Below are 1,106,103 nucleotides of genomic sequence, written 5' to 3'. Positions count from 1 at the left end.
CAGCCTGGTACCCTGCCTTGACTGCCACATTTTGCTCAGTTACCTCTGTCTGAAAGGCAAAGATTTTTGCTAGCCTGGAGATGGATTTCAGCTCTTGGATTAACCGGGGGGCCCAAGGAAAAGAACAGCTACAGCCTAGTTGCTGAAGGCCCTGCAACAGCTGGGAGTTGATTATCTCAGAAGTGAGCCTTGCCCTTTGCTACGGGGGAAGGGGAAAAGGGTCCTGACCTGGGAGAAAACACTTCCCCAGCGTAACAACCAGTGAGCAGCATGGCCACAGACACCTGGGCCTGGTCCACCTCAGCCATCCCCAAACCCAGATGCCTTGAGGGAGACGATCGAGAGCTTCCCCAAAGCGGGCCGGGTATGAGCGCTGGCCAGGCCGCAGTTTGCATACCTCGGGTCCATGTGAAGCACAGCGTCGTGCAGAACCTGGACTTCGCTGTTCCAGGAGTAAGAGGTTCAAGGTCTTGCCATACTGCTTCTCTGAGCAGCGCCGCAGGCTGGTCGAGGCCCGTATTACTGACAAACAGCTCAAGTCACCAGGGTCACTGTTTTATTAGTGTTTGAGGCCTCTGTTGACCTCATGCCTCCTCCTGCCTGGAAGAAGAAACTAATCCTGGTTGTATTTCTAGTTACCATTTGCATCTCTACAGATTGTTCTGCAAACTCTGCTGCAAAACAAGCTCATTAGACTCTAGCACTTGACCTTGCTCTCACAAGCTCATCCAGCCTTCACGCGTCATTTATGGCCAGATAGGACAGCACCCCATGGGGCCGCTGTCCCACCACATTTCGGAAATGTTTCCTACATCAAGGATTTTCGTAGGCAATACTGGACCAGCTGCATGGTGGGGGTGAAGTCAGTCAAGTGTTTGAATGCAAGGCGTCCTTCATTCTCCGTTAGACTGAATGTCATGCGTTTGAAAGCTTGGCGAACTTCATCCCAAACATCACCCACAAAAATCCTGGTGCCTCACATGGTTCCCGAACCATCACAGCTACAACATCACTCCAATATCATATCTCCTACACCAAGGTGCTTCTTCATTCCTGGGTACCACGTGTCTTGGAGATTTTCCACCAGGTCTCGGACACCTGCTCTGGACCGCCCTGTAATGCTCAGTGGCAGCTCCAGCACAGACAGAAAAGACAAAAGTCACCAGGGATTTCCTGACTCTCAAGCAGGAGCTACGCTGTGTGACCTGGGTGCTCCCCAGCCCTTGTTTCCCTACCCCTCCAGCAACGTGCTCATGGTGCCGCTTTAAAGTAAGCCATTAGCTTTCCCTACCATGCTGCAAAGCCCACTAAATTGAACTACCTGTTTTAATGCCATTTAACCCAGTGAAGAGCGAGATTTGCAAGGTGAGGCAACTGCTTTTATTAGACCGACTTGCGCAGGCAGGTGCTGAGGCACCAGGTTCCCAACCATCAGCCACCCTTCCCCAGGGCTGGGAAAGCAGCAGGCTGAGCCCAAGCCAGGCCCTGGTTAAAAATCATCCCTTGAGCTTAACCGAGTTTATGTTACCGAATTCCCCACACAGCTGAGAGGTGGTTTTCACTTGTGGAGCAGAGCGAGCGTTTCCTGCCTGGTACTCTGAAGTGCCCCCCTAGCCAGCCTGACTCTGAACATGCCACCAACAGCAGAGGAAGCTGTGGATGGTGGCCTGTTTTCAGTTTCCAAGACCCGATTCACAGCTACTGCCACGGGCGTCACCCTGGACAGCTGTCGTGGTCCGCAGAGATCTGCTATCCCCGCACATGGCAGCAACCCGCTGTAGTTTGCCGTTCCTCGCTCAGCCCTGCCAGCCCATCTCCGACCCGCACGTTGTGCAATCCATCCCCCGCCACCGCCGTTCAGCCACGTCGCAGCTGGGACTTTGCAAACCTCCGCAACGGGAGTAAGAATCAAAGCGAGGCTTCCCCCGTCTCGCCGAAAGTGCTGCCCCAGGGCAAGGCTGCAAGGGCCAACTCGGGCCTGGGCTGTATTCCTAGCTGTGCCCCCTGCCTGCTGCATGATCTGTGGCTAGTTGCTTCACTGCCCCATGCCTCAGTTTCCCCGTCGCAAAATGGTGATAATACTGGGGAAGTTCCTGCAGATCTAATGACAGGCGCAAGGTAAGAGCTGCGGAGCATTATCCCAGGCTCCACCACTAGGTGATGCCCTCAAGTCAAACAAAGGCTCGGAGAGGAACTACCAGCAAAAGCGATTACCCTTTCCTAGAATGCAAACGATTAGGATTGATTTTTCATCTTTCGGCCAAATAATAATTCTGCCGTTCCTCCTGTCTCTGTCTTTACCATAATGCAGCCCTAGGTATCAAAGCCTTTCAGCCCCAGGTATCAAAGCGCTTAGGCTGGGGCACTTATTTTTAAGTGAGATCTACCCAACCAATTGCACAAAACCAAGAACTTTAGATATAAAACCTGGCACATAACAGGCCTCAAGTCACACGTAAGAGCCTTCAAAAGCTTCTCTTTTTCCCATTTCTTGTTCAGATAAGCTGAAAGGCTGCAGGCAGTGTTAGACTAGATGTGCATTGTGCATCTAGAAACAACCACAGTTTTGTATGGGACAGTATCTTTAGGGAAAAAAAAAAAAAAAATCAACAGGAAGGCATCTGTGGCCTAAGAGGTAAAAAGACGGCAGTAGTAATATCGACACATGTTATTTCTAAAGCATTTATGCCTTAGCAATCCTGCTTCCACCACCAGGGAGAGTGGCAGAAATCAGTTCTCCTAGGCAGGCCTAGAAACAAGACTCTTCATCACTCGCTCAGGCTTTTAGCCAAACCCCAGCCACCCAAGAATACAACATTAGGCTTTAGTCTTCCCATACGAGACAATAATCTCACTTAACAAGCCCATGCCTTTCTGCAGCACCGTCATCAGGGTGGCACAAGACTTGCTCCAAACTGCATTTCCCCTAAAGCCCATCCTACAGGACAGTCCCTGCCTGCCACCGTGGCCTCTCGTACACTGCCCACTGCCAGTGTCTACTGTGACGCGAAGCAGCACTTAGAGGTGGGTAAAAGCAAAGGTGTTTTCTAAAAGAAGCTCTCCCAGTGCTCTGCGGTCACCTGTCATGGCATCGAGATTCCTGCGTGATCTTAACGCAATAAGAAAACCAGTGATCGCCAGCTCAGCACCCGCACAAGCCACGTGGCTCCTGGCATCCAACACTGTTCAGCTGGCTACATTAGAAGAGGGGCAGCATTTGGTCTGCTTGCTTTCCCTTCTACGCATACCACAGAAAGGTCATCTGCACTCACGAAGCTTGTGCCCTCATAGTGCAGTCTGGGGAGGGAAGGCAGCAGTTTGGAGAAGAGAGCAATTAGGCTGCAGTTTATTTGATGAGCAACATCATTGGTGTCGAGAGCACTGGGCATAGCTACAGGTGGGAGCATATTGGCCTACCTTGCTTATCGAACAGCATTGCATTAACTAAATCCAGTCCCAGCAACATCCTGGGCTAACAAGGGGCGGAAAACAGTAAGTATTATCACCATTATCTCCTACCTTGGGGGTCTTCAAGGAGGAGACTGGATAGATATTTGGCTAGGGTGTTATGACCCCAGCACTCGTTCCTGCCCAGGGCAGGGGGTCGGACCTGATAATCTGTTTAGGTCCCTTCCGACCCTAAGCACTGGGATACTATAACCAGGGCTCAGCAAACGGCCTTTGGTTGAGATGGGAAAACAAGCTGGGTAGAGGGAACTGCTGCAGCAGCTCAAGTGTCGGGTGCGACGGCAGGGCCGGAAGGGGCGTCCGGGGACGGCTGATGCTGCGGGATCACGGTAAACGCAAAGCTGAGCCGTCTCCCCCTGCCGAGTGAATAACTTGGTGCGCTGGCAGAAACGTAACACCCAGCCAACCACTCACATGACCCTTCCCCTCCTCCCACGAGAGGGATCTGGGGCCTCCGATTCCCACAGACTTGAACAAAATCCAGATGGAAATTGGAGCTGGACGCCTCCCTCTCGAGTCCATCCAGAGAAGACAAAGCAGGCCTCCTCAGGGGGAAGCTCAAATGTGGATCCGGATGCTACTGCTCCAGCCTCGCCCCCACCTGCTCCTGGAGGCGAAGCCACAAGCTTCGTTGTACTGCAGAAGCAAGTCTCGAGCACTGGGGCTTCACGAGGGCGATACAGAAAAAACACCCAGGGCTGGAAGGCACATCAAGCGCTGTCGAAGCCACCTCCCTCCCTCGGCCCCCAGCTGGCAGCCTCGGGGATGCAGCAGCCGAGCGGCTTCTCCACGGTCACCAGCGGGCGCGAAGCAGCACTGGGAAAAGAGCCCAGGCCCCAGGCCAGTGCTCCAGCCGTAAGCCCAGCCTGCTCCTGCACCCCATGGGAAGGAGAATGGCCAGGATCCAGCCTAGTCCTGCTACCGCTCCGTGCAGAGATGTATGCGAGCCAGTCCGTTCGCACTTGGCCTTTGCCCACCCCAGTGTTCAGACATGCTTGGTGTGGCCTCAAGCGTGAGCAGCGCCAGGCTGGCTAGGAGCCCGGGCTCGGATACCCCCGGGCTGCTGGCGCTCGAGGGACACAGATACCCTCTGGAACCAGTTAAAATTCCAGGCTGCTTTTTACAGCGGGATGACGGCGAGGCGACAGCAAACAAATCCTGCCCCGTTCTTAGCAGAACCCCAGTCAGTCGCATGGCGACGTGTTTCTAGCCCAGATGCTGCCTGCGATCGGCCGACCCTCGTTACGTGACCCGAAATCTCTACGGTTTATGGTCGAGAGGCGCCAAAGAGGATCAGCGAGACGTTTGGAAGGAGAGGACCCAAAACGGAGCACGAGAGCAGCCCTATTGTGGGATAACCGAGGGCAGGCCCAGCCTCCCACCCCGGGGGAAGGAAGAAGACTGGAGGCACGCGCTAGGGTGGCAGCCTGGGAGGAAGGTGGCTGGGAAAGCAGACATGTGCTACTTAGCCTGAATGGCAGCCATGTCACTTCTTGCCTCCTCAAGCCAATCCTCGTTCGCGTCCATCTCCGGGTGCTGCCATGTGGGCTCCTTTGCGTGCTGTCTGCGTCCAGCTTTGTGGAGCAAGGAAAGAATGGGAACCTGACCAAGGAGCTGCACAATCCTCTTCCTTTAAATATTCAGAGCTCGCAAACAGCTGAACACAAGCCACCCCAAGGTCCCGTCTCTGGGCGTTGATCCCCACTGTGCCTGTAGCTCATCAGTGCAGACCCCGTGCTGCACTACACTTGGGCAGAGAGACCCGGCCAGAGGCAGGCTCTCTCTCTTAGGCTATGAACAGACTTTTGCATTTCTCTCTGGACAAGCTGTGCCCGTGCTTGTCCTGGCACTGGTGTGCCCACACAGTGCCCTGCTAATCAGGGCTTAATGAGTGGCTGAATGCATTGCTGCTTTTTCGCCCAGGAAAACTGATCAGGCACATGTCTCAGTGTCCTGGGATGAGCTGTTAGTACTTCTTATCCTCAGAACCTTTTTGTGATTTATCCCAGGACAAAGGACATGGGTGCCTGAACAATCGCACTTTGTCCCAGAATAAACTGGCGTACCCGAGGACAAATGCAACGTCTGTCTGTAGCCTTAGTAGAGAGATTCAGAATAAAAGCAGGCCTCCTGCTCACCTTTCTGCTGTGCTCTCTCCCGAGGGAACCAGGCCTTCCTTTAGAAAGCAAAACGTTGACCTCGGCTGCTTCCAAAGGAAAACTCGAGGGCGTGGATTGCCCAAAGAGCCCAAGGAATTGATTCAGCGGGATTTGTGTGCTTAAATCCCAGCCTCGTGGGAACATAACACCCCCGCCCCCCCAGCTCCACTTCAAGCATGCACAGATCCAACTCGGAGGCAGCAAACAGCTTGTCACTGCCCTGGCCCAAGAGTTTCCTGGTTTTACTCTCATGTGAAACAGGAACTGGTCTGGAGGGGAAGTCGGTGCCTCTGCTCTTCCCAGCACAAGTGATTTTCAGCCCAGGTGGTGTGCGCAGGCAGGCGCCTGGAACAGGGGCAACGGGATTGTTTTACAGCTGCAGCCAGTCGCACGCATGACTCTGCACTTTCGATTTGTCTCTGCTCGCTTGACCTCAACCAGGCAGGAAGCTGAGGGCACAGGACAACTGCACCTGCCCAGAGACTCGCCCCCGGCTGAAAGCCAGGCAGCATCTGAAAAGCACGTGTGCCAGACAGATGTTGTGGAGCCAGAGCTCCTTCTGGCAAAGCCCACGTGGTCAGCGTGTCTTCTGCTCCCGCACAGACCTTCCCTACGAGTGTCTGAGTCGAGGACACATGGGTCACATGAAGTGTCACGAGGCTGCTGACTGGCTTTGGGGCTTGGTGTACGGCCAGCTCCTCCCCCTGTATCACAAGCCTCTCATGCACGCGTTTCCTTCAAGCTCTGGCTCCAGGAGTCACGTGGCCGAGCCAAGCCTCTCGGCCTTTCACTTCCAAGTTTTGAGCTTTGTGATCGTGGTGAAATGATTTGAAAGGGAGCAACTCCAGGCACCTCCAGCCCTCAGGCGCAGGAAGCTCTGGTTTGCACCGACTCTGCTCCCCAGTGATCACATAAGGCACACACTCAAATGGACAGAAATGCATCACATGAACCAGCAGGAGGAGAAAAGATCCACCTTGCAATTGCAACTCAAAGTCTCTGCCCTGTTGCATGAATTCCCATAGAGAGACAGTCCCTGGAGCCTGCAATCAGCATGTGCAGCTATTACCCCCGTTTTGCAGAAAGGGAACTGAATGATGCAGGCCATTGTCCGAATTCACAGGGATGCCACAGACTAGGAGTCCCTCGTCAACCCTGCAAAGGGGCTATCCCTCCCCCCCAGATCTCCACGCCTGCGGGAGAGCAGCAGTGAGGTGCACACACCTGCTCCGCACCTGGCCCCCAAACACGCATGCAGTCCAGTGCTCAGCATGTGTTGGCAGGGGCTCAGCATGTGTTGGCTGCTCGGGCCCCATCTGGGGATGTGATAGCAGGCCGTGCTCCTCCAAGTGATCCCAGCCCGGGCTGGCAGTGCTGCAATGGGCCGGCGGAGGTAAAGGCCCACACAGGCATGTCGCTCTGCAGGCCAGTAGCCCTCAGTGCACTGCTCGAATGAAGACTCACCGGGTCCAGACCATTCCTGGGTTAAAAAGGCGGCTGTAGCCAGGCAGCTCCCCTCCAACACCTGCTGCCACAGAAGAGCAAGCACGTGCATATTGGGCGCGACACCCTGTGAACATCTAAGGAGCGGGCAACAGATCTGCTCAATAATGCCTCCCGTGATCCAGAGACGCACGAGGGCAGGAGTTCGCTGCCAGTGCCAAAACAGAGAGGCGTAAGGGAGGCGAGCAAATGCCACAGATGTGCAGTGAGAAGTCACAGCCTTAGCTCTGCAGGGTGCCGGCTTAATAAGAAACTATTTTGGCTAACGCAGTCTGTCTTGGAGAGTTCACAGCTGGATACATGAATTTGTGCCTAGTTAACTTGGAAGTGGGGGGGGAGGAAAAATATCCCTCCTAAATCTGCTACTTCCTATTAAGAGAGCCAGGAGAAGGCTAATTACAAGGTTGTATTCCCTAGGTGCAAGTCAGGCAAATGGGATGTGCCCTGGCGGTGAATTTCCTTAGCACATATGCACCCAGGTACTATCACAGTCCCACGGCAAGGGACTGGAGGGGCGGACCGGTGAGGGGCCTTGCTCACAGTCCCACAGCAGGTGAGCGACAGTCGGGATCACAGTTCCAGTCCCAGTTCCCAACACTACATGAAGCCCAGCTAACTCTGGCTCATTACTTGTCACCACTGAGCTTGCGGAGGACTTCCAGGAGGTCCAAAGCCTCTGCAGCTGGAGGGCCAAGGGAGGAATGGGCAGGAGATGCTACTGACAGCATGGACACCTCCAGGAACCCAACTGAGACCCACCCATCTCCTACAGGTCAAACCCGAGTCCTGGCCTGGCACCAAAAGCTGTAGAAGGGAGGGCTGTTAGACTTTATCGCTGTCCACAACCCTTTGAGAGCAGATTTGCCTCCAAATCTAAAGGATACAGCTGTAAAGACACCAATATCAGTCCTAAGACTGAAGCTGCTAACTGGGGTGACAGAAAGCACTGATGTGGCAAGGAAAGAGCCAGAAACTCAGCTAGGCAGTTTGGTTATACTTACCGAGGGGGTTAAGACTTTTACTGTGAAACTCTGCATGCTGATATTGGGTCCCCAGCAGCAGAAGCCTTGCTCCTCTGGGTGCTGGGCTCTGCCCACACCCTGACCCTCAGTAGCTAAGCTGTAATTAACAGCGGGCTGCCACGTTCATCGTCTGCATATCTGTTCATCATACGGTACTTACAGACTATGCATCTGCCTTCCTGCAAGGTGGGCAAGTGTTATGTCACCCATGGGTAACAGACAGGGATCCCCAGGCCCCAGTCACAGCTCATGCCCCAAGACAGACAGGAGTCAGCAGAAGAGCAAGTAACGGAGCCCATGCCTCACAGTGCCCAAATCTGTCCCCGAAACATGGCAATACCCACCCTGGCAGGACCACGTACCTGCAGCATGAAGCTGCTTGGGATGAGACACAGAAAAGACAGACAAATGCCAGAGAGTTTTCAAGACTATAGCACATCCCATAAAAAGCCAAAGCATGAGTCACTGCTGCAGGGTGACAGAGGAGGGCTCCTGTGCCAGACCCAGCAGCAATTCATTACAACTGCTCCTCAAGTGATTTCCCCTCTGTTTTCACGCTACAAAAAGCCCTCTGCAGCATCACGCAGGAGGAGAGCCGCGTACCTCCTGCGGCGTAACACAGGCTCTGGCCCCGCTATGGAGAGCGTCACGCACCTCTCCTGTGCAGGAGGCTGTATTTCAGCTCCACAGATGTGCATATCCACAGGCCACCTACATAGTTTCACTTTGGATTAAGGCTCTCTTCTTCTGAAACAAGACAGCCCACCCAGGGAGGTCGGCAGAGCCCTCCTCTGTTTGACATACAGGCCTCAGGTCCTTTTGAGTACCAGTCACCTGCATGAGGAAGTCCAAACAATCACCACCATGCTCTAAATGGGTCGCTGCTTCTTATTTCTGGGCAACACGCCCGAGTCAGGAGGTGGTCGCTGTCTGGGTCTGCACAGTTTATGGCACACCACGTTATGCCTCCTGACACTCGGTTCTGCCAGCCCAGCAGCTCAGGTTGTGACCTTTATGCAAGCAAACAAACCTTCATCAACATCAGCAATCCTGCCAGGGATCACCTGGTCTTGCACAGCCACCATCAGCCTACAGCCCATTCAGGTCTACCAGAGCCACACTTCATTAGCGACGCACTGCCCAGGCACATCAAGTTCTGTGCTGTCGCGGCTACACTTGTTTTAAACTGGCTAAGATACATCTGCACAAAACTGGAGTCATAGCAGCATCTGTAGTGTAAATACATCCCCAGTGTCACCATTCAAACACACACCACCTCCCGCCCTAGACACACAGCAACAAGGGTTGTGGAGAATATATAAGCCCCAGACCCATTCCCCCCTCCATGTTCCACAATTTTCACTTTTGTGACAATAAATAAATGCTACATTCATTTCAGGCTTTCAACTCAACACCCCCCGCTGGGGAGACCCATGCACAGACACCCACAACTTCACCCACTCCAATGCAACTGGGACCCATCGAGTCTACACACCTGCGAAGCAAGGCCTCCGACTACACGTGTTAAAGTAGGAGTGCGTGGCACCTCTAAAGAGCGCCAGCCCGGGCCATGTCCTCTGCCTGCCATGGGGTATGCAGTTGTAAAGGCAGAGTTTTACACAGCTGACAACCACTGAATGGCTGATAGGCTTGCAGCATTAAACCCCTGATGGTACAATAGTTCCTTAGAGCAGTATTTAAGATGGGACAAAGGACTGTGACCCAGCTACCCATTGTGGGATACAGATAGCGAAACACTGGAACCAGGCAGATGCACGCATATTTAAGAACTGAGCATGCATTGAACCAAGAGGCTAGCAGCCTCACACCACAGCACATGGCTAGGGCCTAGCACTCATAAAAATAAGCCACCACTGAAGTGTGGGACTTACCAGCAGCCTCTTCACCATCTCCGTTGTCCTGCCGTGATCCCCGGGGAGCCTTTGCAGAGTGGAGCGGAGCAGAATTACCCAAAATAATCCTTGGAGAACAGATCAATCCACACGATGCAGGAAGGGAAGGTGAGAGCTGGGAAGTAATTTCATTCCTTAATCCACTGAAAGAAAGCCCAGACAGGAGCTTACAACACAGCTTCCCCCTCCTCTCACCCCACTCAGACTCCTTTCTTCCCACCAGGCTGCTCCGCGGCAGTTGACGCAGGTGCTGCTCGTTGCTCCTTGAGGAGCTCGCAGCCTGCCCCAGCCAACTGGCCTCCAGCTGCCAGGCTGCCTCTGCTGCTGACAGCCCCTGGTGCTCAGCACCTTGGTGCAGAGGGAAGGGTCACAGCGAGGGAAAGCCCTCAGCAGTAAGTTAGTCTTACTAAGGAGCCCCCATAGGGAGGATACAACCTGTACAATACTCACAAAGCACTGATCATCACTGTCGATGCTGGATCTCGCAACAGCTCTTGAAGGCACAGCTTGGCACGTGTCCCTTCTGCCACTACCAGATCTCCCTGGGGAATGCCACTCCTTGCAGACATCCATCCTACCCCACGTGTGCTGACCCCTGCCCGTGCTGACACGCAGCAACGGCCGGCGTCCAGCTCTGGCTTGCTCCTGCAGACAAAAACAAACCCTTCCCCTTTCAGTTATGGCTATTTCCCTACCTACGGGCACCGGCCGCAACTGTTTTGCAGAACCTCGGCCCTTGCAATACCTCATCCGAATCCAGCTCAGCCCAGCAAGGAGCTCAGCTGAGGCTGGTTCCAGTTGAATGAAACGGGTGAGATGAATTTAGTGGCCTTAAATTATTTCTTGCTGGTCCCTTCCAGTTCACGAAGGTGACCAGCACAAGTGGCCCTGATGAGCAGCTTTCCCAGCAGAGGCGCCAAGACTTGCAAAGGCTGAAGCTCCTCTTCCCTCACTGCAGAAGGGGCTGGAAGATTAAACACAGACCTGCATTCTGCTCATCCAGCAGTGTCCACAGCGGGGACCCAGGAGACGATGCCCCCAGCATTTCCTGGAGCGGTCCACCCTTTCAAACGCACAGGAGTGTGGAGCTGAGATACCGCAGAACGAGCAAACGTGCGTGGGTGTCTCCAGCCATCCACATGCTCAGACATGTCAACAAAGCACTGTCAGGAAAGCCGAGCGTCTGCAAGAGAGAAAGCTGAAATCTTAGGCCATCTGAATGCACACTCTTATCCTCTCTGCATCTAGCAAAGGAGCGCTTTGCCAGCTCACATTTCCATTCCCCTACCTTTTTATGACCTCAATCCTGCTAACTTTTCTGCCAGAAGCCATAGACTGCTGCTGACTCTGCGCGGTCAGCCATACACGCAAACATTTCAGGGGGTTTTGCCACTCTGATGCCACAGCTGCCCAGCAGAGGGCATCAAGATTCCTCTTAGGTGAATATTCGTTCTTTTCGGTAACCGTACTGAGCCCCAAGTCCCAGGCAGGCTGACGTGACATCTATGGGACAACAGATCCTCGGTGGATGTAAATTATTCATTGCTAGGGCCATTACAGTCAGTGGCCCTAGCACCAGTTTCTGGATGATGAAGCTGTGATCCCACAGGATCATGAAAAGACTGCCCAGGACCTCGCTGGATGTCTCACAGCATCAGGGCTTGGATGCTCCAGTAAAACCCTATTGGCATCAATTCCATTTTGCTAGCAGAGTTTCTCCAGCTGAGGTGGAGAGATTTTTGTCTGCGATAACCCCCAGTTCTATACTGAACGAGGGATGCAGTTTAGTAACACACCTGTAAGGCAAAAAAATCTGCTTCCATCAGTCAGAAAAGCTGCCCAGCTGCCCAACAGGAACAACTGGCCCCAGTTATGGCAATAATTAGTTTCAATAGGATATGCCTTACGGACCAAGGATCGCATCCCTCACCCACTGACGTCAATGACAAAGCTCTTGTGGTCTTTGGCCTGAAAGAAATCAAAATCCACTACAAATTAAGCAAGCTGCATTCAGCTAGAAGGTGCATTAGCTCTACTTACGGCAACGTCACTCTTATTAAGAAGCAGGTTGCGGGTGACTGCGTTTGAATGAAGACGGGTGATCTGGTGACGTGAACTGTTGATTGAGGATCCTAGACTCCTCCCATTGTGTTTTATGCTGATACTTGAATAATGCTTCGATGCAAATACCGAATTCTGGAGATCAGTGAGGCTGACCAATATTTAAGGATATTTAACAAAACAGATACTTAAGGACCTGACTTATACTAGTGGCAATTGTGCTTGCTTACGTGAACGGCCGCCCGCCCAATAGCACCTATTTGTTCTGGTCAGGAGAGGGATGCAGCATTGGCCTTATTTTTGGAAAACGATAACTACACTGAAATACCCATATGGAAAGCAAGAGGAGGAAGATGCAAACTTCTGTTTCAGGTTTCAGTGCATGTTTATTTCCGTTTTATATTTTATTTCAGGCAAGTGCTTATTACATGGATATTATTCATGTTTGATACCTAAATTCTGGAGCATGAAGAGCCAATATAATACAGCTGAATAGTAAAAATACAATATGTACAAAATTAGTTTTTTTTTTCACATAGCAGATGTATCCAAACACATAAAAATCTTTACAGTCTAGGTTTTTCAATATTTAATATTTCAATAAATTGATAACACAGTGACAAGTCCTCACTGTAAACAAAGACAGCATTTGCCCAGTGTGATTGGTTTCAGGTTGTTTGGCTTTCCTGTGATGCTCAGTAGGAGGAAATAGGGTTGCCTGGTACCGAATCGCCGGCAAGCAGCAGAAGTAACTTTGCATTCAGAATCAATGCCTTTCATAGAAGGATTCCTAATGAAAAGATCTCAGAGCAGATAAAGGTAAATACTTTTAGCCACAAAGGTGCTTAAATGATGAAAGGCAGGTGGGAGGGTTCCTTCACAAGACTTAAGGATGGGATCATTTTGATTTTCCATTCCCACCATAGACCCTGATCCAACAAAACTCTCAAACACATGCTTAACTTTAAGCAGAGGGTCAGTTCCACTGAAGTCAATGGAGTACGGACAGACTTAACATTTAAGCCCAAGCTTAGTGTCCTGGTGGGTTAGGTTCTTAAGGCATGTCTGTAAGGCATCCATATCAGTTCTTCTGAGACTTTTTTGGCCCAATTCCCAAAACCTTATTCAGATGATTTGTTTCATCAACAAATGCACTCATCACCTTGCTGGATTGAGCCCATCAGGAGGAATGACCATGGTTTTTTTTGGTTTGAACAGTCTTGCGTGACGCAACCTGGCAGACAGAATTGATAGTGGACAGCCCTTCAGAACAAGAGACGCATGGGACGCGGAGGAAAGCATCTCAGTATTCAGGGAGAGGACAAAACGTGGTATGGACATGGGCATGCTGTGGGCTAAAAAGTCATCATGCTTCTTTGGAAGAGGATGCCCAGTTAGGTTAATTGCAACTTTGTAGCCCATGGCAAGAGGTCAAATTAATTTACAATAAAACTCTTTAACACCACTCTGGCAGTGTAATGGCATCTTAAAGTAGGCATGAATATAACTCATAATTACTTTAAGGCCCCTTTATACTGCATCAGCAGTGTAAACAGCCCTACAGGTAAATGAGAATTTGGCTTCTGAAAATGTTTGCAAACTGGTGAAGAAATCCTAATCCTGGGTCAACGTGTTTATAGCACACTAAAGGCAAACTGCAAATGAAATGCTGCTCGCTATGACACTCCTCTGACCGTGGCAAATGATGCTGTGTTTTTGCTGGTATCTTGTTGGCTATTCAAGTTTTTAGATTTTTTTAAAATTACTATAAAATAGGAGGGGAAAAAAGCCACGAGTAAAAATAACTCCCTGGTAAAAGATGACCGTTTCCGTAACTTCAAATGCCTGCTCCTAACCGCTGATATTTTGACTAAAGATGGCAAAATCTAAAAGTAAATATTTAGCTTTGGAACCAATTTTAATCTTTTCAAAATGATAATGAGGGAGGTCAAGCATGTTGGGTTCTTTCCTTTGCTTTATATTTTCACTGTCCTTCTAGAAAAAAAGAAGCTGAAATGGACAACTGGTTCTTCACGCAGAAGGGGAGTCAAAGGCTTGGGGGCCTCATCCTGAAAGGTGTTAAGCAGCTTCAAAAGGTGCAAAGCACCTGGACTCAACTTTAAAGAAAATTAAGGCATCCAGGTCCCAGTTCAGCAAAGCATTTATACACGTGATTAACTCCATGTCTATTCAGCATCCCATTATGGTCAATGGGACCTAAGCACCTGCTTACGTGCTCTGCCGAACAGAAAAGGATTGCAAAATCCGGACCCTTTAGGTCTGATCCAAACCCAATGGAAAGACTCTCCTTGGCTTTATTGGACTTTGGATAAAACCTTCGAGCACCTCCTGGGATCAGGCCCTTTCACAACCCAGCTAAGAAATGTTTACCTTTATGCAATACGCTTTTCAATGCACATCACAGAAAGCAGGAAGGGGAGAATACAAAACAAACGCCAAATACATCTTTTTCACACCAGGCAAATCAGTCTTCTCTCCCCAGGCCTCCCCACCCGCCCAGCCCCACCCCGAACGCACAAGGTGATGTCTTCAAATTCCCCCTTTTTCCCACCCTCCCCACCCAAAACAATTTTCACACATTTTTTTTTAAATGCAAAAAATTCACTCAGGATGCAAATCAGTCCAAAAGAGACACAGGCTACATACAAAAATTGGAGACACAATAAAATCTTTGCTTGAACTTCTATACGTTTATAAACAGGCGTGCATACAGACAATCACACCAATATTGACAAAAGCAGCAAGAGAGTCTCACCTCCATCTAACCCACTCAAAAGGCATTTTGTTTTTTTTTTTTTGTTTTTTTTTATTTTTGTTACAGAAGGCCACTTTTAATTAAAAAAAAAAAAAAAAGGAGAGACAAATAGTCCAGCACTAGAATCCAACAGCCTGCCTAATCTTTGGACCTACTATATTTCTGGCACGACAATAAACTAAATAATAATTGGTTGTTGGTAAGTTTAACTACCAATCCTACCTGGATAAATTGTACACAAGTTAAAAAAAAAGAGCAGAAGCAGCTGTAGATGGAGCATCACGTCTATGGGCTCTGTAGCAGGTAAAAAACTAACCTCTTTTTCTCCCTGTGCTATGAAGATGTGATCCTGCGTTCACTGTTACAACAGCAAAAACCCCATTGATTGGATGGTGCAGGACTGACCCCTGAACGAAGCGATTTATTTGCTACTGGTTTCTCCCTGCCCTCCCCAACAGGACAGCTGTAAAGCAAAACAACCACCTAAATAACCCAGGTTTGCCCAAGAAGAGCACGGTTTCCTTCCTAATTTGTATTTCCCTTCCAGGAAGATTTAAGGCTCTTCGATGTTTGGATTTCAACAATGGACTAGCAACATGGAGGCCTTCAGCCGCTAACAGCTGCATGTGGTTCTATTTAGCATTTTCCATTATCATTACCAAGGTCTTACCACAGAGAATATAATACCTGAACCGTACTTTTCATCGTGGACATTCAGCATTTAACTTGAACACGCAAGTGTACACACACATACACACACACACACACACACTGCAAGGATGCACAATGATGCCTAGTGACAAAATCGTGGGCCAAGATCTGATTTTGCCAAAAGTCTGAAGGCATTTATTTATAGCTGAGATTTTGGTTTAGTCCTACCATGCGCTGTTCCACAGACACACGCATGCACTGTATGGGCACACACAATCACCCCCGGCACCGCTGCTTAGGTATAGTGACACACACATACACATAGAGTATGCAGATATATAGCCAGTCTTTTCCCCCTCTACACTGTAATCCCAAATCAAACGATTGCCCTAATTGTAACAAGTCTGGAGGCATCCCTTACAATTTTTAATGTACCCAGTACCCTTCATGCTCCATGCTCCCCAATGCTACCATTAGGCATTTTGGATGCTCTTAGGGTGGAGGACAGGGTCCACAATAGAAAATGCACACATTTCTGCATCCGACAGTAATGTTTTGTATGCACACAGAGGGAGGGATTTAAGAGAACAGGACAGCTGGGAACCTGCATGGGAATCTGACCTCAATAACGCCCCTCCCAGCTGCACATGCACTGACCCCTGCTCAGGGTTATTGCCTCGGATGTGCACTCCATCTTTTACAGAGAAATGAAATGGCCAGCGGCTGAGCAAAGAGAGGATTTTCTCACATACTCTGCCAGACAGAAAAGTGAAGGACTATTCCAATTCAGCAAGTAATTTCCTAGCCCAGAAACAAAGCTTCATCTTAACCACTTTGGGGGCATTTTCCTTGATTGGGAAGCTCAAATGCTGTATGCGAGTCCTTTGTTATGGGCGGTCTTCATAAAAACGTTAGTAATGATTAGCTTTGTTTTTTATTATAACAAAATGTACAGGAAACTTTTTTGGTCAAAACTAGCTTTCAAAGCTACCTAATCTGTTCAACATCAACCAGTCCCCTGCTTTGCCAAATGTTAATAATTAAGATTCCTTCACTTGCTCTACTTGCAGATGAAACACAAGTGGAAAGAACAACTTATTAAAAATAAAAGGTAAAGCACGTGGCCTGTTTTAGCCTTGTATAAAATAAGTTCTCTTAATTTTTGGCAGTGGTGAAGGTTGCAAAAGATTTTCAACTTTGGAAACTTTGATGCATGTAAAAGTTGCACTCATCAGACATACTCCAATCCGAATTGTACAGAGGACTGAAGCCCTGCCTGTGCAAAAGACAATGCACAGGTAGACAGCTGCACTCAAGCAGAGCCCAACTCCACCTGGATGCAGCATGCTGTCTGTCCCCCATCACTTGCAGGATTAGAGCCTAAATGTTGAAGTCTTTCCTCAGTCTTTAGGGAGATCAATACAAGTTTAGCCTGAGAAAAGTATGAGTCAAGACTTCAGGACCTGGCCCTCAACAGCCAAGAGCTATCTGAATGCATTAGCTCAGATCATGAACTCTGCATTTATAAACTGATGAGGAAAGCTTTTCTGTCCAGGGCCTAATTCCCCCAATAGTAATTCCCCATTCCCAGTAGACTGACTCAATGCCATTGATTTTCATATGGAAGATACTTTGCAGTCAACACAGTTCCCCAGCACGTACCACAATATTTGTGTATCCTGGGCAGGATTTTCAAAAACACCCAAGAGATTTAGGATTTTTTAAGAATCCCACCAACTACCCTCTTTTTTGTTTGACATCAGTTAAAAGAAGTTCATTATTATTACTTATTAATATATGTGATTGGTCTGCATTTCTTTAAAAATGAGAAACTCTGCTTTGACCGGATTTAAAGATCCTCAGCAGTCTGTGGGGTATGAAAAGCAGAAAGTAGCTACAATCACAGTGATTTCTTTGGCCACAGGATACTGTGTATTTAACCAGTTTTGAATCATGATGTAAAACATTAGTTAATTCACGCACATGGATAGAAAGCTCAGAGATGACAGGCTTGATCCTCCAAAATGTTGCACTTTGGGTCACCATTCAGACCCATGCAATGTGTGCGAAGTGGATGTAAAATGCTTTCAAAGCACATATACGCATACACAAGGAAATTTGGGAATAACAGCCTGATCTCCTTTAAACATGAGACACTATATTGGGTGACAGAAATTTTGGCTTCTTCAACAAGAGGCTAATCTCATGTTGATGTAACTCCATTGACATCTAGGAAATTACTCTCCATTTACATCTAGGGGAAGTCAGGACCATGCCTCATATTTAAAGGGTCACCTAAAAGAGCTTCCTGTTTAATAAGTATGCTTTTTAAAGACCTAGTTTGATTTTATTCCTTATTGTTTATAATTAGATGCAGTTTATCCAGCAGGTTAATTTTAGAAATTAGCTTGAAGTAAGGGACTGGAAATGACTGACATTCAGACTGTTGGTAGCTTACCTAGGGGGGTACCTGCACTTACACAGGAACTGTGAGCACAGCTAATCCAGCAAAGCTATGTCAGCACACCTGCCCAGTGGAGATGTACCTTCTACCGGCAAGAATTCTTTTCCCAGTATAGTTTAAACCAGGTCACCAAACAGAAATACACCATGGATCAAAAATGACTTTTTGCTGGTATAACTGCAGCCACACTACAGTTCCTGTGGGCAGAGCCACAACAGTTGTGGTGTGTTTTTTCCCACATTTCTAACCAATGCAGCTATGCTGAGAAAACGTTCAAGTGTAGACCAAGCCTCGGAGAATATCCTACACTGCAGATAGTGGTAGACATGTACCAAGGCTAACATACACCCTGCAAAGTCCAGAAACACAGCAATTTAAATGCCCAATCCAAAGCTCACGGAAATCAATTAAAGTGTTTTTACCAGCTTACATGAGCTTTGAAGCAGGCCCTAAATGACAGCGACAGTCTGCTCGAAAGTACTACCCAGGAAACCCATTTTGGCTATTTTCTCTGTGGTAGGATTACCAGTAACTAATATTATTCAACAACAGAAGAGGTTTCTTGTAAACTTCATATTTATTGATTTTTTTTTTTTTGGGACAACTTGATCTTCTGTATCCCAAAGTGTACAGATATATATATATATTTATATATATATTTATATATATAGCTTTCTCCATAGGGAAAACACACATATCAAAGGAGGAGAGACATTTCTAAAGTGCCCCTTGTTATACAGTACTGAACATGATTTCTAAGAAGTATTAGAATAAATCTGAAGTTTCTGAATAGGAATGACAGAGGTGAGGAGAGAAGACTTGTGGTCTGTTTTTTTTTCCCCCCAAAGAACAGAAGGAAGTTTGATGATTCAAAAAAAAAAAAAGTATCTTTGATCGCTTTGGAGAACATCAGTTAGAAGAGGGATGGTCCAAGATTTCTGGCTAACAGACTGGCTGAAGCCTGGCTAAGTGGAAGGAGCCTTTCTTGTGCTGGAGCTTATTAACATCAGTGAAAGAGGTTTCACACAGGAGATCCATCCTGTTACCATCCTCAATGGCACCATTTATACTTTAATTTGGACACAGGAGGAGAAGAAGATTCTGCGGTCAGCAAGAAGATGTGTCTGTTCAATAAAGGACTGAAGAACTCACAAGGACGTTCCCTCCCCAGCGTCAAATGAACCAGGGAGTTCTGCACCATCTACACTTTTCTTCTAGAAAATATTGTAGAAAAGTTGCCGATGTTTTTAGGAGTACCTGTTTCTACTTCAGTCTTAGTCATCCAGGGCCTCTGAGAAGAAAGACTCTCGGGACACCATCTGGGGTCAAATTTCTCAGCAAAGGAGGAGTAGGTCCACAAGCGAAAAAGCATGTGAAAGAGCAGTAAAGTTTGCATGTGCAATTACTGCCATTTTCTGCAAACATGCGTAACTATGAGTCTACCCCAGTTGGGTGCTGGTGCCTTCAAATCCCATTGCCTTCAGCTACCGCTGATGGCATGCGGTACCCTCCACAGGTCCCTAGCCAGTCATTTGTATATGCCATCATCATAACTAGAGACAAATGAGTTTGGGGGCCCAGATCTGAGTTTTCTGTCTTTTGAAAAGGGAAACACTTTTTCAGATGGGGCTCTCCAGTTTGCCTTTGTTATCCTATGGGGATGCATGAGATGAAAACAGTGAAAGCTCTTTTCTATGTTCCCCCCATATACAGGACATGAAGTTAGGCAGTTACTCCTAAAAAGGCAGACAACTCTGCCACAATGATCCAGTGCTTTCAAGCATCTCTGATGAACAGCAGCTCTCCTGCCATGTAGCTCTGATCTCCACTGAGGTCAATCAAGGCTCCAGCTCACATAAAAAAAATACAACCTTATTGAGAAAACCCCCGGATTTGTAAAAGAGAAAATAAACCTGTAGCAAATCTGTTTTCCCTACAATGCTTACAGTGCATTAGAAGTGAAAGGGAATAAATTTGTTTAAAGGTGCTTTGGGGATAGGGAATAATTCACTTTAAGATCTGTCCACTATGCTATGGAAACTGTGCTAGCAACACAGGCTGGAGTGAACACCATTTCCCATGCAAGTGCAAACAGATTTTTGTTCCCTACTGATTGTGCTCTAGACAGCCCCTCACTTCAGGCTTAGTTTTATAAACATGGGTCTCACACAATTCTTAGGAGAAATACTCTTGTCTACACTGGCAAGGGAAACTGTTCTGGACCCTACTGTCAGCAACTCCTGCCTCTTAAGTATCAAGGATAAAAGTGGACAAGAACAAAAATTGGCTAGATTTTTCAATCAAACCTATCCAACTGTACCGTTGAGAATATTATGCTGCCAGAAAGTCAATTCTAGCCGTCCTCATTCAGGGAGAAGTCCCACTGAAGTCAGTGGGAGTTCTGAGCAAGTATGGACAAAAGGATGTCTCCTACAGAAAATCTCTACTCAGAAACAGATTCAACCCATACAGTGGTCAGGAGGCTGAAGGTTGTCCTGTAACTCTGCAGAAACCGCAACCGGTCGACAAGCTCCTCACAGTCTAATCTGGGTTGGAGTCGTTTCTAGAGGAACTTGGCCTTACTGCACTTTTACTGCCCACTATGAACTGCTTCGAGCCAGTAACATGTATGGAGTGGCATATGCTAGCATATGGACCATCCTCTTGTCCTGACCCAAGCAAAATTTCCATTGGCTGCAGTGGGAGTTTTGCCTGTGTTAGGATTACAGGATCAAAGAGTGGAAAAAGGAGAACGTTAGTTGTAATACAACATGGAGAAATGGGACAAGGAACAGAAGATTCAAACAATAAACAATGAAACGTGTCTTAAACAACCTCCCAAGAGTCTGGCGAGAACCAGCCAAAAATCCTTGCATCACCAAAGGGAATGAGAACGTGGTAGGATCAGACACAGCCATCAAAAAAGATGGAACAGAAGATGGTGACTTAAGATAAGAGAGGGTTGCTCTTTAGTGCAGGTTTCACTGTATTGTGTAAAGACACACTGTGAGGTTATACATACTGATTTAATGGAATATACTGTTATCCTATACAAAACTAAATTTCATTTCTTTTTTTTTTTTTAAAGAAAAAGCTCTCAAAAGCACTCGAGCTTCGGAGCACTCCACATGCGCATTTATCCCTTTTCTAATCCGTTCGCTATCCTGCACTAAAATGTGGTCAGTTCAAGAAGGAAAAAAAAAAAATCAACTTATTTTCCATCAGCTTCCTTGTCCCAGGTTCCATTCCACCAGACCAGTGAACTATATTGCAAAGCTGCGAGCTTGAAATCACTGCCTCAGTCAAAATGCTTTTAGGAAATGGAACTGGTGTGAGGAATCCTGAAATAGAGCCGTGCAGAGAGAGTTCTGCAAAATCAATTATTGCGTTAGCAAAACAAAAATTGAAACAATACATATTTTAAACTGTTGAAATAAAAAAAAATAAGTATTATTTCAACGTAACTAAAAGCGAGTCATTTATGAAATTCCAACAAATGAAGTCCAGTTGTGTATTCTTTTTCCTTTTATTAGACAGGACAGAGAATTTCCTTAAAATGCCATAACAAGTCACAGTGATCTTAGATGGTTTTTTGAAATGTAATATGCTGAAGGGAAATACCTTTAACATTGTTTACTATAGTTGTTAGTATCATTTATTTGTACCCTGGTCCACCAAACCATCTGTCTTTAAAGTTCCTTGTTTAAAGAGTACACTCTGCCTTCTTCCTCCAAAAATGAATTTGAAGTTGTCTAATAATCCAGCAAATAATCATCCTTACCAGAAGCCTTCTTCAATGTTATATTTTTTCATGTATATATATATATATGTATATATACATATATGTAGCTATGAGCAGGTACATATATATACACACATATATATAAATATAGACTTCTATTACTTTTTTATCATTCTACGCAGTGTCTTAGTAATGAGATCAGCATTTTTTTTTATTCTACAAAGAAGCAACACATGTAAGGGGAAAATTAAAGTCTTAAGAACATCATATTCATATTTCACTGATTACACATAAAAGGAAAAAAAAATCACCATGAACAACTGTCATTAAAGTTTTCTCTGATTAGCAAAATTCAAGTGCAGAGAAGCCCTGTTTTTCATTACCACTGCCAGGTTGGATACTGAAGGGTTAAAGATGGACGTGACACTCCCAACCTCATGTGTGTTTCTCTTCCTGTTTTCACAGAGTTTCTGCACTTCTCTTCCTTGGAATCAGACGTGGTTGGAATGTATGGAGTTTCGGGACAGGCTGCCCGCCAAAGACTTTTACCAAAGGGCTTCCTGCTCTAGGCCAGCTTCAGTGTGCTCACTGGGAATGACGGCATGGTGACCATAGTTACCGGGTTTAGGACTGTTTGCCCAACTAACTGTTGATGGTGGACAACTTGGGTTCCTACAGCAGGCTTGGTCATCACCGCTGGCTGGCCTAGGTTTGTGGTTCCATTTACTTGCTGGTGAGAAATAGTGTGAGCGATATGACTCACAACCGGTTGGCTGACAGCCACGGGTTGAGGATATATGGGTAACTGCTGGCCAAGGTGGGTCATGTGATTTATGGTAGCCGGGTGCACAGTGATGTGGCCAATAGGCTGAGCAGCAGTGGTAAGTTGTACAGGGCTGGACGTGGAAGGTGCAATGTGAGCAATGTGCTTGGTCTGTGGACCCTGAATCACATGGTTGACAGTCTGTATGACTGAAGCATGGGTGGTGGCCGTGTGGGCGATAACAGTCGATTGCACTGTTGAGGCCGCCACGATGTGAGTCTGTGCAGGGACAATCGCCTGCGGCTGGACCAGTGCCTGGGTCTGGATGGGAGGTTGCGCATGGGGTGGGGTTTGTTTTTGCTGTATAGACAGGTGCTGAGGCAAAACCGCTGGGTGATGTGAAGCAGCATTTGAAGGGACGGCTTTCAGGAGCTCGGGGTGCTGGCGCTGGGTTAGTTTTGGTAATGAGTTCACTGGCCTGTCATCTTCCATGTCTTCATCAATGTTGTCTTCACCTTCTGGAAAAAACGAAAGGAAGAAGCTCCGGTAAAGAGAATGCAGAGGCTGAATCTGATCAACCAGGTTCGCACAAAAGGGAGGAATGGATTATATCAGCAAGGCAGTCACCGATTTAAAGCGTGAAGGTGCTGCACAGCCAAATTCAATGCCTCCCTTTTCTAATAGAGGCCTCACCAGCTTGTAACAGGTTGGTCTGCTTCCTGAAAAGGTGTGGGGTCAGCCAGTCCTATCTGATTAGCAGACCCAGCAGGAAAGGAGTCAAGCAGTGCCTACCAAGAACCAAGAGAGCTCAACTGGGGAAGGGAAGGGCAGTGATCCTGGAGCAGTGACAAAGGCATCTGGTCCTCAGAAGCCTTGCACTGGTGAAGGGAGTCGCTTTTGTGCTGTGTTACCTCATGAGTCTTCAACTGAATTAAACAGACTGTGCTCTGAGGGATGGATCCAAAAGAGGGTCTGGAGAGGTGTCGGTCCTTCCTGACTGAGGGTGGGGAAACAAGCCAGCAGCCTACACAATGCTGGCAATCACTGGCTCCCCCAACCCACTCAGAGCCCAGTTCCCAAAGGAGGGGTTGTACAGCAGTGCAAAACCTGCCTTTGAGAAGCGCCAAGTAAGAGTGATGCCATAAAGATGTCAAGTGAGTGAAGGAATCTGTTGACGGGGGACAAGGACAGTACTTGGTTCTCAGTTTGCAAAGGATGAACATTTCAACTTCACAGAAACCCAGGGAAAGGATGGTTGGGAAAGAAAAGGAAGTCAGGGCTACACACCCCAGATTACAGAACGGGGGCAAACCCTACATTGACAAACTTTTTTTGGTATAAACAGACCTTACTAACTGGAACTAGTGACTTCCCTGCCAAGTCATTCTGTGGGTGGCACCTCCCCTTCCACTCAGATTAGGAAGCAAACAGTGGTGGGGAAATAAGGCAATGAGATTGCCTCACCCCAGTCTGGCTTTGGAATAAGGGAAACTGCTCTAGTCACCAAATTGCTCAGTCAGTGCAGAAAAGTGGTTACCCTCTGAAACCAGGACCTTGACTTGCCTTGCTTGCTCTAAAAACAGCCATGCCACAGTGCTGGAATATCTTAGAAGATGCAGAAGCTTGAGGAAACCAGGGAAGAGCTTTCCCTTTCCTACACCCTGCTTTTACTCTTATGCTGGGTTGCTTTAAGAGATCCTTCCCTGCAGATTTTAGTGGAAGAGATGTAGGGTGACACTTCCTTTCATTGCGTTTCACTCCTAACTTCCATCAGTCTCACTTCTAAGTCTGTTGATGCTTAGATATTATGGTGATAATACAAGAACCAAAACAAAATTGGCAAACTCAGGTTTTCCCCTTCTGGCTGCTGCTGTATCACCCGCATGCAGTGTCTTGAGTGGATTGCTCAGCTCTTTGAAGGAACTGTTACATATTATTACAGGCTGTTTATCCCCACGGATCTCTGCAAAAGCATGTCACATCCATGAATTGTCTACTCTTCATACAGCAGATTGGAAGTAAGGCAAAAAGAGGGCCCCTCTTACTGATACATTTGTCGAAGGGAATGGTGTGTGTGAAAAGGCTTTGCTTCCAAAGGAATCATTTAATCTTCACTACAGGTCCTTCTCAGCCCATGTTAAAGTTCACTGAACTGTTCCAGTGCTCCGGTGACTTCTTCCTCTATCCTGCTCTCTTCTAAAGACTTTTTCCTACATAGCGGGACCTTTCCCTTACATCTGCTTCCCAGAGCCAGTCAGTTCTAACAAGCAGGGATGTGTGTCGTAAGAACTGAGGTTGGAAGGCAGGGAGCTGAATTGTTCTAAGTCTCAGGAGGATGCCTAAATTGCAGGCCTAATGTACAAACCAGCACATATAAACAGCAGTATTGTGTACTTACCTAGCACTTTTCAGGCAAAATTATTGCTGCCCCTTCTAAAGCTGGACAAGAATTACTATTGCAAAGCAACGAGCTAAGGAAAATCATTTTCAAATGAGTCCTCTGACTTTGGATACTCAAACCACATGCCTTTTGCTTGGTTTACAGAAGTGCTGTTCACAGTTCCACCCAAGTCAACAGGAGCTCCCAGGTGCAAGGAGGTTAAATTGGGCACCCAAAATCAGAGGATGGTTTTAGAATTTGGGCCTAAGTAGCTTGTCCAATGGACCAGAACTCAGGTCATCTGGCTCTTATCGCCAGGCCAGTTTGCTTCAAACCCAAGTGCTGAGTCCAACTTCCGAACACAGGACTTGGATGTACCATGCTAGCCTAGCTTTGTAAAGATTACCTACCTGTTAATATGCGTGAAAAAGTCCTATTTATTTCAATTTCCAGGTTCCTCCTGGAGAGGCCTGCAATACCTAATGCACTTTAACACAATTACAAACCAGATGGCAGGCTTGCATGCATGATACAACCCTTCAACCCTACAATGGGGAAGCTTGTCCCAGAACCACATCTGAATCCTCCAGCATCATTTACAAAACACAGCTGCTCTTGCTTTGGAAACCCCCCGTAAATGCAACAGAGGTTTTAAGCAAAGTAATGTGGATGTACCCACTTGGCAGTGAAAGTAATTTTGCTGATAGCGTTGAACTGTGCTGGGAAGAATTTAATTTAAAAAGTGCAGACCAAGCTAACATGCTGCAACTTGTTAGGTCCTGTTACAAAGCCCAAATGGGGGATGGCTTGAAAAACTTTTGTGGTGCCAAATGGAGGTTTCATCACCTCGCACCAGGTTCAGGGATCTGAGACAAAAAGTGGGGGAAAATGGTTGTTCCATATGGTTTTACTCTCAAATGTGTATGTATCTGGCAGTGGCCACGGAGGAGGTAACGGTACCTGATGCAGTCGAGGTAGATGCCTGGTCATCCTCTGGCTGAACTGTTTGCCGAATAATTCTATCGATTTCCAAGATGTCCATCCATTGGCTCAACTCGTTCTTCAGTTCTGCCAGTCGCTGCTGGGTAGCAATCTTTTCTCTTGCCAGCCGCTCCATCTCATGTTCATATTCCTTCTCCTTTCTCTTTAAAGTCTGAGGATAGGATAAAGAAAGTAACGTAAGGAGAACAAATCAAACCATGATCCAGTGTAAGCAGGACGCTCCCTTTTCCCTCTGATGGTTTTCTTTATCATTCTTTGTATGCCTTTGAAACCATACAGAAAAGGAGAGGGATTGAAGTGACTAAGAAAAGTAGAAGGTTTGCCTAGTCAATCCTATGGAAACTCTCCTGTAGTAAGAACAATGCTAATCCTCGCATATGAGTGCAGCTCCACACACGAAGTGCTTAATGGGGCACAAGTAGACCAGATGCAGGGAGGTGCAACTGCATGGATATCACTAGAATTGTACCTGCTTTTGTTACATCCAAATGGGACCCAATATATCCACAGGCCTGAGTAATAAAGCTTGAGTGCGTTTTTGTTCCTAAACCAAGGTTTAATGGGTTTTTTTCATTTTGAAATTCTTAATAGTCTTATGTCAGAATAAACAATGGTGCCTGTGCCAACATCTCTGAGCTACAGACTATCCAGTCTGGAACAAGCTCTGGCCACATTAAAGACTGCATTTCTATCTGTGAGCTGTCGAAACAGCTGCGCTCTGCTGGGACAACGGGAACCACAAAAACTTTTGAGGAAAGAGCTGAGAAGGAGATCCAGACATGGAATAATTTTCCTAAGTAGACTGAGTGAATCCAAAGTCTGGTCCTTTTTTGGAAATACTGTGAGGTGCTGCTTTGAAAAAACCATAATGAGAATAAGAACTAAAGAAAATATGCAACAACTTAGAACAAATCAAACAAATTAATTAACCAGCAGAAAACTCCAGGAGAGAAGAAGAAGAGAGAGGAGGTAGGTTCTATCTCAGAAAGGGAGGAAAATCAGAGACTATGGAAGATGTGCGACAGGAATTAGTGCAAAGTCCTCAGATTGACAGACACACCCTTATACTGAATATATCCTTATACAGGATAAATTACCATCACTAAAACATTTTGCATCTAATATCAGGACTATGGCCAAGAATTTGACGACTAGTGATTTCACATGCTTCCATGTTTCAACGTCCAACCTGTGATGCCTTAAATGGCTCTGAAGTTCAGGAAGCATTGAGCGTCCATCCTTTGAAAACCTGATCCCTTTCAAGTGTCTAATACTGGGTGCAAAACACCCCTGCCTCCAAATACCTAGTCATTTCTAAAAATCGAACCCCAAAGCCTACATAGGGCTAGAATTTCCTTGACCTCTGCTCATTCAGCAAGGGCCTGTTCAATTTCCACAGTAAAAGGAAACCTCTGTGAAAGTCAGGGTCACCTGCTGTCCCAGTGAAAATATAGGTCCAACTCCTGAAAAGAACCAGCTACTTGTGATTCTGCTAGATAAGGCGCTTACTCGTGGCGCACATCACCAGTTAACAGATTGCCACACTATTTCCTAGGAGGTGAGACAAAACATGGCCTGCAAAACTCACCTACTGATCCTTTGCTGACGCTTCCATTTCTGTATTCCTTTTGAACTGACCCAATGCCATTGAATGTACAACCCAAACTGGGGAGAATCATGCTCAAATGCAACGTAGCACAGGTGGCACTGAACCATCGAGTGTAATATGGAGAAGCAATAAAATGGGACTTATTGTGCAAGACATTTCTTCCAAATGCCCACGCCACAGCGCACAGTGCCCACAGCTGCCAGCTGGATGTAAAGCTTTCTAAAAGCACGGCTTTGAGTGTAAAGATCTGCCCTGACAGAGGAAACATCCAAACCGGCAAGTCAGCTCCATGGGTCTGGCAACTTCTCCCGCTGGATGCTCCGGAGCAACACGAAAGCATCCCAAGACACACCTGGGCAACTGTGCAGGGCTGCATGTGGGAGATGGAGAAATTCCTTACTGGCTGATGCTCATAGTATATGATCCAAAGCAACTATGAAACAAGCTAGACTGCCTCTGACTGGTGCCAAGTTAGGGTAGGAAGACAGGCTCTCTAGTGTCCAAATCCAGACAAGTACCCACCACTTCCTTTAACTCCAGAATTCAGAATCTGTCAAAATCAGGTCTTAAAGAGTCCTACAGTGAAATGACTAATGGCCAATGCACAGAAATCTCAAATAGATTCATAGATTGTTGGGGGCTGGAAGGGACCTTGCAGATCATTGGGTCCAGCCCCCGCCCCCTTCCAGGCAGTAATTTGTATCTGCTGTGTTACTGGGATCTGGGACTATCTTGCTCTGGTCTATATTCTGCTTTTGATGGGTCCACTGGAGGAACGACAGCCGCAAGGTCAGACAAGCGACACTGTAATATACAGGTCAGTGACATACTGACCAAGAGGTTATCTCACAGCAGAGATCTTTGCTTCAAAGGGACAGTGGCACACTTAAAACTCCCCCATACTATAAGATTTACATTTCAGCAGACCTTGCGAGGCAGACAGATCATATTCCACGTGGTTTACTGTACATGAGAGGAGACCGTAACAATCCAAGTTCACATCTGCTCTCAATGAACCCTGACGCTTCCTCTGCATTTCTCATAAGAGAGGTGTTTGTCCCAGAGTCCAAGTTTTCCCTTCCCTAAAGTGCTGGTGGGATTTTTGAACCAGGTGGTTGATGCTCCTTTCTTGTAAGTTAGCTGTGTATTAGGAGATGCTGTTTGCATATAGTTTGGGGCCTTCAGGATACAGAGCATGATTGCTACTAAAAACTGCTTTTTTACTATCCAAACGTTTACTTTATCTGGGAAAATCCTGGCCTATGATAGGGAAGGGTAAAAGAGTGACTGTAAATGAGAAAAAGAACAAAAAAGAATTGTGTCCAGGCTCTCTGACATAAACGCATTCAGATATGGCCAATTTAACCCAAACCCTTGAACCCGAATGTGATTAAGTTTACAGTGCTAATGAAGCATATTCCTTTCGAACAAACTAAACCCGGCTGCTGCCTTCTCTCTTTCCTCCTCTCCCTCACCCGCAGCTCTGACAACACACAGAAATTAAGAACCAAGAAGCACTGAATTTTAAATCTGATTCCTGTGGAATGTGAAAGTCAGACCCTTCCCAGCACAGCGCTTCCACCCCGCTGATTTCCTAAGTGAAATGCCAGAACACTGACTGTACGTGCGTGGCAAATGCTGACATGAAAGAGCCTCCCATAAGGACATCAGCAAATGAATCACGGAGGCAGAGCACACACAAAATACATAGAACTTAAGCTGATGAAACAGCAAAGGAGCCAGTGCAGGACCTTCACAGCGTAATTATAATGTCTAACCAACAGCATGAACCTGGATAGTCCTTTTTACTTCCCTCCCCCCATCCCAGTCTGAAGGAACTCCTTGTTCTGCTGCAAAATTGCTTTAGACCAATAGTGCTCAATCCTTTGGCCCCACGAGTGGATCTGCTGGCCGGATCAGGCCCTGCATGCCCAGTCTGTGCCCCATGCTGTCTCTGACTGGCCCGGCACGCCTGGATCTGGCCCCGTGCAGCTTTGGCTGGCCCCCGTACACCAGGATTGCACCCTGGAGCCCACACCACTCCCGTGTGGCCCTGTACACTTGCTGCCCAATTTTCAGACTCGTGGGGAGCCTTGTGGGTCAAATGACATAACGGTGGGGGCCGGACATTTCCTGTCAGCCAGGGATTGAGCACCTGCACTTTAAATCAATAGGTGTCCCTAAGCAGCTCCAAACATCAGCCTCATCTCACCTCTCCAATTAGTGTTTGAAGAGGGATCAAGGCCAAGGGCAGATGCCCAAGAGGCACCATAACAAGAAATATTTCAGGTGTGTCACTTGTGGGGTCCAGCTGATGGAGTTATGACCAGAAAAATCTGCTGCCCGAAGCCTCAATGGGAGGGGAACACGCACAGGCGGTGGGCACAGCTGCCATACCAATCCAGTGCCCAGGGAAAACCCGACTATGAACGTATGAAATTATCACCAGGTAGGCGATCAGCTTGCTGCTCCCAATGTAGCAGGGATAGGGTCATAGAGAAGAGAAACCAGTATGGAAGGAACCTTTTTACATGGTAAAAAGAAATAAGCACAGTTACAAGTATTAACTAGTTGCCCAGCTTCACCCCACTACAAAGCACTCCTAAAGTAGAAGGGATAGATCACACCGGGCATTGCAGGAGAAATACTGAAACCAAATTGGAAAAAAAAAACCCACATGCACCAGAGCACACTCACCCCAGCACAGGAAGCAAGCTCCACTCTGTCTAGGTTGTAGTAGACCCCGGTGGGGCTTAGGCAAGAGCCAGGTGCCTGGCTGATCAGACTGGAAGGGTTGTGGGAACGTACACAACGCAGAACCCCAGGCACCCCCGGCGCGTTCAGGTTAAAAGGAGAGGGGTCTCATGCCACCTCCAAGGCGAGGCAGCCATGGGATGGGGGGTACTGGATCACAGCTTTGGACATAAGCACCAAAGCCCTTGTTTGAATCTGGTTGCGAGCAACTGCATCAACCTGATTTGTACTGCCAGGACAAATTCAGCATGGGTGTAAGTGGGGGCCAGCGACTGCAATGGGGGTTGCATTTGCTTTGTGCTACAGCTGGATTTAGTCCAGTGTAAACACTCTGCAGAAAATTAACCATTTCACTCCAAAGGGAAAATTCTTTTACCCTATTTTTATTTTATTTAAACCCAGAAAATAAAAGAATCCTCTAATGCCAGAGGTTTATAATGAAACTTGCCGACAGACCTTTTGACAAGGGTAGCAAAAGAACGGGCCAAAATAATAATGTGTAGGCAGGTTGCAAGTTCTTTGAATACTATAGATTCAGATAAAAGAGGCCAGTGCTCCTGACCGTAGTTCGGCTCTGATCTCTATCTTTGGAGACCTCATTTAAATCCAGACAAGGCAACAGGAGTTTAAAATTCATGCGTTGATCCTGAAGCCCATTCTTCTGAAGCTTGTGGGTGGGTTGTTGTGGGAGCACTACAAAACTGTGCAGCACTTTATACAAATGTAGCTGTGCTCTGACTTCTATGCAGTGGAGAAGACTGGTGGGGAAGGGCAAGCTATTCTCAGATGTACAAGAGTACCTCTGCTGGAATCGTACCCCAAGCAAGGGGCAGCATCTGTGATCTCGGTAAATGGAGGAAAGGCTGGCGCTAAAATTACTCATAAACCTACAAGACCTGCCCTTCCCTATGCATAATCACTCTCCGAAGATATGTCCATGTGATTAGCTGCATGGCGGGAGGAGCGAAAGGAGAGAGCAGAGCTGATTAGCTTTCAAAAAATCGTTCCACGCAGTCTCAGGGCCCTTCCTGTGCACGTCACCAGAATCCGGGCTTGGACTGGATTTCCTTGCCTTCTGCGAGCGCAAAAATCGAGCCATAGGGGGAGCATGACACCGGGTGAGACAGGGTGGCAGCTTGGGCTTTAATTAGTTACAAACATTAATTACCAGAAGGAAAGCAACCCCCTAGCAACAGTCACCAGACACTCTCTTGGTTGCTGGCTCAGAGATCTGCTCTGATGCGGGCTGAGTAATCCCCTCCCTTGTAGCTCACATGGCTCTGGGACTGCCTCCTGCATGACGGTACTCCAGTGCCAGCCCTTCCTCCCCCTGTCCCCCGCCTTCCTCTGCTTCTTAGCTGAGCTACACGTGTCAACAGCCTGCATCCCTCCCTCTGCTGGGAAATGACTTGACTGGGTGCCAGCTCTCAACAGCTACTCACTGTAGCTACACATTCCTTTTAGGGCTTGCGCAAACCGCCCTCCCAACACGGGTGTGCCTGCGTGCACTGGGTGCTCGTGGCGGGGAAGCGTTCCCAGAGGGCACTGGCACAAGGAGCCACAGCACGGCATTTCCTGAGACGCAGGGGCCGCCTCTGAAGCCGAAAGCCCTGCGTTACGTAGGCCAGGCATCTCCCTCCGTGCGCAAGCAGGCATGTTCTCGTTGCAGCACCGCTTGCTTTTATTAGCAATTATCGGGATGCTTCCCCACCTTCATAGTGCTTCCCATCTGAGGGTCCTGCTGTTCTTACAAACACGAACGCACCTGCCTGTGCTCATCTGGAGCATCGGTGCAGCTAAAATAATATCGGAGCCTGTGCTGCGCTGCACTGCTGGCCTGCATGCATCAGAAGGCTTTCACTTCCAGCCGGACGTGGTGTCACTCCTTCCACCACTCCCTGTCTCAAGAGGCTTTGTTGAAGGAATGAACGAGCCCATGCCAGTTTGCAGCAAGGACTCCCCAGGTGTTGGGGCTGAATGCGGACATCCCCTGCCTGTTTCAGATGCTGGGCCTTGGCAGGAAGTAAGGGTGCGAGGTTCTGCTTCTCTATTAGGCAGACCCATACTACTCGGGGGCTCCGTTCTCTTCATTCCCTTCCTTGACCAGCATTGCCTCTTGATCCTTTCAGATGCAGTTGCTATGCTATGCTGTGCTGACCCCTCCATAAGTGCCTATTTTCACTCTCCCACGGTGTTGGACACTAGGCTGCCGGGTTATTCACTTGGAAAGTCACAATGGCAACCAACCCTCTCGAGCTTTGCTTGCCCATAATCCTCGACAATGCAGGGCATCTTTAGAGGCTCCTTCCAGTCCCTTAAACCACCTTTGCTAAACCAGGAACTTATTGCAGTGCACAGATCACCAAGCAGCCTGGCCAGGAGCCACTGCTGCACCACAAGTGAACAATTATAACCTACAGCAATTCCCTTTGTTTATAAATAGGATACAATATGCATGCTCTCATCTCACCTGTCTCTTAGTTCTGCGGCTGAGTCAGCAAACCAGACTAGAACTGAGAGAATAAGAAAACTATACCGCCATCAAACTGCTGAAAACGAACATGAAATGATGACTGCAAGACAAATGATTAAGCTGCAAGACAAAAAGGGAATTCATACAAATATCTTTGGAGGTCTCATGTTTCATTAAATCAGCCACGTGCTGACCTGGGACAGTCGTAGGTTTTTAACAACTGTCTGACCCATTTTCCCAACTAGGAATGGTTAGGAAAGACAAAAAGGTTAAGACTCTGATAAGTTTTCAAGCACTGGTAACTGGGATAAAGATTATGCTGTCTGCCAAGGTCTGGAGAGATGCACATTCTCCAAGTCTGACCCAAGCCTGATAGCCTGAACAGTTAAACCTTTGCCTCTAGCAACTCCCCCTTCAAAGGGTCATTTCCTCCCTTCATACTATCCTGCTGCTTTGTTAGGATATGGTCACAGATGGAGCTTCCTGTCCTGAAGCAGAGACGTGCTGTATGTGCAGAACTTTCCTTGCAAGTTTAAGCTGATCCCCCCCCGGCCTGGGTTCAGATAAAAAGCCTACTCTGATGGCATCCACTGCATTGCTGCCTAAGAGCCATTCTTTTCCCTCAGCAAACATATGCAAGGTGGCAGACTGAGTATGGAGTGGGACAGGCAAACAAAAAAAAACCCCATGAACCACCACACTGGTTAGCTCACAGATGTCCCTTGCAGTGTCTGTTGAACCCTCCCAGCTGTATTATTTTCCCTTTATGACTAGGGAAACTATGGTGGAGAGGCTAAGTGCCAATGCCAGAGCAGGGCTTGAAATTCAGGAGTCCTGTCTCCCAGTCTAGTGCTCAGATCATTAAGTTGTCTCTTCCCTCTTCCCCCTTCCACCTGACTTCTGATTTTCTGACAGAAGTTTATGCATGCGTGCCTCTGACACCTGGTTTACCATAGCATGAGGATCTGGCCCAAGCTACAGACTTGTTATTTCCTCCTAGGAATTATCTCTTTATTGTTCTGCATCATCTGTCTACCTGAGGACCAGACAGGAGTCCACTGGACTCAGCAAAACGGAGGCAGTTACTTCTCCGTTAGGAAGGAGTGAGAAATAATGACTAGACATTATAACCACGTAGCTCCCATGGCAGTGAGAGAAGCCAAAAAATAGGCCACGGGGTTCATTGTTGCTTTGGGTGTTTTAAACACCAGTGCACAGGACGGTACCGTGCGCAGCTGAAGTCCCTCACAGGCGGGTGATATCTGAAACACACAAAGGCCCCAAATCCACAGTGACACAAAATTAGCCAAAAATTCCTTCCACCTATCAAGCAGCCAAAAAGAGCCCGGCGGCACTAGATCATCAGTGGATTCATTTTTCATCTGTAGAGCTCCCTTCCCCCAGAGTGACAGAACAAGCACTTGCAGAGAGATAATGCATGCTCAAGGACAGTCGTGGCTGTGCTGAAGGAATCCAAGGTTAGTGATCTACGGCTTGTATTTACTACTAGAGCACTGACACTACAGTTATGCATTGTTACTACAATGCCTTAGTTTTTCTAGTTTATCATTTTTCACCCTAAAAAAAAAATAAAGACCTTTGGTTGGGATTTTATACAAACCTTTGGCCTAGTAACTATTGGGGAAGAGGTGATGGAGATTTTCATCTCATTCCTCCGGGTTTTTTGTTGTCTAAGAACAACAAAAAGTATAACACAGGGGTTTTCTCACAGGCTGCATCCAGATGAGCGCAGACCAGCAACTGTGCTGGCCCCAGCAGCCTTACCCGAGGTCCTGGGGGCCTCCCGAGGCTACAGCTGCGGTAGGAAGCTTGGCCAGCAGCCGGAGCACAGCTCCAGCCAGCCAGGCTCCCGTTTTGGGCAGCACGTTGCCACCACATGTGCCACTCTGCTTTTGGTTTTTTTTGGCATCTTTTTTTTTTGACCCCTCAAGGCAGCAATGTGGAAACGCCTGCATTCGTGGTGCGTAGCGCCATAGTCCTACACTGCATGTCCAAGCTCATCTGGACACGGCCTCACTGTTCAAGTACACGAGTGTGGGTTTTTTGGGCTCAGACTGACTTTCTCCACAACATGCTAAGTAGGCAGTGAGGAAGCAAGCCATGTGCATGTCCAGGAAGAGTGTTAAAAATTGCACTGCTGAACACATGCAGCATCCATGACCTCATGTAACAGTATGCCTAATGAAATACTTCAGGTAGGTACTCAGAGATCTTTATATCCAATTAATGCAACTCATTCTCCGGGGACCATCTGTGCTTCATAGTGACTGTCCCAAGTGCTTTCCGTACCTGGTCTGCAACCCTACCACAGTTATGTTTAGGAGAGGACACAGTAGTGAAGTAGGTTTGCAATTTACAGCCAAAAAAATCTAGAGTTTGATCCTGATTCAGGCACTATTCCTTGGCCTTGGGTAAGTCATTTAAATGATGTGTGCCCCCGTTTCTCCATCTGTAAAACAGCAAATCCTTTCCTACCTCAGACTGTTGTAAGGATCACTTGGTTTTTGGATCTTGTAAACGACTATAAAAATATCATGTGTTACTATCATATCACAGTATTTGCTGGTAACAGCACAAGGGGCTTGTGTTATTTTGGTCATTCCCGGAGACAGCCGTGGGATTGTGCTGAGCTGACAGGGAGGAAGCAGAGTGAGGTTTTACTGGCCTCTGGAATAGGCAACTCTAGAAACAAGGTAGTCATTTGGTAGCAAGCACCACTGTAATTAACTCATCACAGCTCATGTTCAGTTCAAAAAACTTGTGGTTCTGATGTTCTGAAACCAAAAGAAGATTTGAGACTAAATCCAGATGCTTACATGGAAGCATCTAATGGGCCCAGCTCCATCAGCGCACAGCACCTGCTTTACATTTTGCACAATCCACAGGACACCAAAGGTCCAGAGATACCGTACAAGGCTCTATCTAACTACTGTGCCGTGATACCCGAGATGACTCTAAACAAACTAGTTTGGGCACTGAAATATTAGCTACATCAGCCTGGCAGACTGTCTGGGCTAATATAGTACATCTCTCGGTAGGGCTAATTAGCCTAGGTAAAGCACCATGCTAACGTGGCTCTATTGCTTCTGATAATCAAGCTAGCCTGGGTTTCTTTGAGCACCACTTCACGGTGCCATGTGGACCTGTTCCCCAAACCCAGCTGAGTGTGACTTGATCTCAGATGCAGCCTGTCATTGGCAGAGGCTGCAAGCTGATTTTCGCCAGCCCAGCAAACCCACCATCTCCCACGGCTGTTGTTTTCTAAGAGGAGGATTCCAGTGAAAACCCCTGTCCTTACGTCTGTTCAAATTTATGATCACAATTCTTTTTTTAAAATGTCAAGAATTTCAAAGTATCGGTTGCCAAGGCAACTGTTACTCCACAGTGCAAGGGGGCTGCCGTGACAGCCACAACTTGGAATTTCTAGATTTTTCTGCATGGAAAAATCTCAAACAAAGCCTCCCCGCGTGGGAGTTCACACACACCAGCCCTGACACTGCAGCTACAGGAGGCATGGATCCTACTTCGTGATTTTCACTTTCAAGCACCTGTGCCTTTAGTCCTTTGGAGATTTTTGCACATGGGCTGCTGGCTCTGATGAGAAACAGGTGAGCATGCCTCCGAAAACCTCTTTGCTTTCTAAGTTAAATGCTAAGCTGCATAAGAGGCTAAGTAGCAGGAGCTGAGCAACACCAGTGAGTCAGGAATGGGGCTGGAAGAGCCTGAACTCCTCTGAGATCAGGAGGTTTTTCCATCTCCCAAATGGAAGAAAATAAGAAAGATGAACATAATGTGGGGAGGGCGAGGCTGTAGTTAGAAAGCACATGACCCCATCCAGCCCTCAACCGTGCTATGTGCACACAATCAGTTACCAAAAGGTAAGTGATGAAAGTAGGTAAGTTGCCTCATTTACTGTGGGGTAAAAATGAGCACACTGGGAGTTACTGTGGAGTAGCCAATGTGCTGTTCACACTGCAGCTTACCTCACGGTAGCTTGTTCATGTACCCATCCCCTTAAGCAATTGCCTAACTTTGAATACATAATGCATAGTCCCACTAGGAATACATGTGTGTGCTGAAAATAAAGTACATGCTTTAATGCTTTCCTGAAGGCCTCAAAGGAGTGGAAAGACTGGATCCTAACTCTCTGGAGCCAATTGCCAAATTCCTTGTGCTGTCATTTACATTACAGGTGCATTTACAAAGCACGTAACAAAAATACTACCAATCGCCGTGTCCAGGCAAGCCAGGGGTATATGGTTTGTGGCACTATAAACTGCATACGGAGAATGTTAAAACAAGCCCCATGCTGCAAATTTGCACCATGGGGGCAAAATTTGCTACCCGTAAATCCTGGTAGCAAAACAAACAAACAAAAAATGCTGGGAAAATGTGGCACAGCGCACGTGACAGGAGTGTGCGCCCAAAGACATGGAGTCCTCCAGGGAGATGCTCTCGCTGTCAGCCAGAGCATCTAACCTCCTTCAGTTGTGCCCCAGCTCCTCCAGCACAGCATGAGCCAGGAGGAGCTGGGCACAGGCAATCTGCCCAAAGTAGAACAATCTGTCCCTCCACAAAGTGAACGTGCAGGGGCATGTGCTGTAGCAAAAAGTAGCAGCACAAATTTGTGCCTCTACTATTTTTGCTGCTACAAGCGCACATCTGGACACAGCCTATGGGGTTAGGGCAGACTCCTGATGGGGTCAAATGCTATAGGTGGAAGGGACAACAAAAGGTACCAGGGCAGTGGTGAGTGGGCTCTGTACATGCTGGATTTCAATGGGCATCAACAAATCAAAACCCAAACGACAGTTTCTCTTTCCTGCTTCCCACGAGAACCTGCTTCTCCTCCTTGGCATGCAGCAGGCAGTTTCAGAGCCACCTTCGCTCACATGGATTATTAAGCAAAAACAGCACAGCGTTAATGGCAGCAAATACAAAACGCAATGCAAGTCGTAACATTTTGCCCCTTTGTGTTCGCTCTTCCTATTGTTTCGAAGCCGCTAATATGGCCCTTAGTGCATCCTGCCTGCCACTATTTGGTAAACAAACTAGAAACAAACTGCTGCTGTCTTTCCACAGCAACAGCCATTTGTCACTGTACAAATATTTCCATTTTATAGCCGGCTGTAATTAAATTGCTTATTCTCACGTCTGGTGGAAAATAATGCCCCAACACTTCCTCCCTCCTTTGCCTCCAAAATACTCCTAGCCATGCACTTGGCATCTGAGAGGTTTAAAAGGTCTTATTAAAAAGCTCCGCTTATAAACATCATATTAGCAATCTAAAACACACTTTCAATTACGAGCTTTTCCAAGAACACATTTCAGCTGCCGGGCTACATATATTACTAGGCATCCACCCATTAAGAATCCCGCCATCAGAAAAATGATCCTGAAAGTGATTTATGGATTTTCAGCCTGGTCTTGCAGCTCTTTACTACCAGCCGCACCACTGCACCAAATCTGGAGTTCCTCGGTCAGCTTTTACTCTCCCGTGGAATCAGATGGAGAGGGAAAATCCCTGTAGCTTTTTCTATAGGGGATTTCTGAAGGGCTCTTTTGAACTGTGCTGCAGGACTTCATATAGACTTCTATCCTTGCTGGAGAAGACTGTGAGACTAAAAACACCCAGAGTGCCATGGAAAAGAAACACTTCGTCAGAGCTGCCATAGCACATCAGGCCTATGCTTCAGCTGGTCTAATATTTTGCCTCCAACATGGATCATAACAAGACACTTCAGAAGCAAATGCAAAAAACGACTCTGTAGACAGATGTTGGATAATCTGTTCCCCATGAACCTAGTCAGAGACTTGTTTAATCTCTGAAGCATGAGGTTATATATTTTGAAATACTGAGCATTAACTATAACAGCTCTTGATAGTCTTGTTAGCCATGTAAATGTCTAATCCCTCTTTGAATCTTGCTCAGTAATGAAGTACTACGGATTTTAGAGGAATTTCTACAGAACGGCCCTGCATTTCCATAGAAATCACCTCTATTAAATTCTATAGGAGTTTTTCCACATGGATGAAAGACTGCCCAACTAAGCTGAGACTGGCATAAAGGGTTTGTTCTCTAAGTCTTTGGTCATTCAAGTAACCTTCATCAGATCATTATGGACTACTTACATGAGCAAGGGTTATAGCATCAAGCCCCTGGTCCTTACACAAGGCATCTACTGTTAGCACTTAGGTCAGTAGCTTCGTTTAGATCCCATGGACACCAAAAGGAGCAGAATCAGGCCCCTTAGTCTATGAATACCAAAGACTGAAGTAAAGAGTTCAGCGCCTGGCAGGAATGGACCCAGCAGCAGAGGTAAGAGTTGTATTTCATATTCTGTGTGTGTGAAACCTCCAGCTGGTTTCCAAGGGAACAAAAACTCGGGTTTCTATGGCAACTGCTTCATTCGGCTGGCTTTTACAGATGAAATCTCCCAGCGGTGGCAGCATAGGTTCCTGCTTTCTTTAGCCTCCTGCCATAGATTGGAAAATACAGGTCTCTGCACAACTATGTCATCATCATGCAAAGAAAAAAAAAACCTTTCAAAGTAACCTCTTTGCTGATGCAGATTTCAGTGTGTAGGGAAAGAAACACACACACGCGCACACATACACACACTATTGCAGGTGCACACTATTAAATTCACCCACACAGAGCTACACCCAACAAGTCAGATGACAGCATATTTTACACAGGTGTCTCTGGGAGTTTTGACAAAACAAAAACTGGAAGCCGTGTTCTCCCTAGGGATACTAAGAAATGATTAAGGGCTGATCCAAAGTCTAAAGTAGTTAATGTAAAGACTCACAGTAGCTGCAACCTGCTTTGGTGGCTTGTGTTAAATGACTTTTGGGTCCTACATGGTTCTATGAAACTGCTACCACCAGCACTAAGGGTCCCAGTTTTAACAGAGATGTCAGACTGACTGAGACCCAGAGACCGAATGCCTTGCTCATGCTGCCCAAGTGTGAACATCGCCACAAACAGCCTTCCCTGCACTAATGAACCTCGCTCTTTTTCCAAATGGCTGTGTCTGGAGGTATGCTCCATGGTTCCTCAGCCTGAGATGCTCTAGGCTTCTTTCCCAGCCACCTATGTCAATTGTGAGAGGCTTTTTCTGTTCCCTTGGGCAAACCACAACCAGGGAAAGGAGGACCGTAAGTGACCTAACTGACCTTGCCTGTATCCTCACTGCAAAGTAGGCGGGTTCTAACCTCAGCAAAAGCACAGCTGGGTTTTAACTCATCCCCCTGCTATGCAAGCAAGGTACAAATGAATATGTGCTTGAGGGTCTGTATACAGGAGCATAAGCTAAGACTGCAGGGAAGTCATATGCATGATGGGTCACTATGTGGGAAGTCTGTGCTACTAGTCTTCAGGTGGGGACTTCAGCCTCCCTGGCTGTCAAGCAGCATTTTAACACTAAAATACACATATAACGTATATGAAAAATAGGAGGGGCTAAAGAGCCCTGCTGCCTGTCCATCTCTCACCTATTCTATCAGTACTCCTTTGCAGCAAAATCATTTTATTTTACATCAATAGCCATTCTTCCAGCTACCTATCAGATCCTTTACAGAAGAATAAACAACCTGTTATGGGACTATGGACAAAAGGGGTGTGGGTCTATCTACAAATCATAAAAATCTAACTTGCCATGTGTTAAGTGACTTTATGACATAGTTTTTCCACTTGCTTAACACTGGACACGGAAGGCAGCCAAAGAGGTTGGTTATATTCTAGGAGGTGACTTCACCCTCACACAGATGCAGCAAGCATGGTGTTTTCAGAAAAGGACCTGCCCTGTCTACGACTGGCTAAAGAACAAGCTCTGGCAAGGAGACTCCAGCTTGTGATTTCAGTACATTTCTGGCACATCTGCTCCTGTTTTACAGAAATTCCACACTGCAGAAATGCAAGCTGACAGGCTCTTGGGAACTAGAGTGGGAGAAAAGAGAATGGGGAACATTTTCAAAATGGGGTGAAATAACCTGGGAGCCTAAGTCCTGTTGTCAAAAGTAACTGAGACACGTAGTAATCTGAGGCAGCTACTAAACTCTAAAGAATGTAGGCTCCTAAGTCACACAAGTGTTTTTAAAAAGCTTACCCCAAATCAAAAATACAGATCAGCTGAGAAAGATAACGATGCACCCAGATCCCAGGATCATTTCCGTGCCCTCGCTGCAACAGAGTAAAACTCAAGCAGAGTCCTCTCTCTCCCACTGTGGTGACTTAGTGCTGCAGTGATCAATTCCAGAGCATCCTAGAGACTAATCTCTTAACAGCAGTTGACAGCCAGACTTTCTGATGGTGCTGGGGCACCTAATTAAGGACAATGCCCATAGATTAACAAAAATATGTCAGTTACCAAGAAACACAACGTGAGTTAGAGACAAACAGATGAGGTATCTTTCCCAGTTAAGAGCTTGAATGGAAAATTTAATTATGCTTTTTTTAAAAGCATTTTCCACTCAAATATAAGTGGCTTGGACTTTCGGGAAGATATACACAGTAAATGTTGGTCTTCCTAATGCCATGGAAGAATGTGGGAGATAATGGTGCTCATATGTTAAGAATTGGGTCCCCAAAATGGAAATGTATGAAGAGAACCAAACCTCTGCCCAATAGTTAGCACCCAACTATAATTTAGTTTATACAATGTGGTAGGTCAAACAGCATCTAGAGATGAGGAGCCCCAGCATGGTCTCTACCTGATACCCTTACTATTAGCATCCACCGGCTAGACGTAAAACACCATAGGCCATGTTTTCATCAACAAGCTGTATACTGGATGTGCCTGCATTATTTGTCAGGGTCATATTGTTGGTAGTCAAAAATGCAGTACAAAGGCTAATATTTATGGATGTGCTCAATTTAAATTTTGGTCCAGTTTCTTTTACAATGCAATTGATACTTCAGATAACAGTAGATGAAAGAGCTTAGAGGGGGAAAAAAAACCCTTATTTTTCCAGTCTGCTTGCACAGTGCATCTAACAACACATAGTGTATAAGCACTTTCACTGTTTCTCAAAGGTCATCCAATTTCCCCCAGTGCTTGTGTAGGTCCTTCTCTCAGCAAGAGCAGCAAAAATATAAAATACTGTTATAATAGAAAAATGTGAAGGTAAAACCACAAACAGCGGCAGGGAGAGCCAGGGGCAGGCACAAAACCAGGAACAACACTGGACCATCTATAAAATGGTTCAAGTTGATGGAGTCTCTGTAACCCATACCTGCACATCCATTTCCTCTAAATATATCAGTGTTACTAGTCTGTCACATTGATGTTACTATGATTTCAGTGGAGCTTGCTGCTGAGGCTCTACAGAAGGTTTCAGGTCCTTCTTAGTTTTTGTTTTGTAATTGACTCATCATGTCTAACTAAAATTGTAATTGAGACCTGTGACTATGTCCCATTGTGTAACACAGATTGAACTCTGCATCATGGCCAATAACTGTTGTTTTCCGGCAACCATCTGTTAGTAACTGAATGGCCTAATAACTAGCTAATTACAATTTACAAGTGCACAGTGAATTTCTGGTGACACAGGTTAGGAAGTGTACCTTACATATATCTAAATCAGAAGTACATCTCCTAATTTGCGTGAGAAGAAAGTCTCATTGCACCCTAACTACTCCTGAACACTGTGCCTTGGGGCCCTGGGTCCGGGCTGCAAACATTCACATGTCTAGCGCGTCTCAAAAGACCCCCTTCATGGCATCTTATCACAGCATATTCCTTATGGCCGTTCTGGCTGTGAATGGCAGAAATGCACTTCAAGAAGCCGATGGTGGCTTGTTCAACTCTACCACTGTGAAATCTGCGATTTCATGCTATGTGTTCTTTCAGTGCAGGCAAGGCCATATTATAAATTCTAGATGCTGCAACTTGTTTGATCTCCCACAGCACTTGGAATCAGTGACACAGCCTACTTCTTTCTCTGACCATTAGCCCCTGCAGTCCCCAGGGATAAAAATTACAGTAAGAAAGAACCATACTATCTCCAGCTTTCTATAATGTCCCAATGTACTAGCAGGGCAAGCTTTCCCCATAATCCTCTGTCCTGTCTCAGTCCTGTCCTTTGAGGCAAGAATGGTTAGCCCAGTCTCCATGGTCCAGTCAATCTCTGTTCTTTCAGCTGAAAGTGCCAGCAATGGGTGCCATTTAGATTTAAACATGGTAGTGTGTCTTTTGGGGTTCTAGTCCATTAGGTGCCAGCCTGATACCACCAATCTTGTTTCCCCAGGCCATCAGAACAGGCATCAGATGGTCACTATGGAACTGAGCTGGATTCAAAATGGTTGGCTCAGGAAGGAAAGGCTCTGTATCCCGTTACCTAGCCCCTTACACAACCAGCCTTCCTGGAAAAAAAAAGAACAAAAAGAAAATGGTTACTTTGCTGGATTTCTTAGGAGTGTGCAAGGCTGTTGCTCCTTTCTCCATTCAGATCCCTCCTGAAGACCCATGTCTACTGGTGTGCTTGCAAGAAACTGTATTTCCTCCAGAAAAACTAAGGCAGGGATGGTATCTTTCTCAATGCTTGTACAGCACCAACTGCAATGTAATCACTACATAAATGAACTAAATAAACACCAATAATGAAAGTTTACATTATGGGACAATATAGGTCCAGCTTTAGACTTCGCTTTGTTTCCTTAAATTGTTTCGTATGCGGACATAGACTCAATGGACATGGACTTCTGTATATGAGGGGACAAATACTTAAAAAATTTCCATTTTGTAAACTGCGTTGGGTGCGGAGTGCTGTACAGAACCCCGCTGCCTGCTCATGGCAAAGAGGATATACAAATGTGTCATTTACCAAATCGAGCAAAACACTGAATTGTTGTTTTTGGAAAAGCAGGACATCTCTCTGACCTACAGCCCCCCGCATCATCTGGAACCACACATGCTAATATTTAGTCCACTGACTGTTGCAAGTGTGAAAAGGAAACCTTCTTCATGCAGAGTTTCACAACTGGGGAACACAGGTCCGTGTGGTTTTTTCCACAGCTGCTTTCAGACATAATCAGGTATGGGTCACTGCTTTATCTATGCTTCTGCACCAAGAGAGCCAACTGTCTGATTCAGGGTAGAAATCCAGTATTTTTTGTAATAATTGTATGTGCAATTTTTCCCAAAGGAAAAGCAATTACTGTCAAATGCAACTACATTTTAAATATAATTGCATCCCACAAACATACATGTCAGAAGCAGAATAAGAGAAGGTTAAACAGTGACTTGCTAACACGGGGCTCTTTAACCTAGGAAACGCTTAAGATCCAATAGCTGGAAGTTCATATTAGACTAATTCAGACCAGAAATAAAGTGCAAATTATTATCAGTAAGAGTAAGTAATCACTGGAACAAGTTTCTATTGGGGTGGATGCTATATCACTGGGAATGTTTAACTCAAGACTGGAGGTTATCCTACAAGTTACACTCTCAGTCAAACAGGAACCAATTCAGGAAAGCGTTCAGGGCCTGTGGTATGCAGGAGATCAGATGCTGAATGACCCTTCTGGCCCTGAAATCTAGGACCACATTGCCTAAACCTCTTAATAAACGTGACTCAATGTTGCATGTCCTGAAGTTGTAACATAACCCTATTGCAGAGAGACTTCAGTAGGAGCAAACTTAAGCCCCCTGAAAAGTCAATGGCAAAAGTAACAAATTGGAGCGGGGCAGCACCCCGCAGACACAATCTTAGGACTTAGCCATGAAAGATACCATCTGTATCACACTTTCAAAGCAGCATTACAAATTGCTTGTTCCTTGTTATATTAAAAAAAAGAAAAGAAAATATATCTGTCCTCTTTCTGAAGCCTGGAGATTATCTGACACCGAGTGTCTGACCACAGCCTATTGCTGCGGGAAGCCTCTATTCCGTGCACTGAAATCCAGGCTAATTAGACAAGATGGAATCAATGGATCAGGTCAGGTAAACAACGTGAAGTGGCACCGCTCAGCATGTGAGTGCTGTACACATGACGGAGGAACTGTGCAATGGATCCAGGCTCCTGTGGGGTAAGTTTTCCTGGAGGTAATTGCTCTACCTACCAGACTGCAAAATCGTGAGTGGTAGCAGGGCCATAGCTGTGCTTTCCAAAGGCAAGGCAATGGTAATGGTCACTGCCTTCCTTCAGACAGAAGAGGCACAATGTAGGCAGCTGCCTGCAAACTCCTCCCCAGGATGCTCTGCCAGTGTCTCTCAGTATTTGGAGGGACTAATGCTAGGAGCAAAAGGGGATCTCAGGCTCTACATCCATTTATTGCTCGACTTCTCTGAGCTGGTTATTCCCAGCCAAAGGTGCGCGGCTCTTGTGATGCGGCCCCTTGCTGTGGGCAACTGGATTGAGAAAAGGTTTCCATTTTGTAAGGAGGATTATTTTAGTGTCATTTTGAAACAGGAACTAAAAAAAAAAAAAACAACTATACTGCTCCCAGAACCCAAGTGGCACAGAGGTTCACAGAGGCTTAGCTGCTTCCGCCGGCTGAATCATAACCTTATCTGCAGGGTGCTTTGTCAGTCACTCATTTATAAAAAAGTGCCAAACATCCAAGGCTAAAACCAAAACTGACAATGAAATGCAACACATGCTGGCAATAATGAGGAAGCTAACCTGCACAGGGTAAGAAGCAACTCTGTGCCAGGTTATACCCCACAGGAGACCACTGGTTTCAGTGCAGGGAACACAAAGGCAGGATTTAACTCCTGAATTTCCAAAGCAAAAAACAAAACTTCATCACTGCGCTGCTGCTCCTGGCTGAGACCGAATATGGCAGGTGGATCACATTTTAGCCTTGCCAGTGGATTTCGTGACAATTTTCCATCTGTTTCATGTGTACAGCTAGGAGCAGCAGGCAGGCCTGGCAGTTTTCTTTTGTGAATTAGCAAACCAAGCCAGCTCCTAATGGGAAACGTTCCTGGGGTCTGTCTGGGCCCAGCAGCGGTCTCCCTTCCCTTAGAGTAAGTAGCACTGCTTGCAGCTTGGCGCTGGACGCCTCAACGCGGAGCAGCTCGGGCACTCTGCGTTTCCTTTCTGGCTTTGTCATCTTTTCCGTTCACGATTCTTAATATCTTTATTAAAGACGAGGCCTGGTCAAAGAAGACGACCGGACGCCCATTAACGCAGGGCACCGCGGAAGGAAAAGAGAGGGGGGGAAAAAAGGTGGGGGGCAGACGCGAGGAGAGCCGGGGAACGAGTAAGAAGGCCGGGACGGGACGGGACGGGGCTCCGTGAAAGCACCAAGAGTCCAAGACGAGGAACGGGAGGTCGCCGCAAACGGGCTCCGTGACCCCAGAGCGGCAGCGCGCGGCAGGCAGAAGTCCTCCCGGCGGCAGGAGGCTGGCGGCGGCCCCGCCCGCAGGCCGGGCCGCAGCGCGCCGGGCACTCCAGCCTGGAGCCGCCTGGGCTGCCCCGGCAGGCGCTGACGTCACGCGCAGTGACACAAGCGGCGCCTCCCCGCCCCTCTCGCCCGCGTGGCCGCCGGGGCGGGGCCATGACGTAACTGGGGCGGCCATGTGCTCGCTGCCCACGTGGCCGCTGGCGCGAGCGCCCGGGGGGGGCGGGGCGCCGTGACCTTACAGCCTAGCGCCTGCGCCTGCGCCCGGCCCCGCGGGGGGGGGGGGGCCAGCAGGAGCCGCAGACCTGCGACGCGACTGGCAGGGCGGCGCCGCTGCCTGTGCTGGAAGGGACCGGCCCTGCAGTCTGGAGCGATCCCCCGCTTACTCCTGAACAGATGCAGCCGCCATTAATAAGAGAATGTACCCCCCCCCCAGTTATGTCCACCCGCCTTAGCACGCGCACTTCGCCCTCCTCCGACACAGACTTGCAACCCTTGTCCTGCTTCCAGTGACTTGCATTATTCCCCGGGCCAGCCGTTTCAGTCGCGCCCATGGAGTCGGGCAGACTCAAACCCCAAGTACAGATACTCCGCTGGGAGCAATTCTCTTCCCGTAAACCCACGGCAACATCTCTGGTCACCGGGTGCTTCTTGCCATCTTCTGCAGCTGCGTGTGCCCTCGGCCTTCTCCGATGACCTGTGCTCCCACTGGCCTCCCACGGGCTGCTTAGCTGCAGGGGGAGCAGAGGGACAGACGCCCATGTGCTGTGTGCACATTACCTGGCAGCCTCCCCATCGCTGCAAGCCATCCTGCTACCTGAACGGCCGGGGTTCAGGCAGGATGGGGTCTGGACACCGGAGCTGCTCGGCCATGGGAGAAGCACAGGGTTGTCGTGCTCTGCACTAGTCAAATCCTGCTGCAGGCTCTGCAACTGCTATCTCCAAAACCACCCTGATGAGGAAGTCACCTCAGCTGCCCTCTTTCTTGCTGCACGCCGTGGGATCTACGTGCGGGGAGCTAGCTGCCGTTTACTGTCGCGCTCAGATTTCCATAGATGGCAATCCAGGTTAGCTGTGAACAGAGCACACTTAAAACCATCTCTCCTACAGCAGAGTTCATTTCGAGCACTGCAAAGTGCTGTTGTGACACTGTCACAGGTCTCCTGGGTTTGTTGAAACCCTGGCTATTTTCACAGTTGAGAGAAGCTGAAGAGGTTTAAATTAGCACTCGCAACCTATTTAATACTAGCCCATCTGCATACCTGGCTTGGTCACCTTCCACAGTCGCTTCTTTGCACCCTACTCTTAGTCAGTCTACATCTAACGCAAGTGAAAGGTCACTCTTGGGGGAAAGCAGCTGCTTCCTTCTTTTCTAAACGCTTCATTCTCTCTCTCTTCCTCCCCTTGCATCATGCAATTCCCCAGACCAAAATGTAGTTTTCACAATAGGAAGAAATTAACAGCAGGTGCCCGCAGTGCTCTGACACCATGATGGAGACATTGTAAACTTAATGGAAGGATGAATGGGGATAATTACACATCGAGGATTTATTTTGGTTTGAAGCCATTTCTGTAATAGTGTGGCATCAAAACAACAACATGGAAACCGTCTGCACTTCTGCATTTTTCACTTGACAGAACAGCTAAATATGCCCCAGTTATACTCCCTTGACATGCCTTTTAATTTCAGGCAGGGGGAGTACAGAAAAGCATAGACGTCTTTTCCCCACACATCCCCCCAGCCAGTACACAGTTCTCAAGGCATCCATCCCCTGACAGGAGTTAGACAGATGTAAACCCGGTACGAGGCTGGTTTTGACTGCTACTCCAGCATGCGGAAATGACAACAGCTCTGCGAAGTAGAGTGGGTGACCAAAGAAAAAGGCAATTCAAAGGTAGAACTGAACTGAAGCCCTTGCAAGAGGATGGAAATTAAGGGAGACACAATGTTCTTCTGAGTCAACAGTTACATTTCAGACTCATGAATGCAGATTATGCTTCCCAGGCATTTAAGGACATGACCGTGCATTTCATTAACAGCCTGGGAATATTTATTCTCCTCTTACAACCAGCTCCATCATCAGGAAAGTGCTCCCTGTAACTAGTGCAAGAGCTTAATTTCCAGCAATTAAGAGCCGATAGTATGGATGCATGGAGCAGCACAGAACTACACCATTCCTCAGCCTCAGCGTACTTCACAATGGATCCAAGGTACAGAGAGTGCACCAGTCATCCCCACTGACACCCTCAAAGAGACTTTCAAGCCGCCTTCCAGAAGCACCAAATAAAAATTCTGCTTGAGCGCAGAGTCTACACAGAGCGAGATCTGCACTTGTATCAATATTCATAGAGTGTCAGCTAACAACGCCGGAGACGTCTCTGTTCGTGACATCGTGACTCTGGACTCAACTCCCGAATGCAAGAGTAGGCGATCACATAGCTCTGTCTCTGTTAGTGCTAATGGAAGCTCAGCTCCTAACTGACAGCAACCTGCTTTGGAAATCAAGTGAAAGGCTCCCGACTTTTCCGATGCCCATTAGCTGCAAAACGATTGCATCTCCAGAGATGACCTTTCTAAGGAACACTGCTTTGCGTCTTTTGTTTGCCGAGTACCATTAACATGTGTCTAGCTTCCATGCCCCGCGCCTCCCCTATTGAAGGCATTCCTCTTGGCAAAGACAGGGAGTGATTTAGGCTAATAAAAGCCCAGGGCTAAGTTATGGTCTGAGCCTAAAGAGGTGCTCAAATGATTCAACCATGATTTTTCTTGTTTCTTTTACCTTCATACAGAGCAAAAGACTTAAACCAAAGAAACCAAGCAACTTAAATGAAAAAGACACAAACACTGCATTTTAAGCTCCAATGAATAAAGCTGCTGGACACTGGGTCTCCAAAGGAAATCATCCAGAGGTACAGGTGTTCAGTACCTGCACAAATAGGATGTGAGAGCCCTTAAGTGAGTACATCCCTGTTTTATAGATTAAATGTGGTTTGAACTGGATTTAGCACAGCAACTTCCCAACCACAGGGCACAGCAGTGGGAGTTTCTTGTTAATTTACCACTCCTGCAAATATTAAATAAGGAAAAGGTGCTCAGTGAGTGAATACAGAGCCATGCAGATAAACAATGGCTTTTGGCCTTCACTGCTGACAGTGTCGCACACAAAACAGAACTGTAGACACGAACACCCGTACACCCGTGGCATCAACAGTCAGGCCTGCTTACAGCAGGACTGACCTTTATTTTTAGTTTCTCTCTACTCCCTCTCATCTCAAAGCCACTCAGAGCTTCCAGATCTGTAACTGGAAGCTTTCTGTCAACTTCTGCCCATGAGTATGTCATATAGGTAATCAAGCCTTATTTTCACATTCAAATCTTTCACAAGAAATACAAGTGCTTCAGGGCAGCAGGGAAACAAATGCTCAAAAGTAAAATTTACCCTCATCTAAGGAAACAGCACAGAGGTTACGCCAGATTTCTGCCAATTTTAACCCCCACTTCATCTGCCCCACTGCACCTGGGTGGATTTTTTACCCATACTGCACTGCTGTCAGGGCAAATGACTTGTGCTTAATAAGGAATTTCTGAGACCAGGATAAACAGGGGAGAAGATGCAAGAGATTCAGAGACTGCAGAGCTCTGGTGTGGACAAAGGATTCAACCCTGATTTTTCTTGTTCCTTTTACCTTCATGCGTACTCAGAGCAAAAGAGTTAAACCAAAGAAACCAAGCAACTTAAATGAAAAAGACGCAAAACACTGCATTTTAAGCTCCAATGAATAAAGCGTTTTTAACTGGGTGGCCTGCAGTAACAACCAGTCGCTGCAGGCTGCACGTACCTGGATGTATCGCAAGGCACTCCTTAGAACGCTGAGGTTTGAGGTCTTCTTGTCGTCTACGTTGGGGATGTTGCGTTTTAATGTCTCAAAGCATTCTTTCAAATGTGCACGTCTAAAGAAACAACACAGGTTGACTGTTATTCTAAGGGAACCGAAGGCAGATGACAATCTGGCTGAGGACTGCAGCTTCATTTGGGCCCCAATCAGGCACACTGTGTGACTTTTAGTCACCAGGACTCTCTGCAGGCTTAAAATAGAGTCAGCAGATCCAGTGGCAGGAGTAAGAGTCAAGTGCAAGAGACTGAGAATCCACTCCCTGATTTTCCAAATGCTGCATGATCTTAGGTAAAATATTCCATCTCCATACCTCTGCTTATCCTCCCACCCCTTCCCCGCTTGATCCATTTAGATTGTAAGATCTTTGGGGCAGAGACCATTTTCTGTTATATGTTTGCACAGCACAATGGGGCTCTGACCTCCATTGGTTGGGACCTCCTGGTGCTACTTGAATTCAAGTGATAAATAATAATACTATGCATGTAAGGATGGTGTTTGCACAGGAGCATAGCTTTGCAGTATTATTGTAATCCAATTATGTAGCTCAGTAAAACACAGTGGGAAGCAAAAGAGACAAAAATCAGCTAAAAGGAAGCATGGTAGTATTGTAAGATTCATTCAGGTCACTATGAATTTTGTTGAAAAAGACATTTATCTATAGGCTACGAGCAAAAGAGAGGGAGTTGCAATATAAAATGTGGCTTTCTACCCACCTGTTCTTCTCCAATTTATTATGCACTTCCCTGGTCCCAACCCTGTAACCCAAACAGAACAAAGATAAACTCAGTGTCAAGTTTAGAACTCTTGCCATTCAACTTGAGGTTTCAGCAGTGTGTGTGTATTTAGATGGAGGGGGAGATTTTAAAGACTATCAAAAGAATTTAGAAATTACCAGTTTCTATGTTATTTTTATATACACTATAGATCTAAATACACTGTACATATGATCTATTTTATATATATAAATAATATATAAATTAAACCGTATCTCACAGACATACACAGAATATTATGTATCTTCTGGACACTGGGTATACATAGGTTAATATATTAAGTGTATATATCAGCAGAGAGGGGCAAGATGCGCAGCTTGGTAGTATCTACGTTAACATGCATTTTAGGTATTTATGTAGCGCTAATCACTGTAGTATGCAGGCCTAGAGCCTGCAGCCAGGATTCTGACCCGTTTCTAATCTATATCCACCCACCAGTGGGGGTAGGATTTGTGCAGTCATAAATTAAAACATATGGCACTTGGTAGACATACTTTACATCTCTTTAGTTTTCCACTGTAACTGAAATAACATGGCCAAATTTAAATGTGAAATAACGAAATCAAGGAATTCTCCAGTCACCACCTGAGAAAAAGGATAAAGGGCTAGCTAGCTCCAGATTTTTGAAAGAGAGGGGGAAAAAAACAAAACAAAAAAACTTTGGGAAAAGCCAAATGGATTCATAAACACCATCTCACCTTCACAAAAAACGTATTATAGACTGTGGTTCTCAACCTTTTTTAGCTTTGAGGCACTCCTTGATAGACTTGAGGCACCCATCAGAAAATGCCAGTTCTCAGTTTTCACTCATTTTTTGACTACAGAAAAATAACAGAGCAACTCTTTCTGTCGCAAAGAACTCAGAAAGACCACAACATGTCAGAATACTCTTAAACACTATGGATTCCTCTTTAAAATCCCTGGATTTATCTTGTGAATCGTGTTTTCACACCTAACGGTGCTAACATCGTGTAGCACCCCCCCCCCCCCCCCCGGCACTCCTGAAAGGATCTCAAGGCACCCCAGAGTACTGTGGCACCCTGATTAAGAATCGCTGTCTTAGTTGATCAGGCACAACGACAATGGGCCATATTAGTAACAGGTAGAGATGTCATGTATCTTCCATATAGTCTATACAAAGGGATTATTTACTTCTGATTAAAAATAGACTGGAAGTAAAGTAGTGGGTTGGAATTTTTTTTTTTTTTAAATAAGGGCCAGAATTATTCAATCAATTAAAAATAAATAGCCAAGGGCCTTTTCCGTTGAAACATTTATGAAGTGAATAAACAATTTCTCCATATGCATGTGGCTGGAAGACAAGGGGAGACAACAAGCATGCACCTGGAGGTGTCTGACCTAAATGCATTCACCAGGGCAGCATTTACAAGCCAGCTTGCTCAGCATATGGGCATGTGCTCTTAGGCTATATCTAGCTTGGAGCTCTTTATCACTACAGAAATACTGGTACACGACACCAACTACTGCAAAGCACTTCTAGTGTGGGTGCAAAGTTGCACTGTATATTAGTATCGAGTACCAGGATAGGAAAACCACCCCCAGGAGGGAAACAAGCTGTATTGGGAAAAGTAATAATTCTGCCAGTATAACTGCACCTACGCTGGGGTCTTCTGCCAGCACAGTTATATTGGGCATGAAACGCACCTCTTTATACCCCCTGACTGAGATAGTTCAGCCAGCAAAAAGCTATAGGGCAGACATGGCCTTAGATCCAGACAAGCCTTTATGTAGTACAGAACTTAATAGCTTTGTTGTTCTGGAAACAAGCACATCAGTTTGAGGCCAAATGGGTAAGTGTCGTGCACACTGTAAGAAATCTCTAGGAACAACAGGCATAGTCTGGAGATTGTTTGCCCTTCATTGGGATGTCCTACAAACTGACCCAAGGCCCACAGCTTCAGTGACCAATTTTGAAGCCGTACTTTTCCAGCTCTTATAAAAATGAAGTTAGCTTTACAAAATGAGAACACAGACTTGATTCTCCAAAGGCAGACACTCAAAGATCACCTATATCAGAGGAGAAATCACTAGCACTGCTATCATCAGGGGTCAGCATATGCCCAGGTGGCTAGTTATACAGCTTGCTGGCCACTAGCACAACCCTTCCTAACAAGCAATCCTGACAGTGGGATGGACACAAGCTATATGTGCATGATACTTGAGATCACTACTCGTTTGTTTAGTAGGCTCATCAGGCATTTTTGCACTTGGCTTCTGATAATAAGACCCTAAATACCATAAGCTTTCTATCTGGAATTTTAATAATAGTTTGGGGGAGAAAGAGCTTGCTTTTTTCCTTTCTTTTCCCCAGAGAAACAGGCGGGGGACAGAAACATCTACATGGATACATCGACATCTATGGATCCTATCATTTCCTTTATGCCTCAGGAGCAGGGGAGGTATATATTTCAGCCATTATCCTTTTAGTCGATAAAAACCAGGTCAATATTACTCCTTAGTCATCCTGCTCAGCAACACCAGGGATTCTCTTGCCATAACCAGGCAGAATTCACAGCCCTCCATTCCTCCTCTTTTATCAGTCACATTATAGCAAGGCCAAGAACTGATGCAGAAGGGACCAGAGAGCACAGGATATAAATAAGGGACTGCAGAATTTGGAAACTCTTGATTATCAGTTCAAACCCAGCCAGCTTGGTAATGAGCTAAGGGACAAGGCCAGCTCTTGGCTTGGACAGAAGGTTTTTGTTTAGCCGCAGTCCAGGCTATGTGGAACCACATCACTTCTGACACCTTTGCAGGCAGTACAGCAGAGGCATTGATGACTGAGTGGACCATAGAGACCTACCCCTAAAAACAGAGACATATTGGCAGGTCAGCATCAGAGAAGCTTGCAGAGACACTACCTCTGCTGTGCCTCTTAGAGAGCAGACTTCACTTATCACTTTTAGATAATGTTGTTTGACAGCCTCTCCTTTTAATTCTTGAACCGAGACACTGACCTCAGAGAACTTATCCACCAGGGAAATCAATGTGCCTGTTTGCTCTGCTCCTTTCCGCACATCCACCCAGAATGTTCATTTTCTAAGCAGGATGCCCATGTGCTCACCTCTTACTTAACTAAAGTTTATCATCCACATTACGTGAAGAAATAACCAAAATGTTGCCTGCACTAGGATACTAAACTAACTGCAACCAAATCTAAATGTGGCTGCTGCACTCAGGATCCTGGCACAGTTTCCCCGATATGGCTTTGGGGCTGCAGATATGGCTTTGGTGCTGAACAGTGTCAGAGACCTCTTGGATTCAGTAGGGTAGTCTAGGGAAATTGGTTTAGAATACAGCGCTGGGCCAGATGAAAATCCCTGTGTACTCTGATCAGGGCAAACCAGACTAAAGCCTTACTACCAACAGATCTATTCAAATACCCATTAAGCCTGCATGGCACTAATCTGAGATCCCTCCTCAAAGCAACCATATCTTAGGGCTAATACAGCATTCACAGGTCACCTTTCCCCTCACCTTCAGGACACTCCATGGACCCTATGTCACTAAAACACGCCCCCGTTTTTAAGATGTTTCCTGAAGTTTCCGTGCACTCACCCTCCAGGTCGCTTCTTCTGCTCATTTGGTTTGGCCTCTTCTGCTGGAGCCAGCTTAAGAGTGTTGAGCTGTGAGGTTGGTGCCTGATGCTGCTGCAGAGGTTGATGCGGCTGAGTCTGGGGCTGGATGGGCTGCTGCACCATGTGGTGTTGAGAGATGGCCAGTACTGGCGTTGCATACTGCGGTAACTGCTTGGGGCTCCCGGAAGAGGGTGTAGCAGCTTTGACGTCAGGAAGCAACGGGCCAGACGGTCTCTGTATAACAGGTGCAACTGAAGACGCTTCCTTGCTGACACTGGGAGTGCTTACAAGGGGTTGGTGGCGTATGAGCGGAGGGGACAGGGCGGTCTGGGCTGCTTGCTGTGGGGGGCTTGTGACGACAGGGATGGGAATGACGGATATGGGAGCAGCTAGCGGCGGAGGTGGGGGAGGAGGTGGCGCTGGTGCAGGGGGAGAAATGGGCACTGCCGGGATTTCGTTGCGCAGCTCCTCGGCGTGAATGGCATGGTTAACCCTTGGGATGCTGGCCTTCTGCTCCTCCTCTCTTTCTAGACGGAGCTTTTCATGCTTTTCGTTTTCTTCTGTAAAAGAAAGAAACAGTATCAGCAGGGACTGATATCATTTACACAGCATTTTCTAGCCAGGAGCCTCTTCTCAGAGCTGCTAAGTACCATCATCCTCATTTTGCTGATGAGGCTCTGAGATTGGAAGAGATTTGCCATGGCCAAGAAATCAGTCGGTGGCAGAGCCAGGAATGGAGGCTCTCTCGTGACTCCTCATCCTGTACTCTGGCCACTGGACCATGGCCTCCCCTCCAAACATTTTTGCTCTGTTCAGGCACAGATTATTAATCTATAACCTGGGCTACCTTCAGAATCAGGTCTTGAGCACAAATGGCTGATTGACAGCTGAGATTTTAGAGTCTGGCACAGATTCAACAACAAACCAACCAGACAGTCAGGTGGGAGAGCAAAGGGTTTTGTCCTAGACCAGCCCATTACCCTAATGCCTCAAGCAATGGGACCACAGATAGAAGGCTGTCCGGGCCCAATGCTCCTTCTGGTCTGGCCAGACCCGGATTACCTATATTGCTATGCTGTAATTGCAATATTGCAGGATTGACAAAACGAATGGACCTTCAAGATCTCTATCATGACCCAGATCATTGTCTGTGTCTGACTCAGAGGATGGCAAAAGTTCTTCCACAGCAGGCCTGGCCAAGTGTGCCACTGGAAACATAATGCTGTGTTATAATGCTAACATAAAATTGCTTTTATAGACCTTCTAACTATGATCTTACTGTCCGAGCCAGAAGGGCCCAAAGCAAAACTGCAGCTCCAACCCCCTCTTGAATTCTGGAGTCTAGATAGAAATGTGGAGCTCTGGCACCAGTACAAATGATGCAAACCTATTTCACTCCCTCACCATCCCCCCAGCCCCTGCCAAGAATTTGTTCACAATTAAGAGAAAAACAAGAAAAGGAAACTAAAGACAAAGCAAGCTCCGGCCCCAGCCCCCATTCCCTCTAGGCAAATTTTGAGCAGGCTCTTGATAGTCAACCTTCAGTCACCTGAATGATGCTGTATGTTTCTAGAGGATCCTTCCCCACACATATTTGCCCTCAAACTGCTGAAGGGCTATGCCCTTCAAAAAAGAAACTGCCACCCACTACATAATAAAAGAAATCAGTCCACTGCAAACCATTCCCATTCTTCCTTTTCATGCTACTGAATGCCTTAAAAAGGGCTCAAAGCCATAAAGGCAAAACTGCCATCCCCTTCAAGGGGTACAACAACAAACCCAAAGAGAAGCAGAGAAATGACGGCATCCTGGCCCACTCCTTTCCCTGGGCAACCCCTGCGTGCACAAGTCAGGCAAACCCTGCAATACCCTTCAGACTCTGAGCACACAGGCCTAGGGTTAAAACTGATCTCACTGGGGTGAGTTCAGGGCAGGACAGATTTCTTGGGCTTGGGAGCCCTCCAGTTTACATGCAAGAGGACCTGATCCAACAACATATATGTATATATGTATGTGTGTGTGTGTGTATATATATGTATATGTATATGTATGTATGTATCAGTGGGAGCTAGCTGTCACGGACTTCCTTGGCAGCTGCTTTTGTTCCTCCATGAGACATAATTTAACTGAACCCAAAAGACTTACTGCGACATGAAGCTGTGAAGAGTGGGGGAATCAAGCCCATACACGACATTTTGTTGCCGCTGGGGATTTCATTCAGGCCCCTTCACTTTACTTCGACAGGCATGTGAGCCCGTGTATGTTTTTACAACGCCAGACAAAGTAAATGGAATCTGTGTGTCCTGACTAGCAAAATAAACCTCATTAAATATGTTCCAGGTCTCTGGCTTTAATTGTGTGAATGTGGCACAAATGAAATTTATTTATACAAGTGGTATGGCGCCAACGGCCTGGGCGCCTAGACATCTCATAGCCTTAGCTCAGACACCTACCAAGAAAGCTCGCTTCCTTAGATGGGCAGAAAACTGGCTGCCCACAAAGTGCGAGAGGTGCAAACCATAATGGAAGTAAAAGAGTTCCATCGAGATCTGGCCCCTTGGCTCCATCCACGTAGCAACGATTCTTCCCCAGTCACCTCCAAATGGTTAGGAGAACAAGAACCGCCATGCTGAGCTAGACGGGTGGGCCTCGACACTGGCATCCTGTGTCTGATCGTGGCCAAATTGGGTATGCCAAAAACAGGTGCAACAACATCCCTAACTGTGAAACACGCCTATTCTGGAAGGAGGTGGTGGTTGGCTCATACATGGAAGCAGAAGGATTTCCGTGTATGGAAGAGAGGTCTGACTCAACAACGTTCACAATGCATCCTGCCATCACATTTCTTTTTTATACACCCTTCCCTTAAAACAGCAAAGCCAGGACAAAACAGAATTCAACGAGGTTCTCCAACAGAGGAAATCCAGGGCCAGGCTTCTGTACAAACTGCATCGCTAGCTTTATCCAAATGCAAGACAACTCTATCATCCATCCAGAGCTTTGGAGATCCTTCTTCCCATACCACACTGGTCAGCATCAAACACGGGAAAAACAGTCCAATTAAACAAACAGCCAAGAGCCACATCAACTTACACTTAATCAGGGCTTTCCTGTCTTTGAGAGAGAGACAAGCTCAGCTCCACTGATATATTATTCCCTTAAGGCAAGTAAACACGTTAAATAAAACAGTACAAAAACAGACATAAAACCCCAAACCAAACAATCTTATAGCTCGCATAGCTTTGCGTCTGTGTGCGGGTTTGGTTAGTTAAGTTCTTCACATCAGATCACTAAAGCACAAAGCTTTGGCTGAAGATGATTAGTGGGGCAGCTGAAGACAGCAGTGGGGAGATTCTGCAGGATTCCTTTTAAATTCCAACACTTGCACTCTGTTACACACATGCACAATTAGATGATCTCTTGAGGTTTCTTCTAGCCCTAAATTTCTACACATCAGTGTCACAGGTCCTGGTTGGGAACTTTTTTTGCTCGTCAGTGCAGCTGAGATTTATGACATGGGATATTTCCTCCCAGAAAAAAAAAATACAGAACCATTTCTAGTTTCAGTTACACTGGCACAGGTCTGATTGCAATCAACCAGGTTTGCACGAGAGGAACGGAGAGCAGACTTTGGCCCCACGTGCATGGCAGGCTGGACACATGACTCAGAATGGAAAGTAAAGGCAGCAGGCGCTGTAAGATATGCACAGAGCGAATTCCAACAGAGAGCAGTTCTGCACAGAGCCTACTGGCTGGCGGGGAGGAGGGAGAGGAGGGAAAACTTCTTTGTACGCCTCTTTTACAGTGACTTCCCATAAACCTTGAGAACCCTAGTTCAAATCTCAGCTGTATTAACAAAAAATGTTCCCAACCAGGACAGAGGCTGGGTCAGGGATGCAGATCACTACAGTCCAACATCTACAAATAACATTTGGTTCACTTCCTCAAAACCCAAACTTTTCAACGTGCATTCAGCACTTGGATGGAAAGCATGTGAAAGTCAGTGTTTTGAAAGGAGACTCGCATGCAATCTGGACTTCCCCCAAGATTTTGGGACATTCATGGTCAGAGCTTTGATTCAGCTTGTTAGAGATAAAAGACTAGGCTGAAGTTTAAATCTAGATATCCTCAAAGAACCAGGGGATTTGTCTTGGTGCACAGGGTTTGTTTTGGGCTCTCTCTAATCCAACCTATCTTGCAGAAATGGCATTATCTATATTAACATAAAAAATAAGGAAGGAATAATGGGGAAAGACCCATCAGCAGGAATCCCCTGCTGTAAACAATGGACACCAGAGCTACTGATGATTTCAGCCTGATCCTATTAAACTGAACAACATTAATAACTAATAAATAAAAGCCCTTTGTCTGCAATTCTTTTGCTCTAGTTCGCTGCCTGGTTTGCAGCCAGAACCAACAGGATGGCCTTGGCAAAGGATGCATGAGGAAATTCAATCTCAGTGACCTGATGACAAATTGTGCTTTCTATCTGCAGGTTTAATCAGGCACTCCAGCACCAGAGCTGCTCAGGCAGCCTGGCTCAAAGAGGCCAAGGGTGTGCCCACAATGGCACCCAGGTTCCTGTTTGCATTGCCCGAGTTGGGTGAAGAATGGGTGAAGGACTTCCAACCATCTGTAAAAAGGTAAAACATTTGTGAGGGGGTTTGATAAGAGGAATTCCTGGTGCCACTGCCAGTCAGCTTAGGACTGAAAAACCCCGAAGCCAAATTCATCCTGGAATAACTCAACGATGAATGAACTCTTGTCCCATTTCCTGGTATTCAAGTCAGGATAATCACAGTGTAGAACCCAAAAATATGGCCTGCACCTGGCCTTCCCTTTGTAACTCCAAGGTGCCAACGCTGCTTACTGATGTACAGATTAGTAGAGTCAATTGAAATTCACACAACAGACAATTTTCATTCATCAAGGAAGATAAGAGCACAGGAAAGTAAGGTTACAGGCACACATTACAGATCAGAAATATTTATGTAAATACCTCTGCAAAGCAGGTGCAGCCCTCAGGCTCCTGACAAGCTGCCAACAAGGCCTTTAGTGTCACAAATCTTGCAGTCTCTTGAGTTAAAGGCTTCGTTTCAAGGGTGTTTTAGCCCACGTCTGACACCAGCGGGGCACTGACCTCTGAGTCCAACTTACTTATGGCCAAAAAAGAAACCAAACTGGCAGCTGTCACCGAAACTGCAAAGAGGAAAAATGCCTCTAAGCCATCTCCCTTAATGACACAAGATATACCTCTGAGATGGAAACACTGCTTGTGGTTCCATCAGGACATGAGGATCTGCTCAGACCGTCCAGTGTTATACTTGTGCCTTACAAACAACTGAAGGCACTTGCATTTTGAGAAGTCCACCTGACACCTTGCTAGTTGCCTATGTGAAACAAGTGAGGTGGTCTCTAGCAAGTTTTCCCCTCCATATTTCATATACATGGATATAGAAATAAGGGCACACTATCCCCCAGGCTGCCATCCACATGCATACTTTCATTGTGGTTTTCGTACAAGCCAACATATGACCTCCTATAGGTATGTGTGAGACGTGCAATGTCTAGGGCAGGCATATTTCACATGTATTTTTAACCCACACATTGCTAAATAGATCTTTACACTTGCCACCCCTTTTTGACATTCTCAGCAGAAAGGACAAGGACTGCATGATCACAAAGGCTAAATTCCCTTATCCCTAAGGTAGTCTCTTTAGCCCACAGCTGATAGGTGCTGGGATAAAGAGTCCTGCTTTGCCTCTGCTCATTCTGTATATATATGTTCTGTGAGTACAAGATTTCAGTCCCAAGGGCTGAGGAGTTTAACTAAGTTGACAACCAAAGTACAGCGGTCGCACATAATAAAGGGGGATGACAATAATACCAGCAGCAAGAGGAACAGGAGAGAGAGCAAATTATGTCACAAGAGGATACAGGAAGCAGGGTTAACATTCCCCGACAAATGGATTGGTGCTATTTTAGGGCCTAAATGTTTCACGAGCACATAGTGCCAGGGACACTCAGTTTATCTAATAAGCCGCTGGGTTTAAGTCTAACTCCTCTCTTTCAAATGCCCTGGCAACTCCATCAAACTGTAATTACAAGCATTGCTGCTGTGTGGACAGAGGGTCCTGGGGCTGAAGCACCAGTTGTCAGACCGCAGAAGGAAGTTCAGTGAGCAAGAGAACAATACAGACAAACCTCTGTTATTAATGTTGCTACTGGAGAGACTGTCAACAGCCATAATTCGCATGCAAACAGCATCTGCCTTTGCAAAAGTCAGGCACCTTATCTCAACGTATGCTTTATACTTCTGATGGAAAGAAAAAGAGAGTCAATTAACTCTATGCGAGAGGCAAGGATTTTTGTGGGCGATATCTTTTATTGGACCAAGTGCCTGAGTGGAATAAAGCTAGACAAGCTTCTGAATGCAAGGCGTTCTTCATCAAGGCTGGGTCAGTGCCTTTGAAAATCTCCCGTTTTATAGTTAAGGGGGAGACTTTCTGTACTGTTATTTACATGTAAACCCACCTCTATCAAAGCTCCCTAAAAAGATTAACAGTGTATGTTGAATCACGAGCAAAATCAGTGTTTAGCAGGCACAAGATTCCTTTCCACATAGCTTAGTTGCTTCACAGGGGCAGGATTGGGGGCCTGAAACAGATAAATCTTGTTGAGCCATGTTAGGAATGGGTCTTAGCTCAGCTTTTACACAGCAGCTGCACTGGTGTGTTTTGGCCATTTCATGTTTTAGCTCTGTGCTCACATAAGCCTCTTACTTTACAACAAACATCACCTATCCACGTATTCCACATGGAAGAACCGAACTCTTGAGTATAGCCGTGAAACCACAATTGAATCTTGTAACACATGCTTAGGTTTCATCTTTCTGGTGGGAGTCTCCCTGTTGGCAGTGGGAAGGAGGAGAGGCTATGATAAAGAGGTGGGGGCAAGGGAACTGCTCTGTTTTTCTTCTCCTGGGTATTAGACTTCAAGAGCAGCACAGGACCTTTTAATTATTACTGTACAAAAAGCACTGTACCTCCCCCCTCAAATTGCCAACTCTGCAGCCAATCCAAGTGTTGTTTGGGAAATGGAAGGAAAAGGCCACTAAACATTAAAATACCTTTCAAAGTGTGAATATTATTTTCTGGCATTGTGGACTGCAAGTTCTGGATGAGGGAATGGAGAGGGAGGTAGAAAAGATAAAGGATGCGCGCAGTCAGCAATGCTGGAAGTCAACTGCTCCCTGAATCAATGGCTCATGCTGAGAAACAAAGACATACTGCTAAAACAGAGGCAGATGATACACTATGGAGCAGCCTAGCATGTGTTCATGCCTGGAACAAGGTCTAAATACCGAAGACAGGGCAAAACTGGAACCCCTTTAGCTGAACCTTCCTGAATCTGGATACTCCAGATAAAAGTAACAAAACCCAAAAGCAAACCCCAAACCCTCTTACTTCTACTGTGATGCAGTTCTTTCCCCTACCCTTTTCCTGAGTTCATAGTTCAACATCTGTCTCCCAAAGGCATCATGACCATAGTAAAGCAAGTCTATTAAAAAAGAGATTTATTACAGTGAATAGGGCACTGGAGTGGGATTCAAGAGACCTGACTCTCCCTCTGACCTTCTGTGTGGCCATCAGCGAAGTCACACCACTTCTCTATGTCTCAGTTTCCCCATCAATACCATGAGACTAATGGTATTTAACTTCCCCTGTAAATCACCTGTAAGACTGATGGATTAATGGGCAAAATATGAGCTTCATCTACCCTTAAAGGTAAGTATACAGATTTTATGGCACAAAGAACCAACATTAAGGATCCCAAATCCTGTACGCTGGCCAATGAGAGGAGCATAAATTCACATAGGAATCAGAGCTCCTCAAACTAGGAACAGTACCAAATTCTCCCGAAACCAACACTGACCAAGAGGATTAATGGAGCAATTTGGGGGTTTTCTTTTTTATGGTTTTTCTTTGTGGGGTGGAGGAGGAAAGTAGGGGGGAGGAATGATGAAAGACTGAAAGGAAGATTCCCCCTCCTGAAACAGAAAACACTGTTTGCGTGACAGCAAAATCCTCAATCTGGTTCTGGCTACAAACACTGATTCCACTGGAAAGAATCTAAATGGCAAGGGGCAAGAGTATGACATACGAGGGTAAAATTACATACATCCTGGTTAGATCTGCCTGTATAAGGTTCCTCCAGGCAGTTTGCCCTGCAATTACCATTTTTATGTAGAATTCTGACAGACAGACATAATCCTCATAAAGTTTAGTTGTCCATGTGTAACGTATCAGCACTCACCACTAACTCATCTGCAACACCCACAACACAAGGGTAAAAGCCAAGTCTGCCTTGCTTTTGATACAGCTTGAATACTAGGTTTTATGCTTCAGTTGCTAGTACTCTCCCATCAGCGGAGTTTGGACTTTTCATTCCTTCCTCCACATGAGATTGCAAACACCTCCCTTGTCTGACTTCTTTCCCCACCCTCCGCCTCTGTACCGATGACACAGTTTGCCAGGTATCTCCAGGACTGGGCTGAGCCAGGCCTCCACTGACATGTCAAACATATATGCCCATAGGAAAAGGCAAACTGGTTGCTTTCCAGCGGCATCCCCCCACAACCCTTCCCCCTCCCACTGCCAATTCAGGGTTTTCATTCAGATTCAGGTCTGCAATTAAGACACACCATTCCCCCTTTTTACAATTATAGATGAGACCAAACAGACCGCATGACTTAAGGGAGAATAAACCACATGATCAATATTTCACTAATTCTATGCTTCTTCATTACGCAGGGCACGTCTACACGTTCATTAATGCACCATAGTTACCGCGCATTAAGTTTAATACTTGGCTAACCAAGTACTAAATCAATGAGCAGTAACTCACACTACTGTGTAGCAGTGCCAGCACACAGGTTTTTAGTGATGCTTACTACACAGTAACCTAATACAACTGCACAGTAGCATATCAGCAGAGTTTTTGCCCAGCACGGTACTGCACAGTCAATGTCTCATGCAGACACACCCACAGACTAGTAAAATGCTTCTCCAGCTCTTTGTGCATACAGTGCCCGCAAAATGCAGCCACCCATGGAGCAGAGGGCAGTAGCCAGTGGGCACCAATGTGGTGGAAAGTGGTATTATAGAAAAACGACAAGGCAAACAGTTCTCTTACGAAAGTGCCCTGTAATCTTTTAATGTCAATGCTGAGAAGACGGGGCCTCAGGTTCACAGCCAAACCACATTATCTGCATAAAAATGCCTCTCTTGTGTATATCTGAAGAAGTTTTATGATGGCAGAGCCAGGGAGTAGCCCTTCTCCATCACTGCAGCTGAATCCCTGGAGATTTTCCAAGTGGAAGCCAGTGCTGCTTCAGTTGTGGAAAGACTGCTCCAAAGCACAGGAAGGCTTAGAGCTCAGGAGATCCTGACTCCAAGTCCCGCACTCAGATCCCACTCCTCTCAGGGATAAACAGCAGAGTCAACCCTGTTGAGATATGAAACTATGTCTCTTGAAACTCTACACAGGCCTAACTAATACTCACCCCACTAAGCCATCCTTTCCAAAGTAGGAAAGGGGAGCTGCTAGGCACGTACAGCTATCACTGATCAAAAACCTGAGTTCCTGTTTTCCTTGTCAGAAGAAATACGAGCATGCCCATGTGAGTAAATCAAAGCCCACTTTACAAAGGAAGAACTTGGTGTACATTGACCAATACAGATGATTAGAGGCTCTAGTACAACACGCTTATTCAAAACTCCCAGAAAACTTAAGCAACGCTATATCCCAACCTGAACTGAACAGGAAAATAAATGGCACCAGAATCCTCCGAGCTGGTAAGTGAGACCAGGGGACACACACATGCTTTACTTCATGCAGACGGATGGCTTACTGGGAAGTCGGGATTCCCCCCAAAATCTCAGCTCTGAACAGAAAGAGTAACAGAAGGCTTCAAAAGGACTGAGGATAGCATCACAGACAGGGCTGTCTCAAGAGAAACTGGGTAGTGGTACAAAAAACAGCACAGGGAACAGTTCTAGATTGGCTGAGGTCTTGTCTTTTTAAGGTGCGCACATTAGCTAACATGGAACCTCCTTCCTGGCTGGTTCTCAGAGGCAAGGCTACAACACCCCTGTTTGGGTCCCAGGCTCTGCCTGATGTTATAGGGCACGTGCAGTCTGAAGGCGCTCAGGTTAGAGCATCATATCTGGCTTCTGTGTGAACAGAGAGAAAACACTTCTAACTGCACTTGTGGGACACTGTCAGTGGAACCAGCTGCTCCTGATGGTCTGCAGCAGGCCTTCAACAGCCTCAGGGCACAGTGTACAACTCACATATTTAGGCAAGTCTCAAATGATGGCAACTTCACATGGGAGCAGAGACCTACACACTATGCTCTCAGGTTGAGAGGGGGAGGAAGTCCTTTTTAATCTTATTTACATATTTGTTTGTTTTTAAATAGACCATAATTGCCCAGAGGAAACACACTCAAAAGGAAAGCAAAAAAATCAGATGACAGAACTGGGCTTATGGCTTATTTTTTTCTCTGTTAATCAGCATAAGACAGTTCAGACAAAGAGTAGCAACCTTGCCTTCCAAGGGGTAAGGAGGTACAACAGGCCAGCCCCCCTTTCTGCTCCGCACTAAGGATCTGACAGTCTGAAATCAGCAGAAAGGTACAACCAGAGCACTACACAGAGTCCAGACACTGCAATGCTGAAGAGGTATGGCTCTGACATGCAGAACAACCACAAAAGGCACATGATTTACTACTGATTCCACTACATCATACGATGGGCCTGAGCTAGCAAGCTAATCACCAGAGTCCTCTGTCAGTGAGATGTGTATTTTTAAGTTTTTTCCACTGGGCATCAGCACTTTTTTCACAGAATACCCAGAAAACTAGTTTATTCTGATAAGCAACTGTATGCAAGCTGGAAGGCTTCTATACCACACTCCACAGCAAAAACAGGGACTTTGTAAAATAACGGGGAATCCAATCCCGGGTAAAAGCACATTCATTAGAATGCTACTTTCCTTTTTCAGCCACAAAACTGTGATGGCTTGGGATACCAACAGGAAGCCTGGAGAAATCTACTGGAACTCTGAACTACTTTAAATATAAAAGTCAAAATGAATGGTTAACCTGTACCTACTTTCGTAAAACCTTTTGAAAGAGACAGGCTGTCTATTGTAACTAACATGTTCTGCATGTCTTTAGCAACTTGCAGCTAGGAATCTCAAATGCTCTTCAAATGAATTAAGTTTCCCAATGCTTCTGAAGGGTGGTCACATTATCACGGTTTTACAGGTGATGGAAACTGAGGCATAGAAAGATAAAGCGATGTATTTAGAGTCACCCAGCAAATCGTGGCAGGAAGGGATCTGTGTGTGAACAATCATTTTGTCTTTTTAACAATGCTTACAGATTCTTACTGGATTCCTACAACCAAAAGTACAGTGCACTACAGCTTACTGGTCCAAAAGCTGAAAGGGTGATGCTTTCAAAAGCATGTGGCACCAACCTAACTTTGCTCCCACTGAAGTCACTGAGTGCATGCACAAAGTACTTCTGAAAATGGGAAATGGGTAGGAATGAAGTGACATCTGCTTATCAAAGGACAGCATGTGAGTCACTTGAGTCCTAAGCTGTCATGGCTATCTTGATAATCAATGGCTCCCCACAGGGCAACAAGCACACAGGTTGTCTTCAAGTTCACAACATCAATGTTCATCTTTATGCAAGGCTCCTTCCATCATATGCAAAGCTGTTCTAATGAACAAACTCACAGGAGGTGGAGGTGTCACAAACGGAGGTATCCAGTAATCAAACCAGGCCAAGTCCTCTCCTGGCACAAGCAACAGCGTTACCGCAATTCTCTTCACATTGCTTCCATCAGTAACCAGGCAAGCCCTACCCACAACAGTCCTCACCAAATTTTGGTATGATCTTTGCCAGCTCGGATTACTGAAAGGCAGACAAGAGCTTTCTCTAGCTACACTGAAACTGAAACTTTGCCACATTGTTCTCTTAGCTAATGCGTGGCAGTGTTTTTTATTAAAGAAACGAGAACAGACCTGCTTGAATGCTTCGAACTGTGTACTTGGTAGGAGGATGTTTTCAGCAGAAGATCCTTGTGCCTGGAATCCCCCATCTTTCCTGGAGACAATCTAGATAGTGGCTACAGGGCACAATGAGCAAGTCCCCATGTGCAGGGGCATCCCATATGTGGTGCCACAAACCACAAGTTGGAAACATAAAAACATGCACTTGCTGCGAATTTGCAGGGCAGGGGCAAAATTTGCTACTGGGAAATCCTCATAGCAAAAAAACCCCAAAACAACTCCCCCGCAACAACTCCAGGGAAAAAAGCAGCGCAGAGCACACATCAGTAGGATGCACCAAAACAAACAGAGGGCTGGCTGTCTGGAGTGACACTGGCTGCCAGCCCAGCTCCATGGTGCCAGATCTGTGCCTCTGCTATGTGAGGACACCAAGGAATACCTCTGGGGCCAGGGCCAGCACAGGTGCTGGCCCCAGCCTCCCCTACCCCTTCCTGGGACAATTTGCTGCACACCAAAACACACATGCACGGGTATGCAATGGGGCACAAAGCACAAGTGCACACCTCTGCATGTGGGGACCTGCCCAATGTGTCCAGGCTTTCTCTAAAGCAGTGGTTTTCAACCTTTTTTGGACTTGAGGCACCCTCCGTAATTTCTGTGAATTGTGTCACCCAATTTTGAAAGTAATTTAATTACTACAGTGCTTACTTCCTTGCAGGGGTGTAGGTTGTAGCCGTGTTGGTCTAAGGACATAGGCAGGCAAGGTTCTTTGGATAAATCCAGTATCTTTTATTAGACAAACTTAAATAGTTGGAACAAATCTTCTTAGCAAGCTTTCGGGCACAAACACCCTTAGTCAGGCTGAGGAAGCCTCTGCAGATAGTCTGTGCTCTTCTTGGATGGAAGCCTTCCTTGCATTCAGGAAGGAAACCTTCCTTGCAGGGAAGGCTTCCTTGGAGGAAGGCTAGGCAGTTACCAGTAAGGCATGATGCAAGCAAAGACAAGCCCAGCCCTGCACTTATCTGCTTAGTTTATCAGCTTATCTCCTCGTACCTTATCTGCTCACACCTCGAGGCACCCTTCAAAGGAGATGGCAACACCCTGGTTAAGAATTACTGCTCTAAAGGATGGTTTGACTGTAGGCAAAGTGAGTTGACATCGAATTGGTTTATGCTGCAATGTGCAAAATCTCTCAGTTTTGAGCCATATGAATATTCAGGTATGGAAAAACTTTTTGAACCACCTCCCTGGAGTTCTAAGAAATGAGACATATCTAAAAATGAAAGAATAAGCCAAAAGGTAACCACCATTCTTTACAATGGATGATGAACTTGTCCGACCTCATCAATACATGCAGGGAAAATACTTGTAACTCTATCTGAAAGGGTTGTGGGGAGAAGTAGAGGGAATTTGAGTCTGACATCCACTATTCTATGTAGGTTAGTCTCCTAATATACACACACAACCAAACAGATTGCCTCCACCAGTTCATAACTGGATTCTAGATGTGCTCAGTTCATAACTGGATTCAAGATGTGCTCTTAGATACACAAAGAACCTCTTTCCTACACTGCCCAAAGAAGCCAGCCATCCTATTTGCATCAAGAGTGCTTAACTACAGGTGCTTTTGACATCATCTGTGCTATATCCAGGTCCTTACAAACGTACTAACACATGGCACATCCATCACCTTCCAAAAGGTTATATCACCACCTTGTAGGTTTCACGAGGTGCCATCAAATATACGCTCTCCTTTTACGTGAAACTCTAAATATCATAACAGAGAGGAAATAAGTTTCTTTATCAGATCCGGCTCGACTTATGAAAAAGATTCCACAACAGGGGAATTAACACAAGATTCAAGGGTTCTGGCTGGATAAATGCAAATCCTGATATGGAACGATCAACATCCTCCCTGGCATGTTAGGAAACTTAATTATATGTTATAAAGTGCTCCAAGATCCTTGGGCAATGCATTTGTCTATTCATTTATTTTCCAAGAAGCATCCCTGGAGCCCTCTGCCACAATTGCTTTATTTTCCATGCAGACAGAGGGAGTAACTGCACAGGGAGATGGTATCATCACCCACCTTCTACATGTGAGAGAGTGCATGTGTTGGCGGGTAAAAAGCAAGCAGAAGGAAGGTTCAACAGATGTGAAAAATTGCCTTTTTCAGGTCCCAGCTGCACATCTGCCTCTGCACAGAAACTGAACAGCCCAAATCAGTGCACCGGGAGTTTGTCAGCCGTGCAGTTCCAAATAAAAATCAGTCAGACTTAAGAAGTCCAGAACTGATTATCTCCACCAGGACTGAAGATCAATTACCCAGGAGAGGCTAGACTTGATCAAAGTTGCTGGGGGGGTGGGGGGCAGAGAAAGGGGAAAAGGAGGAGAAACAACTCCTAACATTTTGCCAGAAGCCACATTTTTAATTAAGATACTTGAGGGATCATACTGACTTGTTTCTCTGCAGATGCTCCCCCATCCTCTACAGCAGTGGTTCTCAACTGTTCTTGGACTCAGGGCACTCCTCAGGACTCGAGGCACCTCTCTATAACACTGTGAATTGAGCAGCACCTCATTTCAAAAGCTAATCTATTCATTCCAGTGCTTACCTATTTGCAGAAGGTCTAGGCAGCGAGTGGAGGAGCGACCAGACAGGGAGTATCTATTCACACCTTGCTCATCTCCTCACACTTCCTGTAGCACCCTTCAAAGCATCTCCCAGCACCCTAGCTGAGAATCACGGCTCAACATGTGTGTAGTGGGGCTCTTCCTGCTTCCTTTTGACTCTTTCCTAGCAGCCCAGCAAATGCATCCATCAAGAATTCAGACCCAGAGTACTAAGGATCTTTGACAGAGTTATAGCAACGATACCACTTGGAAGTCTGGCCCTACGTATATAACTGTGCATAGACTTTAAGTGCTCCTGCAAAGGTATTTTGGGTAAATCTGATATCTTTTATTAGACCAACTCAATTCCAACTATTTGACTTGGTCTAATAAAAGATACCGGATTTACCCAAAGAACCTTGTCTGCCTATGTCCTTAGACCAGCATGGCTACAACCTGCACCACTGCAAAGGTACATAATTTATCAGCAGTCCCTCCACAAGACACATAAATATCTTTATCCTCATTTTGCAGGTAAAGACACAAATGTAAAGAGTGAAAAAAAACAGGCCTCAGTGAACTTAAATGACAGTTCTGCCACTGTTTTCGATAGGCCAAGATTTCATCCTCAGAATGAAAGTGGCTCTCCCAAGGCCAAAAAAAGGAAGGAAGGAAGGGCTAATTAGGAGAAGCCGGAGTGCCTCACTTTCAGTCCCATATTTAGCCCAGGAGGCAGTGCTGACTCCTAACCCAATAATATAGCCTTTGGTTTGTAGTGGGTCAAATCAAAATGAACTGTGAAGACAGCACCAGATTCAGAGAGAGACCTCAATTCCAGCCACTCCGTGATACCCTTGCTCTCATCCTGTCACCTGGCCTACTGATCGCTGTGCCTGTTCACACGCTGGACTGGGTATTCATCAGAAGGCAAAACAAAGAAAAGGTGAACAAAACAGCTACTTAATCTAGCAGCAGGTAATACGATAGGGCAGGGACATGGGAAGCAATTATTTGCCTGAAACCAACCTGCTGTCAGTTTAGTCTGCGGCTTTGGCAGGCCCATGTAGACTCATAAAAGTCAACTTAGTGTTTACACCTCAGAGCTTTTTCCAAGTGCCATGGATCTGTTGCAGCCCCTGCCTCCTCTGTGGTTCCAATTCAACTGAAATGGAAGCTTTTTGTAACTACGTAAATACTGCTGGATTTCCTGGACAGACCTTGACTTATCCTGGAAAGAATCAAGGTAACCCAGCTGCGTGCAGTGAGCCTATGGTGACAAAAATGGTGGCTGGGGGAGTGGTGAGAGTAGAGAAGTGCCTAGAGGAGGGACAGGTTCTTAGTTCTGCCACTGGCTTGCTGTGTGGCCTTGGGAGTGTCCCTTACAGGCTACAGAGGGAATGGGGACGCTTGACACTTCAAGATTAAACTACTTGTGCTTCCACTTCCCCATCAACAAACAAGGAATGACACAAGTGCCCATCTCAGCAACGTAGTGTGCAAATCTCAGCTGAACAGCAAGTGTATGAGAGTGTTTAGACAGCAATGGGTTATAACGCTCAATATTAACTTGTTACAAACATAAGAGCAGAGAACGGGCAGGGGATGGGAAGCTGGGAGTCCCATAGTTATTTTCTGGCACTGTTACATGATTCCATAAAACAATGATTTTTAAACCTGGCCAGGGGCTCTTTGTGTTCACCACATCTAAGCTCATCAACCCCAGGTAATTAAGATACATGTCAAAATGAAAGCCAGACAAGTGCAGGAAAGACCAAAAGAAATGCACATGCTCACAAGTCACTGCTTGCCAACTGTATTCAATGTAAAGCCTTAACAATACAATTAAGCAGTGTGAGGGACAGCAGAAGGCACGGAGTTGATCTGGTTTCAGACAAGTATCCACGGAAAGCAGATCCTAAGACAGCAAGTCATAGTTAGTCCCAACCATGAATAATTTGGCATCTTGGACAACAAAAGGTTCTCAGACTAAGACAGGTTTAAAAAATTGGCCACTTTCCAACTCTTTTACAAAATCCACTGCAAAATCTCTTTTTTTTTAAATAAATGTTACTTGTAGTTCAGCCTGTGTGCGTCTGCGGAGTTTAAGGAAACAACAGAGTATGGCATTACAAAAGAAAATGTTAGGCCTGAAATCATTATGAAAAAGTGAAAAACAGGCAACACAGTGCTTCAGAATGGAGCTACCCAAAATGTACAGTCAGGCCTTGGAGTATATGACTAACACAGTACATTTCCAGTGCATCTCTTATTATTATTTGTGTTCTGGTTGCATTCACAACAATGACGAGTCCTTCTTTTCTGACACCATTTTCCAGCTGTAGATCCCAAAGCATTTTATCCGAGAAATATAAGGCACGAATTTCAGTTTTATAGATGGGGCAACTGAGGCATAAGAAGGTGAAGTGACATGTCCAAGGTCGCCCAGGGGGTCAATGGCACAGATGAGGATAGAATCCACGTATCCTATTCCAGTGCTAGCATTTAGAAAACCCAGAGGGTCCTGGTTAGAGAGTCTTGCTCTTCTGCTCAGTCATACCAATTACCAGATCTGGACTCAGGAAAAAATTTCTCTCCCAGGTCGGATGAGCATAGACAGTGGGGAGGGACTTCCCTTCCTCTATAGCAGAGACTATGGTCTTTTTTGTAGGAACTTCTGAGCATGCATTAACCAACTAATTTTGTCACCGGCAGGGCCCTTGTCACCCCTGCTTTTACCCACAGTGTGTAATTGGGTGATCTTGGTGTTCAGGGATAGTGCCTTGCAGCTAAAAGGGCACAAAGTGGAGATCTGGAGGATTCCATGGGTAAATTCAACAGATTGGACTTGATGGCCCAGGAAACCCTTTCCAGTTGTCTGTTGTGACGGGGGGGTGGGAGGCAGGGAGAGGGACAAGACGCAAGCCAGTCAAGAGACAAAGAACCCCAGGGGACAGAAACTGTAGCATAAATCAGGCAGGAAGACAGCGCTGCTGGTCCAGCAGAGAGACCTGCACCTGTGGACAACACAACAAGTTCTCAGCACATCTTTCTGACCTTTGCAATTAATACAGCCGGACATGGAAGATGCACCAGAGGGTTTTTCCCCTCTCTGTTCAATCAGAGATGTGGAACTGTGTTAAGGAGACCCAAGACTTGTTCAACCCAGCCCACTTCTGCTAAGGTAGCTCTTAACTAAGAAACTGAAAAAAAGCTGCGTGAACAAGACAGCAAAAGAGAGGCTGGAGCAAGCCAAGCCAAATAAACACCTTCACTTTAGGAGAGCAGAGAAAGGAAAGTACAAAGGGGGATCATCCAGAGCCCTGGAAAGACAGAGAGAGACAAGTCTATAAAACAGGGCATGGGCATACTCATTAGGACACAATGGCAAGCATCAAATGGCCACTCTCTTGTACTCACTCTATCTACATAAGTGTGTCCACCACTCCACTACTGCTATAAGCACTGATGTTGGGCAAGCATCACTGTATCACGAGTGTAAACTCTTCTACGGCCAAGAAATCAGGGGGGTTGATTTTGTGCATCTGCTCTGGAGGAAAACTTCAGTACTTTGGCTCTGACAGAAGTATTGAGGGCCAGGGCACATCATGGGAAAGTTTCCATGCATCTGGTTGCAAAGTTTCCACATGTCCTCTGTATGCATTTGCTCTAAGCCAGGTCTGTGTTGTGGAAATTTCAAAATAATCCCAATCCTGAGGAACCCTGACATACAAACCAGCAGGTGCAACTGCTGCTGGGAAGTAACAAAAACATAAGAAAGATCAAGAAGAAATAAATGTTAGTAACAAAGCAGGTATGTTTATATTGCAAATGTGTGTGTAAATAAGGAGATAGTCCTGGACAGTTTGTTTTGGGAAACGATCACCACCCTCTCATTAATTCCTTATGCAATCTAAAGTTGAAGGTGGTTGGCAATGTCTTACTCGCACCACATCTGGTAGGCCCTGGTGTCTCTTCTGGAAAAACCTGAAAAACTCAATACTCACAGAATTGGCCTGCACGGGAGTTCACTCCAGGCATCCTTTCCTACTATGACTGGCTGTTATATACCATCCAACAACACATTCAGCTTTATCTACGCTGCAATTCAAAACTGTGTTAGCACAGATCTTAGCATATTAAAATATTTATCATAATATCCAAGCACTTTTCTAACAAGAACCATTTTTTAAAACCAGTTTGAACTCTAGTGTAGACAAGGCCTTACAGCCCATGCATACAGAAAGATTTACCACATAGAGTAGTAACACGTGGTTTCAATAAGGACGATCCCCAACTGAGTGAGAAACTCCTTGGGTTTTGCTGAAGGATGTTAACATGGCTAAAAGCATGATTTCATCCCATCCACACAGGCAAGACCATTATAAACACAATTCCCCAGTACAGTAAATTTTCTAGTTTACAATGGGTCCTTAGAGAACCAAAGGAGAAATATAAAGCTATTCGGGTTATAAATTAAGGCAAGCAATGCCTACGTGGTTTAGATTTCTACACATCAAAAAGGCTGGAAGAGCAGCAAAAGCCACATGTGTGCCTGACGGGAAACAGAACAGACAAGAGCAAAGGCATTAGAGTAACTGCTGGGGAAATGAGGCATTTTGAGATACTTGTGTCAGCTTTGGAAACATTTGGAAGCCACATGTGTGATCACTGAAATCAGGCAGATACTCAGTGAAAACAGCAAGGAAAGATTCTAAGACAAGTGTTGCTGAAACTGGTGAAACATTTTAGGCACCATATTCAATACTGACATGACTGCCTAGGAACAAAGTATTGTTCCTACACCAGCTCAGACCATATAGATCCATCACACTTGCTCTCCTACTGGCATCTTTATACTTCACAGAGATCTCCAGGGTGACTGGCAGGGCTGAGTTAAGAATGTGATTTAATCACTCTACTGTAAAATGAAGACCTGCCCATATTTTCTTCCCTGCCTTGCTCCCCCAGGTTTAAGAACATTCAAGTTGCAACCCAGTAACAAGGTCAACCTGAAAAAAATACAAAACAGATGATGACGGAAGCAGCTAGCCTAATCTCTTGGCAAGTCCAACAAGGAAGAGCAAAAGAAGTAACCGCTGCTCCCTTCAGGGGATCTTACTGTTTTCTCTGCTGTCAAGGAGCAATTCTCTTGATTGTGAGTCATGGCCAAGAACAGTCCTCCATCACGCCTGCCCAGAAGGGTGAAGGCCACTGAGCCTTTGCAGATGGGTGGACTGACCTAGATGGATCTCAGACCAGTCACCTGCCTTCTTGCAATGTTCTTCTACTTCCTGTGACATAGAACTTGAGGCTGTTCAGCCAACATGGACTTCCTGAGCAGCTGAACACAGAGGTCATGGCTCCTTGGCCATGAACCAAAGGCCTCGCCCAACAGGAGTGACAGCGGCTTGTTCCTTTTACTCCTGGGGCTCAAGAGTGATGGGTGTCAGAAAGAGAGTGACATGCTTCCCATTATGTTAGCGTGTCATCCCGACATCTCTAGTCATGTTTGGTTTTTTTGTTATCTGTGTCACAGAAGGGCCAACTGTCTTTAGCACAACTTCGAAGCTCTTTTTTCTATCACCTTCCCCATGGAGACCTTGAAGCACCTGCGAGATATTAGTGAATTAAGGCTTACAACACCGCTAGGTAGCCTTAACGGAGCAACGCCTCTATTTTATGAATCACAGGGGGGCAAAGTCATTTGGCCAAGTGCACGCAGTTCTGGTGACCAAGCTAAGGACAGAACCGCCCAGTTCTCTTGGGGCCCTATGCTGTGCTTTAATCAGCACATTTCCTAAGACAGCAGGTAGTGTATCCAGAGCCATTCCCTCCTCACCAGCTAAGCCATATTTAGAAGCACCCTTGTGTTTCTCTGCACGGTTTAATACAAGATCTGCGCGCACCCCTACATCAACAAATGCACTTCACACAGGGTGTGCCTGTGTCCGGTAGGGAACTCTGGGTAATAAATACAGAGCTGAAAAGCAATATTGCTATACTTAACACTTACAGGAGACTCCAAAAACAGGAGCCATACTTTCATCTCCCTTCCCCCCCCCCAAATAATTCCTTCCTCCTTTACCCCTCCCCACCCCTCAAATCATAGGACTGAGACATCCTCAGTAGCATTATGATTAAATTCCCACTTGGTGGTCGGATGTGGAGACCTCCACTGTGCTATGTACTACACAAATAACAAGAAAATAAGAACCTTTATCACAGAGGCAGCTTGAGCATTTATTAATGTCTGGGTCTCTCTCTCAGAGCAGCAAAGCATACGCTCTTTACTCTGCTAGCTCCGTCAGGAGAACAGTTCCACCTTACAGCTGTGATAGGCTGGCAAAAAAACATGGATCTGGCAAAAGGGATGCAGGAAGAAGGGTTTCTCTCCATGCGGTGCCTAGGTGGATGCATAAGAAGTCAGGGAAGAAAAGGTTCTCCTTCTCTAGCTCTGCGATAGAAAGGGAAAATTGGCATGGCCTGGGTTGAGAGCCTGCATGCACAGCAGGGCCTCCCAAGCAGATTCATACTGTACTATCCCTCCACCCCTCAGCTGTACAATCTATGGCATCTCTACTAGAGCAATCTCAGAACCCAAGCTGCTTTGGAAAACACTCTTCACAGTCCCACAGATTTCATTCACAGGGTGTAAGATGGGGGTGCACCACTGCAATCATTTAGTTCAGTGATAGGAAGCTGTGGCATGCAAACTTGCCATGAAATTCTTTGAAGGGTGCTGTGGGATGACACACAAAGTTAGCACTGTCAAGTGTGCAGACATGATTCATGAGATAAACCCAAGAATTTCAAATAGGAATCCAAAGTGTTGAAAACATTCTGGCCTGCTGTGGGCTTCCTGAATTCTCTGCAGCAGAAGAATTGGTCTACTATTTTTTCTGTAGTCAACAAAAATAGTGAAAAGTAAGAACTGGTATTTTCTAAGGCAGTGGTTTTCAACCTGTGGTCCATGGACTTCTGGGGGTCTGCAGAATATGTCTAAGAGGGGTCCGCAAAAGATGACTATGATCAATTAAAATTACGTGAATACCCACACTTACAATCCACAGGGGTCTGCACTTCCATTCACATTTTTTAGGGGTCCACAAATGTAAAAGGTGGAAAGCCACTATTCTAAGGGGCTCCTTTAATCTAATGAGATGGAGAACCCCTGATCTAGCCTGGCCCCCTGCATAACAGAGGCCACCGGATGTCCCTGAATTAATTTGTTTGATCCATAGCATCTCTTTTAGAGAAACACCCAAATCTTGTGTATTTTGCTGTTCTTACCTATTCCTTTAACCAGGTCACTCCCTCGCCCTTGTTCTGCTGGTTCCCCTTTGCCCCACATATCCAGTTTGAATGACTGGTTCTTCTCTTTCAGGTCTAATGCCAGACTAGTTACTACATATTTCTCTGACCCAGTTTCCTTTATCACTGATGCTCCCCAACCCTCTCCACATGGCCTGTTATGCCAGCCTTGCTACCTCCTCTTACAGCAGCTCTAGCAGTAAAGAATTGCAGGATGGTAACACCCAACAAGGCCTGGAGGCTCAGTGCACTGGCTGCTGTACAAATATGGCAGAGACAGCTCCTGCCTAGAAGAGTTTAGCGTGGGAAAGTAGCACCATTAGGCTTCTTTCCTGGTGCTCCTGTTTGGGAAGTCCTCCCGGAACCTACTGTCATACCACCCTGTGCAAGCCTCTCCCTTGAAATCATTTCTGCCACAAAGTCTCTAAAAAAAGCCTGGCAGCCAAGATGACTCAAAGCCTCACTGACCTCCATCACTCTTGTCCCCTTCTCAAACTTACTACCATTGCCCTGCCCTGTGCACATGACCTTTGCTTGTTGTGGCACGCTGAACAGAGCTTGCAGGCTGTGGCAAGAGCTGTATCTTTGTTCTGAAGAAGTGGCTAGCTCATTTCTGGGGGCCTGAAAAAAAAATACCCCACTCCCCATCCCAAGAGGATGATCGCATGATGAGCTGCACAGCCTCACACCCCACCTCATGAATCCAGTTTGTTCCACTGGCACATGGTGATCAGAGTGTGTTCGTGAGGCACCACAATATTCACGCCTACCAGGGTGTAAGTCTGAACACGGAGACTGTGAAGCAGACACATGAAACAAACCCCTTTTTTTATTTTTTAAAGCTGTGCTGCTCCCGGGTGTAGGCATGACGCTTGGCCTCAGCAATGTTAGCCCCAGTGTAAGAGGGGGTGTTGTGATAGTCTGCAGGCTTACACTGGATATTTTCCTTCCTTAGTTATCCCGGAAGCTTTTCCACCCATTCCCTCCAAGCTGCCCTTCTTCATAACATCCACTATCTCCTGCATGACTCATCAGTGAAACAATAGATTTTCAGCTACATCCCACAGCAATGACACACAAAGGGAACCGATCCTTGCTTTTGCAGCAGGTATACTACCAGTGCCATAGAGCTAATGCTGCATTACAGCTCCATCACCCTTTACAACATACAGACAGAAAAACACACATAAATGGGAGAAACGAGACTGCATAGCATAATTTTCAAGAACCTGGTTTTAAAATTCAGTGAAATTCACTGTATTAATGCTCCCCCCCCACACACACACACACACACGCGCGCGCGCGCTGCCTTTTTCCTCCGGAAAAGGTCAACCTTGTTCTTATAGGAGTGAACTGCATTTGGATTAGGGTCAACAAAGAATATAGAGAAGGCACACAGGAAAAGGGTGGCATCCCTGCCAAGTAGTATTTGCTTGCTAGCTATCTGCAATTATGATGATTCGACCACGCTGCTGAAAAGATGATGCATTGGAAGCAGGGTTTCCCTACGCTATTACTTAACCCAGCAAGTCTAAGCCTCCACAGGCCTGCCCCGCTCTCACAATGGTCGGAAAGGCCCTGCGAGTTGTTTTTTTATTCTGAACTAGATTCACGGTGGAAGCTGTTTGCATGAGATTTCCCCAGCCAAAAACAGCCACAGGAAGTATGCTGAAGTGAAATACCCCCCACGCTGCATCAATTCTTTATCGGTCCCAGGAAGATGATTTGAAAGCTGCCCTTAAAACCGATCCAAACACAAAGGGAACCTCCCTAGGAGCAAGCGGGAATCCCTGGATCAGCCCGAAAGAGCCATGGCGCGGAGTATAATGGAGGTTAACACAGTATCGATTTCACCACAACTGTGTGCATGTGCGAGAGCAAGGAACAGGATGTTTGTTAACTGCAGGCAAGAATGAAACAGTCATGGGGAGTGCAGACGGGGGGAGGGCGGGGGGAGAATATTCAAATATTCGTGGATGACCTATTTTTTATTCGATTTTCAGGCTGTCGGCCCGGAACAGCTCCCTCCTCCCAGCCCCTGCAGGACCGGGTAGCTGCCATAGGCAGGCCGAGAGCGGAAACCTCCGCCGGGAGCCCCCCTGCCTCCTCCCCCGCCCGCGACCAGAACGAAAGTGCAGCGGCTGAGCAGCCCCGCAGCGCCCCGGAGGGCGGGGCCCGGCGCACGTGGGAGGGGGCGGGGCCTACACGTCATCCGCCCCCGGTTGGAACGAAGGCTCTTGGAACGCGGCGACACGCAACATTCCAAGGGGGAGGGGCGGCCCGCGGGCCGGGCCCGGCTGCCCACGAGGGATCCCGGGGACACGGGCGCCCCGGCCCTGCACGTTTCCAGGAAGGGAGGGGACACACACACACGCACGCACGCACGCGGGAAGGAGGGAGGGAGGGAGGAGGCCGTGTGCAATGTATCACACGCGAGGGAGGGAGGGAGGAGGAACTGCCGCGTATCATCTGACACTCCGTGTCATTGCATTATGCAAAGGCAGCCTCAGCCCGCTCCGCTGGAGCCCTGCCACCGCCCTAAGCCCACGACCGCGGAGGCAGATCCGCCCCACCAGGAAATGCGAGCCCAGGCATGAGCCTGCTGGCCAGGAGAACAGCTTGGGGGGGGGTGCGTTTTTGACGCATTGAAGCCCCGTGTCTCCCAACCCATTCATGATAACCCGTTTGCAAGAAAGAAAGAAAAATAACCCCATGCTTCCATGGCTACTTACTTTCCCATGCGACTGTTTGCATCGTTTAAGCAAAGAGGAAGACCTAATCAAGAGTCTGTCTGCAGCCTGCGAGCCAGACAGGCTCCGGGATCAGAGGCCGCCTACAAGTCGAGCCGAGCCGGGCTAGCCCCGGCGGGAGGGGAGCGGGTCTCCGGGAAACCCAGGCTCCCCCGAGCCCTTGCAAGGATGTGTCAGCACCTCCCTCCTCCGGGCTCCGCTCCCACCCCGCAGAACAGCCCGAGCCCCTGCCTGCCACCCTGCTTTTATTCAAGGGGGGAAGCATGGTTTCACCCCCGCCCTTGCAAAATCAGCTCGGAAAGCAAGAGGCGCCCTGCACGCCCCGGCCCCGCAGCCGGGTTTCGGGCCCCGAGAAAGGCGCTGCCGCTTCCCCGCCGGCGGGAAATGGTGTCCTGTGTCTTTAAAGAGCTCGGATCCCGGTTTTCCGCGCTGTCCCCCCTTACCACGTGTCTTCTGTTGTTGCTGGGCTTGCCATTCCAGAAACCTGGCTGCTTCCAACAGCGTCTCAATGCTCATCTCTCGGGCTGCCTTGCGGTGGAGGGGCCACAATCCCGGAGGCTCGGATAGAGGGGGTTCCTTCGCCTGGTCTGTCCCCCCGTGCAAAAATGCCCCTGCAAAGCACCCCCCCAGCCCGATCCCCGGCGAGTCTTGCAGACAAGAAAAGGGTTTGCAACAAGATGGCGATGAGTAACAGAAACACAACAAGGAAAAAGGACTGACACTGCCCTGGGCTACTACAGGCGGGCGGCGGGGGAAACCCGGCCTGGATCCCCGCCGCTCGCCGGACTGGGGCTGTGCGCGCCGGGTGCAGGGGTGGAGTTAACCCCGGGGCGAGGAGTCTGCTGGGGGCAGGTTGACTCCTTCTTAAATCTCTCTCCTGTATGGATTTCGTTTTGCCAGTGGGTGCTCCAGGGAGAGCCTACGCATCTCACCTGCTCAGGCCGCATGATTTCGAACTGATTTGACCTGGAACATGAAATAGAGTCATAGTAATACATACACAAAATCTCACCCCTCTTGCAAACCGTCCTGTCTAGGGCTACACCCCTGTGTCTTTACCAAGGTATATTGCAACCGGGAAGCAAATCTCACCTCTCCTTTAAACTGTCCTGGCTAGGCCTAGCCCGGGGGTAGGCAACCCCCAGCACAGGAGTCAGAGTGTGGCACAGTCACAAAGGCATTTTGCTTGGCACGAGCCCCTTCACTGCCACTATAAGGATCAGGCCCCTTGTGGCTCCCCCACCATCGGTTCCTGGCACACCAATATCTTGCAAGCTGAGTTTGCAGGTGTTCTTGGCACTCTGTCCAAAAACATTGCCATCCCCTGGCCTAGACCCTATGTCTTTACCAAGATGTATTGCAACCAGGAAAAAAATCTCACCCCTCCTGCAGCCCATCATGGCTAGGCCTAGACTCTGTGTCTTTAGGAAGTTTTATTGCAACCTGGATTTGCTGTTGTTAGTGATGGTGGGGGAGGGACCTCAGGAGGTCACATCTAGTCCAATCCCCTGCTCAAAGCAGGACCAGCCCCAACCAGATCATCCCAGCCAAGGCTTTGTCTAGCCAGGTCTTAAAAACCTCCAAGGATGAAGAGCCCACCACCTCTCTTCCAGTGCTTCACCACCCCGCTAGTAAGAAAGGTTTTCCTAATATACAGCCTCAACTGCCCTTGCTGCAACTTGAGCCCCAGGCTCCTTGCTCTGTCATCTTCCCCAACTGAGAAGAGTCGCGCTCCATCCTCTTTGGATCCCCGCTGCAGGGAGTTGAAAGCTGCTACCAAATCCCCCCTCCGTCTCCTCTTCTGTAGACTACATAAGCGCAGATCCCACAGCCTCTCCTCAGAAGTCATGTGCCCCAGTCTCTGAACCATTTTCGTTGCCCTCCACTGGACTGCCTCCAATTTGCCCACATCCTTTCCGTAAAGCAGGGGTGCAGCTGGATCCTCCCACTGGAAGCTGGCCACTGGGAAGCTAATTACAAGACTTGCAGGGTGTCTTGTCTGAACGGCGTTGGACAGGGTTGCACCCCCTGCTACACAGGCCCCAGGCCTCGGGGACAGGCCAATAGCAGCCTTAGGGGAGGGCAAACCAGGTGACCGCCAGAGGCCCCACACTTGATAACAATAAATTACACTGAATATGTGTTTGATCACTATTGTATTAAGATACTTTCATTGCTATTTCATGGCTAGGGTGAAGCTGAAAGTGAAAATGTCCGAGTTGCTTTCAGGCCATCAATATTAAGGGGCCTCAAATGACTCTCTTGCCCAGGGCCCCAACAAGCCCCCGGGCAGGGCTGCAGGAGGGAGGGGGCGCCACGAAGGCCAAGGCCCGGCAGGCGCGTTTGGGAGCTGGCAGCGCTGGGCTGCCCCGAGCAGCGGCGGGGTAGAGACGGGCGCCCAGCCGCCGGGCCGGGCCGGGCCGGGCGGCGGGGACTCCGGCGCCGGGTTTTGCAGCGGATCCTCCCCCCGCACTGCGTTTGCATCCTATTAAAATATGTCACCCGGCTGCGGGCCAATGGGCTGGGAGAACAACACGGCATGGAGCAGCTCCACATGGGCGCCCTGCTCCGTGCGCCACCCGCGGCGCCCCCTTTAAAGGGCCCGGCGCCCGGCGCTCCCTGCTCGCCGCCGGCGGCTCCCGCAGCGGGCACGTGGGCCGGGGAGAGCGGGGCCAGGTCTGCAGGGACCCACGTGGGTGCTGCCCCGAGGGAGGCGGCGCCGGGGTCGGCCTGGGTCCAGCATCGCCACGTTTCCCGCCCCCGCCCGGGCAGCGGGACCGGCGCGATCTGCAGAGACTGCGCTGCCCCGGTCCGAGAAAGTGGGGCAGGGAGGGACGGAGGCGGGCTCATCCCTCTCCAGCCCCTCCCGGCGTCGTGCATCAGCGGAGACAGCCGCCAGCCCTGGCACGACGCAGCCCCAGCCTCCCCAGCGGCCCCGGGTAAAGCGGGGGAAACCTGCCTCCCTGCAATGCCGTCATGCGTGCTCCAGAGATCCCGGGGAAACCCGTCGCCCTTCCTGGAGCAGTCCTTCTCTACAAATACAGTTTGGTTTGAACAGTCAGCTTCTCGGCAGTAAATAACTTGGAGCTCGTTTACCACGGTGCCCACAGATCCATTCCCAGGCTCAGAGGCTGCAATGGCAAAATCGGTCTTTTGAGAACCAAAAAACCCCCCCTCTAGTTATACCAGGAGCCAACAGAATGATCCCTAGGGCATCGTGGACATCTCCTTTCTCTTGTGTGGAAAGCCTCTGGGCTGATCCCCGTGAGGTTACTGTCTGTGCATTGAAACCAGAATCAAACAATACTTGTTATTTCTGTTGTACCTTCTGTCTGGAGGACAGAAGGCGTTTGACTGACTACCATTAATGTAACAAGCCTCACAACACCCCCAAGTGGTAGGTAAGAGAAATACTACCCTCATTTTGCAGACAGAACCTACAGATAAGAGATTAAATTGTTCAGACCAGGTTGTAAAATGACCCTGTACAGCTAAGGACAGAACCTGGGACGCCTGACTCCCGGTTCTACAACACCGCAAAACCACCCTCTTCCTATTGTATTATTTACGGAAGACATGTAGGACACAGCTGTTTAAGACTAAGGATCAGATCCAAATCCCTGTGAAGACAGTCAAAAGACTCCCTTTGACTTTGGCAGGTTTCAGATTAAGCCTGAAAAGACCAAGCAGGAGAAAAGGGAGCAAGTGCAACCCAGTACAAAATCACAATTTGATGAGCAAAGCAAAAAGCAACATTTGATGAGAAAGTCAGTGACTGGGAGGTAACATTTTTGCAGCTCCTTTGTGGCTTCAAGCATAACTGATGAGACACTTAGGAAAGTTATGCTGAGAAGAAACAGAAGAGGTAAAAATGATCCCTACAGTGATGATGAAGCAATTAGAGAAATCTTGGGCTGTTATCAGCACTCTAGTTCTGCTGACCTTCATGGAGCAATGCTGACCTGACACATCTCCACAGAAAGCACATGAAACATTTGGAGACAATTAGGAGTTCCTCCAATCTATGTACTCTTCTTTTGTCCCAGTCCTTTCCCCAGCTGCTGCTCCCACCCTCATCCAGCATTTGGGATAAAATGTGTACCAAAAGGACGTAACCACCCTGATTGTATGACTAACACCAGCTATGCACTGAAGCTTCAGGTTTTTTTATGGCAGAACTGCTGTTGGTCCCTAGAGTTCATCATGAGCCATGGCTATATGCCCAGACCAACACCATGGCCATTAGTAAAGGCTGCACCTGGGATCCACAGCACCACCAGCCTCTACCAGGAGACAGTTGAATCAATGGATACTGATCTCCAACCTGTGATGCAACATAACCCATTGTAATCCTGCCCCACTTCCCCTGAATGAAGCCAGAAAATACCATTCAGTCTCTTGCTGGCATACCTCAGTGCATCTACCATTTGAGCTAAGAATGTGAGGTCCTTTAGTTGTGAGATAACAACTGGCTGTGTGGAGACTGAGATGTACTAGTGTCAAAGCTAGCGTATTAGAAATTCTGTCTAGGGTTAGCCTTATCCCACCAGCATGATTTTAAACGTGCTTGTCCTTGCCCATCACAAGGGAACATCTGGGTTTGACATCACAGTGTACTTCCTAACATAATCCCTTCCGCCAGCACAGACAGTGGATACAAGTCTAAATGCTCTAGACCAGGAGTGGCCAGCCAGGGGTGGCACATGGCAGACTGGAGAGGGGAAAGGCAGTGGCAGATATGGCAGGGAGCAGAAAGCAGAGCAGCAAACCAGACATGAAGCACAAGGCAGACAGCAGAAGGCAGCGCAACCAACTGAGTAAGGGAATGGCATGGAAAATGCACTTAGGGCTAATTTGTGGCATGTCTGCCAAAAAGGCTGGACCCCACAGCTTTAGACTTTGCCTTAAAATAAGGTAACTGAAATCACCCACCAAAACATATCTTTTCTTGCCAGAGGACCAGGGAAAAAGTTGCTCTACCTTGCTAATAGCAGCTAAGTCCTAGAAAACTCAAGAACTGGAGGAAGGGATCTTCTGGCATAGCCCTGTGGCAGGAATCCTCTCTTCTTCCTCAGCATGCTGCCTTACTCTGGCATCAAGACTACTCTGCCTTCTCAAGCCACTTGAAATCTTGAACGTTTAGAGCAAATCGGTTATAGCAGCCACGCTCACCACTTTTCATTTATAACGTAACGTGAAATACAAATCAATTAGTCTTCACCACTTCTGGAGTAACTGTAATTATTTCTGTTTTACTGACAAGGAGACTGAGGGACAGACAAGTACACTGCCCCAAGAGAGAATCATCGTCAAAGCTGGGACAGCTGATGTAGCTTCTAGTGCTGAGGTGTTGTGCCTTCCCTTCAGTGCCCATTATGTTTCTTCGGTGAATCTTGTTTTAAGTTCCATTCTAAAATTTTCCTCCATCTACAGTTACACAACTAAGGATTTCTAGTGGCCATGTTCCAAGTTGGTCATGGAATTTATTTTGCTCTATTCCCCCCGTTCCCCTGAAAAAAGGGAGAATAGAGGTGTAATAATATAACCCTTTGTCTCAGTTCCTCTTTGTGGGTATAGGTATATGTATCACATAATACAACACTATATACAGTACAGTAGCCCTTTTGTCTGATACTGCAAACCAGTATTACAGCCAGAATTTCAGATGACAGCATAAAGGTGGTGATTATCAAGTAGAGTTTTCTACTTTGCATGGCTTTCAGAGAAGGAAGAAAATGAGATTGCTCAGTTCCAAGTGATAATATAAAGACATTTTTAAATATGCTTTCTGAGAAAGACCAGAATAACAGCCATGTCCTTCTATGCTCTTTTCCTCAGAATGGGCCAGATGCTATGCTGGGGTAGATCAGCATAGCTCCACGTTGATGGAGTTATGCTGATTTAAATGCACCAGCTGATGGTCTGTCCAAAGCACTTCATAAAATATAGCTTTTGTATAAACAAGTCTAGCACTATTAGAAAAAAATCTATTAAACCTAAGTAGGATTTTATTTCATTAAACAACATACATGCCTCTGCAGAGCTTGCAACTCTAGTACTGCAGTATCTGCTAGTGCCTTAGGCTTAGAGGTAGAAACTGAACTGACCACTAGGAACTAATTAGAAACAAAAGTGAAGTTGATCAGAGTAGCCCCATTATTATCGACCCCGTGTTTCTTTCATGGGTTTACAGCACAAAAGCGTAAATTTAATTAGATCTTTACAATTCTTTCTTTAAATGATTTTGCTCTGCTTGAGTCCGGTGCACATGTGGATTGGACCTGCCCCCATGCACAGCATGGGGCATAATATATATGCATTCCCTAGCTGTAATGGATGAATCTGTCCTCGAATATTTGATGTCCAGAAAATACACCTTTAAAAACAGATTCCCTATGAATTTGGGGCAGCAAGTCTGCAATCCTCATTTTATATTAAATGTTGTATTTGCCACAAACAAGTATTTTGGATCATAAACAGGTCAGGATCTCAGGAGACTTTGTCTTATTGGGGATTCTTGCTCTGTGTCCTGTCCTCTGTCTGGGTAGACTTTAAAGGGCTGTATGTGAGAGACAGCCTTTTCCTGAACTATTCTTAGCCACAGACTTAAGAAGCTCTTTTCTTTTTTGAATTTTTTAAGATTACTTAGTGCTTTGATGCATGTGTCTAGCTGTGTCAGTATGTGGTTGCTGATGGGGCCACATGGAGTGCAAAACAAGTCCAAGAAACAAAAGCCAAGATCTTTCTGCTGAGGAGAGGCAAAGACCAGCGACTGCTCTAAAAAAAGTGTGTATTGGAGCTTGTCCTGCATTGCTCCTGCTCTCTTTATTTGTTACAGGTGGAGCTGATACCTCTGCCTATTGTTAAGGTTGCTTTAACCCTTCAGACTGAAATTTTCCATGCCAATTGCATGTCTCAGACCAGTTTTCTGATATTGCTTTTGTTGGGGATTTTTTGGTGTGGGGTTTTGAAAGTTTCAACTAAACCCATCTGGCTGTTTCAGAAGATAAGATTGGGGGAAATATGCTTAATTTCCCATGATGACATTTTATTTGTTTTTGTTTTTTAATGTAGTAAATTACAGACCAAAAACTACATACAGACAATGTTAAGTTTGCAAATACACAAAATTAAGAAATGCTAGAATTAAAATGTTAACTGGGAGATCCTAGGTATATGCATTATATTCATGCATTATATATATGTATGTACATTATACACAGGGCTCATTACAAAGTGTGGGCCCATGCCTATCTTATTGCACGTGATTAAGACCTAGCTGTAAAGACAGTCATTACAGAGGATCTCCTGGGGAAAGGCACAGAGAGAATCTAGGTCTTCAGGGCAGTATTCAACTGCCTTCATCATGAGATGAACCTTTCTCTTTCTTCTCCTAACTCACCATACATTTTCTAACCTTTGCAACCCAAGACGGAATCCATCAGCCAAAAACCTACTCTACTACCCAACCCTGACTCTTCCCAAAGTGGATCCATCTAAAATCCTGAAATAGGGGTCCCATGCAAAAACTATTATAATCATGTGCACCAAATAATTGTGCATGCACATCAAGGAGCCAAGTTAAAGCTATACAAACGACCTTCACTCTGATATTTCTTCATTTCTGCGTGACTGACTTTGCAATCTTAACATTCTTTCTGTGTGTAACATATATATGTCACATCCAAAAAACCTCTTATTTGGCAAGTCACAGCAAAGACGCCAAGAAGCAAATGGTCCCAGCAGCCAAAGTTCAAGCACGAAAGCAAGTCATTATAAGGGAAAGTTTTGCAACTCCTGCAGCCTGTGCTGTACATGTTCGGGGGAACTTTCCTAAGCATTATAATATTCAGGTAAAAATAAAAGTGGGAAGAAAATTTTTACTGATATTGAGGCTGACTTGTTGCAAGAAGGAAGAAACAGAATTCTGCAGTCTGGGACAGCTGCATTTATTGCACTCCAGGTTATTGAAACTGGCTGCATCCTAGAGGTGATACATGTATTTATAGATCAGTGGAAACCTATACATTGCTCCTCCAACTAGCTCTCTTTTCTTTTTTTCCAGTGTTATTTACAACCCAATATAATGTGTACTGAAATGAGACAATATCTCCTCTTTTTCAGAGGTTCAGCAAATGTTCCAGTATAGAAATATCTGGCTACATAATGGAGCAGGGTATGGTGGGAGAGCAATTAAATGCATCACTATGTCCCAGACAGGTGAGTATGACTGCTGCTCGGCACTCATGCCAAATATTACCCCCACTTAGTAACTGATCATTCAGGCTGAGGCACCAATGGTGCTTGAATTAACTCCATTGTGTGCCTTTAACCACAGAAAGTGGCCTGCCTTAACCATGGGTGGACCTTTGATACTCTGAAAGGCCTAATCTAACTTCTTAATAACCAGACGAGTTGTGGTTTTGCAGTGTTGTGGTTCACTCTCACAGCTTTACAGTCAGTTGTGAAAACAGCCAGTTACTGACAGTATTGTTTTCCATAAATGAAAATGTTTTAAACATACTTAGAAAGGATAAAAAAAAGCAGCTTTCCAAGACAGTACAAAGAAACCAGGGATGATGTCCATTAAATATACCATACTGGGGACTGCTAAAACATGGCTTAGAAGAAAAGTGATTTCTGATTCACTGGAATAGTTGAGGCATGTGCTGGGTTAACTGCTAAATAAAAAGCAAAATTCTTCCTGTCATTATCTAGTAACTTCTTTTGCAACATAAATCTCCAGGGAGGTTTGTTTCTTCTAAAACCTTTAGTCCGCTCTTGCCTACAGAGCCAGCTCCTGCCTTTGGCAGCCAAATGTACAAGTTCACTACCACTACCCATTCGTGTCAGAGGGAGTGATGTTCCTTGCACAGTATGTGATTAAGTTCATTTATTGAGAGCTTTTGGACCAAACTAAAGCAGCATTTTGGGAATGTATCCAAAATCTATTACTCATGTATTTATCTTTCTCACTGGAGGATTATCCTCAGAAAGTTTTTTTGCTGAATCATTTGATGTTGTTACCAGGTCCAGCAATAAAACAGAGCAGTTCATTTATTAGGATTGACTTCTTGAACACTCCTTGAGAGCCTTTAAAACGCTGCAGATGTCCTACAAGTACAAAGAGGTCCCAGATCTGCTCCTGCTATATACCTCGTAGTTTATACAGAACAGACCTTGGTCTGTGGTGTGTGACAGAAATTCAGTATTTGATGGTGCCAAAACATTTATTGAAAGTCTCAGCCTTTTTCTTAGAAAGGGCTTTCCACCAGAGCAATCCACGGCTTAGTGGGATTTCTTCTTTAAGGTTCTTCACCTGCGCTTCTCTTGAAAACAGCTAGCAGGTTACAAATAATTGCAGGATGGGTGGTTGCAAAAGGACTTTCTTCCATTCAGAGTCTCTGAGGATTGAGTTGTGACTTGCAATCACTGTACATTCTTAGCAACTATGCTTGAAGTTTTGACTTGTAGTATGAAAAGCCTTCAATATAATTGTTTTGTTTTAATAGGATCACCTATTTCCTTATTTTCCAATCACAGCATCGGAAGCTGGTAGAAATTAAATGGTCAACTTTTCCAAGGTTGAGATGCAGGGCTTGTAACAGGAATGCTCTTCTCTTTCATCTCTACTTCAAAAACCATCTGTGGCGGCCAACAGGCAGATTCTCTAGCCACTGTTTCCTTTTCAAGGTTTAGTAGGTCTGTATTTATTGTATGTCCTTGGGCGGATGCTGAAGGGGTTATTCTTTTTTTCCTCTTATTTGTTCTACTTTGGTTTATTTAGTATGTGTTGTCTTTTTGTAAATGGGTCAAATTCATCCCTTCCATAACCCCATTGAATTACCTTTGAAATCAATGAAAGCAAAGAAAACTGGCTTCATTTCTTGCATGCAATGAATAATGATCTTACATCCCACATTATGCATGAAGGATGGTTGCCAGAACATAATTGAAGTAATTCAAACAGGTTCAATGTAAAGCAAAACAAATTCAAAGGCCTAAATATGCTGTCCTTTCCTTCATTTTTTTGGAAGGGCATTGTACTTACAGTAAATTTAGAGTTAATTAGATACAATTATGATTAGGCTAGTTATATATAGATAGAGCTTGCAAGAGAGCAATGGTTATAGGCCTCATTATCTTCCTTCATCCTTCCAACAAAGGAGGAAAATAAGTCCCACTGAAAATGAGAAATTGGCACTGTAGGCAAGTTCTTATTTTTACAATGTCATCTGTTCCTGTAATGGGTTACGCATTGCACAATACTCAAAACCTCTAAGCATCTTACTAGAGATCCAAAACAACTTGGGCATTTTAGAGCTTGACTGTCCAGACCTGGGAGAACAGTTCTAATTATGCTGAGGACTTGACAGCTCTACTTCTCCCCTAATATTCCTTTTATTTTCTTTCTGCTGTTACACAAAACTTTTTGCCACACATGTGCTTTAATAAGATTAGTATCTGTGAAATATTTCAAACTGAGCTGATGATTTTTGTTTAATGTGTGTGTTTTTTTCATTTGTTGAACCAGCCTAAGGAAATTACTTGCATTTGTTTTTCTTGCACAAGAGGTCTGGAGCTGGGATGTAATGTTAAGTTTACAAGGAACAGCTGTTGGGGGGTCTACAGTCCTGCCATGAAGCACATGCCTTAAACTCTAAGGGAACAGTGTTGGAGGAGGCATGAAGGCTGCACATGATCATTAAAGGCAGTTAGATCATTACACGTTTCCTCACACAGTTATATTATTCCTGAGTCCAAGTACAAATGCCTGCAGATACTTTTAGTGTTCATTCTGTCACCTGGAATGCTGGAGTCCAGTATCATGGTATCACAGCTCTCTGATTGCACATCTTTCTCATCTGGAAAGCGGCATTTATGGAAGCATTCCTCTCCAATTGTCCTAGTGTGAAGATAATGTTGGCATGAAACTCTCAAAAAGTGGGGGCTTGGATTATTCTGAATAGCTCTCTATAACTTCTGTGGCCCCTGTGAGGAGAGCTGACCCACAGTTGTAAGGTCAACTGTTGACAGCCAAGATTTAAAATCAGTTACAAAATACAGTTCTTCTTACCTAGATTATCAAATAAATGACCTTCCATGTGAATGGAATACCAAAAGCCCGCAGGCCCTTCTGAGAATCTCATCTGGAGATGGAAATCAAACCATAATTGTTCATTGTTATCTATGGTACTCATAAGACCCCTTGTCTCTATTACACCTGTTCATAAGCCCCCTTGTCTGTATTACAACAGTATTCAAGCACCCACAGATTGTTCTAAGGCAGCACTAATGTCCTTTAAAGATGGTGAACAGAGGGAGAATAATCTTGCCACAGGTCAAGCAGAAAGCCCATGGCAGAGAGGGAACAGAATCTGGGTTTATCAATTGATATTTCTAAGGCCCAATCACTGGTTGATACTGCATCACTAAAACAACATCCTGGGATTTCTGACTCCCAGTGTAATGTTCTAACTATGTACATTAGCACTGTTCACCTTTGCCTTTTGAACTTCCTCTGCCCCCTTGGGCCCTTGTTCAGCAAAATACATGCACAGCTTTAGACAGGTGAGCACTCCTGTTGAAGTTAATGGGCATACTCAACTACTTCGAATTAAACATGTGCTTAAACACTTTGCTGGAAGGCCCTAAAAAGCTAAGCTGAAAAGGTTAAACATTTGTGGGGGGGTTCGTCCTCTTCCAGACAGCCATCTTTCACACCAGACAGGATGCTTAGGACTCAGAAGCTATTTAGGTTCTTTCTGAAGTTTAAAAAATAGATTAGACCAGTGGTTGGCAAACTTTTTTTGCCACAACTTGCCACTGGCAGGGGATGGGGGCAGGGAAGCTCCTGGCGTGTGGTGCAGCTCGTCTTGTGTGTGCAGCACTAGCGGCATTGCCCCCGCGACCCTCAATTGGTTTGTGACCCGAGGTTGGGAACCACTGGATTAGACCCAGACTTGCCTAGGATGGTTCAGACAGGGAAGACCCTGCCTTGAGCGGGGAGTTTGACTAGATGACATCCTGAGGCTCCTTTCAATAGAATCCTTTTCTATGAGTCTCCTCGATACCTGCAGTACATCTTAATATTTTGCCCTTTGAATGCAGGTGCTGAATACAAACAGTGCAAGGCTGAAAAAAATTAGTACTTTCACCTCGGGTTTTAGTGGGGCTTTAGTGATGTACAGGCCTTGGTCTCAGCCGTCTACACACTGGTGAGATTCACTCTACAAGCATACAAGCTTCTCTATGCCTCCCCAAAACAAAAGTACAGCATAGGATTATTAATGCCCAATATGCCACCTTCTGGTCACAGAAGGAAGTGCTAAGATTTGTTTTGCAATGCCCAAATTTCCCTTGCTGTGTGTATTTCCTGAGAGTACACAGGGAATTGTGTGTGTGTGTGTGTGGGGGGGGGGTGTTCCCCGTATTGTGACTCTCTATTCCCCTGTTTATACACCCAAGGATTGCATTACCCTTTATGCCACAGCATCAAACTGTGCATGACATTGTGTATTTGTTTCTGTCTAGATGCCCCTTGCATCATTCATAATACATCTACAAAACTGCTATACAGAGACAAGAGATATTGGTTTTGCAAAACTGAACTCCACTTTTATTTTCAGAAATACTTATTTTCTGCTCAGTTCTTGGATGTGGACACTCTCTAGGGATACATGGCTTGATCTGCAATGCCTACTCATGCAACCTACATTCTTGAAGTCTGAACTCAAACTCTACTTAGACCTCAGCCAAAGCTGACTGAAGTCAATAGAAGCCCTGTATAGTTGTAGATGAGCAGAAACTGCCTCTCATTTGTTGAGCAAGAAACAACAAGATACTGATTAATCAAAACTAGCTAGAAGCAGGGATTCTGGAGCCATTTCTACATGAGACCAACATCGAAGCTTGTTAACACTTGGGAAAGCTCAGAGGATCATTAGTAGTCTCCACATCCTGCTTTAAGAACCATTGAGCTTACAGATAAATACCCACCCAATAAATCCAAACAAGAACAAATCACTGGGTGCATTTACATGTGCAGTTAGTGCAGCTCAATAAACTTCAGCACAGTTCATGCTGGAGTCAGCTGCTCCTGGGAACAGTGTATACATGTGCACCCAGGACCACAGCTGTTTGAGCCAGGGTGGAGCAGATCCAGGCTAGTAGGTAGCTGGGAGGATCAGCCCTGGGTTCTGGGTTGTGGCATCAGGTGACGGAAGGGATGGCTGGGGTACACAGGTACTCCAGTGTGGAGCTAGATGGCAGGCAGCCCCTGCACTATAGCACAATCATGCCCCAGCCAGCCATGATCATCGCCTACATGTGCATTTTGGTGCACTAAATGCCTCTGCCATAGGATAATAATTGTTCTGGACAGTACTATCCTCTGGTGGAGTTAATTAATTTACTGCGCCCTAATACGGGTGCATGTGTAGACAGTGACACTTTACTGTGGAGCTAATTAGTCAGACATGTAGATGCACCCACTATCTGTTACCTGTAATAAAACACTTAACTGGCATGATATAACTGTATCTTTGAACTATGAAAAGAAATCTAACTATTCCCCAAATAAAAGTATCTCATGCCTTCACTCTTCCACAGGAAAACCACATTGATTTTTCAGAAGCAGACTTTTCCAGCCAGTAGAAGGAGCCATTGCTATATGGGCTCTTCCATACATTTTCTTAATTTTCACTTTTTTATTACAGGCTAAATTACTGTGTTAGCTTTACTTTCCCTTTCTAATGACTCCATTTTTTAAATTATCAAGCAATTTGCCGAAAATGAGAAAGAATGGGGATGACTTGCCTCTGCTTTTCTTTGAGTAACCTCATAACTGCATTAAAACTGTGCTGAACCCCCCCCCCCGAAGTACAATAATTTGATAAAACAAAGTAGCCAAACAATTTTGACATGCCAGACCAAATACTGTGCTCCGCTTAGCTAAAGCCCAGAGACTGAAGAATAAATTTAATAAATAATGCCTCTGGTTTCTCTGATCCAAAAGGTGCGTGTCAGTATTGCCCGAGTTTGTGGAATACTTTATGAATACAGTGAGAGCATATCTGAAGTTGTCTCATAAACTGGCCTGGCATTCACTGCAACACACTATTAATAATACTTCTTGATTTTTGCGACGGTAGATCCCTATTTAGCTGATCTGAACTGAATGTTAATTTTTTTTTTAGGCAAGAGAATGATTTTTTGTTTTCCATTTCCTGGTAACACTAGAATGCCAGTCTGGGTTCAAAATCAAGCCACTCTGTGGGGTGCTCAAGCCTTGATATAAGTAACATCTCTTCCCTAGATCCCAGATCTGCTCCCTAGATTCAGCATGACTAGAATCACATCCCTTTTCATCTGACTGCCCAGCCAAATGACCGTTACCTCTTGGTCAACCTGTGGCAGCCTTTGGCACAAGTCCAAAACACTGAAGGGATGCAGAAGCAGAGCAGTTAAGGCATCTTGTGCAGCTCCAGAGGTATACATCTGAGCCTTGCTCCAACTATGGGCACTATGGTAATGGGGCTATATAAGATAGATATGCACATAAAGACAGATTTCCAGAGGTGTGGGCTTCCCAAAATACAAAGCCAGGGACATCCATTCCCTTTCGCTTAGTCAGATTTTCTAAGAGATTCTTGTCCTTCTTCAGGAATTTCTATTTTCAGCATTAAGAAAGTCACATGCTTGCCACATCTCAGCACTTTAAAAACTCAGGGTGGGAGAAAAATAAACATTAGAGTATCTCAACTTTGTTGATTCAATGGGGGTTTTCCTTCTATTCCAGCCAGTTCAGTTGTATCCATTACTGAGACATGCAAGGTGAGGGTCATCACGGGAAAATTTCACTGCTATTAAAAATGTACGTCTGAAAGCTAATTACAGATTTGCCATCCCCCTTACTAGTTTGAATTCCTTACCAAGCAAGACAACTAAGGAAAGTTTTTACTGCAACCACTAGATGGACCCAGACTCTACTGCAACCTGATGACTTTGACACCTGCCTTTTCACCTTAAAAATGTGAAGCTCTCCCCTTTAGGATAATTTTAGTAAAGAATTAGAACTCTAGATATTTTCTATGGAGCAGTTTTGTGCTCTAATAGAAACTTCCTATTTAGACTTCTATCCAGTCTCTCACTACAGCAACTACAAGTGATTTAGGCCAAGGTAAGCTATAGTAATAGCACAGGCTGTCAGGGGAGATCAAATGTTTATCTCCAACACAGCTGGGAAAACATCATAAATTGATTTTAAAAGGAGTCTTTCCAAAGCCTCAAATATTATAAATATAGATCGTTATAAAAATACTGTATAATATTTACCAGGCAATAATTAGTTTTAGAAGTAAAGATAACAGAAACAGCAGTGGCAAGATAATGGTTTAGAAGCAAAGCTTTTATAGTATCAGCACTCCTGTACAGTTATGTTAATTCAATTCTGCAAACTGCATTTCTAGAATGACCAGCTAATCGGAAATCATTTATTATCGTGAGGTGGAGTAATAGTTCCTATCTGTGGCCGATGAATCTGTATTTCAGTCTTTGAATGGAACATTGACATAATATTAGTCCTTGAGTTTAATGAATAAATACTGAAAATTCCTCAACTAATCAGAACAAAAAAATCCCCTTAATAATAGCAGCTAATTAAAAAGCAAAAGGCATATGAAAAACTGAGGTGCTGCTGGGTGCATCAAGTGGAAAACTCCATTTGGTGCTGCTCCAAGGTGCCTGCTCTTTAAGGGCAGAAACTACCTAGGGAGAGGGCCCTAGCAGTCAGGCAGGAACCCCACAGGTGCAGGTTACTGTGGCAGCAGGCTAATGAGGGAATTAGCCTGCACCTGCATCTGGTCAGCTGACCAGAAGAGGCAGGGCCCTGTGCACATATAAACCCCCGGGGCTGGGACTAGAGAGTTAGTTCTCTGTCAGTAGCCAAAGGGAAAGGAGTGTTCACAGACAGCGCTAATTGGAGGTGCTTGACTGCTTGTCTTGCTTCTGGTAGGATTAAGGGGCTCTAGGAGCTTACCAGGGACCCCGGCCTGCAAGGCACTTAGTGCTGGGGGGGGAGGGGGAGTTTGACTCTTTTAGGAGTTAGAGCACACCTTGAACTGTTTGTATTATGTTATAGCCCAGGGGCTCATACGTTGGTTGCTGTTTATAACCTGGTGGACTGGGCTGAGGCAATTGGGGGTGAAGGAGGCTTCATTGGTGGCCCACCACAGTGTGGGGACCCCAATACCAGAGTGGTGCAATGATAGGGGCTACAGAGATCCCACTGCTAGAAGGGGTGCAGTAATGGGCTGGGCTAATCTGAGGCCTCAACACCAGAAGTCAATGTCTAGATAACATTTGTGGGGCTTGGGGTGTAGTAAAAGGGTGGTTTTGGAGTCTTGCATCTAACCCATACGGCTGAGGGTGTCCTATGAGGCATCCACTTTGAGCAGGACCCAAAAAAGGGCTCAAGAATCGACAGGGATCAGTAAGGTCCATCATGACTGGTTTCCAAACTCAAGGGCAGCCTCCCTATATTACCAGCAAGATGGGCCAGGTGAGGAAAAGGGTGCCTATTGGGCAAGACTGGCATCCCTATGGAGCCTGAGGGGTGTTTATGGCCATCCCTGGGGACCCTGTCTCATGATGGATGCCATCTCTATTACACAGGCTAAGATGGAGCATCACGTCTATGCATGGAAAGCTATAAGTGGTTTTCCAAGCAAGCTGGTAATAGTCAAGAGCAAGTGCTATTTGTTTGGAGCGGATGGTCTGTATTTTTCATATGTAACAAAGAGGCTGAATAATATCTCTCTAAATCCTTAACTATGGTGCTGTGACTGCTGCCTGCATAATGCATTCCTTGAACTGGAGACAGCATAAGTGAACCTTAAGCCTGTGTATAAAGCTAATGATAAACAGGTATGATACAGATGAAAAGCCATAAGCAGGCAATCTATTTACAACATGGAACAATCACTGTCAATAATGCTGCTATAAATGTCAACATCTGACATTGTGTCAATAGCCTATTGTGTAAGGATAATAGTGTCTTAGGTAAAGGGCAGTGTGAAGAACAGTGCACTATCTGGCATTGTGTTACTACAATTACAGAATTTTTCTCCAATCCTATCACTTATGGGGTCAATTGTTTGATGGATGGAAGTTGGTGTACTTGAGTGAGATTATTGTCCTGTCGCTGAATAGCTGCATTTGGACTTGTTCAGACCAGTGTTTCTCAGACATTAGACTGGCCTCTCTGGGGAAACTATGACCTCTAAGGGAAGCAAAAGCTAGTGCAGGGAAAAATGGGTGGAAAAAATATTTGCTGTTTCTTGCAAGTTCATTTAAATTGAAGACTCAGCAAAAAACATTTAATAGATGTCTTTTTGCTTTTGAGTCTTAAGCAAAGCTGACCTAGCATGAGAGCATAATCAACACACTCTGGCCATGTTTCTAGTGGTCTGAAAAGGGATTTATATATATATATATATATATATATATATATATATATATATATATATAAAAAAAAGTCTTAAAGCTACATTTCCCCAGCCTCAAAGCACCAACTTTGTGCTTCAGCATCGGAGATTAATTACATTCTTAAGTGAGAACCTCTGATTTAGACAATACAAGTATTAATCTAAAATGCTGTTTGTTTTTTCAGAAGTGGTATAGGGTTGTGGTACCTGTGTTGATCCAGGTAATATGTGAGAAGCAAGGTTTATTGGTAATGTCTTGTATTGAACCAACTTAGATGAAACACCTCTTGCTTCTCATCTTATTTTTCAACAGTATTGATTCATAAACAGGAATTTCTGAATGTCTCAGACGAGTTTCATTTGACAGACACTCTGGGGGTGGGAAACTGGATTTATCACTTAATTCCAACATGCATAATAAAAAATATAATTCCTTCCCCCACCTAGATGAGCATTCCACAGTTGCTATGTGTCCATTACAAGCATATGCGCTGATATTAAAATGGAATGACTACAAGACAGGGGTTTAAATACTGCCAGCTTTAAAAATCATGCACAAATCACCCAGCAGGACTGTGTGATTGGTAGGTTTAGGCTGTCCCATTTTATTGAGTTTATCTTAAGAAGAGATGTGTTCGCTCTCCTTAATCAAGTTGCTAACAAAACAGGTGAATTAAAACTTTGCCAGTATCTAAAACCAGTCGTTTTCTGGATGTGTTTCGAAAAGAAACACTGGAATCAAACTGCCACAATCTAGTAGAGCAGGCACCATGCACATAAATTATTCAACATTTTTAAATCTAAAAATCAATGCTTTGTGCTGGGTAATCCAGCTTAATGCAACAACCAGAAGACCAATTTATGAGTGATTTCAGATTAAGTTTCCCTACAAAACCGCATAACTGAAAACTATAACATGAGGCAAGAATAGTAAGCCTTTGCCTGTTTTTTAGGTTATGCACATTTTTATAACTTTCTAGAATGCATGCTTGGTTGACAACATGTATGTCAGCTTTGAGTGCTGGCTACCTCCTTACCCTTCCCCACCCCCTCACAGTATAATTAATGAGGATCTCTATGTAAAATGCTGACATAAGTCCTTTAAAATATTCTTACTTCCTAGAGTACCAATATTGCTTGAATTGCCACCATATCTGGCCATCACTTCTTAGTCTTTGTGCCACGAACAGCAAAAGTACAACAGCTGAAGTGCACTATCTGCTAACACCAGCCGTCACACTTTACTGAGGGCTGCATCACTGTGCCTCTAAATACTAGCTAATACATAAATAAACAGGCAATAATAGATCTTAAATTCATCTGCATTTCCCTACAACTCTACTGGCCTTAAATAATTAATCCTTTGTGCTTCTGAAGCACTCTTATTCAAGGATCTCAAAGCATTGTATAGAACATGAGAATTATTCCTGTTTTATAAATGAAGAAACTAGGGTTTATAAGGGTAAACTGGTTGTCCAAGATCACATGGTGAATTACAGGCAAAATCTAGGTCTGGATTTCATTCCTCTAGCTTCTACTGGATGTCTGCTGTGACCTTGGGAAGCTAGTAAGAAGGTTGTATTTTCAATATTAAATAATATAAAGGTAATCTCTGTTAATGTATGCCAGGGTTGGCAACATTTTTGGGCAGAGTGCCCAAAAATACCAGCAACCTCAATTTTTTTTATTTTTTTTTTTTAAAGATGTTGGTGTGCTAGGAGTGGATGGTGGCAGAGCTGTGAGGGGCCTGATCCTTGTTGTGGCAGTGCAGCTGTGGCCCCCTCCCTGCTGTCTGTGCAGAGGTGCAAGAGTACCCACTGCCTGGTTCATTGCTGGCTGGGGCTCTGCGAACCCCAGTGCAGGCCCAGGCTCTGGGCAAACATCTGCTGCTCACCATGGAGCTTGGGCTGCTTGTAGCAGGTGGCAAGGAGGCTGTAAGGAGTTGCACCAGGGTCTGCAGAGCACTGCCCCAGCTCACTGCTGGTGGTGGGTGCATGCACACCTCAAGGCAGAGGGCAGAGAGGGGCTGGGGTTGCCCAATGCCCAGCCACGACAAAGAACAGGCCCCCTGCAGCTCTCCTGCCATCTGCCCCAAGGTGCACATGCCTTTGCATGCCAGGAGTTGCCTACCCCTGAAGTGTACCATGGGTTTGTGACTAGGGAGGGGGAGAATCCTTCAATGGAATCAATGGTAGGACACGATCCCTGTGCCCTCTGATAAATTAAGGCTGAGACTTTCAATGCAATTTAAGTCAGACACCCTGTTCCCATGGGATTTAAATTTCTGGGCGCCAATTTCCCTTTGGCTTCTTTGAAAATCCAAGCCTAAGTGCCTACACCAGTTTCCTAATGAGTCATGAGACCAGATTTGGGCAACTAGGCTAATTTCTCACCAGCTGACAATATGTACAGAAAGCTTATGGTTTTGACTGGTCCCACACAAAAAAAAAAGCACTCATTAAATACAACACTCTAGAATACTACAAAATGCTATGCTCTGGAAAATGAGTCTGGGATACACCCATTCATCAAAATCAATGCTAACGCATTTGTAACACAGTTACAAATCTAGGTAATGTGTGTAGATTTTTCAAACGGCATACATCTATAGATAACGGTAGATGTAGAGGTGTGTGTGTGTATATAGCACTGTCCTGCCTTGGACCCTGTACGTGCACCCTTCCTGCTATCTGCAGAGCATACTATAAAAGGGGCCTCCATTCTTCCAGACAGACCTATGTAGGCAGCAGGCCACTTGGGTCCTGGCTTTTCTTGACTCCTTTTTGCTAAACTTACCACTATGTACAATATAATGCCAAAATGTCACCTCATCATTTTAAAAAGTTTCTGCTATTCCTCCCTGGATATAGGAGCTGTTCTGAAAGAATCATCACATGGTCATCTTTCTTACCCAAGGTAGTCATCTTTGCAAAGCCCCCACAGGCCTAAAGCAAGACTCAACTGGCTTCTATATTAGACAGAGCCATGTACTAAGCACTAAGCCATCCCTTCTGGGGGTTACATTTTCAAGGCATAATGGAGAGCTGCATGTGCACAAATCCCAGCAGGCAACAGTGATGTCTGCGTGCAGTGTTCCAGTTAACATTATCAAATGTATTCTCTGCATATTTTGATTTCTCTCTTTGTTAGAGACACTGCAGCTTGTACAACACACACGATGGGCAAGTCGCACGGGTCCAATAGCTGCTGCTGCTTTTGCAGCTGTCTTCCTCAAGGGGAAAAGCAACCTTCCTGGGATAATATTGCTTTATCTTGAACCATTTGCCTAACGCATCCCAATGCTATTTTAAGCTAGGGCAAATTAAAGCCTCTTGATTGCAATTCAAGAAGATGAGGGTATTTTTACATGTAGCTGTCTCTTGTTGTTAAACTAAACTGATTTCTGAAAAAAAAGGCCAGCATCAAATAACAATTGTTTTGTTGCTCAGACAAACTCAGGAGCAATGGGATACAGAAAAGGAGGCACTTGACTTGGCAGGAAAAGAAAACAAAATTTTTTTTTCCAGCGTGCAGCTCCTACAGAAATGAGTCAGTAGGCCTTACAGCACAGAAAACAGAAGTTGCCATAGAAACTAGCATGCCTTACACTAAAGAGGAAGAAAAAAATGTAGGCCAATATTTCTGCTTAGCTGGCTCCCATTCTTGGCTTACTCTTCAGCCTGCCTGGATTCTTGAGCTACATGAGGTGCGTCTATATTTTTTTTTTTTTTTTTTTCCCCAACAGAGAAACACGCCCTTGCTCCCACCTCCCCTGGAAAGCTGCTGCTCTGCACTCGCATCAGCTGAGCCAGTGCTAAGAAACTGTTGCTGGGTTACTACGAATCAGAAATCACTGCTTTTTCCTGCACCAGGTTAAGTGCATCTAATGGAACGCTTGGGAATGTATTATTAACAGTAGGCTGATGAGTACTTCAGTACATGAACAGTTTTAAGCCTTCAGCAAGCAGCGTTCTTTCATACTGTTCACAATAAACAGGGCAAAAAGGATGGAAAGAAATCAGCAAGAGTTGTAGATTTCAAATGTAATATTTGCACAGTATTGTACCATGCAGCTTCTTATTAAAAAGGAACTTTTTTTTCCTTTCTCCCTCAGTTTTCTCATCTGTGAAAGAGGACAATTCCTCAGTGAGATGGCACAAAATGCAATTCATTAATGTATGTAAAGCCCTCTGAGATGCTTTGATGGAAGGAGCTATACAACGTATATGAATACAAACGTGCAGCCTGATCCTTTACTCCTTGCTGATCTGCACATTTTATTTCCAAGAAGCTGCAGCAGGTAATGCTAGAACTAATAATTATAAGCCCTGCTATGAACACTGCAGCTAGGACCTGATCTGATTCCCATTAACTTTGCTGGGTTTTGGAGTAGGTCTGAAATCTGAAAGGCAGTGCATTGATAAGTGGCTAAAAACGGCCACACACATCCATCCCTTTACACCTGCTGATGAATTCCTGGCAGGAACCCCCCTTAAAAAAAAAAACCCAACAAAAAAACCCCACAACACTTGTGCCAATGCTTTTAACAGTTTAAATTAAATTATAATTGCTCAACTATTATTTGGTTTGTTTTTGCACCTATGGAGCATGTTATTGCATTTTTACTCTAATCGCATGCACAGGGCAACCTTTTACATTTCTTTCTTACTGCTTCCCTTTACAGACTCTGCAAAAGCAGAAGAAACCCTACTAAATATTCACTAGGCTGTTCTGCTTATGTCAAGCCTTAAATTAAAACAATCCAGCAAGAGAAGAAAACTGATTTTTTTTTTTTTTTTTTTTTTTTTTTTCCTGGACTGGTTTGTAGCTTCCTGTCTTGCAAGGAACTCTGTCATAAATATTTGAAATGACATATCTCACCCTTTTAGCTGGCCAATACTCTTTCCAAAATAACCATTAAATGTGCAGAAATCACTATTTTAACTTTTGAATATGGATCACTTTAAACCATCAGCAGGTTTTACCCATCTAATGGGATACATAATAATTAATTGAAAAAATAAGGGCAAGATTTACAAATTTGGGTCCAGATACCTGAGGGCAACAGAGGCCAACATGTTCAAGATCTTGTTTTAGAAAAGCTGACCCCCTAAAATGTATTATTAACCATTTAACTTTTAAAAGCTGTGCTAAATAAGAATATACTTTTTATCTCAGATAAACAAGGAAATTACGGTTGATAAAACACCATGGCTGTGTATAGTTGGTACTAGTGACAAAGTGAGCTTGTTCAAGTCTCATACATGATGCATCACTGCATATGTTGCATTTGCCCAATTTTTTTTTTATGGTATATGCCTCTAAAAAATAGGAGTGGATCCTGTCAGTTAATGCAAACTAAATGAAGGAGTAAAGAGCCCGTACAAGCCAAAGGTCCTGTTCTTCCCTATCAGTGCAAGGGGCTCACAGCACAATCATGGTGGAAAGAATGATGGACATTCAGTTATTGTTCTCATCTCCATGTAAAGGCACAATATTGGAGAAGCCCCATATAGGTAGGGGGCTACCTCCCTCATAGGGGGACATACAAATTCTTGTGGGTTGAAGCTTTAGGCCGCGATCAATTCCTTGGTCATATCACTGTGGCCCTGTCACTTGGTGCCGATTTGGCGAAGCGGGACAAGGGGGCAGCCGTCATCTTGTCTGCTGCCCTTCATGCTTCTCTGCCAGCTGGCACCTTCCCTTCCTGGCAGTGAGGACTGCTGGGGAGACGGCACTTTTATTTTTTATTAAGGTTTTATTTATTTATTGATGTATTTATTTATTTTATTATTTGGCAGATTTTTGAAGACCATCCTGGATTTTGTGGCCTCCACAATCAGCAAAACTGTGAAAGAAGTAGGTCCCTACATATATGGTCATGGGGGAGTTCCTCATAACTCCCCTGCATTGGATCATGACATGTCCTAATAGATACCAAATGATCACTTCCCCTGAATGCTCCTTGCACTTTATGCTGTAAATATATGCTCTCCTTGGATAAACACCTTGCCCTGGAACAATACGTACAAGAAAGTGGCCAAAACAATTAAGAAGATACTAATCAAGGGAAAACATTTCTTCTTTCATAACGGGTCATGTTGTCTAGCCTGGCTTGGTTTACAAAAGGCTTAGCAGGCAAGCACATCATAAGGATATTTGCTTAATTGAATTCAGTTGAGTCTTCAAAATGCATGATCATGTGCATAATTTAGAAACCTGTACATCTTTAATCACCTAAGTCAAGATCTTGACAGCTGGAGAGACAGGTGGCTAACGTTAACACCTTCTCTTTACAAAGGTTTTGCAGGGGAAGAGTGCACCTCACTCTGTAAGTGATCTATGTCACTTGAGCTACACTATGACTGCTAACACTTAGTATGATTTTCAAATCCCATTAGGTTAAGGTAGCTTAATGCAATTAATGATAGATTCTGAACCAAGACATAGCCCTAGAAGCCAGTTTCTGGCCAGCTGCTTACGTTAAGACATTCCTAATTTTAAGTTCTCTTCTTGCTGGTAAATGACAAGAAACAAAAAAGAATAAAAACCATTCGGAACTAGTTTCTTAAAATGCTGTCAGTCTATCATGGTGCCAAGTCCTAATGTGCCTGTGGGGATCTGATTACATGATAAGGGCCCAAGCCAGATACAACACAACATTGGGATGCTGATCCCAAAGTTACTGCCTCTCCCCAAATGCTGAACTGCTTCCTTGCAGATTGCCCCATTTGAGCACTCATGCCTGCTACAAATTAAAATAAGTGGAAAACATTGCAGATTAAAGTCTATGCGTGTTTACCTTGGATTAAAGTCCAAGCTTAAAATGCTTGCCAGGATAGTTATGCTGGTGAAAAACATCCTAGCATAAGTACAGTTTATACCTGCAAAAAAGCACTCTGAATGGTATATTTTATACTAGCTCTGCATGTGAAATGTGGGCCCATCCACACTGTAAAGACGTTGCCACTGTAGTTCTGCCAGAACAGCCAACCTGGCCAAGCCCCTCTGTGAGGATGTGACGTAAATCAGCAAAAAGAGTCCCATGCCAGTATTGTTAATAAACACTGCCTGAAACAGCATAAGCTGTACTAGCAAAAAGATTCTTTGGTTGGTATAATGTGCACCTACAGAGGCTTTTGCTGGGTTACCTACACTCTTCTGGGTCTCCTACCCAATGAAGCTATGTTGGTGAAACTGGTCTATCCTATCGAGTTAAGATATATTGTCACAGACACTTCTATGCTGATATACTGGATTTACTCTAAGGCTTTTTGTTGTTAAAAATACTGGAAGAAAGTCAAAGCCCTAAACAATAATGCACCTTAAGCCAAGGCTTGGAGTGTAGCCTGCAGCTAACACAAAGGGCAAACAAGGTGGTCGCTGTTATTACTACAAATTTTGAGTTCAAAATAGTGTGGTCTACAGAATAAAGCACTGCAGTAGGACTGAGCTCTTGCCAGTACAGTTAGATTACGTGGTTTTTACATTATTTTTATACTGGCAGCAGCCCTAGTAGAGATGTAGTTACACAGCAAAAGAGTGCTTCTTTGCAATGGCTTCTTTTGTTTGAGGACCTGGTATAAAGTACTAGCAAAAGGCACTGTTTTTGTACGACCTGCACTGACCGTAAGAGCTTTTACCATTACATAATGACAAACCCTTCCAAATGCAGACAAAGGAGATTGTCTGTACTCCATGATTCAGTACCATGCAGAAGTAACAGAGCTAGCTTGGGTATCGGAAGCAACACGGCATTGTTAGTGAGGTCCTCTGCCTGGGCTAATTTAACCTGCTTCAACAGGTACTTGGGTATCTCTAATCTACAAAGCACCGCATTGGAAAGTGTAGGCATACCAAGCTTCAGACCTTTGTTTGATTCCTGCATCTGCAGTGTGACCTAGAAAAATCACTTCTCACTTTTTTTATCTTATGCCTTTTGCTTCTCTTTTCTGCTTAAATTGGTAGCTCTCCAAAGCGGGGATTGTCTCTTGCTTTGAGTTTGGACAGAGCCTAGGACGCTGGGGCCATACTTGCTGTCACTGCCCTTAAGTGATGCTGGAATACAATTCAGTTAATAATTATATTGGAAGCCCTTGGTTTGTGACAGGAGAGCATAAAACCAATTGTGATTAGTAGCCTTACAGAGATAAAAAGAGCTTCTTCTGACCCTCCATTTGACAGGATTTATCAAAAGGAAAACAAAACTTTGCAATGCATTCTTGAGAAGCACAAGCGTCTTCTACTCTACTTCTGTGTCGTCTTCTCTTCTTAATTAACTATATGGGACGCTTCCCTTTTGGAGGGAAAAGGTAAGATGCTGGAAAAAAATTAAACCATTTCGAGCACATCTACACATGTGCCCGACTGTGCAGTTGTTACTGCCCAGTCATTTAGTACCTGCCAACACTAAATGATGGGCAGTTACATGCCTGCACTGTGCAGTCCTGATGCCACATGGGTTTTTTTCTGACCCTACTAGGCACTAGCAATGAGTTACTGCGCAGCAACTCGTTGCTACTGTGCAGTAGCAATGGTGTCACAGTTCATGCCCGCTGACGCTACGTCACCATAGCTCGTTACTACAGCAATGTAGCATCTTGTGTAGATACCCCCATCTATGACATAGTAAAAGAGATGGGATCTTGGGAACACATTAGAATCCAACTGTTGTTCCTTAAGGCTGGCTGTTTTTGTTTTTTAACTAAAATGAAAAGACTGAAGAATACCTTTCTCCCTGTCTGTGTATGTAGGAGTATTGAGTTAATTTTTCATGGCAAAACTTTTATTAATTAAGTGTAGATGGAGAATAAAGTCAAACATGGTGTAACACGGGTAGCTACAATGCAGTCTTCTTCACAAGCTTTAGCTTTGCCAAGCTCCTTCCCTCTTGTTCTGTGTAATACAGAAGCTGTTTTAGTGCCTGATCTCTCTGAACAGGAGGAATATGTCACTTGTGTCAAAGTGAGACCAATTAAATCATGTTTTTCTACTGGTTGTGATGACTTTCAGATGGACAAATGCCTACAATTCTTCAGAGACCTCTAGCGATACTCCAGTTTGGCTTTAAACCTCTGCTCCTGTCTACCTGGATGACAGCGACCACTGAACAGCAAGTATGAATTAGCTACACACTTTTGACCTAAAAATGTCAAAATTATGCAAATGTAAGACCTGATCCTACATACACTTAAGCATATGCATTTATTGGCCCTATTAATTTAAATGAGGCAACTCAAGTCAGTAAAGCTATTCATTTAAGATGATGTAGGATTTAGTTTGTGCTGTGGAAAAAAATTATAATTAAAAACAGTGATATTCTGCAGTCTATAAAATAGTATTTCAGCTTTAAAACTACTGAAATACTACAAAACTGCATGGCAAGAAATCATTCAATCAAGAGAAAAGCAAATAATTCTGTACGATCTTTAATCAACCACAAGATAATCTTTTATGACAATGAGCCCCAATTCATACCCTAGTTTAATTATGAGAGCATTCTAGTGGAAGTTAATAGGACTACTTGTGTACCAGCAGTTAAGTAATACTGGCAGGCTTTATACCTTTTCACTATTTTCTCAGAAAGAAATAGAAAATTATTCATACTTTCATAGGGCTTCATGACATTTAAGGCCAGAAAATGCTACCAGATCACCTTTTCTGATGGTTTGCATATTTCAGGGTATTACATTTCACTGAAATACCCCATTCTAATCCCCAAGATTTTTGTTAAACTAAAGCAATTCAGTACCTAGGAGCCTAAACTATGGGAAGTAACTCGCTTGATTCCAGCAAATATAGTAGATGTATATTTAACAAAGAACAAGACAAACGAAGTACGGCAGAGGAGATTTTCTGGGGTGAAAGAAACAACAGCTATCCATCCTTCTAATATGCAGACTTCAAATATTATTTTTGTGCTAGAGCTATAGAGAGTTAGCTCTCAATGTAGATTTTTACATACTTATGAGAAAAGGGATAATTGGCAAGGATTCAAAGATTTATCTCTGGGAAGTTAGGAATAATTCCTAGGAGGAAAATAAAATAGATGCCAGTAGGATGACAAATACAAGAAAACACCTACGGAGGCAGTTTACACATTTATCCCAATCTTTTGGAAAAATGCATCAGCCTTCTAAGACTTGTAAACTTGCTTTTCAGTAAAGGAACCCTAGCAGCAGAAATGCACATCCTTTGTGTTAGACAGGGGGGATTGTACAGAATGCTTTTTTTTCTGTTTATAAATCAGTTGGCAACTAAAAAAATCTATTTTAAAAGTCTTTGCACTTAGCATCAGTTCTATGTTTTTTTGAGACAGGGCTCTATATTTCATTAGTACTAGTCATATAAAATGACTCTCAGTCCAATATCTCAGTCCAGTAGGTAATGCTAGAACTAATAATTATAAGCCCTGCTATGAACACTGCACCTAGGACCTGATCTGATTCCCAAGTACTATATTTACATTATATGAAAAGTGCCCAGAAAAAAAAATTCAACATGTACGGAATAAAAGTTTCAAAATCAATGTAAATCACTACAGCGTTAAGAGCTCCAGAGCTGTCCCATCTCGTGTAGTTTGCACGCGTATATGTGCACACGCACACACACACGCGCGCGCGCTCTATTTTTTCTTAATCTCTAGAAAATGTTAATAAGTAGCCAGACTTGTGAATACACTCCAAGTCCCTATGCTGACCCTCGATCTTTTACATATTGGCCCTACCTGCCTCCTATAGAAGCACTGCACTAGAATAATGAATCTTCTGACCAGTTGGGAGATGCTGAGTGAAAGGAAAGAAACATTCACAAGAGCTGGGCTCCCACTGTGGAACTCAGTCTTGCAAGAAAACAGAATGACCAGTGAACAAAAGCACTTTCACGATGTAGGCCATGCTCCTGTGAAAACTAGCACATAGAAAAGCATGCTGAACTTGGTGGGAAGGCTTGAGTAACGTTATGCCTGTGCTTTTGTAAGTTTGAGGCATTAATGCAAAACTTATTTCTTCAATATAACTTTTGCACTGCAAAACCCCAATATAGCAGGTAATTTAAACACAGGAATAGTCCCATAACTTTGATAGAGCTATTTACATACTTAAAATGGGCATGCACTTTAATTTTTGATGCATGACACCATTCCCCATACACAACTAATTAATCACTCCCTGGAAACTAATTACACTGCCTTGATAGGCTTGGAAGGAAGAGAGTGAGGGGTAATTCTCAAAAGCGATCAAAAAGGGGCAAACTAAGAACTCAGTTGGAGACGGAGGGTACATGCAGATGGGCATGGACATGTGGTATGCGATACTGCAGATGCATCTGTGGTGCTACACATGCCACATATGCAGGAATTCCCTGCACTGCTAATTTGCAGCCTGTTTTTTGGGGGGTTTTTTGGGGTTTTTTTGTTTTTTTGTTTTGTTTTGTTGTTGTTTTTTTTTGGGGGGGGGGGGGTTGACCCTGAGAAATCCCAAATAGGCCTATGTGCTGCTGCAGTTTGCCCCAGGGAAACGCATGTTCCTGCTTGTGGGGATGTGTCCAGAGAGAGAGAAATGGGATGGTTTCACCACTGACATCCTTCAGATTCTATTATGTACAGCATATAAATATTGATCCCCGGAAAAGTCAGGGAAGAAAAAAAATCTGCCATGAAAGGGAACATTCAAAGTAAATTTATGCTTGGCACCAATGCCAGTGATATTATCCCCTGCTAATACTACAGAAACTTGAAGGAAACAAATCCACCACAAATTAGGGAACCATTTTTACAGATTTAAGTGATATTTACCATTTGCAGAATTTTGATATTTAAAAACAAATATAGTTTCACATTCACATTTATGATATGCACCCTTCCAGATGGCTTCAAGCTTGAGAAACAAAAAAACAAATCAAGATCATATTTCTTATGCACAATCATGGAAAACACCTCTCATTGGAAAGAACTACAGTACAGTATTCACAACTGCCAATTTTAATCTACCACTTACTGGTTTCCCACAATGGCTATTTTACAACAACAATAAGGCTAATAAAGATGGTGTGATTAACCTAAGATGATCAGACTGGAAAGATAAAATAAATACTTAACCTGAAGCCATCATTTTGCAAAGAAGTGCTTCCCACCCCCCACCAAATTGACTAAGGCTGTCTAATGCATCATGTGAAGTGAAACTAAATTTGCAGTGACCAGTTGGTGCTTTGTGTTGTAGAGAGCTGGTTCTTGGAAAAGGCACAAAAGAAAAGGCTATATGGATGCAGTGTGATGAGCATCAGCTGGAAAGATGCAGGAACCACCACTGAACAATGGGTGAGTGTGGAATTCAGGCACTAGAAAAAGAAATACCTTGGGCTGTGGATGTGTGTAACACGACTGCAGATTGATCCACTGGAAGGTGATGAATACAACAGCTACTAAAAGGTCACATGCATTGCTCAAGCTACAAAGGTCAGATTGTATATAAAAGACTAAGTGGCAATGGGAAGTGGATAATAATCTGAGCATTGTAAGAAATGGCAAAGATGCTCAAAGGCAACATCTGAGCTTATCTACCCAGTCTCTTTATAGTTTAGAGCCTGATTATGAATATAAGGAGAAGAACTAGGTTTCTTTGTAGTCCTTATTTGGTAAATTCATATTTTTTTTATTTGTGACAGAAAACAAAAAACAGAAACTGCAGGGAATTTAGCTACAGAATTAGTCAGTTCAGCACACAGTAACACACCCAACAATTGCATATGAAATTATCTACAGTTTCTGATGCATCGTTACATCACCTACAGAAGACGCCACCCCTTTGAGATCAAAAGCCTATTGGGTTGGGCATTTCCAAACAGGTATTAAGCAACGCTTTGCCAAGGGTTTACAACCTAAATATACAAGACAACAAAGGAACTGTTATTATTCTGATATTACAGTTAAAAAAAAGGGAGACAGATGAGACATGCAGAGTTTAAATAACTTGGTCAAGATTAGACATTAACTAAGCTGGCAGGAATTTAACCCAGATCTGACTCCCAGTCCAATGTCTTCACTGCAAGATCATGTTTTTTCCAGGATAAACCCATAATTTGGTAATAATATCTGCATCTACTATGTTGAGTTTAACTATCAGTGTTCCAGCTTATGAAGAGATCCTTACCATATTAAGCATTAATAGAAAATGTTTCTTAATTAGAAGACATTGGCCATGGTGAAGTTTTTAACTGATTTTAATAACCTTAACTCAGAAATGTCCTCACAGTTAAATTCTAGGGTTGAAAGCTCAATTAATTTTGAACTACAACTCTGTCTATCATTTCAACAACATGTGGCAGAGTGAGAATTCATGCGAGACAAATGGTTAATTTTTGGTATCTGCTGCAACCTCATGACAGGTGTGCTGTCCTAAATAATTAGCTTTCAAAAAGGGATCCCCTTAACCCTTCTCTAAAACTGGTTAGTGATCTCAGTTTTACTTCATTAAACTCTTGACAGCTCAATGTACTCACATCTGTTATTGTTTGGTAGTTTGATTCCAAGAACACAAATCGCTTCAAGAATTGGCAACAAATTTATTCAGGCTCGTGATGCAGATCAAAACCCATCTGTTTACTAATCAAAAGCCATATTTTAATCACAGTACAATACTGGTGTCAGCAATATCATCACACAGACTTTCTCTTGCTGCCCTATACATGATAGGTTGTTCTCTTCATTTAAGCTGCATAAATCAAAATCTTACATTTTAATGGAACAAACACTGTGATACCCAACATGAGGATGTAACTGTTACTTTGCTTGGTTTGGCTGGGGTATGCCATCTGATGCTCTCACCTATAACTTGTAATATGATAATGAACTTTGTTATGCATATTTTTTTAATTCTAGCTCAGTCACTCTGGACTGATAAGTTATTTCATTTTGTCAGCAATTTAACAGTAGCACCTAGAATGAGCTAAACCTTAGATATCTTTAGAATCATGGCTATTCCTTTTGAAATTCTAAAAAAACCTTTTAGAGTAAGACAAACTATATCTGTGTGTCTACAGGTATGTGCCTGCCTGGTCTCGAGGATAAGCTCACATGCTGCCTTGGCTGCATGCACCTGGTGTTGGCCGCTGGATGAGTTCCCGAAGTCTCTGAAGGGGTCCGCGGGGAAACCCAGAGACTTTCCTGTCACAACTTTGATAGTACCTTCAGTGTTGATCTCCCTTCCTGTGGACTCCCTCAGATTGGCTGCACCTCTAGGTGGGTATCCAAGCGGCTCTGCCTCCCCTACCCCATCCATGTACCAGCCTCCAGGATGGCCACTTGGTGTCAGTGTGGCTTGCCCTCCAGTGTCATCACTCACCGCTTCTCTTGTTGACTGGGCTACAGTTTGTTCTTCCCAATTTCTGTGTCCTCGGGGCATTTTGAGCTGCCCCTGATCTCCTGCCATGTCTTAATTATGCCCAGCTGCTTGCATAGGGTTGTGACCCACCCCCACTCACAGACACGATGCCAGTGGCCCCAGCAGTCCTCCGGTGTTGTCCCAGATCCTCTCTCCTGCTGAGGACCTCTCCTGTGGGTCTGGCTCCCCATCCCATGTTGCATGCTGGCGCCATTTTGTGCCTGGTGTGGGAAGCATCTTTGCCCTCCTCTCCCCATAGCGCCTCTCTGGCGTTCCTCCCAGTTCCAGCTTTTATTTCAGCTGGGCAGTGTCCTGGGATGACATCACCTGCCTGTGCCGACTCCAGCCAGAAATAAGTGCAGCTTATTTCACGCTGGCGCAACTTGTCTGCCTCTTCCTGACCTGCAACTGGTAAGTTTGCCCTCGTTTCAGGCCTTTTCTTGTAGGGACAGGCTGTCCCTGTCCTGAGTCCTGCTGTGGGAAGGGTCTCCTGGCCCCTGGTGACTGTCCCCCTGGGACAAGGTGTATATGAGAGTTAAGGTTGGTAGCACCACCTCTTCTTAAGGTTGCCCAGTGCTTCCCATTGGAAGACCACGTTTTCAGTGGTTTGTAACTTTGTCAAAACTTAACCAATCAGGCTGAAATTCCCTGTGCCAGATGTCAGCCTCAGAGCAGTTGTTTATGCACCTTACTTGCCCCTTTGTGCATATACATTAAGATACAGTCTTTAACTACACAATCACATACTTTTTTCCCCTCATTCAGTGCATGGGATGGAACTGATTTGGGGATGAATCAAACTTGTGTAGCAAGTGAAGAAAATGAGATTCTCATCTACAGGACATCTGCTTCATCTGTTGCAAAAGCTGGAGTTATGAAGTGAAGGAGGTGAGGGGCTTCAGGAACAGAAAGAATAATCCTGTGATGAAAGAAGTTAACAGATATCCTTAAAAACTTTGTTCTATCCTTGTCTCTGCAACCGAGTTCCTATATAATTTCAGTCAAGATGCTTACACCAAATTTTGTGTGTTCTTCATTTTCCAGTGCTTGGCTGATGACCCTGAGATCTGATAAAGTACTTGCACTGAAACGGGGTTCGGAGGGAGTGGTGTTATGAATACTGAATGTGCCACACGATAATAAAGATTATGAAAAATTCGATTCTGTGGCCTCGTCTACATGAGATGCTAACTGCGCAGTAGCCTAATGACACTGCTCAGTAGCATGCTGGGCAAAAACAATGCTAATATGTTACTACGCAGTAGTATTAGGCCACTGTGCAGTAAGCATCACTAAATAGTCATGCACTGGCGCTACTGTGCAGTACAGCAAGTTACTACGCATTGATTTAGTACTTGGTTAATTAAGTACTAAGCTTAATGCCCCATAACTATGGCACATGAATGAATGTGTAGATACACTCTGTGTGTCTCAAATAAGCACCCAAAATTGGTCTCTACGTTAATCCTTCCACTTAAATAAACATTATCTCTATGTTATTACAGAATTAAAACATTCAATAAAATAAAATGCTAATGTAAGACTTTCTGCTCCAAAAATAAGTTCTAGTTTCTGTACCTTGATATAGGTAATCACATTTATTTTCAACAAATTAAAATGTAACAGTAATTGAAAAATTTGAAACCCTCAGAGGATTATAAAAGATTGAATATTTATATGGAAAGTAAGGGTATTAGAAACTTAGCTAGTAAGAATTTTAAAAACAATTTGGAAGGGATACAACTCGAGTATCAGGCCTTTCTTTAGTCAACTGCTACCAAATGGACATTATGAAGAATCTTTCCCAATGGGCAGTTTATTTATAAGCACATTCTTCACCATTTCCTAAACCTTCCCCATAAGCATCTTAAAGTTGGAATACTGGGGTAGATGAACTACTGGTCTGATCTAACCTGGGTTCCTGGGTTCTCAACCATGATAAAATGTCCCCAACAGATGAATACAGTCTGACGGAGCAAACAAATAGCTGAAGTTTCCATATGGTTTTTCTGTTTTTCTCCCATGAACCAAAACATTTTGCCTGATAAGATGGTAAAATTGATTGATTTCTAAGAAAGAATGAGAGCATTCTTCAGTTTTACTTTTGGTCTGATGAACAATAAACATTTAATGGAAGAATAACAGCTCAGTAGGAGCTTGGAGCCAGCCCAAATATCCAATGATACTATTGTTTCTCAATTGTCTCAGGAATTTCACTGGTTTGGAGAATTTCTTCTATGCAGCAGTTAAGTTAAAAGGGAAGAATGAAGATAAAGCAATTTTTTCTACCATGTGGCTGTTGGCATATGAATGTATCTTAAGTGACTTTGAAGGTGATTGCTGGAAATAGATCCTTCTCAACTTTCTCCCAAACAACTTTTTACACAAAAGGCTTGGCCAGCCCATGTCGAGGGCAAGACTCCCCTAACGAAACTGTGAGGAACTATAAACCAGAGAACAAATACTTAGAGACTTCTCTTTATGAGGAAGGAAGTCAATGGAAGAGAAAATGAAGAACTCACAACAGAATTATAAGGCAAATTTGCAAATTATCCTCTATGGCTTCTTTCTAAAACTCAAGGCACTGTGCAGCCTGTGATAAGTCTGGACAAATAACTACTACTATCACCACAGGAATCCAGTCCAGAGAAGAGGAGATTATCACATGTTTCAAGATTCATGGCTGAGCCTAGAAGGGATTAAGAGAGAATTTGTCACTTTTCAATGGGGGGAAGTCTGCAGAGATGTTTGAATTAAATTTGAATCGGGGAGAATATTTTAATGCACAGGCATCCATAATAAATAATCTTGATGGAATTCTAGCCTGTGTTTATTGTGGTCACAGTAAGAGGTAACAGTTGGAGGCAGCCAAAATGTTGAGTAGCAGTTTGAACTGCAAGACTGCTACCATTGCTGATAGTCAGGTGAGGAAATCACTAATCGTATGGTACTGCCACATCAAACCGTGAAACCGGCTGTTGCTTAGTTGTGGCAGGGAGCAGCTGTACTGGATCTAGGTCAGACTTGGAAATGGTATCTGAAGAAGCCCTGCTGAGATGGACTGCTGCATCCAAGTGGACCAGACAGATGACAGCTTGTGGGAGGGAAATGGGCCTACAGAACATTCTTGGGGTCAGAGTTTCCGGGGTGTGAGGGCTGCTAGCTGTGGCGTCTTTTCAAAGCTACTGGAGTAGAAAGTTCAGAGGAACTGCAGAATATTTGAGCTCTTCTAGTATAGGGCAAGGGTGTAATTCAACTATAGCAAAGTCTTTTCGGTCCTCCACTTTCCAAGTCAAAGAAGAGTAGCAAAGCTGCAGACAATACAGTACAACCAAACAAACTGGGAATGCAATGGAAAGAATAGCAACTGAGGCTAGGGACAGTAGTTACACACAAACTGGATTAAGTGATCAGAAACTGGTTTAAACCTGTAACAGAACAGAGGTTCAGTGCACATAAGCCAGTTTCAAAATGTCTGAAACTGGTTTAAGATAAACCGGGTTGAATGTAGTATCAGACTTAACTGATTGAGGTCAAACCAGTTTATGGAACTTCTGTCACAGACCCTTCCCTGGTTTAAGTTAAATCAGAGTCCCCCAGCATCCCAGCATGCTTTGCAGCCCAGGCTGTGCTGTGCTGTCTGTTCCAGAGAGCAGGGCTGGCTCTGTCCTTCTGCTCTATCTAGCCAGAGCAGGGATGGGAGTGGGGACAGAGGGGAATAAACCCCCTTGCTTTCCCCTTTGCCTGAGAGGGCCATGCCAGGCTAGTGTCTGGCCATGCCCCAGATGGCAGTGGGGAAGCTGTAGGTGCAGCATGGCCCTATGTACCCAGTGCCAGGCACTACCCATATGGCTTCCCTGCTAACACTGTCTGCCTGCCTGGCAGCTAACCGTAGTTTGGCAGTGCAGGCAGCGCCTGCCAGTACAGTCAGAGTGGGTCCCCCTGACAGCGGTGGTGGCAGGGAAGCCATAGGGCTAGTGCCCACACCTGGCACATGTTACACAGGGCTGTGCTGTACCACTGCCACCATGTAGAAGAAGAGTGAGCAGGAAATGCCCAGCTCAGTGCTCAGTGGCCCAGGAGAAACAGGTAATAGCACTTGGGGCTGAGAGGGTGAGTCTGGGCCATGAGCGCTGTTGCAGGGGGCCAGGGCTAGAGCCAGGGCTGGCTTGGGTGCCACTCTCCAGCAGGTAGAAGGGGCTGCTGGGCAGGAGCTGCTTCCCCAACTGCATGCTCAGCACAGCTCAGCTGTGACCTGGGTTACCGCTGACACACTGGAGGCCCTTCCCCAGTCCCCAGCCTGGCTCCCTCTGCTTGGTGGGGCTCACATCCAGGATGGAGCCACTGCTATCATGATCCCCCTGTATGTGTCCCCACCTGGGCTTGGGGCTGTTCTGCTCCTCTCCTTCCCCCTTAATCTGAATGTTGTTCCTGGGCTACCCCAAGCAAAACCCTGGCTGTGGCATCTTGAAGGCTCAGCAGAATCACCCCCTTGCTGGGAGTGGGGACCTGAGGGTCCCAGGCTATGCTGAGCCACAAGCAGTGGGGGAAAAGGTGGTTAGACCTTGGCTGGGGTCCCTGCACACCAAGGTGGGGATTTAAACCTCTCCCCAGTCATTTTCAGTCTGCTGGGGCCTGGCCATGCCCCCTCTCAGCTCAGCTTTCCTCTAATCTGAAGGGAAGGGAGGGCTTACTGTAGTGCCCCCCCAGCTCCTAGCCTGAGCCACTGCAAGCATGGGGTTGCATTTCCAGAATCAAAAGTGAATGTCTGCTCACTTCCAGAATCAGAAGTGAAAGTCTATTCGCTTGCCAGTTCAGTCTACGCAGGTTAGACTAACCTGCAAAGACTGAATCAATTAACCCAACCCATTTGATTAGAAAACAAAATATTTGCATGAATTTTGTGTTTACAAGAAAGCTTTAGAAGAGGCAGCAGTCCAGAAAATTGTGGGAAGAAGGTTTGAAAAAGACAGATGGACAGTGAATTTGCTTCAGCAAAATATATTGGCTTATGTGATTTTTATTCCTCAAATGGCGCAGCCTAAGCATATGAAGTCATGTGCAATTGCATAGTAAAAGCTATCTTTCCTCAGACCTGGTTCTCCTCATGCTTTCCTTCACTTCTACTTTAACTCCCCTTGGTAGTTTATCACACAAGAGAGTAAAAAATAATTTAACACTCAAGGAATCAGTCAGCTCCAGTCAATTTGATTAAATGCATATTAAACTGAGAAGGTGGCTTAACTGGAGAGTAAGCCAATCAAAAAAAACAGATCTGCAAGTTCTTGTCATTGTATGCATATGTAAGGATTATATAGGATTGATCCTATATCAGAAGCACACCAGGCAGAAGCTGATCCTATATCAGAATCCCTTTCAAATTGGGCAGCAGCACCAGGACAGCTGCATGACAGTGCCATGTGTTTACTTTTCTGGTATTTACAATGTGCTATGCAGATAGAATACAGAAAAAAGATATAAAATTATCATTTACAGAGTCAAGTCCTTCTAAACCATTGCAAGCATAGATAAGGATGAGACCACTGTTTGAAAGTATTTTTTGCCATCTGAGGTCTAGTTCGGTAAATGATGCATGTCATTTCAGGCCATGGTTCCACAGTTTGTTGCTGTGTCTGCATGTGTCCCACTGAAATCAGCACGGCTCTGCATAAAAGCAGTAAACTGCAAGAGTGGGAGCAGGCATCAGGGAAATTCTTGGCCCTATGAAATTTGATAGGATCAGGATTTCACCACATTTTTCCTTGATATCAGAATCCACTAAGGATCTAGTTTATATTATTTACACCTGCACAGAAATGCCTAAGGGATTTAAAAAAATGGTTAACCTATGATCACTATATCAGGGCTTCAAAATAAATGTAACTCATTTGTTCAGTGATGACAGACTAATAAATTGTTCCACCTCATTATCCTCATAATAACTGAGGGGCATTGCTTAAAGGGACACTGTCAGACAGATATAGGTGAAAATTGAGTGCTTCAGAATGGAAAATTACAAAACCTAATACAAATTGGAATGATTCGGGGGGGGGGGGGTTAAAGATAATGAAATCAGTGTGAATTTCAACAGTCCCCAGAAAAGTAGAAATTGGCAAATCAAATCTTACAGCTTTGTGTTACTGCATAAGAATCAGCAACTGAACCAACTAGAAACAAATATGAAAGGACTTTTCAGAATTTCATCATCCAAGACAAAGCACAAATCTAACGCATATAGGATTACATATAAATCAGATTCAGTGTTATTGACTCCATCCATTCAGAAATTATGAATCAGGATGCAAAATACCAGGTTATAGATTTTAAAAGAGCATGTTTATTAAAAAATAATAAATGTGGGGCTCTTAGTTGCCTTCTTGCCTTTGAGCCTGTAAGATTCACTTGGGTCATCTTTTCAAGCTTTCATATGCAACCATGAGGGTTAGAAATTTACATTAAAACCAACAAAATAAATAAAAAGGGAGATTGTTGACTAATCACATGCCTCCGGGAGCTAAAAGAAAGGCCAAATACCATGGGACTGTGACAAAATTGTCAGAGTTGGCAACAGTGAATTATGTGTTTTAATATAAAAAGATGATAGGAGACACAAACCTGCAAAATATGAAATAATGGTCAGTCTGGGCACAGAAGCTCATAAAAGTAGACTACAACATGGAAAAAAGTTTGTTGTTTGAAAAGATCGGTTTTATGGTGACAGTCACACATTTTCTACCCACATATAAATCTGCTGTAATCTATAATGTTTAGAATACAGAAGGATAAAGAATACTCTGCAGTCAAGCAAAGATACTCTTCCCTTTTTGAATGTCTCCTGTATCTATGGAAATAGGTTACAGTTTCCTAAAGTACAGAGTGGCTGATTTTAAAATGATTGTAAAGGCAGCTGACTAAAACAATTTGACTAGAAGCACTGCAGCCAACCCAGAGGCAGAGCACACATTCTCATGCCAATGCTATGGATGGTAACATAAGGGCTTTTTGTTTTTAGTTTCATAACAAAAGCATGCAGACTATTGGGTCAAGATTCTCCAGTCTGTTAAGCCCATAAGGAAGCATAAAATGTATTTAAAAACATCCAGAAATAGCCAGTGGAGAATTCCTCTGGTGCAATAGAACTGCGCTGGTGCAAAACTGGCAGAGGTGCCATTCTTACCACTGGATGGTGTGTTTGGGGGGAAGGTGTGCTGGAGTGGATGGATGTAGGGCAGGAAGGGAGCATGGAAGAGCAGAGCTCAGCTTCACCCAAGACTGGTGTGAGATCACTGGCAGGGTGTAAGTCTGAGCGGTTCCCCTGTAGCTCTAACTTGTGCTGAGGATGGGGGTTCACAGCTTAAGTGCTGCGATTTGTTCCCCACCAGCCTTTGTCTGTCTCAGGGTTCAAATGAAGAACCAGATGCAGCTGAGAAGCTGCCCCTTAGTTTTCAGGCATCTTAGCTTCTTTATTAATACCCACTCAAGCTGTATTATCATTTTTTTTGCTAGTGAATGAATAATATGGAGTTTAGAATATGTTTGGTTTCAAACTAGAAATGTCATGAAGAAGTAAAAATGAATGCTGTGGTCAATGAGACTGTTTCCCTACCAACGCATCCAGTAATCCTTTGATTTAAAAAAAATAAAGTTACTGAATATTTTCAGAAAATACAGATGCTTTTGAAAAAGAATTCTAATAGGTAAATAGCATAGTGGAAATCATCCTCAGTCCTGCTAGAGATTAATTCATAATGTCACCTACCCTGAAAAATTACTCATATTTCACCTCTCGTTTCCCTAAGGTTTTTAGTTCTTCTCTCCATAAAGGAATGTTATCTTTGCTGTTCAATTACATTTTAACCATTCAATCAGATCTAGCTATATATAAATGTATGGACTCTTGTCTTAAGACTCCCTTACTCAGCTTTTGCTTTATGAACAGAAGAGTTGCGTTCCAAGGTCACAAATGATTAATCTTGACCCGTGAACCTTGACAGTGTAAAGTCTTAATATAAATGTATTACTGTACACAGTAAAGCGAAACATACTGGGTACTCAGGAGAAATAATAAACTGAGTTTTTCTGACTTTACTGGCTGCTAATTAGGCACTGTTAACCCATTCAGAGATCTGTGAATATTTTATGTGAACGCAAACACAGCGGCATCATTTTGCTCTTCAAGGATATATGTGGCATGTATGCATGCTAAGCTTTGTACAATAGACTGGCTGTGTGCTAAATCTGGAGGTCCCTCAGTGCTTATAACACGTGGTGCTCAATTTGCTAAAAGAATATTCTGGCTTTTTAAATGGAGCACTATTTGCAAATGCACATATTTAAAAAATCCAATACTTTTCTGGTGAGATTTGCTTAGAAATTACATAACAGAATGGAGGTGGGGGGGCAAGGTAGAGGGAAATGGTTTGGGGAGAAAAAAGTGCACTAAGTGGAGGCTAACAAAGAAAGATAAGTGAGATGGCAAATAACAAGCTAAAGTAAAGAAATGCACTAAGGTGAAAATCTGGCCTGTTGGGAATTGTTTTGTGTTTGGACTCAAGGGGTGCCACAGGCAAGCTAAGGAACTTCCCAGTAGTTAGTACGCCACATTTCTTTACTGTAGACAAAGCCACAGTTACACTCATTTCAGTCATTTCACTGACTCCAACAGAAATACCAGGTTGTTTGTGAGAGGAGAATTGGGCCCACTCTCTGACAAAGACATTTGCAAAAAGTGTAATTGCAATGTAATTGCAACTTATTGATATACATTACAAACCCAAAGCAGGCAGTATGTATGTAGACATTATTTTTATTGTAAAACAAAATTCTCAGCTAGCATACAATTTATATGTAGGATCTTTGCTTAGCAGCAAGGAAATTACACTACAAAATGGTATTTTATTTGCTTGACTAGGCATTAGAATAATTCTGATTTTTTTTATATGTTAAGTTACCCAAACAAAAGAAGACAATCAAGTCAAAATAAATTTACAAGGTGCTTATTGGAATTGTAACTAAGGTTGGAAACATTTATACTTGTGACAATGCAATTAGTTATGCTTAACAGACATTATGAAACCATTTTCAACATATATTGAAATCACCTTACGAAGAGTATTTGCTGGAATCTGACTTCATCTCTCTTGCAGATGGAAGACCCAACAGAAGTGAAAAGATAATAAATCTATTTTCAACTGTAGTCATTCATTCTGAAGTGCTGACAGATACATTAGGTACTCCTGTCTAAAATTAGTTCTGTTCACGTGGGAAGCAACCATTTATTTTATCAGGCTATTTGTGCATTTAGTATCAGAAGACTTCTTATGGAAGACAGTATAGTTTTTGTGTCAGATTTCTATGAAATAGCTTGTTTAGTAGCTGGAATACAATATTACTATTATGTGTACATCTATGGCAAAATATGCTTCTGTAATTATGAGTAGGCCTAACAACAGTTTAATATGACCCCATCTATGAATGATGCACCATTAAGATTCTCTCAAACTTGCATTGGATTTTGAGTTAAAAATCTATAATGAAGGTCATAATAAGGTGGCAGGACAGCTGTCCCGATAGATGCCTAACTCTGGCCCTGCATCTGCATCTGAATTTCAAACTCAGAATGAGATCACATACAGATGGCAACAGATTGTCCACTTGCAATGCAGCTATCACTGTGGTAGTCACCCATCGCAATAATTGTTTAAATTTCAGTCTTATTGCCTGGGCTAACCAGTAAGCACATAGTCTTATCAAGAGTATATCCAAGGGGAGGGAGGTGACCAGTCTGCAGTGTTTGTGGGAGGTGCAGAAACAGAAGTGATGGTAGAAGCAGCTGATTGTGTTGCTGAGATTGGCACCACAGGCACCAGTGTCTCACAGCTGCCCAGGCACAGAGCTTCCCAGCTATGCCTCTGTCAAATGCTATTTGTATATCACTGTGAAATTCTTAGCAGCTTTATTTTTTATTTCTAATTGTGATTATGACACTTTATTTTGGTGTAATTTCCCCTCTAACATCTTGGGGGATTGTTGAAAAAATATGAAACAACATTTTACATCTTAACCAACTCAATTTTATGATGCCCATAATTTTCAGAGTAGTTGCTGTTATAGTACCTCAATAGGTCTCAGAATGTAGCAGGGTTTCTGGTGATATTCTGCATACTAAAGTTGGGCTTATAACTGGTGTCTAGCACCATGTTATCTGGCTTGAATATTTCTCCCACCATTTCTAGGATTTCACACTCTTTGAACCATAAGAGAAATATTTCCACAGTGGTTTATGGGTGTTTTGCCACACCATTCCAATTATTAAATGACATTAATTAGCTTTAACTTAACCTGTCCTCCAAAAGCTAATTAGAAAATGTAACTCAGTCTTAATTGATGCTTCATAAATAACTATCCTGAAAAGAAACAGGAGTCCAAGATATATGGGCTCTGGTCTAATGCTGCAGTATAGCACCATTGACTTCACTGAAGCTAAGCTAAACCACTAACTCAAATATATCTATCTCATTCCCATTCTGATAAATTCTTATGAATGACACTATCGTCTTTGCTTAATTAGGATATGGAGATATGTAATATCCCTCACTTTTAAAATGTATACATATGTTAAAATGTATGTTCATTGTGTCCTAAAAATAATATTCATTAGTACCTGTTAGTACAGGCAGAACCAACTAATTGTAGGTTCAATGGCTACAATACTCAATTCAAAAGTTACACAGTTGCCAACTGCATGAGCATTTAAACCAAAGTGAAATTTGTTGACATACAAGTGAATCAAATTTGCTGCTAAAGAAATCTGAAAGGAAGCAACCATACATTGAACAAAGCATTGTCTCTTTCAGATATGGCGGGAACAGGTTATGAATTTCACCACCATATTTCTAAAGGAAGAAAGTGCAAAGGTGACATTGCAAAAATCTTGCAAGGGCATATTACCACGAAGTACATCTTCTCTAACTTGTAAATAGGTGTACCCTCTTTGGATGCTCTAAGACTTAACTATTGTCATGACTAGGCTGATCAGCCACTAGGTGTCACTGTTAGTCTGCTCACACAAAAACCAAATTACATTTGTTTGGCATTAGAAAATATTTAAAGATGACTGGATGCACTGATGAATAAAACCATTTTCTAACATGCAATGGCGGTACATTACTCACTTGAACATCACATTTCCATTTCAATACCTTCCTGAGTTTACATTCCTTCTTTTTAAAGTCTTATTATTGCTGAATTTGGTAGCAGTTTGGGTGCCAGCAATTTCACCGTTTTGCTGATAGTTTTATTTCTTGTATTATAAGCTGTTCTGGGAGGAGCTCACATGTGTACTCTTTCTCAGATCCTGAAAAGTGTTTTCTAGTAACACAGCAATCACCATGGTGCTGTTTCTGAAATAGGGACCGAGAATGTTATCTTCCCCTTACTCATTATTACTCATTGTCCCCCTCCAGTGGCTGGACTACTTAAAAAGGTTTATTTGTTGGTTACAGTTTTGATCGTGGTCCTTTAGCTTGGCCAATGCAGGGTTATGCTTTAAATCTAGGTGTATTCTCACTGCCGACGACCTATAACTTTAGCCATACGCATAGTCAGAGACATCACAATGCATCAGAAGTAGCCAGTGCTAGAGAGAGACACAATATTGCAAACTGGGATCTGCAAAGAAACACTGGTGGTTTAGGACAGTGGTCTCCAAAGTGGGGTGCGTAAGATGATCCATTGGGGTGCAGGAAGAAAATATTAGAACTTCTATTTCTAGATCTATTTATATAAATATACATATATTGTGGGTGTGTCCTCAAAAATTTTTTACTGATAGGGGTGTGCAATCAAAAAAGTTTGGAGACCACTGGGTGAGGAAATGGAGTGGCAAAAAAGTTTAAGTAGACTTTAGAGTTTACTGCCTGAGATGTCAACGTGCCCAAAATATCAAAGCAAAGAATGAAAAAATAAATAAATAAAGCAGCATCTTTGCAGGTAGAATGAATAGGCATTAGACTGGGGTCTCTAAAAGTTGCTACACCCTGCATTTATTCACTGCTGCACACAGTGGTTGCAGAATGTTACCACATTTGACTGGTAAGATTTTACACCCACCCAGTACAAAGGCGAAGGACAAAACAAGGTAAAAGTCAGTGAAGAACTTGGTCCAATGAAAACATCCGTTTCACCAACCCATCTAGGTTACAAGAGATAGGGAAAGCACAAGTAGACTGTACAAAACTGGAAGTCTGCCAGGCAGGTCACAGTTCTACTCCAGGTAATGATGGAGCACTACTTAATTTGCAACAGTGGAGAAATAACTGGCTGTTAGCCAAGCTGCCTAGAGCAGGGATTCTTCTTCCTTGGAGAAGATACTAAATTGTCAACACAGATCCAGAATCTATTCAGTATTGAACAAACTGAATGCCCCACTGAGGCAAGAGAGCTAGCTGATGATAAACCTCTATCTGAAGGTCTGTTGATTTGCACAAAATAAAGCCAGTATGTGTCATGGGAAGAAGACAAAGCAACACTCCGTGAAATTAGAAAAGACAAATCGGCTCCTAGAAGTTAAAGATATGATAAATCCTAAGTCATTATATAAACAAAGGGCTAGGCTGTGCGGTCTTGAGATATAGTGGGAAGCCAGTGCCATTGTTTCCAATAACATTAGTCACAAACATGCGTAAGCAGGGTCGCTAGAATCTGGCCCAAAAGCATTAATAGAAAAGAGGTGTATCTAAACAGCTACAAAAGAGTTGCTAAGAACTAGTCAAAAACTTGGCACTTCTTTCTTAAACAAAATCACAGTAAATTTACAAGTTGGTTGCTTGTTTTTAAAACAATTGCTTCCCCAGGTACACAAAGGCTGTGGATTTCACTGACATATCTACTTGAGATACCTATATTTTTTTCACTTTAAATTTGTGTTACTTCCTTAGCAAAAAGAGAAACAAGGATTTAGTTATACAACCCTATGATTGGAAAGTACCTCAAGGGCCAGCTAGTCTCACCCCCTGCTCAGATACAAGATTCACTATTCCAAAACCATCTAAGGCAGATGCCTATCCAGCCTCTTCTTGAAGGCCTCTTCTTAAAGGGTATTCCAGACCTTCTTAAGGCAGTTTGTACCACTGTCTTACTGCTCATACAGTTAGGCTGGTTAATTATTCTCATTTTATACCTAAAATGACTCAGCTAACCGATCAAAGCATGCCCTTGTATCTATGTTAACATGGATGAAGTCAATGGAACTCTATAGGGGTAAGCGAGGAGAATCAGGCCTATTTTCCTGGTGATATGAAGCCCTATGTGGTATTTAAATTATCCAAGTAACAGTACAACAGAAGCCTGATTATTCAACATGCTGCTCAAATTTCAAACACTGAAACACCTGGTTGTCCAATTAGCATTATACCAAACCTATCCATTTGAAGTTTCTTACATCAAAGACAAATGCCTTCAAAAATAAAGCTTCTAAAATGGACTCTCAGGGTGGGGAAAAAAAAAAACCCAACACTGCAAGGTCACCTTTCAGACTTCAATTTGGTGATATATTCTGTCTGTGAATTGCCACTATGACAACCAGCTTATCGTCTGCTTCAATTTGCTCCATGGTGGCTGGCCACCAATTGCAGTTCAGTGCCCCTCCCTCATGCTCCAGGAGAGAATGCGTATCAAACAGATCTTCTGCAGCAGCTGAGCATGGATCGATTACCTCCATGCCTAGGTGCAAAAAGTTCTTGATAAAGGTTCAGTATTGAAGTACAAAGGAGTTCAACTGCAGTTGGAAGTCAGATAGGATGCAGTAGCAGGGAGTCACTGTGGTATCAGTTCATGAAGGAGGAGAAGGAAAGTGAAGATGCCTCAGAAATTAATGCCTTCCCTACCAGTATGTTTCATCTGCAACAGGGGGAATAAAAATCAATAAGACAGAAGGATTATCAAAGGAAATTCTTTTCTTAGAAAATCCGGGGAAATTTTTCTCAAAAAGTGAGGGAGTTTCTCTTTAACTGCATTATATTGTAAAGACAGTTAGTATTGGGGCTGAATAAATTAAGTCTTCAAGTTCACTTTGATACCTGAAATTGTTTTAATGAACAGAGGATACCCAATTTACTTTACAATGATTTGTAAGATAACTCAACAAGAATGGACCCAGTTCTGTAATCCTTACTTAGACACAAGCAATACCAGGCTTATTTGCATGCAAGTTATATTATTTTAATGACACCAGAATTATTAAACAATCACAATCTCATACGTGCAAATACAGTCTTGTTGATATAGGCAGGGACAGGCAATTATTTTGGGTGGAGGGTCGCTTACTAAGTTTTGGCAAGCCATCCAGGCCTATATGATAGGGAGCCAGGGGCAGATAAATATTAATTTTCTAAATTTTTTAGGGGCCCCATAGGGTGGATAGAATGGCCTGGTGGGCCGCATCTGGCCCGCGGGCCGCATTTTGCCCATGCCTGGCATAGGGAGTGAACATGACAAGGCGTAACTTACTCTGGTATAGTTGCATGAACATTAGGGGTTGTACTGGTATAATTTTTCTGTAAAACAAACTCAACTCTAACCAAAATAGTTAAATCTGTACAAAAACTGTGTATAGGTCAGGTCTAAATACAAGCACAAAATGATAGCAGTGCTGAAATTTTGCTCCATTTAAACCTGAAAGCAAATATGTTCAAGTTCCACTGAAGTCAGCATACAACAATGTCCTTTGCCAGGTTGCATGGCAACTCAGGAGCAGGATATGTAAACACACACAAGTTCAAGTGGATGGTTCTGCGGTGCTAAGACTGCCGACCTCCAGTTACAGCTCTGCAACTCTGAAGTGCTTCAAACAACAACTTTTCAGTGCTAAGCAAAATGGCAGATAGCTCGCAGTGATTCTTTTGATATGTCAGGGGCTCTTATCAAATATAGAGAGAGATTTCTTCTACCCTTAAAAGGACAGTGAATTTACAGTAGCATCCTGATTTGACAATCCAGTGTCTACAACTTTTTCCTGCTTCATTTTCCAAAAAATGCCAAAAGAAGACAGAGAAGAAAAGGTGTTGGAATTCTCATGGTGGGAACAGTGATATTATTCAGCCATAAACTGAGCATTCTGCTTTTTTTAACTAGACAGATGAATCCTAAATTAATCTACATGCACACTAACACAATTTCAGTGAGACTAAAGATGTGGTTTTAGAGAAAAGATGAGCAGGAGTTTTCAATTTTTTCCAGATATATGTGGTTTCCTGATGGCTGGCACTGGATACAGAATTATATCAATGGACATAGAATAAGGATTATGTCACTGAAGTCAATGAGGCTATGACAATTTATATCAGCAGAGGATCTTCTACTTTAAGTCTCAACTCAAAATGGTGAAGAGCCCAGAAGTTCTAATCCCAACTCTGTTGATATTATTGCGTGGCTCAGGGCAAGTCACCTACACCAAACTTTTCTACTTAATTTAGATGTTTCAGTTTTCAAGGGCCCAATTTTAGATATCTGAGGTCAGATAACAAATGTAGTGGGAACTTGCAACTCCAGGTGAAGCCAACAGGAACCAAAAGTGGTCAGCAGCTCTCCATATCTTTCCAGCAATTCCCCTGCTCTAGATGCCTAAAACGGAGTACCCAAAAATATAGGTACCCAAACTAAGAGGCATTCTTCAAAATGCTGGTCTTGCTATTTGGTTAATTTTTCTAATCTGTAAAATGGGAGTAATGCTTACTACCCTCACAGAGGGAAAGTAATTAGTAGTGAGGCTTAATTAATGTTTGTACAGTACTTTGAAGAGATTCAAGAGCTACATATTATGATTAAATGCTAAAACTTCTGGAGCAAAAGGTATATACAAACAATCCAAGGAGAAAGAAATCACAACTCTTGAACACTTCTTAAGATCCTAAATTAAGTCCTTTAATTAACAACCTATTTATCTCATTGTAGGATTTCCTGGCAAGTGCCACTCAGATCCTCCTCTCTAACCCTCATGCCATGGAGAATATTCCTAGGCATGCCTGAAAATGTGGCTAGCCTGGATGTCAACAAAAATCTCAGCAAGGCAGTAGGTAAGATGTACAATCTTCTTGTTTATTCTGCAATATAAACATTTCTCCCCCAGTCACAGAATGTGGGCTCTTTTTTTGAAAGATCATAATGAAAATCTGACAGCATTATTATGACAAAAATCCCTTCCTGAAATCCTGGTTTCACTGAGGTTAATGGCAAAACTCCCATTGACTTTAATAGGGATGGAATTTCACCCCTAGCATTCAAACAAAGCCACCAGAATGGGCTGTTGGCAAAATGAGGAATAAAACATGTCAGATGTAGTAACAGCTTGATTTGGAGGGTTTTCTTCAGATTTAGCTTCAGAAATAATTTCTTTGGGCTTTTCCCCTTTCTCACTGCTGATTACAGCAGCTTTTACACATTTCAAATCTCTCCAGAATTAGATACATTATCCATATTGGGATGCTGGTTTCTGATTTACACTATTTATTTTCTTTCAAATAAAAATATTTGCGACATTTGTCATACATAGCAATCGATATGCAAAGCATACATGCCTAGTACACACTACTAAATTTAAGGCCCCCACTCTGTTAGCATTTATGCTTACTCCATTCTGGTTTAAATGACTGTACAGTGTACAAGACAATAAAGAATCTGGCCTTTGGCATCATTTAAATGAAGCCTTACTCCTGAGGCTGACCTACCTTGCTCTTCCAGACAAATGTATCTGTATCTGCTGCTTAAAATCTGGATATTTAGATGCCAGATGAGCAAACTCAGTTCTCTTGTCCTTGTACCTGTTTGTTGGATTATTGATTTATAAAGGTCAGTCTTAAATTGGGACAGTTTGCAAAGAACATGGGGGATGATACACTGATGAGCAACATATATTAATCAGTGGCTAAGTACAGTAAGGTAAATCAGGTGACAAGAATCAGGGATTTGGAGACAGCTTAGATAAAATGGCATAACTCCACTGACTCCAATGTTCCTCGACTAATTTATATCAGTTCTGGATGTGGCCCTTGATTTAGATATATTATTGCACATAATGTAAATAATAATAATAACAACATTATTATTATTATTATTATTATTATTATTTAGACTATAGGCCCTAAAGGCCCTTGGCAAATGATAATACTGCATTTTACATCTAAAAAAGTAATAGTTACCTATACATAAACAGGTAGTCAGGGTCAAATCTGTCTCTGTTCAATGCTAATGGGATGAAAGATTGATAGCACTATCCATAGCCGGGAAAAGTAAGGTCAGATGATGTGCAAACTTCCTCACTTGCATCTCAAACCATAATACCATTTTGTTATTCTCTGGCTACAGCTTTCCTGAGTAGAGATGGTAATTTTTGGCAAATTACGTGGTGGTTTTATATGGTGTTCACTAAAGGACAAAAGTGAAAACACTACCCACATTTCACTGGGCATGTCTACATCAGTGTTCACCAACCAGTGGATCTTGAGCTATAGGTAGATCTCGGAGCCTCTTGCAGTAGATCTCGGAGCCTCTTGGAGTCGATCCATGGCTGGGGTGGGGGGCTGAGTGCCCATGTGCGCACATGCCCCAACTCAGCAGGTCAGTCTGTGGGAGAGGGAAGGGGTGGGGACTAGATTGAGGCCCCTGCGGTGAGGGACAGTGCAACAGAGGCAGGAGCAGGAGTAAGTTGAGTTGGGGTCCTGGGCAAGTGGGACTTACCTGCTAGGGAGTTGTGCCCTCAAATAATTTTTTCTGCCTCAATCTGCCCCCCCTTCCCTCTTCCCTTCCGACATGGACTGACCTGCTGGGCTGGGGGTTGTGGTGGTGGTGGCGCATGGTAGATCTTGGGTTGCTTTTAAATGCCAAAGGTGATCTCCTACTTAAAAACGTTGGAGACCACTGGTCTACATGATCATTAATGTGCAGTAGTTACTGCACATTTTGTTTAGTACTTGCTTAAGGGAGTACTAACTAAATGTGTAGTAACTACAGTTACTGCACAGCAGTGCCAGTGTACATTTTTTGTGATGGCTTTCTGTGCAGTAGCCTAATAACACTGCACAGTAGTGTATTAGCATGGGTTTTGACCAGCATGCTACTGCACAGTGTTATTAGGCTACTGCGCAGTAAATGTCTTGTGTAGATGTGCCCACTGTGCACTAAGTCCCTATTCTCAACAGGTGAAAAAGCAAACACATTAATCAATGGGATCAACTAGTAACTCAAGAAAATTTCAGCATTTCCTAGTATATTAGGCAGAGAAAAAGGTTGTAAAGATGATGGTTTTATGCAATCTCACTGTAAACAAACATGTTTAGAAATTACTTTTTTCTGGAATTCCTAGCATGCCTTACAAATTGAGATGGAAATAAAAGGGTAAGTATAAAATAAAGACTTGAAGTTTCCAAATTGATTAGAAGTCTTTCCAGCATATATTCACCTAATTTCAGATTTTAGATTTCATGGGCTAGAGGCACACTTACAGTAAGTGAGCAGTCACCGGAACAATGCTTATTTGCACTAGCTGAGAGTCTGGCTCTGTTTACTATAAATACAGGTTATGGCATCAAACTACACAATAATGATCCTGTTAAGCTTCTGTTTTCAAATGCTTTTCAGCAGTAATGCCTAAAGGTGGTATGTTCACAAAACAATCCTGCTGGAAAGAATACAGAACAAAAAGGCTTATTAGATCATCCAGACCATGTCCCAAAATGTAGCAGAAATAAATGCAAAATGCTTTGGGGTTTGTCATTTGCACATAGAACAGCTTTTCCATTACGCACTGCCTGATCCTCTGCCAGATTCTTTCAGAAAGGCTGCACACTAGTAAGGTAGGAGCCAGGAGGTTAGAACAGGGGAATCGATAGCAAGAGGCAGATATTTTGAGTCACCTTTGGGCCTCGTCTTACCAACTGTATAAAAGGACGTTTTTACTCATTAAGCCCGTACATTGCCAGGAGTATATCTAGCAATTTTAAATTTCTTCACACACCAGCCCATCCATTGCCCCCCTGACAGCTCCATATTTACTGTCCCCCATGCTGCCCAATTTAGGACTGCCCTTTATAAATCAATGTATGTGACAGACATAATTACACTTGCCCTTCTCATATAGAGCTTAAGAGAATTGATCAATTCTATTAGAATTATTGTTATAGCTATTATTTAAATGTTAATGTGGCAATTGAGCCCAGGGCCCCACCCTGGACTGGGGCCCTGCAGCTTTAGGTGCTATATCAGAAGATACAGTTCTTGCCCTAAATAGTTTGACAGGCTAAGCAAACTATTGTACTATTTGTATTGCTACAAATACAAATTAGGAGACCCAAAGTCAGTTACAATGATACTGTCAATCCTCATGGACTTTTTAACTAATTACTGTTTTTACCTACATTCCCTTTCCCCTACCTCATCCCAGGAGGGGAAAATCCTTCTCCAATCTAGTCCCTACCCATGCTAGATCACCATATTCTGACCAGTGGTGCAATTCACACTTGAAGCCCTTCATAAATATCCCAACTATAAGCATTTTCTTTTCTATTTGTCATCACTAATGAGAAGTCCAGTCTGCTCCTGGACATGTAAGATCACAGTGTTGGGGGTTTTTTCCACCTCCTCCCTGTCCTTGTTTCTATTCAGTCTTTATAATGGGAGACTCTACACAGGCAACTAAATCAGTGAGGTCAATGGAGATCCATGAGGACACAGGAGCCCTCCTAAACGGAAGTGACTACAAGATCAGTGCCTACTGGAAACTCCTCACAGCAATGTATTATCCTATCATGATGTGTTACGTACACATATTTATTACTTACTTATATGAAGGAAAGTTGCCTGCATCACAGCTGTGTTATAAGGATTCATTAATAAATATTTATACAGATTGAAAAATTTTAATTTGGTAATGTTGCAAACTCCTGAGACTTCTCCGACGTAACGTGAGAGTTATTTATTTAATGCTAACAAAGAACTCAGAAGATGAAAAATGCTACATAGTGACAGTATTACTACTAATAATTTCCTCACCCGTCTTAGTAGTAACACAATAAAGTACATCAAAAGGACTTTGGCACATGAAAACAGCCAGGTCAGCTCCATATTCTGAATTACCTTAATACATGCCATTGCCTTTTCCAGCTCTACAGAACAACGTATAAACTAAGGTCATCATGATTTTTATCATAAATCTATTTATATTCATTTCAGGCTTTTTTGTAATCTCCACCTCTCCCTCCTCCCTTTTAAAAAACAAAGCTAAATGTTGGATCTAAAACTCCTTGCCAGCTCCCTATTTAATCAGCCTTTTGGCATATTGGAAAGCAGATCATTTGGTTCCACTTCATTATCATGGGGGAAAATAATCATAAAGGCAAGCTTCAAGCAGCAAAATACCTAAAGCCACATTCTAATCTGTAATGCACATGGGTGTAGGCAGGCGAGCAATTTTTCATTTCCTTGGGGCAACATTGCTGATGGTGACTGGCTGGGGCTTTCTGTATTTCATCAGGCTTTTTATTAACACACTGCCAGAGATCTATAACTGCGCCCGCTGTGTTAGTGATCATATTGTGTGCAATGGCATGTCTATCATGGGAGATAATGGATATGCTGCTGTCAGGGGGGCAATGGATGGGCTGGTGTGTGAAGAAATTTCAAATTGCTGGATACACCCCTAGTAATGCATGGGCTTAACGTGGTGGGCTTAATACTTTGAGATTAACAAGAACACTGAACATTGGTAGAAGCCTCCCACCACACAAGGGAACAGCTGCTTTTTGCCCCTGACAAGTCTTGCACACTTTATTCTGAAGAGATGCTAACCACCATGAACTCCCATTGTCTATGCAGGATGCTCTCAGCACCTTGCAAGATCAGCTCCCCAAACAAAAAGCAGGTTTCTAAACATCAGAGGATTGAGGTTCACAAATGGCCTTCAATGAGGAGTAAGAAGTAGCAAAAAGCCCTATTTTGTTTAAACCTGGAGATGGATAATTTTATTAAGGGGATTCTATGATTTTGTTACCTGCAATAGTAAGGGACTAGACTCGATGACCAATAGGCTCCTTCCAGCACTTTGTCCCATGTGCCTCTAATTGCTTTCCATTTGGTATTCATTTCTGCCAGACATATTACTAGAAAAATAGCCCCCTAATGACTTAAATGCTTCTACACTAGACACCTGATGAAGTGAACTTGGGTTCACAAAAGATTGCACTCTCTATATATCTCATTTAGTTAGTCTATAAAAGTACAACTCTACCCTGCCTTTGAACAGACTTCACACTAACTACCTCTCTCTGTTCTAGACATTGGGCACATCTACATGTTCAGTAATGAGCATTAGATACTGCGCAATTAGTTTAGTACTTCATTTATAAAGTACTAACTAAATGCGCAGTACCTACATTTACTGCACAGTAGTGCTGGCACACAGTTATTTAGTGACACTTAATGGTGCGTTAGCCTAATAACACTGTGTAGTAGGCTATTAGCACAGGTTTTGCCATGACATCCTACTGTGCAGTGTTATTAAGCTAATGTGCAGTAAGTGTCTCATGTAGATGCTCCCACTGTCAACTAATTTTAATCCCATTCCTGTTTTGTATATTGTTTGTCAGATGAAGGGCTTGGGCAGATCTCTCAAAATCCAGATGAACAAAACAAAACTCTCCATTTGCAGATCCATTTGCTCATCACAGTGATGAGCCTGGCCTAAATGATAGCTATAGACATTGATTTACCAGAGGCATCTCCAATTAAATTATTTAAGCAGCAAAACTTAATCCAGCACTTTATTCTGAAGAGATGCTAACCACTAGACTTTCCTTAACTATGCACTGATCTGATCAATAGATATTACTAATATTATCTTCAGAAACTCATAATAGTAAAATGACAGAAGCCACTTTCCCCAACCCCCAAAATGGGGGAGAGTTTAAAAATAGCCATAATAAAACAAAAGGAAAATAAAAGCCCTTAAAAATATTTTTCCCTTAAAAAATGGACAAAAGGGAGAAATATCTTTGGCTAAACGGGTGCCCTATCTGGAGCAGAAAAAAGCTGCATTTGAATAGTGTATTAAAATGTGTGTGCTAGCAAGGGTGTGTTAAACCTATTTCAGGAAACAGTTTCCATGAGGACTCAATCCTGTGTAATGTGCTGGGCACCCTCAGCTTTGCAGGATCAAGTTTAGATGGATGCCTGTATGATACAGGGTCATTTTAATATCATTCTATTTTAGTGAACATATAGTGCTTGATTTTAATACAGTTATCAGTTTAACACCTGATAAGTCCTCTATAAATTGTATAGGATTGTAGGAGGAAAATTATAGGAGGAAAAAGTTCAATGATCTCATAGATCTTTTTTGTGTAATATAAGTTGGATACAGAAAAGAATGCCTCCCTTCCTCATCCCAAGCCCAAGAAAGAGCCAATCAGAGATAGGGAGGAGGGAGAGTTGAAGCATGGGCACTTGGGAGTAGAACAGGGCACGGTGTGTCTGGTGATATATCTGATCTCTTCTAGGCCCTGCCCTCAAGCTGTTCATGTGTCTTTAAAAAGCTGCATAATGTTTGCAAACCACAAGTTGTCAGCCTGTGATGCAGGCGCTGCTATACATAGTGCAGCACGGAGTCATTCGGGGGCGCACAGACTGCAGAGAAGAGACACAACTAAAGGATTTTTAAAAACACAGACACGTAAGCAAGGCAGAAACCACACCTTCATGTGATTGCTTGAAAGGGATCAAATGGGTAGCGGTACCACAGACAGATACACTCCTCCTGGCATAATTGTTACTATCACAGCTGTGCTGGGGACAGAGACGAGGGAGGAGAGTGGATGATGCAAGGGGCTGGGTATCGTGCTCAGCAATCTGTAGACTGCGGCCTTTCGTAAGAAGCCAATGAAGCATGCGTATCCACGAGAGACGGCACGGCTGTACAAATGCAGCCACTGAATATGGAGAGAATACAGACTGCAGAGCCAAGAGTGACCTAGTGTGTTGCTCTTGCATCTGCTTGTTAACTCTCTCTAGACAAGATACAGGCTTTGCATTTCATTCAGAAACTATAGGACACCCTTCAATGATACTGATACTTAGTCATTTCTTCAGAGCTCTTCACAAACAGTAATTAAGTGTCACAACACTCTCTCAAACAGATAATTAAATGTCCTTAGCTCCATTTTGCATATAGAAAAACTGAGGTAGGAAAACTTTTCCAAAGTCACACAGGACATCAAAACTGGACCCACGATTGTAATTCAGGAGTTAGTGACCTTTCCATGCAAAGGTCTCAGGATGTTTTATAATCAATAATGAATTAAGTCACAAAATATACCTGTGAGATTCACAAGTACGGTTATTCCTGTTTACAGTGGAGGATACCAAGGCACAGAGCTGTTGAGGAGTGACTTGACCTAAACATAAATAATTTTTGTCTCAGTGATCAGACCAGTTCATCAACCTCTCTCTCATTAGACCAGTGGTTCCCAACCTTTTTTGACTAAAGGTACCCCTTGGAGGACTCAAGGCAGGCCTCACAAAGTGCCAGCTCTTGATTTTTGCTCGTTTTTTAACTACAAATAATAGAGCAATTCTTTTCTTGCCAAGAACTCCAGAAAGCCCACAACAAGTCAGAATGTTTGTGATACTATGGATTCCTATATGAAATCTCTGGGTTCATCTTGTAACTCAAGTGTAGGGGTTTGTCATGGCATCCTGGTTGAGAATCACTACACCAGACCATTTGTCCATAGTATTTAGCTAATCGCCTTTTGTAATGAACCAACAACTATTTCCTAGAACAGAGTTTTAAACTTTCATAACTTTTTGTCTGCATATCCTGGCTATCTAGAGACCACCACAGAGTCCTGGGGTCTTGCATGGTGAACAATGGCCGCAGCTGTTCTTTGCAAGGATTTTAGACAATCTAATAGATTTCTGGACCTCTTGCTTGATAATTCCTGAGTTGCTCATGAGTCACTGGGTACTGCAGTTCAGCTACTGTTACGTCTTTCAGGCTATATATAGATGGATCCTTATAAACCATTGTCTTACTCTTGGCCAGTCAGATTTCTTCATTCATGAGTGTTTATCTTGCTATAACTGTCAGCCTTGCGCTGTGAAGATAGAACATACTGTTTTCAGATGCTAAAAGCACTCTGAAGAATGCTGGGTTTCTACATCCTTTTTTCATCTATTTTTTTCCATCAGGGGAATGCTAGTGCTTACATAAGTTACTGAACTGATGGTCCTGAAGACCAAAGCCCTTTGTTTATTAACAGAGCACAGACAGCAGCTTCCCTTACCAATTTGCCCTTAACCTGATGGGACCACCACAGCTGGAGAGAAACAAGTTTAACTCCAACCACATTCAATTTCCAGCTCCTGTCCTGAGGATACCAAAATGAGGGTCAGGAGTGTTGGTGGATGTTTACTGTTTTCAGGTTTTTTTAATGTGAATACTTGGACTGAGGCTACCCCATTCATTCAAAGGGGCTACAGGACCATCACCAGCTGAGAAGAACTTGTCACTACAAATCTGGGATGCAACTGAACTGCCAACCTAGAGTTGAAAGGTATCCTATTCCCTAAATTCTTTTTTCCTCCTAAAGTAATTCAGCATATTGTAAAATTTGGTTATAAACTATATCTGTCCCCCATTTCAGCCAATGGGGGAGTTATCAACAGATTTCAATGGGAAAAGAATCAGATTCTTCAGTGACCCTTATGTAAATTAGGTAAGTCGGGTAGCTTCTGTCTGGGCTAGATATTGCCACCATACACTGGCATACATATGACAATTTGTTGTTTAAAAAGAAAGGGTCTCAAGAAGAGGAAGGGGAAGAACACAAAGGCAGGAGAGACTGAGATAAGGGATGGAAATTGAAGGAACTCAAAGGACAGTCAGAAATGGGCCCTTTAGAGGAAAATTAAAGGCAAGTGCACAAACACGGCATGACACAGGGAGTGGACTGGGTATTTGGAGATGGTACTTCTCCCTGTTTTGTAGCTCATTTTCAAGTTGGCTTTAAACCACTGTCATTGTTAATTGGATACTAAGTGATGGATCTGGCCACCTGGCACTCTGTCTGGCTTCTAGCTGATGATCAACTCACTTGGCTGGCTAAGCAGGGAACTGACCACCTGGCTAAGGAAAAGACTATGGAATATTTGACTAGATGACTGTCAACCTGATAATAAGACACTACTTTATTGTTAATACTGACAGCAGACTTTCTCTTTAGCTCTCACTCAGCTATCTCGTCCTAGCCTGTACCTTCCCAAGAAAACATCCCACCTTAGCTTCCTCCCCCTCCTTACTTTCCTCTGCCTGCCAGCCACCAAGGATAAGGCAGACTGTTTCCTTAATTACTAAATGAGACTGAAATCAGCTCCTCTTCCTCTAATTTCTTTAGCTTCTTTCAGCTCCCTTCCCCCATTCCTCCCTGTTCTTCCTCTAGCCTGCAGTGCTCACCACTGTAGTAACTAAAACTATTTGTATCACTTGCAGTGCCTGCTAGCAGTTTGTAAATGATGATATTCATATGATGTACATTCCTTTCAAACACAAAATGCCTACGTAAATCTGGAGCAACTCCATCAAAGCTAATGGAGTAAACTGATGTAAAGAGTGCCCAGAACTGGGCTCAGAGGGCAGGACGCTGCTGTGCCTTCCCACTTAGCTTTGCAGATACATTTGTGGAATGTAAGTGCCAAAGGCCAAGATTCTGATTTAGCAGATTTTTACACTCATTTTACACAGATATACATAACTGCAAAGTGCAATGCAGTGGAAAATCAGATTCCAAGCATGAAAGCCTTGGATAGTAAGACTTCTCCAGTATTGCCAATGCAAGACAATTAAAATGATATGTCAGGCTACCAAATGTAATGATTGGCTCAAAAACCATGAATTAGTATATATATTTTAAGCACTAAACATTAGGTTCTTTTTACTGCCTTCTTGCTTTTGTGTTTTTAGGTCTGCTTAAATTATGTTTTCAGGTTCCTTCTGTACTCATAAGGAATAGAAACTTACTTTTCAAATGAAACACACCAAATATTGCAGGGGGGTGACTAGCTGTGTTAGTCTGAGTCAGGGGAGGGTTAGTGTGGACTCAGAGCCATACACTATAATTTCCTCTGGAGAAAAATCTAAGGGATGTCAATAACAGCAACACCTTCCATTGTTCAGAAGTAGGTGGCAAGGAGAGGCATACCATATTTAGCAGTTCCCTAGTGAACAGTGGGCTGGGGAGCTCACCTTTGCCTCCCCTGAACAGCTGCCTGCCAGGTTGGAAATGTTTTATTGGCTTCCTGCAACTGGTACAAAGCTCACTGAAGTTAATAGTAGTTTCCAGATCAAGCTTTCCATGCATACGTTAGGACCCACCAGGATTAATTAACAACTTACATAAGAACTATACAAATACCCCAACCCATGCTCTATCATGGTACAAAGAGAGCCTCACAGAGCTCATTTTTATTTGAGGTGCCTAATTCAATATTATAACATCTGCTATCATGAAGCACACTGAACATCTTAAATAATGAATGACTGACAGCACCATATCTACTGACCCTGAGTTTTAAAAACAGATCTAATATCTGTACCTTTAGTTGATCAACAGTAACCATTATTTTTCCCAAATAATTCAACACAGACTGAATACATTCTGGTCACAATGCCCCGTGTCATACATTTAGTAAAAAATCCAATAACGTAATACTGGTGTTAGTAATACCATAAATGTGAATGTAAATATAACAGCTAATGGATCATTTATCAGCATTCATTAATTAATACCATTTATCAAGTTATCTGTAACTGAGGGTCTGTATATGTAAATTATTATACCGGAACAAAGGACATTTTCTTAATTTGGTTAATTGATCCAAATGATACTAACATCTTACAAACATCACCAAAGGCTAGAACTCTATAATTACTTCTTACAACAATTACATCATATATTCACTATAGAGTGCAACAAGTGAAAAAGAGGGAGGACTGTTTAGTAATTGTCACAAAACATATGAATCTGAATTCTCAGTGATCCCAAGTCCCTTTACATCACTATAAATGACCATTTAAGTGACTGGATAGAAAAGTTCCATTCTTTTGACAGCTCCACACTAGATCACAACAGATTTATTTTCATAAAACCTAGCTGTGATTCTGGCATATATATTTGTATGAAGCAGCAGCAACTTGTTCAGGGATATTTAACATCTTTTATAACCTTCTCACCAGATGTTTCAGTTCAATAATTTTTTTAACCTTTAAATTATTTTTTTTCCAGTTACAAGAATGTTATGAAGTCCTGTGATTTTTTTTAAAACTTTGTCTCATAATATAATTAATAGCTCATGTCAAGCTTGTATGTTCATTAACTTAGGTATGAAAATAATGTACTCCATTAATTGCAATCTTTATACAAAAGTTAAATCACTGATTGAAATGTATAAGGTCATATTCATTCCTGGTGTAATTGCATTAATATTAGCCAGAGATTAATTTTTCCTTCACAGGGTATGCTTCAACTTCCATTGAAGTCAACGAGAGACTTCCCCTTGTTTAGTGCAAGCTGTATCCTGCCCAAATATAGACATTTTGTGTTTCATAGTGTTCTAGGGGTTTAGATCTTTACCTAGTGTAAACTGGTGCAGGTCAATGCATGTGCGGGGGTATGACCTTTGCCTTTTGATACTACAAAAGTTTAAACTGCTGGCAAGGGGTACACTGCAGATCGAAGTAATTCAACTTAAATAATTCTAGCATCGGGAAATTTTCAGTGGGGCTTAGCTTAACAGCTAAAAGATATTAGTAGCTAAAAATGTGTATTAAAAATAGCACAGTAGTATCATCTTGAACTAACAGAGGTGGTTAATCCTGAGAAGGTCTTTTTATATAAGAAATTAATTTAGTTCAATTTCCTGGGTATTTATTACTTATTCAGTTCATATTCTGACTGATAATATATTTGTGTGGATAGAAAAACAATTTATTGTTACTTATGTTTTACATACATTTTGTATTGATGTATATTATTAGAAGCATACACTACATTGTATGCATTACATAGAAAGGAAAATTGAATTCCTTCACTGATCTGCCATTTTAAGTCTCCTTTTTATTTTTGCCTATGCTTATTTCATAGATATAGGCTCAACTTCATGGATAGCACAGTAGTAGTCAAGTGGCCTGAACCTCAGTTAGCTCAAGGGCTATAGGAGTGTAAAGCCTCCTTCCCTGATCTTGTATTTAGCAGTTTTTTGGACCGGAGAATTTGGGCCTATTAAATGAGTGTGCAAAATGAATACAACATACAAGCTTAGAACAGAATTTGCTTTGTGAAATTCACAAAAGATTTTCACTTCATTGGAGGATCTGAAAGGGAGTTAAGAAATTTTTATTCTAAAATACAAACTTCAAAAGGATTTGCTAGAAAGAGAGGTCTAGATGCACGGAGCAGCTACTCTTCTTTCTGGCAACAAGACTCCCTTGAGCAAGCATACTACTGGCTTCTCCAGCCAATTTGTGTTGTATGCCTTTACCACAAGAGGGAGACAGTGGAATACTGCTGCTAATTTTTTTTCCTATTACCATTTCTTCCTGCTGTTTTTTTCTGATGGTATTTCCTTTCACCAGTTTCAGAAAGGACCATTCAACATCATGTGGCTGCTGGCAGTACTAATTTCCCTGCCCCAGGTTTGTGGAGCCCTGATTGATCAGCTTTTACTCTAGAGGCTTCTGGGGTATAGGAAGCAGGCTTATTTGGCTCCACTTCTCCATTTTGGCTTTATGGTCTTTTTGGACTTAAATTTTCTTCCTTTTATGCCTCCCAGTTGATGGCAGGGCAGGAATCATGTTTTGTTTTTCTTTTGAAAAAACAGTGATTTTATTTAAGTCTCTCTTTCCGATGTCAGAATGCCAAGCTGAAAGCTATCCATTGCTCTTGTGTGCTCTGTGACTCTATATCTCCCTGAGATTGAACTGCCAAGTTATTAGGTAACAGCTTATTGGCACAGAGATCCTTCCAATGCATTCAGCTGGCTCAGCTCTTTTTTGCTAGGAGAGCTCTTCCTATTTTTCTGACTGACGATGCATCCCCTCGGCAAGGACCCACATTATTTTTTAATCTTCAGCTGGTAAAGGGCTGCTGAACAAGTGTGATTGTCATTTCCAAGCATGACATTTAGCACTATTGGTGTTTTATTTCCTCCAGCTTACTCATCAGTGGGATTCTTGTTGCTTTTATTAACAGGCTGCTGTGGACAATGATGGCAGCAACTATAGGGCAGGGAGGGATTAAAAATCTTAGTATTTAACACAATTACAGTAATGTTACAGAGTGGTAGCTGCTGTTCTGCTAATAACACTGACCGTGAAAGGTGCTGAGCATCTCTACAGTGCTTGCTACTCACTGGGCGTGTCTACATGTGCTATTAAAACTCTGTAAGCTTTCCCCCAGGAGAAAGCTTGTGCTTGTACACGTGTGCTTGTTGGGAGCAAATCTGCTCTTGACAGGACTAATTCAGCACAAAGCTACTCCTGCCTTGCTCTGACCCCCTACAGCAGCCAAGGAGAGGTCCAGGCTTCCCCTGGGTGCCAGCCCCTGGCTGGCAGTGGACACCGGGGTCAAGTCTGGGCCCTGGGAGGCAGGAGGAGCTGTCCTGCCTCCAGGGCAGCTGCCTCCCAGCCCCATGCCCCAATCAGTGGATCAAGGCACAGGGCTGGGAAACTGTCCCCTCCCCTGAGCAGCTGTTTCCCAGCTGTCAATCAGGGTGCAGGGCTGGGAAACAGCTGCTAGGGGAGTGGACAGTTTCCCAGCCCTGTGTCCTGATCTGCTGATTGGGGTACAGGGCTCAGAGGCAGCTGCTCAGGGAAGGGATGGTTCCCCTGCCTCCTGCTGTCTGGGCTGACTGGGAACAATAATTTGCTGCCAGCAGCCGCTACATGTACGCTACTGTGCAGTAGCTAATGCACAGTTAATCTACTACCTGTGTTTACAGGTAGTAGAAAATCACATATTAGCCTAATTTACTGCACAGTAGCTGTTCGCAAAGTTACATGGTGATGCCTTATTGCGCAGTAGATTAGTCTACTGCATAGTGAAGCATCTCATGTAGACACGCTTATTGAAGCCAGTAGAAGAGTTGTTGGTGTTCAGCCCCTAACAGGGTCAGACCCAGTACCCTCCCCCTCTGTGTTTCGTTTTTGTGTTTGCCCAGACCCCCCCATTAGTATTGGTTTCTTGCCTTTGATATTCCCTGGCAGTTACTGCATTAGTACTAAGCACACACTGAACTTGAAATCACTTTAATAGTTTGCTTAATTTAACAGGTCTACTAGTCGAAGAATACAGGTGTATGACATAACAGATACAGTATTATAAGTATTGTCAGATAATGCTATCAAGGCTTTTTTGTGGAATATAAGGATTAAAGCAACTCATTAAAATGTGCAGTGCTACTTCAGGATAACTATTTAAATCAGCCAGGAAATATTAAGGCATATGAGAACTAACATGATCCCTGGAAATCCTCTTTCTTCACATTTTTGTTACTCCTTTAAATTAGCACTTAGTTGTTACAGAAATGAGTATGCTACAGAGAAACCTGAAATAGCTTAGATTTCTAGCTCCCTAAGAATCTACAGAGGATAGACACATAACTAATTTGGGGCATGGAAGACTATCTTATAGGAAAAGGTTTCATGAGCTCCACATGTTCAGTCTTGAAAACCTGTGGGGTTGTAAAGGCACATGTGAAGATTTAGTGGGTGACATGCTGTAAGGAACAGATGGCAGGTCCTGAAGCCAGAAATATCTGAATATCAGGGGGCAAATGTTTTTATTTTTGTTCGCCCCCCATCTGCAGGCAACCAAGACTTCATTTCTAGTTGTCTAACAAGAAAACATGGTCATTGCAGGTTATGGGGCCTAGTCTTATCCTCTCAAAGGAATTAAAATTGAATCTTTGCTGGGATTGCCTAAAGGCATTTTTCTGCATTCAGCTTTGGACACTTAAGAGAGAATTTCTCATGGAGGGCCCAATCCTACTCATGTTACAGTAAGTGGCAAAACTGCTACTGATTTTCATGGTGCAGGATCAGCCCTTCAACATTTAAATTACTTTTCACCAGGGATCCTGGTTTTCTCTGATTAAAAAAAAAAATCCCCAATTTTCAGTTTTAAAAAAGTAACACAAAGTCCAGATTTTTTCATGATTAAAAAGAAACACCTCTAAATAATATATATGTATATATGTATGTATGAATGAATGAATGAATGTGTAGACAGATAGATCGATAGATAGATAGATAGATAGATATAGTGGTGTCTCATTTTAATCATGGAAAATGTGGATTTTGGGTTACTTTTTTAAAACCAGAAATTTGGAATATTTTTTATCAGAGAAAACCAGGCTTCTCACCAATGTCAAAGCCAGGGAGGGCATAGTAGGGGGAAAAAAAGATTTGCTTTTACTGTTTTTTGTTTCGTCTTCAGGCTTCTTCTTAGTGTGCTTTTGTGAATCACTCTGGGATGAATGGTCAATGGCGATTATGAACATTTTGCTTTAGAATCAAAGTCTCAAGATGGAACTGTAGAGATTGTACAGGGCTTGTGCTTGTGCCTTCTGCACAGAGGACAGCTCCACCCTCACACAACTGATTGTGAATCTGTTGTCACTGTAAGCAGGTATGTGCCCAGATTCCTGCACAACAAACTGCTCCCCTGCACATTCTGACCAAAATTACATTTCTTCCTAGGTGATGTTTTGATGTTAGACTAGGTGATTTTTGCACATCATGTCAGTCAGTTGCCTCTATGTTCATGTCTTTATTAAAGTAGTGTTTCCAACTCTATACAAAGCAAAAGGCATTTCTTTTGGTTTTGTTCCACATCATCTCTTTGATGAATTCTCCACATTCTCCTGCTCAATATCAGAAATCTTTAAAATAATCCAACCATATCTCGAGAATCCTAAATAATATCTATATTGGGAGAAATGACTTTGCAACCAGAAGAGATGATACATGCTCTTCTTATTTGCATAATTCTCTTTCTCTTTTGACATGTCAGGCTCTATCTATTTTCTGAACAACTCCTTAAACGGACAGATTGTTTCTTTAAAAAATAAAGACAAGAGCAGCTCAATAAATACAACATTTTAGGAACATAGATTGGATACCCTTGATCAATACATTTTACATCAATAAATCTTATACTTTGTAACACACCAGAAAGCTTCAGAAAAATTTTGTATTGTCTTGTGCTTTAAATGACAAAAATGTTGTAATCTGATCTATCTTTCATAAAGTCTCCTTAATAATGAAAAAGCTGCCATACAAGATATAGAAGTGACTACAGATAACATGATGAAGCCTGAAAATGGGGACAGAAAAAATTCTCCAGGCCAAATGGAATTCTACTGGGATTCTGTAAATGAACCCAAGAGGAGCTAATTCTCATTTTTAAGAATCATTAAACCTGCCTTTCAATTATAATTTCTTCTCATTTCTAAGTTGAACTCTCATTACTTTTAGGACAACTTCCAACTATGGGCTTTTGTATGTTTTACAGATAGTAATAAAGGAAGCTATACAGAACCCCTGTGATGCTTAGAAGTTTACTGTCTAATGTTTCCAGTTAGAGCTGTGCATCATACTGGTTAAATTACAGGAAGTACTGATGCAATGTGGGGTTAGAATTCTAGGGATCAGACTGCTTGGTTCTCAGTTGTGACCATGAAACTCTGTCTAATTGTTTCTTGAATATTTGTAAATTGAAACTATGCAATATAAAGCATCTTTGTTATTGCCTGCCACTAATCCTAACTGCATCAGTACAATTTCTACTTAATGGGAACTTTGCATTCATGTCCGAGAGCAATATTGGATATTACATAAACCCAGACAATTTATGGTCAAATTCTGCTCTCTGGTCTGCATGCTAGATCTCCTCAGTCTATGGTGGTTCAATCTCTGTTTAAACTTTCCACACAACCAATATACAGAAATGTCATGTACTTTACCTAGAGGTCACCGTGCAGCATGCGAGCAGAAGAGATGGAAGGAGAATTTCATCTTGAGCCCCACTCAAAAAGGTTTTGATTAAAAGGTTCTTCTATCATGGCCAAAATGTTGAATATTTCAGAGAATCTCTTTGTAATAACATATACTGAAATAAGGTTATTGATTGTGGGAAACTCTACTAAGGACATACAATGGCACTGGATGATTCAATGGTGAGGAAGCATTTGAGTCAGTAGAGTGTGAATGCATTGTGAGGTCCTACTATAAAATAACTGAATTAGAGACCAATTAATGCTTTCCACCTTTCATAGTTGAATTCAATGCCAGTTTTGTCAGATTTCTAAATTGAGGTATTTTTTTCCAACACTTGGCTAATACACCTTTATCTATGAACCCTTTTACCAACACATAAAAAGAAGCACGTTTATCAAAGGAAATGAATAATATAAGCCTTTTTATGGGTGGGAAAAATGAGGTACCAAGGAACATAATGAGCTGTTGGCTGATCAAGGCATAGAATCTGGGTTTACATTTATCCTATTATTTCACATTTTCAACATTAAACTATACACCCACCCTTAAAGATATGAAATGACACTCATTTCACGCCCCCTCTGGAGATATTCAATAAGGTTGCTTCTTCTTCCTGTGGTTATTTAGTCTGGTAGCAAAGGAGTTTGTTTTAACTAGAAGGGATTGATTATACCTTTGCACTAAGAAGCAACATGGTTATTGGTATACTATAAATTAGAATGGGGTCATTTTATTGCCATGGTCATCTCTAGCATCTGCCCTGGAATTACTGAATCCATAAGGTACAGTGGGTTTTATCACCTCAATAGATATAAAAGTAGATCTAGAAAGTTTAGTAAATACTGTCACTTCCTGAGAAAGTCTAAATGCTTTTTTCTATCCATTTAAAGTGCTAGACCATAAAGTGACATACCAGGGGAGTAAAATACTATCTGTTCTTACAATGCCACTCAAGTTATGAGCCCATTTTCAATAAAGTCTCAGATGATTTATGAACCTAGGAAAATACCACCACTGTGTCTGGATTTTCAGAGGAATTCAACTGAGATCCTTGTTTTTTCCCCAATTTACTCTCCTATAAGACGTTTTCTTATACATTAAATCTAATGCTGGGAAACTGTACCTGGCAGATGAGAGAATTACAATAAACATAAGCCAATAATTCCCCCTGTTGCCTTAGGAGAAACATTTCTCTAATAGACTTTATCATTTTTATCTGTATCATAGTCTCTCCCAGGCAGCCAAATCAGTTGCCTCCGTATCCTTCTTTTATTTGTAATAAGCCCCCATATTCCCATTGCTGTTATCGTTCTGATGGTAAATTACTGAGATGAGCAATCTCCCTTCCCTACTGACTTTTTACTCTGTAGATTTTCTGCAGCAGCAAATGTTTAAAGCACTCAGAATTTTTTCTCCATTTGCAACCTTCAGTTAATTTGATGAAAAGCACCTACAATGATGCTTGGTGTCTCTGAGAGTCCCTCCCTTAGCACATATTTGGGCAATATTATAATAATTAGTGCTGTTCTTCAGAGATTCAAATGTTTGTATAAAAGGCTATTGAAGCTTACTCCTATTTGTCTACTGGATAGACTACGAAGAAGAACCAAAAATTTACTGAAGCGTGTAATTTGTAGGTAGCATGATATTCAAATAGCAGCATAGCTAATGAACATATTAATATTCAGGAAGACTCAGTTTCAAGAACTGCCAAATACATCATTTCATTAAGGTGTATGGGTATTTGTGCATGGGTTATGTATAGTATATTTCTGTGCGTAGGAATCAGAACATATTGTGAATCACTTAGCTCTTGGCAGACAGCAACCTTCAGTATTTCCCCACATGCTACATCTTGATTGGAAGAAAGAAAAAAATGATCTAAAACATATTAAAAAAGGAGACAATGACCAATGTCTCCCATATATTTTAAACAGCTGTCACAGCTGCTGATTAGTCCAACACTCTCACATGGGAGGCAGAAAAGAACTATGTAAACTTTGATGGGATCAGTATTTATGAGGGTTCCAGTCTGTAAGTTTAGTTCAGGTCCATTTCTTCTGGAGTATATTCTAAAACCTTCTTAAAGAGATAAGCCAACATGATATGTACCACACTGTTTCCCCAAGACAGAGATTCCTAAAATACTAACTATGATTATTCTATATGATTCTGCACATTTTATTACATAACTAAAATTATCCATATGTTAAAGGGAAGAGTGTGTGTTTGTGAAAGATCTGTATATTGCATAAAAGGGGTCTACAAGAAGGCCTTTTGGTTATTGTCTATTCTTAAACAACAAATATTCTGGTTTAGGAAAACTGGGACATCAGAAAGGTTAGAACTTGCCCCTTGGTGAGCTACTGATCAAGATTCATAAAGGTCTTGGTACTTGCAATATATATTTTCTGTTACCTTATTAATGACTTCAGCTGCAAAAAGCACTGTTCTCTCAGGAAAAGGTAAGGAGCAATTCAGTCTTTATTCCAGGTCAGTGCTGCACTCCTTCTGCACCCCTTCTGAGTAAAGAAAGCAGTGTTAAGAATTTGGAAATTGGATTATTGTCTGCTATCCTGCAACTATCAGCTATAGTTTTCCTTTGGGCAGTATTGTCCCAAAATATAAATTATTTCTATATAAACAAGGAATCTTCACCTTAGAATACAGAATTCTTGTAATGTTTCCAGTTCAGTCAGGTATAACAATGGAAACTAAATTAATTAGTTTCATTTCTAGTCAATTTCATTTTCTGGTTCTCCTGCACTAATTAAAACAATGTTATTCTACCTGGGTTCAAGGCACTACAGGGAATGTTTGGACGACTATAATCTTTGTGTTTGTACAGTGTCTGGCACAATAGGGCCTGCTTTCGAATGTGAAGGCTAATAGCAAGATTCTTGCAATCCTGGAATAACCAACAACTACATAAGCCTGAAAGTGACTGAGAGGAAAGAAAATGTTAGTTTAAAAGCCCAGATTCTTCTAGGTTATATGTAAACAATAGAAGTAATAAATATTGAAAATATTATGAACAATAATATGACACATCTTTTCTTATTAGGCTGAGTGTAATGAGAAACTTGCCCTTTCTGGCTAATAGGTACATAAAACTGAGGCGTTTTAAATTAATTTTGCCTGCATTGTTTTATTGTTTCATGAGAAAAAGAACCCATTGAAATTAATTTATAAGGGGCTCTGGATGGCAGCTGCAGCAATACACACACAATTACAATTAGCAATGTGAATTAAAAAACAACAAACATGCAACACATCTGCGTTGTTTTTAATTATGCCTTAGACTCAGCAGCACATGCCCATTGATACACTCAGCATAAAAGTATATCTAAGCCCTCTTTTAAAATCTGGAATCATTAAATATAGAACTACTGTGACCACTTCAATCAATATGAAAAAGGTCTAAAAAATAGCCCCCAGAAGACACTTCAACCCAAATCTGGGAAAATAAAACACTGGTTTAAGACTGCTCTGATGGTATTCTGTGCTTTCTTTATTCTACTACCTCCAACTAATAAGCTTTGGACCTTTTTCCTACAAAAATATTACTCCTGAAACTGCAATTATTACAGTAGCATTTTTGTTATAACAAATAATTCATGATGCATCCTTTCATCTTTGTTTTTAACAATCTAGCCAAGCTGTTTTGTTTCATCTCACTCTAACAAGTCCTGTTATTCATGTGTTTGTTAAACATGGGTATGACTGAAAAAGTGACACTGAAGCATAAGGAAAACCTATACTTCAGCATCTGGGTGGCTTTCTAACTATTATTTGAAAAGCCAAGGCTATTGTCATATGTTGTGGGATATAATCCTAGGATTGACAAACTACTAAGCATTATATGTTCAATTTTAAATATATTAGCTGGACAACAGAGTCTGCATTTCAGTGATATTTTATGCAAATCAGATACCTGAGCACACACATGACCCTAATCAGCTGTGTGAAACTACAGTTAACTAATTTGCATCTGGAACTACAGTATTTGCATCCTTAAATTATTAGCATAATTGCATGTAAATTTTACATACACAACTGTATGCTTAACTACTTAAAAAAATCAGGTCTAGGCTCTATCTAACTTAATTTTAATGTTCTTCGAAAGTATTAACATGAATTCCTAAAAGCAAGAAGTATAAGGACAGCAGGAACAATTTTGGGAATAGCCAGTGGAATATTTTTTATTTATTTAGGTACCAGAATCAGAGATATATGACATCAGCCAACAATGCAGACTACCCTCAAAAGCATGAGATTATCTCCCCACATCATGGCTTAAAATGGGAAGATAAATGCTTCTATCTGACTGTGTCTAAATTTATAGGAATAAGTGAAAATGGAAGTTTAAATTACACTTTTCTGTTGGAGGATGTTTACAAGCAGTGCACTTCAAGGAAAGAATATGTAAAAAAACATGCTGTTTCTTGTCCTTATGATAAAAGTTTTATTTGTCTGGTAAGCATTTTATTTACTAACCTAATATAGCTGATCCATGTGCCAGCTAAAAGTTCATTATCTATACATGTCAAAAGTGACTTTAATTTTTCAAATCAATTGAATGTTGATCAACACGTAGAACCAGCTCTGACTGATAAAAACAAGGAGAGTTAATTATTGCAACTATCCTGACTACTGTGTTAATAAACAATACAAACAGTAGCAGCAAAAGGAGTTTGTTTTCAATTTCCTCAAATCAGTTCCTTCTTTTAAGTAAAATAAATTGACTTTGATTTTGAGGGACTATTTCTTGGAGATAAGTATATGAACTCTTAAATTTGGAAGCAGAAAGTTCAAATAAAACTCATGCAAACATTATGTAAATCTGGATACTGAAAAGTACTATGCTGTAATGAGCCTGATTATACCCCACCACTGGACGGACATGCTTACAACTGGGAGAAATATTAAGTGAAAACTTTCCTATTAGATCTCCCCCCACCCAATCTTTGCAATATTTTTCTCCCAAAAATCTAAATATTGGCTTAAAATTGTTGCAACTCTTGAAACATGATGCAAAAAGAACTTCAAATAGTTCACATCATGCCATACCGGCATTTTACCTCTATAAAAGCTGTTTATGGAGAGCACTAAGTTTACTTAAGATATAATGAATGCTTCAATATATGGCAATGAACATCTACAGTTTATATTATAACAATAAAAGCTTTATCAAGGACATTCTATTTCATTCTAGGTCTCACAGAGTCACCAGAAAGATGCTTCCAACAATTTTAAGGGTGACATGCCACACTATTAGTGCCATAGGAGGTTGAATGCTGCAATGTAGCAGAAAAAAGACTGTAACATCACTGAAGTATAAAGGAGCCAGCAAATGAATGGTGACTCACCAAGTGAACCAGATTTATGGACACCTGATAAACATGTTCTTCAAAGGTGACTAGCAAGGTTCATATGAAATCCTTTGCCAGTGCAGGACCAATGAAACAGAACTGATAAGCTGATAAAATGCTATTTGTTTCTGAACCTTCATCCTTTGGCCCTAGGAAATTTTGCAGGTTCTGAATTACCACATGATTTAAAAAAAAATCACAAGAAAATCATGCCTACAAGATGCTTAGACCAGTGAATCAAGGGGAGGGGGGAGAAGAAAGAACAATTTTTTTTTTGCTAATATGAACCTTTTATAGTATATCTGGGGCTCACTAATTTTGGTTCTAATGGAATGGAATAAATGGAACTGGTTCCTATCAAATAAATACAACAATGTGAAGTATTGGTACTAAATGCATGCCTATTTGAACACACTGTCATTTCACATCTGTCAAGTACTTGGAAATGGACTAATTTTATTAAAAAAGAAATCCACTGGGCTGTGTAACCACTTTGTACAAGAATAGGTCCGTTTGCCAAGTCTTCAGTTTCAGAACTTGCTCCTCTACCTGGTCCACCAGAAACAGATTTGCCAATCTGTCAGAACACTACAAAGCCCACTGTCTGTCCTCCACTGTTAATGCTGTGAGGAGTCTTGTAAATTTGTGGCTTGTCTTTTTGCTTATGCTGTGATTTCCAGTGTCTGGAAATTGGTGCCCATAGCTGCATTTTTTAATTCTGAAGATACATGTAACTATAAAAACATTAGTGCTTTTGAACTAGATAGTTTTTGCATTGGGCACAAGTACATATATATTTTCCCTCTGTTTTGGTTGTAAAACTAGTTATTTCCTCAACATTTTTTAGCAATATGAATTTCCATAAAATATGCATGAAAACTTTTATATGTCTTTTCATATAGAGAGCAAAGAAGAAAATTAGAAACTTTGCATAGACTCAGGAGAAAGGCCTGCTTTATATTACAAGAGACCCCATTATTTACTGGTAAGTGAAGAGATGAGGAAATTCTCACTTTGTGTGATATATGTTGGTGACAGAGGTAATGACACAGGTAGACATGCTCATTGACTCATTAAATTGAATGGTAAGACATTGGTAGAAGTTAATTTTCCCTGTGTATGTACACGGACAGCTAGTTATGACAATATTTGTGTCACCAGAATTTATTCACAACCTAGAGCAAGGCACCTGTTAAGCTCTCGGGTCAGGCATCTTTGTACAGACTCTTAACTTGCCTGTTATCTCACCAAGACAAGAGGAATATAAATGGGCAACACGTCTGACTCATCACAAGGCCCTTTTTTTGCTGTTCAGCAGTAAGAGGAAGTATAATCACTCAGAATTCAATAGAGAATCGATGAAAATATCAGTCCCCCCCCGCCCAAAAAACCAAAACAGGAGTCCTGTGATTCAATCCCCTTTTTGAACCATACCATCTTTGTCCAAATCTAAACAATATTTCTGACAAAAATAATCCTAGACTTTTCTATGGACTGCTATGAGTAGTTGAGGAAGTGTCAAGTGATGTGGAATTGATTTTTCTAGTGAAAATAGTATTTTCCCAAATATCTATCTAATAATTTGTTTTTTCCAATGTAAATAATTTTCAAAACTAATAGTAGGAGGACATAAAATTATTCTGAGATGACTGTCAGTCAAGGCATAACATGGGTAACCCTGATAGGCACCGTGAATGATGTAGCCATCCTGTTGTATAGTCACAGATATTTTAACCACTGTGTTCTGCTTGTGATGATTGCCTTTTGGCAACTGAATTAAGTATCTCCAATGCTAAAAGTGTAAGCTACTATAACTTGAGATAGTGACAGTGCTCTCTAGCTGGGGGCTATAACAACTTATGGTCTCTGTAAATTGAGTAACAGAGAGACTTGTAACACATACTCACTAATGGGTTATATACCTCTCTCTGCTTAAAAAAAGCTTGGATCTGAGGCGCACTATGCCTTGAATCATGGATGTCATTCACTTGTGCAATTAGTGACTCTCATCTGACACCCGGATATTGAACCAGGAACCTGCAGATGCTATATCTTAAACTAAACAGCCAAGGCTCTGTAGCTAGGTTCTGTAATGGCTCATATCCTCTGCAGAGTGGGCACAGAGGGTGACTTGTTACACTCACTAATAGGTTACAGTTGCACACCCCAATACACATCTGGGGTATAGCTCATACATAAACTGTTATAACAATAAATATAACTTTTGTTGATCCATAATATTTTAAAATAATCACTATATGGAGTACCACTGAAAGACATTTAATGTTACTTGTTATTTAGGCAGAAGGTGGAGCAAGGGGGCACCTTAGACACAAACTAGTTCAGAGAGATGTGAGCTTTTGGAGGCGACAACCTACTTTTTGTTTAGCAGAATGAATGCCTTCAAAAACAATCCCAAGGGCCTTATTCTAATTTAGAACTAGATCTTCAGATTAATTAATTGATGCAGTCATTTAAAACCATATAAAACTAAACTGCTGGTATGATAGATATGGCTGTGTAAGCCTTGAATGATATAAAGTAAAATGAAGGAGATCAGTCTAAAGTATAGCTGTGCTATAGTGATCACTGACTACAGGCACAGCAGGAAAAGAAACTACAAGCTAGAGAGAGGCATAGCCCCAAATTGCGATTTTGACTCTAACTCACATTGGGGTGCCAAACTCACCTTGGGCCCTGGGTCAGATCTGGACTGTGGGGCTCCTCGTGGGTTGGATCCAGCTTGGGGAACAGGGCTGGCTGCTGTGGCCACTAAAGCAGCAGCAGGTATACCAGTGGTGGTGGTGAGGGATTTAAGTCCACAGTGATGGGTTGGGAGTGGTGGCAGCATGCCAAGCTGCTGGCAGCCATGGCCAGTGGGGCCAAAAGAGCCCAAATTCTACAGCAGGCCATGCTCCCCAACCTCTGGTCGCCTGCCAGGACAGATACAGAGGCTCCATGGACTAGATCAAGTCCATGAGCTGTACATTTGATGCCCCTGATTTAGATGATATTGAGATTCATGGTAGCAACCAAGCAAAACATTTGCATCCAGTTCCAAAGTTTTCCAAAGTTCAGCTGTATTTGGATTTGGGAGTTCTAACTCATCCAAGGTCAGATAATGTTAATTACAAGAAAGAGTAAGCCTGAGTTAGGAGCTGATAACACATGATTTAATAAAAGTGTGATCTATGTTTAGAACACATCAGTAGGAGCAAGGAGTTCTGGATAAAAGTTGCTAAATTATTACTGGAAGTGTACATCAAACAATACTTGATATATACTTACGCCTTTCAAAAAATCCTAACCAGGTTTACCATTTTAGCTCCAATGTTCTTTGCAAATTACATAATTAGAGACATGTGAACAAAATGATTTTGGCATACTATGTTAGCTCTGATCCTAAATTTCAATCAGTCTTTTTTCAAAGTACCTGTTCATGGGTTGCAATTAATGTAATAGGCAGATCTGTTTTAACAATGGGATCAAGAAACATTTGTGGCAAACAAGGTGCTGTTACTGACGAAAACTCCATTTTGTTGGTGACCCTCCAAGGTTCAGCCCATTAAAATGCTGTTGCAAAAAGTCTTTCTGGTTTGGACAAATAAACTAACCCTGTACAGTACAGACACCTGTGCCTAATGGCAGTTTTAAAACTTATATTGTAATGAATCAATAAAGTATAGTTGTATTTTAAATAATCAAAAAAGGTTATTAATGTCTCCCTGCAATACTTTATTTTCTTTGGAAAATCTCATTTGAGGATCCTAAAGTAGGTTTTCTCATGCCAAACATATAAATCCTATATATATAGAAATATATAGGATTTTTCTATCTACGTGCACCATCTCTGGAGAATCTCTTTGGTTACAGATTTGTGGTTTAAATTCTGTTTAGTGTCTTACTCTGTACTTCAGAAATACTTTTTTTAGTATGCCAGGTTAGCCTTAAAATACAGAACCGATTCTTCACTCCTGGCATGTTTCTGTTACTAGTCTTTCTTAATGAATATGCTCACTAGGACAACCTGTTCTTTCAGAGATGCCTTTGTATATCAGTTCTTTCGTATTATTGACATGATTATATCACTGGACAGCAGGAAGACCTGGCTTGTTACTGAAAAGCCCTTAGTGGATTATCATATAATGGAGTATGATCAACTCATCAAGCAAGGCAGGTGCTAACCTAATTGTGATCAAGCCCACTTGTGCTTCTAGGTTAGTTAATTATGATATGGTTGTGCTTCTTGTTTAATAATGGCGTGGAATCTAGGCATTCAGGGTTTCCATAAGAATACATGAAGATGTTGCTTTAAAGAAAACTTACTCCAGTTTCTTCACCTGACCATTCTACAAATACACACAGGGTGAAAAAACTGGTTCCTTGTCTCTAATGGCATTTTGCATGTGAACACCCATGTCATGTGGTATAAAGACAGGGTTAGGAGACCAGAATGCCTAGACTTCCTGGATTCCTTTTCTCAGTTTTGGCATTGACTCTCTCTATGGCTGTAGACAAGCTAATAACTTCTCTACCTCAGTTTCTCCAGGTACAGTACTACTCAACTCACAGGGAGGTTGTGAGGGATAAGTTGCTGTTTGGAAAGTCTTTTGATATGCTCAGACCACAGGTACTATCAAGAGTACATAGTAGCATAGGGACTATTTTATTTAGGCTTCATTTTGTTTAATTTTGATTGGATTTCTCTTCAGTTGCTATAACTGAACGAAATGATAATAAATAAATAGAAATAAATGGTGATTTTTCTTAAAATTGTTTATTTTTAGGTTGGCTTAGTATTAGCTTGGGAGACCTGAGCTCTAGTTTGACCCTCTATATTGGTCAGCCAGGATTGGCTAGATGAGGACAGGAGTGGCTTGTGCTGCTAAATAAGTTGTGTTCCTGAATTCTTTGTGAACATTCTTGGCTGGAAAGATCATGCATATAAAATGAGGGAATGGAAGACTTAGAAATCAAGGAAGTCCTTTAGAGTGTGGCAAAGATGCAAAGAATCACTCATGCACCAAGAGATTTTCTGTGGGAGCAATGAACAGGCCCTGAGTAACAACTTCAGGATGTGACCCAGGAGCACAATAATCGAACAATGGGCATTTATATGGATAGTAAGTCTGATTCTGCAAAGTGCTGAATGCCCTTCTTTTTACAACGGGAGTTGAAGGCACTAAGCAAATTCCAGATCTGTCCTTATGCTGTAAGCACACTGCACTAACTAACCCAATGACTCTGGGACTCTTCCCAGATATGAAGATTCACTAGTACTTAGCATGTATAAATATTAAAACCACAAAATTACACAGTTATCAGCAATTTAAGAAGTTAATATGAAGCAACACGCAATGTTTATTATGATTCAAAATTTACAGCAAGACCGATTCAGTTGCACACACACATTTTTCTGTGCATGTCTGAACAACATTAAACATTGGGGACATTTTCAATCTTATCCCATTACAAGCTTTATCCTTGTTGGCTAGTCCCTAGAGTATCTCAGTGGGCAGAGGAACGTATACTTTTAATGGCAAATATTGCATTCAGTGCTTCAGTAGCTATTTTTTTTCTTCGCAAGATACTCAGATACTTTGATCACAAGAAGTGTAAAAATGCAGAAAGAGAGCGAGCAGAAAGAATGGAATTATAGATATAGGCCAATTTTTGTCAGAAGTAAGCAGGTGAAACTCTCAGCAGCAAAGCTGCACCATTTATATCCAATCTGAAATTGGCTCTTGAAGTCTAGGCTGCTTGGACAAATACTTCCCCTAAAATATAGGATGCCTGAAGTATTTAATGTACAGTACTTTACAGATGCTGCTATAATTTGTCTGTTACCATGGAAATCCTAGTTTATAAAGAGATGATCTAATGTATTTTAGGCACAAATATTATGTTCAAGTAAAAGTTTTACAAAAACATATATTCAATATTTTCCTAAATTAACAATAACATTAAGAACAATTGCAGGTGGTTTACTTGTGGCTAGCAACAACCCTTTTTATGTTTCAGATCTAAGCTTTGCAGCATCTTGGAAATACATGAGGACAAAAAAGTGAAGCAGTTAGAAATAAAAGAGCTCCTTCACGCTGTGGCCCATTTACAATAATTTGGCAGCATAAAGATGTAGGAGTAAATTTTATTGGTATTGCTTCAAAGCACCTTTGCTGTAAGAGAGCTGTGTACAAGATTCTTAGTATAAACAAGAATCAAGTCCAAAAAGACTGGTCCATTTTCATTGCCCAAGCAGAAAATGCAAAAACAAACACTATAGTCAGTGAAAAGTAAATTGCACTTAAAATTCTTTCATATGAAAAATACCAGGTATTGCAACTAACAAAAACACGGACATTTGTTTTTAATAGCTTTTCTAACTGCCCCTTTTATATTGAAAACAATACATTTTAACCAAAATCCCACTCCTGTAATATGGTCAATAGGCTTCACATACGTGTTAAGGTATGTCTGTGTACAGCTTGTCTGGCCTCAAGCATAATGTTTTAAATACTGCTTTATTCAGTGAGTACATTTGATATTTGAGTGAGTGAGGGACTTGGAGAAGGGACTTTAAGCAGCACAACAAAGGCAATCACTTGTTAAATTTTCCTTATGCATCTAAAATCCAACCTGAAATTCTCCTACTACTACAATCCTGCATCTCTTAAACAGAAGGATTGACAGTTATGTACAACTGTTTAATACTAATTAATACTATTTGAGATTTGTGATGAACAAAAAGGGCAAATATGGTAGTACTGAGCCAATAGCTATACTTTCCCTGTTGCTCTAAATCAGAATTTGTACTCTTGCCTCCTCCCTCAAAGGCTGGTTTAATTAATTCATCCACCCAGCTCATTGTTAATCAAGGCTTTTAAGTTGAATGACTTTATGTTTTTGGTATATTTTGAATCCTTACAGGTGCTTTTGGAAACAGTTATCTTACCAGTTGCTCTGGGTGTAAAGAATAGGGGCTTATAAGGTTTAAAGGATGCCTCATGTAATGATTTTTTAAAAATAATTTAAAAGCACTTTCATATTCTATATTTCACCAGTGTTCCTGATACTTCTACAGTTTTCCAGTCACATTTCCTTATTTGTTTAAATAATGTTCTTTTCCCTATTTGTTACATGAAAGATCAACATAAGTAAAAGGGGAAATGATAGGATAAGCAAAACTGACTAGCACAGGGTGTGTCTACATGTGCATTTATGACAGTTTAAATTTACTGTGCAGTAAATTACTGTGCAGTAAGTGGGAATAGGTTGGCGTCTACACGTACAGGCATTAAAGTGCATTAATGCTGTGTATGGACTGATTGGGACTAAAGTTAGTTCCAAGTCAGTCCACACACACAGTGTTACTGTGTAGTAAGGTGTCTATACATGTGTTACTGCACAGTAAATAACTGGGTGTAAATCTGATACTTGCATGATGCAGGTATCAAATTTACACTCAAGTCAGCATAAGTCACTATATTTACTGTACAGTACAGGCATGCATGTGTACGTGCATGCCCAAACTGTGCAGTAATTTTGGTTACTGTGCAGTAAATGTACATGTGTAGACATGCCTACAGAGACCTATTAAGTGTGCATAGTAAACAAAATGATGTCTTAAAGTAATTTCAGTTACTAGCAATCTCACACATTACTTCTAATAATAGCAGTGGGTCAAAATATTTAGAGGTCAACATGATTATGAAAATGTCTGCATCCCCCTTAAGCCTCTCAAAGTTTATCATCAATATTGCATGCAATCATAATGATTTATTTCTTCTGCACCAATATTTTAGAAATCTCTCTTGATCAAGTTCAGCCTTACTTTAGATGGATATAATTATGGAGTTCTGCCTGTCAACAGTAGGGGTGACACTGGTCACATATCTAAACCAATAGTGACATAGTCAAACATTTCCTGTAACAGCAGGGCTCTTCCTACTTTTCAGCCTGATATGGCATAAGCAAGTGGCTCTGCTGGTCCCACCTATTACTGCTCATCTGTCATTTACTCCATTCAGGATAGGTTGTTAAGCACCTGGGTGAGAATCTGCTGTCTTTGATGTCCAGGCAAGCCAATGGAGTCAAAGGGGACTGTGCAGAAGTAGATAAGTACAGAACTTAGCTCCTGGGGTATAAATTCTGGGAAAAGTGTGTTGTAAGTAGCAGAGCAGGGAACACTTAGTTTTCATAGGGTCTAAGGCCACTACTGCTATTTATTTGCTGTAGATTAGTGTCCAAAACACTGGATATTTATGTCTTGTTTTCCCATGTAAAACCTAAGTATCCTAAAACTTACTTCACATGGGTGTTGTGAGACATAGCTAACTAGGATTTCTAAAGGCCTTTGAGATTCTTGGATGAAAGACCTATTTAAATGCAAAGTATTACAGTATTACTGGTCTATACTACTCTAGGGTGTTATGAGTGTGGATCAACAGGATGTACTGAGACTTGCCACGCCCCTAGATCTCAGATCACAATGAAGTAAGGGTCATGGATGATGTACATGCTTCTATGGGATCTACTGACTTAGCAAAACAATAACATGATAATATATAATACAATATTATATCATCATCATGATAATATGATTTAGCAGACATAAGCCAGAATTAGACACACCATGCAAATCTGCCTCTTTGTGGTAAGATCAAATTCAATACCCAACAGAAAAGAACAGTGATGGCTTAGGTCTAGTATTTATTTCTTGGCAGTCAGTCATACCAGTATGGTTAAGCAAGCAGCAGCAGCAGCAGCTACCTCCAGTTTTTTCTATTTGTGAGGCTGCTACTACACTGAATTGCAGTGCACAGGTAATCCAGGAAGTACTGTGCACAGGCAATCCAGGAAGTTTTTGGAGAGTGTTGGGGATAACTTCCTGGTGCAAGTGCTGGAGAGGCCAACTGGGGGCTATGCTCTTCCTGACCTGCTGCTCACAAACAGGGAAGAATTGGTGGGGAGTGTAGTCGTGGATGGCAATTTGGGCAGCCATGACTACGAGATGACTGAGTTCGTGATTCGGAGGAAAGGAAGGAAGTAGACCAGCAGAGTATGGACCCTGGACTTCAGAAAAGCAGACTTCAGCTCACTCAGGGAACTCACGGGCAGCATCTCCTGTGAAGCCAGTCTGAAGGGGAGAGGAGTCCAGGAGACCTGCCTGTACTTTAAGGAAATCTTACTGAGGGCACAGAAACAAACCATGCTGATGTGCAGGAAGACTAGCAAGTATGGCAGAAGACCATATTGACTTAGCAGGGAACTCTTCAGTGAGCTAAAACACAAAAAAGAAGCTTATAAGAAGCAGAAACTTGGACAAACAACTAGGGAGGAGTATATGGAGGGCATGCAGGGGTGAAATCAGGAAGGCCAAAGTACAACTGGAATTGTAGCCAGCAAGGAACATAAAGGGTAACCAGAAGGGTTTTTACAAGCATGTCAGCAACAAGAAGAGAATCAGGGAAAGTGTGAGTCCTTGGCTAAATTGGGGAGGCAAGCTAGTGACAGAAGATGCATAAGAGGCTGAAGTACTCAGTGCCATTTTCACTTCAGCCTTCACTTCAGTTCCCAGACTACTGCACTGGGCAGCACAGTTTGTGGAGAAGGTGAGCAGGCTACATGGGCAAAAGAACAAGTTAGGGACTATTTAGAAAAGCTGGAAGTGTACAAGTACAGGGGGCTAGACAGGACCCAAAGGTGCTGAGGATGTTGGCTGATGTGACTGCAGAGCCGCTGGCCACCATCTTTGAAAACTGATGATGATCGTGAGAGGTCCTGGACAACTGGAAAAGGGCAAATACAGTATCCATCCTTAAGAAAGGGAAGAAGAAAGATTCAGGGAACTACAGACCAGTCAGTCTCATGCCAGTTCCTGGAAAATCATGAAGCAGGTCCTCAAGGAATCCATTTCTAAGCACTTGGGGCTCCTACAGATGTGCAGCAAGGCTGCTCCAATGTGCACAGAAATTAATACGCTCCAGCGGCCTCCGGGATCACGTGTTTTGAACTAAAGCTGGTTTGATGAACTTTAGTTCAAAACTCCCTGCCACCATTTTTCAGCATGGGGTCACTGATACATGTGATGCTCAGGTGCTTTTTATTAGTCTGGTTTGATAATTAAAGAGCTACCCCCCACCCTGCCTCCCAGAGCACCCTTGGAGGAGAAGGTGATTAGGAACAGTCGGCATGGATTCACCAAGACCAACCTGACTGCCTGCTATCATGGGATGTGGATGGGGGGGATGTGTCATACCTTGACTTTAGCAAGGCTTTTGATACAGTCTCCCATGACATTCTTGCAAGCAAGATAAGGAAGTATGGGTTGGATGAATAGGTAAAGTGGATAGAAAACTGGCTGGATCATGCAGCTCAGAGGGTAGTAGTTAATGGCTCGATGTCTAGTTGGCAGCCAGTATCAAGTTGAGTGCCCCAGGGGTCAGTCCTGGGCTCAGTTTTGTTCAATATTTCAATCAATGACCTGGAAGATGGCAGAGTGCACCCTCAGCAAGTTTGCAGATGACAGCAAGCTGGGGGGAGTAGTAGATATGTTGGAGGGCAGCGCTAGGATTGAGAGAGACCTAGACAAATTGGAAGATTAGACCAAAAGAAATCTCAAGAGGTTCAATAAGGACAAGTGCAATGTCCTGTACTTACGATGGAACAATCCCATGCACCGGTACAGGGTGGGGACTGACTGGCTAAGCAGTAGCTCTGCAGAAAAGGACTTGGAGGTTACAGTAGATAGTAAGCTGAATATGAGCCAACATTGTGCCCTTGTTGCAGCCTATATAGCACTGGTGGGGCTACATGTGGAGTGCTGTGTTAAGTTTTAGTCCCCCCCCCACTAGAGAAAGGTTGTGGACAAATAAGAGAGTCCAGCAGAGGGCAATGAAAATGGTTCATGGACTGGGGCACATGACTTATGAGGAGAGACTGAGGGAACTGGGCTCATGAAGAAGGGAAGACTGAAGGGGGATTCAATGATAGCCTTCAGCTACCTGAAGGGCAGTTCCAAAGAGGATGGAGCTGGACTGGTCTCAGTGGTGGCAGATGACAGAACAAGCAGCAATGGTCTCAAGTTGCAGCAAGGGAAGTTTAGGTTACATGTTATCCAGAGAGCTTGTGGAGTCTCCATCCTTGGAGGTTTTAAGAGCCAGATAGACAAAGCCCTGGCTGGAATGATCTAGCTGGGGACGGTACTGTGTTGAGCAGGGGGGTGGCCTATGACTAGATGACCTCCTGAGGTCCCTGCCAACCCTAATTTTCTATGATTCTATGACCTGCCAACTTGCATGTAATTTACTGTTCACTATTACTCCTTGGTTCCCTTCAGCATTTCTGCTTCCTAGGTTTCTCTCACCCATGCAGAGCGTGTTTCATATTATGCACACATTAGATATTTGTGTAACCTGAGACATAATTTCCATGCTGGACCTCATTTTTTTCACTTTCTTGCAGTATTCCTACCCTTTCTAAATCCCTCTGTAATGCTCCTCTCTCTCCATTAGTATTTACAACGCTAATCACTTCCGTATCATTTGCAAAAATGTCGTTAATACAGCCCTAACATTAATTAAAATGGTGTTAAAAATAAAAAAAATGATCTCAGCATTACTCCACTGGAGCCTTTATCCACCTTAATACATTGCTTTTCATCATCACCTTGTGTTTATTGTCCTTGAACCAGTATTCAACGTGCAGAGTTCAGATTAAATCCAATTTGAATACATTTATTAAACAAGATTTTGAGAGATATTTTGCATGATTTTCTGCCCCAAGGAATGCATGTTTGTGAGCAGAAGTGTGCGTCTTCCTGCACACATTACTAAATACACACGCACGTAAATCTCCATGGCACCACTGCTTTGGGATTTGTTCTAGCTGCTCATCGGCTTTTAAGTGACATATAAGGTATTGCTTTCAACCTATAAAGTCTTTAATGGTCCAGGACCTTCCTACCTGTGATATTGCTTCACTTTATACGCCATAGTGCTTCAGGCAGTAGAAGCATCCGAGGTGGTTTCCCCACAGTATAAAAAAAGAGATATTGGCTGGTTGGGTATACTCCCAATATTGGGACCCTTTTGGTCCATAAAGCCCAATTCTGTTGTCCTTCTAGGTATGCCAAGAAGCCATTAAAGGAAAGCTGACACTGACCAACTGATAACAGCGAGGGGTTGACAGTCCTGATCTGGTATATTTGCATGCTGCCAATAGCTTTGTATCGTTGCAGACTTCTGTTTGGCCTCTCTCATTAGTTTTGCCTCGAATTACTAATTAACGTCAACCGTGTCCGGCATTTCAAGCAGGCACTTTTGTAGATTGAATTGAAATAATAGTGTTAATGTCAATACATAGACTGGCCACAACTTGGGAGTGCTGGGAGATGCATCTTTCTCCTCGCCTGCTTGAACGCATCCACTGACTAGGGACTGAGGAGCAGGGTCCTCTCCAGGACGTAGCAGGGAAAGACTGGCCGGCAGGGTACAAAATGGGGTTCCGCACATGGGACGTGCCATGCGAGGGACACGGGCCTCGTGGCTGGCGAGAAACAGAGGTGCCAGCCAGGAGGCTTTTTGGCATCTGGGACCGGGAAAAGTTGGGAGAGGCTGTGAGGGGCTGTGGGTGTATGAGGCCAGGGGAGTGAGAAGCGGGATGTAGGGCTGGGGGCTGAGAAGGGGTGTATGGGGCTGAGGGTTGTGAGAAGGGGGCCGAGGGGATTTGGGCCTGGGGGGTGAGAAAGGGTTGGGGGTGAGGAGGGCTGAGGGGTGCGTGGGGCTAGGGGGTGAGGAAGGATTGGGGGTGAGAGAAGGGGGCTGAGGGGTGTGTGACTGAGGGGCTATGAGGGGTATGTGGGGTTTGGGGCCGCAGACCCCTGAAGGACGGGGTGGGGGTGCGGCAAGGAGGCGGCGGCTGGTGCCCGGTACGAACGGGCTGACGGGCGGGCGCGCGGGGCATGCCGGGAGCCAAGGCGAGGCGCGATGCACGCCGGGACGCGGGCCCGAGCTTTAGCCTCCCAAGATGGTGCCGGGCCGGCTGTCCCCTCCCTCCGCCCCGCACATGCGCAGTGCGCGCGGCGGGCCGAGCTGCTCCCTCCCTCCCCGCCGGCGGCCGGGGCGCCACTGACAGACCGCGGAGCCGACGACAGCGGGTCCGAGCTGCCGAGCGGCCCCGCCCTCCTCCTCCTCCTTCTCCCCCCCGCGCCCCTTCTCTGCCCCGCGCCAGTGGATGGGATTGGGAGCGCCTAGCCCCGGCCCCTCGGAGCGCGGCCAAGCGGCGGCGGCTGCGGCTCGGGTAAGGCCTCACTCTCCATAGCGGCTCCCTTCCCCCCCACCCCCGTCCATCCCCCCCCCTCCCCACGGCGCCCGCCCTCCCTCCCTCCTTCTCTCCGGCTCGCTCGCAAAATGGCCGCCGCGCCCGTTGGCGGTGAGGAGGGAAGGAGGGAGGGAGGCAGCCGGGCGGGCCCGAGCAGCCCGCGGCCTGCGCCCAACCGGGCCTGGCCACCCCGCGGGACGGCGAGGGAGCGGGGGGGGGCTGCGCGGCCCTGCCCTGCCCTGCCCTACCCTAGGCCTCCCCTCCACCTCATGACTTGGCAGGACCCGGGCCCGGCTCTGTAGCCCCATCCCGCTCCGGGGAGACGTCCCCGCCAGCCCTTCAGGAGCCGCCAGCAGAAGGGCGAGGTCTCCCCTTGGCTCCCAGCACTGGCCGGGGGTGACCCCTAGCCTGCGGAGGGACCCTGCAGTTGGGGGTGGGGGGTGGGGTGGTGGTGGTGGTGGTGGGGTTGTTTTAGGATGGAGGTCACATTGTCGGGTGGTGAGAGCCCTGCCTTCCTCCCCCAGACCACCCCAAACTTTGCATGGTGCTCGCGGGCGCGGTGGGCTTTGTACCCCGGGGGTGGACGGCCTTGGATACCTTCCCCCCCACCCCACCCCACCCCACCTCCTTTTGCCACAGTAGCATGGGTGAAAATTTCTCCGCAGCAGGGGCTTGGTCGGTCCATTCATCACGAATTACCGAATGGGGGGGAGGGGGGGATCGGTATTCAGAGCCGCACGGAAAGCTTTCGTTCAATGCTGGTTTCCTGCAAAAAAACAAACAAACAAACAAAAAACACTGAAAAAGTGATAATGTTTTAGGTGGATTAACTGGATTTTGTCATCTCTTGCATGTGTGTGGGATTTTTTTGTTTGGGGGGGGTGCTTTTTAGGTTTCATAACCCAACGGCAAAATGATATTTGTAAAGGTTATTCTTCGTGAGGTGGTGGTGGTGGGGGGGGCAAATGCTGTGAGTGGTGATTTATCATTTTGGACGCAGATGATTGTGCAGTATTAAGCAGGCTTTTGTAGAGGGAGGGTCTCCTGCCAAAATCTCCTTCGCCTTTTCAGTGGGGAAAATAGGGACACTTATGTGGAGGGGATAAACAAAGAAAATACCTTTTTTTTTCCCTGACAAAAGGCCATGTTGCAAATCCGTAGTTTTTAGGGCTTTTGTTTCTGTGTGCGTGTGTATGTGTGAGTGTGGTTTTTTTTTTTTTTTGGTTTTTTTTTTCCTTCTGATTTGGCCATGTTTATGGATGCTGTGTGCAGCCATTGAGCAAAGAAGAGACTGGGTGGAGTAAGGAGGCAGAAGCTGCGAAATGGCTAGATTACCCTTTCATAGCATTTTTTTTTCTTTGCTTGCATTTTGCTGGGGTGGGGGAATACTAATTGCTGTAACAATGAAGTCTCTTCTTTAGGGAAGAGTCTAGTGGTGCAGGAGCCTTCTGAAATGAAACAGATCTAGTATTCTGTTTTCTGGCTTTTTTTTTTTTTTATCCTGCAGGGTGGATCTTGGTTTGTCTGGCAGTAAAAAAAAAAAAAGTGACCAGTCACTGTTGTAAAGCAAGGATTTTTGTCTAATTCTCCTTTTCACGTATTGACTTGGATTTTTCACTTGTTGATGTTATTTTATTGAAATAAGTATAAATTAAGGATTATGACCATGTGTAAGGGAGGCTATTTACATAGGTGAACCGAAATAACGCCTGGTGAATCCATGGATTGGAGCTTGGTGCTCTATTTGTTCCTTCACATAACTTGGAGGTGAGGCTGGTTTCTAGCAGCACACCAAATAAAAGGACACATCCCTGCACTCGCTAGTGCCCCCAGCAGGGTAACTTTATAAGGTGTACAGACTTGAAGGTGGGTTGTGCAGTTGTATAGTGGCATGTTGGGATTTTTATGGTACAGCCTTATCAAATCACAGTAACCAAGCAAGTCATCTGTGGTAATACTGGTGGGGTGGTAATACTGGTCCTCAGATTTAAAAGATGTGTAGAAAAAGGCATTGGAACAAAGGGCTAGGGGAATACAATAGGATCATTAAACATAGGAAGGTCATCTTATCATCATCATCATCATCATCAGGAATGACTTCTTTTTCCTAATGTGGTGAGCGCTGTTCCCACCTGACTCGAGTCCTGGAGAAAACACCACATTGTTCTGATGAGCTGTCTGAACCATTTTTGTTTTGTGCTTTTCTTGGTTCTCTTTCAGTGTTTTGTGTTTAGTCTGTGGTATCAGGTAAACTAGACTTACTTGCTTCCATTTTACTGCAACTAACTGGAAAATGTCAATTTTATTTAAAGGTCAAGTTGGTCTACTAGGGAAGTAGGATCAGGAAGGGTTTGTGTTCATTAAAGATGTCTCTTCTCTAAGATGTCTCCAAGATAAGTATTTTATTGGGTGACTACTACTTATTTCCTTGTAATTTTGGTTGATTTGTTGTCCTTGGAAATATGGAAGATTCATCTCTGTCTTTTTGTGTAATGCCTTTTGTACAGGAGTAACCCGTTAATTTTCCATGCTATGAAGAAAATAGGAGATATCACTTACCTTTTATAAGCTTCATGCAAGGTCTCTCCTGCCAGTGTATTTAGCATTTCTTCCTACACTGCTTCCTGTGCTCCACCCAGCCTTGAATGTTCAGTTTGTCTCCTTTGTCTGCTCTCAACTTAGTCTTCTTACATGGCACCCGTTACATGTGGAATGGGCAGTAAGTCAGCATTTATGACCATCTTCCTCTTTCAAATGTACTCACTTCTTAAGGCCTATATATGAAACTTGTATCTCAGCTGGTACTGATTCTACCTTTTTTGGGGTCTATACCCATTCTTCAGTAGGTATTCTTACTATTGAAAAATGCCATGTATCTGGTTCTAAAATGCATTGTGTATGTGAATGGCAAAGAAAATCCGTTAGGTTGAAGCGCTCTGAATTTCCAAATTATGGACAAAGCTGGTGTTTTCTGAACAGTTATGGTTGCAATGCTGCCACTTAATTTAGCTTTCTTATAATTTTAGCTTGGAAAGCTGGTTAGACCTGAATGCAGAAGAGGGCATTTCTTTGAAAGCAGATGAATCTTCTGTGGTGTTTTCATCAGGAAACACGAACCTATCCTTACCTGAAAGTTTAACTTCTGTACTTTAACAGCTCTGTATTGTCCTTGCATAGTTTTGCTCCCATTCCTCAAAATAGATGCCTTTTCTTGGGTTGAAGATCAGAACATACATATGTTTTTGCAGGTGACAAGAGATCTCTTTCAAGGCCTGTTTGTTGGAACTCTGTTCTCAGGTTCTGATGGAAAAAGTAGGATGACAAACAAAGTACTGCTATTAAGCTAACTTTGATATGTCAGCTGGTTCCCCCAAAATGTCTTTCTCATTAAGCATTACTGATGATAGCAGGGCTTTTGAAAATTATTCAGCTGAGCAAGTCTTCTTGAGACACAGAATTTCTTATTTTATTTTTTTAATAGTAAAGGCCACTGTCTCCAGTGGGGGTGTGGTTTGCAGCTGAATTCTTTGGGTATTATGATGATGGTATTTACTAATGTTGCCTTGTGTCCTTTGGTCTGCCCAACAGTCATGCAGATGTTCACATCATGAATAATATTCTTACTTGAAGAATCATGGCAGTGAAACTGAAAGAACCAAAAAACCCACAGTATTGGAACACTTAATTCTGGACTGAGCAGGGATAGTTTTAAAGGCAAAAGTACTTGAACCAGCAAAACTTCCTATAGAACCCTACATGAAAAGTATTCCCATAACCAGAGGGAGGGTGCATATGATCATCTTCTAGCTTGAAGCTTGTGGCATAATTGGGGGTAACATCCTCACCTGTGGTGGTTGATCTGTGTTATCCACTAAACCACAGTGTCTCAGATGAGATTAGAACAGAGATTGGGTTCAAAGTCCGCTGTACAGCGTTTTAAAGGTTTTCTCACTGATAAAGTGCCCCAAGGCCTAGTAATGAGCAGTGTACAGTGCCAAGAGTTTTTGGAAACCATGCTTTTCAGGTGGGTTCAGTAAGCACAAATGCCTCCTAGACTAATCATTTTGTTTGGGCAAGTTCTATATATTGGGTGTGGAAAGCAAAGCTGGATTTTCTAGGTTTTTAATCTGGCACTTTATTTTCTGTAGTCTGGACAGCAGTGTACCTCCTTGTATTAAGGGCTTAACAGCAGATGGATGTTGAGGTGAGGTTCTGCAGGAGTAATAACTGACTATTGTTGCTTCTGACTTAAACTGGTGAACTGTCATCCTCGGTATTTTTTTTAACATATTTAATGAGATTTGGAAGGTATTGGAGGTAAAAGCTTTGTTTTTAAACAGCTTTTAGCTAACTGTTGTGGCACTGTCCCACTGCTTATAAATCCAAAGTGCTCAAAGGCAAAGAAATTAATATTAAAGATATAATAAATCTTACAGTGGTAGTGATATGCTTTCTTCAGATTAAATATGCTCACTATACTCTGAAGTAACCTTAGCTCTGACCTAAGTGAAAATGCCGTTTCATCAGTATTCTCAAGGATAAGCATACAATTTTTTTGAAAGCTGATGGCATATGCTCACATTAATGTCACCTTAAGCTGTATCAAATACAGTGCTACTAGTCATGTTATCCTTTCAGTTGAACAACCCTTAAATGCATGTCAGCTGACCAAATCAGTAGTTGTTTTGACCAATTTCTGTTGTGAAATATATTTTCTAGATACTTTAATCTTGGCCTATAAATAATCAAAGACATCCATAAATATCCCCAACAATTTATGGTTTGGTTAAGAGTAACTACTGCAATATGTGTGTTGTGTTGTAAAACTGTTACGGGAAAGATTCCTTTATTGCTTCTTTGCATTTATATCCTTGGAGTTTCTGTCTGTTTGTCTAGCTCATATTGCTAATGAGTTACCACCACAATTTTTTTTCTTGGTTGGTGGAATTAAGTTGTGAGCTAATGCTAACCAGTAGCTAACTGACATAGAGATCTGGAGTGAATATACCCAATTATTCGTCTTCGAGTCTGAGGCTTCCAGTTGATGTTTGCAAACAGCAGTGTCAATACTTAGAAGTGATTTTCCTCCTCTCCTGTGATTTACTGGTTTGTGCCTGATTAGATTTGGGACACCCTTTCAAGAAAAAAGTGTTGTAGGAAGGAGTGTTGGGGACTCGGTTGAACATTTTCTTTGGAGTTGTGTGCTGTCTGTGATGTAAATCAAAGGGCTTTGTGACTTTTTTTGAGACTTTTTCATGCTGCAGATATTTGTGAGAGAGAAGAGATTAATTCCTAGGGTGCTGGCCAAACCTGAATTAACTCGGTTTAACTAGTAAGTTATTCTCGACTCTCCTAATGTTCATGTTGCCTTAGAATAGCTGTTTTTCTGCTCAGTAGGTGGTTTAATTTTAGGTATTAAATGAAACTTTCTAGTAGTGTAGTCTATTTGCTAGGAACTGGAACCGGTTTAAATTTTTATATCTCTTTATCCACTGGTATACAACTTTGCTTGTTATAGAAACAGAGTGGTGTCTGAATGTTGGTTGGTTGCCGTATTTGTTGCAGTCCTTGGTCTTCATATCCTTTAGATGGAAGAAGGATCCCTAGAGTATTATAGTGATGGCTAACACTATTCCCTACAAAATTTGTACTCTTCTCTCTGATGACTAACATTTCTCTAATTAGTAAAAGGTGGATGTAGGCACCTTGCCCCTATGAGGAAGATGTGTGTCTGATTGTAGCCCTTATGTCAGCTTCTTTTGTTACCCTTGCCTTTAGTAATGCTAAAATTGACGGCTGTGTTGGAAGCTTTTGGAGGGGTAAGAAGCAGTATCATCTAATTGTAGCTGTGGGGGTTGGGAACAGGAAATGTTTTTCCCCTTCTCTAGGGAAAAATACAGCCCTGTGAAGTATCATTTAGGTTCTTTTGTTTTGATTTGTTTTTTTCCCTGTGTCTTCTAAAGCATTATCATAGACACCCAAATTGACACTTGGCTGTGCTAGACATACTGCGAGTCTCAATGGCAAGGATTATTTGGTATTTAAGTGATTTTAAAAACAACTCAAGAAAAACATTGAACTTTAGTGTACAAGGTTGTAACTTGATAATCTTGGTTTTGTAACCGAGCAGGCAGTTTAAAGACCCAGATGCAATATTTCACTCTGGGTATGCTCCTGAAAACTGACTTAACGTTTCAGGTTTACAACTCTTAATTGCTTCAGATAGCCTCAGAGAGAAATGTTCCTTGGTATTCTCAACTTTGTAAAGAAAATTAGTATGTTGAAGACAAATGTCAAAACAGAGATTTATTATTTGGAAGTCTTTTCACTGTTTTTGTTGTTTGATCAATTAGAAGAGACTTCTTGCATAAAATCATTCCAACTCTATAAAATATGGCTGTTCAGGACACTACTTAAATCTTGAGAGAAGTAACCTCACTGAAGGAGATGGGGCCCCTTCCATTTGATCAGAGAAGGATCACCTATTCTGGAAGAACTTGACTGAAAGAATGTAGTCATGAAGCACCACAAGAGAGGTTTTTTGTTTTTTTTTTTTTAATATTAAAATGGCTTTTATTGACTTTTGTATTTAAAAATGTATATTTTATTTTCATGTTTTAAAAGTGCTCTTTAGTTTGGAGAGTAATGCTTGAGGATGAATAGGGCTGGTGAACTAACTTCAGCCAGTTTGTTGGACTTTTTAGGGCCAGTAAAGAGGCACAAGCCCAGAGTTAAATAATTCAGTTTTTTAAAAAAAATGGCTTAAACTGCTTAAATGTTCTGATAAATTTTATATTTGCCAGGTTTTTTTCCCCTCCTTTTTTCAGAAAATTGAAAAGGCTCTATTTTAATCTGAATTTATAAGGGAAAGTATCTTGTTTACCAGTTCAGGTTAGCTGGAATAGGGTAAAATGGGATTAAGTTTTCAGGTTTTTAGTCTTTAAAATACGTGTAGCTCTAAAAACATTTTCTGGAAATTGGAATGCATAATAGAACGTGTTTAGAAGAAAATTACACCATTTAAATTAGTCTAGTTTCAGTGGGGTGACCTTTTTTTCTTGCATGTACTTCAGAAATTGTGGGGAAGTATCTGACTGTCTGAAGTGACCACTTTCTTTAACATGGTATGGAATAAAATAAGGATCTGTAATATACCAGCAATGCAGCTCCATACAACAAGAGTCTAGTCATTATAGTGGATGCTATCAATTCATGGGCATCTACTCATACAATCCTTCTTCCAGATCTTGTTGTTTAACTTCAGTTCTTAAAAAGTGACTTGCATTCCTTACTGAATTGGAAAAGCTGCACAAAGGGAAGAAACTAACTAGACAAATGGAGCTATCAAATGTATTGAGTAAACCAATAGGAAAAAAATTGGAGAATTCTTCCAGTTAAAAGCAACCTTTGTACATTAACAATGGAAGGTAAGCTTGCAGAAAAGTGACTGTCAAGTTGTGTCCTATAAATATTTACCTCTGTCTTGTTCTTAAAAAACCTATACAGTTCAGATTTAAGCTTAAAACCCAAGCTTAAGTAACTTCAATTGATGTAACTTTGATTCTGCAGTGTACAGCTATTATCCATATTATGCTCAGTGTTACACAGATGCAAAACTAGACCTATTTTCTGAAAAGTCCTTGATAGGATGGGTGTAAAGACATTTCCATCTGTTACTAGTTGCTAAGAATTGCTCAGTTTACAGGACAAATGCAGAGTGTTTTTTCTTATTATTAGTTACCTCATTTGGCACCGTTTGCAATAATTATTCCACACTTCACCTCTTTTGAATTATTTTATGGGTTGTCAGCTACTTAAACATTAAAACCCCTCTCATTCTGCTCCTCTAATGTTTGATAAAATGTGGGAAAATTGTGGCATGTCTGGTAACCAGTTGATTCCTTTGCGTTTGTGGTCTTCAGAAGTTAAAATAGGAATTGCTTCTTCAGTTTGTATTTGGAACAAGTTATACTTTTTCAAATGTTTTAATTCTTGTTTGTGGGGTTCTTGCATTTCACTGTTACTGTTTTATGAAAAACAGCAGGGAAATTTGTTGGTTTTATTGATGGGGAAACTTAGGGTAGAGAGAATTTATGAGCACCCAAAGAAAGGATATCTGAGAGTGTTGCATTATACAGAGTTAAGTGACAGAGGGCGGCTTACCCTTCTTTGCAACCAGTAAGCTTCCCTTTCCACACATTGGTCATTTCATATTAAAGCCTGATAAAGATACTGATCCTTTACTGGAATTTTGTTCAAATCCGATGAATGGGTTGCTTTCCCCTGTGGTGCTTCCTTGGCACCTGCTTGATGATGATTGGGACTCGTGCATTTCAAAATCTGAGCCCCTGAGTTGGTGCCTGCCAATAATGGGAAAAGCCATTAAGATTTGTTTTTTGGCTTATAAAAGACTTTTAATGCATTAAGGCCAAATCTGAGTCATTTGCAGTGGGATACTTTCCCCCAGGATGGTCTAAAAATGTACTTAAGTGCACTTTGGCCGTGTGTTAAGAGCTGTACAGTACGTTTCCTATTTATTATTATTATTATTATTATTATTATTTCATATATAAAATAAAAATGCATATAGTTAAAATCACCTTAGCTGAACTAACACAGGTTCACTTTATGCCCATACAGCACCTTTTCTGTTCTAACAAGTGTGCGTGTGTCAGCACTTACTGTTTGTAGATGTGTATTTTTGGGAAAATCTAGGCAGTCCATGCAAGAGAAGGCTACCCAGGAGGATGCTCACTCAACTGCATCACCAATATGCAGGGACATCCCTACATAAAGGGGAAAGAGGTAGCAGAACAGTCAGCCAGATTAAATGTGGATGCTCATAAAGTCTTGTTCATCTTGTAGAACAGTACACTGAACTGGCTGTAGGAAGGTAGTTGCATAATGTAAATGAAATACTTAACTGATGTAGACAGTAACAGCTTCTATCCATCCATTGTATAGACAGATGTGAACCAAAAATAAAATAAGCTGCTAATAGTTTGTTTGGTCATTCTTCTTCGATCTCTGTGCACATCTTGCTTGTGTTTCCCTTTTCTCCCTGCCAAACTCTGTTTTGTATTTCATTTCCCCTTCATTGGAGTTCCTGGGCTGCTTCCTTTTGGAGGGGGCAGAAGCGATATGTATAGCTTCAACAGTAATGAATTAACACTTGGTACAGGGGTACTGAAAATGTGATCATTCAGTAGTGTAAGATGAGGGATAAATAAGGGATGGTTTTCTGTATAGTTTCTCATCTGGCATGGCAAGCACTAGAAAAATTCAGTAGGCAGCCTGTGTGTAACATATTATGGGGTCAAATCCTATAGGTCTTACTTGGGGGTCCCTTTGAAATTAATGCGTATTTTGAACAAGGTATGCTATGATTGTTGTGAATTTATCCTACATGGGTAGAAACTAGTAAGAGTGATACTATGGCATTGGATTAAGATTTGATACTTCAGAGATTGCTGGAGAAGATTAACGCAGTGGTGGAACATGTTTGGATATTGAAGGGGCCAGAATTATCTGTGGTACCAATGCAGTAACTATTAGCAGTGTGAAGTGAGCTAAGGATTAAGTTAATACACTGTAGAAACAAGTCTGAGGGCATTTGGATTGAAAGCACCTGTTTTCAGCTGCTCCACCGTAAATAGGGGGTGTTGTTTTTTGGGAATTTCTCACTTCCTTAGAAACTATACTTTTTGGCTTTCTTTTCATAGTCTTAATATACTCACTCAGTGTAATGCAAGAGATGGCTGACTTCAACCAGCTTTCAGTAAACAATAAACCTGTAGTGGAAACTTGGTTTTAACTTGAAAAGCAGTGGAGTAAAAGTTCAGTTTTGGCATCTCAAATGTGCTGGATACTTTGAAGGATAACGTGTAGTGGCTCCGGCTTCAGACAGTTTGGAGACAAAATGTAAAGCATGAGTGGATAACTTTATGAATAGGAAATGAGCTGGTGTCATAGGAACGCCTAATTCTGAGCAGCTTATTTGCTTTGATATGTCATTACTTCAAGTAGGTGAATAGGTGTATCCTCTCACCTGACTTCCTGCAGAAACAGGACAGACTCATTTGGGTCCTTAACAACACTTAGACTGCTGTACCTTTGTGCAGGCATGTATGGAAATCAGTAGTCTAGCAGTCTTTGAATGATGTATGAAATCCCTCATGAATGTAAGGGGTGAGGCATTCTCGTTTGCTGTGTGAAGTCTGTATCTCCAGGTTGGTAGAAATATGTGAATTAATGTATTTCAGTATTGGATAGGGAAAGAGAAATCCATTCCGTCATTGAACTTGTAGGAGTGAAAATGAAATTGTTTGGCTACCGTACCCTGGTATAGAACTTGCTGGATTCTTTCTTGGTTAATTTTCAGAAGCTGGTCTTCCTAGAGGCCGGTTATCCTCTTGGGTTTTGCAGGTGTTTCTGATTGGCCAACAGAAATGTTCAGTTTCAAACATGCATGCCCTATTCAATTCTCTACAAAGGTGCAGATACTTTACCAATTTCACCTAATGCTCTTGATCATGAGAAAGATGGGAGACGGCCCTTAAATTCAGGGGTGATTCAGATACCAAGCAAATTTGGGAGTATGGTCCTGGGCAGCACTTGAGAGAGAACTTCCTCAGTCCCACATTAGTCCCATCACAATAAAATGTATGCCTGATTGAAGAGAATCTGCAGGATTGCTTAAAGTGGTCTCATCCAGAATCAAAAATTCTACCTGTTTTAACTTTGCTACATGTCCATGGCCCGTCAACAAATAAATAGTACCTCAAACATGTAACAGCCAAAACCCATGTAAAAAGGCATCTGTATGCTAATGGGTGCTTAACTAAATTTGGACTCCATCTTCATTAACTTTTGGGTTGCTTCCTTCCCTCAAGTACATGAGTTTTGGGCTGTCAAGCTGATCCCTTTTTAGTGAGTCTTCCACTGTCCCCTCCCCTTAGTAAATGCGTGCTGACTCTTGTATTTTCCTGTTCCACTACTTTTTGCAAGGCTCCAGGAAACATGAAAATCCTTTTTCCTCCCATCTCCTAGGAAAAGAGCAAGAGGTGCATTTGCTGTTTTGCTTTCTTTTTCTCCCCTGCAGGGACAGATCCATCTGTGTTCCAGCCAGCATTGGCCCAATTGCCTCTTCTCTGAGCTTGTATAGGGGAAAATATCTCTTGTCCCTTGACTGTGTCGTTGCTTTATATTGTACTTTATTGTGCTTGCTGCTCAAGCCTCACAAGTGAAACTGGATTATCTTGTTGATCTTCTGGAAGAAATATCTAGATGCAGACTATTTAAAATCTAAAATGTGAAGTCTGGTAACATGAAGAGTAGATGGGTGAGATGAGATGGCATCTCATTTTGAGGAGATCATGCTTTTCAGGGCAGTAAGCAAGATGATTCCTAAAGTAGGGGCTGCCTGCTTATCTGCACTCAAGTTTCAACACTATCCTGGGAAGTCTTTCAGTTAAGCTGCTGTAGGAGGGTTTATAAAAGCTATTTTTGAACATGTTCCTGTGGGAGATCTTACTCCAGAGGAGTGAGTGTTATTCAGATTCAAGGCCAGGCTTCATAGGGAGGTAGGGAATTGAAAGCAGGTCTGTCTGTCTATTTTGTTTTCCACTCCTGTCTTTTTTTTCAGAAATGGATGAAGGCTCTTTACCTTCGTCTTGCATCTGTTCTTTTGTTGGTATGATGTGTTAATCAATGGGAGTTGATTCAATTTGATATCTGGAAGTGCAAATCTGTTCTTAAAGAAGTTTGTCTGTTTACTTCTTCAAAGATTTATCATGTTAAATTGGCTGCATGGTGTTGTGAGTAAGGACAGTAGGAGAAGTCTCTTCTTGATTTAGCCTAGGAGAAAGGAGATAACTGAATTTTCTATATTATTTCTTTTTGTTCTTAAATAAGAGACCTGTTTGATCCATTACATTGTTTAGCATGTCCTGCGTTTGAGAGTTAACATTTCCTAGGGAAACTTGTTTTTAAGGTTTTCCAGGTAACGTCAAAACCAGAAAACAAGGAAAACCCATCTTGATATTAACTCCTTGACTTCAAAACGTGAAGCAAAAGCTATTCAGACACTTCAAAAAACAAGGATTGGTTTAATCTCAAAATAGATGGGACATTATTTGGCCAAAGAACATAAATTCTTGTTCTTAAGGTACTGTCCATTAAAGTAGTTGCCTCTAAATTTATGCGTAATGACCAGGTAGACCTGAAGATATACAGCTTATGCAGTATATAGAGAAGTGGCAATGTTCCCTGCTTTTCATTGATGTGGATTATTTTTTAATGGACCAAAATTGCTTTTCCTCTTCTATAAACTGGATTCAAACAGTTACATTGATACAAGTGATTTCATTAAAAAAAACACACAACCCCCCCAAAACAAACAAACAAACAAAAAACAACCCAACCCAACCCAACCAAACAACAAAAAACTGACTCTAGGTTTGGTGCTCACAACACTTGAGTCCAAACTTAAGAAATCTATGGTCTTACGAAGAGCTTAATGTATAGCTCGACATGGTGTGCCAGTATTTCATATGGTACATTAACACTTCATATGTACATTTCCAAACTTAATTTTTGGGGTGTTTGTATCTGTCTTCTAAGATGTCAAGTTTAAAGGGGCCTCAGACTGTGGGATTTTTGCCCATTTGTGTTCACTAATACTGCCAGATGGCTGCTAGGCTTATGTTATGACTCTTGAATTAATTTTGGTTTAAACAAATGACACCTTTTGTTTAGTCTTTATGGCAGTAAAAATTATTTTTCTCTTGATTCAAAATTCCACACCTAATTTAACAGGGTTTAATACTGCTACGTTATAAACCGTCTGTAATTTTTCCATTTGAACAAAAGCAAGAAAAAAAGCTTTTGAATTAGCAACTTCTTCCCTGGAAGATGCAATGGGAAAAGATAAATTTTGGGTAGCCCGTGAATTAGAAATTCTGGGTTTTATTCCTGGTATTGCCACTGACTTGCTGGCGTATTCTGTCTCGGTTGAGCCAATTAGTAATGGGAGATAGATATAGATAATTTCAACAACAACATAAAGAGAAATATGTATCTATATATATATTTCTCTTTATGTTGTTGTTGAGAGAGATTCTCTTTGTTGTTGTTGAGAGCTCACTTTCTGACAAACTGGGCTGAAGATATTGTGCAAAGCCAACCTTAGTCATCTCTAAGAAAATGCCAAACTCGTTTGTGAAATGCCAAAGGAAACCTCACTTGCTGGACCAGTTTTAGTGCTTGGGAGTGCTGATGAAGGTTGAGCATCTCAGCCACACACTTGTCCTCTTGATTTATTTGTTTAAATACTATATCATTTGTAGTCTTGGTTAGCTTGTGTGCAGCTCTGATGACAATTCAGACAGCGGTGGTGTGCCAATGCACAGATATCTATATAGTTTAGAAAATTCTGAGCAGCTTTTTTGATCCTGCTTGCATTAGTGGTAAGGAAAGAACTGTGGATGTTTTAACATCTTTGGGGTACAGGCAGTTCTTGGACTTCCGACACACTTGGTTCCTGAAAACTGCGTCTTAAGTTGAAACGTTGCAACTCGGAACCAATTTTCTCATGAGAGAAAATGTTATAAATGGGGGATTTGTTCCTGACCCAAGGCCTGATACCCAATTTTCACCAAAACCCCCCCAGAATTTTGTACTGAGTCAATTTTAGATGACTAATATAGCTACATTAATGTATTTATATTGTAAATAGCAATCGTATTGATTTGGAAGGACTTCTTTGAGGTGACTGCTGGACTTCTTGAAGGGTTCTTGGCTGGAGTCTTTTCAGGAGTCTTGACTGCAGGTTTTTCTGGAGTCTTGTCTGCTTTCTTAAAGTGTCCAAGAAAGTTTGGACAGGTGTTCTCCAGGGAGATGTGACGCCATCCCAGCAGACAAGTTCACTGTGTCACACATCAGATCAAGTGTTGTAAAGTCAAAACTGACATCAAAGTTGAAACGCTGTCAATTTATAAACTTTGTAAGTGTGAAATGTTGTAACTCTAAACGTTTTAAGTTGAGGACTGCCTGTATTCTCATGTATTGAGCCCTGAGATGTAGGGAAGTGAGGACTTGGCAAAAATAGATGTGAAGACAAATGATCTTGCTGGGGACATGTTGCCTACCTTATTTGTGTTTGTGTGTTGGGTTGGGAGATGGACATCCAAGGCAGATGGGAGGAGTTCATTGTCTTGTATGTGAATGGTACTGATCTGGAGCCAGCCATATTCCAGTCTGGATAAAAATGAAAAGTTTTTGTGGAATAAATAGAAACTGTGGCACAAGCAGAACCATTAGTGGCTGGTACTCTGTATTAGCATGTAAATAGCAGCTAATACTCCATGGAGAACTTTATACGTAATTCTGCTTACATATTGTGTGTGTGTATGAATATAACACAGATATATTCTTTCTTTGTAATGCAGAGCAGTAAATATTTTCATGAGGAGGGATTTTTTTTTTCTTTCAGAAAAGATCTGGTTGGTCTCTTGCAGTCTAATCCTCTGTTTTCCGCCATTTGATTCACAGTGGAGTCGATATCTAAGCAAGATCGATTTCAGGTAACCAACTATAAAAAGTACTCTGAACTGACCAGAGTTTGATCAATGCTCAGTGAATTTTTATGAATCCTGTTCATGATCTTGGTAAAGAGAATAGAAATATGCTTTTTGGTTCACAGAAGGTGCTGGCAGCCAGCCCTTCTTAGCAAACTTGAAAAAAATATGGGAGCTGTGTTGGGATTTCCTCCAGTTTAGTGTCAAATTTGATAGAGCTGTCACTTGGGAGAAATGGTATCATGTTTTGGGTCTGAGCCCTTATGGGTATCAATACTTTCTTAAATCTCTAAAGCATAAATAGGAGGAAATAAATAACTGCCCTTCTAATGAGGAACATAACTTGTTACTGCTAAGTAAATCAAGCATTACTTTTTTTATTTTTTGCATGTGGTACATCTGCCGATGTGTAAATCAGCATTTGCTCTTTTTTCTTAGACAAACCTCAAAATCCAGCAACTAAGGTTACAGGTGTGAGGGGGTGGGTCTTCCAGGTGGTGGTGGGCCAGAAAACCCACCAGCTGCTTTTCAGTATGATTGAACATTGATCAAACTCTAGTCAGTTCAGAGTATTAGGGGTTTTTGGTGCCTTAATTGAAAAATAAGGATTGCTGGAACTTTTGGGAAAAGGCATTGGCAATGTAGTGCTATTTGGCAAAGATAAACCAAATAGAGACCCCAGTATCTTTTAAAATGTTCTTCATGTTTGCCAGTGATTGTTCTAAACTCAAGTGTTTTGTGGCCACTTTCCAGTATATTGGTAACTCCATTAAAATGAATGAAATTGTATATAGTACCAAGTAATAGGTGTAAATTCTGCAAGGTCAGCAGACTAAATACACGGCGCGGGGGGGCAACCTTTTTGGCAGGCATGCCACAGATTAGCCCTGCACTCTCCCCAAGTGCCACTCTGATCCCCTTCCTCTGCCTGATCTCCTGCTCTCCTTTTCTGTTCCCCCCGCCCCTGAACTGCCGCTCTGCCTCCTGCCTCATCTGCTGCTGTGCTGCCCTTCTCTTTCTCTTCCCTATCTGTTGCATGCCACATACAGAGGCTGCCAATGCCACTTGTGGCACTCGTGCTGCGGGTCTGCTACTCCTACAATATTAAGACAAAAGTACCTAAGCTCTTGGCTGGATTAAGTGGTGTGTGGTTTTTTTTTTGTTTTTTTCAAACTTGCTCTCACCCTGGACCAGTAATGAAACTCTTTCATGCAAGCAACCTATAACTTTACCCTAGACTTGCATCATGTCAGTACCGTCTCACTGCTAAACAGTGTAGGGCTAAGTCTCTCCATTGTGACTCCTTTTACTGACATCATTGACTAACTTGTGCCTGGGATGTTACTATATTTCTTGTGTAGCGTAATGTGTTGGGAATTCAGTTTCACAATTCAGACAGGTTTTGGCACATCTTACTTGGTATAACTTCAGTGCAGTAAAGGCCTTTAACTGCAGTATTAAGCCTCCTTACTCATTCAGATGAGTCAGATTAAGACTTCATCTATGATAGAAAGTAGCATATCTGTACAGCTATTGGCAGTAAGAATTCAGAGAGTCTGAATTGAAAAGCAGAAGAAGGAGAGCTAATGCCTGGTAGCATTATGAGCCTTTGTTACAAGCTTATTGTGAGCACACTGGGATTTTTTTTTTTTTTTAATTCGGGCATAAAGGTAGTTCCAGTTCTCCCTCTACTCATCTCCTGTGGGCTGATCCCCTGCCTACCCTACCCTCCGCCCCACACACAAGTGCTGATCACCTGTAGCTCACATAGTTTGGGGTAGGTGATCTGAAAATGAAGCCTTTGATTTTTATTATAGCTAACCTAGAAACTTCCACTTTTTCTGAGAGAAAATTAAAAACAGAAAAAGTGGGAACTTGGCCTGTTCTCTGCTGACCACACGAAATCAAGTCATGAAAGTTCAAAGTCTGTGTTAACTGCCATGTCATTAAAGCTAGTGGAAGGCTTCAAAAACCTGATTGAAGGGTTAGGGTTCTTAATTATGCCAGCATGGAGTAAAACTGTGCTGAAAAATCAGCATATACCTTTTTGGGGGAGGATATTTGCCACTTTAGCCAGAGGGCCTAGTTTTTAAGACCGTGTCTGTACTGTCTTAGTTCTGTAGCATTTTAATCCTGTTACATACAATCTGTTTGAAATGACTTGAATTTTTGTAGCTAGACTTAAATTAGTGCCCTTGTGCAGGTAAGACTAGATTGCTGTTTCTGTATACAGAGTTTAAGTTGTAGTTGTCTAGTTTAATGTAGTTTTTGGATACTCATGTGACAGTTATTGTGGCGGCATGGTGTGCTAAGGGAATGGGCTAAAGCTTTCAATAATTCTCCATGGCTGTGTGGTAGGAGGTAAAGCAGTATTGTCAGTGCCTCCAGAAATAGATTTTTGCATCATGTCTTTTATAGCATAAGTTGCAGCATTACACTGAAATATGCTCAATTAAAACAGGTAACTTCTCTCATAGCCATCAGTTTTCTTTTTGGGTTTTTATTAAAAGGCACTTTTTACTAGATTAGAAATAAATTGCTGTTTAAAACAGTGTATTTATTTGAGGATAGGTTCATTTTGTTTTCCATGTACATTTATTGGATAATATTGTCAAATTATTACTACAGAAAATAATGTGACAGTCTTCCTCTCCCTCCTATTAAGTTTTCTTTGGTAGCATTCGGAGACTAATGGCCTGTTAGGAACTTTGTCCTGAAACAGTGAATCAGCTTAGTGTGAACAGTATGACAGGAAAATGTACTTGTAGTTCTAGCTGTAGTATAAGTTCACCAAAATATTGGAGCATGACTTTTCAAAGAGTTGTTATTGCACAGCTATTAGCAAGACACCTGATGCAACTGGTTGGGACAGGGAGTGGCTTTTTACTGTCTGCTTAATATTAATTTGGAAGACCATTTGGCACATAGAATAAATAATTGGTATACTCAATTTTAAATGGGTTTACATCCTGTGATCTACATATAGGTTTTACTAGATGTAGTAAATATTGAACATTGTGTTCCTTCTCCATGTATGATTTAATATTATAGTAAGCAGTGTTAATATTTAACTGATAGCTGGCTGTGAGAATTGCAAGTGGAACAGGATATTTCTTGAGGTAATTTTGTGGGTATCTGTTAGTGACAAGTATTGCTGCTTTTAGTACAGGTATTGGGATTCCCCTCCTGAATTAGTAGGGTCTTGTTGTTTTATATTGTATTTAGAAAGACATTTGTAGTTTGTTTTTCAACTTGAATGGTATATTGGATAACTGAACACTTGTGTTCAAACCACAAGCAACAGAGAATAGTTTAGCTGTTTCACACCACCATTTGACTAGCAGTGCTGAAACCCGTGACAGCATTGCCCTCTACAGGGCACTTTTTTAGTGATTTGAGGGGATATTGGCATTTTTACTAACCAGATTCACCTCTAATTTCTATTGTGTACCCCATCTTCACTGTAGTACAAAACAACATCTTTTAGGAGCTGCATTGTCTCCCCAGGTAAGGCACCAGCACAAGATAGTGAAGGGACAAGTTAGAGCTGTCTCTTGCTTGAAGCATAAGAACATAACTGGCATTTTATTGGATCCACATCATAGATCCATCTTGCCCGGTATCCCTTGTCACCAAAGAGGAAGAGAGTGGATGCCGAAAAGGAAGAATGAACAGGTTATGACCAAGACATTTCCTTCACTCTTCTTGCACTTGCATTTTCCAGCATTTAAGGTCAGGAAGTTTTGATTCTTTAATTCCCATGGTCAATAGCTACTGATGCGCATCTCCTCCAAGAGTCTGGCCAATCTGTTTCTGAATCTGGCTGAATCTGTCAGCTTCCACTTCTTGTGGCACCGAATTCTGCACTTCAGTTGCATGCTGTGCGAAAAAGAACTGTCTCTTGTTTTAAGCTTAATATATCTTCATTTAATTCTTATGATCCTTAGTTCTGTATTATAAGTCACAGTAAATAACAGATCCCTGTTTGCTTTCTCTTCACTGTTCAGTATTTTGTAGCCCTTATCTTGTCCCCCCATAAGCGGCTTTTCTAAACTGAATTGTCCTAGCCTCTTTAGTTGCTCGTTGCCTGGAAAACCCTCTGTGCTATCAGTTCTTATGCCAAGGTTTTACTTGACTCATTTGCAGGGGAAAAATGGCTATTACAGTATTTAATTTAATTGGCAGTTTTTGTGTTGGATTTTTAAGCTGTTTGGGGTAGGGACAGCATGCATTGCTTGCCTCTAACAATCATGGTAGAAGCACTTTAGTTTTTCTTTTGCATTAGAATGTGTTCACAACAGTTAATCTGGTGTTGTATGTTGTGGTTTGTTGGTTAATCTTGCCTACTCATGTAGCGCCTAATGAGTAACACTGGTCTAAATGTATTACTGAGCACAGTTTAGCTTTGTCTATGGTGTCTAGTCAAATGGTGTCAATTGTTAGAACAGTGGAACTTTTTAAGCATTATTCCTAAACCTAGATCCTGATCTCCTAAAGACTGAAATGTATAGGAAAGCTTTCCTGACTATACAAAACAACACTTCCAGTGTAAAATAGTCTGCTTAATAAAAAGTTGAGTAATTCAGGCGTTTAATGAATGCATATATGCACAAAAAGTACTGTAGCATCTTGTATAATGAATGAGAAGTGGATGGGGGGACATTAGGTAATTTTAATTTCTGGAATATCTGATGGAAGGTAATAAAGTCAACTAAAATCTCTAATGAGAGAGTCTGAATAGATAATTTGGATTTTTTCCTTTTTCACATCATTCTTAAAAGGCACTTTTTCCTGATTGGTCAGACATACTTGCTCTTTAAGGGTTTGAGCAAATAGTATGGTTCAGATTCTTGCCAAGTGTGCACAGAAAATCAGCAGTGATGCAGTGTGTACTGGCTTTGGCACTTGCTTATAATGACGACATTGTTAGTTACACAACAGCATCTGCAGCGTGGAAGCCATTGGCACTGCAGCGGCAGCTGCTAAAGTGATTTGAGGGATGATTCTGGACAGTTCAGAGCAGAAGTCACTAGCCTATTGAGAATTAAAGTTCCTAGTGCTGTGTAGGAAGAAGTTTAAATGGTGTAAATCAAACGCATGAAAAGCAAGCTTTCTGGCCTGGGTGCTCCTCTCACTTAAATTTCTTAAATTTTGGGAACAGTAGTCAGAATATAATTGAAAAATACTATTCTGTTGGATTATTTACTGCCCACAACACCCACTTCAATACTGTTGGTGCAACAGTCTTGGGCCAACCCCAAGCACCAAGAGAACCATGCTGCCCAGAGTTTTTAAAATTTGTTGTATTAACAACATGGAATTGGTGTGAAGACTTGGCATTAGATGAATTCTTAGTAAAACATTTGTTTTCCCTTTAGATGTATTTAGCTCATGTTAGAGTGCATAGTCTTCCTGTGAGCTTTTCTCAGATGGTGGTAGGAAGAGGAATTGTCTTCTGTGCCATGTAAATGCTTATTGGTGTATCTGCTTAGTGCCATACACACTTCAAATGTGCATAATGTCATAAATCCTTAGCTAAGAGAACCACCTAATTTAAGCTCAGAATTGAGCCTAACATATCTTTAGTGTTGCTTTATGTTGTAAATTTGATGCAATATGCCATGTTACAGTGCAAAGTCCCAGGAAGCTTCTAGTTTGCAGTCAGAAGCACTTTTGCATTGCTTTAAACTCCACCCTTGAATTTCAGCCAGTGTCAGAGTGCCCTATAGGACGTTGCTTGTTTGTGCCATATATTGCAAACTGAAACAGAATAAAATCATTAGCAACCTTTACTTTACCGTATTGTGTGGAGATGGTGCTTGTATATGTTGCATGTGTAATGGCTGTGCTGATGGTGGCGTGGTGTTCTTCCCCCACCGCTTTCCATTAAGAAGGTGCTCCAGAAACTTCTTGTCCATGTCCCAGGTACTAGTAGAGCCCCTGAGACTGACTAATTTTGAGATGGAATGTGATTAGTTTGTGAAAGGGATTATGATATGGTTGTGTGCAGTAGTTTACTGGGCTTTCTGATCCAGAAGGGGCCTTTCAATCCTGTGTTCCTGAAAGCAAAAGGCGGACAGAGATTGTGCTGCCCCAGAGATGGAGAAATGCTGACAGGGTGTAAATTGGAATATGTTATGTGGAAAATGCATTAGTTTGGGCATGAGTTGCCCATCTATTTTTAAGATACTATTTGAAGCTGGGTACCTAATTCTTCACAAGAGCCCAAAGTGGTTCTGAAAAATTTCTCAATGAAAATAATAATGTCTTGTTTTCTCTTCCAGATGGAATGAACACTCCTTGTTGAATGCCTCCAGATTTCCTGTGGGATTTTGCACGTGGAGGATTTTTTCCTTTTGGTTGAAGCTATTTTGTGGCAGATTAAATTGTGGATTCAGGGTTTCCCAAGGTTTTTCGATCTTGAGGACGTAACAACAGCTGAATCACGTTAACCTGACATCAGAGCCACGATGGTGCTGTCACAAAGGCAACGAGATGAACTGTAAGTGTTTTCATAGAGTGAAACACAGGCTGTTTTACACTCTTTCTGTTTCCACAGAAAAGTAGATATTTCATTCCCACCTACATTCCTTGAAAAGGTGATGTTCACATTTTGCTTTGAGTTTTTTGTGGATTATCTTTTTTTCATCTGCTTGTATATTTATACAATGCCTGTAGTGGCAAAAGGAATAGCTAAGTTTTATAAAAGCAAGCTAAAGTATGACGTGGTCAGTGGTGAGTCAAAGTACAGATAGAGGAGAATTAATATCAAATTATTCTTTATAGTGCTTAAAGAGAATTGGGTTCAAAAGCAATATTAGCATCAGCTGAAATGGGTAATTGGTTTTGGCCTTTGAATAAAGAGAATTCTGCTGTGGAAGTTTGTCTTAATTTATTTAATGGGCATAGACTAGAACAAATTGAAGTTAGGAACTTTAAAAATATATTTTTTCTATATTATCTTCAATCCTAAGTGCATGTAGGTCTTCAGATTGAAAGAAATGGATTAAAAACAATGGATAGGGGAAGGGAATACAAGCACAAGCAAAATGAGACGGGTAGTGTAACTAACAAGGCTTTTTACTTTCAGTCTGTTTTTGTTCTCTGATTTAGTTTTTTGACCTCCTGTCCTTGACCAGCCTTCTTCACCCTTCTAGTGTTTTAATGATAACCTCCTTTCCCCCGTCTCAATTTCCATTGTCCTTGTCCTCTGCTTCCATCAGGGTTTGGTGAAAGGAGTTTAGTCATGAAGGGACTAAAGCCAAGTGGTCTTTTGGAATACTTGCTCCTACGTATTCGAAGGGGGTGGAATAAAAAGGAAGAAGACATGTCTTGAACAAATCCTGGTGCACTCTTTGCTGCTATATCGTTGCCTCATGGGTATCCAGTCAACAGTATGCCTCTTGGGGTACAGGTGCTTGCCCCAGGAGTCTTGGAGGAGTCTGGCTCTCTTTACCATTTTGTCTTAAGCTGTATTTAGAAAGACATGGAGATTGAATAGTTCAGACTTAGAACAACAGAGCACATGGTCTTCTGTGCTTCTGCTTCCTTCTTCCTAGTTGGACAACTGCCAAAATGGCCCATGAATGCATGGCCTGACCTGTTCCTTTTAGTTATGTTATAACAATGTGAAAGCAGTGGTTGGATACCTTTTTTCTTTTGGAGAACATTGCTTGTCATTGTAGAGGTATGAAAACAACAGCAAAAGTTAGAACTTAGTCTTATTAACTGATCTTGGACATGGTGTTTTTCCCCTTTGTATATTTGTGGATTTGGGAGTAGACAGCTATCTCCTTGGTGTCAGAACAGTCCTCTTAATATAAAAATATGTATTATTTGCATGTCATTTCAACCTGTTATTTTACTAATTAAGTATTTTTAAATGAAGCTCTGAGGTAAAATCTTGATGGATTGAGACAGCGCATCAACTTTTTTTTAATTCAGCTTTTTGCAAACGGTGTATTGACAAGTCCTTAAAGAAGCCACTCAGGAGAGGCTTCTTGAACACATCCAGAATTAAATTTATTTTCTTATTTACTTCTTGAAGTTTTGGCATCTGGAAGAGATGTGAATAGGGAGTAAAAATAATGAGCTGTATTAAGTGGATAATTAGTAACTGACGAGGCATTTGGGGGTTAATTTTTTTTTTTTAGAGAAGTCATTCTCAACCAGGATTCTAGAGGTATCCCGGTGTGCTGTCAGGTCCTTTTGAAGGTTGCCACGAGGTGCGAGGAGGTACGTGAGATATAAGGAGATAAGTGGTAGATAAACATGGGCTCAGGCTGGGCCCTGTCTGAAGAATTCCCCCATCCCCACTGCCTAGCCCCTCTACAAGGGGGTAAGCTCTGTAATATAAATTAGTTTTTGAAACTGGGTGCCACTCAATTCATAGACAATAGGGTGGGGTGGCTCAAGTCCAGTGAGGTGTGCTGCAAGCCCAGTAAAGGTGCCTCGAGTCCAAAAAAGTTCAGAACCACTTCCAAGGCTTGAGAACGTGAGAGGGAGGCCAGAGGAAGTTCTGTGCTCTTAATATGAGAACAAAGAATAAATATTGGAGTGAGATTTACAATTCCCCTCTGAACTTGAAGTGATGGTTAGAATGAATGCTTGAGGGGAGACTGGGATGGCAAATTTAGGAAGTATGGGGGAGCACAATGGTTAATAAAGAAAGGCAACTAAAGGGAATTTGGCTTTGTGACTCAGTGCAATGATACTTATCCCTTTCTGTGGGGTAGAGATGTACCGCTATCCAGGGTGTCCACAGGAGGTAGACAGTGGAATGACCTTCAGGGAAAGTTAGCTGTGAAATACGCAGAGGAAACTGACAAATAAGCAGTTGCAAACCAAGCAGTGGCAGCACCACTAGGATGTGGTGAGGACAGTAGATGGCAGTGCTTTCCCTCCTGAAAAACCACATGTATCTTTGGTGCTGTGACATGGCAAGTACAGTTCACTACCAATATAAGCCTGACCAGCCCTCAGCTGTGGCTCTACAAGTCCTCAAAAGCGGAGCAGATGGAAGAAAATGTTAGAATCTCAGTGGCTGCGAATGCAGATGAAGGCTGCGGTGGTACAAGGTGCCTGGTTGTCTTGGTCTCCTTGCCGTTGGATCAGGGTTTTGTTCTGTCAGGAGCTTGCGTGGAAGTTGATGTGCAGATGCCCATGTGCAAATATTACACATGGGCATCTTCCATGAAAGCAGCTTTTCCAGCACATTTCTTCAAGCCCTTCGGTAGCCAGTTGATCGTGACAGGAGTAGGATTGTGAGGTCTGGAAGCACTTAGTCATGAACTAGCATAAAGGTTACAAGAAGGTTATCTAGCACTCGGATGAGACAAGAATGCAATTTGGTAGCTTTCACTGCGACTGGGCAGCCCACTTCAGGATGTGCTCTGTTTACCCCATATGCGGAGGGGGCTAGAAAAGATGCCCTAAACATAGCCTGTCTAATACGGTATTCTGTATGTCTTCCTGACTTGATAACCACATCCATGGGATCACATTTACTGTGGTTGAAAATACCGTGAAGATGCACCATCATTTTTGGGACCTGGAACATCAGGACCTTTATGAGCAACCATAATAGTTGAACACCCAGAGCTCCGCACTGCAGTCGTGGCCTGAGAACTCGGGCAATGCAACGTTGATGTAGCTGCACTGAGTGAGGTTCGACAAGCAGGAGATAAGTAGCTCAAAGAACATGGAGGCAGTTATATCTTCTGGAAGGGTAAACGGGAAGGAGAATACCAACTTCATGGAGTTGGTTTTGCCTTTAAGAATGAACTCAGACCAATTTAGTGAATTCTCTGTGAATTAATAAATGCCTCATGACTGTGTCTTAAACTGGTGTGGAGCCAGTATGCCCTAACTCTTGATGCTGCTAATGAAAACAAGGAGGGCTTCTGCACCAACATTGACCAAGTCCTTTCAGATGTTCTGGAAGGGGAGAGACTTATTTTTCTTGGCGAGTTCAATGCCAGAGTCGGGAGGGACTGTAACCTCTGGAATGGAAGGAGTAGGAAAGGTCAGCTCCAGTGGCACTCTCCTCTTGACCGAATGTGCAGAACATGGACTTGCCATCACCAACACCCTGTTCTGCCAGAAAAACAGGGACGAGACATGGCAACACCCATGATCTAAGCATTGGTACCGGATTGACTGTCGTCATCCTTGCGTGGGGTCACAAAGATGTCCACATCACGTGAGCTATGCTAGGAGCTGACGATTGCTGGACTGATCACAGACTCGCTTGGCTATGTCACTCAAACTGGCTCCCAATCTGGCTGCAGCAGAAGCAATGCTGATGGAAGATCAGTGTTAGACTCAAGAACCCAAACAAGCGAGACTTCTTCCACCAGTGTCTCAACGAAAAACTGGTATATTCCAATCAACAGCAAGGGGAGAATGTCAGCAGCATGTGGGATGCCCTCAAGGCCACCGTCATCAGCGCCTGTGAAGAGATGCTTGGATTCTTCACCAGGAACCATCAAGACTGGTTTGATGAGAGTGCGATCAAACGGGAGATCCAAGAGTTTAATCAAACACAAGGCCTTTTTTACTTAGCAAAGCAATGTCAACTCTAAGCAAAAGAAACTGAATCTTCAAGCCAAGGCAGAGGTCCAAGGGGAGGGCCTGCAATATGAAGAACAAATGGTGGGAAAACAAGGCTAAAGAGATTCAACGTCTGGCTACAATCCACAATATGCATTGTTTCTTCAGTGCAGTCCAAAGTCATCTGTAGTCTGAGCACTCGGGGACCCAACCCCCTTGAGACCTAAGGATGGGGGAGACCTGATTGAGGAAGCCATCTGTGCCTGTTGGAAGGAGCATTTTGAAGACCTTCTCAATCAAGACTGTTGTTGATCAGAGTGTTCTCAGTCAAAGATGCTTTCGGAATCCCTCCAGCCCTTGATAAAGTGAGGAAGGCCATCAACACCCTCCCCCCGCACCCCTCAGGGAGGTGGGGTGGAGGAGGGGGTGGCACTGCCCTCCTTACCCCAGGATTGGATCCTGTGGGCTTGATGCTTCCCCCCACCAGTGTTGGGCCCTGGGGCTGGCCCCGCCTGCTGGGATCAGGTACTAGATCCAGAACACGGGGCTTGGGGTTCCTCATGGATCTGTAGAGTTGGCAGCAACGGAGTGAGTGGTGGCACTGCTCCACTGCTGCCAAATTTTTGGACCCATAGGGAGCCCCCCAAGCCAGATGACATGGCACTGCAGGCAGGATCTGGCCTGCACGATGGAAGTTGAGCACCCCTGATTTAGAGTATTGGGGCAAATGGCAAAAAAAATCACAAGCCCAAAGGTAGGGCAGGAAGAAAGGATCATATAGTGACATCTTTTAAAAAAAAATGTTTTGCCTTTTCTTATGGGTTAATTTAAATTTAATTGAAAGTATGATGAGAGCAGGAATATTTTGATTGACTTGTAATTTTAAAAAAAATTATCCAGGACAGTTACAGGTAACAGGTGTGCAACGCTGACTAAAATATCAATGGAAAGTTTATTTGGCGTTTTTCAGTAGCACTTTAAAATGATCAAGTGCTATGCATATATGTTATACCACAAAGAGTCTTTGTCTGCCACGATCAGTTTAGTCAGGTGAATTCAGAGATTTGTTTGGCAAGGGTAATCTTCAAGCATAATTATCCAGTTTTATCGCAAATATCCAGGGTAGTTTAAGTGGTGAAATTTTTAGTTACAATTTCTACTTTTGTGTACAATAAACTATTTATGTTGCAGGGCATGATATGCCTTGTTCATAGCAATCTGGCAGTCTACTACCATATCCTGCTCTGGTAGCATATCCCAGTAAGTGCTTTTTTAGTAACTTACCTTAAAGCCAAAGTGTGAAATGCTGGCTGAAGGGGATCTCAGTCTCCTTGCAAGACTGACGATACCGAACGTAAGCCAAGTGGGCTTGTAATTTTTAAAAATCTTTTAAAAGAAGTGGCACTTTATTGGATACATTTGCTCAGTTTTCCTTTTTAGAAGTTTAGAATAAAGTTTTCTTATCTTAATGTACACTACTTTCCTCTAATGGATATTGAATATAGTATAGTTCAGGAGGGAAAATTTGTATTCTTTTAAGCAAATTACCACCTATGGTTCCTTCTCGAACTTTGTGATGGACATCTTTTAAAAAAAACAAACCCCTGGGTCTGCTTTCCCCCTCCCTCCCCCCCGCCCGATTCTTTGTCAATGATCATGAAGTTTATAATTCTAGGAGTGCTCAGATTTTTGCATCTAAACTGCACAGATATTGATGGAAGTCAAATCAAAATGTAGCGTTTTTAATGATGCTTTTAGTCAAATGTAACCAATTGTGGACTGATAGAAAGGAGTAATGTTTCCACTGTATTGTCCCATGTACACAAATGTAATTTGTTCCTGGTGTCATAAACTACAAAAGCTAGTTGCATGCCCTTTAGCCAGGCTGTCCTCAGACTAGGATCCTCTGACTGACCCTTCAGTTTTGATTCATTCAGTTGAATTGTTGCTGTGTGAGAGAAATTTAGCAAAGGGTTAGAATCTATGGATTAAAATAGGAACAGGCTATTATGCTTCAGTGGAGAAACTTGCTCAGCTATTTTACCTTCTGTAAGAGGTGCTAAGATGGAGACCATAGCAGAAAGGCTGGGATTTAGGTAGATATCACTTGCAAATAGGAAACAAGACTTTGTAGTCTGAAAATGTTAACTTTCAAAAGGGGAAAAAAAGCCTAAATGTGAAATGTTAAGGAAGTTTAATTGCTTTTAATTCCTTAAGCTGTCTATCCTGGCAATTATGAGCAGCCTTACAATATTGAATTGCCATATGAGCAAGAAACAATTTTTTTTCTCCCATGGGGAATATACCAGTGGTTTAAAGTTTAATTTAGGATTTAAACTTATGAGTATTGGAATGTATAGGAGACAAGGATTTCTGTTGGCTGTGTTTTAGAAGTGTGCATGAACATGGAACTGCTATAGCTATACACAGGAATGAGATCTGTAGATTAAAGTCTTTTGGCTAAAAAGCTATGCGAGCTCCTTTACACTGCTTATTCCTGTTACAGCTGCAGATTAGAGAGAGCTCAAGGAGCAGAGCTCAGACATTTTCACTGGAATGATGGCCGCAATTCCAGTTGTAGCATGAGAATCCAGTTTGACTTGGATCCCCAGGGCAGTGTTTAAAAGATGACTTGAATTTAAGAAACGAGTTTCAGAAACAAATTGGGTATGCTGAATTTGAAGTTGTGGGTAAATATGAACTCTCGTTGTCATGTGGAATTATAGTTGATATACTGTTTTTGATGGTATTTAACTTTGTACTGGAATAAATGATCTTATGTATTAAAAAGAAAAAAACCTGCAAACTTGTCAACATTGATTCATGTTTCTGCAGCTGAGTGAATGTAGCAAACAGCTGAAGTGGCTAGGCATTTGTGTTGTAAACAGGGTTCATAAACTTGTATACCTAGACCACATCTACATGAGCATAAACTTTGTTTCCTGGGGGACTAGTAGTTAGTAGCACTGCCACTACTTGTCCCCAGGGAAAGACCGTGCCATGTGCACTTCGGTGCATGGCAAGTTACACTGGGTGGGGTAGGGGAGGCTGGGGCCAGCACAGTGCCTTACTTGGGGCTATGGAGGCCTCCCGGAGCTGCAGTAGCGGCAATCCTGCTCCGCAGAGCCTGACCGGCAGCTGCAGCATGGCTCCAGGTGGCCCGGCTCCATGTTTGAGTGATGCATGCTGCCCATGTGTGCGCTGGACTGCTTTTTTTTTTTTTTTCTCTGCAGGCTTTTTTGACTCCTGGATATCCAGGGGTCAAAAAAAATCAATGGAGAGGAAAAAAAAAAAAAAAGCAGTGCCTTGCAGTGCAGAGAACATTTGAATACGTGGCACTGCAGACGTGTTTGCGGCACCACATACTGTATGGCCACGCTCGTCTGGACGCAGCCCTAGTGACCCACAGAGTCTTAAGTGTACATGCTCTTGATTTCCTTGAAAAGCTATAGTTAAGAAAGCAGAAAGATGTCTGGAGCAGTTCCTTCTACAGATGGAAACATTCCTAATGTGTGTGAATAAGTAATGTTCTATTTTACATGCTAAAAATGACCTAATCAAGTCTTAGCACTCCTTAGCAAATCCCTCTTTAGAAGGAACCACATCTGTTGCAGCATAGTCTGAAATTTTAAGTCATAAATAAAGCTTAATTAAGATGAAACAGCTGCCATTCTGAAGGTAATCTTGTGGTTGTTGCTAGTTGCTGAAAATTTTTTTCCAGACATTTCGGTGAAATCTCAATCAGTTTTGAGCCTCGAGTTTATTTTCAAGAAACTGCATTCTTGTTTAGATGCTGTTTGTTTGAGCTGCACATCCCTGTATGTATACTGAACGGTTTGTAATGTAATAAGGAAAAGCTGATCCTCTTTATGATGCCAGTGTTTTTTTCTGGTGGTCTCCTCCTGTGCCTGGCTACAGTGCAATTCAAGTCACCATGGCAAATTGTTAAATCATGGCCAAGTCAGTAACAGTGTTTCTTAACTTAATTTTCCAGACAGAAGGTATTACTGATACATAAAGACTAAAATGTTGCAGAAGCTGCTGACTGGGGCTGATACTTGCCAGGGAAAGCTTTTCATTCACTTCTAGCCAGTGGATATTTCAGATTTGGCTCCCTTCCTTCAACTTGAGACTTGTGAATATTGAAAATTAATGGCATTAATAGTAGCTTTAAAATGCAGCACAATGAAGTGAAACTTAATTTAAAAATTCCATTTTGTCCTTTTGTTTAGTTATTTCACTAGATAAAATGCATTATTATTTGAGACTTATTTGAAGGTAAAGTAAACAATCTGAAACACCTTTTAGCCTTGGTGGCAATTTTAACGGGTTTAGTTTAGACTAGAATGAGCCTCTAATGAATGCAGGATGCTTTCTTTGTAATCCTCTTACAAGGTTAGCTCTTGTTGGCCAAATAAGACAAATATAGACAAACCTTGATATCTGGGAAATAATAAGTGTTGTAAGTGTAAGCAGATCTGCACACACACTTACATGTCTTATTCTTGCATTACCTACATTTAAAATTTACTTCCAGTCTGTACTGAATGGGCAGGAATTATACACGCTGTGAGGGAAGGAGGAGGAGGGATACGAGCGAATCTTTTAATATGTAAACACATTTGGTGATTATCTTGTACATAATAGGTGACCTTCTTGTTTTTGATTACTCAAGTCATTTGTAATCTTTCAGAGAAGTAAAAAATGAGTATTTGCTTACTGAACTACGTTGGCTTACCTATAGTTGATAATATTGCCCACTCTCTTGGTGGTAGAAAAGGGTAATGTAGGGATGTTTTGTAATTAAGTGTCCATTCTGCAAAACAAATTTGAAGCTTGTTTACATGAGAATTGCACTGGTTTAATCTCTGGTGAGAAATTCATACTACAAGCAGTCCTCGATTTACAACGTTTTGAGTTGCAGCGTTTCGCAATTACAACGTTTATAAATTGACACCCTGTTTCAACTTTATGACGTCAGTTTCAATTTACAACTCTTGTTCGCTGGCGTGACCATTGGATCAAGTTTGCCACACTGCTCATCTCCTGGGAGAACATCTGTCCAAACTTCCTTGGACGCTTTTTCTTTAAGAAAGCAGACCAGACTCCAGAAAAACGTGTAGCCAAGACTTCTGAGAGAACTCCAGCCAAGCACCCTTCAAAAAGTCCAACTGAGAGCCTTTCAAAAAGTCCGGCATAGTCACTTCAAAGAAGTCCTTCCAAATCAATATGATTGCTATTTACAATAAAATACATTAATGCAGCTATAGTAGTCATCTAAAATTGACTGAGTACAAAATTCTGGGGTATTTTTGGTGAAAATAAGGTATTGGGGCTTGGTGCGGGAACCAATCCCCCATTTTATAACACTTTCTTATGAGAAAATCAGTTCCGAGTTGCAACGTTTTGACTTAAGATGCGGTTTTCAGGGACCAATTATGTCGTAAGTCCGAGGACTGCCTGTACTGCAGAAATGCTTCCTTACTTAGGTTTATCTTAAATTTGTTCTCAGAATTCTTATTTACCCAACCCAGAATACCTCTATTAAATCACTACTCCAATATGACCTTAGCTTTGATTTCCACCCCCACCACTCCCCTATTTAATAAAGCTGCTGTATATATACTGAGTGTGACCTTTTTTTCATAATTTGCCTGTTTTAATATGGGCTTCTTAACTGCAGCCTTCTTGCTAGAATTCAAGACCATATTCAAAGTATATTTGTTTTACTGTTCATACTTTGACCCAAGAGCTTTGCATGCCAAATTAGTACCCAGAATGTGCTTTGAAGAACGTTAGAGTTACTTCACTAATACTCCCTTACTAGTTAGTTACACTTTGAACACATCTACATGCATTCTTTCTTGGTTTTTCATTACTGTTTAGAATTGTGGCTAGGAATGTTTTACGACTGAATTTCTTCTTCTTTGTTTAGAAATCGAGCAATAGCAGATTATCTTCGTTCTAATGGCTATGAAGAAGCATATTCAGTTTTTAAAAAGGAAGCCGAATTAGATGTGGTAAGTTTACAGCAAATGATTCTCTGTCTTTATAGAATGTTCTTCTTAAAAAACCGGCAAAAATACCAAGCTTAGTTTGCATTATTTTCTGAGCTTTCTATTAAAACTGTACCTAATGAGCTTTTGTATTGTGGAAATATGAAATCATCAATTTATGCATAAACTTGATATGACCTGTATATATATGAAGCAGCAAATATTCTGTCCGGTTTTGATGGTCTTGACTCAATTTGAAAACTTCTTTAAACTTACCTTTCCTTTACCTTTTGCCACCTAACGTGGCTATACTGTTAATCAGTCTACTTCAGAATGACAATTGTGTATATTTTTCCTGTTTTGATATAAGGCTCCAGTTCCTAGAGGGCTCTGGGTTCCTTCTAATGTAAGGAAGGGCACTGTAGAGATAAAAACATGGCATTTTTCTTTACTATCAAGAGAATACTTTTTTTTGTTTTGTTTTGTTTTGAATCATAGAATATCCTAAAATATTCCTTCTGTATTCCAGTTTTGTTTAATCATGAGAAGCATGTTATATTAGTCTAGCTACTTTCTTGGAAAATGAATGTTTCCTTGGTAATGCGATTCTTATCTCACTCTACTTGCTCTTCAGATGAATGAGAATTTTAGTCCTAAAAATCCAGTTGAAGTAAGTAGAAGTCAAACAAACTCCATCTTTAGCCTTCTGTTTTTAATATTCTAGAGGTAGACTGTTAAAACTGTGGGGGACTTAAGATTGTGTTTCACCCAGGCTAGGGTGGTTAAAAGTTTCTTGCCCATGCCAAATTTCATATGGAGATATAAGCCAGAGGAGAAATCTTTTGGAATGTCGGAGATGAATGGATCACGTTGTTTGTCCTTTCATAAGGGGGGAAAAAAAAAAGAGTTTTTAACACTTCCAGTGAAGTTGTTTGCTTCACTTTAAAACTGAAAATGCTCAGTTGTATTTTAATGCGTTTAGTTATACTATTCTTATTGGCTTGCTTGGTTTTTTAATGCAACTCCTTTTTAATAGGGTTCTTTCCCTTTCTACTAAAGGTTCATGACTTCTTTAAGTGGGAATTTGTATTAAACTAGTATTGGAGGAAGCTTATGTAGTTCAGAGCATTTATCTAACCAACGGATATTCTGCAGATTTTGCTTTTGAAGTCCTAGGGTTTTTATACACATGCTCGGAGGAGGAGGGGGCACTTTAATTAGAGCTGCTCTGAGAGCTTTAGTTGAAGTGCTTTAGTTAAAGGCCCCTGCTGCCATTTTTCAACTCAGGGATGATGATATGCAAGATGCTGGAGTCTGCTGGAGTGCGGTAATTACTAATTGAGTCTGCTCTGATGTGCTGCAATCATAGAATGTCAGAACAGCCTCACTACATGTGTATAGGCACCCTTAGTTGTCACCTTTTCAAGGGTAATGTGCCCACGCTTTTCCAAAGCTCCACTTGTGCTTTAGACATGCTTTCAGTTGAGTTCTGACACATGCATACAAATCGTAATCCATTTTCTATTTAAAAGCTGCCACTCTATTTTGTTGTGCTATTGGAATATTTTGTAAATTTAATATTGACATTTATTTTAAACAGATCAAATTCACTGGTCTTTCCCTTTTTTCAGTTCATTTTTACTGAAAATGTACATTTCTATTGTCAGATTACAGCAATGTTTGACCTGCTGTGCTCTCGTATTACTGCAGATAGTACTGCTTTTAATGCAGAATCTAACCTATTGTTATAAGAACAAGGAACTATCCCCTTTGGCTTCAGATGGCCTCAACACGAATTCCACTGTATATATCTGCAGAGCCTGATAAAATTGTGCCGGGGGAGGCTCTGCCTTTTTGTGTTTATGTTCACAGAACATGGAAGCCTAATTGTGTGTCAACATGTTTTCTGTTCGTCATGCTGATGCACTGGGAAATGTACATAGTATGATTGGAATTGGATCAATATAGCTACTTTAGGACCTGAAGCTGCTAGAGCTCAGTTGGTAACAGCCTGAAGAAAGGCCAGGTTAAACAGTAGCTCATATACATTCCTCAGACACTTCTGTTAAACACTTTACATTTTTGACAAGGTAGCCAGTTTACTGCTTCTGAGGAATAATGGGTTGAACTTGTTGCCTGGTAGGGCTGTGCAAAGCTTCGGTCCCCGATTCGATTTGGTGGAGATTCGGCCCGATTTTGGTGGCCGAATCTCTGAATCAGAGGACCCTTTAATCTCTAAATCGAATCGGAACCCTCCAGATAGATTCAGAAATATTTGGCGATTTGGACATTCACACATCTTTAAATGTTTTTTCTGCATACCTCTAGGTAGCAGGTGGCTTGTGAATGCTGGGGTGCATGGAGTGTCCCACAGAAGTGCGGCTCCCCAGCATGCTCGGCAGCAGACCTGGAAGCGGACCAGAAGCACTTCCGGTCCACTTCTGCGTCCACCGGGGAGTGGGCTGGCTGGCGCCCCCCCCTCCCCCCCCACGGCGCTGTGCTTCCCCAGCTCAGTGACTGGTGTCTTCTGGGTCAGAGTGGGGGAGCACTTGGAGTCCCTCTGCAGCTAATCGCTGAGCTGGGGGGTACAGGGGGTCCCCCCAGCATACTCCCCAGCAGACCCAGAAGTGGACCGGAAATGCTGCCAAGAGCACATGGGGGGGGGGGGGGGGGCATGTTCCTTTGGGACGCTGCATCCACCCCGGCATTACAGCATTCATGAACTGTGCCTGGTACCTTGAGGTAAGTAGAAAAAACATTTAAAGCTGTGTCTATGGCTGAATTGCTGATTCGAAGAATCGGCATCAAATCGAATCGGGGACAGTGATCTGAATCAACTAATTGAATCACTGTCCCTGATTCAGGCCAAATCTGAATCGAATAGGGCCTGTTTTGCATACCCTTAAGTGCCTGTGTACTTGCCCATTGATTTGGGTTTGCAACAGAGATGAACTTGCTATGGTGTATTTTGTTTTGTTTTTGCTTATTGGCACTTAATGGCAATTGCTGCCTTAAATTTACAAGTTTTACTGATCAGGTGCTACAGACACAGATTTTTTTTTCTTTAATTTTTTTTCCGTATTTTAGTTTTTGTATGATTACTTGACCAAACCTTTGAATTGTATACATGTCATTTTGAAGTTGTAGAAATCCCTACTCTTTCGCATTTCCTAGGCATCTCTTGTGGGTAGGGAATCTGTATTGAAATCAATGCTGTGTTTATATTCATAAGACTAGTTAGAAGATAATTGGAGTCAACAGTGGGCAGGTGATACCTTTTTGTTTATGAGCTTTCTGCATATTGATGTCCATGCTTAGTGACTCTGAAAATTATTCTTCAAGGTGACCAGACAATGTAAACTAGTATATTCTTATTCATTAATTTCTTCTATTTTCCAAAATACTTAAGTTGAGGGTATCAAATTTCATTCCCTAAATTGCACTTGGTATCTAATAAATCGCTACAAATAACTAGCTGGAATTCCATACTTTATTATAATTAAGAACGATAATAACATTCCGTTATCAAACTTATCCATCAACCTAATTAAGTCTTTTTCTTCCCGAAGGTTAGAAACGAAACCTAAATATGGTAGGCAATCTGGTTACTAGTCTTAAGGGAGAGAGAAGAAAATCAAATTTGTGTTAATTTTATATGGCTTTTTGCAAGTTGCAGGATTGCCTTGGCTTCAGGCACAGAGAGATCTTGATTTCTAGATCAAAAAGCATCTTATTACAACTCCCTCCTAATAAAAAATATTATCTGTGAGGAAGATGGATCACTCTCAGCAGGATCACTGCCTCACCAGTGCTGTGTAAACTCTTTACTCCTTCCCCAGTATATAGGCCAGCAAGTACAGTGTGGCTGTTACAGATATCAGTCCAGATATCCTACAGCAGGGAACCAATTCCAAACCTGAGGCAAACTCTGGACAGAAGAGATTTTGACATTTAGTAGTTGATCTCAAAATGCAAGGCTTTTGAAGAGTTGTTGATGAAAGGTCTCACTGAAGAAATAGAGAACTCAATCTTTGCTGGTTACTGAATAATTCAAATGTCCACATCCAACCATCTTGAATATTTTGTGCCTTTTAGAAAGAGGCTATGCGCATAGCAACTTTACTTCAGTATTGGGGGAATCTACATAACCCCCCTGCTAAATGCTGTAATTGTATTACTGCTCCATACTTCCAGTAAATTGGAATGGGGGGTGCCTACATGGTTTTCTAGAATTTAATTATACCCGCTAAAAACTACAACATGGAAAATATTCACTCTAAAGCCAGTAAAGTTTCTGGGTTGTACTACTCCAGTGTCTGTACAGTTTAAGGATAGATGTCACCCCACTTCCTTTGTCCTGTTCAGAATTTTTCCCCAATTTACTTCTGACTGCACTTAATGTGTCCTCCTGCTTAAAGTTGTTTCGTTATTACGTCGCTGATTTATAGAGAACATACTTGTTTAAAGTCACACAGTGTTGGGTTATAACGTCGTTTGGCCGCTGCCTGCTAGTAGGTAACTACCGAGACGTAAGTGGATTCGCTTAGTCACATTTTCCATTAAGCGAGGAGTAGCTGTATTGCTGTTGCCTGTCTTTCCTCCTTCAGGTTGACATTCACTCTTGTTGTGTTGGCAGTCAGTAGTTGTCTTAAGTACTCTGCCTGCCTTGTTTAAACTGGCTTGCTTAGGCCACCTCTCTTTGTAGCCACAACAAAAATATGAGATGTGGTAATTGGTTAAAGCAAGAAAGCTAATCCCGACTCAGTGACAGGTTCATGTCCTAGCTGTTCGACATTATTCTGTTTCTGTGATTCAAATCTGTTTCTGGTCTGTCTGTTCAGTCTTGGGATACTTCAGTTGTTGACAGTATGTTAGGATTATAACTAATGTAACGGGTGAGAGCACACGCCGGTCCTGATGCAGATTATGAAACTGTAAAGTGACCCGTGGAGTTCTAAGGGTCTGAGTGTCACCCTGTACTTTGTAGCATTGTCAATAAGATGGGAGTCTCCGGTAACCCTGCAGCCACCCTCAAAGTGAGTCAAATCCCTCGCTACAGCTGGCAGGTGGTAGAGTTGGGATTTGTTGTTTTTCTTGTTTTTCATCCTAGCTATTGCTAAAGAAAGATTCACAACAACTAGTTGAAATATAGCTCCGTAAGACCATTTTTCCTATTATCCTGCAACTGCCAGATGAGAAATGAATACTGAAGCACTTCTTATCTTGTGTGCCCAAAAGGAGGAGACAAGGAATATTTGTTGTGCCAAAGGAGCTAGATTTTTCAGTGGTCATTGCTATTGAGGATCAACGTTCCTTTTTGCATTTGGAGGCATGATTTGAGATGGGGAAACTTGCTTCTAAGATTTCTTCTGTAAAGATCTAAAATTGTCTGTCAAAAACTACAATACTAAAGAAGTGCATCTCCCTATGCTCTCTCCATGTGCATGGAAAATGTGGAGAAGGGTTACTCAGTGAATTCTCACCAAGGAACAGCCTGGGATGGGGACAACACATGGGAGGAAAAGGCTAAAATGCTGTTTGAGCAGGGTTCCCAACATCTGTTAGGAGCACAGCTACTCCTTGAGTTGTCTTCTGGAAACCTCGGCTAAGATGGGGAGGAGGCTTGGTGGGAAGGAGAAAAATAGCAAGGTATACTTTTAAATATACTTTTAAACTGTTCACAGTAGACTCCGGGAAGAGGCTTTTATAAGGCATTAAGAGGCATTTTAGAGAGACCAGGAAACAATGCGAGTAACTTGTCAATTTGCTTGTGTAGATCTTGGTGATTCATGTATTGCCACATTGCATCCAGTGCAGGCCTCTATAGTATTTCTAGTACTTAAAATCATATGTTCACTTCTAATTTTTTGGATGGTAGGTCATGGAATCTTTCTTACAGTTGGTTTTGACTAGCAGGTGACTTTTAAATGTGTATTGGGGGCTTCATAAAGCACGGAGGGTGGCTTGGCATTGAGTTGCTTCTTGTTGCTAATTTACATAAATAGTTTACTTTGATAGATTAATTCATCTTCTTGTCACTTTATGTGAAGAGCTGTACTTTAAACATTTTAGACTTCTGAGGACTGCAGTATAACTATTTCTTGAATTCATTTTCAGAATGAAGAGCTAGATAAGAAGTATGCTGGACTTCTGGAGAAAAAATGGACATCAGTTATAAGATTACAAAAGAAGGTAAGTGGACACTTGGTATTTATTATGTATTCAGTTGCAGTGCTATGTTGCAGTGTTCAGTGGACTAAAATATTGGATAAGTGGTAGTGTCTCATCAAAGGTATAATTAGGCTTATTTAAATGCCCTCCCAGAGTTACTTTTGGAGGACAAAGCAGCAAAATTAGCAGTGTTTTACATGCAGAATAGTTAGCCTTTGAAGGATACACTAACTATCTACTTCATCTCCTTTAACCCCCTGCCAAAAAAACCAAACCAAAACAACCCCCCCTCCCCACCCAACAACAACAAAGCCAAACTCATGTGGCTGATATTGAGGTCTGTCTCATCTTCTAGATAGCTAAGATGATTTGTAGAGTTGCTGGGAAGGAAAGTGTACTCAAAAGTGTTTTGCAAATGCAAAATCTGAATAGATTTTTTAACGAGATGTGGGGAGAAGGCAGGAGCTATCCTGCTAGTTGCCTTTAACTGTTTGCTTGCAAATAAAAGGGCAAGTCTTGATGCATTAAAGCAAGTGGTTCTAATGCAGACATGGTAGAACACTGTGTAACAAGGCATCTGCAAGCTTAAAGTGTGTTACTAGCTCAAAGTTATGAAGTGTTAACAGCAAAGCATACCTGTTTTTACTAGTAAAATATTCTAGGGTTGTGTGCCGACTCAGTGATAGGTAAAGCTTGGGTTGTTATGGTCAGTAGCTCTTGGGCTATGAGAATATTTGTCTAGTAGTACCATTACCTCTGTCAGTAGTTTGTCAAACCTCACAGTTGGCAGCTTGCAGAGTTACTTCCTGTCAGTTTTGAATTAATGAATCTCTGAATGGTGTAGGTAAATAAATGGCTTCGGTTGGCAGTTCCCTTCTCACCGTTACACTTCTAGGGAAGAAAATTTTGTTGCAGCTGAACAAAATTCATTTTATAACTGGATCGGGAATGATCAGCGCTATTGGAAATCAATCATTTTGTTCTCAAATTTTCAGCAAGGAAAAACTTTTTATATCAATTCCAAAACCATTCAGTATTAGGTTTGCCTGTGAACAGTGCAAATGACTTGCAGCTTGATGTAAAAGTTTGCAGAAACAAGTGGTCTTTTTAAACCCCATAAATGTCAGGTTATGGAATTGGAATCCAAACTAAATGAAGCAAAGGAAGAATTCACATCAGGTGGACCTCTTGGTCAGAAACGAGACCCTAAAGAATGGATCCCTCGTCCTCCAGAGAAGTATGCATTGAGTGGACATAGGAGTCCTGTCACTCGAGTAATTTTCCATCCAGTTTTCAGTGTTATGGTCTCTGCTTCAGAGGATGCCACAATAAAGGTAAGTGCTCTCTCTAGAAAGTTATATTCAAATAGATCTGAGGTGAGGATGTGTGCCTCTGTTCTGGTGGATGAAAACTAATGAAAGATTTTTAAGTAGTGTGGTGTGGGATAGAGAGGTACATGGTTGAATTACTGGTAATAACAATAGGGTACTGGATGAGACTTTTTTTCATATCTTTCCTAAGAGGGGTTACTTTGAAGACTGAGGTTAAATAAACCACACTCTTTAAGGATAATTCCTTCTTTCAAAGACTGATATATGAAATAAATATAATAATACAAGGTGATCTTTTAGCCATGTTTTCAACTAAGGTTGTTCTTGCAGTGTTTGTGGGGAAATGGACCATTGTATATGGAAACATACTGTACCTTCAAATCTTGACTATACAACTGAGAACTTGATAGAGCTTATTGCAGATGTTCACACCACTATACAGCATTGCTGTGGTAGACAAGCATTTAGTCCATTTGTTTGCATCCTAATAATAAATCTTTAAGGTGGCTTGTTCATAGAATGAGTAGGAACATACACTTCCACTTGGCTGTTTTTTGTGAGGGCCTTTTTCTTGAATTTTTATTCCCTAATTATGCCTGCAACTTGCTCATGAATGAATGAGGGCTATCCTGGCATTTGCACTGCTGTGGATTGGAAAGACTCCTACTGCCCTAAGTAGTTTGGATAACAAGTATTAATGGAAGAACTAAAAACTTAAGTGATTCAGATGTTGGGCAATATATTGTAGGTAAAACAACAGACAGCAGTGTGAGGCCGGTCTACAACAAGCTTTTAATTTGTTAAAGTTCACTTCCATAATAAATCAATTCACAGAAACGATGACTAGACATTCTTTTTCTTCAAACAGATAAAATTGTGTAATGGCATTCTTGGATGCATTTGTTAATGCTGTTAATGGAAAGTGTAATTAGCTTTGTGTATGAAAACTTGCTTTTCTGTCAGAAAAAATTTCCTCATGGAGCTGTTCTGGAATTGAAGTTTATGTAGCACTTCCTGATTTCCTCCCCCCTCACCAAACAACATTACAAGTAGTGCAGCAGATTACTGTTAATGGAAAAATACATTTGGACATTTCAGTATTATAAAGCAAAATCCAGATTTGATCTTAATTTCTGAATTGTGATGAGGCCTGTAGCATTAAGGAAATTAACATCTGTATCAGCATTTCTTTCTTTTTTTTCTTTTTAATTTCAAAGTGAGCCGGGCTTTTGTTCATGGTTAGATGCTGGTAGAATGCTGATCTAATTAAGAGGTGAAAATTTAGTATTCACACTTTCTCCTCAAGGTTATTTAAGCACAAATGGATATTTAATACTTTTATTGCCTCTGGCTAACAATAAATACTGTTTATTGAGATTTTAATTTTTAGAAAGTGACCACAGGTTATTTTTGTCCCTAACTTTACACATCTTGCATATTATAGAAATCAGTACTTCTTTGGTAGGTAGAAAACTGACCAGGTGGCTCATAAGCAGCAATAGGTAACTGAAAGCACAACTGTGTTTGGGAAAGAGGAAGTTGTAAGGGAAGAATGTCATTTATTACTACAGGCTGGAGGCCAAGTCTTAAAATGGCCATTGGCAAGGATCTAAGGAAGTGGGTAGAAAAGCAGATTCTTGAAAAGGAACCTGCATGCTGTCCTGAACTGCTATCCAATGTTACATTTAAAAGGAAAAAAAAAACTACTCGGAGACTGTTCAGGATAACACAGAACTTTTTTCCTATTCCTATATCTCATGTTGGTTGTTAATTTTATTTTAAAACTTGGGTAAATAGAATTGATTTTTAAAAATAACTAAATGATATGAAACATGCCACTCCTTTTTTTTTTTTTTTTTTTTTTTTCCCCCTAACTGAGAGGCTTTACTATGATGGTTTCTTTGTCTCTTGCTCCATTAATTATTGAATAAGGTGCCAGACTGGCCTGCAGAGTGCAAATGTAAGGCTGGGGAATGTGAAGAGTAATAAGCTGATGCTAACAGATTTTCTGTTCACTTGTTAGGTGTGGGATTACGAGACGGGCGATTTTGAACGAACCCTTAAGGGACACACAGACTCTGTGCAGGATATTTCCTTTGACCACAGTGGCAAACTATTGGCCTCTTGTTCTGCTGATATGACCATTAAGCTATGGGATTTCCAGGGCTTTGAGTGCATCAGAACCATGCATGGTAAGGTATATAAAGGAGACTGATTTAGTGATTTATAAGATGAAGATAGATCAATTAATTTTTTTGGTCTAGAAAACTGCTGATTATGAAAAGAGATGCAAAACGGAAACATTGTCTTAAAGGTACAGAAGTGATATCTTAATATTTTGGGTGCCTTATATAGATGTGTATGGTGGATTTTTCCCCCCCCATTACTAACTGTAATAGCATCTCTGATCTGAAATGTATGATGGTACTGGAAACCGTTTATTCCATATGCGTGGTTAGATGAAATGGCAGATGGATAGCTTTAGTACTGGCTGTTTCCAGGGCTCAGTAGGAATTAGGGTCATACCCTAAAACAGTATGGTACAAAAACACTTGAAGCTGGTACTTCTTGGAAGAACAAGGAAGGAGTTGGCTTCTTTGCTTGATGTGCTGAAACTACCTTGTTCAGGAGTTTTTCCTCAATATTCTGTGTTGAATAAACTTATTTCCTGCTTTAGACGTATAAGTTGTGTATGTAAAATGTTCACTTGTACAGTGGTGGATGAGCAGTCTCCCAGTCAGGATTCCAGACATTCCATGGCATAATTTTTAAGTTTGAGATTAAAAGGCCACGTAGTGCTGATGGCAGTTGGAAAGGCCACCTTTTACATTAGCAAGCTAAGAACAAATCTTTTTGGCTTACAGCATTTTTAATCGTCTCTTACAGTGATTAAAAAAAAATATGAATGCTGCTGTTTCATCTCTGCTTTGGCTTTTTTGATATCATTCATTGTCTTAATGAGGAGTAGGGAATTAATTGTCGTCCTTTAAATTTGGGGGAGACCTAAAGAATGGGGAAGGAGGAAACGGTTGCTAGCTGTCCAGAATTTGAAGGGGAGTATCTACAGTTCTATAAAAGCCAACTGAGCACTGCAACAGAGAAGAGAGATTGTGTCTACCTACAGTAGGTCAGGGAGAGGACTTGTTTTTTGGGCATTGCCTCTCTTCTTTCCTTGCTGTATGTCACTGACTTCTGTGGCTGCAGTATTTCAGTACCTCTCTATGGAACAGCCTCAACGTGGAATGTGTTTGTAAATGGTAGAGAGTTATAACATGACAATAGATTAATGACTTTGCAGTTACATTTTGTTGAGCAGCCACTTTAATGATGAAATATGGAAAATTTGAGAAATTAAGTGCCTGTCAAAAACCTCAGAATACTAATGAGCACCAGCATGGTTGAATTTTAGTGGGAGTTCGAGTTTTGCAAAATTTACGTTTGTTTTTAAATCTTGTATTAGTGAGTGGGCAGAACTTGAATCTGTTTTTTGTGAGGACACCTTTCATTCATAAAGAGCTGATACGCCATACTCGTGTCAGTACAAAGCGGCTGAAATTAATGCATTTAAAAAAAAAAAAAAAAAAAAGCCCTTTAGCTGGAGTGATATACAAATAACAAATGATTGGTCCTAAGCTTAGAAATACTGTTTTCTTGCCCCTGCCTTTTAACTCAAAATCAGTGCTGCCTTTATAGACCTGGGTGCAAAAGTACCTCTGTATAAATGATTATGTAATATGGTTAAAGACTTTTCTTGGTAACTATATTGCTGGAAATTCTAGTGTTTTCATTTGTTAGAGCTTTTTCTGTGCAAGTCTTTGAAACACTAGCTTCCTGGAAAAGGAATTGTTTTCCCAAAATGTTCACTTGTCACCAGCATCCTTGTGATGGATTGTGGTGACCCATTTTGCAGATGGGATAAATGCAGTTTGATTTCTCAGTTTTATGTATCAAGTTAGACAGCCTGTGTGTGGGCAGGGTTGGAGCTGTGTTTTTCTGACTCAACCTTGTTTGTCTGTCTTTAGCCTGCTAGTCGATAGGGGGTAGACCTCCTTTGATTTCCCTGCTGTTAGTTATGCGCTCTCAGTTGCATTATACTGTTCAAATTCTGCAGCAGCCTTGCTGGTGGAAGAAGTGTCTAATCATTTAATATTCATTCACAAACGTCATGTTGTCATATTGGCTGCAGGCTTGCCCAGTTGATGAAGGTTGCTTTCTTTCTAAATTCTCACCAATGTGGTATTGGCATCTATGGCATATTAGATTTCATTTGTAAATAGTGTACCTAAGATGGTTTTAAACAAAGCCATTAAACTATATTCCTGTAAAACTGTTAATTACTAAGTGGAACGAGCTGAATATTTAATATTTTAGTACTCTAGCACTAATGTGGATACACATACAAGCAAAATGCTTTATAGCTGTATAATATAGCTACTACAAGTAAAATCCTGTATGCTTGTGCATTAAGATTTTTCCCATAAGATCTTTGGTTGGACTGATGATAAATGTGCTTCCCTGAGAGAACTGAGTGTTGGGTTCTTTCTGCCTTTTGACAATAATGGGTGAAGGCACCACTTTAATAAAAGTTTAATTTGTTTTTAGGTCATGATCATAATGTTTCTTCAGTAGCCATCATGCCCAATGGAGATCATATAGTCTCTGCCTCGAGGGATAAAACTATCAAAATGTGGGAGGTTCAAACAGGGTAAGTGTAGTTCTGTTTAAACCTCCACACCAAAAGGACATGAACCATAACTCTTATGTTGTAAAAAACGTATTGTATACAGGTTGAATGCCATCTGAACTTTATCTTGCATGCCTTCCAACTATCTGCTAAATCACATTGTCTTATGCGATTGGGCCCTGATGTTCCTGTAGTCACCTGTGATTTTTCTCCCCCGCTCCTTGCGAGTTTCTGGTCTACCATGGCTCTGAATCAGTTGGACTGGGTTGTTGTAGATTTTGGAAGGGTGTAACTGGTTACAGCCAACTTCACCTTTCTTGATGTGAATAAAGGCCTTTCTCCATAACTCTACACTCTCAGTTTTCAGTCTTTCAATATGTAGTCCCCTCCCACTAAACTTGCTTTCCCCCCTATGCTTTGAACCACAGATCAAATATTGTTGTATTCTGTAGGTTTCTACATATCTGATTAGAAGCAAGCATTTTAAAGACTCCTAACTTTCTCAATATATAAGCCTTCCCTTAGGCTCCCTCCACTTCATTGCTTCTCTTCCTCCCTATCTCTGCTTATTTTAGGTGCCTTGTCTTTCTTATTTGATGTCTGTCTTTTCCATGAGTTGCATCTCCCTTCTCTAGCCTTTTCAGTCATGTTTAATGGGTACTTTAATGCCTGTTGTTCTTAAATCACTCACCTTAGTTATAATGTTTGTAAACTATAAATACTGGTGTACACTAGTTTATATAGTCATGTGTTCAGTTGTCACAGCCTGCATTTCTTCTTTTACAGTTATTGTGTGAAGACTTTTACGGGACACAGAGAATGGGTGCGCATGGTGCGGCCTAACCAAGATGGCACCCTGATTGCCAGTTGTTCTAATGACCAGACTGTGCGTGTTTGGGTAGTAGCAACAAAGGAGTGCAAAGCTGAGCTCCGAGAACATGAGCATGTGGTAGAATGCATTTCTTGGGCTCCCGAGAGCTCATACTCCACCATATCGGAAGCCACAGGATCAGAGGTAGCGTATTAATGCTTGTGGTGATTGTATTGCATACACTACAAATGCAACAGACGATTTAGAATATTCTTTTACACGCTGATGGCTAGATAACGTATCAAATGTAACGTATTACACTTCTTGTAAGATTTGGATGTAGCAGAGGTATGAAAATGTGTATATAGTATAATCTGGGTTAATGTGGAAAATGTGTATATAGTATGGTTAATGCCACTTCTTGACATTCGTAGTGGAAATGCTCTTACTTTAGTGTAAACTGGGTGCTAATTCTAACCTCATTATTGGGAGGGATGGTGTACAGCTATTTCTACTTCTGGGGAGAAGGGTGAGAACTGCTAGGGTTTCAGGCAGCCCCAGCGATCATCCTGCAGTGCGTTAATGGAACATGGAAGGGAGCTCATGAGTGTTCATCATTTGAAAGATGTTCAGATATGAGGGGGTATTCGTGGAATTCAGAAGCAGGCAGCCAGGCATGGTTATCAAAGGCCTGTTGGGACTTCCCTTGAGCTGAGCTTTGGCCAAAAGCTCTAGTACAGAAAGGATTGATATGAGAATTCCTTCTTTCGGTTCTCCCATATTCAACTATATACCTCAAATCTTTTGTTTTTAGAGGCAAATCATCAAGGCAGGCTTGCTCTGGTTTGCAAAAACAAACCCCCCACCCCTAACCAAAACCACCTTTAGTGAAAATAATAGCATAGCAATTCAGCTACGCTGTAGAGAGCAGTTGTTTCTGCTAGAGGAAGTTCTTTGTTTAGCTGAACTACAGGGAAGAAGTAGATAAAAGTAAGCTATAAGGAACTTGTAAAATTGACAAGTTTGGACAAACAATGTCCGTCAAAAGGATCTTATTCACTTCCTAAGAATACTTAAAGTAATTAAAGTTTTTTTTGTTTTTTTTTTTAATACATCCCAAATGCTAGCAGATTTCCTTTTGCCCTGGTAATTATCAAAAGAAGTGCTCTCTTGCCCTCTTCTGGACTGATCACCTAAAAACATAAATCAAATAAATAATACTGAATTATATTATCTACCTTTTGAAAAGAAATGAGTGAATCTATTAACTGTAAAGTTGAGACACTTTTTGGTCCTGAGGACCAAATCTTGCTTTCATATTTCGCCCAGATTTTAGTAAGTTGAGAATGTATTTTTGGATAGTCTGGGCGGGGAGAGGAAAAAATTGGGATCATGGAAGGAATTGTGTTGATGGTTCAGTGTTCATGATGGGGCACTCAAAACAGTGGCTTATTTGGATTTGTTATGAAGAAGTATTTGTCATTATTCACCTTCCTTTAAAAGAGACGGTCTGATTTTGCAAAACTGAAGTAGATCTCGACTCCTAAATGGAAACTTGGTTTGGGACTGTAGGAGAGAAACTGTTATTTTCCTGTGTAAGCTTTGCAGTGATTTAGTGTTTGTGCTTTTCCCTGTTAGTGTTTATAATAATGAAATTCTGACAAACCTTTATTTTAATTAGGCAGTGGTGTTTTAATTAACAGTCTTACTGTGTTAACCTTGTCATTTAACAGTCTGCTTTCCACTTAATTTGAAAAAAATAATTCAAATCGCACCGTCTTTAAGGTCTCTACATGTTTTCTTTTGTATGGAAAATATACATTTTAAAAAATTAATTGTTATTGTAGACTAAGAAAAGCGGTAAGCCTGGGCCTTTTCTGCTGTCTGGATCCAGAGACAAAACCATTAAGATGTGGGACATTAGCACTGGCATGTGCCTTATGACACTTGTAAGTTTTTTGTGTTTTTAATATTTGCAGACATAGTGATAATTTTAGTGATTCAACACAAAATGATCTTAAGTGTTTATTTTGAAATGCACTAATCAAACTCCCCTTTTGAAAGCAAATCAAATGGATTCTAAATAATTTAACATGTGCGCTGTAGTAGCCTCATATTTCTCTTTTTGCTATTGTTAAGGAATAATATTCTTAAGACAAATTTTGTGTTAAGAATTGCTTTCCATAGAATTGGAGTACTGTGGTATGGTTATGTGGCAATTTTGGTTCACCTCTTGGAACTTAAGTGCCTAAAGACTTATCCTTGTCTTGAGACTCAAGCACCATTCAAAAGGTTGTAAGGGGCTGGCCTAATGTTGCAGGGCATTAATATTACCAGTTGTCATTCCACCCTTGGTAAAATCCCCAGTACAGGACACTTAAGGGCAAAACAGGAATTCTCATTGTCAGTGGCATTGGTGTTATTCTAATAACCATTTTTAAATAAATATTAAGGTTTAGTAGTTTTGATAGAACTAGAGAACAGTTTTTGTGCCTATGTGACCAATTTAATACATTTTTCCCTTAGATCGTCTCACTTTTTTTCTATTTCTGCTTCTTCATTAAGGTGGGCCATGATAACTGGGTACGTGGAGTTCTGTTCCATTCTGGGGGGAAATTTATTTTGAGCTGTGCTGATGACAAGACCTTACGTGTTTGGGACTACAAGAACAAACGATGCATGAAAAGCCTCAATGCGCACGAACACTTTGTTACCTCTTTGGGTATGTATTTGCTGCAGAGCATGCAATCAGAATTACAACCTTTCCACACTATTTCATGAATGTGTTTGAGGCACAGAAGTACCCTTCTGAAGATTTAAATGTGGGACCTCTTTGTACTTGAGTTGCTTTTTGTAAGTGCAGTTTATATCTTGTCCCTAAGCTGTGCTGCCACTGGTGATGCAGGTGCTCAGAATTATCCCAAACGTTTATTTAAAATTAAGATGCATCAGCAATGTGGGAAATGTTGCAGGGGAAGGAGGTAAAAACTTAGTAAAAAAGACTTCTACTTTGTAGGAATTTTGTAAGTTTTTAGTCACTTGTTTTAAACATTCAGATATGTTTTATCTCCCTCATTCAAATTCGTCTCAGGTTGGTGGCTGATTTGAAAATCACCATCTGACAGTCATTTGCTATCTTAGGTGAATCACACCAAGGTGGATTTGATTTAAACCATATCTATTTAAATCACTAGTCAGGAAGCCTTGATTTAGTCATTGTTTTCTACAAAAAGTGCATTCTTGTTTCATGTGCCTTTAATGGATATTATTTACAACTTATGGACAGGTGTAGGTTTCGTTTTTAGAAAGTACACACTATACATTTTAAAGCAGTCATTGATTTTTGATATTTTTTTCAGATTCATTTTGTGGCTACATCAGAAAACTTAAGTTATGATTTGGTTATTTTATTTACCAAAGTTATTTGAAGCTGATACTTGTGAAGTCATTTGGAGGTGAACTATCTTGAATTCACTAGATTAATCGTGGATATTTGGGCGGTATTTTGCCATGCTGTATTAGGAGGACAACAATAGTGACTGTCACCAAAAACAGACATTTAAATTTGTTTTATTTAACTAAAACAGCAAGCTCTGATGTATTTTGGATATTTTTCTTGAACAACAAGCGTGTATAATTATTTTAACAAAACAAGCATATGTATTTTTGAATTTTTAACTATCTTAGTTATAAATGTGAAATGTATTTTATAACAAAAATTAAATAGATTATTTCATCCAGGTCAACATGAGACGCTTAAAATACTGGGTGATGTAGCAAACTCAGTCTTCACTTTCCTCTTCCTGTTTATTCAGAGACTAGAAAAGACAAGGTTTCCTGCTTTTTCAGTTTCCAAGCAATTTCTCAGTTTAGAATAAGTTGGTCCAAAGGAAGAAACTATTCTTTTTATGCCTGCAGAGGAAGCTACTGCTGTTAAGCTGGATTATCACTTCAATAGTCTCTGATGGATCCAGGTGCTTGATTGACTTCCACCAGTTCACTGGTGTGACTTCCTTTAAAACCTCATCAGCAAACATATATTTCTTGAATGGTTCGCCTTAGCTCTGAAATTTATTATAGTTAGTATTCTGGAGGGATGATCTTCAAAGCAGCTTCCTCCTGAGAAGGAGCATTTCTCATGTTGAAGTTTCATTTGGGCAACCAGGCCTTGCATATCTTTGTTGCACTGTTTGCATTCTGCACGCGTGCCTGTCTTATCCATGGGTAGAGGAACTTCATTAAAATATTCCCAAACAGGTTCTTTTTTGTGGTCTGGCACAAGCCTGCTGCCATTATAGGTTTTGCCTTCTACCATACCATTCCCTCACTAGATCACAAGTCAGTGGAGAGGCTATACCCAAACTTCTCCCTCAAGACTTCTGGAATGTTCTGCTCAAAATGTTGTTCTTTTGTTTCTACTGCCCCTCTCTGCTTGCATTATCTCCAGACTCCTCCCCCTTGCCCAGATCTACTCCACCCCCAACAATCCTCTGTTCATTTAACTTCTTGAAACTTTGCACTTTTAGAGAGAGGTAAGGGCTTGACTTTGTGTATAGGTAACTTGCAGAGAGACAATAGGGCTGATGCGTAGGTAATCAGGTCTGTTCTCTCATCTTCATATACTGCTGCTAATAAGGATGTTACCTCTGGGGACAGAAATCCACAGTTTGAGAATTGAAACTAAGCATCACAGATGCTTCATGGGATCTTCTAGGCTGAGTACTGAATCCCATTGGGCAGAATGGTTGTCTCTAACTTTACTAATGTATAGAGGAGCCTCTGGGGACCCCATAAGATTGGGTCCCAAATATAATTCATAGACATTACATAGACATCAGCGCTGGAAGGGACCTCGGAAGATCGAGTCCAGCCCCCTGCCCAAAGGGCAGGCAGTCAGCTGGGGTCATAGGATCCCAGCAAGATAAGCATCCAATTTACTCTTGAAGGTGTTCAATGTAGGTGCTTGAACCACCTCCGCTGGCAGACTGTTCCAGACCTTGGGGGCTCGGACAGTAAAGAAATTCTTCCTTATGTCCAGTCTGAAGCGGTCTTGCAGGAGTTTGTGACCGTTCGACCTCGTCATCCCTTGGGGTGCTCTGGTGATCAGACGTTCCCCCCAGATCCTGGTGGTCACCCTTGATAAATTTATAGGTGGCTATCAGATCACCCCTGAGCCTACGCTTTTCCAGGCTAAAGAGTCCCATGGCTCTCAGCCTGTCATCGTAAGATCTGTTTTCCTGACCTCTGATCATGTGCGTGGCTCTCCTCTGGACTCTCATGGCCTGTTGTGACCTATTTTTATATATTTTTTCCTAAGAAAAGTTACATGAATATATTGTCTGAAATAGTATATAATTAGAAGTTATCATCCCTATTCCATAATGATATTTTTGAGCTTGAACATCTCTTGAATTAAACCTATTTTTATATAGGTTATTTTTAAAGTATCTTTAAAAAAATAAAAACCCGATTTAAATAAAATCCAATTTTCAAATCCAGTAATTGATTTTTACCCACCCTGAATCATACTAGTTGTTGATGCACAAGGAGTCGATTAAAAACGAACTTCACTGATTCCAAGTTGAAGCGTGCAGACCAGATATTTAGTGTGAGAAGTGTGAGTTTGTACTATATTCCTTTTAAACTGAGGTTGGACTGCTATGGAGAGCTCCTGTTTTTGTCACTTGTCACACTTGTGTTCAAGATGAAGAATTTAGGAGTAAAGTCAAAAGGGAGGTAACAAAGTCAAGGGTTATCTAACCCTCAAGACTGTTAGAAATTGGATAGCTCTGGAATACTTAAGGCTAAGCCGTACAGCTTGCCCTGTGAGCTGTACCAACACAAGCCATGGGCCCCCTAGCTTGTGTGCTATGTGGGCTTGCTAGCCTCACCTTTGGCTTCCCAGCCATACTACACCACACTGCTTTCCCTGCGCCCCCCAATAGTGTGGGAACATGAAGTGGAAGGCAGAGAAGGGAGAGTGAACCTGCAGACCCCAGCTGTAGTAGCAGTAGAGGTAGCAGTGGCCAGGTAAGTGTCTTTTGCCTCTTGGGCTGCATTCAGCCCAGGGCTGCCAATTTGACAGACCCCAAATATTCAATATTTAGCTTTTGCTAAAAGACTTCTGGAGCGTGCCAGAAAGTTTCAGTGAAGTCCTCTTATCCCTCTCGGCTAAATCTCCCAATATTGGTTGTCCCCTGGTTGATGTGATTCAAAATCGATTAGTGTTTAGTGCTTTTAGGTCTCCTGAAAAGCAGTCTTGCTTTTATGCTTGTGAAAGATCTATTCATGCCTGGCTCATAAATTACCTACACCAGCAATACAAGAGTGGGTGCATCTATACATGCAATTAATGTGAAGTAATAAACTCCAGAGCAGTTTGAGCCAGAGTGAATTACCAGGTGCACACAGTGTCTACATGTGCTTCTAGGACAGCAGGAATTTGAGCCCAGGCAGAGCAGGCCTTGGCTGGCAGGGGGCATGGGCGGTCAGCCCCAGGCTCTGGGTGCAGTGTCAGGTGGTGCAAGAGCTGGCTGGGGCATGAGGTTGGTGAAAGTGCAGAACTGTGTGGCTAGGCAGCAGGCAGGAGTCCAGCTGACTGAGTACAATTTATGCCTGCAGTCAATGTCTGCATGTTTTAATTGCAGTAAATTACCCCAGCATAAGATAGTACTGTCCCTGACAAGCATAAATTAATTTACTGCGGCTTAATACTGTTACATGGTGACACTTTACTCCACAGCTAATTAGCCTGCTCTGCAGTAAAGCACACATGTAGATGTGGCCATTATAGGCTTGTTTCAGAGTTCTTGAACATCTTAATTGCTAATATACGAGATGTAAGTGTTTTGGTTTGTTTCCAAAGGAAAAACAAGCAAAGGATATAGGAGCAGAGCTTATATCCATTGATAGTAATACTTGTCTTGTATAACTGTATATATGATTGTACTTGCCATTTAAAAAACCCAAAATGGGAAAATGCTGCCTTGCTCAACAAGTGTGATTGGATCCAAACACTTCCTTTTTATAAAAAAAGGGGAGAGTTTTTCCTTGAAGGAAATAGAACAGTGGTATCTCTTTATCTGAACAAATGTTTTCCAAGTTGCTGTTCATCTCAGCTGAGGTCCTTTGTGGCTGAAAAGACTCTGAACGCAGGTCTCCATAGTCTTGAGTCCCAGAAGAAAGCTGAGAGAGATGTGCACCTCTTTTAGTTTTTGATTTTCTTTTTGTAAAGTTCTCTTGCAAGAACTGATAACGCTGCCTTCGACCACATCCCCGGGCTTGGTAGTTTTCAGATGAACTTGTTCATTACTAATTTTATCATTCCTCTAGGTATATGCACTTTGGGCTCTTATTTTTCATGTTGTGACAAAATGAGATTCAATCAAGGAGTTGAAGGCAAAACCAAGATGGCACCTGCCACAGGGACCTTAAAGACTTAGTCTCGTCTTGATTTTTCTTTTTTAAATAGTGCATTGTCCCTTTTTGGGGGATGGGTCTCTTGGGAAGGGTGGTACTGTGAATTGCTGCATTCACTTTTTTTCTTTTAACATATGCTTTTCTTTCTCACAGATTTCCACAAGACGGCACCATATGTGGTTACTGGAAGTGTAGATCAAACAGTAAAAGTGTGGGAGTGCCGTTGATTTGAATTCACATTTGACCCCCTTTTCCTCTGGATGCACTCAGATACCATGGTTACCCATTGAGCTCTGTTTAAATAAATATTGTCCTTTCATGTAAATTATTCTGGATGTAGATTGAGCTTATTAAATGTTACACACAAAGTATTCATGCATGGTGAATCCAAATTGTATACTGTAAATTTACATACGTTGTCTAGAAGTACCATAGGTTTAAGAACATGGGCTGGCATTGGTCACATCAGACCTAAGAAGGCAGAAGTTGGATAATTGGAATAGGGCACTTAACTGAATAGTTGACAGTGTCGTTCTATGTCGGATAATTATACCTGTTTTTCTTTCTGCTGTCTGTTGGTGCCTGAATTGGTGACCTCATTTGGGAAAAGTTTTGTAGGGCTCTTTCAGAAATGTGTATCTATGTAACATCACTTAAGTGTGCTTAATAAATCTTCTCTAAGGATACTAGATAATAAGGCTGCAATTCAGAATCTTCTGAACCTTATATGTAATTAATGGGAATTAATTAAACTTTGGAATTTTTGTCATGACACAGTTGCCAAATCAATAGAACGCATCATTTGTTTTGGCCTCCTATCACACAAAGGTTGGTATATTTATAGAACTAACTTGTAAACCTGAAATGAGACAACAGAGCTCGGTAGCAGCTGATGTGATAAATATATTTATTTTTATTTGGTCATTCAGTAGTTAAGCTGTACTGTAAAACTAAGCTTAAAGTACTTTCCTCGCTAGACACACTTCCAGGAGGAGCTGTCCGTACTACTAGAATTTAGTGATCTAATTTCCAAGTAGAGCTTAATCTCCCCGTTGACTATACTGTGGTACAACTTTACTGTTTGTTTTTCATGTGTGGGGTTTGTTTTTTTTTTTAGGGATGTGCAATGCCCATTATACAATGATATCAAAGTTTCCTTTGTATTATTGTTCCTGTCCGGGAGGTTGGGGAATACAGGGGTTCCTCAGTGCTCAAGAAACCCTTCTGTAGCATGACAAAGTTCAACATGGCTTGCATCAAAATTTATGGTGGAATGTATATTGAGAGAGCTAGGGGTACAGTATTCCAATTCTTTAAAGAAAGCACTAAAAATACTTTAGAAAATGGATCAGATGATAAAATGGTAGACTCCATTACAGATTTTGATACAAGCTTCCTAAAACTTTTAGCCTTAAAATAAATTGCCCAAGTGTGGGAATGATACTAGTAAGTAAATATTAAAACAAACCAACAGAAATGGTCTGATTTGGTAAATTAGTGTATTCATTTGGTGTAGAAGAATTTTTAACTTGCATATCCCTAATGTTACATATTTTGATCTGATGTGAATGAAAAATATTACGTGAATATTTTAATCAGCTTTTTGTGAGAAATTCCATTGTAGATGATTAAGAATTCCATTACTTATCTAACTAACCAGGTCTTTTAAAAATCCCCTTTAAAATTTACAGTGTAATGAAGTACCAGTCTGACATTTTAACAGGTGAATTGATTCTGTGCTTTGTTTTATTCATTTTGTTTAATCCATGGCTTTTAAAACTGTCCCTTTTTAAAGATGTAATAAATTGGCAAGCATTGGGTTGGAGGATGTACACACTAAGAAAACCGAGGGTTAAGAGTTGTTGATTTCCTACAGTCACGCAGAAGGGTCGGTGCCTCCACCAGAAGGAGTTGGATTCCTGTACCTGGTTCCTTGCATTGACATGCCTCTGGAGGAGGGGGAGGAAACTGAGTGCTAATGTATTTTGGGAGCCAGGTTAAGATCCAGGCTAATTCCTTAAATCCAGTGGTGTATATTATTTTGAATAATACTTCCACAGTTGAACATGCACAAATTTGAAGTCTTTTTTTTTTTTTTTTTTTTGCATTAGCTGTTTTTGACTGGAATGGTTTGCTGCTATTTGTCCTATTTTGAGAATTCCAAATACACAGAAGTGGTGCATTTTAAAATTCCTGTATACATCTGCAAGTGTATAGTAGTACAGCATTTTAATTCCTGATTAGGATGTAGCAACTTTATTTAATGGTGAAGTAAACCACAATTGTGTACATAATTCATAAACATGAATGAGAAATTAAAGGTACCTGTTATGTGGAAACTTGTCCACGGCATTTCTTTCCCTGTCGCATGTAACAGCTTACAAGGACAAAGACTTAACTAAAATCTTGTGAGCAGCATTTTGTTTTTTGAGAGGTGAAACATCTTGCTGAATATTTAGACTTTTAAACAGCTTGATTTGCAAACTTCTCCTTTTAATAAGCAGTGAATAATCTCAGGGATGGTCCTAAAATGGATCAAAAATTAAAGCCCTGTTTAGACAAAGAAGAAAAAGTCAAAAGAAACAACACAGAAGTTGGATTTACGAGGGTTTTTTGCTTTGTTGCCTCTTGATATTACACTGTGTTGATCTTTTTTTCACTGTCTGCAATGTTTCTGTCAGCTGTCTAATCCTGTGCCTTTCCTGTGATAAGTACAATAATGAGGTTACTGGTTTGGATTGTGAAAGGAATTTATTGGAGGATTTTAGAGGTTCACTGCTGCTTTGTCACTTTTCCTTACTAAAATTGGCATCGCTGAAAATAATACATATATAGAACTGCATTACCAAATAGACAACAGCAAAAAAGATTTTTTTTTGTTTGTTTTAAAATGAGGACAGACAGACATTCCAGTGCCACACTAATTTAACGTGCCCAGGAAGTCCTAGATGCATTCTTGAAAGTGCAGAATTTATTGTGGTTTAGACATGATCTGAAAGCCGATGGTTTTTATAGCATCTTGCACTTTAGAAGAGTAAAAAGCCGTCCTGCTTTTGTGTGTGGTGTGACCAATGATGTGCCCGGGGCACTAACTAAAAAGAAAAAAAAAAACACAAAAAAACAAAAACTAGTTGCTAGCAAGTTGTCCAAGGGCTGTGGAGCACTGTAGTATTTTGAAAGCTTTGGCTATAGATTCACCAAGCCCAGTCTACTTATACTGTCAGTACCCTGCTTCTCCTGTTTGCCTCCTTCTGTTTTTATGTGAACTGCCTGGTAATATCACTCTTAAGTAGCTTTTGTCTCCCATGAAAGCTATTTAAATGAAAAAAATATACCTTCTTTTTGTTGACAGTGGTGGCTTGATAATCCTTTTAACAATTTGAGTATAAAAGTTGCTGAATAGAATGAAGGAAAAACACACTTAGAATGACTCTTCTCTGTCCAGCTGTACATAAAGTTCAGGGTATCTTAAAATAAGTTAATACCAAGAAACTCTATTAGTAAAGAAATTATACATGTATAAAAAGGAAGGGGGGAAAAACACTCTGGGGGTGGGGAAGGGTGAGCTGGATTTACAAGTCACGACTGGATTTAACTGGCCTTTTTTATCTTTCCACTGTGTCATGTAAGTAGCTGCTTTCTTGTCCTACCTATTCTTCAGGCTTCCCTGAGTTCATTCTGAAGATATGTGAGTGAAATCTTCAAGTTTAGAAGTTGATCCTGACATTGACATGAAGGCAAACGTCGATATTTTTTCTTTTTTCATAAGAACGATGTAGAGGTTGCAATTGGAGAAAACAGTTCCCAGACTGTAGGAGTTAACTGAAGATATTGACACACATAAAATAAAATAAAAAAAAAAAAATCAGTAAAGGAATGTATATAATACTGCTCTGTGTTTTACAGTAAGATTTGTTGCTCTCAGACTGTGTAAAACAAAATTTATTCATGTTTTCTGCATATTAAAAAAATCTTATTGTACCAATTGGTAAACTATTAAATGCATATAAAACTAGACGTGGGGCTTTTTTGTTTTTTGGTTTCCTTGGATGCAAGAATTAAAACTATTTTGGAAAAAAAACACCCTTCAGCTTTTACTGCACACTTCATTTGCTTTTTATAAAATTAACTTTGTGAAACATGTTCTTAACAGGGAGGCATTCCTGAGGCTGTAGAATAGTCCAAGGTTTTATTGACTAAATGTTACATAACTGAGGCTTATTTTTTAAGTTACATGATTAGAAAGTTAAGCACTCATGCTATACAGAATGCTGTTTAATGCACATTTCAGTAGTTTCTTGAAGGCAGCCATGTTTGTACACTAACAATCTCTTCCTATTAAATAAGCATCACTCCATATGGAGGGTGTTCAGTTTTATTTTTTTAATACAGCACTCATTTGATCTTGTGCCTTGCGGATTTAGCTACAGGAGAATCTAGATTTCAGGAATAACAAACTTTGAGCTCAAGCTTTTTTAAAGCTTAGTATTTGGAGATGTTTCATTATGGAGTTGCCGATATGGACTCGATCTCAAATCTAGAAGCGGTTAGAACAAACAGGATCCCGCACGAAAGCTAAGGTGGGGGTGTTTGCTGTACAAGGAATGAAAGGTGGAATAAACCTGCAGAACTTCACTCATTTTCCATCTTACATGAAGAGAAGAAATGGGAACCCTTCATGCTGTCTGGCCAAAAGCGGAGGTTATAACCTGTGATTGCTACCTTTTTTATTGCTTGGATACATTGTGCAGTTTGTTTTCAGCAGTGTTGAGGTTTGAGGGTCAATTTTCTAGACTTTTTCTTCATGTGGGAAACGAGGATGTTGAGGCTTTCTGCTGCTGCTTATTTTGATGGTACTGCCCTTGTTTAAAAGCTTGGTTGTATTTATTTGGTTGTAATTCCTTGCTGGACAAAGAGTAAATAGTAACTTCCAGTTGCACATTGGGAAGTGAGGTCTAACTGCTGAGTTGAGTAGTCTGAACAATATACGTTACCCGCCTAGGGTAGTGGGTTCCCGGCCTTGGTGTCAAGGCACCTCAGAAAATGCCAGCTCTTAGTTTTCACTAGTTCTTTAAGTACAGAAAAGAATAATGCAATTCTTTTATTATGAAGAACTCGTAGATCACAACAGGTCAACATGCTTTAAATACGATGGATTCCTATCTGAAATCTTGGTTTATCTTGTGAATCATCTTTGTGCACCTAACCGCGCTAACGGTGCATAGCGCACGGCAGCACCCTTGAAAGGATCTGAAGGTATCCGAGTGCTGCGGCATAGACGCAGGTGTCTGCAAGCTTTTTAGATGGTGTTAAGTGCAAATCCAACCCTACTTGGAAGTAACTTTTAGTGAAAAATGAGGGTTTTTTGGGGGGTTGTTTTTTTTTTGGTGTGTTAAATGTCAGTAAGACGGTCCATTTTAAAACTAACTTTCAAGGCTAGTAACTTAGCGGACAGAACCCTCTCAAAATTTTGGATGAAGTAAACCGATGTTTAGACGGGAAGTAAAGCTTTTGTCAGACATCTCAGCTAGCTCTGTGGTCTTGCCTCTTTGCCCCTCCAGAGGACAGTAACTTAGTCTATAACTGGATTGCCTCATTCATGTAAATGTCTGATCTATTTCCAAGCTTAAGCTGCTTCTAGCTTCCCCTAAATATGAAGAAATAAACCATTCTCAGCTCTGTTTCTGAATGGCACTGAATTTGGGTTTAATTGAGCCTTCTCTTATGAATGTGAGGGTATCATCTTGTCTACACTATATATTATTTTGTCCTTTTTTTATTTCCCTCAGAAGAGATGGATTGCTTCGGGAGAACTGAGGCATCTCTCCGTTCCTTTCTGTGTAATGTCACAGTGGTAGGCAGTGAGCTTGATGCTTGAAAAGGGGTTTCTGGTTCTCTGGACAGTGAAAGCATGGACAGTGTTGAAATAAGATTACCTGCTTTGAAAGGGCTTGTTTGGTGTTCAGCATGTTATAACCTAAGGATCTTTCTCCTATCTTAATTAAAAGTTAAGCAAAGCAGCTTAGATCTGTCCATGTTTTAAATCTGTCTGTATTAGCTGTGCTCTAGTGGTCGTTTAATTACAGCATTTACTAAAACGGTGCAATATAATAGCAGCATAAACTTAGCCTTGCATAGAAGAGTTTTTCCTGAGACAGGTAGAGGACTTTCAGATATTTGTTCCTTGAATAGCCTGTTTATAATGGTTTATGAGACCAGGAATGTTAAAAGATGTCCAAACACACACCCTGGCTGAAATTATTGACATGTAGGAGACAAGTACAGAATGGTGCTGAACTCTAGTTGCCATCCCCACCCTATTGGGGGGAAAAAAAATGCATATACTTCTTGATGTCTTTAATGTGTGGTTTTACTACTGAGTGCTTGTTAAGAGGGAGCATGACAGATGCAAGTAAAACCCATGACACTCCTAACAAAAGTTGAGGTATAAAGCTATTAGCATGTCTAGATTTTTCAGCAGATGAGGGATTTATACTCTAAAGCATAAAAACCACTTACTATATTGTGGGATTGAAGTGTTGAAATAGGGTTGAATAGAAGGTGGCTAAATTCCTTTTTACATTCTGTAGGTGGTAAAATGCAGTAATGGTACACAACCGATGGCACTTCTGTTCTACTAAAAGATTACAGAGTTGCTGTTCACTGTATTCTTAAGCTGTTTCTGGTATGACAACTCCTGGAAATTCCTTCATGAGGAAAGGAAGGGAAGGATGATAAAAATAGGCATTTCTTATTGTCAAGAAGAGCCAATCCTTGCCCTAGGACTGCTGTTGCTTTTGTAGCTTTCACTGATTTAACTTTCCCAGAATGCACTGTTTGTCTGCAAAGTGGTTTAATGAGGTTAATATTTTATGGTCCTGCTAATAAGAAGTTTCTCTTCTGGGATGTGAACTTGACTAGACTAAGACAGGATTTGGGTTGGCAGGGTTTCATGGAATGACACTAAGTTTCCCATAGTAGTAGTTCTTGGGGGTTTTTTTGATTCTTTAAATTACTAGTACAGGCAAAAATAGTTGGCTCAATGGAGAGAAGGGATGTTTCATGCTATGGCACTAGCCCAGGACTGGAGAGATCTGGATTCAATTCCCTGATCTGCCATGGGCCTCCTGCATGACCCTGGCGGCCACTTCAATCCACATCCAAACCTCTAGGTCGAGTTGAAGTCAAGGTAGGGACTGTGCTCCAGTTATAATGCAGGCCAGCGTTTTGGGGAAGACGCACCCCTTCCATTCCCCAACTGCAAAACAGAAGTGGTAATTCTGTAAGTCACATGTGTTTGTGCGAATAAATGTGATTAAGTTAGTGATGAGAGCCAGGTATGGTAGGTATTTACCTACCAAAAAAGTAGCTGCTTGTTGGATAAAGGGTTCTTCTTTGGTTAAATGCGTGGGGAAAGTAAGTTGCTCAGCAAAAGAATACTTGCTTATATGATGATCTCGTGGTGTTTTTGTGTGGAGCCCTAAAACAGCGGCAGGCTTCTTGAGAAGATGGTTGAATGGGAGTTAGGGGTGGGGAAATGAAGAGCAACAGCTCCTCAAATCCTTTTGGTGTTTTACTTAACAGCAAATTCAGCTGTTGATTTTAAATAGCTGTATTGCTTGGTGAGGGTATGCTCAGGTCTCACTTCAGTTCCTAGCAGAAGCTGTTCATGCTGGGCTAGTCCTTTCACTTCTGATCAGTTGGTTTCATGCAAGACCAGGATACAAAGATGATTCCTGTTGCATGCCCCATTTTCTTCAACTTGCAGAGATTACAGCCTGCGGGGCTTAGCCCACAAGTGGAATTTGGAGTTGGTGAACATTTCACTGTAGGGAGGGGGAACAACTTGGCTCAGTTCTTGCAGTTAGACTAGCTCTATTTTTAACTTGTTCAGTACAATCTATGGAGATTTGGTGTCCAAAAGTAATCACTTGCCCAGCCTCACTGTTTACACTATCTGCATCTCTATCCCTTTCCCTTCGAGTACCCGTATAAACCACAAGCAGGCTATTTATATGCTTGACTGTTTCTTGAAGTCAGGCTGGGGTAAGATGATGCAATAAAAAGAAACTTTGACCTTGCCTTTTCCTGCCTCTCTTCTTATTCCAAGTAGGCTCTGGAAAAGGTTTTATTGTCCTGTGTCAAATGGCTGAAAGAGGCACTGTTATTTTCAAGTGCATACTAAAGAACTGCTACTGCTGTGAGCTGTCTTCTGGCTTGGACTGATGAAATGTTACTTAAGTGCTACTTTGTCCTTAAATCACAACTGTGGTGAAATGCATAGCCAGCAAGCGATGCAATGCTTTCTTTTGAAGCTCTTTAAGTTAAGCTTCTGACTCCTGCTTTCTGTGGGGTAAGCTTCTAAACATAACTAGTAGCAGGGCACTGCTCCTGTCCCTCTACTTCTGTGTGCCTGACAGCAGGGAAGTTAGCTTTAAGACCAGCCTGCTGGACTCAAAACAGTACTAACACTTGTTCTTAAATCCTCTCCAGCAATTTTCCTGTAAAGTGCCTGGAACCAAACAGCTGGTGAAACTAGGTTTGAAGTTGACAAAACATTTAAATAACATGCACTGCGCTCCCTTTTGAAAAAGTCGAGAGGACTGGCAGCTGGATTGAACATAATTAACCCAGGCAGGGGCATGTGCTCCCACTGAGAACCAGGGTTTGAGCCTTTAAGAATGAAACTGTGTTGGAAGCAGCTGTATTTCTCATTCGTTGTTTTTAAGACTACCTTCCTTCTGTATCATCTGAGGACTTAATTGTAACTTAAAAAGAGGAAAACTTGAGCCATGTTCATCTTTGCAAAGTCTTACCAATCACAGTAGTTACTACCTTTGGCTCATCTGCTAGAAGTGGTCCATCTCACTTTGCTGCTGAAGTTAACTCTGAGAAGCAGTTTCCTGTATTTAGTCTGAAGGCAGGGTAAAGTTACACCACTGACGAGTTAAATCAGGTGTACTTAAGCACAGTACCATACTTCATCAGATGTTAACATATTCTCAAGTGAGCTACTGCTTACAAAAGTTTTATGCATGTAGTCTATAAGGAGTTAATTCAGCCCTTGATACTCAACTCCATCTCTCCCTGGAAGCTGTGTGTACATGAGCCACTTCTGTACTGAAGTCTGACTTTAATACTTACCCCTGTAGCAAGACTCCATGAGGTTAAGTGGGCAGACCTTGCTGCTGTGAAGCCAGGCTTCAGGGTCAGATACAAACCCCATACTGCAATTCCCAGGGGAAATGTGGCTGTGTTGACCTGTTTGTGAGAACTACAGACAACTTGTTCCTCTCAACTATAATGCATGAAGCTATTTTTGCCTCGGGGCTGGAAGCAATCCTCAAAACCCCTTGCTCAACTGCCTGAAAGCTGAGTAAGTATCCAGGGTGAAGGAAAGCTCTATTAACATGTGGGCCATTTACAACTCGTGCTCTATGAGTGTACTCCACCTGCTGGCTTTGAAACAGGTTGAAGTTTAACAATTGCTCTGAAGCTAGGAAAGGGAGCTGGTTCAGAATCACCGGAGCAAGTGCTGAAGTTTATTAAAGCATTTAAGGGGATATTAAACCCACTGGAAAGAAAGACCTACCCAAAGAGCCCACCCTAAAGGAAAGGCCTAAGTCCCACTAATGGTAGGTGTGTGTAACTATCTTATGCTAAATCCATACCAGTTCTCAGGAGAGCCTCCTGACGCCTCTGCAACTGTGTCCATCTCCTACCTGACTACCAAGTGAAAAGAAAGAAGCCAATCAGGCTGTTAGTGGCATAAGCCGATAGACAAGACCCTAAACATCTATTTAGAGTCAACCTGGCTGAAGAAATAGGAGCTCTTCAAACTACGCTGCATCTGCTTTTATTTAAGAGGTGCTTAATGGACTAGAACTGGAAGACATTATCAAAAAAACCCTTGGGTGAAAGATGCACTATAGTCATTTATTGAATGCTTTCCAGGAAGTCCAAATAGGCTTGTGGTGGGAGCAAGTTCTTTTACTAAGAACACTTCCTGCTTTTGTACCTTCTACAACAAGGTAGACAGAGGCAGCTCTCCACCCTCTCCCAAAAGTTACAAAGACCTGGTAATGCAGTACAGAAACCAAACAGGTACAGAGCACAGTGACAGCACTTTCTTTTCCAGAAGGTCAACAAAAGCAATTAAAATTAGCAAAGTACTACTGGTGACAGACAAAGAGACGAGAGATTGGACTCCTGTGTCAGCATGATATGGTTTTGGACTAGCAATCCTAATCTCGCTGTATGTCTTCACCTGCTTGGATAAAGGACATTCAACTCTGTCGGCATGGTCTGCAGTGACTACAACCTATTTGTGTTGCGGCTGTGCCAGCAGGGAGCACACTACTTAAAGTGAGGGGAGATGGGGAGGAACCCCCCCCCCCCAACAAAAAAAACAACATTCAGCAGCATCTGCTGATTTTTATAACATCCATTGCCAGCAATGGAAGCTCCTCTAGGAACAAGTCTCAAACCCGGTGTGCAAGACCCAAAGAGAATTAAACAAGATTTATTAGCCATAGCTCTGAGTGCTATGGGAATTTTAATATTTCCCCACAAAGAAAAATGCTTAGTAACTTTAGGTTGTGTGAAGATTCATGATTCAAACCTGTTTAGCTTGAAGTTTGCAGATCACCTTAAAATTAAAGCCGATTAGCTTGAGACACCATTGCTCATTCTAGTCTTTTTAATAAAGTCAACATCTAAAGTGAGAGCAAATCCCCATTCCTGCCCTCCCAAAAAGAGAGAGACTCCAGCAGGGTGAAAGTTCTCCCATGATGTGAACCTCTTCTATACAGTTCACTCAAGTGCCAAGACTGATCAACTGTAGGCACTGGGGTTTGCCATCGCAACTGAATTCTAGGTGTGCTTTTTGTTCTAAACCCTTGCTCTTTGGATGGGATTTCATGTGGCACTCAGGCTCAAGCAGAGTGCATAGGTGGATCTTTGAGGATCCATGCAACATGAAATCAGAAGGTGAATGGATACAAAAACCCACTAAATTGCCAAAGAAAAAGTTAAAAAGGAACCCCCATGGCTATATCCTAAATGTAGAAAAAAGCTGTACATTCCCACTTTACAGGTTTAAATCATCTCAATAGATACAAATATGGCTGCTTATTGTTCCATAGTGTGGCTTATGGTAGTGACTGAACCTCCCCCCCCCCCCCCCCCCCCCAAGAAAAACAAACCCAAAGAAGGAGAATCAGTTTTTGGCTTGGAATCCAGGTTTGAGAGAGAACTGAGTACTGGGATGATGGTGGAGACTTCCTTTTCTCTTTTTTTTTTTTTTTCTTTTTCCTTTTTCTTTTTTGCAAAGCAGTATCCTTAGTCAACATAAAAATGACCTGAGAAATGTTCTACCTCCAGACAGTTCATTTGGAATTTGTATGTACAAGTAGAAATGACCGATGATACACACGCACATACACACACACGCGCACACAGACAGGACAGCCTCTGGCTGTGCTCACCTAGGGATGTTCTCAGATGCTGCTGCTGCATCCTGGCCACCTTCCCCCCTGCGGTGGCAGATACAAGCTCAGTCAGACAGATTACATTTCTCAACTTAGTTCTTTGCATTGTGTATTAGTTGTACCAGTGCAATAACATTGTCAAAAAAAAAAAAGAGAGGGAGAAGCTGCCTCAGGGGAGTCCAAGACCCTGGGTCAGATTCAGAAAAGGATGGTTTAAACCTTATTTTTTTCTTTTAAAAGCGAGGTACACTTTTTAAGCGGAGTCCTGTGCTGGGGGGACCTCGGCAGAAGGTGTGCTGGTCTCAGTCCGTCTCTCTTCAGAGATGCTGTCCTCTGGCTCCAGCTGTTCACTGCTCCTGATGGCCTCCTGGAGCTGCTGGCGCCGCTGCACCTCGGCTTTCAGGTTCTCCAAGTCTTTTTGGCTGGTGAGGGGGAAGGGAAGGAGAAGCCAAAGACTGTCAGGTATCTGACAAACACCTTGCTTTTGCCTAGTTTTACAATGTTTCCACCCATATTTAGTCCTTGAATCCCAGTCTCCTCTCCAGCTAAGCAGGGTTGTACATGCAGGTACACCTTGTACTACCGCATGAGGGTGGTAAGAGAGCTCAGCGTGTTATTTTGGCCACAGAGAGATTCAGGTTGGTCCACTCTGTACTTGGGCAGCATCCTGCCACCTCAAAGTTTCACCTTCATGGGCAGCACATGCCTGTTCTGTCCAATCTAAGCCATTCATATGAGCAGCCTTCTGCTCTACTGTGAAGCAAAGCTCCCCACTAACAAGCCAGAGGACACCAGGTGATGGACTGAAAAAACTAAGTGCATTATACAGCTTCCCACCCCAGTAGGGAGTACATCTCAGCCCAGCTGCTGCAGCCAAGGGCATCGGTGTATCCAGCTGGAAGCAGGAGGCAGGCAAGGAACTTACACTGTTTGTGATTTACCAGCAGTCCTTTCTGTCCTGGTGCTTGGACTGAGGTCTCTCTGAAGCAAGCACTGCCTGCCCAAGAGAATTTGTAAAGGCTGACCTGGGGTAGCTTTACCACATGCCTTTTTTGGGCATGGCTCCATCATTTCAGTTTGTGCTCACCCCCTGCCTAGCCATAAAGGCAGCAGCTGAAGCCTGTAATGGCTAGCTAGTAAGTTCCTGTGACCTTTCACGTGGATTTTTACAGAAAGCCACTGCCCAATCTCTTCCTTGCATGTATCCAAGCTACTAATTAAGACAGGATGGGACTCTCATTTAGTCTGTCCATAAATACAATCGTGAGACAGGAGAGAAGGACAGACCTTGCTTCAAAACTGCCACTGCGGTTCTAGCCTTACATAAAAGGTGCATGGCAGGAATTGTGGTGCTGCCTTACAAACAACCAGTTTACACAAGGAAGCAGCAGGTACCAGAGCCTTGTTTGCTTGCAGAGCTATAAAGTCAGCCATAACAAATAGTATTGATGGGATTATTATACAAAACGGTTTCCTATCCCAGGTGAATACCACCGCTTCTGCAGCCATGCCGATTATCCTAGCAGTCTCACAACATCAAGTGCATCCCAAAAAGAGCTATGGAGCTGAAGGAACCTGATGCCACTGCAACCTGCCTCCAGCCAAGAGCTTAGGCTCAGGAGCAGTCATGAGCTACCTCCCATCCCTATCACAGCTGGCAGGCAGGGGTTTTGAAGCTGCAGCATCTGTTTGTGAGGGTTCAACAAGACCAAGGCCACGGCACCAATCTGGGCAGCGATTCTTTCCAAAACGAGGAATGCTTAGTGTCGATTTGGTGCTGATCGCCCCCAAAGCCACTTGAGATCATGAGCCAGGCCACCATTCCCCGCGATTTGTCTAGGTCTGCTAAGAGAGGCCAACACATGCAGTCCGACAGACCAAGCTCAATACAAATGGACCCATCAGATCAATAATCCACTGGGAACTGGGACTTGCAGAGGCAGCTGTACTTTATCTGAATAGCCAGCCATGCAGCAAGGGTCTGGCTATTGCAATGAGACCAGATAACAAGTGCGTCATATGCATGCGTCACACTACCTTAGTGGAATGAAGAGAATCCCGTTGATAATGTTGAGCTGCTCCAGAACACTGGCCATACTAGGAGCTGTGAACTAGGGGTAGAGAGGGAGAAGGGGGGGGTGGGAAGCCAAAAAAAAAAAAAAAGAGAGAGTGTTAGCCAGTTTTAACCAGCCCTGGAGAGTTGCAGCATTTACTTACACTTCAGGTATGCCTGGAGCCTGAGAGATGTGCAATATGCTACTTTCTAACTTCTTGAGAGATGAAATCTCACTAGGCACCCACAATCGGAGACCTACATCTGCGTTGACCAGCCTCTGTACTGAAGCCAACAGGATTCAGTCCAGCCCCCCCACCCCGTTTTATCCAGGTGGTTCAGCTGATGCACTGGGGCAGGCACTCAAGTACAGTTCCTGATTTGGACCCACATCTCGTGCATCAGTAGGGACAAACCTCCTCTCTTATGCTCTGGTTCATTTGTAACACAGAGATGATGCTCTCCCCTACCCCACTGTGGGGTTACAAAGATATTCAACACTTGCACATACATTTGGGGGCTTATCTAGGCTTCACGAAGAAGAGGGCACGGAAGAATGACTTGTAGGGCAGTGCCGGAGGCTGATGGAATGAATAGTTGGCTCAGTCTCAAAAACTGACTAGGTAAAGAGACCAAGTGTGAGTACATCAGGTTTCTGACCTCTGCTCAGTCACTGAAGTAGCAGTCATGGCCTTGTGGACTCTCCCACAAGCTTAAGAGGGAAGGTATAAAGAAAGATTAGCCTTGGTCCATCTAAGGATCTGTCTTATTCTTTGAACTAAGCACCATTTAACCTCAAGTGGCTTACATGCTCTTGTTCAGGCTATTTAACCGTAACAGTTCTGGATTTGACCCTTTGGGAAAAGAGGGGGCAAAAGCCACCACCACGCTGGAAGATGCAGAGCCAGGACTCACTGTTAAGACCCTGAGTGATCTGGTGCCCCTGGCAGTGGGAGGCAGCTGGCAACCAACCAGCCCAGAAGCTATGGCACAGCTACTGCCACATGTTTGTGCTTTTCCCCCAGATGCAGAAGTGCAGCCCCCTTTCTGTGTAAGGTGCACGTGCAGGTGCAGGTAAGAGCAGCTGGTTTGGGAAACAGGCTCTACAAATTAAACTAGGCTCATTGGGGGAAGGGGAAGATGAGGGCGGAGGAAACATCAGACTGCCAGACCAAACAGCACCCACAACTACAGCCCAGCTCAGCCCAACGAGTGAAGCGAATAAACAGGTAAGAGAGAGGGGCCAGGGTAACGCTGGGACTAGGGGGTCAATACACACACCCACAGGAGGCCTCAAGTGCCTCTACACAAACGCTCGTAGTATGGGCAACAAGCAGGAGGAACTCACCCTCCTGCTGGCTGACACCAGCCCGGACATAGTGGGGATTACGGAAACGTGGTGGGATGCAACGCATGATTGGGCGGTGACTGTCAAGGGCTATAGGCTGTCCAGGAGGGACAGGATAGGAAGGAGAGGTGGGGGCGTGGCTCTCTATATTAAGGAGGAATCCACGTCCTCGTCAATTAGCAAGGAGTCAGGGGAGGGGCACTCTGAAGTGCTTTGGGTTAGAGTACAAGGCAGTCAAGGGGAAAGGGACCTAACGGTGGGAGTCTACTACAGACCTCCCAACCAGGGAGAGGAGCTTGACCAGGATTTCTTGGGTCAGCTCACAGAGGTAGTGAAGGCTAAGGATGTGGTACTCATGAGGGACCTGAACTACCCAGACATCTGGGAAGAGCAGTCAGCCAGGTCTGACCGCTCACGTAAGTTCTTGGCCAGAGTGCAGGACCTCCATCTAACCCGGGGGGGGCACAGCCCCACCAGGGAGATGCCTTGTTGGACCTAGTGCTGGCCATGGGTGATGACCTGGTGCGGGGGCTGCGGGTGCTCGACCACCTGGGCGACAGCGATCATCGCCTGCTGGAATTCACCATCCAACGCAAGGTGGCAAAGGCATGCAGTAAGGCAGCGGCCCTGGATTTTAGGAGGGCAGACTTCAATGAGCTAAGGAGGATAGTTGGAGAAGCGCTGAGGTCCTGGGGGGGAGGGGAGCCAGGTGTCCAAGGAGAGTGGTTGCTTCTTAAGGAGACGATCCTCCAAGCCCAAAGGAAGGTAATCCCAACGAGGATCAAAGGGAGCAGGAGAGCACACAAGCCTCCGTGGCTCGCCAAAAGCATCCGGGAATGTTGTCTTGCTAAAAAGGAGGCTTACACCCAATGGAAAGAAGGGGTGATCTCCAGGGAGGACTATTCTGGAGTTGCTCGGTGATGTAGGGGGGTAGTTAGGAAGGCCAAGGCAGAGATGGAACTGGGACTAGCTTCCCAGATTAAGGACAATAAGAAGTCCTTTTTTAAATACGTAGGGGGTAAAAAGAAGGTCCCGGGTAATGTGGGGCCCTTGCAGGACACGATGGGAAACTTGGTCATCACACCAGATGACAAAGCTAACATGTTTAACGATTTCTTTGCCTCTGTCTTCCTAAGTAGGGACCAGAACAGCCACCTCCCTGCTGGGCCCCCCTCGGGCCCAGGGGAGGCACACCTAGGCCAAGGATTAGCAAGGATTTAGTTAGGGAGCTTCTGGAGGGGTTGGACGTTTTCAAGTCAGCCGGCCCGGATGATCTGCACCCTAGAGTTCTAAAGGAACTGGCCGAGGTCATTGCCAGTCCCCTGGCACGGCTTTACGAGCACTCGTGGTGCTCTGGTGAGGTACTGGAGGACTGGAAGAGGGCCAACGTGGTCCCCATCTTCAAAAAAGGCAGGAAGGAGGACCCAGGAAACTATAGGCCAGTTAGTCTTACCTCGATCCTAGGCAAGCTGTTCGAGAAAATTATGCTGGCACACATCCAGGAGGGGCCAGCAGGGGACTGCATGCTTAGGGGCAACCAACACGGGTTCATCAGTGGCAGGTCCTGTCAGACCAACCCGGTGGCCTTTTACGATGAGATCACCAGATCATTAGATGCAGGGGTAGCAGTGGACATCGTCTTCCTGGACTTCCGGAAGGCCTTCGACACTGTCTCTCACCCTGTTCTCATTAAGAAACTGGGGGGCTGTGGCATAGACACCTACACAGTCAGATGTGTCGCCAACTGGCTGGAGGGCCGCACCCAGAGGGTGGTAGTGGATGGGTCCTTCTCAACCTGGAGGGATGTGGGCAGTGGGGTCCCCCAGGGCTCTGTCCTTGGGCCCGCACTGTTCAACATCTTCATCAGTGATTTGGACGAGGGGGTAAAAAGCACCTGTTCAAATTTGCTGATGACAGTAAGATGTGGGGGGACGTGGGCACACTGGAAGGATGCAACAGGCTACAATCAGACCTAGACAGGTTACAGGGGTGGGCGGATAAGAACAGGATGGGTTTCAACACAGACAAGCGCAAGGTGATGCACCTCGGGAGGAACAACCGGCACCACACCTACAGGCTGGGGAACTCCCCTCTTGTCAGCACGGAGGTGGAAAGGGATCTGGGGGTCATCATTGACTCCAAGATGAACATGGGCCGGCAGTGTGGGGAGGCAGTTAGGAAGGCCAACCGCACCTTGTCATGCATCCACAGATGCATCTCGAGCAGGTCCAGGGAGGTGATCCTCCCCCTCTATGCGGCACCGGTCAGGCCGCAGCTGGAGTACTGCGTCCAGTTCTGGGCGCCGCACTTCAGGAGGGACGTGGACAGCATGGAGAGGGTCCAGAGGAGGCCACTCACATGATCAGGAGGCAGCAGGGCAGGCCCTATGAGGAGAGGCTGCGGGACCTGAACCTGTTCAGCCTCCAAAAGAGAAGGCTGAGGGGGGATCTTGTGGCCTGTTATAAACTAGTCAGGGGGGACCAGCAGGCATTGGGGGAGTCCCTGTTCCCCCGAGCACCGCCTGGAGTGACCAGGAATAACGGTCACAAGCTGGCAGAGGGTAGGTTTAGGTTAGATATCAGAAGGCGCTACTTCACAGTCAGGGTGGCTAGGGCCTGGAACCAACTTCCAAGAGAAGTGGTGCAGGCTCCTAGCCTGGGGGTGTTTAAGACGAGGACAGATGAACACCTTGCTGGGGTCGTTTGACCCCAGTACTCTTTCCTGCCATGGCAGGGGGTCGGACTAGATGATCTGCTCAGGTCCCTTCCGACCCTAGAAACTATGAAACTATGAAATTAAGTCCTGCAGCACACTCAGGAGGGGAAGCTCCTCCTTGGATCCGATATGCTCCAGTCACCCTAGCTCTGCTGACAGAGCACGTGACGAGATCCACAGAAGAAAACCAAAGAGCTTCACAGTGTGTGAAGACATTTCAAAGATGAGGCAATGGAGGTATGGGGAGGTTCAGCAACTTGCCTAAGGCTAGAACAAGTCTGAGGAAGAGCCACACTTACAGTCAGGGATGTTCCAGGCTCCCAACCTCCTATTCAATGTGAACTGTACTACTTCTTACAACTGCTCTGCAACCAGGTTGGTCCCAGCTGTATGGCCTCCTCCACTTAATTATGGTTAGGACCCAGCATGATCTTACTTCTGGTGTTTTTCCTCCAACCTCCAAGCTAGGGAGCTTCTTCAAAAACTAAATCAAGGCCCAGAGCAGCTGCTCATGTTACGGTTTTACACAAACAAGGCCTTCAAGTGCCAATATGAACAAAGCATTTATGTTTCAGCCTGTGCCAAGCACCCCTATTTCTAGAGTCCCTCTGGAGTTAAGACTGAAAACAAGGAAGTGCCTACATGCATGCAGCCACTCTCTTGCGAGCAAACTGCCCCTCAACCCCTGTGCTAACAGGCGAGGGGTGCAGTGCTCTAGCAGGAAAAATAACTACCAAAGGTCGGGAGGCTGCCCAGGCCATTCCTTCCAGCGGGAGGTCACCCACACAACCACAGAAGGTTGTTCAAAAATCCCACCTGCCCAGCAGACATATAGCTGCACTTAGGATCTTCCAATGTAGAAATAACTACCTGCCAAAGAGATGTTCTTTATGTGATCTGGGGAGTGCTGCTAAAGCCGGTACTATTTCCCACGCAATGAGAAACCAAGCACAGCCATCATGGCAAACTCTTTGCTGCTGTTCATGCAACCCTAATGCAAGATGCCCTGACTACTCCAATGCATGTCAAGTTACCTTAAGTGGCATAATGTTAGCGTTGGATCCATTCTTGTAGATCTCGTTCATTGTGCGTTGAAGAGCCACGGCTTGCTGCGTCAGGTATTTCAAGTACTCGGAGCTTTCTTTGGTCTTTTCGTGATGTTCTCCAAGCTAAGTCAGAAACGACGATATGTTGCATCACAGAGGCAGAGCAAAAACGTACTCAAACTCAGCTTGAATCCTAGCACCAAAATGGTTGCTGGAGGTTGCATGAGACTGCCTGCTGAAACCCACTAAAGCTGGGCTTCATTTCATGGCAGCGCTCATGGATGACCTGGCGTCGCATGTGACATTGCCTGTGGGCAGCTTCTTACCATGACTGTGCTGGCACCAAGGTGACATCTGGAGGGGGAGGTGACTGACCTCTCCCTCAAACAGGCCATGCTTTTTGTCAGTGAGAAGGAATTAAATCAAATGGGTTTCTTCACCTTGCAGGGTTCTGCCCAGACATGTCAGGTTTGCTGTGCACCAGCGAGGACTGCGCGCAGGAGAGGCAGCTCTCTCAGGCTCTGTCTGGTTTATGCCCAGTTCGGGCCTCCAGTGTCAAAAGGGCAAAAAAGGGCAGAAATGTGCTCCAAAGCCCACCACTGCCATCCCATTCTGCCACATGGACAGAACTGCTGTAACTAAAGCTCATTTCCCCCGGGCCACCGGGCAGGACCTTCACGTCCTCCAAGTTTAGGAAGAGCTCCCCCCCCAGCTGTTCAGGAAAGCAGCCCGCTTGGGTTACAAGACATCACACAGTACAAGTGAAGCAACTTATATGCCCGACCTGGTTTTTGTAGATCGTGTAGCCTTCTTTTTCGTGCTGGAGAGCCGACCGGAATTCTGCCTTGCTCTCGTACACTCGGGCTACCAAGTGATGGCTGCAAGGGAAAGACAGGAGGCCCAAGTGGCTTTGTCACCTCATGGTCAAAGGAGGAAGAAAATCCACTTCTCGCGTGCTGCGAGGTGGTAACTCGGTGCAGTGCCAGGACACTGCTGTCACAAAAGCAACACCCCCTTGCCACCTGCAGTCAACTAATTGTTGGGGGTCGAAGGAGGGCAGATACTCCATGCGCTGGGCAGCACAGTAGTAATGCTCTTCTAGCTTGGGTTAGCTTTGCAGGTTTTTTTGCACCCTGGGAGTAAGGGCATTAAAACTCTTGACATCTTGACCAAAGTACCACCTCAGGTCAAATGTGAGAGTTTTGGGCCACCTCCTGCTGGGTCTAGGGAAGTGCTCAAATGCCAGCTGTTTGTTTTACATGTACACTACAGCACATCCACACGGTGCTGAAAGCCAGGAGGTTGCCCAGCTGGCCGAGATCCCCTCCCTACAAGGTGACTGGACCAAGAGAAAGGAGCCCGTTTTCAAAGCACTTTTTGTTTCTTAGTGAAATGGGAGAATCTTAAATTAGGCCAGCTCGGAGTTGGAGCTCCGAGTCTGACTCCAATGCAGCGACAGCTGGCAAGAGGCAGTGGCAGCGACAGTGAGCCGCTGCCCCCAGTCACCCAGTCTTTCCCATGAAGAGAGAGTCAACTTCGCCTCAATTCAGCAGCTGCGATGGTTTCGGAACGGTATGTGTTACGAGGGGAGGAGGGCCTTTCTATTTGCCTCATCTCCTCGTCTATTCCAGGAGCTGGATCTCTCCCCGCATCTCAATGCCAGGGTGGAGGGGGTGGAAAGAAGCTCTCTGCAGAACTTGCGTCCATCGACTGTTGGAAAACAACGGCAGACTCTGGGGTACGAGCTAATGAGATTTCTTGCTGCCCTGAAGTAGAGCCGATGGGTTGCAATGTGGCGGCAGCAGTAATTCCAAGCAGGGCCTCCCACATCCATTTGCCAAGGGCCCCAACAAGTAGATTTTTTACAGTCCACAGTTCCCATTGTATTAATCCCTTTCTTCCCCTCCTAGACAAAGGCACTCCGAACTCTGCCTCACCTCAGTGCAACCTTCAGAGACTTGGAGCCGTGATACTTGGAGTTGATTGCCAGAGCGTTCTCCAGGAATCGGAGGGACAGGTCATACTCCATAACTCCATGGAGCACCAAGCCTATGTTGTTCTGAGGAGAAACACCAGTCAGATGTTAGAAGACAGCCGGAGGCACCTCAGGAAAAAAGTGAGTCCTGAGCAAACCCTAAGGCTCAAGTAAGAGATCAACTTGTGAACCTGCATTTCTTGTAGCTATTTATGTTGGCAGGAGCACCAAGAAGTCCCCAAAAGACATCAGGACCCCATTGTGCTAGAGACTGCACGTGCCAAAGCCCCTACATCCTTGCCATTATGAGTTCAGTCTAACGAAGGCAAACAAGATGGGGGGGGGGGGCTGGAAATCTCCATTTTAGCTATGGAATGGGTAGTTGAGGAGTGGGCCAGTTAAATGCTTTCCCAAGGTCCACAGCTGGGATGAACCAGATCCCCCAAGCCTCCCCCCCGGTGAGCGTATTAACCAGAGGCCAACCTCCCCTCCACTTCCCCCAGAGAACCACTTCCTATGCAAGCCTCCTTCTCCTCACCTAAGAGGAAAAAGGGTGTGCAAAAAGCACAGCGGAAGGGAGGCAATGACTGTTCATAGGGAGTTAAAAAGGTGAAGAAGCTTCAGAGCCAACCACAAGGGTTGAAAGGGTTTATTCCGAAGGATTACTTACGTCCAAGAGTGCCATTTCTGGGTGATCCTCCCCAAATACCAACAGCATGAGGTAGCGTGCACGGTACAGTAAATTTAATGCTGTTGAGAGCTGGCTGTTTGCAAAGCAATACAAAGCAAGGTGCATCTACAAAGGTAAGAAACATTTGAGTGCCAGGTGTCGAACCCCATTGTGAAGCAGACAAAAGCTCACATCTCCTTTCCTATTGAGGGAAATATGTAGGAACATGACAGACTTCAACTGCTACAAAAAAACTAGACTGACTTATTACTGCAGAAGCGCACTGATGCATCCACACAACATACACCATTAAGAGCGAGTTGCATTAATAGTCTCCTAGTAATTTCAAGGAAGATTTCAAAACTGACCAGCATGTGCAGTACCCAGCTATTACATGAAATCTTGCAAAAAAAAAAAAAAAAAAAAAATCAGGAGGGGGTGGAGAATAAGCAGGATGAATGTGTGATGTATAAAGGCATTGGGCAACTGAGCAAAAAACTGCACCCAACAAGAATCCAGATTGGAAAAGATAGGCTAGGATGTTTGTGTCAATCCTCAGTTAAACTATTAGCTTACAAAATCATAAGGCTGAGACCCTTCAAATGACAGCAACTGCCAGAACAGATTCTTATTGTAAGGACTGCATGCTTTGCATATGCACATCCAGAAAGGACTCAGTAGTGTTGGCAGCTGGGGCTAACAGAGGAGGACATTATTACAATCCCCCTCTCTCGTTGCTGTCACTAAGCATTCATCGTCTTGCCTGCCCTTCAGAACTTCATCAGTAACTCCTAAGGTAAGGGGTGCCTGTTCCACACATCTCATTTCTAAGCATCATGAAACCTAGAGAGACAAGAGAGCTTCCAAGACAAGTGTGCTACGTGGGAAGAAGGGGATTCTGGGGAGAGTTCTGCAGGGCTAAGGAGAACAGCAGCTACTTCAAGGATGCAGGCATGAATAGGTCATGCCACCTTTAAATCCTCATACTTACATATTCTTGGATTGTGTTGGGATGCTCAATGCCCAGGACCCTCTCGCTCATCAGTACCGCTTTCTGTTGATTACTTAAGGCCTAGAAAAGAACCATCAAGACAGTGATGCAAATGTTGAGCTATAAGCTTGCAAGAGATGCCTTGCGTATACTAGGAGGCTTGATGACAACCGTCTCAGGACCCAGATTTCAAAACTTCTGTTAGGAGGCAAAGGAGGTGGGATTCTGTTCCAGCTGCAGAGGAGGAAAGCCCTGGGCTAACTGAGGTGGCACCAGTGGGAAACACTGAAACAAAGGAGCAATTTGTCTTCTTCGGAAGATTAGTGTTCAGCTACTTCTTTTCCCAGTTCAAGCTAATTTGCACTATTTTGCAGCCTGGAAGCAGAATTTATACCCCCCACCCAGAGCAGGGAAACAGAAAGGGGAAATGGCCAGAGAGGATCATGTTCACCATTTCACGCACTGCCTGGAAAGCTCCAGCAAGGATTGCATACCTCTGAATAGTCTCCCATGATATAGTTGAGGCGTGCTAACAGCCTGAGGCAGGCACAGATTTCTACATGCATAGCACCATACACATTGTTAAACAAGTTTAAGGCTTCATTGATGAGCTCACAGCCCTCCTTCAAGAAACCTGGAACACAAAATAGGAAGCATGTTGAGTAAGTGTTTACCTGCCACCTCCCTTTCCTTCATGTCTAGCTGCATGCCTAGACAGAAGGCTAAAAATTAAACAAGGTTGAATTTTTCTGCCAAATTCTTGGGCTACCAATCTCAAGCAGTGCAAAAGCTCTACTTTTATTGTCAGAGTCGGAATCAGCACTATCCATACGGAAGTATATAGGAAGAACACAGAGAAGTCTCTGCAATTCAGGGAAAAAGTAGTGGGACAAATAGCTATTCAATGACAGGTCGCCAACTTGTTAGGACAGCCCAATTCTGCCTTTTCCTTAGTCTTGTGATAAAAATTTAAGAACTTCCTTGATCTCAGTTCTCAGACCCACACCAAGCCCCTCAGTGGCGAGGCTGTATTTTCCATGGACTTGGAAACTGCTCTTCTCCAGAATGGGATTAAGGGGCAGCTTGCCATGCTGCACGGTGCTTGGTACACGGTTAAGTACGGTCAGTGGCACCAAACACTAGCCTGAAGAAAAGAGGTGTGGTAGCATATATTGTTCGTACCTTGCTGTACTTTTGCTTGTCCACTCTGGAAGAAGTGGAAAGCGTCAGAGGCTTTGGGGTTTACGTGCTTCACTACAGGGAAGATGTTGAGAATATCCTCCTCCGTGAAGGTGGGTTTGTGCCGGTTGTCAAAGTTGTATTCTTTCAGCAGGATCTGAGAGAAGCAAAAAGTAACAACTCTGACATAACCAATGCCAAACAGTGACTTTGCTTTGTATTGCGAGCAGTGGCACACTTTGGTCAGTCAAAGGGAGAGCGTTCGAGGAGACCAATTTCCCTGAACGACATGGGGCACATTTATCCTGCAATGGAACCAATTAGAATCCCTTTGTTGCCATAAATCCCTCGAAGGCACGCACAGTAGGGAATTAATCTGCAAAAGACCTTGTAGTATGAATCCACACATGCCTCAACCTAGGACATCTCCCATGGGAAGAAGCAACAAGGGAAAGAGGGAGGACTTGGATCTCACCTGGATTCCAGTTTTGAGGGAAATCTCTCGGAGAAGGGTGATTTTCTGTAGGTTATACACTTCTGCAGCTTGATCAATGCTTTCGCTGCAAAAGGACACAAAAAACCACATATTCAGGGTAAGTCTGCTTTCAAGAGTAGCCACCTAAGATGCATCTGAAGCCCTGAAAAAAAATCAGCAGCTGCAATACACCGTGCACCACTGCATTTTAAACACAACAAGGTCAGCAAAGCACAAGGATTACTTACTGGAACCTCACAGTGCGGTGTCTATTCTAGTTCTCATGGGTCACACGTGCCTCTCTGCCTTTCCTCTGTGTTAAGTGTCTGCACTGGGAAAAGGCAGAATTGGGGTGTGTCTGTTTTTGGTAAAAAAAAAAAACCTGAAGTGTCTCTACTTTCAGCTGATCTAGGTCTGACAGTGGTCTTAAAACACATTTTATTCTTTGCTATGGATGTTTTAGCTAAATGCTCTATTCTTCCCATCCAACCTTCATCGTCCCACTGCCCTACTGCCTGCACTGTCTGGCCCAGCACATAGCTGAGAGTTAAACTGGAGTGAGTTCCAGTTTAACACCTGATCCTGGTGTCTAGGACAGCACCCTCCCCCCCTACTTGCTTAGATGGTGGTGGTTTCTTGTCCCTCCTGCTACGGGAGCTCTCTCCTCAGGAGCAGTCTTAGCCTTTTTGGCTATCTTTGCATCGTGGAGTCCATTTGGTTTCCAATGCCACCTGAAATCCTCCCATCCTTGCCCCAGCCTCTATCTCTTGGCCTTTTCTCATATGTAATTTAAGCCTTTAAAAAAAAAAAAATCTCTTACAAAATTGGAATCAAATATTCAAAATGAAGCTGCCAACATTTGGGGAGAAATCAGGCAGAAGGTGAGGGAACTGTGGGTAAATCTGTGCTTACCATTTGAGGTTAAAATCAAAGTAGCTTTTTGCCTCGGAACAAATATTCTTCCAAAGCTCCTGAGGGGTCATGCTAGCCCATGCAGTGTTATCAGCATTTCCAAGGTTCCTGTTTTTCCTTTTCTTGTTCTTCTTCTTGGAGACTAGCTCATCAGCTGGAAGATGGGCAATTGGATTTGGGAAGGAGCTTAGGAAGCAATTGAGGAAGTGGCTGATGGCTGCCGATAAGCCCGACAGCTCTACACCCTGCAGCAAGACACCGAAGTTAGTCGAGGGGGAATGTTTCTATGTTACAAATCCGTTGATCCAACCTTGATGCTACTAGAAATCCAGACCAATCTGTCCTGTGAATACCATCACGGTGCCTGACTGAGGCAGAGGGAAGTTTGTAGGAGGGCATTTCTCAGAACAAAATCAGAGCTGAAGTTCTGAATGTAAAAATCATTTAGGATTTCTCTCATACTCGCTCACCTCCTGCCCACATTCTGTACAGTTACTTGGGATACACTGTCATACTGAACCCTCACAAAATGGGTTTTTTCGTTTCTGGAAAAAAGCCAAATGCATTGCTACATGTCCTTGAGTTCATAGAGTAAACAAGCTTTGTGGGGGGGGCAAATGCACCAATGTTTGCTTAAAAGGACTAAGTGTTTTACAAGGAAGGCGAACTGAGTTTGCTCTTAAAAGCCTTTAACGTAACAAGTGAAATACTGGGGAAGAAAAGCATGAATGATTATCCTCTGGGGGAGTTGCCTTCAAGTGGGAACTTGTTTTCCCTCATATGTGGGTCTGCACCTATTTTAGTCCTAATGAGACTGTACTTCCAGTTGCTAGGCAACATCCATGATCTATCTAATGAGGAAACAGCTTTGAACAGCTACCCACTTCTGAAAAATCATTAGAGAACATGCAAGGCAAGAGGTTAGACTGCCACTCACTCATACCTGAAGGTACGTCTTGAAGATGTGTTTGGCTGATCGAGTGATCAATTCGCTGAGTCCAATTTTCTATCCAAAGAGCAGAAAGTCAGTCAATGGAGACAAAGAAACAAACCTTTTCCTTTTAGATGTGCTGCTATCGATGCACCTATGCAGAGGAAATATGGTTCTGCAAGCCCCTCTTCACACAGTAAGCCTTACTCTAACAAGGTATTTGGACTGCAAGGGTGGGAAGATGCGTGTGGAGGTGTTGCTTTATCCGATGGGATTTTGCTTGGTGCCTGGTGCCTCTTGGGACTACAGTAAAATACCAGACACCCCCAACCAACAGGACCGACATTCAGAATGGACCGGGCGGTGGAACAGGACCCCAGCTCAAACACCACAGCCCACTGTAACAGGCGGTCCATTTGGACTTTGCAAGCACTGTGTGGCCTGCAACGTGCAGTCTCTGGCCCAGCAGGCAGTGGCTCTCACCCCCTTAGACTCCCAGAGCCCTTCACAGATTCATCCTCCCTGCTCACATGTCTAAGCATGCAGAGCAAACCAGCTCCCCTGCTAAGCACGGGTTGCTGTCTGAAGCCTCGCTGTTTATTATTATTATTTTTAAAGTGCAGAATGCAATTAGCCAAGTTGGATTTTGGCCAGGACAAATTATCCCAGCGGGAGTGGAAGTGACAGCCTGAAACAAAGGCCGGCGCTTACAAAGACGTGATCCAGCTGTGCATGGGCAGGGGTGTTGGTGATGAAGTCGACTACTTTGCCTAGGTAGCGCATGTTGATGCCCCTCTGGTGCATCGCTTCCGCTAACGTGGCGCCGTCCATCGGGAGCACAGTGTGGTCAAGACAGTCTTTGACCTGCAGAGCACAGCCTGGCTTAGTTCTATGTGGTTTGTTGTACACAGAAGAAAAACACTTGTTGAAAGCATCTTTTTCAGGTTAAGGACAGGGGGGGGTGGGGAAAAGAGTCAGTAGTCATGAGAGGTTATTCAGAGTTGAGAGGATCTCTTTGGATGTCTGGCCCCATCACCTCAGGGGGTTACTTCATGAGGTAGTGGGTCACACTTCAGGTAAAGCAATGGTCCTCAGCCCCAGACAAGATCCTCAGTGGCTCCACCCATGAGACTAATGCCTCCACTTAAAACACTCTTGCCAAAAATACAATTACCACAATCCATTCCCTTAACACGAGCCTAGAGACAATTAATCCAGCTTTCCTACTATGCAGGAGCTAATCATTCCTCCTTTCTTGGACTCTGAATTAGCAGTCGGAGAGCAAGTGGGATCTTTGAGCAATGACAAGACTACATGAGAATGCATAGTGCCTGTTGAAAAGGCCACGCTACCTGGAGCGGGACTTGCCAGTTCCAGTATAAAACTGCAATGCTCTATGGCACAGGTTGTCAACTGGGGGCACATGTACCCCTGGGATACTGGGAAAGGGGCTAGGGGGTATGCATGGGTGGTGGGGACGGAGCACTGCCACCTACCACCCCACGCCACTGGCTCCCAGGAGCAGCGTCGGGGGTGGGGAGGGTGGTAGTGAAGGCAGCAGCTCTCCTGTGGGCCGCACAGGTGGCGGGGGGGGAAGAGCTTGCATGCAGCTGCTATGTGCAAGGCGATTTCTGTTACTGTGGGCTCTGAGGAAATCTGCTCATTAGCAGATTCAGAGCTAGAATAGGTAACAGCAAGATGTGCAGGGGTCAGACAGGGTGATTTGCGTGGCTCCTGGCCCTATAGCTTTGACAGACTCCAACTCTTGGCGGCATTTCTGAAATTACTAGTGGTAAAATGCATTGTTCTGAGGGGGGTGGGAAATATGCCTTTGAACCAAAGGATGTGAAAGAAAACCCCAAACACTCTTGCACCAATGCCTGCATTGTTCATTGTACTTCATGGCCATCCGGAGAACTTCCCACTGGCCAGCACGGGAATCCAGCTGTTGTCTGAGATAAGAAATTACTGCATAGCTGTGTTGACAACTGCTTTTCAATAAAGATCAGATGTGAAGCCTGCCTTTCTTGGAGGGTGGTATTAGTTCTCCCCACCCCTGCTCCTTACCAAGCCTGGAATTTGGCATGAGAGTACGAGAGCAGCAGCATCCTTTAATAACTGTTTCTGATCCTGCACTTCCTCTTTGCTGGATTCAGGGAAATGAACTCCTAGAAAGGAAATTGAAGATCTGAATAAGAGATGGACCTGGCACAGGGGTGCAATTAGTTCAGAGAACATATGCAATATGAGCAAGCAGAAAGAAACCCAAGCAACTGTGCCCTTTCCCACTTTGAGGATGCCCCTTCAGATCTACTTCTCTTGCAGAGTGCTCGGCAGCCTGCCTTTGCTACAAGCTGTGCTGTTCTGTCCTGTACCCACTCTTCTGCATTGCAAACCTTGAAGGCTGGGCCCTATTCTTTCCCTGCATAACAGGCGAGATTTGCAAGTGCTGTGCATCCTCAGAGCAGTAGAATACCTAGTCAGCAAGCCAGGGTATTTGTCAGATGGACTGACTGCTCTGCAGGCCCTGACAGCTCTCAAAACCCTTTCTGCCAACAGATCCAGGTTAAAATAAGCTGCCTTCAAAGGTGCCATATCAGCAAAGTCAAAGTGCTGTCTCCCCCAGAGCTTTCAGCAGGTACCTGCATATCACAACTGAGGACTGTTCATGTATCAACTGACAAGGTTGAATAGAGGTCCTCCGAGTCAGTGGGAACAGCACGCTTGCTCCCCTGTGAAGGCATTTCCAGGGTTGTGCAACACATGCAGCATCAAGGCTCTCATTTGCAAAAGGAACAGACGGGCTCCAAGCAGATCACGGCCAGCTTTCACTCCTTGTACACCAGGTCTAACCCCACCCCCAGCTACGCGTCAGCCCCGGGAACTGTTTACACAGAAAACATGAAGGTATGGCTCCATGCGGTTTTTCCACTTCTTTTCATGTGGTCTAGCAGCTGCAGCGCTGGAGCACCAGGATCAAGTGCCCTGCCAGCACTCTGCAGACTACTAGCAAGTGTTTTGTGAACAACTGGTGGGAGACTCCTTGCCGCCTGTCCTCAGTGGTTCAGGCACTACAATCGATTACATCTTTCGGAGCAGCTTGGAGAATCATGCATCACGCCCACCCAGCCAGATGGCAGCAGGACTATTTGCTAGCAGACTAATGAATTCCTGAAAACACCTGGCTGCTGGTGGCTTGGCACAGCCATGCTCTACAGCAGCATCCAACCGGTCACCCTGAGCTCATACCTGGCGAGAAGATATCCGGGTTAAATCGAATGTCAAATGACGTGTCGCTAATGGAGCCAACAGCCTTGCACGCATTCCGAATCATCTCTCGGCTTTTGGGATCCACTGGGTAAGGAAGGAGACAGAGATTTTGTCAAGGTGGCAAGAACAGCGCATGGCTGTAGAGGAAGCCAAAGCTGGATGTGGAGGCAAGTTTTCCAGCTGATGACTGAAGTTGCTGCGTCATCTTCAAGAGCCAAACTAGAGAAGCACCTGGTAGCATGACATTTTCTGGGAGCATGGAGAGAGACTGCTGAATTCAATGTTAGAGCATACAGTGCAGAATAAGAGAGGCACTGCAAAAAAAAAAAAAAAAAATCCCAGGGACTTTCAAGGAATTTTTAAAGGGGCTGCACGGCTTCTATTGACTTTAGGTGGGGCCCGACTGCCTCACCCCCAAGCTCTTCTGAGAATCGCAGGCTAACCACACAGTAGCCACGGACAGGACAGTGCAGCTTTAATCGCTTTTTCTATGCGGAGAACCAGAGCAGCTGGCAGACTGCATGGGGCCATAGGTCAGCGCCTCCTACACTGACAGCTTTGCTCCATGTTAGTGTTCAAGGTGCTCATCTACTCCTGTCCCTGGAGAGCTGCGATGGTTAATTTATTAGCGTGCGAACACTACCACATACATGTCAACATGCGATGGAGACAGGCACGGCATTTTAGTGTGACCGAGGGCATGGAGATTTGTGCCAACCCCTCCCCTTGGATTAGTAGCAGCTATGAAGGAAAACCTGCCAATCCTGGTGCAGAGCAGCAAGTACCTGTTCCATCGTCAGAGGCAATAGTCTCCGCCAACTCTTTAACCCTATCTAATCCAGTCACGCTCTCCTCTATTTTACTGTCCTCCGGTTCAGCTTTCTGGCTCTCCTCGGTGCCATTCTCTGGGGAAGCCCCGTTTTCCAGCACACCGGAGCTCTCGGGTTTGTTTGCCTTCTGCTGCATCAGCTGCAGTGCAGCTAGTTTCATGAATAAGAGATACCTACAGTGAAGGAAAGGAGAGATTGTGCTGAATCAACAGCTCAGGTCTCAGAACAGCCAGACTCCTAGACTACACGACCATCCCAAAACCTGGCCCTTTGCTTCAGAAGTCAGGATCACAGTGGTTAGAGATGGAGGAGTACAGGCAAACCCCTCTAAAAGACAGCACGGAGTCTGTGGGTAGGTGATATCTCAAAATATTGGAGCAATACTATGCCTGACCTGGGATGCAGGCTGTGCAATCTGATGTGCCAGCCCCAACATCAAGAGATGACACAGTTCTCATTAGGCATCATGTTGGGAAGTGAGCTCTGCTGTGGCCACAGGGCTCTCCAGCATCAGCAGCAGGATGCAGCTTTGGCAGCTTCCTTTATCCCTGATTCCACATATCAACCATCGCAGGACAAGGAGAAGCCCAGCAGCAGCATTTGCGCAAGACCCTAGTTAGAGACTGGGCTCTGGGTTGCTTTCCCCAGGACAGTGAGCAGAAGTGCCTGCAGCCAAGAGACAGGTTAATCCAGGGAAGCCAGCACCGAGGGGAACCCCTTGATGTCACTGCCAGTTCAGTAGCTGGGACTTCCCCAACCCCCCTCACCACCCCAAGTCAGCCCTGAGGCAATCAATCAGCATTGCCACCAGGTGACGGCAGGAATACCACAGATCCCGTCTCTCAGACGAACGAGATCTAGATTCTGACCATACATGCATGATAACTGAATACCCTACAGCCTTGTGCATGGCACTTGGAGCATTAACCACTCAGTGGCTCACAGTCACATTGCAGTGCAGCCAATTACAGCATTCCTGCACTTTTTAACAAGATCCGGTACCATCATTAACAATGCAGCCGCCACGTTCCACCCTAGAGGTGGTCGCAACGATCTCTGAAGGCACGTGCCTCCCAAACAGTACTTCATATTTAAAGCACCGGGAGATCCTTTGAATGGAAACATCATCCTCAGTATGGAGCACGCAGGACATCTTTTAGAAGATCCTCTTTCTCCAATCTTCTAATAAAGAACTGGAGATTATAAGCAGAACATCTTTCCCCAGTTCCCTATACCCCTGCCAGGCTCCCTACTGTTTTAATCTCTCACTAATTAAGCTTTTATAATTGCATCTGCAGGGCCAGGAGGTGGGAGAGGGGAGGGGGGCGTAGATTTGTGGCACGGTAACGTACACTCTGCTGCGAGGTGGCGGCCTGCAGGTGTCTGGAACAATACTGTGTGCGCTCCGGCCCATGGAAATGCCACCAGGCTGCAGCGGGGGGAAGAATCCATTTAGCTCACCTGTGTTCGACAAAGGCATCCACAAGCTCTTGTCTGAGACAGCAAAGCTTGTGTCTGTGCTGCTTGGGAAATCCCATTTTTTTACATTCTTCTGGCATTTCCTCCCCGTCTATGGGAAGAAAGTTCAGGTCAGGGGGGAAGGTACGGAGCAGGTCAAGGATGTAGTGGCGCCCGTCGTTGCCGATGATGCCCTTGCATTCCACCGATGAGCACAGCTCCACCTCCTCGTTCTTGTCGTTCAGGACCTTGTGCTTCTGGATCTTAAGGGGCCTGCTGGTCTTCTCAAGCAGCTCCAGGTACTTGGGGTGTGAAACCACAGTCTTGCCAAAGTCTATTGACCCATATATGACGCTCTGCTCCTGCTCCCGTTCCAAGATCCCTGGAATAATGGACTGTGCCGTTACCCGGTAACCTCGATAATCCACCACCACAGTCCCCAATGTGTAGAGCCCCTCCACATCCACTGCACTGTAGGTCCGCACCCCATTGAGGTCATTGGTGGGAGCCACATAGGCAGCAATGTCTCCTCCAAAGTCCTTGTAATGGTCACGGACGTCAAAGCCCAGGCTGAAGAAAATATTGTTCCAAATGAACATCTGCATCTTGGTCTCCTCGCTGGGGTTGATGGCCATGACGTTGCCATCAATGACAGCCATGGCTCCCCTCGTAGCTGCTGCGGTGAAGTCGCTATGGACCTGCGTGCAAGGGGTGGACCATGAAGGCAAGACAGAGACCTAAGCAAAGAGTGCAGGCTCCCTATTCCCCACATCCCCCCCAGCGCCTAGCCCTTGCCCTGCCGAAAGTCTCCTCATCAATTATCACCCACAGCAGATGATCAAGGCCAACTCGTTTGCCTCAAGAGCTTGGCTAGTATTTTGATACCTTAAGGATCAGCCCCAGTTCCATAGCTGGGCCACTTTGGGATGCTACAGCAGAAAGCAGTCTGAAGTCCTGATCAGGAGCTAATTCCCTTCCTAACCTCTGCGCCTGGCTTGCTATACATCACCCTAACCCTCTTGAAGCAGTGTCATGCGACCTGCAGCAACACAAGGCTACGAGAAGCCTGCCTCACTGCTGGCCACAGGAGCCAAGCAGGGAGCCAAGGACAAGGAGCACATCTCTCTGCAATCAGCACAGGATGGGAGAGGGGTATGAATACAGATTCCAGCCCTCAGTTTAAAACCTAAAGGAAAGCATCTGTGTTTATGAGGAGTAACCAGGAAGCCTAAGTGAGGAGCTTAGTGCATTGTGCTGGGCTGGTAGAAGAGTGAAGTAGGGCAGTAGGGTAGGACCTTGGGAGTGCTTTCCAAATCCCTCAGTCCCAGGATTACCTTGAAGATGGCTCGTTCCCTCAGCAGCCTCTCTGGCAGGTTTTTGCGGGGCAGCTCTCGTGTGGTCTGCAGTTCCTCGTTCCAGTCTCTGGTCTGAAAGAGGGAAATCCTTAGATGAAATCCTGCTTCGGAGAAGGGAAGGGAGTCCACATTTACAGCTCCCAAGCTGGTTCACGGGGGTATTTGCTACTACAGGTTAAACAGTGAAGTCAGACTTGCACGGCAATCAGTCACTTCAGGCATGAATGATGTTGCTTATTTAAAAACAGCAAGGTATGACAGGTCTTGCACTGACTCACACAGTTCAAGTCTTGCAGGAACACTGCAAGCTACTCAGCTGGCCTAGGAGATTGGATTACGTTTACACATCGGTAGATGACCCCTTGCAGCATTCCTGGACCAAGGAACTGTTCACCTTGAGGCTTTTAGAAGGGTGTTTAGATCTATTTTCCCCATAAAGCTGGCTCATCCTGTAAGGAATTCTGTGCCTACAACACTGACACTGGTTTAACATTCTGCACAATGAGTTCAATGGAGCTAGTCAGGGTATAAGGTTTCGCAGGACTGAGTCCTCCAGAAGAGAGCCCTGCTTCAAGACCTTTACACACATGGGAAAGTTATGTGAGCAGCAAGACAGTTCTACCAGCTGGAGAAGACATCTGGATGTCACAGCTCCTAGAATCTTTTCCAGGTTCAATTGAAACACATTGCTTGAGGGACCTCCCAGCTGCATGGCCACATTCATCCTGGACTTGGCATGGATACTGGGGAGGCTGTTATTCACTGGGATAAGATTAAAAACAGCTGTACAAATGGAAAAAAAAACAGTAAAGATACCATTGCTGGCACCACTCCCAAAGTGTAGCTACATACCTGTCCAGGTATGTGCTCTTCATAGCCCAGCCTTGAAGTATAAGCATCTTCTGCCCTCACACAGTCCATAGCATGTTCTGCCTGTGGTGCTGTCCAGCTGTACACCTGGAAGGGGGTAGCTATCCTTTCAAAGGGATGTCTCTGGACCCTAGTTTGGAGTGAAGGACTATTACAATTCTTTGCAATGAAGGATGTCTTGTATTTAGACAACTTTGCCTGTTCATCCACAACAAAGCTTGCTTTGATTAAGAATTACATCTCAGCTAGTTCTACCCAAGAAAGAGACACAGCCAGATCCATTGGGAGACAAGCATCTCCCGAGCTATATCTGCATTCACCTGCTCACAGCAGCAGAAGCCTGGAGAAAAATCAGCTGGGTTTTGGAGGCATAACATTTTGCCCGAAGAAAGCACTCTAGAGCAGCATTTCTCAACCTATGGGTTGTGACCCAGAAGTGGGTTGCAAGAATATATGAAACGGTCACAAACAAAAAAACTTTAAAAATGGATTCTCCTTTAAAAGGACAAAAAATGTGCAAGGGTTTTTCCCTTGCAGGCTGGCAGAGTGCCCTCATGCCCCCCCCCCCACACACACACTGGGGGGCTGGGAGCAGCAAGTCAAGAGTGAAGGGCACAGGCAGGGCCAGGGGGATGTTTTCTACTTAAACTATTTACTGGGTCAGGACTGGCGATCAATGTTTACAAATGGTACCAAAAAGGTTGAGCACTGCTGCTCTAGAGCTCCCCATGTCATGCCAATACCAGCTCCCAGCCACACACAGCCCATGTCAGTTCTGCATGTGCGAGGTGGGATTGTGCCTGGGTCCTGGGGTTGCGTATAGCCATATGGGTTTGGAACCCATATGGTTGCATTATAAGCTACTGGTCTTGTTGCACATCCAGCAATGAAGCAAAAGCCAAGCTTAACTTAACAGCCTTCTATACAGCTTCACTCCTCTCAGCAGGTGACAAAAATCCCATCTGCACGCATTTCTGGCCCAACAAGCAACAGGATAATCATTTTTTAAATGGCCAGATAGTCACAGTGGTGCATTTCAGGCCACCCCAATTTCTAGCTTTTATATAATGTCATTTTTGTCCACTTAATGAGACCAGAAGCAGGACTCTTGAAAGCCATACAATACGCCCGTTAATTTATACCCTGCCGAGCTGGCCAGTTTAAGCAGACGCTCCCAAGAATGACAGATTTCGTACAGGACCCGCCATTCTGGAGCAGGACGAGTGGTTCCATTCAGAAAGGGCAGGGGAATAAAACTGTCCATGAATGCAATAACAAGAGTTAGAAACAGTCTGGGGAAATTTACATGCGTGAAGATTTAAATTGGAAAGGGAATAATTATTTTAAGCAAAGCCACATTACTCTTCTTGATATTGGGCTGTTCAGTTTATTTTTTTTTTTGCTTCCATGCAAGAACACCTGCTGGCAGGATCATCCACTCATTCACTGTTCCCGAGCTCAGCTAGCTTTTCTCCCCCTGCCCCACATTCTCTCTTTGGAGGCACCAATAGTAAAAACCTGGTTCAGGTAACAATCAGCTACAGACCCTCCTGGATAAGTGTCCCATCCTGAGGGCCACTGTACACCGAATCATGCTTCAGCTTCTTTCACAAGCTTCCTTGCAAAGGCAAGCCCTTTTTGGAGTTTGCATCCCACACAGAATGTAACACTTCTCTCTCCTCCCCATCTTCATACATAACCGCAGATAGATTACTCCTCAGTGCAGGGATCAATGGAGCTATACACTGCAACTAACATAGTCTCATAAAGAAAAGTTGTTCCTGTTCTGCCTCCAGCAGCACTTGTTAGTGCTAATTTACATGCTTGAAGCAAGCCTAGTCCAGTTGTCACTGCCAGGAAAACTAAATAAGGAGATTTACCATCAGGATCCCTGGGTTCCCCGAACAGCGACCAACCTTATGCATATGTAAGATTTAACTGCTTGTAAGCCTTTGCTACACAAGGGCCAAGGGTTGCATTAACCTCCACCAAGCATCACCCTGCCATACTAGTTTTGTGAAGTGGAGTGTGTTACGATAAACACCTGGCTTCAAGACAGACAGCAGCATCCAAACCCCAGAGCGCAAGCCAAATATCTAACCCATCACATCACTCAAGGCAAGCAGTGAGGGAAAAACACTACTGCTACCGTTTCTTCTGCAGAGTTGAAAAGTTTTTTTTGAAGGTCGGGCTGATCTGGTTAAGCAGCTCTACCAGGGAATGGCTGAGGAAGCTGGGGTTGGCAGGCTTGGGATTGAAATTGTACGCTGTTGACCTGCAAAGGAATAAAAAAGAGTCTCAATCTTGATGCTATATGTGAAACAGCTGCAGAAAGTCATGAGCTGTGCAAGAATGGAGACCCCATCTTCTCTGTGCGGTCAGATAGGCTGCAAGGGTCCCCTGGAAAGGCACAGATAGTCTCTCCACTCAAGTCACTGTCAACCTCCGTGAACCTGTGCCCCGAGAGAGGGCAGCAAATCCAATCCAGAAGCAGTTGAACCACCATTGGGTTCTGTGGGCCTGTGGTTTGCCTTCAAACTGGGAAGGCAAAGCAAGGGTCCCCAGATGTCCAAATGTGTACCAGACCCTAACAGACCTTGCTCCTGCCAGTAATCACAAGGGCTTCACCCTCCCCCATTCAGCACCCAGCAGCTCCTGCTTTCGTTTTCCAAGAAGCTTTCTAAAAAGCCTTACAAAGTCTTCTCATGCGCCATCAAGGAATGCTAAAGGAAGAGTTGCCAGGACCAGGCAAATGAGATCTCTCTCCATGGAGATCTATTAAGGCAGCTCTTCTGATCTGCTGGCAGTGTCGCCTGAACGTTGAGAGTTAAATTTACAGCGGACTTTAGTCACCAGAGTTAAGCTATGCACGTGCTTCAGTCTTTACTTTGAGCCCCACTGCTGCAGACTGAGGACGGTCTCTTTCAAGTTATTTCTTCCCTAACTTGGGTTAGGTTGGGTTTCAATAACAACTCACTCGTCGAAAGGAGGCCCAGATGTATAGTGCTCAACCAATATAACAGAAGTGCTCAACTAGAGAGGTCTCCCGTTTTACCGGTGTGACAGTTCCCATCCCCCGGGAAATAAAATCACCTTGATTTGGATTTTCTTAGTCAGCGACAGCCTCGCACTCTTCAGCCCACACATTTATGTTGGCCTAGGATATTATCTACCATGGTAAAGGATGAATAAGCAGAGCCTGTACTTGATTCAGTATAATGACAGATTTTACATGGCTGGTCATGTTGTGCTTTACAGCACAGTTGGCCATGAGATCAGGCAGGAATTTCTTCCAACTTTCATCACCCCTGCACAACAAGCTGAATATTTGGGGAAGGTGTTTATTCCCAAAGCATCAGGCACTTTAGAAAGACACTAGATGTGGCTGCTCCAGCATAGCAGCTGCTAAGACTTTATATAAACAGGCTCCCGATTACAAAGGATGAAGAGGGAGGGGGCTCTTGTTCTAGCACGCTTCCTTTTCAATCAGTTAATGCAAACTCACTGTCTTGGTTAAAGGGAAACTCTCAATTACTCACTGATTCAAGTAAAAGCCTCTGGTGGATGCTGTGATGCTAACGTGTCGATCCTCCACAGTGATGACGTACAGGTACATGAGGTCTCCGTGCATTTTTCGGTTGCCAGGTGGGGGGTTCCACCCACTCATGGTCAATACTTTTAGGCACTGCAAAGGCTGGAAAAAGCACACCACACGAGAGCTTCCACCTGCTGGCTTCTGTTCTGGAAAGCCACCCACATTTCATACTTTCCATGTGCAAGTTCTGTTTGCTCCCCAGCCCATAGCCCGGAGGACCAGGGTTTACAAACTTCCAAGCTCTCAAAGCACTGCACGCTGTGATGGTTTTTGTCATGCAATGTTCTACAACCTGTCTTTATACTCAATTTGTCTTTAGACCACATGTATTTCTTGCAGCAGCAAGCTTAAGGGAAGCCCAAGGATAAATAGAAGGGATCTGAAGCTCCTCTGAGAAACTTTGCAAGAAGTAGAAACCAGAAGTTCTCCCTTCTCTCTTGCAGAGTGGGATTGCTACTGCACAGTGCTGACATCCAGCCTTTACAGTTTGCATGCAAAATGCTGGACCTTAAGCTTCCTTCCCTTGGCCCAGCCGTGCTATTCAGGCATTTGTCCAGGACTCAGTGGAGCAAATCTCCTAGTAAGCTCACTGAAGTGTAACTTGCAATCGTAGAAGACTGCTGCCCTGCAAGAAGTGTCCTGGCTACCATCTTAAAAAAAGACACAAGAGAACTCTACCTTCCAGTCTCTGTTCTGGGGCTGGAGGGCACACAGGGGCCTCTCTTTGCTACCTGGCAGGATATGTTCAGGAGGGGTGCAGTCAATTTGTTCCATTTCGGTACCTTTCTTCTTCCGTTTTCCACTGTCTGAAACAGAGACAGACAGGAGATGAGTGCTGGAGGAAGACCACCTTGGCAATATTCAGTACAAAATCCTCTTGATGGAATACTGTTTCCTTGTAGCACCCTCCCTCCCACCACCAAAACCAAAACTCAGGTTCTGACTGCTTCTTCAAGCTATAATTTAAACAGCTCCAACCATGCAACATGCACCTGAACGCTGCACTCTGCCCCCAGCATTACATACATTAACCACTGGGCTGTGGCTTTCAAAGAGATGTTAAGTGTCTAAACTCCTGCTGAAAGTCACCTATAGAATTTGGCCCCTGAACCCATGAACACCTGAGCTCAGGTGTTCTCTGCTCAAGAAAGTAACCTTTCTGCCCTGTAGGCAAGAAATAATACCTGCCTCACCAATGCACTTCAAGAGCAAGAATACTTTGCACAAATTGGGCCAGCTTTACACCCTGGGGCATCAGCAGCAAAACACTTTAAGTCAATAGGAGTACCTGGAGTCACCCGAGATTCGGGTGATATATGCATGTTCCCAGATACACTGGTGCACCTAATGCTAGGACCTTGTTTGTGATAATCTGCAACACATTTCCCAAAATAAAAAAAGTGAGCAACTAGGCCCCTTTCTGCCACACCTTCACGCGACAGCCTGGCAGAAGCAGTTTTGAACCATGCCCCGAGGAGGTGAAGGGACCTTAGTCTGTAAAGCTTATGTCACAAACAGATCCACAGGGATTAAATGAAAGGCACCAAGCAACAATGAATAGAGCCCAGGGCCTCCCCCCTCCTCCACCCTACCACTGAATATTCATTAGGAAACTATGTGGGGAAATATTCACAGCTCTTCCCCAACCATCCCCTCCTCCCCCACTCCAATAATTAGAACAAGCACTTAAGCAAATTATATAGTGGTAGAACAGCTGCATTTCTCTACCACAGGGAAGGTTTGTTGCTTCCAGGAAGCTTTTCTTATCCTGTACCTCCAAGGTCTCCTTCTGTGAAGACGCTCAGGAATGACAGGGAATTGCAGTCCACACCATTAAATGCATCTGATGGGTCAAGGCTCTTCAGAAGGTCCCGAATATGACGCACATGTATCCTGGCTTCCCGTACTGTGTAGGGCTCTGACCATCAGGAGGGACAGAGAGACCACATCAGTGCCACAGTAATTCTCTCTCAACACAACACACAAGAAATTAACCACACACACAGATACAACTTCAGTGGGAATGAGCTAGGAATGTGTTTGACCCACTTTGTTTTATATCCATTACTGTCCCAAATCCGTGCTTCTCTTTATTAGGGATTCATTACAAGCCGTGACAGCAGCTGGCAGTTTTACATTACTCATCTTGGCTAATGCTGCAACAAACAGGATTTCTATCTGCGTAAAAGATGACAAGTATCTTGCACGCTACTGGACATAACCTGCATGCGTCTGTGCTGAGACAAGGATTTGGGAATCTTCCAGGTAAGCAAATCTTCCAGGCAGCACATGAGGCTACCAACAGCGGTGTCCCTTACCAGTGTCTCTATAAAGTATTAAGTCTGTGTCTGCCCTCCTGGCATGTGAGGCTGTAGCAGCAGGGAGCTCAGCCACAAAGTGGCATTTTACTATGAATTCTTGGTACAAGTGCCAGGGGTAAGACAGGTCACTGGACACAGAACGTACTCCTACTGTGCACTACCTGCCCTGTGTCCCTTTGCTTTTTTAATCAGGGTCTGGTTTCTTGGGTGCCACCTGCCATTTGGCGCTTTAAAGGTGACCTAGCTTTCCACACCTACTCCTATAATAGGAATTTAACCACATGCGAATGGCTGCTTAGGAGCCTGCTCAAACTGAGCAGGGTCCTCTTAATCCAGGACCCATCCATGGACAAACATCACTTCGAGAAACCACTTCCACCCTCACGGCCTGTCTCGGGAGAAGACTGAAGGGCAGGACAGGCCATAAAAGACTCACTCAACTGTGTTTTAAGCTCCAGGCAGGGTCGTTACAGCTTGGGGTTACGGATAGAAAGTGGAGTAGCAGGGGGAGAGGACCTTTGTCCAGTGGGGCCTATCCAGCAGCTCACCCTCGTAGGCACCTGGTCTACGAGAACCCAATGCAGACAGGTCCTCCTGTCAGGGTCGCCCCAATCTCTAAAACTTGCCTTCAACCACTTTCAGCACCGACCCCTCCTGCAGCCCTTCAATGGTTTTCAGCTCAGCGAAGTTATCCAGAACGTTGCCATCCAGCTGCAGAGAGAAGCAGGTTCGGTGGCAGGTGTCCTCTCTGTCCATCAGCACTTGGTGGATCTCCTGCACCATCTCTTGTGGAGAAACCTTAAGGACAAAAAGCCCTGTTACCCCCCAGCTCTGCCACCTTCCTGACCAAGCAGAGGCGTGGGGTGTCACTTCTGTCCTCCCCAGTCACCATAGCACTATGCCACCAAGTTACCAGATTCTTAGATCAAGGGAAGTCCTTGTGTGCCAGCTGCAGAGAGCCCAGCTCTGTAGACTGGATGAGGCCCCCAATTCCACACATGGGATCCTCCAGGCCTGTCCTTTTGATGCAGAATCAGATCCCCCATAGGCCACCTGTAGCCTCCTACATCCTTAGGCATTTATGAAGAAGGGTTTAGCTCATCTACTCATCTGCTGGAGGACAACAGCACTAAGGCATTTGTGCACCCATGCAGTTCCCACTTCTCAGCCCTTAGAGTATCAGCTAAAGTGGCCCCATCTGATTCCCTTCTGCATGAGCCCGGGTGAGAGGGCATTGCACAGGGACACTGATGGACCAGAAGGTAGATGAGGGATAGGAAGGGTATAGACAAGGGAAGAGTCCATCAATAGGCAGCACCTGGGGCTACAGAGCCTGTTGTTCTCTTCCAGTGTGCTTTGGTGCATGCAGTGGGGTGGTATGCTGTGTATCGCCACACCATTACTTGAAGGGGAGGACCCAGCCTCCGATCACATCACTTCAACCACTAAAGAAAGTGCAAAGGCTTGCACACAGAGGCTTCTTTTACTTCTCTGCTGTGTTTCCAACACCATTTTATACCATGCTCAAGCTATGCAAACTCTGGATGGTTTACATAAGCAGCTGTGAACAAGGCCTGCTATTATTAGCTTATTAAAACTAACAACCAAAAGGGGTTTTAAAGGAAAAAGCTGCCCCGATCAGAACTGTCTGGCTCCTCCAGGGATATTATTCTCCGCCCCGCCCCCCCCTCCTTTCTGCTGATCATGGGCATTTAACAGGTTCCCATTTCATTTAGACTCAGCCACTACCAAAGAAAGCTTTCTCTCATCCATTTCCAGTGAAGCATCGTGCCAAAATGGAACATCAGCCAAGCATGTCAAAGCCCATCCTGACATGCTGGTATAAGTGCTTGTCTGCTACTGCAGTCCTCAGGGCCCTCCTTGCTCCTCCAAACCAGGTGTAGGAACTCCCTTTCGTGTCTGCCAGAGCATGTCTTACCATACAGCCTCGCATCCTCCCAAAAACCACTGGGGCTTTGCTCAGGGGTTAGCAGAGGGGCAGATCATTACCTCTAAACAGTTACTTCCATGTCTCACTAACGCTTAGACGGAGCAAATCTGAGAACCTCCACCCCCCAGCCAAGCTAATCAGCCCCATTCCTGTCTGTGGAGAGGGAGGCTGGTGAGCTGCAGCGTAAGACAAACCTTCTTCCCATTGTGCCAGCTACCGGCCGTTCCAAAGTTCAGATGCTCAGTGTGACCCACCCTGCCTCTCATGATCTTGCTTAGACTCTGCCAGCTTGGGATCATTGGATCCCAAATACTCTTTTAGTCCTTGGATCATGTTGTACGGTCAGCTAGGGAGGAGAAAAAAAGAGCCAGCAGGGCAGCACATGAAGAGGCAGAGTAGAAGCCAACAGAGAAGCTTGTGCCTTGTGGAGCTGCCCCACCAGGAGGGATGCTGCCGCCCACAGCACCCTGTGCCAGCCAGAAGCGTGGAAGTTAGGCAGCTGACAAATGACACCCTCGTGTTGGAGGGAAAGACAGAGAGGCATGAAGCCACCTCTCTCCTGCTCCACTTAATTTCAGGAGCATGCATTCACATTGGTCTCCAGAAGCCCCCCCAGCTGGCCCTGATCAATCCCCAGCAGCCTCCACCTCCAAGGCCTCTTCTTTCTCTTGACAGCATGCTGGTGGCTGCAGGACTGCCACTGCTCTCTACTTTGCTCCCCTTTTCTTCCCCCTGGCTCTCCCTGGCTCTGTCTGAAGGGAAAGGGTTTGGGCATCCATGCACTCTCTCCTCAGAGCTGAGGGGGAAGGGGCAGGAGGCAGGGGGATGCACATCTAGCTCCCTCAGAAATTAACTCTTGCTCTGCAGCACATGTCGCCTCCACACAGCTTCTCTCCACCTGCCTCCGGCAGATGACTTGATACCTGCCTCCCCACTCACATGGAAACACAGAGGAGATAAGTCAGGCAATGCATATAACAGCGCTTGGCAAATGTTGTTGTATAAATTAATTCATATGCAACCTAGCCAGTCAGTGCCCAGGCACCTTTTCAAGCCTTTGCTGCTCTCCTGAACACCTCATTTCCCCTCCTCTTCAGCTGGCTCTCAGCTGAGCAGCTGCCATTGCTGCCTCCCTTGGAGGGACCCACCTGCAGGGAGAAGGGCTCTATTCCCGGAGCACAGATCTTGACAGTGAAGCCGGTGTCCTGGATGACGATGACCTCCTGGTCGTTTCCATCATCCCCTGGATCAGCTTCCTCATGGCCATTCTGCTTGACCTCCTTGTCTTCCTTGAGGCTCTCATGCAAGCCATCCCCATTCATTAACGTCATGCCACTCGGGTGCTCTGGTCACAAAGGAGAGGGAGAGAGAGAGAGAGAGAGAGAGAGAGAGAGAGAGAGAGATTTAGCAAGGGGCTGAATTAACAGCACTCACTGAACAAGCAAGTGAAGGTAACCAGCTCTAACATCACCTGGGGGCCTCTGATACAGACACAAACACACACAGTTAAAAAAAAAGCTAGAACCACTTGATTCTTATCCATGTGCTCAGTCCCTACATGATAAATGTAGGTGTGCCACTTCTTATCTCCTCCCCGCCCCCAGAGTAACATCCTTTCACTTGCCCTGAGGCATATGCATGTCTTTCAATGCCAGTGAGGAAGATGAGTGGCTTAATGCAGAACAGGATCTGGGTCAAATTTCAAGGCCCTCTTAATTAATAGAGAAGGGTGTGTGGTACTTTGCAGCCCAAAGGCAGTTGTGCCAACAAATTACATGGGATCTTGCAGAGCTCCCCTTGCTCTATTGTTCAGCTAGGGAGGTGCACGTCACATGAGATCCAAGCTTCTTCATAGAAACAAACACCACCCACACCCCAGTGTGTGTCATACATTTGAAAAATACTTTGCAGAGCTCTTGCTGTGCAAGGAGGGAGGCTTAGCCTGTGATTTGAGATGCTTTCAGGTGCCATGTTAAAAATGTAAATTGCTTACTGTAGATCTGGCTTCTCCAGGACTGCCAGTCAATGGCTTTGCATTCCTATTCACTGGGAGCAAATTGGCACTGGCTGTCTGGAGAGGTGTAAAGCTGTGAAAGTCCCTTAGAGGGACATGGTTGTTCATACAGGGACTGGACCAGATACTGGGGAAGGCGCTGGAGGGAGGATGTCGCTGTACTGGCCAAGAAGGGAGGTGGCAGTCTGGGCATCCTGACCAGCAATGCCATCAGAACACTTGAGACCAAATAAAATGGGTTGTTCCAAAGCTGAACCTTTCCACAGAGACATTTTGGTGTCCATTAAGTTTTCAGCCAGACGGTTAGAGACTCACACCTGAGCGCTCAAGTTAGAACAGCCCCCCTGCCCCGCTTCACGAGACCAGAGGACTTGGTTCACATGCCAATTCAGAGCAAGCGCAGACCAAAAGCCGCACCGGGCCGTGCGCAGACACACCTCTCTCGGGACAAAAGGCTCCGTTTTCACAAACAGATGTGCGTTTTGTTCCAAGGCAGACAAACACCACTTCCTACAGAGCTGTGCAGTTGCTGCAAGCACTGAATTCTGGCCTGCCTGTTGGCCAGCAGGTCTTGTTCCTCACCTCTCGGAGGCTGCTGGGGAGCCTTCCCCTCCCAGCTCAGCCGCAGCATGTCCAGAAGTGCAGCCTGCGTCTGAACGCCTCGAACACGCCGTTCGTGATGACTCATGCAGAGACTCGCATCGTGACTCAGATGCAGTGGTGAGAGTCAGACAGGCTAGCTCCCTCCACCCCCATTCCTTCATAGCCCTGGCAAAGTCATGCAACCCTCCTGCATTTTGCTTCTGCAGTCAGTAAAATTGGGACAAAACCCAAAAAGCAGCCAAATCCCCCCCCCCAAAAAAAAAAAACCTTCCTTGCCTGCCTCAAGGGTGCTGGGAGGGTTATGCACCTCACCCTGGTGAAGCACCCACGGAAGACAGCTATTCTGGTCCTTGATTAAGATCAAAGCAAGGTACCCGTCAAGCAGGGTAAGAGATGACACAGCAAATGTCTCCTTCTCCAAGGGGGAGGGGTGACACCACAGCTGCCTTAATGGCCTCCGGGGCCATCGGCAGTGGCTGCAGGGATGCTAGTGCTCAGTGTCTATCCGCATATGTCTGTAGCGCACGCTGTCACGTTCTCTGACAGGCAAACATAGGAGCGGAGTAGATTAGAGGCTCTGGTACTCCAAAATCCACACCAGGAAGGAGGAACAAATGCACTGTCCAAGCAGCAGTGCCTTGAGAGAATGCGTTTTTGGAAGGCACGATATCCCCAGAGGCCTGGGGACAGGTGCCTCTGGTTATACTTGTATGCCAGGTGTAGCCAGAGCTTTCTTCAGATGCCCTGGCACGTGGGGTAGGGAACAGCTGGCTGCAGCGTCACTCAAATGTTAGGCCTAGAGCTACCGCCAACACTGCCGACAGCAACGGCCTCCCCTTTCCACATGCCCCAGGATCTGGGAGCCAGGTAAGGCCCAGTCCCTGGGTGGGCAATATAGGCTGGGATAGGCTCCCTGTACCTTGCAAAACTGAAAGGGGGAAGGTAGAGTTTAGCTTGAAAGAAGCTGCACATGCACCAGACTATTACAGATGTAGACAAACTTTCACCGGTGACAGATTAAGACTAGAAGCATCAGCCCACTCGCCTCTTACCCAGAAGCCACCCCCCAGGTCTTGGCCCCATAAAGCCTACTCTAACCAAAGCCAACACTCAACTCACCCATACGTGCCTAAATCCCATTAGGCCCTTTGAAGGAGCTGCTTACAGGGAGGTTTTCCATCCAGACAGACCCATAAAGCAAAAACCCACTCAGGCCACCCATTTGCTCAGAAATTCCCAACTCTTTTGTAGCTCGGCGTGACTCGCTTCCTGTTTTTACACTTCCAGCAGTCCAGCCAACAAGTATGGGTTCCCCAAGGAAGAGAGCTGGACTGTTTTAGGGGCAGGCATGCTAGGCACTTCCCTACCATACCCCCTGTTCTTCTGGGAGAGGCAGTAGAGACTAGTTTTTGCTACAACCCAGAATAATCCCGGTATAAACTGAGACATGCACACATTGGCATCAAGCGAGGACTAGGATCTTCTGCCCTAGGCTCACTCAACTGCAAAGCAGGATAAAAAAAGATGCTGCATATAAAGCCATTTACCTCTGAAAGTTTAAAATCAGGCCTGTGCTGTTGCTTATTATTTCTCCAGGCTGCACAATGATAAACTTCTGCAGTGCAGCACAATGTTGCCTTCCTCTCCTCCAGAAAGGCTATGACTGTTAAAAGCTGCCAGGCTGGTGGAGAAGGAGGGATGCAAAGAGGTAACAAGCTTAATGCCTACCTGCATTAGTTAATCCTGCGCTTTTGTTTAAGAACGAGCAGCTAATCCTGAAATCAACAGAGCAAGAGGGTCAAGCCAATCAGCCAATGGTTCAAGCCACGTTTGGAAAGGGAAGAGGATTATACAAAAAAAGTGGAAGTTTCTCCGGACATGGTTGTTTCAAAGAAAGCAGTTTGTTTTGTGGCAACCCCAACATGACGACTCCCGCAAAGGAGTCTTGTGAGGGCAAGTGCTGCCTACTTGGCGGTGACCCAGTGTACTGTCTTTGCCCTGCCAAGAGGAGGTCTGCACGGACAGTTTTTGCCTACCCAGTCTTGAGATGCCCGATCTTCACTACAGCCTTGTCAAACCAGGAAGAGAACGAAGCTGCAAAACTAGCTGTGCTATCAGCACTTCCCAGGAAGAAATGCCGACTGAAGAAAGAAATTTAGACTCAGTAAAAGCTAGGAAGTTAAAAGCATCAAGGGAGTTCTGAATGTGTCCTCTCTCACGAAGCATGCTCAGTTCCTCGGCGATAACTCAGCCTAAACCTAGCAGCAATGAGGAGGCCCGATCACCCGGAAGAATGACATGAGAATTAAGTTACTCGTTTCTTCAAGTTACAAAGCGTCTCTGACCCCCCCATCCTTTGCCTCTTGCATTTGGTTTGCAAGAGAGCATGTACATGTTGCTATAAGCATGCCCGTTGGTGGTACAATACATTTTTAAGACCGTTTAGTGGTATTTTACTGAATCGCACCCAAGACATTAGTACTGCATTCCTCCCTGCTCACTGACCCTGATGGACACTCATTCTGCTCCTACCTTTAACCTTTAAACACTGCCTTGTGGTCACAATGGTTAGAAGAGCTGAAAGTTGAGACTACAGAAATGCCACATGCTTTCAGAAGGAAGATTCTTTCTTTTAGTCCCTGGTTTGAGCTCTCCCCTCACAAGCTGCCCTAACGTTACATTTTGTGCATGCAGACACTTCAATCTGCCTGGGACACAGTCCCTCCTCCACTTCCAGGTTTTGCTGAGAAAGCAAGAAAACCAACATAACTGTGGTGAAAACTAACTCTCTAGTGGGAGCAGAGTATTAGTTCTTGATTGAATTACAAATCACACCTGGTAAGAGAGTTAAGTAGAAGGATTAGCTTTTATCTTCTCACCTCAATTAAAAAAAAATAAATGCATGGAGGCATTAGATGCTGTATTGTGATCATTCGGTCTGTTTATGAACGAATGCACAGGTGTGCCAGGCACCTCACACCACTTGGATCCAGGTTCCTGCCAGACTGCAAGAGCCCCGTGAGAAAAAAGGGTTGCTAACTTTATGCAAGAGCATTAGCGGGACATCACGTTTAGATCCTTGTTCATACAAATCAGGAAGTGTGTCAAACTGCCGAAATCAAGGAGACTAAATGGATGCTTTTAATACAAGAACCCTGTACCATAGATTATCAGGAGGCCTAATGTATGGCAGCATTTATGTTGTCACAAGATAATGGGACAAGGAACCCTGTCAAAATAAGGCAATTTACTTTTTTTCTTCTTTAAAAAAAAAAAAAACAAAAACAAAAAACCTACCCAAAACTCCTTATCTGCACTGAGCATTGCCAGCATCAGATTATTAGGAGTTGAAGAAATTAAAAGCACAGTTTACAATTTCACTTCATTTCAGCACAAACCTGTCACTACTGTGACTTCAGTTCTCTCTGGCAAGGGAACAATCTTGTCTTCCCATTCTACAAAGAGACTCTTGTGCCTTGTTTCTAGGCATACCTGCAAGCCAAAAAATGCGTATTCTGTACCAAGAGGGAAACGATCCCAATTCCACACCATACTAAAAGCATTCCTCCTCATCTCCCTGCAGGAGCTGACTAACTTTGGGGCTCCAAATTCAAAGGTGTTGCACTGCCACAAATAAAAGCTGCTAGTAACACTGCAGAAGTTTGTGCAGCAAAGAGGGCCTGGAAAAAAAAGGCAGAATTTTATGTTTTACATCTCAGGACTTGAGCAAAAACCCCCCAGGAATCTCCAATTGGATTAGCACCTTGATCTCAAGCCAAAGACTCATTTAGAGTTTTAACCACATTTCTGATGGTTTTGGGAAAGAAACAAGGAGGAGGAATCCAACCAACCTGTTCTCTGAAACATTTCCAAAGCCAGATTGTCACCAAAAAGGTGCTCAGGGCAACAATTTGCACCAAGCTGCTCATACGTGGCCCAACTGTTTCTGTAATATACATTTTGTATAGCTTGCCATTATAACAGCACACAAGAGTGCTACTGCAGCATCTCGCTGTTTTATTGGTGTGGACAATCACCTCCTGGGGCGAGTACTGGCTTGGTGGGGCGGGGAGGAAAGAAAAAGCAAGCAGGATTCAATAGGGTGTTCCAGCGCAGGGTCACACTCATTTGGCTCCATTTATTTATGACACCGCAGCAGAACCCTGCGCTGCACAGCGTCCGCAGGCCTCGCTTTCTTTATGTACAAGAGAGATCTGAGCGGTGCAACTATGTGGTATAACACCAGCATTGTTGCCCTCACCTAGAGGATGATTTGCCCAGCTTCTACTTTAAAACACCAAAAAGATGCGCGGGGAAGAGGTGCACAGGTGCGTCAGCCTCCGACTAGCTCTGCAGACTGCTTCATGCCCCCAGCTCGGAAAGCCCTAACTGGGCTCCATGGTATCCATCTGTTGGGGATGGATTTGCTCTCTGCATGAACAGCAACAGATTCAAGACTCTAATTCTTGGCTTAGTGGGCATCTGCCCACACTTTTGCACAACCACCTTTCTTGGCTCATCCACACACATGGGTTACAACTGGGGTTGCTAATCAGTGGTGCGGCGCATGGTAGGTGGGGGCGGGAGACAGGCAGCAGAGCAAGACAGGACAGGAAGCAGAAAGCAAGGCAGCAAATTGTGGGGAAGATCACAGGGAAGGAGGCAGAAAGCAGAGCAGCAGATTGGGCAGGGAAAGGCGGGGGGGTGGGGGGGGAACGGAACAAAAAAACCCCGCAGTAGCACTTGGAAGGCAGGGGTACAGAGATAATGTGGCATGCCTGCCAAAAAGGTTGGCCCCCACTGGGTTGTAACCACACGGGAGTTTGTAGAACTACACAAAAAAGTTGCATTTAATCATGCACTTCTGACAGCCTCAGCTGCACTCCGCTCTCTTTTTATCCCCATCCTCAGCCCACCTGAGCATTCAAACCCATGATGGTAAAATATAGAAAAGGCCTGTTGTGGGAGCATTCGTTCTCTTCTCCTTGAAGGTGGCATTTTCAGGGTGAAATTCCACAGGCTCAACCTTAGGGCTCTGCCCCAGCACCATACGTTAGCCATGCGAGTCATTCGCAGAAGCCGAAAAGTTAATATCAACTTGTAACCTTTGTACTCTGTGACCATAATTCATTACGTTACCCTTGTGTCCAGGCTTTTTAGCCTTATTCATTCACTCACCCGTACTTCACAGAAGCATTTATTCAGCTTCAATATGTAATATGTACTTTTAACCAGCTCTCTAGGTACAAGCTTGTGTTACTTATGCCCTTCCCAGTTTGGTTTTAAATGATTAACCCTAGTGTTGCATTAAGCTTACTTTTCTAGAAAGAATTTTTTTTAATTAAATAAGAGGGAAAAAAGCCCCTAGTTGTTACTTAAGGATTTTAAACTCTGGTATCTTCTCAAATCTCTTATACTTTACTATAGCTTTGCAAATTTTTGTGCATTTCTGTTCTGATGTGCTGAGGAAAAAACAACAACAACGAAAAAAACCTCACTGTGCTTAAATAAAGCCTCCTTTAAAAAAAGAAAAAGAAATTAAGAAAGTCATTACTCCTCACTAGGCTCTAGTCACTTCTGATGTTTTACATTTCATGAACTGAGCTCTGTATAAAAAAAAGTTTGTTTGTTTTTTGTTTTTTTGTTGTTGTTGTTTTTTTTAAATAGACAAGAAAACCTGTTGGACAAACTTTCAAAAGTCACATACTGGTGTACGGTAAACACAGGGTAATTTCAGCCCAAAAGGGAAAGTTTTGAAGCCAGCCAAGTGCACAGAAACACCGCGTTAGGAAAACCTGGTTCTTTCCAGCATGCACACATCATCCTCTCCCTCATCAAGGACACAAGATACGTAAGCTGTACTTGGTGGAATAAACCATCGCCCCACGAGCACCTAAGAAAGGCAACTTCTTTTTCCTCTTCCGCTTCTTCTGCTTCGATAGCAGTATACTCCCTTCACTGTATAGGCTGCAGCTTAACCCGCCAGCTGGGCACACTGCCGGGTCAGTTGATAAGTAACAAGTGCTGGTGACTTGGGTCAGATGTGCACTCTCATCCTGAAGGAGAGGTGACAAGACTGCTTGTTGGGCCTTCTGGACTTCCTCCATCTTTCCCGACGCATTACATTCAGAGGATCCACTTGTATCACCGCTTCCCAAGTAAGGGCTGGCAGCTCTGCAGTCCAATGGGACACCTGACTTGTCTAAGGGTTTGAAATTCAAGGCTTCTTCCCTCTTAAAGAAGTCTTGGTTTTGCTGCCAAACCACCGGCATTCCAGGGCTTGCATCTGTTTTGTCAGCTGGTACCACATGCTCTTCCTGGTTGCGGGTTTTACAGTCCAGGCCAACGTCCTCAAGTTTCACACAACCCTGGCAGGCCTCAAGCAGCCGAGCATGGTTTAACAGCGTCTCTGACTCTCTCTCAAGGTCAACAGGAAGGACGGCCAGAGCACAAGATGCCTGTGCCTGCTGCAGGAGGCCTGCAGTAGCAGCCCTGAACTCCAAGCAGCTGTTGACACAGGCCCTTGCCACTTCTTCCCTGCCCTCCTTGGGCGAGTTGCGGCCGTATTCTGCCCGTTTCTGCAGCTGTTCATTTGATGCGTTGCTGAGAATAACGTCCGGGTACAGCTTGGCATACTCGTACGGTTTTGAGACATCCGGGGGAGCAGTGCAACCAGCAGAAGATTTTGCTAGGAGGGGTGATCTCTCATCGGTCAAACGAAAGCTGCATGTCTGGAAGATTAAATCAGTGACATGCCGACAGCAATTGGCAAAAATGCCATTTCCCATGACTGCAGCTTACACAGCTAAACAGAGGACTAGCTTAGAGAAGTTACTTTCGTTTGCAACCCCTTACAAGTATATTAAGTACAGTAAGCTACCTCACTGTCTGGCATTTGGATCGGTTAGTGCTTGCACGCGGATGCTGCAAGAAAATTTTTACTTGACCCCAAGGTGACAAGCAGCACAAGACCAGTAATTTAGACTGTCAGCATGCAGAAATAAAATGGGGGAGCAAAGAAACTAGTCTAACACATCCTTTTCTCCCCTTGTCATAGCTTAGGCAGAATTAGACCTTGGATTCACAGCAGTGGGCGTTCTCCTGAAGTTCCTTCCAGTGACCTTCATCTTCCAGACAGATTCGCCTTCATGTTCCAAATGCCAAGTTACAGGACACCAACCAAGACAGCCACAAAGTACCAAAGAAACTCCCCGAAGCTGAAGATTTCCTCCTCTCCCCTCTGTGCCAGAGAAACCAAAAGAACCCACCAAAAGTTCTTGAAAGTCCCTGTAAGACAGGAGATACTAGTCCGATTGTTTCCGCCCAGAAGTTAGTTATAAATAGAGAGCCGATAGCAAGCTCTGTACCAATGCAGTATGGGACAACGATACAGTCTGCCAAGCTTATAAACAAATGGGATGCATTGAATTACAAAACAAGGCTAGTTACTATGGCATGCCTAGGCCTATGCACAGCTATCCATACTAAACAGACTGACATAAAAGGGATTATGGAGAGCAAACAAAATAGGCAGACTCTGCTTCCAAATTTTCTGCCACTCTCTAAAAATGGCCTGTATATCAAGTGAAGTTAAGGTACTCCCAGCAGCTTCCATGCTTGGATCTGGTACAGGCTCCTACTGGGAACAAGAGCACCTGAAAACCCACAGTCTAAGCAGGCAACAGTACAAATCCAAGCTGCCAATCAAGAGCACTGAAAGAACAGAAGTAGGCTACATACCCCACCCTTTAGACAAAATTATATCCCCTACTAGTTTGTATTGTTCTTTTTCCCTCCCCTAAGAAGAACAAAACAACGCTCTCCTCCCTCCTGTTCCCCCCAGCTCATTTTTAACCCCAGATCCAGTTGCAGCAACTATGACTTCCTTGTTCAAGACTTCTCTCTCATTTGAGCTGCACGGTAAATCTGCATGGGCAAAGCACAGAAAGAACCACTTATAGCAAACCTTAAGTCACAAGAAGCCTGCTCATCCTCCTCAAGACCTCGTGTCAAGTATGAAATTAAGTCTTTCAGATGGAGCAGAAAACAGGGTACAATATCTGGATTCTCCTTGCTTATGCAACAGAAGCACAGGGCTTTTATGCTTAGGATTTCACCTTAAAAGACTCAGACTATTGTCAGATTTCTAAGCAGCACGAATATAATTTAAGGGAAATAGAGAGCCAGATACAGGCATTGCATAAAAATAGGTTCAAATATCACCTTCATCGACAAAAATCTCTTTCCTTTGAGAGATAATTTAGGCCAAACAGCTCAAATTGAGCAAATTACACTTCAAACTACAGCACTGCAATCAAAGACAACAGAGGATTAAGAAACAACTATAAAAAACCTTGCCATATAAAACGTTCTTGAGTGAACACGTTACTTGATGCAGTAAGATCAGTAAAGTTCTCACAAGCGTTGTTGGAGGCACACAATGGCAAGATTACTGCCTGGCTGAACTGGAACTGAACTACAGAGAATAAAATGTTATAGCCTATGCTCTATGTATGCTAGGATTTGCTGGAAGAAACTTAGCCATATACAACGCACTGGGAAAAGTTTTCACTCATAGCCCCTGCGAGCTATTATGATCAGTTAGTGCAAAACACAGCCTATCAGTACCCTACTTTGATTAGGGATTTAAGTTTGGAATCCGACCAGTTATCTTCCTTTCACCCCTACTGGGATTTCTTGAATTGCCAAAAGTGAATAAATAAGGCCTAACATTGCCAAAAGAAAAGAAAAAAGGCCCTGTAAATTGGCATTGAGAAGGGGGGCAGAGAAAAAACAAAAACAAAAAAGTAAGATGGAACAAAACCACTATTCAGCCAGTAAAGAAAAGCATCTTTAAGGATATTGGCTTCTTCCTACAGTTCTGCATTGGTCAAGCAACACACAGGTAGGTACATAGTTTCTTCCAGAGATGAGAGCTCTCTGGAACGTTTCAGAAAGTCACTTCTCATTGTCTGAACTCAAATCGGTGGTAAGTGCAACTCAGAGTGGAACACAAAGCTTGGTTTTACAGAGTGGGAAGGCTGGTCTTCGCATAGGAGGAAAGAAATTTGGCAAGGGACCTGAACACTTGCCATCTTCACAGGTAGATCAAACGTTTTCTCAAGACTCTAATCAAGAGACAGGAGGTTATATGGGGACATGTTATTATGTGCCATCCTCCTTGGGGAAAGCCATTGTCTCTTCGCATGCAAACAGCACATTTTCCTAAAAAACAGAAAGGTGTTTATACACATGCTCCAGACAGAAACGAAGGGGGGCTTTAATTAGAGCGGTTCTCAGACCCACTGTAATTAAAGCACCTGGAGCATCAGTGTCCCTGTGCTGAAAAGTGGCAGTGGGGGTGCTTTAACTAAAAGCTCAAATGAGCCACCATTTTTCAGCACAGGGATGCTGATACACATGATGCTGAAGTTCGGCAATTACCATGCTCCAGCGCACTCGATTAATTGAGTCTGCTCTAAAATACCGTAATTACAGTGTCGGAGCAGCCTCGCTGCATCTGTCTGCATAGGCACCGGAAGAGCCCCAATTAAAGAGGGACACCCTTGTGACTGGCTAATTTATGTTGGCTTTCAAGCATTTGTAGGCATTACTGAAGGCTACAAGTACTGTATTTAGTCTCCAGAAACGTTAGGACTCAAGGCTGAGTGGAATTCCTCCACTCCCTAGCATTTGGGGTTGACCAGGAGAGATTCGAGCACCACGGACAGTTATGTCCATTCCAACCAAAACAGGAGGTCAACCCAAGACAAACAGGGCTGTGTTGGAAGCCTCTGTGCAACTACCTACCAGAAGCATGCTTAAAAATGGAGAAACACTTCACTCTTCAGGGAAACGGAGCCACACGATGGTGTGTTCTAACGCCGCTAGAGCCACGTGCTAGCCAAGATTGAAGTGTGTGGCTCTTATGCCCTTTCAGGAATATTGGACTATTATTTTTTTGCTGTGCCAACTCTCAGACCCTTTCCTGTAATATATGAAATGCCTTCTAACCTCCACACCTGGCACCTTGGGGGACCTGCTGATACTGGGCAAGAGTAGGAACCACATTTAAACCCATTTTCAACATGGCTTAGCCAGCCAAAACTATGAACTCTGCTCCGATGCTGGCTGGCAAAATGGTTCAGCTAAACAGTAAACAGCTCAAATGCTGCTCCCAGGCTCAGGATAAAGGCCAGACCTGTGGCAAAGTGCAAAGACCACACAGATAGGCACACCGGCAGCTTCTGGAAGAGGCTGCTTCTCAGTTTTCCAAAGGAAAGGGACTAAGATGGGACAGAATATACAGTGCCCTGGGCACACACAACCATTGAATCAGATCATGAATACTGGTGCTTGTGAGTGAATTCACTAGTCTCCTGTGCAGCCTACTACACCTCAGGGTGAGTGACAGACTGAAGTACCTACCCCAAAAGGTGAGTGCCACAGCCCCATATCACAGTCCTATATCATAGGCTCAGGATCTGCTTTGGTACTTCCATACCAGCCGTAAAAGGGTCTAATCTTGCTATAAAGAACTTTACAAGACCATAAACTAGAAGTTACAGCTTCTAGTTTATGGGACTCAACTATACAAGCAAGAACTTCCCTGTATAAGACCTGGGTGAAAATTAATCCATATAAAGCAAGACCTGACCAACCAGGGTTATAACCACAAGGTTGATCAAAGCAAGCCACAGCCCTCATGTTTAGGTCCAGTCCATGTGGGCAAGACCAAACAGCAGCTCAATAACACCTCTGACACCGTGCCTTACACAGCTTGTCTAGCAACTGGTTTAGCTCAAATAAGAGGCTGATACAAAGAGCCTGTGCCAGTCTGTGAGGGTATGTCTGCACGCTGGGGCTAGATAAATGAAGGTGTCCCTGGGTCACATGTGGGTGTGTGATAGCACTACAGTATTGTGTTAAAACAGGGGAGCTTGAAAGCGACAAAACCAGAAGGAAACAAAACACACCAGCCTGCTTTCATCTTTCCAGTTGAAGCAGGTTTACCTCCCTACCCTTTGTGACAAAAGACAGATTATCCTGACATTACTGGGGGGGGGTGTGGAGTTAAAAGAGTACACATATTTTTGTAATATTGTATATATCTATCTATATATTTTTAAATATATATTAATAATGCTTCTGGAATACAGACAAGGGATTTAGTTTTAAACAGACCACTCCTTTACTTTCTTTTAGGGAAATGGGGTGGGGTAGAAACAGTAGTTCAGATGTCAGTTTCCCTGAAATTCAACATTTTACTTCTATGAATGTAGCTCTCTCCCTGCATAAAAGGGTAAAGAGTTTCTGGCAGGGCTGAAGATCTGGATGCTATTTAGCAGATGTTAGAGGTGACTCCAGTACAATCAGTAAAGAGGTAACACTAGAGAAAGCTCAGCTGTCTGCTACAGATGAACTTAAAATATCACTGTATTAAGTGGTCACTGGAGAGCACAGTAAGTGCTTCCTAACTTTTAGGCAGCGCATATATACAGCTGCTGGAGGGAGCACACCGCAGCACAAACAAGATACTGTACCCTGCCCCAATTACTCTATACTCCAATTTTAGGCCTGACATTACTAGTGAGAGGGGGACGTCATCTCTAATGCAACTCTCACCCTTCTCATATACACATCGTGATTATTCTAGTTCACTACAAAAAAGCCTCTTTCCCCCAAACTCTCTTTTTGAGGCCTATTGATAAGGAAAGAAAAACAACCAGTTCGTCTTAAAGGGCCTGGTTTATGATTTTAGCAAACAATTCCACACAAGTGCCCCTGGGTCCAGCTGTCCTGATCATGATTATTTAACAAAATTCCCCAGTGTTGACACAACCTTAGTGTCTCTACAGGAAAACATTTCAACTCCAAAGTTGGAAAACAGGCCTGAAGAGGCAGGGGCATTGCACAGCTGATGAGCTTCCAAAACTTCAGCCAGTCACAGATTTCCATGTTGGGGGAGTGGTTTGGCTTCCAACCTGACCGTGCTACTCATCCAGTCTCCTTTTCAAGTGTCAAAAGCCCCCTCCAGAAACACCACGCCCATAAGTCTTGAAAGACAATGTGCACTTTTTAAAACTGACCAAGGAAGCACGTTATAAAGAAGTGAAAGTTGCTTCCAAACTTGCCACCGGAATCCCTTCTCAACTGCAATTTAAAGACCAATGGAGACAAGGAACAACTCAAAACTGCTTTATTGTGCAAAAGACTGTGGGTCTGTTAGTTAAGATACCCATGACTCACTTCTTAAGGAGGCTCCAGAAAGGCAACGGGTAGCAGGGGCTTGTGACGGAAGCTCCATTAAGATTTTTCTGCGACTGTCCAAACACAATGGTTCTTACCCTTACTTTATAACTTCTTCCATCTTGTTACACAAAAGCAGTGTCTGTCACATTTTCCTTTCTGACCTTGTAGCATGCAACTGGATTTCACTTAAACAATGCCCCCTACGTTCATCCCTGCAGCAGTTTTAGGTATGTTTAAAATAAGCAAATCAGTCCCTTTTAAAGCACTCCAAGGTCAAGTGACAGACAGTGATAGCAGATCCCCAGATTAAGCAGTCTCTTGACCTTGTTACCAGTGTAAGACTGCACTCGTCTCAACAGCAGTTCTCCTTGAGCACCTGTTCAAATCCACTGGTGCATAAAAGGCATAGCTGGCACGTACTGATGTAGTAAAGAGTCCCATCTAGTAAAGCCGAGTCTTCAGCCAGCCAGAGGAAGTGAGATAAAGAGCATTCTGTTGCACTGACTTGATGTACTGTGAACTGGTTTATAGCAGTGTTATAACAGTACTGGAAACAGGAAATATATAATCATGTGTGTTAAATAAGTGATCTAGACAACAGTGAATTAATCCCGTAATTGTCTTTGCTGAGGAACACTAAATAAACAAATAGTGCAAGGGTTTTTAAACTGCTTATATCGTTTGCATGCGGTATGTGCATGCATGTGCAAGGGTTTAATCTGAAGTCAGGAAAAAGGTAGGATAGGGTTGCACCTTTTAAAAAAAAAAGCTGGCTCATAGAGGCATGAGCTTTTGTGGGGTACAACCAACTCCCTCGGATGCCAGTGCAGATCTTAGCAAACGTCTCTCTCAAAAAAAAGCAGCGAGAGAGAGAATATAACCACGGACAATATCTTGACAAACAGCAAGTAATAAAAGATGGCATTTTTCAGCTAGCAAAATTCAGTATTCAGATACTACAAAGTTACAATCACCTTCTACTTAAAACAAAGTAGCACTGCAATTACTAATGCAACTGTACTCAGGAATACGTACAAATTGCCACACTGGAACAAAGTGATGATAAATCTAGTACAAGCTCAGGCCTGGGAACTCTGAAATTTCACTTATAGCCCATCTGTGCATTAGCAATTTAACCCCTAATTTTCCTTCATGGCAATAACCTCACAGGGATATCAGGAGGGATTCACTAGGCAGCATAAGAAAAACTCCTGTAAACTGGAAATCTGGGATCTTCCTTAAACTTCTTGCACTGGCCTGTACCCAATGCATTTGGGAAGGTGAAAGTCTCCCGTGATGCACCTGGCTAGTTGTGCAATGCTAAAACATGAAGAACAATATTTCCCCCGCCCACCCCAGTTAGCAATCGCCTGATGCCCTGAAGCATAAGGACTGCACGCTGTAACTTTTTAACCTAGTTAGTAAAACTGCAAATGTGCTGTCCATTTGGGAAGAAAAATAATATATAGGAAACAGTACTCAACACGGCATTCCTGCACACTTGAAAACCTTCCAGCTTGCTCAGTCACCTGAAACAGATGAACTTTGGCTTAAGTAGCAACTTCATAAATTCAGCTTGCCACCACCCAAAAGCAACAGGTCAGATGAGACAGAAGGGTACATTTCACTATCACTCCATGCCAGTCCTGCACAAAGTGGATTACAAAACGTAATGAATACTCTCACCTCACCTATATAGATCCATCTCTCTCTCTATATAGATATCTATCTATATAGGAGGTGAGGTGAGAGTATTTATTACAGTTTACAATCCACTTTGTGGAGGGCTGGCATGGGAGTGACAGTGAACACACATATACATATACACACACTCTTAAGGACCAGTACCTTGGAAAGGTTGACCTGGAGGTCCACATGCTTCTCTAGTCATATTTAAATGAATAGAAACACAAGCTTCTTGCAAATTAATATTAAGACTTTAAATATGCGCCTGTAGTTTTATAATTATATCTTCCAGGCTTAGAAAAGATTGTACACTGGCCACCTTAGGAAGCTGAACTATTGAATAGGGACGACAGGACTGAAGACCAAAGGCTCCATGCTCCTTCGGCCAGTCCCCAGTTCATAGATTTCATAGACATCAGGGCTGGAAGGGACCTCATAAGATTATCGGGTCCAGCCCCCTGCCCAAGGGGCAGGAAATTCAAATGTTACAGGATGGCCAGACCATGAGCAAACAGACAAACCAAACAGTTTCCAGTGAACGCGTCTAATAAGCAACCCCCTTGATTCCCCCCCACCCAAAAGCTCTAGGTTCATCCAGAAGCACCAGTTTGCTGGAATACAATTTGCAGGCATTCAAGACGTGCAACACATTAAAAGTCAAGCTGGCGGCTGCGGGACAAAAAGCCACCGTCCCCATTACAATTAGCACGGAACGGCCTTTTTGATTAGCGGACCCAGGTATTAGTCAATGCCTGACCTACTTTCACCCTGAGGGTGGTTCCCTCGAGGTCATGAGGCAGCATCTTGGGGCAGCCATGCAGGCCGTACCTACTTGTGGCCACGGGACCCCCCCCAGCACCCGTGTCAGGTACTTTTCCCAAGCTCAAAATGGCCAGGGCCGCAGGACAGGGGCCGACATCCAGGAGAACTAGGAAGCAAACCACTGTATAAACCGGGGTCGGGGGGCAGGGAAAAGGAAGGACTTGAAAATAAAAAACAAACAAAAAAAAGCTTTAGCTCATGCCCGAGGCTCTGAAGTTTGGGCAGACCGGGGCGACAGGCGCAGTCCTACACGGGGACACATTACAGGCACCTACAACAATTCCCCTGGGGCTCCAGCCCTCGGGTAGGGGAAAGGGGGAAAAAATAGTCGCAGGACTTGGGTTCCTCCGTGCAGGATCGGAGAATAAACGACTCCCCTGCAAGGGGGGCACGAAGGAAGGGCCCGTGGCTGCCCCCAAACCCGCCTCCAGGCCCGGAGCGAGCGGGGCACAGGGCCTCTCCCCCGCGCCGCGCGGCTTCGCTGAAGGTGACCTTCACCGCGGCCCCCGCCCCCGGGGACGGCGCCGCTAGGCCCGGCCGAGGCGCCGCAGCACCCGGCCCCGGGGCTTTCCGCGGGGGTCCCCGCTGCCCCCTCTCCTCCCCGCGCCGCGTCGTGCCGCGCTCACCCCGCTCCGGCTGCTTCTTGGCGCCGCGCGGTGCCGGCTCCTCCTGCTGCTCCTGGGGCTGCCCCTGCCCTTGCCCCTGTCCCTGCTCCTGCTCCCCGCCCTGCGCAGCGGCTGCCACCATCTCGTCCGCTTTGATGACCATGGCCGGCCCCGCGCCCGCCGCCGCCGCTGGAAGGACAGAGCCCGTCACGGCCCCACGTGGTGCGCGCGCCCCGACCCCTGACCCCGCCGGCTACGGCTGCGGCTACGGCACGCCGCTCGGAACACGCTTCCGTCGCCGGCCGCAACGCCTTAAAGGGGCAGGCCCGCGCCTGCGTGAGGGTGGGGGAATGCGTTCATGGGGGAAGGGGTTATGGAGGGGAAGTGTGTGGGGTGCATGGCTGCGTGTGCGTGTGGGAAGGGGGATGTATGGGGGAGGTGATGCTGGTTCCCAGAGCCGATGCTCGGCTGCACATGAGGGCTGCTATGGGCTCCCCGGTCGTTGCCGGGCAACCCAGAGCAGTGGCCTGACCCCCTGTGGCACTGGGCCCAAGGCCTTCCCCAGAGCGAGGGGCTCATGTTGGTGGGCAGGTGGGCAGGGGAAGCAGCGTGACCACGTAGGCGAGCTCCCCAGGGTAATTGTCTCTGGTATGTCCTCCGTAGGAGGTCTATATTGAGCAGATTCTTTTTGGTATTGGGTGGTGGAACCGGAGCGTGCTCCATCCGCTCCATGCATTGACCTGGTATTGCAGTGCTTCCAGGACCGGTGCAAAAAACTGGCCCCCAGCACATCCAGACGTAGGACCCGGCCAGCTGCAAGGCACCGGGGCTGTGTGACCCAGTGTGTCACCAGGGCTCGTGACTGGCTGTGCGTGTGCCCGTGGGTAGCAGCAGGGGCTCAGCATGAGCAACGCGTCATGCTCTGCCAAGGCTGGTTGACTCTGGAAGCACCAGCGTTCACCCACCTTGGCACCCGCCGCAAGGTCATCGGCCCCCTCTGGCCTTTGGAGAGGAGGTAGGGCAAGTGGCCAGGGGTTGTTTCAGCGACACTTCTAGCCGTTCCCACGGCATGTTGGCTAGCTGCTTTTTTCCTGCTCTAAGTAGTCTAGGATAAGGGCAGCTTTCTGCCCCTTTGACTCCGCTTTAGTGGCATTTGTCCCTCAGGGTTTGCTTTGGGAAGGAAGGCACTCTCCTCTGCGAGGCAGGGCCAGACTGGTCCCTAAAGTAACCATCGCCAGGCCCCGTGTCTCCCGCTGACTCCTTCTCACAAAAGGTTTTACCTGTTTTGGGCTTCTTCAGACATCAGAGCGGTTTTGGTTTCAGGACTGCCTTGAGTGTTTGGCTTGAGAAGAAGGTGTAAGCGAAACCAAGTTCAAACCAGCACACAGTGTCCACATGCTGACTTGCTCTGGGCAACATCGCTCCCTTAGTTAAGCTGGTGCAATTTTGTGCATGGCCCTTTATGACCTTTGTGTCTGGACCTTCAATGCTGGAGGCTGCACATGGCAGAGGAGCAGGGGAAAAACCCTGGCCATACCCTGTTCACTCTCCCCTTCAGCATTTGCTCTCTGCCACTGTGTGACCTGGGATACTGGGCAAGATGGATCTATGATCTGAGCCAGTAAATGGCAGTTCTTATGAAGGGACCACTATGAGTGACCCGAAGTGAGGTGGGAAGTAGAAAAGAGAGAGGTTTTCTGGTGGATTCTTTATTAGCCCTAGTAGGTTAGGCAAAAACTGCTTGAGAGCTGTGCACGGACAGAATGCTTCCGCAATGTGTCCAAGTCCTCTGACACCACTAAACAGGCAGTGTGTGGGCTCCAAAGCTTTTTGTAGAAACAGGTGATGTCCTACTGCAGAAACACCTTCATCCCAGGCCTGCACTTCTCACATTAGACAGCAGAGTTTGATTTGGCTGCCTTGGCTTCCTGGTGAAACCATGGTGGTCTCCTTATGAGACCTCGGTGTCAGCCTGGAAAAGTCTAAGTGGAATTCATTGCTGTTTTGCAGCTCCTGTAATTAGGATGATAGAGGTAATGAGTGGGTTCTGTGGCATTGTTTTAGTGTGTTGTCTTGGACAGATCCCTCAGATCCATGACTTTGCTTTCATTACGTAAAGATGATGGGGAAAGAAAGCAAATTGTTGAGCGCTCTGTGGGAAAGTCAGAAGCAGAAGTAGCTGGGGCAACAAATGGGGGTATGTTTTGAAAGGTCTAATATTACTAATTGACTTGAAAAACCAGGCAGAAGGCACTGTTAGCCAAGCACCAAGGCTTACCTTCTCACACCTGATCCTTTCAGTTCCTCTGTGATGAGGGCAGCCCTACATCCATGTCTGTGCTATTGATGTGTCCCTGTTTAGTGAAGACAGGCTTGGACATGCACACCTGACACTGCTCCAGCTAATGCTGCTATGTCCATGTACATGGCAGAGGTCAGGGAGGTTGGAGGACTAGCTAGTGCAGTAAGTTTGGTGGTCCTGTCTGTTGGAGAGAAAAGCCATTTTAAACCTGATGACCAGAAGCATGGGGCATGGTTGGTGGAAGGTTGTGTGACTCTGGGTGGGTGAATGTACCACAAGCTGGAATAGCAGAGGAGTTGGCTGCACATTGGCAGTTAATAGCTGATGTAGACTCAGCAGTAGCGGGCATGCAGGTAAACAGACCAGCTGGGCCAGGCATGGGATAGTAGTGGGAGGACTGACGGGAGAGGAATTGTTAACATGGAATGGGGATGTATCCACGTGAATCTTATGTCTTGTTGCAAACGAGAGTTAATCTGCTTCCAAAGTGGATTCATTAATGTAGAAGGAGATGCCAGATAACAGGCCCAAGGTAGATTATCTTCAAAAAAGACAAAGGTAACTGGAAAACTTTCCTACAAGATGTGAGAACAGCCCTGTTTGTGACTGGATTGAGATATGATATAGCCACACAAGTAGAATTCGGAGATTAGCAGGTTGTGCATGCATGTAAAACGTGTGTGAACACAAACCATACTTTGAGCTGGCTGAAAAATCAGTAAAATATAGCCTGGCCTGGACCAGAGTGCCCATCACCAGGACAGAACTGGCTGGGGTATTATGATTCCAGCACTCATTCCTGCCCAGGGCAGGGGGTCAGACTTGATGATCTGTTCAGGTCCTTTCCGACCCTAGAAACTATGAAACTAAGATTCAGTAGCGTAAAGGGCCTGGTTCCAATACAGGAGTCCTCCCATTCAGTTCAACATGCATCTGTCTCCGAAGGCATTGGGCCTCGTTCTCGGCTGTGCCAAGCCTCGGCTGCAGAAGCTAAGGGTGAGCTGCAACGCAGTCTGCCTTGTTCTGTGCCACAGATGTTCTTAATGGGATTAGTCCTTCTGTCCAAGCTGTGGAAGCGTGTGATTTATCACCGGAGGCCACAGGCTCAATCTCTGCTAATGACCAAGGTGATAGGTGATGGGTGCTGAGCAGGATAAGTCCCTGGATAACTAGCTGATGCTGACACATCCTGCTGTCATTTAAAGTGCCTGACACAACCAGATTCCCTAGCGTTGTCTCTAATGATATTGCTGTCTCATTTAGTCATATGCCACTATTCCATCTCAGTGCAGATGCTCCTGAGGTCTTTTGCCAGGTTGGGGTTGGAAGAAGAAGGGGCAAATCCATACCAATTTGAGTCTTTTATTTAAAAAAAGGCATATTACAATGACATCTAAAGTACAGGTTCATGTCGTCTCTGGGTATTAAGGAAATATATCTTGAAGAGCACTGGGTTAAAAAGCACAATTAATAACAATGTCATCATGGCCCCAATTTTCTCTGTAAATAAGAATGTCACATAGTATCACATTCAAATACACCGGGACAGTATCAAACCTTTGGCATCTGTCTTGTTTTACTGGTTTCCCATAGCAAGACCCACAGGCAGCTCAAACAACAACTTTTATTGTTCTCTGCTTAACTGTGCAAATTTGACCAAGGATGATTTTTTTTTTTTACTCATATGAAGCCCAGGATATGTCCTGATCCAGTGGAACTATGCCTAAATAGCATCTGACTGCTGCTTTGTTACCTCTAATGGTCCATTCATTCTTTAGGTGGAAGACCAGGAGCTAGGACCCTCACAGGAGTGAATTCAGCACAGCTCTCCCAGCTCAGGAACTAACTCCATTCATCTTTCCCATTCCCTTCAGTGTGGACTTCAATGGGAGTACTCTGGTGGACAAGGATGCCTCAGGTAAGTGTTGCATGATTCATCTCAGAGGCTTGTAGCCACCAGTCTTTACTGCCTTGAAGTGTGAAAGTAGGTTCTCTCTACCTCCTGGAAGGGGCTGGGCACCGCTAGCTGGGAGCTGAGGCTGAGCAGTTCATCACCACCCAGTAGAGAGCTCCACTAGTAGAGAGGGATTCTGTTTTGAAGCGCGTGCGATTTCTGGGATTTTTGTGTCCTGGTGCTGTTTTGGTTTCATTCTCTTGGCAATTGCAGCAGAGGGAAAGTGCATTGTTTTTTGAAACATGACATCAGTAGCAGTTAAAGAAAAATAAAAGGAAGAGGAAGAACCTTCACCTGCACTTTATAGTGTTGGGAATGTTCCACAGGCCTCTTCCATATTGATTGTTCTGAACTTGTACATGCCATTTTAGTGTCCCACTCTTCACTAAGGGGTTATTAAAGTGTGTGTGTGTGTGTGTCTGTGTGTGTGTGTGTGGGGAGGGGTGTTGGGCTACATATTCTGCAATCTCTTTAAACCCTATGATTCAGTGGACTTGATCAAGTCATCTGGGTTGCCAGAGCTCCAGATAAAACTTCATAGAGTTCCCTAACCACTTCTCCTTCATTCAGAATGCAGTTTCAGGATTCTGAATTTTGGATCAGTGAGAGGTACCCATTTCTACTCTGGATAAAATGCCAGCTGCAGGCAGGAGAGCAGTGTTTCTGAGCCCTGGAACCCAAAGAGGCAGTGAGGGCCATTGCACTGTCAGCCTTGAGGGCAGTACATGCAGCAAGGGAACAAAAGAACAGACTTGGCACTTGGGAGCAAAGGTTGAAAAGGGCCGGTTCTAACTCATGTGGAGTAGCAGCACTTTTACTTTCATGCTTTGAGGCATTCCCTTAGCTGACCAGACATTCACGGACCTTTTATAAACATGACAACTTTTGAGGCAAGTGAACTGCAAAAAGCATGTCTGGAGCTCCTCTCAGTTACCCAGGGGGAATTACAGCACCTTGCTGTTATCCAGCTGGGATGAAATAACCTAGGAATGTAAGGAAGTCTGCCCTTGCCCCACCCTGTGAGACTTGGCAGGCAGGCAGGCCTCATGGAGCGCTGGCAGAGCCGGTGACAAGAACAGACGTGTCCTGAAGAAGCTGCACCACGATGTCTGTTTGAGCAGCCTGCACTGGGTGAAGCAAGACATGTCATCTGGAGATTTCGGCAGCATGAAGAGCTCTAATTGGATTCAATTTCTGATCTACTTTAGGCAGAGTGCTCTGTCACCCTATACTTTTCCTCTGTCCAGCAGGGTGGACTAAAAAAGAGCTGTTGCAGCGTTCTGGGTAATTAAGAACAATTCCCCTCTTCCCAGGACCCCTCCCTGTGAATACCTGCACGCCAGGCACTTGTGCTGCATCATCTGTTAGTTGTGTTTATGCCATCCCAGTTTATTTAAGTTGAGGGCCTGGCCTGGGGTAAAACTCTTAGAGTCTGAGCATTTTGAGACTGCAGGAAGAGGCCTTGTTACTTACTCATGGGTACTCTGTGTTAGTGGGGTGTAAAAAAGGAAGATCCTCACACACAGTGATTATCTACCTCATCAGGAAAGCTGGTTTGGAGAGGGCTATGTTTGACCTCTCCCATGCCAGCCAAGCCACCTATCATAAGGAGCTGACTCTAGAGGAAAGCATCGAAAGAGGCAGTGTCTGTTTTCATCCTCCCCCTGGGTTCTAAGGCATTGGGCAGGTTCAGCATCCTGCTGAGTGGTGCTGGGGGGGGGGACAGTGCTCTATCAGATCTGACCCCAGCCACGCACCCTTCCTAAACAGCATTGTCCGTATGCTTTCTTGGCTGGGCTTGCCTCCCTGACAGAAAGGAGGTTGCAGATGGCAATAAGGCTTTCAGCCAAGGTCCCCTGTGTAGATCCTGCAAGGAATTTGGCCCATTCCCAGAAAAAACAAATAGGGGAAAGGGCATCTTCTCAGCCAGTCCTTGTGTGTCTTGGAGCCACATCTGATTACTTTCCACAAGTTCAAGTTCTTGTTGGCCCTGCAGGGCAGCACAGCTAAGGGGTTGTGTTCTGTGCGTCATCATCCCAGTTGTTGCCTAGGTTAAAAGCATTGCTGCAAGCTGTTGTGGGAGGCAGGAAGGCCCCAGCTGTTTTCTCAGGTCCAAAGCTATGTTTGTGATGCTGGCAAGTTACTCACAAATTGTAAAGGGAGCAGATTTGGGGTGAAATCCTAACTTCACTGAAGTCAATACCAAAGCTCCCACTGATTTCAACATGGCCATGAGTCCGTCCCAGCCCCTCTGTATTTCTAGTCACTGAGAAAATACGCAATCTCGTATGGTCATTTAAAAAAGTCTGTTCTGAACAGCATGTACGTGCTCTTACTAACTTGAATGGGAGAATGGAATGTTATAGAGCCATGGTGTCTAAATTAGGCCTTGCAAATGCATTGGGTTTATTCAGACTTTAGCAGCAACACTTGGCCAATGGAGTGAATATGGCTTTTTAATTGTTGTAATGGGGAATATTTCCCTACTGGTTTGCTTAGGGAAAAATAAAAAGAGCAAAGTTTGCAGTGAATCAGTGTGACTGCATCTGCCTTTAGGTTCAGTTGGCATTGCCTTGTTCCAAATATGTTATGAGACATAGGAACACACAAACCAAAAGCATAGTGACACTCTCTTCCTTCCCCACCCAACCACTCATTTACTGTTCGCCCCATATGATCCCAGAGCTTTAAAATGTCTCATTTTCAGGAAGCATTGCAAATAAAAAAACTGCAGACCAAAAGCAAGCCCCCCAAGCCCATAGACCACTGAACAATTCCAGAATAAAATGGCAGTTAAAGAAAGGAAAGTCAAGCCACACAAGTATTAGCCTGTAGATGGAAAGTTCTCAGCAAAGGTATATATAAGACATCATTTAACAACTGTGTTATTGCTATGCATCCATTTCCAATCTAGTTGTGAAGCTTTACAAGTTAGCATTAAATGGTTGTATACAAAGCATGTAGATTTAATTTGTTACACTCCCTGATATATATGTGTGTGTGTGTGTGTGTGTGTATGTACATATATATATAGATATACATTATAGATAGAAATTATGTTTACCCTTTCTGACTTGCAGGGAGTCTGTGACAGCGCTGAATAAACATACTCTACAAATCTCTTATATAATTACATTCTCATAGCTAGTTTACACACAGACACAGGAGAGAGTCTGTAAACACGCTCACCCATCAACAGTAGCAAAAGAACTTATATTTCATTAGGTGCGTGTCATTTCATTGGCCTCTGTGTCTAACATTTGATTAAAAAGTAGGAACACTGACTCTTTCACCCCCTTTTTTGATCATTTTATATAAATACAAAGATTAAAAAAACAGATATTTTTAGTTTCAGCATCATCCCTGTTTCAGTCATACAGTGCTTTCTCTTTAAAACAAGTAAATATACATTTGTAAGAGCCTTCCTCAGCCACAAAAACACAGCAAAGAATAAAAAGGCCCATAACAAAGTTTCAGGGCAGATCCTGCAAACTCTTGGGTAAGAATTCTTACCTAAGGGTCTGGCCCTAGCAATGAACTTCAAAATACAGTATTAACTATACAGGGCAAGATCCTGCTGCCCTTACTCCAGGGCCAGATTGTGGCAACTTTGATTATGGTGAATGGTATCTTACACAGGGAGTCCAGCCACCACAATCTAGTTCTCAGTTTTTCACTTGGATGAAACCCTCTGTTAAGCCAGTGAGAGGTTTGCTAGAGGGAGGCTAAATAGAAGGCTTTGCTAGAGGAACAAGTGAATAAAAACCAAGGAAGGGCTTCAGGATTTGGCTCATAGGAATAGAAAGTGCTCCATTTAGCGCCTCTGTCTCTTTTTATGGCTCATCAACAATACTGGCCCTGTTCCTCCTCTCTCGGACTAGTGTAAATCAAAAGGAACACCATTGACATCAGTAGAACTTGACTTGGAGTAAGACAGACCAGGATCAGACCCAGGACTGCGTGCCTTGTTTTGTGCGTGTTGAAATATATAGCTTCCCCTCCTGCTTCTTCCCTGTAACTATGATTTGCAAGATTCCAGTGGTACCTACTAGACAGGGACATGGTCACTTGGCTTCAGTGCATCAGTAGCCTGTGTGAAAGGATAAGAAAAGACGGGGAGAGTAAGTGGGGTACAGGGGAGAGTAGGTGTGGCTCAACAGAGCTGGAAATTAAATAAATCCCTTGAATGAGCCTTGGTAAAGTGGAAAAGATTCTACAGCTCCAATGAAGTTGCTTCACTTGCATATCAGGCACTAAGAAATAGGTGATTGCTAGGAAATCATTTACAAAGAAGTGCTATAATACTAATTCTATTTTTAATATTAAACTCTGCTGTGATCTCTGTATCTTAATAAAATGTCAGGGTTGTGCAGGAATGGGGGGAAAAAAAGCTGTGTAGGCCATAACTATCATAAAACCCACCTAAGAAGTGCACAGTGACTTTATTAGCATCTGTCATATTAAAATTAATAAAAAGGAGAGAAATGTTCTTAGCAGAACCTCTGCGAACCTGAGAGACATTACCATTTACAAAGGCGAGGTTCCTTACCTGCATGTTATAAATCTTAATCAAGTTGAAGGGATACTGCATTTCCACAGGTATGACATACACAATGCAATGCAAATTGCTTATTGCTTTTACTGTTTGACTTAATCAAATTGTGTCCATCCAAGCAGGGTAGCAAACAATCTGTGCTCATGGGAGGGGAGGAATCATGTTACATGACTTTGCCACCAGAGGGCCCTTTCTTTTTAATCATTCTGCAGTAGGAGACAGCATCTCCTAGCTTTATTGCAAAACTGGACCCATCACATGAGACTCTGACATTTTTCTGTTGTTAGTACTGTGGATTTGTAGTAGTGATGTGCCTGACTTCCACAGACCTTGCTGCCTGGGCATCTGGGGCAGTGTTAGCCACTCAGAGATAAGAAGCTTTACAGAGAAGAGATCCAGTAATTATTAGGGAAGCTTGTCCAGCCCAGTGAACATTTTTGTAGCCACAGTCACACCAACAAGCACTGATGGAACATAATTGCTAAGGGTGGTTCTTTAAATGATGTACAGTAGTGTAGCTCCCTGCTGGACTTCAGTGAGCCTGTGTCAGTTTAATACCAGTTGGGGACGTGACTCTGAATGTCTAACTGGAATTGCTCATGGGAATATCACTTTCTGTAAATCTCAATGAATTCAGTGCTGGTTATGGAATAATCAATCTGGAGAGGGCCTCTGAATAATGCAAGGATTGCTTGCCTCCTACACAAGAGTGTGAGCGTTGACACAAACAGTAAAACATGTAGCTATGGATCTTATTTCACTCACTGCTCGGCTGCTGAAATATATTGGCTGAGATAATAGTCCCGGATTAGCTCTTCCTTTTCTCACATCCCAAGTTAAGACTCAGTTCATCCCTTTGCCAAGCATCAGCTCACGGTGCAGGTTGTCACTAATGCAAGAGGGCACTGACGGCTCTGGATACTGAAGTGCAGTAGAGTAGTAGTGAGAAAATATGGGGGAAGAAGACCTTGAGGAGGAGGCAAGACTCAGGGAAGCCTGTTCACTCCAGAAACTTCAGCTTTTGAGAGAAAGACAAGGCTCTGTTAGCTGTGCTGGCAGAAAAAACTGCTCTGCCCCCCTGGTGCTGATTTCAGTTAGCTGTTGCAGCACAAAGACAGCTTTTGAATAGCAACAGAGCAGAACCGAAAAGGGTCGTCTACTGCTTCAGCATAAGACGTCAATAAAGAGGAGTATAATGAGCTCTATCCCCAAAATAGAAGGCAGCTAGCAATCCAGTAAATGGCCCTGAAAACATCTTGATATCCATATCACTCATGCCCTTCAGCAGCTAATGGAAGAGCACTCAGAAGCACAGCTCTGAATCTATTCCTACATCCTTCTGTTTTTTGCTTTGGAAATGATCAGGCAATCACAGCCAGGTTTTTAAAGATATTCAGTGCCTAAAAATGAAGCTAGACATCAATGGGCTACTCCAAAGCACCTGTGGAGGTTATGTGCCCAATGATATCGCTGGGAGTTAGGTGCTTCATCTGCCTCAGTGCTTTTAAAAATAACTTGTTTGGTTTTCAGCTTCATCCTTAGGTGCTAAATACCTTTAAAAACCTGACCCTTTGGGCTTAAATTAGAAACAAAGTCTTGTGCTAAACAGAAGTCTACACAGCTCATACTGTGGGGTTGCACTTCAAATTCGAGACTGTGTTTAAAGAACTCAGGTCAGTCCTGCCTTGGGTATAGGTTCCTCATGCTCTTAAATGGCCTCCCAAGGTGGGTCAAAAGAAGAAGGATAGTAAGATCCTCACACATAGCTTGAAAAGAACAGATTCACTTCTCAATCAAAAAAAATATAGCTCAACTATAGATCATATATATACTCTGAGTTTTATTTTTATCATTCCAAAAGCTGGGCTAGTAATTGCTACTGGAATCTCAGAAAATTATTTTAATATGGCATATAAGTACAGAACTACAAAAAGAGGTGCATATCATATGTGAGTGCTGCATTAATGATCTCAGGTTAGTGGTAAATACCTGGGTGTCTTAGAAAGCAACTGTAATTTCCAAATAAAACCATTTTGTGTGTAATGAGTGGGAAATTACACAGCAGCTGGGAACATCGATGGTGGTTGAACTCATCCACCATTTATGACTGTGTAGAGAAGTGATGTGGTCCGGTAAACAACCATTGCACACATACATTTTATTCTGAAATTGCTGTTCCTTTCTGAAACACCCTTGTATGACTGGTGTCCCCAAATACCCAAACAGCAAATGTTTGGCTTGTTAAGTGTGATATCATTCTTGGCTTTTGATTATCAGTGCACGGCGGGGGGGACACCACAAGATTCATCTATCTGCTGCATTTTCTGTAGCCATTATGGAAAGGGGTATAAGGAAAAGGCCAGGTGGATAGAACGGGTAGTTAAAACTATGCGGGTCAGCATTTTGCTTGCAGAGTAGCCGAGGGTCTCATCCTGCATGAAATAAAGTAGCTTCTGCCTCAGCTCCCATGGACGTCATACAATAAGAACTTAACCTTCTGTCTGCCTTTGATAGCACTTCCCTCCCTGACTGCAGTGCTATACTGAACTGGAGTGAGTTGGGGGCCATACGAATACCTGGTTCCAGAGATGAGACCAAGCCCCAAAGGAGACAGATTTTTGTTTTGCTTAGAACCTCCTATCGATTTCAAAGCAGAAATGAGCAGCTGACTTTGCCACAAGAATGTTTTTCTATTTATTTGCAATGCATGAGATCTCCTCTTTGGGCATCTCATTACTAATTTAGTTACTTAGTCTTCTGAATAAGGCTCCAATGGGAAAGTAACACATGATTGGTAACTTAATTTAAAAACAAGAGGTTTGTGTCTAAGCAGCAGTTGTAATAGACAGTTGTGGGAAAAAATGAGTCAGGGATGTGGAGTGGCAAGGACACATCCAGACAACTTGCTGTAACAACAGGCAAAACAGTGTCCAGGCTAGCACACATGATTAGTGATTTTGGATGTCTGAAAATCAGCTCCTGAAAATCAGGCCCTTTTCTGATAGTGCAGACTGGATACCCCAAAAAGGGAAGCACCCCAAATCAGAGGCTACTTCTGAAAATCTTGTCCAACAGGTTTCTCCTGAGAGAGGAATTTGGGTGAAAAATATAAAGCAAAACATTGTTGTGTGACCATGTCAGACATGATTGGCAAGGCCTGAAGACGGGGTAGAAATCCCTCTTAGACCAGCTTGACCGATTGTCTTTCAACTCCCTAAATTCCTCCAGAACCTGGAGGACATTAGACATTCTGGCTCAGGTCCATCCTTGTCCAAACTTCACCGCATCATGAAGTCAAGACTAGGGGTGACTCTGGCTCATCCTGCCCATTGCTGTGTTCACCATCAGTGAACTCATATATGTGCAATTCTGCCATTCCCCGCTTCCCCCCACCCCCCTCTACCTAGTGCCAGTGAAAATAAAAACTATCTCTTCTAAAGGGAACAATGATGACAATAACAGAAAGAGGTTTTAGTCTCAGACATGTTCATTTTTAAGAAAGGGAAGCTCTGGACAGCTCTTGACCACCATTCCTTCCCCTATTCCCATGCCCAAAAACTCTCTCCACATTCCACATCTGGATTCATTTTCTCTTGGAGTTGACTCCATACCAACATTCAAAACATGCTCAGCGTTGCTGGCTGCTGCACTCCCATGCCCCACCATCCCTCTGAGAAGAAATCTCCGTTTTAGACAAGTGAGATCATTTCTTTCTCCCTTAGCAGAAGGAAAGGGAGCTGTGGTTAGGGGAGCCAGAATGAGCAATTCCCCCAGCCCAGTATTGTACTCCGTGAAGACAAGGGGGCAGGAAATCTGCGTAGGCCCCCCCCTCTTTTTTTGGTATAGCCAGACTCCGATGCTGCATGGGATGGTTGCATTGTTCCTTTTCCTTTGTTTTTATTCCGAGTCTTTGGGATTCCTGGGGCTGGATCCATGACATCTGCCTTGCTTGCCCCTAGAGGGCTTGGTCTTAGCTGAAGACCTGGGGCTTGTGGCTTCCACCTGCTCCTGGGAAAGCTGCCGAAATGGCCTCTGCAGGCCACTGCTTGTAGCAGCACTGTCATTTGGATCAGCCCCTGCTTTTTTAAGGCCCTCAGTTTTGGGCTCAGATTTCTGACGGTGGGGTGCGTGGTGCCTCCTGGTGTATAAAAAAAGTGCTGGGTCAGGCATGGGATCTGTGTCTTCGAAGCTGCTCATCCTCTCCTTCTGGAAAGAGTCCTTCATAACCCCTTTGCTAAAGGAGCAGTCAGTCACCAGCCTCCGAACGTGAGCCTTGTGACTGCGCTTTTTAGGTTTCACCTCACCGGAAGGTTGCGTAGGCAAGGGTTTGTCTGGTGGCCTGTCGGAGGGGGGCTTCCCGCCCTGCCGGGAGCTGTGCAGCGTCTGCTTGGTGGAATGGAGCTGGAAGGAGAGGTAAGCAGCAGCCTCTGTCTGCTTCTGCAGCTCTGTGTTTAGTATGGTCACCCGATGGCTCCTCCTCTTCAGCTCCTCGAGGAATTTCCTCTCCTTGTTCCTGAGGTTGGATCTCAGCGCAGCCACCAAAGTCTCCTTGTGTCGGAGCTCCTTCCTCAGGTCCAGATTGTCCTTCTCCTTCTCATGCAGCTGAGCCTCCATGATCTTGCACTTGTCCTCCAGCTCCCGATCGATGACTTCTGAGGAGGACATGACAAAAAGCAGTGTTAAAAATGCCATTTGGCAGCAGTGAAATACATGAGAAGGAGGGACTAGGGGCAGTAGCTAGATGGCTCAGGAGACTGGTCAAGGAATGTTTGGAAACTTTCCACTCTAGGTGAATGGTCTGAAGGTATCCTGGGTTAATACTGAGCATTGTTACCACAGGATAGCCAGTGAGGGACCTAAGTGATATATAAGGGGTGGTCCACTTCCTAGTGGGCAAAAGCGAGCCCCACCACAGGGTTGGCAGCCTCAGTGAAGAGGCAGTGATTGAATGGGTTTAGACTATCAACTAGCAGTGCTTCCTCCGGTTCAGGGATGAAGGACATTAGTAACTTTAGCATTATAGTGCAGGGAAGTATACAGTGACTGCTGTAGAGGTATCAGCCTGGGAATAAATACAAGATCTCAGTCAGTCACTCCTGTGAGATTTCAGCTAATGGTGGTGACAGTCATGCCAAGACAACCAGTTAAATGAGAGCTCACTGCTTTCTGAGACAGAGAAAATCTTGTGAAAGGATGGATGTCATTTTGGGCTGAGCTCCCAAGAGTTGTAAAATCTTGGTGCTATCAAAGCCAAGCTCTAATCTCTATTGATTTATGGTATTTACACATCACCTGCTACTGTAGTGTCTGAGCACCTTGCCATCATTCATATTAGGTTCCCATCACTCAGGATGCTCTGTTCTCTTTATTCTTCAAATGGGGGAATTGAGGCCTAGAGGCATTAAGAGAGCTGCTCATAGTTGCACTGGATCTCTGAAGCAAAGCTAGGATTTGAACTGAGCTCTTCTGGCTCTTAGATAAATGCCTTAAACCCTGGACCAGTCTTTACCCTGTTTACCCACCTGCCAATCACTGAAATGCACTATATGATTAATACTCAGAAGGAGGGACAAGACAAAACGATTCATACAGAAAACAGGAAATTGTGAGATCCATTCCACATCTGTAAATGACTCCTGCTGTAATTACCGTTCCATGACTCTTAATTTCATAGGTAAATCATTTTTCCAACTTAAAAATGATCAGATTCCAACTTTCTGTGGAGTATAATGAGCACTCGGAGCCAAAGTGATAACGAATTCCACGATCCCTAACTTAAGTGTAGCTGTGACCCCAACTCAGCATACTTTCTCTAGTCTATTGTTCTCATGTAAATTTAAAATAAACACAGATCAGCCAGAGTCCTCAGTTTGTGACTGACTCTTTTTAGGTGAGTCTGTTTGATGTGCTGAATCACAAGATACTGTGTGAGCAGGAGATGCTGTGCCTTTGGCTTTAGAAGTTAATCCTCCTCCCTTAAATTCCCTGTCTTGTCCTTGGACCTGAGCTCCATCATGAAGATTTCTGGGAGAAAAAGAGAAAACTAATCATGTGAAACAATTTGCCAAATTTAGTAGAAGGTGTCATTGACCTCTTTCCAGGATACTACACAACCTGATTAGACAGAATAGAGTATGTTAATCCAGGATTAACCAGGGGTTAGAACTGTGGTTGACTGAGAATCTAAGGAGGAAAGGAAATATAAAAGGAGCCAGACTCTGCAGAAATGATATGGAGATTTTGCTTTGCTGCTGTGACAGCTGTCAGGGCATGCAGCCATTAGCCACAGTCAGAAAAACACTTCCCAATGGAAGTTATTCCCAGGTTATTCTGTAGTTGTCCACTGCAGGGATTCTTGTCCCCTGCCTTTATAGTAACTCACACTGCGCAATGTCAGAGATGGGCTCTCGACCTGGGCAATTCCTGTTGTTCCTCCTGAGGAGGACATGACAAAAAGCAGTGTTAAAAATGCCATTTGGCAGCAGTGAAATACATGAGAAGGAGGGACTAGGGGCAGTAGCTAGTTTGAGGATTACCTGTTTTTAATTACCTGCTATTACCTGTTTGAGGATGCAGGCTCTTCCTTCTGTACACTCATACCTATATTCATGACTACCCAGTATCTTCCTATTTCTGGGGTGAGATTTTCAAAAACAGCTTAAGTGAATTAGATGCCTAATTCCAAACAGGAGTTGGCTGCCTAACTGCATTAGTTACTTTTGGAAATCCCAGCCTTGGTGAATGCAGTTGCTTTTCATCTTTCCACGGACCTTGGCAGAACAATATTTTTAACATCTCCCTTGCAGTGTATTAGGCTGATTTTCCAGTCTGTGATACCAGCCTTATACCAGGGATTCCACTGAAGCCAGCGGAGTTACGTGGCTGCAAATGGAGCTGCCAACCGAGTTACGTGCGATGCAGTGAAGAATTAGACCTGACTCCTCTCTGCCATTCTGCCTTAGACTCCAGAGAAGGCAGTCAGTCTGTTGTTGATAAAGATTCATAAAAAGGACAGGATATTAAAGAAGAGAGTTGGTGGGGGTAGAGGGCGAAGAGAGCTTTGTTATAAGACCCTAACAACCAACACGCAGCAGTTGTTAATAAAAAATATTAATGGTGTCTGCCAGTTGTCAGGCCAGAGACATGTTTACAATCTCTACCAGAGGTAACGACATAACGTTCCTTTGTCTCAGCTTGCCCTCTGTTGCAGTAATGACGGAGGGGAAGAAAAAGTTCACAGGCAAAGGGAAGCAATAGAGCATAACGTCAGATTGGGAGCCAATTTCCGATCATGTAGTTGCGTGGGGACAACGGAAGGCAGAAATTAACCCATCCTTTGTGCTCTCAGAATCCATTCTCTGATATTTTAAGCTTACCTTGCTACCCTCTTCTCCCCCCCCACTCCTCCCACACTTCTGAGCCATGAACCCGCGCGTGTGGTGGGTGAATGAGAAATGGCGATGATGGGCGATGTCACTGGTAATGTGGCAGCATCCCTAAGACTCTCTTGTGTTGCCAGGTCTACTGATGCCATCAGGGCCCCTGTATCCTTTTTCAACAAATAAATAAGATAGGTGACAATATCTTCTGGGCCTGATCCATGTGATGATCAGTGATGGGAGAAGGAAGTTGCATCTGCATGGCTGGCGCTAATTCTTTTTCAGTGGCTCTTTCCACTGTAACAAGACTCAGGGAGAAGCTGTGTAGAATTTGGGTCTCTCCTTTCTCACGTCTACCCCATCCTGCAATGCCTCCAGTTACTGTAGAGTGCAGAGGCCTCAGGGCAGATGTCCTTTGAGGTTCACACCCAAAATTTGATTCCTAAACTCCTTTTGCTTCCACCACAATTGGCTGGAGTCCAGTGACTTTGCCACACTTAAATCACTTCCTTTATTGAGTCAAACCAAAGGGATTTACCAGTAGGGTGTGGCTCATTCTCTAGAGTATTCAAAGGGGGGAGAAAAAAAGCAGGCTCACCCTTCTGATCCTCCCATCTGTGGAGGCAGTAACCATCAAAAAACAAAGCAGCAGGGGGAGGGAAGAAGAGAGAAACCCCTGCATAAACCCCTTTGTGGCTTATATGAGACTACAACAGGAGGCAATTCCTACCCAGGGCCTACCTTGGTTGAAAAAGAGCAAGGATGAAGGTCTGCAAAGGGCTTGCACCTTTCCCCTGGGCTGTGTCCTCCAGTGGGTAAAACACTTGGCTAGGTGTTTGGAGACTCGGGTTGTATACCTGGCCGTTCTGCTGACCTGTTGTATGACCCTAGCAGCCTAACCCCAAGGCACCTTATGCTTCTGTTTCCTTCTGTGCCCTTTATCTGAATTGTCTCTTCAGGTTGTAACAGTTCTAGGGTAGGGGCTTCCTCTCCAACTAGGGGTTGCTCAACCCCTAGTACATCCCCTAGCCATCCACTATGTGCTACCATGATGCAAATAATACTCAAGGTCCAGGCCCTGTGGGAAGATATTATCTAGCTGTCCGGCATCATGGGGATGCAGCCATCCTGATCCCAGCATAGGAGGCAGCCTGCCCAAAGCAGTGTGGCCTGTTTGAGGACGCTGCTGTGCAGCGTGGTATCTTCACTGCATGGATGTGTCCTAATTGAGGAATATGGGAATGGAGGCAAATAAAGAGGAAGGAAGTGGAAGGGGTGAGAGGGACTGTAGAAGGAGCAAGAATGGCAAGAGGTGACTAAGAAATGGAGACCCCGTTCATGTCCCTTTCTTGCTTCCTCCAAAATTATACAATAGAAAAGGCAGAAAGAGGACAACTAAGGGGAGGGGGAGATGGAAGGAGTTCCAGCATGCAAAGGGGGTGCTGGGCTGGGGTGGAAGGGGACGAGGAAAACGGGACAAGGTTTTGGTGGCTCTGGACCCAGTTGAGTAGTGACATTAAAAGCCAGGCTTCTTCAAGCATTGTGGACATTCTAGTACTCAAATCCTGGGCCTGTTGCTGGCCAGATGATGAGCAAGTCACTTTACCTGGCCTTGTCACAGCTCTTCCATTCCTAAAGTGGTGATAGTACTCACGTGCCTCTAATCCAGCTCTGGGTCCCTTTGACCCTTGGCTCACCTTGTCTTGCCCGTCCGCTATTCATTTTGTTGGCTTTACTCAGTTAAATCGCTTTTGCTGCCACATGCCTTTCTCCCTCCCCCCTGTCTGCTCCTGTGCTATAATCCAGGCTGGGATCTCCTAGGGAGGGAAGCAGACTCAGTCCTGCTGCCTGCTCTGCCCAGCCCCCTCACTGCAGGTTGTCTTTAAAGATGAGGAGGAAAAACCTGTCCTGTGGAGCTCTAGGACTCCATGCTTACCACAAAGCTTTATGTTCAGATTTATTCCTATAGAGCAGAGATGTCCTACCTCTGGACAGTGGGGGCCATGTGATGCATGGGCTGCAGACCCTAGGATTTCTCCCACCATGTAAGCAGCCTGGCTCTTCTCCCCACTGCTTCCTTCCTGCTCGCTACCTGCTCAGTTTAAGCTGCCCAGGTCCCCCAGCCACTTGCACAGCCTGGGTCTTTTAGTTCCATGTGCAGGGCAGACAATATAACCTTTCTGTTAGCCACACATGCAGCGTGAGCAACCTGGCCCCGCTCCTGCTATGCATGCAGTGACCTGGCCCCAAGGAATGGAGGCAGGGACCAGAAGCCAGAGGAGGGAGGCAGGAGCCTGGAGACCCCAGCCACTTCAGCACCAGGGCAGGAGCTTGGGGGTTTTGTGTAAACATCTTGCAGTCTGCAGTTGATCCATGGTGGGCTGCCAGGTGGACAGCCCTCATTTGTCCACTCCACGCCAGCAGGTTTCATTAGCTGATGTCTGTAAAGCAACTTGAATAGTAATACTTTATGTTTCCATAATCCCATAAAGGATGCATGTAAATAGGGACTCCACAGAGGCTGGAAAGCTACTTGACTGGAACAGCTTTGGATTCCCTTCCCGAGTAACTCCCTCCAGCTGCAGTGCCAAGGGAGTCCTACTGAAGGGCCAAGGCCAGATCCTTCGGTTACACAAGCATCTGTTGGGTGCTGTGGCGTGCCGTAGGCTGGAGCAGAGTCAGCATTTCTCTCTGTAGCTGTTTAATCACCACCCAGTCGCCTCTGCTTACTAAGGCTTGGCCTGTTTGCTTTCTTTTTGTTCCTGTCATAGACTTACTGCCAGAGTCAGAACTGCTGACCGGACTTGTTAAAACAGAGGCACTCTCCCTAGCTCCCCAGCCAGCTTCTCAGCAGCTCCTCTGGATGACTGAGGCTTTCACTACCTTTTTGCATCTGAGTCATGTCAGAACAGCTTGAAAACCAGGGTGTGACTCAAAAAACTTAAGAGTCTGTCAAGGGTCTAATATAGCCAGTGCTTCTCCATTCAAACCCAAAAGATAAGTGCCCTACCCCTTTTGTGCCTCTGGCTAAGTCACTTGTCTCCTCTGCACCTCAGTTTCCCACCCTGCTGGTAAGTGGGGATAATGATACTCACTCATCCACCCCACAGGAGCAGTGTGACCAGGCTTCATTAGTTAACGCCTGTAAAGTAATTTGGATAATAATACTTCACCGTTTCATAATCCCTTCTGCCTAATGATCTTGAAGGGCTTTCAGAAGTTAATGGATTATGCCTCATAGCACTCCAGTGAGGAAGGGAAATTATCCCCATTTTACAGATGAGAAAGCTGAAGGGCAAAGAGATTAACTCATGGCCAAGTGGAATCTCCACAGGAACCACAGAGCTGTCTTTCCTTTGCAGCAGTACAAGGCTGCAGGAGAGCTAATTGTGGCTGCTGTTAATGCTTGGGCATAAATCTGTTTTTTTTAGGAAAAGATCTAGCAGCACCCTAGGCACAAGTGGAACAGGAGTTGTCCAAAGGCATAATTGCTTTTATGCAGGGGATTAGCTGTGGCCAGATCCCAGAAGGATCAGAGTCTTAGTCTGGCTTATGCCAATATTGAAACGTTCAGATGCTCACCTCAACACTTCAGTCTACAAAACTGCACAGGACAATTCCTAAAAATGAGAAACAGCCGGTCAGCATTTCTTCTACTGGTGAGAACCTGCTGCAGGTGGCAAAAATGATCTTGCAGTGATTAAGGGAGTGTTCCTGGGTCAGCCCTGGATGACAATCTGACTGCCTCATTAAGACGTCTACAAATGGTGCTGACATCCACTTTAGAAAATCCAGTTTTCAATGGGCACCCTGAGCTTTTTGGAAAAAGCTGCCCTTAAATGAACTTTTTCAAATCCCAGAAGCCTTTGTTGTTGTTTATGTAGTGTACTTTGACTGTCAGATGATGCTTCTGTAGATCTCTCTTCCATTGGAAGTAGCTGGGCAAGGTCGTAGTTACAATGGCAAATAAGTTTTAAAAAGGGTATGGTGTGATAAAGCATGAAAAAATCACTCCAAGCTTTACCACTTGGATCCACACGTTCAGGTTTGGATCCTCTCAGATGCTAGTCATCACTCAGCCAGGTTTTAAGTGCTAAGGAATTCCCACAATTCCAAGTATCAATCAACTGTTGTTCCTCTAGCTTTGTGGCTTAAAATAACCCTTTCTTTCTTGAGCTTAATTTGTTGCGTATGATACTAAGAATTTGTGAAACCAATTAAACCCAGGCATAAAGATAAGCATTGGCTGGAAAAAACTCCTTGTCTTCTGTTCTACCAGCTTGATCCTGACTTGAAAATCCCTGCTGCTCCTATCTCAGGTGTCTCCTGAGCAAGCATTGTTGATTATGTGATGGTTTTCAACACCCAACTTATTTTCATTTGCAACTGAGCCAGGATTTGAATCTAAGGTTCCCAGAGGGGAAATATGAATGTATTAGCCTCACTGCACCAGGCCACGCTGGACAGAATTAATAAGGTGACTGTTTTCTTCGGAGCACTGAAGGGTGTTTTTTTCCATAGCTCCCTGCTTGTCAGAGAGAGCATGATGGAAGACTTGATAATTAGCAATTGCTCACATTGACATGTACTCATTGTGTGAGCCATGAACCAAGCACGATTTGAGCTACCACTAATAATAGCAACAATTGTTATCTTGAGCTCTGTTCCTTTGACACCTTTCATACCGATGGATTCCAGAGCCAACTACAGACTGAAGGCTCGAGTCACTGTTGGGAGTGCTGGGGGTGCTCCTTTCCCATTAGGGACAGTCGTGCTGGGGGACAGGAAAGTTGGTGAGAAATCTGGGCCAAGCTCTATTAGTTCCTCTGCCATCTGCAGTATCAGTACCGCTCCTCTCTGCTCAGGCCCTGCCCGCTCCCCAACCACCTGCCCGTACTCGGGCTGCCTCCAGACTGCAGCCAGCACTTTTGTGCCCCTGTCCTTCTCCAGGTAGACTGTTTTGCCAGTCGGGAGATCCACGGGTGAGGATCTGCTGTAAGAAGAGAGGGCAGTCAAGGGCATACACATAGCCCAGGCTGTATAAAGATGTAACCATTTGCCCCTTACAGTTTCATAGTTGTCTGGGGTCAGAAGGGACCTGAACAAATCATCTAGTCTGACCCCCTGCCACTGGTAGGAGCACATGCAGGGATCAAACAACCCCAGACAGGTGTTCGTCCAAACTCTTTTTGAATTTACCCGAGGTAGGAGCGAGGATCATCTCCCTAGGAAGTTGGCTCCAGATCCTAGCCACCCTAACAGTGAAATAGTGCCTCCAGTCTCTAATCTGAACCTATTCTCCAGCAGCTTCTGGCCATTTTTCCTTGTCACCCCAGGTGCTGCTGGGGGGGAATAGGGCCCTTCCTATTTGCTGCTGATCTCCCCTAATGAGTTTGTAGGCAGCCACCAAATCCCCCCTCAGCCTCCGCTTGCTGAGGAAGAACAGGTTCGGGTCCCTCAGCCCCTCCTCATAGGGCCTGCCCTGTTGCCCTCCAACCAAGCGGGTGGCCCTCCTCTGAACCCTCTCAAGGCAGGCCACATCCTTCTTAAAGTGCGGTGCCCTGAACTGGATGCAGTACTCCAATTGTGGCCTGACCAATGTCGCATAGAGGGGGAGTATCACCTCTCTGGACTGGCTTGAGATGCATCTTCGGATGCATCCTTAATGCAGTTCATGCACACATATGCTGCTGCCATGCTGCAGCCAGGAGCCTCTCTATGATGCACACCCCACCCAGTTGCTCCTTCCAAGGAGGTAATGCGCTACCTTGGAGCTCTGTGTCCTGGACTTGTTTATTGGTGCGTGTGGTCAGCATTGTTGTAAAGCACCCACATGGTCCAGTCTCTGGGATTTGGCACAGGATGGAGAGGGTGAGAAATGCCCACTTCTGGGCATACTCTTGAGCACAGGGGCAGTGGAGATATGGCCTTTAAAACCATTGTGCACTGGCTGCACTACAAACACTGCACTGCAGTAAAAATCCCCAGCCTACGTGGGGGGGTTCTGTGCTCCCAGGCATCTCGCCATTCTGTGCCTCCTCTGCTGCGAAGGACAGACCCAAGCTACAGCCCTGCAGACATGACGTCACAGTTCAGGAATTGCAAATGAAAAGCAAAAGATAATGAACAGCAGCTCTTGTGACCTTCATTCCCTGTTCTTCACTGCCAACACTGTGTACACCCAGTACAGGATGCAGCCCAGGAGATGGAGTAGTTCTGTGTGATGCAGGTGGGAACACACAGTCACCCCATTTCCGATGCAGGAAAGAGCCAGCATGACTTTTTTTCTAGGAACGGTAATGACTTATCAGAGAGCATGGGGACTTTTTCCCCCTTTCTCAGTGCTGCAGCTGGCAATTGCAAAGCTGCGATGGTCAGACACTGTAGGGCTTAGTCAAAGGAATGTCATTGTTTTTTCTATCATGGCTTCTGTGAAAAGGGACCTTGATAATCTATACACGAGGTGAAGGGCTACCAAATGTTTGAGAAGAGATGCATTGCTGATGCAGGAATCACTCCATCCTTATGCAGACAAACTCCTAGGGTTTGAAGCAAATGTATAGGGCAGATTTTCCCAGTGAGGGTATTACATAATTGGGCTCCTTAATACAAGCTGCTTGTGAAAGGTGCTGAGACCCTGCAGTTCTCTCTATTGCAGTAGCATCCTTACCTCAGAGGATCGGGCCATTTATATTCAGATGTTTAAGGAAGGATTTAGGAACCTAATTTTTAGATCCTGTGTTTGGAACAGCTGGTCTTAAAAGGCAGTGGAAGTTTTGCCCAAGCAAAGACAGAAAGTCAGGCCCTCAGAGTTGCCCCTGTATTTTGTTTGCATGATTTATTTATATCTTCCTTGACTGTGATGAGCTTTGGTGAGCAGCTTTGAAGGAGAGAGTGAGTGTGTGTATGTGTGTGTGTGTGCACACATTTGTAACTGCATTCACTTATAAACATTAGCTGCCCCTGCCTGAGCTCTGAGGCTGCTGCACAGCTACCCTCTGGGCCAGATCTTATTCCACCCATTAGACACTAAGTACATTTATGTGTTTCCCGTTATGCAGGGGTGAAATTCATTCTCATTTCAGTAAGGTGCTTTGAATGGTGAGATACATTAAAGCAGAGCTTGGCTTGAAGGACTGCCCCGATCCAGACAGGCGGAAACACCGGGGAGGTTTGAGCTCGGTGGTGTGGCTCCTCTGCATGCTCTCATTCCTGGTGCAGGGAACACACTCCCTGGCTGCCCCCAGGCAGGAGGCTGACATCACTGTAGACTGAGGCTTTCCTCCTCCTGTTCTGTTGGTGCAATGCAGGTGTCTGCTCTGCATCTCTATCACTGCATCCTTGGACTTCTCCCCAAACAGCTGCACACACTTCTCTTGTCCCTTCCTCCTTCCTGCTGTGTGAAACAGCATCTGTAGATTGCTTTATTCAGTCTCTGTCCCCATCCCCCTTGTACGACACAAGATGCGACTGCAGAAAGGCCTTTAGCATGACATCACTCCCGCTGCCTTTGCTGCCTGTACCCCACTTTTTTTTTTTTAAGGCTGGACCAGCAGGATTGGGACTGACAATTCTCCATCTTCCTGAGACAGCACTGGCATCATCTTGCCCTACTAAGAGGCCGCTGCTGTTCCCAGGAGGCGGGGAGAACTGCCATTGTATGCAGAGCCTGCTTCTCCTTGCATTATCTGTCACAGCTGCTGCTGGGGCCAGTTTTGGCAAAGCTTATCTGTTCTGTTCTGGCTCTCGTGCTGCCCTCCTTGCCCTGCTGTCAGCGTCATTCTGTCACGAGTCTTGCAACATGAGGCTCTTTCTTTCCCCTGCACCCTCCTTATGGTCATGCTGGTGTCCTGGAGAGGCTGGAGGAAGGAGAGAGTTGTGATCTTGACACCAGCCTGCTCTCTGGATGGTGGATCAGCACTGCCCAGAATCAGGAATGGGGAGATAGCAAGGCTGAGCTGACTGGAAGTGGTGCCCTAGCACAGAAAGGCTTTAAAGCCTCATCAGCCAGTGCTGGAGTTACCTGGTGCCCTTATCTAAAGTCTACCTGGTGCTTTGCTCAAAGCCTATTTTGAGACCCCAGTCAGGCCCCTCCTGGTATGGCATGGTGCCGTGATTCCATTTACAGATAACCCCTTCAGTCCTAGAAGAGATAAGGGGGTGATTTCCCCCTGCAAGATTTTAAAAACACTCAAATGAACTAGTAAACTAGTGCTCAGCTGGTGCCTGGGATTAAGAGGCTGTCATCATCACTGAGTTCCAAGATGGGAGGCTGAGTGCGAAGAAGCGGGAAACACTGACCCACTGCAAAGGCGCAGGCATCTTTCCCAGGAATGTGATTTATTATCTAAGCCATAAAGAGCACTGCTCAAAGTCAGTGCCGGCTGCCAGCAGCTGCACCAAGTCCATGAAAACTCCACAGGAAAGAAAAAGAGGATTGTGCAGCATCAGCAGGGGTTTTGCATGTTGCTGGGTTTGTGCTGGAATCCCTGTAACAAGCACTAGCCAAGGTCCCTGCAGACATTATCAGCAACTGCTGAGTCCCGGTGAATCCTGGATGGTGCCTCGGAGTCCCGCAGCCCTCAGATACAGATCCCAGCTCCCCTCAAAAAAAAAGCCCAATTTGGTTGAAGTTGTATGCCAGCACGCAGGAAGAAGGTCCATTGGGAGAAGTGCCGGGTCCCTTTAGTCTCTCCAGGACACGACATGTATGGTCCAGAAGATAGAGTGGCCAGGGCAGCTGTGAGTGCACACACTGAACTCCTCCTGTGATCTCCGGGGGTGGGTGTAGGTAGCGCAGGTGGCTCATCTCTCTCCATCCATACAGGCAGGAAGTCAGGCAGAAAGATGGCCTCTCTCTCTGTGTTAGTAGAAGTGTAGAGCAGTGGTAAGAGCAAGGCACAGGAGAGGCAATCTGGCTGTGATAATTTATTATATGCATGGTAGTACCTGCAGGCCTCAGGGTCCCTTGATGTCTACACAGGCAAGATGGACCAAGGCTGAGAGAAAGGAAAGACTGGTGTTTAATGGCACAGGGCCCATGGTGGTCCTGCTCTGTGAGTGGGGCTCCTTGGTACCGAGGATGCGGATGATAATAATAAAGATGGTCTCCATCTTACAGGCAGGGAACTGAGGTAAAAGGGAGCCGCAGTCTAGTTTCTGGGATGTACCTTGGGGGCTTGAAGGCTCCCAAGGAACAGTCCTGGCAAAGGCCCTCTGACAGCCTAGAACAGCTGTAATGTAAAACACTCCAGCCAGGTGGGGACAGTGATGATGCCCAAACATTTAAATTCCACTAGTGCAACATCTGTGCATGGAGAAGGCCAAGGGTCCATCTGCCTTACATTGTTCTAACTGAAAGTCCCTGAAAGCAACCATTTTGGGGACAGGACATAAAACAAGCTGATTGTCAAGGGGCTACATCACAGTGTATGCTTCAGACGTTCCCAGGCTTGCTTTACTTGTCTTTAATCAATACCTTGTCTTTTCCAAGATGCTTGTAACCACTTTATATCGTCCCTTAATGACCTTTATAATGAGGTATTAAGGGAGGCAGTTGCATCAAGTGATTATTGCATGAATGGCACTTGAAGAGCAGTTGTTTGATGACACCTTAATTTAAATTGTTGGCCCATAAATGTGGTGAACGTGATACTGCCGTTCATAAGCTGTTGCAGCGCCAAACGCTGAGGAGAGCCGTGTGGGTGGTGCTCACTGGAAATTATGGTCTCCTGTACAGAATACTGCTGGTGAGTCAGCTGCCTCACTACACCTCAAAGACAGCAAAACATAGCTGACAACAGTCACTTGGATTCAAGAACCCTGTGTCAGCAACAGCCCCATTTGCTCAATGATGGGTGTTTGAACATGGAAGAGTCATTCAGGTGTGAGGCTGGATCTCCTTCACTGCTCCCTTGGGAGGAAAACGTGTGTCATCTGCTTGGCTCGGGACTGGGCTGGCTCTGGGAATCAAGTGCCAGCTATGGATGGGAGTGGCCGGCTCAGTTTCGGGGCTTTGTTCCTCCCACCAGGAAACCGAAACTTGGGAAGAAGGGATCTGGAGTATGTGAACAGGCTGGATTTATAATGCAAGAAGCCACCATTTTGCTTTGGCAGAGAGAAAAGACCTTTATGGTCTGGTGCTGGCGCTCAAGGACACCGGGACAGGCAGCCTCGTTGGTTGTTCAGATCAGCTTTCAGTCTTCCATTGATCCTCTTCTAGTCCATGCCCCAAACGCTGCTCTGCCCTGGTACTTCACCAGCGTCTGGGAGGCAGGGTGAGGTGCTCCGTGTAAGGTCAAAGGCAGTGCCACTTTCTCTCATCATGGCTGATTTGCTGAAAGTGGTCAAGATCGGAGTATTGGAGTTCCCACCCCTACACCACTCATCTCCTTTCCATCTCACCCTCTGCCCTGATTTGCTCCCAGGAAGGATTTAGGCCACTCTGCTTCCTCCCAGATGTTTCAGCTCGCAGATGTTGACACCCTAACGCAGCCAACAGCAGGCTGCATGCCTGCCTGGGTTGGTGAACAGAGGCTGTCAAGCAGGCAGGCTTTGCTTTGCTGCTTGGCCTGGCACAATATCCTGTGATCAGCCGGACAACGTGAGGCTCTAAAAATAGCCCCATGGGCTCAGAGCATTGCATTTCTCTGGCACGCATCCATGTCTCCTATTGATTAGGCTTTAAAGAGCGAGCAGCTCTGATGGGGAAGGTCTGGGCGCTGCTGTGCTGCAGGGCTGGTGAGAGGTGGGAGTGGTGAGCAGTTGGGAGTGGATCCAGAGCCCTGGGGAGGCACCTCTACTCCACTCCACCCTGCGGGGAGCAAGAACTGCTGTTCTCCCAGTGCCCCCTGCTGGCCACCAGTGCCACACACCTCTCCTGGAGCAGAGCTTGTAAGAGACGCCGTCCCACCCATGAGTTAAAGGTCAAGAAAGAGGAAAGGGAGGCAAACAGACCTGGAGGAAGGGTTTCCTCACACTGGAGTTCAAGGGTCTGAAATCAGTGCCAATCTTTCTACCACAGCATATCCACAGGACCTTTCTTTTGAGCTGCTTTGGCTTCTTTTTTCCTTATCAGTCTGTCTATCATTCTGCCCTGCCTGCCTGCTTACATATTGTGTGTCATTCAGGCTGGCTAGCTACCTACCTATCATATTTAATCTTGGCACCTCCTATCGTGCTGCCCAGTGCGTTATGCGGCAGCCACTTTCTGCTGCAAGTGCCCAAGAGACAGGCTGGCATTACTCAGAGCTTCAAGATGAAAATGAGAAACGTATGGGGTGCACCAAGGTGGCGCAGTGCTACCAGGTTTGCATTGGCAGGGGTAGTTCCTGTGTCTGCAACTCCTCCTTACCCTCTCTGAAGAGGCACCCAGCTGTTTCCTCTGCATTTAATGGCCCTGGAGATATAGTGCAGCTGCTGCAAGAAGAGGTAGTAGAGCAAACTACTCACTGTGTGGTCTCACTCTTGATCTAAAAGGACCACTACTAGGTCTGAGAACAGTGTTCAGTCTTTCTGACCCATTCTGTCCTTGCCGTCTCCACTGGGCCTGCCAGCAAGGGAACCTGACAGTGGTATTTGCAGTGAATTGAACTAAAACCTCATTGTGGCTCTAAATCAGCTACCTGCCTTTAGTCAGGGAGGGGTTGGTGTGTGTGAAGCAGGAGGGGCCTGCTTCTTGGCAGTGATCCTAGACTTGACTCAGTATAGAAGTACCTGAGTATACTTGACTTTCATCCATTTCTTCTGACTGGAACAATCTTACAGATCTTGAGTTCTTGGTTCACCACCTGGATTAACAGCACTTAGATGACTTCACCATTTATTGCCACATCTTTGATGCCTTTATCCTCACAACACCCTTGCAAGGTAGGATATTGCTGTGATCCCATTTTAGCAAAGGGGAACTGAGGCAGAGAGAGGCTAACTGAGCTGTCTCAGGTCACCGAGGCAGTCTGTAGCAAAGCTGGGAGAGGAACTGCCATCCACCAAAGGTCTTAACCACTGGACCATCCTTCCTCAGAAGAGCTGGAGCTCAGCGCCTCTTGGCTTTTGTCTCTGACCCTCACTTTCTTCCCTTCCCCAAGGCTGTGCTGCATCCAACAGAACTGATTCAATGCAAAGTCTTGGCCCTCTGGGGCTGTGGAGAATTACGGCCCGCTAATCTTTTAGGTCACATCAAGAGAAGGGCAATTCCTACCTGATGTGTGGGCTGGGGAGGTTTGCTGACACATGGTAACAGCCCTAAAATGCAAGACCATCCACTTGGGAATGAAGAGGGGCCCAAAAAAATAGCAGGATTCACATCTCGTGCTGAAATAAGTTAATGAGGATGACCCCGGAAATATGACACTGAAGGAAAGGAGGCAAGGTGCCTGCTTGACCACCCACCTATTCTTCAGTTCCTCACTGTATACCGTTGCACCAGCCTGTTAGGCAGTCTGCTGTATAATCCCAGCGATGATGGGAGGGGTGATAAGGGGGTGGAGGGATTGGTGTGTGTGTGTGCGTGCATGTGCATGCACATGTGCATGAATAGCTGTATTTATTCCATCTGCACCAAGATAAAAAGGCTCTAACAAAAGAACAATGTCAAAAGGAGGAGAGGAATGAAGAGCTACTTGCTGATAATAAGAAATCAGATGAAATCAGAGGCCAGGACCTGCCTGTGGAGGGTCTGCTCCTTCATGCAACACACGTGCCTGGATTTTAATGACTCCTTTGACTGGCAAACGTCTCCCCTCCACCCTTCCCCAAAAGTAAATTTCTTGAGTAGGTGAGCCAATTCTAAATGAGTTATTTATTCCCTTGGAAGTCAGACAGATCTCAAGTCCGATTCCCTCCTGTTCTGCATTTCTGCAGAGGCTTTTATCACAGCTTTGTGAATATCGATAGAAAGGGGCAAATAGCATTATATTATTACATTACATTATGACATTTTACTCGAGGGTAAATGGTGAGATTAAAGGACCAGTCCTGAAACATGGATGTCACTGGGAGCTGGATCAGGCTTTAAGGCCAGGGTTTTCCACAGAGCTCAGCCCACTGGGAACACAATATGAGCAGTGGTCTTTTGAACATCTGGGCATACGTGGCGGGGTGAGAGCACTTTTAAACATCTGGCTCTGTTTAGGTGCCTACATGGCAGCTGGGCATCCACTTCTGGGTGCTGAGTACTTGAAGATCTGGATGTGAGTGTTTTTGAAAATCTGCCCCACCTCACTTACCCCAGGGAGCCTCGTAAATCAGCAGAATACCTCACATTGAAAACAGAACCGGGAAACCTAATGCCTAGCTCCCTGTTCTCACCAATGGATGACGCTTCCTATTTTCAGAGGGTTTATTAGGACTGATGTGGGCTTGTCTAGTAAAAATGTAATGTAATTATTTCCTGTGTATAAACCCCACTAAGAACCACAGACGCTGGTGCTCGCAGAAGCCTTGTTAATTCTCTTCAGTCAGAGAGGTAAATTATTTCTACCCTCTCCCCTGGTTTTTTTTAAAGCTGCTTCTCTGTCTTTGCAAGTCCTCATGACAAAGCCCATGGGAGCCTCCTCTTTGGCACACAGATCTGTGAGGCTTCCTGTCAGAGCCCATAGGCAAAAGGGCCAAGGCCATTTCGAGTGCCGCCTGCACAGAGGATTCAGCTCAGCCCTCTAGATTTGTTGCATGTGCTGCAGTTTTGAAGAGTAATTGCGTGAACATCAAACCCATGGAAGTGCTGCCCTCTGGGGAACTAACTGGCTCAAGGGGAATAGTACTAGGTTGCAAAGCCTTTCATGCAAAGCTCTGCATTTCAGCTCCAGCTCAGGCTGACAGTGACTCAAACACGCAAAGAAGTGCCTATCTTATTGAAAAATGGCTAGTTTTGAAAACTGAAAGGTTGTGTGAGCAACTTTTGATGATTTCCAGGTGTTTTTTACTGAGAAATTCTCTGATTTTTATTAACATTTGACTGAAATCAGTTACAGTATAGGTGGTTTTCTGCAACCAGAGCTTTTTGATAATGGGGCAAAGTAATGGTTGCATGAAATTAACCATGAAAAACATCACTAAAAGGGTTGCAAAAAACTGGAAATGGGTCTGTTGTGGGGGCGGGGAAGTAAAATGACATTCTAAAATGTTTAGTGAAATTGTTGTCTTGTTTTTTGATCAGATCTCCTCATGTGTGAAAATTAATGCCATCTGAACATAGGTGGCCAGCACAGACATAATAATAATAATCTTAGGCCGCTTCCATATAGTCAAGTGACTCTGTCACAGAAGCACTGTTCTCTAGAGCAAAATGAGTCATCTCAGAGATGGAGCCAGATCAGCCTAAATACTAGATAAATCTCATGCACAATTCATGGGATACAAGTCTAGAATTGTGGTTCTGTAATGCAAAGGTACAACTTCACTGAGTTAAATGACGGTACCCTTAGCTGGTAGCACTAACAACTTCCTTATTTGCTCTGTAGAATTTAGAGGGGAACACTTAATATTTTTTGCAGATCTGGCACACTGTACTCCAGTCCCCTACAGCTGGTCCTTGCAGGTTAGGGTTAAGTCAAAGCTACAGGTGGATTCAGACTAGTGAGGCAATGTAAGGATATTTGTAATGCTTTTGCCTAAGTATTTCCATAGATGATCAGATATGCTGAGTTTGCCTAATGAGGACACCAGGGAAAATGAAGGTAAATCAACAAAAGATATGAAGGCAACGTGCATAAGTAAAAGCACAGCCAGCCATTTAAACCATGTAAAATACCCAGAAGGACACACTCATTCAGGTATAGCACACTTTGAAATGGGTGTACAAGGATTTAAGGCCACTTTACACCCCCTAGAAAGTACTCGGACAGTCATTTCATGTGCTTTGTGTTATGCATGTTGTCTTCACAACGCTAGTTGGGTCACCTTAAATTTCTTGGATACATACATGTAGGCCAGCTCCCTCAGTCCCCTCTCCAAGATGGCTATGCGTTTCCAGGTGCACTGTGTCTCAGTGGCCAAGCGCAGCTGGGAAGCAGTAGCCAGCTTTGTCATTCTTGGCTGAGCTGTCAAATCCCAAATCTCAATGGTTATCTCATGCAAAAGCTTTGGATCTTACCTTGTTGACGGGCTTCAAGCTCCTTCATTTCAAGATCACGGGTCAGCTCTAGAAGAGAAACCAAAGGGCCATTTAAACAAAAATATCATTTTTGCAACCTCGGCTCTCTGCATCGACTCATTGTCACATTTACACCTTAAAAAGCTTGTTGATTGATGGTTTGTAATTTATAGTGGCTCTCACAGATGTCTCACAAACTGAGCCCAGCCCTGAATGGTAAGTGCTTCTGTCTCAGAGAATTCAGTGAGCCATGGTTGTGAAAACAGATATTGCTTGTTAGATGGAAAGTATTAATATGTTATTAAGTAGCCATGGAGATTGTACATTCTGAATGACAACTACCCGCTCAGTGTAACCAACATCCTAATTACAGGTACTGCCCCATCAGCTGTAGCAAGGGAGTGGTCTGTTTTTGCTTCATGTAGCGACTTGGCTATATAAACGCAGAGTTGTTTGCGTGGTCATTTGGACCATTTTTAGGTGCTTAAAACCAGGACAAAGAGCAGAGCAATGAACTGAAAATAGACCTGAATGTAAACTGCCTTCTGAAATATTTAATGATTTACTTTCCCTGCGCCCATCTCTTTTTCTCAGCTCATTCTGCTTCCCTGTGGAACATCTGGTCTCCGGCGCTAGGTGATCTAAGGCGCTCTCCTGGCACTGCCTAGCTTTTAAAATTGTCTTTAAACCTGTTACCTAATGTAGCATGTGTGATACCTATTAAACAGTACAGCACCAGTATCCTTAGGATGTTATCAGCCAATGACCTTTTGTTTTGGACGATGCTTGCAAATGAATATCTAGGTAAGTTTTGGGCAGTCTTGGGAGTGAACCTGGAACTTCTGACACCAACAATACATTTTCTACCACTTGATCTTGGGGCAGGGGTCAGCTGTGTTTTTGGGCAGGGTGCCAAAACCACCTGCAACTTTGACTTGTCAGATGTTGGTGTGCCAGGGTTGGACAGCAGGGGTAACTGCAAGGGGCCTGATTCTTGTTGTGGCAGTGCAGCTCTGGCCCTTCCCCAATGTCACCCTGAGGTGCATGCGCTTTTGCATGCCGTGCTCTGGCACCCATGCCAGGGGTTGCCAATCCCTGTCTTAAGGTGTAGTTCCTCTAACATGGAGCTGAGTTAGAGTCATACCCTCGGGGCACCTGCCATGAGAAGGAGATGTGTAATGTATGATAAGCAGCATGTTGCACATGCCCGGGCTTTGCTGGTAGAGTTCTCAACTGGTCTCTGGAACGCAGAGTTCTTTCCTGATCACGTAGATTAATTCTCTTCCCAAAGTAGCTGTTAGCCAAATTCCCTCTGAACTCCTAATCTTTGCCCTAAACAGAAGATAGATGTATGCAGCCTGTGTTCTTGTCTTATCTGCCATAGCATAAAGCAGTACAAATCTAACGAACATGTGTGTATGTTAGGGAAATCCCTTGATTGATTATAGGGAAGATATTTTGCAATCACAAAAGGCTGCAGGCTGTGTACTCGTGTACCAAGCTGAGTTATGCCACCCAGGACTGCGTGCAGCAGACGTGACGATAATGATCTTACAGCTTTCTATAGAACCGAGGCTTGATCTGATTGTGCTGAACTCACTGGGAGCAGGATCAGGCCCTTTACATCAGGATAATGGAGAGCAGTAAACTCAGGAGGTGAATAAAAGCCTCTGAGGGTTTGTTTCCTTGCATCTGTCAAATGACTTGGCACACAGAGGCTAGGCCCAATCCATTCCCTTCTGCTAATGAATCATGTGCTGGTCCCAGCCAAATTACCAATCTAAGCAGGATGGTGCGTGTGTTCCAGGGAAAGGGGGGGGGAGGCAGTTCAGTGCGGGAGGGCCGTTCTGTCAGCTGAGCCAACACCAGGGTCCAAAGCCTTTGGCTTTACACCAGGGGAAAGTGGAGGCAGAACTCAATACAAAGGAAGGTAGTTAGGGATCAGGGCCCAAGGCCAGGCTTCTGCTCCCCAGTAGGTTTTCTATACCTCATGTGTAATATTCATTAGATAAACAGCATAGGGACAAAGGGCCAGGACCAGAAGCCAGGGCCCCATCCCTTCCAGGCAGCATCCATGCTGAGTGAGCACCCATCTCCCTGAGTGAGCCAGCTTCAGGAGGAGGGCTGGAGAGTGCTCTAAGTAGTGTCTGGTCTGCAGTAGGGGGCTTATAGCACTTTTCTGGCATAGGCTTGGCTTTCCTGCAACTAAAGGTTCAGGACATACTTGGTGTTATGTGGAATCAAAACTGGCTGAGCTCCCAAAATTGCAGGTATGTGGCTAGGTAGGGGCCACCTAGACACATAAAGGTGAAATAGGATTTGGCTGCATGTATCGTGGGATTGTCCTCTTTACTCTTGATGGAGAGGAGAAACAGCCAGCAGCTGTGTTGTGGGGAAGGCCAGCTGGCTGGTGAGAGGGATCTGCTGACTAGGACACAGGAATAATAGCTTCAGGCAACTTTCTAATGTGGAATTGGCAGAAGCACAACGATCATCATAAAAAGCCTGCACCCTTAACTGACATGGCTGTGCCCATAACCTTTCTACCACACACTGTAGTCCGTTCTGCCTACTTAGATTGCAAACTTCTGAGGCAGGGGCTGCATAACTGTGTGCATGTCCGATGTCTAGCCCAACGTAGCTATAAATTTGGTTGGAGCTGCTCCTGCATTATACATCATCATTAATATTCATACCTGGATCAATTTTCAAATTGCACGTAAATATTAATGACTCAAATTTTCATGCAGCCAACCATCAACATTTGAACAGGGAACTGTTCAAGATAATATCAGGGCTTTGTTTTTAATTATCATGTAAGCACAATAGTTTGTCATTGAAGGGAGATGCATGTGCAGATTAGAAAGCATGAGGGAAAAACAAACCCAAACAATTTGGCTTGGAGATTTTTTGAGCCTGCCAAATAGTTAAATATCTGTAACCACGAGAGAATGTGTATCCTGACTCCCTCAGAGGCCAAGGGACTGGGTGAACATTGCTTATTTTAATAGGAAAAAAAATAACTATACTTGTTCCTTTAACAATAACTGCCAAGAAGGCATTGCAGACTGGCTGCCTTTGTATTATTTTATGCAGAGCTGCTGTGATCATGTCAGTCAGTCCTAGAAATAGGTTTCATTGCTCTTCCATGAAAAGAGTTTGCTTTACTGGGCTGTTCCTCATTCCCACGCACAGAGACACAGATACATCACCAGTCAGATGAACAGTTTGTTAATATTTCATAGACTTGTAGGAGACACAAAGAGATGAAAAAGACACCCAGGATTCTGGTCTCAGTTTCACCAATACAAACCCAGAGAGACTCCGCTCAAATCAATAGTGCTAAGGTAGGGTACGCAGGAGCAGAGTCTGGCCCGTTGTCTCTGGCTGAGTGTCAGCATTTCTGAAGCGCTCACTGGTGCAGTAGGGTATCTAAGTGTTCGTATGTGTTTAAGCACCATGTTGAGTTCTTTCTATAGCATCCATTGTTCTTCCCCTGTTCTAGCCAGTGGATCCATTGTCCTCCAGAAGGGTGCCGCTGCTTTACAAAAAAAGAGTGCTGCAGCATTCCTCCCACATACCAGGTTGGATGGGAAGCTGTTCAGGGCAGGAGCTCTTTTAATATATGCCTGTACAGGGCTGGCACTACAGGCCCCTGATTGCAGCTGGTGCCTCGAGGTGTTGCTAGAATACAACAGTACATAATGAGAGCAGACGAGAGATTCTTGTCCACAACTCAGCCCCCCCATGGTTCAGCTGTAAAGATGCTGCAAGCAGCCAGGGAGAAATCTTCCTGGGCAGGCACCATACGGAGCTGCAACCACCTTATGCTGCCTACCCCAGAAACCTCTGTACAGTGCTGCGGAGGTGGTGGGCAGAAAGGCATGTCTGCAGTGCTTGGTCCTGTGGAGGATCTGGGCTATGACACAGCCTGTAGGTACCATTTTGGAAGTGGCTGTGTGTTAGAAGAGTCAATAGATGCCCTAATTTATGCAAAGAGATGTACCTGCCCCAGCAGTGACCCAGAACGCAGGCCGTGCAAGGGTGGCTTAAAGCCTCATTTGCCTCTGCCATAGATTTTGCTTTTAGTGCTGCATCTCCTGAATGTACAAACAGAGTCAGCGCCCAGTCCTCATCTGCACCTCTGCAGGGAGGGACTTCTCATTGTAGGTCACGCCCTGGCTCCCAGTAGTCTGACTCTGGTAATGCACTGGTTCACTGCACTGTATTCAGATACTTTCCAAATCAAATGCCGTCTTGGCTGTCATATCATAAACCCTGACTGACGCATTAAAAATAAACCTGGGATGTCTGTGTAATCTCTGCTATTTCTTTCTGGTCTTGAAAGAGGTTTTTATTTTAAGAGAAGTGCCTTTTGGGTAATGAATTCTCTTTCTATCCAGGGTTTCATACTTTTCAACAGCACCGCATGGTGTTTTTTACCTGCCAGTAATTCAAAGAAGCCCTTGCAGCTCTCAGTCACGTAGGTGCTAGTCAATATGACTTACACTTCACTATCTTTTCTGCCTTTTACTTCGGAGATCTCAGTTGTCCATGTGCCATTCAGCAAGGAGGGATCTTATCCATATAGTTTCATCATCAGCTGCAACACATGCCCAATAGGACACCTATTAGTCTTTGCTGAGGGTGTTACTTTTTCACTTAGCCAATATTATAGAAATACCAATGGATAACACTAGTTACTTGCTAGCCAGAATATAAAAAATGGGTACAAATTTTGGATGTTCAAAACAAGACACCATGTAGAAAGCATTAGAAGGCTCTCTAGAAATCTCTTGCAGTCTACCCATCAGGGTTTATTGCAGAGACTTCCCCCAAGCACATCACCTGTGTCCAATGCCTCTAAAGCTTGAGGACTTGAAATAAGACCTTGGCTTTGACATGGAGTTTGCAGCTGTCTGAGATGCCTGTGTAGCATCTGTGTAGATGCCTGTGCTTCACAGGCCCTACTGCATTTCATCTTCCAACATGCCTGTGAGGAAGGGAGGGGTTATAATCCCTAATTTTAGTGATGAGGAATGGAGACACACAAGGACCTCAGGAAGTTTGTGGTGGAGCAAAGAGCTGTCACGACCCCCAGGCTCGATCCTTATCCAACCATCTCCTTCGCTAGTTCATTTTTATTTCAGTGATAGATCTACATGATTCCAGAGGCTGAGACTAAGGGGATGTGTTGGCATTGCAATGTGAAGTTGCAAACCAAGCCCGCATTTGATGCTCATGTCCATTTGCTGCACCAAGTTTCATAGTTTCATAGTTTGTAGGGTCGGAAGGGACCTGAGCAGATCATCTAGTCCGACCCCCTGCCATGGCAGGAAAGAGTACTGGGGTCAAATGACCCCAGCAAGATGTTCATCTAACCTCCTCTTAAACACCCCCAGGGTAGGAGCCAGCACCACTTCTCTTGGAAGCTGGTTCCAGACCCTAGCTGCCCTGACCGTGAAGTAGCGCCTCCCGATATCTAACCTAAACCTACCCTCTGCCAGCTTGTGACCGTTATTCCTGGTCACTCCTGGCGGTGCTCGGGGGAACAGGGACTCCCCCAGTGCCTGCTGATCCCCCCGACTAGTTTATAACAGGCCACAAGATCCCCCCTCAGCCTTCTCTTGTGGTGGCTGAACAGGTTGTGTTCCCGCAGCCTCTCCTCATAGGGCCTGCCCTGTTGTCCCCTGATCATGCGAGTGGCCTCCTCTGGACCCTCTCCATGCTGTCGACATCCCTCTTGAAGTGCGGTGCCCAGAATTAGACGCAATACTCCAGCTGCGGCCTGACCAGTTGTTTAAGCGTCTGGAATAAGGGGCAGAGGGAGGAGGGAAATTTCTCGCGGGAAGTTGCGTGGAAGACTGGAAAGCTTTGCAGAATCACTGTGCTAAAGGAGGTGCTGCTATCTTGTGATGCCTACTCCTCAGAAGAAGCATCTATTAGTTGTTTATAGCTAAATGAGCCTCTCCAAGTCCCAAATCCCAGGGATCCTGTCTTCATCTTCCCTTACTGCTGCTCCACACTCCATCTAGCTTCTTTAAGCTGTGACAGCAACACAGCAAAGCTGAGCGCATTTCCAATTGCAGCTTCCAGACAATGCCCAAGGACCCATATACTTGCTTGCCTGGCAGCCTGTCAGCTTGCTGCACGCATGCTGAACCCCGAAAGTGTCACAGAAATGAGATTCAGGCACTGCACAACGCTGGCATCATTGAGAGGTGGCAGGACATGGCCGGCACACCAAACATCCAGAACTCCTGTAGGCCGTATCTTCTAACAAAGAGTTGGTCCACCTGACAGAGCGGGGTCTGGGGCTGTGGGCACAGGAGACGAGGCCAGAAACTAAGACGATCCTGATTGTGATGCTCCTTATCTATATAGTTTCTGAACAGCCTTAGTTCCTCTTGTCTGTAAAATGGGGGAAGACACTTTTATGTTTGCCAAGTGAACATCTGCAGAGTGTGTTGAGGCATGAAAAGAGTGGGATCTAGGAGCTCGGCGTTCTCGGGGCCCGCAGGAGCTCACTGTGACTCTCCCAGTCACATTGTTTGCAGCAAGCAGCAGTGTGCCGGGCATGTGTCTCATGCACTTACACCATCTCTCTGTGTTTTTAAGTCTCATGTAATTAGCACAGGCCCAGGGGTGGTTACATGGGGAGGCCATGCTGGTAGGTTTAGAGCAGGCAAGGTGTACAGCAAAAAAACACCCCTGGGTGCTGGCTGCCGGCAACAAACCAAACAGATCTTCCAGGAAAACATGGGGGTTCGGACATGTTTATGCTTGCTTGTGTGCGTGGGTCTATCCACAGGTTTATGTCAGCACATGCCTGTGTGTGCATGTGGGTACGCATGCAGGTTTGTTTGAGCATACCCCTACTTTACAGATACAAATACCTTGAGTGGTAAACTCACGTGCTTGGGCATGAGAGCCAGTTGCTCAGCCAGGGCTCCCATGGAAGCCGAACTCTGCTGGCATGCATGTGCATGGAAGTGTTTCTCCATGCAGCCGTCTGTGTCTCTGCATGTGTGTGTTTAGCCCATGAAGGGACAGCTCTCTATTTGCAGTTAGAGTGATAACAGACAAGGTATCAGCAGATGGCGCTCCGGAACGCATGGCCTCATTCCCCGTTTTTAGGACCGCTCCAAAAGTTATTGCTGTCGCGCCGCACAAATGGCTTCCTCTATGCATCCACTCTTAACCCAGCCTCACAACTGCAAATCCCAGCGTTCAAGCCATGAGATTCAGGCTTAAAAATCATGAGGTTTCACAAATGACACTTGCTGCTAAGTGTCAAATTTTTCCCTACATCCACAAGGCCTTATCAGCTGGTCTGGCTAGTGTTATAGCAGAGCTATGCCAGCAAACCCCTTAGGGGAGATGCATCTTTAATCAATCAGAGGTCTTTTGCCAGAAGATTTTAAACCAGTCCCTCAACCGGGCCAGCAAAAAGATTTCTTTTGCCACCATCAGTGTGCCTATAAATCGTTTTTTGCAGGCATCGCTATATTGGTAAGGGTGTTATTTATCCATCCGCCTAACTGACACAGCTGCACTGGCAACATTGTTTGCACAGACTGCACCTTAAAAGTTCATTATTTAACAATACAGAAAGAGGGTTGAGGTTATTGGGTAACTTCCCGGCTACTTCCCTGGGAACCAATTACTATGAGATTTGCGATGACATCATGAGTTGGTACGAAAGTCTGTGTGTGCCTGTATGTGCTTGTTTACCGCTGCACTGCATGTCCGTGGTTTGCCCATGGTTTCTCACTCCATTTTCCTCACAACACCCCCAAAGGCACTGTACCGCATTGCCTGCCCAGGAAGGTATGTGAAGTGTGTGAGTATTGCCCTGACCCGTGGGCAGGTGAGCCATGCTTTGGAAGATAAAGGGTACAGACTTTAAACACTCAGGGAAAGAAGGGTACATGTTTTAGTCCTGTCCTAACTGCTACCATTTCTTTTTCCTAGACCGACTGCCAGGAAAGCATCCTCTCACTACTCTGGTTGTGGAGGGAGTGAATAATAAAGCAGAGCAGTCACCAGCTCCTGCATTTATTGTGCCTTCTATGAATAGAAGATGAAAAAACCACCTTGTAGGGTGCTCGGCCACAGTCCCTTCCACGATGAACGTGAAGGTCATTCAAAGGTAAGACGCCATGTCACAACTGATCCTCACACGAAAATAGCAAATGGTTGGAGTGTGGGATGCACAAAACTTTTATGAAGCTTCTGGCAGATGGGAAATGGGCCCAGAATGGAAAACACAGATAGCTAGATCTTCTTTGATTTTAATAGGACTATGCTGATTTACACTGGCTGAGGACATGGCTCAGAATCATGTTTCATAATAAGTCATGTCACATGCTGCTGCTATCGGACATTTAGGGATGTTACTCCGCTGTCAATCCAGAGTAAATTCAGTGAAGTTGAGCTGGACTTCCTGGTGCAACTGAGGGTCAGCTTTGCCTCTTTGGCTTTGTCCCAGTGAGATTTCATGAGATGTGCAAGGACAGGGCCTATTTTATATTGTGGCCCTATTTGAACTGGGAATGGCTGAGAATGGTAAGATGGGCCAAGCCTGTACCTAAACTCCTCCTTTGTGGAAGATCTGTAATGGTCAGATAACTATTTGCCCTTTTCACATCCCTTTACTGGGACAGGAACTCCAAAGTGCTTTTCTAAGCAGCAGCTCTGTACATACCACTCTTATCTAGAACCAGAAGCCCAGCAAAATCTTGAGACAACCTCTCCATCGCTACCCTAGTTTTGCAGACCTCAGAAGAGTTTAGATAAGCTTCAAATAAGCTTCCAATATTTGGATTGCTTATCTAAATGGAATGGAAACTCCAGCCCTAAGGCCTCATCTTGCAAAACACTGAGCATCTTCAAAAGATTCCAGTTACTTTCCTAGATTTCAGTGGGCCTTTTGGGTGCAGAAGAATGCAGGGTGGAGTTAGTGATGCTTGTAACTTGAGCAATTTGAGATGCTCAGAAAGGAAGTGCTATCTAAGTCTGTGAGTAATAATGTGAATCAGAAGCCAATTGCCTGACAACTCTTAATTATAAAAATTGACCCTCAACTCCTGATATCACTTACAAACATGCTTAAATTGCATGTATTTGCACATATGGATAGGCAGAACTGAGTGAAAATTTTCCAAAGGGATGTTTTTCTTTTGAATCTGCTGATTCAACGATATCAACACTGTTGCGGAAACGTATCATTTATGCTGAAATCTGCGATGAAAAATCATTGAAGCATTTTGCTTCGCAAAGTTGACTGACTTATTTTTGATTTCCCCATCTAGGAAATATCCTGTTATACTGCACTTATTGTAACATGTGCAAAATGATAAAGTCAAGAAAATTGCTTTGCTCTACCCAGAACAAACAAAGCTGCTCTGATATTTCCAAAGGGAATATTTTCAGAAGTTTTAGTTCATGGGGAATTTGGAATTTTCATTCAGATTTACAAACTTTTAAACTGCCTGAACTCCCTTGGTAATTGGCCTTAGTTTTGACCAATTCCAATGAGCACTTCCTATGGACTTCCACTGGATGACTAGGGCATAAAAATATTGATGTGCGTTTGCAGAATCAGGACCTAAGTGCTGTGATTTATTTATTACACACATTCATATTCTCACATCAGCTAGGAGTCCTAGTCATAAACCAGGACACTATACCAGCACCAGATCATTATGCCATAATCAATGTGAGCAGGATGAGAGAGATCATTAGTCATGTTAGTTTGATGTCAGGTAGAAGGATTTGGCAACCTATGGCCCACAGGCTGGATCTGGCCTCTGGAGCCATTGGAGCTGGCCCATGGATGTGGGGCTTTGGTATGATTCGGTGGCTCTCCCCCTGCCACCGTGGAGACAAGCAGTGGCGGCAGCTGGGTCCTTGCACCTGCCCACCTCTGACAAAGCATGGGTCATTCCAGTCTGCAGCCAGAAAAAGTTGCCTACCCCTGCCTTAGAGACTAACTGGGTCAGCAAGGAATGAGGGTCTAGGTTATTGCCCACAAAAACTTACACCTTTGAACCAGTTACAGCAGCATGCATTTTATATAGCCATACAGCCAGTGAGTGACAGATATTTACTTGGTGAGTGAGGCTGGGAAAATCCAACCTACTACAGTTAAAGTTACTCCAGACCCAATGTGCAGCTTCCCACTTCAGTGAATCGTAGCTAAGAACAACGTGGCTATTCATTTTGACACAAAGGGCCTTCAGGGATAATCATAGACGCTGTGCTACAAAAATGACTGCTCAGCCCAAGAAGTCCATTTCTTTTCCTCTAACTAGCCTTGGGCTACAAAAACTATTTTATGCAGTTTGCCGATGGGCAGAGTTTTTTATAGTTTCCTTTTAACCCAGAAACCTTTACAAATTGTGTCTTTCAAGTTAATTATCACAAACCTCCCAAATATCAAGTAGCTGGGGAGATAAAGTGGGGAGAGGGAAAGGAAAAAAAATCGCAATTCCTTTGTTTCATTTTGTCTAAAAATGGGCTGAAATGGTTAATCGTTGTCCTAGATTTTTCTTTTAATCTTCCTTCAAGTTGACTCTAATCCTTCCCACTTGCACACCAAACGAGACTCTGCTACATTTCTAAATCCAAGCACTTGCCATGATTTTGAGGTCTCTGCACGTTTGTGTCTCTGTATAAATAATGGAGAACAAACTGTCATTTCTGGAAGGCATGCACTACTCTCAGCTTTCCCACTGGAAATGGGTATGGACCATGTTATTTTTCTGAAGCTAAAATGAAAGGGCTGGAGTCTCAGGGATATTTCAAATCTAATACTGCAGCAAAGTACCCTGCTTTGGGATGAGACACTGGTCCCCCTGACCTTGAGTGCATCTGATCCTGAGGGTTATAGTACCTTCAGAGAAGATGTACCGTAGATACAGTAGAAGCTTTGGTCGCATCCAGACAAGTGCAGACATTTGATTTCCCAGGGACAAGAAGCAGCGGGACACTTTGTGCGGCTGCTTGTCCCGCGGGAACACCCGTGCCACGTGCCCTCTGGTGTGTGGTAGGTTACCCCGGGTACAGAAGGGGAGGCTGGGGCCAGCAACTGTGCTGGCCCCAGAAGCCTTACTTGGGGTCCTGTGGACAGGGGATGCTGTAGCTGAGGTGCTCCTGGAGCTGGAAGCCTGGCAGGCAGCTGGAGCATGGCTCTGGCAGGCCAGGCTCTAGTTTTGGGTGGTGTGCACTGCAGCTATGTGTGCTGTCCTCCTTTTTTTCTGCGTAGGTTTTTTTGACCCTGCACTGCAGGAAACACCTGAATGTGCTGTGCATGGCATTGCAGATGGGTCTGCAGCACCACATACTGTATGGCTGCAGTTGTCTGGATGTGGCCTTTGAGTGCTAGATTCAGGAGGAATACTGTTTTCTAAAAGACTGCTGGCCTCTATAAAGGCTGAAGGTTCAGGCCCTGTCTTTGTTAGTGGATCTTCTAAATTAGTCCCTTTGGGTCTGCATCAGTTTGTAAATCAGACTTCCCATCAGGGGAAAACGATTGATAGCCTGGCATGGGGGTGGGAGAGCACTGTGCTTTGCAGGGGGTACATACTGAGTTGAGCAGGGGTGAACTCAGGTCTTTTCATTTGCAAGGCACTGGGGGAGAAGGCAAATGCATGACAGAAACAATGCACTTGGTACAGAACCCATGGGAAGGAGAATTAGCAGCTCTGCTCAGACTTTCAGGACTCGGCTCCTCCTCAGTTCCTTTTGTGCAACAGAATGAGAGCATCTGACAGGGCAGGTGCAGCTGCAGAGCGCTCTGGCAAGCACCCACATTTTATTTACATGCATGATTTGAGTTTGTTAAGCAGCATTTTCTTTAAACCCAACTCGCAGTCCCTCTCCCTCTAGTACTAACCTTCCCTGTGCACTCATGGATTGGTAAGATAATCCATGAGACAGAGAGAGGGCAAGGCAAAGAAAGCAAGTCTCCCTGCCTCTTACTGTACCAGACTGTGGCAGCTTTCCTCAGCCTTCACTCCTGCAAAATCTCCCAGTGTAGCTTAAGGAGGCTTTGACCAATGAAGGGCCCATGACTGTGCCTCCCTGATTCACTGCCCACAATACAGAGAATTCAAGTTCAAATGCATCAGTACCATTTAAGGGCCTCATGTGTTTCAAAGCCTTGAAGTCCTTCCTTGCAAGTTCCTCTCCTTTTATTTGGCATCTCTTATTTAATTGTAAAGCAGTATAAACAATAACCCATCAGGTCTCTGGGTTTGGCAGTAACTTAATAGCAGGGTTAAACAGGGGAACAGTTCTCTGGTAGGGGGAAGGACTAGATGGCCTAACAATATAAACTCCACTTTAGCTCGTGACCTTCTACTTTGTGAATTTATGCTTTTTGCTGCCTTCAGAGTAACCTGCATTGACTAAGCTGCCTATAAATTACAGTGCAAAATTACCTGCTTGCTAAATTCAACCATATCTTCTGGCTAATTTGGGAAGCTCGGACTAGTTCCTTCTCTTGGCTATGTCAAAGAGAAATGAACACCCTTTCGCTTGTTAGTGCTGATCTTTACCAGTGGCACTGAATTTCAAAGGGAAAGACCTTAGAGCTACTAAATGATTAATTGCAACTTGCCTGCTATAAGCAGCTACTGATGAGACAGCTTATTGCATGCTGCTGTTTTTTGAGACAGCCTAGCTTGTAAATCGGGGATCTGTTCAAACCCAGAATTTAACCTCCAACTTGTCAGCGCTATGCTTTATTCCTAGGGAGGCGAATGGCTGCTTCACTTGGCTATGTGTGTGAAGAGGGTAGAGTGAGTCCAGGTGGTAGAGAGACTGTGCTAAACTGATAGCTTTGTTAAAGTGACAGTGAAAGTATAGTTCCAGGTTAGAGACTGACTTAAGACACTGGGCCTGACAGGGAGAGAAAAAAACCCTATGTAAAGCAAATGAATTGAAGACAGAGGGTGGGATTTGTCAAGGAGTTGGAAGGCCCCTTTGAAAACCCAAGCTAGACAGCAGCAAAAAGCCAAGCTTGAGTAAGAACTTTGGTTAACTGGGCTCTCCAGAAATGCACAATAAAAAGAGGTGGAGAAAAGGTCTGCAAAATTACAGAAAACAAGGCTTTCATTTATTGTCATACCAGGAAGAACTTAAATAACAGACAGTCCAGATTTTAGTTTTGATCGCAGTACTGCATGCGGATACCAGTTAACTATTTTTATATATGTGGTCTTCATCATTCATCTTGGCTGATGGCTTAGGGCTTGCTTTTTTTACAGCCATCTAATCAGCTGACTTCCCATTCACCCAAAGCCCTACCCACCCCAAGATTTTGAATCTATAGGAACATTTCAGATGACTGGGTCTGTCTCATGTTTAAAAAGAACTGAGGCAGATTTGGACTGATTGAATCCTAACTTCACTATGGGAGTTGTGGTGACCTGAGCTTCACTTCTGTGGTTTACACAATGATAACTAATGAGAACTACTTGCACTTTTTAGCATCTTTTTTCTGAGCGTCTCAAAACATTTGCTAAAAGTGGTTCACAGGTGAGGAAACTGAGGCACAGTAAAATGAGGTGGCTTGTCCAATATTACATGGTGTGTGCATTTCAGAACTGAGAATTAAGTTTTATCTTGCTGGGATCCTATGATCCCTGCTGACTTCCTGCCCCTGGGACAGGGGGCTGGACTCAGTGATCCTCCGGGGTCCCTTCCAGCCCAAGTGTCTTTGAAATCTATGAAAGTTCAGGGTTGATGTTTCCCAAAGTGGTTAGTGATTTTTAGACCTCAATCCAAAACACCTGAGTAGTAGGCAGGCTGATTTTCAGATGGTGCTGAGTACCTGCCCTCTGGAAAGCAGGTCCCTTTAACATGGTTGTAACTGGGACCCAAACTGGACCCAAATGGTCCATAAGCTAATGCCTCAGGCTGGCACCTTTTGCTGTAATTCTTGGCCCATCCCTCCTGCGCCAGCATCACCAGCACCGCCCCTCCTTCTTTTGTTCAGTAGCGTTAGCAGAGCGTGCTGATTACTGCCATAAGATTTGAGCTCATCTTCCAGGAACAGGAGCGAGATTGGGAGAAAAATAAAAGAGTCAGAATGATCCCATTTCTATTCCTGCTGCATTTATGCACACAAATGAAAATGGGAGTGGGAGAGAAGCCAATTTTTCTCTATAAGAAGCAAGATTTGTTCCAATACATGATTCACGCTATAGGGTTGCTAACATCATTTATCTCCCTGGTACTGTAAATATTGGATTGAGGGTTTTTCGGGCCAGCTTTTGAACTGACCCAGGGAATGTGGTTTGTCTAATATAGCTTATTGGTTGTATTTTATATTTAGGAAAGTTGCACCTTTTTTATCCCATTGACAGTATCTGAAACAGAATTTTGGAATTCTTCCATTCCTCTTTCTTCCCAATGGCAAGCTAACTCTGTTTGGTAAAGCACTTCCCATGAATTTCCCTGTGACCACTGTGGAGGCTGTTAACCGGTTATAATTTATGACTTGCTGCCAAATATTCATTAGGCTTTCTTTAACTGACTGTTTAACTTTGTTTCCAGGCCAGAAATTGTGGACTTAGCCATGAACTTAACTTCCTTTCCAAATTTTTAACCGTCAAAGCAGAGTGAAGGTGACACTGGCAAGATTAAGGGTCCAAAATGGATCATGCCTTGGTGTACCTGAAATTTGTCATTGGCTAATAGTTGTTATCATTATCTAGGACAAGTCACAGACTGAGGTTTCCTGCGGAAGGCTCTCCATAGATTTATGGGTGCCAGGGAAGGCTTCTGGGGAGAGAAGCTGTTCTTTAAGCTGCAGTGTATTTGACAGATTGTACAGTACCTCACAGGAGGTATTTTTCCTTGATGTGTCATCATTGGTAACTCTGGTGCAACATTTCATCAATAGCAGAATGAAAAGCTCTTTTGGGTGAAAGTGCTGCTGAGACAATGATTTCTTTCTAAGAGGGAGAAAGGCGCATTATCAGAAACGACAAGCCAATAGCGTAATTGATTGCGAGGGAGGAATCCATACCATACCTTACACTTGGGAGCTATTTAGCAATTGCCACCCACGTCATAGAGTCTGCTGGAATCTGGAACATAGTAAGTTAAGACTAAGGCTGGTCTCAGTGGGGTTTCTGGGTAGTGGGATACCAAAATGTGGTTGGTTCTAGGACAGACAGGAGGTTATATGATTCTCTACTGAAGGGTAAAGGCGTCATTCAGGTATTGTGTCCAGTTCAGCCTAGGATAGTCATGACCAAAAGCTGTCCCCCTCATATGTCATATCAATGGTCTGTGCAACATAAGACACTTATGTTTCAGACTGGTTCTTCATCACTCAAACCACTACAACAAATGGTTCCCCTTCTTGGAATTTCATCTGGAGTTAAACAGACCCTGGGCTCATTCAGGACAAAGCTGAAGTCCTGGTGAAGCATGTAGAAGCTGACAATGCTGCCATCTCTGCTGTATGTGATTTACAGATGAAGTGAGCTTCATGCTGGGTTGGCATGTAGGCAAGGGAGAAACACAGATCTTCATGGGGCGCATCTACATGAGACACTTTACTTGAGATTAGAACAAATTACTGCGCAGTAAGCATCACTGTCTACACGTGCAGATGCTTACTGTGCAGTAATCTGCTCTAATCACAAGTAAATTTGCTACCTGTAAATACAAGTAGCAAATTTACTTGGGAGTAATTACTGCACAGTATGGCACATGTAGTCGGCTGACTGGGAGTAAATGTGCTCCTGGTCAGCTGAGCAGCAGGAGGTGGGAGATTGCTCCCTGCCCCTGGGAGCTGTCTGCTGCAGGGGCGGGTTTTGCCACTGGACCCTGGACAGGGACAACATTCCTATGCCCCAGCAGCAGGGAGATCCTAGCTCCGGCTCTACATTTGCAGAGTGGGAGCTTGGAGATGATTGTTCCTAGCCCCAGCTCCACGATCTGGAGTGGGGGCTGGGAGATTCTTATCTGGAAGAGGAATGGGGCAGGGGCTGGGAGCTCGCTGCTGCTAGGGCAGCAGGCTCTGGTGGTGATGCCTACCTTGGCAGCAGGCAACTCCCAGGGGCAGGGAGCAATGGCCTAGCCCCTGCCAGGAGACAGCTGTTTCCTGGCCCCCTGCTCCCTGCCAGTGCCTGGGCTACCATCCAGGGGGAGTCTAGAGCTCCCCCTGGCTGCTGAAGGCAGCTGGTGCAGGGGCAGTGGGTGTGGAAGCGGGAGCAGATTTGCTGCTCATGGCACTTCCCCACCCATGCAATGCCTGCCTGGGGTGGGTTTACTGTAGAGTAAATTACGCAGTAAACCCACCACGGAGCATTTGCACATGTAGTCATGCCCATAGATACATTTATATAGACGAGTAGGGCACTCAGACAGTAAGGAGATGGATACAATGCAGAAACCTGGACAAACAGATACCAGTGGTATAACAGTCTTTGGAATAGGTCTTTGTCTGCCAGAGATCAGCATAGCTGTACTGAATCCAGTGGAACTGTCCTGATTTACATGGGACTGGGTCTAGATGGGATCTCTGGGTCACTGAAGTCACCCTTCTTGGGCAGGTCACCACTTCATAGTTACGTTCATATCCTTATCAGATTCCATCTTAAAACTAATTAGGTTATGCTAGCCCAAAATGAGGCTCTATCAGGGAATCTGATAGTAGAAATGGTTGGAAGGAAATGATCCTTACATCCAAATATGGGATTGTTTAAGCCAAAGGGTGTTTCCAAATATCCCAGCCTGATATTTTCATGTGTGCTCTATTTCCTCTCTAGAAGTGCCATTTTTAGTTCTATTAAAAACCAGAACAGCAAAAGTATGATTATGGGCATGTCTTTGTTTCCTGGAATCCACTTACAGAGGAGGTGGAAGAAAATAAGTAATTAGTCATTTGTGAATTACTGAAGCAGGATACTGTAGAATTAGAATGAATTTTGGCAGTGGGAAGGAGGCAAGTGAATCATTCATTCGAAGCTAAAAAGCATATCTTGCAGATGATATGAGAATTTAAAACCAGTTCTTTCATCTTCCAGTCTCTCAAAAACTCCAGGTTCGCCTGAGGTTGTCAATGGGTCCCAAACTTGCCCATGCTAAAAATGAAGTCCCACCATTCCTAGCTTGTCCCCAGCTCTGAAAAGGGTGTGCAGTTTTTCTGGCTCTGGATTGAACCCTGAGGTATACTTGCTAAATATTATGATTTGAGAGCCTAGACATTTTTTATTTTCTCTTCATTGCTCAAAGAGAAGTTGTGGGCAGGAGCAGTAATTGCTGGCTGATATGCTTTGGCCTGTTTTATGCAGCAGGTCATATGTAGATGAGCACAGTGGCTCCTGAAAAGGTATGAATCTCTAATATTCTTAGAAAAATAGGTTTTTTTCCCTTTTCAAAAAAGCTGTTGTGAGGAAATGGGTGTATTGGGAAGGGGTTGGGGATGCTAGTTGCGAGATTTCTTATTTGAAGGGAGGCAATGTGGACTGGTGGCTAGTGTGGTAAACTGGCACTAGGGCAGCTTGGGTCCAATTCCTGACTCTATCACTTGCCTGCTGCATAGCCTTGGGCATGGCACTGCATTACTCTGTGCCTCAGTTTCCCCACCTATAAAAAGAGAATATCCTGTCATCTCTTAGGTAAAATGTTGTGCAGTCTCCTGCTGAAGAGTGCTGTATAAGAGCAAGACAGTTGTTTTTAAGATGAATCGTTAATTATAGTTTACATCTTTGCCTGCTATTTAAAATCTAGCCCTCGCTTTGCACCATTTGCACAACTGAATGCTTAAATCCTAGGTAACAGAGACTCTGAATCTTGTGGAAAGGGTGGGAGGCTGCTTTGCAGCAGGCAGCAAGAACTGCAGCTTGTACTGCGATGTCGTGTTAAAAATTTATGCCAAGAAAAGATAATCAGAGAGGCGAGGTGGGGTGGGGAGAACTCTTGTATTTATGTGGCTGTCTTCAGAACCCATCCAGCAAGATGGGCAGAAAGCGACCCAAGCAGGCTGCCAATGGTGTGTGTTAACCACCTGCTTCAGAGACTGGTATGGGGGTTGGGGAATTGATTGTACATTGCCTCATTGCAAAAAATAAAACACGACGACATTTCTTGCAGTTCTGAAGTAGACTTTGGTATGATCTCACCCCTGTTGTTATCAATGGAGCTCAGCTGGTTCCCTGTCCTTAGGCTACTGGCGCACTGGAGAAACGATGAACTATTTTTATATCTTAATCAATAATCGAGAGACAAGATACCTTTGAAGGCACAGATCACTGCAGGAAGTGGCAGTATCATCTCTCTAGTTAATGCTTTTTCAGAGACCAGTGAATTACTACTCAGTGCGCAACTAATGCAGTAAAGCTAATGCAAGATATAACGATAATGATGAACATGGGGTGGCAACTGAACACTGGGAAAGCTAATCCTCTTTCAAGAAGTGCCTTGTAATCTAGTGCAGAATTAAAACACAAAGATGGGTTTTTAATGATGGATTATAAGCACAAGCCCCTGTTTTATTTTGGATGCCGTCAGTAGACTGCCAGAATAAAAATTGGCCAGGCTTTCTACCATGTGTCACAGCTAAAATAGCATTTGATCTTCCATCTTGAGATAAATGGTTCCTACTGGATATTATTCAGCTGGATTCAGTCAGTTCACGGCACACCCTGGTTAGGATTTGATGAGCCTCTTTGTAAAAGGGAAACTGAGCCAACAGTGCAAGTGTTCGGGATTCAGGGTGTGCAGCACCTAGCTAAATCTGTGTGTGTATGGAAAAAGTTGTTCACCCAGGAGATCTAAGAGTTTATGCAGCACAGTTGCTCTGACTTTCTAGACTCACAAAATAACACAGACAGGTAGGCCCCAGTTACAGAGATCTAGCCTCCTCTTTTGGGGTCTAAAACATATAGTGAGAGCCACTGGAAGGCTTACATGATATAAAGGAATACAGTCTAATTCCTACAGACTATAATGTGTGTCATATGTCAGAGTGTGCAGTGCTTTGATGTCCATGTTATCTGTTTGACGGGAAAGTGCAGGGAGGTGTCCCTACGCAAGGGTAGCCATGACCTTAAGAGCTCACCTGAGCAATGCTTCTGCAGTCGAAGGATCTCCAGGTGCAGGTCATGCAGCAGCTCCATCTGTTCCTTCTTCAGGAAGGCGATGTGTCGCTGCACGCTCTGGATCTGATGCTCCAGGGACACAGTCTCCATTGCAACAAAATTAACAGTCCAAGCCTGGAGGGAGAAGATGGTTCATGATCAGACATTCAGCCATGTGCTGTACTTGTGAGTCAACAGCTGAAGTGAGGATTATCCCTGCAGCCTTTGCAGGAGACAGTTATGAAGGGAGTCTAATGATGCTTGAGAAAGACTGAGTTTCAGGTGCTCTTAATTTCTCTTTCCCACTCCATCAGTTGAATATACTTTAAATCCCTTTATCTTGATAGACCCCCCCGCAAGGCTCTATACTTGCAAGTAACGTGGAGAAGACATAAATGTAGAATCAGAAAGTAAGAAAGTAAGTTCTATATGTTTCAGCCTGATCTAGATGGGAAGGGCACAGACAAGACACCTGAGGGGAGAGTGGATTGAGACAAAGGGCATGTCTACATGTGCATTAACACATTTTAGTTTACACGCATTAAATCTAGTACCTCCATTGTGAGGTACTAGGAAAATGCGCTTTAGCCTGTCGTAATGTGTACTAACTAGACAGCATGGTTTTTAAGTGATGCTGGATGCGCATTAGCTTATTTTAATGCATATGAACTAAATAGCACTGTTTTTTCAGTAACGCTTTAATACTCATTAAAATAGGATAATGCACATTAAAGAGCATGTGTAGACATGTCCAGTCTGGAGGAAGGCTGACATTGGAGGCTGGCAAAGGATTTGGGGATAGTGGAAAGGAGCTTGGAAGTTGGGAGGAAGGCTGGGACTAAGGGATTGAAAGGTTGGAACTCGCTGGGGAGGGAAACCAGGAGTCAGGGAGGGAAGGGAGTAGAAGCTAATTGATGTAAGGAGATGAGGAATGGATGAGGAGCCAGAGTGAGCAGATTGGGACTGGTTGAGCTGCGGGGCTGAGGGGGATGGGAGGGAAATGAATGCGACAAAAAGCCAGGGAACAGGGGAGACTGGAACTAGCATGGAAAAGAGAGGTTGAGACAGAGCAAGGAGGGAACACAGAGACTGGCTGAAGAGCCTGGGAAGGGAGACTGGGACTGGAGCCAGTGCATCTGGGGAACTGTGTCTGAAGGGTGTGGGGAGAACCAGTTCAGAAGAGAAGCAGGATGAACTTCATGGGCAAAGATGCTGGGACATAAGAAGCTGGAACATATATATTAGCGGCAGAGACAGGTAATGGCTGCCCAAGGAGAGAGAGCACAGAAAAGGTTGAGGGACTGGCTCCAGTTGAAAGGGAGACTGGGACTGGAACTGGACATCAGAAAGGGGAGACATGCTGGGCAAAAAGACTGGAGGAGGATGAGAAGCTTGGGGAGTGGAGATTGGGAATGGGACAAAGAGACATTGATAGTGAAGAGATAGGAGCGAAGTAGGAACTGGCTGGAGGAGAGGGGCAGAGAGGTCTGTAATGGGGTCATCTGGACTTTTAAGGGTCTCTAGTTGCTTAACAGAAAGCACCTAGGCTGGAGTTGAGAGGAGTGGGTGGTCCACAGGGTGCTCTCTTAAGAGAAGGGGAAGCAATTAAGCACTTTCCTGGGGTGGGAGCAAGGGTGAGAGCATTGGTGGCGAGGAACATGAGATCAGCAGATGGGGAGCAGCAGTGACAGCAGGCTGAGACAGAGATTACAGCGGTGTTTCACGTGACCAAGGGGGGAGCAAAGACAGGTGTTGTCATTCGATGCCAGAGATGGAATCTGACCCTTCCCCTGTCGAGGAGCAATGCAAACCCAGGGAAACTTGGGGGGTTTGGCGTGTTTTTTTGGATGTGGCTTCAGTGATTCTTCCCCTGAAGGCAGGGAGGTCGGTATGTGATCTGGCTGCATGACCAAGTCTAGACCGTCGGAGCTCCATGGAAGAGACTAAAGTGGGGAGAGTGCAATGTAAGGGTGCTCGGGAGGAGATGCTCCAGGTTGCCGAGTCAACTACAAAGCCAAGCTTATGGGTGTTTTTGGTTTGTTTTTTTTGGGGGGGGGAGGGAAGAGTCCATGCCAATTTGACCATAATACCCATCAGAGCTTGGCATGCAATCCAGGGTTTTCCTAAGGCTGGGGCCTAAGGGGAGGCAGCATTTATCAAGGTACAGCAGTGGCAAGAGCTAAGATTGGGAAACAATCACCTGATAGAGGCCAAGGTAACACCAAGGCTAGGGACATTTAAAACTAGACTGGGCAGAGCACTTGAATCAGGACCTGACACATGGGCAGACTAAAACCTTGGCAGAACGCATGGGCAGTGCCCCTGCTTTTTCAGAAGCGGCTGTGAGTTCTCTAATGACCCTGGATAGTTAGGCCATTGCTTTTACTTGAAGAAAGACTTATCTGGAAGTCCAGTGGTGCCTCATACCACAACAGGACATTGTTTCAGGCCCGACTGACTCTGAGGTCAAGTATCTCCTGAATATCCCTCATCATTTCATGCATTTCCCTTGGAGATATCCTGTTAGTCTGCTGCTTTACCCTTGGTTCGCTTTCTCAGCAAAAAATGCTGTCTTCCTCATACATCTTTCAGCCGTGCTTGAAAGCAGACAGACATTCTGGGGCCACGTTCATTACTGAGTGGAATTACTTCTGGGAGAGATTAACTCCGGAGCGGACTTAAACCAGAGATGAATATGGCTGTTGTTCAGAAAGCTGCATAGTCTGAATCAGTAGCTGCAGCAAAAGATCTAATGCATGAAAAATACAATATGCTGAGTCTAACCCAGCCAGTGTTATGTGGCAAGGAGATTCGTGTTGTCTTATAGAGGAAGAAACATCTTCGCTGGTAATTCACACAACAGACAAGTGGTGATGTCAGTCCTGCTTCATGGAGGCTGAGTCCCTTGAGGTTATGGAGTTCATCACTACATGTTAATTGGTTCTGTAATGCAGCTGCATTAGCTCGCCTACCTGTGCTACTGCACAGCGGAGATAAAAATAAACCTTCGAAAGAATCCTTAATCCTGGGAAATACCATTTCTGACGGATGTGGCAACCATTATTATTCTATGCATAGAACCCAGAGGGTGGGAGAAACAATATATTTTATCTGTGGCAAACCACTGGGATGGTTTGGAAGATTTTTGCTGGCGAGGATACGAAGGCTGTTGCTGCATCTTTCTGTCACTGAGAAGTTATTTCCATTTCCTTATTCATCTACATCTGCCTTTTTTTTTTTTTTTTGCCATAATGATTTAAAAGCGAAACAAATGCCTGGGATCATTTACAGAATGAGAATGTCTTATTGTGTACATTTTAATCCAATTCCCCCTTCCTAAATCAAATACAAATGCATTTAAACTTGATTCCAAAGATTACCAATAGCATCAGAAACCTTGACAATCCCTCCCCCGCCCCAGGCCTCCCATCAGTTTAATGCTTTCTTGCTGCTAATAAACGAACCACCTGTGAAAGTCCTAAAAACAGGTCTTCCATGCTGTTAATATTTTACAGAAGAAAATCAGGCTCCAAAGCTAAATTAATGTACTCACCTGTAGAACTGTTATTGTGATCATCAGCACAGGCACTGATGACTAGGTAGGCACTGGAGTGGACTTGTCTAGAACTAACAGTTTGCTGCTGCACAGCGCTTTCCCCCCAAGGATCTCATTGCACTTTACGCACTTCATTAATGCAGCTATGCAATACCCCATGAGATCGGCAAGTAATTTTATCTCCAGTTTACAGGAAACTCAGCCACAGGGAGCTAAAGTGCATCTAAGCTCATAGAGCTGGGAAGAGAACCCAGGAGTCCTGAGAACCAGACCACTGCTCTAGCCATTAGACCGTCTCAACCTAAGTGCAGGACAGTTTGCTTTATTAAGGTTTCCTTTCTGAGGGGGGATGGCTGGGGCCTTATCAACCCTTGGTAAGCCTATCCAGGCATTTGGATAGCATGATATATATTTGCAGATAGCCAAACAGACAGTGGGGAAGGTTGGTTGATCCTGGGAGAGGGTAATGGACACAGCTTCCTTGCATCCCCAAACTGTCTGGAGCTGAAGGATCCACAGAGGAAGGACTCTCTCCATCCATCTGGGCTCCAGGGTACCCTTTGGCTTCCTTAAGGGGATGCCCCAGCAGCAAGGATCCTTCTGCTCTTTATTTGCTTGTCCTTTTCAGGGGTGCAGCATTCACAGTGCAAACATCAATGGTCCTCTTTTGGAGAGTGGGCTGAGCTTTAGCTGTGATGACTGTCATCTTGGTTAATGCATTAGGGGTTAAACTAGGGAACTGCAGAAATAAGAGCATAAGCTGCTACAATTTGAACTAAATAGTCATGGCTCAGTGTCTGGGAGCTGGACTAGGCTCATATTCTCTAAGGAGCTCTGATGTACACACCCATGTTTGAGTTACCTGTGCTGCACAGAGAGGCTGGTTCCCTTCCTTTGAGATCCGTCCCTTAGAACGGAGCAGCCCCAGGCGCTGTGTTAATTTTGAGGGCCAGCTGGGTTTTTTTGGAAAGAGAAGGCCTCCTCTTTAGCACCAGTTCCATTGTTTGTGGATCCCAGAGCAGTTCTACTCCTTTTAACAATGTTTTCCCTCCAGGAGTGTCCCTGTAGTAACTGTTTGGCTGGTTTACACCAGCTGGAATCTGCGTTGCCAGTAGGTTTATTAAAGACACTACCAAAATGCAGGCCATCTTCATGAACAAAACTGCCAAGAAGCCTTCCAAGCAGTGAGGATTTCAGTCTGAGATTGTCCAAATTACTTAGTATTGCTTAAGCCCGCTCACTGAAAAATTTCCCCTTGACTCCAGCAGGAACAGACTTAGATACTAGTGCTGAGTGCTATTGAAAGTCAGCGCTTTTATCCATTGTTATTTTGACGACTGATGGAAGCTTGCATTGGTTTAGGAAGGACTGAAACAAGTGAGAGGGACTGAAATGAGTAGACCTAATCGGTGACACTGCAAATGTGTTGGCAAGTTGCTTAATGCCAGGAGCAGCAATTAGCCATCATGTAAATAAATAAGTGCATAAAGACAATGTTCCCTCCGACTTCTGTCCTGCTTGCGGGATCAGACAGGAATTACTCACTGTTCTGGTTCAATAATAGGAAAACTAGGCTTTCAGTTCTGATCACATTCATTCTATTTAAATACATAGGGTTATTCTAGATATAACTCCAGGTTGCTAAGATTAGAATCTAGCTTTGGGGCTGTGCAGGAATCTGGGTAAAGCCAAAAATAATGGGATGTGGATATCTCTGAATACAGATGACTATCTTGGCATTTGTGGTTGCTTTTCATTAGCTCCTGACATGCCCCTGGGAATCATTTATGGAAGCAAAATAAGAATTTAAGCTGTTTCTTCCATCTAAGACATGAACTACTGTGAGCAGACCAGATTGTGCACCCTGTAAACAGCTCAGAACTGCACTCAAACCCTGTGAGATGTGTAACCATAAACAACCATATTCTTTTCAATATAAGCCATACTTCTAAAAACCTATTCATTAAAACATTTTTAGACATTTTGTCTAAGAATGGCCTATGTCTGGAATTGCAAGTAAAGGAAAAAAAGGTAACAAAAGATCTGTGTACCACAGAAGCTGTATCTTTGTAAGCAGGTCTTTATCAAATCCTTTGTTTTTTTCTGAAACTGAGTGTTGGGAAATTTGAGTGCATCTTAAATTCCAGGACATCTTATATTGGAAGGAATATGGTATGCAAAAGGCTTGACTGTCATTAAAGTTCGCTTTAAACTGTTCTGAGACGTATAGTTTACCCTCACATCTGGTCTAGGCTAGTATAAAGTGATTTTAGTGTAAATGAGATGCAGGCCTGAATAGTGCTTTGCCTATTTATCCGTGCACATCTAGACCAAAGGTCCAGATGCTCCATGTAGAGGGGTCATGCCCTGGTGGTTATACAGTCCTTTACATTCTGACAAATTTTAAAGCTATAAGAAAAAAAATCCAGCTCTGTATTCAGTTTCTCAGTCATTTCTATTTTAGTTCTCCTTATTCTGTCTACTTAAGTACCTCCCTTTTAGCATACTTAGTCTAAAAAAAAAAAGAGCAGGTGTATTTTTGCCCCATTCAGCATTCGCACAGAGACTAACAAATAACCAAGCTCTGACTTGTCTAATAATTTACTACTGACACATTAACGAAAATAGTGAGCAAAGCTCAAAGCCCTATACAGTAATGACATGCAACAATTTCAGCTGAGCTGGCATTTCTCCTTTGTTTGCAACCTCAAAGATAGCATTCAGTAAGATTTTGTTAAAGAGGTGGGTATTTATGTGCAGTAGCTAAGAAAGCCATTTTTTTAGTGGTTTCTGTGATATAAAATTGGCTTGCCCATAAATTCCCAGAACTTTCTTATTGTCCAAGCAGGATGAGACACTGCAAAAACAAATCATGTTGCAACAAAGAGCCAAAGTCTCTTCTCTATTTTGATATAAATTCAGACTAATTCCACTGCCTCTGGATTTATAGCAGTGCAACAAGAAGACATATATTAAGCTTTGCAACCCTTTTTCAAGCAAATTTGTGGGAACAGTATCTCTGGACTCGTAAAAAACTAGGTGGGACAAAGCACTTCTACTCAAGTGTTTCATAGTTTCATAGTAGTTAGGGGTCAAAAGGGACCTAAATTGATCTTCAAGTCTGACCCCCCTGCCACTGGCTGGAGCACACACTGGGATCACAAGACCCCAGACAGACGTTCATCCAACCTCTTTTTGAATTTACCCAAGATAGGAGCAAGGACCACCTCCCTAGGAAGTTGTTTCCAGATCCTAGCCACCCTAACAGTGAAATAGTGCCTCCAATCTCGAACCTGAACCTATTCTCCAGCAGCTTCTGGCCACTGTTCGTTGTCACCCCAGGTGCTGCTGGGGGGGAATAGGGCCCTTCCTATTTGCTGCTGATCTCCCCTAATGAGTTTGTAGGCAGCCACCAAATCCCCCCTCAGCCTCCGCTTGCTGAGGAAGAACAGGTTCGGGTCCCTCAGCCCCTCCTCATAGGGCCTGCCCTGTTGCCCTTCAACCAAGCAGGTGGCCCTCCTCTGAACCCTCTCAAGGCAGGCCACAAACTTCTTAAAGTGCGGTGCCCAGAACTGGACTCAGTACCCCAATTGTGGCCTGACCGATGTCGTGTAGAGGGGGAGTATCACCTCTCTGGACCAGCTTGCAATGCATCTTTGGATGCACGACAAGGTGCTGTTGGCTTTGCTGGCTGTGGTCTGGCATTGGCGGCTCATGTTCATCTTGGAGTCGATAATGACTCCAAGATCCCTTTCCATCTCTGTGCTGTCAAGCGGGGAGCTCCCCAGCTTGTATGTATGCTATGGATTCCTTCTCCCCAGGTGCAGCACCCTGCATTTATCTACATTGAACCCCATCCTGTTACCATCTGCCCACTTCTGTAGTCTCTCTAAATCTAATTGCAGCCTCTCTCTCCCTTCAAGCGTGCTTACCTCTCTCCACATCTTGGTGTCATCGGCAGACTTGGACAATGTGTTTTCCACCCCCTCGTCCAAGTCGCTGATGAAGATGTTGAACAGTGTAGGCCCCAGGACCGAGCCCTGGGGGACCCCACTATTTACATCCTGCCAGGTCGAGTACGACCCATCCCCCACCACTCTTGTTTTCAACAACCACTGTTGTTTTCAATCATATTGTTTTGTCCAGCTGAAATATCTCTAGAGTCTATCAGAATTGCTTGAAAACTTTCCATTGAGCCATGCATGTGTATGTACACAGACACACACAGACACATATATACATATATACACACACACACAAACACACACACATACACACTGCTGAAAATGAACCTTTTATTAAAAGAAAACTGTCATTCTGCTTAATTTTTTTCTGAATATAATTTTTTTCCTTGATCAAAAGAGCTGAGAAAGCACAGTGTCTGGTAGTTCAAACACTGATTTTTCTTTTCCAGTAAAAAAAATGCATCTAATGTTTCTCAGCAAAAATTAGGAGTGGGAGAAGGGAGAGGTGGGGGGCGGCATGAAACGTAAGTGTTATGGTTTCTTTCAAAATGTTTCATGGGACATACTGGTAGTCACCATTTTCTGGCCAGCTTTAGCTTCTTGAGCTTTAGACTCCTACCATGTCCATTGAGCAAGGGTTCCCTGGCTGTACTGTGAGTGACTGGTTAGTGTGAGGCAGAGGTTTTGCTTTTATTTCTGGATATGAGTGACCGTTCTCGGCCTGGAAACTCCGTTAAAATGGGGAAGCAGCTTGGCCAAGTGGCTACAGCACTGGGCTGGTACACAGACATGGGTTCTGTTTTTGGCTTTGTTGCTGCCCTGCAAGGTGATGTTGGGCAAGTCATTTCCCCTCCCAGTACCTCAGTTTCCTGCTCTGTAAATGGGCATAATATGCTTTGAGATCTGAAGCCAAGGGGTCCAAAGCCATAGAAACATTTTAAAAGATGCCTTGTGTTCCTTTGACCAGTACAAGGGCTGACATAGTTCATACCCTGAGTTGGCAAGGCATTCTTCCAGCACAAATGAGATGCAAATGTCCAGCTCCTATCTGAGCATTTGAAAATCTTTTTCCTAAGTAAGTTGTTGACTTCGCTGGGACTCACTTGCTTAAAGAGCTTTTCAGAACCCAGGCCCTAGATCTGGATGTTTTCCTTCACACCTTTGTTCTAGAAGATTTAGGTAGCTGCCATGTCACCAAGGGACTTGAGAGTGATTTTTCCCATACACGTTAATGAGAATGAGAGCAGCGTGTCAGTGTAACAGGAGCTGAGCTCTGTTCGCAGGGACACCACGGCACAGTCGCGCTGCTGTCTCAGAGCAGACGGAACAGAAACCGGAGCTGGGAATGTTCTCTCGAGTCATCCTCCATGCTGGCTGGTAGGCAATGGCTCCTTCAGACTGCATGGAGACACAGTGACTAGGGATAGGGGATACCAGCATTGTCACCGTCAAGCTATCTGAGGGCTGCCAGTACACCACTTTGACAAGCCCTAAATCCACTCTTACATTTTTTTCCAATAGGTTCCATTTTTAAGAACTAAATCTGTATTCTCTGTATTTATTAAGCGTCTATATATTATGGGTAACAATGGCTAATAACATTTACCAAGATTGGAATCGAGTTTTGGCTTTCCAATAACATTCATAACCTAGTCAAGTGTTTATTGTATTATCAGAACCCTGGGACTGAATTACTGTCCATTCATTAACCTGCAGGGATTGCTGAAGAATTTATAAATCCTATTCTCAGTGATTGATAATTGGTTGATTTCTTTTCTCTTTTCCTTTGATGTGAAGTAGCAATTGCAATAATTCTTTGAGCGCTGGAGCAAAATGAACGCAGGTAAATGGTTGATTCACATGTTGTTTAACTGCTGTGCCATGTTTGTGAGATGACTTGTGAAACACTGGGAGCTTTCTATAGGTTATCTTGAAATATTCTTGTTGCAAAAACACTTTTTGTCAGTGCCTGACTAATGCTTATTGCTGTTGGTTGATTGATAATGCTTTACAGTTCAAGCCAATGATCTCAACGGTCCTTCTCTTGGGGGGTCTCAAAGTTCCTGTTTTATAGATAGAAAAGCTGAGTCACAGAGGTCCAATATTCTGAGATGCTGAGCACAAGCACCGACTACAGCTGAAGCGGTGAATACTTAGCAGCCATTGGTAATGAAAAACCATTGCAGTGCCCAGAAAGTAGGCAGGTAGAGAGGAAGGTCTCCTGCTTTACATACAGGATCCTTTTTCACAACCTCATTCTTAGTTTAAAGCAGTGGGGGCCAGTCTTTCTGGCAGACGTGCTACAAGGCAAGCCCCATGCCCTCCTGAGTGCCACTATGATCCCCTTCCTGTTGGTCTGCTTTCTGCTCCCTGCTCTCTGTTGCTGTGTTCCCTGTTTTCTTATGCAGTCTGCCATGTGCCACACAGAGGCTGTCAGTGCCACTTGTGGTGCATGTATGGTGGGTTGGTCAACCCTGGTTTAAAGCATCTCCATCACTTAAGTCTATAAACTGAGGCTGGCTGGCTGTTTGAATGCTCTCACTATTGTACTCAAATCATTCATTCTTCCTGAGATCATTAGATTCTTCTTGAAATCACACCTGGAAACACAACACATTTATGTTTTCCCTGTGTAAGTTATACTGGGATCCAGGGCAGACAGGCCTGCTTGCAGCTGGCATTACAAGAATAGTTCACAGATAAGTGAAGAAGGACCAGATAATAGCTTGTTTGCCTATAGCAAACTGCTACCCTGCAACACAATGGGCTTAGGACCCTAACACCAGCACAGCTTTACTGCCAGATTTTCCTGGGGTAATTCTACACTGGATTCAAGGTAACTGCACCTGAACAGTGGTTTACATTGTCTGTCTGCTCCTTGTTTCCACTGATGACACTATCCAAGCCCATTACTATCAAAGCTACTTTCAATAAAGCAAGAAAAGAAGGACTCTGAGGGAGCTACCTTTTGGCCATTTTCTTAGGTGCAGCTTCAAATGGATTCATATTCTTATTTAGTTTCCACTGACAAGTCTTTGACTCATTCAAGGCAAGAACCATCACAGTAGTGCATCAGCTGTTGCTCAGGGCAATAAAGTCCAAATGGAAATAAACAGAAACCTCAGGGAACTTTTACCTTTACAGACTGCTAGTCACAATGTATGGGATGTTACACCAGAATAAATACATTCACTTCTATGGAGATAAACGGCACTTTCTGTACAGTGGTATCCGTCCATCCCAGGTATTTGGTAGACATTACCATAGTATCTGGGCATCTTGCCATCTTTGATGCAAGGTATTTATCCTCAAACACCTTGGTGAGGTAAGGATGCGCTATTGGCTTCATTGGATAGAAGAGGAACTGAGGCACAGAGAGGTTAAATGACCTGCCTAAGGACACAGAGCAAGTCTGCGGCTGAATGGAGAAAGGAATGCAACTTCTATGCCAGTGTCTTGATCACTGAAGACATCTTCGCTGTGTCCTCTGCAAGCATATGGTTTGCTGGCTCCAGCTCGTGTGACAATTAAGTCAATCTCCCTACCTTCTGTGCCCTCTGCCTCATAACCACAGTTCTTTCCCCCTCTGCTCACACTTCAGGGATAATGTGCATATTCTACTGGTCACATGGTTATCAAGCTATCTGCTTAATGAGAACCCATTTGTTTTCTGGGCTGTTTCTAACCGTGATTGACAGGATAGTTAAATCTGGGAAGTGAAAAGGACTGTCATGCTTTTCAGTTCTATGGGGCCTATTGGGACTGCTAGTGTTTGTCCAGATGCAGGATAAATTAATCAAAATCTAGTTCAAGCTAAAGAAACCTGGTTAGATCATTATCGCAGCTGCAAATTCAACACCTCACTTGAGGCCTAAATCCCTCCTGCTAAGTAAGACCTTTCTGTCCAAGTTCAGGGAGGTGCTGTTTAATATACCAAGAGTGGTAGACATGGAGTATGTCTACACAATGAAATGAAGGTGTGACTGCAGCCCATGCTAACCCACCCCTGCTTGCTTAATCTTGCTAGCACAAAATAGCAGCACTGAAGGGGCCTTTAGAAATTGTTAGTGGCCAGAGCACATACCTTAAGGTCTCTGGAGGCCTGTACTCTGGTTGCTGGTTTGTACTAAAGCTGATGCCACCATGTTTTTACCAACAATGTACTGCTGGCACATGCTAAAATCATACTCTGATTGACATATTTCCTTTCACTCTGTTAGACATGTTGTTGGATCTTTGATGATTGGAAAAATGGTACTTTTAGCATCTTTCTTTTGTGCCTACAACTCTTTCCTTTTATTCCATGTTGCTCACTTTTAGGAGATGGGTATCCGGAACCCACGTCCTAAAATATTTTAGTAGTATAAGAGTGATGTTGCATCTGTGATGGTCCAGAAGTTATATGAAAGCAAGGATTTCTTAGGGTGATAGATTTTATTGGACCAGCTCTGTAGTTAAGATAGAGTTAGACAAGCTTTCAAATGTGAGGCTGATGAAGAATGCCTTGCATTTGAAAGCTTGTATAACTTTATCTCAAACCATACTTGGTCCAATAGAAGATATCACCTTAAGCAGTCCTAAAGTATTTCAGGATCTCAAGATTCATATAGATTCATAGCGAGAGTTTCAGATATGCCTAAACAGATTAACTGTCCAGTTCCTTTAGAAACCAGTGGGAGCTGCCTAGGCACTTCAAGGGGTTTTACAGAGCACTGACCTGCATTGTTAAATATGAATGCCCTGCTGAAAATCTGGTCCTCAAATCCCATAGAAAGTGAAGAGAAGTTGGGTGCCTCACCCCTTCAGACTCCTATGAAATTCTCCATCTTGCTATCTGAGTAGAAGCCAAGGTCATATGATAGATTTTTCAAGTAATATATTACCCTGAAATGTCTGCACTCTCAGATAGGGAATGTGGAAATGGGTTTCTGGAAACATATTGTACTGTGTTGGGTTTTTTTTAGGAGAAAGTGAATTTCCATCCCTCTGTTGTCAGCTAAACAGTTCCTCATTCGTGAAATTCACCCCCAATTTGAAAGCTTAAATGATGCCTGTGGTCAATGCTGGCTATTTCTTCTTAAGGAGCTTGAAGAGTCTCTGTCTCTTCATTCTGTATTGATAAAGTCCAAGGTGTCCATTCTACCTGGTACCTGAACCCATACAACTGAACTCAGTGGGAATTTTGCATAGACTTCAGTAGTCTCAAGATAAGGTCCTTACAACAGAGGTTTTACTCATCAACACATTAAAAAATGGCCCCTTGCATACATGGACTCATGTGCCCTTTCCTTTTTGTAACACTTTACAGTCCTTCTTGTCTCAGGATGGTGGTTCAAACTTTCAGAAGACATTTAAACACTGAGGGAAAACCCTTCTGCTATCATGGATTCTGGGTTGCTGGTCTCAGGTATCATTTCAAAATACATCTAACTGAGACGCCCACGTCCCATTTCTACAAATGACTCAGGCATCTGGGTTCCTAAGTCTCACTGACTTTCAGTTAAACTTGAACTCCTAAGTTACTGAGACACTGTTGAAAGCAGTCTTCCTAGAGGGTCCATGTAGGGTGTGAGACCTGTGATTCATTCCCTAGTATCTCCCCTGGTTGACTTTGGGCAAGGCACTTAGGGCTAGTCTTTAAAGGTATTTGGGTGCCTAAATATCTTTAAAAAATATTTTGAAGCCTTCTTCTATAAAATGGAGGTAGGCTTAACTGATAAAGTACAAAATATATGCTGTAGTTTTGGGGGTGCTGAGCTCAAGTAGTTCATACTAGAATGTGCATATGTGTATGCATGTATGTGCACATGCATGCGTGTGTGTGTGTGTGCATGCACAACCCTCCTGACAATAAAACTGTGCACTTAGGTGCAAGAACACCAACCTCAGGCCCCTTGGCTTAAACATTTTGGTCCAAAGATTTCCGTACTTTAATTGATCATTAGAGGGGGCTGCACTTTTTTTATCTTTGAGAACAGGTTCTGTTGTAAAGTCAGCTTCTTTGAAATGCCAGCTTCTTACCAGGTAAATAATAGATGAAGTGAAAGGTCACTGTCGTGTCTTCTGTATACACAGAAAGAGGAATGTGGGTCTCAGCGTATATTGATTGTACTGTAAGGGAAGAACAGAAATCTGGAACCACTGGGTGAACCTGCTCTGAGGAGTGGAGGGGCGTGGTAGCAAGAGGTGGAACCTCCCACTTCAAATTGGATTGTGATCCATACTTAGCTCATCCGGGCAACAGTTAAATCCATTTGCTATAGCATGGCCTAAGCAAAATGACTTTGATCTCCTTCCAGGTTCCACTGGACAAGTAAAGCCACTTTGTCATTAATCTAAGGCCCTTTGTTGCAATCTGGCAGCTTCAAAGGGGTTCTGAATGAATGTAATTCACTCCCAATCTAGAGCCCCGCTGTGCTTCCAGGGTAGGTACAAAGGAACAGCGTCAGTGTGACTGTGGCGTGTAGTATCCGCATTACCAGTAATTAATACAGATATTAATAGGAAGCACTTTGCCACTTTCAAAGCTCTGGGCAGAAAGGTGTCTCGGCTGGCACTAATGACTGTTCCTGTTGGCAGGCTCAGCAGAGGGATTTTCTGGGCATGCAGGATGAGCACTGATCTTGGCTTGGAGCGGATCCTTCCTCGACAGCGCTGAGGGCCATTCTGAGAGGCCAAGAGGTACGTGGAGGAAGTGTGCTACTCGCCTCCCTGACCTGGTTGCCTGCCCAGGGAGCTCCTCCTGGGCATGTTCCTTTGATAAGTAAAGGACTTCAGTCTGGCAGGTTCTACCTGCACTAAGAATCAAACCATTGTAATAGAAGCAAGGGGTGTCTTGGCCTTGTGTTACAGCCCTCTACAGAGATGTTGGAGATCTGTAAACCCTGCCCTACCATACATTAACAACTGGTGCCTCTCAATACTGGGGGAGGGCACCATAGCGGTGAACGGGGACCGCCCATAGCCACCGGCGTTGGTGTTGATGAGTGGGGAATGCCCACATCTGCCAACATCGGTGTTGTCGTTGGTGAACAGGGACCACCCGCAGCCACCGATGGTGGCGGTGGGGAGGGTGGTGGGTGGCGGGCAGTGACCATCCACAGAAGCTGGTGGCAGCTTCAGCAGCGACCAATCTCAAGGGGGGCATGTGCCCCCATGTGCTTCCCCTACACATTGTCTATGCTACGACAGACTCCTTGTGTGCCCCTGGGCCATCATTTAATCTCTCTGTGCCTCGCTCCCCCCGTCTGTAAAATGGAGGTAACCATAACTCCTGTCTCTCTTCCTTTCTCTCTCTCAGGGTTGGGACTGTCTTACTATATTAACGTGGAGCAACAAGCACAATAGGGGCCTAGTCTCACTTATAACTAAATACAGCAGCACCTGAAAGACCTAAATCACCCCATTTAGTTTCACTTATTTTGATAAGTAACGTAATTTAACCAGTGTTTCAGAAGCAGATGAAACAATCAAGTCAGATTTTAATTAACAGGTGAATGCTTTTCATTGCACAATCAGCTTGTCGAAGAATTTACTTCCAGGGTAGCATTGCCCTGAGAAGTGTGTGTGTATGTGAGTATGTACACGCACGCGCACACACATACACACACACGTATAGCATGCTAATGTGAAAACCATGCACACACACACACACATATATACATAGATATGTATAACGTGCTAATATGAAAACCAGAATCTTGGCCTAAAAAAAGGGAACGCTCCAGTGTCTGATTACACATTTCAAAATCACATGTATGATACATGCCTTGGCACTTGTCTGTGCATCCATGGGAAGAAGAACATAAAACTCAATCCATCACTATTCATATATAAAGTTTTCTTATAAAAGCCAGGCTTACAAGCTAGTAGCCCGGGGAACTACTCCAGTAATTAGGTTTGCAATACCAGGTCACTGATTTCTCCCACTGCAGTTCCCTAGCATGATACAGAAAGAACTGCTGGCATAAACACACATACACCAAGGAATATTTTCCACTTGTAGATTTCCAAGCATAAATTAAACTGATGAAGCCTCACAACACTGATGTGATGCATTCTGTCTGTTTTACATACTGGGGGGAAACTAAGGCACAAAGAGATTAAGGAACTTGCCCAAGGTCACAGAAACAGTGGCAAAGACAGGAACAGAAAGCAGAGATGAAACCTTGGCCCTGGTAAAGTCAACAGCAAAATCTTCATCGATTCCAAAGGGACCAGGAGTTCACTCAAATCTGTGCTGGCTGGTCTCATCATCTACTGAGATCAGTGCAAACAAATTTATAACCATGTTTCCTATACATTTTTTAAACATGCCCAGTTGAGTGACAGCCAAATGCTAATGCTTTTGCTTTTAATCCATTAGGTTGAATGTGAGGCCCAAATTGCTGTTGCTGGCCTCAGTGGAGTTACTCTGGTATCACTGTTGCTGGGAGCAGAATTTGGCCCACAGTCAACTGTGCACAAATCATAATGATATGTGTAGGATCCTTATGGCTTGGTCCTGCATCCTGTTCAATTTATGCTGCTAGCTTTTGGGGGCTTTCCATGGCAAAACTCTCACTGACTCCAGCAGCCCCCCTTGTAACACACTTAACTCTGTAATTACCGGTGGAAATAGGGAGTGGGCTTCATTGCAATTTTGACTCGATTTACATCTGCATCAGTAGCTCCAGGGAGGAAGAACAGGTGCCAGCCTCTTTGCCTGGGGTGAGGGAACCTCTAGAACAGCAAGGAGGGCTTCCAGCACAGGAAAAGTTCCCCCTGTGTATAGGAGAAACCCCTTCCCCAGCACATAGGACAGAAATCTTACTGCAGCATATGCATCTCTGGATGGGTCCGGCTCTAAGGTGCAACTCTGCCCTGCCTTCTGCATATCCCCTTAGGGAGGAGGCTACGACAGCTGCTGACCCTGGATGCAAGCAGCTGCTCTGTGCCAGCTCTTGTCATTCTTCCAATACAGAATTACAGCTTGTAACTACTTTAAACCAATCTATTCAATGGACAGACAGGAACAATGGACTACTCGAATTCGGGGTGGGAGGAAGCCCTTAGTACGGGTAGTTTTCAGAGGCTTTGATTTAGTTTATAGCCTTTAATAACCTCAGGTCAGCTGGGCACAACATCCCAGGCCCATGGGATAGACCCCTCTTCCCCCTCCCCCATTCTTCCTTCCAGTCTCAGTGAAACATGGGTGCAGGGATTATTATTGTTGTTATGATCCTCAAGGAAGTTGTTGCCAGTGGCACTGGCCAGGATATGAACCAACAGGATTTTAGTTGGGAATCCTTCTCCCCCAACCTAGATTGAAGCCACCGACCTCTGCGGACCCCTGGCAGGACACACACACACACGCACGGTCTCTTTCACCAGGGTGGGGGAGGCCCACAGCAGGCAAAGTCACCCCGTCCTGTGTCCTGACCATCCCCGTCCTGCAGCTGTCCCCAGCCCTCTGTCCCACTCAGGCCCCAGGAGTTTGCAGGCTGCTGGTGCCCCCAGGGCAAAGCTTCCTTCCCAGAATCCCCCCTTCCCCGCATACAACAGGCCAGGTTTCTCTTACCTGGGGGAAAAGAGGAGGAACTTGCCGGCCGCTGCTGGGTGTCATCAACGGAGGTGTTGCATTGGCACAGGACAAGGGCAAAGCCGGTGCGCGGGGGGCTCAGCACAGCCAGGGCCCCGCTCCCCCCAGACACGGATCCGGATTGGGGTGGGGGGCAGAGGACCCCCCCACAGCCTCCTCTCCTGCCTCTCGCCTAGATCCGGCTCCCCGCCTGGCGTGCGGGGCTAGAGGGCACCTTCCCCCGCCGCCTCCAAACTTGCAGCCTCCATGGCAGCGCCGGCGGGGGCAGGGAGCGCCGAGGCGCAGGCCTCCGGCTGCAGGGCCCCGGCCCCGGCTCCGGCTCCGGCTCCGGCCCACCCCGGCGCTACGGCGTAAACACACGGCAACGTGACCGGAACTGGGGAGCTCGGGCTGGGGCTCGCTACCCGGGCGGCGGCCGCAGGGAGGCGGGGGGCGGCTCTCCTCGCAGCATCACGGGGATGAAATCATCCCCGGTGCCTCCCAGCCCGCGGGGGCTGCTGATCCGGCGCCGCCGCCGCCGCCGCCGCCGCCGCCCGGGGCCGGCTCTGTGCCCCGGGCGGCGGCCGCTGTCCGCGGTGCTGAGCGCGCCCGCGTGCGTCCCCCCCGCCACGACCCCGTCCTCGCCCTCCTGCTGCTGCGGCAGTCCCCGCGCCTTCTCCCTTTCCCCCTTCTTCGTCTTTCTTCCTTTTCCTCCTCTTCTTCCTTCTCCTCTTCCCCCCCTCTTTTTTCTTCCTCTTCTTTTTCTTCTTTTCTTCCTTGTCGTCTTCTTTTTCTTCCTTTTCCTCTTCTTCCTCTTTTCTCCCTTTTCTTCCTTTTTTCTTCTTCTTCCTCTATTCCTTTTTCTTCCTTTTTCTCTTCTTATGCTTCCTCTCTTTCTTCTTCCTCATCTTTTTCATCCTCTTTTTCCTCTTTTTCATCTTCTTCATCTTCTTCTTCTTCCTCATCTTCTTTTTCTTCTGCTTCCTTGTCTTTTTCTTCTTCAAAGCTGCTCAGGACAAATCTTGCTTTAATACTAGCTCCCAGTCCAGGGGACGTACTGACAGTGCATTGGTGACTCCAGCTGCTGAGCCACTGGAAGGTTTGAGTACCCATATTTATGGCAGGAAGTCATCTGGGATCAAGTGATCCCAGCAAGAAAAAGATCTGGACATTTTTTGGAAGAGTCCAGAGTAGGTGCTTGCACCACCTCTGGGGGGAGTCTGTTTCAGATCTTAGACACATGCACCAGAAAGAGTTTTTTCCTTATGTCTAGTCTAAATAGGCCTTCCTGGAGTTTGTGGCCATTAGACCTATTTATCCCTTGGGCAGCTCTGGTGAACAGCTGTACTCCCAGGTCCTGATGTACCCCTCTTATATAATTGTTGGCTGCTACCAAGTCACCCCTGAACCTTCTCTTTTCCAGACTGAAGAGGCCCAAATCCCTGTCCTCCAGGCATTGGATCATATAAGTGGCTCTCCTCTGGACTCTCTCAAGCTTTTCCACATCCCTCCTGAAGTGGGGGGGCCCAAAACTGGACGCAGTACTCCAGCTGCGGCCTCACCAAAGCCGAATAAAGTGGGAGGATGACATCCCTGGTTTTGCTTGAGATACATTGGTAGATGCACGCCAGAGTTTGGTTTGCTTTGCCAGCCACAGCATCACATTGGTGACTCATATTCATCTTGTGGCCAATCAGGACCCCCAAGTCTCTTTTGGTCTTGGTGCTAGCACGCGTAGCACTGCCAAGCTTGTAAGTGTGTTGAGGGTTCTTCCTGCTGAGGTGGAGCACCTTACACTTCTCAGCATTGAAGGCCATCCGGTTTTGGTCAGCCCACCTTGAGAGCATGTCCAGGTTGATCTGTATTCCCAGCCTGTTCTGCACTGTGACCACCCTCCCCCATAATTTGGTGCCATCTGTGAAAGTTTTTGGTTCAACCTTAAGTACCACTAGCAAATTTTTGTCATATAAAGTAATTATAATAAATCTGTTAATGCGTACCACTGACAGGTTATCTGCGTGCCACTAGTGGTAGCCATGCAACAGATTGGGAACCGCTGAGCTAGAGAAATCAGAGAAGAAAGTAGCGGGGAAACTGCTGGGTAGGCCCATGGTAGTTACTCTCCCTCCCCACTCCATTTTGGGGTGGCCACTGAGCTTGGGGGGGAAAAAAAAAGAAGAGAAACCCAAATATTCTGTGCAAGCTGAGAGGAAATTCCTGATATTTCAGGGGGGAAACCATCCACGCCCCATTGTTCTCTTTTTGTGCGCCCATCTCTTTGTACATTGACAATGTTGAATAGTCTTGGAACCACTCTGATTTGCTGGCTTTCTGGCTTAGCAGGCACTGTTACTGGTATTCATGTGCACGTGATTTATAAAGTCAGGAAAAAGGTGGCAGTTGACATCCGATGAAGTTCAGGCATCCTGAGAATATATCTCTAGGAAAAAAATGTTCTGCAATACCACAAGAAGAAATGCAGAACTCTAGAAGTCTTGGTTCAGATATGATACCTCTTATTAGACCAACTAAGAAATTGCAAAAAAAAAAAAAAATCATTGCAATTTCTTAATTGGTCTAATAAAAGGTATCATCTCTGAGATAAGAGTTCTTGAGTTTTGCATTTCTTTTTGTCTCAGACCAACACGGCTACCAAATACATCCCTGAAACACAGTACCACAGAAACTCAACCTCTGCCCATTACTTTCTTGAGGCAAAGGCCAGACCTTGCAGCGGGCTCCACAGCCAGTCCCTTCAAGATCTATTGGAGAACTAGCTGCCTCAGGTTTTAACGTGGACAGTGAAGTGTTCTTGCCATTGCAGGTGGGATTGCAAGATAAATATATGACACTAAAAGTCGTCATTGAATAATCACAGGATGGAAAGTGTCAGTGATGATGAGTTTCTTTGGAGGTAGAATCAGAAAGGCAACCACCATCTGGTTGTCTATGCTAGACATTTTTAATGCAACAACTATGAATACTTCCCATTTTCTAGCATTTCACTCTTAGATCTCAAAGGCATTCTAGAGATACTCAACTGGATCAAAGTGTCACCTTCATGTTTGATTGAATCACTGCTTCCCTGTGTATGGCCATCAAAAATGTCTTTCTTATCCTGAAATACCTAAGTTGCATGAATAACACTAATGCAGGGTTCTAATGTAAACTGGACAGTTCAACATAGCCTAGTTTATCCAGTCTCCCAACGGGGTTTGTGGAAACATCATTATAAGGAACTGTTACATCTAGACTGAACAAAGCACTCCAAAATGTGTCACATAGGAAACAATCCTAGCTTGTCTCTAAGGGGATGAAGTGGGTGCAATTTAGTAGGTTGGTTCCAATTTTATGAGTCTGTGATTTAGTGATGAGAGGGCCAGACTCCCCACTGATGCAAATCAGCAGGGTGCTATTTGGTGGGGCTATGCTAATTGACACCTGCTGAGGATGTGGCCCAGTGTCTGCTGTCAAAATTTCCTTCATGGAGCCAGTGTAATTTACACTAAACCAGAGACAGTCAAATAATGGAAAAGATGATTGGCGAATAATTACTGCATGCAAAAAAAAATGAAGCCTATTATTTGCAATGAATTATTCAAGCAGCCCTGTTTAAGGCTCAGTCTCCGACAAATGTAATGGGGCGCTCCATCTCTTTCTTTCATACACATCCATTCACGCCTACTCCTGCTGGCTTCTCTCCAGCCAAGGTGCTCATAAAAAATGAGTTCCTTTTGGAATGCCAAATTGTTAGCAGGTGATGGATTTTGTAGATTAAAATGAGCACAATGAAGGTGATTGAGTTCAGAGAAATGTTGCCTCATTATTACCGTGACCCGATTTGTAATAATCAAATCGACACTCACTAGAGCTTAATTTGTCTGTTGCTTTTCCAAATTTGCAGTGTATGAGCATTTATTTTTAATGTCTCATTTTCTTTTCCCTTAACCCTTTTATTGTAACTTGGAAAACAAGTGAGTTATTTGAGTGGGGTATGAGGGGGAATGTAAAGGGTGATTTCTGAACGCATCATGTTTCACAGGATTTGTACAATCTTCATTGATTTTTGACTGTATAAAAGGCAGGCCTGCAAAAGATCAAGGTCAGACATTCAGGGACAGACAGCTGCCTCTAAATGAGGTCATTGCTCCAGGATAAAATCAGACTGAAGAGAGAGGTGGTAGTGGAATATAATACATCCTCTGTGCCCAGAATGAAGTGTGGATGAAGCATATTGCCTCTACAGTGATTACATAGAGGCTTGGATTCAGCCACAATGCACACATGCTATTAACACATTGTCTCATTGTCCATCTCTAGCAGTAGATGGCAGGGAAAGTGGATTAACAGGCTGTTCTTAGTTCTCAGACAGCCAAGTCTCCAACACCTTTGGTGATCAGTGCTTGCTGCATGATATATCACAACCAAACAATGACTATAGTGACCCTTATTATTCCTTATCATTGTGTTAATCAAAATTCCCTTGACTAATAGGTAAATGATTTGTAGTCACGGCTACTGGCACAAAGCATGCACACCATTTAAGTCCAACTTACGCCTTTGCAATAGGGGAATAGGGTGAATTTCAATTGATATTGCCATATGTAAATAAATATAAAAAATTCTTACAGTGAAATATGTTGCAGTGAATATTCAGAAAACACTTCACTACTTGATACTTTTTCTCAACTTGAAAAGATGAGAAAAAGGTTCCTGGTGGTAGCTGAAGATGTCATTTCAATGCCAAAAATGAGTTACGTTTTCACCCCAAACAACTGTTGGATAATGTGCAGCTCCCAGTGCTTTGTATTTAAAGCTTTTGGCAGCTTATTGGAGGGTCATCATTGCTATACAGACCTGGAGTGGAGCTCTCTTATAAGCAACTTATTGTGCATATCAAGAGATGTTTGGTCACTGATGTCACTGGGATCTGGTTAAGGTCTATACAGAGGGGTATCTATACTCTGCCAGTATAAAGGTGGGAAAAATATGTGATGTACCCACTGGTACAAGTCACTCTATCCTGGGGTAATGTGAACCATCAGAGAGTCAGGTGTAATTTTTGTCAGTGTATATATTGTGTGCTTGCTCCCCAGTCAATTTTTTTGAAGCAGCCTTTTGCCCAATGCACACAGACTATTACTGGCTTCCTGTCACCACGTGGAGAGGCACTGAAAGACTACCTGTTGGGTACTCAGCACACCACTGTGGCTTACATCAGTGTAAAAACTGATATGAATGACATGGGTATTAATGTACTCACTAGCACTAGAGTTGCCATCCACCCTCCAGGAGGCTCTGCAGAAACTGAGCAGAAAAGGCCCATTTCTGGGATCACTTGCTAGACAGCACTTGCAGGACTCTGTAGGTAGAGCCATGACCTTTGAATCGAACTGGAATTGCTTTATGCCTGAGCTAAATGCTGCTGATTTTGCAACCCATAGCCATCTTGTTTTTAATTTTAGAAGCAGTCTTATGAAACTGCCATAGATCTTTAAGAACTAAATAATTTAGAGAACATTACACATACAGAAAATGCATCCACATTTCACTTGCTCTAGCACGTTAGAAAGTTCCTTACCTGACACTGACCTCTTGTGGCATTAAAATAAAATGCAGTCACTACCCGCTCATTCAAAGCTCATAAGAATTAAGCTCTGCAGTGTTACCTTTTCAGCCAGAATCCCCAGTCCTGACCAAGCTCCTGTGCTCATGTGGAGTCTCAGTGAAGCCAATGGGCTGTGTGGGTGCAGGGATCTCTCTATGGACTTCATTCCAGGCCCAGGTCATAAAAAAATTAATAACAACATGGGAATGCACTTTTCATGAGCCATCAGCAGAAATAAGGTGCCTGGATATGATATTCTGCTTTGATCATGACTAATGTATTATGGAGACAATTTTCAAAAAATCTTTAAGGAGATTTAGGAGCCCAAATCTCATTTCCAAAGTGATTTGGATATCTAATTCCTGCTGGCTTTTGATATGGGTACTTTGGCTCTTTGAATTGAGTTTGACTGTTATTTGGTCCAAACTGATGCGTATGCTTAAAAGAGAGCTTTTCCAAGGACACCTAACCCTATTGGGAGACAGTGGGTCCCTAACTGCTATGTGTGCCTTTGAAAATCTCCCCCTTACATTTTTGCACATTCAGGGTCATATTTGCAAAGCTGCCATATGTCTTGAATATAGATTTTCTTTATTAAGAGAAAAAATGACACCGATTTCCAGTGGGGCTGAGCATACGCAACCCTTGATACCACTACAGTTACGAGTACTTAGATTCTCTGGAGACGTAGGCCTCTCACTTTTTTCAAACTTGAGAGCATCAGAACTATTTCCATAACTTACAAAAGAAGCAATATGAGGTTGTTATTTGACCAATAAACATCCTTCTGCAGTGTTCGTGAGCCAAACATAGCTGCAGAGTAAAACTACCTCATTGATTTCAGGCCCCCAAGTGACTATAAAGTGAAACTGAGTTCATTGATTTTCTTTACCCAACTGGGAGAAATGGGTACAGTAATCAACAGGGATCCTGGTTTTCTCTGATTAAAAAAAAATCCCCAATTTTTGGTTTAAAAAAAGTAACCCCAAATCGACATTTTTCTGTGATTTAAATGAAACACCATATATATAGATATATCTATATATTCATTTAAATCACAGAAAAATGTCAATTTGGGGTTACATCATATATGTGGTATTTCATTTAAATCACAGAAAAATGGCGATTTGGGGTTACTTTTTTAATATATATACCATATATATATATATGTATATATATATGGTGTTTCAGTTAAATCACAGAAAAATGTGGATTAGGGGTTACTTTTTTTAACTGAAAATTGGGGATTTTTTTAAATCAGAGAAAACCAGGATCCCTGGTATTCAAACATAAAAAAATCCACTGTTTTAACATGATTCTCAGGTGCTACCAACATCACAGATGAGGACGTATATACTGACAATATAGGGGTATGCAGCAATGCCTGTACCAACTCCCAGTGAAGTGAATGGAAGTCAATGGGGTTATCTTGCATACCTGTTTTCAGGGTAAGACCTGGAAAAAAATATGATGAAAATAGCATTTTGTTTGCTTGGCAATTTCATTCTTACTCTCTTCCGTAATAATGTTGAGGGTTTTATCTTCAGGAGTCTTTCAGACTTTCCTTATTCCTTTTGTTCTTCTTGCCCTGCTTGGTATTATTGTCCCTCCAATGCTCCAGTGGAGATCATTACTTCAGTTGTAAGCTCTTTGGAGAGGGGTGTGCGGTGCCTGCTCCTAGAGAAGGACAGGTGTTGGTTGCTGGGGCAACCACAAGGGTCAGCTGACCAGGAGGGGGCAGGGCCTGGCCTATATAAACAGCCCAGGCTGAGGCCCTAGGCAGTTCTCCTTTGGCTGCTGATGGAGTAGGAGCCTGGTTGAAGCATTGTAGCCTATTGAAGCTGAGGGCCTGAATCAGCTCCTGTGTGAGGATACAGGTTGGAGGAAACCCTGGCAGGGATTTGAGACGATAAGCTACCGGATGGTTTAGGGTCACCTTTCAGCCAGGAGGCTTTGTTTGAGTTATAGCTGGTGGGCTTGTGTTATTCTGTTTGTTTGCTTGTTTGCTGTTGCACCGGAGGATGAGGTGAGGCTGTGGGGTGGAGGAGGCCTCATGGGAGCTCCCCAGTACTGTGTGTGTGCATCCTGGTGCCAGAGAGAGCACAACAATTTGGATTAAGGGCCAGGTAAGGCTGAGGCTGCCTGAGCTGGAAAGGGAATATAGACCCAAGGAGAGGGTCTGGGGGTCAGGCATGGCTAAGGCCACCTGAGCCCCAGTTGTGAGGAGCACCAGTATAGGCACCAGCAATAAGCCCAGAGGGTGCTTGCATTGAGCCCCAGTGGGGGCATACAGGAATAAGAGCCCCAGTGAGGGCATGGGCAATAGTAATTTGACTCAACAATGTCCAGTACATCTGAGAGGTTTGGGGTGTGATATATGGGGTGGTAGGAGCCACACACAGCCCATAAGGCTGGGGGGCACCAAATCAATCCACACAGAATGGGGGCCAGGATAAATAAGAGCACCATGTCCAAGGCACAAAAGGCAGCCTCCCTTATAATACTTTTGTCATCAGAGACATGGTGGGTGAGAACGAGGGTGCTTGATAGACAACTTGGCATGGTAGGGGGAGCCAGGAGAGATCATGGCTGCTCCTGGGTCCCTGCCCTGTGACAAGGGGGATCTTTTTGTTCAAGTCCAAGTATGATCCATGAGTCATCCTGGTTCATGACTGAGACTTCTAGATGCTACCCCCTCACCCACAGCCCATCCAGTTTTCCTCCTGCCCACTGAGGCTCCAGCCTCTCCTCTGTGTGAACCTTAGATCTAAATCAACCCTCCTGAGAGGGAGCTTAAGTGGTAGGAGGTGGGGTTGTAAGAGTATTTAGAAGTTTGTTGACTTGTGGGTGAATGGGAAGGAAAGTGTGCCTGATGCATGCATGTACACACGGGCACTTGGGTAACAGCATTTATAACATGTATGTGCACAAGGTGATGTAATTAGAGCTGTGTAAATAATTCCAATTAAATATTTTAATCCATGAATCTAGCCTCATCTTCTGCTTGTGAAATATCTTTGAGCAGGTCACTATTTCCTCACACTTATTCATCCTTTCCTATTTGTTCAGGGCTTTGCTATGGAAATATTTAAGTCACAGGCCTTGTCTGGCAACATTTCTATGCTTTAAAAGCAAATCTGGCCCAGAAGTCTGGCCATGCAGATGCTCAAGTCACCCAGTAAATTGAAGGTATTCTCTCCTCATGGTGAAACTGAAGCTGGAGGAAGCACATTCCTTCCTGCAGCTACAGTGGGCAGTCTGGTCATATACCTAACTTAGAAAAAAGTCCAAGGCCAGATTCTGCTGTCTCTAATTAGGTTGAGCAGCAGCTATCTCCCAGAGTGGTTCCACTGAAACCAAATAGGTCACTGAGTGTATAAGTAAAGGCATTATAATCTGGCCCTCAGTTCTGTCCTGAAAGAAGCAGACCTTGTGAAGTGAACCAGCAAGGACTGTTGTGCATTCCAGGGCACTGCAACCCATAAACACTACCTCTCACAGTAGCAGCAAGCAGTTGAAGAATTGGGCTCTTGGGGCCCCAATTCAGCAGAGCTCTTTAGAAGGTGCTGAATTTAAAGCACCAGAGAGTAGTCCTGTGGATAGAGCTGGACCAGCTTATGTGCTTGGAGTTAAGCATATGCTTTAAAATCCCAGTTCATCCAAGTTTTTAAAACCTGTGCTTCACTTTAAGTTACTTTCTGATGGGTTACTTTTCAATTACATTTAGGCCTGGCCTATACTGGATGCAGCTATACCTTCATTAATGTGCTGAAGTTACTGCACATTAAGTTTAGTACTTAGCTAACCAAGTACTTAATGTGCAGTAACTGGCACTACTGCACAATAATGCTGGTGCATGGGTTTTTACAGACACTAACTGTGCAGTAGTGTATTAGCACAGGTTTTGCCTAGCATGCTACTGCACAGTGTTATTAGGTTACTGTGCAGTTAGCATCTCATGTAGATGCACCTACTGAAAAGTATTAGCTATATCATTTCAGGTAAGGGTGTAATTTTTTTTTTTTTTTAATTAAACCAGTATGCCAGCCAAAGTCCTAGCATCGATACTGTTCTGATGATAGAAAGGTGACTTACCCTGAAAGAGGGTAAGAAAGAAATAGCCATATTGCTATAAAGCAGTTCCATACTGATAGAGCTTCATTCATCTTGGGGGGTTTATATCACTTTGACTATATTGACCTAGTATAGACAAAACCCTGAGCAAAAAGGAGCCTTAAAATAGGAGTGAGTTGCATTTAATCTAAGAAACTCTTTGCAGTGATGTAACAGGGCCTTAGTATAACAGAATTAGGTGGCTAGAGTGCATAGTTGTTTAGTCATGTAAAAATGCTGATGAGTGCAGACTGGGATTTTCAGAAGCATGCAGGCACCTAGTTGCCACTGAAGTTGATGGGAATTAGGCACTTAAGCATTTCTGACATGCCTGCTAGGTGCCTATATGCATTCTGCATCTTTAAAAACCTGGCTCCAAGACTGCAAATGCTCTGCTCAGTACAGGTGGACTTAACTGTGGGCTTAAATTACGTGTGTGCTTGGAGCTTTGCTAGCTCATGCCTTAGCAAGTATTTAGGTCTCTGCATTCCCCCAGGCTTCAGTCCTCAGGGAAATTTCTGCTTCAGTTAATCTAAAATTAAACTTGATGTTAACTTTGCATTAGATGTAGTATTATTTATCAGCCCAGTTGAGATGTACTGTGTGTATCTTCTGATTTGCTTTTGAAGAACTTAATAAAACACTCCTTACAGTGATGCAGGACTAGAAGCTAGAGGGCTTTGATAAATTTAACATTAGCTTAATATTTCCATGGGGATTTAAAAATATCAGAGACTTTCAGGAATATTTGCTTGAGTTAAGTCATGCAATTTGTCATCCTTCAAAGAGATGCTTCTGCTCACACTCGCAGAAGGACAGAAATGTTTAGCCTAAGCTGTGCTCGTTAGTGGGCTAGTGATTGTATCCTGAAATGCACCCAGCTCTGGAAAATAATAGGGCCAGATCCTGAAGTCTTTGTGAAAGTCCTGGTCCTGCAAGGAGAGCTAGATGAGCAAATCCTAGCAGTCTCACTGAAATCAGCAGGGCTCTTTGCTGGTGCCAAGTCCCACCTGGTCACCTCCAGCTACATTGCTCTGGGAGAACACAGGTGCCCTGTGTTCAAATGTAATTCATGGCCACTTTGCTGTGCCTTGACCCTGCCAGGGCTGGTGTAAAGGGGCATTGGTGTCTGTGAGAATCAGACCCTTTGCTTTCACTCCTGCCATGTTGAAGTAAAACACTTTCTTATTGTGTCTATCTCAGATGCTTATAGGGCTCCTGTCCACTGCAGCATCTAAGCTCCTCGCAACCTATTAAGGAATTATCTTCACGGCTAACCCCACTGTGATGCAGGGAAGTGCTGTGTTTCCAGACAAATGCTTGAGGGACAGGGAGACTAATTGACTTGTACAAAGTCACCTGGCAGGTCTGCAGTATAATGAGGAATGGGTCTCTGAACAGCTAGACAGAACTGCTGGCCCATTCTTTGTATTCCAGTTATTCATAAAAGGCCTAGGCAAGATCACATCTCTAGCGTGCAGGGTGCTGTACATCTGAGAGCCTGCAAGAGCTGGCACTCATCACAGGAAGCTTAATAGTTTCCAGCTTCTGGAGATTTGTCACTGATTTGGTGATAAAAGCACTTCTATGTTTTGTATTGCTTTTTTTTTTTTTCCAAGAGAATCTGGTGCAGAAAGCATCATCTTTCCACTTGGCAGTAGAGTCCTTGTTGGTGTTGGTTTGCAAATTCATAAGCCAATCACTCCTTTGGGATGGATAACTAGTGCAATGGGATCCTGACCTTGGGCAATAATCTGTGTGGCTAAAATAATTATTTTTATAGACATTGAGCAGCCAGAAAAAAATCTGACAAGTAGGCTAATCATTTCTAATGCTCAGATATAAACAGAGGACAGTGTCCAGGCCTTGGAAAAGCTAAATAAATACCCATATAGAAAACAGGAATATGCACATTGAAACCCAATGTTAGAGGACCCATATCTCTAGGGGTCTCTATATTCTTCCACAGAATTTGCCATTGGACCAGCCTTTGTTTCCAATTCCTGGTAGTTTTTAGTGGGGTTTTTTTTTCTAATTAAGCTGTTTCATTTATTTATTTATTTTTATAGGAACATGCCAAGCCTCCACAGCCATACCACCTGCTAGATTTGATCCAGGTGAACTGTTGCATTGACTTTATTGACTAAGCATGTGCATGATTGGAAGGCTATGTGAATCCAAAGTGATGTTGTCGTCTTGAGTCTACAAACAACCGGCAGCAATGGCTTTCTGAGGTGAGAACTCATTTGCTCCAGGAGCTGTGAATTCTGAAGCCTAATTAATGGTTATTTCAATGTCAGCAACTTCTTGCTCACGTTTCATCCAACATATCCAGCTGATGTGCTTAGCACCAATTATGTGTAGGGACAAGGTGAAATAACATTGAAATGAATGTCAAATGACAACCATTGCTGCATGACTGTGGAATTTATTTTCAAATTTACTTCATTCAGAGAGAAGGAGGATGGTTCAGAAATGAAGGAGCTAATGCAGGACTTGCGAGACATGTGATCAGTTGTCTGTTCTGCCACAGATTTCCTCTTGTGTGACCTCAGGAATATTCCTTAGCCTTTGCCCCATTTTTCCACTTCCTGTCACTGCTGTGTTGGTTTGGTAACTTTTTTTTTTCCATGTACAACATGAAGAATAAGAGCATGTGCTGTGGGTGCAGGTATGGTGGAATATGTCCTAGCAGGGGAATGCACTTTGAATTAAAAGACAGGTGCCTTTTCACAATATTGTCTATACTGAGGGTGTATTTTAAAATGCCCATTTTGTATTGAGAGGCACAAGCTGTCTTGTTCTTGTTTCTGTTCCAGTATAGTTGTTCTAAGCCAAACCCAGGTACTTTTGGGTAGTTATTCTTGAGGATATGTCTGACTATACAGTATTCACTTTGTTTCCTAGGGTGCTCCAGAAGAAAAAAAAAATGTCTGGAATACATCCGGTGAGCCAAATACCCATGCACCTCTCCTGGATTTTGATATGAACCTTAGGAATGAAGAAGTAGGTTTCAGTCTTGAATTGTTAATAATAATCTGTATAAGATTAATTTTGACCTTGGCACTCAGAGCCCCAGCAAATGGATAATGATTTGTTGCTTCTGAGACTGATGTAAATCAAGAACATTCAGCTTAGTCAGTGTTACAGTGTAAACTTTTTCCTTGCACGTAAAAAATTCAGTTCACACTGTGTGAGATTCAGCATCCATTGTTTGAAGAGCCCTGTAGTAACAGAGGCAGAGAGAGAGCAAGGTTGATTACAGACCCATTTCAAACAACTGCAGACTCTGCCCCATTGTTGAAATTTGGCATCCAGGTCAGCCTATCATTGTTCCCAATGATACTTTACGTTTTCTAGTGTTTTTGTTCAGACTTGTTTAAAATCGGTGAATGCTTACATAGACTGTGCCCTGATCTAACAGCTCACCAGAGCTCTAACAGAAACTTTTCCTTATGTTTAGCATGCACATGTGTACATACACCTCATGTGCACAGAGCTCTGAAAATGTGGTTCTGAATCTCACATCAGGATGTGAATTATTTGCCCATCATCAGCTGCAGGAAATCAGCACCTACAAAAGTTAAAAAGCATCCTGCCTGCTCAAAGAAACCTGTTCCCAGTTGTATCCCTCAGGAACAATGAAGGTTGAGTAATATTGTGCACAGAGATTCTGAAAGTGTCAGTAAAATGCCTCACCACAGAAGCATCAGTATTGACTTGCCTCTAATTTATTTTTGCAGCATGTAGAGGCATAAATCATTATGCCAAAGATTATTTTGATGTGGGCTTTGTGGTTAGTGTTTGCAAGTCCCTAAGTAACAAATCATTCTAATTAGGTGTATGTAAATAGATGATTTAAAATGCATTAAGTTGCACCAAATGAGGGGATGGTATTATGTCTTTCCCAAAGTACTGCCATAAATGACATCAGTCAGTTCCAGCCATCCTACCTGAAGTTTTATAGCCTTGATTTGGGTCCCAGTGGGCAGTATTCCTTGCCACCACAAGTTTCACCATCTGTGGCAGCAGCTGGCATCCTTTAGGGCAGCTTAGCAGAGAAGCCAAGGAGGAAGCGGGCTCTGGAGGCAAACCTATGTACCTACTTCTAGAGGCAGTCCTTTGAGGTGGGGCTGCGGTGGCACTGGAGGTCCACTGTGCCCTTGCCTGGTGGGTAGATCACATCCCCTGCACTGTTTCCTCTCCCTTTTTTTTTTTTTTTTTTTTTTTTTTCTTCTTTCCCATACACGTGTCCGGTGAGTGTGGTGCCCTTGCTCTGCCTGTCTCTAGCACCTTTCTCCTGCCCCCATACTCACTTGGCTTGCAAGCTCTTCCGAGCAGGGACCCTGCTGCCCTGCATGGGAGCCGGGGAGGGGGCAAGGCCCCTTCCTGGTGGCTGGGGACCCTGTAACAACTGTTCAGCCCGCTCCCAGGGCAAGGGAGCCCCACACCTGCCCCTCCCTCCAGCTCCCGGTGGAGCTGCTGGCCCTGGAGAGGTGCCTGGGCGGCCGGGCAGCGGCGCCGGCGGAAGGAGAGCGGCTCCCCCGGCCTCGAGCTGCTGCAGCTGCGGCTGCCGCGTCGTCCCGGCCGGGCAGGGCCAGGGGCGGCCGCGGAGGCGCATGGCAGCGCGGGGGGAGCGGCGCTGGGAGCTGGTGCGATGGTGAGTACGGCCGGGGTCTCCCAACTTCCCCCCTGGGGGGGAGGGGAGGGGCTTCAGGACTGGGCTGAGGTCCCAGCTGCTGCCCGGGGGGGTTCCAGATGTTGCCCCGGGCGGAGGTTCCAGCTGCTGGCGGGGAGCTCCAGATGTTGCACTAGGTGGAGGTTCCGGCTGCTGCCCGAAGTGGGGAGACTTCAGATGTTGCATGGGGGGGGGAAGTCCCAGCTGCTGCCCTTGGGGGGGGGGGGGGAGTTCCAGATGTTGCCCTAGGAGGAAGCCCCAGCTGCTGCCCTTGGGGGGGGGGGGGGTTCCAGATGATGCCCTAGGAGGAAGCCCCAGCTGCTGCCCTTAGGGGGATTCTAGATGTCCTGTTGGGCAGAGGTTCCAGCTGCTGCCGGAGGCTGGGGGTGGGGATCCCCAGCAGGTGCCCTGGTTACAGGGGAAGGGGAAGTGCCTCAGCCTCCTGGCTGCTCAGTGGCACTTTTTGGGGGAGGTGTGGGGATGTGTGTTTGGGGGGGGCTCCCAGCTGCTGTGGTGTGAAAGGGGCTGCATTTGGGGGAGACATGCTTCAGGGAGGTCCTGTGGTGATGCTGTCTGGGGCAGAGAGGCCTCCCCAAGGCTGCTGGGCTTGGAGGGGGGTGGTTCCAGGACTCTCATCTGCTTCCTCAGGCTGCTCCATGTGTCACAGGAGTGTCTCTGCAGAGGGTGTCCCCTCAGCTGCTGCAGCGGGGAGGTGGGTGCAGAGCGGCCTGTCAGCTGCAGAGGGAGCTTGGTGCAACTGCTGCATTAAGGACTCGGGGACATGCTCGCCTGGCAGGGATAGAGGGCTGCAAGTATCTGGCTGGGATATCCTGGTTGCTTCTTAAGGGGGTCTTGGGATGGGGCTGTTCTGGCAGTAGCCCCCACAGTGGGGTCTGGTTGCCTTCATCACCTTTGTACTGCTGCACATGGGGCAAGCTGAGGGCAGCCTCTTTTGCTGTGGATTCCAGCCTGGGAGCAGGCGCTTTTCCTCTTGCTGGCTTCTTTCCATTATTTAATATTTATGGCCCCAAAGCTTCCCCCCTGCCCCCATCCTGAGTGGGATGCTGAACAGCCCTGGAAAGCTTATGTAATGGCTTGAAGCAGGCCCAGGCAGTGGAGGTGAGGAGCCAGGTCACAGCACTGGGGGTGGGAGCCTGCAGTGGGCAGCACCTGAGCTCTGCACCCAAGTGCTGGGGGATGAGCTGTGTAGGGAGCCTCTAGCTGGGCAGTCCTGGCCCACTGGGGGAAACCTTCTTCGGAAGGTTGTTTTGGGAGCAGAGCTTAAAGCTGGCAAAACGTTCTCCCTACAGCTCATGCTCTGTATCCTTAAATCTTGTGTGTTTAGGCAGTACCCCGCTGCCCTGCAGCCTGCTCACCACTCTTCACGATGCCTGGGCAGCACAGGATCTGTAGAACATGGATCATTAATCAGACTTGCTTCTCAGGATGGCATCGTATTCACCAGTGTGTAAGCTCCCATATGCCCACTACAGAAGGAAAACCAATGACTCATTAGTTTTGATAGTGCCTGGACCCATCGTGCATTGCACAAAGAACTTGCGGGCTTGATTGTTATTACGTTGGTAGTGTTACGGTAGTGCCTGGGGGCTGGCCAGGGGCCAAGACTCTACTGAGCTTGCCTGCATGTAGGTACCTAATGCTCTATCAGGTCCCAGCCCCAAGGACTCATGACCTATATATTTATCTCTCATTTACCTGGCTAGCAAAAAAGTAATTTCAAGAGCTGCCTGTTCTATTTTTGCCAATGCACTGTGAAAAGCAGAGGTCATGATTTCCCCATGACTATGTAACTCAAACTCTAAAGTCCTTCAAGGATATGCTGACAGTTCAGCAAGGTGTGCCACAGCCAGGCATGCTGCGATGCTCCGCAGAGCAGCCTGGAAGCAGACGCCTTCAGCAGTGTCACAAACGCAGCCAAGCTGTGACCAGTCAAACTCGGTGAACTGCCTGATGTAGCCAGCCAGCATCACAGTGACACTCCTGCCTGCATTTGGTTGGACTGCAGCTGGAAGCCTGCGCTGCCAGGGTTGAGTGTGCTGACTAGCCAGAGGGGCGGACGTGCTGCCCTTGATTACTGGCTGTTGCTGCGCCTGTAAATGGATTTTGGCCTCATACCCAGCATAATGCAAGCACAAGAGCTCACTCCATTAAACTAAAAAGGGGAGCATTCATATGTGACAAAAAGAAATGGACATTTCCATAATGTGCAGTTCAAATGTGGGACTCATTGTCACAGGGAGGGCTGGCTTGCAGGGAGAATCCCTACGTGGGAAGCGAGGGGTGAGTTTACAGTGTACTAGCTCCGGGCATGGCATCTGGTAAGGCATGGATGTGTGACATGCCTTTGCCCCTATGCACACGTTGAACAGGTGCAGCTCATACAGTGGTGTAAGTCATCCCTGCTCTGGGGGAAGCCTGAAGCTTTTCCAGTTCATTCAGGGATAATGGTTTGCCCAAGGCAGTCTGTTACGAGCTCTCCCCACCACCCATTGGCCATGTGCTGTAATAGTGCCTACAGGTACCTTAGAGAGTTGGTTGTCTGTCCCTTCTGGATAACTTTGTAACTAGTAGTACTAGTGTAAATGCTTGCTGGGTCTGCTCTCGTAGTTGGCACTGGATGTCTATGGGGGGAACTAGTATGAAGTAACTAGGTGCACTGTAAATTGATCACCTATCTTACTGCACACTCAATTCCTTGTGTAGACAAGGAAAGAATTCAACAAGATTCAATAAAGGACCTTTCTCATGGATAATGAGGATATCCAGGATTTATCAGAACTAGTGATAACAACCAGTTCAGAAGGGATGTTCAGCTTCATGCACCAGGTCATAGATCAAGATGAGAACTATTGTTGAGGGCAGACTATCCCTCCTCTGCCTACTGATGGGTTCTTGTACCTCCCTCTGAAGCATCTGATTCCAGCCCCTGTCAGAGAGAGGCACTGCAGTAGACTGGCTTTGGGTCTGACTCTCTCAGGCAGCAGTTATATTCCTGATTCTACAGGTGCTTGTGTGTGTGTTTCTTTTTGGGGGAGGATGGAGGCCAAGGCACAATCCTAGGAAACTTGATGGGAGTCTGATCGCAAACAGTGGTATCTCTAGTGTGGCTGGGTATGCTGTGGGACAGAGCAATCCAGAGCGGAGAGGTTCCAGGGGACTTCTCATGCTTCCCATAATGGAAACCTAGGAATGGTGGGTGGAAATCAATTCCACTTGCAAGAAATTAACACCTGAGGTTGTAAATTTTGCTGTGAAGGCAATGCAATACATGAAGGGAACTAGGGTTATTTCCTCACAATTTGCTCTGTCATTCGGTTTCCTTTGGCTCCTCCCTGAAATCACAGGGGGATCGCATGCAAATGCAAACACAGGACAGTTATTGCAGGGCCTGGCACAGCGGCTAATCATAGCCTGAACACCTCGCCCAAAAGTTCTTGCATCATCTGCTGTAATACCTGGCACCATTCATAGCCCTGGATAGTAGGGCTCAGAAAGAGCTATCAGGGCTTCAGGGAATCTCTCCTCTGGGAGAGGAGCCCTGAGCAGGGTCCATCAAACCCTTATTTGACTGAGGACTCCTCAAGAACAAAACCAGTGACTTGAATTTCTCCTCCTTGGCTCTGACTGTTGCACAGGCCCTGGCCACAAAGCATGCACTCCCAGAAGCATGAGCACGGCATGATGGTGGGGTGGATGGTGACCTTGTTGCCCTGTTCCTTCCGTTTCTGCATCAGTCAGCAGAGCTGGCCAGCCCCAGAAATGATGCAGCTTTTGTTTCCTAGAACTGTATGGGAGAAAAAGTGGCCTGGTGGTTAGTCCAGGACCTGGGCTTAAATTCCTGCTCCACCACAGACTTTGTGACCTTGGGTGAGTCTCTTAACTTGGTTCTCTGGAGCTAAAATGTGGTTCTTCCTTTCTTTGGAAGGGCGTTGTAAGGAGCTACGGTAGCGGCAGAGATAGTCCGCACATCATGCAGCAGAGGTCTTGAGGGGGAGTTTCTCTCCTCCCATCACAAGCACGTGCCTGCATTATGCAAGCTGGCTCCAAGTCAGCACTTTCTTTTATTTCCCCAGAGCTCTGGCTAATGATTAAGTTGTTATCAGCTTCAGGCCTCCCATCCCACAGCTGCTGTATTCACAGGCCGAGTGTTCCTCACATGCACAAATGGTTTTTTTTTTTTTTTTTTTTTTTTTTTCCGGGGGGGAGGTGCTCTTTTGTCCCCAAAGAGGGAGCTTTGGCCTGTGTCACTCATGGCAGCCTCCAGCTGAGCTTTGACTCCCCATTTGCAGTGACGCACATGTCATTTCTCTGGTTGCCTTTCCTTCTGATTTCCAAACGAATTAAAAAAAAAAAAAGTGGATGCTTTTAATAATTAATGACTTGCCAGGGAAATTTTCTTATTCAAACAAGGGTGCATTCAGTGCAGCTGATTATCTGGATCCTGTTAGTGGACTACTGTTGAAAAAGTGGGAACAATTGTAATTACAGATATTTTGCTTATGCGTTAAAGAACATGCACATCTTTAATTGGAAGAATAACCCTTGATCCATCACTTGAACATGATTAAATAAGCTTCAACATCTGACACAATGTCCTAATAATGTTATGGTGATGTTAGCCTGGCCTTCAGGATAATAATAAAATTGAGAGCGGGGTTGATGTATGGCCCTGTCAGGGCAAAAATTAAGAGAAATGGAAACTCTATTATAAATAAACGATCATTTGTTACACTCAGCTCTTTGATCAATTCCTCTGCCTGGGAAGGAGACTGCAAACGTGGTGCCACAAAGGCAATTACCTGTTATAAGGTAGCACAGTGGGGACTCTGATAATTGACTTTGCAAAGAAAAGATTGGTTTCTTGCGTCTGTTCTACTGAGATGGTGTGAAGAGAGCGCCCGTGTGGTGGAGGGCAGGGGAACAAAGTTGGTAGGTCACTACTAGTTGAGATTTCAGGTTCCCTTCACAGCTTCCCACTGCCTTACTGTGATTACTGGCCTCATGGTTTTTTTAAAAGCAGTCGGTGGTATTTAGACATCTATTTTGACCCATTAACTTGAATGGAAGCTGCATGTCTGGATCCCTTAGACTGCTTGAAATATCTCTCCACTTCTCAGTGCCTTGGCTTACTAATGTATCAAGCTGGTTTAAAAGAATTAACTAGAAGGGCTTTTAAAGCCTTAAAGGCTGTGAAGAGGTTTTGAATGAAAGGGACTAGATTTGCAAAGTTTGTTTTAACTGGAAAGAGAACAGTTCATTATTGTTCCATATTTGAGGCAGGAAAAGTAAACTCACATTATGAATCCTATGCCTTTGGGCTTAGAATTGACTTTAGGTTTCCATTAGTGAACCAAATAGTCTTATTTTCTTGATCTGTTTCTGCATTTCCCATGTGTAAACTTTTCTCATTTAAAAAGCCAGATTCTATGCTGTTATGTGGGGGTAAATATGGAAGAAATTGGCCTAGGTGACCATGGGATCATAGAAAGGCAGAACTGAAAGGGACCTTCAAAGGTCATCTAGTCCAACCCGCATCTGGAGCATTATGGAGTACTTGGAGCTCTGCTGCTTTACGCCAGGGAACATTTTGGCACATGGGGATGGATAATTCGGGGTCTTCCAGGTCACACCCAGGTAACAAGAGGGCAGAATCTGGCCCTTCAGTGGAAGATTCCACTGTGCAAAGAACGTGCTCTCAGTCCCTTATCTGCATCTTTGCGGCAGTCGATCGGAAGGTGAGAACACTTTGTTCAGTGCATATATGCTACATGTAGTTAAATTTAGATCATCATCTGTTGGAAAATTGGTGGCAAATTCCCTTGCATTGATCAGCTGCAAGTCTAGCCAGGCATAGAGTTTCCACAGAGATTTTAAAACATGTTTGGATTATAATGCAAAAAAACCCAATCTTGGATGAAGTTTTCTCAAATATATTTGGGCTCAGCGACTACACCTGATTTTTTTTGTTTTTGTTTTTGTTCTTTCCAAGATGGACTTGGGTGGAACCAAAGGAGCTTGACTCTGCTCCTACGCAGTAGTTTTATGACTCCTAATTTTCACTGGTGTCAGTGAGATTTAGAAGCAAGCGCCAATTATTTGATGGCTACTAATTGATACTTTCCCCTATGCAAATGAGTTAATGGCTCATCATGGTCTGATACTTCAGAGAGGAGGTTGAACCTCTCATTTTCACTGGTGACAGATGACAAAACAAAGGAGCAATGGTTTAAAGTTGCAGTAAAGAAAGTTTAGGTTAGATATTAGGAACAACTTTATCACAAGGAAGGTAGTAAAGCACTGGAACAGGTTAACTGGAGAGGTTGTGGATTCTCCATCCTTAGAGGTTTTTAAGACCTGGGTAGAGAAAGCCTTGGCTGGGCTGATGTAGTTGGGGCTGGTCCTGCTTTGAACAGGGAGTTGGACTACATGACCTCCTGAGGTCCCTCCAGCCCTATTTCTCTATGATTCTGGTCTTGCTTACATGGACATAAGTCATGATTAACTCCTTTGAAATCAGTAGAGGTACATTACTATACAATCCCTGTGATTGAGAACTGGCTTGGGTACCTCTGTATGGCATGGCACTGCTGTGTGCTCCATAGACTTTCCCTGAATGACTTTGGACAGCTCTTTTTGCTGCAGAGGATGAATCTGGCCTGGTAAACATTGCCTGCTGGAAAAGCACACTCGATGGCTTAATTAACATTTGTAAAATGCTTTGAGATCTGTGGATGAAAGTTCACTGTTTGCTGTGTCCTAGCACAGAATCTGTGTGCGCTTCAGATACGTGTATATTTTAGATGCTTTAAGTATGCGTCAGTTCTAGGACACGGATATCTGGGTGTGGGTAAGAAGGGAAGCTAATGGAAAGAATAGCATCCTACGAATGTATAGTACATGTATTTAAACATCTGGGAACACTTCTTTTGAAAGCTCAGCTTGTCCAGGGTATGGATGCAAAAAAATGAACTGAAGCCTGTTTAAAACCATAAGACTGGATTTGCAGCTGATATCTGTGCTGTTTTACATCACCTGAAGGGCTGGTTCGTAGCTCTGCTACTTTTAGCCAGAACGTGTATAGGCAGTCTGGACAGCAAAGAAATGAACCAGCAAGAATGCCAGGAAATTATTTTAATGGGGTACGAGGTGTCTTGTTATGAAATGTGGCTCTCCAAAACTACACTGTTTATGGCAGTGAGGCTTTAAAGGAATGCCTCAGTGGTACTCAGAGCCTGACAGAGCTTGGTGTGATAATGAATTTTGGAGTCTGACCCAGTGAGCACTGGGCCTGCTCCTGCTTTCATTTATAACGGTGAAGATCAAGAGCAGCTCTATTGAAATCAAGGGAATGGGGTCCTTCATATTCAACATCAAAAACCAGAGCATTTGGGAGGTGGAGGGCAAAATGTAAGGACTAGACAATCCATTTGTAATGACGCTCTCTCCAACCCTGCCCATGAAGAACTGAGTAGGTGACTCGGGGTTTTAATCCTGCATCCTCTCAAGTTGTGCCTCCTTCCCCTGCCTTTCTACTTGGATTGTAATTAGTAAGCTCTTTGGGTCAGGAATTCTCAATTACTCCCTGTATGTACAGATTAGGAGCTTCTAAGTGCTTTTGTAATTCAGCTAATAAATTAGTACACCAGTAAATTAACGTACTGTCGGCTGCATCCCAGATGAAGTCAATAGAAAGTGTTGGTACCAAGCTCCTCTGAAAAATCGGGCCTGTGGTGTTTAACCTACAATCAATGAATGCCTTCAAACATGTCTTAGGAGGGATAGTAGGACTGGAGTGTTGTTTTAGCTGCGATGGTCCAGGAAATGTATGAGAGGCAAGGTGATAAACGTGGTATCTCGTATTGGACCAACAGTATAAGTCATGCACTTTATTGTGTCCGTGGAGCATGGTGTGCCACCAGAGGGCGCTGGTAGATCTCCACCATCAGACAAATCAGAGTTAATTGAACACTTCCTAGTTTAAGGTGAATGCCCAATGCTATGAAAACAACCCCTCCCCCCAACTTGAACTGTTATACTTGAAATATTCCACGTGGTTTACTGCACTTAGATAGAAATAGCTTAATTTATAAAGACACTTCTCACTTCTATAGTTTTGTCCTGAAGCACTTTACAGATCTTCTGCATTTGTGCCATCTTGACTGATGGAGAATTATGAATGCACAGAGCTTCTCAGGGTCTCTGAGTAAGGTAGTCACAGGAAACCTGATTCTTATTTACACTAATGCCTCCTTACAGTTGCAGACTTACAGCTGTAGTGGGTGTTAAGGGCCCTCACAATAACTTGGGATCAGGCTTGGAGTCATGAGCATGACCCAGAAGTCTCAAATGTAGGGGAAAGATCCTGGCTCTGCTGAAGTCCCATGGCAAAACTCTTACTAATTTCAGTGGGATTAGGCTCTCAGACCACTTCTGCCCTGACCCTCGTCTTAGAAAGGGTTTTACTCTCATGCTTGGTTTCATGTGACCTGCGTCTTAGCAGTTGACATCTTTAGTCAGGACTTCGGGATTTTATCTGCCAGTAAAGCCTCCAAACATCCCTTAATTCCCTCATGCCTCGTTCCCCTCTTCCTCCCTATGTAAAAGAGAGGGAGAAATGCCTACCTATCTCACAGGGGGCCATAAGGCTTAATTCTGTTGGTTAATCCTAACAGTGCCCTGAGACTGAGGGCACTGTGGAAATGCAGAACATCCTGCTTGTTTCCATCCTGGCTGAACCAGGGGCATGTTTTTCTGGCAGCTTGAAGAAGCTTACTGTTCTCCTGATGGTGTGGCGTTTGGCTGGATTGCACACGCAGCAATGCGAACACGGCCGGATGCCCTTGCAAATCTCTGTTAATCAAGAGGAAAAAGGCAATGGTGGTAGGGGGGCTGGCTGGACTAATTCACGCAGCTATATTTGGATTTGGCCTTGCCAGTTTTAAGCTGCTTTCCTGAGCTGCTCATTCTTTCAGTCTCGTATCTACTTCTCTTTTTGCTCCCAACAGCTCTGCTGTCATAGATAATTCTCCTTGTTGTTTCTAGGTATGTGAGAGAAGGCCGCTTTCGGATCGAGGAGAGAACGCTGACTGCTTTCCACTGGTTGTACTCCCCCCACCAGCATCGCATAGTCAGCCGAGCGGATCTGGAAACCCCAAGCAGGTAAAGCAATGGGCCCAGAAAAAGAGAAGCAATTGCACAAGGCACCATGGATGAACTGGCTTTCTGTGGAGAGAGCTGTCCAGCGCTGCCCCCTCTGCAAGGTCCTATGAGCTGGTGTTTTGGGTCGGAAGTGACCTCGCCAGATCACTGAGTCCGACCCCCTGCCCTGGGCAGGAGACAGCGCGGGGGTTAGATGACCCCAGCCAGGTGCACATCTAGCCTCCTCTTAAAGACCTCTCACTTGTATTAGAGCAGGGGTGGTCAAAATACAGCCTCCAGGCTGGATCCAGCCCGCCAGACAACTTCATCCAGCCTGTGGAAGCCCACCAACTAACTGTACCTTGCCCAGCCCACACACCTTGCTCCCACCCTCCTGGGTGTAAGGGCCTGGGCCAGCCAGCATGCAGCTTCAGGGCAGAACTGCCGCTGCCACTGCTGCAGCGGCTGGGGGACCTTCCCAGTTTTCCCGGTGTCCTGCTTGCTCCAGGTACCAGGTAGGGAAGTGGCAGAAGTGGGGGCAGCAGTGAGGGAGGGGAAACTAGCTGGGTGGAGGCATAGAGCATAGGGCTGGGGCTGGTGGCAGGAGTGGGGAGCTCAGGTGGGTAGGGTGTGGGTGTGAGAGAGGGTTGTGCACAGAAGGGAGGGTGGTGCACAGCCCCTGCCTGACGAGGCAGCAACAAGTGGCGGGTAATCAGGGTGCTCATGACCTGGGCAGGCACTGCTGCTACCTGGCAGCATACGGCTCTAGCCAGCGCTGTGTGAAGTAACAAGGAGCATAGCCTGGCTGACCCACCTCTGTCACATGGGGCTCTGAGTGGCACACGTGCAGCTCTGTCCCACTGACTGGGGGAAGCCCAGCGCAAAGGAGCCGGCTGCTTTCCCTGATCCCTGCTATGCAGGTCCCGGGACTCCGCTGGAAGTGGAGGGAAGGAGTCTGCGGGGCACCTGCCAAGCAATGGGGCTACCCTTGCAGCCCTCAAAAGCTTACCAAAACTCGTTAAGCAGCCCTCCAGCCAAATACTTGCCCACCCCTGTATTAGAGGCTCCACTGCTGCTGAAGGCTAATTGTATCCAGGGAGCTCCACATTTAATGCATCAGCAGCTGCTGCTTGCCACTCGGTGGATACCCCAAAACTTAGCTGGTTAATGGATGTGAAGAGCTGCAGCCTACCTTGTCAGGCCCACCAGCAAGCATGACCACATTGGCCCAGTCTATAACACATTGTGTTAGGGGTTTTGGTGGTTTTCAGTGCGAAAATCAAAACTTTCCGTGTCACGCCAAGATTTGTTCTGCATGTAAGTTTTGTCAATTACTCTTCCATGACCTCCCCCATTTTCATTAGTAGTTTTGAGCTAGTCCAGTTCCTCTTTCACTTAAGGAACTGAATTCATTATTCAAAATTATCCATAGATCTGATAAATTGACTCGCTGACCATGTTTCTGTCTTCCCCTTCCTTGCATTAGCTTTGCAATGGCCCTTTCTCTATCCTTCCATACAGCCTGGTGGCTGTGAGTGAGAACCATCTCCTCTGTGGCTCAAGCAATATGGCCCAGGCTTCATGCACTTCTTCAACTCAGTTCCCTATAAACGTTCACCTCTCTGAAACCAGCTGCCTGTTATACAGCCCAGTTCCTCACTCATCTGCTATTATTTTTCATTTATCTCTAGTTCTGTAATTGAACTGTCAGAGACAAAATCCTGCCTGATGGTGGAGAAAAATGGGGAACATTTTTTCCTGATGTCAGGCCAGTGAGAGAAAGCTAGGAACACCGGCTTATTCAATATAGCCTTAATGAGGTATGGTTATAGGTAATTGGATGGAGATACAGCCCCTGAAATGGTTGGTACTCTGAATTAGCCAGGAAGCAGTTACTCGGAGATAAAAGGGTATGTCTACATGGGTATTGAGGGTTGATATAGGGGGTGGCCATCATCTACCCCAAGCCATGTGAGCCACATCTCTGTATCTTGAGGGTTCATTGTGGCTAACATCACACCTGTCCACCTTGCCCTTCCTGTTTCTTGAGTGGAGCCCTTCTAGGAAGGAGTCTGCAAACAGCTTGGTTTTCTTTGCATGCTTGGTCCTAATTATTGGCAGTAGGGGTAGGAAGTTTGGTGCAGAAAGGTGTGAAGTGATGAACAGATTGGGCTTGCTCTACCCAATTGCTTTTACTCTAGGTTTGGTACACTTGGGTGCATTTGAAACATGCTCCAGAGAGAGGAAGGAAAGGCGTGGGGAGAGCAAAGCTGTGGGGGATTGACATCAAACCTAGAAATTCAGCTGTCTCTGAACTGGTGTCTGCTGGAGAGGGTTGGTGGGTGCTGAGCTGACTGCAGCTTTTAAAGATGCCATAGCCACAAGAGCAGACATAGCCAGAAATGACCTTTAGGCTGCCCCTCCTCGCCTCTCATGGGGAACTTGGCCTAGACTGCCAAGAATCCTTTTGAGGAGGAGGCAGGGGCTCCAGGCCAGCAGGAGTTGTCAGACAGCAGGGCTCCTGCTCTTGTTCATTGCAACGCCCAGGGCAGAAGTGAGCTCAAAGCTTTTCAGTTTATCAGATAAAAGCCGCGCAGTTTCAGGCAATACCATTTTATTTTGCATCGGTGGCTTCTGCCTAAGGGGCACAGTTACAGACCGCCCCCCCCCCCCCCTTATAATCCCAATTCTCAGTTATGCTGAGGGTACTTGCAACCCTCTGACCATTTGCACTCACTTTCAGACCCCTTTAAATGTGATTTTTACATCCCCACTACAGCACCACCAGAATAAGGTAAATGAGTGCTAGTGTAATGAGGATCAAGGCTTTTGTTGTACATCAGGACATGCTATTAAAAAAGCTAGAGCAGAAGGAACAGCAAAAGGTGCAGCCCTAGGAAACCCCCCAGCCCTCCCAGATGGCTGTTGTAATATCCCTGCCCAGCAGTCTCACACTCAGTAAATATGGTTGACACTCGCACCTTGTCTTTGCAGCTGATTTCTGTCGGAGCCCATCTGTTGGCGTGACCGGTTTTCTTTTTTTTTTCTGTGCTTGGGGAGGTCGGGTTCCAGTTGCAGGGTCGTATGCCGGTGCCAGGATGTGTTGCCTTGAGATTGGCAGCCTGCATGACTCAAAGAAAGCTTTGCAGCAGGAAGTCAAATCCTCTGTGGCAGCCAGGACATGCTGCTTTTCATAATTGCTTTCAGGAGGGCAGATGGGCATGTTGCAAGCTGTGGTTGTGCACAGTGAAGGAAAGGAAGACACAGCAGGCCTGGCGTCCTTGTCACTCGCACTTGCATAAATCAGGAGGGATTGCCTTGAACATCAAGATGTTATAGTACTGAGGCAGGTCCTCCTTCCCCAGTGTGCAGGGGTGGAAATCTTGGAGGAAATTTGTTCTTTCAGTTAGAGCCCAGGAATCGCTCCATTTCTGTCTGCCACAGATTTTCTGTATAGCCACTGGCAATACATGTGGGCCAAGCTGTTTGAAAATGGCGTCTGAATTTGAGTATCTGAACTCATGAGCATCCAACTTGAGATGCTTACAGTTTGACTTTGAGGTGTTTAACCCCTCCAGAAACCAGGACTTGGGCTCCTCAAAACTGAAGCTCCCCAAATCGGAGCCCCATAAACGCATTGCCTTTAGTGTCTGATCATTGTCTGTCTTGCACTTTGTGCCTTCAAGTATGCCTGGCAAAGTGGGTATACAATACATCTGTGGTTAATAATGCTGTCTTATCTGGCAGAAGAGGGTATATATTATTGTTTGTAAACCACTCTGTTCTGGCACCATCCCTCTAAGAGTCCTGTTATATCATGACTTTGGGAATTAAGATATGACTGGGCCCTGACTCCAACTTACCCCAGATTCTGGCTTCAAAAGCAGAGCCAGATGCTAAGATTTCAATGACTAAACTTTGAGGGATGGATTCTTAACTGGAGCAAATTGGTACGGCCATATGGACCCAGGCTAGAATTTTCAGAGGAGCCTAAAAGACTTAGGGACCCCATAGGCTTCTTTAAAAATCCATATTTAAATTCTCAGTGTGTCACAACAAAAGAGGACAAAATGACAGCCTGCTCTAATGGAGTCTGTTGGTGTTGAAGTCGATGCACATATACTAACATACTGCTATTCATTATGAATGGGATTTTTTGAAAGCATCTAAGTTCATGCTCTACTGAAAGGAGATTTAGGCTCCTCTGCCACTTAAGCCTTTTTCTGTATGCAGCAGGTGCATCTACCTGTGCACTTTGCATAGACTGATTAGCTCCCCAGTAAAGCATCACTGTCTACACGTGCTCTGATATTAGGGCACAGTAAATTAACTGCACTGTAAGATAGCACTTTTGGGGACAGTACTATCTTATGGCAGAGTAATTAAATACAATGAAATGCATGTGTGCATGGTGATGGGTTGGCTGAGGCACAAGGGTGCTAAAGTGTGGGAACTGCCTGCCACATGGCTCCACGCTTTAGCACTCTTGTGCCCCAGCCAGCCCCTCTGCTGCCCAGCATCGCCGCCCAGGGCTGAGCGTGCTGCCAGCCCAGGGCTGCTCTGCCCTGGCTCAAACTGCTGTTATCCCAGGTGTGTGTGTGTGTGTGGATGCTGCACCCAGGAGCAGCTGACTTTGGCTCAAACTGCTCCAGAGTTTGTCGCAGTAATTTCACATGTGGATGCACCCAGTGAGTATCTCAACTAGTCCTACTGCATACACACAAGTAGAGTGTTGGCACCTGTCATGATCTTGCTGTCAGACTCATGATATTTGATTTGTTTCATAAAGTCCCAGCTCCTGGAGTCATGTGAATTATGTGAAGATCTCTACTTTCATTTTTTGCCAAAGGTAAGCTTCTAGCCCTAATGTTTGCTGAGAGGGCCCTAAAATTTCAAAAGCCAGAACCTGGATATAAAGAACAGTGAAATGTATTATTTCTTAAGACTTTTTCATGAGCTCAAGAACCATCTGACCTGGTTCTTAATGTTCATATATTTGGAGCATATATTAAAAGCTGAAATGGATGTAGCAAGCTGCACGGCTCACCTACTGAGCTGGTGAGCATAAATGAAATATTGGGAGAATATTTATTTCAATACTGAGATTTCAGTTGGCGCTTAAATTCTTTCCTTCAAAGCTCACTGTAAACATACCATCAAGCCACTCCTCTGATGGGTGCTGTGGCTCTCTTTCCTGATGCAGATTTATTGCTGTCATTTCAAATTGAGTGTTTTGTGATAAAATGTCAATTAACATAAAAGCCCCTCTGGGCCTCAAGTAACACATCGCTCAGGAATTATTTTCTTGCCTTGCATAAACATCTCTGGATAGAGGCATGGCTAAAAGCTTTTCCTTCTTTATTTCAGAAGCAGTTTTTCCAGAAGTGCCCTTGAGTTCTGAAGCGCTTGCTGACTTGCAGTCCCATGTACAGAAATAGTGAAGGCAGGGAAAGAGAGCGAGGAAGAGGGCACATACCCCAGCTGGAGGGACAAACAGAGAAACACTTTTGTACTGGGAGAGGAGAGAACTTCTGCTACAGGTATAATGGTTTTAATAAGTACCAGGGGCTCTAGGTTTCTCCTTGGATTTAAAGAAGCCCAGGGTTTTGGATCCCATGGAGATGGGGTACCTAGCTCCCAATATCCAAATACTTGGGCCTTATCTAGGTAGAGGGAGCAAAGGCCAGTGCCAAATAGCAGGAAACACGGTGCCATAGGATGGCTTCACTCTTTAGTGCAGTCCCAACTATTCTGCAGGGCTCTGCAGTGTTAGGAAAAGGCTTGTTGGGATCAAGGATTGAGGAACAACCCTGGTCCTCAGTAATTTCTCCCTGTGTCCCAGTGGAACATCATGATGGCATTCCTCCCCTTCATAGCTCCCTCTGACTCTAACACGATGCGGGGATAAATGGACTGTGTTGTGTCTTAAGAGAGATGGGTAGATTCTCTCCCTAGGTACTCGTGTACCGTATCATCAGCGTGGCATCCAAGCACATGACAGTCTTTAATGTATTTATGCTCACAACCCTGTGAGGTAGCAAAATGTGTGTATTCCCATTTTAGGGAGGGGGCACTGAGCATAGAGAGGTTAAATGACTCGCACTTTTATCTTGGTGTAGCATAACCCCAAAGTCAACGTCCTGGGTGTCTAGTGCCCCAAATTCCACTGACTTTGGGGCCTAACCACCCTTTGCTGGTGAACATCTCCCCTACAAAATGCCCGATGCCCATGATTTTCCAAGGAGCTCGGCTCCCATTCATACAGTTAAATAAAGGGCAGATTTTCAAATCAATACCCATCACCCTGGGCACTCTCAGAAAATTCTGTCCTTAGTTCTAGCCACAAGGAGGCTGCTGTAGCATATCTGGTTTTCTGTATGCTATAAATCTTGTTTCCCTTGTTGTTTTTTATGATCAGACATGAATTGAAATACATGTCATGTGGCTGACAACTGTTTTCTTCAGATGGTGATTTCTCAGCAAGGCACCATTCAAAAGGGCCTTGTAATTGCCCCCATATGATCTTGCAATTGGCAAAGAGGGTCTTTTTTTTTTAAATTTAAATTACTGAGTTGTTTGTTAATTTTTGCAAACCATGGCCCTGGCTTGGATTATCCTCCATATGATCCTGCAGTTGTTGAATTGTGTCTTTTTTGGTATTTAAATTATGGAGCTGTTTGTTAATTTTAACTAATCTTTGCAAATTGCTACCCCCGCTTGCATTAATTTTGCTATTGATGCATTGTTACCGTGCCCAATGCAGAATTTAAGTACAAGAAGCATAATCCATAATTAATGTTAAGTACTGTTAGACTTAATTCCGCTGAGTTGATTTGATTTCCTGGTGGGTTGGGAAGTTATCTGGAAAATATAATAAAATATGTAGAATTTCAGTGACCAAATGGAGTGGCTGCATGCATCACAGGACAAACCATTTTTGAAAGTGAATTGAGTCATCCTGTAAGATGTGGGGCGTTACATACAGGAAGCACTTAATGAGAGACAGTAGAGAGTGCAAAAGTTGATGCCTTCAAAGCCAAGGTCAAATCCAAATAAAAATCAGTAGTCTTCTTCCAGGCTTCATCCCCAAAATAAGCTCCTCTCTCTCAAGAAGCCAGCATGAAATGCTGCCCTTGGGATTGTTCAGATGTTCTGTCTGACTGGACACTCTGGATTCTGTGTTTTCTGGGGTGGGATCCAAACCCCGTGTAGGCTTTTTCTGCTCGACAACTTTTTCACAGGGAAAAATATAAGCATGGGTTTCATCCAGGTCTCCCTATAGTAAAAAGCCATCATTTGGATTACATTGGGCACATCTACAGCAGACACCGACTGCAGAGTTGCCTAATTATCTCTGCAGTAATGTCACCAGTATACACATGCAGCGCTATTCAGCTGAGGTAAACTAATTAACTCTGCTGTAGGTTAGTACTGCCAGATACAAGTACTATCAGACAGTGGAGTTACTTACTCTACTGCAACACAAGTATAGACACGGATGGGGCTGGCTGGGGCATGAGCATGCTTCAGTGCAGGGCTGCCTGCTGTCTAGCTCCACACTGGAGCACCCTTGTACCCCAGACAGCCCCTCCGCAGCACATTAGCAGGGTCAGAGCAGCCCCAAGCTGGGAGGTTGCCCCGGATCAACATGCTGCAGTTCCAGGTGCATGTGTAAACACTGTGCCTGGGAGCAATAAACAATTGGCATGAACTGTGCCACAGTTTGTGTTGCATTAATATTCATGTGTAGACGCACCCATTGTATAGCTCTTTATAATACCATATTTTCTCTTCTTTCTTACCTGTCTCATTAAGCAATGCAATAATGAACGTTGTTCTTTCCAATGTTATTGGCATCTGACATAGCACCCTGCGACATTAATGGGGTACTCTTTCCCCTCAGCGCTATTGTATCAGGCTGTGAGCATACTCGGGCATTTGTTGTTGCATCAGATTTTCACAGTTTTCCTTGTAGTGGTGGAAGCTAGAGATTTACTTTTATTAGCTGAAAGCTGACGCTCTGGAGTATAGGAAGGTAGGTTGCGAGCAACTGTTGGTATATTGTAGCCAAACTTTTCTACCCCAGTTCAAGCCTTACTGCAAAGTAGCACATTATATCATGCATGCAGTGATGCTGGTCTTTTAATTTTCTGCCTGTAGTATTTCTTACAAGGAACTGACTCACTGTTTATTTTTGCTCCTTGGCGGTCTGTTTGTTAATGCACTGCTACGTGTCTGTGTCTAATTGCACCCACGGTGACAGAGAGCATATTTTGTCTTCATGTCTGCCTTGGGAGATGATTGACTCTTCTGGGGTAGTGTGCTAGGCATTAGGGCACAGGGTGAGGTGTCTGGGAAGCCCGGCTGTCATCCTGCTGGTGCCGCACTTACCTTCTATGAACTGGTATAGGTCCAATCCTCTGCAGGCCTCAGCACTACAAAAGCCTCGTATACACATATATTGTATGTTGTTTAAATACAGTGAGGATTGTCTAAAAGACTGACTCATTCACATACAAACTTCACCTTGTTTGGTGTATTCCTCCCTTTGGGATGTGACTGAGGAGTCAGCTGTATAAAGGATGCAGTTCTCAGCCTATGGGTTGTGTCTCCAAAAGTTTTGATGGGATCATGTTTTGGAGCAGACTGAGAATTGCTGACAGAAGGGGCTGTATATGTAGATGCATAAGTAGGATAGTCATTTGGATTTGTATAGTGGAAAAGAAGTCGCGTCATGCTGTTTATAACGAGTTTAGTCATCAACCTGATTCGCAGGGTTTTGTATGTGTTCTCCTCCTCCATGGTGGACAACCACAATGAGGGATGCATTCACTTTCCAAATCAGGATTCTGTCTGATTGATTAAACCCCCAAGAGATTCACTTGTGACCCCATTCATTTAGAATAGCTTTGAAGCTGGCTGATGGGTGAGACAAGGTACAAGAAAAATGAGTTGCTTTTTGCAGAAACTCCTCATTCATTATTGAACTGAGACCTTTTGTGTGTAATGTAATGCAGGAATTCTGTCCGAGTTTGTGCAAAGGGTGATGCTACGTAAAATGCCTTGGAAGCCAACGATAACAAATCCTGCTTTGGAAGGCTAAAATTCAGAAATGAAAGACCCAATAAGTCCCTATCTCAGACACTTGTGTAGCTTTGTTAAGGATAGGTTTATTTTCTGGTGCATTGTCCAGTTGGTTTCTTTTGGCCGCCCTCTTCTCCTCCTAGAAGTACAGCATCATAGGGAAAACAAGTGAATAGGTATAAGGCACAATAGTGGCACAAAGCGGGAAATAATGTGGTCTGTTTGTTAGAGTAAGAGTTAGTCATTGGTGACAAATGAAACAGCAGTGGAACTGAGCCAAAAGCTGACATCAGACCACTCTGAGTTATGGGGATGTTGTGAGCTGGATTGCAAATCTGTGGCTCGGGCCAAGGCAAGTTACTTACTGGGGAAACTTCACCCTAAATGACTCTTCTTCTTGTGACATTACCTCATTACAGTTGATACACGGGGTCAAAGTATTTTTGTGGGTGGTGATCACTGCTATAGGTACACTGAGATTGTTTTACCTCTGCTCCTAGCCACAGGGGAAGTGAACAGAGAAGGCTGTAGCCCCCATCCCAGAGAATCTCTCTTTCAATTTTGCTGATTTTTATTTCAGTGATTCCTGTCAATCTCCCTTTTTGTGGAGCGCACAATGTTTTCTGATAAGGGTGCAGATTGATCTAAGTGATGGGATAGGTTTGCTGTGACAAGGTAATGGCCAGTTCCTAGTTTCACTTGGGAGTTTTTTAATCTCCCTTCACAGCAAGTCCCTGCAATTTCTAGACACCATAGAGTCCTGTCAGGACTTGACTTTTTCTGTGATTGGAAAAAGCCATCACAAAGAGCATATAGACCAACCCACCTCTGCACAATGGCACTTCTGCATAATGGCATTGTTGGTCACAGTGTGATGTTCACTGGGCCTCAATTAAAAAATACTTTAGTGCCTCACGTGACTCCATAATCCCAAAATGTTACAAGGAGCTTCAGGCTGCCACACTGCTCGTCTATCACATTAATAGAACCAGGACCTGTCTTTTTACCATTACTTTCTCTGCATCGTGATAGCTGACACAGAGTATGAAACACAAGAGTGTGCAGTTTGGTGGAAGGATTAATAGCAGTTATATTGTGCATGTCCATCTATATTTCCATAAGGGGTATTCAGGGAAAAAGAAGCTGGGCTGTATTGTAACAAGAACATAGATATTCTTGCACATGGATTGCACACAATCAGGTATAAAAATGTCAAATTCTCCTGTTTCCACAAATATAGTGTTCTTTTTGGAAATAACAGGTTACATCCATAGCAGGTGTAAATGGGTACCATTGATTGTGGTAGATCTACATGCGTTTATATTGCCTGAGGATCTGGCCCATTGAATCTAGATGCAGTTCTCCTAGGAATTGCATCATGCTTGACTCATTCAGTGTAATGCACTGCGTCTCTGTGTGTGGCGTTGGTAGAACAATGCAGTCTCCAGAGTTAAGATGGTGCCCATGGTATCTGAAAATAAGCTAATGGAAATGAAATCAATATATCGCATCTCATTTTGCTTATGTAAAACTTCTATGAACCCAGGAGGCTTTCAAAAGCAATTAGAGCTGGCAAACTCCCCATGTTTGCATTTCATGCACAGTGTGTATTTGAGTTGTTTTGTTTGGACAGACTGGCCTTCAGAATAATCTCACTCCATATTTTGCAGCTAAGGTTGGACTGACAAGGGGAATAAATAGGGGGAAAAATGCATTGCATTCATACATCATAGCCTATGATGCATGAAAGCAAAATTCAGGTAATCCCAATTTAAGTGGCCACTCAAAGATCAGCAAACATTAGTGCTTATTGGAATATCATGTAGTTTGAACAGGATTATAGTAAAGGAATTGGGGATATTAGTGAGCTCTTAAAACAGACCATTGCCCAACAAAATTGGTTTCTTGTGCAAGTTTTATTGTAATCAGATTGGACATTAATTTTACTCTCAGAGGAATGTGAATTAGGAGTGTCTCTGCTTAAGACACTGGAGCTTCCCTAAGTGAAGCTGGCTCAGGACCAGAATCAGGCCTACTGGGTGCATCACACAAGATGCTTTACTGCGTAGTTGACTGACTGAACGGTGAAGTGTCACTGTCTACACATGCATATACTTACTGCACAGCACATTAGTCTGCTTTAAGTAGGTCATTAGGTACATTAGTCTGCTATGCCATAGTAACTAGCGCACATGTAGGTATCAATCGGGAGCAAATTTGCTTCGAGTCAGCTCTACCACCAGGGGGCCATCCTCGGCCTAGCTCCAGGGCCACAGGGCTTAGAGCTTCTCCAGCCCCAGGGCTGAGGTGGCTCTTTGCATACTCAAGCTTACCCTTTTAAAATTCTGCAATGACCCTGGGGGCCTGTGCCACCTGCTGCCTGCCTGTGGCTGCCAGCTGCAGCTGCCTGCCTGTGGCTGCCAGCTGCAGCACCCTGCCTGGACCCCAGCACTGGACCCTGCCCAGCCCCACTGCCTGCCTGCTTATCCCAGGCTATGCCCCTGAGCTGTGTGTGTGCTGCAAGCACCTGCCCAGGCTTGGACTTGCTTGTAGCCCCTGAGCGCTGGCACCATCCCTGATACCATGCACCATCTTCTGGGGATATAACTGGTCCTGCAGTGGGATTAGCACCATGCATGAGTCCTGCTGGCCCTGGGTGCTTGCTGCAGGAAAGGAAGCCAACCATGCTGGCAGAGCAGGGGCCAACCTCACCCCCACGTGAGCCCGCTGGCCATGCTGCAGCATGTGTACCTACGATGGTGCAGCCAGAGTCCAGGGTGCTGGGCACCTGTCCCTGGGCTCCACCATAGGTGCTCCCACCCCACTGTCCCCCTCCCTGGGAGGGTACACAGAGCACTGTACATGGTCTGCATGGAGAAGAGGGTGCTTTATTGGTGGTAGGTGGGATGGTTGGTGGTGGGGCTCTGTGGGTTGGGGGCTAGTGGGGAGGGGCTGCATGGGGGGGGAAAGGGATCTGTGTTTGTGGAGGGGAATAAAGTGCTTTACAGAACACTCTCCACAATGAGCATGATGCTGTGGGTGTGCAGTGGGGCTGGGGTCTGTAGGCCACTTGGATGGCTGGCCACAGTGGGTAGTGCAGGAGCAGGTGGTCCACCAGCATTTCTTGCACTCATTGACCTGGCCCTCACTGCTGGATATGTAGCTCGCCTGGGGCCTCGGTTGGAGAGGGCCTATTGCTGTCACTGCCATCACAGCTGGTGCTCCAAGTGCCAGGCATCCTCCTCTTGCTGTGCCTTCTCCACCCGTGCCTTGCAGATGTTATGCAGCACACAGGCTGTGACAATGACTTTGGGGGATGCTGGCCTTCACAACCTTGAGGCGGAGGGTGAGGGTGCACCAACATCCCTTCAGACACCCAAAAGTGCACTCTACCTGCACGCAGATCTGGCCTACACACTGGTCGAAATGTGCTTGGTGGGAGTTCAGCTGGTCGGTGCAGGGCCGCATGAGCTGGGGGAGGAGTGGGTAGGTGGGGTCCCCATTGAGGAGATGCGAGACTGGAGACCTCCCAGCTGGAGGTCCAGCACTTCTGGCATGAAGTGCCTTCTTTCCACAAGGGCTGGCAGAGCAAAGTTTCAGAACGTGTGGGCATTGTGGGTACTGCCAGCCCAGCTGGTGCTCATATTGTTGAATGTGCTGCAGTGGTTGACAAGGGCCTACAGCACAATGGAGTGAAAGCCCTGCTGGCTATAGTAGGGATGATTGCTGTGGGATGGGCAGGTGATGGGGATGTGGGTCCTGTCCAGGGACCTGATGCCCAGGGGGAAGCCCGAGGCATGCAACCCTACTACCACCTCCAGGGGGTCATGGACAGAGTTGCAGGCACGCTGCTCCAGGCCAGAAACATAGGTGACCAGGGAGCGTGGTGTAGGGCTTGCTTTTAAAAAGGGCCTCTGGCAGTGGTGTTTGGAGCCTCCAGCCAGTAGCTGGGTGCTGTAGCACAGGGCCAGAGTAGGCCAGGAACAGGCTGCTGCCATGAGGTGCAAATCTGCTCCCAAATGGCCACATGTGTAGATGCCTGGCCATGGTGGATTTATTACACGGTAAATTACAGTGCAGTAAACCCATATAGCACTAATTGCATGTGTAGATGTTCCCACTGTCTTTCTTTGCTGGTATCGGTTGTATGTATAGTGTTCACTTGTGATATGTTCATAAGCCATATTTGCTGTTTTTGCTAAAGTCCAAGCCGGTGGCATCAAGTGATTGCATGAGCATCACAAGAGTAGCGCTGGGGCTATTAAATTCTTGTATCTCTTTAGGCCTGTTTTTACAAGCATATATATCTCAGGGTGCATGGCAGTGGAGAATCAGACTCTCACGTAGGGAAGAAATATATATGAAGATTTAGAAGCAATTCTCCTTACCTTTCCAGCCAAGCTAAGATTAAGCTTGGCTTTCCAGACCTTTCATTTTCAGATACACACTCAGAGTTTCCATTTGCTGCTTGTTTGAAGGGCCTCTCCAGGTGTACTTCAATCCAGCGCTGCATAAACTCAGGTTGGTATTTTTTTTGAAAACATTGTCAAATCATTACTTTCCTTCCCTAGCTAATCTTTGTTTCTGCAACTTCTGCTGACTCTCTAGCTTTGCATGCAATAATCTCCAGCCATGCTGTGCCTTTGTGTGGAGATGGATAATGAATAGGAAGGCAATAAAAATAAAACTGCAGACACAGTTGATGATATTGTGGTAGTTGCCATGTGATAATATAGTCCTGAAGTGTTTTATGTTCATATGCAAATCTATTCTATGGCTGTAAAGTGTTGAGGCTATTTAATTCAATCCACCATTTCATTTATATAGGTTTGGCAATATATTACATGCACAAGAGAAGGGTCAAATTCACCTCTGCTGTGTACCCAGGAACTGGAAGCGAGGTGTGAAGGCTTCTGTCTAGTGAGCACAGATTTATATTTGTGCTGTGCTGGCAGCATGTTGGGTCACGCTTCTGCTGTTCATACATGAAATCCAGAAATGCAGTGGAGTGGATATACCCACGTCATGGCTATTAAGCCTGCCAGAACTCCAGGCCTCAAGCATGGCTCTGGGTTTGCCAGTCAGGATGTCCCTCCCATTTCTTTTCCAGGTTGATGTGCACTTATGGTAACAGTTTTAGAAGCCCCTCAATGGGTTAGTAGCCAAAGTCCCAGTGTCTTCCAGAACTGGGACTTTAATAATGTAACCAACTTTCAGGGAGCAGAATCTGGGACTCTGCTTTCCAGAGGCCTGTGGAACGGAGTAGTTTATACCATGTCTGCCTCCAGGTATTGTGGCAGCCATAATGTTGTGCTGTGGTCTGTGTGCTTCCTGATTAGGTGGTAGGTCACACCTCACTCATAACCTAAAAGCATTACAGCCACATTTCTATGGCACCAGGCAGCATTGTGTTGTGTCCTTGCAGCAAATCCACCAGGACCAGGGCTGGGTTTACTTCTTTGGGGCCCTGTGCAAAAGTTCAGAATTGGCTCCCAGTCCTTTTTATTAGGCCACAATACTAATAGTAACAGTTAGTTTCAGCATTGCCAGTGCAATGGGCTCCTGGTCAGCTTGGCGTCTCATGCATTTAGAGAGTTTGCACTGCCCTGATGCTGTACAGCCCTTCTCTGGGACTAGGTTTTCAAGGCTGAGGACAAAAATCCCATTCCAGAGATTCCTTGGGGCACTAGGACGCAGCCCTGAATTTCACAACAGTCCTGGAAAATCCCAAATGGTTGGTTGCTTTGGACATTTGCTGCTTAATCACTTAGGCCTTCTGAAATCTTACCCATTGACCTCAGTTGTAGAATTCAGGTCCTTTCCTCTGGGATCTGCTGATTTTATATCTTATTAAATTGTGGCTGGAAATGGGGCTAAAACCTGGAAGTGATGTCACATACCATCTTTTTGGGTATGTGACACCACTTCCAAGTTTTGGCCCCATTTCGAGTCAGCTTCCAGCCCCCCTGCCCGTGCAAGCCTGACTCTTCAAGAGAAATGGTTCATGGGCTCAAAGCGTACTTCTAAGTGCCCTGATCCTGGAGTACTGGGCGCAATTCTGGGCTCCACATTTTAACAAGGATGTGGAGAAGGAAGGGTTGAGGGTTGGGCACCAAAGATGATCAAGGACTTGGCAAGTCCTGCGAGGAGGAGCTGAAGGAGCTTGATTTATGTTCAGCATGTGGAAAAGTTGCTTAGGAGGGGATCTGATAGCAGTCTTCAAATACTTGGAGCAAGAGCAAAAAGGTGCTTGAAGGGCTGCTGTAAAGAAGAGGGAAAGCACTTTTTTTCTCTTGCTGCAGAGAGAAGGATGCAGACCATTGGCTTGAAGTAGTGGCAAAGTAAGTTTAGACTGGATATTTGGAAAAAATGTCTTCGCTGTTAGAACAGGGAGGCAGTGCAATAAACTGCCTCGGGATGCTGTGGACTTTCCATCACTGGAGGTGTTCAAGAAGAGGTTGGACAGCCTTTGATAAGAGATGATCTAGGTAAGGGATATAGCTTTGCCTGTGTTCTGCTGTGGGTATTTCCCTTGCATCTGGGGTTTGCTGCTTGCCCCCACCCTCCCCTCCCATTTTCTGCTGCATGTCACTGTGTTTTGAAGCATTCCTCTGAGGGTTTTGGTTACGGCCAAGGCTGGGGATGGTGAATGGGATGTGCCAATGCTTTTGCTGGGACTTGAAGCTGGAGGTTCCTTGCTAGAAGGTCGTGCCCCTCCACTCAGGGTCAGTTTGGCCATATTTGGGGTCAGGAAGGAATTTTACCCCATGGTCAGATTGGTATGGACTATGGGTTTTTTTTTTCCTTTCCTCTGTAGCAGAGGGCAAGGTCCTCTAACTGGGATCTTGAGTATATATTGGCAACAGTTCATAGAAGCAGGATGTTGGCTGCTGTGGTTTCTCTGCTTCCCTTGTGGCAGAGTAGGGTGTTAGGTCTGTGTTGTGCCAGGGTTGCTGGTAGTCTTATGTAAAGTCTAGATTATGGATTGTATATGACAGTTTGGACAGGGATGATCATATCTCAGGCTAGATGACCTCTGGAGGTCCCTTCCAGCCCTACTCCTCTGTGCTGCAATGACCCTATCTGAGGTCACAACGCCCTGTTTGGAAACCACTGTCTTACAAGACATGCTTTCTAGGGTAATTTGTGATTGAACGTAAGCTCAGTGACTTAGGCTTTCAGACTCTGGCCAGGAAGAATGCTGCACAATTCATGGCATGCATTTCCATGTTGGCATTTTATTTTGTTCGCACAAGTTTTGCACTGGGGCAAGTCAAGGAACTGCACTCAACAGCCTGGTACTAGTGTGGAAACACTGTAATGTGCACAGAGCTTAAGAGAAAATTAAGGTATTAGGCACTTAACATTTAAGAAACAACTTGCAAGATGCTCTTTAACTGTGGTGATAAATGGAGTATAAACAAACAGATAGCTCCAAGCCAAATACGCACTGCTCATACACTCCAAAAAGTACCAGAAGGTTTTCTAGCTAAACATCCATCTGCTAGAGGGTAGGGCTTAATAATGCCCAAGAGGCCAGATTCTCAGCAGATGTAAATTAGTGTAGCTCTGGTAACTGAATTGAGCTACTTTGGTATTTGCTGCTCCTATTGCTGGTTTGAGAGCAGCCACGCAAAGGACTTGCGCTAATTCAACCCAATCCTTTTAGAAGCCAGTTTTAATGACATTAGTGCAATTTGTGAATGCACCAGGCTTAACACTGGGTTGGTGTGAAAAATTATTAGCCCAGCTTTTCCAGCTTGATTCTGCCAGCTAAGGCAGGGGATACTGCTATGTTAAAAATACTTTGATCAGGAAGCATAGGCCAAGTCTGGTCCCTCTTGATGTCGTTTGCCTGCGATTCCAGTGGGACCAGACCTTGGTCCAAAAAGCTCTTATTTGGAATCTGGTCACGATCTGTTTCTCTCTTAATTGCAATCATAAAGCCATATCCACTAAAGGGCATATGTGTGAGATGCGAGTCTGGTTTCAGAATTTAATCAGATTTCAAACAAAATGCTGGATCCTTTATTGGAGAACAGAAAGAGTCAGCGAGCTGGAACCTTAGGTCTTGTCAACTCGCATCGCCCCATTACTGTCACTGGAGTTGCACCAAATAGCACCAACCAGCCCAATAACTCGATGCTTAGTGGTTTCCCTGTTTCTCCCCTCATCACCTCTAGTAGCAGTCCCAGATTTCCAGCAAGCTGCCCTATTTAAAAATGCCCTGTTCCTAATTTTAGCATTGCATATTGTGAGCTCACATGGACGCGCAGGGGAGTGATGCACAGATAGATGTATTTTCTACATCCAGCAACTGTGGCTGTGATGCAGTCAAAACACTTAAAAACAATTCTTTGTTTCTTTTAAGGAACACAGAAGGATTGCTGTGTGATACAGTATATGAGAGCTGTTAAAGCCCTCTTGTGGTCATGAATATCATTGGTATCTTGCCAAAAGCCCGTGGAGCATTAAAACAGCAGGTTAGCAAAGCCAGACACATAATCTACTAAAATCAACAATGCAATAGCTGCAGCTCCACTTCAGGGGAACTGTGTGGCTGAAGAAATTCCATTTCTCTGCATTTTCCTCGCATTGATGTTTACAGTAAGTGTGTATTTTGCATAGAGAAAGCAGCAAGGATATCAAGGTAAGATACCATTTGAGTCTTGCTAAATCTGAACCGTGGTTGCGATATATAGCAGGATTTGAAGAGCATGTGGGGATCCCTATGTGAAATAGAAAATGTACACACAGCAGCTCTTGAATAGAAAATGTGTATGCATGCTGCAGAAAGTACCTAATTCTCTTGGTTTCTGTACTGTGTATTTGCATGAATGTAAATGAAGGCATGTCTGGGAAGAGCCATTGTTTCCACACTTTACAAAAATCCATTTGCGTGGCCGTGTTAAATATGTAATGACTACTTTGAGCAGTCAGGTTTTTCTATGCTGGATGGATGTGGACAGCAAGAGCAATCCCCTTGTGGATATAAATGTGTGATCTCTCTATCTGCTGCAGTCGTGTGAGAATTCCTTGGAAAGGTGATTTGATTCCAAGGCATATGTTGAATTTTTGAGAATTCAAAGGAGGCAACTTCGTAAGGTCCCTTCAGCGCTTGGCTGAGATTTGTCACTGGGGAATTCTCGGTTGTTGGGGCTCGCTTTTATGGCTTGATGTTAGAATTGTGGAAGGGGTCTGTTCTGCCTCCCAGAAAGGCACCTCAGCTGGTGACCTGCATCTCAAAGTGCTTTATGTTTGCACAGATTCAGTGTTGGAAAAGATCTTTTTCAACGAGTGCTTTTATTACCCTGGCACATTGGTTTCAGGCGACTCCCCCTCCACCCCCCCCCCCACCTTTGTGCTTGGCTTATCCCTGACTGGGAAGACAGCATAATGTCTCCTTCTAAGGCATATACACTGCACAGTATTTCTTGTTGTTATTCTCATCTTTGTGAGCTCAGTACAAGTGATAAACCTAGTTTGTGAGCTAGACCACAGCACTGATAAGGGATGGGAGAGCGTGTTGTTGGAGTCCTGTGTGTGATGGGGAGATGAGATGAATCCTGCTAGGTTCTGTCTCGTAGTCTCATTTTTGTGCATTCCAGGTACTGCCTGTTTTATTTAAGACCCTTGCTATAGTATCGCAAGGGACATCGTATCTGTCCACATGGCACAATCTATTCAGGAGTGGAAACCAGCCAGTGAATCTAAATTCAGACTCAACAAGAAGTGGGATTCAGACAGCATAACTCAGGCTTTGCATGTAGCAGATTTAACAAATATTTCTTTCTTTCCTTTCCAGTCGACTCCTCTAAAAGGGTAGCTTATGGTAACCATATGAATAAAGATGCTCTGCTTCTACCTGGGATATTTGCTTCATCTCTCTTTGCTTGTTTTTTATTGCTAAATCTATTTGCATGTAAATGGGAAGCTGTATTTTGTTTTGTTTTTTAAGAGGGTCCATCTGCTGCCGTTGCCTATTCCGCACCTCAAGTCAGCATGTTTATTACTACTGGCTGTGGTGGAAAGAGGAATGCGACTCCAAGAGCAAGATGGGGAGGAGACACGTTGTCTAAAAGCTAGAGATGGGCCAAAAGCAGGACCACAAGTCCTGACTTCTTCCAGTTTCGTGAAGGTGAATGGATCCAAGCTTGTGCCCTATAACTGGATCCAAGCTGGATCCTTATCCAGAGAGGGCTAAGCTCTGATGCTGGGTTCTGAGTAGTCTTGTAAAAAAAATGGTGGAAAGCTATTGAGAAGAGCTGATCTCATAACATTTTTGACACCATCATTTGAAATTTTGCGAGCACTGCTTATGAGATCTAGGTGTAACCCCATACAGGCTCAAACAGCAACTCTGATTTGGCCTTAAACTGGAACCCTGCATGCTACCTATGTCTAATCCTGATCCTGAACAGGACTTCTCTGGGCTGCTTGCTCCAGTGGTTACAACATACAGAGTGAGGCTAGATCTAGTAGATTACAATGGACTAAGAAGAGGGACTATACATGCACCAGCATGGGTTAAAAAGGCCAATTTTGGCCTTCACGCCACAGAAGACATGCTTAAAGGCAACAGTGCAGAAGACCACTTCCGTGGCTTAATCGAAGCGTGGGCAGATAGCAAATGGGAGGAGTCAGGATTAGCTCTTGTTGTGCCTGCGGTTACCTTCACCCTCGCTATTTTGTATTCATGCATCACGAGTTAATGCTCCTCCCCAGGAAAGGATGGAATAGCACTGCTGTGTAGGTAGCCATGGTGATAGTATCGGGAAGAGTCGTGGAGTCATGCTATGAATGGTCATGCAGGGACACCAGCCTGGCTGCCTGCACAGGAGTGGTGGTGTCGCACACTCGACCCTCAGAGAATGCACTGGGTATGTGTTGGGCAAAAACTGCACTCCAGTCTTCTCTATGCCCATGTTGTACACTGCTCAGCTTGGGGGTATACTGTGTGTGTGATATAAGGGGCTTTCTTGTAATGTATTCAGGGTATGCGTATACGTGTACTGCTCAGTAGGCCTTCTGGGGACAAGTCCTGCATGAGCTCCATTCTGTGGGTTCACTATTTGTGAGTCCATGCTGGACCAATTGGGGAAGCTGTCTGAGTTGCACGCTAGACCTCCTGTGGATGAGTCGGAGGGTCTATGCAATTTCATTTCTATCACTTCTTAAAATATTAGGTAAGACTCTTGCTTCTAAAGGGAGCTGAGCCATTGAATTACCAACATTTAAAACTATAATCATGTGATTTTGTTCTGTATAAGGGATCTAGGGCAGCCAGCCATTTCTAACCCTCTGCCCTTTAAAGAGCAGGCATGCTGGGAGATGTAGTTCTTTGAAGAATTTGGGGACCTGCAGTCTCCTGAGGAGGGGGAATATCAGATTGTAGTCATTTGACCAGTCAGAGTAGATAAAAGAAGGTTTTTGGTGGCTTGTTGGCAGGGGAGAGGAGGTGTTTGCTGTTGTTGGTGAAGATTTTAAATTATAAGCAGTGCAGGGGGCAAGTATAATTTGGGGGGTAAGCCTGAGCTGGGAAGAGCTATAAGGAGCTCTAGTGAAGATCTGAAAGGACTGGTGAGTCTTGAGAAGGGGTGGAAAGAGCATATGAGCTCAAGGCATGTTTGTAATGGTTGGATAGATAGCATGTTGCGATCTCTGCCGCTTCAGGTACATCAGTGCTCTGGGTGAACCTACCATTACTACATAGGTCTCTGATAGACTCCTAGGCACTGCTGAAGCCTTGGATTTGATGTTGCAGGTTTGGTTCAGCCAGGGCAGAGAGCTCTTACACTCTGCTGCTCCAGGTACTCTTGATGAGGTTTTCTGGAGAAAATGTTGTGATCTGTAATGGAGGTGAGGTTGACCCTGCTGGTACTCTCAAACCTGAGCATTGACATAAATTGCCTGCCTTTCAAAGCACTTAACATCTGGAATGCTCCTTGGTTTGGGCAAGTGCTGGTTGTGGCTAAGTACCTATGCTTGAAATGTTGTTTAAAGGTCTCTTTGGGTTGTAGTGAATGAGAACAGTGTTAGCCCTGGGTACCAGACTTGCAGGGTGACTTGGCTCCCTTGTGTAAGTTAGCTGGGTTCAGTATGTGGGAGTATGTGCTACCCACCCTGAGTGATGCATCGAATCTCCGTATCTGAAGTGTGGGAGAAGCTGCCTCTGCACTGAATCTCCTGGAGATTTCTGAGGGCCAAGTTCTTCTGCAGAGGATGTCAATGCAACTGGTACTGAAACTGGTGGGAGTTGCACTTACTGCATGGTGGGAGAGAAGAGCGTTAGGATTTGCCCCTACAACTGCAAAACCTATTCAGTCCTTCCTTCACTCCTAAAACTCCTAGGTAACACTATGACTGATATTGTATCGATATTGTTAAATATACTGATCTCTACTCCAATCATTGCCCCTACCAAATGCAGGCTTTAAGCTGTTTTGTCTTGTTTTTCTATAACAATGAAACCATGTGTGTTGTTTCTGCTGTTCTGTAGAAGTTGCCTAGTTTCTTAATTTGCTCTTTTCCCCCTCCCCATCCTCTTGCTCTCTGCTCAACAAAATCTTCCACCGTTATTGCATCACCATCCATGTATGTCAACACTTGATAGTCAGTAATCATGCTGCCAGATCCTCAGCTTTGAAAATGTTCATTGTTCCTATACTTGCAAACATAGTCAGCCATGCTGTGGTGAATCAGACTAGGGAACAATCAGATCTCTTTATTTGGTGGCTATTTAATTCAAAAGGGGGCTCAGCCTTATTTATAATGCAGGCAGCATTAACATTATAAGGATGAAACTTTTCCGGATGATACCTCAATTGAGTTTGTTTTACAAATAAAATGCCCCTGGTGTCCTAGTTGCAGCTACTCTTATTTACAGATCAATATATTTTGTTTATGTACATCAAAAGCCTGCTGTGCCTATATCATAGCACCCAAGTCCCAATCTACATAAAGATCATCGATGAATCCAGATCCGTTAACGGGACGGTTTCCAGAAATGTATTGGAGGGAGAGATTCACAAGCTCAAATCAAAACAGATGTTCGATCTGTTCTGACTGGGGTTTGTCTCTATTTATTTTATTTATTATTTATTCAAATAATAATGTAACAGTAGATGCTTCAGGACAAATCCATTTCTGTAATAAGCAAACAGCATTCATCTAGCTACTGTTAATAATTCTCGACTAAATTCAGTGTAACCTTGGGTTTTGTTCTTCCCTGTGTTGTTCAAATGGATCTTGCTGAGTGACCTCAGTAAAAGGAAACATTTTGGTTTCCAACTCAACTTGGCTCTTTGAACAACCTCCCTGTCAGTTCCTTCAGCTCACGTTAACTCTTCCCTTTGAAATTTTATAAAGACCTGGATTAGCGAGGCTGAGAAGAGGCCACTTGGGTGGGTGGTCAGGGCAGAAGATTAGGAACTTGGATGATAAAGTACGTTGTGGGCTGTGTTCTTGACTTCACGGTGTGACTAGGCCACTTGATGTCTCCGTCTCTGACAGCCCAGCTGGGATACTGGACAACAGGGAAAGACAAGGTTGTCATTAAATACTTAATGCTGCAGCTGAGCTACAAGTTTTTCTTTTGAGCCAATACGCTCCAAAATGTGCAAGCGGAGAATCTTATAGGAGTGGGAAGAAAGAACGTTCAGACCTTTGCAACCAGCATTATGGCAATGGATTGCCTTTTGTTTTAAATAGCAGTGGATGGACAATACATACCCCTGAATCACTGTAACTTCCCCCAGTCCAGAGGCAAATTACCATCAGGCTCTTCCCTCTGATTCATAAGAGTGTATGTTACACTGGTTTAAGTTTCCTCTGTGTACTGCCAACTTGGGGTAGACCTTTGCTGAATGCAAACCAGTATTTTCTGCTTCCCCTGTCACCTAGCCATGAGGTGGTGTTATAGCAGCTGGTACCCCAGGACAGCTTCAGAGCTGTCTCTTGTTGTGCCTGCATTGAACACAACACTTCGTGTTGAACTATAGCTTGTTTGACCACTGTGTTTCCATAGCACAAAACATTGTTAAAGAGAACTTTTTCTTCCATCTGACTTTCATTATTCCATTATCATTCCTTTTCTGTATCTGTATCTCCCCTGTAAGTGGGACACGAACCCATTTATCAGTAGGGGAATGCAAAGTGATTGTGGCTTTCTGACATCTGTTGGGTTATGATCCTGGTGTTGAATTCCCTTTCTTTGACGTTCTTTATCACGAAGATAATGGTCCCTTCTCTTGGCTTTTCTCAGGGTTGACTACTCTGACATCCATTAAGAATAAATCCCCCCTTATTCAGAGAGGAACCTCTGGCACATATCTATTGCAAACCCTCAAAAGCAAACCAGAGGGAATTTGGGATAGGGAACAGTGTGTAACCTAGAGCATTGTGTTGCCCTTGGGCCATAGGAAAGTGAAGCTTCTTGGCTCTTTTGTGCACTTTGTCTTCCCTTGACAAGTAAACTTCCCTGACCTTCAGCATGGCAGCGTACTTCCAGTGTATTAGGGAGCTGCTTTCACATTTATCATCTCCTCATGCCTGTTCTGAAACAAATTAGATCTATCCAGCAGGTCATCTGTCTTCAGTTGTTTTGACTAAGTTATACTCTATTTTTCCTCCTAGCCTTACTGCTTTGTTATGGCCATTGGGTTTACTCTGTTGCACTGAGGTGGGAGTGCTGTGCATTTGACTGCTGACAGGTGGGTTCTTCATTACTCCCATGGAACGTAGACAAGAGGGATCTTGGTTTTGTCTTCTACCTGAAGGATGGAGACACAACTTTAATTTTTTTGTGTTATCCTCCATACTTCGTGGTCATCTTCCAATGGTCTAGAAGACTGCAGTGGAGGATGGGTTTGCAGATCTAAGGGCGTGTCTACACGTGCATTTAGATGCGTCTAAATTTAATGCACATTAGCTTAATGTACATTAAGGCGATTTAGGCTCACATCTACACATGCGCATGTTTAAAGCACAGTAACACCATGTGCACAGACTGACATGGGAATAAAGTTAGTCCCATGTCAGTCCATACACAGCATTAATGCACCTTAACACATTCATATGTGTGTTTGTGTTTTAGCTATTCACACTTAAATATATGACACCTGCTTTTGCAGGTGTCAAATTTAGGCATGAATAGCCTAAAATCACCATTTTAAAGGTGTATTAAGGGTGCACATGCAGTGTGTCTAAATGGGGCTAAAGTGCCTTAAATCAGTATGTGTAGATGTGCCCTTAGTGTCCTATCCTTCATTCCATGCTAGGAGCTCACAGAGGGGAAGTTTATCAGGGACTGATGGAAAAACAGCTAAGCAGGGAGTATGGATTTAGTTCTACAATTGTAGTACTTTTATCTCTAAATGTCTTTTGCCCAACACTGGGAGTAGTATCGGTGTGAACATTTAACTTAGCATTATGCCTTATTGGTAAGAAGGTCCCTATTACCAATTTCTTTCATTTTAAAGCTCATAATGTAGAAGACCGATGGATGTGCCAGACTTCTAAATTTCTGGTATTCATTAGTGAAGGATTTTCCCTGTGTGATATTCAAAGCCTATGTCCCCAACACACTGAAATCCTAAATCTGAGTCTGGGTTGTGACTGAAATCACAATCCAGTTTTGGGTCAGAAAGCAGAGTTATTAACGATTAACAACAGAGATAATCTGGTATTTGAGAAATGCAGTAAGTACAGTGTATGCTAAGTATGCGCTGGGCAAGATAGCTGTTTATCATATATGCATAAAGGGGAAATAGCTTTAATTGCAGCTTACCCACATGATAGAGATTTGAACCATCCAGATTTTGAAGTTAGCTCCATGCAAGTGCTCACACCCAGGTAGCCCCCAGCTCTATAAAAAATATTTGCAGGTGTAAAACCAGAGCCATTTACGGAGTCCCACTTGAAAAACAGAAAGAGATGTGGTAGAAGAGGCTGAGCAAGCTTACTACATTTGACTAAGAGATTTTCTTCCTACTTTTTTCTTAATTCAGAATTGCACCAACTGGTAGTCCTGGGGATAAGCTAATTGAACTGCCCCAGAATGAATGCTAGAAGCACTGGTATTGCCCATTTTGTGACCATGTTCTCCTTCAGCCAGGGACTATTATAGACCTGCAGAAATTGCCCAGTCTGTGCAAGAATGCAGGTCACACCACAGGTATGGATATCCACAGGCTGCCTGTTCGACGTGGCTAGTCTAACACTCCAGGTGGTGGCTGGGTCCTCACATTTACACAGACACATTTGCAGCTCTTCTGATTTCTCTGCATCCTGAGCCACCTCCATAAACTGGAGAGACTTGTCCTCCTGACTGGATTGGGTTGGCTGGCTGTACTATGCTCTTTTTCAGTCCTATGTAATGTTCCCAAGGAGCCTGAGGCATGTCCTGTATCCTAGAAATGCATTCCAAACAGGTTTGTAATAAAATCTACTAACAGGTAACCTTTTGACGTTTATGAGTACATTGAGGCCACTCAAACTCTCATTCTATGACGTTTAGCTAATGATCACCTCTTGGGTAACGTAAAGGTTCTTTTGGTCCTTGGTGGTTATGTGGAATTGCTCTCACAGCAGACAAGAGCACAATGTCTTTTAGCTAGATACCTACTGCATATAGAGCAAGGGTTTGTAAAATAGCAACTTGAAAAAACAGCCCTTTTAAAATCCTCTTTCATAAGAAGCTGCTATTCAAGATAGTTTAGTAGGTTTCCAGTCTTCTTTCTCTGTAGCAGCACAATGGAGTAGGGGGTGGGAGGGAATGTGGGGGCAGGAAGAAACACCAAGCAGTCTGCTTTGAAAGAAACCTGGTTCTTGTGTTGGTCTTGGTTTGCCTTGTCAATGGGCCTGCAGATATGTGGAGTGTCTGAGCTGCTATGATTATAATATAACATTTCTGTATATACTCTACTGCATGTACATTATCATATTCAAAAGATGAATAGCATTTCTGCAGTGCATGAAGTATTACACCACTTGCTAATGATGCAATCAGTCTTTTACAGCCAAGGTAGCAAAGGGAAAAAAATAGGCTATCCTTCCTGGGTATAACTTCCACTCCAGTTGTGCAAGCTGTTTATCAGTAAAGAGACTGGCAGACACACCAACCCTTTTTCTCCTTAGCCATAGATTAATCTAGCTTAGATCTTTTCATATACAAAGAGATGTAGACCACATGCATGAAGTATGCTTTACAGATTAGGGATAAATGCATGGCGCTTGCTTCAAAGTTATTCTACTCATCTACCCCTTCACTACCTGAGAAATTCCAACAAACTGATGACACTCCCACCCCTGACTCAGTGTTTATGACTCCATTAAGAAACCAACAGAGGGACATTACCAACTACCTGTTGATTCTGCCTTTGTCACAGCAGAGACTGAAGCCAGCATGTGGTCTGCTGGCTAATACACAGATGCCTCCCAGCAAGGCAGAGGGGAGGGGGGAATTCCTGCTTAGCAGGGAGTGGTGAAGGGGAGGGGGGAACAGCCTGTAAGTCTCTGCCAGAGCTGTAGCCAGGGAGCAGGGGGGTGGGGCCAGCCCTGCTGTGGAGCAGAGAGCCCCATCCAGCCCAGAGAGCATGCCAGGATGCTGGGGATGTCTGGTTTAACTTAAACCAGCAAGGGGTCTGGGACAGACATTGCATAAACTGGTTTGACCCAAATCAGATAAGATACTGCTACATTTAACCAGGTTTATCTTAAACCCAGTTTCAGCCATTTTAAAACTGGTTTATATGCACTGAACATCTGTTCTGTTACAGATTTAAACCAGTTTTTGATCATTTAAACTGGTCTATGTGTAATGTCTGTCCCTAGCCCAGGAGAAGTCAAATAAACTGGGCTATTGTGGGACTGCTTACTATTTGAGGTAAAGACAACTTGGCCACTGTAGGCTTTATAGGGAGCCAAAATCGGAGCTAGTGGAAATGGTTGCATAGGATCAGAGAGAGGTAGGGCTGGAAGGGACCTCCAGAGGTCATCTAGTCCAACACCCTGCCTGAGATGGGATCAGCCCTAGCCAATCCATGCTGTACAAATCCATAATCTAAATTCTTTGTAAAACTACCATGCAGTGTGCTGTACCATACCACACCACTCCACACCACACTACATGTAAAGCAAAGGAACCAGGGCAGCCAACATCCTACTTCTGTAAAAGATTAATGTATGCTCAAGAGATCCCAGGTAGAGGGCCACATTCCCTGCTACCCCCACCCCAGTCTGTACCAAAAGCAGCTTAGGAGTTGCTTCTAGTCTCTAAAATTAGACCTGTTTTGTACAGGTCAGTTAGACCTGGGATTAGTCACATTTGCAGGCATTTGAAGCTAGAGGTTTGACTGGATGGGCTTTTGTGTGGTATTGAGCACTTGCTGGGAGTTACACTGACATCACATCGAGTGTTTTCTTCTGGAACCTTTCAAGGTAACATCCCATCTCTTCCCTGCCTGCAGTTCTCCTTCTGCCCCTTTCAACACACTCCACTGCTTTCCTAGCCCAATTTCACTCTTCCTTCAGCAATCCACATGCGGTGAAGCCAAGGACATGCAGCTGCTGCAGGCTCAGCCGGCAGGGGGCGATTTTTGCCTGAAACATTTGCTCATCCTCTGCACACTAATTAAATGATCTCCTGCCAAGTTGATGTGCAGCTGTGTTTTTTTCTTTTTCTTTTTTTTTTTCTTCATGCACCAACTATGTTAAAATATCACCCAGAGGCCTGGCTTAACCCAGCCTCTGGGAAATACCAGCCTGGGCTGCAACTGTAAGAGGATTAGTTTGCTGCTTGAGAAAATGTGAATGACAGTCCTTTTAGCCCACTTCTTGACAGAGCCTGCTTATTGGGTTCATTATAGCACAGATGTGTACAAGCCGCAGACCTGGGTAGAAATACCCACGATGGAGCGATTGTCCTTGGCGTGGCTATATTCTGTTAATAATGTAATGATGATATTATTTCCTCTGTGAGCAGGCACCCATCCTGACTTGTCCTAGAAATACAGCCCAGACTCTAAACAAATTCAAGCTCATGCCTCCCTGATTGGGTCTTTGTTATGAACAAAACAGTGACATGGTAGCAACGTTCAGCTGATGTCTTGTCAGGCTTGGCTGCTCCTGAATTTCCTCCCTGGGGGCTGATGGTTTTATATCCCAGACCATCTCCTGATCTCTCTTCGAGCTGGTTCGGAAGGGGAAGTTACCAGCTCAGTGAGTCAGCACAGCTCTTTTGCAGTAAGGCGAGCTGCAGTTAAACAGTCTGATCCTCCAGTATAACCAGTGCTTTTATTGATGGTGTTTCATGGGCTTCAGTGATGTCCCTCCTGAGTGGTTCCAGTGTGAGCAAGAGGAGAAACAGGACCCTATGTCCTTTTGGTTTTTGTTTGTTTGTTTTGTTATCTTTAAACAGCTCTAAAAGCATGGGGCCAAATTTTATGCTGGTTCACATCCATGTATGACTGCAAATGGTCTTATACACAATCTCCCTGCAGAACCCAGGCCAGTAGTGTCTAGTTGATCTTCATAACCTTCTGTGTGGAACAGATAAATAGAGGCAGGAGAAGCCGAGATAAGGAAAGAAGATTTTCATTGGTCCTGATACTAGTGGCATGATTCCTTTAGACTGAAATTTAGGACTTCCTGGAGACAGGTCTGGGCAAGACATGAAACTGGACACCTCTTGGTTAACTTCATATATATTGAAACCCTCTGGGAGGGAATTATATATTAATTCCCATGCCCCACAAAAAGTTCTCGCTTTGCCTGCTCAGAATTGGTTTAAAGGTCAAGAACTGAAGCATGTCATTTGGAAATGGACCAGCTGACCCTCCCTTCCTTTATACAGCGCTGCAAAAGGGAAGTTATGGTAGGGTTAGAGCATTGCTAGCACTCCAGGCTTGGAGTATCTATCCTCCCTTCTGATCATTTCATGGGAAATGGAAGTTGCGGGTTCTCTGCACCTGGTGCCTTGCAGGATGAGCTCTGCAGTTGTTAGGAGAAGTGCAGATATTGCTGATGGACCACGGCTGGGTTCCTTTGCTTGTGTGACAAGGAAGGGGGCTGAGAGGGTGGAGTGCATGAATATAAATTCATAGTTTCTTGCTGGGAACTGCAGACTCAGCCTCTGCAGGAAACCACACAAGTGATTTAGCAGTTTATTGAGCAGTAGCTGCTGGGGAGCCTGGGGCCTCAGAGTCTCATGTCTTTTGCATGCGTTGATCATATGTTTAGTGCAGCTGTGAACTTTGACTCTTAGCTTAGGCACCAGCTTTTAAGCATCTCAAAGTGTTGCAAATGGGCCAACGGAAACACCTTTTGGGATCAGGTGAGTTAGGAGTCTGTGAGTCTTCACAGCTCAGAATCGCATACAGAAAATATACAAAGATGTGGGAGAAACTCTCTCTCCCACATGCATCATTTCATGTTGCACTCAAATTTGTCAGGGCACTGAGCCCAGCTTCTCAGAATGAGATGACAAGGTACATTTGTCGGGATGCACTGGGTAAGTCAGTAAAAGTTGTCAGTCCATCCACGAGAGTAGGCAGAAAAACAAAGGCCTGATAAGCTACAATAAATATCTTGGCATTGAGTGGTCAATGTAACTGGGAAGGAGAGCAATGTTGCTCATGAATCATGCTTTGGACTTCTTGCCTGCAGGTCTCTCAGCCTTTGCAAAGGAGATTGAACTGCATCCCCTCATTTAGAAAGCTGGGGGAAGTGAGAGACGGACAGGTTTAAGGGATGGTGACTGGCCCAGTTTATGCAGGGGACCAGGTGGGAAGAGAATGAAGGTGACATCTTGGCCTTCAGCCCCCTGCCAGTGCCCATGAAGCACCTCCACTAGACAGTGGAGTACCAGCCCTGCATTAAGCCTATTAAACACCCCACTTGGCCATGTTGTTCTCTATCCCCATTCATGGTACATTATATTGGTTTGGCTCTTCTATCTTCCTCTGATTTCTCCTTTGTAGCTGCAGATTCATTTTCAGTCATTTCCCAGTATCTCTTTTTTTGCCTCTGAGAGGGAGACTATGTGGGTGGCAGTCTCTACAGCTGACAGCAGCTGGGCACTGCTTTAAGAAGAGGAGAGAGAGGGAGAGAGTAATGAGAGAGCATATATTCAGTAGCAAACGAAGATGCTGGCTAATGCTGTTTTCCAGCACCTGTTCCTTGAGGGTGACATTCATCCCTGTATAGTGAAGCTAGCACAAGGCACATTGCACTGCATATGTTCTTAAGTAATGCATGTGCTGGACCTTGCCACAAGGATGAATTTCATCCAGAGAGATTAAGGGCAGGGTCCTATTCTACCCATTAGACATCTGAGTGGAATTTAGATGCCTAAGTCCCTGAAAAATCACTAATGCAGAAGGTGAGAAGGGTGAAGACCCATGCGGCTTTCCATTAATGCTTTCACAAGGTGGAATAGGATTGCATTTGGGTCTGAACATTTTCTGCTTAAGTGGCTTATCCAAGGTCATGCAGAGGGAGTTTACAGAGAGCAAGGAACTGAACCTGGATATCTTGAGTCTTAATTGAAGGCCCCTAGGTGCATGGGTGGAGGACAGAACTGATAATGGGAGATGAGGCACTTTTGGGGTTTGGACTTGACCATCTGACGTGGAATGGGCTGAGTCACCTATTCCCAGGAGACAGGTGCCACCCTTACAACAGCTGTTCAGGAAGTCTCACTAAGCGACCCAGTAAACGGAGGCCCAACACCGAACTCGGTGGTTTTTCTCTTTTAAGGTGGTAACTTTTGGAGACAGAGTCTGGCCGATTCCAAAATTTCAGTGAGTGTTTTAGCCGCAATGGGCAGAACCAGTTTCGCGGTGGGTCCACGTTTGAGCTCTGGGTTACTGGAGAGAGAGCAAGTGAAGGACTGAATGATTTTTCTTGTAGCATTACTGCTGGGGTCCTCTGCCCACAGCACTCCAAGGGGCATTTTTGAGGGGAGAGCTGATAAAACACTGAGGCAGGGAAGAGGAACAGCATGAATGACTTAAACAGCATTTAGGGCGAGTCGCCCTATCCTATAAAATCACTGTGGGTTCAGGAACGAAGCTTGGCTTCCCACCCTTGCTACTCTCTGGGCCTCTAAAGTGTGCGACTAACATCAGGTTAATTCTCGTTGTCTGCACCCACATGGAGCACTTTAGCAATGACTTCCTTCGGGATCAGGCTAAATCCCATCCATGTACAAGGTGACACACAAATATGAATTTGATATTTACCTATGCGTGGGCAGAGACATAGCAGATGAGCTGATCAAAGGCTGTTCCGGCTTAGTGGGTCAGGGCATCGGCTACAATAAATTGCTGTAGCTCCATTAACATCATGGGAGCTGCACTGATCTACAACACCCACAATTTCATTGGAAGCCGGCATAAGCTTATGAGTCTCAATGGCAGATTTGCAATTCAGTGCATGCTACAGTTTTCTCTCTTGATGAACCCTGATAAAAGCTGATTCTATTACCCAGGAGTATGAAGAATCAGACATATCAAGTGCAGCTGGCCAGGGGTAGCCTGTGGCTCTAGCATGGAGCCAGTGATTTTTATAAACAAACTCTAAACCTGGTGATTTGGGCTCATTAAGTGTTAACGCTGTACGTTTGTCAGTACATGGCCGTAACAGTCATCGTCTCCCTTTCTCACCCTCTTGACTGCTTGTTTATTTTATATCTATGCCACAGAAGTCTCTGACAATTCTGCCCTTTTTTTTGCTCTCTCCTGCCAAAAACTAACTTCATTTCTAATCAAATGGTAATTCAGTCTGCACGTCACATTGCATGAAACAACCAGGACCTTTTGTTCTCACTCACTGTCAGTGGCGTTTCATCGCCTTCTGATTCAAGTGGGATGGGTTGAGATGGCTCTGCCAACTTCCTTTGACTCGCGTGCTCCAAACCAGGGGGTATCCTACAGAAGCTGCACTCTTGCCCATGCACAGGTGCCCTCAAGACCTTGGTCTCTAGTGTGCTTTAGAGTGGCCATTAGGGACAACCGTGGGATGGCTTCCCCAGTGGGTTGTGCGAGTGGGAGTGGCTGGGTGGTGCATGCTGGAACATGCAGTTGCTACAGCGTAGAAGTAGGCTGAGTCCCTAGGCTATCTAAGATTTTTGCATCTGTGAAGAGCCCTAAATGACTAAAGCAACATGGGGGGCCATGGCGGAATCCCTATAATGCCAGCGATGCAGGGTTTTGCCCCTACAATATAAGATTTATATGGATCCAGGGTCCAACCCAGTCCTGTGAAAAGAAGCTTGCCAGTCCAAGCCCACTGGTCCTTCACAGAAGGACCTTTTTCAAGGAACTCTACCGAAGTGTGTAATTTTAACTGTTAGAGACAGTGTCAAGGACTCTTTTTTTCCCCTGAGCCTTTGTGCGTCTCAATTTTAGTTGATTGATTACAATGATTTGGCTATGACTGCTTAGAAGGGAGCAATTTTTTTTCCCTTTTGCTCAGTCATGTGGATGACTCTAAGGGCAAGAAAATGTCACTGCAGACAAATAGGGCTTTTTTTCGACAAGCTGCAGTGAGGAATGAGCATCAGAGGCAAGGTGTTTGGCTAGGGCCACCCCTGAGGAAATGCCACATTTCCTGTTTCAGCAACTCGGGGGTGCTGCAGGCCAGATTCGAGGTGCGTTTTTGTTCTAGGGAAATGGAACATGGCGAATGGGTCTAACTCAAAGCCCATTTCAAACGATACTGTCACGGTCTTCCATGCCTTTTGGATCAAGCCCCAGTTGTAATTCGAACATGTGTATATGGTTCATCCATACAAATACAGCTTTTAAAGATCTGCAGGCCCTCTGCAGAGGGTGTGTCTACACAAGCGTTAATGCACATTAAATTTAGTACCTCCGTTGTGGGGATGCCTGTATATGGGCACAGAGGCTGCTCCAATGGTGTGTTAGAGCAGACTTGATTAACTAAATCTGCTGGAGCATGGCAGCTACTGCGTTCCAGCAGCCTCCTGCATCTTGTGTATCAACATCCCTGTGCTTAAAAATGGCGGCGGGGTGCTTGAACTAAAGCTCATTGAACGAGGCCAGTTGAATGAGCTTTAGTTCAAGCACCCCCGCCACCATTTTGATGCATAGGGGTGCTGGTTCACAAGATGTCATGGTGCTTTTAAGTAGTGGCTCTTGGATATGCTCTAATTAAAGTACTGTTCCCCACCACCCTGGCCCTGAGGTACTAGGAAAATGTGCATTTGCCTGTCTTAATGTGTTTTAATTAAAGAACATATTTTTTTAGTGATTGCTTCATGCGCATTAGCCTATTTTAATGCACATGGGCATTTTTACACATGAATGCATCGCAGTGGTGGGCGCTTCGAAAAGCGGGCGCTGCAGCGCGAGCAGTTGTATAAAAGGCAAAATGCGAGTCAGCACTGAGACAATGGTGGTGGCATGCTTTCGAAATAAAACACATCAAAGGTGTTTTAGTTCAAAAGTGCACCGCCACCATTTTTTGTGTGCTGATGTGCATTACACCATTTATACAACTTCATGCAATGCAGCAAAGTGCACATCACCTTGCGTGCAGAGCAGACTCGATTACTCGAGTCTCTGACACGCTGAATCTGCAGTGCATTGGAGCACAAGAATGTATGTGCATAAATGCCCCAGGATTTTATTAGTGATGCTTTAACACACATTAAAATAGGCTAATGCACATTAAAGTGCATGTGTAGATGTGCTCCAGTACCAGCTGATTTCAGTAGGGCTTCATGAGGATGCAGCAGACTGTCTCTGCAATTGTATCCCCCAGGTCCCAGGGCTTGCCATCTATTGTTTGAGTTTACAGTTAAATAGACAAGACAAAGAGCAAGAGAGAGAACTGACATAGAGAAGGGAAGTGCCTTTTCAGGCCCCATAGCAGGTGAGTGGCAGGCCTGGGAGTCCAGGTGTCCTAGTAATGAAATCTCACTACCATGGGCTTTGGATTAGGACCTCAATTAGCAGCAGTTCCACTTGTCTGCAGGCCTCTAATCTCCACCTATGTGTTGCCTGGCACGGTTGTAGAGCAGCAAGTTCATGTAAGGATTGAAATATCAAAATACAACAGCAATAATTGAAGCTTGCAGCCCCGCAAGATTAAATTTTCAATGTGGAGCTGCTTGTTTTCTTTCTTTGCCGAGCGGCTTTTCTGGAATGATTGCCAGGTATCTATTGATGCTTCCCACTGCTTCAGTGGATACAATGGCAAGTAGTTATATTGTAGCGGTGCGCTGGTGTGAAAAATATATACATTCCTTTGGTGTGTGTATAAGTGTTTGGCCAAAGTCTGTGTCAGTGTAATCAATGGAGATGAAGCTGGAATAAGTGGAGCCATGTTGCATTACACCATCTGAGGGTTAGTCTGTTTAACTCTAGTAGGATTATGCAAACCTCCGTGCAGTAAGAGCTGGAAGCTTGTATTTTAGTAGATTTTGATACTGATCATTTAATAAAGGCATGAATAGTTTTTTGGGGGTTTTTTTGTCTCGGGGAATGGTGGCAGGAATAAGTCTCAAGGTAAGTTCTGTACTTCATATGTAAGATACAATATGGAGAGGAAAGTATGACAGAGGGCATTTCATTCCTGCCACCTGAGTGAAAATGGATGCATGGAGGAAGTGGTGGGGTGAATTTCAGATGAATTGGGGCGGGGGGGGGGGAGCAGAGAAGAGCCAAGCTATGATGGAAATCGTTAATACAATCCTAGAAGCAGTTAAAGAAAGGACAGGAGCTATGGAATTGATAGAGAGGCAGATTGGATGATGGTGGGTAGTGCCTTGAGGTTGCTGGATTGCAATAAGGTAAAGCCTTTGAGGAACAGTCCCTCCAGGAATGTGGAACGTTTGAAGGGTGTGATGGAGAAATTTTTAAGGAAAGGTAAACTGGTGACACCTCTCTCCTCCCAGTGATGCCCAGTCACTGAAGAAGCCCCCTCCAGAGACAGGCTAGCTTGGTAAAGAAGCTCTGCTGTGTTGAGGTGCAGTGTCATGCCCCCAGTTTGCACTGACTTGTGTAACTCCATGAACGTTGCTGGAACTATTTTGATTTATTCTTGGAGCATTTAAAGAGCAACTGGCTGCAGAGTTAAGGATTGGAGAAAGGTCCCTATGGGTGTGGAAGGAAGCCAAGGGAAATGGCATCAAACCTGCAATGCAAAGAATTGCTATGGTGAATCATCTTCTAGACATGCTTGGCCTTTGAAGGAGACATTGGCCAATATTCCAGTGATGGCAAAGAAAGACCCTGCAACAGGATTTGTCCTCTCACAGGAAGCCTCTTGCATATTTTAAACATGCTTACTCTGAAAATGAGAGGTGGAAATTACCCAGCCTCACTACCCTCTCTTCCCTATCCTTCCTTTCTCATTTCTTGTGCCCACTTATCTCCCATTTCTCTCCCTTCTGCTTGCTATGGCATCCTCTCTCCACCTTTCCCTCATTTGTGTAGCTTCAAGCTTTATTCTTTGTCTAGGTCAGTGGTTCTCAGCCTTATTAGACTCAAGGCACCCTTCAGAAATGCCAGCGCCTAGCTCTTACTTATTTTGTGATTATGGAAAAATAATACAGCAGGTCTTCTGTTGCAAAGAACTGCAAAAAACCATGAGTTAGTGTGTTCTTGACACCACGCATTCCTAGCTTAAATTTCTGGGTTTATTCGAATTGGGTGTAGGTGTTTGTACACCTAACAATGCTAATATTGTGCATCACCCTTAAAAGGATCTTGTGACACGCTGGTTGAGAATCACTCATCTAGATGCCTTGATACAATGGGAATGGGAGCAGTATAAATACATACCCATAAATTCACACAGCTAGCAGGGCCAGGTTCATAGCTGGTAGAAGATGGCACAGCTCCATTGACTTCACCAGTGCATTGTTGGCTTCATTGCAACAGCTCCGTTGAGCACCTGCTGGGGGTCTGGTTGTACTAACTTTCTTCCTCCCATCCCACTTTGGGCTTTCCTTTTTGCTTCCTTTTCCATATCTATTTTTTTGATGTACTACAGGCAGAAGAAAACTGAATATCCCAATGTTGTTCTTCGTTCTGTTGTTTTGCACCCGTTGAGTCAAACGAAGCAAACAAACTGCAGACCGATGTCTTTTTTCCAAGCTGTCCCGTCTGGTGATTTTTATGTGTTTAGTTTTTTCTGATGGTGACAATGGCACTGGAGCAGCTGCAGCTGAACATTGTGCGAGACGCTGCAAACTGTACTCACCCAGGGAAGCCTACATCTCTTCTTAATTAAACCAATGCAAGTCAAAAGCAGCTCAGTTGAAAATGAGTAGAAATCCACTGTGTTAAAGGGACAGAGGAATCGGACCCCAGAGAAAGAGAGAGGATGATGTTGTTATCCCATGAAAAGCTGTGCTACAATATACTCCGTCTAGAAACACATCTGCCAAAAAACATCCAGGATTCTGAAAAAGTACCTGAACCGTGGCTTTCTTGTGGAAAACATCTCCTGATTATTGGGGTGAAAATTTTTGCATGTTTCACCAATATTTTTAAAGGAGTTTCCCTAAAGGTATCCTTCTGTCATCTTTGGTCTGCTACAGGGTGCTTATGTGTAAGTAGAGAAACGAGGGCTAGATCTGGGTTTTGGTCCAAAATGTGCAAGATTCAACACTTGGTGATGGCCTATGGCTCACTCCTATTTCTGCTTCTCTGAGAAAACTGAGTGCTCCTAGTCGAAACCTGTGTGACAGACACGCCTTTGTAACTGCCTGTGGCTGTCGCTCCTGTTTCTGTGGCCTGCATGTGATGTAGCACATAAATAGTCTCTCTTTTTTTTTTAACTCAGCTCTTTGATCAGGTCAAGGGAATGTACTGTACACACACACAACAGCTATAGCTGTTCTTCCTGTCCCAGGGTTCAGTACTGCTGTCTATAGCGTCAGCGTCCAAGTACCTTTCATATGACATCAATAACAGTAGCAAATTTCCTTGCAGACTTCGGAATCTCTGGCATGTTGCCTTTTTAGGGATCAAATACCCTGTCCAGTGTAGGCTTTTTAAAGCTTCCTTTTTTCAATTTAGGAAGGGATCTTTGGTTAAAAGGTAAATGCAAATATCTTTCATATGGTAGTGATGTTGGTTTGAAGAGTCATTTGCCGTACTTACAAAGGGTGGTCAGAAGCTGGGTTCACTTGCTCTCCTCATTCCCTAGCTTGGTGGGCTTGACTGAGAGTTCCTTGTTCCCAAGCCTCGTATGTTTCTTTCTGGGCTTTGTAGTTTGGGGCTCATTTCTGCATTGTTTGTGCAATTCCACTCAGTTGTGTTGATGTAAATCTGGTGCACCTCCAGAGCCAGTGATTGCTGAGTGTTCACACTTGGAGCTGACCCTTGTCACACATTCAGGGTTTCATTAATCTCAGTGGCAGTTTTGCCTGAATATGTGCAAGGCTTAGGGCATGTTGATATTTAGTGTCAGGGATTTGTATTGGCACAAATGGGAGGCCACTTCATATTTAAAGGTAATCGGTTAAAAAAAAAAAAAAAAAAAAATCTTAGTAACTCTACTGATTTGAGTGGGGATGTTCTGGATTCACATAATATCTGTACCTGAGAGCAGAATTTGACCACTAGCCTTTTCTTTGAGCAGAATGACTTGCCATAACTTATCCCGACCCTGTGATTTGAGAGAATCTTGATAAATTGTTGACATGGGGGGTGTGTGTGTGTGTGTGTGTGTGTGTGTGTGTGTGTGTGTGACAATATATATATTATTCACACACACACAGATGTACAGAACATGTCAACTATCTATCTATCACATATGAGTATGCTCAGAGGTCCAGACCTCAACTGTGCAAATAGGTGCAGCTCTGCAGATTATGAGCACAGTGGGATTATGACAAATTGTATACATTAAGGATTTGGCTTTATGTTTGCAACATATGGCTTTTGCTCTCAGCCTTCTATTGGAGACTGTGCTGTAGCACAGAGCCTTGTGGTAAGGGGGAAAGGAGAGCTCTTTCAGTTTTTTCTCCCAAGGCAGGAATACTGTAATGATTCAGGGACAATTCACTTGATTTGGACATGGAGGCTGCTAGAATACTGATTAATACAACGTATTCCTGCCATCCGAATATTTCCCTCCCTGTTGCAACAGGTGCACTCTTCAAGGTCAAAGCTCTGTAACGCAGCCCTGGATGGCAGAGCAGACAGCAACATATCTGACGCACGTTTTTCGGTATGCCATTGAGAGAAGAACCATAAAAAAAGACAAGCTGGAGTGAATGACGCTGGCTTTTATAGGATGAATATGGAGCAGGAGAACACAACCTTTTCCTGATGGGATGCCCTATTGTTCTGAACACCGAGCTTACTTCACAGCGTGGGCTGGAATGGATTCTGTTGTACCTGGCAGTGTGTCCCGAGAAAAGGGCAGCGGTGGGGAAATATTTGCTTAATATGTGTTATTTTCTTTGTGCTGCTGCAGTTTGGTCATTTAAAGACTCAGATCCAGCTAAAGGTCAGCATCTACATTTAAATAGAGTTTTGAAATTGGATCACAGAAAAACTTCTTTCCGTTATAGTGGAGAGGCTGCAGATCTCTCTCTTGCTATGGCAAGGAAGCAGGAACTTGGGAGAAGAGACCTGTTAATGACTTGCAACAGCTCAACAGCTTAATGGGCGGGTGCATTGGCTGGTCCAATGAGGGAGTTCAACCTCATGGTTTTTGAGTGGGATGTGGATGCTCTGTCCTTTAAAGCTGTTAGAAAATAGCTTTGACCGTAGCATATGATGCAGGCCTGCAAGACTGGCTTACATGTGCGTTTTATGATGGTCTTTTGTTAGACTGCCCACAGCATCTTGAACAGGAGAAGGATTCTGGATTATTTAACATTGTAGGGAAGGTGTGTAAGCAAAGGGATTGGGGAAGGAAGATATGAGTTTTTAATCTTCTTGGTTGCTGTAAGGCCTACTCTAAAACCCACGGAAGTCAATGGGCATCTTTCCCCAATGGGAAATCAGGCCCTTAAAAAGCCCTGTAGAATTCAATAGGGGTGAAATTAGTATGGTTCTGTTAAAGCACATATAGGGCCAGGGTGTCAGCTGGTTAAAATCAATGGAGCTATAGTGATTGCCACCAGCTGGTGATCTGGTCCTGACTGATATCAGCTGCGAGTCAGATTCTCTCTCTAGGGTGCTTTTTTAACTCGTGTCCTTTGGAAAATGGAAACCTCTTAAATTGCATAGGATTGTTTAAAACCTCCCATAGGAAGGGGACATTTTTAGGATACTTCTAATGGAAGATTGTTATCATCGGAGTGCCCACATTTGAATATCAAGCCACTGACTTTTGTGTTTTTATACCAAGGACAAACTGGCATGAAATGTGTCATCCAGCTGATGGCAGGGTCATCTGTTGAACTGGGCTTTGCCTCAGGCTGCCCCCAAAGCTTGTGCTTGAGTACTAGAAGAAATACAATGCACAGGTATTGAAAAGCCTGAGAAAAAGGAAACTGAAGTTTTCTACACTTTTTTTAGCAAGGCTAGCAAGCAGCAGCAGCCAACCCAAAGGAAAGACCCCTCCTTAATCAGCACTTGCACAGCGTTTCAGTGCTGGGTACAGGATGCGGTAAGAGTGGCTTCCCCCCCCTTGCCTCCCGTCCTGCTGCTCAAAAAAAAAGGCTCAGCGCAGCTGAGGGCAGACCAGTTCATTACTTGGCTGCGTCTCCTCCTGGCGTGGTTCCCTCGACTTGCTGCCAGTGGCGGCCCCGAGGTATCGGCACAGGGGGCACAGCCAGCGACACTGGGGAGAGAGGACCCCTGAGCAGCCGTGATGTTTCAGAGGAAGCGCAGCGTCTCGTTTGGAGGCTATGGATGGTGGGTGACTTACCGTCTGCTTGCTGGGGTAATGGTTTAGAAGTGGGGGAAGCTGTTTCATGTTTAGGCTTTCTTTGGGAAATCTTAACCACAAATGCTGAAGGGTTTCCTAGGGTCTGCTTTGATGTAGACCCTGCAGGGGTAAGGGCTTTCCACCAAGCAGTGTGGTTAGAAGGAAACGGGTGAATGCTTTTTAGGGTTTGTCTTTTTCCCCTTCCTTCTGATCGGTGAGGGGGGTAACCCCTTTTAGGTTTCAGTTTGGTGTTTTTACAGGAAATATCTCTTCTGGCCAAAACACTTGATTGTGTTGATGCCAACTGGTGAGGAGACATCTGTATAGGTTTGCAGTGGCTTTCATTGGCTGTATACTCTGTAATAGCAGAGATGCATTGTGTCGTGCTGTAGTTAATCCAGTCGCTTGACATCTTCCGCTTTTTAAACAGAGTATTACAATGCACGTGGGAAACGGTTGTTTTGTTTCCTCCCAAGTTCAATCTTTCCAGAGGTCTTGTCTGATTTACTGCAGATCCTTAGAGGCCAGGATGGATTGTCGGCCATTGATTGATTCATCACTGTACCATTTATCCTCCCTAGTTATTGCTAAGGTTGTCACCTGCTCCCTGATTTAAAAAGCATATTATTTTTGATGTGCCTTTTCCCAGAGATGTGTTGACCTACACAGGAAGTATTTTGAGGAAATGATTTTATTTTCCCCTACCAGACAGCAGTTTATTTTCTGCGTGTTCTATGTGGTCTGGGAACTTGTGATGAGGTTACAATTGATGGGTGCACCAGCAATTTTTTTACTATAAAATAAGCTGATTTATCCATTGGACACAGGTAGAGCATGGGGAGAAAGAGGTTCCTGCCATGATGCTCATCTAGTATCTCACTCTCATTCTAACTTAAAGGTATGGGAGGCTAGTTCACTGACCATTGTGCATTGGACTTGGTATTGAGCCTGAAAGGGAGCCTGCTTTATCCCAGTGTTGGTTGTGATTGTAGTTTTAAGTGTACGGATGTTTCTTTTGAAATACGCTGATTTGACAATGCCCCCCCCCATAAACCACCCCCCCCCCCCCAAAAAAAACCCCATTTTGACTTCAAGTTGACTGAGGTTTTTTGATGAAATTTTTCTGAGTACCTCACTATGTTAAAGTGGAAGAACTTCCTTTGAGCAATCTTGTTTTGACTTGTAGAAGTTAGGAAGATTGGAAGGAAGCACTTTTATGAGGCCAGTTAGAGTTCAGGAATTAGTATTTGTTTTGCAGGAAAACTTCACATTTTTGTTCCAATGTTGGAAACTCAATATGTCAGAAATTCCAAGTCTGGACCAGCTCTCAGTTGAGTGTAACCAAACACTTATTCCTTGAGTCTCGCTTGGGATGCCGCCATACTCATTTGACATAGGTTGCCACATGTCAACTTCAAATGCAGGTAGACTAGCTTAAAAAGACCCGTACCCCTGGATTTTTATCCCCTCATTGGAACCCCAGGACGACCTTCCCAGAGGGACCGATCCATACTGGCCAGTATGGCAATGCCTGAATCACTTGTGCATGCAAACTGAAAGATGGAAAAACAAACACAATCAAATAGGACTACTCTAATGACACAAATATATGTGAATGTGGTGAAGTGCCCGCTGTGAAGCACCTGCTCATTTGTTCACCCCTGGGTGAGACCAGTATGAAGGAGGACAAAGCATCAAAGTTTCTTGCTTTTTGGATCACCATTTAAGCATTGATGTGAACCCTAAACAGTGTTTTTTCAGGTGGGGTCAATGTCTTCCTGACTCCAGTATCTTCTGACGTAGAGGAAAACCTAGAAACCTGTCTGGGTGGCCAATTCACACGGGATGTATGCGGTACTAGAGATAAGTAGATGGATAGAATACAGGTTATGGGGTGTGAAGTTAAGAGGAAAACGCATATATATTTTTGTGCTTCCAATGTGAAGACTTCCAAATAAAGTTGACTGGAGAAACACGGTGATCATGCAGATTGTTGGGAGAGCCAGGGCTTTGCAAACAAAGTATGCTTTTGCTGCATAGAGCACCTTTCCCATAACTTAAGCCTCACTGTTAATCTAAACCCAAGTTCAGTGTGTTGGCTCGTGTGATTAATCTAGGCTCAGTTATAATGCTCTTGCTCAGGTGGGATAGTGCTCAATCCTGTCTCGTTGAAGTTCCTGGACCCAGTGTGTATTTGTACTATTTAACATGCAGAATTCGGCTTCTGAATGTCTTAAGCCGGTGATTCTCAACTTCTTTAGACTTGAAGCACCCCTGGACAGGCTCAAGGCACCCGTCAGAAAATGTCAGCTCTTTGTTTTCACTCTTTTTTGGACTACGGAAAAACAATAGAGCAATTCTTCCGTTGCAAAGAACTATTTAGAAAGACTACAACTGTGGACTTATATTTGAAATCTCTGGGTTTATCTTGTGAATTGTGCTTTTAGGCCTAACAGTGCCAACATTGTGGCACCCCATGGCACCCTAGAAAGGATGTCAAGGAACCCCAGGGTGCTGTGGCACCCCTGTTGAGAATCACTGCCTTAAGGACATGAAATAACATATCAGTATAGCTGATGTGTCCTCCAAGGTGAAGGAGGGAAGTAATAGCAGATTCCAAGACTAAGGGGCTAGGATTCATAGAGGGCTGAAACAAAAGGGATTTTACACTCGCTCCAAAATGGAATTGCTTATCATTGGAAATTTTGAAGACCGTGAGACCCTAGGAAAAGGTTTACATGAAGAAAATATAGCTGTGTGATGTGCCTCCTGCTGTTTTTCCCTCATGGTAGTCTTGTTGATCTAGGGTGAGGCATCAGTAACCTTTTCTGTTTGAAATAAATTGAATAAAAAGCAGCAGCAGCAGTGTAGATAGAGTACCAGTCTGCTTGAATGCATTTAATGCACTAAATACCATTCCTCTGCAGGAAACCATAGGGGCCTTGGAGCAGAGGACTAAGTTTAGAAATCTCAACAGCAACCAATAAGTTAAAGAGCTCCAGGTGCCCAGACCATCTCTAAATCAGGCCAGTTTCCTATAGATGGATATATAAGAGCAGTGAAACTTGCCCTACAGGATCATCCATCTGCCCTGGGATCAAAGCAGTGGACAGAACCAGCTGCTGCAGTGGAAAAATCCTACAGAAGGCAATTATGCGATTCCTCCTATGCCCCGGTACTGATGTTACTGGCTGCAAGTCCAAACCATGAAGGTTTATAACTCTTCCAAAAACACCTCTGCCACCTGCTGCTCATTAATCTAACTCCAGATGCCCTTGATGTCTACACCAGTGGCGTGGTAGGGGCTGATACCCAAACTCAAAAATCTGGCTTTGCTTTTACCAGGGTAAGAAAAGATTTTAGCCACTGCTATAGCTAATGAGGGTCAGGACTGCAAGGCTTGGTCAGTGCACTAGGTGTGAGTGATTTCCAGTGTCGGTGTTTTAGCTGACTGTTAAGTAAAAACAAACAACCAAAAAAAGCCACTTCTGTTTACCAGAAAGGAAGTGACCTGCTAACACACTTGGCACCTTGCATCTCTCCATCTCACCACAATTGAATAGAGGTGCAGTTGGTAGGTTGGTTTCAGACACACCCTTTCTGTGAGAACCCTGCAAATAGTGTTTGCGAGTCGTTGGACAAAGCTGCATTCCTCTTCCTCCAGTACTTGCTAGTTTCCAGCACCGGGTGCATTTTAGACTAGTTTTGCTTTCCTGGCTGCATTTCTCTCTGGGTTGAGTGAATCTGGCTCTTGGCCAACTTGGGTGATGACACCCTTGCACAACACTCTTCTGTTCTGTTTTTCGAAGAATGGGGAAGAGCCAAAGTGTGGCAGAAATCGCAACTAATTAGATCCAGTGGAGTGGGAGAAGGGATTATTACTATCCTGTTTTACAAGAGGATGTTTAAGCACAAAGACGAGAGGGTAGAATGGGCATTGGTCTGAGATGGTTAGGAATAGCAGCATATTTTGCCTCACTGAATGACATGACCCGTGAGGTCCCTCTGATTTTGGGACTCAGGCAGTATTATGCAGCGAGTTAACACTGGGGTCAAGAGTTTCAGATCACAAGAACGCAGTGCCTTTTTGTAATAGAAATTAGAACTAAAATAAAATGCCTGCAGTGATAACTGCTGTCTCGTTACAGAGCTGGTTCTGAAAAAGCCAAAGCTCTTATGATGGACTCCTTATACCCTATTGCTTTTTACCCGTGCCCTTTCCAAGACCTAGCTCTGGGCAAAACTCTGTTTCTATCAGCTCTTTGCAGCCTGAGGCCCATGGACACGTGCCTGGAAGTGGGTGACGGTTTTTTGTCCCCTTTCTCCTCCCAGAATCTGTTATATCACACAAGTACATGTGCCGCCCAGCCTCCGAGCGACTGCTAGGACTGTGTGTGTATGCCATGGAGGCAGAATCAAAAGTAGTCTGGGAGTTGTGGGTGGCAGGCTGTGTGTGTGAGAATTTAGTGTTGTGAAGCAGAAAGACCTGCCTCGTAGCAGGTGATGAGGAAACTCTGGTTTTCCTTCCTAAGGTGGGGTCATAGTAAGTGTGTGGAGACTCCTGATTAGAACAGGTCCTAATTATAGTCATCTCAACACTCTGGTTTCTTGAAGCAAGGTTGTTTTTCTGGGTAGCAGACCAACAGATTTCTCTCTGAGTTTGCATCGGCATGAAATCCATTTTCTTCAGCTCTGTCGTGTTGCCTATAAATATTTCAGCACGGATCCTCAAAGAGCAAATGGTATCATTTACCCACAATCCACTTAGCTCATTTGCAGTAGTTAAAAACTTCAGGCAACAGGAATTTGGAGAAATATGCTTTTAGGTTCAGCTTGACTTACTGAGACCCGAGAACGGCATTAGCACTTAGCAGCTAATGATGCTTTTCAGTTGACCCTGCCTAGAGCTAATTTGGGAATATAGCATAGCATATTTATTTTTAGGGGCAATAATGTGCTCAGTCTTTAGAAACTGAGAACATTATCGGATGTTAAAGAGGGGCGGTGATGTAAATTACTTCGGAGCCCCGTAAAGTCTAGGGGGATATACTCATCCACTTCCATCCAGTGAGAGTCGGATTAGGGTTCTGAGCCTTCAAATGATGAGCTGTATCCTGCAAGCCTGACTTCTGAGGGTACCTCTTATTCACAGGAGTAGCAGCTTTGCTATTTTTCATGGATTTTTTGACCCTCTTGGCTCCAATCCCTAGCACAGGGAACAATTTGTCCGAGTCTGCAGCAGTGGAGCTCTAGGGGAGGCTGAATGGGTGACCTGTTGTGTCCTTCATGGGCTCACCTTTTCCAGTGTTACCAAAGGTCTGGAGGGGGAGTAGTGGGTCTTATTAAACTTTCCAAACAATGTACAGTGGAGGAGAGAGTGCATATGCTACTGCCACATCTCATCCTGAGCCATCACCCCAGATGCACCGTCTTGGGCAGATCAGTTCAAACTCCTGTCCCTACTTGTGCATTACATAGCTACACGCCTGCAAGGCACTAGTGAACAGAAACTCTATATACTTTCCCCTGGGCCATGATGAAAGGTGAGGGTACAGCACGGCTGTGTGTCAGACACCTCTGCAAGACATTTGAGAGAGGATCACAAAAGCCTCCGTGTGCCGCCGGGAAATATAGTTTGTGAAGGGTGAACTGTTGAATGGCTTTGTTGGGTTACTGAGAAGGGCCTGAGCTGGAGTAATGACTATTTTGCCCTTCTAGTGAAACTGTTCTCTGGGCTGTAAAAATGTTACAAACATTGGTACAGATCGCTTTCTCCCCTTTCATAGAGGGAAACTTGTGCTCAGAGAAGGTGATTGTGTTGCCTTTTCAGGGAGCTACTGTCTACAGAAGTGAAACCAAATCTACTGAGTCTTGTCATTTTTTGAGGTTTTGACCCTGAGAAGAAAGAAACTTACCATTTTGAGAGGAGCCAGCTATGGAGTCTTACTGTAAATGTGGCTTCAGCAGGCCCAACCCAAATCTGCTGGAAGGTTTGCCATTGAATAAAATGACCCATCACCAAGCCGTGCCTGGCTGAGGGCTCCAGCCTGGTGTGTCCCGAGTTCCAGAAACAAAGAAATATGGGGATTATTAAGGGGTTACTGTAGATTATAAATGGGATCAGAGCCAGCTTGCCCTATGCTTTTATTTTGCACTTGTGAAACATTTGCTGGAGGAAGGGAGGAAATACCCAGTGTATACAGTGGAGGTTAAGTTTGGCACAACTGGCAGGAGGACATTGCATAAGAATTAACATGCGAGATGTGAATGTGGGCTAGACCTAGCTTTATGTTCAGCTCCTTTGTAAGGTGAGAACACCGCTGTGTTTTCCAAGAGAGGCTGATCTCTTGCACAAATGCCACTCTTAATAACTTCATTGAAAATGGTGATATTTTAAAGTGACATTGATGTAAGTGACATCAGAATCTGGCCTGGTGTTGCCTAGCTAACCTGAGTGGCCTGCTCTTGATAGGGGAATTTGCTCTTCGGAGTAAGCTCAGGTAAAGTTACTTATGGATGGGGAAAGAACATTTCAGAGGCAGTAAATATTTCCTGCGATTGCAAAAGCAGATTTTTTTGATGTATGGAATTAATTCAATGTGATAAATTGCATATGCAGTTGCTGCCAACAGACCCAGGTTTTACATTTTGAGATATTAATCCTATCTGTTTTAATTAATCTTGAGGTTGCCTTGAGTGCTTCTCTCGCAACTCTCATTTTTAAAAGTCCCAAATAAATAGACGATGTCTCGGGATCATAAGTCCCTAGGAATCAGATAACTTGATGCTTTGTTACATAATATGAGATGTCACCTTCAAATGTTAGCTGCAGCTTCCATACAGTGATGCTGATGTAGGTAAAAGGCAGATGGGGATATAGAAGTACAGACCTATGAACAGCCGGGTGATAGCATAGCAGAGGCTGATTTTAATACATGGCTGTCGCCATGTTCCTTATCCATAAGAAAACACTGGTTTTAGCATAGCAGCAAATGGAGATTGTAGGATTTATTATAACATTCTTGGTGTATTTAATGTTGTCTGGACTCTTTCCAACCTATCAATCTTGTTAGACTGGGCTCATCTATAAGATACAATTTCTGCCTTTCGTCTTTCAATTATAACTCTGATTTAGTCTTTTAAATCCTCTGTGAATGATCTGTGTCTGAGCAAGCATGCAGGCAAGCTCGTGGCTCAGTGGACATGTCCCTGGTCTGGGGTCCATCGGCAGGTTTATGCTACCTTCAACTGTGCTAGGAAATGCTGCTTTGCAAACAAGCCTTGCTCTCTCTGCAAGAAGTCTAGTCTGATTGCTATGCACATTGTGTGCCCAGCACCGCTCTTAAGTCTTGGGTGCGCAGATTGGCACGTGCCCAGAGCCACTCTAGCAGTGACAACAACTTCCATCTCTTGTCACACGTGCAGCGAGAGTAGTGAGCAGGGGCTGTGTGCACTTGGACAGAGGTTTAGCTCTGCCCCAAGGGACCTGGATGCCTCTGTCTCAAGCCTCCCACGTGAAATGGGGCAAATCACTTCAGCCCTGTGTCCACACACAAAACTATACCTTTGGAGGAACAAAAAAGCCTTTGTGACAGGCTTACAGATACGGTGAGCTTGTTTTAATCCTGTGGCTGCCAAGATGGATCTTTTTAAGGATAATAGGGGCGGGGGAATGGGTAGAGGAACCTGAAGGTATTTTCACCAGGTAAGCATTTTTGTCTGTCTGCTCTTCTACCACTTGGCATAATGGTGCCCTGAATATAAGTATAGGACTGTCCGATCTGCCAAGACTATTGTTTTATTGTGTGGTTTAGATCACTAAGCCAAAACACTACACAAACCTCTCCCCTAAGCTGCTTGTGACTTGACACTTTCATTTAGGGAGAAGGTATGTCTTAATATATTGAATTACAACAAAAGGGTTCAAGAAACCTTTTTTTCCTGGATTGTCAGCCAAGGCAGAGTGAGTTGGGACATAAAGATGCTCTGAATACAAAGATCCCTTCCATGTAGTAGTTATACCTTACCAGAAGCTTGAATAAAGATGAGCGCAAAACCCACAAAGGTCCCAACGATTGCAATGGGTGTTAGGTGCCTAAATACCTTTGTGGATCTGGATCTGACTGATGTAGAGCTGACTGGATTATTTCTGATTGGCTGTGGCATGAGATCCAGTGACAAGCTAGGAGCTTCCACTCTGGGGAATAGCTTCACAATAAAACCCCATTGTCCATAGCAGCATAGAAAGACCATTTTAGTAGTCAGTGTGGACAGCTGGCTGTTTCTGATCTAAGTTTTGCTGCCAATGGTTGTTTGCTTCCTGTACATCTCTGGTGCTTTAAATGATCCAGCAGGATCTTTTTAATTGGTTCCCAACTATATACAATTCATGAGTTATCTTGTTGCTTACTTTCTGGTGTGGTCAAGTAGAACATGCTATTTCATGGTTGAGCTTTTTGCATTGATGGAAGTCACTCCATTTGAATATATTAAACTTCAGAAGGAGAAAGCCAGTCTAGTCCATCTTGTCAGCAACCCAGAAGTCACACAATGCATGCAGGAGAAAAAGGACTGGCAATGTCTAGAAGATCCAAACACCAGTGGATATTTGGTAACTCTTTTCTTTTCCCTTTTCCCAGGATTGACAAGGCCATGCTTGCCAGCCTGAAGATGAAGTAAGTAACTGATTGGATTTTTCTCTTATATTATGCTACCTTTGTGTCAGGCTTTTAAATGGGTAACTATGGAGGATCTGATCAACTAGTTCGATTTTGGGCTTATCAGTGGATTTAGATGTGTACTGGGGTGTGAATTCTGAGCAATTTTATCTTTAGTCAAGGTAGAGTTGTGGGCCACCACCCGGCTGATGAATCCATCCAAGAGCCTATCCACAGGGTGGACCAGCAGGGCTTCCAGCTTGAGCACCTTTACTGATATCCACTATGACACTATGGTTTGTGAGCGAGGTGGTATCTGGGGAGCTCCTCGACTTCACTTAAATCAGTGGGGGCCAATGTTTTTTGGTAGGTGTGCTACAAATAGGCCCTGCACCCTCCCTGAGTGCCACTCCTAATCCCCTTCCCCTGCCCATGCTGCGGCTCTGCTGTCTGCTTCCTTCACCATCCTCCCTGCTTAATCTGCATCTCTGCTTTCTGCCACTGGGTTCCCTGCTCCCACCCCTGCCTGCTGTATGCCACGTATAGGGACTGCTTGTGCCACAGCGGGCACCCCTGATGTAAACCAACATCATTGTTTTGCCCCATTAATAGAACACTAATTCTTTCTTCGTTTGGGATCAATTTACTTCGCTGCAGAGGGCCCCCAGCCCAAGATATAAGCGTGACTTAAAATCCAACTTAAGCTCTCAACACAGGACTTGAATGGTGTTGAGCCTAAGTCCCCCTCTAGGTCATTTGGGATGGGAAGGTCTCCTGAGGAAAGAGGTGGCAGCCCCATTCATTTGAATAACTGCAACCTTGGAGAACAAGGCTTCAGGGGAGCCAAGATTTCACCCGGAGACTTTCGAGCCAGTAGGGACCCTTACAAAGGTCTCTTCTGACCCCCATGTGATGTGTGGCTGACAATGCATGGGTAAGATAAACAGAAAGCCTTCTACTTCTCTGTTTTTGATTATTTCCTCATTTCGTTAGTGGAGCTATTTTTAGGCACCTTACACTGCTTATTTTCCTCTGAAGTTCAAGGTGATTCATATACTCGACGATTATAATAAATACAATGACTGTCTTTTAAATGGGGCTAAGGCTGTATAATAAGACCGTGTCTAATTTATAAGCTGTCAGCTTCCTTTGGAGAACTCAATGGCATTGGCCATCTCTCACCTTTATGACATGGATCAATCACCAGGACCTCTGCTTCTTTGGGTGCTATGTCTTGTACTACTGGAAAAAATGGATCTGCTTTTAAATCAAGGGGTTTCTCCATGGGATTATGCTTTAGTTGGGCTGTATTGCTTTTCCAGTGCTCCTTTTACCTATTGCTAGGCACAAATTCTTCATGTTAAATACATTATGTATGGCATTTTCAAAGAAGCCTTAAGGAGGCAGGTATCAAACCTCATTAAAATTCACCTAAGGCTGCTTGGGAAAAATCTCAGGTGGGGCTGAAGGTGGCTTAAAAATGAGGACGTGCCTAACGACCCTTTCATCCTTTTGCGCTGCATGGAGGCAACTGGGTTAATTATACATGGCACAACAGGAACATCTACTGGAGTGTCCTACATCCCTGACAAACAACTTACCCACTAGCTTAGTGACTGTGCTGGAGGTGTTGCGGGGGAGGGGGAGCATTGGTCTTGGAAACAGGGAGATTAGCAAGGATTTGATTTTGTCATGCACAGGAATGGAAATCGGTTGTAAGATGTCAGTGTTCTGGGTAGTGTGGTTGTTACTTGCCAGCCAGGCGAAGGCAGGGTGTCATGTGAATACAGCTATATTGCTGCTAGGCTCTAAGTTGCATGGTACTGTGTCAACATACCCTTTCTGCTAGCCCTGCTCCTAGCACATTTAAAGAGGTTGTTTAACTCACTGGTGCCTAGTCTAGCCTAGTGGTCCTAATGTGGTTACTGCCACAGCAATGTTGGGAGGTCTCCGAGTATAGCCATACAGCAAAACAGTGATGCAGCGTAAAGGAGCTTAATCTGGTATAGGTGAGTGTAGCTTAATCAAGCAAGCGAGGGGAACACATAATAGTGTGAATCAAGGTTTCAGACCTGGTGCCATTGCTACAGTCATCACCAAGCTCTTCATCGCCCTTTTCCATCTTTAGCGATTCCAGATCAGTATCACATCTCCAGCATCTTGCACGATGCTTTCTCAGGGTAAACATCATCCTTAGCTCACTGTCTTGACAGACTGTCAAATCTCCCTTGTTAAGTTGACAGGCAGCGGCTTCCACCTGGCACATTTCTGACGCCTTCCTGGATTTTTGTGCGTTATGGTTTGGTTTCATCACTTCCTGGACAATTGCTATTTATGAGTCAATGAGCTAAGGCAATAACATTCCTCGCTCCAGGCAATTCCTGCTTATCTCAGCTCTTCTCAGAGTTTTTTGTCTTGTTCCCTATAGCTTGGAGGTGAACCTGATTTCCATCCACCACTGCTGAGGTATTCACTCTGCTGCCTGTCGTTGGGAGACCACCTCATTTGGGTAGAAGGTGCCCAGATTTCTTTGTCTGGGAACCTCGCTGAGTAATAGTGATGTCTGACATCTGCCTTAGACTTGCCTGCTCTCATTCCTGTTTCAGCTCTGGCCCTGTGTGGCAGCTGCCATTTTTTTAAATCCATGCTCACAATTTAAGGTCTGAACCAACGCATATTGAAGACACTGCAAAATTCCCCAATGTGCTGCTTGTATTGTCAGAATAATGTTTGGTTCCTGCTTTGCCAGCATTGCAGTAAAACTTTATTAGTTAAAGCAAATGATTGCCTTATTCCATGTCTGGGGACAATTACAAGTTCTGCATGCGTGGATCCTTTCACATCACCGAGACAACACAACCTTTTCATTTATAGAGAAGCTCTTGAGGAAATTGTCCAAAGAAGGCCATTCTCTTCACCCAAAAATAACTCAAAATAAGAGCATAAAGCACAAGGACTGTACCTGAAAATGGAGGGCTGGCACTGTCAGGGGCTGTGAAATAGGCTGAATCCTGTCAACACTTTTGGAGAACTCAGCCCCTTCCAGAATCCTGCCCTGAGTCAAACGCAGGCCATACAAAGTGTTTGACTTATCTCTCTTAATCTTCAGAGTGAACTGAACCAGCCCTAGAGAGGGAGGCAAACACCAGCACCTCTCCTGGTATAAGCTCTGCCTCACTCCTTATAACTGAGAGTATTTTTCACATCTTCTGTGGCTGCTGATGACTCTTGCCATCTTCATGTTTCACAAAAGATGCTGGGCGTGTTTCTAGAGAACGAACCGCTAGTGCTACTGATGTGGCAGTAAGGGCAACTGTGTCTCCAGGACATGGCCCATTTTGCTGTGGGCTGTATCCCTAGGCCTTGTCCCTAGATCTTGCAAAACTATTTGCTAGCATTGAAACCCAAGCAATGAGCTCCTGACACAGAACTCAAGCTGTATTATTTATTCAGGTGAAGTCTAGTGGGTCAGGGCCTGGAGCTGGGTTCTGTCCCCAGGCCCATCCCTGACCAACTATGTGACTTTGGACAAGTCACGTCCGCACTGTTTTCCTTCCCACCCCTTGGCTATCCAGTCTATTTTCTTGTAAGCTCTTTGTGGCAGGAACTGTGTGCATGTGTGTGGCCCCAATCACAACTGATATATCCATGCTCTACTTCAAAGCAAACGGTAATCTTCAGGACTCACTCCTGTTGAGTTTGAGCTAATATGAATGAGTAATTGCTCATCTATTTTCCCTAAAAATCATTACTTGCATAAATTATGGTTTAGCATTGAAAATGCAGAGAAATCCCCCTGGGTCACTGCCGGTTGAGTGAGCTGCATGCCCATGGTAAATGGCATAAGAGAAATTTTCCTAATGAGCTCATTGTTGACGCTTTTACTGAATTAATGGGGACTTTAAATCAGGTTCCAGTGTTTACCACTTTGGAAAAAAAAAATCCCTGTGGAATTTTTCCCGTGGTGCTGAGAACGATTTAATTGTTTCTCCTGTATTGCCTTGGGCAGTGTTTTCTGTATTGCTAGGGGCTGTGTCGGCCGTTTGCTTGGTGTGGGCTTTGGTTTCTAGAAACAATTCAGCCACAAAAATGCGCGTTTAACCTGCTTGGTCCAACACAGCATTCAGTCCTGCTTGCTCTACACCTTGTTGTGTTCAAAGAGCTGTGTCAGCGCTAACTACTATTGCTGGCATTGCACCAGACCTGGGTGGTAGGTGATGCTGCCACTGATTGAAAACACCGGGTTTATCCCAGTTAAGTGTTTTGAAACTGTAATGAGAATGTGGCAGCAGGGCAAGGGAAGGAAATGCACAAGTCATATACCTAAAATGGGAAGGGTCTGTCTTCAGTTTGACATGACAGTGACTGGAAGATGGGAAGTGTACCACAATTGAAGGTGTAATTATAGCATGGGGTTAACTTTAGTCCAGACAGCTGGGTACCGGGAGTATTGGAGATATGACAATGTGGCTACCCACCCAAGTAGATGAACAGGTACAGTCTATGCTGAAGCTCATACTGCTGTATCTTCACAACTACTGGTAGCTTAAGGCTAGCTTAGGTGCGCTTGTACATTCTGCAGTCATACCTCTAAATTGCAGCGTAAATGGGGATGCCCTAAGGCGGGGGACCCGAGGGATGTGCATCTGTGCGAAGAGTGCACAAGCTAGGGGGAGGAAGACCGGATGAAATTAATTAATGAAGTTAAGTTTTGAAATCACCCTCTACAGTGATTCTCTGATTTTCCCTGACGACAGCACTTGGGCATCTGGTTGGTTTTAAATGCATGAACTTAGTGGGCTTCTGCTCCATGTGCCGTGTTGGTTCAGAACCAGGATGTTCAACCCCTTATGAAGAGCAGGCTGTAGTGAATCGCAGGAAGTCAGACTGGCGGGAACAATTAGACTGTGAAAATACTTTACAAACGAGTTTGGGAAGCCTCCTGGAGCAAGTTTCTTATGGCGAGAATGGACAAAATGTGGGAAACACTGCACAGGACTTTATCAGCCCAGCACTGGGTTTCTTTTCCACTGATCCGGCCTTTTCTTTTCAGAGTTTCTGGATTTTCAGAAAATGTCAACCCCTCTGCCCACCTTTCCACCTTTCAGTTAAAATTGAGAAAATGGGTTTGCACAAAAACAAACAAAAAGATGCAATCAAAAAGCCTCTTTCTGTAGAGAAAAATTGTGTGATGTAAAGGTCTCCTGTCACAAATCTACTCCCGCTTTTGGAGACGTTCTGATTTAGTTTCTCCCCCTCTATTCCCCACCCAGAGGAAAACATCGTTACAGCTGTAAATATGGGCTGGCTACAGGGTTGGTTCCCATCATGATTCAAATTGAAGGCCTAATCCAAAGCCAACTGAAATAGGAGGGATCCTTTTCCTTGCGTGCTATCGGTGTTTGATCAGGTTTTAATAAACCAAGGACATTAGTCGGTGCTGCTTTTGTTGGGGTAAGTGTGTTTGGGGTCGTCTTTTTCCTTTTGTTTTTGCCTTTTTCCATGCCATCTCTCTGGGTTGACTGGGACGGGACTCTCTCATCTCCATGAGAGAGCAGTGAAATTCTTGCATTCTTCTTTCTCATCAGATTGAAGCTTGCGTGCATCTGTCCTGCAGGGCTGGTACATTTAACAACCTCATTATTTCCGTCCTGCGTCACTCATCAGCATCACAACGGCATACCAATTGCGACCGCTCCTCTTTGAAGAAGACTGGTATTGCTTCTCTTCTCTCGCCACCTCTCCTCCAATGTATTCTTAATCCCAGCAAAATTCTTTGTTCGAACACGCACAAAAACATTCCTATGACACGAGAGCCTAGATGTGAGCAAGCAGTCTACCCCCCCCCCCCCCCCCCCCACACCGCTTTTTGCACTCAGAAATTAGAAGACTGTGCAGCTTTGTTTTTTTTCTTGGTGTTATTAGCTTCAGTTATGTCAGAAATCAAATTATCTGTCTGCTGTTGGCATGAATGAGAATGTTAGGTCAGCCATGTTTCTTTCCCCAAACAGCCTGCGGAGATGAATCTCGCAAGGAAATTGATTCTGTGCGCCTACAAAGCCTATCAAGTCATGATAGAGAAATGAAAACTATTACCTCACAGGCGGGAGCTAAGAAATGATATTTTAAACATTTATGAAATGTCACCTAAGGTTCACTGAATTATGACTTTCAGGAGGAGATCATCAGCTATTTAAGCAGGAGTGATTTTTCATTGCTCTCCATAAGCTACTTTCAGAAAACAAGGACTCTTTGTCCACTAAAACCCCAAGAGTTTTCCTCCAGGTTTTTGGCTCCTGTGTTGAAACAACCCATTTTTAGAGCCCCTTTCACTTTCCACTTTCACATTTCTTGGGCTATTTCAGCAGTATCAGTCTAGTTATTGTTCCAGAGTCTGAGTGGTGTTTATACCAGCAAAGTTATTCCTGAATGGAAAGGAAGCAAGCTATGCTGCTATAAAACACAGTTTATACCAGGACAACTGCACCTGCATTAGCTATGTCCAGTAACATGTCTCTACTCCTAGCAGTATAAAATCTGTGGGTTACCCAGGCCATCTCATATCTGAGAAAGGACGGGTTTGAAGAAACATTGTGCAGTTTACAACCGTTGTTACAAACGTTGTGCGATTAAACCAAACCCACCCGTGTTCAAAAGGTCAACGATGGCACTCAAATGGCCTTTTCTAGGCCTCTCAAATTAAGCTAATTTTCAGCCTGTGTTGAGGGAGGGGTTCACTTCCCTTTCTGTGTGAGGTCCTGGTGTCTTTATACATTTGTCAGCTCTTACACATAAAAGGAAGTGTGAGTTCTCACCAAAAACCCCCAAAAAACCTGCCTCCAAACCCACCCAGGAGCCTGTTTTGTCTCCCATCTAATCTGTGTCACATCACATAGAATCAAGTCAATTCAAATGTTCAGAGCTGCGTTGTGTAACATCCAACTGACGTGACATGTTGTGACAAATTGTCAGATAAAGGACAAAGTGACTTGTCAGGTCACAGATGTATAAACAGAAGACCTTTCCTGGAGATATTATACACATAAGACTTTTTTTTCTCTTCTCTAAGCAAGAAGCCAGGATTAGTGGTGTTGGGACAGATCTCTGTATGTTCCCAGGGCCAACGTGTGCCTCTGCACAAACCTATTGCAGACCCTGTGAACAGAAGCAGCTTTGGCTCACTACGACTAGATGAGCAACTGGAAGAAGTTTGTTTAATGCCTGGTATTTACAGCTAATGAATTTCTTAAATCCATAATACTTCTGGTTCCAGGCAGATTGCCTCATTAAATGTGTCTCTCTATGCCCAGCTTGAGCCACAATCGATATTTGTATGAAGCTTTAAATGCGTGTGTGCACACGCACATGTACACATGTGTGCTCATGCATGCACAGTTTTAAAAAGAAGGAAATGATTGTTGAAGCCCCTGGCTGTGATGCATTTTGCTGGGTTGAGGCAATTAAAAAAAAAAAAAAAAATTACTCCAACTCATGAATAAAATGACGAGCTGCTTTATGCAAGGCAGAGGTCACTTGGAGGGCATGTGGCACTTTTGGAAGCATTTTTTTTTTTTTAAACTCACCAAGTTATGGTAATGAATGAATATTCAGCACCTGCAAATTATGGCCGTTATCTTCCAGTTCCAATGGGGTTCCTGTTACTGGATCCAGCTGGAAGGTTTGGACGCTATGCTCTAAACTCTTTGGGTTGGGGACTGCCTGCTCTGATTCTGGTCATATCTCTCCAGATGGAGCAATTCATCAATTTTGATTGTGCTCTCTACGGACTAAATTAGTATTAAAGTCTGTAGAATGGCAGGAAGCTCACGCCATATGCAGTTCCTCAGTTAAATGGGCAGGAATAGATGTTGATGCCGCCATGTGCAGAAATGAATGTTAATCCCAGTATTCATTCCTGCCCGGGGCAGGGGGTCGGACTTGATGATCTGCTCAGGTCCCTTCCGACCCTAACAACTACGAAACAGTCAAGGTCTAATCCCATAGGTGACTTGTAGGGGGGCATGGTGGGGCACATGCCCCCCCTGAGCTTGGTTGCTGCCACTGCCACTGCCAGCTTCTGCAGGTGATCACCTCGCTGATGCTGCCACCCACAAATTGTGCCCCTCCCCCCCAAGTCTCAGGAGGCACCAGTCATTCATGCCTAATCGCCCTCGTACTGAAGGGAGATTTTATGTTAATTTAAGTGGGTGCAGATTTTGGCCCTTATTGGCCAAGATTCTGACCTATTATAAAAGCATAGCTGCAAAAAAAAAAAAAAAAAAAAAAGCCCGATCCTGTCAAGCTGCAAAAAAAAAAAAAAAAAAGGCCCGATCCTGTCAGTACTTACCACCAAGCTGCAGTAGACTTGCTCATGACTGTACACCAAACCATAAGGCCATATCCACAATGGAATAGTAGTGGGAGTTAAGTGCCTAAATACCTTAGAGTAGCGATTGTCAACCAGATGCCACCAGATCCTTTGAAGGGTGCTGTGAGGTATGAGGAGATAAGCAGAGAAACATAAGCTCAGGCTTGTCTCTGTCTGCCTGGTCCCCCATCTCCACTGCCCCATCCCTCTGCAAGGTGGTAAACACTGTGTGATAGACATTAGTTTTTGAAATTTGGTGCCACTGAATTCACAAAGTTATGGAGGGCTGCCTTGAGTCTAATGAGGGGGACCTCGAGTCCAAAAAGTTTGAGAACCACTGTCTCAGAGGATCTGGGCCAAGGTATTTGCAGGATCTGGTTTTGGGGTAGGAAAGGATGTTTTAGACATGCATGAGTAGGGAATTACTTAATTGGTGGTTTCCCAGTGGAAACTGTGAAAAGTGACGGTATCCGTGATCAACAGGAAATATTCCACCAGCTGCGATTTCCTGCAAAATCAACCCCCCAACCCTCTCCCAGTGCGATATTCATACAATACTGTGTTTTAGAATCTCCCAATGCTTGCCATGGTACTTAGACAACACTTTCATATACTTAGGATTTACTGGCTGTCTGGGATTTACCACTCCACCAATCTGCAGCAAGGATCAGGCCACTGGGAAATGCCTGCAAAATTGGCCCTTCATGCTGCAAGCAAGAGGTGAAAATGGCTTTGTCTCACTGTGAGTTAAGTAAGTCCCTATGCCTGAGTCAGACTCCGTTCTGAAGGCTGCCACACCTGTTTTCTCTATGCCAGCTTGTGCTCATGGTTAATAATCCCAGCCTAATACACTTGGTTCAGCAATGAACTGTGTGCAGGTGCAGTGCTATTACAAAGGTGTGATAATTGCCCATTTGTGTGGGTAGGATTTATATTCATTTTGCATTTAAAAAAAAAAAAAATTTGGAAAAAAAACAACATAGGCCAATTTTGGGTACTTAGATACTGTAGCAACGGACACCTTAGGAACACTGAAAATAGATAATGTAGGTAGACATGAGGCTTAGTTATATAGTACACAGTCATAAAGCACAAGTTCTATAACGCAGTGCTTTCATTGCACCGCTAAGTTAATTAGTGTGGGATCTGGAGCTGTAGACAGCTGCTGAGCTGCTGGTCCTACCTATATCAGTATTACCTGAGATACCAGGGTAGGCTCTGAATTTTAGCTGATGCACAGAAGCACTGGATATTACTAACTTTAAAGGTAGCTGACAGTGTTCAGCATATCTTGGCTGGTACCCTCTTAGGTTTGGATCCAGAGATATGAGAAAACAACTCTGGAAACCAGAGAGGGGCTGGCACGTAAGCCATGCTGGTTCATCAAGGGAGAGTGGCGCTTAAGGGTCACATGCGATGATTGAAGTAATGGCACTTGGGTTGATATTGCTCTGAAACATGTGCTGCTGTTTCCTTTAGGGGGTGGGGGTGTGTGTTTGCAGAATGGAGCAAGCTCCTAGGAAGTGAAACACATAGTCGTTTCCCATCTCTGTTAAAGATTGTTGGGCCCATCACTTCACACGTCTTCACTGGAATAGCGCTGCTTTTCATAATCCGATACAACTAGCAAGGGATGTTTAGGAGTCAAATGAGGTGGCATCTCAGCCTAATTCTTTACTGAATGACTAGGAATTCAGGAGCAAAATTAGTTCACTGAGACTGGTTGCATCTCTTGTGCGTAAGCATTGAAAATTCACTTTTCAATTTCTCTGGCTGGCTGGCTGAGAGAGACTGAATTCATTCCCATTGCAGCATGCCTTGTTTCTTTACTGATTCCTCTTGAACTGAGGGTAAATTAAACTCCCAATATACCCTACCCTCTTTCCTGGCATTCCTAGCTGCAAGCCCTACCCATTAAGTCAGTCCTGGGAGCTATAAGTCAGAACTGCAGCACAAGTCTGGTGTTACACAGGCTTTCTCAATCCTGCATGCAGGGCTGGTTCAGATGTCTTTCAGAGCAACTTGAAGGCTGCTGTAGGTTGTATCAACTGCCAGAGGGAGTCACTGCAGCATCTCAGCCATGTTGGTGTTTTGCCAGCCCCATCCAATCCAGGCAGTAGGGAGTGGGCTGAGGTAGGGATCACTGTGCAAGTGCCAACGCCAAATGATCCCTCCCGGTTGGGGTTGTCCTCCCGCCTTCCGTTACACCAGCTCCATGGCTAAGTTGATACAAGGTGCTTCCTCTCACCTGGAGGCCTTGGGTTCAAGAGCTAAAGCCTAGGACTGCCCAACTTGAACTCAAGGATTAAGTACTTGGCACTTAACTTCACAAGTTAAGTCAAGATTTTGGGGTGATGAGAGAGAGAGCCCTTTAAAGACACCCTCTTTTTCAGAACGGGTGGATCCACACATTTCTGAAAGTCAGGTTCCTTTAAGGTATTCCAGACCGGGCACCCAAAATCTCTAGTCCTTTTGGAAACTGTCCCTCATCTACCATTTAGGAGCAGACTCTTCTTATCTCTCGTCAGCCTCCCAGGAAGATCAGTAGCAGCGGGTCATGCTTACACCCAACTGCCTGGTCTGATACTTGTAAGCAAAAATGAGACCATTTAGACTGGGTGCCATTCCAAACCAGTACTAAGAACTCCACGTTACAGTAGGGAAGTGTTTAAAAATGCAGCAGCTGAGGCGTCTGCAGCCTGTAAGAGACTTGCACTGTCCTTGTCTGCTGTCCTGCCAGTTGTTTTGTTAGTTGAATTAATAAACCCTGATATATACAGGTGGCACCAGGGGCTGAGAGCATTTTGCGTGCGTGTGTGTGTGTGTCTTTTTATTTTTAATTTGGTTTTCATTAGTTCCTATGGTAACCGTGAATATGTCTGTTGAGGGATTTGAAATTAGAGAAAATGAGTAGACATTACGGAGCAGGAGCGTTGGAGAAGAAGAGGCAGATTGATAACCTTGGCGTCTTAGTTAGCAATTTAGTTGGCCTAATTTTATTAAAGAAAGCCTAGGGACATACCTTGAGTTGCGATTAACGAGTGAATACTCTGCGGGAAGACAAAGCGTCTTCTGGCTACTGCTGCCTCCTGCCCGAACCCCAACCGCTGATAACCTGCCACATTCCCTGGGCAGCCTTCAAAATGCACAGGAGGCTCTGGTGAGTTGCTGGGGGTTTCTCTGGGTATTAGATCTGTCGTGGCCCACTAGGGTTTTTGATTCATAAGGGGGTGAGAATCTAAAGCTTTTCAAGTCTTAGAGTTGCTGAGTGCACTTTTCCCTTTCTTGCTTTGCTTTTTGATGGAGCCTTCACAGAGGCTAATGATCCTGTTGCACAGCTTGCTTTCAGTGTTAGTTTGTCATGGTCCCGGGATAGTGGGGAGACTCCTGTTCTGTGGGATACTGGGATGACTTTTCTGACTGTTTTTAGCTTTCTTCCCTTCTCTAAGTCTTGCTGCAACTTGTTCTCTAGGACAGCACTGTGCAGTAGACAGAGCACTACTCTGGAAAGAGGCTTGAGAGAGGTTTTGCCCAGCATTACAGGAAATACTTACATTCCCTCTAAACCGGGCTCGGTGAGGATTTGCAGACCAATGAGATGTACATTGCAGAGGAGGCTTTCCCAGTGGATTGCTGCAGCCTGCAGCACCTCTCATTACGGTTGGGGCCACCTGATGGCTCTGCCAAGGACCACGTGAAAGGAGGTTGCTGGGGCGCTCTGCCCACTGTACTGTGGGGAAGCATCTGTGTTGCAGCAGACTTTGCCAAAGACAACCCAAGTGCAATCCCTGGTGAGGAGCTGGGGAGCTGATAGAGCATGGAGCCCGGGTGGGTTGGATGAGGAGGTGTTGGCAGTGCAGACCCAATACTGCAGGTTGTGCTGTGGGACATGTTCCAGCACTGTCCAGTTTATCTCTGAATTTACGGTTTACATCTCTAAATGTTAAGAAAAGCACAAACACTGGCATGGGGGATCCTCCTGGACAGCACAGGTCTGGCATCGTTAGTCTGCTTTTAAACTTGGGAGGTGACCATGGAGACTATGCTCTCCTACGGCAAACAGTTCACAATGATGTCTTTTGAGTGTGTGTGTGTGTATAGGCTCCTTTGTTTCAACTACAGACACAGCATGGCAAGCCTCTCAGTGTTGAGGGGCAACTCAGAAAGCTTTTTACCTGAGTGCTTTGCCTTCTCATCAAAGCAAGAGCCCAAACCTGTTACGCTTGCCTGTTGCAAAGCCAGAATTTTTTTCTTTAAAGCTCTTAGACTCAGGAGCAAGTGGGGTGGATATATTGGCAGCTATATTCCAATTTCCTTTATTGATGTGATTTTTGCATCAAGGAGAGAGGCCCCCAGAGCCCTGGATGGGTGCCGATAGCTGCATTTTAACAATGCAAAGAAATAAATAGAAGATGCCAGGGACCTCTGTAGGGCAGTGCTGCTGGCAGCTTGGAGAGCTGCCAGAGCTAGAGCCAATTTCATCCAAATCTGTGATGCAGGGTTCTGTGATTCTTGGCGCTAGCCCCTTTCTACTGTGCATTTTGTTCTTGTGCTTTCTACTTGTATTTTACATCCTTCACTTGAACTGTTTGCTCCAGAGGTTAAATGCTTCCACCCACATGCAGCAGCAGGGAGTGGTGAGTGGCTGGTCATAGGTTTCGAGAGCTATGTTGAGGCGAGGTGCGTAACCTGGGTCGAGCTACCAGCTGCCATTCACTAACATGACCTGACAGTACAAGTGTTTCTCAGAGTCCTGAGATTTTCAGCTAGATGAAAGGCATGTTGGACCAGAGCAAGACTTCACTGACCATCTGTTACCTGGTGTAAGCTGTTGGAGCTCCACTCAAGTCAGTGGCCCCATGCCATGTCGTACCACCTGAGGATCTGATTGTTTGTCTTCATAGATCCCTCTGCTAGCTCAGTGGATGATTTCTCCATGTGGATGATCCAGATTGATTTCCCCATGTGGATCCCTCTCCCCTCAATGAGCAACCCTGACTGGTGACCAGCTGGAGCGTGGAAGCTCATGGAAGCAGGGGTTTAACCAACTCCTTGCCTGTTGGCCCTGTCACAAGAGGAAATAATCAGCCTAGGGGGCTTACTGTTCGCATTTGGTGGGACATAATGAGAAACCACAAGCTGTAGATTATAACCTACAAAGAACCATTTTCTGCTTCCAAAATGATGAAGAGCACAGTGTAAAAAGAGTCACGAAATGATTGTGTCTCAGTGGAACAGAAGAACCTTATACCACCAATTACCCAGGGAAAGTGTCTACAAGTGTGAATGGTTGCTGGTAATGGGAAAAGAGAAATAATGAGGGATTTGTTTGACCTTTGTAAAATGAAATGTGCCCAGACTTGGGGCTTTTTAATATTTGATGGGCAGGAGCAGAGTTAATGGCAGTTGAGTGGATAATTTAGCTTCTTATCAGTTCATTCATTGATTATTGTCATCATCTTTCTCTGCTTATATCTATGTTCCTTGAAGGCAAAACTGGATCGGGAGCCAGGGCTGCAGGACACATTGGTGCTGGTCAAATCCTCCTGGTTTTGTTACCACCTACTAAAATGGATCACTGCCTGCAGATGGGTGGTTTGCATGTACACCTACCTAGGGAGAAGCTTGTGCCCTACCAAAGAGGCCCACACATTAATGCTGAAATCAACACCATAAAATGACTGCAAAGCATCGGTCTTGACTAGCCAGAGCTGACTTGTTTTTTTATTTTTTGACATCGGGTTTTTGGCTGTCGGAGGTTGAGTGACACTTCCCTGGGTAATTTCCCCCATCTCCTGCCCATGTTAAGTCCCTATAATTCAGTACATTATTAAAGCTGTAGTGGAGGGAAAACTAATTCCTCCCAGACTGTGTGTCTGAGCTGGGATCTTTTCCCCATGCAGGGTGTGTGTTTGTGGAGAGCATATTAAAGGATGAACAGTTGCATAAAGCACTGGGGGAGGTGAATAGAAAGTTCTGTAGTTCTACAAATAGACTAATTTAATTGAAACTTTCTGAGACTTCACTGAAGTTAGGTTTTGTTGGATGTATTCTCAATTTTGCAGCTGCTCCCAGCCTGCTGGGCATCAAGTTAGAGCAGTGATCCTCAATCAGGGTGTCTCGAGATTCTTTCAAGGGGGACACACAATGTTAGCGCTGTTACGTGTGCAAGCACAAATCGCAAGATCAGCTCAGAAGTTTTTAATAGGAATCCATAGAGTTAAAAACATTCTCACCAGCTGCGGGCTTTCTGAGTTCTTTGCAACAGCAGAATTGCTCTATTATTTTTTCTGTAGTAAAAAAAAAAAATGAGTACAGATTTAGAAGCTGGCAGTTTCTGAGGGGTGCCTTGAGTCTAAAAAGGTTGAGCTAGAGACTCAGGAGCTGTAAAGGTGAATCTCTGCCGATTGAATTAATGAGCCAAATTCTCTAGTTGAAAGGTCTAAAGGATCCATGTGCTTTGTGGGCTGGGCAGAGAGGAGTCGTGTGATATACATGTGTCAGTGGGCCGCACTAGTACCTGCAAACTTAGGGAGATGTGGATACAAACTCAGATCTAAGTTAGGCAGCTTTAGCACATCTCGAGTAAAACTTGTTTTTGTACTTGGGACTAGGGACATGTGAGGTGCATTGGTTATGCTTTGCCAGAGGCTATGCAGATGGTTGTCTCTAGCTTTCCTTTAACCCATGAGTTTTCCTTCATTTTTCTGGTGCCAAAGAACCCCAAGCCATTCAAAGGAAAACTCACTCAGAACGCCATAAGCTTCTGCAGTTGTTTCACTTCAGACCTGGGGGACCAGGGCTTGAGGCAGATAAAGCTCCACCTGTTTTCCCCAGCTGAGGATCTACCTGTAAGAAGTTTGCTGCGTTTCTGCACAGCCATGAGCTAGCTTGGCATTTTCCTCTATCCTTGCCTCAGTTTGCTTTTAGGGGTTGTGAGCCCACTGGCCAATCAGAGCTGTTCTTGCAGAATATGCATGTAACGGATTCCAAAACCAGATGAGTTCTTTGTGGTTTTGGGGTTTGTCACAAACATCATGTAGTTTCTCTTCCTACTAGAAGAGCATCACACACACGTACACTGTGATTCACCTATTTGTTTTGGGTACAGACTGTCCTGTGCAGGAAGCTCACCTGGAACAGATCGATCGTTTGTCTTAGGAGACCCCATTAAATCCTTCCCACGATTTCCACAGTACTGTCGTTTGACCTATATTTAAAGATCCACCACTCCCAGTTCTTCCATTTCTGCTCTTCCCTTAGGCACTATCCTAAAGCAGATTCTTCTGCATGCTAAATAGGGGAAGGAAGATTTATTATTCCTCTCTTCATATGGCAGGAGAGATCATAGGCTACTTTGTTTAATGCTGACTTCTGCGCCTAGATCCTCAGCTTATATAACACAGCATTGTGCCTTTGGACTTAAGGAGGACTTAGACCAGGCTTCAGGTATATCCCTGACTTGTAGCTCAAGAATAACTGGACATAGACAGTGAGCTAGGAGGATTTAAAAAGAAAATCTGAGTTAGAGACAGGATTACAAGAACATTTGGTTACACCTGGCTATTGTATAGTAAGCTCAGCCTTTTCTTCCTAATGAGAAGTTCTGCTCAACACAGATGTGGGAAAAAAATAAAAGAACTGTGACTCCTATCTGACTTCTGGTTTTGGGCCCACTGGCCACATGTTAATCTCTGGGTCTGTAATTGGTGAGAATACTAGGGGCTTTATTACACAGTCCCACTGGCAATGGGTAGATGCAGTGGCATGGCAAGTTAGGTAACGTCAGCGTTAAAGCTGTCATGGCAGTGCCCACAGGGCTAGGGTGATGAGCTGGAAGTTGGTGCTTGGCTGCAGGACACGTGCCAAACGTGTGAAGTGAAATTAGCAAGAAACTGACAAGCAAATCTCGTGCTTTCACATTGAGTCAGTAAAACCACTCGCTTATCAGCTGTGTCTCAACCGCAGGGACCGAGGGCTCCACCCTGCTTGTTTAAAGGGCACCTTAGCAAACTAGTGTGGTGCATTAAACTCGCTTCCTGATTTTGGCTTACCAACGTGCAAGGTGGCTTCGGGACTCTGCAACGAGGCGGAGCCAATTTCCGAATCCCTGAGCACCAACGTTCCTCTGTCCGTTCAGAAACGGGATGTGTATTCTGAGCAGAGATGCCTTGTACCATAACCCAGCGGGAAAACTTTTCTTTGGGCGATGGCTCAGTTGCTGCTTTTAGCATGGTCACCTCCATGTGCTGCAATCCGCTGGTTATGTGTGTATTCGTGAGGGTACTGCCTTTTATTGTCAGACTTACCAAAAGGCTAGAGAACCTACTGCTCTTACTCATGGAAGGAAACACACAGCAATTTACAGTCAAATACCGTTGTTTGAGCGGTGGGGCTCAAGCTACCAGACACGCAAGTGGCTCAAGTTATCGAGGCAGTTGGAATGGGAAGTGGTGGTGGTGGGGTGAACTGTGAACAACTGTAGTACTCCTGAGGAAGCGGGAAGCCTTGCGTTGCTTTAATTTAACCCTTCCCTGGATAAAATTGGATTTAGCATTTTTCTTGGAGATCTTCCAAACTGTTCTCCCCACTCTCTTTCTTACCTGCTTCTGCTCACCTGGCTGCAGTGTCCACAAGGTGGTGTGGGTGTCATCCTGTAGCTATACTGTAGTTCTATGAAAAAATCCATCAGCTTCCTGTGAGAATCCTACATGAGAACTGAATCGCCGTGGCACCTAACTATCATTTTGCACGAGCATTTTGGGTGAGATTTGCAGCACTACCATGTATCCAACATGGGCACACATACCATACATGCTAGTCCATCAGTCCCTTGTTTATTGTATACTCTAGCCACGACGGTGAGAACCATCATGTACATGCTAGCTCATTGTATAACCCACACAGCAAACTGGTTTCCTGCTTGGAGATGCCTTTCAGCTTTGCCTATACCATGGTTTCCGTAGCAACCAACATACTGTGTTTCAATCAGGAACTAGTGGATGGTGATTTAAAAAAAAAAAAGGAGAAAACGGACAGGTGGCCTGAACAAAACCCCTTATTTTTGGTAGGGTGATGTACCGCTTAAATTGCCAGCTGTTTAGAAAAGTCCTGCATGAGCTCACCAGAATTGCTACTCCCTTAATAAGAAGTCAACCCAGACTGGAAGCAATAGAGGCAGCAAAAGTTCCTCCACTTTCACCTGTTTCCTTAGTTCTATTAATTCCAGTAAAATTAAAGAAAAGATTGGCTATGTTTGCATTTACCATTATGTTTCTGAAGGCTCCCGGTTCTCTCTGGATGTTGCTTGAGTGTGTGTGTGTGTGTGTGTGTGTGTGTGTGTGTGTGTGAGAGAGAGAGAGAGAGAGAGAGAGAGTTTGGAAAGTTATGTGCAGTTCCAAGGACAATGCACACACATGGGCATTCATCTGCATCTGCTGCAATTAGTTTGCAGAGAGGCCTATTAAATGAAATCCAGGGCCTGTAAATGCAAAGATTCAGACTTTGTGAGAGTGAGTGTATTGGCTAAGGACAAACTCTTCACAATTCAGGTCTTTTCAACTTGGACCCATCTTTAATCATAGTTAATTCTGTGCAAAGCGTTTTGTCCTGTGCTTGTGTTGGATTATTTCCAGGCCCATTTTTGCAAAGGGTGTGGTTAGGATAACTAATAAGCATCGGGCTATGAGGCTTAGCAAAGACTTGACAGTATGCCCTGTCAAAAAGAAGCCACCAGGATTCATTCATGATTTATTTAGACACTGGGTAGTCGTTTGTATCTTTACAAAGTGAATGTGAGATGTTTTAGTACCTGCTTTGCACTCATTTAAAAGATTGTTCAAGGGTGTGGAAAACCTCATTTATAATGGAAGAATTGCATCCCTCTACAAAAGATAGTTTAATCTGATTCAGATTCACTAATGCAACCTGTTAGTCTAGACTGTCATGGACTTACTCTGGTGTAAAGAACATGCACATAGACAGTTATCTCAGAGCAGCTGATGTGCTCTAAATCCTTGCTCCCTTTACCTCAAAAATAAGATATTTGTTTGTCCATCTGGATCAATTTATGTGATTATAAATTGGCTGAGGTACCAGGGAGTAGGGTAGTGATTCTCAACCAGGATGCTGCGAGATCCATTCACAGGTGCTCTACACAACATTAGGACTGTTAGGTGTGCAAATATGATTCACAAGATAGACCCAGAGATTTCAAATAGAAATCTATATAGCTGTGGTTTTTCTGAGGTCTTTGCAACAGAAAAACTGCTTTATTATTTTCTGCAGCCAAAAAAGGTAAAAACTAAGAGCCAGCATTTTCCAAGGGGCACCTCAATTTTATTCAGGGGTGCCTCGAGTCTAAAAAGGTTGAGAACCACTGGACCAGGTTTGTGCAGAAAGGTGCGAGTGATGTTAAACGGACTTGGCTGACCACGCTAAACAAACCCTGCATATAAATATCACCTCTCCTCTGTTGCACCATTCTTCTGCCAACCCCTTGAAATGAAGTATTGAGCCTGCTAATTCCAGCACAGCTTTCTTCAGGACTCTTGCTCTTCTGTTGCTGTGGTATGTAGCAGTCTGAGGCCACAGTTTGTGTTTGGTGGGCATTCTCACAGCACCTACACCTTACAGTCCAAGTAAAAAGGGTCCTTCTCACCCCCTGAGTATCCTGTGTTGGCAGATGTGTTAAGGGAGACGGTGGTTTAATTTTTGTAAAATGTTTAATTGACCTGCTGCTTGGATAGGAATCCTGAGACTCTCTTGATGTCTGCTCCCGGCAGAACTTATGAGCGGTGGAAGTAAAGCTCATTATCTAAACCGGGATGCAAAGTAGATTGAGTTGTGCGGTCTAATAAGCAAATACATCAATCAAAAATCCATATGTAAGAATACTTTGTCCCACTAGATGGAGCTCGATACTTTCACGGGGCCCTGGCAGGAGTGATGAGGGGAGCTTTAGCAGAGGTGGGAAGGCACTGGATGGACCTGCATAATATGGAGAGGGGGCTTGATTCTCTCACTGCTGACCTTTTCTTTACCTGTGTGACACCTGTTCTGTGCCAGTGTAAATCGGATGAGAAACAGGCTGTCAGCGAGAACAAGATGGTGCTGGGGCCTGGGCACAGTCCGGGGAAAGAGGAGTGCTGGGCTTGGTCCATCCTGTCTTCTGCAACAGCTTTCCTGTGTGCTCTTGGGCAAGCCATGATCCTCTCTCTGCCTACTTCCTCATCTGTGTTGTGGGTGCAGCAGTGCTTCCTGACATCACTGTGGTGCTGTGAAGGCAAAGCCATGTTCATAAGAGGCTCAGATGCCAAGTAATGATGTGTTGGGGGAGGATTTTAAAAGAGCATGTAAGAGTAAGGGAAGGCTGGATCAGAGATTGGTTCAATTCCTTGCTCTGCTACAGAATCCCCATGTGACCCTGGTAGAGTCATTTAGCCCCTCTGTCTCCCTTTCTATCCCCCATCTATATAATAGGGAAAAATTAGCACTTCCTGCCTGCAAAGGGGTGTTGTGAGAAGTGCATGGTGGTGGCCATATAATCACCTTTAGGCAAAACACCAGTGTCTGTCTTTTTGTGATGCCAAGCCATTGCCGAGCCAAGGGGAACACCAGTTTAAACATCTCGAGGGAGTCGTATTGCCTGTAGCCTGGCTTGAGCTGGGGATTTTTTTGTTTTTGAAGACTGGACCTTTTTTTGCCCAGAAAGACTTCATTTGTTGACTGGCTGTACCAGGAACTGAATCAGTTTCCAGAGTCCCAGTGGCTGTATGACAAAACTATCCTTTTTCTTTTGTGCTTCCACTGCATTATAGACGATTTGGAACCATATGAGTGCTTTAGGATGAGCCACAGCATACGGTTAAGTGGGAGATCATATTGGAGATTATTTTTCTTGCAGAGCTAGTGACCTGAATAAAAATTAGTGTCTGGGATTGAGGAGAAAAAAGAGTATTTACTTGTAGAGAACTATGAGACTCCAATTGAATGCTGTGCAGCCTCTTTACATTCACTTTGAATATCAGGGACAATTAATTGGACATCCAGCTAAAACAGAGATGACGCAGATTAAATATTTTTCATCTTTTCTGCATGCTCTTCTCACCCTGAAGCTAAATGTCTCCATTTCTAATGTTCCTTTCATCACCAGTATTCATTTCTGTTATGGTTGTGTGGCTCTTTTAATTACAGCAACATCCTCCGAGCTTTTTCATAGCTCCTTTTTCCCCACCGATCCCGGACTCTGATAGCACCTGGGATTTTCATAGTGCTTTTTCAGGTAACTGAAATGAGTCCTGCTTCAGAATCGCATGTGATCCATGTTTTCCCAGCAAGCTGTTTGGGTTAGCTCTTTGAATATATTTCCTGCAGCATAAGAGCACATGCTAAAATTACCTGCCAGTAAGACCATGACGAACCAGTGTTAGCTTGTTAACATATTTAATAGATGACCTCTAAAACTAAAGAGGCGTGACTAGTTGTCGTTCAAGGTCCCAAGATGCATATCACTACAGAAGGATGCTTGACTGTTGTGCCCTGATCATATTTTAGTGAGGGTAGCTACATTTTGACCACCTGGATTTTACTTGGTTATGGCTTTCTCTGCTTCCTGGCCCATCATGATCACTTTTAAACAGCTGTTCTCTCTCTCCAGAGGAATTGCCTTTCTGAGATGGTTACACTGGAGGTGGGGTATGCTCTATCACTGGGTAGTAACATCCTTTCACAGCAAAACCAGCACAAGGAACTTGTTTTTAGTCATTCCTGTTTCTACTGGGAGGGACGACTGGTTTTTGAGGATCAAATTGATAACCCCATGTTCCACTTTTCTGCTTTAGAAGTGCCCAGAGGGAGAAAAGCATCCCTTTGAAAGGCAGTGTGTGCATAAAACCTGTGTGTAACTGGTGCCTGTAGGTAGCAAGGCTGGCTCCTGGTTTCTGAGAACAGCATGTGCAGGACCCGGATGGCAAGTTCAACATGACATTTTAAATGAAGGGGTTTATAACAATGTGGTTTTAATGAGAGAATGGAGTTGGATGTTAGAGCTCATTGGTACCTTTCCGCTTCTAGCGGGGTGGGTGCATTGACTGGGTTTTGGCACCTCAGTGAAAGCACCTGACTATACTGCATCTCATTAGGGAGCTTCACACCTTCCCACCTAATTATCTCTTTCTTTCTTCCACAATTAATTTCACAGTTCATGCATTTAGTTCAGGCTGTTTTGAAGTGACTCAGCTTTAGGTATGAGCCTATATTTTATTACAGTGTGTTAGACCCACTGCTTTGCAGACAAAGCCCCTGCAACGTGCCAGGATAACTTGGCTCCTGATGACAGCTTGTAATGGCCCAACCCTGGCAAAACCAGCAGCTCCAATAGTCCAAATCCTTCCATCATGTTGAATTAGGGCAGCAGGCTGTGTTTGAAACTGCCGGAGCTCCATTAAAGACAACTGAGGTGTGCTACTTTGCACCACCTAGGCAACTGGGTATCCCTACTTGTAGCTGATAGTCAGTTAGTTGGTCACTTGGTTTGCCATCTGTACCCTGTAAATACCAGGTCCCCTTCACCACAAGGTCCTGGCTGGTGGGCTTCTCTTCTTCTGAGAGTCGGACTGTAAGGGCACCACTCTGCCTGGGAATCGGAAGGCTCTGAAAGCTTAATCTCCTGGGCTGTTCTGATCTCCAGGCTTGCTGAGGAGCCTTGCCTCTCCTGTTATCTTCTTTGCCCTCTCTATACGAGAGCCTGGATCTGCCAGCCATTATACAACCCCTGTTATACAGCTTGGGCAAGTCTGCCCCACCCGCCTAGAGGGCTTAAGAGACCCAGTTAGGTAGCACTGCAACACCCATAGGGATGACCTGCGTGTGTACTTGGGAGTCTGGTTTGGAGAAGGCAGTAAGAATTAGAGTTTCAGAGAAAACTAAGAATTCCCCAAATTCCTTAAAAGGCATTAAGCGCCTAAATTATACACTTTCTCTTGAAAATCCACAACCTAATGTGGATGTAGGGTTTCTTTATGTCATTATGTTTATGAATAACTTCCTACTGACTTCACTGTGGCCAGGATCTCATTCACTGTAACCTATGTTGAATGCACGATGTTTTATTGCTACCCTGACAGGCCTTTAGTTAAATTCTGACCATTATGATACTTGGGATAACGATTTCAGCTCTTCGACCCTTTCAGTTTGCATCAGCGTGCGAGTCAAATGACATTTTAACTGCCCTTTGGCTTGCATGGAAATGATAGTGTGTCTCTGTCTTGGAACGTGATTTGGGCCTGTGGCTATGGCTTGCAGCGATGAAGCTGACAGAAATAAAACCACTGAGGCTTTCTTCACAGCATAGCTAATTGCTTGACCATGGAAGCAGCTTGGAAAAGGGATGTGAGAGCAGCTGGAAGAATGGCACTTGGGAACTCGTTCATTCAGAAAGGCAAGTTATGGCCAGGGTCCATGTCACTGACTGTGATGAGCACAAATCCCAGATATCTAAAACACCATGCAAGGTCTGTTTTCATACAGAGTTTTTTTTGGAATGGCACTAACTGGCGAGTCCCCTAGCCTTGCTGTCCATGTCAATCAACCAAAATGACAAGCTGAACCAAGGACTGAGCAGGGGAAAAGGGTCCACAGTAGTCAATGTTATCGTAGATTTTAATTGTCGGTGAGAGAGGAGGACAGTGGGCTTCCAGGAAATGCGTAGATGGAGTCAGCTGGAGCCTGCATTCCTGCTGTGATCTCTTCAGGCACAATGGAGATGCTGAACAGGAGAATTCCCAAATATACTAGAGCAGAGAGGCTGCTTCTCTTCTGAGATGTTGTACTGATACCACAACAAGGAGTCGAGTAGCAATGCTGGAAATAAGGTTGTTTTTATGATATGAGACCCTGATCACTGTAACAACTGAGGATATCATAATAAGGTCCAGATGTCTACATTCTGAATGAGGCATGGCCTTCACTTATCATTTGGTGGCATAGCTACCAGTAAGTCTGCTGAGGGTATGCAAATATCACCCATCTCCAAGCAGCATAGCTGTGCAAGAAAAAGCCCATTGTAGAAATTATTATACTGGGGGAAAAAGTCTGTTGGTCCATATGGGTTTTTTCATTAGAAGACTTGTACCAGTATATTGGCAACCCCCCCTTTTTTAATGGTATTATCTGTGTTTCCACTACCACGATTTGCTGTTAGAGCAATACCACAAACCTTTCCTAAGACGGCCAGCTCCTTGCTCCCTAATTCACTTCCTACAATGTTGGCGGGAGATTTTTCACTGCTGCTTGGGAGGATTTTCACTCTGCACTCTTTTGTTTTGCACTGTTTACAGACTGCATTTCAGTGGATGACTCAAGGGATCCTTTATTAGAAAGTAGGATACTTGGATAAAAGGCAATATATAAATGGTGGCTAGTGTCATAATATGGGACCCAGAAAAGAGCTCCTGGGTGTATGATGCAAGGCGAGAAGGTTTCACTGAACTTTGTTCAGGAAGCTGAGAAGAAGGCTGTGAGGCCAGCAGAAAGTCCAAGAGGATGATGGAGAAGGAAGGCCTCATGTTTCTGGCCATTTTGCTAAAGTGTCTAGTTTGTCCCTGTCTTAGCAAGGCAGAGCTCAGAGCAACATTTAGGGCAAATTTAACATCATCCAAATATTCTGCGTTGATGACTGATTTCAGTGACATTTTCCAAAGGAAGTGGTGGAGATTCTGGCACTCATACTCTCTGCCCTAGTGCTTATGGTCTTGGCCTGAGATGCAGGAGAGACTCGGATTCAAGTCTCCACTCTGCCTGATTCAGAGAAGTCCTGGGGTGATAAGCTCTACTCTGAATTAGTCAGAGTAGGAGCTCAAACCTGGGCTCTGCCATCACATGCCAGTGTCATGCATGCACTTATCCTCCTCAGCCAAGAAGTTCAGGTTTGATGTGACATAAGTATGCTTTTTTTTTTTTTTTTTTTTTGGTGCGAATATTGATAAGTTTTGCAGTGTGGAACACAGAAACACATCCGGAGACCTTGAAGTTTCTGCAGAAGCGGGCTGTCCTCCAGTCAGTTCCCACTAGAACCTATCCACGTTTCTGCAGGCTTGTTTCCTAGCAATGCAAACAGACACTGAAAACATGAAACCATGGAGATAGCTCTGGCTGTATGTAAGGCAGGATGCTGTAGCTGGTGGAAAATGGAATGCAATTTGAGTGTTGTCTGTCCATGCTTACTCAGTTGCAGCTATGCAGATGGCGTTCTGCTTTGCAGGTGTGAGCACATGGGCATAAAGGAATGCAAACTGCAGATTAGCTGGCGCAAATGCTTCAGGTTTGCTGTTTGCTGGCAGATAGTGGGTGCCACCATAAATAAGTAGGTGTGATGATATCAGAGAATCTGGACTCATAGTTTAAAAAAAAAAATCTGTATGATTAATATCCAAGAACCTAAAAGCACATGCAGCACTTTAAAGTTCCTTTACATATTAGTGCCATTACATTCTAATAGTAAATCCAGCACGGGTCCCGGAAATGGACTAGTTAGTTTTACATTTCCCTGCCAATCACTTGACTCTGAGTGGCGCTGTGTAGCCAAGGATTGTAAATGCTGCTAGCAAGCAAACAAAAGATACTGAAAACAAAAAAAACCACCCTCAGAACATTTAGATGGATTCAGGTTTGCAAAGCCTGGCTGACATTTATGGACTATACACTGTAGCCAGGAAAACACTGTGTTTTGAGGACACGCCACTTGGATCCTGAAGACAACCTTACAGAGCCTGGGGACAGTGACTTACATTTGAAAGCTGTGCAGGGCACCTGTCTGTCCTATTTCAATGACATCTAGGGTAAATCTATTCTATTTAAGAAGCCTTTTTTCCCCCAAGGTACGCACAACCTGGGGCTTATAGTTCCAGTGACGCTCTCTTATTTCTGGTGCCACTCCAGTAAAGGGAACGGATAGGGGACACTTTAGTTGTCTGCTTCTTGTATGACCATTTGTGATGAGACAAGCAACAGCCTGATCAGCAGAGCTTGTCATGGAGCCCAGCTCTTTGGGTAGTCATTAGGGGAAGGCTCAGGGGCACATCTTTTTGGGGGCATATGAGGGTGGTATTGGGTGTAGGTTGGTTTATTGGCTTATTAGACCAACTATTTATAAAGATATTACATTTACCCAAAAGAAACTTGTCTGCCTACGAGGGTGGTAGGCTTTTATTGAAGCTGAGGCGGAGGAAATATTTCTCTAGTGAGTAGCAAGTCCAGTGGGTGTCCACTGCTGTTTGCACCTTTGGGTTGAACACCTATGACTGGATCTGCCTGAAAGGACCTTTTTGTATTCACTGAGGCTCTGGACTTCCAAGGGAGAAGGGCAGATAGTTGGAATCACCCACTCACATGGATCAAGCTACAGGATCACAGCTTTAATAATTTTTAAAGCCAGCCCAGGAAAAACCTTTTCATTTTTATAGGTTGGAGCTAAAGGAAATGAACTAAACTAAATAAAAAAACAACACCTCAAACCAAATTAAAATGGGCTTCCCTTTACCAAAGGCTTCCCTCCACAAGTTGTACACTTTGGGGCTGCAAGTGCACGTGTGTTGTTCATAGCCTTTTGACTTTGCCATAATAAATGATTATTAGTAACAGCAGCCCTGGGGAAGCCTTGTTACAATCAGGGTTGCAGCTGCCCTGTTCCTGGAAGCTTTTGCATGGTAGCAGTCACATAAAACAATGCTTTTATATTTTTCCATCAGAAGGGTTAGCCAAAGGTTGGGATGGTTCTTTGGGTCCATCAGTGCTTCATGGCATGGCCCTACTGAGCAGTATTTAAATAAGTAGTTCACAGGCAATAGCACAGAGTTGGAGGCAGGTTAATTTACCCTGCTTCTCAGCCCAGGGAGACAGCAGGCTCATTTAGATTTGGCCTAGGTAGGTTTCTAGGCACACACTCTACCTAGCTGCTTTCCCTGGGCCCTCAGCCTTCTCCTGCTGACGTTCAGGGGATTTTTGCTGCTGCAAGCCTGTGGTTAGCAGGACCAGATTGTATTTTTAGGCTTGGCTTTGCAAGCTACTGAGCATGCCCAACTCCTGGTTATTTTGCCTGAAGCACATTAAGTTGGTACAGAAGGAAGGAATATCTTATGGGAGAGACAGGTCACAAATTACAGCATAAGGCGGAAAAGAGACAAAGGGACATAGCCAACCTTTAATCTTCTGTCAGCTGTTTCATGGTCTGAGTTCACCAGCCATTTTAGACCTGCAGGGATTGATTTATATCAGGGAACAACGCTGAACTTTCTCAAAAAGTGCAGTGGACTCAAGTCTGAGAAGGAGTGTATTTAAAGAGTATGCAGAGAAAATGTAGGAGCCCTAAACCACTTGTCAAACAGAAGTGACCCACTTCCTTTGATCCACTGTGGCATTCCTATTGATGTTGATAAACCCTATGCTCAGGAGTCAAAGGCTCTTAATTTGCTGTTTCTTGCCCATTAAAGCAGCAACATACCTAGACTCCTGGCGGTTCCGGGCAAAATTTAGTATCGGGCCCTCCTTCACCAGAGATGATGATTATTTTTACCATTTTGGGCCCCCTTTCTATATGGGCCCTGAGTGGCTGCTTGTGTCTGGTCCTGCATTAAAGGTTAGTTTGAGAGTTGCTGAGACCAGCTTCTACCCTAGAGTTTAGTATCAGTCAGAAATTAGTCTTGTTTCTGTTGTACAAGGTGACAGTTCAGAGGTGGGGAGGGAAAGCAACAGTGTTAACACCATTTCTTCCCAGTCATTTATGTGATTTGGACTGGAGAAAGAAGGCAACTGGCTGCTCCAGGTGTTTTTGGTGACTAGCTAAACTGTTGTGAACCACAAGCACTGAGTCGGATTCACTCAAATCCCCCTAAGTTTTTAGTACTAAGCAAAAATTCACAAAATGCATTCATTGCATCAGGGATGTGCAACTTTAGTATGTATGCAACAGGTTTTTAAAGGGGAGAGAATTAGTAACCATGTAATTAAGAGCAACTATTAGGCCAATTTTTGATCTCCATTATTCAGATGAGGTTACTTCAGGCTCATCTCATGTAACAGAGATTAAAGACTGTCGGAGCCAGTGTTAGATTTACGTGCATATTTGCTATCAGTCAATGTGTAACTTCCCCTGGCTCGCGCGGGTGAATGGTTACTCTGGTGAGTTCATGCTTTAGTTCCAGGAAGCTGTCTTGCCGTCCCAGCAGTCATGCTTGAGAGGGGTGAACTTCAGGCTGTCTCATTCAGCGGGAGTGAGCACCTAAAGGTTGAGATGTTCATTTGAACTTCCTGACTTCACAATATTGAGTTGGAAGTCTTATGACAACCTTTCTCCCTTGCTATTTTTCCCCAGCACTTTATTTTTATTGTTCTTGACATCCCAAGAAAAATGCTCTCAATTTTGTGAGGCTTTTGGACCAGAAACCACAAGGGGGAAAAGATCTCAGATCAAGATCATAAAGACAGTTGAATGTGGTGTTGGAAACAGAAAAATATCAGAAAGCAGGATGATTTTGTAACTGATCTGCTTCTCTGGCTTTCTCTCAGCCCTTCTCTGTGATAGCTTTAGAATTTGATGCCTGGGCTTAAAAGGACATAAAGAATGGATCTACGCGAGATGCTTTACTGTGCGTTAGAGCTAATTACTGTGCAGTAAGTGTCTGTGTCTATACATGCAGATGCTTACTATGCAGTAATTGGCTCTAATTGCAAGTAAATTTGCTACTTGCAAATGCAAGTAGCAAATTTACTCATGATTGGTAACCGTGCATTAATGTACATGTAGATAGATGCCTGACCAGGAGGAAATGTGTTCCTGGTCAGTTGGGCCGCAGGGGGCGGGAGGTTGCTTTCTGCCCCTGGGAGCTGCCTGCTGCCAGGGTGGGCTCTGCCACCAGAGCCTGGACAGGGACAATGTCTCACTGCCTTGGCAGCAGGGAGCTCCCATCCCCCTGCTCCACGATCGCAGGGCCGGTGCTGGGAAGTGCTTATCTCTCCGCACCCACTCCATGACCACCGGGTCCTGCAACCACAGGACTCGAGCTGAGAGAGAAGGATCTCCCAGCCACAGCCCCACAATCATGGAATGAGGGCTGGGAGCTCCCTGCTGCTGGGGCAGGGGGCATTGTAGCAGAGCCCACCCTGGCAGCAGGCAGCTCCCAGGAACAGGGAATAATGTCCCAGCCCCTGCTAACTGTCTCCCAGCTATCTCCTGGCCCTGGGCTAGCACCCAGGGGGAGCCTAGAGCTCCCCCTAGCTGCTGCATGGGCCGGATGCAGGGCCACAGGGAGTGGGAGCAGTCTGCTGCTAGGAGCAGCAAATCTGCTCCTGCATTCCTGCATGTGTAGACGTGTGTCTGGGAGAGCTTTCTCCTGAGTAGTTTACTTGAGAGTAAAAACTGCTCCTGGATTATTTGCACGAGTAGACACCCCCAGAGCATAGCATAGAGCTATGAAGAGTACTGCAGGTAGGCTCATAATGATCATTACTGGCTAATTATTTATTAAATGGGCCAATAGGCCAGAATCTCAGCTCTTTCTTTTTTGGAGTAGGTTGTACTGGATTTAATGAATCACATGGCTTTGAGTTTTGAAAATGTACCTAGAAATCTAATAGACACCGTGAAAATTTTGGGCACTAGGAGTCAATCTTGTTACCTCCCCATGGGCTACATGCGCTGTAGTATGCCCACTGTGGAGTCTCACCGCTCTAGGAAGAATAATAAGTAGCATAGTTTCATTAGCTTTGAGGAGGCTAATAATTTTGTAGCAGATGAGGTGCTGTATGCACCTTGAACTTGAGACAAATCCTCCATTGGCATTTGTGAATTAGAAACAGATGTCATTCTCCCAAGATCTCAGTAGCCTGTGACCACCCTAACAAACACCAGTGAAGTGCACCTAAGTTCATTACTAGCCTAACAATGTTATCTGTTTCAGTCTTACGTGATTTTGCCAGCATTTGTGAATTTTTCTGCCGGTCTCCTCATCGGGAGGCAAAGGAAGTTGGCTTTCAGCTCTTCAGAGCACATTTCTTCAGCACAGCACAAGTTTTGTGAAAAATTTTAAGTTCTACACTGAAAAAAAATTAACGGCAAGAGCCAAACATGAGCAGAGATGGAGGAAAGGGTTGCAAACCTATGGTGTGGGTAAAGACTAGCCCCCATTGGTTTGCGTTAATGAAAATTCCACTTTACTGATGGACCAAGTGCCTTGAAATCTGGGGACCTACTTCCTTCTTCCCTCCATAAATCAGCATGTTAATTAGTTGTTCCTGCTGAGCTACAAAGTAATTGATGTCTTGTAGCTTATTTGGAAGCAGAGCAGTGGGCAATAGTGTTGAGTAAACCAGGCACTGAACGCCTTTAGTGCTCTCTCTTCCGAAGTTATTCAAAGTTAAAAGGACCAATATCTCAGGTAATAAATAGAAAGCTTTACTGTGAAGGGAGAGTTGAGGGGCATGATGGTCAAGTCGTTCTGCCACACTCGGAGTCCTGCCCTTCCACCAGAAGCAGTGATATATAAGTAATGTATACAATGGTTTTTAGGACCTGAACTTTTCCATCATCCTCTGTCCTTTCCTCCATTCAGCATGAGTCTATTACATCACTACCATTCTGGTTTGAGACCATTTTGCACCTACTTTATACTGCAGCAAATGTCTATACTTGTCAGGGGGCAAAAGATGATCAAGCCTTGAGTTATTATTTGTGGTGACACTCTCCACTTTAAGAACATAAATTTTGAGCCCTGTGCGCTATAACACGACTAGAGAGATTGCTTACATCCAGCAACAGACCACTTGGCACCACACAGGCTGTCATTGTGAGATCAAAGGTAGAAGATGCTCTTTTGGGATATTACCCAAGATCAAGACTACATAGGCTATGAACAGTACCAAAGATTACTGAAATGGAAGGAATTTCATAGTATCATTAGCTTTTCCCAATTATTTTGTGGCTTGATTCTTTCATATAGATATATCTAAACCAAAATTGCATACGCCAAATTCTGCTCTCAATTAAACTGGCAAAAAGTAGCCTCTGTTTCCAAATATCTGGGTCCAGATGTGGGTCCAATATTTTGGCCGTATCTCTGTAGTGTTTGCATTTTATTTGGCCAGTGAAACTAAACTGGTCAGCTGCATTTGCTTATCTGATAATGTTAATTTAGCAAAGCATTTAAGCACGCACTTCACCTTAAGCGCAGTTTTAATCTGTCTCTGTTCAGCAAGAACCAGACTTTAATTGCATGACTGAGATTTTAAATAGGGAAGCAGTTAAGTGTGCATTTGAAGCTAAGTGTATGGTTCAATGCATTGCTGACTACTGATGTATTTAGATTCACAAGGCTGGAAGGAGTAGCAGAAATTAAAGCAGATGTACACACAATTTTCACTGGATTAAAAACAAAACGCCAAACCCTCAAGCTGAATTCTGCAAACTCTAGGTTTTGTATCCTAATTGCCATTTAGAGAGAAACCTATTTCCTCATTTCCAAGGTACGCATCACCTGAATCTCGCATTGAACCCAAAAGCAGCTGAAGGAATTGGGAATTTCAGTAGGAAAAAGCAAGCGTTCAGTGCCTCTAGAAACAAACAAGGGAAACTCAGCGGCAAACAGCAAAATGTTAGCTAAAATAAATGGCGCGTATGAAAAGATAGGCACACTACTTAGAAGGCAACATCTAGCTACAGATTTAACTATTGGGTTCTGCAGTGAATCACAGATGCAGTCTGTATCTTTTGTAATGAGCAATATTTTGCAACATAAATTATATGTTCAGTTAGTAGAGAAACAGTTAGCCGGTGCGTGTATACCTTGGAGTCAAGCCAGCTTCCCCATCTCTGTGTTTTGTACTAGACATAAACATAAACAGGGACATTAAAGAAATAATCCAGTGGTTTCATTGGACTATAACAAATTCATTACGAGGTTTAAGTATTTACTGCGATACATGCGTCCCACTGGGGAGAGTTACCATCCCATAAAAATGCCGTATTCACTTACCCAAAGTATATCAAATTCCCATAGGATACAATACGATACAGAGTGTATGGAGTCATATAGATAAAATTCTGATTTCCCTTTTCCGCTCCCTTCATGTCTGTGGGCCTAAGTGGGACTTGAATTTGGCTTTGTGTGTTGGCATGTGTTGCTTTAGTACTTACAATAACTCCTAGGCCTGCTAATTTTAGGCAGACACGCTTGGCTGTGAGCTCCACCCCAGGGGCCAGGTGCCTACAAGTTAGCTAATGTGGTGCTCAGGACATCGGTGGATCCTGGACCCTTTTGAAAACTTTGTTCCAGATGCCAGGATCCCTGGTGGGTTGTGTTCATAGAGCTGACCTAATTTCCACCAATCAAAAAATTGACCTCCTGGTCCCTGCTGCCACCCAGGGGACCCAGCTCTCAGTGATTTCAATAGGAGGAGGGCTGGGCCTTGAAAGCCTGATTCTGGAAAGCCCAATGCACTTGAAAAATCATCCCATGCATGACTTTCAACTGAATAGGTCCAAGGTGAATTTGGCCCATTGCCTAGGTGGCTTGCAGTCCTTTTGCCTGCCTTGGGGAGAAAAGACATCAGCATCTGACCTTGTTTTCCCTCTACTACCTGCAGTTTGAGGAGTAAAAGAAACTAGTGCTAAACCACAGAGATGGTGGAAACTGCTTATGGTTTAAATACGGAATTGTTTTGATTCCTGGAGAGGTGGCTGGGCTTTAAACAAGCCTAGATGTGTCTTGACAGAGCCAGGTCTGAGTGAGTTGTGTTTAAACAGAATGTACTGTACCCTATGCAGGCCTCCCACTGAGCATTTTATTCATCCCTTAGACACCGGTCTGGACCCTGTGCGATTATTTGTCTCATGGGGAGACAACAGTTATTTATGCAATACATGATGTGTCATAAAAATGATGGCTCTGCCTGGGAGGCATCAGTTATTTGTGAGCAGAGTGAGAGCAAGAGTCAGCGTGACTCTTAAAAACACCTGAACTGTAAGAGGTGGAAAGGCAAGAGGAAATGAAAGCGATAAATTAGGCCTGCCAAGAACCAGGGTACTATTGCACAGTGCTACATGCGATTCCATCGAGTTCTCCAGAATAACCTTAATGCTCTCGTACTCATTTAGGAAATCCATCTGTCTGAGAAAGTTTGGGGCTGGATGCAATGAAGGACTTGGGCATCTGACTTGTGGACACTCTGGGCCTGGCCTCTGGAGCAGAATGTAGTCCCTAGGGTGAGAAGCTGGGATCTCTGGGGAAAGTTAGGAAAATGGGATCTGAAACAGCCCACTTGGCTCAAGTGAAGAGCAAATAGGGAATGCTGGGCACAGGTCTGGGCATGAATCTTGTCCCTTGCTGGGTCTGATGTCCCTCACCCTGGGTATACCTCTAGGTGCCTAAGGACGTAAAGGCAAGCAGGAAGGTAACAGCTATGGCTTTTTGGTGCCTCTGGGACTTTTTGCATTGTACTTTTGGACTTTGGCTGGTTCAAGCACCAGCTTAGGCACTTCAGTCCTTTATAGGATTTAGCCTTTCATCATCAGGGCTACACTAATGAACTAACCAGAAGGGGGGATTGTATGAGCTATCCTGACCCAGAAGTTGCATCAACTGGATGAAAGCAAGGATTGAAATGACTGGTTCAAGTGGTATAAACCCCATGTTTGTTCAAAATGGGCTGTATCAGCTCTAGCTTGTTGGAACATCTATAGGTACAAGCTAAACTGCTGAACCAGGCGTGAATGCAGGAGTGCCTGTCTTCACCAAAACTGCTGATCGAAGTGCAACTGGTGTAAATTCTGTGCATAGGTGCAAGATGCTCTAGAAGGGTAAGGACTGTCTGGAAATCTTCTAATTTGAATCCTGACCTCAGCCAGGACTTCATTGCTTTGTCTTGGACAACTCCCTTGCCCCCTCTTCCTCTGTTTCCCCATTTGTAAAGTGGGGGGTGATAATATTTACCTTACAGGTCCACTCTGCAGCTTAATTAGCTTGTGCCCATTGCTAAGCGCTACAAATATAATGTTGTGTTTGCAGGCTTTAATGGGGATTTCTGCAAACGATTCCTTTGCCTCCAAGGAGATGCTTCACTGCTATTGTTGCAGCCAGCTCCACAAAGGGAATAAATGAGGAGAATGAGTTCCCTGCCATACACGTGCAATGAGAAAACATAAATTGCTACTATTTTTCAAACCATGACCGTGATCACCCTAGGTGACAGAAATCTAGAGGTAAAGTAAATAAGATGAATAGAGGTCTGTGCTGGGGAGACTCAGCCAAAGATATTTTTAGGGTGTCTGTTTGGTGGCCAACATAATTTGAAGGAGCTAGGCATCCCATGTGTGTCTGTTGTTGGACCACAAATATATTATCACAGATATAATGAAGCAATCTGAGCAGAAGCAATACACAACGATCTTATTTTGTCACGAAATACAGGAGCCAACCAAGATCACAGTATGTAGCAGATGTCTTGGTTAGAAAAATACTGGGTGTTGGTCTTCAAGTGCAGAAACAACATTGAAAACCATATTTATCTGGAAGAAAAAAAAAGAGAAACCATTGATCATATCCCCTTCTCATGGGTAAAATGACTTTTCAGAGGCAATAAGAGCTCATTTTCTATTGAGGCACCATGTAAAGCTTAAAGAAGATCTCTTGTTTACATTGCCATTGGGGAAATGAAAGGCCATGGGCGGGGAAGCAGATTTAGAAGCCCTGTTGTGATAGCAATTGTACAGGGTGTTTCTAGAAGGAAGGGACAGAAGGAAAAAATGGTCATTTCTTATCCTCCCTGTCTCTCTCTGTCATCCCCACAAAGCTCTTGAGAGAGCCCGTGTTGGTATATCAGGATAACCTCCATTCATACTGTTGGAGGATATGTCCAATATATTAGCAACAGGGCATTGGAGGGTCTTGAGACAAGAGCAATGGACTCTAGAGATGCATGTGGAAATCTTTACCCCCAGGGTTTGAGATCCATATGTGGTACAAAATGACGTAGTTTTTGTAGAGTTCAGTACAAGTACACGCATTTATATTGGCTGAAGACCTGGCCTGCAGTCAGTGGCTACTTCTGTGCCCTAAAAATGTACTTGGCATTTAGAAACACATTATAAAGCAGGAGGCAATGAACAGATCAGATCCTCAGCTGCTGTGAATTGGCATAGTCTCTCGGGGGAATGATGACCACGTGTACTACCTGAGGTTTGGGTCCACGAAATGCATCTTTGATTTTGTAGCCTCAGCCATTAGAAGACCAAACCAACACAAGCTATCATTTAATGGGAAAGTAATCTCCCCAAGTGAAAGCTCAGCCCAGCATGTATAGGTGATAAAACCATTATTTATTACCTATTCAAAGCTGATCTAGCAAAGGCCTCTGATGTTTTGACCTGGCATGTCTCACTTGTGGCATCCGTGGGCAGGACCTGTGTTACCTGCATTATCTGCAGGGCCTCTAGGCAGCTTGAAATGGGTCCTAATGTTTTGATCTCTTTCAAAAAGACCTGGATGCTCTCACATGATCTATTTGCTCCTCTGGGTTAGCAGGTGGACTGATGCAAGATGCATGTTAGAAGTAATTGGGAGTTTCATGAAGAATTTTCACAAGAAAACCTCAGTTCATCCCCACAGAAATTGTTCATGGAAATTGATATGTTTCCATGGAAGTTTCACTGGAGATTTCTCAGTTTCAGGAATTTCTGTTAAAAACTGGAGGTTGACCCACACATACTATATAATAACCAACAGCCTGCTGGTTAGGACACTCAGCTGGGATCCTGGAGTCTGGTAGAACAGGACTTGAACTCACGTCTTTTCCATCCCAAGTGATTGTCTTAAGTACTAGACTGTTGGTGGTTGGCCTCTTTCTCTGCGAAATCCTTTTCAAAGGTCCTGGTTTCATCTTTAGGTAGAATAGGAAGCATTGTGGAATATCAGAGATTTGCCAGAGGCGAAAACTGTCTCCTGCACAGTCCTAATACACATGAACTGGGGACAGTTCAAACTGCAGCTGTTACACAAGCATTTTAATGTTGATTTCCTTACATCATCAATGGGAAACGAGCTAATGGCTGTCGTTTGTACATCGCTGATGCAGTTCTTGACGTAGATGGAGTCAATGGCAAGATATAGGGATGGATTCGAGCCTTGTTGATGCCGGCTTCTGTTCTTAAATCTATTGATTTCTGTGAAGTTAGGTCCTATTTACACTTGAGTAAATGAGAGCATAATCAGGGCTATAAGTGTTTTCTCCATTCATTCTCCTTTCCCTTATTCCTTTAGGAGCTGCTGGGTGGTCCTTTAGCTTTTCCCCTTCCTGAATGTTGTCTGAAAGGCGACAATATTAAGAACTAGAAATGGGCTTCCAATAAATAGCCAGCCCTAATAGTTGTGGGCAGGTTGGAAATAGTCTTGTTAGATTGGAAACCCTTTAGAGATAAGAACCAGACTTTTGTTCGGTGCTTGCGTAGTGTCTAATACCATGGTGACCTAGTTTCTGCTTGGAATTCATGGGTGATACAAAAGCACATGCTCAAAATCAAGATCCATTTGGGAGCGTGAGCAACTCCCTGCTTAGAAACCTGAGGACCCTGCTTCTTGCCCATGGTGCTCTGCTGTGAATGTCAGAGGACGTTCTTTCTTCAGCACCTTGGGTTTTGTCTTCCCACCTAAACTGAGCCGTGTCTTCTTTTTAGATGGCACCTAGCTCTTCTGTGGGCAGATGCGTCTTGAGCATTATGTGCTGCTTGGGGTAGGCCCCTGCTGTTTGGATGTTGGACTTGGTGGTCCATGTCTGCCCAAGTGCTTTTCTGGATATGGATCTGTGCAAGCTGGATTGAATGGGGTGGAACCCTGTTTTTCCCAGGGTACAAAAGGACCCTTTTGGGCCTGATTCTTCCTAATGACTTTAGTGAGGTTTGGGTGAGGGCCTTTATGAGAGATGCAAAGCACAGGTTTGGCAGTGAAGCTGGGGGCGAGAGAAAGATGTACTGAATTCCTCAGGCAAGAGTGCAAACTGTTTCACTTATGAGCCAGGGAAAGCCATTGAACTGCAGAGCTGTGGTCCTGCCTGGTGTAATTCTTTCATGTGGCTCTGTTTTGATTGTAGAAAAAGGCACTGGGAGAGGAACAGCAAAAGGAGGGAGGACATGAGTAGGAGTAAGAGCCACAGGCCTGGGGATTAGCAGTTCTGGGTTGGATTCCTCTCTGCCATAGGCTCCATATGGGCTCTTTGGCAAGTTACTTGACCTCTCCGTGCTTTCATTCCCACCTCCTACATAAAATGAGGGCAGCACTGGCCTGGCAGCACATTTTAAGGTTGTTATAAAGATTAATGAGTGTGTGTAAATGACTTTGAGAACTAGGTATCAGGAGCAGGAGAGGAAGGGCAGAGTATCGTGACGGTGATGAATGGAGGCACAACAGAAAAGTGACAGCTGGCGGGGGAAAGATAAAGCAAATGGACAAAATGTAAAGTGCGCTAATGAAAGATAGCAGGGTGTTTAGGAGCAGACTAAGGCTGCGTGGGCACTGAATGCCTGCACCTGGGAGGGTTCTGGAGAGCCTCGAGGGGCACAGACCGCCTCGCTTAGAGCCGGGACGATATCATGGCCCTTTATCTGACACCCTTGACCTGGTTTGGGGTCAGCTATAATTTGGCAAGTCCAAGTCATGATTGAGGTTGTGCAAAATCTAACCACTCCTAATTTCTTCCCTTATCTCTGGTAAACATGCTGGATCATCCATTTCTTCATAGGAAGGGACATTTATCATATCTGGCCTTCAAAGCCAGAAAATACCCAAGCCAAACTATTAGTGGAGTAATTCTAGCCCATTCACAGTGCTCAAAGCAGTTTCCTCAGAGCAAGCAGAAAAAAGAAAGGTGCTCTTGGCTTCAATGACTTCTGTGTTGAAGCTCTAACCTGGTAAGACTTGTTTATATGAACTGTTTTAGGCTTTGGTAACAACTCTTTTGAATCCATGCAGCTGGGATATGGTCCTGTATTTGTTTAATGCTGTTCTCCATAACTTCTCAGTAAGGTTCAGGTACAATTTTTGTCAGTGAGATATCCCAATTATGAAATTTAAGCCATAAATTGGGATCCTGGAATACAAAGTATGTCTTAAAGAGACATTGGAAGATATTCAGTGAAACATTCTGCTTTCATGTATTATTGAGTTCCATATGTTACAAATGTGTTGCTGCTACTAAAACAGCTCTCATGTATTTAAGGCTAGATTATCCACAATTACATCTGCCCAAAGGACTTAGCATCATCTCTGGTGTATCTTTTTAACAGTGCTTCAAAATAACAAACTGTATTGGCTTGTGTATCTCTCTTTTCCACCCACTGGATTTATAGTGGCAGAGTAAGTGCTGTTTGCAGACAACAAAAAAGAAGATTGCTTGACAGAGGAACAACCTTTTGAAAGCAAATATTGGGTGAATGTGCTATTTTTTTTAATGGCTGCAGCAATAAAGATGCCATATGGTTATGGATATTTGCTCCCAAATCTCCTGGTTTTGAAGAGGAAATGCTTTGCTGTAAACAGATTGTCTTTTGCTGCAACTGAAAAAAACAATGTCCATTTTGGATACTTTAGAAAATGTTCCATGTAGCGGGGAAGGCAGTCCTCTCCTGGATGAGCATGGAAAGAGGGGGAGTGAAATTCTTGGTACCTGTACCATAAAAGAGATGGTCCCTTTTATTTTAGAAGGAAATAAGTTAATACTGAGTGTTTTATCACCTTTGCAGCTGTAGGTGTCTCCAAGTTCATATGAATACTGCAGCTTGGCATCTGTGTCTTGATTAAACTTTTAGGGCTGTTAAAATATTTTTTGTTCTTTAATTATGAAACAGGGTCCAGGGAAGGGGTGAGAGAGGTACAGACAGGAACACTGGCCCTGATACAGAGCTCATTGAAGTTGGTAGGAGGCTATAGGTATTGTTTAATTATTAATGCTGCAATGGGGCCTACATGCTTCAGTCAAAAATTAAGGCTCCTTTCCTTTGTCATGACTTTATGGTAGACTGTATCTTTATGTTCTACTTTTTTCTAGCATTCAGGACAATGTCTGGGCAGTTGTCCCTGATTCAAGTTCCTAGATGCTACTGCCATGCAAATACTATGCACTGTACATATATATAGGACAGTCTGGGTGGGATACAACTTATCATTTCTACTACTTTCACTGAGGCATAACTCAAGCTTGTATTGAACAAATACTTGTGGTTGTTCATAAATGACCTAGACAGGAGTCAGAGAAACTCTTCTGAGGGGTGAGCAGCTATATGTCTCATAGGAAACCGTTGTGGAAGATGTATGCTCTATACTGGGTGATGCAATACACTGGACATCATACAGGATCTGTCACAGAGCATGTAAGGAGAGCTTTCACATGGGTTAATGAAGCAGGTATCAAAAACAACACATAAAGCAAAGTAAAGCTTTAACTTCAATAAGAAAGAATCAAAGCACTGCAGCACTTCTGATACCTGTGGCTCACTCCTGTTTTTCTGTATTGAAAGAACAGTCAGGAATAATCAAATGTTGCACAGCTGGAAAACTTCAGAAAAGTTATGTTTTAAAAACAAAAAATCGATTTCAGCTGGGAAACAAAAAATTAACACAGGAGAGAAAAACATTTCCTGCATTTTAAAACAGGTTGCATGAGCTGCTGCAGCTCTGTTTTGCCTCCTTTCTTTGTAGAAGTGATTAAACAAAATATTACAGGCTAGATTTCTTCTCCCTTCCCCTCACCCCACCCCAGGGACAAAACCAGCTTCAGTGGAATTTATATCAGGCCTCTTATGTCTCCTAAATAACAGTCTTTATTAACCAGCAGGGTAAGGAGTGAAAGACGAGCAGTATGTCATGATTCCACGTAATGCTGTGGTACAGTCCTGTCTAGATAAGTTTGCATGATGGGACCCAAAGATAGCAGTATTTCTAACCCTGGCAGTCAGCTAGGAGATGTTTAGCTGGGTTCCCTGAAATATCCTTCAGGGTCTTAAACCTTCTCCTGACTGAACAGCACTAAAGAGTTTGCTGTGCAGATCACAAGGTTGGTGCCGAAGGTGGCTGTGTTTCCTGAAGACAATGGTCCCACTGAATTGAAGAGGGCTCTGCTGACAGGGAAGGTGAGTGAGATTTGGACTGCAGTGTGGCAGGTGTGAATATAGGCAGCTCAAGAAGACACAGAAAACAGGTGGTGGCACCCAGAGCTGCTTTAGTGGTCCATATATGATATAAAATAATGATCGGTTGATGGCTGGTTCCTTGTAATCCATGAAAATTGTGTTTAATTCTACTTGGTGGGGTTATTTGCCTATGTTAGGAGCACTCTGCCTCTGAAGTCAGTGCTTTAGATTCATAGAAGAGGGTTTGAGGGACAGAATATTGTTTTATCCACCTCTAGCGGTGAAGTACAGTCTGCACCCAGTAAATCCCACAGAGGGTTAGAGGAACAAGACTGGTGTAAATAGATAATCAGGCCCTTTCTTAGTGAATGATGCATTAGGAAATAACCCCTTGCATCTCTGGTATTTTAGTTGAGCTGAGCTTACAAAGCATGGCTCAGATCTTGCAGCCTCCGCATGCCCTGGACAGACAACAACACTAGCTTTTTGTCTGAGTTCACTTGGTATTTCAGAACTTTACATCCATTGTAAAAACCCAGATTGTCTCAGACTCCTACCTAAACGATGTATGTAGAGAGTTGACAGGTACTTGAATAGGTTAGGGCTGTATTATGAAATCTCCGTGAAGACTCAAAGGTCATTCCTTTCACGCAGAGTCCCTTCCTATTCCTCCCAAATGTTACGGGTGTCACACACCATGGGCTGTGACAGCTCCTGCATTGTACAAGCAATTCAGGGCCAATTCTCTGCCAAATTGGAAAGCTGAACTTTGCGATCTTTCCATCGATAAGGAAAAATTGAAATATTGCAATCACTGGCCTCCATTTTATTAGAGCGTCTTAATGAAAATGTAAATGGCTGCTGCATTCAGTCTGAAAGCAGGAGATAGGAAAGACTTCATACCGGGTATATCTCGGCCCAGCTCCGTTGATTTCAGTGGAAGAAACTAGTCGAATGGTTTGCCTTGTGAGACAGTGATCAAGGTGCAGGCGCAGGGGTGTGTGTGTGTCAGAAAGAGAAATGAGAGTGTAGGTTTCCCATTAATTTCTTCTTGAGCATGGTCCAAGTGAAGATGGCAGAGGAGAACGGAGTGCTTTCTTCCCTTTTGCCCTCTTTACCTTACCACACATTACTGCTGTTGCATAGGAAGTTGCACTGAGTGAGATCTGAGCTGGGTTCTGGTCTTTAACGGGGAACTGTGAATGTTTGAGCCACAGCTTGTATAATGATGGGGCTCAATTGTTTGTTCTTCAAAATCTCTGTCCGAGGGGAGGAAGATGGGTACATGGCACCTTTACTCACTTCAGACCCCATGTAATGCCTGGCTGTGGCTGGACAGGAGATCTGGAAAGAGCATGAACCATGCAGTGGCTATGGGGAAGTCGCAGGCTGGCTCCCTTCGCAGAAGGGCATTCACTATTCAGTGGGACCTTCCTTTTTGCATGCGTCTTTCCTGGGAAGCAGGTGATAGAAGTAGCTTTGGAAATGCAGCTGAGAGCACCCTTTTCATTATTAATCCTCACTGCTCTTTGATCTCTAAAGATCTTGAGATCCACGGGTCCTGCAAGGTGGAGGAGCAGGGGCCTTTCGAAGGCCAGATATCCAAGTCTGTCTTCTAGCTACCAGGTGGCAGTGCCCTCTGCTTTTCAGATGCAGAGAGAATGATGAGGAAAAATGTGTGAAAGGCAATAGATTCCCGAGTGTGATTGACTTCAGCAAATTTCCCATTGTGGGGATGTCATTGAGATAATATCTGTGTTTTAACTCAACAAATTACACCTCTGTTTAATGTGCTCCCATCAAACAGTGCATTTAAGCAAGGCATGTTATTGAGACTCTTGCACTCTTTAAGGGGAGCAGCAGACTATTCAAAAGCATTGTCTGGTAGGGGCTGTGAGCTAAGCTATGCGTTATCTCCTAATTGCTCTAAGGGAGCGTGGCATTTTGGTGCCTAAACAGATGACAGACTGGTAGCGGGCAATCAGACAGCTCAGTAAAGCTGGGCATAGATCTTCAATCGCAGGTTGTACAAGGTAGACAATATTGTTCCCTTGATACTGGTTGCCATTGTGGCTTAATCATAGGTCCTGGGATAACTCCATAGGCTACTTTGGAGTGCATTAGAGAGGGCAGGCCCTCTCAACCTGTCTTTTGGCTCAGACACATTGCCATGGTGTCTGATCACCTTGTGCTCCTTAATGGATTGCATCCATACACGACCCCTGGTGAAGTAAGGGGGTTGTGATTCCAATTTTGCAGGTGGTGATTTTGGGCACAGAGAGAGGACATGCCTTGCTCAGAGGTGCACAGGAAATCTGTGACTGAGCCAGGAACTGAACTGAGATGGCTTCTATCTCCCTATGGCGCCCAATCTGCTAAATTGTACTTTCTAGTTTCCCTTCGTAGTGTTGCCGCCTGACGGTAACAGATCTCCAAAGTAAGGTGCCTTCAGTCATAGCACCAGCCATGGACTCAACATAGACTCCAGGATTTTGATCTGTGCTTAGGTCCTGTGAATTTTTTTTTTTTAGGATTCTTCTTAGTCTCTTTTCCTGTTTGGTACATAAACCAAATGAGCTTGGCTTCCTGGAAGGTCTCCAGCTATCTTGACCATCAGGGCTCAAAACCCATTTCTATATCTTGACTTGAAGCAGAGGAGGAGAAGGGATTTTTTGAGTCAGACTCTTCTGGGATGGTGTTGATGTTGGTGCCAGTGTCTGTAGTCCTCTTGAGACCCAGGCAAGGAGCAACCTGTTTTCAGAGTTCAGCATTAAACCTCCAGACTCTGCAAACCTTTCTGTCTTCCTTAACTTTGAGGCTGCCATGCTGTCCTTAGCTAAGTCTATGTGTATTTGGGGTCAGAGGGCCTGCTTCCCTTCTTACACAGTTGAGCATCAACTGTTGACCTGAGGAAGGTTATTCAAGTATAATGCTGATGTTGGGCCGAGCAGTATGATCTCTGAACATGTGTGGGAATGAAGGATATGCTGAGTCTCTGAAGTCACTTTACCTTACAAATACAGTATCTGGCTGTCTACTTGATAAACTGCTGTGAACGCGCTTCTCTTTGATTTACACCATAAGACTTAATTGTATGCACATTCAGTTCACTCGGAGATGGGCTAATGCACAAGTTAAATTATTGAACTGTCTTATCACCCCATTAATAAAGCCCTCATGTGGAGCTGTGACTATATATTTTATGAAGCCACGTGGGGAGTAGAAGCGGATCCACAGTATGTGAGATGCATGAGGACAAAACAGACATTTGTCATCCCAGCTTCAGTGGATGTTGCTGTCCTTCCTTTCTGGCAGGGCGACCAGCAAGCAGAGGGGTTAAGTTGATCTTCCAGGGTCTCATGATGCATCTGTGGCAGAGCCACCATTTGTGTTCAGGAGTTCCTGTCTCCTTCTCCTTGGGTCCATAGTGTCATAGAAAATAACTCTGTAAGGGATGTTAAGAGGTCACCAAGTCTATCTCCCTTCTGCAAGACCGAATAAACTATACCTAAACCGTTCCTGACCAACGTTTATCTAACCTGCTCTTAACACATCTCCAGTATTGGAGCCTCCATAAAGGACCTCCTCCAGTGCACAAGTCCTTACTGCTGCAAAGTTTTGTCTTACTGTTAAACTTAAATCTTCCTTGATGCAATTTAAGCCTATTACTTTTTGTCCTAGCTCTGCTGAACATGAAGAACAATTTCTTACATCACCCCTTCATGCATTTGAAGACTATTGCCATTTCACTCCTAATAAGCAGTGATCCTGTTGCTTCTCTTAATGTTTTCTTTGGGACCAAATTAATCCTCCCATTGTTTTGCTGTCACATGGCTCTGAGTGAAACAGCGACTCAAGGATCTGTAATCTGTCTGGCGGAATAAAGCAGGATGGCAAGTGCATGTTATTTGACTTTAAGAGTACTCTTCAGCCGATGAGATTAGCATTTTTCTAAGGAGCAAGCCCCTTCTGAGCAAGATGAATATTCAGTGCTCCCATGAGAATTTGCGTTTGCAGCTACAGGCTTTTTAAACTTTGCTTTCTTGTTAACATGACAACTAACTCCAAGCCTTTTCCACATGAGTGGTTACTTTCTTTAACCCAGAGGATACCTTCAGATTTCCTTCACAAGAGCTTTGTTGACAACACCCAGACGCTGGCTGGAATTAAGGAGACTCCTATGTGAGTTCCTGACTATTCTCAACTACTGTAGGTACTTCCAAGTGTCTCATCTTCTTGAGGCTACTGTGCCCTTATTCTGCTCAAAAGTTTCCTACATTAGTTTTCATGCCATCTTCTAAATAAAGGGTTTGAAAGGACACGGGACAACCTTGATGTTTAGATGTTCCTGAATCAAAGGCACGCCGGAGCAAAATTATCCCCCGTTGCCCACTTTGATTTCAGGAGATCTTCTGATTAATCTGCCTTGGCTTTAGTTACTGTTTCCAGGGAATTGTTTTACCAAGGGAGGTTTCCATTGTTGGTGGCTAGTCTTGCCCTGCAGTTAGCTGGCATAATATGTACTAATGTGAATCATGGCATAGCTTGGATATATCTGGCTATGCTAAAAATTTTCAGCCAATGGTGGTAGCTGAGTGCAGAGCTCCAGGGCAGAGAGAGACATAAGCTTTTCTTTCCAGTGACAAAGCAGCTGATTCTTCCTTAGCTTTTATTGCTACTGCTTCACAGTCCTGCAGAAAAGACAGTTCAGGGAGGATGCTTGTTGTCTGCTCTTTTTTTACTTTTTCTTATGAGCAGACAAGGTTCTGGACTGGTGGTGTTTAAAAACCAGCGCTGTGCTCTTTCCTGGAGCCTTGGAAAAGTAAATGGAGAGCTGCCTTGCTTCTTTAAGGAGAACTGGATACAGCTGGACTTCCCACTGATGAATACAAATGGGAGGCATGGCTAATTTCAGCTGATGGCTAAATCAAAGGTCTAAAGCAGAGCTCTGTGTCGGCTGCTATGAGAGAGGGACAAGAAGGGGGGAAAAACCCATAACCCTGCAACACTTCTCTCATCCAAAGCCAGTCAGTGGAAAGATTGATGTTGGCTTTAATGAGTTCTGCATGAGATCTGCGATGAGCTTAGGGATACAAATCAGTTCCCTTTAACTGTCCCAGACCTGCTGCCTTGCAGGTCCCACTCCTCCTTTCTGTAGCCAGGAAACAGCGCTTAACCCCCTTCCCAACTCTAGCTAGAATCGTTACAGCTGATTACATGCTCCTATGCCACTGTGCTGCTGCATCCTTGTCCTTGTGAGTTGTTCTTCATCTCCTTAATAGCTGGCTCACAATATATTAGGGATCGAACTAGAGGATGATCGATGTCTGCTCTTATTCAAGTGTGTTTCCTACTGGAGACCCCTTTCCAAGTTCCAAGTCCCTTAACTTTTGGTCCGTCCATCAGAGGAAAGCTTAAATGTGCTACATCACTGACTCTCCCCTGTCTGTACAGACAGAGCAGAGTGCCTCACTGTGCTCCCAGACCCTGCCTGTCCTGATACCCAAGGGTATGTCTACTCCACTTCCAGGTTTGGCATGTCCATGGGAATGGGGCATGCTCAGGAGTGTCTCTGTGTCAATGTGAACACATGGGCAGGCTGTAAAACCACCTCTTCCCAAGATGGCAGCAGTGCAGCTGTGCCTCAAGAACCCCTATGTACTTCTCCATGCTAAGCATTTTAACCAGCGCTGATAGCAACCTCTATGAGTGCAGAGCTGCAGGGTAGAGAGAGATCCAAGCTTGCCCCTTTTTGAAAGGGGTAGTGCTGTAGCAGCACTGGCTCATTCTGATAGTGATTACTGATCTATCCCCCGTTTATTTGGGCCAGTTGACAGCAACACACAAAACCTGAGACTTTTTTCCTAATGAGGACCAATCATAGGATCTTATCTTAGTTTGCAAATTATGCAAAGCTTTTCAAGCAAACCTCACATTCTTGGCCTCTAAGGCCACAGCCATTAATATGAAAGATGCACCAGGTCTGTTGCCAGCTTTATAAATGGTGCTTTTGACGAAGATGATTGAAAATGAATGGGCCAGAACCTGATCTTTTCCTTCTGTTGTCACTCTGGTCTCAATGGAGTAAAATATTATGTGAAAAATGGCTTCAGGATTTTATACAGTGGGGCAGAGAAGGAATCCAGGCTAACAAAGCTACTTGCAGTTCTGAAAACATCAGGCTTTGCTGTGTGCTAGTTTGCTGCATCCTTAATCAGTGTTTATTAGTGGCATTAATGATAAATGATTGCATTTCATGTACTGATTTGTTAGTAAAATGCAAAGGAACTGCTCATACCATAAAGACTTATTTCCTCCACTGATTTGATTTAATTTAATTTCATTCTGAAATCTTGGGATTTGTCTCTTCTGAAAGCCTTATTCATAGGGGAAAAATCCCAAACAAACAAGAACGCAATTTCCATTTAATTGTTTGACTGCCATTCCTACCTATGTTTAGCATGTACGGCACATAACAAAATGGAGACATTGTTCTATTTTAAGAGACTTAATGAATGAGACATGGAACGGGAAGACTGCAGTCCAGTTTTATTCCTGCTTATGTCATTATAATTTTGTACAAGGTCTGCTCTCATCTCTGACACTGATTCACCATGTGATCTTTGGCAAGTCACTTTACCTCTCTTTGCTTCTGTTTCCCCCATGCATAAAAGGGAAATAGTTGTTGATTTGTATTGCAGTAGTGCCTGGGAAGTGCCTAGGAGCCCCATTCATGAACCAGGAACTCATTGCTCTCAGTGTTGTATAAGCACAGAATTAAAAAAATGATCCTTGTCCTGAGGTTCTTACAGTCTCCTTTGTAAAGAGTGTCATGGTGTTTGCCTGATCAAGTCTATCTAAGAGCTTGTGTCAATACAGTGTCTTATGGAGGCTACCGAAGAAGTAATAGTAGTCATCACAGATGTAAAATCAGGAGAACTTCCTAGATGATGATGATGTTTTAAATGAAAGTGGAGGGAGCCATCTCAGCCCTTTATGTTATACTGCAGACAGAATAGATGATTTAATGGGACCTTCTGGCTCTAATACACGTGAATGTGTGGCTTTCCATTGGGATGGTTATTGAAAAAGCATGTTTGAATAATTTACATCCTCTGGGATGCTCTGAGATTTTCTTTTAGAATGATTATTATTTGGGTAATCTTCCTGGGCTGGCGAAAGCTCTAATACTATAAGATGCCAAGGCTTTGTCTGACTGAGATGACAGCTGTGTTAGACTAATGAGTCCCAAGAAAGTTGAAACATGTGCCTAGGGTAGATGTTTCATCCTGAGCAGAACTAATTACGTGAGACTTGCATACGGTACCCTAGAAGGGCCATTAATGGGAATGGGTTACATTAGTGCCATTTCCCATTCTCATTAGGCTTCCGTTGCTCTCATTGCCAGGAGAATGGATTGATGTAGTCCCACTTTCTCATCTCATTATGACCTGTGGTACTAAGGATGAGGGCTCTTTCTTTCCTAATCGCTCATCTGCTTTGTGACAGGCAATGCTGCATGCCATTGTTGTGACCTCTTTAATGATCTGGGCTTTGATTGGTTGGTCTCTCCTTTCTTCTGCGGTGCAAGTGCCCAGGTGTGTGTGTGTGTGTGTGTGTGTGTGGGGGGGGGGGGAGATGGGAGAGAGAAGCAGCGCTAGATAGGCAGAAGGAATAGAGAAGGGGAAATGAATAACTAGGTAATTTGGAGCTAGAATATTTAAAAGGTTGAGATATCATGGTGCGGGCCCAATTTCTCACCATAATGAGGGGAAGAACATGGATACCAAATGACACAAACTCAAGACACGGTAGCGCATTGCTATTTTGGGATTACAGTCCATGAGCCACTTTAGACATTGCCAATTAGCTGGCACCTTTTATAATGTGAGTGCAGAAAGTGCATACATTTGGGCCCGTGCAGACAGAGCTATATTCAAAGCGAGCTGAAGTCAACAGGGGTCTTTCCATTGACTTCGGCAGACGCTTTGGATCAAGGCTTTCAGGAAGGCAATTGATTTTGGGTGCCTACCTTGATATGCTACCTAGGGGCCTGTGTTGCAAACAGCAGGCACTCAGCACTTTCTGGAAATCGGTTTCTTTAATGTAGCTCGAGCCAGATGCCCAACAATTGTGCCGTGAAGTTGGGAGTAGAGAAGGTGGTTAAGGAAGGACATAAGGAATGAAAGGGCTCTTGAAGGAAAGAACAAGTGAGATGTGGGTAGCAAGGAAGTTGTGCAGACCTCTGGAAATGAAGCCAAGGTATATGGACTTTGTATAAAGGACAGATAGGAGGGCTGGCATTCAGGAAAGCTGGCAGGCTGGATGTTTGGAGTGATTGCCTAGCATCTGCTTGGTAAGATTGGGTTGGAGATGGAACAGGTGGAAAGCAAGAAATCCTTGGCTCACAAAGGGTTTTAATAAACAGGGCACAAGCACCCCTTTGAAAGAGGCAAATATTTGTATCTTCTTTTTACGCAGCGGTCAGCTCATATAAGTGAAATGATGTGAATAAGTTTTTAGGGCAAGGCAAACAGCAGATCCTGGTGTCCTGACTTGGTGCTGAAGTATGAGTTTCAGCATCAAGGCACAAATGGGCATGTCCCACAATCTGAAACCACACTCAATGCGCTGCACCCAAGAGGAAAATAATTGATGCAAAATCACTTATTACTGTACTGACACCGGCATTGCTTGTCTGACTTGCATCCTACGGTTCTATACAGCAACGTGAAAGGGATACTAATGCCACTTCTGTACAAAAGTATCTAAGCTGGTTTTCTTTAAAAAGCTACTTTTCCACTCAGTGTGTCCTGGCTAATGAGAAGCCATCGTGGTGTGTACCAGTACCTGGGTAATAATTTATCCTAGTGCTTTTATTACTTTAATTTGAATGATGTTAAAAATGACTTCACATTTCCAGAATATTTTTAAGTAGGGTCCTGCTCATGATAACATTGCAATGACATGGTACTTTTTGTTTTCAAAGTGTTGTACAGATGTTAACCATTTTATCATTGCATTTTGAGCATGTGTTAACTCATGCTGCACACAATGAATAGACTTGTCTAGGCAAGCAGTACAAATACCTCTGGCTGAAATTCTTGTGCATGTGCTATCCACTGGGTATTCAGGAATAATGGATATGCTAAAAGAAACTGGGATCAGTTCCCAAGCAGGAAAAAAACCCAATTTCAATGATGAGGTATTTACAGCAAATAATTTGACTGGCTCTGGTCTCCTCGGTGGAAACAAAGGCTGAAGGCAGAGGTTGTAGGAGGTCTGTGCTTCCCTGGATCTTTGTTCCCTGGTAGCAACAGTTTGCATACACATTTTTCAGTAAAGTGGCATTACCTGCTTGCTGTTTAAAGCAGAAATGTTTCTTGCTGTCCTTAAAGGGGTATAAGAGAAGATTTGGAGCTATGTGTTTTGAGTTTAGATGTTTGCCGATGTGAAACTGTACTCTACAGAATTCGGGTAGAAAAAGCAATGCTACCTCCAGATCTGCAGCTGGGATAAATTGGTGGTGCTTCGTTGACTCTACTGGCTTAATTTTTCATTGTTGAGGTCCATGGTTAAGCTTAGTTGATTTAAGTACCTCTTGTTTCTGTTCTCTGGGCCCATCTGAACGCTCAGCTGGTGTCTGGTGTTGAAGAAGAAACTTGCTACAGGCATAACCGCAGGGTTGCTTTGTGCCTTGGACTGATCCCGTCTAAGGCATAATTTCCTGTGGTTGGTTTTTACTGCTTTGTTTTGCATTCAAACAGCATATTTTAAACATTGCTTACGTTCAGATCTAAATGGTCTACTAAAACTGGAGCTTTAAAGTCTGCAAAAGTGCCTTCAGGGACTTGTTAGGCAGACAAAACAGATCCAGCAGGGTGGTTAGGATTTCAAAGCTTCCACTGAGAGTGAGGGTTATATTTCTATTGTGCATATGTGTTTTAGATGCTTAAGACGTGTTTGTTGCCTGTTACATAGATGCTTTTGAGGATGTTAGGTCTTGCAAAAGGTCTGTGCTTAGTCCAACAGGATTGCTGCCTTTCCGAATGGAAATAGGTGGAGTCAGGAGATTTTGCCGGTGCGGTTTGTAAAGAAATAAGGTAACACCTATGCAAACTGGGCCCCCTGATTGGGCTGTGAAACCGACAAAGACTCTCCCTATGCCTGAAGAAGGGTGTTCATGCCCAAAAGCTTGCAAAGAACAATTTATTCCCACTGTGAAGTTGGTCTAATAAAAGACATCATATTTACCCAAAGAACTTTGTCAGCCTTAGTCTTTACACCAACATGGCTACAACCAAGGGGACAGTGACCATGTTTTTTGCGGTCCTTTGTGCCACTCCACCATCTGGCACCTTCCCCTCTTGGGCAGGCTGAGAGGCTGGGCCACAGTGGCAGTGAGGACCACTGGCTCCCACAGGGGCTTCAGTTATAAAGTGTTTTTTTCCTGATGATTTTGTGAACAATCCTGGATTTTGTAATTCTCGTGAAACCACGATTTAAGTAGACCCTTACTAGTTAGCCTCACCTTTTTGCCATGCAAATTGGAAGAGGGAGTCATGTGATACCATCAAAAGTAACATATTGCATCTAAGGGAGAGCCAAGCTTCTAAGCAAAGACGGACAGAAATCCAGGAACAATGTTGTGCTCATTCTGATCTTTATGTCTTTCTTTAGGATTAATCCAAACATACTGCAGGGTCTTGCTTAAATCTGTCTGACCACAGAATGGGCGCACATGTTACAGCCCCTCTCATTATGTGTTCATCTATTCTGCTTTCTGCTTCCCAGCAATTATGGGCAGCTTATCTTAAGTTTTGTTGATCTTCAGACACGACTGGCACTCACATGTAGTCCTGTTCTGCTTTCACTGGGTAATGAAAACTGACGGCGCTTTGGCTTTGTAGCAAAACAAGAGGTCATTTGCTGAGCTTTTTTTTCTTGTCCTTTTGGAGCAACTTTGTTCACATCCCTTTATTTCATAAGAAGCCTAGTAATTGTGCTGAAGGGAGTTAGCTACTGGGGCCAGACCCAGCTCAGGAATAAGGCAGTAAGGTCACTGCGCTTAAAGTGGAAATAGACCTACTGAGACTGTCCACTTTGTTCCCTGTCTGTTTAGATATTTATACAGCCTCAAATATGACCACATGTATTTGTTAATGGACATGTCCTCAGGGTCTTTTAGTTAGGGAAGTATTGTTACCCGCTATTTACAGATGATAAATTGGGGCACAGAGGAACTGAATGAGCTGCAGGAAGTTTAAGGCAGAGCAGAGAACCAAGGTTGGATCTCACAAGCCCATCCAGAGCCCTAATCCTGACCGCTCTCCATCCCCTGCCTGCTGCCTCTGACAGTGGCTGCTGCCCAGCGCCTCTGAGCCCAGACCAGCCACCACCACATCCAGTGAGCATGGAGAAAATGATTTGATGAAGTTCAGCAAGAGTGAAACTAATTCCAAGTGAACCCCGGGGCTAGCATTTGTCATGTTTAATGCATGTTTCTTGCCTGCTTTTCGATACAATCTCAGGTGAAGCTTGGGTGTTTTGGAAGCATTGCACATTTCCCCAACCCAGACTCAGCACTGAAAAACTGATGCAGATCAAAGCAATTTATGCATGTTTACTTGAATCCACGCAAGTGAAAGCACTGATGTCATTGCTGATTGGTCCTGCCATCTTGTCAAGAGGTAGCTGGATGGATAGCTTCCACTTATTTTTAGATGATGCCCCTATAGATACCCTTCTATACCAAGAGCAACTTTTCTCTCTACCCTCCCTTTTCCATATAGGTTGGATCTTCCTGGAGAAACAGTCCCATTTAATAGTCTGGAGGGGAGAGGATGGTTGCAAGTTCCTGACAGCAGGTCACCCATCTCCTTCCCAGGATACCATTATTCCATGACCTTATATCCATTGTTTGTGCATAATTAGTTGGATTTTTCAATCAGTTTGTTTTTCTTTTCTTTACCAAAAAACCCAAGATAAAATGATTCAATGCTAATCCTTCTCCTGGCTTATGCTATTGGTCTGCCTCAATTACAATTCGGCACATTCCAATTTGCATTTTATGTCCCATATGGGCCAGCTGCAAGACTTCAGGCATAACCTTTTTTGCCTTTTAGTCTTAAAATTGTGGAATGTACAGTTTACCATCTCCTGTGTGCGATGTGTTTATAAATGATGTCGCCGGAAGAGAGTAAGTTAAAATTTGATTCAGGAGCCTTTAATTAAAAAAGGGTGAACTAAGTATTTTAAAACCATGTTGGACAACATGTCTCTTGTAATATCTACATTTCTACACAGGGATGGGCAGGATCAAATTTTGCTGTAGATACTAATGCAATTACCTACTCAGGGCAGGTCCTAATAATTTTCAACTCAACCTGGTAATTGATTCCAGGATTAAAAAACAGTCTTGTCTTCACTGTGGTGTCTAACTCAAATTAATAATGCATCTTTTTTTCTTGTGAAGATGCAATGGAAGAATGGCAACTGAGTATCCCTTAGGCTTTTTTGCAAAGCCCAGCCCACATGCATGTATTTTTTCAGGACCAGGCTGTCTGTGACGTACACAAACCCAGTCTGAGTTCACACCATCAGAGGGCCTATTTTTCTGTTGCTTTAAACCCTTTTTGTTCTCTGCACCTGTAAAGTGTGGGTAGAGAACACAGGCTGAACTGAAAGTAAAAGACGCTACCAAGCACAAGGCCTGGAAAATCAAGTCCTAGGTGTCTTTGTTTATTTTCCTTTTACTTTACATCCACCTTTCATGTAAATCAATTCCTTTAGTTCACGCTACCGTATCCTTGGTCCTTGCAGCATCACAGGAATGGCGTCCTTGACTATGTTCAAGTCCCCTGACTGCATAGAACAATTTTCCATCAAGAGAAAAATAGCTGCTTCCTATCTTCTTGGTACGTGCTATTTTTTTTTTTTTACTGGAGCCATAAAATCAGCAATCTGGGTTACCTCAGCCTGTCTATAACCTATCATGAAGAACTGAAATAGGTTTCTTGTGATGCTCCTCTTAAAATTGGATGCACTCTTGTACTTTTCCGCCTGCGTAGCTGAAACAATCTCACTCACTTTTCTCATTGTATCCAGGCTGGCCAAGCTCTCTTTCTCCTAAGCCAGATAACACAGGAATGTGATGGGCTCCTCCTGTGCAATATCGGGCCCTAATTTTTGTCTGTCATTTATACCCTTCTCTTGTTCCTCTCCTCTCCATTTCTAGTCCTTTGATCATCCTGTTTGCCAAAAGACATCCTGCTATAGGTGTACAAAGGTAGGCAGGCTCTCCTGGGCAGCCGTTGTCTGGTTAAGGCTTTTGGTGTCTGAACGCAGGCTGCGAGTTTGTCCTTTTTAATTCCTGCTTTGTGATCTTCTTTCTTCCTCAGGGTTTGCATCCTTCAGAGCCAGCATGTAGAGTTTTGAGTAAGGACATTAGGATTAGGTCCAATTACTTTGTCTTCTTATGATGGTGCCTCATGGTATTTTGCCTTGTACTACGCATGTGACTTATACTGCTCGCCTCTTTGAGGTGGTCATCTTAAAATCTCTGAAAGCTTAATGAGTCCATGGATTTTCATTAGCTGAGAACACTTAAGGCATTGCTTTTGACCACTAGGCTCTGCTTCCTCTCACTATTTATATTTAAATGACAATACTCTGTGTTTAATGCCTTGAACATAGCTTGCAACCATTAGCAGTTTAGGGAAGTCAATAGACCACTTGGAATTGACTGTGATTTAATCTCACAGTTGCAGTAAAATGATGATCTGTATTATTCTGTGAATATATGGCTCTTAAAAAAAACAAAATTAAAAAAAAGAAAATCAGTAATTCATGGGAGGTTCCGTGATGCTAGTGGGTGAAGCTTTGATCCTGTCACAAAGTGGTATTTCTAGATCCCTCTTCTTTTTTTTTCAAGTGGGCAGTCCTAGTGCCCAAAAGAAAATGCCAAGATTTGCAGCAATGATCCAGTCATCCAAATGATGTATTAATCATGGCATGTAATTGTCCAAACTTAAAATTAATTTCTGCTTAACACCCTTTGAATTAAAATAGTTGTTTAGTTGCAAAACTGTTTTGCCCAAAGCATAAATGTCATGTCATTTTTAACAGGTGTTTATTTTTTTTACGTAGCAATTGCAGCTGTCTTTCTCAAAGGTTATTTAATCATTAAAAAAGGACAGTGTTATAAAAACCAATTAAAAAAGGAAAAGGCCACACGAGGCCATGCAATGCCTTGGTTCAGGCACTGTGTAGATCTCAAAACTATTAACAAAGGAGATGTTTGGAGCCTTTTTGTACAGATCATAGGAAACTTAGAGAAACTAAGACAGCGACAGTAACTTGTCCAAAGTCATTAACCCACCATCTTGCCTGGAGGTGGCAATAGACACCAGGGTCTCTTGAGTCCCTGCTGATTGCACTAGTCACAGAACTACACTGCATGACATTATATCAGGGGGGCTGGCCCAGCTGGGACTCTTAATCAAGGAGAAGATAGGAAGTGATATCTTCTGGCTTTTCAGATGAATTCATTTCCTACGACTATCTCTGGTGGGAGGGGCCACCCTCCTCTCTCAGTAAACAGTCCATTCCTCAAAAAACACCTTTGAAGGCCCCAGGCTCTTTGGTTGAAATTTCTCACCTCAGCAGGGTCATGGTATGTGCCTATGCACCACTTTCGTCTCATTCAAGGTCTAAATGCAGCATAAGGTCTTGAGGGTTAGGGACAGATATTCAAAAAGCCTGAGTCTGAATTGATTCAAACTTTGCAGGTTAGTCTAACCTGGCTAGGCTGAACTGGTTTGTAACTGGCTAGACATTCTCTCTGGACTGAGGAAATTCAGGCACATGCCTACAGTGGCTCAGGCTAGAAGCTGGGGGCTCTAGACTAGCTCTCCCTTCCCTTGCACAACACTGAGCTGAGGGAGTGGGGCATGGCCAGGTCCCTGCAGGACCTCTGATTAGGGAGGTCTCCCTGCACAGTCCCAGGCTTTTCCCTGTTGGCTGCTCAAGGGGCAGGAGTGTTGCCAAACCCCAGACCCCTGCTAGCCCTCTGAGGGAAGCAGGGGAGGTGTGCAGTGCATGCATCTGTTGATGATACGGAGCTTTTCAATCTCCCTCTCCCTGCTTCTTTATACTGTCTGCAGCAAAGAGCAAGCAGTGATAACAGTGATTATCACCTCATCAGCAAAACTCTCCATTACTTCAAACTCTTCTTAAACAGCTTACCCGCTGACCTGCTGAGTAGCTCCAAATAACCCTAAGCCATCACTGTTCTGTCTACCTGTTCCAGTGAAATGGAGAGAGAGACTCACACACAGACACCTCTCAGCATTACCTAGCATACCATGTGCCTAGGGGCCATGGGGATGGGGGCTGTGCTGTGGGAGATAGGAGGGAGAGAGGGGGTAGATTCCTGCTTAAGCAGTGAGCAGTGGCAGGGGAGGAGGGAGGGCAAAGGAAAGCCATACAGACCCTGCTGTGTCTACAAGTCTCTGCTGGAGCTCCAGCCAGGGAGCAGATGGAAGGGGCCAGTCCTACTATGGAGCAGAGAGCCCCGCCCAGCCCAGAGAGCATGCTGGGATGTGGGGAGTGTCTGGTTTAACTTAAAACAGCAAGGGGTCTGGGACAGCCATTGCATAAACTGGTTTGAGCCAAATCAGTTAAATCTGACACTACATTCAACCAGGTTTATCTCAAACTGGTTTCATCCATTTTCAAGCCGGTTATGTGCACTGAACAATGGTTCTGTTACAGGTTTAAACCTGTTTCTGATCACTTAAACAAGTTTATGTGTAATGTCTATCTCTACCCAAGCTGTCCATGTGGACAATGGGCCATTTTATCCAGTAAAGGCAGTGGAGAGGAGATCTCCTGTTGCTGTCTGCACTGTGTTCACCTTAAAAAAGGAGGGGGACTGGCCTTCTCAGCCATGTGACTTCTGGATGCTGTAGCCCTTCACACTGTAGTGCTCCTTGGAGAAGCTACTGTAGAAGAGGGGGTTCATGTCCAATGATTTTTTTCGGACCTCTTGAGTAGCATTCCTCCTTGGCTCCAAGTGGAACTTCCCCATGTTCCTCTTGTCCAGTGTGCTCTCAGCCTGAACGTGCACATGGCTTGTATTTTAACACCATCTGCAACCTGACATACATTCCCCTTTATGCACCGGGTTCCCTTTGTGAATCCACTAGTCCATTTCACAGTCTATTTGTCAAGCAGAAATCATTACTTAGTGTGCATGATGTGCCATTTCTTTGGGAAGATGACTCACAATGGGAGTGTGAGATCAAGGAACATGCATTATAGAGGAACACAATGGACCTCCAGCAGGAAAGAGAGCAGAAGCAGAAAATGTTTTGGGCACTCCAGCAAAAGATGAGCCCTCGTGTCCTCTGCTACTCATTCTCAGGCTTTAATGACCTACCAGACCTATCAATCCTAGAGGGCTTTCACCGGACAGTAGAAAACAAAAACACTGTACCTCTTCTTCCTTTGGTACTTACCTGCAAACAGAACCATTGAGGGGAAGATTGAAGAACACCAGATGTTGTGATCAGAAATCTCCCTCATATACAATATTATCTTTGCATATGAGCTCTGCAGGAAACCCTTCAGACTGTTTTTTTCCACCAGACCAACCTGGTGTATTTAATACAATTTTGGCTTAGGTGAAATACCACTTGTTGAGTGAAGTGATAAATTAATGACCACTCTGAAGACTGCTCTGTGGTGTGCTGCTCACTCTGTGCTATGGCTGGATCTGGCCCAGCCTCAAAACAGAAGCTTTTCTTTAGTGCTTTAGCTCTGGCTGTGGACGCAAGGATGAATCCTTAAGATGCCTGTTCTGACATTTGCTAGCATGGCCTTTGCTGAAACAAGCAATTCTGTGAAACGAATATGATCAACTCCCAGATGCGAGCTGCCAGTTATCCTGGCTGAAGAACTGTTCTACATCTTCCAAAACCAAGAAATGTTTGTGTCTTACAAATGGGTGGTGCTGTGCAGCCCATGATTTTGATTGAAGAGGGCTGAATGTCTGGCTGGGGAGGTACATTTTCTGGTTTCCAGTAAAGATCAGTCCTGCGCAGTGGAGTTTGTTAAATCATTGTAGCTTATGATGCCTTTTAACTCTGACTCACAGCAGTAGTTCTGAAGAACAAACATTTCTTGCCTTTATTATCCCCACACATTGAACCAAATACTGGGTTGTTTAAAAAAAATGCCCCCGGGGGAAATAAAACCCTAAAAAGACATTTCCTCCCCTTTCTCTCCTTTGCTGCAAACACTTTCTCAGACTTAATATCTGAGCTGCGACTAGGGAAGGAAATGGGAATGTTGAATTGCTTTCCTCCGAAGTGGTATTACATTGTTGATTCTATTGCAGTAATCCCAACAGCTCTGTGTTCAGCTGAGCTCATGGCCCCATTTTGCTCAGTGCCTTACCTGGACTAAAAAAATGTTCCTGCCCCAAAAGATAGATCACAGGGAAGGAAGTAGAGAAAGCATCTCCTATTTGTGAGAGGCAGCTAGGGCACAGAAGCGAAGGACTAGATCCAAAAAAGGGTATAGGTGAGATTTAGGTGCTCACACGTATGGGTGTGTGATTCTGAACCTCCCAGCTCAACTGCTGCCTAATTATGGAGGTGTCTGACCACACTTGTCTTTATAGTTCACTAGGTACATTGAGGTTCTTCCCCTGCATATGTGCACCTCTAATCTGAGCAGCTCTGCACCTTGTTCTGTTCATGAATGGATCCAGGATGTAGATGTTCCTCTGTCTTTAACCCAGACGGGGGCCATCTGGTCGGCATCTTCAGAGCTGCCTTTTACGATAAGGTTCCCTAGAAAATATAATGGGGCAGCCACTGCATATTAAGAAACAGGCAGAGGCAGTGATGCTGCTGCTGCTTGTTTTATCCAGTACCTAGTGTTTTGATCATGGGCCCAGGACGTGGGAGACTTGGGTTCAAATTCCATGTCTGCTTGAGGAGGAGTCAAATCCACGTCCACGTCTCCCAGGAAAGGTCCCTGAGCCCCAGACCGTAGCAGGTTCTGCGTGGGGACACTCTTGACGCTTCCTGTTGCAGCTGTAGAGAACAATTCAAGGTTCATTAGCCCAGAGAGAGGGTACAGCATACAGCATGACTCTGTGCCTAATGGTTAGGGCAGTCTACTGGGTTGGGTCCCCTGGGCTCTGGTGTGATCCAGTGATCATTTCATGTGAAATGCCTCATCAGTCACAGGGTTCAGCATCCTGGATGGGCACTCTAACCATTGGGCTGTTATACAGGTGGGGGGTAGCAGCACCACCTTTTCCTCTTCCGGGTGTGTTTTAAAAGAAAAGAACGAGCCCTGGTAGACAGGGGATAGGCTCCTACGTTCAGGAGAGGCATCAGAGCCTTGGAAGCTGGGTGGACAGAAGTGTTGCCTTGCATCCGGTCTTTCCCCGTTGAGTAGCTGTAGGGACTTGCTGATTTTTCAGTGGCTCCTGGCTCAGTTGCCTTGGCCATTTTGTACGTCATTCTGAGATGCCTCTCTCTCCTTGGGCACTATATAGTGACCCTAGTTGCCTCACTCACGTTCGTTCTGGATTCTGCTCCAAGCAGCCCAACCATTAGGCCACGCAGCACCTAACACTTAGGTGCCCAAAACCTTTTTCTTGGTGAACTGACTTACCCAAGGTCATATGGGGAGGCCCTGGGAGATCGGGGATTGGGAGTCTAGAGATCTGGTTTCAAACTGGTGCTTTCACCACAACCATTTTTGAAAGTACCATTCTAGTAATACTTGCTCATTATCCTTCTCTCTTCCTATAAATTACAAATAGGCTGAACATGAGAGCCAAAATAAATTGATTATACTGGAGACACATTTGCCATATTTAGGTTGAAAAGAAAATATTGGCTAAGTGTAGCTACCTAAGTGATTCTCTATTTCCAAACATGAGAAAATTGAACATCTTTAAAAATCAATACAAAACCACTTCAGTATAAAACAAGAGAAGATTGATACTTAACTTGTCTGGGGGGGTGGGGAGGGAAGTGTCTCCAGAGACAGAGAAACTCAATGAAATTCAAAGCTGCCTGTTTAATGAGAGAAGTATAAGTTTTAAAAATCAGTGTTCTCCCCCTCCTTTAAATGTAAAGTAATAAGGTGCCAGAGACTTGATGTAATTTGGCATGAAAATGGGTTTTAATAATTTTTTTTTTGCAATTGCCTGAGAAATTTGTCAGACTCAGATGATTTGTGTTTGAAGGAGAGCAGCCAGATATTTTCAGCAAGAACAAAGGGATTTGTTGGTCCAACAAATACTTTATTAAAAGGCTTCACAGTGGGAGTTAAGTGCTCTTTGCATTAAAGGATGATTAAGACGGCATCAAGGTTTATTATATTTCTCCCCCCCAAATCTACTTGAGTTCTGCCAGCTGCCTCAGAGAGACTGGTGTCATATAACATAGTGTCAATGGGATGGAAGTGCACATTTTAATGTTTGATTTGAGAAACTATTAGGCCTTCCAGTTTACAATAGGGCTTATTTTACAGGGGGGAAATGTAGAATAGTGATGCACACATCTTCAAATTGATCTGTCCTCCTCAGCGATTTGAAAGACCTTTGCTTTGAAACCTGATCCAAAAATAAGCTGAAAGTTTCTTAACTTCAGCAGGCTTTGAATTGAGCACACTAACTTTGATGTTGATCCCCTTAAGGACCTACCTATGTGCTTAACTTCACAATGACTGCTCACACATGTGAAGCTATGCACATGCATAAGTCTGCTGGAATGAGATGGTACCTACCAGTAGGTCCAGGGAAGTGATTCTTCCCCTCTATCCAGCACTGGTGAGGCCACATCTGGAGTACTGTGTCCATTTTTGGGCCCCTCACTACAGAAAGGATGTGGACAAATTGGAGAGAGTCTAGCAGAGGACAACAAAAATGGTTCGTGGGCTGGGGGTCATGATTTATGAGGAAAGACTGAGGGACTTGGGCTTATTTAGTCTAGAGAAGACAAGACTGAGGGGGGATTTGATAGCAGCCTTCAACTCCCTGCAGGGCGGTTCAAAAGAGGATGGAGCTGGGCGGTTCACAGTGGTGGCAGATGACAGAACAAGGAGCCTTGGGCTCAAGTTGCAGCAAGGGCAGTTTAGGTTAGATATTAGGAAGGATTTTCTTACCAGGAGGGTAGTAAAACACTGGAACAGGTTACCCAGAGAGGTGGTAAACTCTCCATCCTTGGAGGTTTTTAAGACCCGGCTAGACAAAGCCTTGGCTGGAATGATGTAGTTGGGGCTGGTCCTGCTTTGAGCAGGGGGTTGGACTAGATGTGACCTCGTGGGATCCCTTGCAACCCTCATTTTCTAGGATTCTCTGATCATGTGGTCACTTCAACCATGCTGGTGTTAATCATGTTGATGAATGCATCTCTTTTTTACAGTGATGTGGCTAAAGTGGCTTAAAAAGTTGGTTATAACAGGGCTGCAGATAAATTTTACAGGGCTTCTGTGCAATGTGAAGAATGTGATTGTATAACTTAAGACTGTATTGAAGTGTGTGCACAAGAGGCAGAGCTAAGGTTATCCTGCTAACCTTAAGCATGGCACTTTCGGGTAGTGAGAGGTTATCTTAAACGCAGCTTTCCCTCGAGATGGATTTTGATGGCATGTTCATATTCTCTGAAAAAAATGGTGCTTTATTGGTATTTCAGCATGTGAAATCACATCAAAGAATCTGAGTGAACTAAGCATGGGAAGGTATAAGAATTTCAGTCATTATAAGGTGAATATCAAGCTAATGAATATTTGTGGTGTCCATATGCAGAGATGTGGAGTATGGGTTTCCCACTTTGTGAACTTCCTAACAGTTCCTCCTATTTCACGTGTGACTCTTGTAAAACTGTGCCTGGTGGGTGTCAGATGCCAGAGGCAATACTTTAGAGTAGTGCTAGAATGAATCTCCTCTCGCGATGGAGGGAGCTTTACCACGAGAAGGAACGTTTTGTATTGCAGTTTATGGTGATTAGACCAATGGCTTGTGAGCTGGATCTAGCCCGTGGAGTCATTTGATCCAGCCCATGGATGCAGGGCAGCATTTTGTGACATTGGGCTTCAGCTGCCATCATTTTCCCGTGCCGCCATTGGGAAAAGTGGCAGCAGCTAGGTGCTAGCCCCCTCCCAGGTCTGACCTGAGCTGGGTCAGTCCAGCTCCATGACCATAAAAGGTTGCCAGCTGCTGCCCTACAGTACTGATGTATATGTTCATTTGGGGGTCTACTAGTTGTAGATGTGTGCTATCGTTACTCTCCTCCAAGATGTGTATTGCACACCCCAGCAAAACTGTATGTAGCCGTGGGTGTCAAAACAGCAGGAGAGTGGTGGCAAAGTGAGTTCAGCCGAGCAAGAGGCCCTTTCTCCCTTGCCTTCTGTGTTCTCAGTGTCTTTGAGACATTGGGTACAGCAGTTAAAGCTGCCCGGAGGCATCCAGGTGCATCCAGCACTTACACAGAAGTTCAGCACAAGCTCAGTGATTTTTCACAGCATAGCAAGGGTCACATTTTCACATGGATGAACTGTCCTTGAACGACTGCTGAGATCAGGAGGCAAAGAAGAAATGAAAGCTGCCTGTTCCATGTCAGACATTGTGTGTTGCTTTTTAAAGCTCCTGAACAAACATGTTTGTTATGGACTTTGCCAGGAAAGCCCTCTGTTGGGTTAATCATTGACTTCCCCACTTACAGGTAGCTTAGATTCATGTGCATCTCCTTATCAAGACCCTAATGTAGGGGACTTATGAGTGAATGTTGTTTGATATCACCTCCTCTACCATCCCCTTCCTCTAAGTCCTATTGTTAGTGGAGATCTAAGGATAATTATCCCCAAGTTCTCATTGCAAGTTTTTGCTTGGTTTATCTCATTTTCTATATGCTTCTTAGTACTCGACAGGGTGCAGGCAGTTGTATTCCTGCCTTTAGCAGGACTGTCTTCAGCAGGACCCAGTAGGTCTACTGCATTGATGCATTTCCCACTGTGCCCTTATGAACTACCTGCTGAAGAAGGCTGCTGCAGGATGCCATGGAAAGAGATCATTTGCTGATTGATACATATATATGATAGTCCTTAGTCTGCTCTGTAAAGAGACTCTCCTGTGCCCGCCCCGGCATCCCAATTTCAGTGAATATCTGATTGTTCAAACAGTGCCCAGTGGTCTGTGCATGGCCTTGGAGTCTGAGGAAGAATATGAGACTAGATGCTTACTCTCTTAGTATCTTGGGAAATAAGATCCAGTGAATACTTATACTTCAGTAGGGAGGATGTCTCTAACTTCACTGTTATTATCAAAGGGGCTGTCTTCTTAATACAGTAGGAGTAGACTAGATAAAGACTTGGACAGTACACCATAGGGAACAATTTAAACAGACTAGATGATCTAATAGGTTTATTATAGTGTCTAAGATCCTGGCTGTAGAGGAAAAGAGCAGCACAACTCTAGGTGTTTTGGCCAGTCGCTCATATTTTCCTCTTGTAGAGGTTAGGTTTTTGCCAACCTGCTCCCTTGCTGCACGTGCCTTAAATCAATGGGCTGGATCTGGCAAGTAGCATGTTCAAAATGATTGAGCTGGTCCCCTGTTTATTTCTAATGTGAAAATTAAACCAGCATGAATGGGAAGTGATATGGGAGGATGGAAGGAGGGGGGTGAAAGTAGAGAGATACCAGCATGTTTTATCACCATGGTAACAAACACTTTGCAAGGGAAAGGTGTTGAGGCTGATGCTCTGAAGTAGATCATTTACAGCTTACTTAAAAAAACGCCCTGGAAAAAGGAATGTGACATGTTCCCTATGTAAGGAGTGAACCAGAGGGTCTATATTTTGCCGCACCTGTTAACAGCAACTGCTCAGCACATTTAGAGACAGAGTAGGACATTTATTCATGAAATACATTATGAACACAATGAACAAGATGCTGGCGGTATGCCAAGTTAACCAGCTGAGGATCTGTCCCAAATGGGAAAGGTTTAATAAGTCAAGGAAAAATGAGTGATTATCTGCAAAGTAAAAAAACCCCCCAAACAATCCCCTGCCCCAAACTCTCCTGCTTTTTAGATGTTAAAGGCTGTGTTATAGAACTTCAGTACTGATTTTCACTGTTAAACTGTATCGGCTAAAACCTTTAGTATAAGCACTATACAGTTGTGACAGCCGAACCCAAGCATTAAAAATAAAGACTCTGCTCGTTTAATGTTCTTAGAAGTCATCTAATCCCCGGCAGCAATCAGCAAATGACATTCTGTAGGGAAGGAAAAAGACATCCTTACATTCATTATAAAAGCCACCGGGTAAACCTGGTGCCGTGCGAGCCTCTCAAACCCATGCCCCTCCGTTTGACTTAGCTCATGCATTTCCATTTTTGCCAAGTGACAAATTCCCCAAGCGCCAGTAACGAAGGACACCCACCTTTGTTAGGATTCTTTGTTTTCCCCAGCATAAAATCAGTGCTGCTTTGAAATGCCCCCCGGCTCCTGAAAGCACACCGCACACTCACACGCGCACAAATCTGCTTCTGTGCCGGTCCCGTTTCGTGCACGAGCAGTAGCCGAGGAAGACATCTAAAAGCTGGTCTCTGCGTGTGGGTCCCAGCTCCGCATGGTCGTTCCATTCAGTTTGCTCGTGGGTACCATCCAGGAAATGACAGGGCTCGCTGAAAATGCTCAGCGTGTGTCATTTCTGCCTCTGCTTTAGTTTATTGCTAACTTTCACAAGCCGAAGAGAAGCCCCCAGCTACAGCTCTTTGAGATGGTTGTGGGGGGGGAAGGATTGAGGTTGCTGGTTAAACGCAGGCATGACAGATAGCGGAGAGCGGATGACCACATCTGAGGCTGGTACAGTTTAAAGTGATTTAATTGACTTGGAAATGCCACCCTTCTGTGTGCTGGCAGCTTAGCAACCCCGAGCAGAAGAGCAGCAGCAGAATCAGAGGCTGTAGTCGGCTAGGAAGGGGAGGCAGGTGACTTGAAGGTCGCTGGTGTGAGAGAAGTCACCTGATTCAGCAAGAGCTTTACCTATCAGGCAGGAGTAACAAGGCAGAGGACAGCGAGGAAGAGAAAGAGAAGTGTGCATGTTAGAGAGGGAGGGAGGATTACACTTTTTTCCAAGCAGGTCTCTTGCCAAGGGTTGGGAATATTGGCACCAGAGCCTGTGGAAGTGTCACCTTAACTATGTCACAACCGGCTGACAGGATGCATTCAAAAAGGGCAGGGATCCGAGCAGCTGTTGTACTTATAGGGTTGTTGCACAAATCCAGAAAGCAAAATAAAGAAAAAAGGTAAAGCACGAGTTTCTTCAGTATCTTTCTCTCTTTATTGAAGGGGAAAAAAAAAATAAAGCCATCGTTGCCAGGTCTTTGGTAATGAAATGTTCGCTCTGGGGACGAATGGGGGTTGTGAAGCCAGCAGTATGTATATATTGTCTCCGTGATTGCATTGACTAGATGAGATGATTATATGAATGTATTATTGTCTGTGCTGGCAATATGACTCCCAAAGCAAAACAATAGGCATGGTGCTAACATGTATGTGCTTACAGCCCTTTCATAATTGCTTGGCGTATATATTGATTGAACTTCTTCATCCCTTCTAAGTTTACCTGTTAACCCTGAACATCCAGGTCTTGGGCTGGATAGAGCCAGGAAAGACTGTTTTTCTTCCTGAGGCTGCAATGTTTGTAGAACTGATTTGATTCAGATTAACAGCTTTGTCTCTTTCCTGAAAAACAGTTGACAAATGGTTTTCAGATTCATTGACTAAGCCGTGGATTGTACTTTCTGTTCAACTTTGTGTTTTGGGGGAGCAGCCTGTTTTGAATGTTGTGTTCGCTGACATCCATTATATACCGTTTCTGATTTTTCCACTTTATTAATATGACTTTTCATTTTTCTCAAAGCCTTATGATGTTTGATTTTTCGTGTCCTTGTTTAGAGGGCTCTGTCTCCTTAAGCACTTTGATGTTCTGGCAAGTTTGTCGCTGAAGCAGCGAGAAATATGGACTCAGATCTGGGCTGGGGATCTAATATTTAGTTGAAAGTGAAAAGCAAGACAGTGATTGCAGCAACTTAATATTTTTCTTAGCAGTTAATTTTATTGATTTCATATGGGAAAAAACAGGCAGGCAGAACTGTACTGTTTGAACCTGTATTTTAAAAAATAGGTAGACTGATAAAGGCAGTGCAGAGATGAAGCTTAGGCCCACCCCATTTTCCCCAAGTTTGGTGACACATGGTCTGTATCATGTTTCCCATCCCTGTAATATGGTATCCAGACCCGATAGACAACCGGTTGACTGAAGGACAGAGTTTTAGAGTTGCTTTTGTGGATTTAAGCTGGACCCTATCTATTGTTTAAGTGTTGTTGAATTGTTCCCCCTCTTTCAGCTTTGATGTGTAGGGTGTTAAAAATTATTAAGAAAGATGCCGTCGACTTGGTGGTTTGATCGAAACCACCAAATCATGCACACATGTGAATGGAATCATCTTATTGCTTTAATCCTTCTTTTTCTCTATTCTGTCCCATCCCTACTATTGTATTATTTGCACTGATCACATCAAAAACTGAGGCACAGACCTGCATGCAGTGCCATCAGACCCAACAGAGACATCCACAGTCATTTACACAGTAGTGAGTTAGATTGTAACCTTCTGGGGGCATGAGTTGTTTTTTTTTTCCATCCTGGCACCCTGCATAGTTTGGGACATTGTGACAATAAGAATAGATGTCTGTATAACCTAATGGAATAGTCCTCGAGTATTCACTGGAAAATGATACCCTCTCTGTAAGGATTTTTTTTAAACTATCCCATAAAAAGCAGTAGAGAATTGTATCATTGATATACCACAGTAAGGAAAAATAGATGAAAAACATCTCATCCCTATTAAATCCTATATGTCTTACAGGTATTCCATACAATTGCTTACTTGGCTGTTTATATCTGAATGCAGTGCCCTATTTTTTAATCCCTATTACAGTCTATAGATTGTTTCCATATGATGAACTGCATCAGGATTGGTGACTGGCTCGCAAGCAGTCTTTTTACTTTTGCCTCCTTTATTCTACCAAGCACATAGCAAATAGTAATTTGCTTAGGGCCAGACTTCCATAAAAGTTGAATAACACTGCTTATGCCAGGGTGGGACTTCCATCCATTTCTACAAGGGCCTTCTCATTGTCTTGCATCAACCCACAGCTGCAAACTCGGCTTTGCCATTATGCCTACAGATGCTTTGACTGGTTTGGCAGCTGGTTTACATTAAGCACATAGGCCAGGTACAGACATTCAAAAAGCCCAAGGCAGAAGCAGTCTAAGTTTTGCTCTTTCCTCTAAGCATCCTAGTTTTGGTCGGGAGTGAACAGAACAAATGTTTGCCTTCAGTGCAGGGAGTGCAGAGGCTGCCTGCACTGGCCGAGCCCAGCAGGCTGGGGGTGCTTTTGCATACTTCCCAGCAGCCAGGGCACCCCTGATTTGGCCCTGATTGGCCCTTCTCTCCAGGCACCCTTTTCCCCACAGCCTGGCCAGCTGTTAGTTGTGCTGGCTCAGGTCTGAGAGGGTCCAGGCCACTTGTTGTGGCAGGGACATCCCCTTTCCTCCTCCCCCTCTGCCACCCAACCTGCCTGGCAGCCACACGGCTCCAAGCCTTCACTCCTGCCTGTGTCAGTGCTGGCAGGGCGGCAGGGAAGGGGCATGGGGGAGCAGAGGCCCCTGCCGTGCGTGGACCTACCCATCTGTGCTGGATTAAGTTTGGGGGAGCCAGGGCTGGGGCCTCCACTTCCCCCATCAATCCCCTTCACCGCTGTTGTCAGCAGCGCTGCACCTCCTGCTTGCACCTGTTAGCTGGGGCGGGGAGTGGAGGACCCTGCTCTGCAAGCTTGGCCCTGGCCCTGGTCTTCCATCTTCCCCCCCCAGACCCAAGTCAGCATAGCTGGGGGCATGTGCAGCAGGGGCCTCTGCTGTCCCCATACACCCTCAAACCCTCTTCCCAGCCCAACTGACAGATGCAGGCAGAGGAGGCAGGGCTCAGGACAGAGGCATTCATGCCTCATCTCTGTGACAGCCCAGCGGTGGGATGAGCTAGGTGCTTGGCCGGAGCAGCCGAGCTCAGCCAAGGTGAGTGCACCTCTCCGGGAGGGTGGGGGAGCAGGAGTTCACAAAGCTGCCTGGGATTCTGGCAGACTGCGACTTAACTTGAGTTAAGAGGGGATCTGGCACAGAAGTGTGATAGACCAGTCTAACCCAAATCACTTAAGTCTGATCTTGCATCCATCCAGGTCTATCTTAGACATGGACCTGCCATTTTTAAACTGGTCCCTGTGCACTGAACTTTTGCAAGGTGACAGGTGTAGCCTGGTTCCCAAGCACTTAGGCTAGTGGAAGTGTAACGTCTATATCTAACCTGAATGTCTTGCTGACCTGTTTTGTGTTTCCTCCTGTTCCCCAGATCTGTTTACTGTATCCACTTGCTGCATATAGTTCTGCATTTAACTAGGGACTGCCTTTGCTATAAGCATTTGGCAGCACGGCCATGGCAGTTAGGGGTTAATATAATGTGCTTGAATAAATGGGAGATAAGTGCTTGATGCTAAACAAGAGGCAAGAGAAACAATACTCTCTAGCCCAATGGAGATATTCATTTCCCTCATGAAACATCTGGAATGTAATCAGGTTTAAAACAATCTGGTTTCATAGCCATGATCTGGACCCTTTGATTTTCTTTTTTCTCCTTTTCAATTAGCCAGAACTTCCTTACTTCCTACAGGGCCCGAGTGTCTGCAGAAATGAATTAAGGGCTGTCTCCCCTAGGATGAGTGCTGGAGCTAGTTCACTCTGTGCCTGAGTAACATTACTTGCCCACATGAATACTTGCAGCATTGGGCATTTCATGTGTTTGAACATGAAGGAGATTTATTTTTGATGTGACAGTTGCAAGGAGTGAAACTACAACTCCCTGGAAACTGTGAAATGAGAATCTGTGCTGGTGGTAAGTGATGTCAAATGGTCTCATCTCAAACCAGGATGGTGAAATCCGCACTGAGACCACTTAGAATAATGCCTATGTGGTTATCACAGGACGTACCCCAGAATATCCAAAGTCAAAGGATTTTAGCAGTGACGCAGGCACCATTTCCCACGGTGCCCAGCTCCCGATATACGTCATTGCATTTCTGGGTGCTCATGCTGAAACGGAGCTGGGAAATCTGGCTCTGAGCTCTCCTGGAAATATGGTCCCATAAATGTATGTATGTGTTGTATAATATCAGGTCAGGCACAAGCTCTCTTTCTTCATTTAGGTCTTGCTGGAGGGGCTTATTCAAGTCACGCAGGCATCTCAAGGGGAGAGCCAGACCCCCTACAGCTGTTTTCACATCTGCTACATGCTGCTTGCAGGGGAGGGACTGAAAGTACTTTCGGAGGAGGTGCTCTGCTGAAACTTTGTACGCTTTAAGTGCCAAGCTAGTGACACAACCTGGGGGAAGAAAGTCAGTCATGGTGACTTTCTCCCTCTCTCTTTTCTATATTCAGTATTCATTGTGCATTTGCAATTGAATTTCACTTCACATGAGCCAGCTGCACGTGTGCCAGGGTCCCTAGCAGATGCTGACTCCCTAGTGGCTAGCGTCGCTTTCTTATTAGTCAACCCACCAAAGTATAAATGCTGCAAATTGATTTTGCTGAGCTTTTCTTGCACTGGCCCAGATGAGACTTACCTTCTTCCTGATGCCTTCCTTCCTGGAACAATCAATCAATCCATGCCAGTCCAGTTCATTTGCAAACTAATCTGGATGTCACTGTTGATCTTAAATGGATAGCCAGTAATGTGCTATAACAGCGAGTTTTTGAAGTATAAATCCTGCTCTTTCATCAAGAACTCCGACTGATTCCAATTAGCGCTTAAAAAATCCATGACTTTAGACTAGATTTTCTTATCTAACTCAGAAGCCTGCATCTTCCACATCCAAGTGCTTGGACTCCATGGGCATGGGTACTGCACACTAATGGAGTGAGTCAGACATCTAGGATAAGATGGTTTCAAATCCGATGGTTAGATGCTCATTTTCCATATACTAGAAAAGTGGAAATAAGCCAGAAACCGGGAAAGGTGACTGACCACTGAAACTGTTTAGCAAGGGCTATGGTAACACGGGGTACTGATTTTTAATCACCTGAAGTCTTTAAATCAAGATTGGAGGTGAAATCCTGGCTGCACTGAAGTTAATGACAAAGCTCCCTGGAATCTAATGGGGCCAGGATTTCATCCTAATTTTAAAAGAGACTCAATTTTGATCCTGGGTGGTTGGCTCAGCGCAGGAGTGACAATATCAGATTTCACCCCTTGTGATATGCAGGGGTTTTGACTAGCTGCTCCTCACAATCCTGGTTGGTTTAAAAAGCCATTGATTGGTGAATGATGCATCCTAATAATTATTAAAGTCAACATTTTTTTCTGCTCCTGAAAATTAGATCATAAAAAAACCCTGTAGATAATCAGAATGTGTTTCCATGTTTAGCCACATGTTCAGACTGTGAGCAATTCTTAGTTTATTAAGGATTTGCTATTGGGGGTAACTAACTCTTTGACTAAAATCCAATGTCTGAATATATGGACATCAAAGCAGAATTTGGCTTCTTTTAAGTTACCTTCAGAGTAATATCTGATTGTGTGTGTGTGATGCAGTCAATGACCTATAAAAACCCAATATGCACGACAGTATCTGTTCAGATGCAGGGCCCTCTGAACTGTATGGAACAATATTTATCCTTAGTGCAGAAGAGTAATTAAAGTTAAATTCATTTGCAGTTAAAAGTCACCTTGCTCCTAGCTGGATTTGGGTTCCTCCCTTTGTGAAGTATACCTTAGAGAAAGCTATGTATAGACAGACGCAAGTTGTTAATTTGCAAATGCATAATGTATTGAAAGAGAATCTAGACCATAAAATACCGTTCTGTATTTTTGCTGACTGTTATGCGTCGATACATGCAAAATCCTGAGCACAGTGCATGCCTTAGTTCAGCAGTTATTTGACCTGGAGGGCCACTTGGGAGTTTTGGTGAGCTGTTGTGGGTTGGGAGGAAGGTGCTGACCTGGCCTGGTGCAGCAGGGGGATGGTGCTGACCCACTGTGGCGGGAGAGGGGTGGCAATTGATCCTATCTGGCCTAGGCCTGTCCACCCTGCACCCACCCCCAGGGGTGCCAGACAGAGCAGGCAGTTGGGGTCGGGGTCTCCATAAAGACCAGCCTGGGAGTACCCCCAGGCAGGATGCACATGGTTGGGTGGACGGCGATGGAGCTACAGACAAGTGGGGAGGGGAATCTGGGAGTGGGATGAGGTGCAGTGGGGGGGGTCAGGGCTGAGTCTGGGGCTGGGGCCAGGGACGGTGACAATTTTTTGTGAACTTTTATTCTCTAATTTTTTAAACCAGTGCTAGTCACAAAATGTTATGTCAAAAGTGCAGAATGTTTCATGCAATCAATCTCTTTTTGGCAATGGTAAAGAGATCTATATTTAGAGCCATTAAAAATACTGTAAATAGTTAAGAATTCTTTGACTTGCTTGTTTTCTAGTCATTTTTCTGTTCTTCAAATGAAATGACATTGCATAAAAGGAAGAAGAGACACTTTAATGTGTAACAGGTGTAATTTGAAAATTACACATTGCAATTAATTTGGGGCTATCAAAATGTTGTGATAACATCACATTTACCGTGTATTACAATCCAATATTAAGGTTAATATTTTGCTGAGGCTCAAGATGAAACAAAGTCAAAATGACTTGTTTTGACTTTTGCCATCGTAAATTGCATAGCAGGGAATCAGTTTTAATAAAATGCTTCATTGTTGATGAAACGGCAGTTTCTGACAGAAGAAAAACTGTTACGTGAAACATTTTGTTCAGCTCCATTGTTGTCCGTTTTTGCTAACTTTCTTTACAGGTAAGAAGCTTTGTGTGATACTCAGTAAATGATTTACACTTGTAAGCTGCCTCTTTGATTGAAAGGCTTTTCTTTTTTGAAGGACCTTCTATAATTTGACAGACTTCAGTGATTTATCCTTTACAACTTGCCTTTGTAATTAAAAAGAGCGTATGGAATAAATATAAATGATGGTATTGCTGAGGTTTTCCATCTCCTTGATAACTTGCAGGGTAACTCAGATTGCATTTTTCATTCTAGACTTTCTTTTGCTTTTCTTACTGAACTCTTGGGTAATGCAAGAGTAGGTATTCCTTTTCTTGACCCCGTTAACAGATATTTTACAGATAAGCAGGTAATGGGGCCTGTGCTATCGCATCTGAATCCAGATTCGGAATTGTTTCCAAAAATGAAATTGCATGAAAGTCAAGTGGGGCTGCACCTGGGGTCGTGCATTCAAACCTATTCAAAACCGGGGAGATCCAGATCTGAATTGGTATGATCTGGCGGATCACGCAGGTGTGGTCTGTTTCAAAATAAAGATGTGGAGCAGGGTTTGGATGCTAAATGCTTGGGTCTGTTGAGGTCTGGGATTGTGATTCCAACTCATTTTCGAGGAAGTGTGCTGAGTGCCTCTGGTGGCATAAAGTGCTCCAGCTCTGTTGACATCTGGATTGAGTATGTGATCAGCCTCAGCCTGTTCCTTTAGCTTCAGAGCAGAAGGGCTCTCTCTCACCTTTAAGAGATGAACAAGCAAAAAGTGTACAGAGAGCTGCCTTGTTAGCTGGGATGCAGATTACTCTTGTGTATAGTAAGGGAAAGCAGTTTCAGAAACAGCAAAACTCTATTTGTATTTTAATGGGGTATTTAACCCGAGATGCAGAGCAAGCTATAGTGCGTTGATTGAAACCTAATAGAACAGCGCAGTCCCCAGTGAAAACTTAAGACATTGGATATTAAATATTAAATAAATTAAAAAGGGAACAGCCAGAGAAAAGCAAGGTAAGGTCCATCAAGGGCAAAAAAAAAAAAAAAGATGGCTCCAAAAATAAAGGCTATTAATTTACAGGACATCTTTATTGTCCTTCTCAAGGATAAAACAGCAGGACAGCTTTAACTCTCTGCAAGTGTGTGTCTGCCGAAGACCTGCAGCTTCGTATGCCAGGCTTCAATATGGCCCTAAGGATTAAGCAAATGCATAAAATATAGTCAACACTGCTAAGTCTGTTTAATTTGCGCCATGAAATGGAAGGTACGCTGAAACATTTACCATGAAATCTGAGAGTGTCTTTTCGAAGTAGGATAATATATTGATGTTTCCCTCTCCCACACATTTATTTATACTAGCAGGTTATTGCCAATTTAAAACCTGTCTCTTAATTCAGACAAACAAAACAATAAAGGAGGGACCATCTGTAATCAGCGTCTTTCAGTAAGATTTGGATTTAGAAAATGGAAGAAAAACTTTTAAGCTAAGAGGGAAAGATGGTTTTGTCAGTAGGCTCCGGACAGCTGCTCAGAAGATCTGGGCTCTGCTGATTTCTTGTATGACAGTGGGTTAGATAATGCCATGTGGGTACAGCTCTTTCTTGAGTACTGTCCGCAGTACTGGGGGGAATTTTACATCTCTAAATAGAGAGCTTCTCCATGGTCACTGTTGCATCTCTTTGTGGGGCCTGGAGTTCAAGCAGTTACAATGAGCCCAACAAAAATACATCAGTAATTCAGTTTCTGTTGAATATAATTTGTTGGGCCCAAGCAATTTAGGCCCTTAAGCCCCATGGAAAGTCACTGACCCATCAAGCGTTTTCCAGCTTGGAGCAGCACTGTATACTACTCGAGCAAGCACCCATAGAAATGAAGGGAAGAGGCTGGAAGGTGGTGCTGGAGTCCAGGATACCAGCTGAAGCTTTGCCAGTGACTCACTGAGTCAGCTTAATGATTCAGCCTGGTGCAGCCTTTGCACCTCAGATGTGTTATCCATAGAAGTATAAGTAATGCCTGCCAATATCCACAAGGTATTAAGAAGCTTAATTAATGTTCAGAAAGCATTTTCTTATCCCCTGACACATGCAATAAAGATGAAAATCATTATTATAGTGCGGCACATTTGTATTAGAGAGGGAAAGAGAGAAAGACTCATAAATGAGATCCTTACCATTATTTTACATAGATTCAGCTAGTGGAGAAGTAAAAAAAAAAATTTCTTCCTGTGAAGAACTGCAAGGTAGATTTTTCATAGCTACGCTGAGCCAAATTCATTTTTGATGTAGCGCTATTGGAAACAGTACAGTTGTAGCAGGGATGAATTTAGGCCCTCGGTCTCTTTAAATCAAGGCTGTCTTACAGTGAAGTTGTTGCATTTATTGTCTGCTTCATATAATTGAAAACTTGTTCTCAAACCACTTCTGTCTTTGTACATTGTAAATACTTGCTTCCCAGGGATAGCTCTTTGGAGTGGAATAAAACAATCAGTTTAGATTCTGGAAGGCAGCTATTTTATTTAGTACGAGAAAGGCAGGGAGGCAGTGCTCTGTATAAAACAAGCTACTTCTACTAACTTTCAGGATTTCAGTGTGGCTTTAGAGAGAGCAATTGTGAAAATGTTTGCATCCTCTCAAATATTTCACAGCTTCTGAATTTGAAAAGGCATGTTTACCATTTTCCATGTAGCAGTCATAGCCATCCTTATTACTGGTCATTAGAAGGGATTGAATCTACAAATGACAGATCTTCTAAGCTAGAGCAAAGGAAGGAATTTTGTTGGCTTGCTCTAGTAGTAAGCTCTTATCATTTCTATGGACTAGCTGCTAGATAGAGGCACTCTTGTTGAATGTACTAACCTTATTTAGCCCAAGTATGATTGCAGTTATATAAGGCTAAGTACAGACAGTCAAAAAGCCCAAGGGTGAATTGATTCAATCTTTGCAGGTTAGTCTAAGCTGCCTAGATTGAACCAATAAGCAGGTGAACAGACATTCACTTTTGATTCCGGAAATGCAGCCTCGTGCCTACAGTGGCCCAGGCCAGAAGCTAGGGAGGGGAGGGGGCTAGAGCACAGATCCCCGCTCAGTTGGAGCAGACAGCTTGGGCCAAGGCTAGCCCACCCATCCTGTGAGGGGCGGTTTGCAGGAGAGGTGGAAAGCATCCTGGGATGCTGGAGAACTTTGAATTAACATGAATCTGAAGGGGATCTGGGACAGAAGTTCAAAAAACCAACTTAACCTAAATCAGTTCAGTCTGATACTACATCCATCCAGGGTTATCTTAAACTGGTTTCAGCCATTTTGAAAGTGATTTGTGTGCACTGAACTTCTGTTGTGTTACATATTTGAACCTGTTGCTGGTCACTTATATCGGCTTATGTGTAATTTCTGTCCCTAGCCTATGTGTCAGAACTTTCTAGCCTAGAGAGTCAGCCTGCTCCATTGTGCTGAATGACTTCTGATTCGCGGTGCAATCATTCTGGAAGGCGGACATAACTTTGCAAAGCAGCGTCACTGAGTTAGCACCAGAAAATTTTCCAGGTGATTGCAAACACTTTTCTCCAAGCCTTTCCTAAATAATCAAGGCCTATTTATAAAGAGACGTGCACTCATCAGACACTCTCTTTAATATACTGCCTATATAATATACTCCTTAATGTACTGCCTATAAGTGTAATCACACTTCCTCTATCACTCACCTGTCATCATTACAGCATGCAAGGCAAAATGGATAGATAAACTATTACTGCGTTACCCGTAGCTAGTTTACAGTTCTAATAAGGGGGTGGTCTAATGAAATCTCAACATACAAGAACAGAGTTTGGGAGGGGAGTGGCTCAGGTGACTAACAAACCTGTGTTTGTTAGAATTTTTAGCTTTCTTTTATTTCTCTTTGGCTCGTCCTTGCCCCTTCTTGTCCTGCTGGTCAGTCTCCTGCATTTTCTGTCTTCCCTTCTCCTTACTCCTCTTGCTGCTGTCTCTTTTCTAGGGGAAGCGTATTGCTTGGGCCAAGACATTCTCCCTTTACAGCAACCTCCATTTTTCTGCAATGGAAACAAACTAGCTGAGGTCCTGTCTGAACAGGTGACGCATAGAGAATAAGGGCCTGCTACAGTTATAGCTAACCAAATTGCTCCTTTAGCTCAAGTACTGGAGGCTCTTGCTTTCTCTGCTGAAGGCCCTAGGAGGTATTGTTAGAAGACAACCAAGTATAAAATAAGTAATAGATAAAAAGGGCATGATAAGAAATGGAGTGGCTACAAGGAGGGGTCTCCTGACATCTTTATTCTTCTCCTCCTACTTCTGAGTTTTATCATTCTTAAATACCATGCAACTCCACTCATAGTCTCCATCAAGAAACCAGCAGTTGGTTTTCAGTAACTGCATTAAAGTATTTCCTTAATTAGATTTACCAAGTAATGGAGGTTTTGCGTTCTTCCCCCCCCCCAATCTGTCTAAATAGGAAAATGAACAAATAACATTACTGCAGTGATGTTCTTTGGCTTCCAGGAAGTCTCCACAATAGTTGAATCTTGCTTCAGACCTTCACAATTTCAAGTGAACAGGATGCCTGAATTAGTCCTGGGCTATGGGCATGGGACGTGGTAATGTGCATGGGATGTGATGGCTTGGCACTCGACCAAAGTGGCAGGCTAATTCCTTGAGCAAATTCAAGTGTAAGCAGTAGGCAGAAAAGAACTGACTCCACATGTGCTTTGGTAAAGCTTTAAATTGCAGTTTCTGGATAAGATTTTAATTTAGTTGGAACTTGGTTTAAAATGATTGTCTTTAGGATTGACAGATGGAATCAAGTGCACAAGAGCCATCATGAATCCTTTTGCAGGCATGCCCACATGGGGAGGGCCTAAGGGAGTTAGCTCAGTCCCTTACCTCCTTAGCAGACGCTGACCCTCTTCCCTATGCCCCTTGAAGCTCAACAGATACCTGAGGCTCTTTTTTTCCATGGCAGCTCTCCAACCCCACGACATTCACTCAGGTAGAAGGCTTTCTGTATTGGCCAGGCGGTTTTCTTGCCTTTTTGAGAATATCGTGCTGCTCTGGGGTATTATTGGAGCACAGTTGCAAGTACTGAGGTATCCACTCTCGCTTCCGAAGCTTCTTACAGTAGGTAGGAACAGAAAAGGGGAAAGGGACCATCTGGGTCACTGCGTTCAGTCCTCAGCCGTTCTCTGCCCTGCTAAATCAATATCCTATATTAAGAATCTCACGTGGCTCTAGGGTATTCTTGGACATCCATATTCAGAAGCAGAGATCCTGTTTGCATAATGTCCAGTCTTTTTTAGCCTTGAGAAACAAGCTGCATGTTCTCATCGTAGCTGACTGCAGTAAAGACCTGGCATGTTCCCCAAATGAATACTGGATGCAGACTACTGGATGCTGCAGAGGCAGTGCAGGGCTACAACATTTTATTAATGCTATCCAGCTTCAAGACTCACTTGTTCCACAACGCCAGAGACAAGTGAGTCAGTAGTAAAAATCACAAGTGCCCTTTAATTAAACCATTCCTGCGAGCAGGGCCTCCGTACATAATCATATTGTTATTGCCCTTCCATACCTCATCTACACCCAACTGTTTGTTAATTGCCCAGGTTGCATCATGTCTATAATTAGGTTACACAGTCTTTGGGCAGGGATTGTGATGTAAAAGCCATTGAAGTGAGGCTCCCATGTAGTTCAGTGTAACGTTGCAGTGCAGACAGCTCTGTAGGGTTCTTATGTATGCAGTAGATTTTGTACAAGGATGTCATGCACAACAGTAACATATTTAAATAATCTTTTGGTGTCTGCACTAGTGAAATAAGCTGGAGCCAACAGTGAGAGGGACAAGGGGGCTGCCTACAGCAGGGAGAGGTTAGGAACAATGCCGATGAGTTCAGGTAATGCTGTTGTGGATGGATATCTGTGAGCTCTCCATTTCTGTACCCCCAGTGCCACTCATGCGATGATTCGCAGTGGCTTCGAAGACGATACCCACAGCAGGGATAAACCGACTTGACTTTCTCTGGGACTTACGCATTTCTGAAAACTTTATCCATAGCACCGGCTATGGATTTGGTGCCATATTGGGGCAGATTGTGAGTCTCCTGCTTCTATGGAGGAAGGTTATTCTCGGGGGTAGTTTTTAGCAAGGATTTTATTGGGACTACTGTAGGGAATAAAGATTTAGTATGGTGAATAGAGACTCAGCGGCCTTGCTCACTTTCAGCGTCACTTAACAGTAATTGGGGCATTAGGCTGCTGGCATTAGACTCTGTAGCTGATACAGTCATATTGGGCAGAGGTGACCATTAAAGCAATGCTTATAAATGCATCGCTAATAATTAACCAATTTCAAAGCCTTATTAATGAACAAATTCTGCTTCCTCTGAATTCTGGCCCCAAACGAGAAATTAACATGTGCTAGAGAAACATGTTGGTAAGAGGTGTGAGTGATTTTAGATGCTCAGCATAGGATGCTATGGCAACCTGTTACAAGTCCCAGATAAACCCGAGCAGATATAATCATTTGTATGTGTCCCTACAAGTTTAATCTTCATGAACAGCAGGATATGATTCACTTTTATACTGTTGGGACCACTGTTTGGCCTCCCCAGCCTGCTCCAATGCTGAGATTCGCATGCAGATTAGATTAGTAAGGAAACCAGAGCAGAGGGTTCAAAGGAAACATGTTTTCCTCTAGACCAGGTTGTGCTTTACAGGGAGTATCCCAGCAAGTCAGAAGGCAAATCCTAATAATACCTATCTCATCTGTGTCTTTTCACTGGGAGATGAATGTTGAGCTTCTACTGAATCGAAGAGAAAGGAGGCGCTGGATAAATAACAGAGCTAGTTTGAATCTTCATGCCCTGCCCCTCCCCACAAGTCTAATCCATGCTTTCCCCACCTTTATTAAAAAATAATCCTCTGTATTTTTAAAGGAATGCCTGAACACATTAGACAGTCTGCTCTAACAGAGGTGGAATCAATGAATTACATTTCAGTGTTTAACATCATTTAAAATTCCTTGATTATGAGTGTGTTTAGAAAGGAAACATCATTTTCCACCCCAGTGGTACTCCTGCTGTTTTTACAGTGACCCCGCAGTCTGTATAATGTATGCAACACTAAGCTCCCTTTGCGCTGCTCAAGTGGTAGAAGAAGGCTTTAACATTGGTGAAGAACAGGCCCCCACCATTCAGGTGCTTGATATAATCGCTGTCATGACGTGAGCAGATTTAATTCGTTCTCTTTCTCCTTTGCGTGTATTAGGAACATCCCTCAGGACGCTTTGTATATCCTTCCCTACCCCCACCATCCAGCCCAATAGCCCCATCATACTGAAGGCATCTTGTATTTTGCATTCCTACACTTATTTCCCTGTCACACTGCCTCTCTTTTGGCCTGGAGGTTGAAGAAACTATCTTCCCATGTGATACCAGCCTTCCTTCTCTTTTTTGCCTTACGGGAGAACCCCAGTAGCACCCTCAGCTTCAATGGGAAGTATTTACGGCTTTATTTTCATCTGCCACCCATAAGCAGAGCTGATTAGAGAATGCACAAAAAAGCAGCGAAACCTTCAAAGCCTCAGATTAGCCTGTTCAGAGACAGAAACTGCCTGCCTGAAGCCTTCTGCGGAAAATGTGGTCGGGACCTCAGCTGGCACGAACTGATAGAGCACCATTGGAAATCGCATGCATTTCCACCAGCTGAAGAGCTAGCCCTGCATTTTTATTTTTTTTGCCACTGTGCCCTCAGTTCTGGGGGAGAGGAAGTGGATCATGAATGTATGTGTTTTGCCAGTCTTTCTCCATGGCGTAGCTTGACTCAAGTCAGCAGACTCAAACCAGGGAGCTGACAGCAATTATGTAGGTGGTGTGCCATGACCGCGGCTTTGCATGTTGGGCCTAATTTGTTTCATTGTTTCCTTGTGTTTCCTCCCGCTGTTTAACACTTCCATCTGCTGCCTCTTATACTTACAGTGGAAGAGCCTCAGGGAAAGGACTGTCTTTTTTGCATGTATTTGTACAGCACCTAAGACAATGAGCTCTGATCTCTGTAGCATCTAGGCATGCCTTCAATACGGCATATCATGGGTGTAAAGCGGGAATATCTGCATTATGGGTCAGTCCCAGGACATTAAGGAGAGTTTGTGTACTTTGTGTAGCTTTCCAGAGTGTTTTTTCATCAAACGGAGCAGGATGGTGAATCCATGAATCATTCTGCTATATGAAATAATGGTTAATATTGACTGGACCCTCTTGTGAGTGTTTGCAGTACTCTTCTCACAAGAGCTAATGCATCTTGACATGAAGGGGCAAATCTCCAACAAGCGCAAAGCCTCCTAGTTCTTTTTGAAGACTCCTGGTTTTTAGCCAACTTATTCCAGTTGAGGCTCTGGCCTGGAGTGTTTAAAATGGCAGAAAAAAAGATATTTTGAGTTCTTTTTCTTTATTCAACTAGCTTGTGCTTGAAGAAGCTGCCTACTCAGATCTACTACTTGGAGACTACCAGAAGAATTAAATCCCTTAAAACTCCATCCCCAATCAGCAGTTAATTAAAAACCGTTAGATTATTTGGCTTAGCGGCAGTCTCACAGGGTCTTTTAACTTGTTCCCTTATGTATTGACAGACTGGACTTCATTATTTCTAAAGCAGGCCTAATACGTCTGTGTCTAGCCGTTCCTTCAATGAAGCTGCTTCCATCAGCTCCCTGAGTTCTGCATTACCAGAGCTGTCCTTGTACCTCCAGGGACAAAATCTATAGGCCTAACTTTAGCTCAGACATTTCCCCTAGTATCTGACCTATATTTTCCGTGCTTCAGTTTCAGCCCACACTTTCTTGTTCTCTCCTTATTAACTAACGAGAACTATCGATCCATGTCCTTTTAATACCTTCCTTTTATCTGTTTGTAGACAGCCAAAATGTGTCCCCTTAGTTTCAATTTGTTTAAACAAATGAACAGGCTCATTTCATTCCAAGTGTCCTTGTAGGCCTTATTTGCCAAACCTTTAATCCACGTTGCTGCTTTCCTTTGAACTCTCTCCAGTTTGTCTATGTGTTTAAAGCATGTCAGGCCAGAGATCTTCTGCTCTGCTTATCAGAGATTTGAGGCGGGCGAGCGATCATCTCTTCTTTTGCAGCATTTTGTTTCTGGGCTTGGCCCAGCTTTTGCCTAGAGTAGAACAAGGGGGGACTGTCTGAAAGGGGGCAGTCCCCTTGTTCCCCAGAACAGAGCGTGCTGGGGGTGTATCCGAGCTGTGCCCTGTATCGGGGGGGTGGCAGGGCACTGCGTGCGCCTGCCACTTTAAGGCCCTGGAGCTGGCAGCTGCCAGGTGCCTAATGCGGGCAGCCATTTTAGGTTCAGGGCTGCCCATATAAACAGGCCAGTTCAGCTGCAAGGGGCCAGGCAACAACACCGCCTGGCCAGAGGGTTGCTGAGTTTCCTCCGGAGGTAAGGGGAGGAGCTGTAGGGGTGGTTCCTGGGTACAACCATCGGAGGTAGTAGCACCACGACCTGCCGCGCGGGGGCGGGAGTGGGAGTCCCCTGTGAGACCCTGAGGCCCAAGTTGTGGTGTGAGGTCCCCCAGTGCCCCACTTGCAGGAAGGAGGGCCCAGAGGGGGACCCTTAGAGAGAGTGAGGGGCTAGAGACTCAATACTGATTAAGAGAGTACCCTCAACTGGCCCATGCTGGGGCCAGGACCAGACCAAAAGGGCCAGGGGCCCACCATGAGGGACGCCCGAGAGCCGAGGGCCTGGGGTCCTGACTGGCCTGGAGGTGGGCCAGGGCTGGTAGCCGAAGGTCCCAGGGGGACCACAGCCAAGAGGGGAAAATGGCCTCAGGGAGCTACGTAGCTTGTATGAAGGCGGATGAGGCGCCTGAGGAGAGGACTCTAGGGTGGGGTTCAGTCAGAAGGATTCTGGGGCCCAGTGAGGGGCCGGTGATGACAGGAACACCTAAATGCCATCTGCGAAGCTTGGGCTGCTGTGTAGGGGAGGAATGGAGCCGCAGATAGCACCCCCTGGCATCAGGGCAGAAAATGGGCAGCCTCCCGCTTAATTAACACCTTTATTAATTAATTAAGATCAAAGCGTGGCGGGTGAGAAAGCGGGCGGTTAGCCTAAGAACAGGTGGGTGGGCCACGCGGAGATCGGCCCTGAACAGGCCCCCCGTTACAGGGTGGTATCCAAACTGTGGGCACCCGCTCTATCCCATGGTTTCCCCAACCCAAGGGAATTCCCAGCAGAAGCAATATGTCTGTTCTCTACCTTCTTTGCACCTTTCCGGCTCCAACACAACGAACAAGCACTGAATACCGTGCTGCACTTTATAGGGGATGTTGCAGGGAGTCTGTTAAGAAAGGGAGGGTGGGAGAGCAGCCGACAGGTAGCTTGGGCTGGGGAGTGGAGGGCTGTTGTGTCCTGTGCCGTGAGCTCAGCTTACAGATGCACAATTCTGGAGTTCAGGCATATGCAAAGGTTCATCCTCTGTAACTCCTGCCATGCTTTATTTATTTTGCTTATGCGAGTTGAAGATTTTTAGGTGCACGAGAGGGCAATGTGACAGCTGCCTATTGGGGCCGAACAATGTAGAGGTAGGAGCAGATCTCATTAATGATAAGCAAGCTATAGCCTAACAGTGTCAGCTGCAGAGAGAAATAAAAAGCAAAGGATGTGTTCTGTCAAAACAACAACAACAATCATCAAAACTCAAAGTGTTGTGGATATCTTTGATTTATGTCAGTTGACCTCTTCCAGGAAGTTAATATTGTAATTAAACTAAGTGCATTAGCGCAGTATGTTAACAGAGCATACTCACAAATGGCAACCTTCCTATCAAATCTAATAGTGTTGAATCACAAGGGAACACTATATTCCTAAGCAACGGTTGGGGATGCGAGGTTCTCTCGTGCCGTTTTCCACGGCTCTATTTTGAATTCAGCCCTGCAGCAACAGGGAAAGGTGCCAATTCCAAGATCTATTTCATCTAGTAATGTTCGGGCTGCAAAGTTACAAAGGTCAGTCTGGCTAATGTAAAATGTTCAGCTTTGAAAAGAATGCCATTAACCAGTTGTGGAGGGAAAATAATGCCTTATATATATATTTATATATCTACTAATATAATACATTTATTTTCAAGGTGAAAAGAATCAAAGCCTATCTTATACAGGAGGCTTTTCTTTACAATGACAATTATATTATAACTAAACAGGAGTCAACGCTGCTTGAGCTCCAGTTTGGTCTCTTTTTTTTCTTCTTTTTTTACCAGTGGCCCCAGCCTCTTAGGATCTCTGTTGAAGTCCTGCAGATAACGAGGGTGGGACCTTTCAAAAGCACTTGGTAACAGCCTAATTTTGCTGAGGTCCACGCTTACGAATATTTTGCTAAAATGTATTTTTGGTACAGTATGTTTGCTGTACAAGGGTCAGGGTTTAGACCAGAAGTCAGCAACATTTTTGTGCAGAGTGCCAAATGCATCTGCAGCCTTGACTTGTGAGGTGTTGGCATGCCAGAGGCAGACTGTGGAGGAGCTGCGAGGGGCCCAATCCTTGCTGTGGAAGTGGAGCCCCAGCTCCTTCCCCAAGATGCGCATGCCAAGAAAAATGCCTTTGTGTACCATGCTCTGGCACCTGTGCTGAGGGTTAGACTTTGAATCATTACCCTATTTCCAAACGTATGATGAAGATGAACTGCCATTATAACGTTTAGAATTATGCTAGGTCTTGTACCCACTAGCAGCAGATTGCTAATGTTGCTAATAGAAGAATCCTTGATAGTAAAACATGGGATGGGAAGGGAAGAGAACGCCAAGAATCCAGGCTGTGGATAGATCATCATCTGAAGTAATCCAGAAGCCTGGCTGCAGCAAACAAAATTGTCTGAGGGTTTTCCTCTATGGACTTTCATTTTAGACACAAATTCAAAGTTCCTTGAAGTCTGTGGGTATCTTGCTGTTGACATTAATAGGGTATGCATGAAGCCAGGAGGCTGCATGTATTCATTTTGCCTCTACACATCTAAGTCTCACCTTATGTTTGTACTCAGAAGTACACAGCATTGGCTTAGCCAACTGGACAGCTGCTTTAGTGTTTTTTTCCCTAAATATTCCTCTTTAATCCCAGTTAATTCCTTCCTCTCACTCTGTGTTATTGGGTAAAGGTCAGGGAAAGACAATGGCTTATCTGATGCACAACATCAGTTTAGTTTTTCTTGTATTGCTCTCTTCTCCCAGGATCTGGGACTAGCCGTGAGAGTTCAAGAAAATCAGGGTTAGCATAAACTTCTACCATTGGAGAGAGCCACATGGGAAGTTCTTAGTAACTCCATCTCCTGTGCCATTCCTTCTGAACGATGAGGGGTTTGGGCAGTGATGTTTGCCAGAGAGCTATTAGCATCATTGACTAATGGGGCCCAAATTCTCCTTCCAATTTAATTGACTTCTTCCCTTTAAGGAAGAAGGCAGGGTAGGGTGCACCGTAGGGCCTGACTGGTTCAGAGAAGCATGAGCATTTGTAGGCAACAGCCACCTTTGCCAGATGCTATAAGTAGACTGGCAGAGAGAAAAGATTTTATATAGAAGGGAAAGGGACAGGGGAGGGGATGCTGCTAAAAGAGGCAATGAGTGGGCTGATAAGGGGAATTAAGGTGAAGCCACTTCTTATCTAATCAGTCTACTCTTTATCTCTTTTAGCAGGGTTCTTTCCCCCTGACAGCTGTAAAGGCTTACGGTTCTCTGAACCAGTTAGTCTCTAAGGTGCCACCCTGCCCTACCTTCTGCATGACTTCAGACCATGAGTGTCAAACATACAACCCACAGAGACCAGATCCAGTTCAGGGAGCCATATGAACTGGCTTGTGGGTTGCTGGACTGACCCCATGCACTGGCCCCAGCCCTGTACGCTGTATGCAGGCACAAGCTACAGGCAGCACAGGGTATCAGTCTGGGGCATTGCAAGACTCCCTGTGCTGAGTTCAGCACCAGGTACAGCCCTGCCCCTGTTGGCCCTGAGGGCCATGTGCACAGATAGCCCTGGGACTGGCATGCATAGGTGGGCCAGCCGTGCATGCTGCATGTAACACAGGGCCAAGCACGGGGCGCGGGCTGGACCTGGCACTGCACGCAGCACAGGGGGTCTGAGACATAGACTTTAAGTGGTGCCCCAGACTGCCGCCCTGCATCACTGGTTCCCACCTGAGTGGTGTGGGCAGCATGCACCATGTGCCGGTCCCAGGGGCTGGTGCATGCTGTGTACAGTGTGTGGGTTGCACCCAGCACTGGCTACTTTTCAGGGGGTTGGTCTTGGTCCGGCCTGCAGACCCGCTCAGGGAGGCTTTGAATTTTACATCCCTGGTTTAGTTTAATGTAGCCAACCACCTGACTTCTCTTTAAGGTGAATTATGAGTGCTTGTTCTCCAGGACCATCAGTGCTTACAATATAATACAATGTGAACCCCCGCAGGCTTTTGTTAATCTCCTGGAAGATTGGCTGCCTCCAAAGAGTATGTTAAGGAAAAGCTCCATTAAATGGAATAAGTTCTAATATCCTTAGTCATACCTGATAGCACTGTATCCCACAGTTAACTCCCATTGGGTTCAATAGGGTGAATTTAGGCTGGTACCCAAGATGAGAAGCTCATTAGAATCCCTTTGTTCCAGAGCAGTGTCCTGAGTTGGATGTCTATGCTGTAATGGGTGTCAGGTATTTTGATAGCGGAAACCTCTCCAGGCCTTCCAACTATTATTATGAATTTTTCCTTTACCCATGCGTAATGCCTTCCATAAAGCACTCAGCAAAAATTGAGGCCCTGGTCCCATGAGATCTTCTACCTTCTGTCATGTGAGAACCCTTGACTTCAACTGGAACTCATGAAGATGCAAGGTCCTGGCTATATGGAATAGCTTTGCAGGATCAAAGCCTCAGATGTGGGAAACCTCTAGATGGAAGTTTAGACCGCAGGTCAGGGAAATCCGAGCTGCCTCATTTCTGCTGCTATCACTGTCGCTAAGGTTGTGTCAGTGCAGGTGAAAGAACAGCAGGTCTAAAGCCAAAGTGGTTCCTTCTTGCAGAAAATGGAGTCGGGCTCATTTATTTTCACCTGAGCCAGCTGAGCTGGAAACAAAATATTTGCTTAAACATATGGTTGTGATATGCTGATTATGAAAGCTGTGAATTAGTCAAGGAGCACAACATATGCAGCATGGCAAACATTCCTACGTGTACCACAGAGGTCAATGAGTAACATTAAAACAATAGGAGTGGAAGAATGGACTTGTAGTTAAAGCAGATGTTTGGGAGACTGTGGAGAGCTTGGTCCTGTTCCTGTCTGTGCTTACAGACCTCTTGGTTGACCTTGGGCAAAACACTCATTCTCCCTTTACCTTGGTTCTCCATCTTCCAACCTTTGTCTGTTCTTTCTGTTGAAGCCTCTCTTATGTGTATGTAAGCCATCACCGCAGGGTCCTTCTATTGGAAGGGACCTCTAAGTCTGTGGGAGTTTACATAAAACCTCTTTATTATAACTCTCAAAATAAGATGTGTCTGTAAATTTATGTATAGGCTTGCAGCATATATACATTGCTTGCAATCCATGTTCCCCCAAATCCTGCATTTGTACAGCACAGCTCTTGTGTAAAATCCCAATGTCACAGAAGGTGGTAAAAAAAATTCCTGCTGACTTCAGTGGAGCTGGGATTTCACTTGAGTATTGGGGTGAAGCACAGTCAGCTTCATTGAACAGAGCCAGCCTCGCAGGATGCATCTCAGTAAACTGTCCAGTTTCCTGTGTTAGTATATACTTGGATCTCATGTGATGTCTGGGATCGATTGTTTGGAAGTGGTGGCAGCACTTAAAGAGTTTATTTTTTAGCGGTTGGGATGTTCCAAACAAGATCTTTTCATCACCTTAAAAATGTTGTCACCGTTAATCTCCTGACAACACACAGGGTTTATGTCCTAGTTGACAAAAAAATCCTGTATAATTGTATGCATCAGATATTTTTTAACGCACCACCCGTTTTCTCTGCTACCGTGCACAAGTCTGCTGCTCACTCTAGGGAGCAATTCAAGCCTGAATCCTCAATTTCAGACTCAGTTTTCATATGGATATCCTTCTTATTGACTTCCACAGGAGTTTTGTCTTGCTAAGGGGATTTGTAATTCTAGCTTCGGTTATGACTCTGCTGTCCCAAATCAACAGGAATTTGGGCTATGGATCAAGGATGGAATGAAGTCTAGGAGGTGGGTTTCAGGACTTTGCATTGCCTTTCAGTTCTCCATTATTTTTTTCGGCTGGGATCTCTTTTTAAGTGCTGCAAAGCCCGCCATATGTCTGCAGACAGCTTGCCATCTGGAGTGAGAACTGGCTAGGACAAGGAGGACTTGTTTTACTCTTCTGTTTTGCTCGGGTACAAGCAACAACTAAGGAATGCAGCGAAAATTGGATGAAGAAGCAATTTCATCAAGAAAGAGAGGCCAGATTCTCAGCTGAAGTAAACCAGCAGAGTCATTTTAGACATCAGTGTGCCATACCTAGTGCTTCCATGAGTCTGTGGAGCTATGCTAGTTTACACCGTCTGAATATCTGCTTAGAGTCATGTTGTTCTATCTCTTAATGATGGCTTTGAAGTTAATCTTTCTCTCTACTGTCAAAGCAAAATGGCTTATATCTGCATGCACGAGAGGTGGGCGCAAATCCTTTGAGTTATGTCAGCTTCATTTAATGCTGGGACATGGGTAGGAGAAATGTGGATTGCCATGTGAGACACATTTTTTTCAGTCTGCCTTAAAAATGAAAAAAAATAAAGCATTAATGGAAATAGAGCTAGAAAGGTTAGTTCTTGTGGAAGAATGGGGAAATCATCAAAGGTATGGGCAAATTCAGGGGCATTGCGGGATGTGGGTTTTTTTTTCCTGTTGCTTTTATGTAAGAACAATGAGAGTGAAACAAGCTCGGTTTTTACTCTGGCTTTTTTGGCTTTGCATTCCCAGTACATTGGAGTGCACAGGGTGGTACTTGGCTCATGCAAACTTAACACCTTAGCTGTTTCGGACCCTAGCAGGCAGTATTTTGTTTAGGAATAGCATTGCACCAGATCGGCTCGTTCACAGAAGTTCTTTTGAGAGGCATGAGCTTTCCTAGGCAACAGCTTACTTCATCAGATGTCATGTATTTTCCTTACCTTCTGCCTGACTTCAGACTGACATGGCTAAGTGCCTCCCCAAAGTTGTTTCGAGATTGGGAAGTTGCAAACATGAAGGGTGGCATCCTCATCCCCTTAAAGTCAAGGGGAATTTTGTCACTATTGCAGTGGACCCAGGATTTCACTCTATGGCTAAGTAAAGACCGTCAACAAGCTGAAGGCTGAATCAAGTCAATCTTTGCAAGTTAGTCTAAGCTGCATAGATTGAATCCATAAGCATGTGAACAGGCATTCACATTTGATTCATAGATTCATAGACTCTAGGGCTGGAAGGGACCTTGGAAGATCATCGAGTCCAGCCCCCTGGATTCTCAAAGTGCAGCCATGTGCCTGCAAGTGGCTGAGGCCAGAAGCAATAGAGCATGCTTCCCTGCTCAGCTGGACCAGACAGCTTGGGCCAAGGCTAGCACACCCCCCTGTGATGGAGGTTTTGTGGGGGTGGTGCAAAACATCCTGGGATGCTGAGGGACTGTGAGTTAACTTGAATCTGGAGGAGATCTGGGACAGAAGTTCAATAAACTGATTTAACCTAAATCAGTTCAGTCTGTTACTATAGCCGTCCAAGTTTATCTACCTGTTTCAGCCATTTTCAAAGTGGTTTATATGCACTGAACTTCTATTGTGTTATAGTTTTGAACCGGTTTCTGATCATTTATACCGGTTTATCTGTAATTTCTCTCCCTAGCTCATAAGCCTGTATCCTGTCTGGCATTTAGATGCATTGACAGCACACATGGGAGGAGAGGAGTAAGCAACCATGAAGTGGTCATCTCATCACAAGGCAGTAACCTGATTCATCAACCAAACTCTTTGCTACTGTAAATGAATGAAGTGCCATTAACATTAAGGGAAACTTACCCGTTTGCACCAACAGAGACTCTGTCCACCTGTGTCTTGGGCAGAAGAGAAGCTGCAGGCTCTGGGATGGACATTGAATTGCTGCCTATCTGAGAGGATCTGTTGTTTGCTCATGCATATACCTAAACTTTTCCAGGATTTGCAATAATTTACACTCCTTACCAGGAGAGCCACAAGGCCAGAATATCAGAAAGCTGAAAGGATTTCAATAGCTGGGTTTTGTTTTTTTGGTGGGGGGGAGTGAGGGTGGATAATTGAAATGATCTCAGCCTCCTTCCCCGTGCACCTCTTGGTATTGATTCAATTTTCACCCTTAGGAAGTGTTATCTGCACAGACGCCACACTCTAGCTCCAGGCTTTATAATTCTTAGCAGGTATCTAGCTGGCGTAAAGAAGATGCTAGGAAAGTTACCACTGGAGTCACCTGCTATTACACGACCAGAAGTGTTAGCTTGCTCAGGTGTTCATGGCTGGCGCTTTGGTGGGTGGAACTTGGGCGGCGCTGTAAAAATCCTGGGTTAGATTCTCAGCTGGATGCAAATCGGCTTAGTTTCACTGCAGCTGAGGAGATGCTGTTGATTTACGTCAACTGATTATTTTTAATGACTGTTCGATTGAGTCTCTTCATAACCAGGGTAGATGTCTCCTATCAATTAGTTTCAAGGGTTGGAGCAGCTGGTGTCCCCCCTTGCTCCTGCAAGAGTCACGTCTGCAGCACGGCCGGCCTTCTGGACTCGTGAATGAAATTCAATGTCTCATTTCACGGGTCTGCAGAACCGCTGCCTTACTGTCTCTTTGCTGTTCTTCATCCTTTGACAAATAGCATCGCATTTGAAAGGCTGAGTAAATGATCATGGGGAGTGCAATCCAAAGCCTGTTGACATCAGTAGGTGCCTCTCTGCTGGCCTGAATGGGTTTTCGAGCAGGCCCTCTTCGCTTTCATTGAGGGAAAGCCTTAGAAAGTCTCCAAAAGTCCTTTTACAGAGCAGCTGTATACACAGACATCTGTAATGTAATGCTCTTTTTGATCTGAGAGCTCCCCAAAGGGCAGCAGTCCTGTGTTAGAAACCTTTCAAAGTTTGGGAAATTACCATAATTGAATGTTCATATCCCCGGAGAACCTGTTACCCATATTTCCCCTGAATCTCTCATTAGATGCATCTGTCATAGTACATCACTGCGCTTCATATTATCATGCTTTGCCATCTTACAGCAGGTTACCATAGAAACAAAGAGCTTGTTATTGCAATATAAACAGTTGGATACTTTGGCCCAGTTACTCTGGGACCAACCTGGCAGGAAACCGAATTACATCTCAGAACGTCTGACCCCACTCCAGAATAGCATCTGGCATTACCAGCCTATCTGACAATTTAATTGTCTGATTAGAGAGTGGATCTTTTAAATAAAAGAGAGACAGAGCATTTTTATCAAGTAATCAGCTGAGTATTTCTCATTGTGCGTCTTAAAAATAAAGAAGGGCTGTCAAGCGTTCGCTTTCCTGGGGAAGTACTTCTTAATACGGCTTTTTTTTTCCACAGACATTTTTGAGGTGTGCTATCCCATTTCACTCTTGACTTGTTACTCAGATATCACTGTAGCATCTTTAAGGTCTTCACAAAACAACTGTGAGGCAGGGAAGCACTGCTTCCCCCTCTGATACAGATGGGAAACTGAGGCATTAGGGAGATGGAGGCCTTGACTGCATGGTAAGCTGCCCAGTAACCATCAAACATGCTGCACTGTCTCCAAGTCCAGGTGTAATATATCTACATGGTGTTTTGTGCAGGCTAAGTAGCAGTGCTAATTAGCACCTTCCTCCACCATATTCAGATGCTCATATATGCACAAAGCAGTTTTTCCTTCCAGGTACCCTTCCAGAGTGTCATTCTGCCATGGGGTCACTAAACCATTCTTCAGTGGTTCAGGTCATATGTCCCCTGGCAGCTTTTCCCATGAAAGACGGAGACGTGGACACTTGAGAGGATGTGTTTTCCACGGGAGTGTTGTCACTGCAGGTGTTCACATGGCCAGCTTTTTTGATCCAGGAATGATTTAGTCAGGCAGAAAAAAAACATTCTCAGGTGACTTGGGCTAGCCATTGCATAGCACAAAGCTATAAATATTTGAAACAATGATTGCTGTGAACAACGTGTAAGCAACTCAAAGGCTCATGCAGGTTCTCATGAAATGTTTCTGTCTAGGTACTTGTACCTTCTGTCCCCCTTATAGTATCTAAGAGTTTCACAGACTTCTCTGACCATTTCCTTGCTTCACTGAGGAAATTATAGATGAGGCACCGAGGCCTACAGAAAGGGCTCACAGCAGTGTGTCAGGGCTGTTGACTGTAGCTGTGTTGGTCTAAGGAGATAGGCAAACCAGGTTCTGTGGGTAAATGTGATATCTTTTATTAGAATAATTTTTCCAACCATTTAGTTGGTCTAATAAAAGTTATCACATTTACCCACAGAACCTGGTCTGCCTCATGCCAGTGTGGGAAGTTTGTTGCAGAGCCAGGAATTGAACTTAGGCTTTTTGGATACTTTTAGTAGCAAGTAGGGTGGCCACCATAGAGGACAGCCTGGTTGTCCCCTGTCCTCTATTGATACTAGTATCTAGAAAAAGATACTAGACTGGGACTTGTGATGGGACTTGGGATACTAGACTGGGACTATTGATATGAAACCCAGTGCCTTTATGTCCTCTATTTTTCTTTTCAAGAGAAAAAGATACTAGACTGGGACTTGGGATATGACTTGGGATACTAGACTGGGACTATTGATATGAAACCCGATGCCTTTATGTCATCTATTTTATATAAAGGCATTGGGTTTCATATCAATACAGCACAGAGTAGCAGAAAATCGGAATGTCCTCTATGATGGCCATCCTAGTCACAAGACACCCCTTTAACCCCATGTTAATCATTTTGAACAAGAAACATGGTATAAGATAAATTAAGGGTTCCTTGTGGGTAATTAGTGAATAACAAGAACAACAGAGAAACACAGAGGTAAATTTGCAATGAAGAGAAATTATACAGCAGCAGAGATGAGAGCCGACCAGAAAACAGAATTTCTGGCCCCAGTGGAAATTCCAGATTTTCAAAAATGTTGAATTGGGAATTTTCTGCTAAAGGAAATCATCAGAAATACTGAACACCTCCTCATCCTTCTCCAGTCAGTAGAAATCATTCTCTCAGAAAAAAAATGTCAAAGTGGATATGTTCCCACTAAACACTTTAGATTTTGATGAAGCAGAATTTTCAGATGGAAACCGGTTCCACTGAAAAGTGTTGACTAGCTCTAGCAGCTATGCAGGAGTGGGTTAAAGACTGAAAAGGCTTCCCTTGCAGCCCTGTACAATCTTAATTTCTCTCCCAGATGACAGCAGACACACTTTCTGTGTTGTCCAAGTGGTTGTTGCTCTCACTCCATGTAACCTGCAAATTCTGCTTCCATTAGCAGACTCCCAAGTTCATTTATTTAGAGTGCTCATTCTGGCATTCATTGCTGTACTGCTGATTATTATGAATCAATGTAAAATCATGTGGACAAATATGTGAGAAGCAGATCAAGGTTGAACCACCCTTGATTCTTCATTTTTGTTATGCCAAATTTACACTATGGAACTAGAATCACATTAATATCAAATTGTCAAAAGCAGGACTGTTCTACGGAGTCAGGTCTAGGTGAGAGATTTTTCAAAGGTACGAATGACAGGTCGGTGTCTAATTTCCACCCATTCTGTGCTAGCTGTAGTGATCATCAGTACGTTACCATGTCATGTACTACAGTAATTTCTTAGGCCACCATGGGTAAATGTTGACTTTCTAATGGAGACCGCTGTATCGCCATCATCCATCCATTGAGGGTTACTGCCTTAGATATATGTGGGTGCAGCTACATGGAAAACAATAGAGCTATGCTGCTTTACGCTAGTAGAGGATGAGTACTCTCCTAAGAAAATGAATTTCTCTGGGAAAGACTTCAAAGCAGGGAAAGAAATCAGAAAACACTTGGGTTAAAAATGTTGGCCTTCAATCTGCTTTCTGTTCCATGGGTCTGATTCCCTTGTGCGTAAATCAGGAGTAACTGCATTAAAGGAAACGGGAGGAAAAGGAGCACAAGTGAGATCAGAATCGGCACCTGTATTTCCCTAACAGTTTTATGCACTGTTACACTGTGTCCACAAAGCATTCACAGGCACAATGGAAAATCTTGTTCTCCAACTCGTGTGCATGCGTGTGTGATTTTCTTCCCTGTGCTATGCATCTGCATATCGGGCCACATTCTTCCCTGATTATTTACCTTGGTGGAAACCCTGACTACCGCTGTTTAATTGGGTTGAGTTACTCTACATTTACGCCCTCACACCTGAGATGAACCTCTGCCCTGCTGTCAATAAGACCCATGCTACTGAGTGAGAGCGAGAGAGATGAACAAATACTGCTCAGTCAACAGAGGATACCAGATGGAGGGTGCGGGGGAAGTTGCATTGGTTTTGTCATAGCAACACAACTCTATCAAACCCTGCCATCCCACAAGAACGACCCACCTGAAATGAGCTCTACCTGCAGCGCTCACAGCCGGTACGAGTCCCCTCGCTTGGAATCCCAAAACAGACTTTATGGGGCAGTGCCTGGCTCAGTAACAGGGCTGGGTAGGAACCTTTCCAAACCACAAGTTGTATTTTTATATAAATAAGATGTATTTTTTTTAATGCGATTGAAAAATGGACTGGATTGAAAAGAAAAAAAGATCAGTAAAGTCTCCCTATTACCTTCCTAGGCTGTCATCTTTCCTTTAAAGTCTGGGTAACTCGGAAAAAGTCTTAAGGTGGTTTGTCTTCTTGCTTTCCAGGAAACAGGAGCAGTTAAACAGCACGGATGGGGCCATTCCAGAACGGCCATTATCGCCTCCACTCACTGCACCGCCGACTATGAAGGTAAGCCATGATACATTATTGATCATGCTCTTTATGTTTTATTTGTGTTCTTTGGAGAATGCAACCTCTCTCAAATCAGAGAGATGCAGGCTGTCTTGATGCGCTGGTGAGAGGATCTATGTTGTCCATGTGCTGCCCAGCTCTAGGGCTGGAAATTGCAGTCGGTTGATATACATGTTTTAAAAGGAACGGTTACAATTTGGCTGTTCCCGATTGGAACTGAAGCAGGTGGATTCTGGAGTCCAGCCAAGGGATTGTTCAGCTATCATCACTTGTGATGGAGTGGGACCGCCAGAAGTCTCTGGACTTGATTCTACATTGTGCTGTCCCTTGGGCTGTCATTTGCAGCTGTGCAAACTGGTTGCAATGAGTTATGATGGAAATAGCTGTGTGTCTCTGCTCTGCGCTGGTATAACTCATCGCAGGTAGTGGAGGGAAAAGATGCATTTGATATTTTTGTCTGAAAAGTTATCCCAGTGTCATAGATCTTGTGCAATGCTGTGGTCACACTGGTCAGGTTCATTATTGGTTTGCTGGGGCACTGCAGAAATCCAGAAGAAACCCAGTCCCTGCCCAGACAGTCTTCTAGCAAAGGAATTGTATTTTGGCCAGCAAGAGAAATCAAAGGCAGAAATCACTCCTTTGTAGAAACGAGGGAGTGCATGGCCAATTCTTTTCTTGCACTCCTGTGGACATTAGATGCCCAAAGGGAATGGGGAAGAGTGGAAAGAAAAATGAATCCACCAGCACCAGTTAAAGCAGGTAGAAGTAGTGCCAACAGGGTGACTGCTGTGCTGGTTTATAGAGCCTCTGCTCCAGAATTTCTCCCATGTTTCCAGTTATATAATCTACACTTGGAAGACTTTGTGGAATATGCTTTGAAGGGCCTTGCACCAGAGCGAGGGAAGTGATTCCTCTACTCTATTCAGGACTGGTGAGGCTCCACCTGGAGTCCTGTGTCCTGTTTTGGATCCCGTACTTCAAGAAAGGCATGAGCAGTTTGGAAAGAGTTCAGTACAGGGCAGCAAAAATAATTAGGGGCCTGGAAGACAAGTCTTATAAGGAAAAGCTGGAAGAGCTAGGTTTATTTAACTTGGAGAAGAAAAGACTGAGGAGGGATTTGATAACAGTCTTCAAATACTTGAAGGGTACTTAGAGAGAGGATGGAGATGGGCTTTTTTCTGGCCTCAAGCTGCAGCAGGGGAAATTTAGGCTAGGTTTAGATTAGGAAGAACTTCTGCCTGTGAGAGTGGTCAGGCATTGGAAAAGACTGCCCAGAGAAGTTGTGGAATCTGCTTGGAAATTTTCAAAAGCAGGTTGGACAGACACTTGGTTCGGATGCTTTAGTCAGGGATGATCCTGCCTTGAGCTGGGGGCTGGACTAGGTGACCTTATGAGGTTCCTTCCAGCTGTACTTTGCTATGATTCTGTGGGGTTTTTTTGCGAGACAGGGGCAGAATGTAACACAGATCCTGCATGGAAAGTCTTCTTTGCTTTGTTGCTTAAAGGTGCCATGATGCCTTCTACCTTACACTGCACCTGGTATGCAAGTCTTGGTTATTCTGTATGATATACTACTGCCTTAAATGACCTGTGATGAAATTCAGCCAGCACGTGTGGTTCAGATTATCTGACATCAGACTTGTCATCCTCTGTATTTTGGGTTCTTCAACATAGCCTTGGGTGGCAATTCAGCTCCGCATCAAGCTAGAGTGTGCTAGCAAGGGTATCGGTGCCCTTGAGGCCCTTGAGCTCAATAGGAGGAAGTTTGTAAGAAATCCAATTTTGCCGAGGATGTCTAAGCTGTAAGAGGATCAGCAGTGAAAGGGTGATATTATTTGTGTGGACTTTGCCAGACAAAATCTGTCCACTGATCTTGCATAGCAAAGCTGGGCCCTGCTAGACGTTGCCTTCCTCCCACATTTTGTTTCAGTATACTCACAATGAGAATGAGCTTGGATGTGTAAATGAAGAGAAGTGCTGCCTTCCCAAAGGAGCACATTTATCCCTCAAGGATCAGTGGAGTGATACACAACCCTTACAGGCCTCAGGAGAGGGATTACTGTGATTTCCGATCACTTCTATCGGCCATGTTTCAAATGTTTGCTTTACATTTCAGTCATCAAGTAGTATTTTCAGGGCTGTGAACGGTTTTGTGTTGGTTGTTTGGTGCATTACTTAGCTGGGTTTCAAGCACAATGCATTCCTTGTTTTTTAAATGAGGTTTTAATTAAGGTGCAGGCTCTGAAATTGCTGGGCTGAATTTGGCACAAGAAAAAAACCCAGAGGGCCAGATTCTAATGTTGCTTCCTCTTTAAAATGTGCAATTTCACTGGCTCTGGCTGTTTAGTACAGTGGCATGTTAGCATGTTAGGTGTGCAAACACGATTCACACAATAAGCCCAGAGATTTCAAATAGGAATCCATAGCGTTAAAATCATTCTGATCTGTTGCGGTCTTTCTGAGTTATTCACAACAGAAAAAATGCTATATTAATTTCCCATAGCCAAAAAATGAGTAAAAACTAAGAACTAGCATTTTGCAAGAGGTGCCTCTAGTTTAATGAGACTAATATGGCTTAGCTATTTTTCTCATACGAATCCTTTCTTAAGCCCCACTTTGGCTGCAAGAGCGCATTTTTTGCATGTATATAGCCCATGCTGAGAGGTATACGTGAAATATATATTCATGCAGTTATCAGTATCTCTGCCTAAATGCTTTTCTAGGTCCCTGTGTACATGTCTATACTCTATCAGATAAAATGACTCTGCATATCTGCAGTGAATGAGCAGCAGAAGGAAGAGGAATAAAAACAATACCTAGCTCTTTTCATCCAGAGAAACCAGCGTGCTTTACAAAAAGATGACAGTATCGTTCTCCCCATTTCACAGATGGAGACACCGGGACACAGTGAAATTACATGATTTTCCCAAGGCACTCTAGCAGGCCAGGAGTAGAGCTGGGAACAGGAACCAGGTCTCCTAAATCTGTCCAGGTTTCTGTTCTTCGCAGTGTGCAGGATCAGTTCCTCCTACATTCCAGCTCTACAGGCATGTCCACACATTGCCGTATGGTGACGTTGCTTTGCCGCTGTGCTTTAGCACTTTTTGGTGATGTGTGGACCATATAGCGATGTAGCATGTCTCTACATTGCCATAGGGCAACATGTAGACATGCCTTACGTGTTCTTTTGCTGAATTTTGTCGCAGACCTGACTGCAAGCAGGGTCCCAGTGTAATGTGTTTACACTGTGAGGTCCCCAGCACCCTCACGGGCAATAAAACAATACACTATTTTGTTAAGGAAGCAAGATGGAGAGTTTTAGTTTGGCTGCAGTAGGAAATAAATCCTGTATGTGCGGATACATTTTGCCTACCCTTCTTCCCCCACTTCTTTCTCCCTGCTCTTACCGCATGAAGTTGATTACTTGTTCCTCACCTTAAGGTTCTTTTGAGGTCATCTCACCAGGTCTGTCATGAAAGGAGCGGTACATGTGGTAACTTAGGTCAGCTGCCTGAATGATGAGGCATGACTAGCAGTGGATGGCTCTTCCCACAGCACTGGGATTTCTAAGTCACCATGTGACATGGCTCTGACAAGCAAAAGCAATCCTGGCTGTATTTGGATATGCATGTCTGGGGGGAGATAAGGAAGTATCAGTGTCATTGTATAAGGTACCGGTGAGATCTTTTCTGGAATCCTGTCTTTACTTCTGGTCATCCATATTGGTTAAAGATGAGTTTTATGAAAGGTAACAGGTGAGCATCCAGCTCATGAAAGGAGGCAGAAAGAGCTTGGCTTGTTTTATCTTGGCCAAGTGAAGGCTGAAAGGGGATTTAATTGCTCTCTCTGAATTATTCAGGGGTAAAGAGCAGGGAAGGAAAAGAATGACTTAACTTGATGGATAATACTGGCACAGGAACAAATGGGGATTACCTGGCTATGAATAAACTTAAGCTGGTTTTATAAAAATGCTTGTAGACGTCAGAGGAGTGACGTTTGAATACAAGCTCCGAGAGGCAAACATCCACACTACTTTTAAGGGGGAGCATGGTCCATTTCTGAAAGGGTTATACAATGTGGTTGGCTGGGATAGGGGACTGGACTCAGTGACTTGGAGGCCCTTTCCAGTCTTGTGTCCCTGGGTATTCTGAAACAATGGTAATAGGGGCCATGTAGGTACCTGAAGTAGGGCACCTGTACGAAGTGTATATATACATTTCTATTGGAATGTTGTAGGACTAGAAGCAGCAAAATTGTCATACTGGGCTATTAGTTACTTGTACTGCAGTAGCACCTAGGAGTTACAGTATGCTAGGTCCTTTACCAACACTGACCAAAAAGATGCTCCTTGCCCTGAAGAGCTTACAATCTAAAGATCAGACTTGTGGTCCACCAAAACACGTCATCAGCAGTGGCCAGCACTAGATGCTTCTGGGGACAGTGCAGGAGTCTGCAGTTGGCTGATGTGGTAGATGCTGAATTCTCTTTAGTTTTCCAGAAGCCACTGAAGTCGGACACTGGATTGCTGTCTTGTTCTGTTGCAGCTGGCTGCTTAGCTCATTACAATGGTGTTACATCCACATGTCAGGCTGGGCTGTAAACATGCCATTTAAATATAGTTATGTATTTTATAAAACTCAGAAGGGAGCAGCAAAGCCATTAAAAAATAATTATGGCCTGGATATGTCACCAGGCTATTAATGAATTGCAGCTGGAGAGCTGAGTATCTGCAGACTTTTATGTTCCAAGGCCCGGGCTGAGCCAATGAATGCCAAGCAAAAAAAGGCGGGGAAGTTCCTTTGAAATTGGGGATGGGGGAAGAGAAAGGCTTCTTGGAGTCCCAAGCAATATGGAAATAGTACTAGCATTGTGGGAACCAAAATGGGGCCCAGGACCATGGCATGGCCCCTAAGTAGTGAATTTCTTGCAAGGACTGTCAGATGTTGCAGGTACTGAGACCTGTCAGTTTAAAACAGAATCACCCGACACAAAGATTGGATTGCGAGGGTCATGCAAACGGAGAGGAATTGTTCCGGAAACCTCCTTGTGGAGACACTAGGCAAAATAAATATTCCCTAGGAAAGCCTTAGTGAGGACATGACCCAGGACCGTTCAGTCCTGTGCAGCTAGGGCCTTAGTCAGCTAAGCAGGTAAGGTATAAAGTTCTTGCCTTGCAGGCATGGAGAAGTCTGGGGGAATGGTGTTTGCCCAAGGCATAACCTCCTTGGAGCTTTGACTGAGGCAGTACCTCTGCACTAACCCCTACATAGCACAGGCACTAAAGCCTTTTCCCCAGTTAATTAATTTCTACTGCTTGAGACCTTAAGGAGTAGACATAGGGCCTGCTTAGCATAATTATTGCAACTGGGGCTTGCTTAGCACTCAGCATCAGTGATAACATTTTAAGAAAGCTTGGGTAGATTGGTAGGCTCTAGAATGGGAGCCCGATTTTTAACCAAGTGGTGTCCTGCAAAGGCTGGACTCCTTAGAAAACCTGGCCTTATTCAGGTACCTCAGTGGGAACTGAGCCTTTAAAAAAAATCCTGGCTGCAGTTGGAGCTGCTTAGCTCTTTTGAGAATCTGGCCAGCACTGATTGAGAAGCCATTATGGTCCAGTGGTCTCAGTACACTGCCCCTGAGTTATTTATGTTGGCTCTGATGCTGAGTCCATGTCTTTGAGTCAAGTCATTTTATTCTTTTGCTTCCTACAAGAAGAAAATGAAGGTGAAAAGCACATTGACCTAACCAGAGGAGATTGTTTAATTACTTACTTTACACTTATAAGGTAGTTTGAAAATGAAACACTCAGAGCAAGATTTTACAGGATTAGAATAGTTGCAGGGCATATACCATCCACCATCATCCATCCCTTTGTTGTGATAATTTGCCCTCATCCAGATGATTAGCACAGGTTGAAGTTCACCTCTGTAGATGGCTACACCAATGTACCACTAAGTCCTGCTCCTCTGTATTAAGGGCGCAGGCTTTGATTTGGCTTTTCTATGCAGAGGCTAACCACACTCTTTGAAATTAAGAAATGGGTGTTTAAAAACCATTCCCTTGGTATTTATCTGGGTGATTGCAAAATAGCATATTCAGCTGTTAGTTTGCCAAACTGTTGTTTAACTCAAGTGATTTGACCTAAAGTATCCAACCAGGCATGAAGATCAAAATGACATGCTGAGCTGGTATTAGGGCAACAAAGATGGATGGTTTCTGTGCTCTGCAAAAAAAACAGGCCAACTTCTGGAGAGTGTCTTCTGTGGGTTAAATTTATAACCAATTGTCACCAACTAGGTGTGTGTATGTGCCCTTTGCATGAAGCAAAATGAGGTGTTCCTTGTTGCTGGCGCACAGAAAGTTCAAAGTTGCAGGGGAGGATTAAGCATTAGATGCAATAGAAGAAGGGGAAGAACTGGTAGCTGGAAGAACAGACAAAATGCAGTCCTTGCTGCTTCTTGGCTTCATGCCTCTTTGGATCAGAGAGTATTTTTAATCTCAGGCTATTTTCTGGGGCTTCATCATCATTTTTGTCTTATTTGCCATTGGCCTTGAAGAATAGTTGGCACCAGACACCCTTCAGAACGCAGTTGCAATGAGGCTATGGTTCTAAAGACGTTTTTAGACCACATATGACCTGAATTAGTGGAGGAAGTCATCTTCAGCTGGTTGTCCGAGCTGGATGCAAAATGAGCCTGTCGTCTCAGTCCAGGTCCCCGTCGGAAGCTGGATTCTTCAAAATAACTATTCCTGCTCCCTTTTTGCTGGCAATCTCAGTGTAACCCACTGATGAGAGTGCTTTATAGGCCCCTCTCAGTCTCCTCTTAATGTTGGGTGTGCTCACAAGCCCATTAAGGGTGAATTCTGAACTTGAGAATTTTGCAGAAATGGCAGGCACAATACAGCAGAAGAAGCTTATTCCAAGATTCATTTGAATATTCACACATTGCACTTGATGCATTATTCGTCCAATGCTGTCCATCGTGAATGTCAAGGCCTAGTGTGGATCCGGTGAGGTTTTCCCCCTATTTCTCAGTTGTGGCTCATCCCTATTTAATTATGCTACCCTACACTACAGTTACAACGTATTTCTGTAGGTTTTGCAAAAAGAACATTACATTCACTCCACTTGCAACAAGCACATTGAGTTTCCCCCACGGCATCTTTTTTTTTTTTCTGCACGCAACCGTGGCTCAGTCAAGTCTGAGTGACTGCACTGCCCCTGCTGCCTGCCTGCCTGCCTGCCTATGTCAGTGCAGTTCGGGCTTATCCAGAAAGCGATCTCATAATACCCCAGCAGGGGTATAGAGTGCTTGGAGAACATGCACAAAGAGCAGGCTCACGGGCGCTCATGGAGAGAGAGACCGGAGGAGTGGCAACTGGCCAGACAAGTCACACAAGTCTGAGTTTGGTTTGCAGTGCCAAGTAGCAGCAGCGTGCTGAACGGGTTGCAGGAAGACGTGTTTGTGCCAGCAGCAGAGGCTTTTTTTTTTTCCATCTCTGGCCTTGCTGCCAGAGAGGCAGAAGGACATCGAGCAGAGTTCCTCTCTGGATCCTGGCTGGAAGCAAAGTAAAGCTTCTGCTTTGTTTACTGTATTCACTGGACAGGAAGCTTCAATTGATTGCACTTAGTGATGAGCAAATCTCTAAAGGTCTGGAGCCCCTGGGCTGATGTTAACACTAGCAGAGCTTTGGAAATCTATACCTCTGTGTAACCAAGGCAGCAGACTCCCAGGGATTAAGGTCCACTTCTTTAACAGCAGTTAGGCACCTTCCTCTCATGGATTTCTGTGGGAAATGAGTGCCTAAATATCTTTAAATGTCTGGTCTTGGAGTGAGTTGGTTTTTTAAATGGGCAGTGGTGACTTTTATCTGGACTAACTCAACCAGAGATGATTCTACTAAGCATCTACCTGTATATGTTTACATGCGATGCTATACATATATGGGGTGCGTGCATAGATAAATATAAGAATGTATGTGTATATACCTTGTATATGAGTCTCATTATTTATATTCATAATATACCATACACCTATGTGTCTCTGTGTGTATAAATGTATAGGAGTATATGGGGCTTTTCAGCTGTAGAGTTCAGTGCCTTGCAAAATAAGATAGGGCATTTACGATGGGGAAACTGAGGGAAGGAGGGAGCAGTCATGCAACTCACCGAAAAGCAAATAGGGAATGAGGGGCTGAGCTGGGAAGCGACCCCCAGTCTTCTGCAGACTTGCCCTTTTTTATTCTTTTTTCCTTATACTTTACCAAAGAGGTCAGTATCATTAACCTTGCTTTATGGATGGGGTGCGGGAGGAGTGAGAAGGTGAATTCTTTGCTCAGTTTTACCCAGAAGGCCAATTGCAGAGGCAAGAGTATAACATGGGTGTCCTCAGTCCTTGTTCAGTGCTCTAGCACAGGGGTTCTCAACTGGGGATCCAGGGCACTGTGGGGGGCCGCAAGCAGGTTTCAGGGGATCTGTCCACCCAGGGAGCTGAGCAGTTGTTGTGGCACAGGTGGGCCATGAAGTTTTTATAGCGTGCTGGGGGGACTTTGGGAAGAAAAAGGCTGAGCACCCCTGCTCTGGCACACACAAGTATTTGGCCTTTACACCCACCTCTTGCTTCCATCAGAAAACATCAAAACTGCTGCGTGTTCCAAAAGCCAAGTTGTAGTGTACGGGCACGTTGGTGCTGGCAGTCAGTCATCAGGGATTACGTGAGCAGAAAAATGTACAATATGTTGTGAAATCCCTGTAATTTATCCACACGTCAGAGCCGTCCTCTTTCAGGGCATCCTACCAGCTGCTGCTGCTGCTGCAAAAAAAAAAAAAGTCTCCCAAGTTTCTTCTTTCAAAGTTTTCTCTTCCTTTTTGATTTGTTTCTTCATCCTTCCTTTCATCCCCCTTCCCCGCAAAATTTCCACTTTTCTACTTCTCTGCTTTAGGTACCATAGTATGATCAGGTGACTTTCAGTTCCTCAACCAGCAAATTAGGTGTGTTTGATTGAGTTTAGGTAGACTGCGTTTAGGCTCTGCAGATTTTCAATCTCCGTTCCATTACAGGTCACCTATTCTTCCTCCTACTTACAGTCCACTGCTAACCTGCCTGCGTAATCGCCTGGCAGATAAAACCTGATCTAGTATAGATTGGGACAGCTGTTGACTCCAGTGATGCTACACTGCTTCACAGTGACCGAGGATGTTGATTTTTTAGGGCAGACAAGGTTTTTTGGGTAGATGTGATATCTTTTATTAGACCAGCTAAATAATTGGAAAAATTGTTCTTTGCAAGCCTGCAGTCACAAACACCCTTCTTCAGGCATAGCATTTTGCCTAGATTAGGCCAATCTGCTGTGTCCCTGACAGTGTCGTCTTTCTCTGACATCTACCTTTATCTTCTCAGAGTTGTCTCATAAAGCGGAAGTCAATAAATAATGGAAAACAGCCCTGTGTATGCTCGCCTCCGACGCTCAAGACTTCCTGATGGCTGTCGCTGTTTGTAGCAGATTATTTGTCTAGGCAGCCCTGAGGGGGATTTTGCTTCCAGTAAAGAAGATAACATTTTTGGTCACAAACAAGTTTTGAACGTGGCTTTCATTGCTCTTGAAGTGTCACTTAGTGATCTTACTCAGGACAGATACGGGGGGATAGGGACTAATCTGGCTTACGCAGCATTCAGCAGAAAAACTCTTTGATTTCAGTAGCAGTGGATCTCTATGAAAGATGGGTTATTGATCCCAGCTTTTTAATGGATATAATGATATGATGAAGAGTGGCATGTCAGGAGTAATTAAGAAGGAGGACTGGGCTTATAGGAGTGAAAAAAAAAGCATTTGGTTTTTGGGGAAAGAAAAACCATTTTCTTTCTGGCTTTGTGATCGCTTCAGAAGGAATAAAAAGCTTCATTGTTTTCCAAATGAGCTCTGATGATAGAGCTAAAGATGCAGCACTAATATTTGCCTATTGAAATTACAGTCAATTTACAGAGGCTTGTCTAATCTTCCTGAAAATATGTCCCATCCTTAAATCGGTTCCTGTTTATTTTGCCTAATTTGGTAATTACTAGACCATGGGCAATTTTTTTTTCTCCTCGCTTTTCTAGGAGAGTTGTGGGTGCTGGGAATGTCCCATTGTACAAGTGGCTGCATTGTCTCAATGGCAGCTGCCCTGCTTACTTTCAGATGGCAATTTCCTAGTCATGGCATGAGCTTCCCTGTTAGTTCAGAGTGAGCGTGGATTCCCAATCTCATTTCTAGTCGGGCCCAAAGGCCCAGTTAGTCTCTCCTACCTGGTGGCATGGATAACAAATGGAACAGATGAGGAAGCTCACAGTTCAGTGTGTAGTGAATGCACCTACAGGTCTTCATGGTCACATCTGCCTTTCTCTCTCTCTCTCTCTCTCTCTCTCTCTCTCTCTCTCTCTCTCTCTCTGGAGAGGGAGTGCTGTATCCTACAAGATAGGAACCAGTGTGTAGGAAGAGCTATGGGCCAAGCTGACAAATCTGCTCTTGCATGTGCATTGGATGAGAGTTGGGCACGCTTTGAAGCCATTTGAAGGTAGATTGAGTGCCAAACCAACCCTTTGTCCGTGCCCAAAAAGGTAGCTCTTTGTCGTCAAAGACAGACGGAGCCATTGAATCTGCTCCTGCTTTCAAGTGAAGTTAAAAAGCCAGTTTTTTATGGGAACAGACTTGCATCCAGCGGGAGGTGGAGGTGCTGAGGCCCAGGTTCATTCCTGCATGGATGTGGGGAATTGTAGGCAGTTGGCTTGTGATGCTCCTATTGCAGTGCCACGCAGGGACCCAAAGTTACAGTTCCTGCTGTCTTTCTTACTACTACAGTCGGTGCAATACAGGACCATGTAGGTGACACCATCTCATGCATTTGGTTCACCCTCAACATGTTCTTCATCTGCCTGGTGCCCTTGTGTTGCGCTGGTGGGAGCTGTGTAGCCTCCCTGTACTAGAGGGTATCCACCAAAGGCTGCTTTTGTATATGGCTGCTTTGAGATGACTTGATATTGGTGATACAAAGATGAATTTCCCAGCCTGGAGCCCTCCCACCATCAGACTGTAAAACAATTTTTATTAAGTGAAAGCCAGAAAACCTCTCAATTCTGCCATGGCTGCAGTTTCAAGTCCAGAAAGACCCCTCAGCATCTCAGACCTTATCTTTGAGTGGCAAACTCAGACAGAGCCAGCAGACTATTGGGCAACCCCTTCTTACATCTTTAATAGCAACTTTTTGTTCTGCCCCATTTGATGCACAAGAATATTTGTTTTCCTCACATTTTTATTTTCTTCTGCTTGATCAGCTTTGTTACCACAGTGGTTTTGATCAGCTGTCTCTACTTCAGCCAGAAGAAATGTATTGTTGAAGTAATTTATTTTATGGTTCCAGGAAGGTATTAAATTGTTCAGGAACATGTGGCCTAAATTCAAATTATTATTTTTTTTCCTGTGACTGTGTCTGCTCTGAACTCGGCAGTCTCTTAAGAGCTCATTTTGCCTGCAATTAAATTACCTCCTTTTTGAGACTGTCCCGCGTGAGCTCTTTACTGGACAGTTCAGGGGCACGTGGGTTGCGGATGTACGGATGTGTTGTTATACGCCTTGCACTCTACAAATGTTTTGTCATTGGCTTTACCTTAACATTGGCCCTTTAACATTTACCTTTACCTTTGAAAGACATTTTGCCTTTCACAAACTTGCCAGGAGGGCATCCCAAGCTGCCCTCACAGCTACTCCTTTGGATGTACTAAGTTTGCCCTATGCCTATGCTGGTCCATAAACTCCATATATAAAGTGAGAAGCAGATGCTGCCTGTGTGATGTGGAAGGGAAGGGGGGCCAGCAGGGTGCTAGGCCATGTGATTAAAGAGAGACAAGTTAACCAGCAGCTTGCTGGCCTACCTTGTTCTCAGCTAGGGAACAAAAGGTCCCAGATGCGGACACAGGAGAATAGTAGTCCCCAAAACTGCAAGCCAGGTTTGGTTAAATTCTTTGCTTTGCTGTCTGACTTTACTTGCTGTTGTGTGCAAGCAGTTCTTTCTGTTTTTTTTTTCCTTATTGCTCCATTTCTTTGCTTTTCTTGCTCTTGGTCCACCTGCTTCTAGGGCCATGGTAAACTCAATAACCATAACAGCACCACCCTTTGAGCAGGCTGTGCTGCTTTGCACAGCCTAGCTCCTAGACTAGAAGCTGCATAGCTACTGTTGGCAATGGGCTTGTTAACTTGGGGGTGGGCTAACTGGCACTCACTCAATAAGCAACTAATTAGCCTTTCCAGAGTAGCCTGTGAAGGCAGCTATACTCCATCCAGCCCAGGATGCATCATTTCCAGACTAGGGCAGATACTTGAGGTTTCTCCTGCCTGGATTGATGAGTTCACTTGGCAGGTAGCTTGATGCTATGGTGACAAGGATTATGCGAGTGCCTAGGTAGGCAGAAAGATAAATACCTGGTTCTCATACTTCTCTGTCCACCAAGCCAGGGGTTGCCCATCATTCCTGAAGTCTAGCTTTTCAATCCCTCCTCTGTTAATTGCCTCAATCAAATATCAAAAAACTTGAGGGAAAAATCATTTGGTTGTATGTGTCATTCTGTGTCTTGCGTAGATCTTTAGTTGTTCAGGACAGGATGATGTTCGTGCAGTGGATACCACATTTAATGGTACTGTGCAAGTGTATCAATAACCAATTTGTGTCTGGTGTGTCTTCTGGGTTTCTCTTGCCACACTCCCTTATGTCACCATCTTCTCCTTAGCATCCCCAGTTCAGTATGGTTTGACTTTCAGAACTTCATTTCAGAGATTTGTGTGCTCAAGCGGCCTTTTTAGGGCCAAAGCCAAAGCTCCTAAACTGACAGATGTGGCAACAGGGACTTCTACCAGCTTAGGAAGTCATCCAGGTGGTCACTTTTCAAGCTCAGGTTCTGAGCAATGCTGTTGGAGCTTCATAAAGCACCTGGAGATCTCCAGTTCCAGTGACTCGGATCTCCAAAAAGCATCTCCGAGAAGATACAATGGGTATTTGAAATAACCATAGCCCAGGCTCGATTAGGATTTTTCAGGGGTGCCTCTGCAGAGGGATACATGTAAGATGTGTGCATCTGTGCCAATGTGACCAGCTCCATAGGGTCCGCAATGTAAGATCCTGTATTAGTAGCGGGACTGGCACATTTTTTTAAGGTCCCTCTCTTGTTTTTTGTCTGTCTTACAGCACAACTCAATCTGCAAATCCATTAAGTTTCTCTTGGTTTTCATTTGGTTTAAAAAAAAAAAAGAAAGACATTCATTCTCCACGTGGGTTACCTTTGACTTTCTGGAAACGGAGCCCACACTCACTCAGAAGCCATTTTAGACAATCCTAGGCTGAGTTTTCAGGTTTGAATTCAGCCTGAAAGCGGAGTATAGAGTGTTTTTGCGCCACATTGAGTGTGTCCTGTACAACAGTTAATGTTGTAATTACAACCTCCTGATCTTCCCTGATAACAAACATTCTCTTCCCAAATAACAATGAAGCTTGTGTCAACACAGTGCAAATGAGGGTTTCCTGGGCAGGGAGTCCAGCAGGGCTGCATTACCATATGTTACTTCATCTGGTTAGCTTCAGCTGAAGCTGCAGTTGCTCGTAGCTGATGATTATCCACGTTCTAGAGCCTGGCCAAGAATTCCAGAGTTTCTGAGGTTAGCAATCCTGGAATGACCCCCAGGTTGCTGTCGCTCCTTTTACTTAAACAGGAAAAGTAGCGGATTGTGATCTGAAGCAGACAGGATTCTACCTCGGGCTCAGTGTTGCTGCTGTCACCTTTCTTTTTGCAGAAAAAAATATAATCACCTTGTATCAGGGATCCAGGTTGTAGCCGTGTTGGTCTAGAGCAAAAGGCAATGAGGACTCGTAGTAGAGATGATATCTTTTATTAGGCCAACAAGATTTTTGCAAATTTTTTTTCTGTAATTGCAAGTTTTGGGGCACAAACACCCTTCATCAAGGTAATTTGCTTCATCATAGATCCTCACAGGAGGTGAGAGGCTTCATATCGGCTATGAACTGACTGCCCGGAGGAGTTTTCCATCAATTGACTCCTCTGTGAAATCCTATGAAATGTGAACTTTAATTTCTACCCAAGAGAACTTTTACAACCTTTTCTCCAATGCTTGATGAAGGGTGTTTGTGTCCGAAAGCTTGAAATTAAAGATTTTTTTTTTTGCAAAAATCTTGTTGGTCTAATAAAAGATATCTCTACTACAAGTCCTGATTGCCTTAATCACCTTGTAGCAACTTCAGTAAATGTCTGAGTCATGCCTTAGATTTTTGAGCACCATCCAAATTTATTCTCTGACCTTGTTTTCAAAGCCTGCAGAATTCAGGATACGTGATTCTCAGGGAGCTGGGTTTTCCATTTCCCATGGAAAAACAGAGAAAAAGTGGATTTTTCATTTTAATGGAGAAACACGTAGATTTTCCACTTTTGCAAAGAGCTATCAACCCTAAGCCTTGTCCTGAGGGGAAGGGAGAGGGGGCAGGGGCGGGGGCCTGAGATTCTTGAGTTAGCTAGGGCTTGGCTCAGGATCACTTTCCTTGCTGGTACCTTTGGGGTAAGTGAGGCTTGCAGGGGACTGGAGGCCAGCTGGGGGCCCCCTCTGGCAGGGCTGGGGGTAGAAATGTGGGTTGGGGTTAAGGGCACCTGCAGGACTGGGGGAGGGTTGTGGGTTGGGTGTGGGAGTGGGTGCCTGCTAGGGCTGGGGGAGGGAGTTGGGGGGCAGGGAGAGGTGTGTGGGTGGGGGCTGAACGAATGGGGAGGTGTCTGCAGGCGCTCTCAGGCCAGCATGGGAGAACCTGGGCAGCATCTCCATGCCCTACTTGGGATGGGGATGTTAGATGCCTAACAGTGTTGAGCAGCTGGGGCACCTGCCCTGATGACCGCTGCCAAGGGGAGGAGACAGTGGCCATGGCACAGCATTGCAGCTCAGGGGATGCTGCAGTGTGCTGGAGGCTGGGACAGGTGCTGAGCTGCTGCTGCCATCCATGCACCATTGGGCCGGGATGGCTGGTGCCGTGCATCCATGTGGGACTTCCAGCGGGAAGCTGCACATGGAGGCCTGAAGCCCGCCCAGCCCAATGGCATGCAGCTCCTACCTGCAGTGCCCCGATCCGCACATGCTGGAATGGAGCCAGCCTCGTCTGGTGCGAAGGTGTATGCCAGTGGGCTGGGACGATTTCGTGCAAGCATGGGCAGGCCCTGGGACTTGGCTAGAGGCATGTGCTGCTGGGGGCTCTGCCTGCTGTGGCCATGAACATCCCAAGGGCCTGCCGCCTGCTGCTGCTGAGCTGTTGGCGGTGGGGGCTGTGCACCACAAACCCTACCCCACTCCCCAACCACATCCTGGTGCACAGGAGGAGCTGCTGCCATGAGGGGGGAAGTGGGGGTAGGGAGGGAGTAACGGCCATTGGCAGGGCTGGGGTGGGACTGCGGCGTGGGAGTGAGGGGCAACAGGATATCAGGGCTGCTCAGCACCACAAAGCAGTGGGGGGGACAATTGCAGCTGGACCTGCGTCTTAGTAAATGAGGCAGGCAGCAGGGGCTCTGATCTTCCATGATGAAGAACCCAAAATCAAATGCCAAAATATATAGGTATTTGGAATGTATTTTATTATAGTGATTGAGGCACTGGTAGGCTTCCAAATTGCTTTAAAATTGTAAATATATCAATAAAAATTTGCGTTCAACTGATACCTATATATATAGTGACCTTTCATTTTAATCATAGATTTACAGGTTTTAGTCAGAGAATTTGAGATTTTTAAACGGAGAAAACCAGGATCCACAGCAACTGTGATCAGAGGCCTAAAACAAGATAAAAGCCTCATTGTGCAAGGTGCTGTACATACACATAATAACAGGTGATTCCTCCAAGGCAGCCCTAAAACCTGAATCCAGGTATCCTGAGTCCTAATTCAATACCTGAGCTAAGCTGCCATCCTTTCCCTTTGGTTTATACATAATGCAAGTGTATTGCCAAGTGTATGTAAGAGCAGAATGTGTTCCTGTATCTTTAAGGCAGGTTAAATTTAGCCACAGACACATTTTTCCTCTAGTAACATATTAACCTGAGAGGAGTTCTGTGCCATTTGCTGTGCAGTTCTTTATAATTTACTTCTAATTTTCTCTTTGCCCCCTATGGCTCTCCAGAAGGTTTTATTAACAAGACAAGTACAAAATTAAAACAGTATTTTATTTAGGATGCTGGGTATTACCACAGCAAGTGCAACACTTGAGTGAGTCTAGCAACTAAATGTTCATACTTTGCACTGGGACTTCAATAAGTCCAATAAAATCTTGATGGGAGTATAAAGGTTTATGCTATTTCTTTTTACAATGCTTTCAGTCTGCACTGCCACACATTTCATCCTAGGTTTATTTGAAAAGGATGGCATTCACTGTATACCTTTCTTAATGCTTTCATGATGTTTACACAGGCCAGTGAGATATAGTCTGAACCCCTGGGATATAATTGCACTTAGAATCCCCTACAATGTTTAGTACAACGGGCCTTTGTTTTGGTGTCGCTGAAATATATACAAGCTCTTTATATATACGGGAGGCCTGGATTAGCTGAGCTGTCTCAGAAGGATGGCAGAACGTGCCTGACAGTCTTTGGAACTGATTGTGTCGGGCTTCAGGCAACGTGAAAGCACGTGTCTATTGCAGTACAATGGCACATGCATGCTGAGAGGAACCGAGTAACCTCACGTTATCCTATTTGATCTGTGTGAAAAGTGCAGGTTGTCCAAACTCATTGTAATTATTGGAGTCTAGAGACCGGGCTCAGGATTAAGCAATAGTGAGCTAGCTCTCTTTGGAATTTTCCAGCCCTGCTTGGGCTGATGGTGCCACGGAGGTTTGCTCTGTCTGCCATATTTGGGCACTGAGGCTTCCAGACCTGGCTAGGACCAGTAGCTGCAGAGCTAGTATTTTGGATGCTGCTGGCAAACGACCCCTTTTGAAGCAGGCACAGATATTTTAATTGACCCACATGGGTATAGCAGGTTTAACTTCAATGGACCTCTGGCCCACGTTTTGTACCTCGCCCTTTCATGGCTACTTCTTTTCATTATCTCCTTGTGTGACCCCTGTGTGAGCTGTGATGCTGCTGCTCAGAGGAGGGGCCCGGAGTGATGCAGGGACATAGAGGGGGATCCTGCGTAGTTGTGTTCCCAGTGAGGCCTGATATAGGATCCTGCCCATGTTCTTTTGGGCTAGGGACAGCCATTACACATAAACTGGTTTAAGTGATCAGAAACTGGTTTAAACCTGTAACAGAGCAGATGTTCAGTGCACATAAACTAGTTTGAAAATGGCTGAAACCGGTTTGAAGAGAAACCTGGTTGAATGTAGTATCAGACTTAAGTGAGTTGGGTCAAACCAGTTTATGCAAGGTCTGTCTCAGACCCCTTGCTGATTAAAGTTAAATCCGAGTCCTCCAGGATCCCCGATGCTTTGAAACCCTGGGCGGGGCTCTGCTTTCTGCTCCAGCCCAGCAGGGCTGGCCCTGCCCCTCTGCTCCCTGGCTGGAGTTCTGGCAGAGACTTGCAGGCACAGCAGTGTCTGCCTGGCTTCCTCCTGCTCCTGCCCACCCCCCCTCCCTGCTCAAGTAGAGATTCCCCTGTCCCCTCTGCCTTGCACAGACACTTCAGCATTAGCTAGCAGATCAAATGCTGGCTATGGTCCGTGCTATGGAAGATAGGACAAAGGCAAACCGGACAGTGTTGGCTTAGGGCTTTTTGAAGCCAATTAACAGGTAGCTGGTAATGTCCCTTTGTTCCTTCCTTGAAAAAAGTTGTTTAAGAAGAACTTGAACTATTGAGGGAGGCTGTTGTTTGTTTGATGGGCTGATGATGCTAACAACTCTCTGTGTAATGCCCTGCTGAGTAACAAAATGCTCTATCAACAGTGGGGGTAGGGCGGTCCCTAATCAGAGTGTCCTCCTGGGTCAGCTCAGCAGTGTGGAAGGGGAGGGCGGGCTGCTGTATCGTCCCCTGGCTTCTAGTCTGAGCCACTGCAGGCATGTGCTGGCATTTCTTCAGTCCAGAGGGGATGTTTGTGTGGTTACAAACCGGTTCAGACTAACCTGCAAAGATGGAATCAATTCAGGCTCAGGCTTTTTGAATGTCTGTCCCTAGCCTTGCTGTCCCCTGCATTTACCTGCCTGCTGAGCCAAAAGAGATGGTGTGAATTGGTTGCTCTTTAATATCTGTTTGTCTGTCCTATCTCTGTTGCTAAATAACTTTATTACCTTTGTATCTAAACCCTAACAGGCTTCCGAGCTAAGTACAGATATTCAAAAAGGCCCAAAGCTGAATTGATTCCATCTTTTCATGTTAGTCTAACCTGCATAGATTGAACTGCCAAGCAAGTGAACAGACATTTACTTTTCTTTCCAGAAATGCAGGCACATGTCTGCAGTGGCTAATGCCAGAAGCTGGGTGGCACTAGAGTGAGCCCTTTCTTCCTGGGGCAGAAGCAGGGGAGGGGGAGGCCAGCCCCTGGCAGACCTGAGCATGACTGGGGAGGGGTTTTCAAGAGGAGACTAGACAGTCACTTCACTGGGATCACCTAACCCTAGTTGTCTTCCTGCCTAGAGTGGTGGGGCTGGACCCAATAATCTGCAAGTTCCCTTCCATCCCCAAACAGTTTATGAATCTATGAATAAATCCCCACCATGGCCTGTAGAGACCCCAGCTGGGGTCTGCCTGGAGAGGGGAGGAGGGGAAGCAGCCCTTGCTAGGCTTTTTTGGTGGGGAGGGAGTGTGGCCAGACCCTGGCCCCCTGCTAGACACCAGCCTGACGTGGCCCCCTAAGTTGAAGGGGACAGGGTGGCAATTTATTCCCCCCTCTCTCCCTTCCCCCCCCCTCTCATGGGGACCGCAGTTGGGGTCTGCCAGCCCCAGCCTCCATCTCTCGCCCGTGGCCAGGCAGAACTTGCCTGGAGTTCCTTGTGGGGAGGGGGGGGGGAATAATTTTTTCCCCTCCCCTCTTTGCCTTAGGGGGCCATGCTGGCTGGCATCTAGCCATGCCCCCATCCCTGTCACTGGAGCAGTGGGGGGGAAGGGGACCCTGACAGGAGCTATTTCTTCCTAGTCAGGCAGACCCCAGCTGGGGTCTGTTGGGAGGGAAGGGGGAATAACCCCTCTCCTTTTGTCTTTGGGGGTCATCCTGGCAGGCATCTGGCCATGTCTCCACCCCTGCCCCAGTTAGAGAGAAGGGCAGGGCTGGCCCTGATCTCTAGAGCAGACAGTCCAGCCCAGCCCAGGGCTGCAAAGCATGCTGGGATGCCGGGGGACTCTAACTTAAATCAGGAAGGGATCTGGGATAGAAGTTCCATAAACTGGTTAGACCTCTGTCAGTTAAGTCTTATATTAGGATTGGACACAGGACTTCCAGCTCCAAAGTGGAGACCTCTAGCCCTTGACATAAGGGAAGAGCTCCATTGCCTGACTGCAATAGTAGGCTGTTATCCTGTGATAACACATACTGAAAGAACAAGTTTCATATGCGTAACCAAAGCTGTGGGCTTTCAGAATTCTTTTAACTTTAAGCATGAAGTTTCTGTTTGGTAATATCAAAAAAGTAATTAAAAAAAGTATATGGGAGTCTATATGTATGTATGTTTTAAGCAATACAAGCTTGGAAATCTTTCTCATGCTTTTAAACAACCTGAGGTTTTTCCCATGTCATGTGCCCCGGTTTTGCTACTGTTAATCAAGTGAAACTCCTATAGATACCAGTATGTGGTTTTGTTGGAAAATAATGAGGCAGGATCAGACCTTACTGGCAAGCCTAGATATTTCCTGTTTCCTTGCAGATAAATCATTTTTTATCATTGTGTAATTAAGGCAATTAAAAGGCAATTAATGACTTTGTTCTGCTTTACAATAAGATTAAAGGATTCTCAAATCTTTTATGTAACATGTAGTTGTGCTTTAAGAAAGGTGAGCTGAAAATCAACTCACCTTTCTGGCTCATCTGGAGCTAAGGAAAAGCCAGGATGCCAGAGTTTGGTCCAAATTATACATTGCGATTGAGGTCACTGGGTCTCAGTAGCAACATACCATGTGACTGCATTCAATTTGTTAGCAAACTGCAGGTGGTGATCTGATTTGATTTTTTTTTTCTTTTTCTTTTTTTTGGGGGGGGGGGGCTTAGGAAGCTTTAGAAACGCCAGGCATTAATTAAAAAAAAAAGGCTGATTGCCTCCCACACTGAATTGGAGGAGGGTTTATTAGCTTTTTTGGTTTTTGATTTGTTTCTTATGACCTGTGGCCTGTCACTTCTTTTGCTTTGTTTTCATCATTCATTTCCGACTTGGAATTGTGGAAGCTACAAATACTAATAAAAATAAATAGGTGATTACATTTAGAGATGGCCTTGTAATATTACGTTTCAAATTCTCCTTTAAAGGGAAAGGGAAGATAATCTTGTGTTTAGGAAAGAGGGGCCTGGGTTCAATCCCTGAGACTACTGGAGAACATGTGTGCAGTACCTTGGTCCTACTACAGACTTCATTTATGGCATTGGGCAAGTCACTTCAGTCTGGATAAGCCTCTGGTTACCACAGTCCATATTCTTGCCTCTTTAAAGATGTAATGATCTAGTGCTGTTCCTTAGCAGATCTCAGAGCTCTTTGCAGCAAAGGTGCAAACATCATCATTTCTATTTTAAAGATGGTGAAACTGAGGCACAGCGATGGGAAATGATTGGCACTAGGAAATAGAACCCAGGTTGCTTCAGGGTTAACCTAAAAGCCTCTCCCCTCACCCTTATTGCCTCCTTTTTTCCAAATGTGTTGTTTGACATGAAAACTCATGTTGATCTTTGCTGTTGCCTAACGTGGTTTTTTGCTCATTTCTTATACTACGTGATCAGGATGATGTTCAGCCTTTAACACCCAACCACTGCAAAAGCAACCCGCCCAGCATTTCATGTAATATCAAGAGCATGTGACTTCTCAGTATTTGCTTATCATTAGCAATCCCATTATCCCCCCGGTGCTGTCTATTTTTTCAGTGCAAAATTGGAGCTTATCAGCTTAGGACAGTGCGTGGGTCTATTTATCTGATCGTTACAGACAAACACACAAAAAGTAAATGGACTGTTATAACCCAAACGTATGTGCATCAATTCAGATAAAGTGAAGTGACATGAGACTAAGCTATATGACATTTTTATATTCACTGCTCAGCACGATATTGCACTAACAGAAATGCCCTTCTTCATTTACTGAGATAATGTTGCTGTGAAACGCAGAAGGCTGCAGCTGAACCTACCTCTGACAGCAAATAGACTCATGTGTTTAAAATGCCGGGTTGTCAAGAAGTCAATTGTTTGTGCTGACCAGTAGATAATATGTAACGTCTGGATCAGTCACTTGGGTTACCATATGCTGATTCATCAGATGCTTAAGGTTGGGAACAATTTGACTCTTGGAGGACTGGCAGCTCCTTTGGGCCTTGATAGATTCCAGGTGATTTCCAGTAGGATTAGTTTCATGGTCTGCATCAAACCTTTGTTGCCTTCTGTGTTTGATACTGGGAGAGGCCCTATGCAATGTTGACCAGGTTGTCTTCCTTGTTCTGAAGTCTTGAGGGTCATAATTCTTTCGTGGTCCAATAAAGAAGGAAACACTCTGATGTTAAGAGGAGAATAAAAATACCAGGGTTTGTATTTTGAAAAGTATCTGAGCACTTAAAGAGTCTAATGAGGTATTCAAAGCACTGAGGAAAGTTTGTAATCATTTGGTGCTTTCCTTACTAAGGTGCTTTTGAAAACCATAGAAGGTGCCAATCTGCATCTTTAAGTGCTGAAATCCTTTTGTAAGTTTGGAAGTGTCTACCTGAGATGCTAAATGTGCATTAGGCAAATTCTATTGTGCATTAGCAGGTCACACAAAAAGCACGTTAATGCACTAATGTGCAGTAGACTTAGTCTGATGCTCATTAAGCGTCACAAAGAAGCGTTCGTATGCACTAATATGCAGTAGCGTTGGTTATGGTGCATTAAGTTAGTACCTGTTGTTATTAACTACCTCTCCTTTGGCTGTCGTTGCCCAGACCCCCTGGATTCTAATGGACAGTGGGCATTTAACTCCCCTAGGTCCATCTGAAAGTCCCCTTTGAGGCGCCACTCCCCCGTGTCCATTAGGGATCCCATGAAACTGCACATGAATAGGTGTGACAGCCACACTGCCTGGGCTGAATTCCAACTCAGTGTGATAGTGCAGCATTAGAGCTGGGGATGATGATATGCGATGCCTGGATTGTCTTTGCTCTCTCATTGCTTGCTGTGTGATCTGGGACATGCTGGTTACTCCTACTCTGTTTATACAGCTATAAAATGAGAGCAGGAATAACTCATCTACTTCACAGGGCAATTTGGCATCTTAATGTGCATAAAGTGTTTTGAAATCCTCTGATTAAAGCGGTGGCGTAAAGGACTTCTTTACGAGCTAGCTATTATGTAACAGCCAGATCCATAATTGGTGTACGGCTCTAGTGATTTATACCTAGCGACGATCTGGGCTGTAACACCTTGGTTCTACGTAGCTGTCTTTTTTGCAAGAATCCTGTGTCCTACTGTCTCCTAGACCTTCAGAGGCACTGAATGCCCCCAGCTTCAGCATCTCAGAGCCTCTATAATAAGACCCTGCCAACTGACTTCAGCAGGGCTTGGTGTGTTGCATTATTTTTGTACTTGGGCCAAGTGGGCGTGAACTCCTCTATTTCTAATTTGTACAGAGCTGCCCGTTGAGTGGGATAGTCAAAACCTGGAGCGTTTTGGGGAAATGCACTGGGGTTGGATGAACTTTTGACAGTGCGTGGACTTGGGTCTGGTGGGGAATCCTGCCTCTTACTTGGTGGGCTGTGGATGAACCCAGGATTCAAGAAAACACATGGGCTGCCCGGGTGCAGGGGACTCCCCACACTTCCAGGCTCCGCAGGAGCCCTGTATGCAGCCTGCTCCCATCAACCTGTGACAAGGTTACTTGCAGTTTCCCCTGAAGCATTCGCTAGTCTAGATGGAGCACAGGTCAGATCTAATCTGGCCATTTGTGCGTTTGCATGAAAGATTTGTACAGTGAGCAGCCAGCACTCACTAATCCCTCTGCAAAATCTGTTTTCTTCTGGAGCAGGCAGCCACCACTCAGGCTACTTTTATTTTCTTCTCTGTTTCTGACTTTCTCCGACTCGCTGTTTCCCCACCTGTCCATGCACTGAGAGGAGTTTACAACCTCAGCATGTGTTACGGGCATGAAAAAGAGCTGTAATTTCCAGCTGCTGGATGTAGGTCATTTGCAAACCCTGTATCCAGAACCAGAATCTAGGGCAGAAATAGCACTTAGTCGGCTCTGCCTGCAATATGCTGAGCCTTTAGACATTCTCAGGAGGAAGAACAACAGATCTGAGCGAGAAAGTTGCTTTGTCTCTCTCGGTCCCTGGGCCTTGGGTCTTGAGTTCTCTCAGCTTTTGTGGCTGCCAAATCTGTTTGTTGAAAGCAGAGCCTCTGCTTTGCATAAGCACCTGAGAAAATATTGAGGCTTTCTCAAGTGCCGCAGCCGATCCATATTCCTGTCATGCCTTGCAAAGATTTGTGTTTTCAGGACATCATCTCATGGCAAAGAAAGCTATTAAACCTAAAAGCCTGCAGTGTAGCCATTGCACTGAATGAGGTCAATTAGCCTGTGTGCTTTACAGTTGCAGCCAGGATTACTGCATCAGTGAAGTATTTATTTAGGCAAGAATTAGAGGAGGGGGAAAACCCGAAAGCGTTATTATGCCAATTGACACATCCCTCGAGTAGTTTAAAAAAGAAGTGTCAAGCAGTCAGGTGAATAACAGATTTCATTTCTCCCTCGCTTTTGGTTGCATCCTGCGTGGTGCTGATCGCTCCCTTCCCCCACCATCACAGCTGAGGACTGCTTGGCAAATTTCCCTCCAAACATTTTTCTACAGTGAGAAATAAATGTTCAATAAATTGGATTACATTTCTCAGTTTACAACCAACTTTTCATAGGTATCTGCCCCCCCTGCCCCTTAAAAACCTCAAACACTTTGAACTGAACATGAGCCAAAAATAATAATTTTCACTGATTGCCTTTTTTCATGGAAAATAATTGATTTCTAGAGCAGATTTCCATCTTGACTTCATTATCTTTTGAGAGTGATTGGCCCAGCTGAAGTTCATAGGACAGACCAAGGTTGGGCCCTTTGAGTCGCCAGTGTTTTTGCAGGCTGCCGGTTGCATTTATTGGCCTACCTTCCTGCAGTTAAGAAACTTCTTTGGTCTAGAAATTCTTGCCATAATCCATTTAAGTATGTGGACCAACAAAATGAGTGCACATCTGTGTTGTGTCAGACTAAGGACAATCCATCAAAAGTGAAGGCATTTCTAGGACAGCAGGACATTTTAGAGATGGGCAAACCATGCAAAGTTCAGAGCTGAAATGAAAAGGAGATGAGCATGAAGAGGTTTATTGGAAGCTCTGAACTTTGCGCCCCCCACGCCGCGATGTGTGTTTGGAGCAAGCTCCCGTTGACCTCAGTAAGAGCTCTGCCTAGCAAAGACCAACAATCGTTATGCCTCAGCAAAATTTTCAGTGCTTATGCTTTTTTCTGGTGCTACACTAATGCAGACGTGGAATCGTTATGAACTTTGTTTGATATTAAGACTAAAGAGAGCAAGAGTACGAAAGTAAAAGCTGCTCCCATGACTCCTCTGCAGTGAACTGTGAGAGAGGTTGGTCTTGTCTGGAAAGGCACAATTGAGGGATTGCTAGCTCTCCAGTGCACCTTCAGTGCCACATGAGCAGGTCACACAGCTTCATTTTGAGTTCTGGACTAGCAAGGTAACCTGGACCTAAAACACCCCCAGGCTCAAGTCAGATTTCCTGTGTGCTGATGGGAAGATGGGGGGCAGAAGCAGTGGGGAGGGAGGGGCAAGGCCCAAGTAAGAGCATGAGCTAAATCTGCAGTGAAGATACATTCTCAGACTTTCCAAAGGGCCTTGATTGCTTTTTTTTAAAGTGCCATTCACATGCAAAGCATTGTAGCAAGAATTATTAATCAGAATGGCACCAGATTCATTTTCTCGCCTGCTAAAGCCATATCCCTAACAAAAAGATATCTCTCCCCTAGGGGAAAGTCCACGGGAACATGATGTTTGTCTTCAAAGGCTGCTACCCACTGCCTGCATTATTAGCTGTACAAATTCTGTGTGACTGTGAATTATCTAAAACAATGAGGAAGGCGAGAGAGAGAGGCGGAGATCAGAAATCAATTAGTAACTGATTCTGATGGTCTCAGAAGCCAGCTTTACAGATGGTAACAATGACTGGAGGCTCCTGATTAACGAAGAACTAACTTTTAATACCAGAGCACCATCGGGGTGAAGTTATTTCATAGTCCAAAGCCTGTTGTGGTTTGAAAGGCACACAGGGTTGTGCGCCGCCGTGACATGGAGTCAAGGCTCTGGTAAGGCAATTAGGCGGATGCCTATGTGCTCATGCTGAGAGACCCAGCCCCTGGAGTCGCAACACAAATCTCAGCCTTCATTTAACAAATAATAACCCTTGCTTTCATGGGCTCCAAGAGCACCTTCTAAACATGACCCAGGCATAAGTGAAGTCTGCCTGAGTCTGCAGGCAGCCTGAAACGCTAGCTCCAAGAGGTGCCAGCTACTGCATTCTCTTTTCCTGGAAGTTGGCTACCAAGCGAAGGAAAGGTAGGAGCATGGGGAGAGATGATGCTGTGAGGTGGGTCTAGGCTCTCCATCCTGGCCTTTGTCCCACACACTTTTTCCCTTTTCCATGTGACAAACCTGAGAATACCCTGATGTGATGAGGCCTCTCCTGAGATGTCCCTCACAGCTGCTCTAAGTATGCCAGAGACTGAGGTCTTCAGAACAGCCAGAGAGGAAAGCCTCAGGGTAGCCCCACCGCTTCATCCTCAGGGCACAGTGCATCAGCCAGGATAACAGCTCTTGTAGGTGTTTACATTTTATAACGTCCCCTTCTCTTCCCAGAAGGATTTTTGCCGCACTTGTGCATCCTCCTTTATGTCTATTCAAACAGCCTCTCCTAGATTTGTAGCCAAGTACCAGATGTGCTAGACAGGACAGCTGTTCCTCTCCATCAGGAATGGTAGAGAAGAAAGAGCGAAACATGGACAACGGCGAGTGCATTGTGGGAGAGGTTTTATAAGCAGGGAATTAGCTTTTTTTAGGAAATTCCACAGCTGTTGAGGTAAGTGTAGAGTATAAAAATATTTGGAGCTAGTTTATTTTAATTGGCTGGGTTCCAGGTGGGCAATGTCATTTTTAAGTTTGTGTAGTATTTTTAAAATCTAAAGGCTATTTAAGAATTAAGCACAAATATAATAATAATAATAGCAACAATAATAATAATTATTGTTGTTATTATTATTATTACCACCTGCTGTTAAGAGGGGGTCCAAGCCACCAAGTTGTCATCAGAAACTGAAATGTCCCTTGGAATTTACGGGGGCCCACGTCTATGGGATTTGGGCCTGTCTCATCTTGATGTGTTTTAATATTATTATCTACACAACTTTTGCGGTAAACATAACATTCACCAGAAATACTGTGAAAGGACCATTCGGCTCTTAGTTACAAAGCTAGTAACTTTTGATTTACACTAGCAAAATTCAGAATACAGACAATTGCAATCCTAAGCAAATGCAATTTTTGTAACTTTATTACAAGAAGTCTTGTCCGTGTATTTATCTATGTCAAAGGCTCTTGGTAGGGTTATTTTATACCACTAGCAATAGTCTGTCTGAGGTTCTAGTTCTGTCTTATTCTAGCTTATTAACTGTTCATACTCCTTCTCTCCTTCCAAAAAGCAGATCATTGTAGTTTATGTGATTGGTATAGCTGATGGGAAAATGTTTTTTCTATTCGTAAATGGCACTATTTTCCGATTACTTTTTTGCCTAAATTGGTACAAAAAGAGCTAATATTGCAAACTTTTCACATAATGAAATTCTCTTTGGAAAGTTGTTGAAATGTTGGCTTTTGATATTTTTGATCAAAACAAAAACTCTTTGTGTCCCCAAATTTTGAATATTTTACTTTAACTTTTTGGTCTGAAATGAAAGGTTGTATCTTTGAATGGAAAATTTGGCTGAAGTGGAGCTGTAGCTATGGAAAACGTATATGTTAACCCAACCTCATTTTCTAATAGAAAATGTTTTGTTAGAAATGTTCAAGCAGCTCCAGTGATTAATACTGAAGTGTGACTGGAATATTACTGTATCTTTTAAATTGGTTTCTTCTCTACAGGTAGTTTGCATAAGGAGCCCACACTATTGTCTGATAGCATTAATCTCTGTAATTCACATACGGATTATGAAATAAGGCCTGAAATAGTCTGTCTCATAATGGCCCCAATAGTTACAAACAACTGTGATCAATTTGAAGCAAGTGGGAAGATACATCCACTCAATTATAGCATAATGGGATCAAATGACAAAATGAAAAGCATTAGCAAGTAAGAGCTGGGTTTGTTTGCCCATTGAATGTGAATTAAAGAAACCTTAAAGCTATACTTATATTCTTATATATTTATTTTTAGTTGTATATTTATTTATTTAATTCATCCCCTTCCCTATCTGCCCCCTTAAATGACAGCTGCTAAATTAAGAAGCCAAAACTGTGCATCCTTAAAAATCCTTACCTTTAAAAAAAAATAGAAGAATTTAGTGCTTATGAAAGATGATGGGTTAATAGCTCTGACAACTGATGCCCTTTGCTTATGTTCACAGAAGATAGGCCTTAGCTTGAATAAGGATGCTTAAAGATAAGCATATGCTTAAGCAGGTTGCTGAATCAGTCCCATGATTCAGCAAGCTGCTTGCTGAACTGCTTCCCATGTAGCAATTCAGCAATGCTACCAAAAACTTTTCTCGGATGGCCCAGCTATATGAATCCACCAGAGCTGGAGGAAGCAGTAAGGGGTATGAGCTCCCCTTATGTCTGTGTGGTTACAGATTTATAAATCAGGCGGCTACGCCTTGAATTCCACCTACATTATGGGGGAGAAGGTTGTGTTTCCTAGGAGAGTTGAAAAAATTGTGATTTATCAGCTGGAACTCAGGGATTGCTGTATTATGTCCATCTAGGCCAGTGGTTCTCAACCTTTTTTAGATGCAATGTAGCCCTCGCAAAAATGCCAGCTCTTAATTTTCACTAGGTTTTTGACTACGGAAAAATAATAGAGCAATTCTTGTGGCAGAGGGCTCAGAAAGACCATGACAGGTCAGATTTTTTTTTTAACACAATGGGTTCCTGTTTGAAATCTCTGAATTTATCCTGTGAATCATGGTTGAACACCTAACTGTGTCAACATCATGTGGCACTCTTGAAAGTATCTCAAGACGCACAGGGATGTCTTGACACCCTGGCTGAGAATCACCAATCTAGGCCAAAAGCCTGTTTCCATCTGCCTCAGGTAAGGAAACTCTACCAGCAATAGGAGAGAAAGAGAGAGTGGCTCCGTCATGTCCCACGCAATGAAGGTTTGTATATTTTCTTTTTGGAGCCTGCATTGATCGTAATCCCCTCACTTTTCAGTAGTATGTTATATACTTATCGATGTCTGCCTCAAGGAGGATTCCACTCTGGAAGTGGCTGAATTTCAGTGGTGAGCAAAATAACTCCCACATATTTTCATTCCAACCTTTTGGGATCAACAGTGCTCTAAAAATGGAAGAGATGGAAGTTTTCAGTGTGTTTTCTCTCCCCCCCCCACTGTTTTGTATTATTGTTAATTACTTTTCTACTTATTCCTGCAGCAGTCATAAATTATCTCTTTTTTGGCCACAAATGGGGAATACAAACAGCAGTCATTGACAAATGACAAGTTATGGGAATTTATTTATCAATCTGCTGCATCCTTGAGGGCATGATTCATGGAGACTAGGATTAGAGGCATATTTAATGTTATGTGTTCTTGATTGCTTGCAAATGGGAACTCAATTGATTCAATTTGATGCTGAGCAGAAAGCGTGGAGAAACGGAGTGCTGCCACTCTTCGTGCTGCCAGGACTGGATTGTAAGTACACTTAACTTTGTGCAACGGTGGCAACTCAAAGGAAAAGAAGAATGAAGGCAAAGAAAATGACTGTGCTAGGTTTTAAAATATTTGTGTTGTGGTGGCGGTTGGGTTTTTTTTGTATTTTAATGAGAACTTTTCCTACTGCCAAGGCTGCATATGTGACATCAAAGCAGATTCCTGTTGAAATTACTGGGGCAGGATGGATTTGGCTGTGGAGGCAGTCTTTTCTCAAGCACAATTCCCACTGGAGCTAGAGAATCTGCTCTGAGAATAGCGCCAGGCTTGTCCCGGTGCAGTTAAGGGGAGAATCCAGTCCGATGTTGGCCTTCTTCAAGGAGAAGACCAGAGATCCTACGCATACAAATTTCCTCAGCATCAGTCTTCTTCATCGTATCTCCAGTCCAACCTTTCTATATGGTCTGCTCCCAATATTCTTCACAGGCCGCTGCTTCTGGTGTTGGTGTTGCTAAATCTTGTGGGGTGCATGGTGGTGCTACAGGGCATCTCAGGAGATGATTCATGGTTTACTTTTCCCAACAAACACACTGGCTGGTTGCATAGAGGCTCCATGATTGCATCTGCCAGGACCCAATGAAAATGCTAATGAATCCCTGTGTGAAGTATCACTGGTTTTACCTTTGGGTAATATTAATTAATATAAGGAAAGATAATGTAAACCCAGGGTACCAAAGCATTAATATATGGCTTTGGGATCCATCCAAAGTTGAAGTTTTGGGTCATTCCAAAGTTGGTTGGATTTCCCTGGTGTTAAATATTTTAATGGAAAAAAAGATCTTTGACTACAAGCCCTGCATCAGTGTGACGTGTCCTGGGATGGCATTGCATTCATCATTAATCTGGCAACATCAGAGGAGCGGTGTGATCTAGTGTGATTCAGAAAACCAGAGTTTCCTTTCACAGCTGTGCCACTGATGTGCTCTGTGGCCTTGGGCAGGTCACTTCACTTCTTTCTTGCTCTTCTTCCTTTTTCTGTAACGTTGAACAGTGATTTGGCCCCCCCCCAACTCAGGCTCAGTCCAACTGCAACCAAATCAAAGTCTCATTGATTTTGGTGGGAGTTGCTTCTGGTCCTCCAAGGACAAGGACTTTCTATACAGGGGGCTTGTTCTGGTGACTCCTGAATGCAGGACAAAGCAGAATTTAGGTGTATTGCAGATTATCCACTGCCTGTGAACATAACTCCAAGGGACCTTAACCTGGCAAGGGAAAGTATGTTGGATTCTTGCCCTGAATGCATTGCTTGAATGAACCAGTGTAAGTGGAACATGGAAATTGTATAATGGGACATCAGGTGGAGCAACATGATCCTAAGGCACCAGAAGATACCACTCGTTTGTGAGTGCATATTAATTACCAGTGTGTGAAGCATTTGCAGAATGACTCTTTAAATACCACCTGATCTGTCTCCAGATGCATGACATAATTGGTTTCAGAAAAATCTAAATACCTGCCTTGCTTTCTCATAACTAATGATGCATACACTAATTGGCTGCCTTTCAAGGAAGTACCTCTGTTTTGAAGCTAGTCCCAAAGTTTTTGATGCTCTAGTGCTGTAGTGATAAGTGCAGTATAGAAACAGAAAAGCTGGCCTACCAGTGGCCTATACTCAGTGTTGTCTGGCTTATACTCCATGTTGACTCCTGTTAATACTTCCCAAATGGACCATCAAGAGCTGTTGGTTCCTGAATTCAGTTTATGTCATAGTAGGTTTTGGTCTGTTTTAATATCTTTACAACACTGTCCCCCTTCGGTCATGGGGGCTAATAATACTTCCAAATGATGTGGGAGATCCATTGTGAATTTGGCCTTGGAGGAGATAAACAACGTGAGTCAAAAGAAAAGCAGGGTAGCACATCAACAACTGTTTTTTTTCCCTCATTTACTTTGACAATTACACCATACCTGGTTTTTAATTATTTACCACAATTCATTTGCAATGCCCCAGAGTGTGTTTTGTAAAAATAATGAGTCTTAGTAACGTGGCAGCTCAGAACTGCTTCTGTGACTTAATCTTTGCTGCAGGATGGTGAGAAGTGGCACAGAGAAGGTGTGTGGGGTACGGCGAGGTAGATTAGGCAGATTACTTTATTTTGTTGCAGTAGTTTTTCCTCAGGAGCCCTGGTGATAGATATTCCATATACAGACAGATGTGCTATAAAGAGAAGATTTCCTACAAACAGTGTCGCGCGCATTCGTGTTCTCTGCGGTTGTGAAAACTAGCCCCAAGTTGTGAAATCCTATCTCAGTCTGCTTTCCCACTGTTTCCCCATGTGAGTGTACAAGGTGCCAGGAAAGAAGTGGATAATAGCAGCAGTTTCATTCGAAACAATTACATCTGTCAAAGGAGGTAATGCCTCCTTTCAGCTCTAATCTGATGCCTTTTAGCTCTAATCTCTTTTTCTACATCACTTTCCTCTTCCAACATCTACAAGGGTGGACCACTCAGGTTTTTCAAGTATGATGAGTCATGCTCTTTTCTGGTTGGCTACCTAGGGTTTTCCCAAGTCCACACTCCCATCTCAGAAACAGGCACAAAATCTGTCCTGTGAACCTATTGAAATGCTATATGGCATTCTTCTACCCCAGACATTATGGCTAAGTACAGACAGTCAGAAAGCTGAAGGCTGAATTTATTCAGTCTTTGCAGGTTAGTCCAAGCTGCATAGATTGAACCAATAAGCAAGTGAACAGACATTCACTTTTTTGATTTAGGAAATGCAGTCACATGCCTACAGTGGCCCAGGCCAGAAGCCAGGGGGTACTAGAGCATGCCTTCCTGCCTACCTGGTGCAGCCAGCTTGGGCCAAGTCTAGCCTACCCGCCTGCAAGGGCAGGGTTTGTGGGGGAGGTGCAAAGCATCCTGGGATGCTGGGGAGACTGTGAATTAACTTGAATCTGGAGGGGATCTGGGATAGATGTTCAATAAACCAACGTGACCTAAATCAGTTAAGTCTGATACCACATCCATCCAGGTTTATTTTAAATCGGTTTTGACCACTTTGACAGCAGTTTATGTGCACTGAACTTCTGTTGTGTTACAGATTTGAACCAGTTTCCAATCACTTATACCGGTTTATGTGAAATTTCTGTCCCTAGCCTATAACATGCGGAATAAGAAATCTTGTTAGATTCTCTGGTGTTCTGGAGTTGTCTTTTGCCTAGTTTTTCACAAATAAAAGTCTAAAGGTCCCAATCTTGTCTTAATGCAGCATGGTGACATTATTTAAATTTAAAATAAATAAATAAATAATATATATATTACAGGACATGGCATTAATTTCCATGCAGGCATGAGATATTATTACTTAGATATTATGATGAACTGCACTGTGGCAACCTCTAAGGCAGATACAGACTTGCAAAGCTATATCATTTCTGGTGCCTCAGTTGATCTACCTATGAACTGTGTATAATGTGCATATAACAACCTAGTGCTGGTACTTCACAGTGTTGTGAGATGTAATTATTAATAATTATACCAGTATTAATAATTACATGACTGGTAATTAATAGTGATGTTCGGAGGTGCAGACAATGCTCCGATGGAAGCTTCTGCTATATATGTGGTAACGCTTTTATTGTTTTATGACTACTGAAAGTTACCTCTCACACACTAACTCCAGGCAGGCCGACGTCTTTATCCTGCTTTTGCTTACGTAGGTATAAATATGAGTAATTCCAGTGAAATCGATTGGACGTTGACACTGGATCCAGTGGTCTCAAAAAGTGAGCCAACAACTCTTGTTAGTCTGCTTATTTTTGTCCTCATCTCCAAACTTGTGAGGTGGTTTCCCTTCCCCCTTAATTCTAAAATGCTACCTGGCTCTTCCAGTGTCACATTGATCCACTGTTTGCAAGTTGTCTTGTAGATCTGTGTGAGCATCATATCTTTGCAAGGCTTTGAATCCAGTCCAAGACATGAGTCGGAGGCAAAGAATTCTTTCGTTCTCTTTTAAATCTTAAAACGTGCTTCCTGCATAACCTGTTTCGGGCACATTGCCTTCGGAGTGGTCCCACCCATTTAAATCATAAAACAACAGTCCTGTAATGTCTCTGACTTGGAGAAACATTAACAAAGGGAGGTGTCGTGTTTGAGACGGAGGCTGTATGGATGACCGGGCTGGCATCAAACTCCAGAAACTCTTTATTTGATCAGGACGAGGAAGTGCAGCAGTAGCAGCTTTCAATGTGTAAAAAAGTTTGCCCTGGCTGCTGCAAGGAGGGGGATGTGAAGTGAATGATGGATTTCATAAGAAGCTTTTTGGTAAGTGTTACCCTGACTGGTTGGAGAAGGGGAGCTGGGTGCCAAGGAGGCTGTTGTGGCTGTGTGCACCAATAGCCAGTTGAATCAGATGCTGTCCGCTGCTAGTATGTAGTTCCCTTTGCAATCAAAATCCCCTCTTGGGCATTTACTACTTGTGTTCTTTGTCATCATTAAATCACTCCGAATCCCTCTGTGTATTTCAATGAAAAACTTACCGCAGTATAAGACTATGGAAATTAAATACATATTGGGCTTTTGCTGATATGACTTGGAACTTTCCACTGATTCCTGCTTAATGCTGAAGGAGTGAAGTAAATGTTCCTTTTTTCCTACTTAAGCACCAAATTGTCTCTGTGTTTCCAGTCTCATCTGCCTGCACCTTAAATTTTCTAGTATCGGTGCTGCACTGTGGGAGAGTTTTGAGATGCAGACAGTGAAAATAACAAAGATTTTCTTCCTACACATTTTTGCATATCTGAACCCATTAGTACAAGTAACTAGACGAGTTTGTCTTGCCGGTGCTAATATTGGAGGGTTTTTTTCCACTGTGGCATTTTGCCTTCAGTAGGATTTAAGTGGAACAGGCAATCATTTTGGTTTCGGAATAAATATAACAAATATTTCCAGAGATACAAGACTTGGAAAAGGGTAGACTTTCGGTGCTGACAAAGCTAGAGCAGATGGCTTTTCGTGTTGATAAGTATTACAAAATTGCCTTTTGTGACACCAGAGATGAGATTTTTCATGTACTAGATTAAGAGCCAGCTTTAGGGATGCAGTGGTTTCTGACAGCTGCAAGGTTGCTTCCTGGCTTTATTTTTATTAAATAAAATCTATTGGACTATACTGTAAAGCAGTGGTTTGCAACCCTTTTTGGCCTCAAGCTACTTCTCCTGAGGCACAAGGCATCCCTCAGAAAATGCCAGCTCAAAGTTTTCACTCGTTTTTTTGGACTATAGAAAGATAATACAGCAATTTTTTTTTCTGTTGTAGAGAACTCAGAAAGATGACAACAGGTCAGGTTTTTAATACTCTGACTTCTTATCTCAAATCTCTGGGTTTATCTTGTGAATTACGTTTTCCCACCTAATAATGCTAACATTGCGTGGCAACCTTAAAAGCCTCTCAAGGCACCCCAGGGTGCCACATCACCCTGATTGAGCATCACTGCTGTTAAGGGTTGGTGAGATCCTGGTGTGTCTGGGTTGTCTTGGCTGCTGGAATCATCTGTTCCTAAAAGTTTTTCATTTGGTTTATGGTGGTTTGCACCAATGCTGGAGTTATCTTCCACTGGCCTAGGGGTAATCTGACCTTTGGGGGCTCCTGGAGGTTCAGGAGGATGAAAGAGGAAAGGCATAAAGATGGAGACAACTCCAGGACGACTCCTCAGTCATGCCAGTCCGCGCCTGATTTTACAGCTTCTTGTTGCCATCACAGTCAAGTGCGTATGAGACCAGCCATGAGGCTGTCATCTTAGTAAATTTGCCATCCATCAAGTACATTTTCATACTGTTGTCTGTATTCGTAGTGCTTTTTCTTCCTCTGGTTTTTGTCTGTTGTGTTCTCTTCACTCCGTTTTTTTTTAAATCTGGGTCATTAAGACAAAAGCTGAGCACTGACATTCCTTCACAGTGTCATTCCTTCTAACTTGATGCTCTCCTATTCTTCAGTCCATCAATGAATTGCTAAAGCTGCTAATCCCACCTGCCACATACCCTCCTCTGACCTGCAGTATCTTCCCACTGCCCCTGCCTTTTCTCAGCTGGATAGCCATTAGCCCAGACCTCCTGTAACCTGCCATCTGAGCCCAAGCAATCTTCTGACTGCTGCTCACTGTAAAGAAACAAAAGATTAAAGAAGAAAGTGGAGGAGGATAGAAACTACCTTAGTAAAGTGCATCATCCTTTTCTTCTTATCCTTGGAAAAGCCACATATTTATCTACTGGGAGTGACCCGATATTTTGCAAGCAGATGAGTAGGAGTAGGTAATCATTATTTTTAGGCAAGGGTAGGTCCTAATGAAAAAGAATAAAGCTAAGCATTCAATTGAATTAGCCTGTGATTGTTCGATCAAAGATATGAAATTACAAATGACTGCAAGTTCAAAAAGGGAGGCATTAATTTAGCCGCATTGGGCTGGCTTGCTGGGATCATGTTATCAGCCTGTCTAATGGCCTGTTGCTATATTTGCTTTCCAAGGTGGAGCTGGCTTTTGAGGGATCTTAGATTTTATTATATGAATATATAATAAAATAGTTTGTCTGGTTTTTTTTTTTTTTTTTTTTTGGTGCCTAGAGTCTATTTTCCAGCCTGTGCCCATGTGAATCCGGATATCATGCCTGCATCCATTTGCCCTAGGCAAATGAAATGGGTGGTTTTGTTTACACAATTAAAGGTACTTGCATCTGTTAGGGGTGAATTGAACATGGGGTTTTATCTACTGCACAGCAAATTCAAGTGTGTCCACATCAAGCCAGAGTAATTTGAGGTCTTGTAGGTGATATTCAGGAGACAGGCAAGGGACAGGAGTTATGCATAAACTGGTTTAAGTAAGCAGAAACTGGTTTAAATCTGTAACAGAACAGAAATTCAAGGCATATAAACTAATTTCAAAATGGCTGAAACTGTTTTAAGATAAACCTGGCTGAATGTAGTATCAGACTTAACTGACTTGGGTCAAACTGCTTTATGAAACTTCACTCCCAAGCCCCTTCCTGAAGTTCTCTCCCAGGCCCTGCTTTGTGAAACTTCTCTTCCAGACCCCTGGGGATCACAGTCCACCAGCATCCCAGCATGCTTTCTAGCCCTGGGCTGGGGTATGCTATCTATTTCAGCAGAGAAGGGTTTGGGGGAGGAAGGGAGGAAGCAGGGACTGCCCCCCATTAGCAACCCTGGCTGGGGGTTAAACCCTTCTTCCACCCTGCCCTACTAAAGTTACTCCTGGCTGCAACTGCAGACTACAAATCCCAGAGGCACCTGGAAGCAGGAGGAGGAAGCGATGAGCAACTGTGCACCGTCCTGCTATTGTGATTCTGGACTGCAAATCCCAGAGACTTTGGGACCAGCAGGAAAAAGAAGTGAACACACAGTCCATGCTGGCTACATGCCAGAGAGATGTGGTTTGGCACCGCCTGGCATCTGGCCTGACCCACTGCAGGCATGTGGCTGCATTTCCTGAATCAGACGTGAATGTCGGTACAGTTGTTTCTCAGTGTAATCTCTGCAGTTTAGATTAACCTGCAAATACTGACTCGATTCAGCCTTGGGATTTTTGACTGTCTATACTTAGAGAACTACCCCACCCACCAACCTGAGCATTTCCACCAGCCACCAGATAGGGCTGACTGCCTTGCTTCTGGAGGACTCCCTTGTCTGTGCAGTTCAGTGCAAGCTAAACTGTTAGAGCCTTTCAGTCTAATTTGGAAATGCCTATACAATATCACCTATTAAGGAGAAGCTACTTGAAAAGAAAGGCTAAACCCAAGGGTCTAGTTTGATTTTGCTAGTTTCATTTAAAGGCGAGCCATAAGTATCATTTAGTCATCACAAGTAAATGATAAGTATAATTTATTTGTCTGTGTTCCATTAAGAGTCATTCTACATTAGGATGAGTATACATACTTGCAAGTGTATAAGAAGATGCCATTTTTACTTTCACCCCACACATCTCTGCAGGAGCTGTAGAGGTCATGTAGACCGTAAAGCATGGAGACTGAAAGTACGGGGATTTAAATCCACAGCAACATAGATTGCAGACAGATGTAATGGTAAAAAATGGGAGGGAAGGTGGGGGCTTCCTTATCAAGGGTGTGCATCAGCTGAATTGGTGTAACTATTTCATCTGCCTATCCTGCCCCCATGTAGTAGAGCTAAACCACTGGAACGTTACACTCTTGCATTCATGTTTATGTGAATGAACTGAACAGGTTAAGATCAGAAGTCCTGATTAAAAGTATGTGGAAAGATTTGCACATTCATGAAACCCATTGATGTGCTATTGGGCATCTGTATAAACACAGCAATTTGTACTTTGAATTATAGGGTAAGGGCTGTGGTCTTTATGTTGGGTCCTTCTTGAGGTCTTTAAGGGACTTTGATTAAAAGTCCATTACTCATTGGTCTCCTTAGTTCATTTGCCAAGTAGATCATTATCTCTATATCTATGCCAACAACCAATGTAGGCAGCTGTGTTCATTGCATTCTTTCCTTAAGGTGTTAGGGATGTCAGTAATTGTAGCTAGTAAAGCAAAGTACCCTAGGTGTGCATCTTGCAAGGCAGGGAAAGCAGGGAATGATTTTCAGGTTTTTCATATGAAACCATTGTTATGTGTAAGTTCTAAGTCAGCATATGAAGTCCATCATTACTATGGATCCTGAATAGCTTTGCTTAAAGAAACAAAAGTTATTTCTGTGTATTAGAAGAGTTTTTCCTACATGGTGTGACCTTGTGAGCTCAGTTTGAAAATAGCATGCCTGCACTTTGCACACCTAGACTGGCATGCAAAAACAGAGTAATCAGCTGACTGTTTTTTTCTGCTCTATTTACAAGTACAAACTGCCATCTTACAAAGGGGGAAACAGTGAGTTTATGGAAGCAGTTGAGCATTTTGAGGATGTGTTTATATTAGATCCCCTACCTGCTGACTTGTGTGATATTGCAATCACACAGCAGAAGATACATGAGCTAGGTCCAGTGCCACATGTGCTTTCTTAAAGCCCCAGCTCCTGGACAGAAGTGATTCTGAGGCAAGCTCAGGGTTGTTGTTTTTTTTTTTTACTTTTGGGGTATCTAGCCCAGGTTTAGAGGGAAAAGCTTGAAAACATGAACCCTATAGGCTCCAGAAACAGAAGATGATGAAAAAGCATGCAAAATATGTATTATTCCTACAGTCTTATGGTTTAGTGGGGGTGGCTCATGATATCCGAACACTAAGTTTGTCAATACTCATTTGACTCTAAGAAGAAGTGGTTTAAGAGGCTTAATACAACTTCACATATATTGTTGCAGGTAATTGATAGAGAAGATTACTTTGTAGCTTACTTAGTTGAATGAGGGATGGTTATTACTTGAAATATTATATTGTACAAGTAAAAAGCAAACTATGACTCATGCTACTCCAAGGGATTCTTATTAACCTGCTAATGGAAGGGCCATGTTCTCTTTATGCACTTCACCGCAAGAGTGGGTTAGCAAGCTTCCTGAAGCCTTATTTTGCCCCTAATTCTGGCACTCTTTGTTGTTATGTGAAGGGTGATTGAAATGAATTACAGAAGGAAGTCAAAGCCTGCTCTCAATAAGTAGCTGTATGTGAGATGTGTTTAGCTGCATAATGATCATTTCACGTATTCGGTGATCTTCAGGAGAGGAAATTACTTATAAGAAGGTAACTCAGCCAGAAGGAACCCTCTTGGCATTCATCCTGGAGATGCACAGGTCTGAGCTGTGCTTGATTGGCAGGTGTCACTGGCATGCGTCCAATAAACAGCACACAAGGTACCTGTTCAGTAGACAAGAGGAGAGAATCCCGAGCATCCGTCTTGTCCCATCTCTCCTATCTGATGGCATCCAGATGCTAATCTGAAATAATGGTAGTGGAAGGTATGGGTTAGGAATGACCATGTCTGGGGGAAGAATCAATTTGCTCAGGGTTCAAAGGCCCAGAAGGGAAAAGGGTTTCCCAACAACCCAGAGTTCATCAAAGGAAATCTCAAAGGTCCCTTTATCTCCTGAAGTGAGTTTGGCTGGGATGGGTCCAAGGCAGAGACACTTACCTGTGCTCAGTGCTTTCTTGGACACTTGGGAGACAGTAATTCGTACTGGCAGAGTCCCTCCAGCAATTCCGGCTATGGACTTACACATCAGCAGTCAATTCCTGGGTTACTCTGCACTGCAATCACACAGCAGAAGATACATGAGCTAGGTCTGGTGCCACTGCGCTAATTCGTCCTGTATTGGAAGTGCAGGTGTATTTAGTGTTCAGGGAGAAAGTGTCAGCCAGTATGTGACTTTGGAATAAAAAAACCCCCTACCTCTATTGAAGGAATTTAACACCCCCTCTCCCTATGTGTTTGGCTAGGAGGCAGTTTGAAATGATGGTAAGTGCTAGTGATGTGAAGTCACCACTGCATATATCATGGTTGGATAATAGCCACTGTATTGAGTCTTTTTCTCCCAAGACATTAGCTGATCAGCTCTGTGGGTTGTGGCAGTAGCTTCCACAACGCATGGGAGAGGAAGGCATATGCTTTATTCAAGGGCTTCACGCAGAACCCCGTCAGAAAAGTGTGGCACATGGAACTGACTCTGAAACAGAAAAGTCAGCTCTTTTGAATACACTGCTATAGAGTAGCCTGTCTCACAGTGCATGTGCATGTGGTTTTGCGCTCAGTTTTGTGTCCGTTTGGGCCGTGTTCCAACAATCACGGACCCGTTAGCAGCTGGAACATCAGTTCGTTAAAGGGTGTAATTGTATTTCCCTCTATTTGCTCCATGCTTGTGTATGAACCATAGTATCAATGCTGCTAAAATATGTGTTGACTGTATTTCTCTCCACCAACTGCTATCCGTATAGAAGATGTAGCCTCCAGTGATATAGCCTTCTTTCAGTGGGGCATTCAACACTCTTGCTGTTGACTCAGTGTTTCACCTTTAGCAAGTGACATAGGGTTTCTTATCTTCAAACCCAGGATAAAAAAACTGTCTCACAGGTCCATTCATTTTAAAATTTCTGTTAGTACAATTCTTTGAGATCCTCATGAGCAATGCAAGCTATTGTTATTACTAGTGCATGGGCAGGAACATTTCATGGGTTACTGCCACAAACAACCTACTCCAGTTATTTTATTGTTTAGTTTTTATTGTTGCACTTGTAAAAGAAGATATTTCACCATTCATCTCTGGAGTATGTAAACTGCTCTAATGTATATATAGAGGTATGGAGTGAATTACTTCCCTTCAGAAGGCAAATTCTGTAGCTGTTGCTTCAATGTCAACATTTTTTACTCTCTAGTTCCACTGACATTAGGGTTCATCCCAAAGGGCAAACGCAGATCCAAAGCTGGAGGATGTTTGAAATCCTGATCCACATCCGAATTGCACAGGTTGGGTTCATGTCTACTTCAAGCATGAGAGTGATTTTTTTCTTTCCTTTGTTTTCCAGTCTGCGGAGTTCTTTGAAATGCTGGAAAAAATGCAGGTGAGTGACATGATATGACTTACAAACACCGCACACAGGCCTTATTTCTCCACGGTAAAACTGTTCAAAATGACAAGCGAAGGTTATCATGCCTACACAAAGTTCCCTAAGCACCATGCGACTTTGAAGTATGTTTTACAGAGTGGGATGATATTACAGTAAGTACATTGACACCTTCCATATTATTGTGTCATTGAAAATAACATCACCCCTGCTGAAACTGATTATAAAGGATACTTTACAGCATGATCTTAAGATCAGATCAAAATGTGCCGCTTTCCAGAAGGAGACCTGGTTCTCTTGAGAACAGTCCATGTTCTCTACCACCTCTACTTTGCTCTGTTAGAAACCCAGCTCAGCTAACCAGCCTCTCAGACATTTAAGAGTGATTTCAGTGCAGTCAAATGACACTATTCTTTTTCGTATGATGGCAAACCGCTGAATGATTTGTTTGTTTCAAACAGGCACCCAAACTTGAAGAACAGAGAGCTGGCAGCCAGAAAAATAAGGTTGGTTTATAAGGGATGTTACTTGTGCGTATTTTTCAAAATTATCTTTTCAGCTCCAGATGCGTGGAGGTACGGCTCCAGATACAATGTCTTGGTGCATTCTGGTTAAGACCGTGACTTAAAGGGACCCAAAGGATTTGAATTATTTCTAAAAACAAGACCCTGATTACACTGCAGGGATAAACTTGATGGGCCTTCAAATCCCTAATCCAGCTCAATCCTGTTTCTTTCTGCCACGAGCTGCTGTAAAACGCTTTGTCTTTTAAACATTGTAAAGAAACTTGTGGCTTGGTAGCTCATGGGGAACATATTTCTGTAACAGCCTTGTTATGGAAATATTTTCCTACAAAAGATCAGGGAAGCAATAGGAAAGTCATGTAATGGTAGCTCTCCATTAGAGCAGGGATGCTTTTAAGCTAAGTTCAATAGTGTAGTCCCTCTGGTAAACTGCTGGCCTGGTCGCCTTTCTATTCAGCTGTCATTCAAAGGCAGCATGCAGCTCAGACACAAACAAACTCATGAAGCTCAAGGGAGTGTGATAGGGTAAGAAAAGATTGCATCTCCTGCGTGTTTTCTTACAGGAGGGGGCTCATTCTCTGTGTCTGGACTCTGCTCAGCTTAAGAAGGGGGTCTTTTGGGAGCCTATTATAGTTCCTAGAGTCTGTGCTGCCCTGGCCCCTGTTGGGAGGAAGAACAATATAGGGGCTGCTCTGTTGATATTTGCCTGAGATGGGGGAGATTATAACAGGTGCCAGACTGTAGCATCCCCCAGCACTCAGACAGCCCCCCACCCTCTACCCCATGATCTCTAATGCATCTGTCTTCACAACAAACATACTGTTACGTCCCTTTTCCAAATGTGGAACTGAGGCAAGAGTGACTAAAGGATATGGCCTAAATCCCCTGATGGGGGAAGGAAGTGGATTGGGATATCCCAAGCTTTGGGCTGGTACTGGAATCACGGGGCTAATGTTCTCCCACCCTGGTTGTGTTGCCTGCGATTGGCAGCCTACAAGACAAAGTTTCCACTGGTTTTTTCCAGCCAGTTATCTCTATCTGGCCCATGCTGTTTGGCCACTGGCAAGTTATTTCTGTTCTCCGTGACTCGGGTTCCCCCTCTGTCAGACAGGAAGCAAGGGTAAACTCATGTTCTCTAAGCGCTTTTCAAGTCTCAGAAGTACCATGTTGCTCACATACAACATACCCCTTTCCCCTCAGACAGGCAGCCCCCCAAAATAGGGGTGTATGTACTAAATGGAGAAGCTTATTTTCTGCTTCAGAGAGAATTACATCTGCTTTTATTCCTGCTCCATAGTGCAGCAGCTGTGGCATTACTATTCAGGCACCTGTGGGAGTCCATTGACATATAATGGCTCATAGTTCTTTGCATCACAGGTGTTAATGATCATCTCTCATTTTAAATTGTCTTGATAATACAGTAATGAAGATAAGCCTTCTTACAGCAATTTGGCTATCTGCTAGCTGCTTCTGGGCTTTCCTCCTATTTCACAGTCCTTGGAGGCTCTTTAGCTTACTGAGTTTTGGCAAGCCATTGAGGGCCGCATGACAGGCAGCCAAGGGCAGATAAATATATATTTTCTAAAATTTTTAGGGGCCCCACGGGCCGAATAGAATGGCCTGGCAGGCCGCCTCCAGCCTGCAGGCCACGTTTTGCCCACCCCTGTCATAGATCCACCCATGGAGACCTATCTTCAGTAGCAGGTAGTGTTTCAGATTTAGATAAGGGGGAAAGGGAGAGTGAGTCAGCTGAAGAGTACGCCATGACTCTTAAAATCTTTTTTTCTTCATTCTGTCTTTAAAAAGCAAGGTGCGTGGCATATTCTGGGGCACAGAAAATACGGCAGGACAAGAAAATGTGACAATCTGCAGCATAAGCACAAAAGACTGATAGCATTAAAGCATGTTTCTATTCCCAGTTTAATGGGATTGATGAGAAATGTTCACTTAAAATGGGAAGTCTATGGATTTAAGACATGCCTAATGGGGACTCAGCAGTCATTTTGTGGTCTTGTGTTTTGTTTTGTTTTTAGGACGACTACATCCCATATCCCAGCATTGATGAGGTAAGTGTTTTCAAGCCTGTTCGGATGGCTGCAAGGTAACGTCTCTTTAAACGTGTTGATGAAAGGGTTATGGGTACAGTTTCATCTTGTGGGTGAGCTTTAAAACCAGGCTTCTAACCACTTGTACTTATTAAACATCCCATCTGTTCTCAACAATAAGGGTGGTCTCTAAGAAAGTGCTCTGTGGTTTTATGGGGTTTTTCTTGCTGCCGCTGTTCCTAAGCCTGAAGGCCACAACATCAGATTATCAGAAATGAGGAGAATAAATAATAAATAGCTCCCATGTCTTGGGCTGGCTCGTTTTCAGCATGGGGAGCTGTGCTCTGTTGACTTAAGTGTCTCTGACAGTTCCAGCTAGATGTGACATTTTTCACTTTGGGCGAGATCATGCAGTTGCCCCCATCCTGAGAAAGGGCAGCAAGCAGCTGTGCTAACCCAAGAACAGATTTGGGACTGAATTTTGATGCTACGGGTGGTCTCTGGAGTTGCTCAGGAGGTTGCTCTGCTGTGCCAGCAACTAGCAGGGGGGAGCGGAGCCCATGATAGCTGGCCATTGCTACGAGGCACAGGAATATAATTGATCCAGGTGTGCTTGCTCAGTGAATGAATGGGAATCCTCAAACCGCTGCTTGAATGCCTAAGGCAAATGAAAGTTGAACCCCTCTGGTGGGTACTGGCAAGCTACCACCCCATTCTGCCTCAATGATAACAGGTGTGATTATAATCCTCTATGCTGCAATGCATTTCTAGATCCTTTCAGGTGAAAGGCATTACCTGAATGGAAGTCATGGTTCCCACAGTGTTGTTTATTGCATTTATTACTTGCTTTATTCCACCACGGAAAAGGCTACATTTCAGGAAATGATTTGCCCAGCAAAGTGCTTTGGGATCCAGCCAGGTGGAAGGCACTAAATAAACATAACGGTCCTAGTAAATTGGCTCATAAAAAAAAAGTTAAGGTCTAATTATGCGCCACGGATGGCAATGCAGCCGACTTGAAAGACACAGTCCTGCCCCCGCTGGAAAACTCCTGTTGATTGATGGGCACAGCATTTTTAACTCTCCCCTCTCTTTCCAAAAAACCTTCATTATGAAACAAAGGTAACTCCACAGTGTTAGACCAGTGCTGCTCTTGTTGGACATTGAGCTGGACGTTGTCCTAGCCCCTGGTATAGCACTGCTATTCTTTAGAGGCAGTGGCAGAAATACCAGGTTAGGCTTGCGAGTGGTTGGAAGACTGCGTCTGGCTGGTTTGACAAACATGGGGCTAGTTTATTTGAGCCTCACTTTCTTAAGAACTGACCCCTCGGACCGCTCCTTTCTCATATTTGAAGCAAAGAAATCTTGCGATACACGCTAAGGGCCCAGATCAATTGCGAATGAGCCTGACTTCTGCTACTATTCTGAAATAGAGGAAGTTTGGCTCCTTTTCAGGGTCTGGATTTACAACTAATGAGTTTTGCTTGAGTAAGGAGTGGGTAAATGCTGCATGGAAGGTGCCAGGATTTAGCTGTACGTGGATCGGTTAATTGCCAGTCCGCTTATTTGGAAGCGATTGAGACACGCATGATTATTTCCTAGCTATCGTGCTATAAGAATCTGCCTCTTGATATAACCATGAACCCTTATGATGCTAGACGCATCATAAAACTTCAGATCCTGGAGGCACTTGATTGTGTGTGAATCTCAGCTTTCATTAAAATGAAAAGCTTTCCAGCCCTTGTAAAAAAACGAGAAAAAAAAAAAGAAAAAAAAAAGAAGAAAAAGCTTGAAAATATGACTCGAGCATCTTAAAAGCTGGAAAGCCAGAAAGCAAATAAAAAGAGCCCCAAATATATTTTTCAACAATTGAATGATTTTTTAAACCAGTCCCATAATTTCAGGGGAGGAGGGGGAGAGCACTCGATTGTAATTTTGAAATACTTGGTTCCTCAGACCCGCAGGAGGTGCTGAGGGTCTGAGCCAAACTGGATTGAAGCAAAACTCCCATTTTTCTCAGCCTGCATGGGTTGAGACCCTGACTCATCCTGTTCCTTTTGCACTGTGCTGTGTCCTTACTGCACCGTATTAAAAATCCTTTTCAGATACTAGAGAAAGGAAGCCCTTACCCTTTGATTATTCTGCCCCAATTTGGGGGGTACTGGATTGAAGACCCAGAGAATCTCAGCACGCCCACCTCCTCGGATAGCAGCATCTGTGAAGAGGAAGAGGAAAACCTCAGCCCGAGCACGTACGGCTATAAGCTGGAATGCAAAGGTGAAGCCAGAGCATACAGGAAACACTTTCTAGGGAAGGTCAGTGGATAAGAAGTGCCTGTATTTCTTGGTGTCCGTGTCTAGTGGCTGTGATGCACAGGTGTTTGTTGGGAGATCTAATTAGGGAAGTTGGTTGAAAATGTTTATTTTTTTCTTCTTCAAATTTTTGAAACCCTCTTTGATGAAGGTGGGAGTGGAATCTCATTTAGCTCTTTGTTAAGCCTAGTCTCATAATTTGTGCTCACCTAGATGATATCTATAAATATCTATGAGTGCCCCCTCCCCTATCCTTTGTCTTTAAATTTGCTTCTGGTTGGAAGTCTTTTCATAATATCTGAAATGTCACCTATGAAAGCTTTTGACTCCTTGAACTAGTTTGTCTCTAAGGTGCTACCCTGCCCTGCTTCTGTTTATACATTTGTGGTCACATGATGGCAGTGATTAGAAATCCTGTTCCTGTCTTCACTCAGGACTTTTTCACTTGAAAGCTGTGAGGTTTCAAGGTGTAATTTGAATGAAAATAGTGATGCATTGGGAGACTCAGACAAACCTCTTCTAAAGCTTGTCACTAGTCCCCTGATTCATAATCATAACCTCATTTATATTGCACAATGATTATAGTGATAATCAAATTAAAATTTAGTCACAGTCCCACACCACAACATTTGGATGAAGATCCAAATTTTCCTGTTTTGCTTCCTCTTTTTTTGTGGTGGAGAGCGAATAGCAGGAGCTGTTTGGCTCTGGATTTCTAGCTCAGACATTTCACACAGACATTGGATGAATGATAATTTCTTTGAAATCTGAACCTTTCACTGATCTCCTGGCAGTTGGCATTCTCAACCCTTATATTGCTTTATGCTGCGGGAAAAAGCCTTATTTATTTTTGTCGATCGCCTTATTGTAATGCACTTTGTCCTGGTGAACGGACTAAGAGGAGAATATTAAAGTCTACAGGCAGAAAAAATAAATCAGCCCTTTCAGATTCCCAGTGGATGGGGATACAGAGCGTCTGCAAGTGAGGTGCTGGAGAATATCTTAAAACGGAAATGATTCATCTGTTCCCTCTTGGCATATGGGCCAGTGTCTAAGTAGCATTCTGGGTAGCAGGGATAGATGTTGTTGCCATTAGTGGGCTGCCTTATCACACTGTTAACACATCTCTTCTATTTTTAGGATCATTTAAATTTCTATTGTACAGCCAGCAGCCTAGGAAATCTGATCCTTTCTATTAAGTGTGAAGAGGCAGATGGCACTGAATATTTAAGGATTATTCTCAGGTACGATGGGGAAAAAACCCAGGAGGTTAAACAAAAATGTCTCTTCAAATGCTCTTTGATGTGTTTTATCACTCTAAAGATGCATAGGGGCTGGGTACCCATGGGGGGTTACATGGAGGAGGTGGTAAGAAAACAAGTATTTTACTGTCTCTGGATTGGGAATACAATATCTTGTTTGCTTTAGTGTGAGCAGTAGACTTTGATCTATAGCTAAGCCCTCTGAAACTGAATATAAAAATCTCTGCAAGTATATTGGATAATATCAATCTTATTTAGCACCATCCTTTCTGTAAACTGATGAGACCTGATGCATCTGAATTACTTTCTTATTCCCTCCCTTTCTCAAAATATGAATATTTTAACATAACAAAACTGCAGGGATAGGAAAGAAATTGAGGCATCGGTTACTAGCTGTGCCCAGAAAATTCAGTAGAGTATCATTTCCAAACATCTGGAAGAGTTTCCTGCTGTGCTTTTTAGAGTACGTTGCAAACATGGTCATTATTAGTATGCACAGAAGCACCAATAACCGATCAGTATGTCATAACTTATCTCATGCTGTCTGTGCTGCTCTTTTCCTTAGGTCCAAAGTGAAAACCTTACATGAACGTATCCCCCTGGCAGGACTTAGCAAGCTTCCTAGTATCCCACAGATTGCAAAGGTAAGGTGTCTTATTGACTTTAGAGACATGGTTTGCTAGACACAGAGCTGACAGATGCACGATGAAAAGTTTAGCAAATGCAAATCCTGTGCTGCTATGTCCTCTCTCTTGGTCACAGGAGTTAGGATTCTCAAATATCTAGAGCAGAGAACAGTGTCCAGATTGTAGGATTCTATTCCAGGCTCTGTTAACTGGCTGTGTGGCATTGGGCATGTCACTAAACTGCTTTGTGGCTTAGTTTTCCCATCTGTAAAGTGGGGTAAATATAATATGTACCTCTGAGGAGCAGCATGAGCCATAGGTTACATCTACTGTGTAGTTCAAGTGATTGCAGTATGAGACCTGTGCTGCATGCATATTGGCTACCTTTTGAATAGGAGTAACTGTCCAGCCAGGGCATCACAGAGCTCAACACAGGCTGCGGTTTGTGATGAGAAACAGGAAAAATTAGCTTCATGTTAACCTCTGTGGGTAGCTGAAAACTCACTCAGGTACCTCTCTGTAAACCTTCTCTCTTGATTCGAGTGATTGCAGTATAGACTAATGATTGTAAATCTCAGTGATCTTTGCAACCTTTGAGTTGTGCTTTAGGAGCACTGCATGAGGTATTATTGGTGGTTGTTATTGCATGTTACACATGAGAGCAAGAATGGTTTGCTGCTGCCAGAGTGGAGAGAGAGCCATAAAATGAATTCAGGGTGGGAGCAGCTCTAAAATAATTTATATCCATAAAGAAAAGCTTGTAGAAGCTTTTTCCAGTATTTTAGGCATTAGGCTCACAGCATCTGGGTAGCAATATGCATGGCCACACATGCATGTGCTCAGTTTGTACACACTCTGTGTGACAAGCACCAAAAAGCACTGTTTTAATTTGCCTGCACACTGCATCCTTTTCTGCAGGGAACAATTTGTTGTGATCATCTTTCAGTTCTTACTTTAGCTATGGAGGGAAACAAATTGCCATGTAGTCAATTGGGCCATTTTTGTGTTTCATCTGGATCACGTGTAATGTGAGGACAGACTGTGATTTTTGCCCATTTGTTTGGATGCTTTGGGATTTAAAAAAAAATATCAGTCTGTAGGTTGCTGGCAAATTGTTTGCTGCCCTTAGTCACTATTCATGAGTGTAGTTGTTGAGCTCTGTGATTGGTTACCAAAATGAGTGGCGCACAGACTTGCTTGGTGGAGAAGCCACATGAATTGCCGGTACTAACCAATGAACCACAACAGCATCCTTACATAAATTGTGGCAAAGTGTTTCCACTTCAAAAGGAAGAGAGACCTACAGAGCTTGTAGAAGGATTGATAGAGCTAGCTACCCCGTGTTTTACATTATTCACGATTGCCAGAAAAGCAAACCTGTTGTGTGCTGTCAAGTACAAACACATAACACTACCACCCATGCCCATAACATTTTTTTCAAAGAGCCACTCGCAACTAAGCAGCCGCTTTGGAGTCCTAAGGTCCAACAGGTTCTTCTGTTGTGTGTGTGATTTACCCTTTACAGGCAACGAATCTTTCTTCTCCTTCATTGGTTTGTGGTTGTTCATACACAAAGCTGGGTGAAAAGTGGGGAACAGTGAATGGATACAGAAATAAAATTCTATATATGTGGCAGTTAAATGTCAATGAGTCATTATTTTCATTGCTCTATTTTGTGCCATCCCTTGAGTGTAAAAAGGCAAGGGCTGTGTATAATCTTCACCTGTCCAATTTCCAAAATAACTTGAATTCCATTTAGGGAAGAAGCTGTGAGAATGATGCATGCATTGTAGGACAGAGTTTGGCTCCTTATATTAATGTCTTGACTTTGAATTTACTTCGGACTAAATACGTTCCCTGATGCAGTACCTTGGGAATACTGGTGGGGCTTGCTGTTCAGATCAGAATCAGTTTTGCCTGTATGCTGGAGAAGATGAGCCCTCAGGGAATTGTTTGTTTGTATGTGTATGTCCCTAGCCCTGTTGAAGGGTAGAAAGGATCCAGCTGCTTCTGTAAAACCTGTCCAGCTTCCTCATGTCAAGTCTTTTTGTCTTCATGACAGGCTTTCTGTGATGATGCCTCCGGACTGAAATTTAACCCAGTGTTGTATCCCAAGGTAAGGTTCAAGAGCGTAAAGTATTTTGGTGAAGAATGGCTGGCTAGTTTGACTTTCAAAACTGCTTGTACAATTGCACACTTAATTTGTGTGCTTATTTTCATGTGCAAAATGGGAGGGTATATTAACTGGGAGGTTAGCTGCACAAATGATCGTGGGAAGTAAACTTTTTCCTTGGATTTCCCCTCTCCTCCCTGCAAATTTCTTATCTCCTGATGCAGCGCTGAGAGGAGTTTAATAAGGGTGAATGATATGGGAATATATATGATGCATCATATCATGCACCATTATTAATGGGTGTGACACTCAGGAAGAATAAAACACTGAACTTTTTCCCTGGCCTCAGTCATCTCACCTGAATCAAGATCACAAAAGATTAGTACCCTATGATATGACAGGTGTCAGTGTCCCCTGACACAAAGGGCTCCCTTATATGGACCACAGAAGCAAATGCTGTCTATGTCTGGCTGTGTATTTTTAAGGAAGTTTCTTCTGAACCATGTAGCTTTTAAGATTCTATTTTTAATTGGATAAATCAGTATACAATCTTGGAAATTCCCGAAATAGACAGATTACCATAATGAACCAATTCAGTGCACTATATGCCAGTTGTTTCGAACTTAGAATAATGCTGATTCTACTCAAGTGAGGGCCGTGATATCATTGAGCTCCCTAGAAATTAGAGAGGAGGCTATTCCCCAATTTCTCTGTGTTAGGGTGAACAGCCGCTTATAAATTGGTGTGTGTGGGGGGTTAGTGGTCCTGCTTTGTAAAGTTTATGTCATTTAAAGTCAAACCATCCAAATCTCTTATGTAGTCAGTAGGTCATTTTTGGTAGGACTCTGGCATTAATGCATACACATTGGACAGTTTAAAGAGCTTTGGTCACTGCGACACGCCAGTCACGGCTATGTGCCCAAAGCAGTAGACCTGATAACTTGGAGAATAGCACAGTTTGGGATTCCATGAAAAGCTCCATATTTCTAACCCCCCGCTTTTGAAAAGTTCATTGAGATTTTATTAAGATTCTCTGCTAATATGAGCCCACATTTGAGCAAACTGAGGGCCAGTTTTGTCTTTTGTGAGAAAATGATCTGGAACTCATGGGTTTCACCTGATATGTAAGGGATAAGTGAACCTAAGCTGGTCTCACCCTAAAACGTGTAGGGTTGCTTGAAGCTGAAGTGAAAACATAAATTCTTTGGTTTGAGAATCCCATCTCCCAAGGCTTGAAAGTATAATAAATGGTCACATGAACCTCTCTGCAGCAGTCGGGTTTAGTGATGGCTCTGCAGCTCTAAAACACCTCTGGTGATGACGCTGCAGCTCTAGAGATTTAAGGTGAAATTCTGAAATGTATTGGCTGAGGAGGCCCACAAAAACGCCCCTGACACCCCAGCAGCAATAAAACATTTCACCCATTGTGCCTATCTGAGGATCCAATTCTGGTCACAAGCATGGGGTCAAATTTTTGGTTGTGCATGAGAGGAGGCGTGACCCCTGAAATGACTTAACAGTTATAAAAATGCCTGGGCAGGTAGTTTATTCTGCTTTGGGATGAAGCATTGTAGCAAGAGGCTTGGTGCTCCTACTATAAGAGAAGGCAGACTGGGTGAGAAGCAGCCTGTAGGTGTGGCAGGGGGCAATTAGGAACCACATGTCCTAAAGGGTCCAGGTTAGCAGAGTGTAAGTCTGAGGTCGAGCTGAGCAGGCAGTCTAGCCTGGAGAGCCTTGGAGGGAATTGCTCCTGAGCAGCAGGACTGTAGCAAGGCTCCTGATTAATACTGAGACACTGAGCTGGGGTAAGCAAGGCTAGTGGTTTAGGGACTGAGACTATAGTAGGGGTGGAGGTCTCAACTGGCCCAAAAGAGGGGTCAGGGCCCATGGGATAGGGGCCAAGGCCAAGGAGCAGGGCTATAGCCGGGGTCTGGGGCCTGTAGCCCAGGAGGGGTAAGAACCTATAACTCAGCAGGTCTCAGCCAGCCTAGGAGCAGGGTCAGGTCTCAGGAGTAGGGACCAAAGGTCGAGAAGGGGTACAACCGGAGACTGGCAGGGCCATGGAGCCCAGAGATCTCAACTGGTCTAGGATCAGGGCCAGGGAGGGTCAAAGGCTGAGGAGGGCCACAGCCAGAGACTGACAGGGGCAGGGACATACAGCTCGGAGAAGGGCAGAGACAGGGGCAGGGCCAAGTGCCTCTAAGAGTTGGAAACAGGGTCAGGGACCCAGGGCCATGCCCAGGAGTAGACAAGACAGGTGAAGTGCTGCGGTGTGGGCAGGAGACAGCAGCCTGAGCCTAGGAGGGGCAGAATATGCAGGCCTGAGCTAGTGAGTGATGATTGGTAATATCTGTGATGCTTGGGGGTGGCTAGAAGGGGGGATGAGGAGGCTGTAAAATTAGCTCTTCAGGCCACGAGTAGGGACACCTGTACTCATGAGCATAAGATCTGGCTTGGGGAGCCCTGGCACAGCCTCCCTTTTGAAAAAGTGTAATTACAGCAAGGTGTGGCAGGAGAGTTGAAGGGGAATGGCCCCAAAGAAAGCAGAGGTGACAAGGGCTAAGGGGCTTCACAGCCACCCAGGAAGGACCCTATTGCAAACATTTTATTCTGGCATAGCACATGAACCAAAAGATGATCATGAGCTATATGTTCACCCCCACTCTTGCACAAAGTCTTGATGTTTCTGAGAACCCTCTATCTCAGTGCTATAACTCTTCAATTAATCATTTGAATCCTCAAGGGTTGATGACCACATCCTAACTGCAAGATGGTTGCAGGAACACAGGGATTATATTCATAATTGTTATGGCATAGTTTGTTTTGGACTTGAATTCTTCAAAGAGAGTAAAACAGGATAAGACAAAAGAAACCATTCCTGAATAGTAAATGGCTTGGAATTGTCCAACTTTTTTTACAGTGAAGCCCCTGTTGGCAGAAGCAGAATATCTACAGATGCCATGCAGGAGATAAAATGAAAATATTTATTATAGCCAATTTGAATACATTCACATAACTAACCTAAGAGGGTCAGACTGATTCCACAGTGACCATCAACCCCAATGAAGAGCAGTAATGGCTGTTCTTTAACCGTGTAAGGGTTCTTAAAGGTAGAGGAGTTAGAGAGCAAATTCTCATTTACTTGAGGTCACTGGAAAGTCACAGTCTAGATTAGGAGGTCCACATTAATGTGGTTTTCCAAAGGTACAGTCTTTGCTCCACATGGAGCCTTGACAGAATTTGAACCTGAAGACTATCGGTACTACTCACCTAAGCCGCTTCTGCTTAGGCTAAAGGAATAACTCCACTAGCTGATAGATGAAGAGGGCTCTTACTATTTTAAGTCTCCCAACCATTACAGGGAGGAGAAACATAGACGTAGATCCTTATCTATGCCAAGTGAGATCTGCTGGGGGTCTGGCCCACCAACAGGCAGATTATATGGGTAGCTACCCTTTTCTAGGTTTAGGTGGTATAAAATATGAATAAGTGGGCTGCATCAATCCACACACAGGCTCAGTTCAACTAGATAATTACATTGCAGATTGAGAAATGGAGGGCATGTGGGGTGGGGTGGGCACATCCATAGGCAGAGTAGAATTGTCATCACTCAGTAGAGCTGTGACAATTTATACCAGCTCAGTGTCTGCTCACAGAAGGTGGGACAGGTATGAGATAGGCCAAATTAAGCACTTGAAAAGTGATCTGGCACCTGGATCTAGTTTGTTTCCTTGATCAAGGCTTCAGAACTCTTGGATTGATGCAGTTGTGCTTCCAGAGAAACCTTTTATTGGGAAACAAAAGCCCATTCATAATTTTTATGAATCTTTTATGCTGGAGACAGTACATTTATAAGGCACTTTTGCTACCTTTTGATGTGAACCAAGGGCAATATGATTTTATTCTGTCATTTTTTTATTATTCATAATGCTACTGACTAGTCATTTGGAAATTTGAGAATGTCTGTTGCATACTTTAATATGAAAAATGGCTTTGACAGCTGCTCTCCTATTAACTTACATTCATTTGAAATACATAAATGTATCTCTTTTAAATAAAGGTGTTCTAAATATGGCCATTAATGAGGTTCCCCTGAGTGCTTTAGCCATAAGTAACTTCAAGCTGTGGGGAAGTTTTACCCTGACTCATTTAAAGACTGTGTGAGCTCTGGGTTCTCCACACCTTTTGTATTTTGGGCACCATAGCTGGTGAGCATCAAAAGACTCTGCTGAAGTCAAGGTGGAGTCAACCTCAGGGGAGGCTGGCTAGGGAATACATTTGAAACTATCCATTAAGAAACTGTGGGCACTGTTGAAATTTTGGCCTATAATTCTGTGGAAATTTCATTTTGGTTTTCCTTCCTGTACTAGTTCAACTGCATCTGTCTCTTCATGTTCACCTCCTCCATTGGTTTATTAGCTTCCAGGCTGTCAGAGTTTTTTCTGGCGTTGGCTGTAAAGCTTCATTTTATCTTTCTGCAATCTGTATCCCATCCTATTCCTTTGAACCCACCCTTTATACACCTCTCTCCCTCCTTGGTCTTTTTCAGCCACACGCATTTCCAGGCTTTTTACTTCCATGGTCCCAAAATGGCCTTGTTTGTAAAACAGACTCAACTCCCTCCATTTCCTTTTTAAAGAAACTACTGGAAAAGACCCTAATTTGATGAAGCATTCTTCCTTAATGGCCTCACCTTCCTCCTGTACACCCTAGTCGCCTTATGATTGTAAGCCATTTGGGGCAATAACTTCTAATCTGTCTGAGCTTGTCTTTCCACTGTACTGAGCCATGAATATGCACGGCACTTCATAAATGAGTAATAAGGATTGGGAGCTGTGCGCGGATGGAAGCCTGATCTACCCTGCCCATACAACCTTGCCATTTTGTTCAGGCGTGGTGCTTCTCAAAGAAACTATCGTTTTTCCTGGTAATGCTCTGACTATGACATACAGGTCGAAATCATTTCAACCTCTGTTTTATTCCAGGCATCTCAGATGATAGTGTCGTATGATGAACATGAAGTCAATAATACGTTTAAGTTTGGTGTGATCTATCAAAAATTCAAGCAGGTAAGAAACCCCAGGGTATTGTTATTTAGCACATCCCAGCAAGTTGCTATAGGGACTGATTTCCGTAAGCAATTCAAGACAATAAGCACTTCTGAAAATGGGGCTCGAGATTAATTTTGTTGTGTGTGATATACTGCATTATGGTGTTTTCTTTCCTATAAAATGTTTCGTATTACTTGCAAATATTTCTTGCTTGTTAATAAACGATTGAAAAAATGAATATGCAAATCAAGCCCGGCAAATAAACTAACCTGAAACCACACTTTAGCAACCATGTATTTTTAATCAAATGTGTGTTTAGATAGTCAAGCAGTTGCATTTGTTTTGGAGGACTGTAGGCTATGAAGACATGTGTTCACTGAAAATGCTTTCATTAACCTAGGAGTTTAGGGTACAAAAGACAGACACAGATGAACCTTATAATTTAACAGAGATTATTCTGAGAGGCATTCTAATTATCTTTCTGCATTGCATCTTATTTTGTACAGAATAACTAATGCAAAGAACTTAATGAAGGTCTCTTTGTTTCAAAATATACCAGTAGCAAGATGATTAAGATTCTGATTTTTTAACGAAGTATTAATTTGGATTTGGTATTAGCCATACTTTCTCCCAAGAGCTTTTTCAGTCCTTCCACAGTTGCCTGCAGGAACTTTTATTAAGACTTCATTGGAGCCTAGGACTATTGTACACTTTCCTATTGTAAATATTCCATATTGTTTGACTTGCCGAGCCATCTAGGAGACTCAGTCTGGGATAAGTGCCACAATGCGTTAAGCACGCTAGAGGCCAATTGCAAAGTGTTTGGTCCTTGCCTCAGACAACTTGTGTGCTAGGTATGGGACAGATGAACAGAGAGGCTAATGGAAAGAGACAGGGTTGGGAGGATGAAGTTACAATATAAATGGCATCCAATAGAAAAATGAAAGTCTCAGCCTGCTGCTTGCCAAATGGCATCACAGCAGAGGTGGGTGTAAGGAAAGGGATAGATGAGGTTGAAAATGCAAAGGCAATATTTTAAATTGAAGGTTTCCAAAATCCCTCAGCAGGATTGAATGGAAACATCCCCTACTCACTTGTCTGAAACCATAGTGCAGTAGTAATAGCACCATGCGGCAAAAAAAACAGCTGTCATGCTACATAGCAGAGGTAGCTTCATTTTAGTGATGGGAAAGGCCGAGGAGGGATTGTAGAAATGTCTGATTGTCAATCACAATCTTCCACCACACTTGAGTGGACTTCCCTTGGCCACCCCTGCAGTTGCCCTCTGTCACCCACTTCCTAAATTGCATAACTCTAGCCAAGAAGCTTTCATTATGATGAAGAAGTAGACCACACATACATCACCAGTAAGCACTGTTGATGTGACTGATTGCTGGAAACAGGAGAGCCAGCTCTTTATGGTTTTTTTTTTTTCTTTTCAGAAAATATAAGATGAATCGGAGTCCATAGGCACCCATCAGAGCTGACTGCTTGAATCAACCTGATGTGCAGGATGATTCATTTTTTTGACTTTGCTGCAGTAAGAAAGATGGAAACAATGTCAAAAAAATCAACCTGCCATTTGGTTATTGACATTTCCCGTGTTTTTTATTTAGCATATTTATTTTCTGAGACAGGCGCCTAAAAATGTTTGTTCCGTTGGATTTGACAAAGGGATAAAAGATTATTCTGCCCTTGGGCAGCAGCATTTTTCATAGATACCCTTGGGCTGCATACCTCATTTTCAAGCCATTCTTCTTTAAACTTCAAAGATGATCAAAGCTTGCCAAAAAAGATAGTTTGTGGGCCTTTCATGAGCAGTAAAATTCAAGTTTAATGCTGTTACTAGCTCGAGTTCATGTTAGTTTTTCTTTTTTTAAGTTTCTATTCTTTCCTAGTTTGAATAGACAGTATCCTCTCTATACAGGGGCAGGGGCACCAGTACCTTTCTATTGAATCTCAAGCTATTGGGGGGGAATGTGAAACATGCATTTCCAAGGGTGACACTGGAGCTACCAAAAGTCATACCCACAGGCACACCAGAGTTCAGAAGTCATGAAGATCGTTACCGGTCCCAGGTTTTGAGCACTGTCACCCTCCTTTCCCACACCCCAACTTTGGGACTGCTTAAATTCAAGGGGTATTATTTCAGGTCCCCAAACACTGATTTATGTCGAAAGTCCAATGGAGCTAGATCAGAAGCAAGGAGACCAATGTGAACAATAAAGGTCTGACTGCTGATATTTCAGACACTTTTTTGCTCTGTGCATCTTTCATTTTAATATGCCTTTAAAGTGTGGCTTCTGCATCTCAGGGTGAAATAGCAGGTTGCGATTTGTTAAACATCACATATTGATGTATTTTGCAGACCTTAGAGGAAGAGTTGTTTGGAAACAATGAAGAGAGCCCAGCATTCAAGAACTTCTTGAGTTTGTTAGGTGATACCATAACCCTCCAGGACTTTAAAGGGTCAGTAATAAAACACAAAAGAGACTGTTTTACAAATGAAGTTAACAAGAGATTACTTAAAGTGTAAAAATATTCACTGTGTGAAAGCAAGAGTCATTTTGTTGCTGGGCTGAGCTGTGTAAATGAGAAACAAATCTGGCTTTGGCTTGTTAGTCCAAACCTGGGGAGTTACTCAATGGAACAGACCTGCCAAAAACCCCCCCAAGAATGGTTTTTCTGTGGTTTTGAGACAGTCTGGTTTATTTTCAGTCCAAAATAAAACAAACTCATATAGACACACGCCCAGAGCAGTCTCCTGGATATTGCCAGAATTTGTTCCAATGGTACTGATTCATGGCATCAGATTCTCAGCACTGCTGGAACATCGCATAGAGACACAAAGTACAGAAAAATCCCCTGGTAGTTGGAGCTGCAATAGCGTGTCATGAGGGCGCTTCATCTGGGGAAGGAGGATCCCACTGAGCTGCCTTGTAGAAATGCTGCTGAAGCTTCCCCATTTAACCATGGCTTGTTGGGTGCAGATTTGTGCAAGCCGGAGCTTGCTTGGGAGGTCAAACTTCCCTAGTGGTCCATGATGAAGGTAGCATGAAGCCAGACCTGCAAGCTCTCCTGTTTGTTGCAGTGGGAGGTGTTTGTGTGCTGAGGAATCGCAGGATGAGGCTTCTCATAGATGAGGTCCAGAAGTTTTTATTCTCTGAGGGGACAGATGAAAAGAGGTTGGTGGGTCTCAGTCTATCTACTGGGGGTGGGTAGGGGCAGGTGTCTTCATTAAGTTACAAGAACTGAATTTTATTACTTTTCTGGCTGGGGTGTGAGGAAAAAGACCGAGGACTTGCTTAGCCCATGGGGTCTTAACCCAACCAAACTTTCAGCAGCTTTCACAAACAACATTGAAATAATGTTAGTTTCTTTTAATTTCTGAAACCTTCTGATTCATTGTCTTGTGCCCTCCACAATTGCATTGTTTTGGGCTTCCAGATTCTGCTGGTGATTAGAGATGGAAATGCTGTCTATAGGATTGAAATGTTCAGCTAGTTTGTGTGCGTCTTTAATATATGTGTTTATATAAGATGTGTGTGTGTGTATGGACTCAGTTGTTATATCTATATCTATAAATATCTAGATAGATATCTATATATCTATATCTAAAACATCTTTATATTAGCATCATTTTCATATATATAAATATAGGCAGACATATACATAGATATATATAGATATCTATATATAGGCATACACACACACATACAGTGATTTCATTTCCTGCACCTTAGGCAACTGAAAGTGTTGCTAATATATAACGTAACCCCAGCTGCCAATAATAATATTGAATACAAATATACAGATAAGAGTTAGTTCTCTCTTCTGTTAACTAGCTACTCCTTATGGAGTTAGTTTTCTGTGTTATTGGGTAACCTGACAAGCAGCTGTGGCTTTTAGTGAATATTCAGTTATCATTGCTTCAGTTCTCATCAACATGTCCGTTTGTTTCTAGTTTCCGAGGAGGTTTGGATGTAACACATGGGCAGACGGGTGCCGAATCCGTGTACACTGTCTTCAGGGACAGAGAGATAATGTTTCATGTCTCTACAAAGCTGCCCTTTACTGAGGGAGATACACAGCAGGTAAGAGACTGCTGAATATGTTTTAGAGAGAAATCTTTAAAAAGAAATAAAAGCTGAATGTTAGAATTGAATGTAAGTTTAAATTGGAACTGGCTAGGATATTTCTGTGCACCTGCAGTGATCCTGAAACATTTCACGAGTTCATCTCTGTTTTGCAGAAGTGTTTGAGTTTTGTTAAAAAAAAAAAAAAATTAAAAAACAGAATTTGAAGAAGTCAAGATATTTGAAACAAAAAACCCATGGAAATATCCTTTTATTTTATTGTACCAATATGAAGCCATTATACCCATCTAGCTGCTTTATGGTGAGAAAGGGCAACTATTTTATATTATTATAAGAATATAGCTGTACCCATGTTGCGGTTGCGCTCAAATATAGCAATTTAAAAAAATGATACCCCTATCTAAAAGAGTTATACTGAGGCATGCCAGTCCAAGCCTGTAGATTTGCAGCAACAGAGATTTAACAACAGTGGTCCTGTCATTTTTCATCCAGTGTAGATACAAAATGTTTCAATTTTGCATGGCCAAGTTTAGATTCCTAAGTCATTAAAAAAACACCCTAACAGAAGTGGCTTAATTTAAAGAGATATCAGGAACTCTTGGGACTCAGCATCTCTGAAAATTAGGTAATTTGTATAGGTACTTGACTATGGATTTAAGTAACTAGATCAATAGATTTTTAAGGCCAGAAAGAGTTGTTTTGCTAATTTAGCCTGACCTTCATCACAGGCTGAAGAACCGCATCCAGTGTATTTCTTTATCCACCCTGGAACTTCTGTCTGAGTGACAGCATATCTAGTTTATCCAGCCTAAAGAGTTCAGGGAACTAACCCTGCCTTTAGCTTTAATTTTGGATACTTAATCCAAAATGTTCAACTTTGGAAACTTAAGTAACTAATCATACCTAGTCATTACTTGTTTCTATTTGCTGAGTTTAAGTACCAAATATTCCCATTCTCCATTCAGCTCCAGAGGAAGAGACACATTGGTAATGACATAGTGGCAATCATATTTCAAGAAGAAAACACTCCATTTGTCCCAGACATGATTGCTTCAAATTTCCTGCATGCATACATTGTGGTGCAGGTGGAAAACCCTGAAACAGATAACACATCCTATAAGGTAAGTGAATTCCAAACGTTAAGGGTGTTTATACACATGCTCCGGGGGGAGGGGGGTGCGCTTTAATTAGAGAGGCTCGTAGAGCCGCTCTAATTAAAGCAGCCAAAGTATCTTGTGTATCAGCGTCCCCATGCTGAAAAATGGCAGCGGGGGGCACTTTAACTAAAGCTTGCTCAATGAGCTCTAGGTAAAGTGCCCCTGCCACCATTTTTCAGTGCAGGGATGCCGATACACATGACGCTGGAGTCTATCAGAGCAGTAATTACAGCACCTCCGAGCAGCCTTGCTGCACATGTATAGGTGTCCTAAGTGTTGAATGTCGCTTCCAAGGTCCTTCTGTGATCTGAAAATGAATGTATGGTGGTCACCCTTTAATGAGTTTGTATTAACTTGGGTAAATAGATTAGGACTTCCCATCCTGTGAACACAATTCCATGTGTATAGTAATGCTTATTCAGAGAGAGACTATTCATTTTAATAAACTTAAGTATGTAAATTTTTGAAGGATCAAAGCTTTGTTCATCTCACAATAGACTTGATCCAAAGCCCATTGAAGTGACTAATATTTGTGTGTGTAATATACTACAAGTAAAAATTAGTTTATGCATATATAACATTAAATGTGATACTAAATGTAGAAAATCTCTTCCATTTTATAGCATACTAATTAAATATATACAAAGGAAATATTAAGATAGTATATTGTTTTTTAAATATTTGCCTTAGGAGAGTGTATATATTGTATAACTGTTTCTATATAGTATTCAAACATATATTTAGAATATATTCTTTCTGATTATTATTCAGATTGATTATAAGGCATCATATGAAAACTTGAAAATAAATTTCTGGACCTCAGGAACAGAAACATTCATATAAAAGCAAATTGAAAGCTAAGACAAGTAACTCTAAAATTAATATAGTTTTAATAGGAATAATATGTTATTAGCTTTGAGAACGGGTATCGCTCTAAAGTGAGTTCCCTAAAGTGATCTAGACTAACCTTTGTTTTAGCTTTTGGGTAAATATTTTTGTTTGTGAAGGTGATATGGTTGATAAAGGGGCTGGCAAGATTTCTATCCGCAGGACAGGGAAAACGTAAGGAGATGATTGTGAACATCCAGTCCTTACTAAAAGCACTGACCCACTAGCTGTAAATGTAATTAGAAGTCTCCTTGAGAAAGCCCCTCTGTGGTGACACTAACCATCATTGGTGGGGTTGGCTTGGGAGCTAAAGGGTATGTTGCAGCAAGGGAAGTTTAGGTTGGATACGAGGAAAAATGTTCTCGCTAGGAGGGCAGTGAAACACTGGAACAAGCTACCCAGAGAAGTGGTGGAATCTCTGTTCTTGGAGGCTTTTAAGACCCGGCTAGACAAAGCCTGCCTGGGCTGAGATACTTGGGGATGGTCCTGCTTTGAGCCGGGGGTTGGATTAGATGTGACCTCCTGAGGTCCCTTCCAAGCAACCCTGATTTTCTACAATTCTGTGCTCCTATGTTTCTATGATCCTATGTTTCTACGACCGTCCTTAGCAATCTTGAGACTGGTCCAAACTACAAACCTTGCCCACTTGTTTCTATTCCACATACACATCGTCCTGGAAAAATGGCCTGGGGCTCCTTCTGGGGCAATCCCAGGGATGCTGTAAGGACCCCAGTCTTGGGCAGCACTAATGTAATGGTGACCACATGGCATTTTTTTCAGTGGTATGTGGGCAGGGGCAGGAATGAGCAGGCTTGTTTTGCAGTGGCAGTCTTGGGATGGCTGCAGAGCTGGGATTGATGCATCCAAGGAGATCCACAGGGATCTGTCGGTCTGGCAGCTTCCTTGAAAAATCCCGTTTTATATTCTTCACAACTAGTCCTGTTTCTTCAGATTACTTAACTGGAGTTTGAGGTCCCACTTGATCTTGGTTGCGGATTGAGCCGAGGCTCCTTGAAATCGATGGCAGCCCTTCCATTGCCTTCGCTGGACTTTTGGTTGGCTCCTTGCTGTGAACCTTGTTAAAACGCTGCTTGCAACCAGGACTGCTCATAAGCAAATCCCAAAAAGCCAGATAGGAGCCCGGTACCTACTGTGACAGGGCAGGCAGATGAAATGCGAGCAGTCTCCATGGATTTCCTGTGCAGCTGATTTCCCGTGATGCTGTAGCCTGACAGTCACATGCCAGTTAACATAAAGGGGAATGAATGCCCTGCATGAGAGAGAAAGCGACTCTCTCTTCAAGCCATCTTACTGTTTGGGCCCTCGGGGGTTGAGTCTAAGTGTTGCTGCCATTCACATGCCCGTTCACATGTGCAGACTCCCGCCCTGCTCTGATGACTGTCAGGTCCTTTCATTTTTCTGCACGTGCTTCCAGATCGCAGTCAAAAGGTCAAAAGGACTCTCATTTATGCAGTAAGCTGCTTGTTCTTGCAGGCTTCACTCGACGTTCGTCAGCTCAGCAGATAATTTTCTTTGACTTTTAACCTTTCTGAGTGAAGTTTATTGGAACTTAAATAGATGGCTTAGGACAGAAGCCAGGCGCACACAATAAATCATTGCAATGGAAAGATAACTCCATGGCGCTAGGTCTAACAGGCACGCTCTGTGGCACTGCCTGCAGTGCTGGAAGAGAAAAGCAGGATTTATTATATTCTCTACTTTCTCTTTTTCCCCCTTGCTCCAAAGAGCCCTTCCCATTTAGCTCCAAATCCCAACTGAAATTTCCCAGAGTCTGCTTTTCTGCCTTGTTTAACCATCCTAGCCCGTTAGCCGATTGCCAAAGCATCGGAGGCATCAGCTGGAGGCCCATGGATTAAGGGTAGGCAGTGTATTGACCAAGCAGTGTCAACTGACTTGTTAGATAAAGAGCTAAAATTATCAGCCAGCTTGGTACACCAGCCTGTTCACCCGTGCTGAGGGTACAGCATGTGCTACTGGGGATTGGGAACACTACAAGTTGTGTTGGAGTGCCCTGGGCACATGCACAGGAATGGGGGTCTGCGATGGAGCAGATCTGCGAGGTAATGAGCCGCATGCTGTGGAGACACGATTGGTATTGGGTGTACTGTGAGGGTGCCTCCAGGATCCAGTTAGAGAACAGGGCTGTAGACATATGCTGTCTAATAATAATGTGAAAGAATAGGTGGATACAACAAATTGAATGGTAGAAGTGCACGGCTTCAGTGGGGTGATTGTGATGGATGCAGTTATCAGCGGTTATAACGTGCCGGACAATTGAGGGTCAGCTCTGAGGTGACACGCTTGTAGGTTTTGTTCCACTCCTGGCTGATGTGGATGGACCCCTAAGGGAAGTCAGGGATGGAGTTGGGTACGTGTTTCACGCTCGGGTGAGGAAAAGAATTGAAAGAACTACGTAGATTGTACCTGCCTGCCGAGCAATGGAGGCGCTCCCAAATGTTTCCTGCTGTTCAATCTCAGTTGTCATTGCAAGCCGTGTTAAATCTGAGAATTGACACTTGATATCGTCATCATTGTCGTCCTCTTCCTTGTGCAAGACCTAGAGTCCCCAGTTGAGATTCAGAGTGATATTATTTGCTGTACCTACCCATAAAGTAGGAGAGAGCTCCAGTCCCAGGGATGTTAGTCTAAACACATAAGGAAAAAAAGGATAATGGGGAAGAAAGAGGGGCAGAAGGCTCGAGTGACTTGCCCAAAGTCACCCAGCAGGTCTGTGAATGAGCGGGGAGTCCCAGCCCAGTGCCCCACACACCCCGTCTCTGTGCTTCTCTTCATTAGGCCGCACAAGCAAGTTTGGCTGCAAATGGGCGGTGCAGATAATAAGTATATATTATATCCAGTAGGAATCTTGTTAACAACCTTGCTGGGCTTGATACCGAGTTCTCAAAAAGAAGTGCGTGCTCTGGACATTTTGATGCCATTGTTGCTGAACCTTGGCACTCAGGTAACTAATATTTTCTTTTTGGTTTTCCTAGGTGTCTGTCACTGCCCGGGAAGATGTCCCTTCCTTCGGTCCTCCTTTGCCAAGCCCCCCAGTATTTCAAAGAGTAAGACGTGCAAGAGAAAGTGCAATTATTTTGTTTGAAAATGTAATAGCATTGACTTGGCCTCTTTGAAAATGGGCCTGCCTGCATGAAATGTGGCAGGTTGTATGTTTGTAAGGCCTGGTGTCAGTTGGGGTAGATCCACAGGTTTTGGCTGGTGCGTGGTTAACTGTTACGCTCTAAGATACTGGAGCAAATCCTAATTTGGTTGCTACAGTGAATTTTGTGGGAGGTTCTTCTTCTAGTGGAGACCGCCACGTCGCCTAACATAATTCAGCCTGATGAGCTGTCTGTGTCTGGGAGGGAATGACAAACTATGGAGGGTGAATTGCACTGAGAGTGAAGGCAGGTGCACTGGCAGAGCCGCCTGGGACACCCTGAACCAGTCTGTGCCCTCGCTGACTGACTCAGGTCCGTACTACTTAACCTTTGCTCTAGTCATTGCTACTTAAACTTTACCGGGACGAGAAATAAATTCACCCGCAAATATTTTTCAGAGAACCAGTAACCTTAGGTCAGGGCTTATCATGCTTTTTAGACTCAAGGCACCCCTCAGAAAAGATCAGCTCTTAATTATCATTTGCTTTTTGACTATAGAACAATAAAAGAGCAATTTTTCTGTTGCAAAGAATTCAGAAAGACCACGGCAGGTCAAAAAAAAGAATTAACACCCTGGATTCCCATTGGATATCTCCAGCTTTATCTTGTCAATCTTGCTTATATAGCTAACAGTACTAATACTGCGTGGCCCTCTTGAAAGGATCTTAAAGCATGCCAGGGTGCCACAGCACCCTGATTGAGAATCGCTGCCTTACATGCACCGCATACTCAATTTCCTAATTAAACATTAAACCCATACCACAGCTGCTGTTTTATAGTCATAAAATCAGAGGTAGGTTAAGAACTTTGTTACAGAAACAAATATTGTAATGGAAGAACTTTCCATACAAAGACAGTGAGGAAAATGATGGTGACAAAAATGGTGAGGCGAGGCTGAGGCAACTGGGCTTATTTAGTCTCAAGAAGAGGAGAGTGAGGGGGGGCTTTAACAGCAGCCTTCAGCTCGCTGCAGGGGGATTCGAAAGAGGATGGAGCCGGACTGTTTTCAGTGGTGGCAGACAACAGAACAAGGAGCAACCGTCTCAAGTTGCGGCAAGGGAAGTTTAGTTTGAATATTAGGAAGAATTTTCTCATTAGGAGGGTAGTAAAACACTGGAACAGGTTATCCAGAGAGGTGATAGAAGCTCCATCCTTGGGGTTTTCAAAACCCAGCTAGACAAAGCCTTGGCTGGGATCATTTAGTTGGGGACAGTCCTGCTTTGACCTCCTGAGATCCCTTCCAACCCTCATTTTCTGTTTCTATGAAAATCTCTATTGACCTTTTGTTCTATATGTGTGTGTGTGTGTGTGTGTGTGTACATATATATATATATGCTGATACTCCATTGAGGGTGGAGCTCACACCTGCTTAGAGGATTTGTATAAGAGCCGAGCATCACTTAAGTCCTCCGTTTAGGGTTTAAATTGTGTTTAAGTGAATCTTGTGCCAGTCCCTTGCACAGACGTGAATTTCACCTCAACTGCACCTACTTTACCCACAAAATGAACAGCTCTGGTGATTCAGGAAGTGTTGCGCTCTTCTCTTTGAGTCATGAATGAGTTGATGCATAGCACAGTATCAGTGGGTGTCACACTGCCAGAGGCACACTCTTTCTGATGCGACTCAAAGCCAGAGTTGTGCCTCTTTCAACCTTGAGCTCCTCCAGTTGTGGCAATTACTGCATGTGTGATGGAAGTGGCACTATTACCACGAACAGTCTGGGCTGGATGACTACAGAACCTCATCCCCACCATGTCTGCACTCCAGCTGGACAGAACGCTGGTTTGGTTATGTCTCCTGATAGACTAGAATAAAAAAAGCGAAGCGGTAGATGGGTTATTTACTATTAATGCACAAATGTGTAAGTCTTATTGTGGGATGGTTAGAGATGTATGTATTAGTTTGTAAGATAATAGAAGGTTTAGCTCCCTAAGAGTATGAAAAAGTCTTTTACCAACCTGGCTTTATGTATTTTCTCCTAGAACCCAGAATTTAGGGAGTTCCTGCTTACCAAACTCATCAATGCTGAAAATGCATGCTGCAAATCAGACAAGTTTGCAAAGCTGGAGGTATTTGTCTTTCCACTTCCTTCCTACTCCCCCTCCCATGACCATGACCATCGCCATCGTCATCGCCATCATCGTCTTCTCTTTTGGGCTAGGCACAAGGACAGGATATGGGTCAGAGGAACTGGTGCATGAACCGGGAATCAGGTGTTGTCTTGGATTGCCATTTCTAGGTCAAAATTGACACTGGGGCAGTGAGACCTTATTCCTTAGCTAATACCTCCTTTGTTAAGAACACCGTTGAAATTGACCTCCTGCAGGGGTGCAGCCACTGGTGCAGGGGATGCTACATGTTTTATTTCTCACTGCTGAATGCTCCAGACCTCATATGTTCACGAGCCCATCCCTTGCCCAACATCCCTTATTCTCTGTGCTTGTCCAGGGAAGTATGCCTCTCAGCCTGACCCCAAAAGCGCTGTTACTATTTTGGAGTTTCATTTGATACCAGAGTCTGGGTGACTATAACAGCTACTTCAAACTCTGTCTGGAAGGCAGAGGAGGCACTTTGCTACTTTACAACAGCCTGTGAATGTCCTCAGAATATATTTCACATGGGATGTCTGCGCTGCAGACTTCTGTTAGGCTGTAAACCCTGTTGGGCTTATAAGTGGGTTAGCATGTCGAGGAAAGAACCATCACAGCATTTTAGTGTCCTTGTCTATCTGGCATAGCTACCTTCGTGCTGTCTTGTGATAATTCCTTGAATGGCATGTTTGGTGTGATTCATTCTCGACCCGTGGAGCCCTTAGGTTGGACTGTTGCACCCAGGTTTTGTTTTTTCCCTCATTCATTTTTATCACAGGATGCCAAGCCAACCCACAGGCAAACAACAGAGACTCTTTATTCTTTATTCTTCAGGACCGGACACGAGCTGCGTTGCTGGACAACCTCCATGATGAGCTGCATGCTCACACGCAAGCAATGCTTGGACTGGGGCCTGAAGAGGATAAATTTGAGAATGGAGGCCATGGAGGTTTCTTGGAGTCATTCAAGGTAAATTAAAGCACCAGAACTTCAAATACAAGTACCCCTTCTCCACCCACCCACCCACCCCCACTGATCTAAGGAGTTGTTTTGTGGCAAAAGGCTTCTGCTTCAAAGCAGGGGTGAGGGGCTGTGTAAAAGGGCTTACAGAAAATGTTTGCACCTGGCAAAGCTCTTTAATCACCTGAAATACAGTAGCTCCTTGATGTCGATGTCAGCGCTCACATGCTTGGTTGTTTGGCTGGATTGGGGCCCATTGTAGAGATCCCTTCCTCTGGGCATTTGATCACACTTTCATCTGTCACTGCACAATGCTGTTCATACCCTCTTGAAACCATGTATATTGTATTCAGTGAGAAAACCGAGGCTTTGATCACAAAGGCTTGTTATGGTTTGATTTAGCTGTAGGAGTAGTCTGGTCGGTGGCTCTCTGATCTCCTTAGGTCCTTTGTCAGTGGATCTTTTCATGGCATTAAACTGAGCCCCAGGCCTTGCCAGGGAGCCATATCTCTATACAGAGCTGGCTGTTGGTTGTCTGTGCAGAGGGAGACATTTCCTCAGGTGGGTGAGGAAGAGCAGAGGCTTGACAATAGGATGAAGAAGCAGTTGCATTTTTTTTTTAAATACAGAAAACAAAATGAGAGAATGATAGATTGGGAGAGAAGAATGGGAAAGAGATTTGAGATTCTGGGGTGATGAGTATAGTGTCATGCCTACCAAGATAGAGGCATGGACAAGGGGGAAAAGAAAAAGGAGAAGAAAAAGCCAAAGGATTTAAAAAAAAAAAAAGAAGAGGGATGATGATAGAGTGGAAATGAGGGTGACTGCACAAAAGACTAAAAAAAAAAAAAATCAGTCGCTTGTCAGAGTCATGTTTCTATGAATAGCGAGACAAAAATATACTCAGTTCTTTGGGGAAGGTCCAAAACACTGACTCCATCCCAATAAGAGCGATATTGCATATACAGTAAGGAAAAGGAAGGCCTGATGGGAAGTGTGGCCAAGTCTAGATGCAGATAACTTTGCAGATATAGCTGTATCAGCAACTGCATGGCAACATCCTTCTATGCAGCTTGTGCTGACAGAGCTGGCCTTTCACTAGGGCAACTTGATCCAGCCCGCCCATTCCCCTGCCAAGGGGAGTAAGCTCTAGGGACTTCTGCTGGCAAAAACCATGTCAGTCACAAATTACACCTCATCCGAACACCCATGACATACTTATGCTAGCAAAAGTTTGCAGGCTGGACCTGGTAGGAGTCCAGGAGAGAGATAGCAAAGGTAACAACTTTTTATATAGCTGCGGGTGTGTGTAGTGTTAAAAGAAAAACATCCAGTCTCGGTATGATATCAAGAGAGAGGGCTTTTTTTCAGCCAAGACAACGCAATTGGAGGCACTGCAGAATTAGCTTCCTATTCAGATTTGGAGCGCCTGGTCAGATGGGAATATTCTGATTCAGAAATATGTATCACTGATGTAATAAGTATTGGATAGATGTGGGAGTGAAGGTGGCACTAGGAGTGTGTCCTTGTGACTTTTTTGTTGTCATTGTTGCTATAACTTTGGCACAGCAAATGCCGTTAGGGCTGGGTGAGGAAAGGATACTTCTAATGCCAAGAAAGCTGCTGAGCTGATATGCAGGAGAGGCCGGGGCGGCAAAACGGTTGAGTCATTTATGTCTCATAGCCTAGCATCCAATTCCAGGCACTGGTCGGTCGGGTTGCTCTCGTAAGACACAGAGAACCAGCATCTTCCTCTGGTCCCTCCCGGCACATATGCTGTATGTTTTTCTGCTTGCCGTTCAGAAATGTTTGGCTTGCTGATCGGGGTGATAGCCAGGAACTGTTATTCCTCTCCTTCATCCTGACTGTTTCTGCTTTGCAATCCATGACAGTGTTTCTGGTGGTTTCTTATGGAGAGAACAGAGGAAGACACCCTGTAGCTGTTTCCATGCTCCTTAGTGATTTAAACTATTTAAGCAACTGCCAAAACCTAAAAGTTTACACTTGTGGGCATGTTTCTCCAGTCTGTTTATGTGCTTGTTCTTTACAGGCCAGTCGAAATGAGAAATAATGCCTACCGCAGACTTCCTGCATGTCTTAGTGGTCCTAACTGTCTTAGGGTCATTTCCCTCTCACCCATTTAAAGCTTTCAGGGGATAAATAATGGGCCCAATCTAGGTTTCATTTGTACCATTTTTGTCTCAGTGTAATGAGTTTCATTACGTTAGAATTAGTCCTATTAAAATTACACCTGTACAGGAGGGAGTGCCTATATCTCAGCACATGTTGCTGGTGGACTTACACTGGGTTCAAAATGATACCAGGTGGTTGGGATTGAGCCCTCAGACACATTTCTGTTTCCGATTGGGCATCCTGGTATTATAGCACATAGAATAAGCAGACACTTGTGAAACTGTTGACTGTTGCCCCTTCAAAGGCTGGATTCTGGTTGTACACCATTTTGATACCAGCATTACTCCAGTGCCTTGATGACTTTATGCTCAGTAAATGCAGTCAGACTCGGACTGGGGTCTAGTTTGCTCCATCGGTTTTGGTATTTAATGATGTGTATCTTGAGAGTGTTGTAAGGTTGGATCAGTGAATGCTTGTACAATAAGGAGAAAAAAATATGAAGGGCTGTAACTCATGGACACTAATGCAAGTGATGCATGGTAACCCTGCAAGACTTAGAGACGGGTAATTGTATTACCTGCCTTCTACAGATTGTCTGTAAAATACACTCTCTGGGCACGTCCCCACATATAGGGGTGTGCGTTTGCTGTGGCACAAGTAGTAATGGCACATATTTGTGCTGCTGCTTGGTACCCCAGGGCACACCCCTGCATGTGTGCCAAATTGTCCCAGGTGGCGTAAAGGAGGCTGGGGCCAGCATCTCTGCTGGCCCCAGCAGCCTTACCTGAGGTCCTGGGGGCCTCCTGGGGCAGCAAGCAGCAGCACTGAGCCAGCTGCTCGGAGCCTGGCCAGCAGCCGGAGCGTGACTCTGAGTGCCTAGGCTCCCTTTCTGGCACTGCCTACTGTTGCTGTGTGCCACCTTTTTTAGCAGTGGTTTTTTTCAACACCGGGCTCTCCCAGTGTCAGAAAACCTGCCGCACTGCTAATTAGCAGCACTGCAAACGGGTGCATGTGCACCACGTGCCATTTGTGGCATGTCAAACTGCTTTGGGGTACCACAGACCACATGTGGGCACTCACCAGGATGCACCCTTGGGGAGGAAATTAGCTCCACTTCACTGCAGCCTCACAGCCACTTATCCGGTAGTATAACTGCATATTCATTTTTTTGTTTTTTGAGTCACTGAGAAGTAACTGTTAAATAATGTGGGTTTCTTGTCTCTAAGAAAATGGACTTGATTGCTCTTTTGGCATTTCAGGGTATCCCAGTGCATGCGATGAATTCAGCTGGGAGAGTAATTTTGCACTTGCCTTGTTACCTTTGGACAGCCCTGCTGATCTGCTTGATAGCTTATGTCCTGCACAGCGTGTTTCTGCTGTAAATGTATGGGAGGAATAACGGTAAATTCAGAGGGTTTGAGAGGGTGGAAAGTCTACGTGTTTGTTTCTATTTGTCATTGCACTAGGCCTGCTTACCTCCTCCCCGTTTGGGGCTGCAGTGCCCTTCAGTGCAGTGGTCTGAGAGGTTTGGTGTGACCAGCCACCCTGAACCTCTAGCCACAGTGTTGAAGTCCTCTCTCTCTCACTCTCTCTCTGTCTCTCTGGGAGAAAGCAGATAATAACAAAATATAATAGCAAGAATTACACAACATATATCCTCTCACCCCTTAGTTACCAGGGTTTTAAACAGCTCCTTCAACATCAGGGTTTTCATCTATGCTGTCTCTAGATGGCATAGGTAAGGTATAAAGGAATTGAGGCCCAAAATGTCAAAGGTGCCTGACTACCATGGAGGATCTATGCCTCAGCCTGTCCTCCTACCTGGGCTTCCAGTCTGTGGAGCTGTGTAGAGAAGCAGCATTATAGTCCAGCCTCAATGGTCCACATCACTGGTCACCCTTAGAGCTACTCCCATCCTGTCTTGCCTATCACGCTGCCTTTCCAGCCATGCTCCCTGACTAGCACTGGCACAGGATCTGTATTGGGTCTCCCTCTGCTTGGAGGGATGTTGATCATCTCACCCGACAGGCTAGACAGGCTGTTGCTTTGTTCAACTCTTATCTTTATGTTCTGAACAGGCTTGGCTTTTATTTCCACTTCCCCAGCCAACAGGCTCTGTTATGGCCTTTGGGGCAGGGACGTATCTAGGCACAGGTTAGAAGCACAACTTGAACCCCTCTGTGATAGTCCTGCCCATTATGAACCACCTTCCATTTCATGACACACCACCCGGTATGTGCAGAAGTTTGGAAACTGGGGAACTGTTTTTTTTTTTAGAATTAAAGTCATAAGGATTAAAAAAAAAAAAGGCAAAAATCAGATTTTAATGTGTGAATGACTGTTTATTTTTACGAACTATGGCTTATGCAGATTCACCGTCAGAGATAAAGAGCATAATTTTCATCTGGGTACATAGATAATGTTGTGTGTTGATCTGTCACAAATTCAGAGGAGAATAGACCACAGATTTTCAGGCCTGCATCCTGCAGAGGACTAAACATGTGCTTGATGTTATGGAAAAATGAGCCATTTCACTGAAGACACAGGGACTCCTCACCACGTGTAAAGCAAAAAGATTGTACATATTTAAGCTTTTGCAAGATGTGTCAAATCTCAAAAATAAATTCTGGGAAAAAATGCTAGTCTACACAATTCCAGGAAGTCCTGGGTAAACATGGGTAGTAAAAATAAATTAATTATTTTTTCCAGTATTGTTCTTTTTTCAATATACGCATCAATGTCAATCATAATAAATCTAACGTTACAAATTTACATTTTTGTCTGGATTAATTTTGAGGGCAGGAGGAGGTTGTGGTTAAATTGTGGCTGTACTTATAGTCAAGTCATTTCTTTGGTCTGAGCTGACATCTACTGGTTTAAAAAAACAAAGTACTGGCAGGCAGCTAAGCAATCTAGCAGCCAGCATTGTAGGTATTTCTAGATGCAAGTAATCTGCTTTTGGTTCTTGGAAGGCAGTGCCAGCTGCAAAACATGGCCAAGAAGATAAGAAACCTTTGCGGAGCTGTATGTCAGCGCAGCTACGTGGCTAGCAGTAGCTGAAGTAGCTCGTTTAAAGCTAGCTTGCATCTGTCTGCAAGATGAACTGTGAGATGTGATACCGTACAGATGGGGCTATTTGTCGCTAGCACTGAAGTCATTAGTGAGTGACATCATTACAGCCTGCAACACTGCTGTAATCAACTGTAAAGCAGATATTTTAGAGCATGTAACCCATGATTATGATTGACACTTGGTTGTTACTGTAATATTCTTAAATAGAGCAAGTAGAGTAAATAGAAAATGCTGCCTTTTCTTGCTCTGTCTGACATGCCATAGATTTTCAGTAGAGCTCAATGTTCATAATATAGACCAAGATTATTTTTCCAAGACCTGCTCAGTTCCCCTTCAAGGGCCCGAAAGAAGAATCTGGATTTTTGCAAAGGTCTCCGCATCCAAGAGGCTTAACTCTTTGAAAATCTGGCCTGAGTTGTCATAGTTAGCTTTTTTGAAAATTTGGGCCAAAGTGCGTGAAATCATTTTATCCCCTCTCCTGATATGATTTGTGTTAAAAACCTCAGATCCTGGTTTTCCTCTTTCTCCATTCGCATTTTGGAAAGAACACTGGAGGCCAATGGGTGTTGCTTTGCAGTAGGCTAAAACGCAGCGTCTCCTGTTTTCAGCTGGGGAAAGCAGAATGCAACTCGGCCTTGCCACCTCCAGTTTGTACTCGAGAGGTTGCACTTGAAGCCTCCGTATCGCAGTCCAGTCAGCACTAAAATCCAAAGGAAAAAGAGGAGAACCAAGGCCTGATTTTTCTTCATGTACAGCTCTCCTGGACATTTGCCAGTATTCAATGCATACAAGGATCAAGCCATCATTATTAAATACAGAATTAAAAAAATGAGGTATCCTTTTGTTAGAAATGAAATGTCATGTGGCTGTCATGTGCCCTGGTCACATTATCCTTATTTCTCAAGGATTTAGAACGCACTCTCCAAGTTGTGGCTTTACAGTCACCAAACAACATTTCTTGTGTGTCTGAATCTTTCCAGACCATTTAGAAATGGACCCAACGAAGAGTGCTGGATTGGTTAACTCTGTTCTAGCAAATGTTGTTCCTCTTGCCACTTGTTAGCCTGGGTAGGGAAAGCCTTTCTGTCCTCAGGGCAAACCATTTGACAGCATATATCACACTCACATTAACTTGCCTGCAGAGAGCGATTCGTGTCCGCAGTCATTCGATGGAAACCATGGTGGGGAGCCAGAAGAAGCATCACAGTGGAGGGATCCCAGGGAGCCTGAGCGGGGGAATCGCACACAACAGTGGGGAAATAACAAAGACCACTTTCTCAGTGAGTACGGCATACCCAGATATCAGTCCTGATTCACAAAGGTTAAGATGCCTTAAGATAGCTCCCCTTTACAGTCAATGAGCTAGGTAGCTAACTCACAGGCGTCTTATGTGAATCTCACTGTCCCTTACTTGCATCTTAAGGCATCTAAATACCGTTGTGAATTTTTTTCTTGGATTTTTTTTCCTGGTGTAGCCCTAATTTTTAGTAGATACATTAATTAATTGATTTGCACAATAAGATTTAAATAATAAAATAATAGCTGCTTAAACTTAGTTTGCCCCTTTTCACTACCCTGTGTGATTTGTCTTCCAGGACTTACCTTCAATCCAGGGTCCAGCTCCTTTCACATGGGCTGATCGTGCCCTATTTTCATCTTTGCTTATACTGCTCCCTATAACTGTGTATGGGCAGACTTACTAATAGATTCTTGAATGTTGATAATGAGACTATGACAACACATTGTGATCCAGAAATTTTCCCGGCAATTGCATGTTAGAGGATAAGGACTGGATTTGGGTGACAAATGCTTTGTTTGTTTTCAGCCAGATTTAAAGTCATTGTCTTTGGGGTGGGGGGATGATTTTAAGATTATGCTCTCAGATTTTCAACCCCAAGACATCTTTTTTTCTTTATAGCGGCATTAAATATTTTGTAGAACTCCAAGCTGAAGGAGAGTCACATACCTGGAAACAGTTGTCTTGAGCAGTTGCCATGGTGGCTGCAAATGAATAGAGATTGTCAAGAAGATCTTGATCTTTTTAATTTGGCCCGGTTTGTTTTTCAGCCTCCTGTTGCAGCAGCAACAGCCAAGAACCAGTCCAGGAGTCCTATCAAGCGACGTTCGGGGTTGTTCCCCCGCCTGCACACGGGATCTGAAAGTCAATCAGAGAGCAGGACGCGATGGTAAATGCCACGCTGCATCAGTAGTTGTTTTTTATCCAAGAAAGTCCTGGCCTTAAATTGGAAAGGAGAATATAGTTGCTACCATGTCTGTGCGCCAAGGATAGACACCTTTTAAGTTCAGAGAGTTGATCAGAGCTGACCTTATGTGCCCCTCTCATGGTTGATAATGTTCAACCCTGGCATGACTGAGCCAAGCCCATGGAGCCTGTTGATAACATTCAGCTTATGGGTGTTAAAGGGTGTTCATCCTTTCTACATCCAGATGATACCTCTTGGCTAGCACATCATCCATGATCTCTTTTCTTAGTTTAAGAAGGCCAATACATTGCTAAGACCTCCTGCTAATCCCAAAAGGAGCACTTATATCCATCTGTGTAGCTAAAGGTGAGCTGCCAAAATTTGACTCAAAGTTTCAGCCATCACCAACCTTTTCCAAAATTGGGGAGCGAACATGACTACTGTTCACTACCCTCAGTGAGAAGTCAGTCACCCACTTAAACCAGTTTGACCAGCATTTGACAGTGACAGACTTTCCTTTTCAGCTAATTATTACAATAGCAAATGATCTCCCCCTGATGCTTGCTAAATGCCAGGTTTCTTGGTCCCTCTTGGACTGGTTTCAGACCATTTGGTGCAACTGAGAAAGCATTTATTGGTCTAATGCGTTTATTGTGGTATGACAGGGAGCAGAAATAGCCAATTATTTCTTATAGAATTCATCTAATCATTCATTCATTCAGTAATTTTCTTTTCAGTGACAGTGTCTCAGGGACACAGAAGACCCCAGATGGGGGACATTCTTCTCAAGAGATGAAATCTGAACCCTCATCTAACCCTAGTTCTCCTGAAATATGCCCCAACAAAGAAAGGTAAATGGAAAAAGAGCAGATTCATTACAACTTCATCCTTTCACCCTGGAGTTCAGACGCATACAGGTCAGTAGGCAGCCTGCAGACAACCAAGCAGGAGAGGAGACTATGCTATAATTTGACTCACAGCAAACTTAATATCGTGTCTTACTTTAAATAACACTTAGCTGGTGAGAATGATACCATCAGTGATTCATGCTTGCTTGCGTAAAAATACCTATAATTCCATAAACTCTTATTAAAAACAAATGGTATTTTGCAGAAATTGTCCAGAAGACCAGAGCTGAAATATAAAATAGCTGTAGCATATTGGCAATTCCTGCAGGACGTCTAGAGGTGAGGATAGTAGGGGGCTGTTGAAAATGGAAGGGATATCAATGCAAAGAGACTTAGTGTTCTTTTTACCACCCAGGGAATTAACTTGGTCTCTTTTCCTGTTAGTCATATTTACTGGTTGCTTTACCATGTGGGGTTTTTAAATGGATGGAGGTGCCACACCAAACTCATCCCGATGTAAGTCAATAGAGTTGTAGGAAAGATGAATGTATCCCCCTGACTTTAATATTAGGGGATACTGCTGTAATTAATTGCTGTTGCCTTGTTTGCTTTCTAGGCCATTTATTAAACTGAAAGAAAATGGAAGATCCAACATCTCTCGTTCTTCATCAAGCACCAGCAGTTTCAGCAGTACAGCAGGGGAGAGCGAAACCATGGAAGAATATGATAGTGTGGTAGGCATTGAAATGAAATAATTATACCTAGGGGAACTTATCTTTGATCTTATAGCTGTGATTCTGGTGAAGAGACTCCTTATTTAAACTGGTGGGGTCTCATGTCATTGCTTTTACTGCACAGAGTCTTCCACTTATCTGTGGGCACCATGCTTTTATGTGTTTCCTTTAGAGAAGATAATAGGGCTGGATGGAACTGCTGGATGTTATGTAGCTCAGCTGCCTGCTCAAGGTAGGCCATGCTCACAGAGTGAAAAAATCTGTGGCAGTTTTCTCCCTAACTCCAAAAATCAGCCCATGGTCTTCTGTGGAGTAACATGAAGGGCCACGAGTTGAAGGACATAGAGTAAAATCTATATACAAACAAAATAATGACTGTATAATGCAAATTCTTATGGTCAGGTACAAAATCCTATAGCTAGTTGCAGCTAAAAGTGGAAATCTTGCCAGTAATAGCTAAGAGAGCAATTGATGTTACTTCTCTCTGTGTCTGTCTGTGCGTTTTTTTTATATTGGACTTCTTACCATGGGATCATGCAACGCAAGGCATTTCCACATAGCTACGTAAGCTAAACCAGGTTGAGGAAGCTGTATTGTCTTAAATTCCACATGGACTAACATACCCTGCTGTGTCTGCATCGCTTTGCACTGTGCTGCAGCCACATACCCCAAATGCCTGTGTCATTGTCCTCATTTTACTGATGAGAGAACTGAAGTACAGAGGAGGGAAAACAGCATCTGAGCCCAAACTACAGGGAGCTCTCCTGACTATGATCGGCATCCCCCACGCTGCGAGCATGGCTCTGCACAGTCTTACAGTGCTTGGTGGTGTTATGCTCTAGGGCCAGATGCTGTTTCACTTGTTGGTCAGCTAAGCGGACTTAGGGGTCTGAGCATGACTCTATCAGTCCTGTTCAAATCCCTGAAAATCCATTGCTGCATCTACTTTTTGTGACATCTGACCCCTAAGACTGAGTCGCAAAACTGCAACAAGGAGGGAGCCTGTATTAACAGGTTTTGGGGAGCTTGAGCAGGGTGAATTAAGGTTGTACTTAGGTGCCTACATTCAATTGCACACTTCTAGGTGGACTAGAATCTGGCTTCTCGTATCTGTAGCCACGTGTTATTGTAGCTGCTCTGTTTGATCACGAGACTTAGGGGCTAATAGTAATCTAAAGACTCTTTTGATAGCTCAACGAAAGGCTATAGGCCAAGTTCTGGAGTCTTTCTTCACCTTGAACCTCAGGACTGTTCAGAGGAATGAGTGCTGCACAGCTGGGTCACTCACGCTGGTTTATCCTCACTGATATCAGTTAACTCCTGATTCGCACCTTTGTAAGTGAGAGAATTAAGGCCAATGTGTAGAAAAAGTCCTTATTGTGCATTGTGGGGCAGAGCAGACCATGTCTCAGCCCCAGTAGTCCAGCCAGGAAGTTTGCTCCAGTTGTTAAAACTGTGCCAAGATGTTTCCTGTTCCCACCTTGGCACTCAGATGGGGCTGTCCGATGAGCGCAGATGCAGTGGAATATAAATAGGCACACCCTGTGGTTATGCATTTGCTCAATCTTCCCCTCCAGGGCAGCCAGCCATCCACAGCATCACCGTTCAAGCAGGACGTGTTTGTCTACAGCTCTTCTCCCAGCAATGAGAACCCAAGTGCGGCAGCTGCTGCCACCCCCGTGATCATGAGCCGGAGTCCCACAGGTGTGTAGCATGTGAGAGTCTTGAGCAATAAGGGTTATCGCACCCAGTAAATTACTACATACATACTAGTGGAAAAAGCCTTTCCTATAGGAAACAGAGCTGGGTTTTTTGGCTCCACTTTGTTCTCTAAGAAGAAATCGTTCCACGGGAAATGGTTTCCATTGGACTCGTCCAAGAAATACCTTTCAGCTCTGACATGGGTCTTCCCTTATACTCCAGAACCAGAACAGGGCACCACTAGTGTCTACGGAGGTCTGTTACCTCCTTTTTTTTCCTTCAGCCCATTGAAGCTTTCAGAAATGATCTTCCTTCTGTGAAGATGTAAGTCATTATAGTTGCTGCCAACGGATATCATGTAGCTCAGCCATAGCTCTGTGGGTGTAGTATCAAAATGTAGCCCACAAAGCAACGGAAGAAGCTTATATATAAATTATTAATCTTGCCCCAGCCACAGTCCTGCACAGTTAATGACCCTTCAGGCCAACTTCTGTACCCAACCAGTCATTAATCTTTAGTGAACGCCGTATCACCGGTCATTGCTGCTTAAATTCTGGTAGCAAAAGCCTACTGAAATCAGTAGGACAACTCACATGAGTGTGTATGATTTAATATGTGTGAGAGGTCCAAAACTGAGCCCAATTTGGCAACTCTTTCTGAGATTTAAGCTGGCTAGGAAACTTAACTGATCCTGTGGAAAATACTGCGACCCGGAATAAAATCAGTGATCAAGATGTTTCCTTTGGACGTGATTCTGCCTTGCTTACATTGATTTGTAATTGAAATGATAAGTTGAGTTCCAGTTATTTCTGAACTAGCCAGCTAAATTAGTTATTCTTTGGTGAATTAGGAACTGGGAACAGCTGGGGAACTAAAAGTGGAGCTGGAAAAATATGAATAAAAATTCAGAAATCTAGACTTCTTCTATAGCTCTGCCCCTTGTTCTGCTTGCTGTACAAACCCTCTTCCTTGTTCTTTTCAGTGATTCTTTTTTCCCAGGAGTATTTGAACAGTGACTTTTCATGTTTTAAAACTTCCATTTCACGTGTCATCCCAACAAATTGAAACTCCCCTGTAATTTTTATAGATGAGTCTTTTCTGAGTGATTGCTATTTCAAATGTTATGGCACGGAAGTGTCACTCCACCCCATCAAAGACATGCAGCTAACGTTGAGATTTTGCCAAACATTTAGCAAAAATGAACTGAATATTGGTAAGGTTCGTGGGACTCCATTATGCTGACTGGCTTGTCAGGTTGGCTTAGCTGTAATCAATATTAGCTTAAACAAATACTGTTTTATTGAATTCTTCCGACAGATATAAAGAGCAGAAACTCTCCAAGGTCAAATCTAAAGTTTCGCTTCGATAAGCTTAGCCATTCCAGTTCCAGCACGGTATGTATATGTTGTTATAACTAGATAAGGCACTAAGCACTGTGCACACTCTGCCTGTTATGGTCCCCATTCTCTGATCTGCCTCAGCTGTGTTTTTAGGGAGTAGTAGCTACTGGGAGGTGACTGCTTCCCCATGTAGATCTTCTGCCACCTGGACCCATCAGAAGTCAGACCAGCCTTTGGCTTCCTCAACTGCTGATGCAAACTCTCTACTTGATCCTATTAGTGCATCATCAGGTATAGTGCAGCTCCACCTGGCGGAGAATTTGGTACAATGCTGCTCCAGCCCATCTGAATCCTTATGCTGCTCCCTGGAAAACTTGGACGTACGGTCAAGCTAGATGCGAGAAGGCAGTTGATATGGGAGGCAGCAGGGAGTTCCCAACTGCAAAGGGAATTTTCTACAACACAGTGCTGTTGTAGCAGAGCAGAGAGTGCAGTCCTCTGGCAGAGCACTTCGCCTCCATGCCCACCCGCAGGCAGGGAAGGGAAGGCATGTGGCCACCACTTGGGGCTGTCTATGGAGGGATGAGAGGGCGTGGGGCCTCCATAAGGTCCTGGGGCTGTCTGCTCGTTCCAAAAGAGAAGTCAAGAACAGAGTTGGGCATGTAAAATTGAGAAGAGTTTTGACTATAAGCCCCTTGACACCCCCACACTAGCACATGCATATTGTCTTCTACAGTGAGTTCCCAGCATCAGGATCCCAAATGCCATTTACATCAAGGGACACCCTGGCATCAAAAGTGCCAGCTGTAACAAGCGACAGGCTTAAATAGATATGATTTGTTTCTTATGATGTCCAGTGACTTATTTCTGCAAAACGGTAGAATACCGCTTTCGGGGAGGCATAGGGGGGAACAAGCTCCTGTGTCATTTCCCCTTGGAAAAATCTGCAGGGTACTTGATAAAACTCCTCCAAATCCAGACATTAGGGATCATTTTCTCTATGGGAGCTTAGTACTGTTTTTTGACTTGCTCTGTTACTATTGATGTGACGCTAACTCCCGACCTTTGTTCCAGCCTGGTTGGGACTCTCTTAGATGCATTTAAGAAAGTAAGAAATGAGGTGCACAGTAAGAGTTGCTGTTGTACATTGTCCTCTTATTTGTTGGAAAAAAAAACTGAGCTCTGCTTTTTTTCTTTCTATATAGAGTCACTAGCAGGAATTAGATATAACGAACTTGTAAAAAAGGTGAGTGTTTAAAGCTACCCAGAATGTTTTGGTAAAACATGTATCTTTAGAGAACAATTAACCCTGGATAAGTTCACTGTTTGTTAAAGCTTTGATTGAAAAGTTATCTTGAACCTTCAAGGCTGTTGTCTGATGGGACAACAATAAATTATAAAAATAGATTACCGGTGATAAAGACGTAAGGCATCGTTTAGTCCGTTCATTCTCTCCCCCATCCATGAAGCACCCTTTACCTAATTTTCCTTAAAAATATAGTAATTTTAAATGTTTCCCACAGTTTCCACCACTCCATTTTGGGAGAATATGCTCTGCATGCCAGTAGGTCTCATCCTTTCAAGTTCAGCTATTTTAGCCATTGCCTTGTTTTTTTAAATATGTGTGCTTGGGATTTTTTACAATAAAGCTAAGGGAGCCTTGGCTGTTTATTCACCAGTAAACTTCTGTAGATGTGGATAGAGGTTTGTGTACAGAAACATGGAGTTTATACCACCTATAAGCTTTCATTAGAAAATTTCTGGCCCTCCTGTTTGGGGAGAGGAGCTTAGGAACATGAACTCTACGGAGTCATGTACCAAAAGGATCCCCAAACACCTGAGCCAGTCTCCTGACAGCTTTTGCTTCTTTAAACATCCTCACTTATGACATTTCATGATTTCATAGTTTCTAGGGTCGGAAGGGACCTGAACAGATCATATAGTCCCCCTGCCATGGCAGGAAAGAGTCCTGGGGTCAAACGACCCCAGCAAGGTGTTCATCTAACTTCCTCTTAAACACCCCCAGGGTAGGAGCCAGCACCACTTCTCTTGGAAGTTGGTTCCAGACCCTAGCCGCCCTGACCATGAAGAAGCGCCTCCCGATGTCTAACCTAAAGCTACCCTCTGCCAGCTTGTGACCGTTATTCCTGGTCACTCCTGGTAGTGCTCAGGGGAACAGTGACTCCCCCAATGCCTGCTGATCCCCCCGCGACTAGTTTATAACAGGCCACAAGATCCCCGCTCAGCCTTCTCTTTTGGAGGCTGAACAGGTTCAGGTCCCGCAGCCTCTCCTCATAGGGCCTGTTCTGTTGTCCCCTGATCATGCAAGTGGCCTCCTCTGGACCCTCTCCATGCTGTCCACATCCCTCTTGAAGTGCAGCGCCCAGAACTGGACGCAGTACTCCAGCTGCGGCCTGACCAGTGCCGCATGGAGGGGGAGGATCACCTCTTTGGACCTGCTCGAGATGCATCTGTGGATGCATGACAAGGTGCGGTTGGCCTTCCTGACTGCATCCCCACACTGCCGGCCCATGTTCATCTTGGAGTCAGTGATGACCCCCAGATCCTTTTCCGCCTCCGTGCTGACAAGAGGGGAGTTCCCCAGCCTGTAGGTGTGGTGCCGGTTGTTCCTCCCCAGGTGTATCACCTTGCACTTGTCTGTGTTGAAACCCATCCTATTCTCGTCCGCCCACCCTTGTAACCTGTCTAGGTCTGACTGTAGCCTGTTGCATCCTTCCAGTGTGCCCACGTCCCCCCACATCTTAGTGTCAGCAAATTTGAACAGGTGCTTTTTACCCCCTCGTCCAAATCACTGATGAAGATGTTGAGCAGTGCAGGCCTGAGGACTGAGCCCTGGGGGACCCCACTGCCCACGTCCCTCCAGGTCGGAAATGACCCGTCCACCACCACTCTCTGGGTGTGTCCCTCCAGCCAGTTGGCGACCCATTTGACTGTGTGGGCATCTACACCACAGCCCTCCAGTTTCTTAATGAGAACGGGGTGAGAGACAGTGTCAAAAGCCTTCTGGAAGTCCAGGAAGACGATGTCCACTGCTACCCCTGCATCTAATGATCTGGTGATTTGATTGTAAAAGGCCACCAGGTTGGTCTGACAGGACCTGCCACTGATGAACCCGTGTTGGTTGCCCCTAAGCATGCAGTCCCCTGCTGGCCCCTGCTGGATGTGTGCCAGCATAATTTTCTCGAACAGCTTGCCTAGGATCAAGGTATAGTTTCCCAGGTCCTCCTTCCTGCCTTTTTTGAAGATGGGGACCACGTTGGCCCCCTTCCAGTCCTCCGGTACCTCTCCAGAGCACCACGAGTGCTCGTAAAGCCGTGCCAGGGGACTTGCAATGACCTCGGCCAGTTCCTTTAGAACTCCAGGGTGGAGATCACCCGGGCCGGCTGACTTGAATACGTCCAACCCCTCCAGAAGCTCCCTAACTAAATCCTCGCTAACCTGTGGCCCAGGTGTGCCTCCCCCGGGGCCCGAGGGGGGCCCAGCAGGGAGGTGGCTGTTCTGGTCCCTACTTAGGAAGACGGAGGCAAAGAAATCGTTAAACATGTTAGCTTTGCCGTCTGGTGTGACGACCAAGTTTCCCATCGCATTACCCAGGACCTTCTTTTTACCCCCTATGTATTTAAAAAAGGACTTCTTATTGTCCTTCATCTGGGAAGCTAGCCCCAGTTCCATCTCCGCCTTGGCCTTCCTAACTACCCCACTACATCCCCTAGCAACTCCAGAATAGTCCTCCCTGGAGATGACCCCTTCTTTCCATTGGGTATACGCCTCCTTTTCAGCAAGGAGACATTCCCGGATGCTTTTGGTGTGCTACTTTCCTTTGGGCTTGGAGGATCATCTCCTTAAGGAGCGACCACTCTCCTTGGACACCAGGCTCCCCTCCTCTCCGGGACCTCAGTGCTTCTCCAACTATCCTCCTTAGCTCATTGAAGTCTGCCCTCTTAAAATCTAGGGCTACTGCCTTGCTGCAGGCCTTTGCCACCTTGCGTTGGATGGTGAATTCCAGCAGGCGATGATCGCTGTCGCCCAGGTGGTCGAGCACCCGCAGCCCCCTCACCAGGTCATCACCCGTGGCCAGCACTAGGTCCAACAAGGCGTCTCCCCTGGTGGGGCTGTGCCCCCCCGGGTTAGATGGAGGTCCTGCACTCTGGCCAAGAACCTGCGTGAGCGGTCAGACCTGGCTGACTGGTCTTCCCAGATGTCTGGGTAGTTCAGGTCCTGCATGACTACCACATCCTTAGCCTTCACTACCTCTGTGAGCTGACCCAAGAAATCCTGGTCAAGCTCCTCTCCCTGGTTGGGAGGTCTGTAGTAGACGCCCACCGTTAGGTCCCTTTCCCCTCGACTGCCTCGTACTCTAACCCAAAGCACTTCAGAGTGCCCCTCCCCTGACTCCTTGCTAATTGACGAGGATGTGTATTCCTCCATAATATAGAGAGCCACGCCCCCACCTCTCCTTCCTATCCTGTCCCTCCTGGACAGCCTATAGCCCTTGACAGTCACCGCCCAATCATGCGTTGCATCCCACCACGTTTCCGTAATCCCCACTATGTCCGGGCTGGTGTCAGCCAGCAGGAGGGTGAGTTCCTCCTGCTTGTTGCCCATACTACGAGCGTTTGTGTAGAGGCACTTGAGGCCTCCTGTGGGTGTGTTACCCTGGCCCCCATCTCTTACCTGTTTATTTGCTTCACTCGGTGGTCTGGGCTGGGCTGTAGTTGTGGGTGCTGTTTGGTCTGGCAGTCTGATGTTTCCTCCACCCTCGTCTACCCCTTCCCCCGACAAGCCTAGTTTAAAGCCCGCCGGAGTAGGTCCGCCAGCCTAGAAGAGAACACACGCTTACCTTTAGGGGAAAGGTGGAGACTGTCCCATCCCAGCATCTCTCGTTGTGATGTGCTGGTGGTGGCTGAGGAAGCCAAAGCCCGCCTCGAAGCACCGTTCCTGTAGCGTTTCATGCCGTCTACCTCATCCACTCACTGGCAGGATAGAAGAGAAAACCACCTGTGCGCCCATCTCCTTCAGCACGCACCCCAGAGCGTGGTAGTCCTCCATCAGGCGATCAGGGCTCCTCCTGGCTGCATCGTTAGTGCCCACTTGGACTAGGACCATGGTGTAATAATCGGTGGGCCAGATTATGGTTTGGAGCATCCCTGTCACGTCCTGAATCCTCGCTCCAGGTAGGGAGTAGACCTCGCGTGCCAAGGGGTCCCGGCGATAGATGGGGCCCTCCGTGCCTCTCACCAATGACGATCACGCGACGCTTCCTCCTCCTGGCCTTCTTGCCTCCTTCAGCTTGCGCGGAACGCAGTGAGCATGGAGTTGCCTCCTCCACCGTTTCGTCCTCTACTTCCTTCTCCTCCTGGGCTGCCAGGGCTTCGTGCCTATTCTCCAGCCGGACTGGAGGAACTGGTGCTGCCGTGTTTCGAGCAGCCCTGGCTTGGGAGGTGACCGTCTGCCACTGAGCAGTGGAGGGCTCTTCTTGAGGTGCATCCTCCTTGGTTGCACAACCCTGCAGGGAAAGAAAATACCTGTCAATTTCCTCCTCTGCCTCTCGGATTCCCCTCAGCCTGCTGACCTCCTCCTGGAGCTCCCTCACCTGCGCCTCCAGGGCCCTAAGGCGGGCGCCTGCAGGACAGGTGTGGGAGTCCCCAGTCCCTGGCCCCCCAGGCCTTGCTGGGCAGCTCCCAAGTATTTGAATACTTGGAGCTAACAACCCCCTTGCTGTGACATTGGTGGGACCTCTAAGCACCTGTGAATGAGCCGGTCATTATTCTCACAGCTGTTGGTCCAGCTCCTTGGCAAAGGCCAAGTCCAAAACCTGTTGCAGTCAGTTGAAAGACTCTAGGTGGTCTTGGATCAGGTCCTCTCTTTACATATTGGGGATGGCCCTGCTTTGAGCAGGGGGTTGGATTAGACGTGACCTCCTGAGGTCCCTTCCAACCCTCACTTTCTGTGATTCTATGAAAGTTTCAATGGTCCTTGGATTTGGCAAAACTTGGGCTCCTTGCCTCTGGAGGAGCAAGAACAATCCCCGTTATCTGTTTCTGACCCTTTTGTTCCTTTTTCCTCTTGTTTTTTGCAGCGAATTTGTGTCAGCAAAGGGGAAATTCTCCTCTGGAACATCAAATGGGAAAATACATTCTCCACACTAAAAGCGACCTGCCGCCACGCAGTGCCATTCCTTCACCTACTCAGCTTTACCTTGGCGTCAAGAAGAAACTGCCATCATGCAGCGAGTGCTGACAGACAACCCATCCTTTCTGAAGGGTAAACACGTTGCTAGATTCCTCCACCCCAGCTAACAAAACACCTTCTTCCTGCACTGCATAAGGAGATGCGTTTTCTGCCGCGTACCACGTACGATCTGCTCACGGTGACTTCACCCGTCCTCGGTACTCTGAAATGTTAACCTCATGTGCTCCTTGTGCGTACTGTAGTTGTTTGTCGTCAGATGAGTGCTGTTCATCGTGTGTACCTCTGATTGGAAACAAAAAGACATTTCAATAACCAATCCTGTTTCCTATAGGCTTTTACATACTGCGATTCTGTGCGTATCACTTTTCAGCTAGCATATGACTTCTCCTTGCCCAGGAGGAAAGCAGCACAGGCATCCTCTGCTCTTCCAGGGTACCTGTGAGCTTTATTTTTAGTTTCCTAATGGGCTTTTTGTTTGTGGCGGAGACTGTCAAGAGATGCTGTCAAATACACGCTTTGGACTCCCAGCTTGGGCTGCTCCCCCTTCAGTTCTCTTTGCCACTGGTCTGCTCCATGAAGTCGTAAAGTACTTGAGAGGATCAAGGCAAAATTCTCTGCTTCTGGAAATCTGCAGCTGTCCATGGACTTCAGTTCAGAGAAGCTGGATGGGTGTGGGCGTCAGGGAACGCCCAGAGAGTGACTTTGGACAAGTCACTTAACTTCTCTGTGCCTTTCCACTCTTTCTTCTGTCTTGTCTGCTTAGACTGTCAATTCTTTGGAGCAGGCACCATCTCTTGCTATAGGTTTTTTAGGGCCTAGCCTCACCAGTGATCTCAGATGGGATCTCTCGGTATCTTATAAGATCAGTAATTGATGGTAATAGAGCTGCACTGCTTTCTACTAGCAGAGAACGTGGTCCTCGCTCTATAGGAGCACATATGGCCTGGAGAATCTCCACTTGGCTGGAATTTATCCCCAGCAAGTAAATTGCGAGCTGTCAAGAAGGAGACTTTTGTTGTTTGTTTGTGCATAAGTTGTTTGGCAGGGCAACAAAACCCACCCACTCAGAGGAAGTTTGTTGCTTGTGCCTTTGCTGTGTAATGGCTGATGTTGTGCGTGGGTGTGCAAAGTCAAAATAGGGCTGGGAAGAAGGAAAACAGTGAGTGATGAATGAGCAAACTGTACTGCTACACCCCCCCCCCCCACGCTGCTCTGCAGAAAAATGTTTGAAATGCTCTGGCTTGGGGCACAGGGTGTGTTTAACACCCCCACCTGATATAAAGCAATTTGAGCATCTGGCTCCTTCTCCTCTTCTTTAAGTGGTCCTGATCTCATCATCTCACACCAGGGTTTTATCAGCCCAGCTCTACTGACTTCAGTGGAACGTGCTCCTGATTTCCGGCACTGTGGGCATGTCTACATGAGATGCTTATTGCGCAGCTTTGTTAGCCAGCAAAAACCGTGTTAATTGCCTACTGCACAGTGTTATTAGGCTAACGCACAGTAAGCGTCACTAAATAACCGTGCGCTGGTACTACTGTGCAGTAACTCTAGGTGCTGCACACGGAGTTAATGCTTTATTAAGTGCTAAGCTAAAAGTGCAGTATCTGAGGTACATTCATGAACATGTGTAGATGAGCCCTGGGAGGAAAGAATGAGTGCCACATACTTCTACATCCACTTTGGCACGTGGAAAGAGAGGCCACATCTCACTTGTGGCAGCGCAGAATTGCCCTTAGACAACCCCACCTTCCTCAGCTCTCAAGGCCTCATTGCCCTGCACCTGAAGCAGTGGTTTCCACTGATGTAGAGGGGGTGTTTGAATGGTGCTGCCCTGATTTGGTCACATTTTACACCTGCTTTTCCACTGGCCAAAGCAAAGGCATGGCCTTGGATAATCAGACAGCTGTGGTTTAATTGCTGCTTTAGTATTATGGGAACCTGGTATTTTACCAGAGTGCAGGTTTTCATTGATCAGCTGCTGAACTGCAGTAAGGAGAGATGTGGTCTGTATAATTTAAAAGCCTTTTCTCTGCCAAAGACTAAGCACTGCCACCTGGGACAGATGCTGAAATGGGAACGGTCAAGCGCAGTAGTAAAGAGTGGGTCTCAATAATGCCTGCTTTGGCTTAAGGGGTCAGGTCAAGCCTTGTTGGCCTCAGTGGAGCAGTGCTGATTCCTTTACACCTTTGGAGAGTCCACCCCTGCTTGTCTTTACTTGCACATGAAGGACTAGGGTTAACGATCAGAAGTTGACTTCCCTGGAAGCTGACCATTGTCCTGCCAGAAAATGGGGGAAGAGGGCCGTATTTATTTTCTCTGCCAGATGGCAAGAGGCTGGTAAATTATTTCTTTCCAAAAGCACCTTTACTAATACTGCGAAATTTATATTGAAGTCCTGGCCAAGCTCTTGCCCTTTGCGGTCTCTGCATAGAGACAGATATCTTGCAACTGTAACTTCATTTTCTGGTTTTCTGCTCAAGTGACTGTTTGGTTTAGATACCACCGACTCCTAAATACCTCTGCCAGGTTCTTGTTACTTTTTTTTTATTCTTTATTCCTTATGTCCAGCATGGGGCTGGTCCAAAGCTAGTTGCTTTTCCTCTTAAAAACAAGCTTCTCTGATTTTCATCTCAGATGCAACAGAAACTTTTACGGGAATCCAGATATTGCCCTAAAAAAAAGTTTCAAGGGATGAAGTTGTTCTCTTGCCACTGAAAAGTATTTGGATTTCAGGGCCAAAGTTGAACAGTTGGTGCACGGATGGTACTGAATTTGGAGGTTAAGGGGAAAAAAATGGAGAACTTTAAAATAGGCCCAAGAATGAAAATGGTGTGCTCTGTCCATCACAGTCACTTGAAACCGTGGGGCAGGGGGCGGGCAATTATTTTGGGCAGAGGGCCGCTTACTGAGTTTTGGCAAGCCATCAAGGGCTACATGATAGGCAGCCAGGGGCAAATATTAATATTCTAAATTTTTTAGGGGCCCTGCAGGCCGGACAGAATGGCCTGGTGGGCTGTATCCGGCCCCCAGCCCCATTTTGCCCACCCCTGCCATGGGGCATGAAGCAGGGAGAGTGCTTCAGGGGCTCTGCCTGCGTGCACCTACTGAGCTACACAGAAACCTGAACCAGATCATCATGATGAGAAACAGGAATGACTCAAACCCTGCCCCGCCTTTAATTTCCCCGGATTTGAGCAAACCAAGCCTTATTTCCCTTTTGATAAGGGAAATAAGCACCCCCACCCCTTTAAATCCAGTTTTGCAGCAGTCTATTGATGTCTCAGGTTGCAAACACAGAAATGTTTGAGCTTATATTGAAATGGGCTTTGGCAGCATTTTTGTGTGTTTTTTCCTCCCTTTCCCCGGAAAAGCTTTTTGATCAATTCCCTTGCAAAATGGTGATTGGTAGCATTATTATTATTTTACTTTGGCTTTGATGGGGTTTTTTTTTCTGTCATTTCACTGAGCTGCTGGATTCATCATTAGTGTTAAGTGTTGATCTCTGTGAGATCTTGAAGCATAAGACGCAGTGTCGAAAAGGAGGTTGTTTTCCTCTTGTCTTGGGGAGGTCCAGACGCTTGTGGCTGAATGCAGCTGAAGGCAAAGGGGAGGGTCCAAAGCTGAGCAAAGGAAATGCAGGGAGTTTGACTCGTATTTGCAAGGCCAGTCCTGCACAACTTCAGCTGAGATGATCTTTGGACAGCATTTTCCAAAGCTCTCAAGTATTCATTACAGATCCTGTGTAACGTTTGATGAGAGTAGGGATTTTAATGCTGCCCTCCTAGTCAAATCCCTTATTGTCTGCTTCTGTTCCCTTGACGTTTCAAAGTGGGTGCAGTATTCTTCACTTCCAGGCCTAAACTGACTTGTAGCAGTGCAGCATGTGTCCAGTGGTCACTACTTTACACCTCTGAAGCATTTGCACTTCAAATAATGATGAAGAAGTTCCTTGTATATATATTGCCAAGTGTTTTGGGTCCTTTTTGGGATGAGAAAAACTATCGAAGCCCGTACGGAGGGGGACCCTCACTAGACACTAAATTCGTGGGCAGTGCATATTTCTGGTTTGAGAGACAAAGGGGATTCACTTTAAAGCAAAACGCGATCTTTTTATCATCCTTTTCTTTAGATGCTCAACAGGAAATAAATCATGGGACGGACTTCAATTGTAGATATGAGGACAGTGTTCTGGTGTCTTACATTCTTGCACTGATCTTGTACTGTATTAATATGGGTACTATGGAAATGCAAACACTGTATATTTATTTACTAACGAGACATTCAAGGCTAGCTCCTCAGTGGGTATAAATCAGTGTAGCTTTACTGACTTCACTGAAGGCCTGACCCTCAGTTTCAAAATGCTCATCAAGCATTTGAGCTGTATGAAGTAGCAGTTTGCCTTTTGATTCTGCAGTGGAGCTTCTGCTGAAATATCCTGGGGACACAACCCAGTTAGAGAACAAGAGCTGGGTTTTCAAACCCACCATGTTGAAAACCAGGGACTTGCCTGAGCCAGGGGGCTGTTTCTTGAAAATCCCACCTTGATCATACAGCAAGGTCCCACGTTGCAAATTTGCATTGCAGAATGGAATGGAGAATTGTCTTGCCTCTCAAGGTACTGTGGTCTTGGAGAGGATGGGTTGTACCTGTGTATAGACCCTACGACAGGCTTTGGCCCTTGTTTGGGAGAGCACTCCAGCACATGCTTGCACCTGGCTGGAATCAGTGCAAGCTAAGCACACGTTATACTTAAGCACAACCCTAAAGCGTTTCTCTGAAAGACAAAGGCACGTAAGTACTTATTTGCTACTTTCCTGAATTGGGCCCTGGGTTGTCCTGGGCAGACAGGGTCAGAGCAGCTAGCTGAGGTATGGACGTATTCACAGCAACTGAGGAGCTGGCCTAAAGTAAAATCTCCTAGCTACCTTTGGGAAGTGTTCGGCGTAGATACGACACCTATTAAAATGAGTTCCCAGGCCCTCTGTGGTCCAGTCCTTGAATTCCTGTGGCTTTGCTTAAGTTTGAACTTCTGTTCCATTTCAGATGGTAAAGATTTCTTTCCCCCCTGCCCTCCAAGTCTTGAAGCATGCTTTCATTATCTCCCCCACACCCCATGAATGTAGCCCTGTATAAGTTCTGCAAAGGAAAAATGCTGAATTTATATTAGTATGTGAAGAGAGTTTATAGTGTGAAAAGCAAATCTTAAACGATTGTATCTGACAAAAAAAGATATTTTTTTTGTAGAAAGGCGATGCTTTGTAGAATTTCTGGTTGCCTATGTTTGTTGTAAATACTGTACATTTAATTTATTGCTATAGTAGCATATTGTATTTGTTATGTATAAAAATAATTCTCAAGGTCCACAAATGTATATTTTGTTGCTTTGTGTCTTTGCAAAATTCACAATAAATAACATATTTTGTGTCCATAAGTGTTTGGTACTTTAACTGAGCTCCCCAGAGCTGTCCTCTCATTTACAGTAGGTACCACTGAGGCGCATGTGTGCACAAGCAAAATGGAGCCTTAAAGGAGGCTGAAAGGTTGTACAGAAGCTTATTGGTAGATGGTCTTTAAACCAAATCCTCGGCTGGTCTTGCCACTGATTCCAGCGGCACTGTGGACAGTTTCCACCAACTGAGGAGCTGGTTCCTTGCTGAGGGAAATGACAGAGGATGAGTTAAAACACCATTTTGACCTGAAAAAATCAGCCCAGCGTGGGCCATCTTCTTCTACCTTTCAGCTGTGATACAAGCTGTAGGAATTGACTATAGACTGACTCCTCATTTCCCTCACCTTAATTACTAACATGAGACACTAACTGTGCAGTAGCATGCTGGACAAAAAACTGTGCTAAGCAGTGGCGATGCATTGGGGGTGCATGGACGTGCATATGCACCTCCTGACAGCCAGCGCTCCCGGGCAGGCGAGAGCATTGGTGCCCCCCCTGAGAGCACTGGCTGGGGAGTGGGGGAGCCAGGAGAAGTGGTCCCTGCATGGCTGACTGCGCTCACCTGGAAGTGCCAGCTGGGGGACTCCTCCAGTCAGTGACCTGTGGGGTGGGGGAGGGCAAAAAATGGACCGACAGACACCCCCCCCCTCACTGACTGGCCACTGGGGAGGCAAGTGCCCCCGCCACCCCCGACTCAGGAGGCACCAGTGGGCCATAGTGCTAATACACTACTGCAGAGTAGCATTAGGTTAATGCACAGTAGCGCAAGTACCTATGAAGTGCTCTGGTATTTGGTTAACTGAGTACTAAAATTAATGTGCAGTCACTACGGTGCGTTAATGAATGTGTCCCATCTGGGACTGATTGAACAAGAGGCCCAAGTACTATGGAGCATGAGCACCTGCTGAATAGCTTTGCCAACTGGGGCTTTTTGCCATGGCCTGGCTGGGGCTGGGTACCACGTCCTGGTGCTGTGCCAGCACTCTGCTGCCCTCCAGAAGTGCCTGCCCTCTGCAGGACTGAGCTGGCCACACCGAGCAGAGCTGGGCTTCTGCTGCCCTTCTGGCCCTACAAGGGGCTTAATTCTGCACCTGGTGCACAGCGTTGGGAAGGGGCACTTGGAGGAGGGTGTGGGATGCCTCTGGGGCCCTTTAACTAGTGTGGAAGGGCACCAGCAGCTCAGGGCTATCCGCCTGGGGCCACATGGAGTGTCCAGACCCAACACTGGCATGCAGCTCCCCTGGCATCTTCTGCCCCCTCCCCCTGTAGTGGCACTAGCTGCATGCCATACACCTGTCACCTTGCTCAATGCCCAGGCTAGGATGATCAGCTTACCCTAGTGCCACAACTAGGGGCACAGGCTGCAACAGAACATCACAGACAGCAGCCCTGCTCCCTTCGCCAACCAATTGGAGCCGTTTGGCTCTACCTCCGATGCTACAGATTTGTGCAGATGTAACAGCTGCATGCTTATGGCTTCTATCCTTCTCCTTGGATCTCACTACAACTGTCTGTATGCTTAGACCTATGCAAGTCAAAAACCAACATCTTAAATAGTACCTGGAAGCCCACGTGCATGTGGCAGAGTACCTGCTGAATCCTCTATCAGGCCACTACAATCTTGCAACAGCTTTAATGTTGAGGTTTTAAGCTGTAGCGCATAAGTCTTGAAATTTTTGCACAAGTATTATCAACATAACCATGCCAAAACCAGGGTAAGCAGTCAATCAGTTCCTCCAAAAAAAGAACCTCTGCTCAGCAGTGTTCTGCATTATTTCCACCCCAACCCCTCTAACCCTATTCAGGATGCACATAAAGTGAATAATGGCAGGCAGCAGGCAGAAAAGACATGATACACTTGAGAAAACAGGGTGACAGAACTGTCTACATTGCAGCTACATCAAAACATTTTGGGGACTAGAACAGACCAATTAATAAAACAAAGCAATGAAGAAAGTCTTGCATTCAAAGCTAGTTGAAATCTGTCCTAACAAAAGAGATCACCCTAAGCAATCCTTGTCCTTAAAACAAAGCAAGGCATGTCTGGAAAGCTAAAACATCTGTGAAAGCATCAGGATACGTAGGGCTGTTCCAGATCAGAAATGCAGTCAGGGCCAGATCATACAACACATTAACACTCATGTTTGTACTGAGATTTGGAGCAGACAGATGCTTATTTGTCCCAGGGCAGCTGTCACAGTAGGTACTATTATGGCACTATACCATTAAGTGGTCTGTTTGCACTGAGCAGAAGTATGTCCACAGTCATCCGGGGTGCGGGACACTTAGAGTAGCATAACTTACGTCACGGTATTTTCACCGCTGTTCTTCCTCCGAGGTAAAGCATCCTTTGTTGCACCAAAGTCAAGGGCATTCACATTAATATGTCATGTGTCCAAGCCCTAAGGCTAGCAATGGCGAAGCACCAGAATGGAGCCCCTGCTGCAGTGAGGAGAGAGCAGAGATAAACTCCTGTCCAGTTATCTGGAGAACATAACTGAACGCCGAAGAGTGGCTTTAAAAAAAACCTCCCAATATGTAAGCACATCTGGTGACTGGTAAATGCTGGATTCAAGCCCCTCAAGGGCCCTGCTCTCCACTTCGCAGCATGCAGTTATTTTCAGGGGAGCAAAACAAATGCAACATCAGGAGGGAAATCTGTTACAGCTGGTGTGCAGTTGCGCAAATGACAACCCCAATTGCAGGGCAAGAACCTGGCCCCCAAATTTAGACAGAACTCGTCTAAGGTCCTATGTACACAACAGCTGCACTGCTTGAATTATGGCAGCCTAAAGGATGCAGTACAAATCCCCTCCCTGCACCACAGATGAGGTTATGTCGTACAGGACGGGAACTAACGTGCCCCTATAACCATCACCAGTTGGAACAATAACGACCCTGTTAACCAGCAATGTTACACCAGTGCACACCGTGTATAGACAAAGCCTAAGAGCCCTCTGAATTGCTCTCTCCCCACTGTGTCGTCCAACAAGTTCCCGTGCAGTTTATTTATACCTCAGAGACTTTGTGTGCTACACGGACAATTTCTCACTCTCCCCTTGCCAGGAGCAGCGTTTCGTTCTCAATGACCGAAAAGGGTAAAAGGAGTCACAGAGTCCAGGGTAGGGCTTCTCCAGACACCAGGTATAGCTAAAGCGATGGAGATCCGGCCACAGCATGACGGCACCTGCAGGTTCTCTTTCCAATTTTGGCTGCATTTCAGCTGTCGCAAAGGGGATCAGCAACACTGTTCTGGAAGGGAGAGGAACAAAATGGCATTTTTATGCTGATTCCAGGGAAGGATTTCATAGAGACATCCTTGCTTGACGCTACAGCCTCTTTCTTGATTATGCTTAAGAGATCCAAGGGAGAGGGCTGTACGCCAGCCCCAACAACAGAGGAAGGCAAACAACCCCGTACAAATGTGGCGGTAAAAAAAATAAATAAAAAAATTGCTTCCTGATCTCAGCAGCGGCCCCTAGACTGCACTGCGTGGTTAATAATGTCAGCGAAACCCCAGCAAGCATCTTCCGAGGGGAAAAATTTTAACCTTAATATGGATTTTTTTTTATACTAAAACACAGCGTCTCTCGCCTCTCCCCACCAGCCCTGCCAGTTGAACACCAGGGGATCTTTCTCTGTTCCAGTACTGGGAATCATCTCCCACTTCTCCGTAACTGTGAGAGCTCCTTCACAGATGTTCTGGCTTGTTCACCACACTCAGATGATCTAGACTGAGGATGGAAACCCAACACCCGCAGGTTCCTTAGACAGCTTTTAAAATCATGGTTCTTGTATCGTGTGCAGATTAAACAAAAGCAGCTAACAGGCTGACCTGGTGATAGTGATTTATGCACACACACACATTCAGAGCTTTACCCAAGTTCCTATGGATACATCGCTGCCTGTGCAACACCACGCAGGGATGCTCTGTATGTCAGTACATATTGCCGCTCTCCCAGGGAAAGCAATATTAACCTGCACTTCTGCTGGCTATAGAAATATATTGGGGAAAAAAACAAACTGTTCTTTGTGTTGTTTGTATTAGGGAATAAATGGAAGAAACTTCACAGACACAACGTTTTCAGGACTTTTTGGTCGCTGACAGATGTGGGAAAAAAACCCAATAAACTGCACTTTACTGGAAGAGGCAGCACATTAGTTCAACCCAGCTCTGCAGCGCCTGTAAAGATCGCATGCTTCAGTGGGGCTTTTTGGCCCTGCTATTAAATAAAAGCACTGCTGAAGTGCCCGATCTATAGATGGGCGAGCTGGGTCCAACTACTGCGATGTCTCATGCTGGGCTCAGCGATGGGGTGCGCCAAGTTAAAAGCAACGTGTGATTTTTGGGGGGATTTATACATCTGCAAGCAGCCTTCAAGCCCTTTGCATCCAAGTATCTCATATTACTTGACAAACATCCAGGACTGGCAGATGGATATCATCCTCCCTATGTGGCCGATACATAAAGGAAGCCCTAAGAAGATAAATGAGTTGCCCAAGGTGATGAAGACTCAGTGGCAGAGCTCCCTTTTTTAACCACTGACTCCACTAATGATATAGGGTGCAATTTTCACAAGGGCTCGGTGTTGGTATGACTCTGCTCCAAGTGGCAAGAACCCTACTGACTTCAGGCCAATGTTGAGTGTTTGAGAAATCCCAATATGTAGCCACCTCCTTACACGTTGCTCCATTTTACCGGTGGGCATCTTTTTGCCCCTTACCTGCCCGGAGTGAAAAGCCTTGTATTCTAGTAGGGTCTGGGCTGAAAGTTGGAAGATAGAAATGCATTAGAGAACAGCCCAATGGAAAGTGCATAAAAGTCTTGCATATTCCAACTGGTAAAATAAGCTTACCTGACCAGCGGTCATCACTAGAAAGAAAAAAAGAGGTAAGTGAGAAGGATGAACAAGAGATACTGCTTCAAAGCAGCAGGACAATAAAGCTCAGCAGGTGAGTCTACATGAGTCACTTTACCGTGGAGCTGATTAATCTACATGTGCGGCGCTATTAGACTGCAGTGAACTAATTAATTCTGCTGTGGGATAGTGCTGGCCAACACAAGTACGATCCTACAGTGGCATAGTTGCATATGGCAAAACGCAACACTGACCGTGACGGGGCTGGCTGTGGCTGGGGCATGAGGGTGCTACGGTGCGGGGGTGCTTGTTGGCTGGTCCTGCGCTGGAGCACCCTCGTGGCCCAGCCAGCCCCTCTGCAGCACGCTGAGCCGGGTCAGAGCAGCCCTGACTCCTGGGACCCCCTGCCAGCCGGGGCTGCTCCTCCCTGGCTCAGCGTGCTGCGGTCCCAGGCACACGTGCAAATGCTGTGCCAGGGAGCAATAAACTGTGCCGGAGTTCATTGTTTCACATGAATTGCACATGTAGCCCAGTTACAGTTAAAGTTCTCAGGTGCCATAAAAATCACCCAGATCTATACATTCCAGGACAGCTCTGGAAATTCTTGAATTTCAAAGGAATGGCACAAAGAGTAAATTGGATGCTTATCTTGCTGGGATCCTATGACCCCAGCTGACTTCCTGCCCTTTGGGCAGGGGGCTGGACTCGATCTCCCGAGGTCCCTTCCAGCCCTAATGTCTATGAAATCTATGAAAATCCTGCCAACAGTAAATTCTTCCCTCCCCAAAGCCTTGCTGCTTTGCTTTACCTTTGTACAGATACCAACACGGTGGCACAGTAAGCACAGTTAGGACACCTAGGACCCCAAAGGGCCAGACAGATTCTGCCCCTACACAAAAAAGGAATAATTTTAAGAACAAACTGTAGGAAGGAAGGAATCATGCAAGGTGCTACACAGAGAACACTGTTCATCATTGCCCCAACCAAGCCAGATTAACAAGTATGTGTTAAAAACTGGAGTGCAGAGGATTAAAGAACAAATCACAACTGACAGTCCAATAAGTTTGTGCCCAAGATCAATCTTTAAGACACTTCCTGGATATCATTAGCAAATGGAGCTAGAGGACTGGTTAGGCACTAGCTATTCATCCCCAGGTAATGGCTGGCAGTAAAATGTCCATTGATATTTGATGGCTGAAAACAGAGCTGCAAAATAACCCAATCGCCATTACAGTCATGTTATGGGTGATTGCTATTAATTTTTATTGTGGCTTCTTAACGTTTTCCAAGCCACTGCCTACTCTGTAGTTGGCTCCGTCCAAAAGAAAGACTCCCTTTTAAGTTGTCTCTTTTCCACTAAAGTGAATTCCAAAGAAAATGGATGAGAGCCAAGGCTTCTTTGGTATCTCTCTTCCAGGACCAATTATATACTTGGAAGAACGGTTGGACCAGACTTCAAGCATCTAATGGTCTTCCTAAGGTTGACATCCAGTTGTGAGTTGTTCTCCACTGTCTCTTTGAGATCTGAGCTACAACACACAAATGCTACTAACCACATGGTAACATTAGTCCACGGGAAGTTCCTCCTTCCTCTGCTCCCCCCAGGCCATCATCAGAGCAAGAACTTTGCTCCTTCTACACTAGATTTATTGGTGTTATTAAACAATCAAGCCCTTAACACTGATGGGGGCAAAACTGGTCAGAGAACAGATTTCTCCTCCACACAGACCGGCTGTTTTCTCAAGTGAAAACCCTACCTGTGACTCTCAGCATCACGCTTTTCTTGATCGGGTATGTCAAGCTTTGGTGGGCCACGTGGCAAGTGTATTTGAGCCCATCATCCCTGAGCGAGGCTGTAAGCAGGAAGTAGCTGGAGTAGCTGTAAGTCCCATTGCTGTTCTCCCTGTGGCTACTAAAGAGAACGTGGTTTATCACATCCGGGAGCATGCCTTGCTTCTTCGGCTCCCGAAACCACTGCGCCTGGGCGTCCAGAGGATAGAAGTTTTTAACACTGCAGACCAGCTTCTGTTCTTCTCCTTCCACCAAGGCCAGGGAGTCAGCATTGAGCATCACCGTTGGTTTTTCTGACAAAGAAGAAGTTATGACAATGCTGCATCTTTACATCAACTCTAACCCCACTCTTAAAAACACTCTCCATCTCCCACCAGACAGGAATCTTTCCATACCATCAAAATGGCATCTTCTGATGCCCCCCATGTCAAGGAGCTTATGCCTTTCTAAGTATAGCGATTGTCTTTTTTTTAAAAGGTGACCACTGTAGACGAGCTCAATGGTTTTTCTAAAGGATACACCTTTAGCAAAAAGCAGCGGCAGACTTTTCCTTGTCTCCCATCCTATGCGCTACTATATTTAATTCAAGCGATTCCACAGAAAAACAGTTAAATGGCAAGAAAGCAGGTCAAAGCAAGCCAGAGAGAGACCACAGGGCAACCAAAATGAGCTCCTGACTGAGAGCCTCTCAGATTCTCCCCCTTCACCCATCTCCAGGGGGCTCCTTCGGAAAGGCCAAGCAATGCACCTGGAGTTCAGGGTCAAGGCAAGTCTCTTCCTTATGCTGCAAAACAAAAACTGGCCTGCAGCTTTTGCCTCATCTCAATCCAGTCAAACGGCCTCCTTGAATTGCAAGGTATTTTGAGCACTCCCCGCATATGTTAAACCCTGCCCCCAAGAGCCATTACCTAGCACTTGCAGTCTGATGTCCTGCTCCCCGAGAAGTGAAGATGCAGCTACCGAGCACACGTAGTTTCCTTCATCTCTTACTTGCACCCCTCTTAGCAAGAGTGAGGCGTTTCCCCGGGGGATCTCAGCTAGGAACACCTCGACTCGCTTATCCTGATGCTCCACCTTCTTGGTGGAGACCTTGTAAGCAAATAAAACTTTCTTGCTTCCCCCTTTCCGAAGCAATACCCATTTGATGGTTAGATCTGCGTGGTGATCGACTGAGAAAGCACAGTTGAAGAGGACGTCCTTCTTCAAGCCTGAATGAACAACAGAAGGCCCAGCACGTACCAGGAACACGCCTCGGAGACAAAGCAAGAGAGACACGCGAATAAAAATGCATCTCTGAACCAAGAGCTGTATAGACTTCTGCATTTCTTTGAGTCTCAGACCAGCACGGCTACCAAATACATCTCTGAACCAATTTATATCTTACTTAGTAGGAAAAAGACACTACTCCAACTCTGCCAAGGACATATATTTTTGGACTTCAGATAAATTAATTTAACTCCTTTCTTTATACATCTGAACAATACACGTTTTAATGGTACAGCCAGCACTAATCAGCCACCAGAGTTTTTCTGCTGCTTAAGTGCCTTATGTGGGGTTGCTAAAGTCACTCATGTTGTGGAGTTGTAGAGCAGGGCAGGCTCCACACCTTTGGTGCTATGTAGCAGTGTGCTACTGGCTTGCTGGCCTCCTAACTAGGATCACTACCACTCTACATTTCTTGGATTACTTTGGTACCTGAGGCATGCAATCTCTTTGCATGGCTTCCAGGCTTCTGGCCATCTTCCACTTTGTGGGTACTTGAGGATTGTACGAAAAAGACCGTCATGGTAAACTTGTTATCCACGTGTTTTATTGTGCCAGTGAACCATGGGTTTAATTCAGCAGGTCTGGATGCCACCCCTGGCCAGAGAATCTGGATGTTATCTGTGAAATATGGGCTAATCATACACTTGAGCTTGTTGATATCCCCGTCTGCATGCTGAAGAATATCCACTGACGACTCTGCATGAAAAAATACACATGTGGTCATCATAATCCCACCTAACCTCAATAAATATGCAGCAAAGAAAGTCCAACTCTTTATATACACCAGCTGCACAGGGCAGGATATCAAATTCAATCTGGTGCAATCAGCATTCAGGACACAAACATATGCCATGGAAATCAGTTTTGCAAATGACTTCTGACACTCAGGATCGACCTTAATGGATTTGGTTTCAAAAACAGGGCCCTTGTTCAGACCTGACATGAGTGAAAGAGGGCGCCTTGTTAACTAAAACTGCGGGCTCCTCTCCTTTGCTACTTCCTGGGGCCAGCGATTCTCCTTCTCAAAGGTCTGATTCTCGTCTCACTTGCAAACCAAGGGAATCTATGTGGAAATCGGGAGTGACAGTGGTATGGACAGTGTAGGAAGGACTGAAAAAAACCCCCTCCATTAGTTTTTAGTAGTCTCAATATTCCTAGTGGAGCTTTTGGTAGGTTGTGCAGTACTTGCTGCTGCTTTATTCCTATCACTTGAAAGGTAAAAGCTCCTTTCCCCTGTTTAGAGGAGCAGCCTAAGGCTTTAGAAACACACAGGTGGTGCATAGTCCTTTTACTGGCCGAAGGAAAGCCCAACCACAGACATAAAGCGTGAAACACGAAGAAAAGAACGGGCCTTATTCTTCAGAGGTGTTGCTGTCCATGGGAAATGCAGATGCTCACCCATTCTGAATACCCATTCAGAAATGGATGAGGATCACTTGCAGGAATTAGCAAAGGATACAGCTTAGCAGCTTGAATAAAGGGACATGCTAAGGGCTGCATTTTGGATAAGATCCATTTTACCAGGATAGGACTATTCTTGCTCTTAGAGCTCCGTTTTATTCAGGACACTGTTGCTAAGATGTAAGTGTCTGCTACACTTGGAAGCAGTCACGCGTGAGCCACAAAATAAGCCACTGTAGCCGTGCGCAATGATATTGCTAAAGAGGAAATTCCAGTGGAACCGTGCTCTTGCCTCAACTCAAGCCTTGGTCTGGATTTCAAACTTTCCTAGAGTTTTACAGATTAGATTCCTCTCTAACACTTTGCTCCCAGCATGCAGAGCGCTGTGTCTAAGGGCAAAGTACTCCAAAAGGCAAATCTTTCTTCTGAATCCTCCTACACTGTTGTGACTAAGCCAAGGAGAAATCTCTCTTTATTTCCCCCTCTGTGTTGTGACTAACTTGATATGGTGATGAGACAACAGCACAAGCTAACCAACACTCCCAACAGGACTTACCCTGATAGATTTCTCTTCCCACCAACAGCCTCTTTCAAAATGATTAATTGCTGGTTTGTGAAGTCACCTGAAGGCTGGTGTTTTCAGGTTAGCCTTGAGGGACACACATTACAGTCTGCCGTACCACCCACAGGGACCTACAGAAGGACCTCGGCCAGCATCTGACAAGGGTTTAGGTTCATATTACTTTTTCCGTAAGGGCAAAACTGATACAGCTGATGATACAGGACAGCTCTGCCCACGGCCATCCCTACAGTACTGTTTTAGTGACCTCTATGCTAATCTCACCTCAACTGACCTAGAATATGGGGCATGACCACAGGGAAAGGGAAGCCTATAGAGTGAAGGATACATGGCCATGCCAAAAGGAGACCCTCTTGGCACAGTTGGCAGCTGGTACAAGGTAGGATGAACCTTGAGTACTAGTTCATATTTCAGCTTGGATCTGTTTTCACTTAGAGCTAGAGCAGCTGACTTCAGTGACAAAAACAGGGAGAAATTAAAAGTATTGCAAAAAGATCAGGGCTCAAGCTATAAGTTCTGCAACACCCTTTTAAGTCTGTCCGCTTAGGTTCTTCAACACCCTCATCACCAGGGGTTACCTGAGCACCCTTCCTTCTCCTTCTGCTACACTTTCAAATGCTGCATTTGATATCTTGGAAAGATGAGCCAGTGGAAGGGTCAGTGAAACAGTCTAAAAATGCATCAAATATGCACTCCAGAGATTTCAGATCTGTTCTCATTGTGCCCAGGAATGAACGGCACGCCCTTCTGTCTGTCGCATTGGTTTGCTGGAGAAATGACCGCTGGAGCAGCTCCGAGCGTGTGTTCTTATGTAGAAAACAATCTGATACAGATCAACGCCCTACTGTTGTAGAACAAATGCAGCTGCCTTATTGCAGGGGGTTGTGCTGCCATCTCCTGGGCAATCTCCAGCAGTCTCTCTTCATGTAATAAATTCCCAGGGGCTGAGCTGTCCCACAGCAGGACAGCAGGCTCTGATCACTCCTAGTGACTCAGTGATGGGGTTGGAATTACCAGCTCACAAACCCGTATACTGCTAGTTTAACCACCGTGGGAATCTTCCCACTCTCTCTCATGTAGACTATATACAAAAGTATTATGTTATTAATGGTATCCAGGTTGTAGCTGTATTGGTTTAGAGGAAAAGGCAACCAGGACTCATAGCAGAGATGATATTTTTTATTAATAACATTGATCAAATTATCACTGACCCTTGCTGGCACTAGCTGCTTCAAGGAACAGCGCAAGAAACTCTGCCATTATAGGCAATTATAGGATTATCTGCCTCCATTCCAAACAAAAGATTGGTTTAAACCCTGGAGGGGTTTTGAGCGTTTCAAAATCCTGCATGCGGATTTTGAGCGTTTATTATTGCCATTCTGGATATACTTATTATCCCTATAAACAGACAGTCCCTTTTCAATGTTTCTAAGTTCCTGATCTCAACAGTATCTTGGTCAAATTGAGTGCCACAGTCCACTAGGTGTACAGACACCAAACTTTCGGAGTGCAGAGTGAAAGGAATAATGAAGTACAAAATGTGTCTCTTCTTGAGAAACGTATTTCACGTTCTTGTAACTTTGGGAGAGGAATTTCAAGGTCCACTCCCTGCCCATGAATGGAGTTTTAAATTGGAATAAAGCTGTCTTGGTCATTTTTCCTTTTATAGCAGAAGCAAAAACTTACACTTCCATCAATAAACTTTTCTTGGTGTTTCCATAATTTTATGTTACGTTTCCATCATTTTAAAAATCCCTATAATGTCTTGCTGGGAAGCTAAATGTAGCCACACTAATAATACTAATCCCTGAGTAAAAATGTATTTTGAATCATCCCACTGATAAAGAAGACCACACTTTGGTATATGACTTACTGCTACACAGTCTCCTAGCCCTAACAGTCCATGGGCATAGTTTATACATGAGCAAAAAGCTGGCCCAGCGATGTGAAGGAGTGCATGAAATGATCAATGGCTCTGTAGATGCTCAGTCTCATTTTCTGTGCACCTGTCTGCACATGCATATGAAGTTCTTTTGTGCAGTGGTGTCTACTGTAGTGTTGCTCAGTTTCTCTCCCCCTCACACTATGTAAGAACAAAAAAAAAGAGCATGCCGCATACGCTCCAGATGGATCTTTGACAGCCCATGCACATGCACTGCTGCTGCTTCATTTTAGGTCTTTCATTCTGTATTTGTCATCTAGTCAACAGCAGTGGAAGCCAGGTTTACCAGGGACCACACTGGAGGGTTTAAGAAAAGAAAAGAGTGTTGTTCATTGATGCTTCAACCACTGAAAGGTTGTCTGGTCTAGTTAATGCATTTGAATTCCAACCTCAGCCAGGTCACAATCTCTTGTCTGTTTTCCCTACTGGTAAAATGGGTTTGATGACATTTGGCTACTTCCTGAAAGTGGTAGGGAATGGTCGTAAAGGGCTTGCAGGCATCACGTCCTAGAAGGCCAGGCATAATCCTCTTCCTCGGTAGGATGAAATGGCAACTGCACTATCACACATAAGAGAAGCTGGTCTCAGAGATAGGGAAGCTACTGGTACAATGAAAAAAAGGTTCCCCTAGTACTAGACAGGTTGCTCATCTGGGAAGCCCAGTCCTCTTGCCATGCCAAGAACACAACAAAGCAACAGTAAGACACTAGGTCTCTTTGAGAGGGAGTAAAAGCAAGCTCAAAGGTTGTGCTTAAATAAGTATCACAGACTTTCTGACAATGGTGAATTAATATCGGCGCAGCCTCAGTCCCTATGCTCTGATACTGCCCTCAAGCCCTGGAGCATGGGATCGTTGTCACCTTCCCTGATGGCTCCCTGCAGGAGCCATCCAGGTGTGTCTGCCAGCATCCTTGCAGATCAGAGAGCCTACCCCTGCTTTTGGTTGGTTCAATATTCATTCTGCACTTATCTTGTATTTGTTCACAGGACTCAAGTGTCTAAGCAGATAATTCACCTTTGACGATAAACAAGACTGCGTCGTCAGGAGGAGGATTTTCTGGGTCATTTCTCTGCACATCGCCGTTTGATTTCTCTCTTCCCAGCAGGAGCCAGGCATCCTGTCTGTTGTACTTTACTTCACTCGATAACGGGATGACTTCTTGTGTCTCCAAGGAACAGAAAAGCCGCCTGCTTTGACTGAAGGTTGAACCTGCTGCCCCAACACCGTCGTGGTGCCTGATGATTCCTGAAAGACAAGATGCACACAAGCAAATGCCATTTGAAAAAAAAAAAAAAAAAATCACGCTGCTGGTCTCTGGGCAGTGAAATCTTAAAATTCAGTTTTTCCATGTGTAAGAAATGCACGTAAAGCACTATGCGCTTGCAGTTTTAATAGATCCACTTGCTAGTATGTTAAATATAATAGAAATTGTTGGGTTTTTTTACTGAATTTTAGCAGTTGAGATAACATTAGGTGTTTTATTCACCTAGTTCTTTGGAGAGAAAAATAATGAAAGCGATTTACTTTTCCCCAAAACCATTCATTTTGCTTGATGGTCCCAGAATTTTAGTGGATTTTTTTTTATTGTGCCATTACAAAACTTTACAATATGAAGGATAAGGAGGAAGAAACAACAGTACAAACAGCAAAACACCACAAGCAAACTGGGCATTGTCCACTTGCTGCTCAGAAAGCTGGTACAAAAGGAAAATAAAACAGCAGCATGCCAGAAGTTTGCTAATAAAATATTAATACTATTCAGCCCAAGCTTTCATGCCAGGACATGAAAGCATCTTGTAGACAATTCACTGAGCCTCACAACCCTCCTGCGAAGTAAGCATTAGCTTGAGTTTCAGAGATGACTGAACCGAAGCCCAGAGTTGTTGAACATTTTGCCAGGAGAGTCAATGGTAAAGGCAGGCAGAGCCTAAGGACCACGTTTAAGCAAGTGGGATCTTCTAAAGAGCTTACATGAGCTAACTACCTCTCCTTGACAGTCTCAGGAATTAGGAACCTTTGTAAATCTGGCTCTAGCAGCACCTGCTCCCAGGTCCCTGTTTAACTACAGGTGTGATACAGGATTATCGATGCTAACTTGCTTTGAATGTCTGGGATGGATTAGAGCAGATATTATTCTCCCCTACCTTTTTTGTAAGGGGCAGCAAAAAAAGATGGAAAGCTACAAGTTTTTCTTCCTCTATTTGAAACAAACAGTTCAATTCCCTTCCCTCTGACACTACCCACTCCCCAGGTGCCAGGGCACCAGCACAGCCTGGCTCGAAGAGGTTTCCAGTGGCTGCCATGAGCAAAACCATTCATTTATCCCAGCTGCTGCGATGCCAAAACCTAGGGACCAGATTTTAAGCGGGGTGTTAGGTACCAAACTTCAAACACCTCGAAGGGGCTGATTCTTCAAGGGCCAATGGCTGTTTGCTACAAAGGTCCCTCAAACTGGACACTTGAAAAAGGAGGTATCCTAAACCACTTACTACTTTTGAAAACCAAACGCCCCGCCCCCCGGCAAAAGGCATTTTTAACCGGCAGCAGTTGCCTGCAACTAACAAGAGAAGCACGTCAACAAGAAGGATCATCTCAGCTTTCCAACATGATAGAAATCATTGCTGGAAACTACATGCTCTGTTTTCCCTGTTGTTGCCATTGAGGGTTGACGTGATTCAGTCCCGTTTTACAAAGCAGGAGCGGGTGTGCAAAGAACAAAGCAGGACTTCCACGTACCGGTGCAGAGAAAGCATAAAGCAAGGATACAAGTCCTGAAGTCCATAGCAGCATATAATTGTCCAGACACTCTTTGCAGCCCCTCTTTCTGTCCGACTGCTTCGGCTGGTCTTATTTTCACTTTCATTTCTGCTAAGAGGAGGCTCCTCTTGCTGTGTCACTGTGGGGCGGGATTTCCTCAAACCGTTGAGCCTGGTGAGAGCTCTGTTGAAAAAAAAAAAAACACACCAGGTTTTACCAACAGGACTTGTGACCCACTGGGAAGTTTAAAAAAAATGCATGTGGCTGCCAAAAAAGCTAAGATTTCTCTTTCTGTTGCAAACAGGTTATAACAAACCAATGCCAATATGTTGCATTCACGCTGGTCTTCTGGCTCGCCCTGCCCTAGCTAGGGTTACAGGAGGACTTCTTAGCACCTGCTGTAATAAACCCCTTCCCCGCAAGAAGCCCTGCCCTATGTGAAGTCCTGATGGGAGTTTCTTCGCCTCTGTGATGCCTGAAATATCACCGGGCTTGCTAACCTCAGATATTCAAAAGAAATTGTAAGTCAGGCCCTGTAATGTAAACTTGGCTGACTTAAAGTCAAGGCATTTTAAATGCAATGGATGGTGCTTTCTTTTATTTGCCTTCTGCTGTGAGGTTCACATTTCTAAGCTTCTCCTTTTTTTTTTTAAATTAAAAGAAAATCTACTTCCCTGCCACTTTATGGGTGCATCTATACGCACACTTTACTGTGGAATGGACTAATTAGCTTTGCAGTAAAGCATTGCCACCTACATGTGGGCTGGATTTAGGGCATAGTAAATTAATCAATTGCACTGTAGGATCCAGTACTATGGCAGACTAATTTACACTGCTACACCGCATGTGTAGACAATGACTGGGCTGGCTGGGGCATGAGGGTGCTACCTGTATGCTGCCTACCTCTGCACTGTAGCACCCTCGTGCCCAGCCAGCCCCTCCATCATCTGACATCACCACCTGAAACTGGAGGCTGACCCCCTGGACTCCCTGCCAGCCCGGGGCTGCTCCACCTTGGCTTAAACTACTGTAGTCTGGGGTACACATGCAGATGCTGTACTCAGGAGCAGCTAACTTCAGTGCAAACTGTGCCAGAGTTTATTTCTGCATGCTACTTGCATATGTAGATGCAGCCTGTTGGTTTTCGTCTTTTGGAGAAGATCTTCTTATTCATCGCCCAATGTCAGGTCAAACAGGACCCTGATCATGTCTAGAACTCCTTGGTCTTACAGAAATGCATTAACTCTCATATGATAGCCTGCATTCAATTATCATGAGACCTACAACATTTCCTCAGGTATCCAAGGAGAGGATCAAGCATGGATTAGCTTGGTAGCTACTAACCTTCTGGTTGAAAGTTTCCAGAGTCATGGACCCCTTTTTAGTAGCAGGGTGCATCATACTGGAGTAAAGCCAAGAGGAGACTCAAGTCATGGAGAGAATATTTTGCAGGTGCCTGACGGATTTTAGGTTAGACTCTGGAGCAGTCTTTGGTATTTTGAGCATTTAGGGATCAAGAACGGTTTTCAAAGTGATCACTTGGAAGACTGAAATCCTATGTCAATACCACAGTAAACAAAGTGACAATAACTACCTGCCTCCCTTCCTTCCAGTATTGTGCTCCAATGGTGACTTCAATGAAAGTCAGACTGGCTTGTTGAAGCATTCCTTGAAACAGCAACTCCTCCCTTCTGCACAGAGCCTTACTGAGACCATTTCAAGAACAGTGTAGCCTATTCTCTTGTCCAGACTTAACAAGAAAGCTGAAAAATTGGAAAATGTTCAGAACAGAGCAACAAGAGTGATCCAATGGACATGATCTCCTGCCTGTGTTAAACAGGATATCTGATCAGAAAAGACCCTTCTTTCATTACAATTCATTGATCTAAGACTTGACTAAAGCTGAGGATACAGCTCATAAATCTTAGCCTACAGAACCTATTCTAGCCTTGAACACTTGAACTTTTTAGTCCGATCCAAAAGCAGGGTAATGATTTTGCCACTTCTCTCTGCCCTCAATTTTCAAATACCATAACTTGAGTGAAAAATTTGATTAATTTTATTGCCAGAGTAGTGAAAAAGTTAAGGACATTGTTACCAATCAGTACATTATGAAAACAAGGTACTTTTAATCATAAAAACAAATCAAGCAATATGTTAAGTACTCTCTTCTAGTTAGCAATTAGCATACTACCATCCAGAGCGTTTAACATGAAAAGAGATAAGGCTCAGATAAGAAACAAACAAGACTGCCCCTTTGATGGGAATGACCCTGCTAGATAATATCCTAAACTCCTATATGCATTAAATATAAATTTCACTGGACTAGAGGAAAGAAAAAAAAGGTGTCTTGCAGGGGATGTTCAGGCACCTTGTACATAATTTTAGCTGAGATTATGAAAGGGACCTATATGGAGTGAGTGGTATTTTGAAGGTAACCCAAGAGTTTGGCCCCTTTCATTTCATTGTGCCTCCAGGCCACTGCTGGTGTGTTTCAGAAACAGATTAGCACAGTCTTATAAAGAAAATGGCTCACCGAACACTAGATCAAAAAGAACAGTGAGGAGTGGGTGACCCTGCACAAACCAGAGACAAAATCGCCAAGGTTAGGGGCTGGGGGGATATAAGATTAGAGTTTGAAACCTTCTCTGCTAAAAATCTGTAGAGATACGGACTCTCCTCCTGTTCAAATCACTGTATAATCTGTTATATGCAATAAGACCCATGTGAGGTAGGTATTTAGGTTTCATGAGGTAGCAGCTGGCACCGTCTCTGACAAAGTGCTCTGGCTCTTCATCCCACATTTAAGTTATGCTTCTGTAACACTGAACACTATCAAAAGCAATAAGAGCTTTAAAATCACAAGGCTAAACTCACAATTGGCGCTACAGATAGATCCCTGTTTAGCCATGTAATGAGTTTGGCCCATTGTGATGTCCTCTTTAATTCTGATGAGCTAACTGGGCAGAAGACCAAGCGCATCCCTAATAAGAGAGCAGGCTTCTTTCATTTACTCTTTTTTGGTTCATTTCTCTTTTCAAGCCCTTCTGCCCTCTTCTTTCTCCAGTTGCAGATCTCCGAGTAGCCACATGACTGGCATTTCCAGGCTTCCTCAATATCTACCCCCCGCACTTCCCTTTGTCCTTTCCAGTAAGCAAGGTAGTACTGGGCTTTCTCCTTCACCGTTGCTTCTTCATACGGCACCACCTCTGTCCCTAGGGGGACGCTGCTTTCCTGGTGGCTGTATTCAATTTTCAAGCAGTCGATGCCAGGGATGTCAGAGAACATCAGGTTCAGGTGCATCAGTTCCAGGAGGTCCCCAAAGGACGTGATCATAAATCCTATCTTCTGAGCGTGCTTCCTAAGTTGGCACCCAAGCAGCTGCTCTGGCCTCAGATGAATATGATTTGTGAAAACGTCCGGTTTCAGCTGTCCTTGAACCATGGTATCAAAGATGTATTTATACAAGCTGACCTGAAAGAGGAAAAAGCAGCCCGCATACTCAACAGGTGACCAAACATCTCACTACGGCAGAGCATACATTAGGGAGTGCAGCCATCACAAAGGTATATAGGTTGAAAGCAAATCTTCCTTGCAAATATCAGCCTTAATTCAAAATAGGAGTGCAATACTCCCTTGACGACTGATTGTTTTATACGTGAGAATGCTCATGTCCATAAGTGACTGGAAACCCATCTACACCCGAAACAGAAGTTTGGCACACAAAACGGTCTAGACATAGATTGATTTAAAAAAAATAGCGGACCCAGTCTAAGATTTGCTCCTGACCAAAGGATGAACGTGTGTTCTGTTCACTACTGATCTAAACTACGCCATTTACAGAAAACCATGCAACTTATATCACTTCCACCTCGGGCTTTTTGAATGTCTGTACCTAGCTGCCACTTGCATATATATTGTTAGGTATGAATAGTTTGTTCAAGACAGCAGAGAAGTTGGCATAATGAGACTTCATTGACTGAAATTTAAAGATGGGATTTTTCAAGCCACTCGGGGGCATCTCGATCCCCATTTCCTATTAACTCTTTGGGGAACTGTGCAACAACTTTGTAAAGACGCACCAGAAAGCAGATCTGAACTCTATGAATGGCTGGCTCTCGCAGTTCAAATAAGCTTCTAATTATGTGCAAACCATGCAAGTTCCAGAGGATTTAGTGGTGACAATTCATTTGTAGATATTCACCTCCACAGGTCACTACTGAAATAATATCTTAGGATGCTGCACCTTGGGACATTTTGTATCTCACCACTTTTGGGAAAAGGCAAACTCAACCTTCTAACAATTTACTAGACAAACCTATGGAAATTCTCCCAAGAGAAGGACTGTTACCTCTGATGCCCTGGCTCACTTCCAGTTTGGGTCACTATATTCCAGCTACAAAAAGTTCATCTTTTAACTTCATCTGCATCTGCTCTCTTCACTTGCTGTTTTAAACAGCCATGTAATGTGGCTGCAGGGTGCCATGCTTTAGTACAGGCTGTGGCTATCGTTTGTAGAATCACTTGTACAATATTTTTGGCACGGCAGGAACAACACAAAGACAAAGTCATTACATTGCACTTCCCTGTTCGCAATGTGTTAGCTTAATAGTAAGAAATAAGCAAGTGGGCCAAAAACTCCCTCAGCTGCTCGTGTCTGGGCAAGTATGCATCTTTGGATCCTCCTATGTAGAGATACATGAACATATTTTGCTCACCTGGAAATGATCTTTCTTTCTCTGTGCTTTACCAGGCATAAATGGTCGGCTTCGTGTTTTTAACTCATTCAGCTCCAGCTCTCCCTTGGTATTGTAGCAGAGTTCATCTATAATCCCACTCACAAAGACACCTTCTATCACTCCAAACACTGGAAGCTCCCGTACACGGCCACCTAGTATAAAAGAGGATGTTTTCTGAGGCTAGCATGGTTTCAAGATAAAGACGATTCTCTCTTAAAGTAACATCAAAAACTTCTTTGAACTCTTATTACCGATGCAGCGACCTTTAGATTCCCAACTAAGAGAATTCCCTGTTTCCATGCCTACTGTGAGGTAGAAGCAAGACTTTTAAGGTCAAAAAATGTTTTTCACTGGACCAAGCTGTACAGCTGGGAGAAAGAGGAGACAAGCTTTTGGGCTTCAAGCCCTCTTCATCAATTCTGGAATGAAACAGTCAACAGGCCAAGCTAGGTACAAATTGTAACAATTATCTTAGTTTAGCCTGTGTTAATGAATTTGATCACCTACCAGGGAAGTAGGCAACCATCACCTATTCAGCAAAGGAAGGCTTGCAGAGGGAGAAGTAAGTTATAATGAGCCATAAGATCAATGCATCTGTTAAATCCATAGCTTTTTTAGCAAGAAATGCAAAACAATCATATGGATAATGCAAATTTAGAGATGTCCACCCACAAGAGATTGTAACAGCACAAACTCAGGTGTCTGAGGGTGCATACACATTCATTAATGCCCCTTAGATACTGCACAGTAAAGCCAGTGCACAGTATTTTTGTGACGCTTACTGCGCATTAGCTTAATAACACTGCGCAGTAGGCTATTAGCATGGTTTTTAACCGCCATGCTACAGCACAGCCTAAGTTAATGCGTAATAAGCTTCTCGTGTAGACGCACCCTGTGTGTCATATTGCTCTAGCAAAAGTAGACAGAATTTTGTGCAATCATATTAACTAGTGATTCCCAACTAGAGTGCCTCAGGGCGTGGGGGGATAAGTGAGGTATAAGGATATCACCTAAATTATATCTAGGTGAGGTATAAGGATATAATCTAAGTGAGGTATGAGGTTATAATTTCAGGCTTGTCCCTGCCTGAACAAACCCTGACTGCTCTGCCCCTCTGCAAGGGGATAAGCACTGTAATATATAAATCAGGATTTGAATTTGGGTGCCACTCAACCCACAAAAGTTATCGAGGGTGTTTCAAGTCCAAAAAGCCTGAGAACCATTGACATAAACAGTCATAACCACTATGATCATCTAGCCTACCTCCTCTATGATGTGAAGCAAAGAGTGATTCTTGCATCGTGCTCAGCAGTTTGTGCCTGATCTAGAGCAGAGGTGGGCAAGCTGAGGCCTGCAAGCTGCAAGTGGCACAGGCAGCCTCTGTTGAGAGCCATGTGCCAGATCAGGGAGCAGGGAACATAGAGAAGATCAGGAAGGGAGCAGAAATCAGAGTTGCAGATCTGGCGTGGGAACCTGATCAATGGCACACAGGAAAGAGGCAGGGCTTACCTTGTGTCACACCTGCCAAAAAGGGTGGCTCCCACTGATCCAGAACACGTCTGTTAGGAAGCTAGATTTAAAGGCTGCAATTGCATCATTGACCCCATGCCCTGATAATCTTCAACAGCTAATTACGTTACTATTACAAACTTGATGGTTTTCCCCATCTAAACATCTTGGATGCAAAATATGAAGTCAAGCCAGCTAGCTTTGTTTTCCAAATGGAATGAAAGTCAAAACCGAGAAACAGCTAAGCACCCACTGAGCAGCTCCTCCAACAGAAACAGCGAAAGACTTCATTTGAAAACTTCATTTTGAATTAAGCTAAAGCCCCAGCTGACATACTTCTTGCTTGGCAACTGCTTTCCCTGTTGTCATTGCTTTCAGGAGTACAATTAACTGCTTTATATACGCATTGAGTGCAAAGATAAAAAAACTGCCAGCATCTTTTGCTGGCTTACCTACCTGCTTGAAGGACTGGAATCACTGAAAGAAGATTCAGTATTTTTATTGCCCAACAATCTTCCCTGCTCGTAGTAGGTATTTTTACCAGGTCATGGACTTCTAGCTCTGATTTCAAGAGAAAAAAAACACAATAATTAATATTTTAAACATGGTACCATTGTGAGGCTCTTGGCTGAGATCAGGTCCTGTTGTGAATGGTACTGGCATGACAAAAGGCAACACCAAAAAGGTGTTAGTTTAAATAATCCAGCTGAGACTAAAGTCTAGGGACACTTTTGCAAATCTCTGGGGATGGGAGAGATAGTGCTTTAATAAGAGTGGCTCCAAGAGCTGCTCTAATTAAAGCGCTGCCATGTCGCCTGTATCAGCATCCCTGTACTTACAAACAATGGCAGGGGTGCTTGAACTAAAGTTTGTCAAGTCACTTTTAGTTCAAGCGCCCCCGCTGCCATTTTTAAGTGTGGGGACGCTGATGCATGGGACACCAGAACAGAAACAGGCATGAGAGCCAAACCATTCGCCTTGTGTCAGGAGCAAGATCTGGCTCTCCTGACTTCCTGTGAAAATGAAAGTGTACCATGAATTCTGGGAAAATGCGATCAAATTAAGCTGTTTTCTTTCTTTCCCCCTGCCAAAACATATCCACTGACTGTGGAAGATTCTCTTTTCCCCCACACTGGTTATCTACAGACTAGAAGGAAGCATATAAAGATAGTTATTGTAGGGCCTGCTAAGCAGCTCTTTAAAGCAAGAGTGGCAAACTTCCTTGGCTTGAGCATCCCTATGCCAGTCCGCAGGCCAGGCTGGGACAGCCCCCCTACGGAGCAGCCACGGCACCGGGTCCTGCCTGTCTGTTGCACAGGGTGCACACTGGCCCAGGGTCCACACTGCTCACAGGCTGGACCTGGCACTGCAAGCAGCACTGGGGGTTGGTCCAAGGTGCTGCAGGCGGTCAGTGCCCCGGACCCCCAGGGCCATGTGCACAGCCAACACGTGCTGCGTGTAGCGCACAAGGCTGAACTGGCTGCGTGCACACCGCACTTGGCTCCATGCAATGCCCTGCACTCTGATTTGGGGTTCAGTGCATAGACTGCGTGCCCTGTGTCCACCCAGCCTCCTGTACAGCATGTGCCGGGCTTGGAGCTTGCTGTGGTGCGTGCCGCCCACGGCACTCAGGGTGGACCAGGGGGACTGGGGCGTGCGCTTCAAACGGCAACCCAACCCGACCCCCGCCTGGCAACCCGCAGGCCAGATCACACGGCTGGACCCAGCCTGTCCAGTGAAACCTGCTTTTAATCCCACCCGCTCGTCACCCAGCACAGGCACGCTCGCAGAAGGGGCGGCGAGGGCGCCCCACGTGCCCTCACCTCTGGCCAGATGGATGCTCTTGCCCGTGTCCAACAACGCAGCCGTCTCCGGTGCCAGCGGCCGCGGCTGCTCCATCCCGAACACCATCTGCTGCTCGCACCAGCTCTGGCCGGCCAGGCCGGTCACGCACAGGTACCGCAGGGCGCACCTGTCCAGCGGGCGCTGCGCCCGCTTCCGTTTGCCCGCGCCGTCGGGGCCCCTCGCGGAGCGCGGCTCCTCGGCCTCCCTGCAACGGGAGCCATTAGCACAAACCCTCTGCCCCGGAAAAGCAGGGCGCCCCCCCCCCGCAGGCACCGCCCGGGGCAGGGGCTGCTCCTACCGCGGCTCCTCCGCCTGCAGCAGCTCCGAGTCGCTGAGGTCCGAGAAGCCCGCGGCATCGGCCTCCGCCCCCGCCATGGCCCGGCCCTGAGGGAGAGGGAGGGCGGAAAGGACGGACGCGCGGCCCGGCCCCTTTCCCTTTCCCCTCGCGCAAGGGCCCGTCCCGGCGCGCGGGGCTGCGCAGAGCGGCTGCGGGCCCCCAAAGCCCGGCGCGCGGGACGGCGCCCCGCTCCGCACAGGCTCGCGCTGGCCCAAGGCGGGCGGTTGGGCTCGGGGCCGGAGCCTGGCGTGCGCGGACGCACTGAGCATGCGCGCAGCTCTGAGGGGCGAGGGGGCAGCCGAGGCCGGGTGCGGCCAAGCGGGGGGCAGCAAGCCGGGCCTGCGCCTGCGGGGGCAAAAGGCAGCACTGTTCTCTAAACGAATTAAAATTAGCTCGAGTCAGCGACTTTGTGTTAGCCAACCAGACTTACAAGCGCGCTCCTTTTTGGCACGCTGTTGGTCCGAGGAGCCGGGCCCAGGAGCTTCGTGCATTGCATCAGCCCCTGCGCCATGGTGGGCCTTGTTTGCTTGTAAAGCTCATGGCGCCAGCAGCAATTTGTGCCGAGTCAGGTTACAGTCTGAAACTCACGGCGCAGCAAAATCAAATGAAATGCTCTTATCGGCTGCGAGGCTTGTCCAAGGGGAGAGTCTGTATCCGTGTATCACTGTAGGGAATTAGTGGATGAATCCATCGTACTCAGATGGGACCTGCTCACTGCTGGGAACTCAACAAACCTCGTGCATTTTCCTTGCAAGCACACACACTGCCATTTCTTCACCCTGCAGCCTTCCTGATGACCCCTTCCAAATTCACTCTTGTTTCTTAAGGGATGCTATAACGTGTGCACTGGTGGGGAGCAAAGTGCTGGGTTATTAAAAATGGATTTAAACCTCTTTTTCCCCTGATCATTTTTCATGTCTGCTGCAGCAATAGCAGAGTATCAGAGATGGAGAGTATCATCAAAGCCGGAGAAGGAGCATGGTAGCTGGGTAGGAAAGGCAGATACCATGTTCCCCCAGCCCTTGTGTGACAAGGCTCCTTTAATTTTTACTGAGAGCTGCACTCTTCTGCCCTCTCAGATCCATTGGTTGTCAACATTCATTTGAAACATTTAAATCTCCCTAAATGAAGTCAGATTGAGTTGGCCATGCTGGAGGAGAAAGAATTAGCAGAGAGAAGATAATGCTCATGATATAAAGCACTTCCTGGTGAGAGAGTAATGAAATGCAATGAGTACCTGGCACAATTTGCTGGCTACAATGCAGTAAACCTCATGCTTTGGAATGAGTTATTCAGTGACAATCTGCCCGAGTGAGAGAGGCTGGCATTACTGTTTGCTTAAAAAGAAGACAGGTGAGGAAAAGATTGTAGCAGCTTCTCATTGCTTTGTGCTCTTCTAAATACATTGCCAAATATTCTTCATATCGAACACCTGTGCCACATGCGCTCTGGCAGGTGGCAGGTTACCCTGGGTAGGGTAGAGGGCCCAGCAGCCTTATCTGGGGTCCTGAGGGCTGGGGAAGCTGCAGCCGCGGTGCTCCTGCAGCTGGAAGCATGGCTCTGGCCTGCCAGGCTCTCGTTCTGGGTGGTGCACGTGCGCCGCCCCGCTTTTTTTCCATGCAGGTTTTTTTGACCCGAGGATCTCCCGGGGTCAAAACCCCCACTTCCAAGCTGCAAAGTAGCGGCAGGGGCACGCCTGCATGCTTGGCGTCACAAATGGGTCTGCAGTGCCCTGTACCGCACAGCCGCGCTCGCCCAGAGGCGGGCTCAGACCAGTTAGCTCAACATGCCGAGAAAATGAGTCACCAAATCATACCCGTGAATCTGGTGTAGATCTCTCACAGAAGGCAGGTCACTCATGTCCACTCTCTTCCCAGCAGACCGTAACACTTAGGTGTTTAAGTGATTTAAGAGCCTGAAATTCATTTTCCAAAAGGAACCTATGCACTTAGGAGTCTCATTGAAAGACAATGGGATTTGGGCTCCTAAACGCATTGAAAAGTATACTTAGAGAAGATTTTGGAAGGTATTTGGATACTTATCCATGATAGCTCTGGAAAGTAGGCCAGAAAGAAAAGGTGATATTTTCAGATTTGACTATAGCTCCTGCTTCAGGACATGTAACTTTGCCTTTTAAGACTTTCCCATGGATTTGGGAGCCACCCTTTTGTTTCAAGATACCCACACTTACTATACCAATAAAGCACGGGTGTCTTACCTTTGCTCAGCCAAGGCAGTTATGTCCGCTGCAGTAGTAAGAGGTGGAAGAAAGTTTTGAAGAGGCAGGACATGGCAAAGGATGAACGCTGACTATCACTTCCCTACTCGCACTAGGGAAGCATGGCTGCAAAGGTGTGAAATCACAGGGCGCAATGTTTACCTTGCTCAGAGCTGGAAGGATTGAGATGGGCTAATGGTGGCTTTGATAACCCGGTTCTGTAACGCTCTTGAAGTTTCAAGAAAATAGCAAGCTTACTGGGGGAACATAACATTTCATGCGAACAGGTCTCCAAGCAAAAACCAATCTCTTTGAAGACACAATTTCCCAAGGTATTCATCTTCAGAGAAAGCAACAAAGATATGAAGTGTAAAACACCCCCATAATAGAAACTGCTGGGCCATTTACCTCTGTAAAAAAAGCTGCAGAGAAGTAAAAATTGGCCAAGTCTGTACCAGTATTTATGAAACCCAGAGGAAACATGCAGACAAAGCAGAGCAAATGAGCTTGCACACACACACTGGTAATGCTCAATAAATATTGGAAAGTCAGGCTTGTTGGGTGGAAAGCTTCTGCTACCTATGTAAGCAGCCAGTTCAGATAACCAGGATCTTGGGCTTTCAGTGCTGTCTATTTTATGCATAAGCTGAACATGCCACCAGTGCAATCACTTGTTAACCATCCTTCACACATGCACACACCCAGGTTTGTTCGCAGGAGCGAAAGACTGAGACCCACCACAAGGCCTATGCATGCTTTTATACCTCTTTGGAGGGTTTTCCAGAATGATGCAGGCCCCTGCACAGAGACAAAAGTCTCATTTAGATTTGACGTTCTACAGTTGGAAAGGAGGTTTTTGTGCATGGTCCGTGGTGTTGAGGCTTCCAGGTGACGACATGGGAATCCATTAGTGTCTGTGACTGCATTACAGTGAAGTCGTGATATGTAACTGAACTTCCTACATACTATAATAAATAACAGCATCTTCCATTCTTTTACCAGAAATGCAAATAATTAAGTTCATAGAGTCATAGAAAATGAAGGTTGGAAGGGACTGCAGGAGAGCATCTGGTCCAACCCCAACTACTTCATCCCAGCCAAGGCTTTGCCTACCTGGGTCATTTCTATGGAGTCCAAAGGAGAAATCTTTTATCCCAGAACCTTCAAAGGAGCTGGAAACACTGGGGAACCCACAGCTCCCAAGTCTTTCTTTGAAGGGCTCAGTTCCCTTGGCTCAAACTTATTCCTGATTCAGAATGTAAGTAACTGTGGTACCAACTTTAATTTAAGCCATAATCGTTCCTGTAAATTAATACTGACATCTCTGCTATTCTGATCTGTGTGCTCAACGTTTCCGCTGGACGTGATTTATTATCCAACACACATTGCTTACGGATGCCCTCCTTTTTTTGCCCGCGAGTCATTTTCATTCCAATGACAATTAAGTATGAAAATGGGTAGTTTAAAACTGTTTAATGCTATCTTCAGACCTTATCAAACTCATCAGAACAGCACAGAACATCTATTAGGGGAGCTGATAAGACTGTGCCTTTCCTTTTAATGAAAATCTGTATAGGAAAATCTAATCGTGTTGGGTTTTTAGCATTACATTTTTTTCTAAACCTAATTTATCCAGTCATTTGCTAGTTCCACTGAAAAATATAATGAAGAATAAAGCCCAGGCAACTCTTCTAGGTCACTGGTTCAAATCCAGTTGTGTAATGATGACTGTGTGTGTGTAGCATGTCACCCCCCTGGGTCTGCCTGGATCCCGCTTTCTTTGCCCTCTCTGGCTTCTCAAAGTCCCACCCTGTTGTCTGGCCTGCCATGCCCTGATGTTATGACTGGACAGGGAGGCTGCCCCTGGGGGAAAGGGGGCTTTGGGTATTAGACCCTTGTCTGGGCTGAGGCTCCTTGGCTCTGGCCAGCTCTGCTCTGGCTGGGCACCTCTGCTTGTGGTCCACTGTCTCAGAACTGTGGGCTCCCAGGCCCCACCTTTAGCCCCACCTTTGCAAGCTCTGGCTCTGCCTTCGTGGCCTCTGGGCCCCTCAACCCCTGGACTTGTGTCCCCAGTCTTTGCTTTCTGATGCCACAGTCCTTCCAGTAACAGCAGTGCTAGACCCTTCAAAGAGTCAGGTGCAGGACCTGGGGCGCCTTTGGCACCCTTTTCTGTGGTGTCCTCCACCCCTACAGCCACAATCTGGTCCGCTGGTATTTAAACACAAATTAAAAGATATGAGCATCTCCTTTCAAACAAAAAGTTCCCCATCCTGGGTTAATACCACACCATGGCAAAACTACCATGCAAGGCCCCAAAATACTAATCTTTGGGTACCTGGTTGTCCAGAAGATCTCTGCATCTTGGAGTCCTTCCTCCTTGTCTGCTCAGGCCCCACTCCTCCCTGGAGCTCTGCTTCTTGCAGTCTATCTGCCTTGCTTCAGGCTGTGGGCTTATATATCTCTCTCTGCCTTACCTGACCCACTAATTCTGCCCTAGGCCTGTCAGTCACTGGGGCAGATGGGCCCTTTCTCACTATCAGTTTGTCCAGGAGGCTGGAGCCAGCCAGCAGATCCTTGGCTCCCTCCCTCCTTCAGTATGTATTAAGAAACAGTGTGTATTAAGAAACAATCAAGGCAGCTGCTAAAAAGAAAAAAAAAGGCCTGTTTGCTTTTAACATTAAAATTTGGAGGAAGGGGCAAGAAAATCCAATTTACAACAATTTTGATTTTGGTTCACTAACTTTTGATGCAATGCAACAAAACAACTTAGGACAGATCTTTATTGCAGTGGCTTGCATGTGTTATTGGGTGAAGTGCCCTGCTTTGAGAATCTGGAGTTGTGCATTTCACAATGATGGGAAATGCAGTGCTGACACATGATTATAACACACTGCTGTGCAGCCAGCTGCACAGAGCTCAGCAATGCTTAGGACCTTTCTCTGGAGGAATACTTGGGACAGCACAGATAAGAATAATATGCTTCCATATTCAATTACTGTAATTACACTCCCACAAATTCATTTAGCAGGAGGTTTAGATGTTTATGGCTAGATTTATAAGTCCATTAGCTTTTTGGTAATAATGGATGTTTACACCTCTCACCCATTAAACGTCAGCCTAGGATCTGTATGAATTTATGGAAAACATAAATGTGATTGGCTTTCCTTGTAAAATTACACCTTTTGGGCATATGTGAGTGTCTTTGACATGCCGGAGAGCTCTTGAAAGTACAAACCTCCTTGTACTGCAGGTCAACAGTGATACTGTTATTTCAAAGGAGGGGAAAAATCTAAATCCAGATGGACACAGCCCACCAGTTTCCAATGTTGTTTTTTGGACTCAAAGGATTCATTTTCTGAGCACCAGGTGGCACTGATAAAACAGGATTGAAAGTACCATCTCCCATTTCTTTCACTGAGAAACACTCTGTATTGGGGTTTTATCCTCATCTTTGTAAAACCAATACAGTTCCCAGTCATACTAAGGGCTGTACCCTACCGCCCTTAATTTCACTGAGCAGTAGCTGACATGGCAAGCAGCCCACTGCTTTCAATGAGAATATCCAAGGAGTAAAATATTTCTTACTGGCCATGTGAGTGAGAGATCCTGACACAAGGTAAGATCAGCAGTAATGGGCTCTGGTACTAGACTCCCTCACAGGCTGCAAACAGACATCTCATTTGAGCGGGTCCTGACTGATCCAAGTCGAGACTTGAGATGAAAGAGGAGCAGCACAGCCCTTTACACATATAGCCCTTCCAGATTGCCTTGCTGCTCCTCTCTCAATGGGGCCAGGGAGAGCACACAGCCTGTCAGGCTTGCCCCTGGAATGACTGGCAATTAACTTAAATGAGCCACAATTAACTTACAGACAGTGCAACAGTGTCTGGGAGGAAAAGCAGGAGCACATTTTATCTGGCATGCTTCCCAGGTATTTAAAGCATGACAATGGACTGTAGGATCCCAGGACAAAAGACTTTCTCTTTGGAGAAAAGCTATGTTTGTTCACACCCACCTGGGCAACAGTTCAAAGGGAATGGCTTAAATAAGATTTATTGAGCTAAGGATACATTTACAATCAACTAGCCAAGTAGTTCCTAAGAAACATGACTTTTCAGCCCTTCTCCACATATCTTTAGATCCAAACCCACAGGCTAATGGAAATTCTCCTACAGCATATCTTAAGAAATACGTTTGGACTTTAAGGGCAGCTAACGCAAATTGTCATTGCTCCAACATTTCAGAATAACAAGATACAAGCAAAAGTGACTGCTGTTCATTGGTACTTCCTGATATATTTGCATCAGCAGGCGCTTGAGTGGTAATTTGATGTCTCTTTTGCCAAGTGTCAATTATGCCATTATTTAGATAGTGTTCTTTGTATGCATTACACTTTCTAGATAGATACAAGGCAAGGTCCCCACTGCCAAAAACTCACATAATAGCACAATGCAGATTACAACCCATGGCAGGTTCAAGAAATGCAGTGGGAAAACAATGATAAATAATAGCATTTTAGTTAATGTTACAGCATTCGATAACAAGAGTGGGAGGAACAGAAAATCCTAGTAAGAGAATCTCTTACCTTGAGTAATTGAGCTGAAGTATCCATTACAATAATATTGCATCTTTAGGTGTGCTAAGCTAGGTGGCTTTATACTTATTGATGAGTTGTTATAGAATTTGATGCCTGATGCAGAAAAAGCAGTCTTTGTACCATTTACATCCCTTATTAGTTTAATGAGCTTGGCTCTATTCCTAGAAATGAGGCTGCCATTTTTGCTGTCTCTGCTGCTTCCGAACATCATTAAATTGGGGATCTGTGGAAAAAGACACACCATCAGTAAATGGATTGACTTAGGAAATTGCATGTGCTCAAAAAGTAACTCTACTCTCTCCTGGGGTCATCAGCACAAAGGCTATGACTTTGGTTTAAAATGAATTGAGTCCTTCTGACCCTAGAAAATAGCACATACCCCCCCATCCCTATGAACATCTTCCCATTGCAAACTTCTAGACAAGGAGGTCATCCCATGACCTGCTCACCATCTATTTGCTTTGATACACCAGTTTGGGGTATGTACTGGAGATAAAAAAGATGGCTTATCCAGAACCACTTCTTTTGCAATATTGGCTCCGGCCCAATCGACAATTTTTAGGCAATCTCTTATTATTGCAGTCCCATAAGATAGTAACTGGGTTTCTCAGACTCTGCTTCCTGTCCAATCCCAGAAGGGAGCAGTGGGCAAGAAATAGTTGCTGCCGATAACAGTTTCAAAAGTAAAGTGATGCATGTGTCCACACTCCATTTTCAGAAGGGACTTAAGCATTTAAAAGTGTAAGTCTTATTGAAAATCAGTTGGATTTAGACTGTGAAAAGCCTCAGCCAGGGCTGAAAATAGAATTTAGGCTCCTTGATCACTAACTGCTGTTTTTCAAAGGCATTTAGAGACCTAACCAGTTTTTGAGAAAACCTAATAGGTGCTAACCTGCATCTCTATGTGCCTTCAAACTCCAGCCTTTACATACTTTGGAAATTTTTACCTGTAGCTTGAGCTAAAATGGGGATTCTTATTTCCCTTGCCCCTGGTCAACTGAATAAGGGTTTTTTGACTGCCAACTTGGCCAATGCACAGGATGCAGCAAAGGAGATGAATTACCACAGCTTCTCAACCTGGCATAGAAGGGGTCCTGTAAGCACCCCAGGGACAACACATCTATTAAAAAAGTGCTAAAAATGTTTTAAAAAACCATATGTAAAACTTTTTGTAGGGCTGCACAGCTTGCGCTAGAGGGAGGTGAGAGGCTGTAACTGCAAAAGCCCTTGTTGACAGTGTGTTCCTGAGGATATGAAACAGGGGGGAGGCAAGCAGATAAAGGAGAAAAAGGGGCACTTGTTTGAAATACTTGTATTTTTCTGCTCATGTATTTTGGCATGTAGCACTTCTCTGATCTCATTCAAGCTGGATATTGCACACCTTAGTTTATACATCGTTGTAACCCTGTGCTATTGCACAGACCAGCAATGGAAGCCTGCAATTATCTGTATTCTCCCTGTGATCTGTGCAGGGAGCTTTTGCTTTTTCATGTTGTCTAAAGGGAGCCAACAAAGTTAGTATATATCTTTTACAACCCAGCAGCAATGAAAGTGGAGCCTGCGTTTTGCTGTCTCTGTTGTAAAAGGTTAGGTGTGCAGGTCACAATGGGTACAGATCCTTTACCTGTGCACAGCAGCTCAGGCTGCCTGGCTGGCAAAGTCACATATCCTGGACCAAAAAAAGCAAACAGACACCAGTAATATAAGGCTCTTGCTATCATCACAAGGAAGTCTCTGCTTTGCCTCAGAACATTTTGGGCGCAGATTATTGAGTGATATCACATCATCCACTACTGCTTCATAGATTTTAAAGGCCAGAAGTGAATGTTTTGATGATTGGAGCTGACCTCTGGCATAGCACAGGCCAGAGATTTTCACTCACTCACTCCTTCATTACACCCAATCGCTTGTGGTTGAATTGGAGCATCTCCTTCAGAAAGGTATCCAGTTTTGATTTAAGGGCTCTGAGCAGTGGGGAATGTCCTCCAATCCTTGGCAAGCTGTCTTGATGGCCAGTTACCCTCACTGTTATCCAGTTACCCTCCCTGTTAGCATTTACAAATTTATGCCAGTTCTCCTTGGCACAACGTCCTCTTCTTCTTCCCTTGCTTGTCCCGTCTAAACAGCGTCACTGTTGTGGATCCTGGCTCTTGACTGGCTTTGGTCATACGTATAAGTAGCAATGCGTAGGGGGTGCATGTGCACCCCCTGAGACCCCTGGTGCACACCCTGACAGGCTGCACTCTCCGCTCAGGTGGGGGGGGGTGGCGAAGGGGGCAGGTGGGAGCGCCGGTACCCTCCCCAGTGAGCACCAGCCGGGGAGCAGAAGCACTGGATGAAGCACCACGGCCACTTCTGGGAGTGCTGCAGCTGCTTCCTGGTAAGTATGATCAGCTGTGGGGGACCCTCCCCCTGGTTGGCAAGACTGACCATGGGGGAACCCCCAGTCGGGGAGACTGGCTGGTCGCTGGGGTGGGGCACATGCCCCCTCTGCCCCCCTGACTAAGATGGCACCAGTTGCCCATGATAGTCATCTTCTTCCAACTCCTTCTCTCTTGTGTCCCTCTCCACCATATCTCTCCATCTCATCTTCAATCTTCTTTATCCCCTTCTCCTTGGTAGTCATTCTGGTACCTTCTTTTCCTACATATTCTTCTGGACTCCCTTGAACATACCCATATCATGCCAGTTTTCCCTCTTGTACTTAGATGTCCTCTTAGTCTCAGCCTTCTTAAGTCTTCCCTCTTGTACTTTCTTAGGTGCCCTCTTAGTCTTAGTCTTCCCTCTTGTACTTTCTGGCCCTGGCCTACCTTCACTAATCCTCTGATGTAAACATATCTGACTTTATCCATCTTCAACACATCCACTGGAGCATGCTCATCTCTGTCACATTCAGTCTCCCTTCCTGACTTTTCTTCAGGGGTTGTGTCTCTGCTTCGTACAATAGAGCTGGATGCATACGTCTTGTAGACTTCCCCCTTCAACTTCACTGATACTCTCCTGATCAACTAAAAGCTTATTTCTCCAGAAGACAACTGTTTAGAAAATAGGTTGCATGGATCTTAATCCCATATTTTACCGAGACCTTGAGTGACAAATGTATACAATATAGCAGACTTCTTCCTGGGTACAGCCTATGTGCAGGATCTGAGTTTCATGCCACATGCTATCTTCATGAACAGCTTGATTGTACTTTACACTAAAAGCAAATGAAAGAGCAGGGGACATAAACTACATTGGCTGCCAGAGCAGTGTAAAGGAGCCCAAGTATAAATCAGGGTGAGGTCTTTTAGGTTGTTTCAAGCACATTGGTGTCCTGTGCATCAAAGCTCAATGGCAGACAAGTTTCTTTGGGTGAATCTGATATCTTTTATTAGACCAACTTAAATAGTGGGGGAAAAAATGTTTTTTAGTAAGCTTTTGGGTTTAAAAACCCTTCATTCAGGCTGAGGAAGCCTCTGCAGTTGGTGTGTGCTCTTCTGGACTTTTTTACTAGAAGCCACACAGTGGCAGCATTGCTTCGACAGAAAAAAAGAGCATTGTCCCAGATAATCTACAATCACGTTGTACTTGAAGATTAAAAGTGATAATGATAATAAAAAATTTACAAAAAATATGTGAAGGAACGTAGATTACACAACAGAAATTACAACGGAATATTTTTATCTTGGGAGCTCACAGTTGGGAGACTGGGGCAGAAGGGTGGTGTCTCCTCATTTCTGACTTTAGAGATAGCAAAAGGCACGTCAGAAGTCCTAAGGAATAAGAGTGCTGCCTGACTTAAAATTGAGCTGATCAACTAATTAGCTAGAAACTGTTTCTTAACCCCCGCTGAGATGCTCTGCTATAGCCTCAGTTAAGTTCCCCTTAAGTTCTCAGGTCATGTTTGTACACTGTGATGCAACAAATTCAAACATTTCAAGGAACTTTTTGCTCAAGACAGAGAAGCAAATGTGTGCATTTCACTTGCAATCTTTACAGTTGTGTGTGGTTTGTGAAATCAGGGCCATCTGTAGCAGCATACCCGCCCATCTTGGATTAACTGATTTCCAGGGTTCCTTGTGGAAGGAAGGGCTCATAGCCTGAGTAACCTGCGACTTAAATATTGTACGTTGCTGTAGCTCCACTCTCTTTAACATTGTCACTCCTGATTTATACCGGAGCAAGTGAGAGGGGAACAGGCTCTCAAGTTTGCTTGTCGTCTAGGCTATAATACTGAGTCAGAGTTTAGGAGAAGGCCAGATCTGAAAGGGAGCTTGGTGGATTTTCACCAACTAAAGAGCTGGCCTATAGAGTATGAAATTGATCTGGATATGAGACCCTGAAAACTTTTTCATCGTGTAATACCAAATTCAGGAGCTAAATCCTTTACTAGTATATGCTGGCTTGGTAACCTTGACTTCCGTAGAGTCAAAGAAACCTGTTGATTGATGCCCGCTGGGGACCTGGCCCAGCATTTGAGAAGTCCCTGGGATGGGAGAGATGGCCTATGGCTGACATTTCTTAAGTAGCCTCAAAATCCAGATATCTCAATCTACAGATGCTCAGCTTGAGAATCCTTAGGACCCAAGAGTGGATCCGGAGGGGGTGCAGTGGTGACCACAGTCCCCTTTCCGACCATGCCACGTGAGCAGCAGCCAGGGACTTAAGTCCCAGAGAAGGTATGCACGTCCCCACTCCCTTCCCCTCTGTGTTCAAAGCTGCATCCCCCCTTCCCTATCCCATTCTTCCCTCCCCAGCTTGCCATTGCTGGTGTCTGCACTGTTCTGGGGGCAGGGGGAGCTCCTGTCTGCTCCGGCTGGGCCCAGTCCGGCATCACGGCAGTGGTGGGTGCATTCCCCCTCCGTGCCTGATCCCCCCTTGCAGGGTGCTCCCCACCAGCCCAGGAGCAGGTGTGGGGAGGGGGGTCATGCCCATTTGCCACTGCTGCTGTTTCCACAGCCCCAGGTGAGTGTAGCCACATTGGTGCGAGGCAGGAACTCCCCTTGCCCCTGGGACAGCATGGATACTGATAGTGCCGAGGAGGGGCTAGAGAGGGGAAGGGAGTGGATATTCTTCTGAGCATGGAGGGAAACTGTGGGCAGAATGCTTACGTCCCTCAGGATGCAAGTCCCAGGGTGCTCCTCCTACGGCATGGGAGCGTGGAGGGGTGAAGCCACCCGTTGCGCTGGTTGCTATGACTGCACCCCCCTTTGTAAAATTTTGGATCTGTTTCTGTTAGGACCCGATCATCAAAGGCCCTAAGTGCCAATATGACTCATGAAAATCCTCAGCATTTCTAAGAAAGCATGTCCCTTGGGGCTAGTGCTTCTACTAGGGCTGCTTTTTTTTGCCACTCAAGTGGCACAAAGTGACTCCGTTTTACAAGGAGACTTTCCAGGTGCAATAGAGCTGCAATGGCTTGTGAGCAGTCCTTCAGGCATGGCTGGAGCCCCTCTGAACTCTCTCCATTCCCTGCTGCTGGAATAGGCCACGACTTGCTGTGCATGAAAAAACCTCTGGCTTAAAAATCAAAATGCCTATTCTCCAGTGCATGTATTTTTAATCTTGCTGTATGAAACAAGTACACAAATGAAATTCCATCCTTCATTTCAGTGCCTTAAGAGAGGACCAATCTCACTATTCACAATTCCCTGCAATCCTTGATGCTGGGATTATCCAGATCTGAGTATTCAGACTCTACAGGAAGTAACTCGATATCCAAGTACCTAGTATCAGGATAACAGATGAGGGCCTGTTTTGCATCTCTGGATGCCAACTTTTATGTGATGCATGGAAATGTCTTAGTGGACATAGCTGAAACACTCACCGTGTTTTAAGGATCAAAGCTACATCTTAGAGCAGCTTTCAGAGCTTTATCCCTTCTGTATCTGTTCTCATGGGCCATGGCAATAAAAATTATGCCAATTCACTAAAAGGAGCACTTTGAAGTTTCATGAAGCTTGCTCTATTTTCTCTCCTCCCCATTCCCAGATTGGCAAAAAGGAGGCAGATCTGTATGAACTTTGATTTTTCTAAAGGTTAATCCCATAAGCGGCTCAGCAAAAGTGAAGGACAACTGGGGAACGCAGTTACACCAGATGAACAGATTTAGGGAACATATTTGTGGCAGAAACTAGGGACTTATTTGCGAAGATCCCGATTGCTGCATTAATCGACATTATTCTTAGACCGTGACAAGAGAAATGTTTTGTCACTGACAACGCTGCAGTCGCATCCAGTCCATCTGTGGGTATTTGTGCTGTATGTTCAGGTCCTTTTTGAAGTTTTCTCTGCATCTGTAATCACTAGAGACTTGCTTATTTTTTAATGGATGCCGTGATGCCAGGGAACAAGATAATGCTTTCATGAGAGAGGTGCAAGTTTGGCATATGAGTACCATCTGTTTCTGAACTCTAAGTCGGCAGCCCACTGGCGTGTCCCTTGGGGAAGCTTTGTCCTTTTTTATAGGGCGCTACAGAAAGATAGAGGAAAAAGATCAGAAGGTGAATAGGTATCTCTCTCTGTCAACAGCAGTGGCGCTTCCTCTTGGGAAGGGAAAGGAAAGGCAGGGCCTATTGATTGTTGTTGCCCATGGCAGATGTAATCTTGTTCTTAGGTTGGTTTCTTTTCTGCACCAGTGCCCTTCTCTGCTCCTCACTCCCTCATCTTCTGTTCTTCAAGCTGCAAAAAATTCCTCTCCTCTCCTCTCCTGAGGAGCAGGCTCTTGCCTCCTACAATATCTTTAGCATTATTTTATGGCATTTGATGGAGCCACACTGCAAGATCTGGCTCTTTCAGTCTGTTCCCAGAGTCCATTTGGCAACGGCATTTGAAGATATTAGAAAAGAAAGAAAATGGGTTATAGATTGAGAGAAAATACGTTTATATGAAGACGGAAGACCTCAACAAAGTTTTTGCTCGATCATAAAAGTTATATTTGAGAATTAAAACATCAAAAGTCACTGGAGATCATCCCCATTGAAAGACAGCTTTTCAGTGGTGTCATTACATCCATTAGCATGAGGGAAACTAAGATGGTTAGCTGGCTTAGGGAGATTTCTCCTTTCCTTTTTGGGGGTGGAAACCTGCATAGGTAAAACTTTTGTGAGGGAGCTTTATAAGTCCTTTGTCCCCATAGGAAAGCTTTTGTGATTTTTATCCCAGTATCAGACTAGTTCTTTTAAATGCAACTCCTCCAGGGCTCCGAAGCATTGCAATCTCTGATTACACCAGGCCACAGAGGCCGTAGGGAAGCATGGACTTGAGGCCTTCCTAGTTAAGCAGGAGCAGTTAGTGGGCTCCACTCACCTGCCACTAAAAGGTAAGAAGAGAAAGTAACTGGATGACCATGCACTTCCAACCATCACTACAAAGATTTTGCCTGGGTTTCAGGGCTGATTAACAATGTGTCTGGTTTTTGCATTTTCCAAAGCCAGATTTCCTACCCTTAATTGCAGTGCTTTCCTTTACTGTAATTCATACTGCCAATGGGAGAGAGAAGTTTGGAAATGGGAACTGACAGATATATCTTTCTGTCTAGGCACACGGTACTGGTAGTTATGTGATAAATTGTTCAGAGATATGATAAAGTGTTGGGCCATATGATAGATTGCACTGCCACATTACACTTTGTCCAGCAATCCATCTCCCCTTTGACGTTTTGGTTTTTTTTTTAGATTCTCAAACATCTCAGTGGCTTCAAATAATGTTTTTCTAGGGATAGAAAAAATAATCAACTTATTGTGACATGCTTCCTTCCTTCACTCCGCTGTAGAAATTCACCTCCAGAATTGAGTTAGCCACAGTCTTAGGCTGGCCAATATTTGGGATACGGAAATGGTTCAGACCAGTAGTCTATTTAATTGTCTACTCTGCCCTGACAGGAGAGATTACTGAACGCTTCAGATATCTATTCAGTCCTTCTTAAATGACAGGTTCAAGGTTTGCTATTTCCTGGCTTTACAGAACTAGAAATGGGAGATTCCCAACTTGTAGAAATGAAACCTTCCTATTTGAAAGTAAAAGTTGGAGGTTTCTACAGGGAAAATGCATTATCTCATATGGAACTGTGGTGCTTTTATTCACTATTGGAAGGTCTTGAAAAATTGAAGATTGAATTTATGCCATTTTTTTTGGCTGAGTAAAGCTATGTTGCTAATATACTAGTAATCATATTCTGATCATCTTGTTCCAGTTATTATTAGGACCATTTCACTTTTGCAGTAGAAAGAGGTTCTGGTTTTGCAGGTGGAGGTTTGCCAGGAGTAGTCCCGGTCAGAATTATAACCCACAGTTAATCTTTTAAAAATCTGAACATTGCCATTGAAGCCTAGTCTTAGATCTTCTGCGCTGTGTGGATGTATCCAGGTGAGAGGCCTGACTGGCAAATTTCATTTTCAATTTGGGATCTGTATCTGAAAATTCAGAACTGGTTGACATTTTTTTTTTACAATTTGAAATGTCAATGACTTTTAAAAATATATATATAAACAAGGGATATTACAATTAAATATTTTGTGAACATTCCCCCCTCTCATTGTTTTTGACCAAAGTCAGTGTTGGGTGACATTTTTCATCTCAAACTTTTGATTTTCCAATTTTGGAGGAAAAGTGGGAATTTTTTATCCTCCTTCATTTTGTATTCTTCTTTCTAGTGACTTTCTGAGAAGTCTAGTGAAAGGTATGTGTCCTTTTTACTTTAGGCATCTTAAAGGGGCTTTACCTGTACCTGTGACAGGCCTAACACACACACCGTTACTTTTAGCTAACACATAAAAGATTTCATCATGTATCGCTAAACTCACTGGAAACCCTGTCATTGACTTCCAGGGGCACAAGATCAGACCCAAAGAGAAGAAGCTTCCTCCTACAGTGTTGCTTCTGAAGGGAAGCACCGCAATGGCCAACTATGCTGACAGGCAGGATTAATTTGTTTCTTCTTGCAGAAGGAAAATCCTGCTTGCTTTCCATTTCTACACAATGAGAGGCAGCCTATTGATTTTTCTTTCCTTCTGATTGTTCACATTACTGGTTTGCTTTTAAATAATTGACAGAGAGATCATTCATTTTACAGTGCCAACATATTTTATGTCTCTTATCCCCCCCCCTTTTTTGTTTGTTTTGTTTTCACAGCTATACATCGCATTGATCACACTTTACAAACTGCAGTCCCTGCATGGAAAAAAATTATTCCACCTCCCTCCCCCTCAGCCCCCTCTAACTTCACCATCAGCCTTTCAACTGAGGAACCCAAGACAAGTTTCAAACAACACTTTAAGTGAAGATCAGAAAAATGTTAACGAGAGGAAATGAACATTGATGAATCTCTAGAACTGAAAGCAGCATTGTGACAGAAGAATTAAAAATAATTCCTTCATTAAAGGCACTGAATAAGGGATGACTGTGCCATAAAGATGGTAAGGAAGTGTCTTTGAACCCAGGCTGGATACAAGCTGAACGCACTGCTGTGGATCAGATCAGCACTTTTAAACAGTCAATATACAACCAGACCATGTTTTTACAGTATGATAACAGGCCAATGAAAATTTAGGCTCACACCAGCTTTTTGCCTGCAGGAATGCTATGAGGCTTAATTAACAGCTGCAAAGTACTTTGCAGTCCTTGGTTAACATATGCCCTAGAGCAGTGGTCTCCAGCCTTTTTAAGCACAAGATCACTTTTTGGATTAAAGTACAACCCAGAATCTACCTGTGCGCAGGGTGGAGGTGGCTGCCACTGCGCTCTGTGCTTTGCGCCTGGCTGCAGCTGCTCTAGGAGCAGCGCAACACCACATGCCTGCCGCCACTGGGCCGTGACCCCAGCCCACCTGGCACGTGGGATGCATGTGGCGTTGCATGGGGCCGGAGGCAGCAGTAGCTGCAGCTGGATGCAAAGCACAGCGTGCAGTGGCAGCCGCCTCCGCCCTGCACACAGATCAGGGGGCACGTGCCCCTGGGCTTCTGCTGGGGTGCGCACAGCGGCAGGAGCCCCCCTGCACCTCTGGACCTGCTGCCTGGGCTCTGATCATCCCACCACCCAGCCCAGCTGGGGCCCCATTCACCCCCCCCCCCCCCCCACTCCCTCCCTCACTGCGGGGGCCTCAATCTGTCCCACCCATGCCCCTTCCCCCTCCCCCCATCCCTTCCTCCACAGACTTACCTGCTCAGTTGTTGGGGGGGGCAGAGCCCCCCTCCCCCCAATCATTTTTTCTCCCTCCACCTATGGAGATGGTGGACTGAGACTGAGATCGACTGTCAGAGGCTCCATGATGGACCGGTTGATCGTAATCTCCTGGTTGGTGACTCCTGCCCCAGAGCATAGTTTATTGCTCAGATCCAAAGCACTTGCTGGTAACACCAAGGCAAGGACTTTCCTCTGGAAGGCAGCAAGTCCCAGGACTTTTCCCTTCCTGCTCTCAACCTCAGGAAGAGACTACATCCTTCCCTTTTGTGCCCTTCTGCATTACTACAAATAAACCAAAACTGTGCCTATATGTACCTTTTAGGAACCTGAATTCACTTTTGTAGCAAACAGACATACATCCTATATTTACATACTGGCAAATTACTTCCTTGATCAACAGCGTGAACTGTAGCTAGCTCTTTATGTTTTACATACGTCATTCATGCCTTGGGCATAGCTCTGGGCTACTTGATATTTTTACAGGATTAAAAAAAATTGAATTCCTCTGTTTCCCAGGCCTTTGCAGAAGGCACAAAAGCAGAACAAGCCTTGCCTGAAAACTCATTAGGAGTTTGGAGTGAAAAGTATGTTAATCAATGCTTGTGACTCTAAACTGAAGTGGAAGAGCCTGTCACTTGGCCAATTCTAGACATGTATGCATTCAAATATTTTCCCCCCTCAGGGGCAACTAATAGACTTTCCCCAGGAAAACAGAAAATGAGATTGTTCAGTATATTTTCCCATTCCAGTCCCCGTCAATCAGTTCGCTCCTTGTCAATCTGCATAAAGTACCTATAGCTATCTTGGAAATACTTTTCACTTGTGTAATACAGATTGAATTTATGAGCAGTCCCATGAGTTCCACATGTCTATTCCTATGATTTAGGACATTTGTAAATGGACAGATTCGATTTAGGTCTATAGCACCTTACCATGAACCACTGTTTTTATTTAACAGTTAATTACATAATTCCCCAACAGAAGGATAAGGTGACTGGGCCAGTATAATCTAGTTATATCTTACCATAATGGGGTTTCATGATCCACTCGCTAGTTTTGAATGATGGAAGTTCTTGGTATGAATCAGAGAGATCCCATGTAAACCCGCAAGATAAAGGAATAAAGAGAAGATTTGGGTGGAGAAGCTTTGCTATATGCTATGGGCATCTTGTTGGAAGAAGAAACCAGTGGTTGGACAGGAGTTGAAAAAACCTTCACCTACGTTCAGCTGTTTAGCAAAAGGAGTCCTTTAATTGAAGAAGGATGGTCTGGCATTTCAGGCATTGTACTAGCACTCAAGGGGGGTAGGCTGTACACCTGGAGCTGCCACTGTATTCCTTCATGAACATAAGCTTGAAGATACTCAGGGTCTGAACTGGCCCAGAATCAGAGGAAATAGAAACATAGCAAGATGTGGGGCTTCTAGCACCTGCTGTCAGCCCCACGGGGGCAAAAAAGGAACCCAACAGGCCCAGGCCAACCCAGAAACCCGTGCATGAGGATGCAGCAATCGCAGGGCTGCAGGGACGCATGGATGATGAAGGCACTCACTGCATTTGCCCCGGAGGCCGGAGATCAGAAGCTTGAGATCAGGAACTCCAAAACCCTCCAAACTGATGCTGTCACTGTGCTGTGCAGAGTGACCAGGTACCACTGGGGACTAAGTCAGGGTTTGTGACACCCCGAGGGACTGCTGGGGACTGGCAGGCTCATACGAACTGAGCCAGCACAGGGCAACCCCTGTGAGACTGGAATTGCCTGAAGCAAGGCAGACGGCATGCCCATAGGACCAGAGAAGAGCCTGTGGCCTGGCCATTTCACTTGTTATTAATGCATTTACCTCCTTATGCTCAACTGACCTCAAAGCTGATAAATGGATCTAGTGAGTGAGGCTAAAACCACACTCCAGGCAATTTGGCGGTTTCATTTCCTGCCTAATGAACTGGATGTGCCAACTCAGAGTTGACTAGCACCCTGAGTAGAAAGGGGTGGGGTGAAGGGGAGGAAGGAGCCCCACAGAAGACCCTGGCATTGACCCACGCTGACCTCAGCACACTCTCGTGTTAGGCAGGTATTGCCACCCTTCAACTACACCAAGTCATAGCAGGCGAGATTTGAGAGTGGGAGAGCAAGACACCTGCTGAGTGTGTGGCACACAGGTCCCATCCCTGTGCAGCCACTTGGCCAGGGCCACCTCTCCAATGGCATTCATGCATTACTGCTGTACTTCCCTATAAAAAGATAGCCTGATAAAGATCAAAGGATCAGGTTGATTCCTCACTGCCTTTGAGTCAGTTTTCCTTGCCATCAGGTGAGCAATGCTGTCAACTCATGATTTTATCACAGGTTTTGTGGCATGTAACACATTTCCTATTTCTTCCAGTACCTAATGACAGAAAGACTGAGGCGCCTTGGTATCGCTCCAGACCCTGACTTTGAATTTGTTCTGGAGGCTGCCCCCTTAACCAACTAACTCTCAAGCTTATTTGGACTGGAGAGAAAATTGGTGGTTCATACTGATGGTTCAAACAGGAGGTGAGGGGTTGTGATGCTAGTGACATCACACTTGACATGCTGCTGGCTATGGAAGCCAGACTGCCTTAACCATACTAACCCAATGGGTCTCCTAGGCTCATGTGGACCCCTGATAGAAGGAAAACTCCGGCTCCTGAAGTCAAGTGAACACGTGCATTTATTCACAGAGAAGCTTGTTTCTAGTCCACATAGCTGCAAAGGACAAGACATTGATCATTTTGAGCAAACTTGCCTTACCATGGAGGAGGAGGATTGATAAAAAAGGTAAAGGGTTGTGACCTGGCATCATTCCTGCCTCCTACAACTATCTGTCCCATCTGCAATCAAACATGTGGATCTTGGATCCACTTCCTCATCTACAGACTCAGCAGTGACTTCCCTGTTTACTGGAGAACTGTTATGTCTGCAAGGTAATCTTTCTTTGAATGTGTGACCTCAGTGATTCTTAAATCCTCTTCTCTGGTCCTATGGGCATTCCTAAAATATAAACATCTCATTAAAAATCCACATTTTAAAAAATTTTATCATTGTGATGATTTTGGAGTGGTTGAACTTAGGCCTTCTTGAAAGGTTGGGATTAGCAAGGAGGTTCAAGTGCAACACAGTGGAGACCTGGGGCTCTCAACGAACCACCAGAGCAAATAAAAATGTATTTATAACACAGGAGTAATGCACAGTATGAAAAGAGAGCATTGGAACGGTTAGGCTAACTGTATCCATGAAACCAGGAAAACAGAGTACATTAACATATGACTGGCATCAGCAAAAGCACAACTCCTGTCTCAGAAAACATGTCTCTGTCACAGGTCATGGACTGAACACAGCAGAACAAAGCCAATTACAGGAGGAAAGAAAAAGCAAGGTGTGGGTAAGATTGAAGGGCAGCTTTAAATATGCATCTTGTATAAAATTCCCCAGTCCGTGTGCCTTTTCCTAGTAGAATGATGGTTTCTCCCCCCAAATAAAAGCTGTGAATGCTAGGTTTTGCTTTTTCAGAAAGAACTGGATGCATCTTACTAATGTAGCTGGAGGGGAGGATGGGGAGGTACCATGAGCAGAGAGGTGATTAGCTGTGTTAGTCTAAAGCAGTGGTCTCCAAACTTTTTTGATCGCGCACCCCTATTTATATAAATAGACGTTCTAATATTTTCTTCCCGCACCCCAATGGATCGTCTTGCGCACCCCACTTTGGAGACCACTGGTCTAAAGCCAGGCAGAAGAATAGGGCGAGGTGGCACCTTAGCGCCAGGTTCAGAAAGGCATGAGCATTTGTTAGCAACAATCTATTTTGTCAGAAGCTCACACAGGTGGGCCCCAATCCAACTTTAAACCATATTGATCCCCCCACCCCGCTTCTGATGGCTCCCCTACACACTCTGGGGGCAACTTCTGAAGTGCCTAAGACCCTTGAAGCTTTTACTGACTTCCAAAGGCTTTGGAGTTAATGTAAACCCTTCAATTAGATTTCTTTCATGAGACAAGACTACATAACTTGAGGGATGCTCATCAAACAACTTCTTATCAGTGATGGAGAAGACACACACCTCACAATTGACTTTAGTTAGTGTACATAGTACAATCCTATTGGTTTAAATGTCACAAGCGATGAGATTTTGTCTCCCTGACACAGAAGACGTGATTCCAGTGTAAAGCAAATACTAGCTCTCTCCCTGGACAACTCTAAATAGAGACAAGGCACTTGCAGTGAGATAGCTCAGCAAGCTCTGCACCGACTCTAGCCCGTGGCTGACCTCACCTAATTTGCTGCTCAGTAACATGAAAGTGCCTTGCCAACGCTAAGTATCAACAGCAAGATTTATGCATTAGTTATCCCTTGATAAAAAAAAACAAAACCCCACACCGCTTCTGCCAGTGAAGACAGCCTGTGCTATACCATTTTATATCTCTCTCCATTTTCAAATCCATTTGAAAGATCCAGCCAGGTAGGATTTTTGGATTATGTCTGATGAGCTATTCCTATAATCCCTAATTTTCGTCTCTGGCAAATGGATGAACATCAAGATGACAGCAGTAGGAAGTCTCGCAGAAAAGAGTGCCCTTTGGAGAACGTTGCATGCAACATGCAGAGTGCACCTCTATTAGGCAGCTGCTCTGCATTTGCTCCTGTGATCTTGATGTCCTGTGGGCAGTTGTCAATTAGCTCTAAATTCGTTGTCTCTAAGAGGGGCTGACTTTTTGAAGAAACTAGAGGGGAGCTCTTGTTTTTTAACTCAGCTCAGCTGTTTTTAACTAAGTTCAGGCTTGCTGTGCATGCAGAAGAATGCATAGATTAAAGGAGCAAATGTACCTTGCAAATGAGATGGGGACCTCATGGGGTAACTGCTTAAGGCAAGGGCAGGATGCGCCATCAAAAATAAGAGGGGATGTCATTTCAGGTAGTCTTGAGGTAAAATTTTTAGAAGCGCCTAAGTGGCTTAGTTCATTCCACACTGTATCCTGGTTATTGCCAACAGTCACTTGGAGCATGAAGGGGGGTTTGCGTCAGGTGCATTGAGCACCGGAGAGACATGCCGAATGCTCTGCGATGCTGCTGCCACCCCCTCTAATCAGCATCTGCGGCTGGTGTCCCCCTTTGCCCTGCCCTACTACTGAGTGGGCTTGTCTACGTATGAAATTGATGTGAAGGAATAAACTCTGGCACATATTGCGCCAGAGATTATTGCTCCCAAGTGTCACATTTGCATGTGTGCTTGGGACCACAGCACATTAAGCCAGGTCGGAGCAGCCCCAGCTGGCAAGGGTCCCTAAGGCTCAGCCTGCAAGCCCGGGGCTGCTCCCCTTGGCTCAGTGTGCTGTGGAGGGGCTGGCTGGGGCATGAGGGTGCTCCAGTGCAGGGCTTGCTGGCAGGCAGCCCCCACCCTGAAGCACCCTTGTGACCCAGCTAACCCCATCAGTGTCTCCACATGTACTGCTGCACACTAATTATGCTGCCGCAGGATATTATAAGTATTTCTAAGACTAACCTATGGCAAAGTTAGTTTCCTGCAGCCTAATAGGGCCGCATGTGTAGATGGTGAGACTTTACTGCGGAGCTAATTAGGCAGCGACGCAGTAAGCACCTTGTGTAGATGCACTCAGCGTGAATCAGCCTAGTTCCACTGAAGTCAGTGGATTGAGGCTAAATTGCAGTATCTGAGGACATGACTCCCAAATTCATAAGACCAGATCACATAGGAAAAAAACCCAGACTTTCTAGGACGTCCCAAAGGGGGTGAGAACCCTCCGTGCTAGGCTTTGTACAATCGAGGAAGCCAGCCTTACCCCTGTCGATCCTACAACTGGAGTCTCTGTAGGCGAGGGAGACAACAGGGGGTATGAGAGGAGACTTGAGCAAAAAAATACAACCCCAAGTTAAAACATTTTCTAAAAAAATACTCCAAAGTTGGACAGTGAATAACTGAAAGGGATAACAAAAAAAAGAAGTCAAAACCAAAACTAAATTAGTGAGAGGAAAAATAACTCATTTAGATAAAAAACAAGGATGAGTCAACCATTAAAAAAGTGAGTTCTCTGACTTCAGAAAGGAAATGGCTGACACGATGGTAGGTTAATTATTTAAAGCACTTAATGAAACTCAGTGGAAAAGTGTCTTAATCAGCAATTGACATAAAGTAGCAGAGATACGATGCAAGTACAAAAGAAAATGGAAGTTTTCGAAGAAGTTAGGTGAAACCTTTGAACTCCACAGGTAGTACTCTACTTTTCAAGTTTCCAATTCACTCTTTCTTTTTCTTTCATCGCCACCAAAAACCCAAGCAGATTGGTGCCGAGATGCTATGGGCCTAGCTCCTGCAAAGACTTATCCACCTACCTAACCACATGCTGTGAATAGTCTCATTAAGGTAAGTGGGAGGATGCTTGGAGTCAATCCTCAAGTGATGTACATTATCAGAGATAATGGAGCAATGACCATTTATAGCAATTAAAAATCTTCTCCGCAATGAGTAAAGTTAAGCACATGTTGTTTGCAGGCTTCAGCCCAGTGTACTTAACCTACCAATACTCAGACCAGTTTAGCAATACAAAGGCTAATTGATCACCAGACAAGCTTACTGAGCAACGTGGTAAGTTCTTACGTCACCTTTAAATCAAGATAGGAAGCCTGTCTTAAAGTGCTACTGTAGCTTAATCACAGGATAGACTGGATTCACGGGAGCAATCACTGAATTCAATTTTATGGGCTGCGTTATGTAGAGGTCATGTTAGACAATGAAAAAGGGGAGATAGGTAAATAACGCCTTGTCTTCGGTGTCTGTGCTAATACGCGCGCTCCTTGTCACATCCTCAGTGACCTAATTTCTTGATTCAGGTGAAGTGCCAAGAGCAAAAGGATGATGTAAGCTGCTGCAAAAAAGGGGCAGAGAAACGATGCAATTGCTCCTCCAGTGAAGAGGTGCATAACTAGTTGGCAGGGATGGGACAAGGCCTCGGATTCAGGGCTGCAGCCAGAAAAGCCCATAAGCATGTGCTTAACAACCAACATGTGAGTAGTTCAGTGGAAGCCTACACCTTGCTGGTTGGATGCACTAATGTGCGTGAGTTCCCAGCCTTTACGAATGGTCCCTCTGTGGTTGCTCAGCCCTGTTCTAATTACCTTTCCTACAAGAAAACAGAGAGGGATTGATACGTGAATAAAAAGTTGCCCGGATTGTAGAGCCTGGTATAAACCAATTATATTTAGAGTGCGACTATTATGAGCAGGTACAGCTATGCTTTTGCTCACTGTGGTTTCAGATTGACAGCTTTCACCAGCTAATCAATGGAGATGCACCAATGAAAGAAGAATCTTGGGCAGAGGGTCTGGTTTGCAATGCAAGTATTCATGACTAAGTCAACGGCCAGGGCATAGGACATATCTATTTCCAGCTCTGCCGCTGACTTAATGTGTGACCGACTTTAGAAATTGCTTTACCTCTCTGGGCTTCTGCTTCCCTCTCACCATTTTTCTTTCTGGCCTGTTTAAACTAAAAGCTCTTTGGAGCAGGAAATGGCTATTCCTATTTGTTTGTACAGTGCCTCATACAGTGGGGCCCAGGACCCCAGTGAGAGGCCTTCAGCAATGCAAAAAATAAGTTTGCTCAACAGGAATAATCTGCAATACTCATGTACAATTTGCTGCTTCAGTGAAAGCTCCGATAGTAAACAGATCTGTTAGAAAGTTGTCGAAAATGAACATAAAAGGAGTGAGAATATGGTCGAAGCGAATTAATTAAAAAATTCAAAGGCACATTTGTGCATAATTGTTTGCAGCATTTGCCCAGCTCTAGTAATGGCCTAGATAAACTAAACACATGGGAAAGCAGATAAAAAGAAAGAGTCACTCAATCTCTTGCAAAGTCCCTGTTAGCGAGCCAAAAATGTGAGTATATTATCTCAACAAGGAGACTGTGTCCTCCACTCGCAGGAGTATGGACTCAATGATCAAGTAAGTCTTTTTCCTTCTCTTACCTCATTACAGGGTGAAGGGAAACACAATAAGAATGAATTCGCTTGCCACTGAAGCAATTATGTGAAAATTAAATATTCACAGGGTCCAAACGATCACAGCATGCAGCTCACAGGTCAAACCCAAGCCTTCATTGCAAATACATAGAAAATTACCTCTGTACATGGCAGAATCTGAGGTTTGCATCTGGCTATTCACAATAGCCAAATCGCATAGAAAAGTCGTGATATATTATTAAAAGGCAAGTATGAGAATCCTCTACAACTTCTGGCCAGTTACTACATTCTCTTTCCTATTACCAGGCATCCAGAATACCTGGCATTACACTGATTTACCCCTGCTGTGGACCTGGCCTTTAATTTTTTTTTTCCCCCTTGGTCTTCACATTTCATAGCAGTTGCTAAGAGAAAAAAAAAGTACAAGCAGCAGCTAGATGGTATCAGGCTGCAACATTATTATTGGAAACCGCTGAAAACTTGTCTCTGTTACCTAATGTAAATCTTCTTTAGAAACAGACTTCACTTGAAATATAGGGTTTTATTTGGAGCATGGTGTTTACAGTGCCTTCTCACATTATCCTCTCACAGATGTATGGCAATGATGCATAAGTTAGATTTCACAATGCTGAGAAAATTAGTGCTGCAGAAGAATTTATCTCCACCTTTATTGATGTTCTGTCAGTAACAGGGGTTCTAATATTCGCTCCAGAAAAACTAATGGCACTGACAAAATTCATTGACCTGCTGTTCCCTCCTAAACATCTCGATAAAGGATGGCATTCCTGTGCGCACAAAGCACCGCTTGGTGGTATCTCTTCTGCTTTCTCTGAACAAATCTGTCCATCTTCTGAGACATTTTTATGAGAGCCAGCAGATGTAGACACTTGGGATCTGGCCCATCATAGGGATTTAGGTGCATGCCCAGGAATTAGGAGCCAAACTGTCCTTCAGGATCCCGGCCTTTGTGCTGATTTATTTAATGCATCTAGGAGCCAAACCCTCCTTCAGGATCCCAGCCTTTGTGCCGATTTATTTAATGCATCTAGGAGCCAAACCATCCTTGAGGATCCCAGCCTTTGTGCCGATGTAGTTAATGTATCTAGGAGCCAAACCATCCTTGAGGATCCTGGCCTTTGTGCTGATTTATTTAAAAGATCCTGGCTATGCAGTCTAACTCCAGGATTTTGATCCAACCCCCACAAAGTCACTGGGAGAGGGGCAAGACCTGTAGAACCACATAAAGGCACAGTACCAGATGTACCTAATAGGCACTCATCTCTTGCATGAGATTTTACAGATGTGGTTAAAGGTGAAATAATGGCAGTGGAAATGGCTTAATATGCCAGCCATTTTACTTTGTACAGTAACCACGAGTGATTTGGAGACCAAACAAGATCAGACTAAGTAAGCATTACTTTAACTTGCAGGATTGTCTGACTGATATGAAAGTCTTCTATTTATGGAACAGGGCAGTGGCAATAAAAGCTTTCATATAGCCGCCTGGCCAAATATTCCTCAACCACAAAGTAGGGGGGATGAAAGCAGTAAGTCTAGCACTGTAAAAGAATAATCTGGTTTCTAGGTCCATGCAAACCTTGGCTCTGACTATGAAAGCAACTTGCCTGCAACTTTATTATGCATTTAAAAGGTGGGTTTTTTAAAACTAATAACATTACAATTTAAGGAATTTCAATTATTTACTGGCTTCAGCAGCTCATTCAAAAGTAAACGTCAAGTATTCATTGGCCTCACTAAGCCAACTAAAGCAAACCATAAAGGCTATACAAGATGCTCCCAGTGAATGACACTAACACTTGCCAGTGCTAATCGAAACAGTGCAGTCTAGGAATACTGGTGCGCTCCCGGACCTGGCCGGGCAACGGGAAAGTCTTCCAGACTGAGCACATATATTGGATCTGCTGCACTTCTGAGCTGGGTGGTGGTGCCACATGCAAAATTGCAGGATGACCTAGAAGACAAAAACCTTTCCTGTCTGCCCTTTTCACAGTCGTGCCCTTGTCAACTGAGGAGGACGACAGTGAATGGCACTGAAAGAAAGGCAGTGGTTTGTGGCATACGTGCCCTTGAGACTTCTCCCTTCCAAGCTTGAGAAACCTAATGCCTGATGTACAGCCAGCTGAAGTCTTCCACCTATTTCACGAGGCACTAGCTGAAGCCATTTGAGCAGTGTGGTATTGCTTTCTAAGTCAACAGCAAAGTCCCGTCTTGCAGGAATGCTATGAGGCTTAATTAACAGCTGCAAAGTACTTTACAGTCCTTGGATAACATGCACAGAATTGCTGGTCCCTGGGGAGCTGCCTTCTTTGGCAGCGCTGGGCTTTTTTGCGAGGTGAATATCACTGTCTGAGGAAGTACATTGGCAGAGATTATTTTCTGAGGCAGAACAACAACAATCTTGCAAGGGGATGCTGAATTTTTAATACATCCTTTGGTTTATTAAGGCTTGCTACACTGCTGTATTTCAGTCCCTTTGTATCACTCCAGAAAGGCAGACCTGAGCCCAAGGCTGCGTCCCAAAATAGTGCGATAGCTGAATTCCAAGAGGCAAAAGTCTCTGTACACTAAGAGCAGGTTCAGGCCCTGTCTTCAGAGTCAGGAGCAGGGGAGAAAAACCCACAGAGGCAGATCATTTTCTTTCTATTCAGTAATGTGTGCATGTGAGCGTGCATGTGTATGCGTAAGAACTTTATAAAGCAAAGTTAATAGGGAGGCAGCATGTTTTTTGGATTCTCCAAATGCTTAATGCATGGTCTCAATAGGGATTGGGGCCTTTGAGCCAGCCTACAGTGCAAATAAATAATGAATACAATAAAATAATATTAAATTAGTTCCTGAATGTGTCGTTATGGTCAGTGTCTCAGCCATTTCGCAATATTTTCCTGTGTATACAAAGGTTGCAGTATCTTTGGGAATTGCTTCAGAGTTTCATTTCTTCTACAGCGAACGCAGCACCAAACGGTGCAGAAGCCACATAACCCTCCAGGAACTGCTCCTATTAAAATAATTGTGAGGGCAGATGAATACTGCCAACAGCTGTAGTTCGTCCCACAAACATATTCCCTCTCCTTTTGGAACCTCAGCTTCTAACTTCTGCCAGGGCTCCTGTCAGCTGCAGAAATAATGGAGCATATTTCCTGTGCAGAAATAAAACAAGGACTGTGCCATAAACATGTTATGCAAAGACCTGAGCTATCCAGTCAGTGCTGCATGGACAAAAACTTAAAAAAGGCAACAGCTTGGTACAGTGAAACACAGTCCATCTGCCTGCAACAATGGTAACAGAGCTCGCTTGGGCTGACAACCTCTGAAAAAAAGCCACGCTCTGACAAAAGCTCATTTTTTAAACCGTGGGCCAAGATCTCAGTGTAAAGTCCACCTGTCATCGGTCATTAGCCCAAAGGTCTTTAGCCAAAACATTAGCCCATGGTCAAGAGCCCCAAATTGGAAACTAGGAGACGATGCTTGGTCAGGAAAGAGACCCAAGAAGTCAGAAGATGGGCCAGGGTCAGGAGTCTAAGACTGGGAACCAAGACAAGGAGCTGCCAACAGAAGATACTTAGAGACTGGTAGCTCAGTGGATATGCAGCAGAAGTTGGCTGACAGGGCAGTCCTTTAAAAGTGCAGTGCCAGGGCCAACCAGGGAGGCAGACTGGCATATTTGGCCCAATAGCTTGTCAAGCTGCAAAGGAAAGACTTGACTCTTACATGTCCAGCTTGTCATTGGGGAACTTCAGGAACAGATGGAGAAGATCAGGATCCAACTTTCATTCCTCCAGCACACTTTTGGAGTGGCCTTAGCCCAGCCATTTGGCAATAGTCTCTTCTTTGTGCTGCAGCTCACCTTCTGCAAAACTGGAGTAAGAATACCTCCTTTTTTCCTACCTCTGTGATATGCACAAAACCTTTTATAGTAGAGAGAAATCAAAGTATCTCAATGGAATCAAAGTCCATAACAAGCATTGTGCCGCAGGACCAAACTGTTGTAAAGTACTGCTGCTATTCAGGATTGACACTTCAGTTGCATGAAGAAGAACCAACTGAGACAGGGACTTGTTGGGGTAGGTAGCAGGGTAAGAGACAGCCCTTGCCTTGAAGAGCTTAATTTAAAATTAAGACTTTTCAATTGGTAGCTTGCTGGCTGCATGTGACCCCCTGAGGGGTTAATATGTGGCCCCCCTGGCTCCTAGTCTGGGTCCCACTCCCCCCACTGAATTGCTAGTCTCCAGGCTCCCCCTCCCTTCTCCAGGTCTTGGTGAGGATCCCCAGGGAGCAGCCTCACTCTTGGGTGCATGTCCAGGCAGATGGCCCCGAAGTCAGGGCCAGGTTGGCTTGGCACCCTGATAAGGGCCCTGGTCATCCTGAGGTCTGGCCTCACCCAGTCCTTGTGGGTGGGGCTGAGGGAGCCAGCAGCTGGATGCCTCAGGGGGACCCAGGGACCCTGTGCATTGGTGTGGGGCTACAGGGGGGGAAAACTTCCAGGGATGCTGTGGGGGGTAGAGTATGTGGGGAGTATGGCCTACACGGTGTAGCCAGGGGCTCTGCAGCCCCCAGCCACTCAGAAGGTGGACAGCCCTGGTTTAAATAAACAAGACTCCCCCGCAATATGTGGCAAGGGGCAGCATCGGTGACATGATTCACAGAAGGGCAGAAAACAGGAATAGACTGGGACTCTGGTCTACTGTTCCCAGCACTAGACTCCCACCCTTTCACCTCCTTAACCCCTTCCCACCAGGACAGCACTAGCTGCCCATCACACCAATACTGCACAGTAGAGCATGGCAATTTCTGGTTGTGGACTTCAGCTTGGTGACTAGGAGCTCTGGTGCCGGAGGAAGCTTTTGTTTCCCGTCCAAGGACATGCCGCCTGAGAGCATGCTCCCAGGTCTGCGGAGTTCACGACCACCAGATGGGCCTCATTGCTTTCTTGTTTCTGTAGCACGCAGCATCGTGTGGCTTCACTCTGCTTCTTGCGTTCCCATCATCCACAGGAGGCGGGGGAATAAACAATCCCCCTTAAAAAAATGAGAGAGGAAAAAACCCACCCAAAGATGTATCGATCCTCAGTTTTGCTAAACAAATGCGCTTCCCGTACCTTTCACACAGGCAGCAAAAACAACACGAGTCACTAAATAATTGATCCACTCGATAGAAGCTGCCCTCCATGAGCTGAGGAAAACCAAAATAAAAAAATAAAGTAGCGGGGCAGTCTATAGTTGCAAAGAGGCATTAGGAAAAACACAAAGGTCAATGTGAACCGTATTTGTCCTAGTTTTACGGCTTTGGTATTTGTCCGACAAAGTCAAACTCTCTGACAAGCCCATTTATTTCTGTAATTCACGTCTGAGTGGAAGAGATGAGCGATGGACAGAGCCACCTATGAACTTGATATATTGGCTAGCTGTCATCAGCTTTTACTGTCACAACTGTATTTCTTTCCACTCAGCATGCGGGTGAGGAAAGGAAGGAGGGAGGGGAGGGCAGTTTTGCAGGGAGCTGAGCTTACCAAGAATGCTGGCTCCACAATAGGCCTGTCAAGCTGCTAAAACAGACCATGCTATATTTGCAAAATGTTGTTAATCAAGAGACTCAGTTCAAGGCTTTTGACTGGCACATCCAGTTAAGTTGTAGCAAACACATGTTGTAAAACTACTGTGCTGAGGCCACCTTCCTAATGAATGTAAAGTAGAAGCAATCAATCAAAGAATCAAGAGCAGTCAGCGCTCAGCTCTCTGCATCTGTGAATGCAAATTGAATGAACAATAATGAGTGTTATCTAATTAGTCCACACAGCTGCAATGTTACAGCCCTATATAGGACATACCTTGTTAAATTTCATGGTATGTATAATAGAGTGTCTGAGTTAAAATGATTAAGATTTGCCATGTGCCTGCTTAGTAAAATAGAATTAGGTAGATTCCCAGTAATAAATGTATTATCTTCAGCAGATGGCCTTTGGATTAACTAATACAGGGATCCCTTTAACAGTAAGCCAGTTAAAGTGCAAATTAGTCAGAGGTAGCATGATGGCTTAGTGTGTTAGTGCATTAACACTTTGGCCCCAGATCATCAATTGGTTGGGAACTGTCATCTTGACATCTCCAGATGGGACCCATTCCAAGTGAGTTCACTCATGGAGCCAGTTAGCCAGGTTTTTCCTTCTTTCAGCTTTGCATTGGACTGCCAGGCACACAAGGCTTTCAAATTTTGTCTCATCAGTGGCCAGATTTTAGTTCAGCTGTTAATACAGCTGAAGCTACATGGAAGCAGCTTCTGTGCCCCGTCGGCTTGTCTGCGGGAACCCCAAATGGCTTTTCATTCAGTACGTTTATATGCTGGTTTTGCTGCTGAAATTTTTTTTCTGGGCTGAAGAAAGGCACCCCATCTTTCTACTGTTGTCGTAGTGGTGTCTAGTGACTCCCATCTGAGACTGAGAACACACACTGTGCATACACGTACTAAAGAGACACACTTTGCTTAAGGAATTGGTCATCTAAGTATGGCCAACACCTCAATAACATCTGTTATTTCCATTTTGGGCCCATCTTGGCAGACTTTGTGCTGAATTAGGAGGTCAACAGAAGCTTCACATACTCCAAACCCTTCAGGATTTGGCCTTACATAAAAGCAGTGATGAAAATTTGGTGTTGTGGGATTTACAGGCAAATTGCTATGCTAAGAGGATTAAGTACATTACACTTTAGGTGAGTATGTTGCCGCTAGGGAGGCGAGACTACTTACTATAGTATCCAATCCTCATATGGTTTTTCCAGGGCCAGATGTTCATACTTCCTTGATTTTCTGGGAGACTAGGAAGAAGGGAAAGGATTTGTTAATCTGATTTGGGTGATGAGCTGCTGGCAGTGTCCAGCTATGTCTACAAGGCACTGAACAAAAAGTAATCAAGCTATTTTGCTGCAAGGGAGACTTAAGTTAGAGTTAAGGGCAGACTTTCCAACTATAAGGATAGCTAACCCCTGAACAGCTTACCTGCGGCTGGCTGGGGAGATCCTGTCTTCGGAGGTTTTCAATAACAGCCAAGATAAGTTTTTCTGGGGATGGTCTCGGTATACTTCACCCTGCTCTAGAGCAGAGGGGTGGCTTAGCTGACCTCCTGGGGTCCATTCCAGCCCTATGTTTCTATGCAATCAAATCCCTGTAAGACACCACTTCATCTACAAACCTGAATTTGAGTGATCATGATGCAGAATGATTTCAGCATCATCGCACACATGCACACTCATACATATGTAGACATACCCAGACATTAATTTTTTAAGTGTTCATATATTATTTTCCTTTCTAAATATCACTGCAATTATCACCCAGGTTTATCATCATTAACAGTGGTTAGCTGATTAACACTTGGTGAGACACACTGCAGCAATCATCTCCTTCTGGCCCCACTTTTCTTGTTAATTCATTTTCTGGAATTATTTTCAAGCAGCAGGCTGATAGAGGAGAACAATTATTACATGCATTGTTAAATGAATATGTTTCATCTCTGTTTGTGTATGTGCTGCAGCAGCATGGGTTTTTTCCATTCAGTAGATATTTACTATGTAACTAGATGCCTTCCCTGCAGGGGTAGTACTGCAGGTCAGTAGTGAAAATCAGCTCCACTCCACTGAAGCCAGTGAAACTTCACCAACAGCGACTCTGAGGCCACTAAAAAGCTCATAGAAAACAAGCACAAATGTGAATTTTGAAATGTTATTTAGGTTCTTGCAGAACCTGAATGCACAGACTTTGCAATGGGGCCTGGCATCCTCATCATGGGGAAGATCTCTTTTTTGGAGCCTTGATAATTCTGGTTTGCCTTGAGACTGGAGGTCACATATGGAAAAAATTCAGGGACCAATACCAGCAAATGCTTTTTTCCCCCCTCAAGCAGTCTTTGCTTGTAGGAGAAAAGTTTTTATATCCCATTCACCATGGTAGTAACCACCTAGAATAAGACAGAATGGAATGGATACAATTTGCAAAGGCACATAAGTGACTCAGAATTGGTCCTCAGTTTTAAAACCTTACTTGAACTCGTATAGAGTAAATGGAATTTAGGGCAAGCTTTCTAAAGGATTTAAGCTCTCAATGTTCACTGAAATCTCAAAATCCAGCCTTCGTGCACTTACGAAAGTTTTATCCAATATATTTATTCAATATATTTCAATATATATTGAATATATTTATTCAATTCCTGGCTAAATGCTTAGGTGCTCATTCCCCAGTGTTTCCTCAGAAAGTACCAAAACACCAAACAAACCCCCAATCTGGGCAAAATTCACCTTGGGGTAACTGCATTTAGGTTAGAGATCTGGCCAAAGGAGCATTTCAAACAACGCTTGCACTGCCAACACTTTCCTACTCAACAATATCTCCTTGTGCAGCAAAATTTGCAGTGGCCCTCCCCAGGATGGTAATTAAATGGGGATGTTTCAGCAGCTTATGCATTTAATAATTTTAAGTTATGCACATATTTATTGGACCCATAGGTTCATCATCAATTTATTCCCTTGCAGCTACTCAGTAGGCCTTTTAGTAGCTCCATATTGATTTCTCCTTCCATTGTTGACTTCTCGTGACAGGATGCATCTTGGCAATTTGGCAAGGTAAACAACTCCGCACACATTTATTTGAGTGCTGCTGGTTAGTAGCCATAAATGTGTAATGAACAACCTCGTATCTTTGGAATTAGATCTTCTTAGTGGTCGTTAATTTCATCCCTTGCTGATTTAATAAAAACCTCTTGGTAATAGGCCAGACTCAATTACATTAGTGCCTGGAATATTATAAAAAGAGGAGGAAAGAAAGTACGCTGCCCTCTAATAAGTGCCGCCTCCTCTAATCTGGTCTGATGCTTCAGGAATCTGCCTGGCTGAAACTCAAATACATCTGCATTTTTAGGCAGAAGGAGAGGACCCTTCATAAAGCTGCTCTATATCATGTATCTACCCCTTCGTTTATATATCCCAATATATTGAAGAGTATGTATATAAAGTGTGTGTGTGTGTATATATATCCATCCAGGGTCAAAAAACCCCTCTGCAGTGCTCCCTTGCAGGGCGCAGAACAACGGAACGTGCAATACATGACGCTACAAACATGTCTATTGCACCACATATCGCATGGCCACGCTTGTCTGGATGTGGCCAAGGTGTGTCATTGTTTCATGTCACCAGGGAAACAAATGTCTGTGCTCGTGTGGATGTGGCCTTAGGGCATGTCCACACATGCAGGCATGTATGCTTGCAGTGGCAAAAATAACAGCAGAACAAATTTCTGCTGGAGATTTGTGCCTCAGCACACATGCCTGAACACACACTTTGGGGTGGGGTGAATTGTGCCGCTTTGTGAAATCTGATCCTACCCAGCTTCCCTGTAGATGCTCCACACCTGTGTTGGCCCCAGCAGTGTAAAAAGCTGCCCTGGTGACCAGCTCAGGTCTACTTGCCCTCAGGAGCTTCTCAGGCCCAGCCACTTGGTGTCTGGAGATGCTAGCCCCTTGTGCCACCTGGACTGCTGCAGCAGCCCTGACCTAAAGTGGCCTCTGCACCCTCTACCCATTGCAACAGTCTGGTAGCAAGGACTGATGCCTAGCTGTGATCTGCTGCCACCTGATACAGCACTAGGCCCCTCAGACCTGCAGTCCCACGGCTGTGGACCTGCCAGATCTGGACAGGGACTACATGGATGCCTGGGCTGTGGTACAGGTGCTCCAGCAGAGCTGCCTGCACCCTGGGTACAGCTAGAAGGCCATGGCTGCAGAGTAGCACCACTGTGCCCAGGCAGCTTGACCCAGGGCTAGAGTCTGCTGCCCGGCTCAGGCCTGCGAGTACCAGCTGGCAGGACCATGCCCATTCTACCAGCCCCTGCTGCTGCCTTCTGCCCCACTGTTGCCAGCCCGGACCTGACAGAGGGAGAGGACGACAATAAAGATCCTGTCATCATTCCCTGCATCTCTCGGGGACAAGCATCGGAGTCAGCTCAGCCTGTGGTGCCCAGCTTTTACCCTGACCAGGCAAGATGTGGTGATCCACGACCCCCAGGCCCTCAGACAGTGGCCTCAGTGGGTGAAGAGCTCATGGCCCCAACGATGCCAACTCCTCCCCGTGCCCTCATGGCCAGAGTCAGTTCCATCTAGCAGGGCATGCTAGCAAGGTGGGGAGATTGTCCTGGCCCTGCTGGGAAGTTGGTTCCTGCATGGCAGATGTGTGAGGGTTGGGAGAGGAGGGAAGGACAGAGGTGGAGAGGATGGGCTTGGGGCATGAGCAGGGCCTGAGGAGGAGATGGGAGACCTCTCACTTGGGACACCCTTCGGGTCTGGTGGTGGCATTGGCTATGGCCTGTAGTGTCACTCCCGGCATGTCTGGACTGCGGTGGACAAGCAAGCCTGGAGGAGGACCCTGCCTCCTGAGACTCCAGCTGGAGATCTAGGTTCAGATTCAACCAATCAATATTCTGATAAAAAAAAGTCTATTGAAAAATTCCCAATCCATTTTCAACCAAAATCTCAGTCTTAATAAATTAGATAACTATATAAGTAATTATGTAGTAGGGCTGGAGTGGTGTTGTAGCCATGATGATTCAGGAAATGTATACGAAGCAAGGATTGTTTGGATGATATCTGCTATTGGACCATCTGTATAGTTGGGAGAGGTATTAGACAAGCTTTTGAGGACAGATTGCTAAGGAAGGGCATTTGTTCAACATCTCTCCCAACTGTATCACCAAAATAACCTTTGCCTCTCAAATAATTATAACAGGATCTACTGTCTACCTTCTTTATATCCTAGGGGCAAGGGGCACGCTAGTAATTAAGGCATGAGACTGGGAACCTGGGGGTCTAGTTTGTTCCTTGGGTCAACCACAAACTTGTGCTGTGACTTTCAATACAATACCCAAATATTTCCTCCCTTTAATTCATCCTCACTAAAATGAGGAAACCACTCTTTACCTCCTAAGTTTGTTTTTTGTTTCAGTTCATTAGTAGCGGCAGCAGAAGTCATGTGCATCATGTACAGCCAGAAGCGACAGCTGGCCTTCCACATGGAGGTGGATTTCGTCCATTAATTAATAAATTGCTATTATTTGTTTTCAACGATACCTAGGATCTGCCCCCCACTTTATGTTAGGCATTGTATAAGTGCATTTTCTAACTCCAGGAGTGCAGTATATTATTATTTCACATAGAAACGACTGCCACATCCATACAGCCTGAATTTCCTTTGGATTTAGTGAAATTTCTGCTTTGTAAAGCTTCCCCATGGGGAGAGGGAAGTATTTGCACAAATACAACCAATGTGTAGGCTCCTCCTACAAGCAAGTTATTAATACAGGACCTATCTATTCCTCTCGAGGCAGTTCTTATTCCGTCATGCACAAGATATATTTTTGGAGAGAGGTGATAAGTTGGAGAGATGCAACATCAGTTTTACAGTAGAGCCGCTGGCATGAGTGAGAGGAGAATGGTAACATAAACCATAAAAATAACAGATGGAAGGCAGATATAATAAAATAGAAGCACAGGCAAATTATAAACCCATTCAAATTGTTCATGCAGATAAAACAAGGAAACAAAAAACCATCTAAAATCACTAGGACTGGGTGTCTGTATGGGGACGAATGCTTTTTCTGGGTTTTGTTTCATTTCATTTTTGGTTCATAGTGGAGCTACTGGGATGAACTGAAGGATACTCAAGAGTTTGTGCTTCAGAGGAAACTTTTGTGGTGGCATCACTAGCTGGTGGTGGAACTCTCCTCCTGCAATCAGCTGCGGTTTCAAGCAGCTGTTCCCCCCTCACTTGCACTATGGGAAAGCAAATGTTAGTATTGCTGTTGTTCTGCTGACTTTATAACACCAAACCATGATCTAAATAATTTTGGAATATGTGGTGTCAATAAAAATAAAAAAAACCTTAAAGCACTAGTAAGGGTAAAAGTGAAAAGGCAATCCCAAATTGAACAGAGAGTCTTCAAAAGTGCTCCTGAAGCTTTGACAGAGCAGGCAAGGGCAGTGGTAAAACAGGCAACATGAAGAAGGACCATAATGCAGCCAAAGCACAATCCTTGTAATTGGCACAGGAAACCCTGATGGAAACAGCAAACGTCTAGTTGAGGCAATCACCCTGATTCTCAGCAGCATGTACAAACACATTGTGCTGGAAGAGATTTGGTTAATTTTCATGAATGATTTCATGAAAAATAAGCATAGTGCAGAGTACCAAGAGTTTTCAAGTACGTTGAGTAACATCATGTTGCCTTGATCAGTAGCCAAGATACAGCAAGGAACCACCTTGGAGGGGAGGGGAGCCAGGTGTCCAAGGAGAGTGGTTGCTCCTTAAGGAGACGATCCTCCAAGCCCAAAGGAAGGTAATCCCACCGAGGATCAAAGGGAGCAGGAGAGCACACAAGCCTCCGTGGCTCACCAAAAGCATCTGGGAATGTTGCCTTGCTAAAAAGGAGGCTTACACCCAATGGAAAGAAGGGGTGATCTCCAGGGAGGACTATTCTGGAGTTGCTCGGGGATGTAGGGGGGCAGTCAGGAAGGCCACGGCGGAGATGGAACTGGGGCTAGCTTCCCAGATTAAGGACAATAAGAAGTCCTTTTTTAAATACGTAGGGGGTAAAAAGAAGGTCCCGGGTAATGTGGGGCCCTTGCAGGACGCGATGGGAAACTTGGTCGTCACACCAGACGGCAAAGCTAACATGTTTAACGATTTCTTTGCCTCTGTCTTCCTAACAGCCACCTCCCTGCTGGGCCCCCCTCGGGCCCCAGGGGAGGCACACCTAGGCCAAGGATTAGCGAGGATTTAGTTAGGGAGCTTCTGGAGGGGTTGGACGTATTCAAGTCAGCCGGCCCGGATGATCTCCACCCTAGAGTTCTAAAGGAACTGGCCGAGGTCATTGCCAGTCCCCTGGCACGGCTTTACGAGCACTCGTGGTGCTCTGGTGAGGTACCGGAGGACTGGAAGAGGGCCAACGTGGTCCCCATCTTCAAAAAAGGCAGGAAGGAGGACCCAGGAAACTATAGGCCAGTTAGTCTTACTTCGATCCTAGGCAAGCTGTTCGAGAAAATTATGCTGGCACACATCCATGAGGGGCCAGCAGGGGATTTCATGCTTAGGGGCAACCAACATGGGTTCATCAGTGGCAGGTCCTGTCAGACCAACCTGGTGGCCTTTTACAATCAAATCACCAGATCATTAGATGCAGGGGTAGCAGTGGATATAGTCTTCCTGGACTTCTGGAAGGCTTTCGACACTGTCCCTCACCCCATTCTCATTAAGAAACTGGGGGGCTGTGGCGTAGACACCCACACAGTCAAATGGGTCGCCAACTGGCTGGAGGGCCGCACCCAGACGGTGGTAGTTTATAGATTCATAGACATTAGGGCTGGAAGGGACCTCGGGAGATCATCGAGTCCAGCCCCCTGCCCAAAGGGCAGGAAGTCAGCTGGGCTCATAGGATCCCAGCAAGATAAGCATCCAATTTACTCTTGAAGGTGTTCAATGTAGGTGCTTGAACCACCTCCGCTGGCAGACTGTTCCAGACCTTGGGGGCTCGGACAGTAAAGAAATTCTTCCTTATGTCCAGCCTGAAACGGTCTTGCAGGAGTTTGTGACCGTTCGACCTCGTCATCCCTTGGGGCGCTCTAGTGAACAAACGTTCCCCCAGATCCTGGTGGTCACCCCGATAAACTTATAGGTGGCCATCAGATCACCCCTGAGCCTGCGCTTTTCCAGGCTAAAGAGTCCCGTGGCTCTCAGCCTGTCATCGTAAGATCTGTTTTCCTGACCTCTGATCATGCGCGTGGCTCTCCTCTGCACTCTCTCAAGCTTCTCCACATCCTTTTTGAATTGTGGAGCCCAAAACTGGATGCAGTACTCCAGCCGTGGCCTCACCAAGGCCGAGGACAAGGGGAGAATGACGTCCCGGGATTTGCTCGAGAAGCATCTATGGAAGCACGCCAGCATTGTGGTCGCTTTACTAGCCGCAGCATCGCATTGCACGCTCATGTTCATCTTGTGGTCGATGATGACCCCCAAGTCTTTTTCTTCTGTAGCACTAACCAACGTAGCACTGCCGAGCCTATAAGGGTGCTGCAGGTTTTTCCTCCCAAGGTGGAGAACCTTGCATTTTTCGGTGTTAAACACCATGAGGTTCTCGTCCGCCCATTTGGTGAGCTTGTCCAGGTCAGCCTGGATCACCCGCCTATCTTCTGGCGTGGATGGGTCCTTCTCAACCTGGAAGGACGTGGGCAGTGGGGTCCCCCAGGGCAAGGTCCTCGGGCCCGCACTGTCCAACATCTTCATCAGTGATTTGGACGAGGGGGTAAAAAGCACCCTGTTCAAATTTGCTGATGACACTAAGATGTGGGGGGACGTGGGCACACTGGAAGGATGCAACAGGCTACAATCAGACCTAGACAGGTTACAAGGGTGGGCGGACGAGAATAGGATGGGTTTCAACACAGACAAGTGCAAGGTGATGCATCTTGGGAGGAACAACTGGCACCATACCTACAGGTTGGGGAACTCCCCTCTTGTCAGTACGGAGGCGGAAAGGGATCTGGGGGTCATCATTGACTCCAAGATGAACATGGGCCGGCAGTGTGGGGATGCAGTCAGGAAGGCCAACCGCACCTTGTCATGCATCCACAGATGCATCTCGAGCAGGTCCAAAGAGGTGATCCTCCTCCTCTATGCAGCACTGGTCAGGCTGCAGCTGGAGTACTGCGTCCAGTTCTGGGTGCCACACTTCAAGAGGGATGTGGACAGCATGGAGAGGGTCCAGAGGAGGCCACTCATATGATCAGGGGACAACAGAACAGGCCCTATGAGGAGAGGCTGCGGGACCTGAACCTGTTCAGCCTCCAAAAGAGAAGGCTGAGCGGGGATCTTGTGGCCTGTTATAAACTAGTCAGGGGGGATCAGCAGGCATTGGGGGAGTCACTGTTCCCCTGAGCACTGCCAGGAGTGACCAGGAATAACGGTCACAAGCTGGCAGAGGGTAGCTTTAGGTTAGATATCAGGAGGCGCTACTTCACGGTCAGGGCGGCTAGGGTCTGGAACCAATTTCCAAGAGAAGTGGTGCAGGCTCCTACCCTGGGGGTGTTTAAGAGGAGGTTAGATGAACATCTTGCTGGGGTCGTTTGACCCCAGTACTCTTTCCTGCCATGGCAGGGGGTCGGACTAGATGATCTGCTCAGGTCCCTTCCGACCCTAGAAACTATGAAACCTGGCATGATGAAAGGGCCACCTTATATCTGTAATGACCAGTTCTCCCCTCTAAAACATGATAGGGACAAATTTCACACCTAGTTACACTTAAAATGCTAATGAGGGTTTTACCGTCCTTGTAGCCCAGCTGAGTTTAGGCTTTCAGCTGTGGCAAGGATTTAGCCAGACTAGGTGTGCTCTTTAACCATGACGTACAGAGGTGGCTTGCACTGGGTGCCGTTACCCAGCTAAGTGGGCTTGTTGCTCACCCAAGAGGCAAGGCATGTGGTACATGCACCATAGAAACTTTTGTAAAGCAAATCTTTCTGTTTCCAGGAGTATCCATAAACAGGCTGTAGGAAGAGCATGACCTACAGGCACATCGCTTTATGTCACATTGTTCGTAGATCTGGAGGTGCAGTCAAGGTCTCGGGGTTGTGCTGTTCCTAGCGGGGGCAATTCATTACGCTGATGCTCCTGCTGCTCAGTTCACAGTGCTGATCTGACCTCTGTGGTTTCTATTCACTGCTCGCTGGGAACATCTTAACACTGCCTTTGCAATGGGAGCAATTGGTGATTCTGTGGACCTCTGTGGATAAAGCCAGCATGAGACCTATGAACTGTGTTAGTTCAGCTCAGGTTTGATTGAAGGATTTTAGCAGGACTGTTAGTGCACAAGCTGATGGACCTTGTTACAGGGAAGAGTTTCATCTTCCTTGGATTAGGGCCACTTGTGTATATGAAGGTCAGCGGGTGCCACTGTACATAAGCTTGGGTTAAAGTACCAGCATTGCCAATTCCAAGGATTTTTTTTGCAAGGTTTGTGCATTTAGGTGCATTTCTTAATGTCTCAGCTCTTGAGAGACATGTGATAACATGTCTCAGCCTCCAATTTTTAAAGTGACTTTGTACTTTTATTGCTACAGAGAAAATCTGGAAAACAGCATCTGATTGCACCTTAAAAGCTTAAAAGCAAATCCTCCCCCTTCCTCTCCAGAGGAATTTTATTTTAAAATTTCATGACTTTTTTTTTTAAAGCTTATCTCTTCCTTTTTTTTGTTTTTTTGATGAGAGGGAGGGGAAAGAGCAGGGTATACTGAAGTACTGTAAAATTAATAGAAAAATAAACCAAAGCTGTTGAATGCAAAATGGCACATGGGGAACTTAGTGTGATTACTATAATTTTGAGGATTATTGCTTTCTCAGGTTATCCTATTATTTAATCGTGAGACTGGAATACTGTTTGGTACAGAGGTTTCAACGGATAAGAAGCGTCTTTCTCTATGTAAATAGATAATAGATATTGTGCCAGTAGATGGAAGTCAAGAATACATTGTTTTGTGTCGAAACAATAAACTTTGTTGCTCACTGCAAATGGCTCCCACTGCACAGCATTTTACATCGAGCTGTTTACATTATGCGAGCAGTTTTCTAGGAGATGAGCTGGTCCAACTGTTCTTCCCCATCAAGATTTGGTGTTAATAATCGCTCTCTGTGTTCTTCAGCATTTTATGTAGTGGAGAAAAATAACATTAATAAAAAAAAACAGACAAACCCAACCGCCTGTAATGACAGCCCTTTGGAAACAACATTTCGACAATGGAAGAGACATTGTCAAAAAAAATCTGACAATGAAGGATTCCAATTCTACGGGAGCCATGCAAATGGGTGATAAATATTTTAAAAGTGAGTTGATATATACTGTGATGAGCAAAGGGGAAAAATAGCAAACAGCACACTATTTGGCATCTTGATTGATTTTTAGGTACCGCTGGAAAACCCTTGAGCTGTATAATCGAGTCTCTTTGTTCTCCAAGATTGGCATCATTATTCTGAATTTCATAATTCTCCCCAATACAAAACTCGCTTCAGGAGTGCGGCATTTGGAGTATTGCAATGAAACATTTGGATCATGACAGTGGAGCTGGGTGTTATAGCTAGCGATTATGTTTCACTCTGTAATGGGGGCAATTAGAGCCTACAGCTTCAAAGTGGAATCCAGGAAAACATGATTATTCAGGTGGAAAAAATTATTGAATGGAAGCTGATTTTGCACGTATGGAAAAGAAAAAAGGTTTGTGGCTAGCTTATCATCATGAAACCCAGAAAGTACCAGATAAGTCTGCCGGTCTAGGTTAGGTATTTTTGATATACATAATCACTGTAGGACCTGGTGTCTGAGATGCTACACAAAATGCCTTTAAAGACAAACAGCTGGGCTGCAAGAGCTATCGCTGACAGACCTCCTTTGAATGTTGCTGCCTCTCAAAACTCTCAGTATGAAAATGTACCACACTGGTGACTGGAAGGTTTGAGTCTGTCCATAGCTAATGGTTCCTATAAGCTTCCAGTTCAAGTTATAATGGGTCATGCTTTAAGATGTAGAAATACCAGAGAAAGGAGAAAGAAATGGAAGTGCAGGGGAAAGCAGTTTAACTCAAAGTACCAGTCCCGAGGCAGCCACATAATCTTTGGATTTGTGCTGCTTTTTGAGGCTAGCCCACTGAAACTACTGGGAGTTTTTCCACTGGTTAGAGTAAGCCTAAGATGGGAAAGCTCAGCTACCACCAGCTCTGGAGTACATCAATTTGGGGGAAATAGAGGCCAGCTTGTTCCATGCTTCCTGCACTATACAAGAATGAGCAGGTACAAATTGCATTACATGGCAGGAAGAGGTGGGTGGCTTATGCCAAAATGATGGTATTACCATGTGGTCGCTCTAGCTGGTACAGTGCTGGGCTGTGCTCAGTCGTCATGCAATCCTCAAAAGACAGAATGACCCAGAGAAAAGACACCGGGGCAGTAGAAACCACTTCCAATTGCATGATCCTCTATACAGCAGGCATTTAGAGAGGACTGGAGCAGAGTATTATTTAAAGACCAAGAGATTTTCCAGACGTACAGGTAAATAAACCTAGTCTGCTTGCTGCAATGGGGAATGATGGAGTCTGCAGCTGTGTGTCTTGGAGCTGTTGGGTCAGCAGATGTATAGTGGCCTGTCATTTGAACCTGCAGTGCCGTTGTTTCTTCTCCAGTGTCCAGGTTTGCAGGGGTCTCTGTAGACACAGAGATCTCTGCACACACTTTTTTTTTGTCCATTTATGCCCAGTCCTGCCAGGGGCTAAGTGTCTGCATCTTCCACTTATGTCAGTGGGAGTCCAGGACACTCTAGCTCCTTACAAAGCAGTGCTAAAAACCTCATGGAATTGGATCTTTACAGGACAATAGACACCCCTGTGTTTCTATATAACACCTGCCTGTCATCTACATCCTACCTCTCTGTGGTAGAGAGAAGGCCTCTTCAAAATGTAGCTGACAAAACAGAAAAAACAGACATGTATTTATACTTAATTATTCATCCCAGATTTCCATAGCAACCTCCACAGGAACCTCATGGGAGAAAGCGTGAATGTAAGGGACAATGCCTACCAATTCTGTACCTCCACATGTATATACTGCAGCACACTTAACGTCAGCCTCTCTCTTTGGGAGGAAACATTGCCTGGCACTCCCAGAAAGGGAACGGAGGTAGAGACCCTAACGTATGGTGCAGAAGAGATTGTTAGCAACCTCAGCTGGAGCAGTTTCAATGTGGGGGAAGAAGGTTGAAGTCAACTTGGAGGGGAACCATGCTGGAGTGGAAGGTGAGGCACAAGTGATGCATCAGATGAGTTTGGAGGCGAAGCCACTACAGCCTGTGTAACACACAGCATATTCTGTGTAACACATGCATATTCTGTCATGTGAAGGTAGGTTGCACATTGCTTCTGCCTCACTGAGTCCTTCAGTGATCTGTACAATTTCCTGTAAACCCAGTCCCCAGGGAAGTCAGTACAGGTGTGTGGTCCTACTGCCCTGGTAATAGCGGATGTGCTTAGCAACCTTTAAAGGTTAATTTTTATAGCCGCGTTTCTGTTCTGTAGGTATTTATGGTCATCTGCTTGTTTTCCCCACTTGGAGAGCTGTGCGCCATTTATTCCGCGTGTCCACGGGGTTAACCCCAGCGTGGGGATCTCATTATTACACGTTCTCAGAGCAATTATTTTATTTCTAGGGGAAACAGAAGCTATTTTAACCAAACAGGAAAACCTTAACAGACATCTGGAAGTGAGAGGAAAGAGTCTATTGCTTGCTTCCCCCTTCGTCCAAACACTGATGCTCTTTCCTGTTTAATTCCCTTCCTTAGGAAAAGGATGGTTTCTATGTACAGAACTTACAGGTGTAAGTGCTATCCCATCCACTAAGGAAATCAGAAAGGTTACAGTGGGGTAGGTTAATGGTATGGCTGAACTCGGATGCACAGCACACAGAGGCAGCTTTTGCTGCTCTAGGCAATGCTCCTGTTGGCAGCTGCCTACTGCCCTTTACTGACCCCATTCCACCCAGATGTGCCTGTGCTGGGACCAGTGATGTCTCCTGCTCCCAGAAAGGGAATGGCGGTAGAGACCCTAACGTATGGCCCAGAAGAGATTGTTAGAAACCTCAATGGGAGCAGTTTCACCAGTCCTTCACCCCAGCACAGCCATTCATAGATTACTACAAAGCCAGAAGGGCCATTTGCCACCATGGAGACTCCCTGCTGTGTTCTGCATGTGGATTGGGAATGCAGGGTCAGCTCTTGTGTGTGCCTTAATATTCAGGTCAGAGAGTATATCTACAACACAGGGTGGAGAGGTGCACAAGCCAGGTTTAAATGAGCTACTTTGGGCACTGGAAGCACCTAGCCAGGGTGGCATGGTGCTCCACGTGTCCTAATTCAATCAGCATCTCAGCCCATGCTGAGCAATAAGCTACTTTCAGTGCCTAAAAGCTGCTTCATTTAGAGAGCTAGCTTGGGTGTCTCCACACTGCACTGTACCCTTCGGTGTTGATCTATCTATGGAAACCATTTCCTGGGATATGCTGCCAGGCTCCGGAATGGCTCTCTAGGTTGGTGGTGCTCTCCCCTACCTTGGAGGTCTTCAAGAGGAGGTTGGATAGATATCTGGCTGGGGTCTTATGATCCCAGCACTCGTTCCTGCCCGGGGCAGAGGGTCGGACTTGATGATCTGTTTGGGTCTCTTCCGACCCCAGAAACTATGAAGAGCAGGACCCTGGTTCCCAGCCAAGACCTCCATTGTTTGGCTCAAAGCATCTTTTTGTTGTATAGCATGTACACATTTCGGGGCGTGGGTGAACACAGAACCCAAGACGGGGCGGTTAAGGATTTTTTGCCAGGTGGTATGGTAGGTCAGATCTTCACCTGGTGGGAAGTGGCACAGTTCTGGTGGCCCTCATGCAACGACATACATTTTCAGCAGAGAGAGATCTGTTCCTGTATAACCAGCTAATTATACTCTCCCTTTCCCACCCTCACTCAACAAAAGTGATTTTTAAAACTATTTTGGGTCCACCAATAGCCTTTGTGTGTTCTGTTTACTCAACAGAGCAGGAAAAGTCTAAGCTGGGTGAATGGGATAGGAAAGCCAAAGCTTTGTGTTTCTACAAATCCACAGAGCAATGAGCTATTATTTCAAACAAAAGGTGCTGTATTCAAGTAAAGTCATAGCCATTTTGTGGACCTGCTGCTTAGAGGTCTCTGAGAATTCTGTCTCTCTTCTATTGTCCTTTTTTAATCATATTATGTGGATTTTATTACCAAGGTAACAGTCCCACATGCCAGATTGCATGGCATTTACCAAGACAATACCACTATTCAGAAAATAATGCCTGGCTTCTATTATTCTTGGTCTCAGGTACAGGGATAGGAGCCTTATGGAAAGCTGTTAAGGGAGATGCTGCTACTAATGTAACACACTCTTTTTCTGATCACCCAAATGAAACCTGGTAGCCCCAAAACCCTGCTGCTGACACACAACAATACTTTTGCTTGGGCTGTGGTCATTTCCCAGCCAGACAGAGCAAAGGAAGCGGAGGGTAAACATTCAGGCATCCGACTCTATGAGATGACAGTGCTTCATTTCAAAGCTGCCTAAGGGTTTCTAATGGGGAATGAGTAGCTACGTGCTTTAGGCAGCTTGCCAAGTCTCAACCTGGTGGACACTAGTGACAGCTAGGCTTGTGAATGCATACGCACACTGCAGGGGCATAAGGAGAGAAACTTAAGTACATGCCATCTCCAAACCCAGCTAGTACATTTTACTCTTGCCTGATAATTCTAGCATACCCCAAAATGGAAAATGTTTATCTTGTGCTGAAAATCCTCAATCCTACTGACCATCAACTTCTTGAAACCCCCAATCCCTTCTCCTGATTACAGAAGTTATAACAGGAGACTTAATTGATGCTGCATGCCACATGGCAGTTAAATACAGGCAGCCCTCAATTTTATGACGTTCAAATTATGACAAATGGTACTTACGACACACTGTTTTGACTTTGACGTAGGTTTTGACTTCATGACGCTTGATCCGACACAACGCCACGCCAGTGAACGAGTTCGCTGTGCTGCCCATATCCCTGCGCTGATCCACCGTGCAAAAAGCCCTTCAAAAAGTCCAGCAAAGTCACTTCAAAGAAGTCCTTCCAAATCAATACAATTGCTATTTACAATATAAATACATGAATGTAGCTATATTACTCATCTATAATTGATTGACTACAAAATACTGGGGTATTTTTGGTGAAAACAGGGTATTAGGCCTTGGTTCAGGAATCAATCCCCCATTTATAACATTGTTCCTATGGGAAAAATCGGTTCTGAGTTACAACGTTTCAACTTAAGATACGGTTTTCAGGAACCAATTGGTTCGTAAGTCTGAGGGCTGCCTGTATCTGCTTAGACCCCAGGATGCTTTGAGGGAGGGATTCCAGTGTGAACACATTATACAGAGCTAAGGAACCTTTAACAGTAAGATGAATAAGTGAGGACTCATAGAGAGGCTTATACTATTCTCATAGGCTCATGAATCTACTACTGGTCTCCATAAATGGATACTGGGCCAGATCCCAGGTTGGTATAAATTGACATTGCTCCATTGACTAGAACGGACTCTGCCCTTTTACACTATTGGAGCCATTGGCCTTTATTGATTTAGCTGACGAATAGTGGAAGTGGAAGTGTCTGCTTTTAGTTTGTACAAGTCTCAGATTCAAAACCTGCTAAAACCCCATGCAGAACAGGGTATAATCACTTCATTCTCTTGCCTAGTAGGATTGTGGGTTTGGTTATTCTTTGAGCTAGTTTTGGTGGGCAGAAGACTAAACTTTTTGGGCCTGTTTCTAATTGGTTTCATTCTAGCATAGATTTCACAGAAGCATAGAAAATTAGGATTGGAGGTCATCTAGTCTGACACTGTGCTCAAAGCAGGACCATCCCCAACTAAATCATCCCAGCCAAGGTTTTATCTACCAAGGTCTTAAAAACTTCTCAAGATGGAGATTCTACAACTTCTCTGGGTGACCTGTTCCAGTGCTTTCCTACCCTTCTAGTGAGGACATTTTTCCTAATATCCAACCTATACTTCCCTTGCTACAACTTGAGCCCATTGCTCCTTGTTCTGCCACCTGCCACCACTGAAACCAGTATAACTCCATCCTCTTCTGAACCCCGCTTCAGGTAGTTGAAGGCTGTTACTAAATCCCTCCTCGGTCTTCCCTTTTCCATACCACGTAAGTCCACTTCCCTCACTTCACTGTTGTTATTTATTCCTACGGTATCATCAGAATCAGACCCATTGTAGTACATTGTATGATACTATTGAAGTTATGCAGATTATTTAATGAACCTACTTACTCCAGTGCAAATGTATGCAACTTGAGTATTCACAGTGACCTCATTGTATCCACAGACAGTTTTACATTCCACTTAAGCATAAGCCATTGGCCTCATTTGAACAACTATTTTTTTGCCTGGGATTACAAGGATAATACTTATCAGAAATACATAGTTTACTGCCATTCTTAAAACATTTCGGTGTATTTTACATTTAAATAGAATTGAAGCCGCCTTGAAAAAAAATTTATTCCAGTTGCCTTTGTGCGCTGATGATTAAAGAATGTGGTTCAATTTTTTCCCTTTCTCATTCTTAGCTGTGTCTCATTAGACTAGCTTTTTATTGCTTTTCATATCCATCATGATTTGTGTCAGCAGAATGGTTATATAGATGGACAGCTTATTATCAGCTTTAAGCGAAGAAACAGAACACAAGAGTGGTTGCTAAGAAAAGGGAAAGGTAATTAACGCTGGCACTGGAATATAAATGAAGCTTGACATTTTCACTTTGTGAGTCCAAATTAACCCCTGTCTTAATGTTATAGCATGCAAGAGACAATATTATGCTTTTGCTTGCTTCTTTTCTCATCCACCGATTCCGAGTTTCTCCTGATATAAAATGACACAGCAAGTCTTTGCCTGTTTTGGCATGGTCTCCTGATGTGATGACATCAAGTAGAAATGGGGGAACATGCATAAAAGATGTTTAATTTCTAATGGGCTACAGACCCAGGGATCTCACAATTCATGAATTGTGCCTACGGGGTAATTGCGTGTCTCAGGATCATTATATGCAAGCAAAAATTGAACACACACACAACCATGTGCAGCCACATTTGCAAATTTGGCCGTGTAGTCCTAGGGGCTCAGGTGACCATGTATTTTTTTTATCCCAGATTGCCAGGCAATATCCCTGTGAATCACATTTGTTTGTATCAAAGTTCCTGAATTAGATCCAGGAACAACAGATGCAGAGGATGTTTGAAATGGGCATTTAAACACAGCCATTTCAGGACCATCCCTGATGCATGTTTTACCAGCCTCTGTTTCCCACCCACTCTGATTCATAATTGGTCATTTCTCAGTAGGAGCCCAGGCACGGTCTTACTGGAGAAAATCTTTCCCACTTGAATCCTTCACAAACACAGAGGTACAGACAGTCACAAGGAGCAGTTCTCAGCCGTGGCACAAGTGGCAGGTGTCTTATAACCTCCCAGCCTTTCAGTTCACAGGCCATATAGACTGATATAGGGGGCAACCCCGAGAGTCATCCTCAGCCATGCTAAGCCATGTGACCTGACCCTCCCTTTACATCTTACCTTGTGATCCGTATTGTTGTGCTTCTTGCTTCTCAACTTGAGCCCTTCTAGGGCAACTTGTCTCTCCATCTAGGCTTCCTCCTGCAAAACAGGAAATGAAATATAGAAGGCCTGGAGGTCAAGAACAAGAAATTGTGGGATTATGGCTGGCGGGCTTTCTGTGCTGGAGGCTGAGGTGTGGGGGGGTGAATTCTGAACACACTGCAAAAAGGGGCAGGCTAGGGAAGAAGTAGAAATGGGGAAAGGCCTCATACCCCAACTTTCATTGGGCTCCCAGGGGTGAGCTGAACCATACTTAGGAGGTAAATTTAAGGTTTTTTAGTGTAGATGGTCAACACGTATGGACTTAAGGATATTCTTATGGTTGACCACAGTTAGCAGTATCATATAGGCACGCTGTCCTGGTGTCCCGTAATCTACTCCTGCTCATGTCACTGGAAGGAATTCATCATTCAAGCATAGCATGTAGTCCAGTGGCTATTTTATAACAGTCACAGCTGTTAACAGGGCACAAGGGAAAACCAAAGCCTGGAAAAAGCTGGGCTTAACTGAGAATAGGCATCAGAAATTCTCCACTCATACTGGTGAATTTTCTTCTTCTACTTCTTGCCAGCTGCATCCTTTCACTATTGCAGGCTGGAAGTGGGAAGAGTCACGATCTATAAAATATAGGTTTTAATTAACTTAGTGTAAGGAGTGACAGTGATAGGTGGTCTGGAAACAGTGGCTGTAGAGGCAGCACCAGAAGGATGGACATACTTACCCAGTTTTTCTTCTCCTGAGTGATCCAAGGGATTCTGGGTCCTCAAATACATCATGAAACCTTATTCTCAACAATGAACTATTTTCTTCCTCTTACTGGACCTCTTAGTTTTGGGAGTATATTCTATTCTCATTAGAGGAATCTGAGGTTTGCTAAAATGTCCGTGTTGTCTGAATAGGATTTTGCTGTGACTTACTGTAGAGATGGAGATTGCCAACATGTTTTTTTTTTTTGTATTTTGTGGTTTCTATCCATTGTTAGCGAGAGCCTGATCAGAGAACAAGGACCATTATTTGCTGGCACAAGTTAGAAAAAACTTGAAGCCAATTTGACCTTTGCCAGAGGCTAACTGAGGCTCCTGACAATCCCCAGGATCAAGCTGGCAGGGGGAAAAAAAAAAAAAAAAAATCACATAAAGCAACCTAAGCCCTATCCTTACGCATGACAAGTTCTGCTTTAGTGTCCCCAAGCATCTAGTCCAGAATTAAATTAGCCTCCTTCAGACTAGATCCCTTCAGAGAATCTAAAAATCCATCAAACCAGGATATTATTGTTATAGACCATTGTTACTGGAACCTCCAGACACTATTGCAATTTGGGATAAAGGCCTGATTATGCGAGGCCCTGTAGACCCATGTAACTGCTGTCTCTCAATTCAATCTGTGAACAACAGCCCAACCCTCTCTGAAGCTTCTCAGCCAGCAGGGAAATCACCCTGTTGTGTTTTTTCAATGCACTTTATCCTCCCCTCCTTTTCAATTTTCTCTTCAGAATGCGGTATGTCTGCAAAGTAATTAAGCTCAATTATCTGACATATAAAATGGTGGAGGGTGGGGAGGTTATAAGGATGAACTGGGAATCTTTAAGCAGAGAGAAAAGAGGACTGAAGGGAGACATGATAACTCTTTACAAATACTTACAGAGATATAATATAGAGGACAGGGACCAATTATTCTCATCAGTCAATGAAGCCCATACAAGGACTAATGGGCTCACACTGAAGAAGGGAAAATGTGAAATAAGATTTTAAAAAACCCCATAAAGAACAGTAATGCAATAGAACAAGCTGACAAAGGAAGATGTCAAATCATCATGCTGCTAAAAGCCAGATTTTAGGAGGTACCTGGCTGCCCAAAGATGGAGATAAGTGCCTAAAGGGACCTAGGAAAGTGCTTGGAACAGGTGACCTAAGTGACAGTCTCCTGAATTCAGCAGGAGACAGATGCCTAGCCGGCTTTTGCACCTAGTGGAGTGTACAAGACACTTCTTTGCCTCATTAGACAATGCCTTTGGAAATCTGTGCCTAAAAGCTACACACGCTCAGTCCTGCCCCTATTCTGCTCATAACTAACCCAGAATCCTAAGGTGCTGTCTGCCTGTCTGTCTGCCACTCTTTTTTAAACATTGAAGGTCTTTTAGTGAGAACATAGTCTTGTATCTTGTTTGCTGGAGAAAGGTTCTGGGGTGAGAATTCACAGCACGTGAGTTACTTCTCACCAATAAACAATTTATATAGTCAACCTTAGCGTTAAGAGTTTGTCCACATGGGGAAGGTAACACAAACTCAGGGCCACACTGCTAGTTACAGTTAGGACATGTTAGCTGCACTTAAACTGCAAGTGACTGTGCGTTCAAGCAGGGAAACATGTGCCAAGTGTGACGGCATCAGGGCCATTATCGTGGGACAGCTGGCAAAACTTTTCCAAAACTAGTGGCCCTCTGGAGAGGTCCCTGAGGACTGGAAGAGGGCCAATGTTGTGCCCAACTTCAAGAAAGGGAGGAGGGAGGACCTGGGTAACTCTAGGCCTAACTTCTATCCCAGAGAAGATCCTGGAAAAATTCATCAAGGAGTCTATGTGCGCCAGGGTTGCAGAAGATGGGATTCTGAATGACAGTCAGCATGGCTTTGTCACAGGCAGGTCTCGTCTTACCAACCCGATCTCCTTTTATGATCAGATAACTTGTCAACTGGATGAGGGACAGGAGGTTGACGTTGTATATCTTGGCTTCCAAAAGGTTTTTGATCTAGTATCTCACGAAGTTCTCGTGAGAAAATTGGAGGACTGTGGGCTTAACTGTGAGACAGTTAGGTGGGTAGGAAACTGGTTGCGGGGTGGGACACAGAGAGTCCTAATGAATGGATTTGTGTCATCTTGGCGAGAAGTGGCCAGTGGTGTCCCTCAGGGGTTGGTGCTTGGTCCAGCGCTTTTCAACATTTTTATCAGCGATTTGGATGTGGGGGTGAAGAGCTTGTTGGCCAAGTTCGTGGACAACACCAAGTTATGGGGCAGCATGGTCACGCTTGAAGATAGGCTGCAGATACACGTGGACCTAGACAGGCAGGCAAGTTGGGTGGACTGGAATCAAATGAAGTTCAATGTCGAGAGATGTAAAGTGCTCCACCTCGGGATGAACAACTCCCCAACACCTACAGGCTTGGCAACGCTAAACTGACCACCACCACCACAGTATGAAAGGGACCTGGGTGTAATAATAGACCACAGTATGAATATGAGGCGGCAGTGCGATGCTGTAGCCAAAAGGGCAAATAATACCCCAGCATGCATGAATCAATGCATCTCCAGCAAAACTAGGGAAGTGATTCTTCCACTCATCTCAGCATTGATGAGACTGCAATTGAAGTACTGTGTCCAGCACTGGGCACCACACTTCAACAAGGATATGGTAAAGCTCGAGAGAGTCTAGAGAAGGACCACCTGTATGATCAGAGACTTGCACAGCAAGCCATACAAAGTAATTACAGTGCATCAGAGCAGCCTCCTGGCACATCTACAGGCACCCACACAGATTTAACACATACTAAGTGTCCTGTGTGAAAGGCCCTCAGGTAGGTGGTGAATTTACAAGACATTAACTACCCTCATTAATGCACCCTGTGGATTTTCTTAGCGCACAGTAATTGTAATGTTGTTTACTCCACCCTGGGCACAAGAAGTTCACTATGAAGTAGACTAATTTGCTCCACAGTAAACACCTTGGCATCTACATGTGCAGAGCTATTAGGCTGGAATAAACTAAAAAACTCCACAGCAAGGTAGTACTTGTACTTACAAGTACTACCTTGCTGTGGAGTTTTTTACTCTGCAGCAGCACATGTGTAGATGGTGATGGGGCTGGCTGGGGCATGAAGGTGCTTCAGTGAGGGGGGCTGCCTGCCAGCTAGCCCCACAGTGAGGCACATTTGTGCCCCAGCCAGCCCCTCTGCAGCACACTGAGCTGGGTTGGAGCAGCCCTGGGCTAGCAGGTTGACCCCTGGGTCTCTTGCTAGCTGGAGCTGCTCCAACTAGGCTCAACATGCCGCAGTCCTAGATGCATATGTAAATGCTGTGAGTTTATTGTGGCATATTAATAGGCACGTGTAGATAAGGCACTGTGAAACAAAGAGCTTTTTTCTTGTTTGGCTTTTTTCAAAAAAGGTCAGTTCCGTTGGCCCTATTTTACAGAAAGGGAGAAAAAGGAGGCACAAAGAAGAGAGATGGCTTTCCCAAAGCCATTCAAAAGATTAGTAGCTGAGTAGGGACTAAAACTCAGACCATCCTGAGTCCCAAGCTTGTGCTCTACCTATTATACAACAGAGGCTCACTATGATGAATCCTGTAAGAGAGAATTGCAGAATCCCGGGCCCTATGAGGCACGGCTTAAGTGGTGTAGAGACTTTGTAAGAGGTCATTGAACTCTTGAGAATTACCTTAACTCCTTTAGAAAAACTATGCTAACTTGCTTCCCAATACCACTTTATCTCCCAATAACCATATAATTAACTTATGTCACCAGCATATATTGTTGCTCTTACCCATATGAAGGGTCCTTTTAAAAGGAAATTAAACCTGTCAGGCATCATTACATAATAAACCTACCAAGTAAGTAACCATTCAGATTTCAGTGACCATGATTTAAGAACCTGGCTGAGTTCAGACATCTGGAAAATGTTAGCATCTGGCTAGACCACAGATAATTTACCAGTACATTAGTGATAATTTTTTTCTAGCTTCATATACCACCTGGTAGTTCCTATTCATGCTATAGAAATGTTTCCTATTCCAGCATACTTCTGCATTATCTGCAGCTGACATAGTAGGTACCAGAATGTAGGCAATAGCTCCAAATACAATGAGAAACCCCTTTGCTTATACAAAAGTCTTCTTCTGACTTTGAGTTAATGATGTGGCTTTGTTAGGAACTCACTGAGGGCCTGGCTGCATCCAGCCTAGTGCTAACAATAGTTTGAAGGAGCAAGTACTGAGGCTGACTCATCTCAGTACTCCCTTTTGGACAGACCAGTCATGCCTAATATTAATGAGGGCACAGTGCATCTTTTATATCACAGGAGTAAAATGGCTTTGCCTTTTTCTACTCCCAATCCACAGGTAGACCACCGGGATCAAATACGGCACTTGCATCTAGAGAGGAACACTAGAAACACTGCCCATCTTATCTTCACCATATTTCCTACAGAGGCCATATAATTTCTAGGCCTGTGCAAAGCGGCTAGTATTCGCTTTGGATCCAAATTTGGCCGATTCGGGAGACAGCGATTTGATGATTCAAATCACTGTCCTGAATCAATTTGGCCGAATCTGATTTGGAGATTTAGCTGCTTCCAAATTGGATGAATCTCTGAATCAAATAGCCCCCATCTCTTGCCCACTCTCCCAGACCCATCAAGGGCTGCCCCACTTGCCCCAGCATCCCAGCACTTTAAAAAAAAAAAAAAAAAAAAGCTCTGCACTCACTGGCTGCTGCCAGGTGTGTGTGTGTGTGTGTGTGTGTGGGGGGGCAATCCTCACTGCACACCACTGCCCTGCTCTGCATGAGGGGCTCTGCCACGAGCCCCCAGAGGCCCTGAAAGCCACTGCAGCAGCTGGTGAGTGTGGGGCTTCTTCTTTTTCTTTTTTTTTTTAAAAGAGCCGGTACACTGGGGCCGGGCGGGGCAGCCATTGACAGGGCTGGGAGAGCGGGCCCATCCTTCAGCCTCCCCTCCCCCTGCCCCCTACATACTAGCACGGAGTCTGGGTCCAGCTCCCTGCAGCATGCGAGCAGGGACTGTCTGAATCTACTAATCTCCCCAAAGCTCTCCAAATCTTTTCTGAATCAATTTGGAGAGCTTTGACTTGATTCAGCCCGTTCTAATGGTCGCCCAATTCGATTCAGATTCAGCCATCAAACTGGGTCAAATCTCCTCCTAATTAAATCAGCACCCAAAGCTTCACACAGCCTTAATAATTTCTCTCTTGCCATGCTACCCTCTCCTTTTTCTGCATCAAGAGACAGGCCAAGATGTCCCTGAGTAACACAAAAACAACAATAGTATCAAATATTATCATGGGTGTCTGGTGCCTCTTGGGTCGGGGGGGCACGTGCCCTCCCTGACACCAGTCAGCAACTGGGGTGGGGGCAGTCCCCCGGTGGCCAATCCCGCTGGCTGGAGGGGTCTCCCAGGGGTCCCCCCCACAGCCAAATCTCACTCACCATGAAAACACTGCACCACTTCTGGAAGTCCTGCTTTTGCTGGTGGCCACACTTCCCGGCCAGTACTCGCAGCGGGGGCACTGGTGCTCCCACCTGCCCCCCTGCCTGCCAGCTACACAGGGAGCGCACCTTAACAGGGGCTGCACCGGCACTCTCAGGGGGTGCACGTGTACCCCCGTGCACCCCCTATGCATCCACCCCTGAATATTATAGCCTATTATAACACTCTTTAATGCACATCTCAGTCTTTTTGCTGGAGAGAGTTGTATTTTTTTAAAACAAAAGTGCTTTTTCATCTAGAAAATGGCCTCCTTCAAAAATTCTTTTTGCAGAGGATGCTAACCTTTTCTGTTTTGAAAATGTGCACACTTCTTTTTTTTTAAATGAAAAACATACAGAAAACATGATAAAAAGTATTTTTTTTTTTAACAATTCTTCCTTACAGAAAACTTGGAGTTCAAAAGATTAGAGGTACTTTTCATTTTCTATTTTTAGCTAATGTTCTAGATAAAAAAAATAAATTCTGCAAGACAACAATAGGGAAAGAACATGAAGGTCTTTAGTAAGTACTTTGAAATGAAACATTTTAACAGCTTGTTTTTTGTCAGGAAAATGGGTTCAGGTTTTGAACGATAAGGATAAGCAACAAGACTCTAGGGCATAGGTTCTGTAGTCAAACGAATGTGGAAACTAGGCAGACTTTGGCCACCAGAGAAATCTAAGTAGGAACTGTGTTGCATGCATTAGCTTTGCGTGAGTTAGGTTCGAGAATCACTCAAATTAAAATGAGGATGATATTTTGAGGCGATAAAATATTAAAATGTGAAACTTACATTTGACTCTGATCCAGCCTTCATTTTTCCCATTTAAGCTGTAGCTTATGCAAAGGTTGATACCTTGCCAGTAATAAGCAAAGTATCTGCTCTGTTGCTAAGGGGAGGATTGAGCTCTGCGTGGCAGTGATGTTCCTGCTTTGTCCAAGATAAAATAAATCGAATCTGTGAACTCTTAAGTGTACAGCCAACGCAAATTATACTCTTTCACCATGTGTTTATCACAGGTGTCCAACTGAAGTGCTCTAGAACTTTTACAACATCTTTAAAGAGTTTTAACACCATCATCTCTCCCTCTTCTTTGTTTTTTCCTTTGCTGATTCTTTAAAAACAAAGAAAACACACAAACATAAGCTCTTTCTCACAGAAAATTAAGGTTGGGCTTATCGAAACGGGATTGTGTTACTAGCTAAACACCACATGGTGCTAAACAGTTGCCTTAAGGAAATCCTTAAAGTCAGCAGCCAGAGAAAAGCAAAAATGATACAAGCTGGAACAAAAGCAAACAAGATTAGTAATCGTGGATGCAAATGGGATGGCTGGGACACGCGCATGGGGGAAAGACCCAAGAGCACAGCGGATACAGCATCACCCTGGTATCCTCAAGGCAAGACCAATGGCATCAAGGCAGACCAATGGCATCATGAAGATCTACAGTCCACACAGAATTAAGAACCATGAAAATAACACGGGAGGAAGTCAAGAGTTGATGTACAAGCCCATCATAACAAGGAGCTTCTGATTTAAATGGCGTATTAACAAATGCATGAAAAAAGGGGTTTGACACCGAGGGCAACAGTTTCTAAAATGAGTCTAACACTTAGATATAGTAGGAAATTTTACCCACTGTGCTTTCAGCACCTAAATCTCTTGGGGTCCCCCAAAAATGAAAGCCCAAGTTTAAAAGTAGATGTTGGTGCAACGTGACAGTTATTGCCCTCTTCATTCAGCCATGCTGCAGATAGAAATAGCAAATGATATGTGATTTCCTGTTAAATATAAACCTTAAGCATTTTATAAGTTGTTTGTGTTATGATCCCAACTAAGACCGAAGCCTACCTGAACCCCACAAATGGGACAGGAAAGGAAAGAGCCCTCTGTTGCTTTTAATGTGAGCTATCTGCTATATATACAGCAATTAAAAGTGTGCACCTAGTGTTAGAGGCTGAACTCTTAATTAGTTAATTGCACAATTAACTTCATCGAATTGAGGGTGTCACTCCTTCCACTTTCAGCACAGGAAAGGATTTTAATGGTGGGAGCTTTCTCTCCTTGAGGCCAAAGCCTCCAGCCTGGCTCTACCTCAATGCTTAATAATTAATTAGTACCAACAGACAGACTCATTTATTAGTTGAAAACCACAGGACTATATTATAACAACCAACAACAAGGACACCAAGGGCTATATTACAGGGAAATTACATTACAATTAATTCTTAGATTCTAACAATTCATTCTTAGACATGGAAAATTTCCCACGGAAAAATAAAGCACCGGAAAATTTTCTGGAAACATTTCCTTTTTGGAAAATTTCCTGCCCCACATCTCTGGTATGTTGACTCCTCACTAGTTTTGGTGTGACCATAAGTAACTAAACAGAGCATGGCTGGACCATCAAACTAGGTCATTCCCCAGTTAAAGGTAAAGAGTTCACTTTTTCCAGAACCTGCTGGTCCCTTAGCTCTTAGATTGTGTACAGTACTAGTCTCGGTGAGTGCTACTCTCGTTACTTAACTGCTACACAAACTACTGACAGGATACACTAGTGGACTACACTAGTTAGGGAGCCCAGTGCTCCCATGTCAGCTCTGCATCATCTGAATGAATCCTTGCTCATCCACAGCTACCAAACTTAGGAAGAGATTGCAGTTTTCACCACTGAGGTTACTTGAAATCATTGCCTTACCACGAAAAGCTCTGTATTTCCAATCTACTTCTCCCATGATTAAGATGGATGTTTGCCCAGATAGGCATCTAGAGTTCTCACTCAAGAGTTCATTCATCAAGAGACCCCAGCAAAGCCCTTGAGGTTCCTATGGATACAGAGACTCCTTGATGAGGTTGCTCTTTGTAGTTGCTTCGTACACTAGGTCTCAACCCTAAAAAGGAAATGTACGGCAGTCAACCTAAAGAGCGAGTTTAAAACAGAAATGCTTTTCAGGCCTTGCATTGCAACAGGGTGGGACTATCAAACAGCATCTCTAATATGGAAGACGAAACAAAAATAAAAATCCCAAACCGCCTAGGTCAAAGGACAAAGAAGCCAGCCATGTCTTCACAAATGGAACCAAAAGCAGTTCTTTCTATGTGGCATTTAAATCAAAACAATATCAATTAATAATTCCAAAGACAGTAGATCACCAAATGAGATCATCACTTAGGAAACGACCCCCACTTTTTTTTATAAAGAGTGGTTCCTGTAAGCCTGCAAGCGAACAGCAATTACAGATACGCTGCGTGTAAGGGAGGAGCAGACGTTCTACTGTGAACTGATTAGCTGCGTGAACTGACCATGATGACCCTGGCTGGGTTGTGATGCTGCAACTGCAAAATTGTATATAAATCCAACCAAGAAGAAAATAAGATGAGCTTTCCAAAGAAAGAAAGTCTATGGATGAAACTGGAGAAGAGCATAAAGAGAGCCAGTTGATAAAGATGCGCGAGGCACACAATACTGAACAAGATACATCTATACATGCATCTGGTCTTTTACTTGTTATTTAGATCCTTTAAAAAGCTGCCGTTCTCTACCAAGTAGAGACTTTATTTCAGTGATCAGCAGTTTCATTCCAATGTGATTCAGGCCAGCCTCTTTTTCCCCACCCCCCAGGTTTTAATTGAATTGGACCCATGCTTTTGTAGCAAAGTCAATAAACCTACTCTTAAATTGGTTTCATTTATGACCATGTAGAGTTGGGCCTCATTTCCAACCTTGTGCATATGAAGTTTTGTTCCAATAACAGAAGAAAAGGCCAGTTGTGAAGCTCAGCCCTGGATTCACATTTGGAGCCTACCCTTCCTAAATTTAGAATGTCATAGGGAAATAGTCTCATGTCTAATGGAAACCTGCAAGACCCCAAATCTCACAGGACTCCAATGCAAAAACCCAACCCAAGTGTCTCTGGCCACTTGAAAGTCAGCTCAGACAAACTTGGGAAGTTCCTCAGTCTTGCTGAAATGTTTGATGAATTTGTAATGAAACAAATGCAACTCTAGCAAAGCGATTTCTGTGCATATGTCCATACGGCCCCTTGAAAAGAGGTGCAGAGTTGCTGCCAGAAATGCAATGGATGACTTCATATAGCAGAAATTGTTCAAGGACTTTAAGACCTTTTAGAATGAGGAATGCCCTACAATCGAATGATGATGATGAGGAGGAGGAGAATATTCCATTCACAGGTTAATAGATAAGGATGAATTGATTGCTCTGTATTCACTTTTGGATAAAGAGTCAATTCAGTGTCCACTAAGGGGTCCTATACTATTTTGGCTCCGATTCTCATTTGTACCCACAGTGCTGGTAGAAGCTGAGGAAGCTCCTTTACTTCTTCCTCCCCACATTCCTAAGAAGCCAGGTACCCATAAGAGAAACCACCACAATGGATCTGCAGATCAGGCCCCTTATCTTTATTACATCCCTGACCATCTGTGATAACCAGGAGAACTTTTCAGGCTAGATAGATATCCCCAGTATTCATTCTGTAAAATGATAAGAGAATTACTTTTAATATTGGCCCTGTACATGTGTCTGGCATTGTATAGTAGGAAAAATAAAAAACCAAAAATCTCTGTTTTAAAGAGCTTGCTTTACAAAGGCATGAACAAATCTAATAAATGCAATGCAATAGGAACCAAGAGTGGTGTGCTGATGTTTAACTGGACTGAGTATGTACTGCATACATGTGTACATGCATGTACACACATAGGCACACGCATGCACCTACGCACATTCACCCCTGCCTTTATAATAATGATCTTCCTGTACCTTGAAGGAAACATCGCCTCCCTCTCTTCTCCAAGCGAATAGGCAAATTGTGTCTGGAACAGCCTGCAGTTTAAAGACTTGGAGTTGTAAAGTGCACGAGAATAAACACAGCACAATGAAATGCTGAGTGTAAAAAAAAAAGAGAGAGATACAGGCATACCCTCATTCATTCTGTTCCTTGCCTGATGCACTCAAGCCTCTAGAAGATGCACATCCTTTTCAGCTGCTCTGACAGGCTCAACATGCTCCACGCTGTGATACTATCCCTTTCTTGTTTATTTATTTTAATTCATTTAGCTCTGCAGCAAAATGATCCCCTGTATGGGCTATTATTTTATTGTTGGATTTTCTTCTCCTCTTTTATTGCCATTATTGGAGGTGCCGATGTCATTACACTCATTCAGTGGAAAGAGATCAAAGCCAAACGGGAAAAGGAGAAAACATACCATTTAAGAAATAAATGCTAAGTTATGAAGATTCTGTCTGCTGCAGAAAGAGAGATTTTTATGCAGTTTTTGGCATTTACAAATCCTTTGTGAAAAGGTCACTCTGTACTTGGAATCTTTTATTAATACTGAAGAATGGCCCAGAAAATGTCATGTCTTTTTACCATGGTATTTACACAAAAAAGTATGACTAAGCATAGGAAATTTTTCAAGCGGGCTGGCATTAACAAGGCCTGAAATCACAATCTTTCTAAAGGGATGTGTGCTTTCTTTGCCAGCAAGCTGGCTCAACTGCCTCAGAAGTTGGCTTGAAGCACTGTGTCGGTTGCTAAATTAATTGTTCTAGCACCGTATCGTTTCAGGTAAGAAGCACTGAGTCCACTGGTAAAAGCAGTGGGGTCAAAGGGATGACCTGGTTTTGACAGTCTGGCCAGAGTTATGTCCGTTAGGACACTGCTAGTCCTAGGAGGCTTTTGTTTGGCCCCCCCATGTCAATCTGATGAGGATGGAATGAGATGGCCTGAATTTTCTTTGGAGGTATTGAGCCTTCCAGTGACCTACGGACCTTACTGAGGACTGTAGGTGAGCAGCAGTTTCGAAAGTCAAGCCAGACCTCATTTGGGAACCTTAGTATGAACTGGGTCCTCATGCCTGGCTTCAGTATCTGAGCACCCAAGAAATCATTAGTAATAATATAACTTTAATACGATGGCACCCTATGTTCCTATTGGCACTACTGGCTGTATTGTGTATGGTGCTGCTCAAAGATAGACAAGAGAGCATCTTTTGCTTTGCAGATTTACAGTCTAAAGAAATAAACAGCTGAAGGAGAAGGAATGGTGATAAATCATGCAAAGACAGTGTTGGGCATGTCAAAGCATGCCAGAATCATAAGTTTGGCTTCCAAAAACTAATTTCCCTCTATTATTCCTCTTTGGGGATTAACAGCAAATTTTAACTAAGCTATAGTGAGTTCCAGCTGTGCAGACCCACTGGAAGCAACAGGGATTTTTTTTTTTGATTTTTTGGAGAATATTGGAAGACAACCGAGACCTGAATTTGAAGATATTACAACCGCTTATTTTTCCTGCAGGCTCTTTACCGCGGAGGCTTTCTTTTGTCTTTGTGTAGCACTCTGTACAAAAGGATCTTGTACCAAGTCTCGACTGGGGCTTTAGGATAAAAGTGTTTGAGGATTCCAGTAAAGGTCACACAAGATGCAAATAACCTGAACCATCTCCCATTTCTCGGGAAGTCCCTGAGAAACCCTAGGCTTGACTGTCTATCTATGAAGACATTTTAAATAGCCATTTTTGCCAATGTGGAACCATAATGCAAACCCTGGAGAAGATGCAGCCCTGTCGGATGCCTTTTGGAACTGAATACAGTGTTCAAAAGCTTTGATGTTTGACCACAGCTGCTCTTTCCAACACCTGCCCTTCCCTTACCCTAATTTTATTTACTGCCCCAGGGATAATAATTTTTTCACCCGCACTGACAGGCTTGCTTTGGAGTGGTTTGTTAGGAAGATAAGAATTTAGATACTGGCTGCTGGCCTGTCTTCCCCAGCCCAGGAAGCTCCAATGCCAAGCTCAAACCCTGTTCATGATCCTCCTTCAAGGCACAGCTTTGTTTCTCAAATGTACAACTCTCACCATAGCACCAAAGCAAAATGATTTCCCTGCTCAATGCAGGTTGCAGAGACCTTTCAATCCTTGTGTGCCCTTCTCAGACCCGAGGGCATACCACATTTTCCTTCCAGCAGCTCCCATCTTCAATTAAGCCTCACAGCAATTTATAAGAATCACCCACCCCACTCTTTCCCAGAAGTCTGATAATCAGGCAGGGCTGGCTCAAGGCCCCGAAATGGCTGGAGCTTCCTCTTACCGTGAGACAAGCAGAATTTCCTTGTCCTGACAACATCTGATTCATGCGATGCCTTTTTATGGGCTTCTTTGTATTCACACAATTTGTGTATATGTCAGAAGCTGAACTTGGTGGCATTCTCTACCTTTTCTTCTGCATCACTGAGATCTTTACTGACTCCTGGATGGGTACAGTGGTTGTCTTTTCAGATTAGTGAGAGATGGATGAACCAGACTGCTTAGTCACCCAGTGGAAGAGTGAAGCCCGCAGGAAAATTATGCTGGAAACTGGAATGTTGTTTCTAACAACCCAGCAGGGGATACACAACCCCATGCCTGGTTTTAGATGAACTCTCCCTTTTGCATCCTGAATATTCCAACAGGAAGGGGAAACTATTCCTTTTTATGTTCTGGGTTTCCAAGATTGGTTGCGGGGAACCTACTCTTTCACAAATAACATGCACCGACTTCCCTGCACCTACACAGACTTCAGCCAAAGCAGTGCAGATCAAGGCAATAAATTCAAGGCAGACTTCACATTCTCTTCATTATGCACAGCTTATTTGAGATTGCAGATATGCACAGTGGGAGCAAAGAGCCTATCAGTGAGAACAACAGGTGATAATTAACATGCTGGAACATCTTTGTGAAGTGCAATGCTTAGTGGCAAGTCTGGGCAGCGTTCATAACCTAAGGATTTCTTTTTGATTATGCCCATCTATGCTGCGAGCAAAACACTGGGTCAAATGTGCTAATCATGTAACTCTACCAATATCCATGGAATTGCACTGACAGAAAATTTTGCCCTCGTTCAACCTCATCAACTACATGCATGGAGTCAAAGTCAGGATTTAAATCATATACATACATACATATATATATCATATATATATATTCAGAGGATATATGCATTTGGTGACATGGGGCCAGATTCTGTAGTTACTAGAACTGCTCAAGGCTTACATGGCTCACATAGTTATAGATATTTAGTAAATATACAAATGTAGGGCCAGGCGATGCTATTTTATACCATATGCAAAGCCACTGATGTGAGTGGCATTGTAGAGAATCTGTATGAGTATGTGATTTAATTCAAAGTATAATACAGGCCTACAAGGAATGGGAGATTACTGTAAATCACACTATGTATGCATGTGCAGACAGGCACATGCAGCTTATTATTAGTTGTATATGTAAGTTGTGCAAGTTCTCTGAATAATTTTGTTGCCTTCAAGACTGTGATCATTTCCCTGAATGCCAGCCATTTAGTCCTGGGCAGATCTATTTTCTCATTCCCACCTGAAAACATTTTTACAGTAAATAAACTAAACATCCAGCAAATCCAAAGCGTATGGACTGTCAATGGAAAGTGGATTTGATTAACCGTCCTTTTTTCCCCTGTCAGTGCATTTCCTGGGAAAATTCCAACTTCTTCTCTTTTCAAACATACAAAGCCACTTTGTTTCACTGGTATAATTTCTTACAATAACATTAACATATCATTGGAGCTCATTACCTTTGGTGTAATAGCTCCCTATTGAACTGTGTCAGACTCATTATGTCAGTTCCTTTTTATTCCAGTTTTGTGCTCCTCTAGAGAGTTGCACTGCAGCACCAGTAATAATGATTAAACTGCTGTCTAATGCTTCACTGGACATCCAAACCAAAGAGGGGAAAAGTTCTCACTGAAGATGGGAATTTTTGCATTTGCACTCAATGCTGCTCTGTGTTCAAAAAGTCATTACAACACTGCAGTAATTTTCAGACAGAGGCGTGTACAATGGCGAGAGCTTGCAAAGTAAAACAGAAATTACTATTATTATTATTACTAATAATAATAAACCACCAGAAAAACAGAACATAAACAATCTGCGCCCCCGCCATGCCAGAGAACCAAGCCAAAGGTCATAGGAAAAACAACAGGACACATATGGCAAAGAGATACATTGAGATACATTTTTAAGTAAAAGCTTCTAATTGACATCAGGCCTCTTGGTCTCACTTAAGTCAATAAGGTTACTTGTGTAAGTAACTACCTGCTTGTATATGTATATAGCTCAAAAGTTCACCCCACGTCTCCCTCAATCGAGCCAAGGGCCAGTTAGGAAGAGGTTTGGAAATTTGCGTGGTTGAAAAGTGAAAAGAGCCATCCATGGGGAAAGAACAAAGCCGTCCACAATCAGATGGAGGCCGAGAAAGACAAGAATGCTGGCTCATAAGAGTCATGGTAACCTATGGATGCTTGTAACACTTTTTGTAGATTTTCTATATTTAATGTGTCTTTTTTATTAAGGGAAAGAAAATTGTGCCTGGCCTCCTGAGTTGAAAGGCTGAATAAAAGAGTTGATAGACTTGGTTGTTAAAAACAAACGTGGTATAAACCTGGGAACACTTTATCATACAGGACAACCTACTTATAACATAGACTTTCTTGTCTACATGTCCCTCACTGTTTTCTTTTCCTCCGTTATTAGAGTGATGTATGCTCAAAGGGCATAATCTTACTGGAGATGTTCCCACTAAAGTCAGCCCCGGCATGAGCAGCTGTACAGCCCATCGGAAGGGGCAGAGTGGGAACTGGGCTCACTTATTAGACACTAGATACAGATATTACTGACCTCACAAGCAAAAGGGAACAGGGTCAGGCTTAAGGGTTCTCTATACCTGCCTGCTTCTTCTGCACTGAAGGCACGGTGCTTTGCTCCATCCCCGATTTATATAACAGCATCTCCTGAAGGCTTCACTCCAAGGACCAATGTGTGCTAGATGCTGTATAAACTTTCTGATAATTCCTAAAAATCCTACCATCTAAAAGAAGAGACACATGCTGATAGGTCAGACAAGTTAAGAGTCCCATGAACATGTCTGTTCATAGCAAGCCATTTGCTATACATAACAAGTTGCATTCATCCTACACAACCCAGAAATTATGCAGTAGATTACCGATTACTGTTAATTAAAATTTACACATACCAAAGCAGGTCAGAAAATGCCTTCTTTTTCCATTCTCGCCTCTGTGGAAATCTTGAACACAAAACAAACAAAAAAATAAATTTAGAACCAAAATACTTCCATTATCAACACTGAAAAATGCTTCACCAAAAGCAGAATATTTGTTTTTCAGCTTGTGGATAGAAAACACAAATATTTTGGAGACATTTTCAAATAACTTTGCGGTGTCAAATCCAATTTTCCGTCCAATTTTGAACCAGTGCTAAAATGACCATTAGTTATAATGTATCCTGTACTCCTGGAACACAGGGTAGGAAAGTAGAGGTGGGACTGAAGTCGAAGTAACAAAAAAAGTCTCAATGTGCTATAAAGTGAATCGCTGTTTGGGGTCAGCAGCCATCGGTATGGCCTGAGGACACTAGCACAACATCAGTTTTTTGCTTAATTTGGAAGTCATGTCTCAATGGCAGTGAAATGAATGTTTTCCCTCAATCTGTCTCAATCCTCCCAACCAGTGTTTGAAAAAAATGACTAAAATATTTCAGATGAAAAAAAGGATTAAGTTCCCTTGAAAAAAAAAGGTGTAAAACTTCTCTATAAGTTGGTGGAAAAACAACCAACACTATCCACAGACTGTTGTGAAATCATTACTGAAATGCCATTCAAGAACACTGGTACCAATACAGGGTTGAGACTTCATTACAGGAAGATGTGGAAAGGGTTAAGGACAGCAGGTGCAAGGCATGGATCTAGATTTCGAGCTATATCATATGCTCACTCAGGTCTGAAACTCAGGGCTATAGGATTGTTTCCATTCAAAAACATAGGATCAATTCTGCTCCGGGCCCCGTTTGACCAGGTGTGGCCTTTTCCTTAGGGAAGGGCAGATTCCCATCTTTCTAAATTAAAATATAGCCCTCCCTTGATTACAACTTACGTGGGCTCTGAGCTGGAGATGTATTTGGTCCTTAAATGATGCACTTGAGTGTAGATTATATTAAATTTCTGCAAGCTGCTGTGAGTTAGTATAAAAAGTCAGTCCCATACAGAGAGGATGATGGATGTAGATTCGGTGCAGTTTTATTATTAATTTGAACTGCTACCTGCTAAATTCACGCAGGTGGGCCACAGGACTTATGTAAGCAGGCAAGGGACCATCTAAAGAGATATTAGCCTACAGTGAGTCCCGAGGCAAGCAAACAAACTGCAAATTAATTCCATTGCTGCAAAATGGGAACCATCACTTTGCCTGTCAGATCCTCTTTAAGTGCAGAGGAGAGCTGGAAAGAGTTTAGCAACCAGTGCCTGGCTATGGGGAAAGAAACCACTAGACTGTTCCCTTTGGGTAACATTTCCTCACTTGTAGAGATGTGGCCGAGTCCAATTTCACCACCTGCTCCCTCTTTACTATCCATAGTTAATAGGAAAAAACACATGGTACCTGAGGGCAATTCAACCCACTCATCATTAGTAAGAACTCAGTTGCTGAGAGAACATAATCCCCTGACTCAGTCTTACCTCTGTAGAGAGCAGATGTTTCAAGCCCGGATTCTCAGCTGGTATAAATGAGGGTCAATGGATCCACAGCACAGGATCTGTCCTTTTTTATATAAGAAGCACTCAACAACTGCTGTTCAACACACACACACACACACACCCACCAATATTCAGAGGAGAAGCAAATCCAGAGTCGGCAGGAAAGCTGCCTCCTTTTAAAGAAGATTTTTCTACTGGGAGAATGGTGCTCATAAGCTTTCACTACTCTCTCTATCTCTAGTTTCCAGCCAAACCAAAGGAACAGAAAGACAAACAACAGAAGACATCCCTGAATAAAATCAACTTAACAAAGCAAACAAGAAAACCCTTGGAGTTGAAATAAATCACTACAACAGAAATCTACCCCTAAGTAGAGATGGGGGGGGGAGTAGGGGGGGTAGGATTGAGAAGTGTGATCAAGGCCATAAAGTCCACCAGCAATTCAGCTATTGGCACTGATTTTGTGTGAATGGCATTTAGATATTATTTTGTTTGGCTACACTATGAACCCTTAAAACGTGCCTTTCTTTAAAGAAAGATCTTTCTTTTCAACCATTATGTGAAATGTTCCTTCCATTGCTTTGACTGATGGTGTGAAATACTAAAACTTTGAATGGGAGGGAGGGGATTTTTCATCAAGGTTTCTTGGTACTCCCTACCTCCTCCCATTCTTCCAATTTGTCTTAACTACATTTAAAGGCAGCTTCTTAACATCATTATCTCCCATTTTCACCTGGGTTTATGTAACCATGCGTGGCTTCCTGCATGGTCTCTCTTATGTAATTTCAATTACCTACCTATGTGAGTTTGGCAGATAGCAGTTCTAACTAATAAATAACTCCAACTTGGAGGGAAATCACTTAGTTTTAGATCTTCTTATACATCTACAGTAACTGGTCTTTGCTTATTGAGTCTCTTGAAATATGTGGCCAGTCTACTTTCACATATGCTTGGGATAAGATATGCATAAACTACACTCGATGAGCCTTTTCAAGTGAACACCATCTAAAACTCAGTAGTTGGTATATGGTTTGAAAGTACTGAGGACTAAATACTTTTCTGGCTTATTCAGAGGAGCTGTGCTGGTTCTCTCATCACTAGCATTTTAGAGATTGGGTCGAAGTGGGCTTGGATTTGGGCCATGGCAAGATGAATTGGTTTGTGGATGTGTGTGCGCGCAACTGCAATCTAGGTAGATCAAACGTTACCTTTTTCCTTCCCAATTACAGAGTTTCAGAAGCAGTAGCACTGATCTCACTGTGATTCAAGACTTTTGCCCTATGGTCTCTGAGGCACAAGGCAGACCCACCAAGGTCAATAGGACGTCTCCCTTTGGTTTCAATTTTTTTTTTTATGACCAGCAGGAGTTTTAGGCCTGGTTCTTTACTCGCACTACTGTAAGTTAGGAGGGAAACTTCACTGTTAGGAGGGAAACAATGGGTTGTGCCAATGCAAAAGTTCTTCAGAGCATATCAACATCAGTAATCAAGCGGATAGATTATAGTCACCCTTGGTTGTGAGTAACATAATCCAAACTTTTCTAATTTGACCAATACCAACATTTCAAACAATAAAGGAGAGCCATAAATGGCATGAAATACTATTCTGAGCTGACAGGGGTACATAAAAATGCTGTGACAGCACAATCCCAGAAGGATTTTTTTTTTTTTAATTCTCTTTATTACCTTCATGGCTGCCATTTCGAAAGATGTGAAATGGACATGCAGGGACATCCATACCATGCAATTAGATTTTGCTTCTTTGATGAGTCCAGCTGTAATGGCCATCTGGCTAGCTTGGCACTGCCAGGCTCAAATCAGTCCTCGAACCCTTGAACTACTCCTGGAATCTGGTCCCAGCCACAGTCTTTTTCTGAGCTTCACAACACAGGCGATAATGCCCTGGGTTCTTCTGCAGCACAAAGCTCAGCAGAAAATATAAATAATCCAATATAAGCTTCAAGCCGGAGGTTAATCAACACCCCAAAGCACAACAGAAAATATAAACAGTCCAAGATAAAAACCCACAAGCAAGGGTTAATTCTTACTCCCTACTCCCCTTTCTTCTTTGGAGAGACAAGCCTGCACGCAGCCTGTTGCATATCCTCCCCTCCAAGAGTGGAGCCCAAGGTACACTCTTCCATTTCTTCAATCTCTCCCCCTCTTCTCTGGAGAAGAAGTCCACATTTTAATGGGCAGTTCCTGGACAGTGGTATATTTCCAAGTCAAATGGCTGTAGAGTTAGGTACCACTGCATCAATTGAGGAGTAGTCTTCCTTGTGGCATGCAGCCATTTTAATGGGGTATGATCAGTGACTAATTGGAAGTGGGTCTCCAGGAGATAATACTGAGGGGTCTCTGTGGCCCACTTAACTGCTGGACACTGCTTCTCAATTATTGTGTACTTCTGTTCTTGGGGAAGGAGCTTCTGGCACCTTCAATACATGATAGGGTGTTTCCCATCCTCAAATTCCTGTACGGGCACTGTCCCAAGACCCCGTTCTGAAGCATCTGATTGTACAATAAATTCTTTCTCCCTGTTTGGGGACTGTAGGACTAGGTCATTTTACAGTAAGCATTTTATTTCTCCAAACACACCTGCACACCCCGCTGACCATTGACTCTACTGCGGAGCCCACTTCTGCAGGAAATCAGTTGGGGGGGCTGTGCAAACTGGGGAATAAACTGCTGATAGTAGCTACTAGCTAGCCAAACCTAGGAAGGACTTTACTTGTCTTTTTGTTGACGGTACCCGGGATTGTATCAGGGCCTTTACCTTGTCTATCAGAGGCCAGGTCTTGCCATCGCCCAGGACGTACCAAAGATACCTGGTCTCAGTCTTACCTAGGTGGCACTTGGTTGGGCTGACTGTAAGTCCAGCCAAGCAGATCGACTGCAGGACTGTCTTTACTCATTGAATGTGGGATGCCCATGTATTATTGAATATTAAAACATCTTCTAAGTATGCAGCCAAGTGAGAGAGGCTATGGCCTCCCGATTGGCTTACCCCATCGTGGTGGGGGAGAGAATGGGGCTTGATCGGTTGACTGCTGAGGAAGGCTCGCCGAATGCAGAAGCCCTTGACGGGCTTCCACCCAATGGAGCCTACACCTGGGAAGATCTTCCATTTATCAGAATCCAAGTCGTTTGGGCCGCAGGCCTGGTCACTCTGAGAACGGAGGCCAACTCGGTGAGAAGCCCTCCTCAGGCAACAGAAGTGCCCAAGGAGGGTTGTGGTCCAATGTAATTTATACCCTCCAGAAGTAGGAGGGAGCTAATGTGCTGAGGCCCACTGAGCCTGGCCATGAGCTGAAATTGGGTCAATTGGGAGTGACCTAGGATTTTTTGCAGGACCAATGAGAAGACCCCGTGTTTGCGAGACTATATGGCTAATTAGTCTGAGCTAATGAAGTCATCCTCAACCCCTGCCTAACCAACCAGGACACCCATTTTGAAATGCAAGGATCTCTTGGCCCAGATAACCAAAGACTGGGCCACGGAGTCCCTACAGACACTCCATGCCCACAGGGCTTTCCCCTACCATTTAGCAGCTGACTCCCCCAGAGGTCTCGATACTCAAGTTCCACCCCCAAAAAGTCCTCTGCCAACCTAGTGTCTTTCTTTAGAGTGGCCATATGGAGGTGGTATACCCACTTAAACATGTCTGACAGCAGAACAGCATACAATTGCTCCAGCGCCACCAGTTTCACAATTTCCACCGCTGGCCAGGTGTCTGGGTGGAGCCACTAGTTACAAAAATCCTTTTCTCTCTGAGCCATAGCTCAGGGATGGCCATGGGAGTTGCAGGTCTTGGTTCTAAACCACTGCCAATAGGCCTCCTCAGTGAGGTCCAGGCAGTCAAGAATTCCCACTTTGAGTGTCCTGTAGTCTCGAGCTGCCTCTGACCCCAAGACATGATAAGCGGCTTGCACTCCCCCATAAGAAGTGGGGCCACCTGCATGGCCCTGGTGTCCCAGATGCACTGGTATGCCTCTGCCACACGTTGAAATGTGGCTAAAAAGGGTTCCAGGTTATTAGTCAGCCCCATCTTGGTCAGAAACCCAGGCTCGGTCCTGGGGTGCGTAGGGTCTCCGCCCACTTGTCCAAGGTTCTGCTGCTATACGATCTGCCGCCGCAAGAAATCCTCTTGTTGCAGCTGCAGGTCTCTTTGAAATCGCTGTTGCTGAAGCTGGAGCTCATGAAATTGCTGCTATTGCAGCTGGAGCTGCTCAGAAGAGCCTCCTTTTCCATTCTCAGAGGGAGGGCCTGCTAAAACCGTGTTCTCCACCAGTTGTAGCAGGCCATCTGGCACCGCCAGGTGCAAATCAGTCCTTGAACTACTCCCGTAATCTGGTCTCAGCCACACTCTTTTTCTGAGCATCACAACACAAGTGATAATACCCTGAGATAATCTGCACCCCAGAGTGCAACAGAAAATAGAAACAGTCCACAATCAACACACACGAGCATGGGTTAGTTCTCACCCTGTACCTTCCCTGCTTCCTCAGAGAGACCTGCCTTTCTGTGCGAATAAATCCCGCTCCAGGTCCTCTCCCATACTTCCTCTTCCTGTCCCCTTTTATTCGTGGGTCAGCCAGTCAACTTCCCTTCATTTACTGATTAACTGAGGCAGGCCTTAGACGGCTGGCCTGTAACAGGCTGGCTAATTGCTCTAGGCTGCAAGCGTGCAGCCTGTTACACCTGCCTTGAAAGATGCATTTTGTTTTGTACGAGACATTACCCCCGCTGAAGGGTTGATATACACAATTAGTGATGTGGCAGTAAATAAAAATAAATATGGGATGGTTCCAATGATATATTAGAATGTCTCTGTGATTAATATCAAGTGATTTACTTTAATTTCACACGTGCCCCAATTATGTTAAATTAAAAGGTGTTTTCTGGGTCAATATCTGCACAGCAGGGTGTTCTGGGAAATGTTACCAGGATACTGATTTGTTCTGTTATTGTCTTCTAAATCTTTGCTGCCTTATTTTACAATTTCTTTTATGTACACAGGAAGGCTACGACTATTCAGAAGCTCCGAACCTCTCTCTCTTTCCTGTTTGAGTTGAACATGTACTCAGCGCATCTGGAAATAAAAGCTGTATATGTCACTGATGTGTTCACCCAATCTCTGATCTGTGGGCTCAAAATAAAATTGAGAGAGAGAGAAAACAGCAGAAGCAACCTGGCGGAACAGGCCAGCATGTCAAACGTTTTTAACGCGCAGTAAGTCTGGATTATTGTTTAAGCCGTTTTCTGAGAATGAGTGAGTTGTTTATTGATCTCATATTTATTTAGTTTTGGTCATTTCTGATGTAGATGGGTTGGGCCCAAGACTACTGTCCTGACTCTCAATATATACATTCTCCTTAAAAGCAGATGCCTTAGTTTTCATGCTTCAGAACAAGTGGGAACCACTAGCTCTGGGTATCTACATAAACGTCCTCCTCGGCTCCGCGTACAAAACTCCCATGGATGTCAATAGAAGCTTTGTGCAAAGACTGAGGATCGCACATTGTACCTGCACAACATGCCAAGAATATTTTATGTTCTTTGGGAGGATTATAAAATAATCTTTTATCAGCCCATTCTCTGGGGATATAAAGCTCCTTTTTAGAAGCCACATTCCTACTCGGGTAGTTTTGCTGAGTTTATTTGCTTCTTTGTCACTCCTGACACAATGCTAGGATTTGACTGTGAAGTCCTCAGTTAGGTTTTAAAATTCCAGACTCTTTTGTAATAAAAGAAAAATCAGCAGCAATGTAATATTTACACAGATGTAAGAAGAAAGCTAAAGTACATGTAATTTACCAGCTGGCAACTACCTTGAAACTGCCAGCATCAAAGAAATGTGCAAGAGCACGTTGTCTTAACTTGATAAATCATCACCATGATCTGTTCTACTGTGTGGCTGTATCAATAATCATCTGTCATGCATCACTTGAATCTTGAGGAAAAGGAATTGTTTCTCTGAGAACACTGAATTGTACAGAAAACTTTGTACCATTTGCTGGATGTTAACCCTATACTGGCGAGAAGAGGAAAAAAGAATATAACCCGAAATCTTTTCCAGCTCCAATTTATCTGCTATTATTATAATATAGTAATTACAGTACTTTTATATTATAATTGTGTAACGGTAGCCCAGTGGTTCTCAACCTTTTTAGACTCAAGGCACGCTTCATTAGACTCAAGGCATCCCCTACATAACATTTATGCACTGAGCAGCATCCCATTTCAAAAACTTATTACAGTGCTTACCTCCTGGCAGAGGGGCTGGATGGGGGGAGGGTTGGAGGGGTGGAAATAGCCACCCAGGGATTGAGCCTGAGCCTGTGCTCATCAGCTTATCTTCTCGCACTTCAGAGGATCTTGGGACACCCCTGCTTGAGAATTATTGCAGTAGCCCCTATAACTCCCAAATGAAATCATGATGACCCCAAGCTAGGCTTGTAGTAAAATACTATCTCTGTCCCAATGAGCTTAAAATCCAAGCAGGCAGCCCAGAGAAGTATTTTTTATCCCATTCTGCCCAGAGGATGATCTGAAGCACAGAGATGTGAAGTGATGTGTCCCAGATCACAGTAGAAGTGTGCTGCAGATATAAGATTCCCAAGTTTCACCTTAACCACAAAATCTTTCTACTCTTCAACCTCCCAACAGATCGGCTGACACTGGCAGCAAAAGGAAAATCTAACCTAGGAAGAAGTGAGTTGGCTTGTGCCAATGACACTGTTTGTGATCACAAAGCTGATGGCCATTGTCTTTGGAAACTTGTGGCAATTAGGAGAGGTCCCAGATGCCTGGAAAAGGACAAATATAGTGCCCATATTTAAGAAAGGGAAGGAGGAGGATCAGGGAACAATAGACCAGCCAGCTTACCCCAGTCCCTGGAAAAATCATGGAGCAGATCCTCAAAGAATCAATTTCCAAACATTTGGAGGAGAAGATGGTGATTAGGGACAGTCAGTATGGATTCACTAAGGACAAGTCATGCCTGAGCAACCTGACTGTCTTCTATGCTGACATGACTGGCTCTGTGGATGCAGGAACAGCAGTGCACAATGATATACCTTGACCTTAGCAAGGCTTCTGATACGGTCTCTCACAATGTTCTTGCAGGCAAGCTAAGGGGGTACAGGTTGGATGAATAGACTGTAAAGTGGATAGAAAATGGGCTGGATCATCAGGCTCAGAGGGTATTTAGTCAATGGCTCAATGTTAAGTTGGCAGCCAGTATCAAATGGAGTGCCCCAGGGGTTGGTCCTGGGGCCTGCTTTGTTCAAATCTTCATCAGCAACCTGGTAAATGGGATGGAGTGCACCCTCAGTAGGTTTGCAGGTGACACCAAGCTGGTAGAAGTCATACATGTGCTGGAGAGTAGAGCTAGGATTTGAAGAGACCTAGACAAATTGGAGGATTGGGCCAAAACAAATCTCATAAGGTTCAATAAGGACAAGTGCATAGTCCTTAGGCTGGAACAATCCTGTGTACTGGTACAGGCTGGGGACCAACTGGCTAAGCAGCAGAAAAGGACCTGGGGGTTGCAGTGGACAATAGCTGGATATGAGCCAACAGTGTGCCCTTGTTGCAATGAGGGCTGTGTTAGTACAAGTGTTGCCAGCAGACTGAGGGAAGTCATTATTCCCCTCTGTTTGGCAGAGGTCACATCTGGAGTACTGCATCCAGTTTTGGGCCCCCACTTCAGAAAGGATGCGGGCAAATTGGAGAGCGCCCAGGGGAGGGCAACAAAAATGGTTTGTAGACTTATGAGGAGAGGCTGAGGGAGCTGGGCTTATTTAGTTTAAAGAAGGGAAGACTGAGGGGGATTTGGTAGCAGCCTTCAACTACCTGCAGTGGGGTCCAAAGAGGATGGAGCTGGACTGTTCTCAGTGGTGGCAGATGAAAGGACAAGAAGCAATGGTTTCATGTTGCAGCAAGGGAAGTTTAGGTTAGATGTTAGGAAAAACTCTCTCAGGAGGAGGGTAGTAAAGCAGTGGAACAGGTCACCAAGAGGGGTGGTGGGACCTCCATATTTGGAGGTTTTTAAGACCTGGCTAGATAAAAACTTGGCTGGGATGATCTAGTTGGGGATAGTTGTGCATTGAGCTGGGGGTCAGACTAGATGTGACCTCCTGATGTCCCTTCCAACCCTAATTTTCTCTGATTCTACGAATCCAAGTGCCTGAGTTAAATTGAAAAAATATGTTAGTTTGGACTATGAGGGGCAATGGACCTCATGGCTCCTAACTCAGACACTTCCAGAAATCCTACCCTTTGACCTGGTAACTTGTCATGCAAATATAGAGAAAAGCACACAGCTGGGCATAACTGTTCAGTTTGTCACCATATTGATTACAAAAATGCATTAGTAACGGACTTTTCCTGCGATCAAGGTGTCCATAAAAATTAATGATGCGGGTGTACAAAATGAGACACTGTGGGAACCTAGTTTCCTGAAAACGCTGACTCTTCACCCTTTGAATTTCAGTACTCTTTAAGCTGGATACTCCAACATGGCTCCTTGCTTTTGGAAAAGGTTGGCTTTTGCCTTTAAAGTTTTAAAAAAGAGAGAAAAAGAAAGAAACCTCTCTTGAAAACACTATAAAAACGGTTTTTAGCTGCACTAAACATTGGGGAATGTAAATGGTCTTGTTTGGTGCATCCTTCATTCCATTGTGCAGGGGAGAAAATGACTTTTCTTAATCACCACCACGGCACAGCATCCCTTCACAATAAACACAGACAGAAAAACAGCGCTTTGTGTGGGGAATTTATGCTACTAATTTGTCTTGCTTCTTACACACTGTGTAAAAATGATTTTTCTCCCCGTTCAGTTTCTTTCTCCCTCCAGAACAAGTTAAAATAAAATATATTACCGGTGATAGCTTCAAGAGAACCATCTGCAATGCCTTCCTGGGAGGGTCTTGGATATGACACGCAGTCGGGTCAGGATTCTGTACTGCACTCCACCGGTGTTGGAGGTGTGAAAGAGTAGGGTCACTGGGGAGATGGATGCGATTCATCTGCTCACTGCTCAGGCAACAGGTCAGTTTTGAATGGCCTAACAGATGCTTTAATATTTCACTGGCTGACAACGGTTCCCAAGGGACCTTCCATCAGCTGAGCATAGTTGGAAGGTGGTGCATTCTGGCTAGGCCTGCTCCCGATTTTGCTCTCTGCTTCCGGAGGCTTAAGAGCCAGTGAGCTCCTACTGATAACAACTGGAATCCCCACTGGTTAAAGCAATGATCAGGTTGCGGGCAAGGGGGCTGGCAAAAAGGCAGCTATCAACTATAGCCAGGGAGAGAAGCCGGCGTCACTGAGACTTGCTGCTGAAAAGATACCAGCGTGCACCTGCTCTATTGGTGTGTGTGGGGGGGAGATAGCATTACCAGCTCTTGTGCGTCTTATCATAAGTCTCATGATTTTTCAAACGTTTAATTAAACTCTTGTCTCCTAGAGCAATACAGTTGTATAGGAATTTCAGTTTTCATCCCCCCCCCCAATATATTCATTTCTAGTCTTCACTGATGTGAAAAAAAGCTTGAAAGCATACCTCTGAAATGTCAAGCTCTTCCTTTTTCCCATTTTATTTGTTTAAATATATCACCTAATTTTAAGGTGATTTGTAATTTTTTTTTTTTATCAAACTTACATCAGAACTTTTGTACCTTTGGGCTTTAGAGAGAATATTTTTAGTGGGTGAGGTTTTGAATACATACATATATTTTAATTTTAAATCCTTATCGCAGAAGTCTTTTTACCTTCCAAAAGCATACTGTGACAATGGTATTGCAATCATTTTGATGCACAAGACATCCTATTTTAGCGACTGGTACAATATAATGAATGTCTGCCCAAGGAAGTTAAAGCAATCAGTTGCAAGGGCCAATGTACTTCCGGAACAAGCACAAAAAAAAAATAATTAAAAAAAAAATGGAAAACAGCTTTAAGCGCGTGCGCGCACACACACACACACATTTCTTGGACCTGTTTTAAAATATACAAAATGGCTTCATCAACTATGTAGATGCAGAATTCTGACTCGAAAGCAGAGATTTCTATCATCTAATGTGAAGCATGTATTATTTACAAGCTATTTTCATAATCAGATGTCATGGGTGAAAACTTGGCCCCACTGCAGTCAATGGCAAAACTCCAGTGGTATTTAATAAGGCCAAGTCTTCACCTTCCAGCTCGGATGAGGAAAGAAAACTGGTACTTAGATACAGAAATACAACATGAAATTGTGAGAGTGGATCAAGCCCAAGCAGTGGGTATCAAAGGAGAGCTAATTGGTTGTGTCAATGAGCCCACCTCTTGGTAATACATAGATCATAGGAGCACAGCGAAGTAGGGTTGAAAGGGACCTCTAGAGGTCATCTATTTCAACCCCCTGCCTGAGGCAGGATCACCCCCATCCAAACCATCCTAAACAAATGCATTATCTAACCTGGTAGCAAAACTATACCACCAACACGGACAAAACCAAAAGACTTAACCCCCTAATCTGCCATAGGTAAAGCAGGGGGACCATGATGGCCGACATCCTGCTGCTGCAAATGTTGTTAAAATATGCTCAAGAGATCCAAGGAAGAGGGCCACGACCCCCACCACAGGGGAAGGCAAACCCCCCAGAGTCTGCTAGGCGTATCTGGGTATAAACCCCAGCAGGAGCACTGGCATACCCCAGTCAAAATCCCAAGCTTTGGCTGCAGTCAACCCCCAGTTCTTCTGATGCTTCTCTGTTTTGTAGTACATGTGAAGCTATGTGATGTGTTTGAGCACCCTGCTATTAGGTGTGGCAAGTTTGTGGTGTAGACACAGTTTGAGGGATGCTGTCAAGCAAAAGGAACGGCGGACTTGATAATCAAGTGTTGTACCAGGAGTGAATTCAGTAACACTCCACAGCAGAGCAGGAGGATAAAGCATCATGACTTTATTTGGGATTGGGGCTAAAGCTCTGTAACCATATTTGCTTCTAGGGAAATGAGGCACAAGGAGGTCTGCTCAAAGTCACGTGGAAAGGCTGCAGCCCAGCTCACGTGGAAAGGCTGTGGGAATTGAATTCTAAGCTCCAGAATCCCACAACGGTTACTAAACCAAGAAAACATCTTCAGGCATTAGGCAAGTCATTTCTCCGTCAGGATATTACTATTTATTCATCTCAGAAGAGTGCTGTGGAGGTTTAATTAATGTTTGCAAAACACTTGGAAGATGAAAATGTGCTCTAGAAGTGCTAAGTATTACTATTACCATCACCTCACAGGGATATTTTGACAGACGTTTGCTTAAACAATGTTTATGAAGCACTTTGAGATCTTCAGATGAAAGGTGCTAGAGAAGTGCAAAGAGCCACTGTTACTAGCTGCTGTTCACTTGGAACTGTACTATTACCTTCATCATTCTTTTGGGATGAACCTGAAAATATCACAGTGCTTTGGGGCTGGTAGACTTCTGGGATTGTAACTGAGTGAGGAAACCAGCCTTAGGGACTCAGTAAGGGTATATCTACAGCTATAAGGATAATGACCCTATTATGGCAAATTACTTGAACTAATGCCCAAACATTTTTCAGGTGGCCTAACCAAAGGAATCATAACGCACGGTAGTAGAGGTGATATCTTTATTAGACCAACTAGATAGTTGGAAAAAAATGCTTTATTTGTTACTCACCCTACCTCAGGCATAGGAGAATGCAAAGATTGTAAAATTTCTCCTAGGTGGAAATGAAAATTCATATTTCACAGGACAGCTGAAGGTGTTGTAAGATCTCCTGGTTGGAATAGTTTATTTTGTGCATACTAGGCTCAGATAAAAGTTAGAAATGTCTATTTACCTCAAAGTTGTCTGGTGTCAAGCCGGATGTTGAATTATGTTTCCTCCCAGTTAAAGACTTTTTTTTGCAAATATTTAGTTGGTCTATGTGTATGGGCGGGTCCACTTGCTTCCCTTTTGTCGCATTGTAATCACCAGGACCTCTACCTCGTCTTCTCTAATGCTTGCCTGCCACATCTTGATGTTAAGCTATTCTTTGGGAATATGGATGGTGTCTAGGGTGATGGTCATGCTGACAAAAGTCAGTCTTCTGCAGGGCTCCACCACCCCTACACTATACCCCTTTCCTCTCAGGTGATGGATTGTCCGCCTCCGCTGGCAATGAGTATGAGTCACTGGACTCGGCTTTTCCCTGGTCCAGTTTGGTTGCTGACTTTGTGACTGCACCGTCTAGATGAGTCTCTCTCTTGAGTGCTTCCACCTAACTTGAGGTAGTCTTCCTTCTCTCTGGAATTGGTGGATCCTGGGTGACAAGATATTTACCTGCCAGCCTCAAAGATTCCTAATCAGGCAACTCACTAGGTCTCAGGTGTATGTTCTGTGGCTTAACTAATTATAACTCAGGTGTTCAGGGGATCTAACTTTCCCCTCCTATCTCTCCCTAACCTGGGAGCACTGGATAATAAACACAAGGAAAACAGACTCATTCATCCCTTTGTCTGTATTACTTTCTCAGGGAAAATTTCAGAGCCTGGGTTTGGGGATCCAGTTCTGCTCCATGTAGCTGGTTTGAACCTGGTGACCATTTATCTCTGCTTTGCCTGAGATATTTCAGGTCCCAGGAGGCTAACACCACCTCTGGTGTCTGTTCATGCCCTCTCTTCTGCTGGGCTCTCTTTCACTGGGCATTCTCTCCTGGTGCCCCCATTCCTCCAACTGGTGGGTCCACCCACAAGTACCCTGCTGTCCAGCGTTACTTATCTTGATCTGTGGATCAGGTTGGTCGCTCACTCATGGTTGCAGTCTCCCGGCATCCCATGACAGTGTGGCTGGCTGGGTCTCTGTTGCAGCGAAGTCCTCTCCCCAGTCCTGCTGCAATGTCCCCTTTCCCTTGGGCACTGAACGTCTCTCAGAGTCCTCCCTTTAAACTACCTGAGCTTCTTCCGGGCCAATGAGCACTGGCCCCCAAGGCACATGTTCCCTGGACTTGGTGCATGGCCCCAGTTCCCCCTGCCGGAGCTTGTTTTGATGTGCTGGGGAAGCACAGCCCATGTGGACCCCACTGGGAGAGTTGCCTTCCCCTGGCATTCTTCCTTGCCATGCCAGGCAGTGTAGCTTGTCAGGCCCCTGCTGGGTGAGCTTTCTCCCTTGGAACTTCCCCAGCACACTGAGGAAGTGTTGCTTGCCCAGGCTCTACCTGGTGAGTTCCCCACCCCCCAGCATCCCTCTCTGGCATGCTAGGTAAGTTTTTTTCCCAGGGATTGTCACCAGTGTGCCAGGAAGGCATGGCTCATCTGTGCCTCGCCGGCTGAGTTCTCCCTTGGCATGGCCCCTCCTTTAGGGGTCTAGCAGGGACGGCATCTCAGCCCCTGCTACAGTCTAATAAAAGATATCACCTCTACCATGACTCCTTTTACCTGAAGACCAATATGGCTACAACTTGCATCCCTGAAACATGGACGATATTGAATTTAGCCATTTTAAAATGAAAACTTCATAATTTCATAAGGAGGAAGCAAAATTCACCACCTTGGAACCTGAAAGATGAAACCCTGGCTCCTGTCTTTTGTTCCAGCTAAATCTGCATGTTCACAGAGCTGAAAGCTGCCTGAACACAAGAGAAATTCCTTACTCAGGAGAGCATTCATCACCCCACCCTCCTGTGAAATATGAAACATCATAATCAGAAGGAAACATAAGTCAACATCCTGCTTGACACCAGACAATTTGAGGTAAGTAGACTGTCCTAACTTTTAGCTGAGCCTAATTTGCACAAAATGAACTATTCCAACCAGGAGATCTTATACCACCTTCAGCTACCCTGTGAAATATAAAATTTCAATTCCACTTAGGAGAAACTTTACAACCTTTGCATTCTCCTATGCCTGACGAAGGGTGAGTGTACCTGAAAGCTTGCAAATAAAGCAACTGCTTTGCAAATATCTACTTGGTCTAATAAAAGATATCACCTCTACCACAAGTTCTGATTCCTTTTGCGTGTGGGCCAATACGGCTACAACCTGTATCCCCATCCAAAGGAATGTATTCCTACGCTTTTATTCTCTCTGAGCAGTACCATTCTCCAGGAGCTGTCATGTGGATATCAACAACCCGTCTTGAGGACAGGTGCCAGAATCTAGCCCCAAGTGTTTCTATTGGCATCAGAATTCAAACAAGTCCAAACGGCTAGACAAATGACTGCTCCAAAACACGGGATCTTGGGGAAATCAATCCACTACAGAAAGATTAGAATTCTAAGGCTGACACCTTGGTTTAAAAGACATTAAAACATTATTTTTCCCTCAGCACAGAAAATCCTATTGTTTATTTCCAGTGCCTTTCTGTGTTCTTTATTTTACAAAGTCACTTTGTCATTTACTTTTGGTGACTGATCACCACTGTTCCAAGCCCCATTCTGCAGTAATGATTTATTACTATTGGACATGTACAGCTCTATAAAAAGAGGTATTTCTACGTCTTCAGCTGGCACTTGACAATTGCAGATAGTCAACTATTTTTCACCAGAGTTTTAGCCTGAAGCTTTTTTCCCCCTCTTTGTATTTCTGGAACATAACAGAATGCAGGTGGATTTCTAAGGGTAAAAAATTATGCTTTTTTCTTTGAAAAAAGAGACTCTCATATGAAATCCTTCCCCCTGCTTAAAAAGAAAATTATTTCTCTGGGCATGTGTTGGGATCTCTTGTAAACAAATAAATTAATAGGATTGAAAAGAAGGATAGTTTTTTTTCTCGAGACACTTGCCTGGAATTCAGGAGAACTAGGGTCATTTTCAGGTTATACAGGGACTCCTTCTGGCACCTTAGGGGAGTCACTCCTTGTCTGTAAAATGGAAGTAATAATTAGAGATGGATAGATGTTTTTTACACCCCAGAACTATCATGAGTATTTTCCCCACCCAGCAAAGTCAGAATTTCTCACATTTTTGTGGACAGGAGTTCTGCCCCTTAGCTCCCCTCCTGGCTAACCGAAAACCCCTTGTTTCAGATTGATCACATTTTGTTTCAATTTTGTTTGGTTTTTACTTAATCTCAAAGTTTAAAATCTTAATCTGTAGTTAAAAATTAACTACAACTTCATAACCATCTCAAATGGGAAATCTAGTCTTTGTTCAAAGAATGTCAAAACAGGACCTTTCAACCTTTTCAAAATTCTGTTTTTGAGAGACAACACAGGAAAAAACCCAAACAATTTACTGAAGGCAATCTCTTCCCATAGGAACAAATAGGTATATTCTGACGAAATCATGTTTTTTCCAAATGTTTCTAACCATTTTATGCAATAGGATAATCCAGTGGTTCTCAACCCTGTTAGACTCAAGGCACCCGTTGTAACATGTCAGCTTTTAGCTTTCTTTCATTCTTTCACTAACGGAAAATCCATAGAGCAATTTTTTTCTATTGCAATGAACTCAGAAAAACCACAATAGGCCAGGATGTTTTTGACACTGGGTGCATCTACACATGCAATTAATGCAGCTGAATAAACTCCGGTGCAGTTTGCATCAGAGTTTATTGCTCCTGGGTGTCACATTTACACATGTGCCTGGGACCGCAGCACCCTGAGCTGAGTCGGAGCAGCCCTGGCTGGCAGAGGAAACAGTGGCGGGGTGGGGTGGCAGGGGTCAGTCTACTAGCCCAGGACTGCTCCAACTCAGCTCAATGTGCTGCGGAGGGGCTGGCTGGGGCATGAGGGTGCTTCAGTATGGGGTTAGCCAGCAGGCAGTCCCACACTGAAGCACCTTCATGCCCCTGCCAACCCCATCAGCAGCTACACATGCATTGCAGTGGAGTAAATAATTCCACCATAGGATACAACTTGTGTCTGGCAGTACTATCCAGTTATTAGTATCCAGAGTGAATTAGCTGACAGTCCTAATAGCACTGCATGTGTAGACAATGGTGTTTTACTGCAGGGCTAATTAGTTACAGCTCCACAATAAATGTCTTGCATAGATGCGCTCACTAATGATTCCTATTTGAAATCTCTGAGCTTATCTTGTGAATCACGTGTATATGTTTGTATGTCTCATAGTGCTAAAACTGAGCGGTATCTCACGGCACCCTTAAAGGGATTGTGGGACAACCTAGTTGGGGATCCCTTGGTCTGGGCTGCCTGGTTATATTATAAATTCTTTAGGGCAGCGAGTGTTTCTTAATCTGTATGTGTGTACGGTTCTGAGCAGAGAAACAGGGCCTTTGAAGACCTGTGGAAGCAGTTGCAAATGCTAGACTGCAATGGAAAGGAGAGATGCTGAACAGCATTGACTAATCAGGGTTAGAGATTATTAAAGGCATTTTCATCAACTTCAGTAGAAATTAAGGGTATTGATCCCATTTTGGATTCTGCTGCTATAGATCCTGTAATGAATCTGGCTCCAAAAAGTCTGGAATGGATCCAATAGTTTAGTTTGGATTCATCTTACAAAGATGGCTCAGAATCGAAAGTAGGACTCAAACTCCAAGAGGAACTGGGTGTTTTGCTTTTGGCTTTTCTTTAATCAACATATGCCTCTATTACTTCATTTTATGCAGCAAACAGCAAGTATTCAGAAGAATGCATTTGTTCAAGACCAGTGAATACAAGTTACAAGTAAAATAAAGGAGGAACAACATACATCTCCTGGGCAATTACTCTGTTTTAGATTTCTCCCCATGATGCACAAGTTTCGTGCATGGTGTTTAACAAGCTATTTATTCCGGCACTGTTGTTTTGCCGACCAATTCTCCAGAACAGTAACTACAGCAAGAACACCAACGGATAGTGTTAGCAGGACACCTCTGTAACTGAATATTGACAGACACTACAGAACTTGAAAAAGCTTTCGGTAGGGGAGAACCTATGAAATGTATATACACAGTTGAATTTCATTTTTGATTCTACTGCAGTCATTCATGAGCCCTTCAGACAATTTCCATTCTGCTCAAAAAAAAAAAAAGCCCCTAATACACTGTACACAGACAATACAGTAGATGGCAGAGGAGTAGGCAACAGCTTAAAGTGGCAGACTTTCTACACGCTCCAGTATGACTGACACCAGGGTGGTTTATCCTGGGCTTTTCACAAGGTCATTCTGTACCAGGGTGCATCTACAATTCACCCTATGTCACCACAGAGATGCACTACGTCACTGTACGGCATGCTATGGTGACATAGTGATCACCTGAGTCTACACGTGATCAGCAGCTGCTTCGCCATAGAGGCACACTCCCCCATTTTAGTATACTGATGCCCTGATACAGTACATTAATTATACTATACAGACCGCCTATACTGTGCTGGTCACTGCACTGCTAAAACATGGTGCTGTAGCAAAGTCACCGTATGGCGACATGTACCCCAGAGCCGAGTAAATTATACTATTTATTCAGATCTGAGTAATAATTATATTATTTATTCAGAGCTGAGTAACTTATACTACTAGGCAACTCTATATCATGTGTCCTCTTTTACATTGGTGTAGGGGCTGACTACACCACTGTTAGCATATTATTTGCCCATGCGCTTAGATCTGGGTCCTCAGTTTCTACCAGGCTCTGAACTATTTTTTTAAATACTATTTTCCTACCAGTTTGGTGCCATTGTGAGCTGTTTAAAGTGAGGGTGTGGATTTTTATTTTTCCCCCTGCTCACATGAGTACCGCTCCTAAGGACAAGGAAGGGTTTGGCAGCTGAGTTCATATGTTTTTTTTCTTCAAATCACCTTGCCCAGATGGCAAAAAAGTTATAGAAAAAAAAAATACAACCATGTGGCTCCTCAGGGGGCCATCTACTCTACCTCTCTGCTCATGACAGTATCATCCCTGTTTATCTACCCTGATTTGAAGACTTCCATCAATGGAGAGTCCACAGAGTTTTAGGTAATCTGCTCCAGTGCTTAACTGCTCTCAACATTATTTTTCCCCACTAAGTTTCCCTTCTAGAGGAAGTACGCAGAACTGAACTTCTGATAACAGTAATCCAGTTTGTATCAAAGAGCTCTCTAAACAGGTATGGCAGACTGCTTTGTTTAAAAAAATCCAATTAAGACTAAATTATTAGCAGTGACATCTAGCTGTCCCAGTCCTGTGATTGCTCATGTTCTTTTTAATGTTATTTTTTTTTTATATTATTTAAAGTAAAATTCAAATTCATTAGGACTTGGTCTGTTCTGTACAAAGTTTAGTTGGCGTAAGTGTTAATGACATACTTCGAGGGGGTGGCAACATTTACTATTTTGCTTTGGCCCTCAGCTGTCTCTGTTTGGATACAGCCCTGTCCAGTGCTTTGTGCTTATTTGTTTTCAACCACATGCTACAATATGTTCTTCTTTCAACCCACTGAGAAAGAGATATGCTAATTCACATGCATAAATAAAAAATCTGTTCTCACGGAAATAAAAATCTGGAGGGAGGGGGACCATGTTGCAGGTCACATGAAGTGTTTCATTTGACCCAGTAGCAGATGTGTTTGTTACCATAGTTGTTTTTTTTTAATTTAAAACATAAGTGCAATTTAATTTAGTTTGCCTCAAAATGTCAATTAAAAAACCCCCTCCTCCCAAACATTTTGTTTTTACAATGATAAAGATTGCTTAGGCTTTTCTGATTTTCCTTTTGGCTGAAGCTATTCATGAATATGGCCAAAAGTGCTTTTTTTTCAGCAAATAAACTAATTGAAAAATTTGATCCAATTCTCCTGAGAAATTCTGACATGCTGAAATACTGCTCAGCTCATTAACCTCCATTGCTTTAATTCACCACTGCTCCTTTCCCAGGTCTCAAATACATGCTTCTTCCATCCTTTGCTATCAGGGGATAAATGAATTAGAGCACTGTGATCCTTTACTATTTGGTCTTTCAAACCATGCTTCAAAGTCATACTTTACCCATTACAATTAATTACTGAAACAACAATATTAGGTATTTTCTCCCTTCTATTTGTCATTCCACACATTTGACTGTTGCGGTCTTACAAATGGATTTTAAAATTCAACATTAGAGCCACAAGATTTCTACTTAGTCTCAGTACATTTTATAATGGGGTTCTTGAAATATTAAACAGGTCTCACTCCTGGATACCAAAGACTTCACCAGCTATATCTGGCACCCACATCTAACACCCATCTAATTCTATATCCAGGTTTAAAGACTGCATTCATTATATCATTTGGACTTTAATAAGCTAGATAAATTCAGTTTTCCCCCAAAGAAGCTTTTGATGCTTGTTATGATAGGCACTTCGTACAGAAAATATATGAGTACTGTATTAATAAAGCAACTGCATCCTTTTCAAACCATGCAATAAGTAGGGTCTTCTGGGGGTGTCTTGGGTGGGATAGCATTTTGGGGTTTCCCAACAAGTCAGAATTCAGAGAAGCTCCATATACAGAGTTTGTGGGGTAGTTCTTACTGGGCATCTCTACACAAGACATTCACCATGCGTTGACTAATTAGCTGCAGAGTAAATGTCTCAGCATCTACATGGGCGCCCCTATTAGGCTGGAGCAAATGCAAATACTATCCTGCTGCACAGTAAAACAATCCACAGCAGTGTACATGTAGATGCTGCTCCCACTGGGGTGCATTAGTGCGGGGGACATGACCGTGGGAAATTAGGGACAGCGACTTGAATTCTTGTCTCTATCACACAATTCCCTCTGTTTAAAATGAGAGGCGCTGGGATAGATTCTTGCCATGCTTTCACATAGCTCCTTCAACCTGCAGCTGAAGGACATTAGGGTTCTCCTAGACCAGGGGTGGGTAATTCAGCTGGAGGGTCACTTAACGAGTTTTGGGGACCTGTCGAGAGCCACACGCATCTCTGTTGCTCTGTCTCTTCTCTTTTCTCTAGCAGAGTGGGAAACAAACCCATGTCTGCAGACCTTCCTAATGCACTGGGAGGTATATGAATCCAACTCAACCTCTAACATCATAGCTATATAACGTCACCAGCACTTTTGTGATGAATGACTCAGAGGAATTTTTTTTTTTTTTTAAGTGTAGAGTGATACAATGTAAAAATTCACTTCTCTGGAAACGTACTATGGAAAAGTTTGTTATGCACATATTCAGTTTAATTTTTTATTCCAATCTTTAATTGACAGCTTTTAGTTATGTTTCCAGACAGGTCTGTAATAGAAATAGTTCGAGTTTTCAGATAAGAAAAATAAAAAATTCACAAAGCAGAGATGACAGATTTAGGAATTCATTCAAAATTCTCCTTGATTTGATTAGAGGAAAAGCCTTAAAAGAAAGAAGCCCTTTTCATACGTCCTCGCTGGTAGAAGATGCACAAAAAACCTCAAGTCCTTTTTTTTCCCCTGAAGACTTAGAGGAATTTTTTTGGTTACTTAAAATTTGGTATCACCTAGAAAATGCCTGTTTATCAGACTTCCTAGTTTCTTTTTCTACCACCAAGAAAGGAAGGATATTTGAAAGCATTCATTTATATTAAGTCTTTCCCATCCTCTGATGATTTTTTTCCATCCTCATTTCTGAAACCACTTAGGAAGCTAGTTTAAGAGTCTATTATGTAATCACTGCCAAAAATCCAGCCCTCTCATCAAGGAAAGAGGGCCCAGCCATGCCTGGGGCTGTGTGTGCACTAAGTGTGCAGCAGGAAACCTGGGACAAGGAAGAGAATTTGAGGAAAGTGTTAGCTACCAACTTTGCCGGGATTATGACTGCATGAACGCTGCTTTCCTTAGTTAAACAAAGTTCCTTGTATCATATGAAAGCAACCCAGGGCTAGAAGCACAGCTGGTAAAAATAGCCATGCACATATACACAACAGATGCTGATTTGTATCCCCTGAAGAATCCTTTCACACCATTCTTCCATCAACTAATAAGTGTCCTAACTTCTTCATGAAAGCCAATGATACAAGAGGAAGTACATAAGTACTATACCTCCATATGTACATCAGGGGTGTGCATCAGGATCTGGGGGCATGCCTGTTCACCAGAACGGCCCAAGGGATGACAGGACCAATGGTCACAAACTCCTCCAAGACTGTTTTAGGCTGGACATAAGGAAAAACTTCTTTACTGTCCAAGCCCCCAAGGCCATGTGCAAGCACCTACTCTGGACTCCTTTAAGAAACATTTCGATGCTTATCTTGCTGGGATCCTTTGACCCTAGCTGACTTCCTGCCCTTTGGGCAGGGGGCTGGACTCAATGATCTCCCGAGGTCCCTTCCAGCCCTAATGTCTATGAAATCTATGAAGAGGGTCCTTTATGTGCCACAGAAGAGGCTTATAACCCTACAGGTCTGCACCCATCAAGTCTACCAGAAAATTGCCTCTGTCTAAGAGACATTATTTTAGTTAACAGAAATACAGTGACCTATCTTAAGACTGAATTCCAGCATAGCCAAAGGAAAAAAAAAAGTACGACTGGCTTTGCCCTTCATTGGAAACTTAAAATGAATGAAAAAAAACCCAACCAAACAAGCCTTTTCCCAATAAATTCTCCCAGTTCTTATAGCAATAAGCTACATTTCTTTTTCTTTTGAATTTGGCTGGATGCAGATGATCCTTTTGTCTATTTTTCCCCCCCATTGCAAACAGTAAGCAAAAAATGAACATCTGCAAATTTAGGTTTCCATGGAAAAAAGCCGGAGTTCTGAGCTTTGTTCTGGCTTCCAGCTGACAAAGATGTGCCCATTTGATAGCAGTAGGGATCGGCTCTTAACTCCTACCCAGAAAGGAGGAGTTTTCAAGCCATCAGGTCAGCTCAGGCCGTGAGCTCCTTATCTTTAGGATTCAGCTATTTGCTTTGCAATGTTTCAAGGCTGCTTATTTACAACACCACATTGCAACTCAGCAGGATAGCTTCAATAAAGGGCTGGGGAATGACTCATAATTATCCTCAGAGTCTTCATTCTCCTATTCGCTCCTCTGTCATCTTAAAAGAAAAAAAAAGGGAGAAATAAAGGAGCCCTTTCATCCATTGTTTTCATTCTACTTGTAACAAATAGTGTCAGTTAAAGCTTCAAAGCCCCCATGCATCATCCTTGGACTCCTTCAGTGAAAGACAGTCTCAGCCTGGGAAATGCTTTTGCATCCACATTGCCTTTTATCACTCCGAAAAATATGCAAAGGAGGCAGGCAAGGAATGAAATGGTGAGTCATGATGTCACAATGACAATTACAAAGCTGGAATGACCAGCCGGACATTATTAGTCTATGCACAACATTATCTGTATTCCCATAAAACCACACAAACCCAAGATAATTCATTTAGGCTGATACACAGCAGAAGGGTCTGGGGGCATTTGTCACTGGGGAACATCGCTGATTTTCCTAGTGCCTGGGAGTCAAACTAGAATGGATGGAGATCGTTTAGATTATTTTTTCCTCCACCAAATCCACAATCGTGAATATGAAAAGAACAAATCCATGCACTTTCTGCTCGCAACTAGGACTATATGGATCTATCAATTCAACATCCTATCAGTTGTTTTATTATGCTCCATTCTCTAAAATAAAGGCTAACTAGCAAGGAAGATATGTGCATGGTCATAACAGAGACTGTGCTGTAGCTTCTCTCAACGTGAGAGCAAGGCATTGGTGAAGGTGGACAGTAAATATTCAGACACAGACAGTAAATTATAAAGAGTGCAGTTTGAGTTAATCTATAAGGCTGGAAAATAAATGAGCGGCTAATTAGGGAAAAGCTGGGTACAGAGCTGAGATCCTGAGCTTTCCCCCAGAAACTTAATAACTAGGAAAGCAGACTGGAAAAAATTTCAAGTAATTAATGGTGGCTAGAACAAAAAACCCCCAAAAAACCATGTTAAATTCCCCTCTGAACTTAAAAATGAAAGGTTAATATATTTTAGCAGAGTGAAGTGTTTTCTGCCAGACCAGGGTATAATACCTAAGAGGATGATTATATCCTGCGGAGATGGTCTTCTGAATTATTTCAATATTGTTATTAACTTTCATCAGCCTTATTACTGTGATGCCTAAGTGCTGACCAGCAGTGCATTCCCATTGTGATGGGCACCTTACAAACGCCAAAGGAGCCCCTGTCCCAAGGCGCTTACAATCAAAATGAAGAAGGCAGAGACAAGATGAAGGAAAATGAATACAAACACACATTTACGTGAGATTTGAAGAAGAACATCTTGGATTTGACAGTTGTCTAACTTTATCCCAACTATATGGCTGGTCCAATAAAAGATATCACCCTAAGAGGACCTTGCCTCTCATATCATTTCTGGATCATGGCCACAACATCACTCTTACACCACCTATAAACACACAAGCAGCGTGAACCACCCCATAGCAACAAATGCTTGTTCAGCGCTATGGTGCCTGGGTTAATTTAAGAAGGGATTTACAGAAGCAACAGGAAAGGGCAGGGTGCTGCAAAGGCAGAACGGGACAAAAGCGTAAGGGGCTGACATGGAGTGAAGCTGAGGTGAAGAAGCTGCATGGGCAAGAAGAAGGTGGGAGCAAAACAGCCAACCAGCACAGGATAGATAAAGTTTCATCACAACTGTAGTAATAAATTAAAATAAAATAAAATAAAATAAATGCCAACTGAATTCCAACAAGATACCCCCCTCCCCCCACACACACAAAAAATCATTTCTCATTTCAACTCTGACCTCTCTTAGTCCATGGTGCTTTTGGAACCAAAAGCCATTCTGCACCGGAGCCCCAAAATCATTTGTCCAAACAGATTCTTTTGACTTTTTGCAGGGAGGCAAGGGGGAGATTTATCAAAAAGATCCAACCCTGTCCCACAAACTGTATCGGTGTCAGTGAATCAGCATTTTCTGATGGAAACCACCATGCCACTGCAAATTCCTGAGCCCTTGAATACGACTTCGTTTGGTGAAGCGGAGAGAGGGACACTTGCCATGCTATTTTTCAGCCCGGTGTTTAAGTCATATAGGGACTGGTTCACATCCTGGCACAAGTAAGAGCAGGTAGAGAGTTCATGGGCCAGAAGGGGGTTTTTTTTTTGTTTTTTTTTATAAGTCCCTTTCCATTTGGCCCGGATGCTGGAGCACAGTTTATTCTGACCACATGATCTAATCTCAGCTATGCTCTTTCTGCAGAAGTGGGCATTGCACTTGGCGTTGAAGCAACTCCATGGGTTTTCAGGACTGCAAAGTTCCTCTTTTCTGCTACAGGAAGGCAAAGATTTCCCCTGAACTAGTTATTGGGGTTGTCTCTCTTCTCACACAGTAATGCAATTCCATTAAACTCAAAGGAGATGCCTTGCATGTACAGTTTAAAAATAATGCAGGGATAGATAGTGCTTCATTTAGCTAGCCTCTGGGCAAGTACCAAGCTGTTTAAAGGACTCTCCTATAAGCTTTGCCTATGGTCTTCATGGGTGCCTTATGGAGTTAGGAGCCCAAAATGCACTGGGATTTGGGTCCTGATGTTCCCCCCGTTCCTTTGCAAGCCCCAGCCTTCATTTCTATGCCTCCTAACTTACCACTTTCTTCCCTCCAGTGCACATAGTGCCAGCTATCCTGAAGCTGTCTTCTTCAAAATGATTAGCATCCTTTTGCGTTTGGGTTTTTATTTCCCGTAAGTCATTCTCACAGATTTTTGCTGTGATGGTGAAAATTTCTATTCACTGCAGTACTGCAAATGTTTTAAGTAGGACTTTTAGGGCTTTCTCACTTCTGCTCTATTACTAGCATCTGGCTTTTATGCTTTTGTTTCTTTCCACGATTTCTTTTTCAGCACAACCACCATGCCCCCTCCTTTCCCCATTTCCCAAACCAAGCCCACTTTAGATTAGCGTATGTAAAAAGATACCTTGCAAGATTGGACACCATCTGTTCCGTTTCATAGATCTGAAGCACAGGAGTAAGGAAAGTGTCTCCATGGGGGTTATTTAAAACATAACACTGTGGCTTGCTCTCCGGTTTGCACAGGGAGGAAGATTTTCTAAGAAAATAGTTTGCATTCTGCACGGCAAGGGGAATTTGCATAAAATAGAATTCCAACTGAACCATGAAATTTGCTATGCAATGAGTCTGACACCCTTCACCATTAAAAAAAATATGATATTTAGGGGCTAGAAACCTGCTCTGTGTCCAAGTGAAACAAATCCTGTTGGCTTTCTCCCCTCCCCAAGAATAATATAAAATATATATCAAAGAACATCTGTAGCTTGTACATGGGAGATGCAGGTTATGCACATTCAACAGACATAAAAAAGTGGGTTTTTTTTAATTTGCTACAGATGCATCTATCCAATCAATAAAAGAAATTGAGCAACCTAGCTGGGAAATGGAATCTCAACAGTTTTGCCATCTATTTAATAGGATGGTGCTTCGAGAAGCAGCGATAACTTTGGGGTTCTTGAACGACCCTGCAAGCTGTTGTTGAGCAATTAATGACGACGGAGGAATGGGGAAGCAAAATTTGAGGGCAGACAACACTGAGATAGTATGTCACAATTCTCTGTATGCTTTAAAATTGAAGGAAGGGAAATACGGATGAAGAAGTCAGACATCAATGCACTAAGGCAACCTGGAGAAGATCACTAAAAATAATGCCCCTAACACAGGGGCTGGATTAACATTTACAGAAAGTCTCTGGTGCATTTTGAGTCTTATGGCCCTACATTTACAAACAAAGAGAGTTTACCATATCTGCTTAGTTGGGGAAATAAAACAACGGCTGTCATATTATGAGTGCGACAAAATAGAGTGACCCAGCTGAGGTCAAACAGAAGACGACCATGACCCCCAGCAGTCAGAGAAGAGCTCGTAAAAGGATTTTAACAAAGAAAAAACTCCCTTCCCCCATAATATTGCACCTTGCAATAGAAGCAGAAACAGGGGGCTGTTAATATTTCTCCAGTACGTGCTTCAAGCGATCCAGCCTTATAATAATATGTTTTAAAAAGAATGCTGCAGTGGGAGGTGTCAGCGGGAGGTTTACTTACAGCACAAAGACCTACAATATTTGTTGGTAACTCACAATTAAGATCCAAACCATTCTTTCCACTCTCCTATTCTCTTTTTATGGCCTGCATTCAGTTGTAGGAATATAGCAAATACTTCTCTGGGTCATGTACCCTAGCAGCTGCAAGGGTATCGCACCCAGTGGAACACAGCTCCTAAGCAGGTCCCTGGCATCAGGGAACAGCTGTATTTTAGTACTTGAATCTCTGTTGCCTTAATGATAGTCAAAACAAGACCTTGAGGATTTCCTCAATATGGGAAAATGTCCCCGGTTTGTAGGGCAGAGGGAGGGGGAAAACAATCCAGCTAGCTATATGATACCTCCTTCCTCGCCCCTGACATCTCTTCCCTGAGTCTTTCATTCAGTTCTTGCACAGAATTTGCCTTTTATGGTTTCCCCTCAGTGATATCTTTTCCCTTTAACAAGGTTTTGTCAGGGGTTGGCACATTTCTTCCACCTAGCTTTTAGAGAACTGGCAACACCACTTGCCAGCGCTTAGCGGTCTATACAACCCTTGTCAAGTCAGTAGGGTTTTTTTTTAAAGCAGTGGCTTAGATTGACTTGACTTTGCTATGAACACATATAATCAATCAAGATCAAGCGTCACACTATGTGCAACTTACTCATTTTTAATTGTGTGTGTGTACTGGAATATTTTGCCAGTTGTGATGTAAATCGCTGGCAAACACTGAAAAAGCATTGGGTTGTTTAGCTTCTTATCCATGATAGCTTTATAATCCATTACAGCATTTCCGTTGCCCTCTTCTCTTCATAGAAACCACACATACTTATTAAGACTGGAAATGTGTTTATTGCAATACCACGGCACACTGAGATACTTATTATCGTTCAAGTTAAAACCTCCAGTCACAAAAGCATTTTTAAGTCTTCAAACACAATTTAAGGGCTGTTCAAAAGCCAATTGATGGCTATGAAGCTTTCCATCGACTTGCCTGGTCTCATACTCCCTCTCTGGCAGTATTTTGTATTGGCACTGAAGTGGAAGCTGGTTGAAAATGTGACCTTTAGGTCTTAAGGTCTCAATTAAGGAGGGGAGGGGGGAAATAAGTCTCTTAAGATGCTCTGATTCTTCTACGAAAAGCAGAAGTAAAGTCATGAAACAACATAGGAAACAACTGGGGGGGAAACTGGTTCAAGCAAGGAACTAATCTGCAAAAGAATGGGATGTGAAAGTGATGGGCATCGTTCTTACTTGCATAATAATTGTTCCAATACAACCACCACCATCACCATCGCTGGAAACAGAGCAAACCAGCCCACTCTTTCAAAAGGATGTGCAGCCATGGATGACAAGGAAGCATGATCATTCTTATATCAGTAGCACTGCTGCACATTTAGCATGGATTAGAGTGCAAACCATCTATAGAGTAAGACAGTTCCTGCCCCATATAGCCTACAGTGCATCCAGACAAGACAGAAAAAAGAAAGAGAAAGGAATCATCCTTACCACCACCCTCATTTTAGGGATAAGGTGCTAAGCACGAAGCAATGAAGTGTCTTGCCCTTAAGTCACACAGCAGAGTTTATTTGCAATCTAGGGAAATATAGTACATTTTATAAATGTAGCATTTATGGATGGTAGTCATTCACCCTTCTCTATTCTCCGGGTTCGTTTCAATACAAGGTGTCATGAGCACTAATTAGATCAGGGTGCCAAACCCTTGTACTGTGCAGGGGGTTCACAGTCTCGTTTGACTGCATGAGGTAGGGGTGTGCAAAGTGGGCCCTATTCCGTTCGTATTCAGCCTGAATCAGGGACAGCGTTTTGATTTGTTGATTCGGATCACTATCCCCAATTCGATTCAGCTGAATCTGAATCTGAAGATTTGATGCTGATTCAGAGAATCAGCAATTTGGACATAGACACAGCTTTAAATGTTTTTTCTACATACCTCGAGGTACCACCGCAGCTCGTGAATGCTGCAATGCTGGGGTGGATGGAGCGTCCCACAGAAGTGCAGGGGGGCCTTCCACGTGCTCAGTGGTGAACTCGGAAATGAATTGGAAGTACTTCCGGTCCACTTCCAGATCCGCCGGGGAGTGCACGGGGGCCCCCTGTGCCCAGCAATCGGCCATGGGGGAACCCCAGGTGCTCCCTCTAGATCCAGGAGGCATGAGTCACTGAGCCAGGGGTGGGGGGGCAGTGTGCTCCCCAGCAGACCCAGGAGTGGACTGGAAGTGCTCCTGGTCCACTTCTGGGTCTGCTGGAGAGCATGCTGGGGACCCCACCGCACTCCTGTGGGACGCTCCATGTGTCCCAGCATTGCAGCATTCACGAGCTGTCTGCTACCTAGAGGTGTGTAGAAGAAACATTTAAAGCTGTGTCTATGTCCGAATCGCTGAATCTTTCTGAATCAATTTGGAGGGCTCCAATTCAATTCAGAGAGATTAAAGGCTCCTCTGATTCGATTAGGATTCAGAGATTCAGTCACCAAATCGGGCCGAATCTCTGCTGAATCGAATCAGGGACTGAAGCTTCGCACAGCCCTAGGAAAGACTCATGGTAATCTGTTGCCTGTTGTTCTACTGGATCTTTAAAACCTCTATATTATACTACTTTCCAAATTTGTTTTTTAATTCAAATTGGTTTTCTAATTCAGTTTCATGTGCCTTACTTGATAAATGTGGATTGCAGTAAATGCCTTTAAGCCACCTCTTTAAAGCAGAATATAAGTTTTGTAAATGTGCTTCATAAATAGTAATATTTTCTCATTTCATAAAACAACGGGAACAAATCATCATTTTCTCCCAAAGATATATTTTTCCCTGTAGACAATATATTGATCTTAACAGTTCCCATCTATTTTCAGAACCTTCAAAGAGTAGCTATTACAGTTCAATTATCGTGCTTCATTAAACAAGTTAGAACCTATATATTACATGCCTCTAGTGGAAAAAAAAAAAGGTTCAATAAGGTTGTTTATGGCATATAATGTAGTGTTTGTTCAGATAAACTCTGGTAGAATAAGCATATAACCATGCAGTACTGAGATAACAATACAAGCGCTTTGAAAACAGGAAGCTAAAATTAGACTCGTGAAGGATTGCTTATTGCTACTGGGCCCCATCCAAATCCTGCAGAGGTCAATGGACAGAGAGTGATGGAATTTGGGTTATACACTGAGATACAAGACACTAAATACATACAACCTATTCAAGTTTTGGCAACTGTGCTGCTCTTAAAGCATATGGATCTGAGTGGAGCATACCTCTCCACCACTGGATCCATGTTAAGGACTGTGTTGTGACCTGTCAGAATGCCACTGATTCTTCAAGTCAGACAAGCTATCGTGATGGAGCAGGATGCATTCCCATCTCCAGTCCGCTCACTTAGCCTGCAGAGAGGAAATGCAGTTATGAGCAAGGACTACCCTTGTGATAGGTAGGCAGTGAAAACCCCGCAGCTTATGTCCATGCCCGTGTACCTTTGTAGTTACTGATCTCTAGAAGTGCCAGTGATAGGGACGGTGAGGAGAACCAGCTCCCTGCTCTTCTGAACATGCAACATAAATGCCTCTATGCTCAATCAGAGCAAAATGATGTATCCTGTGGCAAGTAGGAGCATCTGGTTTCCAATCTGGCAGGTCTTGGGGATGCTGAGTTCAAGATTTGGGAAGAGGGGGGCTATGACTGTGTTGGGCATCCTCCCCTGGGTCAGGCGATCAGTGTATCAGTTTCCAAGAAGCCACCTGGGATTATTAGCGAGTCATTATACATTGTTTCCTGGCAAAAAGGGAAAACTATTTCCAGACAGGATGAGAAGTCACTGTTTGCCTGGTGGTTCAGGGATACATCTTAGCATTGGTATAACTAAATCATCAAGCCATCTTCAAGTCCCCTGCATAAAAAATTCATAACTTGTAGTTCGGCAGGTACTTAAGAGGGAAATGGGAACCGCACCTCTCACTGATGAGGTTCAGTGCTCTAGCGTCAAAGCCAGGTATGTGTGGCTCTGTACTCAGAGCTCACAGATCTCAGAGCAATACTCAATTTTAGTACGAAACAACAAACAGTACTAAGCTTAATTGTCCCCGTGTGTTATAAACCCAGGGACTAATCTCAAGCTGGGGTGAAGTAGCACATGCAATTGCCTTCTCCCTCTGCCTTGATCTCTCCCTGTGGCTTGATCTCTCATCTACATCTCATCCCTTACTCTCTCTTTTCTATTTAGTTTGCAAGCATTTTAGGGAATAGGGCTGTGCCATACTCAGGGAGATGAGGATCCTGCCTTAGCCCTTGTGGCATTCAGGGTTAAGAGAAAGAGTCTGAAATAAACACAAGTGCAATGGCATTGATAGGATCACCCCTGTGAGGGAGGGAAATAGTATTATCCAGCTTCAAAGCAAGAAGGTACATGGAGAGCAGGGCTCCAGTTTGCAGTGCACTTAGGCACATGAGCAATTCCATTGAAGCTAATGGGACTTCTTGCATGATTAAATACCTTGTTGCCATTCAGAGCCGAAACTATGGGACCATCCTTCCTCCCCTGCTTCGAGGTTATTCTTTTCCCCCTTTGCATTAGTCCTTTGCGAACGCTGCAAGCGGTAAACAATGGGTGTATTGCACATGTGTGAATACTATACCAGATACATTACTTTGAACAGCATTTCTAGTGTCATCTTTGATTAACTTTCATTTCTCTCCTCATTTTGGCTCATCCCTCATTTCAAAGGTGTCCTTCAACCAGGAACACCAGCAAAGAGCGAAGAAGCAAGAGCAGACAAGGCAGGAGCTTAACACAGTGAATTGGGAACCGTCTCACACAGGATTGATCACCTGAAGCTTAACGCTCTCATCTCCGAACCGATGCTTGCCACGAATAATCTCTTCTTTTGTGAAATCCCCCTCCCCTGAAATTGATTCATGGGATCCCAATGGTAATGTACATCCTTTTACATCTTATTAATCAGAGAGTAAGATAATTGATGCTTCTGTCTCAGAGAATACTATTCAGGAGGATGACAGCTCAGTGGAGCCTATACAAACAGGAATATAAACCTCTATGTGGAATTGATCTACTTTTTTTTTTCCTCTCTTAGCACAACATATTTGGGTGAATACACATTTGAAGGTTAAGTGAGTCCTTTATTGTTTCACAGTTCAGACACCATGACCAAAGCGGCAATAAAATGGATGCAAGAAAATGTCCACTGCTATCCAGTCCCCCAGGTTCTGCCAGTACAAAGAGTAACTGTTATGCCAGATTACTGTAGGATCCCCTTTGCAAGAGGAGCTGCAAATCATCAATAAAACAGAGTCCAATCTCACTATTAAAACAGGTTGAAAACATCATAAATTGAAATCATCCAGGGAAGTATTTTATTGTAAGGTTTAATGACAAGGGTCGGTATTGCCTAAACGTATCCTTGAGCTCTCGATAGGCTGTTCCCTGAGGAATTCTATTTTTAAGAGGCTGCTAAAATGCATTGAAGGTATCCCCACTCCGTGGTCTCATGCCCCTGAAATACTGCCTCAAGACCTCTCCTATTCATGCATCACCTTGAAATCCTTCTTTGCAATACAACTGACAGATCTTCAAGAAATCCCTACTTCGGGCTACAACTTGGCAAGTCCTTTGATATAGTGAAAGGAAAGAGAGAGAAACGCAGTTTCTAATCCAAGGCAGATTTCTATATAATGTCTGCCTTCTTGGGATACTACCCTGAGAGGCATCCAGCTTGAATGCATGCCCTTAAAGCCATGCCTTGAGGTGGAACTGACAATTGTTTTAATCCACTGAGGTCATTTGTGCTGTGTGTTTAAATCCAAAATGAGTCACTGTTACACAACATCCATTAGTGGCCTGGCAGCTGCATTTAGATAAAATCCTTACATAAAATCCTTCATATTATTGCCATATCCAGAACATTTGGCAAAAGCAATAATTATTTACTATATAAAGGGACGGGTGGAAAATGGAATTAGGCATTCAGATGCCTAATTTGCATCATACACACAATTAAAATTAAGTGAAATACATTTCTCCCAATGGATGAGGAGTCATAACAGGTGGATATATAGAAGCAAAACCAACAGGAGAAAAATCTTTGATCCCAGCGTTGCACTGTGAGCTGGGAACTGCCAGACTAAAATCCCAACTTTCACAATGACTTCCACTATTGCTGAGTCAAGCAGATTGCATAACTGCCCTGCCTCAATTTCCTTGTCTAGCTGTGCCACAATCAAGCTGGTTTAACTGTAAGTAAGTTTTTGTGCAACAGAAACTTTAAAACAAAAAAACTGAAAACTTGATTCAACTTTTGGAGCTGACTATCTTTGCTACTATGATTTAGGAACTCACTGCTCATGTGATATCATTCAAGAGCATAACCAGTTTCCTAGGAAACTCTGCTGGTGATTGCAGTTCATGGAATAGAGTAGACTTACTACTCAGCTGTTACTGTAAATATGTGAGTCTTTCAGACTTGATGACTTTTTTTTCCTTGATAGATGCTGTGTGCTACATGTCAATCTACTGTTATAGTTAATGGGCTCCATTGAAGTTCATGGAAGTATATTTATTTTCAACCACAGAGCATTTGGCTCCGTATCACACCTTTTGGGGAGGGGGAGGGGGGGAGCCTGGTGGGGGGAAACATTTTGATGGTATATAGATGTCTGCTCCTAAGTGACAGAGGAACTTTACGTAAAAGCTACTTTATGACCAAGTTCTTTACAGTCCTTTTATTGCATGTGGTGAAGAATGATGATGGTTCTTTTTTAAACCAGAGAGCATACTTTATGGTCTGAGGGGAGGGGAGCTCAAAAAACAACCATTCCTAAGATTGCTAGAGGACGTTAAAAGCAGTATGCCTTTTCAACACTAGTGATCAACTTCTAATTAAACCCAACTCCAAGCGCTTGAGCTGAAATTGAACCAGTAATAGAAATCTAATGGAATGCTTTTCATTGCAATCATGGGAGCAGACAGTTCAGATCATATTACAAAGACTGCCTTTTACTGACTGGCAGCTATGACCACTTTCTGTTAACAGTTCACAATCAGAGTGAATTAAATAAAGATGGGAGTTTTTTTTGGTTACATTTAATCTTTTCTTACTTTAGGATTGTTGTAATAAAAGGGAGTGTGTGTCTGTGCATGTTACGTGTGCCACCCACCCATGCACACAGATCAAAACCCCAGAATTGTTTTCGTCAGAAACCACTGGAGATGCTTTTTTAAAGAGAGGATATTTGCAATGAATACTTTCATCAGAATTTTTAAATTTTTGACTAGCTTAATAGGTGGTTAAACATAACAAATAAGAATTCTAACACTAAGAACACGAAGAGAAGTGCAGTTCCCTGCTGTAACTCATGGCGCTTCACACGAAGCGCCATGAGTTACAGTGATCACCCAGATGCAACAGATGTTCACTGCTGGGTCCTGGGGGGCTGGGGGATTGAGCTTCTCTTTAGATACTATGCAAAGCTGCAGCCCCATCCCTCCTTCCTCCCAGCTCCAGCACTGTCTTCAGAATGGGAGTGGGAAAAGGAAGCAGAGGGATTTTCGTCTGGGATTTGACAAAACTAGAGGATGGGGTGGATGGATTGGAGTCTCCCCGCTTCTGCAGGGGGCTGCAATCCACCCACTTCACCCTCCAGTGAAGTTTTGGCAAACCCCAGATGAAACTCCATCTGCTCTCTTTCCCTGCTCCCATTCTGAAAACAGTGCTGGGAACAGGGCTGGGCATAAGTTAATGAAAGCACTCTGCTTTGGAGCACCTTCATCTGAACTGTCATGTAATGATGGTTCAAATTGTTGTGGGATGGGGCACTTTTATAGTGCTCTGCAGCCATGCACTTCCATAAGGGTACAGCTGTAGAGCACTTTCAGTGGCTAATCACGAGACAAAATGTCAGTTGTGTCAGTGCCCTAAAGAGCAAGGATATTCCTCAAAGAATGGATACCAGACTCCATATAAGTGGAAAAATCTGCAGTCAGAGTTACATAACCAAGGACCAACTAGTACTACTTTTTCTTAACATCCTAAAGGGTCAGAGCTGGTATGTTGTGCCCCATAATAAAGTAATTTCATTTAGATGGAAAAGGATAAAAGCTCACTTAATGACCCAGTGGTATAATTAGGGCAGGGCAAAAGGGGCAACTGCCTTGGGTGCTGACTTGTGGGGAGGGGAGTGAAAAAAATGTGGCTGTTGCTGGCAGCCACGTGATCACGACTATGATTATGACCGTGACCTCCACTGCCTCTCTGCCAGATGCTTGGCTGTCCCTAGGCTGCTGTACAGACCATTCTCCTAACAACAGGGCAAACTGATCAGAGGTTCACAAGGCAGTAAAATGGATAACAACTTACAGAATTTTCCACATAAAAGGTAAAAAGAATTTGAATTTTTTTATTTCATTGAAGTTTCTCAAAATTGAAAAATTGGAGGTGGGGGGATGGCTTCTTTGACACCCAGTTTTCCTCCTGTTTTAGCTCCCTCCATTCACCTGGGGTGAAATGAGGGTAGTAGAAGGAGATGGAAAGAAATGAGAGAAAAAGCCTTCAAATGAAGAAGGAACCTACTTTTTTTTTTTTGGTCAAATATTTTTAAAAAGTGACAGCAACACCCAAACTATGGTGCTCATTCAAGGAAAAGGCATTTTCAAACAAACAATTGCACTTCAATGAAGAGATTACCTAGATTTTTTAAAATCTATTTCTCTGTTGGGTGCCACAGTGGGTTGAGTCATGCCCTCATTTTATCACCGCTCCCTCCACACATGTGCAAGAGCCAAGTAGGGTGTTGATTTCCCTTGCTGCTAATTTCAGTCTGTGTTGAGCGAGGGTAGGTGGGAGGAAAGGAATAAGCTAAATTAAATGATAGTTTTCCTTTTCCTAAGCCAAAGTATTTAACAAGAGTTTTAGATGTGCCTTACTGACCAGAAATGATTTACCACTGTGCTGCATGAGTTTTACATTGGTGTAATTGCCATAGGTACCTTGGTGTAAAGGCTGAGTCATGTAATTGTGAATTAGGACCACCAGGGTTAGGCTAGAGCAAACTGGGGGTAAGAGATAAGAATCAGACCCAGAACCTATGCATTTCCCTTCCAGTTTCCCCTGCCTCTCTCTGTGCTCACAATGCAGTGAAAGATTTACGACTATTATTTTTGTCCCGTATGTCATAATTAAACACAAACAATCCTTTCTAAAATAACTGTTTACCATATTGCATATTCAATGGTGCAATTAATCTCAATGAGTCCCTCTCCTTGTAAATAAATACTGACAGTCACATTTTTTTTTTTTGTCAGAACACACTCATAACTGTATCCAGAGTAAGATAAAGAGTCAAACTGACATTTCAACAGAGACCAGCTACCTGCTTAATAGACAGACTGGAATCCACATCTTTTCCAAATTGACGGCTTGCTTCTTTGTTAATTATTTGCTCTGAGAAAAGGCTCAGAGAGATTTATAAGACAAGTACAACACACACATCAGTCATTATGCAACGAATGAGAAGCAGAGTGACACTAGGTTTTTACTGTAACATTTGAGAAGCTGAGAAAGGGATGCTTGTCGGGTTATTCTTTCCTCCAATCTTTCTGTTCCAAGAATGATTTCAAACTACATATTACACTCCCATGCAGAGATCCTCTCTTGTTCTAACCTGACTAATTTAACTAGTGAAAACTGTCGCATAATCTAGATTTCACTAAAGGCCCTTATCTTTATAATGTGCCAGACCCGATTTGAAACCTAATGCTTTGGGTTAGGGAATTCAATATAGAATATCCTACATTAAATTCCTCAACACCAAGTGGGTCTTAAGCAATATATAAGCCAAGTAAAAGACCTATATAGAGGGGCACGTTTCTCCCTTTGAGAACAATAATATACTCTAAGCTAATGTAGTACAATCATGATCCAACAAACACTTAAAACTAAGCATGTGTTTAAGCATGTGAATAGTCCTTTTCAAGTCCAAGAACCTACTTCTGTGTTCAATACTGAGCATGTTGAACTGTTCTTTTGAAGCAGCTGGTACTAAGACACTCTCCCACCCCACAATCCCCAGGTATGCCCCCCATTCCAGCCATGCACAGGGGCCTCAGCACAAATGAGAAAAAAAGGTCTCCATCACTTCCTTGAGGGACAAACGCAGTGGGCCAGTTTTTCATAGGTACTCAAAAAGCATCTTTAAAAAGTGTGTGCATGCTTCTGCACACACAACTGTGTAAGCATGAGTTCAGTTCCTGTCTACACAAATTAGGGAGTTAGCAGCTGACTGACCTCTTTGCTCATGCCAATGGTTGCATGCACAACAATGCAGATGTAGCGTCAGAACTGGCACCTGAAAAGCTGGCCATAGTTGTCCAATTCTATTTACCCCCCTGGGCCACATCCAGATGTGCAGGGGTAACACAGTGGCAAAAACAGCAGTGGCACAAATTTGTGCTGCTACTTTTTGCCACAGTGCACGCCCTCAACATGCACTTTATTGAGGGACAAACTGTCTTGCTCTAGGCAAACTGCCCATGCCCAGCACCTCCTGGCATGCTGGAGGAGCTGGAGCACAACTGAATGAGTGCAAATTTGCAGCGTGGGGCACATTTTAACATTCCCCGGGTGCAATTTGTCGTGCCACAAACCACGCGCTCCTGCTTGTCTGGAGACGGCCATAGAGTCAATAGTACTGTGAGCACCGTATCTTTAGGATTCAGCAGCAGCTTGTTTCCTCTTGGGCATAAAAAATGAAATACTGATATCCTGATAAGTTCTGATTGGTAGCTGGCTTCAAATGAAAAAAGCATTTGTCCTGACAACAAGGTGAATACCAGACTTAATGGAGTTCAGCAGTGCAATACAAATAACAATGTCCCTTTACATTAGCAGTAACACATACTCAGCTTTCTCTGGATCCCTGTTCAGCTGAAGGCTCTACTAGGAAGCTTTTTGTAATAGGATGTCTCACTTAATGCACTCCTCCAAACATGGTATTAATCACCCTTTAAGACGGTGTTGTCTAGAGGAATAAGGGCAGCACTAGGAGGTAGGATGCCATGAATTCTAATCTTGTCTCTGCCACTGGCTGTGCTATGGCTTCGGAAAAGTCTACTGGCTTCTCAACTTCCCCCACCAGTAAAAATAAGACAGTAGAGAGGTGTTATGAGACTCTCATGAGCACATAGACAGTGCACACGCTACCACACACTAGTGAAGAGCCAACACTGGGCCCATCATTATTAAATACTAGCAGCTACTTGCTACCTATGATGGTCTATGCATATCTTGCAGACTCATCTGGCAAGCAGTAAGTACATCGCCAGACAAGCAAGACAGCTGGTTAATCCTTCTAGCCCATTTCAGGCCTATCAGTGCTGTGCCCTGAGAAGGACAAGGCCTGTCAATTTGAAAAGGAGTTTTAGAGGCCTCTGACTAGGGCAAAAGAACTCTAATGAGGTGCAAAAGCAAAGAACAGGCAGGCTTAAATGATCTTAAGTGGTATCTTTAGTATTCAAATCAATGAGATTTAGGAAAAACTAGTGCTGTTTGCACAATTTAAATGGCTGCCTGTCTTACCCCCAGACATCCTAAGTAACTTTTACACTGTATGTGTAAAATGATCTCCTAGACACTTCAATAGCATCTAGACATAATTGTGTTCATGTCTATACGCACACAGAGAAAGGGATGGGCACAACTCCAAACAGCTCAGGCCTAAATTTAAGATAAGAAGTATTTAATGGAGGAAATGACCAGAGAACATGTTCATTTTAAACACCGAGTTCAGCAGTAATAGGCAAGGGAGGTGGAAGGCATGAAGGCAGCTGAAGGACCGCTGGATAGCTCAAATACAGGGGCGGACAATTATTTTGGGCGGAGGGCCACTTACTGAGTTTTGGCAAGCCATTGAGGGCCAAACTTGTTCCTTGCTGGCTAGCAGGACAGCGATTTCTCACTCTTGCCAGTCCTCTCCAGTGGCTAGAAGATATCAGCTCTCTGTGCTATAAGCCTGCCAGCTTTTAGGAGCACTAAATTTACTAACGAAAGCAAATACTTTGGAAGTGCTTAATTTTGCATATGTTAGTTTTTCTGCTAACTGTGAGCCACATTTGTTTATTTTCAGGCTGTTTATGCAATTTTTGCTGTAAACATGTTTTCACAGGTCAAAAGCAAAGGAAGAAAATCACCAAAAATATTTGTACCATGAACACTGCCAGTGCTACAGCAAATTAAATTAAATTAAAGAGGAAGCCTGGAGTGAAAACAGAGTAACTTGTAGCAAGGAGGCTTTTCTTTCCAAATTCCTCCTCCTCCTCGCTATACCAGGGTCACAATGGTATAAAGCTGGCATTTTACCAAAAGAAAAGAAATGTTCAACCTGCTAATAACTGTTAACCATCTGCTCTCTTTGTTCCTGTCAGTCTAAAACTCCTCCCTAAGTTCCTCAGGCTAAATACAGGCAAAGAAGACGCTTGTGTTTAAGATGCTAGGATTTAATCATGGGCAGCTTTGGCTCTCCTGAAGGTTTCCTGTGAAAACTCAGGCAGGTCACTCCAAAGGTATTTAGATACCTTCTTCCCATCAAAGTCAATTAGTTGTGCTAGGTTATTGGCTCAAAGCCTCAGTCAGGATCAAGACCCCATTGCATTGGGATCTGTGCAGATGACAAGTACACCAGCTTGTCTTAAGCCTGAACCATGACCACCTCTTGGCCAAACTGGCCAGTTGTGGCCGTGGCTCCACCATGATCCGCTGGCTGGGAAATTGGCTCCGTGGTCGGACCCAGAGGGTTGTGATTGATGGCAGTCACTCATCGTGGTGCCCTGTGACCAGTGGGGTCCCTCAAGGCTCTGTCCTTGGACCCATACTGTTCAACATCTTCATTAACGATGTGGACATTGGAGTCAGGAGTGGACTGGCCAAGTTCGCCGATGACACCAAACTTTGGGGCAAAGCATCCACGCCAGAGGACAGGCGAGTGATCCAGGCTGACCTGGACAAGCTCAGCAAATGGGCGGACGAGAACCTCATGGTGTTTAACACCGATAAATGCAAGGTTCTCCACCTTGGGAGGAAAAACCTGCAGCACCCTTATAGGCTCGGCAGTGCTACATTGGTTAGCACTACAGAAGAAAGAGACTTGGGGGTCATCATTGACCACAAGATGAACATGAGCCTGCAATGCGATGCTGCGGCTAGTAAAGCGACCAAAACGCTGGCTTGCATCCATAGATGCTTCTCGAGCAAATCCCGGGACGTCATTCTCCCCTTGTCCTCGGCCTTGGTGAGGCCGCAGCTGGAGTACTGCGTCCAGTTTTGGGCTCCACAATTCAAAAAGGATGTGGAGAAGCTGGAGAGAGTCCAGAGGAGAGCCACGCACATGATGAGAGGTCAGGAAAACAGATCTTACGATGACAGGCTGAGAGCCACGGGACTCTTTAGCCTAAAAAAGCGCAGGCTCAGGGGTGATCTGATGGCCACCTATAAGTTTATCAAGGGTGACCACCAGGATCTGGGGGAACGTTTGTTCACTAGAGCGCCCCAAGGGATGACGAGGTCGAACGGTCACAAACTCCTGCAAGACCGTTTCAGGCTGGACATAAGGAAGAATTTCTTTACTGTCCGAGCCCCCAAGGTCTGGAACAGTCTGCCAGCGGAGGTGGTTCAAGCACCTACATTGAACACCTTCAAGAGTAAATTGGATGCTTAACTTGCTGGGATCCTGTGACCCCAGCTGACTTTCTGCCCTTTGGGCAGGGGGCTCGACTCGATGATCTCCCGAGGTCCCTTCCAGCCCTGATGTCTATGAAATCTATGAACGCAACCGATGGGTGTAAGCCGAGAACAGGATCCCTAAATAGATAGACAGCATATAGCCAGCCTCCTCTTTTTTTTTGGGGGGGGGGGGGGGGGGGGGGGGACAACTTTGCCCCCCAGATTGACTCTAGCCCAAGAGATTTAAAGCAGATGGCTCTGGGGTAGGCCCCATTCACTGGATCCATCCCGTGTCACATAAAGGGTGGGAGCTGAATGCATTGGGAATGCATACAGGGGTGCATGTGGGTGCAACTTGTTACAGCTCCATAAAAGCCATTACTCCAGGAAAACCAAATACCACTATAGCATTTCTCACACACAAAGAATGAGAACTTGGGAAGCTGTGAGTAATGTTCCCATCTTGTGTACAGCTCCTGCTACAGAAACCCAGAGCAGAGCAGGAAGGTGAAACCACTGAGCATACATGCAGCATACTACATTCAGCTGCAAATGAGCTCCAACTATTTTAAATTAGTTCAGAAGACTTTGCCTTAAGTTTTAATTATAATCCATTTCATGCCTTGGTAGGAGGTCACATAAGGAGACCGAAGACTACAGAAAAACATTATGTTGGAAAGAGACAGCCAAGCCCTCCAGAGGATTTGCTCAGATCTGAAGTTCTCCCATTGGAGGCTCATATTTTTTTCCCCCTCAAAACAACTGCAACTTATTGTTTTCCTCCTTGTTTTGCAGCTCCCAACAAAGCAGTTTCCATTACCTCGAAAATCCTTGGTGAAATGTTAGCGTCTTAAGTAACTCTTGTAAGAGAAATGAAATTGGGAAAGTGAGCAGACCACACCAGGAAAGAAAATAAATTTCATTTTCTATATATTGGTTTCTATTAGTTCCAAAGATGGGCATGTATTACCAAACAGCATTTCTCCATGGTCAGAGTGCCCTCAACAGATTGAAGCTGAACTACTGCTGTTTCACTGCAGTACTGCATTTTCACACTGATGAAATGACAGCATTATTAGAGTTCAATATCAATCGTTCTTTCAATTAAGTAAAATGTAACTCATTAAATATTCGCCTGATGGTCATTTAAGCCAAATCCATTAAGGAAGCAAAAAACCATCCTCACCTATTATTTTGCTATAAACATTTTTATGGCAAGTGCCTCTATCACTTTATGAATATGGATTTTAAAAATACAGTTAAGGGAGCTAAAATATTGCAGGCCTGATTCTTGGTGAAGCTTAAGTCCATGCTTTGGCAATGTACAAGTCTCTTAAGTTAGACAAACAGCTCCCTGCCAAGAACCACCTGGACAACCCTTGAGATGGAAGTGAACTGAAGTTCTCACCTCTCAATCTACTCGCAGGCTCCTGGGACAGACAGGATGTGCTATGCTAGGACATGCCCCTCCACTCATTCCCATTAAAACAGTCTTTTACCTCGTGAGGAACTTCTAGTTGTCTTTTTCCCCAACCTCCTCCACACCCTGCTTCCATCCTCCTAGGAACGGGATAAGTCAAATCCCACAGATCCCAAATGGTACTCTCATCAGGTGACCAGCACAATAAGGTGGTTGACATCCTAAGTATCCTTTGCCTTCCTATGATCTCAACTGGTGGGCACAGACAAACCATAAGCCACAATATATGACAAATCTATACCAAGCTGATGGGGTGACAGAGAAAGGAACCTTGAATTCAGCTGGACCAGGGGCGGGGAATTATTCTGGGTGGAGGGCCACTTACTGAGTTTTGGCAAGCCATCAAGGGCCGCATGACAGGCAGCCCAGGGCAGATTAATATTAATTTTCTAAATTTTTTAGGGGCCCTCTGGGCTGGATAGAATGGCCTGGTAGGCCGCATCCAGCCCCCAGGCCATATTTTGCCCACCCCTGAGCTAGACAGATCCATTTGTGGGGGGGAAATGGTGGACATAGAATTGTTTATTATAAGAAAGAGTAGTGAAAAGTGTGGCAGGGCATTTGGCGGGGCGGGGGCGCAAAATGGGAGAGGGATTTGTAGCACTGATTAAAGGAGATGAAACTAAGAATAATTCTCTCTGCCCTTCTCAAAATCTTCACACCAACCCTACGTGCATAAAATCTTCACTCATAATCAACCCTTTCATGCATCCGTCCCCTATGCTTCTCCTGGTAAATTGCTTGAAAATTACTACAGTGATTTACTCCTCTTTGCAATTAGATGCAGTGATTAGGAAATCCTTTATATTACATTATAAATTCCTTTAAAGTGAGGCAGTCCAGAAACTGGAGAATTGCAGAATCTCTCTTCCCTCTTCCATTTTTCACTGTCATTCTGGAGTCCACTGGGGACATCTCAACTACTGCTCTTTATGGAAAATTATAATTGCCATTGTAACAACCATTCCTTTGTGTGTTGCCTACCAGCCTTGGAAAGAAAGTTAATTGTCTGAGACTCCCCTCCTCAACACTAAGCTATTCCAATGGAGGGAGGGAGTTGTGTGAGCACTAGTTCAGGAAAGGGACTTTCTTCTTCAGTAGTTCATGCACAACATCTTTCCTTCCTAGCAGGTAAACAAGGAAATGTGGTTCCCCTCCTGCATAATGTGATATGTGGAAGCTAAGTTGGCAGGCTGGGTTTTTTCAGGATAAATCATTGTTCCATTTACCAGGAAACTGCTAGCACTTGAAAAGACTCTGCATATTAATTCAAACAAAGTGAATGCTCATGCTATTACCTACAACAGTACACAGCTCTTCCAAGAGAATATAAATAATCCTGGATATCTGGGAAACTAGAAAAGAAATAGTTTGGAAACTCATTAATCTGGGGAAGGTAAAAATTCCACAGTAAATTAGCCACAGCAGGATTATCACTGAAATTGTTATATTTTCTAGTTATGAGCTGGGTCACATGTTGGTGATTAAAGAGAGAATATTTCATGATAGAGATTCAAATGCACATTCTACATTTTAATAGATTTTATATCTTTTTCATTTGCATAATATATTCAGCTGTGACCTTTTTTTATACAGTATTAATTGAAACATTTAAATTAAAGCTTTTCCCAAGTTCCCCCCACCCCAATCTCTACACACACCAAGTGAAATCAGGGTTATTTCTCTGCAATGAGCTGGTGGGATGTCAGTCAAAATCATCCTTATTAGGCTGCAATGAAGCCACTGACAACACTTGCTTGATTGAACTACGAGCAAACTTTCTCTCTCAAGGAAAATTAAGTGGGTTTAAATGCTGAGGCTCAGTGAAATAAGTTACTAGGGGGTTGAGCCAAAGCCAAAGCCAATGGAAGTTGACTGGAGTCTTCCATTTTGATTTCATGGCGTTTTGCCCCAGGCTTGTAGTAGTTAGACTCATACATAGGATCAGGATTTGTGTAACGCTCACAATGCTCTGTTGAGCACTTTGCATTCGGGACCAGTCTTTGCTTCTTCAGCCTGTTTGCGTTTGGTATCAGTGAGGCATATGACCACCCCAAAGGAACTACGGGTCCGAGGCAGACCGCCCACTGATTTCGGTATCAGTCCGGATCAGCCCCTAAACCAAAATCTGGTCCTAGGCCATTGGAGAGGTAAGATTCACTGCATTTAATTCATGTCACTCCCTTACAAGAATGGAAAACTCTTCCAACTCACAAGTCTATGGGGAAAAATAGCAAGCAAGCAGATCAGGCAAATAAAACAAGGTAGTTTAGATTTGCACGTATACGCAGCCTGACTGATTTAGCGTGAGGGTTTCTGGTCTGTTCTGGATGCGGCCCCTAATGACGTGTGCATCGTATTTTGATTCTCCTGACCATTGTGGTACGGGCCTGTTAATTTACTCCATGATCCACTCAACCATGGGCAACTGGTGCCTCCCGAGTCTGCGGGGGGACACCAGATAGCCAATGGGGGGGTTCCCCCAGCAGCCAATCACTGATGGGGTGGGGGGGATCCTCTAGCAGCCGACTGCCGATGGAAGTGCACTTCCGGTTTCGTGGCTGGCGCTTCTAGAGGGCGCATGGCCAATCTCAGTGGGTGCATGTGCACCCCCGACACATCACCAATGCATTCCACTCCCACCCTTTGTGTGACACAGGACGGATCCAGTGAACAAGGCCTACCCCAGAGCAATTCCAGATGTATGGCAAAATTGTAGTCTTGATTCTTAGAGGGTGTTATCTCCTGGCCCTGTTGTTTTGGCCTCCTGGAGAGAGTGTGAAAAAGTGACTCTGCAAATAGCTTGGCAGGGTGAAATGGCTTAAGTGTTATTTCATACTTTTTCTCTGGGGACTAAAGTCCATTATCCATCTAGCTTTGGCTGCTCTGACTATTATTCAGGCTTCTATTCAAACAAACGGCAAAAAGCAGTGTTTAGGAATGGACCAGGCTCACTTTTTTCCATTTTTCATTGGACTCCTTTTTAGTCTGGTATGCTGCCACAGGGCTAAAGGATGCTTATCATTAAGTATTTTGATGCAATTAACACTGGCATATGTGATTACCTCATATAAGCGACTACCTCATAAAATCAGATTTACTGTTCATCATCCCATTCCCCGTCCATTAACAGAAACTATTTACAAGGTTAAACAATTTGGAAAGAGAGAGAGAGATTTATCTAGTATCTATTATATTGCACAGATATTTTGGGATCATGTAATACAAAGGGCAGACAAATGAGTTGGCAGAATATTTAGGAAACCCTGATCACGTTATTCTGTCCAACAAGCTACAGATGATCCGAGGGCCAGGCTGTGCTCCCATTGCTGCCAGGGTAGATCTGAATGATTTAAAGGAAGGATCTCACCAGGGAGCTTTGGCAATTGAGGGAAAAATTTGGGGTACTATGTGGAATTGCAGCTGGTGGCTTTGGATAACGTGGGCTCTTGTACTGAGCTTTCCTTTGTCTGGACTGGGGTCCAATCCTATGAAGGTGTTTGCAGGATCAGAATTCAGTTAAGTCCCCTGACAGAAATGTTTGGGTAGGGTCTTTTCTGCAGAGACCAATCCTGTATAGGGTCTGATTTGAACATGAAAGGAGTCATTGAAGGAAATCACCAACGTTCCTCTTATTTTTGTTTGCATTGGACCTCCAAACAAATCCAATTATCACCATTGGCATGAGCCCAGGTTCTGCTTTCCCTTTGCGCTGTTTTTTAAGCTCCAATACCTGTGCGCGGTCCTTGAAAATGACTAAGCAGACAGCCTGAAAACATTGATGAAAATCTATAGGTCTCAAAGGACACCAGGTTTCATTTTGCCTCCAAGTCAGAGGGCAGTAACAGTCCTGTTTCCCATTAGTGAGAACAGCCTCTTTTACAGTTCATTTGGTAAGCTGAAAGATATTCCATCAACATTACCAAACCAAGCACCTTTGCAGGGGAACAGGGTTATTGTTTGTCTTGGGTATCACTCCACATCACTTGACTTTTTTTTTTTTGTTTCCATGCGTGTTAAAGGCTATCAGGTTGAATTCAGGCAGAACCATTTCCTAATTCAGTGCAAGGAATGAATGCTCTAATGCTAAACTTCAGGAAAGTGTTACGTAAATCATAGACAAATAAGCAAAACTTCACCTATTAGTTATGGGAAAAAGAGCAAATACACACCACTGTGCACCATTCATTTTGTTCCAAAGTGAGGCTGGGATACTTAACATATAGATTGCTTGCATCCAAAGAGTTTATAGTGCTGCTGATTCTGATTTTTTTTTTTTGAATAAGAGGAATTACAAGCATCTAACTTTTTCACCATGAAATTAAAGTCCCTTTCTTTTCATAGTCGCTTCTAATTTTTTTTTTTTTTTTTTTTATAGAAGCTTTTCCTATAATTATTCAACTTTGAATGGGCAGGAATTTGTTCACTGATATAGATTTATACTATGGTAAATGAAGAGTTAGGACCTGGGTGGCTTCATAGGTTGGGTGATGGTAGGGAGAATGCCTGCACCATTTCCCTGATGCAATCAGCGAGATGTATCCCGCACGCTCACTCCCACTGCATGCACACCATACAGCCAGGAGTGCATCAGCAAGGTGTATCCCGCACACTCACTCCCATTGTATGCACACATGCAGCGAGGAGTGCACCACCAAGATGTATCCTGCACACTCACTCCCATGGCGTGCACACCATGCAGCCAGGAGTGCATCAGCAAAATGCATCCTGCAGGCTCACTCCCACTGCATGCACACCATGCAGCCGAGCGTGCATCTGTGAGATGCATCCTGTACACTCACTCCCACTGCGTGCACACTATGCAGCCAGGAGTGCATCCGTGAGATGCATCCTGCACACTCACTCCCACTGCGTGCATACCAAGTCCCTCCTGAGGCCATGTAGCCACCTCCAAGTGGCACTGAGAGATGCAACATAACAATTGGCTGCCCCTGCCTCGCACCCTGAGAAACCATGTACTCACTGACACCTGGGGTAGTCTTTAGCACATGCCCGGAGCAGAGTGGGAACTCACCTCTGCAGCCACACCTGAACGGCTTTGCTACCATGCCCCACCGTCTGAACCAGCAGCAAGTGATCCTATTTTGGGAGGGGAGGAAGGAGTAGCTATTCATCATGCTCAGGGACTCTAGAAAAATTCACCCAATCTATCTCAGTTTTGGAGATTTATAATCCAGAAACTGTTGATAAGGTTAAGAGCAGTTTTCCATACATGGGAATATTATAGCCATCAACTGACTAGTGCTTTATGTTCATTTTTGGCTTTACTTGGATAAACAATAAGGGCCTTTTTGCTGAGTGGGGACTCTCTAGGAGTTCAGCACAGACCTTTCCGACAAAGCAGGCTTTCCTTATATGCTCATCAGGTAGCTTTTTTCTACCCCCCACTCAAAACAAAGGGTTAAATTTCTAGGGCAAAGCAGTTCCTTCCTCCTCCCCTCACTGCCTACCTAGAAGTTAAAACTTCATCCACTTCCATTGCTGCCTCCTAGATTTTTCTCACTCCCCATGTGTTGGGTAGGCAGATTCCCATTTCTCTCTTTATTACTCATTTCTGAACCAAGTTCCCACCTATGCCCACCTGTCTGCAATACATCAGTGGCTGGCAGGGGGAAGTGATGAATACTTTGGCTCCAGCGGCTGGAGGAGGCAAGGGAGAATGCAGCGTCTGAAGGAAACGCACTGTGACATCTTCTCAAAATTATAGATTTTTGTCTTCTATGCCCTGACAGTTATTCCTCATTATGCTTCTAACGCCTGCTGTGATTACACGCTGGGTGTGCTAAGCAGCTAAAGGACCCAGGTGCTAAGCTCTGAAATGCATTTTCCCAGGGGTAGCCTCCTGGCCTGTGGCTGGCTTTCTTAGCTATCATTTCTGAATGACTTCTTGCCTGGTTCCCATGCTGCATTTACCAAAGGCAATGGACCTGCTTGAGGCATGGTAGGCAATAAGGATGCAGATGGCTTGGGCTTTTGATATGACTTGCTCATGAGAATAAGGGCATTTTATTCCCCATGTTCATTCAACATTCAGATATAAGCTTCTCTTGCCCAGAGTTCCATTAAAAAGATCTTTTTTCACATTCGCTTAATGCTAAAATCTGTTATTCTTGCCCTTTCTACTAGTTCAAGAAAGGCTCGATTCAAGTGTCTGTTCAAAGGAATTTGTTCTCAAAAGCTGGAGAGAGTCTAGAAACTTTATATTTGTCCAATCCATTGACTTCCACTTAATGTGTAATTAAAAAGATGCCAAAGGCTGCAAAGGGAGTGGTAAGCATAAACTGTGTCCCTCTTTAATATCCTCTGCTCTGTGAACAACCTGTTATTCTGCCCTGGGACAATTCCTTCCATTCACGTCTTTCCTTCCAGTCTGTATTGGGTGATCTGCTTCTGGAGACCTCACAATTTCTTCTATGCATGCCCGGGCGTGGAGTGCTGGAACAACCCTGTTGTCAGGTTTCTTTTGCTGGTATTGATCCCTTCAAAAAGGAAACAGCGTGAAGCTACGCAACATACTTCCCAAGCCACACATGATCTGACACTGAGAACACATTAAAATGCTTCCTTCAAGACAAGACTGCCTACGCATCTGTTTGGGATACTGAATCTTACTTCTGTACAAAGGGCTGGACTAGATGATCTAAGCCTATAATTCGAAACAAACCTGATTTTATACAATACATTATATTATGTTCTAGATTTACATCTATTTGAATATATCTGTCTATATAGATACATGCATACACACACACATACATATCTATATCTAAATATATAGATGCATAGATATGCAGATATATAGATACAGATATCTATCTAGATATATATGATAGATATTTGTGTGTATATATTTATATTATATTGCATTACATTATAATATATGCAAATAAATATTCTGGACCCCATACTTCACAGTCCTGCTCTCTGCTTTCCTTTATTACCAGTACAAACAGAAAAAAGATCCTAGTATCCTGATCTGCCATCACTTCACACACAATCTGCACTGGTGTTCATTACACAAGGTGACGCAAAACGAGAAGCAAGCCCACATACACACAGCTGTATGTGTATCTGTCTCTATGACTATATCTGTTCTAACTCATGATGAAATATTATTACTAATTATGCCTTCTGTTTTCTGTCAAGAGATAGAAGTTCCAACTTTATGCTCCAATATTCATTTCTTTGAAGAAAAAAGATCATTTGGATTTAATCAGCTTTCTGAACAGCAAAGAACAATCTGCTGCCCTTAATGGGCAATATTCTCTGCCATCAAGGCAGCTTTTAGGATGTCACAGGCTTCCATAAAGAACCGTTTTACTGGGCTATCAAGGAGAAGAATGACTATAACAGAAGATGGTTTGATAGCAAAATTTCCCCCTCTAAGTCTAGTGAATTCGTCTCACGGATTTAAGCTCCTTGCCGTCCCTCCACCAACAAACACCCACAACGCCAGTTCCTGGTCTTTCCTCAAACTCTTTCTGAAAGCTCTTCTGTCATGATGTCTAAAAATCCCTCAACATCAGTTGCTGGGCTAATTGTTTTATGCGTTTTAAAAACTACCTGCTTAGACACAGCCGCCCTTATGGAAAATGGCACCCTGGCCAACTTGTATTTTGGTGCCCCCCGGTCAGTGCTGCTGCTGCAGGCAGAAGTAGAGGCAGGGATGCAGTCTGGAGAGGAGGCGGAGTGGCATGGTGTGCCAGGCAGGTGGGCAGGCAGGAGCAAGTACCACTGTCTGCATGTACCCAGCCTGGCTCCTCTCAAGCAGCCACTAGAGGCAAGTGGCTAGTTGGGCTGGGCACCGCTCGTCCTGCTTCAGGTAGGGATTGGCCAGGTAGGGTGGGGTGGTGGTAGAGCACTTTTGCAAGTGTGGGCTGCTCACACTTGTCTGTGTGTGTGCGTGTGCATGTTTGGTGCCCCCTGACCATGGCGGCCTCGGTGGTTGCCCACATTGCCCACCCCCCTAAAGCTGCCTTTACACTTAGATTTTTTCCAAAACTCAACATTTTCCAGAAAAAATGGAATTTTATTTTTCTATGGGGAGTTTCCACAGGAACAGAGATCCTGTGCCAATCTTCTGTGCTTCGGACACAAAGCAAAACCAGTACCTTCAACTGACCAGCACATTACAGATGTAATTTAGTTCCCTGTCTATTCCAGCTCCTTAGCCTGGCAGGGTAAGAGAAAGGGCAACAACTATAGAGCAATGAGGGAAAAGGAAGATGTGGGCATAAACTGGCCATAAATAAATATAGCTTGGGAAGTAGAGGAAGGTTTTTAACAGCATGGTGCTGGAACAGCTTTCCAACAAGAGAGGTGCGGTAGGACCTACTGAAGTCTTTGACCAAAACTCTAGGACCCGACTGCTGTGGAGAGTGGGAGACTCAATCCTGTGATCCCAAAAGGCCTGTTGCATTTCTGTGCATTTTAAGCAGGAGGTAAAAAACAGGCCCTGACCACTTCTTCTTCTCCTTTCCCACTAGCTATTAGGGATGCATCTGAAAAAGCACAACCTGTGCTATGCACTAGCCTCAGACTTGACATGTATGTAAGTCTCTCCCCACTAAGCAAAAAGGCCCTTATTGTTTATCCAAGTAAAGCAAAAAATGCACACGGTCAATTGATAGCTATAATATTCCAATGCATGGAAAACTGCTCTTAACCTTAATGACAGTACCTGGTGTATAAATATCCAAAACGAAGATAGATTAGGTGAATTTTGCAAACTTTTATGTATATATTTTTAAGAGATCTTGCTTGCGAGGCTATTTTTTTTTTCTTTTCTAAACTCCCAGTGCTCTAGTAAAGTCAGTCAATACACCATTACAATCATTTGGGGAACAGTAAACCTTTGAAAAATAGCATTTGCACTGTGGATTTATAGAAACCATTTGAACTACAGTAAGCCTCCAAGATAACTCTGAAACATATTTTGATTTCTCAATAATTTCTTGAGAATCATTAAAAGAAATGAAAAGTCTACAGCTTGGACAGAAATGGGCTCGGAAAGCAGAGGGGAGGGAGAGCAGGGAGAGCAGGGAAGATTTACTTCCAGTACTTAAGAAAATGTATGAAGAGTCTCCCAAAAGAACAGCCCCACTCAGCAGGAAAGAGACAGCCAGCGCCTCCACTGCATAATGATGTGCACTGGCCATGATAGTCAGAGCTTCCCCTTAAGAAAACGTCAATGGCGTTCTCTTCAGCAGGTATAAACTGGCACAGAAATGAAAGGCGTTATCCTCAGTTTACACTGCTGAGAATCTGACCCTGCCTCTTACACCTCTCCCAAGATCTTCCCAATACCAGACCTTGCTGAATGCACAGATAAGACTACCAAACTTCTTGGAAATGATCACGTTCTTTTTATAATGGTTTGATCAGGGTTTCAAGTTTGGACTCCTTCGCAATACTCACTCTCTCACAGCCTCCTTTATATTCCTTGCATTTACAAGCATCTCCTCATCCCGGTTTGTCAGCAGTACAAGGATCCAAGCCTTTCCCTGCCAAAAGGGCTAGCTATTTTTCACATGGGCCAAAGGAGCAACTCTAGGAGCAGTTGCCAGTTTTCCAGCTGGATGTGGGCTTTTCTCTTATTATGCAACCTATATAATTTGGTGCGAAGCTTACGGTTATTAATAATGAGAATTTAGTAGATATTCCCTATACCATGACTTCAGGAGGTTATTGAAACGTGTCTCACACCTAGTGTGCTTATATAGCATTGTCGACCTCAAAGTATTTTGCAAAGGCGGCTACTGTTGCTAAGCAGGAGAGAGGTGCATATGATTTTCCCTCAGACCATGAGCCAAGTCAAAGGTGGAAAATAAATAGCACTGTGTATATGTAGGCATAGGGAGATGGTACTTTTAATATGAACCATCTGCCGGCACCCACCAGTACGTGATGTTCATAAATTTGTAGGACCAGTGGAGTTACTGCTGTTATGCACGGCTTGCAGATTGCATGACTCTAAGCAGCAGAACGGAGAATAAACGGAGGACTTTTGACTCCCCTGTTGCAGCGTTATCCAGCAGACCATGCGGCCTCAAAAGTGCAGCTGAATTTGAAGTGGATTTACTGGCCATTATGTATCAGATGAGAGCATTAGTTACTGATCCAATCCTTTGCCTTCTGGGACAAAGAAAATCCTGCAGAGTGAGATCCATAGGGCCAAAAGGGAAAACCAGTATTAGAAAGCACAAGCAATCAAAGCAGCTAAGTTTACATGGCAAAGGAAATCTGGAAGCTGCCAATCACTCGAGTCACCAGCCCCATGCACCTGACTGAACAGCAAAGAGAAATGAAGAATAGACTGGAGGAAAGCATTAGCTGCCATATCCCTGGAACGTGGCACTCAGCGTGGGTACATCAAAAAAAAAGGAGAGGGAGAAAGAGAGGGGGAGAGTTCAAGGGCTTCATTTGTTCCTTTTCAAGGTCTTGCTTCACAATTTTAACTGAATTGTGACTAAGGGCTCTGTAACCTGACAGCAGAGAAACTGTTAACTCTGTGTTTTGGACCAATTTTGGCAAGGAATCAGGGCGACTCTGGGCCAGATGAGCCATGCTCTAAATGCGAGTGGTTGCAGCACTGGTCCCACTCCCCCTCTCTTGTAAATTGGGTTGTTTGATTAAAACAAAGAAACGGCTCCTTGCAGCGTCTGCTTCACAGGATGTGGAGTATCTAAACAGCACTGTACCAAACACTTAATAATGAATCAAACCGATTCTTTAATAGTCACCTGACCTACTTTTCAGACCCATTACAGCACCTGGCCAGAAAAAAAAAAACTTTATTAGGGATTATGGCATTTATGGCATATGTCCAAAGGCCAGAAATGACTATACATTAACAGCTAAGTGAGAAAAACTGCTGCTGGCAATTTCAGCGTTGTATTTCATCTCCCCAGGGCAAGTAGAAGTTTTTAATTTGGGAACTCTCTTTGGTACCAACAGGCAAACTTGAGCTTCTCCCCGACACACTGGAGCTGTGGGGTGGGCTGGTGGTCCACATAGGCACTGTGTGTGCATGCATAGCTCTATCCATCCTTTTCTAGTCAGGCAGGAAGTACCTGTAGACATTAAGCATCTATTTTTGTTCTCAAATCACCTGATTTCCTCTCAGCAATTATGCTGCAAATAGAAATTAAGGAGGAAATAATTTTCGGCTATTAAAAATTAAATGCCTGGTTTTTCCACCTATCAGCTCCTGCTCAATTAGGTTTTGTGCACAGGTGCTCCTTCGAATGCAGCCAGGTAGACTGGAAATATTTTTAAGTGTTTAAAAACAGGCAGCAGTTGCAGGCTGCTTCTCAATACAATCGTCCTATTAGCTGCATCTAGCTGCATGCAATGAGTCCAGACGGTGCTCAGGTAGGTTTGCTGGGTTTGGAGCTGTTCAAATGCAGTGTATGCTGCCCTGTGTTTCTCCTACCTGCTTTTTAGTGGATTACGGTTCTGTTTTCTTAGGAAAGGCAATTCCAGCCTGACCTGAAACACTTCTGGCTAGTTCAGAGGTGCAGGTCTGTGCACAGCTTGGCGACTGAGCCCCAAGACACTGTGGTGGGTTTATAATGCAGAAGCCAGTCTTGCCCCCCTGGAGCACAGCTGCTGAAGGGTATATTATGGAGGCAGCGTTCTGATACAATGTACGGGAGACATCAGCTATTGCCCTGAAGTAGACCCTCCTGAATGGCACTTGAAGGAAGGATTCCCCCTCATTCAGCTACTGAGGTATGTGCCTGCTGCTGTGCCCAAGTATTGGGACTAAGCACTGGAGCAATGAACTGGGGACTAGTGAATGGCGACAAATGACTTGGGACAAAACACTGGAGCAATGTGGTCCTTAGGGACTAAGAGGAGTATACTCCAGCTCTTTCCAATTCGAGCTATGCAATTGTGATGCAGGCATCGCGTCTCCTCTGACAGCTCACAGGGAGGCTGCCGTTTCTGAAATAACTAAGTCCAGCTTTTCAGAGATGACTACTGATACCCAGCTTTTCAGAGGTGCCTGAATTTCACTGGAACTCTTCTGAAATAAAATGAAGCACTCTAGATCAGTGATTCTCAACCAGGGATGCCTTGAGATCCTTTCAAGCGTGCATCAGGGTGCCACACAATGTCAGCATTGTTAGGCATGAAAACATATAAAACCCAGAGGTTTTGAGTAGGGGGTCACAGTATTAGAAACCTTCTGACCTGTTGTGACTTTTTTGAGTCCTTTGCAACAGAAGAATTGCTCCATTCTTGTCTGTAGTTAAAAAAAAAAGAGTGAAAACTAATGTGGCATTTTCTGAGGGGTGCACCAAATTCAACAAGGGATTCCTCTAGTCTAAATGCTGAGAAGCACTGCTCTAAATCAAAAGTCACTTTTGAAAATAATGGGCTGGAGACATAACACCATTTCCAATGTAAACTGTTTTGCATAAGAAAGTATAAAAGAATGAATGCTCTTTCACGTTACATGAACCACTGGCAGATTCTACATGACAAGTCCACACTATATTACCTATACAACTGAGCTAAGCTGAAGGATTAAACACCAGCCTGGAGGTCCAGGAGGAGCTGCCATTTGAACCTGATATAAACAAAATGCTCATCTATACGATCACAGACAGAGAAAAGCAGCTTTGTTAATCTTTTATAAAGATGCCTACTCTATATACAGTACAGAAGGTCCCAGAGTACGGAGGTGAAGGTGTGCCTTGGGATAACATGATCAAAGGAGACAGCACCATCATCACGCCCTTATGAGTCACACGCTGCTTCTCACCTGCCTTTGCGGTATATACCTGCAGAATATTGACATTCTGCTTGACTGATGTACGAGCCTGCCAAGTTCAAAGCTTACCTCATAAAGCCAGCTTGACTCTTTTTCTGAAATGTACTCCCTTTTCTAAATGTGGAACCAAAGACATGCCTCTAAATAAAGCAGCCATGAAAGCACCTTTCATCCAAAAGATCTCAAAGAAATGTTATAAAGACTAGTTAATTAAGTCTACAGCATCCATGGGGGGTTGGTTCGGCAAGCGAGTGCTTACGCATTATACTGTGTTTCGCGTGGCTCATGAGTTGCTGGGTACAGCATACCCTTGCTGTGCTACAAAAGCAGCAGCTGTTCCCATACTGTAAGTGGAGAGGCTTTCTAATATCCGAGGTTAAGCAACCTGTCGCACACCAAGTCAGGGTAGGACATTGGAATAACAGATTCCATGGCCCGGTTCCAAGTCCAAAATCACTGTACCATCTCTGTGGAGGCACCATGACCCATGTGTAAAATACCCTTTCTGCCTCTTCTTTGGGATGTCCGTTTTAAAGAAGTCTCCTCTCATGTCTAGTATAGGGGCATAAAATACAATAATAATTAAACCCGCCCCCACCATCGGCTTTCTTTGGGGCCCACATCTGTGCTTTCTCTCGTCTACCGTCATTACTCAACCGGATTCCTAAGAGCTGTGCCACGGTGGAGCTGTGCTGTGCATCATGGTTAAGAATGAGAGTGTTTTGCCCTCTGGCTGTTGAACAGGCTTAATGTTCTCTTACGCTCCATCAGATTCTGTATTATTCTGCAGTGATTCTTGTGAGTGTTTAGCTAGGATTTCGTCTTGGCGAAGGGTCGTGCAGTACATAGCTTAGTGCATAGGAGGTAAAAATGTATCTCGGTAAGACTGACTCATAGCTGATCCTGGGTTTCCCCTTTTTGCAGCAGGGCTTCATTCCTTGCATGGATAGGCTATACAGAGTACTCATTCTTCCATCTAGTTTGCACTTTTAATTGGCTATATGGAGCAGCAAATATCCGGGCTGAACCTTCTAGTTCATTTACAGGGTGCAAAATTGTAGGTGCGACTTCATTCTCACAACTTGTCAGAAACTGCAGATAGGATAACCTCCAGGCACAACACACCTCCATTCATGCCTTCTTTAATTTGGTGACAGCTCTTTGTTCTACAGAACAAAATTAATAATCGATGAACAAAGTCTAGTCTTGTGGCTTTGGAATGAGAACTCACGGCTCATATTCCAGACTGCAAGATCGCGTTGGGCAAATCGTGTCTTTTCAGTCCTCCAATTTTACTCATCTTGAAGTTAGATTTTTATACCAGTGTTTCCTTACCCCACAGGACTGCTGGGAGTCACAAAGTTTGCAAAGCATTTTGAGATGCTCAGAAGAGAAATACAAAGCATTGTCATCAGCACTGATGTCTTCATTAGCAAGGGATTTTAAAAGGAGCCTAAGGTGACTTGAAAACATAAATCCCACTGACCTTCAAAAACCTGCCCACAGGACTTCTTGGCTTCTGTGACATTTTCTTGACTGATAGCACATCATCAATTGCCTATAGGGTTACTATAATTTGATCGTATGAAGTGAGCCAGGCAATGCAGAAACTCCCTATAAGGAGTGGGGCTGCTGATACGGAAGACAGTTTTCATAGATTTCATAGACATCAGGGCTGGAAGGGACCTCGGGAGATCATCGAGTCCAGCCCCCTGCCCAAAGGACAGGAAGTCAGCTGGGCTCATAGGATCCCAGCAAGATAAGCATCCAATTTACTCTTGAAGGTGTTCAATGTAGGTGCTTGAACCACCTCCGCTGGCAGACTGTTCCAGACCTTGGGGGCTCGGACAGTAAAGAAATTCTTCCTTATGTCCAGCCTGAAATGGTCTTGCAGGAGTTTGCTCCCTGCAGGACCGGACCAGCGTGGAGTAATCCTCCTCGGAGGTGAATCCTGTCCTCCATCCTTTGTAGGCTTTCCTTTTTAGCCACAGGAGGTCCGCTAGGTCCCTGGAGAGCCAGGGGGGCTGCTGTGCCTTCTTGCTGCCTTTCCTCCGTGTTGGGATAGATTTAGCTTGTGCATTGAGGATCGCTTCCTTGAGAAGCAACCACTCTTCTTGAACTCCCATCTCCCTGGGGTCATGGTCCCCGAGGGCCTGACCGACTAGCCTCTTGAGCTTGTCAAAGTCGGCTTTTCTGAAGTCAAGGACTTCTGCATTGCTGACTGACTTGCCAGCTTTACGGCGGATGGTGAAGGTGATCAGCTCGTGGTCGCTGTCACCCAGCTTCTCATCGATCACTAGGTCGCCGATTAGGTCGTCCCCCGTAGCCAGTACCAGGTCGATCAGCGCTTTGCCTCTCGTTGGCCCATAGACTTCTTGAGTCAGGTAGAGGCCATCCACGCATGAGAGAAAGCTTTGCGACCACTCGGATTTTGCTGAGTGATCTTCCCAGGAGATGTCCGGGTAATTGAAGTCACCCATGACAACCAAGGTCCTGGAGCAAGCGGCCTCGGTCAGTTCCTGGGCGAACTCCTGGTCAAGCTCAGGACTTTGAGTGGGAGGTCTGTAGTAGACTCCCACCGTTGTGTCCCCTGTGCCGTATTCCCCACGAATTTTTACCCAGAGGGTCTCTAGCTGTCCATGCCGGTCGCCAACATCAGCTTGCAGGGACATGTAGCTTTCCTTGACATACAGAGCTACACCCCTGCCCCTTTTGTCAACACGATCCCTCCTGTACAGGGTATAGCCCTCTATACCCGTGGTCCAGTCATGGGTGGAGTCCCACCAGGTCTCCGTTATCTCAATGACATCATATTTCTTTGCACTGAGCAGGAGGACGAGCTCGTCCTGCTTGTTGCCCAGGCTCCTGGCATTAGTGTACAGGCAGGCAAGTGTGCCCTTGGGGGGTTCTTGCCTTGCCCACAGATTGTGCCAGGGCTGGGGCAGGGGTGGTCTCCCTTAAGTGCCTTGGTCCGCTGGCTTTGCAAGGGCTGTTCAGCGGGCCAGCAGTGGCAGTAGTCCCCCCATCCCCCAGTGGGCTTAGTTTAAAGCCCGGTGGAGCAGGCCAGCCAGTCTGGCTGAGAAGCGCCTCCTCCCCAGGGGGGAGAGGTGGAGGCCATCTCTTCCCAGCAGCTCGCTGCCTCTCTCGCCAAAGAGCAGGCTGTGGTCATGGAAGCCAAAGCCTTCCCGATGACACCAGCGCCACAGTCTTTGGTTCACTGCGTGGATCCTCCTCTCCCTCCTCAGCCCATAGCCCGAGACTGGGGGGATCGACGAAAACACCACCTGAGCTCCCAGACCCCTAAGCCTCGCTCCCAACTCCCTGTAGCACCTCATGACCTGGCTGGGGGTGCTCCGAGCCGTGTCATTGGTGCCCACGTGAATAAGGAGCATGGGGTAGTGGTCTGTGGGCCGGAGGAGCTGCGGGATCCTCTCTGCAATGTCTCGGATGCGGGCCCCCGGGAAGCAGCAGACTTCCCGGGCTAAGGGGTCGGGGCGGCAGATCGCCCCCTCGGTCCCCCGCAGGATGGAGTCTCCCACAACAAACACCTTTCGTTTTGTCTTGGGGAGAGCGGGGGCAGTAGCTGTGGTCGAGCCTGGGTTGCCTGTGGGAGCCGGCAACTGAGCAGGCTCTGCTGGGGCTGCAAGAGGTGCGAACCTGTTGCTAAGCTCCGGCGAGGGAGAGGCCTTGGTGCGGCGGGCCTTGGGGCCCTTGACCACCTTGGTCCATGCCCCTGACTGGGCAGAGCGGGAGGTCCCAGAGTCCTCAGTCGCGGAGGGAGACGGAGCTCTCCCCTGCGGCTCCCGGGGGAGAAGGGCCTGGCAGTAGGAGTCTGTCTCCTGCTCGCAGTCCCTGATGGCACGCAGTCTCTGGACTGTGGCCTGGAGCTCCTCCAGCTGGCGCGCCAGAGACCCCAGTAGGGAGCAGACCCGGCAAGGGGAGGTGGCCATGCTCCCGGGCCCCAGAGCCTGGAAAAGGGACAGGCAGCCCCCACAGCCAAGAGCCAGGGGCCCCGTCTGCGTGGAGCCCGGAACCATGGGCTCCGTCTGGGCGGCCGTCTCTGAGGTGGCCAATGAAGTTAACCTGGTTTCCAAGAGCCCAAAGTCAGTGTGGGATGCAGAAGCTGGGGAGAATGGCCAAGAAGTAGATTTTCACCTTTTGGTGTTTTCACGTGGATTTGAACAGAACTTGTGCAATAATGATTACAAGTGGCATGTAACAATACAACATCTTGTGTTATAAAGGGAGTCTGACATAATTACAAACCTTGCCTTTGCACCATGTCCACACTGCCAATTTTATAACGTCAGGCAGTGGTGCCCGCAGACACGATTCACAAGCCCAGCTATGTTTTTTCCAGTTGGGGAGGTGGCCTGCCAAGAGCAGCGAGGCTGCCCATATAGTAAGTCTGCAGTGCAGACATGCCTTTGAAATGCTAGTTCAAAAGGAAACTTTTTGGGCCTGTTATTGTACCAAGCAAAACTGGCATCTGGCCACTTCAGACAGTTCAGAGATATAATTGAGAAACTTCCAAGTACTGACCCTTACTGGACAGTACTGGATATGCTGGAATACAACTGGAAGACAGACGAGGAAATATCCTGAAGGGGAATGGCAAATAGCTGAACTCTAACCAGTATAAGTGATCGGAAACCAGTCTATACCCATAACTGGACAGAAGTTTGGTGCATGTAGACGGATTTAAAAATGGTGGAACCCAATCTAAGCCCCCCTCCTCTCCCCAAGGGGCAAACACGTGTTCCGTTTGCTACTGATATAAACTACACCGCTTACATAAAACTGCATAACTTAGACCTCAGGCTTTTGGAATATCTGTACCTAGCCTAAGGGATAACAACCTGATCCAGAGGCCTGTAGAGCAAATGGGATCTTCCCAGTCACTTCACTGGTCTTCAGGGCAGGGCTTAAAGAATTCCTGATGAAATAAAGGAACTATAATAGCCTTATCCGGATAAGCTGTCACTTAGTGTTAGACTAGATGTGAATTTATACCACTTAGTAATTGGATCTGGAGTTTTTCCTTCATAATTTATGGTAAATCCTGCCAAAATCCAGATCTAAGAACATTTTGGGGAATCATTCCAAACCACCCTGGCCTGAAGACAGGTGAAATGATCTCTCAGCCTTTGAGGAGAGGTAAAAAACTGGGTCTAATCTTTTTTTTTTCTTTTGATCAAGGGTGCAGACCGATGGTGTCTGTTTCCTGGGCAATGCTCGTGCCTTAACTGGAGTCATTCCAGACCACAGGTAAGGGTTTGAGAGCCCCAGCTGACAGCTCCTTCAACCTTATTGTAAATTCATGTTATCACAATGCTGCAGTTTGTTACTTGGGTTAATGATAGTTAAGTGAGAAGCTCAAAGTACAATGCTAGTAGATTTTCACTTAATTTAGCAGATCATGTCAGATGTACAGTTACAGCCTATTTAACATTCTAGTTCATTAACCTCAGTTATGACAAATTGTACTGCTACATGGCACACTTTAGATAACCCTCATCAATCCACTATGACTAGCAAAAAAGCCATGTACTTTTCAGAGACGGCAATGCTGGAGAATTTCAATCATCCGTACTGCACTCTGGTTGCGACCAAGTCCTATCTTACAAAATAAGAAGGGTCAGACCAGCTCATTACTGTATGGATGGAAAACCTTGGTGATTTGGGAAGTGGTTGTGACTGTTCAGAAATGTCATGGTACCCCTCGGACTTCATATTGGACCAATGGACTCTGTGATGATATAGGACCCCGGCCTTTCCAATAAAAAGGGCACCCTAACAAAATTTAGGGTCATTAAGACTTCCAGGATGTTATTAATGAGAGCTAACATCTTAACACATGGAGTTTTCTTAATCATCTCATTCACATTTTGCCTTCCTTCATGCTTGCTGACACATTCAGTCTGTGTCCACTCAAGGAATATTTTGCTAAAGGGGTAAAATTACAGCGGTGGCGGTCATTTTGTTGCACAATTTAAAAATGTATTTTGATCTTGAAGAAAAGGGAGGTGGGGGTGGGAAGCGCCCTGCAGACAACCCTGTACCCCCCTGCCTTTGGGGTCAAAAATAGAGTGGCTCATGCTAATATTAATTTCTTAAGAATTTTACAAAGCAACAATTTTTTAAAAAATAATATCAAGGAGAAAAATAGATGTGATCAGTTTTAAAAGGGTCAAATCCAAATGTTTTCATCTTATGGAAAAGGAGTTTGAATGTTTTGACCTTAACTGAGCCAAGTCAGAGCATTTCAGCCTTATTGAAATGCTTTTTTCAGTGTTCCTTTCAGAATGAATTTCTTGTCAAAGAAAGGTATTTTGCAGAAACATGTTGCCTTTGACAAACAAACATTTTTCTTGTGACAGAAAAAGCCACTGGAGAAATCTGACCACTTCGGGCTGAAAAGTTCCGTTCCGGGTACGTCTCCATTTCAGCAAAGGAATAAAGGTCTTGCTATACTGGAAGTCAAAAGCATACTTCAGAATGGAGGAGATTACTGAAATGAAAGATGCCAACATCTTTATTTGAATACGTGCTCCTGCGTCTGGTATTTTCAAGTTTAGGAGTCCTCGAAGTTCTCCCGTTTAAGGTAGTATAATGGGTGTCCTGTGTTGTCTCTGTATACGGCAGAATGTCATCCATAGGCGGATGCACAAGGTGGGGAATAAGAGAGGATATTTCCTTTGCTGAAGTAGCAGAAGCACTGGAAGTAAGTAAGAGCTGATTTATGAAATGGCCCCTGTAACAAGTCGGTTGATGGCAACAATACACAGGTATCAAGAACAAGTGCTGGTCAGTCGTTAGCATTCAAGTGGTCAACACAATGCACCCAAGGGCATGGCCTCTAGATGAATGCTACCCTAAAGGCTGCACCAGCATCCCACTACCTGCATATTCTTTGTTTCTCTCAGCGTGTGTGGTCCAGGCAGATTCCTCCCAAGCCTGCTATTTCCTTTGTAAAGTTCTTGATCTCCTTCTCAACCATATAAAATGGACACAATATTTCTGTGACTTTACTGATGCAGCTGTAGCTACGGAAGAATGTAGATGAAATTCAGGAAGTCTCCTGCCTGTAAAGCTGAGGAGGATTTTGGAGCAGAGAAGAAACATGCATGTGGCAGCTCTCAAATGTTTATAGACATTACGTTTTTCTAGGTTTAATCCTGACTACTGTCATCAGCTATATACATCTGGATGTCTGTAGTCCAAATTAAAATTGCCGCCAGTTCAAATGAACTAATCCTCACTGAAAGAGGTTTAAAGTTAATGCAGACTAGGGTAGTCCGAATTAGGCAATTTAAACTGTATTAAGTAATATGTACGTAGGGCAGGTATCCGGGGCTTGCTGTTGCTTGTGCCCACCATCAGGTACAGGAAGTGAACACAGCTTTGTGGCCCTAATTGTGAGTGATGTTTTTGCTCGTGGTGTCCAGTGCCCCCTGCCGTCTCTACCGCAGAAGTGCATGAAAACCTCCCTGATGGTCAATGATCATCTATTAACCCAGGGGTAGCCAACCTTAGGCTCCAGAGCCACACACGGCTTTTTAGAAGTTAATATGTGTCTCCTTGAAGCTGGTCACCATGTGCTCGTGCAAAGATTCAAGCAGATGTATATTAACTCCTGAAGAGCCACATGTGGCTCTGGAGCTGTGGGTTGGCCACCCCTGTATTAGCCCTTAATCTGAATTGAAATTTGATTCCAAGTGTGCGATGCAAATCAGTTAACACGGTTTCGAAAACGGTGAGCACGTCTACAAACAGCCAAAGGGTCCACATTCTTTGTGCATGCAACCTTTGTTTTCCAGAAGTGAGGCAGGAAATGCAACAAGTGTCTTGCAATGTTTCGATCAGTGGTTCTCAACCTTTTTTAGACTCAAGGCACCCATCCAAAACTTGCCAGAATTTAACAGCACTCCATTAAAAAAACCAATATGAATATATTACGGATATTATACAGTACTCTGAGCATTATGATTATATTATTAATGAGTGTGTTATTAATATTGAGCCCTGGGGTCATAAGAGTCTGTGGCTGCCCAGCTGGCAGGGACAAGGTGCCAGGCTGCTTGCACAGGAGTGTGGAGGGGGTGAGTGGGTCAGGGTTGGCAAAAAGACACGCATGGCCCAAGAGTGGGGAAGGCTGCAAGACCCCAGTTGAGAACTACTGGTTTAGACAATGTTTGTGGCCCTCTCCAGACCCACAACCTGAAGAGGTACTCAACAGTAAAACTGATTTTAAGAGATGAACCATTTCTTAGATATGCAAAAATAGAGTTGTTTTCTATCCAGTCTGAGGGACTCGCAAAATCTGCAAGGCTGACTTTTATTTTACCCCCACTTCTCTCCTCCTAATATTCTTCAGAGCCATTCTTTTGTGGCGCAACATCATCAATGTTTAATTATTTTAATGAATTGTTCTGGGTCCTTCTAATTAGAGGCATTTCTGGTTTGTCAGCAGCTCTCTCAGATGCAGAACAGGAGTTCAGGTGAAACCCCTTCATTGTCTAGGAGTTTCTACAACCTGCTCCTTCATAATAACACTGCTTCCCCATCTCTGCTCTTAATGGAAGCTCTCAGCAGACGGTACCCATCTCGCTGTGCATTTGCCTTTGGAGGGACCTCTTCAAGAATGATAAATTGCTTGTATGGACAAGATTTTTCCAAAAAGATCAAATACCCAGCTATTGGCTTTGTTTCAGCTCAAATCCAAATAGAGGCCCTGGTCTTGCTGACAGCTGAGCTGGTGCACCATTTCCCTATTTGTGATTGGCCCTGTTAAAATTAATAGAACTAAAATATGTCTGAAGTCATGCAGGCCACCAAGTGTTTTAAATACTGGAGCCTTCATTATTTCAGCTGAGGCTTGATTTTAAGCCTGAGACTTTCAAAGGAGTAAGAGGGAGCGAAGCTCCCTCCAAAATTCAATGGAATGGGAGGGCCATGCTCCCCCAAGCTCCCTTGATAACCCTGGTCTATGTTTCTGAAGTATAACAGGACAATTTTACCATACAACCTCTGCTTGGGGATCCAAGATAGTTCAGTGTTTAGAGATGACTGCTTAACTTTATATGTACAAAAATAAAGCGGCCGATCTTCAGGGATCCTCATTATCTACGGCTTGACTGACCTCAGTGCACATGGCAGACATTCAAGACCTCTGCAAGTCGTGCAGTTTTTTTTTAGGTCTCTAAATAGGAAGACCACTAATGAACTCTCCAAAATTTGGCAATTTTTGCTAGCTATGTTCAGACTGGAGGTGAAAAAAAGGGTAAAAAACCCCAGACTTGCTATGTAGAAGGACACATTTTGGTATCTGGAACTCTGACTGTTATTGGTCCTCTCCTTAAAAGTAGCACATATGGAAGGTGTTAGCAAGAAAGGCTCAGTGAGGATCTGGATGCTAGGTTATAGTGAGAGGCCAAAAAAACCAGCCCATGTTCTGAGCCAGCTCAGCCAACTCCATCCTGGATATGTTATCAGCCATGACAAGATGTTACTAATGACAACACAGTCCTTTGAAACTGTAGACACATTATCCAAATTGGATGAAATCCTGCTGTCATAGCACATCAACAGTTAAATATCGTATTAGAAGCTAAGCAAGCTCACCAAGACAATGCCAAATCACATCTTATTACTTATTTATGAAAATTAGAGTTAAATGCTAGTTCATTAAAATTAACATACCATATGGAAGGCACTTCTAGGCCAAGTCATTTTTTCCCCCACCAAAATTGCTGGATGGGAATAAGGCAAGGTTTGTGTGGCTGCTACTTTTGCTTAGAAAAGCTATTTTTAAAAACAAGTCCCATGGAAAATGAAAATAAATGCCCCCGCCTATTGCTTTTGTTCAGCAAAAGAAATCTGTGTGCCCTGGTGAGAATAATGCGTTACTTTGGTAAAACACCACTCTGCAAATATTCTCTCCTTGTGGTTATAGTTAAATAATTAGATATTGAGGTATGCACATTCATACATATTTGTTTTAATAAGTTCTATATTTGCTGATGTGATATTAATTTAGAGGAGAATGTGCTAAAGTGTTTTGCTATCAGATATTAAGCCCTTCATGCATACAGTACCTGGTAACTCAGCTTTTCCTACAAGTTCACTTTACATGCCGTGTTTTCCTAGGAGACACCCCTAGGCTAACATTTACTGCTAGCCACTATCTTTAGTCATCATCATACCATACCAAGAAAAACAGAGGCAGCTCCTCAGTTGGTGGGTTTTGGCACTTTATGTCAGTAGAGCTATTCTCGCTCAGACACCTGAAAGTTTAACCCCTTTATTTTTAGCATTGTTCCTTTTCTAAAAAGTCAGGGATCTCTCTAAATGAGAGGCTGATATATTAGATTTAAACCAAGGTTATGGCACATTTGGTATTTTCTGTATAGAAATGACATTTATGAGAATCAAACTGGAGAGGCACTAAACAGTGATGACAGAGATAACATTTCACTAGGGGCGCAAGGAATTATATAAGAGAATTAAAACAGAAACGGCGATTGGGAAGGGACACAGGAGCAAGGGGAGAGGCACAATTTGCTGCTGAGGCTTCTATGGAGGTGGACACCGTTATTTCAAAATGATACCTCTGTATAGTGGGGAAGTACAATGCAGGCTGCAATGCATCAGAAATGTTACATGACATTACCATAGAGCTCTCGTTGGGGACACAATACGAGGGGATGAGAAGATTTCAAAAAATATTTTTTCTCTGCTTTCTCCATCTCGTATCAAAGAAGTAAGAGCATAAAAGAATAGAAAGAAAAATACTGGACCCTAATCCAGCCCCTACAGTGCTGTAGGAGGGGAAAATAAGCAGTGACACTTGTTTAAGAATGATGCTGGACTCCCTTAGCCTAAAGCATGCCTGTAGGGAGAGAGGCTACCTACCCTGGCAGCCTCCAATGCATGAGTTTTGTAGGAGTGCTGGTGCACTTGTACCAGGTACAAGCGTCCCCAAGGGCCGATCGGAACAAACTTGAAGTTGTTGTAGGTTGCCACAGGGGCCTAACTAGTCTAGTGATCAACAGAATGGAGGAGGATCATAAATCCACAATTAACAGATAACAGTCCAATACCATAAGGAAGTCAGGTGTGTTAGAGAAAGAAAGTGAAAAGAGACTTTTAGCTTTAGTCAACATGAAACTTGGACTGTATGAGAACAGATGCTGTAGTAGGGACCGTGCCATAAGTGACAGAAGATGCAGCAGAATGTAGCTCACATATCAGAGGATCAATCATGCCAATACACAGCACGCCATGCACACCCGCCACAATACTAAGAAAAAGCTAATAACCTTTGTCTCACTAGATCTTTGTACATCCCACACATCAGAGACCCTGGCTTCAGCTGAGATCTCCAGAAGCTATTGTAAAATGAGCACATGATCTAGTGCATATAGTTGGTAATATGCAGATCAGCCGTTTGACAGGGAGAGAATTGATAAAAATGGTTATGCAAGAGAATTCACACACTCTGGGTACGTGATGTGATAGTTCAACATGAAAAGAAAAGGTACGGCAAGAAGGCACAATAGACTCTAGCTGCTCTGCTCTTGAGTGTGTCCCATGCTCCGAACAATGCTGAAACTATCACTTTTTTGTGGTTTGAAGAATTGGGCAATGAAGCCCAACATATTTCCATTTGCACGTTCAGCGTTTAGAGCTTTCACAAAAAGTGAGATTAAGATCTAAAAGAATGCTGTTATACATGTAAAAACAAGGCAGGCAATACAGCCTGTGACTAATGCCTCTGCTGGATATTAAGTTCTGCTTTGTTTTTTCTTTTTCATTTCTAAGGTCAGAGTTTTTGCAGTTGTAGATCCTGGCTTTCCTCTTCTAACATCACTCCTGCATTTAAATCTGCCACTCACCATATCAGGGATATCTCTACCATGTGATTTCACCTAGTCTATGCCACCATCTGTATTCATTCATTATTCTCCTACTCATCTATTTCAGCTCTTTTCTGGGATTGTCAGAGGATCCTGCCCTTACTGTTAAAGATTGCAAGGTACCTTTGGGTAGATGACTTGGAAAGGAGAGTGACTATGCATAGCACTTTAGGAGGAAAGAGGAGAAATCTCACTACTGCAATGGTCCTGCAAAGCCCTGGTAAAGCACGCCACAGGAAATACAAGGCTACTGTGCTTCACTGTCACCATGAGTTATGCAGCTGTGACACAGATAAGGAAAATCACTAGGCCCCATACGCCAAGAGCAATATATATGAAATTCATAGTCCCGTTAGGGACTTGAGGACTATTGATTTTATGTGGAAGGTGCTCAGACACTCCATTGATGGTTGGGGATATAAAACCCTCAAATGGGTTTTATAAAACTCCACACTAGTCAGCAGAGTTATGCCAGCAACAGTTCTGACTATTACATGTACTAAAATGCCTAAGTAACACACAAGTATCAGTGGATTTGTTCTCATTATGCCAGTATGGGATGGGGAGATATTCTTGTTCCCATTTTACAGATGATGGGATAGAGGCTCAGCTGCCCTAGGCAACCACATTTTCAGAAGGGTTTAGTACACCGAGTAACAACCTTCGATGACGGTTATGTAGATATCTACCAGATGGGAGAGGAGGTCTTCTGAAAAAAATGGCCCTAAGATATCTTGCCATTGGTCATACAGTAAAAGGAGTCAGGAGTTGAACACTGTTCTCCCAGGTCTCTGTCTTGTGACAAGATACCAGCATACTTTCAGTCTGCACTAACTTTTATTAAACTGTTCTCCCAAGTATTTCCCTTCCCCCTTTCCTCTCCCCCACTCCGTGTTTTTTATCAAAACCAATTCCCCTCTTTGAAAAGCGTTCTACAACTCACTGCAGATCATCTCAAAATCATGATGTCCTTTATCGTCAGGACCCTTTGACTTATCCGCGAAGAGATCTGAAGGAGATGCACACTGTAACATAAAACTGTTCTCATTACAATGTTAAATTAAAGTTTAGGAGAAGATGCACAAACCAGAATAAACTTCCAATTAAAATATAAACATTGCTGCTGTGCAAGGAAACTGGAGGGAGCTCCTAGGCTTCTTTGCATTAAAAGTGCTTAAGATTTAATTTCGCTGTGACATCTCCTTGGAATTACATTGCTAATTGATCAAATTTTGTCTGTCTGTTATTTAAACTTTCAATAAAACTTAGATTAATGGAAGGTGTAATCCTCCCGGGCAGAACAAATATTCCCATTGTTCATGTCAGGTATAGAATAGCAATGCCCTAGTAACAGCTTTTGCATTCAATCTGTGAACATGAAGTTAATCATAAAAAAAAAAAAAATCCTGTGATTCTTTAATTGCTTGAGTGAAGTTTTCTCCCCCTGCATCATTTTTCACGCAGGGAAAAAAAAGTCTGCGTTCAGCCACAATGAGATCCAACCTTTTCAAAACTATTCGCACATAATTTGCAGGGTTCTGATGCAAATATGTTTTACATCATACAAACCAATCCCAGTCCATGTATGAATCCCACCCTTTCAAATATATCGGCAGCAGCTACTTTCTGTATAACCTCTCTTTTAAAATAAATAATTAAAATGTGTTCCACATGGAAATATCATGCATTTGTAACCCCATTTAGTTTAACCCTAGTTTAACAATACAATCTACTGTGGTGTGTGAAGTTTTAGTCCCTATTCAATTCGGCAGAGATTCGGCCTGATTTGGTGGCTGAATCTCCAAATCGAATCGGAAGACCCTTTAATCTCTCCAAATCGGATCAGAACCCTTCAAATCGATAGAGAGAGATTCGGAAAGATTCGGCAACTCTGACATAGACACAGCTTTAAATGTTTTGTCTACATACCTCTAGGTACCAGGTGGCTCATGAATGCTGGGATGCTGGGGTGCATGGAGCATCCCACAGGAGTGCAGAGGGCTCCCCAGCGCACTTGGCAGCAGACCTGGAAGTGGACCAGAAGCACTTCTGGTCCACTTCTGGGTCCACCAGGGAGCGTGTGGGGGTGGCCCCCCCATCACCCACCCCAGGTAGGCAACTGGTGCCTCCTGGGTCTGGGGGAGGGCACCTGGGGTCCCCCCATGGATGATTGCTGAGCTGGGTGACACAGAGGGGCTCCCCAGCACGCCCCCCCAGCAGACGTGAAAGTGGACAGGAAGCACTTCTGGTCTACTTCTGGGTTTGCTGCTGAGCAAATGGAGGGGCCCCCCCACGTTCCTGTGGGCCACGTCATGTGCCCCAGCATCGCAGCATTCACAAGGTGCGCTGGTATCTTGAGGTATGTAGAAAAAACTTTTAAAGCTGGGTCTGTGTCCGAATTGCTGATTCTCTGAATCAGCATCGAATCTTCAGATTCGGATTCAGCCAAATCAAATCGGGGACAGTGATCTGAATCAACGAATCGAATCACTGTCCCTGATTCAGGCTGAATCTGAATCAAATAGAGCCCACTTCGCACACCCCTAGTGGCCAATGTGTGGGTTTTTTTCCAGCCTCCTGATTCACAGGTCATTTTGTATTTATTTGGGGCCACAGCCCATGGTTTTCTAATACTATGCTTGGCCACGCTGCATCACAACATAAGAACATAAATCTTCCTCGGAGGTAAGAGAGAAATCTCTCACTCTATTCATCCAAGAGACTTGGGAGGTTCTTTTACATCTTGCAATAACTCTAATAAGAAACACCCCAGACTGAGTGAAGTATTTAGACTCCTCAGTGTAGAGAGGTGTAGAGTACTGTTTACATAAATGCCTAAGCAAGTTTGGTGCATAAATCCCACTGGCTTCAGAAACATCTAACCCTTGGTGGATGTCAGGAACACTTGCCCTCACACAATTTTTTAATACCCAGAAAACATCTTCATATAAACTTAATCTTTATTACTTCCTGTTGTCATTTTAATGGGGGTATGTCCCTAAGACACTTTCCTAGTCATCTAATGACAGCTATTAAACACACTTAAGATGCTGTCTGGCTTCCTCGGGGGATACTTACGCTTTTGTAAGGTACACACACACAGACTTACTTGATGATCATTGTTATGTCTAAGAAATTCTCCATTAAAAGAAATATTACTGGGGTGCAAATGACCGGAACTGCTTATCTGTTTTCTAGGGACAAAGTTTGGCAGCCTTATCTCAGGGGAAAAAAAAAAAAAAAAAAAGACTGTCATGGACATGAATGTATGGAAAATGATTTCAGTCTCCTGGGCTGAGGCATGTAAGGGAATTTATGGACTAGATTCCAGAGAGATCTGACCCCCCGCAGCTTGACCTGACACTTAACTCCTTTCCATCCGAGCTGGTGTTGAGGATGGGATTCTTACAAGGTTCACCTTGCCCTGAGCATTTTGCTTTTGGCTACCTCTTGGCATCTCCCTGCTCCAGATACCAAGTGCTTTGCCTGCCTTTCTAAGGCAGGATTTTCCTCTAAGGGCAAGGTACCTACTTCAAGACAAGATGCACAGCACATATATCCCTTACTAGATCTAGTCCTAAGGAAGACTTGAGTGCAGACCTAAACACCTGTCCACAACAGTTGCAAAATGAGTTATTCTACCTCCTACTTCAGCACTCATGAACGTAGTCCCTGCATTTCTAGGACATTTAGTAAAACCATTAGTTGGCAGCCTTTCTTTTTGATCTGAAGGAACATTTCAAATATTACAGTCCCTGTTATTGCATGGTCTTGCTCTCCTTTGGCAGGTCACCAGATAATTATATTGAGACCAAATTATAAAACCGCTGAATGTGTCAGGTATCCATCCATTTAAAATTTTGCGTGACAAAAAGCTGCCCGCCCGAAGCTCTAGATCCGCTATCACAATGATTTATGCAATACATTGAAATCCCATCATCATTACAGCAATCATTCCAACAGTGTCTCAGCTAAGTCTCTACAGGAGGCTCCTTTCCAGCTCTTTATCGTCGGGGAAGGCAGACCCCCCAGTGCTTTCCGAAATTCACTTAATTTTCTTCCCCCGCACCCCCCCACAACACACACGGCTATTTCAGACCAAAAAAGAAATGAAATCGCAGAGTCAGAGCTCTCTCGGAGACTGCCCAGCCCACTCTCTTCTAATGAGGGATGTCCAACTCTTACCGTCCTACTGAGTTTAGCGTGCTTACAGCTTTACAAGAAACACCTTCCTATAGGTATGTCAAAACTTTTCAGGTGCATCATTCAGAGGAGGAATGGCTGTATGTTTAAAAGTCTGGGGAACTCTGCAGTCTGGTCCACACCGTGCCACAGTCTTTATCTGGGGCAGGACTTCTCCTGGTTCAACCAGGGGACCACAGCACCTTGGGGTACCCCTGAGATCTTTTCAAAGATGCCCTGGGGGTGCCATGCAATGCTAGCACTGTTAGGTGTGCAAGCATGGTTTACAAGATAAACCGAGAGATTTCAAAATAGGCGTCCAGTGTTAAGAACATTCTTCCCCATTGCTTTCTGCAGCAGAATCATTTTTCTATTATTTTTCTCTACTCAAAAAAACAAGTGAAAACCAAGAGCTGTCATTTTCCGAGGGGTGCCTCAGGTCTACTGACAGGCACCTTGCGGCTATTGAGTGGTGCCTTGAGACTAAAAAGATTTGCCCTCATGTTACGTTGCCAGATTGAAAAGAAAAACAAAACCGGCTCAGTTCCCTGTGGTTCCCTTTGTAACACAGAGACATGATCATGCCTTGTCTTCTAATTGTTTGCCCGTCTTGCCCATTTAGATTGGAGAAGGCACCATCCCTTTCTGTGTCCATGCAGGGGCTGGGAACTCTGATCTGTGTCGATGCCTCTATATCCTAATAATTACTTTCAGTAGCAATTGTTAGTAATGAAGGAGCAATGATTTCAATGGCATTCCCAAGATGCAGCAACAACACTGCTGTTGGAGGTGAGCAAAACAGTAGTCGGTTATAAATATGCACAAACTTGTGGAAGATGAGATCTGAACTCCCCTTAACATTAAAGGGTCTTCAGATCCATTTGGGGAAAAGTGTCGTTTTCATCCAGGCCAACTGTGAAAGTTTTAGGGTTGGTCTATGCCTGAGCTGTAGCTTGGACTTATAACTAGTTGATAAGAGCCCTCAATGTGACTACCAGCTTAACTCATGAGAGCAGGATCTCAAAATTATGGACCCCAATGTATCTGATTTCACCAACACTGAACAGTATCTCATGAGCAGCATTAGTAGTAACTTGTAAGAACATTTACTATGAACAACCGTAACATATTCATTTCTTGAATGTTAACTGCAACCATTTAAGTCCTGAATAATACCATCGACAATATTCTTGTTTTGCACCTTGCTTTTAAGTGTTGATGATCTCTATAATGCGATTATGCACGCATAATGACTGTACAACATACAGTGGCGACAATGGGTAAGCTCTGTTCCCCTTGCAAGGTCGCACCTGGTTTCCCATAAAACGCTGCATTATCACAATTGAAATCCTGGCCTGTGGCCAAGTGAACATGCACAGAGAAGTGGTAACAGCATCAGGTTATCAGGTGACAAACAGCACCATTAATGTACATCACCAGGACTGCTCCATCAACTTGAGAACAGCACTCGATTATGCAGTCGCCAATTGGTTTTGCTTGCTGGAGAGATGTACCAGGATTTCAACAAAAGCGTAATTCTATGTTTTTATAAGTTTATGGAGTAGATTCGCTAGCTCGTTATGCAAGTTAAAGCCTGTGATGTTGCTGAATACATTGCCTTTTCTTGTTGCAATTCACTCAGGCTTGGCTGTTGAAGATGCTGGACTAGACTCTTAGCTACTCTAAATACACACAGCCCTCTGGATGTTAGTGGAGCTCCACTGATTTATACCAGGTGAGCATCTGGCTTGTAAGGAGATATAGATTGGAAGAATAGCATATCATTAATTAACCTCTTTGCTGAAAGAGGAAAGGCAAATTCTTTAATATATTGGAAAATCCTCTGTCCATGGACCCGATGCAGAGTCCCTCAGGATTGAAGCAGCACGAGAGGTCTTCTCATGAGCAACCCAAACAAAGCTACAGGTTTCCTTTCTTCCTGCAGATTATCACAGTGGGAATGCTAAAGGATCTTGCACATCTTTGATCACAGCAATGGAAAATAATCACCAGAACCCTTTCAAATGGACTCTGTGCAAGCATTAGTTAATAATGGAGAAGAGGTGGCAAGGAAAGTTAGGCACTGCAAACTACAGGAGACATACAAATAAACCATGGTTTCTGATGGACAAACCCTGTGCGGTGCTGTATACATTGAGAAGAAACTCAACTGTGCTTCCCCCATAACCCGGAGAAGAAATACTTGACTTCCCCATCTGTTTTTGCGGCGCCATCTCTTTTGTTCCTCCTGCACCAGCTACATGGCAAATTGCTCCCACCGTCTTTACCAGAGTCACTGTAGCCACAGTGGGAGGGGGCGTATTCACAATTAGAGTACATCTACACTGCTTCTGCAGTGCTCTGAGGGAGGACTCTCTTGAATGCTCTAGTATGCCTCTAAACACTCTCCGGCCACATGCTGCAAACCCCAAAACATGGCAAAGTTACTTCAGAGGCATCCTCCCACAGCTGTGCTTGATCACCCTAGAGTCCTCCTGAGGAGAGCTGCGCTCTGAGTCTCCTGCACTGCTAGCCAGGTGTAATGCCCTCGCTAGGGTGCTATGGGTCCTGGTCTGCATGCGAGTGGATATGTGCTATAAGTTGCATCCAGCTTCACCTAGAAACAACTAGGTTTTTTTGTTTTACTCAGACAGGAGTAGCTTATGATTAATCCCCACCGTGTGGGGCTAAGATGATGGTTTTTCTACGCGAGCCTTGACAATCTTGCTTAATTGTGCTGTGATCAAGAGCAGGCTGGCAACCCGAGCCAAGTCTGTGCGCAGTTTTAGCTCATTGCAAAGAGTTAAGTGATGCCTTTCCTCAGGATGGTGCGGGGGAAGGAGTACATCTGTATCGAGTCATTATTATGCACAGGAGAAAGAATCACACACGACTCTTCACTGATTTGTGCTTCTTCAGCAAATTTAAAAGTTGCTGGTAAAGGACTTTCTGTATCAAACTGAATCAAAGCACAAGCAGGCTCACTAATGAGGGGGCAGGCGGGGAGAAGGATGGAAAGTTAGGAAGCAACATCTAGTTTGTATTCCTTCAGTGATACAGTTTGTTGATGCAGTGTTAAATTAAGTCCCATTAATTCATTGTGAAAACAAGCCTTAGAGAATAGTATGGAATTTACAGTTTCTTCTCCTGAATTAATGTTGCATGGTAGCACTTTATTTTAAGAATAGTTAATGCTAACTCAACAGTGGAAAGTCTCTGATACATTTGAAATGCGTCAGCCTTAGATGGCTGCTAGTGTACCTGCTGTGATCCGTGTTTTAAAAACAGCTGAATATTTTCATAGCTGTGATTCATCTTTAGAAGAAAAAAGTATATAAAGTAGAGGCCCAGGAGGATGTAAATGTACTTTCCCTCCACTTTCTTTAATGTCCTTAAAATCAGAGTGAAAAAAAAAAAGTATCGGAGCCAATTCAACCGTTTATACTCTCCCCCCAAAGTAGTGGTCTATTCTAAGTCTTCCGACTGAAAGCAACTGAGGTTGTGCAAGAAGTGGAGTGTGAATGCAAACAAGGTTGGCTCCAACAGCGATAGAAGCCCAGTTGGTGGGAACTTGTAATGGGCTGAAATTACTGTAAGCTCTTCCTGGAACTGGGGATTTCTTTGAAAGGACCATTGGTCCAGGGAGTTCTGCTGAAGCAGGATGGCAGGGTCAGAGCATTACGCTTTCCATGTAAACTGCCAAATTATGGGCCCATTAGTTGGAAATCATTAGCTTGCAAATAGTTTACTAGGGGCATACAACGGTCTTGATTGTGCTTGTTCATCCAGAGTGGATGGAGAGGTCACATGGTTTTGTGTCCCTTTCCTGACTGGATAAATAGCAGTGTGAACCAAGCTTCTCACTGAATACTTACTTTTACAAGTTCTACAGTTGCCTTCTCTCCTGCAGTTTTACACTTGGTTGTTTCCACCAGCTTTTCTACTAGGAAAAATTAGTTGAAAACTTGGAGAATGAAGACAAAAAGGGATAGTGACTCAGACCGAAGAAATTCAGGTAAGCAGTCACAAGAAGTCTTTTATATGTTTTGCCCACGTCTGTAACATCCCAATCTGGAGCACCGAGGATAAGCACAGACAGTCAAAAAGCCTGAGGCTGAATTGATTCAATCTTTGCAGGTTAGTTTAAGCTGCCTAGGTTGAACCAATAAGCAAGTGAACAGACATTCACTTTTGATTCTGCAAGTGCAGCCACCTGCCTGCAGTGGCCCAGGCGAGAAGCTGGGGGGCACATGCTCAGATAGACCAGACAGCTTGAGACAAAGCTAGCCCGCCTGCCCACCCTGCAAAATGGGGTTTGTGGGGAGGTGCAAAGCATCCTGGGATGCTGAGGGACTGTGAGTTAACTTGAAGCTGGAGAGGGTCTGGGACAGAAGTTTAATAAACTGATTTAACTGAAATCAGTGAAGTCTGATACTATATCCATTCAGGTTCGTCTTAAACCAGTTTTGCCCAGTTTGAAAGCAGTTTCTGTGCACTGAACTTCTGTCGCGTTACAGATTTGAACTGGTTTCCAATCACTTATACCAGTTTATGTGTAATTTCTGTCCCAACCTAGACAGGTTAGCAAAGAGACTTCAATTTGCTCAGGTAAACACTGAGCCAAAATAAGGATAAGGAAATACAAAACAGACAACCATGTTCTTTCCCCCACCTGCAGTGGCAAAGCAGACAAAAAAAAAAAAAAAAAAAGGGAGGAGAGAAGAGAAAGCAAAAGGAACTTAACTAGTGTCAAATGAATGACAGCTTCACTTCAACTACATTTTTTTCCTAAATTCCCGAAGTTTGCCATTTTCCAACCATTGAATGTAGCCCTTCCTGCTAGCCTGCTGCTGCAGTGTTTGTGAAGCAGCTTGAGGAGGAAAAGGAACTGCCAGGACAATGGACTTTCTAGGAGCTGCACTGATGCTCTCAACAACTGTTCTTTCCTTAAGTTCAATAATAATAATGAAATTATCTGGAAAGTGCATGCTTTATCCTTTGCAGCTGGGAAAGCATCATGTCGTCATGCAATTAGTAAGTGCAACGAGAGAACCACATCTGAAATCCTTGTGTGCTTCACCTTAAAATAAAACAACATAGGTACCTGCTACTCTGGTATTTGATATGTTGTACAAAGGTAGCAAAAGGTAGCTTAAAGACCCAGGGCAAAATATAGGCTGGAACATGGTGGTGATGGATTTTATGTTATAGGGTCACAAACTTCATCTAAATTGTTTCCACAATTGAATACAAACAAACACGGTTCCCCCAGTCCTTTGCATTTTGTACACATTTTAAAACCAACTAGCCCGAGCAAACTACAGGTGCAGTTTTTGACAGACAGTTTTTTTGTGTATTCTATTTTATAAGATAAAACTTTGGAGTCCAGTGACTTCATGATGTCTGCTTGGGATGTCACCACTGCTTTCACATAAAAGGTGCTTCATGCCTCTTTAGGGACGGGCAGCTGTGCAACATCCTGTCAAATTAAAATCCAGCCTTTAACTTGGGTTTCTTTTGCATCCAAACATGGTAGTGCTTTGAACAAGTGGCTTTTATTATGGGACTGCAGACTGCACCTTGCATTCTGCTTTGAGGGGTTATTTGAACAAAGTTCCTGATAACATCCCATTTGATCCATCTAAGCTGAAGCATATGGACCTTAATTCTTTAACTAGCTGAGATGCATTTCCAGGTTGGGGGCTTTGTGAAAAAAGAAAAAAAATCTGCATAAAAGATTTATATAAGTGAGAAGCACACTCTCTCCTCATTAAAATATCAGTGTGGCTGAAAACAAAAAGGATTCATATCTGCTGCAGGAGGCTGTCAGAGATCAATATGTTCCAACATATGTTTTAATGCTTCCTGAGTTCTCATGTGCGTCTCGTGAGACTTTTTTATTTATCTTTTTTTTCCCAAGGTTATGAAACCAACTGTTTTCCTATGCATATATATATGTTTGAAGCACTGAACCGATTTTCACACTAAATCTCTTTCTATAGAAGGAGAGCAAGGAGCTGGCTTCTTATTCCAACAGTCCAGAATAAGATTATGTGAGGAAAAAAGTCTGAGATCTTCCTACTGTGCACCACCTTAAGTAATCACTAGGCACACATGTGGGTAGCAGATTTTTTTTCCAGGAAGGGGGCTAATCACAATTTTCTCATTGTTATATAATGTTGCACGGTCTGCATTCATGGTTTTCTAATGTTTTTGTGACAATGGATCTTCTGGAAAGTGATGGGCTGGTAGAGTTTCTGAATCCTTATGTCTCTGGCCAGTGGAAGAAAGTTACTTACTCATGTGCACCATAGGTGAAAGAGTACAAGCAGCAGGAGACAGCTTTTGCAAAAAGCAAAATGAGAGACAGAGAAGGAGGGAGCGGGGGTGCAGTATGGAATAAGATAGAGATCAGAAGGGATGCAAGCTAAGTAACTGGCCTGGCATCAGAAAGAGATTCCCAGATTTCTCTGTAATTTGTCTTTTGAGGTGTGCTTGCTTACTAACTAATCTGATTTTCCATCAAATCAATTAACAAACACTGGGAGCCCAAAAGCTGCTTGAAGTCAATACAAGGCAGGACGAACAACATCCTGTGCAGAATGCAGCAGTTGGCCATTCACACGTACTCCTGCAGCTGTTCAGAGCTTGAGGATGGGAGCAGATGTAGAACATGGTCAGCTCTGCAGGGTACTGCCTTGAAGAGCATCTGAGACATAAGGAAGGCATTTCCTTCAACACAAAGGCACAATCTCGTGGTTTGAGGGCTGGGCCATGAAGCCAGAATCCCCAAGCACTGTCTCAGCTTTTGCAGAGAGGGTCCATTTTCAGGCTATTCTCATTTTTCTCTTAGGGGAGATTATTTTCCTCCCAACCAAAGACGGATATTGCAAGTAGAAATCAGTGAAAACTTTGCTTAATGTGGTTTCCTTTTTCTACTGTTGCGTCTGACTTTAAATCTCTCCAAGCTCTTCTGGGATGGGACAGAGCGCATGCCTCAGCCTAGTCAATTAATGGGCAGTTAACATAATGAAATAGGAAATCGTGGTAGCAGTACATGTGAAAAGGTGCCTTCCCCCTGCTTTTTTAAATATGGCAGTAATCCAATACACCTGCACAGCACCATCATCTGAGGATTCCCAGTGCTTTTCTAAACATAGCTTGAGCACTATAGCACTCCCACAAAAATTACTGTGTGCAACTTAGGATAAGTCTGTAGAAAATCCAGGAAGAGAACACAGTTCCTAACTGTACTGATGTATTTGCAATATATTATGGTATACTTTGAATTCAAGTCACAGTGAATTCCTTGGTAAAGGAGAGACAAAATTAAGCCCAAGGCTTATTTTGCTGTAGCTGCATCTCTTTCCTATAAATGCCTATTGTTCAAGATGGGCTGTGATTTCATTTTAAAATGCTACGGCATTGTGCCCACACCACATGCTGTGCTTAGTGCTCCCGGGTGAGCACAGAAAAAAACTTGAAATACAATGCAGCATCAACTGAGGCCACCTCTCCCCAAAACAACTTTCCCTTCCTATCATACTGGGGCAGCATGAATAGTAGGGAAGGATCCCACCATGCCACAAAAACCACAGTTTCTTCCTTGTAAGTCAAAGTCAGGATCTTTCAGATCAACTAGGGGAGGAGAGTTTAAGACCTCAGTGCCTAAATGAGTTTAAGACCTCAAACCTTTAAGACAGCCCTACCACCAGACACCAATCAGTACCATAAAGTTCTCCTGGGGCTGCCAGGAGTCTAGGTTAGTTTCAGGCCCCCTTAGCCAGAGATAATGATGATAAAAATTGGACAACAGAAAAAAAACCCAACCATTTTCGGGCCTCTTTTTTGTCCATGCCACAGCCAGCTGCTTGGTTCACCTATGCCTGTGTCTAGCCCTGAGACCAAACAAGTACAATTGGAGGTCAATTGTTTGAGTAACTGACTCAGCTGAAGCCACCTATTGTAGTTGGGACTGAAAACCATGCAAATCTGTCTATCGTTTTACAGGACTCCCTTCTAAGTGTTCTCCAAAGGTCCTGAAACCGTTCCTTGGGACTTGAGTGGATCGGACAAGAGTAGAGCTTCTGCAACTCCAACTGAAATGACACCATGCTACAGGACCTCCGAGTGAAGTCTTGACAGAATAACCACCGGTTCAATTACTAGGTGATACAGCTTTGCCTCACTCCTGGAAACTTCTCCATAGCAGCGGAGGGAAAGATTCAATGGGTTTTCAGTAAAGATCCGATGAGGATACGACTGACACAGAATATTGGTCTGCGTATCTTTCCTGCTTACTATGAACTCATAAACTTCTGCACTGTGAAAGCCGCACCCCTCCCTCCTTGTGTCTAATGATGAGGCTGGTCTGAGGGAGGCCTATAAATATATAAGGGGGTGTACATCAGGGCCTGGGGGAGTACCTGTTCACCAAAGCACCCCAGGGGAAGACAAGAAACAATGGACACAAACTGACTGAAGATCGCTTCAGATTGGACATAAAGAAAAACGTTATGATTCAAGTGCCTAGAGTCTGAAACAGACTCCCGTCACCTACCCTGGTGATGTTTAAAAAACATCTTGATGCACACCTTGTTGGAGTCATCTGACCCCAGCAGTTTTTCCTGCCCGAGTGCAGGGGGGCTGGCCCTGATGATCTCGTGCGGTCTCTTCTAGCCCCTAACATCTGGACATTTGAGGCTGGACTCGATGATCCTCCGGGGTCCCTTCCAACCCAAATGTCTATGAAAGTCTATGAATCTATATTCAATACAAAAAAAAAAATACCCCCCCCAATGATACTCTAACTTTCAGACCCCCAGTGCAGACCCTTAATGCAACAAGCCAAACAGCTTGTGACAGAGGGGCTATGCTAGGGACAGCACAAAAAAACTTCACCAAATTCTAAAAAAATAAAAATAAAAAGGGGGAAAAAAATCCTAAAAATTGCTGAGCCAGATTGAAATTACCCAACAAACCGTCCTTGTACATAGCACGGATCAGCCTCCTGTAAGACTGCACAGCCCTGCACTGTCTCTAGCAGTGCAGAGAGACAGCAAAACAAACAATCCCTTTCCCAAACTGCTTACAGTTCAGATAGACAGAACAGCCAAAGGCAAGAAAAGCCACTGAATCCCTTTAAAACATGGGGGACCAGGACCATATCATCAGTATCTTGAACTTATAGCGTGGCATTTTTGAGTTATCTTGTCTTTCAAACAGTTATTAGACGAGATCTTACCCATTTGCAGTCTTGCAAGAGGCCATATCATATTTAGCAAGAGTAGGACTTTTAGACCAAGCGTGCCAAATACACTAGAGTATACTGGGTAATTATATTTTGCTTACCTACAATTCAAGCTCCCTCAGCAAACTCCTTGCTGCTTGTGCACAGAAGTTTATCACAAGGATGCAGCTTCTGCATTGGCAGTCAACTCCAGCCATGGTCACACTTCACCAAGGAGCAAAGCACATGGCACACGGCCACGGAGCTGTTCTGTAGGCCAACGTAACCCACCTGCAATAGAGAAAAGACCATGAAGTTTTCGGCCAAGACGTTCTTCTCAAATGTGAGGGCTTGGAGCACAGAATGAAGACAAGCAATAATCAAGGCCAGATAAAGCATAATTCAGACACCAACTCCACACCGCTCCTGCTCTTGTACTTGGGGTTTTTTGGTTCGACTAAGAGAACCAGACTGTTCTGAATCACTCAGACCTTTGATTAACTGCCCTTTACGTATAGCAGAGTCAGAAATGTACCCCTTGCGTTCCAGTGCTCTGTATCCTCTCTCACACAATTATACATGGTTTGTCATGAATTATTATTGCATCAGCATGTAGAAGACAATGGGAATACAGTAGGAAAAAGGCAAGATATTTCCAGCTCTGGTTGCTGGTTCTTCTCTATAATATCATAAATATGGCTGAAAATATCAAACACTGGTTCCAAAACGTGGTGCAAACCAACAAAATTAAACAGAGTTTCATGTCAAACATGGACAAAGCCACAGGCAGGCACACATGTGCTCCAAAGGAACAGTGAGCCCATTGTAAGCAGCAGTTTAAAGGCCCAGTACACCCTGCCGGTCCACAAACACTGGGGCCATGAAAACAGCTCTTTACAGATGAACATACTCAAATTGAAATTCAATATTAGTAAATGTGTCAGTCTTTCAGAGTAGAATTTGAACAGCACAGCAGGGGTTGTTGGAAAGGAGCTGCCTTTCTTGCTGATCATTTGAAATATGCCTTAAGTCTTCACTCACTAGCATTTTATTTACATGGCTTTCTTAGAAATTTAATCCTTTTAAATTAATCAGCTTGGCCTAGGTGCAAGGCAGTAGACTGGGAGGAGAATTGGGTTCTGTTCCTGACTTGGCTTTTACTCTTTCTGCATCCTTGCCTCACATCTTAATACAGGAAGAATATACTTCGCTTCCTCGGCTCCACAGATGAGAAGCAACTACGTGGGCAAGGTCCTGAGTTGGAAAAGGAGGTTACTGTAAAGGCTGGAGCCTGGTTCCAGTTGGCATCAGTTCCACTTCCTTTGTGGCCTTGGGCAAGACCTGATGCAAAGGATGCAAGAGTTTTTATTTCAGAAGGTCTGCGGAGTGGCAGTAAATGGGAACATGGCAAGACAAAGCCATAGGGGAGCTCACTGCTTTTGGCAGCACCAGAAAAGAGAGTGCTTTACAAAGCCATCCTCATCGCACCCCTGCCGGCAGGGTACTAATATCTCTATTTGACAGAGAGAGAAACAGAGAGGGATGGGTGAAGTAACTTGCCCAAAAGACTCACAGGCAGTAGTACCCAAGATGTGGGTACTTACTCTTCTCCGGTATACTTTATATACCAAACTATCACTGAACCATTCCTCCTGTTCCTTTTAAATGGAGGGTAGATTCAGACCTTTGCCTGCTATCTGTTTGTACACTGGGGGATACCAGAATCTGATGAGGCAACACAATCATTTCCACAGCTCATGGGCCTTGGGAACTGGATTTTTTTTTGGCCTCACTGCCTGGGAGACCATCTGAAAATAATTAAAGATGGAACCTTTTATGTGGTTTACGATGCTTTGATCAAGGTTTTTTAATTAACCTATCTTGCTTTAAGCTATTGCAAGTTCATTTCACCCTGGTCGACAATATCATAATGGAATTGATTATAATACAGTAGAGAGCTTAAGTAATGTGTTGCAGTGGAGGAAGCTGTCGATGCTAAGCCTATTTATTAACCCGTTTGCTGCTAAACAGAATCATATGATGATAGCAGCATTGTGATCAGCCTGATATTTCAGTGACGAGATAAGTCTCGTATAATTGGCAATCCAGTTCTTTTTTATTATAGTTTAGGCCCTGCTTTGGCAAGGCAGCTAACCATGGGTGTATCAACAGGACCGACTGGATTGTAACCCGGGTACACCCAAGGGTGTGCCCTATTCTCAGTCGGATGGGATGGGATGGGTAGGCAGGAGGGGGTCCTGTGAGGGGGATGCCAGAATTTCGAGCAGATCCCTCTTTTCTCTATAGAGTTAGCTCAAGCCCAAAGTTCTTAACTATATACAATTTATTGAGTTATAATATATATAAACAGAAAACTAAATATCATATACATATATTTACACAGTGAACATTAACAAATAATCAAGGTCAAACCCTAGATAACACTATGTACCCATCACAATAAAACAATTTTGGCAGAATCAACACAATACATCACAATACAACATTTCAATTACAAAACATACAGCACAAACATGAACAATCTTAATAACATTTATTCCTTAATATAGTCCCTCACCCATGGCAAGAGATAGTCCTCCTTCCAATGGGGTCCCTTGGGGGGCGGGGTGTCCAGGAAGCACCAAGGGCCCTTCCCCTTAAACCCTTGACTAGGCAGGGGGCTGCTCACCCAGCCCCTTCTCTGGGTCTGCCTGCCCCAAACGTCTTTCCCCTGTGGGACCCAAGGGCCCAATGACTCATGCCTCCTCAGGTGGCAGTGGTCAGGGCACAGCTTGATGGGGTCTCCTCTGCTGCAGCACCTTTGAAGGCCTCTCCCAAGCCACTGAGCTCCTCTCCACCCTGTGCCCTGCTCTGGGCACTGAGGGCTCAGCTCCTCTCAGCTGTTGCACCATTGCTGCTGGCTCCTGGGTGCTGGGCCTCACGCTACAGCACTACTACTTCCCCGTGCCCTGGCTTCAGTACCAAGGGCTCTCTTAGCACAGGCTGGGTCCTTCAGGCTCTGGCTGTCCATCTTCACACCAGGTGGCTAACCCAAGCAGCCTCTGCTGCTCCCTGGCTCCCAAGGCTTGGGCCCATGCTCCGCCCTGTGTAACATGGAATTTGGCTGCCTGCAAGGAGATGGGGCCTGAGACACCACTGCAGCTCCAAGGCCCTTGCCCCATGCACCGTGTGGCTTGCTGGCCATGCGGAGGTTGCAGGCTCGAGCCATTGCTTGCGGCTCCCAAAGCCTGGGCTCCGTGCACCGAATCACACAACGTGATGGGCCCAAGGAGTCTCACACCGCTCCCAGGGCCAGGTCTCCCTGCACTACCCCCGTGCGCCATCAACAGCCTGAGCGGTCTTGCAGCGCTCCCAAGGCTGCTCCTCCAGTGGCAGCTTCAGGAGCCTTGGGCCTACTGCCCGCTAGGGGAGAGCTCCCCAGCTTTTCTTGAGTCCCTTGCTGCATCTGCCCAGCGTGCGCTTTTATTTACACTGGAGGCCCCGCACCTGAAGTCTGCTGGACCTGCAAAGCACAGTCTTCAATCAGGTCCAGGAGCTTCTGGCATCCCCCAGCTCCAAGCAGGGGTGGGGCAAGCCCCTCCCAGCTGTTACCTGATTGGTGGAAATGTTCCACCAATCCAAAATGTCCTTCTCCAAGCCGGGCTTGCCAGGCAAAAGCACTGAGCCAGCCACAGGATACTTCAAAGTTACACAAATGTGAAAGTATTTTGTAGTATCAGTGACATTGTCTCATGTCAGAACAGTTTCATTAGGAGTGATTTTCAATTTTTTTTCCTCAGGCAACCTTACAATAAAAAACCTCACCTTTCATTAAAACTCCTTTCACCCTTGAAAACTTAGTGAGAAAAGTTACTACAATATTTTGACCACTGCATTTTCTATAGAAGTGCCTGGTAGACTCTACAGGATTCTGTAAGAATCAAGTCAGCATAGATTTGGATCTTATATTTTATAGATGCAATCAATGCAGCAACACTGCAAAAACACAGCAAGCAAACTTGTTCTTGACAGATGAATGTTAGGAATGAAATCTCCAGTACAAAGATCAACCTACTTTTAAAAAGAGGGGGCAAAAAAGAAAGTCAAGTGAACAACAAAGCACACATTCTCTATGTACAATTGCTGTTAGAAAGGGGGTACATAATATTAACAAATTCAGTTAGATTAGAATTAATGCAAATTAAATCAGCATGCCCAAGAGACCCTGATTCTGCTTTCACAAGGGATCTGCTGCTGTACACAAGCTGTTATGCACTCTTCTTGTAGTTAAACACATTAGAGGCCTCTTAAACATGTATGAGAGAATACAGAACATCTAATGGAGATTGAGGGACCTTGTTATTTTGTCAAGGGTTGTTTTGGGGAAATAAAATTAAAATTGATGATGCAGCCACAAAAGAGGTTTAGACCAATTTTGGAACAGGAGCGAACAGACCCATAACTTCTGACGGAAGCTGGTGAGAACAGCTTATGAAAGATCGAAGTAACCTATAGAGGCATTGCAGGCCTGGAGAAATGAAATGCCAATAGCAGGAGAAGGACGATGTTGGGGAAGCTGTGGATGGAAATGACAGCCAGCAAAAAGAATCAAGCAAGAAGAGGCATATCGGAAAGGGCCAGACAGGCCAGAGAGAGAACACCATCTCAGCCCAAGCTCCTTACTTTCTCTTGAATTGACATTACAATCATCCATGGACCTTTGAAAAGAACTGCAGAACTCCAGGGGACTCATGGACAGAATATCAAGCTCTTATTTAGGGGTTTACATATCACAGACCTGGAAAGTAAGCAGCATTATTTCCATTTTACAGATGGGGAAACCATGGGTCGGAGAGTTAGGACCTACACCAAGCCTAATGTTTCCTAATGTAGCACTCTACACAGTGGGCCATGTTGCTTTCCAAGCAACCTTTTTTTTCCTTTAAAAAGGGGATGTCAAGGAGCTGAACAAACATTAACATAGGTCATAAGCTTTGCCAAGTGATTTCTGGATCAAACAAACAACTTCTGGCTGAGCTCGAGCTAATGATTTGGAAGGACAATGACACTGAGAAGCAGATGTTGACAGCTCCAGAAGAAGAGATTGATGCCCTTATTTTCTTGAGATCCAGCTTTAATATCTCTTCCTCTTATAGGCATAGAGGCACACAGTTTACAACATCGTACAAAGACCCTGACCTGACTCGCAGTGATGGGACCAGAAAGACTCCTGTTGATTTCAAGGGGGTTTGAAACCCCGTGACCCATGTAGGAACCAGGAGCATTTGCACCTGGCAGGAGCTACTCAATACCCCTCAGGAGGAACCAGCCAAAGGCTGATCTTCTGAAAAAACCTTTGCAGATTTTAATTATTAACATCATGGTGCCCGATCAGTGGAAACAAAGAACGCCCCATACCTAATCAGTCCCTTCTGCTCTCCATTAATTCTCTCTGGTTTAATGGCTTTGTTCAGTAGTAAGTGATGGAGATAGCAATACTAGGTCTCTGAGTGCTTTCATTAAAGGTTAAAATATCTAGTGAACTTGAATTAGAACAAGAGACTAAAACAAAATTCAGCATGTTAAGAGATTTACAGTATGCTGTACCAGCAACTTCCTGATTGGCTTTTTAAATGTGCTGTCCTAATAAACCCTTCAGAGCAAGTAATCACATGTTTGGAAAATGCTGAACCCTTACTGTTTTCACTTAAATGGCAATAAAGCACAGTCTATTTAGACTGGAGAAATCCATCCTTATCTATTTTTTTAAAAAAACAAAATGTTTAAAAACAAATACATTAAAAATTCAGTTCAATAGCATTAGTCTATTTATGTGCTCTCTAATGAGCATCTTGGGATAATAAAAAAAATACAATCCTGCTTTTGCTGGAAGGATGAGTTTGCATTTAAGCAACAGAACAGGATACAGGAGACCTGGGTTAATATGTTCCCAAAGCATGTGTGACTTCATACCTCATCCAAAATCTAATGAAGCCAATGGAAAACCTCCTATGGGTCTTCAATAGATTTTGATTCAGTCCTTTACTTTCTGGCCCTCATGTATGCAACAGGGATAACATGACATCCTTTCAATATCCCTTTGTCTATCTTGGTGATTTCAATTGTAAAAATGCAGGAAACATGTTGTAGTAAAATAGTAATATGAATTAGTAGCAAGCACTGTAGGCAATAGAACAGATAAATTTATTGAATATGTTAAAGATTACTTAGCGTGAATTAATCTTTCTCTTTTGTTTTAAGCACTATAGTGATTAGTCGCAGGTACTTTTTAGATAGCTATCTTGATTTATCTGTCCATTCCTTAGCCTAGTGATAATGAACAATTATAAAGTGAAAGCAGTCACTAATACTAACAAAGAAATTGTAACCAAGAGGACAGCACTATATTTCTGTCAATAAGGAACATAAGATTCAAGGGTTCTGTGTGTTATAGACATTTTACAGAACTGAAAATGAGGACACTATTTCTTTTAAAACATAGATTAATCAAGTGCTACATTACTGTCTCCAAATCCTTGCAAATTGCTATTTTTTCCCTAATATCCCTGTGGCTTATTACGAGCTTGCTAACACAATCCAACTACTACAGCATCTAGGGAGAATTAATCCAATAATCTGAATATGAAAAATTCTATCTGGGATGGAGATCTGATTGGGGTTTTTTGCTAGATGTGTTAATTTGCTTTCATTTCAGATAAAAGTGACCTGGAGACATATAAACACAAGCACTTAACTTTTAAAAAAAGCCTATATGGTGTGCTACTTGCTTTTAATCTCGATTGTAGGCAATCGGTGATGCATGATTGTGTTGTGCTATGATATTTAAAAAAAAGAAGATTTAAAGAAAGAAGCCAAGGAAACCCTCAGAATACCCAAGTGGAAGCCAACAAGGCTTCATTGCATCTACTTTCAGCTGTTTAGGATGACATGCAAAGGTCAGCGAAATCATGTACTATGGTCAGCAGACACAATAACTATAAACCTCTTCCACATAGAAAGCGCCTAGGCTAGAATCAGTGGGAAAATTTTCATCAAAACAGTTGGCTGTTAGAAAATGCCATTTCGGTGAAATGCAATTGTCTCGTGAAATTGTATCGATTTCAATACAGGGTTTTCTTCAATGTATTTCCAGCCCTTCTGGAAATTGAACAACAGAGTCTGCACTTTGCAAAATTTCCAGCTGGCTGTTGCAAACAAGCCAACGAACGCCATCTCCGGTGCGACCCTGAGCACCTCTGGGGGCACTCAGTACACAGAAGGATCTGGCTCCCAATAGTTTGCTGACAGCTAGGGAATGTTTCCCAGTCTTGGCTTATTTACCTGAACCGACATGACAAATTTTTTGGACCGTCCATTACCAGTGTCACTTTGACATGAATACTGCATCCGAAATTAATGAAGAATTTTCTATGATTCAATGCTGCTTTTCTATTCCTTTCTTTTGTTACCTTCTTACTTACTTCCAGTCTTAACAAGACGTTCACATTCCTCCCACTTTCTAGATACCAACATAGGCAGAGGCAGAATAACATGTAGGTGCGATTGCAATAAATAACAATGGAAGATCCTACCGAGATAAGGGCTCCATCGGGTTGGGCCAGGCCATGAGAAACAAACTGGGTCTCATAGATCTTATGATGTAAATAAACACGAGACAAATGGTTGGAGAGGAAAGCTCAATTGAGGGACAGTGAAGGAAACCCATTCAAAACCATACAAGTAACTGATCTTGCAGTACATTGTCAAATCTGGAAATCTCAGCTACCTCTTGCAAACAGTTGACTGTTTTTTGCAAATGTCTGTGAATCAAAGGGGTCAGGAAAATTTGCCTTGGGTCAGTTAAAATGCTTTGGTTTCAGAAAGGTCAAAGAAGGTGCAAAATAAAACAGACGGGAATTTCAGATTAAAAAGTAATTTAAAACAAACAAACAAACAAGAAAACTAGCAAAATGAAACATTTGCAATGGAAAAAAAAAAATCTAAAAACCATATTGACTGGAAAAAGTCAACCCTGCTCGAATTCCAAGGTTGTCTGAGATGGTCTGTAAGCATTGTGGGAAACTGTTTGGATCTTTCAAGTCCCAAGCCACAAGACCATTTTGCCTTCTTAATCACATTAGGTCTCTGTAAGTGGAATTGCCCAGGCTCTATCTGCCAAAGCCTCCTAGGGGTATGAACATATGTTAAAAGAAAAGACAAAGTCACTTCTCCCATATGGCAATTTATTAAAATTAATCACAGTAACAAGTATCTAGCTAAGAAAAGCATGAGTCAAACAACAAGGATGTCCAGTTAGAGTCTCAAAGGCTGGCACCAGAAACACACTCATGGTCATGGGGTGGCGAGGTGCAGGGACAGCAGATGCCTGCTAGGCCAGAAATAAAACCACTTGGGCTAGCAGCCAAGCAGGGTTAGGCGAGGGCTGTATATAAATATTTCCATTTACCAACATCCCCCATGAGTGTACAGCATGGAATGAAAAACTGCCCCACAGCATGGCTCCGCAAGTGCAGTTAAGCATCCGCCAAACCTCAGCACTGACAGGTTCATGGAAAGGTTTCTGGTATCAAGCAAACCTAGAGGAATCCATGGGATGTACTGACAACTTTGCTGCCCTCTCAGAGTGCAGCCAGAAAATGGCTCTGTGCACTTCCAGAGCTGCACACCAGCAGCCATCTGCTTTAAACTCAACTGTTTGCTGTAGCAGAGGGTTGTCGGGCCAGACCCCTGTCTTTTAAGAGAGGCTCATGTGTTAGCCTCTGGCTGAAGATAGGACTTCTGCTTTCAAGCGGTGTTTATGCAATGCCTCCCCCTTGGATCCCTGAGTTTGTAGCTGGCTGCTAACATCATCCTTTTCTCTCTGCTGCATTATGAAAGTCCTTCTTTCCCTTTGCATCCCAGAGGTAATTCCAAGTCACGTCACCAAAGACTATTTGAAAGACACCTGTGCTTATCCATTGGGGCCATATTTGCAGAAGTATTTGGTTCCCTTCGAGGTGCTTGAGTCAGATGCTCACAGAACAGTTTGGGTGTCTCGTGGGCACAGTGCCCCTTTTGACAAACCTCTCCCTTGTAGATGATGAGCGCTGGGAAATCTGGTCCTGCATAACTACTACCTGGTTCCAACCTGGTGCAGCTATGCAGGGGAGTAGGAGGTGGCAGAGTCAAAGTTTTTTTGCCCTCTGATCCCACCTGCTCCAAAGAAGGTTGGAAGCAAGCAAGTAGCTGTTTAATCCATTGTAATTGTAGACAAAACTTGGTTTTTCAGAATAAAAGGATAAAGTGAGAAATGTGGTAGAGGCTTTGCAGTCTACAGCACTGCCTTTATGCTGAGCCACTGTACAGACCACAAAAACTGGAATGATATGAAACCTATTATGTATGAAGACACAGCCCAGCCTTTGTACTGGGGAGGGAAAAATCAGATTTGGGGAAAACAGAGGAAATACCTGGGGGGGGTGGGGGGGAGAGGGAGGGGCAGAATAACTTGCTTCTACCAGAGATCCTTCTAGGTGCTTTTCTTAAAGGCTTTAATACCTGTGGAAAAAGTGAGAATGAAATAAGAAAAAGATTTATTGACTCTCAAAGCCTCCAGTTAAAATTAAATGCGGTGAGAAAAGTGGCTTTCCACATTTAATTGTCTTTTTCACAGTAACTATGTGTCAGTCTCTTCTAAAAGCCTATTAATTCTGTAATTTAGTGCTAGGGAGAGAGCTGGGAGATAGACAGAACCACCGCTGTTTTTTTTTCTTCCTTCATTGACTAACTGTCATCAAGCGTCAGTGTTAGGGTTGCTTTCTCCTTGAACACTCCAAATACTAAAAATTAAAAAGTTTTTATAGTCTATTTAATAAAATAGTGCTGGCACATTAGTTACTAAAATGGGTTCTATGACATGGTATGTTAAAATTTTAATTATGGCTAAAAATAAACTGACATGTCAGAAGGGCTACAAAGGGAACAGGATTCTAGGCAGAGCAGGGCTTGGCTTCTGCTACGAGAAGCTCTAATGTATTTGTTTAGCCAGAGTTATAGGATTTATTTTGAAGCCGGCTACAGCTAATGATACAGTCAACACTGCAAGCATTGTATGGGTTTGTGCGTCTACATGCGACATTTGACCAGCTGCACGAGCTGCCAGCTGTCAGTGTATTTACTGGAAGTCGGTAAAAAACAACGTCTGAACTTGAGATTTCAAAAGCCCATAAGCAAGAGCAGCAACAAACACATGCCCAGAAGTAAGTGCAGTCCTTCTCTTTACTTTGGTATAAGTTTCCGCATAACGGCCCTGTAGCAGGGCAAGGCTGCGATGCTTACTAGCACCCTGATTTTTCCTGCTTAACCAGCTCCTGGGTCTGCCTCTCTCCTTTGCCTGCTGTGCCTTTTATGAGTCTTGGGAGTAATTAGGTGATGAGAGATGATCCAGGACTCCAGGGCTCATTTAAATCACCCTTTGACCTCTATCTTCCAGTTGGCCCTAGCCCTAGGAGTCTTAAAGTATGTCTGTTGTCTCCATGTAGGCACCTGTAGATGGCTACAGGTAGATGCAGCCCTACATGGCCTCCAACCTCCCCTTTAGCCATGCCCATGCCTCTCAGGTGTTAAACAACAAGTCGTCTTCTTGGGATCTCAGCCCCAGTCTGGCGCTAGGCTCCCTTTCTCCCCTGTGCCCGTGTTGGGGCTTCAGCCTGATTAGTGTCCACCTCTTTCCTCTAGCTGGGCCTCTCCACCCAGGCCCAATGGTAGCAGACCTGGTTTCAGAGGGGCTCCAGCCCCTGTTGCACTCCCTGTAGCTCACTGATCTCACTGGCCCTTTTTCCTGCCCTGTTTGGGCAACACTGCGGCTTGTTCCCTGCTCCCAGCAGGATTAAGCCTCTCATGCCTCTGGGACCTCCTAACTCCCCTATCAGTCCACCATGGTCCACCAGTTCAAACACAGAACTGAAAGGCAGGCTGATGCCTTAACTAAACAAGACCCTCCCCGGGTTATTTACCAGTCTTCTGAAATGGCATACTCTCCCTTTAGGATGAGCTACCTGCTCAGGGAAGGCACTAACACTGAGTGGCTAGTTCAAGCCAGCCAAGTCCTCCCCTCTGAGTAATTGTCTTTTCCACCGGCCGCTCACCACCTGGTTTTCACACCACTGCTCCCGGGGGAGAGGGCTCTTGCCTTGGTTCCCTGGGATTCAGTCTCTCTCTCCTGGAGAGGCTACGCTTTCTCCCAGCATCTCCTCCAGAGACCGTTTCACTCATCAGATGCCACTCCTGCTCCCCCTTCTCCATTCTCGCCACCTTACCTTTATCTGGCCCTTTCCCTATCACCTGCATTTGGTGAGTCACTGCCTGCAGATACCGGCCTTTCAGCTTTTTATTAAATCCCTTGCCTGCCCTTGAGCTCCCAGTCCTTATTCAGGCTCCTACTTTCTCCATGCAGCTGCCCTTCTGGCCAGCCTGCCCCCTCATTGTAGCAGGAGTCCCTGGCTCCTTGCTGCAGGCCCAAACTCACCAGTGGATCTCTGAAAGACATACAGATGCAAAATCTTCAAAATATAGCTCATGTGGCCCATTCACATTGTGCTGCCCCTGCAGAGGACAGTTTCACTCTCTGAGGTTTGTTAGTTTAAACAGATCATCATGTGCTGTACCCATAGCATAAATGTGCATGCAATTTTATGGGGGAAAAGAACTGCAGATGCAGTTATGATGTACGATAGGAATGGACCCACATCCATAAGTAATGGAATCTGTGCACCAGAGTCACACAGCAAACACGCTTGCTGCTACGGTTGTGGGAAGACGCACTGAAGCTCCTTTAAAAGGTCTCTTTATCCTGTAAACTGAATGTGAGGGCATCTTTGACTGAAATGATGGATTCTATCATACAAATAATTCTTAGCTCTTGCTTTCTGTAGATCCCAACATGTTTCACAAAAGAGACCACACTGTCATTACACTTTTTTATGTACAGGGAAATAGATGCAGAGAAAGGCATCCAGTAGCTTCCAAGTCACCACTGGATCCTTCAAGTACCTGAAAGGTGATTACAAAGAAGATGGAGCTGGACTGCTCTCAGTGGTGGCAGATGACAGAACAAGGAGCCATGGGCTCAAGCTGCAGCAAGGGAAGTTTAAGTTAAATTTTAGGAAAAACTCTCTCACTAGGAGGGTAGGAAAGCACGGGAACAAGTTACACAGAGAGAGGGTGGAATTTCCATCACTGGAGGTTTTTAAGGCTTAGCTTGACCAAGCTTTGGCTGGGATGATCTAATTGGGGCTGGTCCTGCTTTGAGCAGGGGGTTGGACTAGATGTGACCTCCTGGGGTCCCTTCCAAACCTATTTTTCTATTAGTCTATAACAAATATTACTGGACTCCCCATCTGATACTCTATCCAGGGACAGTACTGTCTCTGTTACTGTAATGTGAACACGTGCAACAGAACTTGCTATTTCAACAGGCATAAATGGACGTTGCCTAGGAATCAGGAATCATTTTCCAGTTTGCAGAAGTGTTTTTAAATAAGTTGTTTGGACTCATGGGTCATTTCTGTGCGTGAAATTCTATCAGTTCAGGAACTGGAAAGGCAATTGAATATATATGAATATTGAGGGACATATGCATTTCTTGTGCTTGTTTAGGAAAGTGTGGGTTTCATCCCCGTTTCATTTGACCATTATGAATTCCCTTAAATTATTCCAAACAAATCAGGATGCAATTTTCAGATATTTCTCCCAGTGTGGGCAGCTTCCTTGTAGGAGGGCTTTTATTATTTTACCACCTGTTTCAGTTCCTCAGACTTGCTGCCAACTAGAGCTGGTTTTATAACTAGGAAAAGTAGAAACTTAAACAACTTCCTTGTCACTTGATGAAGTATTTCACACTATGCCATATGCCATTCCTTATGGAAAACTTCCACAGAATGTAACAGAAATTTTTATCATGGCCACATACCTTTATGTTGCTAAGTCCTGGCTGGAAAGGTATTGATGTATGAAGAAAAATTTGTTGCTTATAGTATTTTGGATTTGGTTTTGCGTAGGAAGCATAGGACATATCCTGAGAGTGCTGATGCTCATAAGATTCCCAGTCCAATTTGCAGACTCAACGGCTTCATGAACCTTTGCTGAAATTCAGTTTAGGGGAAGAACTGTGCATATTTCCAAAGTGATGGCTATTAAAATGGCAAAACACTGTTGCAAGGAGCAGCATAAGTCTCAACAGCATAGTACCATGGGTAAAATACTGGCCACAGTGTTAAATTTCTCACTGCTTTCAGTGGGGTCAGTATTTTGCTCATTGACTCCAATAGAGGTGGACTGAATTATGACCTGAGGCATCCTACCCAGCATGAGTGGAAATCAGCAAAAGGATATTAACCTCCAAGAGTGCTAGGCAGTAAGCAGTCTATAAGTGAGTCTATGGAGACTTGCTTTCTTGCACGCGCACCAGCCTCTGGCTTCTTTACTGGTCATTCCATGCAGGAAGAGCGCATACACCAAGCGCGGATTCTTCCTCAGCCTGACAAAGAGCATTTGTACCCAAAAGCTTGCAAAGAAGAATTTTTCCTACTATTTGAGTTGGTCTAATAAAAGAGATCAGATTTACCCAAAGAACCTTGTCTGTCTATGGAGACATGCAACTTATAACAACACTTGAGGAGTTACTAATAAACTATGAAGAAGAAAGTGGAACTCCATATGCACGAAGGGGAAAGCGACCTCAGGCAGGGGGTGAGCACAAAGTCAATGCACCAGGTAAATCCCATTAAAAAGTTCTTAGGCTTCACACCAGCACGTTTTTCAGGCTTGAATTGGGCTCTGACTAACAACCCCTGTCTGATAAATATTCTAGAGAACAAACGGCTCCCACTTATGGGTCTCTCACATAGCCAAAGTCATATCAATCACTATACATTTAATATTGAGGACTAAATTGCCTGCCCTGGCCTCCAAATGTTTGCATCTTTCTTGAACATGCCACCTGGTGTACCCGATGAAAGCAAGCATACCCCAATTTTCAATGCCAAAAATCCTGCCCTGGCAAGCTGAAACGAAATAGTCAGGTGACCAGCTGCCTGATTTCTGTGAGCAAATGGTTGCCTTCACAAGTTAATTGGCTGCACAGACACTTTGGCTGGTACAGTCGATTTGGCACTGTGAACTGAGCATGGCAATAACAAGTTTTTCTTAAAAGTTGGCTGACAATTTGTTCCCAAATGTTTCTGTTTGAACAATTACATTTTGGTTATAAGAATGATTTATATGTACATTTTGCTTATTCTTTTCCCCTCCATTTAAACCACTGAGTTACCTTTTTCCATAAGAAAAATAAATGACCGACATTTCAACCCAGCTTCAATGACCAACGTGACATTGTGAAGGACGGACCAATATTTGTAATCTCTCCAGACAAGTTGTTAAGTATTTATAGAAACATTTTCTCCTTGGCACAGCTTAAACTAAGTACTGTATCTAATTTCCTCTGGAGAAATGTGTTGGAGAAATAAGAAAGATAAATCTGTCATCATAAATAGTAATAAATAATCTGTCTGACAGGGCTGCTTATTTAGCAGAGTCATTTGAATTTTAATAGTTTTTATAGGCACACCTACATGGCAAGAGCCATCATGGCCACCGCTCCTAAAGGCACTAAATATAGGATTGCATAATCCTAGTGAAGGCAACACGGGAATGAGTTTACTGCAAGGTGTTTACATCTTGGATTACCAGAAGCTTTCCTTCCACAGATAACTATGAATTATATTTACCATTTTCCAAATATAGGCTTCAAAGAAGTACATAAGCTAAAGTCCTAATGCTGTCCACACTTAAAGGATATACATAAAGTTAGATTAAATAGTTTTTAGAGATGGCAAGGACAAAGGATTAGTTCAGTTTCCTGCATAACATGGGGTTATACCTGGTTATTCTTTTAGCAAGCCCAATAATTTGTGTTTGAATCAAGCATGCCTTCTAGACAGACAGCTAGGTGAATCCTGTGACTCAGACCACTATTTTTATATAAGGAGCTCAGCTATGGAGTTAATATACTTAATATACTTTTGAAGGCTTCAGGAGATGGGGAAGCTACTACTCCCCTGGAGATTTGTTCCAGTGGTTCATCTCCTGTTAAAATTTGTACCTTGCTGGCCTACATTTTGAGTTTATTGTTAATGTGAATTTTGTTGTTTTAGGCATAAAACCCAGAAAAATCCACCAGGAAATCAACTATTGCTGTCTGGGGCTTAAAGTCTGATGTTCGGGTAAGGACTTGTCTACCAAAGGAAGTTAATTCAGATAGGGGTGTGTGTGAGAATTTCAAGTAGGATCTGGAAGACTACAGACTTCTGTCAGACTACTTGAAACTAATTAAGGCACAAAATAGTTCTCCCACATTAACTGCCTACATGAATGCTTTTATTCTAGAAAAAGAGTACCATATTCCTAATCATTTTAACCCACTTTCAAAATGCACTGTGTCAAAGGGGATCAAACTACTTTGGAATAAGAGTTCGTACAAACCCCGGGAACCCTAAAGGTTTTAGATCTCTTTTGCAGGAGGATACATTTCGCTCTCTGTGCCTCGGCCCAGTTCTTTCTCAAGTGATCAGACTGCTTAACTAAAAATAAGTGTAAATAAAAGTACCACTTAGCTCCATACAGCTAAAGGTCTCCATGTGGCCTGGCTGATATAGTTGTAGATGAACACCAGGTGTTGCTTTGCAGTACCTGTACTTCTTTCAGGATGGGACTGCATTTTTTTTCAAGGCACTGAAGTCCTATTCAGATTCAAAGTTTGCAAAATAGTTGCCATAACTAGTCAACATTTCTCAATTGCTTTTTTTTCCAGCTTACTAAAGACCCATAGAATATGGATTGCCAAATCCTCACCTAAATCATACCTCCTTTGGCTTTAGTAGAGCTACCCTGATTCATATCAGCTGAGGATCTGTACCTTAGTTACACCATTTCTAGTAATATAGTGAAATAACAGGATCTTTTGCATAAACAAAATGACTCTGTAGCACCAAAAGCCCCAGAAAAGTGCAAAAGGGCTGCAAAGTGATTGTATATAATTGTATATCTACTTTAAAATCCCTTTACCCTATTGGGGCGAAATGAGAATCAGAACCCAAATCCTATTTTACCGCTGAGGCACCTAAATAGTACTTAAAGACCCAAGTGCAATGCTACTCCACTTAGCTTGAGTCCTTAAAAATAAATTAACCGGTCAACTTATGTAAAATCTTCATCTCAGCCTTAAGACTAAGGTACATAAAGGAGCAAGAAGGTAAAAAACCCACCCCTCTTTTGTGCTAATGGTTTTTTGGGCTCTTGAACAGGATGGAATAGGATAAGGGTGGACAAAATATGGCCTGTGGGCCAGATCCGGGCCATGGCGGGACTTTGTCCAGCCCATGGCAGGTCCCTCAGCCTCACCTGGCCCAGGCACTGTCGGCAGTGGTGCATCCTGCCACCCCCTGAGTACACAGCAGGGCTTGAGTGGCTCCACGGCGGGACTGCTTTCAGCAGCTTCTTCTGTCTGCCACCGCCACTGGCCCCAGCTCCACAGTACTGGTGGGGACCCACACCACAACCCCGACCTGGCACACCCTGCACCTGCTCCAGACTCACCTGCTCATGCTAAACAGCAGCAGCAGTAGTACTACTTGGGCAGAAACTGTTGCTCAGCAGGGGGGGAAAGCTGCCTCTCCCTCTCAGCACTTGCTGCAGCCCACATGGGGCTGCCCCACAGCTCCTCTGTGCTGCCACCACTGACTCCTGGCTGCCCCATGGGTACACCCAACCCACACCGACAGGCAACTGGTAGGGAGGGCATAGGGGGGCACGTACCCCCCATGAGATTGGCTCCTGACTCAACACTGCTCAGGATGGGGCAGATTTTTTGCCATGTGGACCAGTGGCATGTTGGGGGGTGAGGGCACTAAGCCATAGCACAGAAGTATAGGAGTGGATATGGGGTTTTTGGCCTGCTCCTGGGCCTGCCCACAAATTGTGTCCGCCCCCAGACTCAGGAGGCATCAGTCACCCCTGCCCACACCCCCACAATATATAAGAGTAAGACTTTATTTTGAGCTATTATGCAATTGCCTCTATATACATACAACACAAACACACACAAATCAGGACAAAAGTATTTTTTTAAATAAAATTTAAACATGTTATTGTGGATGTTTGATTTTTAGTATATAATTTGTTTTTGTTTTCCCATGCCAAGATGCGAAAGCCCCTTCCAAATGGAGTACTTCCAGGATGACGGGAGGGACTTCTGGTGGCAAAGGTTAGGGGCTGGGACTTCCAGTCCGAAGATGGCAACCAGGGGGCAGAGCGCCTGTTAAGGGGTAGAGCTACTCTTGCAGCCCTAGACAGCTCACCAAAACTCATTAAGTGGCCCTCCACCTGAAATAGTTGCCTGCTCCTGGAATAGGATCACACTTGGGTACTTAAGTGGCATTCATTAAAGTTACTCCAGTGAGCTACCAATTTATACCAAAAGTGAGAACAACATCATATTCTGCAAGTAGAAGTCCCTCATTTGTTAGTAGAATCTACTGTGTTCCTGTGGCTAAATTATTAGAATATGGTTTTAGTTATATTTAATCTATGAAATAAATGAGTAACTCTTACATTGTGGATGTCATCAGGCAATCCACGCCCCAAATTTATAGCTGGGGAAATTGAGGTACAGAGAATGAAGTGATTCACCCAACATCATGCAACAGGCCAAAGGCAGAGTCAGGAAAAGAAATTCTTTGTCTCGGTCCAGCACTCTCCCCGGGTATATACTTGTAATCACGTCATCCAGATTTCTAGCTTTCTATATCAGGTTGAACTGAAAGCATTTTGTCTGGAGATGGGTCTGGATACGAAACCTGGAACTGAGCAGCCCGGTCTTTGGGAGAGATAAAACGTGGAGCTAAATGTTATGACTCAGACCTCTGTTATGACTCAGCACTACCACTGAGTTAATATACTTAATTGGCAAACCAGAAATTGTGTGGAGATGCCTAAAGCAGTTGAACCTTACAGACAGCAGAAATAAAATAGAAAGCAGGAAAAAAGGCCTCTCTTTAACCACAGCTTTCCCCCAACCCCTCCGTAGTTCATATCTTTAATACCTGAAATGAGAGAAGTTTGATTTCCTGCTAGAACATGCTGCTGCCTGACTTGCCCTGTATATCAAGTCTATAGTTAAAGTGCACCTGACATCTGTAGAGGAGAAATAACATTTTTTCCCCCAATTGGGATCTTGTGTTTGAATTACGCAGAAGCTTTTCTGTTCAGAAAATGCTTCAGAGTATGTCAAGAGATGTACTGAAAAGATGAAAGATGAACTAAAAGGACAGGAGATTAAAGGAGTTCAGAGGACTGTTTATTAGCTTTAAAATATTTTTAATAAATAGCATTTCCCCCCCCAATGTCTCCAAACCATATTAGTCTCTCTTGCTGTGTTGGCTTCAGACACTCTCTCCCCACTCATCTCCATGCATTTCTGTAGTTTTTTCCCCCCACAAGTTGATGGTAAATGTAAAAGCCTCTCTCCTTCCTCTACTTTTAGAATTAATAAGAGATACCTAAAAGTTTCATACCTTTTCTAGGACAGGTACCTCTGCCTAAGCAAAGAGAGGTTAAAGAAAAAGCTGAGAAGGCATGTGGGGAAGGAGAAAAAGAAAAAAGAGCTAGTACTTGGATTTTCAAATGGAGACAGAGGGCACATCCAGATGAGCATGCATGTGTAGGCTTTCCCCATGATCCTAGTTTACAGCGTGGTGGGTTTTTCTCACTGGGATACCAGGAGATCCCAGTATCGAACAAAACAGTGATGGAAAAAAGTGGAAAAGCATGTGCTGCCCAAAACCAAAGACAGGCTGGCTGAAGCCGTGCTCCATCTGCAGGCCAGGCTCTGCACACCTGGATCACTTTCTCTGGAGCCCTGGGAAGCCTGGAGGACCCCAGGTAAGGCTGCTGGGGCCAGCCTGGGTGCTGGCTCCAGCCCCCCTTACCCCACTTGGCACGACTTGCCAAGTGCCAGAGTGCACGTGCATGAGCTTTCCTTGGGAACAAGTAGTAGTGGCGCAACTATGTGCTGCTGCTATTTGTCCCCAGGGAAACGCACATGTGTGCTTCTCTGGATGTGCTCTGAGTCAGGAGGGCAGGTCCCACCGAAATCTAGTGCGATTTGGAGACCTACTTCCTTAAGCTCCTTTGGGAATCCTAATTCAATGGAATGGAAGTATAAGAAATAAGGAAATGGGGGAAAAAAAAAAAATCAAGAGCTCATTAAGAGAGGGGGAAAATCCATACATGGGCAGACTCCCATCAACCTGCAAAGGCCACTCTTGAATAGCAAGTGAAAAAGTAGGCACTAATAAGGTATCTTGACTTGTATGACGACTTATTCCTTTGCCTTACACTGGTGTTAACACTGTGAATGGACCCTTTGCAATGCATTTCCAAAGGTGAAGCATAGAATAGCAAATTTTCCCTTCATTTTTATATCAACAGAGAAAGATTCAGTGGGGTAGAAATTCAAAGGGACACAACCTGCAGGTGTTACCCAAGCAAAACTCCCAAAGATTTCAATGCCGTTATGCCAGTATACATCCTAAAAGATCACAAGTAACAGGAAGATGCTAGGCCACGCCCCAAGAGATGGCAATGCATCAGAGGATGGTAGAAAGTTTAAGCGTCATTATTTTAACTTCCTTTAGCACCAATTGAATTCAGCAGGAATTTTGCTGTTGATTGAATTTAATGTGTACAGCTTTAACAAATGCCTGACTTCAACAGTCTTGCTTTGTGTGGCCCCATAAAAAACTGACGGCACTTGCAAAGTTGCTTGTGTATGGAAGGGAGTTCACAGTTTTGACTGCAAGATAATGATAATACAGTAAGTCCAGCAAAGGACAGACATGGCAGTGGGCTTATCACAAGTACTGTACCAGCTCAAATAGGCTTTTATCCATAAAGGAGGGTTACGTTTTATTCGCTCTTAAACAGAGAGTGAGGGCTATGCCACACTTTATAAAATATAACTCAGTGGTACAAGCTTGTCTTCTTGCTTGGCATAACTGTGGCATCTTGGCAACTCTGATGTTAACAGCATGAGATGTCAGAACAGTGCTATGATGCTTATTATCCCATTGCGTTCTTTTCTTTTATTCTCCATGTATTTCAGTCTGTTGTATAGTATACATTTTTCAAGTTAAACCTCAAAACAATGAATACAAATGAGCAGGAAAGCGTTCGCTTTCTGAAGAAGGGGATTAATTAGAGCCACGTCATGCAGCATTATATACGAATGCATTTCTACTAGTACAGCATTTGAATTAATGCATTAGAGACATTGAGAAAGACAAATCAAACCCTACTTCAAAGTGATCATGCTCCATATGTTTATGTAAAACATTACGGAGTGGTATCAAGGTAGACTGTTGTCAGAGATGGCATCCCTGAATCAATTCTCAGATTTCCAGATCTCTTCTGCCACAATGAAAATACACTCTTGACCCCTTTGCTCCTTTCATAAAAGCATCAGGAATGTAAGACTTCCTGTATAGCATCCACCAGCCAAGGCTAAAGAGACCTCTGATCTCCAGTTTACATCAAACATTATTAGCTGAGGTCAATGTCTAGGATCTTACCTGTTGATTTCAATTTTGTACCATTTGCTTTTCCTTGGCTAAGCATGGGCTGCATAAACAGGGTTCACGAGTGATATTTGTGCAGAGGGGTGGAACAAGACCAGTGTGTCACATGGATCCTCCAAACAGGACATGAAGTAGGACTGAAAAGTAGCACATGTACCTGTAGTTCTTTGTGGAGGGGAAAGGCCACCAAGCTTAAAGTGAGGGTTTTGGGATATGGCCCTACAAATGGTGATTCTGTGCTTCTATTTTCTTTTTTGCATTAAACTGTTCAGGTCAGGTCCTTAGCTGAAGCAAATCAGGGCTGGACCATACAATACATTTACATTAATGCAGTCAATCTTTCCAAGGAGCAGACATACAACGTCCATCTCTATACCAGTGTCACTCACTCAAACTGGGGAAGTAAAAAGCACCAGTGTCAAGCATACCAGTGTACATGCCTTGTATCTGCAGTTTTCCCTGGGATCACTGTTTGCTCATGGCAAGCAGTCTATTACTTGCTCCCCCACACATACCAACAACGTGTTGTTAAAGCCTACAGCATATCTACTAAGAATAGCTACCCTGGTATAGCTGCATGTATGTCTGCTTCAGATTCTGGTATAATTATACGGGAGTACAAAGACCGCGCAAGTACCCTGTTGCAAACATGCCGTGTGTTAAAACCCTGAGACTGACAGAACTATGCTACTTTACAGAAGATGAGGATCTGGTCTTTCTCAGCTAAAACATTGTATTGTTATATTTTGCACAAAGTGTTTGGCAACTATGAAGGCTTTGTGCTAACACAGTTGATTGACGGCAATGACACTGTAAATGTGCATGGGCTTAGATCTCAGGCAGAGAATCTGATTCTGCTTTTGCATGCACCTTTTCCTCCCCACACTGGTGTAACTCCAGCGACTTCATCACTGCTCCCCATGACTTACGTGAGTGAATTAGGCCTGGAATGATCAGACCTTCTGCTCAATGCCCTTGCTGGCTTATAGAATTGCTTATTTATTGCAAGCTCTAATCCTTTTCCTGCATCAAGGCTGAAGCTTATCCTTTGGATAAGACAGAAAACTAAAGTCCCTTCTGTCCCTGTGTGCATGGAAATTAAAAATCCCCATGGCACATCTTGAAAAGGGAAAGGAATAGGCTTATTATCAGCCGTGCGCTATCATTATTTTTGTCTCCCTCTGACTCTCTTCTCTCAGATTTGTTCTCAAGTCCAGATCTCTTGCTGAAATAAAACCAACGTAGCACCTTGAACTTTGCTGCGATGCCGATTTGCACTGGCTAAGGATCTAGATCAGGTGCAGCCCTAGTGGAATGCACAGTGTTGAATTGCCTATGCTGTATATCACCGAACTACCAGTACCATCCATTAGCATAAGCTGCTACTACATATCTCATGTGCAGAGGACGATAATAGAAAAAACCAGGTCTATGTTACCTTGACTCTAATCACGAGAATGACAAAACCGCACAGAACAGAAACATAGATAAATTCCCAGAAGATAGGGCTTTTTGCCTGAATAAAAACTAAATTAGGCAGCTGGCCACTTCTGCATTTTATAGTAATGTAACCCATTATAAAGGAAGGGCCAAGTCTTCAATTAATGTAAATCAATGCAACTTGGCTAGTTTTTTTTGGCGCTCTGTTGATTTACATCCTCTATTTTTCAAGTAAATTTGGGAGTTTGCATGTGCAACGTCATAGAAACCAAAGAGCTCAGCTTTTAGCTTTGGGAGTTTTTAGCTAGAGAGACAAAAAAAAAGGGGTGGGGGGAGGAGGTAACAACAATCTTCTGATGAAAAGATTACTTTCCCCAGCCTTGCCTGGCACAAAGAGACTTTGCTGTGTAAATCAATACAGTTTTGCTACAGCAAGGCAGTCTTGCAGAAAGCTATCTGCAGGAAGCCAGCTAGAAATAGAAACAGCAGCAAAAAGTGTGAAATGGTCTCCTCTCAGAGTTAATGAATAGGGCATAACCTCTTCCAAAGATGTCCCCACCACATCAGTTCAAGGGAATCACAGGCCTTTAAAAAAACAAAACAAAACAACCCCCCCCAAACCCTTTACTTTTTAATTTGCTTTAAAAAATAATAATCTGAACCCGGCGCTCTTTCCTGCTCTGGGCAGGGGGTCGGACTCAATGATCTAATAGGTCCCTTCTGACCCTAAAATCTATTAAATCTATGAAATAATAATAATAATAATAAAAATACACAAGAGTGTGTTAAGACTGCAATGCCTATAATAAAAGGAAGAAAGAGAAACAGTGTAACAGTATCGGATACTGGATAACACTATGTTAGATGGGACTGATGGAGTGGTGAAAGCAGGGAAGAATTTCACTGGTTATAGAAAAAAGGCAATTCCAAGGGGAAACTTTGAATAATTAAACTGTCAATTGTAAAAGCTCTCAATTGGTCTGATTCAAAACCTTCCAAAATCAATGACAAGCCCCACGCTAACTTTGATGGACTTTGGGTCAGAGTCAGTAGGAGATGACAGGTCTTCCCCATTTTTAGTTTATATGGCTTCTACTGTGAATTATAGGCCGAATTCTCTACTGGTACAAAAAGACAAGAGTTTTACTACCTTTGACTGATCTGCACTGGGTGCCATGCTGAAACGTATGCTTTGGTTAAATGCAAGTAATTAAGTGCAAAGAAAATTGCCTGGCCTGCTTACAAAATGGCAGACAAGATGACCTAATGTTGGCCCTGGCCTTGCAATCTATGAATCAGTTCGTACTAGCAAATAATCTAGTGGTGTCCGATACCAAGATAGTCGAGATGATAATACCAGTTTCAGAAACAAAAATATTTTGTTGAACCTCACTTTTACAAATAAATTTAAGAGCTTGGGTAAAGGCAGAGTGTTTCCTTATTCTTCCCAATCAACTATTCTCCCTATATTAAACATTAATTTCAGGCAAGTGGGTGATATCATAACAAGGATTATTATCTAAAAGTGAAATGTTGCAGTTGGGGAAGAAACCTTCTGTCTCCTGAAAAATTTCCAAAGAAAACTTTAACATTTTCATGAAAAAAGGTAGATTTCCGCTGAAAAATAGAAAGCCAAGCACCCCTAAACTTTCAATTACTGGAAAGCAAATGCTCCAAATAGAAATTTTGGGGGTTTCAACACCAACAAAAATCCTGAAAATTTTCGAAGAAATTAAAACTTGTAGAACCCACCCCCTTTAATTAGAAAGTAATTTTCCATTAAACAATATTTTGTAACTGTATTACAGTTTATCTAGACTTTAGAAATGCCAATGGATGATAAAAATGAATCATTTGCAATACAGCACCCAGGCTGTTCAGAAAATTCTGTTTAAAATTAGTCTCTGATAGAAGTGACCATTGATTTGTTATCAGTTAACTGGAGACTAGAGAGGAGATAGGCAACCTGAAGACACCATTACTTCATTATTTGGCCAGATATCCAGGTTGTAGCTGTATTGGTCTGGAGGAAAAAGGAATCAGAATGCATGGTAAAGGTGATATCTTTTATTAAACCAACTAGATTTTTGCAAAAAAAATAAAAATAAAATTAATTGCAAGCTTTTGGGCACAAACACCCTTTTTCAGGCACAGGAGAAAAGAAATATGAACTTTCATTTCTAGCCAGGAGAACTTTTACAATCTTTTCTCCTATGCCTGAAAAAGGATGCTTGTGCCCAAAAGCTTGCAATTAAAGAATTTTTTTTGCAACAATCTAGTTGGTCTAATAAAAGGTATCACCCCTACCATGAATTTTGATTTATTATTTTGCTGCTTTCAGCCAGGATTATATTATGTTCCACTAGACTGCACCAGGACATTCCCATGCTTGAATGTCAGCAATGTTTGCTGACTGCTTAATTAGATCAAATGGGATCTAAGCTTTTGGGTACTTGCTGAACTGAACCTGGACTTCAAACCTTTTGAATACGCCACTTTAATTTTGTCTCTGTTCTACTGCTAACCCCCTCTGTTGTTGCAATAGAGATAATTAAACTACAAATGAGCACTGCAGTGCAGATGTTCACATAATCACAGATGTGATTCAGGGTCAAGTGTCGCACCTGTAATATGCTTTGCCCTGAACAGCTCCACATGACTTGAAATGCACCAGGATTTCATATCATAATCAATACAGTGAAATTTGAGAGACTGGGAGACTCTGGAGAATGAATGACGGTAGATGAATAAGCATTAACCTATATGGCAGAACAGAAAGTTAGCCATCCAACTACTATTGAAATCCGAGTCCCTAGCTCCCTCAGATGTTTCTGAAAATCTTATTCGTCCATGCTGGAAAAGTAGTATTGCTATCACATGCCTGTTCTCTGGCCTCATGTGGAATGAGTTGGGATCTGGAAGGGAGAACAGATCACAATGAATTAGAAGGGGCAACATGAGACGGCATGTCTACATGAGATGCTAACATCACAGTAGACTAGTTCTGCTGTTCATTACCGCAGCTGGCAAAAACCATGCTAATGCGCTAATGTACTGTGCATTAGCATCACAAAAACCGGACATCAGCACTAATGCGCAGTAGCGCTGATTATGGTGCATTAAGTTTAGTACTTGTAATTACAGGTACTAAACTTAATGTGCCATAATTACGGTTTATTAATGAACGTGTAGATGTGGCCAACTGTGTTCCATCTGCTTGGCAGCAACTCTCTCCGCATCCACTCTTATCCCAGAGTAAATGAAAGATAAACCACAGTAGCTCAGCCCTAAACCAGTTGCCATGTTTAGCCCTAAACCAAATGGTTTAACCTCCACTTACCGAAGGGTAAGAACAGGTACGTGGATAGTTACTACAGAGCATCTGATGCCCTACCCCCTTTTATTTCACTGTTTTGCTAAATTTCTGTGTTGGTAGAGATAGGTGTCCACTCTAAGATCCATCACTGGCACTAAGTGACACTACCACTTCTGCATTATGAGAATAACCAGAGCCCATTTGTCTGTTTGTAGAACAAATTAACAGGTTTCAGGAACATTAAATTCAGTTTAACAATATCAAAGCTAAAAACATAACCAAAATATTCTCAATAATGTTTCAAATATATTTTATTTCCTTTCCCCTCCCATGTTTAACAGACTGGCCTATTTTTGTTTGTCCCACTATCGAGATCCAACCCTTGCGATGCTGGTATGAAGAATGGTTTGCTGGACGAGAGCCAAAAACGGGATGCCTTTGTGCCTCCTTGATCCCTGAATATACTGGGAGCCCTCAGCATGCTTTGTGAAAATCTCAGGGTTATTCTAATTAGCACAAAATAGTAATGGCCCCTGGGGAGGTTTTATTCTAGCTGGAGATTGCTGGAGCACAAAGATATTCTGATCATATTCCTTTCCCTTCATTATGTCCAGTACATTATAGAGATGGGTGGCATAAAGCCAGCTCTCTGTCACTAAGGGAAGTCCCCCAGTGGGTATTACAATTGCAGTGCACTGTTGGAACAACATAAAGAGGCCAGGATCTGATCTGATCTGACGTGTAAGTGCAAACATATACTTTATATAGTTATTATAACATAGTAAAAAACCTGCCGTGAAATAGCAGGGCTTATAAACCTGTACCAGGCACACTACAGCATCAGACTTTTAAAGAGATAAGTCTTGTTCATTCACGGTTACCCTTTCCATTTCTCACCTTTCTAATTCCCACAAATGCTTCTGTTCACAAACGTCTCAATGCTGCAGGACTGACAACACGCTGAATTACTCTAGTGCGCTTTGCAGAGAGAGAGCACGGATGAATAGACAAACCCTCTAAGTACAAAATCAGGGGAACAGATGGTTGTGACAAGGCGCTTATTTTTGCACAATAAGTGTTAGTGGACTCCTCCGAGATCTGACGTATGCTGGAGAAGCTGCTAAATGGCCACAGTGAGTCAGCTGCGGCACTGATAAGAAATAAAACTTTTCTTATTCTTATGTGCAAGCCAAGCCCTTCTGTTTTATCCCACGCTTAACCCTTTGGTGGAATTCCCTGCTGATGGGGGCTCAGACAGCTGCTTTCCTGGGGCACAGGAAAGCCAACAGAACTCCCCTTGGACCTTGGTTGAATCATAGGAAATAGTGTTTAGCTAGGTAGCGGGATACTTGCTCAGACATACAGAACAACATAGCTGGTGCTGTAGTGGGGTAGACCAGTGGGCCATCTAGTTCTACATCAAGTCTCTAACAGTGGCCAGTACTAGCTGTTTAAGAGGAGGATGAAAGAAGAAACCCTACAGTAGGCATTTGCTGTCACTTGTCTCCAGCTATCACTTGTCACCAGAGAAAGTTTCCTGGCAGCTCCAACATGTGAGAGGTTAGAGTAATTTTGGAGCAATTTTGAAGTTGTATTTCTCTTCCAAAGTGCTGCTGTTGGGGTTCCTCTGAGCATCCGGTTCCTCCATGAACGCAGTGTTGGTTATATTGCTCACCTTCAAGGGAAGGAAGGAAGTTGTCCTTCCTGCTGTGTGTTAACAGGGACATTTGTGTGTGAACAGGGACATCAGCCTTTATCTAGCACCTCTGGTGTCAAGAAGAGGTTCGCCACTGAGTTCAGGATGCAGAGGGCTAGCTTTCCTTTTAAGCATCCTATAGAACAAAGTTAGCACAAATTACTTCATCCTTGCAGATGGACTGAGCTAGGTGGGGAGAAACTGAGTACTTTTAAAATCAAGGCTCTAAATTTATCTTGCAGATGGGTGCTGTGCATACTTTCGCCCAGTCCCTCCACTGGTGACATGGTAGGTTGAATCATTCATTCACAGCAACTGAGAGGTGTGTGGCTTTAAAATGTAGTCCTCTCATAAACGGTGATGAATGGCTGTCCTAGGGCACATCTACACTTCCTCCGTGCCTAGCCTAGGAATGCTGCAGTGAAGCACGACTCACTCGACTCTGCTCCAATTGCCCCCGCACCATTCTTAAGCTCCCCGTCTCAGGCATGCTTAATGTCACCCAGTCACCACTGCTGCAAGGTGACTACGCTGCCTCATTTCCAGGATTTGGTATGTGCAAAGCCAGACACTGCACAAAGGTGGGACAGGCATGCTCTTGCAGAGCTCTAGTGTGGATAACATTTGGTTGCTTCCCTAAAACCCTTGGGTCTGCAATGTCAACCTGGAAATCTTGTCTGGACAAGACTGGGTGAGATTTCTGGCATCCCCTGCTGGTTAAGGTTTGGCTAGGACTCTCTTATCAGATCTTGACACTTCTGGTCCCAGCTTCACTCAGGAACTGCTGGAGGCCTGAAAACACCCTTATTAAAAGGCAGTCCTCTTCCAAATTTCTGAGAATGTTGGTCTGTTGGAAGAAGATTGCTTTTAAAAATAAGATTTATCCAAATTGCTTTGTGTATCCCTACCTGTGACGTCCACTCACAGCAGCAAAAGTGGCCTCTGACTGGGTGAAGAGCAAAACTATAAGTCTGCTGGACAGGAAACAATTAGCATGTGGCTGAGGAACATATTGGTAGTTAGATACTACTCAGCCTTGTTGAAAAACAATAAGTCACCCAGCAGTGTGAAAGACTCAGTCCAGGTCTACACTGGAAACTTGGCTCATGCAGTACCATTGATCAGAGGGATGTTTCGTTTTACAATATGCACATAGCAGCAAAAGCTGTACATTAGACACATGCATATCAGCAAAAAAGTTCTTTTGGGCTGGTTAAAGTTACATCGACGCCAGAAGATTTAACTGGCGCGGCAATACACCAGCCAACATTTTCAGGCGTAGGTAAGGCCTGGTACGTGTGTGGACTTAGGAAGCCTGCAGAATTCAAAGCTTTTATCATTTCACATTGTCAAATCTGCATCCTTCAAACTTTCTTAGCAACTCTTGGATGACTGGATGACTACTCTAGACTTGGTGTTCAAGTTGCTCTAGAGCCAGTTTTAAAGCTCATATGAGCAACACTCAAAAATGGAAATGAGATGACCTGTTTGACATTTACAGCAATTAATCATTGGAAGAGATTGCTGAAAAGATGTAAATTCTCCACCTTTTGTTGTCATTAAATGTAGTCCGGACACCTTTCTAAGAACTGCTCTAATTCGACGGCATGCTACAGGTGTAGCACCATGCTAGACGTGCATTCTGGCTTTAAAATCTATGAATGTTACTCAAAAATCAGCTACTAATTTTTAGGAGCAGATCCTGATTCTATTAGTAGTCCTGTTGAATAGTACCCAGCTGAATATAATCATTTTCCCCTTGATTATAATGTGAGTATGAGTATAATGATGAACGAGTGAAAATAAAATGAAAATAAATCCACAGAAAGATGTAAGACGGGAAAGGGATAACAAAGGGATAAAGACAAAAGAGGTCATTTTGGGGGGAAGGGTGGGGAGAAATGAGGCATCTCATTTCCTTGCTATTTTCCTAAGACATTCTCTCTCATTATCTCTCGTTGAAGGTCATGTCTAACAAAATAAGAGAGTCGAGAAGTGAGGTAATGATTTTCAATTTCTGTCACATTACAAGAATGAAACACCCTGCTCTGTTTCATTAGGGCTCCAGGTGACTTGTCACCAGAATACTTAGCTTCCATTAAAACTAACTCAAAAATACAATGAGATCAGACTTTCAAGTTACCAAAGAAAACTACTTCTGACAGACCATGACACAGTGGATTATTTTGTACAGTCTCTTTAAGCGCAACTGGCTGCTATGGGAATGTACCCCACCCCAATTTCTGCCAGGCCTGGTACAATACAATAATATAAATCCCCTGGTGTTTTTCTTTGAGGAAGTTACCATATTTTTGTCTTTTCCTTTTTCTCAGTAGTGACTGTGGATGTTTTCTGCCCAAAGGTTGGTAAGTGGGAATTACACATCATAGTGCTCCTGTTTCTGTAGACACCGAACCAGTACCTGCCCCACAGTACATTACTGTCCTGGTTAATGGGACTACTTTAGGTGCAGGGTCCTACTCTACAGTAGGATACTTGCTAACATTGTATTTTCTGTAACCTAGTTGTATTCCCCTCCTCACCCCCCCATCCCTCCTATGTTAGTGCCTTGCTTGGGCGATCTGTATTTCCCTACCGACTTTGTCATTTCTTTGGGTTCATAACTCTTAACATCTACTAATAAAATTCAATCTGTGTTTGTGCCCTGCAAACATAAGAACTAGCACTGTTATTATTGTAAGGAATAGGTGAGCTGGAATGGAAAATAAGAACTTCTGCCTTGACTTCCAGTGATGGCACTTCAAAAATCCCTGGAGAGATATATTCTGATACAATCCAGATGACATCTTTTTTATTTAATTAGAGGTGGTTTAATATTTGTAGAAGGAAAATGGTAACTTTTACCAATTTAGCACAAAATATATATCTATATCTATAAAATAGAATCTCTCTCTCTCTCTCTATATATATATATGGTTTATATATAAGTTTTTTCTTTTCCTTTTTCTTGGTACTGACCATGGATGTTTTCTGCCCACAGGTTGGTAAAAGGGAATTACACATCATAGTGCAACACAGAACATTACTCTCCTGGTTAACAGGATTACTTTAGGTGCTATATAGGTTTTTATTTACACACACACACACACACACACACACTAAAAACCTAATGATTAAATGCAGCATCCATAGGGATCACAAGCAACTGGCCTACAAATAACCTGTGGGGTACAATAACCTATTAACAAATCCACCGTATTCCTGTCTTGTCAATGTACTGCTTCTCACCATGTCCATCTAAAATATAGGATATGCAGATAAACAGTCGCACTTCTTCCTCTCCACCAACCTCAGACTCAGCCGGGGAAAACAAACTAACACCCTGCTAATCACAAATCTCTTTCCATTCGTTTACTTACAATCAACATCTTCTGTATTGGCTTATAGACTTTTGTTCAATTCGATCCAGAAAAAAAGAGGGTCATGCACAGTAGGTAAGAGCCAGTAAACAGCTTGGAGAACAGTCAGAGTCGTTCAAACAGCATGGGAGTATGAAGGCCAGAAACCTTCTGCAATAGCACTGATATTGCAACTCATTTTTTACTTTGTTTTTGGAAGTCTGTAGCACTGTAATATATCTGCTTACCTTATAAGCCAGGAACCTAATGGCTTGGGCTAATGCTGGCTGATATAAGGAGATCTTTAAAGGCACCCCTTCAAGTTAAGCAGACCATAGCAACATGAATGCCAAAATTGGTACTTTCTACAGTGTAGCTACCAGTGTAGCTAGACTTTGAATAAGAGGTGATGCTGATCCAGCTTTTCCAGTCATATACCCTGAAGCAGAAAACGTTGCTGTATTTTGGAGTGTTCAATCCTAAAAACTGGAAGGGGTGGGGGGGGGAGTGACATTGTCCAAGTGACACAAAAGCCTCGGTCACCTTTTCAGAAGCAACCAAGGCATGTAGGGACAGACTTTGAAAGATATGTAGGTGCTTAAACATGGAGAGAGATGCTATGAGGGACCAGGATGTTCTTATGAGAATCTATGGCTGAAGTCTCTGTTACTGACACTTCCACTGGCAAATGATTGACAGTTTTACCTTATTCCCACAATATATTATGTGCTGGCCAGTACAGTGGCAGCCTTGCCCACACTAATCTGTTGAGTCATCTTGTTCTGTACTATACTTGGAAAGAATACAAGAGATGCCTATTAGGACTTTTGAAAATGCCTTGACAGATTGGGCATATAAATTTCCATGGAAGTTAGGCACCTGAACTGCTCTGGCTTTTTGAAAATCCCGCTAGGCATCTGCCTGCATGTCTCTGTTCCTAAACACCTTTGAAAATCTGGCCCTGAGGAGCTCAAGCCTCAGTAAAAGAAATCAGTGGAACTTAGACTCTTACATGTCCTTTGGAAAAAAGGTACTTGGGAGACTAAGGGACAGATTTCTTTAAAGGTAATTGGATGCCTAGCTTCTATAAGACCCTGAGGCACTTCTGAAACATTCGCTTTAAGCAATTTGGCCAAGGTTGTACTGGGAGCCTTATGCAGAGCCAAAAATCATTTCCTGAATCTCTGCCTTGGGATTTACTTTGGAATATTCTCCCCATTTCTCTTGAATGGTTGGGCTGTTCCAGTCCACAGACAGGTTTTGCACTCTTATCTACCTGTTTAGTGTGGGGTTAAACCTTATCACTAGTATGAGAACTTCTGTTTATGGGTCTTTTATCCATCCTACAGTGAGTTCTCAGTATATTCAACTGCTGTGGACTGACATAATAGCCCAGAATAGTTCCTGCATTGCTACAAATATTATAAAACCTATTTTTTTTCTAAGTTACTAAAACAGATTTATTTTTTTTTAATGTCTGCAGTGGGTGGATAACTCTCTTTTGGCACATTTACACTCAAAGGGCAAAGCCATTTAAAGAAGCAGAAAATGAGCGACTCCGCCAGTCAGACTGGCCTAGCAAATCCAAGGAGGACTGGTTCAAAAGTTGTAACTATTAAAAGTGACAAAAGAAGCAAAATGACCGTCCAGGAAAGTAGCTTAGACCAGCTAACTGAAAAAGTATTGGCTCAGGGGATGGCAATGTGAAAACTGGTAAGCACGTAAATAGCCTTATACACTTTGTTCTGGCTTTCCTTTGAGGTTGATTAAAAAAAATAGTGATGGGTGATTATAGAAATGCTGGGATATGTTTCCCAATGTCCAATTGCCCCTGCAATCCCCATAGTCTGTGATATCAGGGGCAAGTTGCAGGAGACCAGCATTTCTTTAAAAAATTCTGTAGCACTTAAACGTTGAATGTTTTTCCTTTATTTTCTTCTCCCAACTCACTCTTTGATTTTTATTCCCTTCTCTCCCCCTTACTTCCAAGACTTCTCTCTCTCTCTCTTTCTTCCTTACTTCTCCAGACTTCATTCCTCCCTCTGCTGTATGATTTTGCCACCTCTGCTGGAAAGAGGACAAATGATTTCCTGCAATTCAGAGCCAGTGTGTCGTACAGTCTGGAAATGAACACAGTATTTGCTCAATGAGAACTTAAGGAAGGAGCCACATAAGAGTATGGGAGGAGAAAAATGCTTTTTAATGTTCTCAAACCGTGCGGACTATCGCTGGTTGACAGCTGGTTGCTAGCACCATGCCCTTTTCTCCACCTGGTTTCTTGTAGCTATTTTGTAATCAAAGACTCTAGATATTTACAGACTACTTTCCTAATGTTATTGTCCCATGTAAAGCATTTGCTGTAGCTACCAAAGCCATATTATATGATTCTGAAGGGAAAGGGGATTTGGTCCACATGGCTGCAAATGGTATCCATAGGACATATGATTGCTCATCTTAGAGGGTCTTTGGACTGTGTGTGGGTATGGTAGTCCCTGGGACAGCAACATTCCCTCTTCTTTTAGCTCTTAATAAAAACACCTATTTGCAGAAATCTCATCATGCAATGAATGCTTTTTTTTTCTCCTTTAAATTTTCTCCAAAGACTTATCGATCAAACTTAGCCTATGCTTCTGGGACATCACCAAGTAGGTAAATAAAACAGTGTTTAGTAAAAAATTGTATCATAACTTCATCTCCTGTCACATAAGAATAGAAATACGCTACCCAGCAAATATTTATGGATCTTCTTGGTGGCTGTAGCTTTCTATCATTGTGCGTATACAAAGGACTGACAGCTTCTGCCTCTGCACAGAGGGATTCTAATAACGGGCTGCCAGATAGGACATAGTGGAAAGTTTCATTTATATATATATATTCCCTCCCTCCTGGAAAGAAGGTGAATTATGCACATGGTTGCAATGTGTAGTGCAGCAAGGGCCGATCGATTTTAATAGGTGGCACTTTTGAAAATGACGATTCAGCAGGCTGATTCAGAAGCAGTGTAATAATAATGGTATCCTTTAAGTGAATCTTAGCAGGTAATTGGCAGGTTATCCAGAAGAACTGGGTTATTATTTTAAAGAGAGCTAGAGAACTTTGGAAAAAACTTGCCTTGTGAGCAAAGTCACTTTTGAAGAACTAGTTCATAGTAAAGTAACCTGGCGGGAGGGGGCAGGAGAAGGACAGAGAAGATAGAGAAGACATCAAAGGATGTTCAGGGTGGCTTCCCATTTTTGCAAGTGCAATTTACCTCTTTATTTTGCGTCTCTCAAGTCCTCCCTCAATTGCATGTGTCCTGAAGGAGTATGGATTCAGTGAAAAGCAAAGTTGCTCAAGGTGTTTTTAACCTACGCAGGTCAATGTGTATTTGAGAGTCCTTTTATGAAAGAAAGACATTGGGCCATATTTAAATCTTACAGCTATACAATAGCTCTGAGGTCTCTATAGATAAATGGCTGGTTGAAATGGCGATGGACTGCTCTAGGACCAGCGATGGGATGTTTAACGAGAAAAATCAAGGTTTTGCATTTACATCAACCATCAAGAAGGTAGAGGTTTGAATCCTTGATTTGCATTTTTGGTTTAGGAATTCATCAAAAAATGTACTAATGCAGTAATATTACCCATAAGTCTCCCTCTGCTTTTCAAGGTCTATTTTCCTGTTCATGAATGTATGCATTAAGATGTGGAAAAGATCTTGAGATATCAAGCACAATGGTATTAGATGAAAATGCCAATTCTCTGAAGGGAAGCAATGAGCCTGCTATTAGACTTTTTATAATTATTTGTGAAACAGTCAAACTACAGACCATATCCTCCAACTGCTTTGTGCAGAGCTGATTAATTTGTTCCCATCTAAACATTTTTTTCCAACCAAAAAATTGCTTTTAACCTTTTAACAATGATTTTTTTCCCCCCATAAAAATATTTTCACTGGAACTTCTCTTTTTTTGTTAACAGCACAAAACTTAAACCAGAACATCCTAGGGTGAAATTGTGCCTCTTCATTTAAAAAATATCTTTGTGGATAATTTATTTTTAGCATGTGGCTCTCTTTCCCAAAAACTGGAAAAAAAAGAGACAGGATAAAGCCTATCAAAAAACCTCCAAATTCTTTTATCAGTTCTGCATTTTTGAAGCAATTTAGTGGGCAATTAAAAAAAAAGAAAAGAAAGAAAGGTGGGGAGGGAACGCCACAACTGATTTAACTTTTCTTTGAACAACAATTATGTAATGGAAGGGAATCTTGGAGATATAGTTGACTTGCAGATGAACATGAGTTGTCAGTGTGATGAAGCTATCAACAAGGCTAACCACACTTTATTGTGCATTAACAGATGCATGATGAACAGGTCCAGGGAGGTGATATTTCCCCTCTATGTGGCACTTGTCAGGCTGCAGCTGGAATCCTGCATCCAGTTTTGGGTGCTGTACCTCAACAGGGATGTGGACAACCCTGAGAGGGTTCAGAGGAGCACCACTCGTATGATTAGGGGCCTGCAGGCAAAACCCTAACGGAAGAGACTGAGGGACCTGGATCTCTTCAGCCCTCGCAAGGAAAGGCTGAGAAGTGATCTTGTAAATTCTATAAATTCATCAGAGGAGGGCAGCAGGGAATAGAAGAAGATGCTTTATTTACTAGGGCACCCCCTGGAGTGACTAGGAACAATGGCCACAAACTGACAGAGAGCAGATTTAGGTTGGACATTAGAAAACTTCTTCAAGGTAGGGGTTGCCAGAATCTGGATGGGCTTCCAAGGGAGGTGGTGCTTGCCCCATCCTTGGGGGTCTTCAAGACGAGACTGGACAAGCACCTGGCTGGGGTTGTCCGACCACCAAGAGAGAGCTGGGGTCCTCTGACCCCAGCACTCTTTCCTGCCTGGGCAGGGGGTTGGACTCGATCTGTTGAGGTCCCTTCTGTCCCCAGCATCTATGAAACTATGAAACAATTAGCAATTTTTGACCAACTCTGCTTTCACATGCATAATTTCCTGTCAGTCTTTTGGCTCTCCGTCTTCCGTGGAGTTTTCAGAGGGAAAGTCAGTGGAAAGTATTTTATTTAAAATCAAAACTAATGGTTTCCCAGTTTTCAACTTTCTCTGACTTCGCATAAAGCAGCACAATTACAATATGCTACTTTATGCTACGGTGAACATTGTAATACATTTATTTACCAACATTTGTATCCTACATCCCTTATATCATGATAACTGCATAACTCTCAATTTAAAACATTTCCCTATGAAATATTCCCCTGGACAGATTCCCAACTGGAAAAATAATTTTTTTTTTTTTTGAGGAAAGCTTCATTGATTTCTACCAGCTCAGGTTGTGACCCAAAACAAATATTTTTTCAAAAATACGTGGCGTCTCTTTTACCTCCTGTAATGGCAGCTTCACGTCAATTAGATTAGCAGGAGAAATGGAAAAGTGAAGTAGGTTGTGATGAATCCTCACATTTGATAACTATGTGCAAGTCACTGCCAAAACCGAAGGGAAAAGTCCTGGCAATGAAGTGCTCACAATGTGAAGGAGAGAAGAAAGACGGACAAAGGCTAGGAGAAGGGCGAAACATAAAGCATATAGGCAAAGCACTGAACAAACAGAATAATCTATCACAAAAGTTACATGGCAACAAAGCCGGTGGCAGCCACATTTTCAACTGAGGAGCAGGTTAGACTTTTGCACGCTCTGCCCCGAGACTGTCAAAAGCACTCAGCTGCTACGGTGACATCCCTGCCTTGATTTTCAGATCCCCCATGCACCCAGCAGGCCGAGGTTTTTCTTAAAAGTCTGGACACATTTATTTCAGTGCCTGGGAAGCTGAACTCTTGAAAAATTTTAAATTTGCAGCCTATTACTTCAGTCTCAAGAGAGTCTTTCCTTTGAAATGGGCTTAAGCCATCTTTTCCCTTTGTGTTAGCTGTACCCAGGAGAAAGGAAAGAGGTATCTTAAAAAATGGAGCACTTTTTACAGGGCCCAGACTGTCAACCTCAGTTAATGGGAATTTAGTGCAAGGCAGGACTGCAGAAATTGTAGAGAAAAACACTTTTTTTTTTTGGGGGGGGGGGGGTCAGCATTATTACTTACTTAGAGTCTTCTTGCATTATGAACATACATAAAACAAACAGTAAAAAGTAGCCAAGTGGATATAATAAAGCTGAATTTAATGACACACACTATTGAAACTGAACACCCTTTAAATTCTCCGGCTAGGCATATAACAAATAAGTCTACCAGTGATTTGTGAACATTTGTTAAAAACAGCAAATGATATTGTTCTCATTTGTAGTCAGTAGGAACAATACAACAGACCAGTATATCCTTAGGATCCCAGTATGGGATTAATGACTGACATAACCATGAATGATGTAGCTGGGTAATGGCTCATTACCAGACTGGGCTTATAACACACAATGAATCAAGTATTCCATGAATTGTGCCCCTTCACTGCTTGCTAACTGATGATGAATGTGTAACACACTGGCTAAGGCTGCCGTGTCCCTTTTCTAATGGCTGAAGATGAAAACTTTCCTCCTGAAGTTAACTGCTGTAGTTCAGGTGATAGGGGATAGTCTAGTTTCTAACTAATCCCGCTACAGTAACTATTCTGCAGTTCTTGCCTTATCAGTCATTTAAAAGTATTCACTAAATAAACACTTAAACCACTACTTGTTTCTGAGAAATTTAGATATCCAAACCGTTTACACCTGTTTCTATTGGGTTGACTTCTATTTTTTTGGGATGATGTAGTGCTTCTGACAAGATAAGCATAACTTAAATGTGGTCCCTATCTTCAAAAAGGGGAAAAAAAGAGGACCCGGGAAATTACAGGCCAGTTAGTCTTACCTCAATCCCGGGTAAGCTCTTTGAAAAAATTATCCTGGCACACATCCAGGAGGGCCTTGCGGGGGAATGCATGCTCAGGGGCAACCAACATGGGTTCATCAGTGGCAGGTCTTGTCAGACCAACCTGGTGGCCTTTTACGATCAGGTCACCAAATCATTAGACGCAGGGGTTGCTGTGGATGTAGTCTTTCTGGACTTCCGGAAGGCTTTCGACACTGTCTCTCACCCTGTCCTCATCAAAAAGCTGGGAGACTGTAGTGTCGATGCCCACACAGTCAAATGGGTCGCTAACTGGTTGGAGGGCCGCACCCAGAGGGTGGTAGTGGATGGGTTCTTCTAGACCTGGAAGGACGTGGGCAGTGGGGTTCTCCAGGGCTCGGGCCCGCACTGTTCAACATCTTCATCAGTGACTTGGATGAGGGGGTAGAAAGCACCCTGTTCAAGTTCGCTGATGACACTAAGACGTGGGGGGATTTGGGTGCACTAGAAGGGTGCAATAGGCTACAAGCTGACCTTGACAGGTTGCAACGGTGGGCGGATGAGAATAGGATGGGGTTTAACACTGATAAGTGCAAGGTGTTGCACATGGGGAGGAAGAACCGGCACCACACTTACAGGTTGGGGAACTCCCCTCTTGCCAGCACGGAGGCGGAAAAGGATCTTGGAGTCGTCATTGACTCCACGATGAACATGGGCCGGCAGTGTGGGGAGGCAGTCAAGAAGGCCAACCGTACCCTGTCACGCATCCACAGATGCATCTCGAGCAGGTCCAGGGAGGTGATCCTCCCCCTCTATGCGGCACTGGTCAGGCCGCAGCTGGAGTACTGCGTCCTGTTCTGGGCACCCCACTTCAAGAGGGACGTGGACGATATGGAAAGAGTCCAGAGGAGGCCACTCGTATGATCAGGGGTCAGCAGGGCAGGCCTTATGAGGAGAGGCTACGGGACCTGAACCTGTTTAGCCTCCACAAGAGAAGGTTAAGGGGGGACCTTGTGGCCTGCTACAAACTGGTCAGGGGGGATCAGCAGGTATTGGGGGAGTCCCTGTTCCCCCGTGTGCTGCCAGGAGTGACCAGGAATAACGGTCACAAGCTGGCGGAGGGTAGGTTTAGATTAGATATTAGGAGGCGCTACTTCACAGTCAGGGTGGCTAGGGCCTGGAACCGGCTTCCAGGGGAAGTGGTGCAGGCTCCTAGCCTGGGGATTTTTAAAAGGAAGTTAGATGATCACCTTGCCGGGGTCATCTGACCCCGGTGCTCTTTCCTGCCAAGGCAGGGGGTCGGACTAGATGATCTACCTAGGTCCCTTCCGACTCTAGCTACTATGAAACTCTGGGAATTAGGCTTATGGCCCAAATGCTCAAAATCCCGAATTGAACATTTGCTCTCCAAGGAATATTCTGCAATAGCCCCTGTGCTTTCAAGGCCATGTGCCTTGTGGTACTTAAACACCTAAATGCAACCCAATTGTAGCCTGGGAAACTCTTAAAGCAAAAGGCAAGTAGGCAAGTGAGTTCTCTTCTCTCCTTTTCACAATTGAGACTCAAGACTAAGACAAAGACGTGTTACATAAGGAGACATGGCAATGATTTTTCCAGGAGTTCAGGGAGGTTATTACATTTAGGTGCCTAACAGGTGGAATAGAATTGGGTCCTCAGTGTTTTCACAGACAACTGTCACAGGGAAAAGCCCAGCAGAATCCAATAGAAAATGATACCTTCCTTAGGTTTTTGAATGATCCTAAAAATTGCATAGACAATTATACAATTGGCATAGGATTCTAGAGGTTTTGTGGGTTTTTTAAAGCACTTATTCAACTCTCAAGGGTTTTAAGCTTTTATCTGTAGACCCCACCTGCATTAGCAATAGAAACCCACTGGTTTCATTCCTACTGCAAGCTACTTTCTTTTCCTTCAGCACATGCTTTGTCCTTTGGGCCCTGCCACATGTTCAAATTAAAGCTGCACAGAGACCAGTTATACATTTTCAAGCACTAACTTTGGAGCTGGTTAGGATTTTTTATAGCTGGATAGACATTTTAATGGCATAATAATTACTTTGCACGTGTGGCTGATCAAAATATAATGCCTAATTTACTAGTGAATTGTGTATCATATGTAACGTGCAGCAGAGGCCTTTGACACACAAACATCTTTGCAACAGAACTCATGGCAGAATTGGAGAGAATCTTGTTTGAATATCTGATCCCAGGCGTTTCCCTTTTTACAGTGTTTTGTATTGCCCAGTTTTCAAATGACACAAATAAGAAGGCTCTTAGCCTTTCCTATGGGACAATGTTCTGGCATCTCACAAAACTCACCATCAAAGCTTTTCTGATGTTAAGCCTGAATTTTGCTCTGCTTTATTTCATCCTCTTGTATGTAAGAATGAGACTGCTTGTCCGTGGCTCTTGTGCAGACCTATCCAGAGGTGGAAGGGACTTCATCCCCTCTTGCTGGCACCCCCATGAAAGGGCAGAAGTCCATGAGCTCAAGAGTGCAACCACTTAGGAGGAGAAAGGGGTAGAGGTGGCCATACCTCATCTTTGCCTAAAGTGGCCTGTGAGGCTGTGTTCAGTAAGAGAGAGAGAAGCAGATGGCCTCATTCCCAGGGAGGGCACCCAATGCATCCATTTTTCTGATGGACAGGATGGGTTCCCCCCAGCACTGTGTACCTTCTCTGGACACAAAAAAGACCCCCTTGCTCAAAACAACTTGCCTTCCTCCATGCTGTTTGCCGCTTTTAAGTAAATGCACATAGAAAGTCATCATTTCCCCTTTTGTCATTGTTTGGCTAACCTGTGACACGCTTTGACCAGGTCTTCTAATCTTACTTTGTAATCCATCCCTCCAGTCCCTTAATCATGTTTGTTGTTCCTGTCTAAATTTCTTCCAACTTACTGACACCTTTCTGGTGGACTGCCCAGAAAGGAATATATTATTCTAAGTGCCAGAGCCATATAAAAGAGGGACCATTGCCTCCTTTCTTCATGACACAATGTCTCTGCATATGTAGCCTAGAAATTATGGTGGCCCTTTCTCCCCCTGACATGTCACAGGCAAAACAAGCCATGAGCAACATCTGGAGGCTGCATACCCACCCAGATATAGCTGTCAAAGTCAACCTTTTTTTTTTTTTTAGAGATCCTTACTCTCCTTGCTGACTCTACTCTGAGATGCAAGAGAAAAACCACTGAAGAGACTGAGAAATTCTGTATCGCTAAAGGTTTCCTCAACTAAGTAAGGATTTTCACTTAGGGTCTGATCCAAAATCCACAGAAAGTTAATAGGAGTGTTTCTAGCAACTTTAATGCAGTTTATAATAGGTCCTAAGAACACAAAAGCTTAGTTTAGAAATTAGTCTGGTGACTTTAATTGTCTGTTTCCACTTGCATGAAGTTTCAATGGGTATCCAACTCTCAAGGCTTCCAAAGTGGGGAACTCATCTGGCTGTCGGGTACCATCAAACAAAGATTACATCAAAGGAAAATAAGATCAAGTGAGTGAAGAGAGGGAGCAACCCTTATTTCTGATGAGAACCTAGAGCACAAAGGTTTGTACACTGAAGTTCATGTCTTGAGCACCCAACTTTTATCTTTTGTAATCATGTCATGCAGCTTTAAATACAATGCATCACAACAGAACAAAGACCAAATCTGAAACACTGGCCTGTCCTGTTTGCAAAAGAAGGTTGTCATGTCTGGGAAACAGAAATAAAAGCACCAAATACACTTGAGTGGGCAAGAAATACTTTTACCCTTTCTGTTTTTCTCTCTATATACGCTACCAGGTACTGCTGGCATTTCAAACCAATATAAGCAATAACACGGATGGACAGTATTTTTCAACTCATGACTCCAAGGCACCACACAAACACTTGCGCTACAATACTGTAGCATTTGTAATGGCCCAGGCTGTCTAGGCATTAGTATTGTTCTGCTCCCACACCCAAAACGCAGCCTGGAAATGTGAACATAAGCCTTTCCACTGACTCCTACAGACTCCGAGTCAGGCCCATGCCCCATGAAGAATTACTGCTTAATTCAGCACAGAAAGCAAATATTGTATCTACAGGGGAAGTGTAAGAATTAGTAGGTAATGGAACAAGTTTAATCCATCTAGGGCAGGCATTTACATGGCCCACATCAACACCTCTCAGACATTAATCCATTTACCCTTCCTAAACCCTACAGTTTGGGAAGCAATATAGTCTCCCATTTACAGTCTGAGAACTCAGACAGACAAATTAAGTGACTTACCTAAGGTCACAAAGGCAAATCTGTGACAAAGCTAGGAATTGAACCTAAATTCCTGCTCCAGTCTCTTAACTCTTCCTTCCTCTGCAATTCAACTGCTATGAAGACCCTCAGGGTGGGGGCGCGAGTGTTCCTTGATTGGATGCATCATCTCTAAATAATCCTTTCCCCCAGACCATGACTCTTAATTTCATGATGGTTCTGCGGTGACTCAGAAGGAAGCGCGCCACTTCCTGGAATACCACTTCAATCAGCACCTGGGTGTACGTTAATAAATGGCAGCAAAAATAGTCAGGCAAAGCAGGGGTCAGGGAGCTATAATTGAGATTGTTTGAAGAGATGAGTCAGAGCTATTTTCTGGACATGAAATTGTTTACAAATGCAGCCGGTTTTCATTCAGGTTTGGATGAATCTGTGCTCATAAAAAATTCAAAACTCTAAAGCATTTGAAGCATAATCATTTCTTTTTTCTCCTCTTTCATTTCTTTTCCATCTGTGATCTTTTCATTTAACTAATGGGATTAATTCTCCTCTGCTGGGATGTACCAATCATACGCTTCTAGGAAGATGCCGAATGGGGAAACTTCCTTACGTGATCGTAGACTTTTCAGGCTGATTCTCCATTCAAGAACACTGGCATTCAAGTTATTCACAGGGTAAAAGCAGCATACATGTCTAATCCATGAAAACACTCGGGGATCAATTCATAGCCCATTAGTCAATGGAAAGTTCCTGAAGTCCATTATAGTCAATGGGATCAGGTCTTTAAGCATGTGCTTCAGTTTAAGCAGGTGGGGCCTGATCCAGCAAGAGGGTAAGCCCTGATGTAGCAAAGCCTTTCATCCTGGGCAGAGTTCCATGAAGTCATTCAGGGACTTCCAACGAAACCGGTGCTTTGTTGGACTGGGGCTACAGCACCCAGAGTCTTCCCAAATAAAACACATGGCAGTTCTCAGGACATATGAGACTCTTCATTCTTAAAGTTAAGCAAATACTCGCATGCTCTGCTGAATAACGTATACAGGTCTGTGCCAAGTCTCTTGCTTTTAACTCCAGTCCTTCGTAGACAGTTCTCATTTTCAGCCTTTCTTTCTCTTTTTTAGGGCTCAGGATACTTGTTCTCTCTCGTTTCTCTTTGCTTTCCCCTTCTCCCCCCTTCACCTTCACAATTTAGCTAATTACATGCTGTATGTATTGTAATACAGACAATTTCTGGCAAAGTTTCAACACTTTATAGAGGATCTGCCAGTCATGGCATTACATATGCCTTCTGGATACATAGTGTCCATTTTTTAAGTCAATCGCAGATAGGCTTACTAGGTGCTGTACACACACAAATCAAAGAGATGGTCCCCACCTCAAAAAGCAGGCATACCATCTAGACACTGCATTTTTTTTGGCTCTCTGCCCTTTCTCTCCCACCTGTTCACGTAAGAAAATGGCTTGAGGTTAGAAGCAGCACAACAGACCCAAACACAAATTCCCAGTAGGGTTTATTCCAGAGGTGGGCAATTATTTTGGGCAGAGGGCCGCTTACTGAGTTTGGGCGAGCCATTGAGGGTCACATGACAGGCAGCCCAGGGCAGATAAATATTAATTTTCTAAATTTTTTAGGGGCTCCACGGGCCGGATAGAATGGCCTGGTGGGCTGCATCCGGCCCCTGGGCTGCATTTTGCCCACCCCTGGTTTAATCAGTCACACACAGTGGTGAAGAAGACTTAGCTTCTCACTGACTAAAGAAGACAAAGACATCTGTAGTTTGTTCCACCTATTTAGGGGGCTCTAATAAATTCAGTTGTCACTTAGACAACTACACTATCTTTATTCTTTCTTTCTTTTTTTTTTTTTTTTTGGTGCTTTATGTACTATCAGTTGATATTTACCTTCTCATTTTTCAATGACAGGTAACACCACCTGCACATGTGCCTGTTTTACAAATACAGACATACCTCTTCCTTCACGGCAATTCTCGCTTGAAGAATTAATTAGTTCATATGATAAAGTACCAAAGAGAAGGAGAATCAAGGTTAATAACATATATTAATAAAATATCAGCAAGGAAAAATGACTACTCGAGTCCCAGCTAGGCTATTTGCATGTACACTGTGTACTCTTCTTGCCAAGACGATGGCTTCTGATCTCTCAGTACTGGGAAATACTAATGATGAACTAAGACTGAAATACTTGACACACCTGTGAGCCCCTGGGTATTGCTGCAATCTCAGCAGCTAAACAAACCCGGTGCCAGAAAGGAGACAAACTTGATGGTTGAACAAATGTCACACTGTGAGAAAAAAACTCCCCTCCAAACTAGTCTGGAGAAGGAACCTAAATTGTTTTAAATGCAGCTGATTATTAATGATTATTTCATGCAGTCCTCCATCAATTACTTTGAGTGCAGGAGCATCTATGCCATGCCAGACGTTTACTGGGACTCCATTGTGCTAAGATGCTGTACAAATACAGAACAAGGCGACCTGATTTTGCTTCTGCACATGATACCAATACCTAAATGGGAGCAGAACCAGGTCTCAGAGATGCTTATGGCTTTAGCTGTTCATGCCAGGGTATAACTTTGTGTAAATGCTCCTTACTACTGGTAGGATATGGCTCCTAAAATATAACTAGTCTCAGGTACATAAATACATCAGGAATTGATCTGCTGCAAATAAAGACCATCATCGTTTCACAGTCACATTTCATTTATGCCAGGGCTTATTTCCAAGGTGTGGGCTTGCAGTCATGGGACGCATTGGAGGTGGAGGGCTGAGCTGACACTGTGACTGATAACTTGCCTCCCACCTTCCTCTGATGCTCATAAATTTACTCTCTGGTAAAACCAGCATATAGCTGCAACCCATCAAAACACCTGGGGTTAATCCAAAAACCATTAAGGCCAACAGAGAAATTCCCCATAGACTGCAATGTGCTTAGCTATAGTCACCAAAACCATAATGGGGTGGGGGGGGGGAAGCATCATTTTATCTTGCCTTATGTGTATAGTTTCATCACTGACACAACTAATTATTGACACAGATGCTGCAGTACAGTCTGGAAAACATTATAAAGCACTGTTCTTTGATATAACAATTTAATTTTAGCTAAATAATCCAATATCCCCCATGCTGCAAAAGTGGGCTTAGCTCTGAAGGGCAGTAATAAAGGGGATAACAATAAGAGGGGAGAGATCTAGTCCTGGACTCAGAAAATAACATTCTTTCACCATATTTATATAATAACAAGGCAATTGCCAGTTTCTATCTTTCTTTCCCATCTCCTTTTCAAACAAAAGGAAAATTTTAATTTAGAACCTTTGTTCTAGAGAAAGAATCCCAGAACATACCTCTGTCAAGCAGCGAAGACAAATACATTTGTGCACAGCTAATGCTGCTTCTTTTTTGCTTTATGGAATTTGCTATAAAATTTACTGTTTTTCTTTAAAATGCTAATGCCTTGCTGAAATGAGGGAAAACACAACAATACAGTATGTTCTCTGACTTGCGGTTGATCAATTGATCTGCAGCACTCCAAAATCTCTCACAAGAGAGACATTTTAATAGTTTACCTGTAAGACGTAAAGATGCTTTCATGTTGGGGGCTACAGGTTAACATAAATCAAGAAGAGTCGTATGTGTGTTAGTGTTTAATGAGCGAGTTTTAAAAACTCTAATGTATTCCTTCAAGGCTGCTTGAGAAATGCAGATGTTCTGCAAAGGAAATGTTACTCTATTTCCTAAGCATTTTAGGCTTAAAAAAAAACCCCCTCTAGAAACAGGAAAGTGTGGATAATAGCAACACTAATTACTAAGAGTGCAGGACCAATATATTAGATAAGTATTGCTAACAGTATTATTGCAGTGTTACTTGGAAGTCCCAGTCAAGATCAGGGTCCTGTTGAGTGAGGCACTTGATGCATAAGAAACAGAGCTGAGAATTTAAACTAGGGCTTCCCAACCTTTTCCTCAGCCTGACCCCATTTAAACATTGGACATTTTTTCGACCCCAAAATGACGTCAGTTTCCTGTAAAGTATGAGCGCCTTGCGTCAGAGCTGCAACTGTCATGTGTGGATACATAACCACTGTGCATGAGAGCTGCAGATTTATAAACAGGAAGCATATTCATCACAATTGCTTGACACTGCTGAGAGTCTTTGCGACCCAGTTCTTTATTGCTGCAACCCCAAATGCGGTCATGACCCCAAGGCTGGGAACCACTGATCTAAACCAACAAGAGAGATAAAAGGTAAAACAAGGGAAGTCTTTCAGCTCCCCATTCCACTCTGCAGATAGGAGGCTGAGAAACAGAGACACAGGATGGCCACCCAAGGTCACCTCATAGTCAATCAAGAGCAGAATTAAAAAATTAAGTTACACATCTGAAATCCCATTATTTTTCTGAGGTTTACATGAATGTTTCCACCAAGAGAAATAGCCCACTAATGCAGAATTACATATCCTTGCATGAAATCAGCTGTTTTGTGCTCATGGGATTATGGTTTTATGTCTGTTATGTTGTTTTCAGGAGCATGGCTGTTAGCCAGAATCCTTAATAAAAAACTGAAATCAAAATTGAATTGAATTATGTCCACAGGTATTAAAACAAAAAAAACAAAACAAAAAAAAAAACACTTCCAGATTTAATTTGGAGTGATTATGTCTAGCAATAGGTGGGCAGTAGGCCTGTGCAAGTCGGCAGCGATCCGATCCGGCTTCGGATCTGGCCACTCTGGATGGCCACGATCCGATCGGGAGATGCGGACCGGGTTCCCGCCTCGATCCGGCTGAAGCTTCAGAGCCGCCTCGGAGATCTGGCCATAGGGTATAATGGGGAATCAATGAAATATCTATAACTTTGTTGGTTTTTGTCCAAGTTGGATGAATCTTGCAGGGATGGTAGCCTCTGCTGAGAGCATGAAAACTGCCAAGTTTCAAGAGATCAGTGCAGGTGTTTGGGGGGAACTGTACCCCAAATTCTTGAAAACCAAACTCATGTCCCGGCTGTGTGTTACACCACAGGGGGGTCAAAACTGCAGGGCTGGTAGCTCTTACTGAGGCCACAAAGCCTGCCAATTTTCAAGCAGAACGGGGGAGGGGCTGGGGGGGGAAACTGCTCCTCAAGCTGCGGACAAGCAAAACTTGTGCCATGGGTGACCCTGCGTGTGTTGAGGCACAGCGGGGTGACAGCTGCAGGGATGGTGGCCTCTGCTGTGACACCTGCCAGCTGTCAAGGAGATCGCTGCCCGGGGCCTATGGGGCCCTGCACCCCTAGCTGCTGACAGGCAAAACTCAGACTGTGTCTGTCTTGGGGCAGTTGATTGTCTGTATTGATTCTTTCCTCTCCTTAGCCCGGTTTTGTAGGTGCTAATTGATGCTCGTTAAGTCATTATGTAGTAGCTAGGTCCTGTGTATTGAGTCCCTGGTGGGGGGGGGAAATCATGATTGATTGATTGGTAATTGGGAACACAGCAGCTTAGCAGCCAGGCCTGCAGCGGTGTCTCCCCTCCCCGCCCCAAGACAGACGCAGTCAGTCCCACAGCGCCCATGGCACCAGTTGTGCTTGTCTGCAGCTTGAGGGGCAGTTCCCCCCAAGCCCCTGCACCGATCTTCTTGAAACTTGGCAGGCTTTGTGACCTCAGTAAGAGCTACCACCCCTGCCGTTTTCACCCCACTATGTTGTAACGCCTAGACGTGACATGAGTTTTGCTTTCAAGAATTTGGGGTGCTGTTCCCTCCAAACCCCTGCAACAATCTTCTTGAAACTTGGCAGGCTTCATTTTCTCTGCAGAGTCTACAATGAAAACTTCATCTAAATCGGACAAAAACCAACAAAGTTATAGATATTTTATTGTTTCCCCATTATACCCTATGGCCAGATCCCCGAGGCGGCTCCAAACTGCTTTAGGAAGCCAAACGAGGCCGGTGCTTCGACCCGGATGTACTGCCTCGGACTCCGAAGCATCCGAAGCTTCTCCGGATCCAAAGCCTCATCCAGCCCTAGTGGGCAGCAGGCATCTACAGAGGACAGCAAGTGGTCCAAAAATGAAACTTCTCTCATGCTAAGAGAGAGTTACTGAAACAAGCAATTCTAGAACATGCTGTATGATGCCTCCTCAACGCACTACATAATCAACAATTAATGCATAGACCGCACCTGAAGCAGAAAAATCAACAACGATATTAGAGTTGTAGGAAATATTTGCAATGAGACTTGAACCCACCAGATACTCAGAAAACAGGTACTGAAGAAGTAACCAGACATCTAGGTAAACTCTGCACTTGCCAGTCTAATTGATGCAAAACAGTATCTTACTCTGTGACAGACTGCAGCACCCATAAGTCAAGGTTGGTTAGTGTTACGTCTGAAGGCACTGCTAAAAAAAATTGATAAGGATATTACTATGTGCTCCTTATTATGAACGGACTGACTAAGAAGATGAGAAGCGCCATACTGGGTGAGACCAATGACCCATCTAGCTCAGTATTCTGTCTCTGACAATGGCAGGTGTAAATGTGCCTGAAGGAGAGCATATGAACAGGGTGATCTTGTTCCCTGCACACACCAGCACTGGCTTAGAGATGCCAAAGGATACATCCCTGACAGATCTGTGCAAAGCTTGGGTCCCCGATTAGATTCAGTGGAGATTTGGCCCGATTCAGTGGCCAAATCTTCAAATCTGAATCGAATCAGAGGACCCTTTAATTTCTCCGAATAAAATTGGAACCCTCCAAATTGACTCAGAAAGTTTTGGGAAGTTTCAGAAACAGACAGCTTTAAATGTTTTTTCTACATACCTTTAGGTAGCAGGTGGCTCGTGAATGCTGCAATGCTGGGGCGCATGGAGTGTCACACAGGAGCATGGGGGCTTCCCAGCATGCTTGGCAGCAGACCCAGAAGAGGATCAGAAGCACTTCTGCTGCACTTCTGGGTTCGCCAAGGAGTGCGCTGGGGGGCCTTCTGCACCTCCCCTCCCCCCGCCCCCGACTCAGCAGCTGGTGCCTCCTGGGTCTGGGGGGGGGGCACCTGGGGTCCCCCCATGGCTGATCACTGAACAGGGAGGGCGCAAGGGAACCCTCCGGCGTGCTCCCTGCCCGGCAGAGCCAGAAGTGGACCGGAAGTACTTCTGGTCCACTTCTGGGTTCACCGCTGAGCATATGGAAGACCCCCCCCCCCCCACACGCTCCTGTGGGATGCTCCATCTACCCCAGCATTGCAACATTCACAAGCTGTGCCTGCTACCTTGAGGTAGAAAAAACATTTAACATGTCCGAATCGGCATCGAATCTTCGGATTCGGCCGAATTGAATCAGGGGCAGTGAGCCAAATCAACAAATCGAATTACAGCCCCCGATTCAGGCTGAATCCGAATCAAATAGGGTTGGCTTTGCACACCCCTAATCCCTGATTGTTCTGTTTAATGGCTATGAATTGATCTATCATCCATGAATCTGTCTAGCCTCTTTTTGAGCCTGGCAATATTGTCTGCCTCTACAACTTTCTGTAGGATTTAGAGAGGCGTTAGGGTAGAGACTCTAATGGCTCTACACTAGATTATAGAGACTGAGGATGTGACCCATGACATGCTTGATTAGCCTGACGTTAGAACTGCACTTTGTGGCTCAAGGTAGCTTGAGTGGATCCTGGAAGACCAGAGGAAGTTTTTTGCTCAGCAATGTGAGCATTTTAAGTGAATTAAGGCAAAAGTAGGGGATGGCCACTAAAAGCCTAGGTGATGTACACATGAAACCTGGTGAGACATGCATGCTCTTACAGTCTCCCTTTGTACAGTGAGTTCATTTTTTTCACCCAGTGGTCATGTGGAACTTGACTAGCACAGGAAAGCCTGACAACGCTGGGATTTACAAGACCATTGCAAAATCTGTCAGTCACATATTGCTTTTAGCCAGTGCTCATTAAATTCTTGAACCTGAGTTTTCTGCAGCCTCCTCAGACTGAATTTTCTGGGCTTTGTCCCTGGCAGCCTTGCTATCTCCCTACTCCATTGCAGCGGCAAGCAAGTGCCTGTCATGAGTTCAACCACACTATTGTAATCTGCAGCCCCTGTAACATCCTCAAGACCAACATCATGCCGGTATGATGGACGCATCATGAACGAATAGACATGACAGAATGTTCGATACCTGATGTAGTCACATACTATTTTCACCTTTCCTCCCAAAATTAACAATCCTAAATTGGGCGTCATGTCTTAAATGAGGAAACTGATTCTGAAAAGTTTGGTTAAAAGGAAAAACCATTTTTAAAATTAATTTTGCCCTTCCAAAACAAGATGCATGTATTATTTGGGGGTCTGTGGTATGCACACAAATACAGTATATCCAAGATGTCACTGCATTAGGTGCGGAATAAAAGTCTGAACTGAATGGAATTCAGAACACCAATAGATAACCAAGTATCTTTTTTATATTTCAAAGATGGATATAGTCAACAAAATCGAGTTCCTGACTGATTCATTTATTTTCTTGCTGCCAATTTAGGGAACCCATTGGGATTTTATAGGCACTGTCGTTTACAGACTATGTTATGGAGAACCTCCATCTAGCAAAGCACTTCGACTTATCCTTACCTTGAAGTGAGTAATTCCATGGGACCTAGTGGGATCTCTCATGCGTTTAAAGAAAAGTACATGCTTATGAACCTTGCTTCTGTATTGCAGTCCTGATGCTTAGCACCCTCCAGGATCAAGCCCTTAGAAAGCAATATGGATGGAAAAAGTAATACCTGTCCAGTTGCTGGGTAATGCTGTGAATTTGCTTCCCTCCTGTAAATATATATATTTTCCCAATTACAAGTGTTTTAGCATAGCTGTAATACATTCATTTTATACCTGACTGAATAATAGAACATTTTTATTTTTCATCCATAATAGATTCTTTTACTGGAGTCCTTCTGGGGCTTCTGTTTCAGGGCCAGATTAGCCCTGCTATGCACTCTAGCCTGCTGAAGCGATTCATTGCACAGAAAAATAGTTTCTAAGGGGAAGGAGAGACAAGGATTTTTACTGTCTTCACCCAGGGCTTGGCAGCTCTACCATCAACCATTCATCATATTTCAACTCTTTAACCATCAATAGCTTCTGACTGATACTCGACAGATACAGGGTAAGATTTCCACAGTGATATATGTTTCCTTTCTTATCTTTTGATATCTGAAAGTAGAGAATTTCAAGGAAAAAGGGCTTTACACTAAGATGACCATAAATCTCATTGTGTTTACAACAGAAGACTGACCAGAAGAGTTTATTAAATCTATAAAGGATTTGATGTATATCAAACTGTTACATAAAGTCAATACTTTGGAAAGAACTAGACAATAAATACTCTACAAGAGGCAATATTTCTATCACAGAGAAAGCAATCACATAAAGATTAGGAGACCAATTTCAATATTGAATGTCAGTCTGCTGTAAGAAGACATTTATTGTTTTTCTGAGTTATCATGGAGGTGTGAGATAAGGTATAACAATATTCTGAGCCCAGCTAATCATGCTATCAAATTTAAAACTACTCTTTCACCTTTTTAGAATCACTTTTCTACTTTGCAAATAAAAGGAATACTTCTCCTAGGTATAAAAGGAAGAGGGGTAGGGACAAGGAGATTTATTAAAGCAGCCAATAAAATCCCCAGAATTACAACCAAACCTCAACTGTTGACTAATTAAAATGCTCCACCACTGATAGCTGTACAAAGCTAGTCTGTCACTTTGCTTCTAGCCCAGAGGAAGAGGTAGTGCAGATGTCACCTTTGGAGGAGCCCACAGTAAGAATGACTAAAAGCTATAGTTTTTCTCTTGCTTCATTAATTTGGAGGGAGGAAATCTGCTACTATCATTAACCAGCAGGAGGTGACTTCCCCCAACTCAGCTGTGGTGACCAGCCTACTGTGGGGGTGCAGCCAAGGTCCTATCCATTGTGTGTTTGTCTCCATTCACTTCATACCCACCTTCTTGGGTAGGAGTGGTGGGTCATGACTGTCCTCCTTCACCTCCCAAGGTGCTCTGGGTATTTACAAAAATGGGTGAAATTTCTTAGTACATCTTGTGAAACAAACATGTTATAAGCAACTGAGCAAGCCAATTTTCTGAAATTTGCCGGACTAATGTGAAGATACAGGGTACACAGTTCCACAGAAGTTTAGGGCTGGAAGGGACCTCGTGTGATCAACGGGTCCAGCACCCCCTGTGCTGGGCAGGAAAGGGTCAAATAATCCCAGCAAGGTGTGCGTCCAGTCTCCTTTTGAAGACCTCCAGGCTAGATGCCTGCACCACCCCTGCTGGGAGTCTATTCCAGGGTCTGGTCACACAAATCGTGAGGAAGTTTTTACTTGCATCCAATCTGAAACCTTCTTCTAGGAGTTTATGACAGGACGGCCTTCCAGCCCCGTGCCACCTTTTTTGCGTTCAGGTATGGACAATTTCTGTGCACTGAGGATTGTGTCCTTGAGTAACAACCACTCTTCATCCACACTCTTTCCTTGCGGTCCGGGATCCCATAGGGCATTACTCACTAAAGTCCTTAGCTTATTGAAGTCAGCTTTTTTAAAGTCAGGAATTTGTACCTTACTGAGAGATTTCCCAGCCCCACGATGGGCAGTGAAAGTGATAGTGTAGTGCACCTGCCACAGAGATCTTCTATTTTAAGGCCAGCTATTGGTAGATAGTCTGATGGCATCATAACAGAAACCAAGCATCATTCAGAGTGGTTCCTCCTGTAGGTAGCACTTTGAAGAATAGGAGAGGAACACATTGTTTTAGGTTTAAGTCAGCTCACCTGTAAGCTGTATTTCCCTATGATGGAATATGGTCTCTTATGGAAGTCATCACTTGGGTGCCTGATGCCATCATATTTGACCACATGCCCCTTGAGGAGGAGAGGCACATATTACATCATGCAAAAAAAAATACAGGTAATCTGTCCAGGAAGCCTGGCTCACAGGAGAGAATCAGGACACCATTGTGATGGTTGAGGCCATACTATAATCACAGGGAAATTCAACTGAATGTTGATCTGACTCAGAAATAAGGCTGCAGTTTTGACAAGCTAAAACATAACTGCGATTCAAACCACCTGTAAAACTGATTGAGCTTTTTCCTGACAGAGAAGTAAAAACATCTTTGGCAAAATCGAAAGAAGATATCCACAGAAAATGTCATTCCCGCCCCTCCCCCAAAATAGCATTTTATGTCAATCATTCTGAGCAGAAAACGCCCAACCAGCTCTATTTTAAATATCCAGAAACTGAATAATTCATGCAGTCTTTTTTTGTCCCTTTTGTCCCTTTTAAAAGGACCCCTTTCATTATTGTCCTTTGTTTTTCAGAGCTGTTAAGCACTAGCTCCCATGCCAGTTTCTGATTATGAGGTGAGAGCTATAGTGCTACAGCCTGCTACCCTGTAGGAGCTAGATCATCACTGCCTTTAATCTAGTAGCCAACAGGATGCCTCAGTACTGTACAGCTGCTCAGTTCCCTACATTCATTCTTCTGCAAGGCAAATGGTTCAGCTCTTGGCACATACCGCTGCCCCCTGCTCAGTGGCTCTAAATCAATCTACGCTCATCAAATGGAGCTCATGCTATCCGGTAAACATGTGTTGGTCTCCGAGTATGCTGCTTAGTCATTGCCTTATGTTGTGATGTACTTGTCTCTCTTCAGCTACAGAGAACCATTGTAGACATCAAGAAAGAAATTAAAATGTGCAGAAAGGAACAAATACTTCCAAATTAAGCCATTCAGTTGGGAAAATTGCACCAGCGTGTCACTGCTCTGTTTGCCTTTCTAATTGTTAACAAGGCCAAAGGACATTTTGAAATATTTAGGTGGAATGCAGTATCAGTAAAGATTTTTTTTTTTAATTATAAAAAGTTGCAGCATTATTCTAAGTGACCACCAGGCAGTCATACCAAAATACTACTGAGAAGAGAAGAAACTCAGGTTAAGCCAACTGCTGAATTCCTTTCTCTTTCTCTCTATATAGAGCTGAATGACAACTCCAGACCTGAACACTCCCGTACTTTGAGAAAGTACAGGTACAGATCCTAACTTTGGTCTTCAGATCCTTACTTCAGTCTAGTACCTTGAATGTGGCTATGAATCCCCCAGCTTTTGAAGATGAATCCTTTTCCTCCATCTTCCAAATGGTATGAGTGTGGCTATGAATCCCTCAGCCTTTGAAGATGATGCCTTCTCCTCCATCTTCCAAAAGGTACAGAGTCTTGATGAAGAGCCAAGCTATGACCCATATTGATCAGAAGCAACACCCTGCAGAGACTGTATTGATTCCTTACTCTCCCCCTCTGTTTGGATCATTTTCTAATCGTTTTCTTTGCTTTTACCCTCCTTTAGTGACTGATGTTCTCTGTTCAACATTTCCTACAATTATGAAAGAATGCAGGCATGATGACTGAGAGAGACAGGGCTTCTGGGAGTCTGTCAGAAAACACAAGTAAAGTAGTCAGGCACATTACAGCCCTAAAGATGGAATTAAAGTAGAAAATGAGGCTCCAAACACCTCTTGATGTTATCAGATGTACAGGTGTTCAGGCCTTCTGTTTTGTGCCTCAGCATAATGAGGGCACTGCCAACAGCACAGTGCAGTACCGCCATACTGCCTCCCCTCATAAACACCATGTGGAGCACTGTCTTGGGAGGAAAAGCATCAAACACTGAACTGATATCCTCGAGTTGTCCTCCCATCCAAGAACCAAAGAGGCCCAACCCTACTCCATCTGAGATCTTAAAAAGTTGTATCCCAAGTATGTACAGCAACAGGGAAGTAGCTTGATGAAATAATTGGCCAATGACTTTTCATACATCCTCCTATGATTCTTTCTTTATTGGGGCACTTCTTTTGTTCTTTTTCACGGTCATTAAGTGGCTGCTGTAAACAGCCTTAAGCTACTGAACTATACATGTGCTTAATTACTCTGCTGCCTCATTGCAGCTTAGTTAAACACTATCAACAATTAGTGGATCAATTAAAAATTCTAAGACTAGAAGATTGTATGGGTTTCATAATTATTGCTGAAGAAAACATACTTTTAAACAATATTTTTTCAGGTGGTAGTTGTTGAAATTCAAAACTGCAAACTTGCAACACTGGAGAGTTCATTCAATTTTTGAAATTAAAAAAACCCCAAAAAACAAGAATAAATAGCTGAAAGATTGTAAAGCGCTTCAGTGCCATGTAGCCCACATAAATATCTGAGAAATGGATAGAAAAAATGGATTCCAAGATGACGGAGGCAAATGTCACTTCATGAATTTGACAAAATGAATTTTAAAACTGGTCTCATGTTTGGCTGAAGGAAATTTGAGCCTATTTGATAAGATAGGCACTTCCATCATTTAGTTTCTTTCCATTCTCTGTGCATCGCGTATTTCATCTGAGATATCGTCATCGTGGATGAAGAATACAGTGAGCTGTTTATGCACTGTGTACCAGTAAACAAAGATAATCCCCTAACAGGGCAAGATTAGACAACAATCTGAGTGAGCATGGCTATTAATAATAAACCCAGGTCCAGAAGGGAACCATAAACTACACTTATCACCTCACACTTGTATTCCTGACAAGATGAATCTAACAGATTGTCTTCCATAATGGGGAAAGGAAATGAAATGAAACGGTTGCTCATTATTATCAAGGACTGCAACACAATGAAATTAACTTAATTATTATGAGCCATTTTAACGTTGCTATATGCCCAAGAGAGCGTACGAGACGCATACAGTAGCAAACATGTTTTTCAGTCGATGGTAAATGCTGTTTTCACAGTATCTGACTGGAGGTGCTCGCAGGCAACCATTTGGAAGCAATGGTGTGGAGAAATGCTATAGCAAGCCTCATCACAGAAGCTGTGGGTCTAGCAAACTTTTAAAAATGACAGCTGGTTTAGGATATCAATTTTTTTTGTCTACCTTTCGGTTTTTGCATAACATCCTTCAACAAAATGTCAGTGCATCTCTAGGCTTTTGTGACCAAGCATCTTTCATAGGGTACTAAAATATGGTGGATAGCACTGGGATTTTACAAGCTTTGGGTGGCTCAGGAAGGAATTCCAGATCCTTCATGAGGAAGTCTAAAAATTCTCAAGGAAGGGTTTTAGATCAAGATATAGGAAATATCCCCACCTCGTCCCCAATACTTGTGGGGCAGTGAAGCCACTCCAAAAATGCTTCTTGTGGTTGCTTTCCACAAGACGCTCTGGGGAGTTTGATAGATTTCATAGACATTAGGGACTGGAAGGGGCCTCGCCAGATCATCAAGTCCAGCCCCTCCGCCATAGGCAGGAAGTCTGCTGGGGTCAAATGATCCCAGCAAGAGAAGCATCCAATCCTTGTGGGGCAGTGAAGCCACTCCAAGAATTCTTCTTGTGGTTGCTTTCCACAACACACTCTGGTGAGTTTAAGGGCAGTGATAAGGGACCTTCATGTTGGATACGAGCAAGCAGGAGCATGAGAACAGGATGTACTCAAGAGGGTCTCTCTCATGAATGATCAGGGTGCAGTATGAACAGACCCAAAGATAATTTGATCGAGAGTGATTAGGTGCTTTGGCGGTGTCTGTTATAATGGCTTCTCTTCACTTGAGAATGTGTTAATGATAAAAAGGATGTTGCTTTTGGGTTAGTTTAATTTGGGTTTGCAGTATTTATTAGTTCTATTCAGTTCCCAGCTCTAGTGATATTTTAGTAATATTTTTAAAGTAGGAATGCTTAAATTTCTCAGATAAAAATGTTCTCTTTTGTTTCTGGTATTAATCATCCAAAGAGAAAAATCTGGCCTCCAGAAAGAAAAGAGAATATGGATAGTAGTCTCCAGTTGTGTCCATGAAGGTCCTTGCTTGTACTTTATGTTCCTCCAAACTAGGATTGGGTATTTGACCGGTCACAAATTTAACTCAGATAACCAGGCAAACATCAGTCAAAAATTGTACAGAATTGCCAGTAGTAAATAATACACAAGAAAAAGCAGAAATTCTCCATTAATAAGTGCGTCAAAAACAAAAAAATCGTATTTCTGTCATGAAAACAAAGAAAGGAGAGGGCTTGGGTTTTTTTTTGTAAAATTGTTATAATCAGACTAGTCAAAAAATATACACTCAATTGACTTGTCAATGAACAATACTTAACCAGTCAATTGACCAGCTTGCCAACCCTACTCAAAACTATCTGATAAAGAGGAATTCTGTATAAATTATCCATAGGCTGATGAGCTCAGATTTTGTAGACAAGAACCTGGGGAGGAGAAAGGCAGGGAAAAGACAACCTCATTAATTTGAAATCAGATAAGAACCCAAGCTGAACCTGGGATAGTATAACACTATGTACTGATGAGATGATTGTGAGTTTACTAATCCATCAAGGGCTCCCCAATTTATATGCAGAGAAGATGAGGAGAGAATGTAGAGATTTCTCAAGATTAAAACAGCTGTAGAGCCACTTAAGTATAGGATTTGACTCTCGGGAACGGAGGAATGCAGAGGGTGGAGGTTTCCCTTTGATGCTCTGCAAGGCTTTCCACCTGGGACGCAGGATAGGGGAATTTGCCAGTCCTCCTGCTTCATGTCCAGACACTTTTGAAAGATTGCATACCTGGAAAAAGCCTGTGTAATTCAAAGGCCATGTGTGAGAGGGCAATTTACCCAGCCACTGGTTCAGCGTAAAATCATGGTCAAAGACTCTTTACTCATCTAAACAGGCTGATCATTTCCAGTTTAGGAACCCCCTCCCCCCCCCCAACATTAAGCATTAAGTGTTGCCAAATGACAAAGCTTCATGTCCTCTTGGAAGTCTTCCCCCTGCCATTATTACTTTCTTTAACTGACTTAAGTTGTTTGCTATCTAGCTATTCTCAAACAAGAGAAAGGAAGAACTTCATTATATCTCGTGTTTCCAGATGGTTGTTGTGCTGGTGACGGTATACACGCACATTTACCAATGCACCATCTGTTTGGTGATGAACTTATTTGAAGTCTATCTACCTCAGGTGAAATGACAGTAAGAGAGAGGCTATACAGGTAAATCTTTGAGGGTCTTATCCTGCCTCCTTCAAAGTCAGGGACATCATTCCCATAGACTCAGATCCTGTACTGGCATCCTATACTTCCCCCATAGCAGATATATTAATAGTTAACTCTTACCCTGTCTCTTTTGGGTTTCATATCCATTGCAAGCTCTTCAGGCAAGACTGTTTCTCACTAAAGGTAGATCCGTATATCACAGTGTCGTGAAACTTTAGGTAGCTCAGGTACCAGAAGCATTATACCTCCTGCAGTGCGGTGCATTGCCCAGGGTTATTTCACCCTTCTCAGCAGCTTGTGCACGTGACACTGCACTTACAGTGTAGAGATAGTCTAAGTGTATGCCCCTAACACAATCGAGACCTAGTCGTGATCAGGGTCTCTTAGCATCACTGCCAAATAGTTAAATGGAAAACTTATGGACACAGTTCTGCAAGCCTATGCTAATGTGAGCCTTGCCTTTCAGATTGCAATGTCTTGCCCGCAGCTGTGTCACTTTGCAAATGTAGCTAAGGGTGCCTCTCTAATGGCAAGCCTCATTTCAGTCTGCAGCCAAAATAAATTGCAAAATATTCTGTACATTTTTTTGTGTTGAGCTGGACTGTAAAATATGATGGCACCATAATGTGATGTGTGGCAGTACTGTCTGCTTGATTGATCATGTAGGCTGTGTGACATTGTGTGACAAATTCTCTCTCTCTCTCTCCTGGTTGCAGATCAATCTTTTAAGGAATTAATAGAGAGAAAGAATTCAAGGGGCAAACAGGTACAGTGATTTCCAGTGGCATGGTACCTCTGCTCTGAATTTGTTTTGAAGAATAAATGAAGGGAGATGTCTTTTTATTTCAACATGATTGCAGTTCAATAAATCAGTGCTTGTATTTTACCAAGAATTAGCATATCCTGGCTGACCTGGCGTTGAATACAGGAGGGGTTACTTCCTATATAGAATGCAAAGATGTTCACTTCTCTTTCTAGCTATAGATCTGTGATGAATCGAAACCAGGATGATCTGTTATAATCAGAGGCATTACTATTTGGTTTTGGACTACAGCTCCAATTCTGAAACTGGATTCACTTGTGGGTCTGTATTGATGCCACATTCTGCACTATCCAGCTAATCATGGGAAAAGTGGCAACCTTGCACTCAAAGCTCTGAACTGTGAGTTAAGAGGCTTGGTTTGAACTGCTGACTTGGCCACTCACTTCCTTTGGGCATTGGCTGAGTTGCATCACCTCTCTGGACCAGATTTATAAATGCATTTAGATGTCTATCCATGCAAATAGGGATTTACAGGCTGCCAATGGGATTTACAGATTAGGCACCTACAACATAAGCACCTGAGAAAGTGAGCTAATGAATGTTTAGGCATCTCTGATTTAGTACACCTCTACCCATTCTCCTAGGTATTTAACTCCCAAGGCATGTTACGGGTTGTGCCTAAAGATCTACTGAGCATCCCCTTAAGCCCTTATTTGCACCCTTGCGTGCAAATCTGATCCTCTGAACCTTCATTACATCATGCATAAATTGGGAAAACTATTGCCATACCTCACAGGCTAAGCAGCCTGGTTCAGAAGCTAATTTGTCTCTTATTATCTGTAGAAGTTATGGCTTTTGTTCTTGCTATTTAGGCTAATACAACTGTTTATTTTTAGAACTGTGGAATTTAAAACAATTAAACCTTACAGGAAAGGAAATGTAAAAGTTACCTCCCCTTTTGTACACTATTATGGTGGTTATGACAGCAGGTTTTTTGTGTTTTTGTGGGTTTTTTATTTTTTTAATAGCCAAGGTACAGAAAGGGATCCTTTAACATTAAAACAGAATCCAGAAGAGTGGCACATTAATAAGGAAATAACTGGCTTGGATAAGCTAAGATTCATTATTGTCATTTCATATTGTGCTATTCATAGACTCACTGTGGAACCATTATTACAAAATCCCTATAAAACCCAAGTAATGCCTTTTTTCTTTTCCTTTTATACAGTATGCTGGATTAATTTATAGCATTAATCAGAAAACAATTCAGCCTCTCACAGTTTGATGTAAAGAACTAAGGGCTATTTTATATAGTGCATGAAACGCACTGCTGCTGACAGGAGTTTCTGAACCATACCTTCTCTGGAGAGATTTCTGAAGGGCTTTTGGAGCGTCTAATGTCTTTGCCAGCAGAGTGACATAATGACATAGTGCATGGGAAGGCAACTCCAGGCAAGAAGAACCAAGTTATATAGATGAGCGAGTAGCTCCAAGGAGCCGGAGACTCAGCAAACTAATTTCAAGAAAAATGTGCCCATGCTTGATGCATTGTGGTAAAGCTTTTGAGTGGGATGTCTAACATCATTATTAACCCTGCAGTGTAATAAATAACGAGCGGAGATGATGATGTGGGGTGCTAGACTGGGCTTCATTGCCTCCATGCTGGTTGCCATTTTTCTTAATGACAGAGTACAGCTAAAATCCTGTCCCTTTAAGGCTGAAGCCTCTTTTCAGTTTGTAGCTACTTTGTTCTTCAAAAGTGCATTGTGGGAATTGCTCCCAAGAACAGCCAGAAGGGTGACAGCTCATTAGTCCTGCAACGGAGAAACATTCTTGTCTGGGTTCAAGCAGGGAATGAAGGTTAACATAAAATCTGCCCTGAAGCCTAGCGAATAAAGGGGTCATGGTGGAGAGGTGTTTTTCTGTCTCCTTTCTGAGCCGTATACAACAACGATGTGTCTGCTATGACAGGGGCAAACCACCCTCAGGCTTCAGGTTGTTGGCTGATTACAGGTCAGAAAGGAATTCTTCTTCTGAGTGGTGGAGAAGTGCAATTTAGTTTTCTTTTGCTTCTGATGCATGAAGTGTTGCCAGCTGACAGATCTCTGCATCTTCTTGGAAGCCTTTCCCCCTGCTGGTGTCATCTTCTTTAACTGAATTAAGTTGCCTGCTTTACAGACATATTATATACTGTAACAGTTCCCTGAGGCTCTAGGTCTGTAAACTTAAAGGTCAGCCTGAGCCAACGGCACATGAGTCATGTAATACGCTCTCATCTATCTTGGCCCTTTGATATTAGGCATTGTGGTTAGGCTGAGTTCTGTTTCTTCATGCCTGCAGTATCCAACATGTCGGTTCAGTCCAAAAGCTACAGAGAAGCAGTAGGACTTACTCACACTATGCATCTCTACACGAGGAGTTGGAAGGAAGGGCGCTATTTGATTATAGCTCCATCGTTTGTTAATCCAAGAAGCTCAACTCTTCTGCGGAAGAGGGGGGCGACCGTGGAGCGATCATTTAAAGCATCCAGGAAATCCCACTCGTTCAAACAGTCACGCAGTTGCGGCGCAAGAAAGGGTAAAAAAAAAACAAACCTGTGTCATGTACAAACGCCCGCAGGCTATAAACAGATGTTACTAAATGAAGCAGATTAACTGTGCCAGGGTGTGCTCCAGTACAGCTGACCCACTTCATTGGGCAAAACAGACTTTGCTTGCTGGCCAACAGGATCAGGCCCTTGCCATTCCTGTACTCTCCCACTTTAAAGCAGATGCCTGCTATATAATAGGTGACACAAATTAATACTACATTTAGTCATATTGGCCATTTGTGATATGGGAAAGGGTCTGGATGCCTGCTTGCTTTCACTTTGTGCCATCATAAAATGTCTCTGGAGGCACAAAGACTAAGTCTGTTAGCAGCCATAGTGTCCTGGTCCTCCACACCAACTAGAGGGCTGGAAGGCTGTAACAGGGTGGTGGGGGGCAGAAATAAAAGTCAGATAAACACCCACAGGGGAGTCAGATTATAACACACATTATGGCTGCATGTCTCTCCCCCTCACTACAGTAGTTCCCAAAAATCTAGATCTAAGCTTGGCTACCTGTTTCTTCAGTGTAAATCTAGAGTAATTCTCTCAACTGATTGATACAGGTGTGGTAAAGAAAAAAAAAAGTGGTTGGCTCCTTTCAGTTCCTCTCTTTAAGGGAGAATTTTACAAATTTTAGTACAATTAATCTGTCCTTGCTTTGGAAAAAAAACAAAACAAAACAAAAAAAACCCTACTATGGGTAGAACAATAGAAGTGAAACTTTCTTACAAAAAGTTTCCATATAAGCTGCTGTAGGAAAAGGAACTCTGTTCGTGATATCTCCGTTCCATAAGTCTGTATTAAAGACACACTCTGGTTCCCATATTCTGCTTTGAATCTTTGGCACAGGTTTCATTATTGGTTGCTTTGCCCAAAAGTGTGAGTGATGTCACATAATCCACTCAGAAAGTTTAAGTGATTCAGATGAATATGTCTATAATCAGTGCTTTTAACTATCTGAAACCTCATTTGAAAGAATATGCTAATTTTATATCATTGGTTTCTTTAGCAAACCCTGCATTTGAGAGAGTCCAGAGAAGAGCCACACGCATGATCAGCCTGGAAAAGCACAGGCTCAGGGGTGATCTGATGGCCACCTATAAGTTTATCAGGGTGACCATCAGTACCTGGGGGAGCGTTTGTTCACCAGAGCGCCCTGAGGGATGATGAGGTCCAACAGTTATAAACTCCTGCAAGACGGTTTCGGGCTGGACATAGGGAAGAATTTCTTTACTGTCCGAGCCCCCAAGGTCTGGAATAATAGCCTGCCATCGGAGGTGGTTCAAGCACCTACACTGAACACCTTCAAGAGTAAATTGGATGCTTATCTTGCTGAGATCCTATGACCCCAGCTGACTTCCTGCCCTTTGGGCGGGGGGCTGGACTTGATCGTCCGAGGTCCCTTCCAGTCCTAAGGTCTGTGAAATTTCTTTTCCCCATTATGAAGGGCTGGCTGCTTTTTAAAATTCACTTTTGGTCTGATCAGAACTACTGTCTTTAACTGAAGTTAATATTAGGAGACTGGTCAAAGGAAGAGTGCGTCAATGAGAGGTGCAGTGGTGGTACTGTCAATTAATCATAGGAGTAATTCATTATTTCAAGAAAATGTGCATATGAAAGCTTCTGAATACAAATGTTAATTCCCCAGTTCACCATGCATTACATGTTCCCCTCTAGTGGCTCAAGGAAAAAAAGCTTATGATGGCTACCAACCAGAAGCTCAAGTGGTAGAGGTCTGTGTTTAAACTATTGCCTGGTGTTCAGTCACTGATGCCAATCTGTCTTTTATTACTTGAGGCATCAAATTGCTGAACGAAACTCAGAAAAAAGCCTTTTATACAGAGAAATAAGAAAGGTGGAGGGGGGCACTGTAATCAGAGCGGCTCCGAGAGTCACTTTAATTAAAAGCCCGCAGCGCCACGTGTATTCAGTGTCCTATACTTCAAAATGGCAGTGGGGGTGCTTTAACTACAACGCATTCAATGAGCTTTAATTAAAGCACCTCCACCATCATTTTGAAATGTGGGAACACTGAATACACATGATGCAGATGCTACTGGAGCATGCTAATTAGTACACTCCAGCATATTCGTGGCAGGCTTAAGTAATGTGCATTTTTCTAGTACCTCACATTGAAGGTACTAGATTAAATGTGCATTAACTAAAGCATGTTAATGCATGTGTAGAAGCACCCCAAGGGCGTGTCCAGATGAGCGCAGTCTTGTAGTATGTGGCACTGCAATCACGTTTGCAGTGCCACACACCACACAGTCTGGTGTTCTCCATGCTGCAAGGGCATGCTGCCTGAGACTGTGCTGTGCCAGGTTTTTTTTCTGCAGGTTTTTTGACCCCTGAATATCCAGGGAGCAAATGCCATTGAAATTGTTAAATGCCAAACCCAGAGGGAAAAGAAAACGGTGTGTGCAATGAATGCTGCTGACAAATGGAGCTGGGCCACCCAGAGCCACGCTCCACTGCCAGCCAGGCTCTGCATGGCAGAATTGCTGCAGCTGCAGCCCTGGGAGGCCCCCAGAACCCCAGGTAAGGCTGCTGGGGTCATGACTGTTCTGGCCCAGCTTCCATCAATTGCCCCTGGGGTAAACTGCAGTGTGCCAAAGTACATGTGGCATGGGCATTTCCCAGGGACAAGTAGCTGTGGTGCAAAGCACACCACTGCTAGTTGTCCTCAAGGAGCCAAATGCCCATGCATGTCTGGGTGCACTGTAAGGGTGTTTATACACATGCTCAAGGAGTGGGAAGTGGTGGGTGCCTTAATCAGAGTGGCTCTGAGATCTCTTCTAATTAAAACACCTGGAGCATCTCATGTATCAGTGTCTCTGTGCTTCAAATGGCGGTGGGGGTGCATTATCTAAAGCTTGTCAAATGAGCTCTATATAAAGCACCCCATTTTGAAGTGCGGGGATGCTGATAAATGAGATGCTGGAGGTTGCTGGAGCATGGTAATTACCATGCTCCAGCAGACTGGATTAATCAAATCTGCTCTGATGTGCTGTAATTACAGCGCATCAGAGCAGCCTCCCTGCTCATGTATAGACACCCTAAGGCTCTAAGGAGCAGAAAACTGTAATGCTATAGGGGTTGAGTCACAGTATATGCATTTTAATGACAGATGCTGAGATGTCAACTCATCTGTAAATCTAACAATTAAATGTAGCAATTTAACAATGTCAGATCAATGTACAGTGCTCCACCTGGGGACGAACCATCCCCTGCACACCTGCAGGCTTGGCAACGCCAATCTGATCATCACTGTGAATAAAAGAGAAGCGGGGTAACAACAGACCACAGTATGAACATGAGCTGGCAGTGCGATGCTGTAGCCAGCAGGGCAAATAATACTCTGGCGTGCATCAATCGATGCACCTCCAGCAAAACCAGGGAAATGATTCTTCCACTCTACTCAGCACTGATGAGACCACAGCTGGAGGGCTGTGTCCAGTTCTGGGTGCCACACTTCAACACGGATGTGGAAAAGCTCGAGAGACCACAGAAGGGCCACCCATATGATCAGAAGCTTGCATGGCAAGCCATACAAGGAAAAGCTGAGGGACCTGGGACTCTTCAGCTTGAAGAAGAGAAGGCTGAGAGGGGACTTGGTAGCAGCTTACCGCTACATCGGGGGGTACATCAGGGGCTCGGTGAACAACTGTTCACCAGGGAACCCTTGGGGGAAAACCAGGAATAATGGTCACAAACTCCTGGAAGACAGTTTCAGGGTCAACATCAGAAAAAACTTCTTCATAGCTAGGGAGTCCAGACTGTGGAATCAGCTCCCTCCAGACATGGTGGAATCGCCTACCCTGGGGATCTTCAAGAGGAGACTGGATGGTCACCTTGCTGGGGGTCACTTGACCCCAGCTGTTTTTCCTGCTTGGTGCAGGGGCTCTGGACCTGATGATCTTCTGAGGTCCCTTGCAGCATACATTCTAGGAATTTACTTGTATACAGTCCTTCTGTTATTAGACAATTAACAGATCCAAAATGAAAATGCACTGTTCAGCTTCAGTTGCTTTGCATAAATGGAAAATACTTGGAGGTGCTTCAGTCATAAGGGAAACAGAAAGTTCCATTGCAAGCCAATTGAGAACCTCCCATTGACTTTAATGGTCAACTGTGCATTGCTGAAAATGCTATCCACAGTATACTGGTTAATAAAAGCACAAGATGCCCTTGGGAAAACACAGATTATATGCAGATGAGTATGAGTCAGTTGATTAGGTTAGTTAAGCTTAATATAGCTTCCACAGTATTATGAATCCCTCCCAAACAATGCTGTTCCAATTATCCCGTAAAATGTAGAGTGGAGACAGGACCCCTGTATACTAGCAAAAAAACCTTCTTCACTGCAGTACATTAAGCCTGCCTTGCTTAACTTAGTTTAGCAATGCTGCAGTTAAGTGGCAACAACCCACACCAGATGTCCTCCCTCAGGCCATCATTTAAATAACTCAAGAGGACAAACCCAAAGCTATTCCCCAGACTCTCAACAGGTTGCAAGCTCCTGCAAAAGGTTTTCCCTTTGCACTCCTCTGCTCCAGAGGAGAAAGCACAACCCTTCAAACTCTTCTTTATACCCCGGTTGAATCGTGCGACAGGCAAAATGTCCTTAATCCCTTATACAGCTGTTCTCAGGACTGGAATAAGAAAGCCAAGTAGATTTACTTGGTGCATACCAATTACCCAGCTACAGATAAAAATAAAACCCCTCCTTCTGTTAAAGAAAAATAGCACTTTCTATTTTTTTTTTTTTTTTTTACTTGCTTTACAACAGCATCTGGGAACCACAGTCACAGACTAGGACTCCACTGCATTAGGCACTGTACAAACTTCAATCCCAGAGATGACCCCCCGCTCCAAAGCAGTTGACAACCATACTAGTGTGATTCAAGGGTCCTGGGCTCTATTCCCTGTTTGTATGCCGATTCACTGTGTGACATAACTCAGTTTCCCTATCTAAAAAGGACTGCTAGTGTTCATCTCTGAGTTACATTTCTTTATGACTGCAGTATCCAATGCACTGGTTTAGAGTCCAAAAGCTACACTGGAGCAGTAGGTCTTGCTCTCACTATGCATGGATAGACTGGGGGTTGGAGGTACATACCAACTTCATTCCACCCTATTCTATTGCAAGACTTGATTCATCCCTGTAAAAAGATGTGATGACCGTAAAAGGAAAATGTCTCCACTACAAACAACAACAAAGTGATAGAGATCTTCAGCTGATAAGCTCAAAACCATATTTCTGAGTTGTGGATAGAAAAAAAAAGTGTTTGGCATTTCCTTGCTATGAAGTTCACAGGAAATTGTCAGAGACAATAATTTAGCTATCCTCTTGATGGCTCTATATCTTTTTTGTTTGTTTGTTTTCAAGTAGATCAGCACCAGCCACTAACTGACTGGCTGAGCACAGATATTTGATTATTGTCATCCATCACTTAACAGCACTATCCTAAATGATTCCTCGCCCGCTGTTGTGTTTTATACCATTCAAATACTTGTTGACAATTATCAAGTTTCTTCCTTGCCCAGGCTGCATTCTTAGTTATTGCTTATCCAAGATGTTGTATATGTGCTCTGCTTAAGTTTTGCTCTCAGTCAGCCCCCATCCCTGAGGAAAGATCACTAGAGCTGAACCAAAGCTTTTGGAAAGCGCACACATATTTTTTTCAGAACTGAAAGCCATGATTTCAGAACTCAGGCACAAAACAGGCTAATTGATACTCAAACAGCTGTCTCTGGGAAATCGAGGGGAGCTACTAAACTACACGGAAACTTGTGAGGAAGCAGAAAGCAGCCATCTCAATGATATAGCAAGGGGAAGTCTTTTGGGTGGGTGCCAGTAGGCACGGAAATGGAAAGGATCTGTAAATTGAGAACTAAATCCTATCTACCTCTGATACTTTCATGGCTGCTATTACCATAGCGGCCAACCACCTTATCATTTCTAATGCGTCTTTACTGCATCCTGTGATGCTGGCATTAGTATCTTCTCCATTTTACAGATCAGGAGAGGCTAAATGAATTGCCCAACCTCATGCCAGCAGCTTTTGGTGGAGCAGAGAAGTGAAGTGAGCACAGGTCTCATAGACCACAAACTAATAATCTAGCCGCTGGACCTTCCATCTATCAGAGAAGTTCAAAGAAGAAATGGGAGAGTTTTAAGGTCTGTAGGCAGGTACCAGCTCAAAAATTAAGGAAGATATTAAACAGTGGGTCTGGATATTAGTTCCAAGAGTTTTAAGATCTGTCTGAGAACATCCCTGGGCTGTCAGAAGTGATTTTCAGTAGTGTTTGAACACTGGGAAAAATTCACTGGAAAAAAGATAATGCCTTTCCCTATTTAAAAAGTAAAGAAAATGATAGGCATACAGGTCTAATGTTAATCCCAGGCTAAAACAATAGAAGGACCATTACATAAAGACTGAAAGGAGACCGATTTCAAGTCTATATGGATTTCTGGAAAGTAAAAGTAATCTGATACCTGTCTTGATGAGATTACAAGCTTTGTTGATAAAGGAAAGGCACTTGGTTTGGTACAACATGGCATTTTCATTAAGAAGGTAGGCTTATAAAAATAAACATGGCACACATTAATTAGATTAAAAACTGGCTATTGATTAAGTGTAGAGATGAACAAAGACTGGAGGAATAATGAATAATTAAAAGGATAGGTTACTGATACAGAATGATCTGTACATGCCTTAAAGTTACAAAAAGTTCAATCCATTTAGTTTAACAAAGAAAAGACTATGTGAGATGACTACTTGATCCATCTATAAATACTCAGAAAAGCAACAAAACTTTGAAGGAGGACAGTCTAGCAGAAAGAGATAACAAAAGCTTATGACTGGATCCTGAGATTAGTCTTACTCAGTTTGAAGTAAAGCAGATTTTTTTAAAACAGCAAGGATAATTAGCTATGGGGATGACTAACCAAGGGTTGTAATGGATTCTTCAACACTGGAAATGTTCATAAACAAGACTGAGTGTTTATCAAACTTGTTACCATATTATGTTGTGCCATATTGTTGCAACTATAAAGTAACTTTGCTTAAGTCAACTCCATCTTTTCAAGGTCAGTTTTAAGTAAATTAGCTTCTTCCCTGGCCATAAATTGAGAATTACAGATAAAGATCTTGAACTGTTATTACCTTTACAAAATCCCATGGAAGAATCAGGTAACTAAGGAAAGGGCCCAAAGGGTTTAATGCACTAAAGATATTTTAAAAATCCAGCACTGAAAACATTGGACTTTTTTTTCTTTTTATTGTATGCCAGAAAGTACTGCAAATACAAATATCAAGATTGCCAGCACCCCAATTACAGGTCAACCCTGCATATAGGTACAGTCAGGTTTTTATGGCCATTTTGGAAGGAAAAAAAATAGGTAGACTTACAATCAGTACAATATAATTCACCAAGTTCTCTCCCATATAGTTTGCCCCAGAATAAGACAGTCACCTTGTATTTGAAAGGCAAATGAAGAAAAAAGACCTTTCCTTGCAGTGAGAGGGAATAGCAGCAGCAAAGGAGCTGAGCCTGCTCATTGTGCGCAGCTCTGGGTGTCCCTCACAGTGGGCCCCCAGCCCTTCTGGTCCTGGCCCCAGCATGGGCCAGTCAGGGGAAGTTCAGACAGGCCTGAGTCTATGGCCTCTTGTCTCTCGTCGGGGTCCACCCTCTAGACTCTCCAAACAAGCGGTAGCCCACCCGGTTGTGAGGGGTAGGGGTTAAGGCGCCCCAACCCGCCTTTCACCAGGGTGGTAACTGGCCTAGCATTTCCTGAGGGCTCCCATGCCACTGGGAGCCCCGCCAGGCCACCCACTCCCAGCAGGGTGCAGTTTTAGGTCATGCCCAGGACCAGGAGCTTCCTGACCATCCCCTACAGCTCCTCCCTTACCTCCAGTTGACATCAGCAGCCCTGCAGCCAAGTGTTGTTGTTGCCTGGCGTCCAGCAGCAGAACTGCCCTGTTTGTATGGGCAGCCCTAGGTTCAAAATGGCTGCCCTCATTAGGCACCTGGCAGCTGCCAGCTCCAGGCCCTTAAAGTGGCAGGCACAAACAGTGCCCTGCCACACTCACATATAATCCATACAAATTCCTGCAGGTTTTCTTTTAAAGATGCGTGTTATACGTGAGAGAATATGGTATTATCTCCTTCACACAAGGTTAGTTCAGGGAGCCTTACAGCGCAGTGCAGAGTATTGGTGGTGGATCTGCTCATCTTCTGCACCACTCTCCTGTCTCCAGTAAGTGGAGTCGTAGGCTGTACAGGTTACTTCTGCCTGGTCAGACCTAGCTTTCCTGAGGCCACTTTTCCACAGCTTAGCATGTAATCCAAATCACAATGCAGCCAGGAGAGAGCTGACAGGTACAGCACTAGCCAGCTGTAAGGGTTGGAAATGGCTACAGTAATATTAGAGGAGCAAATGATGTGACCGTCCCTATGACTGATAAACAGAGCGCTGCAGGCAACAGCTGGAGACTTCACACCGATTCTTTGAACATGAAAGTGATATCTCCATCAAGAAGCAGTGCAGAGGTATGAAGGGCTTGGGCACAGTTGGTAAGGAGGTGGAGGCGACTCTGGCCAAGACGGAATGACAGCGGGAACTTAACATAGATGTCGGCGCCTATAGAGGGTAACAAACTCTCATGGCATAGTATAAGGAGCGCATCCCAGGTTCCTGCCAAATCCTTGCTTTCTGATGATGCTCAGCGATGCCTACTGACATATAAAGCAGCAAAAGTGCTGTTTTTTTGCAGGCACTGTACAAAGGTATACTGAGCATCTGTGTATCTGCACTGCACAAAAATGCATTTCACTCAGGCTGGCGAACTCCAGCTAAAATAGCAGTCAAGCCAAGGCAACTTGGATTCTTCACTCAGGTGAAAACGTAAGAGAACCCCAGGATTAATCTTGAGCCACTAACTCACGTTAAAATCCATCCTGTTTCCATGTCTCCATGGCCTCCACAATAGCCAATTGAAGGTAGCCAACCACAGATATTTCCTTTGTAGTGACCAAAGCAAAAATAAATAATGTAAAAAGGGGCGTTTGTCCCATTCAGTGCATCAAAAAAGTATTGGATCTTAGACTAATCCTTTGCACAGTTTGGATATTATGAAGGGTCCACCATAAAGCTAATCCAATACCTGACACTTTCTTTTCTCCAGGAAAATGTCCGAGATACAAAACGCAAAAGGCACGGTTGAAGGAAGAAGGAGAAAGGCCTAATTGGAGTGCTGCTGTAGTTTGATGATAGCAGTTTCAATAAGCTGTTACAATTGGCAAATTGGCTCTAAAACAAATTAGAGTAACCTTGAAACTGCTCTAATTAAGGTCAAAGTACCCTTGGCTTGAGCTGGATTATAAAAAAAATATATACGTCTTTCTCTGCCACTGCTTCATATACCTCAGGGTTCAGGCCTGGTGCTGCTTTGCTGTATGAAAGTGGGAAATTTCATTTAAAATCCATAACATGGAGCAAGAAAACCAGCCAAATCCCTTACTAGCCTCTCAGTTTCCTTTGCTGAAACTCAGCTCCCAGCAAAATGTATTGCAAAGCTTACTGCAAACCTTTTTGTTCCCATGTTGTCGAATATTTCCAATTAAAAAAAAATTCTAAATCAATCAATCAAGTCTATTTTCTACTAGCTTAAAAATCCTATATATGCTAGTCAGATAGAATCCCATAAACAATCCTGGCAGTAATTTAAAATACAGCAAAAGACTCGGGATGCATAAACTGTATAGATTTATAGATGTTAAGACCTGGGGGGAGTGGAGGGGGGGGCCTATTAACATAACTTCTTTAATCGAATCTCTTGTATAACACAAGCCATAGGATTTCATCCCATTGCTCCTGCACAGAACATAATAACTTGTGTTCAACTAAAGTACATCTTCCAGACAGACAGGCAGTCTTGACCTGAAGACTTAGAGAGAAGAGAAAATAATAAAAATTTCATGGAAAGTTGTCAGTTGGAAAATAAACAGCAGAGAGATGATTTTTTGGACTCGGTTACTAGCAGTACAGTTCCAGTTTAGCTGGCATCCTTCCTGTGTGGCCCTGGAGCTGATGCAAAGTGACACGGCTCCACTGAAATTAATGGCACTATGCTGGTTTCCACTACAGGACTATATGACCCCTATTTCTACCCCTCAATTGTGCTTAAGGACCTTACTTTCTGTGGCATGTACTCTGTTCATTTCTAAAGGATCCCTCACCTCTGTAAGACTGACTCCTTCATCAAGCTGAAGGAGTCAGTCTTACCGACCTACTGACCAATAACCAAACTACGGGAGGATGCCTGCCCTGCAATGCTCCATTCGGAATATCAGGCCCCTAAAGCATCTGAATCTGGTTAGTACAAATTTGTCATCTGTTTTCCCAACTCTGTTGAAACCTCTGTTTTGAAGTCAACCCATTGGCTTCAGTGGGAGATCACCTTGGCCCTTTTTCTATTTGGTTTTTAATTTTTAATCTCTTGTATTTATTTTCTTCTCACTGCTTATCAGCATCATGTTCTTGTTTTATAAGAACAGAACTGCACAGAGCCACTACAAGGCTTTTGGTTCATCAGTTTTTAATTAAATTTGAATTGAAGATTCTTTTTCCTCTAGGCTAATTTTCAACTGACAAACAAAATCCCCGTAAGTGCCTTTTCTTTTGTACCATAAACTGGTAGAGCTGCTGTCAAAATCCCTTAGAAACCAAACTTTTTCCAACTTCACAGGAGTAAAGATTAAGGCTTAATCAAAAATAAACTACAGTGGCTTTTACAAAAAAACACTTTTCCCCCTTTGCAAAAGTCTGCCTTTATTATCACCTTATCGTGGATCACATACCATACAATATGCTAAAAGCATCACCTGGACTAGATCCTCCTAGGTGGATCTAGTAAATCGCCCCAGCTGCCCAATGTTAGGTTTCCACTAGATGATGGATGGGAAGAGGAGGACAGAAAATGAAAATAAACTTATTTTAAGAGTTCTTTGACTTCTCATCTTAGTTCTCCCATGCCTCCACAAGAGCCTTGACTCAAAACTCAGTGAAGTCACTGGGTAGGCTATTACTGATCTTCCCAATTTTCAGTTAAAAAAAAAAAAAAGTAACCCCAAATCCACATTTTCCCATGATTTAAATGAAACACCACTAATATATAGATCTATATATAGCAGCGTTTCATTTTAATCATGGAAAAATGTGGATTTGGGGTTCCTTTTTTTTTTAAGTGAAAATTGGAGATTTTTTTTTAATCAGAGAAAACCAGGATCCCTGGTCATCAGTAGCCAATCTAGGAAAACAAATGGCCACTTTCTTAGGGCTTCTAACCCAGGAAGAACTTGCCTACGTAGTTTTGTGGGTGCTGCTCAGTGGACATCTTCCTTTTCATAGCCCCGACATGGACATATTGAGTGACCCGAGAGAGATGTCACTTCTCTATGCCTTAGCAGTCCTTTATACTCATGTGCTCTCTTCACATCCATCCCTCCCCTTTGGTTTCAAGCTATTAGCCATCACCTCTCCTGGGATGAAATCACACAACTATCCCACTACCAGATCAGGCCTGGGGCTGCAGTCATCTGATAGTAACCGCCATTACGTCAGGGGGTCTGGCCTCATCTCACACCCGGCAGCTCTGTTCTTCCTGGGGTGTATCCAGCTATCACGCATCCTTCTTGAAAGCACAGCTTTATTTATTTAGAGGCAAGAGCATACTTAGAGCACTCTTTGAAGCAAAAATGAAAAGAGCAATTCCGAGAAGAAAAACAGACTTTAAAACAACAAATGGCCTATGTGCTTGCTTCTCTTTCCTTAACGCTTACTACTCCCAGATACGTGGGCAAAAGCTTCAAATACTTTCAGGTACTCCCACAGGACTTGCCTTTCTCTTCCATATCACCTCCTGACAACTGACCCCCTCCACTTCTCCTGAGAAGGGCTTTCTATACAGCCTCTTGATCTGTTAGGGCTGGATCCAATAAAGGAATTCGGTGCCTAAAAGGAAAGTAATGCAGCACTGATCTTTCAGATATCTGGACTTCCAAGTGGAACCCAGAATCCTGCATTAGGTTTCCTAAGTTCCCAGTACATGGGGGATGGAAGGGGAGGGGGGTGGGAGGGCGGGGTTGGGCACCTCAGACATGCTGCAGTGTTTCAACTTATAGCTTGACAATGGGAGATGTTGAGGACCAGGGCAAATAGGAAAATCCACCCCTTTCTTGGGCTTATGCACCTGACTCAGGTCTGACGGGAAGGTCCTCAGTTCACCTAGGATTCTCCATTAGATGATCTTGTAAGGTCCCTTCCAGCCCCAAACATGTACAAAAATATCTATGGATCTGGAATACTCTCCCAAGACTAGGCACCTGCAACACTTTAAAAAAAACTGGGCAGGCCTCACTTTTCTTTCAAGAGAGAGGTTGCCACAGTGATGGTGGCCTCTTTAATCCACTCACCCAGGGTCCAGTTGCCCCTGCAGCTGTGGAGGGTTCAACCCTGTAGCTCCAATGCCACTAGGCTATAGCTAGCTCCACTCCTGCTGAAGCTGTAACACTGGGAATTCAAGTTTAATTGGGCCACACAGCATGATGCTGTTGTGCACTGGCATAGACTCTCACTGAAGGGTGGCTTGGAGTCTCAACCTTGCACTCAGTATTGTTTTGGCATTTTACATCCAACAGCATTGGATGGGATATGGCTGTGTCAAGCAAGCCACCTTTGAAGACAGCAGCTTTCCTGTAATGGCACATCAGCCTCTGTTGGGAAGTTGCTTACCTATAGCTATTTTTTCCCTGCTATTTTTTTTTCTACAAACTCTTATTAATCTATAGCAATGTGTCCGTACGGGACAGTTTTATAATCCCATATGCTATAACTTCACCTCACTACCTAAGTTGCATAGGATAATGAAGAATTATTAGGTCACAATTTTTACATGTCTCCCAGTTTTCCACAATCATTATAAAAATAATCATCATTAAAACTAGCATGTAACCACCTTTTTGCTTTTCAGTGACCCTCTTCTTCTCCTCCAAGAAATGTAAATCCATTAGCTTCAATTAATTCAATTGCAAGGCCTAACATTAATGAATCATGTCTCTTCATTTCTGTGCTCAACAAGATCAATCAATCAATCCCTAATCATTCAAGCTCCTAGCTACTGTACCAGAAAAATTCAGAAGAATCTTCCAACAATTGCCCCGCCACTGCACGCACAAAGACTTCAAGCCAAACCTACATAATTGCTCTTAACTAAAGAGATTCTTGCCTCCTAAAATAGTAGAACACAATTATAATTAGCTAATAAACTACAAATGAATAATTACCTAGCACAAAGGGAGAAAAAGGAAGGAGGAGTTAAAATGTTACTCAGACACTTCAATTTGCTTCAGAAAGGGAAATGAAAATCACTACAATTGCAAATTTTCTTTAGTCTTGAAGGGTGGAATTTACCTCGGGATATGGAGTCACACAAGACATAGGCTCCATGCAATCTTACCTAAGCCCTGCTGAACCGATCTTAAATGAAACAAGGGACTTGTGCTTGACTGATCAGTTAGGCTGGAAACATGTGGGGTGACATCTCGAAGTGCATTGACTTTGCTATTGACTTTAATGGAGCCAGGATTTCAACTTTGATCTAGTAACGTATGAAATGAATGAGATGTTTGCAGAAGAATTATGGCCGTGTACATGAAAGGGATAAGTTTTCTTATCTCACCGTTGTTACCTACCATGATACTATAGTCTAGGGATAGGGAACTACTGCTGCTTATTTTGAGAAGGTCAGTAGTGCCACAGGATAAGTGTTTTCTTTGTAATGTGAAAGCCGTTGTACAAACAACAGAATATACACTAAGTGTGTAAACTGTAATGGCTCCAATCTTCAGTGATGATGCTATACTAAAAAGTAGAGGGGATTGAAGCCAGACCACCTGTCCAGGATGAGTACAGCTCTATGATGCAACCGAATCACAGGAATTTATGCCAGCTAAAGATCTGGGCTGTGCGTAGATGAAACAAGTCGTGTGTACACGACACTCTGAAGTGGGCTAAATGGTTTTGCACCACTTTAACGGCGTTGGTGTTTGCATGCCTTGGCGGCGTACTTTTAAAACCCACTGCTTTTTTAAAACCCCGTTTCATCTACGCATGCCCCTGGTGGAGAGATACATAAGGGCAGATTCATCTTAATGCAATTCCAATGAATTCAATGAGTGAATCGGACTTATTCTATCCCATGGATTCATGCCCAGAACAGCTGTGAAAGGCAACAGAAGCCATGGAGTTGGGAGAAAAGAACCTTAAATGTTTGTAGACTGATAGTTTTTAGTAATGGTCCAGCTGGGCAGCTACCAGTTTGAATACAGCCCCCTGAAGAAGAGCAGAGTGCAAGACATTACTAAAAGATAAGCAGCAGATTTATAATACACCAGTTAACTAACAGCTATTAATTATCAGCTAATACAGGATATGATGTACACTGCTGTGTACTTTTGTCACAGCAAAATATTTTTCCTAGTTTTGTTTTAGAGTAAGGATTGGAAGGCCAGATTTACAGTGAATGTGGGAAACAAGTACTGGCAGTCCCAGCGTTACCTGACCTCAGTAGTTCAGTGGTTCTCAACTTTTTTAGACTTGAGACACCCCCCCACTTCCACTTAGAAAATGCTGGCTCTTAGTTTTCACTAGTTTTTTTTTTTATTATGGAAACACAATAGAACAATTTTTCTGTTGAAAAGGATTCAGAAAGACCACAACAGGCCAGAACATTTTTTAACACTACTGAAATCTTGGGGCTTAGCTTGTGAATCATGTTTGCACGACTAAGGGTTGACACTGTGTGGCAGCCCGTGGTACCCTTGAAAGGATCTCAAGGCACCCCAAGGTGCTACAGCACCTTGGTGGAGAATTACTGTCTTAGTTTAAAAACTGGAAAACATATGTGTTTTAGGGTAACTGAAAAACAGTAGGTGGCAGTGTGTTCTACAACACCCAGTCTCCTCCGTGAAGGACTGGATTTGTTCAGACAGAGTGAATTTCAAAGGTTATTTTCCACTCCAAAGAGCCAGACCCTCGCCGCCTGCGCTGATTTACAACTGGTGAAGATCTGGCCCCCACAAAGGATCCCAAAGTCTGCAAAACCGCCGCAGGCAATCTGAACAGAAAACACTGACGCCCGTCTCTCTGCAAATATCAGGGCAGATCCTCGGCCGATATAAACTGCTGCAGCTCCACAGATCGTGGGGAAACAGCTGTAGTTTCCACCAGCTGAGAGCTTGGCCCATTGCTTTAACCGGTAAAAGGAAATACAGCAGCCAAGTATGTTCAGCTCTGATGGCATTGTCAGTGCTTTGGGCCCCTTAGGAAACACAGCAACTTAAAAATGTTCAACTCATAATATGGTCACAAAGATGTATTTGTGCAATGAGACGAGCTAGGCAATGTTCTGCTATTCCCTACAATTGAGAATTAAATGAACTACACTAGAGGATATCTGGATACATACACATTCTATTATTACTTTTGAGAGATTGGTTCAATCCGTACCCTCTTAATGCTACATTTGATTGCTACTTTCCCCAGTTACTTTCTTTTTAAAGGCATTAAAATGGAACGCTCTGTATAAAATAGGATGTTTTGAGTTTAAAAAAAAAAATCAGAGAGAACTGTAACTCTAGTCTCTCTGTGTAATAGGATAATTTCAGTTTCTCATGCTATGTGGACCATGCTAAAATGCCATTTCCATGTTAACTCTATCATATAATTACTACCGCTGGAATAGAACTGGTAATACAATTGTTTATATTACACTATACATTATATTAATGTGGCCACACAAGCTATGGCTGCTGTGCTGTTTTTCATTGCATTTCATGCTTTTTGGACAGTTTGGCACTCTCTCACCTTTTAATTCCAATTTTTTTCTCTGGCACCTTTCTGAAAATTGGAAATCTGCTCTTGAACTATCTTAAAAGGCTTTTAATCAGATGAAAGAGCAAAAATTTGAAGAAGCTTTATTTTCAAAACTGCTTCCATAATATGTTTGATCCTGGGACTTTAGAGCTTATGTTTACCCTGTTATTCAACTACTTGTCATTATTAAGGAAAAAGAGTATTACTACAGCAGCTGTATAGTTTGAACATATTCGGGCATTAGAAGAGATAAGGCTGTTTGTGTAGGAGGATTTAGTGGCTGTTCTGCTCATAAATCCTATTTTTTCCTAGTAATTTATTATGTTTAAAATTGCACTGGACCATCATGGACATAGACAGTCATTCTGTAGGGTATATTCCTTCCAACCTCCTGTCATTCTCACTTACAGAGATCTTTCATAGATCAAGTGAATTAACAGAGGTAGGGGGGTTTCATTTTTTTTGCAAGGAAGGGTCGTGGGGGCGGGGAGGGGAGAAGTGAGGAATATTTCTAATACGCCCAAGCATTCCTGATATAATTGCAATGAGTCCATCCTTCCTTAATCTCAATTACGGAGTGTGGGTCACATGGCAGGGGTGGGCAGATGGAATTCCTGCCTCTAATCCACAAACACTTGCATGTTTCCATGGCAGACCTTTTGCTGTATGTTAGAATAGTACCATCTGTCCCTCGTATTCATGGGAGTCAAGGCCCTTGACCCTGTACCCTGGCTTCTCTTCCTTCCTTGTACCAGCCTGCTCAGAGATGGCATATACAGTCCCAACTCCACAGCAGTGAATTAATGGGATAGCGAGCCCTCCCCCACCCATGAATTTCACTACCTGTCAAAAAAGGAGAAGGAAACTCAGGCATCCTTACTACGAGTGTTGTGGCGATCTCGATTTTTAAAAAGACACTATGGTACGAGCCAGTTCTGTGCAATTTCTGGTCTCCGTCTGAACACAGGGATTGAAGTCAGAATGGGAAAAGCTGAAGACAACTCAAAAAGGTTTAAACTGAACTTCCCTCTATATGTACAGAAGTGCCAGCCAACATGAAGAGAGTTAGAACTAAGATGACCTTCTGCCAATAGCTAGTTGCGAAGCACTTGATGTTCTTAGAAGTTCTTGGTTAACTCGGGCAATAGGTGGTTGAAACTATGACACGGTTAGAGAAATTCTGAGTACTGCCTTAAAATCAAGGAGTATGCCTTTAAACAGAGAGTACAAAAGGAAGGTGAAAAGCAGAGGAGCCTGTAAATGGCTCTTCTGTCTTCAGTCAATCTTGCAATTCTAGAAAGCTAACTCTGACAAAAGACTAGGTAGGACCTGGCAGGGAAGCGCAACTGGAAGATCCAAAATTAACACCTGACAGAACTATGAGAACTTGTCCAGCACAGGAAGCAATCAAATCCAGACTGACGGTTGAGGAGAGTGGACAATGTTCTGACCCTGGAATATTATAGACGATCCAAATTCTTACAAGAAAAGAAAGAAGAAGAAAAAGAAAAAAGAAAGAGGAGGAGACCTCTTGAAACTAACACTGGCACTCACAAAAGAAATAGCCCATGAAGTTGCATGTCCTGGCAAGCACCACAATACAAGGCAAGACATTGGATGAAAGAGCTGCAATGCATGATACTATTTCTCTAGCACCAGCACACTGCATACACCAGTGGTTCTTAACCTTTTCAGACTCAAGGCACCCCTTGTTGGCCTGTGAGCTAAGTGGCAGAGGAAAAGGGCAGTGAGGGCAGAGCAACAGACAGACAGGCCAAGCACTTATGTGCTCATCTCCTCATACTTCATGTATCTCCTTGCACTTCCAGTTGCACTCTTCAACAGATCTCCAGGAACCCCAGCCAGCAGCCTAGTTGAGAATCCCAGGTGTATATCATGGACTAAAGAGAGGACAATGGCAACACTAGCTCAGGAGAAATCAGAGGAGCAAGGGATAGTCTTGCAGCAGAACTAAGGGACTTACAGATACCTGTCAAGTCAACAGTGGAGCTGATATCTCAAGAGCGACCTACCTGTCTAGGAAACACTGCAGAGCTACTCATAGAGCAGTTGAACCTGAACTCTTAGTTTTAGCTAATCCACTGATCTGACATATTTGAAATGCTGCATTAGGGCAGTGTTGAATTGTTGTTTGTCTGGTAAAGGAAGATATGGGAAAATGGACTCTGGCATGAACCATGTGGAACCAGGTACATTGGAGAAAGGCTCATGTTACTCAATGCTGATTGGTCAGAACTCAAGTACGAAATTATAGAATCACAGAAGCAAAGACAATTAGGGTTGGAAGGGACCTTAGGAGGTCGTCTAATGTAACCCCCGGCTCAAAGCAGGACCAACACCAACTACATCATCCCAGTCAAGGCTTTGTCTAGCTAGGTCTTAAAACCGTCTAAAAATGGAGATTCCATGACTCCTCTGGGTAACCTGTTCCAGTGCTATACAACAGACCCCTGATTTACGTGAGTATTGTGTTCTGGGGCAATTTCATGCAAGTCGAATTCGTGTAAATCTAGATGACTTTTCCCATAGGAAATAATAGAATAGTAAGGGGTTGTGTACCCCAGACATACCTTAGTCATAGGTTTTTTTCCCCTTTTCTTGGCGGAATCACCTTTAGGAGGCACATCTAGCGTCTCACCTATGCATCTTGAGATGCTGCTACCAAAATGGCAGTACAATGGCGGCACAGCTCTGCTTGATTCTGCCTGCAAATCTTGTGAGGTGTTCACGTATATATGCGAATCTCATGAGCGTTCGCATATATACATGAATGACGTGCATCTTGAGGGGCATTTTTGAATCCAGACCCTCATACAAAATCACGTAAATGCACGATATGCATAAGTCAGAATCGCATAAATTGGGGGTCTACTGTATAACTCTTCTCATGGGAAAGTTTTTCCTAATATCTAAGCTAAACCTCTCTTGCTTCAACTTGAGACCATAGCTCCTTGTTTTGTCATTTGTCGCCACTGAGAACAGTCCAGCTCCATCTTCTTTGCAACCCAGCTGCAGGGAGTTGAAGGCTGCTATGAAATCCCCCCTCAGTCTTCTCTTCTACGACCAAATAAGCCAGGCTCCCTCAACCTCTTCTCAAAAGTCATGTGCCCCATGCCCCCGACCATTTCTGCTGCCCACTGCTGGACTCTTTCCAAGTTGTCCCCACTCATTCCGTAGTGGGAGCTCAAATTGAACACTCTACTCCAGACGTGGCATCACTGGTACCAAATAGAAGGGAAAAATCTCTTATCTCGATCTGCTGGCAACACTCCTACCAAGGCAGCCCAGGATGCTGTTAGCCTTCTTGGCAACAAGGGCACACTGCTGGCTCATATTCAGCTTATTGTCCACTGTAACCCCCAGGTCCTCTTCTGCAGAGCTGCTACTTAGCCAGTCAATTCCCAGCCTGTACCGGTGCATGGGATTGTTCCATCCTAAGTACAGGACTTTGCACTTGTCCTTTTTAAAACTCATGCGGTCCAATCCTCCCATTTGTTGAGGTCTCTCTGAATCCTAGCCCTACCCTCCAGCATATCTATTACTCCCCCCAGCTTGGTGTCATCATGCATGTCATCATGCTTTAAGTGAAGCAGACATCAGTCAGACACCCTGGTTCTCAGGGCAGAATTCTGTTTCACCTAATAGATGAACAAAGCACAACTTGCAACAAACCCTGAGTGACATGACTAAAATATAGGAGCAATTCTATTGCCCTCTCTGGGTGCATAAGTGCCCCCACTAGGAACAGAGAGACATCTGTGCATCTCCTATAATGGAGGCATTTATCTTCCCAGAGAGGGTAATTGAATTATGCCTATGCTTTATAACTCATAGTTGTTTTCAAACGGCATGCTGGCCATCCATTAAGTGTAACAGTGTTCTGCACCAAGTGACCAATACAAGCTCTAGCAATGGGTATAATTTATAAGACACTTGCAATTTAAATTAAATATCACTAATTGTGCTTAAGAATTAGGTATCCAGGTTGTAGCCATATTGGTCTAGAGGAAAAGGCAATCAGGATTTGTAGTAGAGATGGTATCTTTTATTAGACCAACAAGATTTTTGCAAAAAAAAAAAATTCTTTAACTGCAAGCTTTCAGGCACAAACATCCTTCATCAGGGAAAGGAGAAAAGATTGTAAAAGTTCTCCTGGGGATAAATGAAAGTTCATATTTCACAGGATTTCACAGAGGAGTCAATTCTCCAATGCCTGATGAAGGGTGTTTGTCGCCGAAAGCCTGCAATTAAAGAAATTTTTTTGCAAAAATCTTGTTGGTCTAATAAAAAAATATCATCTCTACTACGAGTCCTGATTGTTTAAGAATTAGAGCATTTTTAAGCAGTTACTATAACCGACTAAAGAGTGTGTTATGTCACCCCTCTCTGTGCCTGACACACTTCTTTTAGCTTAAGAGCCTTTCTTTTGCTTTAGCTGTACAGGCCGTGTGCTTAACTCCAATTCATTCTACTTGCCAGCCAAGATGGCAACTGTCACGTTACCATCTTGAGTCCGTTCAGCAAGCTGGGCAAAATGAGATTACCTTGTCTTGGCCCACTTCCTAGCAAACAGATGACTGCATTGCTTAAACACTGACAGTGACTGACAACCGCTTCTGTAGTCTTTACAGTGGGGGCCCAGAATCAGTGACCACCCTACCCAGGAGTCAGGTTCCTAGATGTCATGGCAGAAGGGCCTTGGTAAGCAGTTGGGAGAAGAAGCCATGCCTTCGCTGTTCCTGTAAAGTTGAAATCATTGCTTGTGTAGAGGGCTCGCAAGGGGCCTAATTAGTCTCTCATGCATAGTCCTTCCTTTGGTTCTGCTATGCTCAGCGAAGAATTTAACCCTGGTTAGAGGGAATACTTCATTCTCCATCACAGAATGAGGTCTTTATTGGGATTAAAACAACAATCCCAAGGGGGGGGCTTCCCAATGCAACAACTGGATCTGCTTCATAGCTACTCAATGAATTTAATTAAGCTCTTGAGCCTGACAAAACACAGAACTTTCTTTCAAAAGTGGGTTTTCCCCAGGCACAGCTTTGCTTGAGGGCAAATGAAAACCCATCATTAAAATCTATTATTCCCATTGAGGAGCAAACAGCAGCTGACGTGCTATCACAATGTTCACATCACACTTTGGATTTTAGTCTTACACCAGAAACCTTTTAGGGGGACAAAAAGCTGCCCAAAGGGGGAAAAAAGAAACAAAAAACAAAAAGACCAAAGGCCACTCAAAGCTTGCTCTTCATTCCTCACAGCCCCTTTTCTGCTGGCTCCAGCCGCTCAGAAAAAATTAACATTGAAACAGTCATCTTGAAATGAACTAGGGCACAGTGACTGGAAAGAAAGGATGAAAGGCCCTCACTGAAGCGTCTTAATTTTTTTTAAATTGTTTTTTTAAAGATGAGCCTCTTCTGGAAAAGGTAGTCATTGCACAAAGTAAAACAGCATGGAGCTTACAACAATGGAAACTTCATCAATGTTCACAGAGAGCAAAGAGAGATGAGCAAGCAAGAAACTCCCTATGACATCTCAGCCAGAATATAAGGCAGAATAGCAGAGACAAGAATGATATTGCTGGGATCATACTTCCAAGATACAGATGCCCAAATGGATGCCCTTAAAAGTCCAGGTGAATGCTAATTATGAATGAACCGCAGCATTACACCCATCCCCACCTCTATGAGTAGAGAAAATTGACCCAAAACCAGGGCTGGATTTTCCGAGGAGCAGAGATCTCATTTAGTTGCTTACATAAGGGCCTGATTTTTGAAGTGCTCAGAAATTCCCATTGAGACTTTTTAGGACCGACCAATGGGCTGCCCTTCCTGGAAAGCCCAGTATCAGTTGCAGGTGCAGAGGCAAGCTAACATTTACAGACATCACGTTCATTTAAATAAACTCTTCTTTGGATGGTCATATAATATTTATATTCTCCTTCAAATAAATGGACTGGGAAAATGATTCAATATTAATGACCCAATATTACCCCCATATTTAAAACAAGCTATCAATTTCAGAATTAAAGGTGTCAACATACAGACAGATATGCAGACAGTGAGATTTCCCCAAACTTCTCCTATTTTGAAACGAATAAAGCACTCTTTTGAACTACAAAACCTACCTACCTTCAGTACAAAACTGGGAACAGCAACAACAAGATTACTAGGCTGCAATTCACTCAAATGAGATGCGCAGTTTTTATGAGCAGGTGGTGTGGGACTCTACAGGATAAAGACAGGGTATGTTCTTGCAGAAGAATGACAGATGGTTTAAATCACTATGCGTGGTCTTACTCACTCTTTGAAGATATGAGAGATAAATGGATCTCTCCATTAGTGGAACGAGGCTAATGAAAAAATAATTTGGCTCCTCTCTAATAACTAGTAGCTTGCCCTATACTCCTTAGGTATATTTGTATCATTTGTGCAAAGAATATGGGTCAAAATCAAATACACTCCCCCTGTTTTTATTATTTTACTCTACTATTGTGTACTGCTTCATCTTATCTACTTTATATCATCATATACTATGTTTTGTTTTAACTTTAATGTGGCAGAATGTGTAAAATGGTATGCTGTTACAGTAGGAGTAAGGGTTCACTCCCTTCCTGAGGACTGACTTGATCACATCAACAGGCAGTTGTCAGTCATTTTCCTGTGTGTGTTAACAGTTGCAATAAAGCCTTTTTGAGAGCAAGAAGTTCCCCTGCATTTTCCCAAGCTATGAGATAGCACACTTACCAATCACGATAGATATGAACGATTAATTAATTTGTAATTATATTAAACACAATTGTATTGTCCAGGTTATTGTACTGTTTTGATGAAAGCTGTAATTAAACTACTACTACATACCTATTTGTTTGCCATCATCTTACCAGTCACACTTGTATTGGGTCCATGGGATTGTCCATGAGAACAGAGCCTCACATATAGTGAAGCATCTGTGGAATTGAAACCATGGTTAATAAAGCCCTGATAGGGTATTTCAGTCTCCAAACTGCTATCCTACCTACACTGATAGCCACAAATATTTAGAGATCACATCAGTTGCTCATCATTTCCCATGATGCATCAGCCATCATGGGAAATATCTACCCTATTGCCCATTCCTATCTATATTTCACCTTTGGGTCTGACCACAAGCCTGCTGAATCAGGTCCATCAACATTCATAGAATTTGGATCAGCCTTCTTGCAGATTAGATATGCATCTTTGGAGATGGACTGATTTTTCAAGGCTGCCCCTGCAGCTCAAGGGTTGGAAGAATAAACATTAGCCCCTATTATACACAAGCTACAAGCCTTAATAGCACCAGCAAAATGATTCATAGATTCATAGATTGCAGAGTCGGAAGGGACCACAATGGATCGTTGTGCCCGACCCCCTGCCCTTGCCATGAAAGAGGACCAAGGTCAGATGACCCCAGCCAGGTGACTATCAAGCCTCCTTTTGAAGGCTTCCAAGTTAGGAGATAGCACCATCTCTCTTGGCAGCCTGTTCCAGATTCTGGCCACCCTTACTGTAAAAAATGTCTTCCTAATGTCCAAAGTAAATCTACTCTCCACTAGTTTGTACCCATTATTCCTAGTTACTCCCTGGGGAGCACACGTGGGAGATATAATATCTTTCTGGGTACCCCCTGGCAACTAACAGAGGATGGTTGCAACCTATTATTCACTTGGGAAACGCCAGAGAAAGAGTTATATTGATTAGATGGGGAAAATAAGGGGATTTTAAGTCAATGAATAGAATAATGGAAGTTTCTGCAAGAACTGAGTTGCAGATGAATGGGTATGACGAGTGTGCTCACTATCTATAAACTGATGTGAAAAAGTTTGTTCTGGAATAAAAAAAGTGTAATACCATACTATTTTGAGACCAATCAGGCAGCAAATGTATTCCCAAAATTAAAGTGAATGTAATGAGATGCAAATTAGATATGCTATGCAGTTGTTGCACATATTAAAGATAGATGACACTTGTTTATTTAAGTGCATGACAGTGTCTAGGGGGGAAAAATACAAAAAGCCGTAAGTTTCCATGTTTTAAAAGTAATCCATCACCAGATCTTAAGGACAAAGTTGCATTTTCCAGGGGCACAGGATGGGCATTTTCTTTTGTACAAGCATACATGAAAAGATACAAGGACCCTAATCTAAAGCCCACTGGAGCCCTCAGAAGTCTCTCCCTTCAAGTGAATGTGCTACAAACAGTTTCTTACAGAGGTTTGATTCTTTTCATTGACAACAGTAGAATCCTGCAAATACAGGTGCCTTAAGCCTTGACTGAGGGGTAAAACTCAGCAGAGTATCCATAAATAGTTTTTCTAGCCACTTTTTCCTTCTCTAAATGTTACGTGATAAGCTTACCCCCTTGGCGCAAAGACATGGATAGTTGAAAGATGTGCTGTTTGCTGGTCATTTTTCCTCTTTAGAAGATTTAATTTTTTAGATGGTGCCACCCCACAACAAGTATGGGCTAGATGACCAATGACAATCCCTTCCACAGGAACAGTAAAGACACTGAAATCCCATAGTGTAGATCTCCAGTCTATCCCCCAGCCTGATCCCCACCGCTATCCCATGCTGCACTCTGTCATGTACTTGACGCACCGGCTCTTCCTCCCCAGACAAAACATCTATTCCATATCAGGACATATCTAGTGGAGTCCTCATTTCACTTCATTTGGTTTCATTCATTCATACAAAAAGCTGAGAAGTTCAAGACTTTGGGCCCTCTAACGTACAATGGACCTGAACCTGAATTCATTATAAAATCACATGCGACTCCAGTGAGGCCTAGAGATGTATAGTGGCATAAGATAAATCTTAAACTATAGCTAAAGTTTCACAAAAATATGTCCTGAGAACAGTTTGTTTGTGGCAAGATAAGGACTTGTTAGGATGATAATTGTTTTTCTTTTATGCATTATCCTGAAACTCCCATTGAGTCTTTGCAGTGACTACTACTCACTAAAAACTCACTGATCTTGCCAAAGGTGATATCAAACATTTTACCCAAACTCTGCCCACAAACCTTTCATCATACCAGCTCAACCATTTCACTTTTATGACTTGCCAGATTCAATGCTTTCTAGTTCCTAGTCTTGTCTCATTTGCTTCCGGTGGTTGATGAAGAGGAGCCAAAAGTCTGTTTTGCCACATTTATTTACATGTGGAAGGGGCATGAACAAGCAGAAGTTTTAACCTGTGAAAAGTGGCCCAAAACCAGTTTAAAAAAATGCCCTGATAGGAACTGGAATCACCAACAGTGAAAGCACAGCATCAATACCTTTTTGCGAGATTTCAGTGGGAGAGATCTTATCTAGGCATCCTTCTTGGCCAGTTTTGCCAGGTGTACAATATTTATTGTATTTGTACAGTAATGTCAACCCTTGTACAATTCATGATACATAACACTAAAAGCGTTCAAAATGCATGATATTTTTGAGGCCGTAAATTGATGCAGCATATGCAAACCATAAGTCACTCTCAAGGAGTCTTAACCGACTTTTGGGTTCACTGTTAGCATTTCCTTATGACTGCTTGCCTCGAAATAAAGAAACGTGTCAACTGATGACCTAGTTCTCACTCATTTATTGGAGACTTACAGTGAACAATATATAGTAAATAAAAAGACTTATTTGCCTTTATTTTTAAAGTGTACAGTAGATTTTCAGAAAATATGATGATTTCAGCTTCCAATATGATAATTTCATATTGAAGACCTGGCAATGCTGATCTTGTCATATATTTCCCTATGGAAGAGTCCCACTTATATAACCATTCAGGCATTGTGGCGTTTCCTCATATTGACACTAAATGTGTGATACCCTAACAGGAAAAGCCATTCTCAAATTTTAATTTTCTGAGGCATAATTGTTATTTAATATCTTCATTTGCTAAAAGGAATCCATTTCCAAAAGTGAATATAGAAAATGGAAGCTGCTTCATATTCCTTAGGTTCTTAAAAGAAAGACACTATAAACCCATCGAGAGCTGTGATAAATTAATGCAAAAAATGCTTAAAGGGTGCAATAAGTTTGATGTATTTTATTGATCAAATCTTTTTTTGTTTCACCAGGAAATGATACTATTCCCCTTCTTCAGAACCTAGCGACATAACTGCTTTTCATCATTTCAAAGCATTTTCCTTGGAATAAAATATGAAGAGGAATTAGTTTTTCTTTTACCTCAGACCACTGCATTTCCATGCCTTGAATAGGCATTTCATTATTTCAAAATAAATATCACTTTCAATCAAATATTGATTTTATATGAAAGGAGAGTGATTAGGAATGCTCTATTTTTTTTCCAGAATAAAAGAAAGATGAGTAGAACAGGGTCATTCGTTTCTTCACAGTGAGCTAATTTTTCTTTGCAGCTCAGATGAGACAAGGGAAAAAAAAAATCGGTTCCCTTCCTGATTGATTTCATGAGGGCATTCTTTTGGAGGGGAATGCAAGACAAAAGGGAATGATAACCTACAGCAACTGTGAACACTTTTGAGTGATATGCTTAGAGGAGTATGGTGATGAAAGCCAGGCATGTGCCTAGACAAATGAATGGTTTATTAGAATTTTCTGGAGCACTATGTTTGACTTTTCAAAAGGGCAAATTCACACTGCTGACTCCATGAGTAAGCTGTATTCTGATCCTAGTTACACCAGTGAAAACCACATATACCATCACACTTTCCAACAGAAGCCACGTACCTGATTCTACAGTATGCCAGATCATTCAAGTTGAGTAGCAACAAGCAGATCATTGCTCTGCATTTTCAGTGGCTAAAGCTTTTATCCTGCATAACCCAACTCATTTATTTATATTTGGAGTTTATTTTCTATCTTCATAAGGCAGATTAGTTTCATATGTCATTAGGGTAATTCCAATTTAATTATGCTTAAACAGTGGTGCAAAATATTAAGGACTCAGTACTTGTCCCAGAATGGCACTGCTTTGATAGATGTGATTACATACCACTGAAATATGAAGTCCAGCCATGAACCCACTGGAATACTGTGACATTTTTAACTACTGCTAATAACTTAATTTTCTGGTAGCTAACTTTGACTTTCCTGAGAGCCCACCTATATGCAGCAGAAAGCCTACTTAATGAGGCATAATGGCTCACACCACTACGAACAGAGTCCAAGGTTGCCAGCCCCAAAACATTTTTTACTTACAACCTGCAAACCTTTTACTAAAAAATAAACATTTTTACTGACACATTTTTACTGACATGTTTTACATAATATAAATGTAACTCTTTTGCCAGGCCCCAGTTAGAAGGGGGGAGGATCAAGTTTAGTGGTTTAACACCAACTGCGGTAACAAAGTAAACCATGGTCGTCAGTAAAAAGTTTACATTGAAAAAAAAATGTTGGGCTGGCAACCCTGCTTGACTGGAACAATGCTTTTACACTGTGCTGCCCTCACCCCAGGGTTCACCTCTTGCCCCCATATCCTGATGCTTCCAAGTGCACCCTGCACCATGGTGGCCCCCGAGTCTTACGCCCACTGGGGCTGCTCCCTGTATCCTAGCGCTGATTCCCAAATAAGCATGCATATGACCCAGAACTGTACAGACAGCTGACATAACTCAGCAGCAGCACATGGCTATGGGAAAGAAGCCTATAAAGCCCTGAAATAAAGCTCCTTGGAGGGTTCAACATTCCCATTTAGATACCAGGTGGCTTTGCTATGCTCTGCTGTCCATTAACTTCCTTCCAACTGCTTTCCAACCACAGACCTTCAATTGAGCTCCAGTTGCTTAATGTTTTATGGGTGGCTCTTTTTCTTTCTTAAACAGGTTTTACAGACAGACATTTCTAGTCTGATTTTTGTACTGACTTTCCATAAATTAGCATTGGCCTCTGTAACAGTTAGCAACCCTGGAAGAGATACTCTAATATCAGTACCAAGACAGCACATTTTTTAGTCCCTAAATCCAAGAAGTGGCTATGGAATGCGTTGCCATTACCTACAATTTACTGAGCATCTATGACACTCTGCATACAGCTTGGTGGTAGAAGGAAATGCCAACCCTCCAACACTTTTAAAGACATTTATTGTACTATATTATTCAGTCCTACTAGACAGCACCAAAGATGTCCAATATGTGCTCTCCTGGTAAACAAGGGATACAGAGTTACTGAACAAACAGTGTGGAAGTATATTTGATTGTAACCGTTCCCCTTAGCAAATACCTTTGCTTTAAAAAAAAAATCTGTGACTCAATATATCATAACAATACTTGTATAGGTCACCTATACAATGCTAATTTACTCACAGCTCTGTACAGTACACAGTAGTCAACATTTTCACACACTCAACTTACGTTTTCCTGTGCTTTATATTTCACCCCATTACTTCTAATTAAAAAGTGACAGGTGGGCACTCTTGGTCTTGTTTAACTCAGCATCTTAGATCTGCAGACCACACAAATCAGCAAGGCATAATTCCATGGACTTCAGCAGAGCTATGCTGAATTATTCCAGCTTTGAATCTAGCTCCATGAAGTATATTTTCAAACATATTTTTCATGAAAGAAATGTTCTCTTTTATGGAGCCACTGTGATTACCTGTTCATGCCCTTGAGTATGGCATATTCATATTTACTGCCGTAAAAATGATGCTTCCTGCATTCATGGGATAATACAGCCTTTAAGTTCAATAGTTTTATGGCTAATTCAATCATCAGTATTTAAATCATGTATGATGAAGTATTAGCTCTTTAGAGCAATTGTATGTTGATGTAGTCGGTGCTACTAATGTTGATTGAATGTAATTTTTCCCTCCCCTTTTGTTTTACATTTTTCTTTACAGCAGAAGACTGAGTAGTGCTCATAAAAAGAAAAAAAAAGCATAAATACAACCTGTATTTCCAGACTTTTGCTCTGCATATCAGCCTTGCACGAATGCCATGAAATCCCAGAATAAGCCCCCTAAGTCTCTTCTCCACGCCTGTAATTCTCTTGCATTTCCGATCATTTCAAATCTGGCTCGATAACAGCCATCTGAGGAGAACAAAAGACATGAATACTGATGATAAGTCTTGCATCTAAATTATGGCTTAATCGGTCATTTTCAAATAAATTGTAGTCTTGTCCAGCCTTAAGTTTCTTCAAGAACGCAACTACTGTGCAACACAAGAGGACTCAGAGATCTGGTCTTTTATTCCTTGTGCATCCAAATTGCCTGCTAAAGTCAATAGTACTTCGAAGGACTATACGAAATAGTTCTATTGGCGAAATCCACAGTTCAGCTGTATTTAGGCTTTGTGCTGGACTCGGCACAGAAATGAATTCACACATACATTCACCATAAAAATATCATGCATAGCTATAGTTTTGAGATTGCTATCAGATCCAAGGAAACATTCTTCTATGGCTTTGTATTTTCCTTTCCATGTGGTCTTGGAAGCCGGGGATGAATTGCTCATGAGGTCCTTCATACCTAAGGTCTGTCTTGTTTTACACCTGGTTCAATGAATACATTCAGTTGTGAGGAATCATAGGCCACTGTGCGTTAAGTATATTGATGGCATCCATGTCAGTGTTTCCAACATGTCGGGCCTTGTAGATGCAATTAAATAAGTTACCTAGATTCTTGATAATATTGGACTCTGAAGGAGAGTTACCTGGCCAAGTTATAGTGTCAGTAACAGGAAAGTATCAAGTGTTTATTTTAAAAAGAGCATATCAGTTTTCATGTCCAAATTATCACATGGACACTGAAAGACAAAGGTGAAAGCCTGGCCCTGGTGACATCAGTGGGACTGTGGCATTCAATGATCATTCATGTCGAGCTACACAGAAGCACCTAGGCTCCTAACTGCCACCAAAATCAATCAAATCAAAAGAAAACTAGGAGCTTAAATCATTTTGGGAATCTGGCCCTCAAAACTTAAGGTGCTAGCAAAAATTCTGGTTCTTTTTGCATTTATTGCATACAACAATAGATTTGTAGTACCCCACTCAGACTGTACTGGGAAAGCTCAATACCTTACGCACAGTCCTCCAATACTGCAGGGGCCAAAACTCTCAGTGTGATTTCCATCAGAGAGCAGCATTAGTCCTTTCATCATAATTATAACTCAATTTTAAACAAAGATTTTAAAAACTGTGTTGTGATGGACCAGCTGATTGGATAGCACATCTCAGCAACCATGCTTAGGAGGAACTTTTTAGCAATATCGCTAGTTCTAGTTGAATTAATATTTGAGCTATGGATACTCATCACATTCCATTAATGCCATAATTACTTGCATGGCTATTAACGGCTATAATTTACAGGGCACTGCTTACTGATTGAATTTTTGGTAACTGAATTAAGATTCCAGCAAGATTAATACAATAGTTTCATATAAATTTGCAGCACAAAAGTCCCGCAAACCTTGTACGATGGTGACGCTAAAATGCTTTGCTTCATGATTGACAGGACTTTTGGTGGCCTATGAAGTGGCTGCACTTCTTGGCTTTTTGTATCCCCTCAACAGGGATTTGTTTGGAAGAAATAGAACAAAGCCTACCTAGCTTTCTCGATCAGTGGGCATCTCTGCTATATGAAATGTTGCAGATGGAACATCACTTCTGCCAAGCTTAGGTGGGCAGACAAGAAGGCAATACACTGGAGAGGGCACATAGGCTGTGTGCAGACAAAACAAGAGGTGTGTGCACACACCACTTTAAAGCAGGCTAAATGCTTTCGCACTGCTTTAATGGTGTCGGTGTTTGCATGCCTTGGTGATGTACTGTGCATTAGTTCTAGCTGCTGTAGGAAATTTGGTGGCGTAACGCGCCTTAAATGACTTGGGGTGCAGCACACTAAAACTCCTACGGCTGCAGAGTGAAGCACCGGGCTCAATGGAGCTCCATGGCTCTGCAGGAAGGCCTGCAAGCAGTCTGGCAGCAGCTGGGGGAGCAGGCTCTGCCCAAGAAAAGCAATGAGCCAGATTTTTTTCCCCCCCCCCCGGAGCCTGCTTGTCTGCCTGAGCTGCCCGGGGGCCCAGTGTTTCCCTTCGTGGCTGTGGTGCCCCCTGGGGCTGCCCAAGCCAGGTGCCTGTGGGTAGGTGCCGCCTGGGGGGGGCTGCTGCTGCACCAGCCCCAGCCCCAGCCCACCCCACAGCCCAGGGACCACTCTGCCCTCTGGCAGCTCACCCTCCCCTCCCTGCTGAAGAGGTAGGTAAGTCAACAGGGTGGGTGCATGACACGGGCGTTTAATCAACCCTAAATTGAAGTGGTGTTTTTTAAAACCCACCACTTCAATTTAGTGCCCCCCTTTCATCCAGACACGCCCATAGTCTGTACTTAGATGTGTTTGCCCCTTGTATCACACAGCTAATGGAGGAGTAAAAATGTCCTTTGTGAATTTGGCTGTGCTATCCAGACATCAAGTCCAGGAGTGCAGAAGCACACATGCTAATCCAGGGGACAGAAATGTCTGCAGGGACAAAGAGAAGGAGGGTATTGACTAGGGCAGTGGAAGTGACAGAGGGGTTCACAGCCTGATGTTTGTATGGGCCAATATCGAATTACTGCCTCAGACACCCCAACTGGATTTGGCTTAGGGGTAATCATAGAAAAAATTTTGCCTCCTGGTACCATGCTGTTACCCACAGGTCTTCAGGCCAAGCCACAGTCAGACTATTGTTCATTAAGGACTTGATCCATCTTTCACTGCACTCAGAAGAAAGAAGCCCATTAACATTAGAGGAAGGGAGCACAAGGCCCGGAAGTGTTCTTCACCCTTTTTTCCCCATACAGCCTCTCTCTGCATGTGGATTCAACTGTGTCTGGTCCGTTACATTTCTCACCTATTTTTAATTGGATTGGTTTTCCCCTGCCCCTTCCTGCTCCTGTTGTTTTTGGAATATATTACAATGAAACTTTTAAACTTACTACTTCCAGGCAGGCCTACAATTAGAGAACAGCATGTTTAGTCCAAATCCAATTGTGTTTGGGTTCCCCTCTCCCTTCTTCGTCTCTGGGAGTTGTTGTCTGGGCAGTGATAAATTAAACCAGGCATCTCCTTTGACTGTGATGGATGGCAAGTATAAGTGATATCCACTAGACAAATGGCTGATTTGTGTACTCTTCCATTTAGGATTAGGCTAATAAGATGTTCATTTATGGATCTATTACTAAGTCATTTAATCTAGTGAAAAAATCGGAGTGGGTAAGTTCCAGCCACCAGAAATTTATTTCAATGTTTTATGCAATATAGTGAATATTTTCTTGGATGGCCCAGATAGATGCATTAAGAATTTTTCATTAGAATGAAACCTTACCTTTACCTGAGCTAGAACAATAGCATTTCAGATTTCCAGACTTGGAGTTCAATTATAATTCGATTTTATGATAGACCAATTAGGTGCCTTAATGCCAACATGCAATTTAGTGCCACTGTCCGGGGCCTAGTTTCCATTCAATCTCTAATGTTTTAGAAACTAGAGACCAGATTCCTTGATCTATCAAACCAGAGCAAGAAGCAAATGTTGCCTCAAATCGGACCCAAATTTCCTAAACCTGACTCATCTCAATCTGGGACTTAAAATCAGAAGCGTCTCTACTGCCTGGCAATGGGGGACCCTCTTCTGTCTGGTCCTTACATTTGCTAATGAGTATCTAGGGACAGATAGTAGGGGTGTGCAAAGCAGACCCTATTTGATTCAGATTCAGCCCAAATCAGGGACAGTGATTCGATTTGTTGATTTGGATCACTGTCCCCAATTCGATTCGGCCAAATCCGAATCTGAAGATTCGATCCTGGTTCGGAGAATCAGCGATTCGGACTTAGACACAGCGTTAAAAGTTCTTTCTACATACCTTGAGGTAGCAGGTGCAGCTTGTGATCACTGCAATGCTGGGGTGCACAGAGTGCCCCACAGGACTGTGGGGGGGGGGCCCTCCACATGACCAGCGGTGAACCCAGAAGTGGACCGGAAGTACGTCTGGTCCACTTCCAGGTCTGCTGGGGAGCACACTGGCTTTTCATAAAAGGACTGGCTATAAGAGTTTCATTTGAAACAATTTCTTAAGCATAAATGGAGTTTTTGATGAAAGGAAGCATTTGGTGGGGGGGGGGGGGAGGGGAAGGAATACTCTCATCTGATTTTGGTAAAAATGCCACTATTTCCCAGTCTCCTTTGTGGGTCCCATCCTCTGGCCAATGCACAATGACCCGGACCCTCCGGGGATGCTTTTGGGGCTTACACAGCAGAAAGCCCAACAGAGACATTTTAAAATCAAAATACCTTGGTTATTCACATTATGCTGCAGACACCAAGTTTTCCACAGAAAGCCTTGGGGGGTTTTTTCCAACCAGTTCCTGTTAGCACTTGCCCACTAAGAACTCAATCTACAAACACCTCAAACCAATGGTGGGGGAGTAATTACCTGACTGTCACCTTGGCCAGGGAGGGATTTCACCAACTAACCTTGAGCTGAAAGGTCCTGCATCTGCCTTCCCAATCAGCTAAATCAGGGGATCCCATTTTCACGCCAGTTAGCACACTATTACTCTAAGACAATTAGTCGGTGGCCAGCGGGTTGCCGAAGAGATCTCTGTGGCTGGCCCAGCCTTTTAGCCAATTTAGAGACAGATTGCTAGAGGGATGTTCTTGTAAACAGAACGCTGAAGGTTATTGTTTCCCTCTTCTTCCTCCTCTGTCCCAGCTCTATTAAGAAACATGTTTTTCTTCTTGCTGCACTTATTTTATTCTTCTCCTTCCTTGCCACAACAGTGGGGATGCATGCTAATGAGACAATCCTCACTCTAACCATGCTATTTCCTTTGGAGACATTTCCTTGGGTACTCAATAACAAACAGGCAGTTTTTCTGCTCGCAGACAGGTCAGGTCACTTGGTTACCATGAGTTATTTTGCTGGTGTGAGTGAGTAGCCAAGCTGGGATTACATATTTCTTTTTTTTTCATTTGAATCAGTTTAGCTTTCTAAAAGCAATACGTCTCCAGCGCCTGGCTTCCTATTTCCTATTCCTTCAGGTTTCTCTTTATGTGCAACTTGTTTTTAATACCAGCATTATTTTAACTCCTAAGCGCTGCTTTCCATTACATTATTTTAAGCACATGCCTATAGCATTTGCTTTGCATACAGCCGGATAAACTGAAATGAGGTTCGGGCTGTTTAGCAGTCATACGCACACTGCTTTTTTGACTGCTTTCCCTTTTGAGTTATCTCCGGGGGATTTCTTGACTTTGCGTTCCAGGCAGATACTCCAAATATATCAAGATTTCAACACTTAAAACATTACACAATACATCTCATCCTTATGTCCTTTTATTTTCCTATACATATCCAGTGGTTGTAGGCAGAGCTGTAAAGGAAATGCTTGTATATAGTGCTATAAATGGGAAGCTGACGCACATAAGCACCAGGACAGTGTCCAGGGAGTTCTTGATTGCTAGAGATAAGGTCATAATGAGCAATTTTACTTTCATGTTGATGGTTGGGGGGGAGGAAGAACCTTTATCTGTACTCCACAGAGATGGAGAATTCAAGGTCAATCATGCCTGCTTATGAAGGAGGCCAACGTATCAATAATCTCTCTTTCACATCCATAGAAGGGAAATTTGTTTATGCATATTTCATTCACAGTAGCTCAATGTTCCTGTCTTAGTTTATCTCTCTGAATGAGTCTGGGGAGGGAGTGAAGGGGGAAGCAGTGGGGAAAGCAAACAGGTGTATTAATAGCAAAACTGTTATTTTGCAGCAAACTGAATGGAAGGTCTCTGGATTCTCTGCATTCCAGGGGAACACAAGAAACTGTGCAGCGGGTTCCCTCAGAACATGGAAATTTGCCCCTTAACAGCTTCCACTTTCAATCAACTGCAGATTTTTTTACTGAAAAATGTAAGTAGCTTCTTAGAGCTAGGTAGGGGGCTGTTGGGACTGACTTCTTAGCATGCAAGCAGTTGCGTCTAAGTGCAGGAAGAGGATGCTTCTGCTAAAACGATCAAAAGAATAGTTAACCGGGATGACGTTTAAATTGCCGTCTTTGTGCTCCAGAATTAAAAAGGCCCACCGGGGCAATGGACCCATCTGCCCACCTCCCTGGGCTACTGTTTTAGGCTCTCTGCAGTGCACAGGTCCCACTGTTTGTATTGTCAAGGTTATCTTCACAATGAAGAAGAGCAACATACTGGACACTAGTGCTCGCACTCCATTTGGTTTGTGTCATTCTATTGGTGCAAGAGTGGCGAAGCCTGGCTTGCAGGTTCAGTGGAGGGCCACATTTCCAGGTGTGGCTGTACAGCTCACCGTCAGTAGCAGAGTGCATACACATAACAAGGGGCAGGGTTAGGCTACCAAGACCACCTTGGTGATGCTATCATCTCCCAACTGCTTTCCTGCACAGCCTTAGCATTCTTTTATGAATGTTTCCTGCATGGAGATTTCTAGGTTTGTACTAAAGAGAGATATGTCCTTGCCATCATCTTGATTTGGTGCTATGATGAAGGATCTATGCCAGCCAACTAGCCAATGCAACCTGTTAAGTAGATCCCAAGGCTGCATACAAGAAACCGGAATCAACATGGATATAAGACATGGTCTTTTCACAGAATCAGCCTAATTTGGGTATGCTGGTTTATGCGCTAGCAATTCATGGCACAGACTGAATGCGGTGCTTGAATCCTTTTACTCAATCTTACATCAAAGGCCTGATCTAAAGTCCATTGAACTGAATGCGAGTGAACTGTGCAACAAAACCTGTAATCTATATGCTCCAAATGGCACTCAGTCACCCTGGGCAGCACTCATTGGCCAAGACTTCAACAGCATAGTGGAGCATTAAAGGCAAGGTGCTGGTATTCTCCAAAAGGTGTTTGTCCAGTGTCTTCTTCCTCCCTTGTGACTTTGACACAGAATTGATTCTAACTGAGCAGTGCAACCACTTTCTTATTTAAGAGCACTAATACCTTCTGGAGACAGACAAAGAACATGCATACAAGCAAGTACTTCTTAATTTACACTTCATCCACTGGGTCCTAGTTAATTTAACAGGTCTCTACATTCATACAACAAATTATACCTTGATATCCTGGCACCAGCTCAGTGTTCTAATTGTTCTGTTTAATATACCTGCTGTGCAATGTGAATGCCTTGTTTTATGTGCTCTGTCTTGTGCACTAACAAAAATTCCACCATGAGACTTCTGGATACGGGTGCTGCATTTCCTCCAAGAAATACAAGGTCGTTTCAAATGGATGGGTACACAGAAGACCTAAAAGTGTATTTTGGAGGCTGCATTCATCCTGCTAAATAGATTTCTCTCCCATTTGCATCGTTACAGTGTGTCAAAGGTAATAGGAGGAACCCTGAGATTTGCCCATGACTCAAATGGGAAAGAGGGTGGGACTCTCCGTTCTGCCAACCAAGTCGGCTCCATTCACGCTGCTCACAGAATGGCGGGTAACATTCAAAATAAGATAACGCATGAACTGAGCTCCCTTGGCTCAGTTCCCCGACATGAGGTCCAAGTCCATCGTTCAATGGAAGTCAAGAAGCTAAGGGAAAGATTGAGAGTTTGCATTCAGCCTCCAGTGGGGCTGAAGTGTCCCAAATAAAGACTGTTCAGACAATCATTGCTCTTCCACTGCTCCCTGGAAGGAAAAGCAGGTGGTGGGAACATGTACCCATGACAATTAATTACTCTGGCTGAAAGGGGGAGATATCTGCTGCCCTTCTCCACATCAGCCTTATCCATTGGTTTGCAGTAGAAGGAAGAGCAGGTCCTGCTGTCCTCTTGGGGTCAGAGCCGCTGGTCAAGCAGACAGGGAGAGGAGGCAAGGAGTCAGTTACCACCCTTCATAAGTAAATTATGGAGATATAATGTTTATATATGTATAGATGATGTTTAAGTGGGATTTGACCACCTCTTGCACACTTATTACTGCTCACACCTAGGGCTCTTGCATTTGGGTAAAACTCAATATTTTTAGGTTGATTTTGCTGCCTTTTGAATGCTGCATGCACTCATTTATATAGCTAAATGCCCCACAAAATCTGGTCCATTCATAAAAATGCAGCTGTACAGAAATGTGGTCTTTTCATCATACTTCCACCATCCTGGTAAAAAAACACCATGAGAAGCCCAGAACAGACATGGCACCTAGATGCATTTAAGTGAGTTGGTCCACAAAGATTTAGGCACAAATATGAATAGTGTCTACAGACCGAATTCTGCATGCATCTCCATTAGCCGTACATTTGCTACTAGGCAGCTGTAAGAGTTACTGCTATCACCCTGTGGCATAGAGCAGCGTCTTGGGGCTACCAGACAGCAAATGCACAAACCCACTAAGGCCTGGAAAGGAGTAGTTGCACTGGCTGTGGGCAAGGGGATTGCCAACTCCCATCCTATACAAATCTCCCCAGCTCAGTGCTTGTTAATACAGTTAGATCCGAGGGAACACAAGGTACCCAACAAGTCTAACCATTTTTCAGTTGCTGTGGGGAAGAGCAACTCAGTTCCCCTCTCTTTGAGTCCATTTCTTGCCCCAGCCATTTTTTAACATCTCTTTGCAGGTCTCTTCACTGCAAGGACAGCCCCATCCTGTGTTTGTACAGGCTTCAGACAACAGATTACCAGTTGCAGTTGTGCCCTTTAAATAATGCCGTTCTGCAAAACTGGAAACAATACATTATCTGATTTTCATATACAAATATTATTTTCACGTGCATGGAAATCAGTCCTTCCATCTGCCTACCTAGGCATTTATATCATGTTCATCGCCATGGTGTCTGAGCCAGCAGGTGCGCCCATCTATTCGGATGGCACCTTTTCAGCGGTCTTTTAAAAAATTACACTATGTGTTGTTTTGAATCTTTTCTATTCCTCCTGCTTTCAAAAAATCAGTACAACCCACTGAGCTGTGACCAAGGAATAAGCTCAGTCCTACATTCTTTTTTTTTTCTGCATAATGGATTTAGAAATGTATCTATTTTTTATTGCAGAATAATATTCCCATTTTATGTACTGGCATCTTTTTGATGTACTGAGATTTTGTGCAAATTTTCTATTCATCATGGTGAAAGCCAGATAAATAAATACTGCTGAAGCCCCATTTCGCAGTCACAATTATCGTCTCTTTCAGGTATTGCCTGCTTCATTATCTGAGTGAACAGTTTTATCTCACCCACAAGGCAGACCCTCCAAATTTGCAGTTAGGTAGATATAACCTTGGTTATTTAACTCAGTCTAAATGGCACTCTAATATTCCTCTTAACTGCTGCTTTTAAACAGTTTCCCCCATAACTGTTAATCACATTAAAAGGTATTGGATATGCAATTTCCTTTAATTATGTGAAAATATTGGTTGTTTCCTTTCTTTAGAACCTTATGTACAGTGCAGCAGTGATTAATCCAGGAGTTTTAAAAGGTAGTCCAAGAAAGATCATAATTGCTGATTTACACCTTCACTGAAAGGCACTGCCTTTTTGCCTCCCCCCACCCCCCGTGGATTTCACATTCTCTTTGAGTCTGGAATTATTCTACACGTGCCATCATTATATTCATCAATACATGCTTTGTCTTGCACAAATCTGCTTAATTGCTTTCCTCATTTAGACAACCCTAGAGTCATTTGCTAATGAACATCACCATGTGCTAATATGGCATGAAGGATTTACATGTGGCATTCAGAAAGGATGTAAAGGAAGAGTAGAGAAGTCAGGCTCTCATTACATGTGCCAGAGACTTTCTGAGCCATTACTGCACAATTACTGTACAGGAGCCTGAAAATCATAGCCCAGTTCCACTTCGTATCAACTGGTGCTAATTGCACCACGTGGAAACTGCTGGATTCCCTAGCTGAGCGAGCACGCTGCCATCTTTAAGTAGCTACTTGAGAAGTGCATTCTCGTCCCACTCAAACTGGCTCTTGGCTTTGAGGTCTACTGAAAGCAGACCTCAGCCCATTATGGCAAATACAGGTGAAGATTGTACTAAACTGTACCTGTAGCTTAGTCATTGTTCAACCTGCCATCTCTGCAAGGTCAGCCCACCGTGGCTCCCCCTCAAGTAGATAAGAGCTCCTCCCGGCTCAGATCTTCTGTGATATCAAGGTTCTCTTTTTCTTCCTTACATGAGTCCCAAAGAGGATCTCTAAGGTGAGGATGGCCTCTTTATCAGATAATGCCACCCAGAAAAATAGTGCCCACCTTTTTATTAGGTCCCTGGTGCACTGCTCTGCTAATTGACAGTCATCAATAAAAAGGAACCCATTTATCTTATCTAATGAGGATGCTTGCTTTTGCCCTTCTTGAAACCTTAAGGCATGTCGATCACGATGCTGGTAGAATGGAAAGTTGCTGTTGAAAAAACAGCATGATATTAACTGAATCCATTTAGGATTTCATAGATTTCATAGATACTAGGGCTGGAAGGGATCTCGGAAGATCATCAAGTCCAGCCCCCTGCCCCAAGGACAGGAAGTCAGCTGGGGTCACAGGAGCCCAACAAGATAAATGTCCAATTGACTCTTTAAGGAATCCAGAGTAGGTGCTCGCACCACCTCTGGTGGCGGTCTGCTCCAGGCCTTGGAGGCTCGGACTGTAAAGAAGTTCTTCCTTGACTACACGTTTAGCAAAACTCGCTGGTTCCTGCCTACACCATGAACCTGCTGACACTGCTGACTTCCCCCGGCCAATGCAGTCCTCACTTACTCTGTAAGGCAACTTTGCAACCCACCTTGAGTCATCAAAGCACCAGCGTAAAGCCAGGGCCCAACCCATCATTCCTCTGATCTTTTTCGTTGACTAGTACAACTTTGACTGATAAAGAAATTGGTATAAAATAAAAGCTGCTCATGTAGATCTTTAAAAATGGGCTGTCACATTTGTTTCATGCCAGGTGTCAGACTTAATTTTTCCAATGATAGAATTAGGACTTGCAAAGCAAGTGAATTAGCACCCAACCTCTACATTTCACAGTCCAGTGTCAACAGGACCAAAAGCAAAGTCTACTCACACTGAATCCTTAAAAAAAGAAAAAAAATAAGCATTTAATCTCTCTCCTGCTCTGGGGCTCTGTGTTCTCAGGTCATTACAATATATTTCAACCTCTGGCAGTCCCCAAGAACCTGTGATTATTCAACTTCTTTCCCACAGTGCACCAACTCTCTCTGTTCTAAGAGCATTGCAATACATGCCATTCTTTGGTAAAAATAAAAATAAATAAAAAAGGATAGAAGATGACTGGAAATAATGGGTTTCTCTTGGAAGCTGAGAAATCTTCAGATTTCTTGTCACCAAGATACAGCCTGGAGAAGCTGACTATCAGTGAAAGGCGGGCCAAGGAGGAAAGAAAGGAAGCACCAGTGGAATATACCTAGGTATTCTCCTGCTCACATACCAGGTCCAATACTGAGAATGGCAGAGCTCAGCTAAACCCCAGAATCTGGCATTTGACTGAAAACCACTTTCTTTCTCGATAATATAACTTTCTGTTCCTTGTCAGCGATGTCCCAGCCATCAAGACTTGCCTTAAAGAGCTATATAGTGAAAACCCATTTGCAGCACACATCAACAAAAAGATTTACTGTGCCTACAAAACCAGGCTGCATATTTCTGGGGTGTCACTGACTGGCACATTTTTAACCACTGGCATATATGTATCTAGGCAGAGTCTACTCAAAGCCCTACCAGCTCTCTAGTTGTCCAATGAGCCTTCCAGGAACCTGCCACCCCCCTCACCCTCACCAAAAAAAAATAAAAAAAATATACAAAACCTGAATTTATAATGAAACAAAAAAAATGCAAGTCAAAAGATAATAAACCTGTTTAAAAATCACCTAACAGCAGAGTCTTTTACATACAGCGTTCCCTTCATGAAAGGAAAAAATTAAAAAAGGCAGCAAGCAATCCATTTTTGCCTTTTTTAGGCTACTTTTATGTTAAAGAGTCTTCAGGGGCGATATGATTTTGTTTAGCTCGTCTATCAAAGATTCAGCTTTTTCTTTTATGGCCAGAGAGAGGAATTCAGCCTTACATGATATTTTAATAGGAAGCGTCTGAAATGACAAATTAAGAAAAAGAGTATTTGTGACAGTGATAAAGGGAAAGTTTAAAGCTTGTATTTAGATAAATTGGCTGGAAAATTTGATCCACACACTCTTTCAAATATGATTATACAAACATAATTTGCATAAATATTATAATTAAAATTCTGCCTATAGCATAATAAAAAAAGGGGAAAATGGTATTAAATGATCAAGGCAGGAATGTTTGAAATATCACTGTGTGATGTTTCATGGTATCCATTAAATAAGTAATTTATTGCAAAACCTATCAAAGAAAAAGGAAATTAAGTCAGCTATGGCTGGCTTTTTAGTTTGTGGCTTGATTTTTCAGAGGTTATCATTACTTTCAGAACACATTTGATTTTTTTTCCAAGGTAGTAACTCAAAGAAATTATAATACTGGATCGGCTTTAGAGCTGGGACATGTAGAGTTCAGTACTTCTAGTGCCTACTGATAAGCAGTTCCTGATAATGACCAATGACCATTTGTTTTCAGGCGGAAGTCCAAGTCCAGAACGAAAGTTCTTGTCCAGCAGATCCAGAGACTTCAAGATAAAAGAAAGGCTGGTGAAAGCAAGATTGCAGTTGCAAGCAGCCGTTTGGAGATGACATTACATGAGTGTACACCCTTCTCTGGGGCCAGCATCAGTGCTGCTCTATGGCACAACTCCTATCTCACGTGTGAAGAGAGACCGGTTACAGAACTCAGATCTGAAATCCATACCGACTTTTTAAAGGCAAATGCAAAGACGATGCTTCTTCCTAGTCATGGGCAACCTTGTAGGAGCTAACAGCCTGTATGCCCACTTAGGTTTGGGTCCAGCAAAGCACTTGAGCATATGCTTAACTTTAAAATATGAGTTCAGTGCAGCTAGAAGAACTATTTACGTGCTCAAGTGCTTTGCTGGATAGAAGCTTTTGCTTTTCTGCAAAACCAAGGGCAGTGCTGGTTTTCTTTGTCCTTTATTGACTGTAAGAGATACCCCTCTTAAAAATCCACATTTTGAACTTCCTATAGCAGGGTGGTCCAGTTTCTTGCCCCCTGGGGACCCAATTATAGTAGAGCTCTTCTTGCTCCAGTTTGTCATTTGTCCATACAGTCCCATTAGCAACGCGTTGTGCCTGTAACTGGTCAACTTAAATGAAAAAACAGGGCGAACTTTGGGTCTTTTCTTGAATCAAGTTCCCTCTAAGAACTTTGGTTTGCAATGAGGGAACAGATACATTAGTCTTGATTATGTCCTGGAGTTTTAAGCAAATCACACCAGTGGGTTTACTTGTAAAGATCATTCCAAAGAAGGAAGCATTTAAACATCAAGCTCCAACTTATTATGGACATCATGCATATTCATCCAGATCTCTCCTAGGATTCTGCAATCTTACTACTAAATTGAGTGCACTTTGGTGTTTTAGTCATTTACTCCTACGCTGGCCAGTCTTTAGCAATCACTTCGCAATTTAAGATCTAACACTGGAATCAGACTTGCAATTTGGATTGATAAAAGTGAAAAAACTCTAAAACAACAAATCATCAAAACAAAAAAACTCAGGTGCATCAGCAGACCTACTGCTGCTCCAGAGTTGACATACCTTAGTAAATCCAGCAGCGACAAATAATTTGAAGTAAAGTTGACAAGTTAAAAAAAGTGCAAAACTTTGCATTATGAAATGTAGGATGTTTCAGAGTTAAGTCACTCGTCAGCTGGATCAGATTTAAGTCAATGGGAGAAGATGAGTTAATTTAATAGTTCTAAGCAGGGATAGAAAAGAGATAATATTGTTCTCCTACCAGTTCAGATTGTGCCTTCTCTTTGATTACAGCCTTTCCCGGGGAAAATGATGGATTGTGTCACAGTGGAAAGTTCTTCGAGACTGAAGATGAGGGAGGGGAAATACAAAGGCGAATTGTGATTACCTAAATGTTATCAGGGATTTCATGGAAGTCACAGATCACTCAAATTTCAGAGGAAATGAGATTCAGTTGTTGCATGGATTCAGAATTTGGGGAAGCAGAAATGCAACGAGAGATTCAAGGAAAATCAGAGATAACATTAGGTGTTTTAGGAGAGGATTTTAAGTAATGGAACTGCCCTAGGTAGCCTTGAAAAAAAAAATCTCACCCTGAATGTGCAGTATTTGTGCATACTGAATCTCCTCCTACATGAGTAATAACCTACTTCTGTTTAGGAGCAGGGAGCTTTGTATCAGCAACGCTTCCAAAGCACAGTGGGTACAGATGGGAGGTGCAGAGCCTCTACCATGGTGCCGCGAGATCCTTTTAATGGTACCACCAGGTGCTACACAATATTAGCACTGTTAGGTGTGCAAACACCTACACGATTCACAAATACACCCTGAGATTCAAATAGGACTCCTTGGTGTGAAAAGCATTCTGACCGGTTGTGATCTTTCTGGGTGCTTTGCGAGAGAAGAATTGCTCTATTATTTTTCCATAGTCAAGGTAAGAGTGAGAGCTAAAGGCTGGCATTTTCTGAGGGGTGCCTGGAGTCTAGAAAGGATGAGAACCAGTAGCGTAGAGAGACCACATAATACAGGGACAGGTTGGGGCTGTGAGTTAATATAGCTCCACCGAAGCCAATGCAGCTACACCTATTTACATCAGCCGTGGGTCTGTCCCTTCGAACAGCACAGTCTGTTCTGCCTTGCTCTTGCTTTAGGAAAAATAAAAATAAACTACAAGCCGAGTTAGGCAGCACTTCAGCGAGGCCATGTGAAAAAATCTCTCTTTGCCTTGCTATCACGAAGCCTGAATCCAGGGAAGTGCAAATGCTAGGTATCAGCAATGCCTTCTGCCCAGCTGTTTTTCCCACGCTGAAGCATGATGATTTTTCAAGTATCTTTTTCTGGCAGAAATTCCCACGTGTGCCCCCTCCCCTCCTTGCACTGACAACTTTATGCACAAACAACAGCTTGTATTGCTGCTGCACTTTTCTGGATTCAGGAGGAGGAAAAGAAATAATTAACATTAATAAAACCCCCAAGCTAATGGGATGTTTTGCTTTTTTCTTCCACCTGCTTTTCTTCAGTACATGTCAGCTTGTGCCCTCCTATTGCCTCTGGCTACTTGCAGTTGTTTTCTCTATGCTCCCTGTTACCTTCCTTGACCCTTGCTTGCACAACACAACATTTAAACTTGCCTTTCCCCTGATCCCCTGTCTTCCGTCAGCCGCGGATCGCTGCAATGCTGAAAAAAGAGGTCACACTATTTATAAAGGGTTAATAAATTATTAACGGATGCTGTAAGCCCACCCATGTGTTACTGGCACAAGTGGTTTGTGCTATAGGTAGTTATTTTGAATGCATCCTCAGCAGACTTTAGAAAACAGTTATAAGCATTGCATCGACCTGCGGGACCATGGAACCGTGGATTAACTATTTCCATCTCTTCATCCTTTACTTCGCTTCTACAGCCTACTTATTCATGGTAGCCTGATATTGTTGCTGCTGCTCCCTTTTTTTTCCTGAAAGAGTTAGCCAACCCCAAAAACATTTTTTTTAGGGCCTAAACATTTGCCTCCTGCAGGAAGAGAAATGGGTAGTGCAAGTCTCTTGGACAACTTGTTTATGGGGTTGCTGCCACCACAGCTTTACCAGCCCTTCTACAATGGAAGAGGGGAAGCAGTGTATGTGGTCAGAAGGTTTCTTTTCATGCCAGCTTCACCACGCCACCTCCCAGATGGCAGAAGCTCTGTGGGCACAAGTGTCCCTCATTCAGATAAAGGAGTTTTGCCATCATAGCTCTGCTGGCCAAACTTTCTAGTGTAGACCAAACTTTGTTTCTGAGCAGGCCTTGCCACGTGACCCATTGCCTTAGGCAATAGCCTTCTACAGTTAAAACTATATTTTTATATACATATATACACACACAGAGAGAGAGAGAGAGAGAGAGAGGCATCTTAAAATAATATCTATAGATACATTTGCATTAAGGGAATCCTCTAAAGAGAGTTTGGCACACCTTCAGCTTTAACTAGGTCTGTGGCTGGCTATATATCAAATGCATGCACAATGGCACCAATCAACACATTGCTTCATAACAATATAAAGTGCAACCTGAAATGGATTGAGAGAGGATAGGTTTTGTAGGTAAGGAGCTTGAATAGGATTTCAGAATTGGGGGATAAATTCCCAGCTGTGCTACAGACTTCCTAAGTTACTTCTCGCTAGTCCCCCAGGCTCTGGGTTCGGTACAAACTCCCACACTTCAAATGCTCAGCACCCAGCAGCTCTCAGTGACGACGAGGGATAGATTTTTCAGAACAACTTAGTGTCTTGGAGGTTTTGGACTTCCAGTTTGCTGTAACGTCACTGTGATGCCTGTATTTTCCACGTGATGTGCCTCTCAGCTGCTAAGAACAAAGAAAGCAACCGTTCTATTTCTCTGGGTGGCTTCAGTCTGTTACAGAGGAGGTACAAATGCCGTGATCACTCAACAAGGGCTTTAGGTTTATTCTTTCTTGCTGCTGTTCTCCTTGAGCTAAAAACTGAGTCATTTTAGGTTGAAAGTATGTGTGACTCAGATTATGGAGAAGATAGATCACCCTGCACAGCTAATTCCTCCCCAGGTTTGAAAATGAAGCTGTGATCTCTCTGTCTCTTCTGTTTATAAAGATAAAGGAAGCAATTACATGCAGAGTTTAGCTTAGCTCCCATATTGGCTCTACAGAACTTGGTTTGTGTGAATACTGCCTGTAAGACACAATGGGGAGGAAAGGGGAAAGCTATAGATAGCCATTGCTATGTAGTCACCTGTCTAACTATAAGCAGACTTTAAGTTCATTCAAACTTTTATGCTAAGAAGGCCTGACATTTAGTAAAGCTGCATCTTACAATTAAACATTTGCCGGCATGGTTACTAGGGCTGTGCGAAGCTTTGGTCCATGATTCGATTTGGTGGACAAATCTCCAAATCCAAATTGAATCAGAGGATCCCTTTAATCTCTCTGAATCGAATTGGAACCCTCCGAATCGATTCTGAGAGATTTGGAAAGATTTGGTGATTCGGACATAGGCCCTAGTGATACTGACTAAGAAGAAACCTTTTTCCAGTACAGCTGTGTCTATGGCTATACTAGTAAAACATTTTAAATGTAGCCAACTCCCAGGCTCAGCCTGGCAGAAAATACAAAGAACAACCCTCTTACTTTTCCCTCCACTTACACCTGGTTTCCTTCCATCGGCTTCAGTGATGTTATACCACACAAGAGGAGAATCGTGCTCTCACATCATGTAAATCTAATGAATGAATTCCAGAGAAAAAGCGCATCCCTTTTATTTAATACTTTTGGAGACAATAATGGCAGCCTCATACCCAGAAATGCAAAGGCAAAATCCACACCTGGAATAGCCTAGAAAAAATAATCTTACTTATCAGCTACTGCTTTATCTTCACCACCTTGGAGATTTACTTCAAGTAGATAAAAAAAGAGAGAGAGAGAGAGAGAGAGAGAGAGAAAAGCCCCCAAACTTAAGAATAGTTTATTGAAGCTTTTAAAGTAAACTGCTGCAAGGTGTTTAGACCTTTTGATAAAGCAGCTCATATAAATCCTCTGCCTTTTTCACCTTCAGGTCCTAAGAACAATGCAGTCTCAATTCTAATGTCGTTTCCACTGCTGAAAATTTGTGACATCAATAAAATCCTAGTTTGTCAGTACAAATGGAATTTTAAATTGAATTCTTATCAAATTAGCCTTTCATCAAGGTCATGCAATATTGTGTGAATAACCTTTTCAGAAGCTGTGTACATGGTTGCTGCCAGAGGTGAAAATGAGACAAATTCTAATGAGATTACTCAGCTGGAACACTCAATAACATGCTATGGAGTGTACGGGGGTGACATTAGGTTTAGTGATAATTTAGGTCAATAGATCTACCAGTGCTCGAAACACAATGCTTTATTCTCCTGTCCGAATATAAACACTTGCATTTATGGTGCCTAGCTCATGCTTATTCAAGAGCTGGGAAAAATAATTGCCAACTCGCCTCTGAGCAACTTCCAAATGCTCTGCTTCCTGTAGCTATCAGGATGCACTGTAAATCATGCCTCTCTGCTTGCTGCTTTGATGTCTCTCTTCATTTCCAGACCAGTATTGTTTTGCGGTGTTTTCAGTTATGTGGGACTTACCAAAATCCCTCATCTACTTGGCAAATCTTTGCCAGCCTGTAAGTTTTGATATTAGGGGCTCAGTCCTGGGGGGTGCTAAATATTTCCGCGCAACCAAGCAAAAGACTAAGGCATGAGTTTACGGGAAGCAAGTTGGTTAAGACCATTCGTATGCTTATCACTCAGCTTACACTTAATTGTTTCTGCATTAGGTTAAAATTCTCAGCATCTTGCCATGTGGAGCCTTACAAGGTTCAGTGAACTGCTTATGGACAAAGAAATGCCTTAACCCCTTTCAACAGCCTTTATTCATACGGCTACATCCACAGATTGCGATGGAATATTTCATTCATCAGGAAATATCATCTGTATAGAAAGGATTGCCTTTCTTGCCAAAAAACCAAAGTGACTGGTGCCGCCTTCGCTGCCAGCTAATTCCTCCCCCATCTTGTAGCTGAATTAAACTATACCATGCAGAAACAAAATACACTGCAGTTGGAAAATACTCAAGGAGTTCTTCCCAAATAATCAAATAGCTGCATATTTGACAACTTCAAAAATATTTCAGCAAACATAATAGAGAAGATAATGATAATTAGGCTAGTATTTTATGCCATAATGCTCTTGAATGCCTACAAAAATACAATATTTTCAGCAAAAGATAATTGAAAAGATTATTTGGCTTATCTAAAATAACTTTTTCCAAGCCTCAGCACATCTGTTACAAGAATTCATGCAGACATATGGTATAATGTTGTAGATTCAACTTAATGTTTATCACTTTGAGGGAAATGTGGATAATAATGTGAAGGTTTGGGGTTTTTTTTCCTTTTTGTCCATGATGGGGTTCCCTTGGTGAAAAATGGACACGATTATTTATCACGAACCCCATAAGGAAGCCAAAAGGATTGAAAGAGCATAGGAAAATGGTTACATACAAGGGTGCAACAGGAGAAACTTAAAGAGATGTAAAGGGTTAGGTGCTTAGGTACACTAACTCAGTGCAGCTCCATTGGGAACAATAAATCAACATCTGCTTACAACGAATAGTTATCTGAATTTAGGAGTGGTTTGTGAATGCTGTGATGCTGGGGTGGATGGAGCATCCCACAGGAGTGTGGGGGACCCCAACGTGCTTGGCGACCAACCCAGAAATGGACCAGAAATACCTGACCCCAGCCAGGTAAACATTGAGGCTCCTCTTAAAGACCCCCAGGGTAGGAGCTAGCACCACTTCCCTTGGAAGCTGGTTCCAGATGCTAGCGGCCCTGACCGTGAAGTAGCGCCTCCTGATGTCCAGCCTGCACCTACTCTCAACTAATTTATGACTGTTATTCCTTGTTAATCCAGGAGGTGCTCAGGGGAACAGGGTCTCTCCCATTCCCTGCTGGTCCCCCCTAGTGAGTTTACAGATGGCTACCAGGTCCCCCCTCAGCCTTCTTTTGCAAAGGCTGAACATCCTCATAGGGTCTGCCCTGCTGTCCCCGGATCATGCAAGTGGCCCTCCTTTGGACCCTCTCAATGCTGTCCACATCCCTCCTGAAGTGTGGCACCCAGAACTGCTTAGGTAGTGCGGAGATGGGTCCCAAGAGCAGCCCTTTGGGGAAAAAGTATTGGGTGGGTGCAGCAGTGTGTGGAAATGTTCCCAGAGTGGTTTCACCAACAAATTTCAGTTTGGTGCATACTAGTGGCAGCAGGTGACATGTGTCCTTGGGAGCAGGTGTACACCTACATCCCTCTCTGCTCCCCTTCGCCTCAGAATAAAATGAATGATTTTACCCTCACAATTCCTTTGTGTGATAGAGCAGTAGTATCTAAACTGTAAAGACAGTAAGCTGAGGCACAAGGTAGGGAGAGGAACTCTTTAGGGCCATGCAAGTAGCTCATGGTGGAGATGGGAATTGAACCCTGGATGCTAGACATGGATATATCCCTGCAGCTAGACCATCCTTCCTAACAGAAGACTGGAGAGAAAAATATCTTCCACTTTTCTATTTTAGCCATTGCCAAGTATATGTATTTTGGGTGGAAATTAGCTGAAAAAGGGTAGAGCGGAGAGATACCCATCAAGTCAAACTCAATGTAAGAGCTCTGACTGCTCGAGAGACTCAGCAATTCACTTCTCGAGTATGGACTTCTGATGAGGCACCACATAGCTACTGGTAACTTTTATTTCTTTCATGTGCAGTCTAACCTTTGAATGCTTCTTTCAGAGATATTTAGACTGCAGTAGGTTTTTCCTCCACTGCTGACATTTTGTACTTAAGATGTTTCTTCTAATTTAATCCCACTGAGTTTAAAAGCGGGGCTCTGGGAGTTGAGGAATACCCAGTTTGGTTTAAGAGCTCACACAAAAAAGGGAAGACATCCAATTTAAATAAGCATTGGCCCATTCTCTCCAGTTGTCAGGAAAGAGGCAACAGAGCCTTTCATTTCTGGTTTGAATATTCCCCTTTTCACTGTCATGTTTAGTTCAGTCTGTGGATAAGTCTGCAATGCAAACCGCATGGTAGAGTAGTGCTACCTGAGCTACTTGTAGGTTCTGGTAGCAATGTAACCAGGCTAGCAGAGCATTCAGGATGAGCTAACTTAGCTTTCTTTGGTCTAAGACCCTAATCAAGAAACTCATCCAAGGTAAGTCTTTACTCATGTATCTGGGGCTCATACCTCACTGTGCTCCCTTGTCTCTGACAGTGACACCTTTTATTCATAGATTGTAGAGCTGGAAGGGACCACAATGGATCATTGTGTCTGACCCCCTGTCCCTGGCAGGAAAGAGGACTGAGGTCAGATGACCCCAGCTAGATGACTATCAAGTCTCCTCTTGAAGACCTCCAAGTTAAGTGATAGTACTACCTCTCTTGGAAACCCATTCCAGATGCTGGCCACCCTTACTGTAAAAAATTTCTTCCTAATGTCTAACCTAAATCTACTCTCCACTAGTTTGCACCCATTATTCCTAGTTACTCCCTGGGGTGCTCTGGTAAATAGTGCATCAACAATTCCATGTTGTCATCCCTTGATAAACTTATAGGCAGCTACAACCTCTTCCCTCAGCCATCTCTTGTGAAGGCTGAAGAGATCCAGATCTCTCAACCTCCCCTCATAGGGTCTTTCATGGAGGCCACTAATCATGCGAGAGGCCCTCCTCTGAACCCTCTCCATGTCTCTCTTGAAGTGCAGCGCTCAAACCTGGACAAAGTACTCCAGCTGCGGCCTGACCAGTGCCGCATAGAGAGGGAGCATCACCTCCCTTGATCTGTTGGTCATGCATCAGTTAATGCACAACAAGGTGAGATTGGCCTTGTTACACTGCCAGTTCATGTTCATTTTGGAGTCAGCTATGACTCCAAGATCTCTCTCAGCCTCCGAGCTGCTGAGAGGTCATCCTCCTTAGAAACATCCTCTTTCTTCCCCCACTTACAGGCTGCTGTAGTGGTTTCTTACTAGAGTTGCCTTTTGTTTTCAACAGTATAATAGAGACATCTTAAACTTGCCCTTTGCTGCTGAGTTTTCATGACCCAGTGATCCCAATACCAATTTTACCTGACTGTTCCCTGGTTCAGCAAAGAGCTTAAGCACAGTGGGCAAAATCCCGTTCACACCCAAGTCAAGACGGGTTTTGCCATGGACTTCAGTGAGGCCAGAATTTCACCCCAAGCACATTTCAGGATGTCATTAGATTGGAGTTTAAATAGCGTTGAGGGTCTTTTGTCTGTAACATAACGATACATGTATTCTTAGGGAAAAATACAGCAGACAAAGCCTGCATCCTTTACTCACAAGCCATTCTTATACATGCAATGCACCTTAACTCTAAGGACCATGCACTAGTCTTCTGTGTCATTTCATCCTGAAGTAATTCTACTGGCATCAATAGATTTGCTAGTACAAATCAGAAGCATTCAAGGCATTCAAAGGATCAGGTCCATCATTTGTTTTCAGTATTCAAAAACCAGTAAGTGCAATGTCTGTGAAAAGTGCTAAACCCAGTAATATATTCCAGCATTTAACTTCAGGCTACTTCTTGCCCTACCACACTGAAAAGAATTAGAATTGGACAAGATTTCCCAGGAGTAAGAGAAATCCATGTTCATATGCTCATAAAGGTTGACTTGTGAGCAAACCCTTCCACAGGGCAATTTCAGATGCTCTAAATGACATTTTAAATTCTTATGATTTTCCATTTGCAAAGCAATGTTGCTTTCCAAAATGACAAGCAAACCAAGCTGACTTCCCAGAAACATGTGGTGAAAACTTAGCTGTGTTTTAATTGCTTTTCTTCCTGTAAGACACAAAAATGACCAATGATAAGAAAAATATTGAAGAAACAGACTCTGGATTTATCAGTCTGTTCTTCCCCATTTAATGGGGAAGGGTAGTAAGCCAGCTGTCTGCTATCATATATCACCATTTTTTATGATAAACTACAGAGGGAGCCCATTTTAATCAGAACCATTAGCAGACGAAATAGATTAAGTGTAAGCACTAATGGGATAGTGCTGTATAAATATTTACATTAAATGTTTGACAAAGTCTTTTATTAACAGGTCATATTTTCTCCACATTCATCTGTCTTTTATTATGGGATTTTTTTAAATGGATTTATGCCTCTTCAGGAAGAGAGGAAGGACAGCCTTTTCATGATCCTTTATGCATTTGTAGACTACTAAACTCTTGGCATGGTTATATAGGAAGGAAGCAAAAGAAATTATGCAATACTTTTCACATCTATTTAAACAGGGGTGGTCAGCCCATGGTATGCGTGCCAAGTGGCATGGACAATTTATGGGCATGGCATGCAGCAGAGAGGTGGAGGAGCAGGGAACATAGCAACAGATGGTGCCTGAAGCAGAAAGCATGCAGCAGAAAGGCAAGAGCAGAGGATCAGAGTGGCATTTGAGGAGGGTGTGAGGCATATTTTGTGGCACACCTGCCAAAAAGGGTGATCTCATTGACATGGGCAACTGATACCACATTAGTTGAGGGGGTGGGGGGAAAATGCCCCCTCCCAGTGACCAGTCAGCAACTGGGAGGGGGGGGTGTCCCCCTGCAGCCAGTCTCACTTACCAAAATGAATGGAAGGATTTGGGCTTAAGGCCTAATCTTATTTTTTCTTCCATGTAGCCAGATGCTTATGTCTATTCTGTGTTGATAAACCACACTAAGTGATTAATGTCCATTTTGGGCCAGTCACTAAAGAAAGGATGTGGACAAGTTGGAGAGAGTCCAGAGGAGGGCAACAACAAAGGTTAGGGGGCTGGGGGACATGACTTCTGAGAAGAGGCTGAGGGAACTGGGCTTATTTAGTCTGAAAAAGAGAAGACTGAGGGGGGATTTGGTAGCAGCCTTCAACTACCTGAAGCAGGGTTCAAGAGAAGATGAAGCTGAACTGCTCTCAGTGGTGGCAGATGACAGACAAGGAGCAATGGTCTCAAGCTGCAGGAAGGGAAGTTTAGATTTGAGATTCAAAAAACTTCCTCATTGGGAGTGTGGTGAAGCACTGGAACAGGTTACCCAGAGAGGTGGTGGACTCTCCATCCTTGGAGGTTTTCAAGACCTAGCTAGACAAAGCGTTGGCTGGAATGACCTAGTTGGGACTGGTTCTGCTTTGTGCAGGGGGTTGGACTAGATGTGACCTCCTGAGATCCCTTCCAACCCTCGTTTTCTATCATTCTAGGATCCTAAAGAATGTGAAGCTTGGCATAATGCAACTGGTTCATATCCAAAACTTCTCACGTTTTCACTCCCCTACCTAAATAGGACTGACTGGAATTTTGCATGGGCATGAATCTCTGCCAGCTCAACTGTGTTTGTGGGAATGAGACATAAATTAAAACCATGATGCTCGTGGAGTAAAGGTGAGGATATAAAGAGACTTCATTTTAAATAGCAGAATTCCATTCCATTTATTCTCAGATCTTCTGACTACCACCATGGCTAATCCAAATTTTCTCTGAAAATTAATGCTAAGGTGAAACTTTTCCCTGAGAAAGATAATGCTAATTAATTGTAACATTGTTACTACAATACTCAGAAGATCAAACTCCCCCAGAAACTGTAAAATCTGAGCTCCAAGTTAAGCCTCCTGAGTTTGCCTGCATAAGGGCCCTATTATATTATTTACAGCTTCCAATTTATCACAGAAACAAAGCAAAATATATAGAGTCAAATGTTAAAGAATGAAGATCTGGAAAGTGATATGTAGGCTAGCTATATTATCAAATGAATCTTGCCCATTCTGAAACAGCATTGAAAAGTATATATTTGAGTCTTATAATCAATCTCCCATTCCAGCCATACATGAAAAAAGATGACGGGAATCTGCAACCTAGGGCCATTTGTGAATGCCCCATTTAGCATGGCATTGAATATCAGCCTGCATCCTCCTGACTAATCTAATTAGATCGGTCAGCCACACCTACATTTAACTCTCATGAACACAAGGATGGTGCAACATGCATGTTTAAAAAGCATTGGCCAAGGACACCGTACAATGTTTCCTATGGACTGCACAACAGAGTTCCTCCCTAAGAGTAAAAACAGGTCAACACTTCTACTGTCTGTTTTAACAAATGAATCCCGCCATCCTTGCCCCAGCACTGCCTTCTGCAGTCACTATGGCTTCACACACTTGCCATTAGATTCGCCCAATTATTATTAGGATGCCAAACGGATATTAAATCCTCTTGACAGATGAGGGGGAGCTTGTGAAGTAGAGGAAGGAAAGCACAGACAGATATTAGATATGCGAGGACCATTCTGACAAAAAGGACAGTAAAATGCAGGTGAGGCTGCATCCTCTGCTGCCACGAATTAACACAGACCTATTGAAGTCAAAGGACTTGCACTCAGCTGCTAATGTGACCCATTGCCTTTTCCACAGTTACGCCATTAGAAATACTCAGCTCTGCGTGTCTATTGGGCATGCTAATCACAGGTTGACATACTTCTCAGGTCAGAAGCATATAATTATATGCCCACATCTTTGTTGAAGGTTTCATTATGGGTTGAATGTTGTAAATGATAGCTCCCTGTGGTATGTGTCATGAAGATACAGCTGATTAAAAAAAAAGGGATGTAACAAAAACTTTGAACCATTGTGATAATTAATTAATTCCAATTCTTGTTGTAGAATATTCCATTCTTAAATCATACAAAGAAACAAGAAACCCCCTCACCCAATATATTGTTCCTTTTTGGATAATGGTAATTCTAAGGCCAAAGAGATATCTTTGATACTGTATCCACGCTGAGATGATAATAGGTTAAGGCTCTGAACTCATTTGAAGGTTAGCAAGATCAACACTGGTATCCAAGACCTGTTTTATGTCCATAAAGGGATTCCCCCCCCAACATAATACCAACTCACTAAAATAAAGATAATGACGCCTTTTCTTTCTGCTGAACTAAATTACAGGCAAATGATTTGTACAGCTTTTTTTTTTTTTTGGCTCCACCATGATCCGCTGGCTGGGAAACTGGCTCCATGGTCGGACCCAGAGGGTTGTGATTGATGGCAGTCACTCATCGTGGTGCCCTGTGACCAGTGGAGTCCCTCAAGGCTCTGTCCTGGGACCCATACTGTTCAACATCTTCATTAACTATGTGGACATTGGAGTCAGGAGTGGACTGGCCAAGTTCGCTGATGACACCAAACTTTGGGGCAAAGCATCCACGCCAGAAGATAGGCGGGTGATCCAGGCTGACCTGGACAAGCTCACCAAATGGGCGGACGAGAAACTCATGGTGTTTAACACCGATAAATGCAAGGTTCTCCACCTTGGGAGGAAAAACCTGCAGCATCCTTATAGGCTCAGCAGTGCTATGTTGGTTAGCACTACAGAAGAAAGAGACTTGGGGGTCATCATTGACCACAAGATGAACATGAGCCTGCAATGCGATGCTGTGGCTAGTAAAGCGACCAAAACGCTGGCTTGCATCCATAGATGCTTCTCGAGCAAATCCCGGGACGTCATTCTCCCCTTGTCCTCGGCCTTGGTGAGGCCGCAGCTGGAGTACTGCGTCCAGTTTTGGGCTCCACAATTCATGAAGGATGTGAAGAAGCTTGAGAGAGTCCAGAGGAGAGCCACGTGCATGATCAGAGGTCAGGAAAATAGATCTTATGATGATAGGCTGAGAGACATGGGACTCTTTAGCCTGGAAAAGCATAGGCTCAGGGGTGATCTGATGGCCACCTACAAGTTTATCAAGGGTGACCACCAGGATCTGGGGGAACGTTTGTTCACCAGAGCGCCCCAAGGGATGACGAGGTCAAACAGTCACAAACTCCTGCAAGACCGTTTCAGGCTGGACATAAGGAAGAATTTCTTTACTGTCTGAGCCCCCAAGGTCTGGAACAGTCTGCCAGCGGGGGTGGTTCAAGCACCTACATTGAACACCTTCAAGAGTAAATTGGATGCTTATCTTGCTGGGATCCTATGACCCCAGCTGACTTCCTGCCCTTTGGGCGGGGGGCTGGACTCGATGATCTCCCGAGGTCCCTTCCAGCCCTGATGTCTATGAAATCTATGAAATAGGAAATTGAACATCCTTACCAGCCAAATTTTTGACAGATTTTGAATTCTTCTGAATATACCTAATAGGGATGTGGGCACGCATGTTAAATCCAAAGTTTAAGGGTTGGTAAATGTAAAGGGAGAAAAGAAGGGTTGAAAAGCAAACCTTTAACAAAACCTGACTGGCTTTTCTTTTTTACTCTGAGCAATGGGTACACAGCACAAATCAGGAAGGACAGTATCTATAGCTTAGTACCTGTTCTTGCAAAAATAAATGATAGCAAGTGAATCAATCCTGGTAAAATCTCTCTGACTTGTTCCACAACACGTGCAAGCTCTTTGGGATAGGAAATATGCTCATGCTTAACTTAACGCATCGCCTAGAAGACTGAAGCCACGCTTCCAATCAAAGCTTCTTATACTACTAGAACCACCATAATGTTGTCCAAGTAACTAATGAACAAAGTGACAAATGCTGAGGTCCTTTCACAGATTCACAGAAGTTGAGGGCTGGAAGGGACCTCGTGAGATCATCAGGTCCTTCCTTCCCTCTCCAGCCTTAATTTCCTTACAGTTTTTGCCTGATCTATCTTTTGTTGGGCTCAAGGGGAGGTTGCTTAAGGAAACATTGACCAAAAACATATGGAGAGAGCCCCAGCTAGCATCAACTGTTCCAGCCCTCCCAAACTCAAGAATCCCTTGCAAGGAGAACAGACTGCAAAGCTTTTAAATGTACCAGATTCTGCTCTCATGGATTGAAATCAGAGTAATTTCATTTACATTTGTGCAGTTATTCTGGACTCCTGCTAAAGCAACTGAGATCCAAGTTCAATATGGTGGTGCATGCAGCACGAGGGATGTTTGCATGCAAGCACACGGGATATTTCTTAGACCCCCAGGAGTCTTGCTTGGGATGACATGGAAGTTAATTGGAAGTCTTATTGAGACTCACTTGAGATGCATTTCCCTAGGTTTTTTTGTTTGTTTGTTTGTTTTTTTTACATTAAAATAATTTGCAATATGCTCAAAACAGCTGCCTAAATATTTTGTGGTGCTCTCAGCCACCTTTCAGATATTATTTAATATGCCTGACTGGAGCCTTTCATTTGTGCTTCCTGCTCTATATGTGATGGCTTAGAATAGTTTCCTGAATGCATTACAAGTAAAATCTAGGATTAAGAGAAGAGTATCGGGTTAGGGAGCATGTTTAATCCACCCTCAGCACATATCCAACTGCTTCCTTTGCCAATGCATCCGAATGCCTCAGAATCTATAGAAAGTTGCGTCCTCCTCATTTTGGATAGGAAGCTGAAAAGCTCTAGGGGAAAGTCTAAAGAAATTAGTTTTGTGTAATGGGGTTAGCTGGTTAGCTCTCAATAAATGGCTAATGAGGTCCCAGGGACCCCAGCTCATTTATTGAAAGTAAGGGGTTAGACACTTATCTTCCAGTGAAGGTTTTGGGGGAATGAATCCGAAATGGAGGGCAGACACTTTGTGGTAACACTAAGACAAAGCTCTACAAGTGGCCAAGATTTAAGAGACACCATTTTCTCCAGCATTTCCCTAAGGCTAGCAGCCGCTCTAGGGCATTATTCTCTCCACAAGTGGGGTAGATAGAAGAATTGAACAGAATGAGGACATCTGTACTTGGGCCCTGAAATATGGTCTAAGAGAAAGATCAGAGAAGTCTCTGAGCTGCATGCTGTTCGACTCTGCCACGTGGCCACTGGCTTATCCCCTGCTACATTTCTACCCGTATCCTTTCTGAAGTCGCTCTGTCTATCAGCAACTTAGCAATTCACAGGGGCTTGCTTAAAACCATTCAACAGGCATAAAAGTATCACAGCTAACAGTAGAATCTGGCACTGAGAAAATAATTACTATAGCTAAGTCTAATGTATGCTTAGCTACTCAGTTGAGTTGCTACATGACTTTTCTCACTTTAAAACTGTAACTGGGATATTTTTGGAGATTTTGGAAGGAAAATAACTAGTAAGGATTTTGACTGACTCACACACAGCACTCAAACATCGATCCTGGGAGGGCTAGTTGGTGTGGGTTGCTAGAATACTGGCTGGAAGTTGGCATTAAATAGCGTAGGTCAGGTTTTGCAGTCTTTATTTCAGACTGGATAGCACTTTACTGAAACATGTAGTCATACTTTGCTTAGAAAAGCACCTAATAACCAATGGGATTGTGCCTCGGTAAGTGCTACTTACTGTAAGTAAGAGCTGCAGACTTCAAATCATGACGACGAGTGTAGTGCTAGACATTTCAATCAAAACTATGCTGCGAAAAATGAAAATATCCTTCTTGGGGGTTGATGTTGTTTTCTGCATATATTTGCTTTTATGAATCAGAGAAGCTGTGGCGTTTGCATGCACCTCACATTCTCCCTTATCAACACAGGTATGCACCTGCATGCAGATAGGGCTTTGGCAAGCATAGATTTCTGCAGAGAAATTAAATGTGGGCATTGGGAAACAATCTTGTTTATTTATCCATTAAGCATTCAAATCCAGAATGGGACCTCTACATTGGAGAGGGAGATGTGCTTCCACACAGCATGGCAGATGGAGTACTTACTTAGTATGTACAGGAAAAGAAGGCAGTGGTGTCACATGCCCAGGTCCATAGGGAAGAGAGAACCAGATCTGATCAAATCAAAACCAGCCTGAACCTTTTTTCCAAATGTGAAGCTCAGCTAAACGCAACCTTTATTTGAGGGTCTAACGTATTTGGGAAATTGAGACACTGCCTTTGCATTTCAACAAAAATCCGTGGTAGAATTTGCTCCAGCTTAGGGGACATGAGATCTCATTAGAGAGCATGTTTCGAGGAAAAGTCTTATCCAACCCCTAAAACAAATGGGCTTGGACAGACTCCTGAACTGTTGGCTGCCTGTCTAAAGCAAACCAGAGCCTTTGCATTTGCCCATCATTATTGAACACATGCTTTTGCTGTGTGCATCCATTTGGATGCACACAGAGTTAGCCTCCCTTCAAATGGGTATTTATTTTGCAGATGATATTTTGCCACCTTTACAGTGGTACTACTTGGCTGCAGTGGTGTTGCCATATGGCCCTACGAATGGTGTCCAAATACCCGTGGGTAGGGATGAATGCATCATTCAGTCAAAGCATTGTCATAAAAACATCCATGCTTCCTCCCCTGTAGCCTCTTGTCCTCCTGAATGGAGCCTCTTCGCCTCTCCCCTTGGTCTCTGCCTGGTTGCATACTGCAGCTATCTTGAGCTGAAAGCCCATTTGGAGAATGTCCCTCCTGATGACAACACAGTAGCCATTTTGCAAAACAAGCCTGCTTTTTTCCAGGCATTAAGTTTTTAAATTTAAGTGGATAGAGAAACGGGGGGAGATGCAGGCAACCTGGAAAGTCACCTCAAACCACGCTTCTTTGCTTGCGGGCGTTTCGTGGTGGGTGTCCCAAGACTTTCCTTACAAAAGGGAAACTCACAGAAACCCAAATGTCTGAATACGGGCAACACACAGCAACCTAAACGTCAGGCACTACACTGTCACTTCAGTTAAAAAAGGAAAGAAGATCTCCCCCGCCATAAAACCCCGGAAGAGCTATAGCAGGACAAACTTTGATGGAAACTACTGGTCAGCACCAAAACCTCGTTCAAGTAACACCAGTACTAAGGGAGCACTCGATGCTATGTCAGCTGGTTCTGTACTTTGCAAGATCTCTTTCCATCCTTAACCAGTCCTCAAGGGATTTCTTGCATCATTGCTGGAGCAGGACAGCAGGGAAGTTCAAGCATCTTGCTACAGCTCCAGGTGCACAAGTTCAAGCCCTGCTCTGGTCACTCTGAGTCAATTTAGTTATAAATGAGCAATGGGTTACTCAGGCTGGGGACTCAAACGTGCTGGCCACCTCACTCCCTTGTGCACTATACAAGCTGGGGTGCCTTACCCACATGCGCCCAGTGGACCATGAGTCTTGGGTATACTTCTTGCCTTGATGTTGTTGAAGCACTGTCACTTTTTAAGGAAAATGCCTCTGTCATTCAATGGCAAATCTCTTATTTTTTAAATAAACTATGAAACCATCACTAGAAGGCTTAACTGATATCAGATACTGGAGCCAGAATGTGACTTTTTGTCCTTAAGCAGAAGCCTTGCTACCCTCCCCATCCACTGTTCCCCTACCAACTCCAAAGGAGCTATTCTAGCTTATACCAACTAAGGACCTTGCCCTGCAAATTCTGAAAGAGCCCTTCCTTCATATGCTTCTGTAGGCACACAGATCATTTTGCTCTTAATTAAACAAATGTTGCCCTGACAGCTGGGAATGACAACTGTAGCTTGACCAAAGATGGTTGGTTTTTAAGTGGAAAAAAAAATTAACACATGCAATATATAGGCTGACCACATGGAAATCCCAGGAATCCGGGACATCATCTGGGAAATCTGGGACACTGCCTCCCTGCAAGGTCAGACTGCGCCCCGTGCCCTTGCATTTCTGGGACACCCATTAGAGTTCCCAACAGCTGGCTGGCACCAGCCTCTGAAATCCAGGACTGGCCTGGCTAAAATGGGACATATGGCCACCCTAGCAATATGAAAATCTCCACTCTGACAAGATCAAACAGCTGTGGATTCCCAAAGCAAAAAATCCTGAACAAAACTAATCCAATCAATGTTTTTTGTTTTTTTGTTTTTGCAGAAGTGTATTTTGGCTAGAGGAGGAAAAAAGCCATGGAAGTTATAAAAAAAGAAGTCAAGTTTCCCATTGATTTTCAACTTAAATGTGTACTGTGTCATTCCTAAGCGATCACTAAGCATCTAGCATCCAACTGACTTTCAAGAGCATGACACTATGTGTATTTACATCTATTGAACTGGAAATTAACTAGGATAATTTTAAATACATTATCCAATATATTTTTCTTCATAAAGCGGCAGAGACTGGCAAACGAGGATATTAAATTGCAAGAGATTTTGATCTCTGCCTTTTTTTTTCTTAATATCCTTGCTTTTGCCAGTCTCTAAGGTACCCAACATTTCAAAATTGTTGACCTATTCTTACATAAGAGACTTCCTCTCTTGATAGATAGACAGCTTTAGTTAAGGAGAACGTTTTTCTTTTTGTCTTCTGGATATTCATTTATTTTTCTCGAGAACCTGAAATACCAAAAGAGACCTCTGATGGGAAGAACTTCCCTGTTACCCATTCGGGTCTACTTAATATCCTTCCCATGCTGGACTTTTGGTGCCAGGGAGAATCATAGACAATGAGGGTTGGAAAGGACCTCAGGAGGTCAGCTAGTCCAACCCTCTGCTCAAAGCAGAACCAGCCCCAACTATATTATTAACTTAGAAACACCCAGGAATTACATTAGTGTCTTTTCTGCTTCATGGCAATAGAAACAGAACTGAATCAGACATCCAAGTGGCTGCCTTAAAACATGAACTATGCCAAAGCTACAATCAAGCATACTCTAGTTTCCTTTCCACGGTCATAGAAGCGCAGCCAAAATACCTAATTTTCCAACCACTGGAAACAAGAAATAGAGCCAAAATTATTAAGAGCTGCTGTAAAGAGCCAGGAAAGGAAACAGGGCTGCCTTTACCTGTGGTCAGTCCATAAAGCCAGTCATTCCTGCAGGCCCACTGCATAATCCAGCAGTTGGTTTCTCCAAGCTGTTGCACATCAATATCCAGAGAAAGACATATCAGAGCTCTGACCTATGTTGTATTTCCTTGCGTGCAATATATACCTTTCCCCAGAAGCGAGCCGCTGGAAATGGGGATGCACATTATACATGAGGAAATACGGTAATAGCAGCTTCTCTATTGTAAGCCTCGGCTTGGAGAAATGAAAGTAGGGCTGCGCATGCTCCCCAGGGAGCAGCACCACAAGTATGCTGGGCTCCTGAGCTGCTGCAGCTCGGTTACCTCCAGCTACTTACCAGTATTTTCACGGCAAGATTTTTTTTTTCCCTTCCTTCGGCCTTTCCAAAACAAGCTGTGCGCCTTGTTTTGCAGCGGGTTGTATGCCAGAAATATGGTGCTAACTATAGGCTTGGTTTTGGCTGTGGCACAAGGATATAGTTGCATCACTCTACTAGGAAATCAGGAACTGATTTTTAACCCTAGGAGGCTCTGTTTTTTTCTCTGTCTGGCGGGAGAATCAGTCTACACCATCCCTTTCCCAAGTGTAGTTTACTCCATCCTTCACTCTACATCATTCGTTGTGACCACCATACTGGGGGAGTAGCTTTTACAGCCCACCTATCTGCAGCAAGAGTCCTCCATAGACCATGCTTCCCACTGATATGGAGACCGAGCTTTGCAAGAAAAACTTCACACTTGAATATAAAAAGTAACTAACAATCAAGTCCTGCCTCCATTTCCACCAATTAACAACTTTCTTTGAATTGGTTGTTATATTGGCATCAGGAGTGTGTGTGTGTGGGGGAAGGAGAATAGTTTCATTAGATTAGGGGTTTATGTTTGGGTTTTTTTGTTTGGAAACTTCAGTCTCAACTGAAAATCACTGTCAATAAAAGATTATGAGCTTGCTTTTTATTTGAGATAATGAGCAATATAAATTTAATAGCAATTATTTTATTTCCAGCAGTCAGAGAACCACCTAATGTTTCAGAAACCTAACAGGAAGTTTATTGCTCTTTATTTGCCTAGATGAAAAAGCCACTGGGGCCAGATGCTCAGCTGGTATAAACTGACTTTGTTCTACTGGCTTCAACAGAGCCAGACAATTTGCATCAGCTCAAAAGCTGGGCAATAAAATATTATTCTGAGCCTACCATTTTACCAGCTGGATTTGGGGTATTTTCTGTCAGAGTGACTTACTGCCTTCAGATATGTCAATCTATGCTTAATGGGAAGGTTCAGGGCCAAATCTGTTAGTGTAGATCAGCATAGCTCCACTAAGATTGAGGGTACTATTCCAAGCTTTACCTAAAGTCACCCAGGCTTATATGCCCCCCCTCCATTGCCCCCTACCCTTTTCCAGGTTTTTCTCAGCATCTTCTGAGCTAGAACCTAGCTCAAAGGAGCCCCAAAATAACTCCAAATAATGACAGAAAAGGAAGTGTATATTGTCATCCCAGTCAAAGAGATGATCCCCATTCTCCACTGCCTTGCACTTTGTGTGATATTCACATTTGTTTAAAGGGAGTGTAAAGAAAACAATGGCAAAACTCCCAGGCCCTGTTTGAATAGGAGATAATTTGGTGTGACAAATTGGAGATAATTTATGTCAATGACATTCTGTACAGAAGTTTCCAAAACCTAGGATATACAGTCTGCTCCACATATCAGCTATAAATACAGATCACCTAGTAGCAGTGGTGCCTGGATGTTAGGAGAATGGATTGGGATGATGTACTTGTTCAATATTAGTTTTTGGCCCCAGTCAAGGGAATGCATATGTGCAGAGTGCTGGATTGGCACTCAGGAGATCTTGGTTTCTTTTGGCTCTTCCATGGGTAGGTTTGAATCACTTTGCCTCAGTTTCCTTATCTGTAAAATGGGCACAAAGGTAGTGCCCTCCTGTGTGGATGGAAAAGTGACATATGGTGTATGAGCAGGGTATAACTGTTGACATGAAAGAATGTGTGCGACGCTAAACATGTGAGCGACCCAAATGAAATCAAGGAAATTATTCACAAACATGGAGTTACACACGTGCCTAATGTTTAGCTGGATTAGAACCGCTTGTGTGCTTAAAGTGCTTGTGCCCTCTTGTTGGATCAGGGCTTTGCGAAAGTCATCCTCCTCCCTCTCCTTTTACCAGCAAAGTAAAGAGAGGGGGAAAAAAACTGCAATCAAACCTGTTCCATTGTGCAAAAAGGTCAGCTTTTCTTGTTCTGAAAGGATCTGACTGGTGCCCCCTGCCATACCCTGTGTGCACTAACTTTGTGCTAAATGGAGGGCCAGGCAGCTGAACAAGAATGTTTTTCTAAAGCCAACCACTTTGGCGCTTGCCTTTTTTTCAGCAAATTATGGGGTTTGGGCTGCCGCAATAAGTGCCTGGGTTGTGGGCTCAATTGTACAGGTCTGACTGCGATCCGTGGGTAAATAATAAACAGGCAAACGGCTCTCCACAAATGCATAGGATTTAAATATAAAAATAAATGTGATAAGAGCTGGACTCCCTGAAAGCAGCTTTGTGGCACATCGTATTCATTAGAATTTGCGAGGCTTGATATCAAGTAGCTTTCATTTGTGGAAGCGGGAGACCTTTCTGCTTGCTTCAGTGCTGCATTTGATGCCAGTAATTGTCACGCAGTATACCCAAGGTTGATACCATTGTTTGGCTGTATGTAGTTGGCTAATACCGAGGACTTCAACTCTAATCCCTTTCCTTTTTCTCTTCTTTTCCCCTTTTTTTTTTTGGCCTCAAATGTTTGCGGCTTAGAAAATGACCTACTTTTGACTCCAAAGAAATAAAGGCAGGAATAGCTGCAAATGCACCCGTCTCTCTGATGTTATCTTCACCTTCCTTCTTCCTTCCCCCTGTTTATCTAAACGCAAGCTGTCGGAGGCAGGGATTGGCCTGGTGTTACTTATTTGTACAGTGCTGTGTATAATGGGGCTCTGATTCCTGATTGAGATCTTCAGCTTCTACTGCAGCACAAAATTAATATCAACAGCAACAAACTTGGGAACAGTTGATAGCAACACATTTTACCCACACTGTTGGCTGCTGATTCTCTATTACTTTTTTGTCTGCCACTCCTACTCTTGCCAGGCCTTTTGTAACATCAGGGAGGAGATGCCTTCCCAACGTTCAGGATTTAACATTTTAAAGCACAGCCCTTTTTCCATGCTCCAGAGGTTATGACGAGCAGGTTAAATCTGACAAGAGGAGATTAAGGGCCCATACTTGCAACAGTTTACCCTACATTACACTGGTGTAAAAGGGAGTGGACAGATGACATAAACCCTAAACTAGGGTAACTCCAATCCAACGGAGAATTAACCCTGAAGGAATCATGGATAAAACACAGCCAATGTTAGTTGCACTGGTTTAGGTGTTGCCTGTCTGCATTCATCTGGTGGTAGCTGCTTGTCACGGGCAAATCTCTGGTTCCCTGCCAGCCACTCTGGGTCTATCTGTCTCCGATCTTGGTGTATTTTGCATCCAGAGATATGAGTGCTCAGCTTGGACCTGAGCAGTCCCAGCCTCAGTGCTGTGCCCTACCACAGGCTTCCTAAATAAGCATGCTGAAATCAGAAGAGGAATTAGGCTGCATCACAGCACCCAAATCCAGAACTGTACTCTTCAAATCCCTCACATAAACGATGCCTAAAGTCTGCATGCATTTACATTTTCAAGATTAATGTTCCTCATATGGACATGCCCAGAAGCACCTTAGCTTACACAGTACCAATCAGTTGCATATAGCTATTTTCACGCCTAAGACCCCTTGGGTACAGGGCCTACCCATTCTTTCTCCCTGCTGCCTGAAAGGTTCAAACCCATAGCTCCCATCTCCTAGGAAGAGGACTTTAACTACCAGGCTATTGGCTCTGCTGTGGCAGCAATGCTCTCCACCCCTCAACATTGGCCCAAAGACAGAAAGAGATAGTGCCTGCCAGTAGCACACTGGGATAGGGGAGTCCTGGATTCCAGTTCCCCCTCTAAAGCTTGTTTAGCCAATGAGTATTCAATGCAAAACACATATGCCACCTTTGGAGCAAGGACCAGACCCCAAATCTCCAACTTTGCTGCCTCATAGGGGTTCTGGGTAGATGCATAGAAAAAAAATAGCGCAAAGTTGAGGTGAGAGCTGTATAGTCCCATGTTATCAAGGCCTAGTCCCATTCCCACACACATTTTCCTTCCTCTGATGCATGCTGACAGCATGGGGAACACCTGCATTGTCATGTTGGGTTTGTTTTTTTTTCCAGCACCACAAATTGAGTTCATAGTTTGCTCAGGATGTAGAGCTATATGGCACGAGTCTCCTTGCTGCTGCAGGGACTATAACACAAGCGACAGACTCCAGTGAGCTACTAGAAGCATAGCATCTGGCTCATTTGTTATGTGCCGGCCAAGGTGTGTGGGACCACTTTTACTTATCCCAGGAGATAGCTGCCAAGCATATAATAATCCAGCTGCAGCTGACAGTATCCATCTTCTGCCATGCTTGGTCCCAATTTCCTCTAGCTGAGACACAATCGCTGTAGATTTTCCTCCCAGTGCACGTTTAATGTTGCAGCCACAGCGCCTGGCTAAGCTTAAGCAGCATGCCGAGCCCAAGGTGTGATATGGGGCTGGCGCCATTATGAGTTATCATTCCCTGGGTTCTCCCTCCAATTGCAGCAGGTGTTTGCTCTTTCGGTGTTACATCAAGACAAAATACCAAGGTGAGCTGCTTCCTTGCTTTCCCTTTGACAGTTCTTTTCTGCAGCCTGCATACAGTTTTGGGGGCAAGACGCCACCTGGTAAACAGTGAATCCTGTTACGGCAGGTGGTGGCACCTGGAAACTGTGTATACTGGGGCTCTATGGGGCTATAGCAGGGGAGGGGAAGAGGGAGAGCCGATTCTCCGGTTCATCATTCAAGGTTTATGCCAGTCCAGCTCCATGGAAAAGAGCAGAGTAAACACGGAGTAGCAACAAGGATGAATCAGGTCGGTGGGTTCTTCCTTAATATATAACAGCAGCAGAGTGGCCGAGTACTGCCACTCAGGTGACCCAGATTCTCGCCCCATCTTGGGTGGCTGCTTGACTTTGGGAGCAATGGGAACCAGCCACAACATTTTTACACGTATTTTGTGGTTTATTCCCTGTTTTATCACACTATTAATTGCACGAATGTGCATCAGGTTACTACGTAAGATATGATTAACTGCTTAATCACATTTTAAATGTAACGTCTGCCAGGTGCCTGAAAGAGCAAGGCAAAAGATTTATCCCTGGGAAGAGGAAACTTTGCTCTTTATCCCCTGAAGTCTGCTGCCTTGCTGTTAAATCCTATCCTACTCTGAGCCTCTCCAGATCAATTGGACATTTGTAAATAAAATCCAGTTGGGGGAATTTATTAATCTTATGTTAGGTGCATGTTCTCCTGCAAGAAAGCACCTGGCTCCTTGCATGTTAGTCTACTCTGCCTGTGATGTGTGACTTTGGTTTTACTTTTGCAAGGGGAAGCAAACCAGTGCCGCGCCAGGGTCAAATCCTGTAGCCCTGCAAAAACCTCATGTAAACTTGGTGGGAACAGTTGCCTGAGTAATGACAGCAGAATTTGGAAGTAGAGGAACACGGGCTTGCAGAAAGCTAACTGAATACAGCTCCAGGTCCAGGGGAGGTACAGACAGCAGCAATCTGCTTTGCACCCTCCCCTGTCATGATCCTAGGAGTGGTTTTGGCAGAGTACCACAGTGAGCAGGGAATTAGAATTGGCTTGGAGGGTACTCTCTTTTGCGCGTGCAGTTTTTCATCATTACTGCATAGCACAGGGCACAATACAGCATTGGATCTTCTCATGGAAATGGTGCCAGGAGCAAGAGAGATGGGGGAAAAGGCATTAAAAATTAATCATACCAGGGGCATTTGCTATTTACTTCCACTTGGTTGTGTGGAGGTGGGCTGTTCACTCACGATTTCTGTTATTTATTGTCTTGGCCATGCTGCAAGTGTGAGTATGGGAGAGAACAGAAGCAGACTCAACTCTGCCAGTCTCCTGATATTTCAAAGAGTCATATATATTTTTAAATAACTGGATATTTTTGGCAGGGGGAGGGGGGATTGGATGGGATGTTCAGCCCTGGAGAAGCCGTCATGGAAACACAGAACAGTTGTTTGCACAAATATTTAACAAGAGGGTTCTTGCAACAGCTGAGCCATAAACTGTCATATGGGTTTTCAAAGGGGATTTTGTTGTTTTTTTCTATAAAATAGGAAGATACATCTCACGGCATAAGAACAAAATATGCTCCTTCCCCACCCTGGCTGCCAATATAGAGGCCAGACTAAAAAGTGAAGAAGCTCCAATTGACTTCAGGGATCAGAGGTCCACCTAAGCCGAGCACCTTATTGGGCTAAAGTGAATGAGGCATGCCCCTTTGTGTAGGCAACCATGCACAAAGGAGGTGTAGCATCACTTCCGACTCCCCAGACTGAAAGACCAGGTGCCCATTTACAGCTGGGTCAAGTGGGAGCAACTTTTGGAATGAGTCTAAAACTTAGCTCAAGCTCCCACCCCTGGGACTGTAGTAAAATACCGTAATGGCTGTGGCTCCAGAGCCTGAGTGATGGTCAAAACCCTAAAATACTTGTGATTTAATTGAATCAAGCCTGGCTTCAGAGAAGCTAAATATGCATATTTTTAATTTTACTACTGCAAATCAGAAAAGGCAGGGAGAGAGGCACTCTGATACTTGCAATTATATAGGTAAAAAATAATACGCTTTTTGTTAATCATCAAGTCCATGAGGACTTCAACTGAGGCTCCAATGAGACACTTTATGACGTTCAGACTGGCCCCTCTGATCCTTTACAGAGAGTGGGGGAGAGGGAGACATGGAAAATGAATGCACCTAAGTGAAAAACCCCAGGCTTTCAATCTGAAAATCAGGTTGCAATGCAAGCATTTGGATGATTTTTCTTTCCCATTTAAAAATGAAAAATGTAAAACTTGAAAGCTGCTGGAAGCAGAATTGCCCCCTTACTAGCTCTGCTTTCTCACATGGAAATCTCTCAGCTATTGCAAGACACAAAGAAATGGAGGGCCAGACTACTGCACTCCATGGAATTACACTACAATTTATGCAACTGTAACTGAATTAAACTTCCCTTCAGAAACTTAAATCGGCCCAAATCCAGCATGACAGCTGACCCTCTTTGTGCACCTGACCCAATTCCAATGCAAATACTAGATGTAAATCAATGGGGTTAGCTGTATTTAATCTGGTGCAAATGAGATTTGAAACTAGCACCCTCACATGCAAACAGGATGGCAATTATAAGCTGGCAGTATAGGCACTATTAGAGAAGTGCTGCTCTGAGTTATCCCAGCAAAAGAGAGTGAAGAGATCTTCACTCAGCTGGGCCATTGACTTTCATTAACCCTATGCCAATTTTCACTAACCGAAGATATATTCCTAAAACTAGAGTAACTTCAGTAACTCCAGTGGAAAGTTACCCAGACCTAATTCTGAGCCAATTCTGGCACCATTTTTCTTATAACTCTGATATATCTTAGTAATGGACTGAAAGGATTCTGCAGAATCAAAGTGATGCATTATTTATGGCAAATAAATATTCAACTATCAATAAATATTTATGGACGCATCAAAAGCAAGCAGCAATGTAAAATGGAACGGCGGGTGCCCTTGCACTTGAGAAACTTTGTAAACAGCCCATATCAACAAGGTGTATTCAAATAAACTGTTGCCAATGGGTAAATGCAATACAAAATGTAAATACTCAAGGTTAAAACCCTTGGCAACATTTCTGTTAAAGGCACAGTGTGGAAGAAAATCCTAGCTATCCAGAGTGCAATTCATGCAGTAGGATTTTAAGCTACTTCTTAAATGTTAACAAGGAGGAGGCTTAATAGACAAAGCTGAGAGAATAGAGGAAAAGAGTGCTTGATTGTGACATGATTTTCAAGGTACATCCACACCCCATGGGTGAGGCAAGCAGAGCTGAGACAAAACTTTCCAGGGAAATTCTGGGCAGTGCAAGCTTACAAAAGACAGATGTGGTGACTATGCCCTCACTTGCCCTGTTTGCTGACATGTAAAAAGGATAATGCATACAATACTTAAAATAATTTTTATCTTTAATAGCAAGATTTTTTAAAAGCAATTCATAATTGTCCCTCCTAATTTCTCACACAGCCTAGTAAGCCATGGAAACCTTCAGGGCATGTGGATGGGACCACAGATCCATCATACAGTATCTCCTCATTTCTGTATTGCAGTTCACGTAGGCTACGCAGGTCAACAACATCACTTTACACCACACACACACGCACACTTCTAAGCTTTGTATCAAGGCACTACCTAGTTCAAGTGTTCGTTATACACCTGGGATTTTCAAAGCACTCGATATTGGCCTAACTGTTCTCCCATCCACATCAATGGGTATTTTTCACATTTTTTTCCACTGGAAGCCAAGCGCGTCTGATGCCCCACACTTCTGATCATCCAACATTAGTCTCGAAGCAGTACAGAATAAGGACTCTCTCTATCGGCACTTGCCTAGCACTTGGAACAAAAAGGCTCCCAAATCCTGATTAAAGTTGGATGATGATAACAATAGCAACAATAATATTAATAATAATAATTTTGTATGATCAATATATACACACGCCTCACAAAGGGGCTGTTAAGCAGTTGGGGTCCAGCTGTGACTTTATTCTGCCAAACCACTCTACGAATACTCAGAGCAGGAGGGAGTGGCAAATAGGCTAATTATTTGATAGAAAAACTGCTAGAACATTTGAACCTGGGGTTTTTAATAAGCTGATGGTAAATGTGAAGGGTTGCTCAGATTTCATTCATTCCTAATTTTCCTTCAACTCACAGATAGGCATCTGCTCTCTTCACCCTATTTATTTATTTATATTTCTAGCATGGGCAAGGATTTCATCTAAAAACAAGTGGATCCCGTTCTCAACTGGTAAGAATAGACTCTGCGGCCTTATCAACCCTTTATCATGAGAGATGAAAGGGATCAAATATCTTTGCTACTGCCTCTTTCCTAGGCCTCACTGATGCTAGGAAGGCCTGTTTTTTCAAGCTCTGCTCTATACAGTCACCTCGCTGGGTCACCTAACCCCAGTTGTCTTCCTCCCTAGAGTGGGGGAGCTGGACCCGATGATCTACAAAGTCCCTTCCAGCCCTGAATATCTATGAATCGATGAATCTCACATCTGTATAATCACCATTAGCTGGTGGCATGCATTATCATATAATGGTAATGCCTCTCGACTGCGCCGACATGCTGTATTTGTAACGCATCACAGTAGACTCGATTAAAATCGGAGCAGACTCGATTATTTAAAATTATTCATCGAGTCTGCTAGAGCGTGGTAATTACTGCGTTCCAGCCAGCCTCTGTATCTCGTGTATCAGCACCCCCACGCTTCAAAATGGCAGCAGGGTACTTTAATTAAAGCTCACTGAATGAGCTTTCGTTGAAACGCCCCCACTTCCATTTTGACATGTGGGGACACTGAGACATGAGATGATGCGGTGCTTTAATTAGAGGGGCTCCTGGAGCCGCTCTAATTAAAGAGCCCCCCTTCCCACTCCCAGAGCACATATCAAGGTGCCCAGAGACTAATTTCCATAACAGAGCCAAGGGAACAGGTAATAAAAATGCAACAAGGATGGGGACTGCGAGGAGTCTCTCAATCAGACCAGCGCAGATCCACCCCAGGAACAGAAGTGGTTCAGGGATGGTCTAAAAATCCACTCTTTATCTTTACATAGGTCACAGCTGAGACCTAGGGCCATATCTTTTAATAGATTGTCTGATAGCTTTCCTGCAGGTTTCTACAGCCGGGACGTAATTTTGCATCAAACAATAAAATGGAATGGCAAAATACCAGCGGAAAACCCTTCTGCACAGCATTAGTTTGAGCCAGATTTGGCCCTGGCATGAAAAGGTGCACTTTCCCTGATTATTAATGAAGCTGTGCTCATTCTCAGCAGCACAGCACTGATAGTGGTCACTTGTTTTTGAAGAGGGAGCACAAGGTTTTTTTTTTTTTTAAATGAACACTGAGAGACTGGTTTCTTTTTAATTACTTCAGACTACCTGGGCTCCTTCCTCTGAGCGTGTAATTAAATGCACTGATGTCTACGACCAGTTTACACCGACGAAAAATCTAACCCTCATACATCAGCCAGGCCTCGATGCAGCTGCATTATGTATCAAAAGGAACTAGCGGAAATTCAGAGAGCCAAATATTGCTTGCCTTTCTCAGGTGAATGCTTCCATTGATCTTGTGTGAACACAGCTCATGCTAGACAATCAGACGCCGACAGGAAAAACCAACTTAGTCTAAAAAACAAATTGCAACATCTCAGTGAGCATAAGGGAAAACAAACATGCTCAGCAGAGTAACAAGCAGCAAACAGCCGTTTCGGCGCTAAGCCCCCGCCGGAGCGGTTAAATCTCGACTGCGTGCGGCTTGTTCTCTCGAACGCTTGCATGTCTGGATCACTGCTCTACCTTGACGCCGTCTACAAGCGGCGTTTTTCGAAGCGCTCGCAGGTGGTTTGGCAAACATGGGGTGGGACAGCTCAAAACAGCACGGCTGAAAGGAATGCAAGTCGGGGTGCTAGTTCAGTGCTACACACTTCAGGGCAGGTTTGCAGCTCCGTCAGGCTTCTTCCGTGACCTTGGGCAAGCCTCTCAGGCCAAGTATTTAGAGCCCTAACGCAGTCTGAGATCAGCAGGAGTTAGGCGCCTAAATATTTTTGAGGATCAGGCACTTATGCTCTCTGTTTCCATTTCCAGTCGATGAGATAATAGTTCTACCCAAACGTGACGGGGTGTTAGGAGAATAAACGCTCCAGCTTGCGACGCGCTCAACTGCTGTGGCTGCCCAGGTACTGCTCTGCTCCCCGTACCTCCAGCTGCTCCTCCTCCTGCCCCTGCCGTGCCAGTCTGGGCAGCAGGTAGCATGGCGAAGCCATGGGGCGAGCACCAGGGGGCAGATGCCAAGCCAGGTGGGGGAGAAGCTGCAGATGGGCAGACCCTGCCCCAGAGCATGGCGTCCAGCTCCAGCTCCTGGCTGCCTCCCGCACACTCTGCCCACCCGAGGCTGGGGCTGCACCGTCTGGCGAGTGCCGAACAGGTGTGGGTGGGAGCATGGCACGGGCTGCCCTGGAAGGGGCTTGGCCCCATGCAAAGTGCTGCCAGGACAGCTGCAGGCCAAATGGTGGTGGGGGGAGCTCTGCTGCACGTACCCCTTCCCCCCTTCTCCCACCCCAGGCTGGCTCCCAGGACCTAGCACATCTCTGCATCCCCCCATAAACAAGCATAAGACTTTATTTTGAGCTACTGCCTCTCTACACACTACTCAAAACACGCAATCAGGACCAAAATTCTTTTTTGAAATAAAATGAAATGATGTTATAGTAGATGTTTGATTTTAGTATACTACTTGTTTTTTTTCATTTATAATTTGCTAAAATGATATCTTCTGAAAGATTTTATGTGCGCGGCCCACAACAGTTCACAAAAACTCATTAAGTGGCCGTCCAGCTGAAATAATTGCCCACTTCTGTTGTAAGATCTGGTCTATACCTCGCAACACTGCGCAAGTCTTTTACTGGCACCATAAGTTGCAGTACCCGCATCAGAGTCTTGGATGGCACTGGGAGGAAATTTTTCACTTCACTTAATTTTTTTTGGAAAAAATGTTGTTTTTGCCAAAAATGAGATTTTGCAAAAAATGTGCCAATTCCAATTGAAGTAAAAACATGTATTTACTGTTGAAACATCCTGCTTTGATATCTTCAGAACAAAAAGTGAAGGTGATTTTTATTTCAAAAATATTTTTTAAAAGAACTGAAGTAAGTTTTCAACCTATTTAAGCCATAGAAGGCTGGAACGAAGGCAAACGGTTTCAGTTTTATGGGAAAGAAATGTTCTGATCAACCCAAAATGAGGGAATGAAATGAGTGATTAATTTTTTTTCTTCATTTTGTTTCAGAACAGAAGATTTCAAAATACGAAATGGACAAATGCAACCAGCTTTACTCATGAAGGGTGGAAATAATCTTCTACCCAGCTTTACTTCTGAGGGCAGAGATAAATTTGGCAACAAACCACTTCCTTTATCATCACACAATAAAACATTTCAACAGGGTTATTCTTTCTCTGGAAGCACAAAAGCAACAACAGCAGCATTCGATTTAGCACCGTGCTGCACAAAAGCATGCAACTTGAATCCCCCGAATTTGGGGTGTTTTTCATAACAACCACGGTTGCAGAGGAACACTGATTTACATTAACGATGAAAGCATGTTTAGTTTGCAGAAGCTCTGTTACGCCTTGTCAGGTCTTTCCTAATAAGATCTGAAAACTTCTGAGCCCCACAGTTTCCCCTTGTGTACAGCCCTGCAGGCTTTCTATTGTGGAGCCCTGCCAGTGCAATGAGTTGATTTGCCATGTGGGCCGGAGCAGAAGAGGAAGGTTAATCTATTTCTTTACCTCTCGCTCTCCTTGGGAGCAACCACTTCAAGGAGCATCTGTCTAGCCTAGTGCATTGAGATCCAGAAATGTTCCTAATTACTATGATTACATTTTGCAGCAGAAAGCTGGGAGGAAAGAGAGGAATATGCACAAACTAAATCAAAGTTACTCAAAGCCTTCTACTTCAAAAATTAAATTTCAAAAGAAAATAATGACTCAAAGCAGATGCTCCTTGAAGTGGCTGCTTGGAAGGCGAGAGGTATGGGTGAAACCAAAGTGACAAGCAAGGCTAACTACTACTTTTTTTTTTTAATTTTCTTTTTTTTTTTGAGTTAAGGGGTATAGAAATCTTTGCAGGCATTAATATGTTTCTACAAAAGAGAACGGTTGCAGTAAAAACCACAGTCCAGATCTTCGATTCCATGGAACATTATACCAGGTACAGATCACTCTTTACCATCTGCGAAGCTGCAGAGGATTGTGTTTGTTCATCTGTTTCTTCCTGATTCTATGCAATACTATATACCTGGACGGTACCTACCGTAGTGGGTCCCTGATTGCAGTTAGGCCTACCTGGAGCCAATGAAATATAGACAACATGCAGGTTTCTTTTGGTTCCTTTTCTTTTCTTCCTGCCTTTGTAGGGAAACACGTAGCAAAGACTTCCAAATTTAAATCAAACATTCTCACAATGATAATTTTAGACCAAAGGGAGAGAAATGCCTAAATCGGTCCTCTGAAATGCCACTACCTAACTGCCAGATCTCTTTGCAAACCCTAGCAAGCTCAGTGAACTTAAACTCTGCGTTAAAGCAGTTTGTCATAGCTCACCTCTGTATAACTTTAAGCCATCCAATGTACTTTGCAAAATAGAGCCTTACAAAATGATTTGGGCAACTGGAAGAAAAACTTGATTCTTCTTTTTCCCTTCAAATATGGGTTGCTGGGTTTTTCTACTACCAGGGAAAGAAAAAAACCTGACAGCACAGAATTTGGAAGAATATGCAAGCTCATTCACCATGCCAGAAAATTATTTTCACTTCCAATCTATTTGACCCCTTAGTAGCCATGTTCTCAAATCTAATTTTAAACCTTTTAGCAGACAAATACAAACTGATGATGATGTATCTATTGTACTAATCCTTACCTCATTTATTTCTGTAGTTGCTTCATGTTTATTATAACGTTAGACCAGTGATTCTCAACCAGGGTGCTGGCGCACCCCAGTGCGCCTTGAGATCCTTTTAGGGGTGCTATGCAATGTTAGAACTGTTGCATGCGCAAACATGATTCACAAGGTAAACTCAGAATTTCCTAACAGGAATCCATACTGTTAAAAACATTCTGACCTGTTGTGAGTTTTTTGCAACAGAAAAAAATGCTCAAATATTTTTGTGTGTTCAAAAAAAGAGAGTGAAAACCAAGAGCTGACATTTTCCAAGGGGTGCCTCAAATCTATCAACATGTGCCTTGAATCTATTGTGGAGTGCCTGCCTCAAGTCTAAACCATCAAGAACTTCTGCATTAAATGAAAGATCTCAATTGTATGGTATCTAGTAAGTACTATTAACGTAACATCCTAGCTCTCTGCCCGAATCTCGTCACACATTCACCTATATACATTTATCTCAGGTAGGACTCCGTGGAATTACATCAGAAACAATTTTGCCATCAAAAGCTTAACTGCCCTCCAGACTCAAAATTAAACAACTATCTCAAATAAAAGAGGCAACTCTTGGAGACCATAAAAGCTAAAGAGGCGGTGGTCATGGGGGACCTAAACTACCCGGACATCTGTTGGGAGACACAGACAGCAAAGTCCCACCGCTCATGCAGGTTTCTAACCTGTGTACAGGACCTCCACCTGACGCAGGAGGTACATGGTCCCACTAGGGGGAATGCCTTACTGGATTTGGTATTGGCAACGGGGGATGACATAGTAGGAGACCTACAGATCGGTAGCCATCTGGGGGACAGTGATCACCTAAAAATACAATTCAACATAAGGCGTCGAGTGGGTAAAGTAACTAGTAGGGTGAACGTGCTGGACTTTAGGAAAGCTGATTTCAGTGAACTCAGGCGATTAGTGAAGGACACACTACAGAGTAGTAGTTTTGAAATGATGGGAGCCCAAGAAGGGTGGCTGTGCCTTAAGGAAACTATCCTTCGAGCACAAAGCGAGACGATCCCCGTGAGAGGTAAAAGAGGGAAAGAGGCCAGGAGGCTTCCCTGGCTGACCAGAGAAATCCAGGGCAGACTAAGGGCCAAAAGGGGAGCACATAAAAAGTGGAAACAGGGAGAGATCACCAAAGAGGAATATACCTCTTCTGCTCGTGCTTGTAGGGAGGCAGTTAGACAGGCCAAAGCTACCATGGAGCTGAGGATGGCAACCCAAGTAAAAGACAATAAGAAATTGTTTTTTAGATATATAGGGAGTAAAAGGAAGGCCCAGGGAGGAATAGTACCTCTGCTAAATGGGCAGAAACAATTGGTGATGGACAGAGGGGACAAGGCTGAACTCCTCAACGAGTTCTTCGCCTCAGTGTTCCTAAGCGAGAGGCATGACAAGTCTCTCACTGGGAGTGTAGGGAGGCAGCAGCAAGGCACCAGACTTCCATGCGTGGACCCTGAGGTGGTGCAGGGTCACTTGGAAGAACTGGATGCCTTTAAGTCGGCAGGCCCGGATGAGCTCCATCCGAGGGTACTGAAGGCACTGGCCGACATCATTGCAGAGCCACTGGCGGGAATATTTGAACACTCGTGGCGCACGGGTCAAGTCCTGGAGGACTGGAAAAGGGCCAATGTGGTTCCCATTTTCAAGAAGGGGAGGAAGGAGGACCCGGGCAACTATAGGCCAGTTAGTCTCACCTCCATCCTTGGCAAAGTCTTTGAAAAAATTATCAAGGCTCACATTTGTGAGAGCCCAGCAGGGCAAGTTATGCTGAGGGGAAACCAGCATGGGTTCGTGGCAGGCAGATCATGCCTGACCAATCTAGTCTCTTTTTATGACCAGGTTACAAAACGCCTCGACGCAGGAGGAGGGGTGGATGTCGTATACTTGGACTTCAGGAAGGCCTTTGATACGGTATCCCACCCCATACTGGTGAACAAGGTAAGGGGCTGTGACTTGGATGACTGCACAGTCCGGTGGGTGGAGAATTGGCTGGAGGGTCGCACCCAGAGAGTCGTGGTGGATGGGTCGGTTTCGACCTGGAAGAGTGTGGGCAGTGGGGTCCCACAGGGCTCGGTCCTTGGACCGATACTCTTTAATGTCTTCATCAGCGACTTGGATGAGGGAGTGAAATGTACTCTGTCCAAGTTTGCAGATGACACTAAGCTATGGGGCTAAGTGGACACACCGGAGGGCAGGGAGCAGCTGCAAGCAGACCTGGACAGGTTAGACAAGTGGGCAGAAAACAACAGAATGCAGTTCAACAAGGAGAAATGCAAAGTGCTGCATCTAGGGAGGAAAAATGTCCAGCACACCTACAGCCTAGGAAATGACCTGCTGGGTGGCACGGAAGTGGAAAGGGATCTTGGAGTCCTAGTGGACTCCAAGATGAACATGAGTCGGCAGTGTGACGAAACCATCAGAAAAGCCAATGGCACTTTATCGTGCATCAGCAGATGCATGACAAATAGGTCCAAGGAGGTGATACTTCCCCTCTATCGGGTGCTGGTCAGACCGCAGCTGGAGTACTGCGTGCAATTCTGGGCACCGCACTTCACGAAGGATGCGGATAATCTGGAGAGGGTCCAGAGAAGGGCCACTCGTATGGTTAAGGGCCTGCAGGCCAAGCCCTACGAGGAGAGACTAGAGAAACTGGACCTTTTCAGCCTCCGCAAGAGAAGGTTGAGAGGCGACCTGGTGGCTGCCTATAAGTTCATCAGGGGGGCACAGAAGGGAATTGGTGAGTATTTATTCACCAAGGCCCCCCCGGGGGTTACAAGAAATAATGGCCACAAGCTAGAAGAGAGCAGATTTAGATTGGATATTAGGAGGAACTTCTTCACAGTTCGAGTGGCCAAGGTCTGGAACGGGCTCCCAAGGGAGGTGGTGCTCTCCCCTACCCTGGGGGTCTTCAAGCGAAGGCTAGATGTGTATCTAGCTGGGGTAATGTAGGCCCAGCACTCTTTCCTGCTTATGCAGGGGGTCGGACTCGATGATCTATTGAGGTCCCTTCCGACCCTAGCATCTATGAATCTATGATATGACCTTTGTGGAAAATGCCAATGGCAAAACGCTTTGTCGCTCATGAAAACATGGAGACCCCTTTTCTCAGTTATCGAAGTATCAGCAGAAGGTTTGCAATGAATGCAACATGTTAATGATATGTTTTCCTGATGGTCTTAAAATGGACTTTGAATCAGGCCCAACAAACCTACCTGTTTTAAAGTGTTTCTGCCAGGACATGAATAGTTCCCTATACCTAGTTGAAAAAGCAGAATCCATCTAGTCCTATCTGAAATCCATACTCCAGCATGATGATGTCCAAATGCCATCTGCGCAGCAGGAAACTAATTGTGAATGTTCTTTACACAGATGGATGTGTGCAGCTAGCACAGCCAATGCACTAGGCGCTTCTACCAGAACTGGGAAAATAGAAATATTCACATGTGATTTCAAGTAATCAGACCAGGCCCTCACAGTGTTTCAAACAGGTGTTGCCTAACATTTAAAATGTAGCCTGTGCTGAAATAATGCAATCCATTGGTTCGATTTTTTTTCCTTTATAATTGCTCAGGAGTTCAGTTAAACTCATACTGTACAGAACAAAGATAAAATGCCACCGGGGACACGGAACAGTGGATTAAAATTTTGTCCACCTACACAAAATCAATCAGCTAAATGAGTCCAATCCTTTTAACCCAGGTTGAAAACAATGCAATTTTCGAGCTGCTTGACAGAGTGGAGAAATAATCTCCGCAGCCCCATCTAAGAGGTTTAAACAATCCAGATTTTGATCTCAGCAACTACGTGTTTCCATAAACACAGCTGGCATGATTACTTTGTGCATGTCTGCTGCCATCTTGGCTACTGCAACCCGGACTGAGCTAGGGATCTTTAGCACTGGAAGCTGGAACTGGAACAGCTTGAGCTAAAGCTCCAGTGCCGAGGGCTGTAACTCATGTCTCTGGGAATCTGAACAAAGGGCAGGGGACCTATAGCACATGTTCCTATTATCTCTGAGACTAGCCCCCCTCAGCTGAAGCACAGTATTGGTATGAGTGAACTGAGCAGTCACTAGGATGATGTGGAAGTGACACCAGGAAGTACAAAGTAATGGCAATTTAGAAAGAAAAACAGCACCCACAAAAGGGACTGTGGTGCCACAATGTTGAGCATGTGTCTGGCCCCCAAAGTGGACTCCAAATCCCTTAGTTACTCTGGTTCTCTACACAATATGGTGCACGGGAAACATGAGGCATGGGACCTGCAGGGACCTGCCTAAGTTAACCATTGGACAACACTGAGGAGGCAGGTGTCCAAAATGCTGCCTAGGAGCACCTGCCCAGCTTTCCCCTCTAACAATTATGCACCCCTGAGATCTCTGGGGGTGCATGTCTGTAAGCAGAAAAAGTCAGCTTTCCTGCTTGAAGGGATGTACCCCAGGGGAACTCAGCAAGAAGGGAAGCCAGGAAGCGACTCCTGGGGCTTGAGGGGCCTGATCCTGGGTGGGAAGTCCTGGGCTGTGCAGGACTGGGCCCCTCAAGCCCTTGGGGAACATGTCACCCAGTCTCATGGAAGATCAATGGGCAGGACAATGGGTGATGTGTGTTTCACCCAATTAAGCAGATCAGCTGTGCCAGGAGCTCCCCCTCCCCTGCACCGCTGCTGCTGCACTCTGCTCTCAGCAGCAAGTCACAGCAACAAACGGTTGGGAACCACTGCCATAGGAGGAGTAGGAAGCGGTGCTGGGAGAGAGCTCAAGTGGCGGAATTGGAACAATAGAGGTCAGAAGTTTGTTTCACAAAGGGATTTTGAAATGTCAAAATTAGGCGTGGTTTCGAGTCAGAAGTAAATATTGTGAAATTCTCAGCGACAGAAAAAATAACAGTCTTCTTCAGGACCAGTTTGAAATATTTTGTTTCATATTATGAACAGAATAAAAATCAGCAGCAAACCATAATATGAAATATCTTCCCCTCACTTCTCCCTCCCCAAAAAGAGAAGTAATTTCAAAATTAAAAACCAACCTTTATTTTCAAGATATTGAACTTCCCTGGTATCTTGTTTTAGACCAAAACTGGGTCTGAAATGGAAGTGCCTATTCCCAAAGATGATGATTTTGGTAAAGTTTCTCCAAGGCATTAAAAACTGCCATCTGGTATTTGTTGGCAAATGTTGAGTTTTTCATGGGAAGTGCTGTGTACTAGCACCATTCCTGAGGAAATCAGCTCAAGTGAGAATTTGCTAATGCAGACTCTTGTTTGTTTAAGTGATTATGGAGAGGAGTTTTGCGGATTCTTGTCATCCTCAAATAGATCAAAGGTGGCCCAAATTCAATACAATGACTCACAGGTTTATTTCCATAGGAATCAATTAGCCTGTAGAGCTGGGACTGGGAAAAAGCCACCCTGGAAAATATTCATGGCAAAATTAAAGCATTTTCTGAGAGTCTCTTGGTGAATGTCAGTACTCTAACACTTCAGAATTTAGGGCAAACACTTCCTCCCAGTGTGAGATTTGCTAATAAGTAGCGCCTTTCCTATGCATCTGGCTTCTGCCCTAACGCTTTCCAACAGATGCACGTGGTCTGCCAGCACTCTCCCTGTACAGTCTCCCCACTTGCTGCTTTCTGGGGCTGACAGCTGCCTGTATCGCTAGTTGTGCCATTTCTTAAACTTTCTCTTGCCTCGTTTGTCATCCCCATAATACCGCACTTCCTTCCTCCCCCTCACTCCGCTCCCCTGCATGATTTATAAAGCCTCCTCTCCCAACTCGGGAGTATCTGTTGTACCAGCCCTTCAAATATCTGCATGAAAAGGAGATAATTGCTTACAAGTGTCACTGCAGCCTCTTGATGTGCCAAAGATGCATGTGCTGCCTCCGATCAAATTCCTCTGTGGACTGATGTAAAAATTGCTTTTGAGCAATTTCAAGTTTGGTCTTCGTGGGGAACGCAGGGTGTTTAGAACTTGTATGACAAGAACACCTGACATTGGAGCCTGCAAGACAGGATGTTAGCCATCATTTTGAAAACACCCTACCATGACACAGGCATAAACTACAAGAGAGCCACGTGAGATAGTGTATTAATCCTATAGCCGAGTCGTTCCTGATCTGCCTAACAAACAGCAGCCATTTAGATTGCCTCAGACCTATACAACACAGTATCGCCTGATGGGTTTCCTTCTGTATATGATGTACCAAGCAGAGTTACCCTATTTGGGGACAAGAGGTTATTTCAGGACCCTGGGGCCTTGAGTTCATACTTAGCCTATGTAACTGGTGACAGCAGGACACTGAGTCAGGGATTCAACAGATATTTGGTAAAATCTTGAGAACATGGAGCATATTTTTGCTTTGCCTTTACATCACAATTGGGACAACCAGGCCCCAGACCAACACTAGGGCTCCTAAGTCCTACCTCAGAGCAAAGACATTAAGAATAAAAACTATGTATTTAATAGCTCCCTGCTACATGTTGGGTACTACCAGAAATAATAGCAGCATCAAGATTCATGAGCCAGATTTATTGGTTGGGATGGTTAATTCCAACCAGGATGTTAAAAGATAAAGCGCATTACTGTTAACTGAAATAGCATCAGTCAGTTTATGTATTGATGCAATGCAGGCAGAACATTCGCACTTCCATTATAATACGCACACATTTATTCATTACAGCCATTATTTTAAAATGTATACCGGATTTTTATTTCCTTGCCTTTTTAAATTAACATTCATTATGATCCTTTTTAGATACATTGTGAGACACTCTTGGTACATCATCATCTCCTCTGCAGCTCTAGCATCTGCATTTTCCATCCATTCCAACTCTCCATCCTTTTTGTTTTGTTCTGTTTTTCATCTTATGTGGAACACATGTTTTTTTCTCCTTTCTTTATTTCTCTTTTATTCTATTCCTTTCAATTATTTAATTCCCTAAAGCATTTTCACATTACCATTTGCATGAAAGACATGGTTCAAAACTAAATTGCAGTGTATACTGCACTGCATGAGCCCACCAAGCTCAAGTGGGTTCCTGAGGTTGTAGATGAAATGCATGTGTGGCTAATCCTACTTATTCTTCAGGGCTAAGAGCAGACAGTCAAAAATCCCAGTGCTGAATTGATTCAATCTTTGCAGGTTAGTCTAAGATACATACATTGAATGGATAAGTAAGTGAACAAACATTCACTTTTGACTCTGGAAATGCAGCCATGTGCCTGAAGTGGCCCAGGCCAGAAGCCGTGGGGCACTTGAGCATTTTTCCCTGCTCAGCTGGAGCAGACAGTTTGGGGCAAGGCTAGCCCGCCCTCCCTGCAAGGGGCGGGGGGAGTGGGAGAGGTGCAAAGCACCCTGGGGGTCCATGAGTTAACTTGAATCTGGAGGGGATCTGGGACAGAAGTTCAAGAAACCAATTTAACCTAAATCAGTTAAGTCTGATACTACATCCATCCAGGTTTACCTTAAATCAGTTTCAGCTATTTTAAAAGTGGCTTGTGTGCACTGAACTTCTGTTATGTTACATTTATGAACTAGTTTCCAATCACTTATGTGTAATGCCTGCCTAGAACTTTAAATTAACATGCATACAAAAGCCAAAGTCACCTAGGTTCTCGTCCTATTCTGGTAATGCCTAATAGACAAAGCCCATACAGGTCTGTCAGTACTAAAATGCATCTAGATGTAAAATATACAACCTGCTACAGACTGAGCTCAGTTGTGGGAAGGCTGTTTTGGTTAGAGATGCAAATCCCCAAATGATGCTATTTAAACTCTTTAGCTGATGTTGGGCAGGGCACTGTTTTATCTGGCTCCTGTGTGATAAAGCAATGTGTTGACAGGGTTCACAGCAGGTTGGAAGCATTTAATTGGAGTCTTCCGTAACCTTAAATCACTTCTGGAAACACACTGCATGGAAGGGCAGAGGATTAAAGAGAGAGAGAGATCAGAAGAGTGGGAGGTGGGACCAGCAAGGTGTGAGCCGTGTTATGTCTTTATTGGATGATTCTTTGGATTACAGAATATATCCAATGAGTCCAAACTCAGTGAATCAAGGTCTCCTGAAAACAACAAACAACACTATTTAGAAAGCAGGATCAAACCATGCAATGTATGCATGGATTACTGCCCCAGCAGAGGCAGCAAATATGCAAGTCTTAAAGAATGGAAATCAAAATACATGCCCTGGAGATTAGATGGACACACTCGTTGGATCATATTTCCCCACTGTCTGCAGGTGCAATAAAACATGGCAGTCTTTTTTTTATTGGATTTAGGAAACTAATTTACTAATGATGGGATTTTCAGAAGGGCTCATCACTGGTCTAACTCTGCTCCAATTAAAATCAAGACAAGTTTTATGACCAATTTTAATAGGAGAGTTAGACCAAAGTAAAGTACTCTTGGCAAATGCTACTAATAAACGGCAAGCCCAATGTGAGCAGAGCTTCCACATCCTTTTTGCTAGAGCAGTGCCCACGTGAGAGAAACAATAAATTATAGTAAGAACAAGAGTCTGAGGCCGTTTGTAGGCGACACTTTAAAAAGGGTTTAAAGTGGGTTCAATGCCTTTTGCACCGCTTTAATGGCATTAGTGTTTGCATGAGTCTGCAAATTCAGCAGCATATCGCACATGAATTCCAGCCGCTGTAGCACAGTCAGTGGCGTAATACGCCTTAAATGACTTTGGAGCACTGCAAAGTAAAACACCTCCAAGGAGTTTAAGTTTTCTACCCTACAGCCATGGAGGCTATGTGTGGCTCAGGGAGTCTGCAGGCAGCCTTGGCAGCAGCCTGGGAAGGCAGGCTCTGCAGAAGCAAAAAAACCCAAACCAGCAGCAAGCCTGATCTATCCCCCCATCTTACCCCGGAGCCTGCCTGAGCTGCACAGGGCCCTGGTACTTCCCTCCATGACTGTGGTGCTCCCTAGGACTGCATCTGGAGGGGGTTGCTGCTGCCACAGAGGGAAGCACCAGTCCCCTTCCCCCCCTGGCACCTCAGGGACTGCTCTGCTCGCCAGCAGCTTGTTCTCCCCTCACTGCCACTGGAGAGGTAGGTAAGGATCGCGCTCCAACATGGGTGTACACAGCATGGGAGTTTATTTCGCCCTAAATTGAAGCAGTGTTTTTAAAAAAACACCACTTCATTTTATGGCGAAGTAAACCCCCATATCATCTACAAATGCCCTGAGAGAGGGGAAATAGTCTTGTGGTTAAGACTCTAAATAGGGAGATTCAGGAGTTTTGGGCATCTTTCAATAATCTGTATTATTGGTATCTGTAATACCAATAATCTGCGTGACTTTCAACAAGTCACTTGTTCTCTTTGGGGTCTCTCTCCCCCATAGGCAAAAAGGTGATAGTAATACTTTGCATTCCAATGAAATGAAAGAAGTAGCCTTTTGGACAGCTGGTTATAGCCAATTCTGGGGATGGAACCTGTTGTCACAAGCCCCAGCATAAATGAGAAGAGTCTACAGGATTGTTATAAATTATGCCAGCTGGTAATGATCCATGAGGGACTGTGGACCTGACGGGTGTACAGGGAGCATGGTGGGAACTAACTCTTTCTTTCCACTTCATCCCTGTCCCCAGCACTCTCCTCGCTGCTGGGTGGTGTGTAGATGGGCAATGGGGAACAGGCACTGTTTGCATTGGTTCTGTCTGCTGCTGACATTGTCCCTAACGCCACAAAAATTCCCAGCTGATTAGAGGCCTCTACTTTGCTGGCAGTTTGGACCACATGGACTGAACAACACGGCTAGAACACAACAGAATTGTCCTCGTGTCTCTGAGTACATCACTTTCAAGACAGCCCAGGTTGAGAAAAATAAAAAAAAAGCCTTCTGGAGTGAAAACACTAAGCTGGCATGTGAATGGAGTTAGGAAAGGAACATGCCATGGTCTTTATTCATCTATACTGTCATTTTGATTCTTCTCACAAGAGCTTAACTGAAAGAAAGGGACAAAATAAACTAACTTGAAAAATACTTGGAAAAAGCTGAAAGTCAAAGAGAAATTAGGACTCATAACCACAGTAGGAGCTGTCAGCAATCAGTATGTGCCACCATATGTTTTAATAATTTCAAATTTCTTACAGGTCTCTAGGGAACCTTAGAGGGTTTTTGATGCTCCTACAGTTTTCAAACTTATGGTTGTTCTCATCAATAAAAGATTTGGTTTACTCACTGTGGCAACCATGTAATGAAAAACAGGTGCAGCTGTATAATATTTCTCTTTAATTACTGTTCGGGGGGTGGGGGGAAGAGGGGCAAGGGGCTTTGAAAATTAATTATTCCATATTGTTAGAACAGGATGAACTACTTTCTAATTATAACTTAAGCTTTCATTCAGGTGGTGCTCAACATCCTATTATTCCAGGTAAATATTAACAAAAGTTTTAATAAGTTTCCATCTTCCCCACTGCATGAAAAGCACTTCCAGGGATGTCACATTCGAGTTGAGTAGCATCACTTTTTCCTTCAGAACATTTACTCTGGAGACTTGAAACATTTTCCCCCAAGAATGATAGAATACTATTTCGACTTTCTCTAGCGTCAAGCTTGCTTTTATGACTTATGAGTGAACGGTGTGAATTCAAGGAAAAAAGCTAGTCATCCATTATTTATTCATATTATCCTTTAAAGTAGCCCCACTCAAGTATTCACAAATACTTCTTTAATTTAAATAGACGAGTCTGTCCATTAAATCCTCTCCAGACTAATAAACTTCTTGATGGTCAATTTTTAATTCTCTGTCAAAGATCTGGCGACCAGATCTAACAAAAATGCATTTGAAATCCCTATCCACAGAGGAAACATGTTAGAACTTAACTGAAGTTTTCTGCAAGATGTACAGAAGTCCCTACTGATGTCTCACTACCCAAAGCCCTCCACGGAAGAAAGCGAGGGGCTGAATACAGTCAACCAAAAAGAGGCGTGCATGGATTAACTTAAAAAGAGCTTGCTTTTTAAGAAAGCAGCCCTCCCATTTTTTTACAAGGGCAAAAATTGTAGAATCAGCTTGCACACAAAGTTGAAGTGAACAATATTTAACTGCCACATTGAGCCCACAAATGCTGCAGTTAATGCTTAACAGATATGGACTGCAATGGGGAATATTTGCATGTGGGGTATTACTGCTGTCAAACAGTAAGGGCACAATGGGAGGCTGAGCTGACAACCATTGCAGACATCAAGCCCAAAGTCAATGACTGGAGCTCAGTTTAAAAGGGGGGGGGGGGGACACTTCTCTGCTTTTCTTTGTAAAGGCAATTGAAAAAGAGTTTTGCAATGAAGATGGATAAGCAATGGTTGCCTGATAGGGCTGTGCAAAGATTTGGTCCCCGATTCAATTCGAGGGAGATTTGTCCCAATTCGGTGGCCAAATCTCTGAATTCAAATTGAGTCAGAGGACCCATTAACCTCTCTGAATCAAATCAGAATTCTCCAACTTGATTTGGAGACATTCGGAAAGATTTGGCAGTTCAGACATAGACACAGCTTTAAATATTTTTCTACATACCTCTAGGTGGCAGGCAGCTCATGAGAGTTGTGATGTGGGGGTGCATGGAGCATCCCACAGAAGTGCAGGGCTCACCAGTGCGCTAGGTAGCAGACCGAGAAGTGGACCAGAAGCACTTCCAGGTCCAATGGGGAGCAGGCTGGGGGGCCCCCCATACCCCCTAGCTTGGTGACTGGTGCCTCCTGCAACGGGGGGGGGCACCTGGGCTCCCCACAAAGCTGATCACTGAGCCAAGAGGTTGCAGGAAGCCCCCTGGAGTACTCCCTGGCAGACCCAGAAGTGGATTGGAAGTACTTCCAGTCCACTTCTAGGGTTTGTCGCCGAGCACTTTGGGGCCCCCCCTGCGCTCCTGTGGGATGCTCCATTTGCCCCAGCATGGCAGTGTTCACAAGCTGCGTTGGTCCCTCGGGGTATATAGAAAAAGCATTTAAAGCTGTGTCTATGGCCAAATCGCTGATTCTCTGAATCAGCATCGAATCTTCAGATTTAGATTTGGCTGACTTGAACCAGGGGCAGCGATCCGAATCAACAAATCGAATCGCTGACCCTGATTTGGGCCGAATCCAAATTGAACAGGGCCTACTGCGCACACCCCTATTGCCCAATACCTCAGGTTTAACGAGCAGCACAGGACTTCACTTTTGCTTTGCATGCCTCACATAAGCATTGAAAACAAAGCGCATTGCTGTGCTTAGGCAACACTGGATGACGTTAGTAGAAGTGTCAAAACTTGAGCTGCTAAAAGAAATCATCTGATAACATTTTCCTCCTGCAAATGCTGTGTCAGTGGTAACAACTTTCTGCAGCAAGTGTCAATTTGGATGAAATCTTGCTCTGAGAAAGAACAAGTGTTTCAATAAAGGCAAAATGCTGTTTTTTGATTTGCATGGAAGAGTCTTTTCAATTTTTCATTTTCAAATGGCTTTCTTTTGAGCTTCCTTATTATTCACATTGATTGTAGCATAATCAATATACAGCACACAGTATATCAGTACACATATTGCTAATACAGATTGAGTAGAGGAGCCCTATGTATGGATTGGAATATGCTAGGTGCTGCCCAGACACAGATGTTACGCTCTACTGTAAGTTGATCTTGGAAGGGAACATTTGATTTTTATTGAAACGGAAAGATTTAATTGAACTGATGCAAAACTCATTAAAAAATTTTTACCGTCCACATAATTCTGTGTTTTTGTTCCAAATTGGAACAGAATTTCAAAATGGCAAGAAATGCTTGTAAAATAAATTCTAGTTGCTCCAAAGGTCAACTCACAAACAGTGTTTATTTAATCTCAAATTTTAAATAAAATGAATTGAGGCTCAGCCCCACCCTACTGGCTGGAATTGTAATCAATCTGTCAACTTCTTCCTTTATAGCCACCAGTTATATGTGAAGACATGCAAAGCCAGTGGGAAAATGAAGGAGCCTCTGTCTACCAGAAGACTCCCCAACACCCAACATAAAGCTTCTAAGGAGTCTCATAGCCAGCCCTACATATTTTTGAGGGGGAAAAAAATTCAAAATAGCAAGATATCCTGTATAACAGCTGCAAAATAATCTACTGAAGGGGAGTTAAGAAAATCTGGCTGGGGTTACTTGACCCCAGCCCTCTTTCCTTCCCAGAGCAGGGGGTTGGACTCGATGGTCTAATAGGTCCCTTCTGACCCTAGAAACCTGTGAAAAGGAGGCTCCATTTCACCTTCATTAACCTGCCTGGAAATCCTATCAGTTGAAGAGGTCTCAATAGATGAAGGTTAGACAGAGGCAGGCAGGCATAAAACATCTGTCCCGAGCGGCGGGACTCCGCAGAGAAATCCCCTTTCTACTGACCGTGGCAGTTTCTGTTCCATGTCCGCTGGCCACGTTAGGGAGCTGCCTATGGCCAGAATTGATCCAGACGCTTTAAAAAAAAACAAGCTGCCAGTGGAGATGGGAAGGTCAGTCCTTTGTAGCAGGATTTCTGCCCTGGCCTCAGAACATCTTGAACTCCTAAGGGGCAAGCTCTCTCTCGCTCCCTTGGAAAACACGGCCCATCTGCTGAATGACACTGCGATGTGCAGCGCTGCAAGGCTGAACTCAACTGAGAAATCACTTCAGCCTCCCAGTGGGTTGCTGCCAAAGCATATAACAAAGATCCAAATCCGGCCAAGCCTGTGAGATTACACTAGCCTGTTGTGGAAGCTTAGAAGCTGGCAGGTCTTCATGGTGTTGAGGAGGACTTGGAAACCCAAGAAGAGATATAGTGGCTATTTGATTTGCACGCGGGCTTAGATTTTTGAGGCCGACATGGCATAATAGACCACGGGTTGGGGAACTTTGTGCCAGGCAGAAAGGTTGAAACAGCCGTATGGAGTTGCCAAAAGTGCCAAACTGATCTACTGTTTACCTTCTCTCTCAAAGAAGAATAAAGCAAGGAAAATGCTTAATATAAGCTATGTCATTGCTTCTTTTGACATTTCTATTTCAATACTCATGTGCCTCAGCAAGGTTGATCTTGGGGTTATGGGAGTCAGGAAGCGGAGGTTCAGTTCCCAACTGTGTGGTCAACTTTGCCTCTCTCTGCTTCGGCTCCCCGTTTATAGCACAGAGATAATGAGGCTTCTAATCTTTTGCCCTTTATCCCTCTTGTCTGTTTAGGATTGCAGGCTTTCTGGGGCAGAGCCCCGCTTTTCACAACTGGACTCTGATCTTATCAGGAATCTTTGGACAATGTCACAATGCCACTATTTCACAATGCCAGTACCACACTGCTTCAGATCACACACATACATCTGTAGAAGTTATCCTGGAACTCCAGACATTATTCATTCAGTCCTTCGACCAACCACAGTTTCCTCTATTGTGCCTTATGCTACCCATTATATGGGTATCAACCAGCGCACTGTTGTCGCTTATCGAGAAGTAGCTTTTTGTCCTTTAACATACCATTGACCACATCACTGGAATCAGCCGCAACTACCCTCTGGCAAAAAGAATGGGAGAAACTAGATGACAAAGCTATTGAATGGAGCCAGCGAGCAGTTACCCCCAGTGAGGAATTAGCATCTGGCTCCAATTACAAATGGCACACATGGCAGAGCCTGAACAGATTGAGAGTGGATCTTGGCAGGAGAAACCTGCTCATGAAATCATGGGGCCTTTACGCAACCGACCAACGTGTTTGTCAGGAAAAGCAAACCATGGATCATCTCCTGAGATGCCCTGTAGCACCACCGTGCACCTCGAGGTTTGGGAACACCAACACCAGAAGCAGCAGCCTGTGCAGAATATTGGCAGCAGACCATATAGAAAGGTTGGACTGGAGACATGACAGAGAAGAATACCACAGAGGTCTACACAGGCCAAGATTTCAGTTGCTCAATTTAAGATACCTTCAAAGGGAGCTTTTTGGAGGATGGGTATTTGAAAAATCAGGTACCTTTAAAGGCATTTCACGCTGCCCTCCCCCCACCCCCCCAATCCCTAGTCACTCCTGGAAACCTTGTGTGAAAGCTGCAGTCTTTGTTTGCGAGTCCTGTTTACTGGGATCTCCGCCATCCCTGCAAAAGGTGCAATCAGCTAGCAGCCTGTGACAAAGATTAAGGCAATTTGGATCCACTACAGCTGTTCTTTCCCGTCTAACAGATGCAGTTCATTAGGGCTGACTAAGATAAATGCCCATATTTGTGGAAGTCTCCTAAGTGCTGTACCCACGTACAGCGCCAATGAGATAAAATGCTTGTATGCAATGAATTGCACTCTGTCATATCAGGTCTGCCAGCCCCTTGCTGGTGATTCAGAAGACTGCAATGGCAAAAGAAAAAAAATTAAAGATGCCATGGCATGAGATGTTCTCGTACCTGGGAACTGACCCAGAGAGCTTAGAATTGAGCCTAACTGAAATAAGCCTGAGGTTGCTCATAGCTTCAGCTTTCTCCATCTGAATGAACCTTAGATGGCAGAAGGTTGTGAGACTCAATTCTGATGTCACGTATACCAAAATAAATGATCAATAATTTCCGTGAAGTCAGGAGTGATATCAGAATCAGACACATGGTCTGAATTCAGACAAGCCAATAGGGTATCATTCATACACACACATCTGTATGTTTGCATCTCTTCTGTCCTAGCCACCTCATTTTGTACGGTGTTAAGGCAGGTATGGTGGTCAAATTGCAACTTGCCTTAAAACCACATTGTCTCTTAGAGATCACCCTACAGTTTACAGCATGGATAGACAGTACAAGTCCCATTTAAACTTGCGTGATGCCCCCTTTATACTGCTCTAATGGAAACATGATTTGGGGTCACTTTAGCGATTTATCGCATTATATGGTCAGACTAGTTAGTGTAAAAGGAAAATGTGAATTATGCCTGAAATTCAAGGCCCAATCCAGAATATTTATATAGCAGTTTTTATTCCAGAGGCACACACCCTACTACCACACACACAAGACACCATACTTAATGACAGATAAAAGAGATGATGAGAAAAATGATTGAATCTCTGCTCCCATATAATAAAACAACGCTCTTAGTGATGACTTTGAAAAAAGTAACTTTTTCTGAGTTCTGAGGTTTCTAGAAAACTGTGTTTCACAACGACGGCTTTCACATCGGAAAATGTTGCTACTCTTACTAGGAGATCAACAAATCAATGCCAGGAGCCTTCTAAGATATCGCATTACTCAGTAACACATAATAGTCCTAGTATGTGAAGGTTGCCATCCCGCCTACTATATTTCACTGGAACAAATTTATAGGTACAAAACTAACAGTTTTAACTATTAAGTAATTACTTCATATAATGCTGGGTCTTTAAATGGTCAGTAAGACTGCAAGTGCTCTCAATACCAATCCTCAAGGACTTCTGCTTGAGAAGGTGAAACAATTGCAAGAAATTCAGTACCACATTCTTAGCTGCTGCAAATCCTCATAGGTCCACTGAAGTCAACGGAGCTATGTGACTTCAGACATGCTAAGGATCTGGCTGTTACTGTTTCACTGGGTATTTTTTGTTCTATAAGGCAATATAAAAGCAATGCTTTCTTTATTGCACTGCCTACTGGTCATAGCTTCTGCTAGCATGTATCTGTGTGAGATGAGGAGGAGAGTACATAGAAATCTTGGACTGGAAGTGGCCACCTGGACCATCAACACCTGGTTGCCTGGTCTTTCAGGCAACATATTTTCAAAAGGGGTCCAATCTACTCTGACCCTTGAACACTACAACCACAAAAGCACCCTGTAAAATACCACAAAGTGCCACAGATAAAGAGAAAGAGATGCTTTGCTACTTCAGTGGTCAGATGTCAGTTAGATTCGGAGATTCCTAAGAAGAGTACTGCTACAAAGGCAGGCAAAGAGAAAAAACAACCCCAAAACCCATAGTATCTCACAAATGGGAAAAAAATTCACTCCTGAATCCAAATTTGGCATCCAGTTTGACCCATTGAGAGAGAAACCTGACCCACCAGACAGGCATCAAGAGGTTTTCAGTACCATTAGGACCACCAGCATACCTGAACCAAACTTCTACCTGTAATCATAGGCAATGTCTAGTGCTTTAAAAGAAGAAAACGGAAAAACAACTCCGCAGCCTGTAATGTAATTATGGGAGAAAACATTCTTCTAAAGTAAAGCAGCAGAAGCCCTGATGCATAGGATTTCTCTACACCTCCCATCAGTAGACCAATTTTCCTTGAGAGAGAATGTGTTTGGGGCAAATGCAAGAAGCTAATGGCATTATTTACACACCGGCACTTAGTTTCCCAACTATCAAAATTTTAGAGAATTCATGCTATTCCTTCATATATATTAATCCCCACGTTGCACCAGCATAATAAATGATCTGTTTTTCCCTTCAGGCCAATTAATTATACTGTCTACGTAACCAGATATAACCAGTCATTGATTTCTGTCATTCCACCTGATTTCAGCTACGCCCATTATGTCAAGTCACTTCTTCCACTGTCAGACATTTTAGTTCATTTATTTTTACATTCAGATTCTTGCACTGGTCCATTGGCATCTACATAGTTTAGTTTTTATTTTTGGGCCATGTACCTATTTTTCTTTCATAATTTTGTCCAACATCCCATTATCCCTTGTGATCTTAGCCTGTTCCTTCTTCAGTTCAGCTTTTACATCAGTCCTATCCCCTATCACTGGTTATGATGTTGCTCTTCTATTACTGATATCTTCAAAAGGTATCTTTTTCCTCTGTAAACGTTTGTCAGCAAATGCTACCTTTCCCTCCTAGCTCCTACATGAAATGAAACCCACAACTGCGATCACCTTTTTCTAGCAGCAATTCAGTTCTCTTTTGGTTATACCTTTCCCCTGACCTCTCCTTGACCTAGTAAAAATTGAAACCTCTTCACGCTTCAGCATCTCTTCCAACATGGAGGCACCATAAAGTCCTCCCTATTTAGCTGGCCCTGAGTATAGAATCAGAAATATTTCTGAGAAAGCTGCCATACGTGATTGTAGAGATAAACCTTTCCCAAAGAGTCCAAATTTCCTTTCCAGAACCTCTCCCTGGCACGTCAATGCCGCTTTGCTCCCCAGCACTCTCTGAAAGTTTGTCTGGATATCTCATAAGGTGTGTTAGGTTTGCACCTTATTGCCATGTCATGGGATAGTGCTACTTATACTATTTTTATATTTGATATTTATATTGAACTATTTATACCACTTTGGAACGCAATTTTCTTGCATTCAAAATCATACCTGCTTTCTTTCTTTGCTATAACCAATCTAATAATCTGATTAATCATCACAGGGTGGGGGGAGGGACAGACAGGCTGAAGGGGAGTGCTGGCTACACAACAGCAGAACTGGGGCGGATACAAAGGGCCAGAAAGCAGACAGTTGCTTCTCAGATCGCAGGCTGTTCACTGCTGCTATTTGGGGTGGGGGCGGGAAATGATCTCTGTTCACTTCTAAGACAAGCAAATTTGATATTAAGTGAAAGCACCTGATGTCATTGGTAAAGTTGATGTCTGTGTGTAAGTGGGTGGGGTAACCCCTTCATCACTGGCTCATCCTTGCAACCAGGCATCTTTTTGTGCACTAAAATCATCGTCATCTGCTGGAGGTTAAGAAGTAATTTTGGCAACATTATTTTGTGGACCAGCTACTGGAGGGGGGCATTTACCCATTAATTTACCCAATGAATTAAAAATGATGACCTGTTTTCTAACCTGAAGTAAACCAATACTCTACACGCAGACAACGTGTTTTTAATAAAAAGGGCCTGTGTTTAATTAATTATGGGGAAGTAGCTGGGAAAGATATGAGCTGTAGGGCTGTGCGAAACACCATCATTTCATTTCAACGTCCATTTGGCCGTTTCGAAGGGATAGTGTTTTGTTTCGTCGTTTTGTCTAGAAGCACTGTCCCGTTTCGTTTAATGGAAACTGTTTTGCTGTTTTGATGCATTTTGACGTTTTGCCCATAGGCTATAATGGAGAATCATGAAAATGCCTAAAACTTTTGTCATTTCTTGCCTGATTTGGGTGAAAATTTCAGAGATGGTAGCCCCTTCTGAGAGCATGAACCCTGCCATGTTTCAAGGAAACTGCACCTCAAACTCTTTGAGACACAACTCCTGGCACTTGCAGACAGCAGCAGCCTCCTCTCATCCAGTACACAGAACTGGGGGCCCATACCCCCGGGAAGGCAGCAGGGCTGTGCTGGACTCCTCCTGGGGGCACAGACTCCCGGATCATTGCGCCGGATGAGAGGAGGTTGCCACTGCCACCTGGGGCCGGTGCTAGGCACAGCCCACTCCCAGCACCGGAGAAGATTGCTGCTGCCACCTGGGACTCCTCTCATCCAATGAACAGATCCAGGGACTCGCACCCCCTGGGAGGAGTCTGGCACTGCCCAGCAGCCCTCCCAGGGGTGTGAGCCCCCTGAACTGTGCCCCAGATGAGAGGAGGTTGCCTCTTCTACCTGGGACCGGTGATGGGTATAGGCTGCAGCCAGCACCAGAGAAGATTGCTGCTGCCACCTGTCCCAAGCGACAGTGGCAGCCTGAGCCTCCTCTCATCCGGCACACAGATCCGGGGGCTTGCACCCTGGGGAGGGCTGCCAGGCTGTGCCGGACTCCTCCTGGGGTGCAAACCCCCAGATCTGCATGCCAGATGAGAAGAGGCTGCTTCTGCCACCTGGGACCAGCGCTGAAGCCAAGTAAGCCCAGCTTCAAACTTTCAAAATGTTTCGAGTGCCGTTGTTTCGTTTCAAAGCTGTTTCAAAGCCTTTGATTTTGTTTCGATTTTGCTGTTTTGAGCTCAAAACACGTCGAAACAGCTTTGAAATGAAACACCAGGCAAAATTTCGCACAGCCCTAATGAGCTGTTCTCCTGCCAGGGCACTTGTCTTACATGCAAAAATCTGTCTTTGAGCCTGAGTCAATGGGACTTTAAGAAATACCAATAAAAGGGGAAAAAAATAAACTGCTAGCTATGATGGTTTGAAGCACAGTATAGATTAATTGCAGCTCTCCAGTGCTGAAAACTCTGCACTATGAATACATAATCATCACAGATAACTGCTGAACAAAACAGCTGTTCAGGCACCCTATTACATATATTTATAGTGGTAGCAATTCAGAAAATAAGATACTGCTTTACAAAGAAAGTTAAAAAGTGGTGCAATTTGCAACACACACACAATTTAAACAGCTATAAAGCTCCCCCATTGCAGTGACATTGTATTGTAATATATGTTGGCATTATGTCAGGAACAGCAGTTTCCTAGATTTGGTCACATTAATGTTCATCCTAATGAACTCTCTGGAGGAACTGTCATAAATGACAGAATATCATAAAAGAGCTTCTCTTCCAATAAAGGCCAGAGATAGCACATGCAATCATTATATTCAAGGGACAAGCTCTGATCTGTGGTGTTTCAAGGCAAAGCAGTGATATTTCTGGTTTATCAGTTATTCATTGGGTTAAACTAGTTTCTTTCATCTCCACAGTTGCATTTGAAGTTGGATTCATTGAAAAGAACTTTAAACATGTCCTCTAAAGTTATTAGAGATAATAATTGAAATAGTTTTTTTGGCTGACAATATAGTCAATGGCAAAAATTACCCAAGCTCTTAAAATTAGATGATAACCTAAGTTTTTTTTTTCCTACTGGTATCAGCTCATTTGGTTGTAAAGACCTTCTTAATGAATTCAGCTTGATTAACTCCAACCTTGTGGGGGAAGGTTATTCAATGTTGTACAGTTTTCAACAAAAAATAAAACAGAAACAAAAAGATGGAAAAATATAGGGATAAACTCTCTACCAGGGGGTGGAAGCTGCCATATCCCCTTTTACAAGCACTGGTGTCTAAGAAAGGTGAGAAGGATTGGGAACCCAGGGCTGCAGTTACTTTGGTCTCCTCTAGAAACAAGTTCCAGGTCTGTGGAAAGCTGCTGAGACAGCTGTTCCCTGGACACGCTCCGATCAGATCCTCATTTAATGTAAAATGGCAAAGCTCCACTGCTGACAGCAGCTGCTTTAGGCCAAGTTCCAGATCTCTCCTGACAAGTCTTGTCCCCGGTCAATACAAGATGTGCGCACATCTCTACGGACAATTTTTTCCATTGCAACCAAACAGGAAAGAGCTCAAGGCTTTCACATGCCAAAGATGTGTTTGCTGGTATAGCAAGATGAGATCTATTACAGCAACTCCCTCACAAGTGGAGACGCAGCTAAATATTAGCAAGACGATTCTCCTGTTTCAGCTGAAACCAAAAAGGCCAAGAATAAAAATAAATCACTTGGTCAAAGTGTTAAGTGTATACCCAGCCTAAAACAAATTAGTATCACAGGCCAGGTGTGTTTTTGACAAACACGATCAAATCACAGAGAATAGTCTTAAATACTGGTTAAAAAGGCCAAAGGTTCTCCCAAGTCTACTGGCCTATAGGGCCAGCCTACTTAAGGCATCTTAAGGCGGTCTGTGAACCCACAGGCACACAAAGGAGCTCCATGGCAAGCCCCTGACTCCCCCAGTCTAAATGACCCATGTATACTGATGTCAACAGGGAGTTTAGCATGGGAGCCAAACTCATGCTTTTGATGCTGCAGTGGCACTCCCATTCAAACAGGTTGGGTCCTACCTCAGTGAAGAGTGGATTGCATACAAAAATAAGGAGATGCATACTAGAGTCTGTAGGTGAGAAACAAGCTCATGTATTAAGATACACAAGCTTGTTTCTCACCTATGGACCCCATGGTAGGGTTACCATACAGGACCACATGAAATCTGGGACACTGCTGCCACCCTCCCCTCCTCTTCCCCCAGCCCCTCGCTGCTGCAAGCTATAGGGAGTCAAAGGCTTGTTAATAATCCGTCATTTTTTACTTCACTGGTGTTTAAACAATAACCTGTAAAGTAACAATTAGCGTTAACGGGCAATTCTGCTGTCCTGTTTCACAGCTCCCGACACTGTGCCTCTGTTCCCAGGACACTGTTTTTCATTTTCACCAGCCTCTGAAATTCGGGACACATGGTCACCCTGATATTAGGGGATAAAACCAAGCAATTTGGGATCCTTTTGAACAATCCCAGCATTAATCAAATTCAATGGCATATTAGAGAACAAGAAAATGAATTAGATGGGACGCTTCCTTTCTTTGCTCAGCCATACATTTCCGCCTGCTTGGGGAAACTCACTGGAGACTATTTGCCATACAAAACCTGTACAAATCTAACCATGGCACCTACCACAAAACGTTTGGAAATGACATTTCCAAAATGTTGATGATTCTTATATGGCAATGGCCACCACCCTGTGTGAGGTCAATCTTTAGCGGCATGTTTTTCTCTGCACGCTAATGCAGAGAGGTACGTATCCAACAGGTACTCTTTGAGAGAAACTTCTATTTTAACTCTCCTTGAAATCTTTTTGCTCAGACAACCAACAGGTGGACTATATTAGAAACTATACATTAAATGCCTATCAATAAGATACACAACAATGAAAATAAGAAATGGTTCGCAAACCCATGCAGACCTAAGGGAAAAAAAAAAAAGACATCTGCATTTATGATGAATGGGATTTGAAACGGTTAAGTCTACCAGTTGAATTCTCTGCTGGTGTGAGTCAACATAGCTGTATTGATTTCACAAGAGGTAGACTAATTTATATTAGCTGAGGGTCTGGCACATCAGGACTAATTTTGGAATTGCCAGGGCTATCTTTAATAATGTTATACGAAAGAATATGCATTCTGTACATGTTTCTGTTGCATCTCTTTCAACATATAGGGTTCAAACATAATCCTCTGCATCCTCGCTCTATTTTCTTGTCTCAAGTACAATAAGATGCTGCCTACAGAAAAAAATAGAGCAGTGTTCTTTCCACAGTGGCTCCATACTTCTTTCCTTAACAATTTTGTAGAGGAGAATATTTACTGCACATTAAAGAGCTGAAGAATTTTTCTTCCATTGATCCTCTTACAGTTTTGCTATAATGATGACCATACACAAATGTCCAGATGTTTGCTGCTGCAGCCTACCCTCTCTTTTCATGTAACAACTACTGTGAGTGCTTGAAAGCCAGTCTACCTCCTACATCTTCCTGCAGCAGGGAGAAAATGCACTCTGATTTGTGAGTGCCTTACTGATAAGGGGGGAAAAAGTTAGATACATCAGGAATTCTGACCTTGTAGCATGTCCATCCCAAACCGCGTGAGATTGTAGATTAGATGACAGAATGAAGTTATTAGACTTAAAGATTTGGACGCTATTTCTGGGGACGGAAAATAGATTTTAGCTCAAAGCCTAGGCTTTGTTTGCCTATAATCAAAATCCAATTTTTTTTTTTGGACAGTTGAAAAACAAAACAGAACAGATCAGATCTTGGGGGAATATTAGGGCCTTGTCACAGGATAGTTTGGGGCAGCTCCTGGAGCTCTTCACATCTGGATTGATTGCACACTAACACCCCAAACTAGTTTTAAGCACACTTTAGGCGGCTCCAAGTTATGCCACTCTAGGGCAGGATTATCTCTGATCTGTGTTAGGCAGCTCTTGTTACACTAAGGTGTAGGATCTAAAGAGTTAACCCTTCCCTGCCTGCTCCCCAGGACAGGCAGTGTGGGCAGCATAAATAAGCATGGGGATGGTGGGGACAAAAGGGAGCCTAGGGGGCCAAGGGAAACCCCAGAATTGGAGAGGGGGATTCTTACTTTTCAGGCCTCCAAACCTCTCCTGGCCTGAATACGTGACTGTTCCAAATTTCAGCTGGCACTAACATCCATCAACATTTATGCAGCTCACCATCTATTGTGACACAAGGCCCATAGTCATATCGTGGGGCTATACTGGTTTCCATCAGTTGAAAGTTTGGTCCTATATATTTTATCAGCGAAAGGGAGACTCCTGCTATGAGAGGCTGAAGAACTCCGCTCAAACCAGTGGTGTTCAATGGTCAGGAAACCAATGTGGGCTGGAAGCTGACCCTAGATATACTAGACCAAATTCTGCTCTTAATGGCCATTCATGTAGGTTAATCCAGAGTAATTCCATTCAGTTGAATACACAAACCCCCTGTTTGCACCCGTGTATCTGAGTGCAGAATCAGAACTTCAACAGTGCCACTGAAATCAGAGGAGCTACATCAGTTTATATCAAGCAAGGATCCAGGCTACTATGTTTACTTCATACCCTATTCCCCAGGGCCAGAAGGTGCAAAACACCAGAAGAGAATAGTAGCAATTTGTATGTCTTTTGGACTCAGCTGCAGTGTAACAGAGAATCAGGATATATAGAATTAAGTTCTATTTTCTCATTCCACTTTCTCCATTTCATTTTTATCTTTGTCCTTATTTGGTTTACACCCATTTCCCCCCCTCTTTTTCCCTGCCTCCCCCCTGTCTCCTAAGCACATATCAAAACTCAGTAACATGTGATTTCAAGCCATGCTATCATATTCAAGATGTTTCAGTGGGGTTGTAATTAGTCCAAACAAGTCCTCTCAGCTCTCTTTGAAAAGAGTGATTTTATATAAATTGCAACTGCAATCTAGTTTCCAAAGAAACAGATACTAAAGTTTAGGATCCAAAATCCCCACCCCATCATTTTTCTCTCTCCCCTCCCCCCTCCGCCATTTTAAGCCATCATTGTTTCATTCATTGGGTACAGCAGACAGGCAGCTGCACAACAGGATGCAGGCTACAGTAGGTTGATACAGACAACGTATGCCATCTATGGTGTAGTCTCTTATGCCCTAAAAAAAAATGTTGCTGCTATTGCCATGCTCGGTAGGTGGTATGGAAAGATTATACCCCATTGCTAACTGAGCTACACCAGAAACCCCCCCACTATGAACACAGAGATGGTCCAGAGGTGATTGCCGAGAATGATGATGAGATGGGAAGGCAAGCTCTATGAGGACTGGACATAAGGAAAAAGTTCTTGACAGTGAGGTTTGCCAAAATATGGAATAAGCTTGCAAGGGAGGTGGTGCTGTCCCCTTCCTTGGAAGTGCTTAAAAGGAGATTGGACAGAGACCTGGCTGGGGTCATCTGACCCCAGCACTCATTCCTGCCCAGGACAGGGGGTTGGACTCGATGATCTAACAGGTCCCTTCCAACCCTAACATCTATGAAACTATGAAAGGCTGGAAAAAAACAGGCGTATTTAGCTTGGAGAAAGGGTGATTAAGGCAGAACCTGATAGCAGTCTTTAAGTGTCTGAAACGCTGTCATAACAGTCATGAAGCAAAGGCTTTAAATTGTAGCAAAGGAGATTTAGATGGAATAGCAGGACAAATTTCCTTACTGACAGGTCCCAGATATATTCAGTTCCAAGAGTGATGGGATCTGATCCATGGCCCCAACAATCGTACCTCCTGCCATGCCAGCTTGGTATCATGACCCCAGTCTCCCACTGCACTAGCAAGTGGTGCTGCCATGGATGGGAACACTGGTCAGCTAACGGGGACACCCAACCTTGGGAGGCACAAAAGCCCTTCAAGGCTCTGGTGCTGGCCACATATTCAATTTATAGTGCAATAGGAACCAGTCAAAAAGCTATTACACATTTCTTTGTGTGATAACTTGGTAGCTCATTCCCTATTTTATAACAGCATTGACTGAACAAACATGTGACCAGATTGCTACCCAAGATGTGATTAATTGGTTAATCATGTTTTAAGTGCAGGGGCCATACAACAGTACTGCAGTGGAATAGATGGGGCAGAAAAGCCATGTAATCTTCTTCACTGCAGATTTTCAAGAGGAAGCTGGATAAGCATCAGACAGGAAATACTTAAAGCAGCATGTCTGCAGGCACCAGATTATCCTTGAGGTCCCTTCCAACCCTATGATTGTACCATTTTAAGAGGTCTTCTGCTAGCTCAGCTTATCTTAATTATGTCACCTCCATGAACAAGTTGGTAGAAAAAACGTTTTTTCCTCTCCTACTCCTGTGTCTCCACTACAGCAGTGGTCTCCAAACTTTTTTGATTGCGCACCCCATCAGTAAAAAAATTTTGAGCACGCACCCCCAATACATATATATTTATATCAATATAAATATAAATAGAAGTTCTAATATTTTCTTCCTGCACCCCAATGGATCGTCTTGCGCACCCTACTTTGGAGACCACTGCACTAGAGGGATCTACTAAATTGCTAGACTGGCGATTGAAGAGCAGGAGCTCCAGAAATACAGACCACCCCATAACGCATTCCTGTGGCCAGCAGAGGAACAAGGCTGCAGGCAGGAGGGCGTGAATACAGAAAAGGCCATGCATCCTTGTAAACTCCAGATCTGCATGCCTCCTTTTGGAGGCCAGCAAAAGCTGGCAGAAGTTAAGTTAGTCAAGATGCTCTTCTGTCCGTGCCTCCGGCACAGCCTGGACAGGGGAGGGAGCCTGCAAAGTCTTCAGGTCTCCAGTTGTGCTATGTGTTCCTCAGCCACAGTTAATGTGCTAAATCTAGGAAATCTTGGGACATTAACTACTTTTTTCTGGCTTTCTTTTTCTCCTTTAAAAGGTGGAAATATGATATACCGAGCTGCATTGCCTCCTAGGAGGTTAAAGCATCTTTGCAAGTAGAAGATGCCCTCTTTAAATAATCTCGCCACTTCTATCATTCTGACAGCATGTCTCCAGCAAGCCATTAGACTCTACAATTTAGTGTCGGGGATAAGACACAGGACCGCCCGTTACAGCCACCTGTGAGGCTGCTCCACTGCTTACCTGTCGGCTGCAATCAAGCGTCAAAAAATCCCTCCGCCACAAATAAAAACCTTCACAGTCATTTGGAAGCGAGAGAAATCCCCTCACAAGGAAGATGCCAGGCAATTCATCATTTGCTTGGAACATAGATCGTTTCCTACCTATCATTTCAAAGAGACATGAGGGATGAATGCTTACCCCAGTTTTAACAAGCACAAAAAAACCGCTCGTGTTCAAATGGAGGCTACGTAGGTTTGAATGCGAAGAAAGTTTAAAATGACTGTAACTGGATGAGTTATTTTATGTAATGGAACAGCTCTTCATAGGAAAGCTGCTATGGAGGGCTTCTTTCCAGAGAGGGGCTAGTCCTCACAGGAGGCACTTTTCAAGGTCTCAAACTATCACTCCTTCTCACTGCTATGAAGCAGAGATGCATAAGCAAGTAAAACAAAAATTTCCAAAGCTGGCAAGTAGAATTAGTAGATATTCTGGTTTGTAGGCATTGGCTGGAAAAAAAATCAAGAAGTTAAATTCCAAGCTGTTGGTCAGAGCCCTCACTTGAGTGAGAACAAATTAGTGAGGATCGTACATACAGTGTATATTTCAGCATTTAATGCTGACGCTGCCTTGCAAGATGTATATACGGGTGTATGCAGTTAGCATGCCCATCTCCCATTGGAAGCCAATGGCCGTTAACACTTAGACAGCTGAAAACCCTACTTGGCACATGTCTGATCCTTTGAGCTCCCAAATCCCTTTGTCTGGCTCTTAATCCCCATGTGCTGGGATAATTTAGACTGTTAAGACAGGGGAGGCAGGAGCAGCATCCTATACATGGCTGAATAATGCCAGTCGAGATGTTCTCCTTCATCAGGGCTGCTAAACATTAGCATAATGAAAATGCTGAGAGTGGGGCCAAACTTTTCCAACTTCAATAACCAAGCCAAAGCACCTACATGCAGGTGACCTGATTTCCATAGCTACTGAGCCATATTTTCCAAAGCGGTCTCTGGGATTGCCTGGCAATTTGGAAACTTAAGTGCATTTCCAGGCACCTGAAATCGAGAACACGGGCTGGGCTAAGGGAGAAGAGCTTTTAAAACAGCTTCTAATTTTGTAGGCATAGTTCACTGTGGATGCAAAACCATAGGCAGTGCTAGCTGTGGTACAAACTCTACCCTCCAGCTGTCTCATTAGTTGCTGGCTTCTGCAAATCAGATAGAAAGGCTAAGTGCAGCTGCAGAACTGGAAATGAGATTGAGGTCCCTTTAAAAATCTGGCTTGAAATCCTTGAGTTGCCAGCTTCTTACTGACTGCTTAAATGTTGTACTCCCAGAATACTTCCCCCATCTGACAACCACTTGCAGAAAGGGTGGCTTGCTCTTTACTTATCAACTTTAATTAATTGCCCTGCAGGGCACCTTTCACTTTTCACCTTTTACTTGTTTATCAGCTCTTCCTTGCTACATTCACTAATGATTGAAGGCATTTGTGTTTAAAGAAGGATTTGCACCTTCCTTGCCAATCTTTTTTTCCTGCTTGACCCTGAAGTAAAGTTGTAAACTTGCTCATCAAAGGAAACTCAAGCTGTCTCTTCTGCATACAGGAAGATGTAGACAGTTAGGTGTAATACGTGCGCCCCACACCAGACAATTCTGGCTTAATTCTATTCAACAGTTGCCTGGAAGGGGCATTCAGCGATAGAATAAGAAATCTAGGCAGTGATTTCTAGCAGTCATTCATTAATCAGCGCCTTGCTTCCCCGGAAGGAATAAACTGCATAGGGGGCTGTAGTATAAAGGGCAGCAGCATTAGAACATGGCTGCCACAGCGCATACAGTTGCCAGCTTATATTAGATAACCTTCCATGTTTTGTGCAGTTGAATTTATAAGTAGCTAGAGGACATGCTTGATGTTAGCGGTGGTGCAGTTCTTTTTAAAAGCTTCCCATATCACAAGTTAAGCTTGCTCCCATCCTCAGACTCAGAATGACACCGTTTGGGTGTCCATTCACTTCTGACAAGCTCAAAAGCAAAAAATAAATAAAAAATCCCTCTTTTCCCCCCATACGTGTTTTAGGTAAAAGGCAGGGCAGGGTGGCACCTTAGAAACCACAGCTCATTCAGAAAGTCATAATCTTTCATAGGCAACAGACTGCTTGTCAGAGGCTGAGAACAGAGTAGGCCGTCACCTGCGACAGCTTATGCCTTTCTGAACAATTAGGTCTCTCCAATGTGCCACATTGCCTTGCCTTCTAACTAACACAGATAACTACCTTTCATTACAGTGCAGTACTAACACTAAAATCTTCTGCAGTCCCAACTTGCAATACTCCACCTGTATCATCACAGTTGTGTCTAATACATTCCCTTGGACTTGGCATTGATGCTGGTGAAGAAGGGGAAAGGGTGCAAAGTGACAGCTCCACTGTTATGGAGCAAAACGCAGCTTACTCCATGCTTGGCCAGTTCTAGGACTTTGTCCTCACCCAGTCTCTTCCTGCTCCTTTTAGACAGCTTGCATCAAACAGAACAGGAAATGGGTGCAAGGGCTCTCCTCCCCAGAGGGCACATCCACATGTGTCAATTTACTGTGCAGTAACTGAGATTACTGCGCAGTAGGGGTGCACATCTACATGTGCACACCTGTACTGTGCAATAAATATGGTGACTTATGCAGACTTGAGTGTAAATATGATATCTGCATCATGCAGGTTTCAACTTTACGCCCAATTAGTCACTGTACAGTAACGCACGTGTAGACGTCTTACTGCACAGTAACATTGTGTGTATGGACTGACTTGGGACTAACTTTAGTCCGTGCCATCCAGAGATTTCTTCTTTGGGCTTACTTATATGGTGGTGGGGATGTAGCAAATGTAGATTATTCCCTTCATTGTGAGAAGGGAGTCTAGTAACCTTATCTTTAACTTTAGTCCCAACTCAGTCCACACACAGTGTTAACGCACTTTAAAGCCTGCACATGTAGAGGCCAGCCTATTCCCACTTACTGCATGGTAATTTACCATGCAGCATAAATTCAAGACAACGTAAATGTACATGTAGACAAGCCCAGTGAGAGTTAGTTTTGCACAGAGAAAGGGAGGAAAAAGCTCCTTGTTCCCAACACTACCTGTGTACAATCACAAATGCACACAGTACTATGATTTACTCCACAATCAGATAAGAGCAAAGAAGCTGGGCCATGACTGAAACAGGTCTGGAAAAGGAGAATGGTAGTGTTCAAACAATATTAGCAACACTCATTTAACTACCTATTACTGGAGAGTATGACAGAATTATACCAAGAGCGAGCCCAGAATATATCTAGAATAATTCTTATTAGCAATTCCCTTGCTCTTAAAAGGTCTCCATAGCACCAGAGCTGCAAACACTGAAGGCACAGAATTTCTCAGCATGGGTTTTGCTTTTTTAATGTAAGTTTATAACCCAGGTGGTTAAGCCTAACTGCTGCTCAAAAGGAACCAAGTTTAAGAAATGATACTTTTGACCTTCCTTTGAGAACTCCAAGTTTTTAAAGCTATATAAGAACAAAACTAAGTACGGGAGCTCTTGTCATTTCCCATTGGCACTGAGATTCGGAAGAGAAGTCTTGTCCGGACTAAGCAGAAACAGCTATTCACAGAAATAAATGAATAATCTCTTAGCCAGGAGATGAACTTGAAACCAAGAGGACTAATAATAGGTCTAAGCCCCAGATCTGTTGAAAAGTGTTTGCCTGATAGAGCCTTTGAACTGTATTTGTTTCATTTTTCTTGTAAAGAGTCTAAAATGCTTTGGTAAGTAGATTCTTTTGGGCAGCTCATTTCCTGGGTGTGTGCTATTTTATAAAGGAAGGGTTAGCTCCCACTAAAGCATCAGAATAAACGGCTATATATTTTAACCCTAATATTTGCTCCCCAAACCTGATTATTTAGGGCTTAGATCTTTGGAAGGTTTAAATCTTAATGGGTCCACTGAAGTTTCAGGATCCACACTCTTCACGTCAGCTGCAGACTTGACACGACAGATGGCCTGAATTGCCCAGAATGCCTGAGTAGATACCTATGATTTCAGGTTCCTGAACATTAACGCTGAAAGCCACAAGATGTTCCCATAATTCAGAGGTAAGATTCTCTCTTTCTTTTTCTGAGAAATAAAAGTAAGAAGTGATGTATAGCTAACTGTTTTCAATCCCCATAAGGGTTATTAGTTTCTGATAACCATGCCAGCTGGAGATTTCTTCTTTGGGCTTACTTGCATGGGGGTAGGGATGTGGAACATGTAGATTATTCCCTTCACTATGAGAAGGGGAAGTCTGGTAACCTTATCTTTAAGAAACTGAAGGCACTTTTGTAGTGTTATTGGGAGAATTCCAGGAGCAGACAAGTAGGTGCTCTCTTTTATTAGTGTCAATTATAGTCGACGTGACGAGCTTTCAAAGAAATGGTGGGATTTCCACCTGTGAGGGCCCTTCTGAATTTGCAGGTCTATTTACCCTTTAAACCACCGATCCCACAGACACTAAAGCAAAGCATCTGATGTATTGAGGTGTTTGGACTCTCATAGGCATCGTGGCTGACCATGATCTTAAATCACTTGAACTCTTTTTCATTGAACAAAAAACACCACACACCATAATGTTCACTTCCTACCATCTTTGTTCCTCAGACTCTTTTATCAGGTACTGTGATCGCATCAGTCTCTTAATATTAACCATTATTATTATTCTTATCCTAGTTGCATTACCATAGAGTCTAATGGTCTTAGGCTGGGATCAGGAGCCCATTGTGCAACACGGAACAAGACAAAGATGCCACAGTATGACTTAGGTCTAGTAGAGCAGCAACTGTTCACTCACAGGTCTCTATATATCAGTGTCCTCCTACCTGTTTAACCTAACCAGTGCCACCAGAAACAGCCATGTATTTCCCCTTCATTTTAGCATGTAAAGGGTTACTACAAACTCTCTTTTGGACACCACTAGATATTTTGAAACAATTGAGGATGATGGAGTCTTTGGAAGTTGATATTATGCTTGGAAATGGCTGTTGGCTTTTAAATGCAGAAAGAAGCAAGAGTAGGCTTTGTGGGAACATTAATTTAAAATGTAATTTTCATTCTCTGTCTAAGATCCACGTGGGATTTATGCTATCAAATATTAAATACCAAGACCTTTATGCAATGAGGCGGCTTTATTGAATAAAATTAGATCAAACAATAGAATCACAAACTTTGCAGATATTAACCGTATCACAGCTCAGATAATAGTCCAGTGGAACGGCCTAAAGACAAAACACCTGCCAAAATAAATAGGTCAAAGTCAAAGACCAATAGCTAGAAATAGTTTACTTCCCTAATACCTGGGAAAAATAGCTAATTGTACATGTAGGAAACAGGGTATATTGTGGGCAAGACAGCCCCATCTTATAGGTAACATTCAAAGGGTCTGCTCCTGCAGTCCTTTTAGAGGCGGCACTCCCACCAACACGAGTGCAGTTCTGACACTGATGCCAGAAATGGATCCTGCAATATTTTGTTCCAAATATTCAGTAGAGTGAATAATTCAAGCAGTTTATTTCCCAAATTCATCTTATTTTCCCAGTCTATGAAAAACTAAAGAACCACACAAAAATAGGAGGACATCTTGTCAGAACTCTTGCTTAAGGCAAGACCAAATCTGTCTAAACTGTCCCAGACAAATTTTTGTCTAATCGGCATTTAAAACTATCCTGTGATGGAAATTTCACAGTCTCTCTAGGTAAACTGTCCCAGTGCTTAACTACCCTCATAATTAGAAAGATCTTCAATTTGAAACTGGCTTGTTCAAAGTTTGGCTCTTGATTTTTTTGTCCTGTCGCCAGTGGACACAGAAAAACTGAACTCTATCCTTTTATAACAGTCTTTTTTGTATTTGAAAACTATTATTAAGTCTCCCATTAATCTCCTCTTCACTAGAATAAACTCACTCAAGAGATTATTACCCCCACCCTCCCCCAGTAGCATATCTAGGCTGTATTTCATTAGCTTATATATAGGAATGCCATGAGAGATAGTGTCAAAAGCCCTATTAAAGTTGAAGTGTATCACATCCCTTGCTCCCCACAAGACCCATTGTATTAACACAGATGGAAATTAATCATTTGTTATTGGCTGTTATGACTTTTCCTGTTGTTCCTATTGGCTGTTACGACAAAGTGCTGATTTTGTTATCCTCTCCGTGCTCAGTGGGTGCTATGCTCCAGTACCTTTTCAGGTATCCAAGTTGGACTGGCTGCTCTATAATTCCTTGGGCTGTCCTTTCCCAGTTTTTCTTTTCTTTTCTTTTGCTGTTGTTTTTTGTTTGTTTGTTTGTTTTTGGTTTTTGGTTTTTTTTACAGATAGTCTCTATATGTGCCCGTCTCAGGTCTTCAGGTCATCGATTCATAGATTGTCAGGGGCTGGAAGGGACCTCTCAGATCATCGGGTCCGGCCCCCACGCTCTAGGGAGGAAGACAGTTGGGGTCTAGTCACCCTAGTGAGGTGACTGTCCAGTCTTCTCTTGAAAACCACCAGGGTAGGTGATTGCACCACCTCTGGAGGGAGTTTATTCCACAGTCTGGACACCCTGACTGTGAAGGAGTTTTTCCTGCTGCTAAGCCTGAAGCTGCCTTCCCGTCAGCCTTCTTTGTAACAAGGGCACACTGCTGGCTCATGTTCACCACTGTAACCCCCAGGTCCTTTTCTGCAGAGCTGCTGCCCAGCCAGTGAGCCCCCAGCCTGTACTTGTGCACGGGTTTCTTCCGTCCTAAGTGCAAGACTTTGCACTTGTCCTTGTTCAACCCCAAAAGATGCCTTTGGGCCCAATCTTCCAATTTGTCTATGTCACTGAATCCTAGCCCTTCCTGCTGGCTATGAACAGTGCCTCTTGCACAAAAATGCAAGACAGTGGCTGGGGCAACACTGGGTTGTGGTAATAAGCCTGCAACAAAGAAAATCAAACTCTGCTAATGGCTTGCAACCCATTAGGTATAAGAGACAGTGGAGCCTTGCGATACCCAATACCAGACCCACGCCATAAGCATGATAACACTCCTCAACCTTCTACCACACCTGAGCCTAAAAAATAAAAGTGATGGTTAAAATTATTGGCAGAGACCTGATGCACTCAGTACATGTATACAACAAGACTTGCAGAACAAGCCAGAAAGCCAAATGGCCTGGGGAGAAACCTACAAACTACATCAATGTCTCAATTGTGCTAAGTGTCACTAAAGAAAACAAAAGAACTAAAATATCCATTTCAAAGCAAAGCCTATAAAAGATTAAAAAGGCCAAGGGGCCCTGAAAACATGACTGTAAATATATCCTTCTTAACACATTCCCCCTTTTGCTTAAGACCTATTTCCCAAAGCAAACATCCAATATCTGTCTAAAGTTTAAAAAAAAAGTCTAAATGTTTATAATGCTAAATCAGTCCATGTGACTGCATCTAACCTACCTCACATCTATTGTCTGATTCTCACTGCCTCACATTTGTGTTCATTAATTAAGGCATATTTCTCAAAACAGGCGGTCACTCTTTAAATGCTTATTATGCTAAACCAATGTATTTTTTCCTGAAATTCACATTTATTATATCCAATGGCCTCTGACCTTTACTAGCTCCATAAGCCATTTGATGCAGCTATTTATTAGGCTCCATTGTTAAAATTACTCCTGGAAGACTATTCTTCCAAAAGGTACCTTATAGAATCAATACCCATCCCCTTTGATTCCAAACCGATCAAAAGCCTGCAAACTTCACAAACACACAAACAGGATACAATTGTAATATGTTAATTCCGTCCTTGCCTGCCGCCTTCAGACTTTGATTAACCAGCTATCACAAATGAATGTTTTGAAGCTATACAATTAAAACAGTATAAAAAGCAAGACCGAACTGCCAGCAAGGGGTGCGCAGTCCAAGGAAGATCAAGCAGCCATCCTGCCACCCAGCTGACAGGTGAAGGACCCATGCTCTGTAAAGCTGTACAAGAACTGCTTCCTGCCTGCGTTGGGTCAAGTTCTCTTTGCAGCTAAGATAATACCAGGACTGTAATAGCTCATTTACTGAATATTAAGGAAAAGTCTTTTGTTTTTCTGTTGGTAGTTATTAAAGCAAGCCTTTCTGTGGTTCATCAACCAAGTATTGTGTCAATACTTAAAGCGCTAGGTTAAAAAATTTGGTTTCTAAGTGCAACGCTACCCTCCGGTGTATCTAGTGCTCCCCCCAGCTTCATGTCATCTGCAAACTTGTGGAGGGTGTACTCTACACTCTGCCCCCTCATTAGGGCTTCTGTCAGGCAAAGGCAGCAATCACTCAGCGATCAGCAGCCACTCAGCTAGCGACACTCCCAGCTTCTTAGAGCGCACACCCCAAACACACACAGCCCACCAAACACTCAGCAAGCCAATGACCCAGGCAGCTCTGGATCACTTACCGTCCTTGGTCAGGATCTGGTGCCTGGCTTCTTTCCCCCTTCCCCTTCCTCCTCTTGTTCCCAGCAAACTGCCTGCAAACTGCTTGTCCTGTCTGCTGCCCCTGTTTGCTGGCATCTGAATGTGCCTGTTCATACTTCCTCAAAATCAACTGCTACCATCGTTGATGAACTTACTGTTTCAACCCCTCTGGCAGAGTGCTCTGCAAATTCAGGATACTTTAAAAGAATAAGTAATCCTAGTTAACCTTCCACCCTGCACATCTCACTATCCACTCTTACTACCCTGATAAGTGAAAGCTAAACTAGGGCATCTTACAATTGAAAGAAACCTGACTCAGTGGCCCCAATTTATCTTTCACTTACCACAAAGAGTGAGCAAGCAGAGGGACAGTTACTGCAGAGCAACTGCCCCACAGTAAGTCTCTGCTGAACTTGGAGTTTTTGTCCATAGTCTCAGATAATGACTTTTTTCTCTCTAATTTGCAAAAACGAAGCAATTGGGAAACACCTATGGAATGAAAGGAGTGTGAGATCTGAAGATGGAAACAGACATTGATGTGAAGGAGGGTGGAGAGCAATACCATATACTGCCTCCTTCCTATCTTGCCTTTCTTCCAGCTCTAAATTACCACTTGATTTCACTGTCATGCGGGAAGCCTTGTGAAATTGCTCATTATACTTTGGATTCTTCGGCGTGTCAGCAGAAGTGATGGAAGGACGTTGCTTTGATCACGCTCTTGGACAGTGACGAGCATTCTGGCTGTTGCTCTGTAAAATTAATGGTATTGACATTCCATTTCATGCCAAGAGGCGTTCAATCATTTACGTCAATCATGTGTCATTTTGCCCTGAATGGTACACCAATACCACTCTCACTAAAACGCCTACTGCAATTCCATGGAATTTCATTTAATATCCATAATATTCTGTCTTTGCAATTCAAACACAGATACTTGACAGGCAGGTCTGCTACAGGCCGATGGTACCTTTGTTGCCTTGCCTTATTTGACTTTCCTTGAGCCTACTACCAGATGCACTTTTCTTGGAGGGATTTTCTAAGATTTTTTTTCCATGTCCTCTTTATTTTATTTTTCTTCTCAAAAGTCTTTGCATTATGGTAACCTCTCACTTCATAAATGAGTGCTGGATACAACTCCTTTAACCACTGTCCAGAAATACTGATTTGAAGAAGCTGGAGCATGCTTATTCCCCCAGGGGCACGTTTCTATCCTCAGGATGGATGGTTTAGGGTCCCAGGACAAGAGAAAACAAGAGTCAAGGGACAAAATACAATGGACAAAAGATGAATCAAGTAGACAAGTGACCTAAATGTATCCATTTTTTTGTTTTGGTTTTAATAACTTAAGTAATTCATGAACATCTTAAGGCTGAGGATCTAACCTTTTGGATGCTGGTTGCCAAGAAGCTGAGATTTTCAGGGTTCTCTAACTCCACGCCAGACTTGCCAGGCAGACTGCCCAGAGAGCCATGCCACAGCATCCAGGCTGTCTGCTATGGAACTGGGAGCCTGCAAACTTTGGACCTGGCCCTCTTTCTAACAAGGAGCGTGTTCCCAGCCCCATGGTAGGAAGCCTGGAAGTTCTAGGACCCCCGGATGCAAGTCAGCACTTTAAGGGCATCTGGACCTCCTGTTGAAGGATTTGGATGGGCTCCCAGGATCCATGTCTTTGGGGCAGTCTTCAAGGCAGAGTCACCCCACAGGCTCAGCTCCTGGGAGCCCCAGCAGTTGCCTAGTGGAATTCACTCTTTCGTGTTAGTTTCACCATTATGATTAGCAGGGAAACTGACAATAACATCCATTTCACAGAGTAGCTGCAGGGGCCTCGGGGAACTCCTGTAAAAAGCACTACACATCTGGTGGTTTGAAAACCAAATTTTCTCCAAAATTCCAGCTGAGATCAGAGTCTGCCTTGGCACACAAAACTTTTCCTAAGGTTACATACTTTGTATTCTGGGTACTTTGCTTTATGTTTATACACCGTTGCTCTTGGCCTTTGAATTTCTTCTAGAATTGAGTGCTTGATACATAGCCTGTCCTCCAAGAAAACAAATGTTATAAATTATACCATGCAATGCCAGGGATTAACAGGAGAAACATTTCATCAGCTGTTTCAATATGCCTTTAGTTTTTGCTTTTAATTCTGATTTACAGTAGACTTCCATATTTACTATCAAAAGGCTGTTAACTTCTTTCAAGTTTTGTGAGAGCAGACACAGTGTGAGAAGCATTTCATTCTTCCAGAGTTCAGAATGACTAATTTTTTATTACTTATTTTCAACAAACATATTCCCCTCATCTCCACTGATGAACAGTAAAACTCGAAGATTTTTGTTGCAGTGGTGAATGACATACAGACACTGTCGTGCCCTCTGGATTTCAGATTATTCACAATCCTGTTTAGTATCATCTTTATCTTTCCTAAAGCAGTTATGACACATAATTACAGAACATTCATGGGTATATGATCACCATAGAATGCATTGCCCATGATACTAATGGCTGCTTTTTAAAGGGATAATATCAGCACAAAACTATCATATGGCAAATCAAATCTCCCCACAATATGGAAGCAGACCTTTGGGAAAGACCGAGTTCTTACACTACAACTTACCCTTGTTTTAACAGGCAAACAACCTCTTATTAGAAATCCATATCCATTCCCCTCAGAATTAAGCTTCACAATGTATACCAGGCACAAATCAGTGTGGTCTGGTTTAGCTTAGTAGCCTGCGGTAACTAGTACTGTTTTTCGTGTATTCTTCAAGATTGATCTAATGCCTTGTGAAGTTAGTGGAAAAAGAAAAAAAAACAAACCCCAAAACAAACAAACCCTTAATTGAGCTTTGGATCACTCTTTTAGACTTAAATTTCTATGAAGTCCATCTTTGTTCCAGACATTTAAACATACCATTGTGGCTCATAAGTACATAAACGTGAGGCACACGTTTAAGTACCACGATGAACTGGGAAGTTTATTTGGGTTATTGGAAAACGCTTTTAATCAGGAAATTTACTAATGCTTATAACCATCATCAAATGTGAGGTGGGCACAGAATACTTAGATTCATATATTTTTAAGGGCAGAAAAGATCACAGTGATCAGCTAGCCTGACCTCCTATATAACAGGCTTTTCCCTACTGTTTTCTGCATCTGGTTCATAAACTTCTAATTGGTCTGTTTTAGGAACAGCATATCCTACACTTGCCCTTCCAACCCCAACTCTGGAGTAAAGCCATTTGAATCCAAAACATTCACTCCAAATTTCAATGCAAGGCAAAAAGATTATATGAAAATTGAGCTAAAGATGGAATTTTGCACCTTCTGCACTTGCATCTGTCATTCTCATACAGCACAGAACAACCTCTCAGGCACAAGAGAAAAATATCAGAGCACCAGATGATATGCATGAAGGGATACAGAATGGCTCTCTCAAGTTCTAGAGTTATGACACTAAATCCAATGTCATGCAGTTGTTGCAGAAGACGCTGGAAGATGGGGAAAGCAAGGATGGGTGGACAGTAGGGAGAAGGTCTTAGGCAAAGGTTTTGGGATGATCCTCCAATTGTTTAAGGAAATATGTAAGTATGCCACATGAGACAATACCTGACAGTGCATTAAGCAGAAACATGGAAGGTGATCTGTGGTCTCCATATTTATATACTGAAGATGCAAATTTTGGCTAGATGTCACAGGGCACATTTACATGAGATGCTAAATGTGCAGTAGGCTAACTCTACTGAACATTAGCGCATCATGGCAAAAGCTGTGCTATTGCAGTAAGGAGCAGCAGAATTCATCTACTGAACATCAGCGTCACTTAAAAGGCATGCGCCAGTGCTACTGCACAGTAGTGCCAGTTACTGCAAATTTATTTAGTACCCGTTATTACACATACTAGACTTAATGTGCAGTAACAACAGCACATTAATGCACATGTAGACATGCCCGCTACAAGTTGCCAGTTTTCAGAGCATAATGCATTATGGCCCCACCTCCTCCTGTCACGGGCCATGACTCTGGCCCATAGAAGAATGCTCTTGGGCCAGATGGAACAATAAAGAGCCCAGAACCAAGAAAGCTGACTACATTGTATACAATTTACCCTGCATCACAGAAATCCCTAATGTCTTGCAAGGGCAACTAACCATCATCTTTGTATCACTGGAAGCACAGGAGCCACAATCCAGCCCTGAGCACGTATCAACGGTTTCTAGAAAGTCCAGCATGCATCATTTAATACATCAATGAATTTTTGGCCCTAAAATTGTAGAAATTGGGTTGTATTTTTCCATTTGTGAACTGATTGCTGGGGTAGTTTTAGCAAGGAGATATGAAAGTTTTGGGAAGCCTGCTTGGTGAACAAGCTAACCATATAAAAATAGAACAAGAAAGAAAGAAAGACTTCCCGCACCCCACCAACTCTTGAGCCCAACTTAATTAAAGTCAGTGGAGAACTTTTAGAGTGGAAGAAATCTAAAATGGTAAGAAATAATTGGAAACTGTTACCACTGCCTCAGAAAACATACCTTCTGGGAAAGCTCTCATTTAGGAGAAAATAAAGATCACTAGGAGCTTGAAGGCTAACAAGCCCTCTAAAAAAAAGAAGGTGCTGTTTCTTAAACACAACTGACAGACCTTCCCTAGGCAGCCCACACTGAATGTCTGCCACCACATCAGAGATTTATTGTGCTACACCACACAGAACTGGCTCTTGAAATCCAGCAGCAGTTGCCTTTCCTTATTGTTCATGACACCATGGCGTTTCCCGAACACCTCGCTGAACTTTGGAGAAGGCAGACCCTACGGTCTCTCAGGGGGATTGAAGTTTTGTTGCTCTGGGTATTATCAGAACAAAAAGACAGTCCCAGGTCTAAATAGGCACGGTGGACAAAGTAATCTACATCAGATTTATTTTCCTGATGAAAATGAAAGAGAATTCAAGAAGTTGGCTCAAAGCATATGGCAAAGCCAAGAACAAAACTCAGCCATCTATATGGCTCATTAACCAGAAAATCATCTTTCCACTTCTGTAATAGCATGTTCCCCTTTCCATTGTACAGATGGCTACAGTCCTGCTGACACATCATCTCCGAACATTTTGCCCATCCAACTTACCCTGCAGAGATTCCACGGTACAAAGCTGACAGTAGCTACAAAGATACCAGATAGGGAAGTACATAACTGATGCTGGGCACGCTTACATGGGACGTTTACTGCAGTTGCCCAGTTAGCTACGCAGCAAAACATTGGTGTACACATGCAGTGCTATTAGGATGGAGTTGACTAATTAATGAGTACTGCCAGACACAAACCCTAGCCTACAGTGGAGTTATTTACTATGCTACAACACATGCTGACAGGTCTGGCTGGGGCAGGAGGGTGCTTCACTGTGGGGTTGCCTGCCAGCTAGCCCCACAATGAAGCATCTTTGTGCCCCAGCCAGCCCCTCTGCTGCACAATGAGCCAGGCTGGAGCAGCCCCGGACTGGCCGGCTGACCCGCCACCCTGGGCCCTGTGCCAGCCAGGGGTGCTCTGACCCAGCTCAGCGTATGGTGGTCCTGGGCACACGTGCAAACAGTGCACCTGGGAACAATTTGCACCAGAGTTTATTCAGGCTACTTGCATGTGCAGATGTGCCCTTTGTATTATTTTCTTGTTAAAACTAATATCAGAGACATGGATATATATGGTACCATTTTTGTTCCAATTTTAACCTTTGCCATAAAAATCAGGTATCAGAATGTCTCATTCAGGCTATGAAAAAGATCACTACATGCCATTTCAAATATAATCATACCCTACCACTATCAGTCTACCTGTTTATAACCTTGGAAAGGTGGTGAATAGGTGCCCCAAAATGATTAATTTAAAAGATCTAAGGCGTACGCCATGCGCTGGTTATGAGATTCTTGAGCTCTGCTTTGAGGAGCATATATTTTTACACACGTGCTTCTCTTATGCCATGTTTATACTGTTCTGCAACACTTTGCTCTTGTATGTTCTTCATGCTTGGAGAAATCAGTTCTTCCTTCAAAGAGCTAGCACACAGAGAAGAATAATTTCCTGAGGGATTTCTCTGTTATGGTAATTCTGTCGTAAGTGGAATATTCTCTTAAGGCATTGTCCTAATAGAAACACTCTGCTGCAGCTCTGACTTATGACAACAACATTTCTCCTAGAAGTTTTTAAGGACAACTCCCCAACAAAAGAGGCTTGTGTAGCATGAAGGGCCTCTCCACCTAACTGCAATTCCTAATCACTAGATCTGGGTTTATCAGGTTTACCTCCATCTTTCCTCTGTGACTCATTCCAGACAGAAGACAACTTCCATAAATATGTTTCTGTCACCGTCTAGAGCAGTGGGATGATGCAGTAATTAAGGAATCAAGGCCTTGAAACAGCTTTCCTTGAAGTTAGTGGGAAAAAAAATACTATCGACTTCTACGAGCATTGACGAGGCCTCAGATTAAGACTCCTGCAAGTTCAGTAGCCAGTTTTGTCAATGACTTCCTCAATAGCCCATGGCAAGTCATATGGGCCCAGATATTGTTGCCCAGCCTCAGTATGCTTCAAACCCTAGCAGGCTGAGCTACTCTGAAAATCTGGTAAGTTCAGGATAATTGAGATATTGGGGGAGGTGGGGGGCAAAGGAAAACAAAACACCTAACCCAAATAGTCAGCACTGAGCTCTTGGAAATCTATTTTTTAATGCTTTGATCCCAAAGCCCATTGAATGCAGCTGGATGACTCTCACTGGGGAAGACCACACATTTCCTCTTTATGGAGAGATAATGGGGTTATTATTTTTCACATTAGCATTGAGAGGGCGCACTCCTCAATGCTTCCGGGGAACTGCAAAAATACCTACACAGACGTGATGCAACCATAGGCTTTTGTTGAAATGTATAATTATGCACTTCCGAAGCAGCCCACATTTATTAGCGAGTGTTTGGGGAGGAAGGGGATAATTTTATAACGGTTTTAAAGTGAAGTTAAAAGTCAACAATGTTGATTGCTTTGTAAAAATTACTTTTGCATCCCTTCTGTTCACCATGTTTCAGTGTCTACAGCTTACTAAAAAAGGAAAATTAAAGCAATCATCAGAGATGAATAATAAAACAACATTTTAAAAGCAATAAAATAGCTTGAAAAAAGAAAGTGTAATTTAGAATTCATATATACATTTCTAACGTGGTGCTTGGAAAGGAATGATTCAGGCAAGTTCAGTTAGGTAGAACATAAGACAGCCTGCTTTATGGCAGTCTTGAAAAGGCAACTTCCCACATGTTATCAGTAAATTTGTCCCTCTGAATAGCCTGTCTAGAGTAACCTTTCTGCTTAGAGTTACAGCTGCTGACCTACTTGCTAATACTTTCTGGAACCCACAAAAGAAACTTAGCTATTGTAACATTTTTCATAGATTTTATGATAAGAAAGGACCATTATGACCATCAAGACCATAGCCATTCCTGTAGCAAGTCTGATTGACCTAGAAAAGTCAAAAAGTCAACCGATCTTACTTTAAAGATTTGGTGACAGGGATGCAATCCCAGCTGTAGGTGGGTTATTCCACTGTCTAATTATTCTCACTGTTACAGATTTCCTATAAATAATATGTCTCAGAAATCTCAAGGAAAGTTTGAAAAACACACGGGGAATTAAATCAATATTTATTTTTACTTGGAATGTTATAGGTTAACATTATCGGTTCAGCTAATGGAGGCAGCCCCCCCCCCCCCTTTAAAAGTTGACGGAGAGTTCATAAATATAAATATACATTGGACTCCATTGGAAATATGTGGTAAAGTACGATACGTGTCAACCAGGGAAAATTTTGAGAAAGAAATCAGACCTGAAACTGGTCAAGGTGGGCTTACTGGTCTCATCTTATATGGGCATTGCAGTGGTTACTGTACATTTGTACATACAAATAGTCCAATGGTTACTGTATATTTGTATATACAGAGCCCTTCTATGTATAAGAAAAAGGGCCACCAGTCTTGCAATCCTAAACTACCATTTAGTTTTAGGATAATTAGTCTATGTATTGCTGGAGCGCATAGATTCCTCAGTTATGGAGCAGGACCCAGGACCCCTCGATGCTAGGCACTGGTACGTGCTCCTACCTCCCTTACAAAACATCTAATTAAGTGAAATACTGAAATCAATTGGAGCTTCTTGTATGAAAAGTGTGAACCGTGATGATGGAAATCTAAACCGAAAGCAGATCATAGGAATTATTAATCTCTGAGCGGAGATTCTACTGTTTACACTCCAGAAAGTAATATGTTTTACGGGGAATGAAGCAGGGGAAAATGAGATATAAAAAAACTCATTTTACAGTAATTTGCTTCAGGTTTTTATTATTGAAATGATTTGTTCCTTCAGTTGTGTTGCAAAAGGCCTTTGTTTTTATGCAAATTTGTAGGAATATCGAGAAGTTTTGAAACACTGTAATAAACACTCCTCTCTCCTTTGGAGAAAACTACACTACCGAATAGCGCAATTTCCTCCTCCGATTCTGTGATGTATAGCATGTGCTATCTTCAACGTGAGTCACTTTTTATTCCAATCACTGCTTCAAGCTTTGCTTTAATATAATGATCACGCTGATAGAGATATCAGTGGGAGCAATGGAAGAGGTGACTGAACAATTCAAGGGATGGATTAAGCGAGACATATAGAAATGGCTGATAGTATATATCCTGAGAATATACTGGATTATATACTGAGAACATGTAGCAGTATATATTCAGGCTTTACGTTTTTTTCAGTTATTGCAAGTGAGGAAGTTAAAAGTTGACAGCTGTTTGCTATACCTTTTGAAGGATGTTCTCCCCCTGGTCCCCCCATCATTTACATGCCTTATGCATCCTTTAAAAGCACTGTCATGTGAAAGACTCTAGTGTTTCTAAAGGAAGGTGCAGCACAAGTCTGGGAAATGGGCTTCTATTCCTGACATTATAACTGCCTTGGCTGAGTAACCCTTGGCTTCCCTTTCTGTAAAACAGGAATAATGATACTTACCCTTCTTTGTAAAACATTTAGAGACCTATGCATGAAGCTATTGGTACTATTAGCGAAATTCCCCTCTTTACTGAGTTTGTACCCAAGACAACTTTCCATACTGGTCATAATTTGTCTATTTTGACTTTTTTGTTGTTGTTGCTGTAAAGACATAGGAATAGTGTTCATAATATAAAACCCAATTTAGCAGAATTTGTAATGAAGAAGAATGTCAGGCACTGCTATGATTTATTTACTGCTTGGTTAAGAGACCTGGGGATGAAATGCAGAGAAATTGTTTTGAACGAGATGAGAAAATGCCCCTAACTCCCTAAAGTTTAGCAAGAGGCGTTAATTACCTTTCTGAGCCTCAGCCCCAAAATGTAAATGTAAAATGTAGGAGTTCTCATCAAAGTTATCACCATTATAAATAATGATCAAAAGTCCAGCTTAACGACATTTTATGAGGTTCTTTGGAGACGATGGAGGAGGTAAGGAAAGCTTAGCAATCATTTAACACTAATGATACACCTGGATCCCTGACTTAATGAAAACTTGATAACTTTTCTCTTTTAATCCCTGCATGACAGACACCTTTCCTTCCCTGCCCTCCAACACTTGTCACATCGAAATAATTCTTTTGATGTTTGCTCTCTCTCTAATGAAACTGGATTTTGATTTTCTGAGAAGGTGCTAAGGAAAGGGATTTTATTAAGGAGGCAGAGGTGATTTGTTACCATGCTTTCAGCAATTGAATGTAGTAAGCTATGCGTAAACTTTCACCATTACTTCTGTGCATGTCTTAATATATGTGGGCTTTCAATCAGTTTTTGCACCTGCTCAGCTTTGATGTTAGAGCTCATCTGCTGTTATCTCCAGAGAGCCCCAAACTTCAGACAACTTTAGATCATACGAGGCTTATTATTTTTCCTTCAGTAGAATAGTAGAGCCTCTTCCAATGTTCAGTAAAGCAAGGGAAGGGGAACGTGTACAAAGAACCACTCTTACAAGGAAGGGGAAAAGACTATAGGTTACCATTAATGCCATCTGCTAATGCCATGGTTTTACGTTAAGTAAACAGAAGGGACTTGACCTGGGCATGACTATTGTATATGCTGCAGAACAGACACAGCTTTTTTTCCATTAAAACATCTGCTTCACCAATGCTCTGTACACAGTGGGCATTGTCTACACGTTCATTAATGTGCTGTAATTACGCCACATTAAAGTTTAGTGCCTATAATAACAGGTACTAACTTAATGCACTGTAAACGATGCTACTGCACATTAGCGCAAACGCAAGCTTTTTGTGATGCTTAATGCTCATTGGACTAATCTACTGTGCATTAACACGGTTTTTCCCAGCCACACCAATGTGCCGTTGAATTAGTCCAATGGGCATTAAGCATCTCGTGTAGATGTGCCCTGTGATACGTATGATGCTTTCTTCAACGTGGACTCTGTTTATCCCAAGAGATGGAGGAAGAGGAAAGAGATGTGCCAGTGGGTCCTCACACCAAGAGGCCTTTTATTTTTCCAGGCTATCCAGGCCCCTCCCAGATGTCTCCCACCTAAGAAAATGCTGGGCACTTTGGTGAGTTTTCTGGCTTTGCTTCATGCTTCATCCACAGGAGAGGGCAATTTCGGTCCTCTGGGAACTCATACATTCCAAAGCATGCATGGATTTACTGGTGAGGCTTTGATTTAGGGTTTAATCTCTTCTTCTGCAGCTGCCCTAAAATAATGTAAAGTGAAGAACATTGTCATAATGAGTCTTCGGCCCTGATATAAAATTCACCGGGTGACTGGAGCAATCACTTTGCTTTGACATCTTGCACCGATAACCAGAGAAGCCTCTTATAAAACCAAGAAAGACAGGAAGTTTGATGTGGCCCACGAAGCATTAGGATATATAGAAAAGATGTACAGGTAAATATTGCCACATAAATAGTAGCAGCTTGACACCATGGCTGCTATTCTTCTAACTGATATTTTGACATTTTCACTTAGGGCCATTATAAATGACTTACTCTTGTCCCTAAACACCGATCAGAACAACCATTAGTAATATTCTGACCATAGGGAGGTGCAATATAATTGATCAAGACGTCCACATTTTAAGATACAAGCAAATGAACATGATAAACAGCCGATAGCTATGAGTAAGAAACACTATGTTCTTTCTTTGTAAAACAGTGCTTGGCAGGGATGGTTGTTTTGACTTTGTTTTTATGTAGACAATAGCTTTTCAAATTGCCTATGAAAACCATTTTGCTTTCCATAGCAAAATGGGTAGGCAAGATGGGATGAGTAACCTTGAAAACAATTTGTTCTTTGGTTACAGTACAATTATTTTGCTTTTTATGTGCTGGGGGTGATAACTTAGTGAACTGCAGTTTTGATATAAACCAAACGAATAAATGGACAGTTCTAATTCCTAAAGAACTCCCCCACACCTTCTTCCATTTTTACATCTCAATTTTAACTAGAATGCTTTTAAGGGTATGGCTGAACATGTTTCTTTTTGTAGATATGTTTAGTTTGTACGAGTCCAGTTTTAAAGGACAGTTCCAAGTTCATTTCTGGGTGTTACTGCCATTAAGTTAGGTCACTGACAGAAGTTCAATTAAAAACACCATGGTATCTATTCTGGGATCCCAACAATCACACCTCTTGCCATGTCACATGCATGGAAGGAGATGTAACTGTAGGGTCAGGGATCAGATCCCAATCATGCTATATTGCTAGCGTAAGGAGAGCCTGGGATCATAATCCCAGGCTCCCCTTGCACTGGCAGGTGGTGTTCCCATGGCTGGGAGTGCCAGTCAGCTGATTGGGGTCCCAGCCCCAGGAGTACATGAAGCCCCTGGCTGTGATGACTGAGAGTTCATTGGAGCCTCAGGTTTCATGACTTCTTGCAGCTGGGAGCTCTGATCAGCCGACAGGTGCTCCACGCCTCAGGAGCACAACAGAGCCCTTCAAGGCTCTGAAATTTAGTTCAATTTAAGGCAGAATGGGAACCAACCACAACAGTTATTACTTGTGTTTGTGTAATAATTTTGTGACTTATTCCCTGTTTTCTCTCTCCATTAACTGAATTCATGAGTTAATCGCATCTTAAGTGTAATGCCTGCCAGGGCCTTTAAGGCATCTACAGACGTGCAGCGAAGTTGCCCCAATGTGCTGTAATTACTTGTTTACAGCTGTTCAATTAATTGAGTATGCTGGAGCATGGTAATTAGCACGCTCCAGCAGATGCCAGCATCACAGGTGTCAGCATCCCCAAACTGAAAAATGGCAGTGGGGTGCTTTACCAAAAGCTTGTTCGACAAGCTCTAGTTAAAGCACCCCTGCTGCCATTTTTCAGTATGAGGATGCTGATACACATAATGCTGCAGGCACTTTAATTAGAGCAGCTCTCCAAGTATACTCTCCAACGAGCACGGTAATTACTGCGCTTCAGCAGACACCAGCGGCATGTGTATCAGCATCTCGGGAGCATGTGTATAAATGCCCTTAGAAAGCAACACTAAAGAAGCATACCAAGTGGCAGTTTTCGTTTCTTGTCTTTCATCTTTGTGCTCCTGAAATAAATTGATTCCTTTCTAATTATTAGTGTATAGGAATTGCTGGATCAACTCAGTGAGTCTTCTCTCCCATCTTCCAGTATTCATTGGCCACTACCAGATGCTTCTGAGTGCAATGTTATAACACCAAAGATGCAATTTTTTAACCACACCCCGCTACTCCACATCAGTTAACAGCTTCTTATTTCCATAGTTATTTGCATTTTGAAAGCACCAAGAATCCCTACTAACGGACTAGGATCCCACTGTATTACATGCTATCCAGATAAGATAAATTGCATCCCCTTTGTGCAGCATTTTCTTAGCTGCCAAGGTTACAGATGTTAGTGTGTTGAAACAACCATTTGAACCCTACTTTGATCCTCAGTCATATCTTTTCAGTGAGTCCCATGGGTTAGCTGGACCTTAAACATGAGTTTCCCTCTATCCTCAGTTTTAAATCCATTGAATTTTCACATTTCTGGGTATCCCCTTATTCTTGGGTGAAATCAAATGGTTAAAAGCAGCACTCAGTTTTCTTTGTGCTGTTCATTATTGAGTATAATGCTTGCATATCAGCTGTTTTCTTCCTCTCCAAATCAGATATTTACTACCTTTTCTTTGAATGCAATCTTTGGATTAATATAGGAGCAAGACCTCATCCCCTCCTCTGGCTGTTGCACATTGTAACTGAACCCATCCTCATATCTACAGAAATTAACTATACAGTCCCACTGCCAGGGTATTCAAGGAACTCTTTGTTTTAATGTGAGGACAGGGAGGACCACCATCAGCCTCCCCATTTTACTGGTTAGGAGCTGAGACACTTGCTCCAAGTTGCACAAACTTGTGGCCGAGCAGAAAATTTATGAGCTTCCAGAGACCTAAGCTTGAATCGTAACCATTATACCACCTTCCTTTTTCCATGATGGCAGGCATGTTGGGGCTATGGCCAAGGGACAAAGGACACATCTGGTAGGCTGCTATAGTCTAGAGATCCCTGGGGATTAAATTAACCCCTTGGAACAGTTAACACCAGGTACAGGAAAGAGCAGCCCCGAGGTTGGTCTAAATTATACTTGCAAATGAGCTGGTCCCTGGCTGACCCCAAAAGGTTTTCGAGCTGTACAAGTGGATGTGGGCCATAATCACGGTTTGTGTGTAGACACACTGCAGAGACTTGCATCTTATTAGACTCCAAAGCAACTTAAAAGAAATGCATTTCTCAACACTAGTGAAATCCAGCTGTACAAATGGAGTCTAACCAGTTCATTTTACCAGTGGAGGGATGGAAGAAGGGAATTTTTTTGGTCAAAAACCAATGTGAAACTTCTGGCTATCATCAAGTCTCTAAAATTTATGCATTGGGGACTGCATTTGTAAGGTTTCAACCATAAGAGTTCCTGCAGAATCACCACCTGGGAGATGATTTACCTGGCTCGGATGAAGGAAGGGCTGTATTGACTTACAGCGAGTCGGGACATTTCAAAAGTGATGTTTAGGCCACTAATCCACCCACAACATCCTGCTACAGAGCATTCAGCATTAGTGCAAAGCGTAAAGGGATTGCCATTTGTAAATAAAAACCTTTACTGTAGTACTTTAAAGCATATCAAAAGCAGAGCTTATGCAGCAAAGGACTTCTCAGACTGCTTAGTGAACCTTTACATTAGTGAGTCTATTTGAAGTGCTGCTGTCTAGTAGCTTTGGCCTAGTTATATTTCCCCCCTTTAATTCTCCCTTTCATGCACTTGTATAATCTGTATTACAGGCAGAAAGCAGTCTCGCTAATTATTGGTAATATTACAGTAGCTTCTAGAGGCTAATCTGGATCTCCTTGTGCTTTGTACTGCCTGCTCGTATAGCACCATGTCCTAGGACAGTGATGTCAAAGGAAAGACTCCCGTTGACTTTGCTGAGGCAGAACTCCACTCGTACTTCGGAGACATACTCTTCCTGCACCAATAGACCTATCAGGTAAATGGACAAGACTGACAAAGATTACAATGTCCATGTAAAGATAAGGAACTACTGTGACAGTTAAGGTACCGTGCAGTGGGAATATGTGTATTTATTGCAATCTGACCCTGTGCTCCAAAAACCATTCAGAGGCACTTTGCTAATACAAACAGTAAAGGCGCGAGGTTCTGGCCTCCCCTCCCTGCTTTTATTATGTGAACAGATATAATAATTTCATTAAAAAAAGGTATTCCCTTTCCTTTGCTAAAGATAAACAGACATTGCTAGTTGGGCATTGCTTTTTTAAATAGCAAAACATGTTAGTGAAGAACTGAACATATGTAGGGCTGCACTGTTGAAGACAGTGGAGACACAGTGACTGCAACCAGCTAAAAGTCTTGGGTGGTAGCCAAAATGACACGCACAGTGTCATAGGAGACCACAGCCTCACTCTCCCCATGCTGATCAGTGTGATCTCTGTGCTGAATTCGTCTCCTATCACCCGCTGCAGGTCTAGTTTATTTAGACTGCAAGTTTTTAGCAATGTAGTTTGTTTATACACATGATCTAGCATAATAGGGTTTGGGATGGGACCCTAGGTGGTACTGTGATACACATAAGAATAGATGTCCCCATGAATCTTACGTGCTTCATGGGGACATCTGTTCTTGTTTGCATTACAATATGCTCATTTTGCACAAAGAAACTGAGGCAAAGTAACTTGTGTCAGGCTATGCAGTGCGAGAGCAATCGTGGCAACCTAGAATACCAAGCCCAAAGCTCCTGGCATCTGCTCACAGCCCCTCTCACAAGAACTGGAGGAGAGGTTTTGGGAGACCTGTCCCCCCCACCCCAGCTACAAAAGAAAAAAAAAAAGAAACTGCGGCAGGAAGTTTCCAAATAATACTAAAATAAAACATTCCCTCTAATTTGGATGGAAGAGTGTTTTGTTTTGCTTCTTACATGGAAGAAAAGAAATGGAAAAAATTTATTATAACTTTGCCCAGAAACAAACAGAAATTAGATTGAAATATTATTCTTTTTTTTGGCAGTGTAAAATTTTGGTTTTGATGATACTCTTTGTTTTCAGAGGGGAATGTGTTCAGGGTCCCAATTCTTACCATCTCTACTACTAGGCGGTTTACTGGTATGGTGCATCCTGAACTGAGTTTCATCTCTCTCCTGTTTTTCCTCAGTATACGAATTTGGCCTTCGCTGCTCAATCCAAGGTCTCAGAATGAGGCGCTGCATTGAGCAAGTAAGATGTTGTCTTCGAACCCCACTTTCCAGAGCCAGCTGAACAGAGCACACTGGTACTTCAAATAAATGACAGCGTTCTAATGGCACGATCTAAGACATCAAGGATTGCCCAGGAGATGTCAGATTTGAAACCAAAGATAGATTGGCCTAAACAAAATTGTATAATCCTAGAAAATTAAGGTTAGAAGGGACCGCAGGAGGTCACATTAGTTCAACCCCCTGCTCAAAGCAGGACTGTCCCCAACTAGATCATCCCAGCCAAGCCTTTGTCTAGCTGGGTCTTAAAAACTAAGGATGGAGAGTCCACAACACTGCTCCAGTCTTTTACTACCCTCCCAGTGGGAATTTTTTTTCCTAATATCCAACCGAAACTTCCCTTGCTGCAATGTGAGACGGTTGCTCCTTGTTTTGTCATCTGCCACCACTGTGAACAATCCAGCTCCATCCTCTTTCGAACCCTCCTGCAGATATTTAAAGGCTGCTATTAAATCCCCTCTCAGTCTTCTCTTCTCCAAACTAAATAAGCCCAGGTCCCTCAGCCTCTCCTCATAAGTCACGTCCCCCCAGCCCTGAACCATTTTTGTTGCCCTCCGCTGAACTTTCTCCAATTTGTCCACATCCTTTCTTTAGTACGGGGCCAACAACTGGACATAGTACTCCAAAACGGCTGACCCTATGGTAGACTATGGCACAGCTGAAGTGAAAAGGCTAATGAGACTCAAACCCTAATGAGGCTCTTGTTGTCATTCATCTTTTATGGGAACATTTGCAGGCAGGTAGAGCATCAGGGGAGAGCCCAGTAATTAATACATCTCTGCTGTACAAAAGGTAACAAACCTGAATGATGGAGTCTGTCTGTGTAGTGCTGCCTTATCGGAGAGATAAAAATCAAGCAGATAATTCAGGCAAGATTCCGGTTTCCTTTCAGATGAACAATAAATAGCTTCAGATAAATACCATCGTTTGAGAGAAGGGAAGGGACAAAGACTTATCTAAGGAAAAAGGAGCAGCCATAAAGATTAAAGCTCCCTTCAAGAAAAGAAAAAGCACAATTACTTGAAATGGGTGAGTTTTACAGTCTAGCCTAAAGTATCAAGACAGGATTAAGACCAAATAATGGAGACGGTGATCAGAGTAATTTAACCTGGATAATTTGTCCTCGACTGAGTCCTGACATACTCAGAAGACAATGTCAAAGCTCCATGCTGTTACAAAACTCAATTTTACTATCAGTTACCATAATCACATCACTTTAGTAAAAAGCAAGTTTTTACCAAAGCAATTAGGTGTCCAGCTTTCACTGAAAGTCAGTGGAAACTTCTGGTGCTTTCTGAACAATCTCACTCTTACTGGGTAGGTAGTTTCTTTTATGCAATAAACTTAACAGGTCATGCTCAACCAACTCATGCAGCTAGTTTAAGACAGCTTTAATTTTCACTGTCTTCACACCTAGCATCTTCCATTCAACTAAGATGTATATAGTACATGGAATAACGCAGGCTGGACAATGGTTTTCCCCACCCTGAGAAAATTTTCAAGAACTCAAAATCTTGCCCCGATTCAAATTTCTCTTAAATGACATTCGTAAACCAGATGTTGATTCAGGTTACTTGCAACGTGCTATTTTGATCACTTTGACCACAACTCCCTTTGGGTTACCGCCTTTCTTCATTTTCCTTAGTTTACAATAATTAGTCCAAACAAAACACTTATGGAAATCTTCATTTTAGAATTGTCAAAATGCAACTATTTCAAAAACATGCTTTTTGAAGAAGGAAGAATTAAAAAAAACAAAAAACAAAAAACCCAAGCAGGCACACACCCACAGAGCACTTTCTTTCAAACTGTCTTGGTTTTGATGAAACAGTATACCTAACAAGATAAAAAAGCATCATAAAAACTTTTGACACTAAACTCATAGAACAATAATATTGTAGAGTACACTGTGCTGCTGGACTTTGAAAGAGATAATTAAAGATGTGACCTGATGGATTAATTATGTCTGTATGTGTTGTCCAGAGTTTGGCACCCCACAAAAAAAAAAATAGCAGCTATATAAACATAATTATCATTATTTCCTCACTTGACCTACAGAAATGAATTATGCAGCTAAACTGACCGATTTGAAATGTATATTTCATACTGGACTATGCAAAATCAACATGTATACCTAGGGAGTACAATTCTCCCCAAGATATGGATAATTTCAATTAATGAATATACAACAGGCTCATATCACATATCAGTTGAAATGGAAAAAGACATTTAAAGAACTGCAGGGAAGAAGTCTCTTGAAATGAGGCTGCAGGAAGAGGCAGAATTAAAAAAAAAAAAGAAGAAAAACATTATGAGGGATTTATGCTCATAAAAATAATGAGCATACACAGCATTCTACTAACAGGGCACCTCTTCTCTGAGGCTGAAGGGGACCCAAGGTGCTTTACAAGTATTGTTTAGAGCAGTGGGTCAACCTTTCTGGCAGGCATGCTACAAATTGGCCCTGCACCCTCCCCGAGTGCCACACATCCCTATCCCTTTCACCCACCCAATTTCCTATTGTGTTTTCTACTTCCTGCCCTGTGCTCCCTGCCTGATCTCCTGCTCTGCTTTCTGCTCCCTACCCTATCTGCTGCTGTGCTGTCTGTCCCTTCCCTGATCTGTCATGTGCCACACAGAGGCTGCCTCTGCCTCTTGTGGCATTGGTGTCGCAGCTTGGCCACTCCTGGTTTAGAGCACAGCCACAGTGACCTTCAGCTGTTTGGTGGGAAGAAAGATATGCTCTAACTGTGCAGCTACAGAAGGGCTCAAACCTGCCATTTTGAGCAGTGAATGCAGAGGCATATCTAATAGAGATTTGTGTCCTTGGTGTGAACCTCAATAGTGCTGTGGGAGAAGCTGCTGGTTTTGGGAGGCGGGGAGAGTTTTGGTGTGGCACTGCGAGCGGCTGGGGAGTTCGTGCACCCCTACAGATCCCATCATGGCCCAATGCCACCAATCCCATCACAAGCAGCGCCACACAATGTCTCAGCCTTCAAGCCACCCCAGCTCCTGTCCCCTCCTCTACCATTGGTATCCCCTTTAACTCATGGACCAAGGCTTGTGCTCTGGCTGCCTACCACTAGTTACCCTACTGGGTCAATGCGGGAGACAGCAAGGGGAAGAGCATTGACAGAGGTTGGGTTGTGACTTTACACGCTGCAGAGGCCAGGATCGATGAGCCAGCACATGGTGGGAAGAGCACAATATACCTTGCGCAAATGGCTTCAGCAAATCCTCACCCCTACCTTCACATGAGCTAGTTGGGAGCGAGAGAGGAAGCCCAGCTCTCCAGGTGGATCTCTAGCAGAATGGCCAGATCAGTTATTTTGGGGTTGCTGTTTGCCAACTGGGAATCACAGTGCCCTCCTAGGACTCCAACGGAGGCAGGTAGCTACATGCTACCCCAGCACCCACAACACCTGAATAGAGAACCAATCACCAGGCAACGTAGATTAGTACTAGTGCACCCATTTTGCAGATGAGTAAGCGGTGATGGAACCCAAATGCATACCGCACATGGCTAGCTATAGTAAGCCAGAGGGGAAGCCAGCTGAGACCACAGCATGAAGCTTTGCCTAAGCAACAATTCACAAAGGGACCCAGCAATACACATAAGAAGGCTGCTGTTTCTCTGCTTTGTTTTACCGGAAAGACTAAATTGGCCATGCCCTGGGCTAGATGTTTAGTGGTGCGAAGATCTGTGGCCCCACTAAAATCAATGGCTCTGCACTGATTTACACCTGCTGAGGATTGGGACAGCATGTATTTTACAAAGCAGCTGAGTCTGAATTGCCCAGATTTCCTAAGAAACAAATTAGCTCAGCTCAGTGCACAGAGCTAACTGTGCTGAGGGCATTGGCTCTCCAAGCTTTGCATGCCCAGAGTGGTCCAGCAGCATGCAACTCAAAGAAGATGCTTTTAAGATACTGAACAGCTCAGCCAATTTAGTGCCATGATACCTGTGCAAACAGAGCATTATGAATTTGCATTACGTACCTTTATTTTCAGAAAGCAAAAGGTGAACAAATATAATGGTTAGTATGACATATTAGGCATCATTTTGTGAGGTTTATTCAAAAAGGCTTTATTGTATGATAAAGCTACCCTAGCAAACAAAGCTGAACAGCATTTGGCTTCCGGCTCCCTCTCTGCTTTTCAGCTTCCAGAAGCAAGACAGGAAGATTATAAGACATATGTTCCCTGGTTCCCCATTATCTGGCAGTAAAATAGGACAGCGGGAAGCTTGTTCAAACCAGAACACTGCTCAACAGCTTTGCATCGCCATGCATCCCCAGTTCTGCATTTGGCATAGGGGGGCCACTAGGGCTCTGCCATTAGGAACAAAGCAGGTAAAAATATCAGGAGTGGCTACAGAGCCCAATGTCCATTTTTAAAAATAAGGTAGGCACCTGAAACACTAGGTCTCACCGAGTTTCAGTCAAACAGGTGCCTAAGTCACTTCAGCACTTACGAAAATGGTCCTTAACAAGATGCACAGAAGCTGCTTACAGGGCTAACAGATTTGGTAGTGCAAGGTTTTAGTAAAGGTCTGACTATTATTTATCCCCAGGTCACTTCCCTGCATGAAGTATCCTCAGAACAAACTTGTATTCCCTTTAAGGCCCCTTTGTACTACCTTTCATATTTAATGCAGCCTAAGTGCAAGTAAGAATTGGGTCTCTGGAGTTTGAAAAACAATATATATCCCCATGGTGTACACCCCCACCCCCTGATAGAAGCTAGGAAGCAGCTTTCCCTGTGGATAGGTTATACCAGCGTTGCTCACTGTTTTGGCCCTGTGCTGCCTCTGCCTGGCCAGGATCCAGCTCTGGGGCTTTGTGCTGCCTCTGAACGTCAGCATCAGCCCCTGCACACCCAGTCTAGTGCATAGGACCAGAGACTATGGGCCTCCCCAGATCCATGGGGAGCCCTGCAGGCTGGATGACATGTTGCTGAGGGCTGGATCTGGGTTATAGCCCACTCCTGGGTTATTATATCATAACTAGGTACCACCGGGGTTCTTATTCTTGTCTCTGAAGCACCTGTGAGCAGCCACTGCTGGAAATAGGATACTGGAGAACGGGGCTAAGTGAAGCGAGTTCAATGCCCCAGAAGGAGCATTTTGATCACCAGTGCATTTCCAGGATCTGCAGCCATTTGGCATTTATTAGGACAGTGTGAAGACTGCTCTGAATGATCTCAGGTCAGAAGGACCAGGGGGGCATGTTACAGCAGCCAGAATTAGCGAAGCATGATAGGCTCCCAAGCCTCATTTTTTCCCAGCCACATCTTCAAAGATGAGCTATAAGGGGAGGAGGTAGAATCAGACTCAAGCTCAAGGCCACCAAGGGGCCTTACAATTTAGGAGGAATCCTGCAGAGGCTAGATTATAAGGCATCCCCAAAGCACCGGAGAATTGAAGCCTTAGAATTTGAAGGATTAAATCAGGGACTTTGGAAAGGAATTAGGATTTTTTTTCCCCTTCTCCTTTCATAGCATGACACAAGACCTTGTTTTGTGAAGCAATGCATTGGGCTTAAGGAAATTCACCTCCGCTTAACCCAGGCTTGTTGCAAATGGAACACTTCAGCTCCCTTTATCATTATTTATCATTGCAAGACAAACCTAGTGATCAAAGGATTAACAACAATCACATTAAGCTTGGAGAGTTAAACTTCTCACCCTGCAGGAGGGTTAGCTTTTCATTTCAGATAACACAAGATATTCCACTGTACTCTATAAAGTATGACATATTGTGCACTTCCTGTTGATTAGAGTAGAGGCAGCGGGCCAGGGGCTGCTCTCAGATACACTGCGGTAAATCCAGAGAAATAATAGTGCCTTTGCTGGAGTCAGCCCAGATTCTCAGTGGTGGAGCTGTGCGAAGGATCTGGCCGGATACCTCAACAGTACCTAGCACTTACAGTCCTTCTACTAATCCTGTAAATCCAAATTAACCCCTTTCCAGCTGCAGCTCTCTGTGTACATGCTACAATAGCAGCCTTACTATTTCTTGTATATCCCTTTCCTTAAGGGTATAATCTTGATTCAATTTAAATTTACAGCAAAACTTTCATTGGCTTCAGCAGTGCAAGGCCGAAAGCCTTCAACACACTCCTAAATTAAATAACACAAAACAGCAGAGTAACCTGCAACCCGGGTGACTTCCAGAGGCGGTGGCTATTAACTGAGAGAACCTTAAAAGAAAGAGAGATAAGTCTAGGATCAGGAGGCGATAGGTTATTATGGCACACACTCTCATATATATATATATATATATATGAAAGAAGGTAGATAAGTGGCAGGGAACCAAAGAACCCTTCAAGCTTGGCTTCTCCTGTGGCAGTGACGTACGGACGCTAAATCAGAGGAGAACAAGGGAACACTTAGAAAGTTATGGTGTAATTAAGCACAGCCTGGATGGATTCATCAAAGGGAGAACATACTTAACAAGTCTGCAAACATCATTTAAGAAATAAGGCAAGGCTGCTATGGTCATAATTATAGATTAGTATACACTGCTGGACACCATTTCTAACCTAGTGGACTGGTCTCCATAGGTATCTTTTGCTCTTCTTCATCAATATAAGAAGTGTTCTGTGGCCCTGAGTATTTATTATATGTATTAAGTAGGTTAAAAACCCTAGCAAAATATCATGTGTGAGCTCTTTTCATTGTTAAATGCAAAATCATCCCATTTAAAGTTGATGGCAGGCCATCAAGCTAATCAACTACACAATGATACAAGAGAGAGAAGGAAATTAGTTAGGATTTCATTTGTGTTTATTTCTTCTTTTTTTAGTGGCAATAAATCTGGAGTGAAAACAGGAGAAAGACTGCAGATTAGTACATCCCGTGCTGGCTCAATGCTCATGAGAAAGGTCTCTATGGTTTATTATTATTTAATAGCAGTTCTGCATTAGCACATAAAGAATCATAGAAAAGGAAGGGCTGGAAGAGACATAAGGATTAAGGAGGTCATCTATTCCAACCTCCTCCTCAAGGCAGGATCGTCCCTTCTAAGAAGAGTAGGATACCGCAAACAGGTACTGGGAACTGACTGTACTACATGCTGTAAAAAGCAAACACGGCAAAGACAGACTCTGATCTAACCATGAATAATCTAGAACGTGGTAATATTCATCCTAAAATCTTTGCATGACCTGACAGCCAAACTTCCCACTCCCCTGCACTATCAAAACTAGAATCAGCTGGAGGCAAAAGTAGAGATAACCACTTTCCAGCTGCACAACTCACCTGAATTAATTTGTGAACGTTAATTTATTTGTGAATGTGATCTAATGAACAGACGAGAAGAAAATTACAGCCAATGGACAATGAGTTAGTGTGCCACACTGTGGCCAGTGGAAAATGAGCCGTGTGTTGAGTAGATAAAATTCCAGCTGATCTGGTAAAAACCTTCTTGGTTTCCTCTGGTGTCTAACTGAGAGTTGTGCAAAGATGACATGTGGCAGTGAAAGACCGAACTAATTATAGACACCAGCAAGCAAAGTGGCAGCAACAAAAGAAAAAAAAGACAGAGAGGAAACCATTCAAAACCCCACCAGATGCAGTCAGCCCCTCCAATAGATGGTGTCATTTTCATTTTTTCCAACTTAACATAATCCTTTGTACTTTTCATAACCACGCTGCCAACCAACAGAATGAGACGTTCCATGAAGTTGCAGTTATCAGCTATTGAATTTTAAATTTTGCTTTCATTCCCTGGAAGATGGCTTGGAACATGGCCTATAAGGGTGTTCATGCCAGCCAGGGAATCCCAGAGGAAATGTTCCTTGCACTGCTTTGTTGGCAACTGTGAGGAAAACATTATAATGAATGACCTCTTTCCCCTCCCATCCCCCTGCACCAGCTGGCTCCAATTCCCTTCCTCCCTCCATGTCTCCTTGCACGACCAAAGCAGAACCTTACTTCCCAGATGAGCAGACATAAGAAAATGCTTAATGCGGAGAACCAGTAGCTATACCCAAAGCGCAAAGGAAATAGTCCCCGTAACTATGATTATTTTTCGCTCCAAGCAACTTCCGCACTAAATCATTTTCCCCTTCTCAGAGCTGCAACTAAATACAGGTTATTAGTAGTATGCGAAGCAGGCCCTATTCAATTCGGATTCGGCCTGCATCAGGGACAGTGATTTGATTCGTTGATTTGGATCACTGTCCCCAATTCGATTCAGCCGAATCTGAATCCAAAGATTCAATGCTGATATGGAGAATCAGCAATTCAGGCATAGACACAGCTTTAAGTGCTTTTTCTACATACCTCAAGGTATCAGGTGCAGCTCATGAATGCTACGATGCTGGGATAGATGGAGCATCCCACAGGAGCACAGGGGTCCCCCGCCATGTGCTTGGTGGAGAACCTGGAAGTGGACTGGAAGTACTTCTGGTCCACTTGCAGATCTGCCAGGGAGTGCGCAGCACCCCCTCCGCCCCCCGTGCCTGTCTCGGCTCAGCAATTAGCCACAGAGGGACCCTGGGTGCCCTCCCAGACCCAGGAGGCACCAGTTGTCAAGCTGGAGGGGTGTGGGGGGAGAGGAGGCCCACGCGCTCCCCAGTGGACTCAGAAGTGCTCCTGTGGGACGCTCTATCCACCCCACCATCGCAGCATTCATGAGCCGCCTGGTTCCTTGAGGTATGTAGAAAAAACTTTTAAAGATGTGTCTATATCCAAATCTCCCTGAATTGATTTGAAGAGATTAAAGGGTCTCTTGATTCAATTCAGATTCAGAGATTCAGCCAGTGAAATCAGGCTAAATCTCTGAGACACTGAATCAGGGACTGAAGCTTTGCACAGCCCTAGTGACCAGTATGAAATACTTTACGTCAGTGGGTTTAGCTAGGGATGAAGTTGGTCCTCGCTGAACACAGGCTAAAATAATGGATTCAATTGTTAATGGCAAAGAAATCCTTGTTACATGAATCCACTGGATGGTAGTGGTGGTGGTTGTAAGAGGGATCCAGGTCTTCACACGTAACCAAAGAAAATGTATGAGAGAAATGGTGGCTTTGATATACCCGTATTTTTACACTACCTCAATCCCAGGACTTGCTTTGTATCTGACTACTTGCTAGTGCAAGTCAGGCCTCCCTAAACCACTACTGTGATTTGTCTGAAAAATTAAGGTCAGTGAAGTACACAGAAGCCAAAGTCACATCCTCTTTCCTAGCCAGTGGCCACTACAACAGAAGATGGGAGAGGGGCAAGCCAGAAACTCTCTGCCTCGTCCAGATACCATCTACACTGTGGCCTGTTAAAGTGAATGTAGGGCTGACATGAAGCAGTGCAAAATACTAAACTACTGTGCTCTTGGGCCATATAAGGACTCCTGGGAGAAACTAAAAATTCTCTTCTTCTGGCAAATAGTCTGTTAATAAATTAGCTTGTTTAGAGTCAGTCCTGGGAGCTACTGATACCAAAAGATTTAAACCAATTCAAGATCAGACCTAAGCTGACTATTTTGTGTAGCAGTATTTGCAATGACTGGTGCAGCTATGGTAGAGGCTGTCATATACTTTCAATGAAAGGATACCATGGAAAACTTAATAAAAAATGAATTTTATTAGGGACACTACAGGAGGGAAAAATATGCTGTTGCTTGAAAAAGTTGAAACCATCTGAAATTGTATAGATAATTGGTAAATTAATTCATCGATGTAATGCTGGCATCCTTCCACTGCTAATGGATATATGTGATTATAACGGGATATTTTATTAGGGCACACATCTATTGCATTTGAGAATTAAAGCTCTAAGGAATAAGACAATGAAAAATAACCCAAAAAAGGGTGGGGGGGGGGGGGGGGAATCCAGGAACAGTTGAAAGGCCTGAGTGCAATACAATTCAAAAAGGAATGGCAACACAGAGACTATGCAAACAAGCAAGATTTCTGCAGTCTAGAGATTGTTTTAGTCTTTTGTTAATGCCTAAACCAAGCAAGCAATGTGTCAAAACAACCCTAACATTAGATGCGCTCTAAATACTGTAGCTTCAGCTGTTCTGCTCAGCAGGAAATCTTTTTTTTTTGGGAGGGGGGTGGAGGGGGGGAGATTGGTAAACTCAACACACAGCTGGCAAAGCCTGCAACAACTGAACCAGTCTGATATAGTGATCTGTGACGATCAGGGCAATTCCCTGCACTGCCTGCTTTTACATTTCCTTACATTATGGGTACTTCTGTTATGTTCTGTCAGGCATCCATTTGATTACAGAAGCACTGTTAACATGATGAGCTTCAGACTACTGATTTTAGCCATCCTGGACCTATATTTTAACAGCAAATGATAAACAGGAAGAGCAGAGAAGTCATTTTAGCAGTGAAAAGCAAACGGAGCGTCTCACAAAACAACATCTGTTGGTTTCCCGATTCCATATTGTTACGTATTACATATTGTTACAGTTCCCACTGCACAGTGCTTTGAAGGCACAAGCTTTTAACCTTAGTATTGAATGGACGTGTGTGTGTGTGGGGGGGTGTGCACAGCATCCGGGCAAAAGAATGCAAAGTTCAATTTTTTGTACGTTCCCAACCTGTGCAACCACCGCCACCTTGAAGCATCACTCCAAGCCCCTTCCAAACTTAAGAGTTACAGTTCTAAAGATCAAAGACCTTAAAAACTATAAAGCACCAGAGGGAGACGAAAGAGAAACACAGGGCATGACCAATGCTTCAACTTTAGGAGACCATTATATGGAGCTTGGAAAACCAGTTTGGTTCCAACCACCTTTTCCTCATCCATATAATTATTCATATTTCCATCCCTCAGGGGCAATTCCATTTAATGACAAAACAAGATGCTTTTTCCCCCCACAGCTGAGACGGAAGGCCGCGTAAAACATCTGCTTATGGTAAGGGTGCTATATTCCCCTGTTAGATACTACATGACTTTTTCCTCTTTTTCACTTCACATTTTAATCACTGTGCATTTGTTTTTCTCTGCTTCATTTCCCCTTATATTCCACCTCCTCCCAATATGAATTTTTACTCTGCCTCCTCTGTTTATTTTTTATTTCTATTCTCTCAAACAGAAGACAGGCCTGACATCTGTGTCCCAGTCAAAATTTGAAGCCAGGGTATTCAGCAAGGTTTAAAATTAAGTTTAAAATACACCTAATATTTCCCCCGGTGGAAAAAAAAAAGTTTTATACCTAAAACACATATTCTCAATGCCAACTGGTTTCAATCCCACTCCTATTGAAATGGATAGCAAAATTCCCAGTAACTTCAATGGGATACAATGACACCTTGTGTTTGAAAGGATTCACTGTCTTGCATTTTAATTCCAGGGTAAAGTAAGGGCATTATTAGATTAGGTCCTTTATGAAAAAAAAAGACATTTCAATAGGCTTTGCTTTTCTATTTAAATATAGTCACCTCTCAATTAAATTTGCAAAATCCTAATGCATTGTACCTGGGTGCGTATTTCAGAAATGTGTTCAGGGCTATAATGTCAGCAGCATTAATTACAATTGAGAATCTACAGCCTCTTAGCATTTTAATTTTCACAGAGTGCAAAACACCCCAAAGGCCGTATCCTCAGCTGGAGTAAATCACCACCACCCCCTCGACTCCATCTGCCTGCACTGGGTGATGATGCCACCTCGTCTGAGCAACGCCAATTTACATCAGCTAAGAATGTGGCCCAAAATCTGGAGTTTGGAAAAAGTGCAAGTCTCCACCTTATGTTTAAAAGCCTAAACAGCTGCAAGCATTTAAAACAAAGGGGTTATAAAACACAGCAGAAGTGCAATGGTAGTTAAAATATTTCTGACAGGAAAACTGCCTGCACTGAATAATTTGTTTGACCTTTTGAGATTCAGATTCTTACTGACTCACATTGCAAGAGGAAAAAGTTAGAGAAGTCACAGATACAGCAGAATGAGGTTCACTGGGTATATTTACTTCAGCTTTCTTTATACTGATTGCCTTTGGAATACAAAGTAGCAGGGTATTTAAATAGACACAAAGCCAAGAAACAGCTTTACTGTAAGGCTTGGGTGTCCTGTTAATGCCCACAGCTAGGATGTAGCAGCAGGCAAGGGTAGCTCAGCTGTCAATAAAATTTCAGGACTATCATTCTTAAGCAGAATTTAGTTTTCAGCTCTATGGGAGGAGGATGGTTCTGTGGAAGTGGATTTTATCTACAATGTTTCTGCCTCCCCCCTTCCCTTTTATTTTTTTTCCCACACCATTATTTCAGCATTTGGGGATTCTTCCGATTGGCACAGCTCCCAGTTGCTCTTTAGTAATGAGAGGTAACTTAGCAACTGGAATTAAAGTTCGATTATTGCATTAATATTGATGTGATCATTGGGTGAATCATGATAGAAGTACGAAGGATATTTTAAACGTTTAAATGTTTTTAAAAACATTGATTTAAGAAAGATATCAAGTTGCAAGCACGGGGGATCAAATTCTGTTCCTTCAGCACAAGCAGTGTAAGACTACATTTTGGAGCAAATCTGAGGCCAGAGTGAATGACCAGTTAATATCTTGCCTGGTGTTATATGGGTTGAACTACCCTGACCCTTCACTGCACCGATTTACGCTAACAGAAAAATAAGTAAATATATGCTGTCCTTGAGCATCAAGGAATCAAGTCCCATCTCACTCCATGGGTATAATAAAAATTTGATGCCAAGGCCAATAGGATTATAACTTGCAGACTTCAATGTGAGTGACTAGAGAACCAGGCCATAGTTTATTTGGGGAGGGGGGGGAAATCTCAAAACCATAATTGGGAGCTCAGTAGCTAATTCTCATTTCTTTCTGCTGGCAGTCAGGTTCCTATTTGTTCTCTTCTGCCTTTGAAAAGTCTTTCCCCTTTCTTCTGAACCCGATTTGCCTTAAGAGGTATGCAGTGGCTTTGTGCTCTGCTTCCTTCTCCTTTTTCTCTTCCTCCAACATCTGTAAGACTTCTGCATCTCAAGTTAAACAAGTCTGATAATTTTGGCATTATCACAATGACCTGATGAGCTACAGTATTCTTTGAAACAGAAGCATTCGAGGTCAAATTCTGATCTCGCTCCCTTTATGTGATGATGGTCTTTCTTTTCTGATAGCTCTACTAGCTATTCCTAGAAATAATGTACTACTCAGTGGGTGCATTTATACATGCAATTACTCCAACTGAATAAACTTCAGCACAGTTAGTGCCAGAGTTCACTGCTCTTGCACAGTAAACTCATTTACACATGCATGTGGAACTGGAGCACACTGAGCGAGGTTGGAGCAGCCCCAAGTGGCAGTGAGTCTGGGGTAAGATGGGGGTCAGCTTGCTGGCACAGGGCTCCGCTGACCTAGCTCAATATGCTGCAAGGGGTGGTGAGGGCACAAGGGTGCTTCAGTGAAGGGCTAGCCGGCAGGCAGCCCCTGCACTGAAGCAACCTCATGCCCTAACCAGCCTTATCAGTGTCTACATGTGCGTTGCAGTGCACTAAATAACACCGCCACAGGATAGTACTTGTGTTTATAAGTACTAACCTATTACAGTGTTTATTAGTTTACAGTAGCCTAATAGGGCTACACATGTAAACAACTGATACTTTCCTGCAGAGCTAATTAGGCAAATCCACAGTAAATGTCTCGTGTAGATGCATCTAGTATGCATAAGAAGAGAACACTGTCCCTCCTCTGTCAACTGCAGCGCTGCAACCTTTTGAAAGAAGCTTGATGCTATTAGGATGCTCTGTAAGGGTAAAATTCTGTAGGTTGACCCTGCCATTATAGGTGTGACCACAGCTCAAGTAAACATACTTGAGTTAACTTTAAAAGAGCCAGCTCAGACACTAAGTGTAGCCCTGGCAGCCTGGCAATGAACACATTCTAGCCACCGGCATAATTACCTAGTTTTCAGGTGGGTTCTGTTGCCCCATGCTGAGTCCATGCTGCCATAGCTTCACTGCTCTTGGTAACTATGCTAGCCAGTTTCTAAGCAGTCCTGATGGCCAGAAAATGGCATTCAGAGGTTTGCTTTTGGAAATTGGCTTATAGGTAATATATATGCATTAGAACAATAGTCCAGGGTGGCAGCAAGGGTTCATTGTTTCTAAAGGCCTGGTCACACAGTCCTCACAGCCTTTAAGGTAGACAAGGTGTCTAACACAACAAGGCCAGTGGATATACACTTTGCCTGAGAAACTGTGGGCATATACTACACTTTTCCATAATAAGAGATAAGGTGGCACCAGCTCACAAGGCTCAAGAGAGTGGAGACCTGAGCTTCTGGTTTTGGGAAAACAGAGCAAATTAGGAGAAGGCTTGGAAAGAGCAAGTTAAGATGTGTGCATGTGATGGGCTTGTGAAACAAAGGAATATGTTGACAGGACAGAACATGGACAGTATGATGACCACAGAAAGACCAATCAGCGATGCCCATGGATGAAGAGTCATTAGGAGGGGAAAAGAATACAAAAGAAAGGGCTTTAGAATGGCAAAGTGTCCCCATCCCCAAGAGGGGTCCCTGAGTGGGGAACCTGAGGCACCATGGACAGAGGACATACCACCAGCCTGTCTCATCCACCCCACTAGGGGGAGGAGGGGACTTCAGCCTCTGACCTCCAGGCTGTTGACATCTGACATTCAAAAGAGAACCTCCAAGTGAAGTTTGTATCCTGGCCAGATGTATCTTGACTCTGACGACAGCCCTAGGATTGGTAGCTATAAAATTGCTTGTATTATTTCCTGTTATCACTATGTATCAATACATTTGCCTGTTATCAAATAGAAAGTTCATGGTCAGTCTGAGGGTTTGGACATCTAGGAACAAGACATTTAGGTCATAAATCCAGTGCTAACAGTTCAGCTACATTTACATAAGCTTCAGTTGCACCTTGACTGTATTTTAGGCATACTTTTACAGTGGTTCATAGCCAGGCATTAGCGTAGATTCACAGATGTAGGGTCAGAGGGGTCCTGAGCAGGTCGTCAAGTCTGACCCCCTGCCCTGGGCAGGAATGAATACTGGACTCATATGACCCCAGCTAGGTAGTTATCAAGCCTCCTTTAAAGACCCCTAAGGTAGGAGCCAGCACCACTTCCCTTGGAAGCTGGTTCCAGATTCTGGCTGCCCTGACTGTGAAGTAGTGCCTCCTGATGTCTAGCCTGAACCTCCTCTCAATCAACTTATAGCAGTCCATGCTATAAAGAGAAAGAAATAAAATGGATCTGTCCAATAGATATAGGAGACAAACATCAGGCACATAATTAATATGTTACTTTTTCCACTTCTGAATCATCAGATCTTTTCTTATTTTCTATGCACTACTGTAGCAGTTGTTCTGGCTTGCCAAGATGTTGGGGAAAACACAGCTCTCTCTCACAGTTACTATGCCTCTATGTCTTCAGGGCTTAGCTAAGAACAGACTAGCTGCTAACAGAGGTGTGTGAAGCCGGCTGTATTTGATTCGGATTCAGATTCGGCCTGACTGGGGGGACACTGATTCGATTAGTTGATTCAGATCACTGTCCTGACTCAATTTGGCTAAATCCAAAGCTGAAGATTCGATTCTGATGCAGAGAATCAGCAATTCAGCCATAGAAACAGCTTTCTATGTTTTTCTTACATATCTCAAGGTACCAGGCATGGCTCGTGAATGCTGAGATGGTGGGGTGGATGGAGCATCCCACAGGAGTATGAGCCAGGCTTTCATTTTAATTCAGAGAGATTAATGGGTCTCCTGATTCGATTCGGATTAGGAGATTTGGCTGCCAAATCGGGCTGAGTCTCCTCCAAATTGAATCAGAGACCGAAGCTTTGCACAGCCCTAGCTGCCAACACTCTGTGTGTCATGAAAATGCTTCTGAACATCAAGGTATAGGGCCCAATTGCAGAATCCTGCATCTCCACTGGATCACTAGGTTGCTAGAATGGCTAGGCTTAAAACTTGGGGGTAGGGGAAGGATATTTACATATACTACTTTCACAATGTAGCTTGAACCCCTCTTCTTCCACTCGATATGGGCCCTAGTGCAGGGACTTCAGTATATACTGAACTTAAAATAGGTGGAACATACCATTAAAACAGAGCTTGACTTCAGTGCCTAGAGATTCATAGCTAGTTAGTCTGAAAGGGAGCTATCACTCTTACAACTGTGCTTCCTCCATTGCTTCCTGCGATTCCTGAAAGCTTGATTCACAAAAACGGGGTACAACAGAGAAAGGAACAGAGTAGGGTTAGAACACCTCTAGCACACCTCCAACCTGTTTGCAAGAGACCACTTCTGCAGGTGAGACAGAGTAATTCTGGTTCTTCCGTGGCTATTTTTTGGGGGGCAAGATTTTCAACGGGCATTTAATTTCACATATGCCAAGTTTTATTTTATATCAATAGCAGTTGAGTATCTACATTCTCTTCATGCCTTGCTTTTTCTAAGATTCTAAAAAATAAGGTGAAGTCATGGTACGTTCCAACACAAGCCAGAAAGTTAATGACATAAATATGAGAGATTTAAATTTATTTAAACAGATCTTTATTTTCTTTGCATTTCTTTCGGCATTGCTTATGAGGAGTTTTGTTCATTTAATGGATTGCCAAGGCAGCAGTCTATTTGATGATAAGCACTTAAATCCCAATCCTAATCCGTAATGAAATGCAAATACACATTGAGTTTGGCCGATCTTAAAGCAAATACTGTTGGAAGACAAACTGAATGATAACAGTTTTGTTATTAATGTCTGTTGCCACTGGTGCTGTACACCACAGAAGACGACTAAAAATCTTATACAGGGAATCCACTTAAGCGTTCATTCTAGTTCTGAGATATGCTCTATAAGTAGCATATTCAAAAGTACATATTGTTCTTCTAACTTTTCTCCCATTGATGTCAATGTAGTCAACTTCAACTTCCCAAATTCTGAAGAAACTATTTCTATGGACTTAATGACTTGAAGCACGCGAATCTAAATCTGATCCCAAACACCTTCATAAATCACATTTCTTCATGACCATCATCCATGTAATTTTTTTTTAAAATTAGTGGTCACTCTCATTCCTTTTGGCATCTCAAAAGCTTTTTCTAAGTTAGAAAAGCCCAAGTAGCCCATCCTATTTTTTGTTCCAAAGAAGCTATGTCCAATCCAATTTTAAGTGCATTGGGTTATAGACCTTTCATTTCTTCCCTTGGCACACCATGGAATTCTGTCCCAATGCGTGTTCTCACTTAACCTGGAGGTCACCTTACTGCACTGGAACGGATAGCCCTGAAAATCCCTTGCGACTGTAAAGATGGGCCTAAGAAACCTTATCTAAAACTTCTAAAACATGGTTCAAATAGAAAGCAAACGTGAATCCACACTTCCCTTTAACAAAGGCTGGCTTAGAATATTTGCCTCGTAAAGCTCAAAAAATTGGGTTAGATAAATAACATTCTGTAAAGACTTCTTTAAAGCTCGTGCTTTGACACATCTGCAAGATCATAAACTTCACTCTTTTTAATGTTTTTGGTAAGACTTGTAATGAGAAAAGACAATCCTGGAGTCCTGACATTAATAAGTCTATTGTGAAAAGGTCACCTTCCCCTAAGAACGTTTTATTATCAGTGGAGCAGAATAGCTCTGAATATGTAATGACTTTTATCTGATGATTGCACTGCATTCTTTTCTACGGGAAAAAAAGGCTTCAGATGTTGATAATTTACATATAGGCACTGAAGTGTTTGGCAGAAGAAAAACAAACTGATTCAGAAAAATTAATTATAAAAGCAGCTCCTGAAATAGTGTGAAAATGAACTTTTGTAGTTCACATCTCTATACGAGACATTTAAAAGCACAGTCGGCATGATTTTTCACGTTGGCGCTCCACTGCGTGCATCACTCAGAACCGACTCAATACAGTTCCCGCAGCATTTTGCAGGTTTTAGTCAGGGTAGGATCAGCGCCTGAATGTATGAGTGTGGGGGCTAATTCTCCATTGCCTTACACTATCTGCAGTCATTAATACCAGAGCGAATTTGTGGGGATTAAAATGACGCCCATTCAGATTCAGTAATATTTGAAACGCACTTTGTACAACACTGGAGAATTTCTCCTTCTTATTGCAACAGCACTTTGGAGCCCAGTTCCAAGAGCCGGGACCACAGTATTCTTGATCGTGAACAAATTTGAGAGGCTCGACCAAAAGACAGATTACAGTAAGTTTCCATAAAGAATATGTTGGAAATGCGTATGTAGGATTTGATACACGTAAATGGGGAAGAAGCATCAAGCCTCTTTTCATGTGGAGTATAAGGAACACAGAGGTCTTGGCTTAAGTGCTTCCATCTTGTATTCCACTCCACAAAGTTAGAATAAACTTTGCGTAATCTTGTAGAGAAACCGGCTTCCACGACCAGATTCCTTGTTTTTGCTCATGTAAACCGAGAAAGCACTAACACACAAATGAAGCAATAAAAATCCATTACCATAAGTAATAGCATGCGTTGTAAAGAGTCAGAACCTAACTCATGGCATCTAAGGTCATCCTAGTAAAACAGATGATAAATATTTATCATAAATTCTTCACTTAGAGGAGGGAGTCTTCATGATCAACTCCTTTCATTACATATACTCAATCAGATCGTAGATAGACGCATGCTGTTAATAATTACATTATACATACACACACACACAATTATTAATGACATGCATCTTATCTACAATCACAATTGATTGGACACCTGGGAAAGTAGGGAATCATGGACCGGAGAAGCTGGCGTTCAGTGTTCCTGCGGTCCAGCCTACACCCATCCTTGTAGGCATGTGTTTTTTTGCATTTCCATTGTCTGATCCGAATGCTAGTAAAACTAACGTTTAGCTTTCTTATAAAGTGATTCTCTTGAGAAGAGACTGGTGCATTCTTGCTTTATTGCAGAGCCCCGTCCGACAAAATAATCTCCCTTTGTCCCAGACCGGACATCAAATACTTCCATTTAGAGCATCGCCATTGTGCATTTCTATTTGGAAAGGGAAGGAACCAGAAAAATTACTTCTCTGCTGAAACTAAAATAGCTTCTAATTTCTGCTCGCTAGCCTGTCTTCGGCATCTGACAGCCTCAGTACTGCCCCACTGAAATCCATGAATGTTTTACCACTAACTTCAATTACCGCATGCCCAAAAGAAGGATTCTCTTCATCAGTGGCTAGGTTCAAGTTTATCCGTTGTTTTGAATCATTAAATTACAATGCACTTAATTACTCCCAATCTACCACCACCGAAGATTTTCCAATGAAAGCCACATCTGTTAAGAAGCCATTTTAATATCCTAATGACCTTATCTTGAAAATGGTTTTCAGAAGTCACTTAAATGACATCATGCTCCATTTGCTATGGGGGCAACACAGTGGAAGCAGAGTCTATTTTTTAATTCATTCTGCAAAAATGATTTCCTAACAGTATTATCTATGACACAGACAGACAGTGTCTTAATGGCTGTGCCATTTATCTGGGGACTAATTAACTGCACTTCATCAGGGAGACAACGTCATGCTGCACCACCAATACTTTAGAAGACTGTGTGTTGATATCTGACAGATGATATTCTTTCTTTGCAAAATGTCTCTGACATCTTGCTGCAAGAGGATCGGCTAAACTGAAACACCATTTTAATCTCCCTTGGCGACATTCTGCAGTACGCTGCAAAGATGGGGGAGAAAGTGTGTTTGATTATTTGTTTCAGAAATACCATTTATTCTCAGTGGGAGTCGGGTGCCTGCCTTTACTTTTAGCTCTGGGAAAAGCCTACCCCTTTGGTCAATATTGTCATGAACTCCTCCCAAATCATGTTTTTCCATAATTCAAGCAACAGTCTTTCTAGTCATCAAAACTCAGTGAAGCCAATTAGGAAATGACTACACAAAGGAAATAATGCTGAATGGGACAAGGATTGAATCAGTAGACCTAGAGTCTCTTCTCAGCACTGCCCTTGACTTGTCATATGTCCTTGATCAAATCATTTCACTTCACTTCCATTTCATAGCGATAGCACTTTAATAACTATAGATAAAATGCATATTGTTTGTCCCATTTGCCCCTTCACTGCATAACAAGCTAAGAATGATACATAGGGAAAGAAATTCATAGTGTGGCCACTGAAACGCAAAAAATTAGGATTAAGAAAAGTATCATGGGACCTCATCTATTTCCCTGATACCTCCACGTTACTCCTTTAAGACATGTTTGAGGGTTTTGTCCAGTCCAGTTTTAAATGTCACTGTATCAGGACCAGTTGGGTTAGCTTTGGAGGGCAAATAAAAAAAAATTAACAATTTCAAATTAAGGACTGCATGCTAAGCAGGCATCTCCGGAAAGACTTGGAAATTTCAGTCTGTGAATCACATTTCAACCTCCGTCTCTGCCAGCTTTTTACTCAAATCAGGCATTTAGCAGCTTTTTCAGGCTAGGGATTAAGTGAGCCAAAGAAAATAGTTTTCCTACAATAAGTGATAGCAAATAATTTACACCCCTCCCCCCCCCGCACGCAGAGTACTCAGAGATATATCTTATACCATTTATTTGATCCAGTGTGATACTGGAGGTGTATTTCTATAGAGTTTGCCTTCTCCTCTGAATTACATAGCCTGTGCACCCTCGTTCTGCTGGTTCATTTTAAAGATAGGGGTGAAAAAGTAATAGGTGCACCACTTTTCTGCCTCTCCTTTGCACAGCACACACTCCCTGGGAAATAAAGCTCCCTACAACCCAAGGAGAAAAATCCACGTGAGGTTTCTTGTTAAAATACTGACAGCTCACATTGGATTTGAACTCACACCACATAAGATGACAGCCTTTCTCCTTCCCTCTTGATCCAGCTACAGTTCAGGGTTATTTTCTTGTGCTGAATTATTTTAAAGGAGTTTAACTTCCCTGTTCTCTGGGCTGGCTCAGTTTAATTAGAGTTAAAAACCCAGCTCCCTCTTATTTGATGGAGGAAAAGGGATTTGCTCAGACTTGTCTATAGACTTGATCCAAAAGCTCTTTGAAGTCAATGGGAGGCTAACCCCCAGCTTCAGTCAGCTAGAGATTAAACACGAAGAGGGGAATATATCTCCGTTTTGTTTCAACACATTTTCTCTTCCAAGAACCTAATTTAAAACTGAAAAAAGGCACCCGTTCCATTGTCATCTTCAACTCCCAATCCTCCTTTCCACTTCAAAGGGCATTACAGTGACTTCTACCACCCAAAGGCACATTTTTGGCTCAGACACCAGCCAAACTAGCCCGATGGCCGCAGACCTTTCACACCCCTTTGGATGGGCAATGGCGGCTCAGCAGCAACTCTACCCCAGATACTTCTGGTTTCCACTTCTCCTCAGAAACACCCAACTAAATCATTTATAACTTGTCGATAGGCTGGGGAGTGTGTCCATACCTGTCCCATGACATGCTAAAAACCTGCTTGTCCAGAGGTCTGTTCTTATCTGTCACACTTGCTCAACTCTGTTGCTTTTCTACTTCATTACAGACCTTTTTTTTTATTAGACGGCTGTATCCGCAAGGTGCCAATTTATCTCCGTCTTGTGGGGTGGAGGAAGAGCGGGTATTGAAGGCCCCTTTCTGCCTGTGAAAGGCATGCAAGCCGCAGCTGGCCGGGATTCCCAGCTGGATTTCATAGGCGGCAGCTTGCTCCAAAAGACGCACGCTGGGAGTGCTCTCATTATCATTTTCCTACAATGTACACGTGCATCACCTCACTTTCCAGCAGGAAGGCGCAAGGACTGAGGCACCGTGACAAGTAATTAAAAGGCAGGGGTAGCCTTTCCCTCCCTCCAGAAGGGTCCCCGCATCATTCGCTCCAATTACCTGAACAGTTTGAGGGCAGGATTAGACTGGTACTTCTTTGAAAGGGAGCCCCTTGCCCATAGATATGGTGATCCGGCTCTGACAAGGAACTAACTATGGAGACCAATTACTCATCAAAGCTGCTCCTCAGGTGTAGCTCACCTCTGCACAGAAAGCCAGCGAGTCATTGAAGCAGAGCACAGACCCTCCGACTAGCGCTTGAGTGCAACCGAGCAGATTACAGCGCTGCCTCCTGACTCGCAGATGGAGGAAAACATTTCATATACTTCTTTACCCATTAAACTCCTTAGATCCAAAACAGCTGAGAGGGACCAGGCTCTAATCTGGATGGCGTATCCTCACTGGGAGTGTTTATTAAATACCAATTACAGGGCCAATCAGTTCCATCTGTGCAAACAAGCAGTGGAGTCCCCCAGGTACCGCTGAGGGCGTCATTGCAAAGCAGTGCAAACGCACAGGTATAAGCAAGGGCTGAGTCCTTTGTTTGCAGATAATGGTGAGAAATAAAGGCTGCAAATTTAGCCCTGAGGCACAGAAAAATCCCTGAGAACCACATTTTGGAGTGCACCAGTTGGCAACAAGTGCCAGGTATTTTAAGGAAATTCTCTAGTCTGAGCTCATGCACTAGAGACTGGAAGCTCAAGAAAGGAAGAGGAGACTAGAGCTGACAGTGTTGGCCTGGCAATAACTAGATTAAATAATTCATCAGATTCCTAACCAGTCAAAACCTTCAATTAAAACTTCCTTAAGCAGAAGAGCCTGTGAATATAGAACAGTCATTTGGTGACCAATACATAAGAGGAGAACATTTTATAGCCAGAAGTACCTATGTCCTTGTACAGTCCATCTATCATCTGCTGGTGCTCTCAAATGCCTGAACTCTCCTAACCATACTGGGGAGAAGGAAGGGGGGTTGGGGGCTAGGACCTCCCCTAACTTCTTTTCCAGTCTTTGATGCCGATGCTCTGCTTCTAATAGAGACAACCTCCTCCTCTTACTAGTGGATAGCAGGCCCTGTTCTGATATATTCACAGGCTCAAAGTTTCACTTGTTAACCTCCAAAAGACAGGAAAAGGACATGGCTGGATCACTCAGTCATGTGTTTGGCAGCTCCTCTATACTAATTTCCTCATCATTTTATAGGTGGAATTCTTCCTCAGTATGTGAATATGGGGAAGCACTTCATTTTCACATCCTTCCTGCCTGTAGACTGTGGATAGTATACCCCCCTGAGTAACCCAGGTATGGGCTACAAGCAAAGCCCATATATTTTAGGCTCACATCCTTCTGCATATAATGTATCCAATAGAATACCCGAGCCCAGAGCTTTGGCTTATCAAATCATATGGTACTTCACCAGCATAGCCAAATAAGTTGGATAATGGGCTTTTTCAGTGAATTGTTCCAACATACACAGTTGCATGTTATATGCTGCGAGTGATTATTTCAAGATCTTAAGTATAGTCACATTGTATTAAAGAAGAACACTTCAAATACTTCAGAAAGGATTAACAAACGATTTACCGTTGTGTTACAGGCATGCTAGACCTGAGCAGTATACGTTATAGATGGTGAAAAGAATGTTGCTGGAAAGTTTTTACATGGTTGAAAACCACTTATTGGATATTCAAACAACTTATACACACTAATTATTTATTATAATAGATATCAATCAGCTATTCCTTCTTTTAAAAACAATTTATAATGCAACTTGAATACGAAGGACGATGGGGGCATCTTTAAACATCACTATGAATCCAGAAAATGCCTGTGTTTTTTACTCCTCCTTAACTAAGCAGATCTTTAGCTTTTCCATGGGGTATCCATACTTTAACGAACAAGGTTGTTTTACATTTATTTGGGAGACACAATAGAACAAGCTGTCACTTTTCATGTAGTAATTAAAGAAACGGAGTGGCAGTGAAACACAGAAGGTCATGTAAGCCATCTCCAGCTGCCAGAAAAAGAATGCTCCCTATCATATATTTTGTACCATTTTAAATGTCTCAGGTGAGCAAACTTCCATCACTTCTTTTGCAAACTATACCATAGTCAACACAGCACTTGCCAGAGATCCCATAGTGCACAACCCCTAGCAAATCCCACTGAGATTTATGCTTGCTGTTGGGTCTGAGCTCTTTTAAAAACCTGGCCGTTAAGTCCCTGAATCAAAGCCACTTGGCAGTTTTTATAATGGCTTCAATCAACCGTGGCCCCTCACTAATTCTGAAAATTAGCATGCTTCAAGGCCAAAAGAGCAGGATGGATGAGGAAGACATTTCTTTACATCTGCACCCTGGATGAAGTATTTACAAGGTGGTACAAGGATTTTATCCTCACTCATTGGGAAGGTTTCTTCCACATGTGAGAGAAGCCTGGCAAAAACAAATGTAGCTGAGAGAAGAAATATATCTGAAGGTTTGCAGCGACAGGAAAATGGAAGGAGAGAGAGATTGCCAAGTGGTGAGAGAGGAGGAGAAAGAGTGAAGCTGAAGTTTGCCAGTATGGGATGAGGATGCAATGGGGACAGAAAGAAGGGATCACGAAAAAGTGGTAGGACAGAGGAAGGAAAGCTTGGCTCACCTGGAGCTTTGGAGTGGTTAAAACAGAGATGCAGTCCCACCAAAAGGCAAAGAAAAGTTAGACTCAACTAAAGCCAAATGGCAAATACTGGAAGAAAACACAACCTTGCCAGTAAGAGTGTATGTTCATGTGGATTCTCCTCCATAGTCTAGTCAATCAGGTTAGCTACATTTATACTGCCATGTAATCCCATGTGCACGCCAGATTTACAGGTGCTCCTATCTTTCTTCTCCTTGTGATTTTTCCAAAAGGCAGCAAGAAAATTTAGCTTCACCAGATCTCACTAAGTCACCAATCGTTCTATTTCCCCCAAATCTTTATTGCGTCCCATTCCCCCTAATACTCAACAGGTAAATGAAGACATCATATCACATTTCATCCTGCCATTTCAAGGCATTATAAAAAAAAAATACGCCAGATTAAGCCACTATTATGTATGCTGCATATTCTCAGCCAATGCAAGGAGCATCCATGTTCTACATCAGCGGAAGCAGCAGGATGGGCTGAATAAACCAGACCAGCAGCTGCATTTCTGGGCTGTTTTTTTTCTGTTTTATTGTGATAAGTCTGAGTTGTTTTGTGCTTTCCTCTTACTGTCAACCCATGCATCCTGTCAGATGGAAAAAGTCCTGTTACAATGACTGCATTCCCAGAACACAGCGAACTCCTGTGTGAAGTGGTGACATTCAAGGCCATGAGCATACAGTGTGTTTGCGCTGAACTGTGTTCCCTTATGCCTCCATTAAAGGATGCACCACTGACAGCTGAAAAACCTTTTTGTAGCTTCCATAAAACTCAGTTCATTTGTCATCCTGCCAAGGATGAACACAAACTTTCTGAAGGTCTTTACAATGGAGAAATCACCTCTTTATGTTGTGTCATTCCAGTCAGCTTTCCAGTCCCAAGCCCTCGGAAAGCTGCACATTAAGGAATTTGTGCGCTATTTTTATTGACTGTATAGTTTTACTCTCTACCCTCCCCAACAACATTCAGGAAACCATTGTAATAAAGTACCACACAAATACACACAAGACAGATCCTGCCAGGAAGAAATACTGCAATCAACAGATCTGACCAAAAAAGGGTAGAACAACAAATAGAGGTCGATGCCTAATTTGCACTACAATCTTTCACTTGTAAAATTTGGCTTAACTGGCACATCCTTGTATGCATCTATACACGGTTTTGTGTGTTGTTGGTAAAGCCCTGCATTTATGCAAGTCAGATTAAGACACCACCATGACCAGTTTTAGTCCTCTCCTGGCAACCATGGACAAGTGGATACGTATAACATGATTGTACTCATATATACAGCTCTTGAGCAACAATCCCATATGGCCTCCATTCACAACACCTACCATGGTCCTGGTTTGGAAACCTACTGCTTGTTGCTCACCCACGTTATCCCTTTTCATTAGAAATATCTCGCTTCCTACTAGTGAGCCTTTGCGAGTCCTCAGTCTCACTACTCAACTACAGTTAAACTTCCTACTGCCACCTGGTTCAAGAAATGAAGTCTTGGATTTGCCAAGAAGGAGCAATGCAACCCCAGCCTTGATATTTATTCTGACTGATGCTGAAAAGGAGATGTAAAACCTGGGGTGCGATGGAAGCATGCAACAATTTCAGGCAAATGGAGGGAAAATCTGGGGCTGTTCCTTGCAGCTTCAAAATTGAATACTACATTGGCAATGTTTAATAAGACAATATTAATAAGGCAATAATATGTTTAATAAGACAATGTTTGCCTACATTTTTACATGACTAGTGATTTTTTTTTCCCCATCATCCAACATGAGACAACTTAAATGGCTCCAATTTCCACAACAGAGCACACAGAAATGGTGGTAGGTTTTTTTGGTTTTTTCCCCTCTACCCTGCTCAGTATTGGTCTGGAAAACTCAATCTACCTTATACTGCAATCACACCTTTCAACTGCATAATAAAAACCAATGCAAGTATACTCCAGTTGCAAAGGATAGCTAGAACAACAAAAGCAACAGTGTCAATGGTGCTTCTCATTATAAATGATCAGCTGCTACAACTGCGGGAGAGTCGGAGAAATCCCAGAATGCATCAGAGCCAAATAAAACACAACAAAACAGAAATCTCATTGTGTCTTTGCAACAAATCCCATTTCAGCTCTTACTGGGTGTTTTGAAAGAAGCGATACTAAAAAAAAAAAGGCAATGTAATGAAGTTCAATTTACCTCCACTCATTCAGTTCTCTAGTACTTTTGGATGGGCTAGTTCGCAGAATTGAAAACTAGTCCTGGAGACTCAACAGCTATGTGAAAAGAGTGAGGGAGATATATATATATGTCCTTGCTTCCAAATAAAACTGAAAGCTAGTCTGTGACACACTGAAGAATGGCAGCTAAAGATACCATATTCAAGGCTTTAAAAAGCTGGAGAGAAAACTAATTACAGTATTTGTACATCATGCCAGCAAACTTGCTTTTCTCTACTTTTATAAAGAAGAGTGCTGCAGAAGGACATATTCTGCTCATTCCAAACCCCCGCTGTACTTTTTGGTTTCACACGTATCCAGAGAAGGAGGCAGGCTGCAGCGGTCTGAATTGTTACAATAACATTAAAATTTCAACAGAACTCATTATCTTAAATTTAATCGCTCCTCTCAAACTCTGTCAGACTCATTATGTTGGCTCCCTTTTTGACATGTTTTAAGCTCCTCCAGAGATCTGCCGTACAGTAGCAGTAATAATGATTAAATTGCTGTCTAAAGCTTCACTGGACATCAAAAATAAGTAGGCTAAATTCACTCTTACAGCCACTTTTAAAAGAAAATTACCATTGTGCCAAAGTGATACAGCTTCTGATATGTCCTTATGGAGTTAACTAAACATAAGCATGCCAAGAAAAGCTTTAAGAGCCTTGTGAACACAGATCTATAATGGAGTTGCATTTTCATTATCATCATGAGCACGGTTATAAAACTGGTCACTTTTTTTTGATTAGTCAGTTCTTTGAATACCAGCTTCTAGGAGAACAAAATTATTTGGAAATTTTGGCTAAATTCAGCAAGTAGTCTAAGCCAGTAAAAAAAACCAAACCCCAAACCCAGAGTTGAAAATGGAAACATTGTGTTTTGACATTTCCCAAATGAAACGTTTTGTATCAGAAATGTTGAAATGTATCATTTTGATGCTTCAGAAAGGAAACATTTCTCCCTTTTGTTTCAAAACAGCATTTTCTGTTTAAAAACTGATGTCATTTAAAAAAAAAAGAAGAAGAAAGGTTAAACCAGTTAACACAAAAAGGAAAGGAAATTTTTTGTTTCAGGTTAAGCAAAAACAAGCTGAGCTCATTCAATATAACATTTCTCAGCTTTTCCATTTCTTTGAAAAATTAAAAAAAAAAAAAGTCTCACCAGCTTGGCCTGAACCATTTCACCCAATTTTTTTTTCAGCATAGCCCAAAAATCTATTCTCTGCCCAGGTCTGATAGGTAAAGGACATGTCCGTTCAGGTGCCATATCTTGGTTTTAGTGGACATTTTGAATAAGGCACTTTGGATCTGACCCTAAACAAACTGTATTCAGAAAAAGCCAAATTGAAATCATTATGTTTATGTCAAATATATTAGATTGATTTTTTTTACTCCTGGGGCCATGAAGAACTCCAGAAGTAACTAGGCTACTAGACCTCCAATAAACTCAGAGAGAGGTAAGCTGCCAGATAGTCCCCGGACATTATGGGGAGAGGACAGGTTAGTGTGATACGGTGGTCCTGACTATAGAAAGAAGGTCAGATTCCTTTAAAACATACGAACAAATATATAAAAGCTGGTTCATTGCCAGTCCCCACAGTTTGAACCCTGTGTGCTTTCAAGAGCCCTTGACACCAGCACTGTAGGTTGCAGGCAAATCATTACTTTGCAGAGACTGTATTTAGTGGTTCTCAAACAGGAGGACCGAGTGGGTTAAGACAGAGTAAGATGCGATTGTAGGCTTAACTCACCAGTCCAACGATGAAGCTTTTCCAAGGTGATTGGGAACATCTGACTTATTTCAAACACTGTTTTTATCTCTGTCCTTCTTGATTCTGGCCTAGATTAGAATGAAAGGATACCAAGTGTCATGAACCAGACTTTTCCTGAGAGCTTCCTAGCCCATTTTTACAGACCACAAAGATTGGGGTAAAACTCAGATGCTTTGGGGAAGGCGGGGGGAGAGGGGGAATCTTTTAGTTTAGTTTAGAAAATGTTCCAGTCAGTAGCTACCCTACTGAGATCTTCCTAATTTCTGAAAGTCGCTCATGTAAACCCACTGTGGTCAGAGGTAGAGGCTGCTTTATAAAGCATCCAGATAATACAGTGGTGGTTTATGTTCATTTATCTGTTCTTCGCTACAGGACATAAATAAATGAACAACAGGGAGTGTTTCCTATGGTCAGGGAGAAAACAAACAAATGAGCTATGCCATTACAGCACAAGACTTTTTAAAAATGTGTAAGACAAAAGTAATAAATAGAATCATAGAAATCAGGTCGAAGGGACCTCGTAGATCTTCAAGTCCGACCCCCCGCCTGGGCAGGAGAAAAACTGGGCTCAAATGACTCCAGCCAGGTAGGCATCAAGCCTCTTCTTCAAGACCCCCAGGGTAGGAGCCAGCACCACTTCCCTTGGAAGTTGGTTCCAGATCCTAGCCGCCCTGACCGTGAAGTAGTTCTTACGGGTGTCTAATCTAAACCTGCTCTCCAACAACTTGTGGCCATTATACCTTGTTATGCCAGAGCGTGCTAAGGGAAACAAGGTCTCTGCCAAACCCTTCTGGTCCCCCCTAGTGAATTTATAGATGGTCACCAGGTCCCCCCCCAGCCTTCTCTTGTGAAGGCTGAACAGGTTCAGGTCCCGCAGTCTTTCATTGTAGGGTCTGCCCTGTTGTCCCCGGATCGTGTGGGTGGCCCTCCTCTGGACCCTCTCCATGTTGTCCACATCCCTCCTGAAGTGGGGCGCACAGCACTGGACACAGTACTCCAGCTGTGGCCTGACCAGTGTCATGTAGAGGGGGAGGATCACCTCCTTGTCCCTGCTAGAGATGCATCTGTCGATACACGACAAGGTGCGGTTAGCCCTGCCAACCGTGACCTCGCACTGTCGGCCCATGTTCATCTTGGAGTCACTAATGACTCCAAGATCCCTTTCTGCCTCCGTGCTCTCAAGAAGGGAGTTTCCTGTCTTATAAGTGTGCTGCTGGTTACTACTGCCCACGTGCAGCACCCTGCATTTGTCAGTACTGAAACTCATCCTGTTTTTGTTAGCCCACCCCTGCAACCTATCCAGGTCTTGCTGCAGTCTTTCCCTCCCTACTAGCGTGCTCACCTCACCCCACATTTTGGTATCATCAGCGAATTTAAACAGGTTGCTTTTCACCCCGTCGTCCAAATTACTGATAAAGAGATTGAACAACGCGGGCCCAAGGACCGAGCCCTGGGGGATTCTGCTGCCCACTTCTCCCCAGGTCAAATATGATCCGTCCACCGCCACCCTCTGAGTGCGACCCTTCAGCCAATCTGCAATCCATCTGACTGTGTAGGCATCAATGCCACAGTCGCCTAGTTTTTTAATGAGGATGGGGTGGGAGACGGTGTCAAAGGCCTTGCTGAAGTCCAGAAAGACTATGTCCACGGTGACACCTGCTTCCAATGCTTTTGTGACCTGATCGTAGAAGGAAATCAGGTTGGTCTGACATGACCTGCCCCTAATGAAACCGTGCTGGTTGCCCTTGAGCATCATCCCTGAAGCCGGCCCATCACAGATGTGCTCCTTGATGATCTTCTCAAAAAGTTTCCCTAGGATTCAGGGAAACTACAGGACTGTAGCTGGCCTATAGTTGCCCGGGTCCTCCCTCCTCCCTTTTTTAAAGAAGGGGACCACGTTGGCTATCTTCCAATCATCTGGCACCTGGCCCAAGCACCACAAGCGCTCATAAAGCTGTGCCAAGGGCCCTGCAATAACCCCTGCTAGCTCCCTCAACACTCTGGGGTGGAGAGCATCTGGACCCGCTGATTTGAACACTAATCCTAAAAGGAATAAGAAATCCCAATTTGAGTGCTCTTCCTTTCATCCATATCCAACACCCATAATTGAGCAACCTAAAAGTCCTTTTTTTTTTTTGTTCTGAACCACCACAGCTATCACCACTCCTTTTACATGTACATGTCAGATATATGTGCATTTAAATTCAGGGCCAGCCTTAGGGCAAATGCTACCCTGGGGAAACATATATTTTGGCTCCCCTGAAGTCGGCGGTGATGCTGTGGGCAGGGGCACAGGGCACAGTACGGCGGGGAGGCAGAATGGCACCGTCTGCCAGGCAGGCAGGCACCGCTACGGCTGTGCAGGAGTGAGGTGGGAGGACTGAAGCAGGCACCACCCTACTTGCAGGTGCCCGGCCTGGCCTGGCTACTCCTGAGCAGCGGCTGGAGGTGGGGAGCAGGTTGGGCTGGGCACTGTTCCTCCTGGCTGGGGCAGGGATCTACCAGTGACGGGGGAGATCGCTGCTGGGAGTGCGGGCTGTTCACATGTGTGCGTGGCTCCCCCCAGCCATGGCCCCCTGGGCAGTCACCCACATCGCTCACCCATAAGGCCGGCTCTGCATTTAAATGAACTGGCTAACGGTGCCTGAGTATTCACTTGAAGGATAGAGCCCAAGTGAACAATTAATCGTTCACTCAATCAATCACTGACATTTTACTAGGCCTGTTTAATACAGATCATTGTACTATCGTTACAGTCAGATATTTAAACTATGCAAACAATTAAACACCAAGGTCAAACAAATTAGCCTTCAGACTTTGAGATGGATTCACTCTGCAGTTCCCAGTCGAGGAAATTTTATCCTCAGAGAGACAAAAGTATGTACAGGCTTTGTTCCATGTGGGGACAGGTACGAGCCAACGCAGCCCTGAAATGCATGGGACAGAACAGGTGGGGTCACCAGTGAGTGTGCTGTTTCAAGGTGCCCCCTTGGCAGCTCTGTGCAGGGTGTTTGCTAACACGTATAGCCACTATTATGCATCTGAGCATGTTCCTAACACAACCATCAGCTGGGGTAGCTAGGAAATGTTATTATCTGCATTTTATAGCTGGAGAGCAATGGTACAGAGAGACTTAATCGAGCAGTACTCTTGACCGCAGACAGTCACCTTCACCTGGACCTTTAGTAAATACGGGGAGTAAAGCAGGCTAGTGTGGCATTATCTTACAGCTGAGAAGCAAAAAGTAAGGCCTACATAAATTGCACCTATTAAAAATGCCCCTTTCCAGCTCAAAAATATCAGTTCTAGAGTCTGTATCAAAAGCCACAGTGGTGACCAATGATTAATACAAACTGTTGCTATCAAGCTATAAATGTACACAGTACAGATATAGATGATGGCATAGTCCATGCCCTAGTGATTCTCCACCCAAGACAGACAAGATACATAGCCACATTATTGAAAATGAACTATGATTTCCAAAAGAATTGTATTCTAAATGTGCAACTAAGATTGCATCTAAAAGTCAGTGGGAATATACTTGTAAGTATAGATATTTAGGTATTGTTTGAATCAGCTCATTTAGGCTTGATCATGAGACCTCTCATGGGAATTTTTTAAGTTTCTAATGGTTTTGAACATTTAAAAAATGTAATTGCATCAAAAACTGTGTAAAAAAGCTAAACATTTGGGAAATGTCAATTACTTCTATTGATAACATACCACAGTACTTATACATCTGTGAGATATATTATATACGCCTACCTGTATGAGCATTCAGACAGATCAGATAAACTTATTTTTATCATATGCAGGGTTCACCATAAAGCAGGGCACAGGTTTTATGGGAAGAGTCCTGTTTTTTCTTTCTAGTGTTCTTCTGAAATGCGAAGGAGATGCCTCCAGGATATTATCTATGGGTAGCAGGATCTGTTCGGTTCTTCCTCAGACATTATTTGACAGGTATTTCTAGCATTTACTAGGATAAAGGAATTGCGATCTGACATGCAAATGTTATGCACTTGAACAGTCTATTTTGCAAAGAGGAGTACACTCAAACGGAGTGAATTTTAAGTACATATTTGTGTATGTCTCACCTTGTTTTCCATTCACACCAGTTTTATACCCATATGACCCAGTTAATTATATGGCTTCCTTTACCCCTGTATGAGAACCTTGCAATCTTAAATCCTCTACCATGAGTCCTGTTTGCTTTTCCCTCTAGACCAATACAGCTACAACCTGGATACGTGACACATGGAAGGTAGTAAATTTTAGCTGATTTTTTAATGCAATCTTCATAATTTTACAAGGAGGAAGCAACTTTGACCACCTGAGATACTGATCCTCCCTTTGTTTGAGGTAATTTGCATCTTCACAGAGCTGTACAACAAAGCTCAGAGGCATCTTACCAGGCAAGAAACTCCTGCCCAGAGGAGCATGCCATCTATTTACTCCTCTATGAAATACAAAACACCATAACCAGAAGGAAATATGAATACCTCCTGCTTGCCAGCAAACAACTTTGAGGTAAGCAGACTACTCCAACTTTTCTCTGAGTCTAATCTGCATATAAAATGAACTTTTCCCAACAGGAGATTTTACCACCTTCAGCTCTCCTTTGAGATATGAACTTTCATTTCTACTCAGAACTTTTACAATCTTTTCTCTGATGCCTGAAAAAGGGTGTTTGTGCCCAAAATTTTGCAACTGAAATTTTTTTTTTGCAAAAATCTAGTTAGTCTAATAAAAGATATCACCTCTACCACGAGTCCTGATTGCAATCTTTAATGCATTCATCCTCATAATATCCCTTTAAGCTAGAGAAGTATTCTTATTATGCACTTTTTATAGTTATAGGGAGGTCAAGGCCCAGATCCACAGAGGATTGAAGTACTAAAATAAGACTGAAGCAGAATTTAACTGCTTAAGTCCAAGAGTGCAACTCCCAAAACTTCCACCTAACCTCTTAGTCACTTGATGTCTGCAAGTGCCTCAGTTTTCTCCAGTGAGTCCCATTCTGAAGTGCCCATGGCTGCCTATGCATTATATAGGGAGCTTAAATGGTGTTAGTCAAGGCAGTTAGCTAAATAACTAAAGTTAAGTACTGCAAAGCTTAGCATCACACTGATCTAGTCCTTAATGACTTCACAAAGGCCCCCTAGAAAATCAAGACTGGTCAAGATATGAATTTCTGTTTCCCATGCCCTTGGCTAAGGCATCAGCCACTGGAGCAGGCATGGGCAACTGGTGCCTCCTGAGTCACGGGGGAGGGTGACATAATTTGTGGTTGGGCCTGGGGGAGGGCCACATACCCCATATCCATGTGTGCCCCAAAAGCTCTCTTGGGGCTGGAGGGGCCCAGGCCCACACACTTAGTGCCCAACATGTCACTGGCCCATGTGGCAAAAAAACTGCTTCACGCTGTGCAGGAGGGGGTGGTGTACAGCACACCACTACCCATGACCCGGGGCCTCCCCCAGTACTTTCAGGGGCCACATGCCCCCCCCACCAGTCACTGTGGGACCGGGCTTTTTCTTCCGTCTTTACTCTCCAATTTGTAGTTATGTAACTTTGTTCAGAAACTGAGCTGTTATATTTTGCAGGGTCATGTGCACAGCACAGCAGACTTGCACATATAAAAATAAATGCAGGCTGGATTATATGAAAACAATACTTCTTCACCCAATTTTGTTTTATTTCTTTTGTTACAGGGAATCATTGTGACACAAATAAAGTGTTGCTATTTTAGTACTGAGAGAAAGCAAGAAATACTTTTAAAAAAATAATATCAAAGCAATTATTCTGGCTTTTGTAATTAATTAGCTAGTGGGAATTTGCCTGCAGACTGGTTAGTCAAAGACATTGTGTAAAGTGCAACCCTTTAGGCTAATATGTTGTTGGATCAAATGGGAAACAGACTCCAAATTTGATGGATGGACTCCATTGTCTTGAAGAATCTCTAAGGTATTCCCTTTGCCTGCTGGCTTGAAATGTTCTGTGAGTATGAACAGTCAAGCTGATAGGAAGGATGCAAACTCTGGGTAATAAACAAAGGTTTTGTCTTTTGCTTTGGAGAAAAAAGAAAACATGACACAAAACCTTGAGTTCTCTCTCATTGACTTGAACAATTACAGCAAGATGAGTAGAGCAGAGTCAACATCTCAAGGGTACACCCCCATTGCATTAAACAAACAGAAAATGGATTGCCTTGTGGGAAAAGCTCAAAGGAGTATAACTGGCAGGAAACAAGAAATTTTTAGAAACACTTTAAATACCTTCCTATTCTATACTGCATGATTTTCCATCTGAAATTAGAGGCAGTCGTTTATATTCAAGGGAGAGACATTTTACACAGAGAATGCTAAATAGCAGCACTACAGTCAACTTCTGGTCCAATCCAGCCCACATGCTTTGGGCAGTGAAGTTTTTCCCCTTCTTCTAACATCCTATGTAGAGTTGGTAGAGAACTTGGAGGGGGAAAAAAAAAACTTCCTAAAATTCTCTCAACAAAGTATTTAAGTGCAAATTCTTTTTGTTACTTTGTATTTTTGGTCATCTTTTGGAAGGTCACATGCCAGCCGCATGGTTCTGTACCCACAGAGGTTCAGTCCCAGTTAGCGTGGTGGTTTGACATTTCATGTTACTGTCTTTTCAAAAGATGCAAAAATAGGGACAGTGTAATGTGAGATGGAGCCAAATGGTGGTATAAAAATAACAGTGATGATCCATCCTCAGTATGAATGGAGTACCCAGTATACAGGTCTACATGCGAAGAGCAACAATGAGGTTAGGGCTCTGGAACAGGATGTGGATGGCCCTGGCTGTTAGAGACTCATGACCTTGCTTATTAACTTCCCAGCTACGCTATGGACTTAGGGCATTCATCTGAGGGCCTTCCTCAAGATAGAAAGAGAAAATTAACTTCTTTCCTGCCAGCCTCTGGACATGGTTCTGTACAATCCTAGGAAGTGATCTAGAGATGTAAACTGAAGGAATAAAAAGACGGCAAACTGCTATAAAACAGCTGGTTTCCTTTGACTTATTTGGAGCTGTGCCAATTTATTGACTAATTTTGTTTGAATGAGAAGGACTTAGAGATGAGATTATTATGCTATTATTATTTGCCATCTGTATGTTGACAACGCTGAAATCAGGATCAGGGCCCCACTGCCCAACATGCAAACACAATGATTCCATTCAAAAAGCTCAAAGGTAATTTAGGAAAAAATGTAAGAGAAGAGCATCAGACACAACTGAGGAAGGAAAGTGGGAAGATGAGGTTTACACATTAACACATGGACATATCAGATCTGAAGGCAGGGAAGTCAATGTGAGCATATTTTGCAGATGTATGCCCTTTTTTTGCTTAATGATACAAGACATTTTATCTCATCTCCTGGCAACTACATGTGGTACTAAAGAACAACTTACGTTAAAAAAAATGTGGGACCAGTGTTGCAAGATATTATTCAGACACTGAGGATCACTCGCTCAAATATGAGTGCTGAATTGGATTCCAAGACAATACCCAGTCATAAAATATGCAGCAGTCATCATTCAAATGGTTGGGATGTACCAGCCATCAAGGCTAGGGACAGACATTACACATAAACCAGTTTAAGTGATCAGAAACTGGTTTCAAACAGTAACAGAACAGATGTCCAGTGCACTGGTTTGAAAATGCCCGAAACCATTTCAACCATAGTATCAGACTTAACTGATTTGGGTTAAAGCAGCTTATGCAATGTCTGTCCCAGACCCCTTGCTGGTTTAAGTTAAATCAGACTCTCCCAGCATGCTCTCTGGGCTGTGTAGGGCTCTCTGCTCCACAGCAGGGCTGGTCCCTCCCCTCTGCTCCCTCACTGCAACTCTGGAAGAGACTTGCAGGTATAGCAGCACCTGCCTGGCTTCCTCCTGCTCCTCCCTCATTCCCTCTCCCTTACACGGACACGTCAGCATCAGCTAGCAGACCACATGCTGGCTACGGTCGTGCTGTGGCAGACAGCAGTGTCGGGTTAAGGCTTTTTAGAGCTAATCAACAGCTTAGCTGGTAGTGTCCCACTGTTCCTTCTTTGTTTAAGAAGAGTTTGAACTAATGCCATATTTCCCAACCTTTTCCACCCCAAAGCACACTTACATTAATAAACATTTTCTGCTGCACACCTGTTGAGGCATTCCCCATCCTCATACCTATTGTAGCTCATTGCCAAGGCAAAATTGCGCAGCACTCCTCTGCATTTCTGATGGCACACTTTTGTGATGAGGCACATTGGTTCAGAAACACTGAACTAATGAGAGAGGCTGTTCATTTTCTGATGGGGTGATAAATGCTGGTAACAGATCTGATAAATGCTCTGTTATCATTCAAGGTGGGGGGACCCCTCCCTAATCCTGCCATGCCTGGCCGCACCCCTCATCTCAAACCTGTGGAAGGGAAGGCTCTAGTGCCCCCTGGCTTCTAGGCTAAGCCACTGCAGGCATGTGCCTGCATTTCTGAGATGCCTGTACAGTTATAAAGTGATTCAGCCTAGCCAGGTTAGACTAACTTGCAAAGATTGAATCAATTCAGGCTCAGGCTTTTTGAATGTCTGTCCCTAGCCCAAGAACCCAAAAACAAAAAGTCTGTTGTCTGAGTCGCTTTGCTCCTTTCCCTAAGGGGACAATTTATCTATTGATGACTTTTAGTTTATTCATTCTGTAATATTCAGCTCCACAGCAAAAACCTTTGGATTGATTAAAATTAAGTAAATCTGCATGAGATGAGCCCAAATGTTTTTAGGTTTTGGAACATAGCACTTTCAGTAGCAGCGGTGAACAGAAGTCAGAGATTTTCCAGAGAGCAGGTACAGTGCTGCCTTGTTTCATACAGTAATTCCACCCATTCCTACTTTTAATGCATGAGAATATACACAAGGATGTGCTGGAATAGCAGTTTTAGTTACACTATGGGGGGAAAATAAGATTCAACAAAGGGTTGATCAAAGACCACTCAGGTCACTGGGCCTGAAATCTAAAAGGCAAATAGAAAAGACAAGAAAATAAAAGACACAATGCAGCTTCTCCAAGACACATCATGACTCAAGCCATTTTCATTTCCTGGGCTTATTTAGATTAGTGCTTGATTGACACAGAACTGTCTTTTGACCTGCTCCATTATTATAGCGACTGAAACCCCTTCATCAAATTTTGACTATTTCATCTGATCAGCTAATAGCTAAAATGTCTTATTCAGTACAAGACAAAGGAAATGAATGACTGCCAGACACTAAGTCGATCATGAAGGCTCTCCCCATCACAACTCTCCCTTAAGGAGACAGAGAAAAGGGTGGTATTTGAAATGTGAAAAACTACCTACATTTCCCAAGGAACAAATCAGAAATGGATATAAAAAGGAAAGAATAGTAAGGAGATTTAGCGGGAAAATATAACTGTTACATCAAATTAAAAGGTATTTTTATTTGTCTTCTCAGCTTTACTCCCATAAGCTCATTAAATGTGGAATATAAAATTTTACACAGATCTCAGCTTGCTCCAAAGCTCATTAACGCCTTTTCTGTTAAAAGGTGGCAGAAACGGTACTAATCTGAGCAGTGCTGAGATGCCCATATTTACTACACACTTAGATTTTGAAATAATATCCAATTAAGGCAAATGTGTTTTGGTGGCATGTTTTTAGCCTGAGTTATGGTCCACATAGACCACGCCAGTGGGAGAAGGTCTTACAACGTAAGCAGGCAGTGGAAGGAGGTAATGGACTATGTAGGAACACTCAAGAAGTTTATTGCAACACAGTGATATAAACAGCACATCATTTCGGAGAGTTCTTGCACATATTACACCACTGCTCCCGAAGGCTGCAAGAATAAGGGTGGGCAACGAGGGCACCAGCCCTGGGAAACGATGTAGGGGGGCAGAACAATCCCAGCCCCTGCTGCTCTCAGCCCAACCACCACAGCCATTGCTAGCCCTCCTGCCACTGCACAGGACCTACTTGTCATGCTGCTGTTTGGGAGAGAACCTCCCAGCCTTGTTCACACTCAGGATCAACCGACTCTGCAATTAGCTTCAGGAAAGTCAAGACTGGATGCATCCTTCTACAAGATGCACGGTCACTCAACCAAAATTTAGGCTGGCTCCAAGTTGGAACTACTGGGTAAGTTCTGTGGCTTATGTTATGCAGAAGATGAGACTAACTGAACATCGTGGTTTCTTCTGTCTTTAACATGTACAGATCTATAAAAGAATGAAAGGCCTGCTTTTTCCTTAAAGGTAAATCCACGTGAGGATGCAGAGAAATAGTTCATTATTCTCTTAACTGAGGTGTTATGCAGAACTTAAAGCTACACGCTTGGCTGTTTGACTTCATTTCTGCTGTCCAAAGTAAAGGGTTTAACTTCAAACTAGCCTAGTCTTTTGAAAACCTACAATTAGGGGTGAGTGCCTTAATAATGACAGGAATGTACTTGGTAGCCACGTTGGTCTGAGACAAGAAGACGCAAAAAAGAACTCTTGGTTCCAGAATAATACCTTCTATTAGATCAACTGGGAAATCACAAGAAAATTGTCCCAGTTGGTCTAACAAAAGGTATCATTTTGGAACCAAGACTTCTAGTTTTTTGTATGTCTTACCAATGGCAGGACAATTTCTACTTATACAACTTCTGGACAAAGGGAAAAACAAAAGGGTGAGACTAAACAAGATTGAACAATATGTATAATAATAATATTGGAAATGTTATTAGCATGTGGGTGGGGTTTTTTGGTTTTTTTTTTTTTAATTACTGGAGTCAGATTTTGAAGGCTATCAAGTATCACTGTAGTCTTCTGTTCACACCTCCTGTTTAATACAGAAGACAGAATTCTACCAAGCAACTCTTACATTAAGGCTATAATTGAGTAATTCAAAAAGCCTCACTTTCTAACCTGGAGCTGCTGAAGAATCCAGGAGACTTTTCTGCAGAAATTATAGCCCCTCTTTTTGCAGAATCCACCAAGTCGAGGAGGACATCCTCTCCAGTGCTATTTCTGTGAAATCAATAGAAAAGATGAAGGTGTAGGGGAATCACAGCGAGACTAAGAGAGATCTGTATTTGTTAGGCTAAGAACAGAAGACATTGATACACCGAGAAGTGAAGCCTCACAGAGAATTATCCAAACAGCCCACTGGGAAATAACAGTGACCGCAAAACAGGTAATTTCTCTATCAGAATGAACTTCACTGCCTATTGCTGCCTGACACCAGGCAGACAGCGTGCCATTACACGGGGGAAATCTAACAGGTAGTGATGATTAGAACAGACTACCCTTTAATAACAGAGACTAAACCTCCCTGTACCAGTGAAAACTCCCTAAGGACCATCAGCCACTTTGGGGAAATCTGCACTTTCAGGACTTGATCCTGAGCCGGTGTGAACGGCCGTCACTCTGTGAAAATCAGCATAGTCATGCCAATGCCGATTTATATCAGCTGGGGATCCAGCCCGCAGTTTTACACCCACCTAAAATAAGTACCGTTTGCATTCCTCACATATATCCTCCAAAACAAGAAGTCAGCTAGGAGAGATCCTTGGATGAAATAATGCTGCAAGAAGGATAGATCAGCACTGATGACAACAGCTTGAATACCACCAAGTCTTGCCACCAATTTCACTCATGAAACCACAAAACATGGGCGACTGGTTCCTCCCAAGTCTGGGAGGCACCAGATCACTGATAGGGAGGGGGTCCCCCCATGGCCAATCACCAACTGGGGAGGGGGAGGTCCCCTAGCAGCCGATTGCCAACTGGGGGAGTCCCCCAGCGGGCAAATGCTGAGCCAGTGATGAAACCAGAAGTGCACTTCCAGTTTCACGCCTGGTGCTTCCAGGGGGTGCACAGCCGATCTCACGGGGTTCATGTGCATCCATGTGCACCCCCTACGCGTCGCCAATGCTAAGCATAGTATCTGATAGACAGGGTTGGCACCTTTGTATATCATGCGTTTCTCATGTATCCCATTAGCAGAACAGCTTTAAGAGAGAGTTTAAGGCCCGCAGCACAAGGGAGCGGGCCATACAGGAGCACTATGGAATCCTTTCCTGTTCATGGTGTTGTGAGGGCTCTGGTCGTCTCTCTCAAGATAGGATTTGAGTATTCACAGTCCCAAAGGAAAGCTGCTGTATGACTTGAAATATAGAAGCATTTCTGATAAGTGTTAGGATTAGAAGTTTTGGTACAGCTTTTTCCTTCTAGACCTCTAAGCCACAAGAGGCAAGAGTGTCACGTTTTGCCATAAAACAATGTTTTCGCAGCACATTTTCACACTGCTTGAAAACCGAAATGTTGCTTCCTGTCAGTATTGTGACTTATGTGAATTATAGATCAAAATCAAAACTGTATAGAGATCACTGCATTCCTTGAAAATCCCAAGTGAAAAAAAGGGAAGAAACCCCAAGGGGAGCTTCCTTGGGAACAGCCGTTATCCATACTCTAATGGGGCCCACAATGTGCCTGGTGCTATTTCTGCTAGTGCAGATAGGATGACACAGTCAAGAAGAAATGATGAATACAACAAGGGATGAGAATTCAGAAAATGGCACAAAGAAAATGATCTCCATGTGGATTCTTCCCTTCATAGCACTCTTCCTTTTTTGGCTTTCATTCTGTATGGTGAATAGAAAGGTAGACCTAAACATTTAAGCATAGGCATGTGAATTCACTCTTTGCAAAGGGATGGCCCAACATCTACTCACCACTTGAAGCCCACTCTTGTCCTCAGGAGCTAAACGGGATGCAAGTGGTACGTAAGGCAAAAACAGCACAAGGTTTATCTACTGAATATTTCCTCAGGAGAAACAGCAAAACTGCCAGTGAGCTGCTCTCCTAAGATATGGAAAGAGAGTGAAAAGCTCAAGTACTGCTGGCCGTGCAATGTACTCAGTACTTTGAAACATGCCATGAGGGTTGTGTCATGCATCACAAAGAAAGGCCAAGCCCAAAGTGAAAGTTACTTTGAATTATTGCTAACAACTCCTGCATCATTTTAATTGGCCTCCTGATGAATCCTGCGCTGAGAGGGGGGGGTCAGTTAATTGCTGCATGGTGGGAAACATCTGTTTTAAATCCAACCATAAAAAAGATACTAGCTCTCATGTCACATGGGGGACCTGATGGTGCACTGTGACCATCAACGGCTCTTCCAATATTCTGTCAGCTACATGGATGTGAAGCTCAAACAGCCCTTAATGCCTTGAGCAGTAAAATAGAGTTGTTTATCATTTTGTGTATGAAAGGATAGACCCTAATGAGCAAGATGTAATTACATTCAAGTATTTGGAGTGCCTGGGCTTAGACGCAAATTCTCAGTATTCAACTCCACAAAAACACTTTTCCAGATAATAGGTCACCAAAATGGCATGCTTGTATTTTCAAGTTTTGATGAGCAAAGGGAGCTTTAGCAACTCATAGCTAGTCCTTAGGTTTCCTCAGAACAAGCCATGCCAGAGCCCAGCTTGCTAATATTTACCTGAACCCAGGCTAAGCGTTAAGAGCCCTGCGAGGCTCTGATAATTGACATCATTCATACACACAAGTGTTTACAGGGTCAGGCCCTGGAGAGCCAAAACCCACTGAGGTCAGTGAAAGGACCCCCACTCCTGGCTCAAAGGTGTGTTTCAGTCAACTCTTAACCCTAAACTCAGTAAAGCACTTAAACCCATATCTAATTTGAACCTAGGAGCAAGCCCACAGTCAACATGGCCAAGGGCTTTTGAGAATGAGAACCTATGGCAAGGGCGGGCAATTATTTTGGGCAGAGGGGCTGCTTACCCAGTTTTGGCAGGCTGTGGAGGGCCACATGGGTAGCCCTGCCCTTTGACAGGTGCCCTGCCCCCTGGGGCACTATCTTGGGACCAAAGTCCCAATATCTCAGGACCAATCTCCCAGGGCCAGCACCGGTGGGCCAAGAGCAGGGCGCAGGCTGGCAGGGATCTGTGGAGGTGGGCTGGGCTGCACCAGCAGGGAGAGGGGGGAGCTGGCCTGGCTCCATAAAGCCCCTGCTGGCTGGGACCCTGCACTCCTGCCACCCTGTTCTGGGCCCCACTAGCACTGGCTCTGGGGCACCGGTGTGGGCCCTGTGCTCCCATTGGTCCCCCACCGCCGTGGTACAGGCGGGGGGCAGCGCACAGCCTCGACCCCCTGCTCACCAGCAGGGAAGAAGCTGGTGCTGAGCATGGGGAGAAGTGGCCCTAGTCTGCCCCATGGCTGGTGCTCCCTGCTGCAGGTGCTCGCAGCCCACATGGGGCTGTCCGGAGTGGGCACAGGTAGCCCCACGTGGGCTGCGAGCAGCTGCAGCTTGGGGCACTGAGGGGCCGCTTCCTCCCTGCACTTCTTCCCTGCCCGGGGTCCCCCCCCCACTTACTTGAGCTTCCCACACTGGGGCAGCCATGTGCTCTCAGCCCAGAAACCCCCTGGGGCTTCCAGGTGGGGGGCAGGGCTGGGCAGGCCTTGCTGTTGTTGGAGCCCACGGGGCTTCCCCTGGATCCTACTGCCCTTGGTTCCTGTCATTTTTTACAGGAACCAAGGGCAGAGAAATATTAATTTTCTACATTTTTTAAGGGGCCCTGGGAGCTAGTCAGAATAGCCCGCGGGCCGTATTTTGCCCACCCATGACCTACAGGAACCATTTTTTACATGACTTTTTCTGAATAGTAAACACACAACAGAGTAGAAAAAGGAAGCTTAGTGAGAGGGAGGGAGAGAGGGAGAAAGAAAATTATCTGTTTAGGTCACAATCTCTTAAGGAAAGAGCGACTAGTGTAGTAGTGCTGAGTGTGCATTTGAAGATCATCTAAATGTGGATCGAGATCTCCGTTATGTTATTAGAGAGAGACATACTACCAGGAATTGTATCATTATGGGAGATTTTAACTTCCTATGTATAGCCTGGAGAACAAACGCTGCTAGCAATGTTATTCTTGAATGTAACAGCCAACAGTTTTCTTCACCAAACAGTCAATGATCTATCAAGACATATTACTATTCTAGACTGGCTTTTAGTACTACATAGTCTTTGGCTGAACAAAACATTTCATTCAGCCACACAATGATTCTCATCTACCCCGAATGGAAAAGTTTTCATTTCAACTTGATCCAAGTCAAAATTGTTTTCAGTTTTGGGGGCTTGGCCAGCAAACAAAAATATTTGGTAGCATACCTCTACAACTGGCCCATATTTTGATGCAACTAATTAGAAACTGAGATTTTTTTGACAACCTGGCCTTGATCACAGTTGCTGAGCACTTGAAAAATCTGTCTCTAGCTGTTCTGAAAAGTTGGTCCTGTTCAAACGATTTCATGGCACCTACATTCTGTTTCTATTAACCAGATCTATTTCTTCATCAGATATTCACATTTAAGTGTACTCCACACTGTTTGTAATCAGCCTCAAGGCTTCAGTAAACCTAACATATTGATACAGAATGGTCTATACAGTACCACGGATTTGCTCCATGGCCTAATAATCCTCTTGGCATCGCTAGATCATTGCAGTATATAGTTTACTAAGTATTCAAAGAGGTGTTCAAAGTTCATAATGTCAGGTAAGTACCAAGCATAAAACGGTATTGGTTTGAGTCTTATGTAGATGCATTTAATTCTTCCTCTTTCATTACTGTGTCCTGATTTTACTGAATGTGTAGTATTTAGCTTTAAGCCAGGTTCAGACTTATGCTTTTACTGGTATAAGTGGTCAGAAACTGTTTGATACCTGTAACAGGACAGAAGTTCAGCCAGCAAAACCAGGCTGTCGCTATAAAATAACAGAAGTTTGGAGCATGCAGACTGGTTTATAAATGGCAGTATTGGGTCTATGATCTGCCTCCCCCACAAAGGGCAAATGTGCATTTTATTTGGTGCCAACCTACACTATGCTGCTTATGGAAAACAGCACAACTTAGACCGATTCTGCCTCGGGCTTTTTGTATGTCTGTACCTAGCCTTAGGTTTTATCTTGCTTTCTAACACTAAATATTCCCCCTCTTCCTCCCCACCCCCAACAAACTGTGTTTTATAAGAAATTATTAAAGAAGCAAGATTAAATGTATCCAGATCAAAGTTTATGGGCTTGGCATAAATGCAAAAGTCCCAGCAGAACCTAAGCTAATTGCTGTAACAAAGTACAAGTTGCAGAAACAGAAATGCTACTGAATTATTTACTTTTCTACTCTGGTCTGTGCATCTGAAAATCTATGTTTTACCAAAGTGTAATTGAATTCCAGCATGACTAACCTTAATTTAACCTTAGTAGCTTGAGAAAAAAAAAAAAAAAAATCAGAGGAAGTGAATATTTTAGTAACTTGTTATCAAAATGTGTGTTATCATAGCACCTTCACAATTTTACCGTAAGTGCTTAATCCATTTATTTAACCAAGACAACACTGGAATACAAATATACATGAGTGTTCACTATGAAAGATGGATACCCTATGTAGTGGGGAGAGAGATCAAATGCTGGGTGCTTCAGCTGTCCTGTCGAAACGACTGTCCGTTTCCTGACCTTGCATAGGAAAAAGAAGGAACTCAGAGGCTGTGTCACGATAGTGCTAGCTGCAGATGAATGTGGAGGTGGATGATGGCTCTCAGCTTAGACACAGGCATCGATTATCTTTCCTTCCAGTTCAAGCTGGCCTCAAGCTAGCTTTTCTTTTCCACCTTTTACAGCTGAAACAAGAATTTAAGAGGGAAAATGCTATTTTCTGTTGTACAGACAACCAGTGGAGGCACAGAGAAACCAGGAGCCAGATCTTAAAGGCATTTTGATGGCTAAATGCCATAGAATAACTGGGATGTAGGCACCTGTCTTCTACACCATGGCTGTAGGTGACTTGCCAAAGGACTAGAATACCCATCTTTCATATCCTCTTCTGGCATGCAAAGCACAAGCATCTCTCTCCTCTTACATTTAGGGTTCAGAAGCCATGAAAGCATTGCTAATCAAATGCACAAGCCTAAGGCTGATATGATCTAATTCTTGTGTGCCATTTTAGATGGCAACAGATTTTTTTTTTTTTTTAGCATCTGTGCTCTAACAGAGGCCACTTCTGTGTTTTCAAGTTTTGTGTGAAGCCAGTGCACAATCCTGATTAAAGCTTGGATGGTTAAATCACACCTAGAGGAGCAATGGAATCACCATCCTTGGAAACTTTCAAAAGTATATTAGACTAGGGTTACCATATTTTCAGATTTAAAAAGAGGACACCTGGGGGAGGAGAGGGAAGGAGTATATGATGGTGGGAGGGCAGTGATATGCCCATGCCCCACCCCTCACTCTCAAGTCACGGCCCCACCTCCAGTCCTGCTGTTGCCCCTCACTTCTGATCCATGGTACCTTTTTCCCCAGCTCATGCTTGTGCCCCCCTCACTCCCAACCCACAGCCCCCCTGTCCCTTGTGATACCTCACCCTAACCCGCAACCCCCTGCTCTGCCACCCCCAAACAACCCAACTCCCCACCCCTTTCACCTGCCCCAGTGCTGGCAGGCACGTACAGAAACACACACACACACACACACACACACGCGCGCACGCACGCACGCAGCTGCCAGGCCACATGATGCCCTGCCTCCAATCACCTTCCCCTGCTGCCCCCAGCCCCAAGCAGCTCCTTGCTGGGGCAGACAGAGCAAAATCCTGGATGTTTGCTGATATTTTAAAAAGCCACCCAGATGGAAATGGGAAGACTCAAAAAAAGGACATGCCTGGGAAAACCTGGATATATGGTAACCCTACATTAAACAGACACTCCGCTGGGAGACTTTAGTCAGGGATGTCCCTGCCTTAAGCAGAGAGCTGGACTAAATCACCTTCTGAGGTCCCTCCCAGCCCTACTTTTCAATGATCAAAAAGGACTTGAGTCTTTTAAATCCACCCACGTTCCACACAGAAAGAAAATTCACTACAAAATCCATTGCTAGTATCTCCCAATAGTGCCTTGTGCCATCATTGGACAACTGCTACGGGCACTGTTTGAAGCACTATTTATACGTTGGAAGTCAGTAGTGGCAGGTATTTCCTCAGATTGTAAATTAATGCCATCTCCTTTTTTTTTCCAGGTTCAAACTGTGTGTGCTGTACAATAGCCAGCATATGTAGAAATTCACCGGAATACCTTGGAAACAGTGGTTTGAAAGAAATTCAGAATATTTTGTCAAACTAAGTAGCCACCATTTCCTTGAAGTCAAAGGGTTGTCTGAAGTTACAAAAATCATCCAAATTCTACTTCTGATCCAAGGTAATAAGAACGGGGTAATGGAGAACTAGTGCTCCTGTGACCACATACATTCAAAAGTAGCTAATGCACCTTGCTGCAGGAAATGAGCTGTGGCTGTAAAGAACATCAACTAAAAGGAGAGAGGACTGCAGTTTTTATACTCGGCAATTTCATTGAAGCTCCCTGTTTGAAGGATGCCCAGGATGAAGTATCCACTTCAAGATATGCTACAAAGGGAGCCGAGGCATGTCACATAAATAAAAAAAAATTAAAATTAAAAGATCCCAGCATCACTGAATCATTTCTCAGGATCCCAAAGTGTATATGAGTATCAGCAAGTCCCAGACTGGGCATGTATTGACTAATAAAACTGGAAGTGAGCTACAAAGGAGATTCTGAGCAATCCTTTCGATCAGTTTGTCAGAGTTCCTGAAACTGGAGTCACTGCATGACTTGAGCGGTTTGTTGGGTGAGATATTGAGAAGGCGGGAGTGGAAATGGCTGCATTTAAATCACCGATAAAGAGAAATTGCAAATAATTTGAAGTTGCTGTAGGCACTTCTAAGGCATTCAAGGAGGCTTTGTGATATATTTTTGAAGCATCCAGAGCTGCCTTATAGTTCGGAGCATCAACTGCAGCTTCTGAAAACTCTTTTTCTTGCTTGAAAATAATTTTATTGCACCACAGGATGAGCATGACCCAGGAAGGAAAGAGGAACTTCAAGCTCCTGTTGTATGAAAGTGATTTGACTTCAAAACTGAACCTGAATGTTGTGGAAGAATTCAGATGCTGTTATCCGAGAAGTCTTCAGCTGTCATTTCATGGAGAGTCTTTATGCTCCACGGCACTTCCAGGTTGAAATCTCTATTTTTGACATTTTGGAATCTTTGAATTTTTTTTGAATGCTCGAAAATTTAACAAGTGCAGAAATGCGTATCTTTTTTTTTTTTTTTTTTTTACTGCTTCATTTAAAAAAAAAAAAAGACAAGACCAACTCAGTGTTAAGACTGACCATTTTTCAGTGAATCTGCGATTCCACAGCAGCCATAGCCGACTCTTGTCATAAAGTGAAGCCCCTCGGCTCCCGTGTTGGCCCAACCCACTTTTATAAAGAGGAACAAAGTACCAATGAAGAGCACGCACCAACTGCAAAACTTGCTCAGCCCGACGAAGGGTTTTTTAAACCCCAAACCTTGCTAAATATTTTTTTCCAACCATTTAAGTTGGTCTAATATAAGATATCAGATTCACCCAAAGAAACTTGTCTGCCTATTTGCTATCTTCACATCCTCAACTGCTGTATTTCAGCAAAGCTCCATTTACACAAATGGCATTTGCTTTACATCTGCTAAGGATCTGGCCTAATAATCGGCGATGATAACTGAGCTTTCCTTATTATTCAGCAAGTAAACATGGAATGACATGCAGTGTTTTATAGAAATTGAATCAACTTGCATTACGGCTGCTGTATTCTCTCCCTGACAACCGGGTCAAAAACATGTGTCACGGCCACATAAAGGAATAACCGTAAGTCATGTAAATACCTTTAGCCCAGTCAGCAGAGCAAAGCTGTACAATACATTTTTCATTTTAAGGACCAGGCACACTCCCAATTAGTGCTTCAAAAGGAACCCTGAGTCCTTGATTCACCAACTGAAACAAATTGGAGGCCTTCTGAAGAGAAAAACATCTTTGAGAAATACAATACTCACAGTTAAAAACCCAGAGGGAAAGGATAAAATAGAAGCAAAGCAGAATCATATTGTACAATGGTTTATGGGCCCAATGGGATTACTCAAGTGCTTAAAGTTAAGCATATGCATAAGTGCACACAGGAGGGTAATGAAGATGTAGGACAGTCAAATCCCAGGAGCTTAAGGCATGTAAGGAAAACAAGATATGGCTCCTTATTAAGGGTTTCTTTTTGGTTGGATTAGGAGATGTTCCTATATAAGTAATTTATACTTTCACATCATGTTTATTTTCAGGGGGGAGATTTTCCAGTTTCCTAATCACCATCTTGTTGCTATGAGATGATCCCACTGTGCTTTTTGTCTTTTTTTTTCCCCCCTTTTAATTCCCCTTTCTTCTCCATGTTCTTTTAACTCTAAATCCCCTGCAATGCTAAATAACCTTCCTTAAAGAGCAGCACAAAAAAAGAAAAGCAGCTCAAATTCGACATTCTATCTAGCATTATTAAGTTTATTATAGGCATTTAATAAAGTTCTAGTTATACATTGCACTTTAGTCTCACAATCCAGTGTGCTTTGAATTTTTTCAAATGAGATATTTGTTGAGGGGGGAAAAATGAATGTTATAGTTGCAATGTTGACAGAGCAATCTCCCTATTGTATCTCACCCAAGCTACCCAGCTACCCACTTATTTTGACATCCATAACATTATATTCTATAGACATTTTTTTAAAAGCTTTTTCTGTTTTCTGTTTCTAGGAGACAAAATACTGCGCCAAAATGTCAGGGGTGAAATTTTGGATCTACTGACTTCATGGAGACATGTTTTCACCCCAGATCTTAACGGCTATTACACCATGGGGAAGTGATCCGGAGGTTGTTAGGTATATAGTTTCATCCATGAATCAAGAAGATATCTCTTTTCATTCTTTGTAATTTCAGCTGAAAAGACACTGCTGCATCAGAAGGAATGAGCCATACCTTGTTTGGTTAATGACATTTTAATAGCCACATTGTGCTGCTTTCCCAGAAAACAGACTCAACGGATATCAGAGAGGAAAGCTACTAAGATGCTTTGTCCATCTCTTGTCCAGAGGTTTGTGAACAAGCAGTTCAAGTACCTTTGAAAACCAAATTACTGATAGGACATAGAAACGTGTCTCTCCGCTCTCCCCAAATACTGGAAAATGTTCTAGTGACGGTGCCGCGTCGGGCAGCGTGTACTAACCAGAAGACTGTTTGTATTTCAGCTGCGGCAGATGCATTATGTGACTCAGTGTTCCCACATTACAGGGAACAGCCTTTTTTGTATTATGCTCCAGTGTAAATACTCACTTAAAATCAAGTCATGTAAATTACTGCTTTAATTACTGCTGCCCTAGAGGCAGACTAACTTGCCTCTCTCCTTGGAGGAAAATGATCTTTTTCTTTTCACCTTTTAAACTGATGCATTTATTGCAAATACGACTCGATTTGCAAGCTGCGTGATGGCCAGCGCCGGCCAGTCAATATTTGTGGGAAGTTCAAACAAACTGCAAGGATTCACTGGCTGGGCTCAGCTACACGTTCCCAAGTAGTGTCTTACACGGCCTGACAAGGGTACCAACACCTTCTGGAGGAAGGAAATACTAGAGGACATGGAGATCAAGTACTGCAAGAGAGGAAAAGGCTGATCCATCCTGCTCTACAGGAAAGCCCACTTAACACTACTCTTACCCCATTTCTAGGTAAACAGCAGTGGATCCAAGCTTTAAAATTTGTAGACCATCTTTTACACCATCTTTAGAAACCGAGCTCTGCCTTTGCAGTACATCAGATCTAGGCAAAATAATACATTCTGGCTGTAAAGAATACCCATGAAACTTTTTTTTTTTTTCCAAGTTCTCACATGAAGTATTTCTAAATAGTTTTCTCATCACGAACATTAAACAACTCTGGCCTCATGAGTATAATAATCTATAGCAAATATGCTGACTTTTTCCAAGGCATAAATGCAAGCCTTACATGCAGGTCACAATTTAATGAGTTCATATACAACAAAGGCCCAAAATGAAAGGGGAATCAATGTTAATTATGGTGAGGAATCCAAATGTCTCTAGTGCATCTGTAATGAGAATTACCTGAAACCACCAACTTTTCACTTATTGATTTTAAGGTTAATGTTGAGCCTAGCACCTTGATGTGAAATGTGACCTTATACCTTCCAATTTGTACCAACAGTGATCTGGCAGCCAATAATTGGGAGGAAAAACTTCAGACCCCTTGTGCATAGCTGAAACAAAGACAGTTGAGATATCGCAAATACAGAGATGTATCATGCCGTTCCTCATTCCTTGTGTATTATGGATTTCACAAAATGTAGGAACTAGTCTCTGCAATTCCCTGCTGTAGTTAGTTTTATCCCTTTAGAACTATAATTTCATGTTGCCTGGCTGCAGAGTCAGTAAAGTCTGATCCAAAAAAACAGAGGACAAGGCACTAAGAGTGATGAGACCTAGATTTTATTCTTAGTTCTGCTCCGTGTATCCCAAAAAGTCCCCTCAATTCCTCTGAGCCTCTGTTTTCCCTCTCAGACACCATCTGTCATGGGTGGGGACTTCCAAAAGTGCTTACAGAGCCAGTTTTTTTTAACAGATAGCTACATATTAGCATCTAGTGGAATATGAGCTCTTAGAGCCACTTCGGGAAAGACTATCAAAAGTATTTATGAGTCTAAATAAAAGGCCCTGAACAAGCAATTTAAAAGGAAACTGGGACCAAATGCAGCATGGCAATGCTTTTGTGATAACTGTCTTGGTACCTTACCCCAAAATGGAACAACATTAGACTACTATGGTTTAGTTTCCACTTACTCCACAATAAGCATAGGCACATAGACAGTTAATGAAAAGCAGCTGAGAAGCAGCAAGTCCCTACCCCTCTTCAATTCACTATAGCTTTGCTTACTTGCTCACACCCAAAGTCGAGAGGCATGAATTGGGGCTTTCAAAAGCTTGTGAGCGACCGAAGTCCCATCTCACTCAACAGGCATTGGATATATAAATCTCACTACTTAAATTCAACTAAGTACTAACCTTTTTCTTAAGGCTTCTAGCCACACTAAGTACTGCAATACGTTTTTCTATCCCCTCCCCATAAGTAATCCCTTTTTTTGTATCCGATGGAGATTAATTATCTTTACATAGTCCCCTTGCCCAAAGAGTATGCGCGCAGGCTCAGAAGCACAAACAAAGGGGATTGAGGTAGCCATTACGGGGTATCAGAGAAAGGTAACATCAGAACTGAAGAGTAATTTGGATCTGTCCGTCTATTCATTCCTTATTTCTAGGCCCTTTTACTTCATTTATTAATATTGGTCTAAGGCAGTTCATTTCTCATGTACTGCATTTTTCATACACTCATTTATTCTTCTTTTCAAAGGTGGAAGCAGAAGAACATAGATTCATAGATGTTTGGGTCAGAAGGGACCTCAGTAGGTCATCAAATCCAACCCCCTGACCCGGGCAGGAAATAGCGCTGGGGTCAGGTGACCCCAGCTAGGTGCTTGTCCAGTCTCCTCTTGAAGACCCCTAAAGTAGGCGAGAGCACCACCAACATCACTGGAGGGGGCTTCAAAGGACCATCAACTCCAACCCCATGCTGAAGGCAGGATGAGACCCATCTAACCAACAGTAGGTTACCTCTCTACCACTTCTCTAGCTAATCTAGTCCAGCATTTCACCACCCTCCAAAACAGAAAGTTCTTGCTAATTTCTGATCTAAGTTGTCTTTGTTGCCAACGTAAGACTATTACTTCATGTTCAGGCTCATCGCTGGGAACACAGAGAACAATTGATGACTGTCTTCTTTTGTACTTAATTATAAACAATTAATATGCATGAATTTAATTTTCTCTAATCTGATTTTAGAATTTGTATTCATTTACACTACTGGACAACCCTTGCCAACTAATCTATTCATGCTTCTCTCGGTATTATTGGTGAGAAAAATACCATACTGCCCAAGCACCCTCCCCCCAGCACCTCCCGTGCCCCGCCATGCTGAAGGTGTAGATTCAAGTATTTAGAGTTTGCCCTTATATGGCTAAACAGGCTGATTAGAGTCATAAGCCTTACCCCCAGCCTCCGTTAACACAGATTTCTTTAAGTTGTTTGGCCATGGTATGGGGGGCAGGGATGTCTCCACTGAGATTTCTTAAGTGGGCAAGGAGGGAGTTGGGAGTAGGGCTTGCTTTGGCTCCTACTTACCAGCCATAGCAACTGACTGCACACATGGGAGGAATAAACTACTCTGTGAAAAGATGTGATGTAATTTTCTTCTTCCAGCTTCCCCTCACATTTCCAGGAGTCTCCAAGTTGAATTTCCTTCCCATGGCAGCCCTTGGGATAGAGCAGCCATGTATCATCTCTTACAGAGCAAAAGGCTCCAACTAGCTTTTGCTTAGTTATCAGAATTCACTGTCAGTTCAGCCAGAGAAGCATTAAAGGGGACAGGGAGGTATATAAAATGCTCCTTTAGTGGATTTAACGTCTTGTGATAAAACCTTTTTATCCATTCCGGAGGACAATGTTTAAATAGATACTATTAGCGGTTGTATTTCAAAAGCCAATGAGGCTAAATAAATCTAACATTTACTTCTATTAGAAAAATAAAGATATTATGAGGCCAAGCACATATTTCTTGTCCTTAGGTATTCAATTAAGCAAAATTGCATAGATCTCCCCAGAATCTAAGACTATCATGAACAAAAAAGCGTTTTACTTAAGAAACAGAAAAGGAACAAATCAATGATTCTGAAATAATGTACATCCGAGAAACAACTTAAAAAATGGACCCAGTTGGAAGTAAAAGCGTCGTAAATACAGCTTCCTGACAGATTATATGAAATGCTCCGAAGAATGAATATCCCCTAAAAGGCCATTAAGTGTGAACTTGGAACGGGTAACTTCAGTTGTCTGAAACGGCTGTTTTTCATGAGGATTACATTCCGATTTGCTTTTAGCTGACATTGAGCAAACCCTTTGAGAAACACCACTCCGTGTGTGTCTTTTTTTTTCTTTGATTCATTACTTTGATGCATGCATTCTCAACAGATTCTTCTATTGCAGAAGCAAATGAAAACTCGTTGTCAAAACAGAATTTGAAGGGGGAGGGGAAGCAAACGTGATTCCATTTACTGCATAAAAATCATTTTGCATATGCCACCAGCTTGTCACTGAATGCAAATGACAATCACATTTATTTTCTGTAGGGGGTAGGAGCGAGTCAGTATTATCTCTGGCACCAGGATGCTGAATTAAGACAACCACCTGTCCATTATCCACTTCCAAATCCTTTTAGTCTTTAAATGACAATTGACATTTCGCAGCCATCTTGTTGAAATATTAATGCGTTCAAAAGTTCAGATGACTGCAATCACTAAAAACAGAGGGACCCAACAAATTAAAAGCAAACAGAGTGGGGGGGGCGTAAAAAATTGACCACCAAACTTTGATTCTGAACTTTCAAAGAAGGGTCCACTATGATCAAATGTTGAGTGAGATATGGGTCTTTATTGTTCTCAGATTGGTTCTAGGTTCCTTATTGAAAAACTATTGTGCTCATCTCTGGCTCTTAAGGATAGTTAAGTGCTGCAGACATCAAAAGCATGATAACAAGTAATACTCAAATGAGGGAATCACTGTGTTGGTATACAGCATAGTTGCCTCATTAGATGTGGTTCCCTTGCCAGAGGAGGGAACATATTCAGAGACAACACTTAACTACATTTGCATCATATACTCTCCCCAGGGTGTTCCACTCAACTTCGAGCGGAAGTGGGCAGGAGGGCACCATTGTACTCAGGATGGCAGTCTTAATTTGTGATATGCTTTCCCAGTCACAGCTTTCATTAGAACAGGGAGAAAAAGTTTTCCCAACCTGCAAGAATTTGAACCTCTTTCCCTTCTCCAGTATCAGGCTGAAAACTGAAACCTCACATTTTTTTTTATTTATGAACTGAAAACCTGAAAATGATCAGGTCAAGCAGGTCACCGTGTTTCACGCATTTGAAAAATGTTTCGTGGTGACTGCAAGCTGCCTTATTTTTTTACAGCAAATTCTATACCCACTTACTGGGCCACTGGACTGTATGCCAATGTATTTTAACTTTCCAACTTTTGGCATCCAGCTGTGTGTGGGTCTTTTGGGTTTTTTAAAATCAACTCTACGTCCAATTTCTCATGTTTCATAATGTAGAATACTTGACTCTTTTGGATGTTTCTCATGGCCAGACTGAAGCAGGATGGGTACAAGTATATTGAACTTATGTATACAGGCAGTCCTCAGACTTACGACACAATTGGTTCCTGAAAACCGTGTCTCAAGTCAAAATGTTGTAACTCGGAACCAATTCTCCCACAGGAAACAATGCTATAAATGGGGGATTGGTTCCTGCACCAAGGCCCGATACCCTGTTTTCACCAGAAACAACACAGAATTTTGTACTCAATCAATTATAGACGAGTAATACAGCTACATTAATGTATTTATATTGTGAGTAGCAATTGTATTGATTTGGAAGGACTACTTTGAGGTGACTTTGCTGGATGTTTTGAAGGGCTCTCGGCTGGAGTCTTCTCAAGAGCCTTGGCTACAGATTTTTCTGGAGCCTTGTCTGCTTTCTTAAAGAACGTGTCCAAGCAAGTTTGGACAGGCGTTCTCCAGGGAGCTGGGTGACGCAGCGAACTTGTTCACCGGCATGGCTTGGCGTTAGATCAAGTGTTGTAAAGTCAAAATTGACATCAGAAAGTTGAAACAGGGTGTCAATTTATAAACGCTGTAAGTGCGAAACGTGGTAACTCGAAACGTTGCAAGTCAAGGACTGCCTGTATGTGTATTAACTTGTTTAAGTATATTAAATACTCCAATATCATTCAAAATCTATGCGCCAGCTTAATGCATCTGGCTGAAGGTGTCAAAGAGCAATTCATCAATGGTACAGAATAAGATTTTTCTTACCACGCCCAATTGACCATGGTTAATGGGTCCGTGAAGAAAAAAGTAGCTAGGAGAAGCAGACTAGGAGAAGCAGCCCTGCTCCTGAAGAGATGTTAATTAATGTGGAAATATGACTTGATGATGCTGCCAAGGGCACGGAGGTCTGTGATGTGTTTGTCAGGCTCGAAACAATAAAACTGAGTAAGGGTGGGCAAACAGTAATAATGATGATTACTGATAATAATACTGGTTAATGTATGCAGTACTACTCAAAAACATAAGATAGGCAGGTTCCTGACACACCTGGGTCTGGTCCAAACACTGCTGAAGTCAGTGGAATGCTCTTCCATTCAGGACTGTATGCAAGGATGCTAATTATGAGTGTGTTAATTAAGATTTGGTGTTGGGTTACCTCAACCCAGCAATGTTTCTTCAGGCTGGATTCCCACTAAAGAACTACAGGATGCCACCATATTTGCTGTAAGCCTTAATTCGCACACACAACTGTGAAAATTGGGATGGAGTTAGCAGATAGATTTTGCTGGATGCCACTTTAATCCACATCAGAAAATAGGTGACAGCTGTTTTAAATGTACGAGTAATATTTACTACCATAGCCCAGACAGCTCCTGAAATTATTTGGATGTCTATTGAATTATAGCTATTCTTAATTGCATTATGGAAAAGCACTCGTCTGATGTATTGGCATCTTTTTTGACGCACAGAAATTTTGTATAGATATACTGTTTATCACAGTGTGAGCCACAGAACTAACATTTATAAAGGAAACTATCTAGTAGATGCTACTCTTTCAGCTTTTTTTTTTTTTTTTAACCTAGAGTATTCCTTTTCTTTCTCTGACTTCAGCTTCTTCGAGACCCTCTTGTAGATGTTCACAGGCAAGCACAATAATGGAAGATCTCCTTATAAGGGACTAAGCAGGCCAGGAAATAAGAAATAAAGTATGTTGCCCACTTGGATTTAGTCATTCTGAATTAGGCCTCAATTCAGCAAAGCATTTAAGCATCCAATATCGATGAATGAAGCCTAAAGACTTTAAAATATGCATTTAGCTGCCCTACCGAATTGAGATCTCAATGCAGAAGCTGTTGTCCCTAAGCCTGTAAAGATAACACTTTAGTGTTAATCTGTTTATTCTAATCTAATATTAATCTGTTTTTTCTAAATTTTCCATAGGACCCCGTAGGTGTGGTAGCTCATGCCTCAATTCTCCTTTATGGGATGCTCCCTGGCAAGATATTTCCCACGATACTTCATAGTTATGTGACTCGATCTGTATTGGAGCACTCAACAGAGAGATGAGTCAAGGCAAATGGAGCCCAGCCCAGGAGCCTAGCTCAAAGGAGAATTAGGGAGTGAGATACAGGCTGGTAAAGGGAGGAACATTTTCACATAGACATTTTTGATTTTTAGACAAACTGCGTTCTCCTCTTAGAAATTTCCAGCTGCAGTTAATGGATGACTAATTCAAGACAGACCTAGCACAACAGTGTCTCCCCACTGCACTCACCTGGAGGTACCCAAAACTCCCAGGGTAAAAGAGGAGCTAAGTCTTCATGACCTTTTTAATCGGTGGCTCTTGAGTGAACTAGTGCTCACTGCGCAGATGGTGGCCATCATGGAGTTTGCTGATGATTGGATTCTAATCACCAAGATCATTTTATATTGTCCGCTGATCAGCCATTGGGGGGGGGGCAGTGTTATTCTCATTGTTATTGTCCTGGACCGGATAAGAAAAAGTAACATGAAGGTGAAATGATTGCTGTTATCATGTACAATCGATTCCCTTCTCCCCATGCTCTTTCAAATCTAAAGTTCTTTTTTTCCCCCCCCAAACCAGACATTTTGAGATATGTTTAGAAACTTAGGGAAATACACGACTAACATTTGCCATAAATGAAAAAGCACTGATGCATTTCGCTTATTCTGAGAAACTTGGGGGGGAAAAGTCATAAAACAGAAATTTACATGAAGTGAAATAATTTCAGGTTTAGACACAGGGTAAGACTCTATTTGATGCACTGGGCCCTTTGCAGCACTCTGAATATAAGAAATGTGTGGAATAAGTCACCAGTGAATCCACCTGGCAGAAGCAGGATCCTTCAGGTAGAACAAAGTGCTCTTTGCTTCATCCTCTCTACTCCCAACGCTGGCAGCACACACCGGGTATGAGAAGCAGGTGGCAACACAGCTGATGCATAGGCAAGTAGGGCTGAAAGGGATCTTTAGACATCATGTAGCCCAACCCTCTGCTCCAGGCAGGAACATCCCTGTCCAAATCATCCCGGCTAATACTGTTCTCCATCTATTCTCAGCTGCGGGGTGGCTCCTACTCGGTCTCTGCAGTTAAGTACAAGTTCAAGCAATTCCTGAGGCTGTTCTGAGTCATGACGGGGGACTCGCAAGTCCCCAGCTGACCTCAGATCCCAGAAGGCACAAACGTATCTTAAAGCCACCCTTTCCTCTGCATTGAGCAGAGCTTTGAGAGACTAGATAATCTGGCTATAGCATGCAATTAATTTTAGTGTCTGTCTGTCTATTTGTGTAGTATTTCCTACAGCAGTGCATGCTTGGGAAGCTGCTTTGAGAGATGCATTCTCTGCACTGATAGCCATTTCTTATTTTGCAGCTGTGGGTGTTTCTAGGTGATGGGACAGAAGTAGTGAAATAAAAAGTGACAGTACATGTCAAGTGTTGTTAAGCCCCCGTCATTTCAACTGTCAAACAAACTGAGTTGGCACAAAATGAATGCAGCTCTTCAGCAGCACTAAATGACTTTAGCATGATTGGTGGAGCTGATCGAAGACCTTTGCGCACACCACATACCACCGTCACTTAAAAAACAAGGAATAACCGAACATTTCATACTGCTGATGCTGCCAGTGAGGGTGATGATCTGGGTAGTGCTGCAGCCTGGCAATGGGTTGTGCATTTGTTGTAAGGAGCTAATACAGCTGAGCAGGCACACCATGCTAAACTGAAGGGGCTGACTCTTGTACGTTCAAATAGGATGAATGGTCTTGTGTGTAAGGACTGATCAATCAGGAACTCTGACACAGAGGCAGGGATTGAATCCTGGTCAGCAGAGTCTACCTGTGAGACCTCCAGTCAGAAAAAAATTGCTTCAGCCGTGGATTTGCACGCTTAAATAAAACTGCTTTTCTCAGAGACACCCAAATCACTGCAATGCTCCTAACTTGTGCGCTGCCTCTGTTTAAAATTTACCCCAACTGCCAGTGATTATTCAGCTTTATGCATCAAAAATTATTTTCCTACAGCCATTTCCTATTGCTGTTAATGCAGATGGCCCCACTCAGTCACACTGATCAATGGCATTCGGTTGTAAAGTCTAGATTGGAATTTTTTCTTTAATTCCTCTGCTGTTTGCAAAGGTAGGAAAAGTGCCATTTGGATATAGTTAAAGAACATTACAGCTTATGGAAGTGTCATTTAGAATTGATTAGAACCTGAATAACCTGCCTTGGCATGAAAATACCAAGCACATCTCACTTATTGCTCAGAAGACGGAGATTTAAATTCTGATCTCATTACACCAGTTTAAATGTAGAGTTATTTGTTTTTCTGAAGCAGGTTAAAGGCAGCAAGAATTGTATGTATGAGTCAGGAAAGTTTTATTCTTCATTAACCTGGAGATCTGGGTCCAATAATTAGCACCTACATATTTACAGTTTAGTATATGTAAAAAGTGCTCATATACTACTGGTGATAGGCTGGCAGCATAAGCCTTTAAAATAAAATAGACAGAAACTGGTGTTTAATAACAGTTTTCCATTGTCCCTGAAAAAAATAATCGTCATTGTAGTAATATAATTGCTCATATTCCATCTGAATGGATGTAACCCTTATGACATTTGTGACATACAGGAAGAAGCATAAAGACAGAAGTTGCAACGCACGTGTTCTTCTCTTGGGTAACCACACATATTTCCAGTGACCTCAAATCAATAACCTAGATGACTTATAAGAATCTGGCCCCAAGTGCTAAACTCAGCCATTAGGACTAAGTGTGACGGAGTTTTGCCATTAACTTAATAGAAATAGGATTGCACAGATTAACCTCCTTTTTCATCATGGCTGGAATTGTGGAAGTGTGCAACTCTTACAGGGTTTCCTCCTGATGGAGCCAAACAAGAAGATAGCTCAGGAATATCAAGACTGTTAGATAAGATCCCATCTATATAGTATTTTCCATTTCTCGATCCCAGATAACATCTTCATGGCAAATCTCACCCAATTTCACAGCTGGGGAGAGGAAGGCAGACGGACAAGATTACTTGTGCATTCATCCCCCACTGGTCATAGGAAGAGATAAAGAAAGAAACCCACTCTCTTAGGTTTTCCCTGGGTTTCTCCCCGCTAGGGTTGTAGCTACAAAAATCATGTTTTGTCAAATCTAGATCTCAAACTTCCTGTGCCTGGCAGTAGTGGCCTGAATCATGCCAGGCTGCTCCAGTCATACCAGTTCTCCAACCAGAAACAATGCCATCCAGTCCGTGCTGTACTGGGGGCAGGAGAATTGCCAGTCACTTAGCTTGTGGGTGAGACATGGCTTCCTTCCCTCATTAAAAAGATAGTTTCTTAAGCTTCTGGTAATATGATTTACACTCTGATTTGTGCTGATACTCATCAGAAGGAAAAAAAAGAAAGGACTATCCTTAAAAAAGACGAGTTACCAGAGGTAGCACGAATGAGCCTGAGCCTGGGAAGTGCCAGCAGAGTATCTTTCCGCTCGAACTAGAATTCAGAAATGATAACATCTAAACTCCACGGAAAAAGAAAAAAAAAAAAAAGATGAAAGGGCTTTAACTCCCAAAAAGGCAAGGCCAACAACACTGCTTGCCTTTGTGAAGCCAGATGTGAAGACAGACAATTGAGGGAAAAAAAGCCAAGTTGGAGCTGAAAGCAGGATTTTTAAAAAGACAAAAAATGAAAACGATGCTGAAAGAACAACTGCTCCTTTCAAAGCCATTAGATGGGGAAGCTCAGTTTTAAAAAGGGATGCATTTTTGAAATGTTGCTGCTGGTTGCCAAGCAACTGCTGTGCCCCTGCCACATTGGCAACAGCAGCATGCCTCGAAATTTGGGAGCTTGCACTGCAGAAACAGGAAGGGGAGGAGGGAAATGCCAGGTCCCCAAAATACTGGACAGCGGGCGGTGGGATTGTTCGGTCAAGTGGTGCTGAGAGCACACGTGCACATGCACGCACAATGTACCTTTGTCTGTTGGGGGGGGGGGGGGAAGTACACTGTGCTGCATGTTTTTCAAGATACATTGATATTTTCTTTAGGAGAATGGGTAACTCTGAGAAGGGCAGGTGAATTCAACATAAAATGAAATTTGTTTAAAACAAGATAGATATCTGAGGAAGGCAAAAATGTTCATGGCTGCTGAGAATCACACATGCAGGTGTTATAGGCTCTTGACTGAAGAATGGGGGACATACAGTGGTTGAAGATGCAGTGGTGTAAATCTAGAAGAACCCCAAAAACTGCTGTGGAGCATCTCTGAATTTGAACACACGCAACCGAGAGTACAGTCTGGCATGCAAAGGAAGCAGCAGACAGCACATTAAGGGAAAGAGAAAAGGTTTGCATAAACACATTGGGCTCATAAAAGTTTGTCAAGGGGATTGGGCTGGCTCAGGGGTTGTCTTTCAGACAGCTTGTAAGCAAGACGTTGCATTTTTAGAAGTCCCAAAACATTTCACCTGGACCTATTTGTATGAAATACCGTACTTCAAATGTTTCATTGAACTACATTGCCTTTGCTTAGAAAAATAGACTGCATTTATAATGTTCTGAAAATGATGAAATAACAACAAATGAAAAATACATTTCTCACTTAAGGTCACATGGAGCATATCATGTGGACCCAAACAATATTTTGGGGCGCTTTCTCATTTCAGATAAACATATGTGCAAAAAGAATCCTGCAAGAACATCCATAATGTTCCCTTTTTGCACACTATAGACACAAAACACTTTATATCATTACAACATGCTACAGGCAAAGAGCATTAGAGATGAAGGTAGTGGCAATGATTTATCACTGCAGTGACATGCTATGTACGAAGGATCCTAGGAAGAGGGCCCATGCGCCCAAGTATAGAGGGAGAAAGGGGAAAATAAAAATAATAGTCCATACCACTCTGACCTGGAGAAAAAAATCCTTCCTAATCCCCAAACTGGTGACTGGTATGATCCCAAGCACACACTAGGGCCACTAAAGTCACACCTTTTAATACCAGTAGCAGCATTAGCACTCTTCAGCTGGACTTCCTCTTCTAGCTGTGGCCAATGTCCAACACTTTAAAGAATGGCAAAAAAGAAAAATGTAAAGAATTGCTGTGTGTAGGCTTTCCCATGTGCACAAATAAAGATAATAGGTTTTACTTAGCTCACAGGGTAAACGTTTGGCACATCACTGGGAAGATGATGGTAGGCGTTATCATCACTGATTCCGCTATTGCAGCGGGAGTTGAGTGGCATGACTGTATCTTTATTGGGAACCTCTGAAGTGTAGCGAGTGGGAGGATCTTTTCACTCTAATCTGTGTGCTTGTTTGGATCCAAGGTGTTGGTTCAGATTCGGCACACTCCAAAATTGGTGGAAAGATGTCTTCCGAAACGGTTCCCAGAAACAAGAGAACTACAAACATACCATGCTAGATGGCTTCAAATGTGATCGGATACTAAAAATGGAGCATCTTCATTTGCTCCATACCCAACAGAAGATGACAGGCATTGCAAACCACACTTCTTGTCCACGCGAACCAGCACCCGTTTCTGACCGTGACCAATTGCCAGTACTTTGGAAGAAGGTTCAAAAACTTTGCTGCAGTCAATTACAGAATAACCCAAACAGGGCATCCCTACAGAGATGTATCCTCTTTCAAACGTATTTCATTTCATAAGATTTAATCATCCATGTTTTCCTACCCGTAGATACCCATTTTTCTTTGGAATACTGCAAAGCTCCTGAGCCAATGCTACAATGTTGTGTTGCAGCCCCATGGGGTACTTATGCACTGGGTGCACAATGGCTTCCTCTAAGCAGCTTACATTTGTTGGTTTTCAGTTGCATTCAGTACCATCTTTGCCTGATAGCATAAGAAAAACTAATGAGTCCCTCTAGTCTACCACCTCATTCCCATTCATCTTTCTATACTTCTTGCATGCTTTTTCTTTACAATTCCTTCAACTCTCTGGATCCATCCTCTCATTGTTACCATCCCTTTACTGTTTGTGCTGCATTTAATAAAAAAACAGAACAACTTTGGGCACAAAACACCTACCTGACCTAACTGGATACAGCCCTGAAATGACATGCTAATTCATGGAACCTGAAGATGACCAACTAATTGCCATGACTCAAGCATTTCTCTTTTCGAAGGCAGTGCATGTTAACTGCAAGGCCAGCTTTCAGTGAGCACTGTATGGTAGCCCCACTCTCATTTAAAGTCTGCATCAGCGTGATCTTTGTTGTGCTGGGTGTCTGGGGCTCACTAATTGATGCTGTCAGGGCCTGATAATGAATGGCTGAGTCAGTGTGCAACAACCCCTCACCCTCATTTAATGCTCTAACAATCTAACTTTTTGCCACTAAATCTGCAACAAGAAATACAAAGGTTTCTGAGAGGTGCTGATGCTGTTGTTTTATGATACAGGCCAACATCGGAGACTTCTGCATGTTTACTGGTCAGGTGAATTTCTATCTACTCAAGTTTATTACGGTCCACTAAAAATAAAAAGCAAGGCATGATTTATACTTGTCAAAAGACTGAGCTTTCAAGCACCAAACAAAAGCAGGCTGATTTAATTGAAGGCTTTGGCTGGTGTTGCTTTTGTGATTAGTACAGCATACAGTTTGATAATCTTCATTATTCTTTCACATCGTGGAGTAGAGCAGGGAAGCGCCCCACAGACCCCAACCCTGGGCTCCATCTGGGGTAGACTATATTTCAATGCCATGGTGAGACCTAGCGAGCATACAGCTAGGACAGCAGTGACATAAAAGAGGCATAGTGAAATTTCACTATTTGCCTTTATTCCCTCTGCAGGCAACTGTAATTCAAAGATAATCTAGGCCAGGACCATGAAAGGGCACCACTTGGGGAAAAACGAAAAATCAGTTTTTAAACTAAGTGTATTTTCAGGAGAGGCTCAGGTAAACAGTGAGGTCTAAATTCAAAGCCTGTCCACAGCGAACCTATGGACTAGATTCTCCCCTTTCGTTTGGTCAGCACTAAAGCGTTCCACTCACTGCAGTGGCATCACTCCCAACTTACTTTGGGTGACTGGAGAGGAACATTGACGACACGTAGGGGATCAACCGTGCACCCCCTGGAAGCACCAGCCGCAAAACCAGTTTTGCCGCTAGCTTGGCAATCAGCTGTTGGGGGACCCCCACCTCCCTGGCTGGCAATTGGCCACTGGGGGACACCCCCAGTCAGCAATCAGCTGCTGAGGGACACCCCTTGCCCCCAGTTGGTGGTTGGGGGGCACCCCCCCCCCCCCCTTGACTTGGGAGGCACCAGTCGCCCATGGAAAGGAAAACAGTTATGCATTCATCACTGAAGCCAGAGGAGATGAGATGTAGGCTCACAGTTACATCAGTGAAATAGGACATGGAAGGTCTGGCTACAAGCACTGCATTATAAGTGCTTTCTTCACTACTACAATTAAATGCACTGCAAGTCGCAGAGGAAGAAACTAATACATCAAAACAGGGTAGGGGGTACTGGAACAGGGAAGGAGCGAAACAGTGGACCTAGTGAAATGTCAGCAAGAGGAATCCTGACAGGTGCGTGGGAACCAATGTCAAAATGGCCCCACGATTTATTTCAATACAAAATATCAAAATCAAAATGGTTTGAAATTTTTAACTGGTATTTTGGAATGGTCCAGCCCAAGAAAATTTGCACTTTTTCTTCTGGTTTGGAATGAAAACTAATACTGAGATAATGGAAATGGAAATTCCAGATTTCTCTCACCACTGCTCAATACTTTCAAACCCAAGTGTTTCTAGGGGTTTCATCTCCATAGAGCAGAAGGCAGTACATATGTAGATACTGGAAGGGATATCACACATGAAGTTGTACAAGCCCTCATTTTGCACATCCCCGTAGCTGGGTGGTTAGTACAATGCACTATAATACCCACATGTGCACAATGTTATGGGCATCTGAATTTTTATGGCTGAGCCTTTCAGCAAGCCTGCTCTTAGAAACTTCAAATTAATTCTTTGCTTTCCCTCACTCTAAAGTCCTGATTCATGCACAGTCTTCACAGCGCCTTGGATTGAACCCAGCAGTAGAAAAAGAGATTAGTAAAATATGATTCATAAAACCAAATCTGCAAAAAATATTGCAGAAGAAACACAATACAAGAAGCCACCTGTTCCAATTCAGTGAGCTGGGAGAATGCAAGAAAGTTAGCTTGTTTCCAGGTAATCCTCCAGAGTTTTCTCCTGTCCTCTGAGAAGACCTGGGCATCTTTTTCCTCGTCATTTCTGCTGAAAGGCCATGTTGTCATCTCGTTTCTGTTCCACCAGTTGTACTTCTTTTCCCAGCGCGGCTAAACCGTACCACCAATGCCTGCTTGTGCAGTGGTGTGTGCAACGGCCATCTGTGCTGCTGGCACCTCTTCAAAAATTATTTAAATATCCGCAAAGCTTATAAGGGTGTAAATGAAACATGACAAAAACCGTAATGCAACATAATGTGCGAGTGCAGTAAGGGAGCATCAACAAGTTCACAACATTTTTAATGGGAAAACCCCCCCACCTAGTGTCACACAAACTCCCTTGCTATTTTTTTTTGACGGGTTGCCAAATTTTGGCTGGTTAGAGCTTCCTCCATCTGCCTCAAAGCAAGGTCAATCCCAGAGGCTGCAGAGAAAAGGCCAAGTCTTCTAAATGTGTGTGGGGCTTTGCTGCAGGCAGTACTGTGATGCAGAGGCAAAACAGTTTGACCTCAGCTGTCCTAGCGCTCTATGAGTTTGTATTGTGGATGACCCAGGTGTCACCAGATTGATGCCATTCAGTTGTAGAGCATGTGGTGCAGTGAAAGGAAACGTGTGCTCTCTGATCACTGAGATTAGGTACAGACATTCGAAAAGCCCAAGGCAAAAATTGAACCGAGTTGCACAGTTTTCTGTAAGTGACAGTTTAGATCTGTAGCAAACAGAACACGCATTTGCCCTTGGGGGATAAATCTTAGATCAGGTTCTGCCATTTTTAAACCAGTCTATGTATGCCAAACTTCTATGCTGTTACAGGTATACACCAGTTTCCAATCACTTATACTGATAAAAGTGTAATGTCTGTACATGGCCTGAGTGTCAGATACATATGTCAATGAAAAGACTCCCAATGGCTACAGTTGGCACTGCACCTCTTAAGTAGCAGTCTTTGAAACGGCAGTAATATCATACGTAAAGAAGTCTGTGGCATACCCCAATTCCAGTCTGAAAGAGCCCCCCTCTCTAGAGGGAGAAAAAGTTCCGACTCAATCACGAGGTGCCCAGAATGGGAAGGATATATGGGGTTTTCATTGAGTGGATAGGTAGTTCTTATTTGCATGAATGTCCAACTAATGTAGGCACGGTGAAAAGAGAGACTATGAAAAAGAAAAGATTGGGTCTCAAGAAGATACATTATCGAGTTTTATTAATAAAGACAGAAGCATCTGATGGAAGTAGGCAGTCACAGCTCAGAAATTCCTGAAAACCCATTAAATCACATCAGCATGCTTTTACATGCCTAAGTCCTGCATTCCTCATTGTAGGAAAATTTCTTGTTGAAGTCAGTGACTTCAACAGTCAATGGAAATTTTATCCAAGACAAGATTGAGTAAAGACTCCATAATTTATCTCTTAGAAAGAAAATGAAGAAGCCAGAGTTTGTATTTAAGGAGTCCCAAAGATTAGTTATTCAACAGGTGGAGGGTCCAGATAACCCATTGTTTTTGAGGACTACTGTGGAACAGATGGCACATACCTTTCACATAGGAATTAATCTCAGTTCTACACTCATTTATAAATATGCAAGCATGTAAAATCAACTGTGCTGTTGTGGCTTTCCAACAGCGTGAGAGAAGAATACAGCAGCATGAGGGGAGGCACACTTCTCCAGTAGGCAGAGTGGCCCCAAAAACTGCATTAAGGCTTTACAGATTGAAGAGTTAGAGGAGCATGATCCCTCACCTACACAAACAACCCTAACCCCAAGCTCAAGACCTGATGCTACACACAGAGATGACTAGATTGGAAAAAAAAACAATGGGCAAAATCTTCACCTGGTGTAAATTAGCATAGGTCCACTGAAGTCAACGGGTACAGGGGACTTGCACCATCTGTGCATATATGGCTCTCTAATTTTGCCTCTCTCTTTTTTCTTCAAAGCAACATAGATCCCAATATGTCTACCTTCCCCCATTATTCATCACTAAGTATTAATATTTATATGTTCATATCAGGCCCGTTACCCCTAAAAGTGACTTTCTGTCTGCAGGCAGACTCTGATGGGGAATTAGCACCCAACCGCAAAATTTCCCAGTGCCTCACCAATGACATCCCTTAAAAAATCCCATTAAAATAAATCAGGAAGTGGACTTCAATTATATTTCATATACACATTTCAGGCCAGAGAGCTGGAAAATCATTGTTATTATTATTTGCATTATATTAGATGTTTGAGGACCTAAGTTCGGGGTCCTGTTGGGTTCAACACTGCACCAACACTACGAAAACAAAGAAGAGCTTACAAGTAGAGGCAAGAAATTCTGGGCAAAATTCACCACAAGCAAGAATCCACTACAGTCCATAGATTAGTTTCTGATTACTCCATTTGGCCTGCAAAGCAACTATTTACAACTGCTTAGTACTTTACAAACAGCAAACAACCAGGATGACCGAAGCATTGATCAAGACAGTGCATGCTAAAGATGAAAAATGGAGCGTTAATGACCTTAATTCCAGCAGCATCCTGCACAAAGCTTATCTTATTTAGCTTCTTTCTGTTCACAATAGGCTTCAATCTCTTTTTTAATTAACTTGGAAGTTGGGCAACAAAAGGAACAGCAATTGCTACAATGATTCCTAGTTCTGCCGAAAACCTACCTTCATCTCTCAACCTCTTCAGTCACTGGACATCAGCTTGGCTTTTTTATTGTCACTCTCTTGGATGCAGATCATTATTTTGGCTCCATAATCATGTGATAGGGCACCATCCAAGATGCTAGCTCTTTCATCTTTTCAGTTTAATTTATCTAAGAGTAAAAATTTATTTGCAGGCTCTTGCCGGCACTTGAAACCAAGTACACTTTCAGCCTTTCATGACTACTCTTAGGAATAACCTGCCGGCAAGCATTTGCAAACCTGAATACTCTCCCTAGTAATAGCAGCACTGGGATGAGTGAATGCCATAGATGAGGCTCAGAATCTTACAAGCTGCTTCTTGTGTGAGGCACTTTTGCTCATAAACCTCTTCCTCCATCATTCAGGTCTATGTTTCCATGGTTGGTTCAATAAGACAAACCAAGACAACATCCTGGGCGTCATCTTATACAAATCATTCATCGGTACTACAGTGATTTGCTCCAGCTGTGTACCTGGCTCCCACTGATACAATTAAAGGGAACTCTAGGAGATAAAAAAGAGCTGAAAAAAAGCTTCCCAGAGACGGACATTTAAGTGGATAACCCATACAGGGTAGGAGACCTGGCTGCATTAGAGATCAATGGGAATTCTGCCACTCCATCAAACGGACCAAGCAGTTTATACTTTGTGCACGTTTGCACACATATGCAATTAATCTGCTCGTGCCTGCCCCTTTTCAACCGTCTCACTCCATTTCTTTTTTCCCTCGTTCCACATTCTGCTCAGGTTTTAAAGCATGTGTCATTTTCTACTATCTTTCTTAAAGTGAATCTCACACCCATAATCTTCCAGCTGAGCCCTTGAAGTCTCTCTCTCATTTATAGCCTAATCCAACTCCCATTGAACTCAGTTGGGATACTCTCTCTTTCTCAATTTGGCAGGTGCTGAATCAGGCCATAGTCCTGCACTAAGATATGTGTCATTGCACTGAAGATAATAGAATAATACTGATGCAAAACTGTTTTAAAATGAAATCAGGATGATGATCATTGTGTTTGGACTAAACAAGCTTGTACATCTCTCCTAATAATAAGCATGATCTAGACAGTGCATCGTATTTTGATCTTTTCTCTTAAATGCTTGTTTTAATAGTGGTACAAAGCAGTCATATGGTAGAGTTAATGCAGTCACACCCTGACAACCTATTATTCACAATTTTATCAAAACTCAGTATAGACTTTTATTGTCCACCTCTCTGCTGTAGTGGCTTTTCACTGCTATAGTTGAAACCGTCTCAGAACTTCAGGTGCAACATGGAAAGCGATCAAAAACACTGAGGATAAATGAACCAGTAGAAATAAAGTAAAAAGCTGAATCACTGTTACAAGCTTGAGCGTTATGCAGAAACAGAAGCCGTATTCACCCCTTGGAATACGGAGAGAAAACAAAGGATGGGAAAATGGGAGCATCGTTATTCTCTTCTTTGACAGATGAAGAATAGGGGCACAAAGGGCTTAAATAATCTGGAGGATCACACAAGCTGGTGGCAAAGCTGTGACTTAAAGCAGCCTTCCTTCCTCATTTATAAATGAGAGTAGTGTTGGGCTTAATCAAGAGTGTAAATTGGCCTCATCTCTACCAGGCAGTGAGAATTCAAATTCTTTCCAGGACCAGGAATTAGCAAAGAGGGTTCACAAAGGCTGTTCCACGTGGGATATAGTCTGAAGACATGTTCTTGCTATCTTCTGAAACAATGAGAAATAAAATTTTGGGTCCAAGATACGCAACTAGGATAAAATGAGGGGAATGATATTTTCCCCAAGGATCTACCTGGAATCCGGGTGACGGTGTGCTGTTACCTTCTACATTTCTGGATTAGAAACAAACAGGAGAAGGCTGCTCATCAGTATTTGCAAAAGACTGAGATTTCTAACACCACCTCTGCTCCTATCAAAATTTCCATACAGAGTTTGATTTTCCCTTCTGCTCACCAAAAAGGCTGCATTTTTCTAAGACCTTTCTTGTATCCAGACTACTCAAGCTTTTCATTTGTATTTTATTACCTTCATGTTCCTCTTCATACATTCAACAACTTTACTAGACCGACCAGGCACACTTCTGCTTTCATTCATAACAGCTTACGTATACAGTGACTCCGTTGCCTTCAGTAAAGTCACTCCAGATTTACTTCAGTCAGTAACAAAAGCAGAATTTGGTCTGGTATTTTCTTGACTAGGCTGGTTTATTGATTGTTACTCTTTCAGTGTAATAGCATATTAGTATCAAAACAGAGCAAGCACTGCTTCAGTGGGATGAAAGATCACTGGAGCTTACAGAAGGATGAATTGCCAGAAGAACAAGGCGGGGGGAAAACCCCCATAAATTCAATCCATGTTTCAGACACTACTGTAGCAAACCAATTGTATTTGGGAGTAAAAGGGAGTTGCAAAGAATTGTACCAGGTCAAGGACTTTTTAGTTTAGTTACGGGGAAAACAGAAAACTATATACTTATACATATTTCTTCTTTTTGCCATGGCTTTGGGGTTGTCCTAACACAGGGGTTAGCAACATTTCAGGCTGGGCAGGGCAGGGCAGGGCAGGGGGCACTTTAACAGAGCTTCTCTCTAATCATGGGCCTCTTAACTGGCTGCCACTACAGCCATAGCCCCTGCTGCCCTTCTCTTCCATCCCAGCAACACTGCCACCATGGCTTTTCCCTGCTGCCTAGCCACCGTGGAAAAAATGCCTTGGAAGCCCATGCCATCCCTCCCCAGATCTGTGCGCTCAATAAAAAGGCTCTGCAAGCCAAACCCAACTAAGCTGCTGACACCCATAAAACAGATGCTAATTTTCTACAACAAGGGGGAGCCACCTACGGCCCGTTAGATGGATCTGGCCCTGCGCAGCCATTTGATCTGGCCCAACAGCATTTGGCAGTGGGGGGCAGCTCTGACAGCAGTTTCTTTCCTCGTGCAGCTGCAAGGACAAGAGCCAGCTGTGGGAGATGTCTGGGTACTACCATGGCGGAGAAGTGGTGGTATCTCAGCTTTGGCATGTGCCCTTCCCACCTCTGACATCAACGAGGACACTCGGGCCTACCGCCTAAAAACATTGCTGCCCGCTCTTCTGCAAGGTTCCTAGGACTCACAGTTACCACTGACTTCCCAATCTTTAGTTACACAAATGCGATTCCTATTTTAGCTACACAGATGTACTTTAGGATGAGTCCCTACAAAGTTAGATGAGTTAGCTAGTGTAAGAGACAGGAAAAACCATGTGGATCACCAGCAGGTCAGTGATGAAAGAGTTAGTAAGGTGTCTCTTACTAGTGAATCTTACCCTTGGCTGATGTCCTGTCCACACACAATCATGCAACAGTTTAATTAAATAAACCTATGCCACCCCCGCGCACACACTTTAATTTTCACTTATTTGCGCCTTATTTTGGTTTAGCTGAAACCTAGTCCTAACTCTTCCATTCACAGGTTTAAGGCCAGCAGGAACTATTATGATCATCTAGTCTGATCTATCAAATCAACATCTGAATTAGTCTGTGTACCTTCAATTAAACTGAAATCATATGTCTGGGTTAAATTAAAATAAGGGTTTTAAACAACCCTCTATGCTAGCTTAACTCAATCCAATTCAATCGATGAGATGCCATGGGCACAGGAGCCCTGGGTTTGCAGCCCATGCTTTTCACCCTCAGAATCAATCCTAGGTGGTAGTTGCTACCTGCGCATACACAAACAGGATGCTACATTATGCCACGACAACGCGGCAAGCCACCCGACATCTGATTTCATATTGTTGTGACCTGACCCATGTCAGAAAAGAAATTAAACACACGGAGAAAGGAAATGAAACAAACGGGGAAAAAAAACACCAAACCAACCCTGTTTAGAACTAGAGGTCACAACAAAGCAGGGTCCCCTGTTATCCATATTACTGGCTTTCTAAACTCATAACGGTTGCTACAAATGACAGACCTTGGGATTAGACAGGCTGACATTCTTTTCAGTGAATAAGATTACTGAAAAAAAATGCAGGTTGATTGTCCAGAAAGGGCTCAGCCAGTTCAATTTGCCAAGTAGTATCAGATGGAATGAAACATTTCAGGACTAGATTAACAGGGCTACAGGTACTGTCTACTTTTCCCCTAACTGCTGGACTATTTTTAGACTATTAAAGAACTTACCCAGAGTGTGGAAGACCTGGGATTTAGGCCCTCTTCTCCTGGAGGATATTGAAATCCATCCCTCCCAGGAAAAGCTACATAGGGCAGACGTGGGCAAAATGTGGCCTGCGGGCCAGAAGCAGCCTGCCAGGCAATTCTATGTGGCCCGCAGGGCCCCTAAAAAATTCAGAAAATTAATATTTAACTACCCCTGGCTGCCTGTCATATGGCCCTCGATGGCTTGCCAAAACTCAGTAAGCGGCTCTCTGCCCAAAATAACTGCCCACCCCTGACATAGGGTTACCTGGAATGGGTGGACTCCTCATTCCCCCCCACCAACCCTATTCTGGCTTGTATCAATAACTGATTATTCCTTGGTGCAAAGATTGGAGCCCAGGTCTCCTGCCTTCCAGGTGAGTATCAGTTGTTTGTTCCCTGGCTCAATGAATATTATGGTATTTGACACAAAGTGGAACAGCAGCACTAGAAAATTGAAAACCTACCCTTCCTTTCAAAAACACAATAGCATAATTAGATAAAAGGAGATATTAACCACCTCATCTATGAAGAGAGCCCCTCCTTCTCTTTCTGAACAAGGATAAAAACTTAATTTTTAGAGGTACTTTCCCCCTCCCTCACCAAGAAAAATGGACAAAAGTGTCACGTTCCGGTTGTTCTGAACTCAAACCTGCTTCCAACTGCTGGTTCTGCTGCTCAACAGAAAACAATCAGTTATTAGCACAGCCCTAGTTTGGGCGTCTGGTCAATGATGGAACAGCAAAGGATGATCTGATCGTAAAAGGCCAAACACCTGCGATTCCACTAGCTCCAGGACCGGAAGCAATAAAGAGCGTTCATTGAGGGCACATGGCAGAAGAGCAGCCTGCCTGCGGGGCTAGATGTGCTGCTTTGGCCTAGTATGAATGCACCAATGAAAGAAGGGAGTCACTATTCCAAATATTACAGTGGGAACACTAAATCCTTGCCTCATCCCCAGGAAGGAGAGTGAAATAGTGAGAGCGTATGCAGAATTTTAATGGCCAGTGACAATGCAGTGTAGTCGAAAGCAAGTTACACACCCGCACGCACACAGACTCAAGCTCTCTCTGGCTGAAACCAATACTGGAGAGACATTACAAAAAATGCATGCTTGATTTGCAAGTGCCTAATTTTTTTGTCTGCTTGCTTCTCACTACAAGTAAAAAAAACCAAACCAACTATAACCTTAGCTGGTTTAACTGAGGATAGCTGGCCTCAAGTCAACAGAGCCATGCCAAATAACACATGTGGATCTGGCCTCTGTTTCCAGACAGATGGCAGTTTTGTTTAACAAGAGGAGTGTGCAATACCTTTGGATACACCTAGAGAGTAATTCTTGTTTAGACTAAGATCCCATTATGCTGTCAGAGGTATATAAAAGGCCTTCATATAAATGAAAATGAGGCACATAAAGTTTTCTTCCCAGAAACAACAGAGAAACCAAGACAGCGAACAACTGCACTGCCCACGCTGGTCATCAGATATCACCCCCTGAAGGACTGAACTCTCAAACTTTTGTTTCAAAGTTAAAACCTGACGACTGCAGTTTGAAATCAGATAACGGTATTACAAAGTACCAGTCAGAGCGACATATTTCAGGTCAGATGCTTAAGTTCCTGAAAAATAATTTGGCGAAAAGAACTTCTACTTAACTTTACCATTATAAGCCATGGTAAGAATGGGTTGAGAAATGTTACAGGATGCAGCTTTAGATATAAAATACTGTTCTTGAGCTTGGTTCTCACCTCAAACGTATGCTACTGCTTCAACGTATGTATTACAAAATGCCATGTGGCAATCAAAACCAACTGCGTGCAACCTGAAGAGTACTAAGCAACTTCTATGAAGAGTAAGGCATTCTTAATTGAAAGCAGTGGGGACTATCAGTTCTTAGCAGGAGTGCTCAGCACCTCCAGGCGAAGGCCTCTGGTGCCTCGGTGCAAGGGAAGAATTGCAACAGTGCTGGCTTCATTATTGTAAAGGGCTCTGTTAACATTTCCATCTTGTTTCTTGTTAACACAACGAACATAATGGAAATACCGAACACTTCCTGTGATCCCTATTCAGTCGAATCTCCCAGTTTAGGTCAGTTGAGGTGAACTGGAGTTTTCCCCAGGAGGACACTGATGCAGAGTCAGTAAAGCCAGTATGTAGCATGACAAAAGATCCTGGACAATGCTGTCATCGCAGTGGATTCATTGCAATGTCACCGAGATTTTGCACTGCAATACCTGAAGTTTTTTGAGATTTGGCTTGGAGTTTAGGACTTGCTTGAATCCAAAGCTCAAAACCTATAAGCCAAAACACTCTCAAAGCATCTTATACAGGTTTAGGACAGAGTGATGCTAAAACTGTACTTCGACTCAAAACAACGAGACATCTCAGACCCTGTCCCAACACTGAATTTCCCTAGAAAATTAGGAAGCCTTTTGGTGAGCAGATGTTTGGCCTCATAATGAAAAATCAAAGCAGGTGATTTTGGGACCTTATGGGGTTTTTTAAAAAGAAAACTTTGGGCTAGTTTGAAGTATAAACAACTTTCTGGAATAACTCTACAGCAGGGATAAGCAACCCCAGCACAGGTGCCAAAGCGTGGCACATCAAGGCATCTTGCTTGGCGCATGTGCCTTGTAGCAGAAGGCAGGGAAGGGGCCGAAGCTACACTGCAACAACAAGGATTGGGCCCCTTGCAGCTCTACCCCCTTCTGCTCCTGACACACCAACATCTTATAAGTCGAGATTGTGGGTGTTTTTGGCACCAAAAGTGTTGCTGATCCCTGCTTTCAGGCAATCACCTTAGTGGAGATGCAGCTCACATTGACAAAAGGAGTTATTTTGCTGGTATAATTAAACCACCTCCTTGAATAATACGAGATCTCCCAGTCAAGAAAAAGGTTCTTTTGCTGGTATAAATTGCATCTACATGAAAAGGGGTTGACCAACAAGGCTCTCTCATGTCAGAGTGTGATTTTTTTTCAGCAGCAGAACTTTGTAGTGTGGGCCTGGGTTTTTTTTGGTCAAAACCTTGAGGACAAAGCTCTGCGCTACTATGTTGGACCTGATTCTCTTCTTGCTGCTTCTCCAAGGCAGAGCTTGTCTACATGCCTCTGGGTAGCACTACCATAGTAGATCATAACACATGCACACTCCACCAATTCTATACTCCAAAACAGATGTAATATAGTAGCCTTAGAGGAGCACTTAGCTTCCTCCAATAAGCTTTCTGTCTCAGGTGTTCATCTTAGTACACATGCAGTCAGAAGCATAACAGGGCAGATCTGTGTCAAGAGGAGCAATGCATGCAGTGCCACTGTGTAGGCTACGTTGCATCAACTTTGGGGTTCAGGCTATGAGATGTGGGTATGTGTAGAGCAGCCCGGAGGCATGGCAAGCAGGCCCTGGTCTCTAACCCAGTAGAGCTCTTCAACAGATGCTTAGTTGAAACATGGGAGTAATTTCATTGAAGACTTTTCACATCCAAAAGATTAAGGATTTAGTGGGTTGGAGTCTTAAGGAAGCATCACTTATACCAGCGAAAGTGAGAGAATATTTCCATACGTATTTTTAGCAGCTCGGTGTTACATTGCTAATCCATTCTGCTAACCTAGAGAATGTATAATTGGTATGCAAACCTGGAGATCTCTTCCCACATTTGTCTTCATAGCAAACATGCTGCCGTGCGATTTTGTTACTATAACCTCATTAGAACATTCATTCGACTAGTATGATGCTAGACTCCCCTCCCGCAAAATTAAACCCAAACTAGAAGATATCAAATAATTATGTGATGCATTTCTCGTGTTGCTTTTAAGGGCTTTTTACTTAACAATTCACAAAAAATGTGCTGAACCACAACGGATCTTCCATCTTGACTGTGAATTAGCAAGGGTGAGAGAGGGTTCATTTATCACTTTAGATCTACAAGTGCACATTGCTTTTTATTCACTAAAATGAGCTATAGCAAAGGTTTCCTTCCTGCTGAAAGAGACAAAACACAGTGTAGTGAGGCCATCCTGTTACTCTAAATCCACCAGAATGACTGCAACTGTAGTCTTGTCAATATGCAAAACCCCAGAAAATGCTTGACCTGTTACTATCAACAAAAGGATTTTAGCAGTTCAGATTTATACCTTATCAAGTCTGAAGGACTGTCAGACTTCATGCAAATGGTATAATGGCTCAAACCCCTTAATTTCCATTTCTTGAATTTCAGCCTATGAAAAACCTGATGTTTCTGAAAGACTTGGCCAATTTTTTAAAAGGTGATAATTTTCACCAGCCCAGCCACCTAACACTGATATGATAATAAAACCAGGCACATCCTGTTGCGGATAAACAGATCAAAGTTGCCATTTTCAGGGTCATCTTTCATTTTTATTTAGTCCCTAATGACCCAAGCAAGACAAAAGCTCCCTTTTGCCAAGGAGGGGCAGTTCACATCCTGATAAGCTTGCAGATGGAACGGAAGCGTCAGACAAAGAGAGAGATGTATGCAGAAGCCAAGAGACTTGCCCAAGGTCAGAGAGTGGAACTCAGGTTCAATCGCTGTACCACACTGCCACCCCGGAGGTGGAATAAGACACAGAGGAGTGGCAGCTGACTTTGCTGAGACACAGGTTTTGACTTGATCTGGCAACGAATTCAAACACAATATGTGGAGCCTGAACATCTGCTTTCTTAGTGGCTACCCAGCACTGCCGATGGGTGAGGGGAAGAGAATCTCTTTCAACTTCCCAAACCCAAGGCAGCCTTGACCCAGAACATCCCTTGCAATAAACTACAGCCACCTCAAGGATGCTCTAAGTCACTCATTTTCGACCTTTTCTCATTTGTGGATCCCTAAAACTTTCAAATGGAGGTGCAGACCCCTTTGAATTGTAAGTGTGGGTATTCACTCGGGCTGCAAAGCTTCGGGTGGTAATTTGGCCCAATTCAGTGGCTGAATCTCCAAATCCCAACTGAAGCAGGGGACCAATAAAAAGGTCTGAATCTATTCAAAGCTCTCCAAATCTTCAGAAAAGATCTGGAGCGCTTCGATGATTCGGGCAGTCCCCGCTTGCTGCAGCAGGGAGCTGGAGCTGACTTGGAGCTGGTAAGTAGGGGGTGGGAGAAGGGGGCTGGAAGAGGGACAGGGGACCATGGGAGGGCCCCTGCCAGCCCCCCCGACACCTGCCCGCTCCCCTAACCCTCCCTGCTCCAGCTCCCAGTGCTTTAAAAAAAGCTCCACTCACACTCACCAGGTACTACTGGGTGGGGGGGCAATCCCCACTGCCCCATGCTGTGTGGGGGGTCTGTCACGAGCCCCATGACCCCCTCTCCCACTCCCCCAACCCTGCCCCAGCTGCAGCCCTTTAAGAAAAAAACCCGAAAAAAGCGACTCACCAGCTTCTGCAGCAGCCTTGGGGCTTCAGGGGGCTCATGGAAAAGCCCCCCATGTGGCACGGGGCAGTGGAGATCACCCCTGTCAGGCAGGAACTGGCGAGTGCAGGGTTTTGAGGGGGGGTTCCTTAAAGGGCTGGAGCTGGGGCAGGCAGGGCAGCCATGTTGGGGCAGGGACAGCAGGGGGTGGGTTGGGGAGGTCGTTCAGAGCCCCCCATGCAGCGAGGGGCAGTGGGAGGGAGCAGGGATCGCCCCCCCCCTCCGGCAGCACCTGGTGAGCTGGGGCTTTTTCTTCCCCAAGTGCGGGGAGCTGGGGCAGGCAGGGCAGGCATTGCCGGGCTGGGAGAGTGGGCGGGGGATGGGCTCACATGATTCAGCAGTTCAGCAGCAGCCAAATCTCCAAATCAGATTCGGTCGAATCGATCTGGGACAGTGATTTGAATCACCGAATCGAATCACTGTCCCAAATCGATTCGACCAAATCCAATTCGGAGATTTGGCTACTGCCGAATTGCTGAATCACGCAATTCAGAATCAAATCACTGTCCCCTGAATTGGCCAAATATGAATCTGAAGTGAATACTAGCCACTTGGCACAGGCCTAGTATTCACATACTTTTGGTTGAGCAGAGTCACACCCCTTTTCCAGACCCCTTAGTCTGTGGACTGCCTTGGGTCCACAGAGCATAGGTTGAAAGCCACTGCTCCAAGCTACCCAGCACCGAATGGCCCCAGCCTCACCTTTCCCGTCTTAGTACACCAGGAAAGGAAGAGGCGAGTACCCAGCCAAGTACCTTAAAACTAAATAAGGAGCCCAGTGCGATAGGACTTCAATAAGGCTGAAGATGTGTCCCACAAATCATAACTAGCAGAGAAAGGATTCTTTTCCTCTTCCTTGTTGTTTCTGTAAATTGTTTTCCTGGCTCCAGCAGCCAGAGAGATACCTATATTTGTTTGCTTGAAAAACCCATTTTCATCTGAAAGAACCCCAAGTAAATCAAAAGTCAAATTACAAACTCAGCCCTGGCTGCCCAGAGGACAGACCAAAGCAAGAGGCACCCTGAACCAAACAGGGAGCAAACACAAGGTCTATGTACTACTTAAGCTTTAACATTGTCCATTATGTACCATGGAACCAGTGAGCCCAACCAGAACTCCAAACTTTGGGCACCTTTAAATCCAGGACTGTGCTTCCTTGTAATTTGCCACCATGCTTATAACAGACTGAAATCCAACCCTGGATTTCAACTGCTCCTGCACTGGGTAGAGGTTAGCACCCGGGTAGACCATGATAATCAGAGCCTCTCGACTTCACAGAGCCAGTACTGGGTCAAGAGGTCCTGTAGAGGCTTCTGTTCACAGTCGTACTGAAAACAAAGGGCTATTCAGAGTAAAGTATTAACTGATATGAAGAAGACAGCAGATTTGGGCACAAGGCAGAAGCTGGGGGGGTGGGGGAAGGGTCCGAGTTTCCTCTTAGCTTAAAGCAGTGATTCTCAACCAAGGGTGTGTGTAGATGAAAGAGGGGCCCTAAACTGATGCGGTGGGTTTTTAAAAACACCCAAATGTACCTGCTCCTCCAGCGGTGGGGAGGGGAGGGTGAGCTGCCGGCAGGCAGAGTGGTCCCTGGGCTGCAAGGGGGGCTAGTGTTTCCCTTTGCAGCAGCGGTGGTCCCCCCTAGGCAGCACCCGCCCACAGGCACTTGGCTCAGTTGGTCCTGGGGGGCACTGCAGCCACAGAGGGAAGCACCAGGCCCCTGCGTAGCTCAGGCAGGCAGGGGAAAGAAAGAAGGGGAAAAAAAAAAGTCAGGCTCACCACTTTTTATTTTTTTTCTTGTGCAGAGCCTGCCTTCCCGGACTGCTGCCAGGCTGCCTGAGTGGGCTTCCTGCAGAGCCCAGGAGCCCGAGGCTTCATTTTGCAGCTGTAGGGCGCAAACTAAAACTCCTCAGAGGAGTTTTAGTTTGCTGCACCAAGTCATTTAAGGCGCTTTATGCTGCCAATGTTGCTACAGCAGCTGGAATTAATGCGCAATACACCGCTGAGGCATGTAAACACCAACACCATTAAAGTGGTGCAAAAGCATTTAACCGGCTTTAAAGTGTCGCGCCCGTATGCCCCTCGTTTCGTCTACATGTGGCCCAAGGTGCCACAGCAATATTAGTACTGTTAGGTGTGCAAACACCTAACCACCTTTAATTCACAGGATAAATGTAGAGATTTCAAATAGGAATCTATAATTTCCAAAACATTCTGACCTGTTTTAGCCTTTCTGAGTTTTCTGCAAGAGAAGAATTGCTTTGGGGGGGGGGTTTTTTCTGTCCATGGAAAAATAAGAGTGAAAGCCAAGAGTTGGCATTTTCTGAGAGGTACTTTGAGTCTAACAAGGGGTGCCTTCAGTCTCAAAAGGTTGAGGACTATTGGTTTAAAATAAAATGTGGCACTGTTCTTTTGTAGCAAGAGATGGCTGAGATTAAGCATGACAAATCTGAATACCCAAACTCGGAGGGCAAGGGGTGGCATCTGCAGCTGCATCTGATTTTGGCTTGCAGGCCTGAAGCCTCTAACAGTCTAATCCAAAACACTTAACCATTATGGAGAAGTTCAAATCCAGATGAAACATCTGAGTCCTGATCTCAATTCCAAATCTCATTTAAAAAAAAAAAAAAAAAAGAACACGTGCTTAAAAAAAACAACTAACCCATATAACAAGCAGGACCCCGAACTCCAAATACCCCATGAAGATGATACTGCTGATCAGTCGGTCCTAAGGACAGGGAGTGAACCATCTTTCACCTCTCACATTTATAAATTATTTATTTCCCTCCACCTGCACCTGGAATATCAATTTGCTGCCTGAAATCTCCCTGCCCACGTGTGAACGGCTTCCGTGGAATCCTCCGCTCACCTGTTGGGAGTGTGGCTAGGAAGTAGCAGCTCCAAAACCAGATCTGCCCCTAGTGGGAAAGAGGCATAAAAAAAAAAATAAAAATAAATTATATTACAGCATTCACTCAGAGGATGGCACAGATCATCTGTGCACCCGCTGATTAGATTTGTTTGGCTTCCTTAGATGGGTCTGTCCAAGCCTGTAAGCTGCAAAGCCTATCTATGAAGAGAGGGGGTGGGGGTCTACACAGAAAAAAGGGCAAGTGTTATTAAAAGCAAGCACACAGATTGCAGCCTCTGGTTCGGACACGGTGCAACACACAGCGTGCGTCTTTGTTTCCCGTCAGTTTGCACGGAGAAGGGAAGGAGATCTCTCCCTCCTTTCAGCCTCCCCATCAAATATAAATGTCCCTGATATATTTCAACCCCTGGCTCCCTGAACACTGGCCTAGTGAGTCACTAGGACCCTGGAGATGTCCTGGCTTGGCAGCAGCAACGGCTGGTGAGCAGTGAGCATGTGCAGAGTGGATATGATATCTTGCTGCTTGGTTAGTTACTGATATAAACAGCTGGAGGTATTGAAGTGCAGAGCTTAGATACAGGCAAAGCACTGAGGGGGTACTCCGGAGGATTACAGCTCTGTGCACTGAAATCTGGGAGACAGAAGAAGGATTAGTGAGGAATGGCAAGGAGAGCAGGATTTATCAGCTTTTCAAATATGCATTACAGCTTTTTATAATATTTCACTGGATTGTCTAGGACTTTGCCTCACTAGAAGAGGAGTTCCTTGACCAAAAAAGAAAGGTGAGGGATTTTTTTTTCCCCCCCAACCTCCTCCTACTATTTCTTGCACAGTTGCATTACCTCCCTCTGCAAGCTATTCGCCTGCTTGCTATTATGCAAGGGATAACTAGACAACTTTTTGCAGATGCCGGGGCATTAACATGCAACACAGACCGAAACGGCCGTGTGATTTATTAAAATGATCAATCCCATCTCAAGTATGCGGGGCTCAGCTGTGTTGCTCGCGAAGACTGCAGGTTGCTGCCAGGAAGCCCTTCCCCAAGCTGCTTAGAGAGATTATACTTAAAAAGTAGGAATGAATAGTATGTATGTGTGTGCTTGTGTTGGATCTCACAGCAAAGCAGGCTGTTAAAGCAGTGTTTCCTTAAGCAGTTTCACCTGCCCCACTGTATCGTAAAATATAATCTAATAATTTCCAGTGGGCAGCCGTTACAGTTAATTAGGTATTTAGGGCTTTGCCAGAAAGGACTTGCAATTTTTTATATCATTTGTGTTATGCATCTATGTTGTTTTGATGTTAGTGTATATTATTGCACATTTAGCTTGTGTTTAGCTGTCGTGGGATGATCCAGCTCTAAATACAGTGCATTTTCTACAACGGTCTCTTAGAAAACTTCAGCCTGTAGCAGTAGAACCATATTGGTTTTCAAAAACTGCACATAAAATGTCATTTTGTGTGTGTTCACTTGAGTTTTGAACCTCAAGGAGATGCATATCCTATCAATGTGGTTTACTTTGTACTAAAATACTTTCCAAACTCTAGAAGAATGGGGTTGGGGTTTTTTTTGGAGATATCTCTCCCGATTTTTTCTTTTCTTTTTAAAGATCTCTGATAGATGACACACATTATGTGCCTTCAGAGTATACTCCTCTCTCCCTAGAGTGCATGCACATAAGGATATCTTGTTTATTCCACACTGGTGTGGATTCAATCTACCTGATAATTGCATGATTTTTATCACTGACCTAGAAAAAAAAGTGTTGAGTGTTGGGTTCACAAAAATACAGCATATCACTCTGGCACATTTTATATTACTAACCTGTCATTCTAACACTTTCCAAGCCAGTATCCTGTGTCACACTAACCGTTTTTTAAACTTATCCCTACCTTCAACACAATTCCCTGCCATTCCTGCAACCAGGGTAGTGAGGGGGTCATGCTGTTATTTTCTAGACCTACCTTTACTTCTGATGATAAACTAACCTTGGGTAAATGGAGCAACCAATTAGAAAGCTGTTACGATCATATCTCCTCAGTTAAAAACTGACTTTACAACCCACTTGGGTTGAATCTCTTCTCTGTTTTGGGATATCACCATTTACTTAGGTAAATTAATTTCATACCTTATGACACCGCTTTTATTGTACACTCTATGGGCAACTCCCATTCAGTATAGCAAGTACAGACAGAGGTATGTTATGTAGCTTATGAACTCTGTACATTTTTACTGCCTGATTGCCTCTCATCTCTGCATAATTTTTGTTTACTGCTTTACTTAGGTCACAGCTCATGATTGTTTAAGAGCTTTAACACAATGCCAATGCTGAAAGATAAGTTGCAGTCGGATTTCATTTTATAGCATGTTCTAGTCAACAATAATATGAGAAAGAGATAAACTCAATATGTGCAGCCCGAAAACACAGGGAATGTTGGCAGCTTCTGCCTCTTTCCCAGCTTGCTGATGGACTCAATGTTGTACTTAAAGTAACACCACAACCATAGATTTCAGCTGAGAGCCACCACTCACAAGACAGGCATGTGCTTTTGTCACCTCTGAAAGTGTCAGCATGGATATGCCACCTGGGGGACTAAGACTTCACTGATGACTTGGGTAGATTTCTTTTATGGGGGGGGTAGGAAGAAACAGCTACAGTTAAAACAAGGGGGAAAGTCATCTGATTCCATATTGATGCATTTGCCTCTAGGTTCCCACAACTAACTGGAGGGATGGGTGTGCAGCACCTCTAAAAGTTAAAGGGAGAGGCCCAGATGTGAAGCTACAATAAATTCAGGGTAGCTCAGTGGAACTTTATGATTTAACATCAAATGGAGAGGCTTCTTCTGAAAAGTGAAAGCCTGTTATGCAATAATAATAATTTGCTGGCCAAAACCTGGCAAGAAAAATGCATGGATCATCTCTCAGTTTTATTAGTCTCTCATTTAGAATGACTTAGATAATGCACTCAATTTCTCTGGAAAAGGGGTTGGAAAAGTTAATATATAATGATTTCTAGGATTATTTAATAGCAACATTATGTTATGTCACTCATAACCATGGGGAATTTTAGAAGGGGGAACAGTACTCCTTTCTTTAAAAGCAATGAAAACCCCCACTATAGAAAAGGTTTAGAAATGGGGTACTGGACAAGTCTTCCAGTGGACTGGGAAACTAGGAGGGAATGAGAGTGTGTGGTAGGACCAGCTCACTATTAGCCAAGCTTTTTTAAGTTAAAATCCTGGTTTGATCCCAAAGTAGCAATAACTTTGGTTTTCTGCTATACAAAACAATGAATAAAGCCACTAAGCTAAGTGGCACTGAGACAGGCTAGGGTGCTCTGAAAACAGGTCTTTTTGCTGAAGCACTTTGGACACGCACACACAATTCTGCTTCAAGATATGGTCATTACTGTTAGAGCAGCTCATTTCCACAGTATAAACCCAAATACAGTGGGTTTATACAGTATATTTATACAGTATGAACCCAAACACTTTTTAAAAGCCAATTCTAGATGAGTCATATTTCAGCATAATATTGCAACTGCTGGAAAAGTCAATTATCAGCTTATATCTTACAAACCTCTCTCACAGAAAAGTAGTTCCTTGGGTTGTTTAAAGCAAATGAGCTATTTTAATAATTCTCCTTGGAAAACATGCATTTTTGATAAAAGGGAATAGGAAAGCAGTTCAGCAAGAGACCAGACAATTTTATTCCATTTACAACTACCACAATGCAACTTCTGAAGACAACTAAGGCTCGGAATAGGGTCTATGGACCTGATACAGAAAAAACTAACGGCAGCCTATCTTGACCCCAACAGATTCTGGCTCACACCTTCAAATAGCAGGATTTTTCTTCTGAGCAGTGTTTTTGGCATTTACAATTGTTCAACTTTCTCTGAAAGCCTCCAAGAACAGTACTTTTTTCTGTTTCTTTCTAATCTTAGGTAACAACTAGTTTCTTTTTCCCTTTGATTTGGAAGGTGGGATAATGAGGAAGTTCTTTCTGATTCTTCAGATCTCAAGGAGCACGTGAGTGCAGAGGGGGAGAATGGATGCTTGGCGATGTGGACTTGATGCTCTCCTCCCTCTGATTTCTCAAAACCCCAAAGAAAAAGCCAAACATATAGCAGAAACTATTGTGGGGTGAGCTTGCTCTTTCAATTAGCAGCACTGGCAACAGCAGATGTTTCAAAGAGTTACTCAATTGTTTCAAGTTTTAAGCTCAAAACCAGCCACACATTAAAGCTTCATTTGAGGAACTGAGCTGAAATGAACAGAGCAATTCTTCCCATTCTCAATAGTTTGGGGGTTTTTTGGTCTGCTACAGTGTATGTGCGTCTATACATTGTTACATTCATCCTGGCTTTTCTCCCCAGTACAGCTTCAGGAAAATGACTATCTATATTAGAGAGACAGGCGGGAAGCCAAAAGCTATTTTTGTTAGGTCTTGAAATCATTTCCAAGCTGACTACATTTGTCCTCAAACAGAGCTGACAAAGTAGAGGAGAAGTGTACAAGAGAGATGCATTTTGCTAAAAATAATGTTGTTCAAGAGTCAGTCCCATTCCGTTCAGGTTCTGGTACAAAATATAACCTTACTGCTGTGCCAAAAGCCCAGCATTTGCAAAATCCTCCTTTTCTTTAGACAAGATCTACTACAGACAAACTGCAGCCTACATTGCATTATTGACCTAAGTTTCGGTGCTGTGCAACATTTTTAGCGACAGCCCTGAACGGAGTACAAAATTCACCTGTCAGTCACCTGACTACTATTACTGCTTTAGGTTGTCTTTTCCAGTGCCTAGGGAAAATTAATAGAACTCCCCTAAGGTTATTGTGGTTACTATTTGGCTGAAAGAGTACAATAATAATATCTTTCTTTCTTTTTTTCTTCTTTTTTTAAAGGTACTAACACAGCTGCCTAATGCGATTTCTTGTTTTGTGGTCAATAAAAAAAAGTGGCTAGCAACTGTCAGCTGAGGTCATTTTGGAAGCATATTATCGACCTGCTTTCCCTTGTAGCAACTTCTTTACAGTGTGGCCATAAATTTGGTATTATATATATGATGAAAGGACAACAAGTGCTAAAAGAAAATCAGCAGTACTTAATGCTGTAAATGCTGCCAGTCTGATTGTTAGCCCTGACAGGGCAGTGCAAGATACTAAGTGTTGAGCAATTTGGAGGTAGACGTGCAACCAACTCTCACATTGCTCCACACTTTGCACAGCTCAGCAATATTTCAGACACCACAGCTACAGAGCAAAGTCTTGAAGCGGACAAGAGTAGCAGCGCAGACGAGACCTTTAGAGAAAAGAAACTTGCAGGGTAATAACCGTGACAGAGTGACGCAGTCCATCTCCGTAACCTGAAAGAGTTAAATCTGGTATGAGACCCTTGCAGTGCAGTCCTATAGACCAAATTTGTCCCTTTCCAACATGGCTCTGGAAAGCATCCAGTCATAGGGAAGGATGCAGGGTTTCTGATGACTCTGCAGAGGACAAGACCTAATGGCTAGTCCATGATGGACCAGGAGGTAGGTGTGGGGTGAGGTGAGCTGCAGGAACAGGAAGGTTGGAACTGCTTCATTCGCCATTTCCCGCAACTAGTATGTAACAACAGTAACAAGCGCCCATTTGGTATTTGGGTTTCGATAATAAGTATAGAACAGTGCTACTGAGGCTAGGGGGTTGATGACTGAACTCTCTGGAGTCATTTTATTACATTATGTGGACCACCTTACTCTTTGGGGCCCATAGGCTCTATTATTAAACAAAAATAGGACAATAATCTAATCCTTTCCTTCCCCAACACCCCACAGCCCTCTTGTGCCATCCCAGGATGGTAGAGTGGAGTGGTCTGGACTCAACACTAACCTAAGATACTTGGTGTGTTAATGCTGGTGCCAGATTATGAGTAATCTTTTCCAGAGGTGGCTGTTTCAGTAATTGCAGAAATAATCATGGCATTGCCTAGCGTAGGAACCACACAGGACCAAATATATGCCAAGGTTCTAAAACGTTACTCAAGTTGCATGTTCTAACTTCTGGCGCATCGACAGGGCCTAAATATGGTGTTGTAAGGTGTCCCGCATGACATTTCCAGTCATGGCGAGAAGCTGTAAGTACTGGACATCTCATCAGAAACCCCCAATTACTAGAATTAATATCCTGACAAAGGCTTGCAGGTGTGGGCTATGATATGGGGCTATAGATGCCACAGGGGCTCAAACACTTGCATGGTTGTCCAAGTCTAATCATATTTCTGAACACATGAAGGTGTATCTATTATGGCTGCAGTAATTTGGACAGCGCTTTCCATATGTAGGAACATGAGCAACCCGCTACTCTGGCTCAGATCTAAGGCCCATAAGTCCAATATCACATCGCTGACAGTGGCCAGGATCAGACACTTCACAGAAAGAGAGAGGACAGTACTCAAAATACTGTAACAGTGGAAGATTAGGAATCAAATCACGCATTGGGAAAACCTCCTCTTCTTTCTTATTGACTAAATTGGGTGCACAGTTATGTCCTGAATTACATCAACTTATATCCTTTCATATACTGTGAGTAATGTAACAGTGGATGTTCTCACGGTCTATAAATGTTTTTAATTGCTTTTTCGAACTATATCAAAATCCTGCCTTCAGTGATGTCTTACAGCAAGAAGTTACTGCTTAGTTATGCAGTATGTAAACAGGCATCTCCTCCTGCAAAAGCTATTGTCTTTCAATGTCATGGACTGTCCCCTTCTTCTTGCATTATGAGAAATAAGAGCACCTGATTGATCTCCTATATGCCATTCATCATTTTTATGCCTTTGTCACATCCACCCTTATTTGCTTTGGCTCTTATCGGAACATTCCTAATCCTTTCAGTCTTGCTTCATCTGGAAAGCTCTCTATGGCTCTGCTCATTTTCATTGCCCAGCGTAAAACCCTTTCCATTTTTACTATATCTTTTTTTGAGATAAAGCGACCAGAATTGATCCCAGTCTTCCAGGTGAGGCCATCCCACAGGTGCGTAATACCGTCTATTTTCAAGATCGTATTCTACACCATGTTACACATCCGAACAATCTGCTTTTTTTGACTGGCATTGCGACTGATACTCTATTTAGGAATGTTCCAATTAGCTGGCATTAAAAACATCACTGAAAGGATCATCCCTCTGAGAATGGGGATAGGGGGACAAAATGGTCTAGTTCTATTGAGGAATGAGTTTCCCTTCCATTTTGACTCCCCCCCTCCCCCTCCCAGTTTAATTTCATTAGTTTTAAAGTGAACTCCGTGACAAAGATAAATTATATGTTTCCTATTAGCAGCTATCACTTCGTGTCCTTCTTATTCTTTACTTTTTAAAGCTAATGAACAAGAATGATGTACTTCAGTTCTTTTACACTTACTCTGGCAATATGACAATATTAACTTTATGGAATAATCAAATGACATTTTTATATGTCAGCGGCACTCCGTCGTTTCCTTGCTAAAAGGAACATGTAATATTTCTTAGCTCTACATTTGCAAGAAGTGCTGAGGTGGAATATTTTTGCCATTTGACTACAATATAGTTTCATGGCAACTACACCAAGAACAACTAAGATAATTTATGCACCTTTCACTAACTAAAGACTCACCTGTGGCATTTTAAACTTTTAAAGTAATTAGACAGAAAGGAAGCTAAGACTATGACTTTCCTATTTTCTGTTAATCCAACCAGGAAAACAGTATGTTGAATTAACTTACAGGGAATGACGACTTATTGTTGTACTGCTTTTGCATGCACATGTTTCTCACTCTAATATGGAAAAGATACAGTTGTATTAACAGTTGACTGGACACGAGCAGCACGGCCATCCTCAGACATTCAAAAACTTGTGAATCAAGCCTTACCTAGTCATTAGGGAAAAAGAAAAGCATAATATCATCTTGGGAATCCATGTTGTTTACCTACGTGGTATTGTTGACTGTTTAGTATTTAGGTTACACTTGTTTTGCATTTGCAAGTTTTTCTTTATTAGGACAAAAGCTTAGAATTTGCTTTGTTTAAGAAACAAAAGCTAGGATTCCCTCGTAATCACTTGAATTAATTTGATGCTTTGTGAAAACCTTAGAATATCCCAAGATTCATGAGGAAGACACGAATACTGGCACCAGTGCCCAAGGAGGGGTTTAACCACGTGGGTTCCTCCTTGCCCCACCCCCGCAGGTAGCCCCAAATCTGGTCTGGGGGTTCAACGTTCATGAAATTCTTGCGATTCAACTCAATTGGAGCCATGCTCATCTCCTCTGAAGTGGAACTTGTCCTTCTACATAGTTTGCAGGTCTTCCACCTTCTTTGCACTCCGAACAAACAAGTGACAAATACAAGACAAAAAAAAAAAAAAAAAAAAATCAAGATGTCCTATGTGACTGTTGAAATAAGGAAACAGACCTGACCCAACAGTGCCCTGACAGAGGCAGAAGCCACGATGTGGCTGCTTTTGCTTCTGGAGTGGAAGAGCTAGGCATCCTTCTGCAACTGGCAGCGCTGTCTCCAAGCAGGCTGGAGTTTGAACTCTGGTCCGACTCTTGCCCCCCAGACACAAGGGGCCAAACATACACTTTCTGCAAAGATATAGTGAGTATTGCTATTGAATGAACAACCTTCTCTGCCCCTACGCTCGTAGGAAATGAGTCTGCTTTCAATGGTTTGTTTTGTTAGTTTGTTTTTTACCTTGACAAAAATGTGGGCTAACTTCAGTAGAGTCAATGGAAAAATACCAACCTAAAATGGTTTAAGTGAGAGCTGAATCAGGCAAGCTGCACTGTGTTTAAGTGCAACACCTCTTTCCATTAGCACTCAGCTTCTGCAGCTGCTTCCCCAGTCTCCCCAGTTGTCCAGTGGTTCTCTCAGAACTGTAATTTAGCTTATAGTACATTGCTTTAATAGTATGCCTCTGTTACACAGCTGCAGGGAGAAGGCTGAAATGGTGTATTCTTCCAGAAATAAACCTTCCCTGTGATCAGCAAACACAAAGAAATGCAGGTGCACACAGTTACTTTGTTGGACAGGTGTAAGACATTTTAAGCAATATGTTGTTAACCGTGACTTCCCCTCGGCATCTCTTTTCAGATTCACTGGGCCTTGTTACACCTTATGCTGCGAGCTGCACAAATGTTGATCAGTGTTAGTGACAGCTTAGAGTTTAGAGCAGTCGCACCCTGAGTCTAGAAACCTTCTCTGACTGTCCCCCACCTGTACAGCTATGATTTCCCACTAGAAGCCTGGTGAGCAGGGGCAGGACTAGGAGCCGTAGTTGCAAGTTAACACTGCGGGGCGGGTGAGCCAGGACAGGCTTCTATCCCTGCTCTATGGGTGGCGACCTGAGAGATCCTGGGATACTGGAGGACTTTAGCTTGGGCAGCACATCTGTGGGGACTGGCCACACCCTAATGAAACAGGAGCTGGGTTATGCAGATCAGAGATGATCCTGTCCTGGCGTGGCATAACTTTAAGCTGCATAACGAGTGCTTAACAGGGGCAGGCAATATGCAGCCCATGGGCCAAATACAGCCCGCCAAGTCATTCTATTTGGCCCATGGGGTCCCTAAAAATTTCGAAAATAAATATTTATCTGCCCTTGGATGCTTGTTATGCAGCCCTCAATGGTTTGCCAAAACTCAGTAAGTGGCCCTCCGCCCAAAATCATTGCTCACCCCTGGCTTAAAACCACTTTAAGGTGTAAGTGTGCAAACAACATGGGGGTTAGAGCTCCAGGAGCCACCCAACATTACTGTGCAACAAGGCCCATTGTTATTTAGCACTTGAGCAGGGTGAAAGGTTTTTGGCAAATAGCAAATTCACTGAACAATTGATTTTGGGGGATACCAACCTTTTTTCATCAGTTGAATGTAAATCTGACAAACTGTTTTGGCTGAAAGAAGGAAGGATACGAGGAAATGTGAACCATTTCCTTTTCAAAACTGACACCTGGTGATTTTTGTTTCAAAATGAGGTTTCGTTTTAAAATAGACCCAACCGTTTTTAAGCATAAACATTTAATTTCCGGGTTCGGCAAGACATTCTAGTCAACCCAAAACATACACATGTTCATATTCATTCAGGGGCTGAACTGAAAAACGAGTTGATATCTATCATCAGTTCAGCCCCTGAACCAACTCCTCCAGCCTTAGCACAGTTCCCCTCAACACGAGTGAGTACGAGTTGGGATCTCCCTGTAAGTCCCATCTTGGAAAATGTTTATAGGGTTAGATATGGTTTGGGGTGTATTGCCTCTAAACAGAACAGCAAATAACACACATGTATAGCTAGGACAGCAGGTAGGAAAATAAGAGATCTGGTGTCTACTGCTGGTTCTGCTCTGATTGGAGATGTTGGTAAACCTTCTCTGTGCCCCAAGCTGCCCATGAGGCTGTATCAATGAAAGGTACTAGGGAGGAATGAGCTAGTGTCAACTAGCAACGTTTTTTTTTGCTCATCAGAGATATCCGTTTCATGTTGTATCCTCTGCAGTGCATTTTATGCAGGTTCTCTCACTCTGCTTTGGCTTTTCAGCATTTCATCACCTTGCAACCAGGTTTCTTCCTGAATAATCAAATTAGCAATGAAACCTTGAATTAAAGATTAATAATTGCAAATACATTAAGTCTATCTAAGCACATATCATTGTGAGGGAGAAAAAGAAAAGATCTCAAAACATTTGACTAATATGATGGCAACAATCATTGCTTTAACAATGAGGTTCTATAGCAATGAATGCAAAAGCACATTAATAAGCGCAGCTAATGAAGTCTTTGCTATGAATAACAAATGGTACGATGAGTGCTTGTGTGTTCAGGAACTGGCCACAAGGGTGTGCCTTACCCGACTAATATCCGCATTGACTTTATCTTGAACGTAATACGGTTCGACGTTTGTCACAATTTCCCTTAAATAGCTATGATATGCACCCACTTTTTATTTTTCTTTTTTTTAATTACACCAACTCTTTAGGAAACACCACAGAAGCTCCAAGCGTTTGAATAGCATGCAGAAGTAATGAATCAAATGGCTGTTGGGTGATTTACAGTGCTCCTTCACCGCAACTGTAACTAGCAATTTGTAATATTTAATTATAGATAATTTTCCCTTCATCTATCTAGGTACTTATGACCCCCATTACTGTCGTTTCTGAGCACTCACAGCATTGATCAAAGTTTCTAAATAATTTCAGTATTAAGGATCAGTTCTTCAGCTGGCACAAAGAGTAGCTCCTTTCACTTCAATGGAGCCACGCTGAGATTCATCAGCTGAGGAGCTGGCCATAAACAGTTTATTAAAGCATGCTGCATCTTTGAGCCCATCAAATCGGTTGGATCTCTTAAAAGTTTGTCAGCTGAATTCTGGATGAGAGATGCAAAGTTTTACACTTAGAGGTGGAAAGATAATAAGGCATGCTTAAGCTTGATATTGGAAGGAAATTGAATGGTGGATCTGAACGGAGCAAATTCTGTCCACATTTCCACGTTACTCGGCCCCCTGGTATTAGGAATTGGACGTACTGATTCTGACCAAAGAGCTTTCTAAATCAGGACAAGCAGAGGCAGCTTGATTTCCAAAGCTGGAATGCATTGACCCGTCTTCTTGGGCCAACCTGCTGGAGAGCAAAAGGTTGAGAGGAGGGGTGGGAGTGCAGGGGCCACACGCTGGATAAAGAGAAGAGCTGGTCAGTTCAGCTGCACTATGGTTTCTTTGGAGTTTGATTTATTTTGAAATGGCTGGCTTTTGTTAGATGAGTCATTAAACAGCACAGAGATGAGAGGATAAGAAAATGGAAACATTACAGGGAACGAGAGGAATCTTATGTAATGACCTTTTTTTTGTTTTAGCTGAGCGTGTTTACTTATACCTCTAGTATTTAAATTAGGGATGGAAGAGAAGGAAAGGATACTTGCGGGCAGTGTGTTTCCTTTGCCAGGTTTCTAAGGGTGCACCCCCAAACGCAAGTTAAACAAGAGCCATAATATTTTCTTTTCAGGGACACACTGCTTTTTTTCTCAGTGCTTTCCTAGTTGCACAGAGGAATGATTGACCAGAAGCCCAGGAAACGTCTGGCAAGATGCCAGCTTTTATTTGTTACAGGAGGTTAAAGGTTACCTAGAGCATAAAAGAGCTTTTTCTTGCTTGGACAGTCCCATCACTGTGTACATCAGCATAACTAACAGCCCTGGCAAAACCCAGAAGCTGTCTAGAGACTTCTGGCAAACTCTAAAAGCTGGTTCTAAAAAAGAAAATATAAGATTCCACTAATTTAAATCTATGCACTTATATACACCCACGCTCATCCACAGAAAACAGCACAAAAGCATACACAACCTTAAATTAGTGAGATCCTTACTTTGTTTGAAAGTTTGGCAAATAGCTCAATACATACAAAAACGCATACAAATATATACGGGAACCAGAGAGAGCCTTTCTAATATAAAGCCTCATTTTATTGTGCTTCTTAGAGATTAATAATTATTCTCTTATCCTTTGAGAGCTGATGCCATTTCATTTTTCCCCATACACCCACACTGCTGTTTCCTTCTGATCTAGATTTGTAGCTTAGCTACTGTTCCACTAAAAAAGAAAGTATCCGATAATACCGTCCTATAAAGATGCCTATAATGTCTCTGCCTGTTCCTGTCTGTAACAAAGAACGAAAATGTCAGCTATTTACAAAAGGAAAATAAAGAACTTGCTCTTCCAAACAGCCCAGGGAGAATATCCTAATCATGAAGGTGTTTCTTGTGTGTTTCAAGTTAAAAAGGAAGGAAAAAAAGCAAAACTGAAGATCTGAAACTAGCTTCTGTTTAATCAATCATCCTTATAGGATTATTGTCTTTAAAGTGTGTAATTATAAACAACAGATGGGAGAAATGCTTAGCATAAAGAAGAGAGAGGCAAAGCAGCTCAGCATAAAGAAAAGAGAGGGAAAGGAGCTCAGCATGTTGACAAGTGTTTACTGTTTGGATCTGATCTGTGTGCGCATGTGCATTTGAATCGGAACCAACTGTGTGTGTATGCATGTGTCTATTTGGATCTGAACCAACTCTGTGTGTGTGCACATGTGTGCGTGTTTCTTCACAATACAGGTTTCCTCTCTTCCTGGAGTCTGATGTTACGAGGTGCGAAAGACTACCATAATGGAGCTCTTCCAAAGTTCTTCTGAACTCCATCAGCTGCCCAGAAACCCTCCAGTTCTCCGGATATAAGCATCATGCCAGTCTTGCCGCTGTTGATGCCAAAAGAGTATTTTTGCACGTTAAAGTGGTGGGATGAACTTATGGGAGGGACTAACCCACATTCCAATGGTGATTCAAGGGCCGTTCTGAAGGCGTGAAGTGCCTAGCTTCAGCAAGGGCATGGCCAAAGCTTTTTTCAGACTACAGAAGTTTCTTCGGCGGACCCAGTTTCTGCTCTTCTTTCTCACAGCCGCGTATCTAATGGCTGGCAGCCTTCTCCTGTTACAGCGGTCCCGCTTGGTTATTCAGCAGGGAGCCCGGGGGACCTCAAATAGCCAGGCTGTCCCACTTTCAGACGTTATGATAGGAGTTGGAATCCTAGACACCACCAGAGCACTGCAAAACCCTCACTTGAGTCCTAAGTTTCTGGTAGGTGTGAATGTGCTCCACGACTCTTCTTCAGACCAGAGGTATGGGCCACGGTGGCTCATGTCTCGAAACTCAGAACTGAGGCAGTTGAGACGACGCTGGTTTCACAGGTTCATGAATGAGCAAGAACCCATGCAAGCAACAGGATCTGAGGTGATGAAACACAAAGCTGAAAACAAAGGTAAGGGACTTGTCCCAACTTTGCTGTTGTATCCGTCTATCGCACCCTCATGAAAGACCTGGTTTTAGGCAAAGAGTGACATGTTTCTCAACTTGTAAAAGTAGTCCAACTGCTTACAGAAAGCGTGCTTTTGTACTGCTGGAGTATTTGCAAGCCAGTTTCTAAGCAAGTGTACGAGCCATGACATTTATCATTCTTACATCCTCACTCATCGATTTTCCCCTTCTTCCAGAAACAGAATAATTGAATTTAATGGAAACCTCTCTGATGAAAGACAAGGCCAATTGCAATTAAATATTTGACCATAAATGAAAAGATGCTCACAAGCAGCTCATTACTGAATGTTCCTAGTGGTATGGAAAGCACTGCATGCCTATCTTTCTCTCTCTCATATACACACACACACACACACACACACTCTCTCTCTCTCTCTCTCTACCTTGCTGCTGGTGCACTTTTCCCTGAATGCTTTTCTGGCGAGTTAGATATCACTGATCAGATTCATTTTTCCTTTTTTCTTTGAACAAGTGGAGTTGACAATTCTTAAAATGGGTTCTCTCTCCCAGACCAGGGATAGTATTAAAACTGGAGTTGTATTGAATTAAGAACCCCAAACACCAGTATACGTAGCATCACACAAGTCTGCCTACTGGGGTTGAGACTTTCCAGGGTACAGCAAACACTGCTGCAGCGAATCACACGTATGGTGTGCAGGTCTGTCCTCCTCCATCTCCCACAAGCTCTTCAATCTTTAAAGGGACATGTCACAAGTAAGTGTAACCCTGGCATTCCCTTCAAGTGTTACATAAGTACCATGTAAGCCAAGAGAAAATCCTGGAAGTGACTTGGCTGGGTGGGTAGTATAAGTGTTACTGAAAATTCACATGACAGCAGGCTGAAAGGAGAACATTAATGCATTAATGTTTTTGATCCTTAAAGGCTACCATCCGCATCAATATAAACTAAACTAAACCCATTTTGCTATGGGTCTGATCATGTTAAGGAATAAAAACCATGAGCTATCCCAGTGAACTCATTGGAGAAACTTGAGTGAGAGTGCAGCTCAGCATGAGGAAGGCCCGAACTACAGCCTGGACAACTCAGGACAATTTCCTTGGAGCAGATCGTGCCCAGATCGTATATAAACCATCCATGAACAAAATCTCTCGCACAAGGGCTCACTGGGGCTAAGGCAGTTATCCATCAAAGTGGGGTTTTCAAGTGCACCGAAGCAAGTTGGGAACCTACGTCTCATCCATTTGCATTGGAGCTAGTTGCCTAACCACCATAGACCCTCTTGACAATCCCACTCAGGGCCAATCTTGGTCTTTAAAAGTCTAAATGCCTCTGAAATTTCTCCATAAGAAGCAACAAAGGCCCCCTCTGAATTCTGCAGGCTCTGAATCAGGTGCTAATACTGCCAATGCTTCTCCAGAACAAGGCCAGAGACATAATGCCAGCCACATTAAAGAAATAGTGTTAAATGCTTACAGGGAAAGAGCAAGGTTTGATCAGGTATGTTCTGAGCAGTCTGCAAGTGATAGAGGAGCCCTGCTCAAAAGCTGTACTATGAGTAATAATCACATGGACTTGAGTGGTTGTCACCAGGTCACTGTAGACTAAAGAAGGGAACAGTCATAATATGGTACATGGAAATCACCCTCTTGCCTTACACGTTGAGCATGCTGTAGTCATTTGCAGCAAGGGCAAAATTCTTGTTGTGCATGTCTACTACAGTGCTACACATATACACTTGGACTTTCAGTATGCATAGACAAGCACTTCTTTTCCTTAACCATGTAAAACTAAATGACACAGGGTGCCACTACAACCCCACAAAGTTGGCACAGATTAAGATAAGGCACTATCAGCAGCAGTGCAAGGATCTTTGGTACCAACGACCCTAGCTCCCCCTTGCCAGGATTCACAACCAGGTACAGCCCCACTAGATCTTGGCTGTCCAGGGGAGGGCTGTGTTCTCCTTTATCACCACAATAAAGCAATAAAGGCATAGAGAAAAGGGATTCTGAATAAAAATAGACACCACATACAAACATGCTCTTCATTTTGTTGATTAATGGCATCAAAAGGAAAATGATACCACAGGAAAATATTTTTTTTTTTGGTGGGAAAAGTGCCTAGCAGCAACACCCACTGGGTGCATTTTTGGAACCTGAAACAAAAAAAGTTTGCGTTAATGATGCGTGACAGATCAATCAAAACAGAGTGGTGAGAATTATCAGGAACACAGAGAAGCAGTTTGCAATACTGCTGGGGGGCTTTCCCCCCCCACAAAGCTTCACAACCCACTGGTTTGGGCTGTGAAGACAATAAGGCCATAAATGGATTTTGAATCAATTGAAATGCAGCAGCCTGCATGACTATGGACTTGAGATTCTCACAGTACACCCCAGGCTACCACGAAACAAAAGCATGGGCATTCCTTACACTTAAGGTTGACCCAAACTAATGACTGATCTAATAATGTACCCAGAAAAGTTGACAACACCCACAAAGGAAAGATCTGAGTCTCCTTTCACTCACAACAAGGAGATGCTGGTCTAGCTCCATTGCTTCCAGGACAGTTATTTCTGATCACTACTGGTATCATCAAGACCCGACTGAAAAGTGGATCAAGGATGGTGCAATGTTTAGGTGCTGACTTGGCACTGGGCAGACCTCCAGTTATGCCCTGGTTTGCTACAGACTTCCTGTGTGATGCTGAGCATGTCATTTGATCATGCATGATTCAGTTCACCATCCATAAACCAGATGAGGGGTATTGCAAAGAAAAATGCATTATGGATTATGAGGCACTCTGATGCCATGGTAGTGGAGGCCTTATGAGCATCTATCTAAGGTTAATAGCATACTCTTCTACATTGACCGACAATTTTTCTAGGAGCTATTCAAAAGCCTAAACAGCTGTGTAGGGGACACATCAGCTGAATACATGAGCAAGCTCACATGCTATCAGATAAAGCTGAGGAGGTATATGCAAATAACACCTCTGCTTTAAGGTGATGAGATATTTTATTGGAAGGAAGTCGCTAGGTGAAGCTGAAACTTCAGCAGGCATTATAATCACTGAGTATTTCATTGCATCTTGGAAGGGATCCACAAAGAAATAAAGAGCCCATAAGTTTACTAGGAGAAGAAAAACGAAATCGAACGCTGTGCATGGAAAGTTTAATTTGTAACTGATAACTATTTCCAAAGACATCCCAATGCTTGTTAACAATGCTGTTATTAATAGTCATTTCATGTTCACGCAAAGATTCAAATGATGCATGTTCAAATGAACATAACTCAGTGAGATGTAGCAATAAGTAATCCTTTGGCTCCATTTCAGCTTGCAATTATAACTTAGTGAGGCACTAGATTAATGTCTGGTACAGGCGCTGGCCTAAACTCATTTTATGGATATTTTCAAAATGAATATAAATTTAAAATATTAAGAGCTGCTTATTCAGTAAGGCTGAAATTTTTCAAAAGGAGCCTACGGGTAAAGTTTTCAAAAGTGCTTTACTGAGTCAAAAGCCTAAGTTCCATTTTCACAAGTGACTTATGGGTAAGATTTTTCAAAGGTTCACAGAAGCAGGTAGGTAAGTGCCTGGTGGGATTTTCAGAAACAGGTTAGGTAATTCAGAGCCTCAAAGAAGTTAGGAAAAGGTTCTGCTTAGATTGCCTTTGAAAACACCACTATGTGCCTACATGCAGTTTTTGGTGCCTGAGTGAATTTTTGAAAACATCACCCCCTTAGGACAAGGCATCCCCATTCAAGGATGAGGTGGGCCTATTTCAACATAAACTTAGGCTAAGGAATGCTTCTCGCTATGTGCTTGCACAGCGTCTGGTACAATGAGGCCTCTGAGTATTATTTTTAATACCAAAAATAATTTGGTTCTGTTCAATAGACAGTATTTCTCAGGTACGATCACAGTTTATAGGATGCTGTATAATAGATCACATTGATTAGTTATAATTTTTTGTTCCATTCCTCATGACTCTATATACCTGACAGACAACTGAGATATTGTCACTAAAGTGCCATTATATTAAATGACTGTGTGAAGTCAAATTTAGATTGATAGATGAGGTTATAAATTAGATGTTGATAAGTGAATATAAGATAGTTTCATACATTGTAAGGCTGGAAGGGACCTCAGAAGATCATAGTTACCGGAATTCAAAGCGACGTAAACTGCTCCTGGAATCAGGTACAATGTTCCTTAGCTTAGCTTCCCATACACCGACTGTGAGCTTGGTGCACCAGCCCCAGACGTTACATTTTCAACTGCAACCGGGTGGAATCAAAATCACTGAAATCAGAAGTTTCCAGTGAAATAAGAAAATTCTTATTGCAGGTGCATAACTCACATCTCATTAACAGCTTATTGTGGGTGTATATTCACAGCTTGTGAATTTTCTAATTGCATGTTTGCAAATTACCAATGTGCAGTTCTTTGAAACTACTGTGGTGTTTGTAATATTTAAATCTTTGATTTATTTTCTTAGCTCTAAAGTCTATTAGAGTGTTGAGTGGCTTATTCTTATTCTTTCATTTGTTATCAATTCCAAACTTATACTCCCCTTCCTTTCTACAGCTTACATGCTACTTACATTGTCTAATATTCCCATTTTCATCTCACGGCTTCCAGAATCAAATTTCCTTCCCTCCTTTATACTTTAATAACTCCATGTATTTAAATATGTTATTGTACATTATAAGGTAGCTCCATATTTCTTCCAGTGATGAATTCTTTTCAGTGGAATGGGAAAGAAAAGCTTTTTATGTAGTTTATAACTGATGGCAAAAAATGATGTTTAATATAGATTTCACAGACATTAGGACTGGAAGGGACCTTGGAAGATCTTTGAGTCCAGCCCCCTGCCCCAGAAGCAGGAAGCCAGCTAGGTCATAGGATCCCAGCAAGATAAACATCATATAGGATGCAGTCTTGTTCACATGCTAAGCAAAGTGTGATGTATTTAATAGGACTTAATGATGACGATAGAGAACGGTGGTGTAACATGGTGGAGAGACTTCTCCACAGTTAAGACTAAGCCGACTGACCCAAAGCAGTTACAAGGGGGAATTCACATGGCAGCAAAGGGCCAACACAACCCATTCAACTGCAAAAAGGGAAACAAGGTCACTTGATCCCAGCTCTCTTTCCTGCCCAGAGCAGGGGGTCGGACTTGATGATCTAATAGGTCCCTTTCGACCCTAGAAATTGATGAAATCTGAGGGTACCATGTTGCACTCTAGTGATCTGTACCTGCTACAGTGGTACCCAGGTGACAGAGGCTTTTGTAGGCAGGGACAAGTTAGATGCTGTGCAAATTTGTTGTAGGGGCTTAACCCAGCCCAGACCCAGATCCAGACTGTGCCTCCAGCAGGGAGAAGGAGGGGCAACATGGAACTAGATGCAGAGTACAGGGGACATGGAAAGAGGCAGGAGGTGTTCCAAGGAGACGGGGTGATGGAGAATGACCAGATGAAGCAAATACTAGCAACACAGAGGCTGAGGAAAAAGTGGGTAAGGGACAGGGAAAGGCAGGAGCTTTCAGGAAGGATAGTATTTCTCTTCTTTCCTTTTCTTTGCTTTCCACTGTTCTCTCCCTCCATATCTTACCTGGTATAAACTCCCCTGACACATACGCTGTGCTTTGCATCTTATTGCTACAGTGTGCAGGAAGTTTCAGGGCGGGGGGCTTTCATCAATAGGCCCCATCAGGTCTCAAAAGTACATTCTCCTCATATGAGCCTCACCTCCTAATCATAACCACTTTCTAACCATGTTGGCACTGCCATATAATCCAGCATCCCACCTAGCCAGATCCCCCTTCTCCACACACCCTACCCCCACATTTAAACTGACCTTCTTACAACAAACCATTTCTTACAACATTTTCAGTCAACCTTACTGGTATATGCATTAGTCATGGCTACCAACCTGCTGTTATTGCCCTTCAAAAGAAAAACTAAGGGCCTTGAATTTACATTTGAATGTTCCGTATGTATAAAATTATCTCTAACCATTTCGTGCACTTTAGGCACTTATATTGGATGCTTCAGTGATGATTCCAGAGAAAGGACAATGAAGGGAGCTGTGTTTTATGACTTAAGAAAAATGACAGTATCTCACTGTCAGGAAGCGTGTGCTGAGAGGTAAAGTGATGTTTCTGACTGTACTTGTATCTGTTTGCTGATAACAAAGGGAATTGAACTCAGAAGGGGAAAGAACTCCCTTATGTCCAAGAGGAGACTTGTAGCTAAATGGGGTTACCCCATACCTCCAAGAAAACCTGGATGAGGTGGGTTGTTTTGGGTCCCCCCATTTACAGTGGAATAGTTATTTCATGGTTGGTATGCTAGTTTGACTTTAAAAAGTCCCCACTGAAGAAACGTATGCAACTACACAGGCCTGGAAAAGCTCTCAGGCCTGATCTATAGTTAAGCAGAAGGCAGGGTAAATATGCATCTTAGACTACCTAGCTAAGATCTCTTTCTTTCTAGTCCATTGAGGTAAGCCATAAAGATATATAGATATTAGATATAGATCTATAGATCTATAGATATATAAGCATGTGTCTATTTTTATTCACAATCCTTTTCTCTATGCCTTTATTGTTAGGGCAATGTGGTGATAAAGATGTAGATATAGATATCTATATGGAGATTATATCTATACCTATAGATCTCTAGATAGAAACAGAGATAGCATAAGCTTTTGTGAACTCAAGTTCACTTCATAACATGCTGTGAAAGGACAAGCATTGACCAGTGTCTAAAGTGGAGCGAGTGGTACAAATAAAAAAGGTGGGAAGGGAGCAGGGAAAGAAAAGGGGCAGCAAACAAGAAAAGAAGCCATAGGAACAAAAGAGTCACAAAAACTAACTGTGGTAATGGGACAGGAATCCATAGCCCCCCATTTAAACCAGACTTAACACAATCCAATCTGTAGATAACTCTTGATCATGCTCAAAAACTGGCTTTTAACATTTTGCTGCCTGAGCCTGACTTTAGACTAATACGGCTAACTGCCTCTCATTGATCTATAGTCCAAATTGTAGCCCTTGTTAATGGGACTAAGGGGTGGGGGCATAAGCACCTGGGGTCAGGTTGCACAACATTCAGTTGGGATACTTTATGGCTTACCTCAGCCCTGGAGCAGGTGAGCAAGGAGAGGGCAGAAAAGCATCAGAGCCTTGGCTTCAGTTCCTTGCTAACTGACTAGATGAGCTAGGGGTGAATGAATGAAGGATAATTTATGACTAGTTAAACTACTTCAGCAGTTTTCCTGATCCCAAGGGCAAGATGAAGGGGAAGAACGGCTATTCAAAAAGTGCATCTATGAAGCATATTGACCCTTACTCTTTGGGCGATACCATTTACATGCTTCCCAGGGCTCACGATACTGCTCAGCCATGTGATGTTGTCTCTGCAGAGAATAGTTGGAATACTTTAGGGGTTGCTCAGGATTAATTGGGTGCCTATGAAAACTTCACTCAAGACCAGGAGCTCATGGTAGACTTGGGAGACGTGGAAAGGATACCCCACATACAGCACGGACCAGTTTACTTGTGCTCATATTGCCACTTGATGCCAATGGCAGCTGCAGGCATGAAGCACTTTTGAAGGTTGAGCCAATTGTTCAAAACACATGCATATATATTGACATGGTATTTAAAGCCCAAATTGTTCACCTTCTCCAATGCATTTTTGTTAACCTGTAATGATGATTATGGTAGCAAACTTTATATGAGACATCAGATGCAGACCAAAGAAGGGATATGCATCCTTTTTGGTGGTCAGCGTGGGACTCCCTTCACAAATCAAGTATTTTATTAATTTTTGATGGAAGGTGTGATCCCTTATTTTGAATACCTGTGAGTTGGGGGAAATGAGCGTCTCTGAGTCAGTGTTATCCAAATCACACCTGCACACTGGTGTGGGCACAAGAGAATCTTCAACCTTGAGAGAGAAACTTAAAGACTTTGCCTTTATAGGCCATCATTTGGTATCACCAGTTAGATGCCATCGATGCTAGCATTAACTTCCATGCAGCAAGGCACACATTTGAATTTTTAAAATAGACTGCCGTCAATCCAAGTGGATTGTCATTTCATGCTTATTAGGGAAGCTTCTTCATCTGCAGCCACTGCTCACTGAAGCTGTGAGTTTTGTACCTTGAAAGAGACTGCAAGCCTTTCATCTATTATTCAAGTAATAGCCAATTCTTTTTGTTTTGTTTTGACCATCTGAAAATTACTTGGCTGGATCCAAAGTGCTTTCTGATAAAAGCTAGTTACAGCAGTTTATGAAATGGACTTCTATGTCACTCTAAGTAGCCATTAGTACTTTCTAAGAAGCACTGCATCCGAGATGTTAAAACATCAGTGCCCTGGGGGACATTGAATGGTGCCTAGCAAAACTGCCTGCCTTTCACAGTCATGCATAATGCTGTCCACTTTTTTAACAGTTGCATTTCTGGGATGGAGGAGGAACGGTCCCTGGGTAAAAGCTGCTAAGCTTCTCAAGTGCACTGGTAAACGTTGGGATGAACCTATATTGAAGCTACTGTTTTCTCCCCCCTCATCCCCCTCCACCAGGGCCTACACCTTTGCTGGCTTAGAATATGGTGCTGAATGTTACTGTGGGAACAAGCTCCCAGTGAACATCGCCAAGCCAGAGGAGTGCAATAATGAATGCAAAGGAGAGAAAGGCTCCATCTGCGGAGGAGTGAACAGGCTTTCTGTCTACAGAGTGGAGGAACTAAAAGCAGGAACAAAACAAAGTGAGTGATACAAAGCTATTCCCAAGTCTTTCTTCCCAGCCAGGGACAGAGTATTCAGTGCAGTGGCTTGTACAAAGTTCATCCAACTAAGCGGCCTCAGAGATGAATGTTAATAAATACTTCTTGTTCCACCTTCCCATCCCACCCCAGAGACCTGACCTGTGGGGTTTTAAATGTGGTGAATGGCAACTGACCACAAAAATTGGATAGCTCTTATGGATGGTGCAGGTAATTTGGTTCACCAACACAGTTTGACCATATTGGTATTCAGGAGGAATGGGAAGTATCTGACTTTGCAGCATCACTTTTGCTACGTAAAGAAGCAGAGTAACCATAGGAACCCATAAAACAGTGCGGAATGATTGTCACTTCAATAAGATTTCATCTCCAAAAAAAAAGAAAAAAGAAACCCCGCACCCCACCAAAAGCCCATTATGCATTCATGCTTAGAGGGTGAAGAAGAATTATATCAGAAACAAAGCCTGAAACCTCTCTTCTGCAAACAGCACAAAGAAAACATGCATCAATACCATCCTTAACCCACACTTTATCTTAAGCAAAATCAATAGAGTTTCACACACACAGACTTCCAATGGCAGAAGAAGGATATGAGCAGGCATGTATCTCTTTTAGATGAGAACTAGAAATGATGTCAGCCACAAGGTTTTGCTAGGTCCTAACGACTCTTGTTCTACCAGTGGCTGAGATTTCGGTCAGATTTTTGTTCAGTTTTGACCCAATGTTTATTCTATTTGCCACTCAATTAGGATTTATTGTGAGAGAGAAAAAATAGATAAACCTCCAGGCCAACACAAAGCACATAAAGTGTCTAAACAGTTGAGCAATCTGTACTTTTACCAAGCTTATGATTCCCTGAGGATCTTATTTGCTGAGAACAAACACCAAGTCCTTAGGTTGTAGCATCATATATGGTGTTTCATTGCTTCTCAAAGAGGAGTCAAGGCCTGTACAATTATGCACCCAGCTACATATAAATTATATATCCAAGGTACACAAGCCTAAATTGCTAGTGTCAAGCTGACAGGCACTTTGGCAAGCTTCCCGGGGTTTTGCATCACTGTTTAAATCTGCGGCATGTTAAAAAAAAATGCCATTTCACAAGAAAAGACTAGATTCACTTTTTCTTCTTAAGTATTAGTGAACTACAGAGGTGGAGAATGATGCACTGGGCGAGACTGACATCTCGCTCACCTTGAGTAATACTTGTCATCTAACTCTTTGAATGCCCTTATTAATATTAGCAAGGCTACTGGCTAAGCATGGGACTATTCAAGCTGAATGTAGTCCTGAAAGCTGTGTGAATCAAAGAGTGATCCACAGAGAATAAGCCATTGAGCATGTCTCATACACCATGTGGCAAAACCTCTCAGCCTCCTTCCCTACTGTTTTGGTTCCTTACCTGCTAGAGAGTCAGGAGCGGAAGGAGGTTAGAAGCGTCTGGTGGAATACCTTTCCACTGGAAAGTGAGGATTCAACCAAGTGTGGACTTTAAGGAGCAACATAGTGCTACCTACATTTTCACTGAAAACCAGGCGGGAAGGTCACCCTTGTTTCCTACTCACAAGTCATTCATGTGTCCAGTTCCCTGGGCTCTCAAGCTCTTCAGCAAGCCCGGGGCCCTGGCCACCTGCTGACCAGGCTCATCAGACCCCAGACTACCCAGCACTCAGGCTTCTTTGCCTCTGCTTGGACAGACTAGCTAAAACAGATTGCCACGCAGGAAATGTTCAACCCATTTGGGTCTTCTGAAACAAAACTACAAAAAAACCTCTGCATCTCCTGAAGAAAATGTCACACTTCCAACTTTTGCTTCCAATTCTGAAAGAAAAGGAACTGGCAAGTGTGACATTTTCTGGGGAAAACAATTTTGGGTCCCATGCAGCTGCAATCAGAAGATAATTCAGTCCTCATGGCTCAGTTACTCTTGGCATGTTTGATGAACATTACCACCAAGAAAGCGTTCTGGCTGATTTTTGCAACCAGGTGAAGAGCTCAATTTGTGTACATTTGCCAGCAGATTTGCACCCACCTAGGTAAAAAAATAAAGCTTTAGTGAGGAAACTATTTGCACTAGTCTTGTCAAACTAAGGTGCTTATACTGAGGAATCAAAAAACCCCCAAAACAAAACAGCTTAATATCCCAACCTGTTAGAACCCTATGAATTCCACTGACTTCACTGAAAGCTAAAGGTCAGTCATAAATAGGCAACTACATAATGAGCACATTAGAATTATAGATAAACGTAGTGTTATCTCTACATAGTCTCTGATCGATTTGCAGAAAAACATAAAAATGTAAAACAAAATAAACTAGTCAGCAATAAGTTGCAAGGCTGACATCCGCTATCAACAGAGGCAAATGGAAGTGCAGTTTAAGGGAGGCACAAGCCTTCTGCTGCCCTCTGCACCTAAATGAATTTCTCATAGTATTATGATCAGATATTCCTCATTGTAAGGGAAATCAGCACAGAATCCCACCCTCTTTGTACCAGCGGCTGCCATCCAGGACACAGCTTGGTGCAGGGGGCTGGACCTGATGATCTTCCGACGTCCCTTCCAACCTTACAATCTATGGATCTATAAGCTCCTGGCCCTTGAGCTCTGAGCAGAAGCCTCAGGTTATGAGCTTGATCACTGAATCAACAGATTGTTACTAATGTGCATCCCCCTCCTGTGATTTGGGATCATCACCAGCTCACATTGTTTGGGGGAGGCTCTTTAGGATTATAAGCAAGAATGAATGTCTTCTACAGGGAGCATATGATGAACTAGACCTGAAAGGTAGCACGACAGCTTCCACCTTGGTGCACACTGAAAGCACAGGCAGACACCTCTGGAGCTCAAAAAAGCACGAGTCTCTGAAGCTCAGAGCTGCAAGCCTACAACTGTCCAGCTGAGAACTGGAAAGGACTCATTCCTGGGACTGGGCACAACAAGGGATGCATAACTTTCCAGGAACCTGTGGTTCCCAGTAACCCTTGTTGTAGCAACATATGCTGAGAGAATTGCCAAGGTATGGACTATACAGTGCCGAGTACAGCACAAAAGCTTATAGAGAATAGAATAGCCCATCATTTTCCAAGAGGCAGAATTTGGTTGTGTTTACAGCTTTCACCCTCAGGAATGAGGAAAAATAGGAACAGAACAAGACCCAATCATTCCATTACTATTTGTGGATTATATGAGAGTCCCACATTTACCCGGTGGCTTGCAAATGGTAATATGAGCTGCTGGGCTCTTGGATCATACATGATAGGCTTTTCTAATTTCCAGCTTAATTTAGAAGAGGTAACAGCAAAAGCAACACAAAACGTTTTGCATAACTCCATATAGGCACAGGCACACTTGCTTTGCTGCTGCAGAAATAAAGCTATTCACACACACCGGAAGGTAAATACCAAACACAAGCACCTTTTCACACCAGCACAAATCAGCAGTAGCTTTGCTACTGTCTAATGAGATTACAGGAGTGCAAGCAGGATCAAAATGTACCACAAAGTAGAGCTTCCTACATAAAAGAATAGACGAGGTTATTTAGGTAACTGAGATATTTTTTTATTAGACTGAGAGAAAGCTTTTTCTGAGGTCATTTTGAGTGAAGACCCAATGCTTTTAGAAACAAAGACCCATTAGAAATGTTACCACCTTCTGCCCCAAGGTAAAGTTTTTGACCTGCCTTCTCCAATACAGACACAGAGAAGAATAGGGATTTAAATTTATAAGCAAAGGGGGGGAGCCTCCCAAAACATCCTGGTGGTTCTTAAGCACACATTGCTCAATCTTCTAGTGGAAGGTGCTTGTAACAGTAATACAAAAAAAAAAGAGACCAGACACATTATCTCTTATGATCTAGTTTCTTCCACATCTTTCCTGCTGCTGTCTGTTTTGCTACTTGTATCCCGATTCCTATTGACAATATCTTGAAATCTATTATCTCTAGCAGACTGGTCTCCTACCGTTTCCCTTCCTAAATCAAAAACACCAGCTAAAGGGATCTTTTTTTTGCTTGGAAATTTCAAAACTACCAAGTGCTATTTGGACACGTTTTCCCATTTGTTTCTAATCAGAGTTGGGCACCCACATCCCTTAGGTAGCTTTAGAAATCTCAGTTCAAAAAAATATATATTCAGCCCTACAAAAGTGAGGGTCTCCCTTAGGGACTAGCTATCACACAGCAAGGGGTATCTGTGCTGACCTTGTATTTTCCAGGATAGTAAACAGGCCGGCATAATTGTTGGCAAAGGGTGAGTTTTCAGTGGCAATCACACTACACTAGTTGTCAACCTGTTGAGAAGCCAATAGGACTATTTAGCTTATCACAAGAAGATCAAGAAGCAACTTGATTATAGTGTATAAGCACCATAGTAAGATAATACCAGGTACCAAGGCCCATTTTAATCTGTCAGAAAAAGGCATGTCAAGGACTGAAACCTTAAAGCCAAACACATTCAGAATAGAAATAAGGAATAATTTAACAGTGAAGGGGATCATCCCCCAAAACAAACTGTGAGGGGGACAGTGGATTTACCCTTTCCTGAAGTTTGCAAAACCAGTATCGGGTGACATTTTGGAATATACTGCACATTTTAGTCCAACTGAAGTTACTGTGCTCAGGTCAGGAGTCACTGGAAGAAGTTTTTCCCATCTGTGTTACACAGGAAGTTAGATTAGCTGGTGCAATGATCCCTTCTGGTCTTAAATGTACGCTGGGGTGGAAAGGGCTCCGAGTGACAATACAGGCAATAGGGACTCTTCAAATCCATAGTGTAAAACAAACAACTGAAAAAGCTGTTTTGGTGACTACAACTTTACTTTCTTCCTTCCATTGAGCAAAATAAAATTGGTAGCAAGTTAGGGGAAGTTTGATCTCATATACTCCTTTGTATGTGGAGAGTAACACCGTGGAAATGCATGGATTTACTGAATATGCACTGGCGTGACTGACGTTGGAATCTGGCTATTGTGACAGGGAAAAAAAAGCATGTCTCCATAACCCAATTTCTCTCTTCAGAGCCCCCCCTCCCCCCGAACATAACCTCCTCTGTGGGCACTTTTAAATGTGCTCTGTGAGTGACATGGGTGGCACTTTCATTAGGGTGGCTCCAAAAGCCGCTTTAATTAAGGTGCCACCATGTCTCATATGTATCATAATTGAGTCCACTCCAATGTACTGCAATTCCAGCACTTTGGAGCAGCCTCTGTGCTCATGTATATGTTGCCTGTTACTCCAGCCCAATGTTAATTATATTTGTCCCATTACCTGAGGTAAGTACTGTTTAGGGAGACAGGGATGTCCAATGAATAAAGCACTGGAACTCAACTCAGGAGACAAGTTTCATTCCCAGGCATGCCGCTAGCCTGCTGAGTGTCCTTGGCAAGTCATTCAGGACTCACAGTAGAGATGATATCTTTTAGTAGACCAACAAGATTTTTGCAAAAAACTCCCAACCCCCCCCCACCCCCAACTACCAATTTTTTTGCAAAAATATTGTTGATCTAATAAAAGATCACCTCTATTACGAGTCCCAATTGCCTTTTGCTCTAGACCAATACGGCTACAACCTGGATACCTTGGCAAGTCATTTCACTTTTATATGCCTTTGTTTCCTCATATGTAAAAATCAAGATAGATACTTGCTACCTCTGTACAGTGTATAGAAAGCTAGAATTTAAAAGTGATATCTAAGTACTAGATGTTGTTATCATTATGGCTGTGTGTTTGGCCTAGCAAAATATCATTATCGTTTCATTCATCACCATCATTCAAATAAAAATAATACATTTGCATCAATTCCACAAGGGGGGAATTTATGCCTGTGTATCAAGTGTGAGGAAACCCTGCATTGCAACTCCAGCCAGACCGAGAACCTCTTTCTCACCTCAGTTACACAGCTGCCACTCTACAATTCCTGGGGTTAATAAGATCGGTATCTGGCACCCAAGGAAAGAGCATGCCCTCTCCATGAAGAACTTATTTTAAAAAAAGGCTAAAAAAAAAAAAGCCTAGTTTTGATCTGGGAAGCTGTAGTCAGCTCCCCTGCTCTGAAAAGAATATGAATGGGAATGTGGAGGGGGCACGCATGTTAGCTACTGAACAGATGTGCAGAAAGGTAGGCCTCCATGGGGGCTTCTGAACTCATTTTAAATTCTGCTTTTTTTTCCTCTTGGTCTGGATCATGGGAAGCTTTGTAGATTTTTATCAAGGCTTTTAAGCCACTCAAAGAAAAAAGAAGTATCTTCAAAAGCAAACCAGGGCTTGCAAACAATAGCAATGCCCTCCACTGGTGGAATTTAAATTAAACTCCTCTCCGCAGCCCTACTTTCAATAGTTAGTACAGAGCTAAAAGGCATGTGTTCCTTTTCAGTACAGCAGGATTTTGCAACACATTTTCCTGGTGTATATCTGCGTTTCTCTTATTTCTAAACTGTGCTGAAAATATATATATAATTTTTTTCCTTTAGGATCTGAAACTAATATTGTTATTTGCGATAATGGCAGGCAACTATGGGCTCTGTTTTCTCAAGAGAAACTTATTTCATATCCCTGCAGGGAGGAATGTTATCTATCGAGGATGTTTTAAAGCTCCAGAAAATTTAACAGACACCTTTCCAGCCTCTTTGATACAGTCCAATTTGACGGCGGAGATGTGCTCTGAATTTTGCTCCAAGAAAGTAAGAACAGTTCTCATTTCACATCCTTTATTCTGGTTTTTACTTTTTCCTTTTTAAAATTTATGACGTGAATAGAGAGGATTAGTGCCTTTGGAGATGTGTTTCCAAAGGACAGAACTCTTCAAAGTAAACACCCAGTGGTATACCTGCTCCAATTATTACTGGACAAGGGTGGCAGACGTGGGAAGATATCAGAATATGATGCATAGGGAAGTCGTTCTAAGCAGCCAACCAATGGACCACGAGGAAAGTCGGTATTGTACGTCATGTTACAAAGAAGCGCAGCCCTGAATTTGATGCCACTGGGGATTCCTAAGCTCACAGAGATTCAAGACTTGTCTTCTGAAGGCACATGCTGACTAAAGGCAACATGTCCCATATATGCCACTCAGCACTGACTACAACTGATAGCCCTGACTCTGATCCCATTTATATATTAGTATCAATCGGAAACAATGCTGTTAAAATCCTTGGAATTGGAGTAAAGAAAAAAAAATAGCACAGAGTAAACAGAATCAGGTGCTGGGGGGGGGCAAACCTCCAACTAATGCAAAAATGTACATCAGATGAGAGTTTAGGTTGGACAAATGTATGTAAAAGAAAAAGCAACTTGTACAGATGAAGAATTTGTATTTAGTAGCTTTTCATGCCCACTTTGCACATGTGCCAACACTACTAGAAGGCAAAGGCTTTGGAGCATCAAATCCAGTGTGTCCAAAGTGACATCGGTGATTTGACTTAAGTTCTTAGTTTTCCCAAGCTGTACCTCCATTGCCTTCACTGAAATTTCTTCCAGCTCACCTGAATAGCAGTTTTAGGGCCCTGTTTGACTTCACTACATCAACACCTAAGGGGAGCAATTCTCTACAGTCTTGTACTTGCATAATCATTTTTACTCTTGCTCAAGTGAATCCAAAGAGCCCGATTGCCATTTACACTTAGGCCCCATTATATTGCTCTGGCAACATAGAGAAATCTAGACGTGGAGGCAAATTGTGTTAAATTTACTCTGGGGCACCTTTACAGTGCTAGAGTGTAAAGCAGCCATAACGTAAATGGGAAGTAGGTTTTCCTACTGATGTACCTACATGCAATTGTGGTGGCAATAAAAGTGAATTGCTTAAGGGGTCTAATCTAATCATTTTATGTTAAAAAAAAACCAAAACAAAACATAAAACCAAATAGTGCAGGTTAAACGTGGATGCAGTTATACCAGGATCAAATGCCCTTCTACTGGTGTAGGTCTACTCCCCATTCCATATGGAGACAAGCTCTCCTGGCATAGCACCTCCTCGCCAACGTAACAGAGCTCACGCCAGGAGCTTGCACTGCTTTTACTCTAATGGTCCAATTAACCTGATACAACTCATACATGTAGACAAGCCCTGGCTAGCGATTTTGACTTGGGGCCTGTCTATGCTGCTTCTGAGCTTTCCCTGGAAGTGCTGCTTGAGAAGTATGCCCTGCTTGTAGAAATGCAGCAAAAACCATCTCAGAGGCAATAAACAATGTGGGGCAGACACATGCTCAGTGCTGCTCTGAGGCAGTGATATGATCTCGTTTAGGGGATTTGGTGAACACACTGTAGGAATAAGCAGGCTGGCTATGCTTCAAAAAGGGATAGTTGTAGATGCAGGATGGAGACAGCTATTTACACATGCTTTGGTGCTTCTACTATGAAAAGTGACTTTGCAGGGTACAAGGCAGTGACAAAAGGGTTCTGTCAGGTATTTACTGGCTTGTGGACTGAACACACAGGGCCTGAGTCTTCAATAACAGGTCGACGGCCGTATAATTCACTTCATTGACTTGATCAGACTTAAAACTAGCTCAATGGAGTGAAGTATTTGATCCCAGCCCCTTTCTGCTTAGAGGAGCTGGTGGTTTTATTTCCCAGGTGGGGGGTTCATCTTTGTGCAGAGAAAGATTCACTTTGTGGTCAGATGTAGCCTAAAGCCACGCTCCAGCTGCACACACTAAACCAAACATTCAATTACTTTGTCTTCTAGTAACACAAAATTGATTAAAACTATTAAGGCATGAAAAACAAATCTTCATAATTACTAGGTAGAGTAATGTTACTGCCTTTTCTCCCATGACGCAGAGTGGGAAGATTTTTTTTTTTTCCAGACAAGATATCCTGTTTGCCACCTCCTCAGTACAGCAGTTGCAAAACACTATTGAAGCATTGCTCTGTTGGTTAACCATCACAGCTGTTGGATTCATATGTTTAGTACCTTAGACTGAATGCCTGGGACCCAGCAGGAAACTGGCCATCAGCACTGTGAGATTCTCTTCTCAGCTCTGCTACTGACTTCTTGCTTAACAATGGAAAGGAACTTGAACCTGTGATCACAGACAAATGCACACATAATTTATGTAGCAGGATGGAGTCCTAGGGTCGCCGTGCGCTCCCCTAGGCACTGCCTTTAGTACCGTGCCACACGTTCTCCACGCACCCTGGGAATCTCGCCCGCCATGTCTTGGACATGAAGTATTTATTGTAGGGAGGCCGCCCTTCCTTCCCTTGGCTACGGTTTCCTGCTGCGTGCCAGACCCGCCTCGGTCTCCCTGGCACTTGGGCGCTCTACAGCCCTGCCTCACTCCGTGTCCTGTTGACGCTCTGTCCCTTCACAGTCTCGTCTTGCTCGGGCTCTCTGGAGTCCCGCCTCACACTGCACCTCACGGTGCTGAAACAGTCGCTGCCCCTCTCTCTCTGGGGCTTCTCGCTCACCCCGAGCCTCTCTGGGGCTCAGGTTCTGCGCAGCCTAGTTCTGCCTTCTGGGGTACTTGGGGTCAGCCCTCCCCCAATACTGCGCCTCGGCCTTGGCGCTCAGGGATGGCACCTCCCCCCTGCTGTGCCCTTATGGACGCTCTGGGTCGATGCCCTCCCTGCACTGTCCTTCCTGGCAGTCTGGGAGGCACACTCCCTCTGTTGCACCCTTTTTGGCTTCACAGTCGCTGCCCACGGTCTCGGGGCCTCTCCGCAGTGCTGCCCACGCTCTGGGGCTGGGGTCCACACTCTAACGTGGTTCCCCTATGAGGCCTCCTCCATCCCCTTACAGCCTCACCCGAACCTCCGGTCTAACAACCAAAACACAAGCCAATCGGCTATAACACAGACCTATGCCTCATGGCTAAAATGTCCTCCAAAGCACACGACAGGCGTTCCATCTCTCACCCGTGTCACTAGCTGCTCGCACATCCAGGCCTTTTCCCTTTCACACATCCAGGGCCGAGCTCCCTCCTCACTGGCCGCCGGCTGCCGGTCTCCTTTGGGCTTTGGCCTGCGATTTATGTCCGAGCCAGGGCTGCCCCTTCCGTTCAGCTGACCAGACAGGCGTGTGTCCTTAACGCCCTCCGGTTGCCCCTAGCAACCAGCACCTGAGCCGCTACTCCAGCTCTCCAGGTAGCAGGCACCTTAGTGCCCTGCTACAATTTACACTGGTTCACATACTGATGCAAATCACAGAAGGATCAGGGGACAAAACAGATGTGCAGCTACTCTGCAGTAGCTTACACATAAAGTGGCTCTTACGTTACCATGGGGAATGCGGTGGGGAAGCAGGTGATAATCTGTTTGCCTTTAGCGGGACGGAAATGGACAGCTGGGTGACACCTCCAGGGGTCATGCTCCACTTAACTGGGAAAAGTTAACCTGGTTTAGGGAGGATGCACCATCTCTCATCCCCAACCCTCCCCTCCCGTCTGCCCCGGCAGGCTGGCCTATTTATCTGAGCTAGAAAAAGGGATTGCCATAATTCACTGTTAGCAGTAAAGGAAGAGGCAGAAAACAAAACAAGGCACAATATCTTTGCTTAATGTTTATACAGACAATAAAGAAGAGGGAAGTAAATTCCATTCATCTCTTTCCCTTTAAGCTACCATTTTCATATAGAAAATGGCCAATATTGGAAAGCATTTGCAAAGAGAGTCTGCAGAAAGGCTGGTAAAGCCATGCATCTTATCAACTGACAAGCCACAATCTCTAGCCGCGATTCTCCTGATTACGCACCATTTGGAATATTACAGTGTCCAATGCTTGTACATATATAGTCATAGTGCTTTTACCTTCAAGCCAAATGCTTCTTGACACAATAAACAACAGCACTACACTTTCAGAAGTTTGACTCCCGCCTTCCCTGCACCCTCCCGGCTGGCTTTTCTTCTTTTCTAAAATGCTGATATAGTAGCAGCAGCATTTTCTGCATGGTTCAGTTAGTGTGAATGGAGAAAGCTCAATGATATTAGGATTCACTGAATAATGCAGGAGGGGAGTGGGGGTGGGGACACTTTTGCTATTATCTTCATTTGCATTTTTCAATGACTTCTGAAAGAATTACTTAGTTTGTAAATCTTCTGGAAAGGGGCTTGCATTTTACTATGCATGGAGCCCTAGTTTCCTGGTGCTATATTTGTGTTTCTTCGGGCAGTTCAGTTTTTTGTGTTCACTTTCTTTGGACACTTGTAAGGGGCAGGGGTTGGGGGGGGGGGGGGGAAGGGGTGGGACCCTGTTTTAGTCAAATGAGCCAGGTTTGGATTTCACTTAGCTTTGTGGAAGATAGATAGTTTAACACTCTTCCCTGTAACGTACACCAGGAAAAAACTGCACAAGGGCAAAATAATAAGCGATGAAAAATAAATTAAATGTAAATTAAAGAGAATACCTGGTCACAGACAACGCACCCCAGAATGGGAGCATGGAATATGCACAGAAAAGGTGGTTTTGAGCTTCAAATATATTTGTCAAAACTAAACCTTGCACAATATTTTAAACTTTTCCTTATAATGGCTGTTGCTCCTTGAAAAATAATATGGCCAGATTCTCAGCTGGTATAAATCAATGCAGCTTGCATTAAACTCAGTGAAGCAGCTCCTGTTGAACTCAATGGAGCGCTGCCATTTTACACCCTTTGAGAACACAGCCCATTACTTTTAAAAGACTTGTCCCATTAATTTAATGGGTATTCTGGTTAGGTCAGTAGCCTTTCAGCGAGACTACCTGAATGCCTAAAGTTAGACAGGTACATAAACAGCCTGGTAATGTGCAAATGAGAGGCAGAATTAAATTAATATAGAACTTGTTTGTCATCCTCATAAAGTGCATTAAGTATACTAAATGTTAGAGCTTACCTTTGGAAGCATTTAGATACAACTTTGAGGGAACAACTTTAGATAGAACATGCTAAGTACCCTTAATTATCAATTTATTTGTTAACACAACAATGACGATAGCAGCCCATTATTACCCAGTAACATAGTGCCATGAATATTTCGGTGCCAAATAACTTGGCCATGAGCCATCACTTCCATACATATTTTCTCACAAGCCAACTTAGTATTAAAATCAACACACAATGGCTTATTTCATTTCATATCTTAAATAACTGACCTGTTTACAAGTCAACTGATGTATATGAATACTTTTTCTGACAACCACAAACTTCCCCCCCTCTCCCCCCCACAAAATTGGGGTGCATGTATCAAGCAGGGGAATTGATTTTTTGCCAGGTATAGAAGTACTTTGCTTTGATTCCTGCTGCATAGTGCAGCAGCTGTGGCACTACTATTCAGGCAGCTGAGGGACCTCAATTGACCGAATAGCTCATAGTCCATCATTCCATGTGTGTTAGCAATTGCTTCTCCTTAGTAATGTGTTTTTCCACTGATCAAAATAACCTTTCTTACAACATTTTTGCTGTTTGCTGATTCTGGTGTCTCCCCCTCTATTTCACAGCCCTGGAGACCCTTTTCAAAATCACAGATACACCCATAGGGAGCAGTCTTCAGGAACAGCTAGGATTTCGGCTTTAGTTAAGCAGGGGAGTGGGTGCAGTCAGCTGAAGGGCTCTGTCCTTGCTCTATGTAGTCATAACAACTCTGGAAACATCTTTTTCTTCATTTTGTCTTTCAAAATGAAGCAATATTCTATTCAGAGGTTATATGCAAGAAAATATGGTAGTATCAGTGTTACCAAGAAAATCTGCCAAGTCCTGACCAGAAGGGTTTATCATCTTCATAGGTGAACAACAAAAATCAGTCTGCAAACCTGGCAATGACTGGCTCTGAGATGCTGCTCAAGTGTGTACCAGACTTCCTGTTTCAAAAGTGGACCCTTTCATTCAGATTCAAGATATAGCTAACACATGAATAGGTTACATAATGAAGGGAAAAGGATTCAACTCCCACCAAAGCAGGTGGGAATCTTTCCATTGACTTGAGCTGGAAGGTGTCCTACTGAGTACAGCAACAACCAGACGAGATGCTTAACTGGAATAAGTCATCGTGAGTCCATCAGCTTCATTTGTATTCCCTTAGCAGTCAAAAACTAATGCAGGGTCAGGGCATCACTGTGCTACACACAGCACAATCATTTAAGATAAGCTAGTCCTCTGACCCAAAGTGTTTACAATTTAGAAGAAACTTTTTATTAATATTATTATTATTTCTGAGGATGGATTCATTTCAAAGGTATGTTCCTTGTTCCCTTCCCACTTAGAACAAGTCAGGTTAATAGAAGCCTGATAAATGATGTCTAACTTCTTTGCAAAATGAGCATGCTTATTCTCTAAACAAGACATATCCATCATTTTCACTTGAGAGACTAACTTCTTTCCAAGATTAGCACTGCTTCTGTTCATGAATTTCGCTGTAGCTTTGGGACAGATTCAGCTGTCTCTGGTTTACAGTAAGCTATGCCATAGGACTACTATTAATTCAGAGTCAAATTAATTGGATGTTTTTTAAATAGTGATCTCTCATTGCTTGAATGGGTTATTCTAAAAGAAAAAGCTCCACAGCATTGAAATGGGATACAGGTATGGAAATGTTGAAGAATATGCTGTAAAAAAGCAGACAACAATGTATCTAGCCCACGTTACAGCCTCCTCATAAGCTTTTACTCACACCAATATCACTGAATCTATTGCTGTATGTAAGAGCTAAATCACAGGGGTAACAGGCATTTTTGAGCTTTGATCCTACACATATTTGCACAAGCTAGTTGTTGTAGGCACGTGGATAGCCTCAGAGGATTTCAAATATGCAAACATATTTGTTAAAACTAAGCAAACTGAAGGCCGAGTCTGCAGGAGCTGAGCACTAGGGGCACCTACAGACCTGCAGCAAGGCTGCTCCAATGCGCTGTTATTATGTCACTTTGGAGTAGACTTGACTAATCAAGTCTGCTGGGGCATGGTCATTACCAACTCCAGCAGACTCCAGCATCATGTGCATCAGCATCCCCATGCCGAAAAGTGGAGGCAGGGGCCCTTTAACAAAAGCTCATTCACCATTTTTCAGCTGATGCATGGATCCTCTGGGCGCTTTAAATTAGAGAAGCTCTTGGAGCCACTCTAATTAAAAGCCTGCCCCCCCCCCGATGTACAAATGCCCCAAGTGTTTGCTTGTGCCAATTTTCACCAAGTTGAATGGCAGAACTTGTTCTTTGCTCCCATTAACTTGAACAGAGCCAAGATTTTATTCCCAACATATCTCAAGAAGTCCCGTTCATTTTAGTAGCATGATACAGATAGAAAGGCCTTATCCATCAAAATCACTTAAATGCATGCCTGACTTCAAACAAGTAATCCCACTGATTTATTTCAGAGTTGATTTGCTGACCTGGAGCTGTAATAAGGCAGTGGAGAATGAAGCCCATTGAACTTCAGTGGGAATACTCTTCTGCTTCAAGTTGTGCATGCGATTAAGTATTTTGCTGGACTGGGCCTATGTTACTGCACAAGATGAGCAAGTGTGGCAGAATGCGGCTGGATTGTATTTGCTGATGAAACCCTGAAAGTCAAAGTTGAATACATTATTTTGCAATCATTTTATTTCCTGCATAAACCTGAACAATCAAGGCTTTATACCTGGCCCTGGCCACCTGTTGTTTCCCAGAACTACTGTCATGTGCACACCAAGTTGCAGCATATTTACTGATAATTTTTAAATCGATAAAGCCAGATTCTTCCCCCTCCCTCCCTTCTCTCTCCCCAACACATGTTTAAGGTAGAAAGAAGATGCATATATATTTAATTTCTATGGAAATAGGTTCTTAGAAATTCCCTACTGGATTGAAAATTGCCCTACATTTTCAGAATCAAGTCATGTTGCTGAAACCTTAATGCTGTAAATAAAGCAACATTATCTGAAATCCTCCAGTCATTTTGCAAATGTACAAAGATTTGACAGTTTAATATACTTGATGAAACAAAGCAGTTCAAACAGTTGAAGGGGAGATCATCTTCCTCTGATTTAAAAATTGCCATCATATTAAATGTCAATGGCATCAAAGGAATGGGGGGAAGGAACTCAGTTACCATCTTTGCTTCTCTTTGCGATTGGCAAATTGTGCAAGGATTTGACACTTAAATGAAAAATGCACTCTGCATGCTAAGCCTAAATTGGTGACTAAAATATACCCTCAGAGAGAGCAAGGCAGCTGACATTTTATATGGTTGGGGAAGCATTTCCTGAACTATGGTAATAGACTGGCTTGACAGGTTTTTCCCCACTTTTCTATGGGACAGGCCAGCCAACTCTACAAATCAGGAGCGAGTGAAACCCAGTTCCAGGCTTATTAGGAATATCTTTCACAACAGGCTAAAATCTATGCACAAAAAAAAGGGCATTCATGTTAACTTCACACCCAGATTGAGTGCATGGGCATCTGCAGTCCACATATCCTAGCTCCACATCTTAGTGAAGCATCTGCATCTCCTACCTCCACTTCTTCGTGAAGCAGCTACTGAAGGTCACTAAGAGACAAAATGCTTTATCCCCAGCAGCTTCTCTAAGGAAAAGAGTAAAGGTGACGGGGGACGTATTCTCCATCTCATACAGTAGTAGCACCAGTGCTCGCTTAGAACAGGATACTCCGGGTAGGAGCATAGAGCCTTCTATAGCCATTCTGCTTGTTAGTTAATTTATACATATGCATAAAGAAAACGCATAACCTCCCCCTCAACCACAGGCCCTAGCCCAGAAAGGACATTTAATTAAAACAAAACCTGAGAACGCCTTCTCCCTGCATCTTGGTTTGGATCTAAGGTTTGACTAAACAGTTTTTACCCTTCTCTTCCCCATGGTGGGTTTAAAGTCTCTAATAAACGTGTATGTTCATTTTCCTAATTCAGCCTGCCTGTCTAGTAGGGGTGTGCAAAGCGGGCCCTATTCGATTCAGATTCGAACCAAATCAGGGACAGTGATTTGATTCGTTGATTCAGATCATTGTCCCCGATTTGATTTGGCCCAATCCGAATCTGAAGATTTGGTGCCGATTCAGAGAATCAGCAATTTGGACATAAATACAGCTTTAAAAGCGTTTTCTACATACCGAGGTACCAGCACAGCTCACGAATGCCGCGATGCTGGGGCGGATGGAGCGTCCCACAGGACTGCGGGGGGGAGGGGCCCCTGCATGTTCAGCGCAGAACCAGGAAGTAGGCCGGAAATTCTTCCGGTTCACTTCCAGGCCTTCCGGGGAGCATACAGGCCCCCCCCCCCCCAGCTTGGCAATCAGCTGCAGGGGGATCCCGGGTGCTCCCCAAAACCCAGGAGGCACCAGTCACTGAGCTGAGGGGGGCAGCATGCTCCCCAGCAGACCCAGAAGCGGACTGGAAGTGTTTCTGGTCCACTTCTGGGTCTGCTGCCGAGTGCACTGGGGACTCCCCACGCACACGCCTGTGGGACACTCCATGCGTCCCAGCATCACAGCATTCACGAGCCGCCTGCTACCTAGAGGTACGTAGAAAAAACATTTAAAGCTGCGTCTATGTCTGAATTGCCGATTCTTTCCAAATCGGTTCGGAGGATTCCGATCCGGTTCGGAGGGATTAAAAGGTTCCTCCGATTCAATCTGGATTCAGAGATTTGGCTACCGAATTGGGCCAAATCAAATCAGGGACCAAAGCTTCGCACAGCCCTACTGTCTAGTAGGCAAAGCAAGTACAGGCATGCCTTTGATTATCTCATGATTTCTATACCATCTTTGCGGAGGCAAGACCCCAGCATAGAACGGGAAAGACCAGGCTATGCCACAAAATATCAACACCCAGCAATGAAGAGAAATCACTTTGGAAGTCTGTGAAGCCAGATCACTACAAAATTGGCCAAAGTGAGAACTGAAGCAGACATCTCAAAGCTTAAACACAGCCTAATTTTTCGCTGTCCTGAACCTGATGTGGTCATTTACAAGGCCGCAAGGCTGTAGAACAGTACGAAGCTCATAATACAAGCATTTCACACATTGGTACAAATGGTTGCACACGAGGCAAAGCAACAGAGAATCAGGTTTCTTTACTAGGTCTGCCTACAAATGGACCCATCTCAGAGTCAGGTTTTTCTGGTCTGCATTGCTCAGAAAATGGTGATATTTTATTCCAGTTTGAACGTGGGGGAGAGGAGTTTATGAATTTACCAGCTGAAAAACACTGATACGTAGCAAAGGGGGGGGGGGAGGGAGGGAGGACCCTCTCTGTGCAGATAGAAGCAGGACAATTTTGCCCTTGGATCAAATCTGTAAATACTTTTTGACAATCTCATATCACACTCAGTAAGCAAATGTTGGTTGTTTGGGCACAGATGGCGCACACGTTGTATTTGACTCCTTATCAGAGGATGAGCACATGGGGGAGAGCAAGAGATAAACCACTCGGCAGTTTTGTCACGCGCTTCTAGACTCAAGAAGATTTTTAAAGGCCTTTTCTAAAAACGTTAAGATCATGGCAGCTTAGCAAGCCACTGCAACAGAACTGGTGGAATTCAGCCCTGTGTATGCTCCACCAACCCTCTTAGCTTCTTCCAACCACTCTGTTCTTGACGTTTAGCTTCTCCCATATGTGCACGCACCTCCCACACCCACACCATAATTCCATGCAAATAGTTAACCATGAATAATTGAGTGTTCAGTCTGTTAACACTTAAGAAAAAACATTATTTCAGGTTGGAAAAATATTCAACGTGAAATACAATTCCTCAATCATCTTTTTTTTTTTTAAATATCTTTTTCAGGTAAGAGAAGAACATTTAAAAATATTTAAGTTGTTTCAAGTAAAATGCAAACATTAAAACATTACATCCCCAAAATGTTTATAAATACTGTGACATTTTCATGTTGGGGGAAGGGGGTTGACATGGACAATTCCAAAAATGGTCAGAAAAAAAATATATGTATCGTTTTAGGGATTACATTGTTATAATCTTTCAGAACGGTGTACTTAGGACATTTAAGCTACCCACAGTTAAGCATCACTGGCTCTGTGCAGTGAAGTGAGTTGGTCTTGTTTAGCAAGTTAAATGCAATTATCTGAGCAGTGGGAGAGCACAAGGAAAAGTCAACTTTGTTTGATTTTAATTTTTAATCAAATTCAAACTATCATTTTAAATCTAAAATAAGAAAAGGATCCTTTCTGATGATACACAAGATCCAATTCTAATCTCACCCAGGCAAGTGTAAGAAATGGACAATGATCCAGTTTTACAAGCGTTCAGAAACAGAACCGATGATGTGAACTGTTTCTCTTCCCACAGTTACCCTGTGGTAGCTGAAGCTAAGCCGGGACAAATTAGACTTGTTTCATTCGGGGCTAAACTAAAGTTCAGGTATGCACTAAAACCACAGCATAAGGAGGCCCCATTTCAAGTGAGGTTCCCATATCTAGGCACTAAGCACCATAAAAGCAAACACTGCATGCTTCTGGAAAAAACCAAGAGGTTATTATGGTTAGGACGAGTATACAGGGACAAAGCGCTGCCCTCCGTTATCCTTATTGTATCCCTGTAATACCAGGAATATTGTTGCGCCTGTGGTACTACAGATCCTCACTACTGGTTCTGGAATCCCTGGTGGAGCCCACATGGGCTGTTACTTCGATTCTTTTAAGAACTGTTCAAAAGGCAAAATCAAGAAATGTGCCCAGAATCCTGCACCAAACTGCTTGGTTTTGTATTTAAATGACTACTTATTATGCAGCAGCCTTGGGGACTCCCTCCCAAAAGATATGCAAAACGCCTCTTGGAAAACACTGTTGTTCTCCGACGTGTGAATGAATCAGACTGTGAAATGTTTCTTCTTGGCGGACTTGGATTGTTCCTATAAGTAGCTTTAGCACTTAATCTGGTGACCCCCTGCTTCCCACCCCCCCACCCAATCCTTTTTCCTGAAAATGGAATTCTTGCAGTCCAAGCTTCTTCCACACAAGTTGCATTAATATTAACTGAGCCATGATGCTTTGTATCAGCTGATGAAGTGATATTGTCTTTAAGAATGCCACGGGTGGATGCCTTTCTAAAAGCTGCATGTTGTATTTCAGTATCAAGTTATTGTAATTAGGGTTGTTGACTGCTACAAAGAATGCCCTATTTACTGGAAGAGAAGACAACCCCTCCCCATAATTGGATTCTATGCATGGCAAAATTCATAAAAGGTTATAATTTCTCAGGTACAGAATCTAAATATTGGATGTTTGCCTTGAATTTTTTTCCCCTCCCACAGCTATAACAGGGGAAAATAGATCTGGGGGTCTTTACTTCGTTTCCCCCCAACTTTTTTTCCCCTGGCAGCCCATTCGCCACCTCTTTACTGTCAGACCCTACTCTCCCCAAGCAGGTGGAAGTGAGGAGCAAATCTGACAACACTGTCCTTGAAATTTAACATGGCTGTAGCAATATCCATATGCTACCCATGCACTCAGTTTACCCACAATTGATGCATGTTACTTTTTTTGAAACTGCTGCAAATTCTCACACAGGTACTCCAAAACTATACTTTTGAGCAGCACTTTGGCACCTACATGTATGTAGGAGAAACTGTGCATGATATTGGGCCAAAGCCAAAGGTTTGTGATTTACTACATAGTTCACTGAGCTGGGTCCCACCAGAGTCAGCAGCATTTCAAGCCATGGTGACCTCACAGCTCAGCACTTCTTAATATGTGTGTGCACTCCAGTTGCCCCCTGTGAAGGATGCATGTGCTAATTAGCCCCCAGTCACAACTGGAATTGGGTGTTCTTGTCAAGTCCTGGGATTCTCCAAAAATGTATATGTATGGCGCAGGCCAACTTGGTTCAACTTCACCTCAATGCGGCTGGGGCCCCACTAATCATACAGGCCAAGTTGAGCGAAAGGCCAACAGGGGGATTATGGGTGAACTGTATGCAATTTTGTGGCTCACCATGGATGGAAAAAGAATCAGCAGTGAGGGGGGCTGTGCTTAAACGGGCACTACCATGTGGCTTATTCAGATGGGCTGCACTAATCTATCCTTGTGGTCCCTCCCTGCTGCTGGAGCCTAGTAGAGGCATCCGAGTCCTGTGGGCTTAGGCCTGCACGTAGGATGCCTCCCAATGGATTTGGAAGTATCTGAAATCCCAGAATGAGAGTTTGGGATGGAGGATGCTTGCTGGTTACAGCACTGTACATGGCGTTTAGAATGATTGAGTTCTTTCTGCTCAATCTATATGGTTTTTTAAACAATTGTATTCTACTCAATTGGTATGATTTGGAACCGATTTAGCTAATTTGATCTGGAACACGAAATATATTATTAAAAAAAAAAAAAAATTTAGGTTCTCATCAGCATCCTGGCCTCTCAGACGTAGCATTTTTGGCACCAAAAAGGTGTCAGGGCTGGCTCAGGCCCTCCCAATACTGGCCTGGTATTTGCAATACTCCAGACCCAGTGCCAGTTCCATACAGAGGAAACACCTGACCATTTTTTTTTAAGGGCCACAAAAAAAAATAAAAAAAATTCCCCATCAGCATGTCTGTCCTATGTGGACCATGTGTTTTAGAGTCATGCACAGCGTTGGCTCCATTTAATCAGCATCGTAGTTGATTTCCATTGCTGAGCACATGCTGCTTTTCGCAGAAGCTTTATGTTAGACATTGTATGTAGTGTGATTTCTTTGTATGCGTTATAAGGGAAAAGTATGTCTTCTATTCATTAATTACAAGAGGAAGGAAAACTATGTCTTGTATTTAAGTAAATATGGTAATTTCCTCTACTGCAGAAGTGACTGGGTGGAATTGTAAGGCCTAGGTTCTGTAAAATGTCAGAGCAGAAGACCACAATAGTCCTTTCCGGCCTTAAACGTTATAGCAAACAGAACTGGAAAATGTTTCAGTTGAAAATTTTCAACAAGTGCATGTTTCAGAAAAAAGCTATCACATGATATGGGCTCCAGCTCCAAGCCCACATGAAAAACAATGCGCAATCATTCCTTCTAGTTCCCTTCCAAAGATTTATGTTTGTTCCTACATTAACAGCATGCTCTGAAGATTGTTGCTGTTGTGGCATTTACATAGCTAACCATTTTTTTCTCCCCCCCCGATAGGAGTTTCCCCTGGCAGTTGTCAGCGGGCCAGAATGCTACTGCGGTTACCCCACCACACACTTCACACTTCACGACAGCATGGACAGGCTGTTCTGTAGTAGGCTGCAGAATATCAGCAGCACAGTCAAAGTGCCAAGAGAGGAAAATTATTGTCATGTCTACCAGACTCCAGTGCAAGGTAAAAGCTGTAACCAGTCAGTTCCTTACTGGGCGTAGATCCACGAAGTCAATAAAAACTACACTCATTTATATCAACTGGTCATAGAGGGGGTTAGCTGGCCCTGATGCTCAGAGCAAAAATTTCTGCCTGCCTCTTTCTAAATTATCCTTGCAGTTTCTGTAGCACGTGGTGACCAGTTTTTCCCCTTGGCTAAACTGTTTTGTGGCTTTATCATCAACTGCTGAAAAAAAAGCTTCTGTTTTCTGTCTTAGCAATGGCTTCATTTCAGTGCCAGGAAAAGCAATTCCTGAATGAATGGTTTCAAAATACTTTAAGGTTCTTTGCCATTTTCTCCCACCTCGTTCTTCCTTGTCGTGTCTGCATGGTTACTGATAACGTTATTCCTCCCTTTCTCATTGTGGTTCCAAGGGCTCCAATTTCTCCCAAAACTCCCAGGAGCAGGGCTGGGCAATGACCCTGCAGCTCCACTTACCCCAGTCTACTGGGCCAGAGACTCCACTCACAGCCCAGCAGAGTCCAGATCAGGGATCAGCCCATTAGCTGGCCTCCCTGGAGAAAAATCGAACTTTCCTATCAATTTTTGACCAACCCAGGACTTTCATATCAATTTTTTCCAATGATGGACACAGAGACAGCTTCCAAAATCTGGGACTGTCCCCACCAATCCAGGACATATGGTCACCTTACTTACCACCAATTTCAATTTGTAATGGTGCCCAAAACACCACCATTAGGATTCTCAAAGGCACCTATGGAAATTAGGTGCTTAATGCCAACTGGAAATAAATGCAAACTGCATTTTTAACGAACACGGACCCTTTTAAAAATCACATAGAAGAGGCTTAACTGAATTCCAGGAGGTGGCACTCCCTATAAAGCTTTTGATTTACAGGTATAATGGCACCTTCAGGCTTTCAGTGAAGAGCCAGGCTGCCAGGCAAATAGCTGTTAACAAACAATCATGAAGAAGCTTTTACCTCAACTTGCTGGCAAGTACAACAGTTTGCCACAGTTCTTCTAACAAAACGTTGCTTAACACAAAGCCAATGAAAACCTGTAGTAAGAATAATCTCTTTGGCCTCTTAAGGCTGAATTAATTTTTGGAAGTAGGTGAATCACTGCTGAAGTCAATTTAATATCCTGTGGTATAAACAGAAAAATGAAGCAGCAACCCAGGTAATCAATAGCTCTCAGTAAAATTACTAAGAGGACACTGTGCTAACAATGAAATACATTTTGTGTTTACAGACACCCGATGCACAGACAGGAAGTTCCTGACAACCAAATCCAAAGTGTTTGTTGCTCTGTCGAGTTTTCCTGGGGCTGGGAATACGTGGGCTCGTCATTTAATAGAACATGCCACGGGATTCTACACTGGAAGCTATTACTTTGATGGGACCCTGTATAACAAAGGTATTGTTGTCAGAGAGGCGCAACAACAAACGTCAGTTTTAATATGCAAATCTTACTTCGACCATGTACAAGCATTACATTTCTACTGGGAGAATCGCTGTTCTCCTGGTAGAAATAAGCAGCCAACAAGCATTCACTGAATTTCTCCCAGGGAAAAGTGCCCCTTTCTGGCAGATCTTCCAGGTCTCAAACAGGTCTTGTGAAAGAATTTCTGCTCCCTGACTCTTGCCCAAACCAAGGACTGCCGAAGTTTGGGGAAGGTGCTGGGGGATTTGCCCCACAGCTCCTTGCCTTTTCCCCAAACTGGGTAGTTCCTGGTTTAGGGAAGAGGTAGGGGGCTCTACTGGCCCCTACTGGCTTTCCATTGCTGTCCCAGCCACCTAGCTGGGCAGCAGGGGTGGGTACTGCATCACTTGGGGAGTGGGAATTGGGCTGAGGGAGGCTACCCCCAAGCCCAGCTCCTGGTCCCAAGCTTTAGATACCACCCCTGCCATCCAGCTAGGCAGTGGGGCAGGGACTACAAAGCCCAGCGATCAGGAATCAGGCTTGGGGAGGTTGTCCCCAAAGCCAGTTTCTGGGCTTCAAATGCCACCCCTGACACCTCACTGGGCAGTGGAAATGGGGATTTCAGAGCCCCAGGGGCTGGAAACCAGGGCCAGGGATGCTATCCTCACCCCAATTTTCCACCCCACAGGTTTTAAATGCTGTGTGGGCTGCTCAGCTGGGTGGTGCATGCAGTGATTTAAAATCTGGGAAGCCAGGACCCAGGGTGAGGAAAGCTGTCTCTGGCCCTGCTTCTCTGTGCCTCTGGCTTTAAGTTACCCCATGGACAGCCCATCTGGGCTACACACAAGGTGATTTAAAACCTGGGGGGCTGCCTATTGACACCTTGCCTCCTTTCCAGGCAGGGTAGAGGACTGACTATCCTCTGGAGGGCTGACCTACAGGCAGAAATAGCCCAGGAAGCAGCCCTGTAGTGCCTCCTGGCTGAAGACCTCACCTGTTTAGCTCTCTAGCCAGGGGACTTGAGCACACGTATGCTTCAGCTTTGGAGAAATTCTTGCCAGTAAAAATGAATTCCTGTACGTGGCCTTGTTCTGACACTTTTGTTTGGAATGAATAAGATTGTCATTAGTCATAAACATACTTGATAAAAATTAAATCTCACACAATGTAGCATAAAGGAGAGACTGGTTGAATAGAATACCAAAAGAAAAGAGCCGATTCTTGAGTATTTTCATGAATAAAAGGCTCGCTCTGATTTGTGAAGTCACAAATAGATTCCCAAGTGAGCATACTGTTTCCACCACTGAAGAAGGCAAGGTAGAGATGTACCTTATAGATTAACTGAATCAGAGATGCATGAGCTTCCATGAGTAAGACTTCCCTTTGATTGATGTTAATGATGATGGAAATTACGCCCGTCTTTTTTCATCACTGTTGGCTTTTCCTTGCGCACGTGCGCACACACCAGCTTTTTTAGTCCTTTCTTCAGAACTGGCCTATAAAAATACATTTTTAGCAAAACATTTGCTAAATTTTGGGATGAGAATTTAAGGCACCAGAGGATGTACAGTAAGATTTTCTAGAGCTGATTAATGATTTTGGGTATCTGCTAGTAGTAAACATTTTTCTGAGGCTAGGGGGTGGGAGGGCCAGGGAACAGGCTTTCCAAAAGACATCTCTGATTACCCAGAAACAGAGGCACAACAATCACAACTTGCTCTGGAAAAAAAACTTGGCCTTAGGCACTTTAGTCCCATTTAAGTTGTTACTGCCTCCCTTGACACTCTCACAGGTAAGGTACAGAAACAGTCTAGATGTAAGGCAAGTGCTTATCTAGTTGTATCATCATGTTCAAAGAGTAGTCATCAATGCCTCGGTGTATAACTGGGAGGAGGCATCACAGAATTATAGACAAGTAGGGCTGGAAGGACTTCCAGAGGTCATCTAGTCCAACCCCCTGCCTGAGGCAGGATCATCCCTATTGAAACCATCCTATACAAATCTGTTGGCTAACCTATTAGCAAGCCTACAATCAACTGACACAATGGCCAATGTCTTCCTGATGCAAAGGTTGTTAAAAGTCACTCAAGAGATCCAAGGAAGACAGCCACAACCTCCCCCCCACCAACCCCACGAGAGAGAAAGGTAAAAACCTCCCACAATCTGTACCAATCTGACCCCATGGGGTACAACTCTTTCTTGACCACAGATATGGCAATTGACCTGTATCAGAGTGGAGGGACAAGACCCTTTCAGCAGGAACCTCTGCATTTAAGCCCCAGCGGGAGCACTGGCACATCAGTCAAAATCCCCAGCCCTGGCCGCAGCTAGCACCCAGTGTTTCCAAACAAAGCTTAAAAAAAAAACCCAAAAAAACCAAAAACAAAAAAAAAAAAACCCCAAAAGCCTGACAACAGCAACCAAGCAAAGGCCAGAAGTATGAGAAACATTCACAATATACCAGTGGCACAGCTATGCCTAGGTCATCCCAAGTGGGATTCCCCAGGGGTGATGACACCAATATGACTAGAGTAACAGATACTCTGGAACACAGGATTAGGATTCAAAGGGGTCTTGATAAATTGGAGAAATAATCCAACAGTAGTAGGATGAAATTCAAGAACAAATGCACAGCACTGGGGCTTTTTAGCTTAGAGAAGACTGGGAGTGGGGAACTGGATGATAGCTGTCAAATACAAAAAGGGTTGTTATAAAGAGGATGGACAATAATATTTTCTTTGTCCACAGTGGACAGAATTAGTCATATCAGTCTTAAACTAAAGCAAGGGAAATTTTGGTTGGGTATTAGGAATAACCTTCTAACTGCAAGGGTAGTTAGGCACTGGAGCAGATAAACAGAGAGGGGCTGTCAAGTTTTTAAGTGCAAGTTAGATAAATTCACTCCCAGGTTGGGATGCAGGAACTGGACTAGACGACCTCCTGAAGTTCCTTTCAGCCCTATATTTGTATGTTTAGGCATTAATTTTGAGGCAGCAAAAAGGTGGTCCCGATATGGCATAGGCTATTACTGTGGCAGAAAGCGAATCAAATAATAAGATGAACAACTCTCCATCAAAAAAGCCAGGAGCAGAGTCCAAATCTTCCAATCCTCAGTCTGATGCCTTAGGTAAAAAACCGCATTGTCCCTCAGTTTCATCCAGATTTTGCACCATTCTAGATTCTGCTTTATAATGCACAACCCGGCCGTGTTTTAAATCTTGTAACCACGTGTTTTAAACAAAACCAGGCTTCAAAGGAGAAAAAGATCACTGGAGAAGCAGAAGAACTATCTGTGTGAAGACGCACGAAAGTGGCAAGCGAGAGATTGAAATGTTCGACTCTGCCATTTTGTTGATAAGGAACCCGTACAAATCTCTCATGGCAGAATTCAATCGGAAGTATGCCGGCCACTTGGGATACGCCACAGACCGGAACTGGAAGAGCAAAGGTAACCTCCCACCTGTTGCTAACCAGCGTCTACACTAGGCTTCAAACAAGCTACAAACGCAAGGTACTCCTGGTGAAAGCCTGATCTGAAGTCAGCGAGAGCTGCGGTTTGAATTGGGTCTTAAGCAAAGCTAGGCCTCCACAACCCTCAGGTCTGAATTTTAGCAATCCTTTAGCAGCAAGCTACATGCCCCGTCACAGGGCTCCCGCAGCACTAAAGCTCTAGTAGCGACCACGGGATTTACATCTTGGCAGAGTGAATTTCTCTTCAGAAGTTAATACGAGTCTTCTTGAATCTTTGCCCAAGCACACGGCAACCAGTTTCTGTTCAGTGGGTTTTGCACAAGCACACGGTGACCATTTGGAAGCTGGTCAAGGAGATTTATATCAACTTCTGAAGTGTCGAGGATATGATAGAATCCAAGACTTTTCTGGGGGATATTTTAAAGCATGTCACAGGTGTTGCTGTACTACAGGTAAATAAAGACCAGGGTACATGTGAAACCTGTGTTCACTGGCCACATGAAAAGATTTAATGATGCGAGCATGTCATTCCCTGTTTGGTGCATGGCTGACAAACTGGATTATATAACACCTGTGTCCTCACAGAATACACCGGTATGTTCAGACTTTGCCTCCTGTGCATCCCAAGCACTATAAATTAGGGATTGGCAAGCCACACAGACTTTTTGGGGAGGGATCTTTGACATGGCCTCTATTCATCCTAAGTCCATACATCCCCTACAATGAAAAGATTATTCATTTAAAACTAACCAACCACGAAAAGTATGTTACAAAAGGGAAGTCCTTAAATTAAGGTCAAAAGGGCCTTTTTTTTTTACTGCCATTTCAAGCTAACGATGATCCAATTGCTCCCTGAAGTTTGTAGGGACACAAATTAGAGCAGGGGTGGTCAGCCCGCAGCTCTGGGGCCACACGTGGCTCTTCAGAAGTTAATACGAGTCTTCTTGAATCTTTGCCCAAGCACACGGCAACCAGTTTCTGTTCAGTGGGTTTTGCACAAGCACACGGTGACCATTTGGAAGCTGGTCAAGGAGATTTATATCAACTTCTGAAGAGCCACATGTAGCTCCAGAGCCGCAGGTTGGCCACCCCATAATTAGAGCTAATACCACAGGACCATTATTTTCCCCATCTTTGTAATACCAGGAAAAAGTTTGAGAAAATAGTTGTAGTATGACTAAAATCATCTAATTTTCCCCCCATCTTTTCCCCAATGTTTAGAATGGCCAGACTTTGTAAACAGCTACGCATCATGGTGGGCCTCTCACGTCTTAGACTGGTTAAAATACGGAAAACATCTTCTTGTCATTCACTACGAAGACTTAAAACAGAACCTCATCCCCAAGCTGAAAGAAATGGTGGAATTTCTAAATGCGACTGTGACAGAGGACCGGCTGCTGTGTGTTGAAAACAACAGAGATGGGAATTTTAAGCGGTCAGGTGCTAGGCAGAAGGATTTTGAGCCATTCACCCAGGAAATGAAAGATCTTATCGACAGGTACATCCTGACAGTAGATGAAGCCTTGAAAGGAAGAAACTTCACAGGGCTGCCGAGAGAGTATGTTCCAAGATGATATCCCAACAGCACTTAGCTGTGCTTAAAAATTTTTTTTTAAAAAAAAAAAGACCAGAGCTTTATAGCAGCAAAAGCAAAGATGCTCATGGAGTCTGCTGAGGAATGTAAATTCTCTCCACTCTTGGATGTTCTTCAGGGGCACTAAGTGCTTCAAAAGGCAAGCAATGAAGGATGGAAACTGGGTTATAAACCAAGGCAAAAGCTATTAGTGTCCGCCTGTGTGTCCTTCCTTATATAAATGGCTAAGAATTTAACAGTTGTGCGCTGCTAATTCTGGAAAAGGGTTCCTTCTTCTTATCCTTTCTGCCTACTAGCAATACCTGCCCAAACTAGCTTGAGATTTTGCAGTATTTCAATTTGGGAATTCACATCTATGTAAGAAAAAAAAAAATCCACAAAGACTGATAAATATTTTTACCCGATCATTTAAGAAAATTAGTTGCTTTCTTCTTAGAAAAGGTTTTCCCTCTCCCCTTCTCCTAAATCCTTTTGGTCACCGTCCACTCCACCCTACAACCTCAAAGTAAACTTGTGTTCGTATGATTTGTGTTGGGGAGCAGCGGAAAAAAGAAATACGTGTGCAGCAAACTCTTCTCTGGACAGACAAAGCCTTTGTAAGGCTTACTTTAAAAATCCAGGCTTGGGCTGACCCACCGACTTGTCAAGTTGCAGCGTTGCATGGTGGGCCTGCTTCAAGACTCACTTTGGGCTTGGATCACAGTCTAGGACCAACAGACATGCTGGAGGAGATATTACTGCAATCTAGCGGGGTGTGGGCAGACCCTGTTTCTCTGGTACACATGCTGAAGCCAGTTCTTCACCCTTTAGTGTGTTGCCAAGCTTGAGCAAGACAGGAAAGAAGTCCTACCCGGAGGAAATGGGGATTTGCTGTAACAGGATGAAAAAAGCTCCACGATATCACCCTTTCAATCCAGCCTCCAATCTAAAGACAGACCTCAGGTTTGGCGAGGGCCTTATACATACCCTTAACAAGGTTGGGGAAGTTGCCGGTGAGTCTTATATCCAAGTCCAAAGTTTACTGCCTCCACCGGGTCTCCCCTCCATGGGAGAATCAGGATGGGTCTGGCGAGCCAGTTGGTCTCAAAAGTGAGCCAGGACTTGTACAGTTCTGAAGAGTCAGGAACCTGCTTCGTTACAGGAAGGAGATCCAGAGAGGAACCAAAATTAAGAGATTAAAACCAGCCAAGCGTGAGAATTGGGGAATGGATCACAAATGGCCTTGAGGAGAACAGAGTCCTTTGAACAAGTACAGCTGACAGGGACGGGGTGTGAAGAGGACTGCCTGGCATGCTGACATGCAGTATGCACACTGGTCTCTTAGGCAAAACATTTTTAAGGTAAAAGTCTTGTCTACGTGTCTAAGCTCTATAAACAGAAAGATTAAGCTATTCATTACTTTCCTCAGGAGTCATCTCTAGCATTTTAGTGCTGTCATTTAGCATTAAAGGTGAAGTAACTTTCCTTCTGGGATAGTGGATAGTGTAGTTCCAGTATGTAACAATGGTGGATGTACACTGAAAGGTGGATGGTGCTTTATTTTTTTCCTTAATCCATCATTTCCCTACAGTCATTATGTTCCATTCTTGAACATGTGCAGTCACATGACACCAATTAGCTTCATGCATTTTGATGAGACAGCCTCGCCTGAATGGAGGCATAAAACCATCATCCTCAGTGTTGGCAGGAGCCACATGTGAAGCTCAGAGACATTACATAGCCCTAAGTGCTTTGGGGTTGTGCCTGAAACTGCATTACTCAAGAATGCATTGTTCACATTTAATTAAAAAGAAATCCTCAAAAACCCAAGTGAAAATATTAATTTTAATAAAAAACAATGATGCAGTTTATATGAAGGGAGCTGGACCTCCTTTGAATATGTACCATTTATGCTTTGAAATATAGTAAATCAAGCACACTCCAGCTTGTGTTATACGCAGTTGTCCGTCTGTGTTGTGTATGCAATGGTCTTATTTCGTTCCTACTCTAGAAAATGTCCTTGTATCGTGAAACCAGCATTCAGAATCCCATCTCCCCTAGAAACAAGTAGATGGATGCTTCTTGCTTGAAGAAGAGAGAAAATCTAGTTTGAAACGGGACAAGGAGAGTCCATTCTCCACCTCTTATTCAGTTTTATATCAGGACCACCCCTGTTGTCAGGAGCCTCTTAAAAACAGGATGCAGATTACTGGTCAAAAATTTTACCCTATCCTTATTTTATGTATGGGGGAAACCATGGCACAGAGAGATTAATAACTTACTCAGAAGTCTTCTACTGATTACTCATTCCAACGGCTCCTCATTATATCCATGACCATATCTAGCTCTCGATAGAGTAACAGCACCGCTGATAAAGAAAGAGCTGCAAATCTGAAGATGACTTGGGTAGGAAGTACAAATTATTCTTTGCTCACAAGCCTGAGACAGTAGAAATAAGTCTCTGTGCAGATCAAATGCCTCGCATAGGCCCAAGTGGTTTTCTTGTAGTTTAGAAACCTTTAACTCCCCACTTCTACCACGAAACAAGCTTTTCAGCTGCAGCGGTGTTTACTGAGAACACACATGCAGCCAGGTAGCACAGAATTAATGCAATTCTGTTTCAAGTTGTGAAAATGATGCTGCAAGGCAGCTCTATAATTAAGACTGTGCCGGTAGTGATAGTATAAACCGCATTTTTCGTAACGGTTATAACAACCATTTTTAATTCACATCAGGGCAAAAGCAAGCATAAGAAAAAAGTGATGAACCTAGAAGCAATTGTAAAAATCAGTTGATTATAAGAAACACTGATTATGTACAATTCTACAATGGGGGAGAAGCTTACTTTATGTAGCAAAAATGTTTACATTTCCTAAATAAATAAATTAATAAATTATCCTCTTCATTTCAGCGAAGACAGATAAACAGAGCTATGATCTCCATGGCTCGCGCTTTGCACTAAAGTAGATTGCACAGAGTTCTGCTAATTCAGACTGGTAGTAAGTTGTGCTCAGTTTACACTAATATGCACGACTGCGTGTGGTGCAGGACAACAAGGAATCCAGCCCATGAAATCCTGCAAGCTGGGCTCGGTTCTAGTTGCAATCAGGGACAAGGTGCAAGTCTACCCTGCCCGATTTACTCTGGCCATTTTATGCTATTCCAACAGCAGAAAGGAACAATCAGCTGTCTCTGGAAAACTATAAAGCTTGGAGTGTTGTTTGTTTTAGATAACATTTTAGTCCTTATTTTTAGCATTGTCCCCACGACAATCAACACGCCAAAGGAGAACAAATTATGCAATAGTAATGAATGCCTTAAGAGACTATACATACAGCTCAATACCTTTCAGTAGCCAAGGTAAATTAAGTGGTTATTTATCAACACAAACACTGAAACACACACTGAATTTTGCCTTTATCACTGACTGAAGTCAATCACAAGGAAATCCAATTTTCAAATTGACACCAGAATACCCAAGGGAATATTTTGACATCCACTGAAAAATTGCTTTTTGGAGTTCTGATATATGGAATGTGTTCATCCAACTTCCATCCTCGTCTCTCAAAACTTGCTGATATGTTTAACTCCATGGATAGAAAGAGTTTCCTTGCCTTGCTGAGACTGCTGGCGCATCTAAAGAGCTTCTTGTATGTTAAGGCCGGGTCAAGACCCTAATTTAGGAAAATGGATTTACTATTATATTAACAGGGCCTGAATTAATTTTTACTGATTTCCTCATCTTTTGGGGCATAACTTTATGAAGCAAAGACATCCCAACACACACGCAAATGAAAGCATTCTGATCATTTCAGCTCCCTAAGTGAAGAGAAATAATAGAACAGTTAAAACAGCTTTCATCCAGAAGTTTTCTAATTATATGAGCATCCCACAATGAAGTCTCTAGGTGGCTAAAATTAGGCCTAAGACATATGAATATGCAGTAGTGTTTTCCATGCCAAAGTTTCAAAAAGTAACAGCAGTTAACCAAGCCTTAGTCAGGAACTACACCGTGTGCATATGTACTTATCACAGTGTTAGCATAGCTTTTGCAAATGCTGATTTTAATATCATTTCAAAAAATAAACCAACAGTTTGACACCAAAATGCTCCTCATGCCAAAATGCATTATTTCACACATTCCAATAGCTTGCTATTCTGGGAGTGTACAATTAAAATGACTTAGCTAGTGAAGCTGAAGAGGACAAATGTTGATCCAGGGCCTTGGCCCCACGGTTATCAAATCGGTAGGTTCTTACGCCTTACAGCATTCACACGGGTGTCCTGTAGTTTTATTTTTCTGTTTATAAACATCAGAGCAAGAGGAGCAACTCAGGGAGCACGGTTTGCTGTTGCCCTGCACCTTTCACAATCACAAATAGCAGCACAAAAAGGCTAGGTGCAGACATTCAAAAAGCCCAAAGGTGGAATCAAACTACTCAGGTTTCTCTGTGCTACAGAGACTGGATCAGGAGCAAAGGGAACAGATGTTCGCCCTTCAGTGTGGGGTGGGCACACAGATGCTTGCGCTGGCTGAGGTCAGACGGCAGGGGGCATTCCTATAGGCCTCCTGGAGGGGCATCTCTCCCCAGCCTTGCCCCTACCAGCAGCCAGCTGTCAGTGGCAGCAGGGGGGGCAGCATCCGCCAGCTGTGCCTGCTCTAGTCTGGGGGAGGACCACAGCTGGGCCAACACAGCAGGGGCCTCCACTCCACCCGACTGCTGCTGCCCAGCTCTGCTGACAGCCCTGTGCAGCTCTCAGGCCTGGCTCCTGCCTGCCTGTAACAGCTGAGCTGGGCAATGGTGGAGGGGTGAGAGGTGGGGGAGCAGAGACCCCCCACTGTGTGCGCCCAGACTTGAGCAAGCACAGCTCAGGGTGCCCATGGGGTGGGGGCCACTGCTCCCCCTCCTTCATCACCCCTGAATGATTCTCAATCCTGGATCCTGTTATAGCTCTAACATCCCAGGGGCAGGGCAGGGCTGGCCCAGCACTTGCTGGGAGCAAATGAGTGCATTCAAGGCTAGCACACTGCCCTGTGGGGGGAGGGAGGGGAGGAAAAGGAGGGCCCCCCACAGAAGGTGCTTGGGATGTGGGCAGACTGCAACCTAAGTTGAACTGGGAGAAGATTTTGGTGCAGAAGTTTGATAGACCGGTGTAATCTAAATTGATAAAGTTTGATATTACATCCATCCAGGCCCATCTTCAACCAGGTTCTGCCATTTTTAAACCAGTCTGTGCATGCTGAACTTCTGATCTGTTAGAGGTTTAGACTGGCTTCCCATCACTTATACCAGTTTGTGTATAATGTCTGTACCTAGCCACTGAGTATAAAACAAAACGGGATTAGCATGCCTGGGTATAAGACAGCAGCCTAGAGTTACAGTCCTCATCTGATAGTTGCTTTTCCTAATAGACAAGACCTGACTAATAAAAACAGGAAGTGGAATATGGGATCAATACACCACTCAGATATTTTTATTTCAGAGCCCTATTCTTGCCATATCTACTGCAAATGCTATCATGCAGAGTTCAACAGTTCTACCTATATGCTCTTCTGAGAGGGAACTATTACAAATAGGAGATCTAGGCTCCATATATAGTCAGACCTAGAGTACAGCACAAAAAGAGTGGGCCACCTGCCTGGGGTAGCTGTGCTTCTGATCTCCTGCTGGTGATGGTGTATCTTCGTTCTGTTTGACTGGAATGAATGTACCCCACCCTCAACCACTTTGTTGCCCCCCTGGACATTGGGTAGGTGCTTCCTTGCCAGCTGCTTCTGCATACGAAACGGATCAAAAAACCATTAAAGTTAATGAAAAAACTCTCACTGACCTCCATGAATGCTGGATGAGGCCCTATAGGGTTCAAACAGGGAAAACAGTTGCATCTTAAGCCTTTTGCTACATCATTTTCTTGTTTTATGGATGACTAATGAAGTGCAAAGAGTTTACTTAGGATGTGTGTCAAAGGAATGAACTATCTTCAGGGTTAGGTTAGTGTTCCACACACGCTTAAAATTCCCAAAATACCATCAAGCTGTGTTAAATAACAGACTGGAGTCATTACAGACAGATGCCAACCTCAGAAATAATTGAATATCCCAAGAGATTGATGTCATATATCTTGACTTCAAAAAAGCTTTTGATCTGGTATCCCATGATCACCTCTTGGCCAAACTGGCCAGTTGTGGCCTTGGCTCCGCCACAATCCGCTGGCTGGGAAATTGGCTCCGTGGTCGGACCCAGAGGGTTGTGATTGATGGCAGTCACTCATCGTGGTGCCCTGTGACCAGTGGGGTCCCTCAAGGCTCTGTCCTGGGACCCATACTGTTCAACATCTTCATTAACGATGTGGACATTGGAGTCAGGAGCGGACTGGCCAAGTTCACCAATGACACCAAACTTTGGGGCAAAGCATCCACGCCAGAGGACAGGCGGGTGATCCAGGCTGACCTGGACAAGCTCAGCAAATGGGCAGACGAGAACCTCATGGTGTTTAACACTGAAAAATGCAAGGTTCTCCACCTTGGGAGGAAACACCTGCAGCTTCCTTATAGGCTCGGCAGTGCTACGTTGGATAGCACTACAGAAGAAAGAGACTTGGGGGTCATCACTGACCACAAGATGAACATGAGCCTGCAATGCGATGCTGCGGCTAATAAAGCGACCAAAACGCTGGCTTGTATCCATAGATGCTTCTCGAGCAAATCCCGGGACGTCATTCTCCCCTTGTCCTCGGCCTTGGTGAGGCCGCAGCTGGAGTACTGCATCCAGTTTTGGGCTCCACCATTCAAAAAGGATGTGGAGAAGCTTGAGAGAGTCCAGAGGAGAGCCATGCACATGATGAGAGGTCAGGAAAACAGATCTTACGATGATAGGCTGAGAGACATGGGACTCTTTAGCTTGGAAAAGCGCAGGCTCAGGGGTGATCTGATGGCCACCTACAAGTTTATCGGGGTGACCACCAGGATCTGGGGGAATGTTTATTCACCAGAGCGCCCCAAGGGATGACAAGGTCAAACGGTCACACACTCCTGCAAGACTGTTTCAGGCTGGACATAAGGAAGAATTTCTTTACTGTCCGAGCCCCCAAGGTCTGGAACAGTCTGCCAGCGGAGGTGGTTCAAGCACCTACATTGAACACCTTCAAGAGTAAATTGGATGCTTATCTTGCTGGGATCCTATGACCCCAGCGGACTTCCTGCCCTTTGGGCAGGGGGCTGGACTCGATCTCCCGAGGTCCCTTCCAGCCCTGATGTCTATGAAATCTATGAAATTTTCTACTATAGCTCAAGACACAAGCCTCATCTATAAGCCCTGGGTGTCACATCTGGAATGGAAATCAGCCATAAACCTGGCTAAACAGGTCAATTAAGCTGTATTTGTTGCTGCTTGTGAGCAGTGCAGAGCACTTGGAGCACATTGATAAATATCCAAGCTTTATCTGAACTACTTCACTATCAACTCTAACGAAACTCCTGAACCCAGTGAAGAACGGCTCTGTCTACTTAGTTTTAAGATGACAGGAAGCATCCCTAATGAGGCAAGTTTTCCCCTATACTCTTCAAACTTTAGTCTTATCATTTTGAGTTCTAATTAGCAAGGATGTTTTAGCTGGAAAAATAAGCCCTCATGCCATTAAAAATCATGTTGATGCTCACAACGCACAAGTTCTCTTTCCTATTTTGTATTCAAAAGTAGCGTATTAGAAATAACAGCATGAATACAATTCCCTAAGCTCTCAATTTTCCTTAGGAAGCTAACAGCTATGATGGTGCATAAGCAGAAAAATCAACAGCACTGTGTTTGAAAGAAAGGGGAAAAAAGTTATTACTCTATTTAATTTTTTTTTTTTTTTTTTTTAAATAAAAAAGGTTGTGCCCAGAAATGCTTTCTAATTAAGCTTCCTTCATCAAGTTGCAATATTTCAGTCCTGGTCATGTTCAAATTTGGGAAGCAAACTATGCAAAGAGTTTGAATTAGGACTCTTTCCATTAGTATTTTCGGGGGGGGGGAGGGGAGAGGGTGGAGTTTAACATTTCTCATGATTTAGCTTTGTCTAGTAATCTACTCTGCAGATTCCTTCCCACCCCCAAATGAAGCTTCTGCTGGCCAGCCCATCAAGTACCTTAATATAAATCACTATTTACACTGCTTTGCTACAACCCACGTAAGTGTTGCCAGAAGTGAAAAACAACTACAAGACCTGCATCTGCACCAGTGACTCGTCCCAGATCCTGAAATTGCCAGGTGTCACCCCAGTCCGAGACAAGGACATTAGGCCATGTTCCCTTCATACCACATCAAAGATTTGGAAGGTCTCTCTAACCGAGCAAGTAGCATGGCTTGGTATTTTTACTGAAGGCTTTTCAATGCCCGTCTTTCAGTGGAAAAACATGAGGCAGCACGTGAATAGGTCTGACTTATCACTCGCACATTCCTGCCTATGAAGCCTTTCAGTTATAGATGACGGTATCTTTCCACGGGACGCCAGGCCTGGTTTGCTGCTTTATTCACTTCCCAGAGTCCTGACTGATCCAAAAGACAAGGTAATGCCACCAGCAATCCTTATACCCTTCTTGTGGAAGAAAATCCAGCTCTCTTTTGCGCTGCCATGTTGGGAGGAAGATGTGACGTAGCCACACAAATATTGTTGAGGATGCAGAAGAGAATGTGCTTTCACAAAGCCTTTGATTTCATTTTAAATACTGACCTTTTTGATTTTCTGTCGAGTGCTAGTTTCATCTCACTCTGCTCCATGGCAGTCTCGTGGAAAGCAGTGGAGCAACGTGATGTAGTGGGAAAACTACAAAGCTTGATCTTCAGGACCTTCTTCCCACCATGTTCACCACCAGCTTTTATATGCTAGCCATTCTTCACTGCTTTATTAATTTTCCATTAAACTCATTTCTATTGAAATCTATTATTCACTGTTAAGACCAAGCTACTACACTCCTATAGCCACATTAACCTCCATAAAATAATTAAAGGCTGGATTTTCAGCAGGAGACCTTATGTGTCACCTCTCTGGAACCTAATATGTCTTTCAGTGGCATGGACTATAATGAGATGTTCAAATATAGAAAATTGAGTTACTTCTGGGTTTCAATTGTGACATTTATCCAGCCAGAATGATCCAACTTCTCAACTGCATTCCTTATAATTTACTTTTGACCTTGGGTAGTTGAGAGTAATCTTTAAGGAAGCTATCCTTTTAATCTTCCTTTTTTATTAGCATTTAATTACTGTAACACATTTCTAGATGTACAAATTATATGAGGATTGTAATTCAATCCTATCCCCTTCAAACTGCAACATGACAAAGGCTGGCATATTCAAACCTCTTTCATATTCAGGATCAGTGAAGCATTTGGCCTCCTCCCCCTTTTATAATATCTGCAAAATATATTCTATTTATTGTTAATTAATGGCTTTGGTGTCAGGACTTGTTCAACTCTCAGCATTCAGGTCTGTACTTGTGCAGCATAGTCTATTTCGATCTACTAGGTTTCTCTCATCGACTCTACTGCTATTTTACTAATAAAGTAACATACACTACCCGTGTCCAGGAAAATAAGAGAAGCACCTCAGAAATTACATCTTTTCTGAGTGCACGGTATGATCACTGTTAATGGATCCTTATTTTTTTGGCCAAGGCATACTACATCCATCTCTAAAAGCAGCAAGTAGAAGAATGGATAGCCTTGCTCACATAAAGGGTGTTAGACACTCCCATAAAGGAAAGGTAATACAATTAAAGTACATGATTAAAATGAGCAATCAGGACTCATAGTAGAAATTATATCTTTTATTAGACCAACAAGATTTTTGCACTATGAGTCCTGACTGCTTTTTCCTCTAGACCAATATGGCTACAACCTGGATACCTGCCTAAAATACCTCATTTTAATAAATGGTTAAAAGCATGTTACAGCTCTGAAGATATATATATTTTAATATTTAAATTAATGCAATCTGATTTCTCTTACTCTCAGTCTTTGTCACATTTATTTATACCTTTAAGTTTCTTGCAGGTTTGTCTGTCCTCTCTTTTTTGGAGCACATGCTTCTCCACCTTATGTCGTATGACAGAGGAAGTCAGCAGCATGTCAACAAGATGCCAGACACTCATGAAATGCCCTCCTGTGCTGAGGAGCAGTACTTATATTTATTGTGTATTTAATGCTCCAGCTCCCAAACAGGCCCTAAATAGCTCCCAGGCCTCACTCTACAAGGAGATCAGATTTACCTTGTGTCATTAAAAAGCCATTTGTCACCTTGTAAATGGTGAAAGCAAGCCAAAGATTTAAAGAAGTCAAGTATAAGCAAAGTAGCTAAGGCATTGCTCCCCAAAAATAATTCATGCTAGGCAGAGAGCAAAGGTAAATGTGAAAACTCCTCAGGATGGGTATGTCAGCATTAGGCGTTGGTGCTGGTGGGTTGTAAAAAGGACCCCCGCCACACACACAGAGCAGTTGTCCCCATTATTTTTTGAATACTTGCACTTCCCATGTGGAAATACATACAAATCTTTCTCTCTATATGTTTACAAATACAAATACATACAAATAAATTTATATGCATTATCTTTCACCAAGGGGAAAAATAAATTGAATTTAGACTAGTTGTTGGCAGAACGTGCCACTTATAAACTTAAATTCCCAAGAATAACTTGACAAAGTGCTGAGCCCAATATTATGCCTAGTGGAGTCCAGCTCTGTGGGCACCGGAGAGAAGTGAATTTGTGTTTAGCATTCTCAACCTGCAGTTTAACAGTCTCACTACCTGGAAATGCAATTTAAAATAGTGAAAAGTCAGCAGCTCTTTAACCAGACATGCCCCACTGGCTTATTGAATTGGAAAAGGATGGTGTAACAGACAACCCAGGTTTCATTCTGATCTAATGCAAATTGGGAGCAACTCCACTGGGATTAGTAGGGTATTGCAGGTATAAAACCACCACAAGGTCAGGAACAGACTCCCCAAACCCGTCCACACTGTGTACAATGGTTCAGAAAACCCTGTAATACTTTTCATAGGTTTAAAAGTTTGCCATTGCCCTTGGCCAGAAGGAGGACATCTCCCATTCTACTGCCATGAATTTGGATTTATATATATGGTTGTCCACCCAGTTGTTGCTGCCCTTGGGTGCTGCTGTTTGTGAAAGATGTTGCAAAGAGAGGGTGGTATGTTTCTGCACTTGGTTGTTAAAATTATTGAAGGGGGGGACTATCACGCAAACTTAAGGAAAAGAAAGATCACCCAAGGTCACTTACATTCATGGGGTATGTCAGGAGAAATCCTACTTAAGTAGAGTATTTAGGAATATGCATTGACTGGATTACAAGAAATTACCATAAAACCACTGCAGAGGCAGAACAAACGATTCTAGCCTTTGGGTGTGTTTTTTCTTTTTCCTTTAAATGTTACGTTACCTTCAAAGTCTGCATTAACCTATAGCGCTTTTACCATAAAGCAGTTGGCACTGCCTTCGTAAAATTATATAGCTCGTTTCTTAGGAGAAGATTTTCATGTCATAATGGGAAATAAGTTAAAAAAAAAAAAAAAAGCACCTTAATAACGACAAGAACATTTCCATGACGTGGAAGCTCACTGAGGAGCTGTCTGAGATCACACTCCATCCTTTGTGAAGCATTCAATATACCAGGAAATAAATCAAACCTTACATGCTGGCATACTCTATTCAAATGATGTTCCAAACTGTTATTACACGTGCTCACACACGCTGGTGTTCCCCACCCCTCAACTGATACTTCGTTTTGAGAAATAGGTCGACTCCCACGAGCCAAATTCACTCGTGGTGCAACAACACATGAATCGTGCCGCAGGCTCATATAGGGTTGTAGATCTCACGGACTCAGTCCATCCATGGAGCTGGCAGAAAGGGAGGTTAATTTTCACCGTCCGCTTAGGAAGGCATAGCTTCCTGATCAGTCTGGGGACGGGCAAGGAGCAGGAGTTGGGCCAGTTGTTAGAAACGGTTCACTTATTGGAAACTATGTGGTTTTCTGAACTATAGTGAGCAGTAGACTTGAGGCCAGGATGCAATTCAGTTATCTACACTGAGTTGCAGGATTGAACCCTAAGAGGAAGGTCCAGTCCATTAACATAGGACTTCTTAAACTCCAAGTCATTCCCCAAAAATGCACCACCACCACCACTAAAAAAAAAAAAGGAACAAAAACAAAACCAAAAAACCCCAGGAGAGGGAGAAGTTTCTTGGTTTTCTATCAGTTCCTCTCTTTTCTATTTCTGGTACACTGCTCAGCTTTGTTTTCAGCTCTTATAGTTCAAAAGGCCCCCGAACAGTTCTGCTGAGAAGAGGACACAAGGACTGCTGCATGTTAAGTGATGGTTATGCTGCGTGATGGAGTATTTTTTGTAACACTTTGTTTTCTTAGAAGCTGTACTTCTTTTGCAGTCATTCATTTAAATGGATTCCACTGTGCTTGTTTCATGCCTCTTTTCATTCCAACAGAGACTAAATTAAGCTTTGAAGTTTGCTGAGAAATCCCAATGGCATAAAACTTCAGTGCCATTTCCTGAGTGCTAGAGAATTAAAAAAAAAAAAAAAAAAAAAAAAGAAATAGAAGAGAAAGAAAAAGAAAAGGAAAAAAAAAAGAAACAGCTTCTCTTCTTTTCCTTTGTTTTCAGCAGCCTGATCCTGAAGTGGCTGACTTTGAAACTAACCTTAGCATCTAACCTTATGAATTATTCGTACTCCTAAAACATGTAAATATGGTTTATAAAACGTTAAAGCACAAAAAAAAATAAAATAAAAATCTCTCTTTCCTGCACAGGTCACAATTATTTAATATTCTGACACAGCAACTTACTTCATGAATATTAACAGCAAGAAAATGTGACCTAAATAAATGAATAAATAAAAATCAGTGCACCGCCCCCCCCCGCCCCCGTATCCAAAAAGCCAGACATGACTTGAACCCTGGAATTTACAAATTTTCACCGTCCGCTTAGGATAAGATTTTTACAAAAAGGGGAAGAGGTTGAAACATCACAAATCTTTCTGAATTGTGTGCATCTGTTGGACTATGATTCATAAAGTGTTTAGTCTACTGGAAGATCTGTTTGCTACGATGTTCCCACGGCGGGACTGGAACACAGGACTGGGAGCAGCTTCACAGGCCATTAACTTCTGTCCCCTCCAGATTGAGAAGAATTATGTTTTAGTTTTCGAGGGGAATGATTACGATTTTGTACAAATTATTTTTAAAAAAATAAATAAATAAAAAATCTTGTGTGTCACAGCCCAGGATGCGCCTGGAGAAAGCTACATTTGTGAGTTTAGATCAAGATAAGTTTGTATTTCTATACATTACAGACCCACCTTACACAGAGAAACAGGAAATGGGTTTCTGCTTCACAGCATGGCTAGGGACTTACTGGCAAATAGATGAGCTACTGAAGAAAAGTAGTTTCACTTAATAAATCATTTCTTTCCACAGCCCAAAGATTTATTTTGTTTGTGGAGATACTCTTACTATATAATGTAGATGAATTGAATACAGCGAGGTTCAATCCAAACTTCCATTCACCTCAAGAGTCCTCATGACATTGAAGTCAATCCTTGCTTAACACATCATTGACAGGCAACCTGATACTTTGGTGACAAGCACACTATAACACTTTGAAAAGAATAACAAGGATAGTTTTGTGACTAACATTTTTCCAGTGTTATAACCAGCTCTAAAGATGCATCACATAAGTAAATACATCATATGTTTGTTCAAAACCACTTCAAAACATACTTCATAACTTGCATGAATGCACAGTCTCTACTACAGTACAATGTAATAGGGTTGCGCGAAGCTTCAGGTGTCGATTTGATTCGGAGGAGATTGGGCCCAATTTGGTGGCCAAAACTCTGAATCCAAATTGAATCATAAGACCAGTTAAAAGGTCCAAATTGAAGCAGAGAGCTTTGAATCGATTTGGAAAAGATCCAGAGAATTTTGGCGATTTGGGTAGTCCACACTGGCTGTACCAGGGAGCTGGACCCAGACTCAGAGCTGGTAAGTAGAGGGTGGGGAAAGAGGGTCTGGGGAAGGGAACCATGGGGGGGACCCCTGCCTGCTCCTTCAGCCCCCTAGCACCCTCTGATCCCCACCCACTCCCCTAGCCCCCCTATGGCTGCTCTGCCTGGCTCCAGCTCCTGGTTGTTTAATAAAAGACACCACTCACTGGGTACTGCCACACCAGGGGGGAGGCGGGGGAAAAAGGGTGATCCCCACTGTCCCCCATGGCAGGTTTTTTTTTTCTTTTCAAAGAGCTGGGGCTGGGTAGTCCAGCCATTGAAAGCAGGCAGGGGATGGAGCTTGTGCGATTAAGAGATCCGGCTGATTTGGTGGTAGCCAAATCTCTGAATCAGATTTGACCAAATCGATTCAGGACAAGGATTTGACTCACTGAATCCAATCACTGTCCCCCACATCAGTCGAATCCGAATCAAAATCGAGTACTAGCCACTTCACACAGGCCTACAGTGTAACACTGATAATAAGTTTCTTGAAGGAAAGTGAATGAAAATACAGTTGTACAATAATTAGTCACTTGTGCATTAGTCTTCAGTAACAAGGGGGATCACATCTGGTTGGATATTGTCCTACAATATCCCCCTCTTTACAGCCACTGACAGTCAAAAATAATCTGTGTTTAGCATCCCTGAGACTGATGAAAAAAGCAACATAGCCAATACACTAGCAAATATGTTCTTGCTCTATTACTTCTATAGCAAAATGTAAATGTTTTGGGAGCCAAGAATCTGATCCAAAGTCAATGGCAATCTTTTTGCCGATTTTAATGGGCACTGCACTAGGTTTACTATATGGTCTGTTTGGTGCATTAAAATGGTAGGACTTGATGCTACTCTTGCTCATGTTAGCATAAGTGAAAATAACCATATGGAAAAGTCAGTTGAATAATCCACGTATAAACCTAGCATGAGAAAAGATGATTCACCTTCTGACGGACTCTCAGACTGTGCATCATTTAATCATCCTTTAAAGGCCATAATGCTCCTTTGAGACTCAGAAATTAAAAAAAATGATTCAGCTACAAGATACAGGCAGGAACTGTCAACTCTCTGGAGAGTGACTTTGTGCATTCTGGAGACTATAAAACTTTAGTGAGGCTAGTGCGAGAGACAGAATGATAAAAAGTTACAGTGGTACTTGTGTTAGAGTTTGAATCAACGAGGGAAACCACAAATTTTTAGTGGGTGTATGCAAGTGTGGGATGACCCACACAGCCTGTTAATCAAGCTCACTCTCTCAATCAATTTTCTTAAAACACACCCGCAATAGGCCAACATCAGTAGAAGGTGTAAATTAAAAGTAGATCTTTAAAACCAACATTCACTCCCAAGAAGAATTCCAGCACAAATACTTTGAAACTCTTTAAGTACCATTTCAGCATGAATCCTGATTAAGTTACAGAATACAGTATGGCATAAGGCCAACACGTTTCTGTTCACAAAGGGTTCATTTGACTCAACCAGGAACCTACCAAATTCACAGCAAAAGTGGGCCATGCAGCAGCTCCTTTAATCTTGCAGGTTCCCCCACACACTCCCCCTACCCTGTCCATTCCTGATTGCCTGAGGGGTCCCAGTGGTCCTGCTGCTTGTTGTTGACCTGCCAGGAGACAAAAACGGTGCTATATTTAAAACCACGGTTTTCACCTCCCTGCCGATCAGAAGCAAGTGGCAGGACCCTACCGCCGATTGGCTGGGGGGTGGGGGGGGGTGTAGGGGAACTGGCAGGATGAAAGGAGCCACTGCGCAGCCCATTTCTGCCATGAATTCAGTAGGTCCCTCCTTGTCCTCAATGCACGACCATCTTCAAATGCAAAAATTCCTTTCTGCATCACTTCCAGGCACAACAGCCTTTGAGCAGTGACTCAAGTAATCAAACAACCTATTACCCATGAAAGGAGAAGGAGCATCATGTTCAGTAGAATTCAGGTTGGACAACACTTTAAGCTGCTATAGCCCTTATAGACAAAGTTTACTCTTTGTTTTCAAGAAAATATTGAAGAGACAGTCTAACTATTTAGAGAAATCTACCCCCATTCCCTACCTTCTATTTCATAATTGTCTCCACCCGTCTTCATCTTGGCCTATACCTTGAGCTAGTACATAATGATCTTTTGCAGAGGTCCTTAGAAGAACTTGAAGCCCAATTTTCAGCCTACTCCACGCATCCCAACCACTTGAGTTAAAGGACTAAACTCGAATTGCTGGCAGTAATAAGAGGTGATGCAAGGCATACAGTATTCATAGCTGAGAATTACAGGTTCACATTAACGTTAAAAATCAGGATACCTCATCTTAGGCGAGATGGATTTGTTTCACCCAAAGTCAATGCCTCTCCTTTAAGAACGCTGTGTCTTTCACATAAAAGAATCTTTATTCACCTATAACAACTCTTAGATTTAACAGCGATTTTTAATGACTAAAAGCAGGCAAGAGGAGGTTGGAAATTTCTGTGGAAGCATTAACTCAGTCTCTATGGGAAGTTTACAGAGAGACTATGGTAAAATTAAATATGACCAATTTTCAGTTTCCAGGGTGAAATACAGTGCATATATATATATTTTTTAAACACAGTCACTCCACAGCAGCTTGAGATCCCACCTAAATGGCAATGAGTTGCTTACTAAAGCGGGGAGGGAACCCACTAGTCAGGAGAAGGAACAGCTTCCAATGAAACAGTTCACATTCCACAAGTTAACTACATGACTTAAGGCACAAAAGAGTTTTGTGACCAGTGTTGCACTGTTGGACACGATGGCTGACAGGGTGCAACTGAGGCTATGGAAAGAAAGTTTATGCGCAATCAGGTGCCCTGAAGTGGACCTGGAACCCCAGGATGACCTTGCCGGAGGGTTTCATCTAGACTGGCCAACATGGCAAATGCCTGAACCACCTGCACATGCAAACTGGAAGATCAGAAACAACATGATCAAATGGGGCTACTCCAACAACACAAATATATGCAAGTGCGGTGAAGCGCCCACTGTGAAGCACCTGTTCATTTGTTGACTCCTTGGTGAGACCTGTACAAGGAGGACCTCGCTGCAGCAATGGAAACAGCAATCACTTGTGCACAAATCTGGAAAAATATCTAATTTACGACAAGGATATGAGAGGAAGAAGAAGAATTCAACAAGTGAAAGTAAGTGGAGAAATAATGTGCAATATATAACATAAAAGTACATTTTGTATTTTCAGTTATATACACACACACACACACACAAGCCAGGATCAGGACAGACAGCAAAATAATTATCAGAGGCTTGTACAATTTCAAAAGCTCTAATTGGGCCCTGAGGGCTCCCTTCTGTAGATCTGGACAGAACAGTCTCTTAGCTAAACACTCGCACAGCAGGGCAAAGCACAGTAAAATGATATGGAGGGACCGCAGGAAACTGGCACTCTCAAGCGTTACCAAAATACAAGGTTCAGTAGGAGAACGTTAGCTCTTCTCCTACGAAAAGGTGACATTGCTTTTGCGCTGGTATGCCAACCCCAAGTGCTAACATTTCACTGCAAAGTTTTAGGAACCTTGTGCAAAACCAGAGGCATGATTTTATCCAGCCTACTTGGCATCCCCTTATTATTAACTGATACAGCAATGTCTACAGAAACCCTGAGCAGTCCCTGATAATGCTAGACATTGTACAAACAGATAGGGCCAGATTCCAATGCCATTATTTACAGAGAGTAGTACCTTACCTAGTAAGAAATCTCACCCAAGTCAATAGAGATACCATGCAAAATCGACAGGAGTTAAAATGGTAGATTCAGACCCGTAGCCAACGGACAGTTTACAGATTGCATGGTGCCATTTTGAGTGAGGCAGGGGCAAGATGCAACTTTAGAATAAAAACTTACGAGGGAGAGGAGATGATCATTCTTTTTGCAAGGGCCACCATGCAAGATCCAATTCAGTAAGGGCCCTGCCACACATTCAAATTCAAACTGGATAGAAACCAGCTACAGAGTTTTTACACATTTCCAAGTACTAACTTTGCAGTTACTTGGATCTTTTTATAGCTGGATAGACATTTTTATGGTGTGATCATTACTTTGCATGAGTGGCCAGTCCAGATTTACTGCACAATTAACCAGTTAATTGTGTAATATATGCAATGTGTGGCAGGTGCCTAAAACATTCAGAACTGGGCTGAATTTACACATATAAAATGTGTGTGTCTATACACACACACATATATACACACACACACACATGCATATACACACGTCAAAAGGACTGAGGATACAAGTGCTGCTTTTGACAGCGGTTTACCGACTGTGAGCACAATGAATCATAATTGCTAAAGACAGAAACCTGTTAGCCTATCCAGTACAGCAACTTGATAATGCAACGTGTTCCCCTGGGAACATTTACTTTGTAGAGCTTTGCTCAGCCTATCTTAGGGTTTTGTGTTGGTGCCCATCTAGTATTCAAGTTCCTTCCTAGTTAATTATGACTGGCATAACAAGGTCTAATAGACTTTGTGGAGTCTCCAGTTCCCTAGTCGTATCTATTTTGATGGCATCGTTAGGCGAATGGATTACGTAATGGAAACCAGCGCTTACCAGGAATTGTTCTGATAGAACAATCTGCCACTGCAAAAACCTAAAACTGTTTATGGCAAAAGATCAGATTCAAATCTCCCAATTCAGACATGCGAAAAATCAGTTTTTAAATGAAAACACTCAGTTTTAGTTTCCACTTCCCCCAATCCAAATGAGCTCAATGCTGGTTTACTGGCTTCAGAGCGTGTGGGCCTATAATTTTCATCAATGTCTGGTCATGCTCACCAAGAAACACTAGGCATCCTGCAGGGTTGGTCTGGTTTTCAGCAGATGGTAGTGGACACAGCTGGACTCATAGAGCCTCAAACAGGTTCTCATAAAGAATGGACGAGATTTTTTTCTTCCGTGTTAGTGGGTGGCAGTGAGATCTGTAGTGCCAGATAAGCCACAGTCCAATTCATTGGCAGGCAATTATTTTGGCTGGAGGGCAGCTTAATGAGTTTTGGTGAGCTGTCGAGGGCTACAAGTGTGGCCCCGCCCCTTGACAAGCACCACCCCCTGGCTGTTACCTTGGAACTAGAAGTCCCACCCCCTGACTTTTGCCACTTCAAGTCCCTCCCATTGCCCCAAGAAGTTCTCCTTTTGGGATGTGGGTTTGCTATCTTGAAACCGGAAAAAACAAACAAATTATATCCTAAAAATCAAAACATCCATGGGCAGAAACTGTTGCTCAGTGCAGGGTAAAAGTGGCCCTTCCCCCTTGCCGCTGCCAGGCAGTTCTTTAGTGCAACCACACAGAGCCCATGCCATGCTGGGCTGCCCTCTGTCACCACCATCACCGCAGCGTCCAGGCTGCCCAGTGCAGCAGTAGTGACAGTGCAGAGCAGCTGCAGGGCAGCCCGGCATGGCGCGGGCTCTGGGTGGCTGCACCTAGAACTGCCTGGCAGCAGTGAGGGCGAGAGGCCACTTTTCCCACCCCCGGTGCTGAGCAACAGCTTCTGCCCAGCGCTGCTGCCAAGCCTGGACTGGCAAATTTGGACCAGGAGCAGGTGTGGGGCACCCCAGGTCAGGGCTGCACGTGCAGGTCCCCGACAGTACCGTGGAGCCGGAGCAGGTGCTGGCAGCAGCCAGAAGGTGCTGCTGCCTAGAAAGGTAGTCCGGCTGCAGCCCAGCCCCAGCCCCGCTGTGTGCCCAGGGGGCTGCATGGCGTGCCACGGCTGGGCAGCACCTGGGCCAGGTGGGACCAAGGGACCCACTGCAGGCCAGATCTGGCCTGCAGGCCATATTTTGCCTGCTCCTGGTCTAACTGGACTGATCATTTGATACCCAAAACTTTATAGCTGATGCGCTCATGTTCGCATAGCTGAGGTTGAAAACCTTGGAAGAAACAGGCACTATTACACAAATTCTATCATTTCTTGTTTCCATTTATTCCTTCCAGGTAGGTATGAGTTAAGGATTATTTTAATTTAAGTAATTTACAGGTATCTATTGTGCTTGGTTAGCTGTAGATTATAAAGGAAAGACTCACAGTCCTTCCACCCTAGAGAAGTTAATATTGGTTCAGTTCATAAGAAAGCTAATGGTTAAGGTTCTATGCATAACTGTTTAACAATGACAGTGCTGGGTTTGTAACATTCATATGATTGGACTTGGGCCTACCATGTCATAGCCTAGTGTCTTAATTAGGAGGTCCATGCTGTAGGTTAATACTGTAGTAAATGTGTAATTACTGTACATCAATGTGTAATGCGAGAAGGCCACTGCTGTGCTACAGTGAAAAGGATAACAGGGGATACGCTAAACTAATGCCAAAGGAAACAATGTTTTCTAGAAAAGATCCAGTTTCTTAAGCCAAGCTCCTTTGAGTTATGTAAGGATGAATGAATGATGGGCGGGCAATCTGAGCATCACCAAGGAAAAAAAAAAATGCAAATTCACTCTCAATATTAGCAGATTTTCTTCAAGTTAAAAGCAGAACCTAATCTTTTCTGCAACATGAAATAGGCTATATTTACATATTAGAATAGTAAAAATCACTAGATCATTACCACACTAGCAAATTACCTTTAATTCAAACCATGAAGACTATCACTTTTCAAAACATCATTACACGTCTATGACTTTTTATTACATTGCTTAAACATTCATTAATTGTATTTATACTCAACCAGCTAGAACGCGGTGGGGGAGGGAATCTGCCATGCCTAAAATGCCAAACAATAAACTCAAAAGTTACTTAATATCAGAATATAAAATCCTAGTCAATTCTGCCAATTTTTATAAGCTGGGAAAAAATAAATCCAAACAAAAAGTGAGAAATTAGAGTGATTTCAATTTAACTAATCACAAAAATTAATTAAAGTAAAGATTAGCTGTCAGTCATGGGCATCAACAAAAGAACACAATATTATCCTACTAATGGCTTTTATTACATAATTTTGCTGCTAGAATGCCATATTGATTAGAAATACTTGGAACGGAACAAATTGAATATTTGAGCAAATTTAGCAACAACAGCTTCGTTATACATGTAGACATTTACAGTTAATTTTAAGTTAAACTATAGGCGAGTTCTGAGTGTTCATAAAATAGGCCCAAAGTAATCACAAATTCAATTAACAGTTATTGTAGCTAATCATGGGCAATGTTCAGCCATAGAAATATCTGAGCGAGTTCATCTCTATGCTAGGAGAGGTTAAACGCCGACAGGACACAATTTATTGCTATGGGCCAAGAAGCAATACTCTTACTCTTATTGGTCAGCGCTTGACTCCACTATTAAGATCAGTGATTTCAAAGGGGATTGATTAAGGTAAGGCAGTTGAAATCTGTTCATTGTTTTACTCAGCCTAGCAAGGCCATAAGCTCCCTCCAAATTTACACGTAATCTTTCTCGGCCTCTCTTTGGAAAAAGCAACTTCTCACACCGCACCCTCTGCGAGCAAGTGAATAAGGAAAAGAGTGACTTTGGCTAGGGTCTATATTCTTACTGATCAGAACACCTGGCCAGGTATGAGGTGGGAAGGTAAGATGAACCATTTCAAGGGCCCCAATAATTCATCTCTCACACAAAGCAAGATGAAATCAATCTTCTCAGAGCCATATTTCACCAGGGTTTTGTTCCTTGGCCAACTGTACACTACTCCTTATGCATCCAAATGCTCCCTTAAGCTCTAAGACATGTTCATTTAGGCATAACATTGAAATCAGTTAATTGTAGCAGGCTTCTAAACAATTGGCTCCATCACAGGGGGGAATGAAGCCAAGGTTATATAATATTTCTCCAGTATGATTTGTTGAGAAGTTACACCAGCTTCGTATATCCCCAGCCACCTTAAAACAACTCTCTAGTTTTCTTTGAGTTGAGTTTCAGATCTTCTAGTAGCTCACACATTTAGAAAAGGAGCAGCATACACACATTCACTAAGTAATTTTCACCTTATCAGCAGCATGCTGAAGCCTCAAAATTGCATAACGGCTCTTGATAGGCATCATGTTTAAGATTACTCCCATTTTTCTGTGGTTTCATGTCTTGTTTATTTATGCTGATTTAAAAATCTACTAATGTAACTAGATCAGATAGCATACGTACAAATCTAATTTGCAACTTTAAGAAACAAGAATAGTCCACCCAGCAGGAAAAGCATCACTGCCTATGAAACCTCGTAGAAATGAGGCTGCACATAATAAAAGATATTCAATAAACAAAGCTACTTCATAATACAAGGGACATGGAAAATTACTTTGAGACTCAAAACCTACTGAAGATTTATTTTAATACTATTCAGTATTTGTACTGCAGTAGCACCCAATCATCCCAACGTGGATCAGGTGTCCTTAATGTGCTAGGAGCTGTAGAAACATAAAACCATGGTGTCTGCACTAAGCAGCTATTAGTTTACACCTATGGTTGGAAATAACAAAATGGATGGGGGAGCATAGGGAAAGAGTAAGACTCAACTGAACAGCACCAGAGACTACATCTACTTTTGTAACACACAGTCTCAGCCTTTTGGCTAGGATGACTCACAAAAGGGCCGTGAGGAGGGGGGGTCCCCTCATGATTTTTCCTCAACTCTTTTTCAGGAACTTGAGCAGAGTAGATCAGAGTCACACTTAAGCATCTCACAGGTGGCACAGAAACTGCCCCTCAAGCTTCAGGTCAGCACTTGCTTTCATCTACCCTTCCCACTGTTGTAGCTTAGTCCACCAGCAATGACCAATATTACTCCTATAAAAAAAAAAAAAAAAAAAAAATCCAGGAAGAAGGGCAAGAAGGTTTTTAATGGTAATTTATCTCAATGTAGGCTTTAAACCCTCAATTTATCTCTGTCGTTGCCAACATTTGGATTAATCTGTTGCTGTGCGTCTCTCTCT

At 43.8% G+C, this 1,106,103-nt stretch overlaps 7 protein-coding genes, 2 long non-coding RNA genes and 1 pseudogene across 31 annotated transcripts; 4 read left to right on the top strand and 6 right to left on the bottom strand.

Annotated features, from left to right (window-relative positions):
• Nucleotides 1-14,719: 14,719 nt before the first annotated feature.
• On the bottom strand, nucleotides 14,720-79,851 carry MNT (MAX network transcriptional repressor). 3 transcript variants are annotated; one of them, XM_090025857.1, is made up of 6 exons: nucleotides 79,591-79,851; nucleotides 54,366-54,945; nucleotides 50,724-50,765; nucleotides 49,954-50,065; nucleotides 25,863-26,055; nucleotides 14,720-23,040 (listed from the first exon to the last, which is right to left on the bottom strand). In XM_090025857.1, exons 1-6 carry the CDS (start codon nucleotides 79,661-79,663, stop codon nucleotides 22,325-22,327), a joined length of 1,716 nt encoding a protein of 571 aa, XP_089881983.1. In that variant the 5' UTR covers nucleotides 79,664-79,851; the 3' UTR covers nucleotides 14,720-22,324. The 3 variants fall into 3 exon arrangements, with proteins under 3 accessions (XP_089881983.1, XP_089881985.1, XP_089881984.1); XM_090025859.1 differs by lacking the exon at nucleotides 79,591-79,851 and adding an exon at nucleotides 79,130-79,324; XM_090025858.1 differs by lacking the exon at nucleotides 50,724-50,765.
• An 82,647-nt stretch (nucleotides 79,852-162,498) lies between these two features.
• On the top strand, nucleotides 162,499-225,518 carry PAFAH1B1 (platelet activating factor acetylhydrolase 1b regulatory subunit 1). 3 transcript variants are annotated; one of them, XM_090026297.1, is made up of 12 exons: nucleotides 162,499-162,779; nucleotides 177,292-177,382; nucleotides 183,661-183,878; nucleotides 193,863-193,947; nucleotides 200,041-200,115; nucleotides 201,222-201,428; nucleotides 203,449-203,617; nucleotides 206,028-206,130; nucleotides 206,896-207,124; nucleotides 208,768-208,869; nucleotides 209,486-209,642; nucleotides 214,493-225,518. In XM_090026297.1, the coding sequence occupies exons 3-12, from the start codon at nucleotides 183,847-183,849 to the stop codon at nucleotides 214,564-214,566; spliced, it is 1,233 nt and encodes a 410-aa protein (XP_089882423.1). In that variant the 5' UTR covers nucleotides 162,499-162,779; nucleotides 177,292-177,382; nucleotides 183,661-183,846; the 3' UTR covers nucleotides 214,567-225,518. The 3 variants fall into 3 exon arrangements, with proteins under 3 accessions (XP_089882423.1, XP_089882422.1, XP_089882424.1); XM_090026296.1 differs by lacking the exon at nucleotides 177,292-177,382; XM_090026298.1 differs by lacking the exons at nucleotides 162,499-162,779; nucleotides 177,292-177,382 and adding an exon at nucleotides 162,869-162,911.
• CLUH (CLUH binding protein of NUMT mRNA) lies at nucleotides 224,262-273,962 on the bottom strand. 3 transcript variants are annotated; one of them, XM_090026292.1, is made up of 26 exons: nucleotides 273,777-273,962; nucleotides 256,922-257,118; nucleotides 254,449-254,620; nucleotides 253,276-253,419; nucleotides 252,180-252,307; nucleotides 251,446-251,600; nucleotides 250,056-250,181; nucleotides 247,889-248,036; nucleotides 247,016-247,108; nucleotides 245,685-246,379; nucleotides 244,179-244,396; nucleotides 243,373-243,477; nucleotides 242,191-242,291; nucleotides 240,835-240,987; nucleotides 240,136-240,198; nucleotides 239,193-239,437; nucleotides 238,281-238,365; nucleotides 237,809-237,962; nucleotides 237,121-237,260; nucleotides 236,627-236,707; nucleotides 235,636-235,761; nucleotides 234,928-235,049; nucleotides 233,775-233,868; nucleotides 232,979-233,113; nucleotides 227,866-227,939; nucleotides 224,262-226,250 (listed from the first exon to the last, which is right to left on the bottom strand). In XM_090026292.1, the coding sequence occupies exons 1-26, from the start codon at nucleotides 273,916-273,918 to the stop codon at nucleotides 226,082-226,084; spliced, it is 4,065 nt and encodes a 1,354-aa protein (XP_089882418.1). In that variant the 5' UTR covers nucleotides 273,919-273,962; the 3' UTR covers nucleotides 224,262-226,081. The 3 variants fall into 3 exon arrangements, with proteins under 3 accessions (XP_089882418.1, XP_089882421.1, XP_089882420.1); XM_090026295.1 differs by lacking the exon at nucleotides 273,777-273,962 and adding an exon at nucleotides 264,284-265,193; XM_090026294.1 differs by lacking the exon at nucleotides 273,777-273,962 and adding an exon at nucleotides 258,370-258,527.
• Nucleotides 273,963-274,379: 417 nt separating this feature from the next.
• Nucleotides 274,380-274,532, top strand: LOC149854172 (U2 spliceosomal RNA; annotated as a pseudogene).
• Nucleotides 274,533-283,930: 9,398 nt separating this feature from the next.
• Nucleotides 283,931-341,553, bottom strand: CCDC92B (coiled-coil domain containing 92B). Its single transcript, XM_090025876.1, has 4 exons — nucleotides 341,223-341,553; nucleotides 324,124-324,277; nucleotides 305,037-305,084; nucleotides 283,931-287,218 (listed from the first exon to the last, which is right to left on the bottom strand). Exons 1-4 carry the CDS (start codon nucleotides 341,265-341,267, stop codon nucleotides 286,464-286,466), a joined length of 1,002 nt encoding a protein of 333 aa, XP_089882002.1. The 5' UTR covers nucleotides 341,268-341,553; the 3' UTR covers nucleotides 283,931-286,463.
• Nucleotides 341,554-355,538: 13,985 nt separating this feature from the next.
• On the top strand, nucleotides 355,539-597,975 carry RAP1GAP2 (RAP1 GTPase activating protein 2). 5 transcript variants are annotated; one of them, XM_090025861.1, is made up of 26 exons: nucleotides 355,539-355,603; nucleotides 364,685-364,801; nucleotides 413,365-413,400; nucleotides 505,792-505,876; nucleotides 546,452-546,487; nucleotides 546,952-546,996; nucleotides 549,048-549,080; nucleotides 551,165-551,374; nucleotides 552,512-552,615; nucleotides 553,199-553,277; nucleotides 555,322-555,375; nucleotides 560,358-560,441; nucleotides 562,792-562,892; nucleotides 564,388-564,517; nucleotides 565,486-565,641; nucleotides 569,580-569,651; nucleotides 571,731-571,817; nucleotides 572,673-572,807; nucleotides 579,146-579,283; nucleotides 580,071-580,189; nucleotides 580,945-581,058; nucleotides 581,672-581,789; nucleotides 583,367-583,493; nucleotides 584,808-584,884; nucleotides 586,036-586,076; nucleotides 590,931-597,975. In XM_090025861.1, exons 1-25 carry the CDS (start codon nucleotides 355,563-355,565, stop codon nucleotides 586,042-586,044), a joined length of 2,307 nt encoding a protein of 768 aa, XP_089881987.1. In that variant the 5' UTR covers nucleotides 355,539-355,562; the 3' UTR covers nucleotides 586,045-586,076; nucleotides 590,931-597,975. The 5 variants fall into 5 exon arrangements, with proteins under 5 accessions (XP_089881987.1, XP_089881986.1, XP_089881989.1 ...); XM_090025860.1 differs by lacking the exons at nucleotides 586,036-586,076; nucleotides 590,931-597,975 and having other exon boundaries at nucleotides 584,808-586,025; XM_090025863.1 differs by lacking the exons at nucleotides 355,539-355,603; nucleotides 364,685-364,801; nucleotides 586,036-586,076; nucleotides 590,931-597,975 and adding an exon at nucleotides 382,391-382,514 and having other exon boundaries at nucleotides 584,808-586,025.
• Nucleotides 597,976-598,360: 385 nt separating this feature from the next.
• Nucleotides 598,361-619,919, bottom strand: LOC149854169 (exonuclease V-like). Of its 12 annotated transcripts, XM_090025870.1 has the most exons (10): nucleotides 615,811-615,948; nucleotides 611,072-611,275; nucleotides 609,350-609,580; nucleotides 604,841-605,107; nucleotides 604,054-604,395; nucleotides 603,112-603,438; nucleotides 602,163-602,243; nucleotides 601,352-601,368; nucleotides 601,220-601,260; nucleotides 598,361-599,747 (listed from the first exon to the last, which is right to left on the bottom strand). In XM_090025870.1, exons 2-9 carry the CDS (start codon nucleotides 611,196-611,198, stop codon nucleotides 601,246-601,248), a joined length of 1,407 nt encoding a protein of 468 aa, XP_089881996.1. In that variant the 5' UTR covers nucleotides 611,199-611,275; nucleotides 615,811-615,948; the 3' UTR covers nucleotides 598,361-599,747; nucleotides 601,220-601,245. The 12 variants fall into 12 exon arrangements, 8 of the variants coding, with proteins under 8 accessions (XP_089881996.1, XP_089881998.1, XP_089881997.1 ...); XR_016438919.1 differs by having other exon boundaries at nucleotides 601,352-602,243; XR_016438918.1 differs by having other exon boundaries at nucleotides 601,220-601,368.
• A 6,391-nt stretch (nucleotides 619,920-626,310) lies between these two features.
• On the bottom strand, nucleotides 626,311-669,316 carry LOC149854168 (uncharacterized). Its single transcript, XR_016439039.1, has 4 exons — nucleotides 668,772-669,316; nucleotides 666,100-666,224; nucleotides 651,262-651,329; nucleotides 626,311-626,560 (listed from the first exon to the last, which is right to left on the bottom strand). It is a non-coding gene; the product is annotated as an uncharacterized LOC149854168 (long non-coding RNA).
• A 32,092-nt stretch (nucleotides 669,317-701,408) lies between these two features.
• On the bottom strand, nucleotides 701,409-855,864 carry LOC149854167 (uncharacterized). Its single transcript, XR_016438853.1, has 3 exons — nucleotides 855,745-855,864; nucleotides 766,019-766,187; nucleotides 701,409-701,487 (listed from the first exon to the last, which is right to left on the bottom strand). It is a non-coding gene; the product is annotated as an uncharacterized LOC149854167 (long non-coding RNA).
• Nucleotides 855,865-1,033,402: 177,538 nt separating this feature from the next.
• Nucleotides 1,033,403-1,087,518, top strand: WSCD1 (WSC domain sialate O sulfotransferase 1). Of its 2 annotated transcripts, XM_090026153.1 has the most exons (9): nucleotides 1,033,403-1,033,624; nucleotides 1,045,964-1,046,663; nucleotides 1,052,724-1,052,838; nucleotides 1,055,283-1,055,467; nucleotides 1,062,039-1,062,160; nucleotides 1,076,498-1,076,675; nucleotides 1,077,927-1,078,091; nucleotides 1,081,345-1,081,545; nucleotides 1,082,790-1,087,518. In XM_090026153.1, exons 2-9 carry the CDS (start codon nucleotides 1,046,234-1,046,236, stop codon nucleotides 1,083,140-1,083,142), a joined length of 1,749 nt encoding a protein of 582 aa, XP_089882279.1. In that variant the 5' UTR covers nucleotides 1,033,403-1,033,624; nucleotides 1,045,964-1,046,233; the 3' UTR covers nucleotides 1,083,143-1,087,518. The 2 variants fall into 2 exon arrangements, with proteins under 2 accessions (XP_089882279.1, XP_089882280.1); XM_090026154.1 differs by lacking the exon at nucleotides 1,045,964-1,046,663.
• Nucleotides 1,087,519-1,106,103: the final 18,585 nt, after the last annotated feature.

Source organism: Crocodylus siamensis, chromosome 13, assembly GCF_052110815.1.
Source record: "Crocodylus siamensis isolate JL-2025a chromosome 13, ASM5211081v1, whole genome shotgun sequence".
Classification (NCBI taxonomy): domain Eukaryota; kingdom Metazoa; phylum Chordata; order Crocodylia; family Crocodylidae; genus Crocodylus; species Crocodylus siamensis.
The sequence above is the reverse complement of the archived record's forward strand: the minus strand, read 5'-3'. Positions and strand labels throughout refer to the sequence as shown.

Bases quoted from the DNA above. Each gene is read 5' to 3' on its own strand.
- MNT (XM_090025857.1), bottom strand. From the start codon at position 79,663: ATGAGCATTGAGACGCTGTTGGAAGCAGCCAGGTTTCTGGAATGGCAA. The intron at 54,946-79,590 runs GTAAGGGGGGAC...TTTCTTTTACAG, and splicing joins GCAACAACAGAAGACACGTG to AAGAAAACGAAAAGCATGAA. The intron at 50,066-50,723 runs GTGGGTAGAAAG...TTGTTTCTTTAG, and splicing joins AATAAATTGGAGAAGAACAG to ACGTGCACATTTGAAAGAAT.
- PAFAH1B1 (XM_090026296.1), top strand. From the start codon at position 183,847: ATGGTGCTGTCACAAAGGCAACGAGATGAACT. The intron at 183,879-193,862 runs GTAAGTGTTTTC...TTCTTTGTTTAG, and splicing joins CAAAGGCAACGAGATGAACT to AAATCGAGCAATAGCAGATT. The intron at 206,131-206,895 runs GTAAGTGTAGTT...CTTCTTTTACAG, and splicing joins ATGTGGGAGGTTCAAACAGG to TTATTGTGTGAAGACTTTTA.
- CLUH (XM_090026295.1), bottom strand. From the start codon at position 265,178: ATGGGAAATGGCATTTTTGCCAATTGCTGTCGGCATGTCACTGATTTA. The intron at 240,199-240,834 runs GTAAGCGCCGGC...CTCTTTGGATAG, and splicing joins CACAGCTGGATCACGTCTTT to AAAATTGGACTCAGCGAATT. The intron at 235,050-235,635 runs GTAAGTAATCCT...GTTTCTCCTCAG, and splicing joins CAGAAATGGCACTCTTGGAC to AACAACATAGGCTTGGTGCT.
- CCDC92B (XM_090025876.1), bottom strand. From the start codon at position 341,267: ATGACACCCAGCAGCGGCCGGCAAGTTCCTCCTCTTTTCCCCCAG. The intron at 305,085-324,123 runs GTGAGCTCTTAA...TTTCTCTTCTAG, and splicing joins ACTGCAGAAGCATTGCTCAG to AGCTGACCCGTGATCTTGAA. The intron at 287,219-305,036 runs GTAAGATCCAAA...TGTCCTCCTCAG, and splicing joins GCTTGAAGCCCGTCAACAAG to AAGTCATCGATCGGGAGCTG.
- RAP1GAP2 (XM_090025860.1), top strand. From the start codon at position 355,563: ATGGCAGCGCGGGGGGAGCGGCGCTGGGAGCTGGTGCGATG. The intron at 564,518-565,485 runs GTAAGAGACTGC...TTCTCCATTCAG, and splicing joins CTGAGGGAGATACACAGCAG to CTCCAGAGGAAGAGACACAT. The intron at 581,790-583,366 runs GTAGGCATTGAA...CTTCCCCTCCAG, and splicing joins TGGAAGAATATGATAGTGTG to GGCAGCCAGCCATCCACAGC.
- LOC149854169 (XM_090025866.1), bottom strand. From the start codon at position 611,198: ATGAAAGTGAAAATAAGACCAGCCGAAGCAGTCGGACAGAAAGAGGGG. The intron at 609,581-611,071 runs GTACGTGGAAGT...CTTGTCTTTCAG, and splicing joins TTTATGCTTTCTCTGCACCG to GAATCATCAGGCACCACGAC. The intron at 601,261-603,111 runs GTAGGGTTTTCA...TCCAACTTTCAG, and splicing joins CGTGATGCTGAGAGTCACAG to CCCAGACCCTACTAGAATAC.
- WSCD1 (XM_090026153.1), top strand. From the start codon at position 1,046,234: ATGGCCAAAGCTTTTTTCAGACTACAGAAGTTTCTTCGGCGGACCCAG. The intron at 1,055,468-1,062,038 runs GTGAGTGATACA...ATATCCCTGCAG, and splicing joins AAAAGCAGGAACAAAACAAA to GGAGGAATGTTATCTATCGA. The intron at 1,078,092-1,081,344 runs GTATTGTTGTCA...AAACAAAACCAG, and splicing joins TGGGACCCTGTATAACAAAG to GCTTCAAAGGAGAAAAAGAT.